The sequence below is a fragment of the Podarcis pityusensis genome (genome assembly GCF_964106645.2).
Source record: "Podarcis pityusensis genome assembly, chromosome: 11".
In the NCBI taxonomy this organism is placed as follows: domain Eukaryota; kingdom Metazoa; phylum Chordata; class Lepidosauria; order Squamata; family Lacertidae; genus Podarcis; species Podarcis pityusensis.
Window position 1 is genome coordinate 15747035 of NC_138036.1, and position 1007435 is coordinate 16754469.

The 1007435-nt window shown below is 43.4% G+C and overlaps 17 protein-coding genes and 9 long non-coding RNA genes across 44 annotated transcripts; 8 read left to right on the forward strand and 18 right to left on the reverse strand.

The window, feature by feature from the left end:
* Positions 1–1550: 1550 nt before the first annotated feature.
* On the reverse strand, positions 1551–238966 carry PDZD2 (PDZ domain containing 2). 5 transcript variants are annotated; one of them, XM_080973358.1, is made up of 25 exons: positions 238683–238966; positions 169169–170025; positions 81008–81458; positions 69864–70006; positions 68040–68172; positions 65191–65367; positions 43707–43827; positions 42740–42885; positions 42229–42348; positions 41515–41629; positions 40811–40884; positions 39790–40015; positions 37161–37278; positions 34633–34765; positions 31422–31503; positions 30272–30375; positions 29027–29198; positions 27310–28115; positions 25840–25984; positions 19276–22825; positions 17735–17852; positions 12314–12415; positions 11016–11280; positions 9162–9296; positions 1551–6971 (listed from the first exon to the last, which is right to left on the reverse strand). In XM_080973358.1, the coding sequence occupies exons 2-25, from the start codon at positions 169642–169644 to the stop codon at positions 6805–6807; spliced, it is 8079 nt and encodes a 2692-aa protein (XP_080829484.1). In that variant the 5' UTR covers positions 169645–170025; positions 238683–238966; the 3' UTR covers positions 1551–6804. The 5 variants fall into 5 exon arrangements, with proteins under 5 accessions (XP_080829484.1, XP_080829483.1, XP_080829485.1 ...); XM_080973357.1 differs by lacking the exon at positions 238683–238966 and adding an exon at positions 237163–237278 and having other exon boundaries at positions 169169–170031; XM_080973359.1 differs by lacking the exon at positions 238683–238966 and adding an exon at positions 237163–237277 and having other exon boundaries at positions 29027–29195; positions 169169–170031.
* On the reverse strand, positions 12575–17069 carry LOC308458811. Its single transcript, XR_013977690.1, has 2 exons — positions 13796–17069; positions 12575–13333 (listed from the first exon to the last, which is right to left on the reverse strand). It is a non-coding gene; the product is annotated as an uncharacterized lncRNA (long non-coding RNA).
* A 17895-nt stretch (positions 238967–256861) lies between the features above and the next one.
* On the reverse strand, positions 256862–276456 carry GOLPH3 (golgi phosphoprotein 3). Its single transcript, XM_080973650.1, has 4 exons — positions 276004–276456; positions 267673–267804; positions 264556–264670; positions 256862–258907 (listed from the first exon to the last, which is right to left on the reverse strand). Exons 1-4 carry the CDS (start codon positions 276244–276246, stop codon positions 258483–258485), a joined length of 915 nt encoding a protein of 304 aa, XP_080829776.1. The 5' UTR covers positions 276247–276456; the 3' UTR covers positions 256862–258482.
* Positions 276457–286506: 10050 nt separating this feature from the next.
* Positions 286507–323092, reverse strand: MTMR12 (myotubularin related protein 12). The gene is made up of 16 exons (XM_080973451.1): positions 322733–323092; positions 312614–312668; positions 310410–310549; positions 308890–308962; positions 308404–308534; positions 306510–306603; positions 303483–303606; positions 301610–301685; positions 300838–300944; positions 299776–299900; positions 299056–299134; positions 297789–297859; positions 292249–292421; positions 291652–291819; positions 290474–290635; positions 286507–289242 (listed from the first exon to the last, which is right to left on the reverse strand). Exons 1-16 carry the CDS (start codon positions 323075–323077, stop codon positions 288670–288672), a joined length of 2496 nt encoding a protein of 831 aa, XP_080829577.1. The 5' UTR covers positions 323078–323092; the 3' UTR covers positions 286507–288669.
* Positions 323093–327558: 4466 nt separating this feature from the next.
* ZFR (zinc finger RNA binding protein) lies at positions 327559–361157 on the reverse strand. Of its 2 annotated transcripts, XM_080973441.1 has the most exons (20): positions 360755–361141; positions 360525–360609; positions 353315–353597; positions 351134–351278; positions 349794–350012; positions 348896–349143; positions 348354–348545; positions 347132–347414; positions 346255–346451; positions 343854–343973; positions 343308–343453; positions 342774–342936; positions 342079–342284; positions 341320–341470; positions 338855–338996; positions 334212–334309; positions 333287–333382; positions 330509–330620; positions 330249–330346; positions 327559–328962 (listed from the first exon to the last, which is right to left on the reverse strand). In XM_080973441.1, exons 1-20 carry the CDS (start codon positions 360789–360791, stop codon positions 328783–328785), a joined length of 3201 nt encoding a protein of 1066 aa, XP_080829567.1. In that variant the 5' UTR covers positions 360792–361141; the 3' UTR covers positions 327559–328782. The 2 variants fall into 2 exon arrangements, 1 of the variants encoding a protein (XP_080829567.1); XR_013977601.1 differs by lacking the exons at positions 327559–328962; positions 330249–330346; positions 334212–334309 and having other exon boundaries at positions 330598–330620; positions 360755–361157.
* LOC308458797 lies at positions 328848–336174 on the forward strand. 2 transcript variants are annotated; one of them, XR_013977672.1, is made up of 2 exons: positions 328848–328980; positions 335077–336174. It is a non-coding gene; the product is annotated as an uncharacterized lncRNA (long non-coding RNA). The 2 variants fall into 2 exon arrangements; XR_013977673.1 differs by lacking the exon at positions 328848–328980 and adding an exon at positions 334231–334360.
* A 2789-nt stretch (positions 361158–363946) lies between the features above and the next one.
* Positions 363947–375563, forward strand: SUB1 (SUB1 regulator of transcription). 2 transcript variants are annotated; one of them, XM_080973704.1, is made up of 5 exons: positions 363947–364065; positions 367804–367876; positions 370637–370756; positions 373545–373653; positions 375253–375563. In XM_080973704.1, the coding sequence occupies exons 2-5, from the start codon at positions 367805–367807 to the stop codon at positions 375330–375332; spliced, it is 381 nt and encodes a 126-aa protein (XP_080829830.1). In that variant the 5' UTR covers positions 363947–364065; position 367804; the 3' UTR covers positions 375333–375563. The 2 variants fall into 2 exon arrangements, with proteins under 2 accessions (XP_080829830.1, XP_080829829.1); XM_080973703.1 differs by lacking the exon at positions 363947–364065 and adding an exon at positions 364155–364313.
* LOC308458789 lies at positions 365662–419180 on the reverse strand. 2 transcript variants are annotated; one of them, XR_013977663.1, is made up of 6 exons: positions 419156–419180; positions 418798–419010; positions 413359–413452; positions 411696–411825; positions 382700–382751; positions 365662–367341 (listed from the first exon to the last, which is right to left on the reverse strand). It is a non-coding gene; the product is annotated as an uncharacterized lncRNA (long non-coding RNA). The 2 variants fall into 2 exon arrangements; XR_013977664.1 differs by lacking the exons at positions 411696–411825; positions 419156–419180 and having other exon boundaries at positions 418798–418935.
* A 2196-nt stretch (positions 419181–421376) lies between these two features.
* On the forward strand, positions 421377–618673 carry TARS1 (threonyl-tRNA synthetase 1). Of its 2 annotated transcripts, XM_080973466.1 has the most exons (20): positions 421377–421393; positions 423920–423970; positions 596637–596717; positions 597888–598078; positions 598610–598733; positions 599933–600054; positions 600385–600502; positions 601353–601417; positions 601504–601582; positions 602619–602765; positions 608113–608211; positions 609471–609637; positions 611309–611471; positions 611559–611696; positions 611985–612062; positions 613517–613617; positions 613708–613812; positions 615092–615164; positions 616384–616498; positions 618188–618673. In XM_080973466.1, the coding sequence occupies exons 2-20, from the start codon at positions 423944–423946 to the stop codon at positions 618334–618336; spliced, it is 2142 nt and encodes a 713-aa protein (XP_080829592.1). In that variant the 5' UTR covers positions 421377–421393; positions 423920–423943; the 3' UTR covers positions 618337–618673. The 2 variants fall into 2 exon arrangements, with proteins under 2 accessions (XP_080829592.1, XP_080829593.1); XM_080973467.1 differs by lacking the exons at positions 421377–421393; positions 423920–423970 and adding an exon at positions 594470–594670.
* NPR3 (natriuretic peptide receptor 3) lies at positions 518642–572890 on the reverse strand. Of its 2 annotated transcripts, none has more exons than XM_080973536.1 (8): positions 571644–572890; positions 563383–563505; positions 561361–561527; positions 538302–538437; positions 534979–535073; positions 531544–531676; positions 526346–526430; positions 518642–525460 (listed from the first exon to the last, which is right to left on the reverse strand). In XM_080973536.1, exons 1-8 carry the CDS (start codon positions 572368–572370, stop codon positions 525349–525351), a joined length of 1578 nt encoding a protein of 525 aa, XP_080829662.1. In that variant the 5' UTR covers positions 572371–572890; the 3' UTR covers positions 518642–525348. The 2 variants fall into 2 exon arrangements, with proteins under 2 accessions (XP_080829662.1, XP_080829661.1); XM_080973535.1 differs by having other exon boundaries at positions 526346–526433; positions 571644–572889.
* Positions 572949–592094, reverse strand: LOC308458793. Its single transcript, XR_013977668.1, has 3 exons — positions 589521–592094; positions 579379–579539; positions 572949–576927 (listed from the first exon to the last, which is right to left on the reverse strand). It is a non-coding gene; the product is annotated as an uncharacterized lncRNA (long non-coding RNA).
* Positions 612193–613510, reverse strand: LOC308458802. The gene is made up of 2 exons (XR_013977679.1): positions 613071–613510; positions 612193–612726 (listed from the first exon to the last, which is right to left on the reverse strand). It is a non-coding gene; the product is annotated as an uncharacterized lncRNA (long non-coding RNA).
* Positions 618674–625421: 6748 nt separating the features above from the next.
* ADAMTS12 (ADAM metallopeptidase with thrombospondin type 1 motif 12) lies at positions 625422–736677 on the reverse strand. Its single transcript, XM_080973385.1, has 23 exons — positions 736445–736677; positions 734388–734749; positions 707949–708120; positions 690424–690620; positions 687515–687598; positions 686190–686314; positions 678484–678633; positions 676354–676497; positions 674077–674221; positions 669060–669152; positions 667211–667356; positions 665648–665817; positions 661700–661833; positions 657055–657175; positions 654251–654495; positions 653153–653294; positions 652621–652747; positions 641626–641836; positions 637039–638145; positions 635488–635640; positions 633490–633663; positions 630209–630362; positions 625422–626724 (listed from the first exon to the last, which is right to left on the reverse strand). The coding sequence occupies exons 1-23, from the start codon at positions 736569–736571 to the stop codon at positions 626564–626566; spliced, it is 4644 nt and encodes a 1547-aa protein (XP_080829511.1). The 5' UTR covers positions 736572–736677; the 3' UTR covers positions 625422–626563.
* A 16771-nt stretch (positions 736678–753448) lies between these two features.
* On the forward strand, positions 753449–758112 carry RXFP3 (relaxin family peptide receptor 3). Its single transcript, XM_080973798.1, has one exon. It carries the CDS (start codon positions 754243–754245, stop codon positions 755605–755607), a length of 1365 nt encoding a protein of 454 aa, XP_080829924.1. The 5' UTR covers positions 753449–754242; the 3' UTR covers positions 755608–758112.
* Positions 758113–763380: 5268 nt separating this feature from the next.
* Positions 763381–782340, reverse strand: SLC45A2 (solute carrier family 45 member 2). Its single transcript, XM_080973513.1, has 7 exons — positions 781794–782340; positions 778569–778745; positions 774191–774510; positions 770094–770237; positions 767959–768082; positions 766363–766571; positions 763381–763637 (listed from the first exon to the last, which is right to left on the reverse strand). The coding sequence occupies exons 1-7, from the start codon at positions 782239–782241 to the stop codon at positions 763407–763409; spliced, it is 1653 nt and encodes a 550-aa protein (XP_080829639.1). The 5' UTR covers positions 782242–782340; the 3' UTR covers positions 763381–763406.
* A 2197-nt stretch (positions 782341–784537) lies between these two features.
* Positions 784538–796258, reverse strand: AMACR (alpha-methylacyl-CoA racemase). The gene is made up of 5 exons (XM_080973613.1): positions 795999–796258; positions 794541–794684; positions 793087–793247; positions 789372–789558; positions 784538–786043 (listed from the first exon to the last, which is right to left on the reverse strand). The coding sequence occupies exons 1-5, from the start codon at positions 796246–796248 to the stop codon at positions 785634–785636; spliced, it is 1152 nt and encodes a 383-aa protein (XP_080829739.1). The 5' UTR covers positions 796249–796258; the 3' UTR covers positions 784538–785633.
* Positions 796259–799470: 3212 nt separating this feature from the next.
* C1QTNF3 (C1q and TNF related 3) lies at positions 799471–815741 on the reverse strand. Of its 3 annotated transcripts, none has more exons than XM_080973646.1 (6): positions 815591–815741; positions 805894–806002; positions 802803–802957; positions 800959–801088; positions 800360–800459; positions 799471–799633 (listed from the first exon to the last, which is right to left on the reverse strand). In XM_080973646.1, exons 1-6 carry the CDS (start codon positions 815624–815626, stop codon positions 799474–799476), a joined length of 690 nt encoding a protein of 229 aa, XP_080829772.1. In that variant the 5' UTR covers positions 815627–815741; the 3' UTR covers positions 799471–799473. The 3 variants fall into 3 exon arrangements, with proteins under 3 accessions (XP_080829772.1, XP_080829770.1, XP_080829771.1); XM_080973644.1 differs by lacking the exon at positions 815591–815741 and adding an exon at positions 809804–810580; XM_080973645.1 differs by lacking the exon at positions 815591–815741 and adding an exon at positions 810020–810575.
* A 5095-nt stretch (positions 815742–820836) lies between these two features.
* LOC308458808 lies at positions 820837–859117 on the reverse strand. The gene is made up of 3 exons (XR_013977687.1): positions 859005–859117; positions 841440–841615; positions 820837–821679 (listed from the first exon to the last, which is right to left on the reverse strand). It is a non-coding gene; the product is annotated as an uncharacterized lncRNA (long non-coding RNA).
* RAI14 (retinoic acid induced 14) lies at positions 859075–953124 on the forward strand. Of its 4 annotated transcripts, none has more exons than XM_080973443.1 (18): positions 859075–859213; positions 870889–870967; positions 915650–915780; positions 931157–931245; positions 932313–932377; positions 933647–933704; positions 934918–934988; positions 936697–936803; positions 938207–938385; positions 939513–939541; positions 941612–941701; positions 942255–942341; positions 943825–943885; positions 945097–945215; positions 945731–947269; positions 948114–948263; positions 950267–950332; positions 950604–953124. In XM_080973443.1, the coding sequence occupies exons 2-18, from the start codon at positions 870932–870934 to the stop codon at positions 950703–950705; spliced, it is 2979 nt and encodes a 992-aa protein (XP_080829569.1). In that variant the 5' UTR covers positions 859075–859213; positions 870889–870931; the 3' UTR covers positions 950706–953124. The 4 variants fall into 4 exon arrangements, with proteins under 4 accessions (XP_080829569.1, XP_080829568.1, XP_080829571.1 ...); XM_080973442.1 differs by having other exon boundaries at positions 859079–859310; XM_080973444.1 differs by lacking the exon at positions 859075–859213 and adding an exon at positions 860182–860279.
* A 2141-nt stretch (positions 953125–955265) lies between these two features.
* On the forward strand, positions 955266–971993 carry TTC23L (tetratricopeptide repeat domain 23 like). 4 transcript variants are annotated; one of them, XM_080973586.1, is made up of 12 exons: positions 955266–955736; positions 956669–956745; positions 957392–957523; positions 959369–959519; positions 962028–962187; positions 963264–963395; positions 964109–964286; positions 966844–966952; positions 968558–968685; positions 970221–970370; positions 971236–971318; positions 971861–971993. In XM_080973586.1, exons 3-12 carry the CDS (start codon positions 957413–957415, stop codon positions 971937–971939), a joined length of 1281 nt encoding a protein of 426 aa, XP_080829712.1. In that variant the 5' UTR covers positions 955266–955736; positions 956669–956745; positions 957392–957412; the 3' UTR covers positions 971940–971993. The 4 variants fall into 4 exon arrangements, with proteins under 4 accessions (XP_080829712.1, XP_080829711.1, XP_080829713.1 ...); XM_080973585.1 differs by lacking the exon at positions 955266–955736 and adding an exon at positions 956031–956204; XM_080973588.1 differs by lacking the exon at positions 955266–955736 and adding an exon at positions 956035–956204 and having other exon boundaries at positions 959396–959519.
* A 797-nt stretch (positions 971994–972790) lies between these two features.
* On the reverse strand, positions 972791–975920 carry RAD1 (RAD1 checkpoint DNA exonuclease). The gene is made up of 5 exons (XM_080973673.1): positions 975652–975920; positions 975114–975222; positions 974756–975014; positions 974242–974340; positions 972791–973067 (listed from the first exon to the last, which is right to left on the reverse strand). Exons 1-5 carry the CDS (start codon positions 975847–975849, stop codon positions 972884–972886), a joined length of 849 nt encoding a protein of 282 aa, XP_080829799.1. The 5' UTR covers positions 975850–975920; the 3' UTR covers positions 972791–972883.
* Positions 975921–978356: 2436 nt separating this feature from the next.
* On the forward strand, positions 978357–987787 carry BRIX1 (biogenesis of ribosomes BRX1). Its single transcript, XM_080973629.1, has 10 exons — positions 978357–978565; positions 980274–980385; positions 980999–981042; positions 981613–981683; positions 982313–982362; positions 982629–982702; positions 982796–982846; positions 985253–985354; positions 986351–986476; positions 987411–987787. Exons 1-10 carry the CDS (start codon positions 978401–978403, stop codon positions 987678–987680), a joined length of 1065 nt encoding a protein of 354 aa, XP_080829755.1. The 5' UTR covers positions 978357–978400; the 3' UTR covers positions 987681–987787.
* Positions 978748–985246, reverse strand: LOC308458788. The gene is made up of 3 exons (XR_013977662.1): positions 984909–985246; positions 980578–980704; positions 978748–979827 (listed from the first exon to the last, which is right to left on the reverse strand). It is a non-coding gene; the product is annotated as an uncharacterized lncRNA (long non-coding RNA).
* On the reverse strand, positions 985458–989423 carry LOC308458783. The gene is made up of 3 exons (XR_013977652.1): positions 989298–989423; positions 987297–987438; positions 985458–985985 (listed from the first exon to the last, which is right to left on the reverse strand). It is a non-coding gene; the product is annotated as an uncharacterized lncRNA (long non-coding RNA).
* Positions 989424–989621: 198 nt separating this feature from the next.
* DNAJC21 (DnaJ heat shock protein family (Hsp40) member C21) lies at positions 989622–1006598 on the forward strand. The gene is made up of 9 exons (XM_080973600.1): positions 989622–989984; positions 993847–993940; positions 994105–994228; positions 995402–995524; positions 997172–997476; positions 999595–999740; positions 1000799–1000886; positions 1001446–1001604; positions 1006455–1006598. Exons 1-9 carry the CDS (start codon positions 989888–989890, stop codon positions 1006507–1006509), a joined length of 1191 nt encoding a protein of 396 aa, XP_080829726.1. The 5' UTR covers positions 989622–989887; the 3' UTR covers positions 1006510–1006598.
* Positions 995421–997165, reverse strand: LOC308458819. The gene is made up of 3 exons (XR_013977698.1): positions 996260–997165; positions 995830–996170; positions 995421–995556 (listed from the first exon to the last, which is right to left on the reverse strand). It is a non-coding gene; the product is annotated as an uncharacterized lncRNA (long non-coding RNA).
* Positions 1006599–1007435: the final 837 nt, after the last annotated feature.

The following is a 1007435-nucleotide window of genomic DNA, read 5'->3' on the forward strand; positions in this document are numbered from 1 at the left end:
GCAGCATCTTCCACCAATATATCTATGCCTTTGAACGGTATCAAATCCAAAAACAGCAACATCTGCACTCCAGATTTGCACAGCTGGATGTACTCTTCTAAGCCATTTGCAGATGATTGCATTCTTCCTGTAAAAATAGTACAAAATCTTTGAAGCTCGTAAGTTTAGACAGAGACCCCCCCTTTGAGTAGAAATGAGCCCAAGCTATGAGCATGCAATTGATCCACATTATCCCAAGTCCTTTGTGGTTACCAGAATCCTTGGGAATAAATATGTTAATATAGGTTGTTCAGATGGAGTAATGCATGAACATCATATTGTAATAACTACTCCAATATCTTTCTTATTTCCTATTATGTGTGGGTTAGGTGGGTGTTGAATGGATGTTAAATGGTCTAGATTTTCTCATTCTATGTGTTTGAGTATTTTGATCGTTCTGGATTATTATTCTGTGTTTCATATTCTCCACCAGAAAGAAAAACAGCAAGACATTAAGAGTGAGAACCTAGCCTTTGCTCCTTCAGTGCTCACTTTCTAAATGAATGGAATTTATGCAGGTACTGCATGGAACATCTTTATGGCCATGGGAGTGAACATTCTATTTCACAACACGAGAATACAAAATAAGACAAAAACAAACCAATAACGGCCCCTCCCACGAAACATGGGTTGAACCTAACCATAGTTAGTCTGGAGCTCAGACAAACTGAATTGTGGTTAACCACAAGTGGAAGCTTCCCATCTCGGTGTCTTGGCTGTGTAGGGGGCTAAGTTGGGGAGTATGCGAGCCCAAGGCCTGTAGCGGTTCAGGCACGTCACACTAAACCATGGTTTATTTTGATGAATGAATGTATTCATTGTCTGTTTACCTCACCTCAGTGAGAAAACAGTGACAGTAAGCAAGGAGAAGGTGTCTCTGCTTGTCTTGTCCTCTCTCTTTTGGTACCTGTATAGTTTGGCTTCAGAGGAAGACGGCAAGGGAAGGGAAAGGGGCAAAATTGACCAAATGGTGGTGGACTCATTTGGGGGGGAACTCAGCACTGCCCTACACCAGAAGTCCCCACACCAGCCAAGGCCAGGTGATGCCATATGGTTTGGTCCCTACTGCGAAAGGCAATTCAGACAATTGGATTGCAGGCTTGGCTGGTGAAGGAAATATGGCGATGCCAAGAAGTATTTCTCAATCTGGCTCTCCTGATGTTTTGGACTACATCTCCCATCATTCCTGACCATTGGCCACGCTGACTAGAGTTGGTGGGGCCTGTAGCTGAAGATATCTGAACAGGGCTGGGAATAGCTGATGTAAAAGCACGAAAGGAGCATATCCTCTGCCATAAGCGGTCGAAATGATACACGAATGAGCATATGTCTACAGGATAATTCAGACAATAAATTTCCTTGCCACTTATCAGAATAAGATTGGGCGCACAGAGTACTGTGAGGTACTTTGGTGTGACCCCGCAATCTCTCCAGCCTATAAGGCAAACAACATATTACAAACTTACAGCACATTTTAAATCATATCTCAACACATATAAAGAACAAATACCTACAGAAATAGTAAGCGTCATGTTTATTTTCAAAAAACCACTAAAAAAATGGGGTGAGGGGGAAGAGAAGGATTTGCTGAGATGCCGATTTACATAAAGGGGGCAAAGCAAGTTTTGGAAAATGTACTCTATTTCCTATTATTGCACTTCTCTTATTACAACAAGGCATTTTAAAAATGTTCGCAACATGAATGATATATTTATATAAATAATGGTGCCAATATACAATATCATACAATCGTGTGTTACACTTAAAAAAAACACACACACAAACACCCCACACAAATGTAGATAAAAATTGTGGTCTCTTTCCCCCCCAGAAAACAGATGAGGTGATAAACCTGTGTCTAGATGGGACTATTTCAGATCATGGGTGGTGGGGAATCACACTGCCAAATGCCTCAAAAGCCTCTGTAAGTAGAAAAATAAGGTGTCAGGGAGATGACTAGGCTAGCACACTTCTTGCTTGACATCTACATTTCTATCTGCAGGGAATATTTTTGTATGGAAGAGCGATCAGTCATACGACCTTCCCAGCTGCAGTCTAAAGCGGTAGAATCCAGAAACAGGTTTGCTATCTCATTTGTTGCTTTGTGTGACCAGGCCTGTGATTTTGGTTTCTTACATCTTTCACCTTTATTTTCATGTACTGCACAAATCAATTTTGTTATCTTTCTAAAAGATGAAGATTTGTAGCATCTGATTAATTCTTTCCTTGCGAAACTGGTTCATCAGAAGGCAGGTTTCTTATGACATGAAGAATGTGTATTCCACACAGCTTCTGAGAAATAATGAAATACTCATTTCAGCTTGCTTGAATTGGGGGGGCATCCAGAGATTTTTACGATCCATCAAAAAGTATTATTATGACATCGAGTTAAAAGCTCAACAGTAACAAGTCATTTATATCTAGAACAAGTTAATGGATCAGCATAGAAATTTAATTAATCATAACTTTTAAATCGCAGTCAGCATTTTATTACGTAATCCTCTTGTTTAGTGTAGGCTTTTATATAACAGACAGGAAATGCAAGATGGTATGTAAACTATTTGACTATTTTCTGAATAATGCTCTTGAAATCACTCATACTCCCAAAGAAACGTTTCCAAAATTACAAGATATTATGCCTCAATTTCTGGATGAACATCAAATTCCTGTTGGTGAAACCTCATATGTAACACCTTCCTAATTTAAATGCATATCGATTATGGAGGTGGTGTTTGAATAAACCTTAAGGATTGAGGTGGGGGCAAGTGACAATTCTGAGAAGAAGCCCATTGCAATGGTTTAGCCGTTTGGAAAATATCAATAGTGTAAAATCTGTATCTCCAGATCTCCTAGGTTCCATCTCTTTGGCATCTCCTCTGCTTCACATGCAGACATTGTCAAGGAAATTGAAGGCAGGCACCTGATTGGAGCAGAAAGTGGTGTCAAGAGATTGGGGTTACTCAATGGGGCCTGGGAGTGACAGGAAGATGACAGAAGGGCATAGGAGACTGAAGAGAGGCAATAAGAAGATCTGCAATATTTCTACAACATCCTTGCTAATGCAACTTGCTGCCTCTTTGCTAGTCATCACATATGTACGCCAGACCATAATAAGGGACCAGATCCCTGGTATGCTTTCTATATATATAGGGATGCTAACAATGTTCACCAAGCAGTGTGTAAGATTTACAACTTGCACAGAGCTCTCCCTGAGGCTGGCTTGGTTTCATTTTGCTTCAAGGGGAATGAAATTAAGCTCTACTCAAAGTCTATTTTCCGCCTCAAGAGTTGTAACGGAGAAAACATGCAAGACTCGAATGCATCGCCTGCCTGATGCCATTCTGGCAAACGTATGTATTCAGATAAATACATAAAATAAAACCACACAGAGTAAGGCTGGAATGGCCTGAGATAGACTCTCTCTCTCCCATCACAAATACTGAAGATGTTTGTATTTTTAAAAGAAAGAATGAAGCATTGTCTCCTTTTGGAATTTTGACTCTATATCCCCTGACATTGACACAGCAATTTAAGGCAATCCCTGACGCTAACACAGCAATTTAAAGAGCAAACCATTATTTAATAAATTTGATCTCCAGTATTATTTATATGCCGTCTTTCAGGGCAAAGGCTTCCCCAAACTAATTTCTCAAGGAAATTATGTTGACACCTTTTTCAACCGCACCTGCTATCTATACATTAAAGCAGGGGTCAGCAAACATTTTCAGCAGGGGGCCAGTCCACTGTCCCTCAGACCTTGTGGGGGGCCAGACAATATTAAAAGAAAAAGAACAAATTCCTATGCCCCACAAATAACCCAGAGATGCATTTTAAATAAAATGACACATTCTATTCATGTAAAAACACACTGATTCTCGGACTGCCCGCGAGCTGGGTTTAGAAGGCGATTGGGCCGGATCCAGCCCCCAGGCCTTAGTTTGCCTACCCATACATTAAAGACTATCTCAATCTCCCATATTTGATCAAAATTATCTGTCAGAATGACATGTGCTTTGACTATGGATTAAATATTCAGCATCAGTGCATGTGATGCTCTGAGGAGTGTTTGTTTTTTAGGGAATTTCAAACTATACATCTGTCATAAAAATTCATGGGTGGTGGAGGGGGAACCCCAATAACTGGTGGACCTGAATAGGGTGCCCATATCCAGTTCAATGAACCCCGGTGAGCACTGTGATGCAGTGACAGATACAGCCACATTTCCTATATATGTAGAAGTCTGCCTCCACGTGTGGATCTCACTTGCTCGACTGGGGAAACGAGATTTAAGTGCCTTCCCAGTATCTGTTTCAACAAATGCAGCAATTGTGCTTATAGATGTATAGAAAACCACTTAAAACCAACACTTAAGAATGGAAGCAGCAGAAAATACGGTCACTCAGAATTTACAGGTGAATTTACACCCATAATGCAAATGTTTTCTCATCTTTTGTTTCCTTCCGGTTATCCAAACTCTGGGGGCCTATCCTTCCGGTGACTTCACCCCAGAAAGTACTTGTTAATGCAATTTTTTTCAGACAGGCAAAAACATTCCAGTTAGGGCCAGTAGGGGAGTGTAGCTGGGGATGAGTTGTGGCGTGAGGAAATTCCCAAGGGCCAGACAGAGAGAGGCTCTGAGGGCCACATATAGGGCTGAGTTTCCCCATCCTTGATAAGGAGGAAATTTACCATGGCGGGAGTTCCAATTCTTCCGAAAACCAGACCATCTACTTTCTAGCTATCTAATTAGATGCCAATAGGTTTGAAAACTAGGATCATAAACTCTGAATACTGAAAGAATACAATTTATGGTGTGTTCTTCTAGAAAACTACCAATTGCCTGGAACATTTTCTCCCTAGACATATTGCTTTCTGTGGCTTTCTCCAGTGTGAATTGAGTTATAGTGGCTTAATCCTAAGAGCTGAATGCATTCATATAAGTATTCAGAACCACCCCCCCCCCAAGAATTCTCACTTCTATGGTGGAAAAAAAACCACACCACACTTGCAGTTCTGGTTTTAACCCAGTTGTTCTTTGCTTTTGTTCATTGTTTGTCTTTATGTTGTTGTTTTTGAAAACTCTATAAATGCATCTTTTTTAAAAAAAATTGTATGCTTGCTTCAAGCCATTTTGAGGAGGAACACTCAAAGAAACACCACTTAAAAGAACAGGGAGATTGTCTCAAACATAATAGACAAACGCTTGACCCACAAGTCAGCTGAAATCAAAACAACATGGTACAGCTACAAAATCCCTGTTGTAAAAAAAAACAGGGCAGGTTTCATCTGTTAGGGTGCTATTTGACTAAGTTTTAGTCAGAGTACGCCCACTAACATAAACATAGCTAAATTAAGCCCAGTCATTTCAGCGGGCCTACTCTTGAGGAAAACTTAGTTGAATACCACCCCCTAGCTTGCTAAGTGTAAAAATACCCAGGACAGACACACAATTCACCATCTTGACTTTTTTAAAACATTACCCAAACTTGCTAAAGTACTGTACGCTTTCCCAATAAATAGTTTACCAGTTATAAAAGTCGTGTTGTGTGTTGTTCGTTGAGCACTGAGTGAAACTCCAGCAGCTTAGCAAGGAAAGTGAGGCAGAGATTGTCACTTAAGCTTGAAATGCCTTCATGGCTTGCGGCTCCCGTATGAACATATGGAACTTCCTCATACCAAAATCAGATTGTTGGTCCATATAGCCCCAGCACTGCTTGCTCGGACTGGCAGCAACTCCCCAGGGTCCCAGGCACAGTTGTCCAGAGACTGTGGCACCCAAAATCCTTGGAACTGGCAAACGCCAGCAGCTGAATCTGGAAGCTAAACTATGTGTTTCACTTATTTCCTTACACACGAATGCCATGTCTTTCTTTAGACATGGAACCCAAGATGATGCTGTTGCTAGGTGGTCATGCACCCAAGCGGTCCCCAGACCTGCTTAGCTGCAGCATGACAGTAGCTTCATGTGCCTTGAGACCGTATCCTGGTATTTCCTCAGAGAGCCACAGGCTGTCTCCCTAGAGCACTGAGAACCATTTTTCCAAGTAATAGTTGGGTGGACCCAAAGGGGACATTTGAATCCTTTAACCGTAGCAAGAAGAAACCAGATACAAATCATATTGCAAATTGTGCTCTGCCAAGCTTTCCCATGCAACCTATGCAAAGTACCGTTTATTGCACCATCTATGTAGTGAATCCAAAGTGCAGTAATTGATTGATAAAATGATAGGTTTGTTTCGCAGTCAAGCAGCCTGACTTCCACCCATAGTCCACCCAGATGTGTGAGCTTGGTTGGGGGTTGTCCAGGCAATGCGGCAGCTGCACTCTGCACGTGCTCCGTGGCAGTCTTTTTCGCTTCATGTAATCTCAGGCAGATCGGAGCTTGCGTTGAAAACAGATTCCAAGACTGATTTCAACAGCTTTGCTCCGGTGCAACTCCAAACAGGTGACTGATGGAGCTGGTCTTGAGGAAGACAGGAAGGAGATTCAGATCAACAGAAGTCCATGCAGCCAATAATAATAATACTGGGGTTAGTGGTGGTGGAGGAAATGATGCCATTTATAAAACACTGGTGCATTCGCTGGGATACGTTCCTGGCTCACGTATCTTGATGTTCCTTGGCTGATTTTAGCAGTCTGACACAGAACAACGCCACTGAATCAACAAGGCTCAGCACTTGCAATGCGTTTGTAATGGTTCCATCGCACACAACCTGGAAGGGTGTGCCACAAAGGTAAGTTTAGGTTAACAAGTTTCAATGCCCATCATACTGGAGGCTGATGCTTTCTGATAAGCAACTGGACAGGTCCCTCTGGGACAGATTTAATGATGTTCCAAGCATCGTAATGCATGAGTCCAAGTAAGGATTTCCCACCAATGGCCAGGATTTCATCGCCGGCTTCCAGTTTTCCTGCTTGTTCTGCAGCGCCACCTGTTGGGGGAAAGAAATGAAAGTTAGGACCAAAGAGCCGAAGCGCAGAAGAACCTCACAGTCAAACACAATTCAATTTTGATTTCCAAGACTCAGCTCTGCAGTAAAATTCCATTCCAATTTGCCCAATAGCAGAAGTTCACTCTGGTTCCTGAGACTATATTGGACTTCAGTTTCTGGCCATCATTCCTAAAACACTTCTAAAGTTGCAAAGTGTGCTGCAGTCCGCAACCACAGGAAACTTTCAAGGCTAGCCTCTTTTATCCTCAGTTTCCAAAGCTTGAGGACAGGGACTTGCCTAAGGCCAGGCAGGGAAAAGGGAAACAACTTTCAAGCTGGAGATGAACAAAAAATATCCTGAGGACAGCAAAGAAGCCCAGCCAGGATGGGGTGAGTAACTGAAAGGGTAAAAAGGTAAAGGTAAAGGGACCCCTGACCATTAGGTCCAGTCGTGGCCGACTCTGGGGTTGCGGCGCTCATCTCGCTTTGTTGGCCAACAAAGTACAGTTTCCGGGTCATGTGGCCAGCATGACTAAGCCACTTCTGGTGAACCAGAGCGGCACACAGAAACGCCGTTTACCTTCCCGCCGGAGCGGTACCTATTTATCTACTTGCACTTTGACATGCTTTCGAACTGCTAGGTTGGCAGGAGCAGGGACCAAGCAATGGGAGCTCACCCCGTCGCGGGGATTCGAACTGCCAACCTTCTAATCGGCAAGTCCTAGGCTCTGTGCTTTAACCCACAGTGCCACCCACGTCCCAACTGAAAGGGAAGGAGGACCAAAAATTCCAGCCTGTCCCTGCTTGAACATATCAACCTGCTTTTAGTTTGGTGCAGCTCTGCTTTGAGGTGAGTCAAACCTGAAATGGCTTGCACCCACCTCACTCCTCCTCCCTGCCAGCCATCACGCGCTTCTCCAAGGAAGAAAATGTAGAAACAGGTTTAAAGAGACCAGTTCTCTTGGCCCCCATGCCACCCTGGTGTCTCCCACCCCCAGGAAAGTTTACTGGCAGCTGCAGCAGATGGCGGTGCTTTGCTTTCATTTATATTTCTACTAGGGTGGTGAGGATTGCTGCAAAGCACTGGTTGAGGGTACAACTGCCCACTGTTTTTTTTGCAGGTAGTACGGGTAATTCCACACCTCATTTGTTTACACCGCCTTTCTCTGACTCAGCTGCTGATTTCCATGGATTATGTTATATCACTTAATTTCACAGAATCATAGAATTGTAGAGTTGGAAGGGACCCTGAGGGCAAAGTAATTCAATGCCCTATAATGCAGGAATCTCAACTAAAGCATCCATGACAGATGGCCATCCTACGTCTGCTCACAAACCTCCAAGGAAAGAGAGTCCACAACATCCCGAGGGAGTCTGTTCCACTGTTTTGTGGCTTAGGGCCCTCCTATTTATGGGCCCTAAGCTAGTCAGATTATCCTCCGCCCGGGCCTTCTCAGTGATGGCTCCGACCTGGTGGCATGCTCTGTCCCATGAGACCAGGGCCCTGCAGGATTTAACCTCCTTCCGGAGGGCCTGTAAGACAGAGCTATTCCGCCTGGCTTTCAATCTGAATTTAGCCTGATCTTTTATTCCCCTTTCTTCCCTCCTCCTCCCCTTTTTATGAAGATTACCCGCTCTGGGATCCCACAGCTAATTCTCCCCTGGCCTTCTCACTGGCCCAAATAGGACTAATTTAGCCAGCTAGCCCTGGTGATCATCTAATGTTTTTTGGATGGATTTTCCCCTAAATTGAACTTTGAATTTATTGTTATTCACGCTTTTATACTGTATTTTATGCTGTTTTTTGTTGTATCACAATTAAGTGTTTTAAATTTGTTGTTAGCCGCCCTGAGCCCGGTTTTCTGAACCGGGAAGGGCGGGGTATAAATAAATTTTTATTATTATTATTATTATTATTATTATTATTATTATCTGATTGACGAAGAAATCATGCATGCCTACTCTACATTTGACTTCAGTGAGATTTACTCCCAAGTAAGTTTGTATGGGATTGCTGCACGTGTCAGTTTGTGTCACGTGTCACGTGTCTGTCTGGAAACAAAAGCAGAGCCTCAGAGCAACCGTACGCAGCTGATTGCGGAAGGTATTGTTACTCCCCTCTAAAAAGAGAGGCAAGACTATGCCTACAGAAAAGAAAACAGAAACTTTGGAAAGCGGTTTTCCAAGTACCTTTAAAAATCCTCTTGATGAGCAAAGGTCTGTCTCCTGAGATTGAAGCTTTCCCCCCATCCAGGCTGAATCCCAAGCCAGCAGAAGTCTTCAGAAGTTCGACACAAATGGCTTCGCCCAGCTCTCCATTTGTACCTTTGGGGTGGAGGGAAACATGTAAAGAACATTAACTCTGCTTTGTTCTAATGTCCAAGTTTTGGGTTGCCACCAGGACAGGGAGGTCATGCCAAAAGGGAATGCATGAGGTAGTCTTTAACAAAGCAGCGCAAGTCTCCTTATTTCCCAGCCCCTTGGGAGGCATAAAAGATCATTCACAGTCTCTCATACCCTGTGTTATTTCCATTCCTTGGAATTGTGAAACTGCTGGACGCAACGTTGGGATTCTTTCTGGCAATTGGCATGGAGCTCCAGCTATTTTGCTGGAATGGTTTGATCTTGGATTGCAAGAATGTGTGTAAATCCAAATACTTTTGTCTCTGGGAGCGAGGCTCCAAAATGCTCATATTCACTACATTATTTGCAAACCGGCATCTGAGAGGCCTGATCTGATTTCCAGTTGGTCAAAGTGGAAACCGACCAGTTCAGCTCCACGTTGGTTTGACGAGGCCTGGAACTCCTAAGCACCTATCGACCCGACTGTGAGAACATCTTAAAATGCGGTTTGGGTTCCAAAGAGTCCAAATTAAAACTCAAGTTTTTCACTTGCTCAATCCAAGTTCATAAATGCCCACCCGCAAACCCACTGGTTCTTCTTTGGTGTGAATTAATCCAGTTACTGTGCAACTGGCTCCAGGTTTTGGAGGGCCCTTGTGTAGACGCCCCTTATCGCCCACCATAGGTCTTCCTCCCCCGAAAACCTGGAGTATTTTTTATTACTACTAGCTGCTTGCTTGTCAGGCAGACAGCCAATGACAGACCCTCCAAGTGTCCCCATTTTCCAGAAACAGTCCCAGATTTACAGAAGTCATCCTGGTTTCTGATTTGATCCCAGAATGTCCCGCTTTTCCTCAAAAGGTAAAGGGACCCCTGATCATTAGGTCCAGTTGTGGCTGACTCTGGGGTTGCGGCACTCATTTTACTTTATTGGCCGAGGGAGCCAGCGTACAGCTTCCAGGTCATGTGGCCAGCATGACTAAGCCGCTTCTGGTGAACCAGAGCAGCACACGGAAACGCCGTTTACCTTCCCGCTGGAGCAGTACCTATTTATCTACTTGCACTTTGACGTGCTTTCGAACTGCTAGGTTGGCAGGAGCAGGGACCGAGCAACGGGAGCTCACCCCGTTGCAGGGATTCGAACCGCCGACCTTCTGATAGGCAAGTCCTAGGCTCTGTGGTTTAACCCACAGCGCCACCCGCGTCCCCGCTTTTCCTTAGGTGTCCCTATTTTCATCAAAGAAATGTTGGGGGGGGGTATGGAGCTATCTGACCCCCCAAGCCATGGAGATAAGTAACCACAGAACATTTAGCAGACATCTGAGGGCAGCCCTGTATAGAGAAGGCTTTTAAAAAATAATAATAATGCTTCATTATGTTTTTGTATATGCCGGAAGCTGCCCAGAGTGGTTGGGGCGACCCAGTCAGTTGGATAGGTTACAAATAATAACATTATTATAATTATTATTATAAAAGGAAGTATGGGTGATCCCTAAGAGGTAAGCCAGGCATAGGTAAACTCAGCCCTCCAGATGTTTTGGGACTACAACTCCCATCATCCCTAGCTAACAGGACCAGTGGTCAGAGATGATGGGAATTGTAGTCTCAAAACATCTGGAGGGCCGAGTTTGCCTATGCCTGAGGTAAGCGAAGAGGCCAGCAGTTGGCATTGGTGAACTCTGCATTGAACCAAGAGTGTACCTGTTGCTCTTCCCGCTGTTGCAGTTACTAAGGATTTCCTGCCAGGCGTTGAGGTTTCAGACCCGGCAGGAGACAGCTTTTCTCCGCCTCTCTCCTTCTTGATGACGACAACGGCGTATTTGTGGAGCCTGGCTTGGTGAAGAGCGTTGAGTACATCCCCGTGCACAGAACCCGCAAGACAGATGCCGTTGATGGAAAGAATGTGGTCCCCTCGGCGGATGATTCCTTCCTGGGATGCCACCCCCTTTGAGAAAACCCGGTGGACCTTCAAGAAGATAACATTGCGGTGAAGGTCATCAGCCAAGTAAAAGAACTGTAAGTTGTTTAACACAGCAACTGATTGATTTGATAGAATGACTTGAACCCAAATAAATACGGACAGGGCTTCAGCAGAGGTGCCGTTTGGAGCTATTGGGAGGAAGTGTGAATTTAATAAACTGAATCTAATACTCTTTAGTAAGAAAAGCCAACCTTGGCATGTTCTTTTTCACCTCCTACATTGAGCTCAAACTTGCTAAACAAATATACAATTAATTCTCAGTCCCCACTGTTTAAAATCTCCCAAATTAATAGCTAAATATGTAGCTAACAATCTACTTAGTCAAGGCTGGCAGTCCAGCTTACTGCATAGAATTCCTAGTACAAGTATATGCAGACATCTCCGAAACAAGCAATGATGTTTTTAAAAACTTGCCAGCAGTGCTGACTCGGACTAAAGGTAAATCTAGCCTAGCATTGTGTCTCCAACGGCGGCAGGCAAGATGTCTCTGGGAAGATCACAAGCAAGCCATAACAGGAATAACCCTCCCCATCGTTGTGGGGCTATTTAATGGATTATTTCTCGCGGCACACTAGAAGGCGTTTTCTCATGGTGCATTGGTGCCCCAAAACAGGGAATCACTTGGTTCCTTCCAGCTCTATGATTCTGTGTTGAGATTCCTGAATTGCAGGGGGGTTGGACTAGATGACCGCTGGGGTCCCTTCCCCAACTCTTACAATTTTACGATTCTGCTGGAATCATAAAAAAAATATCAGTGGGAGCCGATACCAGGGGCCCTGATCATTCAGATGTGTGGTTTAAGGCTACCCCTGGCGTTCCTCTTTGGCAACCTTGTGTGCATCAGGGTTTATTTGGCACCCGGGCCCATTTCCCTCTCTGATCGCATTAGCAGATGGTACTCAGAAATGATGCAAGCAGCCGTTCACAACAGGGCTTTATGGCTGATAAATGAGCACTTGATCTGATTTCCAGCTGGCTTTGCAACCCACTTATGAGAAAAGATGCAGTCACCACTTACGATGATTGATTTCTGTTCCAGGTCTACTCCTCCAGCAACGCTAAATCCCAGGCCAGACCCTTCCTCTTTATTCAAGACTACAAAGAGAACGTCTTCTTTGCTCTGACAAAAAAGACAAAAGAAGAAAAACATCCTAAAGTTAAAAACTCGGGAGAAATATTCACAAACGTGATGAGAACAGACCCATGTTTATAGAAGTTCTTCCTGGGTGATATTTTTTTTTCCTTTTTTGAATTAGACTGTAAAGGGTTTTTTTAAAAAAAAAAATGAAAATAGCTATACTTTCAAAATACTAAAGGAGTTCTGGAAAGACTGGGAAAGACATTCTGAGTTTATTTATGCTGCAAGGAAATCACAAAAAGTCAACTAAACCAGGATTCGGTTTGAGCTACGCCTTCTCAGGGGTTAACCCTAGAACCAAATTTAATGCCATGGCCCAGCCATGTTTTAACAATAAACATGCAACAGGCCATTCCAATGGCTTCCAGCCTTAATATTATGAAGATATTTTACTACTGCCAATTTTATTTGTTGCCTTAACTTTTAAAAACCATTGCAATTTCATAGTTGTGTTTCGTTTTAATTGTTCCACGGCTATTGGGTTGTATCCAATGGTGGCTTTGCCATAGCCCAGGAGCAAGGAACCGTCAGGCCACAGAGCCATTTCCTGGACTTATCCCTCACTGGTGGCAATCCAAAGAGGACCACAAAATTGCCAGCCTTGGAAGCCTCTTTTGAGTGGTAGCTGAAAAGAGCATCGCGAGCACTCGAGGAGACTGGGAATGAGAAGAAAAGAGGTGCTCTGTCACCTCTTTGCATCTGCCGCCCAAGGCGGATATCTCAATCTGCCTAATGGTAGGTTGGCCATGGAGGAGGAAGCAGGAGATGGCTGGTTCCTTCTGATCACCTGGCCTCCTGGAAAGGGAAATTCTGCTCAGAGATTTCCAACCCCTTTGACTGGAAGGTTATGCACTTCCTCCTGGGACTGGCTTAAACCTGTTGGTACAGCAAGAATGGAGCCTGTGGCGTTCGCACGGAGTCCCCGGTCATCTCACGGACTATTGACCCGTACACCACTAATCCGCTGCCACCAACCAGGTCCTCCCTGGTAAATTCACTTTAGTCTCAGTCAGCTTTTCAATTAATAAAGAAGAGTGTATTTTATTTCAGACACAAACAAAACTTTTACAGCATTCCAAACGTCGTTGCTCTTTACTTTCTTAGTCTTATTTTCCTCTCTCTATCTCTTCTACCTCCCCACACTCAAGAAATCACTGCCCTAACTGTCTCTCTATTACCAACTGCCTTTCCCAACCAGCCAACCCACGAAATCCAACCATCTACTCACCCACAACTCGCAACAAACTCCTCCCAGAACTAGTTTTATAGACCCACTGACTCCACCCCCCTGGGTCCTGTCTGTGCAACCCACTTAACTATTTCCCCTCCAGCACTCTCTCATATATGTTAACGTCACAGAGCCAATCACTGATTCCAGAGAGGTCCCAGTTTTGAGTTTACAGGACGTGGCAGGACAGGAGGCCCCCAGCAAGCGGTACCTGCCTAACTGCGCCAACAGAGCTTTAGATGAATTTAGAAGTTGACGATCATCCTACTGTAGACTAAGCGCCAGTGCTACAGATTGCATAATGTTTTCCAGCCTTTGTGCCACTTTGGACTTAAGAGCAGATGTGAGAAAGTATGCAGACACAGACCGTGTTCCAAGAAGCATTTCAGTTTCATAAATATTTGAGTTCTTGGATTTTACAAACCGGCATGAATAAATAATCTCTCTACAGATTCCATGTGAAAACACTTAAAAGTGCATTTGATTACTTTTGGCTGGGAACAAAACCCAGTCTTCGTATTTCTGCAAAACTCGCCAAACCCACCTGGCTCAGCTCAACTCGTGGGACTAACAAGCTCTAACCAGGTACCGGAATAGAAGAAAGGAGTTCTGGGAGGTCTCCTTCTCCCAGGATTCCTCTTACCTGGACCTACAGCCCAGATCAGGGGCCCGAAGCCTACACAAGGGATACAGACTTGGAGGCAAATGGAAGTTGGGGCTGGGCTGGGCAGACCACAATTGTGGTTGTTTTCAAAAGCTTGTGTACTCAGTTGAAAAAACAGAGTTTGCACAACCATTATTGAGGTATTAAAGGCACCAGCAAGCAGACTTCTATGTAGCTTTATGCAAAGGTCTTGTGAAATTCTACCTCTGCAAATTACCAGGCCTGGAAAATTGCTAGTAGTCCAGTTATTTTCCTGATGTGGTAACTTAATATCTTACCAAGTGGGGTAAGTGAGGTGGCCACCCTCAGACAGGTGATTTGGGGTGACTTGAAATGGTGGCGAACCCGTTAGTTATTTATTATTGTAGCAAGTGCGGTAATTTGGAGACACTCCCTTACAAAAGACATTGGGGGGTGAGTGTTTGGAGATGATCCCTGTAGAATGGTATGAAGGGCTGAAGCCTGGTTAGCTCTGAGAGATCCAGCAGAAAATGACCGCTTACCCCTTTCATGGGTGGGCGGCAGCTGCGACCCCTCACATTCAGCCACTACCCCAGGCAACAATATTACATATGCCTGGCTGGTCATCAGACTGTTTGGGGATTTCCCTGGGCTGGCCAGTCAGTGGGACAAATTTGCCTGCCAACAAAAAAAAAAATTAAACTGGCCAATCAGAGGCCCCACCTGGTGGGCAGTGCCTTGCTGGCTGACTGGGCCTGGGCTGCTCTCATAAAAGCCAGATATACTAGACCTATTCAGTGCAGTTGGCAGAAGAACAAACCCTCTCTCCCTTCCTTATCGTCTATTAGATTCCAGGTCAATCATTTATCATGTATCAGGTACACCAACTCCTAGGGGCTGAGACAGTTTTGCTCCTCTACCCCCTGGCTCCCCATGGCATTGCATAACATCGCACTTGGGTCCCCTCAATCCTCTTAAGAAGATGTCACCTCTGTCATGTATCCTAACGTGTTTTAACTTTGCTTGTTCCTTTCATCCTCTATGTTTAGCCAAGATTTGATCCCTTGCGTTTCGCAACCTTTCTATGGTTGTCAATAGCTGGGAAGGAATTTCATTGGCCGGTCTAGAGGTTTTGCCTTTCCTCATACAAACTGTCACAACCTTTGGCAGTTAAGGCATTGGGTGGAACCCTAGTCTTCAGCCTTGGGGTGAAGCGGTGCACCACCTTGTCCAGAACCAGCAGCATACTCAGGGTACCCCATTAAAGGGTTCTCGGTGGATGTCTCTGTCCGGAAGCCAAGCGTAGGGCAGTTGGGCCATAGAGCTTCCAGCAGCAACCTTAGGATGGCCACCTAAGTAGATCGACGTTTTGGGGAGGCCATAATCCTTGGCACAACCCTGAATAAGTTTCAGCCCTCCAGCAGAAGTCTGGAACAGATATACACCCAATGCCTGAGCCAAAATTCCACCTACATCTGCAGTCAATAAAGTTGTGGCCACTTTGAACCCAGATGGTTGTCTGCTTGGTTCTGTTTTAACACACCTTACAGGGGAGGGTGGAGCTGCGACTGGGACCACAACTAGTGTCTGTTGTAGCTTCTCCTGAATAAAACCTCCATGTTAACTATTAACTCTGCATATTGGACCCAGACGTATTACACTTATTATTGCATGTTTACTGCCAGGGAGAGGAAGAGGTGCTTGTGGGATTTTCTTTCTCAGATGCCAAAATAACGTGGCTGGCCTTGGGTAGCATGCAACTCAACTTTCAGTGGTGCTGGTGGCTGTAGTCTCATTTGATGCCTCAGGCAGCAAAATGTCTTGAGCCAGCCCTCTTAGCAAGGGACTGGCTTTCAGCCAAATTCGCATCACTTGCAACCTCCCTGTTTCACTCAAAATCCCTTAACTGTTCTTCTGATGTTAAGAGTCCCACCACAAGGCTCTATTACATACACTCCAATGTAACAAACATAGCTAGGCGCTGAGATTCTGCTCTCTGGGTGAATTCATTTTTTAAAAAGGAAAAAAGCCCTTGTGAGCCAGATGTTTGGTGGTTTAGGATCAAAAACTTGCAGCCCAAGAAGAGCTACTGGAGGATTCAAATCTTTGCCCAAGTGTAGCAGTGCGTATAATGTGAGCACTGATGGATCCCCTGCATGGATTTCTAGAGCAGCCCTTTTAAATATGGGATTGTTAAATATTTCAAATGTTAAGAGTGGGAAGAAAGAAGATGCCCTTCAAATAAACCAAAGGAATTTATAGCAGACATATTAAATCGGCGAAATTCTGAGCTAGTCGCAGAGTCGTTAATGGTACAAGATGGTCAATAAGAATGAGGAAAATATCAGTTCTTCAGTTTCCAATCTGAGTCTTTCGTGGCTCGTATGAATGTTGCAAAAAACTGATTATCACCCAGTGCGTAAGAAGGAGGCATCGGCACACTCAGGGCAACACCAAAGTTTGAAGGACTGGGTGGGGGGATCCTAAGCGAGGGGAACTTAAGGGAAGAGGGAACCCCAAAAAACAACTTAATGGGACACAAAATGTTCGCGCTCTCTCTCTCTCTCTCTCTCTCTCTCTCTCTCTCTCTCACACACACACACACACACAAAATCCCTGCCAACTGGATGGGAGGGGGAATGAAACAGAGATAGCTCAGTTGGTTAGATCATGGTGTTGATAACATCAAGGTTGCAGGTTCAATCCCCATAAGGGACAGCTGCATATTCCTGCATTTCCTTTTGTACATCGTTACTGTTATTAAATGATTGAAAATTCAGAATTAAAAACTATTAGAACGTATTAAATTCACAAGAATGACATGTGAATGTTTTAACATGTTAAATACACGAGAATAACATGTGGCATGTTATTTTCACCACTACATGCATTCGTATGCACATCTTGCACTAGTATGTGTGTTTTCATACCCCTTACTTGGCTTTAGTTTGCACTGCATTGCAAAATTCAGCAATTTTTCGAAAGATTACTCCGTTTCAGTTCATTAGAAAGTGCAAATTAGGCAAGTTTCTCCTTAAATGCAAATTGAATCAAATTCCCACTGTTTCCCTAATATTAGCATAAGGAATATGGTGGTCAGGGTGACAAAGCAGCAGCTACTGGGAACAGGAGGCAGGCAAAACTGACCATGAACCCAGAGTAACTGACTAGCCACAAGGAGCTTGGCTGATCACCTGTGCAATAGCAGCAGGGCCTCTCTTGTGGAAACGTTGCTCCAAATTGGCTACTGGGATCTTGGGAGCCTTTTTAAATATTTTTTAATCCTCAAGAATCTATCTGGTGCCGAAACACCAACAAATTACCTCTTTTTCTTCCTATGCAAGATTTAAAAATATATATGAAAGATCTCAATCTGCCTTTAAGCAATACTAAGTTTTTCCACAAATAAGTTAAAAATATTGGCCATTTTGATCTTGTGTAGGCTTACCTCAGCTTGTGCTTTGGCCTCTCGGAGTAAAGAAGGAAGGTCGCATTTTGTCGTCACTGAAGAAAGAACCGACTGCAATTTCTGCTGATCCAGAGTGGAGACAAGGAGTTGATCCAAGCTAAAATATGCAAGTGCAAAAAAGGGTACTCTGGATGAGACTGCATAATGGTGTAAGAGAAAGAGAAATTTCTATTCCCAAAGGAGGAAATGGCCAGGAGTTAAGACATTTGCATTGTCCTGCAAAATCTGGTTCGGAGGAGCAATACTGAGTCAGGCTATATTGTTCCTCCTAGCTAAGTACCATATTTTTCGCTCTATAAGATGCACCAGACCATAAGACGCACCTAGTTTTTGGAGGAGGAAAACAAGAAAAAATAATATTCTGAATCTCAGAAGCTAGAACAGCAAGAGGGATAGCTGCACAGCGATCCCTCTTGCTCTTCTGGCTTCTGGGATAGCTGTGCAGCCTGTATTTGCTCCATAAGACGCACACACATTTCCCCTTACATTTTGGGAGGGAAAATGTGAGTCTTATAGAGCAAAAAATTCAGTATTTTCTACACCAACTGGCAGCAGCTGTCCAGAGAGGAATCTTCTCCTGGTCCTGCTTGGAGGTGTCGGGAATCGAACCCAGGACTTGCTGCATGCAAAGCATGCGCTCTGCCACTGTGCTACAGCAATTCCTCAAGATGGAGTTGTGGCAGGGAAGGAGACGTGGTGAGCTAAGGGAGAGGGAGAAATAGAAAAAGCGCTGGGGCTGCAGCGGAGAACAAGAAGCAACAGAATGTAGTCAGGGCAGGATGTACGCTGTGATTCTGCAAGAGAGCTGAAAAGGAGCAGAATGCGGTATATGGTGCAGAGGACAGCTTCTAACAAATCTTTGCATACATATTTTTTTAAGTATCCAAGTTTCTAATTCTTACAGCTTCAAATACATGTTTGGAAACATGTGGGCAATGCCTTGTGAAGTTTAAGAAGCTGAATAGGGTTTGTAGGACTGATGTGGAGGGGCATCAGTGCCCCGTGCTGCCCCCCTTGTCTTTCACTGTGCTTAGCAAAACCAGTCTAGGTTATGCAAAATAGTTTCAGAATAAATTTAGGAAAACAAGAGGAAGTACGCAAAGCTTTCTGCTGTGCATAAGTTGCTCGCTGTTGCAGAATCCCGCTTTCCGTGGCACAGAATGCGATAACCTGGAGGCAAGATTTTTATGCTTTTGTGCAGTTTGTAGCCCAGAATATGGGGTTGCTTCCAAATAGGTGTTTATTATTGAATCAGTGCTCCCCATGCATACAACTTTTGGGTACAATGCACACAAAATGCCAGTCCATTTCCCCCCCTTTAATCCAGATTTACCCTTTCAAGAAAGAATCCTATAAGCTTGTTGCCAATGTCCATTAATTCACACTCCACCCCACCCAAAAAATCCGGAAGCACCCTACATCTTGTGACTTCTGGGAATGCTTTGCTGTGTGGCTTTCAGGCTCTGGAACCTGACCCACTCGCGACATAAAACCAGTGCAATGGAAACAAGAGCACTAACCTGATTGACCAGCTCTTCCCCGAGTGCGTCTTGTTCGGGTCGGCGTCGTGTTGTAGCACTTCGTCATCGGAGGCTGACCCAGGAGTCCCGCAGCTGCTGTTCCAGGGACTGCTGTCCTTTGAATGCTGCCTGCTTGCTGAAACAAGACTGGAGAGCCCGGGACATTCATTCAGACTGGATTCGGTTTCAATGGGAAGGCCAAGAGGTCTCGCTGCAGGGGCAACTTCCAGTTCCGTTTTGAAATGAGAAGGTGCAGATTCCACAGAGAAGTCCTCGCTGCACAGCTTGTCAAGGTCGGGCATGCTCAAAGCCCGCAGTTCCCGGATCTTAGAGCGGGACAAGGGTGCGTGCCTGATGTGCCCACCTGAAGCTCTGCTTCTTCGGACAGTGGGGGTCGATGGCGGCAAACAATTTGGACCTCCCAAAGCACCACACCTTTCGCCCTTTTCTAAGGGATGAGCATCATCTTCGCTGTTCTCTGAGGGATTCTGCTGCAGTTGCATTAATGCCGCACTGGTTGATGATTTTGTCATCTGCGTGGGGGCCGGGGTTTCGCTTTCACAATAGGAACTCAAACTACGTCTCAGCGCCTGGACGGGGTCATTGATGTTGCTAGCCGAAACCGCAGAAGTACCGCCTGACAGCCTTCTACCAATAGGAAGCTTTGAGCCGAACGAGGTGGAGTGTATGTCTATCGCTTTGACCAGGGGCCTATCGAAATTGGCAAGGTTCTCAAACGATTTAATTCTCTGTTTCACGGAAAAAGAGGAAACGGGATCGTGTGGCCAGTTGAGCTCATAATAGTAATAATTCCTCCTGCAGGTTTTCAATTTGTCCGCGATTCTGCTGCTGCTGCTACTGGTCGAAGGCAATTCCTGACTGTTTGATTTGGGGGCGCTGTGAGGCGTTTCTATTCCATCTTTCGTGCCATTCATCAGACTGAGGTGGACAATTTTTAGCATGCCCAACTCTGAATGGGGGTACTTTTCGCCTGAAGCGTTGCTCAGGATATCCTGGACACAATGTGTCGGCGAATCCATAACATGGCTGTCCTCCCTCAAATGATTCGATAGTTGGGCAGGCACTGAGTACGTCCTCGTCACAGGCTTCAATGCATTGTGCATGTTTTCTTCCTCAACGGTGCTCTGCCTAATGTTCTGAACATTGCTTTCTGGTTTGCTGGCCAACCTAGCGTGTCCTTCCTCCTTCTCCAGAGGCAACTCGGGAATCAATGAGGGTGGTGAGAAGGAGCTAGAAGACAGCCTCACTTCAATGAAAGTCCGCTGAATTTCCTGGCCTGGTTGGGGTTGCTGGGTAGGGGAACAAAGGAGGCTTGAAGACTCTTTTTTAAAAGGCTCAGGGTTATCCAATCCCGACGGCTTGATTTCACACCCATCACGATTCAACAGTCCACGGTTTTCCGTCCTGTTACTCAAGACAGTCATTTCAGAATCTGTATTTATTTGGGAAGGGTTTTCTCTTGCGTGGTGTTCATCCAATGTACCTCTCGTGTCATTGTTTAGAACCACCTGACCTGTGACCTCTGCATCTTTTTCCTCCGCAGGATTCTCTGCCGTTCCAGAATCGCCAAGTTCCAAACTGCTAATGGGTTTATCTTTCTTGGCTTTGACGCTGCTCCTGTCGCCGTTTGACAAAGGTAGAGGCGATTCCGGAGACACGGCTGAACATGGCATATTTTCCTCATCCTGTTGAAGAATCCTGGAGCCCATCGAAAGGCTCCTGCTGGGTGGTTCCAAATGTGTGGCCAAGTTATGGAGCGATGTGCCTTTCTTTGGCAGAAGCCTGGGTGACGACTGGAAGGGAAGGGATGCTTTCTTCGGATCAGGGCTGCCGGTTTTCGCAGGTGCAGCACTCGGGGCATCCGACTGAGTCTTGGACTTGCTTTTAATGATAAGACCCTTTAACTTTGGCCCTGGCTTGTTCCGTTGGTTATTTGAAAGAGTTTCTGCTATGCTCTTCTGGGGAATCCCTCTAGTTTCATGGTGCAGTTTTTTGGAAGAGGAGGGACTATGTGGGACTACTGTGCTCACTTTGCACTGGCCAGAACTTTGGATTTTGACATTTGGACATTTTGAGGCATTTGCCTTTTCACTCTTTCCTGGCAATTCGTGAGCAGCAGCGGCCTTACTCAGATCTTTCGATTTTGTCAAAAGGGGAGATTTGGGACTGTTGACTGTTCTCTGTGATGTACAGTTCACAGGATGGCTGTCTGGTTTGTTCAAGTGGCTCGAGTCACTGGTTCCTTTCTTCGTTGGGGCAGAATTGCAACCAGCCATATGACTGCCATCATCTGCTGCTAAATCCTTTTCTGTATGCAATGGCTCCTTTTTATTGGGTTGGTCTTTGTCAAGCAGATTGCAGTCCCAGCCATTTATGGTTTTCGTCATGCACAAGTGCATGTCTTGGGCATCTTGTTTGGAAGCCTCACATGCCCCCGCAAGCCTTTCTTTGCTTTCCATGCTTATTCTCTCTCCTCTCCTTAAGGGGCCATTGTCATGGAAAGAGCAAACTGCACTGCTGTGATCTAACCTATCAATCCCAGATGGAGAAACCTGAGAAGAAGAAGGAAAGGCTGTGGATGGAGCCACCTGTTCTGCTCCGGAGTGCCTTGGAGAATGTGGCTTTTCTAATAAGGCTGTCCCACTGGATCCTTCCAGCGATCCAATTTCTGCCTTGATTTCAGTCTGTAAAACACCATTTGGAGGACTGCATTCTGGTGGATGACGAAATACTTTGGGGGTAGGTGGGACCAGCTGTTCCTGAGGAAACTGTTGCTGCTCACTACTCAGACAGCAAAGTTCAACTCGCTCCTCGTCTGACTCAACTGCCTTATGGGTCTCCAAGGGATTGTCACAAGCAGGCTGCGAGGGGGAAGCTCTGGGAGTCTCCGCTACAGATTCTGTGTCTGAACTGGAATCTTCGGCGGTAGCATACATAGATTTGGGGACAGTGTTCACTTTCCTCTCCATCCCAGCCAGGGTGTCTTTGTTTAAACTGCTGAAATTCCTGGAATAGTTACTCAAACGGGTTTGGTTCACAGTGAAAATCTTGCTCGTGTTAATGGAATCCAAGACAGAAAACCCCAAGATTTCTTGAGTGCTAGTGGCATCATTCAGAGTCCTACCTGGAAGGTCATTCTTAATTATATCTGCTCCAGAATGAGAACAGGAATCTTCTCCCCTCCCATCTGCATCTTCCCTGGCACACCTGTCCCTGATGAATGAACACTTGGCACCTGTTTCATCAGAGGAAGGTGTTTTGCCAAGGAAGTCATCCATGTCTCTCAATGGTACCACAGTGCTGTCCTGAGCATGGCTGCTTTCGAAGGAGTCTGCTGGTGTTGCATTGGTCTTTGCATCAGATGGCAATGCTGTCCCTTCTGCCACGTAATCGGGGTTGCCCCCATGCAAAGGTCCTTGGTGGTTTGCAAAGCTCCTCTCTTCTTCGATCATAAGAATATTGCTTGGATTTCTCTGAACTGCTTCATCTGCCTCCGAAGATACAAGGAGATTTGCAAATCGGTTCGTAGCTGCACAAAGAAGGAAGCAAAGAACCAATTTCAGCTTCTAAAGTAGGCGATATTGCAAACCGTACACAAGTGTCTGGTTTTTATTTTTAAAGATCTAGCCGAAGTCCAGTGATGGATAGGAATCTTTCAACCAATTTTCACCATGCTCGCAGATAGTGGTAATATAATCCAACTAAAAGTAAATACTTACATAATATGTTATAAAGTGCTAAAAGTATATTTCACAACACATCTGCTATCTCTTAGTAGTCCTTACAACATCCCTATAGGTAAAGGTAAAGGTACCCCTGCCCGTACGGGCCAGTCGTGTCTGACTCTAGGGTTGTGCGCCCATCTCCCTTAAGAGGCCGGGGGCCAGCGCTGTCCGGAGACACTTCCGGGTCACATGGCCAGCATGACGAAGCTGCTCTGGCGAGCCAGCAGCAGCGCAGCACACGGAAACGCCGTTTACCTTCCTGCTATAAAGCGGTACCTATTTATCTACTTGCACTTAGGGGTGCTTTCGAACTGCTAGGTGGGCAGGAGCTGGGACCGAAAGACGGGAGCTCACCCCGCCGCGGGGATTTGAACCGCCGACCATACGATCGGCAAGTCCTAGGCACTGAGGTTTTACCCACAGCGCCACCCGCGTCCCTTATAAGGCTACATCCCTATAAGGCAGGCCATTTGAGGGGGAGGATGCTTAAAGCCAAGTTAAGATCAGAACGGGGTCATCCAGTTAATAGTCTGGGCTCTTTTCTTGTACTAATTCTATTTCTTTGTTTCCCGATTTTTATTTTCTGCCTTAAGTCTCTTAACACTTGCAGTTTAACCCTCCAGCACAACAAAACCCCTCTCTGTTTTAACCATGCATCCTGCTGAAGTCTGAACGGTGCTATGAATAGTATTTTCATATTCCAAAGGGATAGGATTGCAGGCTTGACCTTGTCAAGCAGGCCAGCAAGCTTTTGTTACATTGAGCCAGCATCTGTTCCTCTCTAACCCAGCTGCCATCTTGGAAGGAATGTTTGGAAATCTTGGCCTGATGTGAGGAAAGTTAGAACTCAGAGGCACCTCTGGAGTGCCTCTGAACCAGGTGCAACGTCTTATGGGACTGCGCATAGGATTTCAGGGCTGAATATCGAGGGATTCCCTATGGTCACTATGAACAGCAATCAGCTTGTGTTCCACTTCAGTTGAAGCGCTGCCTAAACAGCCCGTGCAGCATTTTTTTTTAAAAAAAAGCATTTGTTTTACATTTGTAAATAAAAGCTCTCTTCATTTATTTCACATGTAGCTGAATGTGCAAATACATTTGACCAATGAATGTATTTTGCCACTGATAAACATGATGTTGTTATGGAGACTCTGTGTGTGGTTTCTAGTTTGTGATGGCTCTTTCACACATCCCTTGAGGCAATTCTGATTTATCATAGTCTTTAGTTGCAAATTAATTTTATCTGAATGTTGTTTTTATTATTATCTTTAAAAAGTTACCTACTGTGATCATCTAAGCCTAAAATGCATTACAGATTACCCTTCTGGGGCCATACATAGAACTTTAGATTTGTCAGCCTTTTTTCTTTTTAAAAAAGAAAAAAATATATTGCTTGTATTGAATTATTGAATGCTAACCATACCCAGGGCAGTCCCACTGAAGTAAAGTATCTGATTAACTCAGATCTGTTAATTTCAGTGGGTCTACTCTGTGTAAAACTGAGTTGGCTACAACATGTGGGTTTAAAGCACTGTTCTTGGGTTTTGGATTGTATTTTTATTCTGTCCTGTCACATTTCATCTGTTTACTTGTAAAGCACCCTGGATGCTGATGTTAAAGGGCAGTATGCAAACCCACGAGCAAACGAATGAATGGATTTAAACAAATAAAGAAAATAGTTTCATTTCATGAAATGGCTATTGTGGGCATGCTACAAGGTCAGTCTTTGAATGGCAAATCACTGGGGAGCAATAGCGGAAGGGGTTATTGTCCTCATGCCCCTAACCCAACCCTGTGGGCATCCTGGAGGCTTCTGATTGGCCACTGCTGGAAACAGGATTCCTGGACTAGATAGATCTTTGGTCTGATCCTCCAGGGCTCTTATGTTCTTAGCGTATATTTATCACTCCAGGGAGCAGCATCTGACTCTCACGGTGCAATCCAGTGCAAGTTTACTCAGAAGCAAGTCCCACTATGTCCAGTGGGCCTTACTTTCAGGAAAGTAAGTCTCAGGATTGCAGCCTCAGTGTAAATTTTGTTGCTGTAAAATAGTGGAAGGTTTAACACTTGTAGACTGGGAGACCCACTGTAAGGCAATTTATTGACAACAAGGTGTAACTTGCACATTGGAGAAACTGGTGTGGAGCTCATTTTTGCCCCCAAGTGAGTACCACTGAAGATATTTTTCTATGTTGGCATGCACGTGTGGAAGCTTTTGGGGGCCAAATCATACATAACATTGTTCCTCCAAATAGCAATTGCATGATTTTTAAATTTATTTAAGTAAATAGCAGCTGTCCTCCACCCTCTGTTCGAGATTGCAGCATGGGGGAAGCTTTTAACCCTTTGCCTCTGTCACGGTCACACTCCAGAACAGCTTCTATTTGCATCCAAAGGAAAGTTCCCACCAGTGATTTCCTCTCAATGCAAATAGCAGCTGTAGTGGGGGCCCCAATCTAGATTGACACTGTGATAAGAGTGAAAGGGTTGGAGCTGTCCTCTCCCTGACTTGGGTCTTTCCGCTCCACCCCAGCTATTATCTGCTTTAAAAAAAATTATTATTGGGCAGTTGCTAATGTCATGTTGCTTATTTCATAAAATTGATTCTTGCTAGACTGTAAGGAAAAAACAGCAAAGCATTTTCTCTGTATCTCCCCGTGTAACAGCAAAGGGATGCTTTGGTTTATGCTTCTTCTTTTTTAAAACCCTCTTTCGTTCCTTTCCTAGATAATATATATACAGCATATAACTGCACAGATTTACTGATCGCCTACCCCAGCTAAATCTTGCAGTACCAAAAGGGAAGCAAACCTCTTACCAGCAACAGCTTTCTGGATTTCCAGTGTGATGGATGTGGGGAGACCTCGTACGTATTGGCAGACCTCCTCGTAAGAGAACCCATGGATCGGGACTCCGTTGATGGCAAGGATCTCATCTCCTGGAACCAGCTTCCCCATAGACGCCTGTTAAAATTGCAGTTAGGGGTGCTATCAGAGGAAACAATTCAGAGGGCAGAATAAAGCTATTTATTATTATGGTTTAGCAGAGGGGCAGCCAAAATGGTGCCTTCTCTATGTTGTTAGACTACAACTCCCATCACCTTGTCAGCATGGCCAATGGTCAGAGATGATGGAACTTCCAGCCCAAGAACTTCTGGAGGGCACTATGTTGTCTACCCCTGCTTTATTGTTACACCTGAATGCAGCCAATAACTACCTTGCCAGATCAAGACTGCAGAACTCAACTATTCTGGCATGTGGTGTCCACCAGCCAGCCACCAGCCAGATGTCTTGGAGAAGCTGAAAAATCAGGCAGGAAGACAATGGCACTATCCCTATTACTTGACCCCACCATCTGGAACTCAAGATAGGCTGGCTCTGAACACAGAATATTACAAATTATCATGGCTATGTTGGCATCCATCTGTCTCGAGAGACAATGGTGTGAGCCTCCAGGGGAGAAGTCAAACCACGGTGTTAGCAGCACTGAAGTGACTTTCCACAGTGCCGAAGCCTATGGAGGTCCTGGGCTGCCCGGATGACAAGACCCCCCTCTCCGCCTTTCTGATGTGGTCCAAAGGAAAGCAGAGCAGGTTTGGCATGGCTAATAGCATAGATAAACTTATCATTCACAATTCTGCCTTTTTATTTTTACTAATGCCACCTATGCCATGAGATGCCTCTGTTTCTTGTTTCGATGAGTTACTGCTGGCTTCCAAAAGGGGGCCCTCTTCATAATAATTTGAAAACCACAAGCCTAGGTAAAAGAGATGAATAAACAATCACGAGCTAAATTTTTTAAACTTAAATGGCAGTCCAGTTGTTCTTCCCTCTCAAGAAGCTATGGGCCTTTAAAAATTTAATATTTTCTGCTTCTAAACGACTTGCTCTCTATACGGCTCCAATCACTCATCCCGCAAAACTGGCAGAGCGGCAATGATCACTGCTGCAATTACAAAAATGGATTCGTTCGGAACAGTGTATTTCCCCCATTGACTCTTTAGTTGAAGCCAGCTAGGATAGGTATGCGCTGCCAAGACCTCCCATTAATAACAGCATCTTTTTGCAGGGGTTGAGGAAACTGGAAGACTCACAAAATTAACGCTGCCGCTGAATATAACTCTTTAACAGCATCACCCTATATATGTTTATTCAAAAGGAAGCCCTGCTGAGTTCAATGCTCAATAAGACTTAACAGCACCCTAAATTTCCTTGCATATGCTGAGCTTCCTTCAGTACTGATATCCTATCAGGAAACGCAAAAAGCAGGGAAAATTCAAAGCGTGTACCCTTTCAGCTGCTCCTCCCGGCCGCAAGCCTGTTATCACGACACGCAAGGGGATGGCATGGATTTCCAGGTCAAGCCCAAACGATTCATTTTCATTCCGAGTTAAGGTGACTGCTTCCGGGTGGCTCTGCCAAAGAGGACTCTCCTGTGTTTCGCTCTTCCGGAGATGTGGAAGCATCCTCCCGCTAGCTCTGTTCGAAGCGCTGTGCTCCTCGTTCTTCTGCCGCGGGATGCCATGGTATTCGATGCTCATCAGGCTTTTGACTCGAGTGACGGCTTTGTGCTCCAGCTTAGGGGATCTCTTGGACTCCAGCTGCACCTCCCGAAACTCCTTCAAGCTCAGGTGACCCGGCTGAAGCTCAGGCACGTTCGCGTAATCAAATGATTTGACCGGGAGGAAAGGGGAGTCTGCTGCGTGCTCGGCAGCGCTGTCTGACGAATCCCTAAAGCCAGCGGCAGCTGGATCGTTGTGCAAGTTTGTCCCTGGTTCTCTTTCTGGGTTTGTTGAGCCGCCTTTGACAGGAGAAGTTGCAATGGCAAGCTCACAGTTGCCCTCTGCCTTCCTCTGGCCTTTGGGTCTTGGTCCCCTTTGTAGTCGAGCGCCATCTTGCTTGGAAAACTCATCCTCGTCGCTTGCGTCACCATCATAGAAAGCAAGTCTCCGCTGCCTCTGGAAGGAGGTACGCGGACCTTTGGGGCTATCGCTGAAGCTAACGTGCCGGGTAGTATTCTCCCTTTGCTTATTGAAGGGACCGGGTGAGTTGTTTCCACTACTCGGTGAATCGCATATGCCCGATTCTTTGGTAGCTAAGGAAGAATGCATGAGATTATGATTTTGCAACTTAATGACTTAAAAAAAAAACAACCACCAGAAAATTGGTGGTAGCCAACCAACAAGTCCCACCAGTACAAGAACTTTTGATAGTGCAACAAGACTTCCCCCTCCCCCACCACCATGTGCTACCCAAATCTGCTCCGATGTCAGGGACTGTGCTGAGGAGGGCTGCACTGAGGAGGAATGGTGGGAGCCTTCCCCTTCCCCCTGATCCTGAATCTTCCCAGGAGCAGGAGGACAGTAAAGATTTGGAACAGCGGCTTGCAGAGGGGCATAGTTCAGAAGGCAGAAGCTGGGAAATTCTGGATGGGGAACAGCTAGGAGAAGAAACACTGGGTTAACAGGTTCACTGTCTCTGGCAAGCATTCCTTCGCTCTCCCCAAGGTCAAGAAGAGCTCATAAAGTGGCTGAACAGAAAGCACACAAAGCATAGAGGGGGCAAGCTCAGATTCCATGACGTAGGAGTGACGTAGATATGGGGATGTAATGAGATCCTTAATTGGGAGCACCGCCATTCTAGGAGATGGATTCTTTGTTCTCTCGCTGTCATTATTAAAGTTTCTAACTGGTAAGAAGACTCCTTTTCCCTTGTTCTGCTTATCTACTGCCACGGGGGGGGGGGAGCTAATTCCCTGAAGCCTGACATCTGACGGGTTGGGGAAATAGATTTAGGGGTTGCAGGGGAAAGAAGGTGAGAAGTCCTGTTGCACAAGAAGAAATCCTCATGCCGATGGGAGATGTTGCTTTGCTCTACTTTGGATACAGCCCGATATCCTCATCCTCTTCCAAGCCAAAAACTCAAGACAATGCATAAAAAAGGCAGTAACAAAGGGAGTAACCGTCAAACATCTTTCAGGTTCCATGCATTGTCACCCTGGCTTACCTGGAATACCAGGAGAAGGAAAACATTCATCTAAGGAGCTGCTCCCACTCTTTGGCCGGAGCGGCTCCTCATCGCTAGAGCCAGTTATTGTAGTCTCTGAAAGTGACAGCTGGCTTGCTCCGTCTTGTAAGAAGTATTGGGAAAACTCCGTTTCAGAATTGATGGATCCCTGCTGAAATAAAGCCCAGGGGGGCAGGGTGGTCAATTAGAGCAGTGCCATATATATATTTTTGAAATTATTTTAAAAAAAGTTTACAACAAGAATATCTATAGACAATAAAAACCACAAACATGTAAAAGTCAGAGAAAAGCAGCTAACCGCTATGGAAAGGTGTTTTCTTCGTTGCCTGCATTAGCTGGGCAGCACGTAAAAGTTTTTGACCAGCTTTTAAAGGTTAAAACAGGCTTCCCATGGGCAACTGGTTGGCCACCAGTAATCTGGTCTGGATTGGCCTTTGGTGTGGTGCAACAGGCTTCTTCTTATATTAATACATAACTTGTTCCATTGTCAAGCTACATTTGCTACAACCCTCTGTGCTCTGGCACACTGTTACCCGGTGTGAGGTGAGGGTGGAAAAACACATCTTTGCTCTCTTCTATGCTGGCTCCCCTTCCCACAACAGCTTCAAGGGTAGAGCTGCAGCACATGACTTCCCCCAAAGGATCCTGGGAACAATAGTTTGTCAACGGTGAAAGGAACTGTAGCTCTGTGAGGAGTAAACTACAATCCCCAGAATTCTTTGGGGGAAGACATGGGCTTTTGATGTATGGTGTGTTGGCAGTCAACGTATGTTTGAGGGGCTGGGCTTTTGGATTGTGGGAGGTTGGTGAAGGTGTTTTAACCATTTTATATTTTTAGCCACTTCCCTAGAATGCTCACAAAAGTGGATATGTGTGTGAGGAAGCTCCAGGATTTTCCCTGTTGAATAGTGGAAAAGATGGATGAAGGACACAGCTCTGCTGGATTCACATCTCTTTATTTCAGGAGTTAGAACTGCTCCTGGAATCAGACTGACTGCAACCTAGCTGGCTGCTTTATGTAATACTAAGTAACTTGAAACAGTAACAACTCACAACCAGCTAACCAATCAGGAGCGACAGTTTTCAATCCTTCATTTACATACTGGTGGCCCTGAGTGAGAACTGCCACTTATCTTAATACATAACATTCCCCAAGCAATATAATGATCCATTGAAGTTCACACTCAAAACACAAATCATATTGTTGAATTTTAATTCTTTTACCCGGCTCCCTGGCTCCAAGAAACGCTTCATTGTCCAGCTCAAGGGTGAGGAGGCTTCTGTCTGTTTGGACTTCACACTAGGCGATGGGCTTTTGGGCAGATTCCCTGTTAAATACAATTTGGTTAGACAGTGAAGATTTCAGATTGAAAAACTATTTGCACATAAGCCATTATTATCAGTCTAACTGGAGTCTGTGCATGGTGGGGAGTAAGGCGAGGTTTCAATATCTTGGGGATCAATGTACAACATGTGACTGTTCAGGGCCCCAGAGTAAGGAGCCCCACTCCTTGAGAAGTAACATCTAACAAATCATATTCAATATTTGGAAGAGGCGAGAATCTAACAGCCAGTCTTTTGAGATACTGTGTTGTGGAAATAACTGAGTGGATCTACCTAAAGAAGTGTCTGGCATGGCCCAGCTACAATTCTCCTTACTTTGCCTAATCGTTTTTTTGTCTATGGTTTTGTCGTATATAAAAATTAATGAGGATTTATGCCTTAGATAGGGACGCGGGTTGCGCTGTGGGTTAAACCACAGAGCCTAGGACTTGCCGATCAGAAGGTCGATGGTATGAATCCCTGCGATGGGGTGAGCTCCCGTAGCTCGGTCCCTGCTCCTGCCAACCTAGCAGTTCAAAAGCACATCAAACTGCAAGTAGATAAATAGGTACCGCTCCGGTGGGAAGGTAAACGGAGTTTCCGTGTGCTGCTCTGGTTCGCCAGAAGTGGCTTAGTCATGCTGGCCACATGACCCGGAAGCTGTACGCTGGCTCCCTCGGCCAATAAAGTGAGATGAGCGCCGCAACCCCAGAGTCAGCCACGACTGGACCTAATGGTCAGGGGTCCCTTTACCTTTTATGCCTTAGATAAAGAGCACTTTTGTCGTGCTTTTCATCCCATGTAAAAGCACAGAAATGGAAGAGGGCCTGTTTTAATCCTACTTTTTCCCAGAACCCCTGGGAATGTGAACTTTCCCCCTGTAAGTGGGAGAGGAAGGTGACCTGAGGGGGAAGAGAGCTAACCAGAGAGGGCAGTGCCCATGACCCTCTCTCAAAATTCCAAGTGCACCCATACGGCCAAAAACATTAGCGACCTCTGGAGTAAATAACAGACCAATAGGATGCAGTGTTAAAAGCAAATGAGCTCATACCTGTGGTGTGAGGGGAAGAAGCGTCCTTGCTTTCTCTCTGAGTGGTGCGGGCAATGGCTTCATCCATTTCTTGTTCAGAAACCTAACGTGAAGTTGAAAAAAGTACACTAAAGTTTATACAGCAAAGGATGCTCACTGCAAGATTTCTGGTTCTCGATTATTTATTATACATATTTTTATATCTAAATGCAACCCCAGCCAATAATCTGTCTGCTATGTTGAAATTGAAGGTTCCAAGTAATCTCCAAGGACACATACAGCTGATTGCAATAATCCAATCAGGAAGTTATCAGAGTATGGAGTACAATTGCTTTGTCCAAAAGGCACCACAACTGGCAAACCAGTCAAAGCTGGAAAAAGGTGCTCCTAGCCACAGAGGCCACCTGAAACCAGGCGCACTCCCAAACTGCAAATCTGCTCCTTCCAGAGGAATGCAACCCCATTCAAGGCAGGCTACCTCCTCACCTCCTGGATGTGAGAATTAATTTTGGACACCAATGTCTCTTCAGGATTCAGCTTCGGTTTACTGGCCCATATCCAACCCAACATGACCTCCAAACATAGTCTAAACACCTCAACTGCCTCTCCTGATTCAGATGGAACAGAGAGAGAGAGCTGGATGTCATCTGCATATTGATATACCTGAAGGAGCACCTCTGACCCCATCTTTCAGTCCAGACGCCAAGGTCCAGCTCCAAGGTTCCTCAGTGGTTCTCTTATTGTGAGAACTGGTTACAGGGAACCAGGCAGAGGACCTTCTCAGTAGTGGCGCCCGTCCTGTGGAACGCCCTCCCACCATATGTCAAGGAGATAACCAATTATGACCTTCCATAGATATCTGAAGGCAGCCCTGTATTGGGAAGTTTTTAATGTCTGGTGTATCATGTGTGGTTTTTAGATTCTGTTGGAAACTGCTCAGAGTGGTTGGGGCAACCCAGGCAGATGAGTGGATGGTAAATAACAAAGGGGACAATATGGAACGCTGAGCCACATGACAGGACATCACCCACATCCCTGGAGGTTGAAGCAGAACCACTGAAGTACAGCGCCCCTAACCCCCACCCTCAGAAGGTCCACAGAAGCAACAGCTATAGAGAAATCAAGGAGAATGAGCAGGATTGCAGCTCCCGCTCCCCATTTCTCTCCCTCATGTTGATAAATGTCACCAACAAAAGCGGCCAAGGCAGTTTCAGTGCCATAACCAGGCCTGAAGCCAGACTGCAATAGATGGAAATAATCAGCTTCCTCCATGCCAGAATTGCAACAAGAGCCTTGTCCAGAAAGGAGATATTTGCAACTGGGGCCAAAGTCATTTAACACTCCTGGTTCTCGGGTGGTCTTCTTATGAAGGGGCTGTACCACAGCCTACTTCAAGGCAGATGGTACCTCCCCCTTCTTCAGTGAGGCATTACTCCCTCCCTGGACCCACCCAGTCAACTCCCTATGGCTTGTTCTAAGAAGCGCATATGGTCAAGGGGTCAAGGAGGCAAGTAGTCACTGTGCTTCTTCAAGGAGCGTGTCCACATCCGTCTGGCTGTAGATTATTTTGTATGCTCTGAGATACACATTAATAAAATCCATACTTATTTTTTAAAGCCAAAATGAAATCAGTGGTCTGTGGGTTTGTTTTTTAACTGCCCACCCAAGCCTCGGATACTTTTACTCCCAATAAACAATATACTGTACAGTGTTTGGATTTAAATGTGGGAGCTGGAAAGGAATTGAAATGCACAATCAACTTTTGTGGTTTGTAATGCCAGTGGAAATCAAATGCATCTTTCGAGAATTAAAATTAGGCACGTAGGTGGGTCAGAAATCAGAACTTCGTTGACTAGAGAAGAACAGAATTAACCCCAAAGCAAACTCAGCAGTTTAAATGAGGTTTTAATGTCACATTCACTCAGAGTAATGAAAAAAGGGAGAAAAATATATTTTGTGGTAATGGTTTTGGAAGGACATAAAACCCCCGAATACCAGGTAATATGGTAACAAAAATATTCTGTGTGATGGAATGTAGATTAGCTATAAAAACATGGATATTTAAAGAAGGATGCCTTTTGTATATGCATATGCATGTATCGTCGTCATTAATATGCACTGAGAGCCTTTTGGGCTTAAAGAGCAGGGTATAAATGCTTTCAACAAGCAAAAATTAAAATAAACAATGTTTTCATGTAAAACTAGACAAGTTCAACAGAAGTGAAACTTAAAAAGCTGTAAAGAGCCAATTGCAAAATAATGGAAAAATGTCCACTCCAAAACACAAGGCACTCTCTGAAATATGAAGGACTTTACTTACAAGCTACAGAAGTGGGCTTTGTGGAATTTCCTGGGGAAGGATGTTCTCCTATATCAGGGGTGGGGAACCTTTGGCTCATAGGCCAAACTTGGCAAGCCAGGACATTTTGGGGAGTCATGCCCACTCGCCCCATGTGTGACACTGGACAGGACACCAGGTGGATAGTGGATAATGGCAGAACTTTAAAGGAACAAACAACAACAAAGCATGCTTCCATCACCTGCTGGGAGGCGGGAGAGCACCTTGCTCAAGGAAGGAAAAGCAGTTTGTATTCAATGGAAACTCCTTCTCCTTCCCAGCATTGCTTTTGGGAGAAGAACAAACCTGTCCTCTTCTGGTACACCAACTAAAACAACTTCCTCCAAGAAGTAGGATATATGAGTAGGAAATATGGACACCTTTTGCTCCTGAGGAGGATCACTGGTCAAAACACACTAGGCAATCCTCTGATAGCTGTGCCAGTCTAAGGCCCGCCACGCCTTTGCTTTCCACAACTTAAGTGCCAACACCAAAAAGGCCCTTCTCCATCCTACACCCTATCTTATAGGACAGAGATAGGATACAGGATGGAGAAGAGCCTTGTAGGAAGGAGAGGAAATGTAAGCAAATCTGCTCTCTGAAATATGCAGGGCTAGAAAGGTGGTAACTAGCACTTCTATTTTGGGGTTGTGAGATAGGTTCAAATCCACTGGGTGGAAACTTTTAGCAGCAACACTCCCATTGATTTTAAAGAGGGTCACAAAAAAACTCCTCTAAACTGGAACTGCTGGGAATTAAGCTTAATGACACATTTGGATGAAGATGCACGGATGCCCTGCTGCAAAAAAGTATTTCTACATGTGCACCTATTTCAGACATTTGAGGATAATAAAGGAGTGGGACAGTAATGGCCCAGGTTGCATGTCTCCTTACCTTTGGGTTGGGATGGCGGCTAATGATAAGGCTAACTGGGCCAGGGCCACATTCACTCAAAATGGCATACGCTTCGCTCAGAGCCGCATGACGTAAACTGACCGAATCTGCTTCCAGGATCTGATCTCCACGGCTAAGGGAGCAAACACATGCAGCTGATGAGATGAGGCATGGACATGCTTGCAGGGTGCAAACACACGCCAACTGCCAAGTCCAGGAATTGCTTTTATCCTAAATCAGATGCCTGGTCCACGTAGCATCGTACTCATTGTTTGTTTGCTCACGCATTCATTTCTGAATATCTTTACCCTGCTTTTCTCAAGGCAGCTTGTTCTGCAGCTAATGAATTCTTCAACATCAACTTTATTGGACTGGTCATGTTGTGCAGATGCCTGATGATCGTCTTCCAAAGCAACTATTCCGAACTTAAAAATGGAAAGCGCAATACTGGTGGTCAACAAAAGAGTTTTTAAAAAATGTAGTATACACACTGACAACTGGGAAACACTGGCCTGCAAGTGCTCCAGTTGGAGAACAGGCTTTACCAAAGGTGTCATGGACTTTGAAGACACTAGAACTCAGGACGCAAGGGAGAAACGTGCTAAGAGGAAGGCACGCTTGGCAGATCCACACCATGATCAACTCCCACCCGGAAACCTATGTCCCCACTGTGGAAGGACGTGTAGATCCAGAATTGTTAAAACCGTGTTTATGGAAGACAATCTTACTTGTCTACGCGTGATTGCCGAAGAAGATATTGGGAGTTCAAGGTGATTCACATCCAAGGACTAGCTGAGCACATATCAATCTGTCTAGGCCTTAAGATTGGCCATAGAGGTTCTGCCTGTAGGCCTTTCAGCAGAGCCAATTAAACAGGAGGTGAGGCCTTTTCAGTGATATCCCTGTACCAATGGAACTCCCTTGGGTCTTTATTTTATTCATTTTTACTTAGCAAGGTGTATGTACTTGCTTAATCAAAAAGTGTAACTAAGCAGTTTACATAAAATAGCATGACATGTTCATTTTTTAAAAGCTGCAATGAAAGTATACCTTGAAAACACCGGATAGAATAAAATTAGAAAAACAGACGGTTTTAAAACAAACAAACACAATAAAATTATGTATCTGAGCAAGATTGCCTAAACAAAAATATTTTTAGCATATGCTGAAAGCAGTACAAGAAAGGTGCCTGCCTAATATTAATAGGCAGGGAGTTCCAGTGAATGGATGCTGTCACACTAAAAGATTGGCTTCTCTCAAGTGTGCAACGAACATTGTGTGCTGCATGTAAAAGGGGCAGTTCCACAGACTGAAGTGGTCAAGTGGGCACATATGGAATTGGACAATTCTTCAAGGAAAGAATTGGCCTCAGGCTTTAATATCTTTTCACTTCAATCTGCTTTTAGTTAAAGATGTTGAGCTATATTTTAAATTATGGCTGCTTTTCCTTTTTATATCCTATAAAATTCTTTCATTTGTTTTATCTGGACTGCTGGTGCAGACTAGGGTGTGTTTTCTGGTGCGGTTTTAGTTTTACGTGTGTGTGTGTGTTTGGGCTCCGGAAAAGTGGAATTTAAAAAAAGGGGTGCATGGGAACTAAAATAAATAAAAGCAAAACAAATTATATCAATAACCCCAACAACAGCCTTGTAAGGCAGGTCAATATGATTATTCCCATTTGGAAATTGGTGGGGAGGATTGGCTGGCCAGCTGATGCATTTATGGCAGAGATGCGGGGATGAGTTGGGTCTCAAAAAAAGAAAATTCAAAACGAGGATTTCTACAATGCGATTCCCCTAAGCCCTGTCCTCTCTCTTGTTTTCTCAAACTTATCTGACTATTAAGAGTCAGTGTGAAGTTACCATTAGATCACAGCTGTATGAAATCACCATGCCCGAAATGCCCAGGGCCACCGGGAGCCACAGGCAATGCAGATTCCATGGCTCCCAACATGAGAAACTTCAAGTGTGCCTGCTTATAACAGTCTCTAAAGCTTAACAGGCAGGCTGGTGAAAGCCTTCCTCACCACTGCCAAATAAAGTTTGGCAGCAATTTTTTACTTTCTTATGTTTATATCCCTGTATCAGAACCCAGGGTGCCATACCACCACTTAGACCAGGTGAGGTGCATGGAGGCCACCAGGCGCCTTTGTAATCCCAATGGTATCACTGGGAACCAATTTTTCGAACCAAATATATAGGCATTACAGTGGTACCTCAGGTTAAGTACTTAATTCGTTCCAGAGGTCTATTCTTAACCTGAAACTGTTCTTAAACTGAAGCACCACTTTAGCTAATGGGGCCTCCTGCTGCTGCCACGCTGCCAGTGCACGATTTCTGCTCTTATCCTGAAGCAAAGTTCTTAACCTGAAGCACTATTTCTGGCTTAGCGGAGTCTGTAACCTGAAGCGTATGTAACCTGAAGCCTATGTAACTCGAGGTACCACTGTACATTGGGAAAACCAAAACAACCACACCCATGTTGACAGGACACTGACATCAGCATAACAATATTTGTGGTTGACTAACCTTAACCTTCCATCCATCTTCGCCACTGATCCTGGGGCCAGGCTGTGGATATAAATTCCTGGAAGGCTGTTCTCCAGAGTGAGACAGCAAACACCAATGCCCAGCCCAACACCTGGTTCTGAAACAAGGAGCAAAGATTGAGCACCGCCATTTATTGCAATAATCACAATGGACACTGGCAATTATTACGGTTTGTTCTTTATAGGCTACTTATAAGACTGTGTATATGTTAATTAAAAAAAATATGATCAGGGGGTGCAAAAACCTTGCCTTAACAGGTCACTGGGTGCTTTCAGATTTGTTTGCAAGGGAGAATAGGTAAGTTAGCTATTTAATGAGCATATATACCAACTTTTTTGCAGGTAAGTGGGATGATGTTTTTCAGTGATTGTCCCATCACTGTTCTTATTGCAAATGGTCTGGTCTGTTAGAGGAAGCAGGTTGGTTGTGTGAGACTTCCCAATCAGTTACAATGATGCAACCTGAATTTGCTGGCATGTGATTGAATTTCCCGTGAAAGCAGCAACAGTTTGGAAGCACCCTACTAATCCTACCAGTTGAATAAAGTCTATTATCCTGGACTTTCCCACAGAATAGGCCTTCTGGAAGCTGGTGGGGGATGAGAGAATTTCACAGAGGTCTATTTAAACATTTGACTTTATGTTCATTTCTTCTCCCCCAACCCCCCATCTGTGCTTATGCCCAAGAGCAAATTTAAATAATAGAAAGCCCATTACAAAGTCTTTCCATGTCAGTTTCCAATGTGAACATGCAGAGTCCTTACTCCCAAGCTTTTAATAATTGAATGGACTCTCTCAATGAAAAAATGTCACTGCTTCCAGTGAAAATTCTTGACAAAAGTTGACTAGGGGTTACATGAACTATAAATTTAAACCAGATTTGAACTGTTTTCATTCACATGGCTTGTTTGTTTGTTTCTTTATTGGATTGGTACTTGTTGTGTTTTTTCAGAGGGGTTCCCAAAGCAGCTCACTACATTTATAAAAGGCTATCATTCTGTAAGAACGATCGCTTTAAAAAATGAAACTCACAAAGGGACCCATGAGGAGGAGGACTTGGAAAGGAAGGACAAAATAAAAGGGGAACAGGGTGAAAACCTGGATTTTAGCAACTCAAAACCAAGACAAAATAAACACAAACAAATAAGGGGGGTGAAATATACTCGGAGTTGAGAGTGGATTTCATGCTCTTTATTCAGCTCATAGTGGTGAGGAGGAATGGAAGTTCCCCCAGAATGTCTGCTTTATATACATTGTTTACACAATGGGCCCCACATGACTGGCTAATTCCGGGATTCACCTGTAGGCCAATCAGGCTGCGGATTCACTTCCACCTGGAGCTGGATTGGGTGGTTCCTGTGGACCAATCAGACTGCTGCATTCTGGATCCTATTGTTCTAGGACCAATCAGACTGCAGCATTCTGAATGCGATTGTTCTAGGGGCAATCAGACTGATGCATTTTGGATCCTATTCAACTCAGTACATAACAAGGGGGAACCTTTCACACATGAATAGTGTTTACTTCCTCTAAGCGTGGAGGTGAAGAGTCAACTCTGCAGCAAGCATATGATGGTGCCCTTCAGCTAAGTTCCCTCACATAGGTCTGCTTGTGGTAGGGGTGGGATTAGTTCAGCCGCTACAACACAGAAACAGCTCACACAGCGAGGTGTAGCTGCAATGTTAGCTTTCTGGCAGCAGGGGTCGCTGCCACTAACTGGGAAGGAGAAGGGGCAAACAGACAGTGAGGTCAGAGGTTTGCGGGTGCAACGGCAGAAGCACTGCGTTGGCTCTGCTGGTGCACCCTCACAGCCCCATATTTCCAATAGGGGGCAGCAACACTGCTTCTGGGAAGTTAGCATTGTGTCTCCACTCCCCAGGTGAGCTGCTGCTTCTGGTACAGCAGCAGGTATATGATGCTATTTCTGCCTGTCTCCCTTGGCTTCCCCCACAGAAGGTTATTAATCTTTCACCACTGATGTGGTATGGTAAAGGTCAATGCGGCTGAATGAGGTTGCATCTCTGTCTCCCTTGCTCTCCTGGCTCTTTCACACAGAAGAGCATTTGGTCTTCTGTGGTTTCCTGGTGGGTTCACCCTGCCCCAATTCAGGGGCGTCATTAAAATGTGAGCCTGCATTTTCACTTAATCCAAGGCTTTACCCTTTACAGAGAAAAGCATGTGATTGAAGAAGAAAATCTGTTGCCAATGACATGTTTGTGATGGATGAATTTGTTAAATTTGGCCTCTCTCTGTTTCTCATTTTTCCAATCCTAACTTCCGTTCTCCACACTTCCACAGCAGTTTGCAATCCGAACTGCAGCAGAACGGAGACTGCTCTGATTGTGACGAATACAGGTCAGAATGGAAACAGCTGTCTTCTTACATCCCAGCTGAGAATGTGCTCAGAGGCACTGGCTCTGGTTGGTAGATCTCAAGGTTAAAGTAAAAAATCAAGCTAGATTCCTCAAACTTTAAGTCTGCCTGCTCTAAAGTAGGCACAGTATCATTACCGTTTTTTGGTTCCCCACCCTCCAAAAAGCCCCATTGCCTACAAGGTTTCTGTGATCTTCCACAACCCTTTGTAAATAGTAGCCAAAGTTTCCTCAAACCTTTATTGAGCGTCACTTCCATGACGATCCTGTCCTTGGGACCAGGCCCCTTACGATTTGCAGGGGAAACATCTCCATCTTCGCAGCCGGGTAAAGGAGGTCCTGCACTGGCAGTAGAGCTTGGGGAGCTGGAACGGCTCAATAACGTAGGCGTTGGACATGGAGTAAGGCTTGGGCTGCGAAGCCTGGTTCGTACTGTGAGGGTCACCACGCCTTTCTTGAGTTGCTAAAGAAGCAACAGCACAGTTTGTTATGTTTACCATTGTGTTTATTATTCTGAATATATTTATTTCCCATTTTTCTGTCATCATGGAACTTAAGGTGGCATTATTATCCCCTGATAAAAACCAAGGCCTAGGACTGACATCTAAGTTAATGTTGCCACTGTGATAGGTAAAGGTAAAGGAACCCCTGACCATTAGGTCCAGTCGTGGCCGACTCTGGGGTTGCGGCGCTCATCTCACTTTATTGGCCGAGGGAGCCAGCGTACAGCTTCCGGTCATGTGGCCAGCATGACTAAGCCGCTTCTGGCGAACCAGAGCAGCGCACGGAAACGCCTTTTACCTTTCCGCCGGAGTGGTACCTATTTATCTACTTGCACTTTGACGTGCTTTCGAACTGCTAGGTTGGCAGGAGCAGGGACTGAGCAATGGGAGCTCACCCCGTCACGGGGATTCGAACCGCCGACCTTCTGATCGGCAAGTCCTAGGCTCTGTGGTTTAAACCACAGCGCCACCTGCGTCCCGCCACTGTGATAGGGAAACATAAAAACATAATGTGAGATCTAAGAAGATCCCTACAGGATCGAGCCAGTGGCCTATCTAGTCCAGGATCCTGTTTTCCCAGTGGCTCAGGGGAAACATGGCTCCTTGCTCATCAAAACAAAGCCACCATGTGATGAAACTGAGATCCAGAAACGTAAAGGGCAGCCACGGAAATAGAATATTTCGGGGAGAACCCATGTTTCCACTCCAGGACATCATCTGCTACTGCTGGAAGGTCCCACCTGAAGTTATGTTACCTTAAACGTTTGAATGGCTTCCTGGTGAGTCAGTCCTTGCAAGGACTCTCCATTAACTTCTAGGAGTTCATCTCCTAGAAAGGCAAAACAGGCATTAATATGCAGACAGAAGACAAAGTGCTTATCCTGAGAAATATGAGCAGGCTCCCTGGTGTGTTTCTGGTTTATTGTCATAGAGTTGGAAGGGCTCCCCAGAGTCATCTAGTCCAACCCTCTGCAATGCAGGAATCCTCAGGAATCCATCACTGAGAGGGGTGCCATTCAGCGTGCCGCCCACCTGGGACTCCCAAGCCTACCCCGAAGCCAGCAGCCTTCCCCCCTTCCCCTTTCATTTTGACAGCTTGGGGGAGGCTTGGGAGTCGTGGGCGGGCGGCGGGCCATTGCCCCCTGCTCCCAGGCTGCTTCCTGGGGGGGGGGGGAGCCTCCCCTGAGCTGTCAAAAGGAAGAGGGAAGGGAGGAAGGCTGCTGACAAAGCGAAGCAGCTCCTCCCCGCCGCCCAGGAAGCAGCCTGCCATGAGCGGCTTCCTTTGCCGCCATGGGCATCTCGCCCCCTGGGACACTCACCCTGCCATCATGGCCCCAACCCTGGGTTGACAGCATGTGCGCTGCTCCAGGTGCCGGAGCAACTAGCTATTGCCTCTGCCTGCAGTGTATGGCTTCATAAGCTGAACCGGCAGAAATCTCTTCTCTTGCGCTACAAATACCTTCTTTCAGTCGGCCGTCAGCAGCTGCAGCCCCATTGGGGAAAATGGTCTTCACAAAGATGCCCATGCGTCCCCGGGCAGAATCCTGCCCTCCCACAATGCTGAATCCAAGACCCTGCGGAGTATGGGGAGGAAGAGGGTGGAGAGGAGACGAGTGGAAAACTGAAATGTTAATTCATCTTAACCTTACGAGAATAAGCGGAAACAAGATTATCAGCTAGGTTGAGCATCCACTATGAAAATTGGAATGGTGTAAAATAGGAGATGTGAGATTTACCACTTTTTTTTCAAAAAAAAGGGGAAAGCATTTTTACTGATATTTTCAAGATGTATATAAATCGGAGCACATACAACAAAACAATGAATAAACAACAACCCAAACCAAACCTGGAGCAACGAGATACCAACTCAATTGTCAGAAACTATGTTTCAGTCCAAGCAGTTTAAATGTGCTGGTTATTAGTACCAATATGTGGGCCTAAATCATTCCAGTGCGAACCATGAGTTTGCGGTGGCACCATTAAAGGCACATGCCTTTAAAACAGCACCCGCATTTTCGAATTGGCGCAACTGGTATTCCCAGAAGCTACATTTAAGGGCATATATAAAGGTAAATTAGCGTTAAGATGGGAATATAAACTGTAACTCAGAATTCTATTAGTATGCTTAAGATTGACAGACACTAGAGACATTCCTATTTGCAAATAATCTTACCTTGCCTTGCCCCTTCATCAGGACAATGTTGGAAATAATAGATGGCTGGGTGAGTCGCCACGGGTATTCAACCTGCGCAGCACTTAAAGAGCGAGTAGATTTCTTAACAATATGATATTCCTGGGCAAATAAAACAACCACAATATTTAGAAATAAATATGTTGCATCGCATTTGCCTTTTCCCAAAGAAGCTTTCTTTCTTTCTTTTAGTGTTTGCTGTTCCATGTCTCAAACATCTGGCAATTCTACGTCTAGTCTTTACTTTGAATTCACTGATTTAAAATTTGTGTGCGTCTTCAGAAATCTTTTTCTGGTGAGGTGAAGTACCTGCCCTTTCAGGGAGGTATCAACCCAATGCATGTCTCCAATACTCTCTCCCTTCTCACCTCACCTGGATGCGCACCTGAAGACAAACAGGTGTCCCTGTGTTTAGGAGGGGGGAGTGTCCCTTTTCTTCTTTAACCCGCAACAATGAAAACTGGGACTGACAGTAAACTGTGCAACCCCTCACCTGTCTGGTTCCTGTGTCCAAATGCTGTGGGAGAGAATGTTTTCTCCCTCCCCGGGAATATTTCATGGCTATTTCATAATTCACATCTCCATTTTCCACTGTCAACTCGTCATCTTCGCCTACGGATTCTAAACGCGTTGCCGCCCCTGAGGGAAAACCCAGAGATGCCGTTTATTACACACATTTCAAAGCATCTTTTAACATCTGTCAGTTGTGATGGAATCAGGTACACTGCTTTTAACATTTTGCATGCACATTCGGAAGTGATTGATGGGTAAATTTCCTAAGTCATATAAACAAATGATGATAAATTTTATCTTCGTCTCTAGATATATATAGAGACACACACATCCAAGTGGGTAGCAATAATTTGTCCCAGTAGTCAGATGCAAAGCACCATTCTCAAAACACTTTCAGAGCAGAGTCTTAACACTTAGACCCCGGTGTGTTTAAAGGGTCGCAGTCAAAATTAGTATCAAAAAACAAAGTATGCTGCATATACAGCTTATAAGATTTAGGACTAATCTCATATTATGAGTTTCAGCCTGGCAAAAGCAGTTTATTCTTAAAGCCAGCACTATCTCTCCAGGTTCTTAGGCAGAGTTTTTGCTCATCACCTATTTTTTACCTGATTATCCTTTTAGCTGAAGGTGATGAGGACTGAACCTGGAACATTCTGCATGCGGCAAGTGTGCTCTGTCCCTGAGCCATGCTCCCTCTCCCAATGGAAATCATAGTTGGTGGACGAGGCCAGAGCATTGCCTTATGGGTTAGCTCAATTGGTTAGAGCGTGGTGCTGATAACGCCAAGGTCACCGGTTTGAACCCTGTATGGGTGCATATTCTTGCATTGAAGGCTTGGCCAAATGATCCATTGGGTCCCTTTCAGCTCTCTGATTCTATGAGAGCCTTTCTTAACTACATACTCTAAAATCTTTTATTCACCCACTCAATGAAATCAACTGTACCTTGGGATCTGCTCCTGTACTTCAATATCCCACTTCCCAGAGTTGGACTCTGACAGTTTTCTTTGGGTCCCTCTGCACCAGTAGGATCTGCAGGGTTATCTGGATCTGTCAGATCTGGCTCCTGAAAACAGAAGGAAAAAGAATCCAGTTAAGTTCTTGGGATGGTCATCATTTCCACAGTCGGGTTAGCCATTATCCTAATGAAGCAAAAACAAAATTAGGCAAAGTCGAATCTATTGCTGTGACAAAGTTATGCAGAGGCTTCTAACCATCCACTTGTTTCTGTCCTGACACGGGGTTTCTGCAGTTTAGAACGCAGGAGCTTCATCAGAATGAGGAGTAACATAATCTCTGTACTTCAGTTGTACTTTGAGTCAAGGTGAGGTATGAAGCAACGATCGAAATAATTGGTACATGAAGCTGTGACTGCACTTTGACTGTAGCTCGGTCTCTGTGTATGATTATAATGTGTGTGAAAGAGTAAAAAAACCAGCAGTGCGCTTAATCCTCATCCACAGCCTCAACTCATGTTTTAGACCAGGCCTGTCTAACCTGATCAGCAACTCTGGTCTCTCCCCGTAAAAAAAGCTGACCAACTTCGACTCACCCTCCCCCCAAAACGCTCAACAACTCTGGTCAATCCAATGGGTAGTTCACTGCCAGTTTATTTATAGTGGGAGTAGATCGCAGTCTCTTATAAATTGGACACCCCTCTTTTAGACCCACGTGGCAATGCCCCGAGAATTCTGACATCTTTGGCTCATTCACAGGTTCCTTTCTACAGGCAGGATAGCTGCTATACCTTAATCAGAGCTACCGTATTTTTCGCTCCATAAGGCGCACCTGACCATAAGGCGCACCTACTTTTTGGGGGGGGGGGGGTTCAAGAAAACAAATATTATTTAAAGGGAGCGCTGAGTAGAGCTTGTATGCATCCCAGGCTCTGCTCAGCGCTCCCTTTCATGAGCCGCGTGGAGAGTGTGTGCAGCGCTTGCAGGCTTTTCTCCCTCCTCCGGAAAAAGCCCCCAAGAGCCACACACACACACTCCGCGCAGCTCTTTAAAGGGAGTGCGGCTATCCCTGGCTTATCCCACCTCTCGCAAAAGCCAGGGATAGCCGCGCGAAGCCTCGCCAGGGCAACGGGATGAAGGCTCCCTGCTGCCCTGCGGAGGCTTCGCGGGCTACCCCAGAGCTGCTCAGGAGCTTGTCGGGGCTAGCAGGGGAAGCTCAGGGAGCAACGGACAGGCTGCGTGCAGCCTTCCCGCTGCTCCCAGAGCTTGTGGGGCTGGCGGGGGAAGCCCGGGTTCCCCCCCCAGCCCCAGGGACCACACATTCGCTCCATAAGACGCACAGACATTTCCCCTTAGATTTCACGAGGAAAAAAGTGCATCTTATGGAGCGAAAAATACGGTATGTATCCACGGTGGGGAACCTTTGGCCCTCCAGATGTTGCTGAACTACCGCTCTCATTACCCCTGGAAATTGTAGTTCAACAACACCTGGAAAGCCAAAGATTCCCCACTCCTGATGTGCTATAGGTCTTGGTCCCTTTGCTGCCTTCCTCTGGACCCATTCCAGTTCATCCATTTCCTTCTTAAAATGTGCTCTCGCTCCTCTGTAACTGTTAGAAAGCAGCAACTGTCTAGGGGTTCTGCTAAACTCCCAGAGCAGCCAAAGGAAATTCTGCCTGATGATGGCTTCATATATTCATTCCTCCTGCGTGGGAAATGGATTAATTACTTTGTACTACATTAAGGATGGCATAAGTGATCATCCTACACTGTGAAAATTGAATTGTGACGATGTCACACAATCATGCTATGGGCCTGTGGCAGGAATAAACTATGTACACTATGCTCCACAAATTGCAAAATATCTCCTGCTTCCTACATTGTTTTTTGTTTTGTTTTGTTTTTGTAATTAAGTTAGATCTTTATGCTATCCTTCAGTTAAACATTTCCAGTTTGATTCTAATTTGATCTCAGTTGGTGGGAAGGTCCTTACAAGAAGGAAATACTTCTGTTTAGATTATTATGGCATGGGGATCTTCAGTATGATACAGTGGAACCACAAAAGCCTCAGATACAGGCAGTGCTGGATTTATGTATAAGCTAAACAAGCTATAGATTAGGGCCCAACTCTCTTGCTCCCCCCAAATAAAGAAAAAAAACTGGACGTACATTTCCAAAATAAGATAAAGAAAAGAAAACAAAACCTACATGCAGCAACAGTGTTTTGTGTTGTGTATGCTCCTATGATGTAAGTAATGGGCCCCGCCTGCTAGCCTGCTCCCTAAAATATCACTGGTTTGCTCCTTTCTATATATAGGGTGCCTACATTCTGCATGGACCGGTTGCATGCAACATGCGCAAATGGTTTTAGATACCTATTAGGTCCATAAATTACCACACAGCATATATTCAACACAAAAAACAGCGGCTATTTGTTGTTGACGAAGGACAGCTGGACATATAAAGGGCCCCATTACCTTCAGTAGCTAAGGGCCTCATCAAAACTAAATCTGGCCCTGGATACAGGCTAAATTGCACGTTAGGAGGTTCTGCAGTGTGATGGTTTTTTTTTTAAAAAAAAACCTTAAAGGGCCATGGCTTAGTGGCAGGACATCTGATTTGCATGCAAGAAGTCAGTCCCATGTTCAGTTTCTGGCATCTTCAGGTAGAGCCCTGGGGAGCTGTTGTCAGTCACTATAGACAGTATTGAGTTTGAGGGATCAATGGTCTGACTTAACATAAGGTGGCTTCCTAGGTTTAACCACTGTGGTGGGAAGGGAGCAAACTGGCAAAGGGCAATGGCACTGGAGAAGAGGTTGTTTAACCATTCCCCGCACTATTTTCCTGGTTGAAATCTCTTCCTTCCATGTGAGCTGCTGATACACTTTCAGGGCAAAAAAAGAAAAAAAGGGGGAGATGATCAAAATGTGTAAATACACAATAAGCACAGTTTCAAATTATTTATATTAAGAAAAATACAAATACATAAATACGCAACACAGTAGAACCTTGGTTCTCAAACAGCTTAGTTGACGAACAAATCGGAACTGAACGCCGAAAACCCAGAAGTAAGTGTTCTGGTTTTTGAACATTTTTTGGAACCTGAATGCCTGGTGTGGTTGTCGCCTATTGCTTCCAGGGCGCCTGCGCCAATCGGAAGCCGCGCCTTGGTTTTCGAACATTTTGGAAGTCGAACAGACTTCCAGAAGGGATTATGTTCGAGAACCAAGGTAGCGCTGGATCCATATCTGCAAGAACCCTATGTAGCCAAGATAAGAGAAAATCACTAGGCAGCACAATACAAACTCCCAACCAACATAAAAGCACACAACCACTACAACCATCTACCACCTCATACAATATATCTGCCAGCCAACAACGACAGAATCATACCACACATAACACACCCCAACTCATGGCAAATAACCAATCAACACTGGTAGAAGACACAAACAAAGAGCAGCATCACCCTTGTGTTGGTTCTGGAGGTGACCATGAACTCAGTCTTTGGGGGGGAGAAACCTAGCAGCTCCACTTTCCTCCTCTACTTCAGCACTGCAGATGTGGCTGGTCCCAGTCATCTGCCTCTGGAGTGGAACAGTAGTCTGGATTGCAAAATGGGCTGCCTCCTACTGGCTGATCACTTTCAGCAGAGAGCTGCAAGGCTCCCACTAGAGACATGGAATTGCCATGCTTCATTCATTCATTCATTGTTTACAGAGCATCCACATGCTACCATCGTCCAATCATCGTCCAGTTGAATTTTCTGGGTGCTGTTCCATCTCTTCTCAGATAACAAAAACTCAACGTTTTCCAAAAGAAAATAATAGCAGCGCAATCTCCACAGATGCAGATGCCTTTAGCATTTCTCTTCCAAAAAAATTCAAAGGGTGGATAGTGAACCTATCACAGCTCAGGACACCTTCAGTATAATATCATAACATTTTAATCTTTTAATTATCACTAAAATACTTTTTCTGATTATATATTTTTGAAAGAAAGAAAGATTAAAAAACAAATTCTTTTTCAGTCACTGCTGTTAATCCTGTTGCTAAAATGGCAGTGAACAAAAATGTGTTGTTTTTTTAAACACACCTCAGCACTATTGTAGCATAGTGTCATAGCACCACAGTAAATTACTATTATAACTCTGTGGTGTTCTAGTGCCACACCTTTCTTTCGCTATATATAAATATTTTAGTGTTAATTTAAAATATTGATTTTTTAAAAAGTAAATAAATGGGGGTCATAAAAGGCACCCATCTCAAGGCTTATAGTACATGTGTGCGGAATTTCAAGTGCCCCCACCTACAAGCTCTACGTCATGCCCATGGGTGTGAGTGGAATAAAGCAGGGTGCACAGTTATCTATTTTAGTTATTAAATTTGTATCCCACACTTCCTCCCAAAGGAGCCCAGGATGGCAAACCCACAAGCGATAAAACATCTAAAAACAATTGCAGTATAGATCCAGGCTAGGAAACACCTCTCTATAAAAGGTTGGTTGGAAGAGGAAGGACAGTGATGTATTGGGTATATAAGGGATTAGATAATCTGTCAGGTATCCTGTCCCCAAACTACATAAGGCTTTATACACCAAAACCAGCACATTGAACTTAGTCCGGTAGATGCTAAATACTCTGAATTACGTTCTGAAGTATGATGTTTATTTATTTTAAAGCATTCTAGGCCCACTTAATTTCCCAATGGAACTCAAACTGGCTTAACCAATCAGATCGTCACAGAATAAACAACAATAGCCACCCCCACCCCCCAAATTAAACCCAATCAGAACATGCATGTAAGAAGCAAAACAAAACTCATAAATTCCAAAACACTAGTCAGAAACTCTCGACAACAAAAGGATCATTCAGTCCAATGGCCCTTTTCAAAAAGCCAGGTCTTCATCAACCGCCTGAAGAAATATGATGATAGCTCCTGACTCACTTCGCTCATTGGGACACATAGGGCAGAAGATTGGGAGACCACCAGTAGGTGGAGCCAGAATAAAGAGCAGGTAGAGTTATAAGTAATTCTAGTTTTATTCGCCATCTTCCTCCCTGTTGAGGACGAAGGACGACCCTGAGATTAAGGAGGAGGAATCAGAGGCAGTGCCACCCACTGGATTGGAGGTCAGTAAGAAGTCAGGAATTTGAGGAACGGCTGAAGGCAAAAGTTGATGAAGCAGTGCCTCATTTGACATAATGGACCAGTTCTAATGCATGACTACTTTTTCCTCTTCGTCTTCTACAAAAGACACACAAAGCATCTCATACAGGTATTTTACAATGTTCTAATTGGCGTGCTGGATTATTTGCTTTGTTCCAGATCTCCATAAAATGAATTATTATTAGGCACAAAAGTAAGGTAATATACCTCTGATAAAACACTATGTGGTTGTGAAAAAAGGATCAGGGGCATGAAGTTTATTGTACACACTGAAGCTTTTCCACTTTCTAAAAGACCCAGATTTCTTCCTGCTTGGAAAATAAACAGAAACTCTACCCATTAAGCTTGTACAAATTTCTCATGGGCCCCAGTTTGTAATCCTTGGCTACAGAAAGGAGCTGTGGTGCCACAGTTCAATGAAAGCGCAACTCTTGTCTTATTCTCCCAGCCACACATGAATGTAATCTTTTTACAGACTGCCCCTCTGCCAAAACAGTAACCATGCCATTCTGGGTTCCCTTGCTTTCCAGGAAGTGCCGCTTATTCCGCTCTGAATTCATATTGCTAATTGAAAACAGTGTTTCCCAAACTGAATTCCAGAAAATTCAAGCTGCCAAGGAAACCCCAATCAGGGGTTCCTGAAAGAAAAGTTCAGTAACTGTGGACAAACTATCTGAAAGGACAATTTTGCATCACTACTGACCGTTCTCTTCAATATCTGGCTGCAGACAGTTCTTGCGCACATGTAACACTATCAGTTGCTGCACTTCTGTTAGCAAAGCCATGGTTTGGCTTAGCACACCATCCAAACCGTGAGCCATGACCAATGTTTGTTCTTGGTCTACAAGGTCCACCATTTGAAGGACTGTTGGAAGACAGCCCTCTACTTTAAAGCATCCTTTATTTCAGGGATGGGGAACATGTGGTTCTCCAGGTGTTGTTGGACTACAACTCCCATCATTGCTGATCTCTGACCATGCTGGCTGGGGACGGTGGGAGTCTGGAGGGCCACAAGTTCCCTAACCCTGCTCTGTTTAAACAGGGATGTCCTGTTTAAGTCAGATTTAAACATAAGGATCCATAAGAAAAGAGAGCAGGGCTGCTGAATTTGCTTCTCAAAAGTTAGCACCCAGAGAGCCACTTGAAGAGGCACACAGGTCACCTAGTCTTGCCTTCCCCATTATTGTGAGACATACTATACATCTATTTAAATTATAGCAATGGTTTCTAAATTTGCATCTATACATAGAAATTTGAATACGGAATTTTTATGCAAATCTTGTCCTCTTTTCTTGTGAGGCAAAGTGGCTGCCCTATCAAGGGAAGCCCTGCTGTAAGCAAAATGATCTCAGCAGGGTAAAAGAGTGAGGCCTTTAAAAGATCCAGTAATGTGTGACTATGCCCCCCGGTTTGAATGTCAATTACTAATTCTGGGGGGCAGAACAGAAAGCGGAGTTTGCGGGACAAAATGGCACCAAACCAGAACTTTGGCACCAGTTTGCGGTCAATCAGACAAGGTTGGTCCCCAGTTTGAGTGCCAGTGACTTACTTTGCAGGGGGGGGGGCAGTGTGTGTGCACAAAATGTGGGTTTTGTGGCACAAAACTTTGGTGCCTCTTTGGAGACCATCAGACAAGATTGGATTTTTTGGCATTAACTTGTGACCCCGATTTGCTGTGTAAATTCCTCAGTTTGGGGTGGGGGCATGAAACGCAGGGTTCACGGCACAAAACTAGCACTAAACTTTGGCATCAGATTGGGGGGCATCTGAAATTTCGGGGCCACGCTTTAGGCGAACTGCCTTTACATTGCCTCTTTACGCTGCCTCCTTACGCTGTGGATTCCCTTTTAAGAAAGTGCATCAACAGTTTTCATTTTGATGAGGTTTTAATCTTCCATAAGGAGGTAGTATTTTTTTTTTAAGGCTATTATGTTTCTAAAGAAATAGGATTCTGGAGGCTGAATCAATGTTATTGCAAATCTAAGACAGCTGATCTGTTTGCTTGCTTCTTTTCCTCCTCCCTTCGCAATATTTCCAGTAACGATCTCAAAGGTGGAGCCAGCTTATTTCTATAGCCGCCACCACTTCACCCAGTTGTGCCACTAGGCAGAAAAGCACATCTCAAAGCTCATTGTTCCATGGGTCACCAACTCTTTGTTTGCATGTAGGAGGTCTCAGGAAATACAGGCTTCTAAGTGGCCTCTTAACAGTTCTTAGCAAGAATCTTTTAAAGTTCGGATTTGTTTACTTTGCATTTCCCCCTATTCAGAAAACCACAAGGGCAGTTCCAGCGATTGAACATTAATCTTGCTTTCCTTTCTAAACAGGGGATGCCATGTTTATCATTTGTCCTCAGGTAGAGATGCAAAAACAAACATACAGGCATCTTACAGTATCATCCCTTTTGTCAATCTCTGGCATGCAAGTCTACCACCGATTTTTTATTTTAAGGCTCTTGTGTTAACACACATCTCTGTTGGGTACCTTGGTGTGTGAACCTGCCACCCACTTTTCCCTTTAAACACACCTCCTACCTAAAGAGAAGGGGAATCTTTCCCCAGAGATAAACCAGGCAATGTCCTTGAACGTTATTGAATTAAATTTTAATATGGCACGTTCACATATGAAGGTTCCCAAAAGACATGTGTGCAACACTTAGGGGTCATTCAGCCTTCCTTCTGTGCCATGTTTCCAGGCACAGGTTTGGGCTTTAAAGCTCCATGTCTGAGGATTTTTATTTTTGGTCCCAGTGCTTTCCCTGGGAAAACCTGCATAAAAACTGGGAAAAACTGTCTGCAGACAAATGTCGGCTCCCTTGGCCTGTAAAGCGAGACAAGCGCCGCAACCCCAGAGTCGTCTGCGACTGGACTTAACCATCAGGGGTCCTTTACCTTTACCTTTTTGGGACGCGGGTGGCGCTGTGGTCTAAACCACTGAGTCTCTTGGGCTTGCCAATCAGAAGGTCGGCAGTTTGAATCCCCACGACAGGGTGAGCTCCCGTTGCTCGGTCCCTGCTCCTGTCAACCTAGCAGTTCGAAAGCATGCCAAAAAGTGCAAGTAGGTAAAATAGGTACCGCTCCGGCAGGAAGGTAAACGACGTTTCCGTGCACTGCTCTGGTTTCTGTGTTCCATTGCACCAGAAGCGGCTTAGTCATGCTGGCCACGTGACCCGGAAAAACTGTCTGTGGACAAACGCTGGCTCCCTCGGCCTGTAAAGCAAGATGAGCGCTGCAACCCCAGAGTTGTCTGCAACTGGACTTAACTGTCAGGGGTCCTTTACCTTTATCTTTTTACAGCTGAATCGGAGCACATGGAAACCGACTTTTCCATGGATATCTGCTCCAATTCAGCAGTAAAATGCAGGTTTTCCCAGGGGAAAGCACCAGAACAACAAGCAAAAACATAAAAACCACTCCAACACAGAGCATTAAATCACAGAGCTGTGCCTGGACAGTGCAATGCAAGAGGGAGTGTGGCTGAGCCCTTCCTTACACATGACAGTAATTCTGATGGCATGATCCCACAAAGGTTGGAAGCAAATAACACCAACACACACACACACACACACACACACACACAACTTTGCAAGTTCCAGTCTCATCTAGGTATGCATGAACATTCTTAACTTTGACCTGAAATGGTGACGTCTATTCAAGCACCTTCAAGAAACTAGCTAGAACCTTCCTCTGTTGCAGTCTCTCCTTTCCCTTTCCCTCCCAAGGGCCTGGAAGGGGAAATCCTCAAATCCCCAAATGAAAAGTAATACTGTTTGCATCCCTTTCTACATTTGAACCTCCAGGCCAAAGGTTTTCCCCACCCCTGATTTAGATGCCGCAATCCCCACTTGCAGCTCTCCATTTAATCCATGCCAAGGCATCAATGTGTAGCTCTCAGCTTCATTCTTGCCCAGACAGGACTCCAGCATATGTGACAGTACAACTTATTCAATTTTTTAAAAGGATTTTTATTTATACAGCCAAGAAAGAAGAACAATGCCAGAGGAAATAGTCCTATGTAAACTAACCGCATATAGCTTTAGCACTGAGGACATCCCTTTCATACCATCAAAGACAACAAAAAATATGAAAGAATCACTCCCAAGATATTTTTCTGCCTGCCTTTTGCACTGTTCGTGCATGATGCGCTCAGAGGAAAAACCTGCAATGTAGCACATTACTTTCCAAAGTATTTGATCTAAAGGCCCATTTTCAAATTATGTAGATGATGCTTTTTGAAGCACAGCATGTCTAAAATACATTTTTAACAGAGCCCAGTAGAGTTCAAATTGCAGTCAGCTGCAGTGTTTTTGCAGGAAAGCAAAGTGCAGATGCGATAGAACCACACATCAAGTGAAATGTTATTATATTAACAACAGCTAGATTGCAGAGTAACATTAGCGTTCATTTTGTTTTAATATCTTGTTTCCAAGATCAGGTATTTCCACTAAAATTGATTGGTATATCCATGTGGCCTGAAAAGAAGGAACGGAACATTTGAAGTCAGCATATTTAGGGAAATATGCCTCTCTGGGTAGGTGCATGCTGCCGCACATGCATGCCTACCAATGCCCAGATGAAACATGGGACACCCGTACCCAAATCTTGACCCAAATGTCCAAATTTGCCAGGATGTTGAGTCTGCATGCAGCTTCCCTGTGTGGTGAGCCTTTGAGAGCAGCAACTCACCACTTCTAAGCTGGAAGTAGGGAAACTTCCTTCCGCTCCATGGGCCAGATCCTTATCAGGATCAGCCTCATAGGTCAGCTTTGACAGGTGTGCCTGGAAGGGCAGGTCATTGTTTCCGCAGGAATGCTGCTGCAAACCTCCGCCAGAATCAGGAAAGGGCTTTGCACTGGAATCCACTGTTGAAATGGTGTCCATGCAGACCTTGGAATCCTGCCGAACTGAGCAGGATTTAACCCCCGCTCATCAGCTGATGATTGGGGGTTGAATCCTGCTGAACTCACCTGTACCTGCTCCACACAGCTAATGCAGGATTTCGCTGCATTCTCCTGCCCATCATGAGTGATGTCAGCTGATGGCTGGGTGGGTGTGGTTTGCGGAATATGGTCTTGCAAGTCAAATTAGACCCCATTGGTGGGCCAAGACTGGCCCACAGACCAGCTATTGCCCACCTCTGTTCTCAGTGAAGTACCCTTAGGCCATATACTGGCTCTACCCGTGCAGGCTGGCCAATGAGACGAGTATAAAAGGGGTTCCTGTTTCAGCTGATGTGAAAGACTTATTGAGCAAGAAGTCCCTGTATGCTCTCCAAGTGAGGAACCGTCCCACAACAGATAGGCGTGTGTGCAAGACAACAGAAGAGGGAGGGGAAATTACATTGCAAAGTCAAAAGTCCTTGTGCTGGCACCACTGGATATCACCCAGGGTTTGTTTATTTACGTATTGGCCTGAATATAAGCAGCACTTTGTTTTTCCAAATTCCGATTGTGAAAAGTTAAAGTGCGGCCTATATTCACAACCTTACGGTATCGCTGCTGAAACAGCTGCCACGGGGGTCATCGGGGGTGTGGGACAATGGCGCCTGTCCTGACCGTGTCACCCAAACCTCCGCCAGCAAAGTGTGGCCGCTCCCCCACCCCAGGAAGCAGCCCGGGAGCGCAGGGCAACAGCATGCAACCCGCCCGTCACTCCCAAGCCTCTGGCTTGGGGAGGTAGTGACAGAAGGCTGTAGTATCAGGAGGCAGGCGCACAGTGTGCTCAGAACCAGCACTGGCTTGGGGAACAGGGTGCCGGCCACCCCCAGTTCAGGGCAGTAGAGCCAGGAGGCAGGCCACACCCACAAATAAGCCTTGAATTTTAAAGGTGCATCTTATTTGTGGGTGCGTCTTATATTCGGGCCAATATGGTATTTAGCCTATTTCCATGGTGCGATTTTGCTAAAATCCAGGGGTGTCTGAGGAGCCCGTTCTTTGCAAACCTTGGTTCAAACTATGCTGTCCCGCAACTCCCAGAATAATGTGCAGATCAGGAAGCCGCTACCCATTGGATTCCATGCTCTTCCCAATGTTTTCATGCATTTCTCAAGAGACGGTGCACTTGGTGGAGAGAGAACACATTTTGGAAATGTGTCTTTTGTGAGAAAGTAGTATTTAAATATGTGTTTATTACAACAACAACAACAACAACAAAAACCATGAAGATTTTCATAAAACTCAGATCAAAAGTAGAATAGCACAGACTTAGAATCGTAGAGTTGGAAGGGACCACAAGGGTCATCTAGTCCAACCCCCTGCAATGCAAGAATTTTCGGCCCAACATGGGGCTCAAACCCACAACCCTGAGATGAAGAGTCTCATGCTCTACCAACTGAGCTATCCCAGCTTGGCTTGTAAATGAACACATGGAAAACCAACATAGGATGGAAATAGACTGAGTTCTCCACCCCTACCAAAAAACATAAGCAGTTTATGGGCCACTCCTCACACAAGAAATGACATTTGAACTTTAACCAAGGATATCTAGTTTCTGTTACTAAAAGCAGGGGCATTCCATCTCAGCAGGCCCATGTGAACGCCATGTGCAACATTCAAAACACTGACAGGCAAGGAGAATTCGCTCCATAAATTTATATAGGAAAACAAGCGTTTCAAGACTACAAGAACAGCTGCAAGGGAACTTCTAACATCGTGGGTGTAGACATCCTAGCATCAAACATTTGGCTCAGTTTGCATAATTAGGCAATTTGGCTGAACCTGTAGTAACACAGAAAAACCAAAGGAGGAACAAAGTGACTACCATCTCCATTCTGGGAGACTGTTCACTCATGCTAAGCTATGGTTGGAGGTTGGATGGCGGCTAACAGACTGAGGTTGAATCCTGACAGGACACTGTTTCTGGGGGACAGGAGGCGGGCAGGTGTGGAAGACTCCCTGATCCTGAATGGGGCCTTCTCGGTAGTGGCGCCCGCCCTGTGGAACGCCCTCCTACCAGATGTCAAAGAGAAAAAAAACTACCAAACTTTTAGAAGACATCTAAAGGCAGCCCTGTTTAGGGAAGCTTTTAATGTTTAATAGGTTATTGTATTTTAGTGTTTTGTTGGAAGCTGCCCAGAGTGGCTGGGGGGACCCAGCCAGATGGGCGGTGTATAAATAACAAATTATTATTATATTATTATTATTATGGTTTGGCTTAGTGTGATGAACAAACCAGGTCAAGGTCTGGGAGAAATTTCTTTATCTGCTAATTTAATTTATACCTTACCCTCCCATCAAAACAGGTCCACAAGATGGCTTACAAACGGATAAAACCCAAGGCATGTAATCTTTAAAATGTCAAGATATGAAACGTATTGGAAGAATTGTTCCATATGTACATGTTTTTATATATCACATGCCCCGGGACAGGGTCTGGGCCAGGACATTAGCACTCCATTTCAGCTGTCCCCTAGGCAGGAACCTCTACTTAAAGAGCGAAAGGGTTAGGAATTTTAAAAGCTTAACAACGCAGGAAAAGGTCCAGTATGGCAGTGAAACTGTACACAAATCTCAGCAGAAAATGTCATTTTAACATCTTTCCTTCCTTAACCTATCTGTAGCACTTTAGAACTTCAGTTTTAAAAACACACAAATATCACATTCACATGAATCATCATGGTTATTTATTATCCTTAAACTCACTAGCCAAGGCTAAAGGGGAAGAGACAACTTAAGACAAATATGAGAACGTCATAGATCATTTCGGCTGTCTCAGTCCTGCAATAAAAACTTTTAATGTGTTCCCATCCTTCATCTTTCCAGCCCAGGTTTTATTGGTTTGGATTATTTTTGCGTAGGTTTCAACGCTGTACCAAGCTGTACCTTTTGCCTTTGTAATAAAGAAGCACTTTCCTTTTTAAACTGCAGCTATGAAACTTTGTTGCTACAACAGGCAAATCAGTTAAATAAGCTGGTAGAGTAATAATATCTCTGTTAAACTTCTGTCTGCCTCCAGAGCAAATTTGCTGCTCTGTAAACCTTCCTGGAGTTGAAACCGACTACAACTTGGCTTAAAATTATTGGCTCAAACAGGGGAAAGATCCACACCATGCATTTAAAGACCATCCAATGCACATTTAAAGCACATTCCCCCAAACCATGGGAACCGTAGTACTGGGAATTGTAGGCCTGTGAGAAAAGTCAAACGCTTAAAATATCCTTTAGATGCCCTCCAATGTATGTTGTGGCCATGCCCAAAGTCTTCCTCTAAAACTCAGTGCTCCTGAAGGAAGTCTGCACATCCAATGTTCAGATGTGTGTCGTTTCATGCTACCTCCTTCCATTGGTAAGAGAGAAGCTCCAGGGCAACCTTCACAGGGTCAGTTTCCTTGTTATGACAGGAGACTTCTCAGAGCTGTCTAGTGCCCACTGGGACTGGTGAGGCAGAAGGCAGGTTGCCCAGTAAGCAGAGCCAGAACCAATGACACTTGGAGCCAACTAAGTCTAGTTTTGTCCCCATCCTCATCCTTGCTGAGTTCTACAAGGGCAACCCTAAGACGAAGGAGGTGGAACTAGGGGCAATGACAGTTGGACTCAACTACTTGGGGTTTTCACCCTCAACCTCCTCCCTTCTGAGTTCTACAAGGGCAATGCTGAGATTAAGGAGGAGGAAGGTGACAGGCAGTCTTGCCCCCTAGACCAGTTGTAAGCAAGAAGGCAGGCGGGTGGGGAATGACTGAAAGCAGACTTAGGTTGGTGGAGCATTTCGTCAGTCACCTAATGGACCGGCTTCTACTGAATTGCACATGTGTGAACACCACCAGTCCATTTTTGGGAATTGGGGAGGGCTGGAGTTCCTCCTTCCCCGTCTTGCTTTCTCTGCCATCAGCAAGATTTTAGCGTTGTAGAAAGGACTACGATACGATACGATATGATAATCTTTATTGTCATTGTCCCAAACAGAACAATGAAATTGAAAAATCTACACCAGACATTCAAAAACCAACAAGCCTGCTATCCCAGCTATCCCAATCGAGTTAGCCCCCTAAAAACTCTGATACCCCATTTTCAAATACAATATACACCCATAGAGACGCCTTACACTGTGTTTAAAAACCAAAATCGCATTTGGATAGAAACTGTTTCTCAGGCGGCTAGTCCTAGTCTTTATAACCCTGTACCTTCTTCCAGAAGGCAGAAGCTGAAAGAGATCATTTCCGGGGTGCGTACTATCCTGCGCTATCTCTGCAGCTTTCTTATGGCACCTGGAAGCATAGATTTGATCCAAGGTGGGAAGAGTGCACCCAATTATTCTCTCCACATCAGTTGAATTTATAGGTGTCATTGTTTCATCCTTATAAGCGTTCACTTAATTAAGTGTGATCTACTTATAAAATTAGCCCAAAGAAGGGGGACCACCTTGGGCCTTTCCTTTTCCTTTTTCTCATGTTGTATCATTTATTTAATTGTAAGCTTTCAAGGCAGGCCCATGGCGGCTTCTTCCTTTAAATAATTGTGTATGGCACATAGCTATTGAAGGCACTTTTAAAATAAACAACGTGTCCTAGGAAATAACATATTATTACGTTGTAAGGAGTACTCTAGTTTCTCTTTTCACAACGAATGTATAAAGTCATCTGGGAATGCAGAAGCCAAGACCAGTTTTCTGCCTGGAAGGGGATGTTCCAAGAGAGATGCCTTGAAGGGCTTTTGAAGTTTGTCCAATTGCTTCCAAACAAGGCAGGATATTAAGGCAACTTTTAACCACAGTTTCATATCCAGGCTTGTTTAGAAGCCATTAACCGTAGTTGTGCTGGGCTCACACATAATAGCAAGCTGTGGTTAAGAGTTGAATTCCCACTTGTTCTTCCACTTGTGTCTGGGGAGGACCAAAGCAGTAAGAAAAGGTCCATCTGTTCATGCATGATGCTTGTGCATATTCTGACTTCCTAAGCAGGTGAACTAATGCCAGTGTACTAGAAGATGCAAAGATCACACGTGTTGAAGCAATGATTCTTCAAAAACAATTTCGTTGGACTGGTCATGTTGTGCGGATGCCTGATTATTGTCTTCCAAAGGAGCTACTCTATTCCGAACTTAAAAATGGAAAGCGTAATGCTGGTGGTCAACAAAAAAGGTTCAAAGACTCTCTCAGAGCAAATCTTTAAAAATGTAGTATAAACACCGACAACTGGGAAACACTGGCCTGTGAGCGCTCCAATTGGAGAACAGCCTTTGCCAAAGGTGTCATGGGTTTTGAAGACACTCAAACTCAGGAAGAAAGGGAGAAATGTGCTAAGAGGAAGGCATGCTTGGCAAACCCTCACCATGATCAACTCCTTCCCAGAAACCTATGTCCCCACCGTGGAAGGACATGTGGATCCAGAATTGGCCTCCACAGTCACTTACGGACTCACTGCTAAAACCCTGTTTTGGAAGACAATCTTACTCGGCTACAAGTGGATCGCCAAAGAAGAAGACTATGCGTGGATGGTGCTTCAAACTAGCTGGCTATTATTATTATTATTATTACAGTGGTACCTCGGGTTAAGTACTTAATTCGTTCTAGAGGTCTGTTCTTAACCTGAAACTGTTCTTAACCTGAAGCACCACTTTAGCTAACGGGGCCTCCTGCTGCCGCGCCGCCGGAGCACGATTTCTGTTCTCATCCTGAAGCAAAGTTCTTAACCCGAGGTACTATTTCTGGGTTAGCGTAGTCTGTAACCTGAAGCGTATGTAACCTGAGGTACCACTGTATTACAGTGGTGCCCTGCAAGACGAATGCCTCACAAGACGGAAAACTCGCTAGACGAAAGGGTTTTCCGTTTTTTGAGCTGCTTCGCAAGACGAATTTCCCTATGGGCTTGCTTCGCAAGACGAAAAACGAAAACGTCTTGCAAGTTTGTTTCCTTTTTCTTAACACCGTTAATACAGTTGCGACTTGACTTCGAGGAGCAACTCATAGAAAGTGGTGTGGTAGCCTTTTTTGAGGTTTTTGGTGATTTTTGAAGCTTTTCCAAAACTTCTTTTAAACTTTTAAAACTTTTTTTGGGGGGGGTTGGATTTTGGGTTGGGGTGTTTGGAATTCAAGGACTTGGTGTTGGGGAGGGGTTTGCAAGAATCTGGAAGCTGGTGTGTTTTTTTCTGCATTTTTATTATTTTCTGTGACCATTGGGCCACTCTGCTGTTTTTTTAAAAAAATTCTGGATTTGAATTTCTGTGTGGTGGGCGGCTGGGGGAACAGTTGAGGAGGGGTTTGCAAGAATCTGGAAGCTTGTGTGGTTTTTTTCTGCATTTTTATGATTTTCTGTGACCATTGGGCCATGTTGTTGTTGTTTTTTTAAAAAAAGTTTTTCTGTCATGTTTAGAAACTTAATTCATTGTTCCTTCAATTTTTGAAATGCTCTTTACAGTATGTGTGACTTTAAAGAGCACTTAATAAACTCTTGTTGTACCAAATTTGGCTTTGTTTGGACTTTTTTTTTACCATAGGAGCGCATTAATTGAATTTCAATGCATTCCTATGGGATTTCGTGCTTCACAAGACAAAAAATTCGCTGGACGAAAAACTCGTGGAACGAATTAATTTCGTCTTGCGAGGCACCACTGTATTATTATTATTATTATTATTATTATTATTATTATTATTATCCAATGGGCATCAGCCACCATGGCATATAGCCCTCAGCTGGACTGGGGTCATTGCTTATTTGTAACTGAACTTATCAAAGGCCAAAACATTAATCCTGGAAAAGAATTCTGCTCTTTCTCTCTCTCACACACACCCCTTCTCCAGTAGCTTCCCCAATGGCTGCTGTTCTCCATTGCAGAAAGGTTTCCAAAACTGTACAAGTCACCCTTTTAGGCAGGGTGTGGGAGTCCCACGCTCCACTACAGAGCGGTCCAGCTGAATAGCCAGCAAGATAGGCATTTTTGGAAAGAAATGCAATGAATCAGCATTATCACAAATGAGCAAATAAAGAGTTCATTCAGGTTTTGTGTGTGTGTGTGTATAACTTAAACAGATTTTTTTTTGTACAATGTAAAGCAAAACAGAGCCAAAGATTTTGCAACACTGTAAAACTTCCAGAAACCAAATTCCCTCCCTAAAAACAGATGGTTATTATTTAAAAGGGGTGTTAGATTACACACATATATTGGCTATTTCAGCACCTGCAGGAAACAGACTTCTTGTACCTTTTGCAGCCCTCACCACTGCAAGGAACGAAAAGGGGGCTTGTTTTTCATGGGGTGTTTTCCCATTAGACATTACTTTTACTGGGTTCAAGCCACAGTACTGGGTAATCCATATGGTTAGCATCAAGTGGGAATAACTTTTTTGCATTTATATTTTTTATTAAAAAAAAACGCCCATCTTGTTTATACAGTTATGCTATACACTTTGCGCTTAGAAATATTTTTAGCCTCATATCTGGATCTATCCCTAAGTCTCATTAATTAACAGAAAGCAACGGTGTGGCAAAGCCCACAAACCAAGAAAGCAGCTGATTCGACTCAAGAAGATAAAGTATGAAGTAGGAGGGACTTCCAGGGTGGTGCCATCGGCAATGGCGGACTCCCTCTGAACTGGAGGGACTAGCTCCGCGCGAAACGGGTCTTTTCCGCTACGGCGAAGTGGGGACCCTTTTAAAAATCACAGGCGGATGAAGCCTGTGACCATGGGACTCGGCGGGCACCCTTAGCGCCCCCCCAACCCGCAAAGGAACCCACTAACGGGCTCCGAAGCGAAGAGGGGGAAGTGGCGCAGTGCTGTGAGTCAACTGCTATTTCCGTGGAGCGAAGCCGCATAGCCGTTGCCGGAGAGCGCTGCCTTTTTCCTGGGACAATTTGGCTTCTAAAATAAGCACCCGTGAGTACTTAAACTTTGAACAAATTGGACTTTAAATAAGGATTTGCGAGCAGAAAGGAATTGGATTTAAAAAATTACTTCAATTTGGTACTGAAACGGGAAGGTCTAAGCAGGAAGTCAGCCTTCCGTTTCTTTGTAGACAGAATAAAGCAAAGACAACGTAAACTAGAGCTCAGAAAATCGCTTCTAAAGGATCGGCTTTCATCATTTAAAATCCTCGAAACCCCCCTTCGGCAGCAGGAGAAGAAGGGGGATCTTTTTCGGACTGTTTAAACCTGCAGAAGTGAGTTTAAAGTAAAGTAACTTTCCACCGTCCTGATCCTGGAGCGGGGTGTCAGGACTGACGTTTGAAGCTCATTGACCAGAGACAAACGTTTTTGACAGATAGCTAAAAGAAGAGAAATATAGTGATTCCACTGTTTCCTTTCGCATTTTAAAGGAACAAATATTGACAAAATATCTCAAAAAAGAAACTTTGTTGCAAGAACAATTAGAAGTTTTCCCCCTAGAGGGAGACTGGGAAACTGTAACTAATTCCAGGGAGCTTGCAGCTGTCACAGATTACAATCGTGGGAAAAGGCTTGTGACCTTGTAGGACAATGTATTCAAAAGCTCTGTTGTGTGCTCTCTGTAAAATAAATGCTCTACTGGAACAGTTAACTGAGAAGACGGATTTGATGACTAATGTGGTCAGAATTTTTGAACAGGCAGTGGGAAACTATATGGAGCCCACCCAATTAAATCAGGAGTGTGCCCTGACAGAACAGATGAGAGAAGAGGATGTTGCAAAATCTTGGGCGCCAGAGATGGAGGGAGCTGCGGCCCTGCAGGAACATGAACTTTTGGATTTGACAAATGAACTTGGAAAAAGCCAGATTAGGAAAGATAAAGTTTGGACTGATTTGAAAATAGGGGGGTTGGATAGACCCCCCTATGCAGGGATGTTTGGACTTTCCGAGTCCAGCAATGGGCCGTGAGATGTTTGGAGCTGTGGGGGCTCTCAATTTTGGAGGGATTCTGAAACATGTTTTCAAATACTACATGGAGTTTAGTCTGGACTATGGAAAAGGGGCTGATTTGTTGAAAAGGGTCAAAAACATTACCAAGCTGGAGTTCCCACGAGTGAAAGGTGAATATGAAGAAGAGCTGCGGAAGGGACATGGAAGGGACTTAAGGGCCTCGGATATAAGGTTACCAGGTTAATGCGCTATATCGATGGGATAAAAAGGACTGACAAAACCCGGGACCAGGAGGAAGGGACGCTGGATGAAGATTGGATTGTTTCTATTTCTTTTTTTTTATTACTAGGATTGTTTTATAAAATTGATGACTGTTAGAAAAATGTTGGAACGAAATTACTTGGCTCTAGCAAAAATGTTTAAAGAATTAGGCAAGAATATTATGGTTAGGAGAAGTGGGTAAAAATAAGATTTAAGTTTTAAGGTTTTTTATAAGATAAGATGAAAATAGATTAAGGTAATGTAATGACAGAATATTATGAAATATGGAAAGGATTTGCTGCGATAATTAATAACTGGGATACAAAAAAAGGGAGGAGGAGGAGGTCAAAGAAAGAAGGTAATGAAAGTTGAAGATTTGAGAATGTTGGTTTTATTTTTATATGTTTGTGGTGTATTTTTGTTTTTTGAATTTGTATTGTTGGGTGTGGTTTGTTTTCTTTTTCTCTTTTTTGTTTCTTTCTTTTTTCTTTCTCTGCTTTGTCTTTTTTTGTAATTTTAAAAATTTTCAATAAATATCATTAAAAAAAAAAGAAAGAAGATAAAGTATGAAGTAGGAGCAGATCCAGGAGGAGAGGATGGGTGCAAAAGCATACATGCCATAATAATAATAATAATAATAATAATAATAATAATAATAATAATGTATTACTTATACTCCAACCATCCAACTGGGTTGCCTCAGCAATAAAATGCGTGTGTGTAGGATAGATGGCACTGCAACATTCATCATGATTTGCTCGCACAAAGCTTGCACGGTGGTTAGATTATGTCTGGTCTTTATTGAGCATTTGTTCTGACTGGTTTGCAGGGAGGTTATATGGCAATGAGCATTCATCCCACATTTATCGCAATTTGCTTGCAGGGTGTTTATACATGTTCCTGCTAATCATTTGTTCATCCTATACTTTTCAGTGCATTTCCCCATCACTCTCCAAACTACAAAAGGACATTCTTAAAACATTGATATATATTTTTTACACATAGGGCAGGAGAATACTTTAATCCACTGGGCAAAACTAAAGTTATGGTATGCACTTGAATCCCCCCTGCAAAGTACTGACAGTCCGTACACACCTGCTGTCTGCACAACTCAATAGACTAATGTTTGTGAGGAGTCTATAGGGCAAGATGGGCACCACATAAATCAGGATCTACAAGGAAGTGACTGGATGATTTGCCGTAGGCTGACAAAGCTTTATGACTTTCAGTTGGTCAGTAACAGCAACAATGAAAAGGGGACACACACACACACACACAGAGAGAGAGAGAGAGAGAGAGAGAGAACACTTAATTAGGCTACTGAATTGAAGCTTCAGAGCCAGGGGTTGGAATTGACCACCAAGTCTCAACTAGGGCCAGGGCCTTTTCAGTACTGGCCCCGACTTGGTGGAACGCTCTGTCACAAGAGACTAGGGCCCTGCGGGACTTGACATCTTTCCGCAGGGCCTGCAAGACAGAGCTGTTCTGCCTGGCCTTTGGTTTGGACTCATTCTGACCCTTATGTCTCCCTCCCCTTACGGTTTTGATTTATGGGCTACTTTTTAAATGAAGCTGCTTTTTAAATTGCATTTTAACCTGTATTTTAAATTGGGTCCCCCCCCCCCCCAATTATGTTTCTGTTGTAATTTTACTGGTGTTCAAGGTAAAGGTAAAGGGACCCCTGACCATTAGGTCGAGTCGTGACCAACTCTGGGGTTGTGGCGCTCATCTCGCTATATTGGCCGAGGGAGCTGGTCATGTGGCCAGCATGACTAAGCCGCTTCTGACGAACCAGAGCAGCGCACGGAAACACCGTTTACCTTCCCGCAGGAGCGGTACCTATTTAGCTACTTGCACTTTGACGTGTTTTCGAACTGCTAGGTTGGCAGGAGGAGGGACCGAGCAACCGGAGCTCACCCCGTCACGGGGATTCAAACCGCCGACCTTCTGATTGGCAAGTCCTAGGCTCTGTGGTTTAACCCACAGCGCCACCCGTGTCCCTGGTGTTAGCCGCCCTGAACCCGGCTCTGGCCGGGGAGGGAGGGGTATAAATAAATTTATTATTATTATTATTATTATTAGTTCCCTTTTGACTCTATGATTCTATGATGTCAGTCCTGGTTTGATATCTTGATGTTATGATGATAAGACTAACTTACTGGAAAGGGAAGTTGTTGCATCATGACACATTTCCAAAGCGGTAGCCATAGTTGCTGAAGGTGGCAGTCAATTTGCTAACCAAGCGACGTTCAAAGCAGCATATCCAAAGCCACACTTACGGGTTCCAGGACTTCTGGCACCAGAGTCTTTCCTTTGTCCTCCTCCTCCTCCTCCGGCTCTGGCTCTTCGTTCTCTTTATTGTCAGTCCAGGGAGCCGCATCTTGAGCAGAGCAAGTGCTGATTAAGTCTGGCAAACTTGTAGATGGGTAACTGAGAAAATCCTCTTCCGCCCCTTCCTGTGAGGAAGAAGGAGGAGAGGAAGAAGAACACTTGGCATTACATCCTTGCACTTACAAGCTTAGTACAACAACCCTGAAAAGTTAGTGATGTAGTAGTATTGGATGATATCTTGTGGGTAGGTGTAAAGGGAGATTGTGATGGTACATACTGGTGAAGACAACTGTTTTGAGAGTCCCAGGAGTGATCTAATCATACAATCCACACAAGCAATGAATGCAAGAGCACAACACCCTTCAAAAATATTCACTTCCATTTTTGTTTTTATTTTAACATTAGTCATCCAATGGTTTTATTACTTCCCTGGTTTCCTGCTTCTTTAATTCTGTGTGTGTGTGTGTGTGTGTGTGTGTGTGTGTGTAAAGCACTTTGAAGCTCTTTTGGTATTAAGCAGGATATAAATGTATGAAATACATAAATTTTAAAACTTAGTTTGTATAGCTTTCCCTAAAGTTGGTTACAGCATGGCGCTGATAACACCAAGGTTGCAATATCAATCCTCGTATGGGGCAGCTGCATTGCAGGGGGTTGGACTAGATGATCCTCAGGGTCCCTTCCAGCTCTACAATTCTATGATCCTCATAGCCTTTCTTGTCTTGTCTTACTGTAGGCTTGTATAATTCCCAGTTGTGCATACTCTCAGGAAATCATGCTGAGGACTGTGGGCTTCATCCATTATCCTCAAACCATGGATAATTAGAGTACTACTCCACACCTTTAGCAAACTACAGTTCCCATGATTCTTTGGGGGAAGCCATGACTGCTTAAAGCGGTATGATACAGCGTTAAATGCATATGGTGCAGATGTGGCCCTAGTGAACCAAGGAGCTGAATCAGGTTGGATTTCTTGGTCGGAAACAGACAATAGTTTTGAAAAGAGCTGAAATCAATGTGACGTGCCTGTGGTATACATTTCTTTGGTTCCATTTTGCATGTTGCTTTAAGAAAAGGGGGGGGGAGACGAGGTCATAATGTGTTCATTGGAATAATTCGCACTGACATGTTCATAAGCTGATGATGGCAGCATCAAATGGCAAGTCACATGCGTGGAGCAGCCATTACTATCCAACACGATAGACCAGCCTTCCGCAACCTGGGGCTTTCTAGATGTTTTGGACCAATTCCCATCAGCTCCAGGCAGCATGGCCAATGATGGCAGCTGTATTCCAAAACATATGGAGGACAGCAAGCAGGTCATAAGAGGCTGCCACAGAAAGAACTTTCCCTCCATCACAATGCTTGCTTTTCAGCTGAGTGCCATTTAGTTGCATTGAATGTTGACTAGTCAAGAGAAGTGTGCTTGAAGCAGCCCTTCACATCTCTCCTGAAAATGAACACAACACAACCTGCAGTTCTGGCAGGGTTTTCTCCTAGGAGAATTCATGTCAGTCGTAGAGATTCGGTGTGGCGTGACTGGAGAAAGGACTTCAGGACGGTGTGGGCCAAAACCCAGCTCTTGAAACGCAGCCCAACTCAAACGCAAACACATCAACCTACATTCTGAATGGTTCTACTGACAAGGTGAGGGATACACTGCAAAGCTGCTGCCAAAGTGGCTGATGCTAAATAACTCCAACTGAAATGTTGCAGAAGTCATCGTAAGCTAACGACTCTTGAGTCTTGTCTGTGGACTTGGCGGGTGTGTCTTTTGCTCATGGTACAGGGTTTTAAAATTTGGACATGGGCTGCAAGAAGCAATGTTGTAATTCATGGTCATATTCTAGCCAAGGAATGTGTGATCTGGGCAAGGAGGGTGGCCTGGGAAAAACTGGATAGAGAAGGCCAGACAGAGAGGTCTCAAGGGCCGCACTCGAGGTTTCTCATACGTACTCTAGCATGGAGTGGAAGGATGAGAGAAGAATTAAGCATTGGAAGGTGGTCACCGGGTTAATAAACAATCCCTATAAAACTTTGTTAAATGGCATGTGATAGCCAGAGAAAATATTTGCCAAATTTTGGAAAAGTAATAGAAACACAAATAGAAAGATTTGGGAACTATTAGAAATAGTTACACTGACAACACTTTTGAGAAATATAGATTAACAATGAGGTAAGTGTGAGAAGGTGGGATTTAATGACACAATATGTATATTAAAGGAATATACCAGGAATAAAATTGATGGTGAATGAGTATATGATGCTATTTAATGAACTACTTAAGATATGAGAAACTGGGCTTTTAATAGATCAAAATGAATTCATTTGTCTTCCCGTATTGTTCTACGTATTGGTGGAAACGATTAGATTCATATTTTGCACTTTAACCATTACAGCGTTTCATGCCGTCGAATAACATGGGGTGACAATGGTTTGAACACATATTCTCTGCCTCCAAAACAAACGTCTCAGGAAGCAGAAAATGTGTTCCAAGGCCACTTTGAACATGTATAACACCCCCATATAGCTCAACCAATAGCCATTGTGGGACCTCTTCTCCATTAATTTAATAAAACAAACTAAGCTAATTGCTATTGTCCATTGTTGCAATGGCAAATTCCCCAGGTTACAGTATTGATTCACTGGGTCAAGATGTACCTTCTTTTGTCAGTCCTGAATTTTCCCACCCGTTTTTCAAAAGCCATCTAAGCTAGTGGCTACGGTCACATATGCAGGAGTAGATCTTCCATGCACACCTAAACGTACTGAATCCATTTAACGGACTATTACCTACCCTGCTTGCAACTACCAGGTACACAAGGCCTTCGGCCGACCGAAGAAGAGCGACAGCATCTTGATGGGAGAGGCCAACCAAAGAGTGGCCGTTGATCATGAGCAGTTCATCGCCAACTTTCAGTCTACCATCTCTAAGGAAAGAGGAAAAGGACAACAAAGACTTTTCAGTTTCTTGGGGAATGTTTCTAGGTTCTGAAGCGTCAAGGAAGTTATTATTCTGTAGGCGAACATTATATTCTGATGCTACTGCTCAAAGAACAACAGGAGGTACCACGTCATATGGGCAAAAGTGTTTTGTTTTTAATAAAAAAAATGGGTCGCCACACACACCCCTTGCCCAGTCAAAGAAAGCAAGAATAAATGTCGGAGCTTCCTTTTCCCCATCCTCCTACTTTCAGTGGGGAAGTTTCAAGTCGAATATAGGAGGCACCGCCTGCATTTTGTTAATAATGAATATTCAAGTCACTCCACATTTACTTAACACCTTCTCTGGAGCGTTTCGGAGCACTTTATAGACACTAACGATATCACTGGTAAGTAGGTCAGCTTTAATATTAAATTTTCCGTGGAGCAGTTAACTCGCTCACTTGCTGTGGAGTAGTTAGTTCGGCATGCGCCCTTTCCTGTAGTACAACTGCCCAGCACCAAATCCATCTCCCCAGGTAGGAACAGGTAGGAGCACTGGCAGACTTCTGCCAGCCTCTTTTTCAAGAGATGGACTAGTACCCTGCCAAGGCTTATGTGTAGTGTACCTGACCTACTTTCTCACTGTGGCGAGGGAATCCTATAACATGCTACAACAGTAAGGTTGCCAGACAAAAGCTCAGAAACAAAGAACAACCTAAAGCAGGAATGGGGAACCAGTGGCTGTCCAGATGGTGTTGGACTCCAACTCCCATCCATCCCAGACAGCATGATCAGTGGTTAGGGGTGGAGAATGAAGGTACCCTTCGTGAAAATGAGGTGTACATGTACAGTTTATGCTGGGCCAAAAAAACCTCCAAGGATCCTTTTCTTCCACCTGCATAAGAAATGCCATCCCATAAAGGACGACGGGATCTAATTATATGGCTGTTTACATTCCCAGGTTCAGGAACCTACCACAGATTTTTGAAACACATGCGAGTTGCACACATCTTACTACCCTGGTGGCTTCCAGATTTCCAAATAAGCCTCGTTCGAATTGCTTCAGTCTCCGAGATCTCTGATTTTCCTGGTGGTAGAACTGGAACAGCAAGAAACTCAAGGGTGCTCCAGGCAATTTATTTACTAACATCAGGCACACCACGGGTAGGAGGATGCCCTCAAGAGGGTGATGGCAAAGGGAGTAACCCCTTTGGGGTTGTTGCTTCAGGGGCAGGGCACAATCTTACAGGGACTTATTCTATCAAGCCTCATATAAAGATTTTTGGTTGGTTGCAACTTCTGCTTCTGCTATAGAAACTAAAAACCCTGATATGAGACTTGAAAGAATCTAGACAGAGCAGGGAGCTAGATGGGTGTCCTAGAAGGGCTCTAGAAGTTGCCTTCAGTATGAGGAAGGCTTGAGAAATGCTTTTCGTGGTGAGATTTGGTGGGAGTGGCTGTGTAGGGAAACAACTCTTGCAACAGCATCAATTTATTATTTTACTTTTTCTCTTTCGTTTTGGATTTGAATTTTAAGTTGCTTTGAGGGGCCAATCCTTGCTGAAAAGTGGGGAATAATTTTTTAAAAAAACTAATTTGGCAGCCGCCCACTGCTTTCATTTACTTAAACCTTTGTGTTACACCCAAACGATGGGATAGTCAGATGTGCATGATGTGAAAACAGAACAAATTGTACCTGTGAGCGGAGCCTCCTTCTTCCACCCGTGCGATAATGATGGCGTGAGGAGAGCGTTTCGATCCTCGGCCTCCGGTGATCTGGATTCCCAGCCCATCTGTTCCCTTCATCATGGTCATCTTCCATATCCGGCAACCTTCTCGCTGGGAGAGGAATTTTCAGAGAGTTCTTGCATTTTTATTTAGGAGAAGACACTTTCCAGCTGCATCCTAAAATTTCTCACTCTGGCTGAGAGATCTAGCAGACCAGATCAGCATGTACAAACCGGGCTTTTGTTTTGTTGGAAAGGGAAAGGCAAGAGGCCTCAGACAGAGACCTTTTGCTTCTCCTTTGCCAGCAAAGGAAACCTGGGTGCTTGAGATATTACAGGTCATAGTTAAAGCATATTGTTTGGGCAGTTTTTGCACTCAGTTTTTGTACATGCCCATCTCCTAAATATCAAAATGCAACCGTGTTATGTCCCATTTTGAAGTAAACATCATGGAAGTGCATATATTCAAGTTAATATTCAGCTGTAAGTATTTTTCATTAACTGAAGTAAAAAGAGTGGTACCTTGGTTTGCAACCGCTTTGGATTACAACCACGTCAAAACCCGGAAGTGTGTGTCCCTTTTTTTGGATTACAACCCATTTTGGGGGGGGGGAGGCCCCATTGGCGAAAGCATGCCTTGGGTTACAACCTGTTTTGGTTTACAACCAGACCTCCGGAACGGATTATGGTTGTAAACCAAGGTACCACTGTATAGGCAACTCCCAATTTACGTGTCCCTAATCGATGTGCGACCACGCCGAACCCAGAAATGACTTTTAAAATGGTAATAAGGGCCCTAAAAGAGAGAGAAAAGGCAATTTAGAAGATATTGACAGGTGGGGCCTACCAACTCATCAAGGGATATTACAGCTCCCTCACTGAATTTTCAACTTGCGGGGCGGGGGAGAGTATGTCTCAAGACGTCTGGAAGAACTTTCTTTTGGTAAGAGTTGTTCAGTAGTGGTATGGATTCAAATTAGATTCAGACTAAATATCAGAAAGAACTTTCTGACAGTAAGAGTTGTTGGATAGTGGAACAGACTCCCTCAGGTGGTTGTGGACTCTCCTTCCCTGGAGGGTTTTAAGAAGAGGTTGGGTGGACATCTCTCATAGATGCTTTAGCTGAGATTCCTGCATTGCAGAGGGTTTGATTAGATGACCCTCGGGACTCCTTCCAAAGCTACAATTCTATGAATCTATGATTCTATGATTACTTGTCTGTAGAAATATAGGGAAAAGTATGCAGGCAATATTATTCCTAATTGCTCACTTAAGAGGCAATACCATGAACTACTTTGAGCATATCTGGGTACCTATGTTTATGTCTTGACTTTCCCTGCCCCTTTCGCCTCCTGCACCCCAAGATCCCTGGCTAACCGGCCTGATATCTACTGGGACAAAGCATGCACACTTTGATTCCAGGTATCAAATATTTCTTTGCTCTTGCACTGCACAAAAGTACAGAAACGGCAATTTATCTGGAGGCAAGGTGTACTGGGAGGCTGATGGGTAGAAAATACAGCTCGGATTTCAGATGCGAGCTGACATCTGGGGGTTACAAGGGCGACTCCCCCCCCCCCCCGCCCCGTACTTGGCAGAGACTTTGCTGCAAAAGGTGAAGAGCCTGTGGTAAGAGTGAGATGGTTGTCTTTTGGCACGTCTTCCTTGTCAGCAGCACTCAGCAGACAGGACAGTAGGCTCCAAGCACTTAAGACAGGCATCGTTTTAAGTGAAAGAGAGAAGCATTTGCCATAATTGAACATAACAGTTTGCAGAAGAAGAAGATGTTATTCTAGTGCTATAAGGTTCTTTCTTTCTTTCTATCTTTCTTTCTTTTAAAAAAAGGGATTCCCATGATACACTGAAACTCAGGCGCTTACTGCACTGCAGTATTTTACCATTCTGTACTCATTTATTCAATCCCACCCCCTACCCCCACTTCATATACATGCGCTTCATTATATCAAACACAAATAACAGAATCACAGCTTATAAGGACACAACAGAGTGCTTTATATCAGATCAGACTATTTGCCTAATATTGTCTGCCCTGACTGGCAAAACAAATACAATACAGTAGTACCTCAGGTTAAGAACTTAATTCGTTCTTGAGGTCTGTTCTTAACCCGAAACTGTTCTTAACCTGAAGCACCACTTTAGCTAATGGGGCCTCCCACTGCTACGCGATTTCTGTTCTCATCCTGAAGCAAAGTTCTTAACCCGATGTAATATTTCTGGGTTAGCGGAGTCTGTAACCTGAAGCGTATGTAACCTGAAGCGTATGTAACCCGAGGTACCACTGTACGTACCTTGTTACACAGATGCAATAGTTACAACATATAGAGTGCAACAGGCTGAATGGTAATGTATGTAACAAATTTCTTTACTGGTTACTTCCTAACATACGAATCAAGTCCAGGATGTATACCATATACAATCCTTAAGCAAGGTATAGAACCTATTTAATTAAATCCAATGCTGATTTATTTATTTATTTATTTATTTATTGCTTAATACACTGGCAGCATCCTTCCAGGACCTCAGGCAGAGAAAGATCCATCACACAATCATAGGAAGCTGATGCTTATTTAGCTGAACACCAATGGTCAGACCACCTTCACCCTTCATTGTTCCCCATCCTGATGAACCTACGCAAGTCAAACCAACGCAGGGCACTTCCCCTGAAGAAAGGTGTATGCAGAGCAAATCTTTCCTGGTAATTTAAGCAACAGAACCGCACAGCTTCATTTATGAGTGTGACCAAACCTTGGCAATGGCACTACAAGTGGCACACACAATGGGAGCCTGCAACAGTCCTGAATTGAGCCATGAGAGGAGACCCAGGCTAGGCTATGGCAGACCTAAAGGCCTCCCAGGCTGTCGCTCTCCTCTCCGGCATGATGCTGCTGTCTGCTACTTGGGCTCAGGAAACAAGAGGCAATACTGTACCAAGGTAATTCAGCAGTAGCGTGTGGCAGAGCCAACACAAAACACCATTGGCCACCATTACCTTGGGGCAAGTTAAGCACACACCTTACATTTAATAGTTGCAGTCATATAGAGCTGTAGGCAACATTCTGAGCCTTAAGCAAAAATCATGATCGATAGCAGATAATAGATAAAGAGTAGTAGACAGACGCGGGTGGCACTGTGGGTTAAACCACAGAGCCTAGGACTTGCTGATCAGAAGGTCGGTGGTTCGAATCCCTGCAACGGGGTTAGCTCCCGTTGCTCGGTCCCTGCTCCTGCCAACCTAGCAGTTCGAAAGTACGTCAAAGTGCAAGTAGATAAATGGGTACCACTCCGGCGGGAAGGTAAATGGCGTTTCCGTGTGCTGCTCTGGTTCACCAGAAGCGGCTTAGTCATGCTGGCCACATGACCCGGAAGCTGTACGCCGGCTCCCTTGGCCAATAAAGCGAGATGAGCGCCGCAACCCCAGAGTCGGTCATGACTGGACCTAATGGTCAGGGGTCCCTTTACCTTTACCTTAGTAGACAGATAGATAGAAGATTGATAGATGCAAGTGTTCTAGTTTCCCACAAACCCATGGAATCCCTTTCATTTTTGTTTCTCCCTCCATCAGCAATGGCTCCTTTGGTCTCCCCAGATGTGGTCACCTTCCTTCTTGTCATTTGGTCCTTCCACAAAGTGGTACCTTCCGGTTGTTTTGAGCTACAACACCCGTCAGCCCCAGCTGTTACGGCCAAAGTTAAAAAGATCTACAGGACATCAGCTAGGGAAAGGCTCTCTTCCCAAACTATTGCAGTTGCAGATGCCCATTGGTTGCCCTAAAATGCTTAACTTTAGCTAGATCATGTCCTATGGTATATTTTTCTTCTTACATGTGACTTTCTTTTCCCTGAACAGGTCTTCTTTTTGGATATCATAAAGGGATCTAGCTAAAATTTGCATTTAAAAGAAATGTAAATCTCCATGTGCGTACACTACAAAAACAATTAAACTGTGCTCAAAGTGGCAAGAATTTCATTTTCTGTCTCATTATGTGTGAAAATGGGTTATCTGTGTTATATAACAGACCCCGAGTGAGAATAACATTTGTTAATTTCATGCTTCTCCCAGGAGTTATCTGCCTACGTCAGGAAACTGCATTGACCGTCAGAAATATACATCTATCTTTGGAACCCATCTACAGATTGAATTGCAAGTGCCTGTGATACAGCTGCTAAGAGGTTATGTCTGGCCAGGACTAAGCAGGAAAGCTTGAATCGCACTTGGCTCAAGGCAGTGTTATTAAACCCCTTGATTTCATAAGCACCAAATTCCATCATTAATAAAACAAAAAGGAACACTATTTGTTCTCCTGATTAAAAACACAGCCTGTGTGAAAAACATTCTGTTATCAGAAATTCAATACCTTTGGGCTTAAAAACTGCATTCGTACACACACACACACACACACACACACACACAAACCATGCACAGTTATCTTAAATTTGAAGAAAACATTGTCAAAACAATGTCAGTCTCCAAATTTTATTTGCTCTTTCACCTTTTGTTTTGTTTTCCGCAGCATCTTTGTTTTGTTACCTTATTATTTTGTAAGCTACTTTGAAAATGCCTTGACTTGTAAAGTGGTTTCATAATTTAAATGAATGAATTGGGGCTTCTGGTGAACGTGAGTTAGCGCTCCACATCACAACATCATGAAAACTGTACTATACACTGCAGAGGAGGAAGGGCAAAATCAACAGGTTTGGGGACAGGAATCCAATTTCCAATAATGGCCACATTCGGGTGATCTCAGTAAGACAAGACATGAACAAATCCTGTGCTCCCACATGCGAGTGCTTTGCTCCTGCCATCATACAATCAAGGGGCAGAAGGGGGAGGAAATCCTGCTCCAACTGAGCTGCTCAGCCAAGCTGTGACCCCCATTTATGGGTAGCTGCCAGACCTGAATGAAGACTAGCCAGCCCAGGTCCACCAGCCAAGCCGCACACCCTAGCCTGCCTGTGATTGGTCAGTTCAAACGGGCAGGCTTCCCAGGGGCCCATGTGGCCGTCAGAGGAAGGTGAAGAAGAAGAGGAGTTTGGATTTGATATCCCGCTTTATCACTACCCTAAGGAGTCTCAAAGCGGCTAACATTCTCCTTTCCCTTCCTCCCCCACAACAAACACTCTGTGAGGTGAGTGAGGCTGAGAGACTTCAGAGAAGTGTGATTAGCCCAAGGTCACCCAGCAGCTGTATGTGGAGGAGCAGGAAAGCGAACCCGCTTCACCAGATTACGAGTCTACCGCTCTTAACCACTAAACCGCACTGGCTCTCCAATGGTCATGAGGGGCTGTATGACTTCCCGGAGCAGCTGGGCTGCGCTTGACCACAATTGCCAACACACAGGATCATTTTTCTTATCCAAAATGATAAAACTTCTAATCAAGGCGATATGAAGGTTATGAAGCTATGGTTTACAGCTGGCTTAATAACGGGTCTTCTTCAGAAGCTGCTAACCATTGTTTCCCAGTTTGGAGAGACTCCTGGCCTGTACAAAGTGAAGAACTGAGCAGGCTGCACACAGAGGAACAAGACTCATCTCGGCTTATTATGATGAGATGCAATAATCTGAATGTAGGACCAGAACTATCTTTAGCCAGAGTGGCGCAGTTGCCCAAGGTGGCAGAGGATGGGGGACAGGAAGCTGTGGCAAGATGGTGGAGGACAGAGCTGTATTATAACATGCAGCCTGCCCCGTGTGCTCAGTTAGCTTGCTGCCCTCAGGTATAGTGGTAGATGCTGCCCTATCACCAAGTTCAGAGGCAAACTTTAGTTGCCTGTGCGGTTGGCTCTTGAACTTGCAGCAGGGGAGACGGCCATCTTGTTTTTCACCTCAGGCAGCAAAATTTCTTGGACCTGCCCTTGCTGAATATGGCCGCTCTGTAATTCCCTCCAGCCCAGAACCAAGAAAGCCAGACAACTACAGCGTATATATATATATATATATAATAATATTTGAAGTGAACGACTGTTATTAGACTTTAAGCCTCCAGGCAAGGCCTATCTTCATTTTTACCTGAAAGTGCTTTAAAAAATAGTAAATGTGATTATTATGAAGCAAGCTCTTACCATAGAATATAACAGGAATTGATTTTCTTTTTTTTAATAAAAGAAGCAAATAAATGCAGAGGAAGGCCTGAGAAAGCTGGGATCACTGAGCATTACGGTATACATTCTTAAAGGCTTGCATTTATTGATTATTTTTACATTAATATATATTCCTTTAGTAGGAGCTGCACATTTTCAACCACAAACTAGCCTTAGGTATTTTCGCACCTAAAGTAAAAAAATTATGCTCCTGTTTTGGAGTTGCTGCTGTTGTTTTTAATAGTACACAAGAAAATAGAAACTGAAGGCAGAAAAACTGTGCCCCCTCTGGAATCCCTGCACAAAGAGACTGTTTTGTACAGACCTATTGAGCTGTTTTACCAAGTATCAGACCACTGGTCCATCTAAGTCCAGTCTACTCTGATGGACAGCAGCTCTCCACAGTCTCAGACAGGACTGCTTCCCAGAATCCACTCTCTGAGATATTTCAACTCAGGGATGGGGAGCCTGTGGCTTTCCAAGTGTTTTGGCCTCTGATCCCCACCAGCTGTTCAGAGGAAAGTGGAGGTTGGACTTCAGTACCTCCTGAAGCCCCACAAGGTCTCCACACCTGCTTCAACTGGAACTACTGGAGATTGGACCTGGAGCCTATCACCTCCTGGCAAATAGAAGGGGAAGAAATGGAGGCAGTGAGAGATTTTACTTTCTTGGGCTCCATGATCACTGCAGATGGTGACAGCAGTCACGAAATTAAAAGACGCCTGCTTCTTGTGAGTAAAGCAATGACAAACCTAGACAGCATCTTAAAAAGTAGAGACATCACCTTGCCAACAAAGGTCTGTATAGGAAAAGCTATGGTTTTCCCAGTAGGGATGTATGGAAGTGAGAGCTGGACCATAAAGAACGCTGATGGCCAAAGAATTGATGCTTTTGAATTATGGTGCTGGAGGAAACTCTTGAGAGTCCCATGGACTGCAAGAAGATCAAACCTATCCATTCTGAAGGAAATCAGCCCTGAGTGCTCACTGGAAGCACGGATCCTGAAGCTGAGGCTCCAATACTTTGGCCACCTCATGAGAAGAGAAGACTCCCTGGAAAAGACCCTGATGTTGGGAAAGATGGAGGGCACAAGGAGAAGGGGACGACAGAGGACGAGATGGTTGGACAATGTTCACGAAGCTACCAATATGAGTCTGACCAAACTGCGGGAGGCAGTGGAAGACAGGAGTGCCTGGCGTGCTCTGGTCCATGGGGTCACGAAGAGACGGACATGACTAAATGACTAAACAACATGGCGTGGAAAGCATCGCCACTGAGCTATGGGCCATCCCTTTCATGTTGGTTAGGCTTTCCCTACCAGGTGCACAGGAAAGAGCTGTTCTCCTCCTTGCATATATGTAACAGAGGATGGCCTGCAGGCACATGGTGCCATTGTACTACTGAAGCTAAGGAGGCCTGGCCTTTTAAGCAACCTGGATGGGAAGCCATCTGGGAGCCATATGTGAGCTGCTCTGCAGATCAAGAGCAGGATATTTCTATTTATCATAGAAGCAACTCTGCTTAACACAATGTCCGTAGTTTCCTCTAGGCTTGATTTCAGAACTAAGCTGGGAAATGTGGGTGTGAAATATCTTCACAGTTCATCGGGGGCACCAAAAATACAAACACCTAATAAGCCTGTAGTCTCCCAGTTGGTTCCCCATGGCGGGCAATTTCCTCACACGATAAAGAGGCAATGATCTGTGAAAGTGGATTAGGTGATAAATAATTGCGCCGTTTCAAATCTTCAGGTTAATCGGGTGCATCTGCAATTATCTGGTGAACTGTGTTCATGTGTGAATTCAGCCTTTAAATGGGTTTCTAAGACGTCCAGGATCAAACTGTCAGTCAGTCATTCCAGCATTTAGGAATAAGAAAATTAATCCATCACAGCCAAAATATGACAGTTTTGAATCCTTGGGGAAAGAAAATAGGCTATTAAAGAACACACAAATCCAGCAAAGCTTCCATTTCTCTTTCTTCCCTTTTATTGATCCCCTATATTTTTCTAAAACTGGTGTTAAAATGAATTCCTTAATGCAACGGTGTACTATTTCAACACATTTTTGTGGATTGAACCCTGAGCACCAAACAACAGGGGTTTCTGATAATAATACCTTATTGTTAAAATTATTACAAGCAAGTATAATGGCATGAAAGAGAGAACACATGAAGAAGAAGAAGAAGAAGAAGAAAAAGAAGACGAAGAAGAAGAAGAGGAGGAAGAGGAGGAGAAGAGTTTGAATTTGATATCCTGCTTTATCACTACCCTAAGGAGTCTCAAAGCAGCTAACAATCTCCTTTCCCTTCCTCCCCCACAACAAACACTCTGTGAGGTGAGTGAGGCTGAGAGACTTCAGAGAAGTGTGACTAGCCCAAGGTCACCCAGCAGCTGCATGTGGAAGAGTGGGGAAGCAAACCCGGTTCACCAGATTACGAGTCTACCGCTCTTAACCACTACACCACACTAGAACAACTGGCAAAGTCTCCACTGTCAAATCTCTGGGCAATCTCCCATCAACAAAGAGTAAGGGCCAATTCACAGAATACATTCTTAGGTGTGTACTTAAGACAATTGAAGTGCACAACCTATAAAAGTAAGGTGTGAATACAGTGAGCATGCATCGTTCAAGTACACTCAGAAGCGAGTGGCACAGGTGGGTGTTTTGGTACTCTTCTATCCTTGCAGACATCATGTGAGCAGCTTGGTTCTTTCGAGCAAGTGAAAGGTGACTTCATTAGGGAAGGCTGCCTCACATTTTAAGATCCCACTTCATAGAATCATAGAATTATGGAACTGGAAGGGACCCTGAGGAATATGCAGGTGTCCCATACGGGGATCGAAACTACATCCATTGCATTATCAGCACCACGCTCTAATCAAGCTATCCAGGCATTCAAGAAAGAGGCAGTGAAGTTGTCTTTTGCAGGTGGGGGTCAATGGCAGTTCATATTTCCTCTCACACCACAGAGCCAAGAAAAACTTCAAAGGTGGGGTAGGAAGGTAGTTAAAGTACCATAAAATAAATAAATTATGGAGCCAATGTGTTGAACCAAGTGCTGAGCCAAGATTCAGCCCGGGAATTCAGAAAGCTGAGTTTGATTCCCACGCAGCCACAAAGTCCACCTGGTAACCTTGGGCCAATCATGGTATCTCCCAGGGCCAAAGAGAGGGTTAAAAAAAGCAAGAGAAAACTCTCTGAAAAACCTGGAGGATACAAGTGGTACTCTAAAGATCAGAGATGGGGACGCCCTCCAGACATTGTTGGATTCCAACTCCAATGAGCCCCACATGACATGGCTGTCCAACAACAACAACTGCAGAGCCACTGGTCACCCGCATCCTTGATGTTGATGTTCAGGTGTGTTTATCTCTCGTTAGTATCCTTCACAGAATCCAGGATTAAACATTTAACATTGAGAAAGGTTTCAGGACTAAGATGTTGTATGAGCCCAGGGGGGTGGGATTTCTTTTTTTAAAAAAAGTTCACTCCAGCTGGTGGTGTTTCCAAATGACTCTTAAAAACAAAGGGTGATTGCATTAGTTCAGGTGCTTGCAATGGCTTGATAGAATGTTTAAAGACTTTGCCAAGGAAATTATGTCAGCAGCTAGGCTGCTGATATAGATAGTTCCCTGGAGCTCATTTCTGTTCGCAGGCAGCAATAACACAAGTTTTTCAGCTCATCATCTGCAAGGCCTATTTCGTGCCTCTGCATTCGGCAGCCCTTTAATCATCGAGACTCGCCAGGCTTCATGTCCCCAGCAGGTTCCCCCTCTCCTGTTATGCATGGAAAACAAATAAACTCCGCTTGCTTTCATTGAGGGAACGAAATAATGGGGGAAACAGTTTGAAGTCAGAACTCCAATAAAAAGCCGGGCAGGTCCAGATAGCTCTAAGTGAGGGAATGTGGAGCAACTACATCAGTATTTCTGATCTCTACAAGGTAGAGGCGTAGGGGACTGCAGCCTATGCTGACCCCCTGACCTGTAGGAAAGGGGTGTGGGCTGGGCAGGGTCCCAAGGACCAAAAAAGAGAGGCACAGATGACTGCATATGGCCCCTAGGTTTGAAGTTCCCCATCGCTGCCTCAAATGCCTTCACATGGGGTGGTTGCTGTTGCTGGGATACTGATTCCTTGCAAAGGGCTGCATAAATTTCAGCCAGGGACCAAACTAGGACTCGGGTTGCCCAACTTCTGTAGTTAATGTCTAGTTATGGCTCAGGACCGCAATACCTCAAGGACAGCCTCTTTCCACATGAAACTACCTGGACCCTGAGGTCATCCTCTGAGGCTGAAAGGTCCATGAAAAGTCCGGAGAACAGGCATTTTCTGCAGGGGCTCCCTGCTTGTGGAATGCTGTTGCCTTCATTATACATATTTTAGGTGACAGGAAAAGTCTTTCCTCTTTAACTAAGCCTTTAGATGATTGACATCCGATGCCCTTTTAAATATGTTGTGGGAGGGGGATTTACTGGTTTGTTATTGTTCTTATTTTTATTATGTATGTTGTGTTTTCTTTATACAGTCATACCTTGGTTCTCGAACGCCTTGTGACTTGAACATCTTGGCTCCCTAATGTTGCCAACCCGGAAGTAAGTGTTCCGGTTTGTGAACTTTTCTTGGAAGCCGAATGTCTGACATGGCTTCCGATTGAGTGCAGGAAGCTCCTGCAGCCAACTGGAAGCCGCCCCTTGGTTTTCGAAAGTCAAATGGACTTCCGGAACAGATTCTGTTCAAGAACCAAGGTACGGCTGTACTGTAATTTCATGCTGTGAAGCACCCTGAGATCTACAGGTATATGGTGGTATACACATATAATAAATAATAATAATAATAATAGAGACAGAAGGGAAGAAGGTCACAATGTAAGCTTTGCGCTCTGTAGACAATCTACCTGAACCATAATTCCAATGGAAACTGCTTTGTTATTGAACCACCTATGCTTCTGGTTGGTTTGTTTCAATTAAGGCGACACCAGCAGCAAGAAAAATGGGGAATTAAAAATTATTTACCTGCAGCGACAGTTCACTTGAGGTTAGGTCTAGAATCCCTCCGTCTGAAAGGCGGGAGCGGTACTGCCCTGCTGGAAACGGCGAGTCAGCTTTTTGAAGTCGATCCTCCAGTTTGCTTTCTGTGCTGGATGCCTCGGGGTGCAACCCATCCATTTCCATAAGGGTGCAATGTCCATTTCCCTGCTCAGTCCTGGAGCTGCCTTTGCCGCTTTTGTTGCCTTTGCTTTCCTTGCCCCCAGGAGGAGTTCTGGTGATGACGCCAAACTTTCTAGTCCTTTTGCCATTTTGTGCTGTTTTCCCGCTGGGCTCCGAGGTAGGCCGGGCTTTGGGTTCGTTGCTGCTGCTGTTGCTGTTGTTACCGTTTGACGGAGGAAGAGGGGCCTTGCGCTTGATGCGACGCAACATGATCAGGTAGATGAAGCCGCCATTCCAGCACTGGTCAGCAAGGTAGCTGCAAGAAATGAAGGAGATGCACGCATTAAAAACACCCCGTTGCAAAATGCTGTGTGTTAAGCTCTCATCAAAGTCCTTTATGTTGGAGGGAATGTCAACAGAGGTTCATATTTCCTTATGTGGTGAGAATGTAAGCCTGTGCAATTATTTTGGGAAACGGTCTTTGAAGAAGTCTCTTCTATTACAAGACAAGATGATACAACCTGACCCAAGGCCTGCTTTATTAAATCTGTTTATAGATGACCATAATAATTTACTGCTTAAGGACCAACTAACCTTTTCCACATCTGCAGCTAAAAATGTATTTACACAATATTGGAAAACAGCTACTATCATACATACCGTAATGTTCTATGGCAGGCATAGGCAAACTCTGGCCCTCCAGATGTTTAGGACTACAATTCCCATCATCCCTAGCTAACAGGACCAGTGGTCGAGGATGATGGGAATTGTAGTCCCAAATGTCTGGAGGGCCAGAGTTTGCCTATGCCTGTTCTATGGCATTGGCTGAGATGCTCTATGGTCATGGAACGTAAATCTGACGGAAAGACACAAATCATTGGGCCCAAACTAAGGGTGCTGGGAGTGAGGCTTCCAGCAAGCCTTGGAAAACTAAGACTGCCTCGCTTTTTGAAGACAGCACAATGAAGCTCGTATATTAAATCTCACCTCCAGTCATTAGATGCCCAGGTGCCAATTGGTTTATCATAATGCTTTTCTGTCTTATCGCCTCAGCTGCTTCGTCAATAAAACGAGATAGTAATAATACGGACCTATTTTACAGGGTTGTTATAAGGTTTGCAAAGCTAATGTTTGTGAAGCACATTGAGCTCTTAGGGAAAGTGTTGTGCAAAATCTAAATATAATTTCTAAGACTTATTTGCCTAATTGGGGAAGTAGGTTCCTATAACTGTGCTTATCTGCTCAGAGAACCTGAGGCTTGTGTAAAATGTTGAATTCTCTGGCTACCTGTAGACTCCCCAATCTCCACATTCCATTTGCTCAGCCCATGGTAATCCAGGTTTTAAGAGCTCTGTGAATAACATCAGAGACGTGCTCCTGCATGCAATCAATTTCTATGAAAGATTTAAACATGTTGACACCACGGAACAAATGAGAACCCCTGAACAGCATGAAGTAGGACCGAAGCTGTATCACTTCAGGCAAAGAAAATCCCAGCAGATCTTAACAGGCAGGAGGAAGCCAAGGTGTTGAAAGAGAATGGGTGGTACGGCCCTTGTGAAGAGCCTAAACACCAGGCATGGGGGACCTTTGGCCCTCCAGGTGCTGCTGAACTACAACTCCCATCAGCCTCAGCAAGCATGGCCAAGGCTGATAGGAGTTGTAGTTCAACAATATGGAGAATCCATAGTTTCCCACCCCTGCTAGTTGCAGCGCTAAAGCAACAGGAACATGCAAAGCTGTGTTATAGGCCCCATCTGCACTGTTTAAAGAAGTACCATACCACTTTAAATACTTATGACTTCACCCAAAGAATCCTGGGAAATGTAGTGCTGAAAGTTGTTAGGAGACCTCCTATTCTGCTGACAGAACTTCAGTTCCCAGAGTTCCCTGGGAAGAGGGATTGATTGTTCCCACTCGAGAAATTGAAACTTGTAAGTTTATAAATCCAAAGCAGGCATGCCAGCCCAGAACTATGGCTCCTCCACTAAAATAACGTTTGTTTGTTTTTCTTACAAATTAAGCCATATATAAAATGTATCTATCTATATCTATCTATCATCTATCTATCTATCTATCTATCTATCTATCTATCATCTATCTATCATCTAATTTCTATACTGCCCTGCACCTGAGGATCACAGGGCAGTTTAGAATATAAAAATACTTAAGACAGCTACAACCAAAAACAATGCTTCCCCCCAAAACATACAGTTAAATAGACCATAAGGTAAAGGTTCATTAGGTTCAGTCGTGACGGACTCTGGGGTTGCGGCACTCATCTCGCTTTATTGGCCGAGGGAGCCGGCGTACAGCTTCCGGGTCATGTGGCCAGCATGACTAAGCTGCTTCTGGCGAACCAGAGCAGTGCATGGAAACGCTGTTTACCTCCCCACCAGAGTGGTACCTATTTATCTACTTGCACTTTGACGTGCTTTCGAACTGCTAGGTTGGCAGGAGCAGGGACCGAGCAACGGGAGCTCACCCCGTTGAGGGGATTCGAACCACCGACCTTCTGATCGGCAAGTCCTAGGCTCTGTGGTTTAACCCACAGCGCCACCCACGTCCAATAGACCATAGATTGTTTAATTAGCCAAAAGCCTGGGAGAAGAGGAATGATTTTGCCTGGCACCAAAAGATATGCAATGAAGGTGCCAGGCGTGTCTCCCTGGGGAGAGCATTCCACAAGCGGGGAGCCACTGCAGAAAAGACCCAGTCTTGGGCAACCACCCTGAGAGTCACAGCACTCTGCTCACCTGAAATCCCCAGCAACCTGCATTCTGAGACATCCAGCCTGCAGCGGTGCAGGTGGGACCCCATTGTGGCTATTATCCTCTAGGAGAAGGATGCTTCTCCACACTGCTTTCAGGTGCCCCTTCGCATCCCATTGACTTTTCCCGCCTGGTTGGGGCAAGAGACGGAGTTCCACGCTCCCAACTCTCAGCGCAGCGGCTGAGACTGGATGCCGCAGCATCATGCAAACAGCGGCTGGATTCAATCAAGTCTCTGTTCCGTTCTGGCAGCCAGGAAGCCAAACAGGACCCCAAACCCCACTTTTGGCAGCTTGTAAAGTGCTTGAAACCAGCCAAGCTTTCAATGAATCTGGCCTCAGAGTATTCAGAGGGTTTTGTGTTTTATTTTTCAGTGTTTAAAATCCAAATACCATAAGGATTTCAGTTGGGGTTATACGGGAATTTGCTACGCGGTTCACTCTGTATATGTTCCTCTCATTATTAACTTGGAAGCCCCGGGCTCTCATGGAAAGCTATTTATTTTTCAATGCTGCTTTCATATTTCAAGGCGGGATTTTTTTTGTTTTTGTTTTTGGGGGTGGGGAAGAAATGAAATATTATTGCTAACCAGATTTCAGTTGAGCTGAGATATTGAAAACAGAAACTGCAATCACTGCTGTAGAACTGGAATATTCACTTCAGTTGGCGATGGGTGGATTCAATTAAAATCCTTGACATTAAGAAGCTGGTAACTGATTCCACTTAACCAACCAGTTCTTAGTACTTCTGAGTCACTATGCTAAATCATTATACCACAGATTCTCTAACATTTCTGCAGTTGGTCTCATTAGTACAGGATTTCAACAGTACTCAGGTGGTTCTCTGAATGCAGCTGCGATGGGATTGGGCACATGTAGCCTTCAGCCCCAACCCCAAAGAGAGGGGAAACCCCAAACCAACCAATGAGGGCTTAGCATGCTCAATGTCATGGAAGGGTTGGCTGTAGAGGAATGGTGGGAAGAGCCAGCTGGGGAACCCCCAGGGGAAGAAGGCTCAGAGCCCAGGGATTGGTGGTGGGACAACAAAGAGGGCATTGAGGGAGAAGACTGGGGAGAGGAAGTGTTGGAAGCTGAAGAGGTAACAAGACTTAGTGAGCTGGGAGAGTCTGTGGCAGAGAGAAGTCCGGAAGCAGGGGAAACAGCTGAAGCAGGAGAGGAGGAAGGGCAAGAGGCAGAGATGAATCCATCCTACTCCCTTGACCTTTAATTTGGAACTACTCTGGGACTAAACTTGTCCATGTAGCATCACACCATATAGATGGATTTATATCTTTCACCCCAGCCCTAAGATAGGCCATGAGAAGCCCTGGACTGGATGAAAGTAAGCAGAAAGATAGGGGTGTGTGTGTGTGTGTGTGTGTGTCTGTGTGTGTGTGTGTGTGTGTGTGTGTGTGCTGACTAAAGGTTGGAGGGACAGTTCCCCTGCTTGCCCTAATGCACTTGTGTCTGCTAGACCTTTCACACAAAAATCCATTTCTGGTTTCTGTTCTCCCCGCCCCCATCTTTCTTGAGTTTAATTTGCGGGGGAGACTTATTGGTCTTGTCAAACAACTGGGACTTCAGTGATCTACTGTGATCACCCAGAGTTCAACCAGTCTACCTTTCACCTACCTCTCCCTTAAGGGGGCTGTGGACAGCCCAGATCACCTCCTCACCATGACATCATCAGTAATGGCCCTTGAGCTTGAACAAAGCATTCAGATGGTGCCCTGTGACTGCAAGGAGAGTCATACTCTGAGCTAATCCTTCATCCCACTATTAGTAAGCACATTAGCTCTGTTGTATTTCAGGTAAGGCAGGATAGTTGGCCTGAGTGGTATTCTGCTGCTGCTTCTGCTTCTTCCACCCATGCACAGCTCCAAACCACATCAGATGCAGCAAATGCAGAGTTCACATCCAGCACCCTCTGGCTGGGCTTTAGGGAGGCAACATGACCATATTTGAGGATCTGCTACCCAGAGCGTTTCTGTATTGTGGTATCCTAGGAGAGCTATGCAAGCCATCTAATTCATGGTGCAACATGAAGCAACTGGCTCGGAATAGCATGGAGTCTTTGACAGCCATGTATGGAGCTGACTGGAAACACAGCTCAAACATGATATTCAAACTCTGCATTTACTGAAGTATCCCTGCAGGGAGGGAGAGGGGGGCCCTGAGCTCAGTTCCAAAAACAGCACTGCCCACCCCCTTGGAAGCTGTCCTTATATGCTTCCAACACCATCCCTTGGCTGATACAATCTACACACACTTTCGTTGAAAGTAGGGTGGTCAAACAAGAAAAAAATTACTGGGTGTTCGATGACACCCATCCTTCCCCTGTGGGTGTTTTGCAAAGGGTGGAGGGAGGGACATATGGCAGACCCAAGTAATTTTGCCCCGAAGAACTGTAAAAATAAAATGGCAGGCATGTAATTAATTCTCCGGTGTCCCTTCACACCGCTTGTGTCATAGGGCTTGTGTTTCAATCCCATGCACCAGGTCCCATCAAAACTTCAGTGACACATTGGGCTAGAATGTGCTTCACAAAGCAATTATTGTACAGTACAACACAAGGCTATCACTGCCTCTCCTACATTCCACCCCTGGATCCCTTAGTATATCAGGCAGCTAATCCCCCTCAATATTCAGGGGGCATTCGGCTCCACTCCGGCTCCTTGCGGCATTGCACAATTTCAGAGTGTCATATGGCGTCATATGCGTGATGTCCGGGCATCGTATGAGATCACACAGCATCAACACAGGCCCCCTCAATCCTTTTGAGAAAATGGCACCTCTGCCTTAGTGAAATTTTATAGGCTATGGAGGATTGAAATAAATGCACTGACATGCGCAATCAGAAAGGGAGGTTTCTGTTATGGTAAGGTAAAGGGTAAAGGTACCCCTGCCCGTACGGGCCAGTCTTGATAGACTCTAGGGTTGTGCGCTCATCTCACTCTAGAGGCTGGGAGCCAGCGCTGTCCGCAGACACTTCCGGGTCACATGGCCAGTGTGACGAAGCTGCTCTGGCGAGCCAGCACCAGCGCAGCACACGGAGACGCCGTTTACCTTCCCGCTATAAAGCGGTACCTATTTACCGTACTTGCACTTAAGGGTGCTTTCGAACTGCTAGGTGGGCAGGAGCTGGGACTGAACGACGGGAGCTCACCCCACCGCGGGGATTCGAACCGCCCACCATGCGATCGGCAAGTCCTAGGCACTGAGGTTTTACCCACAGCGCCACCCACGTCTGTTATGGTACATCAGGCTATTTGTACCATTTCCTTTATTAATGATGCTTCTGCTATGAATGTTGTTACGCAGCCAGAACGGCACTGCGCGTGCACAAGATGGAGGAATCAGCAGGCTCAGCGGAATCCCCCAGTTTGCAGAAGTAAAGAAATAAAACATTTTGGGAACTCCCCAAATCAGCACGAAGAAGACAGAATGCTGATAAATTCCTCTTGCATCATCAAAAGAGGGAACAGATGTGCGTAAAATTTATATGCATACATAGAAACTAACAAATAATTGCTATAATTTAAATAGAAATACAGTGTAACTCACCTCTCCCTACTTATGATTCTGTAACTTTAACCTGCATTCAGAACAGAGAGTCATTCAAAAGACTCCTTCAAACAGAGGACTCCCCTCCATAAAATCAGACACAGGCCCTCCCTATCAAGGAGTTATTTTTCAGTAGAGAGAGTCAGCCTTGGTAAGGAAGATCCTCATCTCCTTGATCAGTCACACTCCTTGGCATCTTCAACTCAACTCTTAGCTAAGGCGTCAATTGTGATGGTAGCACAGAGTTTGGTTTATTAATGAGGACATCTGTCTCCCACCCATGGCACTACAGTTAACATAAGGCCTCTGAAGATCAAGCCCTGAAAGGAAGATCTCATCAGACAAACTGGGACATATTCAGAAGGCAAAAAAGTTATATTAAGCTCCTGTTTGGGGGCATTGTGCCACAACGCGAACATCAATCAGTTCGACTCAGCCAACCCTCCCCGTTCCCTTAAAAAAATCACTGCACAGTCCAGACTGCCACTGTCGCACATCTCTCAGCTGTACTCATTTAATTGAAGGCTTTCAGGGTGGCTTCAAATAGTAATTTTAGTTGTCAGGCAGCTAAGTGGTTTAATTAGTCATTTAATGTAATAAATTCTTGCCTCCTCTTTCAGTTGCCATAAGGCTGGAAACAAGAAAAAGGTATCACAAACCTGTAACCTGCACTCCACACCCCTTCAATTAAAACAACCACATCTCCACAGCAGACACTGATCTACTCTGCAAACCCCAAATCAGTTTTTGATTTAAAATGCCCCCACCCACATCAAGCTATGGAAAAGGCGGTTCCGAGACTTCACCGAGAATTGAAGAATCCTAACCCCTCAGGTAATTCCAATTCCCATGTCTCTACATCTTCTCAGAGAGAGAAATTGTAAAAGCTGCTGAAAGTTAGCTGTAGTAAAGAGCCAACTAGATGGGGCCTGGGAGACTAATTAAAATGTAATAATTAGCAGCCTTGTGCAGCTGTCAGAAAGATCAGGGAAGTGGCACTTTGGGCAAGGACGATCAACCCCTTTCTTCCCTTGCCCTCTCCCCAGTCTAAGTGACCCCCAACTCGCTTATAAAAGAAAAGGAGGGGGAAGATGTGTGCCTTCTTCCACAGTGCTTTCAATTGAGGATCTCATCCAGTCTGCAATTTAGAGAAGGCACAGGAGCATACAGTATTTTTCTTCCCTCTTTCTTGCCCTCTTTCAATCACATTTCTGCATGCCTTTCAGGATGCAGGGCCGGCCCGAGCATTAGGCAGAGTGAGGCGGCTGCCTAAAGTGGCCGTTAAATGCTGGGAGGATAGAACCATATGAGTGACGTGAGCTGTTCTGTGCCCCCCCCCCTCTAAACTAGCCCCCAGTCCTTAAGTGAAGGACTGGGTCAAAGTAGGAGTCAACTGCCAGTTAGGTTAGCTTCAGGACATGAATGAGAGGGGATGACCTCTGCCTCAGGCAGCAAAATGAATTGGGCAGGCCCAGATTTGATTTATCATACACCACCAGATAACTGTAACTGTGAACCAACTGAATGCCAAAGCCGTACATCCTTTCACTTTTTAAAAAGAACCACTGTAAGCGGATTACTTTGCATAGCCTCACAGCATTGAGAATTTGGCTCTTTAGATATTTCTGGGCTACAACTCCCATCAGCTCCAACCAGCACAGCCCATGATCAGAGATGATGGGAGCTGTAGTCCAGCAACATATGGGGGGGGGGTCCCAGGTTTCCCATCCTTGTTAGAGAGTATGCAGCAATAGGGACACAGGATAACAGCACGGTGTTCTGCAAGGCTGGGGTTTGGTGTTATGTGGCAGAATATAACTACAGCAAGCATGGACAGTATCTTTCCTGGCAGCTGGCTGAGAGGAGGAGAAACCCATGTCTGTCTCCAAAAACTGTCTTGCGAGTGACAAATCTGCTAACATTTCTCCTTCCCATTGTTTCTTCCAATTTCTCACGGCAAAGAGGTTACGCCACATCCCTGAAATCTGCAACAGTCCAATAGCTTAAAGGGTTTCATGGCACCTCCAAGACTAGTAACCGTATTGCGCCATGAGCTTTCATTAAATAGTCAGAGTACATTTCATCAGGTACACAAGGAAGTGGGTTCTAATCCGTGAAAGCTTCGGCTACAATAAAACTGTTAAGCCTCAAAGGTGCCACAGAACTCCTTGTTGTTCTTGCCACAATAGGCTAAAACAGCTGCTCCTCTGGAACCTGCCTGTGGCTGTGAAGTAAGTTCCCATTACCCACCGTGTTTTTACTCTCAACATCCATTTTCTTTTCGCATTTAGAGAAGAGTAGTGGAGAACAAAAGACACCGGCTTGTTCCATCATGTTATATTGACCGCAATGAACACACAACCTGATCTTTCGCAAGCAACTCCTCCAAGCTTAAAACTCTAGAGGCATTTTGGCTAGTAGCCACTCTTGGAGGCGGTATGCCAGTTTCTGGAGACCACAGAAGGAGAGAGGGCTGTTGTGTTCAGGCCCTGTTTGTGGGCTTGCCATGGACATCTGGTTGACCACTGTGAGAACAAGATGCTATACTAGATAGGCCTCTGGGTTGATCCAGCAAGGCTCTTCTACTGTTCTTATCTCCTTATGTTTTCAGGTGATGAGTCAAGCTGCTTCTAGGATCAGGTGCATTGCTGTTCTGGGGAAAGTAGAAGCCCTGATCCCTAGATCTCCTGCCCCTTCTACAGATGTATTTAACACTATTAAAAAAGACTTTGCTCACAGGGCAGCTGGGCAAAGTGAAGTGCCGTATTTGTCGCTCCATAAGACACACTTTTTCCCTCCTAAAAAGTAAGGGGAAATGTCTGTGTGTCTTATGGAGCGAATGTGTAGTCGATTGCTGGCTCCCTTTCCAGCGCTGCCCTCTTGCCCAGGCCTCCATGGTTGGATGTTCTGGAGGCAGAGGCTGTTTGTTTCTCCAGCGACATGTGACTGGCTGATTAGATTATCTGTCTGGAAACTGTAGGAACGGCTCCCTTTCCTTTCCTAAAGAAGCTGCACAACTGTGAGCTGATCCTCAAAAAAACGGGGCTTTTCCCCTTTGGAAAAGAAGCTGCACAACTGTGAGCTGATTCCCCCAAAAACGGGGTTTTCCCCCTTTCCTCCTCTAAAAACTAGGTGTGTTTTATGGTCAGGTGCGTCTTATGGAGCAAAAAATACGGTACATGCAAGACCCAAACTGACCTCCACCTTAATTTGACCAGAGACACACAAATGTATTGGCCTCAGAAAAAATCTTGCCATGACCCCACAGAGCTAAGGCACCCACCAACTTAATTTGACCAGAAGAAAAGTTAATGTACCAGCCCCACTAAATCCTCTTAGTACCCCCATAGCACAAGCCAGAAATTTTGTTTTGTTTTGCTTTCTTCTCTGAAAGTTGACCTAAATTTGCATTAGATATGCATGTGTTCACATATGCAAATCAAATGCAAAATCTGGGTCTGTGCCTCAAGCCTTTTATGTACCTGCCCAGGGCCCAGTCCCACAACCCCTTTTGGCAACCAGGGTTTTCAGTGACATGTGGATTACAGCAAATGTGGATTGCAGTGCCAGTTGGTCGGCGGCCGTAGAACATGCAAGCAGCGGTCAAGGTCACCACAGGATGACTAAAAAAAATGCCCGCCACAGGTTGTGAGGTTACCTCAAGCATTGAGGTCATTGTTAAGTGGGCAAGCTGGAGTGTGTGCTTTGATAATCCTGGCTACAACACAGTTGGCAGCAGTCTGCATAAATCCCCAAACATCTAATTCTGCCCTGAAAAGGCCCCAAGATAAAAAAAGTGCCGGACCAATAACTAAAAATAGCTACTCCCCACACCACCCCTGCAATTGTTTGCACAGGTTTAAATTTGCATTGGGGTGCAAAGGAGACATAGAGAAGGTGCCCTTCTTATTGCTTCTAAATGTTGCCAAAGGACAAAAGCAATGGAAGGGAAAACAACCAACAAACAGAGGAGCATCCTTCTGTTAAGGATCACGCTATCTCGTTTCTGCCACACAGGCTGAGCGCTAATTGATGCTTGTCGCTGGCTGTAAATCAACATGCCTGCTTCGCTGGAACCCCTTTTGGATTTCCAAATTGGAGCCAAAGGATGTTTACTTATAAAGACATTTCGGCAATTAATTCAATCTGTCAATTTCTGTTTCGTAGGGTTTGCAAGGACTCGGCAAAGCAGGCAACACCTGTTTCCACAGATAATACAGGCACGCTCCAAAAGACAAATCAGCAGCTAATACTTTAGCCTCTGCAATAATTACTTTTAATGAATGAGTCATAGTACAGAGAAGCAGACAAACACTGCTCCTGCTTAGCCATGCAGGCTAGGTGCCTTCCAACATCTACAAAGGAGGACGTTAATGTTGCATTTCCAAAACAGAAACCCTAATCAGCCTTTGTTAAGGAAAGCTGGGTGTCTCGCAAATCACTCCCAAGATCATAACCATACAATCAGTTCAAAGCATGCTGCTGCCACTTGCTGCCCTTGCAGGATAGTCCTGGAAGTCCCAATTCAAGGATAATAATCCAGTTCACATGTAACAGATGAAGAAGGTAGCCTTGCTACAACCTTGGGGAGGACAGCTTCATAGTGTATCAGTGGTTTGTAGCTACAAAAACTAAATTGAATCCCATGTCCAAAAGGAAGATATCACTGGATACTAGATGCTGGAGACAGACGATAGGAGAGGGTCTTGATAACATCATAAACTTTCTAGAGGTAACTAGAAACTCTATGAAAATACACAGCTATAGGGTTTTGCAGCAACACCATACTGCAAAGAAGTGGGTAATCAGCAGTTTGAAAAATCAAGGATATTGCAGGCTAACCAGCCTCATATAAGCAAAATGCTGAAGTTTAGATTATGCATGCAGGGGTTAATACCATAGAGTAAGCTGTCCTGCCAGGCTTAGCTATGTCCAGTTCTCTTCACCTTGGGAGAAACTAGGTAATCAAGACTTTATTCTTCTCTAGTTTTATGTGAGCTTTGGTGTGTGTGAGCAGCTCTGAGCTGCTCCTTCCAGCCACGTGACTCTCACAACCCATTCTTGAGTTCCTATACCAATAATTTAAGAACTGTCACCACTTTGTGACTAAGCTACGTTTTACTACCTGTGCAACTTTCTGAAGCACATGAATCTGACCTTTGAAGGGTTTGTAAGTAAATCACTTTTTAGCTTACCAAAAGTGTGGTCCTTTTCCTATGCTTGGCAAAGAGGGAAACTTTTTAAGGGGTCATTTTGGAACTCACTTTGGGGGGAGGCATATTTTGAAAGTGTGTAAGAGCCTGTATTTCCACCCTTTATTTTACTGCATATTTTGTGATTTTAAATCTCTGCTGGGCTTCTCTCACCAAAGAGTGATTGCCCCAAACCAGGATTTTGGCGTCTAGGGAATTATTTTTTTTCTCTCTATATATATATTTTGCACCTACAAATATTAGGGAAGATTTACAGCTGCTCCTAATAGCAATGTCTTCTGTCGGTGAAGTATACTTTCCTCCCAAAATTTTTATTCTTCTCCCTTATTATTCGTGCAAATCTACTCATTTTGCAACAGTGGAAGAATACTAATCGTTCCACCAAGTATTAAGTGGATTGTGTTTCATTGCAGCCATGATTTTCTGATTTCTATGGTAATTTCTCCTTGTGCAAATATTTATATACCCTGGTCTTTGGCTATCATGGCCCTAATCAATCGAGGGTTTTCTTAATTAAGTCTGCCAGACCAAAGTGAGAGCGGCTTTTATGGAATGGGCATTTGCTCTTAAGAACAAACCATCATCTTATTTCCACTACGGCAACATCAAACAACCCACTGAAACACTTTCTGTCCCTTTAATTTATGTTTGGATTTGATCAGGCTCCTTATCCCATCACTAGTCCCACAGCGCAATTCAAGCCTGGGTTTTCTTCCATTTCCTCTTCACTAGTTTTGCAAACAATGTTTCTGTGGGTTGGAAGCCGTTGGAATTTTTTTTTTTTAACTCCCAAAGCTGTTGCATTCATATGAATTGAGAATGAGTCAGTTGTTGGCTACTTTAATAACATGCTGGCATCAACGAAGCTTCACAGAAGAAGACAAAAGCCAGTGAATGAACTACCTTCATTTCTGACTTGCCGAGTCAGCCATGCCTTGATATGGGCTGGAACAAAGCTCCAAACAGAGTAATCCAGTATGTTAACACCTCAATGTGCTGGAGGGTACGCATGCCTAAGTTACAGTAGACTATTGGGGCCTTCTATGCTACAGTGGTACCTTGGTTTTCGAACGTGTCCATTGACGAACATTTCGGAACTCAAACGCCGTAAATCCGGAAGTAAATGCTTCCGTTTTTGAATGCGCCTCGGAAGTCGAACAGTTTCTGCTGAGTGTATATGTTATTTTTCTCAATTTTCTCAATTAAATTTGCATGCCACACTTTGCGCCTCGGTTTTCAAACGTTTCAGAACCCAAACGGTCTTCCAGAATGGATTATGTTTGAAAACCGAGGTACCACTATACTTTCATTTAACACCTAGCCACACCGGTAGCAAACCTTCCCAGCAAGCGTGGCATTTAGTGCCACTCAGGTGTGTAGCATAATATATCTATGGTGCCTTAAACACCTTTGTGGGGTTTACCTCTGGCCAGGAAGCAGCCACGGGTGGGAGGGACAAACTGGCATGTTCCCTCCCTCTTGATTGATCGTTTGGGAGGTTCAAAAGCTTTCTTTTGCCTGAACATCACAGCGACCGATGCCAACAGACATCGGCGCACTTAGGGATCCACAGAGTGTTCGCAGTTTGCGTGACAGACCTCAGCAACTCAGCATTTTGGCTAATCTACTTTATTTATATATAAACACACACAGAGCACTGCAACATGGCTTCTCTCTCTCTAGCATCAGACAGCAAAGAGAATGAACAAAGGACAATAGTCCCACTTCACAGCACATAGTAACACAAACATCCTGTCTCCGTCACTTCCCACTTTGTGGAGTCAAAGCATACAGCGTCATGTGAAAGACAACAATCCCATGACTGCAATCACAGAGCAGGAATTCTAACAGTGCAGACCCCTCATCCAAGGCATAAACCTGCTTGTCCCCGGCAAGGTGTGTCACAGACTTTTGTGGGACCCTGTCCATAGGCTGGCCACCCATGACTTACCTTATTTTACTGGCTCACTGAGCAGCTGCACTGCAACAGTTCCAATATGGTTATGTTGCCCTAAGTGACAATGACAGTTCTGCTCAGAAGACCACATTGCCAGTAAGTACATCCACGGGATTAAATATACAGGCACACTGAAATACACAGGCAATATTTTATTTTTATTTTTTTGTGAGCTGGGCTTTGATTGTCACATCTCTTCAAATCAAATGTTTGTCCTAGTAACAACAGCCCACATTCCCAGGCAGCAGCGGCTGCTTCAGACTGCTGTCTTTTCTAAAACATGGGCTTCATCTGCCTGTGTGTTTCATCAGCTACCTAAAGTGGTCAGATAGCGGTCACCCATTAGTCAGAGTTCTTAAGTTTAAAAGCCCTGGGTTATGACATCTATAATCTTGACAAAACACGCTGACACACAGCTCCAGTCCACCCTGCAAGGCCTTGACACCAGCACAATCGAGGTCTCGGCAACAGCAGCACAGAAGGGCCCTTGTGCATTGTTAAAAATTAAAACTAGCTTGCATTTTTAAAGTGGCAGGGATGAGGTAGCCTCAAAGTCCTTTCACTGCACTTGCAACTCCTGCCTCATCTGAAGAGACTTCTTATCACACGACTGCTACACCAAAGATGATGTGTTCGAGGCCAAGATGGGCCTGCAAGGAACAATGGGAGAATCTGTCATAGAATCATAGAGTTGGAAGAGACCACAAGGGCCATCGAGTCCAACCCCCTGCCAAGCAGGAAACACCATCAGAGCACTCCTGACATATGGTTGTCAAGCCTCTGCTTAAAGACCTCCAAAGAAGGAGACTCCACCACACTCCTTGGCAGCAAATTCCACTGTCGAACAGCTCTTACTGTCAGGAAGTTCTTCCTAATGTTTAGGTGGAATCTTCTTTCTTGTAGTTTGGATCCATTGCTCCGTGTCCGCTTCTCTGGAGCAGCAGAAAACAACCTTTCTCCCTCCTCTATGTGACATCCTTTTATATATTTGAACATGGCTATCATATCACCCCTTAACCTCCTCTTCTCCAGGCTAAACATGCCCAGCTCCCTTAGCCGTTCCTCATAAGACATCGTTTCCAGGTTTTGCTTTGTCAATTTTGCTTCTCAGAGTTTTTATTTTTTCCAATGTTAAATTCAGTTCTCCACATTTTTTTTAAAGTCCTCGTGAAGATCCATTTCTCCTGATATACATATTTTTGTATGCAATTTTTCCTCCGTGTTCTGTTTACAGAATTCTTAGGGCCATTTCCTTGGTCCATGATGGAAGCAGAATACAAAACTAGGTGGGTTTCCTGGTCAGATCCAGCAAGTTCTACCCCCCCCCCCCGCCCAAACATCCACCAAGAATATCAGATCTGAATGCCTGCCTTCTTCAGTTCTGATCCTTCTTGCTCAGGGGATGTTAGAAGGCAAATCTGCATGTGCTTTGCAGTAGATCAACAAGGATTTCTGATGGCTAATTGTTCAACAAAAATGACTCCTTTCTCAACCTAAATTATACTGCTGAAATGAAGAAAGTTTTGGGCAGTGATGAGAAAACTGGCTTTTCAGATGTTGCTGGACTCCATTTCCCATCATCCCTAGCCAGCATGGCCAATTGTCAGGGAAGATGGGAAGTGTGGTCTGATAACTTCTGGAACTTCACAGGGCCCCCATTCGTGGCTTGGTAACACAGGAGTGGAATTGTGATTGCAGACCACAGTTTGGAAACCCCCTGCTCTGAAGAACTTAGGCCTCAAATATCTGAAAGACTTCTTTCTTCCCTACAGACCCTCTCAGGTGTTAAGATAGCAGATGGGGCCATCTTGGTAGTTCCACCTCCCTCAGAAGCTCAGGATGGCAGCAGCCTAGGAGAGGACATTCTCTCTGGCAGTCCCTAAGCTGTGGAACTCTTTCCACAAAGAGATATGTCAGGCACCTTCATTTTACAGTTTCCATCAGCTGCTGAAGGTGCACCTCTTAACCCCGGCCTTTGACAACTGAGATGCATATTTTTAGGACAGAACAGACCATACTCTCGTGATAGTAATTTATTTTAAACTGTTTTTAATGATATGTTAAAATTTGTTGTAATCTGCTCCAGGACCTGAGGGTAAGGTGAAAGGCAGGTAATAACCTAAAATAATAATAATTAATAGCTGCCTCCATGGCGCTGCTAGGGCACTCTAAGAAACAAGACAACCAGAGCAGTTTTGAAATTAGTGGTGAAAATCAGTTCTGTTTTGAAAGGTTCAGCCCACCAACTTGATCCAAAATGAAATCTGATTGTATCCAAACATAGACAAAGACCTGCTGTTTTATCTCAAGAATGAGCAGGCAAAATTAGGTTTACAGTGGTACCTCGGGTTAATTAATTAATTCGTTCCGGAGGTCCGTTCTTAACCTGAAACTGTTCTTAACCTGAAGCACCACTTTAGCTAATAGGGCCTCCTGCTGCTGCTGCGCTGCTGGAGCACGATTTCTGTTCTCATCCTGAAGCAAAGTTCTTAACCTGAAGCAATATTTCTGGGTTAGTGGAGTCTGTAACCTGAAGCGTATGTAACCTGAAGCGTATGTAACCTGAGGTACCACTGTAAATCAATGCAGTTTTGAGAGCCATCATTTGCCATCTTGATTCAAAATGGAGTCACATTGTCTCCAAACATAGATGAAAACCTCCTCCTTGATCTCAGGAACCATCAGGACTTCCTTGTTTTCATCAGAGAAATGTTGGGAGGGTGTGTCATGGTTGTGGTTAAAAGGTATCAAAATGCATTGCAAACAGACAAACAACTTTCTAAAGTATATGGAAGATTATTATAGAGCATTTAAAGAAGATGAGGCAGGAATTTCTAACCACCATACCTCATGAGCATGAGCAAACGAAGGATATTTTGAACCTAACAGTCATCAGTATGAAGTTATCCTATGTGATTTTGAAGTAAGGCCTCATGGGGTTTTGTGCCATTTGAGATCAACATTGGCCTCAGCCTGTTTCATCAGATTCAGCTCTCATGAAGTAAGCTCTTGCCATGATAGCTCACGCCACTCATAAACCACAGCACTTTTTGTCTGTTTGAATTATACAGTTCTCGCTTAAGGGCTGTACAACCAAATCCCAAACACAAGGCAGCAGGGGAGTGATCTGACTCACAGGTAAGATGGGGAAAGGGGCTGAATTATTCAGGCAGGAGTGTCTGGGAGCTGCACAGAAGAACATGCCAAAGCAAATAGTGTGCTAATCCCCAAGGATGCATGCTTCCTTTAAGATGAGAGGTTTTGGCAAATTCCTACACGGAAATAGGAATCTGCATATAGGTCTTTCATCATGTGCAAATGAGATCTTAAAGGTGCGAGGTAAGCAAAGAGGAAAAATAAAAATTATAAAATCTAAGCAAGGCAAGGCATAACTAAGAAATGTCTTCCCTACGCAGCTTTTATTCTATGCCACGGCACACCAGTACAAATTACCTTATTTTGTGATTTCAGGTTTGAAGTGCATTAGAATTGATTTGAGAGCACTAAAGCATACTGAAGTGCATTTTGTGGTTATGTCTGTTGCTGTTTTTAATTTCTTTCGCTGCAAGGAGATGTTTGGTAAAGGAAAGGGCTAAGATTGGAAGGACGGAAAGAGATTTTCATGAAAACCTTCATCAGCCTCAGCAGACAAATATAGTGGTACCTCGGGTTACATACGCTTCAGGTTACAGACTCCGCTAACCCAGAAATAGTACCTCGGGTTAAGAACTTTGCTTCAGGATGAAAACAGAAATCATGCTCCGGCAGTGCGGCGGCAGTGGGATGCCCCATTAGCTAAAGTGGTGCTTCAGGTTAAGAACAGTTTCAGGTTAAGAACAGACCTCCAGAACAAGTACTTAACCCGAGGTACCACTGTAGTCACCTTTTCCCATTGCCCAGAGTAGGTTTTGTTGGCCCTCAGTGATGCCATCACATTATGTGATCCCCAACTGGCTGGAGAGAAAACCCCCAAACAGAAGGGTGGTGTTACTGAAACAGCAGCAGGAAGATAAGGGTAGGGGATACAACAGCAGTGAGCCATTTTGAAAAAGACAAAAGTGGGCATTCACAAATGCACAGCATTTTCCCCCAGGAAATATTTTGTCCTCAACCTGAAAGCACTGCTTTCAATCCCAAAACTGGGTTGGCAGAGAAGAAATTGAAACTCATTTAATAATAAGAACTGGGGAGATGGGTTTAGCAGTTGCCTCCATTTTAGGTAAAGGTAAAGGGACCCCTGACCATTAGGTCCAGTCGTGACCAACTCTGGGGTTGTGGCGCTCATCTCGTTTTATTGGCCGAGGGAGCCAGCGTACAGCTTCCGGGTCATGTGGCCAGCATGACTAAGCCACTTCTGACAAACCAGAGCAGCACATGGAAACGCTGTTTACCTTCCCGCCGGAACAGTACCTATTTATCTACTTGCACTTTGACGTACTTTTGAACTGCTAGGTTGGCAGGAGCAGGGACCGAGCAATGGGAGCTCACCCCGTCGTGGGGATTCGAACCGCCGACCTTCTGATTGGCAAGTCCTAGGCTCTGTGGTTTAACCCACAGCGCCACCTGTGTCCTTCCATTTTACCCATGGCTAATTTGGCCTGTGGAGTAGACAGCCCGGCATAACATAAGTTCATTGGCATCCCTTTTCTTTTTCAGATTGTATTTTCCTCCATGCATGCTCTGCTCAACATCTGAGGCCTCGTTATGGATGCCATAGTTGCTTGAGAAGTGACTACTCGGAGGAAGGCCTTTTCTGTGGTGGCTCCCATGCTGTGTAATACTCTGTGAGGCCCTGACACTATCCTCTTTTACGCAATTAGTTAAAACATGCCTGTCCAAAATAGCATTTGACTGAATTTCTTTCTTTCCATTGGTAGCGTTTTATAGTCCGTTGTTTGATTTAAATTTCATGATTCTTGTTACCTGTGTATGAAATTTGATGGTTTTTATGTTATTATATTATTACCTTGAGTTCTACCTACCCAGCACTCTCCAATACAAAAATTTAGGAGCCTCAAGTCAATATATTCTTCGGTTAGAAAAAGAAAGAGGAAATGCCTATATCATCATACAAGCCAGAACAGTGATATGACAAATAACCCAGTATGGCTGAGGATTAATTTTGGCTTCCCACAAAGCCTAGCTATTCATAACCAGCAATAAAGGACTGGGATTTCACAAGTCACTAATGTAGCAATGCACAACCTTCAATATCTTCCTGATGAAAATAGCCACATGTGTTTGATTTGACACAAGAAAGTAGCAAGAAGCATGAGAAAGGGAGTCTCTTCTGTGAGTTTTTCCATTTCATATAATCAATTACATTGGAAGCATCTTTCAAAGTTCATATTTCTCTGCCAACTAGGCTCTCATAGATGGGCATCTGAATATAATATTTGATCTTTGCTGCACCGGATTATGTGCGTTGAACCACATGTGTGTACTTCGGCATGTGCGTTCATACAGTTCCTATGATTCTTCTGCCTCAAAAACAGAAGAATCATGGGAACTTGGCAGAGCATAAGTACACTGGTATGCGCATGGACCCAAACCAGATATCATATCGTATGTGCAGTAACAACATGCATGCACCCCATTGTATATGCACTATTCCAGATGGCCAACCATCTGAATCAGATCTTAGAATCTGTTTGTTCAGCAAGTCTGAGCCCCACAAGGCGGAAACGGCTTCTGCTGAAATGACAGTAGTCTCTCATCAATACGTAAATGCATGCTCCTTCCATTCTCAGAGACCCTCTCCCACATTTCTGTTTTGTTGCTAAAGCACATGTGCAGATTGGACCCAAGTGAGAAAAGAGTTGGTGTGCAGAGGACCAGTCCTTGCAATATCAGGTATTGCTCTACAGAGCCTAGTCAGCAATGCAGGATAGGAATTAAAGCCTAGGAAACAGGTCCGATCCAGCTAATCAAGGCAATAGGGCACAGGGCCAAACAGGGAAAACAGGACAGGCACATTAAACAGTTGAGATAATAGATGGATCTGGAATGGGAGCAAAGAGATCTCCAAGCCATTTCAATTAATTGATCAGAACAGAGAGAACATTGAGGTCAAAATGCTGCTGTTGACCTATAAAGCCCTACATGGCTTGGGACCATAGTACCTAAAGTGATGCCTCTTCCCATATGTGCTTACCCATGTCCTAAGATAATCAAGAGGAGGCCCTTCCACAAGTTTCTTCTCCATCCAAAGTATGGGGAGTGGCAGATGGAGAGGGAGCCTTTTCAGTGGTGGCCCCCCAGCCCAAGCTGTGGAACGTTCCCAGAGCCGGCCCAGCCATTAGGCAGGGGGAGACTGCTGCTTCAGGTGGCAGAAACCCCCTAGGCAGCATGCCCACAGATGCCCCACCTGCCTCCACCACTGGCAGAGAAGTGCTGCCAGCAGTGGCACTGATTTTGAGCAAGATCATGTCCATTTTGGGTGAGAGCTGACCTCAAATCAGTGCAATCTTCCCAAAACTGGTGCCAATGGCACTGCCGCTTCTCTGTCAGTGACAGATGTGGCAGGTCACAAAGAAGCAGCAGAGCAGGTGGCAGCAGGAGAAGCAGGTAGGTAGTAGCGGCGGCAGTGGCAGCAGGGCCAAGCAGCGCTTCCTGAGACAAGATGCCCTTGAACACTCTCCCTCTTCAGAGCCTACCTGGTACCCACAGTAGCATCTTTGGTACCGGCCAAAGAAGTTTCTGTTCACCTGGACCTCCTAACATCTTTAAAGATTTTTAAAAGGTAATCACTGATTACTATTTTAGTCTGTGTTCTGACAGTGCTTACGCATATTATTTGACATTACCGTAGCCCTTCACGCCTTTGTATTTTTCCTGTGTCCTAAGCAGATGCGAGGAACCTTTGGGCTGAATGTTGCTGAACTACGACTCCCATCATCCGTAACCACTGGACATGCTGGCTGGGACTTATATGAGTTGAAGTTCAGCAACATCTGGAGGGCCAAAGGTTTCCCACACCCAGAGGACTAGCACATAAGAAACGTAATTCAAAAATAAACCCAGGAAGTTATCTAGGGATGTACAGTGAGCATTAGATTCTGCACCAAAGCAAACGCCATTCCCAGCTAGGATGCCTCAAACAACAGGGAGCCAGCGCCTGATTCCCCAGAGATTAAGGATTCAGACCCATGGCACCAGACAAGGTGTTGCCTATTGAATATTTAGAACATGCGGTTCAAAGGTATGCTAAAGACTGTGGCCTCTTTATACAGGCACTGATTTCTTACAAGGCTAAACACAGACACATCCTTCACCAGCCAGAATTGGTCCCATTCATTGCAATGGAGGCAGCAGAGCCATTCATGTAGGCCTGTATGCGGCTATGCTCCCACACACATAAATGAATGTGATGGCCTGATTACATAAAAGCTCTGTGGGGCTCTGGATCACAGTGGCATTTGATGGTCATTTGAATCGTATGGTGAGAAGGGAAGGGATGCCCATTCCACCTTGTTGAAGATGCTGGTACCCACTTCCTTTTTATAAAATGTCCTATACCGGGACATAAATACTATTCCCTGGACACAGAATTCATGGCATCCTTAAAATTCCATCCCATGGATAAACCACTGTCCTTATTGGTTTCAAAAAGCAGATTCTTAATTTAAAGACTCAGCTGACAGGCGTTATCAATTATGCATTAAGAAGACCACACGAGGCCATTGCCATTTCCTTAAGAGCAGTGTGCACAATTTTTGCAAGGGCTTCCATAATCTGGGCTGATGGCATGTTTAACAACCCACAAGGCGATCATCCTAGAAGCAGACAGACCTTTAAAAAGATTTCCAGGGCTTCTGCATTTGTGGCAGGCACTACCCTAGATTCCACCAAATTTTGGAGGTGCACAATGGCTGCCCAGATGGTGGCGTGCCATACCTTGTGGTTAAGACATTGGGAGGTGGGCTCCCAGTTAAATATAAACCTAGCTACTGTGCCTTTTGTTGGAAGCCAATTATTCAGAGAAGAGACCCTGAAAGACATCCTAACAGAGTCTAGGGATAAAATGAAAGCACTTGTGACACAGAAGCTGGACAGGAAGCGTACTAGATGATACTCTCCATACAAATTCTCCCATTCTTATAACCCACAGACTTATGCTCCACCATATAACCAAACCTTTAACCAGCCCTTTCAAGCATTCGACAACACTGAATATTCAAAGGATGCCAATGTGATCAGAAGTACTTGAGAGAGACACCGTTCTGCAATGAAAACCCTACTCCCACATATAGCTTAAGAAAGCCAAAAGCCACCCGCAATCCTAGGCCAGATCAAAGCCAAAACTCAGTCACCCAGTGCAGATATCTTGCTGGCTCCCTCAAACCACAGTTTGCAAAATTCGTAGCCAACCTTGGGAACACAAGCTTGGTCCTACTCTTACACCCTTCCCTCCTTTGCCTTATCCATAGTTTAGCAATGCACATACACTAAAGCAAACCATGGTTAAAACAAAACATAAGCAGCATTCTGGCATTCGTCTGAACCTGTAAGCTGTAAAACTGGGGAGGGGGACACAACACACCAGAACACAACAGCTCCAGGTATATGGGCTGCTTTTCAGATCTTCCTGTGATTACTGAATAGGTCTGAAAAGTTCTTTAAGCATGTTTGATTGAATGTATTAGGAAACCCTCCCTGTAATCAGGAATCCTGACAAGATCCTGGCAAGACTGGGAATCCCAATAAGATCTGAAGAGCAGCCCATGCACCTGAGGATGTTGGATTTTAAACATTTTAAGTTTTGGGTTTTAAAGCTCAAAATTGAACTCCCTTCCTGCTTTAAAAACTGCTGCACTTTCGAAAGTATGTAAAAAGTTGCTAAAACCTTGGAGTTCCTGGGACTTCACTGCGGTAAGTTTAACAATTCAACCAGACAAAGGCAAGAACAGCTGTTTGCTGCATTTTTTTCTCTTCCCAAAACTGCTCTGTTCCTTGGCAGGGCTTGCATTGTTTTGAGGTCAGCCTCGTTCATTATGTCTGAAGAAGAGATACGCAGCCTGGTTTACTGACAACTAAACCCCATCGACTTCAGTGGGACTTGCACCCTAACACGTGTACCTAATACTGCAGCCTTCAAAAAGAGAATCTTATTTATTTCCTGGAGACTATTGTCAATGCATCTAAGACTGTATTATCTGTGCAAAAAAGGGGGGAAGCTCAGGAGCCTATGAAATTGTGGATATTTTTAGGTTATACGCCAAGGGTACGAGGCAAGGGACAGAAACAAGCCTGCAGTCCTTGTCCACCTCTTCTGGACTGCACCACTGTTTGCACTACAGCTTAGTAGACTTGGGGTTGCATGCTCAGTCTGCCACATATGCCAATAGATTTATGATGTCTGGACTATGATGCCTAATTATTAAGACTTTTTTTAAAAAAAAAGAAGTGCAGTTCTGGAATATATTTATTCTAAGTGCAGCTTTGCATGGAAGGGACCAAGTTTAGTAAAGCTATTCTACTTCAGTTGCAGTGATAGATGAATACACTGCTGTTCAGAAGCACAACATGGTACTTTTCAACTCTGCGTGCCCAGATGTTGTGGGTCTAAGCAACATACTCAGTGGTCAGGGATAATGGGAGTTATAGTCCAACACTGTTTTAGCAAACAGAGATATATGCAATCGCGAACACCAGTTAGGAACCAAACAATTCACTCCCAGACCTTATTTTCACAACCAAGGATACTGCTGGACATTGAGCGCAGCTTTGTTCAATTGCAGAATATTTCTCTTAAGATATTTATTTCCTTACTTCCAAGTTCCACTGCTTCAACGCTGAACAGTAAGTTCTTGTCATAGTCAGTGAAATCAACTGATTTCCAGTATTAAAAAAAACCCCCCAACTATCCCTGTGCTGGGCTGATGCTTAAAGCACTGGATGGTTGCCAGTTTGTCCACCGCATTTAAAAGACAGATTAATGCTGTTACATATTGTAGTTGTGTAACTATGTTTCCAGATTTCAGCTGTAGCCACCCAGAAAAATGCAATGATGAGAAATGAAGAGACGAAAAATGGTATTTTCAAATATGAATAAAGGCTAAGAACAGAAGAAGCAACTCCTCTCTCTCTCTCTCTCTCTCTCACACACACACACACACACAAAGTTTAGTGGGTAACAAGTCAACCATGTTGCAGACTTTGCTAACAGAGGAATCAATATCTTCTTAATGCATAGAATACAATGCCAAACTTTTGGTAAATGAAGCTGGCAGGCAAAGGGAAAGAAACAGGGAGATTCTGATAGCCCGGTAAGTTTACAGGAACTATTTACAAGTTGCAACAAATCTGAAACTCAGCAAGGTTTGCATATCCTGACTTCTCCTTACCTGCTGGAAAATCCTGCTCTGTCAACCAGCACGGCCTGAAACCCAGCTGCGTTAGAGAGGAAAGAACCCGTCTTCATTTATCCTCATTATTCCACCTGCCATTTTACAAGTTTACTTGCTGCGAGGAGGAATGTGAAGCACGCCAGGGTCCTGCCCCAGACTTCCTGTTGATGCTCCATGCTCCAAGTGCGCCCCACATCTGATTTCGCCTCTTCGTCCTCCACCCTCGCCTCCTCCTCCTCCTCCTTTGGCACCAGCTTGCCCCGCCCAATTCACGCCGAGCATTTCTCATTTAAGAATGCTTCCAGCTAAATGGCGCTCGTAGGAGAGTTATCTATTGCTCTGGCTGGACTGCAAGATGAGGCATTTGTTTCCAACTATTTTTTGGCATGAGCACAGCAGATGTCAAATAAAGGGAGGGAAATGCAAACGTTGTCGAGAAGTATTGGGAAAGGGAGATAAAACAAACACCTGTAGACCACCAGATGTAGACATTAGTTGATGTCACTCCCCCCGCTTCAGATTTGCTGGTGGGATGTCACATACCAACGCAAAATGGCCCTTCACATAGGAAGCGAGCAGCTCAGTTCTGTGCACATTTACGGAAAACTAAGTCCCAGTTTGTTCAGCTGGGCTTAGTCGAAGGAAAGTGGACTCTGTCTGTATTGTAATCAAAATGTCAGACAGAAGAGTTTTAGCCTAGTGTCCTCCATGATATGCTGGTTTTCTATATGCAGGTAGTTTTTACTTTTTTTAAAATATGAATGTTCCATTTAACATTTGTTAAAAAAAACTGAAGCATTTTTATTAGGGACTGTAGGGATAGATCTGCCAAAAAAGCTGAAAAGCATCTTCATGTATGCGACAACAGCCGCGAGAGTTTTAATAGCACAAGGATGGAAGACTGAAGAAACCCCAACTAAAGAATCATGGCAAGAAAAATTGATGGACTATGCAGAACTGGCAAAACTGACATACAAGCTACGGGACAAGGATAACTGTGGCTTTAAAGATGAATGGGAACCCTTTACAAAGTATTTGAAGATGCAACAAAGCGAACTGGACTCCTTGGCTGGTTTTGAATAAACATTCACAAACTTTTTATTGATAATAATCAGCTAACTAGTTTGAGGATCTATACAACTGTGTAACATGCAGAAAACAGCATTTTTAGAGAAATCAAAGACTGGAACTGAGGGAAGTTCCAGTGGGGGTGGGAGGGTTCTGTGGGGGGAGGGAGGAAAAATGGGGGGGAATAAGGATGATATGTTTCTGGATAATATGTTTTGTTTTAATTTGGAATAAAAAAGTTATTTTAAAAAATTTGAAAGAGTATTTAATCATGCTAACTTCACCAGCAGTCAGCAACGGTACAGGCCAGACACAAGTTTACCTCCTCAGTGACAAGGCTTAAAAGAACTAGAATTTTACAATACAGTAGTGTCCTAATACCTGCAGCCTCCTTTTAAGCTCTGTAAATATATATATATATATATCTATGTCCTCTCTTCTTCCTTTGCCCCTCTTTTCGAGCATCAAAAGCTATTCCTTCCACAGTGTTTCACGTCACAGCTGCTGCAAAAGGTGCTTCCCCATACCACATGCTCTCCTAAGTTAAGCATGATGAGAATGAACCTCAATGTGTTTAGGGCTTAGACACTCTCCCTCTGCTCCTTCAACACAGCTCCAAGCAGAGATCAGAAGCTTGCACTTCTGTGTTAGAACGAGTGACGTGCAAGCAACATGTCAGCAGCAAACAATAACTGAAGTTAGAGAAGGAAAACATGGAAAGTTCATTTTGAAAAGGAACTAGTTCAAGCTCGACAGGTCCAAAAAGGAACTAATACCAGTTCACATCCATTCCTTAACACAATGAACTAGTTTGGTGAACCTTCAGTTCACAGTTCAATCCAAATTCATCCCAATGATCCTTGGCCACTTTTTTTCCAGCATTCAGAATGTTACAAGCTGCTGTGCTGAAGTATAAAAAATACTTAAGAAAACTAAGAACACATCAGAATCTATTTCTCCCAACAATCATTATCTTTAAGCCCAAATAGTATAAAAAGTAAGAAACACATCTAACAGAACGAACTTGAATATGAACTAGAAAAATCTATCCCGAAATGAACTCAATTCCCAGCAATTATGGGAAATACTTTCACGTGTAGCTCAGAGTTGTGTCAACTAATTCAGCAGACTTGGTTAAACTGATGTAGTTCGTTCCAAGCACTGATAGAAACACAGCAAATCTCAGGAAGATGGTGTTGCTTGAGCAAGGCTTGGCTGGAACAGGAAGTCCCTGCTACTTCTTCATATCCAGAAGGATCAACAGCCCAGCCTGGATCGGCCCAAGACCTGAAGGTACTTCCCTGAGAAGTTGCCACCTGCAGCTCAGTTGTTCACCACATGGGGCATCTGCACTTGGTTCCATCCATTCCTGGCATGAAAATTGGCCATGATGGTTTAGTAGGAAAGAGTTACTCTGGCCCCTGCAACTTTGGCACTGACACTTTGAATGGGGACCATGTTCAAGTTAATCCTGGGACCAGGAATGTGCTGGGATTGACCCCTTGATCTCAACAGTCTTTTTCAAGTTTCCCAAGGGAAATAACATCAAGTTACTACTAGATCTTCCAGCTGTGAATTTCAAATCAGCTGCCACTGACTACGTGGTAAGCTAGAAGTCAACCAGCTGAAGAGGAGCAGCTTTTATCTCTTTTTCACAACGTAGTATGGCTCAAAAGCAGCAGCAAAAATTTCCAGACAGATACCGAGCACTGGAAAAGCACTGAGCCGATGCCAGTAAAACATTAAATCTACATTCATCACTCGCTAGAAGGCTCTTGATTAAGCGAATATTTTTGCAGCTGAAAACCTCCACCTGCATCAACTTGCACGATTGTATGTAAACAGGAAATATTTTTCATGCTATCCTTGCAAACCTTCTAATCAAATTAGTGAAGCTTCTGCCTTGTTTGCATCTGCCATTCACTCACACGAACCTTCTGAAAACTAAGAGGGTTGACTTGTTCCGGTAATGAAAGTTGCACAGATAGCAACTCCTGTGAATGAATAGCTAGCTGAACACATCTGTCCGCAGCGATCAGCACACACAACCACACACCCGCATGCACACAGAAGCAAATTAAATGCCTTCATCCTTATTCATGTTTTGTTTTCACATCAGCCTTGAACTCTGTTATGAATTAGAAAATACTTGGTGGTGTAGTTTTTTTGTATTTTATTTTAAAGATGAAATGCAGGTTAGACTTGTTTGTGTGACTTCTGCTTCTTCAAACAGTAATCCAGAATCAAGTGGCAAATATTTTAGGTTATGAAGCCCCATTTCACACAGTACAGTGGTACCTCAGGTTACATACGCTTCAGGTTACAGACTCCGCTAACCCAGAAATAAGTACCTCGGGTTAAGAACTTTGTTTCAGGATGAGAACAGAAATCGTGCTCTGGTGGTGCGGCGGCAGCAGGAGGCCCCATTAGCTAAAGTGGTGCTTCAGGTTAAGAACAGTTTCAGGTTAAGAACAGACCACCGGAACGAATTAAGTACTTAACCCGAGGTACCACTGTATTCTTTTTATGAGTTGCAGCAAATCAGCCAGGCCAGAAAATAAAGAACTTCTTTCATATACGCTTTGTGCAGCCATAACTGTATACAGTGGTACCTTGGTTCTCAATCTTAGTCCATTCTGGGAGTCCGTTCAACTCCGGAAATCATTCAAAAACCAAAGTGCTGCTTCCGATTGGTTGCAGGAGCTTCCTGCACTCAAGCGGCAGTCGCGTCGGACGTTCGGCTTCCAAAAAACGTTTGCAAACCGGAACACTTGCTTCTGGGTCTGCGGTGTTTGGGAGCCAATTTGTTCGACAACTAAGCCGGTCGAGAACCAAGGTACCACTGTATACAAATAGCACCCAAAATTAAAGAAGAGATGGACAAAATGTGGGATTTTACAACTATGGCCAACTTGACAAATTTCTTCAGATATTGAGAAAAAAGACAGAAAGTTTTGGGATGAAGTGATTTATTGACAGTTTATTACCAATTCTTATCATTATTTAAATTTAATATGAGCTATAGGTTCACAAAGTCACAGAATTTGGTTGATCTCCTTGGCCAGTCACTAGCTGCACAAGCTTCTCATATTTTTGTGCTTAACTCGCATGTGACCCCGCTTTTCCTGTTCCCCATGCGTTCTTTCCCAATATATCCATGTTTTCTAGGTTCTGCCTTGCCTTGACGTAAGGGGAAACATCTTTCCTGACTGCGGGCTAGTTCTGTCTGTAAACAAGATAGTTCTGTCTGTAAACAAGATACCACAATCAGGTCAAAAAGGACACATCTTGCCTAGAGAAGTCTTTGCTGGACTTACACCAGACCAAAGGTTTATCTGGTTTCTGTGGCCAAGCTACAAAGTCGGGCAGAAAAGATGCTCCACATCACTGTTTGTCCCTCGCACTGGCCTCATTCCCTCTCTTTCTGATGTTCTGTTTGGGACTGCCATTGCTTATTTTGCACAAGCCATGCACACAGTAGACTTAGGAGATTCCCCCTGTTTGCAGGAGTACAGAAAAAATATTTATGGGAGCAGCACAGGTGGGGCTAAGCATGCTCAGTGGCCACAAGATGAAGACTGATTGTTGGAGCAAGGCAGATGGAAAAACAGAGGAGAGAGGAATGAAATAGAGCAACTAGGACCCTGAACAAGGAACGATGCAACATTTTGTTGCAGCACCGACTAGTTCAACTCTAAATTGTCCCTGAATATGGAGGTTGAATTTGCCTCTAATGTTAGACCTATGGAATTACAGCAATTGCAACTAGACTTGTTCTACAGATATCTACCTAATCCTTCCCCCAGCCCCACCTGTAAAATCTACCCAAACTTGTGGCAAAGAATTGAATAAATCAATTACTCAGTGTGTGAATCAATAGACTACTTTCACGAATATGTCCCTAAAATAAAATGATAATAATAATTAACATTGTATACCGCCCTATACCCATAGGTCTCAGGGTGGTTCACAACACAAAGTTACAGTATAAAAAGCACAAAACACATAATAAAAAATAATCAGAGCACAAAATAAATAATAAAAATAATCAAAACATAAAGACAGAAAAGGTGGCTTTTTTTCTCAGTGAGCCAAAACCAGACATCCCTGCAAAATACAGGCTGGTTGATGAACTAGATCAGAAGGACCAAGAGCCCAGAGGTTTGGGGCAGGGAACTCGCTGTCCTCCAGGAGGGATCAGAAATGTATCTCCAAAGTTCTTTCTGAGTATATACAATTCAGCATAGGGGTAGTGAATGCAATGCACTTCCAGGTGTTGTTGGACTCCAACTCCCATCAGCCCCTGCCAACATGGCCAATGGCCAGGGAAGATAGTAGCTGCAGTCTAACAACGGTTGCGGGGAACCACCTTGACTACCTCTGATCTATGCTCACTGAGCCAAAGACTGTAGCATTCAAGCGCTGATGGTCTCCAACAACCTGAAAACTTTCATTTAAACTTGCGAGTGAAAACTGTGAGCAACTACTACACCTTGGTTAAAATTGGGTAGGGCCACCAGGGGCCAGATAAAACTGCTCTTGGGGCCAGATCTGGCCACCAGTTGCCACGCCTGGCCTAAATATCTGAAGACACCCAAGCAATCTTCATTTTCTAATCTGCAGAAAAAGAAGCTAAATTCTTTGCCATAAATAAGGAACTGATGTTCATTATATATAGCACTTTAGTGGTTCAGTGAGTTTTACCTATAGGCTCGCTCTCCTTCCTTTACCTACAGATTTCTCAGCCTGCTATAGCTCTCAAATATCGGCCGGTTTTGACAGCTGCACGGGGCCCTTGTTGTCTTGTTTAGCTTCATTTCCCACAACCTTCTCTAACAATGAGCTGCGTGTGATTTCCGTCCGTCCCAACCAGCATGTGAGCCTGCTGAACTGGTAGTGACCTCGGGAACAAAACAGGCCTCCTTGCCAAACAACAAGGAACTGCTGAAACAAGCGCGATTTGGAGCTGAATTCTAGCATGAAAAGTGCAGCAGTGTCACACCAGGGCTCTCCTGTGCAGGCTGGGCATGGGTTGAGTCAGGACATCTTGTGCAGAAGGCAGAGCCCTGAAATGTTAGGTTTTACAAATCACATACTGTATTAGGAATGCAGGAACGTGGCTTATGGAGTGAGGGTCCTGGTTCATCTGGCCTAATGCCGTCTACACTGACTGGCAGGATTTCTTGTAAGAGCCTCTCCCTGCACTACTTGGAGATGGTCAGAGAATGAACTTGGGTCCTTCTGAGTGCAAGGTAGAGGCTCTTTTACTGATTCTATGGTGTCATTAGGCCACTTCCACCAGGGCCTTCTCAGTGATGGCTCCGACCTGGTGGAATGCTCTGTCCCATGAGACCAGGGCCCTGCAGGATTTAACTTCATTGCGCAGGGCCTGTAAGACAGAACTATTCCGCCTGGATTTCAATTTGAACCTGGCCTGATCTTTTGTTCCCCTTCCTTCCCTCCCCCTCCCCTTTTTGTGAAGATTGCCCGCTCTGGGATCCCACAGCTGGTTCTCCCCTGGTCTCCGCCTTGGTCCAAGTGAACTAATTTAGCCAGCTAGCCCTGGTGATCATCTAATGTTTATTGGATGGATTTCCCTCCTAAATTGATTTTTGATTTGATTCTTTGATTCTTTTATTGTTATTTACGCTTTATACCGTATTTTATGCTGATTTTTTATAGCATCAATTAAGTGTTTTAAACTTGTTGTTAGCCGCCCTGAGCCCGGTTTCCTGAACCAGGAAGGGCGGGGTATAAATAAAAAATTATTATTATTAATTATTTGTCTAACCGCTGTTAAGAAAGCCTAGATACTAGAATTAACATCACTAGCCTCTGCTCCCCCCTAGAGTTTCCCTAGGGAGAGATCACTAGGAGGTCTTGAATTTATGCACTTCCCACATTGTCTATCCTTGTGGCTACACGTAAAGAGAACTTTCTCCCAGAGTTAGGGGAAGATACGGCTCCCAGAAACTGCTAGATCCCTGGCTTAAACACAATGGTCCCGTTTGGACATAACACTAAGCCAAACCATGGTTTAGTGCAAATGAGCAAAAATCACAGCCGCTACACTCCTCCCCAAGTGTCACTGCTGCTGTGCTACTCAGGATTTAGCCATATTTTGACTTGATGTTATATCTAAACCCAGATGTATGGTTTATGCCCCACTCCCCAGTCAAACCATAACCAGCAAACCCAAAACCTTTTGTCTGAAGCCAGGCAAACAATAAAGTTGAGTTGGGATACAGTGCTAAGCCAAACAATGGCTAAGCTCTGGGTGGCAGCGGTGCTTTTTTCTGGGGGTATGCAGGGTATAATGGTATGGGGTTGCTCGTGCGTAAGTTGCCGCCTCTCCTGGCTATGTTGCCTTGTTAAACCTTTCTGTCTGGACAGCCCTTCAATTCGTGGCTGCCTCAGTCGCTAGCAGAATCCGTCAGTGGGCGTTTATTAAACCTTTTCCAACATAAAAGTTGTTTGACACCCAGTCTCCTCCTACTTTCTCTGCGTGGAAGTCTTCTGCGCAGGGAGGGCGTGGGTAGCGGAGGACCAGTGCTCTCCCCGCTGGTGTCCGGTGAAGAGTCTGGGAGCCCTCTCGCCGATTCCCCCATCTGCCCCTCCTTATTCCTGGTGTTGCACTGAATTGCTTCCCCATCTGCTGAGCTGCCTCTCTCCCTGCTGGGCCCTTCTCCAGCATCATTAGAGAGCCTTCCCTCCACCTCTAGCTCCGATGTCAGTTCCCTGACACAGGGGTAGGCATATCCCTAAACATTTTGTGAATCTAAGTTTGGCTTCATTGAGGGGCAGTATTTCAATATGAGTAGGAAAATGAGAGTGCCCCTAAACATATTTTTTTTTAAGAAAAAAAAGCACTCGGTAGCAGTACAGTGATACCTCTGGATGCAAACGGGATCCGTTCCAGAGCCCCGTTCGCATCGTGAAGCGAATGCAACCTGCGTCCGCACATGCGCGGGTCACGATTCGCCGCTTCCGCGCATGCACATGACATGATTTTGAGCGTCTGCGCATGCGCAAGCAGCGAAACCCGGAAGTAACGTGCTCCGTTACTTCCGGGTTGCCACAGAGCGCAACCCAAAAATATTCATCCCGAAGCTACTTCAACCCGAGGTATGACTGTATGTCTGTAGGAGGAGTACAGAGGCTGTGATTTTCATTCTGGGATCCTGCACATTTCCCCATTCATGCTAAACAATGGTTTGGCTTAGCATTACGTGAGAACCAGGCAACTGAGTGCAATTTCTAGATAGAACAAGTTAGCAGTGCATTATCTTAGGCTGCCAGAGGAAGCAACAGAGTGCACCACAGGTTAAGAAAATACTGAAAGTTGTGGTGTTGGCAGGTGCAAAGACAAGAAGGTATCCACCTGCTTGTGATACAGCAGTGGCAAAGGAGACAACTTTTTGCCTCACTGTTCAATGAATACCGTACTTCCAAAAGTCTCTTCCACCAAGATTTCTGTACAAGAGCCAGTGACGCCATCTGCCTGGTGAAGCTTCAAGAAATTGCAGGTGAGTCTTGCACAGGAAACTTTAGAACTGAGCTGTTTTAGAACGTTTCATTCCCTGACCTATTTTACCAGGTAAACTGCTTTGGGTACTGTTGAAAAGTAGTGTATGGATCTTCCAAGTAGATAAAAATAAATAAATAAGGAGAAGCTCCCTCCCCACTATCCCAAAGAGGTGGTACTAGGAGCAGGGCAAGATTTAGGTTCGATGAGGCCCTCAGCTACTGAAGGTAATGGGGCCCTTTATATGTCCAGCTGTCCTTTGTCAACAACAAATTGTCGCTTTTTTTTTGTGTTGAATATATGCTACATGGTAATTTATGGACCTAACAGGTATCTAAAGCCATTTGCACATAACAAAATACATCTTTTATCAAAGTAATTGATATGGAAATGAGCAAACCAGTGATGTTTTAGAGAGCAGGGTAGCAGGGGGGGGGGTCCCATTACTTACATCATAGGAGCCTACACAAAACAAAACACTGTTGCTGTATGTAGGTTTTATTTTGTTTTTTATCTTATATTTTGGAAATGTACATGCAGTTCTTTTTTCCTTTAAATTTTTTGGAGGGCCCCAAGAGAGTGGGGCCCTAAGCTATAGCTTGTTTAGCTTATACGTAAATCTGGCACTGACCAGGAGGGTAACTGGGCTCTGACTTTAAAAACCATCAATGAAGAAGTGGTTTTTTATTTTATTTTTAATAAAAGATGCAAAGAAATCTCCAGAGCAAGAAACGCAATGTGTAGCAATTCAATATGGGGGAGAATCATTCCAAGGCATGTGGAATTTAAATAAAGCTGTATCAGCAGGGGGGGAAAGGCCGGCACAATAGTTGAATCTCCTGAAAAGACAGGGGACTTAATGACAAGAGGTACAGATTTAATGCCAAATTTAATACGAGGTTTTGGGAAGCGGTAAGGGAGGAAACAAAGCCAGCCAGCCAGCCAAACTTCAGTCATGAAGGAACACAGCCTAGAAACAAACAAATAAATAAATAAAACCCAAAGATTTAATTAACTGCCTTAATTGGGCAGGGGGGAAGAACAGCGCCTGTCAACTTTACATACGCTGCAACGGCAGGAGACCCTTTTAGCATAAGCCAGAACACCTAGAGAGTTATTAGAGACCACATGCCTTTCATGTTACTCAGTTTAAAAAAAAAAAGTTCAGATGCCTATTTGTGAGATCAACACAAGGAGATGGACACTGATTTTTTTTTTTTTTTTTTTTTTGAATTAAGGAGAAATTTAATTATTTCAGCCATACTGAGCTGCGCTGAACAGAGCTCTCCTTGAGGGGTTTTAACAATTAGCAACGGTTGGCATATCTGGGATCGAACGAGAAAGTAAATGGATACAGAGATCTTTTTGTTCTCCTGCTCACATAAATACTAGCACACCGAAATAATGAGGTCGCTGATGTTAAAAATAATTAACATAAAAACATTGGGTGCCAGTTTCATCAGTGGCACTTTTTTTAATTGATCGAAAGTCTTTTGGGCTGCAATCCTGTACCCACTTACCTGGGAGTAAGTCCCAATTAACGCAATGGAGCTTGCTGTTGAGCAATGAGCATAGAACTGCACTATGCATTGAGGTAATAGATAAATCATCGCTGCAGCTCTCCATGATAATAATGTAATATCGCTAATATATTTTAATTGATTCTCCATTAACTGATTGTTTACTAGTAGGATTCTGTGAAACCATGCTGTAAGGCACCTTAAATGCTTCTTCTGAAATAAAAAAGAAAGGCAGCATACAATTTTTCCAATTAAGTTTTACCCAGCATAGTCCTATTGAAATTAATAGGCCTAACCTAACCATGTTTAGCTATTTCAGTGAATCTACACTTAACTGAATTTAAATTTTAAAAATGTTCTAATGGCAGGGTTATATACAATACAATATTGATTGAATGTAAGTCTCAGTAAGAAATAGTCCTTTTTTAAAGCCATTATACCAAAAGGTAAGAATTCAAGTTGCCTGGGCATGCTCAATGGCCACAGAATGCTGACTGTTGTGTGGGTGGCGGGAATGGAATGGAGTATCCTAGAAAAGGGCAAAAATAGGTGCACTCCACACTGCGACATTTTGATCCCTACATTGTATCCTATATCTGAAACACGTAAATCTACAATTGTAAATGAGAACGTGATTGGTATTTGGCAATTTCCATGCATAAGCACATTTTTAAAAAGGTAAAGGACTCCTGGATGGTTAAGTGCAGTCAAAGGCTACTATGGGGTTGCGGCGTTCATCTCACTTTCAGGCCGAGGGAGCCAGCATTTGTCCACAGACAGCTTCCCAGGTCATGTGGCCAGCATGACTAAACCGCTTCTGGTGCAACGGGACACCGTGACGGAAACCAGAGTGCACGGAAATGCCGTTTACCTTTCCGCCACAGCAGTACCTATTTATCTATTTGCACTGGTGTGCTTTTGAACTGCTAGGTTGGTAGGAGCTGGAACAAAGCAACGGGAACACACTCCATCACGGGGATTTGAACCGCGGACTTTCATCTAACACGTCGAGGTGAAAAACGGGGATGCCGTCTTCCAGGGCCGCACTCCTGCATGAATCACGTGACTTGATTGAGATCGTGCCCCACCCAAAAAGCGCTTTTTCAGGGTGAAATCACACGAGATCGCAGTGCCTAAAACGGCTGCTGTGCTCTCGCGTTCTTGACGGCATTCCGAGGTGAACTGTGCTACTCAGATTGAAGCTAGTCTTCAAGGTCTCAGGCAGAGAGAGGTCTGTCACCTCCCCTAATCCAGCAAGTGCGTTCAGAGCCAAACTAGGACTTGTTGCTGTGCAATGTGTGAAATGCCCCCACAGGCCCTTTGCCAAAACCCATTTATCTTCTCTCCATCTTAATGAAACAGGAAGAATGATGCTTTCTCAGATCCGTACTAATTGGCTTTCTAATTCTCATGAATGGGATGCTTCACATAGTTAAAAAGGAAGCTAACGTTAGCCTGCCAGCCTGCCTGCCTGCAGGCAGTCTCAAAGAGCTTAGCGAAATGCGAGTTGTAATAGCTAGGTATTCACATTACAACTTTCAAAGCAACCACAAATACTCTCTCTTGGCCACTTAGGTTTGCCTAGGAAACCAGTCAGACAATAGTATTTCATTAAAGCAGATGCATTCTTATCCTGCTTTTCTGAACTTCTCTCCTTTTAAGGTTAATAACTCTCCCCTCGGGGTAAAAGGGTGGGCAAGTCTATTAGCAATGTTTGTGCAACCAGCTGGGTACACTGAACACTTGATGGTGTGCAAACATTTATTACTTAATTCCCACAACCCTCCTGGGGAAAAAACAGGTTCGTGGAACTATCCTGCACAGGAAGCTGCCTTAGGTTGTCATCCAGACTTGCCCTTGTCCTGCTGCCCTTCCCCTGAGGAAACCCGATCTTTACCGTTGAATCAGAGCAAACGTCAATGAGTTTTCTCCAGATGGACGACTGCTCTGGTTTATCACTAAGAGTGGGTTTTCTGGGGGAAAGCTGTGGGGCAAGGGCAAAACTGCCGAGACCCATACCTCGAAAGCACGGGATAAGCCAAAAACTGGACGAAAGACACAGAAAACGAAGTCATCTGCACACTCCTAATCCAAGACAGAAACATTCAATCCATTGTTGTTTCAATAGGGTTTAAACTTGGGTGGGTGGTGTTTTATTTGGAGGGTTTTTTTGTTTTAAATTGTTGTTAAATGCTATATGTTAATTTGTATTTTTGTATTTGTGGGCGGAGTATGGTTTAGGGGCTTTTGTTGGGAACTGTATTGTTTATTAGTGTGCATACATTAGGATTGCTAATTGTTTCAATTATTGTTATTGTGTTTTTTATTATGTGTTTTGTGGCTTGATTGTTTTTATTATGTATTTTCTACTTCGAATATTGTAACTTTGAACCTCCCTGAGACCTATGGGTATAGGGAGGCATAATAAATAACAACAACAACAACAACAACAACATTACAATTGTCACATCCACACCATACATTTAAAGAACACAGCTTCCACTGAAGAATCCCTGTAGTTTATCAACAGAGCTACAAGTCCCATCACCCTTAACAAACTAGAGTTCTTAGGATTCTTGGGGAATCATGTGTTTGGAACATTCTTTATATGTATGGTTTGGATGTGACCATCGGGGTCATGTCACAAGAACAGCAATGAGCAGCTAAAAAAGATGTGGCTCTGTGATGCTTTGCATGCAAAACGTCCTACGTTCGAGCCCTGGCATCTCCAGGGAGGTCCCAGAGGGAAACTGAGTCAACCCTCGGGAGGCATTGCCAGGCAGTGTAGACCGGGCTGAGCTAGATACACCAATGATTTGACACAGTATAAGGTAGCTTCTTATGGTCCTACAAATTACCCTGCACCGTTTACCCATCTTGTCTGCCAAGCTATTTAACAAGCTGTTGGAAGATGTCATCAGGAGATCTGGAATGAGATGTCACCAGCATGTGGGTGGCACCCAGCTTCCTCTCTCTGAACCATGTGAATGAGAAATGGTTGAGGTGCTAGATCCGTGCCTAGAGCGAAGGAGTGGATGTGGGCCAACATATTGAAATGCAATCCAGACAAAGCAGAGGTGTTAAGCATTTCACATTCTCAGATCTGAAAGGTGGGGAGGCACCCTGCTCTGGACCGGGTTGCAGTCCCCTGGAAGGAACAGTTGCATAGCTTTGGGTTATACCTGCATCCAACATTGCCACTAGCTCAGGTAGGTCTATTTCCAGTTTAGTCTGGTTTACAAACTGCAGCCTTATTGGGACAGAGATGACCATAGCTGTCAACTTTTTCCTATTCAGAATAAGGGAATTTATCTTTAAAAAAGGGAAACGTTGACAGCTATGGAGATGACTTAGCCATTGTACTCATGCTCTGGTAACCTCTAGACTGCTGCAATGTGCTCTACCTGGGACTTTCCTTGAAAACTGCTTAGAACAGCCTTTCTCAACCTGTGGGTCCCCAGATGTTGTTGAACTACAACTCCCATCACCCCTAGCTAGCAAGGCCAGAGCTCAGGGATGATGGGAGTTGTAGTCCAACAACATCTGGGGACCCACAGATTGAGAACCGCTGGCTTAGAAACTTTAACAGATGCAGACTGCAGCAGCCAAGTCATTGTTGAGCACAAATAACATCTGTTTAGCTTCGGAGCCCAACTCAAGGTTTTCACATTAGTGTTTGAAGCCCGAAATGACTTGGACCCCAAATATCTGAAATGGAGTTTCCCTTTCTATAGAACGGCTTGGGAATTAAGATCAATGGAGTACAGTTCCACCCCTCTCAGAGATTCAGGGGGCGGTGGCTTGGGACAGAGTCTTCTCAGTGATGGCCCAAGGAATGTGGCGTTTCCTCCCCAGAGAGGTGCATCTGGGACAGGTCCTTTCAGCTACTGAAGACACACCTCTTGCTCCTGGCTTTAGGAAACTGAAGAACTGATTGTGGTGCCCTCCCTGTAATGTGTTGTATGAAATTCTTGTTTTCGGGGGTTATGGGTGAAGTCAGTGTTGTTCGTTTTAATTGGATTGTGTTTTGAGACTTCCTGCTGAAGAGCAGGTAAGAAATACATCACCACCGTCTGCTCCACCTGGGAACAAACTAGAAGTAAAGGCAGGTATGTAAGGAGGGTTATTCCATGATCAGAATAGCAAGAGAGATGAATGATTTAGGACAGCCTAGTTCTGGGAAGAAAAAGGGTGCAACAATGGAAGATCAGGGTGACTAAGGTTGCAGGAATCAAGACGAGAGGTGACCAAAGTTTTTGCCAAGTTCAACATTCTGCAGTGCTGCAACGGGAGAATTGACAAGTCTTGACAATAGGAAGTGAAGCAGAAAGAGGAGTTAAATTTAAAGTCAAGGCTCCATGCCTATAGTAGCAGTAGCGGAAAGGTTGTGGCTGAGTGGTAGAGAACATGCATTCAGGAAGTCCCAGTTCAATCTCCAACATCTCCAGGTAAGGGCTGAGAATGTCTGAAACCTGGAGAGCTGCTGGCAGTCAGTGTGGACAATACTGAGCTAAATGGACCAATGTTCTGACTCAGTATTGTGATAGGAATTTTATGGTCTTAGATATATGCCAATATTCATAAGTGTACCAACCAAGTGCACCATAGATCAGCACAGGAAGACCAACCTGGAACCATTTTGATTCCCAAACTAACCAAATGTTTTCTCTACAAGGTCAAAGTGGGAAACCTCCCCATTGTCTCTTTCCTCACAAATCCTGTCTGAAGGGCACATTTAAGATATGAATAGGGTGTGAGCCTGTGACCTGGCCCAGGAACTAAATATTTATCATTACAAAAGACCGGCCAAGCTACCCAGGCAATCCAATCAAGTAACCTGCCAGACAGGAGATAAACAACGACAGGAGAAAAACAGCATTCAAATTTCTGTTTTAGACCGCCTTTTCTGTGATGTAGGTGTGATGTATCTGAGGGGTGGTCTTAGGTTACACCCCTTCTGTGATGTATGTATGATGTTTCTGGGGGTGGTCTTGATCTACAGGGTGGCAATTTCAAAAGTCTTTATAAGGCCTTGCACACCATTTTTCTGGGTTCCTCCTCTCTCCTGCGGGTGAGGGGAGCACCCTGTTGCAACAGATCAATAAAGATGAAGCTTACTAGCTGCTTTGCTTCTCAATATTCTCTGGTTGGCCTCTGTTATTTTCTCCTACCAATAGGGAACCTGTGTAAGGACTCTATATGGGCTCTTGGATACCCCATAAGGGAAAGGGGCAAATTTTTGTTTATAACAGTATACAGCATCTTCCTGTGTTCTAAGTGATTTTTAACAAGGCTGAATTAACTGGTAGTTATCCAGAAGGTTGACTGGAAGAATATCCCTCATCTGAGTACGTTTAGATTTTAGTGTTTCTTTGTGGTAGGAATCTGCAAACATTTAATCCACCAAGTGGTACAACGTGCGTGTGAGTCATGTTACCAAAGTAATACAATCCCTCCCAACAATGAGAAACCACCCTGCAAGGTGCCTTAATTCAGCAAACAGGCTCTAACTTGTGGTGCAGGGAAAGTCACATTACTCGCTCCTGAAAGCTCTAATTTATTGGGAGGATACTGGCTTGTTTCTTCTGCCAGCCACGAAGAATCAAAGCTGCTGGCTGTTAATTACCTGTATTTCCTGAAAGAGGAACAACCAAGAACTCAGAAAAAGCTGCCCATCCCATCTGTGCCTAGCAATTCTGAAACTGTTGGCCAAGATTTCTCATAGGGTGGGCTCTGAGGATTTCCTCCATTAAAATAAAATAAAAAAGGGGTCAAGCTTCATTCCACTCTGAGCAAGTGAAGGGAATATTAAAATAACCCTGGGTAGGAACTCTAGTACTCCAGGACCGACAAGTAATTAAGCCAGGCTGTCTTTGCAAGTGCTGAGAACACATCAATCAACTTGCTTTTGACAAACATTTGCTGGACGATGAGAGAAGGTTTGTTTGTATGTGTGCATGCATAGCCTCCTAATTAAAACTGAACCTACGCTACAAGCAATGTATTGTTTATTTACTTCTGTGCCAGCAATTAACATAAAAAAGTTCTCTGGGTAGTTCACTAATAAAAGGCAAATCTGTGGAGTGTAAAAAAAGAAGAAAGGAAATAAAATATAACGCAGCCATGAGATCCTACACAGCTACGACAGGATCAGAACAAAACTAGCAACGGAGAACAAAAATAGTCTGCAGAACTTTTGAAAAGCAATAACGAAAGAGCTGGGGGAGGGGGGAAATCTTCATCTGGCACAAAAAGGGCCACAATTTTAGAATCATGGAATTGTAGAGTTAGAAATAACCATTAATACATCTCCGAGCACAATTCAAAGTGTTGGTGATGACCTTTAAAGCTCTAAATGGCCTCGGCCCAGTATACCTGAAGGAGCGTCTCCACCTCCATCATTCTACCCAGACACTGAGGTCCAGGTCCGAGGGCCTTCTGGCGGTTCCCTCACTGCGAGAAGCCAAGTTACAGGGAACCAGGCAGAGGGCCTTCTCGGTAGTGGCACCCGCCCTGTGGAACGCCCTCCCACCAGATGTCAAAGAGAAAAACAACTACCAGACTTTTAGAAGACATCTGAAGGCAGCCCTGTTTAGGGGAGCTTTTAATGTTAAATAGACTATTGTATTTTAATATTCTGTTGGAAGCCACCCAGAGTGGCTGGGGAAACCCAGCCAGATGGGCAGGGTATAAATAATAAATTATTATTATTATTATTATTATTATTATTATTATTGTCATCTAGTCCAGCAGGAATCTTTTGCCCAATGTGGGGCTTGAACTTATAAACCTGAGATTAAGAGTCTCGTGCTCTATTGCCTGAGCTATGCTGGAGGTGCTTGGTGAGCCACTCAGGAGTGTAGTCACGCCCTCTTCTCCATAGGAGCCCTCTGCATCATCACATTTGGTTGGGGAACTTAGAGAAGGGCCTATGGAAATGATCTTGGTGGAAGACCTTCAGGCAACCTGGCTCCAAGCCTTAAAAGGACTTCTAAGGTTCATGCAAGCAGAAACAAGTATCAGCCAAATGAATGAATCAGTAAAGGCAACTTTCCCAGATCCATAGGGTGGCATTCCGCTTTACTCAGAGCAGACCCACTCAAATTAATGGGCCTCACTTGGTCATGTTCATTAACCTCAGCTGAACACCACCCATGTTGTTTCCCTATCCTGATTCCTCAGAATGCAATCTCCCCATTGGCCGAGGGCCACTTTGGAATTTCCTTCTCGGGTAATCAGGAGGGGAGTGCACACCACTCTTCACTACACAGGAACATAGGAAGTGGCATTGTAGTGAGTCAGACCATTTATCCATCTAGCTGAGTATTATCAACACTCAATGGCAAAGTACACCCACTGAAACTAATGGGTCTAATTTTAGTATGACGGTAGGGTAAGGGCCATAGGTTCTCCATTGTCTCAAGACAGGGTTGTCTCCCATGCCTATCAGCAGATGTCACGGACTGAACCCACTCAAATTAAACTCATTAGTTTCAATGAGTGTGCTCTCGGTAAAATCTTAGTTGGAGATAACACCATTCACCGAATTCAGTGACATTATTTGCAAACTAACCAACCAATTTCCATGTGCATATGTGACAACTGGATGATCTGTCTGTATTCACACAGAGGGTGGCTGATACCACCAATAAATAACGTGGGGTTTTTTGTTAAATCATTTTTATTAATTTTCCAATAAAAAACATCCAATTAACTTATCAAATCATAATCCAATTAAAATAAAAAACTAAAATAAAAAAGACCAAATTATAATTATTAATTTTTCAGGACTTCCCATAGTCTGGACCTTGAAGCATATCTCCAAATCTCAGTCCTGCCTCTCCTTGTTGTTTCCTTATTTTCCACATCTCGATTTAACATTCAATGCCAAGATGAAGGTCTATCAGGTGTACGTTTTAAGCACGCTGCTTTATGGAAGTGAGTCATGGGCAGCTTACAACCATCAGGAGTGACATCTTCCACATGCACTGCGTCGGGAGGATTTTGGGTATCAAATGGCAGGACAGAGTTTCATAAAAAGATGTGCTCTCCCAGGCCACATCCCCAGCATGTCCGCACTCCTGTCTCAGTCATGTCAACAGAATGGAGGCACCAGGCCCATAGGCAAACCAACTCTGTCTTACAGAGATGTCTGCAAATGGAACATGAAGGCTGTCAACAACCACCCTCCCATGTGGGAATCCCTTGCAGACGACCCACAGTGCCTGGAGACAGGAGACAGGCAGTCAAGTAATGTATCCACAGCAGTGACCAGAGGAGGAATGACCACTGGAAAGAGGGCAAAGAGAAGAAACGCCTTGGTGCATCTGCAGCAGCACAACCGGATCCCTTCATCTGCCCCAGCTGCAACAAAACATGTCTCTCCTGTATCGGTCTCTGCAGCCACAGCAGGCGCTGCAACCTTCCAACAGTATGACTTCACCCCGAAAGCTCATTACTTTGTTATCTTCTGAGACGGATGGATGCCAACAATGTGGCAACTGGATGATCTGTCTCTGCAGTCACATACGAGGCTGGCTGAGGCAGAGACGCTGCTCCAAGTGCACATCTACTGTCTATCCATTGGGACGTATTATGAAGAAGGATAGGAACCTAAGAAGCTCCCTTATACTGGGCTTTGACCATTGGTTCATTTAGTTCAGTAACACTGAAGCTCTAACACTGAGTTACACTCCTCATCCCAACCAGCCCTTTGCATTACGTCCTCAGAATCAAAACCTTATGTCTGCAGTCGTTGTGACACCACTAGCAGTATTATCTCCAGCCCAGCTAAAGCAACCTCACTTTACTACAGCAACTTTCACAGACTTAGCAAAGCGGCCACACTTTATTACAGCCAGCCAATGGAGCATGCAGACTTTCAATCTGCACAGAACTCATATTGGAATGGATGTTTGGGGTAGGAAGAGAGGTGTTTCTGAGAGAGGGAACGGCGTTAGATAAGACAGTAACACAGCGAGCTCTGAAACAGAAATCGTTTTGCTGGAGCTGTGCCACGTATTTAAGTTCTCAAGTTAACACAGAAGCCTTTTAGGTCCCTACTCGTGTGAAGAATCATAGAACTGCAGAGCTGGAAGGGACGTCAAAGATCATATAGTCCAACCCACTGCAATGCAGCTGTCTCATATGGGGATTGAACCTGCGACCTTGGTGTTATCAGCACCAGGCTCTAACCAACTGTCCCCTCAGGTGGGGAAAGCGCAAAAGGGAAGCAAACAGACTGAGGAGAAGGACACACTCTGAGTGGTGCCCCATCACTGCACCACCGCCCATGCCAGCTGCTCAGGGCTTCAGTTGTAACTTCATTATTATTATTTGTGGATTTATATACTGCTTAATGACAACAGTTTCTGCAGCAGGGAACTTTTTCTGTTTGTGGAAGCTCCACAGGTGACTTGGAATCCAGATTTCCAGATGTCTAAGTGGGAAGGACAAAGGTCGAACTTTAGGCTTGCCGATCAGAAGGTCGGCGGTTCGAATCCCCGCGACAGGGTGAGCTCCCGTTGCTCGGTCCCTGCTCCTGCCAACCTAGCAGTTCGAAAGCATGTCAAAGTGCAAGTAGATAAATAGGTACCACTCCAGCGGGAAGGTAAATGGCGTTTCCGTGCGCTGCTCTGGTTTACCAGAAGCGGCTTAGTCATGTTGGCCACATGACCTGGAAGCTGTATGCCGGCTCCCTCGACCAATAAAGCGAGATGAGCGCCACAACCCCAGAGTCAGCCACGACTGGACCTAATGGTCAAGGGTCCCTTTACCTTTACCTTTAAGCATAGATTAACAGTATCGGGGGGGTGTGGCAATCCCCACCTCCAGATGAATTATAAACCCCCAATTCCTAGTTTTCATTTTTAAAAGGACTAAGTTTTAAGCATGTGTAGAATCTGAGATATGAGGCAAAATGTACAGGTACTATTCCTCTCATTTCTTTGGTGAGAAACTACCCTGCTACAACCTTTTCATGTTTTATTTCTCACTCACCGGACCCTGGAAAAATTATTGGATAGGCCCATGGCTGCAAGATAAATGGAATGGGTGAAAATTTGTATGGCCATTGACAGTCAAAGAGAACGAACCATTATTTACCTCAAAGTGAAGGAGTGGCAAAGCAGGGATGTGACTCCTAACTGAAAGGTTGTTTGCAGTTTAATTTTCATGCGCAAACAGCATCCCACCCTTTTCTCCACAAAGAAGCAATCAAGGAAATCTGACTAGTGACAGATTTCAGAAGACAACAATGCCTAGTTGTTGACTGTCACTTTTTCCTTTCAACATGTTGGCAAATATTAGCTTTTGACTTAGGGATTAAATTATCTTTCTTTTTTTTTTTTAGTTAGGGATTTTATTATTATTTTAAAGACCAAGGAAAGTAGGTCAGGGGAATTTACCTCCTAACCTAATAAGCTGCAATCCTCCTTGGAAATCTTAAGAAGCGAGACGGGGGGGGACGGGGGACGTGCGCAGAGAGACACTCTTTCAAACAGCGGAAACTGGAAAGTAAAAACCCAAGCAAAATTGCTTGAACTTGCATAGAAAAACTGAGATAAAATTTTTCTGCTTCCTAATCCAAAACTCACTATCAATTCTCTTTCACGGGCCTTGTCTAAATGACACTTTGCATTAAAACTTTTCATCTGGGACCTTCAGGGGGAAATCTTGCCAAGAGGAGGATATGAAGCCAGCCAAGAAGGGACATTGATGAATCAGTCTTGGAACAGGAAGCAGAACCTTGCAGAATGTACAGCAGTGCATAGGATCACCACTGGAACATTGGAAGCTGTGAAACAGATCACTGGCTCAGCACTGTAGCTGGCAGCGGGGGGGATACAGTCTCAGACCCTCCAAGTGTCCCCATTTTCCAGGGACAGCCCTGGATTTACAGAAACCATCCCGGTTTCTGATCGGATCCCATAATGTCCTGCTTTTCCTTAGGACGTCCCTATTTTCATCAGTGAACTGTTGGAGGGTATGGAGTTATCCGATCTCCTGAGTCATCTGAAGGCAGCCCTGTATGAGGAAGGGTTGTTTTTAAAAAATGTTTAATGTTTAATTATGTTTTTATATATGTTGGAAGCAGCCCAGAGTGGCTGGAGCAACCCAGTCAGATGGGCAGGGTTTTAAGTAATAAAATTATTATTATTATAATTATAATTATAATAATAATAATAATAATTATTATTATTATTATTATTACCACTACTACTACTATAATTGAATAGAACATCCCTATTTTCATTGGAGAAATGTTAGAGGGTATGCAGTCTATTCCAAATACCTAAGCGCTTTATTTATTTACTTACTCCCATTGTACCTTGGATCCCGAACGCCTTGCGAGTCAAACATTTTGGCTCCCGAACGCTGCAAACCTGGAAGTGAGTGTTTCGGTTTGCGAACGTTCTTTGAAACCCGAACGTTCCATGTGTCTTCCGCGGCTTCCAATTGGAAGCCACACCTTGGTTTCCAAAAGTTTTGGAAGTTGAACGGACTTCCGGAACAGATTCCGTTTGACTTCCGAGGTACGACTGTATTACATTTATGCCTCACTTTTCCTCTAAGGAGCAAGGTGGGACATGCATGGTTTTCACCTTTCCCCGTTTTACTCTCACGAAAACCCCATAAGGTAGCTTAGGCCAAGAGATGGTGACTGGCCCAAGGTCACCCAGTGAGCTTTATGTCTGAGTGAGGACGTGAACCCTAGTCTCCTAGGTTCTAGTCTGACACTCCAGTCGTTCCTCCACGGTGGCTCTTGACATCTTTCACAGTTTTATCCTGTAGCATAGGTTCTTGATGGATAAGCCTTATGGAGGGACACACAAAACCTTTAGTGGCCACACAGAAGGACGAGCTTCTTGGGGCAACCTGTTTTGGTGCTTTAAAGATCTGCTCATCCTCCTTCGTTCCCTTTCACGGTTTTATAGGCAGAGCCTCTTCTCTGGCTCCTTCTCCTTTTGAAGTCTCCAAAATGGAAAGCAGATGGTCTGTAAGTGCTCTCTTGCCAGTGCTTGGAGATGTGCCCTGGACTAAGCTGAAGAATATGCAGCTGGAAATATTCTTGATAGTACAAAGGAGGAGGAGGAGAGAGGCTTGATCACTTTGTGGTGCAGGAAAGGTAAGTCTGCCAGTGCAAAACACCAGAAAGGTGACATTTGGCAGAGTGTTGGTCTTTCTTCCATGGTGTCCTACAAAGCTAGTTCTTTGTGATCCTCCATGGGCAAGAGAGAATTGAGGATCAGAGGCACCAGCTGCAAAAAAATCCCAGTAGGGAAATAGGAAAGCTTTTAAATTTCTCCTAAAAGTCAATAATGAGGGAGACAGGCAGGCACACCTCACCACATCTGCCACTGAAAAGGCCCTGTCAACTCCATCTGGGCAGCCTCCAGTAGCATCACCTGCTCAGAAAGATGCTCATTCAGGTACTCTAGTCCCAAGCCATTTAGGACCATTTATTTACTAGTACTAGGACACGGATGGCGCTGTTGTCTAAACCACAGAGCCTAGGGCTTGCCGATCAGAAGGTCGCGGTTCGAATCCTTGCAACGGGGTGAGCTCCCGTTGTTCGGTCCCTGCTCCTACCAACCTAGCAGTTCGAAAGCATGTCAAAAAGTGCAAGTAAATAAATAGGTACCGCTCCGGCAGGAAGGTAAACAGTGTTTCTGTGCGCTGCTCTGGTTCGCCAGAAGCGGCTTAGTCATGCTGGCCACATGCCCCGGAAGCTGTCTGCAGACAAACACCAGCTCCCTCGGCCTATAGAGCGAGATGAGGTCAATCCACCCAATAGGTCATTGGCACCCAGTGCAATGTTTTCAACACATGGTCTCATCAGGCTGCCCCACTTACCAGTTGCATTTTTCACCAGCTGCAGCTTCTGGACTGCCTTCAAGGGCAACCCCACGTAGAGCACATTGCAGTAGTCTGGAGAGGAGGTCACCAGAGCATGAACACTTGATGCCAGGTTACTCTAGTCCAAGAATGGTCCAGTAGCCACAATCGGTACCCAAGTTTGTATGACGGTTATAGGGTGTGGGAAAGAAGAAAGACCTTAACCATGACTCCCTGTTTGGACAACACTCTAAGCCAGATGGTGGCTCAGTTGCAGTTGCACACCTGCTCTGACCTGAAAAGCTCTGGGAGGAGTAAAGAGGGTGGAAGCTCCTTTCTGGAAGCCAGGGTCCTTTCTCAAAGGTAAGTGTATAAATTGAGGACTGAGTCCTTGATAGCTATCAGCCATGATAGGTAAAGAAGAAGAAGTTTGGATTTGATATCCCATTTTATCACTACCCGTAGGAGTCTCAAAGTGGCTAACATTCTCCATTCCCTTCCTCCCCCACAACAAACACTCTGTGAGGTGAATGAGGCTGAGAGACTTCAGAGAAGTTTGCCTAGCCCAAGGTCACCCAGCAGCTGCATGTGCAGGAGCGGGGAAGCAAACCCGGTTCACCAGATTACGAGTCCACCGCTCTTAACCACTACACCACACAGGCTCGTGGAACCTCCCTGGCCAGAAGCAGGATATCTCAGAATACCATTGCTGAGGATAAGACGACAAAGGAAAGCTACTTTCCTCAGTGGCTGCGTGTCAGCATCGGAAAGTTGGCTGCCCTGAGGAATAGCGTGCTGGGTTTGATGAGCCCTGTCTGATCTAGCAAGACAGTTCTTAAGTTTTTGCATTCAATTCTGGCTGGATTGTGTCCTATGTATTTAACATACCTGTTAAGAGGGGATTATTATTATTTCCCGGCCAAGTATTAAAAGCATTCCTACAGCAATCAGACCAGAGATCATTATTTTCTCTCTCCCACACACAAGCAATCTGTTTCTCATCTGCCCCAAAGTGTGCTGGCGCTACCTTTAAGTCAGCCTTGTCTACAATTGCCAAAGCAAGACGTGAACGAAAGCCCAGTTATAAATACACTTGACTGCAAAGCTCTGGCAATGGCACAGCCTTGACCTAATATCACGTCTTCCATGGGTGATTGTCACCCTAGGCTTTGCAATATGAAAGCAAGACTGTTTCCATTTGAAAAACAAGAAAGCTGAGGCTCAAAAGAAAACATGTCTCTGATACATTTCAAATAGTTCCAGGTATTTTTATTCTACTTTTCTTTTTAATGGTCAAAGTGGCTAACAATGCTTATAGCAGTTTAAAACATCCTGGTACAGTGGTACCTCAGGTTACATACGCTTCAGGTTACATATGCTTCAGGTTGCAGACTCCACTAACCCAGAAATAGTACCTCGGATTAAGAACTTTGCTTCAGGATGAGAACAGAAATTGCACGGCGGCGGCGCAGCGGCAGCGGGAGGCCCCATTAGCTAAAGTGGTACCTCAGGTTAAGAACAGTTTCAGGTTAAGAACAGACCTCCAGAACAAATTAAGTACTTAACCCGAGGTACCACTGTACTGGTAAGCTATTGAACACATTTAGTGTCATTAAGAAAAAGACCTTTATCCCAAGTCAAGCCCTAGGAGACAGAGTTGAACCTCCTGATGAACGCTCTCACCTGCCTGCCAATACTATACTCCACAAACTGTTCCATTCAAATCAGGCTTCAGCCTGATATCCACTATTATGAACCCGTCTATCAAGCTCCCCAAACCTCAAGGCGAATGTTTACTTGTGAAATTGCAGCTTTTACAGACTTAGGAAGTGTCTTTGAAGTGTTTCCTCCTTCTTCTTCTTTTAACATCCTCTGTTCAGAGATAACCATTTAAAAATTTTCAGTCTGTTGCTTACAGCATTTCCAGGATTCAGAGGCCAAGGTGTATTTACACATTCAGAGAGCGCTAATTAAGCATGCGCCCCTTTTTGTAATGGAAAGCGAGTGTGCGCGCATCAGATGCAAATACATTGCAGCAGCATGAAATTGAGAAGCGCAGGAGCTCTCCTAAGGCTAAAAGCAAAGGCAAGTGTTCCTACCTAGCAATTGCGCATTCCACACTCATTGCTACATTCTCGGGTGGCTCACAACAAGACCCATCATTGACTTCCGACTAGAATGAAATTTTCGCCCCACCTACGAAAAGAATTAAGCTCATCTGCTCGTGCCAAGATTCCTATGGTGAACTTTGTGGCTTGTTTTGGAGGAAACAGTGAGCAATTGTTTTGGGAAGACCACCAAACCAACGGAGCCCAGCATTCAGGGAATAAAGGGCAGCAGAGAACCTTACTCAGCCTCACCCACCAGGAATTCCCACAACCCAACTGGCACTAATTAGATCTACGCCTGGCAGACCCAGCTCATTTTGGGCACAAAAAAACAAGAGAATATATTTCACTGAGCCAATGGTTGTGGCCAGTCTGAATTTTCCCACAGATTTCCACTTGTACGTGAACCTCTCAGCGTTATCCGCAACAGACAGTTTAATACCTCAGAGTTCTCTTGCCTGGCAATTTTCAAGCTACTAACTTCCCTCTAAAGACTTCATACATCTGATGAAGTGGACTCCAGTCTATAAAAGCATTTGCCAGAATAAATCTGTTAGTCTTTTAAGTGCCATAAGACTCTTTAGTTGCTTTTGCTGCAACAGACTAACATTCTGCAACAGGCTAACACAGGCATCCTCAACCTGCGGCCCTCCAGGTGTTCTGGCCTACAACTCCCATGACCCCTAGCTAACAGGACCAGTGGTCAGGGATGATGGGAATTGTAGTCCAAAACATCTGGAGGGCCAAAGGTTGGGGATGCCTGGGCTAACAGATGGGGAGGTGGCAATCATAACAAGCACATTTCCTTCCTGCTAAAGACTGCACTGTTCTGAAACACTTTGTAAAGTGGGCCTATTGCTCTTAGGCAAAAGAAGCGTTCAGAAATGTGTTAATTATGCAAAATGCACATCAACATTCACGCAATATTTTGTTTTTATGCTCTTTTTTAATAAAAAAAATGAAAATTAATGTTGGAAATGGGACAGACTGCACTCACGGCTGGAAAAATGAGAACCTGAGAGCAACCAACATTGACAGGTTTGCCCATCCTTAATTTGACAATGTTTAAAGGGTAAATTCTGTGAGTATATAGCTGGAATTTCCACAGCAGGTGAATTGTATTCCACAACCGAAATGGACAACGTTAGGGATCTGACATTGGTCAGATTCCAGCTTTGCCATCTTCAGGGGAGCTTCTATCTCAAGATGGGTGTTGGGAGAACGATGTTTTTAAAAAGCTCTCTCATATCTAACGCAAAGTAAAAAAGATTGCAGCAGCATTACACAAGTCCATTATTGCAGCCTCAATATAGCAACATCAATTAGCACAGCCTTTCATCTCAACCAATTAAAAAAAGGAGGGGATTAAAAAAAAATGTTCCCTCCAGCATGCTGGGGAATGATTCAGAACCATTGATTCGCATATACATTTTCATAAACTGTGACAGAATGTTGATACTCTCATTACAGATTTCTGGAGCATCGCAGGGTACTCATTCAACATGGCAAGCACTTGCTTTGGCCAAATCCCAGACTGCCGCGCAGAAAAAGCAGCTGTCACACCTGAGCGGCTGATAGTGAGGTTTAATGCTATTGTGTTATTTGTGGCTGACACCCTGCAGGCATCTCCTGCCACCAGACTGCCAATTTGGATGACACTCCAATAGAAGAACGTTTGGCACTTGATTATGACGGGACATATGACGGGCACCGCATTGCTAGGGACACCAATTTCCTTATTCACAGCACTGTAGCAAGAAAGCCTCACTACCACTACATTTCTAATCTCTGTAATTATTATTACCATAGTTGCTTATCAAATTTCTATACCGCTTTTCATCCAAAGATCAAAGGGTGGTTTACAATATAATAGCACAAAAATGCATAACAGAATAACCAATCAAACACTATCTCCCCCTCCCCAGACAGAACCATAGGATTGTAGAGCTGAATGGATCCCAAGGGTCATCTAGTCCAACCCCCAGCAATGCAGGAATCTCAACACACAGCCCCTGAACAATTTGAATCCATACCGGACCCTGCTTAGCTTTGCAAATGTGCTAGTGGGTTTATTGCTGCCCCAGGTTAAGTTGCAGTTTCAAAGGCCAAAGATTGTTTAATTAGTTAAAGGTCTCGTGCATGTACAGTAGTACCTCGGGTTAAGTACTTAATTCGTTCCGGAGGTCCGTACTTAACCTGAAACTGTTCTTAACCTGAAGCACCGCTTTAGCTAATGGGGCCTCCTGCTGCCGCTGCGCTGCGCTGCTGGAGCACAATTTCTGTTCTCATCCTGAAGCAAAGTTCTTAACCTGAAACACTATTTCTGGGTTAGCGGAGTCTGTAACCTGAAGCATCTGTAACCTGAAGCATATGTAACCCGAGGTACCACTGTATGTGTCTTCCCTGCTTTCCTATGCTTGATTACAGCAGACTGAACGTGTGAACCGTGCATCTGAGGAAACAAAATAATAATATAATAATTATTTGTTTTTTGTACCTCACCCATCTGACTAGGTTGCCCCAGCCACTCTGGGCAGCTTCCAACAAAAATACAGGGAAAACAGTAACAACAAAAACCATTAAAAGCTTCCCAAAACAGGGCAGCCTTCAGATGTCTATGAAAAATTGTATAATGTAGTTGTTTAACTCTTTGACATCCGATGGGATACCCACAACCCAGCCTGTCTTGAGGGCCTCCTCACAGCATGAAAGGTCCCAAACACAGGACTATTGATGTTTCAGGATTAAAACTGTCCAGCTTTTGTGTGTGTTGTTCCCCATGTTCCAATGAGAACAGGGCAAGGGGTTAAGAGCCCAGACCCTGCGTTGCACTGCATCGTAATTGCACTGAAAAGTCATCTAGATTTGCCAGTGTGGGGCTATGACAGGAGCGAGTTTGAATTTGGGCAGGTTATTAAGGAGAAATAAGCCACAAGGAAGCAGAAGAAGCAGGTTTGCAAGCAAAGTTTAGATGACATCGCTGGGGAGGGGGAGAAACTTTGTTCAGTAATCCATTTACCTTACTCATGAAGACCAGCAATGCAAGTGTTAACACAGCAGCAAGCCTTTTAATGAAGCCACTATGTTGCAGGCTCTGTTAAATGAGGAAAAACTGCCTCCCTCCAACTTTCCGCAGGAAAGCATATACTTATGAATATTGCAATACTGTGGTTAATGCATTCAGTTGGGATAAACTAAGCATATTCTGCATGTCAATGGGCTTTATAAAACAGAACCTGACATCACAATGTTTCACACATACAGCTATTTTAGAGACTTCAGACATTAACCAATATTTCCTTCCTTAGTTACAGATGGGTAGCCGTGTTGGTCTGCCATAGTCGAAGTAAAAAATTCTTTCCTGTAGCACCTTAAAGACCAACTAAGTTAGTTCTTGGTATAAGCTTTTGTGTGCATGCACACTTCTTCAGATACACTGAAGAAGTGATTCTGAAGAAGTGTGCATGCACACGAAAGCTTATACCAAGAACTAACTTAGTTGGTCTTTAAGGTGCTACAGGAAAGAATTTTTTACTCCTTCCTTAGTATCGAAGTTCAGATTGTAAGTCTCCCTGGGGCCGAGACCTCTCTTTTGCTCATGCTACCCTGAAAACCAGCCAACTGTGGTTTGATCTACCTATTTATCTCCCAGTTTTGCACAAAAATAAATATTAAATTCTACATTAAGGTGGGGGGGGGCACATTTGTAAATATACGCCCATTGGATTATTTGGGCTAATCATCACTTGCTTCCAAGACTCAAGTTTCTGAAACATGTGTATTTTTTTTAATCGAATAGAAAGAGGGAAATGTGGACTGGGAAGAAATGAGAGACAAGAGAAAGAACCGGTAATAAATATGTAGAGTGGTTAAACTCCATTGCCTGGTGACAACACTTTGCTCAGTCCCTTTTGGATCTGAGGTTGTACCTGACATTGCCCACAAGCTTTGTAGCTCCTTCCCAAAGTCGTAATGGTTAGAAATTTGAAATAACATCTCTGTGTTGAAGTCCAATTAGAATCACAGAATTGTAGAATTAGAAGGGACCCAACAGGTCATCTAGTCAAACACCCCGCAACCAAGTTTTCATACTTCTGTGGCAAACCGAAATGGAACACATGCCACTCTGGGTATCCTTATCTCATTCATCTGAGGGGACGCGCGTGGCGCTGTGGTCTAAACCACTGAGCCTCCTGGGCTTGCCGATCAGAAGGTCACGGTTTGAATCCCTGTGACGCTGTAAGCTCCAGTTGCTCTGTCCCAGATCCTGCCAAGCTAGCAGTTCGAAAGCACGCCAGTTTGAGAAGATGAATAGGTACCACTGTGGCGGGAAGGTAAACAGCATTTACGTGCGCTCTGGCATCTGTCACAGTGTCCTAGTGCACCAGTAGCAGTTTAGTCCTGCTGGCCACATGACCCAAAAAGCTGTCTGTGGACAAACACTGGCTTCCTCGGCCTGAAAGCTTGATGAGCGCCGCACCCCATGGTCGCCTTTGACTGGACTTAACCACCCAGGGGTTCTTTACCCACAGCATGTGCAAATGCCTGTGATTAGGTATCTGCATTGGGGTAGGGAGCCTTATCTCGACAGAGGGTCAGATTCTTATTTCCTTCATCCCCTGCAGTTCAGGTTTGACAGCTGGGTGGAAGTATCCGGCTGCCAATCACCCAACATCACAACAGTGTCAGATGAAGATCAAGATTTGAAAGCACCCGTGCAGAGCTTGCAAAGACAACCATATCTCTACCTGTCCCTTACCTGTTGTCACATAAGATGTCACGCATGGGGCAGGTGGGTGTGGTTTGTGCCGGGTCCAATTTGGCCCATGGGTGAGAGGTTTTGCACCCCTGCCCTGTACATATCCTGCAATTGCACAGCTGCACAAATCTTTCACTTAGTTAACTCCATACAGTGGTACCTTGGTTCTCGAACTTAATCCGTTCTGGGAGTCCGTTCGACGTTCGAAAACCAAGGCTTACTGCACTCAAGTGGAAGCCACGTCGGACGTTCACAAACTGAAACACTTACATCCAGGTTTGCGGTGTTCGGAGCCAATTTGTTTGACAACTAAGCCATTTGAGAACCAAGGTACCACTGTATCCCTGTATGTGTCCAGTCACTGCTTGGGACTGCTTGCATGGAAGGAAAATAAATGTGTAAAGCGGACCAGAGTATGCTAGCAAATCCCCGTGGAACTTTTTGCCTGGAAATCTTGTCATGCGATTGTGTGAGCACATGCACCCACAGACATGCAACAGATCAAAACTATGCGCATCCACACTCGAAGCCAAAAGGCCCCATTTCTTCCTCTTGCCTGCTGAATCTTGCCCCTTACTCTCTTGGCTCCTTGAGCTTCTACTTATTCGCTGCACAAAAATCTCCATAGAACGTGACTTGGCTGCACACTTCTCCTCTCAGAGATCTGTTACTCTTATATACATCGGTATCTCATTACAGAGCTGTAAAACCTCCTCCAGCCAAACATAATACCGAGTCTCTGCACATCAGATGTCGATCTCTCTGAAAACGAGGAATTTGGCAGACGCTCCCTGTAGCAAAACAAAAAGTCCTCACTTTGTGCGATTCCTGAATGCAGCCATCACCCATTCACAAATATTGTGACTGTAGCAGCCATTTATCACAGCCACTTAGGCTGGAGGCAGATGACAGTTGTTACGGCGGCAGAGGCACAAGAGAAGCATCCTCATTGCATGATGGTACAAACTCAAGACTCTTAAAAAAACCCAAACCATTGCCAAACCTCTTTAACCGAAGTTTAAATGGGACATCAAAGAAACGAGGGTCTGTATCAGGATCAACAGTGACTCTCTCATACCTCTTTTGATGCACGTACAAACTATGGTCTCTCTCAAGCTTTAAAATATGGCGCTGTGGGTTAAACCACAGAGCCTAGGACTTGCCGATCAGAAGGTCGGCGGTTCGAATCCCCGTGACGGGGTGAACTCCCATTGCTCGGTCCCTGCTCCTGCCAACCTAGCAGTTCGAAAGCACGTCAAAGTGCAAGTAGATAAATAGGTACCACTCCGGTGGGAAGGTAAACGGCATTTCCGTGCGCTGCTCTGGTTCACCAGAAGCGGCTTAGTCATGCTGGCCACATGACCCGGAAACTGTACGCCGGCTCCCTCGGCCAATAAAGCGAGATGAGCGCCGCAACCCCAGAGTCGGTCACGACTGGACCTAATGGTCAGGGGTCCCTTTACCTTTACCTTAAGGCTCAAGACAGACTATAGAGTTTTCTACGGGGGTTGAAGGTAGCATAATGAAACCATCATAACGCACACATATTCAGCTGGAACCTGGGTAGGTAGATCATCCCACCCAACTCAGTACTGCCTACTCCTGTTTCCCTAACATGAGCACCACAACACCCCCTTTATTTTATGTATATATTTTATTTAAGGCATTTATATGCTGCCTAATTACTTGCCGTTCTAAATGAATTACACCCTTTTAGGAGCCTGTTGATGCCCCCTCCTGCTCCCAATTTTTAATTTTCCTTTAAACTGAGATGTGAGGGGTAAACTGCGCTTCCCAGAATTCTTGGGTGGAGGGGCTTTAGATGTATGGCGTACACATAGCCACCACTTCTTGCTATAAACGTTTATCATTTTTCAATAAGCAAAAAAGCACACGGCACCTTATAAAATTGTTGTAGATTGCCCTGCATTGGGAAAGATAGAACTGCATGCTGGGATGGCAAAAAAGAAAGCTCTGCACAGACAGAAAGCTAGCAGGTGATGCAAAAGCCTGAGCCAAAAACCAGCTCCTTTGATGTCTACTTTTCCAAGAGCAGAGGCAAAGGGGATCACACACCTGGTCACATAATCCTCAGTCTCAAGGAGGGAGCCAGGGCATACCTAGAAATTAGATTGGTGCAATTAAAGTGGATTAAAGTGCTCTGCTGTTCTATTGCAACAATCCATTAATAAACTGACTTTTTGCAGTTTGGAAAGTGATAGGGAAATGCATTGAAAAGTGTGGGGTAAAACAGGAAGATGAATAAGCAAGCAAATCAGGACAACTGCTCATTGTTGTATAACCTTTCCACAAACGTTTCAGAATAAACACAAAATAAAGACTGGATAAGACTTTGTGCAAGTGAATCAGGATAGATGCTCAACATATGGGTCATCTGCAGAAATTTTAAGTGCTGGAATCTAGGAATAGTGATCTGCTGTACCTATTCTGGAAGGAGGCAGTGTAAAATTGCCACTGAATTTCTCCCTGCCCAGATCTTGCTCAACTGCAGTCCATAGCTGTCCTTTAAAAGCAGCTGGACTTCTTTAAAGCTTGCATGATCTTACTAGAGAAAATTGAATTTGCAGCTGTGAAGCAACATTTGGAGCATCTAACAGCTGCTTCTGGAAAACAACCGCAACACCCAGTAAGAATGCATATGGGGGCTTCTTTTGAAGTCACCCCACCGAGAATAGCTTGAGATAACGCATTGGCTGCCCCAGACTTCTGACTTCAGAGCAGGGTAAAGAGTTTCACAGCTTCCTACCCCAGCAGCTTTTTGGAATAACTAACCATTCTGAAGGATTGAATCGGCTGGGTTTTAAGGTGCTCTTGGGGGCTTCTCTATCTTATTTGTAGGAAATTGAGTTTAGAAAAAGAGGCAGGGCGGTCTTTTTATTACCTTTAACAAATTCCCCCCACTCCCTTTTCCTTTTACTGATTTTCATAGGACATTTTCCAAGGCACTTTGAAGTTGCTGGCTACAGACCACTGGGAGTTAGCTCAGGAATGTTTCCCAGCCAAAATACATCCAATTGAAAAAGCAGGATCTTCGTATGCGGCTGCGAGTACTTACTATAGACACACACAAACAGGATCTATTTACTTCCTACAAATAATTATTATTATTATTATTATTATTATTATTATTATTTCCCCAGCCATTCTGGGCAGCTCCCAATTGAGTGTTAAAAAAACAATACAGCATTAAATATTAAAAACTTCCCTAAACAGGGCTGCCTTCAGATGTCTTTTAAAAATAGGATAGCTGCTTATTTCCTTCACATCTGAAGGGAGGGCATTCCACAGGGTGGGTGCCACTACCGAGAAGGCCCTCTGTCTGGTTCCCTGTAACCTCACTTCTCGCAATGAGGGAACCGCCAGAAGGCCCTCGGCACTGGATCTCAGTGTCCGGGCTGAACGATGGGGGTGGAGACGCTCCTTCAGGTATACTGAACCGAGGCCATTTAGGGCTTTAAATGTCAGCACTAACACTTTGAATTGTGCTCAGAAACGTACTGGGAGCCAATGCAGATCTCTCAGGACCGGTGTTATTTGGTCCTGGCGGCCACTCCCAGTCACCAGTCTGATAGCATCCATGTCACGCCACATTGAGGCAGTAATTGATGCAAAAGGGGCCCAAACTGAGTGCATATGCATGCTTCGACTTCTCAGAGGTCCAATATTGCTCTATTTGCAGTCCTTGTTTTGCTGATTTCATTTAATATTCTAATTTTCTGAGATTGTTAATTTGGGGTTTTCATCAGCTGTACGCCATGATCATCACAATTATAACAAATAAAGGCTTGACATATCTATCTCATATATTAGTTTCACCTTTTAAGTTGAATTACTGAAATAAATGAACTTTTCCACGATATTCTAATTTTCCGAGTTTCACCTGTATATAATAATAATACCAAATAATATTAGGAACTCCAAACCTCCTTTTGTGTAGCCTTGATATATCAACTCGGCAGTGAATGACTCTTGCTGTCTTATTTATCCAGACATCTTTTTTATAAACTAAAAATCCCTTTCCTGATATGGAAAGGGCTCCAACCCCATGCCCTGACAATTAATTTGACTGTATTTTATCAATTTGAGTGTCCTTTTCCATGGTATCATTTCTGAGATGTTTGATTCCTGGTGACCATATCAGAAGGAACTCTGAAGCAGCTCTAACGATGCCGCGGTTTAAAGGGCAAGATTCCAAAGGAATTTAGCCCACCTCTGAACCAATGGCGAAAATCGTTTCAGCTCACTTAATCACACTTATCTCAGGGTCACTGGCCGATGGCACTGAAACCAGGAAGTTGTAACTTTCTAAATAAATATTTGTACTAAAAGAGCACAGAAGAATGTCTAAAAGAGCACAGAAGGATCTTGGGAGAGTGTGCGGCTTTCTCCTGCCGGATCCATGGCATGTGTAAGAAAAGCAACTCATTGAGAGTTGGCCTGCCAGTAATTCCTGAGGTTCTCTGTTTCATTCATATACTGAGAAGGCAGAACTCCTTCCACATTTCTGCGCAATAACTGTCACCCTGGCACTGGGTGATAGAGGGTCTTTAATTTGCCCCCCTCCCTTATCAGCCAGACAGAGCCTAAGCAAAGCACAAATTTCATCTAGCACAAATTGCCCATCATTAAAGATGGATGATTAGTGCTTAACTTCCACTCCACTTACTGCCAAGCTCAACACAGCTCCAAGGGAGGAAGGAGAGCAACGATGTCCCCGGACCAGCCAATTTAACTCAATTTGCTACCAACAGACACGCAAGGCGGGGTTCACTGCCTGCACTGCGTTCTTCGGTTTGTCACTGCGAGACGGGAGTTAAAAGGTGCAGAAAACCAACAGCTCTTGTCATCAGATCTCTGTTGCATTAATTTGTGCTACTTGGGGTCCATTGAGCTGATTTTGGGGCACATCAATGGTCAGAAGGAAAAGAAGCAGAACTTTCAATCTACAAACGCTTCCCCTTCAACCTTGTCTTTAAAAGTCACTACTTGCCATAGGCGAGTGGCTATCTGCAAGCCTGAGTCATGGGAACATGGGAAGCGACCTTAGACCAAGTCAAACTATTGGTCCATCTAGCTCAGTACTGCCTATTTTGGGGATGGGGAACTTTTTTCTTCCCCACCTAATATTTCCAGATATCATTATTATTGTTGTTGTTGTTATTTTGTATCCCGGCCACGCCCATCTGACTGGGTTGCCCCAGCCACTCTGTGCAGCTTTCAACATACATATATAAAAACATAATAAAACCTTAAACCTTAAACAGCTTCCCTGTACAGGTCTGTCTTCAGATGTCTTCTCAAGGTTATATAGTTACTCGTCTCCTTGACATCTGATGGGAGAGCATTCCGCAGGGTGGGTGCCACTACTGAGAAGGCCCTGTGCCTGGTTGTCTTAAGAAGTTGTCTCTCCCAGCAAAGGATACTAGGACATCCAAGTCCTTTAGGCCAGGAATGGAGAATCTTAGTGTGCTCAATTATGGTCCTCTGGGCCACTCTGTCTGGGTTTCAGACTCTCCCCAGGCCACACACCCTCCCAGTCCACACCTGTCACCAACCCTGCTTTGCACCCTTCTTGAGTGCTTCTGCCAGAGTGGAATAAGACCTACAACTAGGGCTGGGTGATATCTGGTTTCCAAAACGGCAATATGTCACCAGCTAAACATTGTGGTATACCAATATATTGTGATGTGTAAAATAAGGATGGAACTATGTAGAGGTGAACAGTAGGGGTGGGCGATATCTGGTTTTCAGTTTCATGATATGTCACCATCACAATATACTGATCTATCACAATGTCTGCATGTGAGAGTGAGATATCACAGATCAAACACACCACTCGGAGAACTTGTAAAACAATGCTTGAAGTCAGCTGCCTGTGATCTAAGTGTTGTGTAACCAATTAAATGAACTGGTGTACATTGATGAATGGGTAAGGCTATAGCTCAGCGGGGAAAGCAGTGTTCAATGCTGGCATAGAAGCATAGGAAGATGCCTTACGCCAAGTCCTTCTAGCACAGAATTGTCTCTACACTGACTGGCAGTGGCTCTTCAGAGTATCAGGCAGGGGTCTCATCCAGCCCTACGTAGAAATGCCAGCGATTGAACCTTCTTCACGCAAAGCAGATTCTCCACTGCTGAGATTTGCCCCACCCCCAAGAGCAAAAGGCTCTCTCTGCTGCATGTAAACCAGTCCTGGAAATCAGACCAGACCAAGAAATGTTAAAAGTTATCTTGCAGTTTTTGTTCACAAGGTGCAAAAACGTGGTGAATTTATATTTCGAACCTGCAAAATAAGATGGCAAGCACACAGCCAAACTGTGGGAAAGCACAGTGGCGTTTTAACACAGTTTGTCTTGCTGGGCATAATGGAGCATTTCAAAACTAATTGAAACCACAATTAAAGCCATACAGGGAGCGCATGGCAGAAACAGGATTACTGAAAATTATTCCCTGGCTCACAGCACCTGCTCAATATACCAGACCTCAGCACTTTAAGAAAAACACAAACACAGAGAGAAGGACACACAACTAAGTCTTATTTCAAGCTATGATGTTGAGATTTATTGCTTGTTTTTGCTAATCAAGAGTTAACTCCAACTTTGAATGGTGTGATTTACTGCCACCTTGCTCTTTGACAATAGGCTAAGAACACTTCTACAATTCCCCACATTGTGGGTGAGGCATATGTGACTCTCCATATGTTGCTGGACTTCAGCTCCCATCATCCCCGGCTGATGGGAGTCGCAGGCCTAACGACATCTGGTGGGACACAGGTTCCCCATTCCTGCCCCACATCATGTTCAGCCGAAGAGACATGTTACAAATGCAACTGAATGCTGATGAATATGGGGTCATCAACCCCACACATGGATGGCATTAATTAAGCACACAAGAAGGGGGCTAGCTCAGTGGCAGAGCACGTGTTTCTCATGCACAAGGTCCCAGGCTCAGTCCCTGCCGTCCCAGGTAGACCTCTGCTGGCCACACCTTGGAGAGCTGCTAAAGGAATGCAATTCAAGCCACCTGGCCGAAGCCAAGCAGGAAATATGGGCGAAATCACCTGGGGAACCCAATGTCTGCTACCTTGAGTTCCATGGTGGAAGGAAGGTGGGAAATAAACAATAAAATATTACTGGGAATAAATGGGGAAGTTATTTAACTCTGCGTAAGGCGGGTGGTGCCATGGGTTAAATCAGAGAGCCTAGGGCTTACCGATCAGAAGGTCGGTGGTTCGAATCCCCACGACGGGGTGAGCTCCCGTTGCTCGGTCCCTGCTCCTGCCAACCTAGCAGTTCGAAAGCACGTCAAAGTGCAAGTAGATAAATAGGTATCCCTCCGGCGGGAAGGTAAACGGCGCTTCTGTGCACTGCTCTGGTTCACCAGAAGCAGCTTAGTCATGCTGGCCACATGACCCGGAAGCTGTACGCCAGCTCGCTCGGCCAATAAAGCAAGATGAGTGCCGCAACCCCAGAGTTGTCCACAACTAATGGTCAGGGGTCCCTTTACCTTTAAGGCACTTTAAGTATTCATGTGAATTTTGCGAGGAGACCCTAAAGACCCCAAAAGACATGTAGATCTGCTCTTTGCTGAGCAGGGAGTCAAAGATTGAGTTCTGCCATGTGCAACAAGGGTGTGCACTTGAAAGATAAAGAGGAATGGGGCAGGGGATTGGATAGAAAGTGCCAACAGAGAGAGTAGAATAATACCACCTACTAGGTCTCAGGCCATCATTCTCTGTCTTTTAATGTCCTTTCAAAAAGGGAATCCTTTATTAATACATATTTGATGAGATACTATTGACCGGTGCACAACAGAGATAGATGCTAATTGGTCTTCTTGCAATGTGTTTACTTATTCATTCATTCACAAGAACGGCACGCACACCAATATAATTTGGGCATTTGTCTTTGCCAAGACCATTCCAAAAATAAAGGCTCTGAGTGTGGAAAGTCATTTGCCAAAAGCTGCTGCCATGGGAAAGACGCGGTTGAGCAATCTAATATTTAACAGTCCCAGCTGCCTTTTATTTCAAAGCCATATTTTAGTTATTAGTATCATTTGCAATCTTTCCCGCCCACCCGCCCCCTCTCACAGTCCTAAGACCCTGCCAAAATGCAGTACTAAGCAGATACTTTGCATGTGCATTAAAAAAAAGAGTTTATTTTAACCGCATCTATTCTCCGTAAATACAAGGTGATCCCTTAAAATGTATAACCTGCAAACTCCACACAAATCAAAAGTCTGGTTAAAAAAGACCTCCCTACAAGAACTTATGACATCTCACACACAGAGTGCAACTTGCAATACACATTTGATTATAGCAATCTGCTTACAATTCAGCACAAAGTATCCTTTTCCTATATTAAAAAAAACTTTCCTATTTCTCCTTGCTATAGAGAATTATTTTGGGACTAGATTAAAAAAAAAAAAAAAAACTTTTCATGCTGGCACACAGGATGCCTTAACATTTTGCTGATTTCGATTCTGAAACATTTTCCTCCCGATGAAGTGTTTAGTGGTTTTGGACAGAACCCTGTTTGCCTCGGGCCAGAACCTAATCTCAGGCGAAATCGTAAACAATGTTTTGCCCAGAACCCCATCCAGTTTTGCATTGGAGCTGAAAGCTCCAAAAGCAAAACCACACTGGAAATCAAAGCACCGATAAATTGGTGTTAGTCCTAGATTAGCTGGGTTTCCTCCCCACACTCTCCCCCACCCATACGCTGTTAAGCCGGGGCTGTTATCGGCTTGTTGCACTGTCTCTGCTTACTTTTCACCTTGCCGCTGCTGAATGCAGTCGGAGTTCTAATATACCTTCCAGATTTAATCAAGACAGATTAATTCTGATTGCAAACAGAAGTCGCAACAGGAGGGAAAACCACAAAGGATAAGCAGCAGCAGCAGCAGGTTTGTTATACCTGCGGCATTATGTGGCAAGGAAAGTTAACCCGAGCAACCTTCTGAAGAGCCCGATTTAAAAATAACCAGCTGCAAATGGGAGCTTTCACAAGATATATCAAGCCATAAAGCAAAAATTATGTTTCATCAGCACCTTTAAAAAGAAAACAGAGGAAAGCACAGCTGGCGTTTGAACTGGCTTTTTTGCTACATAACTTTTCAGCCTCTGGATACATCCAACCAAGCCCTTTTCTGGAGCAGACCCAAACACACGCCTGTTTATTTGCAATTCTTACGGTATGTTGCACATACCTCTTTTCCTTCTAAATCCCCTTCATGGGTTTTCCTCCTCCTCCTCCTCCTCTTCCGTGATAGCCTCGTCTTCCCTGGAATTCCAGCTGGCCTCTCTCTCTCTGGGTTAATCCACGAGCGGGTGGTTTAGCAATCCCATGAGTCTGTTAATTAGTTTAATCGCTTGCTGGCACCCAAGACGAGAGGCCACTTGAACACCCGAAGAGGGAGGGCAATCCAGCTGCTGCGGCTGCTACTGCTGTGTCTGCCTCTGCCCAAGAAGCACTCCCCCTCAAAAAAAAAGACAGGGCTTGTTTACCCTAAGAAAACAGAAAGCAGCAGCAAACCCTTCTGGAGCAGTTCCGTTACATGAGTTTCCAGAAGGCTGGGAGAGCTTACTGCCCTCCTCTTCGCTGCCTCTGGCTAAGGGAGCACGAATAGTCTTCCGTGTATTCCTGATGCTGCTCTGTCAGTTGCAATGTGCTCAGCTGTCAAAGCTGCCCAAATCGGACCTCCCCAAAAAATATGCACAGAAAACCTCACCAAAACTCAAAACCCACAGAAACACAAGGGGTAGCCAGCCAAACAATGAGAGCCTTCAGGTTAGCCAGGCAGGTGAATCTAACATTTTTTCCTCAGGTTGCCAGTTGGTGGGACGAACGGGGGTGACAGCATCCAAAGCGAAACAGAAAGAGAGAAGGGGTTTCAGCTGCACAGCGAAGCCCAGAGATCTTCTCCGCTGCGAAAATAAAAACAAAATCCAATCTTACCCTGCCACTAACCGGTTATTTCAGGCATGATCAACTCTCTGCTCCCTTCCCCCTGCCATGGAGAGTCTTGGAATTAACCTACGGGGCGAGAAGTCAGGAAACGGGTTGAAAGAGACCCTGGAATTCAATTGTAGTAAAATACGTCCCTCCCTCAACCCCGCTGGCTCAGAGAGTCTGATCTGACTGTACAGCTCAAGCATTTCCTTTCCACCTTCTTTCGCACAGGGTTCCTCCCCCTCCGTTCAGGCTAACTTCAATCAGCGAGGTCCTTCCCCGGGGAGAAGCGCAGCCCCCCCTTTCCCCACACGTTCAAGCGTCCAGCTGCAAAGCGATTAGGAAGCATGACCCAAGCAGCTAAGCTGTTTATATCACTTCTCCAGAGGGCTTCCTGTCTTGAATTAATGGGAACACTAAGTTGCCCCCCCCGCCCAAAAAAAGAGCAGTCGGTGGTAGTGCTATCAAACAGGGAGAGGGAAATTATCCTGCATTTTTTTGAGGGACAGCCATCTGGTCACTGGGGGCAAAAAAACCTGAACATCAAAAGTTTGCGATGGATAAACTCGGACAGGAGGGGGGGGGAAAAAGGTTTCCCCACTCTTACATGAAGAGCAAACGAAGGCTGCAAACCATCACACCATTTGCTCAAAAGTAGCCCCACTGGCTTTCACAGAAGGATGACCCCCAAAGGAAGTGGTTTGAGGACTGCAGCCAAAGAACGCTTGTCTAAAACCACCAGCAACTGTAAAGAATTTCTGCATTAAAGCTCTCACGTTTTCTCTAGGTGAACATGAATTCCGCAGGTGGGTGGCTGTTGAGTACTGAGACACAAAGTCATGTTTCTGACCTCTTGTGGTCGTTCAAGACTGACCCCCTAGGCAATTCTTATCACAGGTGTTCCTGGCATGCTGTTTTGTTAAAGTCACATTGCCCCAATCTGCCAATAATTTTTCTGTGTTTTAAGTTTCTTACCGTGGTTTATGTTGTAAAGCATGCTCTTCCCTTTTGGCAAAGGGTGGGATATAAATTTCTTAATACAAACTCCATTATTAAACAAAGAATGCAAGCATTAGCCCTCCCTCCCCCTCCCTTGCTATTTGGCAAGCCTCCCTCAAATACCTGGCATGGCTCATTTTTTAAGTTACCTGAAAATTCAAGGGAGAGACTCACAACATCCCTGACAAAGGAAGAGCCCCACTTCCTCCCCCACCACATTCCTGTTCAGCCCTGCTTGGCTTGACGTGGTGGTAGCTATTCTACTCCCTTGTTGATGTCTCGCTCCCAGCCGCCAACTCAAGTCCGCCTTAAAATTATGAACAATGTTGTTGTTGTTGTTTAGTCATTTAGTCGTGTCCGACTCTTCGTGACCCCATGGACCAGAGCACGCCAGGCACTCCTGTCTTCCACTGCCTCCCGCAGTTTGGTCAAACTCATGCTGGTAGCTTCGAGAACACTATCCAACCATCTCGTCCTCTGTCGTCCCCTTCTCCTTGTGCCCTCCATCTTTCCCAACATCAGGGACTTTTCCAGGGAGTCTTCTCATGAGGTGGTCAAAGTATTGGAGCCTCAGCTTCAGGATCTGTCCTTCCAGTGAGCACTCAGGGCTGATTTCCTTAAGAATGGATAGGTTTGATCTTCTTGCAGTCCATGGGACTCTCAAGAGTCTCCTCCAGCACCATAATTCAAAAGCATCAATTCTTCGGCAATCAGCCTTCTTTATGATCCAGCTCTCACTGTTATGAAAGCTTTCACTGTTATCATCCTATTATGCACAATAGGATCTGATGATTCTGTCAGTGAACCAATGGTTTTCCCAAGTATATCAGCCTATGTTCCATGCTATTGTACATGAAACTTAAAACCCCTTCATAGAGAAAGAGTTTTCCCTTTCTGCCATTATGTCAGGTGCCAGCATCCATCTGTCTCAGGAGACAATGGAAGAGTGTGCATTTGGGGGTGAAGTCAAGCTGTTGGAAGGTTGCAGCAACTGCTGTGGCTGCAGAGACTGATACAGGAGAGACATGTTTTGTCGCAGCTGGGGCAGATGAAGGCATCTGGTTGTGCTGCTGCAGTGTATCTTCTCTCTGTGCTCCTCCCGGTGGTTATTTTTCTTCTGGCCACAGGTATGGATACACGACTTGACTGTCTGTCTGCTAAAACTGGGAAGACAAACCATCCAACAACCTTCCAATGAAAGCAGAGGCACTTATTTTACAACATGAAGCGAAACAGCAGCTCTTCATAGCCTGGAAATGAGTAAGTGGCCTCAGAAAGGTGTTTCCAAGGGAGCCCTGATGCAGCTGGAGAATCCTTCTTCAAATCAAACTTCTCTCTACCGCTTGCTGTGCACCCTGCTTGCTTTTACAGTTAAATACCACAAATGCTCAGCGTTGTGCCAATCTACCATTAACCATGGTCCATCATTCAAAACTCACAGTGTACGGTAGCCAGGTTGACTGAGTTTGTATCTGAGCAGAACAGCTGGTGCTCCAGCAGCCAAAGAGACATATTTTGGTAAATATGCTCCTTTACAGAGTGCACACCAGCAACTGCCACATATAGCGAGAAAACAGGTACCGTATCTATTCAATTAGCGCAGCTAGAGGAGATAATAAAGGTGTGGCGCAGCATTTGGAAAACCATTAGAGACTAATGAGCATGTATGCACAAGTCCAGGGTGATCCCAGCATCCCATCATTCATTCTTCAAATGCCAGAGATTCCAGTCCCACCCACCTCCAAACCCTTGCTTGCAGCCATGGGTGGGAAGACTGTGTCCGTAATAAAGACCATCGACTGTCTGGCTGCCAACTTCAAGCAACTACTGCGATGGCACACTTGGGCTTCACATAAATATGGTAATGCAATCGATCGCTGCACAAAAAAACATACTTTATTTACTAGCCGATGCCACCACCACCCCAAAATAACCAGGGTTGCTGGTCCCTCCACCCACTCTGTGTTTATGAATCCAATTATTATTATTATTATTATCATCATCATCATCATCATTATTATTATTATTATTTACTTACACCCCGCCCATCTGGCTGGCTGGGTGGCTTCCAACAGGATATTAAAAACACAAGAAAACATCAGACATAAAAAATTTCCCTAATCAGGGCTGCCTTCAGATATCTTCTAAAAGTCAGATAGTTGTTTCTTTCATTGACATCTGGTGGGAGGGCATTCCACAGGGCGGGTGCCACTACCAAGAAGGCCCTCTGCCTGCTCAATGGAATCAATCAACTTTGTGTGCAACTATATAGCAAAACTGGCCAATATTTGAATTTTGCACCAATATTATATGAGCATTAGATGCTGAATGTCACTGTCTGGATGTCATGAGTGAGCAAGAATAGAACTTTCACATCGCACGAGCACAATCCACGGGTTGGCTACGTATTGGCTACCACAAACCACGGGTCAGAGCCATTCTGGAGACAGTTGGGTCACCTTGTTCCAAATCTGTTAAGGCCAGCCCTTTCTATTTCCTGCCACATAAAATAAACTAGAGACCCATTCACGGCAACATTTTGCAATGTTTATCCTAGTACATGAAGTCCATTTTCCATAACCACTGTTTCCACATGGTTTTGATTACTGAGATAACTTGAACCGAAACAAAATATTTTGAAATTTGACAGGATTTCAAATTTGATGACTTTAACCTTACCAACAGTCTCTTTTATCATTCAGGTGTGCACATGCAGTAGCAGCCTTCCCCAAACTGGTGTGCACCACATGTCTTGCACTCCAACTCCTATAACTCCCAAGTAGCATGGCCAATGGTTAGAGATGATTACAGTCCTGGTTCAAAACATTTGGAAGGCAACAGGTTGGGGAAGCCTAAGCCAAGAGGAGTCAACATAGTGCCTTCTAGATGATGTTGGAATACAGTTCTCTAGAATTCTAGATGATGTTGGAATACAAATCCCATGGACCCCAACCAACATGGGCAATGATCATGGATGATGGGAATTGTACTCCAACAACATCTAGAGGCTGCCATATTGGATACCCCTGGACGAAGCTGTCAATTATCAGATGCTTCAAGAATTCCAGTGATAGTTAAAAATTACTAAAAAATATCATAGCTTGCTAGCTATCAGATACCAAATTGTATTGTGTGTCAGCTATTAAATACGGCCAAATAGAACTAATTAATTACTATGTGATAACCAACACAGACTTCAAATATCATGGGATTGAAAAGATTGGTGTTAAATTTCAAATTTTCGATATCCAGATTTGTAGCGAACAATTTTCAGGAGAATTAATGGGGGTGGGATTCATATCGGCTCTTCAGCTGATCACGCAACTCTCTTGACACATGGAGATATGGTATGCTCTCAGCCCATCATTATTTAAACATGGAAATGGAGCACAAGAAACCTGCTCGCTTGCATCAGGCCTGACAGAGCGCCGCATTTCATTTCCCATTTAGAGCAATCCCTCGATAGCCATACGAAACAGAAAACGTTAATTCAAGGAAAATATAAATAAGCTTCAGAACTGGAATGTGTCATGGAGGGGATGGAGGGGGGGGGGGACGTGATGTACAAAACATTCCCACAGTGCAACGTAAATAATGCATTGTTGTGTGTGCATTCTTTGAAAGATCTAATGCCAATAAAAGGCTGAAGAGAAACAGACACACAGTAACACTTCCGTTTATCTGGACCTCACTACACAAAAGTATGTGACCCATGTGCTCCGATGGGAAGAAACTACAGCTCCATCTTGCAGCAAGTTCAATCAGACGGATCTTGCCTTAAAAGCAGTCTCAAGCACCAGGGCTGGAAAAGACCCCTGCCTGAAATCACACAGAGAGGTCAGCAGCTGCTGTAGTTATAATACTGGAACTCATGTGGATACCCTATACCATGAATGCATCTAAATCAGTATTGTCTACCACCAGGGTTTCCCAAATTTCAGTCTCCAGCTGCTGTTGGACTACAACTCCCATCACGCCCAGCTAGCAGGACCAGTGGTCAGGGATGATGGGAACTGTAGTCCAAAAACAGATGAAGCCACAACCCAAGTTTGGGAAACCCTGGTTTTACACTGACTGGCATAAGGACATAAGGAGAGCCTTTTAGATGGATCAGGCCAAGGGCACATCTGGTCCATCATCCTGCTCTCACAGTGGCCAAAAAGATGCCTATGAGAAGCCCAAAAGCGTGACAGCACCCAACTCACCTGTGACCCCTGGTAACTGGTATTCAGAGACATGCTGAGCTAACCATCAGACTCCACATAAAGCAGGTTCAAATCTACTTTACGCCTATTTGATTTAGGAAGTTGGGCTTTAGATTTGGGGGTTTTATCTGCAGTGGTCCTAAGCAGGCTGAGGTACATGATAGGCAGGCTTGGGAAAGGGCTTTTGCAGTGGTGGCTCCTTGCATGTGGAAATCTCTCCCTGCTGAGGTCCACCTGGCCTCATCTCTATAGCTCCAGGTGGTTGGCCAAGATACATCCTTTTCAGAGGGCATCTGGAGGAGAAGAGACCCAGCTGCTGCTGCTGCTGTTATTGTCATTCAACGATCTATTGTTGTGAGTTTACAATGGACTGTATCTCTTAATGGATTTTACATATTCTTATTTACATGTTTTTATTTGTAAACCACCCCCTGTGGCCTGTGGGAAGGGTGGTATTTAAACCATCTAAATAAATAAAGAACCCCATCAGTTTTACAGCTCGGGATTGTTCAGGTACAGCACACAGGAGCCTGTAAGATGACTTAAACTTGCAATCCTAGGGAGTAATTAGGAATAAGTGTCACTGAATTTGGTGAGGCTTCTGAGAAAGAATATGATAAGATTGTATGGTAACACTCTTGATAAAACCTCCATCCCGCCGGCATCTGCGTGGATTGTTTCCACGCCAGGGTGGTGTAGTGGTTAAGAGCGGTAGTCTCGTAATCTGGGGAACCAGGTTCGCGTCTCCGCTCTTCCACAAGCAGCTGCTGGGTGACCTTGGGCTAGTCACACTTCTCTGAAGTCTCTCAGCCCCACTCACCTCACAGAGTGTTTGTTGTGGGGGAGGAAGGGAAAGGAGAATGTTAGCCGCTTTGAGACTCCTGAAGGGGAGTGAAAGGCGGGATATCAAATCCAAACTCTTCTTCTTCTTCTTCTTCTTCTTCTTCTTCTTCTTCTTCTTCTTCTTCTTCTTTTGTGCTGTTCCTTTGAACTTGCCCACCTGGGCTTCTGGCGGTGATGCTACAGGAGCTGAAGAGGAGGAGGATGGATCAGGGAGGGACCAATTGGAAGGAGTGTGTGTGTGGTTGTTTTTACACTGAACAAAATGGGTTGTAGCAGGATGGGGAAGAAAGAGATGTTAGAGCACGAAAGGTCACTCTGGTAAAAGACTTTTCTTGCAGCTTCATAAAAACATTCCGCCTTCCCACTCCTGGCTATGCTAATCTGCTGCGTCTGTCAAGTATCATAAACTCAGACAGTTCAGGCATCTACTGTGAAAAAATATTGCCGGAAGAATCAAGCAGAGTTTCAAATGGCACCCAGGAAATGGACACGAACGAGCACAATGCTCAGCACAGAAAAAGAGGGACCAGACAAATGTAACAAGTGTCCAAGAAGACCCGAGTTGACTTGATTCCCAATATGCTTATTTACAAAGTTTGAATACCTTGAGGAGAAGTTATATTTGAAATGTGTTGGGAATAAAGTTCATGTACTCAGCTGGTCTATTTCCATGGTTCCCGTTCTGAGAACCATAGCTCTGAGAAGGGAATAGTGGTTTCCTAACAACTCTCAACACCCTTAACAAACTACAGTTCCCAGGTTTCTCCATGAATGTTGAAATGGTTTAAAAGAGCTTTAAATGCAAGGTGAGGAAGTGGCCTAAGTCCTGTGAGGACCTGTTTAGCCTGGGAAAAGAAAATTAAGGTGAGGCATGATAGCTGTCTTCAAATATCTGAAAGGCCCTCACGCAGAAGATGGACCAAACTTGCTCTCTGTTGGCCCAGAGGGTGGGAATAGAGACAATAGGCAGAGACTACTGGGAAACAGATTTCAGCAAAAGCTCCTAATGGTAAGAGCTTTCTGACAGTGGTACCTCCTGCCTCAAGAGGCAGTGGACTCTCCTTTGCTGGAGATAAATATCTGGACAACCATTTGTCAGGGATGATGATGTAGCTGCACCCTGCAATGCCGATCCAGCCTTGAGCTGGATGACTCCCAAAGGTCCTTTTATAAGTGGGTTATAAACCCTTTAAATAAAAATAAAATGGCCACGTATTATAAATAACATGGATGAACATATATGGTACAGGCCTGCTTTGGGCAGGGCACTGAGCATTCTAAGAGAAGACTTCAGGGTCACCCAATGAAACTTATTTATAGTCAGTGCAGATGTACAGAAAAAGAAAGTCCTTATTTATTATCTAACGGGATTCATTACCCTTAGAAGTGGCGATGGCCGCTATTTAAATGACTTTTTTTTTTTAAGGACAAATTTGTGGAGGAAATATTAGTTTACTAGCTAACGGGGACAGCAGCCCTCTGAATACCAGGTGCTGGAGACAAGCAACAGGGGATGGCTATTCATGTCTCCTGATGAGATTCCAGGGGCCTCTCGCTGACCATAGGAGAAAAAAACCGCCAGTCTACTTGGATCCTTGGCATGATCAGTAATGGAATTCTCGTGACATTTTCATTCAGAGGCGGTAAACAGGAGTCATTCAATGGGCACATCTGAAGTTTCTCTGCACAGATGTTTGCATCACTTGAAAACAACTCAGTAAAACCCAGACTTCTGTTTATACGTAATTGCCCTGTGTTAATATTGAGGGCCGATTCCCACGCACTGTATCAGCATGTATATGCCTGCGGTGCATTTGTTAGTGTCTGACCATGAAAGACACATTTTGAATGCAGAAGATGTGCACACGCATTAGGGAACCTTTAGCCCAGGGATGGAAAAACTGTTGATCTCCAGATGTTGTTGGGCTACATCTCCGCCATCACCCCTAACCATTGGCCATGCTGGCCATGCTTCCTGCATTGCAGGGGGTTGGACTAGATGAACCTCGGGGTACCTTCCAACTCCACAATTCTATGGTTCTGTCTCCCATGTTGTATAAAGTGGAATGGACACCATATGGGATGGAATCCAAGCCATATAGAATGGACACCAACCATTACTCAGCCAAACAGGTTTACACACACAACCCCAATAAACATTACCTCAAAATAAGCAGCTCTTGCTTTCTTCTTCTTTCTTGCTACATAAAATACTCATTTGCTTCCAAAGTGAAGAAAGTGTTTCTTCAATGCTCAATTTGTCCCCGATATTATGTGTGCAACTGTTTTGTTCGGCCAAAGGCAGTACGTTGAATGTTTTCTTCCCTTGTCTGGTACAAAGGTTATCGTTACAGAAAATAACCTAAGGACATGTATAATCCTGAGAGATTTCAGCACAAAAACTATTTTTAACTCTGGTTCTGTTTAATGTTCAGAGTAACACAAGAAGCACGTATAACCAGAGGGGACAGTGTTATCAAAAGGTTGTGTTTCCTTTCTCTTCACAAAAATAAAAGCAGCAATTTATGAACCTCCTCAGAGCACACAAACATACTACTCTCTGCCTTAGATTTCAAAACACTAAAATTTGCTTTAATTTGAGCAAATCTGGCAAGCACATGAGCTTACTTTCCCTAATGGTAGCCCAAGTAGGCTTCTGGTCATTGGTGGTAAAACGACATGTGAGAAAATGTTTTGCTTACATTACAAATGCAAAGTGCCGCGTACATGGCAGAAAACGTCTAGCATTTCTGTGTTGTTCTGATGACGGTACCTTGATGTCTCCAGCTTCTTAGTTACTGAACGTGCACCAGGCAGTTGCAAATGGGTCTCCTTCATCTTTGAATATAAAGCCACTCGTTTCTGAATTCAAGCAGAGGGAAATTTCCCCATCACTAATCACAGGTAAGTCACATCAGGGATGCTGCAGGGATACCCTCACTATAAACACAGGTATGCCCTACAGATCAGTAGTGGCTGGTGTAGTGAGAGAGAGAGCACGTCCTCCCCAACATCAACATCCCTACAACCACCTGGACTGGGCAGGGCATGGGCAGAATCAGAGCTGTGCAGCAGTCACACTGGCAAGAGAACCAAATTGGTTCCACCAACCTTGCTGCCACCTTGGCCCACCCTAGCTGACCTACCCAGGTGAGCTGCAGCAATGTCAATGTTGGGAGTACAGATGGGATAGAAAAGCAACCTACTTCATATACCTATAGATGTAGGGATGCAGGTGGTGCCATGGTCAAAACCACTGAGCCTCTTGGACTTCCTGATCAGAAGGTCGCGGTTCAAATCCCCATGACAGGGTGAGTTCCCCTTGCTCTGTCCCAGCTCCTGCCAACCTATCAGTTTGAAAGCACGCCAGTGCAAGTAGATAAATAGGTACTGTTGTGGCAGGAAGGTAAACGGCATTTCCGTGCGCTCTGGTTTCCACCACGGTGTTCCATTGAGTCAGAAGTGGTTTAGTCCTGCTGGTCACATGACCCAGAAAGCTGTCTGTGGACAAACGCCAGCTCCCTCGGTCTGAAAGCGAGATGAGCACCACAACCCCATAGTCGCCTATGACTGGACTTAACCGTCCAGCGGTCCTTTAACTTTTACCTTTTTTTAGTCATAGAGCTATACGAAGCCGATTGCTTTACTATCTCATCCAGGCAATTTCCACTGCATTTTCATGCACCAGCAAACACATGTCCAAAACGTGCCATAAGCCTGCCACTTATTAATGTTTCAAGAATCCAGGCTTAAATCATAGATGAGGATTTTCTTCCTGGATTTTCCCTTGATCACTTTCTCCAGTCAGGAGTCTGGGCATTCTTTCAGACGTCGAATTTAATGCTGCGAGCACAGATGGCGTCTCCATTAACTCCCCACCCCCACCCCCCAAAGACCTTTCTTCACCCTTTCCAACTTCACTGCCGTCTTCAACGGGAACCTGCCCTTTCCCTTTTTCACAGGCAGTGACACAAAACTAGGTTCTTGGGTCCAAGGCTGTAGACCAGGCTCACGTAATTCTGCTAAAGTAATAAAAAAGATACACAGTTGGGGTTTATTTTCATGGAGTCAGTGTGTTAGGCACTACCAGATGATAGCACTGACCAGTCATTGCTTTTCTGATTTTTGCTGCAGGTGGAATAGCCAAATACCTTCTCCACATGACAGGAAGCACTGTGGACTTATTCATACATAGGAGTCAACTCCTAGGGGCCGAGGTCCCTTCGACCCCCCCCCAATAAAATATCTGAGGTGGCTGGGGGGCCCCCGAAAGTTGATAGGAAGTTCTCTGTGTAATAATAATAATAATAATAATAATAATAATAATAATAATAATTTATTATTTATACCCCGCCCATCTGGCTGGGTTTCCCCAGCCCCTCTGGGCGGCTTCCAACAAAACACTAAAATACAATAACCTATTAAACATTAAAAGCTTCCCTAAAGAGGGCTGCCTTCAGATGTCTTCTAGAAGTTTGGTAGTTATTTTTCTCTTTGACATCTGGTGGGAGGGCATTCCACAGGGCGGGTGCCACTACCGAGAAGGCCCTCTGCCTGGTTCCATGTAACTTGGCTTCTCGCAGCGAGGGAACTGCCAGAAGGCCTTCAGCGCTGGACCTCAGTGTCCGAGCAGAATGATGGAGGTGGAGATGCTCCTTCAGGTATACTGGACCGAGGCCATTTAGGGCTTTATGTTGGGTTACAACTGAGCCAATTCACCCATAAAAGTTTTCACATGGTGCTGCTGTTGCACATATTCCAGCCCAAAGCCTTCTCATTGTGTTCGTTTATCTTGCTGTCCAGACCCTTTTTCATTCTTAGTTCCACAGCTTTACAAAAGGGCCTCTTTGAAACTTGCGCAGAACGACACTCCAGAATAGATGCTTAAACAAAATATAAAAATATAACCAAATAGGATAACATTTCATCCGCGCTAATACATTTTCCTTTGTCGCCGTGCTTATTTTTTCATGAGAAGAAAGTGCGGCAGAGAGTTTAAGCTCTGGGCTTCTCAGCCACTTGGGCTCTGCAGAATAAACCGGCGTGGGCAGAAGTTTTATAAATATCGTGAGCATCTTTTGTTTGGAAGCCTCTCTTTCAAAACAGAAAACTGGCGGCTCCAGCATCACTTGGCTTGGAAGCCTGAAATGACAGCAGACATAAAGTACAGTATCTTGAAGCCAAATGTGATATGTACATTGGCTGGAGCAACAAATGTGCAAGGGGGTTCATTTCACAATGTATGCGCAAGAAGCATAAAATGAGACACAGATCAGGGCCAAAGGGGAACTTCTTAGCACTGTGGAAAAGTACATTCCCAGCTACTCCAGTGAGTAGATAATTTGCAAACCTACTTTTATTTATATGTCTCTCCTATCTAGAGCCACTAAATATGGCAGGCTTTTAAAAATGAAATTTAATTTGCTTTAGGGAGCCAGCATGAAAAAAACAAACCCCCACAAAAAACCACACAGCTAGTTCTACACATCCGAGGCTGCTTTGGATTTGAGTTTCTTGAATAGCAGCCTCTGCTGATCATAATTCCACATGGCAAACCACTTTCAAAAGTGATGGGAGCTTTGAAAACCCTTATAATGCAGTACAGTGGTACCTCGGGTTACATACGCTTCAGGTTACAGACTCCGCTAACCCAGAAATAGTGCTTCAGGTTAAGAACTTTGCTTCAGGATGAGAACAGAAATCGTGCTCTGGCGGCGCAGCAGCAACAGGAGGCCCCATTAGCTAAAGTGGTGCTTCAGGTTAGAACAGTTTCAGGTTAAGTAATAATAATAAATAATAAATTTTATTTATATCCCGCCCTCCCCAGCCGAAGTACGGACCTCTGGGGCGAATTAAGTACTTAACCCGAGGTACCACTGTATAAGGATCTACTGCAAAAAGGGCAAAGAGGTCAAAAGTTCACCAAGAGATTGTATACACAGTTTTCTTCATTAAATGAAGCACCTTGCATGCTGCGCCATCAAAGTCCTGAGTTATCAACTAGCCCGTCAGGCTTGGGTCGACAGAGCAAGGCGCCCTGAATGCTGTCAGTTAAGCAAGCTAGACTGGGCCTCCCAAGACAGGGATGGAGAAAACCCATGTTCTTCCAGATGTTGCAGGACTACAATTCCCATCATTCTGAACCCTTGGCCATAGCGGCTGGGGATAATGCGGGTTGGAGTCCAGAGAGCCACAGACTCTCTGGAATACTGTGTCCAGTTCTGGGCTGTTGGCAAGCTGGAACGTGTGCAGAGGAGGGCAACCAAGATGATCAAGGGCCTGGAAACCAAGCCTTATGAGGAACACTTGAGAGAGCTGGGTATGTTTAGCCTTGATAAGAGGAGACTGAGAAGAGATAATATAGCCATTCTGAAATATCTAAAGGGTTGTCACAGGAAAGATGGAGCAAGCTTGTTTTTGCCTGGTGGTGGCTAGGGCCTGAACTGATGGATTCAAGTTACAAGGAGGGTGATTCCAACTAAACATCAGGACGAACTGTTTGAAAGTAAGAGCTGTTCGACAGTGGAACGGACTGCCTCAGGAGGTTGTGAACTCCCTTGGAGGTTTTTAAGCAGAGGTTGGCTGGCCATCTGTCATGGATGCTTTGGTTGAGATTCCTGCATTGCAGGGGGGGTGAACTAGATGACCCTCATTATCCCTCCCAATTCTCAACCATCATTGTCCTGGTCTGCTTTGTGAGCAAACAGTGGCTATCCACACCAGGGGGAGAATTGGACATGAATAATAGAATCCCAGAATTGGAAGGGGTCCCAGGGTCATCTAGTCCAACCCCCTGAAATGCAGGAATCTCAATGCGCAGTCCCCCATCCAATTCGAAACCATACCGGACCCTGCTTAGCAAATGTGCTAGCAGTTTCTTTTTTGCTGCACCACTCGCTTCACATCTCTGAGCTGCCCACAGCCATGCCTCTTAGGAATTGTGCAGTGAACGATGCCAATTTAAAACAGCAGCAGGATCCAGTTTTCTACACATCTTTATTTAACACACAGGGTGCATTTTGCATTAGAAAAAACCCTCGTTGATTCTGAAGATCTCGCCCTCTAAATACCTGCGTGCTTTGGCATCAATATAAATCAGTTTTATTGTCTCTTTCTCCACAGCATAAGTAGCAAGTGATTGAATTCCACGGACCTGTAACTGCATTAGCCAGTTCTATCTGAATGAAGAATTTATGATTCAGAGCTTCCTGCTTTCCGATACCTCATGCTTATTTCCTTAACACTCAACACTCCACTTGAGCAAGAGGAGACGTGTGCAAAGGGGTCTGCAGGTGTGTGTCATCGTCCCCAAAAGCTGGAAGTCCCAGTTCTGGAGCCAGGGCCTGTCCAGAGCCCAAAGCAGGTTATCTCAAAAGCACCACCAGCCATCTATTCTGGAAGTTGGACAGAGGATCAAAGGGCTGGATTCCATCACACTTCCAAACAGATGGACTGTGCGATTGATGGCTGATGTAGTTCCTGGACTGGGGATCTCTGCCTGGGGAATTACACACACACTGTTCACATGCACATTTCTTCCTGTTGGATCAGGGCAATGGTAAATAAGGTCCAGGGTGCAAATTTGTTCCTTGTTGATAGGGCATTTACCCACTCTCTCTTGCCTCCGCTCACTTCTTTATTCAAAAGGACACAACTGAACTGAAACATTAAAAAGAATATGAACCAAGCTGGGTGGGAATCTGGGATAAACTGGTAAATGAGTTAAATACAAAGTGTGGGATTCAAGTAATGGAAGACCACACAAGGTCTTCTGTTAGCCCAAAAGCACTCCCCTGTGTACCCCCTGAAATCAGCTCTGAGGGTAACCCAAAGAACAGTGTATAGCAGGAGGAGAGATTGTTTTATCTGGCTGAAATACAGTGGTACCTCAGTTTTCAAACGTAATCTGTTCCGGTAGACCATTCAGGTTCTGAAACGTTTGAAAACCGAAAACTCAACAGCCGACAGCTAGGCCTCAGGATCTTGCACTCAGAAGAAGCCACGCGGCATGTTCGACTTCTGAGGCGTGTTCGAAAATCAAAGCATTTACTTCTGGGTTTACGGCATTCAAAAACCAAAATGTTTGTCAACGGAGATGTTCGAAAACCGAGGTACCACTGTACTTGCACTGATGGACTGACTGTCACAGTGCTATGTTGAATTTCTCCCACATATGTTTTCACTACTTTTAAAAGTACAGAAGAACTCTACAATGCAGCAGCAAGAAAGCCTATTCAGGATTGGAACCTTTCACCTCTGAAACCTCTATTGGCATCAGTGACAACTTCTCTCCTGGGGAAATAGCAACTCTCAGGGGAAGATTTTAACTCGAACCACAAATCACCACACGGAGGAAAAGGGTGAACCCTGCCCCTCCTCTCATATAACAGACTCAATTCTGCTATCCTCCTGCCCCCACAGGCTGCTCTTTTTAAAGCAAGAACAAAACCTGGAATGCTTCCATGCATTTAACATATCATAAACCTTTGGCCCTCCACCAGAAACACCTGGGCAGCAATTCTGCAGTTATATACACATTAGCAGCTTAAAACACACGGTCATGCCAGAAAGAGCGCAGGGAAGTCTTCACCCAAAGTCCATTTATTTGCTTGGTTTCTCCATCCCTGCGACCACGCCCAAACACCTATTCATGAAGCGGTCATCTGCACATGTGCAAGAAACTGTCTCAAATGGACACACCTCAGCTTAACGGTGAAGTGGCTGTGGCTTACCTTTTCGAATCAGATGGAAGCTGGTTTGAGGGGAAACAAATCAAGCAAGAAACTAAAGGATGGCTCTTCATTAGGGGTAATGTCGTGCATACATGAAAAGTCACACGTACACAGGCTATCATTTGCACCACCCAGAAATGCTGTTGTAAACTTAATCTGGAGTCATCCTTCTCAGACTCATTTCCCAGGGATGCAAAACAAAAAAACAAGTACAGTATTTTTCGCTCTATAAGACGCACCAGACCACAAGACGCATCTAGTTTTTGGAGGATGAAAACAAGAAAAAAATGTTCTGAATCTCAGAAGCCAGAACAGCAAGAGGGATCACTGAGCAGTGAAAGCAGCAATCCCTCTTGCTGTTCTGGCTTCTGGGATAGCTGCGCAACCTGCATTTGCTCCATAAGACGCACACATACAGCAAAAAATACGGTACACTCACCCACAATCTCATCCAAACTCATTTCAGTTCAGGAGGATGTGTGCATGGAACAGTTCCCTTCAGCTAAAGGGAAAGGAAATATATTTGTAGCTCGCATGCCTACTGGTGTACAGTCGTACCTCAGAAGTTGAACAGAACCCGTTCTGGAAGTCTGCTCGACTTCCAAAACGTTTGGAAACCAAGGCACGGCTTCCGATTGGCTGCAGGAAGCTCCTGCAGCCAATCAAAAGCCACAGAAGCCACATCAGACGTTCGGGTTCCAAAGAACATTCACAAACCGGAACACTCACTTCTGGGTTTGCGTCATTCGGGAACCAAAACATTGGACTCACAAGGCATTCGACTTCCAAGGTATGACTGTATTTACTTCTTGCTTCTCCCCATCTCTGTTCCAGGATGCAGCAGCAACTCAGCCATGCGGATATCAGGTGAGGAGCGTAGGCCCACAACACTGCTACTGGCCACATGGGCATCAAAGCGCGCACAGTGTTTCAGATCATGGTGGCAAAATCACGTCAGGAGCTACCAAGTCTCAAGTTGGGAGACATTCGATTTGTGAACGGCATGTTGCATGACCACTCCGGTCTTGGAATGACTCTGCCCATCCAAGGTGACTATTAGGACCTTCTGGACAGGAAGGACTAGACGGTGGCTTCCTGTTCCTCTTAAGGCTTATTTGGCCAAAAATAAGGCCTTCCTGAGTTCTGCCATATGTCCCTGTATCCTTTGGTTTCTCTTCAGTTCTGACCTGCCTCTTTGTGTGTTCCTTTATTATAAATTTTCCAAGTTTGTGCATTGATTGCTTCAGGCTATGAAGCAAAGTGGTGTACATGAACATAAAAATGAGACAAAATACAGAAAGCAATAATAATGCAAGTTCTAAAAACAACTATTATTCCTAAAAGCAAAGTACAGTGGTACCTCGGGTTACAGATGCTTCAGGTTACAGATTCTGCTAACCCAGAAATAGTACCTCCGGTTACGAACTTTGCTTCAGGATGAGAACAGAAATCGTGCGGTGGCACGGTGGCAGCGGGAGGCCCCATTAGCTAAAGTGGTGCTTCAGGTTAAGAACTGTTTCAGGTTAAGAATGGACCTCCAAAACAAATCAAGTTCTTAACCCGAGGTACCACTGTATAATAATAAAAAAACCATTTCTAGACTGAGTTACGCACCAGACATTCAATGCAAGACTCCCCCACCCAAAGAATCATGTGAACTATAGTTTGCTAAGGAGCTGGGAACTGTAGGGGTAAACTACAGCTCCCATATTTTGTTGGGGGTGTTGTTGTTGTTGTTGTTGTTGTTGTTGTGCTTTATAGGTCTAGTGTGTATGCAGCCCTGGAGATATAAAATTATCATTGTTCCTGCCTCCTCATTAGTCTTCAGTCTTAACGTGATCACCCTAGATCCTAGCTCCAGGACTACAGTACCTGAAACTGTTGTCTGTAGCCAAACAATGACAAAATGTCAAAGTCTTGCAACTTCTCCCTATTAAGCAAACATTTCAAAACAAGCAAAAAAGATGGCAAAAAAGGGACTGAACATAAAACATCATTTGCCATATTCTCAGCGCATCTGCAGCAATGGATACCCAACCCTATCTCATTTTCCTGCAGACAAAATATGAAGTTACCAGACCAGACCAAATTGCAGCGTTGAAGTCTGTGCCTTATGCCTTTTTAGCCATAGAATCTGCACAATGAATCTTTAAGGGACGCCACTAGAGGGAGATATGGTCACAGAGACTGCCAGCGTATTAAAATCAGACTGCCGCAAATACTGCTGAGACGAAGTGTGTGTGCCTATGTGTGTAGGGGAATACGACAGTTCATTCATCCTGAAATCTGCATGCAAAAAGCCAAGATCTGCTCCCCACACCACACATCAGAAACTCTGATCAGATACCCTGGTTTCTCTTCAGATCATATATAAATTCAGGCTTGATATTCACGTTTTAAGTTATGAGTGAAGCTCTAGTGTAGGACGCAGAAATCAGCTTTTGAAGATTCTTCCTGGAGGCACAACATTAGAAAGAGCACATCTAGCCTTTTTTATGCGTAATTCAACCATCAAATGCCTTTGCTGCCATAATAGTAAACATTCCCTGGAACCATGCTTTCTAAAAGGGTAAAGGGTCCCCTGACCATTAGGTCCAGTCGCAGATGACACTGGGGTTGCGGAGCTCATCTCGCTTTACTGGCCGAGGGAGCCGGCATACAGCTTCTGGGTCATGTGGCCAGCATGACTAAGCCGCTTCTGGTGAACCAGGGCAGCGCACGGAAACACCGTTTACCTTCCTGCTGAAGCGGTACCTATTTATCTACTTGCACTTTGACGTGCTTTTGAACTGCTAGGTTGGCAGGAGCAAGGACCGAGCAATGGGCGCTCACCCCGTTGCGCGGATTTGAAACACTGACCTTCTGATCAGCAAGCCCTAGGCACTGTGGTTTAACCCACAGCGCCACCCACGTCCCTACCATGCTTTCTGCTATTCACTTAATATAAATTTAGCATCAACAGCTGCTGCAAGTCAGTGTACGCAACACTGTCCTAGATGGACCAACAGTCCAACTCAGTATAAGGCAGTTTCCTATGTTACCCAGCTGGCAATGCTTAGGAGTATTCACCACATACGGCTTCAATCACCACATTGCAAGTCTCTAGCATACACAAATTTGCCGAGCCAGTTCAATGCATTTAAATAAGGCATGCTAGTTATCTTCCTGTAACTTCCTAGCATCTGGAAAACTAAGAAGTTAAATGAAGAGGGGTTCCCAAGTACGTGGAAAGATTTATATTCGGAAGTGAGTGGACCTAAAATTCTCAGTTAGGGTGCAAGGAAGCATTATTTGCATAGTGTGCGAAGTTTTGGTAATGTTTGTGTAGCCACAAACCTATTTCTCTGCCTCAAAAGGGGCAAAAATGTCACTTATTTTGACACCGATCATCTGAAAGAATCCAATAGGCTAAGAAATGCAGAAACCAGTTCAGGAAGAAAAGCCCTCACTCCACTTCTCTGATTTGCAAAAACATGACAGATTACAAAATTTATGTAACATTTATTTCAACTGTAGTTCAGACCTTTGTTTGTTTGGTCAGAGGTTTTTAAGATTCCAGCCATTTGGGAACTTTGCCCACACCAACTTGTCTCAAGAATTACCTCTCTCTCCTGGAAAAAACCTGTGAATTAGATTGTAGATCATGCTGTGTTTGTGTACGAATGTTGCCCAGGACTCTTGGACCTCACCACCAGTCATTGCAAACTGATGCTCCACCCTACAAAACGCCTAATGTTTCCCAGTGATTGCACATTGCAGAGGAGTGGGGCTGGATTGACAGTAACAAGCAACCTGCCTGTTATGTACTGAAGTTCTCACCCTGGGCCAGCAGGGGGATACTGTAGATAGTTTTCACTCAGGCCCACATATGCAAATAGGGGATTGAAAGTGACGTTCAGTGATTGGCTAGTTACAGAAAGTTGCTACTGTGGCATTGCAGTGGAGCTCTATATAAGCAGGCTGGCTGAACCCTTCAGTTCAGTTCTGTTCTGGCCTGTGAATAAACAAGAGCTGTTTGAAGAATCGCTGTGTCGTCTGATATGTTCACCCACAACTTAACACTGCCATTGCCATGACTTACCTTCTCATGGTGGAAACTCTTTTATTAGTTGAGATTCCTGCATTGCAGTGGGTGTTCTGAGTTTGAAAAGCACTCGGTCTACCCTGCATTTTTTGTTGCATCCCTGAATGACACTGACCCTATACTATACTATCTATGGGCTTCAAACTGGTGTGTAGTGTGGAATAGCTTACTGAACTCATGTTGACATTTCCAGTTAACAAGGAGAAATTATGGGGCTATACTGGCTATGGGGCAGGGACAGCAACAGTGTGACTTTGGGGTGGATCCTTTCCCTTTTCTATTGCACACTTCTATTTGCAGAGTATTTCAGACATTCCATTCACTGGGGACCCTAGTTTTAATTCTTCGCCACTCAGAAAGCTTCAAAAGGAATCATGGTCTCCCAGCAAAAATGTGCCACACATCCAACACATGACATTTCTTGGAATAAGCTTTAGAAATGGAATTAGCTGCTTTTCCTGTTTTTGAAAGAAGAAAACAAGGGCGCTCAGTTAGAAATCCTGGCAAACCGAAATATATAAATCCACCTTTTCCGTGTGTTTTTGGTGCAAATATTTCATAAAGAATTATGGCGCACGGAGTATATGACAGGTTTATTTATTTGCTTTAGTCTACCTCTTTGGCTTGCGCACTGAAATTCCATGGCTAACCATAAATTCTCTGTTGAATTAAGAATATCAGAAGAGTCCTGCATTGTTTTTGCAAGTGTCCAAGTCAAATGCCTCTAACAAGCAAGGTATGGGTGTGATGCCCTGGCTAGCTACTGTTGCGTGTCTCCAGTATTGAGCATCACTGCATCCTCATTCCAGGTTTTTTTTAAGCATCTGAAGAAAGTACAACAGTGTGGCCTCTTGTCTCAAGTTACACATGTGCGTAAAACAGTGGTTCACAAAGGTGCGGCATGCCTTTGAAGGTGACCCGGAAACTGCAATTAATCCAGAATGCGGCAGCTAGACTGGGGACTGGGAGTGGCCGCTGAGACCACATAACACCGGTACATTGGCTCCCAGTACGTTTCCGAGCACAATTCAAAGTGTTGGTGCTGACCTTTAAAGCCCTAAATGGCCTCGGTCCAGTATACCTGAAGGAGGGTCTCCACCCCCATTGTTCAGCCCGGACACTGAGATCCAGCACCGAGGGCCTTCTGGCCGTTCCCTCATAGCGAGAAGTGAGGTTACAGGGAACCAGACAGAGGGCCTTCTCGGTAGTAGCGCCTGCCCTGTGGAACACCCTCCCTTCAGATGTGAAGGAAATAAGCAGCTATCTTCTCTTTAAAAGACATCTGAAGGCAGCCCTGTTTAGGGAAGTTTTTAATATTTAATGCTGTGTTCTTTTTAACACTTGATTGGAAGCCGCACAGAGTGGCTGGGGAAACTCAGATGGGCGGGGTATAAATATTATTATTATTATTATTATTATTATTATTATTATTATTATGCCACACTGGAGTAGCAAGAAGATTTAAGGACATTCAAAGAAACATTTAAACATTTCAGTGTAGTACGGTATCAAAATAATTTGTTTTTATTTGCCGAAGGTTGATAGGTATCTTCTTATAACGACAGCAAGCGCATCAAGGTCAATCCTTTTGTGATCCAGAATCGCCATTCAGACAAAGCGCTGGAGAAGACTCATTTATAATTGTGTTTTGGGAATGATTCATGTTCTTATGTATTGCTTTATACTTTCTGGGTGTCCCGTGAGCATATTATAAAGTACTTGTGTTTTGTGCTATAAATCAAACACTGCTGGGAGTTGTTTTTTGTTTTGTTTCCCAATGTATTTCTTATGAATAAAAAAAATGGTGTGGTGCAAGCAAATTTTTATTTTCAAAGTGTGGCCCAGAGGGGAAAAAGTTTGAGAACCACTGGCATAAACAGTCTACTGTGTTGTGGGTGCAGGGGGTCATTTTAAAATAATAAGAGGAGGAGACACAACTCACTAGGACAGCACATCCTTTGCACATGTAAGGTCTTGAGTTCAATCCTTGCTATCTCCAGTTAAAAGGATCAGGGAGCAGTTGATGAGAAAGCCCTCTCCCTGGGACTAGGGAGAACAGCTGCCAGTGTTAGAAACTGAGATATGAAAGCTAGGAGCATTATGGGCCTAGGTTATGGGCATCACAACTGAGTGTCTAGGCACACTCTTATAGCAAGAATACAAAGCTGAAAATGAATGAACTGCAGCTAAAATCTTACGTTCATTTTTCTCATGGTCTGGTCCTCATCTGAAGACTGCAAAAACAAAACAAAACAAAGCCATACTTCCCCATCCCACCCACCCCCCCAATATTGTCAAGAGGGTCTCTTCTCCAGTCTTCAGAGAGTGGCTGGAAGTGGGGAGGCAGAAAAAGGCCCTCCTTTCCTTCCACTCTGCAGTTTTAATCTGAAATCGTAGGTGCAGTACTGCGCCCAGAACTCAGAAACTGCTCGCGCTAATGAAATTCGCTGTCGCAAAACGCGCCTAGAACAATGAGAATTTTGAACGCTGCCAGTAAGAGTGGCCAGTACTGGAAAAATAGTCTGGCCTGCTGTAAGGCAGTTTCCTATGTACTGGGTAGGGGAGGAACCTGCACAAACATATTGGAAGTACAGTGGTACCTCGGGTTACATACACTTCAGGTTACAGACGCTTCAGGTTACAGACTCCGCTAACCCAGAAATAGTACCTCGGGTTAAGAACTTTGCTTCAGGATGATAACGGGAAATTGTGCTCCGGCGGTGCGGCAGCAGCAGGAGGGCCCATTAGCTAAAGTGGTGCTTCAGGTTAAGAACAGTTTCAGGTTAAGAACGGACCTCCGGAACGAATTAAGTACGTAACCAGAGGTATCACTGTATACAACCTTCCTTCCCCCCCCCCCCCGTGTCTACAATGTAGAAGTTTATAGCACAATCCCAGGACATCAGTCTGTGGCCAGGAGATCTGCTGCCAGTCAGTGTAGATGATGCAGGCATTTCCCCACTTAACGAGCATTCGACTTGCATGCAGTCACATAGACGTGTAGCACCAGTAAATAATTACCGTTATTTTTCCAAGACTAGGGTTTTTCCCCTTTAAAATGTCAAAAATTAGGGGGCGTCTTATACACGGATACATCTCCTCCCGTTTTCATAAATCTGAGTCCCCCCAAATAGGGGGTATTTTGCACATGAGGGAGTCTTATAGACGGAAAAATACGGTATATAATAATTAAACTGCAAAATGATGCAAAAAGGGCCCAAAATGAGTGGGGAATCTGCCAAAAAATAGTGAGAAAAGAGCAGGAAAACAGCTAGCAATCCCAGGGGCCTTTGCAGCTGCAATCCCATAAGCCTTTGAAGCTTGTTGAGAGTTGGGAGTTGAGAAAGGAGGACGTTTAATGGCTTTTGAGGTGGCATTCCCAACTACAGTGGATGCTCAGGTTGTGAACGTGATCGGTCCGGGATGCAGATTCACAGCCCACAGCGGCGCGTCTGCACACGTGCGGGTTGCAATTTGGTGCTTCTGCGCATGCGCAAAGCACAATTCAGAGCTTCTGCACATGTGCGACCGCCGAAACCCGGAAGTAACCCGCTCCAGTACTTCCGGGTTTCGGCAGTCAGTAACCCCCAAAAAGCGGCTGTAACCCAAGGTATGACTGAATATGCAATTTCACATATATGCACAGTACCTAGGAACTTAACCCCCGAGTTAAGTGGGGAGGTGCCTGTATACATGAATATATATTTATTGATTTAACACAGGTGCCTCAGAGGATCTTACGCAGAGATTGTGCAAAGAAGGTAGAGAAATTACTGAGTCACCACATATGTTAGGACAGCAACCTCCTACAGAAAAATCTAAGCAGCGTATGTCTATTTCTATGGCATGCAGAACTTAATGGGCTGTGTTCCCACAGAAGCTTGTCTTTAAAGGAGGGCACTATTTTATTTTATTTTATTTTATTTTATTTTATTTTATTTTATTTTATTTTATTTTAAAAGGTAAAGGGCACTGAAGAGGAGCAGGGCACTGGATGTGACATTCCCTTGCAACCCACACCTGTTAAGAAGGAAGATGAAATTAAGTCCAAGTAGCAGGTGTCCGTGCTCTAAGCCCAGAGGGAAGTGTCAGATCAAATAAGGAGAATGCAAAGCTCTTTAACAGAAAGGAAAAAAAGACTTTATTCCTAAAGTACTTTGACACGCACAGGCTGCTCTTTTCTCTTCAGATCTGCCTCCTCTTTTGATAAGGTTTTCCCGCAACTCCTCCAGACCCTCCGCAGCATTCATTTCTATATTTGCATTATTCGGTGGCATTTGTGGGCAGCCTCAAGACAGCCCTGCCGGCCATTGCATGCAGGCCTGGCGCAATGGGGCAAGGCATGTTCCCATATCCAGCCCCACCCCCAAGATGCTAGAGCCACTGGGGGAACATCCCTGAAAGGGCCCCAAACCATCTCGGCTGCTTTGGGGACCTTGATAGTTTTGTGAGCACATCCTTGACTCTTTGCAAGCATCAAAAGTTTCCTATTCCTGCTCAGTCCTTATTGGGCTCAACACTAAGACAGCACAGCAATCTGCGGAAAGCCAATAGGATTCAGTACTCTGTCCTTGCCAAAGGCCCAACTCCTACCGGAGACCTGAAGGAGTATTAGCACACAAAACTGCACCTGATGTTTTCCCCACCCAACGCCTGCACTGATTGTTCATCTAGCTCCAAAACAATGAATACTACAAGCCAGTGGGGTGAGTGGTGGCGGCGATGATGACTCCTTCTTTCTCTTTCCTCAAGACATCTGCAAGCAGGCTTTGGAAGCACTTCCAGCTGTATCCCCGTTTATGCTAACGAAACCCACATTTTGGATTCCTGGTGATGGAAGTGGAACATTTGCGGTTTCTGCCTTGTTGATCAAAACATACCAGATGCACTACTATATCAGCATGGGATAGTGCAGCCTTCCTCAACCTGTGGGTCCCCAGATGTTGTTGAACTACAACTCCCATCACCCCTAGCTAGCAAGGCTCAGGGATGATGGGAGTTGCAGTCCAACAACATCTGGGGACCCACAGGTTGAGAACCGCTGGGATAGTGCATGGATGGAAAATGGCTCATTTAAGATCGCTACCTAGGTAGAGAAAAGGGACGCGGGTGGCACTGTGGGTTAAACCACAGAGCCTAGGACTCGCCGATCAGAAGGTCGGCGGTTCAAATCCCCATGACGGGGTGAGCTCCCGTTGCTCGGTCCCTGCTCCTGCCAACCTAGCAGTTCGAAAGCACGTCAAAGCGCAAGTAGATAAATAGGTACCACTCCGGCGGGAAGGTAAACGGCGTTTCCGTGTGCTGCTCTGGTTCGCCAGAAGCGGCTTAGTCATGCTGGCCACATGACCCGGAAGCTGTACACCGGCTCCCTCGGCCAGTAAAGCGAGATGAGCGTCGCAACCCAAGAGTCGGCCACGACTGGACCTAATGGTCAGGGGTCCCTTTACCTTTACCTAGGTAGAGAGATGGTTTAAACACAATGATTTTGCATGCCAACCGAGTTTATTTAAACCTCCTACCTTGCACCGCTGATATCGACTCCGACCATCAATTGTCCATTCAGCGAAAGGATCTCATCTCGCAAGCGAACCTTTCCACATTTCCCCGCAGGGCTGTTTTTCTTTAAGTCGGTGACCCAGATGCTTCCGACGTCCAGCACAGGACCCTTATGCCCCTTCCTCTTCCTCCCCACTCTCCTCTTTTCACCATAGTCCCCCAGAGCAGGGATGTTCCCAAAACTTAGGCCGAGCGCCTCTGTCTTTCCTGGATCCTTGGTCAGGTATAGTGTGCAGATCTCCATATCCACAAAACAAGTACCATGTTGCAGTTTGGCCTCCTCTATTGGGAAGTTGAGCTGGATGTATTCCCTCAGCTTCTTAATGGCAGAGTGGCAAAGTCTGTGTTCTGGCTCCTCCACGTCCTCCTTCAGATGGTTTTGGAGCCACCGGTAAAGGATGGGAAGAAACAGCACGGCGTTCTCCGGAGTGATGGGCATTGTGGCCACGGCAGGGTCCCATTACGTGATGAACTTGTTCCTGTATTGGGTGGTCGAGATTTGATCAACGCACCTTTCGGGATCAAGGTAGTTCTGCGCTTCATCAGCCGCCATACTGAGGGAAACCGAAAGTAAGGGAGGGAGCCCGAAGTAAAATAATAGGAATGAAAAAGTTCTCTCTTTTCTGCCGGTTTAGCCAAAGATAACAGAGCAGGCTTTTTAATTAAAAAGAATGAACACAATGGCTCTGGAGAATTCAGCGAGAAGAGGAAGGAAGCAGAGGTTTGGCTCTTTCCACAGCTGTCCGCACAGAAATCGCTCAAGCACTCGCTGCTCCACCAGCAGAGACCATAATTGCTCCTCCACATTCATCAACACCTGCTTGACCTAGAAAGGGGAAAACAATACAGTTAAAACCATAATTCTCACTCTCAAATAAAGGATTTGAGAGCTGTCTGCAATGCTCATTAATGAGAAAGCTTTCCTTAATGTTATTCTCTTTTCTCGTTAATTCTATAATCTGTTTTTCTATTCATTTGTGTGTTTTTAAAATACACTCTTGGGTTATCAGTCATGTTCTGGAAAGAGTACAGAAGAGGAACACGAGCAGGAATACAAGGAAATGTTTATACAGTGGTACCTCGGGTTACATACGCTTCAGGTTACATATGCTTCAGGTTACAGACTCACCTAACCCAGAAACAGTACCTCAGGTTAAGAACTTTGCTTCAGGATAAGAACAGAAATCGTGCTCTGGCGGCACGGCAGCAGCGGGAGGCCCCATTAGCTAAAGTGGTACCTCAGGTTAAATACAGTTTCAGGTTAAGAACGGACCTCCGGAACGAATTAAGTTCTTACCCTGAGGTACCACTGTAGTAGATTTGGGATGTGCAAGGGAGGGGGGATACAGGAAGGGAACAGCTGACTGAGAAAGTGAAAGTCCTTGCACTAATGAGACTTTGAATACAACCCATTATTGTTTTCTCTTTCTCTGAATAATTTTGGCAAAAAAATAAAATTACAATTTCCCTGCAAATCTACATTTTCTATCTTTCTTTTCACTTCATATTATCCTCAAATAGCTGAATGAGGAAAGTTTCCAGAAAGCTACCTTTGACCTTGCAAACAGAGATACAGAGGGGTCTTTGAATTGGCACCAAGTCTGGCGCTGAAAGGAGAAGAATAACATCTAAAAGGCGGGCATACATGAAGAAGAACAATGCAACGCTAATATTTCTCAAGATTACTTTATTAAACCAGTCCCAGAGCATTTTGGGATATCCTGATTACATGCAAAGTTTTGTTTCATCCCCTCTAACAAATTGAGCTCATCCTTCCTTTTACGTCCCTCCCAGCGGAGTATCGAAAGCGTCCTCAGTACCAATTTCCTGGCTTATAGAGAGAGAATTTTTTAAAAAAAGAAGAAAGTAATTACAATGCCTATTGCTGACTCTTCAAGATCTGATTTATTTGCATATGTTCTTCAGATACTATTTTTGAAAGATTGTGTATTAGACACATCCAAAGCTCAGCCCATTTTGACATTGTTTTTTAACGTGTTGTTCACCTTCCTCAAAAGAGCAGGCTGTGGTTTAGCTAATGCTAGAACTTCTAGAAGACCAAACCAGGTGAGACACGATTCACGAAATATAGACATTACATGAAAAGGCTTCTTAAACTCAGTTGGTGGTGCAGGGACAGATAATCTGGATGGGGACCCTGCCATTGGAAGTGAAGAGGACTTGATTTTTTTGCCCTCTGCTGCAGTCCCAACATGGAGTCAGTCTTCCATGCTATTTACATTGGGGGAAATCGCCCACCGAAGCAGATGGCAGTTCCCCCAGGCACACGTCACCCCCAGGCATTCACTAGATTGGGACCACAGTAGAAAGTAAAAGGTTAAGGCTCGTGACCTTGTGCATACCTGGTTCCCAAGCCAAATCAGATGTCCCACCTATGGTTAGATGTAGATGTGGTTCTTCAGAACACTGAACAGCTGAAGACCTCTTTGTGAAGACCTCTTTGCAACCACAATACAATATTTGCATTTACTCACAGATTTTACATCACAGATTTGCTAATTTCGTCAAAGGAAGATTTGCATGTGATCACTCTTAGAACTTAAACATGAGGAATCTGGAAATATTAGGGATCCAAAAAGTTCTGGCACATCTGCAAATGTGCTCAATTCTTTTCCCAAGCCCGTCCTGTGGGAAAAGTTCACAATAATAAAGTTGCTTAGGAAACAAAAACAAAAAAAACCTCAACCCTTACAGATTTCTTCCAAGGGCTCATGAATTCTAATTTCAAAACATACATCGGGGGCTTAAGTTTCTGGTGATTTTTTTCAGTCTGAATTTTACGTATGACAAAAATATGAATACAGAACTTTACATAGGATCATGGACACTTTTCAGCGAGGGAATCAAGAAAACACCTGTGGAGGCATAGAATACACTGGTTTTAAATCAGGATGTGGAAATGGAATGGTGGCATTGTTTTGTTTTAATTTTGTTTGCACTGTATTTTGTGGCAATGCTGGGGCAATTGACCATGCTGGCAATTTTAAGGATTTGGGGTGTTTCCCACTTGTGCTTTTTATGCTGCTCAATTGCTGTTTAGTTGTCTAGTATAGCCTGCCACTTTGTGAAGGTATTTGCTTTAAAATTGGGATATAAATCTACTAATTAGATGTCTCAATTAAATCTAAAGGTAAAGGTAAAGGGACCCCTGACCATTAGGTCCAGTCATGACCGACTCTGGGGTTGCAGCGCTCATCTTGCTTTATTGGCCGAGGGAGCTGGTGTACATGACTAAGCCACTTCTAGTGAACCAGAGCAGCGCACAGAGACGCCGTTTACCTTCCCGCCGGAGCGGTACCTATTTATCTACTTGCACTTTGAGGTGCTTTCGAACTGCTAGGTTGGCAGGAGCAGGGACCGAAAGACAGGAGCTCACCCCGTTCCGGGGATTTGAACCGCCGCGTCCCTCTCAATTAAATCTAGCTTATTATAAATTACATCAACCCAGTCCTTGCAGACATCAAAAATGCCTGAAGACAGTCAGGTTGTGCATCCATAGCAGAGATCAGAAGAAAAATGACCACTGGGGAGCATCTGCAGCAGCACAACCAGATGCCTTCATCTGCCCCAGCTGCAACAAAGCATGTCTTTCCTGTATCAGTCGCTACAGCCACAGGCGCTGCAACCTTCCAAAGGTTCAACTTCGCTCCCAAAAGGCACACTCCTCCATTGTCTCCCAAGACAGAGGTATGCCAGCAAAGTATTCATTACATTTTATTATTATTTTTTATACATAAAGTATCTATAAATGCAATAAACTGGAATTCCACATCAGGTAATTGCATGCCTCGCTCACCATCACTGTTACTTGCTTTTCCAAAACCGACTTTCCTTCCTATTCATATCTAGGATACTGATTATAAACCAACTCTTGGGGTCCCTTCCAACTCTACAATTCTATGATCCTATGAAATGCAAGGGGGTTACTTCTTTTTTATACAGTGGAACCTCGGTTGTTGAAAGCTTTGGAAGTCAAACGTTTTGGTTTTGAACACCGGCAACCCGGAAGTGAATGCTTCCATTTTCGAACAGCTTCCGAGGCATGTTTCTCCATTCTTTCAATTGATTTTGCTGACCGGCAATTGCGCCTCAGTTGTCAAACATTTTGGAAGTTGAACGGTCTTCCGGAACGGATTACGTTTGACAACAGAGGTTCCACTGTAGTACTTCCAAAATACATACACACACACACAAACACAAACACACACAAAATCAATCTAAGAACCCTAGAAGAGGTGTAGTAGATTTTGAAGTGCACAAGTTTGTTCTCATAGCTCCCAGTGTCACTCTCCCAACGAGAGTCAAATAATACATCCATTCTCTCTCTCTCTTATACACACACAAATACTCTGGAAAACAGCAGCGCCTAGCATAATACCCAGTCCATTAGGATCAGCATGACTGCAATCCTTAGCATAGTTTCCTGGGCATAAGCTCCATTGAACTCGCAGCTGTTTACTCCTAACTACATAGGTTCTGTCTGTAAAACACACTGAGTTTGAACAAAAGATCTTCCGCCAGCTGAAATGAAGCCTTTAGCTTTTAATTAGAAGTGCAAACCACCTTGCAAAGGATAAGCGTTACTATTTATAGGAACCCCGGTCCAAGAACAGAAAGCAAAGTATGCAGGCTTTGCCTTATTATTTTTTCTCATTCTCGCCTCTATGATCCTCTGTCACAAACAATAGTGAAAGTTTAAAGCCTCTTCATCATCTCATTCACTTGCCAGTACACTAGGCTCTGGGAGATGATGTCATTGTTCCCGCTCTGAAAAAAGCCCCAGAGCTGTACTCCCTTGCAATTTCCCCTCTATGGGTGGGGGGGTGGGGGGAGAGATTTCAGTCTGAGGACTGCACTCCTTCACATGAGATCTTCTGGGGCCTCACAGAGGTGGTGGGCATGGCTGCAGGGGGCTGGCATCAGTTGGGTAACAGACGTGACTCTTACTTCTTTAAAGCTGGCTAATATTCCAGATAGGGACGCGGGTGGCGCTGTGGGTTAAACCACAGAGCCTAGGACTTGCCAATCAAAAGCTCAGTGGTTCGAATCCCCGCGACGGGGTGAGCTCCCGTTGCTCGGTCCCTGCTCCTGCCAACCTAGCAGTTCAAAAGCACGTCAAAGTGCAAGTAGATAAATAGGTACCACTCCGGCGGGAAGGTAAACGGTGTTTCCATGTGCTGCTTTGGTTCGCCAGAAGCGGCTTAGTCATGCTGGCCACATGACCAGGAAGCTGTACGCTGGCTCCCTTGGCCAATAAAGCGAGATGAGCGCCGCAACCCCAGAGTCGGCCACGACTGGACCTAATGGTCAGGGGTCCCTTTACCTTTAATATTCCAGATATAAAAATATCAGAGGTTTCTACATACACACCTAAACCTCAGTCCAGGCAAGCAAGATGCACTAGCAACAGTTCAATGACAATTTCCTAGGATGACTGGATGCTGCCTTCAGCAGAGTCAGGTCATTGGTCTCAGTAGGGCTGAGCTCAGTAGGGCTGGGGGGCATATTGGCATATCGTCCAAAACCAGTTTCAAGTCCATATCATGATTTTGGTTTCATTTCTTTTTTTTTACTTGGGGGGATCTACACACAGGAAAAAAACCACTATAAATAAGTCAGAAATTAAATCGTCAAAACAAAAAGAAAAAACTCTATGTAAAAATAGCACAGATTTTTATTTTATTTTTTCCTCTGTAATGTCATCTGGTGTTGCGTGTTTATAACACATTCAAAGCATTGTTTTTTGACTAATGTAGCTGAGTCCCGGACAACATATTGCAAATCAGGGATGCGGGTGGCGCTGGGGTCTAAACCACTCAGCCTCTTGGGCTTGCTGATCAGAAGGTCGGCCGTTCGAATCTGCACAACAGGGCGAGCTCCCATTGTTCTGTCCCAGCTCCTGCCAACCTAGCAGTACAAAGGAACGCCAGTGCAAGTAGATAAATAGGTACAGCTCCGGCGGGAAGGTAAGTGGTGTTTCCATGCGCTCTGGTTTCCATCACAGTGTTCCATTACGCCAGAAGTGGTTTAGTTATGCTGGCCACATGACCCGGAAAGCTGTCTGTGGACAAACGCCGGCTCCCACAGCCTGAAAGCAAGATGAGCGCCGCAACCCCATAGTCGCCTTTGGCTGGACTTAACAGTCCAGGGGTCCTTTAGCTTTATTGCAAATCATGATGGTATACAAAAATCACAATGCGGGGGAAACCGTGAAGCCAACCCTTCTCTCGATTCCTGCGACCCCTGTTAACCCTGCCGGCTCAGCGGCAAATTACAAGAGCAGGACCGGCAAAAATCACAATGCAGGAAAAACCATGAAGACAGACAATGCTTCTACATAGTTCCATCCTTATTTCAAACATAGGGAAGCTTTTAATGTTTGATATATTACAGTATTTTAATATTTTTTTGGAAGCCGCCCAGAATGGCTGGGGAAGCCCAGCCAGATGGGCGGGGTATAAATAAATTATTATTATTATTATTATTATTATTATTATTATTATTATTATTATTTCGGTATACCATGATGTTTAGCTGGTGATATATCACAATGATGAAAACCAGATATCGCCCAGCCCTAATGCTAACTAGAACCATTTCCATGGATTTTGAAGCGTCATGCCGTATCATAAGGTGCTCTCACAAGTCACCATGTGGGCCAAGATTTGCCATGTGGGCCTGAGGGGGGTGGTATTTGATTTCCAAATGTGTAGAACTAGCTGCACAGAGTCTGGCACCCCAGACGCTGAACTCAATCAACAGCTCTTTTAAACTGTGGGAAGACAAAAGACCAGTAAAAATTATTACCAGCTGCAACGAGATGGACTTCCAACATAAATACTTCCAAAATCTATTAATGTAATTGCCCTCAATTTGATCCGATCATCACAAGGCTGGAAACAGTTTTCTAGCGATCGGCTGTAAGGGTTCATCAGCATCAATGCCAAACAAGACTTTCAGAGGAATGGTTGGACTTAAAGATATTATCTTTATTGACAATTTCCAGTGCGTTGTCCCCGCTGCGCCCATGTCAGCACAAGTTAATAAAAAATATTCATCATGCTGCACATTCATTTCGGCCTAATACTGTGGTCCACTGAACATAGCAAACAGTACTGCATTCATGGCATATTGCAGCCTTTGGCAACCTGGTACCTTCCATGATTTGGGCTACAACTCCCATCAGTGCATGGTTGGAGCACTACTAGCCTGGTCTTGGGTAAAGACCAACAGCAGCTTTAAGGTAAAGGTAAAGGGACCCCTGACCATTAGGTCCAGTCGTGGCCGACTCTGGGGTTGTGGCGCTCATCTTGCTTTATTGGCCGAGGGAGCCGGCGTACAGCTTCCGGGTCATGTGGCCAGCATGACTAAGCTGCTTCTGGCGAACCAGAGCAGCGCACGGAAACACTGTTTACCTTCCCGCCAGAGCGGTACCTATTTATCTACTTGCACTTTGACGTGCTTCCGAACTGCTAGGTTGGCAGGAGCAGGGACCGAGCAACGGGAGCTCACCCCGTCGCGGGGATTCGAACCCCCGACCTTCTGATCAGCAAGTCCTAGGCTCTGTGGTTTAACCCACAGCACCACCCGCGTCCCGTTTACCACTATACAAATTTATCATTAAAAGAAAAGAGTAATGAATCCCCATACACGTGTCTGGGTTGAAGTTGAATCGTGGGTCTGGAAAGGCTGAAGACTACGGCATGTCTAATGCACACAGAAGCATAAGCCGCTCCGTTCTTCTAGATCGGAAAGCACAAAATAAATAGGGAAAGAGCTGTAGCTCAGTGGTAAGATCGTCCGCTTTGCATTCAGAAGGTCCCAGGTTCAATTTGCAGCACCCCCAGGTACGGCTGGGAATGCTTCCGGTCTGAAACGTGAGAGAGGCACCGTCAGAACACTAAATTAGATGCCGCAATGGTCTGCACTCTGTGCAAAGGCCACTTCCCTATGTACCTATGTTCACAGATCCTGCCTCTAATCAAAAGCTCATGGAGAACAAAAAGCTTCTGTGGCAGATGCAAGGTTTTAGGTGCTAAGGGAAGACATCTGAACACGTATTCATATGTTGCTTTCAAGGCAGCACATGACACCACTTCCATCACACTTTAAATTGCTGCATATGTCTTCATCCTGAAAGAATTCTGTGGATTTTCTTAACTTTGCAAATACAGTGGTACCTCAGGTTAAGTACTTAATTCGTTCCGGAGGTCCATTCTTAACCTGAAACTGTTCTTAACCTGAAGCACCGCTTTAGCTAATGGGGCCTCCTGCTGCTGCTGCGCCGCCAGAGCACAATTTCTGTTCTCATCGTGAAGCAAAGTTCTTAACTCGAGGTACTATTTCTGGGTTAGCGGAGTCTGTAACCTGAAGCGTATGTAACCCGAGGTACAACTGAACCTGAATTGGTTTGATGAACTGCCCACAGAGTTTGGACAAGCAAGCAGTTGTGTGTGTGGCATAGTTGTTGTTTAGTCATTTAGTCATGTCTGACTCTTCGTGCCCCCATGGACCAGAGCACATCAGGCACTCCTGTCTTCCACTGCCTCCCGCAGTTTGGTCAAACTCATGTTAGTAGCTTCGCGAACACTGTCCAACCATCTCGTCCTCTGTCGTCCCCTTCTCCTTGTGCCCTCCATCTTTCCCAACATCAGGGTCTTTTCCAGGGAGTCTTCTCTTCTCATGAGGTGGCCAAAGTATTGGAGCCTCAGCTTCACGATCTGTCCTTCCAGTGAGCACTCAGGGCTGATTTCCTTCAGAATGGATAGATTTGATCTTCTTGCAGTCCATGGGACTCTCAAGAGTATCCTCCATAATGTGTGGCATTACTCTGCTCATTTGCACACGAGCTTTTCCTAGCAATGTGTAAGGCACATGTCCCAAATGGCTCTGATTTGATGTTGTCAGGCTGTGTGGTTTCTCTTAAAGGCTAACCTTAAGGAACCTACAAAGAGTAGACTTCCCATTCCAGGAGCGAAGGGGTGAGGCTTTTACTGCCTTCACACCCGGATTTCAGAGCTGTTTACTCTCCTGGTTTTCAAATCCATGCGTCACCTTTAATGAACTTAGGGTGTGAGCTTTGTTGGGTGGAATGCAAATTCACTTATCCTCCTGGAAACCTTTCCACCCATTTCTGTGTGGAGCAAGAATTCCTCAAGCGGCTTTCACAAAGAGGCACTTAAATAGGCTTGCGCTGATCTATTTAAATGAGTAGATTAAAACCAAAGGAAGCTTTAGTTGATCAATCAATGAAGGGGAACTTTAATAGGTTAGGGCAGAGGGTTAGCAGGGCACATTTTTAACACAGTTTTGTTGAATACTTGAAATAAAAAAGATTGCCTTTCCTTTCAACAGTAGATTGTGTCCATATTTATTAAGCTTTTCTCTCCAAAATCTCAAAAATGAATCCATACTGAGATGCGGGTGAAAAGTAAATCTCTTCAAATGTACAGTGGTACCTTGGGTTAAGAACTTAATTCGTTCTGGAGGTCCGTTCTTAACCTGAAACTGTTCTTAACCTGAGGCACCACTTTAGCTAATGGGGCCTCCTGCTGCCCCGTGCGATTTCTGTTCTCATCCTGAAGCAAAGTTCTTAACCTGAGGTACTAATTCTGGGTTAGCGGAGTCTGTAACCGGAAGCGTCTGTAACCCGAGGTACCACTGTAATTTAATCAGGGGACGAATAATCAACTAAGGTTGCAAACCTACGTACACTGACATGGGAGTAAGCCACATTGAAATCAGTTGATCTTACCTCTGAGCAGACACATCAAGGCTTTCACTCTAAATACATTTCATTTTATTTATTTATCACATTAATAACCCATCCTTCCTCCAAGGTGGCACACATACTTCTTTGTCCTGCCCATTTTTATCCACACAACAACTCTGTGAGGTAGGTTAGGCTGAGAGACGGTGACTGCCCCAAGATCACCCAGTGAGCTTCCTGTTTGAGTGGGAATTTGAACCTTGGTCTCCCGGGTCCAAGCGCAGTACTCTAACCACTGCACCACACCGGCTCTCTTATCAATGGCCGAAGTGTCTGCATTTTCTGTAGCCCTGTTGAGGTGTTACTGCCCTGAATAAGGAATGCCAATGTATGTAGGGGTTGTGGGGCCATGCACAATACCCCAGCCCCACACGTCCTGCATTGAGCATGTAGGTCTGAAAAGAGGAGAAACTTCTATGTATGTTCAGCCAAGTGAGCTTAGAAGTCTCTCCATGGTCCATGCATGACCAGAGTTCCTGACGGTGAATCTTCCAAGCACATTCAGCCAAATGCATCCACCCTTCAGATCTTCCCACTCAGAAAGGGAGGCATGGAGTGTAGCAAGCAGGGATGGTGCAAAAGGGCTTGTCAAGTATAATTATTTAATTGACACTGAAATGGGGAATGCCTAAATGTGTGTTACTGAAGGTTTTAATGTGGGGAAATTCCACTTAAGTATACTAAGTGGTCTCTGAACTCATTGATGGGTTGATAATTAACTGTTGTTCTCTGCTAGCTAGAACTTGAGTGTTTAACCTTAGTTCACAATTGCAAATTCATATTCTTGGAAGGGTGGTGGCTGAGTCTTTGTTCTTGGGGTCTGTGGAAGTAAGGACGTGTAAATGACCCTCTCTAGTGAGTGAATACAGCTCCAGGCAAAATGGAGACTGTAAGGAGAGGCACAGCTCAGATTTGAGATCTGTTTGGAATATTTCATATTTTATAAGAAGCTGAGCCTGTGCTGGAATTGCACATGATCTTATGGATATTTTGGATATACCATTCACTGTTTTTTGTTCTGTTTTGAAGAAAGTTCTGGAAGTGAAGCTTTAATTAAACTGATGAGCTTTGACAATGTTTTATTTCCAAAAGGAGTCTGTTTTTATGCATCCAGTTGCTTCAGGTTATGCAATATTAGTATCTGCAATAGCGTTTGCATTTCTTGTTCAGGCCTAAACCCCTGAGCAGGGCTCTGGTCTGTGTGACATTAAACTAAATTACACAATGCACACTCAAACACCAACACAATTTTGAACCCTTAGAAGGAGCACAGCTACTATTTTCTAGTTCAGGAAGGCATACAGTGAAGCCAAACAGACCATATACTGCGTTTATCATTTTCCTGCCTTGGAAAGAGGTGCTCACCATATTTATAAGTTCCAAGTGTGCTTTGAAACCCAGTCATTTTTTAAAAATAGTTTACCACCCCCTCTCCAGGTTTATGAGAATATAACAGGCCAAAACATCTTAGTGAATGATGTCAAGCCTTAAATGTTACTCTCCAAGTCAATCTTTTTAGAGCCGACATAGGAAAAGCTTAGCAGATGATCACAGATCCATTTAGTCCAGTATCCTGTTCCCAAGAGTTGCAAAGCCAGATGCTTCTAGGAAGCTCATAAGCAGGGCAAAAGCCATTGCTTGCCCTCAACAAATAAGATTTGGGCGAAACCAGTGAAGGAATTCTGTATGGCTAAGTGAGAGCTGGACCATAAAGAAGGCTGATCGCCAAAGAATTGATGCTTTTGAATTATGGTACTGAAGGAGACTCTTGAGAGTCTCATGGACTGCAAGAAGACCAAACCTCTCCATTCTTAAGGAAATCAGCCCTGAGTGCTCCCTGGAAGGACAGATCCTGAAGCTGAGACTCCAATACTTTGGCCACCTCATGAGAAGAGAAGACTCCCTGGAAAAGACCCTGATGCTGGGAAAGATGGAGGGCACAAGGAGAAGGGGACGACAGAGGACGAGATGGTTGGACAGTGTTCTCGAAGCTACCAGCATGAGTCTGACCAAACTGCGGGAGGCAGTGGAAGACAGGAGTGCCTGGCGTGCTCTGGTCCATGGGGTCACGAAGAGTTGGACACAACTAAACGACTAAACAACAACAACAAAGTTCATGCTCATGCGTGCAGAAGCAGGAATCAGCTTTAAATCTTTGGTTTTCATCTTGCCTCTTATTCTTGGATTTGGTGTTACATTATCAACAACATGCGGTTTTAATTACGTACATGCAGCCAGAGGCCTATATTCAGCAGATGCATAATTAGAAATCCTAATAAGAAACAAGAAAAACACAGCACAAATACGGACAGCTTACAATGTTGTCCCGGCAGACATGAGAGGACCTCTCCTTCCTTTCCACCTCTGCAACCACACAGAAACACCCAGTCTGTTCCAGAAGGTTCCCTTACTTTCTATAATAGGTAAAAGGTAAAGGACCCCTGGACGCTTAAGTCCAGTCAAAGGAAACCATGGGGTGCAGCGCTCATCTCGCTTGCAGGCCGAGGGAGCCGGCGTTTGTCCATGGACAGCTTCCCGGATCAAGTGGCCAGAATGACTAAAAAGCTTCTGGCGCAACGGAACACCATAATGGAAACAGAGTGCATGGAAACACTCTTTACCTTCCCGCCGCAGCGGTACCTATTTATCTACTTGCACTGGTGTGCTTTCAAATTGCTAGGTTGGCAGGATCTGGGACAAAGCAATGGGAGCTTACTCTATCACAGGGATTCAAACCTCCAACCTTCTGATTGGCAAGCCCAAAAGGTTCAGTGGTTTAGACCACAGCACCACCCGCATATTAGGGGTACACAGAGAGCTGCGGAAGAGAAGAGGGGAAAGGTAAACATCACTTATGCGAACCAAAGTCTGTTATGCAGGCAGGCCAACTCTGTTGAACGCCACCCTATACAGTGGTACCTCGGGTTACAGACGCTTCAGGTTACAGACTCCGCTAACCCAGAAATAGTACCTCGGGTTAAGAACTTTGCTTCAGGATGAGAACAGAAATTGCGCAGCGGCAGCAGGAGGCCCCATTAGCTAAAGTGGTACCTCAGGTTAAGAACAGTTTCAGGTTAAGAACAGACCTCCAGAATGAATTAAGTACATAACCAGAGGTACCAGAGAGCCAGTGTGGTGTAGTGGTGAAGAGCAGTGGACTCGTAATCTGGGGAACCGGGTTTGCTTCCCCGCTCCTCCACATGCAGCTGCTGGGTGACCTTGGGCCAGTCACACTTCTTTGAAGTCTCTCAGCCCCACTCACCTCACAGAGTGTTTGTTGTGGGGGAGGAAGGGAAAGGAGAATGTTAGCCGCTTTGAGACTCCTTAAAGGGAGTGAAAGGCGGGATATCAAATCCAAACTCTTCTTCTTCTTCTTCTTCTACCACTGTACTAGGTGTGGGAACTGGATCTGCGCTTTAAAAAAAAAAATCCACGCCAAAAACCATATTTCAATGTGTACTTACAATTTTTTTTGCACACGTTTTCTCCCAAATCACACATTTCTAAATTTTCCAACCCCTTCCAAATCATATGTAGCTGGAAGGAGGGGAGAACCATGATTTATACATGCAGACTTTGCAGTCAACACAGTATGGACAGTATTATTATTATTATCATTATTAATGCACGTATTTCACACAGTAGTACCAAGAACTCAGGTATGAAATGACCTGGAAGAAGCAATCGTCCCCGGCAGGAGGAAAGCACTCCGCCCATGCTCAGAGGCAGGATTTTCTTTATTGTTGCTTCTCTCATGTTCCAGGTAATTTCAAAAACAGGAGTCTGGTAAGCCCCGGTTCAAATTAAGCCCTGGAAGCAGCCCTTTGATAATGCACAGTCGGCTGCAAAGCTTTGATAAGGAAACAGCCTTCAGTTTCATGTATTATATTAAGTAGGCTCTTGCCACAGTTTTTTTTGGGGGGGGAGGGAGAAGGCGAATTTTTAAAAAAGATACTTTGGAATGGTCTTTTATTATAAACGGTTTAGCACCAGAGTTAATCAAAAATCAAGAGCTCCTCGATTATCTCTGCATTTACCATCCCTCCGGACTGTTTAAAATTCTGGAAGGAAATTCTTAATGTCACAGAGTCTTTTGGAGTTGCTTCTCTGCCAGGAGTCTCATTCCCTGCCCCAACAAGTCACAAAATTCTACTCACACATTTACAATTCCATCTCTTCCCTGCACCCCACCCCCAGAAAAAAAATCTGTTCATTTAACATTAAAAATTAATTCAACTTCTTCAGACCTCACAAAGAAATTAGGGCGCAAACGAGGCTTTGAAAAGTGTCAGGAGGGAAGGATAAAAATATTGCTGAGTGCCTGGGTCTGGGGGAAATGCAACTAGCAGAGAGAAGGGGAGGGGGAGAGGAGAAGGGCGACATTTAGCTTCAATTTTCATTTTGGTTTATGTCTATTGTTACTCAAAAATCCATTTCCCTTGCTTTCTGTGCAAAATTTTCTCCCTTTCTCCTTTGAAAATGCCGTAAAGTCTTTTGGGATCATCTTCTTAATTCTGAAGTGCCTTTTTATTTTCCCTCTCTTTTCCTTTATTTTTTTTACATCAGCATAAAGAACCACTTCCATATGTTCCTTTCCCCCCCTAAGCCTTTCTGGGTTTATAAATTTTATCTGTTAAATATTTACCCATGAAAAATTGTTTGAAACTGAAGTGGGCCAAAATGCTTCACAAAAGCAGCCATCTTTTCTTCCCCCCTTACTCTTTTCCAGGAGAGAGACTGCTTAGATGGGGCAGTTTTTCATGTGTGCCCAATTTCTTCCTGTTATGCATTTTAAAACCTGGCCTTCACAAACAGCAGTAGGGCATTTATCAGTCAGGAATCTGGGAGCAGCGAGGGCAATATCTCAGCTCCAGAAGAGGCGTAGCCAATGTCGTGTTCTCCACATGTTGTTGGACTACAAGTCCCATCATCCCTCTCCACCGGCCATGTTGGCTGGGCATGATGGGAGCTGGAGCCCAACAACATCTGGAATATACCGTCAGGGCTGGAGTCAGACGCAGGTCAGCGTGAAAGACACAGGGCTCTGTTGTCAGTGAAGTTAGCTCTTTATTCAAGCAAACAGCATACATTTCAGCAACCCTTCCCAGCAGGTCTTGCCTCTATGGAGCAGTTGCTAGGACTGAAGATTCCACCCTTTCCCGGATGTTTCCCAAGCAGTCTCAAACTGCTTCTGTGCACTTCTGGTTCTGCCCTCATTATTATCCTGTGCATTCTTGGAAACCAGGGCGGAGGAGAACAAAACAGGGAGAGCCCCCAAATTCTTCAGCAGACTCTTGATCACCACCCCTCCTCTGCTTCAGCCTCAGGGTCTGAACTGCTCCCTGTCACAGGTTCCTCCTGCTCACTAAACCCTGTTGCCTCTTCACCCTTTGGCACCTCCTCCCAATCTTCTCCCTCTGACCTCTTCTCAGTGTCCCACCACCAATTCCCTGGCTCTGAGCCTTCCTCCTCTGGAGTTTCCCGTGGGGCTTACCTGGCTGGTGCTTCCAATCACTCCTCTTTGTCCAGTCCATCCCTGACACCTCCTGCCATTGACAACATAGGTCACCACTGCAACCATTTGCTCTAAATGTCTGTGCCCTTTGGATGAAACTTTGGCAGAACTCCTCACTGGAGCACAGGGAAGGGTCAGCAAGGTGAACAGGAGAATTCTTGTCATTGAACTAATTCTTATGGCTTTCAATGGGGTTTTTTAAATACTACTTGACCTGAATGTGGCTTTAATTTGTTTAATTTAACATTATTCTCACAGTCTGCATTAATTGAGCTGTTTCTGCGTGCCAGTTTGAGCTTTCCTTGGGAAGGAAATCCAGAATATAAGCAACAAATTAAGCGAGGTGGCAAAATCCTAAGAATAATAGATGAAACCAAATTGAAAGTTGAGAAATCAGATGTTTGAATGCTCCTTTATGAGAGGAAAGGGACACGGGTGGCGCTGTGGGCTAAACCACTGAGCCTCTTGGGCTTGCCGATCAGAAGGTCGGCAGTTTGAATCCTCTCGACAGGGTGAGCTCCCATTGCTCTGTCCCAGCTCCTGCCAACCTAGCAGTTCGAAAGCACACCAGTGCAAGTAGATAAATAGGTATCACAGCAGCGGGGAGGTAAACGGCGTTTCCATGCGCTCTGGTTTCCATCATGGTTTCCGTTGCGCCAGACGCGGTTTAATCATGCTGGCCACATGACCCGGAAAGCTGTGGACAAACGCCGGCTCCCTCGGCCTGAAAGTGAGATGAGCGCTGCAACCCCACAGTCGCCTTTGACTGGACTTAACTGTCCAGGGGTCCTTTACTTTTACCTTATGAGAGGAAAGAGACCCAAGCAGAAAACCAAGTCGTTCACAGACAGTGACTTATCCAGCACATGGGATTTCATGTCATTGTGAACATATATGGAGTTGCAACAACATGGTAGAAATTTCCATGTAGTTCATGTAGTGAGCTGCTGTATGCAGCTCCTCTCTAGAGGAACTCCTTTCTCGATAGTATTATTTATAGTTAGAGATTGCCGTGGTAATTAAGGTTGGATAAGATATCTCAGAATTCTCCACAGGCTAGAATCCTATCTGCATTCCAGTCCTGAAATTAGCTTGCATCCAGCAACACCTTCACAGTCCATCCCTCCAATGCGCTAGCCAACACTAAGCATGTGAAGTAGAAAGCAAATTGCTTCCAGTCCAAGACACTTTTCAGTGGTTATTCAGTTAATTCCATGGTGGTGTTTTTTCATGAAATTACTCCTATAGCACCTATTATAACCCATCTCAAAGCAGTGTATAGATTAAAACGATGAAATAAACAATAGAACATTAAAATTACAATAACTGATAATGCAAGACGCACCGGTAGTTAAATCCCAATGTTAAGCACCCGAAAGAGCCTGAATACACAAGTATGTGTTGTTGTTGTTGTTGTTGTTGTTGTTGTTGTTGTTTAAAAAAAATCAGTGTTGGTGCTTGCTGGAGTTTTGAGAAGAGGCAATTCTATAGTAAGAGGGACCACCACGGAGAAGGCCCTCCCCTTGGTTGCTGCTAACTGCAGGTTGATAGGTTTTGGGTAGCCAAACCACCCCTTTAGGAGCAGTGGAATAGGTTTGTGAGATAGGACACTCCAGAGAGCAATCTTGCCACCAACCTCAAAGGAAACCCCATACAGAGCACATTACAGTAATCCTATCTAGAGATTACCAATGGATGGGTCACAGTGGCCAGGCTATCCCTTATACAGCTCCTTCTTCTTTATTATTATTGCCTTTTGACTGGAAAAGTTCACTAAGCCTAATCAAAGACCTAGAAATCAGCATCCCTCATTAGTCTGTTCCCAAGAGGGGAGAAACGTTCCCTTCTTGACTTTGTTTCCTTAAGAAGCTTGTTGTGTTCACACATATTACCACCCAAAGCCGCCAAGAGAGGATAAATCCTATTACAGAGAGACCCCCCTCTCTCCAACTATCTAACGTCATGCGATGCTACCCTTTGGCAAATGCCCACAAGGCAGCTGCGCTCTTTCAAGATGAGAGGAAGGGCTGGAGTAACACACAAACGCCGATACAGTATCGTATGTGTTTAAAATTAGCCAGCTTCTCAAAGCACAGGCTGTAAGCGTCTGGATATGTGCAGATATTCCTTCCAGATGTTCCAAACTACCCACACAAGCGGTCGCTTCCACAGGACCACTGCCCAACACCCCACACCAACACCCTGGGGGAGGTGGGTTGGATGTGGCAATCAAGTTAGGAAAAATAATTATAATAATAAAAAGGCCCTTAGGTTTGAAATGTGCTTTATTAAGTAATGGAGGAGTACAGGCACAGCAAAGCAGGGAGCAGGCAGATGGATGAGAAGAGGATTATTTCAAACCAGCCAAGAAGATCTGAATGGTAAACATTCTCTAAATGTTAACTTTGAGATCCAAGCCTACTGGGATCATGAGGTGGGGGCAGAATCTAGTCTTTCAATGTGTTTGTTAGGTAGCAGCCGGCACAGCGATTTCTTCAAGTAGCTCTTTATTATGGTAAGCTGGAATAGAACTAACCTGCGAACAGCTCAGCCGGCCTGTATTTATAGGCAGCCGGCTGTCAACATTGTAACCACAACAGCCCAGAGTTCCCGCCTAAAATAACTGCCGCGGACCTGAGTGAAAACTATCTACAGACCTGAGTGAAAACTATATACAGTATCCCCCTGTTGGCCCAGGGTGAAACTACACTACATAACACCCCTCCCCACCGAGATAAGGCGTTAGTTACAATCGTAATGGTTTCCTTATATACAGCACTACGCGTAATGGTTCAATTAAGCACAAAAGCATATCGGTTACATTTCCCATACTTAGACCAACAGTGATACCTGTCCAACAACATAGTCCTTTAAATAAGTTGGGCGCTTGGAAACTCTGCCAGACCGCCGGGGACTGGTAGCCAAGTCCGGAGGGCCACACAGTTCTCGCTGAGGCTGTGGTGCGACCCTAGGTGGCGTTGGAACCAACTCCCCTGGATCCGCTGCTGTGGGTGGAGCCTCCGCAAGTGGAGTGGTCTGAGTCTGTTCTGAAACGGCTTGGTTCGGCTCCACGCTGGCAGTTTGTGAGGGAGGTGTAGGTGGGGCCTCGCCATCTGTACGTGTCTCTTCTGGAGCCGCAAGCGCAGTTGGGGGCACCTCGGTAGTGTCCAAGTCCCCAACCCTGCGCCTAAGCTGGTCTATGTGCCGTCGCCACAAGCGTCCGTCTTCGAGTGCCACCTGGTACGAGCGAGGTCCAGTGACTCCCACTACTGTGGCTGGCACCCAAGGGATGTCCCCCACATAGTTCCGGGCAAAGACCTGGTTTCCTGGGACAAATGACCGTGGTGCGTTGGCACAGCCTGGGGGTTCAGCCACGGCAAAGTCTGGGTGTAGCCGGTCGAGCGGTGACCTGAGGCGGCGGCCCATAAGCAGTTCAGCAGGACTCCTCCCTGTGGCCGCATGAGGGGTGATGTGTTGCACGAACAAGTATTCGGCGACCCGCTCATGCCAGTCTCCCCGGTCCAGGCGCGCCAGTGCCTCTTTTGTCGAGCGCACCATTCTTTCCGCTTGCCCGTTGCTGGATGGATGAAAAGGTGCCGTTAGGGCATGGCGGATGCCCAGTCCCAAAAGATACCGCTCAAACGTGCCTGACGTGAACTGCGGTCCGTTGTCAGAGACAAGGACATCAGGACACCCATGCGTTGCAAACAGGCCTCGCAGCACCCGGATGACAGCTTCGGTAGTGGTGGAGGGCATCAGGGCGACCTCCAGCCATTTGGAATAGGCGTCCACCACTACCATAAAGGTCCGGCCGTGAAAGGGGCCAGCCAGATCGATGTGCACCCTCGACCAGGGTGTCTTTGGCGTCTCCCAGGTGTGTCCTTTAGCTGCCGGTGGTGCAGGCCTCGACTCCTGGCACGCTTGACAGGCGGACACCCAGGCAGTGATGGCATCGTCCATATTAGGCCACCAGACGTAACACCGAGCCAACGCCTTCATTTTGACAATTCCCGGGTGGCCAACGTGCAGAGCCTCCAGGACGCGCTGACGGAGTCCCTGGGGAATCACGACGCGGTCTCCCCACAGCAGGCAGCCACGATGAGCTGAGAGTTCATGTTGTCTGGTTGCGAAGGGCTGGAACTCCGATGCAAAAGGCCCTTGTGGCCACCCCCTCCACACCCAGTTGAGCACCCGGCTGATGGTGCGATCCTGGGCAGATGCGGAGGCCACAGTGGCAGCCGATACAGGCGCTGCCGGAAGATCCTCAATCAGAAGGAGCGATGAAGCTGGAGCCGGGTCTTCCACAAATGCTGGAAGAGGGCAACGGCTGAGGGCGTCGGCATGGCCCATCGATTTCCCCGGGCGATGGATGAGCCGGTAGTGGTAGGCAGCCAGGAAAACAGTCCATCGCAGCATGCGTGGTGAGAGGACCGGTGGAGTTGGACGATCACCGGCGAGGAGGCCCAGGAGTGGCTTGTGGTCAGTGATGAGGTCAAAAGTCCTGCCATAGAGGTATTCATGGAACCTCTTCACTCCAGCCACAAGTGCCAATGCCTCCTTGTCGAGCTGGCTGTAATTCCGTTCCGTCGGAGATAGTGTCCTGGAAAAGTAGGCGAGCGGTGCTTCTCTTCCATCTGGAAAACGGTGACTAAGGACAGCACCGATGCCAAAAGGTGAGGCGTCGCAGGCAAGGACCAGCGGCCTGGATTCACTGTACTGTACCAGCACACTGTCTGAAGAAAGGAGAGCCTTGACCGCGTTGAAGGCCGCCGTCTCCCGATGACCCCAGGCCCAAGGCGTCTTAGTGCTAAGGAGTCGGTGAAGAGGCTCAGCCACTGTGGCTTTGTGGGGCAGGAACATGTTATAAAAGTTCAGCAGCCCCAGGAATGCCTGCAACTCCGTTTTGTTCTTTGGGGTGGGGGCCTGCTGGATAGCGCGGATCTTGGATGTGGTTGGATGAAGACCGGAGGCATCGATAAGATAGCCCAGGAACTCTACCTGTGGAACGGCGATCTGGCACTTCTCCCTCTTTACCTTGAGCCCGGCCTCCTGGAACCTGGTCAGCACGGCACGGAGGCGCTCGAACAGCTGCTGGTGTGAGTCTGCAGACACCAAGACGTCATCAAAATATGGTACCACGCCCGGAAGCCCTTGCAGGAGACGCTCCATAAGGCTTTGGAAGATGCCAGGAGCCACACTCACCCCGAACTGCAACCGGCGGCAACGGAAAGCCCCCCGGTGGGTGACGATCATCTGGGCTTCAGCAGTGGCATCATCGACTGGCAGTTGTTGATAGGCTTGGGCAAGGTCCAGCTTAGAGAAGACCTTACCCTCACCCAGGGAATGCAGCAGGTGTTGGACAACAGGAACCGGATAAGCGTGCTGCTGAAGTGCCTTGTTGATCGTGCACTTGTAGTCAGCGCAGATTCTCACCGACCCATCTGGCTTGACAGGCGTGACGATGGGGGTTTCCCACTTTGCGTGGTCAACCGGCTCCAAAACTCCTTGGGCGATCAGTTTGTCCAGTTGTTCATCCACCTTAGCCTTGAGAGCAAAGGGAACCCGGCGTGGCTTTAGCTTGATGGGGGCGACTTGTGGATCAAGGCTAAAGGAGATGGGCGTACCTGTATATTGGCCCAAGGTGCCGTCAAAAACCTCGGCAAAGTCTTTGACCAGACCCTCAGTCTCTGCGTTAGAGATGCAGTTGATGCCGGTGACTTCCAGGCCGAGGGCATCAAACCAGTCTAGCCCTAGGAGGCTTGGCCGCTGACCTTCGACCACCACCAACCGGAGCAGGCCCGAAAAATCCTTGAAGGCGATCCGGAACCGGCCAACGCCTACCACGGGAATGTCGTTTCCCTGGTAGTCTCTCAGGTGTACGCGGTGAGAGTCGAGTTGCCTTTTGGACACTCTGGGTACCAGTCTTTTGATGGTGCTCCATGACACGATGGACAGGGCAGACCCGGTGTCGATCTCCATGTCACATGGAGCTCCTTCAATGAGCACCGTGACGTTCAGCTTGCGTCGCGTAGGCGAGTCGGTTTGGCCAATCGTGGTTCCAGACGGGCAGCGGCAGTTGGTGAGAGCGAAACAACTTTCCTTGGCAGACTGGAGTGAAGACTTGGACTTGCGAATCGATGAAGGGGGGGTGTCAGACGGAGCCGATCGGCAGACCTTAGCGATGTGGCCCCTTCTGGAACACTTCCTACAGATGGCGTCTCTGAATCGACACTTGGCACGGGAATGGTTGCCTCCGCAGCCAGCACATTCCGGTTGGCCCTTGGACTTCTGTTGGAACTTCCTGCGCTCCCGCTTTGTCTGGTGCACGTCATCGTCTTCACTGGAGGATGCCTCCTCACTGCTGGCCTTTTCATGATGCACCGGAACTGGCTCCCTAGCAAGACGCGGGCTGCTGGACTTGCGGATCTCCTGGGCGGAGCGTTCAGCAGCTTCTGAGGCCACAGCCTCCTCAATGGCTTTCTGTAGCGTGAGGTCTGGCTTGGCTAGGAGGCGCCGTTGCAGATGGATGTCCCGGACCCCGCAGACGATTCGATCCATCAGGGCATCGTCTAAGTCTCGGAACTCACAGTGCATTGCAGCCTGTCGCAGGGCGGTGGTGTAGTTGTTGATTGACTCCCCCTCTGCCTGGTTCCGGTGGTAGAACGCATGGCGGGCAGCAATCTTGGACGGCTTTGGTGCGTAGTGGTTGCGGAGCTTCTCTTGGATCGTGTCCCATGGTGTTGCCTGGACTGCTTCAGGCGCAACCAACGCTCGGGCCGTCTCAAACACCTCAGGCCCACAGAGGCTGAGGAATAGGCCCCGCTTCCGCTCCTGTGATACTTCTGTCAGCTCGTTGGCTTGGAGGTAGCAGTCGAACCGAGCGAGGTAGGAGTCCCATGATTCAGAGGCTGGCGCAAACGGCGGTAGAGGCACAAGTGAAGCCATGATTCCGATGCCGGCGTGAAGGGCGATGGATGGAACACAGTGCTCTAGCCAGAACAGTCAGCTCTGAATTGGTTCTGCCCAGTGATTTCGCTCAGTGATTTCGCTCTGTGATTCAGCTCAGTGATTCAGCTCAGTTCAGAGGCTGGCCGCATCTGGCTGTGCTCTGATGTCCATCAATCCCATCCTCGTCGCCAGTGTTAGGTGGTGGGTTGACATAGCAGCCGGCACAGCGATTTCTTCAAGTAGCTCTTTATTATGGTAAGCTGGAATAGAACTAACCTGCGAACAGCTCAGCCGGCCTGTATTTATAGGCAGCCGGCTGTCAACATTGTAACCACAACAGCCCAGAGTTCCCGCCTAAAATAACTGCCGCGGACCTGAGTGAAAACTATCTACAGACCTGAGTGAAAACTATATACAGTATCCCCCTGTTGGCCCAGGGTGAAACTACACTACATAACAGTGTTAAAGGTAAAGGTACCCCTTCCCGTACGGGCCAGTCTTGACAGACTCTAGGGTTGTGCGCTCATCTCACTCTATAGGCTGGGAGCCAGCGCTGTCCGCAGACACTTCCAGGTCACGTGGCCAGGATGACAAGCTGCATCTGGCGAGCCAGCGCAGCACACGGAATGCCGTTTACCTTCCCGCTGGTAAGCGGTCCCTATTTATCTACTTGCACCCGGGGGTGCTTTCGAACTGCTAGGTTGGCAGGCGCTGGGACCGAACGACAGGAGCGCACCCCGCTGCGGGGATTCAAACCGCCGACCATGCGATCGGCAAGTTCTAGGCGCTGAGGTTTTACCCACAGCACCACCCGCGTCCCTAAAACTACTAATTACTAAAACTAAAGCACAACCCTGCTTACAAGTTTTACAGGATTTCAGCATTTATCCTCTGTTCTTCCGCTAAGATTCACAGAGCCAAAGCAAGGCCAGATTGGGGGACCAAATCTTTTGTATTTCCCTGTTCTGCGATTCTAAAACACAAACACAACGGCAGGGCAATCCTAAATGTGGCTTGTAGCAGCCTGTTGGCTTCCTCAACATTTCAATTTCCATTAAAATAATGATTTTTTTAAAATTGGTGGTCCTTTTGGCTGTAAATGTCTACTTCAAAGTACATGGGTATTGCCCTGGGTGATATCTCAGAACCCAGAGGAGTATAGAATAAGACAGGTGTTGCCAGGATTTGGGGGGCTGTTGGCGTCTTTGCAAGTCCGACAAACTGTTGTGAACACCTTACAGACACACACACACACACAGAAACCAATCTATTCTGTTTACTACAATAGAATACATCTTCCAGGGATAATTTCAGCAGGGGGGGGGGACCCCTGAGTGCATTGGTGGGGTTGCCATATTTTGAAGAGCAAAAAAGAGGACACATTTGCAGACTTCTACTTTTAACTCTCATTTTATATACCCATGGGGGAAAAGAGGACAAGAGGACATGTCCTGGAAAAAGAGGACACATGGCATCCCTAGGGTGCAAGGGCACCCCCGGAATAAGATTTGTGGAGTTAGTTAAACAGAGAGACCTGCTTAGCTTCTTTTCCCTTTCCATGACTAGTAAATGTAGAATAAATTAAGAACAAAAGACAGACCATGGGCATCTGCTTCATTTAAAGAGGTCACATCCTTCCTCAAGGCAGAACATGAGTTGTTTGGGGGCAGATTCTCTCCCCCCCCCCCTTAAATTAAGCACAGCCCTGGCAGGTCAAAAGTGATCATTCTCTGAGCCACCACCTAAGCCTCTTCTCCCAAACAATGGAAAAAGTCCTTGCTACAATTTATTTTCAAGCCATGGCAAATCACTGCTAATGAATTCTGTTATTAAGTGGGGCTTTCTAAGCCATGCCCCCCATTTCCAGTCCTCCAAGGAATTACAAGAGAAGTGGATACACTTATCGAAATGTTTGGAGAATGTGGCTTTTCTCTCTACTGAATTCCACAGGAGATATAGAATACATACAGGAAATTCACAAACGGGAGGGGACAAAGTCTTTGATGGCAAATAGAATTCCTGTCCATCTTTTGAGACGATGTACAGCTGCCCAGTAGAGATAAAATGGACAGAATATTGGATTTAACAAAGCGAAGTTTTTCACATCTTACCGATGGTATCCGATTGCATCCCTCTGTTGGCGGTAACACAGAGAGAGTTATATGGCCATTTTGGCAGAAAAACAAAAGTCCCAAGATGCATTTTGTACTTAGAATGTATGTAGGAAGGAAATGAGGTCAGGTCATTTGTAGTTTGGTCCAACAACAAAAAAAGTGTTTCATAGCCTGGCTGCAAATCCTAACAAAGCTATCTTCCTCCAAAGACTTAAAATCTTTTCTTATTTGCTGAGAATGTCACCTCCAAAGAATGGAATCCTCTTGTGAGCTCATCATAGAGAATAACAAAGTAGTCTCTGAAGGTTCCCAGGGATAACATCCAAGCCAGCATTTCCCCCAATATTTAAACTACAAAACGGGCAGCTGTGGTTTCACATGTGCATTGGAACAATAAAAACAAAAAGCTTTGATAGCCACAGCTGTGCAAAATTCAATGGTTTCCTGATTGTGCTCCATTTAGAACAGGCTTCATCAACCTCAGGCCTCCAGATGTTTTTGGCCTACAACTCCCATGATCCCTAGCTAGCAGGACCAGTGGTCAAGGATGCTGGGAATTGTAGTCTCAAAACATCTGGAGGGCCGAGGTTGAGGAAGCCTGATTTAGAAACTCTTGTCAGTGCAACACAAATCTATCAGGGAGATGTGCTCTGTGGGGAACAGGCTTAAGGCAATAGGCCCATTGGCAGACCAAATTTGCATTACAAAGATGTCTGCAAACAGGACATGAAGGCTGGCAACACCAACCCTGCAGTGTGGGAATCCCTTGCAGATGACCAGAGTGCCTGGAAACAGACAGTCAGGTTGTGCATCCACAGCAGTGACCAGAAGAGGAATGACAGCTGGGAGGAGCACAGAGAGAAGAAACGCCATGATGCATCTGCAACAGCACAACCAGACGCCTTCATCTGCCCCAGCTGCAACAAAACATGTCTCTCTTGTATCAGTCTCTGCAGCCGCAGCAGGCGCTATAACACACACTTCCATTTTCTCCTGAGACAGACAGATGCCAACAATATGGTGTCATCTATGTATGTGGTAAGGGACATGGGTGGCAATGTGGGTTAAACCACAGAGCCTAGGACTTGCCGATCAGAAGGTCGGCGGTTCGAATCCCCGCGACAGGGTGAGCTCCCATTGCTCGGTCCCTGCTCCTGCCAACTTAGCAGTTGGAAAGCACGTCAAAGTGCAAGTAGATAAATAGGTACCGCTCCGGCGGGAAGGTAAACGGTCTTTCCATGCGCTGCTCTGGTTCGCCAGAAGCGGCTTAGTCATGCTGGCCACATGACCCGGAAGCTGTACGCCGGCTCCCTCGGCCAATAAAGCGAGATGAGCGTGCAACCCAGGAGTCGGCCACGACTGAACCTAATGGTCCTTTTATGTATGTGGTGTTTTACGAATACAGTGGTACCTCGAGTTACATACGCTTCAGGTTACAGACTCCGCTAACCCAGAAATAGTACCTTGGGTTAAGAACTTTGCTTCAGGATGAGAACAGAAATCGCAGCAGGAGGCCCCATTAGCTAAAGTGGTGCTTCAGGTTAGAACAGTTTCGGGTTAAGAACGGACCTCCGGAACGAATTAAGTACTTAACCCGAGGTACCACTGTAAAGGAGAGGGGGAATCCCCCTCCTGGTCAGAGATGTCCTCTTGTATCTATATGCCCCCCTTCCCTAGAGGATGGGAAGATAGAGTCTTAATCATCACAAAGTGCGAGCCGCTATTTCAATTGCCCAAAGTGCCCTGGAGTGATGCTGTATCAGGTGGAATTGCTGTGGGAAATTTAAATGGCAGTCCTGGCCAGCATCAACGTTGCAGTTACTGCTGTTTTCTGGCACCAGCACAGAGTAAGCCTGCAAGGGCTCACAAGAGGGCACTCTACCAAAGGCCCCCCTCATATCGAGGCAAACCCTGAAATCCATCTGCCACTTATATGCACTGTCAAAACAGAGGAACCACCAGGCGAAGACTAAAGAGGATGCAGATTTGCATGACATTAGCATCCACATGGACTAATTTATATGGAAAGCTGCAAAGCTGGACTCTCTTTCCTTGGAGGTTTTTAAGTAGAGGCTGGATGGCCATTTGTCACGGATGCTTTAGCTAAGATTCCTGCAACGCAAGGGTTGGACTAGATGGCCTTTGGGTACATTCCAACTCTACAATTCTATGACTCTGAAGTCAGAATTACTTTGAATAGAAATAGCACACGTCTCATAATAGTGGGGGAAGACTATAACCAGGTGATCTGTGTGCCCTTCCACCCATAGAATCATCGAGTTGGAAGGGACCCTGAGGATATTCAGCTGTCCCATACGGGGATAGATCCTGCACCATGGTGTTATCAGCTCCATGCTCTAACCAACAGAACTATCCAGGCTATATGGATAGCTCCAAGGCCCCTTCTTGATTTATTTATTTATTTATTTTTTGGTAGCCCTTTTAAAATTTTTAATAATGTTTTTATTTATTTTCATGGTACAGAAGATAAATTTTGAGAAAACAATGGTTTCTCCTTGTGATTCTCTATCTCTAGACCAGACTTGGCCCAGGCAGCCTTTCAAGTAGAGGGCTGCCCACTGTAAAGTAGGGCTCACAACTACCTAGAGCAGGGGCAGCCAATGTGGCCCTGATATTGTTGGACTCCAACTCCCATCATCTCTGGCCATTGGCCACACTGCATAGAGCTGATGGGAGTTGTAGTCCAACAACATCCACACGGCTAACTCTGACCTAGAGTTGCTCTTGCTCTTCCTGTGGGGAAGAGGTTTGCCTAGGAGGCCTCAAGTATCGTTTGGAATAAATCTGTCCATGTGTTTGTGTGAACCTATGATGTTTACGCTTATAGTGCAGAAACACACACACACACAAAAAACCCCAGCCCTCTCTTTTAAATTGTGGAAGAAGAGTACCATCTGCTTCTTGCTCTGCCCCACTTTTTGGCGTGCTCCCAACAGCTGTTTCGAGGAAAAACCTAGTCCCCGCGCACAGGAGCTGTGCCCCCAAAGGGCTGGCCTAGAGGAGGATGTACATAATTTGATTTGAAGGCAAGGTGCTGCTCAGCAGAGCAGGAAATTAGGAACGCTATTTTTAAATTTGGAGAACTTTAACAAAACGGTGAGAATATTTCCTTCCCTCTGCCCCATGGGATTAGAGAGATTTAGGAGTTGCCAGAGTGTCGTTTTGATAAAACTAAACGGCTTTCAAAGGCCCCAGAGCAACTCTGGCCACTGCCGGAAGATCGCCGAGTTTTCAAGAGGGAGGAAAAAACTTATTAAGTGATCTTTTAAATCACTGACTGCCAACTTGTGTGCCATGAACAATTCAGCCATCCCGTTGGATGTGTTCAGCACCCTGTCCCTCACATGGCCCAGTGACAGGAGTCTACACATAGGGCAGCCATGTATCTTTTGCTTTATAAGTTCTCGGTTCAAAGGGATGTCCTAGCCAAGTGCAGAATAAAGTCAGAGAACTGTAAGAATAAGACGGTTTTGGAAGACTGGGAACATGTCACAGTTTGGTCACGTCTTCTCATGTGGCGAGGAGTGTCTGTTCCTCCATACCCAGAACTCTTCCAAACATACCGTACTCACAACAAGAAAGAATACTTCTGAATTATGCTTACCAATGATTTAGTTTTCATCTGCTCCTAACTGCACCAGATAAATAATGACAGGTGGAATATACAGTGGTGCCTCGCAAGACGAAATTAATTCGTTCCGTGAGTTTTGTCGTCTTGCGATTTTTTTTCGTCTTGCGAAGCACGGTGTCGGGAAAGTTTTGGAAAAGCTTCAAAAATCACCAAAGTCTTCAAAAACCTCAAAAAAGGCTACCACACCGCGTGCTATGAGTTGCTCCTCGAAGTCAAGTCGCAACTGTATTAACGGTGTTAAGAAAAAGGAAAAACTTGCAAGACGTTTCCGTCTTGCTCGTCTTGCGAAGCAGCTCAAAAAACAAAAAACCCTTTCGTCTAGCGAGTTTTTTGTCTTGCGAGACATTTGTCTTGTGAGGTACCACTGTATAGGAGGTAAGAGGGGGTCGGAGGGGGTCACACATACTACAAAACCTGAACAGTATCAGTTTGCCTTACAAACTGCATTTTTAAAAAGCAAAGTTTCTTTGTTCCTTAAAAACAGCTTTCTTTTTTAAAATGCAATTTGGAAGAAAAAGAAGAGAACAGATAAGTTTTGCATCCTCATTCTTACAGAAACATTTACTGAATGCTTCCCCCCCCTTTTTTTTTTTAAGTATTACATAGGAGAAATTTGGGAGAGTTATTAAGGAAAGGCTACAATCTCTCCTCATACCAGCTCCTTGATCCTTCAGTTACCATTTAGTAGACAGCTTAATATTTTTAAAATACTGTATACTGTGACCAGAATGCATTATACACCGTAAGGGCATTTTCCCATTTCCTTAGCACATAATTTTTTCTTATATATTTTTATTTTAGTGGCCCCAAGTATATCCAGCCCTGAATGCAAGTAACATTCCACTGATGGAAGGACAATGAGGATCCCCTCTCAAAAGCTGCAGAGACAGAAGCATCACATGGCAATATCAGCTGTTCCCAAAACACCCTGCAAAGGCGCATTTCTGCTTCTGTGATGCAGATGTCTTGCCCTTAAGTGTCAACCTTACTTGGCATAAGAATCTGTGAGAGGCACGGAGGAAAATGTCAAATTCGACTTAAAACGCAACAGCACGTTTCTATTTTTCCTCCCCAAATGAATTTTGGTCACGGAAAGGTCACCCCACCCATCAATGACATTTCTGCCTGCTTAGCACTCTGCGGCATATGCTTAAGGGCTTCTTACAATACAACAGATGACCAAAAAGAAATAAATCCAAGCCCGTTAAGGCATGTGCAACCTTGCTATGGCTAGAGAGCAAGACAAGCCGAAGTTTTTGCTTTCGTTCCTGTTCAAGATTCGGGTAGGCAGCCGTGTTGGTCTTATGCAGTCAGGGGGGAAATAATGGTAATAATAAATTGTCCAGTAGCACCTTATAGACCAACTAAGTTTGTTCTGGGTATGAGCTTTCGTGTGCATGCACACTTCTTCAGATACACTGAAGCATAAGTCACCAGACCCTTATATACAGTGGGAGGGTGGGGTGGGGCATTTCTCAGAAGGGTAGTAAGAGATGGGTGATCAGTTCAATGGGTATGGTAAACTTGTTGACACTGTTAACGACTTTTAACTATATATAAGGGTCTGGTGACTTATGCTTCAGTGTATCTGAAGTAGTGTATTGACATGCACACGAAAGCTTATACAGTGGTACCTCGGGTTACATACGCTTCAGGTTACATACGCTTCAGGTTACAGACTCCGCTAACCCAGAAATATTACCTCGGGTTAAGAACTTTGCTTCAGGATGAGAACAGAAATCGTTCAGCGGCGGTGCAGTGGCAGCGGGAGGCCCCATTAGGTACAGTAGGGCTTCAGGTTAAGAACAGTTTCAGGTTAAGAACAGACCTCCAGAACGAATTAAGTTCTTAACCCGAGGTACCACTGCACAGTGGATGCTCGGGCTGCGAATGTGATCCATGCGGTAGGCACGTTCGCAACCTGCAGCGCGATTCGGTTGCAATTCTGCGCATGCGCAAAGCGCAATTTAGCACTTATGCGCATGTGCAACCGCCATAACCCGTTCCGGTATTTCCGGGTTTCGGTGCATCCGTAACCTGAAAAAACGCAACCTGAAGCGTCTGTAACCCGAGGTATGACTGTAACAGAACAAACTTAGTTGGTCTATAAGGTGCTGCTGGACAATTTTTTATTTTATTTTTATTTTTATTTCGACTGTGTCAGACCAACACGGCTGCCTACCTGAATCTTTAACAGGACTGAAAGCAAAAACTTCTGCTTTGGCTTGTCTTGCTGTTGGGACAATTTTATTTTTTAATTTGTTTTTACTCCTGTTAAAAATCATCTCAATGACCTAATCTGACTCGGGAGAACTTAGACCTAAAGATCAGAACACCTCGCAAGTAGAGTGGGCAGAGAATTCTGACAAAAATGGAAATGGGAGTGGGAATTGCCAGTGTTCCTTTATTTGTCCCCTGGCCAGAGCGGAAACCCGTGTGGCTAGTTACTCAGAAAGGTGCTTAAGAGACAAGGATTTAAGGGAGAAACGCCCCCCCCCCCCGGAGTGGTAGACAGAATCCTAGTGTTTGGGTGAGAAAACAGGAAGCCACTGCCGACAGGGGGAGTTGGGGTAGGAAACATGAAGTTCAGGGAATAACTGAAAACAAAATAGGAAACAGGAAGGCCTTAATATCAGAATGACATAATTCCCTTAGTCACCTCGCATATCTGAATAAACAGCTGTTCCAGGTTTGCTTGCTGAGAAGGTGATGTGAATAAAATGAAAAACACAGTGGTTCAGTATATTTTGTTAAGTATTATTATTATGAGGGAGTTGCAGCAAGCAGAGCCTTTAGACACCTTGTTTTAACCTGGATGGTTTCCCAAATGAAAGCTTCAACATCACCCAGTCCCCCCCACTCCGTTCTCCCCCCACTCCCCACTATATTTGCCATCTAATCTGGGACTCTTGCACACTGTTTTCTGCATTTCAGTTGCCCCAATGAAGGCATTGCTGCAACACAGAGTTTGGAATTTTTCTCATGCTGTGGGTATTCAGTGGCTTAAGACAAAATGTGGAACACGGGCAATAAAGTGTCTTTGTACAATAACCTTTCTAAATCATTGATACAGTACCTGGTCAGTGTAACACAGTCAGGTTTCACAGTGCATGTGATTGGCTGTTGAACTTGGATCTGGAACAAGCTCCATTCGTTTTTCCATAAGGAAGATTAGCTGGCCACATTTACTCCCAAAATAATGAGCTGCACCCTGATTATATTCCTCTCTTTTATTTAATGAGAGAACTCAGAAACTACTTGGAGAACGAAATTTCTCCAGGTGTTGTACAAACATGACAATTGGAGAAAAGCTCATCTAAAATCCACATTGCTCTACACACACACACACACACACACACCCATCTCTCTCTCTATATATATACACACATACACACCCACCCACCCCTACAACAAAATAAAACTAAATTATAATACTGGGGTGGCCTTGTCAAAAGGGGGAGAAATGTCATGGAGGCATCCAAAACAATACAGCCTAATATCAATAGGCAGGGAGTTCCACAGCACAGATGCTGCCACACTAAAGGACGGGCTTCTCACGGGATGTGGAATGAACATCATGTGACAGTTGTGAAAGTTCCACAGATTGAAGTGATCAAATAGACACATATAGAGCATTTGAAAAAGGACGAGAGCTCCACGGTGAGGAGGAAGGGGAGGCACAGAACTAGGGATTACTCCTCATCCCACCCCCTCTGGAACAATAAAGGGCTGACTTCTAATATACCATACCTCCAACTACATTATCCTACCAGTAGAGAGATTTCAGGTCAAAAAGCTGAAGATTCAGCCCAGTTCTGGAAAATAGGTATAAAAAGGAAATTAAGAGGCAAAACTTTCTTCTACTTTTTGGGAGGTGGGGAGAACAGGGCAGAAGGAGAGCTGAAACACTGTATATACCATTCCGCATTTTCTTCATGGAACCTACACATATAGGATTGAAAGGTGTCCTGGACAAGGCAGCCAACTTCTGTTCCAACTTGGCTACTCCTAAAGGTCTGACAACTGCAGTTTCCACAAGTTCTGCTCCCCCATTCATCTTGGAAAGCTTGACTTACTGGAAACAACTTCTGCGCATAATGGTCCTTCTGTCAGCCTCAGTATACTGACTTTCTACTGAGTGGGAAAGGCAGTGACTTCAAAACCCACAGGCTCCAAGGAAGATGCTGTCTAAAGATTTCACGGACAGAGGTGTGGAAGAAACTTGTACACGGACACAGGTGTGGAGCAAGCAATCGGGCAGGCTCCCGGGGTTCAAAAGAGCCCCTCAGCGACCTGACCTTGCTAGACTGCTGCTCCCCACCTTGCCCCGGACTGCCATTTTAGCAGAAGGTGGGCAATGGTGCCACTTCTGAATGGGAGCTAAGCTCAATTGCACAGCTGCCTCTGTGTGTGTGTGTGTGCCCATTGGCAGTACTGTACGGAAGACCCAGCTCTGCATGGGTGACATGCAAAAACAGGGGAGGTAAAGGTAAAGGGACCCCTGACCATTAGGTCCAGTCGTGACCGACTCTGGGGTTGTGGCGCTCATCTCGTTTTATTGGCTGAGAGAGCCGGCGTTTGTCTGCAGACAGCTTCCGGGTGATGTGGCCAGCATGACTAAGCCACTTCTGGTGAACCAGAGCAGCGCACGGAAATGCCGTTTACCTTCCCGCCGGAGTGGTACCTACTTATCTACTTGCACTTTGACGTGCTTTCGAACAACCAGCAAACAAAGGCTAGAGACTAACTTAGCAAATATCACTCAGTGACCGGAGAGAGGGAAAAATACAGATGCAAAACCTCCAGATCGTTTTGTATGCTCTACTTCATTAAATAGCCCGAAGTTCCAGAGCACATCTGTTTTACAGAATATAATTACTTGCAAGGAACAGGGCTCTAGAAACTTAGTGTTTTTCCAATACCTATTTATACAGGTAGAGCAGATGGGAAGTGGAGCAGGTGATGTTCGTCCTAAAGCAGCATCGATCCCTGAAAGCAGCAGCAAACCCTCCGCATGGTTGCTTTTCCGCTACCGAGAAGCGAATGACCTTCAAGAAGTCAGGCTGCAGGTATCCACGTAACTAGCGACCCGTGAAGCTGCGTTCAGCCCACGCTGCAATTTTACAGTCCCAGGCAGACAAAAAACATCATCCCAACTTTACGAAGACACTTAATTACTACTAAAAATGCCTGCATGCTTTAAGAACTCGCACACAAATGGAGCAATCAAATAAAAATACTCCCAAAAAGCCAAGAAATTAAATTATAGCAAGAGAAATGCATTCTAAACTCACTATCACTACAATATTGGAAACAAAAACAAGCAGCTTACTGGCCCAAAGGAAAGCGCTCTCAAGCAGCCAACTTTAAATTACCTGATTAATAAAAAGTATAAAGGTGCAAGTCAGAGGTCCAAAGCAGAGCAGTTTTCTTTCTTTCCCCCCCATAATTTTTTAATTTGGTTTTACATATTTACATTTACAATCATACCACAACTCATCCAAAAGTACAAGATTCCCACAAATCTCTGGACTTCCCCACTCCCACTCAATGGGTTCTGTTATTCAACCTTTTTCTACTGTGTCCTTTGTTTAATAATCCAAATTTTTATAACTCCATTGTATCCATAGTTTCTGGGTCACCTTCAAAGGTAACCCCACATAGAGTGCATTGCAGTAGTCCAAGCGGGAGATAACCAGAGCATGCACCACTCTGGCGAGGCAGTCCGCAGGCAGATAGGGTCTCAGCCTGCGTACCAGATGGAGCTGGTAAACAGCTGCCCTGGACACGGATTTGACCTGTGCCTCCATGGACAGCTGTGAGTCCAAAATGACTCCCAGGCTGTGCACCTGGTCCTTCAGGGGCACAGTCACCCCATTCAGGACCAGGGAGTCCTCCACACCTGTCCGCCTCCTGTCCCCCCAAAACAGTGCTTCTGTCTTGTCAGGATTCAACCTCAATCGGTTAGCCGCCATCCATCCTCCAAGCGCCTCCAGACACTCACAATAAAGATTGATTGACTGATGCTAAAATTCTGCATCCCCCACCTCTCGCACTCCGTTCTACAGCACCGTTTTGATGCCCTCTGCAGGGTTGCACCCAGTGCAATCACACCAATCGTGCCACCCTAAAACCACCTCTGCCTTTAAGGGCCCCCAACTGCTGCCCTCTGGTGCCCCTTATGCATGCGGGCAAGCAAGAGACATTATCAGAGATAGAAGAACACATGCCAGCCAGTCAGAAAGCACTTTAAGGTGATGTGGAGCAGGGTCAGTCAGAGAGTGACCTGATGAAAAGAACTGGGGGGCACATTCAGCCCACCAACTTGAAGTTCACAATTTCCAGCTTGGTGGGTCACAAATCGCAGAGGACAAAAACTTAACACTTAAAAGAGAGGATGGAACACAACAGTGACAAATATCTTCCTCTCTTTTGCCACCTCACCCTCAACAACAACAACAATGTGGTGTAGTGTTAAGAGAGCCAGCGTGGTGTAGTGGTTAAGAGCGGTAGTCTCGTAATCTGGCGAACCGGGTTCGATTCCCCGCTCCTCCACATGCAGCTGCTGGGTGACCTTGGGCCAGTCACACTTCTCTGAAGTCTCTCAGCCCCACTCACCTCACAGAGTGTTTGTTGTGGGGGAGGAAGGGAAAGGGGGATGTTAGCTGCTTTGAGACTCCTTAGGGTAGTGATAAAGCGGAATATCAAATCCAAGCAACAACCCCTTAATTGCGTAGTTTTTGCAGTAGGTTCAGAAGGGCAAATCTTCCTTGTCCGCCTCAAATCAAGGGGGCAAATTTGAGTTCCAAAACCAATTTGACCTCCTGATCCAAGCTGTCAAAAAGGAGGGACATGTTCTCTCCAATGTGCAAGCCCAGCCCCAGATGACTGAATATATTTATGTATCAAAGACCAACGCTTTGAACTCTTAAAGCAAGGGAGACACTGGGGCAAGATTCCAAAGCAATGGAATCATAAGAAGGTTGGTGAGCAGCTGAAGTAAGCCAGTCGCTATGTTGCAACAGAAGTCTCCGTCCCCAGGATGATTTAAGATCCAGCTCTAGCACAATCTGCATGAGACGCAGGTCACATCTCTTGCCAACTCTAGACCAAACTGCACTTTAAGGCCGTTGCTTTAAAGTTCAATAATAAAGTTACAGATTTCAATCCAGGTCTCAGAGAGGCGACCTGCTTGTTTGCGCAAGTCCCCAAATGAGGCTGAGAAGCATTAAAAGGTCACAGCAGAGTCAGCAAACAAACCACACACTTGCCAGTGGTTGGGTGGTTTATGCATGCATGTATTTGAGAAGTCTTAACCTGCTCAAGTCTCCTCCGTGAACTTTAAAAAGTGCAACACTGTAAAGGGAGTAGATATATATTTCCAGGGACAGAATAAGTTTTGCTGCCTCAAACAGCTTCAGAAGAGTCTATTTCATTCCATAGGATCTCACTGGCCTAACCTACCGCACAGGGTTGATGTGAGGAGGACGAAACCATATACACCATCTTGAGACCCTTGGAAGACAAAGGTGGTGTATAAATGTAAATAAATAATAATAACAACATAGTAAAGGTAAAGGGACCCCTGACCATTAGCTCCAGTCGTGGCTGACTCTGGGGTTGCAGCGCTCATTTCGCTTTATTGGCCGAGGGAGCTGGCGTACAGCTTCCGGGTCATGTGGCCAGCATGACTAAGCCGCTTCTGGCGAACCAGAGCAGTGCACGGAAACACCGTTTACCTTCCCGCCGGAACGGTACCTATTTATCTACTTGCACTTCATGTTTTCGAACTGCTAGGTTGGCAGGAGCAGGGACCGAGCAACGGGAGCTCACCCCTCGAACCGCCGACCTTCTGATCGACAAGTCCTAGGCTCTGTGGTTTAACCCACAGTGCCACCCGCATACCTAATAACATAGTAGGGATAGGCAACTGTTTATGCCCTCCCTGCCTCCACTTTCTCACCTGGTCCCTCCACATTGCCCTTACTTAAAATCATAGCGACACAACATGCAAAACTTTCAAGAGGCACTTATGAAGCACCAAGCTCATGCCTTTCCTTGGAGTGCAGAGCTTGGCTTGCTTACTTGAGTCTGCCAGGCCTTTTCCTTCTGCTGGTACCTTCTATACGCTATAGATGGGTTTTGATACAGATGTGTGAGCTGCCAACGATGGAAGCTGCCGCCTCCGAAAAGGGAGGCTTCATTGATAGGATTTTCATGCTTTCCAAATAAGTCATTTTGTAATGAGCAGCCTCTCCCCGCCCACACACCGATTTGCACAATGACGGCTCCATATAATTGAAAACAACAACAGCACAGAAGTGCTTTACAGAGCAATAAGAGCAAATGAAGAAGACAGGCCCTTGCCCTGGGGGGGGGGGGGGTGGAGACAACACCGGGGGGGGGGGGCAGGGGGCGACATGGGGTTGTACAAACAAAGTTTGGTTTCAGGAATTCATATACAGATGGATGGAGAATGGGAAAGGTTTTTAAGTTAAACAGCCCAGCCAGGCAAAGGTTCTTGGGATTCCCGCCCCCAAATTAGCCCATGATGGTGGTCAGCCATAGGGAACAGGATGAAACCATCCGGAGTTCAGCATAGGTGGCTGAATGCTTCCTACGGGCATTTGTTGCATGCCAGCAAACCAATGCCTCTCTCTGCGTTTCTTAGCAGGGTGTAGTCTGGGAAATGAGCAGTGCAAAATCTCAAAGCAGCAATCAGTTTAACTCCAGCTCTGCTTTAAGCTTGTAATTAGCTATCGCAGGCTGTAATTTTGAAGAGAAGGAACGATGCACCACATCACAGGGAAAGAGGCCTGCGCTTGTGTGGTTCCGTTCGAGCTTTTTATAACACCACGCCAGGCGCTGCCAAGGGAGATCACTTTTGAACAAACGTAACATTTTGGAAAATATTGCTATTCTACTCACACACACGAAGTACTATGTTTGCAAAATGTTTAGGTACATAGAAATAAAACAATCATTCAAAAGCAAATCGGCATTACTAGAATGGAAACTACAGTGGTACCTCGGTTTTCGAACGTCTCTGTTGACAAACATTTCGGTTTTCATACGCCATAAATGCTTTGGTTTTCGAACATGCCTTGGAAGTTGAACATGCCATGCGGCTTCCACTGAGTGCAAGATCCTGAGGCCTAGCTGTCGGCTATTGAGTTTTCAGTTTTCGAACGTTTCAGAACTCGAACGGTCTTCTGGAATGGATTACGTTTGAAAACCGAGGTACCACTGTATATACGTACACAAACTCTGTTTGAAAAGTGCAAGCAATTATACTCTTTGCCTTCACAATCATCCTTGTGAAGGCAGGAAGTAGGATGGCGGGCGAAAGAGAGGCAGGAATGCAAGAGTCTTCCTGGATCAGCCCAAAGCCCCATCGAGTTCAGCATCCTTTCCTTGCTGTGCCCAAACAGATGCCCACGGAAAGCCCACAAGCACAACCTGAATGCAGCCTTCTTCCTGCCTGCTATTAGCAGCAGTTTGCTGTTGGAGGCATTCTGCCTCTGTATAACGAGGAAAAGCACGACCATGGAAACAAGAACCTATTGACAGCTGCACTCTCTGTATACATATCAAGTCCGTCCATCCAAGTTGGTGGGCATCCCAGCATCCCGGATGAATTCCACAGGCAGGGAGACATTTATCCAAGGACGCACAATAAAGCCCATGACACAGGTGGGCCTTAAACCTAGGACGCAAGCAATTCGTGGACCATAACCCTATTGCCAGCCAGGTCAAATCAAACGATTCGTTTTTTACACCAGGTTCACACAAGCAGGTTCACACTAGCAGGCAATATAAATAAAAAAAACCCGAGCTTTCCCTCGCTTGTTCTTCATCCCTAACACATAGCCCCACCTTAGTGCACACCAGCAGAAATATAACGTAATGTGTGAATTGGCCCCACTATTCATACACCTGCTAAGACCGTGTACATGATTTTGGAGTGTGAGAAGAGTTTTCTAAATGGTCACCAAAAACTCAAGCAGTTGCTGCAGTACAGAAGAATGCTTTTCTGTTCCCTTGCCAAGGGTTGTTTTTTTTTAAGCCCCATAAATATACATCTCGCATGGACAACAAGCCTAGCCAGACATCATTAATTTTTATGAAGTTCCACTGCCCTGTTTGAAAGAAACCTAATTAAAGAAGGCAGATGCTGCCCAGTGATTTTAAAGCAAAAAAAAAAAAAAAAAATTCCCCCAAAAGTACACTAACAGAGCGAGGAGTGAATGCTACTTCCTCCAAGTTCAAAAACTAGAAGATTATTAAGAGTAAAGGGTGTCCGTTAATAACCATGGACTTTTTATTTAAAAACAACCATGCACATTACAGTTCCTAAATGATCTCTCGCTTGTAATTTCTCCAGCGCCCAGAAACCTTTGATGAAAAGCTGCATTAGGTCACCCTGCAAATCAGTTCCAGCTTCTCCTCTGCTCTAATCTGAGGAAAATGGGGTAGAGGAATGAGAGAAGTTGTTTAGGTTGAAGATCCAAGTGAAGGGGGAAATGGAGGGAGGGGGAATCCTACATAGATGCTACTATATAACTTCATTTAGGAGTTTGTGTTTAATGAACGTTGTCACTCTCTTAACAAGGGCAGAAGGGCTTTTAGCCTTGTGCAATTAAATTGGACCCTCTGTAGCAATATCTTACTAAATGGAGTAAATGGATCGTTGGACCAGGACTATGGAGAACGGGCTAAATTGACATACAAACTGCGGGACAAGGACAACTGTGACTTTAAGGAAGAATGGGAACTTCTTACAAATTATCTAAACAGACAACAAAATGAACTGGACTCCTTGGCAGGTTTTGAATAAACATACACAAATTTATTGGTAGATAACATGACAGATAGACAACGCAAGGATATGTATAGTTTTATAACATGCAGAGAATAATATGTGCAGAGAAATCAGAGAGAGGAACTGAGGGAAGTATCGGGGGGGAGGGAGGGAAAGGTGGGAAATAATTTATGTGATTATATGATTTGATAATTTGTTATGTTGAAATTCTTAATAAAAATATTTTTTTTAAAAAAAGGACTAGGGAGAGCACTGCCGAAATCCCATCTCGGCCTTTAAATCTCCTCATTCCAGTGTCTGGTTATGGTGTTTCTGGCTGCTGAAAGTAGGTGGGTTATGAGTTCTTTGTGGTGTAAATGGGCATTGTTGTCTTGGAAGATGTTTAGTAGGGCCAATTCTGGGGTGATGTCTATTACTTGCTTAGCTATTTTACATATTTCTTGTATGGCTGTTGTCCAGAATAGTTGGATTTTGGGACACTCCCACCACATGTGGAGGTATGTGCCTGTGGAGGTGCACCCTCTCCAGCATGGGAAACAGCCCTACTAGAAAAATTAACTAATAAACTGAAACTGACACGGGGACAAACAGAAGAAGACGCCTTCACCCCGGTATGGCTCCCCTTTATCACATACACAGCCCAACAGGACAATGACAATAATCCACCAACAGCATACGAATCAATATGGCTAACCTGATCCAAAACACCCACCCACCCCACTCACACACGAAAACAAAGATCACCACAGCCAATCACAAGCAAACAATCACACCCTAGGCCAACCCCAACCTCTCTCACCACCAAAGGAACACAAGTGAGCAACACAAGCAACGCTGACACCAAACTCTACATACATTAAACATAATAGAAACACCGCCACCCGACCCCACCCCCATCCATCTTCCCTCTCTCCACCCCCCTTTCTTTTTTCCTTTTTTTCTTCTCCCCCTAATGCCTCAACAAATGAAACGGATTTGTAAAAATGTTACATGGGGGAAAAAATACGAGGCATTACACTTACTTCTGTAAAACAAGAAAATCCTTAATAAAATATTTAAAACAAACAAACAAACAAAAATCTCCTCATTCCTGGGGCTGTATAAAGAATCACATCCTTTTGCCTATCCTGTTAGGCCGGGGCCTTCAAGTATCCTGGCAGCCCCATTCTGCACCTGCCAAAGTGTCCAGACTGCCTTTAAAAGGCAGCCCCGTTTAGGGAGCACTGCAGTAATCTAGCCTTGCTCTAAAGTAGGGTGCGCATAACAGAAGCCGTAATCTTTGTTCACCTTTAGAAGGCAGATTAAAGCTTACCTGTCCCAGCAGGTGTTCTGAAAGTGCCTCAGGTTTTATTGCTGCTGCTGACAGCAATTTTTATTTTGAGAATTTACGCTTTCATGCTGTTTGTAATTTTATACGTGACTGTGCATTACTTTGCAGCACAGCAGTTAACAATTGCAGTAATATGATTTATTTATTTTAACTTGTTTTCATACGGCCAGTGGGAACGGGCAAAAGCAAGAAAGGACATCTCTTTTCCTTTGAGGACTGTACCAGTGAAATATGGAAGGCAGGGATGGATGAATTGACTTTTTCCTTTAGAGTTCACTACCAGCAGTCTGTAGAAAATTGACACTTGGTGGAGGTGGGAAGGATTGAGACCTATGTCTAGGCTAGTCTTCACCAACCTAGGAGCCTCCAGATGTTATAGGCCACAACTCATAGGAGCACAGAAACCTGATTTAGCATAGTTGATTAGAGTGTAGTGCTCCTAATGCCAAAGTTGCAGATTCAATCCCCGTAAGAGACAGCTGCATATTCCTGCATTGAGGGTCCAGATTAGATTATCCCTTCCAACTCTATGATTCCATTGGTCCCAGGGCCAGATTTAGGTTTGATGAGGCCCTCAGCTACTAAAGGTAATGGGGCCCTGACAAATGTCCCACTGTCCTTTGTCAACAACAAACGCCCACTGTTTTTTGTGTTGAATATATGCTATATGGTAATTTATGGACCTAGTAGGTATCTAAAGCCATTTGCACATAACAAAATATTTTATCAAAGTAATTGCTGAACTGAAATACAGTTAAGAAGAAGTTGCTTTTTATCTTATGTTTTGGAAATGTACATTCAAGTCTTTTTCCCTTTACTTTTTTTTGGGGGGGCCAAGAGAGTGGGGCCCTGAGCTATAGCTTGTTTAGCTTATATGTAAATCTGGCACTGATTGGTCCACTTATCTTAATATTGTTGATAGCAACTAAGTACAATTCTCCAGGCTTTTAAGACAAATGTCTTTCCCTGCCATACCTAAAAAGGCTGATTTGATTTATACAGGTTGTATCCAAAGCAGTACTGAGTCACAATCTCATCAGTGCAAGGATTTCCACTTACAGAACGCGACTTCCCTCTGCTCCCCACCCCCAACATGCCTCTAAATCTGTTCTAAAGGTTCCCTGAATCCCCCAGAGCAGATTTGGGGAGGGTGCAGGATGCCCGGGGGGGGGGGGGAGTCCTGTTGCACAAGTAGAAATCCTTGCACTAACAGAGTGCATTAGTTGGATACCACCCTTACACTTTTCTTCTTTGGCGATCACTCGTAGCTGAGTAAGATTGGCTTCCATAAACACGGTTTTAAAAGAGGCCAATTCTGGATCCACACGTCCTTCCACAGTGGGGACATTGGTCTCCGGGTGGGAGTTGATCATGGTGTGGATCTGCCAAGAGTGCCTTCCTCTTAGCACGTTTCTCCCTTGCGTCCTGAGTTTGAGTGTCTTCAAAGCCCATGACACCTTTGGTCAAGGCTGTTCTCCAACTGGAGCGCTCGCAGGCCAGTGTTTCCCAGTTGTCAGTGTTTATACTACATTTTTAAAGATTTGCTTTGAGACAGTATTTAAACCTCTTTTGTTGACCACCAGCATTACACTTTCCATTTTTAAGTTCGGAATAGAGTAGTTGCTTTGGAAGACGATCATCAGGCATCCGCACAACATGAACTTCAGTCCAATGAAGTTGATGTTGAAGAATCATTGCTTCAGCACTGGTGATCTTTGCTTCTTCCAGTACACCCACTCACCACGACAAGGTGATGATTCAGCGATTGAGCCTTACACTTGTATATCACTTGACACTAAAACAAAAGTCTCAAAACTATTTGAAATTTTATATATATTATATATAATAATATTCAATAAAACATAATAAAAGCATGTTAAAACAATACTACTAGTACTATAAAACACACACAGGAAATGGATGAAGTATCTATAACAATACTGCGAAGGCTGCCCATATGCCTGGGACTGCAGCTTTAATCGATTTAAGCAATCTGAGTGGTGTAAGCAAGGAGGCAAAGCTCCAAATTTAAAAAAAAACGCATTAAGAAAATGGGCAAGAAGTGTGATAATTTAGGGCTGTAAGCATGTCAAGTTAGGTTGGTCAATACAAACAAATCATAGTACAGAATGTGGCATCACTGTAACAGCAAGGTGGAACATATATTTTCCTAGATTGCACCAGGCCTGCCCTATCCTGAAATCTTAGCTTAGGTGATCATTATCTGACTCACAGACATAGACCCACAATTCTAGCCCCCCCCCCCCAAGACAGGATTTGGACTTTTTTTTTTTTAATTAAAAAAAGGTTAGAAGAGTCACTTAGGCTGCAATCCTGTACACTAACCTGGGAGTAAGTTCCAACTGCATTCAGTGGGACCAGTGCTGGATTTACATATAAGCTAAACAAGCTATAGTTTAGGGCCCCAATCTCTTGGGGGCCCCAAAAAAAATTAAAGGGAAAAAAAATGGATGTGCAGTGGAACCTCAGGTTCTGAACATGATCTGTGCGGAGGCACGTTCACAACCCACAGCGTTCACAACCCTCAGTGCATGTGCATGATTCAATTTGATGTCTCTGCGCATGCACGAGCGCCAAAACCCGGAAGTAACCTGTACTTCCGGGTTCGGCGTGGTCCGTAACCCGAAAACGTGCAATCTGCAACGTTCGCAAACTGAGGTATGACTGTACATTTCCAAAATATAAGATAAAAAACAAGTAAAATAAAACCTACATACAGCAACAGTGTTTCATATTGTGTAGGCTCCTATGATGTAAGTAATGGGCCCTGCCTGCTAGCCTGCTCCCTAAAATATCACTGGTTTGCTCATTTCTGTATATAGGGTGCCTGCATTCTGTATGGCAACATGTGCAAATGACTTTAGATACCTATTAGGTCCATAAATCACCATATAGCATATATTCAACACAAAAAACAGTGACAATTTGTTGTTGACAAAGGACAGCTGGACATATAAAGGGCCCCATTACCTTCAGTAGCTTAGGGCCTCATCAAACCTAAATCCGGCCCTGAGTGGGACTTGCGTCTAAGTAGACACACACAGGATTTCCCCACTAACTCTTTCCAGCAATTAAATATAATGATCACAGGTGGTCCAGCAGTGTCACGGAGAACAGTGAAAAATGTAATCTTGGATCCCTAGCTGGAAGCCACAATGCAATAAAGTGATTTTCTTTATGGAAACTTTAATTAATCTGCCAGTAAGCATGCAGAGAACCTTTAAGCACCATAGCTTGGTGGAAACTTAATTAACTCTCTTCCAGAGCATAATAGCTCAGCGACTAGCACATCATTCTGCATCCATGGGCTGAAACAAGCATATGGACTTGCACGTTTCTCTCTCTTCCCCTCACAACAGGGAGGTAAGCTTGTCAGATTTAATACAGGTTTTTTCACTTGCAAAAAGAAAAAAAAGGACAGGGCAGCTATTCAGAGGCCCTAGAACACTGACAGAAACAAACAAAATAACCTTTTGCAAGATGCCAGGTAACTAGTAAAAAGCAGAAGACATTCAAAAAATGTACTTCTCAAAAGGAAGTCTCAGAAACTGATTGTCCACAGTTAATCCTTCCACAGCAGACAATTTCTCAAAATGAAAAAAAAAGACTACAAAACAAAAGGGGGGGGGGATTTCAGCAAGAGGGAAATCTGCTTTTAAGAACAGGTTTGCCTCAAGGTGCCCTTGACTGGGGAAGAGGAAATAAAAATGGAGGTTTACTTCTCAGATGAGACTGGAAACTATGCTGAATTTGATTTTCGTATTTAAATGGTTTGCAATAAATGTTCTGCATACAGCCCAAACAATAGGAAGGCTTTTCAGACTACTATATGCAAAACATTGGAGAACTTAGCTTACCACACTGGAGCTACCGGGGGGGGGGCAGGGGGAATCCAGTCAAAATTATCATTATTTATCATTAATTTATTGTATTGCCTGCTCTTCACCTTGAAGGTGGGTGACTACAATTTAAAATACAATGAAAACAGATGAAAACAAACTGCAATCACAAGAACAGGACGTGTACAAAATAAGTGTATCTCAAGTATCAAAGGCCTGGGTAAAGAGGGGCATTTTCAGCATATAATAAAAGCTGTATAGTGAAGGCAGTTCTGCAGGAAGGAAGTTCCACAGCACAGATGCCACAGATAAATGCATTGGGTTACTAGATCTTTGCCAATTCCTGTGTGTGTGTGTGTGTGTGTGCTGACAATCTATGTTTACTAAAACAATTTGGATTTAAACCTGAAAGACTCTGTTCAAGAGCTCAAGACAATTCATATTTATTTTGGACTTATTTAGCTTTTATATTTGGGGAATATGGGGTGTTATGGGAAGGGCAGAACCTCTGGTGGGAGAGACACTGTGCTTCTTCTGGGGTAGTTTGTCTCAGAACAGCATCAAACAGCGACCCACAGCTTCAGAATTCTTTAAAAGCTGGAGCACGCTCTAATCAGCAGAGTAATTAACTCTTTACAACAGAAGGGCGGACAGAGGCATATGTAAAGCATATTTACAAGCCATTTATTCAGCATAGATCAAGACAAAGGAAACATGTCTGCTCTCCTTCATGTCTAAGAGCAGGAAGCACTAAAGCAAAAGCTATACACAAATGGAAGCTCCCAGCAAGCTGTGCTGGAATGTAAGCAGACATGTGACATACAACAATCCACATATCTGTTCCTCTTAGGGTAGAACGGAACATCAATATCCTAACACTTCGGTCCCACCGTGCACTCAGCTCTCACCTATGCCTCCTAGAAGCTGTCAGCATATGATAGTGGCCACACCCAAGGAAACGGCTTCCACCGGCCGGCTAAACCAGGTGAGGGTAGCCGATGGGTCTTAAACCCTTGGCAAATTAGAGATTTCTCCTGCATGTGAAGAAGGCTCCAGCGGATTGAGCTGACAAGACCCAATAGTGGGCCCAACGGTCAAGAAGGCAGTTACTGCATGTGTTGTAGAAGGAAGTGAGGGGCAGATGGGCTTTGTTGACCTTGGAAAGGAGCCTATCTAGAAGAAGGAAAACTCTGGTCCTAAACCTCCACTGCCTTGTGAGATATCATTGGGAGAAGAAAAGGCTCAAGAGTAAACCCTACACAAATCCAGAGTCCCTAATACAGTTGGATGGTGTCTTGTATGCCTCCTTCCAGCAACTCCTGCAGCCAAGCTGGTGCCAAACATCTTGCTCTTTTGATTCCATCAGCGAGGTCTTGTCATCTGGGCAGCCCAGGACCTCCATACACACTGCCCAGGCTCACACCCTGGGTGTCAGGTGTGCGTGCAGCAGCCAGGCCCTGTGACCAATAGGACTCTGTAGGACTGGGGCCTTCCTAACTTTGCTCTGAAGAGGCAAGGCGTGGCCACATAGGTGGGGGCGATTGGTAACTCACAGCACCTGGTGGCAAGAGCCGGGAAGGGATATAAGCTCAGCATTTTCCCTTCTGCTCTTTGCCACAGCAACACGTTCCCTGCCTTGCTGCGTTTGGCTCCTTGACTCCTTGCTCCTCGGACCCTTGACTTCATGACTCCTTGCTTCCTGACCCCCGGACTCTTGGCTTTCTGACTCCTGGCTTCTGGACTCCTGTTCCTGCTCCCACCCCGCCATCTTGCCCCTGGTCCCGACGTCCCCAGCCGGGACTTCGATCGTCCGTGAACCGGACCGTGACACTGAGGAGGCTACTTCACTGCTGTTAACACAGTAGATTAGCTGGAGGTGCACTCCATTGTCTCTCAAGGCAGATGGATGCCAACAAGTTTTTATATTTATTGGTAAATCGTCCGACAATTTCTATCCTAGACTTTATCGTTTGTATGGATGGGGCTACTGCGTGCGTAAGGTCCCAAGTATCTCTAGCAAGGGGCTGGGAAAGGCTTTGCCCTGGAATCCTGCAGAGCCATTTGCCAATCTGTGAAGGCTAGGGTGGCTCTTATTCCCTGGAACCATTATAATAGTGGAAAGAGCTCGTTCCCATGAAGCTACTCTCCACCGCCCCTCGGATGAGGCACACAGAGAGGGGCCACTGATCAAGACTGCAGGGTCCAAGCTGGTTTGTGCAGAGAGTGGCAGAACTTAAGTTATTCTGATTAATTGCATGTGAGCTTGTGGCATCATGTGCTACCTGCAGGAGATGTGATGGATGAAACCATAGCTGTCAACTTACAGATTTGAAAATAAGAGACCAGCAGCCTTGAAAATAAGGGACCAGCAGCCAAAATAAGGGACCTGCAGCCTCACCTGTTCCAGGCACTCCAGTCTTCCTGTCCTCCTGCAGTGTGGTCAAAGTCATGCTGGGTAGCTTCGAGAACACTGTCCAACCAACTTTGTAACCAGAGGTTCAACTGAATAGAATCTGAAGCACATGCACCACAAGGCCTATGCAGCCTCAACTTAAGATGGCTCCCCGGCCTGGCTTTGCACTGCAAAGTTTGCAGCAGCACGTGCAACAAAATGGCGTCCAGCATTCAAAACCCCCCTCAGCTTGCATTAACTAGCCACACACAAGGCATGCAAGCTCCACCCTCCCCCCAGTCGTTCTTAGACTTCTTATTGGGTGAGCAACACAGGCAAGCATCACAGTTGGAGCCTCCCTCCTCCCTGGCTGGCAGGGAGGGAGGGAGAGGAGCTGCTTCCTTTGAAATTTAAGGGTCATCATTTAAGGGACATTTAAGGGACATCCATCAATAAGGGACAGCAGCGGGACATGGCGCTGGAATAAGGGACTGTCCCTTCAAATAAGGGACACTTGACAGCTATGGATGAAACAATTGGGACTGACTTTTGTCACTCTTCAAAAACAGGTTTTTAAAAAACCAAAAGTAACAGGTTTCTACAGAGATGGTTAAATAATGAGGAACAGAATCCACTACAACAAGTCAAAGTCTGGGCATCAATCTTTGGCTTCCATTTAGAATAGAGTTTCCTCTCTTTGTTCTCCAGAGTCTTTTTTATTATTGTAAAATTTGCTGTATATATACACACACACACACAAAAAGAGATGTTTGAGTTGGCTTAAATCGGTCGTATAAAAATGTTTGAGTGTATTGCTTTTAGAACAGTGATTTTGATTTTAATCCACATGCTTCAAAAGGAAGTTCCCAGCATTGCTGAACTATTCTGTATAAGAACAATTTGGAACAGACAGTAAAGATACTAGACCAGAACTATGAGCAGCTTCACAAAACACTTAATAAAATCCTGGTTTTTCTGTGTGCGCATAAAATTATATCATATCATACACCGGATAAACTCTGGTGACATTTGAAACAGGTTTATACTGTATCAGACCGCTGGCCCATCATTTTTTAAAAAAATTGATACTTATTCAAAAATATACAAAAATACATATCCATTACAAAGTTTCCTTTTATAATACACTGAGATAAAACAGCTAGTCTATAAGAGAACACAGAAGGAAGAAAAGACAAAGAAAGGAGAAACCTAAAGAAAGAGAAAGTGAGAAAGGGGGGGAGGGGAAAAAACTAAAGGAGATAAAAATATATATATAAGGACTTCTGGTTCTCTGTCCTGCAGCTACATATGATATCCATACGTTCAGATCCAACCATTTTATCTTCTATAAACAATATTTTTTTCAATCTTCAAACCCAGATATTACAAGATCATTTTCTCTTTCGTGCAAAAAGCACCTAAGAAATTTCCAATCCTTAACCAACGTCAGCAACAATTCCCCCCCCCCCCCCCAATTAAACATGTTAACTTTGCCATCTCAGTCCAATAGTTTTATCAGTCATTCATCTATGGTGGGTTGTGTTGTGAGGCTTGTTTCATAAAATCCCTGCACTGGAATTGAACCACGAATCATCTCTGCACAAAGCATTTGCCATTCCACTGGACTGTCCTGTTCCTTCCACTCAAAACAAACGGCTGGGGACTACCTATTAAACCTTTCTCAGGAAGGGCTGAAACTCAGTAGAACAGCAAGTACTTTGAATGCAGAAGTTCCCAGGTTCAACACCCAGCATCTGAAGTTAAGGATGGGAAGGTCCTTTGCCTGAAACCCTGGGGAGCTGCTGCCAGCCAGTGCAGACAATAGAGTGGTACCTTGGTTCTCAAATGCCTTGGTACTCGAACATCTTGGAACCCCAAAACTGCAAAACCGGAAGTGTTCCGGTTTGCAAACTTTTTTTGGGAAGCCAAACGTGCTGTTTTGAGTGCCACACTTCCGTTTTGAGTGTTATGCTGAGGTCCGTTTGGTTTTGCTATTTATTTTGTGTTTGTGTTTTTGCGGCTTTTTTGTTTTGTTTTTGTGACTGTGCGGAACCCAGTTCAGCTGCTGATTGATTGTGTGACTGCAGTACATTGTTTATTGCTTTCATTTTATGGATCACTGATGTCGTTAGATAGCAAAATTCATGTTGAATTGCTGTTTTAGGGGTTGTTTTCAAAAGTCTGGAGCGGATTAATCCATTTTGCGTTACTTTCTATGGGAAAGCGCACCTTGGTTTTGGAACGCTTTGGTTTTGGAACGGACTTCCGGAAGGGATTAAGTTTGAGAACCAAGGTACCACTGTACTGAGATAGATGGATCAATGGTGTGACTCAGCACAAGGTAGCTTGTACCCGCTCCCTGCCCCAAGAGAAGACACAGCTTGTGTGGTGTAGTGGTTAAGAGTGGTAGACTTGTAATCTGGTGAACCGGGTTCGCTTCCCCTTTCCTCCACATGCAGCTGCTGGGTGACCTTGGGCTAGTCACACTTCTCTGAAGTCTCTCAGCCCCACTCACCTCACAGAGTGTTTGTTGTGGGGGAGGAAGGGAAAGGAGAATGTTAGCCGCTTTGAGACTCCTTCGGGTAGTGATAAAGCGGGATATCAAACCCAAACTCTTCTTTTGAGAAATTACTTTGTTGAAATGGAGAGCCTGTAAAACCATTCCTCTTGAAGGTGCATTTCATCAAAACATGATGGGCATTTTTATTCAGTTTCATAACAATCTCTCCACGTTACCTCACCCTCTCTCTTTGCCTTTTATTTACACCTTTGCGCAAAGTTAAAGAGAGAGGCGAGGAGGTTAGAAACAGCCAATCTTTCTATAAATACACATATTAGAATGGATACCATATGTGCCCAGAGGGCTTGCTACACTTGCCTTCATCACTCAACTTAAACATACACTGGAGGGATCCCAAGAGGGGGGGGGGGATGTTTAACTGGTGGTCTACTGAATTTCTTGCGCGCGCACACATACACACAAACCCCGCCAGGCCTTTTTGGCACCACCCAACCCCTCAATTAGCAATCCCTTTTGGCTAGGAAGCCCAGTCAAAAATAGGCAGGGTGGGAAAGTTTGAGAAGTGCCACAGCTTCACAAACTGTTGCTTATTTGTGCGATGATTTCCTGAAGAGAATTACATATTCTTGAAAACAATGAAACCAGATAAGGCTGGGAGGTGGGGGAGATGAAAAGAAGAGGAAAAAAGCACCAAAGAACAAAAGATATTATTGGCTTATAAAAGCAGCTGTGAATACCCATATATTTCGCTCTATAAGATGCACCAGACCGTAAGACGCACCTAGTTTTTGGAGGAGGAAAACAAGAAAAAATAATATTCTGAATCTCAGAAGCCAGAACAGAAAGAGGGATCGCTGCTCAGCGATCCCTCTTGCTGTTCTGGCTTCTGGGATAGCTGCACAGCCTGTATTTGCTCCATAAGATGCACACATATTTCCCCTTACTTTTTGGGAGGGAAAAAGTGAGTCTTATAGAGCAAAAAATATGGTAGTTTGTCAACAGTTTGCAAAGCTGCACACACTACACTTAGCATGAAGTTGTCCCGTTGGAATGAATGAATGTGTGGCCGGGAAAGAACAGGGAATTTTGGTTCCTGGGAAACTAAATTCTGAGCCAGAATGTTATACCACAAAGTACCCCCCAATTAAAAAAAAAAGATATCCGAACCACCAATTCTTATGAAGCACAGAAGTATTCAATGCTAGCCAAGCCACACAAATGAGAAGTCAGTTCCTCCCCTGAACCACAAAAAACCCAACACAGAGCAAGCAAGACGGCACCTTCACTACTATAGCTATTGGAAGAACATGGGAAGCGAGCTTAAATGAAACATGAAAAGCCAGTTGAGTCACACAGTGTTTCTCAAACTTGGGTGGACAGCTGTTGCAGGACTACAACTCCCATAATCCCTAGCTAACAGGAGCAGTGGTCACAGATGATGGGAGTTGTAGTCCAACAACAGCCGGGTGAATTTCAAGACATCTGCCCTCAAACTCGCAGCTAGACATTCCGTTCTGGCGACTGTAACCCTGGTTTCAGGCGCCATTAGGTGCCTAGCTTACATCTAACAAATATGTAACAAGGCACCCTTGCAAAATGTTATTTGGGGGGAGCTCTATTTGGCGCTGTGGGTTAAACCACAGAGCCTAGGACTTGCCGATCAGATCGGCGGTTCAAATCCCTGCGATGGGGTAAGCTCCCATTGCTCGGTCCCTGCTCCTGCCAACCTAGCAGTTCGAAAGCACATCAAAGTGTAGATAAATAGGTACTGCTCCGGTGGGAAGGTAAACGGCGTTTCCGTGTACTGCTCTGGTTTCCCAGAAGCGGCTGGGTCATGCTGGCCACATGACCCAGAAGCTGTACGCCGGCTCCCTCGGCCAATAAAGCGAGATGAGCGCCGCAACCCCAGAGTTGGCCACGACAGGACCTAATGGTCAGGGGTCCCTTTACCTTTACCTATTTGACTGGCATGTGGGTATGTTTTTTCACATGGGGCGGGATCTTTGGACCAAAAAGCAGTATATAAATAAACTAGCTGCAGAACTGGGGATAAAGACATCTACTCTGGAGAAGCAAGAGTAGAGGCAGCGGTCTGAGGACTGCCAGCTGATGTATGGAATTTTTTTTATGCCAGTGTATCATGTCAAAGTCCCCTTGAAAGTCGACGTGACTTTCAAACTCTAATTCCGGATACGCGTTAAATGCATCACAACAGGCACTGCATAATTTCGGCATACCTCCTGGATAGGTTTATGATGAGCAACGGAGACAGACAGCTATATCGGTAACAAAGGCAGCTTATTTAATCAGAGCAAAAGAAGAAAAAAATTATTAAGCTTTCAACAAGGCATTAATAATTCATACCAGCAAAACAGAAGAACGCCGAGTTAAGGTGGAAGTCGGCTGGCTGGGAAGCACGGCACTTAAAAAGACACAAAACTAACATGATAGTTGAACAGCGTATTAGCTCATCTATAATTACCGGATTCGCATTTACACCAGGAGATTCAGATTGTAGTATTCAGTTAACAGCCAGTCTCACTCGCACTTCGGGGGGTGGGGGTGGCGGTGGCGGAGGTGGTGATGTTTTAATAAAAATATTCCAGCCAGCCTATCTAGCGATGACAAATGCTATCTTGGCTGATTGATACTTCGTTCCCCAAGCACGGAAGAAAAAGCACTTTACGTTCACTACTTTTGTGATCTCCATGCCTGCCTGGGGCACCCAGCTCCTCCATCAGCCCATTCATTGTCGTGCTTTTCAAAAAGCCCTCCCCGCCCGCCCCCCTCTCAAAACCAACACAGAAAGAGAGAAATATGGGGCAACCTAAATCCTTCTGACACATTACTTTCTTTTGGCACATACCCACAAACGGAAAGCATGAATGGGGCGAAGGAGGCTTGAAAATATTATTATGCGTGCCCCAGTTATCCAGGCAGAGAGGACCCCAGGGACTTCGCGCAAACTCAGCTTCTGTTTCCTCTGAATGAGGTCACTGGAAGCTTGTGGTGTTTTCGTAATTTTTCCGTGGTTTTATTTAGAGGTGAGAAGGCAGCATAGATCTCCCATCACTTCTGTTCCACATCTGTTATTTTGGATGCGTAACGATGGCAGGTTGCTGCACTCCCAGCTGAGTAGTGTTACGTGCATACGTTGAACCCTCATCGGCATCCTGCACAGAGCAGGGGGTCAGACTACGTGGCCTCTAAGGTTCCTCCCAACAACCGTGGCTGAAACCCTTTCGCACAATCAGCTGCAGGAGGATCAATGCCGTCTGTTCTTTGGTAGTTGGTGAATCCCAACAGAAGTACAGTGGTACCTCGGGTTAAGTACTTAATTCGTTCTGGAGGTTCGTACTTAACCTGAAACTGTTCTTAACCTGAAGCACCACTTTAGCTAATGGGGCTTCCTGCTGCCGCCGCGCTGCCGGAGCACGATTTCTGTTCTCATCCTGAAACAAAGTTCTTAACCTGAAGCACTATTTCTGGGTTAGCGGAGTCTGTAACCTGAAGCGTATGTAACCCGAGGTACCACTGTACTGTTTCTGCCGGACAGAGGGCGGGCAGGTGTGGGGGACTCCCTGGTCCTGAACGGAGTAACTTGTGCCCCTAAAGGGCCAGGCTGGAGGTCATTTTGGACTCACAGCTGTCCATGGAGGCACAGGTTAATTATGCGCCCAAGGAGGCTGTCTACCTGGCTGCCTGCGCACTGTCTCGCCAGAGTGGTTCATGCTCTGGTTATCTCCCGTTTGAAGGCATAGAACTGCAATGCGTTCTATGTGGGGCTACCTTTGAAGGCGACCCAGAAACTACAACTACCGTATTTTTCGCCCTATAGGGCGCACCTAGTTTTGGGGAGGGGGCGGAAACAGCTTCTCCCGACCCCAGCCCCCAGAACAGGCTGCTATCCACAAGCCTTGGGAGCCCGGCGGGAACTCTCGCGGGCTCCCAAGGCTTGCGGATAGCTTCCTGAAGCCTGGAGAGCAAGAGGGGTCGGTGCGCACCGACCCCCCTCGCTCTCCAGGCTTCAGCGAAAGCCTGCATTCACCCCATAGGACGCACACACATTTCCCCTTCATTTTTGGAGGGGGAAAAGTGCGTCCTATAGGGCGAAAAATACAGTAATTCAGAATGTGGCTGGCAGGCTGGCAACTGGGAGCAGCTGCCAAGACCATAACACACCGGTCCTAAAAGATTTACATTGGCTCCCAAGTACATTTTTGAGCACAATTCAAAGCATTGGTGCTGACCTTTAAAGCCCTGTACAGTCATACCTCAGGTTGAATATGCTTTATGTTAAGCGCGTTCGAGTTGCGCTCTGCGGCAACCCGGAAGTAATGGAGCGTGTTACTTCCGGTTTTCGCCGCTCGCGCAGACGCTCAAAATGACATCACGCGCATGCGCAGAAGCGGTGAAAAGTGACGCGTGCATGCGCAGACATGCTGTCGCTAGTTACGTTTGCTTCTGGATGTGAACAGGGCTCCGGAACGGATCCCGTTCGCACCCTGAGGTACCACTGTATACCTGAAGGAGCATCTCCACCCCCATCATTCAGCCCGGACACTGAGGTCCAGCTCCGAGGGCCTTCTGGCAGTTCCCTCACTATAAGAAGTGAGGCTACCGGGAACCAAGCAGACAGCCTTCTTGGTAGTGGTGCCTACCTTGTGGAATGTCCTCCTATCAGATGTCAAAGATAAATAACTATACAGTGGACGCTTGGCTTGTGAACGTGATCTGTGCAGGATGCAAGTTCGCAACCCGCAGCACTCACAACCCGCAGCTGCACATCTGCACACACACAGGTTGCGATTCAGCGTTTCTGCGCATGCACGACCGCCGAAACCCAGAAGTAACCCATTCCGGTACTTCCGGGTTTCGGCAGTCCTTAACCTGAAAAATCGCAACCTGAAGCATCTGTAACCCGAGGTATGACTGTAGAACATTTATAAAATATGTGAAGGCAGCCCTGTATAGGGAAGTTTTTAATGTCTGATGTTCTATTATGTTTTCATATCTGATAGAAGTCACCCAGAGTGGCTGGGGCAATCCAGTCAGATGCGTGGGGTACAAATAATAAAGTTGTTGTTGTCGTTGAGGCAAGTTATTTTATGTTAAAAGCAGTTATCTCAGTACAAATCTGGAAACCAAAACCCCTCACAGAGTTAGTGTTCCATAGTTAGCATCTCACAACATGGAGTAGAAAACAGGTTTTAAAAAACCCTAATGCCAGGAATGCTAACTCTCTTTAAAAAAAAGATATAGTTCAGACTAAACAGACTCTTTACAGCGTCCTATTTGTCCAGTAGCCAGGACAGCCTTGGGGAAAACTGCAAAACTAAACAGTTTAGATCTTTTGTGTTTAGTGCCATTATCAGCTCCTAAAGCTGTTTTACATAAAAGGGGTCAGTTAGTTCACAGGAATTCTTACTAGTTTATGGGGCCAATTTTAAAAATACCTGTGGCATGGAAAACCACCTGACGCATACAAAGAGCTGTTCTCTGCAGACTGGGCACAGATTAATCTTTTAATTCCTTTTAATCCAAGCCGCAAAAGCCCATATTGGTGACGCGTCCACAACAAAGCCTTGCTTTCAAACTCAGGACCGCAGCAGTTTGTGCCACTTCCAGCTACTCAATAGGTTTAAATTCTGCATGGGCCTGCATATTTCCAATGGGTTTAAAAACGGATCCCCATTAGGTTCATAGTTCTGAATTGCAGGGCATGGGATACAGTATCAATGCATTCCATTTAATGTAAACTATATATATATTTCCATGAGGTCGCAAAGAGTTCCCAGATGTTGGGAAAGATGGAGGGCACAAGGAGAAGGGGACGACAGGACGAGATGGTTGGACAGTGTTCTCAAAACTACCAACGTGAGTTTGACCAAGCTGCGGGAGGCAGTGGAAGACAGGAGTGCCTGGCATGCTCAGGTCCATGGGGGCACGAAGAGTCGGACACGACTAAACAAAAAACATTACAATTGATTTAAACAGATTAAACTTTGCCAAAGCACCTCAAATGCTGACTTTGAATGGTGGTGTTGCATAGGTGAAGAATGCACAATAGATTGTTGAAAAATTAGGAAAATTCTGTGATTACCAATCTCATTTCACACATCCATCAACTGTCTGGTGTGCATTCACTTGAGCCGTAGTTGTTAGAGCAAGACAGACGTCTGTCTTCCCCACTAGTAAAGTTCTTAACTAACAGATAATACTAAGCTCATGTCTGCCTCCCCAACTAAATGTTTTTTTTTAAGGACTTGCAGAGCTAACAACTGGAGTAAATTGCAAGTAGAGGACTTGTAGGCTAGTAAATTATTACTTCTGCAATCACCAGGGTTTGCCATTTATGAAAATGGAACAGAGGAATGCAAACCACTTCAGAAACCAATTCTGTCATGAGAAAAGAAAAATGCATCTCTTCCAGCAAGACGGATCACCGTTTGATGGAGATGGATATCCAAGCAAAGAGATGAATGAATTTTTTTAAAAGGCTGTGGGAAGCATGGGTGAATTTAAAGACTAACTAATTTGATTGTGTGATATAGAGAGCATTTGATAATCAATTGATTTGCTATCCATTTCCTCCACCTTCTGCTTTAGAACAGAAAGGTGATTTACAATACAAATTATATACAGTATACAAAAAACCACCTTCAGAATGTAACCAATTTGTCACGGCATAACTTTTCCAACTGAAATGGATGGAGCATTCCCCTTAGTTGGCATGTGTAAGGCTACTAAGGCTTGGGAAGAAGAGGAGGAGTTTGGATTTGATATCCCGCTTTATCACTACCCTAGGGAGTCTCAAAGCGGCTAACAATCTCCTTTTCCCTTCCTCCCCCAACAAACACTCTGTGAGGTGAGTGGGGCTGAGAGACTTCAGAGAAGTGTGACTAGCCCATGGTCATCCAGCAGCTGCATGTGGAGGAGCGGAGACGCGAACCCGGTTCCCTAGATTACGAGTCTACCGCTCTTAACCACTACACCACACTGGCTCTCATTGATGGTAGCCTAGAATAGAATTAGGTTTTTTGCTGCTGCATCACACTGTTGACTCATGTTAAACCTTACCTGGAGATGCTGGGATTGAACCTGGGACCTTCTACAAGAAAGGTGGATACTCTGGCACTAAGCTGTTGTCCCACCCCTATATACTGCTACCAGGTTCAGAGGGAGCTTCCCTCTGAATTACCAGTCACTGCAGGACAGCAGCAAGAGGGGGCTATTGGTTTGTGGCCCTTCCCATAGACACCTGGAAAACAGGATGCTGGAAAAGATGTCCCTTTGGTCTGGTCCAGCACGGCTTGTAACTCCACCCACCTTGTCTCTCATACATGCATATAGGTATAGAGGGGGAGTTGTTAGAGGGGGTCAAATGGCTATTAAATGCAGAACAAGCACAGTCTGTGACAATGCAAAGCCTGAGATAAGCAGACAACTTGAGATAATTCACAACAACTGTATTCAGCGATAAAACAATCACCCTAGCAGTCTTACTGTCCTATTTAGGGCATGTACAAGGCAAAGAACCCAAACACTCAGGTCTCCCATCTGTTTTTGGACTACAACTCCCATCCTCCCTTGCTAGCAGGACCAATGATCAGGGATGATGGGAACTGTAGTCCAAAAACAGCTGGAGACCCAAGTTTGGGAAACACTACACTAGAAGATGATTGTTTATTTAAAGTAATTCGTGCAATAATTAAAATAAGGCTGCCAAACCCCCCACCCTGGGAGCTGGAGGCAGTCTGTAGGAAGGAATTGCAGCTTATGGCACATGTGCACATCCCATTTTGTCTCCGGTTAGCAGGTTTCTGTCTTGTTCACAAAAGCCTGCCATCCTTGTTTGCCCAGAGGCACCAGCAGGCGAAAAGAGCTACATACACAACAGGAGAAGCCTCTCACATTTAAGTTCCATTTACTGTCAGAAGCATTGTCTGTCTCCAACTTCAGAAAAGCCCAGCCAGACAGACTTTCAATCCAAGCCTTTAGCCTTGTGATAAGGAGGCTGGTCTCCACCAGTGATTTCACTCTTCTTCCATTGAGTAGGCAAAGAAGGGAAGCATGTTTGTATTTGGGGAGGTGGGAGTGGCTGGGGGATAGTCTGTTAGACGTGCACCACCGCAGGCAGGTAGCACAAAAAGTCAGACTGTTGAGAGCCGTTTAATCCTTAGACAGGAAGATAAAAAGTTGGCTTAGACAGTATGATACTGTGCAGATTTCAGACTGGAAGGTTTAGCGCCGTCTGTTCTTTATAAAGAATCTGCGAGGAAGATACTCCAGAAAAAAGGAAAAAAGCCACAAGTGACAAGGAACAGAATGAAAGGACCAGATGACTTTCTTACTTAAAAATCCTTACAACAAAGGGAACAGCACAAACATGGGATTCCTTCACATCTCTTGACTTCTTGCTTCCATCTGATTTACAATTAAGACCAGTATGCTATTCTGGAAAGAAGTTAAAGGGGTCTAGAATTTGGCAGGAGTCCAGGGTGGGTAAAACAGCGCCTGTTCATGTTTGGGATCTGAAACACTGAACCCCTTAAAGTTAGAGCCACGTGAACATGCTCAGAAGAGTGAAGATGCAGAGACCACAGATGCTTTAAGGAAACAATGGCCAAGGCAATTCCAAATTCAAAACAGCAACGCTCACTTTTGATGTTTTGGTGCACAAATCGAACAGAGAATGCTGGTTTCCTTAAAAGTAGGTGACAACTCACAATATTCAGGACAAGCCTATTGTTTGTTACTACTGGCCAAACCTGCCAGTCAAGACTGGTCATATCTTCCTTTTGGTAGGGAAATTGCTGGCTCAGAACAGCCAGGAAATACCTGGATAGTCCTTGGGTGCTATGAAAGGGAAAAACCATCAGGGTAGGAGGCATATTCCTCCCCTCTCCAACCACTATGGATGATGATTTAGAAGAGCCTCCTGCAACCAGGTGCCCTCCAGATCTTGCTGGCCTAGAATTCCCATCAGCCCCAGCCAAACATGTCCAATATCCAAGGATGATGGGAGTTGGTGTTGGCACCCGTCTATCTCAAGAGACAATGGAGCGCGCCTCCAGAGGTGAAGTCAAACAGCTGCATTAGATCCAAAGGGACCTTCCACAGTGCACGAAGTGTGTGTGGAGGTCCTGGGCTCCCCAGACAACAACCCCCTCCTCCTCAGCCTCTTTGATGTGGTCCAAAGAAAGCAGAGCACCAGCTTGTCTGCAGGAGTTGCTGAAAGGAGGCGTACAAGGCGCCATCCAACCATCTTAGGGACTCCACTCTTTGCTTGGTACGTATACAAACAGAACTTCCAGCATCTTCTAAACGCAAGAGCTTAAGTAACATGCAAAACACTCCTCAGCATCATATTATGTTCCAAACAATGCTACAGTCCTACCTACTGCTGTATTTCTAGCCTACAGATACATGCAATGTGATGAATCAGCAAGATTTCAGCTCCACACCACTCTCTTCAGCATAAGGTCAATATGACTTCTTCCCCAATTTGAGATTATTAATTATTTTGGACAGATCCCTAAAATGCTGAAGTAGTTACTTTGGCCTGCTGTGTACTAGAGCATTCCATCTGCCTTCATGCTGAGAGCGCTGAAAATTAGCCTAATCACATTTCACATGGATGTTCTTTAGTACTATTAGTCATCTGAAGTAGACTTTGTAAAACATGAAGAAAGTATTACCTAAAAGCGGTGGGATAGCATTATGCTGTTGAATATTCTAACTACTCAGAGTAACAAGACCTCCTGTTCAAGATCACATGAAGCATTGTGTTAGGCAAAGTATTCTCTTAACCTGATAACATCGATATCTTTTCCATATAATAAAAATGTAAGAGTGCCATCACACATTCCTTCCTCACCACCCCCTTCATTGAAGGATCTGTAATGCTTCATTACAATCCTGGATTTCCATGAAGTCCAGGTAGGGGAGCATGAGAAGGGGGAGACAAAGAGGGAAAAGGTGGTGCTTAAATCAATGGGAGAGTTCAGTCACACATTGTATTTCACTTCTGGTACCATGTGTTGTTTTCAGTATGAAGTTCCAGATTCGAAGAAGTCATTGAAAACAGGTATTTTATTAACAAGCTAACATCCATATAAATACAACATTCATCAGCCGAACTTAACCTTATTAGAGAACACACTATAGAGATTAAAAACACCACCAGAACCCTTCACTGTTCCTCCCCTCCCCTTCGGTCTCATTATCAGTTTGGACTTTAGAAGACTGAAGCAGAGCACAGAGTCAGACCTGCATGAAGCTAAATGAAGAGATTAACATAATGCACAATTTGCAATTGTTACCTTGCTAAAGAAATGATTTACTGTTTAGTCTCTTCATTTAGCGGCAAATCACTTCTTTAGCAAGGCGTCAATTGCAAATTGTGCATTATGTTAATTTCTGAACCTCATCTTCTTTAACTAGGCATCAGAACTGCTAAACCCAGGTCACAAATGTGCAGAAACTCCTCTGCACAGAGGGTTGCTATGTCATTAATAATACATCTTGCAAGCTTTCTGCCTAAGTTTCCCCACCAAGTTCAAGGTTCTGTGTCAAGATCACTCTCTGGAAAGCAGAAACAAGTGACACCACAAGCTTCCTCTGTCCCATTTAGCTTGAAAGCTCTGCTTTACAGCACGGGAGAAGTAACATTCTTCAATGACAAAGCAATCATCTTCGTTAGCACGCAAGTGCAACCACAACACACACACACACACACACACACACACTGCAAACCATTTCTACTCAGCACCATCATGGGTAGCCAACATGATGTCCTCCTGTAGGACTACAACTCCCATCAGCCCTGACCACTAGCCATGCTGTGCTGCATGCAGAAGATCCAAGGTTCAACCCCCCGCAACCCCTGGCTGAAGCTCAGTCAGAACAGTCTGCTGCTGCAAATCAGAGTGGACAATACCAACTTGAATGGGTGGGTGGGTGGGTGGGTGAACCATAGTATGACCTTCTTGTGTTTGGACAGGAGAGAGACATATGCAGAACAAGTACCATGAGAGAGACAGCATTTGTCAATGCATGTGAAGCACAGTGACTCTCTGTCACGGTACATATATGAATAGTTTAGAACTGAACGTTTACATTTCCTAAGAACACAAGAGCCGCCATACTGCACCAGACCAAAGACCCATCTAGTCCAGGATCCCGTTTTTACAGTGGATGACAAGATGTCTATTGAGAAGCCTTCAACAAGACCTGAGTGCAAGTCAGTGATTTGCACCCAGCATTTGATTCCTCTGAAGGTGTCAGCTACCTAAATGAACTTTCTCATCCATGTAGACTATGCACTAACACACATAGTTGACTTGTTATGTGATTCTGTATGACCATTTCCCACAAGCCTGAACTCTTGAGAGGGAAGGACTGGGAGCTCATATTCTCCCCCACCTTACCATTCCAGAAAGTCCCACTAAACACTCTAGGACCTGCATTCAAATAAATGTGTTTAGGACTGCAATGCCAATTGTCAAAGTCAGTACCAAGAAACACAGTTAAGGAGGTATTTTTAACAGCAGCTTTCTCAGCTGGCTATGAGAATACGTGACATGGCAAAAACACAGGGCCTTTTAAGACTCAAAGCTGCTTTCAGGTTGAGTTTGTGCTGTAGGGCACCAGCACGGAAAGGGATTGCATCTTCATCCATCCGTGAAGAAGCGAAATACAGACACAAACACACATAACGCACAAATCAATGGAGGCCCCAACTATGATCAAATACAACCAGACATCCTCCATATGTGAAATCTCTTAAGTATTAGATCATGAAGCAAACCCATGAATGTGGTCAACGGTTATTAAATAACTATGCAAATGTACTAGGAGGGTGAATTGCGAGGGAGGCACACTGGAGTTGAGGAACGCCTAGTAAGTCGTATCTTCTGTTTGTCACTGTGAATGACTAGTAAGAGTTTAATTTAGTTCTCCACATGTCGTTACAATTAAGCACAGGGCTACAGGACAGCCGACATCACAGGCCTATGAAAAGGCTCCAACTGCATGAACCAGGTTGTAGGATGCCTATTGCATCACATGCAAATTATCCACTTTCCTTTAACTTTGTTTTTTGTCTCATGATTGAGTTTTTCCATTTCAGACCGCAGGTGGGAGTTGGGGTTTACATTCTCTGAAGACGTCTCCAGATTTACTCATTTTCTAACTCTTCCCTATAGGTATAAAACTATCAAGGCAAGACCCAGCCTGGAAGAATTCTCCCCAGTGGCAATTCTCAACACGTAGGAAAATATTTACGCGAATAAGTGTTTTTTAAACACGCAAAAAAAAAAAAAATCCTCATCTGCAGAAGAACAAGCTCAACGTGACCATTGTGCTGAACTTGTTGTATGTCAGCCCACTAACGTCTGGGTATTTGCACTCCCAGTTTCAGCTGGTGGGCGCAATAAGAAGAATCTAAGGAGGGAAATGTTGCTTTCCAGGTTTTGCATCGCCAAGTCTCTTCTAGTTACCACAGACAGCGAAAGCGAAAGGGCTCGGGGGCAAGGGAAGAACTCGGCTTTAAAGAAGTGGAGCCAAAGCCATCTCTCGAGTCTTGTTGAACAAACGCATGGCAGAAACTAGTTCACAGGCTTGAATTGGGGGACCTTGCGCTTCCTATATGAGTAGAATTGTTTTGCTTTTAAGCAGCCATCCAAGCTTAAAGGACTCGGGAGCCAGTGTGGTGTAGTGGTTAAGAGCGGTAGATTCGTAATCTGGGGAACCGGGTTCGCGTCTCCGCTCCTCCACATGCAGCTGCTGGATGACCATGGGCTAGTCACACTTCTCTGAAGTCTCTCAGACCCACTCACCTCACAGAGTGTTTGTTGTGGGGGAGGAAGGGAAAGGAGAATGTTAGCCGCTTTGAGACTCCTTAGGGTAGTGATAAAGCAGGATATCAAATCCAAACTCCTCTTCTTCTTCTTTGTGAACCTGGCCTAGAAACTACCTGCAACTGGGCAAACCGTTTTGAGAAAGTGCATTTAACATTTTTCATGGGTTTTCAGACCCTCCAAATGCCCCTATTTTCTAGGGACAGTCCTGGATTTACAGAAGCCATCCCGGTTTCTGATTTGATCCTGGAACATCCCACTTCTCTTTTGGACATCCCTATTTTCATTGGAGAAATGTTGGAGGATATGGAGTTATGCGAACCCCAGGTCAAGGAGCTTTGGGCCTACCCTGCAGGTAGGGCTGTGAAACCCTGGGTAGCTGCTTCCAGCCACTGCAGGCAGTTCTGAGCTAGATGGAGCACCAGTCTGATTCTGTATAACACAGCTGCTTATGTTCCTTTATAAAATTGCCTACTATCATTCCCTTTTCACACAAAGATGCACAGGTAAACAATGCTTATGAATGGAAGCCAGGCCATTCAATGGTTCCTTATAGGTAGACACAGAGACTTGAAAGGCCTGAACTTCATACGTCGAATTCAAAATGCACAGTCTTTCTGCAATGCACTGAATTGGATTTCTAGGTTTCAAGGTCAGCTTTAGTTTTGAATGTGGTGCCTTTTATTAGTTTTGTTTGCTCTTTTTTCCTCTTAAGCTTACAGCACCGCATAGCAAGCCCTGTCGAGTGATGTATCTTAATGACACACTGAACTACATTTTACCCATGAAAAAAGCTGCCAGATGTTTCATGCTGTCCGATTTTATTAGGTCGCTGCACAAAGAAGAGTCAAAGGTAATTCCTTTTAAAAACAAAAACAAAAACACAACCACTAACCCATTTTCAATTTGGTAACATTTTTCCAACCCAGATTTCTAGTGCAATGCAGTAGAGTTGACAATATTGATTGCAATTAAAAAATAACAATAAAGCCAGGAGGAATTAAAGACAAGCTTTCGAGATCAGAAATTTCTGCTCAGTGATATTTACGACAGCATCAGAAATCTTTTCTAAGTGTGGGTAACCAGGAACTAAGGGACTGGTGTTAAAAAAAGAACCATGCTTGGATTCACCCTCCCCTATACAGTGGTACCTCGGGTTACATACGCTTCAGGTTACATACGCTTCAGGTTACAGACTCCACTAACCCAGAAATAGTACCTCGGGTTAAGAACTTTGCTTCAGGATGAGAACAGAAATCGTGCTCCAGTGGTGTGGCGGCAGCGGGAGGCCCCATTAGCTAAAGTGATCTTCAGGTTAAGAACAGTTTCAGGTTAAGAACAGATCTCCAGAATGAGTTAAGTTCTTAACCCGAGGTACCACTGTAATCTCATGTGCCATAAATGATGGGATTCCATGTGGAATCTGTTATTTGGATTCTCAACAACCTCAACATTCATTTACAAACAAAAGGAGTGGGAATGAAGCAGGTTTTTGACCTTGATGTCTACAGAGATAGGTATGAATGACTCAAAAATTCAGAGAAGTAGAACATTTCTGCCATGCATTCTGATCTATTATCAATAACTCCTAATCATGAGCCCCTCCCCCCCCAGCCTGCATAGTCTTCCCATAGTCTTCCCATCTCTCCCATGGAGGAGCAGGAGGGGAATCTCAGCTACCACATTGGGGAGGGAATCTCAATTCACATTGGGCTGCTTTTATTATAAGGAAGAAAATGTACACGCATATCATTGGCTTGCAGCGTTTTCTTCACACCTACAATTTGTGGGTGTGAAAACATATAAACTGCTCTGGAATCTGCTTCAGTCACTTTCTTCCCTATCCGAGTTTCAAGCCTACTTTGCCTTTCTCCCAAAACAGCATGCAACAATTTGTAAAACAAATTATTTCTGCATCAATATTTATAACAGAGGGAAAAACCATACCTGTACAGGACTGCAGACTCTAGATAACAGCAACAACCAATAGCACAAATTAGCAGCCAACAATAAATACTTTCTTAAAGCAGCACTTCAGTGGATTCAAGAAATGCTGTCCTTGACAGTAATAAATTCTCTAATTACCCAAATAAAAGCTGCACAATTTGGGTCATCCTGTCATTCTTCTTGTTTCTAGAGATTTGTGGCTTTGGGAGTTCTTGAGCAATGTGCAGTTCCACAAAAACCTATAGGTCCATCTATGACTAACTGCGAGTTAATGAAAAGGCGGCTGCTACACCAGGCAAAGCCAATAGGGTGCCGTCCAAATGTGGTTGGACTCCAACTCCTAACAGCCACAGCCCCCATGGCCAATGATCAGGGATGATGGGAGCTGTGGTTCAGCAGTAGGTCAGAGTCTGCCACGGAAGTAGAACTGCCAACACTCAACCATTCACAAGAGATTAAAGTGGTACCTTGGTTCTCAAATGCCTTGGTACTCAAACAACTTGGAACCCAAACACTGCAAAGACAGTAGTAAGTGTTCCCTTTTGTGAACTTTTTTCAGAAGTTGAATGTGCTCCGTTTTGAGTGTTACGCTTCCAATCTGAGTGCAACACTTCTGTTTTGAGTGCCACACTTCCGTTTCGAGTGTTACGCTGAGGTCTGTCTGTTTTTGCTATTTCTTCTGCGTTTTGTGGCTCTTTTTTGTTTTTTTGTTTTTTTGTGACTGTGTGGAACCCAGTTCAGCTACTGATTGATTAATTGTGTGACTGCAGTACATTGTTTATTGCTTTCATTTTATGGATCAATGGTCTCATTAGATAGTAAAATTCATGTTAAGTTGCTGTTTTAGGGGTTGTTTTTACAAGTCTGGAACAGATGAATCCATTTTGCATTACTTTCTATGGGAAAGTGCACCTTGGTTTTGGAACGCTTTGGTTTTGGAACCAACTTCCAGAACGGACTAAGTTTGAGGACCAAGGTACCACTGTACAAGCAACTAAGTAGATTCTATGCACTCTTCAGGGGAAGAATCATAGAATTGTAAAGCTGGGAGGGACCACGAGGGTCATCTAACCCCTGCAGCATAAGGATCTTTTGCCCAAGTCGGGCTCAAAACAGTTGTAGTTTAAGAGTTTAAGAGTTTAAGAGTCTCATTTTAAGAATTATTGGGACAGAAGTTCCAAACAAGATGATTAGGCTGTTTATGATTATGATTATGATTAGGCTGTTTATGAACAGCAGCAGCTAGGATCCTCTATGCACAAAAATGGAAGGAAGAAGTTCCCACCAAAAAAGAATGGATAAGTAAAAGGATGGACTATGCAGAATTGGCAAAGTTAACAGATAAAATAAGAGAACCTAACGGTAACTGTTTTATAGAAAAATGGAAGCCTTTTTTCTGACTACTTAAAGAACTACTATAGTATGATGAATTCACGAACAGGATTTGAACTATGAGCAACAGAAGGAATTAGAGATTATTGTATTGTTGTTAGGGTGTAAGAGAGAGAAAATAAGGTGCAGCAAAGAAGGAGAAATAAAAAACCACAGAAAATGGAGTCAACAAAACAAAAGAAAAATCTATTACGTATTGGAGTGTGTGGCGTTTCCCTCCTAGGTGGGTCATAAGGAAAGGGTTAAAATGAGTGTGATATGATTGGCCAGTGGAAATTGATAGGAGGAGTTAGGGTTAGAGGGGGCGTTGTGTGAAAGTCAGTCAAGAGTTGGGAGTTGAAGAAGGAAGAGGGAGGTTTAGTCTGTGGGTTGGTCAAGTTGTGTGGTGAAGGAGTGAGAGGAATTGTTAAGTGGAGTCAGATAGATAGTTGGAATAATCAGTTTGAAGTTGTTAGGAACGCATGGGACAGTTAAGGAACTAAGATTAAGAAACTGCCAAGGAAAATTAACTGAAACCGTAAGCTTGTTCATGCCTATAAATAAACTTGATTATTTGTTAATGTTAACAACTGTCTGGACTCAGTGATTACCCGTGAGGAGAAACGGGTTGGTGGCAGCGAAGAAAGCAATCACAGTGGTGGCACAGGGTCAATAGACTGTCAAACGTCCGGGGGCCCTGTGTGATCGCCACAGAGTGTATATCTGAAAGTTTTGAAAACTTAATAAATTATAACTGAAAAAAGGAATCATTTAAAGAAGTTTCCATACGCTCATCTGGACTACATAATCAGGGAAGAGTGTCTGATCTGTCTCCCAAGATCACAGCACAGGAGTGAAGGCTTTCTCTGCTATTTCTACCTATTATGGGATTAGCTCCCAAGTGAAGACCAGCTCTCCTCTAGGGAGGAAAGCAAAAGAGAGAAACAACTCTCTTACCCAAAGGAGAGAGACAATTGGACATGAGCCTGACATCAGAACTATCAGTGTTCAGAAAGCATCGGGAGAGGACTTCAGTCTCTCAGGACACACTGCTGCTGACCTGATTCTGTAACAAAAAGTTTCAAAGGGAGGCTTCAGAGCAAAATTGCTGAACTGGAACTTATCCTCAAGTTTCATTCTATTCATTTAGTTCTTGATAGGATCTTCTCTCCCACTCCAGGTGTCAAATTAGCATAGCAAAGGTAGGAAGATTGCATTATCTAAAATTCCTGCACTGCTCGCATCTTGTATGTATGTGTTTTGCATGTAAGTGTCACAGCCCTACTTGCATTTCATGACCTTTGGGCTTCAGTGATTTGATTTTCTCTCCTCCCCGTGCCACACTCAGTATTTTTCAATAATGGGAGATAAAGACTAGATAGAGATATTTCTCTGCCAACTAACAATACCAGTTCATATATTTGATAAAGAGGCTCATTGCCACAATATACCTGCTAGTATTTAAAAAGCCACACAACATCCATTCCAAAGTCCATAAATTATTATTACTGTATTGTTACAGGGAACCAGGAAGAGGGCCTTCTCAGTAGTGGCACCTGCCCCTTGGAATACCCTCCAATCAGATGTCAAAGAGATGACTAATTATACATCTTCCATAGACATCTGAAGGCAGCCATGTATCAGGAAGCTTTTACTGTCTGATGTGTCTAGTGTTCTTTTATCTTTTGTCGGAAGCTGCCCAGAGTGGCTGGAGCAACCCAGTCAGGCAGCGTACAAACAAAATTATTATTATTATTATTTAAAGCACATGGCTTTCCCCAAAGAATCCAGGTAGTTTGTTAAGGAGGAAGGGAATTGAAGAAGAAGAAGAAGAGGAGTTTGGATTTGATATCCCGCCTTTCACTCCCTTTAAGGAGTCTCAAAGCGGCTAACATTCTCCTTTCGCTTCCTCCCCCACAACAAACACTCTGTGAGGTGAGTGGGGCTGAGAGACTTCAAAGAAGTGCGACTGGCCCAAGGTCACCCAGCAGCTGCATGTGGAGGAGCGGAGACGCGAACCCGGTTCCCCAGATTAGGAGACTACCGCTCTTAACCACTACACCACACTGGCTCTGTGAGGAGCAAACCAGAGTCCCCTGGAGTCTTTGGGGGAAGCCCTGGGTTTGAAATGTATGATGTGCCCGAATTGTCACTTTCCCAAGAACCCAAACTTTGATCCATCCTCAGCCACCACCTCCACAGAGCTTCCTTTTGTAATGATACCTTATGGGGCAATTGTGGAACTGATGTTGATTGACTGCATCAATATTACTTTAAAATTCAAATATAGAACTGAGAAGCCCAGTCTGTAAAACACATCCTGTTAAAGGCCTGGGTGGTGAACAAAAAGTTCTTCAGCTGGTGCAGAAAAGGCCTGGGTTGTAGCCAGTGCTGATCCTGCTCATGAGAAGACCCACCGAAATAATTAGGCATGGCTAAGTTATATGCTTCCATTTCAGTGGATCTATTCCGAGTAAAATTTCTCTGGCTAGGACCCCATGAAGGCATTGCAGGTGAACCATTCTGGGAAGGCTACACTCTGACAGCATTCTACACTTTTCATAAACCCCCTCCTCAGCTGTTGGGAAATCAGCCTACAAAACTTTTTAATAGAATCACAGAATTGTAGAGTTGGGAAGGGACCCCCAAAGTCATCTAGTCCAACCCCTTACAGTGCATGAAACTCTAACAAAGCATCCATTTTAAACCAAGAAACCAACTTAAAATAGAATAAAAGCAAGGGCTATCTTGGTGCGGGGCTGTTTCAGAAACAAAACAATCCACGGAAATTAAAATAACCTATGCAAATGAACCCAGAGCAAGGATCTCTACCTGGGAAAGGCTGCCATTCACACGGCTCGCTCCTCTAGGAGGCGCTCCGCCGCGGCGTCCAGCCCAGGGAACGGAACCGCTTCCTCACGTGCAAACGAGCCAGCAACTTTTCCAAAGCCTCTGAGCAAAGAGGAGGCCGCTCGGCTTCTCGCGGAGAAAGGCAGCTCTTCCTGCACCCCACCCACCCATTCCTCTGCGGTCCGGCTCTCTTGACAAACCTCAGCAGCTGAAGTTCTCTGCTTGGCGACCTCGTGGTTTTCCTCGGCTGGGCGGGGAGCCGAAGGGACGAGCCCTGGACCGGGAGGCGCCCTGCCCTCCAGAACTTTTAACCAGCCTGGACTGGGGCAGTTTCCCCTCCCAACACCTGCTGCTTGCTCAACGTCTAACCCAGAGCCTCCCTAACTTTTGGGGGCCGCCAGCCCCCCTCCCTTCCGCTCCACGGCTCCATAACCACCTCCCCAGTGCCTGCTACCCTACCCTAACACAAACCATTAATTCAGAACAGTGGTTTGCACGACCCACTAAGGAAGGTGGTGACACAACCGAATTCTAAACAGTAGCAAGTCACTGCACATTTATTCAAAATCCAGTTAAATCTTTTTGGTTTAATTCATTCAACAAAACTGGTGGGCCGGTGAGAGCAGCTTTTCAGCGTCATTTGCACCTCCAACGATACCCGGCCGCCCCCTTGTCTCTTCTTAGCCCCCCCCCCCCCCAGGTTATCCCACCGCCTCCCAGGGTGAGCTCGCAAGCTTCCTTGCAATTTTAGGGCATTGGATTGGTCCTAATTAAAGTATTATTGCCCAGCTGTGGGTTTTTTTTGGGGGGCGGGGGGAGTTCCTTACGGGCCAAGACGGGTTCCTTTGCTCTTCACGTTTCTCCAGCTAGTCCTGAGGAAGTAAATCGCATGCATACAAGCGGAGCGGAGCCCAAACCTGCAATTCCTATAAACCGCCTTGCTTTGGGAAGCACATCTGGAATCAGAGTTGGGCTTCTCTGCCTTCTCGCAAGGGGGATGCCTGGGACAGGCTTCGAAAGACTCAGGGTGTTGACCTGGATTTCAGCGGAGAACAACTCGAAGAGTATTTTGTTTAAATAATAATGATTGCGAGGGCAGACTTAGTTCAGCCTCCGCTCCCCCAACAGTGGGAAAAGATGACTTGGGCACAACTTTCCCCCCACGCTCACACATGTAGGCACGGAACACGCCCCTCTTCGGAAAGCAGAGGGGCAAAACCCAAACAGGGGGGCGGAGTGCGGAGAGATGGAGGACTCGCTTTCCGGCTTGCATTCACTTTGAGGGTCTATCGTGAGGGTCTCTGCCCTCCCCCCCGCCGCCGCCCAGGCTGCCCTCCTAGCCCCATCCGTCCTGGGGGTTGGCTTCTCCTGAGCCCCCCAGGCAGAGCCGCCTCGACACCCCCCCCCCAGAACCCCACAAGCGTTTTCACAGCCCCCCATTCTTCCCCGTCCCTAGAAGCCCCAGCCCTGTCTGCCCCGCTCTCCGCAAGCCGCCCTCTCACCTGCTGCAGCTGCTGCTGGTGGTGGTCCAGAGGCAGCCTGTGATTCTCGCAGTTCAAAGCAGGGAGGTGAAAGGCGGGTTTTGGGGTTTTTTAAGCAAAGATCCGAGTCCTCCCGCTAGTGTTGTTCTCAATTTAGCTGCACCGCTTGCAACCATTGGGGGAAGAACCGTGGAAACCGCCCGCCTCCCTTCTCTGCGATAGGCGGGACGGCTGGGAGGAGAAGCTCTGATTCGTAGCTCCAAGAGCCCCCCAACTCCCTCGCCGCGCTTTGCTTTTTTGGTAAACGGGGGAGGAAACCCCGCTCTTCCCTTCTCCCCTTTGCATCCAGCGTTCATTCAAAGATGAGGCGCGCCCCGCCCACTTCATTTGCATGGGGCGGAGCCCTTCCGAGGCGGAGGAGGCCAAGGAGTCCCCATTGGCTGGGGGCGTTCCTCTCCGAGTGACGCGTCAGGGCCGGTGTTCCCCCGCCGCCGCCGCGCTCTGTACCCACTGAATGAATATATGAATGAATGATGAGTGGCTGCATCACACTTATTCTGAAAGTCTCCTCCGAGGCTGCAAAGAGGGGAAGGCGACAGAGATTTCCTCACTCTCCCTTGCTGCTGGGAAGTTGCTGAGCAGGGAGTGTGGAGACTGTGAGACTCCCTCTCCGGGAGGCCACGTCTGTTTTCCCCGACGTGACAGCTGCTTCACCACCAAGGCAAAGCGCCAAGAAACTGTGAAGAGAGACGTGGACTTTTCTCTCTCATTTTTCCCCTCCTTAAAAATTGCAACATGCAAGCACAGCGGGATCAAGCTGTGGACAGCTTAGGGCTTTAATTCCATCACTTAGTATGCAGGGAATAATTGATGGCACTCACCTCGTTTGAAGGATGACATTGTCACACAGGTATTATTAAATCCGCAACACATCCCTGCGGGAGCTGCAGGCACTCGGAGGCGATGGGAGGCTCCAGTTCCCCTGCCTGGGCCTCTGCCAGGCCTGGTCTCGCGGGCGGCTGGGTCACCCCCTCCTCTCCACTAGGCTGGCTGCCAAAAATACTTCTGGGTGTGCGCTGTGAGGGTTTGGTATTGATTGGAAACAGGAAGGCTCAGGCTTTGTCATTGCCCGCCTGGCTTAATTAACTCAACAGGCTGAGCCTCCCTGATCTGGATCGGCCGCTATACCAAGGGTGTAAGGGTCAGAGGGCATCTCCTTGCATGGGCAGTGGGTGACCTCCCTGCTTCTCCCCCCACCCCGCTTTGAAGCTTTCTCTTAGGGCCAGCCTTGACACCAGAGCAAAATGAAGTAGCTGCTTAGGCAGCAGGTTCTATATAGGGCACAGTTTTCTTGCCTCCAATTTCTATCTCTCTGAGTCATTTCTTTAAAACATACCAGCGCGGTCCAGAGCAGAATCCATCCATCAATCCCTACGGTTCGAGAACATCTGAGGCTTGCCATTGTCATGATCAGAGCCTCCAAGGGGGTTGTGCCATTCTCTGAGCAGTTTCTCAGCAGCACAAAGATGCTTATGAGTTGTCTGGAAGCAGCTGGCAGGCAGAAACGTACCAGAGAGGAGGCCTCAGAGATCACAGGCTGGAGGGGGCAGGTGAGTCAAATGCTGGTAGCATTTAAAGTGCTTTGAAGTTACTTAATCTTAATTGGTTTTAAATAATACTTTGATTTTAGTGGGGGGGTTAAAAGAAAATTTCTCTAATTTTAAATAAGTTGGGGGGGGGAGTACCTGGTGCTTCTCTTTTATACCAATATTTTTAATGTATTGGCTGGCTCCAGGAAGCCAAGAGCATGCTCACTTTTTACTGAGCAATTTGTGCTGAAATCTGTCTCCACAGTTTTTATTATATCACCACAATTTTAAAAGGGTTAGATGTTTCCATTTTTTTCCAAGGCTGACTTAAAAACTAAAGATATTTACATTCCCTCCATTACCTTGCAAGAACCACCATACATTTTTTTGGGGGGGGGGGGAGGGGAGAGAACTGGCGTCTGAATGGTACAGCAAAACTTTTTAAAATGTTGGCCTTGGTGTTTGTGTCAGCTTCCAGCAACATTATGTCTTAGGCCTGCACTGCTTCCCCACCCCCTTCAATTAATGCTAAAAAGCTTAATAAAACGTTTTGGACCATGGGCACCATGTTGCCTCAAACAACCTTAAATATAGCTTTAGAACCATACTTCAAAGAATCTTATTTGGGTTCTTCTCAAGTCTCTCTTCTCAATGCTATAATGTGAGGGTTGTGGTCCCTTTAATCCTTGGTGTTAATCCAAAGATAAGTTACCTGCAGTAAGATGTTTTCAATTACTAGTATTAAATGCTGATCCCTGTAGATGATGGCAATGTACATCCACTGGGCAAGTATTGGGATCAGAATCCATAGTTCCCAACCCAGCCTTGAGGCATCTGGCCTAGAAATTCCAGCCTAGCAAGGTGATCCATGTAGGTTTATATTTTCTTAGCACTTGCAAACAACTTCAAGTGAATTTACTTAGCTATTTTAAAAACTGGTGTAAGTTAGTGGTGCTGAATTTTTTTAAAAGGGAAACTCTCATAGTGCAGAATCTGAAGACTGGAAACACACAGGTAACTAGCTACAGCAGGATAGACGAAAGCACAGCAAAGGTGAGCTCTAATAATATGTTTCTAGGCTTACAAAAGTTATGGCACTGTTACAGGTGGGTGACTGTGGCACTTCAAAGCACCTTTCCATTTCCAAAGGAAGCAGAAGCTAGACATTTAGGAAGAATTGTTCCTTTGGCTACATTTCTAATGGTGACAGCTATTACTGACTCTCTTGCTAGTTTTGTGAATAATAATAACCATCTACTGAATTTCTAATAATGTCTTGGCAGCAAATTATAGTTGCCTCATTATGGCAGTTTTGCCACTGGCATCAAGAGGAGCAAGCTCTGGCTCTGTATTCCTGAATTCAACGCTGCAATAGTTTCAGCCTATTATCTACCTGCCGCACTCATTGAAAAGTTAGCAATTTTCATCTGAAAGTGTGAAGCCACTCTCTGCACAAAGAGAAAATTGATTCTCGCACACTGCGTTTAAGTAGTGGGCCTAATACAGTAGGAATGCTGAGACGAGGAAAGGAAAGCTTCATTCGGGTTATTTAGATATTGTGCCAAGCAAAGATATGTCTCTTTCTTCCTCTGCTCTTGTACAGCCTGCTAGTTCCTATTGAACAGGTGTCCCCAACCACTTCATTGGGCCTGCACTGAGATACACAAAAAGACTATAGTGAAAGATACCTGGAGCTACACCAACCTGCAAGACGGGAGGCTGAAAGGGGACAGCCTAGAACATCTGGATTTGGCCAGCAAAGAGCGTTTTGAAGCTAGCTGGGAAATGTTGTTGTCAGGGACTGATTGGAGGCAGAGGAATGGTGGGAGGAACCAGCTGGGGAACCCCCAATAAAAGGAGAAAAGGGAAAAGACTGGGAGATGTCAGAAGCTGAAGTGGTGACAGAGTTTAGTGACCTGTGAGCGTCTGTAGCAGAGAGAAGTCCAGAAGAAGAAGCAGAAGCAGGAGGAGAGGGAGACCAAGATGCAGAGATGAGTCAGGCTGGTAGAGAGGCACAGGTGAGGCCCCCTCCTGCTGCAACAAGCTCCCCTCTCCCCTGTCTGCCAGAATCAGAAGAGGTCTTAAGTAGGCAGAGGCGAAATTAGTGTCATGCAGGCACAGTCTCAGATTGCTTGGGAAAAACCCTGGAGAGGCACCTGAGGGAAGGCCATGCCCCTTAGTCTCTGCAAGTGCTTCATCGGGGCAAGAAGAGTTGCCGTGCTCATGAGGCCTGACACTCCTGTGTGGATCCTGTGTTTACAGTGGTACCTCAGGTTAAGTACTTAATTCGTTCTGGAGGTCTGTTCTTAACCTGAAACTGTTCTTAACCTGAAGCACCACTTTAGCTAATGGGGCCTCCCACTGCTGCCGCACCGCCAGAGCACGATTTCTGTTCTCATCCTGAAGCAAAGTTCTTAACCTGAAGCACTATTTCTGGGTTAGCGGAGTCTGTAACCTGAAGTGTATGTAACCTGAAGTGTATATAACCCGAGGTAAAGGTAAAGGGACCCCTGACCATTAGGTCCAGTCGTGGCCAACTCTGGGGTTGCGGCGCTCATCTCGCTTTACTGGCCAAGGGAGCCGGCGTACAGCTTCCAGGACATGTGGCCAGCATGACTACCTTCCCACTGGAGTGGTACCTATTTATCTACTTGCACTCTGACGTGCTTTCGAACTGCTAGGTTGGCAGGAGTAGGGACCGAGCAACGGGAGCTCACCCCGTTGCGGGGATTCGAATTGCCGACCTTCTGATCGGCAAGTCCTAGGCTCTGTGGTTTAACCCACAGCGCCACCTACGTCCCTGTAACCCGAGGTACCACTGTACTAATAAAGAGTTCACTCCACTTACTTTGTGTGATTTACTGCTGGCTCACTCCTGTCAGTTGATATGAAGTTCCTGTATGGAAATAAACAAGTTTTATGTCACTACAGCAGGTCAAGCCTTTAATGAAATGGTCTCCAGGCAAGGAGCATCTTCAGCCGCCCCCCCCCCCATTTGTTCAGCTTCAAATACTTTACCTCTTCACATCTGTAGCCCGTTTCAAGGCAGATGTATGCATGACGTGCCCCAGCTGTGCGAGACAGTAAATGTGTGTGCAACCAACTAATCAGAGGTGCCCACAATCACTCACCGGTGCCCCATTTGTTGAGTGGGCACTGATACTGCGAATTCTTTCCCACAGATAAAAAGCAAACTTCAACAAAATGCTGGACACACAGGGCTGTGCTGCCAGCTTTGCAAGTGGAAGTCGTTTTGCACAATTTATTTCAGCTGTTGAGTGGATGCTTGAACAGAGAACGGTGGGGGCTGATGGTATGGAAGGATCTGTAAGCAAGAAGCTTCTTGGTCAGAAACTCTCACAAAGTACATTAAACATTTAGAAGAGAGCTGTGTAATTCAGACTTTTGGAATTACAGCAAACAGGTCCTAGTCCTGTTGGTATTTTCAGTAAAATCCAGCGATAAAGCTTGCCTCGGGGTTCGCCGCACTTCCGCTTGTCCTTTGCTGAGAAAGCATGGGTCAAGCGGTTTCCCACTTGCACTGTGGTTTCTAGGCATAGGTCTGAGCAGTTTTGCCTTTGGCCTGCCGCTTCTTCCTGGAAAACACACTCTTTAGCACTAAATCAGAACAGCCACCAGCGGAAAATCCGATTGCTATTTGCTCCGATTCAGTGCTAAACTCTGGGTTTCCCCGGATGAAAGTGACTGGGAAAACAGAGGTGTGGGCAAGCCCTTAGACCCAGCTTACAGTGTAAACTCCCTGCACACAGAAAGCCAGCATGTCTAGGAGGCCGATTTGAGCTAGCCTTCTCCCTGGCACGTTTTCCCCCACAACATTCAGGATGGGAGAACATGAAAGCGTTCAAGCTCCCACCTGCAACCTTAAGGGTTAGGGTGCATTCCAAGAAAAGCTTCACTGTGATTCTGCTAAATACTGTATGCAAACTAGGCCTAGGGACCACAGACCACAGATCCTGCTTATATTTGTTTGATGAGAGATTTAGGAGTCATGATCTCCTTTTCCTACAGAGTCAACACCTTCCCTTTTTTGCTGTGAGCTCATTTCCTTCTCATGTAGGTCAACTGTATATCTCTACAAAACAAGGATTAAATTCCTCACCTATAGCAGGAAAAGCCACACCTATCCAGCCACACCTATACAGTTGCAACAGCTTTGCAGCAAATTATTTTTTAAGATTATTAGGGAGAGCAAGGCATAGTTCTTTATTTAATACACCAGGAAAGCTATAGAGTTGTTGAAGTCTTAAACTTTTTTAAAAATAAAGGTCTGGAGATGAATGTTTGATGCGTGGGTTGCTGGATGAAGACACACTGCTGGCATGGACTTTAATGTATTGCTACTTGTAAAGTTAGCATCTTAGTTGAAAGAACTTGATTTGCTTGTTTTGCTTTGTTACTGGCAAAATGGAAAGTGTGAAAACACCCTGAGCTGTTGAACTGGTGTGAGAGGAGAAGCAGGTTTATAATTTGTTACCATTTTCAATGGATTGATCTCCTTGGTAGAATGACACAGCCAAGGACATTGTTTTTCATTCCTGGATATTCTTTCAGATCAGAGCTAGGACTTTCAAGGGTTCTCCAGTGATCCTGACATTGCCACATGTAAACAAAATAATTGGCACAGGGTTTGAATGTTTATTTAGATATATTTAATTCACTCTTGTTCTGGAAAATTCACTATGTGCATTACAATTTTGCAGTGAAAAATTCACACACTCATCCACAGTATATAAGGAAAACGTTACAATACAGAATTTCATATCCACCCACAAGCTCAGTATAGATGTCCATCATCATAGAAGCCACTTGGACAAATGGAATTCCTTCCTAGATCAATGTGCACATCTGAATTACCTGCTCAATAGAGTCATCACTGAATCCACAGAGTTTGCATTGTATAGGCAAGATTAAGGTAAAGGGACCCCTGACCATTAGGTCCAGTCGTGACCGACTCTGGGGTTGCGGAACTCATCTTGCTTTATTGGCCGAGGGAGCCGGCGTACAGCTTCCGGGTCATGTGGCCAGCATGACTAAGCCGCTTCTGGCGAACCAGAGCAGCACACAGAAACGCCGTTTACCTTCCCGCTGGAGCGGTACATATTTATCTACTTGCACTTTGACGTGCTTTCAAACTGCTAGGTTGGCAGGAGCAGGGACCAAGCAATGGGAGCTCACCCCATCACGGGGATTCGAACCGCCGACCTTCTGATCAGCAAGTCCTAGGCTCTGTGGTTTAACCCACGGTGCCACTTGCGTCCCATAGGCAAGATTAGGATCCCCCAAATGCTAAATTTACAGCCTATAGGAGTGGATTTCACACTTTCTATTGTATTTGTATGCTGCAACTGATATTGTAAATGTTGGCATTTTATGAATGTGCATGTATATTTCACTTGTAACTTTTGGGAGGTAACTGCCTGGAAATCCACCCACAGATTGTTAAATGAACAGTCCTAAAGCTCTCCAGAACAGTCAAAAACTGCTTCTAAAAAATATATTAATATGCTTATCAACCTACTAAAAAAGAAACTCTGTGTATGTTTCCTGTGTTCTGTCTTCACACACATATTTCATCTTTACACAAATTTACAGTTCCCTTGATACTGAAAGATGTATGATGGAGAGCCAATGCGGGTAACCATTAAGGACCACTTAAGTCTAAATTATCATGAATCATGGAATGCTGATGCGTCATCTGGTGCAAACACAGGGGGAATGTGCCAGGCTACCATCTTCAAAATCTGTAACTCCTTAGAAGTTTAAAAAAATAAATTGTCCTGGAATATCTTCCCTGGAAGTCGATCTTCAGTGTACCTAATGGTTTATTAATTGGTCTCAAAATCTGAATGGTCTACTGTAGCGATATCGTAACCTCAAAAATATTGTTTAGCAGCAATTTATAGATTTGTCCCTTGGGGCAAAATTCAGCTAAGTTGTCGCATGCACAGAATGAGGTCTTGCTCTGGAAGGATGGGAGAATCCCCAGAAGAGGTTTAAGGGGGCATTGGGGGCACATGGGCAGAAGAGGGTGGGGAAGTCTAGTGGACCTTGTTCTGTGCGCTATGTTGGCAATCAAGTTTCTTACCACTCTGGAATGAAGAGAACCGGGGGTCATCCAATGATGACAAATAGTGCAAGATTCAGGATAGGCAAGACAAAGTACTTGCTCCCACAGCATGCAGTTTAAATTACGGAAATTACTGTCACAAGGTGTAGAGATGGCTACGAACCTTCGAGAGAGTTAAAAGGGGAGGAATACATGAAGGATAAAGCTATTGAGAATTAGCACTCTTGCACTTTTGTGTACTATGTAAACCAGTTCTATAGAAATTAGTAGAACTTGTTTCCCCCCTGAGAAAACACCCTTAGACTGATATCTTTACTGAGAGGCAGAGAATCAAAGGTTCTCCTCATCTGTAACTCCTGTGCAAAATGCATTGTCCAAATGAGTAATATGGGAATTTGGCCCCAAAAGACTTGCCTGCTTCTTGCTCCCTTAACTGTCAAGAAATCAAACACAGTAATATTCCCATTTGGATGTTTCCGGCCATTTCCATTTCTGAGAGACGTAACGTGAGAATCAGCAATCCAAATGCAATTCCCTTTCCATGCAGAACCCTCTGCATCACAGCATGTAAAGCAACGGGAGTAGTTGGAATTTAAATACAGGTACTTGGATGTTGTTTGATAGAGATAGCAGCCTATTTTTGCTCTCAGTGATAGCAACACTCACTCTTTTGCTGCTGTAGCAGGAATATTTACATTCTGCTGTGAAGGAAGGCTGCTCATTCACAGAATTGGCACAGCAGATTTATGCATGAATTCTTTACAGTAAATATCCGGTGCTTTTAAAGGCACCCGCTGAGTTCAAGTAATCTTTCTCCTGAGTTTATGTGCAGATCTTTTATAAACATACAACCTAGGTTGGCATGCCAGAATGTCAGCAATACTGCATTTAACTTACATACTCTGCCAGAGGAAATTAAATATAACACACACATACACTTACTTACAGATCAGCAGTGAATTTGAGAAACCATTGTTCTTCGCTATCTGCAGTAGATAGACAGCATGATCCTCATATGTTATCTCCAGAGTCACAAAACAGCTAAGGGGCATTAGCACAATTCAGAAAATATTGTGACACAACTACATATCATCGGAAGCATTGGAATGGAAAGGGATTCAATCCCCAGCATCTCCAGTAGGGCTGTGAATGTCTCACCCACCATTTGTTGGGACTGTGGTCCTGTGACTTCATGTTGGATCCGTTCCAGTTTAAATGCACATTTTTGAAAGGTTTTTGAAGCATCCATAGGGCTTTTCTTCAGACCTACCATTTTTACTCACATCCACTGGCTTCTGCGGTTGCCAAGTGCTGACAATCAAGTGGAGCTGTTTTGTTTATTTTTATTTATTTATTGCATAAAATTTATATACCTCGATTGTGAAAAGAAAAGCCCTCAAAGTGGTTTACAAAAAAGGCAATAAAATCCAGAAACATTTGCAACTCTATTTTAAAACACACAAAAATGAAAATACCGAAACACATTAAAAAATCACTGCAACTTTCTAAGCATCTGGATAGGCTTCTCTAAACAAGAATGTTTTTAGCAGGTGCTGGAAAGAATACAGTGAAGGCACTTACTTAATCTCAATAGGCAGGGAGTTCCAAAGCAGAAATGCTTTCCTTTTTATTTTGTTTTCCTCACTTGTGTGCATTCAGAATGTCTCTTCTTTTTATATTTTCTTTTTTTCTTGCTACACACATTTCATGCAGCTTAACCAGCATCTTGAGTCAAACAAAAACACACACCAGAGGAACAGAGGAAGCTTTTGCATATGGTATTTTGTCAACATATTTTATCAGAGCAAGTGGTATAATTCATAATGTAGCAAAACGCAAATGGACAGCAGACGTTATTATGAAAGGAAACAAGTTAATATAAATGATTGGCCTTAAGAAAAAAATCTAACAAATGCATTTCAATGTAAATAGAATGTTAGGCAGCAATTTATTGTTGGGAGGTGATGTTTAGAGGATGTAAAGTTGTTTTTTAATGGTGGAGCTGTTACTTCTGCCCGAGATGAGGCACAGGTGTATTGTAGGAAGCATGAAAAATTCAGAAGACTGACGAATCACATCAATCAGCTGAAGTCCTGGTGGACGCAGAAAAAGAAACTGACCTACAAAATGATACTACTCTCATAGACTCCATTTTCTCCACATTCCCTGCCTACTAATAAAATCTCTGACAAATTTAGTGCAACTCCCATTTGCTAGAAAAGTTGTTCAGAATTCCATTGTATCTGGGAAAAAAGGAAACTTGCCTAGCAAAATTCATACCATGTTGCATTAATATACATTACTATCCAAATTGCCACATTTTTTATTACCTTCATAATTCCTAGTTAGCTGAACTCCCTGAGTGTCTTCCAGGTAGCTCTTTATTAGCATTGCTCTTCGTTAATAGCACTCCATTTATGCAAATGTCTGATGATCCAACTGCTTTTGTTGTGTCACAACAATGCAATCAAGATGAAGCAATACTCTGCTGCACTTAAAACATCTGCTAATTGAAAAAAATTACATACTACAGCACTCAGAAACAGTGGTGTTCAAATGGCTAGTTCCAGGAGTCAGCATGTTGAGAATCTCTGCTTTCGCTTAACAAACTGGTGGATGGGGAAAGAGAATTCCTAGCCCTCCATGGCTCTTAAGAGAAGATACACTTCACTTGTTTGGCAAGTTACACCTCAGACCTAGGTCCCATGGGCTAGCTAGGGTGAAGAATGAGCATGGAAGCAGAAGCCGACTAAGCAATGCCAAAAAATGTAAATGTATGCAAAAGGTCCATAATGTATTTTGTGTTGTAGAATCCAGCTTTTTCTGAAAAATAGGGTGGTATTCAACTACGTTTTACTCAGAAAAGACGTACTGAAATTCACAAACATGACCAAGTTAGGTCCATTAATTTCAGCATGTCTACCCTGAATAAAAGTTGAACACTACCCTGTTTTTTTTCTTTCTAAACCCATAAACCCAGCCCTACAAGGTAAAGGTAAATGTAAAGGACCCCTGGGTGGTTAAGTCCAGTCAAAGGCGACTATGGGGTTGCGGCGCTCATCTCGCTTTCAGGCCAAAGGAGCCGGCATTTGTCCACAGACAGTTTTCTGGGTCATGTGGCCAGCAGGACTAAACCACTTCTGGCACACGGAGGACCGTGACGAGTGCCAGAGCACATGGAAATGCCGTTTACCTTCCCGCCACAGCAGTCCCTATTTATCTACTTGCACTGGCATGCTTTCGAACTGCTAGGTTGGCAGTAGCTAGGACAGAGCAACAGAAGCTCACTCCGTTGCGGGGATTCAAACCACCAACCTTCTGATCAGCAAGCCCAAGAGGCTTGGTGGTTTAGACCACAGCGCCACCCACAGTCCCCCACTGTAGTATGCTCAATATCAAAGCAATTGAAGGAAACCTGCAAGGTGGAATGCAGAAAATGATGATCATACAACCTACACATTTCCAATTGGAAAAAACCAATAGGCAGTTAAAAAATAGAAAGAAATAAGTGACAAGTGACAAAGATCTCTTCCTGGCCTCCGGAGTCTGGCATATTCAATGTAGACTCATATTTGTGGTTTGCTAATGTTAATTTATGTTCCTCCACAAGCCCTAAAGAGTTTTCAGACATACTTCTTTTGTTGCCAGTTCTAACAAACGTATCAGGCCTGTTTGGGTTTGCATGTTTTTCAAAATAAAGGAGGCAAAACAGCAGTAACTAATTTCGTATTTGCCAGAGGGAAATAGGAATTTCATATTTTGTATGTAAGGTTGTATTTGAAAGTTTTCAAAAGGTTATCATGCACAGGGACAGACGTTTTCATCAACACTTATTTGTTTGGTGTTGGGGTTTTTTTGCATTTACTTCTGAGGACCTCGGAGAGATGCAGGTGGAAGCTGTCCCATTTTAATCTCATAATATGCATCTGTGGCTGGCCAAGAGGTTTACCAATGGTTGCCCAATATACTTCTTGCTGATAGAATTCAAGTTTCCCAGTCCATGCATATCACTCTGTCCACTATACCAGTGGTGGGAAATCTGTAGGCCTCCAGACAATCCAGGACTCTTAATGCCAATCAGCACCAGCCATCATAGTCAGTGGTCAGTGATGATGGAAGATACTGTACTAAACTGCTCATTTATATGTACATGTCCCTTTACAAAAAGTCAGCTTTATCAAGCCAAGATATATTTTCCTGCTAAAAAGTAGTTGTGGTTTGAAGGCTCATTTTGTTTTCATTTTCATAATGCAGAATTATGAGTTGTGTATCTCACGTCTCCAGTGCCTCATGAAGAGGTGATGTACTTGTTAATGTCAATGTAACCATTTTACACTGACGTAAGCAGTCATTGCCTGCAAAGCTCTCCTCCGCTAAGTGCTTAGTCTCCTGAATTTTTCATGCTGGTACAATCCATCTATGACTATAAAGGCTCACGAAAAGATTTATCGCGTTAAAAAAGAAAAGTTAGCCTTTTCCTCTACTGATTTCCTCCTGTATTATCTCAGTTAAACCATGCAGCAGATTGTGACCTACTTATAACATTCATTTTACATTATGTTAAAAACCCGCGAAGTGTATTATTTTGCTTCTGCTAATCAGATGGGCCAAGGACCAACGTAAAAGAGGCACCACTCTTGAACACAGGCACCACTCAGAGGTTTCTGAGATATTGCCAAATGTTTTCCAAGTTTTTTCTCTACTCCCATAAGGACTAGAAACTTGGTGCTTCTCCCCTCCCCCCCTTAAACTTGTTTCTTAAGAGACAGGTTTTTCTTGCTAGGTACAAAAATTGACACAAAATACACAGAATCACCTGCTATTGCAAGGACCTTCTGCATGCAAAGCAGACACCCCACCAGGGTGCTAAAGCTGTCTTTTTAAGGCCTGGTGTGATTGTGCTGTGCATCTATCTCATGTCCTACTAGACTCATTTGTGGTTACCTAAGAGGTGGGTGGCGCTGTGGGTTAAACCACAGAGCCTACGACTTGTCGATCAGAAGGTCGGTGGTTCAAAGCCCCGCAACGGGGTGAGCTCCCGTTGCTTGGTCCCTGCTCCTGCCAACCTAGCAGTTCGAAAGCACATCAAAGTGCAAGTAGATAAATAGGTACCGCTCCAGTGGGAAGGTAAACGACGTTTCCGTGCGATGCTCTGGTTCGCCAGAAGCGGCTTAGTCATGCTGGCTACATGACCCGGAAGCTGTAGGCCGGCTCCCTCGGCCAATAAAGCGAGATGAGCGTCACAACCCGTTGGCCACGACTGGAACTAGTGGTCAGGGGTCCCTTTACCTTTACCTTTAAGAGGTGGGTACAGCCAGCAGTAAACTAATCCACAGCTAAGACTATAAACGGCTAACTAGTCATGATAGTCATATGCCTTCTTCAGGATCAGAGGCAGAATGCCTTACACTACAGATTGCTGAGAAGGCAGTATTACCTCATTCGACTGCTGATCTTCCCAAGAGGCATCTGGCTGGCCACTGTGGAAAAGAGGATGCTGAACTACAAAGGCCATTTCTTATGTTCTGATGTGTCCCTTGCTTCCTTGCTGCCTCGCTAGACCCCAAGGAAAAGAGACATGTTAACTATTAGTCACTTGCTCACATTTGTGAAAGAGCAAATGGCAATACGTGCGGGAGATCCCCCCGTTTTTCTGCAGTTTAAACACAATGCAAAGTATTTCAAGTAGCAGAGCTGGGAAATACGTCTGTCGGCCTGATTTCTTGGAGAGCTGGTGCCCATCAGGGCAGCCAGTACTGGGCTGGAGAGAACTGCATAGGTTTTGAAATTCTGAGATTGGTGACATACAGTACTTATTTCCTCCTGACTGTAGTATCCCATGGAAAGGTGTAGGTACAAAAACAACAACAGATACATCCAACCCACTCCTGTAGACAACGGAACATTATTGCATCTGCAGACCTCTAAGTTTAGCTCTAGCCTCCTGAGAAAAAAAGGTGCATAATCTCTTATTCAGTGACCTACATTGTAGTGGGTTTTCAAGCCTTAATCTATTCAGTGAGCAGGTGTCTAAAGGGAGGGGGGAACACTGAATGTTCACCAGGCAATAAACCTCAAACGCTGCAAATTTGTGCAATATGCAGAATCCAGTTTGGGCATATAAAATATAGTATAAAAATGTAAGTCAATTCTATCCTTAAGCCTTAGCACAAGAGACAAGGGTTTCCTATCACAGCAATTGTCACAATATTCCCATGAATGGGGTCATTGTTAGAGAAAACACACCAAGACTGAGAGATTGCATGTGGTCAAGGCCATCCATCTAGTTAATTCATAAATTTAGAAAATTGAGGTAATCCTAATCTGTTTTAGTATTTTAACTTCTGTATGTTTCATAATATGGTTATGAATTTTCCTTAGTTATATTGTTTTATCGTTTTGCAAATCGCTTTGAGGTTTTTCACAATCAAGTGATGTACAAAGTTCATGAAACATTTTTTGTTGTTGCTGTTGTCATCTGCCTAAATAAATATCAGAGCAGACAGGTGGACCTGCAATCAGGCCTCAATACTCTGGCTGCTAAATCCCCATCAATTTACTGCTGGGTAGCCAACACGGTGCCTTCTAGGCGTTGAGACTACAACTCCCATCATGCCGGCTAAGGCCAATGGAATTCAACATGAGGCAGCAATCATGTTGACTACTCTTGCTTTACTGTATCCTATTGGGTTGGGATAAGGATCAGTGCTGAAAGATTTAGTCAGGCTCATTAATATTTTTGTTTGTGATGAATTAAAGACATAATCTCGATTAATGGGCACTTTTTAAATTTTAAAACACAATCTTAAGCATGTGAAATATTTTGAACACATTCCGTAATTGTCAAACATTATTATTAAATCGACAGGGTCTTTACCTGCTCCCCACCTCCCTTGGAAGGGCAACAGTGACTGCCTCTAGAAACAAGAAAATGATTAGGGTAAATTTATGCCAGTTATGTGGCATTTAGAATGATTATTATGGATGAGCCATCTGATCACCCTATTCAAGGAATTGATTTAAAAATTCCTCAACTGGTGCAACATTTACTTTTAAGGTAGTCCTCTTTTTCTGAATTAAAACTAAAGGCACATTTTTTTCTTTTGCTCAGGGTTTGTTAAGAGCAAGAATTCCTACTCACATTCAGAGTAGCCTGCCTCTGCTTCTCTGCAAGAGCTGATATGCTGGGTTTGCTTCTTCTGAGTGCAGGCAAATTATGCTATATGTAGGCAGGCAAATCATACCTGATGTTGTATTAATAGTTCCCAGCAGAGCCATATGGGAAAGAGGCAATGCCAGAACAATGTATCATACAGAGGCACAGCAGGCAACCAACTCTGAGGTCTTGGAAGCTCACAGGAGTCTTTTACTACTCAAATTTATTAGGGCACACTAAGTGTTCTCTGGCAATGTATTACAAATGCTTAAGCCCTAAACACTGGGGCAAGGTTATCCAAGGAACTGCCTGTACTTATACCTATCTTCCCATTGTACTTGAGGTCTAGCTGTGGTACACCAGTAGGGCTGGGCAATATATCGATATATCATTCAAAACCGGTTTGAAGTCTGTATCGTGTTATTGGTTTCTTAATTTTTGACCTGGCAATATACTGAAAATCATGATGTGTTCATGTGTGCGCACACTATGCAAAAATAAAGATGTGGAGGAAACCGTGAAGCGAGCCAATGCCTCTACATAGCTCCATCCTTATTTCAAACACTGTGATATTGCGATGTTTAGCGGTGATATTATCACCTGGTTTTCAACATCGTATCACTCAGCCCTATCTATCAGTGAAAGCTGTTAGGTTGGCAAGTACTGGGGCAGGGACCTTTTTGTGAAGACTGTTTGCCCAGTATCTCTGGAATGCCATCCCTAAATAAAATCTTATCAACCTCTGGGCAGGGCACAAGAATTCACTTAAAATTCAAACCCTCAATTTAAAAAAATTCTAGTCTGTATTTATGCTTACTTATTAATACATGAAAATTTTCAAGCGTTCAAAGTGCTTCACATGTATCATCTAGTTTACTGAGCTGGTGCCTCCACCTACAGTATTTGCGTGAATCATGTGGATCACCCTGCAAGCATCTTCTGTGATGCTATGTTTTGCTTGTAGCACAAACTGCATAGCTTTCATAGGTGGTGGGTGGGTTAGGAATGGTTGTTATGTGAACCAAGTGGCCAGGACAAATAGGTATATGGTTCATTTCAACTCTGATCTTTTCCCTCTCACTAACTTTACCAAGGAACAGATTAAAAAACGAAACACAAAGGGGAAAATATAGCAAGGTGTCACTCCTCCGGCTGTGATTTATTCACAGTGAAATGGTCTCCCAGAAAAGAAAATGTGCTACCCTCCCAGGCTCCATTTGCACCTAGCTTACCATCAGGCATGTGATGAATGCAGGGAGCGATGCTTATTCTAGCAGATGTGATAAAGGCCAGGGCTTTCTGGTGCCTGACATTTTGCAAGACTATGTGGGAAAACAACCCCATGGGCAGTCTCAATAAGGATAATGTTGTCAACACATACTATCAGGACTTTTCCCCGCCATCACGCCTTGGCACATTTCCTGAAATCTTTAAGTACCCTTGGCACTTAAAGAGAAAGGCGTTTCAAAGATTTTGGCGGCGTTCCTGGACTCCAAAGACAGTGCAATGAAGAATGCAGAGCAGAACTCAAAACCTGCCAATCACAGTAATGCCAAGCACTTATCACACACTTCTAAACTTTCATCCATAGTACTGACCTCAGTCTGAAAAACCACAAAAAGCAGAAACTCCCATAAACTATACTTAGCTTTCCCAAATGAACTGTTTCTCTTAAGGCTTGCTTCAGATATGTCAGCATTCATAAGCAATTGGTTATTTCATCGCCATCTTATAATGAATTTCAGAATGTGAACTCTGCCATGAGACCTAGTGTCTACCTCAGATGAATGTAACTGTAAGAAAACAGATTTCTGGCCCACATGGTTGGAAAGATAAGCTTTAGAAAGCGAACAGTATGCCTCCTAAGTGTTGCAACACTAGGAATCAGCACACAGCTTCCAGAAGCCACAGTGTACAACTTTCCCTGCCAGTATTCCATGTGATTTGTATTTTCTTCTACTCCAGCATTCCACTAACATAGTGGTTCACACATTTTTAAGACGGTTCCTTAGAATTAATGCCAAACCATGGATTCTGAGTGGCTGCCAAACCAGGATTTGAAGCTACAATGCAACATTGAGTTGCAAACCAATTTGGGCAAATTATGGTTTTACATTAAATCCCAAACAACCCAGAGTTTCAGAGGCATGTAGCACCTGAATATTAGGTAAGGTAAGACAAGAGAGGTGGAAAACTGCACAAATCATGTTTTATCTGTTTGGAACATATATCATTATTTGGATAGTTAGTATAGTTTCTTTATCATTTGGATTACGTCTGAAACAATACTTTGTCCTAACTGACTCTCCATAAATCTTGTTATCAAAAATGTGAACTCAAAGGCATTGTGTGTCTAGTTCTGCCAGAGATGAGTTCGTTCGTTCATTCGTGTGTGTGTTTAAATCATTTAGGTTTAGATACCCACAATACACAAAGATGTCAAATCTGTAACCCCACTTCCACAGATATCTCACAAAATTTGTACAATGGAAAGAAGGGCTGGGGGAAAATCCTAGATATGATTGTGACCTAATCCCTCTCAAGAGGGCAGGGAGGGAAAATACTTTTCTTCTTCTTCTCATGTCCCAGTATCTGCAGAAGCAAAAGAAACTTTATTATGTGCCAGTCACAAGATCACTCCAGATCTTTCTTTCGATATTGCTAAACTATAGAGGGCTGAAAAAAATCTCAGAATAGAGAGCAAACTTTTGCCTTCATCTTCATCTCTAGTTTGGACTGCTAGGCTTTGGAGTTTCCTAACCAACTGTTTTTGGGGGACTTCAACGTCCATGCTGATGCCACCCCCTCCTCACAGGCTCTGTACCTGGTGTCCTCCATGGCAACACTAGGGCTATCCCAGTTTGTTTTGGGCCCCACACATCAAGCAGGCCCCACACTGGATTTGATCTTTGGCGCAGGTATAGATGTGATCATGTCCTCCCTTGTAGAGGTGCCATGGTCTGATCACTACGAAAGCTCATACAAGCAGACATGAGCATCACACTACTTACAGGCTTTCCTGGTAGTGAGAAAATCTGTCCTCAAGTGTACTACAGTCATACCTCTTGTTACGTTTGCTTCATAATACATTTTTTCAGGTTGCGTCCCGTGGCGACCCGGAAAGGGTTACTTCCGGGTTTTGCCACTCACGCATGTGCACAAAATGACACCAGACGCATGCGCAGAAGCGGAGAATTGCAACCCGAACGTGAAGACGCGGGTTGTGTTCCTTTCAGGTTGCGAACGGGGCTCCGGAATGGATCCCGTTAGCAATCTGAGGTACCACTGTAATCAGAATTCACAGTTACATCATACATCACGGTGCTTTTCACAATTAGGAACACAAAATGCAAAATTACATGCTTGCTCTGTTTCAGGCACTTTCAAGATAATCGTTTATTTACTGTAGGTAAAAAGCTAGTATACAGATTGGGGATCCCTTTAAATTTCAACTACAGTTAAACGCCATCTAGTAATTTCTGCTTTCAATGTTAACCAAAAATTTCTACATACCTGCTCCACTATTAGTGTGTTCTGTTATCCAAAACAAAAAAGTCAGTCTTTTATTTGTTCAATGCATAATATTTACATTGTGAATGGAGCTAGAACAAGCAATGGTAAAGAGGTAATAAACTTTAAAAAGCCAGTTTATATATTTTACAATAATGTGCTAATCAGCATAATTGTATATAAAAATTAAAACATAGTAGAGCTTCCTACTACAGAAGTCGTAATTGGTTGAACTGTAGTAATTACCTGCTAACAATTTACATGCAACACTTGTTAAGATTGACAACTGATTTTTGTTTAAGTGTTAAATTGATTAATGGCATGAGACACAATTTTAACTTGTGTACAAACAGAAATTGAAGTCTGCAACCAAGAACTGTACTCATTACAAGCCTCTTCCAAAAAAAAAGGGGGGGGGGATGATAAAATGTTCTCATCATACAACGAATGTTATAAAGGCAACATACAAGAAGAATGTACCTGGATGGCACAAACTCCATAGAAGGAAAGGTCAGGCACGCACACATGCACACCTTTTTTTTATAGGAGGCCCATCTTTCCACCAAGAGGCAGTGGCTGAAAGCAAATGATAGAAAGCCAGATGCACAACTAATTCAGATTTGGAAATTTACTAAAATGTGCTTGAGTGTTAATATACAATTCTATATACAGACCACACTGGAATGTATCCCACCCCTTTGCAAAACAACCAGACTTTTTGATACTAGCCTTAGAATTCACTTATTTTTAAAGTAAACAAACAAAAACTCAATAAAGAGTTACATGAACAGCAAAATGCACGAGATGGCTGAACTATTTATTGAGTCGATCTGGGGATATTTCTGCTTTAGAAATTGTTTGAGCACTTCCACATGTATGTCTAGGAAGAAAGGGGCAATCTACTAGGTTTTGTTGTGGCAGCAATCACCACTCCATTTCAGCAGGATTCTGTGCGAGGTTCCAAAATAACCCTCCGTGATTTAACGGAACCTGTTCAACTGCACTCCAAAAGGCTCACTTCGGGCGATTCCAACATGCCTTCGTGATTTTAGCCAAGGATAAAATGCTGCACTTCGCTGAGGCAGATGATACAGTTGGATCAACTTGAAACCAGATGCTTGATTCCCTCCTGGGATGTGCTTTCTGCGTGAAATCATCCCAGTGGAAAAAAGAGGGGTACAATAAAAACCTAGACACAGTAACTTAGATCGGATAAGAAACAGAATGTCAATGTGGCCGTCAAGCATGTTGAAGAGCAGGAAGCTCTCTTGAACCAGCAGAATCCTGTTGTAGACACACACACACACACGGAGAAACAGAACACACCACCTACCGTTCCCATGAACAAAAGCTTGAACAAGAGCTGATTTTCATCATATGAAGAGAGGTACAAGATGACAGAAAACATGAATCGTCAATAGAAGATAAACTGATTGACATGAAATGGGGAAAAGAACACTTGAGCAGTCTGATTGCAGTTATTTTGTGAAGGCTGCTACTACAGCCCACAGGACCTCATTTGTGTTGGCCTTCATACATTCGACTTCAGGGTCTAAATCCAGGAGCTGCCGCACTCTCTTTGTGGCTAGGTCATACTGCTCATCCAAAAGGGGGGCAAAAGCGTTCTCAAGGACATCTGATGCATGGGCTAAGTAAATGAGAGCCAGCAAGCGCTTGTCCATGCGGTGGGGGTCATTCACCCATCTGTCAAGAACAGCTTCTTGAACTTTCTTGATGAGGCGCTGCTTAATGTTGTTGTTGGTGAGAGGGTGTGTGGTCATGTCAAAGAGGAGAAAGTTCTGTTTCTCTGTAGTCAAAACCCCCTTTTCCACCAGGTTTTTGGCTAATCGTTCACGTACGTTTCGTAACTGGTAGTGCAATTTTAATGGATTCCATGTCTCACCTAAAATAAGGCAAAAGAACAAACAAGCCCCTGAATGTTTTGCTGGTATTCTGTTGGTTAGCAAGGGTAAATGAGACAAAACAGGACACAGTAACACAGCAACAGAGGCAAAAATGCAGTATTAATTGTCACGTTAGGTAGAGAAAGAATGCTTCACTTACTGACCAGCTGCTAAGATGATCCACAGAGCAGCTTGCAAATAATACTTTGGATGAGGAGTTCCATGCTTCTAAACTAGCTAACAAGGAATGACTCCCTAAACTATTCCCCAAATAAACCTCAAAAATTTCCCGCGGGATGAAATAATTTTCCCTGAAGTTTGACACCTATTCTAATGTCAAGAAAAACTTTCTGCACGAGGCAGTCAATTTGTACCATGTCTGCTTACAGTGAGCTGTGTTGAGACAAATATGGTGACCATCTAAAGGGGGGGAGGGAATCAAAGCTACTATTTGGAATATTCACCAAATATTAAAAAAAAGCTTTATTATGAAGGTTGAAGAAAACTGTGAAGGGCAGTTGCCTGTTTATCAAAACTAGAATGAAAAACAACAGTCTCCTAACATTCAAAATACTTGCTAGCTTCTGAAATAAACTGGTATCTGTCTTATTGGAGTACATTGAGCATAGATCGTTCATTTCAATTAAACTTTGAAGTGTATTCTATGCATGTATGGGGTGTTAAGGGATGGCTAATACCTCTGCTGGAGGATGCACCACGCTCCTTTTGGGGCAGTTTGTCTACCTCTGCTTCCCATTCCGTACTCTGCTCTCAACCTCCTAGAAATGACAGCATGCAACGATGGCCACACCCCAGGAAACGGCTTTGACCGGCCAGCTAAACCAGGTCAAGGTAGTCAGTGGGTCTCAAACCCTTGGTGAGCTAGGGACTTCCCCTGCATGTGAAGATATGCTTCAGCAGATTGAGCAGATGAGACCAACAGTGGGTCCAACGGTCAAGAAGGCAGTAGGGCTGGGCAATATCTGATGAAAACACCACACTATATCACCAGCTAAGTATCATATTTTGATATATCACAATACATATCTACAGCGGTGTACACATCTACAGTGGCAGAGGTCCCGCCGTACCTCCCTGCGGCAGTGGAGGGTGCGCTGCGCTTCCCTGCAGCAGCAGGGCCTTGCCACACCTCCCTGCGGCGACAGAGGGTCCCGTCATACCTCCCCGTGGTGGCGGAGGGTGTGCCACACTTCCCAGCAGCAGTTGAGGGCCTTGACAAGGCTCCCTGTGGTGGTGGAGGGAGGGAGAGAGCAAAGCTGGAGACACCATGCCTGCAAATTTTTTGCAGAGTATCTGGAAAGTATCCTTCAGCTGAACTACGCCCTGGTAAACTGTTCCTTTTGTTCACCGGGTATATAGTCTTGTTGAAACACTTATCACAATGTTATTTTATAACAGGTATTCAATGTTATGGTGATTTATTGCACAGCCCTAAAAGGCATTTACTGCACATGCTGTAGAGGGAGCTGAGGAACAGATGGGGCTGGGAGAAGGAGAACTCTGATCTTAAACCTTCACTGTCTTGCAACTATACTCATTCATGAAAAGGGCTTCAGAAGTAAACCCCAAAGAAAAATCCGTACTTGCTGCCTTGCAGGATGTCTTCAAGAGAAGAAAAGGCTACAAAATAAACCCTTTAACAAATCTGGAGTGAGTCCCTAAGACAGTTGCGGGTGCCTTGTGTGCTCCCTTCCAGCAACTTCTGCAGTCAAGCTGGTGCCAAACATCTTGCTCTGCTTTCCTTTGGACCACATCAGCAAGGGCAAGAGGGAGTCTTGCCATCTGGAGGCCCAGGACCTCCATACACATTGCCCAGGCTTGCGTCCTGGAGAAGTTATTTTGGTACAGCTAATGCAACAGAAACAATGCAGGAGGCAGCAGTTACGAGTTACCAGTCTCTGCACCCACAGCAGGTGCTGTGATTCTCCAATGGTTTGTCTTCACCCCCAGAGGTGCACTCCATTATCTACCGAGGTAAAAGGGTGCCAACAATAAAATTTCATTTCTATTAAGTGACACTACCTGCACCTGCTAAAAGAGACTATAGAAAAAGTCACCGACCAAATGAAAGCCTCCAACCAAATTAGTCTCATGAACAAAACATTTCTAAAATGCCCCCCAATATACTGTGTGCTATAAGAGAAAACATAGGGCACGCATTGGCTCAAGGTGTTGTGAACCCTAAGACAAGCAATGAAGGAAATGCATATTTGCTCCAGCAAAAATAAAGTGAACTTTTAAAATAGATTGTTTTTTATCCATTTTGATTTTCCACAGTAGCTTGGCGACACCTTGTGACCAAACCTCCTAACTACAAGGAACTCTGATCAAGCAATTCAGACAACTACCGTATTTTTCGCTCCATTGGACGCACCGGACCATAGGACGCACCGGATCATAGGAGGGGGAGAACAGGGAAATTTTTTTTTTCTTGTTCTCTCCCTCTAAAACAAGGTGCGTTCAAGGTACCTAATTTTTTTTTGGGGGGGGGAATAAAGGGAAAAAAAATTCCCTCCCCAGGCACGGGGCAGGCGCGGGGGAAGCCCGAGCTTCCCCCGACCCCAGCCCCCAGAACAGCCTGCTATCCGCAAGCCTAGGGAACCGAGCCGGTCTCCCCAGGCTTGTGGAGAGGTGCGCGAAGCCCGGGCGCGCTCTTCAGTGCGCACCAGGCTTCGGAATGCAGGCAGCTCTGCGCTACTCTCCGGAGCCCCGCGCGGCTTCGCGCTGGGATCGGGAGGGTGGCGCGGAGCTGCAAGAAGCCCTGGAGCTCAGGCAGCTCCGCGCTACCCTCCGGAGCTTCGCGCCGGGATCCGGAGGGTGGCGCGGAGCTGCAAGAAGCCCTGGAGCTCAGGCAGCTCCGCGCTACCCTCCGGAGCCCCGCGCGGCTTCGCGCCGGGATCCGGAGGGTGGCGCGGAGCTGCAGGAAGCCCGGGAAAGCCTGCATTCGCTCCATAGAACGCACACACATTTCCCCTTCATTTTTGGAGGGGAAAAAGTGCGTCCTATAGAGCGAAAAATACGGTATTTTGCGTTCAGAAATTGTAACTCTTCAGAGATTTCTGTAAATGTTTTACAGGACTCACTTTCTTATGATATGCAGAAGCAATGGTACAGAAAGCTATCAGGATATTTTATCAAATATCGTATTAGTTTGCTTTAAGACTGAACATGTTTAGCCAACATGTCACCCCTGTTAGCAGAACCAGCAACCTGTGGAATATGAGGGGTGGTGGCATGCTGAGAAGACTTTCTCTGTGATGGCCCAGAGGCCATGGAATGTCTCCCCTGCCAGCTGCTCCTGTATGAGGTATAGTGCAGTATGCTTTCTGTCAGCTGGTTAAAGCATACCTCTATGCTTTTCGGGATGATGGACTGAGATTAAGTGAATGTTGTCCTTTCTGCTGTACTTTAAGTGCTGTTACAGTTTTAATTAAAGTTCTTTCATATTGTAATTTATTTATTTATTTATTTATTGTTTGTAACCCATTCTGGGACCGTTGGCAAATGATGGGCTATAAATAAATAAAAAACATTCTGCAAAAGCAGAAGGGCCATTATTGCCCACTGCAAGTACCAGTCCCACCCTGAGGCTGAAGTCTGCTGACGTTGCTGGGCCAAGAGGGTCAAACCATGTCAGAAAGCAGATGGACTTTGAAAAGGAAACCAACCCAAGAAGTTGCTGCCAGCATGCTGATGCTAGGAAGGAACAACATGCAACTGAATGAGAGTCCAAGTTTAGTTCCTATCAGGACGGTAAGCCCATACCTGGTCTGTGCCACTTCAGACTGTGGGTATGGCTACTCTATACCTATACATAAATCAATTCCTGCTCACAGAAAGACAGCATGTCAGGGAGAAGACTGGGCTAGAATCCTTCCCCCTGATATTCTACATTTATACATGGAGGGGATTGCAGGGAGAACATTCAATCATGAGATCCCTAACCACTGGTATAGACCAAAATTTATTTATCCTTTGAGTGACAACTTCCGTGGGAATTAGGGTGACATTTCCATTTGCAGAAATGCTTCTAGAATAATGATTTGGGGGTTTGTCACACATAAAGGAATGCAAGTATGGAAATGTGATTCAAAATTCTGCACAAAGGCATTGCAGGTTTTAAAACTAAAAGCACAACACATCCACAGAGTACATTTGGAAATGTATAGAGCCTAGTGTTCAGTAGAAACCACCAGGGAACTGCAAATGGTTTCCACGAGTCAGGGGTAGAGGACCTCGTACCAATCCCTGCCTCTCTTTTTGTTCCCAGGCAGCTTCTCTGCCCCACCCCCACCCCAAATTCCCACACAAACATCAGTGCCTCATCTTCTTTTCTGGCTCTCTTCCATTCACATCTCCAAATAATCTAATTTTGGAACCAGAATTGTGCAAAGTTTTCCCTAAGTGGTTACAAGCATTCTCACTGATCTCAACTAGACTATTTTGCTAGTATTATCTACAATTGTACTAACCCCCTTTTATGGTTGTAAGGTTTGAGGAAGCAAATTATTTACGAATTACCTTCTGCATATATATCTCAAGGTGATATATAAAATAAAAGTAACTAAAACAGTTAAAACAGCACAAAATACCATATTACTGTATTTTTCCATCTATAAGACACCCCCTATTTTTGGGACCTCAGATTTAAGAAAATGGGGGGAGATTGCCCCCTAATTTTTGACTTTTTTTTAGGGGAAAAACCTAGTCTTGTACACAGAAAAATACGGTAACTGCTAGACAACAGTTCATGACTGAATTCAGATTTCAACAAGAGGCTCATTCAGTGCTCACCTCACCTCTCTAAATGACTATTACAATGTCGGCTGTACTGCAAAAATTACTTAATTTAAGAAATGAACTTCAAGAACAGAATCTGATTTTCTTGAAAACTGTAAGCATTGCCTCTGCCAGAAAAGCTCCAGGTTTCTCTCATTTTCATTAGTCTCTCTGTTCTTCCTCTCTACTGCTGAACAGCCAAAGCAGGAGGGAACACAGGAATGTGTCACCAAGATATAAATATGCAATCCTAAACTCATTCACCAGGGAGTAAGCCCCACTGAATTCACTGGAACTAACTTGACTACATGAACATTACTACTAATCAACATGTTGCAGACATAGGATATTTAATGAAGATGGAAGAATATTAGTATAAAAAGAACGAAGAGTGGGAAATAAGAGCCAAGTACATACATACCGTGATCAAGGTAGTCAAAATACAAAAGGCGCAGTTCACCTGACTAAACTTGTGTGTTAAGATTTCATGAAGTAATTAACACTGACCAAATCTCCCACACCCTCCCACTGCTGAATCTAAACCTGGTGATCCTGTATGCTGCTAGACAGCAGCTTAATTCTACTCCAGAGATAGCGAGAGCATTAACTATTTCCTTCCACCATTCCAACACTGCCATCCCCAAATTTATTCGACCGAACACTGGTGTTTAAATTTGATCTTCACAGCATCCAAAGTTGTTACTCATAATTTGGACAGAAGGCATCACTTGATAAGGAACTTATCAAGCCCTATGCTTGAAAACTCGCTCCTTAAAACCAGTGATGCATGGCAGCCCAAAAGTTTGTTAAACATTAAAAAATGTTAATTTGCAAATATTTATCTTACCACTAAGCAGCTCTATCCAGTTCTGCACTGTTTCAGGAGGTTGTGTCTCCTTAATGTGCTTCAGAGCTTCATCAAGTAGAACATCCCCTGTAGGAGCATCTGATTTGCAGATCACCTGATAGGAAATATAAGAGTTCACTCCATCACCTCAAACTTTTGCTTTTAACTCTTTAAGCACCAAGTGGAGAAAAAGTGTGTCTCAGTACTACTTTTTTATATCTTGAGGCTCAGTGTTGGAATATTCCCACTTCTTGAACCAATGTCATTGTTTTTCGGAAACCAAACCAAATATCTTGCTTTTGAAAAGGAAAACATCTGAATCCATGGGAAGGTAATGCTCCATATATACCACCCCATTCAAGTCAACCAAGAAATAAAAGTCCCAAACCATTCCCTCTAGGTACATTAGCATCCTTTTTTATTTAGACAAATAGTTACTTCATGAAGAACACATTATATTAATAGCATACTACTTTCTGTTGCAACCTGAAACCACAACATACAGGGCATATGGAGTCACATTTACCTCAAAAAATGCCCAGAAAAAATAAATACAGAGAGATAAGAGAGCTCTCCAATTTAAGCACTAGAACTTCCAAAGCTGCTGCAGAGGGAAAAACAGTGCCAATGGAGAGACATAAGAGAGCTACATACAATATCCAGGCAACAAATGAAAAATCAACCGAACAGATTCATTATATTTTTACTGTTATTTTTATTCATAATTAGAATGCTCTGAGCTAGGATTATCAACCTGTATAAGTTACCACTGTCACCCTTTTTTACCATAATGTTCTAGTTCCCTAAAAGGCTGTAGGTGATGCAGATATGAACCCATATCACCTCCCTTGACAGGAGAAAAATAATAATCTCCCTGCCACCCTAAAGTCCCTTGCATATGGACAGCAAACAAAGTTATGGAGATTTGTCTGGGATGTCTTCTGTTCCCTGGCCCCCTGTACATAATACTTAAGAGAGGACAATCTGTCAATAAACAATAATCCATTCCTAAACATACGCTTTGTGGTCATAGAGATAATTAGCATGCTTCTCAGAAGCAATAATTCCAATAAAAGCCACATTAAATGTCTGTTAAAAATTTTTTGATGATGAAATAATTCCTTTAACAGACATTTTATTTGACAACAATCAAGCTCACTATAAATTTATATTATGGAGGACAGCAACAAAAAATGCCAAAATACTAAATTTAATAGACGTCATTATTTGGAGCTTAGAAATGCTAATTCTCTCATTAGATCTGTGCTCTCACTGCTTGAGCTCCAATTCTTCTGGGAAGCCAGTATCTGGCTATTACGGCCTGGCTAATGAATGTTTATTAAGTCCTTCACAACACTGAGGGAAATTTATACCATCAGATAGAAGAACACATCAGCCAGAATGCATAGAATAAAAGCCAGTCAGAGTTTCAATAGAAACTTGGTTTCTAAAGAATGGCCTAAGCATAAAACATAGGAGGATAATCCAACTAAAACATGCACAGTGCAGAACCATTGAAATCAGTGAACGTTAATTGTCCATTGATTTCATCGGCATAACAAATGGATGCCACCCAAACTCTTGTAGTACCAGCTTTAATATACCTAGATATATATTATTTATTTGGTATATGTGGTCCAATAATATGCACTTTGCTACTATGTATGAGCAACTCCACTGATTAGCACAAAATTAAAATATGATGGCTGAAGCTTTTTAAAAAGCGTAATACATCATTTCAAGCAAATGTCTTCTCTTCATGGTGACCCCAATTTAGTACAAGGTTACGGCATGTTAGTACTTATTTTGGAAAAAGCTTTCAGTACCTGCAAACAATAAAAAATAATTTGGAAACCAAACAAGAACAAACACTCCCCCCCCCCCAATTTACATGGGGGTTATGTTCTGAGGCACCACATGCATACGTGATATCGCATATAATTGAGGCACCCATTGGAAAAGCCTGCAAACACCCTCTAAACCTCTGAAAACCCTAGAAAAACCCTTTAAAAAACCAGCACATGGCTGGCGACCTTGGCAGTTGCAGGTGTGCTCGCAGATGCTGCTGCCCAGATCTCCTTCTCCCAGATCTTGATGGCATGGATGCTGGGCACATTCCTAGACATTCCTGCCAAACTTGTGTGCCACAGCACACACACCCATGCCTTCTTGTAAACAGTCCAGCACTTTCAGTTTCTGCTCTAGTGTGGAACCAGTCATTGCTTCTTGGGTTTTGGGTTTGTCAGCACCTGAGGAAGGTGATGATGCCTCAAAACACCTCTCCCCAAAAGCTCAAAAAAATCCTGACTTAAAAAAGCTCCCCCCAAACCCACAAAAGATCTATTTTTTAAAAAAAACAACAACCTCAAATACATTCACCAGACATTCCTCCTCCCAAAACTCCTCCAATGTTCGTGACAATTGCTCTCTCACAACCTCCTTCCTTAAACTCCAGCTTGCCACAATTATGGCCAATAAATAACATAGCTTTTAGGTCTGACTCTTCTTAAAATCTCCTATGTAAAATATTCTAGAAATAGTCAAGCAAGCTATTATATAACCTTGGTATTTCAAGGAACATTCCTGCATTTCTGGCACACCAAAGAATCTTGGAAGCTCTATGGGGAAGGGAGCAGATCCATTTCAAGATAATCATAACTAAATGCAGCTGAACATAAGCAGTAACTGTCTACTAACACAAAGACACAATTCTTAACAGCGAGGTAGTGTGGAAACCTTTCAAAACATGCTTTTTAAAAAAGGTGAGCAAAAGATAATATTGACAGGGCAGACTGTGCATACAACAGCATTTTTTCATCACAAGATCCCCTCAGAAAAAATAAATTGCCCTCACATAATGCCAACAAAATCAACCGCAAAGAGCAACATAGACTGATTCATCTCCATAGTAGGCCCTGGATTCAGCAAATTGCATAAGCACCACATGTTTAATATTAAATATGTGGCTTAAGGAACTTATAATTGATTAGATACAAGCGTTCTTGCCATCTCTTTACAAATATTGAATTGAGTATGTAAAAGGCTTGGTACAGTTTGAAGAATTGTATGGGATATAATTTTTAAGACCTACATGTCATTTTACCCTCCGATTCTTACCTTTCTAGTTAACAAACTTTTGCGTCTCATTCCAAATGCCTCCAGCTGAAGACGCCCTCTCAGTGCTAATTCAATTAACATGCAGCCACGCAGCCCAGAGGAAATGCAGTCATTCCAAAATGATGTATAACCCTGATGGGAAAGAAGTCTCTGTAAATTTTCTTTTATGCATGTAATAATAAATAATATTCATTATAACACTTTCAGACAAAAAGAAGAAAAAGAAATCTGCCCTCTTGACATGCTCCAAAATAGCTAAGGAATTTAAGAATAAACTAAATACTGAAGAACATATCCAAGCTTCCCCCCCTTTTTTTTACTTCTAAAGTATAGTGATAAAAGCTTTCTAAGAAACTTTCATGAAATGTGATTCATCTTTACAGAGATTTTGAACTTTACTCCAAAATGTTAAAATATTGTTTTCTTTCAATTTAGGCAGTCTAGTTTGAATGAAGTGGGTCTATTTTCTAAGAGCTGGAAAACAGACTTTTATTTTCAGTTCACATCTATTTCCAAGTCAAACCATGGCTTAGCCCTGTGAAGCGTGGCAGTAGGAGTGCAGCGGCTGAAAGATTTGCTCCGAGAATCCATACTTTTGTTTCTTTGTGCTAAGTCATGGTTTGGCTGAGAGTTACATGTGACCTGAACCAGACATCTCAAAATATACTTGTTTCAAATGGTTCATTTTACCAGGCTTAGGATTATGCATTGCAGGGGGTTGGACTAGATGACCCTTGGGGACCCTCCCTACTCTTCAATTCTATGGTTCTATGGTAAATAGTTGCAGGAATCACAAGTTCAGTAAAAACAAAGAAGCTTCGAAACAGGTATACTTCTTGCTTCACAAGAATTTGCAGTTAAAGCCACAAAACTTCACATGCTGAAATACTTTATTCTGGTTGAAGGAAATTTAAACCAATAAAATAAACACTATCAAACTAACTCTAACATTATCCTTACAATGCTGGCCAAGGAATTTTTAACACATCTTTTCCTCTTTCCACAAAATAACATTTTATCATTTCAAAATGCCTGCTTTTCAAACCAAAACATTAAAATACTCTGGAAGCAGTGTGTGTACACCTTCAAATATGCTGTCAAAATAAAAGAGAATTTCCCCAACATATTGTAGATGTGAAAGTTTTTGAATTTCACTGGGGCTGTTCGGTACCCTCCTTGACTGCCTTTTTTGTGAATGGAATGTGTTCTTGAATTGTGATGCCTCTTGCTTGTCTGAATGGTGGGTGGGTGTAAAAACCGACTTTTGTATGGCTAGGATGTATATAGCCTACTGGAGAAAGCGAAGAGCCACATATATGTTTCATTCAACTTTGCCTCTAACCCAGCCATCCCACTCCAAATTTACCTTGTAGTCCAAGGAAAGATTTTGCAAACTATTGTGGTTTTTAAAATGTTTATTAGTTTATTATTTACAAATTCAGTCTACCTGCCCTTCTCCCTCCTTGGGGAAAAGCCCCGAAGAGCCGCACACACACTCCGTGCACTCTTTAAAGGGAGTGCGGCTCTTGGGGGAGCCTTAGCCGCGCGCAGCCTCTCCCGGGCAGGGGATGAAGGCTCCCCTTGCCCGGGAGAGGCTGTGCGCAGCTATCCCATAAGCCAGGACAGCCAGCGGGATCGTTGAGCTGCAATCCCGCTTGCTGTCCTGGCTTCTGGGATTCAGAATATCTTTTTTCTTGTTTTCCTCTTCCAAAAACTAGGTGTGTCTTATGGACTGGTGCGTCTTATAGAGCAAAAAATATGGTATGTTAGGAATGAAATCGCAACCAGCAGAATTACATGAACTACAAAATTAGCTGCCTGCATCATAGTCTTAATTTTCATGAAGACAACCTAAAAATGAGAAAGGAAATGTCATGGCCCAGGAAGTAAGCAAAATAAAAGTGAATCTTAATCTGAGGAAGAAACAGCCACCAACTCAAATATTTCAGTTTAAATACTTCTGTTTGTTGAAGGAACTTTTGAGCTATCGCTGAGTGACCACTTAGTAATTATATGTATGCCATCATGAGTTTCATGGTGGAAGAAAGTTGATATAATGTAAGAAAATAAATATAAATATTTATACAGCACACTAAATTAACAGTGTACTTTGGTTTTGTTTATTAAATGTAGGACAATTGCATGCACTAAGGCTACAACCTGATGCACTTACTGATGCACCCACTGAGCTCACTGGAGTTCATTTTTGACACAAATGCCTGGTTCACACGTCAATCTAACCCAAACCATTACTTAGCACAAACATGAAAGCGCTCAGGCTACCAGGAAGGATAACACAAGTGCTTTGCTTCTCCCCAATTGTTTTGCCGTTATACTATGCTAAGTTACAGTATAGTTTAGTGTGTCATCCGAACCTGGGTTTGTGGTTTAGCTCTCTTGACTTACCATGAGTCATAAACTAAGAACACACTTTGATTACACAGCTACACAGACATGTTTCATTAGCAAAAATAAGGCAAATACAAATTATGGAAGCAAAGTGTATCTGAGTAACAAGTTGAAGAACAACTTTCGAGCTCCCAACTTGAGTCAAAACTACACTAAAATTATTCAAATACAAAAACTTATCTCACACACACGCGCACACACACACAATCATGATTTTTCTTCCCTCAGGCCTCCCACTGTCATATCTATTCAGCACTTTGCTGTGAAAATAATACCCCTCTTCCCTCACTCTGAGATGCAATTCCTCTTCTCCACTGGCTTCCTGTCCAAATCACAGATGCTTTACAAGCTCCTTCAAAACGCTTCATGCCCCCACTCTGCCCATCCTTATCTCTCTGTGTTTATTTCCCAACACATCCCTGCCTGTGACCTTCGCTCACCGAGATCCACCTCCCTCAGCATCCAAAGGTCTCCTGCTCCCTGAAATGACTCTGTCCAGTTTTCTTTGCTGCCTCTTGTCTCAAACTGCCTTCCAGAAATAATGTCTCTGTGCAGCCACCTTTATCTCCTTTAAATCCTTCTCCAAAACTCATCATTTCTAGGAAGCCTTTAGATAAGCGCATTAAGATCAACAATGAAACTCAGTTAGTTTCTGCTATGACCTGATGCTTATTGGTATGTGGCAACACAGAGGTAAACATTTTCACTTCAGGCACCAGTATTGTAGAATGAGCTCCCTGCTGAAAAACAAAAGGCCCCATCAGTATTGGCATTCCACAGAGTACTGAAGACACACTTGTTTAAACAAGCATTCCCCTGATCTCCTTACTTGAACCTCCGGCTTTAACTGTTTTAATTTTTGTTTTAACTCTTTAAAGGACTTATTTTAGTGTATATTTAAATTATGGGTGTTTATTTTACTGTTTTGATAAAGATATTTTATTGTGTATCTTATTTATGTGTACAGATATTTTTTGCAATTGATTTTATACTTGTAATCTGCCAAGAAGCCACTTTGACAATTAAGCAATATATAATTCATCATGGTCATGCACACCCTTGCCCCAGTCCTGGATGCCCTACTATAACTAAGCCAAAGCATGTGTAACTAAAGTAATCATATATTATTCCTATTGTATCCTGTCTATACTTCCTGTAGTAAGCCCATTGGGGTAAGGAAGGACCGGTCACAATTATTTTGTATGCATACAGATAGCACTATAAATAATAAGTTAGCAACCCCCACCACCCTGCAATATTGTAGTGTTTGTCCCTCTTTCAGCTGAAAGCAGAGTGTTATCTAAGAACCACCTTACTCTGAAGGAAGCGGATACAGTGGTACCTCGGGATGCAAACGGGATCCGTTCCGGAGCCCCGTTCGCATCCTGAATGGAACGGAAGATGCGACAGCGCGTCTGCACGTGCCGCGTTTTGCCGCTTCCATGCATGACGTCATTTTGAACGTCTGCGCATGCGGCGCAACCCGGAAGTAACACGCTCCGTTACTTCCGGGTTGCCGCAGGGCGCAACCCGAAAGCGCTCAACATGAAGCACATTCAACCCGAGGTATGACTATCTAGTTTTCAGAAAGACACCCCCCAACTTGTTTTATCCATTTTATTAGTTTTAATCCAACACCTACAAATTTGGTGTTTGAAGAACACATTATCTGGATGCAAAGTAGTACTCCTCCTGTCATCTTTGGGACAGTGTCCTTCTTACAAAAGTTGTGCTACTTTCTTCTCCAAAACAATTCTCTCCCCATACCATTATAACAAGCAAAATATTTTGCTTTATATATTTTCACTGTTCATTCTTTTGACAATGGAAGCCGAATAAAAAGGTTGTGTATAACAGCAAGAAGAGCAATGCAATTCTTTCATACCCTTGATGAATCCATGAATGATGAGTCTATGAATCTGATCTTATGCTATGGTTTACACAGTAGTTGCTGCAGTTAAGAGATACTGCAAAGATATATTTCTTGCTGGAAAGAGGAAAAACTGGTTCAATCTTCATGGGGTCAGTGCAGACTAACACATGATAGCACATTACAATGACCAGGAGCTGCAAAAAGGTTTCCTCCTTCTGCTCAGCAGCAGAAGGAAATTATGGCTATGACCTGTAAGGAAATCTTTGCATTGCTAAGAGATGGCTAAGCTGTAACTTTCTGTATTCCTGAGAAATTCACCTCCACACCAAGTCTCTGTGTCTAAGGTTTTGTGCGCATTATTCATCATCACCTTTGTTAAAGCTTTGCTTTCAACAATAAACAAATTAAAGCATATATACAATCAAACCCGAAATGTAATAGTATCCTTGATGTTATATAAGGCATTTGTGTTATTCAAGTCAGTCAGTTTTACTTTTAATAGAGATACTAACAAAACAGAAGGCTTTTTTACTTTTACTTTGCTTTGACATTCCTTAGGGTCATTTTATTCCAGCAAGAAGGGGTTCCTTCTTGTCATTAATATACTGTTCACTATTGGTACAGCTGCAACATTTAGCCAAGTGTTAATGAACCAAAGGGTTCGTATGTGAGCAGCAGAAAAGAATTACATACCCTTCACTGTGCATCTCTTATGCGCTCCAAAGAATGCCATCAGTTTCCTGCAAACTGTAAATTCACTTTCACTAGGATAAGGACCTGATGCCTACAAAGTGCCACAACTGGTGTGTCATTGTACCATCTTTTAAGAAATAATAGACTAGCAGTTCTTCAAAGATGATGGAAAGCTTGCCTTCAAAAATCCCCATGGTGTTACTGGACTTTATCCAACAGAAATTAGTATTACAAGCCTACAGTACGTAAGTCAGACTGGGGACTGTGATATCCCACTGCTGAAGACGCAACTCATTGGAGATTATTTAGTTCATATAATTTGGAAGAGCTTCATTTCAATCACAATATGGCATGGGGAAGGCCTAAAGAAAGTGCTTGGCTCAAGCTGTAGGTTTATCTTTGTTTAGCTCATACAGTATTGGGCTATTTACCTATGATTTAGGCCATATGTATTAGGAGTGAGGAGCTTAGGGCAGCTGAAAGATGGTTAATAGAAGGTTGCCTCTTAGCCATGAAGCTTAAAGGGCCTAATTCAGCAGAAGACCTTCATATTGTCTCTATATCTCTTAAGTCTCACTTTTTAACACTCTCTCTCTCTGAACACACCCCTTTGTGGCTTCCCTCAATTACAAGAAATCTGAAAAAGCAGAAGATTAATACATTGCATAAGACATTATAAAAACAAATAAAAATGAATTTATAAATCTCAAGATGCTATGGGTGCCTTATATGAACTGTACACATATGCTTGCACTGTCAAAATAGTCTGCAAATAAGTAATAACTAATGACAATAAAGCTTGACTTCATATTGCAAAATAAGTACAGTATTTGTTCCAAAATTTGGAAGCAACCACAAAGGACTGACATCTATTATCTGAAATTCATCAGAACAAACAGTACTTTGAGGACTGGACTACAATCATTATTGTTAACTGAAACTCAGAATACATCAACCAACCACAACAATCTTGCTTATTAGAGAAGTTTGCAATGGCTGGATCCAGTCATCAAATTATGCTTTGACAACTGGAAACACCTCCTTAGCTTGAATATGCCTCCCTCCCACAGTTTAGATAACCCAACCTAAAAACTCTAATCTAAACTCTAATGAGCCTGTAACATGTTTCTCAGTATAACCTAATAAAAACTACAGCAGAAACCCTCAAAAGCCTGGAGATGAAGTATAGAGTAATGTACAGCAGCCAAGCTACAAGTGGATGACTTTTCCAAAGATTAATGAACTCTGGGAAAGAGTGCATATGAGCATGATCCTTTATGTAAGCCCATGCAAATACACTGTGGGGTCCAAATAGAAGCCAACAACTATCATGAAAAGGGCAGTATGTTTTATTCTACACATAAAAAAACACACCATGCATTTGATAAAAGCATTCCCTTTCTTGGCCAAATGTACCCATAACATAAACCAGAGCTCCATTACTTTGCAAAATTCTGAAATAGCACCTTACAATCTGCAGCACAGGTTTACAAACTTTTCCTCTACTAGGTATTCTAAAGAGAGTATCTTGCTCAAGATAGTACTACACTCACTAATAAGCCTGTAGTATGTCAACCAACCCATTCTGGCTATCCAAGTTTGTTTCTTAAATGATGTAAAATGTTTATAAGCATACCCTGTGAGTCATGTGTTTTTCTGGAAAAGAAGTACATTTTAACTTTGCGAAAGGTGTTTTTTAAAATTCCTAAATAGCCATATGGGCTGCAGCTGGAACACTACAGTCATACCTCTTGTTATGTTCGGTTCAGGTTACGTTCTTTCAGGATACGTCCTGCGGCAACCGGGAAGTAATGGAACAGGTTACTTCCAGGTTTCGCTGCCCGCGCATGCGCATATGCTCAACATGACGCCACGCGCATGCGCAGAAGTGATGAATTGCAACCCGTGCGTGCACAGGTTGCGTTCTGCTCGTGTTGTGAACGGGGCTCCGGAACGGATCCCGTTCGCAACCAGAGGTACCACTGTATAAGAAATTCTCAGATGACTGTTATGGCCCAGTTGTTTGAATTTACTGCACTAACAAGTAGGTGCTTAGACTGCAGAATACCAACTATGCCAGTACATGGTTCCTGAACGTAAATGTTTAAAAAAAAAAGCTATTAACAGTATTCCAGTCTGAGAAAGTCCAACTACATGGACCTCTGCTCTTAAGAAACTTGATGCCCCTAAGCCAACTTCTACTGAGGGGTTTCAATGCAACTTTGCTGTTTCTCCTGCCCCATTAAGCCCTTCTGTCAAATCCAAAAGCTTTTCACCACAACATCCTCCTCCAAGTTTTGCTGACACCACCACCCTCCCTAACCCCTTTACATCTAATCCTAAAACCGTTAGCTGCCTCAGTTTCGGTCATACCTGATAAGTTATAGTGGAAACACTTAGCATAAAACTATGAGCACTCAACTAGCATGTCCCAGTACATAAATTGGGTAGAAGGCGGTGGCTGATGCCCACTTTCAAATTCTATTCCATCTTCATATCCTGTTCTTCTCGCAAGATTCTTCTTCTTCTTCTGTATTTCTCATATCTGATTTATTGCCATATACAGTGGTACCTCGGGTTAAGTACTTAATTCGTTCCAGAGGTCCCTTCTTAACCTGAAACTGTTCTTAACCTGAAGCACCACTTTAGCTAATGGGGCCTCCTGCTGCTGCCGCGCCGCCGGAGCACAATTTCTGTTCTCATCCTGAAGCAAAGTTCTTAACCTGAAGCACTATTTCTGGGTTAGCGGAATATGTACCACTGAAGTGTATGTAACCCAAGGTACCACTGTACAGTATTGCAGTTTGAGAATTGGACTGAAAGCTGCAGTGGGGGACGAGGTGGGAGGAAGGGGTTGCCTTGCAGACAACATGGCATGCTGGGGAGTGTGTGTCTTATATTTCCCTGCCAGCTTTCTGGCATTTTTTTTTTTTAACTTCCATTCTGACACTTGTGTCTCGTTCGTTTTAATTTGTTTTTAGGGTGGCCCTGAAAGGCAGCATGCAAAGCCCTGGGCCCAACCACTTTTGTTTGTGTGTGTCAAGAGACGCCCGCCTACCTTAACCCCTAATCACATATACTACACAACACAACACAACACAACACAACCAGCCAGCCAAGGAGCCCCTCCCCCTCTGACATCCACCAACGCCCGTAGCAACCTCCAGGGCCCTCGACCGACACCACCCCTCACTTTGGCCCCATAATCCCCCCCCAGCCCCACATACACAAGGGCAACCCTGGGGGGGGGGAGGCCTTTCATGTCCCCTCCTCACCTCACAGACACCCCACCCCACCCCACCTTCCCGGGCCCACCCCGCCACCTTTCCCCGCTCGCCAGGCTGCGGGCCCCGCACCTCTCGGTCCTTGAGGCCCAGCAGCAGCACTTCCTCCATGAGCGTGAGGCGCGTTTCCTTGGAGTCGCCCTTCTCGTCGTCGCCCTGCTCGTCCCGCCGGCCTTCTTCCTCCGCGCCTCCTCCGCCACCCCCGCCGCCGCCCCCGCCCCCGGACGCCCGCTCTTTGTCGGCCGCGGCGGCGCTGCGAGAGGCCTCGGTCCGGCGCTGCACTAGGCCCGAGTTTCGCTGGGTCAGGGAAGTCATGGCGGCGGCGGGGGGCCCCGGGAGGACCTTGCTGGAAAGGCTGGGGCTGCGGCCTCCCTGCCGCTCTCGCTCGCTCTCTCCGCTTCCCCCACTCCGGGCGGGAGCTGGGGAGGCCCGAAGCGCTCAGGGAGGGGAAAGGGAGGGAAGGGAGCGGGGGAGAAGGAGCTGGGCCAGCCTGGCTCCCCCTGCGGCACCAGCGGCGGCGGCGGCAGGAGCACCTTCTCCTCCAATATGGCGGCGCGGGCTGACGCGCCAGCAGCTATAGCGGCGGCGGAGGATGTGGCAGGAGGAGGAGGAGGAGGAAGACTCTGGAGGCGCCGGAAAGAGAAAGATGGGGGGCGGGGGCGGAGAGGAAGTTAAGTCGGTCAGTCAGTCGGCGGCTCAGAGGCGGCGGACGTAAACTCTGAGGTAAACTCTTCCCCGCGCTAGCCCTCAGGAAGGGGGAGCGTGTTTTTGTTTCTGTATCTTCTGTTGGAGTCGCTTTTTAAAACTTTTTTTATGGTAAGGAGCACCTTGTGAAGGAAAGCGAATATGCAGTATACTCTCTTTTTTTGGACGAACGTGAACACACACACACACATGCCCAGGACATTTTGGCACCTGAGGCAGACCCCAAAATGGCGCCCCCATTCCCTCACACCAGGTGAGGGAAGAGCTACATCAGGGGTCAGCAACCTTTCTCAGCCGTGGGCCGGTCCACCGTCCCTCAGACCATGTGGTGGGCCGGACTATATTTTGAAGAAAAAAATGAATTCCTATGCCCCACAAGTAACTCAGAGATGCATTTTAAATAAAAGCATACATTCTAATGTACAAACACCAGGCAGGTGCCACAAATAACCGAGAGATGCATTTTAAATAAAAGCACACATTCTACTCATGTAAAAACACGCTGGGCCGGATTGAGAAGGCGATTGGGCCGCATCCGGCCCATGGGCCTTAGGTTGCCTACCCCTGATCTACATCAAGGGGAAGAAAAAGCTACATCGGGATCTGCGGATACTGCCTCAGTTGCCTCCTTTTACCTCATGGGTGGGTTGGCCCTGAATGAATACAGTGGTACCTCAGGTTACATAAGATTCAGGTTACGGACTCCTCTAACCCAGAAATAATACCTCGGGTTAAGAACTTTGCTTCAGGATGAGAACAGAAATTGTGCTCCGGTGGCATGGCGGCAGCAGGAGGCCCCATTAGCTAAAGTGGTGCTTCAGGTTAAGAACAGTTTCAGGTTAAGAACAGACCTCCAGAACGAATTAAGTACTTAACCCGAGGTACCACTGTATTATCATGGAGATCTGCTGCCCCTGCGGATCCGGCTGCCTGAGGCAGTCGCCACACCTTCCCTCCTGAGTGGGCTGGCCCTGCACACACCACATTGCTCAAGGGAAGCAAGTCAATTCACTGCAGAAAATGCCTCTTGAGCATATAGTGCACACCCGAGAGTTTGGGCATCCTGTATTGTTCTCCTCCTGGGCCCCGTTTTTGTGATCAATGTGTTTCAGCCCCAGTGTTGTGGTTGAGGTTGACCCTTAGCCCCTGTGATTTGCATCAAATTTTTATTGTGCTGGTCTCCTCACACGTTTATTGTGGGTTGAGTTTTATGGAATGCCTTTGGATTTCCTTGTTCCATTTTTCACTGTTTAGGGGTGAGCAGTGAGGTGGCCAAGTTCGCTAACCCAGGGTCCATATTTCCTTTTGAGGCACAGCAGAGACTGGGGTGTCTTTATGATAGATTATTTGCAGATTTATACAACCTGAGCCTATGATGGAGGGGTTTCCCAGCACTACCCTCCAAGAGGATCATTCTTCTCCCATAGGTGCCTTTCTCTCCAACCCACTGCTTTACTATCTGCATTACATCACTCCTCTAGGCTACATTGCTTCTATTGCTTACACCCTCTCTGCTATAAGCTCTCTTTATCTGTAAAGGGAGGGGCCCTACTCAATTGGTGTCTTAACTCCCAGTTCCTTTGATGTCTTAATGGTCCATCATCCCAAGTGATCACCTCATGCAGGAGGTTATTCCTGGCTTTATTAGGTTTTGACATTTGCTAATTCCAGAGGATTAGATGTACCTACTACACAGCTGAAATATACACAGGTTGAGCACAGTTTTAACACTAAGTCTTAGTTAAATTCTAACATTAGCTTGATCCGGGAATTTTAGGGCAAGTCTAGCACCCACAGCTCCTGAAAATATGTGCGTGTGTATGACACACACACAGAGAGGACATGCAGGCAATCATACAGCTGTCTTGTAAGAAGCTGTCAAAAGAGAGATTGTGCTGGTATTTGTATGGTTAGTCACTAACTGAGCAACCCTAACCAGGCAGATGCATTCCTGGCTACCAAGGCAAATCTCACCTCCTAGTCTGAGACACCTTTGTTCATGTCAGCAGTCTATTCATGTTAGTGTTGAAGTGGCTAACACACATATCTATTTTTATTAGCTTTTTCTTCTTCAGAGAAGCTGTGTTACACGGCTCCAACTTTTAAAAAGGTTTTTTAAGTATGCACCTCCAGTGGAGTCTTTCTGTGATCTATAAGCAAATAAACCACATCAGGGAACTATATACCATGTAAGTGTCTATACGTATCAGCACATGGAGTTTCTAATATATACAAATGCCATCAGCCAGCCATGTTCTCTTCTAATGTACTCCACACTATTTCTCCCTCCAGCAGACATTCAGCATTCTGTAGCCACTGAGAATTGCCTCATTAGGACTATCACCTCGTTTTCTTTCCTAAATATTCCTAAATAATTATTCTCTCTTTTTTATTTCTCTTTCTTTTTCTTTCTTTCTCCTTTTCTTCTGGAACTATGTTTTTATTTTACTTAGATTAATGTTTTAGTCTGGATAAAAAATATATTTGATAATCTTCTTTATATTTCTCTTCATAAACTCTAATAAAAATTTTCAAAGAAAAGAATAGAATCCTATACAGCACCAAAGGCAGCCTTAAGTGCTTGAGTGCCTGTTCTTTTTATTTAAGCTGGAAATGTTGCAGCACATCCTTAGACACTCTGCTGCAGGTACCATAGAAAATATCCCCTGCTATGTTTATGATAGAAGACTAGAATTATTGGCCCGGATAGCTGTCAAAAACCTGGGGTATCAGCTCATAGTCACTGTGTGACTGCTATTATCCAAAAAATACTCTTAGGACCAGTTCACATTGCTCCATAAATGTTATACCCTTAACCATGCATATACATACTTTAGGAAACTGTGATTGACTGAAGTTCCTTGTTAAATGTACACTTAATAGCACACACAGTTTTGCCTTTGCGTAGGTGAAATGGCCCTGCCGTTTTTGCGATGGAAGTCTAATGTTATAAAAAGAGAGAGTGCATGAATATGTCAGTACAGTATATCTTATCTTTACTGCATTTGACCACAATGCCTTCACTGTGTTTTCCTACTAATATGCATAAATAATAGTCTAGAACTCTGGAGTGCACATGGCACAAACAGAATGCTCCTGTAAATGTAGAAGTTTCCACATAAAGTGATAAGCATGAAGAATAAATTGCTAATCAGAAAATGGCAGTGTTGGGCAGCCAGTTTCAAGCTGAATGAACCTATATTTATGAAATGACAGGATAGGCAGCAATGGCAATTCCAAAGAAGGCATATAATTATACACTCATTAACATGCATTAGTATGATTTCAATCAAACAGTGCAAAATTACAGTGAACCAGAGGGGAGGGTTTAATAATGCCCAGCACAAAAAAACCCTCTTAAAATACATTCAAATGTACCTTTTTAAGGAGTACCCCCACATGAACAGTAAAGTACTTAATAACTCCAAGCATTTACAAAGCACACTTTAGGGGTCCAAACACTTTCTTACCTCATCCCTGTAATCCTTAAAATAAATCTGCAAGGTAAGCCAGCATTATCCCCATGTTGCAAATGGAAGACCGAAGCAGAGACAAAATTGTGACTTGCCGAAGATCACTTAGTTTACTGTTGAGAAAATTGACTGGCATCTTACAGATACCTGGGGCAGAAATCCTTGTGACCTGCTGCAAATCTCTCTGCAGCAAATATATTTAACAGCATTTTATTACTTAAAGCAGTTGTATCCCACTCTTTATTCAAAAAGGTTCTTAGTGCAACTCATAATCTAAAAACCACAACCAACAAGGAAAATAGGTATTGGCTGAGGGAGGAAAAAAGCAAGCTCAGGTTCTTAAAATTAGTAGTTCTTAAAATTACAGTGTGTTACCAGATAAAAACCCATTATCTTATGTACATATTCATGGACCTTCTAATCTGGCAACCATTACTAGTGATGATTGCACACCACAGATGTTACTGCTTAATTGGGTAAATTACCCCAAAACTTAGATCAATAATTATCTTGATAATCCTCTCATGTAGAGGAACCAACAACGTTCACACAAACTGATGTGATTGAAATATTTACACAACATGACAATCCATTGCTGCTAATGGGAATGAGCCTAATAGCAGCATGACATGTTTTTTTGGGTGTGTGCATGTGTGATGTCTTTGTCAGAAACAAAAGAATCAACATACCAAGATGGACATAAAAGCAAAATGTAAGTGTGGCCATTAGTATTAACAGAGCATGTATATCACATCCAGGAATACACTGTCATCACAATGCATGTTTATGACATATTCAGTGTTCATAGTGCAGACATATATGGTCTAATTTCCACTTCTTAAACATATTAGCCAAGCCAATGCATCCCTTCAAAACAATATTTGAGAAAGGGGAATTGGGAGGGGGGCTGGGGGCAGCGGTTAATATATGAAAGGAACTCAGCATTATTTTTGTCTGAACCATGACAGGGATAAAAGGGTTAAGCTTCCCCTGCCCATGTTCTGCTGTCCTGATGAAAATTGGGGAAAGGAGCTTTGCACAACAACAACAAGTTTTACAAAACAGATGCAGTTTGCAACACATGTTTAGCATCATGTGTTCAGCTATTAGATGGGATGCCCAGCACTTACAGAGTCTCGCCCACCTAACATTTTATTTTGAGCATGTGATCCGGAAAACTGTTTACTTGGGAGAAGACACTGAACTCAGCAGGACTGAGTTAAAAAGCATTGTCGTGCCACCCTACCAGGATACAGTGGTGCCTCGCAAGACGAAATTAATCCGTTCCGCGAGTCTCTTCGTCTTGCGGTTTTTTCATCTTGCGAAGCACGGCTATTAGCGGCTATTAGCGGCTTAGCGGCTATTAACTGCTTAGCGGCTATTAACGGTTTAGCGGCTTTAGCAAGACGTTTCGTCTTGCGAAGCAAGCCCATAGGGAAATTCGTCTTGCGGAACGACTCAAAAAACGGAAAACTCTTTTGTCTTGCGCGTTTTTCGTCTCGCGAGGCATTCGTCTTGCGAGGTACCACTGTACTGAAAACAGGATAAAACCCCTCCCACACTAGATCACACTGACAAGTGCAAGAAAATGCAATATGCAATTCTTGCTGCTTACAGCTGGAAGGTTTCCATGCAGTTTCACATTGGTGATATGTGTGCAACAGTAATACACTGTGATTGCAGTGTGACCTGTTGGGATACAGAACCCAATATTTAATCCCATTTAGAGGGGAGAATTTGCCCTCTAAATTAACACTTAAATAGGCTTCAGTTCAGTCATACCTATCCATTGGGTGGAGAAGGACAATGTATTTACCCAACATTCCCTTTGAAAAGCAAATCTGAATTTTAAAACCGAGCAGAAGATTTATGATTTAATTCAGATTAACATAATCAGATTAACATAATTACCAGCAGTTTCTGGACAAACAGAATTTGCACACTCTTTTTTCTACATACTGCATAGATCAAAGTGACTCTCAACTTCAAACACAATTTATCCTTTGAAGTTAGCCAGTGAAGTATGTGCTTATAATATGGATATACCTGTTAAGAGCATTGCGGTCTCCCCCCTTCCCCATTGCACCACTGTAACAGAACTTTTAGGGGTCCTGCTTCAACCTCTGCATTCATAAAGGTCTTGGTCTCTCTCTTTTTCTCTCACCCACACATCTGTGAAAATACCCAGAATCACAGACAGCAAAACCTAGCACATGAAAGTTGAAAAGGCGTCTCCACAAAATTGCAACTTGCTGCATAGTTCCCAGGGTATGGTCTGAAAGCACACAAGGTGCTACCTTGCTGGTGTGGGTCTGGTTATTTATTGCATTTCTATTCAGCCTTTTCTCCAAGCTCAAGATGGTGTACAAGCTTATCCCTTTGTCCATTTTATTCTCACAACCACCCTGTGAAGTAGGTCAGGGTGTGCGTGTGCAGCAATGTAAGGCCAGTGTGGGAGCATGATCTGAAAACTCCCCTTTTAGTTGCCAAATGCATGCCCTAAATCATGGGTCGGCAAACTAAGGTCCATGGGCCGGATCAGGCCCAATTGCCTTCTAGATCCAACCCGTGGACGGTCCAGGAATCGCCATGTAGATCACCAGCATGTGCATTCTTTCCCTCTCCCTCACACGGCGGCACTTCTCCCCTCAGGGACGGAGCAATCTTGTCCCACGACGGGCGCCATTGACGGCAGGAGTCAGCTCACCCGCCTGCTTGCCTCAGCAGGGCAGTGCTGTGAAGGGGGCGTGTGATGCCGGTGGCTGCTGCGTTTTCCTCCTGCTTCTCCTCCCTCTCCATCAGTCTGCCCTTCTTTCTCCACGCCCCTTTTCCACACCACTTCCATGTGCGCTTTTTTCGTCACCGCCTGCCTGCCTTCCTCCATTTCTCCCATGGCATTCAGGCGGGTTGTTGTGGTGGCTGCGGCCGCCACTTGTGGGTTGGGTGGGTGGCTCAGTCTACTCCGTGGTGCCTCTCGGGAAGCAGCAGCAGCAGGTGGTGGGTAAAAGCTCCAGCAACACCCCGGTTTCCCTACCTCCATCTACGGCTCCTCTGCCTTGGCTGCTGCTTCTGTCTTCACCAGCCAACACAGCCTCCTACCCTGCCATGGCGCCTGGCTGGCTGGAGAAGCCCAACTGCAGATATTGGGACGACAACTGGGACAGGTAAAGCCAGGCATAGACAAACTCGGCCCCCCAGATATTTTGGGACTACAACTCCCATCATCCCTAGCTAACAGGACCAGTGGTCAGGGATGATGGGAATTGTAGTCTCAAAAACATCCGGAGGGCCGAGTTTGCCTATGCCTGGGTAAAGCAAAGCATTTTCAGGCCTCTTTGCAGGTGGGAGAAAATCATTCATTTTTTCCCCCAAAATAGTCCGGCCCCCCACAAGGTCTGAGAAAATTTGCTGACCCTTGCCCTAAATGCAAGAGATAGGGAGAAATATGAAAAAAAAAAAGCTTTGCATCTAAATCTATAAATTGACTAGGTTTTTAGGCAGTATCCTGGCCTTAAGAGTTTATGCACCCTGGGGTGCTAGGGCACACTTTCCCATTGTGACAGTTGCTAAGAAGCAGTATTGTCACTAACATCTCCCAAATAAGAAGTTAAAAAGGAGCTTGAGAAGGGAATCTAGCAAGTAGTATCAGCATATCAGCGCCATCTGATGATATGATCTCTCTCCAAAAGAAGGCTGTGTGCTTCCATTGTTATTTGTTGAAGTACGTCAGTTATGTGTACACAAAAAGTCTTCTGCAGCCCAGACGAACAAATTGGTACATTTTCATCACCCTTTTCCATTCCATGAAGTCATTCATGAGATAAGGAAGTCTCTAGCACAGCAGTTCAAACTTTTCCCCACGTACTCCTTGAAAATTGCCCAGGGTCATGGCCGACCACTCAATGATTTTTCTGCCTGTTATAGCAACTGAAATGCACTGTGGCAGCTCGTACATGCTGTTGGTTTTTAATTATATTTCTATTCCTTGTATTTCTTATGTTGTATTTCATTGCATTACAACTTGCATGCCATAGAAATAACATTGGAAGTGTCCTTCACATGGACCACCTCAGTGAAGCTTGCAGGCCATTAGTGGTCTGTGGAACCCCTGCTCTAGCAAAAGAACCCTAAAAAGAATGACAATTTTTCTTCTACAGCTTATTGCACGGTAAAATCTCTGGAAAGAAGCACCATTTGCTACTTTTCCGTAGCAACTGGGATTTGCTTAAAATTCTCCCATCTTTGTGGATATATAATTCTTAAGTTATGAGGCTGCTAATTTTGTATTGGCTTTGTGCCTTCAAGTACACTGGGGAGAAGGGATCCAACAGAATGTGGCTACAAAACAGAAAGGCACTGGGTGGGAAAATCCTAGCAAATGCTGACTGCAGGCTGGCCCTGGGCCCAAGCCGAGAGAGAGCTTCCTGTCCTTAAAATAAGGTCTGCCTTCTGAAGAGCTACTGTTAAAAAGTTTGCAAGCCTTCAAGTATCCCTCCCCCTCCCTGCGAATCTTTAAGAGGAAAAGCCACTTCAGATATGAAACACAACAAGAACAGGAAACAGAAACAGCTGGCTTGTGCTTCCTGGTCCCTTTTCCATCTCTATTGCATTTGAGCTCCCCCCCCCCCCCATGCATATGACATGGGAGTAGGCTGTGCAACTCCTTAGGACATAAGTGGAAAACTGCCCTCAAATGGGGCAAGGGAGCAGGAATCACAAGACCAGAAATCTTCCAAAGTCCTATCAGTCCAGTAAACCCAAGTACATGTGCCTGCTAACTGTACTTCAGCTTGTTGCTGTTGCCTATATAATATATATATATAGAGTGTGTGTGTGTGTCAAGGCCGCTTACATATGAAAATGGAAACCTTCAAAAACAGGTTATTTAGGTTTAGTTTCCTGCCATGTGACGTAGACGCAGAAGAGGTTACAATAAATATACATATATTCCAAACTAAGCTAATCCACCTCAGCTTTTACAAAATCAGCTCTTAATTCATCTTAATATAACAGGAGTCTAGTGAGTTAGGTCTTGTAACACTGAGTACTTAAAGTGACCTTTATTTCCAAATCCACATTTCTATTGATATGAGTTGGGGGTGCCTGATTTCCCTAAATTCCTGGATTTAGTAAATGTTAGAATTTAATGAATCTTTGGAATTAAATGAAGTTAGACTCTTAATACCTGGACCCAGCTTCCTGTGTTCATGAGATCCCCATAGCAGAGAACAAAGACAGGGAGATGACAGCCGGCAAATGGGAAGAGCCCTGCCCTGAGCCAGTTACAGACAAAGTAGAGTTTAGAATTTCAGTGGTGGTGCTGTGACCTAGAGAGAAAAAGTGGCTGCTGAATGCAGCAAGCTACAAAGTCAAAGCCATGGCTGGCCAATTGAAAAGTCCTGCTGGTTAGGAGCAAACACCTCAACAGAAAAATCTCCCAACACACCCCTTTTCATCAGAAAGGGAGGGTACTAGCAGCCCCATTGCTGAGCAGGGGCTGCAGGAGTTTTTCCTCCCCTGATGTAAAGAGGTGGGGGACATGCTTCCAGTGGCCCCCATCCTCCTTCAAATGGTAGATCCAGATTGCTGCAAAGCTGCTGGGATGCTCCCCACTTACTTCTGCAGCTTCCAAGTTAGGAGGCTTTGGTCTCATTTTGGTCTCATGGTCTTGTTGGTGTGGCTAGTAGGACAGTGGCACAAGACAAATATTCTGGAGCAAGCTAAAAAGGACACTTATTTGTCCAGTCATTTGGGACTTAAAAGGATTTGAAGCAGATGTCTGCTAAGCTGATTACTGTGGCTGTGTTGAAAAGTTCTTTTCAATTGTTGTGGCTTTTAAACATCGTTTCATAGTACTGTGTGCATTAGCTCCTCTGTGCTCCAGTTCAGAGGAAGGGCAGAGTACAAAAATGAAATAATAAATCATGGTTACCTGGCGGCAGGGCCACATGTGACTTTATAGAGCGTAACTGTTGAGGCCTGTAGATCAGGGGACCTGGTCTACCAGCATAGATCAAATTGTGCTCCAACATCTGGAAGGCTACAGGCTCCCCATCCCTGCTGTACATGGCAGTGGGTTACATGCATTCAAAGGTATGACTACGTAGAAGGCAAGTTTTGTATGGATCTGCACTTCTGCTGTTGATTATCAGGAATCCTGAAACCAATGGTAAGGTTACTGCATCCATTAGTACCGCAAAACACTACAGCCAGGGATTCCCCAACTTGTAGTTCAGAAACAGCTAGACACACAACTTCCATCATCCCTAGTTATCAGGACCAGTGGGTGAGGGTGATGGGAATTGTAGTCCAAAAACTGCTGGAGATCCAAGTTGGGGAAACCCTGGACTAGACTATGCAAACCTAACCGTTGAGATTGACAAAGACACTTTTCAAGTTAAAATAGTAAAAGTACACTTTATTAAACAAATACATTTGTCCAAATAGTCCATTAAAGTAAACAGGAAGAGTTTTTTTCCTTTAGTACTGTTAATGCTAAGCTTGTATTCAGTGTAAAACTGGGAGGTATAAAACAGAATACCAGAAAATTCAGTATAGTGAATTAAATATGTTTCCATCCACAGTGGTGTGTTCTGATCTTATCAATACCATACTCGTTCCTATTAGAGTGGAGCAGTTCCATAAGCCATTATAAAAATCCCTCCATATCCATGAGTTTCCTATATACACAATACTTGACAGCTTAAATATAAATACATTTCCACGACCAATATATTACAACTGTTTAGCTGTCAAAGGAAATGCTATTTTTTTTAAAAAACAACCTTTCCATCGTTAGTGTTTTTCACCCAAAGTGAACTCAAAATCATAATCAAGTAGCTATAAAATGTACAGCCTGTACTAACTGGAGAGAAACTCCTGTATAAATGCTAAATAAATTTGAAGAAACAAAAGTGTGCAATGCTAGCTTTCGGAAGGCTCATATACAAATAGAATTATTGTGTTTTAAGAATACTGAAAGCTCAAGGAGCTTACAGTAGCAAAATGCATAAGGCAACATAGATTCTGAGGTTTCCATTTGGCATTCATCTATACCAGGGTAGTTCTAAGTAGCTCTCCAGATGTTGTCTACAACTCCCATCATCCACAGCTTAGGCTGATGAGATTTGGAGTCCAATGACATCTGGAGAGCCACAGGCTAGCTACCCTGATTTACACCAATTCATTATCCACTCTTTTGGAAGTCTAATCTTAGCTCCCAATACAACGTAAAAAACAAGCAGGTATAGCACACTGGATATACTCCAAGGCAATGCTTTAAAACTGTACCTAGAATCTCATTGGGCTAGTACAATAACCACTTGTGCACTGTCATATCCATGAAGCTCCAGCCCTCCAAGGAGGAAAGGTTACTAAGAGCCAATTCTATCTTGTGGGCTACTTCTGGATTTATGTACATTAAGACTTTACCCTCTAGACTTCTCAAAGCCTCTATTTCAGAGCTGAATTATCTGCTTGGTATAGGCAGACAAAACTTAATAAGCAGTTTTCATATGGCTTTTATAACTGAGGTACTGTTGTGACAACATCCAGCAATTCAACTCCAATGCATAAACTTTTACATTCATAGCTAGCTTTAATGTCACGTTTATATAAAATAGCAGTACTGGATGACAAATCCAGTTTCAAAGCTGAATATAGCTCTTTAGTTGCCTTTCGTAAAGTAAGGACTTGAGATTCAGTGCAAGCTACTGGCGCTAGTGAGGAAGTTCAACATGAGCACCCTATGCAATCTGGAAGAAAAAGTCTGGCTTATTGCCATCTTTTAAGTTCTACCCCATCCTGTACTTGATAGTGTGTGTCCCAGACATCATGCACCAAGGCGGCAGGATAATAACATGATGGAAACAAAAGAAGACTGGCACAAGAGATTGTTATCTTAAGTTACTGAAAACTAAGACACTTATTAAGATACAACAATGAACTATTATTCTGCAGATCATGGATGATCAGAACAAGTAGGATGAATGAGAGAAACACCTAGTATTTCTCTAGTTGGGAGTTTTAAAAAGGCAGGTATGACCCTGTCAAGTTCATTAAAAACAAAAAACAAAACAAAACATGGCACCTGATTCTTCTTAGAAACACCGGGGGGTGTCTTTCAAACAGCACACGTTTTTCTATGCATTATAAATTGTGCCTGGAAGACACACTTACCTGACTAGGACATTTTTAAATTCTGGTGGATATTTCTGAGACCACCACCCCTTTATGTTCCAACAAGAAGTTTATTATGATTTTGAGAGTGCCCCAACACCTTAACTCTTTCCATGATTGAGCAACTAATTTGTATTTTACTTTATTTTTCAACTGGGCCCTATGCAACACAGCTATGTATCTCCCATGCTTATGGAAAGAACTAATTAAAATGCTTGATCAAAACTCATGTAGAAAATATTGCGGGTGCTCAAGTGAGGAAATCTTCATATGCTAAAAGCTTCATCGGGCAGAAGGGAAAGCCACTGCCAGGAAACCAATTTTATGTTTGGAGAGAAGTGTGCCAGTACTTTCATTTCTGTTTGTGAGCATAAGCCTCACATCAAACATCCCCTAAATCAACATACTCATCATCTCTCCTAGCCAAGTCCTCACCTTCCAAATCTTTCCAGGTGCTCGTAGGTAAAACTGGCTTGAGAGAATGTCTTTGAAGCCCAGCAAATGGAAATAAAGCAGACAGGCGAGCAGGATTTCTCTGGAAGGGAGACTCTGCTGCAGCGCCCTCCTCTGAGAGACTCTGGCTGCGTTGTTCATCCATTTGCTTCTGCAAACCTTGCACGTCCTCCATCACATCCCAGACTTTTGTTGCAGTGGCAACTGTCCCACCACTAGGCAGCTGAGCTTCAGGAATCCATCGCAAGTATCTCTGCGCCCACACTTTGATTTCTGGTCCTTCTAAGCGTGGCAGCAGGATTCCATGGAGATCAGCAGGTTTGGAGTGCCAACTCTCATAAAATTCTCTGGAGGTATTCTGCAGTTCGTCAGCAGATGTTATCAGCCTGCTGATCCGTTTGCCAAGGAGGTTTTTTATTAACTGGTCCGTTTCTTCCTTAAAAAACCCTCTTTTGGGGGACGGTTTTGTTTGTGTCAATGGTAAGGAAAGCTGCCGTTGATGCTTTTCGTAAAAAAAAGAAGAAAAAAGGATGAACATAGGCAATAGTTTAGTTTAAGACAGATTTAAGTTGCATTTTAACAGCTATCATAGCCTACAACTTACCAGTGTTTTGGTAAAAAAATAGCTAAGCAGCTATAACACAACACATTACTCAGTCAAGTAAGAAAGCTGCTGAGAATATCAACCATCTCTTCGCAACTGAGATAGTGTTTTGAGAGAGGAGTGAAATTAGAATTAAATTTAGTTAACTAACAAAAACATTTAATGGGTCAGTAAGTCAAGACACTGCCCCTCCTCAGAAAACAGGATAATTGGCCACATCTTTGAAAGTTTTTACAAGTTATTAAAAAACTGCCTAAATCTGCTCAGCAAAACAGTTGCAGATTTCAGATGCATACCAGTCAGGCAACTCACTAAACCCCCTGTTGCAGTTCAAAAAAGGATTACATCCTTTCCCATCAGATTGTGAAATAATTCACCTAGCATGCTTAAGACTGCAAATCCTTTAGTGGTTCTCAAATGAAAAATTATTTGAGGGCACATACAAAATATACTGATGTATACTTTTTAAAGGACTATTTGCATTTTTTGTTATTGGTTAATTTCAAAGTTAATCACAAAGACCAGAAAATGACTGTGATGCAGCGGGTGACGCTGTGGGTTAAACCACTGAGCCTAGGACTTGCCAATCAGAAGGTCGGCAGTTCGAATCCCAGCAACGGGGTGAACTCCTGTTGCTCGGTCCCTGCTCCTGCCAACCTAGCAGTTCGAAAACACAAAGTGCAAGTAGATAAATAGGTACTGCTCCAGAGGGAAGGTAAACGACGTTTCCCTGCGCAGCTCTGGTTTGCCAGAAGCTGCTTAGTCATGCTGGCCAATAAAGCGAGATGAGAGCCGCAACCCCAGAGTCATCCGTGACTGGACCTAATGGTCAGGGGTCCCTTTACCTAATCATATGTTAACACTATTTTACTTAGCTTTATATGGTTAACTCATAGCAATCAATTAAGGCAGCAAATCATGGCAATGATTGAAGTATCTGATGCTGAAAATAATGCAGCAAGGTAAGCTGTAAACCTTGCTTTTGATATTGGCACTGAGAAAACTATTTGCAGAAATCCACAGGTTCTACCTTAACTGAACAGTCGGTGACACAAGTCATCAGCCACTGTTATTTACATAAGGCAGAAAAATGATATAGAGTTTTAAGGATAAGAGTTGGACACCATACCTTGAATTGTGTAGGTTTTTTCTGAATCTTATCATGTTTTGGCTTCTCAGCATAAAGAGGATTATTCAGCAAGGCTTGTGCCTCAGGTCCAAACTGCACAGACCAGTCCCAAACGTGAAGATAACTAAGTTTGGTGCCTTCTGTATTAAGGCTTCCTCCATACTATCAAAGAAAAACAGACAAGAATTAGAATCTCGAATATATTTCTAATAAGCATCAGTTCATACTAGCTCTTTACTGCAAGTAACATCTTTACTTCAGCAATTTCAGCTCCCTCAACCACCTCTCTAGTCTGCGTAGACTTAGCAGGATTTGAACACATTTCTCAACATGGCATTGTATAACTTCACTGTACCAAGTGTATCTGTACACCTATTCTAGCCGAACAGAAAACCCACTTGATCCAGGACATGGTCTGAAGGCATATGAGAGTCATGGGTTATCTAAAGTTAAACAGCTCTGGTCAGTCTGGATGGGAGACTACCTGGGAATCCCATGCTATCTCAAATAGTATGAGGAGGGAAAGGGTGGATATGTAAAAAATAATTTCTTCAGCCATTGGTTTTTAAAGACTTAAGTGGTAATACTGCACTCAAGTATAACCTTCCTCCAAAGAAGGATCCAGTTAGATCATAATTATTTTGAAACTGTGGCAGAGGAACAACTTTCAAGGTATCTTGTTCACATCCATCCTTGAGAAGTGACACTCTCAGGATTCCTATAGCTCATGAAAGCACTGAAGGAGAGAATTGGGGGGTCCCCCCCCTCTGAATAGGATAGAAGGTAGTTTGCTGACGTCTGTGCAATACAAGACAGATACTACACCGTGTCTGTACAGATTCCAAAACTGTAGTTCTCTTTTTTATATGAAGAGTAACCTTCATGGCTGCAAAGAGTTGAAAGTATGTGAGCAATGTCTGGCGAGGTATCAGAAGCCAGAGAAGGGGTGAAAAGGTTTCCAGCAGAAAGAGGCAGTGATTCAACACGCTGCACAACTTTATATACCATTGTTAGAATGGGTTATACACAGAAACAAAACAAAAACACACTAGCATTTGTACGTTATAAAAACAAGACTTTTACTGGCACTTGATTGTACTGCTGTCATAAATCCAAAGAGAATTCAGCTGCACCAAGACAACCCATCTGTAATTCCCCACAGCCCCCAGTCTACATACCCTGGTAGTGTCTCTTTGATGCGGAGAATTGAAGAAGAAGGTGCTAAATATTGGTATGTACAGACTATCTGACAAGACAGTTAGGTAAGTCTCTGTAAATTCAAAGGCTAGTGAATACTGTTGAACCAACTGCCATACACAATCCAAGAACAACAAGAAAAGTGGTGCCTAAAAGGGAAAAAACAGACATTATGTAATAGATTACTTGGGGTATTTGATGCATTGAGTTCACCAAGACTGAACCTACCCAAGGGGGTATTCCATGTGATACCCTTTCCTTATTGACCTTTGTCAACTCAAGTATGGCTGGTGGGGATGAGAAGGAGTTGTTTTTTAAATTGTGGGTCTTGGCCTGGCCTAGTCTCATACCCATTTCTAAAGGCAGGCTCCTTATTTAGGGCTCTTAAGGTACAGAGTTCCACTATACTGTACTATCATTTTGCTAAAGTCCAAATTAAGCTACTTCAAAAACATACGTTGTCACTGTTGAATAGCTGAATGCAGTATTTCCATTATGATTCTCAGCCTTCCCCCTTTAATACCATCCTAGAGGATATGGTTTTGCTCAAAGACTTCAAGAATTTCATTTTGTCATACCTCCTCTCTATCAGTTTGCCACAGATGGTTACACCGATCCAGAAAAGCATGTCCTCCCATGATCCATTCTTTTTGAATAAGACTCTGAAATCCCAGCTTAGTTCTGCAGTGTGCATCCATCATAACTTGAACCAGGCAGGAGATTACACAACACAGGTCAGAAGCATTCTCTTCTGAAGAGGTAAAAGGAAATGGAAGCATTTGAGACACGACAAATCCTTTTATAAACACTTGAAGGAACTATATAAATTGCAAAAATTAACAGTTCCTACTTAAAACTTGGTACCTACAATAAAGGATTGGCCACTTCAGGATTCTTGACAAATGGGGTTTACTGAACTCTGCACCTTTCCATTAAGAGACCTTTTACAACAAACTGACCCAGAATAGCATAGCGTAGCATAGTGTGACTAGATGTAGTAGTAGTGACCAAAATACAGGCGCCACACACGCATATGTGAAAATCATGTAAGTGGGGAGCACCCTTTATGTTTCCTGTTTGCTGATCTCTTCTCCAATCCATATACAAAATACTGTACCCAAAATATCCACAACTGGAACTGAAACTCTGGGGGCGGCCGGAGGCTGGAAGACATGCGGAAAAGTGGTGCTGCACCACGTCCACACACCAGCTGTTAGGCAAGGAGGCTGAGAAGTGTAAACAAAGCCCCGCTGGACCTCCAGTCTCTTTTCCACCTTCACTAAAGTCCAATTATGGCTCTGGGAAGGGTCTCCTCATGAGCCAAATGTGTTCTCCAGCTCTCCTTCCATTTCCCAGTATGAATTAATTTATTCCCCATCACTGCCCATATACTTGGTTGCACACAAGTTGATCGTGCATAAGTGGAAGGATGCCTGTATTGCTTTCTCAGAAACACAGTACTTTGGCTATTTTTACTTCATAGTCCTTTGGGTGAAATTTCATATTCACTAGTAGAACAAATTTCAGATGTTTCCCTTTCATTCTTGATTATGTCAACTAGGGATATAGATTCCCAAAGCAGCAGCACACAAACTATTTCACAGTGGTCAAGGCAAACACCAGCACCACAGATCACAGTAAGATGTCATAACACAAAGCTGAAGAACCTCGAACAGTGAACTAAATGCTGCATGAGGAAAGAACACAATTGTGTGCAGGATGAAAGATTGAAGAAGCAAGTTTGGAAAGATTGCATAATGTTTTCACCAAAGAGAAAGCTACTTAAAAGTAGCCAGTTTTGAGCTTGCTTAGTGTAGGGGTGGGTGAATCAGTCCATTTCTGGCCTGTGTCAGTCTTCCATGTGTACATTCATAAGTCTGTTCTAGCCTGTTTGTACAATAATCCAATGTTTAAGTGTGCCAAATATGTATTTAAATACACATTTTATCTTAATGCATGCATTTCTAAACATGTTTTATCCCAAAGTGGGCATTTTACTACAATCTTTAAGCCAATAACTGTTGCAAAATTCAGAGAAGAGTGATAATTATGTCAATGCACTTAATTGTTGGGGAGTTGGTTTGCTTAAAAATGCAGACAGGATGAATGTTCCCAGCCCTAGCTGAATGGCACAATTACCAATTAGCCACAGTGCTAAATGCCAACCTCCCTAATCTACCCATCTGTAGGCTAGCCAACAGTACTCTACTCACAGGTGGAGAAAAATGGGACAGCAGAAAACAGGGTCTTCACTGAAAGAAGGAAAATAAGGAGATGAGACAGAAGGAAGATGCAGGTGTCCAGCCAAAATAAAATCTCAAAGTAATATGCTAAAGTGATTTCCAACTAAGCCCACATTTCAGGATGTAAGGAGGTTACTTAGTAAAAAGCCACAGTAAAGACCCCATAGGCATGCATACAGCTATCCAAGATTTACAGACCCAACTTCTGCAAAGGTGCTTATTCTGTTTCCTCTAAAACTAGTTACACTAATGATTTTCAACCAGTGTGCCGTGGCACCCTAGGGTGTCTTGAATGATGGTCAGGGGTGCCGCAGGCAACACTGGCCTCTGTCCCTCCTTCCTTTCCTACCTCCTCTGGTGCCCTCTTGCATCTCTGCCTCCCAAAGGCTTGTGTGGCTGGCTGTTGCAGCAGCCCTGGCTACAAGTTTCCCAGGCGAATGGTGCCTCTGGGAGGCAGCTCTCTTTGGGGCAGGGAGCAGCTCAGAAACCAGGGGCAGCAGCAGAGGCTGCCCAGAGGACTCCCATGGAGAGGGAAGAGGAGAGAAGGATGAGGAAACACCCCACAAGGGAGGGTGTTTGAAGAAGGGTGAGAGATTGCCAGCCCTGCAAGCAAGGAATGACATAACTGGGCTCCTGAGCCCCACAGGGGTGCCAGAGAAAGAGTGTAGTTGGTCAAGGAAGCCATGGACTCAAAAAGGTTGAAAACCTCTGTAATGGTTCTAGGGGTTGCTCGTGCGTAAGCCGGTGCAAACACCTGGCTGGGTTGCCTGAGTGAACCTTTCCTGTCCGGACAGCCACTCACCCGTGGCTGCCTCAATCGCTGGCAGAATCCGTCAGTGGGCGTTTCTTAAACTTCTTCCAGCAAAGAAGCTCTTTGACGCCTAGTCTCCTCCTACTCTCTCTGCACGAAAGCCTTCTGCGCAAGGAGGGCGTAGGCAGCGGAGGACCTCTACTCTCCCCGCTGGTCCCCGGCAAGGAGTCATGGGACCGCCTCGCCACTTCCCCCATCTGCCCCCCTTCTGCACTGGTGCTACGCTGATTCTCTTCCCCAGAAGATGGGCTGCCTCTCCCACTCCCGGGACGCTCTCCGGAATCCCTCTGGATTTTGCTCTCTCCCTCCGGCACTGATGGCAGTTCCCTGACAACCTCCAAGTTACACTATCAGGAAATGAAGCATCAGCCCAATGAAAGAGTCCAGTGACCACTTACAGAGAGGGCTTATCCCATTTCTTTAGGGCATGACATATATACCTCAAATTCTTGGTACAAAAATCTTCCAGGGAAGAACAGATAAAATATGAGGAAACTAAGGCACATAGTGTTTTCCCATAAACCATAATTTCACTCAACATGGTTTGTAGAGCTAGAGCAAACTCGGAACCCTAAGAAGTACCATTTTGCTTATCCAGGGGCTGCAGGTGGGCTTTTCGGTGGAAAGGACTGGCCAGTAACAGTGGGGCAGCACTGCTCACCTGCCTCCCAAATACTGAGAATGACTGCTGGTTCCTGAAACGGGGGGGGGGGGGGGGGAGCTCTGCACAGCTGAGGAGCCAATCCAATACTCCTACCACCACACTGTGCTGACCTCCTTCACCTTGCAGCTCTCCCTCTCAGGAACTGGCAGCAACACTATGTTCAGGAGGTAGTGGAGCAATGTTGCTTTGCCTGCACAGCTCTCGCCACCTGCCACAAGGCTGTAAACCGCAGGCTCTGTAGAACAATGGGACCCTGATCTCACGAACTATGCTACATGGAAAACCACCTCTGAAACTGAAAAGTAAAAAATCCTACAGGGATTTTTGCTTGCAAGCTGTTTAGTACAGTTCAAGGAGTGCTTAATTCTGTTTTATATGTTACACTTTAATGTAAATGAGCTGGTGAGAAATAGTAAGACCTACAGCTCAATCCTACACATGTTTAGCCAAAACATAAACCTTACTGAGTTGAATGGTAACTCCAACGCAAATGATTATAGGATTGCACTAAGGCATTTAGTGAATCCAAGCTTGCTCTTTGAAATCTTAGCTGCTTAATAAATGAGACCCATTCCAGCAAGACTCTAGGAAAATAAAATTTAAAAATTCCTTCCAGTAGCACTTTAGAGACCAACTAAGTTTGTTATTGGTATGAGCTTTCGTGTGCATGCACGCTTCAGATACATGAATGAAGTATTTGTTTTGACTACGGCAGACCAACATGGCTACCTACCTGTATCTAGGAAAAGAGTTGGCGAAGACCATGAATGGTAGATACGTGCTAGTGGAAAAGACTTCTGCGTGACCTTAGGCACACAAATTTTTAGACTTTTCTACCTAGTGCAGCCCCTCCCACACCCCTTAAAATGCACGTTTGGGGGTTATGGCATAAGAGATAGGGGTATCAGTGAGAATCAACCACCTTGCCTCACAAAAGCACTTTTCAATAGCCCAAAGCAATCTCTGAAAACAACCAATGGCCTCTTGGTCACTTACCTGAGTTTCTATCACGCCATGGAAGCATGCATTTCCTCCCTACCATTAATAATTCTTCTGTCTAAACTAGACTTGAGATATACTGCCACAGACATTATGCACAGTCAACATTAATAGCCGTTAGGGTTGTGGTTTGAATGTGTCACGAGACCTATGAATTAGCAGTTGTTCCACCTGGCTGCAGTAAAGGGGAGAAAAGGCAGCAGGCCATCTACAATCCCTTGGAGTAATTGCCAAAGACCTTCCTTACACAGAACCAACTCCTTCAGTAGCCATCCCACCTGGCCAGACATTTAATGCAACTAAGAAATACTGCCAGAGTTTGTTCTCCATTTTTATCCCATCTCTTTTGCATAAAGTATATGATATGATATGAGATGAGATGATATATGATATGATATGATATGATATGATATGATATGATATGATATGCCAGCTAGCAGGAACTGTTTTCTTAACCTTGTACAATATCCAGAAATCCTAGGAGTTTAACAAATAATCTAACCGTCAGAACAACTGAACCAACTTCTAGAAAAGATTACCAAACATATAAGCCAACTTGCAATGCACTGTGTTGTAAAGCTTTATACAAAGTGTATCATCCCAAGTGTGAAATGGACTCTTCTCCCACAAGGATCTGCAAAATCAGCACCTGCACTGTGGAAATTAAGCATTTTGCATGCCCATTTGACAGCCCATGCTGTGTACTTCAAAGTAAACTTCAACTGCAATACCCATAGAATAAGCTCTACAAGCATCAAAACAATTGCTTGTAAACAACTATTTTGGGAAGTGAGCATACTCTGGGCTCCCTCTGAGACGATTTTGACCTGTTCTCTTTTGGTGGGGAGGAAGTCACCATGAGATCTTAAAACTGCTCACGGCAAGTTAATGCCCAAGCACCTACAGCGCAGCTTCACGAGAAGACCTACAAATAAATCTGGGTGCCATCCAAAGCTAAGGTCTTTATTTTATTCATTTCAGCAAGAAACCATCTACCACTGAAGTCAGTGGTCCTTCAATTCTCTGCTTTGGCTTGATTGTACTCCAAGCATATTGCAGAGTAAGGCTCAAACCCCCTCACTTATCTTCTGAATACATTTAACATATGAAATGTACTCAGCTGTAGACCTTAAATATTCAACTCTTCCTCTTTGAATAATCCCCTTGCCTGCCAAGGCTATGTGTCAGGTGTCAACTAGAGAAGGGATTGCAACAGCAGCATAACTACTGTCCAACCCTACAACTTTTAATAATTCCAGGGCAACTCTAAATATAGAATGCAGTTCATGAAACTCAACTCCTTTCTTCACATATGTTTGAGAACTACTCTACAATTCAGCTACTTAGAAGCAGAGCAGCTATGTGGAAGGCGCACTGGAAAGAAGGATGTACACAACTTACCTATAAGGAGAACATTTGTATTCTCTGCTTCTAGCAAATCAATAATCTCTACTGCTTTTCTCAGACATCTCCTAGAACATGAATACAATGCTTTAGCACAACTGACAAACATCTCCCACTTCTGTACCCATTTTGGCTGATTCCAGACACAATAAACAGGCCCTATAGTTGCATTTTTCTCACCACAATGGAACAGAATTAAACATTTTTAAAAAGAGGAATAAAGGGCATTTTTCTATTTTTCTAACATCCTTCTAAAATGGGCCACCGACTTACATACCAGACTGGTATATCAGTACCCCTGATTTCCTACACTAAACCAATAACCTCATGTCTCCTGTTGAATTGGCCTGACTTAATCTTCCTTTATAGCTTAGTGAAACAAGCTGTGTTCACAACAAACGCTATTTTTAACATTGATACAGTTAGTATTTTAGCCAAACACTCCTGTATTTAGGTTTTGGGAATATATGTGTAAATTCTATCCAGATACACTTTCCAAAAATAACAATTATTTATATTTGATGTAGTTTTATTAGATGTTACTAACATTTTGCTTGCTAATAGTAAACACATTACTAACATTGTTAAAGATGATGTAGTGCATTGGGTGCATATGAGTTATCAAACCTTTACATTAAGTTGGCTATTTTGTGGAATGTAGTCTTGTTTTTCTTTGATAACAGAGGGAAAAAATTCTAACCTGTCTCCTTCAAAGGAAACATTGGATATAAATCCTTCCTTTGAGCACCCCTCACTCTTTCATTTGGGAAGCTCACATCACTTTGCTGCCCAATTCTAGCCTTGCTGATTCAGGCAATAATGATTTAGAGTTTCTCAGCTCTGCATCAATAATCAATATTTTAGAGTTGTGGTGCTAGTATTTTACAAGGTTTTTATGCTTTCTTTCCTGTAATAAGGAAATGTGTTTGTTATGTGTCTGAAGACTCATCCTTGAAAACTAAAATTATGTGTTCTAATATGAAAGGGGACCAACTCTGACCCTTAATGCTGCTGTAGAGGAAACGGAGGAGGAAAAATTAACTGTCAGACTCAGCATCTGCTACATGAATGGAACAAAATTGTCACAGTAACTTAAATGGAAGGTCTCAATTATGATATGAAGTCCATGAAGCCATTGTGTTATCGTTTGATCTTATACAGGTGATTACATCTTGGAGCTAATTCAGATTAAGTTTGGCATTGCTAGCTTATTACAACATTAACTTTTTAAGATGTACTACAGTTGAAGCAGGGTTTCACCAACCTTACGATTTCTAGCCAATTTGTACTCTCCAATAATGAAAACCATTTCACATCAGTATCCCAGAAGTCTGTACTGTTATCTGTAAAAAGAAGATAAATTGTTTTTAGTTATTTCTGGTGGCAACTCAAGTACGTTACATCAAAAGAACAGAAGATTTCAAAAGGCACAATGATATTTGAGATATGTATTGACTGTTATGTTTGCACCCACTGGAAAAAACATGAAGCAGAGCAGTAAGTCATCAGTACAATAGAGCAGCTCAAATGAATAAGTAGTAGAGCACTGGAACCAAATGTCTGACACTGACAGCAAGTGGGAAGTTATCAGAGAAACTCCTTGAACTCAAAGGGATAGGGTTGAACAAGGAGAACAGAAAGAAAAAACATATGGTGGTCAGTAGTATCAGAAGCAGAAGATAGGTCTAGGGGTAGTGAAGTTAGATGTGGCTCTCTTTTGTAAAGTGCTATTTTGCTATGGCTCTTAGTGCTGTAGAACAGTATATCCTTGGCTTTAGACATACTACATGATTTCACACATTTGCAAACAGCTAATTCCTCTCAGCACTTCATGTATCAGAAAAGCAACATACAAGTTTAGTTACAAATTTCAAATGGAGACTTCAGCCAGTGGGGTGGTTACTGGAGAAAAACCGTATTTTTTGCTTTAGCAAGTCTAGATAGGATATTCCTCCATAGTGCCCTCAATACAGTTTCCACTTACCTATCAGAAACAGCTGTTTAAATCTGGTGTATGCAATTTGGATCTCTTGCAGAGACGGAAGACTACTTGACAGGACATCAACTTTCATGGCTTCATAAGGAGGGTTATCAAGTGTCTTATACATACTGAAAAACACATTAAAACTTATGATTTAAATGGCTTAATAGTGACTATTTTAAAATTAAAAAGCAAGGAAGTTTACAATCCAATTTCTTACATGTCAATATAACTGTCAGTTTTCTAGGGTTCAGAGTATAAGATCAGCTATAGCATGTGTGGCAAAGACAGTCAACAAGAACACAGTTTTTATGCAATTACTTTGGTAAAAACAACATGGTCTTCTTGATTGGTTTTTTTCACTCTATAATTGGGGTAAAGAACCTGTGGCCACCAGTAAGATATTGTGTTACAACTTCCATCACCCCTGACCATCAGTCATGCTGGCTGGGGCTGATGGGTGGTTGTACTCCAACAGCACCTGGAGGGCCCCAAGTTACCTATTTCAGTTCTAGATAGGAGGAACAATGCTAGATTTACTTGAGCTCTTGGAGACTTTGCTGTATCTCCCAGTTATATTGTTAAAACTGTACCTCTAATTTTTATAATAGCAGTGGTGTTTTACATATTTATAATCTTCCTCTTCCAAAGTTCATGGGATGCTTACAGAACCAATGGTGAAGACAAAGTGATACATAGGCTTTGTTTGTTGATTTAGACCTGCTCCTATAGACAAGCCCTATAGCTACTGGCAGTTAGATGCACCCTGCTGTTTGGGAATTTCATCATTGTGCTCTGGGTTAGCAATTGGTTTTTTGTCTGTCCAGAATGCATCGAAGAATGCATAAACAACATTAACAGCCATCTATGGCAAACAATCACTTGTATTGCATAAGTCAGTCAACATTAGGGGGGGAACCTGCAGTTCACATCACCCTTGTGGTAATAGCACAATGAACATAGTCAAAGGCAAATGTTTGTAACATGCATATAAAGTCGGCATGAAATAAAGCCTGAGGAGAAGATCCTCACAGACGCTTAAAAATGAAAGAAGCTACTACTGACTCCTCTAAGAAGATTTTCTGTGTTTGCAGAGCGTTGTCATCTTGTGCTTTGGGCAGAGTAGACATCTTGAGGAGAGCAGCACCACTGTGGCAAGACCAACACCAAATCTGCAACACACGTTTATTCTCATCAGTAAATATTACCCAAGGGGCATTCATTTTGTTATAAAGTAACTGCATCCTACAACAGCATGTTACGAGTGAATATTAGATCACTACAGCATTTCTGCATTACATTTAGTTTTCTTAAGGACTGCCAATAATAAACTCAATCATTTTTAAACATCTTGAGTTAGGTTAGATGATCATACGATAACCTCTAGCTCACGTGCTTTCTGCCTACTCATTTTCATGTTTGTACAAGACATAGGTTGAATCAGTCTCCAAGTCTGGTTTGAGGGAAGCCACTTTTTTTACATCACCCAAGTGGGAGTGCGCGAAGCCCGAGGCTCCACTTCCAGTTCTCCAAACCATGGAAAATTCTCCGACTTCATTCACAGAATGTACAGAAATTTCATTCTGAATTCTGTGGTGCCAACATTTATCCTTATTTAATAGATAGAAATTAACATCACACAAAATTACATGACCCAATGTTCAGGAGTACAAAACTGTCTCCTTTCTTGCTCAGCTTCTGTTCTTAAACTGCACTCATTTGATATATTACTCAGATTCTTCAGCTGTGCCACAACAAGTCCTAAACACACCCTGTGTAAAGTTCACTTCATTCCCATACATGTCTTCCATAAATTCTTGACTACGAATATACTCACTGGAATTCCTCTTCCTTCATATTCCGAAAGGTCCTCTTCAGAGACAGACATGGGAACAACGAAGTATGCTGGCAACCTGAAAACATTAATTAAAAGTCAATAGCAATTTGCACTTATGATGTGGAACACCACAGGAACTGTACAGTTTTTTAAAAGTTTTCAAAATAGGAACCAGAGGCAAACAATATTTGGAGGGCACCATGTTGCACACCCCACTATAGAGTTTGTATCCAGAGACAAGCTATCTAATGGCTCTCCCCATTCCTCCAGGGGATACACTCCCTGTATGTATGTCATCCTTTAAAACAACATGCTCCAGCTTGCTTCCTAGGTTTCTAGCATTAGAATATCAACATTTATACACTTTCTCTCCCCAAATGTCATCTGCACTTACTTATGGAACTTTGGTTTATATAAATTGCTATCACCTCTGCACCTCCAATGCCTACTGCAACCCCTCCCCCTATTGGACCAATGTTCTCATCCCCTAGATTTAGGTTGAACCCGACACTCCTCAACTCCTTTTGGCTTTCCCTCATGAATCAGTTTACAAGCTTTTCTGCCACCTTTATTATTTTAGGTACCAACCAGTCTGGTTCCATTCTGACTCAAGTGGATTATCAGCCCATTTGTGCAGGTCTAGCTTGTCCAAAATGTCCCTCAGTCCAAACACTTCCTACAAACACTACAGTCATACCTCACGTTACATTTGCTTCATGATACGTTTTTTCAGGTTGCGTCCTGCAGCGACCCAGAAGTACCAGAAAGGGTTACTTCCGGGTTTCGCCGCTCGCGCATGCGTGAAAAATTATGTCATGCACAGAAGAGGCAAAGCGCAACCCACGCAGACGCAGACGCGCTGCTGCGGGTTGCGTTCTATTTATGTTGCGAATGGGCCTCCGGAACGGATCCCGTTCGCAACCAGAGGTACCACTATATTGGCTAATCCACACATTGAGGGCACTTAGCTGTGTTTGTTTTGCTAGCCCTGTGTATGGAATAAGTAGCATTTTTTAAAAAAAGCTATCTTGCAGGTTCTAGCTTTCAAGCTCCTACCTAGAAACCCGAGTTTTGCTTTTAGGACTGCCTAACTACATTGCTAACTATTCGCACAAGGCATGATGGTTAACAGCAACAACCAGGGGAAAGAAAGACATAACATCTTACAAGGACAGGAAGAAACACCACAGACAGAATAATTGCCACACACAGGAAGAACAAGGATATAGTTTGAGTTCCTCGCTTGTAGTTTTATAAATCATTTAATTAGTCAACACAAATAGAAATTATTAGTATTACAATTGTTGTATAAAGATTATTATGACCTGAATGTAATAGAAATTAAGATTTTGGAACGCAGGAATAAAGCAAATAATCAAGCTGTCAATTCTAGCAAGTGGAGGGCCACCTTATCTAAATTACCGTATTTTTTGCTCTATAACACGCACCCGACCATAACACGCACGTAGTTTTTAGAGGAGGAAAATCCATAGGCATGCCACCTGTAGGCATTCCCTCCATAACACGCACAGACATTTCCCCTTACTTTCTAGGAGGAAAAAAGTGAGTGTTATGGTGCAAAAAATACGGTATATAATTCAGTATTTGAACTACTGGTATTAATAATTGTATTATAAATTGGTATTGTTATAATGAGGCTATTATTAAATTGTAATTGAAAACTAATAAAAATTACCATAAAAAAGAAATGCTATATTTATGGGAACCTCTGTTTGAATAACCTAATCATTGTTAAATTCCCAAAGATTGCTATTCAAATTAATCTGTTCAGAGCTTTAGAGAACAGATATAAAAGAAATCAGTTTACATTTGTTAATTTGTTCAATAGCAATAGTATGTGAGCTATACTTACTTTTTAGAAACTTTGTAGTCTTCATTGGAACTCACTGCTTTGAATTTCAGGTTTCCTTTGGTTCGTTCCAGTTCCTGACGCCAGTCGTTAATAGAATCAAACATCACTGTCTGATTCTTTTTTTCTGTCAAAATATAATTTGTTAGTTCTAACCAATCTAACAAAAGAACATACATTTGGGGTGTTTTTAGCAAGAAACTAGAAAGTTTAGCTACAGGACTGGCTGAATTTAGTTTTGTGATTTAAATGTAGAAATTAGCATTTCATCATATTTACACAAAGCTATTGATTTGACCTAGAGACTACACCCATAACCCAAAGCGAGAAACTTTCACACAAACTAGGCAGTTTAAAGTGAAATTTCTGTTTCTACATGCTCAACACTTTTCCCTCTTTGAATTGCTTTCAATATCCTCAAACTGCTTTTTGAACTCAGGTCAGCTTCAAGAATAGCTTGGAGTGCCACAAAAGAGGCAACCTAAAAAGGAAACTGCCAAAAATTCAGGTGCAAATGTGCCCATTTGCAACATGGTCTGTACAAGCATCAGTACTCCCTCATAACCTAACATTTTCAGGAATGCAAGTTTAAAAATGAAGGATTTTAAGCACATACAGAATATGCCATTTAAAGCAGTAGTCTCAATTCATACCAATACATCCACAATACAGATTTTCCACATAAATCTAATTAGGTGGTTATAAACTTTTGATGAATTTCCATAAAGAGCAGTGGAAGTACAAAATACAGCGTCAAACAATTCTAAGTGCAGCTGTAAGTACATCAATGCCAGTTATGAGAAATAAGCATACTTTAAAAAAAAAAAAAAATTCCCAATATAAACATCGACCACAAAAGATACATACAACAAAAACCATGGAGTGAACAAAAATGGAGTGAAGAGTTAGGGGTACAGATAACAAGTGATATATGGGAGTCAAGTATAAAATCAACAGAAATAGCCACTATGGATCTAAGACTAAGACTTATTCAACAGAAAATACTCAAAGTCCACTGGACTCCAGCAAAATTATACCAGAAGAAAATAACAAGTGCAGACAACTGCTGGAGATATGGGAGCAAAAATGTGAACTTAGTACATATGTTGATTAACTGCCCGCTGATAAGATCATTTTGGTGCGAGGTGAGGATATTTAGAGCAAGAGTAATAAAAAGAAATTGTTATTTAGGGAAACTGAATTTAATTCTAAATTATATTCTGGAAATGTGCGAGATTTCAAGGGGTCAAAAAATAAATAAATGGATGCACTGTGCTATATTAGAAGCAAAAAAACTTGTTTAGATGAATTGGAAGAGCCGGAAAAAGATTCCATTGAGCACATGGATTCATAATATGGACAGATTAGCTACATATGAACAAACTGCATGTCGACGTAAAACAAGAATGGATAAAAATGGAGAAACCTGGAATGAATAATCAAGCACACATTTAAAAACTGCATTATAGCAAGTCAGTCTAGCCATAAGAATTATATGCAAACACATGGCTATCGGATGCCAGACACTAGTATACCAGCAGTCTGGGAAGTGACTGGATAACTATCTCATTGTTTCACATCCAACCTTTTTCCTGCACCCAAATAATCCCAGTGTTGGAAAGAGTATATCATTCATGAAGTGCAAGGTGTTTATTTTGCCATAAACACACCAATGAGGGAGCTGCTTTGCCTTTGCACAGTGGGACACTAGTAATGTTAATGAAGACCAATCATAGGGACACTCAAATCATGCAGGAAATATTTCTACGAAAAGGGAGAAGCTACCCTTAGAATACCAACTGATTAAAAAAAATTCTCCTTCCTTCTTCTCATTCACAATGTTTCTACAGACAGGAAGTATATACCAAGGAGCACATTGGATTAAAATATTTCTAGGGCTTAGCCAAAATGGGGAAGGGGAAGCATTTAACAGGAAGCTGCACACCACCATAAATAACTTTGTTTTGTCATTTTAGGAGTGGTTTGAAAAACAGGCCAAGATATTCACGTATTCATAGCAAGGGTGGGAAGCACTGCCCTTTCTGCTTCAACTTTGTGACAATATCAAGAAATCCACGCTGGCTAGGAAGAAAACTGGCACCAGAGTTACAGCTTAAGAAATACAGAATGTTTTAAAGGTAAATTAAGGTAGGTATGGGGTATGTTTTCAGTTCCAAGATATTCATACTTCAGTCTTGGAAAATAACTGTGGGCAAAGACTTAACATAGTGCCAAGTTATCACACAAAATAATGTTTTGGAATAGTTTACACTTGCGTTGCAGTTACATACAACTTAGGGAGTGCTTACTGTGTGATGGTACAAAGTACTGTATGGATGCCCTAGTACCTTCCTGGATTTTACCTAAAGGTGTTTGGATATGAAATTGAAGAACATCTTTGTTGCCGTTTATCTTTATCCCTGGTTAGTCTTACCTCAGTACAGTTAAGTGACACTGCTTCTACCACTTGATTAAAACAAGACACACACTACCTTTATATCATTTCAGCAGCTAGAAGTAGCAGAAAAGTTTTTCCCAGTTATTCTCAGGCTAAACACAGCTGCTTTTAGTTTTATTTACTAGATAAGGAATCCAAGCATACAGAAATGAAGCCTGTTGATTTCCTTCTCATAAGTTCAAAATACTTGGACAAAAATTCAGACATGCAGCCTTCCTAGCAAATCCGTTTTTTCAGCAAGAGAGAGAATTCAGCACAAAGTGTTGAAGAGACTTATACAGACATCCACTGAAGTTCCTCTCTTTGATTCCATACAGGTGGGCATTTTATCACATCTCATGAGTCATAGTAAAATAGCTTACTACTTAGATGACCATGCTACTGCCATTGAAATGAATGGGAAATGAAACCACCAAACACCTAAACAAATTTAGTAAGGAAAATAATTTGACATTTGCCAGTATCATAAATTCCACTTCTGCATGAGTAGTTATACCACCTGAAGAACAAACTTGCTTCAACAGATAATCCCCAATTATACTGAGAACCAAACCAAGTAGATATATGCTTACCTGCTTTACTTGGTACAGCTGTTGCATAAGAGAACAGAAACAAGCGTTTAAATAGCTTAGGAGTCTGTGTTTGATGAACTATGCCACTGACGATCTAAGAAAGGATCAACAAATCAACACATTTATAAACCAGAACAAGGATTAGCCAGAAAGGAAGTCTAGTCACTTACCAAGAAGCGCCATCCTTGTTTGGGGCAAATGAGGCATGCAGAAAAGAATGAGTTAAACCCTGCTACTACTCAGGAAGGCAAGGAACATGCTACTAGCTCTCACCTTTCTGCGACTGAAGCAAAGGAAGCGCCCAGAACGGAATGGAGTGTGTTTAAGGTACCCTGATCCTAGGAAGGGAGAACAGACTGGCTGGTTTGTCAGATCAAGTTTAGACTGCACTGCCTTTAAGTTAAAAAATGACCTTTATATATATCGAAAATGTGTGGGAGTCTTGAACATTTAACTTTGTTCTAAACAGAGAAAAGTAGTGAGAAGTTAAATGTTCAAGACTCCCACACATTTTCGATATATATTAAGGTCACTTTTTAAACTTAAAGGCAGTGCAGTCTAAACCGTTATACTACTGCAATGCTTTCCATACACCCATGAGTATGGACAACTCCCAGTAGGGGACTAACTCCATAAACAATGTACCAAATGTAGAACTATATGATGCGACATAGGCCAAGGCTACACTGTCTTGGATGGGTGAACAGATGAAGCCAGTATCAATTTGTGTGTCATTACCAAGTATATACACTTCTGCAATGTTCAGAACTAGATGTAAAAAGGACTTAAGGAATTCTAGCTTCTGCACTCAATGTATAAACGGAGCCACAGCCAAACTATGGCCTCGCCATTGAGGAGGTGCTGCATGCATGAACACGAACTCCTCTCCATTCTATTTCCTGGTTTGCTGGAAGGCCATCCAAATCAAGCAAGCTATGTTCACCATGAACCAGGAGCTGGGGGAAGGAACTGGAGCAAGCCTGAGGCTCTTTATCCCGACATCTGAACAATGGGGCTAGGGTGCGATGTCAAAGCAGTTCAGACAAACCGAAGGAAAGAAGCTTCACTATTATGTAGACTGCACTTTTAATGCTACTAGAAGCTGTACATATTATAATAGATACAACCAGTCACCTGAGGGCTTTTGTGTGAATACAGAACATGCAAACACCGCATGCCATTTTCCTGTGATTTCCAAATCCTCAGTGGCAATTCTGAAGTAATAATTTTTTAAGTTTTAAAGAGTGACTAATTTGGGATGCTCCCGCTTTCTCTAAATGTGTCAATTTTTCATTCAAATACATGAAAGAAGCTTACTGCTGCCATTAGAAACAAGACTTCCCGTATGTTCACACAGTATCTGTCAGTGTGTGATGAATGTATCAATGCTGGATAAAAGCACTAGCTGAATATTCCTTTTACTGTTTTTCTTTATATTTACATATTTTTTTTAACAGTACTATTTTAATACTGTATTTCTATTCATAATAGTTGAACATGAAAAGTTCTCTCTGTGCTCCTTTTCCCAATTCTCCTGTGCCACTGGAAAACAAGCCAGAATCTGGCTTGTTCCAACATCTGAACCCAGATTCATGCTTTCCTTTATTACAAACCATCTACAAGCAGTAAACAAAGAACAAACCTTGGGTACTGCTCATTGTTTGAAACCACGAACTCAGGTTTCAAATGTCATGACAACTCTGACTTGCTTCCAGGTTTCATAAAAGCAACAGGAGAGAAATTTTCAGAAGGGTGTACCAAGATGCTGCACATCCACATTAAAACTTTGTAAATGCCCGACAGAAAAAGCTTAGTCACTCTATTCATGACAGTTTTGTCATAGCTACTCCCAAATGTTTTTGTTCTAAAGAAAGGGAATTGAGGCTACAGTTACCCGTTTTACTTCTTCCTCCTTGGTGTATCGCAAGCAGAAGTGAAACACTCTGAGATCTTTGCAGTAGATTATCATCGTCTCTGGGTATTTTCTCAGTTGACCATTCAGGGGTTTCTTTCTCTCATCATAAACTTTAAGGGGGGAAAATAGTTTTAACATTTCTCCATGCAGTGAGTTAGAACAGGGAAATCTACCCCTTCTCTATCATGAACAATTCTATGAATAATTTTAGATTAGTGACCATAACGGGAGCTGACATTCATTCATCCTGATATAAGGAATGGAAAACTATCTGGCCAGCAAGGCTATTTGAGAGTTGAATATGTTGGAATACATGCTTCATAGCAAGTGATCTTGACACATTATATAAGATTTACAAATTAAAACTCAAACAAGTGGCACCAAAACTGAACTTTAGATTAGGATCACCAAGTGAAATAAGTTGTTTAGTTGACACCAAATAGTCACAGGAAGTTGTCAGCCTACCTCCATAAAGCTGGTCCACACACTGAAGAGTGATGTCATTTTCCCCAATGATTTTATTATAAAATTCTAGTTCCTGAAAAAAGAAAAATGTTTTGTGTGTTCCTTAACAGACACTAGTCTTTTCATTTACTTTCATTTACTTATACAAAGTATAAGGTACGTTCATAATAACAGGACTGGAAGACTAGGGTACACTCTCAACCATAAAGCTCAGTGTGTGACCTTGAGGCAGTCACTATCACTCAGTCTAATCAACTCACTTGTGGCTACGAGTTTTGAAGTTTCTTTTTCCTATTTCCAAAGCCTCAGTCTTCCAAGAGCCCCAACAGACCTCCATTACTCTCCATTGATGCCTAAAAATGCCCAATTTTGATGTCACATCCCCAACAATGTGCAATCTAATCTTACCTAAAAACAAATCACTTTACTACAGAGACTGCTTTGACATCGCTACATATTTGAAGTTGTGGATAATTTAATTGTTCACCAGCAACTTGTCCATCCTAAAAGAACTAGATACACATTTAATATTTGAAGACAATTGTTAAGCCTCATTTTTACCTCCAGTATTCTAAAAGCTACATGTTTAAGGAAAACCTCTACCTTAAGACTCCAACCTAAATGGGCCAGAGTGGTGTTTTGCAAAATATTTAAATATAGCATGCAGAGCCAGGCAGGCAGCCATCCCTGGCCACTGTTGGATGAAGCAAAATATCTAACCCCCGCCTCATTTCAGGTGTCTCTAATTCTGAGGTATTGTTTGGGCCTCTCTGGAGAACAACCTTTGCTAGGAGAAAGACAGGGAGTATTACTCTTGATCCTCTCAGACATCTCAGTGGCTTTCAATATCAGCCACTACAGTATCCTCCTGGACTTCCTTGCAAGATTCAGGGCACCATTTTTAGTGGTTCTGCTTACTGGAAGGTAGGCTTGAGAAGGTGGTACTGGGAGACTGTTCCTTCTCAAGCAAGTTATTCTGTAGGATTCCTTGGGATTCAATATTTTTCCCCGTGGTATTAAACTGCTGGCAGAGGTTGTCAGGTGATATCAGAGTAAGTCAACATATTCCAATTACAGCATGCTCCATTTCTCGTTTTCAGTAAACCAAGCTAAAGTCCATGAACCTGTGCCTGCAATCAGTGACTGACAGAGTGAGAATGCTTAAACTGTTTGATATGGATTATGAATTTATTTTTATTTTTTTAGGTGAGGAAGCAGCTCAACAGACTATGGATACAACTCATTCTGGATCTGATCACCCTTCCTTATTAGGTCAGATTTGTCTTGGGGCATTGCTAAAATCAATTTTATTCCTGGATTCTCAGGTTGCAGCTGTAGCCCAGAGTGTCCTTATCAGTTCAACTAGTACATCAACTACTGGAAGCTAGAGATCTTGCTACTATCATTCTTGCTTCAACAGTTTCTAGACTGGACTCTAAATGCACTCTGTGGCAGCCGGCCACCATATAATGAAGAGGATACACTCACAAGATAGCTTAAGGTTAACTTAGATTCCTTACATCATCCTCCAAAGCAGGTTCTTCACCAAGGAATGAAATCTTGAAATTCGTGCATATAAGTTTCCCATAGGTGCCACGGTTTGATCCATCATCTTGTGTGTACTTCAAAACCATATTTGCCTCACAAAGCAGCAGTTCACCTGATGGAAATCAACATGCTTCTTAGCACAGTGTAGTGAACTACTCAGGTTCTTTAATGCAAAGCTTCTCTAACAAATTACAAATGAAGTTGTCACATGTAACTTCACTGCAGGAAAGAGTACTTGAATTACAGATGCGAAATATTTAAATCAACGACTGCTGTTGAGTATTATTGGTCTAAATTACAGAGCCCCTAGTGTTCATTAAATCCACTTTCAATATTTTAAGTACGCTCTGTATTACATGGCTAGTTACCTACACTGCATAAATAGAAGGAAGGATGCTAAAGCCCATTAACACAGGCATCCTCAAACTCAGTCCTCCAGATGTTTGGGGACTACAATTCCCATCATCCCTGACCACCGGTCCTGTTAGCTAGGGATGATGGAAGTTGTAGTCCCAAAACATCTGGAGGGCCAAGTTTGGGGTGCCTGCATTAACACCAGGAGCCTTTAAAACAAGCTTGTTCTACATATAGCCATTTTCCACTACCTTCCCATTCTCATTTACCTGTAGCCCTCCAGATATTAATTGATTTCAATCATCCCTGACCACTGAGAGTTGTAGTCCTATAACATCTGGAGGCCCACAAGTTACCCATATCTACAGTTAGCTGAATGGCAAAGCAGAGTCTTCAACTTCCTTCACATTTGGGACCCGCCTTTAACTCCACTAAACCTTTTACCCACAAGGGTGGCCAGATGCCAGAAAATAGGGTTTCTACACCTAATATCTCCATACAGGGCAATATTGGCAGATGCAGTTCACCATACAGGAACAAGACAGTAGTCTTCATTCTATACATCTTTTAGAGATAAAGTTGCTATTCCTTCTCCCCACCCTTGCTTACTTTCTCCAAAAATATCAAAGAAAGTAGCAACTGTGCTCAGATGCTGCAATCAATTCCTACAGCAGTCATGTGGGGGTTCTTTTTGACAATGCATTAATGTGGTGACCATGTGCAATAACCTTCTAGCACACACAAGGCCTCCACATTCCCTCACACCTTTTTCTCTATTCCAAAGTCGGAAGGGAATAATCACAACCTTGAGAAATACTTGGAGATGAGGAAGTGAGAAGCGTGTCACGCTCTTTGCTTGTTGAACTATGAACTTTTCCAGGCTGAGATAAGGACCACACCTGCCCATCTCAGCCTTGAAAAGTATAGAGAGAGGAGTGCAAGTGCACAGTGTGCTGCTCCTCCCCACTTTCTTTCTCAGTTCTATGAGCATTGGCTGCTCAGGTGCTTGATTCAGTTCACTTCAAGCAGGAAGAAGGAAAAGCACCTTGTAAAAATACTGAAGACAACAGAAAAAGGTAAGTGGGAGTAGCAGCCAGACCCAATGCAAGGAGGAGGTGGGGAGGAGAGTGAAGCAACCCAAGAGAGAAAAATGAAAGGGTGGATTGTATCTGCATTTTCTCAGATTGTGTGCCCCTCTTCAGCCGAATTTCTGCTCTCTATGGCTGTTCTCTCTCTCTCTCTCTCTCTCTCTCTCTCTCTCTCTTTCTCTCTCTCTGGGTTTGTATCTTGCCAAAGAGAGACTTTGCCTTAAACAAGAATGTTTGGTAACAGCCATGTCTACCATGGCAGTCATTTTATGATGGCACCCAAGGCGCTTTCTCACAATTCCAAATATGTCCATGGGTCCAAAAACAGTGGCAGCCTCTGTTGTAGACTACCAACCATTCTGCAAAGGTTCCAAACTGTTCTTTCTTGGCAACAGTTTGCATTGGCACAGGAATTTTCTCAGCCACAAAGCTTTAAACTTTCCCAGCCCTGACATCATTCATCAAAGGCTCACAGCTCCTCTTAGTAGCAAAGTAAACATCGAGCCAGTCTTCCTCATCCCTTAAAAAAGGAAGGTGTTTGAGAGAGACAGTACTGCTGTGAACCTAATAGTTACTGTCAACTTTTACCATCTGTTACAGAAATTGTGGAGGCATTCTACAAAAGAATAAAAATGCAGTTGGACAAATCTTGACGCATGTCCTTTATCTCAGGTCTTCTAGGCAGGTCATGCGTATAACATTGATAAGATTCTACAGCATTGTCTATATGTTACCTGGCAACAAATTTGGCTCTACTTCCTTTCCTGTGGCTTCCCTCACATATACCTCCTAGAAGAAAAGACATTGCATTAGTCCAAATCAGAAGTAAAAAGCTCTGTTTCAAATGCTTTCCAACATATATTGCTTTAGGATGGTTCAAAGTACCATATTGTTTGGCAAATAAAGTTATACTGTAACTAGAGATTGGCCAAGCAAGCAGCTAGTCCAGCAAAGGGTTCATACACACAAACACAGGAAAGCAACTGTGTAAGTTGCTATTATAAGATAAGAAAACCATTATTCTCTTGTTGATTGCCACTTAAACTATGCAGGAATTTGAGTTCCTATTTTACCACACAAGTAGCTGTTTAGTTTTTGTTGGGATATTCTATCTGAAACTGAAACTCTGGCCATCTAATATTAGCTGAAAGACAACTTGAATGTCTGCCCCCATTTGGTTCCAAGGCTGTAGAATTAAACACAACACACTGTCCTCCTGCCCTTATCCTAAGTTACACAAGCCACTCAAAAAGGAAAACAATTACCACATTGCCAATTCCCAACTCCTGGTCACACCTGCCATCTACAGAAATGTTGTACATTGAGGGCTCAAATACACTGCTATTCATAATTAACAGTATCTTTATTTTTCTGGTTCCAACAGTAAAAAATGTGTTAAGTTTATATCAATATATACATGTAACTGTTATTTTAGGAATTGCATCAGCTAGCCATCATTTCCTATTTTCCTAATAGCTTAAAAAAACAAACCTAGCGCTTTAATTAGTCTGCCCGTTACTTCTCCAGGTACCTATCTGTGCTTTCTCCTCCACTGGGGGAAAAAACAATCCTTTTACATTAGTTACATCATAGACCATATTCTCAGCTGCTGCTTCACCAGTAATAAATAAGCCAGGAGTGCCCAGATCCTGTTCCACAACCTGTTTCAGCTAGGGAGAATATCACAGTCCATGTTTGTTGCATAAACAAACTAGTGCCAAGATAATAAATTTACCGTTAACACTCAACAGTGTTCTTTACTTCCTAGCAAGTAAGGCAAATGTCAAGAACATAGCAGCTCCAGTATTTTTTTTTGTAACATAGCTTTTATTCATTTTCATATTTGAACTGTTTGACATGGTTGCATTTTTTAAATGAGTGCTTACGGCATGCAACGATTACACAATTTTTTTAAAAATACAACACTCACACACAATTTTGTTAATATATTCAGAAATGTTCATCTAAGTATACATATACCAAAATGTGTAAAGTTGTGACAGATATGAAATGTATAGTAGCGCTTATTGCTTAGATTGCTGACCATAAGTGAATTTATTTTGTATCAACAACAATTAGAAATTATAGGAAGCGGGAGAAGGGAAAAATTAAAATATGTACTTCATGAATGCCAGGCTGTGCTGCAAACTATGGGCACTATTCTACCATATTATGTGTGGTATTAATAAAGTCACATCAGACTGCATAAAATTTCACAGAACCTTAGAGTTGGAAGGGACCCTAACCCCCTGCAATGCAAAAATCTCAGCTAAAGCATCCATGACAGATGGCCATCCAACCTCCATTTATAACCTGTTTAAAAACCTCCAAAGTTTGGCCTCTTGCTACTTTTTAATTTGTTTCAGTTTTTTCAATAATGCCATTTGCCGAATTGCATTGTAGTATTGGCCCATAGTTGACTGTAATGATTTCCATGTCCTGGCAATAGTTATTCTTGCAACAGTTAATAGATGTGCTATACAAATATTATGACTAAATACCGGAAGCTTTCCCTAACTATTGGAATTTATAATCTTTTCGAGAAAGTTTCCTGAAGTTGTTGGGGGGTATGAAAGAAGATTACTTTCGCTTTTAATAGCGCCAGCAATAAGGACAACTGCATTCCCAATTGCTTCCTTAAAGGAAGCAAATAATCTAATAAATAATCTAAAATTTCAGAGGGTTTTAAGTTAGTTCAGCTAATATACTGCCTCAGTATTCATTGCTTAGGCAAAAAGAGGGGAAAACACAATGAGCTAAGGCCACTGACTTAATGACCTACTTGCGCCTCTACCAAAAGTACGGTACTTGGCTGGCTGCTCTATCAGAAACATGATGCATGATAACATTGGTCCAAGCTGGACTCATGTCCTTATTGCTAGTGGCAATCCATTATAGTGTGACCCATTTCTAGTATCTTACCTAAAAGTGATGGTAAATATTGATTTTCCACCACCAATTCACCTTGTTTTACTAAGATGAAAACTATCTTGATAGTTTTTAAGATACTGGGAAAAAGCCAACATTAACATCAGTCTACTGTTGAACCTAAAACAGTAGGCTGATGTGGAAAATCTTATTTCCTTCTTGGCCAAATGCAACACTTTTCTACTTCACAGAAAATCTGCAAATTAGCCTGTACTAGGAAATGCCCATACTGGACAAGATAAAAAAAAAGTAGGGAAGGGCAAAGAACTAGGATGTTACAACCCTTAAATATGATTTCTCATTTACCTTCTAAAATCATGGGGCTATTAGTCAGAATGCTGCCTATACAGCTAATATATTTAATATTTCAGAAACTGTTTTCCTGATTATTTTGTTCAATGGTTCTGCAGTATTCAAAGCTTCTTGCCAAATTCCGAGTCTCACACAGACCAAGGACATCTGCATCACATGCACTAAGCAGCAAGTTGGCATGATACCAATAAACGTCATTAAATGAACAGATAGCCTCTGGTTGTCTAGCCTCTGAAGATCTAGAACACCTTATCTGTCTGGATGAAAAGTGGTGAAGGTTAAATAGCCACTGGAACAGCACTCCCCACCTGAATATTTTGGATGCCAAAGTCTCACTCAAATGTTAAAGAAATCCTAGCTAAGTAAGCTCTGGGAGCAAAAAGTTGTGTAGGGTCAGCTAGAGTATTATTTGAAGAGCTGTATTATTTGAAGAGCTGAAGAGTTTGAAGAGCTGTAGCTGTACCAGAAAGGTATAGCTAGAAGTTTACTAGTGTCAATTTACGCATGTCATGGTAAAGCATATACTGTATATAAGCTAGTAAGATTAGAGGCAAGGACTTGAGTAATATAACTGAACAGCCTAAGCTCAAGAACGGGGACAAAGCATGAAAATTAAACACGTGACTTGAAAACACTTAAATCTTAACATTCTTGATCCCTGAACTAAAAGGTACATTGGTAAAAGCTTCAAAAAAAACAACAGGATGCAGGTTGTTAAGACTGAAATGGTTTAGAGGTGGACAGTTGAAACAATAAATTGCACATTATTGAGATGTGCAGCTGCATAAAGAGCAAGTGTGCAGTCTCTAGATGTTCATAAGTCTGCTTTGCACATTGTGGAGTTATTCATCCCAATAGTCAGGAGCTGATTCAAAAACAGCCAAGGCAACAAAAAGACAAGAACTTTGAATGCATATTCTATCAGGCAACAGAGTATTTGATCAGATAACTGTAATCCATTTTTGGAAGTGCATAAATTATTTAAATATATAAATACACATCTGGATTCAAAGTTCCCTTTTCTGAAAACAGCTGCTATTCCGAGTGCATTTAACAAGTGGCTAGCAAATCCAATTTACACATCATCTTGGCTGTACCAAACAGACTACAAGTAGGGGCAGAAAGAAATGTATTGCAGATTTAAAGGTTCACCATTTACCAATCCTTAGAAAAATATACTGCAGGGTTGTTTTAATCCACTCAGACTCAGCTGCAATATTAACTATATAGTGCAGGGCTGTTGTAAAGCACTCTCTCCTATCCAAAGCTTCTTCAAACCAGTAATATAAAAATCTTTACATGCTTTGAAATTTTCAGTAGTAGGATTCTATTTTAAAGGGTTTCATTCTAATTAAGAAGAAAGTGAGAAGGAACAGAGCTCTTTGTGGCTACCTCTTGCAGAGTTATTTTGGTTGGGGTGGACTCATTGATAACAAATCCCAAAGCTACTTTAAAATCTTGGATTTCTCCATTATTTTTATGGGCAGCTCTCACCTCTGCCCCTGGAAACATTTTAAAATAGCTTCAGTATGAAGCAGGAAGTGGCCTATGAAGTCCGATTTTTTCTTTATACTTCATAGCTAGAGTCTCTTCCTTCTTTTCCATGCACTAACTTCCACCCCACTCCAACCTGGCTTTCTATGATTAATTCCCTGGGTGGAGGTGCTACTGCTTTGTCTACATAAATATAGACATTCTCCTTGGAGATCATAAATAGAATACAAGATAAGCCATGACAGGCAGTACATGCTGGAGTCAATTTTGTCCAGCATCATCAGCTTCTCTTTACCTGGCAAGAAGGATCTAGCTGGTTTTTAAAACATTTTGGTACTCTGCAAACACCAACACCCAGAGAGAGAGAGAGAGAGAGAAAAAAAAAATCCTTGACATAATCCAAACTGCAAAGCAGCAGGAAATCAGCCAAATATAGATGCAGCAAAGACTAAACTTTGCATAGCAGTGAACTGTTTATTGTGGGAAAATTGAGTGTTTACAATTAATAGTATCTACTCCAGGGGATGTGAAATTCCCTACACTTAGTTTAGCTTTCACAGATGAAATGACACTACTTCAGAAGTAGCTGAGATTCAAGACACAACAGTAAGTTCAAAAACACTGTACTTTTATCATAAGCTTACCTGGTCTTTCTGCAACTAGAATTACAAAACACCAGAAATGCAAAACTGATGAAACATATCCTTTCACCCACAATTTAACTTGGGTAATGCCAACCAGGTGTTTAGCTAATAATGGAAACTATCTTGAATATGTAACCCTGGCTATCAGTAATCCCTGGTAATGTCATTGGTTTTGACCAGGGGTGGGCAACCTAAGGTCTGTGGGCCAGATGTGGCCCAATTGCCTTCTCAATCTGGCCTGTTGACGGTCTGGGAATCAGTGTGTTTTTACATGAATAGAATGTGTCCTTTTATTTAAAATGCAGCTCTGGGTTATTTGTGGGGCCTGCCTGGTGTTTTTACATGAGTAGAATGTGTGCTTTTATTTAAAATGCATCTCTGGGTTATTTGTGGGGCCTGCCTGGTGTTTTTACATGAGTAGAATGTGTGCTTTTATTTAAAATGCATCTCTGGGTTATTTGTGGGGCATGCCTGGTGTTTTTACATGAGTAGAATGTGTGCTTTTATTTAAAATGCATCTCTGGGTTATTTGTGGGGCATAGGAATTCATTCATTTCCCCCCAAAAAATATAGTCCAGCCCACCACATGGTGGTACCACTGTATTTGGCTTAGAACAAGGAACCCTGGGTTGAGTAGTCTGCTCAACCATGAAGCTCACTGGGTGACCTTGGGCTAGGATTGCTCTCTAAGCCTAAAAAATGCTATCAATGTTGTACAGAAAATAAAATGAGAGCAGGAGAAACCATATGTGCCTTCATGGAAGTAGTATATAATCTTAAAATGTACCCAAGGCCAATGGAGTTGCCATATGGCTTGCAATGCTTCACAGTTAACTCCATTAGAAACTAACACAAAATGTGTCCTGACAAGAGTTGTCTGACAACATACTTATCCCAGGGATTTTCCCCAAGCACCACTTTGCTCCCATTTAATGAATGCAACTTAACCTTGAAATTCTCCCCGCAGTACATACAAAACTGAAAATAGAAGTTTCCCCCCAGGATAACTTTGAGCTCATCTGAAGCTTAGGATACTTTTGTGCAAGTTATCTCTGAAGGACCTGACCCCCCCCCCCCAAAAAAAGACAATATACTAGATACTAGGAAACTTTATCCGAATTTGTTTCCTATTTAGTGTTTGTTCCAGTATAAATTAACATGGAGATAACTAAACCAACAAACCCAAACACCAAATTTTAGTAGTGCCGCACAGTAATTGTATTTTTATAACAATTATTTGGGATAGTCAAATCATTTTTAATGTCCTTCAGTTTACGCCAAAGCAGAATGAAACTATAAACAAGTAAAACCAGTATGGAACTGGCCGGAAGGGCAAGTTCAAGTATCTGCTTTCATTACTTTGGCAAGTAAAAGCATTGTTTCTGCTTTCTTCCCCCGTCAAATTGGAAGCATGGCACCATTTCTTTTAAAAGTAGCTTCTTACAACATCTTCCATAACTCTAAACTCTGCAATTTTCAATGTATTCTGGCAAGAAACAAGGGATATTTTCCTGACCATTATTCAGCTTCACCACACTAGGTACACAACAGCACCATATGGAACTTTACATACCGGTACCTGTCACAAGTCATTCATTAGCTGTTAAATTTGGAATACAAGATTAACTGGCACCTGCTTAATGTGGGATATTATCAGCCAAACCTAACTAATACCACAGAGCTGTAGGCAAATACTCAGACCATAGAAATACAATGGTAAACAGGGCTCTGTGGAAAAGGGGCATTTCCTCTTTCTTCTCTCTATCCCTTTGACCAGCATTGGATGCAGTCATGCCTCAGCTTTAGGTATACGCCTGAGGCTGGTTATACTGTAAATATAAGCATTTTGCCTGCCTAGCTTTTACTGTTGCCTTTGCATGATTATAAATCTTATTCTTACACTTACTTTACAAGTTGTTGTCTGATTCTTTTTTAAGTGGGGTAATAAAGGGAAAACCAGCTTCATGGCTAGACTTGCTCTAAACAAGGTTTTACAGCCCAATACCCAAATGCTTCAATTTTGCTGCTAAGGATGGGACTTTTAAAACTCTTCATCCCATACACATGGGGGCCTGGAGGGATAAACTGCAATTAATATATCCTCTCCTACCTATTAAAACCCACCTCACGCTTAACACTCTCTCAATGCAAATATTTTCCTATGCACAGTCAAACCAGTTGGCTCACTGCCTGTCTAATCAGGAAGCAGCAATATGCACAAAATTCCAATTCTCCCTTCACAAAGGTAATCTAGAAGATGCACAAGTCACAGGCTTGCAGTTACCCACACATTACTGTACACCTAAATTTATATCATGAGCCTTTGAGCAAAAATACATACAGCCTCTGTCTGAGAAGAGATGGAAAATCCTACAGTGCACTTACATCAGCAGTTATTATCTGAAACCATCTATTCCCCTATTACTCTTTGATTCCATATGTAGTTAATAGTTTGCTGCAGAATATGTATGAACAGGAGATGTCGGGGTTGTGAAGCAGCGCCTCTTCCATCACAGCATTCCAACAACACAAATTGCCCTCCAATACCCTGCCAAAGACAACCTTCTCTCCTCAATTGACTAAACTCCCTCAGCACACCTGTCTACCTAATGATAAGCTCCTCTGGCATTTAAAAGAAAGCAGGAAATGCCATATTTCAACACTCCACTCTCACACCATTCTTCATTGGCTCTGTCATACACTTCCAAATATCAGCTTTTGGGGGTAGTGGGCACATTTGGGAACCTGAAAAATCCTCAAGGACATTGCAACAACAGGAAGAACATCTTCCTTCAAGAATGTGGGCGGGACTGGGACTTATTTTGAATTTTAAAGCCTAATAGCAGCAGGGGAAGAGCACTGTAGCCAACAGATGGCTTTTTTTTCAAGCCAAGTTGTAGCATAGGTGACATTTTTGGCAGGAGGAGCACAGCTGGTCAAGGCGTTAGCTTATTTTCTTCACACCTCCCTACCCCACAAAAAGCCCCCTTTGCCACAATTAGGCTTGAAAAAATGCCTACAAAGCTTCTTTCAAGCCTAATTGCAACCAAGCAATTCTGAGAGGGAGTCCACAGAATTACACCTGCCTTACACCTAGTGATGTGAGGTGAGAATATTCAGAAATCCTATCCCAACCACACCTACTTAGCACCACCCATCTCTGACCAAGCTACTGTATAAAAGGGGAGGGGGGAAGAGAAAAATTTAATTGGGTTTTTTGTCCCACATGCAATCATACTTTAGTACAATCAAGAATGCAGTTTTGCAGATAGATTTGATTTGTAATGGCAGAGGTCACCACAGGCAGAGAGCAGGTTTAACTCCCATCAGAGGTGCACACCTTTTCTATATATTCCCCTTATAGTAATTAATGGCTGCTATTCACTCTTATGGGAAATAGAAAATTGCTATTTTTACAATGATGGCAAAGTCTGGCTGACTTCCTCTTGACAGTGGAAATATAAAGCACACTGAGTGCTTTGCACTATAGGCTTCCTTCCCCACCTACTTTTGTCACAGCAACAGGTGCTTTACTGTAACTACAAATCAATATACTACACGCATATAGAAGAGGTCCTTTCCTCACAATGCTACTTTAGCCTGCACCCAACTCAGATTTAAGGAGCTTGGAGGGAGCAAAGCAGGAAGCATCCCTTAAGGAACAAAATGCAAGACTATCCCATGCAGGATTGAGTCATATCACTTCACAAAAGTTAAACTGGTCTGACATACCTTGGCAGCATTCAGAAAATGCAAACTTATAATTGACCTTATTTCATCCCAAGTATATAAAGGCTGACATTTTAAAATGAAGAATTACAGGGAGAAACTAGCCTCTCTATCAACAAAGCAATATTTGGACAGTAAGGCTACAACCCTTTAAGCAGCCTTACCTGGAAGTAGGTCCCAGTGAGCTCAGTGGAGCTTGATACTGAGTAAACACATAGCTAGGGAGGGCCTTACTTCGACCACAGTAGGAAAGCTGGTATCAAGCTAATGGTTAAATATGAAGCTTCAACAGGGGCACTTCACCAAGCAAATGTATTTTTTAAAACCCATTATTCAACGACACTTATTTTTGTTGAAAACACACCAACATGAGGACAGATATGACCAGCTACCATCAAGATGTAAATAATTTCATGGTTTCAATGTTTTTTGTTTTGTGCAGTTAAAAAAAAAATCAAAACCCCCAGTAATTTAACATTATCAAAAACTAAATTTATCCTTATTGTCTTCCCCTGTTTTCTCCTCCTCCCACTGCTGTTACCTTCTCCCCCCCCCCTTCCCATCAAGTAAGCTTTTAAGCTCCCGCGGCAGGGACTTTCACTGTACGAAGCACCACACACACGCTGACGCCAGACAAGCAAATTCTCCTCCTTGCACACTTGGTGACTGCCCCCCCTCCCCTCAAAGCAAAACAGTGCAGGGGGGGTGTGAGAAAGTGAAAGCGCACCACTGACCGAACTTCACAGCAGGCACACTAACCTACAAACAGGAAAAAGCAATATATTGTTATCCTAAAAAGCAAAAGTCTTGCGGCGTCACGAACACAAGGTTTATTATTATGGTTACACTTCTGCGGAAGCCACGTCCTGCTGATAACGCCAAGGTTGCAGGTTCAATCCCCAAATGGGCCACGTGCCTACTCCTGCATTGCAGGGGGTTGGACTAGATGACCCGGGGGGAGGGGAACCCTTCCAACGCTATACAGTAGTTCTACGGCTAGTTTTTTTTTTAAAAAAAAGCTTCACTTGTGAGGGGCACATACTCCCCAAATAAAGCAGGGACCACCGACCCAACTTCGCAGCACCTGAAGAAAGCAACTCTTCTAAGAGACCTGAAAATTAATCTGTCATGGGTTTTGAGACCCAAGACTGAGAAACAAACGCCAGTCTAAGCTTTTGTGGAATAAATAAGGAGGTCTATTAAAAATAGTAATAACGGAAGATAAGCATTTAAAAAATATTAATAGTGTTATTAAAAGTGCACTTTGTCAGGGTGTGTGTGTGTGTGTGTGTGTGTAGGGGGCGAGGTGGGCCGGCGTGGGAATGGGGTCCTCCAGGGCTATTTACAAATATATACATATATATATATATATATATATATATACACACACACACACACACACACACACACACCCCTTGAGAGTGTCCTCTCCTGACAAAGTGCACTTTTAATAACACTATTAATACTTTTTCAATGCTTATTTTCCGTTATTATTATTTTTAATAGACCTCCTTATTTATTCCACAAAAGCTTAGACCAGCGTTTGTTTCTCAATCTCGGGTCTTATATCTATATATGTAAATAGCCCTGGAGAACCCCATTCCCACGCCGGCCCACCTCGCCCCCTTCTCCCCACTCCCTCCCCGTCCCCCGCGCGCCGCCAGCCAGCCCCACCCGCGAGCGCGCGCGCGCCTCCCTCCCTCTCAGACCAACCGCCTCGCCTGGTCCCCTCAGTCGCCGACCTACCTCCGGGCTGATGTAGGAGACGAAGGAGGGCTTGGCCGGCCTGGCCCCCGCGCCGCCCCCCGCGCCCAGCATGTCTGGCCCCCGCGAAGTCCCGGCGGCGGCGGCGGCGGCGGCGCTGCCAGGGCTCCGGCCGGTGCCGGCGGGCGAGGGCGGCGTCGGCAGCTCCTCCCAGGAGGACTCCGCGGCGTCGGCGTCGTCCTCCAGCGCCGCCCTGCTTCGCCTCACGTAGTTAATCCCTCCCATCGCAGCGAGCGGCAAGAGCCCACAGTCCCGGCGGCGACGCACGTGAGCTTTTCCCCCCGCCCTATTAATGCACGAGCTCCGCCCAGCCATCCGCACCGCCATTGGGCCGGCAGGAGGTCGATCTCAGGCAGAGGTCCCGCCTATCTGCCACGCCCTTTCTCGCTCGCTTTGCAGGGAATGGTCGTTCCCGTAAAAAAAGGGGTGGGGAAAAGTGTCGTGGGACGAATCACAACATTTATTAGATAAATGATTTATTAAAAAAAAAAAAAAAATCCGAGGGCTGAACGACAGATACGTTACCCAATCAGCAAATGACTCACGGAACGGCTTAAAAGGAGAGGTGATTTCCTTGTCCCCTCCCCTCCCCGCCGCCTGGAACTCTGAGCTGTATTAACTGTAGTGCCGCCGCACCCGCATCTAGTTTCTCATAATGCAAATTTAGGTTGCACGGTTTGTAAAGTTGTGTGCGACTATAAAATTTCCAGGAACCCAAAAACAAAATCAGATGCAACGTGTTTGTTTTAAGTTGTTATGGGAAATGTTAGGATCCTTCTGCCTTGGTCAGACCACACTGGAGTGCTGTGACCAGTTCTGGGCGCTACAAATGGTGAAGGATATTGACAAGGTGGAACGTGTGCAGAGGAAGGCAGCCAAAATGATCGAGGGTCTGGAAGCCAAGCCTTAGGAGGAATGTTTGAAGGAGCTGGGCATGTTTAGCTTAGAAAAGAGGAGACTGAGAGGAGATGGAAGATGGAGCAAACTTTAGTTGAGATGTCTGCATCGATGATCCTTGTGGCCCCTTGCAACTCTCCCTTTTCAGGCTGATCAACCAACATCTATGGGAAGCCCACAAACACAATGTGAGTGCAAAAGCATTCTCACCACTTGTGGACACCAGCAGGGGAGGTAGAACAGCCTTATGTTGCCCTTCAGGGTGCAATAAGGATGCAAATCAAAGCAATAAGAACAAAACCACACACACAAACAACAACAACAACTACATTCCTATTTAATGATATCTATACTGCACTTCCATACGAGTATTTCCGGGGTTGTTTGCAATAACTAATAAACACTTTGCAATAATAAAACTGAGGAAATAATCATGTCCCGCCCCCCCCCCGCGCACACACCTCCCCCCCCCCCGCTGCTGTAAAGTGCCAGTTGAAAAAATTATGTAAAGCACTCAGAAGGGGGCCTCTTTAAGGTTTTAATGCTGTATGTTGGCAGGTTGATAATTGCAGGTGCTCATTCAACTACTCAGGTTGTAAGGCTCTTGGGCTGTAACTGCCATCAGCTGAGCTTCCAGCTAGTATGGCCAATAATTATGGGAAGCTGTGGTTCAACAATACCTCAAAGGTCAAAGTTTCTCCATCCCTAATCTAGGGGGTTAATAGTAAGTAAATCTATTCTGCTTGGAAACAGAAGCCCAGGTGAGATGTGTTTGCAACACCTGGTCACAATTAATAGCTCAGCAGCTAATTAATTTTGAATGAATTGCCCCAGCTGTTTAGAAAGTTGTTTGAGAGACTTGCAGCTGTTTGGGAGTGGATAGGATGTGTAAGATGTTTTCACTTTTAATTAGAAATACAAAGACTGAATGTCACCCTGTTGGCAAAGAGCCTTTGTAAAACAAATTATCAATTTATGCAAAAGAACGAAAGTTTGCTACCACAGCCTTCTCTCACTTTGTCTCTCCCTACTTCTCTTCTTCCCCAACCTTATGCAGTCTATAACAATGTCTCTCATTGGTGGCCAGATGATGGGAATTGTAGTTCAACAACATCTGAGGGAAGAAAGGTTTTCCACGCCAGCTTTATATACTTAACTCTAGCAGGGATTTTGTATGCCAGACGTTGGAAGAGTTAAAAAAGAAAACAACCAAGAAAGAGCCAATTAGGAAGTTATGGGAACAGGAAGGAATACTTAAAGTAAGAACAATCATGGAAAAATAGAAGACATATAACAGAAGTTTTAAATAATTTGGTCCCGTGAGTGATTTCATGATGCCCAATATATTAAGGAAAAGCTATGTGTTTCATGTAGTTTATTAAATAGTATTATCAAACATGATACTGCCTGTCTCTGCCGGGGTTTTTTGTCTTGTTCTGGCAGTACAAACAGTGGTACAGGATTTGTTGGGAGGAGACAATTGTGTTGGATAACAATCTGACCCTAAGTAGCACTAGGAAGAATGACAGAAATCATAAATCTTAAGCGGAGTCATGAGTACCAAGAGCTCAGTCCTGGAATGTGTGCAGTAATACACCTGACTGTATGCAAAATGCCTTTCCCTCCAACAGGTAAAGCTTTTGCATCACAGAACATGACCACCTGATAAGACTTGCATCATAGTGCTTCTTATCAAGCAGTACATAATAGCATTGTAATATCAGATGTCCAGCCTGTTTCCTGAACAGCAGCCATTATGTCTGAAATTGACTTATTCATTAAACTGGCAAGTAAGGCAAGTCAAAGTTTTACTCAGGTAGGATTACTTAAAACAGATGAGGTCTTGTTAACTGGAGAAATTTCTCCAGCAATTAAAAAATGTTTATCACCTTGAAAATCTTGTTCTCATTCTATTGGAATTTGGAAACAGCGTACTTAAGACTTAGGCTACAATCCTGTACCCTTACCTGGAGGTGAACCCTGTAATGTGGGCCGAGTATACCAGAGAATATCTCCTCTAGAATATACATAGCACAAAATAGTCTCCATTTCGCAGGAAGATGCAGTAGTTAATACCTTGATAGTCCATCACCTAACCTCTGAAAGGTTTCAGTCTCCCCACCTGGATCGGAAATAATTTCAATGATCACTGCCCAACTGTCCTTTTGTCCTCCAAAGTCCCTCAGCTGACCATCTATTCTGCAACATGAGACCAGAAGTTTTTGTAAGTAGATGCAACAGTATAGGTTCTTTGCATTTTCTTGAAGCAACATTTGGCCTCCTCTTGTTTGTTCCATCTTTTTCATCATAAACTAGGCTGTTGCGGTCTTGGGTGCGTTCCCTCAGTTGACATTCCCTGGCCCCCCAATGCCTAAAATGACTTGGTTCATGCTATGTGTGAGGGGTTTGACAGAGTAAAAACAAGCTACATTGGGCTCAGGGGACAGCCAGGTAGGCTGGGTGCTTTCAGCCTCCCCTCCTAAGTATTTGCCTCGGATTCCCAAAAATGCTCCCATCTGGGGGTAGAGGGAGCCCAAGCTGGTGTGGTGACGACCTACTTAAGTGCCTCTGGCACAACTGGCCTACCCAGACTGGTAGTCATGGGAAGGAATACAAGGCCCATTAAACACAATGGGACTTTCCCCCAAATGGTCATGTAGAAGATTGCACTGTTAATTATTGCTCGGGTTACCAACACTGCCTTAAATGATGGGCCAATGTTTAGCATACTCTGTTAAAAATAAACAGAAATTTGGCCTAAAATCCAAATGCTGTGGATAAAAAAAACACTACAACCTGCATGTATTATTATAGTGCATGAGTGTTGGAAAAAATAATTTAAAAATGTTTCTCCACTGTCACAATGCTGAAGAAGCAGCACACAGGATAATGTGAAGGCCCAAAAGAGAAATGTGAAGACATGGAAGTATGTGACCACAGATTTTTGTTTGGGGGGGGGGGGAGGAGAGTAGCCACATGCTATGTGGCCTTAGATAGCAAAATACCCTATGATTAGAAAAGGTGTGCTCTTTTAAAAACATCCCAGTCCCCTTACACTCAGATCCCAACCAGCAGCATTTGAAGTCTCTGTGCTACCAAAACTGACTACGTCCAGGTACACTCACAACAATCTGCTAGCCAATATGATGCATCAAATCTTAAATGAGAATAAAATTTAATATTTTAGGTATAGTCATAATGGCTCAAAAGATTCAGCTTTGATACTTCCCCCTTTGTACAATATACTGCACTCACGTGTCTGTTAATGAATGTTAAGAATTTAAAACAAATACAGCCTGAAGGATTTGCAATTATCAAAAATTGAAGAGCGCCAGAACATGGCGGTCTCTGATGAAATCAGTCAACCATTTACAATTTCCTATTTCTCAAGAAATTTTAGGAACACTGGGCAACATAAATATCACATGAGTTCCCACTTACTGCAACCTCCCCTACAGTCTGGTCTGGAGGGTCCCCCTCAACCCTACAGAATCATATTTTGTACGTTGGGAAGGGACCTCAAGGGCCATCTAGTTCAACCCCCTGCAATGCAGGAATCTCAACGAAAGCATCCATTACAGATGGCCATCCAACCTCTGTTAAAAAACCTCCAAAGAAGGAAAGTCTACCACCTCACAAGGAAGTCTGTTCCACTGTTGAACAGCACCTGATGTTCTTCCTGATGTTTAGTCAGAATCTCCTCTCTTGTAATTGGTTCAGATGGATGACTCTGTAGCAGATTTAGGGGGGAGGAAGGGAGGAAAGGGAAGCTGCCACTGTGGAAATATATTCCATTGGCGGATGGACACCACTGGTTGCCAATGTTAAATCTATGTGCTGAAAACTAACATAATCCACTCAGAAAGACAAAGCAAAGTGTATGTTCCCCGTGTATAATGAATGTTAAGTCATTTAATAGATTTCAGTTTTATTTGCAGATTCCACTGTAGTGTTGTAACAAATCACATCTGTGTACCAGAGCATACATCAACAGCCAGATGTAGACCTGAATTACAGCACTGCTATAATATTTAGTTGTTTGAAGGAGACATAAGCATACACTATGGCCACAAATAATTTTCTGCTATTTTCTTTAACAACCTTCAAATTTCCAGAAAGATTGGTATCTACGTTCAGGTTGTAGACCTAAAATGAAAGTTACTGAATAATTTGGTAAGGAAATAGCAAAAGGAGCAATCTCACAGGCACTGATATAGCAAACAATTATTTTAATCCAGAGCTACCATACTGATAAGCTCTTTGAAAACAAGTAGCCAGCTCTTTACCAAAGGGAAAAATGCCCTCCCTCTTAATGTTTTCGGCAAAATTTCAGAAATTTATTTTTTGGCCTTGCTATATCAAAGTCAATCATACAAAGACCTAGGCATGAAACCTAAATTGATACTTTTTTAAAGCCCTTCTATTAAAAACAAAGTCATGCAATTTTTAAAATCAATTATGCTGTTGCTAAAATTGCAGCAAATCCAAACTGTGTATGTTCAGCATTTATACTGCTAATGCATAACTAACAACAAACCTGATTAGAGTAACACAAATCTGTCTTAAGTACACCATTATATCACTAAAGAGACAAATGCCATGGATTTGGCAGAAACATTTAATTGAAAGCACTTAAATAGCAGGATAAGTTTGTGTTAACGCTTCACATTTAGGAGAAATAATATTGCAGACCCACTTTACAAAAAGTGTTCTATAAAATATTAAGTGAAGGACTGTATTTACCATTTTCTAATACAAAGCAACTTACAGCTTGTGTCAATGGTAACTTAAAATTCTAAATAAAAGAGCAAAATACACAAAGCTACTGAAGCACAAAACACTGTATTAAATACAGTGGAATTTAAGTATACATTGTACTACATAACGTAAAGAAGAGAAAACAATCATACATTAGAAGTTAGAAACTAAACAATGAGGGGTCCACTAGAAGTCAGAATAGTTTCCATTTGTGATCTCTTTCTACCATAATTAGTCTGCACATCCTAAAAAAAATGGTGTGAATGCCACACAAAAAGTAATTTTTCTAACTTTTCTGGATGTATTTAACAGACATTGAGAAAAAAATCTGAGAACAAATGGCCTCTGTTAACACCAAACACATTTTCTTTTCTTTTTTAGAAGTTATCATAATCTTTCTTGTCTTTCTTCCCCTCAGCTTCAAAGCCATCAACTCCATCACTGTCCCTTCTCCTTTTACGATTGTTGTGAATATTGAAGCGCTGGTTCATCTGGGGCAAGGGATCCATTCCTAAAACTTTGTGTATTTGACGGAATGCAAGGAGTCTCAATGCAAACTGTGGAGGAGGAAAAAGGTTATCAGAATTATTTAAACTTCTAAAAATAGGTGCATGTTCATTTTAGTAAGACACTTTCAAGACCATACATATGAGTATTTAAAACTCTTCTGTATGTACCATACAGCTTTACAGAATTTCAATTAATGATATAGCTTCTGAAAGTTCCTTGAAAACAAAATGTTAGTTGCATAGTGAAGCAAAATTGGTCCCCTGTGTAGAATATGTTGCAAAATGCTGTATTTCCTCTGCCTTCAGAAGTGAAACTATCTAGAAGAGTGATGGGAACTTCTGCCTCATGGGCCAAATTTGGCCTATCAAACCATTTTCATCCAGCTACCCCACATGTGGCTCACATGTGACACTGGTTGTTGGGCAGGCAAAAACATGGCTGCATACTGCAGTTGGAAAGGACTGAAGCACAGAGTTCAATCCTGCTTGGTTTGTGTGTGTAAACCAGATCAGGTGTGCTGGTGCACCCAAATCCTACAGGAAGCAGGAATGAATTTGCTGTGCATCAGCTGATGCATAGGGAGTTCAATCCCGCTTGATAACTATCTCCCCAACCAAGCACCTGTCAATGTTGATCTGCAGGGTGCAGAGAGAGAGAGATCTGTCCCACTGGCCAAAAAGGTTCTCCAACCCTGATCTATAACATGAGTTGGGCTCTTTCCATATGCTACCCTGAATTGTAACTCCCTGACTAGCCACTATCAATATCGCTCCTGATTTTTATCATTACTTCAAGCAGTTTTTTAAAAGTGCATTTGGTATTAATTTTGACATAGCATTTCCTTTTTCTTTACATCCTTTAAAATGAAAAGCAGTAATTTGTAAAATTGGTAAAAGACCCTAGTAATTCTTCCTCTACTCCAACAGGTGCATCAACAGGGACTAGGGAGGTGGGCTGTGCTGGTTACTGGGTGGGAGTATAGTTTTTGTTTCTGTTACTCTGCTGCCAGCGTTGTTATTACTGCTATGGTGGAGGGGCGCTCTCTCTCTCTCTCTCTCACACACACACACAGAGAGAGAGAGAGAGAGAGAGAGAGAGAGAGAGAGAAATGTTAATATGATTCCCCCTTTTCTATTTCAAGATGTATTTTTGTGTATGTTCTTCGGTGTAAGTGCCTAGTACGTTTAATACAAAATTAAAATGGAAAATTGAAATTAAACTACAGCATATAGGAAGCAAATTCATTTTTCAGATTAGGTTCTTTTTTTCTTTTTTGAAGTTTGTGTATCAGATATTCACTATATTTAACTATTTTATGAGAACTTTTAATTACCTGTGCACTTGAAGTAATGTCTTCTCGTTGCTGATCTGTCATTAAAGCAAGTGTATCAAAAGGATCTTTTTCACAGGGATCCAGAAGGCCAGGACCACCTATAAACAAAAAAGTAAACTTTATTTTCTTTTTTCTTTTTAATAATTTCATGAAGATAGTATTATTTCATTCTTCCTATACTGTAACAAAATAATGTGTAAAGTAGACAAACCAATCAGTTTAATACAGTATTTCAAGTGTAGACTATGACTGCTACTTACCTTTAAGGATAATTCCTGAAGATATACACTCAAACACTCTTCTTAAGGCATCTCCTGGGCTTTGTGGTCCAGTAGCACTGCTAATTGCCTTCTCTACTAATAATTCCATTGCCTAAATAAAGCAAAGAGATGTAACAATAAACCACTATCCACACTTTAGTTTAAAACACGAAATGTAGAATGCCACCAGCTGGTAAGTAGCACATGATAACTTTATGAGCAATGGCTGTCTGTTAACACAGTCTTAAAACTTTGCAGCTCAGAAAATATAAGCAAGTTTAAACCAATACAGCAACTGTTGACACCTGCAGAAAGCCTTTTAATAAAAAAAAGAGTTGCCAATATCAATTCACACTGCCATGTTTCTCTCAGTGGAGGCCACGATAGAGTCTAGTGTTGTTGTTTTTTCATTAAAAATGTGCTTAACCTATAAATGAACCAAGGAAATGAATGCAGGCTGGAATCAGATACAATCTTGGCATGAAAATGGGGTCCTGCTGCAAAGATATGAAAAATGCTTGGATTGCGAGTTGCCCCTCTGCAGATTTTCACTAATTTCCCCTTTCCCATGTATTCTCCAACGTCCCATGCCATTCCAGAGAGCCCCCTGACCCTCCATAACAGATGGCGGGGCCAAGGGGCTGGAGAGGGAAACTGGTGAACATTGCCTCCCTTCTGCCAACAGGAGCATCAACTAAGTTCCATTCACAAGAAATGAGAATCCAAGCCAAAGGCAACACACACAAATATTTGCATACAGTTTCAATAGTCAGGGGTATATATGTGATTATCAGATACCACCACCTAGCCTTGGTGATACAAAACAAAACTACAAATCTGCACACTGCAGAGAACTTGGGGGGAGATAAATGACTGTCTCTCACTTCATACCAGTCTTTGAAGATGCTCAGAAAAAACAAGCAAGAAATTCACAGCTTCAGAGGATCTCTGAAGCTTACTGGGAAATAAGGGGCTCACCGCCTGCTCTTCTAAGGCTTCTGCACATACCAAGGGCCTTGGGAGTAGCTCAGTGGTTACCATAAAAAATGATCATATCCAAGGTTTGCAAGAATCTGTGGAGCCCTATCAGTAACATGGGCTGGATTTAACTACCCCAGTGTGCTAGCGGAAGCCAGCACAGGGAAACCCATTAGTACAAGAGTGCTTTCCCTCCATAATTTGCTCTGCAGGGTCAAGAGAACCCCCAGAAGAGCAAATGGCTGTGGAGGAGGAGATTGTTCCATCTGGACAGCTGAAATGCTTGTTGCTGGCCGAATGGTTGTCATAGCACAACACTGAATTCCACAGGTGAAGGGCCTGTGTTTTGCATTAGATGCAGAGCTTACAGGGACATCTTCTGTACGGCCCACACTCCTTGCAAATTTTCATAAATAAAAGGAATGCAAGAGTCATTAGAAAGATCTGGCTCCCCTCAAATTCTTCAAAATTAATACTTATTTTGTGCACTGTTTTGTAATTGCCCCTGAAGGACAGCATTAGCAATTTAAAATATGTTGGCTATATCCAATAGTTGTGTAAGCATAGGGAAGCTTGCTTAACCAACTTGTTTAATAACTTGCAAGCATTTCTATACTGCCAACATTAAGAACAAAATATAAAATTTATCATTATTATTATTATTATTACAAGTGCAAAATCAATACAGCTATTTACCCAGGAAATTCTGGGTGAACAAATAAGTTTTAAGCAGGCACCTAAATGACAATACTGTAGGCGCCTGCCTGATGTTCATTGGGAGTGCATTCAAAAAGTGCAGATACTGCCATACTGAAGATTGACAGATGATGGACCACAGGCGAATATAGCAGTGCTAAGAGTGTCTCTTGTGAAAATCCAAGTGACTAGGCTTAAGGTACCTAAGGTATCATATTCCCCCCCCCCCTTGCTGAATGTCCCATAAACTGCGTCTAGAGGGTCAAGGACTCTTCATAAAAAGTGGGGGCACTAGAGGAGGGAGGAATCACCCTAAATCAGGCAGAAATATTTTGTGTCAGTGGGATCTCTGCATATAAAAAGGGAAATACACTTCTTTAGCCCAAATGCCTTAAAAAGATAAAATCAAAATTACTGGAAATACAGATTTATGTAATCAACATGTGTGTGTTGTATAAGCACAAGGAGCTCTTTGGATTGAAGCTATGAGGCATCACAACGGCCAGAAAATAAATCTAGCTGCTTAAGTGAAGTATCAAATTCCAAAGTTGCAAGGATATTCAAAAGAATTTCATGCATAATTCTGAGAACACAGAGAATCGGCAATTAAATGTTTAATTGGTTTTTTTATCATTTTTATTGATACTTTACTATTTCTTGTAAATCACTTATGAGTTTCACAACAATCAAATGGTATGTAAATCTTGTTTAAAAAATGAGAATGAGGCCTTCTGGTTCAGAAGCTCTCTCACACGTTAGCCCTACATCATGGTTCTTTAGAGGAAAATGTATTTCAAAATGTTTTGCTTTGTCCTGATGTTATGGATACCCTCACTTCTGAAACAAATGAATGCCTTCAAATAAATTAAGTATGGAGCATTTAAAAGAAATGAGCACCAGAAATCTCTATTGTCATTTTGGTGTCTGTTGAATATTTCCCTCTTTCAACAAGGCTACTAGGGAGATTATTGTCCTAGTCAGTATCTGTATTTGTTTTGCAACTGTTTTTATGTATGCAATTGTTTTATTGCATTGTGAAATGACTTAAGAGATGCTTCATAGGAAACTATTCATAAATGAAATAAACAAAAAGGAAGCACTTACCCAGCTTGGAAAGTCAGACCAAGTGGGAACTCTCTGACAGAGATCACGAAGAATACGTATGATAATGACACACGACTGCAGACCATTAGCTCTAGCCTTGAGGGCAATACAAAATCAAGTTAATCAATCCCAGCACCAATAGAAAATAGGCCTCTTAGAGAAGCTAAAACACCACTGTTCAATGGAAGCTCAGACACAGAAAAGAAACAAGCCACATGAAACATTCCAGGAGCTTCCATTTACAGAAGCATTTTATGCCAAGGTTAGTAATTGAGAAGTCAAGGTGCACAGGTTATACAAGACTAATATCCCTTGAATTCCTGCACACTTTGGTTCATTTGTACAGAAAATACAATTACCTTCCTATAATAGAAATACAGGAGTAAAGAGCTAACAAGTAGAGAGACTGAAAGGCTATGGGAATCTGTTTGGTTTCTCTGTCGTACCTTTGCTGGAGTGCAAAGTCACCAAACCAAATAGTTTCTCACCTTTCATTCCCTACACTTAATAAGCTTCAAGAAATAAAGGGTAAAAGTCTTACATCTAATACACAAAGCTTTAAACACACATTCTGTTATTTAAAGCAAAGTTACTCTGCAGCCTTATGGAACACATTACCAATACAAAACATACAATTTCCCCAAGCGAGTCAAGCTTTCAACTTCGCTATCTCGGTGGCCAGAAAAACAAGTTGACGTCAAATTGGCAAGAACGGCATAAAGCGGTTCTTCTATACAGATCTTCCAAGATGAATTAATTTCCCCCATGTCATTTAATTTTATATATGAGTACACATAATAGATATATATACACATATTTACTATGGGCAACCTTTAGTTTTTCCGCATAGTTTAACATCCAACCGAACAACTGAACTACTCTCTCTCATAAGGCTACAAGAAGAAAGTAAAATGATGTTCCGAACCTGGAACCACTTAGCGTGGCGTAGAGCAGCCAGAGCGTCAAGGCATTTTTGCCTGTCCAAGACGTCCGGTGGGTCTTTCACCATACCCGAGGTTACATCTAAAATGGATTGAATTGGCAAAATGCAGTGAGGAATGGGTGTTTGACCAGGTGAGCAAGACACTTCCTTAAATTAGCTTCCATGTCACACGTGCCATTTATATTGCAATCCCTATCTCCAATGTATTCGTATTCAGTAGTAATAATCCCTTAATCTGTATGTGGTCATTAAGCCCAATACAAAAGGTAATCAAGAGCATAATACAAGGTTAGCTCTCAATCTTATTTTTTTATGTCCATCTATTTGTGAAAAAAAAATCCTCTGGAAAAATAAATTTCCCCTAAAATTAAAATGTTGAAGGAAGAATGGTTGGACACAGTGCACCAGCACAGGAAACACAAGACAGAAGGAACACAAAAATCCACTTGAATGAAGCAAAAGTTACAACAAACTGTGAGCAAAATCTATTGTGAAGTTCTTCTGTGTGGGCCCCACTGAACTGAATGGGCATTGCTGTTAAGTTCCCATCCATTTTAATGGTGCTTGTGCAGAACAACTTCCCAGTGGATTGTGCCCTGTGTTTGTTGGGACAACTTAAAATGGCTGCATGCTACCTCAGACTTAGTCCTAGTTAATGGGTCAAAATTCTTCCTGAGCAGTCAAGACCCATGATGTACTAGGATACCTCCCATTAAGGCAAGGTAAAACTATACTTATAGAAACAATCCAGTTTTTTTGGTTTTATGGAGTCTGAAGGGATGTGAAATACTTTGTAAAATTCAAGTCAAGAGCACCTGTACATTTTTGTATTTCTTAAACCCTCTAGGCTCCTATTGCACCAAGGTGCATGCTGTGTATATCCATCCCAATTTCATCCAGGGGTATACCAGAAGAAAACAAGAAAGAGGGGTCTGAAGAGAAGGAAGTAGAGGAAAAATCAAAACCAGGAAAAGCAGAAGCAACAGCAGTGTGATAGAAAGAACAACACTGCATCTGGTAAATTCTTATTTTCCAAACAAGGATTTTGTGTCAGTTATAATTACTGTTCCTAAATATGTTGTAACTGCCTGCTGAGCAGCCAAGAGTATTTCTAGATATTTTTTAATTTTCTGCCAATACAAAATTGCTGTTAAAATAAATGTTGAATGCAACCAGACTTTGCCTGGATTATTCAGCAGATGGGACAATAAAATGTAGTCTAATTTAAGCAAACATACTCAAAACAGCAAATCAAAGACTCATGGAACACATCAACTAGGAAAAGAACGTAAACCAAGATATTAACAGATTTGGCTTGAAGGTCAGCCATCAATGAAGAGAAACAGGTCAGGAGAATGCAAGCCAGATTTTATATAAATTACACTTCCGCTGTGCACAGAATTATTTCAATTTCATTTAGTATGCTATGCCTGAATTGTACACCTCTCATAGGAAATCCATTTGATTATGCTTATATTAATATTTTACCAGTGGGATATACAAGTCTTAAACATTTTAGCAATGGGATTTATGCCATTTTAACATGGTGAATTTTATGGGCTATACAGATACAGTGAAGTGAAAAATGAGTCACATTAGTGAGAGATTTCAAAGCAAATGAAAGAAGACATTAGGATTATAGATGTATCAAGTGAAAGGACAGAAAATTTAAGGTAAAAGAGTCAACTGAGGCCAAAGTCAGCAGTACGATTTGATAATTGACACATTTAAAGTTCAGTTCATAATTCTGACAAAATAGGGAGAGTTTATTCTACTTTATATAGCTTGTGGGAGCAAGCTTTGTTTCATAAAAACTATTTATACTCTCCAAAAAAATACTTGCAAGAAAATAGCGTTAATGACTCAGTTTAATTATCACTAAAGTCCTGGATTATTATTATTTAAATAATTGTATTAAAACACTTGTATTTCGAAGCACTACTTTTTTTAAAAAAAAAAAAGATGCAATGATCCAGAGACCCATATACAATTGACAAGCAAGATTATGGGTGATCCAGCTCTATTAAGCTTGAGATTTGTCATTGACCTCAGTGGGAGATAGAGTGTACCCATTACAAATCAACCTTGAAGCCATCAGAAGATGCTGAAGCAGCTATAGAAATTGAGAGCTTATCTGGGCTGGATATCCATTTAAAAGACTTTCCTATATGTGGATTTTTGCATGAAGACTCCAAGTGGATTAACCCCTTAAAAACTGGTCCTAAAATTAAATGAATCAGAATTCAAGTGTGCCCTCTTAGCTTCAACCATAGCTTTTTTTTTTTTAAGTGCAGATTATTTTTCTTGTATTCTAAAAATAAGGGGTTAATCTTCAATAAGACATGCTGTGTCCACACTATTTCGTTATTAAAAAGTTAACAGGTATGACATGCGCTTTCAATTCCAGGTGTGAATTAAGTATTACCCAGTCAACTGTTTCAAAGCTAGTGTGAACACTGCTTAATTCTAGAGAAGAGAGAGACAAAGACAAGAAGGGAAAAAAAGACAAAACACAAAAGTAACAGTAAATGCTAGGACTATGCAACCAAACCCCCTCAAAAATATGGCAGGTGTGACATTGAGCTTTAGAAAACCTTGGTCAAAAATCCTTCCGATGTCCTGGCAGCAATCCCTGACAGGATTCAATTGTCTCTGCTAGAAGGCTTTGGACCGGGGCTAGTAAGCTAAGGATAAAAAACATAAACATATACACTTTGCTGAAGAAACACATTCCACAGCATGGGTTACAGAATCTTTATATCCGGAGTAAATTCTGTAAATTAAACTGTTAAGTGCACAAAACTGTAAAGAAAAAAATCCTACATGGTTAACAGTTTTGTGTTTACCTTCTCCTTCCCCTTCAGTTTGCAACTGAATAGGATTACATAAGATGTTATTCAACCAGCAAATGAAATACATCTACTTCAAATTGGGTTCTTCCAGCAAAGCCTTCCTTGCCACCTGAATTCAACTCCCAAAAGCCAGCTAGATTCCATCAACCAAGTTAAGACACCGAGCATTAAGAGCTGCAGTTCAGAGTATACCATTTTTTTTGCAGCACATAAACAACGATCTTTATAAAAGTCTTGTTTACTGCAATTTGCAGTTAAACCACGTATTTCAGAGGTAAACTTTTTCATATATTCATTTTAAGCTGCTCAGTGTCTTGAAGAAATGATTCAAAAATTTTAAAAGCTTTGCTTTCCTCTATTAATATTATCAAACTTAGTATTATCAAACTTAGAATGGCAACTCTAATTAATGTTTGGGTCAGACAAAAAAATGGAGCTTTATTTTCTTTTGAAGTCAGATCATGAAATTAACTGGCACAGTGAAATGGCATCAAGATTGTGTTCAAAATAGTTGTGCAATTTTCTATCCATGTTTTCCTTTTTTTGCCAAATCTTTACAGGTTGCATATAACCAAATGTGATGTCTGACATTCATTCTGTTGTTTGGTAGAGATGAATAAATAAACTGAACTCAGGGCAATCAAGCAAAGTTATCTGTGATTATTTCAGAATTTAAAAGCCAATGGTATTATGTAAATTTAAGCAGTGTTTTAAAAACCAGGAAGAAAAATCCTATGTACATTAATATTCAAGCTTTGTTTTTTTAAATAAGCTTTTTGAGAAAGCTTGCTTCTAGAATAGTTATACTTTTAAAAAATAACATAAGCAATTATTCAAATATTGGAAGCATAACGCTAAGAATTCATTCCACAGCTGTATGTACACAAGCACACTCACTCTACACTAACAAGAACTTAAATAGAGCCTTACTTCCTATACTTATGGATTCTTAGCTAGCAATACCACTGTGCCTGCAAAAAGTTTATTTTGACCAACACAAGACAAAAGAAAACAAAGTTCATTTTATCTGACCTCTAAATAGAGCCAACATATTGCAAACATTAAATTATCATGCTTGCTGGCTTAAAAACATTTGTAGCTTTCAAAGAATTATAGAAGAGACCCTAAAGCAACACTGCTGGCACCAGTAGGATCGCACAGGTCATAAATACATATTGAGTTTTAAAGTTCCAACATCTACTTAACTGAACTCAGCTATCACTCTTTACTATAAACACACTGCATACGTACTGCTTAATTAAGACACTCCAACCTCAATATTAGGAGCTCTTTGTCTTATACTGCATGCCAGAAACCAACCTCAAAAAACTGGAAAAAAATACACATCTTGCTCCAAGCAAAGCCAGAATCACTTTGAACTTAAAAATTAACTAAGTGCCATATAAGTCAAGGCTAAGACTGATCCAGTTTCAAACATACAATATAATTTCCTGGCGTAGTTTCTCCCTTAGGGAGGAAGCCTTCTTGATTATCAGCTTGCAGGTATTTGAGTCATAAACATTTACTTTTTCCAAAGAAAGACAGGTTTGCACATTTTAAAAAAAAACACCTACATTTTCCAGAAATCTGAGGTTGTTGGTTGCAGTGAATAAGTCTAAAATAGGTTTTGGAAAAACACACAAGACTGCTTGATTTATGAATTGCCATTAAATGTGTATCACATGCCAGCATGTTGCCTTCCAGGATTTAATGCCGTTTATGACAGAATGAGTAAGCCAATTAAAATAGAGCATTTTTTAACAGATTCCGAACCTCCATCCCTCATGTTCTCTTCCCGAATCACTGGTGATGTCAACGTGATGGTCACTTGCATTTTAGGTTCCACACAGGAATTCAAAATGATGGATGCTTCTTGTCCTGCACACTTTATTTCATATTTCTCAGGACTTATTACCTAAAGAATGCAAATAAGAAGCTAAATGTTTTCACACAAAAAGGGACTAGTCCAAAATACCCGGAGGTTCATCACAAGTTGCTTGGGAGTTTAGCCAAGGTACCTTGTACCGTACCTTGACTAAATGATGAATTCATACATTAAAGGAAAGTAAGGTGTGTGAGAGAACTGGCTTACTTGAGTCTGTAACAAATTTACAGTATCCTGGAGGGAAGGAGCAGGTGGCCATTATGAGGTTAAGGCCTTCCCACTGTATATTGGAAGGTTTTAGGACGGAGGAGAAAGAAAGAATAAAGTTCTGCTTCCCCACTGTGCAGAATCCACCCTGCCCCTGAATGAATGAATATAGCAAATTTTGCTGTATGAATACAGTGGTGCCTCGCAAGACGAAATTAATTGGTTCCGCAAGTTTTTTCTTCTTGCGAGTTTTTCGTCTTGCGAAGCACGGTTTCCCATAGGAATGCATTGAAAATCAATTAATGCGTTCCTAGGGAAACCGCTTGCCAGGCTGGCGGTGCGGAGAAGGGCTTTTCTCCCCACCGCAAGCCTTCAGGACAGGTACGGGAACAGAGGGGAAGGCGCGCAGCGCTTTCCCTCTGTTCCCGGGGCTTGCGTGGGAGGAGGGTTTTTCCTCCGCACCGCCAACATTCAGAACAGCATTCTGAATGTTGGCGGTGGGAGGGAAAACCCTCCTCCCACCCCAAGTCTTCAGGAAAGCCATCCGAAGCTGGGCGGCGGGAGAAGGTGTCCCCGCCCCCCGCCCGGCATCGGAGCTTCGTTCCGATGCCGGGCGGCGGGAGGAGGCGTTCCCCCCCCGCCCAGCATCGGAGCTTCGTTCCGATGCCGGGCGGGGGGAGGAGGCGTTCCCCCCCCGCCCGGCACCGGAGCTTCGTTCCGATGCCGGGCGGCGGGAGGAGGCGCCCCCCCCCGGCATCGGAGCTTCGTTCCGATGCCGGGCGGCGGGAGGAGGCGCCCCCCCCGGCATCGGAGCTTCGTTCCGATGCCGGGCGGGGGGAGGAGGCGTTCCCCCCCCGCCCGGCATCGGAGCTTCGTTCCGATGCCGGGCGGGGGGAGGAGGCGTTCCCCCCCCCCCGCATCGGAGCTTCGTTCCGATGCTGGGCGGCGGGAGGAGGCGTTCCCCCCCCCGCCCGGCATCGGAGCTTCGTTCCGATGCCGGGCGGGGGGAGGAGGTCCGAGGACAGTGGGGAAGACACGCTGCGCTTCCCCGCTGTCCCGGAGATTTCCCTATGGGCTGTCGTCTTGCGAAGCAAGCCCATAGGGAAATTCGTTTTGCGAAGCGCCTCCAAAACGGAAAACCCTTTCGTCTAGCGGGTTTTCCGTCTTGCGAGGCGTTCGTCTTGCAGGGTACCACTGTATAGCAAAAGTGGGCTAACATTCCTTTCTGGGTAGCCTGGGGGTGTGCCCATTCCAGTTGTGAGAGGACCCAGAGAGAAAAATGGGTCGAGTAACAGGTGCATTTTTTACCTAATTAGCAGGCTAGTTTCTAGACGTACTTTCACACCACTCTCCATCCTCCTTCCAGACAAGCAAGAAGCACTAGCAGAGTTCAAAGGCACATTCCAACTAATCCAGAACGCAGCAGCTAGACTGGTGACTGGCCGCCGAGACCATATAACACCGGTCCTGAAAGACCTACATTGGCGCCCGCCCTGTGGAGTGCCTTCCCATCAGATGTCAAGGAAATAAACAATGATCTGGCTTTTAGAAGACATCTGAAGGCTTTCATCGTGTTTTTAATATTCTGTTGGGAGCTGTCCAGAGTGGCTGGGAAAACCCAGATGGGCAAGGTATAAATAATATTTTTTTATTATTATTACCCTCAAGGGGTGTGAGAAGTAGGGCTAGTGAGGCATGTGGCCCAGGGGAGAGTCCTCAGAGCCAGAGAGGCCTGGAGGGCTTCCTTCTGCCCCCAGGCCTGAGGTCCCTGCACCTGCTATACAACAATAAAATGCTCATGTTTGGGGTTGGCAGCCAATCTCCTACGAGTTCTTTAGCACTATATAACACAATGTGGAGTTTTAAGGAGACTGGGAAGGGAAGTGTTCTTTTCTTTCTGTCTTCCCCATCCTCAAGGAGTACTACAAGGCTCTTATTCCAGCCTGCCTACAGCCGTGAAGAGGATAGAAGCACTCCTATTACAGGATGGCGGTGCAGCTATGCATTGCAGGCTGAGCACCTATACCTGTCTTTAGAAATTAGCTCATTGCTAGTTCACCTACTTCAAAGTAAATTACGACATAGAGGAAATTTGACTGGCAGAGCCCCAGTGAAAAATACCAAATGTTTTCAAGACCATACATACGGCAAGTTGCTTGGGCAGATTTTCAGCAATGCGACTCAGCAACGTCTTAGTAGGTTTCTCAGCACACAGCAAGACAAGGTTGACATTTCGGTCTCCTCGGAGCAGCAAACCCTTAGCCAACACTCCCACTCGTAAGACTCCTTTCAAAGCCCTGCACAAAAATGAAGTCTTGGTGAGAAGCAAGGGGTTTCAAGGGCCAAAGCACTCAAAGAAAACAAGTCTAATGCAGGGAGAGTCCTTCACGTGCAACACACTACCCTAGACCCCTGTGAGGGCGGTGTGCATTCTGTCATTCTCTACATACATCATAGCTTACATTTTAACTCTATGCGGAAAGCACAAAGTTTTGAAAAAAAGATCCAGACAGAAAAGAGGTGCAATGAAAAGTTTGGTATTTCTCACACTGGGTGGAGTTCTGGGCTAGTCCTTCTCTACCATCAGCAAGAGGATAAAGCCTCAGCCAAGGAAAAGTAGTCTGAAGTGCTGCTAAGAATCTATTGCACAGCTAAAGGACATTTTCATATGAACAAAGTGCAGTTGCTGTTGAAGAAATGCAGTTCCTAGTTGCTTCTAGAGAATGCCAGCTAAGCAAACAACTTTCATTGGCAAAAATTAGGGATCCATTACTCTGATAACAGAATCCAGTATTTCTGGGCGCATAAGTTTAAGAAGTTGGCATGAAGTAGGGCAAATGCTCCATTTTGTCTTAGTCCCTCTCCTAGCACAATGATTTCAAGCAACTATGGCAATAAAACATACCTGTCTTTACCGCCCTCTTTTTTATCATCTCCTTCCTTGCTCTTGTTTTTTTCATTGTCAGTCATATTATCAGATACAAGTTTCAGTGCACGCTCAGTGATAGAAACTATTTTCTGTACTGCCTGGAGTTCCTCTTCAGTTGGATAGATAGCAGCATGTTTGGTCATTACGTAACGGTCATCTGAAGAATCTGGTCGCCGAAGAGGCTGAATGCAGAAAGTGGATTTTAAAAATCAGATACATTTTATGTTTTCCTGCTTTTTGTTCTTTGCTATTTTATTAAAATTATCAAGTTTTCTGCCTCAAAGTGCATTAAAAGAGCTCACATAAAGAAAATGAGATCTTTAAAAAATGTAAATGAAGAATTGGTTGGCATCAAAACCACCCACCAGGGCTAAAGGCTCTCCCTGCTCTGGAAAATAAATGGGGTGATACAGACCAAGGAAGGCTTTCAAGGTTTACTATTATTTGTTACAGATTACATCTGATGGTGGAATAAGTGTCCTGATAATGCATGTAATATGATGGTGCCATCATGATGGCTCTAGATTTCACAGTTGGTTAGCAGAAGCCAATGCTTAGCTACTAAGCCTAGGCATAATTTGCAGACCCGACTGACTTACTAGGTTCCCCCCACCCCCAGTCTGTGGCACCAAGTACATCAGGAGGAGAGAGACAATGCGAACATTACTCACAGCTGGTCCCTGGGGCTGTGGTGGCATTCCTGGTCTAACACCAAGTAGTCCAAGAGGTCCTGGAGGTCCATGAGGATATCCTCCATCAGGTATTCTGTGGCGGTCATCCCAATGATGCTGCTCTTCTTCCATCCTCCTCCAGTACATGTCCTCCTCATAGCGTCTAAGTATATGAATTAAATCACATAGGCTTTCAGTTGATGCAGAAATACCTTTTATTGACGATATGTTCAATAATTCAGGTCCCACCAAAATTAATTTTGGAACTTCAAATGTTAAAAAAGATATTGGATGCTGCAGATTCAATAATTCTGTATTCGCTACAGAATTCATAGTAGGATCTGGTTTACACCCATAAAAAGCCATTCTTACTCTTTATAAATATTTTCTATGCCTGTTTTCAATTATTTATTTAAAGGTAAAATTAATCCAGGCTTTCCAAGGCAAGCATTCATAGGAATATAGTTACATAGAATGGAAACTGATTCAGGTTTACAAAATGTACACTGGTCGCTATTAAAGTCTACATGTTACCTCATTTCCATTCTCCACCGTTCCTCCTCTTCACGTCTTCTCCAATATTCTTCTTTCTGCATCTGCTTCCTCATCTTTTCTTCCTGGATCTTCCTTGCCCGGATGCTCGGCTTCACTTCTACTTGCAAGTCTGGGTTTACTTTTTTCTGTTGTAGAGAAGGAAGATTTTAATTTTATTTTCTTGTAAGATTTATTCTCTGTGGTCAGATCCAATTATTTTCACCAAGACAAAGCAAAAACTACAATTCAGTCAGAGACACAATCCTTCATATTAAAAAACATTATGAGGAGCAAACAGTAAGCTACAGTATTATCCCTCCTCATACAATACTTTCACTTGCAATACATATAAGTAGCTTAATATGTGGAACAAACACTATATGGCTACCATAGTTCAGCTGGGGGAGGGAACAGTTGGTGCTCAAAATAGATGTACTACCTGCTTAGGTTTCATCCTAGAAGAGACCAAGTAAAACTCAATCACCATCAAATTTACTGAAAGAGACCGTCAGAACTAGACCATTTACGCTGCTACAGTCAACTTGCCTTATATTGTAATCTATGCCGCCTTCCTTTTAAATGCATCTCCTTGGCGTTAGGATCATTAAAACTGCATTCACAAAGTTTGCAATGGAAACGAATAACCTTCCCTTCATCATTCCGTACCTTAAAAATAAAGAAAAATCAGTATAAAAATGGTTGTTTAACACAATTTGGTTTCATAAAGAAACTGAACTAATTTTTGTAAAATTTTCACACAAAGACATGTTCTGGCATAAGATCTATGCAATAGTGGCAACAGAGAACCTGTATTTACCAGCCATGGCAGACTTCAATTAGGTTAAAAAAAAAAACAACAACCTTTGACCCAAATATCTATTCTTACTTTTGCTACTGTCTGATATCAAAGTTGAATTACCCATTTTCCAAGTTAATTATTGTGTTCCAGATCAAGTGCAAAGCTTTTTGTTTCTCATAGCCAACAGAGCACTTCTACCCATGTGAGCACCTCTTTCAGAATCTAGATCTATCCTGCGCCCCTGAACTATTTCATATAGCAGTAACTTGCCTCTCCAACCCCCCTTGGAATTTTCTGGAGCAAGTTTGCAATAGTTCTACTTTGGAACACTATGTTGAGGCACTATTCTCAATCGCTGAAGAACACTCTATTACTCCAAAACACCGTTCTGTAGATGTCCTTTCACTGTTAAAATCTTTTCTAAACACCAGAGCAAGCACAGTAACTACTAATGTGTTTTGAATCAGGCTGCCTTTGAAGGCAGTTTGGAAGCTACAGTCCAGATCAAGGTTCGGCAAGGTTTATCTTGCCTGAGTCGGATCAGTCCCGTGGAGATCCCTTCATAGGCTGGATTGCGCACATGCCGCAATTTTCGGCATTTGCGTTTGCGCAGGCGTGATTTCTGGCGCTGCGGAAGCAACTCCCCGCACCGCTTTAGCGCAGCGCGCGAGCAGCTCAGTTTGGGGGCGGCTCATGGCCCGGTCAAACGACCTCCACGGGCCGCTTCCGGCCTATGGGCCTTAGGTTGCTGACCCCCTGGTCCAGAGCATAGTGACTAGAATTTTGAACTGAGCAAACTGTGCAGAATATTGATCCTGAAAGATCTACACCTTGCACGTAACGCTTGTCCTCAAAGATCTACAGGGGTTATCTATGCATTTCTAGGCTCACTTCAAAATGCTGATTATGGCCTTGAAAACCCTATACTGAGGTTGGAGAACTAGATCCCGGATGGGAAACTTCCTAGTGGAACTTGCTGTCAGCAAGCCCTGCTTGTAAAGGAACAATCGGGAACTCAAGGCAAATAAACACTGTACTTTTAAAGCAAATACAATGCACACTTAAGCTACATGACTTCTCCCAAAGAATCCTGAGAACTGTACTTCCCCTCTACAGAGACAGAATTCCCAGTACCCATAACAAACCAGTTTCCAGGATTTATTGGGGAAAGTCATGTACTTTAAATATGCATTTGATGCTTTGAATTTATGGTGTGGATTTGCCCCTCACTTTAAGCTCCTGATTGTTCCTTTGGAGTCATGTCCTTACCTGCCTCTCATCTGCTGTCACATATGTAACCCATGTGGCAGCTGGCCATGGTCTGGGGAAAAGTTTCAAAGGCCTAATCAGAACCTGTGCCAGACCTATGAGACACGCCCCCCCCCCTCAACCTGGATTCCTGAAAGAATGTCCATCTATCCTGCCCTGAGCCTCAGATGTTCTGAGGAAGGTCACTTGTGAGTGTCTCTGCCATTTAAGGTCAGTAGCTATTAAATTTACAATGTTCTCAAATGTTGCCCCATCTGTGAAGCTCCCAGCAGAGTCATTTAACTCCTTTTCTTTCCTGATGGCTTTCCTGATGAGCTTTTTTTAGGATTTTACCCCAGGACATATACTGCCACAGGGGCCGGATTAAATTGAACGGATTAGGCCTCCAAAATGGACTTTGGACATGCCTGTAATATGCCATATCACTTTCCTGTTTTACAAGACACAGCCATCTTACTACATGTCCCAATGATTGCCATCTTGCTATATATCCCACTACCTGTTCCTTTGGAGCTGGAACTCTGAACAGTCAGTTTTGAAGGACACTCCACGTCCTCAGTGATCAGAAGTGTTAAGACAGTCTCAGTATTCACACTCTAGTTTACCTGAAGACGAAGGCTTTTAATTTAATAGCTACTGACCTTAAATGGCAGAGACACTCACAAGTGACCTTCCTCAGAACATCTGAGGCTCTGGGAAGGATGGACAATGCTATTAGTACTCCACTGCAAATTCTTTCATAGACAAAATAGCCAAATAGTTACCTCACACAGAGACATGAAGCTAATTTAATTATCAGCGTGATTTCACACTTCTGAGCCATATAAAGTAATCTAACACATTAATTGCATTTAAAGAACATAGTTTTTGAATGAATACCTCTTCGACATAGTCATGACCCACTGGTTGGACCTCACTTTGCAAAGCAGCAAGAGCTGTAGATGTTACTGATTCAGCAGACATATCTGGCTTAATTTCCTGTGTTTGCACTGCAGCAATAGAAGGAGTAGTTTTGATATTTTCTACTGCTTTTAATTCATCCACTTTGCTTCCTGTTGTCTGTAGCTTGTTACCACCTAATATGAAACATTTCACAAGTGAATATTAATTTTCATTACATTTTCGAGTCACATTTCTTGCCACAACCAAGGGGAGGCTGGCCTACTGCTTAAAAACCTGGATATTCTGTAAGTAATAAACAAGCAAGCAAGCAAGCAAACCATAGCACAATACTGTAGTATTTTCCTCAAAGAACAGGTAACATAAAGTTAAATAAATAAAATACAAGTTCAAATAAACTATACGGTTTGTTTTAATAATGACAGCATGGCCTGGGGCATTCAAGAGGACAGGATAATTGGGTGCAAGACATGAGCCTTGACCAAACAAAACTCTATAGCTATTGAAAATGCATTGTTCATACAACATTAGGAGTTGTGTTCCACGGTAGCCCCATGTTCAGTATTGTAATCTCTAATAAAAGGCGTGTTGGAGCAGAGAAGTGTTGATATAATACTTTCCTAAACCATTTGAGTAGCAATTTGTGTGCATGAGACAAACATTGCCATGAGAGAGACAGTGCTTAGAACTGCAAACAGATGCTTGATTTGATGGGCTTCATGCAGCCAAACTGAGAGAAAATTAGAATTTCCAGTGGTTGTTAAAATCATAGCAGACACTCATTTAAAACCTGTTCTTGCATAAGTTTATTTAGTGTATCTTGCTGAAGTTCTCACTAAAATACGTCAGTACTTACCAACGAAGTTAATTTTGGGTGTGGATATTTTCTTTACAGCAACATTAGCTGGAACTATTGTTGCTTTGTTGTTGGAAGTTGTGCTAAGTAGCACATTGGCGGAAGGAGTAAGAATTTTCACTGCCAAAGATGAAACGGAAGAATTCACAGTGCTGCTGTTAGTTGCAATGTTTGAAGAGACAGCAGTTGGTTTGGAAGCAGATGTTGCAGACGTAGCCTGGGTCACGACGTTTGGTTCGGTTGAAGGAATGGGTTTGCCAAGTTTAGTATGAAGCTTAACCACCTAGAACCACCAATGAAGAAAGTTAATAGCAGAATCTACAAAACTGTTCAACGTCTATTTAGAATCCTGTCTGTACTTCTAAGAGAATGAAAGTATAAGTTTCAATGAACCTTCAAAAGAATTTGCAGAATTCATGAGCGGAAACTTAATGGAGTCTAATACACACATGAAATACTGCATGAAACTGCACCCCAGCCACAGCTGCCCCACAACTGATATACTCCCAACTGTTCCTCTGCAAGAGGTACTAACATTCAGTGCCTTTTACATTTGGCACTATTCTGACACTGCCTCTGTTGTCACCTTTGGAGACGCCAAAAGAGGCTCTAGTGCATAAAGATCTGATTGTGTTCATGTTGGTAGCTAGTACATGGGACACTATGTAGAGATGTGTGTTTGCAGATTTTTTAATGTGTTGTAGCTCAGTTGGTTAGAGTGGTGCTGATAATGCTAAGGTTGCAGGTTTTTATCCCTGTAGGGGACAGCTGTAGATTCCTGCATTGCAGGAGGTTTGACCAGTTGATCCTCAAGGTCCCTTCCAACTCCGTGATTCAGATCAGAGCGACTTATCATTCTCTCTCCTCTCTCTCTCTCTCTCCCTCGCTCCAAATGCAAGCCTTATTCTGATAGGCTCAATTCAGGAGCTCCAAGTGCAACCAATCCCTGCCTAAGGTGGGGGCTCACGTTTACTGCTGAATGAAGCCTTCGCTTGAATTAAAGCCATAGCTATAAAGGACAAATTGAGAGCACAATTCATTCATTTGAGGCTGAATTACCTAAAGGCATACTGTGTCAGGTAACTGAAAGGTGGGCAGTCCCAGCCTCCTATCAAATGTGATGAATTTTGCCTGCCTGTCAGACCATTCATTTTGTCCAGGGTGGGACACTAACTGGGTATAAAACCTGAGAAATGGGAGGGCAGAGGAAGGAGAGTCTTACTTTTTGATGTTTCGCTCCACGAATATGAGCAGCATAAGCATCAGCTCCTGTGCAAGACACATCACAGAGTTCACAACGCAGCTGGTTCTGAGTCCCACGAGCAGATGAACTGTTGCTGGTTGTGTTCTGTGATGCTTTCAATGCTGCTTCTTTCTTTTTATGTTTCTGTCCCTCCAAATGTTCTTTGTAAGTCTGTTTAAATCACCACATGAATAACAAGACACATTAGTTCATTTATCATATTATTCTGTTCATTGAAAAGCAAAGTGCAAGAGATAACCAACATGAAGTTGATTTGCTGCTGAAAAGTATCCTGAAAATACTTTCCTCCACACAATTATACAGTCGTATCTTGGAAGTCGAATGGAATACATTCTGGAAGTCCGTTCGACTTCCAAAACATTCGAAAACCAAAGTGCAATTGGAATATTTTAAACTGAAATAACCCTGAAGCGAAAAACTTATTGACCCTGAATATTTGGCATATACTAATTGTTTCATTTTACGAAGCAATTAAGTTCATAATCAGAAAGCAGCAATACCTGTGGTCCAGCACAGCTGATCTTACAAACATCACAATAGTGGATCTGGGGTGGTTTGGGAGGCTGTTTTGGTTTCAACTGTTTATTTTGGAATGGTGCCTTTTTAGTGAAGGTGGTCCCTGTCCAGGCAGCTGTCGCAGCAGCAGCAGCAGCTGCCGCCGCCGCCTGTTTCTGTTGCTGCTGCTGCTGTTGATAGTAAGATGATGCAGCTGAATATACTGCAGCCTCATAGCCAGAATACGATGTACCTTTAAATGATCAAAAAAAGTTGTAAGTTGTAAGCACATTAACATTAAAGTCTGAAAATCTAAATGTAATTAAATGCACAGTGCACACGAGAGTATCCCTTAATTAAGGAGAATTTCAGCATTAACATAGATGCACAAAACTTGTACTTAAAAGTAAAACCAATATTTTCAATCTGTATATCCAAGCAATGCTACACAGCCAGAAAAGAGGAGTTTATTTCAAGTTAAAAAAGCAATTTTTTTTTCTAGTGGAGCAATGCCAACATCCACAAACATACAGCAAACCTGTACAATCAGTCCAACATAGATCTGTAAGGCATCACCTCGTGCCTGAAAAGGTTGGTGATACCTGCTCTACACCAACAGTCTGCCATCAAGACTCTTTTTCACCTGTCCTAAAGAGTCTGAATTTGTAATCATACCATTACCTTAGAGTAAGTCCAACTGGCCATAGTTGACTTACTTCTTTGTAAACCTGCACACAATCAGCACATTTGACAAAGCAAAAGTTCCCAAGAAGTAATTTGAGTACAGAACCGGTCTTTGAAAAATCTAGACATGTTCAGCACAGCATTTGTACCTTTGATCTTACAAAGGCATCTAAATAGTCATTTCTAGCCTCCAATATCCCTTCTTCAAGCAATACTCACCAGAATAAGTAACTGCTGTTGTACTATATGTAGCACTTTGGGTATACGAGGGAACAACGGTAGCTGCTGCTGCAACTGGTTGCACAGTGGAAGATACAGGATATATGGAGAAAGTAGTAGTAGCTGGGCTTGGAGTGGCTGGTTTTATGGCTGTCACTTGACGAGTTTGCTGGGCTTGAGTATACTGAGTTGCTCCTTGGCTATAGCCGGCTTTTGGAGCTAATTAAGACAAAAGAGCATATTTACATGAATATTTCAATAATCATGTAAACAATTATAATTTAAAAATCAATTGCATTTAATTTTTCACTTTATCTTATTATTCAATAAGGCAGACAATATGGGAATAAATCTCACCCTACACTTTAAGCTCTGCACTTGGAACTTCTATTATAAAAATATCACTATACTAATGGGATTGGAACCGTTTCTTAAAGCTTGTGCTTTTACTTTCAGTGCAACAACGCTTAAACTAACACGTTTACCTCCACATTCTTTGAACGCACATAATAGTGGCTAAACCGAAAACAGTGATCAAAAAACTAATTGCAATGTATGCTTATTCCACATTCCTATCTGATATTTTATCCACCGATATGAACTTGGTGCAGCCACAAGACTTATTTATATGAAAAAAAATTCCCACCAACATCTGGTTTAATGAAAAGAGGTGATTAGCTCCCAGTTAGGATGGGGCTCCAATATAAAACGCACCATACAGATATGTCCAGAAAATAAACTAATTTGAGTTATACCAAAAAACTCTCTAGTTAAAAGCAATTAACCCCCCCCCCATTACTCTGAAACAATTTAAAGCATCTGTCTCTGCTCCTTTCCTATTTCCTTCACACATAGCCATTTGCTCCCCATCTGAATAGACTAGTTGTAAAACAGCACCAAGGCACATGAGACGACATATGCACAGCAGCATACATTAGAGTGACACTCTCAAAAGCTTTGAACCTTATTTGTGGCAGTCACAAAAAAGGTTGTTCTCCAATGACTTAAAAGTTCAGAATGGCCAGATGTTTTACCTAGCAAACAGGCCCTCCCCTCCAAGTCCTAAGAAGATAAAACATGGCATGCACTCTGTGATGCAGTCGTGTTAGAATCCTTCTTTGAATAAAGCATTTATTCAAGCTAGACAATTGTTAAGATTCGCACATCTGGGCCCTAACTGCTTTACAAACACTAAGTCAACCACCAAACAGTTAACCATTGAAAACCAAGCTACTAACAAACTTTTATTTACTAGATTCTGAGCATCTGCAGATGGTAACACATTTGTGAACTATATCACAACAAAAAAGCTGGAGTTCTCTTTAAAACTTGCAACTCACCTGTTTGGTAATACGATTCAGCCACAGAAGGCTGTGGCTGGGCAGCAGCTGCCACTGCAGCTGCAGTGGCTGTGGGTTGTTGATAGTATTGCTTGCTGTCATAAGCTACAGCTGGGGCAGTAGATCTAACATATGAATAGGTGTCCTTAAGAAGCATGGGAATGGGGGGGAAAACACATGGACATTAGTTTTTCCATTAAATATATGGACTATTACTGAATTATTTTGATTATTCTAATTAATCAGACTTTAAAATAGTAGAAACATTCAACAGAATTGGTAAGCTACATTTTTGAGGATCAAACTATGTATTTTTTGCCTCCCAAGATTGCTAGATTAAATGAAGCTAGTACTAGACATCTTGCATTAAAGAACCAAATGTTCATGTCCTGTTAAGCCTTTCCCCCTACGTTTTTTTAAAATGCTATATCACCATTACTTTACCCACAAGACACCAAGCCACAAACCTCTACATTAGGCTGGAGAACCTCCAGTGTTACAAGCCAAATTTATGTCATAAAAAGTTTTCCCCAGACCGCACCGACCTTCCCCATACCAGGTGCCATATGTGACATCAGGTGTGGAGCAGGTAGATATTGTTGTGAAACTGAGCTCTCTTTGGGGAATTCACGCACACAGCTGACCCCTGCAGAAAGCAGTTTTGTCAGCCCTATACTTGGTGCTGGGGCTGCAGGTCCCAAGCACCTGGCAACCAGCTGGCTATCAGGTGCTTAGAAAGCACTGCACAAAGCCACCTGTCCATCATCTGACAGCATAATTCCATTTGGTGATTGAAGGGTCAAATTTGGCCTGCAGGGGTGTGGACAGAAAACAAATTTGGCCCACTGGGGCAAAATGATTCTCTGCTCCTGCTCTACATTAAGAAGGGTTTTCAGTCTTCAAATAGACACTATTTTGTGCTCCACTGTGAAATGAAAATGTTTGCTAACACAGCCATACATATTTCCACACAGGTGACTTCATACACTCTGTTGCAGGAATGGTGATACTGAGACCTCAGGGTGGTATTCAGTTAAATAAACTTGTGGGCTCAAGCCTCCGTCATTACTCAATGATTTGGAAAAGGTACTCTATGCCTACTCAAAGGCACTCCTATTTTATACATTCTATGGTATGGCTCAGCACTGGAATTCAAAAAAGGATTTGCAGTTGATATCCACTGCCCTCATCATATGGTTTAATTTTGAGAAATCCTTGGTTTATTTTTTTAAAAAATTGTAATCCTCACTTTTGGAAAAGGGTTAAAAAAAATAATCTTACAGTATTGCTTTAACATATATACACTTCCTTTCCCTTGTACAATAAATGACATTAAACGATTGACATTGTTCTCATAGCTGCACATTTTTCCAGACATAACCATATGCAGATACAACAAATACAGCAATGTTCAAATACCAAAAATAAAGTAACTTACAATTGCCTTTTATCTCAGGTTGTGTATAATAATCTACTAATATCTCGCATATGTTGTAGCCTGCAGGCATGTACAGTGCTAAATAATTAAAAGTTCTGCAGCATGCTGATGAGGTGGTTATGCTACAGTTAATAATTTGCTAGGAATGTTCAGTGGCTAATAATTATTGTTACTTTCCACATTAAGTAATGTTTTACATATTTCTTCCCCTAGGTGTTATAGTGCTATCCTCAGGTTTTTAAAAATATATTTGACTATGCGATGATCAAGCTAAAGGAAAAAAAAGATTTCTGTACTGTCTTACCAAACATATGGGTGCATGGAAGTACCACTGAAGGCATCTACAACAGCAGTAGCACAGGAAGTCCCCCAAGAGGCCATCCCAGGGGCAGATGGAGCTGAGCCAGTCCAGGATGTGCTGGATCTTAACCCAGTCCCACTATTGTCACTGGACTTGATTTGTGCTTGATCAGTACACCAACTTCATGCTGGCACAGCGATTTGCCTGTCCCCATGCCCTCTGCCAGCATGAGTGACAGGGCTGAAGATGTGGCGGTGGATCTGCTACCCTATTACATTTCACCGCTACTCAGTCAGGGTCTGTTCTGTGAATTACTGGCCTAAACTACATAAGAGTTATACATGCACATTCTTACTCTATATTTAACATATTCTATCGCCCATAATGTTTTAAAAGGTGAAAGACTCAATTTCACAAGTATTATGGTCTATCCATTAAGTACCTGGTAATTTTGTGTAGTGACTGGAGGTGGCGGCGGGGGAGCTTCTTGCTGTCTCTGTGTATAACCATAGTCTGTTGCTGTATGTGCCGTTGGGTAACCTCCATAGGCTGCCGCTGTTGCAGCAGCGGCAACAGCCACTGGAGCAGGCCTTGCAACTGCAACCGTTGCTGCTGCTGGGGCATAGGCAGCAGTAACTGTGTGTGCAGCTACAGGAGCCTGATGGACAGTGTAGCTTGCAACTGTAGTTGGATGGGAATAGGCTACACCTGAAGCTGGCTGCTGGCTGTAATAAAAAGACAAACACAAGAAATATGATGATGTTGTAATGTCAGACACCTAACAGCAAAGCTGCTTAAATTGTCCAAATTTAAGGGTAGCTTAAAAAAGGCTAAACTAAGTCTGAAACACAAGCACAGTGATCAGGAGTTTAAATAAGTCATGGAATTCCCATTTCTCAAAACCTTTCAATGGGGCCTTTCATTTTTATGGTCTTGGAAAAGCTCAGTTGCGCATACATGAGGCAAACTTCACAAGGTTAGCGAAATCGGCACTGAACATTAATGCTACTCAAAAGCAAAATAATTTAGAGTACAATCCTATGCATGTATACTCATCAGATGTAAATCTCACCGGGAGTTAATTGCCAGGAAAGTGCACAAGATTGCATCCTTAACCAATGAACCATTTTTAACAAAATATAATTTTGAGAGGATATTTTTTTGATGTAAAACAAACTTACATAAACCAGAAGTGGAGAACCTCCAACCCACAGGCCAAACCTGCCCTACCAGGGCTCCCCATTTGGTTCCGATGTAGTTTTGGGCAAGCCACACGTTTGAAATCCTTTTGCAAGCAACCTTACAGTGCTCTCTGAACCCCTGATGTTTGAAAGTTTAGAGAGGGCTGTTTGCAAAAGGGCTTTCAAATTGCCCACACTGTGCTTTAAAGTCCTAAAACCAGGGCTTCAAACCAGTATAACCTAATGACAATGTGACATCAGTTGATTTGACAGGTAGGGAGATACTGGCTAGAAATGCTTACCCACACCTGCTTTAAAAATATGTATAGATCAGAGTCAGGTAATTGGTTTTATAGCTATACTACATCTAAGAAAAGTACGATTTCACATCTCCATATAAAACAACTACTGTAGAGTAAATGCTTCCAAACACTCTGCAGTGCAATAGAACCAAAGAAACAGAGTCAGATATAGATTCCTAGAATGCTCCCAGGAAACGGAAAGCCTCAAAAAAAGCACACCTGAAAATGTATTTGCAGCTAATTTCCTGTGTGGGAAAGTGTTTTCATCTCCCACACTAACACATACAAAGAAAAGTCATGTAAGCACCATATTCATGTGATTATAAACATTTAGATCACTGGTAAGCAACCTTGATAACTGTGTGGGCCACATTTGGTTGAGGGCCATGTACAAATTAACCCTCCCCCGCACACAGATAGAGGGTGAGGAGGGATGATACGTGATGGAAAGAGATCCTGTCATGTGTTTCTCATGCTCCCCAGCCGACTGGCACTGAAAATCATGCTTCCTCCACCCCCAAGCCCATCAAACAGCTGTTTAGCATGCTGTGGGAAGAACAACCGCAAGTGAAGACAGACCCACTGGGAGTCATCCCTGTGCATCTTCTTATCCTTGTAAACTGGGTTCCCTGCAGCCTGACAAACAGCTCTTTGACAGGCTGAAAAGAACATGTGGCAGGAGCTGAATCCCAGGATAGAAGGCTAGGAATTTCGTAACAGGCCACATTAAGGCAGTGTATCGTCAACTTGCAGGCAGGGACCATTTTCATTCTTGTATAGCAATTAGTAATTTTAGGTGCACTATTTTGTATTACAAGCATAGCAATGTTGAGTGCAGTTCAATTCCTTCCCACTCACATTTCTGACCATCCCATTATCCAGCATCCTGGGTCCACCAAACATCTTATTTTAATTGGGCTGTTCAGGGGTGAGGGGCAGAATGGGGTGAGTACTCTAGTGTCAAAGCCAGATACGTTAAAAAACTGTTTTTCTCCACTGATTTCTAGAGGCAGCTCTTACTTCTATTCTGATGACATTTAAATAGGCTGTTTGGGGGAAGGGGTCCTTTTTTGTAGTTTTGGGGTTAATCAGAGACATGTGTTTGGTTACTCCTTCCTCATGCATGTGTGGAGCAATTGCGACTACATAACCTCAAACATTCAAAAACAAACTGGTATAAGTGTATATATGATATGATAGTATAATTAGAAAAAAAGGAAGATTCAGCTGAATCTACAGAGAAAGTAAGAAAATAATAATAAGCAACATACCCTTCATGAAACAATCATTCTAGCAACCTCCAATGACAACTCCTATCTTGCAAGAATTGTCCAAGAAAATACCCCAAAAGGAAAGTTCTTTTGAAAATGCCATCTTTGAAGAAATGCTTCAAGTAGCAACATAATTATGCCTCCCCACAAAATGCTTAAATATAATGCAAAACAAAAGTAGGCTCATAGAATGCTTAAAAAGTGATGTTAGGAAAGTGAAGCCAACGTTTTCATTATTTTGAGAAGAAAGGCAGTGAAATGTCATTCATTATAATGAAGCAGCAGCAAATCAAAAGTATATATACCATTTAGAAATATTTGAAATGTTTCATGTGAAGAAAATGTATTTTGTTATGGCACAGAATGAACAGCCTTAACATTATTCATTCTAAGGCTGGTATAGTTCTGTTACCACATTTACTTTAGCAAACCTGTTCCCCTTGCGTCTGCCACAACCGGCAGAGCCAGTGATCGAGTTTGCAAGATTTTACAAATTGTAGGATTTGACCTCCTAACTCCTGGGTAGAGAAGCCTCCCTCAACCTTGTATTCTGAGGCACATTGGCAAGAACTAGTAACTTCTGCTAATCCCCTTTAAGCAGAAACTGTGTGAAAAGGAGACAGTTAAAATAGTGTCTCAAACGCCAATTCTTCCCTTCTCTTTGGTCTGAATAATTTCTCATGACAACTGATCTATGCATAGCCTGTTCCTTGTTGACTCCATTCTTCTACTAATCCCCCCACACATACATAATTTAGTACTGAATCAACATTTTTAGAGATTCTTTTCATCTGTGATCATACCTAGGAAGTTGTGTGTCCCCCCCTTTCTTATGGGAATCAGTAGTTCTGTCATTTTTATTAGCAATAAGCTATCACTGTCATAGAAACATGTTGTATCACTATAATACCATGGTAATTCATAGTTCGTAAAATAATTTATGATACTCTTCTTTATAGCTGTATTAAAGCATGCCTAAACTCTAGAGAAGTTTTGACAGAATGGAGACAACTGTTCTGTTCTAATCACTATTTCTGCATATGGAGTAATTCCATCCTCTACCTAAAACTTTGTTGTATCTTTGCTGTATCTGAAGCTCTTCCACAGAAGTATTCCAATCAATTGTGAAGTTAAGATCTCTTATAAGAAAAATAAGTAATTTTATATTCCTTCAGAGTTTCAAATAAAAAGTAATGTTTTTTACATAAAATACAGAGTTTGTTGGACATATAGTAAAATCTGGATAAGAAATATAACAGCCCAGATTTTTTATTTTGCCAATGAATAAAAAGAAAGTCCTAACAGATAGGATTTATTTTAAAATGTATCAGTCATTCAAAGATTTAATCTACAAAGCCCTATACAGCTCAGGACCTCAATATCCTCATGAAATGCTTCTCCTAACTTGATCAGGCTGGGAGTGCCTTTCACCAGTTTTATTTGGCATGCCATTACAGTCATCTTGGGGTCAAGATAACCTGGCCACTGTAGTACATGCCCTGCTAACCTTGAGACTGGATTACTATAATATGCTCTACATGGGGCTTCCCATGGCCATGGTCCAGAAACTTAACCTGGAGCAGAATGGAATGGCAATAATGCTGATGGAGGAGGACAGCCAACAGCATGCGACAGCCTTGCTATAAAAAGTTCTACACCAGCTGCTTGTATGCCATAGGTCCAGGTTCAGGGTTCTTGTATTAATCATTATTGAGATAATTTTGTATTGTTTTTACAGTATATTATGTTTTATTGTATTCACGTATACCAGTATATTGCGCACTGACTTGCTATTTTATTTGAGCGGACAATATATAAATAAATATAAAGTACATTCCATATTGTTGTTTTATTGTTAAAGGTGAGGATGGCTTTTTGTTATATATGCCACCTAAATAAGTTTTGTATGAGGCACTAAGTGTTATCCATAGGCTATAGGGCATCTGCGCAGACGCGATTTCTGGCACCGCGGAAGCAAGTCCCTGTGCTGTGCTGGTTTAGCGCAGCGCGCGGGGACTCACCAAGTGGGCGGCTCAGCTCGGGGGCCGGTTAAATAACCCCCGTGGGCCGCTTGTGGCCCATGGGCCTTAGGTTGCCGACCCCTGCTATAGAGACAACAAAATGCAAGAAATGAGCAGGGAATTTCTAAGAAGTGGCAACAATATTATTTCCAGTAATTACAGAACTGGAAAATCTATTTGGGCTTTTGACAATTCAGAGTTGTACTTCTTCAAATGGAACACTGGAAAGGAAGATTTGTCAAGTCTGCAAGTACAACTGTTACACTGTGGCTAGAGAGAATTCCATCAAGTTAGAAATCTTACACAGGGAACAGCATACCCATGCATTATTATTAAGACTCAAGACCAAATAATGGAGAAGTCTGTAAAGTATTTTTCTGCTGTACTATGCAAAACGCCGAATCCAGAGAAATAAACTGAAGGTTGGCTACATACCTTTCAAAAATGTTATTTCCAACAATATGGACAAGATCTCAAGCACCATGCAGAATACATGCAGATGCACATTTCCCCATTTCCAAAAGCCATTCTAATTTCAGGAAACCACTTCACAAGGAGGAAGCATCTTTAGCCCTCTCCCCAGATTTGAATAGCTTTGCACATGCAGTTCTTTGGATCTCAGCCTCTGCTTATTTCAGGAATATAAACTTTTAAGACGGAGTGCCATGAAATATGCAAGTGCTTACCATGAAATAAGCAACTGATTTAAGTTAATAAAATACTGTTCCAATTGTTAAAACCTAAGAGGTGTAGCAATTTCATTTCACATATGACCTAGCAGCTGTAAATAAGCCTGAAACAATAAAAGCATTCTATGTGGATATTTGAAGCAAGAAAATAATTAGACCAGGCATCCCCAACCTTTGGCCCTCCAGATGTTTTCTACTACAATTCCCATCATCCCTGACCACTGGTCCTGTTAGCTAGGGATCATGGGAGTTGTAGGCCAAAACATCTGGAGGGCCGCAGGTTGGGGGTGTCTGGATTAAACAATTGCCATCAATTGACAAGTTTTCAAGTTCAAGGTTTACCTCTAAGACATACTAATTATACAAGAGATCACAAAGTTGGTGAAGTAAACTTATATATAAAGTAGTGCTGTCATTACAGTTATCTTCACTATGCCAAAATCTGACAAAAATACAAATTATTTTAAACTGGAGGTATTTCCACAGTAACCAAAACGATTTAACAAAATGGCCCAATTCTTAAAGAGGAGACAGACTGTCTTTCAGATGCAATAAATGTTCCTTTCACTGGGGATAATTTCAGCTAAGTGAGGAACTGTATGTGCATGCTATTTTGAAGTTATGTAATTAAGAAGTTATGAAATTTATCATCTCTTTCAAAATCATTCCATTTCAAGTTTCATTTGGTAACACCTGTTCCCGAAATTATGAAAAATTGCACAACCACACCATACTGAACATTTAGTTTAAGAGTTCCCCCAAAATAGTGTACGTATTTATAGTTTTTAGAGCCAAGTCATCACAAAGCAACATACATATTTTACAAAAATGTAAAATACATGAGGCACATAATATACTATGGGAAAGCTGCTCTGAATCACACGAGCCATGAATTCTCAAAGTCTGCACTGAGGGGGCCTAAAGGAAATACTGTCAGTTCTTAATAATGAGTAGGTCAGACTATAGCCTTTGCCTTTGTAAACCTTATACTATAAACCACCCTATGATCTTTGGATGGAGGGTGGCATAGAAATTTAATAAATAATAACAAACGTCCATTTTTTTTGCAGCAGGGCACAAATATTCAGCTGGGGTTGGATTCTAACATTCATTCAGGAAGTTCCAGGAATGAAAGTTTCCTAAGCCCTCTTTATTTCTGAAGCTACCCTTAGAGGCTTTGGAGAGGCGGGAACAGTAACCTCTTCTTCCATGAACTTCCTTAACTTATTTTAGGATCCAAAGCCCTGGATGATAAGCCATCAGTCCTTACAGCCTGCCTATATTTTATACTTTACCTTATTTATTTTGAATATTAAAAAATAGTCTAAGATATCACAGAACTCTGCAATAGGTTTTGGAAGTCAAACATTTAAGGGAGGATACTGAATGCATACAGAACACAAAAGTCAGTATGTAGTGGGAGAAATATAGTTGGAAAATACAGGTTTTCCAAGGCCTGGCTGGGGAGACTAAGGGAAGGAGTGTGGATGCAGAACCGAAAGAAATAGAACGCGTTTAAAGCTGCAACCCTGTGCCTGTTTGCTGGAAAGCAAGTCTCACTGAACAATCTGGGGATACCTAAATATAGAATTGTAGAGCTGCAAGGGATACCAAGGGTCATCTAGTCCGACCCCCTGCAGGAACCTCAATTAGATGATCCACGACAGATGGCCCTCCAACCCATAGCTGCCAACGTTTCCCTTTCTTTAAGGGAAATTCCCTTATTCCGAATAGGATTCCTCGCAAGAAAAGGGAAAAGTTGACAGCTATGCTCCAACCTCTGCTTAAGAGCCTCCAAGGAAAGCGAATGAATCCTTCCAGCAGAGTCTGTTCCATTGCCGTACAGCTCTCGCTACCAGAGTCTTCTTCATTAGCATGCGCAGGACGGGGCTGGAAGGGCGGAGAGGAGAGGCGGCGGCAGAATCACCAGGCTGGAGGGGAGGAGGAGGAGGCGGATCCAGCCCTACGGCAGGACGGGGAGCCCTTATTCCAAAGCACGACCCGAAGCAGGCCTGACGACACCGGCTCCGCCCCCCGTCGCCGCACACAACACGCATCAACACCTCCGCACGAGCATGCACATGCGCCGGCGTTTGCGCGCATCTCCTCTCCAAGGTCTCCGCTGCGCCAGGGAAGAAGGGGGGCCGGGGAAACACCTCCCCCCCCCGCCCGCCCGCCTTCTCTTTACCTGTACTGGGCAGCAGCCCCGGTGTGGGTGAACCCGAAGTAGTTGCCGGTGGCCATTTTGGCATCTTCCCCCAGCCGGCTGGGCACTGCAGCAGCGACATGGAGGGGAGGGGAGAGAGAGAAAGAGAGAGGGGCCTTGTCAAAAACCAGCACACCTGAGGCGAGAGGCCGCATCGCCGCCGCCCCTCCTTTCCGCCCTCCGACAGGCTCGCCAAAGCGGCCGTTACTCACCATAGGTGAAAGAGACTACCGGGCATATGGGAATCATGAGTCCGGGCTGACAGAAATGGCGGCGGTGGAAACACACTCTCTACCTCCGGCGCTCGCCCCGCTCCGAGGACGACGCCGCTACTGCTACTGCTGCAGCTGCTCCGGGTTCACTGATTCCGACACCGTCGCAGGCAGGCGCGCAGGTTGCTGGCTCGTCTGGCTCTCCCCTCCCACACGCCGCCCGCCGACCGACCTACGAGGATTCAACGGGCGAACTGAGGAGCCAGGCCTCTCCGTGGCGCATGCGCGGCACTTGCTAGGTTGTAAAACAGGGAAAGGGGACGGCGGGAAATGTAGTTCTTCTCCTTCCTCCCCGCCGTCCTTCTTGGGTTCCTCTTGGTCGCCGCGAGGCAGGAACGTGACGCGGGCGGAGACTTTCGGCGCGTGCGCACGAGGCGTGCGGAGGCTGTCGGGAAACGTAGTTTTCTGGCCAGGGCGCGGTTTCTTCTCCATTCCAGTTCGTTTTCCTTACCCGGCCTTTTACGAAGTGCACTGTGTTGTGTTAGTAAAATCACATGGAGACACTCCAGACTTGTTTGCGGCTCCTCTGCACAAAAGAAACTTGACCCAAAAGTGCTCACGATGAGAAGCCCACAATCCAGTGCAGAATTAACGTTGTTAAAGCCATTGATATCAGTGGGTTAAGTAAGCATATCGTACTTCTGCTGAATTGTGACCCATTTTTGCAATTTAGTGCTCTAATAAAGATATGATCAGTAGGACTAAAATTGTGTTTCTCAGATACATTGCATATGATTTATAAATTTAATTGTTATTGGTAGATCTCTTATTACAGTATTATGGCTATTACCCTGTTATTGCACAGCAATATCCAACTCCCCACTTCAGTTGCACATCAGTATTCCTTTGCAGCCTCTCCAGGGATAATAATTGTGCCATTGTTACCAAGCTGCTGTGTGGGATTCAAGGACCTTTCTTCAAGCTAACAGTCATGTTCTTTTTCCAGCTTTCAAATCATAATGCGGGTTCTCCTTACGCCCCCACTGCTGAGTCATTTGTGGTGTACAACAATAATCTGCCATCTTCTAGTCAGCACTAGCCTGGAGCCAGAACACTGTAGGGCAGGGGAACCCCATTACCAGGCCCAGTACAGGGAGCAAGGGGAGTTAGTGGAGCTTGCCAAACATCCTGAGACTACACCCTGGAAGATGCTTAATGTGGTATGACTACAGATTCAGACATTTACATGTTTTAACTGGTTCATATAAGCTCCAGAAATTCCACACTTAACCCACAGAGTAGAGACAGTGGTGATTTAGAGCAGAAGTCTAGATCAGGATGATCTGTGCATGTCTGATATCACAAAGCCTCCAACCCTGAACCTGCTCGAGAGAAGGAAACAAACTAGTGTGTGCTCTGGATAGGGTGCAATAAAAGGAAGCAGGTGGTGGAACAGCAAAGGCAGCTATAAAACTGCTCAATTTGGCACTTAATATTGCCAACAAAGGTCCGTATAGTTAAAGCTATTGTTTTCCCAGTAGTGATGTATGGAAGTGAGAGCTGGACCATAAAGAAGGCTGATTGCCAAAGAATTGATGCTTTTGAATTATGGTGCTGGAGGAGACTCTTGAGAGTCCCATGGACTGCAAGAAGATCAAACCTATCCATTCTGAAGGAAATCAGCCCTGAGTGCCCACTGGAAGGACAGATCTTGAAGCTGAGGCTCTAAGACTTTGGCCACCTCATGAGAAGAGAAGACTCCCTAGAAAAGACCCTGATGTTGGGAAAGATTGAGGGCACAAGGAGAAGGGGACGACAGAGGGCAAGATGGTTGGACAGTGTTCTCGAAGCTACCAGCATGAGTTTGACCAAACTGCAGGAAGCAGTGGAAGACAGGAGTGCCTGGCGTGCTCTGGTCCATGGGGTCACGAAGAGTCGGACACGACTAAATGACTAAACAACAGCAATTGCAACACCTCATTTTACTCAATTCCATGTCACTCTGTGAAGATGATTTCCTAGCGACTGCATCTTGTCAAAATGCTGCTGGACAGCTCTTTGGTTCTGTTTCTAAGATGGGAAATCCAAGCACACATCAAGGGTGGAAATGGACAATACTGGCACTTAGGGGATATTCTCTATGGCATTGCTGGCAATGAATGACCCAATTCCTCTCCCAACTTCTGAACATTTTACAAACTGTATTTTGTTGGCTTTGCAATTCTCTAGGAGTCAACACCTCAGGTATGCTGTTCCTCAGGTACTCCTACAGACCTTAATTTTAAAAGTTGCAGAAAATGAAACACTAATACCAGGGCTTTTTTCAGGGGTTACTCAACGGTATGCAGTACAGCATCTCTTTTTCTTGTTAAAAAGTGTGGCACTTACAGAGTACCGGCATCTCTTTTTCTAGAAAACAAAGCACTGACTAATACAGTCTGAAGGCTCCTCTACTTATTCATGTTCTCTCAACCTGAGGCTTGGGCAAGGAAGGGGCATTCATATTCCATTCCAGAGTGGCAGCTCTGCAGCAAAAACAAGGGAGTCTTGCAGCACCCCAAAAGACGAACAACTTTTTATAGCAGGAAATATTAATAGATTTTTTTAAATATAAGTTGCAATTATAACAATGTTTACCCGGTAATTAGTTTTTTAATGATTGCATTCCCATGTTTTTAGCTGTTCTTACTTTAAATATAGAATGATGGTGATGATAAACTTTCATAGAATACAAGCCACATGCTTTGAACATACAAGTGGCACATAATACCCATTCCACATTTGTAATAACTTTCAGTGTGGCAGCACATTGCACTTTGGAATTCCCTGTCTATTGTATTAAGAGCAAGCCGGCGCTATACTCCTTTCCACGCTTGCCGGAAACATTTTAGACAAGCCTAGCCAGAAGCTTATAAAGTTGAGGCGACCTAAACCAGTTTCAGTGTTTTAACCGTTGTATGTTGTAAATCAGTGCTGTGATTTTTTTCTCAGTTTTATCGTGATATTTTTTGAGGGTTTGAAAAATGAATTTAATAAATGAAATCTTCGATTTTTATTTTTTTTAATTTAAGATGGTTGATGCTGCACGCATTTCTACGTCCCACGAGTCACCCACACGCTTAAAACTCCTCTCGCCTCGCCGCGCGCAGCGCGCTAACTTCACGCACGGTGTGCGTGCGCCCTCACGCGGTCTTTTGGAGTGGGCGGGCCGCCGGAGCTCACGTCACTTCCGCTTTTGCAGCGGCGTGGGGCGGGGATAAAAAAGGCAAGCCGAGAGGAAGGCAGTGAGAGCAGCGGGCTCTGAGTGGAACGTGAGTGCCGCTTTTTCCGTTACTCCTCGCGCGCGCTCCCCAGCCCTCTTCCCGTGGCTCTTTCTGCGGGGGCGGGGGGTCACGTTCGAATGGAACTCTCGACCCTCGCTGTTGCCTGCGCGCGCGGCGCGGCGGTTTGAGCCGCCATGTTGGGCTCCTCGGGACCCGAGTCCCTGAAATGAGAGGCGGCGGCGACGCTCGCCCCTGAGAAGCGAGGGAGCCATGGGACAAATAACTGCTCCCTATCGGTGCGGGTCGTGTTCGGACTCCCCATTCCCTAATTCTAAAGGGGTGGAGGGAAACATGAGGGAGGAGGCGGAGGCGGCGCAGCAGCCCAGAGGCTGCCATGTTGGGGAAGGGAGGGGGCAGAGAAAGCATCCGAGGGAGGGAGAAAATGGCGGCTGGGAACCGCCCCCCAGCTCGACTTGGCCTGGGGGGATTCCCACCTCACCGCCTTGGCCCAGGTTCTTCCCCTCCCCCCCCCCGGCTTCATCTACACGGCTGTCTTAAAGGCGCCGTCTCTGGTCTTCCATACTGTGGTCTGGTCTGTCTTTCTCTCTCTCCCCATCTTCATCTTGGCTGGTTACGGGTCCCCGGTCGGCAGAGCACGATACGGCCGTGGGTTCGAGCCCCACGCTGGGCAAAACGGTTCCTGCATTGTAGGGTGTTGGACTAGATAACCCTTGGGGTCCCTTGTGACCAAACGGTTCTCTGATTTTCTGGCAACCTGCTCCCCTCCCGCTTTTCCTCCACATGGGTGTTACTGGGGCCTTGGGCTGCACTCTCTCCTTTTACTCAAATGACGGGACCCCCCCCCCAACAAAACCATGGCGCCTTCTAGGATACCTTGGCCCCAACAGTGACACGCACTCTGCATTTTAAGTGACCCGCCATCTGCTTTTTCCTGTGTTGTAGCCTCACCTTCCTGTTCCATCATCCGCCTCTTGAGTGGCCATTTTGTCCCTTGGGTGCCCCATGTGGCACAGGACTTGAGGCACCATTGGGTGGCAGCAAGAAGCTCAGCAAGTAAATGGCAGAGCCAAGCCTGCCCCTGGTCTGTTGCCCCCAATTTGAAGCAGTACCAGAACATAGAGTGTGGGATGGCACACAACATACAGTATTGATGTCTTGCTTTAACCATGGGCTTAGTCACATTTTAGCCTATTCCAAGTTCATTTTCCTTCTACATTTACACATGCAGCTGCACTATATCATCTGTTAGTTCCCTCTCCTCTTTATTCTATAGACTTAAATGCACACAGGTCTGTATGCTCATCTTGCCATCACCTCTCTCCTCCCAAATTCCCTTCCCTTTTGCTCTTCTGAAAATCTTTGTTCTTGGTGAATTAAGTGGTAATAGCACATAAAGTTCTCACTGTACCTTCACAGTTCATACAGTGAGAGAATCTCAGATACAGTATGGCTGTAGCACATGCCTCTGAATCCAGAAAGACGGGATGTAACACAGGCGTGTTACTTACATTCTGTCGTCATGTGGGTGGGCCTCAGATGTTTCTGCAAAGAAATTGAGGAGGCCAACAAATACGGGGATTTCTATTTCCTCCAGGAGGATTGAAGTAGTCAGGGAGGAGTTGCAGTTGGGTAAGCTAGTGTGAAAGCCTGTAGTGGTGCAACATAGGTGGGCAGATTTCTTCCTAAACCAGAGGTATTTTTGAATGATAGGGCTGTGCTATCCCAGACATTGGTGGGTAGGTTTCTATCAGTTAAGCATAACCCTATGCTCTGCATCTCCCCTCTCCCAAGAATACTACTTGCATTTTTCAGTCTTCACCCTCTTCTCTCAGTATGCCTATCCTGTTAATCTTCCCGCCCCCAGGACTCCTCCCTTGTAATATCCAGGGATCTACCTGTCTTCTTTATACTGCCCTCCATATCTGTATTTCTAGTGTTTGTCTCTTCCTATTTTTTAATCCATTTTAATTGCCTTGATATGGTTTTCCCATTTGCATTGAAACTGCTGGGCTCTGGCTATTTTACTACTTTTTATTCCTTACAAGCTGGTCTCTGACAATAATAATAATAATAATAATAATAATAATAATTCCATCCATCTGCCATTTCCCATGTTTCTTATATTTCACTCAAATTTATACCACAATAAATTTGTGATGGAAGAAAGGTTGGATATAATAAATATAATAAATGCCTTTCCCCTTAATTGCCTTAGTGAAGCACCTGAAGCCTGCTTGTTTAATTTTTCTGAGAAGTTAAACATGTCATTGGTGTGGTGTGGTCAAGCAAATATACTTGCCTGGAGAAAAGCTGTATGATCTCTGATGAAGCTGCATATTTCACTGCTTTGTTTTTTTCTCCCATGTGTTATCTTTTGGAGCTGGAATCGGAAGCCACGCCTTGCCTAGAGAGAGAGAGAGCCAGAAGTTCTTTAAAGGGTTAAGTGGGAAGAATTCCTGATATATATGTAGGGCAACATAAGATTATGTCTGCTGGATCAGAACAAAGGCTCATCCAGCCCAGTATCCTGTTATCCCAGTGGACAACCAGATGCCTGTGGGAAAGCCGCAAGCAGCACCTGATGCACTTGTGATGAATTTCCTTGCAGTGTATATTCAGAGGCATCTTGCCTCCAGCAGTAGAGTTAGAACACAGCCATCTTGTTTCATTCTGAAACTGGAATAACAAATTGGTATTTCACAGAACATATCCATCGGTTCTGTCATGCCACTTGCAAATTATCACTTAGATTTTGTAGAACATTTTTTCAGCTTCACTCATAAGCAAAAGCATTTATTCAAAGGTGTGATACATTCTGTACTCTGCCACATCTTGTTAGGATTTGTACATAACACCCCAGCTTTGCCTGAGTGCATTATTTACTATTAAACCTTACCACCTGTGAGGTGGATCAGCTTCCTCACAATCCTTGAAAATACAGTGGTACCTCGGGTTACATACGCTTCAGGTTACAGACTCCGCTAACCGAGAAATAGTACCTTGCGTTAAGAACTTTGCTTCAGGATGAGAACAGAAATCGTGCTCCGGCGGCGTGGTGGCAGCAGGAGGCCCCATTAGCTAAAGTGATGCTTCAGGTTAAGAACAGTTTCAGGTTAAGAACAGACCTCCGGAACGAATTAAGTACTTAACCTGAGGTACCACTGTACAGGCGTTTGCTCTCTTCTAAAACAAATACATTTTTACTTACTGCTGTCTTACTTGCTACGTTGTTTCAGAAGGTGTAAAGTAACCTGATCCCTACTGTTCCTCCATGCAAGTCCTATCCATCTCTCTGCCTTTGCTCTAACAGAGGAATAAGTTCAGATCTATCAGACTATAACAGTATATTCTTCAAACAACAGTTGGATAGGATTGCAATGTGTTAATAGTATTGATTTAAGATAAAGTAACATCCTATATGTGTCTCATTCACTGTCTCATAAGCAGAGAGGACATCAGTTAACCCTATTTAAAATCAAAGCTACCTAACAACCAAGCATTTTGTGTTTCTCTCCATAGTCATTTACTATATATATCCCTACTGCCACTTTTCCCCAGTGGTAAGCCCAATGCCAAGATATGGCTCGTATCCCAATTCTTAAATATTACTTTGAAGCCCATTTAATTTCAGTGGAACTTCAGAGCAGTTGTGTGTGAAATGACAGTGATGGAGGAGATTGCTTGATGGGAGGGGGTGTGAAATTCTAACAATCACTTAGTGTATGAAGCTCTTTTAAAAAACAACAACATTTCTTTCCTTCCTAGAATGCCGAAATCAAAAGAACTTGTGTCTTCAAGCTCATCTGCCAGTGATTCGGACAGTGAAGTTGACAAAAAGGTGATTCATTCTCTCTCTCTCTCTCTCTCTCTCTCTCTCTCTCTCTCTCAGTATATGTGTGTGTGTGTGTTCTTGCTCAAAATATTGAGCAAGAATAAAACAGTGGCACAAGCCACCCAGAAACTAATTTTAGAGTTTATGCTTTCTACTTACACAGAGAAGTGTATAAATGGCTAAGACTTGCATATATGCCTAAAAAAGTCATAACGGTATAAGAGAAATATATCTTCAGGGGAGCTGATTTTACAAATCTACTTTCCTTGTTCTTAAAAAGATAATTAAAATGCACTTCTCTTTAATTGAGTCAGTCTTTTGAGGGCATACTTGTGCTACTCATGATTTTTTATTTCATTTTAAAGTTATGGAATATTTGGATCAGAATGGATATCTTGATCAGAACTTTTTTATTTTTTATTCTGTTTGTATTTTTTAAATACATCAACCTATTTTAAGGCAATGACCCTTTAAGACCTTTCATTTCAAGTATACCCACAATTCCGGGCACATTTATTTTTCAAGTTCCACTTATACTGGTATTTAGGACCTAGTTAGGCATGTAGAAGATTGCATAGCTCTCTTGTAGCTGAATGCTTTTTTTTAGCATGCACAGTCAGTAAAGTGGGGGAAGAATGAATCTCTCAGGGAATTTTTTTTTGTACTTGAGGGGTAAGTGTGATAGGAATTTTATGGTCTTAGATATATGGTAATGTTCATAACCGCACATACATAGATCAGCACAGGAAGACCAACCTGGAACCATTTTGATTCCTAAACTGACCAAATGTTTTCTCTGCAAGGTCAAAATGGAAAAGCCTCCCCATTGTCTTTTCCTTCACAAATCCTGTCTTAAGGGTATATCTGTGTTTGAATAAGGGTGTGAGCCTTATCATTACAAAAGACTGGCCAGGCTCCTCAGGCAATCCAATCAAGTAACCTGCCAGACAGGAAATAAACAAGGACAAGAGAAAAACAATATTGAAATTTCTGTTTTAAGACCACCTTTTCTGTGATGTATCTGAGGGGTGGTCTTAGGTTACACCCCTCCTGTGATGTATGTATGATGATTCTGGGGGGTGGTCTTGATCTACAGGATGGGAATTTCAAAAGTCTTTATAAGCCCTTGCACAGCATTTTTCTGGGTCCTCCTCCTTTCCTGCGAGTGAGGAGAGCACCCTGTTGCAACAGATCAATAAAGATCGAGCTTACTAGCTGCTTTGCTTCTCAATATTCTCTGGTTGGCCTCTGTTATTTTCTCCTACCAATAGGGAACCTATGTAAGGACTCTATATGGGCTCTTAGAAACCCCATAAGGGAAAAGGGCATATTTTTATTTACAACATAAGTACTAGTCCAGTTGCAGTTTCTCAAAATGTTGACGTATAGTTACTTCACATTTTAAAGAACTTTACTATCCGCATATTTACTAAGTTGTGGTGCTTTACCCACTTGCCGATGAGGGGAAATGGAGAAGCATAACTGGTATAGAAGTGTTTACCACTAAATCTTGGAAAGAATGGATCCCTCTAGCTTGCAGATAAATGTTCTGAACAGCAAACTGTTAACCTTAATGTTCAAATGATCAACATCTAGCTTGGTCTTGAAATGTCATCTCTGAGCAGGATTCCATCCCGCCCATGGCCTGATTCTTCTCTCAGCTACTTGGCTGTACTTGGAGAATTTCACAAAGGTGTTTTTGTTGAACTAGTAGAATGTAAGTGCATCAGACTATGCATTCAAAGCCCCTCGTTCTGTCCCAGGCCACGGAATTTTGCAGTTAGGTGAATTTGGCTTTTCATCTAAATATTTTTTAAGCAATTCCCTATGTACCTGTAACTAATATTCTTTGGGTAGTGGCCCGTTTTTTGTGGACTTGAGGTGTTCAGGATTGCCAACATAGATCAGGGCGGGGTCAAAATAGTTTGGGGAGCTTTTGAGCACAAATGAATTGGGATCTTGGTTTCGCCTTTCTCACAGAAGATGGGACAGAAAGGGCAACATTTTTGAGCTGTGGTTTCAAGTGCTGTTATGTCTGGTATTGCCAGCCCTCAGTCTTTTATACATTATGTTGTAGAAAGTTGCATACATTATTTTGCAATGTTCTTTTGCCTCTCTTTGATCCAGTTAATCTTAAGGGAGTTTACATTTTCATTTGTAAGATGATATCCTAGCTGCTGGTACAAAGAACACTTCTATGGAAGGGAAGTGCCTATTATTTACCAACACAGTTTGCCAAACATTAAGGGAATTCCTGGATTTACAGTTTCAAGCCCAAGTTATCTAGAGTGAGATACTGGAGTAAACAAACTCAGGAAGTTTCTCAATACAAAGCAAAGCCAATTGACCCCATTCAAGACTGTTCTGAGAGTTTGCTGCAGTTTCACATTGATTTTATCTGGCCTTCTGTAGATGTAACTTTAATGTGGTTATATTTTAAGTATGCGGTGATGCAAATAAGGTTTCTTCTACCTTTTAAGGCCTGCATCGAACCTTGATAGAAAAAGGTTTAGTTTCCCACAATGAGAAAAATGTAGCTTTTACTTAGTAAAATTGTTCTTTGTATGTAAGTATTGTGTCTCCCCTGTGAACATGGGTACTTTTTTGTTAAATGGTTTTCTGGGGCCTTCTCTGATCAAATATTGAGTACATTTGAACACTCTTCCTACACTGTTGTGAGGGAGGGGGGAGAGACATATTGGTGTAAACTTGAAACTACTACTTCTCCAGTAGGTTCTTAATTCACTTTGATTTTTAAATGTCAAGGTGAAAAGGAAAAAACAAGCAGTGCCTGAAAAGCCTGTGAAGAAACAGAAGACTGGTGAAAGCTCCAAAGGTGCCGCCTCCTCCAAGCAAAGTAGCAACAGAGATGAGAATATGTTTCAGGTAACTGGTGGCTCTTACTTTGAGTAGTTAGTGGGATCCCCAGTTCTTGTGCTGTGGGTTGTACTTGAATTTTACAAAGTGGAAGACCTGTCATCATCAGGAAAATAACTAAAGCCTGTGTTCTGTTTTCATAACTTTGCAAGATTGGAATCCTTAAGACGACAGTGAGCTAAACCCATTTACAAGCATCTAGTACACAAGCACAGGCAAACAGATTTAGTAGTAGCTTTCCTAAACTGCTATTTATATATTATATTATGTGATATTATATTATGTGATATTATATTATGTGATATGATATGATATGATATGATATGATATGATATGATATTATATTATATTATATTATATTATATTATATTATATTATATTATTAGTATACTGACCTTCATCCAAAGAAAAGCTATACGGACTCAGAAGGTTTATGTTTTCGCAGAAACAGTTTCCCCACTACTAGTCAGTGTCAGTAACACAAAGGGAGTGGCGTGAAGTGGGAGAGCTGGAGAAGTAAAATTGATTTTGTTTAGGATCAGTCAGTAGTGGGTAGGGTCAGGAAGGAAGCTGAACTTCCCCAAGTAACAGTATTTTCCTGTCTGGGGTTTGGTGGCCCTGCTTGCTGGGAGCTACTGGACTGAAAGATGGGAGCAATTTTAATTTGACTGGCACAGATATGTCAAGTCATCTTAGCTTGTCTATGAATGACATGAGGAGAAAGCACATTAAATTCTGCTTCACTGAGGAACTAGTCCATGCCTGTGCAATGCTCACACAAAGAAAAACTATATTGAACTTTAATCCGAAAGGAAATGTTGAAAAATTGTACTTGAATGGTACATCTGATTTGCTGCCAAATAAATGAAGATTACTGGATCCCAGATGGTCTATGTTATGTTTAACACTACTATCTGCAGTGTGATCCGATAGTTGCTTATGCAGCAAGCGTGAAGGGTTGAAGAGTGTTCTTAATTAAAGGTATGCAGTTTAGAAAACTTGATTTTGTAATTAGCCATTCTTGTACTACTTTGGACAGCTAATTGGTAAGCAGTGTTCTGGTTAAGAGCATGAGCTAGGAACTTTTTGCTTCAAATTACAGTACAACTAGGAACTTGTTGGATGACTTAAGCAAATTACTGTTATAATAGCATTTTGCATGGAGTTTTTTCCCCATTGGTTCTACATGTTTACTCTGAGAGTGGAAAGTAATTGAAGTGTCTGGAGGTGCTGGTGAAGATGGCAAATAAGGAGCAGAGATGGGCGGGTTAGAGAAGTGGAGGTAGTGGGCTAGGTGTAGGAAATTTTGCCTATGGGCAGGAACTGTGTGTTTCAAAGTCCTGTTCAGTGGTCATGGGTCATTTGCATGAGATTGGGATGTTGCTGCATGCAGAAAAGGGAAGATTATAATAAGTGAGGAGGCCTGAGCTAGTGGAACTTACAGTTGTGTATGTTGAAACTCTTAAGCACGTAGGAGTCAACATTTAAAAACATTTCAGATGTTACTCCTCGCATTGCAAAATATATTAAGATTATACTATTGATAGCCAAGGCACACCCAAGATGTTCTTGACATCTTCAGTGGTAGATATTTTGGTAATCCTTTGAAATACAACAGATACAGAAGCTATTCAACCCTGCAAATATGTGTGGCATTTTTTGGGGTCTTCAGACAGTTTAGTAATTTTAGAATTATAGGAAGGTGCTTTTGCATCTCGGTGCACTTGGTGTAATATCCTTGACCAAAACTGTTGCATCATTATCCACCATATTTTTTTAAATGTGGTTCACTGTACTTCTTTTTGAGCTAGGCTTCTGAGAGTATCAGCTGCTATCAATTTTTCTAACTAGCATTCTGCAGGCTGCAGTTTCCTGCTTTCAGAATGTTTTTTTCTCTTGATGGTGCAACCTGAACACTAATCTTGAAACTGCTTGCATATGGGTTTGGTGTCCTAAGCTAAATATAGGCCTCTGGTTGGAGCCTAGCGCATTTTCACTGTACAGTTGTACCTCATTTTGAGTCCGCCCCGTTTAGGGTCCATTTCATCAAACATCCACAGCAAACCCAGAAGTACCGGAACGGGTTACTTCCGGGTTTGCCACACATGCAGAAGTGCTAAATTGCACTTCGCGCATGCGCAGAGCGACGCTCTGTCGAGCATCCCTTTCGTCAAGTGTCCGGGGCTCCGGAACAGATCCTGGACGCAAAAAGAGGTACGACTGTACTTGGTTTACAATAGCATATTCTGATAATGTAATGTATATGTTTTTCCTTTTTTCATACCTTGCTGTTCTTGGTGAAATAGAAATCAGCTTGGTTGCCTTTCATTTAAGGTTACTTCCAGATGCTAATCATAATCTCATATATGCATATGTTTGAAGATCAAAATTTACTGAACTTGTGCGTATCTACCCTATTTTTCAATTTGAATGTGGATTCATATTTCTGAAAGCCCAAGGCTAGGATGATGATTTCGTCCTCATTAGTAAAGGGCTGAAGGTGATTGAGTTTTTTTATATTCCTTGACAATATTTCTATTAAAAAAGCACGCTTTTGAGAAAAAGGAAATAAATCAGTTTGGTTTAGCAATAACTTCTGCAGAAAGATTTGGCTTCTCCTGTCTCTTCGAGCTGTCGTTGCTTGTTAGTTGTAAGAGATTTCACTGAGAAGAAACACTTGATCCCATAATCTCTAAAATAAACTCTATTTGTATCATACACAAGATCTTAATAGTGCTTGAAGAGCTGTATCATGTGTTTGGTGAAATAATGATTTAGTTCTCTAATTTGTTGACAGATTGGTAAAATGAGATATGTCAGTGTTCGTGATTTTAAAGGTAAAGTCCTAATTGATATTAGAGAATACTGGATGGATCAAGAAGGTGAAATGAAACCTGGCAGAAAAGGTAATTCTTATGTTGTCTGCATGGTGACTACAGTTTTTGATAATACGTTATGCACTATAATGGGTTCTTGGGCCCCATACCTAAACATCTAAGTCAGGGTAACTAGGTGTATTAATAGTAGTAGTAGTAATAATAATTAATAATAATATATTATTTATACCATGCCCATATGGCTGGGTTTCCCCAGCCACTCTGGGCGGCTCCCAACAGAATAATAAAGGATTGGGAGTACAGTCCATTCTTCCACATCATCAATATTACTTAGATATACCAGACATGACATAGCAAGACACATCTACCAAAATTCCCTGTTCTACACAGCTACTAAAGGCATACAGATTCTGTCCTTTTTCACATTCAGTCACACTATATTTAACTAGTTTGTGAGAAGTGGCCAATCTGAACACAACCAAACATTCCTTTGTTTCCGGGCTCTTGGTTTGCCTACCCTCAAAGTAGATACAGACAGGTTGGACGTAGACCTATTTGGAGGTTTCTGTTTCTCTGGCCCCAGCAGTTCTGGTGCCCATTCAGGTTTGTTAGGTTATTGGCTTAGGGATCTAACTTAAGATCACCACCTGCCTCTCATTTTGCACACATTCCCTTCCATCCCCATGCATTGATGTTTGGCATTGCATATAACTCAAAAGTTCTCAAAGTGAATTTTGAGCTGCGTTCAGTTTTGTTTTGTTTTGATCCTGTTGACAGAAATCCTAGGTGATGCCAGCCCTGAGCAGGTGAGAAAGGAAAGAACATCATGCAGTCTTGTAGATCCTTAAACTGTCTGTGCAAGACTTTCAGCTGATCTGTGCTCTAGCCATGCCTACTGAAATACAAAAAGAAATAAATGATTCTGATCATAGAATGCAAATAAATGGGCAGGCTGACTTGCACATCTGTCCTGTATGCCCTTCCTGGTCATACTGTTTGCACTCTGTGTGGTTTCCATTCAAAGAGCAGGAAACAAGTAGGTCAAAAGGAGACAAAGTTCCTTGAATAACTAGCCGTTTGTTTGGATTGTGCTGTCAGTGCTGGTCCTACTAATCTTTCAGTCTGTTGTTTGGATGGTACAGTACTTGTGTGCTGAATCAGCATGTCAGAACCCCTCCAGCTTTTAAGGCCTTTGAGGCTTAGGTATGTATCTGCTTTAATATTCTGTGGCTGTTAATATCTAGGCACTTTTAAACTGGGCTGGGAAACTGCAAGTAACATTTTGATGAGTGTTTGAAGTCTTAACTACAACAAGCTCTGCTGTGTATAATGTTACAAGTGAGCCATGTCAAGAGTGACTTCCAGGTAACTTGTTTCTCTGGTCTTGTGTAAATACTTGGCTTGGTAGAATTCCTGAAGAGGGATTATCTACTTCGTACTGCATAAATTTTGACTTGGATCATAGAGGCGCTGATTGCCCTTGACCCCCCAACTCTTCTGAGATCCTACCTTTCAAGTTTCTTGTCCTCAAATCAGCATTTTTTAATACAAAAGTTGAGGTTCTCTTGAAGCATCTCTGCATTGTGAATTCTGCAGTTGTGTAAGTGTGTTTATAGCATAAGTGTGAATCTATAATAACCTCCAAGGATTTGTTTTGGTTTACTTTAGGTATCTCTCTAAATCCAGAACAGTGGAGCCAGTTGAAGGAACAGATTACTGATATTGATGAAGCAGTAAGAAAACTGTAAAGATGAGCCATGCAGAAACTCTACTGTTATAGGTTTAAGTAGTCTTTTTACATTGGCATTCATTTTCTAAACTATTTGTTTTCCAAGCTATTGTATATTTGGATTGCAAAACAATTTGTAAGATGAGCGCTTTTTTTAATGTGCATTAAAAGTGTATTCTGGGTGAAGTTACAAATGTGTATACTTTTATTAAACAGGTGTTATGTTCTCACATCATGGTGTAAAATAAAACACATTCAATTAATACTCTGAGTAAGTTACAGTTGTCGGTGGCCTTCTTGACTGAAATACTCTAACATAAGGGAGATTCCTTGTTTGCTTTAATAACAAGAAACAAAAGTAACCCACTGTAGGCTTAAACTTTTTTTTAGTTTACTTTCCCAGTCAATTTAATCTACTGTGTTGCTTTGAAGATATAATCAATTCCTGTGCTTCTAGTGTACTTTAGGAATTCGGGCCATGTTTCCAGAAATCAGTTTTCTTTTGCAGTGGTCTGGTTATTCACGCTTGTTCTTCAGTTTCTCTGTAACAGTGGTGTCCCCTATCTTTTTTGGCTATGGTAAAACTGTCATTTTGTATTTATTTTAACGTAAGGCAATGCAAGTTTGTTTTTCCATGCTCTCCCTGTGGAGAGGAGTAGTTTAAGCAGTGGCTAGATGGCTATTTATCATGGATGCTTCAGTGAAGATTTCTGCATTGCAGGGGGTTGAACTAGATGACCCTCAGGGTCCCTTCCAACTCTACAATTCTGTGATTCTGTATTAACACAAAAATGCTATATTTTCTTCTGTGCCATTGGTATGTGGCTGCAGTGTTAAAACCCAAGATATAAAAGCTAGGTGCCCAATGGCTCCTGAAACCAAGGCTTCAGTTACCAAAACGGAATGTCTAGTAGTCATTTGGGGGCAAAACGGTTCCAAAGCCTTAATTAATCACAGTCAGTCCATCATTTGAAAAAAATATCAGGCAATTATCAGTAAGGACATGGGTGGCACTGTGCTCTAAACCACTAAGTCTCTTGGGCTTGCCGATCAGATGGTTGGTGGTTTGAATCCCCACGATGGAGTGAGCTCCCATTGCTCTGTCCCAGCTCCTGCCAACCTAGCAGTTCAAAAACACGCCAGTGCAAGTAGAGAAAGAGGTACCGCTGCAGCAGGAAGGTAAACGGTGTTTACGTGTGCTCTGGTTTCCATCACGGTGTTCCATTGCACCAGAAGCGGTTTAGTCATGCTGGCCACATGACCCGGAAAGCTGTCGGTGGACAAACGCCAGCTCCCTTGGCCTGAAGCAAGATGAGTAGCACACCCAATAGTCACCTTTGACAAGACTTTTAAAAAAATGTCCAGGGGTCCTTTACCTTTACCCTTTTACCTAATTATCAGTTAAACACCTGGCTAGTTCATGAGCTAGCTTAAGAGCTTTAAGAACTTAAAAAAGATAAGACATTTTATTCAGGGGCAGTCCACATGTATATTGGCGAAGGTCCTGTGTGAGTGCCTGGAGGCAGTTGGAGGATGGATGGCGGCTAATGGATTGAAGTTGAATCCTGACAAGACAGAAGTACTGTTTTTGGGGGACGGGGCGGGCTGGTGTGGAGGACTCCCTGGTCCTGAATAGGGTAACTGTGCCCCTGAAGGAGCAGGTGCGCAGCCCGGGAGTCATTTTGGACTCACAGCTGTCCATGGAGGCGCAGGTCAATTCTGTATCCAGGGCAGCTGTCTACCAACTCCACCTGGTACACAGGCTGAGACTCTACCTGCCCGCGGACTGTCTCGCCAGAGTGGTGCATGCTCTAGTTATCTCCCGCTTGGACTACTGCAATGCGCTCTACGTGGGGCTACCTTTGAAGGTGACTCGGAAACTACAACTAATCCAGAATGCGGCAGCCAGACTGGTGACTGGGAGCGGCCGCTGAGACCATATAACGCCGGTCTTGAAAGACCTACATTGGCTCCCAGTACGTTTCCAAGCACAATTCAAAGTGCTGGTGTTGACCTTTAAAGCTCTAAACGGCCTCGGCCCAGTATACCTGAAGGAGCGTCTCCACCCCCATCGTTCTGCCCGGACGCTGAGATCCAGCGCCGAGGGCCTTCTGGCGGTTCCCTCATTGCGAGAAGCAAAGCTACAGGGAACCAGGCAGAGGGCCTTCTCGGTAGTGGCCCTGTGGAACGCCCTCTCATCAGATGTCAAAGCGATAAACAACTACCTGACATTCAGAAGACATCTGAAGGCAGCCCTGTTCAGGGAAGTTTTTAATGTGTGATATTTTAGTGTTTTTTGGTTTCTATGGAAGCCGCCCAGAGTGGCTGGGGAAACCCAGCCAGATGGGCGGGGTACAAATAAATTATTATTATTATTATTATTGGCCTATTCCTGCCCCTTTTTCTTAATGGCGACACAGACCATTCATAATGTAAGACGACTTCACAACTGAGCAAGGCAGTGGGGTGGGGTAAGCGAAGACAAGCTACAACCATTAACTATAACATTGTTTACTGCCTCTCCTCAGGCTGCCCAGAAAAAGCATTTTGGTTCCTGAAATTCATTCTGATTGTGCAGATAAAATATAGCCGATAGAATTCTACAGGATGTGGTATTAGTGTGTGGAAACAGTCAAGTTGCAGTGATCTCCAGGCATGCACCTCCAGACAGTGGAGATGTCAGGCGCTCTCCTGGCACCCACACATCTTCACTTGGCGCCTGGCTAATTTCAAACACTCTGTGGCTGGTGTACAGTGGTATCTCGGGTTAAGAACTTAATTCGTTCCAGAGGTCCATACTTAACCTGAAACTGTTCTTAACCTGAGGTACCACTTTAGCTAATGGGGCCTCCTGAGGCTGCCGCGCCGCTGGAGCACGATTTCTGTTCTCATCCTGAAGCAAAGTTATTAACCTGAAGCACTATTTTTGGGTTAGCGGAGTCTGTAACCTGAAGCGTATGTAACCTGAAGCGTATGTAACCCGAGGTACCACTGTATTAGGATTCTTAATGCTTTAACTGCCTTTTTGTCCACTGAGAAGGAAGAGGATCCCTCACTCCTTTCTAACATGAAAACTGACCACATGTTGCTGGTGCACTGATTCTCTGCCCCCTATTGCCTTGAAAGAAGAATAGCAAGTGGATTATAGCAATTTTGTTTCATATATATATAGTATACAACTGCTAATGTGTCCAGAATTAGAGTGTTATGTAATAATCTTTCGGCTGAAAAGATTGCTTTCTGACCATATTCAAAGACTACCTCACCTGGACCCTGCAAAGCTTTGCTTTTTGGTCTGCCAGTTTCTTTGGTTCCGTGTCTACACTCCATAAGTCCATAGGTTCCCAACTCTTGATGAGCTGAATACTGTTCTATACAGAAAAAACAGTTCCTGGCATTCTGTCATGTCCTAGGGCAGGCATCCCCAAACTTGGCCCTCCAGATGTTTTGGGACTATTAACTCCCATTATCCCTAGCTAACAGGACCAGTGGTCAGGGATGATGGGAATTGTAGTCTCAAAACATCTGGAGGGCCAAGTTTGGGGGTGCCTGCCCTAGCATGACCAAGAAACAATCAATATATGCCTATTATAGTAGGGGCAGGCTTGGATCTTAATAGCTGAGTTCAACAGAAAGAGCTAACCTGTCCTAATATAGCCAACCTTTCCCAATTTTTTTTCTTTTAATGCATTCATTTTCTGTAATAGATCGCTCCTTTAAAGATAAAGGTACCCCTGACCATTAGGTCCAGTTGCAGCGCTCATCTCACTCCTTTAGGAGAGAATAAAGTGCCACACTTGGGAACAAGATAGTGGTAAGGTCTTCCACAAACACAACTGGATGGCATCATTTTTTTTAGAGTCGGTCACGACTGGCCCGTACGGGCAGGGGTACCTTTACCTTTACCTTTACCTAGGACGCGGGTGGCGCTGTGGGTAAAACCTCAGTGCCTAGGACTTGCTGATCGTAAGGTCGGCAGTTCGAATCCCCGCGGCGGGGTGAGCTCCTGTCGTTCGGTCCCAGCTCCTGCCCACCTAGCAGTTCGAAAGCACCCCTAAGTGCAAGTAGATAAATAGGTACCGCTTTATAGCGGGAAGTTAACGGCGTTTCCGTGTGCTGCGCTGGTGCTGGCTCGCCAGTTGCAGCTTCGTCACGCTGGCCACGTGACCCGGAAGTGTCTTCGGACGGCGCCGGCTCACGGCCTCTTAAGCGAGATGAGCGCGCAACCCTAGAGTCGGTCACGACTGGCCCGTACGGGCAGGGGTACCTTTACCTTTTAGCCCTGCAATTTTATCACATCACTCAGTCACAAAGCTCACATTATGTGCATATTTAAATGTTTCTATTAAGGGTTTGAAAGGAGGCTTTACAGTGGGAAATTCCTGAAGTCTTTGACAACGGGGCCAAACTGACAAAATTGATCCAAGGTTTCATGGGCAGAATTTCATTCCGCATGTAGCACGTTATCTTTCGACATACATAGCAGAGGCTGCACTAAGGCAGCAGTCCTATGATTGCCACCAAACACATTAAATTCAGTGCAGCTCACTTGCAAGCCTTTACACACACAGTTGGGCTGTCAATTGTGTGACACTTGTGAGAATGTATTTTGTTTGTGTAATTTATAAAGATTAAGATTTTCAATACAGAACTTTGATTTTCAGTTTCGTATATGCCAACAGCTGGAGCTCATCATGGCAGCTTCCACAGCGAGCACAACTGGTGCCAGACTTTGGGAGACCCTTAGCATGGTGCTTATCATGCGCCAGCCTTTTCCCCAAAACCCAGGACAGGGCCTATCTCTGCTGGTGGCTGCCAACACATGCTTTCTCTGTTGCTGCTTTGGTGGTGGCAACATTGCCACTAACTTCCCTCCACTCAGGGCCCAGACACTTTTGAATAGGAGCTAAGCTAGACATCTGAGTGTAATGCAATGCTTTGGTCCATAGATCTATGAAATTGGCAGACTTTATAGTCTTACCAAGGGCTTTTTTTTCAGGGGGTAGTCAAAGGTACACAGCACCGGCACCTCTCTCTCTCTCTCTTTTTTTTAAAAGTGTGGCACTTACTGTAACAACCTCATGGTGAGTACCGGCACCTCTTTGTCTAGAAAAAAGCACTGGTCCTACCTGGACTTTAGCTCTATAAATTGGTAAATTTCATAGATCTGTGGTCTGGGACATGACATTTTGGAAAAAGAAAAGGAAATAATATGTTTAGCCTAATTATTTTCCTCATTTGGTGACTCTGCTAATCTGGCAAAGAAACTTGAAAGCCTCATGACTGCTCCATTTGCTTGCCAGAGGAGCCATATCAGTGATCCTGCTGCCCCAAGCTAATGGCGCCATTGCTCCTGTTCTGAAAAAAGTTCTGGAGCTGTGCTTCCCTGCATTCCATTTGCAACTTTAGTAAGTTTCATTGGCTACAGCTTCTGTCATATCCCTACAGTGACAACAGTGACACATGCTGCATTGGAATAAACTCTGAACTGAGGACTCCAGGTGACTTATCTGTGTGACATTTCTGTGGGTTTTTTTGTTCTTTCTTGGTTACTTGTCCTATGTTCATCACTTCTCAAACAAGGTGGGCTGCTTTAGAGGGATGTAAACAACCAGGCTGGCCACTAGATGGTAGACTTGCTCTTCACACTAATTCTTAATGTAGCAGTAGTTGTGGAACACAACTAAGCTCCACGTTCCTTAGTGAAAGCCCTTCCTTAATTTCCTGGCCCTTGTCCCCCCACCTTTTTAAAAGAACTTTGTAGTGATGCAGAAGCACAGTTTTGTAAGGGGAATTACCTAAAATTTGGCACTATTTCAGTTCTGGTCTAGTGGGAGACATGATGATGCTTGGAGAGGAAGGGGACAGGAAAATATATCAGGGCTCACCATCTTTTTATGTTAGGCATGCTGGCTCCAGGATTTGGGCATGACATACTCATTCTGCCTCCTGGAAGAGACAGGGCATGCAAAGAGAATCCTTTCACATGGCTCCTGGCCTCTTGAGTTCATTGTGTAATGAGAATGATGGCATTGTTTGGATGCTTTGCTAGTTTAGGTGCTTAGTAAAACGTGATCTGGAGATGATCCTGAACAAAATGCCAAATGTTATTCAATATAAATTGAATAAATGATAATAATATTAATATGCAGCAATGTGCAAGGACTTTTGGCTGCACAACAGAACTTCTCCTTCCCCCCAAAAAAAACATGTTCTTGGTTTTTCCCAACCTTTAGGAGCAGATTTTGGGGAGGGGGGTGCAGGGGGTTTGTGCAAGGAGAGAGAAAAGAAGTTCCATTGCACAAGCAGAAATCCTTGTGCCGGTGGAATTGGCTACTGCCCCATGTCTATTCAGCTCAGAACTTACATCACCTCTGTTGAAAAGAATCAATTCTGCCAGAAATGATTGAGCCTCTCCACCATAGCCTCTACAATGGAGAATTATTCTTGTTCCCTTAATTATGTTCCTAAGGCAATGTTCTGAGTGTAGTCAGGAATGTTTTGAAATTATATATAATGATTAAGCTTTCTTTCCTTGCAGCTTAGGTGGAGATTAGAGGGTCATAAGGTTAAACATATGGAATGGATTGCGCTAATATTAAAGTGCATAGCTTTGCTGAAGGGCACAGAGTAAGAATACTGAGACTGTTAGTGATGGGAAAGTACAACAAGTTCCCCCACTTTGATTTGGATATGGCTGAATATTATCATGGTCAAAGTTTCCAATGACATGTTTCCTGAACCTGATTAGTTGTAACTTCTGCTTAAAATCAACACACCAGCCTTAATGCATACAGGAATATAAGACGAGCTATCCTGCAACAACACACCAGAAACCTATTTAAGCATCCTGCTTCTCACAGCAGCCAACCAAATGTCTCGGCCACAAGCCAGGGCAGATGGGAGCAAAACCCTCCCTAGATGTTGTTTCCCAGCAGCTGACATTGAGGGACACGTGCTGCCTCTGACCCCAGAGGTAGCATATAACCATTGTGACCAGTAGCCTTATCTGCTATGAAATGTTTTAAAGCTGTTTCAGTTGCTGGTCATCAACAGTACACCTGGGTGGAATCTACACACATATAAAAAGCGTGGTGAAAATGCTTTTTAAAAAAAAGTTTTGAAAAATTCATTTAATTTTGCATAGCTCACTTTCGTCATCTAGTGTCACATTTGTATATTGCACTTTACAACCAATTTAAAATGTTTCAGTTGTATAGCTGAGTCCCTTGTTACAGCATGAGCCAGTAAATCTAGAATGGACCAAATTCAGTCTTGCAAAGTCTGCTGAATATTTCTAGCAGACCTCTTAATCACTGGAATTTCTAAGTGGTGTATGTAAGAATTTCAAAAAGCATGCAATGGATAAAATCAAATAAAATAAACCTTTGTTATTGCTGCTGCTGGAATTCCCGTTGTCCACCAACACATGTTAAATCTGCAAAGCAAATGTGGATGTTCAGAATCTCTGAACAGTTGAGGCACACTGTTACATGCACATAGAGCAGCTGCTGATGAGGAAGGGCCCCGATCGAAGGCATTGCGACCCACATTCTTTCAATATGTGTGTGGGGTGTCATTCAGCCCCTCCTTGTGTTTATCAAGCGTTTGCTAGATTATACTTCTTTGGGAATTAAATCTGGTATGTGCAACAGCTAGAATGTGTAAGAATAAAAATTACCTGCCCTCAGAGGAGCCCAGTCCCCATGTTTGTGCATGAGTCACTAAAGTAAGCATTCATCCTGGTTGGAAAGAAAGGCTCAGAGCACTTACTCATGCAGAAATGCAATGGAAAACCTCCTGCAACGGTGGGCAAACTTGCTGGGTCCCTGCATCAGGAGTGACTGGGCGTTGATTGGAAGGAGGTGAGGCCAGAGCAGGGAATTATTCAGAGATGCAGCCAGTGGTTAATTCCACAACATCTGCACTGCAGATGTGAGACGGAGTGATCGATTCTTACCCAGCATAAAGCTGCGAAACAACAGCTTACCAGGAGCAAGTGCTGAGTGTAAGTTGGCAGGGGCAGAATTGCAAATCATGCAAAGTTGCTTCCGACAGCCTCTTCAGCAGTAAAGGTGCTATAGGCTATTCTTCTTGGCAGAATACCGTATTTTTCGCTCTATAAGACACACCAGACCACAAGACGCACCTAGTTTTTGGAGGAAGAAAACAAGGGGAAAAAATATTCTGGATCCCAGACGCCAGAACAGCAAGAGGGATCACTGCACAGTGAAAGCAGTGATCCCTCTTGCTGTTCTGGCTTCTGGGATAGCTGCGCAGCCTGCATTTGCTCCATAAGACGCACACACATTTCCCCTTACTTTTTAGGAGGGAAAAAGTGAGTCTTATAGAGCAAAAAATACGGTAGTTGTCTTACAGGAGGCTATTTTATACCATGTCAGACAAGTCATCCATCCAGTTAGCACAGTATTCTCTGCTCTGACTGGTTGCAGCTTCCCCAGAGTCTCAGGGAAAGAAAGGTCTTTCACACACAAGAGTGGATCCAAAACAGCTATATGAAAAATATATTTGCCATCACCTGCTGCTTGTTTTGCTTTCAGATGGCGATACCAGAGCAGAACCAATGATCAATGGGCCCTGCTTTGATGATATCCCCCATAACGTACCCCAACACAAAGTTTGGATAATTTACTATGGTGTGTGCTGAATGTAACTGAATTGCTTCCAAGGACGGCCTGAGGCATGTTAACATCCTAAATGTTGAAACATGTTTTCCTTGCATATAGAGGGGAATAATCCCAAGCAGCTGTTTTGCTAGCAAACCCTGCTGACATCCCATTGCAAGAGCTTGTTGCCCCTGCAATGATTGCTCTGTTGAGAAATGTAATTACCGTATTTTTATTTTAAGGTTTCCAGACTGTGAAAGCTGATGCTATCTGAGCTGCTTTCTCTGTCATCAAGGGGTGAGCCTTCCAGCCCTCGACCTCCTGTTGTTAATACCATGAATTCTGTTTAAAAACAAAATAATCCACAAACTCAGCACACGGGGCTATTTTGATATTTTGAAAATGAAATCCCCCTGCGCGGTCACTTGATTATTTTCCAGCCACCACTTTTTTTTCTTCCAAAGGATGGGTTTTTTGTTTTTAGGCTTTCACTCTGGTGGCCAAAACCGTTGTTTGTTCATCTTCTGGCAGCCGCAGGTGCTATGCTGAATGCCTTGAAAATGACTGTAATTACTGAGCATTGTTTAAGTAAAATCAGATAAAATCCGCATTGGATCTGGGCTGTAGGATTATCTGCCAGCTTTTTTTTCCTTTTTGACCCAGGAACATGAATCATGTGAACTCGTTTCCTCAATCGCATCAGCATGTAATTATATATAATCTCCACGAAGAATTCCTGACTGGGTCCTGGGGTCTTCCGAGGGCTGGGAAAGCATTTGTGAAAGGTTTCTCGTGTCATTAGTGAATGAATTTCTCACTTGGATGGCTTAACTATGAAGTCTCAGCAGACCCCAGTGTTGTTTGTGATCCAATAAATCATGCACCTTTTGGAGCATCTCGGCAAGTTGCGCGCCTGGTTGACGCTGTCTGCCTGTCTCTTGATTCCTATTTTTACCCAAGGTCAAAGGGGGTTTTCATCTATGCCAATGGCTATGTTGACTTATGCTTTTCGCAGTGGGATATCTGAAGATTAGCCTTCAAATCTGGAGTCTCCCACTCAGAACGAGACAGCAGAGACAAGACCTATAAGCCGGCAGAATATGGAACAAATCTCCTGACTGAACAGAGGGGAGGGGGAAAGCTGCCCTCACAAAGTCTTTCTAACCTACCAAATGGGTGTTGAAGGAGAGGCATGCGGGGGCTGCATGGGGGAATCAATAAAGCAAAAGGTGATGATAAGAAAGATGGGGCAGCAGATCTTACTGGAGTGCAGATGTGGGGAGTGCACGGTCCTGCCAGATGGTGCTGGATTACAACTCCCATCAGGGGACAGGTCCCCCTTAACCTCTGAAAACGTGAGCTTTACAGCAACAATTTTAAGGAGAACAGTCTGTGGGGATGATAAGTTAAATTTTGTCTGACAAAATATCTGGTTCTAAATAATTATTTTAGCTGTGTAATCTATTTTATCCTGCTTTATATATTTTATCTTTTGTAACGGCTTCAGCTAAACAAATAAATAATATTTGTTGTATTTAATTCCCTTCATCCTTGATCACTGGCCATGCTGACTGGGGTTGATGGGAGCCTAAGAATGTCTGGGTTGCCACAGGTACCCTATTCCTGCTTTATAGTGTTTTTAAAATTTGAAATCCTGAATCATTTCCTGTTTCAGCCGAATCCAAAACACCCACATTTTGGCATCTAGCCTCTTGTTTCCCACTGTGGCCTTGTGTGAAAAGCCCACAAGGAAAGAGAGTTGGTCTCCAGCAGGGTGTCATGGCGCTGTCAGGAAAAGAATGAGGAATTAACTTGTTATTTCCAAAGGTACACTTACAAGACAGGAAAAGGCATGTCCATCAGTCCTGCTCCTGGGTATGCACCCAATCAGGCAGTTCCATGCAACACAGAGGCCCCACCCCCAACCTTGGCTTATGTATATTTCCCACCTGAACTGCATGCAAGCAGGTGAAGACTATGCCTACATGCAACCTGCTTCTGCTCCTCCCGCTTCAGTCCTCTTCTGGTCCTGGGAGACTGTGGAGCAGGAGAGGTGGGGGCAGGAGGAGGAGGTGTGCAAGCCCTTGACTCTATCCCAGCCTGACATATCTCTCCTTCCTCTTGCACCTGTTCTTCACTTTCCAATCCTGCAGCTTCTCTTGCCTCTGAATCATGTCTCCCAGCTGTTACAGATTCCCCCAGTTTCCTAAGCCAGTCTCCAGCCCCACTCATCAGAATCCAGCCACCCCTCCTCAGTGTCCAGCCAGTTGCTGACACAGTGAGAACTGAGGGGCAAACAACCTATGGCTATTTAAACAAGAGATTTATTTAAAGTTCACATTAGCAGGATTGGTGCATTACATTGCCTCTATTGCGGAGTGACTCTGTAGCTCGCACCCTCTTTGTGGTGGAGGTATCCCACTTTTCTGGCTGGCACCCTTCCTCCTCCTCCTCCTCTTCTTCCTCCCTGATTACTAGCAGTTTCCGTGTCACCCCCCTCCTCCTCCTTAGTGCCTGAGGAAAGGCCAAGGGGTTCCTTCCTCGGAGTGATAATTTCTGGATGCAACAGCTGAAAGGAAAGCTGTTTAGCTGTAGTTGGGGGAGGGGAATAAGTTACTTTAACCTTGAGAAGAGCAGCTTGGCTCCAATTGCATATATAGGCCCAGCTGCAGCACACAACCTCATTTTGGCATCAAAGATCTTCTGCCTTTTGCCTCCCCAACTCCACATCTTTTGAATTTGCAAGCCACGCTGCATTGGTGTGATCCACTTTGGGAAGCAATCATTGCTTGAAAAGCCAGATAAAATAATTGCAAAAAAAAGGAAAATAGACAAAGTTACTTGTTTGCAGACCTTCTGTCCCTCTTAACATTTTAATTTTTGCTTGACTCAGTGTATTGGAGGATGCTTCGTTTTTTCCTTCCTTCCTGGGAAATGCCTCCTCTAAGACTTAAGTTGACTTAGGAAGGTGGAATCATAGAAGCATAGAGTGGAAGTAACCACAAGGGTCACCAAGTTCAACTCCCTGCAATGCAGGAATCTCAATTTAAGCATCTATGACAGGTGACCATCCAACCTCTGCTTAAAAACCTCGAAGGAAGGAGAGTCCACCACCTCCCAAGGGACTCCATTCCACTGTCAAACAGCTCTTAATGTCAGAAAGTTCTTCCTGATGTTTAGATGGAATCTTGTCCCTTGTAGCTTGAAGCCATTGGTTTGGGTCCTACCCTCTGGAACAGGAGAAAACAATCTTGCTCTATCTTCCATGTGGAGCTAACATTTAGTGAAAAAAGATAAAGGGGAAGGGGCATCTGCCTTCCCAGCAGGCATTGTTTGCAAGGTGATATGTTTGCAGCAGACTGCCTTGTCATCTCTCATTCTGCACCTGCATCTGCAGCCTTCTCTTTGTTGTGGCTGTTCCTAAGTGCAGAGCGATTTCCAGTGTCCCCTAACAGGGATGCAATCGCCTGGGGGATTCTCCAGGTGCAGCTCAGCCCTGAACAGCAATGCCGGCTGCCTGCATCTGAGCAGAACGTGGCTCACAGAGAAGAAAAGACTCTGCCAAAAATGCCATTACTATACGTTTTTAGTACCGTGGACTTCTTCCCCTGACCCCTCGTCCGGACAAGCCGGCCCCAATTCCTTGGTTGTTTCGGTTTTTGTGGCCTTTTGTCAAAAGCAGATTTGCCAGGGAGCCAAGGATATGTAACATGTTTATTACTACAGGATAAAAAGGGGCCAAACAGATGGAAAGCTGAATTCTGGCTACCGCAGACAATGCGACCTGGGAGACGATTGCTGAGGCACAGCTAAAGACAGGATTGCTGTGAACTGTTCCAAATCCACTTGTTCTGGCCCATTATTCTGTCTGCTTGTGGAATCGTCTTCTCTGGGTTTGTAGATGTTGGCAGGGCTGTGTCTTGCTACATTTCTCAGTAGTAGTACTTCATGGCAGAACGCTTCATTCCTCCACTGCAGAGTTCCAGCCGTTTTCACTGCCAGTTTGCAGCGTTTGGATTCAGTCGGCAGCATCCAGACTAAGTGAGTTGCACGTAGTTCCCTTTCGAAATTAAGTGAAGTCATGACTAACATGTCCCATCAATTTCAAATGACCTATGTTCAGCTAAACAGACTGAACCTAATCCGGTAATATTAGCCCTGGGGTGAGGATTGCCAAAGCTTGAAGTTCAAGTGATCATTGGGGGAGAGAATTCAGGGCTTCCAAATGGTGTGTGTTCACTTTTTAAAAAAAGGGTATATGCTGCACTTTGGGGGCCCTTAGCTTTAGCAGCGGCGGTGGCTTCTTCTGGTTTTTATTTGTAACCTTCAATTTGGTTTTACAGCAGAAGCAGCAGCAACAACAACAACAACAGAGTTCTGCTCTTGGCAGCCATTAATAACTCCAAAATGAGTCAGGTGCAATGTCAGTTTTAGGGAATCTTGGTGGTAGTAGCAGTGACATTCTTATTTCCTGGGTAAGACTTGTTCTCTTAATTTGTGCTTTTCAGCTACCTAGAGGGAAGGTTCTGATGCCATTGCATCCTCAAGCAACCATCCAGCAGAGATGTTCCAACTAGTAAATAAGCTTATTGCACCAGACCAGTGGGCAGCTTTGAGTCATTAGAAGCCTGCTGTGATGCTTTTATGAAGCACTTTGAGGATAAAGTGGTTGGACTTGCATAGAATTAGATATCACAGTTATATTAAATCCTCATATATCTCCAGAGCACTGTCTAGTCTGGTTGCTTGGGTTCAGTTTCAGTTATTACAGTTTGAGGATGTGGACAAGTTGCTTGCAGGAGTTTGGGCAACCACCTGTTTTTCCACTCATCGTCCATCCAAGGGGGATTGACTGGCCAGCCCAGGGAATGGTTAATGCCTATTTGTCTTGGCCCTTAAAAAGACAGTGGTACACCCTCTTCTTAAGAGGACCCCTCTGGAGCCAGAAGAGTTAAATAACTACCACCCAGTCACAAATATTCCCTTTTGGGGCAAGATGCTTAAGAGGGTGCTGGTGGTCTAACTGCAGGTGTGCCTGGAAGAAAAAGAATTGTCTAGATTTATTTTAATCTGGCTTCGTTCCCATGTTTGGAAGTGGAATGACCCTTGGTTAATTACGGTAGATTTATCAGGCAAGAGACAGGGGGATGCTACCCTTTTCAGTCTCCTTGACCTCTCAGTGGCTGATAGCAGAGTCTACAGATATTAGTGTACTGAAGCCTTTCAGAAGAAGCAAGTTGTTCCCATATGGCTGAAAGCAGAAGAGGATGAAGCCAGGCAGTCCGCCTGCAGAGATCATTCCACAACTGAAGTACCAGCAATGGCCTGTAAAACGGATTAAAGCTTCAACTTTAAGGGGACAGATTTCAGTTTAATAATTCCTGGCCAATGTTACTAATTCTATGCAAGCAGTTGTTGTGGGTGTTTCTGATTTTCAGGATCTGAAGCATGTGCCTGAATTGCACTGCACTGTATTCTTTCCAAAGCTAGCCTGCCTCCAGGAAGAGGAATAGGTTGGAGGTTCTTACGGGATGGGGAGAAGGTGAACTGTACGAATCTTAAATATTGCAGGACAGTGTAGCTAGCCCCTTTTACTTGCAGTGAACACTAACTCCCTCCACATTTTGAATTCAGCTCGTCAACTCATCTTTGTCTCAAGTCACATAATACAAATACTTCTCTCTAACACACCAACCTCCGGGAAAACATTTGGATGAATGTTATTAATCCCTCTGGTGCCCGAGATGTCTAGGAGATGTCTACAAAACAGCATGCAAATAGCACTTGGAATGGGTAGAATGAGACGTTTTCGTCCAAATAACAACGGAAGCCTGTCACGCACCTAAATAAACAGGCATGCATGCCAATGAACACACTCATTTACGGGGATGGGTGGGGGGGAGGGATGAGTGTTAGTGGTGAGGTTGGAGGCATGCTCTACCAGGATTTGGGGGATAAAATCTTCTTTGGCTCATAAGCCAAAAACATTGCTTTGCTAGGTTCACACGTCAGACGTGGGGCATTTTTATATGTACTCAGTAAAATAAAAAAATAAAATAAAAAGATGGTGACATGAGGTCAAATTGTTCCAGAATCCAGACACTGGAGAAGATGAAAAGGGGATGGGGATCAACAGCCTATACTGATACTGATCAAGATCATTTTCAGTTCATGCAGAAGGGAATACAGTGGTACCTCAGGTTAAGAACTTAAGTCGTCCTGGAGGTCCGTTCTTAACCTGAAACTGTTCTTAACCTGAAGCACCACTTTAGCTAATGGGGCCTCCCGCTGCCACCACGCTGCCAGAGCACGATATCTGTTCTCATCCTGAAGCAAAGTTCTTAACCTGAGGTACTATTTCTGGGTTAGCAGAGCCTGTAACTTGAAGCATCTGTAACCTGAAGCGTCTGTAACCCGAGGTACCACTGTATGTTTCCAAGCATATTGCTTAAAGGCAGCCTGCTTCGCCACCTGAGGCGAAACAGGAATTGGCTGTCCACTGCCTGGCTGTTGCATCCTGCCCATCCCACTTCCACCACAGCTGGAATGCCTCCCTCTCAGTGAACTCAGTGAGAGAGGGGCATTCCAGTGGCAGTGCTGCCTCTTGTGCTTCTGCTGCCTGAGGCACCTGCTTCACCCCGTCACATGGGTGGGCTGGCTCAGATGTTGCTTTTCCATCACTTTGGAAATCAGCAGAAACACCTGTGGTCACAAGGGTGAATAAATTGCTGAGAGAGCCCTTCATGAAAAAACTCCCCTATATCACAGCCTCAGGCTGAAATGTCGGTATCATTGGCCACATTGATGCAGGTTGCCATAGATTAGGCTGAGTAAGTGTGAAGGTCTCTTAGGCTGCATTCACACAACAACCTGAAAGCTATTGTTGCCAATGAGCACCCACATTCATCTCCTATCTCACAATTATTCTCTTGGTCAAGCAGGGTGTGCATGTTTCTGTAGTGTTTAAGAAACTTGACTGACCAGAGACTACAAGAAAACTTAAAGACAAATGCATAATCATGGTTTAATACTTGTGAACAAAATGGAATTTCAGCAGGTTGTAGATTGCAAGCTACATCTGCTGGAATCTCCTATTCTGCACAACCATTCAAGGTACAGGAGCCCTGGCCACTCTAATCGGAAAGCTAGGGCTGCCATATGTCTGGAAAATCCCAGACATTGCCAGTGTTTGGCATCCGAAAATGGCGTCCGGGCAGCTTTTCGGCAGCTTTTCATCTCTGAATCACAGCTTCCTCCTAGGACTGTTTCTCTACCTGAAGAAGTCAACCTCAACATAACAAATAAGCTGAAAATGGACATCTTCAGTTAGCCACTAAAACTGTGAATGCAATTCATATGAATTCTACACTCTTAGCAGGTCTCTAGATAATGCTGCTGGGAGTGATGCAATTTCCCAGTTTAGCTGTAGCCTCCTATGCATCCTACAACTGCATATGATAAAGTTGTACTGATTTAATTTTCACACTCTTGGCGATAGGGAGAGAAAGATCTGTCACTTTCTGTTCTCTCAGTCTCTCATTTTTGCAGCCTTAAATTCACTTCTCCGCATTTTGTGGCAATATAATTTTTTTTAAAAAATCCTTATGAAAATGCACCAACATTTTATTAACACATTTTATATGCAAGTTTGACTAATTTTTGCAAGCAACTTTCCCCAATTTTGTATGCTATTTTCATTAGTATCTTAATATGTGTACTTCTGTAAATACTGTTTAGAGAACTTCACCACAAAATTCAGGTCAGGTAAGTGTGGATTTTGAGTGTAGCCATGTTTTGGTGAGCATATTGTTTCTGAAAGTGTGAATTTGATAGTTTTTGGCTTTAAACATGCATTGTGCACTGAAATTAATTTCTCATCCATCCTTAGTTGACGACATATGCAAACACTCTTAATCTCACTGATCTCAGAAACTTCTAAATTGTGTAGGATAAAGAGCTACATTCACACATAGAACACATACTATGAACTAATCACTGTTTGCTGTACTGAACTTCATATATAATATTCAACACTCACCCGTTTAATCTAGGCTACCATAATATTACAGCCAAGCAAACAGATTGAACTCTGGTAGGGCTGCCTGCATGAGGTATTAGGGGAGCTAAAATCCCTTGGAGACAAATTTAAAAATCATCAATTATGTTAAACACTCTCCCATTTTCAGGCATACGTGCAAGGAAGTGTGATCCGTTCAAGCAGCTGTGGCCTGAGTTAAGGCCTCCCCCGCCCTCCAATCACTCACTATGTAGCACCTGCACTTTAAACACTTTCCCCCTCCTGTGGATCTTTACTTCCAGACTTATAGTCCCCTAGTTGGATGTTCTGGACTGCATTTGCTAGCTGCTACTGACTCTACATATTTATATGCTCCAAATCCTTTTAAGTCTGACTGCAGCTTTGCTGAAATCTTGCTGAGTCTAAATTGAAAACTTGGAAGCTCTACTCTGCAAGCTGGCTATTTCACTGCAGAAATCAAACACAGGGGGCTTTTGCCCTGATTCATATAATACTAATCTTGAAATATGTTTTCTTAGGCTTGCTTTCCTTGAGCAGGGGTTTTTCACTTTTGAACTGACCTCTGTGTTTGTCTCTTTAATAAACATTTCTCCTGTACTAATAGCTCCACGCAATGAACATCTTCACTTGTTGGATTTCTGCATATCAAACCTCTGTTAAAGGCTCAGAGGTGCAGGTCAGGCAATTCCTAAACTCCCCCACCCCCATCTACTGCCATTTGGCAACTCAGACTTCAACTCAGATATCATTAAATAGAGCACTGGTTTTAACTTCCTTGTATGAACGCTGGTGGTCTTCTAAAATAGTGTATAAATGAAATTGTGACTTCATATCAGTCACAGTGCTTGGTAGGATGATAGTCTTTTAAATTTTCAGCTACCCCTGCTGTCAGAACCCATGGGCCAGCAATGCTAGACAATTCTTCAACAAGATTTTTAACTGTGTATCTGAAATATTCACAATGAATTTTGCTGAGAAATAAAAAAAGAAAAACAAGGTGCAATATGAGATCCTTGGAACTATCCCCACTCGACCATGAAGCTCACTGGGTGACTGTCACTGCCTCTATGCCAAACCTTGCTTTTTAAAAAAATGGATCTAGTAGACCCAATTTGAGTTGCACAACTAAAATTGATTATTTTAAAAAATTAAAAAAAATGTTGTAAAGGTTGTTGTAAGCAACGCCATTGAAGAAGATAACAGTGGTAACCCAGACATCATCAATCATCAACCTTTATTATGGTCCAGAGACCCAACAAATCGTTACAAAGCAATACACAATTCATACAGCCTACCTCCAGGTTAAACAAGCATTTTGTTCAGAATATAGGGATCATTGGTTCTTGCAACCACCAATAAAAACTTTGCCACTGCTAATGTTCTAGTGTTTGTCCGGTCTTCCAATAGGAACCTGACATAGTGAGCCTCTGATTTTCCCGGGAAAGGTACCAGCAAGGGTAATATCAGTTCAGCCCTGGCTTGCTCATATTTTGCACAGTGCAACAAAATATGTTTTATGGAATCAATGTCTTGAGCACACAAGCAAAGTCTGTCCTGGTAGGCATCATTGCTGGTTGTGAAGGAGCCCTCACAACAGTTCAGGCTTCAGGGCCCCCCAAAAGTAGGTCCGTCACTGTATGCCACCTTGAGCTCCTGGGAGAAAAAGGTGGGATACAAATGCAACAAACAAACATACCGCTAGATTTTGCAGCAGAAAATCAAGATTGCCCTAGTTCTGTGTGAACCCATGTTGCATTTAGCATGTTAAAATCCCATTCAACTTTGAAAATCACAAGCCAACCTTAGGACAGTCATTACCTTGCGGCCTATCCTACCTCACAAGGCACTTGTGAGGTAGATAAGATGGAGGGTGGGAAACCCTCTATATCAATGTTATCAAAGTTAAAAATGTTCTGTTGTGGAGTAAGCCAAAATGTGAAATGAGGTGACCATGTGCTATCAGAAAGATTAAAATCCCACATGAATCATGCACTAGTCGTCTCCTCCTTGCATTATATCTTATCTGAATAAACATTTCCTGTTCTGCTGGAGTTCTCAGACTTTTCGGGAGGTCTCTAACAATTCATTCTGGATAGTGTACACAGAAGGGGGGATTTATGATTATTGTGGATGCAAGGTTGGAGATCGCTTTAACCTCAATTAAACAATAGGTACAGTAAATAGCGTAACAAAAGGGGAAGACCTCCAAATAATATTTGGAACCAGGCAAGAGTGAAATGAAGTGCAGTTCTGCATACATACGTACAATAAAATGGTAAGATGTGAGGCTGCCTTGAGGGCCTTTGGTGTGTTTTTTTCTTCCAAATTTTCTTTATAATTCACATTTCATTGAATATAACCACAAATTCAAAAATTAACTTCCCTTTCCCCCTTCCATGGTTCTATTTATTTATCCATTAAGACTGTATATTCTAATTCCTCCTTTTATTTTAAAAAAATCCCTTCCCTCTATAGTTTTAATTATTTAAACTGCTGAATTTAAATTAATCCTGCTAACACTTTATCCTGCTTGACATAATCCTTCATATATTCTGCAAACATTTCTCACTCTTCCTTAAAAAACTCAATCTTCCTGATTTCTTATTCTATTAGTTAAATTTGCCAATTCTACATATTTAATTGATTTTATCTGCCACTCCTCCTTTCTTGGAATCATTCTCTCTTTCCATTTCTCAGCATATACTATTCGGGCTGCTGTAATTGCATAAAGAAATAAATAATTTTGGTCTGTAGGGACTTCCTAATAAGAAGCTTTCTGATCTTTTTATAAAAGTTAATTATATATCATCTCCCAGAATTCCTTCACATTTTTACATGTACACTTCATATGGTAAAAAGTACCCTCCATTTCTTGACACTTTCAACAAGTACTTGACTCTGATTTATACATTTTTGCTAATTTACTTGGCGTAAATTTATCAGCTGCCTCGAGGGCCTTTGTAAGGCCATGTGGAAGGATCTAAATGAAGTAAAATAATAGAATCATAGAATTGTAGAGTTGGAAGGGAACCTGAAGGGAACCTAGCCCAATATCGTATTGCAGAATACACCTACACAAAAAACCAGACTAAATGAGTTGCCTGTCATCTCCTCTGGCTCTTTTCCTCTGTTGATTTTTCTCTCAATATCTTCACCAATTCTCCCCTAAATTTCCTCAGAAAAACCAAAATCCCTCCCACCCATTATGGGTGGGCCAATATAAATATAAATATGAAATAAAAAGTATAAAATATGGAATAAAATAAAGCTGTGCTCTAGGCATCTTGCAGTAGGCTACACTTGACAGGATTGGAAAATACTGGGGGGAAATGAACTCTTTTAATTATTCAGCACAGCAGCTATTGAAGCATAATAACTATTCCATGTTAAGTGACCTTAAGAGCACATTCTGGAGTAGTTTTCAGTACCACTGAGATAAACCCTTAGGTGAACAGCAGGCAGACACCTTTGTGTCCTCAAATCTCCTCAGAAAAACTTCACAAGACTCTCCTCAGAGAGACATCCTTTCCCTCCCCGCTCAGCAGCTAAGAGCCAAAAAAAGGCTGTTCTCCTCCAGATCTTGCTCAGAGCTCCTGTTCTGAAGGAAGGTGGCTGACAACACGATGGCAGTAATCCCTGGCTGTGTACACAATCCCATTGACTCTTCATCCAGTTTACTCCCACTGCTGTTTTAGAAAGCGGTGTACACATGACATTAGCCACAACCCTTATCTATCCTGTTTTATCTTGTCATTTCTTAAGGAACACATTACTGTGTTTTGATTTGCTTCCTCATAGTCTAAATTGAGAAAATGAACCACCTAGCTGTGTTTTAAGATGATAATATGCACACAGCTTCCGTTTCTGTTGATCTTTAGGAACAGGCCAAAAACACTGCTGTTTCCCTCAGCTTTTAATATGAGTTGCTATTCATTTTACTCTGTCGTATGTTGTTTCGATATTTTAAATTTGTAAGCTGTTTTGCGAATCAGCATGATGAAGAGGTGGGATACACATTGTTAAAAAAAGAGGAACAAATAAGCCCAAAATAGTGTGTGTGTGTGTGTGTGTGTGTAAACTGACAACCATTTTGAACATTAGAAGGGAATTAACCAAGCAGGCTTCCCTGAAAAGTGCTGAATATGGATATTTGAATTGGCCAAATGTCTGAAGTGCGATATAAAAGCTCGTACACCTTTGCAGACTCCTTTAGAAATCTTCAGACATATTTGTAAAGCACCATTTGTTGTATTATCATTCTTCCTTGCCAAACTGATAGTATCTGAGGGTCACTGGCAACTAGGTGATTCCTAGAAAAGGATTTGAGACTCACACATTTGTTAATGATTTGAGATGCTTGTTGTATGGGAATGGAGGAAACAGTGGGGAAATATGTTTATTTTCTCCACCTCTATAAAAAGCCAGCAGGATACCCAACAAAGTAATGTGGGGCCCTGAAATACAGTACCAATAATCCTAATTGTTTCTTACAGTTTTAAAGGAATGCCAAGCATCCAAATTTGGAGGCCCCAGACACGTCTTGCACAGACATTAGACTAAGTAAATATTTTCCTTCTTGCTTGGTTGGAAACAGACAATAGTTTTTAGGAGAGTTAAAAGTAGGGCTTTTTTGGCCGGAACTCGCCGGAACTCAGTTCCAGCACCTCTCAGGAGGGCGCCATTGACATTCCAAGAGAACAAGGGAGCTGTTCATGGTGTGTTCTGGCACCTGTTTTCTAGAAAAATAGCACAGGTTAAAAGTGGTTGTCTGTGTTGTTCGCATGCATTTGTTCAGAAGCATCATAAAAGATATGAAAGACAGAAATGATGGTTCTATCTTACCACTTTCAACATTCTGACATTTGGTTTGCCTACAGCTAGCCCTAGCTAGCAAGCGAAAACAGATGTGATCAGTGGTGTCTGCTGTTAGAAGCTTCAACCAGCTTCTACCTGCCTGCCTTATTACAGTTAATCTAGTGAGCAGCAAATAATAATATTCCTCCTTAGTCTCAATGTTGCCCTTGTAATACTCATTGGGGAAGAGGATGGGGACAAACTTAAATTAGAGGACAAACTTGAATTAGATGGTTTTGTGGGCCATTTGCTCTGGTTCCAACTATTGTTGGAAGATAAAGAAGGAGGTAGTTTCTAGTTTAGTATGGAATGCCAGCCAAGGTCATTTACTATGTAGAGATATCCAGAGCCTCTTCAGGCTTCTTGGGAGTCATCTCAGGACAGAGACAGTATTCCTATTTAATCTGAGCTTGGAGCCACCCCTAGTTAATTTTCTTTTTGTGCAGACTTTAAAGAGAGAGAGAAGTAGTCTTTTCTTGAGTACACTTCTAGGAACATATGTTGCAATGTTCCCTTGAAGCCCGTGTGGTAATGGGCGGCAACCACAGGAGAAAAAATGTCACTATTCATCCCTGATAGACCCATTCTTTAGCTGATTGGTGTTGTTGGAATCTCTCTCTCAGAACAAAGTTTAATAGATGCTTCACGGCACAGTGGGAAACAGCTTTAGTCTTGTTGACAGCGATCTGAAGAAGAGGCTGCAATGAAAATGCCAGTGCAATTTTAAACAGTAGTGATGTGAAACAGCTTCTTGGTAACACAAACCAATGAAAAACACATTAGGCTGATGTGAGCCGTTTCCAAAGGGCAAACCTGGACAATCCACCCACCGCAGAGAAAGCACTTAATATGAAACTTGACAAGAATAGATAGCCAACTGCATATCCTACACTTCAAAAAGAAAAATTGCCCTTTGAAACCAGGGGAGAGTGGCTTGGAATGCAGGCTGAGCTTCTCTTTCTCTCTCTCCTCTTATCTCTAAATAGCTTTGAACCCACATGGAAGTCACTTGAGGATACCCTTTTAAGGAATAATTGTTGGCTTAGGCTTTATGAATATGTTAAACTGAATAATTTATTTAAAGGGAATAGCAGCAAAGGCAGTGACTCATCTGAAGATGTTCTTTGCTGCCAAATGGATTGTCCAAGCAACACTAAAAATAGTTAATACTTAATTCTGTCTTAGGCCACTAACTTGAAATCTCCATTATTAATTAAAAGATGCACAAGGATGCAGGAGACAAGAGGTTCCTGGCAAATGAAATGAAATGTTCCTTCAGTGCCATGCTTGTTCAGCTGGTAGTCCACATTATCTCTTATATGGGTATGTTTTAATTTTAGGGTCTGATTACAAGGCCATCAATCATATGGTAGCTATGGGGAAAGCAGCCAATCAGAGCTTCCTGTACACTGGCCAGAGAATGTAATCAGGGCACATTTTCAGTTTCTGATAGGTTTGTTAAAGCAAAAGAGGACTAAGCCTCCTCACTATGGGAAAATACAGTGGTACTTTGGGTTAATTACTTAATTCGTTCAGGAGGTCCGTTCTTAACCTGAAACTGTTCTTAACCTGAAGCACCACTTTAGCTAATGGGGCCTCCTGCTGCTGCCGCGCCGTCGAAGCACAATTTCTGTTCTCATCCTGAAGCAAAGTTCTTAACCTGAAGCACTATTTCTGGGTTAGCGGAGTCTGTAACCCGAGGTACCACTGTAGCTGGAAAACTGATGGATGCCATCTTGAATTCCATGGACGAAAGGTGGGATATTAATGTACTAAGCCAACTGAGTAATATTTCTTTCCAATAGCACCATAGAGAGTCTAGGGTGCTACTGGAAGGAATTTTTTTATTTTGTTTCGACTATGGCAGACCAAAACGGCTACCTACCTGTAACTATGAGTAATATTTGAGAGTTGTAAGCCTAAACTCTTTACAAAAATGAACCATCATCCTACCATGTTTTGTGACGGCTAGTCCTATAGTTCTGGAGATATTACCAGCTTTATTGAGATATTATAGTCCCATTGGAACTATGGAACTCCACAATAAACATACAGACTTGGAAGTGTCTCCTATTGATTCTCGTGGCTCTTGCTGCCAACCCAAATGTACTTTGGATCGAAGCCTTAATGATTCAAGTGCTACCTGTGTCTGCACTAATGATACCTTTCCACTGCCCAGGCCTCAGATGCGGCGGCAACTAAGACAGGATTGCCTTGTGGTCGTCTGCTAATAAGGAAAGGAAATGCGAGTAATGTGGAATCCTGCTCCCATAAAATATTCTGCCCAGTTTTATAAATCCAGGAAGTTTGGCTACTTCAAGTAAGTTTTGGAGAAGCACCAGTCAGGCTTTGAATGCCCAAAGTGAACCCAGAGTCCAGACTGTGGTGTGTGCAACTTGTTATAACTTGCTTTCTGTCACTTCCTGCACTTTGACATTCCCCCACCCCAAGCTTTGAAATCCATTTCTGACTCTGCCACAAGGAAGGAAGTAAAGCCATTTATTGCTTCTCTGCAGCTATTTCTACTGAACAAATAAGGTTGCCACCCGGTTGGTGTTTTCTCTCTCTCTCTTTTAATTAAGCATGGTCTTTTCTGGGTTGGAGACTTTTATTCTTTATCTCCGCTGCCATTTATTTAGGTCCTTGCTCCATTCCTGTTTCAACCCCTGTGGGTTCAATATATTCCTACCTCTTATTATGTATTACATTTCATTCCTATCCTGCTCCATGGCAGAGATTCTGAGCAATATGCAAAACGTTTTACAATATTACATGTTATTAAAAAATAACTAAAGACTGGGACTTTCCTATTCACAGTGTTCTTTTTGGGAGGGTGTGCCATCTCTTCCACAGGGCTGACTCAAGATATCTCACCGCCTGAAGTGAAGCTGCCTGCATCCCCATTTCACATATTGAATGAGAGTTGCATACCCCTCAATTGTCCCAATTTGAGTGGGGCATCCTGGAATCACAGAAGCTATCCCAGCTTCTCACTGGATCCTGGAAAGCCGTGGTTTTCTCATCCGCTTGCTCATCCCAAGCACCAGACCAAAAGACACTCATTTCTTCGTTTTATGCTCTCATGCAACCCTCATGCTAGCTCCCGCAAGAGCTTGGGACCAAAAAACGAGCAACCCAATTTTGATCACTGGAATGTTGGAGGGTATTTGTTACTTCGACACTGATGACTGGTGGGGAACATCTGCTACACCTGAGGGTAGCAGGTTAGTTTAGGGGGCACAGGTGCGCGACACACACAATTCTGCCCTCCAACAGAGGTGGAATGATCAGGAAGCTGTTGCCACTCCCCCCACCTAGCTTCCACTCCCTCACTGGCTACCTCACTCTGCCAAATGGTAGGGCCAGTCCTTCCCCAGATGTATTTTTCATCTGGCTAGTGGCTGTTACTATTGCGTTTGCTTTTGCTCCTGCAACCAAAGAGTAGAGGCCAATGCTGCAGAGGAGAATCAAGGTCCCAGTTCCTATTTGTCCTTTGGACAATGGCTGGGCCAAGCTAACCTCCCCTCGCTAATGATATCCACCCACCCCCATGACTCTGTAAAGTAGGCTAGGGGCAACAGGAGGAAGATATTTGCCTAGAGCTCTGCTGTAAGCATAATAAGTTGGCTGAGCTTTCAACCTGAGTTGCATAGAATAGGCTTACATGAGTACATTATTCTGCAATAACAATCCCTGAACAAACTTCATTGCATATTATATTCAAGGAGTTAAGAGTGAGTCAGCAACCCTGGCAAAATTAGGGTGATTAATTCTATAAGCAACAGAAAAGTTGGCACTCAGGAGAGTTTAAGCTCCAGAGAGGAGTACAGCAACCTACGTGTAACTGCCATATGTCTTCTGTATACATAGAAATGAAAGGGAGTTTTTGGAGCTAGCTAACAGAAGTGGTTTAGGGCTTCAGGCGAACTGCTGTGGCTTTAGCACTGATGCTTCTTTGGAGCTAGACCTACCTGCATGTATGCCTGCCTACTTTCTAAGGATGGCTGAGTATGTCAATTTTGGTTTCTCTCTGGTTTCTCATTTTCCCATTATTAAGTTTAGTTTGTGACGTTTCTATATCAGTGAGCATTTTTAAAATAAGCCTTCAAGAAAATTTGTCAGCGAATTTCTCCTAAAATTGCACATGTTTATATTGCAATTTTTTAATAATATGCATATTTTCCCAATAGGATGCATTTTAAATGTTATTTTCAACAATATATGCATTTTTATAAACACTTTAGTATATGTAGTTTTGTACACATTAACCTCCGCTGCCTTGTGGGATAGCTTTGAGAGAAGAAAAGGCTAAGAAGTAAACCCTACACAAATTCAGAGTGGAGTCCCCAAGATGGTTGGGGCAACTCCTGCAGCCAAGCTGGTGCCAAATGTATTGTTCTGCTTTTCTTTGGACTGAATCAGTAAGGCAGAGAGGCGAGTCTGCCATCTGGGCAGCCCAGGATCACCATACACACTGCCCAGGCTTTCACTCCAGGGAAGTCACTTTGGTGTTGCTGATGTAGTACTTTGACTTCACCCCCCAGAGGCATACTCCACTGTCTCTCAAAACAGAAGGATGAGACCAACAACTTCGCTGGGGAACTACACTGCAAAATTCAGAGAAGTATGGCTGTGTTTCAATTCACATATTGTTTTCGAAGATGCAGATTAGGTTCACCTTTAAATATGAACTGAACTGAATTTCTCTCCACTCTCTACTGTGTTCTACTTATATCTTTATACATAAACAGATATTACAGAATGCTCTGGATCACAATCTAGTACAGAGCTAAGGGTGCTCTTAAGGCTACTGATGCAAATGGGGTTAAGTACATTTAATGTTGTGCTCCATTGTGGCTAGGGCTCACTGAAAAATGCCCCCCCCCCTTCTCCATGCAACAGTTTGGTGGGGTGGGGAGCCTTAGCAAGGAAATTACCAGATAATTTATCCAAATACTATTTTCTGAGACATTGTGGCTCAGCCCTGATAGTGGCCTGTAATTACCAATATCTGTTTACTTCTTAGTGATTAAAATAATCTATTTCTCACTTTTATTCACTTAAGTGTAGTTGAGGTGACATACAATAACTACAGTACACAAAATACAAAATCATAAATGGGGCTGTAATCTTAACCCCACTTATTTGGGAATAACTCACACTGAATTCAGTGGGATTTACTTCTGAGTAGACATATTAGACTTGCAGCCTGTGTCTAGTGCTCTCTCCAAAGAAAAGTAACCCTGAAAAGCATTTCTCACTGCTTGGGGAAGCATACAAAACAATGCATTCATTGAGAACTTTTACTTAATATATATGCTAAATCCAAAACAGTGTTACTGATCTCTACTCTGGGAATCCCAACCTTGACCCTTCTGGATGAGCCAAAAGTCAAACACTTTTAACAGGGCTTCTTCTCACATCTCTCTGTTTTCTGACACATTTCTAAGCCATGCCTTGGCCAGTCTGCATTCTGGTGTTAGGTATGGAGACAGATATGAATGTCAGCAATGCCTGGAATTTTCAGACATTCCTATGCTAATTTTCCGCCCACTCTGCTGAGCCACATTGTCCACCTGGGAGTTACTGGTAAATGCTGTGCTGTGCTATAAACATGTGCTGCGTATACTGTATGGTGGTGGGCTTCAAAGACATCTGAACAAGATCAGAAAAGAAAAGCCACCACACTGTTGTTAACATGTTGGGCTTAGAACACATGAACAGGATGAAAAAACGACTAAAGATGACACTGTGATCAACTAGTGAAAGTAATAAAGGTAAAGGTAAAGGTACCCCCGACCGTTAGGTCCAGCTGCGGACGACTCTGGGGTTGCGGCGCTCATCTCGCTCTATAGGCTGAGGGAGCCTGTGTTTGTCTGCAGACAGCTTCCAGGTCATGTGGCCAGCATGACTAAACCGCTTCTGGCGAACCAGAGCAGCGCATGGAAACACCGTTTACCTTCCCACCAGAGCGGTACCTATTTATCTACTTGCACTTTGACATGCTTTTGAACTGCTAGGTTGGTAGGAGCAGGGACTGAGCAACAGGAGCTCACCCCGTCACAGGGATTCGAACAGCCAACCTTCTGATCGGCAAGCCCTAGGCTCTGTGGTTTAGACCACAGCGCCACCCGCATCCTAGTGAAAGAATAGAGCCTGCATAATTGTTGCCAGCAGCCAGCCTAATTTCTCCCTGTTTTTTTGGCCCCTTGTAAATTCCAGCTTTGCCAATGTGGACCTTTTAGTTGTGAATTTGTAATATAATACTTTGGCATTCTCACCTTCTCCTTATAATTGCCTAGTCTGAGTACTGTGCTAACAGCATAGGTCACACAAGACATAATTCAGGGTCTGAACCATGCAAATGTAATCGCTCATAGTTTCCTCACTCACTGTCTCCAGGCTTGCATGTGTACTTCCATTCAGTCAATGGCACAGAGTCTTACATGTTTCTTTGTCCCATTCTGGTAGACATCCCCATCACATTCACTCAGGTCCATCGTTCTTCAAACCTATTACCTACTTGGTTCCATTACTTCAATCATCACACTGATTCTTGGCCTTGTCAATGTTCCAATGATTCTTGGCCTTGACAACTTTCTAAGTCTTAACCTGTCCATACTACCTACATGTCAACACAGCTCCTCCACTCTCTACATCCTGTCTTTGCCTAGCCAAACTGGCTGTTCACTTCAGTCAAAGAAGATGGTCCATTTGTGAACATTCTGTTATTTGGAGCTTCAGTCTTTCAGCAGTTGGCATGGCATCATGTCATCGCAGCTGCTTACTTGCAGAGTCTGTACCATGGCCATCTTCACTACAAACCTCCTTAGCATATTACAATATGCATTTCTGCATCTAAGAAGACTTTTACTATATTTCTGTCACAATCATTCTCTGCTTAAATATAACCAGTTGCTTACATGGCAGCTAGATGGCACCAGTTGCTATAATACTTTCTTTTTAATTTTTGTTTTAATCAGTGCTTGTTTGGAGAGCTTTCCTGCTCATCTTTCTCAGCTATTCCTTTCGCCCAAGGCAATAGCTTTAGAGTGAAATGAAGACCATGAGTTTGAGATTATTACTCAGAAACTTAAAGGAAATTTGTTTTCTTATCAGTTTATCACCGATGCAGGATGAATTATAATTGAAAAAGAAAAGTGAAAGACTATCGTCATTTTGTTTTTAAAAATGAACATTTCCAGCTGTGGTATCTGTCATGGCTTGACTGTTCCAGCTTCAACAGATGGTGAATAAAAACCTATAAACATATTTTAATAACTCATTTTATAGTATTTTATGAAGCAATCTTATACTCCTTGGAAAGGCGGTGGAGGGGCTGTGAGATGCCATGGGGCTCCCTTTCTGTGGTCAGAGGCCTCATCACTACAGCTGTAGAATTTTTATGTTGTGAACTGCCCTGTGAACATCTATGAATGGCGGTGGTATAAAAATGTATTTAATAATGATGATGATGATAATAATAATGTAAATAATAAGAGTTCTCATTACTCTTCTGCCACTGGAGCTGCCACGGTGATAGGGGCTGAAAAAGGGAGATGGTGGTGATATGGTGGGATCATAGAATTTTAATGTTGGAAGGGACCCCAAGGGACCCCATTCAACCCCCTGCAATGCAGGAATATCAACTAAAGCATCTATGTATGGCAAGTGGCCATCCAACCTCTGCTTAAAAAGCTCCAGGGAAGGAGAGTCCACAGCCTCCCAAGGGAGTCCATCCTACTGTGGATCACATGGATCTTGGATTGGAAGGATCCAAAGCCCTCCTGTTCCCATCATAAGCTCTCACACCAACTGAAAAAAAAATATTCTTGGAGCTGGCATGGTTAATTTCCCCCTCATTGAAGTTGATGGGAGGAAAATTAGGAAGCACCCATCCCCTGCAGGAAAAAAGGAACAAGTTGCTGCTATCTTTTTATTGTGGCTGGCGCAAGCTGGCAGCGATTAGAAATTGATGGTTTCTCTGCCAAGGAACAACCTCCCCTACGTTCTCATTAAGATTGCTCTGCCCTTGTATCTTCTAGCTAAGTGTTTTGGTATGTTGGTTGCAACAGTGGCTAATAAAATCACTCAAACAAAGAAGCAAGCAAACAAATAAATGTTGCAGTTATGGTTCAGGGGATATCTTTCTTTTAAACATACCAGTTCCAAATACAAGGGGTGATATTTGAACTATGTTTTACTCAGGGAAGATGCATTGAAACTAACAGTCTCTACTCTGAGTAAAACTTATATCACTCCATATAATTATGAAAGTGTTTTCCGGGTGTAGCTGCAGGGGAGGGGCATAACTTCTGATTATGTAGATGAATTTGAAAGTGTTTGGTTGATGGCTGGTGACATTCCATATCAAGGCTTTCTCTACGTTCTCCTAGCCTCTCCTCACCATTAGAATAAATTGTGCAGAATAAACAAATGATCTCCATTTTTTTCCAGTTTCTGCAGGTGGCAGACTTCAGCTTTGCTTAAGATTGAAGTTGCTGGATATTTCCTTCCCCTTTACACAGAGTGTGTAGCCCTGACTGTAGACATCTGTCAACAAAAGCAACCACCAAGCTGGGCCTCCTAGCTGAGCACATGCTATTTATTTATTACATTTGTGTTTCCACACCACGTTCCTCCAAAGAAGTTCAGGGTGGCATTTGAGCCTGATGAATGTGAAGTAGCTTCAGCTGAGAGAGAGAAACCCAGTGATTTGCCCAAGGCCACCCAGTGAGCTTCTTAGCTGCGTTTCCCAGGTCCAAGCTCAACACTTAACCATCACACCACACTAGAAGAAGCTAGATCCACAATTAATTTTTAATTGGCCTCTTCAGCATCTGGTGACATCACATGGAAAATTTAAACATAAGCAAAACCCACAGAGAAGAACAATAGTTTCAGGAATGTGAAGAGGCATTCTCTTGTCTACGAAGAGATGTTTTCCGTTTCTAAAGCTCCTCTACCTGACTTTTCTTTTCACCTAGTTTGTAACAAATGGAGCAGAACATCCCTTCCTGAACACTTCAGGAGCAAAAACAAATGGGCCAACTTGAAAAAGTCAGAAAGAAAGGTGGTTATTCAGCCCTGACTACCTCTCAAGAGAGCCCAGGAGACACACAGTAAAGCTGTACAGCTAGTTGCACAGAGCAGAGCTCCGGAGCTCAAGCATGAAATTGCACCCTCCAGTTGCCAAGCCTCATTTACTTTTCTCTTTGGTTTCCAGCAAGGGTTTCTCTGAGTAACCAACCACTATACTGCTTCAGCAAAAAGAGGGAGAGAAATAAAGGGGTGGTAGAAGCAGTGAATTTACTCACTTATAAGTTGATGCACAATCTAGTTCAGGGATTGGGACCCTCTGGCTCTCCAGATGACTCACAGCCCTGACCATTGGCATGATAGGAGCTGGAGTCCAGCAACATCTGCAGGGCCACAGGGTCCCCATCCTTCATCTAATTAATACTAAAGTGGTTCGCTGGAACCTATTTAGTGCCTGGTGAAACAGGGTAGCCATGGGTGGAATCCAGCATACCACTTCTCAATCACACCTCCAACTTCTTTCATTGGCCAACAGGGAGAAATGTCCAGGCTGCAATTAGAAGGATATCTCCCCAAAACTTTATGCTTCATCAGTGGCGTAGCGTGGGGGGTGCAGGGGGGGGCTGGCCGCACCGGGTGCAACATCTGGGGGGGGCGCGCTCACACTCGCAGCTCTCTGCCCCTACCTGGCTCACTCGGGTTAGGGGGCGCAAATTACTTGCCTTGCCCCAGGTGCTGACAACCCACGCTACGCCACTGTGCTTCATAACTTTCTTTCTAGAAGGGCTAGAGTTTAGTTTAGTTTTTAAATGAAAGCTCAGAGTCACTTCTGAAAAACTGTTCCAGATGCCCACTGAAATGGCATGGGAGGGGGCATGGAGGCTTCTTAGGGAGGGTCAATTCTCCAAAATCAGAGAAGCACCTTTTGTGAATTGCTTTTCAGGGGACTGGAGTGTGGAGGAAGCAGCAAACAAGTTCTATTTTGTCAGCTTCTTTCAGCTCATCGTTGTCAGAATCCAATTCAAAGAAAATCATAAATATTTTTTTAAAATCACTACTATAAAAACTACCAATATTTGAAATCCAGCCTAAATAAGAGACTTACAATGTTTTCTTTCATCCTGATGATGGTGCACAGCAGGGCCACAACCAAGAATGCCCCATGTTGTGTACCAAACAGATTTTACTTCACCAAAGAAGGGCCTTGAACAGAGCCTCACTGTACAACAAATTGAAAACTTGAAAACAAGTACATTTAAGACTTAGAAATTAAGTTGCATACTTCGCATTGTCTCCTTTTAAACAAAAACAAGTTGCATGGGCATGCAACCTCTTTTGTGTGTAAAGTACTTTAATTTGGAAATTTTAAGGGTTTAATGCTGTCCGTTATGGAAAAGAAAACAATTAATATTGCGGAGGTGGCATGGAATGCTTATTTCTCACACATGTGGGTCAGGGTTTGTGTTGAGTAATTCTTCGCCAAGTTGGTTAATCACTGTGTTATGCAAGGAATTTCTGTATCCTAACCAAAACAAGCCAGGGATTCTCTTTAGCCGCATCATAAAATTGTTATGACGTCTCTCGGAGTAGAAAAAGGATACACACATATACACAGTCTTTGTCCGTAAAAGATTCCTGTCTCTCATTTGGGGTTTTTTTATGTTATTGGCAAATGCGGCTGGAGCAGTGGAACAAAAGCAAATACTGTCTTTGTTTTTTCAACACAGACAAAGGGTGGATTCTTCCATTTTGAAACATGTCACAACAGGCTACTTTGAGTTGTTCTTGAACCTTGACCAAGGCTTTTGTTGCTTCCATTCAGTGGTTGAAACTAGCAGACAAAAATGGTAGTGATTATTTAAAATAAGGGGGCGGTGGTGGAAGAAACTTGGGTCTTGCTCTGTTGTGTTTCCTTCCCTTCAAAACTCAGATTGGTCCCATTTAGTTGGATTCTAGCAATCTGAATCGTCAAAATCCTAGAGCAATTGCTCCATCTGATGTTTGTTTAGAGAACATGGGGGGGGGGGCAAAAAGTGCATGTGGGGATGTATTCACATGAAATATTCAGTGAAATTGACAAGGCAAAATAATCTCATTTTAAAATTGTGATCTCCACCTAGAATAATCTTAAATAGCTAGGCTAAGAAAGAACTACAGCTGTGTCTGGCCCAAGACAAGTCAGGGCACATAGTAGTATCCGGATACCCTAGGCCAGCCATGTTATTTTGGTACCTGAGACAGAAAATCTCCCCCTGCCTAACAGAAAAAATACAACACAATCAGTTTAAAAATACAATAATAAGTTTCAAGGTCTAAGTCCTTTCAAGGTGTCCAAAATCAGCTGCCCATTCTGCTGAAAACCTTCTATGCCGCAAAGCTTATGCAGGCAATTAAGATAAGTATCTTTCTGTTAAAGTTAGTTGATCTCTGATTTTAATTTTTCTACATGATTGCTGTAAACCACTTTGTTTGTTTGTTTAAAAAATAGTAGTATACACATTTTAAATAAACAATTAAAAAAGACATAGTGAGTTTGGTACAGCGTAAGAAAAAAAGTTATCTACCCCTGCTGAGGTAAGGTCACACTGCACTCACAAATTTAGATGTTTAATGTGATACATTCCCTGCCTTTCTGTTTGACTTGAGAGCTATAAACACAACAAGAATTTCCTTTAAGAAATGCTATGGCAATGTCACATGTAAAGCATTTGATTTTTCATACTCTTGAGGTTTATGTAGCCATAAATCGAAAGGCTGTTGCATGAAAAGTTTGTCTATTGTGATGCCATCTCCTTTTTTTCAGATTACATTAAGATTTATGAATAAAGCAACTGCAAAAAAGACCTTTAAACTAGTGTCTCATCAAAATAATTAGATTTATTGTTCATGAATGACACTGAACTGGTGTTCGATTTAAAACAAAATCCTGTTACCCTTTCCACAGATATATGTTCTATTATTCATGGGCCTGGTCTGACTCTTCAAATCTATTTATCATTTATTTTAAAAATTGGACACTGCCGTTTCTTTTAACTCTTCATAGTCTCTTGACATATGTGGACACTTTATATCAGCACATCAATTAGGTAAACCTCATTTCTTCCAGACAATGCAAAGCAAATAAGACTTGGTGTAGCTGCAAACTTTTGTTCTGCATCAATTTATCATGATTTGTGGTGTTCAGATAATGATCTGAACAAGTCTGCATCCTGCACTGTAAGGAATGTGTCTCCTGTATATGTCAGTAAACAGTATGATACTCTTTAGTCCTATTCAATATGATATCAAGGAAGATATGTTCTGCTTTCAGACAGTTGCAATAGTTAATTAGAAGCTTTGTGCTACTATATTGTTGCCTGCTTGAACAAACTCTTTAAAAATCCTCATTATTTCTCTCTGAGTTATACCATACCTGTACTAGAAAATATTGACACTTAGTGGCTGAGAGAAAAGTGTCTGCGTGGTGAGGGCAAAGACATGCACAGACCAGGATTTTAAAAAGAAGACATTTTGAACATTGGGTAGATCCTCCCACTTTTGTTGTGGTTTCCGGTGGCATGCAGGCATATTATGTGCTCCATGAGCAGCAATGTGTTTGAAAACACCAACCCCAAACCAAAACACCATTCAGAACAGTGCTGCCTTGCAAATATAAGGGGCTGCGATGTGGATCCAGTCTTAGTTCTCTGAGAGAACTTACATTTAAAGAAATAGATGGTTGGAGGGGGTTTGGAATTACATTTACAAAACTGGATTTGCTGGAGATTTACTAGGCTTCAATAAGCTGGTGGTGGGGAAAGTCTAAAGAAGGGATAAGCAGATTTAGCGAGTGCACTAAAAGGAAACAGTACTTCCTCGAAGTGATTCTCAGTACTGTTTTGAAGCTGTTTACTTCCTATTTTGATACCTACAGCAACAAGTGGCCAGGCTAGTCTCTGATTGGCCTTGGGCTCTGTTTTGTTTATACCAGCTTCCCATCAGGAAGCAATCATGATAAACTCTGTGACTCTGTGCTGGATGGTTTTTCCACACTGTGTTATTGCTTTTAACTGATAATGATGGGAACACGGTGCTCTATTCTTGTACTGATTTATTAGGAAGGCTAGGCTGAGCTACCTTTTTTTCCTGCAATGTAAGTGCTTTTTTCCGCTAGAAGAATAAGATACAGAAAAACACTAAACATTTTGCAGCTGGAAGCTGTCTCGTGATCAATGTGCCCTCCTGCTTGAAAATGCTGCTATGCCTGAGGTTCTTTTTCCTCTGAAACACACACCGATAAAATGTGGCATACTGAACAACACAAAAAGTTCAGTCCCTTAAAATATACACACACAAAACCTAATAAGTACAGCTGCATATATTAACCCCATGGAAACCTGCTGGAGAACATTGCCAAATTATCATTATACAACATCCCTACTTGCAACCCCTGAATCTGCCCTCCCTTTACTTGCCATGTGGTGGCAGCTGGTAAATGCGTAAGCCCAGTTCCTCCCTATCTCCTCAGCTGTTTCCTAGTATTGGCAGCTAAATATGCTGCTCAATGGACCAAAGTTGTGAGTTTTCTGCCCTACTGACAATCAGTTTCCCCAGAATATCTCAATAAGTTGGGGCATGACTCAAATTGAAGACAATTTTGGAACAATGTCTGGTTATAATGCTTGTTTTCAAGCTTGTATAACAGGCCAGTGGTAGAATCAGAAGCCTTAAAAAAATGTCATGATGCACCCAATTGAGCAGAATTGGTTGTAGCAACAGTGGTAAATTTTAAGAAGAGAGGTCTGGTGCAGATGTAACTTTCTGTGGCGTTAGATTGTGCTTTGTGGAAACAGACTTTTTACTGCTGCTGTGAGTCACTGTGGAGGAAACAGCTGTGGAACACCTGATCTAACAAGCAAAATTTCAAAGATGCTGAACCACTTGACTGTGGAATAAAGACTGATTGTACAAAAACTGTTGGCGAACCCTTGCATTCCCCAAAAGAGCAATTCAGTGGTGTTAAATGTTTCTAGTACTTTAAGACGATGGGGTTTTTGGTGTGCCTGCGTGTGTTATCTGAAAGGAGCTTTTTGATTTGCTAGATTATATTTATGTCCTAATTTGGAATCTTTCAAACACCCTTGGGTTTTAAGAGCCTGGAAAAAACCGCAGTGACTATATTTGGTCCAGGATTTGTTACTTTATTAAAGCATTCATTGGTGATTTACAGGAAATTATGTCACCTTGCTCATAGTTGCCCTTAGAGAATCAAGACTCTAAGGACCTGAATGTGCTTTTAAGCACACCATCAGATGTGCTGAAGCAGCTATTGGAAGTCAGTGGAGGCTAGAAGAGTCACTCAGGGCAGGGAGTGAATTCTGCCTCCTAAACACCTTGGCTATAGGGGAGGTGTTATGGGGGTGTCCAGCTGCTGTGCTGCTGGCTATATAAGAAGAGTTAGGGCCTTTAAACAGATGATATTTTCTTTCCAAGCACAGGCCCCTCTAGTAATTCTTCCACTGGTTCTGTGCTCACTCTCCAGTTCCTGCTGCTGCCCTCTTCCGGGTCTCCCACATCTGCCTCATTCTGACAACTCAGCATAGGGCATTCTTCACCCTTGCTGTCACTCCCCGCTCCCCAAGCAAGCCTCTTCCGGTTAATCCTCGCCCTCAGTGCCAGTCTCCTTCTCCTGTGAGGCATCCCAGCATCCCCTTCCTGCTCTGGCACCCGCTGCTGTGCCCTCTGTGTTTGGCTGATCCATGACACAACTATACCAGTTCTATGATTCTATGAAATGTGGTTAATTGACTTTACTTGAATTTGCTGGTATGTGACAAGATCGCACCTTGAAAATGACAACTGTCTGGAAGCACCCTTGGCTTTCAGATTTTAAAGCAGCGGCAACTTGGAGTCTGACTGGGTGGTAAAACAATCGATGGCAGCTTTGCCATTCACTCATCCACTCCATGCACCATCTAAAAAACCAACACCACAGTTGTTATCAGGCTGACTGTGGCAGATGAGAATGTGCTTTTAGTGGATGTCTGAAGGCAACTTGGATGCTTACATGCCCATAAGGAAAAATGGAATCCCTTACCACTGAAAAATATTTGATCATGTTGTTTGGGCTAAAATGACCACCCAGATATTGCTGCAGACCCACAAAAAGCCAGATTAGACAGATACAGCTAGTATTATGTCGTAAAACTGCCAGATTTGGATTCTGGTGGACCACAAAAGCATTCCACATAAACCAACCAATATTCAGCTTCTTTTAAGTCTGACTGTTTCAAAGCTATTCAGGATATGAAGCCATAAAGGATAACCAGCACTATGTAAATAAAGACGTGTGTGGTCATTGTATTTAGAGGTACTTTCAAACATCAGATAATCGGCCTCAGCACAAGAGCCTGGGTTTATTTGATGTATTTATTTATTTGCATTTCTATCCTGCCCTATTCTGAAGGCTCAGGGTGGGTGCAAGCAACTATAAAAGATTAGGATAACAATAACATTCTAAATGTATAGCCCATAACATTGCAAAAATGTTAAAATTCTGGGAAAATAAATAAATCCCTTAGCAACAGCATAACCCTGGAAACAAAACAATTTGCAAAGAGGTCTTGCGATAGGTATGGGGAACCTGTGGCCAAGGGAACCTCTTCTACGGATACCCCTGTCTCAGAGCTTAGACAGTTGATCACCAGGAAGAACGCCATTTCAGTGGTGGCAACCCATCTGTCCCAGGCAGATCCATAAGGCCCCAACATTGTTATCTTTTAGACACCAGGCTTAAGAGAGCTTGATATTCTCTAAGGATGACTGTGGTTGACCTGTGGTTCAGCAACTTTTATCTAAATGGATTTTTACAGGACTTTATTCATTTGTTTATTTAAGGAATTTAGACCCTGCTTTTCACTATATTCCTCAGTTCTTAGAATGGTTTACCAGTCAGTCAATCCCCTCTTACTCAATACTTCAGCCCAAACAGGCTCCCCGATGAAGATAATTTTCTTTTGGCAGGCTTTTTATTAACACCAGTATTTTAAGCTAAATTTTGATGTTTAAATTATATGCTATACTGCTCTTTTTAAAATTTAATTGTATATTTATTGAAGGTTGGCTAATTTGTTGTGTTGAGTTTTTTCCCTTTTTTCCCTAAGGCTGCTTCTTTTAGTATTGGAATGGTATTTCATTATACTGTTTCGTTTCAATGTTTTATACGTTTTTTTAAAAAAAAAATGCAGGGGTGCTTTGAAAGGTGGGATAGAAATGCATTAAATAAATAAATAAATGAATTTTGTTAGCTCTGTGAAGTAGATAGATGGGTTATGAATTATACAAATGGACAAATATATTATTTGATTTCGTGTAAGACAGCTTCCCATGTTCCTGTGAATAATATAGCTCTTCTTTCCTCTGCTAGTTAATAAATACTAGTACTTGGCTTACCACAGGAATGTCTGCTATTTTTACAAGACAGTAAGATTAACTCACACAATCCTTACCAGTACGCCACAAGCAGGTAACAAAAGGAAAGGAGGCACAGCGCAGTCCTCGCAAGCAGATAGTGCCAGATGTCTCACACTGCCAAGCCTCATGCTGTAAGAGAAGAAGAGGAAACCAGAGAAGAAGATCAGACAGACTGCGGATAGAAGTAATTCTACATCTAAGCAAGACCAACAGAGTGAAGGAAAACCAATATAGGGATGGGTTCACACATGCATGTTCGTCATAGGATAGTGGTTTCTATTAGCTGATCTGATTTGCTTGCACAAAACTTATGTGGGGGTTAGGCTATAGCCTGTCTTTACTCATCATTCATTCTGATATGTTTGTGGGGATGTTATTCAACAATGAGCATTCATCCTGATTTTCTTATGTGGTGTTTATAACGGGATAGTTCAGTTGGGACCCGAACATGAGACTTTTAATCTCATGGTCGTGGGTTTGAGCCCCACACTGGGTGCAAGATTCCTGCATTGCAGGGGTTGGACTAGATGATCCTTATGGTTCTGTCCAACTCTATGATTCTGATTCTCTGATCTCCCCATTAATCATTCAGTCCATTAATCATTCAGTCATCCCACATTTCCTATGCATTTTCCTGTCACCTTCCTAACAGCAATAAATATTTTTTAAAATAAAAAGTGAATTTGTTGTGGTTGGACAACAGCAATCTTTAAACTATTGTGCAAACCTAAATTTCTGGTATATGACTGATTCCCTCCCACAAAATATGGACAAACTAGGCATAAGCAGTATGCAGCTTCATAATAAAGGTTTGCATGTGCAAATTAGTCATTAGAATCTTCCAGCACCACAGGCACAACTTTCATATCCTCTCATGCTCAATGCTTTACAATGGGGTGGGTGCGGTCAGTGCATACTTTGATCTGCTGTCAATCAAATGCAGAGAAATCATATGAAATAAAACATTCCATCGCTTGCCCTTTAGTAGAACATGGCCATATCAAGATACATCTAGGGGAAAATGTGATCCAAATGTTTTACAGGCTTAATTACAGATCATGCAAAGAGTCACTTCTTCCTTCATCTTACTCAGACTAAACATTTTAATAACAAGCCACATAAAAATCCAATTACAGATTTTCAGCAAAGGAAGGGCAGTTTACAATGTCATACTCACACCTTATAAAGACACGTATTAGATTTTCTTAGCTTGCTCGCACTGTGGCTCATATATTTACTCAGCCGCAAACAAGCGAACAAATGTTTGTCTTTTTTTAAAAAAAGCTGACAAAAGTGAATGACTTTAAATGTATTTCTTTGTTAGCAGTTTTTGGCATCGTTTTATATCTTCTTAATTGGGTGAAAATCATTTGAAAACTTAAGGCAGCTGAGAGAACAGTTTTGCAACTGAAAGAACTGAAGATTAGACAGTAATTCCTGTGCAGCTTGGGGCACAATTTTCTGCAAAAATTAATAATAATAAAATAATATATATCTCACGTTTCATTGTGTAGGTCTCAAAGCAAAAGAACACAAACATCCCCTCCAACATTTCTCTGATGAAAATAGGGACGTCCCATTCCATAGTGATAATTATACTATTTATACCCCACACATCTTACTGGGTTGCCCCAGCCACTCTGGGCAGCTTCCAACATATATAAAAACACAATGAAACATTAAATGTTTAAAAAACCTTCCCTATACAGGATTGTTTTCAGACAGCTCGGGGGTCAGATAACTCCATACCCTCCAATATTTCTCCAATGAAAATAGGGACATCCTAAGGAAAAGCAGGACACCCAGGATCAAATCAGAAACCGGGGCAGCTTCTCTACATCAGGGATGTCCCTGGAAAATAGGGACACTTAGAGGGTATCGAGCATGCTCAAGAGTGCCCAAGAAATGGAATGGAGTTATGATGATGAAAGGGTGTGATGATGCTTGTCAGAGTAGGTTCAAATTTCAGTGGCTCCCATTATGTCCAATATAAAGGTAAAGGGACCCCTGATCATTAGGTCCAGTCGTGGACGACTCTGGGGTTGCGGAGCTCATCTCGCTTTACTGGCCGAGGGAGCCGGCGTACAGCTTCCGGGTCATGTGGCCAGCATGACCAAGCCACTTCTGGCGAACCAGAGCAGCACATGGAAACGCTGTTTACCTTCCCGCCGGAGCGGTACCTATTTATCTACTTGCACTTTGACGTGCTTTCGAACTGCTAGGTGGGCAGGAGCAGGGACCGAGCAACGGGAGCTCACCCAGTTGCAGGGATTCGAACAGCCGACCTTCTGATCGGCAAGCCCTAGGCTCTGTGGTTTAACCCACAGCACCACTCGTGCCCCTCGTGTCCAATATAAGACAAAGTAAATGGTCTGTATTCAGCATGACCAGGGGGAGGGGGGAAAGCTGCCTTCTCTCAGAAAAACAGAAGCCAACAAGTGTAGAGTTTTAACTGTTCCAACCCCCTCCCAAAGTTATCTCCTTTAAGTACACTTCACTCCTATGTACTTACACTCCTATGTAAGTAAAGGATATTAATTCCTGTAGGAAGCATTAAAGTGATATGCTTGGTATTGCCAATGCACTGAGAGCAAACCCTCAGGACTGATGTGCTTCCATCACCACCGTGCATAACCACATGGTGTGTGGAGCCAGCACACTGCATGTTCTCCCCTTCTGGCGAAAGACTTTCTAATGAAAAAGCCTTATTTCTATTACTACCTGCTGATAATAATTATGAGCATTTTCCTTGCTACTAGAGAGACTTTGACACATGTATAAGGCACCTTTCCAATCTGACCAAGGGCAGTATTCAAGTAAATAATTGCGTAAGTAGAAAGTATTCTGTTCAGGCCTGTGCCGAGCCTGTCTGAGGCCCAGAGTGGAGTTAGAATGAAGTTCTAAACTAAAAAACGTAGCTGGTCCCCAGTGCGGTGCCTTGGCTGGCTTAGCCCTCCAAGGTCCAGAGCAAGTGAACCTGGCTGCCCCCCCCAACCATGGGCCTGCTTCTGCTTCCACAACAAGACTTCCACCCCCCTTTCCTCCCTTGCCTGTCCCCAGATGTGTTCTGGGGGGTTGGGGGGACCCCATAACAGATGTAGTGAGTGTGCGGGGGGGGGGGGAGTCCCACTGTGCAAGTGGAAATGGTTCTGTTCAGGCAACACTGCCCCAAGCAATTGCGGCTTGCTTCCACATATGTGAGATTCCAAACATCTGAAAAAACAGCAGGTCTTTGTGAGTCACCAACTTTTGGTATGCTTTCCCCCAACAATGACTGGCCTTTCTTCTTATTGCTTGCCCTCGTACCCTGAACACTCTACTTTTAATTCTGCTGCTGTTATTGTGAATCACTTCATACAGCAAAACAGTGATTCTGTTTTTCTGAAAAAGGTAGTTATTGGGGAAATCATTTGCAAGTCATACTGTAGACTTGGCAACTTGCCAGCAATCCATTATGAAGTGATCACCGTCTGTTTAATGGGAAATCCCAGTTCTTATTCCCTATGGGGTTTTTGGTAGGTCTGAAGTATATCTTTGTGGTTAGGGGGAAAAGACATTTACTAAGGAAGCAATGTGTTATGACCTCAGGCAGTGTGCCAAGTGCAATAAAAACTCACTTTTACATGTCATTTACGCATTCAGAAAGATTTAGAGAGACTCTGCTGCATATCTCTTCATACAGTTGCCAAACTTCTGTAGGCTCTTATCCTCAAATATAATGAGGCAACATTTAACACTTCTCTATAGACCAAGAGTCAGGTTTTTTCCATCTAAGTTTTCCATTGTGTATTTTCCCTTAAAACACTGCTGCTCTTTGGTATCTTAGGGTGCAGAGTTAGCAGAAGGAAAACCCTCCCAAACTGATTATGTATAACTGTTGACTGCAATAGTTCTGTATATGGAACACTTTAATCCACCAACAGTAATATCCACAGCAAGCAGATAAGCAGGTACTTTTGTATCGTCCATGCTGCCAAGTCAGTTTACTCAGTCATGGCGACAGTGAATTAATTTACAAATGTGGCAAACTACTGCTGCAGATGTTGTTTCATAAAACCTCTTACATTAACTACACCTCTGTGGAGCCTGAGTTGAGTAACCAGGTACACCCCATACATTTAAAGTACATGACTTCTCCCAAAGAATTCTGGGAACTGTGGTTTGTTAAGGGTGTTGGGAACTGTAGTTCTGTGAAGGGTGAACTACGGTTCTGACTTTGGGGGAGGGGGCAGGTGGGTGCTGTTGTTTAAATGCACTTTAAACATATACGTAGTTTGTTTTCAGCCAAAGTAGCAAGGAACTTATGTCTCTAAATGGAAAAGACCACAGGAAAAAGAAAAAGGAGTTGCCCAGGATTATAGGGAGGGGTTTGGGTTGCAGAGCAGGAGAACAGGGGAGCAGAAAAAGCAAAGACATGTAGTAGAGAAAGGGCTGCTCTGGAAAGTGGAAGCAACAGCAGGTATAGCTTTGCTAAACAAAGGGAAATGGTATTAAGAAGAGGCACCAAAACATAGTTAGGAAAGAGGGAGGAAGTCTGACTTGGTTGATATCCTGAGGGTAAATCTCTTTGGTCATATAAATGCATCACTACTTTTAACTTGGATTTTGTTATTTCTCTTATACATACTGTGATGTATGAATTCAGATAAATAAATGTATGAATGCCTGTTCTGGGTGAGTTGAAGTGAATTGAAGGAACATTCCAGACTCTTGTTTCTGGACTATCAAATTCACATTGGAATAGGACCCTTAAACAAAAAATGGATATAAATGTTCTGGGCTTAACAAGGCAGCAGGGTTGCAGCCTTGTGGCTGAGATGAAAATAGGACATTTAAAAGCATACACTGCAGGAAAGAGAAAACATGGCTCCTCCTCCCCATTCCTTCCCCAGGCCTCTCACTGCACAACCAATGAGGTATGAATAGGTGACAGCAGCAGTTTGGAAAAGAACAATCCTGACTTTCTGCTCGAATTGGAGATTTAAAAATTGTTCATATTGGAGCTGTACAGAGGCAACCCTGCAATCCAGGGAGTGGGGTTTTCTGCTAGGCCTCTAATGCAAGCTTTTGATAACCAGGAAGCAGCTCCCCAAGGCCCAGCCTCCATATTCTGAGGAGAAATTAGTAATGAATAAATTAGTAATAAATAAATAAATTCTGAGGAGAAAATTAGAAGTAAATAAATAATAAGTATGAGGGAGGTTTGCCTTGATCTTTAGACAGGAGTCGCTCCAAAGCTTCGTGAACTGGATTGTAAACCTGTGATTTTAAAAAAGGGCTGGGTCAGTTATTGGACCTAGGGCACTTATTAACTGTTCAGTATGTGAAGTAGGGTGGATTCTTATCAGTTTGAGGAGGGAGCCAGGATAATTTTGGTCAGAGGATCAAAGTGGGTTATGAGGCTCCGTGCAAAAAAAATTACACCACACCACCCTTCTCAGATCTGAAGGTTTGTGGTATACTCAGCAAAATACCTGATGCCAAGCTGGAGACAAACTATCAAACGGGAAGCCAACATCTCTGACAGTTGGTAGCCTAGTTTCTGACACAGATTATGAACCAGGGTTTGGGGTTTGTTTGGTTTCTTCCTTCCAAGGGAAACAGAGAAGCTCCTTTGATAGCGAAGGATTGTGAAAAGCAGCACTGCTGAATTCAACTTCCCAGTGTTTCTAAGAGTGAAGAAACACCTCAGTCTCAGGCTTGCTGCAGCCAACATCTTTCCCTCTTCTTTCTTTCTTTCTTTCTTTCTTTCTTTCTTTCTTTCTCTTTCTTTCTTTCTTTCTTTCTTTCGGTATGCCTTAATTAAATGTGTTTCTAAGAGTGAAGAAACACCTCAGTCTCAGGCCTGCTGCTGCAGCAGACGTCTTTCCCTCCTTTTCTTCCTTCCTTTTGGTATGTCTTAATTCAGTTTTGTGACGTCTGTCTTTCCTTACCTTGCTCTTTTTCATCAGACTTCCGTAAATTAGTTTTCTGAGAAAGTTCTGGGTGTAGGGCGTGTGGGTTTCTAGATTTTTAATGGTTCTCATTTTTATATGTAGACTGTCATGAGCTCTGTCAGGGAACAAGGTGGGGCATAAGTAAATAAAAATAATAAATAATGATAATAATAATATTCATGTTGATAAACCAGAGTGTTAGGACTCTTCTTCTCAAGGCTTTACAGTTTTAGAGGATTTCAGGCTGAGGAACTGCACTTGTTTATAGAACTGAAGCTCCCTTCTCTTTATCCATTCCCCATGTGTCTGAGGGGGACAGAGAGTAGGAGCTCTCATTATGGTGACAATAACATTTCGTTGTGATTATTTGTATGCTATTAATTTTAATCATATTTAGATAGATAGTTTTAATTCTATAAATGTTTAATTGTTTTTAATTACTCCATTTTCTATGTTTTCAGCGGTTCTTACTTTTACCTGTAAGCTGCCTTGAATCCTGTCAGGAAAAAAGGCGGGGTATAAATAAATAAGTAATAATAATATAATAACATTATGGTAATATAGAGACAAAAGAAAAGTATAGTGCTATTTAAACAGGTTGTAGTGTAGCACAACTGCAATGAAAAGCGTTTAGTGCAGTAAATTAGCACCCAAATTTTTAATGCTTTTTTAAAAATGACAGAGGTTTTCTGTCGATTAAGCAGTATGTGAATTCTGTTAAGTAAATAAAAGAAACACCTTTCTTTTAGTGTTCGCGTCACTGAAATATTGCCTTAGAAATTGCCTCAGAAATTGCTCCCATTGTTCATTTATGAAGGAGAAAATTCTGCTAAGCAATATGCGAAGAATGATACAAAATCAAATAGATACAACTTAAATGGAAAAAAAGGATTGGAGAAGATAGAGGTGGGCCAGGCAGGAGAGAGAAGATGCAGAGTTTATGTATATTCACTTGATATAATAACCATGGAGAAGAGCCATGGAGGAGACTTGTGGGGGTGAGGAGCTGAAGGAAAGTTGATTCCAGTCACTGCAGCAGAGTGGGGACTTCTCTGCCATTCTGTCACTGATACCTGCCAGGTGGAACAACAAAATTTGGGAACTGGTTTTGGGGAAGGAGGAGCACACCAGGGAACTACACATTTTGGCTTCTCCAACTAACCAGCCATTATTTATGCCAACCTGCCAAACTTTATCAATTTCTCTCCAGATGGTGGGTCTCCCTTAGGGTGCATCCAGATATGTGTTTATTGTGGGATTGGTGCTCTTCGTACATGGTAGGGTTTTGTTTTGTTTTTTGGCAGTGTTGAAATGGCATCATCATTGAAATGCCAACCACATCCTCCCTCCCCACAATTTAATTAGGATTTACTCTTTCCAGCAAAAATCAATACTTTTGTTGCCCTGGGCTTCAGAGCTGACTGAAAATTATTCTCTGATGGGTGACAGATCATCAAGTAGACCATAGTATTTAGAAATACCACCTGTGTTATATACCCACACCACATTCCCCATTGTAGCTGCTGGTGGTTGGTTGCAGATTTGCAACATGATGGTGGTTTTCAGTTCTAGATCCATCACAATAGCAAGGCCCCTCTTGACAGCATCTCCATGACAGGGCTATGTAATGTGCTGTGGCTCTCGGTCAATGAGAGCTGTTTCAAATAACATTTCATGCTGAATTATACTTTCCCTGATTATCATGACTTTTCTTTGCGTGCACGGAAAATACTCTGCTTAACAGTGTAGGATTTTAATGACCATCTGTTGTTTTTTTAATGTGTGTATTTTAGTGTTACATTTGGCACATGAAGTTCTAAAATGGCTGGGAGGAGGTGTTTGGAAAAGTTCAGTCCATATTTGTACAACTGCCACTGTTTAACGAACATCTCTAGCAACAGGGCAGTTTCAAAGTCTGAGATGGTATACTATTGTAAAAACAGTACAAATCCGTTAAAAACTGTCCCATGGTGAAATTCTAGCAATATACAGTTGTTTGGGTGCTATTATGTCTAGCTAATTTCATTAATATTGGTAAAATGGCCAATAGTTCTGAAGATTTACCCTTTGTCTTTTTGCAGAACAAGCACAACACAACAGTTAATATACAGTATTCATCTTGATGCTAGTGTAGGTGAGTAACTTCCAGCTTGCCAAGCCTCTTTGAATGCCATGTGGCAGTTATTTTAAATAAATAAACTCTCAACCCCCAGAGCAAATCTGTAAAACAGCCATCCGCATTTCTCTCTCTCCCTCAGCACTGCCTGAAATGGCTTGAGAAATGGGGGAAATAATTATAGGCAGAAATACTGAGCAGTGACAAGGAATTAAAAAGAGATGTTAGAACAAGGACTTCAGCTGGGATTCCTTAGGCCCAATTTAAACATTTGCATAGTGGCATAGTTGCTGCTGAAAATCATTTCTTTGTGGTCAGAGCTCCATGCAGCTGAAGAATGTTTGAATCCACTTCCTGTGCAGGACTACTGATCACATGGGAGGTAGACCCACAACCATCTGGAGCCCTGAGCATGGGTGAGTGATATTTAGCAGCAACTATGCTGTTGCACAAAAGTTTGAACCGGGTCTGAATTTTCTGCTGCTTCTTCCAACTCAGGGTTGGTTTGGGATTGGGAATAGATATTTTGAGGCTGCCAAGCGTGTAGTAGCCACCCTGGAACTTCTTTTTTGAAGGACAGAATATGAATCTTAATTGGTTAATTAATACAGTGCACTACTGAGATTTTAAGATAGCAGTAGCAAGGCTTAGCAGAACTTCACAGATATGTAGGATTGCCAGTTTGCAATCCAGAGATTGAGGATACACAGAACAATTGTACTAATGAAATGACACAAGTGTCTCCTGGGATTTTTTTTTGCTATGGCTGCTCGCCTGCCACTTGTCCTTCTGCAGTAGCAAGGGCAAAGTATGGCATGCAGCAGACAGAGAAGGAGAGATCCAAGAAATGAGCCTTACCTCTCATTTCACTGGTACAAATGCATTAATCTCTGGGTTGCAAACTATGTATGCGGGAGGCAACTGTGGGTACTTCTAATCATAGGTTGAATAGAGCCTCTCGGAATCTGGCAAATAACGCTTTGGACATGACAGTCTATAATATCTGAAACACAATTCAAGCATTTCCCATAACTATATTAGAGGGAGACATACAAAACTCCCCATGCCAGCACATCTCTTGGAAGGTGGAGATGTGTATTTTAATAATATGGGGATGTGGGAGAACAGAAACACATGAGCTTTCTGTTCCTTCCTGCAAGAGAATGAAGCTGCATTTGACTCTCCTCCCACCCCAGTAAATCACAGAGGGACTGTCAAGTTAGCCATTGATAAAGAGCCTACTTGGTGTAGCATGGTTCTCCTCAGATTCTGATTGAGTTCTTGCTGAGGATGTAGGAGACTGTACATACTAGGTGAATTCGCAGACATGGACACCTCTTGCTTGTGTTTTCCTCTTTCTATCCGTCCCTTGAGTCTCTGACATGAAACTGTAAGGGGTGAGGGAATGGTTGGAACAGCTGACTGTGAACATAAACCCATAGTCATTTCCTCCTGCTGAAGCCCACCATTGACTCCTTTCTGGAAAACATGGTTGCTATGATCTAGATTGTCATAGAACAGCCAAGGCTGTTGCCATGATTCATAGTAATAGCCTGAAGGAGAATGACACTCTGCCCATTACGAAAACCCTGAATGAATTGCCAGCTACCCATAAAGTGCTTGAGCCTTTAAATTTCATAATTTAAAGTACATAAAGTTCATAATTACTTTCATTAGTGAATATATAATTTGTTATAATTTTTGTGTAATCATGTTCCAGAGCCAAATTTGCCAAACCTAAATCTTATAAAATGTGTATTAATATAAACATTAATGTAGAGGTTTGTCTCAAACTATCACATTTTCCCTTTTGTGAAGCACAAACATCTCTCTTTTATTTGAAATAATATATATATATTGACTTTCTTAGTAAAGTAAATAATTGACCAGCACAAAGTATAAGGTCTTCAAACTCAGATGGGTGAATATGCTAATTTTCTTTCTCTTTCTTTCTCATTTCTCCAATCTTCAATTCAAATCTCCACATTTCCACATCAGTTTGCATTTTTTTTAAAGTGTGCATGAAAATTCATCATTTTAGTGCAAATTCTAATATACACATTTTTGTAAGCAATTTCGTCTAATATACATTTTTTTGCAGAGCAATTTAAAAAGTTCCCTATTATAATGGATTTTTGTATGTTATTTTTATATGCACTATTTAGTATACAGTATGCACTTTTGAAAACATTACTTGGCTGAAGAACTGCATTGCAACATTTGGGCAAGTGTGGATTTTGAAGGATGGCGGTGTTTTGGTTTGCATATTGTTTTGGAAAGTGTGAATTAGGTATTTTTGCCTTTAAATACAAACTTAATTAATTGCTTCTCCTTCCCTCCTCATGACTAGTTATTAAAGTACAAATTAACATGGCCACAGATTTTGATTCCTGATCCTCTGTTGTTTTGTGGATAGCAGGGCTGTACTAAATACTGCTGATTGTGGGCTGCAGATCAGTAATGAACATATAATTATTTGTGGCAGACAGAGGTTCAAGAACACTGTCAGCACTAACTTGAGACTGATTTCCTTTTCTAATACAGAGGAACAGAAGAAGCTGACTATTTATGATGCTTATCTGGGTGGAGCCCGTGGTGAGTGTTTTTCAGTTTCTTTATCACTTTTGTTAACACACTTTATTTTCCTGTTAGAAACATTATTTTTGGAGAGAAACTTTGCTGGCCACTTTTCTGTTTGTGTGCTGAGTCACTCGATCATACACACCCTAAGAACACTTATTTGGAAGTAAATTCTGTTGAATTTAATTAACCTTACATCTTCTATGCATCCACAGACTCTGCTATAATTTCCATCTCCTCCTGAACCTACTACAGTGTCTATTGTACCTCCTCTATCTCTCTGTCTTTCTTTGCTGCAATCACATTGACACATTCCTGAAATCTTGTTGGTGTTTGCATCAGCTTCAGCCAAACTAAGCCTCAATGCATTCCACCAGAATTTCATATAAACCTAAGTACCGGCTATATTGTATAAAGAAGACAGGATGGTATGTATAAGCAATAACACACAGCACAGCAGGATGAAACCTACCCTAGAAGTCTTATATACATACTGCTTTGGTAACATCAGCATATACCACCCAAGGGGTGCAGCAGGATGCCATTTGCAACCTGAAGTTTGAAGCTGAAGAAGGAAGCAAAGGATTGTCCCTGACTTTCCATGGAGATGCAGTTTAAGGTCAGTGTACATGCTACTCTGTGTACACTTAACTGGCAGAAAGCCCTGTAGTATTCAAAGAGGCTTCCAAGTAAACATGCACACAAGGGCAGCATTCTGCAGGCTACAAGTTTTGACTTGGCTACCAGGGAGAGCCAAAATATGTGGATCACTGTTTGAAAGAGGAATCTATGGTCTATCAGTGGTTATTAACATTAGTAGATAAATGGAGCCTCCACCCTCAGGTGTCCACTGTGAACAATTTGCAAAACACCTTGAAGATAAAATAACTTAAATCCATGCTAACTTGGAACCCATATATAAAGTTATGGATCCCTTCATGCATTTCATAATGCATTTCAATTTATGCAGCCTGAGGAGGTGGACAAGGTCCCCTTCTTGCCGCTGGAGGGGCCTGGCATATTGGGTGGGAGGGGGTTCTTAATGTCTCACATAGGGAGGGTGTAGTTTTAGTAGTCTTAAAGGATCCTTAATAAATAGCTTATACAGTGGTACCTCTAGTTACGAACTTAATTCTTTCTGGAGGTCCGTTCTTAACCTGAACTGTTCATAACTAGAGGCGTGCTTTTGCTAATGGGGCCTCTTGCTGCTGCTGTGCCACCGGCACACAATTTCCGTTCTCATCCTAGGGCAAAGTTGTCAACTTGAGGTAACTCTTTCAGGTTAACGGAGTTTGTAACCTGAAGCATTTGTAACCTGAGGCGTTTGTAACTCGAGGTACCACTGTAGTAAGATCTTTACTAAAGAAATATACCCTGTGTTTTACTGATTTGAATAACTATCAGACAGTTATAAAATCTACAATATAGAAGGAAAGTGTTAGAGCATGTAGTGGGGATACTGGTATAGTAGTCCGTTTACTTTTCCAAAAACTGTTTGTGTATTCCTTCCTATGGTGGCATCCACTATGCTCTTCTCAGTTTCTTTGTGGTGGCTGACACTCCCTCAACCCTTGGTTTCAGATCACATAACAGCAATATTGGAGCAACTTCATTAGTACTCTCTTTGTTTAATAATTTCAAACTACTTGCATTGACCTTAAAAGCTGTTAAAAGTTGGGGGCCTAGGTTTCTCAACCCCTGCCCCTTTGTTGGAAGAGTATCTGTTCATAGGACAGAACCCCCTGTTTTCCTTAGATATGATGTGTGGGAATTTGAGTTGCAGCCTTATCAGTAGTGGCTCTCAGTTGTGAAATTTCTTATTCAATGAAAAGTGACTGCCCCACTTTGTCTGTCTTCAGGTGGCTAGTTAGAGTATTCTTAATTATGTGAAACTTATTATAGTACTGTATCTTAAATGTCTGGCTTCCTGCTTTTTTACTTTCTGTTGCCAATATCACTACTGCTAAAAATGTTTTAAATAAGTGAGGAGGGATAAAACAATTTTAAATAAATATTCATTGAGCCTTATTGTTATTTATTTATTTAGTGTAATACATTTGTTACCTGCTGTTCATACTACGTTTTCACAAGATGCCTTACAATATCTGACAAAGCCAGCTAAAAGCACATGCAATATTCCAATAACAGGTCATAAAATAATAAGCAGGAAACAATAAAATCACACATCCATTTCAGCAATACATTCAACACAGAAATTAAAATAGCCTGCCAAGAACATGGAAGATGAAATTTCAAGAACAGTAATCCTATCCCAATTCACACAACTTTTTAGCTATTTTGCATTGCTTTGCTTTCTCTTGGTTTCATATGGTTTGTTTGCCATAACATCTTTTCCTTCATTCAATTTTTTTTGGGGGAGGGGCAAGACAAGAGAAGACAAAGGCAGCTTCTATCCTTTCTAAAAAATGTTAGACATTATTTCAATGCAAATGCTGAGTCAAATACTCTTATTTCTCAGGTTGGATTATCTTTGTGTTAAAACAAAAACAGTACAATCCTAGTTATGTTTTATCTTTTGTATGTTTTCCTCAAAAACTAGGGAGGTATTATTATTGCAGACGATTTAAAAACATTGCATTTAAAAAGCGGGCTCCAGTTTAATTTGAGAACAGAAAGTGATCGGTATTATAAGCTTAATGTTTATAGGAAAGAATGTTTTTCCTTTTGGGTCCCCCCCCCTCAATGTTTGAAACGTTAAGTTCAAAGAGAAATTTCACACTAGTGCCTGCTTGAATTTCTGCATTTTTGGTCAGTAGATTTCAGTAAGTCTGTTGAGGTTCTTGACTAATGTACAGGCTCAACCCTGCATTAAGGGAAGGAATTATAAGCTGTAAATAGTTTGATAGTGAAATCTGAGCAAAGGGCCAATGTCAGCATTATATAGGTAATCTGTCCATTAACTTTTAGTACTTCAAGATACAAGTGATAGCAAATACACATGATGGTTTAATTATGTAAGGGAAAGGAAAAAAGTTACGTTATTTCATGTCAGTATGACAGGCACAATAGGGAAACAAAAGATCCATGATGAAACTTATTCCCATTTAAGTGTTAATAAAATAATTATGAGTACAGAAACTTTGCTAAACCCAAAACTTTGCTATGTCTTGCAGATAAGAAGGGTGGGATACACATGAAACAAATAAATGCAGTGTGCTTTTAACATTAATTCCTGATAAGATTTAAACACTTGTTTATAGAATTGTACATAGGGATATATGAAAGGAATAGGTCCAAGCCATAAAATGATTTTGAGATAACCAGCCTAACTGCCTCCAGGGTTGTAGCCTGATGACTGTTGATCTTCTGTTTCCCCTCTGGAACATAAATGTTCTGATTTAAGGTTTTTTTTTTGTTCTCATGATGAAAGGAAGGTTCTAATGAATACAAGAAAGGTTTTTGCCTTTCTGCTTCACAGCATTATTTGTATAAATGTCACATCCTTGCCAGGAAAACGATCTGGCCACCATAAGTAGAAAACATGGGTGTTTCTTCTTCTTTCTTTTAATGGTACGTTGTGTCCACAAATGCCATTCTTTTGCTAGCTGGAAACAGACTACATATGGCTTTGTCGTCATTGAAGGAAACAGCAGTGTGCTGTGGGACTTTATAAACGGCTTTCATTGATGTAGTTTTGTCCATCTAACAGCTGCCTTCCAGCCCTGTACCCCTTACCCACGTCAGTGCTGCCGTCAGTCCAATTTTAAAAGGAAGATAAAGATATCTTTTTTGAGGGTGAGTGTTTAGTTCCAGGAGATGAGTGTATACATAGGATTTCATCCAGTTAAAATGATGGCTTCACCTTGGCTATGAATGGCCCTTTTACTAAAATGTAGGTGCTGATCACAGAAACTTAACAAAACCTAGCAAGAAGGGCATATTAGAAAAATATATATTTATGTGGCATATAACTTTCTATAACTTACCAAATTGTGCCTTCTTCAATAGTGATGTCTTTTGGCATTTACATTGTGTTTCTTGCACCTTGTATAAATGAATAAACAAGGATTTTTTTTTTTTTACAGTGATTGTTATTGGCATGCATTCCAATTCTCAGTACTGTTTTTGGCAAAGACTCCCTGAATGGGACATGGTGGTTTCCACAGTGTGCTGTACAAAGGGCACAATAGTGTATTTTTACTAAAGCACTCTATCATAGTTTGAATATACCTTGTGTTACTGACTATATATTGCACAGTAGAAGAAACTACAATTGGGTGAATTCTGCCAGTATATAGAGCATAAATGTTATTGAGCATCATTGTACAAAGGAATTCCAGCTGGATTTTGTTGAGGCTCAAACAGCAGCTGATCTGAAGACAGAAATTCACCAATGTATTAAAAACTTAAGACCAATTCATTTTCTTACTTATTTTAGCCTTACTAGGCTTTTTTTAGGGGGGTGGGTAGGGGTTACTGCTCACTTTTTGGGAAGGGATCAGTGCTATGTTCTTATGTTCTCTTTTAAATAGCTCCTCCTTCCATCATAAGAACATAGCACTGACCCCTTCCCAAAAAGTGAGCAGTAACCCTGCTTCCCATTTATCCCTTCCATCAGCTCTGCTGTATTTGGCTCCTCCCCTTCTCTGTACTGTTTCCATTTTATCTGGCCATTATAAGAACACTATGTAAGACTAACTGCTTATTCACACTTCCCGTTGTCCACTGCTTTTAACTCAGGGAAAACTGCTCTTTAGTGGTACTTCACTATTGAAATAGTGGTGAGCTTATGAAGCTAAGTGTCAAACTACATGTTACACTATGTATAGTTAGGAAACATGTCAGGGCTTTTTCTTTCTGCAATTGCATCAAACCTGCAATGCGCAGGGAGGTACTCCCCAGCTGGGATCCTGCGGACTTTGCATCTAGAAAAAGCTCCCAAAGATTTTTAGGTAAGTATCGTCAATAGTATCCCACATACACTTTAGTTGCAAGCAGCACAACACAAGGGTGAACAGAATCTAAGCCACTGCTTGACCTGTTACAGTATCCTTGCTTCACTGTGAGAGATACCGGGCATGACTGCAGTTCACATGATGGAACTCCATGTATACACAGCTTCCAAGGATTCTATTGCCTCATTTAGTTTACATATTTGAACGGTTTTGAAAATAATCATTATAAATGTAAATTTTATCATTTCACCACACCATGGGGTAAAACCTGCTGTTTTTAATAGATTTGGGACCTCTACTTGAATGTTATGTTGGTGGAAAACCAAGTTGAATATGAAATACATGTTTTGCTAAAACCCATGTGAAACCTCTTTAGCTTTGTTTACATACCACAGTTCAAAGTACTGTACAACCAGATTTCCGTGGAAGTGGGAATATATGGTACAGGTACCTAAGGAATTTCAATATGGTGTGGTCTAGCAGGGTGGGAGTTGCTAAAAAACTGGGTGAGTATGACATAAATAGATGAGCTCATTCTTGTTATGGAGAAGCGTAGTTCAACTTAAACTCTGCAGTTGCCCCAGAACTAGGTGCCTGTTTTGGCTTTGGTCTGATCAATGAGTGTGGTGCTGCTGAAAAAGAATCAGAGTGGTTTAAGCCACTCTTCTCCCATAACAGCAGTCTTTAGATGTAAGTACCAGCCCAATTATTTTATTTATTTATTTAAATCATTATTAGTACATCTTGAAGCAGTTACTATATAAAAAAAATCAAGTACATAAATATACAATAAATCTCAACAATTTAAAGGAGGGGTAGAAATCCAAATATATATACATACAGCACAATATCTATATTTATAACAATAATCGTATCAATATAAATTTCTATATGTGCATCACTTGTTAAACATAAATCAAGGTCTCAAGCATTTTATACACACAAATACACTCATAATCTCTTTTTCATCAACTACTCTCACACACATATATGGCCATTATACTTTTCCCAGGGTTTTCTTTCCCTCCTTTTTTCTTACATATCCTTTCTTCTTTTTAAATATATCTTTATTAATTTAAAATAAATACATTTATGAGAAAACAGACATACATACAAGTAAACAAACATACAATCAATCAATCAATCAAACAAACAAACAAACAACAGAAAAGCAAACCACCACACTATAAGATACAAGATTAATATAATTATCACCATATGTACTCCTGATACTGCACACAATTATAAAACTTATAGAGAAGACATTTAAAACTGACTTCCAATTAATCTCACTGTACTTTATCTATCCATTACTCTATACCGCACAGTTATATGTTTCTTAGATAATTTCTTTTTACCTCTCTGCAAACTTATATTTATACAATACAGGGATCAGTCTAATTCTGCCAAGATGTTTCCTTTAATTCCATAGTTTTCTAATTATCTTTAAAGATTCCCCAATCCTTATAGACTTTTTGTTTTGGTTGGCCTCTTACTCTTCCTGTCGCTTTCACTAGCTGCAGATTAGGATTTGCCAATCTTCCATGTTGGATATTGTTGTGTTTTTCCAATTTCTTGCAAAGAGCATATCCTTTCATAATAACTTCAACCAAACGTACCAATAATAATAGCAGCCAGCAACCAATAGGAATAAAAGTTTCCACATTTCAGAAACATCAGTGACTCCAACCCACGTCTACCAAATGAGTAGGCAGTCATGCCCTGTCCCACTCACTTTCAGCTATAGGAGGGAGCTGTTCTATATTAATGCAGGATTCCACCCAAATAGTGTGTGTGTGTGTGTGTGTGTGTGTGTGTACGTACACCTCCAAAAATGTTAAACAACCAAATCATAACATACATGGTACTCCACTAACCTCACCAACTCAAGGCTAGCAACAAACACTAATAGTTCTCTTTTTCATGATTAGACAAATTCATGGAGGATAAGGCTATCAACAGCTACTAGCCATGATAGCTATCTGGGGCAGTATATTTCTGAATTTCAGTTGTGGGAATCACAAATAGGTCCCACTTATGAACTTCCCATGGGCATCTACTTGACTATTGTGAGAACAGGATGCTGCAGTAGATGGGCTGATCCAGTGGGGCTTTTTTCGTGTTTCTTATGTTTGTGGTAAGAATTTACTTCTGAACCACCTGTTCGTTTCCCAGGTGAGGGAACATCTTTAAATAAAATACGGGACCAAGAGAATAAAATCAGGTCTAGCTCCCAGTTAGGAACCCGGTTTATTAACTACTATTGCAGTAAGACAGAGCTCAACTTAACGTGGTTGTTCTAGCCATGGTCTGACCAGCAGAGGCTGATCTTTGCTGGCAAGCAGCTAGAAGATGGTCACACCCTGTCACGTTCCCCCAAATTCCCTATGTCATCTTGCTTGTGGCATATCTCTAGTTCTGGTGTAATGTGAATATAGGATTGCTCTATCTATCATTTTTTATTCTTAAAGTGGTCAGTACTAATTCAAAAATATAAAGAAAAGGCAGAAATGTGAATACCGAGTATTTGGAATAGATACATTTCCTGCTACTGTTATGTATTGGACAGAAGCAAAAACAGGAGATGACCCTTCACTTAACATTGGCATTAACATAAATCTGATAAAATAAAAATATAACAGTGATGCTTTGAAAAAAACCCTCATTTGCTTAACAATCAGATTCCTGCCATGGGTCATTTTTGAAGAAAATGGAATGTGGAGATAATTTTTGCATTTTGAATCACCCTGTTCCAGTAACCTATTTTCCGCCCTCTAGCATTCCTGTTGGAATGCTTGTTTTTATGTGTTTAAGCCTGGAGTTCAACCTGACCCTCTTGTAGTCAAACAAAACATTGACCCCATATATAAACACAACATTCCCCAAGTTATAGCCAACTTGGAGATAATGCAGTTGTTACAATAATGCTAACTTTGGCTAACACAGAAATAATGAAGGGTATCTTAAAGACTAATAAATATATTATTGTATAAGCAGGTGATGACCAACATAGTGCCTTCCATATGTTGTAGAAATCTAACTCCCATCAGCCTCAGCAAGCGTGGGGCTCAGAGATGATGGGAGTTATAGTCTAATTACATTTGGAGGACACCACATTGCCTGTCTTTGGCAATCAGAGTGACCTCACTGACCTAGTTCAACTATAGCCCCTTTTCCTCTTTATGAATAATTCTATTTGTTTTTAACTACTGTTAATACTATATGTATCCTCAGAAGTAATCCACTGTGAGGTCAGTGGAACTTACTTTCAGGATTGCAGCCTCACATTTGCATATTACAGAATGGTTTGCTAAAAGTTGAAAACTCAGACTGGATCACTAATCTGTGAAAGTTGACAGCATAACGAATGTGTTAGTCTTTAAGCTCTTTATTGTTTTTGCTTCCACAAACTAACATAGTCACCCCTCCAGAAATAATGGCGGACCCAATTGAAATGGAAAGTCACATGAATGGGACTGACCTGTTGTTATAGACAGCAGCATCCTCTCCTGATCAGGGGCCAAGCTATTGTGCTGCAGTAGCTGATCATGCATAAGGGTTTTCAAGCAATACAGAAGGGACCACACCAGATGCATATATGCTGGGACTGCTGAGAACTACCTGAGAATTCAGAGTTGCTGAGCAAAGATCATTGAGTGAAGTTAATTAAATAATGCTGGTCCATTTCAAAATGGTAAAGGGAACTCATTATTTATTTGTTTAGAAATATTTATATACTACTAAACATTGTCAGATATCATAGTGGTGTTCAGCAATAACATACAACAAATGAAAACAGATTAAAACAGTTTTCCAAATAGGAATTTGATATTGCCCATGTGTCAACTCATCTTTCTTGGAAAACCTGTAGCAATATGAGAGATGTTAAACAAAATATGTACCAAGTTGGATACTAGCTTCAATAAGCAGTGTGTTGCACAAGGTAGGTGCCACTGTGCTGAAGGCGCTACTCTGAGTCACCTTGCAGTTCCCTCAGCATTGGTGTTATGTGTTGATGGGTAGCAACCCCTGCCATAAGCCATGCTGCTGAGTTTTGCAGATACTGAAGCTTCCAGGCCAAACATAAGGGCAGCCTCACATAGAGTGCACTGCAATAATCCAGGGCACTATAGCCATGCTATCCCTGTCCAGGAATTGTCATTGTTGGCACAATAGGGGAAGCTGGTAAAAAAGCACTCCTAGCTACTCCATTGAGCCTTCAATGACAATGATGGATCGGGGAGCATTCCCAGACTCTTTACCTGTTCCTTCAGAGGTAGTACAACCCCATCCAGAACACGTAATTGACCTGCACTCTAAACAGTAGTAGAAACTCTCATCCACAGGGCCTCCATCTTACCAGGTTTCAGCTTCACAGCCGACTACTGTTTCTAGGCTTGCAAAGCCACATATGATACAGATGTCACAGAAAAATAGAGTCAGGTGTCATAATATAGATGATATTTTGCTCAAAATCTCCTAATGACTGCACCCAACATTGTTATATAGAAGCTAAACAGTATGGGGGACAATTTGGCACCCAGTAGGACCCCATAGCAGAGTAGCTGGGGGGCTATTAGGTGGTCCCCTATTACTACTTCCTGGAAACCACACTGGATGGTTGGCATCCATCTGTCTTGGGAGACAATGGAGGAGTGCACCTTCAGGGGTGAAGTCAAACTGTTGGAAGATTACATTGTCTGCTGAATAAACAAATGAAACTACTGAGGAACAGCGACCCAAGTTTCCATCTTACAGAGGTGGTTCAGGAGAATATCATGGCATCAAAAGGTGGAGTTGTTTACACTCTTTGCCTCTTTCAGTAAAGGTTATCATCCATCAGGTTAACCAAGGCTATTTCAGTCCCAATGTCAGGTCAGAACCCAGACTGGAATGGTTCTAGATCAAGAATGCTTGTAGCTGTTCCATCATGACTGTCATTCACCTTAGCAAAGTAGAATCCTTCAATTCTCACCAGAGGATTACAGAAGAAGCAATAACTGCTCCTGTGTTACCTTTGCAAACTAGAATCCTAGTCAGGTCCATGTGATTAAGGGAAAGAAGAGCCCTTTTAATAAAATCACAATTTTATTTGCTGGTGTTATTAGTTCTTGCATGCCAATTTTTTTTTAAAAAAGCCTAATTTTTGTGCTTTTGGGGGCATCAGCAGATTCCACTAGGTTTATGAGGGAGCTTATTTTTCCCACTTAATTCTTTGCATAGTTGGCCATGCACATTGTAGCGGGTGGGAAGGGGATTCATTTTCTTTGGAAGCAATAGGAATGGGCACTGCTGGAGGCTGAATACTTTGTGTGATTGCTCAATCTGGTAGGGCAAATCCTATGTTTTTATGATGTAGGTATGCAACTTTCCCAGTCTTTGTCTTATATAGTTTGTATTGGATTTGAAATTGCATTTGTATATGAAATAGTTTTCATATATATTTATATTGTTCATGTTTTTATTGTTTCATGCTTCACGTTTTATAGGATGTGATTCATAAATTGAATTAATTAAATAAATAGATGGATAAAAGGTAAAGGACCCCTGACAGTTAAGTCCAGTTGTGAATGACTGTGGGGTTGCGGCGCTCATCTTGTTTTACTGGGCGTGGGAGCCAACGTTTGTCCGCAGACAGTTTTTCCAGGTCATGTGGCCAGCATGAATAAGCCGCTTCTGGCGAAACCAGAGCAGCGCACGGAAACACTGTTTACCTTCCTGCTAGAGCGGTACCTGTTTAGCTACTTGCACTTTGATGTGCTTTTGAACTGCTAGGTTGGCAGGAGCTGGGATCAAGCAACGGGAGCTCACCCCATCACAAGGATTCCAATCTTCCGATCGGTGAGTCCTAGGCTCAGTGGTTTAGACCACAGTGATACATAAAAATAGATGTACATGATAGGATTGCCATCTTTTTTCCTTTCCCTGCTTGTGTATCTTTAACAACCTACAGATACATAGAAATAAAGAATCTGCTGCTTTCCCCACCAGTTTCCATACCAAAACATGCTTCAATTATTAAATTTTGGTGTTAGACTGCTGTTAAAGATGCTACAGTGAGTATGTTTCAATTAGCAAGCAGACTTGGAACTGCCTTGTATCAGGAGTGGCTTGGTGGCAAGCAAGGCTTCTGAAGCTGTTCTCCTCTGCAGCAACTAAGGAAGCTCAGGGTGGTGCATAAGCAGCTGTCCCACAGGGCACAGCAAGGAAGCTGCTGCAGCAACCTGCAACACCTGTGTCATGATTGTCTTCCTCACTGAGAAGAGTGTAAAACTACACCTGCAGCAAATGGAAGCCAGTTGCCTTGCTGGAAGAGAAGGTAGTACAGTGACTTGTTGGAAGAGAAGGTACAGTGACTTGAGTGTGCTTTGAGCAAAATAAGGAAATTATCGCTACACTGGAATGGACAGTCCTGCAAGTGGGGTGCACCTAGCGGGGGAGGAATGTGACACAAAAAAGCTAGACTGTCAGGAGCAATGTTGTATCTCTGGAGTTGAAAAATTGATTCCATGAGCTCACCTCAGACACTGATTTTCTGCCAGAAAAGCAAGAGCAGCAGTTGCAGACCTCAGAGCACACCGATGTGGCATTGGAAGGTACAGTACACAGAATGATGTCTGCTGCTCCACAGAGAAGGATAAGATGTGTGGCAGCGGCAGGTGAGATCCTTCAGAGGGGGTGGAGGTAGCAGTGTGTGGAGAAATGACTTGTGGTTTCAGTTGTCTCAATACTAATGCCCAGAGTATGAGAAACAAGCAAGATGAATTTCACCTCTTAATACAGGATGACGAATAATAGGCATTACTGATGAGATGAGACTCATGAATGGAACGCAGAAATTAAGGGGTATAACCTATTCAAAAGGAATAGATGGAACAGGAACAGAGAAGTAGCAGCATTATAGGTAAATTATGTTTACACTTGTGAAGAGATTCCTGACTTGGAGCATGGAAGGCAGATGGAGAGTATGAGGATAAAAATTGTAGGAGAGGGAAACAAAATGACCTTTCTGTGGGTGCCTGCTATAGACCTCTAAGACATATTGAGATGATGCCTTCCTGCAGCAGATTACCAAACATTCAAAATGGAGAGATATAGTAGTCATGTGGGATTTCAACTATCCTGATATCTGTTGGAACTCAAACTCTACCAAGAATGTAAGTAAAGTCCAACAAATTCCTCCATTGCCTTGCTGACAATTTCATTTCCCAGAAGGTGGTAGAAGCAACAAGGGTTTCATCTGTCTTGGACCTGGTCCTCACCAACAAAGAAGAACTGATGAATGAAGTAAAAGTACTGGGAACCTTGGGAGGAAATGTCCTGGGCCCGTTGTTGTTCACAATCTTTATAAACAACCTGGATGAAGGTATTGAGGGGATGCTCATCAAATTTGCATATGACTTCTGAGAGGGGTAGCCAATGCCACAGAAAACAATCAGGATTCAAGATGACCTTAACGGATTGGAGGACTGGGCCCAAACTTACAAAATGAATTTCAATAGGGACAAATGCAGTACTTTTTTTTCCTAGAAAAAGAGGTGCAAGAACTCCCACCTTTTTTGGACAGACAACCCTAAGTTGTTCAGCTTCTTTCAGGAAGACCACCCACAACCGCTTTCAGCACCATAGGGAGGAATACAACACTAAAGAGGTGCCAGAATTCACCACAGAGGTGCCAGAACTCAGTTCCAGTGAGTTCTGTTTGAAAAAACTCCCTGGACAAATGTAAGGTTCTGCACTTAGACAGGAATAACCAGCTACACAAATACAAGATGGGGGACATCTGGCTTGCCAGTAGTACATATGAAAAGGATCTAGGGGTCTTAGTAGACCACAAGCTTAACATGAGTCAACAGTGTGATGCAGTAGCAAAAAATGCTAATGCTGTTCTAGGCTGCATCAACATAAGTATAGTGCTCAGATCAAGGGAAGTAATAGTACCACTCTATTCTGCATTGGTCAGACCACACCTGGAGTACTGTGTCCAGTTCTGGGCATCACAGTTTAAGAAGGATATTGACAAGCTAAAGGCTCATCTAGTCCAATATCCTGTTCTCACAGTAGCCAAACAAACACAGCATTTTTTAAAAACCTAAAGAAAAACAGTAAGACCTTTTCAATTTAGTTAGGTATTAAATATTTCTAAAATGTCAAAACCTAAATATCCGCAGTATCTTTACAGGGAAGAAAGATGTGGAGAAAACCAGAACTTGGCCACACCCCACTGACCTCTTCATAGCCTCATCAGGTCTAGTGAGCACCAGTTACTGCTGGCTTAATTATTGGGCGGTATGTTTGTATTTTGCAGAACAGATCCACAGAAATACATTGTGGAAAGCTACGACTGCCCTGCATTTGTTTCTGTGATGTTTATGTGAAGAAGACACAGAGCCATCTCAAACATTACAGGGTAGAAATGAGTGCACGCTGCTTCAGGGGATAGCCAACATGGTCTCTAGATGTTGTGGACTATAATTATTACCATTGGTCATGCTGGCTGGGACCAGTGTTTGAAACTCCCATTGTTCTAGGTACATTTTTCAACAAGGAATTTAATTAGAGTGAGCAGTTTCTGAGCTTTGGGCACAGTACTGCGCCTAAGATTTCAGATTAAAACTGCAGAGTGGAAGGAAAGAAGGGCCTTTTTCTGCCTCCCCACTTCCAGCTACTCTCTGAAGTCTGAATAAGAGAGCCTCTTAAGAATATTAGGGGGGTGGGCAGGGAAAGGACTGGACTATGTGAAAAATGAACATAATATTTTAGCTGCAGTTAATTCATTTTCAGCTTTGCATTCTTACAAAAAAGTGTGCCTAGACATCCCATTGTTGCGACCATAACCTCGGTTTAAGGTGCCATTTAGCTCCAAGCCTTCATATCTCAGTTTCTAACACTGGCTGGGACTGATGTGTGTTGCAGTCCAAAGCACTGGACTATATTGTTTCTGGGACCTTCTGGTGAAACTTGAGTTAGTTATGCTGTGTACCTACTTCTGTCATGTGTGAAGTAGCCTTTACACAACTGTGTTTATATTCTCTTTCATAAGCATTGGTTACTTGGGCTACATGTCTCCAAATTATGTTTCTAGGTCAACTGTGGTCCTTTAATTCTTCATAGGAGATGAATACCAAGTCGCAAAGGAGGGGGAGAGGTAATGATTATGTATAGGACACGATGAGTCAGTGCAAAAACACAGAACTTCAGGGTGGGTGGCCGGCCTTAGACACTCAAGTATCTTTTGGGATCAATTTGGCCTAATATGTGCGTTACACAGATCATTCCTTTACTTTTCTAGTGGAACAAATGGAGAAAACAGCAGGGAGAAAAGGGATCCTTATAGGTCTTCTTCTTCATTCTGTTACAACCCAAGTGGTTTTCTGTAACTGGGAACAGGCTTTAATGATACATATATAAATATATGTACATATACACATATACAGTACATTGTTTTATACAATGTTAAATGAGATTTCAACGTTATTTTTAAAATAGTCCTAGTGTTTAAGTTACATTGGATAATCCTGTCACTCATCTTTCCAAATCCACAATGCAGATTGGAAATAGGCTTCAATTGAGTTGACAAATACTGTACAAAGTCTGAATTCTAAACTCCAAAACTTCTTGGCGCATTCCTGCCATTCTAAAGAAAAGTGGAGGGTTTTCAAAGAGTGACTACCATCTTGTTTCTCAGTTTTGAACCATTTGGGGAGTGAAAGAGGCTAAATATTATTAGAAACACATTGAATAAGTACATAAGAATCTGGCTTATGCTCAGACCCATTTGTCTATCTGGTGTAGTACTGTCTACACAAATTAGAAGTGGCTCTCCAGGGTTTCAAAAAGAGCATCATTGCCAGACCTACCTGGAGATCCTGGGAAGTTCTGCATGCAATGCAGTTTCTCTTCAAGTAAGCTTTGGCCATTCCCCAGGCATAAAGGTACCCAAAAATGCTTAGTAGGGCAATAAGTAGAAAATTATAAGTTATTTACTAGTGATAATGTCTTATACATGTCATTATTTTCTCATAGAACTTTCCTTGGGTCTGCTCCAGGTCTGCTGTTCAAATACTAAGTTTTTGCTCTGAAATACTGTTTTGCCGTTGAGGAAATATGTGTTGTGTACATTATAAGTTCCTTCTTTGAATATGTTTGCATAAGTTTGGCTGCTTAGAGCTCCATGAGAGGCAAAACCTCATTGTTATTACCAATGAATAGCACTTTTATGTGCTTGAAGAGATCCTGATAAACTTTCTGAACTTTGTATGCCATGCAACACTTAAAGGCATTGAATACATGACAGAATAAAAGGGGGCCAGAACTTGTCTGCAAGAACTCAACAAGATGCTATTCTGACCCAACAAGGCATTTTGTTATTCGTTATATTTCCTCCTAGTCTCTGCATTTAGAACTCCTTTAAATTTCCCTTTGTAATCTTGATATATTAGCAACCAATCAAATCTTTCTATTACTGTGTGTTGATTTGTTTTCCTATGTAGTATATCTAATCCTTTTTAGATTAGTTTTACTCAGTGGGAATGCTACCTTTGGGCCTTGTTCTCCAACACTTGGGAGTTGCAACCTGGAGAGTCTAGACTTGTATTTTCTTTTCAGCTTATCCACACAGACTCTTATCTTACTCATTCATCCTTCTTGTATAGGTTGAAGATTTAAAAACGGTGGATAATATTCAGAGAAAACTCTGCAAAGTGGTATTTTGAGACATCTGTTTTCTCAGAAAATGTATGAGGGTTGTTAACATTTTTGGGGGGGGCGGGAGTTCCTGAACTTTTAAGAGCTGCCTAACATGCATGGTCGGCGGTTCGAATCCCCACGGCGGGGTGAGCTCCCGTCTTTCGGTCCCAGCTCCTGCCCACCTAGCAGTCCGAAAGCACCCCCAAGTGCAAGTAGATAAATAGGTACCGCTTTATAGCGGGAAGGTAAACGGCGTTTCCGTGTGCTGCGCTGGTGCTGGCTCGCCAGAGCAGCTTCGTCACGCTGGCCACGTGACCCGGAAGTGTCTCCGGACAGCGCTGGCCCCCGGCCTCTTAAGTGAGATGGGCGCACAACCCTAGAGTCGGACACGACTGGCCCGTACGGGCAGGGGTACCTTTACCTTTTTAACATGAATACATATGTATAGTAAACGAAGTTTTCCCTATAACTTTCATTCCAAGCTAGGAAAAGCTTCACTTGCTTAATGTCTTCTTAACCAATTAGTTGTTAAAGTTACAAGTAGGTTCACCAGATGCAAAGTGAAGCTTGACAGCTGCAGCTTCTCATGTAGGAAAGTCTTCACCTATTGAATATCCCCTCTTCTACACAATGATTGTTGGTACTCTTTTGTGTCTGGTTGTTCCAGGCATATAGAAAACTTTATCAGACAAACTGTTGACAGCTCTACTTTCTGCTAAAGTGCTTTAATTGTTGTCTATCGGTAAAATCTTATCATTTCTGTTAAGCTGTTTAGTCCTTGGTCTTGAAGAAAGTATTTCTAAATACCAGTTGCAGTGTATTTCAGCTATGTTACTTGGGCAGCTCAAAAAAGAACTTGCTTTTAACTTACCTAGAAGAAGAAGAAAGTGGAGCTTGTGTTAATACATTATTTTGTATGAAAATGCAGGCACACTTTCTCTGCTTTTGACCACAATATAAATCAGCGTAGAAAACAATGTAGATCTTGGCATTCAGGTCATGTTGGTTTTGAATTATGAATATATACTGGGGTTGGGAATTACAAAAGCTGCTTGTGTGGTAATTTCCCCCCCTCAGTTCATCTCCAAGAATACTTGAGCTGCCTCATGTCCTACATTCTGTATCATTCCCCTTGGCATAGATAACTGGGGTTTCCCACTGAGCAGCAAAACCATAATTATTACTAAGATTACTTCAGTGAATGTCATATATAATATATATATGGTGGCACTTCTGTTTTATGGTCACGCTGAAGTTCAATGTAGCTTGAAGTAGAGGAGAAATAGAATGTTCTGTAATGGCTCACTATTTCCCCCTTAGAAAGGAAGCAGACCCTGGAGTTGATACCACCTGAGGTAGCTATGTGTGCTAAGGAAGAAAACCCATGGCCTGTCAGGAGCACACAGCCTCCTTTGTAGGCACTCATGAAGCCCAACTGCTGGGCTTGCACCATCTCCTGAGTTTGAAGTTTGAGAGAATAATTGAGGATTATGTTTGTGCCTCAGAAGCATAGCACAATATTCTGTCCCCTCTCCAGCTCCAAGCTCAATAAGAGAGCTGGGGCCAGTCTTTGACACAGTGAGTGTAGCATTTGCCATGGGAAATGTAGATATTAAAATTGTGGACACCTGGTAATGCTTTTTTCAAAGTGGCTTTTTTGGGAGCTGAGTTAGCAAGTTTTGAGTTAGGAAGTCCTTGGCCAAATCTTACCTCAGCTACAAATTCTAGATGGCCTTAGGCAAGCTACCATTATTTCAGCCTCCGCTTCCCACCAGTAATATAGGAGCAGTAATACCAAGCTACTACTACCTTGCAAAGGTTTGTCTGAATGTGAAGCACTTTGAACAGTAAAAATGTACCATGATTCTACTTTCTTTGGGATGTTTTTTTTTAATTTTCAGTAAGCAAACAAAATATATACAGTGGTGCCCCGCAAAACGAATGCCTTGCAAGACGGAAAACCCGCTAGATGAAAGGGTTTTCCGTTTTTCAATGCGCTTCGCAGGACGAATTTCCCTATGGGCTTGCTTCGCAAGACGAAAATGTCTTGCGAGTCTTGAGATTTTTTTCCGCTCCCCCCCCCTTTTTCTAAGCCGCTAAGCCTTTAATAGCCTTTTAGCAGCTAATCCGCTAATCCGCTAAGCCTTTAATAGCCGCTAAACCGCTAATAGCGCTAATCCACTAAGCCGGTAATAGGGTTGCTTCGCAAGACGAAAAAACCGCTAGACGAAGATACTCGCGGAACAGATTAATTTCGTCTTGCGAGGCACCACTGTACAAACAAAATGAAGTATGCAGCAGTCATATAATCACTATTTGCTTTATAGTTTCGTTCTGGGGGCAAGTGTACAGAAATCACAGATTTAAATGGTACATTTCAAGAAATTAATAAGTTTATAAATGCATTCAATACTGGTTTATTTTTATATTTGTTTGTAAAATACTAAGTTCCACTATGAAAGTGTCCTTATTTTGTCCTTTAGTCCCACACTTTTGGGTAAGATTTTCTCACAGCAATTTCCCAAACTTTGTCACACCGTTTTGCCACAATGATACCTTTCAAAGTCTTTCAAAATCTGGCTATAAGCACTCCTACAGCTACCAACAAATATCCACCTAGTGTTTTGTTTGTCACATCTAGATTATTTCCTATAAATAAACTTAATAAGGCCAATTCCAGTGTTTTCTTAATTTTCTGTCCAACTAATATGGAAATTTTGTGAAATATTTTATCCCAAAATTTGGCTACGCCTTAACCATATAGCCCCTACAACACATGGCAGAGCTTGATTTGTGTATATGAGACAATTCAATGGAGTGAGATACTATTTTTGCATAATTTTTATTGCAGTTTCATGAAATTGGGCTACGGTAAATCTGTATTGGAATTTATTCCAAAAACAGATCTGTTGTTCATCCTGTATGTCTAAATGCCCAGTCCATTTCCTATAACCTTCCTGGATAAGAAGTTTATAAAGTTCTTTTTTGCTCTAGCAAAGCTTTTTGAAATGTACTCAGGTTTTTATTCCCTTGATATTTTGCATGTTGTTGACATAAAAAGGTTTCTCTTTGGTAGCACATAAGCCATGTAATGCCTGTGTCTCTAAGTCGGTTCCTCTCCATGTGATTCTACTTGTTTTTCAATTCTGGATGTAAGACAGTGCAAGAGCTTCTAAATCATGGATGGGGAACCTGTGACCCTTCAGATGTTGTTGGACTACAACTTGCATCATCTTTGACTATTGGGGATGGTGGCGGAGGCTGATGGGAGTTCAAGTTCAACAACACCTGGAGGGCCGCAGCTTCCCCATCCCTTTTCTAAATGGACGTGTGTGTGTGTGTGTGTGTGTGTGTGTGTAAATATACAGGCTTGGATATTCAGTCCAGCATTTTTTTTCTAACAGCAACCATCATAGGCCTCTGGAAGCTCACCAGCAGGGCATTAGGGCATTAAGGTTATGGCCATTCCCCATGATCACTAGCAAATGGTATTCAGAGGTACACTGCTGCTGATCATGGAGGCTCCATCTGGGTATCATGAATAAATGAACACATTAAGACAATTTTATACTATGTATAGCACAAGTTTGAATTCCTGCTATGCAAATTTTTTGATCTGTAAACAGAAGGGGTGAACAGAAAGAAGCTTAGTAGGTGCATTCAGTTCCAGTGATCACTGCCAGCTTCATAGCTATTATTCCCGGAACTGCTTTCCCCCAACATAATTTCCAGGGATGAAACCACATTATTGGCAAATGGGAGTTTACACTGTCTGCCACATTACTTCCAGACATAATGCATTCTAAAGTCCAATCCACAGCCTGGTTAAATTTTAAAAAGTTGATTTCAGTCTTGTTGAACTCAACCATGTTGGAAATTGCACAGCTAGTTAGGAAGAATCTGAGGAGTGCCTAAAAGGTTTTACACCTGTGCAAGAGGATGGAAGTTGGTGGAAAGAAGTTACCACATTGCAAGCAGTGTTGAATTATAAATGCTCTTCCACAGCGCCTGGCACAGAGGTTTGCCATTTAGAATGAATGCAGCCAGTTGGTCCCTTGCTAACTTACCTCTGTTTTTCACCCCATATGTAAACAGAGTCTTTTCACTGTTATTGACAAAGCTTCTATGGGAGAACAAGGGTGTAAATTAGGCATTTGCAAGACAAGGGAGACCCCAAAAGCAAAGTAGTATTATTTCTAGTATTAGCATATTGATCAATTTCTTTAGGAAATGGAACAGTTTGCTGTATTAGCATATTCTATAATATTTTTTTTCTATTATAAGTATTATACTGACAAGGCATTTTTACATCTACTTATGACACTTGCAGTCTGAGATCAAATACAGCTTTACTCAGAAGTAAGCCCCATTGTGTTATAGGATATGTGTACAGCAGGGCTTGGTAACCCATACATTTTGGGGGGGGGAATTGGTTGGGGGCTATATATCAGTGTCAGTGGGCAATCACAAAGCAAAAAGTGAACATGTGAATGTTGCTGAAGCAAGATTGAATATACATTTTAGTCTGTAGATTTTTTATTTGCAGGCAAAGAAAAGGGGAAAGGATTCAAATACTCTGATGCTGAAATTGTGTCAGTTTGTTTTTTTATCACTGTGTTGGATTTTCCTCATTCTCAGTGAAGCCTCCTGCATCCTTGGCTTGGGGGTGCAATGTGGTGCTCTGCATGACATTGTGTCACTAGATCTGAGAGTCCTGATCATCTGTGGGTGTATGTGCATTCATCCCTGATAAATCATCTGACTAAAAATAAGCTGATATTCAAAATATCCTGTCAAGCACATGGCAGTGTTGTTTTCTCCCGTGGTGGGTATGCTGTTGTTGGCATCTGTCTGTCTCAGGAGACAATGGAAGAGCATGCAGCCTGCTACAATGTGCAAGGATCTCTTGACTGAGCCCATAGTGCAGAAAGTCCATATGTGTGTGTATCTACTGGCAATTTTTCAATAATTCCTGTTGAGCCAGGCATGGAGTAGTTGAAAGACATTGTTTCTGCAAACTTTAAATTAGTTGTGAGGATACTTGGTTTGTTTTAAATGTTTTTACAATTATAATACCTTGTTTTATTGCTCTGTTGTTTGCTGCTCTCGGCTCCTTTGGGAGGAAGGGCAAGATAAAGGTCTTAATATACATAATATGTAGTAGTTGAAATATATTTCCAGGTCTGTCAGCATGCTTCCACACACCAAAGGTTTGATATATAATTATGCAAGTATGTTGCTTCATTTTTGCAATAGGGAAGAAGGGGGAATATGTATCTGCATGAGAAAGAACTTTAAACCATAGATGTGTGGGCAGAGAACACCCACCTTGAAATTTTGAGACATAACTTTTCCAAAAACAAATGTTTGAAGCAGTTTAAAAACATTGTGTTTTTAAGCGAGCAACACTTGAATATTTTCCAGAGCTCTGAGTCACTTGGCCATCCTATTCACACCTTGTTCACCCTGGACCAGCATAAGTTCAAATATGCAGAAAAATGAACTAACTTTTACCATATCTTTTGACCATATCTAGTTACCTCATACTGAAATATTAGTTCTTCTAATTTAGCTTACTCTGGTCTTTACCATTCCTTCTTCCTAAGATTTTAAGTTTTTTTACTAGAACTAGAATTGAATTTGGGGCATGCAAAGCATGCAGGAGCATACCTAGCCATCAGCCAGGTTGCCCCCCCCCCAGGGTGCAGGCCCAGTTGGTTGGACAAATTTTGCCGCTGCTTGGCACACCCTGACAAGAGAGCCGAGGGGGCAGTTGTGTGGCACTTCCCTGCCGCAAGAAGCCAGCTCACCACATTCCTGAACACTGGGAATACCAGGACTTGGGAGGGGGAAGGGAGTGGAGCTGGAATCAAAGCTCCCAGGACAATGGAGCACATAGGCAGAGCTGCCTTGCAGAGATGCAGAAAGCGGCGCCATGTGGGAGCATATTTGCACTGAAGCACAGAGATTGGTGGTGGATCCGATAAAAAATGATGCTCTAGAAAGGGATTTGCAGTGTCCTAAAAGAGGAGGAGGAGGAGGATATGGAGAAGTGGGGAGATGAGGGAAACTGTTGACTTGGAATGGGATTGCTCCTCACTGTTGAGGTGTAGGAAAAACAAGACCTTGTCCACACTTGTCCCCTTAGTGGAAAGAGAGAGAGGGGGAGAGGGATAGTAAGTAAACATCTGCAACAAGTGTGAGAGGTTACTTTGCAGCTCCTTGCCATGGGTACAAGTGTGGGGGCACGTTCTGACACAGCTCCTTGCTAGATATGCCTCTGAAAGCATGTGCTCAATCAGTCATCCACATACAGAGCAATCAAAATATTGTTTACGAATTACTGTTTTTCAGTTGGCATCTAAACACACATAAAGAGGAAGAGAACTGTCCTAAATGCTTCAGACAGGGAGTTTCATATGCAGTGTACAGAAAAAAACCCAACCTCTCTCACAGCATGCCTTATTGAATCAGCCACAAAAAGCAAAGATGTCTACAAAAATTATTACAAACCTGCTTACAAAAATGGTAAACTGTTTATGCAGAAGTATGTTTTATTTTATTCACTGGGACTAATCCCTGAACAGTGGGGAGTGCACCACCAAGCCAGTCACTGCCAACTGCATTGCAGCTGGGCACTAGAAGAACAAGAATGGGAGGAAGACAGCCAGCCAGGTAACCTATATCAAACATTTATCCACACCTGCATAAAGTCACTGTCACTTAATGCTACCAGGTGAAGGCTGATCCTAGTTATAAATGCTGCAAACTAACCCAATCAGCTTTCTGACTCACAGTGTTTGGTGCATTTGAGTTTCATAGTTAGCAAAGCTTTGTCCTTTGCCACCCTATTTCAAATATGGACTTACTGTACTCCATTAGAGGAGACAGTGGCTAAAGGACATAGCTATGGCAGCACAGTACCTCAAAGCAGTTTACAAAAAGATAAAACAAGAAAATCAAGGGGGAAAAATCACAACTGTACTTTAGAACATACAAAAGTTAAAATTCTAAAACAGATTAAATATTTTGATGGGAGGATCATGGGAATTTAATGTATGATTTATACAGAAGTATTTGCATATACTTGTATCACATGACTGTATCAGGCATCTTGTGTATTCATAGTTGCATCTCACCACATATAGGAGAATTATGGATTCACTGGTCTTTATCTAAAAATTCTGGCTTTGAATCATATTTATATTCTTTGACCCCTTAGGGTTGGACAGGCTAGTGATAGATTATATAATTCCAATAAACAAAACTGGCTGATAATTAAGTTGAGGCACAATGTACATGCCTCTCTTTCTCTCGCCTGGGAAATAGCAGATGGGAAATCACAGCATCTATGAAGAATAGCTCATGAACAGCACAGTGGGACTGTTCTGTCCTCCCCTTGAAGATTCTGGGCCTCACATCTGGCCCTAGTATGGAGTGAAGTGTGCTCTCGCCATACTTCTGCTTAAACAAACAGTTGTCTTTGGCAAAAATTATAACTGTTCAGCCTCTTTTATATGTCTGGGGTTCCTATTGTGGTGGATTTCCTATTATCTATACACCAGTCCCAGTCCTAAATGATCTTGCAGGACAAGGATATGCATTTCTCCCTGTACTACCCAGATGGCCTTGGAGTTTATTAGCAGCATTTTACAAGCAGTTTATGTCTCTTAACTAGCGCATGGGAGGGATGTTAAAAGCTATCTGTCCTGCAAGATCAACTCTAGTGGTTTATTTCCTTGGCTTCCTAAAATTGCACGATAGTTTAGTTACTTTTTGAAGAAACCTCATTGTAGAATCATAGACTGTAAAGTTGAAAGGGATTCTAAGGGTCATCTAGTCCAATGCCTTGCAATGCAGGAATCTCAGCTAAAGCATTCATGACAGATGACCATCCAACCTCTGCTTAAACCCCCCCCCCCAATGAATATAATACAACCCCCTGAGGGAGTCCATTTCACCGTCAAACAGCTCTTAGCATTGTGTTTAGTTGGACTCTCCTTTCTTGTAACATGAATCCATTTGGGTTTGGGTTCTATCCTCTGGAGCAGTAGAAAACTAGTTTGCTCTATCTTCCTTAGAACAGCCATTCAGTTGTTTGGATATGGCTGTTGTATTTCCTCTTGGTCTTCTCTTCTCCAGGCTAAATATACTTAACTCCCTCAACTGCTCCTCATAAGGCTTGGTCTTCAGACCCTTTAACACCTTGATCGCCCTTCTCTGCAAATGTTCCAGCTTGTTAATATCCTTGTTAAACTGCTCTGCCCAGAACTGGACACAATACTCCAGGTGCGATCCGACCAAGGCAGAATAGAGCAGCACTATTACTTCCCTTGATCAGGACATTATACTCCTGTTGATACTCATTATAGTTACAACATTGCTTATTAATTTATTGCCTATTCAGGATTTCTGCAACCAAAAATCCTTGTCAATGTAATTAGTTTAGCGGAACATCAGAGAATTATTGTTCTGAAAGCAGAGATAACAAAAACTATAAAAAGCAAGATATTTATACAGTACTATAGAACTTGAATGGTACAATGTGTCTGCAGTATTGTGGCAGTATTATCTTTTTACTTTTGCCTTCCATTCCCATCTACTTATTAAATATTTGTCCTAGGAAAGGTAAAAAGAGTTTTCTCTTTGTAAGTTTCCCCCACAGTCTTGGAATCCCACAGCTGGAATGAATGGAATTCTCCTACTCAGAAATGTAAAAAGTAAAAATAAAAATCAGACTCTGCTGAGACTGTTTTAGCAGAACGTTGTATGGAGCTTTGTATTACTGGAGAGTGAATGATAAAATAATTAAAAACACTGTCGCCCCAGAAACTCAAATAACTATGAAAATAGCACATTCCTGCTGATCAGAACAGTGGAGAATGCGTTGGTGAAGATCTGCTTGACATGAGCTTGTCTGGCAGTTTTTTGGTAACTACATATTTCTAATGCTCTGTTTTTTGGACTTTCATTTATACCACTTTTTTAATGTGAGGAACGAAAGCTCCCTATGCACACATGTTAATCACCAAATATCAGTGTTGAATACTGTGAGTGTAAATCAATGTATAAAACTATATTAAGAACTATGCACTACCATGTATTGAGGATGTGGGCTCTCCCACATAGATGTAATATGTGTTTGCTATAGTGCTCCTCAAATGCAGTCAGATTCACAGCAGACAGGTATTTAGGTTTTCCAGAGCCCATGGTATTTCACAAGAAGTAATGGATTTCCTTAACCCTTCAGCATTCTCAATTAGTGCTTCCTGGAGACTAGGGAATCTAATTTAAGTGAAATTTGACTTCATACTTTGGCTAGATAGCTAATATCAGCACATTGTTTTGTTGTTTTTGTTTTGATTATGTACTTTGTGGTTTTATATTCTGAGTTTATCCTGTGAATCATCCTGAGACCTGATTGATCAACTTTATTCTTAAAATGCATAGCCAGTTGGTCACAGTGGAACTTGAAAATTCCGGAGGCACTTTCCCCACAATGGGAGTATCCTCCAGACCATTCAAAAGAACTGCCGGTAGACTACTAGATGATGCCTTACAAACTGTGAAATCAGCCCAAATTGCCACATGGGAGGCTCAATTATGAGCACTTGCCAGTGTTCAGTTCAGAGCAAGTCTTGCACTTTAGTTTTCATCCAACTTGCTTCATAGTTTGAAGCTCCCTAGAATACCAAGTAGCCACTCATGCTACACAATACTGAAGAGAACTTCAGGAGTTATTGTGTCAAATTATAATCCTACCAACAGCTCCAGCAGCAACAACAAGACAATAGTACCCACCCCATAATTTTAGAATAGGTTTCCACTTAGTATTTTCCTGAATGTTTTGTTTTAATTGCTGAATACATAGCATTTTAAATGTAGATAGAAATTGCTCCCTTTAAGTCAACACATCATAGTACATAGTGGTTGATTGAGGCTGAACATTCTGTTTTGTGGGTGTGCTATGCTTAAGACTTTTAACATGTTTTAGATAGATTGCGATTCCATTTTAGAAATGAATTCAGCTATGGGTGGTAAATGGTAGATGTAGTTTCTGCTTATTTGAAATAGTTGACACTTTTATTTACTTTGTACCCTAATCCCCCACAAAAATGAATGAAATGGATGATCTGAGGGTCACTGGCTCCTATTTCCTGTCCTAGTGATAGTAAAACATGCTGAGAGCAATGCGGAGGAACTGAAAATGAATGTGAAGGCATGTGAAATATGGTAAGGGTCGTGAGACAAGACAATAACTTTCAGAGCTAAAAAATAGTACTTCACTTGGTGTAATCACGGGAGAAAACTAAGATTGCCCTGCAAAGGAGATACAAGGGCTCAAATGTCTTCCTAAATAAGATGGCTTGATGAAATACAAGGCATTGCCTCCATAGCAAAAAACAGAACTGAATGGGAGACAGAATGGTTCAGGAAGATTGTGCTTAATATCCCTGCTGTAACCTAACAAGCTCCTAATTAAGGTCCATGTCTGCACATATAAATCACAATTTCTGCACATATAAATGAAAATTAAAATCACTGGTCTAAACAAAACCATGGGTTAGTGCAAATGTATAGGCACCTCGGAAGGAAATAGCAGCCACTTCTTTACTTCCTTGCCATTTTGCTGCCTCACCATGCTGAACTAAGCAATAGTTTGGGTTCATATGTTGTTTGAACCTAGGCTCATGGTTTAACTCTCCTGGACAAGTCACAAATCATAAACCTTGATTACAGCTTGTGGTTTGTCTGGTGAGAACTTTCCTCTTCCAGACGTATTTGTGAGAGAGGGTAAATGTGCATTTGGAATCTTGCAGGGGAAATGAATTTTGATCAGAAAACCAACTTCAAATCCAGTTTTAAAGCTCCCCAACTTTTTTTAATGAGAGAAATTTCACAAGCACTGAGAGAAGAAACTGAAACTTTCTGATGCAAGAGCAACATTATTCATGTCCTCAAGATCTTAAAATTCAGAATGGGGAATGCATCTTATGGAGATCATGTTGGTAAACCAAAAATAGCTTGAGTGTCTTAACAAAAAAGAAAATAAAAATAAAAATAATGGTCTGTAGGCAGACTGTGGGAAGAGCCCCAGTACAGAAAGGAAATGTAGCTGGACTGTACAAGGACAGGTAGCTGCATTTTGCAAATAACACAGAATGTAGAATGTGATTACATATGTCTTAATTTCTTGTAAAATGTAATGTTGGTGATGTTTCATAATATGATCAATTCCATTAAGCTTAACTACACCAAACATACTCTCTAACCACATTATTTTAGTTAATTTCATACCTGCTTTGTGGAGTCACCTACTTCTGATCATCACATTTAGATGTTGGAGGTTAATTGCATTGTACTCAAGTGGATAATAAGCCGGAGAAAACCAAACTATAGCTTAATGTCATCCTTAATAAAAAAAATTGTTCTATTTGATAATATAGTAAATGATATTAAGTACATTTTAATACAGCATTTAATCTTAGGTTATGGTATGTACTTAATGTATCTACTCATATTAAATTTCCTGCTTCTGGGAACAACTTGCAGTCACGAGGACTTAAGAAATGGCAGGTAAGTATTCTTGTATTCATGGCTTAATGCCCCTGAGGGGGTGATTCTTAGAGCTACAAACTGTCTTGTGCAGCTTTTTTTCTTTTTTAACTCCCTCAAAGAATATCTAGTTACAGAGTGCTGTGCTGGGAGTACCTGGGGAAATAGTAAAAGGAAACACAGCTGGGAGCCACTGTGGTTTGACTTCACTCCAGATACTTTGAAAATATGCTGGCAAAAACATGATTTTAAGTAAAACTGTTTCCTTTGGTAACATACCCAGAACTGCAGGTTTTACATTTTTGTGCTTTGTGTGTATAGGCCAAGGGTGGGGGAAGGAGTTGTATGAGGATGCCATATATATGGATGGAACTAGGATAGCATTGTAAAAAGAGGATAAGAAAGACCACAAATGTTGCAGTGGAGTGAGTTTTGGTAATGCAGATTTGCTGCTCAAATTGTGCTGTGCATAGAAGGCAGAAACACTAGAGGGAGGGGGAGAGAACCTGTTTAGAATATGTTGTTATTATTATTTTTAGAAATTAAATAAAACTTGCCCCTTCTTCAATGCAAAAATCTGATGGTGTTTTTACGAAATACACTTGAAAGTATAATGTGCTAGGGATGGGAGAGGAAATAAGTTTTGAATGTGAATGTACTTTCCAAAACAATATACTAACCAAACACAGCTATCCTTTAAAATTCACATTTCTCCAAATTTTATGATGCAGTTTCCCAAACAAATAATGTTTATAAAAATGCACATATAAAGGGAAATGTACATAAGAGGTATCTGCCAGAAAAAAATAACACATGAGGTCACAACCTTGCTAAAGCTAATCAGATCTAGTTTTGTTTAATAGATGGAAGACTGCCTTGGTGGTATATCTATCCTGTCTTGGATTCCTTGGTGGAAATAAGATGGGATATAAATGTAAGAAAATAAATAAATGCCTTGGAACACTTCTTAATTCAGGTACTATGATTGCAAACAAATCCACAAATACAGTGGGCATTTTACTCTTGAATTTAGTGGGCACAGCTCCTTCTGCCATAATTTTCACAAGCAGTGCTCAGAAAACAGTGGTCATCTTGGAAAGAGGATTACCCATCCATTCTTATTGAGATGGTGCACACAGCAGTGTATTCAAATACTTGCATAGTATACATTATACAGTATATATTAATTCCTGAATTCAAAGTGATATAGCATATGTGAATTATGCTTTCTCCATTTTTCCGCAGAAGTCTATAAGGTAGTTGTATAAGCATATATGCAATTAGTTGTTTGAATGTGAGATGCATATGAGCCCCTGGAAGAGTGCTCCTGCACTTGGGTCCTGCTTGCAGGATTCCCATAGGCATCTAGTTGGCCATTGGGAGAACAGGAAGCTGGACTAGACTTAATGGGTCAGTAGCCTCATCCAGAAGGCTCTTCTTAGGTTCTTACAGTTTCATCAAGAAGTGGACAATCTGAACAACAAAACTGGTCAGGAGCATAACCTCTTTTCACTGGTGCAGAAGCTGCTTCCTAAACACCACCACCACCATTTATGATTTCTACCACGCCCATCTGAGTGTGTTGTCCCAGCCACTCTGGGCGGCTTCCAGCATAATCAAAACACAGCAAAGCAACAAACATAAAAAACCTTCCCAACTCAGGGCTGCCTTAAGATGTCTTCAGAATGTTGGATAGTTTATCTCCTTGACATCTGATGCGAGGGGATTCCACAGGGTGGGTGCCACTACTGAGAAGGCCTTCTGCCTGATTCCCTGATTCACTTATTGCAGTGAGGGAACTGCCAGAAGGAGCTGGACCTCAGTGTATGGGCTGAACAATGGGGGCAGAGACACTCCTTCAGGTATACAAGGCCGAGGCTGTTTAGGACTTTAAAGGTCAGCGCCAACACTTTGAATTGTGCTCAGAAACATACTGTGAGCCAATGTAGATCTTTTACGACCAGTGTTATTTGATTCCAGTGGCCACTCCCAGTCACTAGTCTGGCAGCTGCATTCTGGATTAGTTGTAGTTTCAGAGTCACCTTCAAAGGTAGACCCATGTAGAGCACATTGCAGTAGTCCAAGCAGGAAATAACCAGAGCATGTACCACTCTGGCAAGACAGTGCACAGGCAGGTAGGGTCTCAGCCAGCGTACCAGATGGAGCTAGTAGACAGCCATCCTGGATGCACATCTTGTATATGTTATCCTGCAAGGTTTTATTTTGGCTTTCAAAAACGTCCTGCACTGTATTCATTAACTCATCTCCATGAAAAGTAATAAACATTTCATCAAGGCATCATTTTGCTTTGTGCGTGAACAAGTGGAAGTTTGGAAGAATGGAATTTGCACACCAGCAACATTTCTGCCTCAATCTGATTTAAAGTGCACTGAGTTAATAGTGAAATATAATCCCTTTTTATTGTCTGCTTTTCCAAACAGCATTCCAGCATTTTTTCAAAACTCCACCTCCTTAATTTAATGTGTTAGTCTCACAGCAAGCTAATTTGGCTGATACCTTCTGCTAAATTAGCATAGTATCTACAGCAGCAGTTTATGAACACCACATAGAATGAGAACCTGCTGAATACCTCTTGCTAAAATTGGTGTGTCCTTTGTCTTCTTAACTAGAATCTCTTCCATCAAACATTCTTTAATTTTCATAAACCTGAATTGAGATCATGGTTTCCTTCAAAAGGCTTTTAGTTTGGTGAAGTTACAGCAGGTGTTGGGCTCTTTCAAGCTCCCTTTTCTAACTACAAAGCAAACTGGCTGGGATTGGTAGAATGAAGCTGGTACGGAGACCTCTACTGGTCACACTGCATAAAAATAGTTGTAGAGATGTTTTGGGACTTTTTTTGGCTTTCACTTGTTAGCTTTGCAGATTCAGGGTCAAAGGTATTATTATGTTATGACATATCTTCATAACATTTGCACATCATACTCTGTACAGGAATAAACAGTACACACAAATCGTGTAACAAAACCCCAACAGCTTTTTTTAAAAAAAGAAAAGTCACAAAGAGAGGGGACAGTTTAGAGCAGAGAAGTGGATGGTGCTTAACCCCTTTCTTGTCTGTTGCTTCTGTGCTCCAAATTGTCTCCTACAGTCACCTTTCCCCTGCTACAACCCTAAGAAGAATTCCTTTGAATTAAGTCTCATTGAAATAAATAGTTGTTTCCCCAAATAAACATGCTTAGAAAAAGCCAGAGCTGATGCAAAACAGAAAATAGATATATATATAATTTGTTTTGAAGATTTGCAATATGCTAGAGGCTTTCCATTTTTATGTGTTTTAATGTTTGCAAGTATTGGAACAGGAAGACATGGGAGTTAAGGTTATTTCTGGACTGTAAATACATATTTAAGTTATGAATTGTTATAAAGGGCAAATTTTCACACGGGTGTGTGGGGATTTGCTTGCATAATTCCTACTATTGTCAACCAAAATCAAGCTGGCTCACATGTCTAGCTCCCCAAACCATTTGTTTTTCTACAATGCCTTCTGAGAATGAATGTCTAATCATACTGATTAAATTTTAATAATAAAAATATTTGACATTAAACATCAATATTATAAACTCATATTACTCCACACTGATGCAGTTATGGACACATTTTTTCCCCTTTCTCCCCATTCCCAAACAGTATAAACTTATTTTGTTTCCTTGTTGCATATTTGATACTATCTTTCTTTTCTAACAGAGTTATACAAACTCTCTCCACTTATGTCTGGCTGTGGCGGGTCGGGTTTGGAAGGGAAGTATCCCTTCGCTCAGCTCTGGCAGCTGAGCTAGCCTCTCACTGGCAACTACTAACTTTGCTCTTCTGCTTACAAAATGAGCAGATAGGTATGATTCTATGAAATTACTGGCAAACTTATGAAAACTGTGCCAGTTTAAAATAAACAAAACAAAACAAACAGCAACAACACTGATAAAGGAGAACGACTTTAGATTGTAGAGATGAGAAACCAACATTGAAAGTTTTATCCATTCCTTGACTCAGTGCATTTTCTTCTTTGGTGCGGTACTGACTCCTATCCCCAAACAAAAAAGCAGAAATGCTTACTTGTAAATAAGGAAGGATCTTTATTAAGGGAGCGTAATGGTACAGACCCAGGAGCGATAAAAGAGCTATTCTAGTCCCAGAGCTTTCACAAAGCAAAGGGTGGGCTGGGCCAGTGGCCAAAGTGCATAAGTTCAGGGTAAGTTAGAAGAAGTACAAGACTGCACAAGAGCTAAGTAGTTGTTCCAACACATTTCCCATGCCTATCTTTCCAGCTTTAAAGCTAAGGCAAGTTCTGCCCTTACTCACTGGGTCTTTATTCCTGTGTGAGCAGCTAGCCTGCATCCAGGTGTGTGTGTCTAGTCCCTTCTAATGAGGAGATGCCTTGTCATGGGAGGTGATGCTGAACACCCCCCCCCCGCCCAAAACCTGCTCAGCTGCCCCAGGCAGAGGCTCCATGCCCTCCTCAGATATTGACGTTTTCTTCCACCAAGGATGAGAGGGAGCTGGACTTCCTATAGCCACACTAGAGCCAGATGGGATGAGAAGGAGAGACTTTCCATCTGTTTCTGCCTCCCCCTGCTTTCTCCTCATTTTCCTATGGAGTCTGCCATCATGGGGCCAAGCCAGATGGCACCAAGGGAGTCATGACAGGTGCCTACCTACAACTGCAAAAATGGGAGTTGCAGGAAGACTTGTCCAACACGGCACAATTTACTAGACAAAATACAGATGGCTGGTGTTTCCATTTCACTACATCACAATTTGGGTAGGCTTGCTTTGAACACAACTTGGTGGCCACAGAAAGATGTGTTGCCAATTCCCAACATTCCCTGCATTTCCATTGCTCAAGCTTTGAGTGTCATCGTTTATGTAGCCAAAATGGCACTACCCATCTACAAGAGGAAGATATCAGCAGACTTGGAGGAACTCCCAAGGTTTGCAGAAGTAAAAAAAAAGATTTAAAAGTCTTTAAAAATCTTTGGGAGGGGAAAGGAATTCAGAGTAGTCCTGGTCTGTCTAGTTATCTTAAATGGTGGGCCCAGCCTATCTAATTATTATTTGGAGGCTTCAGTTATCATTTTACTTCTGTTAGGTGAACAGAAAATGATACAAATGTTTATGAAATCAACTTTCAGATTAGTTTATTTTAATCAGAATATTGTACAGCAACCCTAAACTCCACAGGCTCTATTTATTTATTTAATTTCTTCCATTTTCTTGCCTTTTAAGCTGGTTGCTTAATGTCTTGGAAGTAGCCATAGTTTGATCATGGCCATCTGTGGAGGTGTACCTTCCTGAGTTAGAATTCTATCCTTGGTGCACCCTCTAAACAGCCCTTTGAGCAGTGAATATGCTCAGTGGGCATTCCATTAGAAGCAGAGCATAACCAGTTCGGTCACACTGGGTGCAGTGGGATGTTGAATGGAAGGCGAGAGGTGGGGGCCACCAAATTTGGGTGTTGTACAGGGCACGACTGACATTTGAGATGCCTAGATCCATTCCTGATACCATGCCCACTGACTGAGTCCTGGTGCTGGAAAATAAGATGTTGATGGTGGTGAGTGGAATAGAGTGGCTGGAATCCTGAACAGGGAGCCTTTAATACTGTAACTTTTTGTTGTAGATCCCACTTCTTCTAAAGCTCAGAACTGAGATATGTCCTTATTTAGCTGAAACAGCATCAGCCCTGCACAACAAGGAGGTATCATAAACTTTGGAGGGACCCCAAAGTTTACAGAAGTGCAAAAATATTTAATGGGGTTTCATTAAAATTCTAGTCATTCACCATGAGTTCTAACAATTTATTATTGCTTGAACAGATTTATTTTATTATTTTATTATTTTTCAGCAATAACACTTTCATCATGAGCATTTTTCACTTTCTTGGGTTTCTAAAGCATCAGAGCCAAATATCTTAAATTGCCCAAAGGTTATAGAGTGGTATTGTCTGGTTTTGGCAGCTGAACATAAAGGAGATATAACAATAATGAAAAAATGTTTGGTGCACCAAAATGCAGCATTTGGCACCTGAACTACACTGTAGGAATTTTCTGTAGCCCCCAGCTATCTTACCAAAACTCTTTTTGCCTCCGTCAAAATTCCATTGAAATTTTACTTGAGCAAGGACTTAAACCTTTTGCCTTCAAATATTGCTGTTGGTGAAATTTGATTCTGATGGTAACTGAATTAAGAACAGTGAGACTTATTGTTGAGGCAAAATTAAGAGATCCGGAGAAACTGGGGAAATGTCAGGCTCCTAGGAGGTTCCACCAGGGTTCCACCAGTGCTGATTGCCAAAACCCTCCCCCATTGTTATGAGAGTGGCCAAAGCAGTGTGAAGCAATGCACCAGCTGAGGCTGAAACCACTCACCATCTTCATTTTTCCAGAATGCCCCTGGGCACTGCTAAGTCAGATCTCAGAGGCATTTTATGGAAAAGAAGATGGTGGATGATTGCACAGCTGGTCTCCGATGCTCACTACTTCTAAACCTGGGATGAAAGTCCCTCCCTAATTTTCCTGGGACTGTTTGTTCTCCATGAAGGGACTAATTTCCTCCCCAGGGTGTGGGTGTGGGGGAGTTGATTGACTTGCCAAGATTTTCTCTCTTTTCACACCTTAAAAACAGCCTTGCATTATCTCCGTGGTGTGTGTTTGTTTATAAAAATATTTATATACCCATATTCATAAAAAATAGGAAGGTGTTTACAATAATTTTACATACAGCCATACAACAAAAATCATATAAAAAGTTAAACTCAGAAATCAACTAACTATTGTGGAAAGATGTTTTCGCAATTTCCTGTTTAAGCCTGATAGAATAGAAAAGTTTCCAGCAGGTGTTTAAATGTTGAAACAGAAGGCACCTGCTGAATCTCTATTGGCAAAGTATTCCACAGGACTGGGCCAACTACACTGAAGGCTTGTTTTCTTCTTGTTGTTAAGAAGAAGGGAACGCGAGTGACGCTGCGGTCAAAACCACTGAGCCTTTTTGACTTGCTGATCAGAAGGTCGGTGGTACGAATCCCTGTGACAGAGTAAACTCCCGTTTCTCTCCCCCAGCTCCTGCCAACCTAGCAGTTCAAAAGCACGCCGGTGCAGGTAAATAGGTACTGCTGTGGCGAGAAGGTAAGCGGCGTTTCCATGCGCTCTGGCTTCTGTCACGGTGTTCCATTGCGTCAGAAGTGGTTTAGTCATGCTGGCCACGTGACCCGGAAAGCTGTCTGTGGACAAACGCCAGCTACCTCGGCCTGAAAGCGAGATGAGCACTGCAACCCCATAGTCGCCTTTGACTGGACTTAATCGTCCAGAGTTCCTTCACCTTTACCTTTTACCTTGTTAAATGAGCCTCGCCATCTCTGGGAATGACCAACAGCACTCCCATAAGTGATCTCAGTGACTGAGCTAGGATTTAAGGGTTCAGGCAGACTATGAGGTATTCTTGTCCAAGAAACATAGCTAGGAAGAGTACAAAGTGCCCTGTGGCCTACAATTGGCTGCAGTGCCTAATATTTTTAAAGTACAAAAAAGAAAAACCTCTCAGCCATCTTGTTGTTTAAAACTAAGGTAAGCCAGCGTACTTGCCCAAAAACTTTACGGAAATTTCCTTGCCTCCAATCTTTGGGAGCACTTTTATTTTTACCCCTCACTCTGTAAATGACTGAATAAAGCTGGGTCAAAAGGTTCAGGCCTACTTTAGAAAATCGGGGGGGGGGGCAGGAATCCTTGCCCACTGTTGCCTGGTAAGTTTACTGCAGGGACACTAGGATGATAAAGGGGTTTCCCGGATGGCCCTATGCCCAGGACCCTCTCAAACTGGTACTGGCCTTGTCGACAAAACACATCGTTTAGCTGAGACTTGAAGCCCAACCTGGCAAATAATCCCTTTAAAAGTCATAAACATTAAGCGTATTTATGTCATAGCATTAAGCTTGGTCAGGTTTGAACCGTCTTGTATTGTAGTATAAGAGACATCTTGTTTGCTTTTATTTACTTTCTTAGTAGTAAATGCATTTTGGTTAACCACAATGGCAAACTTAGTCAAGGCATTTATGTCAACAAATCCTTCTTCTCAACAAAGTAACATTCTTAGTTTCTAGGGCAGCAGACTGGATTCTAAGTAATAAGGTGTTTATAAGTCATGCTGTAAATCTAGGGTTATAAACATGTCTACTTTTCTATTAAACCTGCTGCTGTGTTTGAGGCACAATATGCTCTCTTTTAAATTTTATGGTGGCAAGCTTGTTGGTTTTCCAGTTCTGATTGCTGTTGATTTAGCAGTTGCCAAACTCTCCTGCCAAGCTCTTGACCTAAGTCATGCTCCCTGGTGATGTCATATTGCATCTTAGAATGTAATAATTGATGGTACCTGCTGGGAGCCAGTAAGAGGTTTCTCACATTCTCCCCCTTCACCACCCTTCTTCCCCGTAGTCCTTTTTGTTGTAGGCAGTTTTCGGAATAACATTAAGAAATGGGTACATTTTTCACTGCTGACTTCTAATTAGTCATTTTCCAAAGTAAATACACACTGTGCAACAAAAGTTCAAATCTGGAAAGGTTTTATAGGCACATTCCTTTGAATTCTCTATTTTCACACATCCCAAAACTCTGGTAACAGTGGAACAGTTCCTGGAATCTTACTCACCCACTAATTCTTAATCTGTTTATTACTACTGAGCAATCTGCTATTGCAAACTTCATCCTTTCACAGATTATGGTGAAATTCCTTGTCACATCAGAAAGGCCAACTCATTTGCATAAGAACAGCAGGATGGGTCAGGTAAATTGCAGCCCACAACTTATTTTCTCTGCACCTGTGAAGTCAGCAAAAAAATAAAAACATCTCCCTAAAAAGACTGCTATAATATGGCTGTGATCTTAAATGCAGTTTTTAAAGGACTATTTGGAAGGTGATGGAAGGATAAACACACATTCTTTTTTGTTGTTGTTGAGTAATTTTTATTGGTTTTAAAGATACAAGATAGAGAAAAGTAACCACAACCTGGTTCCTCTCAGTCTAGAACATTTACAGAAGCAAATGCCACAGCCTGTCAAAATGTTTGCAAAATGCAAAAACATATAGTCAGAAATAAATAAGAAACAAAGCAAGGAAAAGTTGTCAAAGCTAGGACTATGTAAAAAACAAAATGTTATAAACTTGGAGTATAAGAAGTCGGTGACCTTACATCAAGGGAGAAAGGACAATCCAGAACTGACTGAACAAAATAGTTCAAATGTGGAGCAAGGTGCCATTCTGGTTTGTATTGACAAGGAACAGGGTGTTATCCGTGAAACTATTGCAGAAATGCTATTGCATGCCTCATAAACCTTTTTTTGTTTGTTGGGAATGTGCTAAAGTTCAAAACATTTGGAATTATGTATTTTGTGAAATTATAGTGATCTCTGGATGCAGTTTCTTGCTAACTCCTTAGCTAGCTGCCACCTCTCCAATGCTTCTGCCGGCTGTAGCCGGCTAGTGGCTGCGTCCTCCCCTCCTCTCAGCCGGCCCAGGGCCGGATCTAAAGAGAAGGAGCTGCTGCTGCTACTGCCCTCCAGTCCCAAAGGCCAGTCCAGGTTCGCTTCCCTCAATGAGGGAACTGTAGTGGGAGTGCCTGGTTGCGCCCCCTCAAAATAAACTGCCTGGGGCAACGGCCCCCACGCTATGCCACTGTCTGTTTATAAGAACCTATTAGGAATGTGGGGTTTCAGCCTAAACTTATTCTTTGAACATAAAAATGCATTAAAAGGAGGACCATCCACTTCCTCTGACTCCAAGTAAACCTAAGAACATAAAGTCTGCTGGATCAGGACAATGGCCCACCTAATGCAATGGAATCTAAATAGTCCCAAATCCTTGTTGGGTTCGCTTTGCAGATTTGTTAAGGTTGGAATAAAAAGAAGCAAACTCAGTACAAATGTTGCTGTTTGGATATAAAATCTGCCTTCCCATTGCTTAATTTTTACTTTAAAAATTTGGGGGGGGGATCTGTTAGCCAGAAGTTTTGAACCTTTGCCCCCATACTCAAAATACCACTGATTTATATAGAGCACATTAACTATTGTTTGGTCTGTCTCTAGGGAGTTCACCTCATACCACTTGTGTTCAATTTCTCTGTAAAGTTTTGCTGAGCCAGTTTGTTTATAGGTGTATAAATTGCTTTCAGCATAGCATTCCTTGAAGTTTCCTTGCTTTTAATTATCCATTTTTCTTTTAAACCTATCCCACACAGCACAGCCTTCATTGCCTCCCATTGAGTGTTGGAACTAATCCTTCTATATCATTTCCTTTGAAATAATGTTTCCATGTTTCCTTAATATGCTCCTTTGCAATTTGGTTAGAGAGAAGAGAGAGTTTAAAAGATCATGAAGGTGATGTATCATACTTGTTCCTCAGCAGTCAACCAACCTCTGCCAGAGCATAGTCCATGATTTTAATCAACCCCAATGAGGAGGTTTGGACCATAGGTAGCAGGGGAAACATGACAAGGATGAAATCCAGCCAAGACACTGACCCATATTGAGAAGAGTAAAACAAGAAGCTTCTGTCAGTTGGATTCAGTTTGCTCCATACATCTCTCATAGCACAGACATGAAAAAGATGTAATAGTTGAAATGTGAAAGGTCATGAAATTTAAATTTGAGCTTAACACTATGGCCACACCTTCAAATTTAGCTGTGCCAGATGCGACATCCTGGGACCCAAACCAACTATTCACTGTATGTAGGCTGCCATAAATTTTATCCCTGATTAGACAAGGTCTTGATTCCTTACATTACGCCTTGACTGCTTCCTCCACCTAATGGAATGTCTCCTGCTGGTGATATCTCAACTGCATGTGGTGATCCATGAGTGTAGCAGTGAGTATAAAATGTTCCACTGTGCCCGTGGTTCCATTAGCTGAGGCAAGCATTGCATGAACTACCCAGAATCTAGATGCAATGAAATTTCTGCTTTCCGAAAGCCTTTTGCATAGATTCTTTGAAGTTCAGCTGGTAGGAGTCTGGGGTAAGCCTATCAATGACTAGTAGCCATGGTAGCTATAATCTACTTTAACTATCAGGAGCAGTATGCTTTTGAATACCAGTTGCTGGGAGTTGCAGGTAGGGACAGTGCTGTTGTGTTTAGGTTCTGCTTGTGGGCTTCTCGTGGGCATTTGGTTGGTCAGTGTGAGAATAAAGCTGCTCTTACCTTCTCTGACATGTTGCCCCAACCCTTTAAATAAGCACTCATTGTCCTCTACCCTGGCTTACCCAGCCTTTACTCTCCACTGTTCCCAACCAGAATGTTTTTTGGGGTGGGGGTTGATTTTGCTTTTGACAGGCTCTGGACTGCTTTTATACCTTGCCATGGATGCTACTAATATATGTCAGTCTGAACTGAAATTGCTAGATGTAAAAGAATATGTTTGCTCTGCTCCTAAAACTGAGCTAACATTTTGCTCCATTCAGAAACAGCTAGGAGAAAGAATTTACTTTTACACCAAGACTATGTTTGCTCACTTTTCCACCTCTTGTATCTTGCTGTAGGCATTTTGGAGTCATCACGGAGTGACATGATAAATAAAATGTTTTGTTTCATTCAAAGATGGCCATGTGGCATCAGTCCAGGTTACATAACCTGAGAGGACAGCTGCAGTTGCAAAATTGACAAGGGAATGTGTCATAGGGAGGTTCTGAATATTTAATATTTTCCCCCTAAAAGCAAATAATGGAACAGTTTATTTCGGTAAAATGTTCCTTTTAAAACAACTTGATTATGTACATGTGTTGGATTAGGAAAAAAATAGTACCTGCCCAACCCATTGAATGGTGAGAACAGAACAGGCACCAAGGCAGTTGGCATTCCTGAACAGGCCCACAAAGTATGGAAGGGAAATGCCATGCCACCCCCAAGAGGGTTGGGTGCCCAAATTATTTTGAATGCTAATAGCTATATTGGTACCAGCTTTTTCTTTTTTCAAATACCATTACTGTTAGTGTTAGTCATTTGAATATGGCAACACTGTTAGTCAAATTAAATGCTGTGAGTTATCAGTTAGTGCATTGCAAACAGACCTTTCCTCCCCTTCTTGGTCACACCAGTGCTTAGAGTGAGGACTTTAATTTAATTTTCTTTTTCTTCCAATGGAAAGCTGGTCTACATTTCTCAGCATTGCATTTCATTCCCTGCACCCTGAGATTGGCACAGGTATATCAGAAAGTTAGGACTGCAGCATCTCTGAGGAGATGGAGAGAATTGTCAGAAGATGGGCAATCGGGCGTGCAGCCTTTTACAGGGGAGATTTTTGAATGGTCCTTGTGGCGATCACACACAGGGCCCCCGGACGTTTGACGGTCTATTGACCCTGTGCCACCACTGCGATTGCTTTTTCCGCTGCCACTACCCTGTTGTTAACATAAACAAATAATCAAGTTTATTGTTAAATGCAGGAACAAGCTTATGGTTTTAGTTAGTTTTTCTCTTCTCAGTTTCTTATTCTTAGTTCCTAACAACTCCAAACTGATTATTCCAACTATCTATCTGACTCCACCTAACAATTCCTCTCACTCTCTCACAATACAACTCTACCAACCCACACCTAAACCTCCCTCTTCCTTCTTCAACTCCCAAATCTCAACTTCAACTCCCAAACCTCAACTCTCAACTCGACTGACTTTCAAAACCTCCCACTCTAACTTTTATTCCCCCCTTGCATTCTCACTGGCCAATCACATCACACCTATTTTAACCCTTTCCTTATGACACTTCCTAGGAGGCAAACGCCACTGTCCTGATTGGCAGGCATGGTGTTGCTGCAGCATGTAGGGCTAGATGACACCAACAACAGGGGAAGGAGACTGGAACACAATATAAAAAGCCAGGACCAACCAAACTTTTATAACTTTGTAAAACACCGAGAGGAGTCTTTAATGGGCAATATAGAAATGTTGTAAATAAATCAGCATTGTCAATCAAATGAATACAAATATTACCCAGAGAATCCTACATTGCAAACATAATCATTGCCTTTTGGAACTGTGTTGACTTTGATTACAGCACTTGCTCACAGGCTACCATGACTCCATTTACCTGTATTTCATCCAAAGTGACTGTTTCATTCTGTTCACCGTCAGTCATAGTATTTTCAATACCCCTCTCCTAGCTTCCTCCAACTTTGTGCCAAAACTCGTCATAAGTATTTCTCCTAACTAAAGAGCCAAGATGAGTGTAATATTCCAGGTGTGGTCTCAACAAAACTTTGTAGTGAGGGATTATCACCTCTTTGCTCCATTACTTGATGTCTCCAGGACCAATAACCTTTATGACTGCTGCAGCATCAGTACAAAGTCATGTCAGATTTGCAATCCTATGTCACCTCATAAGTTCTTTAAAATTATTTTAATCATCATTATTCTTTCTATTCCCAGCCAAGTAAATGCAAGACTGGAGTATATTTTTTGCATTACCTACTTTGTGTTTTTTATATCTGAATCTTAATATATAATGCTAGCAAGTCTTCTAGCATGACCTTGAGCTTATGATTTTTTTTTCTGCAGTCCTTCTCCAAGTTTCCCTTCTTAATGAAGTAAGATGGGTGTTTACTAGAGAGAGGGCCTTGTTGGTAGTGATGCCCTGTTGTGGAAAGCTCTCCTAGGGAAGCTTGCCTCACACCTACATTAGGATCTTTTATTTCCCCACACTCGTATTTATTGAACTTTAGTGCATTTTAGTTCTTTGAACTATTATTGGGTTTTCATGCTGGTTTTATTGATCTTGTGCTGCTTTGATACTGTTGATCAGTTTTTTGCATTGCTTGCTTTTGCTTGCTTGTATTTAAATCTTACCGCACTAAGGTGGAAAAAATGCTTGGGTTGGATATCAAAAGCAAACATCAGAAAAATAGTGTGGATAAATATCAGCAAAATAGTAAAGCAATAAATTGTGTCATGTAGATGTTATGCAAATAGCAGGCAAAGGAAAGCCTGAGCAGCCTGGGGAACATGGCAAGGGCAGGTGCAGGAATTAACCCTCCCTCTCAAGGGTGCAAGTCGTTCCCTTAGCTGATATTTATATAGCAAGAAAGTGTATATTAATTGCATTCACACAATTAAGTAAATAAGCATTGACAACATGTCCAATTTAGTTCTAAGATTTTACTTCATTCCATGAAGTCTTCCCAAATTTTCCTTAAAACTCTGAGCCACAAAGGCCACACAAACAGGTAGTTCAAAATAGTAATGTAGTGCTAACAAGATTCAGTCTTATGGGTATGGGAAAGCCTGAACAGAAAGATATATTTTTGTTCAACATCTGAAACAGCTGATGAATGACGCTTCACATATGGAAGAGGGAAAGGCATTCCAGAACCCAAGAGAGATAGGAAAAAAATGCCTGTTTTGGTGTCACTCCCCAGTGATAAGCTGTAGGTGTAGTACTTAGCTTCAGAAAGTGCTCAGCCTTGGAATTCCAGTGGGATCCTGTCCAACAATTAGAAAATCAGGTATCTATGAGAATATCCTCTTCTTTATATCTAACTAGCTAATCCTAGTATACATGAAGCCTATTTATACTAAATTCACATTTTAACTATGACTACATTGGTAGAATTTTATTCTGCGAACTGTGTGTAATGGTAACACTCCCTCACTTGCCCCAGAACACCCCAGTATAGACACTTTTCACTTAGAACTCCAGTTGACCATTCATTAACTTCCCAATCCAGTATATTTGGGTTTCACTCTGTGACTCTTCCAGCTAGAATGCTGCAATTATCAAGTACCAGGGTCGTGTTAAGTGCTGCATTCCAAGAGGATTATCACCTCTCTGACCTCGTTTGCTCTGGCAGACTTATGGAGAAGTTGCTGCTAACCTCTGGGGGAAAGGAGTATGGCGTATCTGGCTCTTACGCTTCAGTTATTTGGCCTGTGTGTTTTTTAGATCAGAAAAGTCAAGCTTGTTCTGTCAGTGCTATAGCTGTCCTCTCTGTGCACAACCAATTGTTCACAACACAGATGTCATGTAAAATTAGAGGATTCCAGCTTATATAGTTATCATTTATTTATTTTAGGTACTTATACTCTGCACTTTCATAAAAGTATATCAGGGCAGCATACAACATACAAGATTATAATAAAATCAGTAAAAAATACCATTAAACATCAACAAAAGATCAGTAAATACCAGCTGGCTACACTGGTACCCCCCCATACAGTGTGTAGCAAAGGCCTGTCTAAACAATACATTTTCAGAAGACATCTAAAAGATGGCAGGGATTATGTCCCATCAGAGGATCTCTGTGACTGAGATACAACACAAGGGACCACAAGGGAAAGTAATGTTACATGCCACCACAATCTCTGAGCAGTGTGAGATTCCAGGGGTACCAGACGTGCTAGCCAGGGTCTGAGTTTCCTTTTGGACAGTGAGGCACAGCAGAGACTGTGGTGTCTTTATTATATATGGTTTATTTATACATATATACAACCTGAGCCTACTGTGGGAAGGTTCCCAGCATTATACTCCAAGAAGGTCTATTGCTTCTCTCATAGGTGCAGCAGCAGCTCTTCTGTTGCTTTCATGGCTGTCACACAGGATCCAAAAACTGCCCCCACACATTCTGCTTTGCCCCTCTTGGCAACTATCCTGCTTGACAACCGCTTGCGAAACGCAACTATTTCCCCTTCCACCTACCACATTGCCCACTGCTATTCTGGCCCTCTCTCCTGAAACTCTGGCCTTTTGTCTCTGCTAACTATCTCTCACCTCAGGGAGCAGTTTTCCCTGTTTGCTGTGTGACCCAGAGAATCTCTGTTAATGACCTTCTTAATGGGTCATCACCCATTTCTTTGTGCTCTTTTAATGGTCCATCTCTCCAGGTAATTGCTTCATCAGGAAGGCAGCCTGTTTTATATTTCAACATGCTAAATTTTATATCTGGTATGCCAAAATTAGAAGGGGATCCAGAATTAGAAGGGGAATCCAGGCACTCCACAAACTTACAACAGCACTTTGGCCCCAAGGTCTTTAGGTGTTTGTGAGTTAACACATATACCTTGAACCTGGCCTGGAAGCAAATTGGTCTCTCTCAGCAGCAGAGTAACATGTTGCCAGTAGCCTGTTACATACTGTATAAGCAGTCTGGCTGCTGCATTCTGCACTAGCTATAGCTTCTGGACCAGCTACAAGGGCAGTCCTACATAAAGTGTGTTACAGCAATCATATCTTGAGGTTACAAATGCAAGGACCACTGTGGTACAGGAATGGTCCCAGCTGGTATACCAGCTGTAGTTGGTAGAAAGCATTCCTGGCCGCAGAGTTCACTTGGGCCTCTAGTGACAAAAATGGATCAAGGAGTACCCCTAGATCTTATACCAATCCTTCAGAAGGGATGAAACCTCATACAGAGCAGACAATTGGCCTATTTTCTGGACATGTCAACTACCCACCCACAAGGCCTGCGTCTGCCAGGATTCAACTTCAGCTTATTTTCCCTCATCTATCCTATGACTGTATCCAGGCAGCAGTCCAGGGCTTGTGCACCCTCACCTGACTCAGATGTAATGAAGGAATAGAGTTGTGTATCATCAGCATACTGATGACATTTTGCTCCAAAACTAACTAATGACCTCTCCCAACAGCTTCATACAGTCAGTGAATAGCATTGACCTGTGGCATCCCGTAGTATAAACTCCAGGGTGCCGAATAACACTCTCCCAATGCTAATTTCTGGACATGACCCTGCACGTAGGAATGGAGCCATTACAGCACAGTGCCACTGAGACACATTCTGCAGAACTGGTGCAGAAGGATACCATGGTCAAGGGTACTGAAAGCTGCTGAGAGATTGAGAAGAAGGAACAAGGTTGCACCCCCTCTGCCCCTTTTCCTAAAGATTATCCTTCTAGACAACCAAGGCTGATTTGGTCCCCAATCAGTGCCTGAACCCAGACTGGAATGGATCCAAATGATCAGTCTCAACCAGGAATTCCTCCACAGCTCTTTCAGTCAGATCCCCCAGAAAGGATTTGTGACCAAGCAATAGTTGTTGGAATCCACTGGGTCCAGGACTGGCTTTTCCAGTAGAGGCTATACTACTGCCTCCTTTAAGGTGGCAGGCACCCCCCACTCATGCAATAAAGCACCTACCCAATCAGTCTCCACCAGCCCAATTTTACCAGCCACAATGAACTGGGATTGAGAAGGCACACAGAGATTAAATGCTAGAGAGCCTCAAGTGTTGGCAAAAGAGGGCATAGCTCCAGGGTATAGCACAGACTTTGCATGTAGAAACTTCCATGTCCAATTCCTGGCTGTAATTGTTATGGTTATTATTTTTAGAACTATTTCAGCCCTTCAGCAATATACATGTCTGCAATAACTTCAGCATGTTCCAACAATGGTATTGCTAGGAATGAAACTATTTGCATTAGCAGAAATTCAGCTGAATGAATAAATCATGTAATCTAACAATTTCCCTCAGTCAAGATCATAAATTTGAAATTGGAGAGTGTGTTATCCAACACCAGATAAAGTAACTGGGATCATTCTATCTGGGCTGTAGGCTTAATCCTGGATTAGCTTCCCTATTGATCAGCAGCATCTTTGTCTTCTTAGCCCATTCAATTGATCACTGATCACATTCAATTGATCACTGGCTTTAGTCACACATCACATTAAACCACAGTTTTAAATAGATTATGGGTTGATGCGAATGCTCAAAAGTTCCTGCAGCTCCCTTGTTCCTGCTGCTGTTGCTGCATCACAAACAAGACAAACCAGAGTCATGTCACCCAAACCTGGATTTGTGGTTCATTTCCCACAAAGCCACTTCCGGCCTGCCCAGGAGGTGGGGTTGCGGGCTTCATGCCCACCCCCATGTGAGCGGGGGCTGTTTTTAGCCCCCGCGAGAACAGGGGAATCCCGACCGCGTCTCCCCCCCCAGCCAGCCAATCGGCTGGCTGGGGGGGCATGGCCTGCCCTATTTAGGGCCGGCGCAGAGGGGGCTCGTCCTCTTTTTGCCGGCTAGCCCCCACGTTTTCCCACCCTCCCTCCCTTTAGGTAGGCTTTAGGTAGGTCTCTGACTTTGCTATGGACTTCTGTCTGTCGCCGCAAGGGGCATGGTAGGAATTTTTCCCAATTGGCAATTTACAGCCATTTGGTTTTTCGCCTACCTCGTAGCAACTCGTCACAACTCCTCGGCATTGGTGGTTAGGCATTGGTAAGAAGGGGTTAAGAGGTTGTGTGTGTGGGGGAGGAACGCCATCACCTCCCCCCAGTGAACGAAGGGTGGTCCGATAAAGGACTCCGGGGGGCGTGGCCCTGTCCGAAGCCTATGGAGGTGTGGGCCAAAGGCACGCCCCCGAGCGGTGACCCGGGGGAGCTCCTAGTTGACGTGCCTCAGCAGGAGACTCCCCCTCTATGGTGTTAACCCTTCCCGTGTCTCCAGCAAATGGGCTGGAGCCGGATAGTCGATAGGACCAATGCCTAAGCCAATGCCTCTCTTTCCTGAATTCAATAAAGTTGTGGCCTAATTCGCCCATTTAACCTTAAATTATGGTGTCTCGTGTCTTTATTTATCCTGGTGGGGGGCGGGAACTCGCCATGCAAACAAATCACAAGTGGTAACCAAGGCTTATTCTTGGGTTATTAAGTAATCAACATTTATTCTTAGGGAAAGCAAACCATGAGTCTGCATTTGGACAAAGACTGGCTAGGTTCATCTGTCCTGCAATAGGAGTAGGGAGGCATGCCCTGGAAACTTTTGAGCAGTGTGCACTGGTAGACTGCTTGTTCATATCAAACAGCAGTTTGTTTTGAACTATGGTTTAATGTTACATGCAAACTAGGCTACTGATTCATAACCTCTACTACCTCCTTGGCCATAGCTGTATTATACCTGAAGGAGCGTCTCCACCTCCATTATCCACCCTGGACACTGTGGTCCAGCTCACTGTGAGACATAAAGCTACAGGGAACCAGACAGAGGGCCTTCTCAGTAGTAGAACATCCTCCCATCAGATGTCAAACAGATAAACATCAAGTTGACTTTTCGAAGACACCTGAAGGAAGCCCTGTATAGGGAAGTTTTTCATTGTTAATGTTTTATTGTGTTTATAATATTTGGTTGGGAGCCATCCAGAGAGGCTGGGGCAACCCAGTCAGATGGGTGGCTAATCATCATCATCATCATCATCATCATCATCATCATCACTGGGTATCACCTGCAGGTTGATGACAACGCAGCCCCATACTCCAGATGACATATCCCAGTGGTGTCATGTAGATGGTAAACAACATGTGGGATAAGTGTGTTCCACTTTCCACCCCACGTTTACTCCTAGAGGCTGTGCTGCTGCTTCACCCTTCCTCTCTCCTGTTAATTTACTGAAGGGGGAGGAGAGAGCTGAGGTACTGTTTTTTGGAGTCAAAGGAGGAAGAATGAGAATTTAGCCTTAAGCCATGCTTGGTTGCTTGCCTATGGGCCAAAACAGTGGCAGTGTGGTTGCTCACTGCCTCTTTCCAATGTTTTGTTTGGTCACCTGCTGCTCAGCCAGACAAGACAGAGCTCTGAGCCAGTGGCAGGTGAAGGGGAGAAGGGCAAGAGGTGCATGTGGGTTTGCTAGTTTTCACCCACCTGAGTTTCTAACCACCACCTTATCCTTGAGAAATAGGTACTCTGAGAGGCCTTTCCCCAACAGATTGTGAGATCTATTATTTGGGTGTGTTTTTTTGGAAAAATGATTTTCTGTTGTTGGTTGGATTTTTTTATCAAGCTGCCTGAAAGGAGAATGTGGGTGGGGCAGGGAGTTTCTCAGATAATTGTGCACTTTTCCATAATTTGTTTCACATTGGGAACAAGCTTCCTTTTTTGTTCTGCTGTGCCCCATTTTTGGATGTTTTCATTCTTCTCCATGGGCAGAGGGATATGTGCTAAAGAATTAAGTACAATGAAAACCCTTGATGAAATTTATTTACAAATGGGTGCCTATTTGATTTGCATGAGTAATATACATGTGCAAGCACACACCTGGAGCCGTTTGGTAGCTTTTAAAAATGCTGTATTTAAGTTATTCTGATTTTGAGTGCTGTGAATTGGCACCAAATTGTTGGACATTAAATTTATTATTGCAGTTTATCAGGGAGGGGGATAAGCATAGACTTAAGAGAAGAATATTTTTGTTTGACTAGAAATGGTTTAGCAAAACAGAAACAAATAGTCTTACCTGTTTGACCTACTTTTGATCTCTGTCTCTTCAAACTGGGTGCAGTAGCGTTTGGAAAGATAATCTGTCTTTGTTTTTGATGTGGCAAGAAACATTCACCTTCTACAGTGTTTGTTCTTGTTGCTGTTTTGCATTATTCTTTCTTGAATTATGAGCATATAAAAATAAAAGCAAGGGTAATGAAAATATCTATAGGCAAGAATGGATTTGAGGAGTCTGAACTTGTTCACATATTTGTAGACTTGCAGTACATTACCAGTTTGTACAAATATCTACTTATAAAAGGACATATTTAAATCAAATTACAGAACCAATCCAACAATATTTTAATATGCTTTGTGCTTGAATGATCCATGCAATGGATCCGTGGGGCCTTTGTTCTCTCAACCACCCAGCGTGTGTACCCATTAGCAGGAAACTAAGGAGGACACAGCAAAACTGTTCAAGGATATTCCATGTTACATTTCCTTTTCTGTATTTCTGCACTGCTTTCAGCTCCATCCCAGGCAGAGGACTCTATAACTAACTGATTCTATGAACAAGAAGTCAGCCACCTTGCAATAGAGAGAGGGAACCAGCAGAGGGAGGAACATTGGGGACTTCATCCTATCAATTGTTGAACACACCCGCTCTTTAGAGTAGCACATTTAAGCTGTGAATGGAGTGAAGTGGAATTAATTGTGTGAAGCTTGTGATCTGCCACACATTGCTTAAGAAGCAACGGTATTTTCCACATTTGAGTTCAAACTCAAGTAACTGAATGTGGTTTTGCAGTACATATGCCAAGAAGTGTTACAATTTATCTACAAGGTTGTTTACATAATTAAACAACTTTATAGATAAATTGTAACACCTATTTTGGATGATCTGCACTGGCAGCCTGCATGTTGCAAGGGCCTGATTCAAGGTACTGATACAAATAGAAGCCCCTGAAAGTGTTTATTTGATGGGGTTCCCCTTCCCATACAACCCCTGGGGTCATTAGGAGCCCCTGCTTGTGGTCCCACCAGTGGGTGTAGCTTGTTGTGTAGTGACCTGAGCAGGGCCTTCTACAAATATAAGATGAGCATGCTGAATGATGTCAGTGGCCCATCTAGTCCAAGTGTGCTCCCAACTGTGGAATGGCAAGGAAGGCTCACTGTTATTACTACTTTGCTGACTGGTGGTGAAAGCAAGCCAGCTTGGATCATTTATGTTACTTGTTGGTCCTGCTAGCTAAGGATGATGGGAACTGTAGTCTAAAAACAACTGGAGACCCAAGTTTGGTAAACCCTTCACTAGGGTATTAATCTCTTCATGCATTAATTAGACTTGAGCATGTTTGTTATATGAGGCTGGTTATCCCACACTACTGAGACATATGTATCAGTTTAAACATAAATATGCTAAGAAAATGTTTATATAGCTCATTTAAACAGACATACTGTATAATGAGTGTCACCATAGTGGGTGGGGGGAGACTATGACCAGGTGACCTGCTCAGTTTGTTGCTCTGTCTTTTTTTCTAGCTGGACTGGAACTAGAGTTAATGGGGTTGTTTTACTAGCCTGTGGATTACTAATGAATGGGATGGGTTTTACATTTATTTTTTGCAATGAAGTTCATTTTATGATGTTATTTTTCATTGCTGTATGTTTCTTTGTCATAGAACTGTTTAAAATGAGAACAAACAAATTCCTCAGGCTTACATTTAATCCCCACAGGGAATTTAATACAAGGTGTTGTATGTTTTCTTTTCCTTCATGGGAAGGAGCAATCTAGATTTTGAGTGGAGAAGTGGCTGGCAGGAAGAAAGTTGACCCCCCATTCTTTACCTGTCATACTTCCACTCCCAATTTCAGTGCCTAGTTCTTTGCTAATAAACCCCTCAAACACCAAGGGAAAGTTACACAGAATTCCAGGTAAATTATAGTTTGGCCCTAAATAGAGTGTTTTAACTCAGGCTAACTCTAGAAAATCCTGAGCCCAACCCTGTGGGAAGAGATGAGTTGGATGTTTTATTCCATTGATCTGATGAGTTATTTTCCAGAAAGAGCTCTGAGCTCTTAAACATATGGACTTCTTGTTAGGATCACTTGACACCTCCTGGTCTTTCCTCCTTGGGGCGTAAACAGTTCTAAATGACCTGTCATTTTGCAAAATCTCATGTACCACAGCAAATGCAAACACTTTACATTTATGGAAGGTTTCAGCTACAATAATATTTACCTTTTACATTTTGTTCTATCTATAAATCCTTTTTACGGCAGGTTTTAAAAAATAAGTAAATGTTATATGACATTTTTATTACCTATTTATTTAATATCTCAAATTAAATGTCCTACTGCTGCAATTTGGAGGTTATGAAAATGTTGAGAGAATGACACCCTACTAGTTCTGCAGATCTCAGTCCACCCACTTGGAGAAAGTCACTTTGAAAAATGCAGCTTATGCCACTCAGGAGCAAATGGTTTGGGGATCGTAGCCTAAAACACCACGTAAAGTAATACATTACCATAACAGTGTACCACAACTGCTTAGCTCTGACATTGTGCTAGTGAGGATTGCACATTCTGCTCCATGCTAATCTTATCAGGAAGCAATGTAAAGCAGTTCTGTCTAGAGACAGATTCCACCCAAGTGCCATTTTCTTGACCGCATACTTCATCTTTTCGTGTCATTAAAAATGAATATGGTGTGTGTGTTTTCTTGACCTTTTCCTTCAGTTTCAAAGATGTCTCAAGGCAAGCACAGATTCTGCTGTCCTACTTGCAAATGCATTATAAGAGCTTATATCTGCAATCTAAACATGCAGGCTTGTGATAACAGCTATTTTACAAATAAGTTCCAAAAACTTACTGGCCTACATGATTTTTTGCTAGCATGCCTGCCTATCTCCACATCTAAAATGTAAGTCATATTAGTTATCTCAGCAGCCCCAAAGTGTGAAGTACCAACCCTCTACCAATTTCCCCCAAAAAACACGCCTTGCCTGGTTAACTAGAAGACATGCTTAGGGACTTCCAGGTTGGGGCCTCTCGCAATGGCAGATTTCCTCCGATCGGGAGGAATCCGCTCCGTGGAAAACAGCGTCTGAACCGCCACGGCGAGGCGGAGACCCATCAAAAACCACAGGCGGGAGAAGCCTGTGGATGTGGGATTCGGCCGGCACCTTTGCGCCCCCCCTACTCGCGGGGAAACCCGATTTCGGGGTTCCGGAGCGACGTGGGGTGAGTGGCGCGGTGCCTTGAATCGACTGCTTCTTGCACGGAGTGAAGCCGCATTGCTGTTGCCGGAGAGCGCTGACTTTTTCCTGTGGACAATTGGAGCTTAAATAACTGTCCGTGAGTAGAATGGAAATTTGGAATAAGAAATTTCTTTTAATTTGGCACTGAAGCGGGAAGGTCTAAACAGGAAGTCTGCCTTCCTCTTTTTGTAAATAGATTGAAGCAAAGACACGGCAAGCTAGAGCTTAGAAAATCGTCTGTAAAGGATCAATTTTCATCATTTAAAATTACTGAACCCCCCTTGGAAGCAGGAGAAGAGGGGGGAACTTTTTCTGGACTGATTAAACTTGCAGAAGATAAGTAAAGAAAAGCAATTCTCCACCGTCCTGAACCTGGGAGCGGGGTGTCAGGACAGACGTTTTCGGGAAGTTCATTCACTATAGACAAACGTTTTTGACAGATAGTTAAAAGAAGAGAAACATATTGATTCCATTGTTCCCCTTCACATCTAAAAGGAACAAAATATTGACAAAATATCTGAAAAAGGAAACTTTGTTGTTAGATTCGCTTAAAAAAAAAAAAAGAGAGAGATGGATACAAATAGAAGCTTTTTCCCCTAGAGGGAGCTTGTGAAACTGTTATTAAATCCGAACTGGGGAGCTTTGCAGCTGCAATAGATTAAGATCGTGGGATCAGACTTTGACCTTCAACAAGAATGTACTCGGAGGCTCTGGTGTTGGCCTTTTGTAAGACAAGTGCTTTATTGGAACAGTTACATGAGAAGATGGATTTGATGACTGTTGGGATCGGAAAGTTTGGACAGGCAGTGGGTACCTATATAGAACCCACTCAGGAATTAATTCAGGAGTGTGCTTTGACAGATCAGATGAGGGAGGAGGTTGTTGCTGGACCTAGTGAGGCAGAGATGGAGGGAACTGTGGCCCAGCAGGAACATGAGTTGTTGGACTTGACGAATGAACCTGGAAAAAGCCAGATTTGGAGAGACAGAGTTCTGTTTGGCTTGGAGATGGGGGGCTGGATAGACCCCCCTATGCAGGGATGTTTTGATCTTTCAAGTCTGGCTTTGGGCCAGGAGGCGTTCGGAGTTGTGCGGGCCCTTAACTTTGGAGGGACTTTGAAACATGCTTTTAAATACCACATGGAGTTCAGTGTTGACTTTGGAAAAGGGGCTGATCTGTCGAGAAGGGACAAAAACATTGTCAAGCTGGAGTCTCCCCGAGTGAAAGGAGCAGAAGACAAAGTAAAGCACAGGTATAAATATGAAGAAGATCTGCGGATGGGACATGGAAGAGATCCAAGGGCCTCGAATATAAGGTTACCAGGTTGATGGACTAGATGGATGGGATAGAAAGGACTGACAAAACCCGAGACCAGGAGAAAGAGACGTTGGATGAAGATTGGAAGAAAGTTTTAAACAATTTATTTAGGAAAATCTTGTAAAAGTAAAGAGTATTAGAAAAATGTTGGAATGAAATTATTTGGCTTTAGCAGAAATGTTAAAAAGAATTATGTAAGAATATGTCATGGTTAAGAGAATTTGGTATAAATAAGATTTAAGTTTTAAGTTTTAGGGCCTTTTATGGCAAGCTAAGGTTAAAATAGATTAAGGTAATTTAATGACAGAATATTATGAAAGATGGAAAGGATTTGCTGAGATAATTAACAACTAATTTTTTTTAAAAAAAGAAGAAGACATTCTTAGAACAGAAAGTAAACAAGTGTCTTTTTACAAGCCTGGCCAACAGAAATGGCCCCAGAGTGCAAAAATGCATTTATGATGCTACGTAGCAAAGTATTATCTAGTCTCTCCCCCTACTACACTTTTATGATACCACAACGATCTAACTGGCAGTATGTCAGCTTGTCTTATCTTGTCTTTATTCTCATTATGCCTGAAGTAGAGGAGCCTTGGGTGGGGTTGAAAATTTCAAGGATTTTCAAATTGAAGCAGCACAAATCAAAAGACATGCTTTTATAGATAACATACATTGTTCCATGAACATGCATGGGGTGGGATGAGCATTTGGGCATCATGTCTTTTCCCTGACCTGCGTGTATATATGTGACAGTCAAAGTAGAACATGCAGATGTATAATATGCACAAAGGGTATGATCAGGAAGCCTATTTTTTTAATCCAGCTTCTGTCTAAAGAAGGTTCACCATATCTTTAAGCAAAAATGGATACTGTGAGCTGATACAGAAATGTTCTTCAACATTAAATCATGTTTTATAATTCAGTCGACTGGAAGTTCTCCATATGCCATGCTGACATTACTTTTTACTAATTGATGTAAGAAGGATTGATGTAAGAAAAAAAGTTGGCTTAAAAATAGTACATGCAGCAGCTAGCACCGTTACTTTGTTTTTGTTTTGATGAGACATTTTACTTGAGGGCAAGGCAACACCTACACTTTGAAGCAAGACACTGGCCTGGTTTGCACAACACTTTAAACCACAGTTAAGTTTAACTCGGAAAGCCCAATCCACTTTGGTGCCTGGTCTTAAAAAGCAAGCCTAGAGTGCAAGGCTGGGGTGATGTCAGCAGTTTCCAGGGGCCATTTTCTTTGTGAGATTTTGTGGGTAAGCTATGAGTTTGTTTGAGCCTTGGGTGAGAGCCAGAGTAGAATTCTGGATAAGAGCCAGGAGGCTGAGAGGGGAAGTGTGCCAGAATGTGAAGGAACTGATACTGGTCTATATTCATACAGTAAGTGATTTCGTATTCATGAAACATTTGTATATGCTACTATATATTTATATAACTTTTGTTGCCTAAGTTGTCTCTTGTTATTGCTTTAGTTTTCTGTACACAGCTAAGAGAGATATTGTTATAAATTAAGCAGTATAGAAATTGTCTAAATAAATATAAAATAGTGGCTATTTTGCTTCTTCCCAATTTCTGCTGCACTGTTGCGAGCTAAGGCATTGTGTTATGTCAGAACCCAGTCTTGTAGTTTGTCTCCCCCCAAACAAACCTTGAGCTATAAGCAAGATTTGCTATTGGCTTACTGCTCACCATTTGTTTGAAACAGAGGAATCACAAACCTGGCTTTGAATGTAGCATTTAACCAAACAATGACTTTGCTCCTTGTAATATGGCAGCAGGAGCAGGGCAAAAGTGACCACACCAGCATGCTGTGTTCATCTTTAAACTATAGTTAGCCTTAATTATGGTTTAAAGTGTCCTGCAAAGAAGATCACTGTTTCTATACGTCATATTTTCCCCAATGACCTCCATTTTTTATTGTTCAGATTAAGTCGGGGGGGGGGGATCAAATGTCAGAAACTATGAATTCCAACCAATCTAATGAGTGACCAGTTTTTGTAAAAGTATTTCATGCGGGCAGATAATATTTAGAAGGCCCTCTGAGACTTCTGCATGCATTTTGAAATGTCTAAGTGTTGATTTTATATTATTTATGCCTCTTTGAGTTTTTAAAAGTTGTTAAATAAATTAATCCGCTTCATTAAGCGCCCCCCCCTGATCTGCTTTAACTTGGCTGCATATTATTTCCTCTTTTTTTCTGCAGTGACTCCTAATTATATATGGCAGAACCATATATAATTTCTAAATACTCAAAGAGCAACAAAATCCTCATTATGTATGGTTTCAGGGCTGCAGAAGGTGATAAGATAATAATGAGGTCTGTAACCACTTTAAAGAGAGTAAGAGCTGGGGCCACGTTCTGCCCTCAGTTACTCCAAATAACTGCATTGACGTCATTAGTAAGTAATTGAGGTCGGAATTTAGCCTACAGAGCTTAAGGTCATTAATCCTGGTGATTTTAAGTAAATTGCTGTGAGAAGGACGCTGTTTATAGCTATGTAACTGTGAAGCGTGAGGCCTGCTTTTGCATATGCAATATAAAACAAATTTGGAGCCAACTTCACATATTTGAAGGAAAATAAGCTTACTTTCCACAGAATGGACAAGTATAGGATGGAAGGCACACAAGGGAGTATATTTTTCATAAAAATATTTAGACTTAATTGAGAAAATAATTGAAAACACTGGTATATATTAATCTTTTGGTGTATAAATTTTAGTTTATGTACAGATGATGAATACAGTTTTATTCTGTCTAGGTGCCCAGAAAAAAGGAGATTCTGTCCATTACGAACTCTTGTTTCTCACAAAGTAGTACAAATATTTATTAAATGTTGGGTATGCCTGCTGTGTTTTCCTTTGAAACAAACACCCTAATAGCATGTTAGAGAAGGTTTGATAACTTTTCCTTCAAACCTTGTCCTGTTTATTTGCCAACTCATGACTTGGGACTCCTCCCAATAAAATCATTGTCTGAGCTGGCAGTGACGGGCCAGAACAGAGATCGTGGGGTTTTGGTGCACAGCTCATTGAAAGCATTTATCCAGTGTGTGGTAGCTGTGAAAAAAACACATTCTATTTTAGGGATCATTAGGAAAAGATTCAAAAAAAAAAAAATGCTAATTAGAGATGAAAGGAGCTGTCAATTTCAGTTCTCTCTGGTTCTCATTTATGCAGTCTTAATTTCAGTTCACATTTCTGCAGTGGTCTGAAATTTAAAAAAATCCTCATTAAAATTATTCAGCATTTTAGTGTGAATAGATACTGTATGCAGTTTTGATTAATGTGCTAATTTTCGCAAGTCATTTTGACTGATATAATGCATTTTTGTATAGTATTTTCACAAATACAGTCGTTCTTATGAACACTTACTCCTAATACATGCATTTTTAAAACACTGTTTAATGGGAGAACTGCGTTGCAAAATTCAGATAACTGAATATTCCAACTAGACAGTGTGAGGCAAGGAGATGCTGATGGGGGAGTGGTGTTGAGAGAACAGAGACCTGTGTGATACATGGTCTGTACTCTGCCTGCTAAAACACCTTGATGCCCTTAAGGTGCAGTAGAGGACTGTGTCTTGTAGCAAGTGTTGACATAAGATTCAGCTGTGTGTCCCATCAACTTCTACATGTAATAATAACAATAACAACAACAACAGCAACAGCAACAACAACAACAACAATTTATTATTTATACCCCACCCATCTGGCTGAGTCTCCTCAGCCACTCTGGGCGGTTCCCAATCAAGTGTTAAAAACAATAGAGCATTAAATATTAAAAACTTCTCATTCCATGTGGAATGAGAGGGGTGTCGTCTTTGTCTTAGGTAGGGAAAATAAATTCTGCTAGCCCTACACAAAGTAAACTAAGGAATTCACAACCACAAGATGTGGTGGTCACCAACTCTGATGGTTTTAAAACAGGATCAGACCAATTCAAGGAGGAGAATGCTGACACTAGCTACTAATTTGCTATATGTACGACCATAAATAGCATGCCTCTGAATCAGTTGCTGATGGAGAACAGTGGGAGAAGCATATTGCTATCATGTCCTCATTCTGTGCTTCATGGAAGACTCTGGGAAACAGGATGCTGCACTTGAAAGGTCTTTGGTATGATCCAGGATGGCTGTTCTTAGTACTACAACCCAACCTAACCTTGCCTATAGTGTGATGTGATTTGAGTGTATCTTAGGTGAGGATAAGTAGTCTTTTACCTATTTGATGGTATGGTTGATAGTGTGGTCCTATTAACCCCATTTATATGCCATTTGAAGGAATACAGTACAGAAGTACTTTGAAATAATTTCCATGCCACCTGTGTACTTCTGAAACCAGTAGCATCAGCATAGTCAAGCTCACATACAGTGTTGGAATCCATGCAGCTGCTCAGGTTAGAACTTCATTAAGAGCTAATTTGACAGACCTCCTCTGCATCTAGCTAGGATTGTTTCCCCTACTTCACCATTGCAGCACGGTAGCCTATAGTAGGACTGGGCTTTGTTGGACCCACGCTGGCTGGGGTGGAGGTGAATGGGATTTGGAGTCCAACTTCGGGAGGGTCACAGGTCCTCCAGTCCTGAGACAGAAGTCAGCTTCTCTGTAGTTTAGTATTATCTTTGTAGCATACTCCCTAGAATTAATCTCTACACAACACCGTCACACAGCACAGCTGCTCCCCTTTTTTTTTCCTTTTAAAAAGTTGTCATGATTAGATCTTGCTGTTCTGCTTTCACTTGAAGGAAACTGTCTGTTAATTCATAGGTTGGTTTGTTGTACTTCTTCCAGTTTCCTCACATACATAATACAGGAAAGGCATGATCTGGCTCTATGTAAGAGAGACTTGTAGCTCACACAATTTTGACATATCACAAGTCAATCCAAGTCCATGTGAACCAGAACCATACTCTTCAAATATACTTAATTACATATTCATTGTCTCACAAAATTAATACCCAATGGTGGACCTTATAAAAGCTAACACTAATTTACTTCCCAAAATTCTCGTCAGAATTATCTACTGCCAGATTAGATGGCAGAACCTTTAAACCAAAAAAAGTATTTGCTGGTGAATGTAAATGTGCCATTGAATCTAATGCGCACCTTAATTTTCACAATGTAATTTGGCCAAAAAAGTGAGCATTAGATTTGAGTAAATACAGTATACTGAAGAAGTGCTAGGTCATATAAATATGAATATATTCATCCAGTGATGTGAGGATTTCAAATATTATTTTGTAGGGCATGTCAACAGAACCATCTAGAAGTACTGTATGATGAACTCTTCATTTATTTAATGTTAAAAGAGGTGCATCTGTTTTCCTTAACCAGATGATGAATGCTATGATTACAATATAATGGTTTGTGAACATCTCCATACATGGCCCTAGTTTCAAATGTGTAATAACATTCAAATGAAGGCATATTTGCTTTATAATAGCTTTATAACAGCTTAATGCTTCTAGCAAAACTTTACTTAATGCATATCTAAGGATTACACACAGTACATTAACTAAATGAATCCCAAGCACGTAGACATTAGAAAATATAAACAGCAGTTTTCTAGGTTACTCAGCTTACCTAGAAAAGTGATGGAGAACCCGTGGCCCTCCAGATGTTGTTGGATGACAGCTCCCATCATCCCTGGACATTGCCTATCCTGGCTGTGGCTGATGGGAGTTGGAGTCAAAAGACATCTGAAGAGCCACAGGTTCTCAATTCCTGACATTCTAGACTATGGGCATTAGTAAGATTTCCTTTGATAAATCCATCTTCCACACCACCCAAGTCTTCTTTTTTTTAGAAAAAGAGGTGCGGGAACTTGTTGACCTTTTTTAGGCGGGAACACCCACCCAATGGTGGAGGTTGAGGAGGAAGACTTCTTCACTTGCTCACCCCACTGCCACAGGGAAAAATAAAAACTTTTGCCTCAGACCACTGTTGTAGTCGCACCACTGTAATCACCCTGCTGCCCGCCACCTCCATAGTGCAGCCCCAAGCGCCCTGACGCCTCTGTAGTGCAGCCCCAAGCGTTGTGCAGGGGGATGGCACCACAACACAACAGAGCTGCTGGGACGAACCAAAGAGGTGCCGGAACTCAGTTCTGGTGAGTTCCAGCTGAAAAAAAGCCCACCAACCCTTTTATAACATAAGAGACAAGACAAGACGGTAATCAGTCTGAGCCTTAGCAGCTGACAATTGCAAGAACCAGATGCTGAGCTGTAGAATTTATTTTTCCAGGAGGGTCATGTAGGTCTTTGATTTCTTTCATAGCTAGCCTGTCAGAAATTGTTTTATCTGGCCCCTAGGTTGATTCCCACCAGAACAATAAAGCATTTGTACGCGATAGACTGACGTCGTAATCATAGTTACTTGGAAGTAACTCCACTAGAGTCAGTGGGAAATTATATATACATTTGGGTGGGGACAATGGTAATCACTTTTCCCTATGTACTGTAAGCCAGTAAACTAAACTAAAGGTTTGCACTGTCTTTGTGAAAAGTGTCAGTGAAGAATAAAAGTTGTTATGTCAGGACATGATATGCCAGTCTTGTTTTTTAGTGCAGAAATAATGGACTGTGAAGCGTTGTGTGGATACTACTTATTTTTTATCCGAATGCAACTTGCAATCTGTTGTTTATGGAACTACAAATGTTATCTTGTCTAGGCAGTGTTAACATCTGTTTGCGATGGAGAATGCCATCCAAATCTCAGTGAGCAGCAAGGAAAAGACATGAACAGCTCTGATAGCCTTTGCCCACATCACTGGCAGGTCCACTGTCAGCTCCAGGTTTTGCATGCCCTTGGGTAAGATGCCCCCAGTGCCCCCTTCTCCTCATGGATGATACCACTACCCATTCATTTGCCTTCTCCAGATCTCAACCCATACAATTGCTCAGGGGAAGAGTGCATGACATGTGAAGACTGCCACCTTGTTTTCTCAGTCTTGTCACTGCTTGCATGTTCAGAAAGGGCAGTGAACATGGAGGTACAGCAAGGAAACTCTGAAATCAACAGTAGGCCCCCAGCAACAATGCTTACTTTTGAGGACACTTTGGAAATTTAAAACTTTCTGTGCAAAAAGGCTATTTTATCTTTGTATTTCTAGTACTGCATGAAATATAAATCTTCAGGATACTTTATGATCCAGATACAATACTTTTAATATTAAACAAAATAATTCAAACAAAGAATTTCAAACACTCCTACAACTCAGGTGCAGGTGTGTAGCTTGGGGGTACTTCTGGACCCATGTCTGTCACTTAAGGCTCAAGTGGGCTTGATGGTGCAAATAGTTTTACAGTTGTTTCTGCTGGTGTCTAACCTCTGTGTTGAAGTTGTGGGAACCCCTAAGCTAGATTATTGCAATGCATTATACATAGGGAGATATCTGAAAGCAGTTTGGAAACTGCAGTTGGTGCAGAATTGAGTGAACAGATTACTGAGTGTGGTAGGATGGTTTGAGCAGGTAACACTGATCTTGGCATGACTGCATTGGCTACCAGTAGTTTCCAGGTTCAATTAAAAGTGCTGGTTTTGACCTACAAACCTTTATGTAGCTCAGGCCCCCACACCTCAAACTGCTCACCCCCCATGAACCAACCCAGACCCTGTGCTCATCATCAGAGGCCCTTCTCTTTGCACCCCTTTCGAGGGAGGTGACATGTGAATGATTGTGGAGGCACACCTGGCACCACCATTAACTGTTTTTAGGCACCCTACAAAAACAGGCTTTGGTCCCTCAATTTTTTTTGAGGAGCTGGGGTACTTAAGTATATTTGTGGCTTCTTCTGCTCATCTGTTTAGTGGACTTGGTTGAAATGGATGCTACATTTTATATATATTATGGAATAGCATTTTAGGTTTTTATTTTAGGTTTTATTTTTGGTTTTAATGTTTGGTTTTACCATGTCGGTTGCTTTGGGTAACATTTGTGAAAGAACCAACAAACTCACATGAAGTGAAGGACCTCAACAGTACGTTCAACATTGCATCAAAAATTTAAAGCACAGGACATTTAAAGAAACTTTTATCTTCATGAAACTAACAAATTATACTCTATTGCACAAGCTACAATTTATTCTAATACCCCATAATCTTAATTGGCTGGTCACCAAACGTTAAAAATTGCCTTAAACGTTGAGTCGAACACCCTTTTTTCACAGAGTCACAAATTGGTTGATTCCACCCAAAGGATTAGCAAAAATGATACGTTACATTTAAAATAACATTACAGATGAAAATAAATCATGTAGGATTTGTCATTTTTAATAAAGGTCCATATGCAACTAAATTAGTGCACTAGGGGAAACCTGTGCAAGGATTCTCACTAGTGCAATATTCCCCCATATGTACCCCCATGCCATCCCCAAATCTTCTGCAAAGGGTTGGGTTTTATTATATTTTTGTTTAAATTACAGTAATTATTTCATAAATTTTGCTACTTCTGATTCTGGTTGTTTTGCCAGCTTCTGTCCCTTTGGGGCACAGATGACTTGACTACTGTACTCTGTTCTGGTAACTTCCAGATGGGATTATTGTAAATGTGTGCTGTGTGGAGTTGCACTTGAAGATTACTTGAAGTGTCAAGTGGTCCAGAACTCAGGGGCCAGGTCACTGGCAGCAGTTTCATTTAGAGCTCATATAGCCCCAGTTCTGAAACACCAACACTAGTTGCAGGTTCATTTCTGTGCCAAATTCAAGGTGCTCACTTGGGTGTTTAAGGCCCCAAATATCTAAACTGTAAGTGATTGAAAGCTCTATTTGTTTTGATTTTACATTCAGTAGGTTTACTTCCCGGCCCCATGTTTTATTATTTTTCATTAACGGTTGTTTTTCTGTTTTGGTACTTGCTTAGAGAAATAATACTGATATCCTTAAATAAAGAAATGAAAATTATTTTTTCATTATGTGTCCCAGAAGAAATCCTAGGCTTGCAGGCTCTGGACATCCCCACCCCGCCCCACCCCACCTCACCGTCCACATACAGCATGGGCACCATCCTTCCCTACAGCAACTGTGAAAAAAGGAGCCAATAATACCAGATTATAACAAAGTTATGAAGTACTACTGATATCTGCTGAGATGGATATCACTCTTCTCAGCACTACCTACCAAGCAGGTGTCACTTCCAGCAGTGTTTTGGGTACATAGGGCCCAATCAGGGATGGGATCAACAAACAGCTTATATTCTGTCAGGACATATGTTTTAGACAAATCTGATAAAATGTTTTTTGTACTGTTTCTTAGGATGTAGAATAGTAAAAAAAGGAAAAATAATCTGGATCTTGACCTGGAAAGCACATTTGCCCTAAGCAAGACAAAGTTTATGTATGTTATCTCTTCAACTTCCAAGCAGCCCTCCTTATTTTCCTTATTCTCAGTCTCCTAGGACTTTGGGCTCTGCGATGGATAGAGAGCAGCTGGTTCTTATCTGCTGGATTGTGGGTCTTCTATTTCCCTTTTTGGTGCTGAACTGCTAGGCAGTGGAGGGAAAGAGAAAATCCAGGCATTCTCAGCTGGGCTCTCTCAAGATACTGGTTTTAGGAATTCTCCCTTTTAACGTTTTCTCTCTCAAGGGTTTCACCCTAATAAATTTCTCTCTTGATGATCCAGTTAACACAAACATGAAATTTATTATTTGAGATACCAGATACAGTTAAACTTAAAGCAACAAAATTCATGGCAAAGTTTGGTGAATTTTACAGGGGTAGAAACAGCTCACTCTGCTAACTTCGTTCCCCCTCCATTCTCTGCCATATCACTCAGGAAGCCAAGAATTCCAGCAAATAATAATAATAATAATAATAATACCCCACCCATCTGGCTGGGTTTCCCCAGCCACTCTGGGCAGCTTCCAGCAGATATAAAAACATAAAACGTCAAACATTAAAAACTTACTGATGCAGGGCTGCCTTCAGATATCTTCCTAAAGTTGTGCAGTTCTTTATCTCCTTGACATTTGATGGAAGGGTATTCCACAGGGAGGATGCTACTGCCGAGAAGGCCTTCTGCCATGTTCTGCCAGGTTCCCTGTAACTTTGTAGGGACCAATAGCATAGAAGTCGGGGGGGGGGGAGGATGGAAGAAATGATGTGGGTAGTTAAAAAAAACCTATTTTTACTTTTTATAAGGATCGCCAAGGTTAGTTGATTTGCTTAGATTGTTTTAAATCTACCATTCTCAGTTATTAGAAAGGTGCCCCTAATGAACCAGGCTGATTTAAAAAAATAATAATATAAGTATTTACAAAAAATACTGATAAGCACCGTCTTACAAGTTCCATTTCTTCTTTGCTCTCATATAAGAGGGGATGCTTTTGGAAGAAGGAACTTCCAGAGAAATGAGATTTGTTCTGTTTCTTCTCACGGGAGCTGCCTAAAGCCAGTTTTTAGCAGGTGCCAAAAAGAGTATATGAGGTATGTCTGCCTGATATCAGTAGGCAGGGAGTTCAAAAGTGTGGGTCCTGCCACACAAAAATTCATTAGTTATATACAGTGCTTTTTTCTGGGGGGATGCAGGGGTCCACATACCCTTAAACATTTTGTGAATCTAACGGGAGAAGAAACGAAAAATTTTAGTTTCTTCTCTACCACGGTGAATTGTCAGTTCCATTGCTACCACGGTGTTTCCTGAGTCTTAGACAGAAGGGAGCATTTAATGTGTGAAGTAGGAGTAGGAATCTAGCACAGTGTTTGGTCAGTTTCGTTGTTACCACCTCCAATGGTGGCCTCATTTCCTTTCCCGGTGATTTTATTGAGTCGAAACAAAAATACCCCTAAACATTTTTTAGAAAAAAAGCACTGGCTATATGTGTGTGTATATAATGAGTAGATTGGCTCTGAGTAGGGTTTTAAAGTTACTTGTATGATTCTTAGCTGGCTGTTGATGTTATAGGTGTCTCCTTGAGCTTTTTTCAATGGAGAGCATAAATATTTTTAATATATAATAATTGCTATTCTGTGAGGTTTCTCAGCGTATAAATGGGAACACTGAAATATTTAAGAATGGATTTAGTAACTGTAAAGCACCTTAACTTTTATATCCCCTTTTTACATTCAAGTGGCATGTGTAAACATCAGGAATGGTGGGATGAAATAATCCTTGCTATTTAAAAAAGTTTTGGATGGGCAGAAAATGTTTTTCTTTTTAACCCTTCCTTATGCATGAATAGGGTGTCTGGAAGTATGTCTGGAATGTTTCACCTTGTGTGTTGTTTCCATATGTTTATGTAAGGGGAAGAAAGTGACATTGTACCAGGTGTAACTTTAGGCAGCCATTAGATAAGTTTACATAGTGGCTTTGGGAGTTCATTCTAAACCACAGAGACTAGAAAGCAGTTTTCATAAGTATGTCTCGCTGTATAATAAAAATGTAAGAATGTCATTGTACAGCCCACACTGGAGAATTTCTACTGCCTCATCACAATCCTGGATTTGCATGAAGTCAGGGTGGGGGAGGGGAGAAAAAGAGAAGAGAGGTCATAGCATGGGAACAAGAAGGGTCACTGAGAGAGGGAAAGTGGTGGTTTAGAACAATGGCAGAAGTAGGAGTAAAGTGGGGGTAGAGGGACAGGGAAGAAGTGGTGATTTTAAATAATGGCAGAGGTCTGACTACAGCAAGGAGGAAGTTAGGAAGGGCTCTGATGATAGCTTTTTGGTGTTAGCTTTATTGTTGTATCCATCACTGCTATTTCTCCTTTTTAAAACTGTTGAAAACAAAAAAAACCCTTCAGTGTCCTTCCAGCCCTGCTTTATACAAGTTTCTGCTGTCGCTTTCCCCCTTCGGTGCTGCTTCCTTCTCATTGCACTCAAATGTCTCCTCCTTCCAATCCTCAAGTGCCTCACGGAAGGGAGATAAAGGATGTGGAGCCCTCTAATGTTGCATAGGACTTTTTTCAGCAGGAACTCACAGGAACTTAGTTCCGGCACCTCTCAGGTGAGCATCATTGCCATTATAAGAGAACAGGGGAGGTGTTCATGGTGAGTTTTGACACCTATTTTTCTAGAAAATGCATCTACTGAGCACCCCACTGCCCGGACCAGCTCCTCCTCCTCCTTGCAACCTGTTTGTTTATCTGCCTCTTGCCTGGGCAGAGGAGGGTCATTAAATGTCCCTGCATGCTTGTTTATTGGCTCTCTGCCTGGCATGCAAGCAAGTGTTAGAAATGATAAGGACAAGCATCAGTAACTGGTGATAATGAAGCCAAAGAACAAAATTTGTTCCTGCGGGTGGCAGGGGTGTCCCATAAAAAATGTCTTGCCCAAGGGCCCTCCAAAACCTGAAGCCAGCAATGAGTAGTGGGTTAAATATTCCTGGCATTCCTGGATTTTTGTTTTGTTTTGTTCATGGGTGCTATTTTTAAATCTGGTAGCATTTTAAGTATTATGTAGAAGCATGCAACAGTTTTACATTTTTCTCATGGATTGCTTGTTCAGCTTGTGGAAAGAAAATATAATGTGCTGTGGTTTTGAGGGATGAATCAAAGGTCACAGGGGCCCTGCACACACACTTAGAGATGAATTGTGTCTGGGCACTATTCCATATTTAAAGATATATAGCAGGAGATTAAATTTCTGTTTGACCTTCTTTGCATTAGGTATGAAATATTATCATACATTAGAGCTAATTGCAGCCTTTTAAGATGGGAAAACAAGGAACACAAGGGACAACAGTTTGAAGTTTGAAGTTAAGGAAGACATTGGGCTATGGCCAAGGGGAAAATAATGAAAATCAAAGCCCCTTGGATGTGATTGAAGCAGTAACATGACCAATTTATACCATTGATCATCAGATCTCCTTACATTTCCACTTTAGCAGTGGTGCTAGGGTGCAACTTGAGGGGTGACATTTACACCAGAAAAGTAGCATAGGGTCAATATGCTGCTGTGATTTTAAGAAAATGGAGTCCTCAGTAACTGTAAAGTAAAAATTGGAACAATTGGGGAAGAGTTGATTGCTCCCAAGTTGTGCAGCCCCAGTAAAGATGGTGCTAACCAATTCTCCCTTCCCCAAATAGTATGTGAACCAAAATGGAGCTATTTGTTGAAACTGACACTTTTACAGACTGTGTGATGTAGTTTTCCCACCAAAAGTGTACAAAAATGTGTTTAATAACTAGAAATTGTGCAAAGAAATGCATGTATTACTAGAAACGACATAGAAAATGCATTATATTAAGGGAAATAGCTTGCAAAAATGTGTAGCAGCTTCAGGAGGGAACAATATTGAACATAAGAGTGGCAGCACAAGCAAAGCAGCAGCACGGTCAGGTAAATTCCAGGACCCATGGACCCTAGACTGAAACAGGCTGCCAGCATCTCTATTTCTTTTAAAAACATTTTACTAGGGTGTTGAGCCAGAGCACTTAGGTTGACACTCTGAGGATGCAAGTATCCAACATCATTTCCCCAGCATGCCTCTGTGCCAAAGGTGGGCCCATTCCAATTGTTGTCTACTGCCTGGAAAGTTTATACAAGAAGCAACTTTGGTTTTTCCCATTTATACAAGTAGGCATCCCCTTTTGTATCTCACCCTGCTTTCTAATTACGGGTTGATCTCATCATACGTGACTTTCACTTACATGATTGTAGCTTTATGTACAATCGCTGACATTTTTTTTTAAAAAAATGGGGAAAGGGATGGGGAGGTGGAGAACAACCCCCCTCTCCCCGAAGGTCCATTTGAGTGGTTTGCAGCCTGATTTTCCTGGACTTATTGAATTATCCTCAAATTGGGTAAACCCTGATTTACAGGAAAAGCTTTTTGATTGGTGTTATTTGAGAGCAACATTATGTGAACTACACAAATTAAATGGGATCACAAACAGTTACAAACATGTAAATCTCCAGTCTTAAGCAGCAAATATTAAGCAACTGTATGAACCATCCATATTTGCATTCCTTTGTTGTCCTAGTTGGAGAAATAGGAAATTCTGGAAAACCATCCATTCTCTGGAGCTCCTGGCTAAACGGCTTGTTTGAGGCCACATGACAAAATAGTTGATAAAGTCAGAATTCAAACGAGCATTCTTGGCTACAAGTCCTTTGCTTAGTCCTATGATAGACATTAAGTATATTTTTATTCAAATATGCTATTCATTTTGATATGGGACATGAACAGATTGAAAGATCTAGCAGAAAGCTATTTAATGACCTAAGAAAAAGTTTCCCAGATATACAAGAAATCTGTCATTTCATATCATGCATAGGAAGCCAACTATATGTATAGAGAGAGAGAGGTTGGTAGTGTGAACTCACAATTGCTTTAGTTCTGTAGTAAGAATACAGTTTTGCTTCAGACTGTCACAGATTTATCTCAGTACTAACATCTGCTTCTCCCAGAGCTATAGCTTGAATTCCAAGTTTTCAAGTTTGAGTAGTGTAATCTTAAAATTATAGTTGACAAATACTGTTTGGAAATCACTGACAAATACTGAATGGAAAAAATTATGCTCAGATTTTACAGCTGGGATGAATTTAGTGAAGTAGGTTTGAGGTGACCTGTCTAATTCTAACCGTTGTCCCAAGACAGCATATCCTTCCTATATCAAAAGTATCTTTGACAGATACTTGTCCAGCCCTTTCATGAAAGTCTTCAAGAAAAGAGATTGCACAAAATGTACTTGTAAAGTTGGAAAAATGGCAACTGGGTTGCAGGATGCTTTAGCCACAGATTTCCATCCTACTACACATTTCCATCCAATTGCCATCTAGTGTGAGTGTCCCAACTGAATCCATGAGGGGAAAGCTCAGGTCTTTCATATCCCAAAGAATAGCCTGCAGCCTCTTACTGCCTTTTGGCAGAACTTATTCATCTCATTGCTCTAGTATTGAGTGTCAGGTTGTTATTTTGCCAAATAGCAACATTGCTTGGAGAAGAGGAAAAGAAAGAGGCAGCTATTTTTAATTAACAGCATAAGAAGAGCACTCCTGAGTTAGACAAAAGGCCCATCCAATCCAGCGCCCTGTTCTCACAGTGACCAACTACAGATGCCTATAAGAAGTCCACAAGCAGGAACTGAATGCAATAGCACTCTTCCCACATAACTTCCAGCAAATAGTACTCAGGGGTAAAAAGGTTAAAGGACCCCTGGATGACTAAGTCCAGTCAAAGGTGACTATGGAGTTGCGGCGCTCATCTCACTTTCAGGCCAAGGGAGTCGGCGTTTGTCCACAGACAGCTTTCCGGGTTGTATGGCCAGCATGACTAAACAGCTTCTGGCACAGCAGAAACGCCGAGCATAGGTGTTGTTTTCTGGCAGAAACCAGAGCACACAGAAACGCCGTTTACCTTCCCGCCGCAGCCATACCTATTTATCTACTTGCACTGGCATGCTTTCAAAATGCTAGGTTTGCAGGAGCTGGTACAGACCAACGGGAGCTCACCCCATCACAGGGATTCGAACCGCTGACCTTCTGACCGGCAAGCCCAAGAGGCTCAGTGGTTTAGACCACAGCGCCACCCGTGTCCCTTTATTCAGAGGCATACTGTCTCTAACAGTACAGAGGTAGAGTATAGCTATCATAGCTAATGGTCATTAACAGCCTCATCTTCAATGAATTGTTTGTTATAACTGTCCAAATTGGTGATTATTGCTATATTTAGCAGGAGCAGATTCCATAGCTTAACTATGCGCTGTTTGAAGAAGTAGTTTCTTTTGTCTGTCTTGAATCTGCCAACACTCAGCTTTATTGGATGGTCCCAGAGTTGTAGAATCATGAGAGGATTAACAACTTTTCTCTATCCACTTTCTCCACATGGTGCGTAATTTTACACAACTCTGTCATGCCACTTCTTTCTTGCTTTTCTTAACTAAAAAGATACAAAGGTTGTAACCTTTCCTCTTATGGGAGTTACTCCAACCTCTTGATCATTTTGGCTGCCTTTTCTTAACCTCTTCCAGTTCCACAATAACCTTGTATATGTGAAGCAATCAGAACCATGCTCAGTATTTTCAAGTGTAGTCTCACTATGAATTTGTATGCTGGCAAGACAACATAGGTGTTTTTACTTTTGATTCCTTTCCTAATAATCCCTAACATGGAATTCACATTTTACACAGACTAGGTCGGCATCTTCATTGAGCTGTCCACTATACTCAATGTCTGATCAGTCACTACTAGTTTGAACCCTATTAGCATATTTGTGAAATTTGGATATTTTGACCCAAATATCTGTTACTTTATACTTGCATACATTGAACTGCCTTTGCTATTTTTTTTGCACATTTACCCACTTCGGATAGATCAGTTTAGAGTGCACAAGTTTTAACTAACTTGAACAAATTTTGTATCATCAGCAAACTTTACTTCCTCACTGCTCACCCCTAACTGTAGTCCATTTGTGAACAAGTTTAAAAAAACCACAAGTCCAAATACTGATTATGTTGAGTATAAGCAACTTTGCATGCCTCCAGTCAGTAGAGGACAGGGTTGCAACTAACAGATAGCTAGGGAAAATGCACTTTGTGGTTTCCTACAAAACAGCTAAGCTTCTCCCCTTCCTTCTGCTCTCTTTCACTCTGTCTCTCCCCTGCACTAGGCTGCCAGTCAAGAAACCTCCACTCAAAATTTAGACATAGAATCCCAAGCCATTCTTGTGAATATGGAGGGCATGATCTGTTATTTCAAAGTCACCCTTATTCAACTAAGAGGTTGCCCAGTGCTAGAGAAGGAAGAACTTTGAGATCAGGCAGCTTTCAGCTGGCCCAATATGTGTCTTCATACCTCTTAGAGAATCCAAGGTGGATGCTTTTCAGCAAAGTAACATATCCAGGAGCTGGGCCAAAGTTTCTCCATCTCTGTGCTTAAGCGACACACTTCCTTGATTCAGACTTGGTTAGCGTATGACCTGTCAATGTAAGGCCGATGAGCAGTGTGTTGCTAAAGCAACATTTTCCAATGTGTGCTGTGAAAACTTTTTCAGCTATATATAGGTCTTCTCTGCAGCTTTTATTCAGAATTGTGTGCCTCAACCATTAGAAGTTTGGAAATGCTGTACTAGACTAAATTGCCTTTGACTAAAGAATGTCACAATAGCGTGCATTCTGCAGCTTCATAGTGTGCATGGTCTCCACATTCTCATTACAAGCTTTGGATCATGTTTCATGAATTCATGGTCTGCAATTTGTTTATGCTTCCCCAATACAAACATGGTAAGATAAAGCAAATGTTCTGCTTCAGTAGTGTAGGTTGCATTGCTCTAAGAAAATGTAAGCAAGAAATTCATTTTGGAGTTTTTCCCATGTTACTGATATTTCGTGTTGAGTATAAAGAGAAAAGACAGCATTGTGGAAAACAATAGAGAAAGAGAATGTAAATAATGAGTTGTGTTTCAAGGAAAGGTACATGTGAGACAGTCTGCACGTACCTTTGGAGAAAGAATAAGGACATATTTGTTGTGTTACTCCTACACACTCTGTGGGTTTACACAGATGTAAGTACATCAGTAATGTGACCTTCCAGACCTGATATCCCATTGCCTTAAGCCCCTACAGAGTAATGGAACATGCCACCGGATGAGAAATGTACACTGCTGCATTCACTGTGCACAGATAAAATGAAAGCAGAAAGTCAAAGACTGCAGGGAGTGTGAGCTACTGGCAGTAAGCCACAGAAAGGACCAAGTTTAGTATAAACCTAGGTATTCTTAATGCTAATATTTTCATGTTTTAAGGCTATCAAAAGCAAGTGTCAAATTGCAAAGGTGCAAAAATATGTAATATTACATAGAAGATAATTTATCCCAATTCATTATGAACCAGAAATGGATTTGTTCATCAATATTTTAAAATGGCTACAGTCCAGTACAGACTGACTTGGAAGTAAGCTTCGTTTAATTTAAAGAGATTTACATATCTGATTGAGATCTGATTGTTGAGCTGCAACCCTATGCAAAGTTGCCTTGGGAGTAAGATTCCAGGCAGAGCAATCTACTGAGGTTGGAGTGTGGAGGGGGAGTCTGGCAGAATAACCATCACTTCCAAGTCCTGCTGGACTCATGCCAGGCAGGAGAAAAAGTATGGATAGCTTTTAGCCTCCCCCTTTTTTTCTTGCTAATTTCTTTGTTTCTTTATAAATAAATAAAATCCAGTTAGTTTTAATGAGGATGAAATTAACCATCACAGCCCAACAGTGGGCATAGTTCCCTGTTCCAGGGACATATCAAGGAGATTTGGGTGGAGGGAGAGGAGACTACAGGGGGAAGTAAGCAAGGAGAAACACCCATTTCCTGCAGAATTCAGCATATGGCAGCCCATCTCAATACTCCAAGCATTGATTAAACTCCAACACCCACTGGATCCAGGAATTCAGGGGAGTCAAGGCACCCAAAAACTCATAGCAGTATCAAGACAACAGTCCTCACCAGTCTGCTACATTTTCTTTGGTACAGTACTGCTACAGAAAGTTCATTTGTACTATGATAAGCCAACACCTGCTTCACTGATTGGACTTGGAAATGATTGACCTAACGGTCTCAAGAAAACAATACACAGAGAAGGAGGATAGTGTGATATTGTAGTGCTTTAAAAAAAAATATTTAGTTTATGTTTGTGTGTGTGGGGGGGGGGGTGTCCAGTAGCACCTTAGAGACCAACTAAGTTTGTTCTTGGTATAAGCTTTCGTGTGCATGCACACTTCTTCAGATACACTGAAACAGAAGTCACCAGACCGTTATATATAGTTTTTAAGCACTACAATAATGCCCCATTGTATGGAAGTCTTTTGGTGTTCTTTTTCTATTTTACATAAAGTCAGAGCTTCTTGTTGCTAGACATTTTGTATTTTGGGTTGTGATAGCAAATACAAAATATATATGCAGGCGTGTGTGAATTAACATTTTGCCCTTTTAAAATGCATCATATGCAGAGTTGGTCCCAGTTTCACATAACTTCTGGCTGATGTGCTGCCTGATGTTCTCCATCCCCCCCCAAAAAAAACATAGGTGCACACACCCCTAGTGAGCTTGTTGGCAGCAGTCATGGGCAGCAGCTGTGATGGCACTACAATCTGTGGCAGGTGGCTGTGAGCAGCCTACCATTTTACATTTATGCTGCTACATCAAGGCACTGAGGGAGGTTTAAAATAGCAAATGGCTTGTAGTCACCTCCTGCAGTGTAAAAACAAGCCAAGGGGGATACGTGGGTGGGCTGGTGTAAGCATTGTCTGCAGGGGGACCATTGTAGACTCTGCTGTTTCTCCTTGTCACCACTGCTTCTTCATCCATGCTCACTGAATATGTGAGCAGTGGCAAAAATGAGAAGATGTTTGTACATATTAAACCTGGAGGGAATAGAGCAAATGAATGCCAGTGAGAGCCACCAAGGGGGTGGGGAGAGAGAGACATACTGAAGTCATCTTACCCAGGGTTCTTCCAAAATGTGGTGTCAGTACTGGTATATTGAGCTGGTATCAGTATGTGTGGGTGCTAAGCAAGCGCCTGAGAATGCTAGGCACTGATGTTGGCCCTGATCATGTGGATGGGGCCCCAATCCTTTCTTGTGTGTATGTATTTCCTGTAACAAATGTGGAGTGATAGTTTAACCAGCACATAGCTGCTGAGTAGGCACTTATGTGCATATGGTTCTCATTAAAGGTTATATGCATGATGGGCCTAAGTTCATTTCCACAGCCTGCTGCATGCAGAACCTAAATGACTGAGCCATATGTGAACTGACCCTGTCTTCAATTAAATTCTTAAGAAGTTTTATGCCCTTTCCCCCATATAACATTTTTAAATGCTTTTTGAATTTCATGACAACTCTTGGAAAACACAGAGGTCAACTAGTCTATAAACATGACTGCAGTTAGCATCCAGCACAACTTTTTAATGAAAAAGAGAGGGAACATTTATGTTTATGAAGCACACAGAGTCCTACACATCTTAGCAAAGCTGCAGTCAGTTTAGTAGTAACCTTGTGATTTTTTAGACATGGAATTAGTGTAATAGGAGTTTTCATTTACACTAATAGCAGGCAGAATGCTATTGAACTTTGGCAGGAGTACACTGGCCTCAAGCTAGAGGAGAACGGGGGACTTGTCACGTCTTACTCATGAAACTGACTATCAGATCTTGGAAGAATCTCTCAGATTATGTGGTCAGCTCCCAAAATTCAGCATAGTAGTAATTTATGACAAACACAGTGGTCCAATTCAGATATATAAAGAAGCCTGCTCTGTCCTATGACTAGGGAATTGGGGAATACACTTTACGTCCTTGGTTAATATTAAGTCTGAACCAGCTTTAGCTACTGTTACCATTAACAAGTAGTTGATGGTGTGGTGGGACTTGCCTGGTCTCCGGTCAGTTGTGTCACTACTGCTTACTGGAAGGAGTGTCTCCACCCCCATCACTCAGCCTGGAGGTCCTCCTCCAAGGGTCTTCTGGCAGTTACTTCACTGTGAGAAGTGATGTTACAGGGAACCAGGCAGAGAGGGCCTTCTCAACAGTGGCACCCTCCCTGTGGAAAGCCCTCCCATCAGATGTCAAGGAGATAAAGAACTATAGAACTTTTAGAAGACATCCGAAGGCCATCCTGTATCACAAAGTTTTTAATGTTTGACATTTTACTATGTTTTTATATGTGCTGTAAGCCACCCAGGGTGGCTGAGGAAACCCAGGCAGATGGATGGGGTATACATAATAAAATTATTATTATTATTATTATTATTATGGCAGATGGTGGTGGTGAGGTTGGTTTGGTGCAAATACCCCACCATGCCATTTGCTTTTGCCACAGGAATTTCACAATGGGGCACCTGACTTATGAAGAGTTCCACTTTATACACTAACATATTCTGCTTTTTATTTAGAATACTTACATTTTGCTTTATAGCCCTGTGAGGCTGTCAAAGTGACAGGCGGAGTAATCCTAACCTGAGAGGAACAGGGCAGTAGATCCACTGTTGCAGCCAAGGCTCTTCCAGCTCATGCCATTCTGGGTGGAAAGTGAGTGGCAGGGTAGTTGTTGTTTTTCCTTTCAGTTTTTGGTACACCATTTCCAGGTTGGCGTAGGTAAGGAACACCAAGGAGTTCCTTTCCTCTGGCAGAAAAAAACCCTATGTACCACCCTAGCACACATACCCTGTTACCAACAACCTGAGAGGAGGGATAGGATTGCTCTGTTACAAAAGATTTTTTTTTAAATAAAAGCATATTCAAATCTAGGACCCATGATTATTCAGATAACAATTTATTGGTTTTCCACAGATCACCATTTGCTCTGATTCAGTGTTAAATACAGTGGTACCTCGGGTTAAGTACTTAATTCGTTCTGGAGGTCCGTACTTAACCTGAAACTGTTCTTAACCTGAAGCACCACTTTAGCTAATGGGGCCTCCTGCTGCTGCCGTGCTGCCGGAGCACGATTTCTGTTCTTATCCTGAAGCAAAGTTCTTAACCTGAAGCACTATTTCTGGGTTAGCGGAGTCTGTAACCTGAAGCGTATGTAACCTGAAGCGTATGTAACCCGAGGTACTACTGTAAGGGAAAGTGCTGGGGCAAAAAAAAGAAAAGAGAAAAAAAAGCACTCGGTGCTTTCAAGCACGGACCTGTGCCTAGAAACACAGCATAAAAGGAAGTCTAGATGAACCTTTAGTCTTCTCAAATTAATAAGGGTGATATAAAACAGAGCTTATGACACAGTTAAATGTGTATTTGCACAGCCACATTCAGTTATTTCTTTTAATGAATCTCTTCTTTGGGATTAGACTTTTCATCTCTCAACAAATAGTAACATGAAAATCCAATCCCACATATCCAGCTTTCATACTCTGCAAAAACCCAGCTATATTGCAATGTTTAGCCTTTACATTAGTTCTCAACTGAACTCTAGGCTCCTGTCTGCAGTGCCAAGGCAACTTATACAAATCTTTTCTAAATTTCCCTTTTGAATGATGCACACATTTCACCATGCAATTTCAAGCTAAAGATGACACTATTATTTTGTTAATGTGAAATTTGGCAGGACAGCAGTGTGGATCCTTTTGTGTCAAGAAATAAAGGAAAGCTGTAATTTTTAAAGTGGTCCTCAAGAGCTTCTGGCAGCATTGTTAGTTTGCTTCTTTTCAGGTAAAGCTATAAAAGAGTATTTGGAGTTGGGCCTGGAGCAGTCACTCATTTACTTCTTGGCAGCCACTTTTGGTGGCAGAGAAATAAAAGTACAGTAGTATTCTTACTACTTTTTCTTTCTTGGTTTGCTATCGTTCCCCTGATCAAAATGCTCAGGAAGATCTTGAGATTCAGAATGAAATCAATGAAGCATCTGAAAGAGGAAATGTTGTAGTAATAGGTGACTTCAGCTACTCTCACATAACTTGACTACATTTGTGTTTCAGTCATAACAAAATGGTGGATTCTCTAAATGATTGTGCTTTGGAACAGTTGTCCATGGAACCAGCCAGAGGGTCAGCGGCCCTCGATTTAATCTTAAGGGATGCCCAGAACCTGGAGTGACATGCAAGTGTTGTTGAACCAATTGGGAGCAGTCACCATTGTGCTATTAACATAAATGCAATTGGCCAATTACCAAGAAAACCCAACATGGTCACACTTGACTTCAAAAGAGGAAACTTCCCCAAAATGAAAACATTTGTAAAGAGGTGGCTGAAAGGCAAAGTCAAGAGGGTCAAATCTCTCCAAAATGCTTGGGAGTAATTTTAAAGCACAATCATTAGAAGTTCAACTGGAATGTATACCACATTTCATAAAAGGTATCACTAGGGACAAGAGGATGCCAATGTGGCTAATGAGCAGTCAGTAAGGCTTTTGATGAAGTATCCCATGATTTTTTTTGCAGAGAAGCTGGTAAAATGTGGACTGGACAAGGTAACTTTAGGTAGATTTGTAGCTGGTTGACTGACCAATCCAAAGAGTGCTCATTAATAGTTCCTCGTCATCCTGGGAAAAAGTGGGCCCGTTGTTGTTCAACATCTTTATAAATGACTTGGATGAAGAAATTGAGGGGATGCTCATCAAATTTGCAGATGACACCAAACTGGGAGGGGTAGCTAATGTCACAGAAGACAGAATCAGACTTCAAGATGACTTTAACTGATTGCAGAACTGGGCCTAAACAGAATGAATTTCAAGAGGGGCAAATGTCAGGTTCTACACTTAGGCAGGAATAACCAGCTGTACAAATAAAAGATGGGGGACATCTGGCTTCTCAGTAGTACATGTGAACAGGATCTGTAAAAAGACCACAAGTTAAACATGAATTAACAGCAGTGAAAAAAACGTAAAGGTGTTTTAGGCTGCATCAACAGAAGTCAAGACTCCTGATCAACAGAAGTCATACTACTGCTCTATTCTACTTTGGTCAGACCACACTTGGAGTACTGTGTCCAGTTCTGGGAACCACAATTTAAGAAGGATATTGACAAAGTGGAACATGTGCAGAAGAGGGCAACCAAGATGATCAAGGATCTGGAAACCAAGCCTTATGAGGAACACTTGAGAGAGCTGGGTATGTTTAGCCTGGAAAAGAGGGGAGAATAAAAGGAAATATGATAGCCATCTTCAGATATGTAAAGGACTGTCACATGGAAGATGGAGCAAACTTGTTTTCTCCTGCTCGGGAAGCTAGTACTTGAACCAATGGATTCAAAGAAAGGAGATTCCAACTAAGGATCTGGAAGAACTTTCTGTCAGTAGGAGCTGTTTGACAGTGGAACGAACTCCCTTGGGAAGTTCTGTACTCTCCTTCCTTGGAGGTTTGTAAGCAGAGGATGGCCATCTGTCATGGAAGCTTTGGTTGAGATTCTTGCATTGCAGGGTTTGACTAGATGACCATCAGGGACTCTTGTAACTCTACAATTCTATTATTCTATGAACTCTTGTATTGAATACAGTTAGTGGGTCTGTAGCCACATAATATTGAATTCCACCCTTTGAAAGGATTCAGAGAGAATAGGTGTCAGTGGAAAAGTCCTGTGGACCCTGAAGGCTAAAAATTGTATAAACACAGGTTTAGATATTTGTGTTTCTTTAAACTGGGACTGGGGGAACCATTTTCCTATAGCCATCAACTTGGATGGCTTTAAAAAAGAATTGGACAAATTTATTTAGTACAGAGCTGTGTTCCACTTCCACTGTCAGAGGTAGTATGCCTCTGAATACCAGTTGTTGGAAATCACAAGCAGGGAGAGTGCTGTTGCACTCCAGTTCTGCTTCTGGGTTTCCCTTAGGCATCTGGTTGGCCACTGAGAACAGGATTCTGGATTAGGTGGGCCTTTAGATGTCTTCCCTGTGTTTTTATGGAAATGCAGAAACCTAGAATGACTGGGGACATTTGTAGAATGAAAGCAAGGACAGCCCTATTCAGCCACCTCAGTGCAACAAAAAACATGTACCCAACCCAACAGAATTTTGCTGAAATTTTCTGTCCACTTTGATAATGTTTGAATGCAGTTTCTTTGCTCATAAAGTGGCAGAGAATGGTTTAGAAGGGGAGAAACAGGCTGCAATTCAGCTTCTTGATGATTCCTGATGAGGGATATTTTTTGCCTGTAATTAACATTGATTTTTGTGGTGCTGTTTTCCTTGGTAAGTGTGCCTTTGTTGCCAGTCAGCTTAAATACAAGAGCATCAGTTTAACTACACAGTGAATAATATTGTTCCATTGTTCTTTTAAAGTTGCTTATATTAAATACCACTTCATGTTAATTTAGTGATATTAATGTACTATTCAGTGACAGACAACGTTAAATGTTGTTCAGCAAGTATCAGAAACAGTTTTTGTTTCCATTTGCTGGTGGAAACAACAGGCATTCCCCAAGCCCCCATATTTGGAAGGATTTGCTAATTTTTTGGAACCATCACATATGGAATATGTCATGTGTAATTTTTAACTGGATCCTGTGAAAGTAAATCAATCCAAAAATGTCAGAGTTGGACCAGTTCCTACATTTTTGTACTGAAGATACAATACTTCCAAAATAGAGAAGGCTTGAAGAGTAGGTTTAGTTTCTTTGGAATAATTGTTTTAATAATGAAACAGACTATTGCAGTCCCATGACACTTGAACCTAAATTCTCTGGTGAACATATTTTTTTTTACATTTGATGTATTCATCTTCAATATTTTTCTTACAAGTTATGAAAAGAAAAAAGAATATATGTTATGCAATCAGATTTCCAGTAAAAAATATAGTGGTCTTAATTAAACACTGCAGTGTGCTTTTAGATCACAAATTTACAACGATCATCTACAGAACTTTCTTTATGCTAAGAATAGACGGGAGTAAAGTCTTTTGGAAGGGGACTGTTAATATAGGATAAAGCAAGGCTAAAGTCCAGTGGAAGAGAAGTACAGTGTGACGACTTACTCCTGCCCCTTCTCAGTGTTCTATAATACCTTTCAGTTGTACAGTGTTTCAGAGTGGAAATATTGTAAAGTGGAATTTCTGAGGACCAGTTTACTAAAATCAGTGGTGTCCATCTTTACCAATAAATTACACACATGGAAGTCTACCCTGCTGCACACATTTGCACAATCCCCAGATAACTGTGGGTGAAGTTACTGCTTTTTGGCACTGCAACCCACCATGGCTGCACTGGTCCTTAAATTTACTTCTTTTGTGTGTGTGCAGATACCATCAAAGAAAAACACTTGGTATGTGTGGATATTGTGCACATGTGGATATTGTGCACATGTGCTCTTAGCTATGGTCACTTTGCCTACTCTGTATCTTAAAATCAACGTACATCTTTATCCTGCCTTCCTATGGTTTCCCACTATACCTCTATTGCTAAAGTTGATGGTTTTTACAATAATGGCAATGGAGGCAAAACAAAAACAAAAAAAGGAAAGCAGGAATGGGATCTTGCAGCTCTTTAAGAAAAATAATTTTGTAATATATCTGTTTATTATTAAATAGTAATATTGATTTCATATGTATATTTGTTTGGCAACAACTGTTTCTATTTTCCATGTTTCAGTTCTGATGAGTTAAAAACAGGTCTGAAGCTAAAACAAGTTCTGTGTCCAAGATTACAACTGCATGGTTCATATATTGCCTTCACATTGTCCATTCATGTTTCCAAATTACTTTGGGAAGGATATTGCCCAGGGATCAAAAGTTAGTGTATATTGCCTGCTGTAATGGAAGTAAATGAGTTGTGGGAGCACTAAAGGAAAGAATGTAGCATGGTAGGGAATGTTCTAATTCCGTGTGTTCAACATTCTGCTGGTTTCCAAAGGGTGGAGTGCATTCTTGTTGATCACTCAGCAGGATTTGTGATCTGTCTGCAGGATTATATTTTTCCCAATGTTTCATTTGTTCCTCAGACAGGGTGGTTTTTTTTGTTTTTTTGTTAATACTATGTTGATACAGTTTGGAGTATAACAGATCAGCTGCCAGTGAAACCAACTCAGCTAACATTATTTTCTTGTTACCGTCATTCTGTATTCAACAGAGAATTTCTGTGCTTGAGAGAGTGTGGTAAAAAGAAGCATCAATGTGTGGTGATGCTGATAGACCAGAATCTGAAAACCATTATCTTTGAAATAAAGAGGCACAGAAGAAGACTTTTAATGTTCCATTCCTAGGGTGGCCACTTTGCCTTTGCTGAGAAAGAGGAAATGCAACACGCACATACAAATAAAAAAAGGATACAGATTTGCCTAACATTGACATATGCTAATTTATATAGTTGTAAATTTAGAAATAATTACTATAATTTAAATGGAAATACAGTGATCTTACTAATAGTGGGTAAGACAGTGACATGGGGCCTTGTGTGTCTATTCAGTCTGCTGTCCAAGTGCTAATTGTTGATGGCCAGCCTCAGTGCTCCTCCTTGCTCTTTCTTTTATATTTTAAGTGGAATTGGACCACATAGCCCTTCAGAGGACTGTTCTCTGTAAAGTAGTGCTTTCTTACACAAATGCTTTTGAATCATTCCAATGGTAAGAAAGGTATATAAGTTGGCAAACATTGCATTGGAATTTGTTCTTCACATAGATATTTTAAATATCCTTGAGCACGAGCCAGCCCAAATCTTGTATCCTCCCCATGAGTCTTTCCTTAAAAATCCACATGAATAACCAGCTCTGGAACAATGTTTTCCAGCTGCATGCCTTCATAGGCATTCCGTTCAAGATAAACCTCATATTCCAGTTAGTTCTGAGTATTTGGATTCAGTCATTCATTCCCACTGTCGGACAAGCAAGTCTCAAGCTGGGATTTTCTGACTATAGCAGTAACCAGCCTGCTCAGCCTGCCAAGCTTAGTTCAGAATTCAGTGTGTTAATTCAACATTCGTTGTTTAAAAAGGGTCTGCAAATCTGGTTTTAAAATAAGCTCTGGGAATATACACACTATACCTTTTAAAGTCCATTCAAATCACATTCCCACGCCCACCCCCCAGCAAAGAATTTGGGGCATAGTAGTTAGGGGGTTAATGAGAATTATAACTCTGCAAGGGGTAAACTACAGTGTGCAGAATTCTTTGAGGGGAAGAATGTGTTTTGAAGGTATAATGTGTATGCAGCCTAAGTTTGGTACTTTTCTCATGTTTGAATAAGATACTCGTGGCTTTTGAAACAGTGGCTTTTGAAAGTTGCATGCCTTAGATTAGTTCACCTTTGCATATTGGTTTTGTGTAATCAATGAGACATTACTGAGATTACTCTAGAGTAGGCATGTCCAACTCCCAAGAAACTGAGATCTACTCCCAGTATAAAAACACTAGCCACTTCTAAACCGCTTCTGGTGCAATGGGACACTGTGACGAATGCTAAAGTGCATGGAAACACTGTTTAGCTTTCCATCACAGCGGTACCTATTTATGAACTTTCACTAGTATGCTTTTGAACTGCTAGGTTGGCAGAAGCTGGGACAAAGCAACAGAAGCTCACCACCTTTAAATAGTAAAAACACCAAAGGGAAAAATATCAACTGTATAGAATCTGTATTATAGAGAGAGAGAGACACAAGTTAGGAAAACAAGGATAGCTGGAGTATCCCTGCACCCCAGCTTTGGTCACTGAAAGGCATATATTGATTAACAAAGAAATAACAGTGTTTTGTGTCCCAGCTCCAAGATGAGGAATATGATTTACAACAGTTTCCCATGACCTTATACATGAAGGAAGGTTAAGATCATTGCCATGGTCATGACCCTAGGATCATGGGGGTGGCATATGTCCTCTCCCAAAGGGTATTAAGGTCTTTAGTAACCAAATGAGCTACAAGAGTTATTCAGTTCATCCATTTGCTAGGAGAAATAATAACACCATTTTTTAATGTGACAATTTGGTGCAAAGGGTGGGGGGTGGAACTGGTTCTGTGCTCTTGTTTCATAAGATGATGTGTTGGGCTCCAAGCACTAATTGAAGGAAACACCAAACACATTTGTTTTCCCACTGGCAGCAACCAACCAACCAACAAACAAACAAACAAACAAATATTGGGGAACTATGTAGACCTCTGGAATATCTTATGCTCAGCAATGGCAACTAGCATAACAATATTTTTGTTTACTGAAGTGGTGGCTTTATATTTATTATCTTGCAATGGTAAAACATAATGAAATGGTAGGATCCACTTCTATACAGAAACAGGTGCGTTTCTGAGAAGGCTATTTCTTATGACCTGGACACAGGCAGGCTGGTAATGCTGTTCTCCTTTCATAGAGTGACCCCGTCCAAATTTTGATGCTGAAGTTGTGCCAGCTCACTATCTCAAAGATCATTTTGATACCTTAAAAAAAAATTCACATTACAAAAGAGAAGTGTGGAAATGCCAACAGGATTCACTGACGCAAATTACGTTGATGGGAATATTGTGTTTGTTTACTCTGTCAAAGGAAAGGATGGTTCTTAAAAGTTTCATGACATCAAAGATGAGGCAGAGGAAGCCATTAGAACCAATCAATCATGTGTATTCCTTTTCCAACACTGTTTATAAAGGAACTTGGGCAGTTCCTCTGTTTAACTGTTGTGCTAACAACTGAGGACATTCCTAGCATTGCCAATATAATCTATTTAGTTCAATATTGAAATTTTCATACCACAGTTCTGAAACAAGTTCTCCTATCTACTGAAATTCACACTTCTCCAAAATTTGTGATGCAGTTCTCCAACCAAAAATGTGTACAGAAATGTGTGTGTTAATGGAAAATGTGCATAAAAATTAATATATTATTGAAAACAGCAAACAAAGGGCATTCTATTAGGAAAATTGCTTGTAAAAGTGTTTGTATTAGCCCAAACCACACAAAAATGCATACATTGAGATAAATTTGCACTAAAATACTGATGAATTTTCACAAGCCTTTTTGATTTTAAAAGCCTGCAAATTGCTATAGGAATGTGAAGAACTGAATTTGAAACTGGAAAAATGAGAAACAGATATTGACAGATTTGTCCATCCCTACGTGGTGCCCCGTGTGGTTAATGAACCAATCCTGGCATCAGGATTTGTGTTCAGCTGGACATGAAAATTAATTGACTTGAGTGCTAGAACTAAATATATGAGCATCCCAAGTAAATATATTCCACAAATTTAACTTCCTTTATATAAGTAAATATAGCAGCAAGGTGGGGAGGGAGGGATGAAGCAGACAGAAAAAGCTGAAATAGCTTTCCCACATGCAGCCCAAGTCAAAGTGAATTGTCTTTGCCTCAGCACCAGATAGCTCTATGCCTGCTATTTGCACTGGAAAGAAAACTCACATCCACACCAAGGAAGCTTTCCTTCCATTGCACATAGGTGTGGGACTCCAATCTAGATCAGGACTGCAAGAAGAGAGTGGGTTAAAGCCTACCATCAGGATCCTGATCTGTCTTCTCCTTTCCCTGCTATTTACTTTTTAAAACAGTCATTCGTGCAATTGCTAATTTTGTGAATAGTGTCTCCTTTAGTGTGATGGTAATCCATATCCTTATGATGTACTGATACTATATCATAGTTCATTTGAAACTGGCACTGGTGTGGCATTAAAGGTGGGTGAAAATCTTTGCTGTGAAGAGAAGGCAGAAGGTAGTAGCATGTAAAGGCAGTACAAAACCATGTATGAATTTGGGAGTGGGGTGCTTTTGTTTTTTGCTTATAGCAAAGCAAATCTTGTTACTCAGCCAGTTTGCCCTGCCTGACACTCCTGAGATTGATGGCAGTGGAATTCCTGTGTTTATATGGGAACTATTTAATTGAGAGTTTCTGCCATGCCTTCCTGTTTTCAGAATGTAACCCAGATTTTAGCTTCCTAATCAAAAGAAATATAGCATTGTGCCGTAGAGACATCCAGTTTTACTTCCAGTGATTAGCTTTAGCTGTGTTTGCAATCTGTTTTGTCTATAAGGATTTCTTTCTTCCTAGAGCAATAATTATTTTAATCAAATAAATATACATAATTGGGTTTTTAAAACATACCATACACTTTCAGTATCTTTGTTTCTTGAAATCTCTTTATTTAACAAAACTGATGTATTGTCATGAAGGAAAAAAATGAGGCAGATGAAATTCAATGCATTATAGCAGATCTATGACAGGACCAGGGCTCAACCCAAATGCCCCATGTTTTTTCAATTTTATTATTGTGTGTGTACATCCCTTCCACCCTGCTGCCCTATAGAGCACCCAACCAGCTGGCTTCTTCTGTGTCTGCCCCACTTCTCACTCTGCTGCTAAACCATTCCTATTTGACCTCTCTGACATCCAGTGAGCATGAGTGACTTTCTAAAACAACAGAACTGCAGAGATGGGAATGTGCATGGAAATAATACCCTCTGGTTTGGAAGCTGCATACCTAAATCCCAGACATTATTGGAGCAGACTATGTTCCTTCAAATATGATGAAAATACACTCTACTCATATTAAAATATATTCTCACGTTTAAAGGGAGAGCACTAGAGCATTCAGGTTCTTTGGAAAGTTATCAGTCCCTGATTTGGAAACTAGCTGAGGAAGGGAAGGTCATATTGTATGTGGTCATCTGCAGTGTTTTCATTTGAAAGGTGGAAGGAATCACAAAAGGATTTGATAATATGTGAACAAAAAAGCATTATTATTATTATTATTATTAATTAAATTTCTATACCATTCTTCATCTGAAGATCTCAGAGTGGTTCACAGCATAAAAAGGCAAGATAAAAACATAAAATATACAATAAAAGCAAGAACAAAAATGAAACAATAATCCCCCCTCCCACAATCACATTTAAAAGGATATGGGATGTTAATCGGCCAAAAGCTGGTGGAAAGGGAACGTTTTTGCCTGGCAACTGAAGGTGTAATAATGAAGGCACCATGTGAGCCACGCTAGGGAGAACATTCTAAAAATGGGGAGCCACTGCAGTAAAGTACCGTTCTTGTGTTGATATGCTCTAGACCCCTTGTGGAGGAGGTACATGAAGATGGATCTCCGATGATGATCACAGGGTCTGAGTAGGTTCATATAGGAAGAGGCAGTGCTTGAGGTATTGCAGTCCTGAGCCTTTTAAGGCATTATAGGTGAAAACGAGCACTTAATTGGGCTTGAAAACTAATTGGGCCAGGATCAATGTAAGATGCTCAAACCATCTTGCCATGGTGACCAACCTGAGTGCTGAATTCTTCTCCAGCTGAAGTTTCCGAACCATCTTCAGAGACAGCCCTCTGTTGCAGTCATCTAACCTTAAAGGTTACATTAGCCTAGAGGACCAGAGTTCATTTTTACTCAGAAAACCCATGTCCCCAATCTCTGCACTCCCTTCTGCTTTAGCCTTTCCTCCCTATCTAACTTCACTCACATCATCCCCGCTTCCTTCTTTATCCCAAACTTTTGTCTGCTTTCCTTGAGTAGTCTTCCTATTGCAGCATTAGGAAGACTGGAGAAGAGAAGGAAAGGAAAGCTTTGGGAGAATATTATTAGCACTGAATATAATTAGCATTGTAATTAATTTATTAATCACCTTCTATACAAACACCTCAATACAATGTATTTTTATTTAAAATGATTTATAAATAGTTCACAGTATAAAATATCAAAGCAGTATAAAGAAAATGCCACATTGAACCTGATCTGGTAGCACAGAGGCAGCCAGTGCAGCTGCTTCCACAAAGGTATAATATATAAACTGAACATGGATAAAAGTGTGAGTGCGTATTTGGCTTTTAATTTTTTTTTATCTCTCCCTGCTCTTTCATAAAAACATATTCATGCTTGATATTCAGATCTCCTTTAAGTCTGCTGTAAATTGCAAATTACAGAGTATTTGGCAACCAGATCCTCTGAAGGTCTCACACTGGCAGCTCTAATTTGAGAAGCCAATCATGGCAATTTCATGCTCAAATTATCAATGCAGTATTTTGTGTACATTTTTTGCACGGTTCATTTCATTCCTTTTAAACTGTCGGCAGCCAGTTATTTCTTCCACCAGTGCATTTATTCTTGCTACAAGCCGTAAAGATATGAGTTGTTGTTGTTTAGTCATTTAGTCGTGTCCGACTCTTCGTGATCCCATGGACCAGAGCACGCCAGGCACTTCTGTCTTCCACTGCCTCCCGCAGTTTGGTCAATCTCATGCTGGTAGCTTCGAAGACACTATCCAACCATCTCATCCTCTGTCGTCCCCTTCTCCTTGTGCCCTCCATCTTTCCCAGCATCAGGGTCTTTTCCAGGGAGTCTTCTCTTCTCATGAGGTAGCCAAAGTATTGGAGCCTCAGCTTCACGATCTGTCCTTCCATAATCCACCTTTAACTTTGGCCTGTGTTGATGTATTTTGTGCAAGTCAGGTGAACCCTTTTCTAATGGTAGCTGGGTTAATGTAGGGGTGTAATATGTACTTACTGACACTAGTTTTCCAGCCCTTGACACCAGAAGTCACATCTGTGAATATCCATTCTAAAGCACTGAAGTCTGTAGTGGTACTGTGGACAGCTGCATGGACAAGTCCATTTAAAATATTTTGATTCAAATAACATCTGACACTTGCATGAAATACAAATGGTATTGGTTGCCAAACTCTCGGAGGTGGAGGGGCTTATTTGTAGAGCAAGATACTGTCTGGATGCTACACAGTAATTCACTATTTGTCTGAGGTGACAGACTCTGTACACCATGCAAATTTGTCATACGTCTGCTCTTGCACTGATTTATGACAGCCCTACATCACACTGGCAAATCTGCTTAAGCCCTGTAATATATAATTTTAAACCTGAAAAATTATTACATAAAAGCTGCTCAGCCAAATCCATAGCTCATACAAATCAGTTACTTGAATTTCTGCTGATTTCCTACTCAGCTGTATCTTTTGTGAAAGCTTCCATTGAACTTAATGGGAGTGAAGAAGAACCTCATTTCAGTTGTGCCAGTGCAGTAGGGAAAGTCCAGTGGATTGGATTGGTTTAAATTCCAGACATTCAACTTAACCCAGTTGTGGCCTGCTCAATTTAGGCCATTTTGTATAATTTACCCTATATTTATATTACATGTACAATTTTTTAAAAGGTGTGATCTGTGAGTGAATTTTCAACATAATGTCGGCAGTTACTGCATTTTAGTATATCATCCCAATCCAATGAAGAGAGTCTTATGCAGCTAATGTGGATATGCATGGCAATGCTAATTTGTTTACCAATGAACGTAATGGATGCATTTCACACTGTCATAAAGTGTCCACATCCAGAATTACTAGTCAGGTTTAACAATGCAGCTAGAATTGAATTGCAACTAATTATGCTATAATGGTTTGGGATGCAATCCTGTGAACGTTTACTTTGGAATAATCTTATTGAATTCCAGGTGGATTACTTCTGAATATACATATAGGAGTGCACTGTAGAATAGATTATATTGGCTTGTAGTTATTGGCTGTTATTTCTTTGTCAGTCACATTATTTTTGATATTATTACCTGATCTAGTTTATCTGGAAAAGATGGTAATGGGAATCTGATCCATATCTCTTCTGTAACACCTTAAGGAACAACACCCCCCATTTAACAACAATGTGCAATGATTAGGAATATGTCCATGTCTCCTTTTTTGTCACAGAAAATATCAGTGAATATATAGATAGTGGTAGGCTCATTTTAAAATAGTTCAGGTTCTCATCACGTTGATTAGCTGGTTGGTAAAATGAAGCTGCTGGTTTTTTTGAGGGGGCAGACAAAGCAGAGTCCCTAAACACTGCTTGTCAAAACGTATTGTTCAACAAGAAATTCCCACTGGCAGCAAAAGAAATCTGTATCCAGGACAGCTGCAGAAAACCTAAAGAGGGAAACAAACTGAGTTCTCAGCAGTAGCACTACATCACTGCTTTGCTTGTTTGGTCTTTGTGGTTTAATTTTTAGAGAGTTCATATCTCTCCTAGCCTTCATGCCGTTCAACATTCCTTTACATGTTTACTTGGAATCGAGTCATTTTTTACTGCAATAGAATTATATGGGTCTAAGGTTTAAGTCTCTGTGATTGGTTTAGCTGCATGCTTTAAAAACATTCCTAAAGTCTTTTTTTCTTTTCTTTTTTAGCTTACATGAGACTTGTGTGTGCTTGAAACATTTTGTTTGAATTGGAACATGTCGCTTGCAAGGTTTTGGCCTGAATATCCTTTGCCTTCTGTGTGGCATAATGACCGCTCCCCGCTTAAAACGGGGGGCGCCCTTTGTGTGGACGCGCACATCCCCTAGATCTGGAGCGGCTCCAACAGCATAGGCTTGGTTTGCCTTCCCTCAGGTGGGATACCTGGAGGTCTCCGCCTACGTCAGTCAGTTGTCCAATCCCACCTGGGGGAAGCGTTGCCAAGGAGACCAGGCCAGGTAGGGGAGGGATTACCTGCCCACACAATAGAGGGAGGATCTTACCTGGGAATCCTCACTTGGCTCCAGAGCCAAGTTGCTCAGCATTGTATTTTGCCATGTGTACCCTTTCCATTCGTAAGGTAAAATTTGCTCAGTGGTAGCTGGAGCCTCTTGGGCCTTTTGAGGAAGAGAGTTGGCCTCTTGGGCCTTTTGAGGAAGAGAGTTGGGTCTAAAGGATAGAAAGCAGAGGAAGATGGAAAGGAATTGCTGAAATAATTATCAGAAGTGGAATACAAAAAGGGAGGTGTGAGGAGGTCGTGGAAATAAGTGAGTGAAAGATGGGATAATGAAACTGTTTGATTTATTGTATTGTTTTGGTTTTGTTTTGTTAATTTAATGTTTTGCATTGTCTTTTTTTAGTGTTTAAGTTTCTGGAAAAATAATAAATATTATTTTTTTAAAAAGAGAGAGTTGGGGTCAGCTGATGGAGCCCGTGGTAGGTGTAGCCATCGCTCATCTCCCATTTTTGCCTACTTATCTTTTAACAGCAGCTTGATATGCAGAAATTAAATGGGTGAAGCTTTATCAGTGGTGAGGAAAAGTTTCCAGCTTGACCTTTTGCATGTATATTTATGATTAAAGCAATCTACTGTTTGCTCTAGTAATGGAGAACTTGCAGTCTGGAGGCCTCTGAGTTTGGCCTACCAAGTTGTTTTAGCCAAACCATACCCACTTTTCCCACCCCTGATGCCAGATGAACTCAGATGTTATAAAGTTCAGTTCAAACAAAATTCAAGATACAGATACAAATAAAGCTGTGATCTTGCTATCCACATAATATTGTATTGTTGGTTGTTCCCCATGCTGACAAGTCGATAACGACAAGAAACAAAGCCTTTCATGTTATCAGCCCAGTATTGTAGAATGCTCTGCCAATAGCAATTGAGCAGGCACCTTCTGTTTCAATTTTTTAATACAACTTTGGTTACTCACCTCTATTCCTACAAACAAGACAGACAATCAAGAAATAAAGAACTAGGTGAAGCACATTATTGCAGTTAGAATAATATAAACAGAAGGTTCATTATGCTTTTGCACACATCATTTATTTGAAGGGACTTTTAAGAAGAGTCACATATTGATAAGGTAGCCTTGATAAGGTTTGTGGTATTGGGGGCTTATGCAGCACATTATTTTTATTTCATCTCCTTATATGAAAATATTATCAGGATAAATTAGGTTCCAAACGCTGTCATGAAATACAAATCAACTGCAATTTCTATATGGCCATTCTATTGGGCTATAAATCTATCCCCACCCCCACCCCAAATGAATATTGATATCTAAATCAAAACAGAAGGGCAAGGTTAGACTAGCCTGAGGAAATGTGTGCTGTTTTCTTTTGGTGCAATTTTCATGAATTTCACACAGATGCCTAGAGACCTTTTCAAATCTAACAAGGGAGTTAAGCTGAAATCCTTGGGTATGAAAACTTCGAGATCATAATGACGCAAAGTATGAAAAGGATGTTTCTATTTAGCAAAAAGTCATTTATAGACTGTATTAGAAAGAATCTTACAAATGAAAGTAGAAAGTAAATGAAGGACATGGCACCTTACTGAATTTTCTTTGCATAGATTTACAAGTTGCTCTAAGTCCCCAGAGGGATGGATTTTTCACTATAAACCTGCCTTGGGTTAACAGATCTGTCCAATGTAAAGAGCAGTCTTTCCGCAACAAAGAAGCCTCTGATATCAACCCTTCCCCCATGTATCTGGTTTTTAAACTCCAGTGTTAACAGCATTTTTGTACATGTCCAAATGTTTTATTAATTAATTAATTTAAAATATTTACAAGCAGCCCTTTAGGTTTTTTTTTTAAAGAAACCAAACATCTCAGGACAGCAGTCATACTCATAAAATAGAGATATTACAATACAAGAATAGCAACAGCTGAAGAACCAAAACATGCCATACATCTAGAGTTGTCTACAATATTAAAAACTAAAGAACTGTAAAAAGCTGGAAAGTAAACAAGTCTTCACTTGGGTGTTGAAAAAACAACACCAGGTAGGCTTCCATTTGGAGGGAATTTTATATATGGTACATATATACCCTCCAACATTTTTCCGATGAAAATAGGGATGTCCTATTCCCTGATGATGATGATGATGGTTTTATTTTTTCTACCCCAAAAATATGACTGGGTTGCCCCAGTCACTCTGAGCAGCTTCCAACATATATAAAAGCATTATAAAATATTAAGCACTAAAAAAACTTCCCTATACAGGGCTGCCTTCAGATGTCTTCTAAAGGTTGTATAGTTACTTATCTCCTTGACTCATAACTCCATACCCTCTAATATTTATCCAGTGAAAATAGGGACATCCTAAGGAAAAGTGGGACATACCAGGATCAAATCAGAAACCAGGACAGCTTCTGTAAATCCGGGGCTGTCCTTGGAAAATAGGGACACTTCAAGTGTCTGTATATGGGCTGCCACTATTGAGCTGTTTAGGGAGGGACTTGATGGGTTGGTGTCTGTAGATCAGGGTGGCACAAACATGCCTATATTCAACCCTTTGCACATGCAACTGTGCAAATGATAGATGTTTTCTGTGTGCTTCAAGTGCCCACAGCTGCCTTCCGTTTCCTTTGCACCCCAGGACCCACCAAACTTACCAGGAGAAGGGGACAGGGGACAGCAGCAAAGGTAGTGGTGAGTGTTCCAATTCTTTGGCAGATTACCCTTTTCACCAAGAAACAGGCTGGGGGCACAGCTTCCAGCATTCCTGGTAGGAACATGGTTTGCATCATTTTCTGCAGAGGACAAGGGCTTCTGAGGCTAGAAGTGGTCACTGTAGTGGAGCTGAATCACCTGCCACTGCTACCTTGGCTTCTCACTCCTTTTAAGCTTGGGGGCTTTGGGTGATTCGGGGAAGCAGTGACAGAGAAGGCAGCTGAACAGTTGAGGTGTAGTTCAATGGGTTGTACTTGCTGTCTTCACAGAATGCTGCGAGCAGGGCCCTGTTCAACGTAGACCTACTCATAAGTAATCAAACAAGGATGCTTGTTTTGAAGAACCGTACTGCAACAGCCCTATTGAAGATGAGCATGATATTTGGACACTTACCCAGGTCCAATGTCATTTAAGGTTTTAAAGAAGAGCTTCAGCACTTTTAATTTTTCCTGGAAACTGACTTAGAGCCACCACCACCACAAGCAAGACAGTGCTCTCTTCAATGGGTCCCTGTTAGTCCAAAGTACAACTGCTAGGTAACTAACTGAAAATTAATTAAACCTCCTGAAGGATGAGATTTTCCCGTTTCAACTCCTCTCCCCTCAATAGCTTAAATCCTTTCTCTGCTTTAACTAAATAGAAGAAACCCCCAAGGTATTTTTCTTCTTTCCTCTGCTTGTTATTCATCATTACTATTCAGATAATTTGAGATCTGAGTCTACTGTTGCTGTTTTTACTTTACCACCTTCCAGTAATTCATTAAGCAATATTATCATTAACATCTATCAAATAAGGATAGCATTTTTCATCAGTGGGACTGGTTGGGCTGTGTATTGTTGTGTTTGACCAAAGGTTTTATTTTTCTTACTTGTGGATTTTTGGAGGAATTTTAAAGGCGGTATTAACCCCCCCCCCCCATCATTTTCTGATTGCTCTGTGAGCAGAACGGAGTAGTTAGCAAGCCTGTGGACTTTAATTAGCACTTTACTGTTAGTCAGTTTGTTTCTTTTCCATAGTGAGTGATTCAGGGCTATAAAGCTTGCTTCTGTGATGAAAGGTATTCAGTAAGAAGCACTTCTCCTCCCACCCTTTCTCTGTATGTCTTTAGGAGCAATGTCCTGGTGGATGGGGCTGCAGAAATGCAGCTTGGACCATTGGAGAAGATAGAATAATAAATCCCTGTATAAATAACTCTTCCCCATATGTGTGATGCAACCAAATGTCTGCATGTACAGGAGCCAACTAGAGGTGATTGTACAGTAAATAAGTAAGTGCTATTGACATTCTGAAACACCTTCTTTTAGCAACACAGCTTGCAGTTTGTTTTTAAAATTAGTGTAGGAATTACAATTCAATGAATAATAGAAACAAAAACTGACAACAATGTGAGTGTTTGTATGTATACAGCTGTCTTCTTCCCTCTGGGATCATAGGATTCTATTGTTGATGCCAATTCTACTAGAGCATGTTCTAAGATGGACATAGTCTAGACTCCCTATTCATTTTTCTAGCCATATTTTAGTGGATGGGCAGGGCAGCCAGATTCTTCTCAGAGCTCTAGCTCTAGCTATTGAAGGTAAAACTAGAGGCTCAAATTGTGAATGCTCTAATGGTGTTTTTTGCATACTGAACACAAGCAACACACACACACACACACACACACACACATTTTGCTGTTTTTGTTTGTTGTTAACATTTTGCTTTCTTGACAGCACTGGGGCACAATAATGAGGATTTTTTAAAAAAGTAATTCTCTGATAGAAACACTGAAATACTTCGCCTCTATCTGTCTCAGCCCTGCCCTGGAGGTGCCCATGCTTCTAAATGTCTTTCAGTTCTCAGTCTCTGACTGCAGAGAGGATTATTAATGAAGCCTTTAAGATATTTATTCTTGCGTGGTGACATACCTACCTACCTATAAACATTTAAGGAATGGCAGGCTTTCTGGGAAGAAATTTCTGAGTCGCTGCACCATAGCTTGAATCTAAAATACGTTTCCAAAGTGAATTGGCATTTTTAACACAGTGGGCTATTTACTGACTGTTGAAAGAATCCACCTCTGCCTAAGGATCATCAGTTTGATTTATATTTGGCTTGCTGCCCTGTTTTCTGGAAGAGGGTTTTTTCTGCCTGCACTCTGCAGGAATGAAGAGATTAACCAATCAAGCATTTTAAAATGTTTCAATATGATCAATTAATTTACTACATTTTTGCAATCTTACATTTTTTTTGGTAATATTTTATTGAAAGGATTTCAACTGTAAATAAAGTGATAAAAAGAGACGAAGAGAAGAAAAACAAAAAGGCACAAAAATGTGTAGAAAAATATATATGAATATATACAAAAAATATCCTAACCCATACATCCTAACCCATATATATTATTATCCTAATACATATGTAAATATTAATAGCCTACTACCTTTTGTATGGGACGCGGGAGACGCTGTGGGTTAAGCCACAGAGCCTAGGGCTTGCTGATCAGAAGGTTGGCTGTTCAAATCCCTGCGACGGGGTGAGCTCCCATTGTTTGGTCCCAGCTCCTGCCCACCTAGCAGTTCGAAAGCACGTCAAAGTGCAAGTAGATAAATAGGTACCGTTCTGGCAGGAAGGTAAACGGCATTTCCGTGCACTGCTCTGGTTTGCCAGAAGCGGCTTAGTCATGCTGGCCAGATGACCCGGAAGCTGTATGCTGGCTCCCTCGGCCAGAAAAGCGAGATGAGTGCCGCAACCCCAGAGTCATCTGCAACTGGACCTAACGGTCAGGGGTCCCTTTACTTTTTGTATAAACTCATTCCAAATATTGTCATATTTTCCCAAGCAAAATCTACGTCTGTAAGCAGTCCATTCATAAGTTGTGAGTGTTATCATATTAGTGATCCATTTATTAAAGGGGATTATATCTTTATTCTTCCAGTTATCAATATCAATCTTTTGGCTACCATTGGAGTACGTAGAATCAATTTTCATTGTTAACTTCCATACAATAGGTATATAGTTCAGAAGACATACCGGTAGTTTTAAGGTTTTCTGCATGACCCTGAAAGCTAGGAATTTGTTCTCATCTTTGCCATCGAAAGCTAGTATACAGTATAAATAAATTCCTGCACAAGTTCTAAGGAAGCAGTTGAGCTGCTGGGGGCAAACAGAAGCAGCTGAGAGGCTGACCGCTAGTGTTGGGAGTCAAGTACCTACCTGAGAAATATCAGGCAGGGAGTTAACATCTTCAGCATCTCCAAGCTCAGGTTAAAGGAATGTACAAAGCATCCTTCCTGTCAGATCAGAGTAAAGGTTCAGCTAGAATCTAAACCTCTGGAGTTTAGAAGGGAAGCATACTCTGGCGTCTGCCATCAGAGAGGAGAGCAAGAGCCAATGGAAGGTTGCGCCAAGGATCGCTGTTTGCTTGAAAAAGGGAAAATGCCTCGCCACCACCCCAAAAGGGCACAGATTTGTCAAAATTTGGACACATGCCCCTTAAGGGAAGTATGCTCTGGTCCCATCCCTCAGCCAAAAGACTGCTGGGTTGTATGTGTGCATCAGTGAGAGTGGGGTCTTTTATATGTTTCCAAGCTACCTTCAGAATCATTTGACTGGAATGCAGAATATCAATCTTCAGAATGAATAACAGACTAGCCAGATGCTTTTGAGAAATCTGCAAGCAGAGCAGTAGCCCATACTTCTTGTTGCTCCCCCCACCCCCACCCCATTGACTAATTTTCAGAAACATATTGCTTCATATTAGGCATTGATGGACCTCTTCACTCCCATAAATCTGTGTAACAGTGGCCATTACAACGTAAGGTTACAGATAAATTAAGAAGATTAGTGTGGATACGATCTCCCCTAGCCAACCTCCTTGAGCTGACAGGTTAGATTAGGCAATTAATATTCACTGACACTGAAGTTCTATATCATGGATGCCCAGCAGTCTATACAACAAAGCAATCTGCTCTTGCAAGCTTGCATTTGCCTTTCTTCTTCTCTGCCTTTGCCTTGCCCCATACTTGACTGCACAGAGGCTGATAGCTGTTAATCCCTGATACAGACAGTCATCACTGGAGATACTGGAACTTGAATAGGAATCTTGAGATCTTTGAACAACCTTTCATTAATTTTTTGTTTAAAGCATTTATATCCCATGTTTACTCCAGAGACCTCAAAGCAGCTAACAAAAATAAAACCATAAATTAAATGGTAAAGGATTCCTTTAATTATAATTATAATAATTATTAACACTAAAGTAGCAGCATGAAATAACAAAAAACACAGCAACTTTTTTTTCCTATAAGAAAACCCTCAAGAGTTCACTTTGCTCATTTTGCATACATTTAAAGTTTGATTATAGTGTCTCTTAATTATAATCATGTCTACTCAGGGGTAAGCCCTGTTGAAATCAATGTTGCTTCCTTCGGCGATCACTCATGGCCGAGTAAGATTGTCTTTCATTAACACGGTCTTAATGGTGTGTCCATAAGTGACTGTAGAGGCCAATTCTGGATCCACACATCCTTCCACAGTGGGGGCATTTCTCCCATCTCTCTCTCAACGGAGGTCATCATACAGGGCGACCCAAGAAATTTCTGTGCCAAAACTGGGGCTAAACCCCAACTGAAAGGGATCTAGAAAATCTATTCCTTCCAAGAATAGATTGACAACCACCCACTCTAGAATCTTCCCCAGGAAAGGGAGGTGAGCAACCGAATGGTAGCTAGTTAGATTTTCCAAATCCAGGGTTTCTTGAGGAGTGGTTTTACCACTGCCTCCTTCAGGCAGGCAGGGACCACCTCCTCACGTAAAGAGGCATTAATCAACTCCCTGGCTCAGCTAGCTGTCCCTTCCCTGCTGGTTTTTATCAGCCAAATGTCCAGAGCACAAGTGGTCACCCTGACTAATCCAAGCACATATTCAAGCCTTACTAACTGAAACTCATCCAACACAACATGACTAGACAGTGCTCTGGACACCCAAGATTTATCTACCCATTTTTCTTGTTATTAAATGTTTATAATTATGAATAGTCCATTCCACTAATACCAACCAGTGTAGTATAAAACAGGGATAACCAATGTGACCCTTCCCCCTGACTTGGATTCCAGCAATATCTGGGGGGCAAGTTATCCAACCATTGTATAAAAGTCAGCATATTTGAATGGGTGTGGATTTCTTGGGTGGTGGTAGAAAAGTGGCTATCTGAAAGATCTCCCCCAGCCATTTAAAATAAGTTTTCCTATTGTACCAATTGCATGTTGTATAGCAAGGATTATCTTAACATATCACGAGAACACGCTGTTAGGTGAATGTATAGGTTCATATCTTTAATGGAAGCCTTTTGTTATAATGTGGGAATATGACAATCTGTACTACTTGAAACGTTTACAAGAAAATGTACACACTTAATAGTCAATAGACACCAATATTTTGAATAAGAAACTTGTAAAAGAAATAAAAATACATCACACAGAGGTTACGTGTATCCACAGTCATGAATTCTGTCTCTGCAGAAATGCAATAAATAAAATCACATCATATGCAAATAGTTCTACTTACATCAGTACAATATACTGTGCAGCTTTCCATTCATTTTTACCCAAACCAGTATTACACTTCTAGATTATCCAGTTTATTTTTCTACAATCATAACATTGCTCACAATAAAAGGGGAGGCAGAGACAAAGTTAAACCTCCACAATCTCTATCCTGAGTCTTTTTAGTTTTGCACATACTTTGCAGAAGAAAACCAAAACTTATCCTATGGCAAAAATTTAGCTTAGTTTTCTGCTCAAGGTCTATTAATATCTCACAAATGATTTTACAAAACAAAAATTTTAAGCCAGTATTGTTATTAGGAAGAAAGTAGATATGCTTCAAACTTAACTTCTGAGCAGCTGTTTTGAAAGAGATTCTAAAATCCAAACAGAGATCTATTGCAAGAGTAGTTGTTCAGTACGGTCCGTGATGGCCAACCTATATACATAGTGTGAATAGTAGCCATATAAGATTATGCTTTTCTTTTGTGTTTCGTTAGGTCTTGCAGTTAAGGTGGTATGATGAACAAATGCAGTGGCTTTTAAAATACATTCTGAGGGCTGCAATTCTCATTCACAAAAACACTCCCACAAGTACGATTAAAACGTGGCAAGGATTTGTGTGCCTGTCAACTTATGAGGAAGGCACATTATGTCAAGCTGCTCCCAATTAGAGATCGACAAGCTCTCTGAGACTATCTCTGTTTAGCTATGGAATTTCCCACGGTTTCCTGGAAAGAAAAGGGAAACCCCGATAACAATTTCCTGAATCAAACCAAGAGATCAGAAAAATGTCACCCCAATTCCTCAAACACATCTCTCGCATCCCTCATTGTTTCTGGCAGAGAAGGAATAGCAGCAGCAACAAGCAAGAGAGGTAAAAAGGTTGATGGTATAGCATGTGATGGACTATGGAAAGTGTTGTTCTTTGAAGGGGCCATGCAATTTCCAAAGATTAAGGTGAAAGGGGGTACTGCATTTTGGAGATGGGGAAAACTTTGGAGGATGTGCAGGGGTTGCAATAGATATGGGCAGTGGGAGCTTGGAAGTCTATTCGCTCTTGGATTTTGCTCAGGGCAGGAGAGGATTTTTGACCATTTAAAAAACACCCTTCTCCTTTTGTGGTGAATTTTCTTGGTCCCCAAAGTTTGATTCTGCATGTTGCTCATGAGAACTCTGCTAACATAATTACTCCAAATCCTACACCCCATCTGACTTCGAGCACACACCTTTTGCACACATTGGTGACACACCTGTGAAAGAAAATACGTGTGTGTAAACATCAGATTATGCACTTGGATTTTCTTCTTTGTTTTCTTTGGTGGCTGTAGCTCCTGTTTGGCTTTTCAAATCTCTTTTCATATTTGGAGAAGTAGACAAAAGGAATGTAGTGGTTTGATCCATGGAAATCAAAGCAGAAAGTCCAGAGGTACAAATGTGAATCATGTGAGCTTATGAACTTGGCTTCTCTTAATTGAGACTACTGCGAGCCATGGCTCTTGGAATGCCACTGAAATTGGAATGTTTAGTCTGACACTCCTCCTGTTGAAGTCAGAAACAAAATTCTAATTCCAGCTATCAGTGTCCATCTCCCTAAGCATTTAATAGCAAAGGAAAAATGTCATTTTCTTATTTGTTTAGGAACTGCAGTCATGCCAGAAATGACACACAAAGCAGTGTACAATACTAAAAATTAAAAGTAAAATTATTATGGTCATGCTTACTATCTTATAAACCATTATAAACTGTTGGCACAACATTATCACAGATATGGAAAGGAAATGTTATCACACCCTGTAGCCCCTAATAACTTCTTCTATAATACCAGCCATTGGTTTCTGTAAGTAATTTGAGAACTTCATTGTTCAGCAGAACAAGTAATTCAGAAAATAAAACTAATAGTCTAGCATATACAAGTTGCATCCTATTCTGAATGATATAAAATAAACTTTTAAAATCTGCTGTCTTTATGACGTATTCACTAAAGGAAGTAGTAAGACATAAGAATATATGAGTTAATGATACTCTCCATGATTTGGAATGATTCTATGTCTTTGTGTATTCCAGCTTAGATTTTTTTAATTTTCTCCTTAGAAATTCCCTACTAGATACATTTACTTTGCTTTCTCAATAATCTTTTAGGAGATGTACGTTCTAGAAACACTAAGCAAGTGTTGTTGTTACTCTATAAACCATCTATTACATCACATAGTAAATCCCCATAATAAAAGCACTGTAGCTTAGTATATGAATCTCAAAAGTATCAAAAGTCACCAGAATATTTTAGCCTTTGATTTATGTGAATATTAGTAGTTACTGTAAATTTTACAGTGTAAAAGTTTAAAGGAGCACCTTTCAAAAATTCTTTACATGCTATAAGTGTTTGTGTGCACCAGAAAGAAAGTGTTTAGGAAGAAACAGTTTTGTATTGATAAAACAAGGTATCTATACAGCAGTTCATTTCAGAAAACCTCATTTTGAGTTTGTTTTCAAGATCAAATGCAATGAATCTTTGTGTAAAACTAAGCTGCTTCAGAATTACCGTAGCCTTGTTCTTTAGAGCTAAATTCAGAGATTCTCCCTTTAACCCCTTCATTCTAGCCTAGCAAAAATTAGTCTTTGGAGGCAATAATGTTCCAAAACAGTCTTATTTGGAAACAGTATGTCTGTCAGTTCACTAATGTAGGAGTAATGTGGTTCTTTGGATGATGCTTATGCCAATTTTCTACTAACACAAAAATAAAAAAGAGGAAATTGATAAGCCAATTCTTTTCACTGGTTCAACTTGTTGGCCAACATGAAAGTTTGAATATCCTAAAGGGCTGTATTGCATTGGAAAACATGACACACCCACCAACAGCTGCTGGTTCAATAAAATGTGCATCCAACCTTCTTTACTGTCTTTTTTTCAGTTGGCTCAGTGTTAGTACTTAGATTCTTGTACAGTTACAGTCTTTAAATTAAATTCCAGCACATCCTTCTGTGTACTCTTTGTAGATTTTGGCAACAGTCCACTGCAGTTATGTGCTGCTTAATTTTAAACTGGAAATTAAGCATACCTATTGGCCTATTTATTGTGTATGCTTTATGCATGTATGATTCATTTTAGTGAAGAATGCTTTGGTAGTGTTTTAATTTTATTATTCCCTTGAAAAGTCTGAAACCTAAGAATAGTATTAGCACTGGAGAACCAGCTGGAATGCTCAAGGAATTGGGGGGGAAATAGCATACACTGACTTAGGAAAAGAGCAGAAGATTGCTGGAAAAAAACTGACAGTGGTTTTCAAACTATGTTCCAAGGAACTCTCATGTCCCTGGAAGTTATTAGGGCATCCTCTGTAAGAAGGTAAGCAAAAATTGACAAGCTTCCCTGAAATTGACAAGCTTCCCTGAAATACAGCTAGACCTCCATCTTCCCCTGCAATGTGCAGCTACAGGAAAAGGTTGGATGTGTTGTAGCTCTTAAGTTACACACTCCACTATTTATGTAGGGTAGCTGTGAGACCGAATAGGAGTCACCAGTGTCTGCATGAGGCTGAATGCATACCCTAAAACATGCACCAGAATCATCTACAATGTTCAGGGGCCAGTGAGGTGGTCCACCATAAAGAGGAAAGAATAGCCACTTCTGCTAGATGGCAGACAAGGACACACAGATACCCTTGCCAGCAGGAGACATGAAACAGTGGTAGAAGCAGGAAGTAGCACCTTACAGGTGTGGGGCTGCTGGGAATAACCAGGAGTGTCCAGAACTCTTGCTCCTTCTCTGGTAACCACTAGCTGGTTCTATTGGGAACCATGTCGGAGCTCCTTGACAAATGAGTCAATATAGAGAGATCTCTGAAGACTGACATTAGAAAGATAAAAACTGATCTAATAGTATTTTTAAACCAACGTAGGTAAGAGGGATTGCTGTTGTTAAAACCTCCATATTCATGTACCCTTCCAATAAAATAGATGGTTATATGATTCCTTTTAGAGAAATCTGGGATTATTAGCATGAAGTCTCTCAACCCCTATATTGGGATGGGGAATCTCTGGCCTTCCAGATGTTATTGGAGTCCTACTCCTATCAGTTCTAACCAACAAGGTGAGCGGTCAAGAATAGTGGAAGCTTTGGTTCAGCAACATCTGGAGGACCACAGCTTCCACAGCTCTGTTCTATATCATCAAAGGAATCTTGCCACTGAATGAGAATTCCATGACTGGGGAAAGAAAGAAGGGGAAGGGGCGGACTGGCCCAATATGCAAAAGTCAAATATACTACTTTTATTTACATATAAGAAGATCTGTGCTCATTATTATTCACACTTTTAAAAAAGAAAAGAAAAATAGCTCTTCAAATGTGCTCTCACTTTGACTTTCCAAGGTGAAATAAAACAACCTCAAATAGACATTTTTTTCTTAATAGAAAAATATGATAAGAATACCTAAAAAATAACAGTTAGCCAGATGTCACTTTTTATACAACAAAAAAGTTTGGCGTTGCCTTTACTGTACAAAACCACTCTAATACTTAATATTTACATAGTTTGGGCTACACTCAGGTCTCAAAGGTGGCCATGGGGTGTTTGCTTCCAGCTGAAGAATTTGAAGCAGGGATGATATATTGCATCCTCACTCTGTACTCATTTTTCTCAGAAGTAAGTACCACAGATTTTAATGGAACATGCTGCTGAGTAATGGCCTGATTATTTTGTAAAGCTGTATTATTCAGTTCCTAAGATTCTCTCATCTGCACAGCTGTTATGCCCATACATCCACACAAATCAATATTCTTGCCTTGCCCATTTCTTCCCATTTTAGCAGTGGGAACCAAAAGGCTAAGGAAGCAGAAGGGCAACCTGGTGGAGACAAAACCAGAGGAGCCAGAACTTCTGAACTTCTAGCTGTTTTGTATTTTTGTGTGTACATATCTCTATGTACATAAAGAGATCAGCCAAAGGTTCTTTGTCTGAGGCAAGGATCTCATTTACTGTTATTGGCCTAGTCTACACATAAAGCAGGATGAGATGGGAATGAGCTGACAGATTGGACTATACTACTTCAGAATGCAGGTAAGGGAAATCATATTTCTGAATGCTTCCCTGTGTAAAAAACAATATTTATGCAGAAACCTAGCATGGCTGTGAAAGGGAGCCTAGACTTTTCTCAATTTTTCATGTTGCCCCCTCTTGCTCAGTTATTGGGAAGGATTCAACTAATGAATCACATCAACAGAAGCCCTACGCAAGGGCTTCTGCTTGTGCAACAGGGCTTTCCTTTCCTTCTTCTCCTGCGTGCCCCATATCCCCTGAAACTGGCACAGGGGTGGGAGAACCCCCAGAACAGTGCATGGGGGAGGAAAGTGGGGACTGTTGAATCTGGCAAGCCACACTGCTTGCCCTTTTGGAACAATCACCTTAGTGCTACACTCAGTTCCTTCCTTTGTGTGTGGCTTTTTTTTTAATAACTTGGAGTACAGTATTCAGAAATGGCACCTCCTCTCAACTCATCTGTATTCTGAAGTTGTAAGACCACTCTACCACTTCAGGGTTCTTTTACCTAGTGTCACGTTATGTGCAGATCAGGCCTGCCTCTTTTCTGGAAATGGTTCATGTTTATTTTACACAAGAAACACCCAACAGATTAAAAAGCAGGAGACATGTAACCAGTGAATATATAATCCTACAGTGATCTCTATGACAGGAACCCTGCAGAATCCATATATAGGTCATGAAAATGATACAGAGGAGGGAGCTTTCTTGAAACAAAAATGCGATGTAAATGGAAGTTCTCTTAAACCCAAACATCCCCAGGAACACAGGCAAGAAGTTGTTCTGTTTAGACCAATACACAACATATTTGCAAAGGAATCCTTTCACAGGGAATGCTATTAGAATGATATCCAAAACTAATTTGTTGTGTAAGTAGGTCCTCAGAACCAAATACTATCTTTCCACTGCCTTGGGATTTCTTCTGTTCTATAAAAATGCTTCTGCTCCTTTCCCATAAATTGTATTGTTTTTTACTACCTCACACTTCCTTTGCTCGATTCTAATCTCCACTATTCAATGCTGAACAATACTAAAAAGCAGCACCTCTGTCTCTGAAAACACATTCCTTTTATAATCTGGTATGAGGTACAGCTAATGAAGGTCCGCTGAATGAACCTTCACATTTCCAAGAAACAAAATGGCTGACCACAGCGACTTGTCTTGGATACACACCAAGTGTCAAACCCATATTGGCGGGGGGGGACGGGGACACACTTGTTCTTTTGTCATTTTCTTTTCCACAAGATAAAAAGGCCACGTGGAATAATGTGGCTAGTAAATCATTCCTGAGTTTCTGAAAGAAATTAAGACAGAGTTACTCTACTTTTAAAATGCTGAGTCCTTAATAAGCTTCTTCTTTTCTGTTGCTGTCTTTGGTAGTGTCCATTTGTCTACAGATTTCCTCCACACACAGACAAAAACAGTTTGTTTCTCCTTACTTCATGCAGCAGAAAAGTGAGACCTTATAGAGTCCTCTCGTAATTGCCAGTGCTTGCCGATGTTGTATTCTTCCAGTTGACTTCGCCTCTCAATAGTTATTTTGTATTTTTTTCTGCATAAAAGAAATGGGTAGCACAGGGTAAGAAAACCTCCTTCAGTTTAGGATAATTAGGAATATAACTCCCTTCACAAAAGAATGTCTGTGAAGTACAAATGTGTTCCTAATGATAAATGAGATGAATGAACACTATTGCCAAAAGATTAAAGAGGTGTGCCTTGAAGCATTTTTGCCTGATCTCAAAGTTAAGTTATATTCAAAGATTTCAGACAAACTGAATATTCTTCCACAGATCTGAAACTAAGTGAGCAGGAAGCTAGTATAAAGTGCAACAGATGCTTTGAAGTTAGGGCTGCAAATAGTGGAACCATTTAGTAGTTCTCTCAAACAGTGTTTTTTTTTTAAAGATCTGCTTCAAGATTGCAGCATATGGCTTCATATTGTTCAGTGGAATAGATTGCTTGCCACCTCACACTGTTAAATATCATTTGTGTTCTGTATTTGTGTTCTTCAGTGAAATTGGGACTGCCCCATTAAAGTCCACGTACAATTCAGTAAAATCTAAATACTCAAACATATCTAATTTGATAATTAATTGTTATTCTGACTAAATTCTTACATGTTGTTACTGCCAAAAAATATTTATAGACCTCGTTTACAAGTAATTAACACTGAATGTATCTTACACTAACGGAATAATAATACAATTACAACTATAATAAAACAGAGTGCAATACAAAACTGCTCATAAAGTTCACAACATTAAAAAATCAGCAATATTAAGTACCTGTCCACTCCTCAAAATAAATAAAGCACATAAATTAACCACAATCTGCCCCACAGATGATTCAACAAACCATGGCTTGTTTCTCTAATAATTGATTTGCTTTATACAAATTATAAAATGTAGGCAATATTTTCCCCCAAAACAGAACCAACCTGAAAAAGTAGAAAGCCATCAACAATCCTGCTCCTAGCAAGGCACCCACAACAATTCCTGTAACTGCTGACTCTCCTAGACCACCTGCTTGAAAAATTAAAAAAGAAATAACCAATAGAAAATCACAAAGAAATATGTTCAATCTCACAGAATGACTGAATAAACGATCAATGTAATATTATAAACAAATCTATTCAAAATCCATTTTGAAAAGTGCCCAAAGAAACTTTTCTATAGTTCCAACTGCTTTTATTATCTTCCTTTATGTTTACCTTGGAGCTTATTGTTGTCACACTCTGAAGTGCTGCTGATTTATTTCAGTTACTTTTAAGCCACCTTTCAAGACTATACAAGGCGGCTTACATTAAAACAAAGATACAGTTTCCATTAAGAACAAACATTGAAATATACCATTCAAATCACAATAAATCAGTCAGCTAATAAATGTCAATAAACACTAACAGAAATCCCAAAGTTTAAATTGAAACGTTTTGTTAAAAAGCCAAGGAAAACAGGTGAGTTTTAAAAACTTTCTATAACAGCAGAACTGAAAGAGTTGAACTGACCTTTTTAAAGGGAAGGCATGTATTTTCTCTCCAACACGCCTTGAGGGCACTGGGCAACAGTAATTCTCAGTCAATAATGAATTACCTTAGGATGGGTTGCACTACAACTTTTTACATCCATATGCTGTTTTTTTGCTGTGATTTGTGTGTGTATGTGTTGAAATGGTTCATCCGTGCAATTCAAATCTTCTCAAATTTATAAAAATCTGCCTTCTTTTATATTGATGCTGGGAGATAGGGAGCGAGCCAACAACATGACTACCACCTTGGCTGCATTGTGGGATCTGCTCCTTGGTCAGCTAGCAAATGCCAGCTGGGCATGGATAGGAGGTGGAAAGGGAGTGAAGCTAGGTGGCGAATCATTTGCCTTTCATACAAAAGGTCCCAGCCTCAATCCCAGGCATTTCCACCTAGGACTGGGTAAGACTCTGGAGAACTACTGCCAGTCAGTGTAGGCAGTATTGCGCTAGGTGGAGCAAAGTTCTGACTTGCTCGAAGGAATTCAATCCATCTGGTGCACTTCTGGACTATAAATTCTGGCTCCTGTCCTGATGGGGATGGGGTGGAGAGTTCTTAAATTGCCCTCCCACTCTCCCTAATTCTTGGATGTTTCTTCTGCTTGCTTACTTTGTTATGGGCTAATTGCCGGTCACTGAGTGATAGCGCCAGGAATAATAATAATAATAATAATAAATTTTATTTATATCCCGCCCTCCCCAGCCAAAGCCAGGCTCAGGGCGGCTAACAACAAACAAATAATCAAACAATCAAATAATCAAACATTCTAAAACATTTCATTATAAAAATTAATTAAAATCAAATTAATGGCAACCGTTAAGCAAAGTTCTGTGCAGGTTGCCAGAGGTGGGAGTCAGGCTGGGCCCTGACCAAAGGCCTGGTGGAACAACTCTGTCTTGCAGGCCTTGCGGAAAGATGTCAGGTCCCGCAGGGCCCTAGTCTCTTGTGACAGAGCGTTCCACCAGATTGGAGCCGCAGCCGAGAAAGCCCTGGCTCTAGTTGAGGCCAGCCTAACCTCTCTGAGGCCTGGGACCTTCAGGATGTTTTTATTTGCAGACCGTAGGTTCCTCTGTGGGGCATACCAGGAGAGGCGGTCCCGTAGGTACGAGGGTCCTAGGCCGTATAGGGCTTTAAAGGTTAAAACCAGCACCTTAAACCTGATCCTGTACTCCACCGGGAGCCAGTGCAGCTGGTATAGTACCGGATGAATGTGATCTCGCAGCGAAGACCCCATAAGGAGTCTCGCCGCGGCATTCTGCACCCGCTGGAGTTTCTGGGCCAGTCTCAAGGGCAGCCCCACGTAGAGCGAGTTACAATAATCCAGTCTGGAGGTGACCGTCGCGTGGATCACAGTGGCTAGGTCAGGGCGAGAGAGATAAGGAGCCAACTGCTTAGCTTGGCGGAGATGAAAAAATGCCGCCTTTGTTATAGCTGTAATCTGCGCCTCCATAGAGAGGGAGGTATCGAAGATTACACCCAAACTCTTAACGGACGGTGCTGGCACTAATTGCACCCCCGCAAGAGATGGGAGTTGCCCCCCCAATCCCATATCGTCCCGTCCCAGCCAGAGGACCTCTGTCTTCAAAGGATTTAACTTCAACCGGCTTCCGCGTAACCATCCAGCCACAGCTTCCAAACATCTGGTCAGTGTGTCTGGGGCCGAGTCAGGATGGCCATCCATCAACAGATAGAGTTGGGTGTCATCGGCATACTGATGGCAGCCCAGCCCAAAACTCCGGACAAGCTGGGCGAGGGGGCGCATAAAGATGTTAAAAAGCATCGGGGAGAGTATCGCACCCTGAGGCACTCCACACACCAAGGAGTGGCGGGATGACAATTCCCCCCCAAGCGCCACCCTCTGTCCCCGACCGGAGAGAAACGAGCGCAGCCATTGAAGGACTGTGCCCTGGATCCCCACGTCGGCAAGGCGGTGGACCAGGAGTTCGTGATCAACCATGTCGAAGGCTGCTGACAGGTCTAGAAGAATCAGCAGCCCCGACCCGCCTCGATCCAGCTGCCTGCGGAGATCATCTGTTAGGGCGACCAGAGCCGTCTCGGTCCCATGACCAGCGCGGAAGCCAGACTGGAATGGATCCAGAGCCGATGTTTCATCCAGAAACCTACCAAGCTGTTCAGCAACCGCTCTCTCAATCACCTTACCCAGGAATGGAAGATTCGAAACCGGGCGGTAATTGGATAGATCTAAGGGATCTAATGATGTTTTCTTTAAGAGCGGGCGCACCACTGCCTCCTTCAATTCCCCTGGAAATATCCCGGTGCCAAGGGACAAATTGATGATATCCCCCAGGGGGGCCCGCACCTCGTCTGGACACGCTCTAATCAGCCAAGACGGGCACGGGTCAAGAGGACAGGTGGTGGGCTTTCCAGCTCGGAGGAGTCTGTCCACATCGGCTGGGGATATCCGATCAAAGTGGTCCAATACTGGACCCGAGGACAGTCGAGGGGCCTCCAGTTCCTTTATTGTATCCAAATTGGCAGGGAGGTCATGGCGGAGCAACAGGACCTTCTCCGCAAAAAAGCTCGCAAATGCCTCACAGCTGTGTGTCAGATTGTTATTTAAATTTGGCTGTCCTTCAAGGGACGTTAAAGACCTAATTATACTAAATAATTGCGCCGGGCGAGAGCTAGCGGATGCAATGGAGGCCGAGAAGTAAGACTTCTTAGCGGCCTTCACCGCCATCTCATAGGTTTTCATAAAAACCCTATAAGATGTTCTTGAGGCTCCGTCACGGGCACCCCGCCATACTTGCTCTAGCCGTCTGAGGTCCCGCTTCATTTTCCGAAGCTCCTCGGTAAACCAGGGAGCCCGGTTTCTGCGGAGTCGCAGAGGGCGCTTAGGTGCGATCTCATCTATGGCTGCCAGGAGCTGGGTATTCCAGCCCTCAACAAGCTCAGTCAATGAGTCGCCAGGGGGAGCAAGGTCCCGCAAGGCTTGACGGAATCTATCAGGGTCCATCAGCCTCTGCGGGCGAGCCCAAATCGGCTCGCCACCTAAGCAGGGTGGGGGTGGAAAGTCAATCCTGGCTTTCAGAGCGTAGTGATCAGACCATGGCACCTTAATTGAAGGAGACATGATCACATCTATACCTACGCCAAAGATCAAATCCAGCGTGTGGCCTGCTTGATGTGTGGGGCCTGAAACAAACTGGGAGAGCCCTAGTGTTGCCATGGAAGACACCAGGTCCAGAGCCTGTGAGGAGGGAGTGGCATCAGCATGGATGTTGAAGTCCCCCAATACCAATAGGTTAGGGAACTCCAAGGCCCAGCCGGCCACCGCCTCCAGTAGGCCTGACAGGGTGGCTGCTGGTGCGCTAGGTGGCCGGTACACCAGCCAGACAGCCAAGCTCACCTCAGAGCCCCACACTAGGCCAACACATTCGATGCCGGGGATCGATGGCGATGGTAGAGCCCTGAAAGGACAATCTTCCCGGATTAATAATGCCACCCCTCCCCCCCGGCCCACAGTCCGTGACTGGTGGAGGAAGGAATTTTACCTGCATTCCTAATCAACAATTGGGTTCTAGGATATTATTATTATTATTATTATTATTAGCCTTCCTCCCAACAAGTATATTTTCTTTCACAGTGCTTTCAGTCTCTTGCATCAATAATTGTATCACAACTTGCTCTATCGCTGGGGCACTGGGCAGGGAGCATAGTTTGAGAGCAGGTGGGAGTGATTTCACTGAATGCCTTCCTTGGGAGACCCCTTAAGGGCTCTGGGGGTAATGTCTCGCTTCTGGACCATTTTGGGTACCTTGGTACCATTTACATTCTATGGTTGGTCACAGCAGGTAGAAAGAGCAGTCTGCAGTGAAGAATCTGACTTTCCTCTCGACATCAGTTAGGCTATAAGGCAGGCTGCCAGAATGCTTTGGTTCCCTCAGCCATTCTATGCCAAACATTTCAACGCTTAACAAACTTTGGGCCTGATTCATTCTTGTGCCTGTTCAGCATTTACACTCACCTCATGACAGCTTCATTTCAACTGCATCTCTGTATCTTCTCCCCTTTACTCCTTTATCCTACCTAGCTCCATCTGCAGCACCATTATTCTCTTCCGGGCGTTTCAGCAAGGTTATTTATTTATTTAATATCCCGCCTTTCCTCCAGGGAGCTCAAGGTGGTGCACATAGCTCTCCTACTCCCCATTTTATCTTTACAACAACCCTGTGAGGTAGTTGGGCTGAGATACAGTGACTGGCTCAAGGTCACCCAGTGAGTTTTTTTGCTGAGTGGGGATTGGAACCTTGGTGCCCCAGGTCTGACACTCTAACCACTGTACCACATTGGCTCTCTGCTTTGCAACCTTTTGCTTGGGAAATCTTGATGCTATTGCCAATATACAAAACCATATGCACATACCCACTTTGCCAGTGTTCCATCTTCACATTTTGAAAGAAACTATCCCAGATTTTCCCATGAACATGAGCTATACGTAAATTGAGCCTCAGTAAATTTCCTCTGGTCAGGTTGTTATTTGTAGTATTGCTATTGATACAGAAGTGTATCTGAGAACAAGCGCAATTCCTTAACATGGACTGCTGTCTGTTGCAGATTTGGAAAGGAGAAGTTAACCTCAGTAAACTTACATGATTTGCAGGGTGTGTTGCTTGGGTGTTCCAAACCTCGGCTGTCATCTGTTCTTGCTTTGAGCTTCCAGGGGTAATTTACATTTGGAAGCATTTCAAGCCGTCCATGCTTTCCGTAATAGTTCCAAATAACCTGTGAAGAAAATAGATATATAGCAAAATGACAGTCTATTTCCAACCAGCTTCTGGAAGTAGGGAGAAAACGGGGGTATATCAGCTAGCTTAATCTCTGTTATATATAACACACTGTCAGGGCTGCCTCAGGTCTCAGCTCACAAAAGACCAACGCCAATTTCTTCTTATATACAAAAGTGTTTATTGCAGTTCATTGTTTGCTTCACATCCGAGGCGCGCAGCCCCACGTCTGTTACGCTTAGACCGTTGAAGTCCCCTCTGAGTCAGTCCCTCCCCTGCACCAGTTTAAGAGGCTTGCGCTGCTCCACCTCTTCCTCTCTTTCCTTTTCCGCAGGGTCTTCCTGCCCGCTGGGGTTTCGCCCCTCCTGGATTCCCCTGACGCGGAATCCCCAGATTGCTCTTGCCCCCTCCTGCGGGTTTTGGGACCTGGCCCCTCCTCCGGGCTCCCTGTACTTCCGCGCGCCTCCACATTTGAACTTGGCGCGCGCGCCCAACCTCTAACCTTCCTTTTGACAGCTACACTACTCCCTTCACTACTCCCCTCCCCTTCCGGGAGGGTGGCTTGCTCCGACCTCCCTCCCTTCTCTGCTGCCGGAGCTGCTTCCCCTGATACACTGGAACCTCCACCCCCTTCGCTGCACTCTGGCGGGGAGGCTGGTCCTGACGCCCAGCTGCCACTTTGGGATCCCCCGCTGGCCCCCTGCTCCTGACACGTTCCCCCTGGGGCTCCCCTGGCCTTGACCACCGGCGCCCCCTTCTGGGAATCCTCTGATTCGCTGGAAAGACTCATGGAATCTCTTGAGTCATTGTCATCCTCTTCCTCGCTGTCTTGGGATTCATCCCCATCGCTCTCCATCTCCTGCCTACCCTGTGCCTCTGCCCCTGAACCCCTGACACATACACTTTTCAGAATCGCATCCAAAAATCCATCAATTGAAAGACATAATTGCTGGAGCCATACATTTTTGGATCATAAATCCCTCCTTGCCCCATTCTGAAATTTGGAGGGACCAAATGTCCAGCACATAAACTTTTGTTTACTTCACTGAATGGTGTGTAAATTATTGCTGCCATTTGTGTGTGGCTGTCAGAGCTCTTTGGGCTATGTGCTTGGCTCTTGTTCTCTACCACCACACCTCAAACTACTCTGTTTTTCTTTAAAATGTATGTTTACTTGGTCCCAAACTACTCTGTTTTTCTTTAAAATGTATGTTTACTTCATTTTAGGTTCATTTTATTTATCAGATTCTAGACACCAAATTATCAGATAAAGATTTGCTGGTCAAGCCTAAATTGGTTTGGCTGCATTCCGCTTAGAAACGAAGGTTTTCATGACCAGTGGGAATGAACCTTCCAAATAAACTAATATTACCACCAGTACCATCAAAGAGAGGTCAGCATTATAAATTAGGATGAGACAACCCCAGCAAAATGAATGATGTCAACAAACACAAAATGGAAAGAAGCTGGAATGTGACATGAGTGAGGCTTCCCAAGGGAAACAGAAAGGATGTACTAAATATACAAAAAAGTCTAATCATGCAATTGCTGGATTTCCTGTCATAGATGAGAGATGCACATGAATATATGTAGAGACTGGGGTCAATGTTATCCTTCCCATGTGCACTTCCCCTCCACTCCAAGGTTTTGGGTTAACAGGCTGTGTCCTTCAGCCTTTCCTCAGATGACTTCTGGACCTGTAATAATCTTTATAGTTCTTTTCTGACATCTTCCATGTTATCAGTCAGTCAGGTCTTTGTGTATGTCCAAGGCAGCACAATATTACACACACAAATCAATCAAAAGCAACATAACTGCAGTACAAACAGTCTGGTTGACACCAGATCAAACCAATTCACTGTCCTTACAGTTAACAGGTTTATATGTACAATTTCCCAACTAATCTTAGCAGTTTATGCAGCAAATGGCATTACTGTACTTTATAAGCCACTATTTACATTTTACCAACATTATTCTTGAAATGTAACTAGCTGCGGCTGCTGACCCCTGAGGCTGGTGGGGTGAAGGACTGAGCAGAGGGTAGGGCAGCTAACTGCGGATGGGGCTGGGGTAGGCAAAGCCAGGGGTCACCATGGGCCAGCCACATGTGACACAGAGATGCAGGCAGGCAACCAGGCAGGCACACATGCAGACACATGCAAACAGTTTAATTGGTGGTGAGAAACAGCAAGATTTGGGTCTGGGAGGGGAAATACACAGGTTAAGGAATGGAGGGGAAAGAAAGAGGGACTAGTGCTAGGCATTCTGCTTTTTAGCTCACTGTGACATTCTGATTTTTATAGGATTGCAGTTTAAGGCATTTATATTTTTGAGGCTGAAGTTCTATGTGTTTAACGAGGAGGAAGCTCAACTAAACAGCAGATTTTATGTCTGAATGACTATGCAAAGGATTGTTCTGTATAAGGCAAATAGTTTGATTTTATACACTCACTAGCTATAAGTGATCCATGTTATATCATTAAAGGTTAAAGCAGTAGAATAAGTTTAGTGCTGATAAGAAATTAAGAGCTGAATATATTTCGGTTTTACCCTGGGAAATTTGCTTCCCATGGCTTCAAAATTTCCAGAAAATTTCACCTCTCTGCTGCCTCATATTTAGTTTCTTGTTCACTGCAACTAAAACCTTCTGAACAATGCCACTGTCTAGGATATATATGATATATATATCTGGATTTTCACTCTAGCATGTAATATTATTGGTTGAATGCTGTCTTTAATTTCTACAAATGAAGACCATGACATTTGTAAACCAAGGACCCTGTAGTGCTATTATGCAATTGTAGTGTTTAATTTCATAGTACCAATACTCAAGGCACTCTCCTTTGGCCTCATTGTATCTCCTGCTTTTGATGACCAGCCTAGCTAAACAAGGTCATGAATACTTTTCATTTTCTTCGAAAATGTATGGAGTCTCCCACATTCATTAAGATCTTGAATTCAAGAGTCTAGGTTGCAATATCACATTTTTCAGGCTGATGATGATCCAGTAATAATCCAGTAAGAAAGAATGTGTGTGTGTGTGTGTGTGTGTGTGTGTGTGTGTGTGTTTTAATGGCAGTTTGTTCCAATCCCTGCACATCAAGCTTTCTTATGAGGTTCTGCTGAAGGGTTAGTAAGAAGGACTTGTAACAGTGATCAGTCTAAATTCTTTCCTTAATTGGTTTAGTAGAAATGGAGACTGCAAGAGACATAATATGTCTTGCCCACGGTAGAGTCAATAAACATTTTGCCACTGAATCCTTGTTCCAGCCTAGCATTTAGCATTACTTCAGCACTTACCTGCTGCATTCCAGTTTCTGGATCAGTCATTGCAATCACAGAAAAATCTCCATATCTTTCTCCATTGGCATCTATGGATACTGGCCCTGCAATGCCTAGAGAGTGGCAGGTGAGAAATTTAAAAATTAATGAGTTGACAGCACATAATGCTTCCAAGAAATGGCAGAATTATTAGAGACTGATATGGCAGGAAACCTCATTAGTCTTCCAGTACTTCTGTTGGCATTCCAAAAGAAATTGTAATTTTACCTCTGGGGCTGCATTCCTAAAATTCCTAACATTTCTTCTCTCTCTCACTCTCTCACACACACACAGCCTGCGGGGCATAAGTCCTATTTCAGAACCCCTATTTTGCTGATTTTTAAAAAGCCATTAAGGGGCAAAATAATTTTACACAGGAAAGTCTAGGCCCTGGAATATTTGAGGAAGCTAATAGTTTAATGCATCTACTCGTCTGAACTCAAAAGGCAAGCAAAGAGTCCTACTAATAATACCTTTATTGTCATTGTACAACCTGTGTACAATGAAATTAAACGAGCCTCCCCCCCCAAACACTCAATCTCTTATTGAATGTATCAATCTCTAATACATTCACCCTTTGAGATGGCATAGCATATTTTGAGAAAGGGTGGCAACTATGAGGCTAGAAATCCTTAACAGCATGTTAAGTTCTTCCTGCTACCCTTCTATCCTCACAGCAACTCTGTGAAGTAGGTTGAGAGACAGAAACTGGCTTAAGGTCTCTTCAGTCTAAATCCAGCACTACTCACTGCACTACACTGGCTATCTTCATAAGCAGTCCCATGTTTACTGCACTGGTAATATGCATATGGTACTAGAAGTTTTAGTTTTTAAAGTAAAATCAACATTACTGATACATTTAGGATAATGGTATCCTGCTTTGTAGCCCTGAAAGGCTGTCTAATTAAGTTAATAAAAGGTTCTTACAATAAAAATCACATTCAAGTTGAGTATCAGGAACAGAAATAACATCATCCTCGGGCTTCTTTGGTGCAGCCCTTCAATTTCTGTCTATTATAATTTTCTATCATTCTTATTTATTTCATTTGTGAATCACTTCCCATAAAACATTCCAAAGTGATCTATACAATAAAAAGATAACTACAAACAATTTCAATTCAGTACAGACACAGATTGGGATCCCCCCCCCCAAAAAAAAATCCTCTTGAAAGATTTGTTGGACAAGGAAAGAGCTTCAATAGGCACCAAAATGATAACATAGATACTGCTAATCTGTTATGTGGTGGGAGGGAGATCTGAAGGGTAGGTGCAACCACACTAAAGGCCTGATTCCAACATCATGCAGAATGGCCCTCCTGAGGAAATGGCATCTGAAGGAGGCCCACCCCTGTAGAGTGCAGTGATTGGCTGCAAATATAAGGCATGAGACATGAGACAGCAGAGCCCACTGATGCAAGAGAACAGCTAAACTCTCTTAACCCATGATGGAGACGACTCCTTCCCCTGCTGGTACTTGGCTAACCCATCACTATATTTACTGTCTTTTGATCTACTGAGGTTTGGATTATGTGGATTATTGTTGGGGCTCAATGTGTTGAGCTCCTGGATCAGTAAGGCAAAAGGTAAATAACCCCTGAACGCTTAAGTTCAGTCAAAGGCGACTATGGGGTTGAGGTGCTCATCTCGCTTTCAGGCTGAGGGAACCGATGTTTGTCCACAGACAGCTTTCCAGGTCATGTGGTCAGCATGACTAAACTGCTTTTGGCGCAATGGAACACCGTGAGCGAAACCAGAGCACACAGAAATGCGTTTACCTTCCTGCCACAGCAATACCTATTTATCTATTTGCACTGGTGTGCTTTTGAACTGCTAGGTTAGCAGGAGCTGGGACAGGATAAATTTCTTGTCCTTTCCAACCAAATGCCTCTCCATTACTGTGAGAAAGAAAAACTCACTGAAGCCGAGAAAGTGGTCCATTATGTTTTTCATAGCTGTTCCAATTTCAGAACTCATTGTTGGGTTCTTATCTAAAGGAAATATTTCCTTTCAGTTTAAGTACTTCCACTGGAAATTGTGGTAATCTTACACTGTAAGAAATGACAGATGTATCTGGCAAGAGCAGCTTGGTCTTACCAGTAAGGTCCAGCTGACCTTACAAAGTTTAATGCACGGGTGTGTGTTCTGGAGTTTGAACATATTCATAGATTCTAAGATTGGCAGGATGTGGGTGGGGCAGAAGGGCCCAAAAGGTTTGGCACTGAAAACCCTGAACACTTTGGCATGCACAATCTAAAATAGCAAATGGAGACCTTGAAACATTTCTGAATGCACACACAAAAAGCTGTTCAAAATCTAATACAGCAAAGAAAAGGAAGGAGGACTTGGCATTTTTGCATTTTTATTAAACCCAGCTTTTCAGTTATAAAACCTAAATGGAAAAGATGAAGCAATGTAAGGAAGCATGCTAATATATGCACATGAAAGAGTCAAGTGGCTGCAATCTTCAAAAACAAGGAAGGAGCCAAGAACCTTAATGATGACAGCTAACCTATTATTATAAGGGATTTCTTTGTATAAAAAATTACTGACAGTGATGCTATAAAAATATAGACAACAGGGGGCTATTTAATGTAGTTTCTTAATATCTAGTGTGCAGGCAAGCTATCTGTTTAAACATGTCACAGTCTCCATTTTTGTCTGTGTTGTCCCTGTTAATACATAAGTATGTGTAGATAACCAGAGGTAGGGAGAACCTTCCAAATACAATATGTGAGGCATAAGGTGGTATGTAAAGGAGTGATAAAAAGCTGTCACTGCACATTTAGATGGAAACCATTATCTTCTTACCTCCTTATTATAAGCTGCCTCTTCTTTTTTGTACCAATAATTATCTACTAAGAATCCTTAATTTATATCTCATCCTTTCAAGGAACCACATTATTCATGGTTCTACCCCCTCCCCCCCCCTTTTATTGCTGGAAACAGCACAGCACAACACAACACAACAAGGGTGGGGGTCTTTTCCACCCTGAGCCCCACATTCCAGCAGTAGGTGTGCCAAACCAAAAAAGGGAATGGTAAACCCATACGTCTGTGTGTGTGTGTGTGTGTGTGTGTGTGTGTGCGCACCCCCCCACCCCCACTGTAATTTGCATTGGAGAGAAAGGGACTTTTTAACAACCAGTGAGGAATGGACGCCCCCTCATTTTTCACTTTATGGTATGCTATCAGCAGGAGGTGGCAGGTTTTAATTTTAAGAAGCTAGATGGTACAACCAAAAAGTTACAGATTTTCCCAAGACTGGACAAACAAAATTACATCAAACACTTGATTATTCCTACCTTCATATGTCCTATTCCATGTCTGATGGACAATCTTTTCTCCATCTTTCTTAGTGAAGCCATTCTTCAAAACTTCCCGTAAAGCCAGAACATAGAGGATAATAGCATCATGGAATCCTTCCACAAACATGTTAACCTAAGGACAAAGCAAAGCTTTATTATTATACTGGGCCATAACAAAGCAGATGTTTGCAACATTCAGCAAAATCCCACAATTTGTACAAATTGCTTAAGAAACTCAGTTAAATAGAAAAAAACCAAGTAAACTTAGTATGTCTCAGAAAGTGGTAAAAATATACCCCAGCATTTCTCCTTATTGATAAAACATCTACATTCAAACTATGGAGCCAAACAGAATGTCATTCTTCAGAAAATTTTAAATGGGCTATGTACTTTTTCAAGATTATTGTATTTAAGTCACTTATGCCAAGGGTAGCAAGCCTGTGCCCCATGGGCAACATCCTTACCCAATTGTTTTTTTGTGCGGCCCCAATGTTTTTGTTTTAGGAATTTTTTTTTAAAAAAGATACTGTATATGTGTGTTTATGTGCGTAAAACTTGGCTGGGGGCAGCAGGGTGAATTTCAGACTGCCTCCAGCAATTAGTTATCAACAAAGATTAGGCAGACATGCACTGGGGTGGCCAACACGGTACCTGCCAAAAGTTGTTGGATTACAGCTCCCTTTAATCTCAGCACACATGACTAGCATCCAAGGATAATGGAAGTTGTAGTCCATGCTGGGTACCCTTGCTTTATACAAATCTGAGATCTTAAAACTCTCTACTGGCCTCACTCTGAGTCTACAACAATTACCCTACTTCAGTTGTATGTTTATACACATAATCCTTTAAATCATCTATAACTTTACCTGGAAGTAAGTCCCACTGACCGTATCTACTTCTGAGTAGGCATGCATTGCACTATCACTCTACTTTATCTTGTTAGGGTAGTGGTAAAATAATCTGTCACTGCTCAAACTGTGAATAGCAGAAATGCTTCAGTGTCTGCTTTACAAAGCACCTTCATTGGCTATGGAAATAGTGTCTCCCCGTTGTAACTGTGGAAGTTTTTTCAGACTGTGCTGGTTATTTTGTTTGTCTAATGATTGCTCTCCCCCAGCTCTAAGCCTCCCTTACACATCTGTGAACTCTGGACTTTGCTCAACAGACTCCTTGTCTGTTGGAATATGAACCAGCAGCATGTTTTCTAAAGCGGTAAAACAATAAATAAAAGTTCCCCATCTTTTGTGGCCCTTTCAGTAAATGGCATGAGCTAAATGAAATGTCACTTTCCACTACAAATCTCCAAAACAATTTAATGGATTTGTGTTTTATAGCAGTACTGTCAGTATTGTCCTACAAGGAATCCAACTGTGAGTGTACTCTCTCAGGGTTGCATTTACTATGCTTGGCCTTTTGGGCAAGCTCCTGTGGATTCAGAAAAGATGTAAGCAGCCCCTTCAAACTGGCAGGATTTGTCTCTAATAGCAAGCTTGTGATACACTTTTCACTGTGTATTGATTTTTGTCTTTTTCTTTTGTTCCTCCAATATGTTTGAAGTACACATTGAAAATTCAAATGCAATATAGCTTTGAAACAAAAGTCAATGTGAAGTAAGAAAATTCAGGTGTGAAGAACGGTATCAAAAGCAAGTAAGACTAATCAAAAGTAGTGGAAAGACACTTTAAGAATCTTTACTGTCTATTTTAGGAATGCAATGAAGCTGCTTCAAATGGAGTAATATCATTGATCCATCCAGCTCAATATTGTCTACATTGACTGGCTTTGACTCTCTGGGTTTCAGGCAGGGGTCTTTCCCAGCCCTACCCAGAAATACAAGGGTTTGGAGCTGCATACTTTCTGCATGCAAGTGTGTACTGTATTCTACCACTGAGCTACACCCCTTCCCTTTGAGAGTAATCCAAAAGAGGGCTAAATTGCACATTTACTGAGTGTTTACAGGAGAACACCTTAAAGGCAATTTGCTAATTTCAGGAGCTGTATACTTACAATACTTCGTAGAATAGAATAAAAAAACTATACAATAATCTAACAGATGATTTAACAGACTGTTAAGGCAGCAGTTATGTTCAACCAATAACACCAGGTTGAAAATCCAAGATTCCATTTCATTGATGGAGCAATGATGTGACATTCAAACAGTAGGAACAGACAGAACTGTAGCATACAAATTGGGGACATGTGGAATCTCAGCCACGTGAGGCAGGAGAAAGGCTCCACCTTGCCCATAGTCTGATTATCTTTCCATTGGTCATATGAATCATATGTGAAGACCTCTCTCTATGGAAGGCCGATGGAGGCGATGTGGAAAGTTTCCCCTCCTTTCCATTTCAGGTAATGTTTGCTGGAGGGGCAGGACAATTCAGTGGCAGAGAGTGACAGAGCACAGGAACGACCCCCACATCTACAGTCCCATCACTCATGATGACGGGCAGAAAGTGTGGGGCCAGCCTATCGCTCTCAGCTATCAAGCTTGGTTCAGGCCTGTATCATTAAGTGGTAGCAAAGATTCCAGTCTGAGCCAGAAAAGGGCCTGAACAAAGTGGTACTGATGGAGTATATAAAAGATCTGTGTGTGTTTAGATGAAAGAGAATGTGCATTCCTGTATGGGAGAACAAGCAAAAGCGCACTGTAAAGACTGATTAGTTTAAAGTTAACCTTGAGACTCCTAGAGCCAAACTGGTCACGAAATGCAACTTTGCACCTAACTTGCAATATCGAGAAAAATCCTCCTACTGCAGCTGGTATATGCTTTGGGAGGAACCCCAAAGAGATGCCTGCAGCAGAGGTAAATGGCTAATAGGAGAAACAGTGTCAAAAAGGGCTTAAGCAGGAGGGCAGAGGACATAAAAGGTTCTTTGGAGAAGTTGGGAGACAGGGTTGCCTACTCCTAAACAAGGGATATCCATGTAGGAGTAGTTCTGATGCCTGAAGGCATTGCTACCATTGCTTATCAGAGAACCCCATAAGGCAAAATAATAAAAAAAATCAGACAACCTGCCACTTAGACAAATGAGGAAGATGAAATAGCCCCTGGAAGTGAGCCACTTAGCTACCATGATTTGGTAGTGCCAGATGTTTTATCAGCTCCTTCTGGGCAACTAGATGGTATGCAGAAATAAGAGGGGGGTGGGGTTATGATATTAACTGTCCACTCCCTAGGTCTCAGATATTTACTTAGCTAACAAGCAGGAATAGTGTTATCTTTTGGCACAAGGTTGGCAATTACATCACTGGAATTCTAGCATTTCACTTTCCAGACATTATGGGCGGCTTTCAAATGCAAAACAGTGGCCTGTTCACTAGGGTAGAAAACCTGAAGGTAGACTGTACAACTTCAGGCAGCCAGAGGGGGCTCATGACTACTCTTCCATGAGGGGGGAGCGAAGAATATAAAATAGGGGGGTTCTAACTTAACCTTCCTGGTATGCATTATGAAAAAGATGCCTGCACAAATAAAATTGGCATGAATGGAAGAAGGCTAAACCAGAATTTAGTTCCCTGATATTTAGTTTTCTACTTGAAGAGGGGATTGTGTGGAGAAGCATTCAATCATGTCAGCCCCAACCTACAATCTGAAATAATACAGAACTCCAGACACAGGTTTACCATCTCAGTGAAAACTAGGAACTGGCAGTGCTATGATGTCTAAAAAAAATATGGCCTAGATTTTGGGCAACGAACACTTATTTAGCTTTGGTTTTATAGCACAAGAGTTCAGTACTGATAAAATAAATGGTATTCAGAGACCTCGAAAAGAGTGCAGTTCATTACAAAATTTCAAAACTTCAGCACACTGTGAACACTTAAGATGATTTTGCAATATTGGTGCATGTTGACGAGCCCTTATCTCTTCCTAAGGTCAATGGCATTTCCTTTAGTCCATTCTAAAGATTTCAAAAGGGTGATATGAGGTTACTGTGCTTAGTACTGGCAACAGGAGCAAGGAGAAAGCATGCAAACCTACAGCCCATACACATGCTCACTGCACATAGAGGTGGGGGGCAAAGTCTTTTGCTTGAGACCCCAGAGAGCTGATGCCGGACGAAGGCATGCAAGGTGCCAGCCAACCGTCTCAGGGACCTCACTCCAGATTTGTGCAGGGTTTGCTTCTTAGCCTTTTCTTCTCCCAAAGATATCCCGGAAGGCAGCAAAGGTTTAGGATCAGAGTTTTCGTTCTCCTAGGTCTAACTTCCCAGGTTGATGAGCCCCATCTACTCCTCACTTCCCTCTACTGCATGTGCAGAAACTGCATTGTATCATAATGCTTATATTCATAAGGGTTTGGGAAAGTGCCCATTTTTTTTAGTGAATTGTCATGCATTACAGATACATAAGGTGCTGAGATTTCCTTAAGCATTTGGAGTCTTAAATTCCGTAAAGGAACAGGAGCAGCTCAAGAAAGTTTGTCCTCTGAGGCAGAACAGCAAATGGCACTTGCCCTCCATTTACTCTCAGTCAAAGTCCATAGTACCTAAGCTTGGCCAAATTATTTTGGCACCTGAGACTGAAGATCCCACACCAGCCTTTTTCCTGCGAGTTAAAATACAACAAAAAATAAATTAAATAACTAGCAATTCTGCCTTTTTGTTATACCTAAAACCCACTGCCTGAGGTGACTGCCTCATTTACCTGTAATACCATAATAGATACTTTGGGCATTTTATCTGACACAGAAAGGTGGGCTAGAAATGTTTTAATTTTAATAAATAAAAGTTCATTTGTAGTGTAAACATGCCCTAAGGGTTATGCTTCCTTTGAATAGTCACCTTGTTTTTGTAGCTCTAGGAGGTAAATTAATTTGCTTTGATTCATTTCTGGTTGCTCCCCACCCTTACATTTCAAAGTTGAAAATTTACTGATTTTGGAACAGCCACAGCCTGTCCTTTTGATGCAGTATAAATCTATCCTGCCCCTGGTCTGTGCAAGAGCGCTACAGTAAAAAAAGGGGATTATATATATATACCACAGTGACAAATAGCTTACAAGCAAGGAAGCAAAGTCCTTTATCTGCAAACAGTAGATCTTATTAGGGTTCCCAGTTGTATCTTTTTTATTACCACACTGTTTTTGAAGTGATTAACCAGAAAATAAATGGCTGTAAGCTCCTGGCAATGTTTACTTGTAAACTTACAATAAATCCCATAAATATTACCCCCCCCCCACACATACATCACCAATGGTTCCTCTTATTGTCTTCCTACTATTGAAAAACAAATTGCCACTTCATTAGATTTAGGATCCGATATGAAGCCAAGGTTTGTTTTTTAAAAAATGGATTTAAATAGGCTTTGAATCAAGCTCTAGGAGAGACAGACCCTTTGGCTCTGCATCAGACATCCCATTCCTTCCAGAATTAAGCTGACATCACTTTTTGTTACAAAGAGCAAAGGAAAGCTAGGTTGGTTCTATTTATCCTTACTCTATTTGTTCTCTGAGTGGCCAGCCATACTCAGTAAGGTTCACAAGCAGGGCACACTGGCAGTATTTGTCTCTTGATAATCCCAAACACTTGTCAACCAGATAGATGATGAAAAGGTGGTTATGTTAGGCTAACACAGGGTTGGGGGTCGGAAGAGGAGCCTGCTGGATCAGGCCAATAGCCCATCTAGTCCAGCATCCTGCTCTCACAGTGGCCAACTAGATGCCGGTGGGAAAGCCACAAGCAGAACCTGAGCTCATGAATGCCTACTCCACACCTGCAATTACCGTATTTTTTGCACCATAACACTCACTCCCCCCCCCCTAAAAAGTAAGGGGAAATGTCTGTGCGTGTTATGGAGGGAATGCCTACGGGTGGCATGCCTACGGATTTTCCTCCTCTAAAAACTACGTGCGTGTTATGGTCGGGTGCGTGTTATAGAGCGAAAAATATGGTAACTTTCATTGTTATCTGGTGTTCAAAAGAGGCATTGACTCCTATTATTGTTGTTATAGGAATTCTAAGGTCTTATATATATACAATAAATGTTCATAAATGTACAAGGTAAACACATACATAAGTATATAAGCCACGTGTCTGAAATAGCACAGGAGAACAATCCGGAAGCCATTCTGACACTCCCAAATTGACCTCAAATATTTCTCTGCAAGGAGGAAGGAAATGGGAAAAGCTTTCCAATTGTCTTTGGACTGTAGGGGCTTACACCTCCCTGTAAATACAGTCTGGCAAGTATCTGTTAAGCTGAGCACACTATCAATATGCATAAGAGATCCAGGAACTAAATATTTACCATCTCAACCAGGCTACCCAGAAAAGGCAATCAGATAAGGCATTATCAGGTATCCTGGCAGACAGGAGAGAAGCAACACACTCAAATTGTTGCTAGGGACCACCTCTTTCTGTGATGTATGTATGTTTTGGGGGGTGGTATCGAGCTACAGGGTAGGTAATTTCAAAAGTCTTTATAATAGCTTGCACACCAATGTTCTGGGTTCCTCTCCTCCCTCCATACATGGAGTAAGCGGGGGACCCTGCTGCAACAGTTTAATAAAGATCATGCTTACTAGCTGCCTTGCTTCTCAATATTCTCTGGTTGGCCTTTGTTATTTTCTCCTACTGATAGAGAACCTACATAAGGACTCTATACGGGCTTTTGGATACCCCATAAGGGAAAAAGGAGCAGTTTTTTCTTATAACATTATTGTTACATGTTTATTGCTCCCTGTGAAGATGAAGCTTGTATTTAACTTGTACTGGATTATTGTGTTCTGAGTGTGCATGCTCACTTTCATTTGGATACCCCATGTGTTCAAAACACTGTGCAGTATACACAGCGGCGTAGCGTGGGTTGTCAGCACCCGGGGCAAGGCAAGTAATTTGCGCCCCCTAACCCCTAACCTGCCGCCGCTGCCAGCTTCTTCTTGCTGCTGCCTGGGCTGGTCTGGTGTGGTTCTCTCCCGCGCTCAGCGCTGCGCTGGGCGGCCGCTGCACTGTCCCTCCCCCAGATAGTCCCTCGCTCTCTCTCTGCACCGCACGCCTGGCACCCACCCCCTCCACAGTGGGCGGCGACCCAGCGGCTCGGATCGGATTCGCACAGCCAGCACTGCAGTGAGAGAGAGTGAGTGAGCGAGGTAGGGGCAGAGAGCTGCGAGTGTGAGCGCCCCCCCCAGATGTTGCGCCCGGTGCGGCCGGCCCCCCCTGCACCCCCCACGCTACGCCACTGAGCATACACAGCCTTTAGACCCTTGGGAGAAAGGCAGGTTATCTACCGTATTTTTCGCTCTATAAGACGCACCAGACCACAAGACACACCTAGGTTTTGGAGGAGGAAAACAAGAAAAATATTCTGAATCTCAGAAACCAGAACAGCAAGAGGGATCGCTGCTCAGTGAAAGCAGCAATCCCTCTTGCTGTTCTGGCTTCTGGGATAGCTGCACAGCCTGCATTCGCTCCATAAGATGCACACCCATTTCCCCTTACTTTTTAGGAGGGAAAAAGTGAGTCTTATAGAGCAAAAAATGTGGTATGTAATACATAAAAAATATGGCCAGTGAGCAAACAGAGAATGCTAAACATTCAAATTAAATCAAAGGCTGTGCTTTGAGTGGGCCAAAAATCCACACACAGAGACATACACAAAAGGCCGCTACTAGAGACATTCAATCTCAACTAAACTACACAACCAGGAACCCAACGCGACTCAACCCTCATGCTCCAGAATGGAATGTGGCATCCCTCGCTGTGGCTTGTGTCTTCTCAAAGCTTCCTCACTGGGTACGCACCATTCTGTCATTGGCTGGCACTGATTGGGCTACTGTCATGCATACAAAGGCTGCACAGTCTCAGTTGGGAGGTGTGTGTGGTAATTTGACCTATAGTCCAGCACCACCCAGAAGGTCACAGGTTCTGCATCCTGGCTAAAAGATTATTTCTGGTTGAAGACACCCAGTGAGCTTCGTGGCCCCACAGGGTTTTGAACACAAGCTTTCTTGCTTCTGTCCATCCACTAGACTATACTGGTGGTAACAGCTAGTAATAGTTCTCCTACCTCTCTTTGACTACAAAACCCCTTACTATGTCACCAAAATTAGCTTTCTGCATGATTCATTCACCAGTTATCACAAATCCACATGCTAGCTAATTTGGAAAACAGCAGCTACAGAATTTACGCCATGGAATGGGCATGTCCACCCCAAGTTAAATGTGTACCGACATGGTCCTAAAACCGATGCACATTTCGGATTCTCTGCACATCTTTTTTTTAAACAAACAAACAAACAAACAAACAAACAAACAAAGGTCTGTGGCAGATCTTAGAGCCACTGCACTTTTAGCAACTGGTATCTCTCATATCAGCGATATGTAAGTCTGTACAATAAAAACCACAGGAAAGTTAAAACGGACATCAATTAAACATTGTGGAAGGATGTATTCTTAATTGCCTGCATAGGCCTGGGGGAATAGAGAAGTTTTCAGAAGATGTTTAAAAGTTGGCATAGCAGGCCCATGTGTGTGTGTATTTCAACTGTTGATTTAGAAAATTGGAAACAACTGGGGGTTTTTAGTTTAGTTTTTTTCTGTTTTTATTTTTTGTATTCTTGTGTAGCTACCTTTTTTTTTGCATCTGTTTTTGTATTGAATGAAAATAAGAGTATAAATATACCGTACTTATTTCTGTATTATACTGTATTATAATTAAATCATTTTGAACTGTATGTAACCATTACTAAGTTTATATAACTTTATTTAAAAACAAACAAAATACACCACTATGGCCAATGGACAAGGACACATTAAGAGTCACTGCCATTGCAGAAATCACACATACGACACACAGATGAAGTCACTAGTTCATACAAATGCCTCATCCATTCAGCCCCTGTGGTGGCACACTCCCAATGTTTATTACACTGGAGCTGTCTTCTCTGCAAACTTGTTCTAAGAATCCCAAAACTCAGAAAATATGCACTGATTAAAATAGATCTGACAACAGAGGTGCTTCAAGTCTTGAGAGAGAACTAGGGTTGGAGGAAAATTTCATCCTGCATTTTTAAGTGAACTGACCTAATTCACACCTCCTAGATTAATACATAGATTGGAGCATGTCCTGAATTTTGCAATGGAGTTCTAAAAACATACCAAAACCAATTAAAAATGTGTAATTAAGGCTAAAGTAACCTTAGACATGCATGAACCACTATAAAAAATGTAGTTAAAAATGTTTGAGATACATATGGAATAACATATGCATTTAAATATTTAAATATTTATCTTCATACTTTTTTTAAAAAATATATCACATTAATGTATAATCAAGGCAAAACTGCCTTATGAATGAACACATGTGAAACTGACCTGAAATCAAATCAGACAGATCTGTCCATTCCTATTCAAAACACACAGGCATAGCTTTCTTGTGTTTCATTCTCTCAGTTTGAGGCTGTATTGCAAGAACTTCGAATCCAGATAATCAAAAGTTTATATTTTGGTTTTGGGTACACAGAAAATAGTACTATAAAGTCTTAAAGTACCACAGGACCAAACTAATGGTTTGAAGGTGCATAGGATGTTCCATTACTGGATATGTTCCATTGTGCCAGAAGTGGTTTAGTTCTGCTGGCCACATGACCCGGAAAGCTGTCTGTGGACAAACGCCGGCTCCCTCAGCCTGAAAACAGAGATGGGTGCCGCACCCCATAGTCACCTTTGACTGGACTTAAGTGTCCAGGGGCAGCGGTGGAGTTAGCTGCATGAACACCCGGAGCAGCGGCCATGCCGTGCACCCGGTGGGGGCGTGAGCTGCGCCGGGGGGTGACGGTGTGATCCGCTGCACGTTGCCGCGCACGGGGGCGGCAGGGCGAGCCCCCCATGGTGTGCCTTTTTGTCACCCCCTCAGGGATGACACCCAGGGCGCGCCGCCCTGCCCCCCCTTCCTACGCCCCTGTCCATGGGTCCTCTAGCTTTACCATTTTTAAACCTGGGGACTGCTTCTTTATGTGCTGCTTGGAGAAAGAATAGAATGCACATATACTCAACTAGTTTGGACAAGCTTTCAGTAAATGGGGACTAAATGTAAGCCTTGGAGTTCTAATATTGTTGGTTTCAGGACGGGGAATTCTGGTGTGTTTTTACAAGCGCTGTTTTAAATTGTTAAAGTATATTTTTAATTGTTAGTTTTGTTTAACCAACACTAAGACTTTGGGGAAGGACTGGGTGTGACTGCAAATATATCCAGGGAACACCAAGTTAACATAGATTAATTACATAACCCTGCCCAAATTAATAAACTCAATTTTCTTAGGAGCCCAGGGTGAGGGCATTTCTCTCTCTCTCGCAACATTCAAAGCCACAAAAACAAGGTAGGATCTAGCCCTGCAAATATGTGCAATTTAAAGATGTTGCCTTAAAAATGATTAGACACGGTCACGGAGGATAGCTCAATCAACAGCTATGAGTCATGGTGGCTAAATGAAACCTCTGTGTTCAGAGGAAATGTATCTTTGAATACCAATTGCCAGGGGGAACAGCAGCAGCAGCAGCAGACAGTCCTCTTACTTTTGTGCTCCCTAGCAGATTTTGACCTGCCACAATGGAAAACAGTATGCTGGACTAGATGAGCTTTTGGTCTGATATGCAGCAGGGCACTTCTTACATCATGGATGGGTGGCCTTCTAGATGTTGTTGCATTGTAACTCCCATTGGCTATGCTAACTAGGACTGATGGGAGTTGGAGTCCAACAACAACTGGAGATCCACAGGCTCTCCATCCTTGTCTTGTCTTAAATTGTTATGTGTGCTACCATTGTGCACTACAAACACCACTGCAATGTTTGCTAGAGAGGTCACAACAGTGCAGGCTTAACTTTTCATTATGTACCATTTCAACTTCTTTAAAAAAAAAATACACATAACTCCAGAATTTTGAAAGTCACTGTTATTATATATTTGAATGAAGCAGAATTAAGGAACAAATTAGATGTCATATTAAATACATCTTTGCATTTAACACACAAGCTTTTTAATACAAACCTGCTGGTGTGGTGTGTAAGTGTGTATTGTGGAGAGGTGGGGTTTAACTCTTTCTTCCCCTAATATGATCCTAACAAAAGTCTATCAATGGGAAATTCTCTCTCATTCAGACAGTGGCCTCAGAAGAGTGATTGTCAACTGCATGAAGGGCGGAAAGGTTTAACAATTCCCCCGGCTCTTGCAACCCCAGTAATTATCAGCTGCTATTAGCTGCATTTTAGAACACTTGCATGCTAAATGCATTTAACATCTAGTTTGGCCCTAAATTTCAGGTGTCAGAAATGGTAGCAGTCAAAGGTTAATGTATTGGGGTAGGTACAGAATTTGTACTGGGAGCATGAAGGCATTCATATAACACAGTACAATGTTCCTCCAAACCTAACGTTCCTAAATATATAAGTTTAGTCATAGCTGTAAAGGTTCACAGTGCTCAGAAGGTCTCATTGCCCTCAGGAGATTTCTCATTGGGACAGACGTTTTTAGCATCTAATGGAAACAGAAAGCTCAAAACACACAGCTTTTCATTACAGAGAACCAAACCACAGTATGGACTCAAATATCAATGCAGGTTCCTTCATTTGGGGTACAACATGTCCAGCACTGAGGGCTACACTTGAAGGATACTGCACATGAGAGAACCGATTCTACTTTGTATATTTTTCTTTCACATGTTGCATTGCTTGTACATAATCTTTCCTATGCCCTCCCTTTTCAAAACGTTTAACTTTAATCGTGAACAATACATGAGTCCATAATAGGACTCCGTAATAGGACTCCATCAAAACAAATTGGGCCTTTTCCACATCATATTTTTTTGACTTACCTTAAACAGAAGGGCTGCAGGCTTAGGATGAAATCCACATTTCATTCAAGCTAAGGGCCACAGATTTTAATAAGAGTTGGACCCCACGCCACAAAAATATGCCTCAGGTAGGATCCATTTGTTGCCTTCTACTGAATTTTATCTATTTTGTGCCATAGCATTTGCAATTCTTTAAGAAGATTCCACAGTAAGTTCAACGGTGTTGATATACACACATTTCTTTTGGCACATAGATGTGCTACTTAATAATGCCCCTCTAGGCCAGAAGTAAGCATAGCAAGAGCTATGTGGCTCCTACCAGAAGCAACATCTCCTCTTTCCCCTCGCAGCCCCTGTAATGTCTAGTACTACAGAAAACATGACCTGATATTACTTACTGTTCCCATATCCACAAGTGGCAGACAGTGCAGTGGAGTGCAAGTGTGGAAACTCACAGCACAATGATGTACTGCTACACTTAATACTAAGCATTAACAGAGGACGACTACACATTGAATTGCTGCTTTTGGTGATGAGCGCGTGGCTCCTATATCTTCCAGCTCTGGCAGGATTTAAAGCTGATTGTTACCATGTCTTTGTTCAACATTGCTTTGTGGTTGTTTTTGATCCTGCCACTAATCTGCTACTGCTGGTGTATGAATTTTGTATTTTCTTATTTTATTGTTGGCTTCATTTTGATTTTGTAAACCACTGTGGATCTCTTTGATTAGCAATGCAGAAATATTTTATGAAAGAAAAAAACTGGCATTGGCACAGCTCTTATGCCCTGGGTTTGAAGTTGATTAGGTCTGCAGAATGTGAATCTATCAAAACTGCCTTGCAAAAACGTATAAAAATCCTTCAGTTACAACTTAACCTACACCCTAGCCGTATGTTACCATAAAATTAATTCCAAGCCTCAACAACACCTTACAGCAAGGATGGTTATACCTTAGAGCAGTGGTTACTAGTCATGGTGGCTATGATCTGCCTCCTTGGTCGAAGGCAATAATGCTTCTAAATATTAAGTTACTGGAAACTACAAGAGAGGAAAGTGCTCTTGTGCTTGGGTTTTGCTTGTGGGTTGTGCCAGCAGGAACAGGTTGCTGGACAAGATGGGCCATTGACCTGATCCAAAGGCTCTTGTTATGTTCCTATGGGGAACCTGTGGTCCTCTAGATGCTGTTGGACTACATACTTCCATCATCTGTGACCATTGACCATGCAGGCTGGGGCTGATGGGATTTGTAGTCCAGGAGGGCTGCAGGTGGTCCTCATCCCTGCTTTATAACAATATGTTGAATATACTACCAGGTTAGTTTTCTTCCAATCCTACTTGCTCTAAATGTCTCCAAGTATTGCATTCAAAGGAAAAGATGTCTATGTTCTAACACTCTGAGATTCCAACTGGGGATAATATGCTGAAAACCAAGGATTAGGTTGCTAAACTACTAAACATAACATTGAATGCGCCTGGCCTGGGTAGATGTAGTCTGTTTCAAAATGTCCACATAAACAAGGGACAAAAATGCATTGGGGCATAAGGAAAAATAAGAGTGTAATTTTATTCATTGTCAGTAAACATCAGATATCTTGGGCTTTATCCTCTCAAGAAAGATAGTGGGAAAGCTCTTGCTGACTTTGGTGGCTATACAGTCATGCCACAAACTTCTAATTAATAGTGGATTGATTCTGTCAGCAAAACATAAGCTGCAATGTGAATTCGGTTTTTCTTGCCACTGAAAGCAAATCTGCGGTTTGCTTTTATTCTTTCAAAGACAATTAGCAAAGCACTCCAGATACTGAAAAGTTCTATTCATTTGTACAAATTATTCCTTGGCAGCAGCCTATTTATTTCCTCTCCTTTCTCTCCTGATGCATTTAAAAGAGGACACAAAAGCCTGCCTGTCATTAATCCTACTTGGCTGGTTTGGAAAAAGACAAGTGGTGCACACACCACTGAACATGTAACATTTTTGCTTTCTTTTAAAGAGATTTTTAGGAAGTGCTTAGCAATCTTCCATCACCTCCACTCTCTGTGACTGTATAGTCCCAATTAATGGATAATGTTTTTTTTTGGGGGGGGGTGCCTGTGTGTGTGTGTGTGAGAGAGAGAAGTTGGGGGAATTGGAAGACAGATAAGTGGGAGTATTTGGCATGGAAATTATGGACCAGCTGACAAGCATTCCAATTTCTGCTGCCTCCCATGTAGCTTTTTAAAGATAATCAACACAATGCTAAATTGTTGCTTCAGAGGACTGGCAGTGCCTTAAACTCTCATTGACAAATGTTGTCTAACTGACCTGCTCATTAGAGAGAGAGAGAATATCTGATTAAAATAATTAATTTAATGCACTGGTGCACATTCTTTCAACAAGAAAAGTTATAAATCAAATAAGGCCTGCTCTTCATTCTCTCCGACATTAGTGTTGCGGAAAGCCTCTTAAGAGTGACAAAACTCTGATCCCACCAAACAATGCAACCCCGCTCTATCCAGCCAACCTTGCTGGAATGTTTGTTAAATTAGTTAATTTTCCCCTTGCTTTTAAATGAGAAGAAAAAACAAGCCATGGGTGGCCTTGCTAACCTCAAAAGGCCAAATAGCCAAGGTTATAAAATCATCCCAGCTCAGAATACTGGATCTGAAATAAAAGCAGCATTTATTAAATTCTACCCCCAAACCAGTAACAGAGGTAGCATTAATAATTTTGAAAAGCAAAGCCTAAGCCAATTTCCTGTAAGAGTGCAGAATCATTTAATAAAAATGGACTGTGCCTGAACTTTAACTGAAAAACAATTTTTAGTAAACTAGGTATGTCAGGATCTATTTTTACTCTGGGGTTGTCCTTACTTTTTACAGGCATAATAACACTATAATGGGTACAAGCCATCACACACTCATTTTCTTATGCATATTCAAATCATACCCCTCTTCAGCACTCATATATTATAATATTAATGTTTTTTTTAAAATTGAAATTGTGGTTTTATAGCATGAAGAATGGACAAATTCTTCATTTGTTGCAATACACTTGTTCTCCAGCCAGTAAGGGAAATTTGTGTGCATGTTTTGTGGTGGGGGATTCACACATCTTCCCACAGCTACTGCTTCCTTTGTAGCCAAATTGCACTTTGCTAGCAATAGAAATGTGCAACTTTCCTAACATCTAACCAACTGCAGGTGTGCCTGGAGGAAGAAGATTATCTGGACCCATTTCATTTTGGCTTCAGACCCAGTTCCAGCACTGAAACATGGATGACTACCCCAATTGATGACCTTTTATCTTTAAGTGGCTTTTGACAGAACTGTCCATGACGTTCTTCTGAAGCTACTCAGAGGAGCTGGAGGCAGTGTGTGGCAGTAGTTCCACTCTTAACTATAGAGAGCAGCACTGGAAACTTTTTCTCAACCCCATGGCTATTAGGCTGTAAGGTTCCTCAGGGGTCTATTCCATCCCTTGTGCTATGAAACCACTGAAAGCTGTCATCTGGGGATTTGTAGCACAGTATCATTAGTATGCTGATGGCATGCAGCTCTACCTCCATGCCATATAAATCAGCAAAGGCTGTACCAGCTACTAGACAAGTGGGGCTGGAGCCGGTGGTGGGCTGGATGGGAGCCAATAAACCAAGGCTGAAAATGATTAAGAGGAAGGTGCTGTGGGTAGGCAGTTCTCATGTTAGGGAATTAGGCAGGTAGCCTGCTCTGGGGATGGTTGCACATCTGAAGGAGCAGGTGTGCAGTCTCCTTGATACCAATCTGTCACTAGAGGCTCAAATGGCTTCTGTGGTAAGGGATGCTTATGCTCCACTACAGCTGGCTAGTTCGCTGCAGCACTTCCATTTGGACTACTTCAATGCACTCCACATGGGGCTACGCTTGAAGATGGTCTGAAAGATGCAGTTGGTGCAGAATGTGGTTGCCAGGATAGTGACTGGGGCAGTACAGCTGGACCATTCATTAGTATCCCCGTGTGTCCTGTTTCAGGCCAGGTCCCAGCTAGAGAGGGTCCACAAGGCCCACAAGCAGTCCAGGGACTGGGCAAACAGCTAGCAATAAAGGCAAGGGCACAGGCCAAGGACAAGAGGCAGTACACAGCGTGGCCACACAGATAGGTGTTCAGGCCAGGTGTGTAGCTGATGGAAATACAGCTCTTCTACCCAGGTACTTTTGAACTGGAGCTGCTGGAACCATACCAGGGTCCTGCTGAATTCTACCAGTTGTTATCAGAGAGAGGTCTCCTCATGGGGAGGACCTTGCCTCCGAAGGAGTCTTTTCCTGAATTATGGCACTTCTTTTTATGGGGCAGGTTTCCACCTCTCATTTAAGGAACTGTTGTTCACGTGGGCTTGGGGACCATTCAGCCTCAGCTTCTTGGACAACACTCCCTGCCTGTCTGGTTCAAAAGCCCTGACTCTGAGGTGCTTTTCAAATGTATTTTACATTGTTTTAAATCCTGTGTTGTTTTACATTGTGATGTAAAGCTCTGGGCTTCTTCAGGGAAAATGTATAGGTAAAAATCTAACCAACAACAGCATCTCAAAGAAACAAAAATCAAAACCAAATGTATGTCATTTGATTCTGAAAAGGTTGTAGTTTCTGTTAACTAAGAAAAACAGAACCAGCTTCTGCCCTTGGTAAACATGTACAGTGTCTTTTGGATAAGAAAACAAACAGTGGGGTACTTATATTTTGAAGAGACCATGGCATTATTGAAGCTTCTATACATATACCCTATCTAATCCATGGATTAAAATCTCTTATGGGTGCCCTGTTATGTAAAGTTCAGTAATAGTAATCTAGAGGGAACCAGATTTATGCAGTTGCTTAAGATACTGTTCACCTTCCTCTACAAAACAATAGACTATTGAGAAGAAATTTCATATGCTCGGGGCCAGATTCTGTAAGCTTTAAGTATGCTGGGCATGCCAACTTGGGAACAAATCTTTGTGCTATAGATTTGTGTAGTTTTGGTGTTTACTTTTAACAATAGCTATCTCAGGGCTTAAAGATGGAGTCATAAAATGACAGTTTGTAATTTTACCACCAGCTAAGGAATATGTGGGTGAGGCTACACTTGGCTCCTGCCTGTAAAGCATCATGCTTCTGAATTAGTGAATTAGCCTGCAAACATAACCTCGCATACCTGGGAGTAAGCTTCACTGAATTCAGTGGGACTTAACTTCTGAGTAGGCATGCTTAGAATTGTAGCTTTATGTAAATTTCCAGGATCACAGGAGGGAAATAATGGAACCATATAATATATTAAGAAACTTCCATCAGAATCAGAAGACATCCTATTTTCCTATCTCTATGGGATTTTAGAAAGGCTATATTACCACCTGTCAGGTAAATGGGAATAGGCAGGAGTCAGCAGAAGAACTGAATTACAGTACATTTTCAGGAGGCCTGCCTTTCATCTTTCCTCCTTTGGCTTGTTGAGTCAATACAGTCCAAAGTTAAGGTGTATTTATGATGGCAGCTTACTACCATTGGAATTGTCCCCCCATTGCATGTTATTAGCAGTAGTTTGAGGTTACATTTTACTGTGTGATTTAAGAGAACATACTGCTATTTCCACTGTGTTGCTTAAAAGACTGCAGATGGCTCTTGAGAACTGTTAACAACTCTCTGTCCTTCTGAGCAGAGTTCCTATTCAAGGCCAAGGTTGTATTCTTTTGCACCAAGGCAGAATGAAAAACTGTAAATCAACTCTTTATGCTTTTGTTAGCAGGACTTGAGATAACATACACACAATTATGAACAAATGCAGCAGCTTTCATTGACAATCTTTCCTGTTATGCTGTTTTCAGAATGGGAAATCAAACGCAAGTGTGCTTATTTATTGTGAGGCACTTGAAATCACATGGTCACCTAATATTAAAGGGCCCTAACAAAGCTGGGTGTTTCAGGTGAGAATACTGTCTAGAGTTAATATTTTTGGGGTTTCCCCATCAGGCAGCAATTCAGGGCCTGTTCAGTTTTGCTTTTTACAAAGCTATGCTTAAAAAATAAATAAATCCTACAGCACGTGTTTAAATAATTCAAGTTTACATTAATATTACTCCATACTGATTTACTGCCTCGTTATTAGACTGGCAAGACAGCAATGGCAAGACAATGCAAGAGGATATCTGTATCACTTTAAGGACCCTGGAAACAGGTTATCAACTACATTTGCAGATGCAGTCTACCTTACAGTTGCTTTATACTAACACAGTGTTTCAATTGTGAAAGAAGTACAGTTGAGAGAAACATTGTTACCTGTTCAGTGTTAAGATTTGCTCGCACAGGAAATTCCAGTTTGATGAGAGACTAACAATAATATATTGGCCAACTGGCTGTAACTGAGGAAGACTGACTTCTATTTAGGAAGCTCTACTACTCTCCTCAGGAAGGCATCCTTGGACTTTCTTGGAATTCAGTATTCCGGACAGATTAAAACTAACTTGCAACAAGTACATTTCACTGAAATCAGCTGCATCTGTTGGATATGAACCAAGGAGGAACCAAAATCTTCCCCCCAAATTGGCCTGACATGCTCCTCCCAGACTAACTCATGAATCAGAACAAAGCATTTCTGCCACCAAGACTGTGTTTGAAATAGAACTGACAAGATCCCTGTGATCAGGTGTGGGGGAAGATGGTTAACTGCAACAGTACACACAGTTGTGGAGGCAGATATGCTTGGAGTGGTTACTTTGACTGTTTTTTGAAAAGGGATTAAAATGTTAAAGACAGCTCTTCAACCACTTTTCAAATACAGTGGTACCTCGGGTTACATACGCTTCAGGTTACAGACTCCGCTAACCTAGAAATAGTACCTTGGGTTAAGAACTGTGCTTCAGAATGAGAACAGAAATTGTGCTCCGGCGGTGCGGCGGCAGCAGGAGGCCCCATTAGCTAAAGTGGTGCTTAAGTTAAGGTTAAGAATAGTTTCAGGTTAAGAACGGACCTCCGGAACGAATTAAGTACTTAACCTGAGGTACCACTGTATGCAAGTATGTTGAATATGATGCTCATGTTTAAACACAAACTTTAATGTGCTTTTTAGTTTCAAAAATTCACTAATGCAATGTAAAGTACAGGATGGATTCAATAACTAACACATGCAACGAAAACAGACTAAGAAGTAGACTGATCCAGCCATTTCTACCCTGGGACCCTAATGCTGCTATGGTATATTGTTATTCATATTCCAATGCCAACATCCTAATATAAATTTCTAGTACAGTCCTTGGGAGGTATGTAGATGGCCTTAAATTAGGTTTATTACTTGTGGAACTCCAATGTGCAACTTCCCTGTCTCCTCTCCCTTTTCAACGCTATGACTGAACTCCTATGTTCTCTTAGGTCATGCTCACAACATTTTCTTAAAGCACATTGACTTCCCCCCAAATATTCCTGTGAACTGTAGTTTGTTTAGGGAGCTGGGGTTTGTTGTTTGGGGGGGGGGACTATGGTTTGCACAATTATTTTAGGGTAAACCATGTTTGCATTAAATGTATGATGTCAATGTGACACCATACTGAGGTTGCTAACACTTGTAGCAGTTTGGCATTAAATGCTAGGAGGACAGCTACCATTCAAAGCAACATTTTCAGACATCTTAGCAAAATATAGCATTATACACCTCTCCTGAATGGCCTATCATGTTCTCACACAGACCATGTTCTGTATGGCTCCTGGCCTGGGCGGTGGGGTGGGGCAGAAGCTCCCCGCCCCTTTGGTTCAAAAAAGAAAAGAAACCTTCACATGTCCTAAGAAGTTTAATTACAGTGGAGCTTTAAACCCAAATCTGTATAAAACAGATTTAAAGGTCTGCTGCTAAAAATGATTTGCATTTGGGGGGGGGGGCATTAGAAATTACTAGATGTACTGTGTCCCATTAACCTTTTGTGGAGGGACATACAAAATGGATTTTAGTTCCAAATGATTGCTTCCACTATCTACAACTACAAGGAGTTGGTAGACTTTCAATGAGGGCTGTGCCACATCTGACACAGAACTTTTATTCCTAACAGAGCTCCATAGAGGGTGTTCCCATGGGGAAAAAGAAGGTGAAACAGCCGAGATTATGGTTCAGCGCCTCCGAACAGGCAAAACTCTGGTGGGGTGTTTTTTAAAAAACAACAAAAACAAAATCCTCTGACACCCTGCCTGTCAAATGCTGCATTCAGGAGCTGCAATATAAAGCCAGTGTAGAGAATGGAAATTGCTGTAGTGGAAAAGTCTTGCACTAATACCAATGGGCAACTGCCTGGATTTAACACGGAATATTTGAAATCACTTGCTGAAAGTGTCTCTGGAACATCTAAGAACACTTCATTCACTGACATACAATGGAATATTTATCAAGGAACTTGGCATTTCTTAAAGGGTTTATTAAAGAACTTTACATGTGTCCCCATTGTTATGTTTCTTTATGTTCCATGCCTAAAATCTTCACAAGATAAAACACTTGGGGGGTTTTCAGGAAGTAATTTCTCCCCTACAGAAAAGGGTGGTATCTAGCTGGTGCCCTGTGCTGACAGAAGGCATCTGGAAGTGGACAGAGAGGGGGGCAATTTTGTGCTATTTCCTCCCCCCCCCCCAATATAATCCACCCTGGGGGTCTTAGTTTTAGGGGGCAGATTTTAAGGGACTGCAGGGGCAAAGCGGAAAATTCCCTCCCTCCCTTTTCTGCTCGGAATGCATTCCGCTAGCAGAGGGGCACCAATTGGATGCCACCCGAACAGTATACATTTCATTTCATTTTACTTTTAATGTTAAGGAAAATTGCAACCAAGTTATAATTTAAAAACAGAAAACGGCGACAACGGATGTTTCTGCTAATTGTTTTGGACTGACCATTTTGAATCTTTAACCTGGAATTATCTTCCTCTTAATCACATTGCACTATCTACAAACAGCTGTTACTTACACTCTAGGAACTGAATCATTATTCATCTCCTGTACAGACAGGCCTCACCCATGGATGGAGAACAACATTTTTTGCTCAAGCGCTGTTCATAACTGACGCTGCAGAGGAGCTACGCCATAGCAGCAGTCAGGATAGCCAGGAAAGTACTTATAGCAATAGCCACAGGCGGGCCGCAGAGCCAAGCAGGCAAGCATAATTGCCTAGAGATTTTTTTTAAAAATTAAATGACTCATAAATGGAATAAAATAAATGAATAAAAGAGAGATGGCTGGTGTCAGAACCTGGGACAGCGATGGTGGGAGCTGGAGCCAAGCGAAGGCAAATGATCAGTGCCAAGGACGGGCAATCCAGTATATTACCCCAGTACTGACCTGAACTCTCATGAGGGCAAATATAACTAGGCAGGGCGGTCTGTGCCATGGGCCCCACATCCCTGGAGGAAATCAGTACTCAAAGAGATGCTTTGTTTTTGCAACCTGCCTTTGACTGAAGTGGTGTTTTCTGCTGCCTCAGGGACTGGCATGCCGGTGTGTGTGTTTGTTTGTTTGTGTGTGTGTGTGTGTGTGTGATTGCAGCAGAATGCAAAGAGCTGAGATAAGTTCTGGGGTGGAGTCTTTGGTATCAAGTGATACAGGCAAGAAACCATGATTGGGAGCCAGAGGATAAAAGAAGCAAAGTCCCTGGGGATTAGAATCATAGAATAGAATCATAGAATCATAGAATCATAGAGTTGGAAGAGACCACAAGGGCCATCGAGTCCAACCCCCTGCCAAGCAGGAAACACCATCAGAGCACTCCTGACATATGGTTGTCAAGCCTCTGCTTAAAGACCTCCAAAGAAGGAGACTCCACCACACTCCTTGGCAGCAAATTCCACTGTCGAACAGCTCTTACTGTCAGGAAGTTCTTCCTAATGTTTAGGTGGAATCTTCTTTCTTGTAGTTTGCATCCATTGCTCCGTGTCCGCTTCTCTGGAGCAGCAGAAAACAACCTTTCTCCCTCCTCTATGTGACATCCTTTTATATATTTGAACATGGCTATCATATCACCCCTTAACCTCCTCTTCTCCAGGCTAAACATGCCCAGCTCTCTTAGCCGTTCCTCATAAGGCATCGTTTCCAGGCCTTTGACCATTTTGGAGACAGACTGTTGTGCCTTCTCTTCATCTCAGGAAGTCTCCACCAGAAGAACTGCCTCAGTGGCTGCTTCTTGAAATGTTCCAGATATAGGGTCTTCCTTGGGTTTGTTATTATTATTTAGTTAATTAAATTTATATACCACCCTTTATCCGAGGATCACAGGGCGGTTTACAATATAAACCTCCTCTGTTATGTCCTCCCCTGATGGAGCACTAACTATGTCTCTGTCTGGATCCAAGACCACGACAGCAGTATTAGATACTCCAATGCTGATATTTCTGGGTTCAGAATAGTTGTGAGTGCAAAAGAGCTCTTTTCAGGATATTATAATAAACTGGAAGATGTTTCTGTAATACAATTAAGGAAGTAAAACGCAAATCTCACAAGCTGCATCTGAGAAACCTTGTTCCTCCCCCTTCACTTTTGATAGGTTCCACATTTTCCCAGTGTACCTTTGCATGAGCAGACATAAATGCATCTAAAATGCACCTTAACTAATATAAAGAGAGTGAGAGAAAGAGATGCAAAGATCATCAAGAAGAAAAAAGTTACAATGGCAAAACAAGACTTCTCAAATTTGGTCTGAGAGCCTGTTCAAGTCAAGAGAGCAGATAAAGTTCATTCAGGTACTTTGTAATAGAACCCAGCTACAACTACAGAGAAAGGAGTGAGAAAAGGTCTCAAGTGGTGGAAAGGATTCATGGCATGGTTTATGTTCCCCAGTATCATCCATCAACACAAGTGGGAAGGAATGCAGTTTGTTGATTGACTGCAATAAATTATTTGATAAGGTGACAAGGAGCTAGAGGATAACTTGGTTCTCTGCTGGAATGGCTTTTGAGATAACTCAGGGAAACCTGGAGCTAAATGGAAAACTAAGGAAGTCCTGACGCAGAGAAACAGTAAGGGTTACAGAACCAGTTTCTTCACCACATCATCCCTTAAAAGCCTCATGATGAGCAAGACAGATGAAGATGAAAGGAACTCTGTTCCAGATGACTGTGAACAAACAGAAAGAGCAATTTTCACTTGCAAGTGGGGTTGCTTTTTTTAAGGCTACCAGGAAAAGTGTTCTGAAAAAGTAGCTGAACACTCCGACAATTTGGTCCAATTCAGAAAAGGCCACTTTGTCACCTCTGATTTAATTAGGTGGGTGCTTTTATGATGCCAAAATCTCTAGCCTCATAATCGGGCACTTACGTAATCATCATCATGGATTCCTTGTTTCTGTACAGAACTTTTCACCTCCATGGCAAACTTCTCAAATTCAGGTTTCACTGTCCTCAGTAGTGTGACTGTCTGGAGGGATGAGTACGCCTGCTTTGCTTCAAGGTCGTATTTGTCTCCTCTCTTCCATGAGCCATTACCTAAGGGAGAAATAAAAATATTTACAATTCCAAGCCAGTTACCATAAAGAGCTCGTTTTCCCCCTTTCGTCCTGCTGTATTCCCCATGTGTTGCTGGGGGCAGCCAGAGATTTAAAGGATGTTGTCCTGCTAACAAAGACGCACAAGCCACCAAACTTAAACACTTTTAAATCACACTTATTACCTATGAGAGCATCAAACACCTTATCAAATCTCTCCCATTGAAAGTAAATGTGGATGGATTGTACCCTGCATGATTCATTAATGCAGTTTTTTAAAACAAAAGGCTACACACTGTACTACAGAAAAAGGAAGCATGCTGTTTTCAAGGGTGAGATGTGTGGCAAAAGTCTGACATTCTTTACAGGAAGTTCAGGACAAAAATGAAATGAAAACAAGCATAGCTCTTGGGACCTAAGAAAGGGAAACAAAGAAACATTTCCCTTTTTGGGGGGTCCCAAGAGATATGCTTGTTTTTATTTCATTTTTTCAGCAATAACATTGTGCACTGGCAATACAGACAACAGAGTGCCACAACACAACTGCTATAATCTCCCTGGAAACCTAATTTTTACAACTGGAAATTTACACTAATGAATAAGAAAAAAGAATCAAAAAGAATTTAAGAGCGGAAAAGAGAAAAGAAAAATATGTCTAGAGGGGTGAAGTGGGTGGGGAGTGTGTCTGCTTATTGTGGTGGTTATATTTAGCAATTTGGATGATTGTGTCTTTAAAAAAAAAATAATTGTTGCTCTTATAATATAAGCCACCTTGAGGCTTTGCTGCTTGGTGATGAATTGAGCAAATAATCCACATCATTCCTCTACCTCCAGTCTAGTAGGATTCTATGAGGATGTTTGGATGAGCGTACCTTTGATTAATCAGTTGAGAAATGAATGAGCCCCTTTCCTTATTTGAAATGGAAAACTATGGTTAAATAGCTTCAGAACAAGCCAGGCCTTTGAAATCACAGACTCATAGAATGGGAAGTAATCTTTGAGGTCATGAAGATCAACCCCATGCTCATTATCTTGCCTGAGCAGCCAGAGGCTGCAGCAACATGTATGGATCAAACTTCCCATATGATAATGTGGTTGTCCAATGGGGACACATGTTCAAATTGACACTGGCTTGGCATATGAAGCATACTGGTGGTTCCAGACAAGTTACTGTCTCTCAACATAAGCTATCTCACAGGGCTCAAATCCAGCTCTGAACTCCTTGAGGGCAGAGGGGAAAACAAATTAAAAAATAAATAAAAGGCTATCAGTTTTTCATACATTTCATAGAATCATAATTGTAGAGTTGGAAGGTACCCAAAGGCCATCTAGTCCAACCCTTGCAATGCAGGAATCTCAACTAAAGCATCCATGACAGATGACCATCCAACCTCTGCTTAAAAACTTCCAATGAAAGAGTCCACTGCCTTTCAAGAGAGTCCATTCCACTGTTGAACAGAAAGTTCAACTGTCAGAAAATTCCTCCTGGTGATTAGTGGGAATCTCCTTTTTTGTAACTTGAATTCATTGGTTTGGGTCCTAACCTCGGGAGCAGGAGAAAACAAGCTTGCCTCATCTTCCACATGACAGCCCTTGAGATATTTGAAGATGGCTATCATCTCTCATCCCAGTCTTAGCTCTTTTTTGCGTCACCAATTTCTCTTTATACACTGAACTTTTAAAACCTTGCCCCCCCTTTCTAATTTCATAATCCAAGTGGATACTAATAAGTGTTAGAAGAGACAATGCTATGTGGCATATTTTAAGACTTACAAACTTAAAGACTAAAGTGATCTTTAAAACTTTGCTTTGTTTATAAAAGCCTTAAACCCACCAGAGGAAAGAAACCACATTACCATATGATGAACTGTTGAAGAGTTCAATACTGAAGAAAGCATAGTCTCCATTGGTCATTCCTTGCCGATGTGCAGCCAACATGATGTTCCTTATTGCGTCACTGCTGGCACACATGATCACAACTGGTGAAAAGAAATGGAAAACACAGATAAGAAACTATTCCTCAAACTACTGGAAACAGATTGTCAAATTTATGTACAGCTGGAGATAAGGACATAAAATGTCCTCCAGTTGCTTTTCAAAATCTTGGATATAACAGCCAGCAACAAGGCTAGGGGTTTCAAAGGAAAATATAGCAACCAATGGGACAAATTTCACTGCCACTCTGCAGAAGCCCAGCTCCTAATTATGCTAGGCTTATTTGAAAATACCACCCTCGATGGCCTATTATTGTCAGGCTTTTCATTGACATAATGTTTGTGGGGGTTTTAAACATCAATTTCATCATCTACATTTTAAATATTTCATGCAATGGTGTATTTTTTATTTATTGGAGGGAAGACTTAAATAGTTGGAACATTTAACAATACATAGTTAGGGGACAATCCAATTAAAGTTAAGCATTTTAAAATACCATTATAAGTATATGTTATGATATTTCCTGGAAAGCATTTAAAAACACTTCACATTGGCTGGATCATACCCATGATGTTTAATAATGTGCAGGAAAGGAGGGGTGCTGTGATTCTTAAGACTTAGGGTGGTAGTCTGCTATGATTTACTCAAAGTAGACCCTCTGAAATTAATGGACATAACTTAGTCATGCTCATTAATTTCAATGACTAAAACGTAGTTGTGTACTCTTTCCTGGGCATTGTGAACTAGGCATTCCTAGATCGTAATGCTACAACCTTCTCCTTTAATCCAGCACTTTCCAACTTGGTTCCCTCCAGAAGTTTTGGAAAACATAGCACTTGGCTGGGGCTGGTGGCACTTGTAGTCTGACAGGCACCAGGCTGGGGAAGGCTGCTTTAATCTGAATAACTAAGATCAGTGATAACAAATCCTGTAGAATGATTGAGTTACAGAAATTAAATTGCTAAAACTTCACCAGATCTAAATCAAGAGAACTGGAACATCTTCAAAAACCTGTGACATGGTAAGAAAAGTATTTTAGATTGTGTGAGAAAACCTGTCTGCTTTCGCCAGACACTTTAAACCTAAAACAAAGATCACAACTGAAATCTTATCTGTGCTGAACCTAAAACCTAAAATGGCTACACATGGAAAAGAACTGTCAAATTAATTAATGAAAATTGGCTTCATAATTTATACTTTGATTAAGGGAGTCTCTGCATTGACAGAATCACTAATCAGGGCAGTCAGTCTGCAGCAATGGCCACAGCTGAGTTGGGCAAGCAGAAGGCTGCTCATCAACAAAGAGGCAGACAAGGCAAAGCATGGAGGCAAAGAGGAAGCAAATGATATGCTCATGGACCAGAAGGAATTTACAGGCCTTCTGCTAGCAGGGAATCTATGGCACTCCAGATAATGTTGAACTACAACTCACATCATATCCGACCATTGGCTTTATAGGGCTGATGGGAGCTGGATTCCAGCACCATCTAGAGCACCACAGGCTCTGGTGCAGAAGGCAAACTGCTCAGATTGAGGGACAGTCTGAAGCCTCACAGGACAAAGTGAAACCCCGTGGGTGCACTGTGTTTGCTAATAACTGCCGAGTCAATAGATGCAGTATCTCAACTTGGAAAGATGCATTGGCCGCACAGTCTCATAGGATCACAACAGTCGAGAATGGCTTTGTAGGTCATCTAGTCCAATCTCCTGCTTGGTGCAGGCCTGTAGTTTAATCTCCTAACAAGCTGCCAGCTTCAGATGCACACATACAACTTATACAAGCAAAATCCAGCGCATGCATGGACCACTTTCTAGCTACAAACAAGTTTTGCTGGATTTCCTTCAAAAATACCCACTCATTTCTAACCTATATATATTTAATCTGCCATTAAGTAAGCAGAATCAAAGTTATTCCTCAAGTATCAATTAGCAAGATTGACTAAAAGCACTGAAGAATTCAAGTATTGATAAATCATGCACAACAAACCACAGATGAGCTAATGATATCAACTATCCACCATCACTGCAATTACATGTTCTCACCCGATTAAAGTCATTATGTTACAGGTAGAGAGTGTATAGGACTAATTACTTTTGGTCATTTATAGAAGACCCTAATAACGAGGACACCCAGTGAGGAAAGAGGACCAAGGCCCCAGTCACCATCCTCCAGTGTCTTGTGACTGGCATGTCCTGTTACCACAGTCATAGGTCCAGACTCATGCCCCTATTTTGCCTTTGGGTTGGTAACTAGGGGCCTTTTCAGGGAGCAGCACTGGGCCCAATATCTGCCAGTTGCTGATCTTTAACATGGGATTTACCTGCTGCTTCACCCCGTTGGGAGTTTTAATTGTGGTTGTTTGTTGGTTTTAACATGCTGTGGGTAGTCTACAGAAAACAGCTGGACAGACAGCGTAAAAGTATAGCTAATAATGTATAAATATGACTTGCAAAGCTTACTTAGTCCTATATTCAAGACAACGTTGTATAATAAAAGATAGTGCTTATCTATTTCTTACTGACATATAAATGAGATAGTTAATGTGTAGTTAACTGAGGCTCAGTCTACACATGACAGCAGATTATTTCTGTAAACTGCAGTGTCTGCCCCAAAACATATATACAGTGCATAGTGGGAGTAAAGGTCCTATTTTTAAAGCAAAGGGGCATGCAGTGGTCCTGGTGGGGCACTAATCTTTTCCCCATATGTGGTTAATCTTCCTTCAGTCTGTCTCCCCGGCTTTTCTCCAATATCAGAAATGAACTGGGGGAGGGATGAGCACTTGGGGCTAGGAGATGCCATGATAGGGGTACAGAACAGCCTACTGTACAAAGAAGAGAGACATATTTACCCACCATTAACATGTGGCCCCTGGGAGGCTGCCCAAGAGGCCATGTAATGCCATCAGGGTGAAAAAGGTTCCCCCACCCCTGGAGGATGGGGAAATAAGCAGCAGTCACATGGAAGGCTTTGTTCCATTCATTTGTTCAGTCTAAAAACCAACCCACATTTCAGTCCTTGTAAGTGACTGGGGTCGACCCAGATCCCCCAATACTTACACCTCAAGCCCTGGATTTTGTAATTAATTGTATCCACCATTTTCCACCCAAAATGTATATCACTAAAGATCACACTAAGAAATGATTATTAAATCCATTTATTGTATCTAAGTTTTCAACAGCAAGAACAACAACAAAATGTTTTCCAAGCTGTTTGTCTCCCAGTTGCTTGATTTTCTAAATTGATGAGCGTATTGCTGAACAAATGTGAGAGTCAGGAATCCATGTGCTCCCCTGATGGTTCCTTCCACTAAATGCCTTTGTTATTTATGCAATACTCAACGGGATCTCTCCAAGGTTGAGGGGGAAGAGACTCTATATTCAGCATGGCCAAAAGAAAACATCTCTCACACTCCTAACATAGGCAGAGTCACTATAAAAGAATGAAAGGTTAAGCATCATATTTGTTGCTGTCCATCCAACATTTCCTTTTGGATACGCTCATGGGGTTTTTGCATTCTTCAAATGAAAGACCTTGAAAAAGAGGCTGATTGCTAAGGAACTATTATTATATAGTACAACAACAACAGGGGATGCTTAAATCAAACAGGAGGGGTCCTTGGCTTGAATAAAAAGTTGAATTTATTCACTTTCCACAAAATATGATGGCTCAGTTACATGTAACGGTAAGCTATAGTTAATGGTTTACTGTAAATATTCCTTTCTGGGCTGTTAAGACTAATCTCTGCTCACACATGCAGGAAACAACCCATAATCCCTAGCTGAGAGTTATGTCTGATCCAGGGATTGAACTACAATGTGCAAACATGGCTCTTGTCTGATGGTGAAACTAGAAATGTACTGGGAATTCCTTTTTGCTCTTAATATACAAGGCAGAGGTGGGTTGACATTTGCAGGAGCTACGAGAGGGAATTGGAAGAGGTGCTTAACCCTGCCCTGACCTCACTCTGCAACTTCCTGTTGTGTCTGCTTTCCCCCACTTCCTAGGAAAGCATGTCTTGGATGTCCTGCTTGGGGTAGAGATGATAAGAATAAAGTTGGAAGGAGCAGGGAAAAGTTAAACACCCCCACTGCTCCACATCTCCCACTTCTCTACTGTATATGCCCCTCTCTCATGTTTGGACTTCAAACACACAGCTGAAAATCCCATGTTTACTCTCAAATGTTTAGTTCCACCTTGAGCTAGCAATTTACAGTACACAGTGCACTTTTAAAATACCAAAAGAAAGAAGACAGTTTGTCTAATATAAGTAGACTTTGAAAGAAGTAACCCTAGTCACTGTCATATGAAGCAAGCCAATACCAGCTTTATAATCCAATGCAAGTGTCAGTCTGCCCCAATAAAGTATGTGTGAAGGTTTATAATTACGTAATCAAGAAGCCATTTGAACAAGATTCTAAGGCAGACATAGCCCCTGCTTAGTCTATCCGCACAAGTGGAAAGCTTTCATTCAGACACTTGGGATTTTTTGTGGTGTGCTAGGGATGCAGAGAAACATTTCAACAGCCCTTGACATCTCTATTCCATAGCCTACTCCACTCCCCAAATGTTACAAGAGGGTGTTTTATCTGCATCCTGCACCTGCAAGCTGATTTTTCTAGAGTGACAATGCAGTAAACTTCTTTCTTCTGTACAACAGCGTAAAGTTACAATATGTAAATGTTCAACTGTTGCTTCAGAAGAAACACACATTTATAAATGAGAAGAGAGATGTGGACATGATCAGGAATAACTATGAGCCAGGGCATTTTTAATACATATCCCAAGGCAGTTCGGAAGTCAGGCTTTGTGGTGTCTCTTGTGTAACAGATGACAAGCAAATGCAATGAACAACCCAGAGGGATCAATCTGAAGTTTCAGTGGAGTATATCTCAATCCCCATTCATTGTAAATCTGACTCCTGTGCTTCCTGCTACCCCTGCTGAACTCAAGAAGTCCAAAAGCCAACAGGGTATGACCTACCAGAGAACAACTTCCTACTCTGAATAAAAACAGGAAACACCACAGAAGATTAGACTCTGCTGCTATTGAGAGTAGTTGGCCCGAAAGCTCCAAACAAGAACTATTTGTAACTGACAGAAAAACAATAACGAGAAGCACAGAAAATGTTATATCTTTAATACAATGTATTCTCCAAAATTGTATAACCTGCCCATATAGATTCTACATAGGCAGGTAATGAAATGTTGGATGAGTCAGCTTTTGAAGGAAATGCAAGGGGAAATCCTGGCCCAGTTCCTTCACTGGCAAATCTAAACAAAGAAACAGAAAATGGAAATGAGAGTGGCTGGCATAGACAGGAACATTACTTTTGAGAAAGTTGCACAGGAAGTCAGGAAACAGAACTCTGGCGTTAACTCATTCTTGCTATATTATCTGGGGCATTTCTTCTGACAGGATTCGCTTTCCTATTTTATTTTTTCATAAAAGGCATGCTGAAATGTATAGCCTCAAGTTTATTCCCTTCTCCCCTGACCTTACATTCCCAAGACAATGACTGCTTCTACAGTCATGTGCTTCTCACAACAACTGCTTGGGTCACAATTCTTAGCAATTCTACACCATGCAATCACACCATGCTTGTCACACACAGTCCAGGTGCTATTAGCTGGAACTACAAGCACACATGCTTACATGTTTTAGAAAGCCTTATTAAGCTTTGCTAATAGAAATCACAATAAGGCTACTCAAATGAGCATTGGGTCATGCTGCATCCAGGGGGTTCCTGTTTTCTCTGTTTGAATACAGCCCACATTCAATCAAACTTACTGTGCTAGGATCATATGAAGTGCTCCACATCAACAAAAATACTATCCTTTCTAAATGATCCATTCCAAGCAATTCCTGCTCAACTGTTTTCACAAACAGGACAGGAGAAAATGACCTAGTAGAAAACCAAACTCTGAAGGAGACTCACTCTTTCAAGAGCCTTGTATACCTACATTAACTGGGCAGAGGTGAGACCTGAACGGCCTCATTACCTCAAACTCAAAAGCTAAGGCACTGTACCAGATCTATGTATGCATATATCTGTACAAAATAATTCAGGAAAGTCTGTAGCACATTCAGACTCTACAATCCAGCTGCACCCATGATTTCCACTGTTCATATCTGACTCAGTCATTCACAGAGTGGGTGGAAAGGCATTCTTATTTCATACCACTTTCCATTATGTATGGACACAAGAGAAAGTGTGTAGCAAATCCCCTAACAGCATATGAAAAGCAGCAAAATATTTGAGTTTCAGCCAACTACGGCAAACTGAAGAGTAGGTCCTCTGGACTAATTTTAGTCTATTGATTTCAGTAGGTCTAATCTGACCTAGTTGGGTATAACCCTTTTTTAACTTGTTGTAAGGGTTTGTTGTTGTTGTTGGCCTTTGCCCTGAAAGGAGGGGGTATACATTTATTACATAAATAAGACCAGATCTAAGAATACAGTGGTACCTTGGGTTACATACGCTTCAGGTTACAGACTCCGCTAACCCAGAAATATTACCTCAGGTTAAGAACTTTGCTTCAGGATGAGAAAAGAAATTGTACTCCGGCAGCACAGCAGCAGCAGGAGGCCCCATTAGCTAAAGTGTTGCTTCAGGTTAAGAACAGTTTCAGGTTAAGAATGGACCTCCAGAACAAATTAAGTACTTAACCCGAGGTACCACTGTACTTGTGTGGAGGAAAGAGTGAGGAGTTGGGTTATGTGTCACTCCATTCAGAAGATGCCTTGTCTAAATAAATCCTTGATGTCCATTGTTTATTCCTATCCATTCCTGATCCACCAATAACAGCCTGCAATATCCCCTATTGATCATCTGCCAATGTGCCTGCTTAGGAAATCCCATTTTCCCAGTGCATCTATTGCAATAAGAGGTGCTAGGCATACTGTGCTTTCCAGAATGTTATGAACACCTACTGGATAGTGTTTGTGGCATCATTGATGATAATACATTCTTTTTGTGTCTTCATCATTTCTGAATAGTTTTTAAAACGGTCTTTAGTTGTTTTATACTGTGTATGTTTTCAGAGGTTGAGCGTTCGCACGTGTACCAATGCTGTCCTAGCAATCATGCTGCCCTTCAATATGGAAAAAGCTAGTGAACAACTGCATAGTTATCACCTCTGCCATAATTTCCACAAACTCTTTGCCATTTTAACATATAGTTCTGCAGCAGTTGAGCACACAGGCCCCAAATGTATATTTTTGTGTGGTCCTAAGCTCAATACAAGTCAATTGACAAGTTTTAATGGATTTGAATGCTGTTGTTAACGTTAATATATGCAAAGGAGAGGTTCCCCATTGATGGCAACCCTGGGAAAAGGAGCAATAAAGCTGTAGCAGAGAGTGTAATGGAAAGAGTAGCTGAATCCTCCCAGGAACTGGGTGTATTTGACTGGAATGTGGTAGACCTCAATTCAAGTTACATCCCTGGTCTACGTAGGTTGGCCTCTGTTTCCCTTCTGTAAAATGGGAATAATAGTAGTCTACATCAGAGGGCCATTATGAGGATAGGTCAAACTGAACCCGGGACAATAAGATGATTACTGAGCATTCATTCCGATTTTGCTTGCAGAGAGGTGTGATAACTGTCTCAAAACAAGTGCTAGCCAGTTTCCAGTGCCTTTCCCCTTCACTTTCCATATCGCAAAAAGCCGGCTCTCTGGGGAAAGCGGGTTTGTTACGCAGGCCCTCCCAAGCAACAATAATCGGGGAACCTAAATGTGTCTGTTTGTGACTGAATCCCACTCTGAAACGGCGATAGTCTGGATGCGCTTCCCTGCCCCATTTTTTTTAAAAGCGAATATAGCTCTAAGCTGGAAATAGTGAAGAGGTGTTGCCAGACAGAGATGCCGAATAACGCAAAGGCGTTATTTGACTGCATCCCACCATGCTAGCGCGCATCGCGGGGCGCAGATTCTCCGGAAGGGCTGCTGCCTCGGGCCAATTCTCCGCTTTCCCCTAAGTGGCTGCACCAAGCAGTGCGTAAAGAGGAGCGTGGCGGGATCCTTCCCGAGGGCCCTAGGGCGCCCCTCCGGAGTTGCGCGCTGCTCCTTGCGCCCTCTCGTCCAGGCGTTGCGCTCGCCCACCCCCAGCCGGAGGAGCCTCGTTGGGCTCCGGGTAAGGGCAGCTCCCTCCGGAGGTCGCTCTCGCGCGCATCCTCACCTTTCTCGCCGCCCTGGATGGCGCGCACCACGTCCTCGGCGTACTTGGCGCTCTCGTCGAAGGCGAAGTCGTCCAGGTGGAAGCCGGCGTCGCGGAAGACCACATGGACGCCCTCGGCGGCGAAGAAGCAGCTGCGCTGCTCCTTGTCTTCGTGGTAGACCAGCAGCACCCGGTTCCAGTTGTGGTGGCGGAAGAGCGCCAGGAACATCTCGCCCATCTTGGCGTAGCCCGGAGACACCCGGGTCAGGTGCGAGTACTCGCCCGTCTTGGTGCCGAAGCCGGCGGCCAAGGCGCCGGCCGAGATCATGGGCAGGTTCCAGTGCGAGGCCAGGCGCGCCACGGGCGCGGCCGCGTACTCGCACACGGGGCCCAGCAGCAGGTCCGGCCACTGGCCGCTCAAAGCCACCATGTCCACCAGGCTGAACAACGCCCCGTTGCCGCAATCCGAGTCGTTGTAGAAGAGCCGGAACTTGTAGCCCGCCGGCAGGAGCGTCCCGTTCGCCTCCAGGCGCCGCACCGCGTACTCGACGGCCGGCTTGACCCGCGCCAGGGAAAACAGGTACGCGTTGTCCTTGGGGAGAAGCACCAGCACCCGCAGCGCTTTCTCCTCTGCCTCCTCCTCCGCCTCCTGCACGCCCGGGCGGCTGCTGCTGCTGCTGCCGCCGGCGAGGAGCAGCCAAGCCATCAGGCTGCAAGAAAAGCAGCCGAGGAAGAAAAAGGACGGCATGGTTGCGACGCAAAAGGAAAAAAAGAACTCGGAGAGGGGTGGGAAAGCACTCCTGAATGCACGGGAACTACGTACCCAAAGATGCGAGAAGAGCGCGCGCCAGGGGAAAAAAAACCCCAAGCAAACCCTGCAAAGTTTGTATGGATCCAGCAACAAGGAGCGCCTCGTCTTTTCTCTCTCTCCCCCTCTCGTCTTGATGACTAGCAGGGAATGTGTTGCTTTTTCTTTTTTAAAAAGGGGGGATGTTTTGCAACTCAACTACAACTCTCCCGCGACTTATCCCTGATGCTGCGATGGTGGCGGGGGCGCCAAGAGCATCTCCTCCTTCTTCTTCTCCCCTTTCTTCTTCTTCCTCCCCCTCCTCCCCCGTCCCCCGTCTCTCTGCCTCCTGAGTGATCTCGGTGGACCTCCGTTGCTCCGCCTGGTCTCATAGCCTCTGTTTAAATAGGGTGGCAGCAGCCCGCGCGCCTGGTCGCCACACACATGGCGCGGCGAGGCCGGGTTTGAGCTGGAGGTGGGGGGGGGGGTGCGTGGGAGGAGACCGCCATTGACGCCCCTTGCCTGCCGGTGGCCCCGCCCCCTGCTCGGCCCCGCCCCCCTGGCCGCAGCCCGCGCCTCCGGACGCCCTCTCGGGCTTCCGCCACTTTGTTCTGGGCTGCAGAAACGAGGACGACCCGGTGGGCAAACGGCGAGGAAAGTGAGCCGCGATTTCCCCTCCTTTTTCCAGGAGAGAGGAGGGTAGGGGGGTGGGTGTGGGGTGCTGCATGCCTGCGTGCCCCGAGGGTTCGCAGATCGAGGGTGCTGCAAACCTGTGCATGGAAGTGCAAGCGGCTGCCCCGACCCCAGTACGACTTCACTTGAAATGCATGGATTTGGAAAGGTCCGTTGCAAAGTTTCAAGGGGCGCTGCTTTGCATGGATGCAATTAGGTGCAGGGCAGCAAAGAGGGGGCGGACTTCCCTCGTCTTAAAAGCTGCATTGTATGCAGATGTTCGGATGGCAATGAAGTCAGTCTCTCTCTCTCATCGGTCCTCCCACTTTGAACTATCGCCTGCTTCGCGGATCAGCGGGGCTGGTTGCTAGCTTTGTTTACGAGCCGAGCAAAAACAGTAGGCGTGCAGTCAAGGGATGCGTGTGCCTCTTCAGGGGAACAAACGGCCAGCACACAATGCTGGCTAGAGTGTCCCCAAGGAGTAGGCAGAGTACCTCACCTTGGGAAGGAGGACTAGGACTCCGGAGCTATAGTCGCAGTTCATAGCTGTACACATTTAAAGAGTCTCTGCTTCCTGCCACCCTCCAGCTCCCCCATGAGGACTAGAAATTTACTCTTCTTTAATCGTTGCATGAATGTTTTTGGATGTAAAGACTTTCACATTTCTGTTATTTGCATACAAGGTAGTCCTGTGTTAATTTGTCACCTGTTTCTTTCTATGGTGATCACTCGTAGCCGAGTAAGATTGCCTTCTATGAACACGGTTTTAACAGCAAGTGACCATGGAGGCCGATTCTGCATCCACACGTCCTTCCACAGTGGGGACATAGGTTTCTGGGCAGGAATTGATCATGGTGATGGTTTGCCAAACGTGCCTTCTTCTAAGCACATTTCTCACTTTCATCCTGAGTTCGAGCATCTTCAAAGTCCATGACACTTGGTACAGGCTGTTCTCGAATTGGAGCACTCGCAGGCCAGTGTTTCCCAATTGTCGGTGTTTATGCTACATTTTTTTTAGATTTGCCTTGAGAGAGTCTTTAAACATCTTTTGTTGACCAGCAGCATTACACTTTCCATGTCCCGCCCAGTGGCTAGACCACTGAGAAAAGGATTTCTGACTACAGCACATGGGACTTTGGCCTGATCCAGCAGGGCTCTTACTTTCTTCATTTCAGTGAGATGGACATGTAAGTAAGGTATGCTTTGGAAACATTTCCGCACATGATAATAATTAATTTTATTTCATTAGAATATTCATACTTCCTATTAGAAGTTCAAATGTCCCTTCATCCTATTAGATTTCAGGGAAGTGTACATGAAATCATATACAGTGCAACACAAAAATAAAGATCAATATGTATTTAAAACATTTAACACTTTGTAGATTTATCATGTCTATGGGGTTTCCTCCGCCTGCTCACATGCAATGAGGAGTCACTATCCTGACTTTTTGATGGCAGTGCTGATTTGCCACCTGCAACAAAGACCAAGGAGTCAAGCACAAACTAAGTGATTTAATTGAAAGCAGCCTCAGTTGCAAGCTACACTTCACTGTAAATGAGGTCGCTGCGTTAAGGAAGGCATGGCTGTAACAAGAATCCCCTCTATTTCCAATGTTCAGGCTAAGTACAGTATCAAGTATACCGCACTACATTTTGTTGCAAATGCCACATGTTGTGGACTAATTGAATGATTCCAAATTTTATAAGAGGAGCTGGAAGGATAAGATATATTCTGCTTTTTGGCTATGACAGGGAAAATCCAGCAAGATAATTCAGTCCCCACAGAAAGCACACACATAGTGCTTCTTTCCAATATGCATCTCTGTGTAGCAAATCTAGTCCATGGAGAAGGTTCGTGTACAAGAGAAGTCTGAGCAGCTCCACAATTTACAGAGCAAACAGTTTCCTGCTATAAAGAAACATGGCTGCTGAGTGGCATTTTTGACATTTTCGGTATTTATTGTGTATGAATGACATTTTCAGCGTTTATTTTCGGCAAGTTTCTAATTAAAAGCAGCATGAAAGTGAGTTTCCAAGTGTTTCCTTTCCCAATTGAAAGACCTTGTGTTTTATTTTTAAATCAGCATTTTCCATGAAGGAAAAAAAACAACAACATTTGGTTTTGAGTACATTTAGAATGATGTTCTCTAAGCAACAATTCTCAAACTGTATTCTGTTATAATTTATGGAAAACATGGGGGAATGTGTTGCTGGCTTCATTAAGTTGTTGCAACGTCACCTTTCCGATATGCACAAAATCCCCAAAGCACTTCAGAAAAATGATGGGAGTCCATTGAAATCAACAGAAGTACTCCTGAGTAAGTTGTTTGACTACTGGTACGTAATTAAGGCTGTAGAAATCCAAGTCCCTTGTAGCTGGGAGTAAGCCCAATTGAACTGAATGGGATTTACTCAGTAAGATACAGGATTATTCTTTTAAAATATTCACTAAGAAGGAATGCTTCATAAAAATCATCATATGGTGATCTGCTAATTTCTGATAAGGGAGAACAATGTGCAACACAGCCATTTACCAGTTACACTGAAGTCAGTTACGTGTGGAAATCTCTGTAGTTCCTTGTGCCAGCATTACACAGACTGATTTATTTATGTTTTGTTATTAGTCAAAAATTCTAGGTTCTTTTACAGATATCTTGTTGCAATGGCCCAAGAATCTCTGCAGAAATTATTTCATTTATTCCCTTATTTTAGATGGTAGAGGGTTTTCAGAAAATAATCAGCTCTGGAAAAACTTTCTGTGGACAGGGCAGGTGGCAGGAAAGGGAATTGGTACTACAGCTTACTGCTGTAGCGATTCAGCCTCACCTCTAAGAAATCTACAGAAACAGAAAACTCTGCACCCTCCCAGAGCTTACAATGTTCCAGATTCTATGCTTATTTGGTCTTTGAACTCACATCAATTTTAAAAAGCCCTTAATACAGGCTTCCTCTAACTCGGCCCTCTGGATGTTTTGAGACTACAATTCCCATCATCCTTGACCACAGGTCCTGCTAGCTAGGGATCATGGGAGTTGTAGGCCAAAAACATCTGGATGGCCGAGTTTGAGGAAGCCTGAGTTAATATTATCGGTACTGAGAACATGGACAGACTTTGAAGTAAGGCCATCCACAGGGATGCCATAATGGCTGCTTAAAGCAGCGAGATCAGACATGTCTAATTGTGTCGCAGAGGATTTCCTGAAGGAGACTGTGGTGAGGCCCTTATTAAAAGGTTCTCTCCTTGACCCCCGCAGAACTAATAACTATTGCCCTATATCAAGCCTTGTAAACCTTAGTAAGGTGAACATGTGATGCAGCTCCAGGATTTGCTGAGCCAAACATTATTTGGATCCATTTCCAGACTGGTTTTAGGTCCGGTCTGGGAACTGCCTAGGTTGTCTTGAGTGACCTGGGTTGAGTGATGGACTGGGGAAGTGTTACTGCGTTAGAAACTGTTCGTTGTACTTGCATTTACATATTTCTAAGTGGCGTACATAAAATGTTAAGAAATGTTCAAAGAATAAGAACAGTTAAAATTCATCACAAAAGAAAATGACTTTCAATAGAAGAGCAGGATACAAATACATTGTCACATTGTGGATTATACAAACTCAATGTGGAAAAGCTACATACAAATATAAAACCAAGCCAAATGTAACTGCATCAATGACAGTCAAAACTAGGGATGGTATACAGCAGAGCTTTCCAAACTTTTCACATTGAAGACACACTTTTTAGGCATGCATCATTCTGCCACCAAAACCAGTTCTGTCATGTCTGGATAAACTTGTTTGTTGGTCCTCATCCAGCTCATACCTTCAATCCCACATATCCTCAGAGAATCCTGATAAGAAAGGATTTGAAAAGAAACATTGCCTTTTTAAGACCTGCATATTGATTACTATATTGATGACACCATACTCCAGGCTTCCAAATGATATTTCCCAGCAGTTGCATGTGATATTAAAAAGTACCAGGGATAAGATGGCACTGGGAGATACTCCGCAGATCAGAGCCCATGGGAGAGAGTAGCAGACACTTAGTGCTACTTTCTGGTAGCTAGCTACTGCAAAGTAGTATCCCCCCAAATTAAAGTAAATTGGCAGTCTAGGAAGATTAGATGGTTCTATTGTATCAAATACCTCTGGGAGGTCTTTGAATATTAGTATGGTCACACTCCTGCCCAGTTCCACACAAGGATCATCAGCTAGGCAATTCACTCATTAACCTCACTCTGAATTAGTGTTTCCCAAAGGGGGCTGTGGGATTAGCAGGGTGCCAAGGCAAGCGGGTGGCAGAGAGGTGCTGGATGTGTAAAAGACTATCAAAACTTTGAAAAGCTGGTATCACCAGATCAGGTTCATTTTAAATGGCTTTGGAATAAATGTGCAATTAATTGTTACTGATAGCTATAGATTTCTCCTTGAGGCTTAATTGTTTTCTTGTTTTATCTTGTTTTACAAGCTGTGAGGGCATAATGTATAGTTATTAGGCCTGAATTCCAATCAAAATCGAGATTCAGCTGAAAACCAGAATTGCAGCTCCAAATCAAATACTGAACATGTTATTATTTCCTTGTATGTAGAACATAATGAAATACCAGCAGAGTGACAATCATAAATATTTGGGGAAATAAGATATAAGATCAGATGCAGAAGGGCAAAGGTCAAGAGAACTTTACAGGAATTACATTTCAACATTTATTACTACAAATTATTTCAAAATGATCTAGGAATTTGCCATTGAAACAACACCCTAAACTTTCTAAATACACTATCAGGTGTGAGTTTATTGTGCAGTCCGTGCTGCTCATGCATGCATTATTATTTTTGGCAGCATCTGCACAACAGCGATGCTATCGCTGCACAACAGCAATGCTAAATTCCAGCCCATGCTTTTTTATTATTTTAAACTGGATTTCCCCTTTATGCAAAAATAAATAAAATAAAATAAAATACAGTAAATTAAAATAACCTGTTATATATCTACTACAGGAACTGCTGGTGTGTAAACTTGTTAGCATTTTTATTTTTATTGATGGGCAGTTTGTCACATGTGTGGTAAGGTTTCAGCACCCCCACTTCCATTTGCTCCTTGCTTGAGCACAACCCTAGCTATTTTGTTTCTGAAAGCGCAAACAATAGGATCATTCCTCTCTTTAACAATCTGCACATGCTGTAGGCATGCTCAACAACTGAATAGGATGAGCTGTTCTCTCAAGATGTCCATCCACTACATGGAAGGGACTACCTTAGAGACGGTCATCTTGTGCTAGAGTGATGAAAAAGATATTTTCTAAACCATTAGAACCAAAACTATAAAATAATCAACAAGCCCAGTGCATGTACTGCAACTGCAACTAAACTGACAACGGGGAGGGACAAAAACAAACACCTGTGGATATGTTTCATCAAGATCTGCCCAGTGGTGTGGATGGCAAGCGGCAGGACAGCAATATATAAGACTGGGGTGGGGGGGAGACACCAAGGAATATGTAGAAGCTAGCATGCACACAGAAAAAAACAGATCTGAATGCCCTCTTTGCAATATAATGCCCCCTTATGGAATGTGCCCTTATTTGGAAAAGTGAATGATAAATATGGCAGAGGATTCCTTACTCAGAAAAAGACACGCCACCAAATTGGCATCCTGAGAATGTGAGTTTTGGTGGGTCCAAGTAGAGGCCATCATAAGGCAATATGCTTTTCTATGAGCCTGTTTTTGGAACTCTATGCACATGTAATGTGGCCAGGATCACAACTGGACGAATGAATGGCGAATGGCGAATGAATGGCACAACAGCTTCACCAGAAGTGAATCTACTCTGCCCACATTGTCAACACAGCAATTTGGTCATGGAAACTGAAGTTTCAGTGAAATGTCCCTTACGCAATAGTTGCAGCAAGATCAACATGGGGAGATAAATGGGGAGATGCTGAGTGACAATTTTCATTTGTATTAATACAAATTTACATTCGTTTTCAGCATTTTCTTTTGAAAATACAAACTATGAAACCTAGCCATATCAGAGGACAACATCCAGAAATTCCATATAGAATTAACAAGTGAGACTAGCAAAAAAAAAAAAAAAAAGTAACAGCAGCGGCAGGGTTTAAATTATTGTTATTATTTTAACTTGTGCAAATGGCAGAATCCCACCAAACATGCTGATATCATCTTCTTGTTTCTCCCTGCCATCTCTGATTGTACTGGGGAACTGAGTTTGCCATTAAGAGTGATGGGATATAATATAAAATTACAGATCATCAGTACCACAAAATTATCTGATATTTACCTGGCAGAGCAGCATTCAAGTTGAATCCCCCTGTGTATGCCACGAAAAGGATGTAAAGTGGCCAATCATGGGTTTGGCTTGACAAAATACCTTGCAGGGTACTGACACCTGCCCTAAATTCAGTCTTGTGGTGGTTCAGCTTCACCCTAGGATCAGGCTGTCTGTGTTCAATAAATGTCATGACTTAAAAGGAAATACCATGTACTGTTTTTGTTCTTCATTTGTTTCCAGTTTAAAAAAAATAATGAAAGGGAAATACTCTCTGCTTGACACACAGTCATTAAATGTTGAAGGCAGGGAAATTTTCACAGCAGAGGTTTTCATGAATTCACATAAGTTTGTTTTCCCAGGATGTGCATTTGCATTACAAATGCCTTTTCTGCTTTCTCTACTGTATTACCCACCTTAAGAGCTGCAAATGTGATTTAAATGTCTCTTACTAAGGGGGTCATATGAACACCTTTTCTCATATCCATAGTCTGAAAAAACAAAAGGCACACATAGACAAAAGTTTTATTGAAATAGCTAAAAATTCATTTTTTCTTTTCTTTTTAAAACAAATTTCTCATCAGGTGCTAAAGTATAATAATTCATGAACTACTTTTTCTGGACTGGTTCTGTTGACTTCAGTGGGCCCATTCCAGAACATATATCCAGCATTTATCAAAGATGATAATGGATATGGAAACCAAGCTTTATGAGAATGGTTGAAGGAGTTGGATATGTTTAGCCTGGGAAAGAGGAGTTTGAGAGGAGATATGATAGCCATCTTCAAATATCTAAAGGGCTGCCACAAGCTCTGGTGCAAGCTCTGGAGGATAGGACCCAAACCAATGGATTCAAGTTAAGAGAAAGGAGATTCTGGCTAAACATCAGGAAGAACTTTCCGACAGTAAGAACTGCTCAACAGTGGAACGGACTCCCTTGGGACGGTGTGGACTCTCTTCCTTTGAGGTTTTTAAGCAGAGGTTCGATGTTATATATGATCTAGTCGATATTCCTGCAGGGGATTGGACTACTGTAGATCACTGCTGGGGTCCCTTCCAACCCTACAATTTTATGATTCTATGACATAGTAAAACGTCAGCTACTGAGAAGCAGAACATTGCAGTCTGGTCCTTTGACGCTGCCTGGGTGCCTCTCTAGAACAGACATGGTTTAGCATGTTGCATTGCTTTGTTTTGATTCTAAAGTCATATTTTAATATCAAGGGGGAAACTGGCATGGGATGTGGCCTGAATGCTTTATTCCTAAATTTTGCAGCTTTTTCCAACTCATGTTGGCAAGTGATTTGCAAATCTCTCCTGAGATGAAAAGAAATGAAAGGATTTGCTGAAAGCAGGGCTCCCCCTAGAGGCTGATGAGAAGGAAGGCCAAAATGGAGAGCAATATGAAATTGTTACTTCTTTTTTCACACGATTGCACACATTTCCTCCCCTTTCTCCCTTTTATATGTTCTAATCTAGATCAGGGATGGGGAAGATATGGCCCTCCAGATGTTGCTGGATTTCAGTTCTCACCATCCCTATTGGCTATGCTGGCTGGAGTTGGTGAGAGTAGAAGCCAAGCAACATCTGGAGGGTCCACAGGTTTTCCCATCTCTCATCTTTATAATAACAGAAAAGTCATACTTCAGAATCATTTGAGCTGCAACATTTAAGGGGCCCTTCTTGCATCTTGCCAGTGATAACAGGGCCCCCACTTTTAGAATTCCCCGCCCCTGGAAATTACCTTCATTGCTGAGTTTCAGATATCAGCTCAAGACATCTATTCCCCCAGACCCTGACAGTATAATGGGGCATGTTGGCATGATTATTTGCTGCAGCCATTGGTATTTGTTAGGGATTCTTATATTGTTGGTGTTAAAGCTTGTTGTTTTATGGGATGTTAAAGACAACTGTTTTATATTGCACTGTTATTATAATGTTGCAAACTGCCCTGTGGTCTTTGATTATTAATTTTCTATTAACATTTTTGATTAATGGTAATAATAATGATGATATGCCTCAGTTAAGTAACCAAAACACAGCCCTCCTTCATCAGCCAAAACTGAGCCACCCTTTATACTTCTCTAAATTTTGCCATGCAGTTCTCCCATTTTGTCTCACACAGAAGGGGGCAGATCTTCCCAGCTCTCACCTGGGAGCTTCTCTTTCTTCTCCCAGTCTCCCACCCTGAGAAATCTTCCCTTCCCTGCATCTCACACAGGCTCTTTCACCAACCATCCATCACCTTCTTGTGTGTACCCTCATTAAAGCAGAGTATAGAACAAAAGATGCAGGGTTCTGCATGTGTTTTACACAACAGTACACTAGAAAGTAGAGGGGCGCGGGTGGCGCTGTGGGTTAAACCAGAGAGCCTAGGGCTTGCTGATCAGAAGGTTGGCGGTACGAATCCTCACGACGGGGTGAGCTCCCATTGCTCGGTCCCTGCTCCTGCCAACCTAGTAGTTCGAAAGCACGTCAAAGCGCAAGTAGATAAATAAGCACTCTGGCGGGAAGGTAAACGGCGTTTCCATGCGCTGCTCTGGTTCGCCAGAAGCGGCTTAGTCATGCTGGCCACATGACCTGGAAGCTGTACGCCAGCTCCCTCGGCCAGTAAAGCGAGATGAGCGCCGCAACCCCAGAGTCGGCCACAACTGGACCTAATGGTTAGGGGTCCCTTTGCCTTTACCTTTTTACACTAGCAAGTATGGTGCTATATGGCATAGCAGGAGTAGTTCATGTTTCTAAACATTCAGGTCGTAATTAAAGTACTTCATTCCCAATGCTCTGATTTTCCTGGCAAAAGATGATCCTGCGCTAGCATGGAACAGCCAGCAAGGGGCAGGAGAGAGTACATGCTGCTCAGCTCTCACAAAGAGACCTCCAAAGGCATTATCAACTGAAACGTGGAAGAACTACAGCACTAATGGGTACAGATGTCATCCTCGCTAAGGACAGCCACAGACAGCTCTCTGTCTTGATCCACGATTTGCTTTATTTATTTCATTATGTGCTGCCCAATGGCCAAAGTGGCTTTTAAGCACTTTAGGAGCATAAAACTAATGACCCCAAAATAACAATGAATGATCACATATAATTAAAACGCACTGTGAAATAATTCTATCAATACATTAAAGTAAGCACCCACAATTAAAGTGTAAAACAAAAGAAGCCCGTTAAACATTAAACCGGTTAAAACAGCAATTAAAAGCAGGAGCTTCAGATAAGGAGATCAGAAGAACGTTTGTCTAAACAGGCGCGTCTTCCAGAATTCCTATACAGTGTTGGCACAATGGTTTCGGATGTGATGTGCATGCGTTTCGTTTGCAACAGCAGAGTAACAATTGATGTAAACAGCCAGAATTGTTCACTTAAATAGAAGACAGGAGAAGAAACAGCAGACAAGAGAAAGATGTTGGATTCCACTACAAGCTGCACTGCTTTGTGTCATTTTTGCAGTAGAAGCCTTTCTCAGAAAGAGCCTTAAGTATGACAGTCTGGCTAAGCAAAACACAGTAAGTGGGATATAAAAATTGAGTGCTTTGATCAACTCGTTTTTGATCTCTCCGTCCACCTGTAAAGTCTCTGTGCAGAATCAGGCTGTTGCCCCCAAACTGGCAGACTGGAAATGTGAAGACTGTGCAGATGCCATATTAAGAGTTAATCCAAACCAAATGTTTCAGTGCACGTTTGAGGTTCAGATCATGAGTCTTAGATCGTGAGTAACACATATGAGACTGTGTGAAACCTGTTTTCTATTTATCCTGCGTGGAAAAACTGGGATCCATTATTAGTCTGAGACCATCCCCAAACTTTTTGTTGGCATTCGTCTGTCTCAAGAGACAATGAAATGGGCCTCTGGGGATAAAGTCAAACTGCTGAAGAATCACAGCTCCTGCTGTAGCTGCAGAGACCAGTAACTCATAACTTCTGCCTCCCATGTTCACAGCACCAAAGTGGCCTCCCTGGGGTGCAAGCCTGGGCAGTGTGTATGGAGCTCTTGGGCTGCCCAGATAACAAGACCCCACCCCACCCCATTCTCAGCCAGACTCAGGAAAGTAGAGCTGGAAGGAGGTGTACAAGACACCACCCAACCATCTTAGAGACTCTACTCCAGATTTATGTAGGGTTTACCCCTTAGCTTTTTCTTCTCCCGAAAAATATCCTGCAAGGCAGTGGGTAACCACATTAATTTTATTCCCCCTCCCCAAGAGCAGCAGTGCCTCTCATCAGCTAATTATGTCTCCTTGGAAATATGTTGGACTTTCTTAGTAATCAATCAAAATGATCATATGAATTTCAAATATATATATATAAAATTAAAAAAATTGTCCAATAGCACCTTAGAGACCAACTAAGTTTGTTCTTGGTATAAGCTTTCATGTGCATGCACACTTCTTCAGATACTGAATTTCAGTCAGGCTACTGGACTTCTTCACATACACGCTTGACCACAGCATGGTCTGAACTATGGAGTCATTCCCTAACTAGTGCCCCCAGGATTGTGGCCTTAGTTGCAAAGTAGTTGTTTGCCACATTTCCCTGCAATGGGCTCCATTGTGGACATAGCATGTGAATAAAAAAGGCTCACATCATCAAATAAAGCACAGCAGCTCAAAGCAGTGAGGGTGGAACAAAGGTAGACCAAATACTGTTGACTCAAGTAAGAGGAAAAACTTAAGAGAATCTGCTTGCTGATGCTCTGAGCCGTTTTACGTTGTTGCTTAAGAATCCCAGTTTTCCATTTTCCTTTTAGCCTTGGCATTGATTGAGGTGTCCACGTGGCGATTAATAGTGGGATCTGTCCCCACTCCTAGTTGTCCCTCTCTGCTAGCCACAGCAACCCCTTCTCAATCAAAAACCAAAGAAAACAGAGGAGTGCTCACTAGAGAAAGTAGTCTTGATCCTTAACCAGGCCTGCTGTTCCTGGGCATGCTCAGAAGCATTATTTCTTGTTCAGTAACGCTGGGCCTTGAGCTTCCTCTACTTCCTGAATGGAACTGGGGCCACAGGAAACTACAAATTCCACGTTGTTCAGCAGGAAATGATGCCCCAGAGTGACTTGATTCACGTGGAATTGGTCAGGCGATGGCAGCAGAGCCAGTAAGTCTTGTCACGCGCCCAGATTTCTGCTGATTTTTCAGGCAGCATACCCAGCAAAACAGATTTTGAAATCATGCAGCCAGCTTCAGAGCAGTAGTCCAAGAAGGTGACCACACAAGAAATTGTTTAAAAGGCTGCACTGTTGAAAAAGCATTCTGTGTACCCGCACTGCACAAACAGGCTTGAACTTTTTGCTTTATCCCGAGGATTGAGACACAACAATCCAATTGCTGTGAGCTGAAAAAGCACACTGGGTACTGGCATGCAAATGGCCAAAGCAGGCATCCCGCTTTGCCCAAGAGTTCCCACGTCTGAAAAAATGTAGACATTTATCAAGCTCCGTGTCCTCAGGCAGCCTCAACAGATGTGCCATTCTGTAGATGGTTTAATTTTGAAAAAAGAAAAAGAAAAACTCTTGCTGAAATCCAGGCCAGAGTGAAAACAAACTTCATCTCCAAACACAATTTGTGGTGTTTGTCACGGAACCCCCTAATGTCATATACGCGAATGGAAAATGAAGCAGAACTATAAATACAGAAGGCATTGCTTAGCAATCCACTGTAAATTTTTTACATTACCTTAAAGGCAAACAGATGTTTTCCAATAAACAATTGTTTTCTTCCCATTTGCTTTCTTTTACTGTTCGCTTCTTAATTTAAAATGTTATTGCAGGGTGGTGGGAGGAAGAGTTCCTAAGGGTTTCTAGTCAGAGTACCAAATAAATTAAAATAAAAAAAAGTGGAGATGAGGTACTACAGTGGAAGGAAGTGGAGGGGGAAGAATTTACAGCTTGTTCGCCTCACGAGAGAACTGGAATAGAGCACTATTGCCAAGTAGGGAGGGTTATGCCTTTTTAACTGGAACAACTTGTGTTGGCAGAAGGGCATCAGCTTGCGAGTTTCACAGAGTTCTCCCTACATGCAGTTCACAGCCTGACATTTCACTCGCTATGAATGCTGGGATGCGAGGGCACATTTATTTATTTATGGCATTTATAACCTGCCTTTCTTCTGCAGAACCTAAAGCAGCATGTGTGCTTCAGCTTCACGATCTGTTCATCACTATGGATATAGATATTTCCATGTAAAGGATTAAAAAGCTAAAGGACCCCTGACAGTTAAGTCCAGTCACAGATGACTCTGGGGTTGCAGTGCTCATCTCGCTCTATAGGCCGAGGGAGCTGGCGTTTGTCATGTGGGGTCATGTGGCCGGGTCATGTGGCCAGCATGACTAAGCCGCTTCTGGCAAACCAGAGCAGCGCACGGAAACACCGTTTACCTACCTATTTATCTACTTGCACTTTTTTGGGTGTGCTTTCGAACTGCTAGGTTGGCAGGAGCTGGGACTGAGCAACGGGAGCTCACCCTGTCGCGGGGATTTGAACCAACAACCTTCTGATCGGCAAGCCCAAGAGGCTCAGTGGTTTAGACTGCAGTGCTACCTGCGCTACACATATAAATACACATATAAATGAGCACATACAAATTTTATGCAAACCCATGCCCTTTCTCTTTTTTGGGTTATGTGTTTTCTTTCTTTTGGACATCCTACCCAGTGATGGAGCCAGGATAGCGATTTTCTAAGGCAGAAACCTGGTGATGTTTTTTGCAAGCATGGGAGCAGGTGCCAATTATAAAAGGTACATAACTAAGCATACCCACACCCACAACCTGGGGAGGGGGGGACTTGCTTCAACTGGCAAAGAGGAAGAAGAAGAAGAAGAAGAAGAAGAAGAAGAAGAAGAAGAAGAAGAAGAAGAAGAAAGCAGAAGAAGCATTTCTTTTTCTTCTCATGGTTAGCTAGCAACCTTCTTGGCATTGTGCTTATCCTTTCTCGCTGACTGCATTGCCAGTTTTAACTTGGGTGCTAGGGCAATAAATCTTGCAACTTTAATAGATAGCTGTGTGGGCTCAGGCCACAGAGCCAGGTCATTAATTTCCCTCTTTTGGCTTTAGGTTTTCTTCAGATGTTGGCAGTTTTGGAAACAAGGGTAGCAAAGCATGGTGAATGGCATTTCATTCTATACGACATCTACTTTTGGCATGCAGCTGAGCTGTAGGATGTCACCAGGCTCCCTTTAACTCTCTGCTGGCACACAGAACAGGCCCCCATCATGGGAATTACACAAGTATGCTTCACATTAGCTAACTTTCCTGAAATCTTTGTTGAGAATATTTCCAATAGGGAGCCTTGTGATCTCCAGTCACATGGAGTGATTTGGGGAGGGGGGCGTTGCAGGTTTCCAGCAAGAAGAATTTATTGTGGGCCAAAGTTCTGATTCTGGAAGTGGCAAAAAGCCTAATCAAATTTGGATGGTACTTGGTGCCTGCCTCCCTGCTCTTTCACCCATTCTTCCAATGTCAGCTAAGCCTTCCTGTGGAGAAATACCAGCAAAACGCTGCCAGCATAACTCTTGAAGTTCACAGACTTTCCCACATTCTTATTTTTGAGAGTATAGGTCAATCATTTCTCCACCAAGCAGATGCAATGGAGTAGAAAGCATCCACATAACTAGCAATAAGAATTTTGGATGGCATTTAAATTTCTGCAATCTTTCTTGTTTGTTTGTTTGCTTGCTTGCTTGTTTCGTCATCATGAAAGGAAGGTTGCTGGAGTTCACTTCGTTGTCTCAGTGCAATTACATAGATGGGACCGACACCTTTCAGGGCAGTCCTGAAGAACATTCCAGAGAGCTCTAGAAAGTGTAAAGAGTTTAGGTCCAACCTTCAAGAGGCTGCCCATGTATGCATTGCACCAACACCCCAAAGAATCACCAGGAAAAAAGGACAGAGGGGACCACAGATGTGCATAAAATTTGCACAATAGTTTAGATGTGATTTAGAAATACTTACTATAATTTTAAGAGAAATACAGTACATCTCAACATAATGGCAAAGGCTGCCTAAGTGACCTGTGGACCTGCTCAATCTGCTCCAGTTGCAACTTCAGGGTCCTTCTTGCTCTTCCTTCTGAGGGTTCTTTATCTTTCAACTGGACCTGGAATTAACCCTTTAAATAGAGGACTGATCTCTGTAAAGTAAGGAATATGGCCTCCCTACCACATAGCAGACCTGGGACCCGGGTGGCGCTGTGGTCTAAACCACAGAGCCTAGGGCTTGCCGATCGGAAGGTCGGCGGTTCGAATCCCTGCAACGGGGTGAGCTCCCGTTGCTCGGTCCCAGCTCCTGCCAACCAAGTAGTTCGAAAGCACATCAAAGTGCAAGTAGATAAATAGGTACTACTCCGACGGGAAGGTAAACGGTGTTTCCGTGCACTACTCTGGTTCGCCAGAAGCGGCTTAGTCATGTTGGCCACATGACCTGGAAGCTTCCTGCGGACAAATGCCAGCTCCCTCAGCCTATAGAGCGAGATGAGCGCCGCAACCCCAGAGTCGTCTGCAGCTGAGCTTAATGGTCAGGGGTCCCTTTATCATTACCACATAGCAGTAGTCTCTGAACCAGTGGTTGCCACTGCTTCTTGCAAAGTCCCTTTTTAGACACTGCTCTCAACAGCATCATGAAACATAATCACCAATACAGTATTTCAGCAGAAGCTATAGATAAAAAAAAATTATGCCTCTGATTTCTACCTTTAAGTAGTTTTAAGAAAAGTATCTCAGACAGTTGTCTCAGAACCCAAGATAGGTAGCTGGACTTAAGACACATCAGAAGAGGAGAATTGAGAAGGTGATTTGTGATTCCTTAGACCATGGGTAGGCAAACTAAGGCCCGGGGGCTGGATCCGGCCCAATCGCCTTCTAAATCTGGCCCACGGATGGTCTGGGAATCAGCATGTTTTTACGTGAGTAGAATGTGTCCTTTTATTTAAAATGCATCTCTGGGTTATTTGTGGGACACAGGAATTCGTTCATTCCCCCCCAAAAAATATAGTCCGCCCCCCCAAGGTCTGAGGGACAGTTGACTGGCCCCCTGCTGAAAAAGTTTGCTGACTCCTACCTTAGACTGACATCCTTTCTTTCAGGAGGCTTCCAGCTGTGATCACAGTATCAGGTCCAGCCAGAAACACAGACTAACACCACAGTATTCCCTAGTATGGCCTAGTGTAGTTATGATCTGTCAGTATCCAACCACCTCCAGCCTTGATGCATCCCGCAGTGTGATGACCACAATCCTAACTAAGTGCTTCAGTAGAGAGTGATGCCTGAGCCAATAACATAATATAGGTGGAATGATCCCATCAAGCATTCGAAGGCATGGATCTCTGATGAGGATAAAACACTTACTAAGTAAGATGCACTCAGGCATCCAATACTTAAAAATCTGGTTCACGGTGTAGAATCTGGGTTTATTTACAGAAGCGGGGTGGGCAAGCTGCAGTCCTAGAGCCTGCAAGCAATCAGTTCTGACCTCTGACAACAGCAGACTGTCCCTCTCAGCCTACTGGAGGGGGGGTAAGATGGAAGAGAAAGAGGTGGGTGGAGAAAGGGAGAGAGAGAGGGGAAGAAGGAGGGAGGGGAGGAGGAGGGTGATGAAGAACAGGTGTCAAAAAGTTAGGGGTGGAAAGGGAGCATCAGTATGCAAGATGAATCATTATATGATCAAAAACTAGAATTAACTTGCAGTAATCTGGCCCATTATAAATAGGAGCTGCTTGGAATACAGTCTCCAATTAAATACAAATTCTTGAAACTTCTAGAAAAGCTTCTGTCTTAGTTTCATATGATTTCTCTAAAATTGCAAAGCACATTCAGGAGAACCATTTGCTAAAGACAACCAGCCACGTAACATCTTGTAACTTGGGAAAAAAATGCAGCTTGTATTTGGGAGAAACTATGTTTCTAATGCGTACTGGATCTGCCTATAACAGGCAACTAATCCTAGGCATGTTTACTCAGAAGTAAGTCCTTGATGTATTTTCCAGAGCCCCTTTTCCAGAAATCTAAGTAGACTACTTTTTAATGCTTCAAAACCAAAGGAAATACAAGTCTCCGTTTAAACTTTTATAACACTAGGTAGACACAGGCCATGTCTTGCAAAATTCCCAGCTAGTTCTTGGGTTTGAAAAGCCAGTTTGTGATCAAGAAACTTCACTTACGAATTTCCTGATGAAGTCTCACTCTTCGCTCCACAGAATAAAATGTTAATTGAAAACATTAAAACCCACTTTATGTCCTAGCTAGAAGAAGTGGTTTTCCTGGGATGGTTTAGGCATAACTTGGGTTCAAAAGAAGATGGCATATACCCAAGGGCCTTCAAAGCTAGATACATCATACTGATTTTAATAGTGACGTCTTACCCCATTTGTAGACGGTCTCATACACCCCCATTTCAAGCTCCTGGCATTAGTCTGGCTCACCAGCTTCCATTTTTCACACTGTTATTTCCTTGGATTGTATTTTCCTGGCTACTTTCTTTACTGCCTGTTTTAAGAAGAATGTGAACTCAATAACATTCTAATTCCAGCCAGTCTTTCCAACCACAATTTTAAAGTAAATTTAACATAAGACTTGATGGAAATGGATACAGCTCAATATTTACACCAGTCTGCACCCACTTAGGATTTGACCCAAGACATTTCACCTATACAAAAATCACTGTCCTTTCTGTGCTTGGCAGCTGTGGTTTCTACAAGACAAACGGTGCTCGTTCCCGCCCCCTCGGTGCCACTCACAGGGCAGACAGTGTAAATACCAAAGCCATGCATAGAAATTGGCACAGATGGACTTTTGTATCATAAACTAATAAACAGAATCCATTTTTGTCCCATGTTACTAAGCAGAATCAATTCACACTACATTCACAGTTGTTTTCTGTTCCTTTTTTGTTTTTTACACATTGATGATATTTTGTGGTCAAATTATAAAGGGAATCAATGAAACCAGGAGGGCTGCAATCCTAAGCACATTTTCCCGGGAGAAAGTGAACTCTGTGGGACTTGCTTCTGAGCAAACATACCTAGGATTAGATTGCATGTTATGGGCAGATTCAGAATGCATTAGAATGTATTAAGTTTCCCTCCATATGCAAATAAACTGCTAAAGTGGGGATGATTCTCACTGGTACCGCAATGGAGGAGAAAGTGTTAACCCCCTCCTTTTACCCCACATGGTCCCAAACATGCTCAGGCTGCCCCATAGCTGCTATTTACATTTTTAAAGTGCCATTTTAATTGCGATCCCAAAATGAATGCCACATCTAGTTTGCCTTTAACAAACCTGATTGGCAGAGGTTTTCCAAACTCGTGTTATTTGTTTTTATTTATTTGTTGCATTTATATCCCACCTTCTTCAAGGAGTTCAAGGTTCTCATGGCTCTCTCCCTCCTCATTTAATCCCCACAACAATCCTGTAAGGTAGGTTCGGCTGAGGGGAAGTAACTGGCCCAAGGTCACTTCATGGCTGAGTGGGGATTCAAACCCAGGGCTTTAGCATCTTGGGAGAGCCACCCCACGCTGGGTCCTTTTTAATTCCTCCCCACCCCCCATGCACTGCAGTGCTCTGAGCAGCACCAAGCAACTGAGTTTAGCTGCTTTTTAATTTCCCACAATGCCCTGATGTATGGCCTTTGTGAGGCATTGTGGGAAATTTAAATGGCAGCCCTTAGCTACAGAATAATGTCACTGGCTGTGAGCAGTAGCAAAAAGCTTGCTAAGGCTCTCCAACAAGGTTGGGGACCTATCAAGAATGAATTTTGCCCAACGCTCTCGCTCTCTCTAATCTGGACTTGGCTCTGGTTGGCCTGCAATGCCACTTTGTATTGGATCCGTGCCAAGAAATAGTTTCATGTGAATTTCCAGGATTGCAAAACAGAACAGCAACAAAAAAATCATAATGGAAAAAGGTTAAATGAATCCAAACAGAATCAAGGTCACAAAGGATTATATTCTGAAATGTGTGACTTTACTGCCCTCTCCTGGCTATATTTATTACATAATGTTAATAATGTACACCTTTCCAGAATCTACCAGTTGTTGAAGAGTTTTTCATTTCTCCTTTAAATAACTTTGTTTCCTGCTTGTTTGTTTTTCACTAAACATTTTCTAGTTTTAGAATCTCATCTATGGTTCTAGTATTGTATCATACAAAGTGATACAATTATTTTTTATAAACAAAACAGTGAGACTCCTACAAAAATTAGCTTCTTTTTCACATATCTTCATATGATAACTTGCTAATGTACATTTGTGAATCATCATGCTTGAACTGAACAGTGGAAGATCTTCTTATTTATTTAAAGCACTTTTACTCACCTCTTCAGTCAAAAAGGCTCCAGGGGTGACTTACAAGATCAATAGTAAGTTAAGTCCCTGACCTGATTGTTAACAATCTAAAAGACATGACACACAAGGAAAAAGGGTGGGAAGGAATAAAAAAACAAAAGCAAAGTCAGGCACCAGTTCATACAACATATACACAGAGACAACTTTGAATATATTAGACACTTTGGTTTCTCCATCAGAAAACAATAAAATCACTTGCATAAGTAAAGGTAAAGGGACCCCTGACCGGTAGGTCCAGTCACGGACTCTGGGGTTGCACGCTCATCTCGCTTTATTGGCCGAGGGAGCCGGCGTACAGCTTCCGGGTCATGTGGCCAGCATGACTAAGCCGCTTCTGGCGAACCAGAGCAGTGCACGGAAACGCCGTTTACCTTCCTGCCGGAGCAGTACCTATTTATCTACACTTTGACGTGCTTTTGAACTGCTAGGTTGGCAGGAGCAGGGACCGAGCAACGGGAGCTCATCCCGTCACAGGGATTCGAAGCGCCGACCTTCTGATCGGCAAGCCCTAGGCTCTGTGGTTTAACCCACAGCACCACCCGCGTCCCCACATACCCAAAAGGAAAAATGAAGGCTAGAATCCTATTATTATTATTATTATTATTATTATTATTATTATTGCCGCTACTGCTGTTATCATCCGTCTGCCTTGAGAGACAATAGAGTGCACCTCTGAGGATGATGTCTAACTGCTGTGTTAGCAGGACTTAAGTGATCTCCCAGGACATGGTGGTTCTGGGCTGCCCAGATGACAAGACCCACCACTTTCAGCCTCCCTGATGTGGTCCAAAGGAAATCAGAGCATTATGTTTGGCACCAGCTTGGCTGCAGGAGTTGCCAGAAGGAGGCATACAAGGCACCATCCAGCTGTTTTAGGGACTTCACTCTGGATTTGTGTAGGGTTTACTCCTTAGCCTTTTCTTCACCCAAAGATAAGAACAGCGGAGGTTTAGGATCAGAGTTTTCCTTCTCCTAGATGGGCCACCTTCCCAGGTTGACAAGCCTCACCTGCCCCCCCAGTTCCCTCTACAGCATGTGCAGAAACCACCTTTCAAACTATGGGGCCCACTATTCGTCTGTTCCGCTCAATCCACCAGAGTCTGTCTTTGCACGCTTAATTTCTTTTTAATTTTCCATGATTTTTTAAATTAAATCTGCAAAAATTAATTTATTTAACAAGAAACAAAATACAATGAGTCATAGTGGACTATTTTGAAAAGTTTCTTTTTATAGATAGCATAGTGTATAGACTTTGTTTTAAATACTATGAACTGGATTTAATTAATGAAGAACTAAGACTTAATTGAAGTGTTTAAGATTAGCTAGTACAGCTAATTGGGACGCGGGTGGCGCTGTGGGTAAAACCTCAGTGCCTAGGACTTGCCGATCGCATGGTTGGCGGTTCGAATCCCCGCGGCGGGGTGAGCTCCTGTCTTTTGGTCCCAGCTCCTGCCCACCTAGCAGTTCGAAAGCACCCCTAAGTGCAAGTAGATAAATAGGTACCGCTTTATAGCAGGAAGGTAAACGGCGTTTCCGTGTGCTGCGCTGGCTCCCCAGATGCAGCTTGTCACGCTGACCACGTGACCCGGAAGTGTCTGCGGACAGCGCTGGCCCCAGGCCTCTTAAGTGAGATGGGCGCACAACCCTAGAGTCGGACAAGACTGGCCCGTACGGGCAGGGGTACCTTTACCTTTTTTAGTACAGCTAATTACTTAACTTAAAACAGGGAAGTATAAGTGTCTGATAGAATTGTAGTGTTTCGTATTGTGCTTTTTTCAGTATTTTGTTTGTTACTATGGTATGTATTCTTGTGTTTTTATATTGTAAATCACCCTGTGATCCTCGGACAAAGGGTGGTATAGAAATTTAATAAAATAAATAAATAAATAAATAAATATTATCTTGCTCTTTATGTTTTCATATTGTTGCAAACTGCTGTGAATGATACAGCAATATATATATATATTGGACTGCAGCTGCCATGAGCACCAGCCAGTATTTCTTTTAATATATATGTCTATATTAAAGAAATACTGGCTGGGGCTCATGGCAGCTGCAGTCCAATAGCATTCAGAGAACCACAGGTTTTTGCTGTGCTTGATTTAAATATTATTATTTTTTTTTAAAAAAATTACAGCTATCTGCTAATCATTCAGACACAAATTTTGACTTGCCAGCGACTTTCAGATCAGATATAATACAAGGCAAAAAGTGGAGCACATTAGGAACCGGCCACTCTATGCAGGGACTGTGCTATCATTGGACCAATGTGACAGACTTCAGAGGGGTGCAGTACTGACCTTTGAAAGGGCATGTTTTTATACAGATTAGTTTTTATACAGATTATCTTTATAAATCTGATATTTCATTTTTATTTTATATTCTGAAGTTTTATCATTTTTGAAGTAATGCATACCGTATCCGTATGTATGAAAAAGACCGTACAGTTGGTTGGAAATCTATGTAACATATACCTAAAAAGTGAAAATGCATTTAATTTAGAAAACAAATTTAGCAGTTTCAAGTGCTTTTGATTTTTTTCCTAACACACACCTGTTTTGTTTTTAAAATTGAAGTTAGCAATTTTGGGGAGGGGAGGGAGGATGCATTCTTTGTCTGGGGCGCAAAGAACAGCCTGGCACCGGCACTGACTCCACCTGACCCCCGATTTATGGGATCACGGCCAAGCCGCGTCCCCGCTCTCTCGCCTCTCCGAGCGAGCAGCTTCCGCTTTCGTTCCCGGGGATCGCCATCCTTCGCGCTCCGCCCCGCGCCCCGGCCTGGGCGGGCCTGGGAAGCACGTTTTGCGGCGCGTTGCATCAGCTGCCGGGGCCTGCGCGACTGAAGCCAGCCCGGTTGAGTTCGCTGGCTGCCGCTGCCATTGGGCTCCTCGCCGCCGCGGAGGGAAGAACCGGCTCAGCCTGTGCAAGGAAGGAAGGAAGATGGAGACGGCGGCAGATGAACAGGTAAGGGGGCTCCAGTTTGCGCCCAGCCTCCATGGCGAGGCTGGCTGGAGGCAGCACCCGCCCTCGGTGCCTCCAGACTTAAAAGGAGGCCTCGCCTTGGGCTCTTTTTCTCTCGCGTTCAAAGAAGCTCCTCCGAGGAGTCCCGGCTGGGTTTGTAACGTGAGGACGCTGCTTGCGCGCACGGCCACTTTTACGCAGCGCCCTTGGCTGTGAAATCTTTGGCGTGTCGCCTCCTTTCATATTATAATTGACCCCCCCCCCAAAACGTAAAAATGAAATAGTTGTTTTCCCCCCTGGTAACCTCGCACCCTCCCTTTGCTGGAATACAAGGCCTTTCCTCGCAGGGACCACCTGACACCCGCCTGTAATGTGTGAAGCGTCATACACGTGGGCAGTATAGTGTTACGTGGACTCTCGGGAAGCTGCCATGCAAATGTCAGCGAGGATGTTGTAGTTCGAAGGCCAATAGTCACAGCTACTGCCACGCCACCCTTTTTCCCGAATAAAGCTGGGTGCTTGTCTTTTAATTATTTTCTCTATTAAAAAACAAAACCTGCTTGGTATTCCTCCAAGGAGCTCGGAGTGTTGTGTATAGATGGGGGTCATTCAATAAAGAATGGTAGTTGCTGTTTCGTTTCCTCTCCAAGGTAGGGCAGCCCTTCCTGTAAAGCAAGTGGGATCTAGGAACAAAAAAAGTTGCCTCATACAGAGTCAGGCCATTGGTTCATCTAGCTTAGTACTGTTGACACAGGCTGGCAGCAATTCTGAGTTTCAAATGAGGGGAATTCCTAGCTCTGCTTGGAAATTCTGGGAATTGAACCAGGGACATTGTTCAGGCACAGCAGGTGCCCTTCCTCTGCTATGGACCTTTAAATACCTATTTTTAAAATAAGAAAAAAGAGAGGAAGTGCTTTTCATTAATTTCAAACAAACTGGACTGTTTCTTTTTAAAATCCTTGCCACTGTCCTGATTTTTGTGGTGTCCAGTTTTCTTGTTTTACTTTAGTTTTGTGAACTGTCCTGAGATCTCTCCTACAGAGCAATCTGGGGATCTGATAAATCAGTCAAAAAACAGCCACAGGCTGCATCTTGATGTACAAAGGCAATATGCTCATCTGATCACCAGATGCTTGAGGATAAGTCTGCCTCCATCTTGATATTTCTGGGTTGCTTGGCTGCTCCTGGGCATAGAATGCCAGCCTAGATGGTCTCCTGCTGCCCAAGTTTATTAGGAAGTGTGAATACAGAACACTTCACCATGGCGGCAGCTTTGGATTAATCCATCTGCAGCTCCAAATTGTGAGTATGAAAGAGAAATAAAAATGGATTGAAGTACAACAGGCATGTGTTGAAAGCCCCCTCAGTACATTCACTCATTGACAGTGGTTGTCAACTTTTAGAGACAAGGAAGGGCTCGTTCCCTGTTTGTGCGCCAGCGAGGAGTGCCAATGGGCTACAGGCACAAATTGTTTTGGGATTCCTGCTTTTAACTTGGCAGAATTGGATCACCAAGTGAGTAGTCCTCAACACTTTCAGGTTTGGCAATGCAAGGTCCCTGGGTAACAGTTTGTGCATTGGCATCGCCTGTGCTTTCTGAGGAAAGAACGGCTGTGTTTCTGCCCTTTTCTTCAAAAAGAAGCTTGCAGGCCAAGGAATGCAATGCCAAAGGGAGCCTCCCATCTTGACAACTGCGTAGCTAAGCATTTTGACTCACCCAAAGTAGGAGTTGGTTTGTTTATTATTATTATTAATCTTACTTTCTTTTAGCTTAATAAGAGGGTTGTTACTAACAGAAATGGATTTGAGATTCCGGTGCAGCTAAAATGTTTAATTATCCTGAGTGTATTCACACTAAAGTTACAGAAATTCCTCTGCTGTTTCTAAACAGAATAATGATTTTTGTAGCAGGATTAATGATGACACTTTTTGAAACAAGTGCCTTGGTGGTTTTCTTTTATTCTTCTAGATCATTGCTGGGGGAGAGAAGAAGAAAGAACCAGGAAAGAAGAACAAGAAGGAGGGAACTAGCGATGGTGGGTGCTTGGAGGTAAGCCTCTACTTCATGTTTCACAACGATGGGCAACTGGTGGTCCTCTAGATGTTGTTTGACTACAGCTCCCATTATTCCTGACCGTTGACTGTGGTTCCTGGGGCTGATGAGAGCCCAGCAACATCCCACCTCTGTACTTAAACTATTTACACCCTGACCTGGAGCATATTTACTTGGGAAGTAGGTTGCCCTGATTTTTCCATGCAATTTATTTCTGAATAGGTGTGCCCTTAAAACTTTTTTTCCCAGGGTTTTCTCACAGTTTGAGTTCGGAGGGATGCAAAAGCAAGGTACACCCTCCGGCTCTCTTGCCCCTTCTGTCAACCAACCTTTTCTGATAACAGACCTCTCTCTGTACTATAGGCAGGGTGCTCCAAGAAGGCACCTGTAGATAATTTGGTCTTTATGGCGCAACCTCTAAAAGTCTTATCTACATATGGATCCAGGTATACATACAAACATCTCCCTGTAACATAGAAGCATTATGGGGCTTAGTTGAGATGTGCTGGAGGTTGCCCAGGGGCCTGAAGGGGTGTGTGATCTGGCCAGCTATGGTTATATTTGGGATGGTTGGGTAGGAGCATAAAAACAGCCTGGGTGGATCAGACCCAAATGTCTCCCCAGTCCATAACTTTGTTTGTAACAGTGGCTGGACTTAGGCCTCTGGGATGCATTCAAGCAGAGCATGGAGGCAAGAGTTTTTGCTTTTTAACCCCCACCCCAAATATTTGGTACTCAGATGTATACTGCTATTCAATATGCAGATTCCATTTTGTTATAACAAGCTATAGTAAAATGATATGTTGACTTCTGAATGGTTTCTGAGACTCTGAATAAAAGTATGCTTACTAAGGTTTTGTGCAACTGCTTTATTAATGGCATGGCTACTTTTGAAGTACATTAAATATTTTAGATGAACTCTGAAGTACAGTGGTACCTCCAGTTATGAACAGGATCTGTTCTGGAGGCCCAGCCATATCCCAAAGATTTCATAACCAGAGGACTGTTTCTGAGCTTGCGTGAGCGGCAAACCCACTTTCGGGTTTGCTGCATTCGCAACCCAAAGATTACGTTACCTGAAGGTCGTGTAACCCGAGGGTCCACTGTAGTTAATAAGACTGGTTTCCACAAAACTCCTTTTTCTCCACCTTTCCTTTTTGCATGCAGCTGAGTCAGTTGCCTGACTACATCAACCCGCGACTAGAAATGTATCATAAACTGAAAGCAGAACATGACGCGCTTATGGCAGAACGAGCTGCTAAAGAAAGCCGGCCCATTAAAGTTACCTTACCTGACGGCAAGCAAGTTGATGCTGAATCCTGGAAGACAACGCCATACCAAATTGCCTGTGGAATCAGGTGAGCTTCCTCTTGGAGTGCAGCATTTCTTATTTGGGTATTTAATCCTTAATAGTGTGCTAACCACCCTCTCCTCTGCTTTTATTCTTCTTTCTTTCTCTAAAATTGTATTCAATATTTTCAAAAGCGATTTATTATAGGAATAAGCTTATTGTGAAGATGCTTGCTTCATTGAGGTATATTAAAGTGATTACACACACACACGTTGGCAGTAGTTCTATGCTACTTCATGTAGCTAACTGTTAGTCGCTGGATAATAATTTTGAATGAAACTCAGGAAATTCTATACCTTACAAAAATCTTCTCTTGAGCAAAAGAGCTTGATCCACTAAACACACAGACTCTGATAGCAGGTTTTTATATCTTGAAAAATAATCTTTGAATAGCCCTGGTAGGATTAGGAAGTTGGTTCATTGCTTATGGGAGTGCACATTTGGAGAAGTGATCAGTTGTAACTCATGTGCTATTGAAGTATATCTGTTGTTTCTTGTTGTATACAAACAGCTTATTATAACTATTTTGCCTTTTTAGTCAAGGTTTGGCCGACAACACGGTTATTGCTCGAGTGAACAAAATGGTTTGGGATCTAGATCGTCCTTTGGAGGCAGACTGCTGCTTGGAACTGCTAAAGTTTGATGATGATGAAGCAAAAGCGGTAATCTACTATTTATAAACTGCTCATTAAGGAAGGAAGGCTTTAAATGAGAATACCTGGGCTGGGTTTAATTTTTAGGAACAATTTCTTCAACATCTCAGGCAATTGATGTTTCAACTGATGAGCATTCTGCACTCAGCATATAGTTTTCTAAATCTTTCACTGAGCAGCAATGTCTGGCGCCCTGTCATCACCTGCTGTTCAGTTCCTCTGAGCTTTAAAACCATTTTCATTGTTCTGAAAAGTAGGTTTTGTTTGAGGGCATGTGTAAAGGGACTCTCCAGAGTGGGACAATTGTCCTAATTATGTTGAAACGTATGGTCTAGTGGCTAGTGTTGGACTTTGACCGAGGAGAGCAGTCCCCACTCAGCCATGAAGCTTGCTGGGTGACTTTGGGCCACTTACTGTCTCTGAGCCTAACCTACCTTACAAGGTTGTTGTAGTGATTAAATGAGGAAGTGGAGAACAAAGAGTTCCACCTTGAGCTCTTTGGAGAAAAGATGGGATATAAAATGAATGAAATTGGGGTGATAACTCAGAGCAGATGTATTGAAATCAATGGACTAAAATTTACATCACTTGAGTTTAATGAATCTATTCAATATGACTAGCGTTGGATGTTTCTTTCAATAATCTTCAAGCATTTTTTAAAACTGGGAAATCACTCCTTATTAAGATAGAGATTAGCACAGAGTTTAGTGTTTTTGGAAGAATTAATTATGCCAAGTAATACAAAAAGGGAGGGATGCAGGTGGCACTGTGGGTTAAACAACAGAGCCTAGGACTAGCCGATCAGAAGGTCGGCAGTTCGAATCCCCGCAACAGGGTGAGCTCCCATTGCTGCCAACCTAGCAGTTTGAAAGCACATCAAAGTGCAAGTAGCTAAATAGGTACCGCTCCGGCGGGAAGATAAACGGCGTTTCTGTGCGCTGCTCCGGTTCGCCAGAAGCGGCTTAGTCATGCTGGCCACATGACCCGGAAGTTGTACGCCGGCTCCCTTGGCCAGTAAAGTGAGATGAGCGCCGCAACCCCAGAGTTGGTCACGACAGGACCTGATGGTCAGGGGTCCTTTAATGCAAAAAGGGGAGCGGAAGATTTAAATGTTATATTATAACTCTTGAACTACTGTGGAAAAGGAAGATGTTAGATGATGGCAGCCCAGGAGTCTGAGCTCCCTCTCTTTCTTCCCCTCTTGCTAGGTGTATTGGCACTCAAGTGCCCATATAATGGGTGAAGCCATGGAAAAAGTATATGGTGGCTGCTTGTGTTATGGCCCGCCGATAGAGAATGGGTTTTATTACGACATGTTCCTTGAAGATGGGTAAGTTTTTGCTCTTGTTAAAGTGAAAGTATCTGGATTGTTCTATATTGTAGCCTAGCCTAGATGAAAGAAAACACAAATCCCCCTGGAACATGGATTGAATAAGTCTGTGAATTTAAATTGTTTGCTGTTTTCCTTCATGATGATGTCGGAATGACTGGTAGTGTACATTCTCTGACTCTCTGGTTCCTGTTTGCCTAGAGGCCAGCCTTCTTGATATGGCAAATTGTGTTTTTGTGATGGAACACGTGGGAATGTAAGAGAGAGATAGAGCTCAAGAAAACAACCTGCACATCTTTATTAAAAAATAATAATAATTGTCCACTCTAGGGGTGTCTCTAGCAATGACTTTCCTGGTCTAGAGGCATTATGCAAGAAAATTATGAAAGAGAAGCAACCCTTTGAGCGACTGGAAATTAAGAAGGAAACCTTGCTTGAAATGTTTAAGGTAAGATTTCAGAGCATATGGTTCATGTCGTCTGTAACTATCACGTCTACAACAGTGTTAGCTGTGTGTTCTTTTGCAATTTTTTATCTGGTTATTTGAATGCAGATTATTAGTTTACCCATGTCTTATGGTCTTGATGGATGGCAGATTCCATTTCAGCAATCTTAGGTAGAAGATTCTTTTTTTCACTAAGCTATTGCCAAATACACCCCCTTCCACTGTGCTGTGGGTACTCTTTTCAAATCAACTGCTTATTGCAGTATTGAATGGTTCAGTTGGCATAATGCTTTGAAACATATACTGTATTTACTAGATTATGACAAAGATTTAAGATGGAAATATGTTACAGAAATCTCAGAATCCTAATCATTCTCCCTTGAACTTCTCTGCTTCTCACTAGTTTACTAATCTCACAATCCAGTATTGGTTTGTGTAAGTCCTATGGTATGAACATACAGGTAAAGAACAGTTTTTTGGCTCATTGTATTACGAATCTTGCAATCACTAGGCTGGGAATTATGTGCAACTATTGGCTCGTGAGGTTCTGCAGAGTCCTGGCTTCCATTTCTGTTAAGGTCAGACAGAATGGAGATTTCAACTAAGGCTGAAGATTTGCTGAATATTGGATGATGCAGTTGTAGAGCAACCCATATTTTCCTTGAGACATCTTTTAAGATTGTTTGACTTCATGAGACAGAGAAATAAAATTCTTAGTGTCTGTAGAATGACTTTTTGTTTTTATAGTTCCCTTTTGTATGATTCGGCAATATATTACAGGCATATGTAAAGATGCAGTTTGGATCTTAACAGTGGCATAGAATTAACTCCCACTCTTCTGTTTTTCTCAAAGTACAATAAGTTCAAGTGTCGGATCTTGAATGAAAAAGTCAACACTCCAACTACTACTGTATACAGGTAAAAGAATACAAAAATCAGCCAAACCGAGAGCTCCTATAGTGTAACTATTCGGGAGTCTGATTGTTATCCTTGTGTGGTTTTAGGTGTGGCCCTTTGATCGATCTCTGCAGAGGACCTCATGTCAGGCATACTGGTAAAATAAAGGCATTAAAAATACATAAGGTAAGAAATTAAACTATAGTGCAATTAAAGTAAGAGTGTAGAAATCTCAGGGCTAATCCTCAGTGGTAGGATTTTCTGGGAGTGTGCTGAGGTTTTAAAATCAGATCAAAAATCAGTTTCATTAATGAAGAATTAATTCATTAGAGTGGTTTTTAGCCAATGTAGAGCTCTACAATTCATGCCCATTCTCCTATACTGCACTGCAGATAGGAAGACAAGAAACCTATATACCAGTTTAACTTACCTGAATTGTTTTTGTAAATTGAGGTTTTTTCAAGCAGTGTATAAATTCTATGAAGTAAATAAATTAGATACTATTAAGTTAAAGAGGTTTTTTTAAAAGGTACCGTATTCTCATGCTAGCTATTGAACTCAATGGACTGAAAGAAAATACTTTGGCCCCATTTAAGTTAGCATATATTTCATGTGGCAGTAAAGGCTTTGTAAGTCCCACTGACTTCAGTGAGATTATGCTGCTTTGGTTTTTGTCCATTCTCTTGTCTTTGTGTATTGTGGCCACAGTTGTCAAATGATGGGGCTGCTTTTTGGGGGATGCAGCTTTAGAATATGCAGCTATTTGTTTACATTACTTTTTAATACAGTGGTGCCTCGCAAGACGAAATTAATTCGTTCTGCCAGTTTTTTCGTCTTGCGAAGCACGGTTTCCCATAGGGTATTAACGGTTTTAAGAAAAAGGAAACAAACTTGCAAGACATTTTTGTTTTTCGTCTTGCGAAGCAAGCCCATAGGGAAATTCATCTTGCGAAGCAACTCAAAAAACGAAAAACTCTTTCGTCTTGCGCGTTTTTCGTCTTGCGAGGCATTCGTCTTGCGAGGTACCACTGTATCCTCATCTTCCCCTCCCACTGGTTTTCTCAAGCACAAGAAACTTTAAAGTATCTGAGAATGTAAGAAGTATGCAGCTTCAAAACACAGATCTTACACATAGTGAAGCCTTCCTGAGTAAAGTTTAGAGTTGCTGTTAATAAGCTCTGCAACATCGCTTTGTGGTATTAAACTGTTTCTGTGATTCCAGAATTCTTCTACATATTGGGAAGGGAAGTCTGATATGGAAAGCCTGCAGAGAATTTATGGAATTTCATTCCCAGACCCAAAAATGCTGAAAGAATGGGAGAAGTTCCAAGAGGAGGCGAAAAACAGAGACCACAGAAAAATTGGGCGGGTAAGATTTGTCAGCATCGCCCTAGAGCCAGTGCACCAACTGGACTCTTGCACCTCAACCCCGACTGGGCTAGGCGAGCTGGGTAGCACCGCCAGAGACCTCCTTCTCACAGGAAACGGTCACAGTGCTGTGGACTCACAGCTCAGAGCTGAGAGCACCGGATTCACTGTCTCAATAATACAGTCGTTGTGCAGCAGAGTTTTGCAGAGTCTTGCAGAGTATAAACCACTCGGAGAGCAGCTCTGTAGAATATCTTCCTTTTATTCTATAACTACAACTATGATACAAAACTATATACAGAGCTGAATATTCTAAGCATAAATCAATGCTACACTGAGAGTCTGCAGCTGCTCTAACAGCAATCTTATCTCTAGGATCTCCAACACTCTCACTCTCTCCGATACACTGACTGACTGACTCTCTCTCTCACACACACACACACAGATATGTTGCTGGGCAGAATAAGTAGATAGGCAGGACACGCCTCCTTCTCTCTGGAGAGTCAGCAGAGACCATCAGGAGATCATCAGGAGATTCTTGGGTATGGGAGGGGTGAAATCTCCTCATCCTCCCCCATTTCATCCGACCATTTCAAGAATCTTTAACATAACTGCAATTTACACATACACTCCAAAAGTTGTTCTCTGCTTACAACCTTGGTTAACATATTTGCAGGTATCTCTTTTCCCGGCATATAACACTTTTACAATACAAATGAATAAGCAGCTTCTGGAAAAATCTTCACACACATTTCTTCCTCTCAGATACAAATTGACATTTCTAATTAGGCAGATTTGAACAAACCATTTTCAGAACTCAAATACACGCTTTCCTTTAAATATCAGGTAAGGAAATAAATAAAGCGTTTTGTGCTACTACTCTCAGCACACTTCATGCTAGGTTTGAAAACTCCACCAGAGTTGCTCGTGACCGCAGTCTTTGCAAACTCTTCAGAAAACCTTTTCGGTGGTACACCCTTGGTTGTTCTCTCGGATCTGCGCAGAACTCTTTGATCCTCTTGTTCTGGTGCTTCCTCCTCTTTGGGAGAATGGGGAGCTAAAGTATATGAAGCTGCTAAGTCTGAGTCAGCGTCAGACTCACCTGAGGCTTTTGGGCTCTGATAATCTGTGCCATCATCTGGAACTACATTGGCATCAGGATTATCATCACCAACAACACTTGCCTCCCTCTTACCTTTCTTTGCCCCTTTTGCACCATCATCACAAATGGGATGATACTGAAAAACGCCAACTCTGTCCCATTGTGGATTATCATCAATACTCCTGGTCAGCCTTATGGTTTTCGTGTCTGTGATCAGAACACGATAAGACCCTTTCTCATATCCTAGGAAAACACCATGTTCTCCACGCTTGCTCAGTTTGTCACCCTGCGAGGTGTGCACCCAAACCTCCGAACCAAAAATTTTAAAATGCTTTACACATGGCTTTCTTCCGTGAAGCATCTCATATGGGGTGCAATTTACACTAGACTGGTATCTCCTGTTATACACATGACAGAAAAACGAAAGAGCTTCAGCCCAAAAAGGATTGGGCAGCCCTGAATCATGTAACAGCGTTCTGATTCCTTGCTGCAGAGTCTGGTTTACTCTCTCACATAAACCATTCTGCCAGGGTGATCTGGGCGTGGCTGTCCTATGCTCAATGCCCTGTTCAGAAAGAAAACTCTCAAACTCTTCTGAACAAAACTCTCCACCCTTGTCTGTGAAAAGAAAACGTACATTCTCATTATGTACATTTCTGAGCCATTTACAAAACTGGCGAAACTTGGTAAAGGCTTCAGCCTTTTTCTGCAGCATATAGACCCAAACATATTTTGAATAGGAGTCTATCAGAACCATGAAAAACCTTGAATTGCCTCTAGAGAGCACTAGAGGCCCCACTAAGTCTGCATGAATTACTTCATATGGTTTCTTGGCCTCTCTCCCAGACTCTGTACCTTTGGGAGCTTGCCTTGCCTTACTCTCTGCACAAGAAACACATTTCATGTGGTAGGGACATTCTTTCAACTTCATACCCTGAACCATATCAGGCATTTTTGCCACAGCCTGGAAATTCAAATGACCATAAACGCGATGGTAATAATGAATACATTGGTCATGCAACTTCTCATTCTTATCTACAGTTAAATTGCAACACTTTTTCTCAGTAGCTTCTGCAGTGCCTGTACCTGAAACAAAAGGCAATTGGTACAATCCATTTACACATTTTGCATACAGAATGAGCTTGCCATCTCTAAGAATTTCTCAGCGAGATTTAGCAAACACCACCTTAAACCCTTGACGATCAAGCTGGGAAACACTCAACAAATTGTCCTGAATATCAGGCGCATACAGGACATTCTTAATAGTTGCATTCAGGCTCTTTAAGAACACAGTTCCCTGAGCCACACTCGAGATAACTGTCCCATCTGCTTGATGAATTGCTTTCTCTTGCTTCTCAAGCTGAACAAAGAGATTCTTGTCTTTGGCCACGTGGTTTGAACAGCCAGAGTCGACCACGAAGAAACTCCGCCCACGTTGACTGGAACAGCGAGAGATCAAAGCCTTTGAAGTAGCAGGTGCTTGGGGATTTCTTCCTCCTCCCCCTCTGCCTCTGAAGTTTCCCTTCTTCTTTGAAGACTTCTTGCACTGGAAACTCAAATGGCCTTGTGCTCCACACGAAAAGCACCGCTTCAGTTTCAAAGCTTTAACAGCAGCAGTTTCACTTTCACTTTCCCCTGCTGAAGACTCAGGCACATTTTCAAGCACATTTTTAACAGCACAGTCCCGGCTTTCTTTAACAGCCTGTCTGCGATCCCACTCATTCAAGAGCACGCTAGACACATAATCTTCTGTTAGCCGGTCAGAAGGCATTGTGGAAATCTGGGCAGCTACTCCATCATAAGACTCATCCAGGCTATTAATCATTAACATTGCAAACACAGCCTCTGAAATAGCCAGGTCTCGCTGAACAAGGTCCTGTCTGAGACGCTTTAATTGAGATAGATGGCTAGGCAAATCACCACCTTTCTCCAACTGCAGCCTGCACAGCTTCTTAAAGAAAATCACACTGGAACCAGCATTCTGCCTCAGATGCATATCTCTCAACTTATGCCAAACAGCTTGTGCAGTCTCTTGACCCTCTAAGTTCACCAGCAAGTGGTCTGAAACACTCAAAATAATTGTCCCTCGGGCTTTCATATCTGCAGCATGCCACTCAGCCCAATCATCATCATCCTTATCTGGAGGGTCATCTTCTATCGTGTGAAATAGCTTTTCCCTCTGTAAAAGCGCTTTCATCTTTACTTGCCAAACTGCATAGGTTTCAGGCATGAGGAGAGGAAAGGACAGAGCCATCTGGCCAGAATGTGCACAGGCCATGTCTGCTATTACTTAGAGCAAGACACTTCCCTTGTGCAACACAGATAAAGCCTTGACTCCTTCAGCCACTCTCTCTCCCACTCAGAGCGCAATTAACAGGCAAACAGGGATGCTATCTTCTTCCTTTGGCAGTCAGCAACATACCTCCATAAATCAAGCAGCAGCAAGAGCAACAGCGGCAGCTTGAACACTCTGCTCCAAAACAGCTCTGCTTCTGGGCACCGCAAATCAGTCCAGCATGCAGCGTCCGTTCCACCGTCCGGCAATCAGCAACAGAAACCTCTGGCGACTGGGACGCCTGGGACGACTGGAACAACGCCAGGTCAGACGACTGGAACAACGACTGGGCCCATAACCGATGTCAGCATCGCCCTAGAGCCAGTGCACCAACTGGACTCTTGCACCTCAACCCCGACTGGGCTAGGCGAGCTGGGTAGCACCGCCAGAGACCTCCTTCTCACAGGAAACGGTCACAGTGCTGTGGACTCACAGCTCAGAGCTGAGAGCACCGGATTCACTGTCTCAATAATACAGTCGTTGTGCAGCAGAGTTTTGCAGCGTCTTGCAGAGTATAAACCACTCGGAGAGCAGCTCTGTAGAATATCTTCCTTTTATTCTATAACTACAACTATGATACAAAACTATATACAGAGCTGAATATTCTAAGCATAAATCAATGCTACACTGAGAGTCTGCAGCTGCTCTAACAGCAATCTTATCTCTAGGATCTCCAACACTCTCACTCTCTCCGATACACTGACTGACTGACTCTCTCTCACACACACACACAGATATGTTGCTGGGCAGAATAAGTAGATAGGCAGGACACGCCTCCTTCTCTCTGGAGAGTCAGCAGAGACCATCAGGAGATCATCAGGAGATTCTTGGGTATGGGAGGGGTGAAATCTCCTCAAGATTAACATCGGTAGCATGGATTTGAGCTGGTCATATGAGGAGAGTAAAATTGCTCCTTAATGTTTTCGATGTAATAAAATAAATGGTCTATTTAATTCTGTAGGCATTATTTCAAAATATTTTTAAAGTATGTATTTATTACTTAAGATGCTGAATATTTAGATGTAGGCATGCATTAACTTTTAGCGTTTGTTTACTGTACAGATGGTAACCATTTTAGGCATGTCCAATTGATGTGTGGGCCCTTTTGGACCCCGAAGAGGTAGAACAGGAGATGGAAAGAGACAGAACACGCTTTTGCACACGGTGCGATGTGCAGAGGGGCTGCACATTGAACCCCCACATGAAATGGTTGCTGCCTGTATTGCAGGGATGGGGGACTTCTGGGCTGTGGCTTCCCAAGCCTTTGAATTGGGCCCATGGCACTCTCCCTATGCCACAGTCCCGCATCGACTCACTTCACTTCCCCGCTTTGTTCTGCTCCCTCCATGAATGCAGCAAAGTGACCATGGAGAAAGAGAAGGATTTCATTCTTGGCCGACTACTCTGATGAAGCAGAGTCCACTATCCCTGCTTTGACAGCCCATTCTCTTCCTGCATTTCGCTTTTCTGAGCTTGGCTGCCTTGCTGTGCCTTGTGAAAGGGGAGCCCCCTTCTTAGCACACAGAGAGCTGGCTGCCTTCCACTAAGGCCAGCTCACTGCCTTCCCTCGTGAAAGACTCGCCTCTAAAACCTGGTGGAGGCAAATGGAACATGGGGTGAAAAATTAAGTATCCAATGGCAAATGCCACCAAACCGTTAAACTTTTTTTCCATTCGTCATAGTTTCTCTGAATGTTCCTTTTCTTTTTCTTCACGCTGTGGTGGAGTCTTCCTACTTATTTCCCGCCTCTTCTGGATAATGTTCACGTTTTCTTAGAGAAGCTATGTATGTTTTGAAGGCCTGGCTCCTTTTGTGTGATGTTATAAAGTGATGGTTCATTTCCATGTTGCCTAAGAACCTCCGCCACAACTTTAGCACAGGTGCAAACTGCTTTTTGGTTTCTCTCCCCAGGATCAAGAACTGTTTTTCTTCCATGAACTCAGTCCTGGGAGCTGTTTTTTCTTACCAAAAGGAGCATACATCTATAATACGCTGATAGCATTTATTAGGGTAAGTTTGAGACACATGTCCAGTTCATCTTTGCCAGCAGCCGCATGTGATCTCTTGGAACAGCGACTTGCGTTTGCACAGAGGCAACACAAAGGAGAAGATTGCATTGACTGCTTTCAAAGCTCCTATGTGCAGTCTGTTTCATATAAGACATGTACATATAAGACATGTTTCTGCTAGACATGTACAGTCACATGGCAGTAGCTCGGTAAGTTAACCCTTGTGCTGCCTTCACAAAAAACCAACAACAACCCAGGTTTATCACGCTTTAGCAGGGTCACTTTGTAGCTGGCAGCAGCATTTGGCTTTGTGGTCACAAGTTGTGAAAGCCTGTATTAAAGCCAATTATAACAACAGAAACAGAGTACAGCCGATCAGCCTCTTGAATTACTCACAAATTATTAACTGTACAAGTCACTCATAGCTTTAATGGATTTCTATTGATTTTGGGGCCCGTATGACAACTAGACTATCAGTTCATGATTTCATTGATCTGATCATTAAAAGAAGGGGTGGCTATGAGTTACAGTCCTTGGCAAGGTCTATAATGTTTGTTTCAGATTTGGTGTCACGTAGTCATAGATGTAGGGACGCAGGTGGCGCTGTGGTCTAAACCACTGAGCCTCTTGGGCTTGCCGATCAGAAGGTTGGTGGTTCGAATCCCCGTGACGGGGTGAGCTCCAGTTTCTCAGTCCCAGCTCCTGCCAACCTAGCAGTTTGAAAGCACACCAGTGCAAGTAGATAGATAGGTACCGCTCCGGTGGGAAGGTAAACGGCGTTTCCATGCGCTGCTCTGGTTTTGCCAGAAGCAGTTTAGTCATGCTGGCCATATGACCCGGATAAACTGTCTGCGGACAAACGTTGGCTCCCTCGGCCAGTAAAGCAAGATGAGCACCGCAACCCCAGAGTCGTTCGCGACTGGACTTTACTGTCAGGGGTCCTTTACCTTTACCTTTTTAGTCATAGATGTGTGTTGTGCTGACCCTCTGGCATTAAAAGGCACATCGCAACTGTGATGTCCTCTTTCTTTGTGGAACACACTTTTTCTCTAGCCCCTATACCCCATTATTATTATTATTATTATTGAAGTTGGGGGGGAGCAGGCTAATAGGCCTAGTTTGTTGATCAGCCATGAAGAGTGCTTTGCTCAATTTTGACATAGATTTAACATCTCTGTAGGCGTTTGAATCATCGACCAGACTTTCTCAGTCTGCCTCCTCTTAGGTGTTTCTGATTTTTAACTCTCTTCTTTTTTCCAGAGTGAATACCGAAAGCGAGGATTCCAGGAAGTTGTGACACCAAACGTCTACAACAGCAAGCTCTGGGTGACTTCAGGGCACTGGCAGCATTACAGTGACAACATGTTTTCCTTTGAGGTGGAAAAAGAGATCTTTGCTCTGAAGCCGATGAACTGCCCCGGACATTGGTACTTGCTTAGTCGGGGACTGCTTTGAGATTACTTCACTTTCTTTCCCCTTCCTAGTAAACTCTTGTGTGCTGCTTGGCCGCTGTCGAACCACCCTTGCAAGGGTGGATAAAAATCAACGATTTAAAAAAAAAAAAAATCAGATTAAAAAAAAAATTTAAATCAGATTTTTAAAAATTTATATTGGATTTTTAAAATAAAATGCTTTTGGAGGAAAAAATCTTTCTAAAGATAGTTTTCTATTAAAGTTACATTATAGTCCAAAGGCTATTTATCAGGAAATAAGGATTTGTTTTAAGTTTTTCATGTTTGCTAAAACTCAGTATAAGGTTTGTTTGTTTTTAAAAAATAATAATTGTTTAACCACATCATTTAACAGACATGGATACATATGCTATAATGTTATTGTTTTAGTTAAATAAATTCTTATTAAGGAAATGATTATTTTTTTCCTTTGTATAATGTACAGCAGAAAAGTTGTCCAAATATAAACAGTTAACTTATTAAACCTCACAATAATTTCACAATTATCTGTCCATGTATTTCTAATAGTATCACCAAATCAGTAATTTTTGATATAACTGTAAAAACTACTCTGAAAATATATTATTCAAAAAATGAAACCTTCCTCTGGTTGTAAGTATTAAGACGCTACCAGCAAGAATGAGTCTTTCTGTAGAAAATGATTGAAAATCAAGTCTTACTGACTAGTGATTTAAATTGATTTGATTTAAATCAAATCCACCCTGATCCTTGCACAGTTAAATGTGCTATTTATGCTATGTGACCTTGGGCTGTAGAGGAAAAGATTCTGTGTCTTCATATGGCAAAGAGCCAAAAAAAGGACACGGATCATTTTGCTGTAATCACTGCTACTGTTACCACCATTTTGCTCCTTCAACTTCCCTTACCTAGATTCCTACCTGAACCTTCCTTGGAAGTGCTGTTGCTTCTCCATAATAATCTCTGTGCCTCAGGCTTATGCCAGAGACTATGGGTCTGACTCCTGCTTTCCCCCTCGTAAGCCCCTTTGCCCTGTTCCTTTGCATTCTACCTCTTTTCCATTTGAATCCCCTTGAGCTAAAAAGGACCAATTGTGACTTGTGTTTCAAAAGGTTTCAGAGTAATCAATCGGTGATTGTATTTTGCCTTTAACTATCCGGTCAGTTAGGGACGCGGGTGGTGCTGTGGGTTAAACCAGAAGGTCGGCGGTTTGAATCCCCACAACAGGGTGAGCTCCTGTTGTTCGGTCCCTGCTCCTGCCAACCTAGCAGTTCGAAAGCACGTCAAAGTGTAAGTAGATAAATAGGTACCACTCCGGTGGGAAGGTAAACGGTGTTTCCGTGCACTGCTCTGGTTTGCCAGAAGCGGCTTAGTCATGCTGGCCACATGACCCAGAAGCTGTACGCCGGCTCCCTCAGCCAATAAAGCGAGATGAGCGCCGCAACCCCAGAGTCGGTCACGACTGGACCTAATGGTCCTTTACCTTTTTATCCGGTCAGTGCGCTGTGCCAGTCAATCATTTGGGATTCCGTTTGCAGTCAGCAGAGTCATTAGAATGTAAACTAAATCTGCAGCATCTGAGGAGCTCGGCCTCTGTTGTTCAAGGCAGCCTTTGAAAGGCATTCTCTTATCAGAGCTGCTTTCCAACACGTGTCCTGTTTCCTCCAGCCTCATGTTTGATCACCGGCCCAGATCCTGGAGGGAGCTGCCACTGCGACTGGCTGACTTTGGCGTTCTCCACCGCAACGAGCTGTCAGGGACTCTGACAGGCCTCACCAGAGTGAGGCGCTTCCAGCAGGACGACGCTCACATATTCTGTGCCATGGAGCAGGTACAATATGACACGCAGTTGTGGGCGGGAAATGGCCTCATGAAAACGCCGGGACTTTGACTGCATCTCTTTTTGTTCCGTGTGCAGATTGAAGGGGAGATAAAGAGCTGTCTGGAGTTCTTGCGTGCCGTATATGACGTGTTCGGCTTCTCCTTCAAACTCAATCTCTCCACCCGCCCTGAAAAATACCTTGGAGACGTTGAAGTGTGGAATCAAGCTGAAAAGGTAGCCGATACCTCCTTGACCAGGAGCTGTTTTTTTAAGCCTATTTAAGTGACTGCAAGAACTAAGAGGTATTCTAGATAACTCGATAGGCTTCTGGTGTTAATGGAATTTATGTTTTAATTTCCTGGCCGGTGTGTGTGTGTGTGTGTGTGTGTGTGTGTGTGTGTGGTGGACTAAGGTAGCAAATGCTCCATGCCTATTTACGTTCAAACCGTGCTGTGAGGAAGAGAGAATATAAAATGAATTATGCAATGCAAAGCCACTAACCTGTATATCCTCTTCCGTTAGCAACTTGAAAATAGCCTGAATGAATTTGGTGAGAAGTGGGAACTGAACCCTGGGGACGGAGCATTCTATGGGCCAAAGGTTAGTAAATTTGAAAACTTGCCTTCCTTCCCAGCATCTGGTCACTTTTGATACTTATTCCACAAGCAGCGATGGTGGATAAATTGTCCACCAGAGTTTATTTAGTTCTTAATTCCCACATGTCTGTACATACTTGTGGGAGGCAGGCAAGTTAAATGCTGCTTAAGGATGGGTCAGTTCTCTCTGCACTGTATAAGCAGAATGATGCATACAGTGGACGCTTGGGTTGCGAATGTGATGTGTGAGGGAGGCACGTTTGCAACCCGCAGTGTTCGCAACCCACAGTGCCGTGTCTGTGCACGTGCGGGTTGCGATTTGGTTCTTCTGCGCATGCGCAAAGTGCAATTTAGCGCTTCTGCGCATGCGCTACCGCTGAAACCCGGAAGTAACCCGTTCCGGTACTTCCGGGTTTTGGCGCATCCGTAACCCGAAAAAACGCAACCTGAAGCGTCTGTAACCCGAGGTATGACTGTAATTATTTTTCAGGCTACTTGGAATATAATGGACCTGCTTCATTCCTACTCTGGTGAACTTCCTTGCAGGGTAGAGAGTATACATCCATTTCACCATACAGAAGGCAGCCATTACAGTTTGTGAACTAGGCTGTGAAATAAGGCTAGGCCCAGATACTTTTTCCCTTTGGGGCAGGGGGAGCCATCCCAGCCTAATTACAGTGGTGCCTCGCAAGACGAAATTAATCCGTTCCGCGAGTGTCTTCGTCTAGCGGTTTTTTCGTCTTGCGAAGCAACCCTATTAGTGGATTAGCGGATTAGCGCTATTAGCGGTTTAGCGGCTATTAAAGGCTTAGCGGCTTAGCTGCTAAAAGGCTATTAGCGGCTTAGAAAAAGGGGGGGGGGGAAGCGAAAAAAAAATCTCAAGACTCGCAAGACATTTTCGTCTTGCGAAGCAAGCCCATAGGGAAATTCGTCCTGCGAAGCAACTCAAAAACGGAAAACCCTTTCGTCTAGCGGGTTTTCCGTCTTGCGAGGCATTCGTCTTGCGGGGCACCACTGTATGTTTATCTAGCAAAAAAGAGTTTGTAATTGGCCAGGTGTTCACTTTAAAAAATGATCAACGAAGTTGAGGATCAAGATGTGATGGGGGACAGAAAGTGGCCTTGCAAGCTAACCTCACATTAGTTGCCAGCCGGTCCGATGTCCCGTTTGGCCACTAGGATGCTTCACTGTTCCCCCAGTTGGCAACCATGCTAAGGGTAGGGGCTGAGGGTGAGAGCAGATGCAAGGTCACCTTAGCATCGCGCTGCTCTTCCTGGCACAAACCTGTGGAGCTTATGAAAGACTAGGAGAAAGTGAGCCCATGGGTCCTTCCTCCAAGTGGTCCATGGTTAAAAGAAGGTGGGATGAGGAAATGGGATTTGCTTTAAAGTGTTGCTGAACCTAAGGACTCAATTAACATTTGCCTCATTTCCTCACACTCCTCCCATAACCCAAAAGATTGACATTCAGATTAAAGACGCCATTGGCCGGTACCATCAGTGTGCTACAATCCAGTTGGATTTCCAGCTGCCCATAAGATTCAATCTCACCTATGTGAGGTGAGTGTGCCGTGTACTTCCTTTGACTACAAAGCGTTTCCTGTTTTATGAGGGCTTGTGTCTTGACGGAAGCCAATTTTTATCTTCTAGTCATGATGGCACTGACAAGAAACGGCCAGTGATTATCCACCGTGCTATCTTGGGATCTGTGGAGAGGATGATTGCTATCCTGACAGAAAACTATGGAGGCAAATGGTACTGAATATATCTTTCTCTCTCTGGTTTTGCCCAGTTTGTCCAATTTTAGCACATCCAGTGAAGCAGGCACGGTTCAAACCAGCTCTGCTTGTTCCAGGCTCTGTTCTGCCTGGTCATCGTATTTTTTAAAATGTTCATTGGGTAGTGCATTTGGCCGGCTCTGTGAAATCCTATAAGAATTTTCAATATTTTGCCTGAGCATGCGAACAGGAGGCCTGGGGTTTACATACAAGCCCCCCCCCACCGCTGCACACCTGGTTTCCAACCTTCCCTGGTTTCCTGATGGAGTGGAGGATACTAGTCCTGTTCAAGTGAATGTGTGAGGAACCCCCTGAAAGCTGGAAACTTTGGGAAGGGAAGCATTTGCAAGGACGCTTGCATGTGCACCCCTGCCCCCACATTGCATATGCCCTTGCTTATATCTCTCACAAGTGCTTCTGCTAGGTGTCGGCACCATGGGAAGAGTGGAAGAGAGAGTAAAGGAAAAATAAGCAAGTCCTTGGGGAAATGGATTGAGAAAAGTGTCTGTGGATATGCGTTCTGTAAAGAAAGAAGTTTGTCTCAACAAAAAGGCACGACAGAAGAATTGCTGAGTTTGCCACCCCAAAGAGCTTAGGAAAGGTTATTAAAATTGTTAAAGTAATTTCTGTGAGAAATACAGTAAGCCTGTAACTTATGCGCATTTAACTTGTGCGCATTCAGCTTTACATGTGTGGAATTAAAAAAAAAGACTGGCGTTCCAGGAAAAAGGACTTTGGCAATAGCACCTGCCATGGAACCCAATGGCCTTTGACTGCACACAGTTTTTGCTTAACTGCAATCTCGAGAATGTAACCCCTTCATACGTTGCAGGTTTACTGCACTCAAAGGCTTGATGCAAGTATAACAATTAAATTTATTAAGCCAAGAATGAGTACTTGGCCCACAGACTTCCCCTGCCGCATAGGTTTTGGCACTTCTTTCATGATTGTTGAAATCATGATTTCTTGTCATGTCAAAACTGGGAACCCCATTTCAATTTAGGCTTACTAGGGTATGAAACAAGGATCTGGTCTGATCTGAATTAGGACATTTCCTGTAACAATGCAATTTAAGTGCTTCATGGTCATTTTCCAATGAACTCTCATTAAGCGACAGGATTGCAGAAGCAAGTTAGCTGGTACCGTCAGCCCTTTAAGCATAACATTGTTTGCTGTTCTGAGTGCAGTGTTGTCTTCCAAGTGGTATAATGATGTCTTCTGTTAACCCTCCTACTTTTGTTTCCTCCTTGCACAAGGCCGCTCTGGTTATCTCCTCAGCAGGTGATGGTGGTGCCAGTTGGACCAACACTTGATGAATATGCCCAAAAGGTAGGGGCTTAATTTCTCTAGTTCCAGATTTCCAGTCAAGTCCTATGAGCTAAAGCACCTGCCATTGCTTGATGTTTTCACACTGGGCTGTTTGTAAGGCAATTCTACACATTTTGGCTAAGATCCGTGGTTTGCGCATGCACAGTTGGAGTCTTAACTCTTTTTCTTCTGATGGACTCATTTTTGTGCAGATGGTAGGTATTGATCAACTTGGTTTGTTGTATTTCTATGCTGCTTTCCGTTCAGATGAATCCCCAAATGGCTTACAAACAATAAAAAACAACGTCTTAATAGAGCGTCACAAGTACGGCATAAATCACATACTATAATTAACAAATCACCAATAAAACAATTGCATTTTACGAAATGCTATTAACGACCCAGCAACTAAAAATAAATATCACCATTACAGCATGCAGGAATGCCACTCCCTTGCCTGTCTTTTGTCGTATGTACATGTAATGTATATATTGTGGGAAGCAGTGTGCAGGTGTGGGATTCCCCCCCCCCCTCTGTGTGTGTGTGTGTGTGTGTGTGTGTGTGTAAATGTGCCTGATCACTAATCAAACCCTACTTTCACGTTCCTAAAAATATTTCTACACTTGTTATAAATTTGTCACCATCTTTAAGATACAGTGGTACCTCAGTTTAAGAACTTAATCCGTTCCGGAAGTCTGTTCTTAAACCAAAACCGTTCTTAAACTGAGGCGCTCTTTCCCTAATGAGGCTTCCCGCTGCCAGTGCCCTTCCACCATTCAGAGTCTGTTCTTAAACCAAGGTAAAGTTCTCAAACCTGGACACTACTTCCACTTTTGTGGAGTTCGTAAACCGAATAGTTCGTAAACAGGACTGTTCTTAAACCGAGGTACCACTGTGTGCGTGCGTGCGTGCGTGTGTGCGTGTGCCCCAAATGCACTGATTTATAGTGCCTAACTTGTATACATTGCATTGTAAACTCTCTTGCTTCTTAAGCTTTCTCCTGATGAAAGAACACTTGGCATATATACTTTTGCTGCTGCTCAAATTTTTCCAGTGTTTTTAATTATGTTTTATGGATATTTATGGACTGGGGTTGGTTTTTTTTTTTAAACACATTTTGTATGTTGTAAGCTGCCTCAGTGTACTTAGTACCTTCTTTATTTATATAAATAAAGGCTAGACCTCCGAAAATTTAGCCTACCCATAACCTAAATACTTTTCTCTTGCTGTTGTCTCCAAGGTGAAGCAGCAGTTCCATGATGTTGGTTTAATGGCAGACGTTGATGTGGACGCTGGTTGCACCCTGAACAAGAAGATAAGAAATGCTCAGCTTGCACAGTACAACTTCATTTTGGGTAAAAACATCACCTTTTTGTATGTGGTAGGACTCCATTGGGACAATGTGCTTCAGAGGTTACTAGCACGGGGCAGTTGTTATATAATTGTTGGCTTGTAAAGTTTGCTGCCTTTGCAAGTAGACAGCAAGAGAAGTATTCCCTTTGGAGCTTGCCTGTGCTGCCTCGTTAGCCACGGCTAGTGCTGCCTCCATTCTGATTTATGTCAGATTTATAGCCACCTCTTGGGGAAATCTTTGGCACTCTTGCCTGTTAAGAATCAAGTAAATTGGCCCAAGTCTTCTTTGGTAGCAGAGTGGCTCAGAAACATCTGTCTTTGGTAATTTGTTTTGCTTCTTTATCAGCATTGTAAAAAGGTAAAAGAATTCTAGGGCACGTTTTGTTCTCGGTGTAAAAAGCAGGGAAAAAATGCAGCAAATATGCTTGGTGCATGCTTGCAACATTCAGTACTTATCACATCCCAATAACAGGGGCCTGATCATCTTCCCTCGTGTTGCCCCTTACTTAAATTTCAAAGGAGAAAGGGAGCATAGACTTGCCACTCATATTTGACATGATCTGCACATATTTTGCATTAGTGCACATTCTTGTCCTCAAATGCAATTGGGTATAAGTCACTTGTTCTTCTCCCACTATTAAATTTGTGTCCTTCCTACAGTTGTAGTGTCTCTGTATGCTTTTTTTTATTATTATTGTTTTACATCTTAAGTGCACCTGTGGGCTACATTGTAGCCATTGTGACAGAAATTCAGAGGAGCCAAAAGAGTGCAGAAATAGTTGGAGCGTTTGTTCAGCATCCTCCAAAATGCAATGTCCCAGAATATCTCTGATTATATGCTCGTCCAGCTGTCCTTGGAAAGTGCCCAAGAAAGTTTTCTGTAATCTTGATAAATTGTTCAATTGCAGGACTTCTGTTGGTAGTTAGTGAGGTTTAGCATAAATCAATTCAGTAGCAGCTTTCTAATATCTTTTTTAAAAATACGTGACCATCGTCAACATACTTATTTCTTAAACTCTATTCTTTCAGGCTATACAAACATATCCAGTTCCTTTTATTGTATAGATTTCCCTGTTACACTGCTGTTTGATTCTTCTCTGAATCCTTCCCAGTTTATCTGTATTCTGTTGCCCAAAGCACTAAATGATGCTGCAGATGTTCTGAGTTATTAATACTGAGCAGAGTAGCATACAGGCGTCTCACCACTTACGGAGGGGTTAACGTTCCTGGGTACCGTGCGCATACATGAAACGGCTTATAGTGGGGAACACCATCTAAAAAGCCTGCAAACGCCCTCTAAACCTCTGGAAAAACCACCAAACTCGACCACATTTGCTCCCTCCAAACCTCCTTTCTTAAACTCTTAACTCTCCATAGGCCTCAAAGGTCAGTGCAAAGTCTCATGGGATTGCAGTTGCAAAGGCTTCTGGGATTTCTAGCTGTTTCTCTGCCATTTTGAAGTTTCCCTGCTCTTTTGGGGACTTTTTGCCCTTTTCAGTCCTTTTTGCAGTTTTAATTAATACACGGTTGAACGTGCGGAAATGGGGAGTCGCATGTAATTCCTTCATTTTGGTTCTTGAGCATTAAGTAGTATATAATTGGTTGACTCTCTCCCCCCCCCCCATACTTTTCAGTGGTCAACAGTATCAAGATCTCCTTTGTAACCTGCTTGTCTCTTTCCTGTCTTTTAGTTGTTGGTGAAAAGGAAAAGGCCAGTGGGACGGTGAACATCCGCACCAGAGACAACAAAGTGCATGGCGAACGCACCGTGGCTGAGACGGTGGAGAGGCTGCTGCAGCTGAAGGACTCGCGCTGCAAAAACGCTGAAGAAGAATTTTAGCCAAGCCCTCCTTTTCCACATTTTTTTCCTTCCCCCATAGCAGTTAACCTTTCTGGATTTAGCAATGTTTGCTCTGTACTGTATTTGATAAGAGATCTTTGTCAAAAGAACCAAAACACCCACTTGCTTTCGTATGTTCAGAAATTAAGTTTGTAAGTCCATTTTGTATAAATGTGGGCAACTGCCTTGATTAGCCTCTGCAAGCTCCAAGTCTGTGGAGCTTGAAGAAGCTAAAACTGAAAGGGACAATGGAACAATTAATCAGGGATTAAAATGCCACTGGTAGCAACCCTCTGATAATTTATCCTCTTCGTGAAATAAATTTGTATTTCAGCAAGATTGATTAATATGGTGTGCTTCTTGAAGCTTTGCAGCCCTGTTAATTATTCTGTTTCATTTAAGACATCATAGAAAACATCAAAGTGGCCTTTTACTTGAATCTGTGTCGTACTGATGACTAGGTTTAAAATAAGGCTGGAATGTGAGGCTCAGTCTGTAGTTCTAAAAGTTGAAATATTAATATTTGCAGCAATTATAGTATTGCAGATGCACTTTGGACACTGTTTTAAGTGCATTTTGTGAATGCTACTCTTAGTGTCAATTGGCCAATTTGAGGATTAAAGGTTTTCTGACTTTAAACACTAATGCCCAACTAATGCTACTTAGAAGATGATAAGCCCCATTGAACCAGTGGGATGTAATCATGCTGCAAATTGGTCTCAGGGCCCTGGTCTGTAATTATTGATGCAAGGTCACAAAAAAAGTATTACGCCCATAAAACTTTCTCCTGTAGTTGAACTTTGTTCAACAAGAACAGTTTCCTGCAGCTCTTCTTTACTAAAATTGCTGAAGCTGCTTCATAGACATCCTTTTACCGGTGCTATCTTGGCATATAGTACAAGCTATAAAGTAGTTTATCCCTGAGTTATAGCCCTACTGCACAATCTCAGCAGAACCAGTGGGCTTTTCCGAAACAAAATGTTTCAGTGAGGGAGCTTCAAAATGCAGTCTTTTGTCTCATTCACTTGCAACTGAGCTGATAGAAGGGTTGATGTATTTAATACAATCAATAGTTGTGATTCCTGCTTACGTAGCATCCAAAGCATGTGGTGCTGTGGGTTAAACCACAGAGCCTAGGACTTGCCGATCAGAAGGTCGGCAGTTCGAATCCCTGCAACGGGGTGAGCTCCCCTTGCTCAGTCCCTGCTCCTGCCAACCTAGCAGTTCGAAAGCACATCAAAGTGCAAGTAGATAAATAGGTACCGCTCCGGCGGGAAGGTAAACGGTGTTTCCGTGCACTGCTCTGGTTTGCCAGTAGCGGCTTGGTCATGCTGGCCACATGACCCGGAAGCTGTACGCCGGCTCCCTCGGCCAATAAAGCGAGATGAGTGCCGCAACCCCAGAGTCGGTCACGACTGGACCTAATGGTCAGGGGTCCCTTTACCTTTTTAACCCTTGTAAGGTAAGCCTGTTTTGCCCTCATTACAGGACTAAGGCTGAGAGAATATGAATATGCAGGCGCTTCACAAAATCATGTGCTAGTAGACTTGTGTAGTCTGTAAGGCAGATAACTTGAGCAACTGGAGCATGCCCGGAAAGATCAATTTTCTGCAGCTGAGGGGTTGTGGATGGACAGCCAGATGACTTGGCATTCTTCCCTGAGAAGTGTTGATAAGATTGAAGAGGAGAAGAAAAAGAAAACCAGTTGTTGTCAACACATTCCTCAGGATGGGTGGGTGTCTTTAGATGTAGACACAATTTCAATATCTCACCTAACACAGCATAAATCTCTGCAGTTTTCATTTAAGTGAGGCAGCTGACAACTGGCTTTGATATATGAGGCATCTGCATCTCATTTGAAAGTTTTGGTACCTCTGGAGTTGCCTTCAAGGTCATTTGGAGGTGGTGCATTGCTGGATAGTCCTGATCTGTAATCACCCAAGCCCAGTTTCTCAACAGCAGCTGTGTTCTGCTTGGCAATGACTCCTAGATCAAACTGCAGCTCACCCAACTGGCTCCAGCTTATGAAATACAGGTGCCGGAAGGGAAGCTAGTACCTTTCTGCTTCACATCATTTGTGTTCTGGCAGGTACTGGACTAGATTCCAGGAGAGTTGAGAAGAGACAAAACATGCATCCAGTGCTGTTGGGGCTGTGTGTTCTAGGAGATCTTAAACCTGTCTTGCCCTTCACTTATTTTTCTGGCCAACAGATGGCGGCACAATTCCGGCAGGAAAAAAAATGAAAGGGAAACAACTGATGGCAAGCAAAAGGCTTACCTTACCGGTATATGGGGCTTCCCATAGCTGCTTCTGGCGGTTCCCTCACTGCAAGTAGTGAGGTTACAAGGCACCTGGCAGAGGGCCTTCTCGGTAGTGGCACCCTCCCTGTTGAACGCCCTCCCATCAGATGTCAAAGAGATAAGTAACTATACAACTTTTAGAAGACATCTGAAAGCAGCCCTGTATCGGGAGGTTTTTAATGTCTGATGTTTCATTGTGTTTTTATATGTGTTGGAAGTTGCCCAGAGTGACTGGGGCAACCCAGCCAGCTGGGTGGCAATAATAATAACAATTAATAAATATTAGTGTGTGTCCTCCTGGCTTGCGTCAAGCTCAAGCCCATGTGTGTTAAACCAAGGGGTGGTCTCAGCATACCCCAATCTCGATTCCATTACAAAAACCAACCACAGTATACAGACCACTTGCAATAAAAGAGGCAACTTTGGCCATGAGAGGACGTCCCTCTCCAGCAGCCAGGGTGTGTGGGGGAGCCCAGCAGATCTGCCTTTCCTAGAAACAGACTCCAGGCACTTCAGGTACCCTCAGACACGAGCAGCTTTATTTAAGTACAGTTGACCGGGCGCTCTGCTCGCTCCTCTGCTTCCAGACCCACATCGGCTTCCCCCCTCTCACTCACCTCTGCAGGAAATTCTCGCTTCAATTACTTTGTCAATTGCAATTACTAAGTGAGCTCACCTTGTGTATATGGTTAGTTTGTTCTTCCTGACCCGAGAACTATCTGCACAGGGTAAGCTCACCTAGCCTGTCCTTTTCGCTATAATTTACAGATCAACTCATTTCCACCGACTTGGATATTTTGTTCTCAATTATCAAGGCTGAGCCAAGACACTTCACTGTCTGAAGCAAAGGACAAGATGCCCCCCCTGCTGCAGGAGATTATTAATCTCAGGGTTAAGGATTCGAGCCCCCTGTTGGGTGAAAGATTCCTGCATTGCGGGGGGGGGGGGGGGCTGGATTAGATGACCCTCACAGTCCCTCCCAACTCTACAGTTCTATGATTCAGTAGAGTGATTGCAGTAATTTAGAAACATTTCCTTATGAGAAGTGGGGGTGGGTGGGTGTTTAGAGATGATTCCTGGAGAACAGAGTGAGGGGGTTGAGCCTGACTAGGTGTTGTTGTTTGTTGTTGCTGCTGCTGCTTTTAAATAAAAACACTGGCCACATTCACACCCTACATTGAAAGCTCCATGACGCCACCTTCAACAGCCATGGCTTCCACCAAAGAACTCTGGGTGCCGTAGTTTGTTAAGGGTCCTGAGAGTTGCTAGGAGACCCTCTATTCCCCTCCCAGAGCTACAATATCCAGAATTCCATGTGGAGAGGGATTCATGGTTAAACCACTTTGGGAATCAGATGAAACAGGATGGCAAGGGAAGGGTTAGGTCCAGTGCTGGATTTATGTATAAGCTAAACAAGCTATAGCTTAGGGCCCCACTCTCTTGGGGCCCCTCCAAAAATTTAAAGGAAAACAAAACTGGATGTACATTTCCAAAATATAAGATAAAAACAAATAAAACCTACATACAGCAGCAGTGTTTTGTGTTGTATAGGTTCCTATGATGTAAGTAATGGGCCCCGCCTGCTGGCCTGCTCCCTAAAATATCACTGGTTTGCTCATTTCTATATATAGGGTAAGGGATGTGAGTGGCGCTATGGGTTAAACCACAAAGCCTAGGGCTTGCCAATCAGAAAGTTGGCGGTTCGAATCTCCATGACGGGGTGAGCTCCCGTTGCTCGGTCCCTGCTCCTGCCAACCTAGTAGTTAGAAAGCACATCAAAGTGCAAGTAGATAAATAGGTACCACTCCAGCGGGAAGGTAAACGGCGTTTCCGTGTGCTGCTCTGGTTCGCCAGAAGCGGCTTAGTCATGCTGGCCACATGACCCGGAAGCTGTACGCCGGCTCCCTTGGCCTGTAAAGCAAGATGAGCGCCGCAACCCCAGAGTCGGTCATGACTGGACCTCATGATCAGGGGTCCCTTTACCTTTATCTTACATTCTGCATGGACTGGTTGCATGGCAACATGTGCAAATGGCTTTAGATACCTAATAGGTCCATGAATTACCATTTGCATATATTCAACACAAAAAAGCAACAATTTGTTGTTGACAAAGGACAGCTGGACACATAAAGGGCCCCTTTACCTTCAATAGCTTAGGGCCTCATCAAACCTACATCCGGGCCTGGTAAGGTCCCCCCCTTCCCCTTCCCCTTCCAAAACACCTTTCCTCCAGCAGGAAAAGGTGCCACGGGGCATCAGGTCTGAAAGTGCAATGTAACAGGTCATTTGCCCATAAGGAAAGATGCTGAGAGGGACCCAGTGGGATGCTTGCTTGAGCAAAACATCCTCTTCGAATAGACAGATTTGTCCTAGCCTTGCACTTTGCAAGGGGAGAGAATGAACAATCCTCAATTGGAAAGCAAGGGCAGAGAATAATAACAGTTAACATTGCCAGCTGCACCTAAACAATATACCATTTCGAGAAACACCAATTGTTCCTTTTTTGTTCAGCCTGGTGAAGAAGTTCACTCCAGGCAAACGCAGCAGGCTGGAGAGTCCGAGTGATGCTATTGATTCTGCGCGCAATAAAAATAGCAGAAGCGCTTTGAAGCTCCTTGCAGCGTTCAACGCCCATGAAGTCTTAGAATGGCACACAGCCTGGTAGATAGTGTTGGTTGGCACTCATGGTGCATGTGAACACCAATGACATGGGGAAATGTGGCTGTGAGGTCCTGGGGGACAATTTTATGTTGCTCACTAGGATGCTGAAAGCCAGGACTTCCAAAGTAGCATTGTTGGAAATGCTTCCAGTTCTACAGTAGACAGGAAAAGCTTTGTACATGCATAGAAAAGAGGATGGTGCTGGGAGGAGAAGTTTAAATTTGTTAGGCACTCACTGAGGAACACTTTGGACATCTGTACAGCTGTCTCTTTTAAAAATCATCTTTTTTTTGTCATGGCTGTATTTGCTCCTTTAAAAAACAACAACAACAAAAATTGGCTTACCTTACAGGGTTTTTGGCAGCTAGGTAACACATGCTTTGAACCCTTGAAAGCACTGCATGCCAGGCCAGGAGGCAGAGCCAGGAGGAAGAGGAACAAGGTGTGTGTGTGTATGTGTGTAAATGCAGAATGGGGAGAGGATGATCCCCAGTGGGTTAGAATCATAGAATCGTAGAACTGTAGAGTTGGCAGGGACCTGAAGCTTCATCTAGTCCAACTCATTGCAATTCAGGGATCTCAAATTGTGGGGGCCTGTTGCCAAGGGGAAGAGAATCAGCAGCTAGTGATGGGGAAAGAAGGGAGAGGCAGGTACTTGTTGATTCCCTGCCCATGCCTTTTCGTTCAGTGATTTCGTTCCATGTTTCAGCTCAGTTATTCCACTCAGTGAGTGTTCGAATCTGGCTGTGCTCTGATGTCCATCTGATCCTACCTTCGTCACCAGTATTAAATAGTGGGTGGACATAGTAGACGACACAGAGATTTCTCCAAGTAATTATTTATAAATAAGCTGGAACTGAACTCAACAGCAAACAGCTCAGCCGGCCTGCTTTTATAGGCAGCCGGCTGTCAACATTTTAACAACAACCACCCAGGGTTTCCCGCCTTAATTAACTGATGTGGACCTGGGTGAAAACTATATACAGTGGTACCTCGGGTTACATACGCTTCAGGTTACAGACTCCGCTCACCCAGAAATAGTATCTCGGGTTAAGAATTTTGCTTCAGGATGAGAACAGAAATCGGGCTCTGGCGGCGCGACGGCAGCAGGAGGCCCCATTTGCTAAAGTGGTGCTTCAGGTTAAGAACAGTTTCAGGTTAAGAATGGACCTCCAGAACGAATTAAGTACTTAACACGAGGTACCACCGTACATGATACCCCTGGTGGCCAGGGTGAGAACTTCAATACAGTGGTAATGGGGCCTCCTGCTGCCGCTGCGCCGCTACTGCATAATTTCTGTTCTCATCCTGAAGCAAAGTTCTTAACCTGAGGTACTATTTCTGGGTTAGTGGAGTCTGTAACCTGAAGCCTATGTAACCTGAAGCATATGTAACCCGAGGTACTACTGTACACAACAGCCCCCTCTCATCTCACCAGTCCCACCAGCTCCTTCCAAGGAGGAGGAAGCGTGAGAGAATCTCTGTGTACTGAGAGGAAAGGAGGGTTGAGAACCCCACAGGGGGAAGGGCAATTCTCAGAGGTGCATCCTCTTGATCCACACAGGCAGCAGAAGGGACAGCAATTGGTAAGGCTGAGAGAGCTCCTGAGAGAACGCCCCTCCCCCAGCCCCTTTGGTATTTAGGGTTGAGACAGACAGAGAGGCACAAGGTCAAGGTCAGTTCAACTTTCCTAAAATTAGAGCACAGCTTGGCAGTCAAGGTAGTAGAAAACCTTGCATTGTGCAGCAAAGAACCAAAGCTTAGCTATGTGTATTGTCCAAAGTGCCTTGAGGTGCTAGGGTACCAAAGTTTTCTCTTGCTAAAAATGAATGGGGAAAGCCTCATTAGCTGCCACTCGATTCCTGGAGGACAGGACACTACATAAATGTGAAATATTATTATACAGATTTGTGTACCACCTTACTAGATAGCTTTAGGGAACCGGGTCTTCTCAACGCAGGAATGCACAAGAGCTCAACTCCACTGGCTGGCATCCATGCCTTCTCGTGACGGTGTCATTCAAAGTGGCCATCTATCTGCATCTTGCCTTAGCACATCTAACCTCGGTCTCACGCACACAGATGCCCTTTCGTGCAGAAACCCAATTACAGCTCTTTCCAGCATCAAAGAAGCAGATATACTTTTTATTCTCACGAGGGGTTATAAAACATTCTGTACTTTACAAACTGAAGCCGCTTTAGAAAAATACACCACGTAACTCTCAAAAAAGCAATATGGCAGACATTGCACAGCAACGCCTTGCCCAAAGGATAATTTCCAGAGCAGGTGTAGATTTAGAAATACATCGGTCAGCCCCTTCTACAGAAGTTTTTAGGCACCATGCAAGTTTTAGCACCGTGGTGGTATAATAGCACCATATTTAAAGACCAAAACAAAAATTGCTCAAGTCCCTTAGAGGTATATGTGTCGATTAAGCTGCTGTACAGGTAACAAGAACATGACAAACCTCACCCTGGACAGGATTTCCAATGATCTCCAGGTAAGGTAGTTTTGTTTTGATGCCTTTATTTTCCAAACTTCCCTTTGAGGCTTAATCTCCCCACATGGAACTCCAGAATTAACAAGGTGGCAATTTATGTCAAATCTCTGAGTTCATAGTTGAACTGTGAGCAAGATTATGATGACAACTCTTTAGCATCTTGGGGCACTTCCAGCAAGGCACCAAAAGCATTTTTTGGTGTGTGTTTTTAAAGAGAGGTGGGAAAAACAGAGGGAAGGAGGCCGGAAAAGGGAAATAAACAGTGAAGATGAAAAGCAGAACAGACAGTACAATAAGTGAACCCGACGTTGCAAATCAGGACAAAGGGTTCAGGCGATCTTTGGATTTGGAGACGGTTCAAATCCACTGCATTATAGTTCCATGGTGGGAGTGGCAGTGTAGCTCTCGTGCAGGAGTGGGGAAGCTGTGGCCCTTCAGGCAGTTGTGGCTCATCTGCTGGGGCAGAGTTACAGTGCTAGCATCCTGGTGCCTGCACAGCCCTGCCCTCTTTGCTGCCATGTCCCTCTCCCACTTGGTAAGCCACAGCGCCACCACTGCTGGGAAGCTAGCATTGCAGCTCCACCCCACTAGGCTTTGGCTTTTCGGCTTTGGACTACAACTCCCATCAGTCCTGACCTTTGGCCATGCTGGCTGGGGCAGGCGCCCAGCGGCCTCTGGGATGCTACAGCTTCCCTACACCCTGTTGGATCACGTTCTTCCATTTCACATTCTGATTTAGCAGTCCTAGTTCTCAGCCATGCAGTTTCAGGCATGGGTCGCTTTTCGAGGTCCTGTTGCGTTAGCATCCCCAAGTATCTTGCAAGTGGCGCAGCACTGATTCCTCACTGAAGGCATGGAACATTTCCCAAGATCCCTCACTTTCTCGCAGAAATTCGCCGACAGCCTGTCCTTGCCGCAAGGCAAACCTGTAGTGAAGAAACACACCCACACACATTCGTAAAAGGAAACAGCAGTAGCTTTTGGTGCCTACAGAGTTAGGATAACATCATAGGACATCAGAGAGAGGCAGAAGGAAAGAAATTGACAGCATAACCATATGTTTGCTTGCTTGGAAGTAAGTCTCATAGTGTTCACTGGGGCTTCTCGTCCTAGGAAGTGTGCTTAGGGTTGCAGTCTAAGCGTGCTGTTAATTACTGAAAGCACTGGTGGTGAACTTGTGGCACTCTATTATTTTTATTTTTTATTGAATTTATATACCGCCCTATACACAGGGGTCTCAGGGCAGTTCACAGAATAAAATCAAGATATAAAACCATAAAATACCTAATAAAAAGAAAAACAGCAACCCAATACTCCCCCCCCAAAAAAACACATTTTAAAAGGGCATAGGATGTAAATCAGATCAACCAAAGGCCTGATTAAAGAGGAATGTTTTGTCTGGCACCTAAAGGTGTATAATGAAGGCTCCAGGCGAACTTCCCTGGGGAGATCATTCCACAGACGGGGAGCCACTGCAGAGAAGGCCTGTTCTCATGTTGCCACCCTCCAAACCTCTCTAGACGTTGTCAGACTCCCATCAGCTCTAGCTAGCATGGCAACAGTTAGGGATGAAGGGATCTGTCATCCAACATTATTTGGAGAGCTGCAGGCTCCCCATCCCTGACCAAAGTTTTAGGCACTGACTATAGTGATTGGGTTGGTTGGGGCTGTAGCTCAGTGGTTGTTGTTTAGTCGTTTAGTCGTCTCCGCCTCTTCATGACCCCATGGACCAGAGCTCAGTGGTAGAGCATCTGTTTTGTACAGTTTTGCACACAGAACGTCCTAAGTTCAATCCTCGGCTCACCTTTTCCCCTCTCTTTCCAGGCATAGGTTTGCACTTCAAAGCTCCGTGTCCAAGCGCTCTCTCTCTCTCTCTGTCTGTGTGTGTGCCCCTGAGCTTTCCCTATGGCAACCTGCTCTTTACCGCTCAATCAGAAAGAACATCAATTCAGGTCAATTCAGTGGATTGCTGTTTGCTCCAATTCAGCTTTAAAGAGTGGGTTTTTGTGGGGGAAGCTCTGGAGGGGACGGGGGGAAGGATGCTCAGACATTGAGCTTCAAAGCATGGATTGTGCCTGGGAAAAGCGGCTGAAAGGTAAGGGTGACTAAGCCCTGAGTATAAGACAGCTTCATATGTTCACATAGTCAAGTTCATAGAGTCCACACAAGAAATAAACATGAAATAGTGGAAGAATTCAACATCCTTCATATCTTTTATTTTTTATTATGGATGAGATGATTTCTCACATGCCATTTCCTTCTTGGTTCTGTGGTTCACTCTGCCAGCCTCCCTGAATTCTGGTTTAACCACAGGCTTCCTCAAACTCGGCCCTCCAGATGTTTTTGGCCTACAACTCCCATGATCCCTAGCTAGCAGGACCAGTAGTCAGGGATGATGGGAATTGTAGTCTCAAAACATCTGGAGGGCCAAGTTTGAGGAAGCCTGCACTAGGATAATTTCTGCAATCATCTACCAGAACTGGAACTGAAGGTTGCTGCAGCTTTTCAGCTTCTGCATTGTGTGTGCATCCTCTCTCTGTGCTACTTAGGCACCTGTGTGCTTTGCTAGAACAATGCAAAAAGGTAATCTTGATGCGACTGTATGAATGACAGCATCAACATTCTTTTTGTGTGGTGTTCTACCAATTTGCACATGTGTTCTATGGGGGGGGGACAAAGCACCCCACCCCCCACAGAATTGTGACACAATTATGTGTGCCATAAAACCAAGTGTGCTTCTTTTTGTAGAGTTTACTTTGGTAAGGCATTGCATAAGGAAAAAGAAGCAAGAGCCTTAGTCATCAGATGTAGAAAAATGAGGGAGATCAACATATGGACTTACGTATATCCCACATATCTAAAAATACAATAAGTATGGAGCATATATCAGCATTATCTGAGCATTCATGCATACCATATGCCTATACAAAAATGAGCAATATATTCCAGAAAGTCATTGCAGAGTTTTTCTTGACTTCTTCCCTTCTGCATGTTTGCCCTGATCCAACTCTAGGAAGTTTCCTCTCACTAAGCCTACCTCTACCTCTAGCCTTATCTAAACCAGGGTTTTTCAAACTAGGTTCTCCAGCTGTTTTTGGACTACAATGTTATTGGTTTCAGAACTCACAGGGTTAAAGAGTTCTGTGTGACGTCTCTTTCCTGAGGCGTGGTTAGAAACACTTACGGGAGTGGCTTGACGCTAAGTGTTTCAGTCTGCCTCTGGGACGCTATGCGAGAAGGAGAATGTGTCAGTTCTCGCCAGGTCTGAATTTATGCTGTTAAACTTCATGATTAAAGGCAAGAGAAGATAAGGAATGCCTTGTGTCTGCTCTGAATTTATTACCCACACTGTTGCAATTGCTTCTCACCGCTGTGTTCGCTCTGCTACCGGCAAGAGAGAGAGGCAGGAAGGATCGTTGGATCGGCACGGACAACAGCAAAGCTGCGCAAGCGGAGGCGTGTCAGGCTCCATGTTTAGCCTCAGTTTACACTCTTGTCCGGCATAATCCAACATACAATTCCCATCATCCCTGACCACTGGTCCTGCTAGCTAGGGATAATGGGAGTTGTAGTCCAACAACAGCCGGGGACCCCAGTTTGGGAAACCCTGGTCTAAACTCCAGGGTTTCAGCCAGGAGTTTTTCTCAGCCCCACCGGAAGAAAACAGGGATTGAACTAAGGACCTTCCGCATAAAGATTGTGTATTCTGCCACTCAGCTAAGGCACGCGTCTCCTGGAAGACTTGCATTCCTGTCTGACTAGTTGTATCAGATGGTGGATAGAAGATTCACAGTCATGTTATGCATGCATCCACTAAAAGCATTGGGCTGCAGACAGATAACATTTCCACCCAGTCAAATGCGCCGATGAATACCTGATTCACGCCTGCAGTTTTTTTTTATCCAGAAAACCATGCATCTGAAGAATCCTGCTTTGGTTCATGAACTGTGATGATCATGCTTGCTAGTCTAATCACGAGCCCCTTAATAGCCAGATTCAGGAGCATCTTTGAAGTTACAGTAAAAAGTGATTTCTGTGTCCCCCCACCCCCCGTTTTCAGTAAGAACACCATCATTCCACAGCTCTAATTATTATTCCTCATTAGTCTGTAGCATAACCCTAAGACCTGTGTCAGTGCCACAATAGAGCAATGACAGGCATTTAAATTTCAAATCAGTTTTGGTCTGGAGACAAGGGGACAGCCCTTCTGTGCCCTGATGAACCTCTCTTGGGAATTGAAACTGATATACGGTCGACGTGCACCTAGCTATTGTTCAGTGGTGTTGACCCAGGTCTTAAGATGCAGTCCTCGAGATATTTGTCAGCTAAACAGGGACTGAGCAAATGAAGCAGCAGCTGGTTGTGTGGAAGGCGGCTCCTTTGTATTTGCTGCTGTTGAGAGACACCCACCTCTGCTACCAACGCATTCTCGCAGGTTGCATTTCCGAGAACCCGCAGGCTTGGACTTCTGCTCACAGAGGCTCTGGGCATGAGCGGTGCTGTCTTCCACATTGGCACACTTCACCACTCTTTGCTGAATGCCTCCTCCGCATGAAACAGAACACTGGAAGACATTTTGCGTTACTGTGGTGGTTGTTATTTTACCATGAGGTCCCAGGGGAGGTTGCAAACAATAAATGTACTATTATTATTTTATTTGTTCAATTTATATTTATCAAAAGATCCCCGGGCAGTGTACATCTTTAAGAACACATCTTACAGAGAGGACTTCCAGTTTTTATATCAGGATCATATTTCCAGCAGCTTTGGTGGGCTGGTCAATACTAGGATCAAAATACTTGAAATCTCAGGTGACTCTAGAAACAACTAAGTCAGTTAGGAAGATATGGAACATATTGTCTAATAAAAATAAACTTGACCCATACTCGCATGCCAAACTTACCTTGTAGGGAAATCCTATACTGTATTAAAAATTACTGAAAGGATGGTAATATGGAAAAACTGGATGGGAGCAAGTGTTTTGACTGAAAAATGAGGAAGATGAGTTTTACAGATATACTGTTTTAAGACAAAAATATCATCTATCAAATGGGGCCCAGTGGCAGTTATACAACCTTAAAATATTAATGACTTCCCTTCTTCTCTTTCTGTGGTTCATTTTACACAGCATAAATTCCTGCAGCTTTTATATAATCTAAACCATTCAGTAATCCATTATTACTTCCATCAAAACTTATTTATACTGTTGAATTTATCTTAATTCTACTAGCATTTTCAAGTGTACACAATTTCCCACCATATATTCAATAAACATATTCCAATCTGCTTTAAATTAATGTTCTTCTTGTTCTCTTGTTCTACACATCAGATCCGCAAACTGCGCATATTCCATCAGTTTAAGTTGCCTACAAAAAAATACTGGCATGCAAAAAGAAATTACTGGCCTGCTAAGAGGCCAGTTGTCTGCATTTCTGCATTGGATGTGGAGGAAGGAAGGCGCCTTCTTCATTTGGGGAGGGGGGGGGAGCAAGCTTGCAGGGGAGGGGCGAAACGATCTATCGGGCCCCATTCACTGTCATGATCATTTCTTTCTCAGTGTTGGGGTATGAAGTTGTGCATGCTAAATTTCTCTTTTCAAACAGTACAGGCCCTTTTTCATCCAGCCAGCCTTCCAAATCTGGCGGGCTCTTTTCATCTCTCCTGTCTCTTATATAAGCGTGGTGGTTTTAAAAGGTTGGTGGCAATACCACTGGTGCCACGCAGGCCTGGGGTTGATGGGTTGTTGAGCTGTTGGGGGTGGCAGCTCTGGAAAACTCAAGCTGTGGCTCAGGCGGCTATAGGTCAAAAATGAGCTGGCTGCCCCAAGAGGAACTGAAGAGCTATTCAGCGAAAGCTGTGCACCTTCTGCTGAGATTAAATGCACATAATGTTGCGGCATGTCACAGTGGTGGCCCTTGTTGTTGTTGTTTAGTTGTTTAGTTGTGTCCGACTCTTCGTGACCCCCTGGACCAGAGCACGCCAGGCACTCCTGTCTTCCACTGCCTCCTGCAGTTTGGTCAAACTCATGTTAGTAGCTTTGAGAACACTGTCCAACCATCTCGTCCTCTGTCGTCCCCTTCTCCTTGTGCCCTCCATCTTTCCCAACATCAGGGTCTTTTCCAGGGAGTCTTCTCTTCTCATGAGGTGGCCAAAGTATTGGAGCCTCAGCTTCACGATCTGGCCTTCCAGTGAGCACTCAGGGCTGATTTCCTTCAGAATGGATAGATTTGATCTTCTTGCAGTCCATGGGACTCTCTCTCTCTTTTTTTTTAATGATATTTATTAAGGTTTTCAATAAAAAGAACACATCAATAAAAAAATAAATAAAAATAAAAAAAGAAATACACAATTCAAAAGTGCACAATACATAATCCAGAAAAAAACAAAAAAACAAAAGACAAAAAAGAAAACAGTTAAAAACAATACCACCTTTTCATCTCCATTTTTAAATTTACTTATTTTCTGGACCTCCTCACACCTCCCTCTTTTGTATTCCAGTTCAAATTATTTGTCCAGCAATTTCTTTCCCTCTTTTTTAAACCCAATCTTTAATCTTAATATAATATAACATTAAATTTTACCTCTTAAAAACCAAATTTCCATTTTTAGATCCTGTACAGCTGGAAGCTACTTATTTTCAATCCAACATCACTCTAACATTCTTTAATTTTGCAATATTTCTGCAGATAGTCTTTGAATTTCTTCCAATCTTCCTCCACCAACTCTTCTCCCTGGTCACGGATTCTGCCAGTCATTTCCGCCAGTTCCATATAGTCCATCAGTTTCATCTGCCATTCCTCCAGTGTGGGAAGCTCTTGTGTCTTCCGATACTTTGCGATGAGTATTCTTGCTGCTGTTGTTGCGTACATAAAGAAAGTTCTATCCTTTTTTAACACCGTTTGGCTGACTATGCCCAGGAGAAAGGCCTCTGGTTTCTTGAGAAAGGTATATTTAAATACCTTTTTTAATTCATTATATATCATTTCCCAGAAAGCCTTAATCTTTGGGCACGTCCACCAAAGGTGGAAAAATGTACCTTCAGTTTCTTTACATTTCCAACATTTATTATCGGGCAAATGATAGATTTTTGCAAGCTTGACTGGAGTTATGTACCACCTGTATATCATTTTCATAATATTCTCTCTTAGGGCATTACATGCCGTAAATTTCATACCTGTGGTCCATAACTGTTCCCAGTCAGCGAACATAATGTTGTGTCCAACGTCTTGTGCCCATTTAATCATAGCAGATTTTACCGTTTCATCCTGAGTGTTCCATTTCAGCAGCAAGTTATACATTCTTGACAAATTCTTAGTTTTGGGTTCTAACAGTTCAGTTTCTAATTTTGATTTTTCCACCTGGAAGCCAATTTTCTTGTCCAATTTAAATGCCTCCATTATCTGATAATAATGAAGCCAGTCTCGCACTTTGTTTTTTAGTTTTTCAAAATTCTGCAATTTCAGTCTATCTCCTTCTTGCAGTCCATGGGACTCTCAAGAGTCTCCTCCAGCACCATTATTCAAAAGCATCAATTCTTTGGCGATCAGCCTTCTTTATGGTCCAGCTCTCACTTCCATACATCACTACTGGGAAAACCATAGCTTTAACTGTATGGACCTTTGTCGGCAAGGTGGTGGCCCTAATTAGCAGTTAATAACTCAGCCCAATAGCTTGCCGTAGAGGCAACCTACCTCCTTCCAGGGCTCCACCCGCCACTCGAAGCAGGGCTCTGTGTTACAGCTGATGTTTAACTGTGGCTTGCGTCCTGCAAACTGGCAGTGAAACGGCCTCAGGGTTCTGTTGCTACGAATATCGAGGCAAAGGACACTGCGGGTCTTGAAACCGCCTCCGCAGCTGGAGGAGCACTGCAGAAAGACGGACAAGAAGGAGATGGTCTCTGCAGTGTCAGAGAGCCCTGGCAGGGATCTGCGGGCAACTGCTCTACAGGCCTAGTGTGATGGAGGAAGTGCAGGGAAATCTAGGTCCAAATCCAGTAGCAATTGTTCTGCTTTCCTGGTTTCCCAATGCTGGGGTCGCTGCTGCTTACCAACAGGGTGAAGTAGCAGAGAGGGCAGCGCAGTGCTGGCACAATGGTGGGCACATCTCAATAACAGGCAGTGTCAGGAAGCCAGGTAAGCAGTGCAGCCCTTCCCATGAGAAATATTTAAAATCCCCAATTGGCATGAAGTTGCATGAAGTTACCCAAGTGAACTTGGGCCAGTTACCTTCTCGCAGGCTGCTGCCAGACAGGCAGCTTCTAGGAATATCCAGCCATTGCTCTTCTACTGTAAGCTACAAGGGAATATGCAATGGGTTTCCCACACTATCAGGAGTAATGTAAAAGATAAAGGACCCCTGGACAATTAAGTCTGGTCAAAGATGACTATGGGGTTGTGGTGCTCATGCCGCTTTCAGGCCGAGGGAGCCGGCGTTTGTCCACAGACAGCTTTCCAGGTTATGTGGCCAGCATGACTAAACTGCCTCTGGCACAATGGGACACCATGATGGAAACCAGAGCACATGGAAACGTTGTTTACCTTCCCGCCGCAGCGGCACCTATTTATCTATTTGCACTGGTGATAATAAATGTCCCTAAAATAAAACAATAAACGTCCATAAAAACGGCAAAAGTACCGTATTTTTTGTCTATAAAATGCCCCCATGTATAGAATGACCTCTATTTTTTGAGCCCAAAATTAAGAAATAAATATTTTAAATATGCCGTGTATAAGACGACCCTCAATTTCAAACTTTAAAAAAATGAGGAAAAACATAGTCTTATACACAGAAAAATACGGTAGTTTCTTCCCCCAATAGGTTTTATCTTAAACAATTGCAGACGCAATAGACTACGATTGCAGTAGTCATTGTATCACCACCCTGTTCATTGTTTTATTATTTCATATGAAAGGCAACTTCCTCTAAAAAAATGTTCTGGGCAATATCTCTCTTCCCATTGGATTTTTATCCAGCCCCCACCTCTGTGAGACTGAAAAAGGAAAATATGATACTGGGCCCAAAACTTAGATCAAGGACCGAGGAAGGGAAACTTTTCAGTTCTTTCAACAACACTGATCCTGCCTCAGAAAGTAGACTACCTAAGTTTCCACACTTAATATTCCTGGCTTGTCATAATCAGATAGTGCCTTTGACCAGCTTCCTGGAATAATAATAATAAGCAATGTTTTATGATGAGAAAAACAGCTGCAATTTGAATAATCAAGAAAATTGTATTTTTTTTTATAAAAATTTTTTGGCTCATAAGAAAGTGAGTCCATTTAAAAATAATTGGTATGATGGGGGCTGCTGTTACAGAAAAGCATCTGTATCAAAATTAGATGCGTAATTGGATTCATGATCCTGACCTGCAATCTTTTTTGATTAAGCCTCCCTTTCCACTTTCTTCCTTAATGATATAAGCATCAGTCACGTTGGCCCCAAAAAGCTGGGATTTGTCTGGGATAAAGCAAGGCTGCAATATGGATTTGCACAAAATTACTTGCTGGTTTTTGGTAATGCTTTTAGAAAAGAGCACCACACAACCAGGCACTTTTCAGCAATTTTGGTTCTCTGAATGAGAGTTTCCCACCTTGAAGCCCCTTCCAGTTCTAAAAGCCAGATTAGCTAACATCATAATAATTTTTAAAGACTCTGGAAACTAGAAAGACTCATTTCCAAAGCCCCATTACTTTGCTCCAGTCCTCTGCTTTCCACTGGGCACACGGGCGGACGTAACACCTCCTCGCCGGATCAGGCTTTCTCACGTGCCGGCAATCGGATTCATTCTTGGTGTTGCATTCCACCACTCTCCAAAAAGCCCCCACACCACACGTGGTGGAGCACTGCAAAAACAAAACAGAAATAAAGGGCTTTTGAGACTTGATGTTTTTAATCGCATTGCTAAGATGCAAATCTAGCAAGATAAAAAAATTCCTTCCAGTAGCACCTTAGAGACCAACTAAGCTTGTTATTGGTATGAGCTTTTGTGTGATCATACCAATAACAAACTTAGTTGGTCTCTAAGGCGCTACTAGAAGGATTTTTAAAATTTTGTTTCGACTAGAGCAGACCAGGGACATGGGTGGCGCTGTGGGTTAAACCACGGAGCCTAGGACTTGCTGATCAGAAGGTCAGCGGTTCGAATCCCCGCGATGGGGTGAGCTCCCGTTGCTCGGTCCCTGCTCCTGCCAACCTAGAAGTTCGAAAGCAAGTCAAAGTGCAAGTAGATAAATAGGTACCGCTGCTGCGGGAAGGTAAACGGCGTTTCCATGCGCTGCTCTGGTTCGCCAGAAGCGGCTTAGTCATGCTGGCCACATGACCCGGAAGCTGTACGCCGGCTCCCTCGGCCAATAAAGCGAGATGAGCACTGCAACCCCAGAGTCGGTCACGACTGGACCTAACGGTCAGGGGTCCCTTTACCTTTACCTTTAGAGCAGACCAACACGGCTACCTACCTGTAACTATGCAAATCTAGCACTTCATCTGGAGCCCAGGAAAGCAGAGAGTAAATGGGAAAAGAAGCTCATTTCATCGCACTCCCCAGCTGCTTATGGTACATACCACAAAACAAAATACATAGCTAAAAGCTGGTAGCCAAAGAATTGGCTGGCTGGTGCAAAACAGTCAATATGAGAAAAATTGCAGGTGAGCGATCACAGCTCCCATCAAGCATGGCCAGTGGCTAGGGATCATGGGAGTTGTAGTTCAGCAACAGCAGAAGGGCAAAGGGTTCCCCACACCTGAAGCAGAGCAACTCATTTATGCCTCGGGATTTAATTGCTGCTGTATGAAACCACGGCCTCCTCACATTTCTATCAGTTCAACCACATCTTGAATGAATGATAAAATGGGCCTGCAGAAGCCCAAATGATGATGATGACGACAGTAATAGTAATAATTTATTATTTATACCCCACCCATCTGGCTGGGTTTCCCCAGCCACTCTGGGTGGCTTCCAACAAAATATTAAAAATACAATAAAACACCAAACATTAAAAACTTCCCTAAACAGGGCTGCCTTCAGATGTCTTCTAAAAGTCAGATAGTTGTTTATTTCCTTGACATCTGATGGGACGGCGTTCCACAGGGCAGGCGCCACCACCGAGAAGGCCCTCTGCCTTTAAAGGCTGGTTTATAGACACTGTGCATAGATAATTGCTTTCATTAGGAATGCAGCTGAAATAATAATAAAGGTGGCAGTGAAGTGACTATAGTCAACAGGATGAAATCTCAAGACTCACCTCACTCCAGTTACCCACCAACCAGGTGGCATCATCGGGTGAGTTCCTGGACTCCATTGGATGTTCTGACTCAGAGTCATTCAACAAAATTCTCTTGGAAGCTTCATCCCAGGTCTTTGGCATGTCAGTATCCTGCAGAAATGGACCTTCTGTGGCATAAGTAGGTGCCTCATCCACAGAGGATGTTGGTTTCGTTCTATTTGCAGACTTGTCTCTTGAAGTATCATTTAACACCGCTGGTTGTACTGTGATAGGATCTGCTGTTGTATTTTCAGGTGTATTTATTTGAACAATAAGGCCTCCGAGACCTATTGTTGTCATGGAAATTCCTACCTCTGCTACCGGAGTAACAGAAATGTGTCTAAAACTGTCTGCGTGATAATCTGTCGGCAAGTTGCTTGATGTATTACCGTCAGTGATGGTAGTAGGAGAACTTTTCATTGGCCATTTGCTCTGGGATTTATTTTTTGTTTCTCCATCTGTACCGTTAGACACTGTACTAGATTCTTCCATTAAATACCTGGGGGTTACAGCCGACGACTTGGGATTAGCGGTAAAGGAGTCCCTGTTTATAAAGTCAGTGTCTGAATAATTGTATGGTTTTATGGGGGATACGTTCTCCACATTTGTAGAATTCAAAATATCTGAATTATTTGTAACAGGTCTGAAAGTACTATTTTGCAGCAAGCTGCCTTCACTAAATACGTAGGAATAATTTTTAGGAATGTCTGACCCACTGGAATTACTTTGTAATGTTTTTACACCCAAGTTTTCTTTTTGGGAAGAGTTTGCAAAGCTTAAGGATGTAGGCATCAAAGTAACATTTCTGGGCTCAAGTCCTTTTGTTGTGGTAAGGATTCTTGGGCTTGGTTTGGTAGTTGGCCAGTTGACCCCAGGGCCTTTTCTGGGATCTGTTCCAGTTCTCCTGATTATCTTTCCACCATGCAGTTTGAAATTAGGTATCAGCAATCTTCTGGAGTATGGACACTGCTGGAGGCCGCACAGAGCTTTAGAATGGGGTCTCTTTGAAATATCACATGGTTCTCCATTGTTCTTGGTACAGGTGATGTTACGAGTCCGTATACCTCCACCACAGGTCACCGTGCACTGCAAAATAAATAACATTTCTTCAGATATCTCACCCAAATCTCACCTTGTACACTTGCATACCCAGCCGGTCCTGACACCCGTAAGCAGTTCAGTGGCTGTATTTGGTCTTGTGTCTACAACTCTTTGAGAAAGAAGACTATGCTTGACCTTTAGAGAGAGTAACAACCGAAGAGACTTTTTGTGTGGCAAGAAGAATGAAGGAACTTAAGATGCCTGGGATTGAAGAATAATCTTTATTTACATAATTGGTAGATGAAGAACTGGAAGTCCTCCTTATTTCTGTCTTTATTCTTATTCTTATTTGATTTGATTTCTAGCTCCCCCCCTTCTGTTAACTCTACATATACTCACGTTTTGTTCTGTTTTTTTGATGTCCTCTACTCAGTTAATGAGGTTCCACACAGGAAGGTGATGGACAGATGATGAAGGACCCTTCATGAGAGGCAGGGAAAGGAAGATCTCCTAGGGTGGGAGGCTGGGAGAAGAAAGGGAAGCTCTCCGGTGAGAGCTGGGAAGGTCCACCACCTTTTGTGGGGGGCAAGGGTTAAGATGTTGTGGTTCTGAACAGTTAAGAGTTAACACTCCAGGAAGCTTTCTGATTCACTGGGTGCATTGCCCACATGACCCGGGCATTTTCCTTTGATCTGTGCTCTGTGGGGGCTGAGCTCTCTCTGGAGAGCAGTCTGTCCGAGAATGTGAGCAAGGTAGTCTCGTTTTTGTTAGAGGCAGAAAGCTGCAAGCATGCAGCTAGATTCTGTAGGCTTTCTTTTCTGTTTGTTATGCTTCTAAATAAAGAGTTATAGAATAGAAGCACTGGTGTCGAGCTGCGTTATTGAAGACACCAGAAAGACACAGAGAAGCCATTTTACGCTGCGTGTGAACTCTGCTCTTATCCGGCAACTCAGAAGAGTGGCAGCGCCCGGAGTGGAAGCGTATGGGCACTAAGCAGGATTTTAAGAACTGTGTGGGAGGTGGAATACAATAGGAGAGAAGATTTTACTGTATTTTTTGTTTTTACTGTGTTTTTTGTTTCTATGGAAGCCGCCCAGAGTGGCTGGGGAAGCCCAGCCAGATGGGCGGGGTACAAATAATAAATTATTATTATTATTATTATTATTATTATTGATGAACGGTGAGGAATTTTTATGACGCAGTTAAAAAATGGCGTCTAAGACAGGCTGCCGGAGAGAGAGAGAGAAGGGGGAGGAGAATCAGGTGTCGGAAAGAGAAGGAGTACGGAATCGAAAGTTTGACCTGACAGAGCCCCCTGATCTATTTGATTTATTTGGCCTGCCTGGAAAAACAAAGGACAAATTGAAGATTAATTTTGTCTACGGAGGTGTCAAACAGAGGCTGTCCTGGGCTGATATAGCTTCTGAAGTGTATAAAACCCACACAGAGAAGCCAGCTTTCTGTCTGCTTGTGAGAATCATCAGAGATTGCAAAGAAAGGAATGTACGACTACAACAAGATGAAGAAAAATAATAAAGGACTATCCGGAGTGAACTGGATAGGACTGATTAATTAATGCAGTAAAATAAGTGATGTCTGGACTTATCCGGAATTTTGGACTTGTGTGGAGCTTGATATATGGGTACCCCCCCCAAAAAAATTTAAAATTTGGCTGTATAATTTGGAACCAATGTGATTTGAACAATGTGATGTGATTGGCCTGTTAATAAAAATTATTTAAAAAAGGAAGAGTATGGGCACCATTGGAGTTTGTCAGAGTGGCAATAAATCAAATTTATTGCAGGGCCGTTGCAGCAGACTCTTTGTGGGTCAAAGGATTTACGACTCACAAACTTTAACAAAGATGCACCTCGGATAGAGGACTTTGTTACTTTTTATTCTTCTGCTTTTTCTGTGTTGTCTTTCTTGCGTGTTTGTTATACAGTCATACCTCAAGTTACGTTTGCTTCATGTTACGTTTTTTCAGCATGCGTCCCGCGGTGAACCATAAGTACCAGAAAGGGTTACATCCGGGTTTTGCTGCTTGCACATGCACAGTAGTGCTAAATTACGCTTTGTGCATGCGCACAAGCACCAAATCACGCTGTGCACCTGCGCAGATACGGCGCTTCAGGTTGCGGGCTTTTCATGTTGCGAACGGGCCTCTGGAACGGATTCCATTCGCAACCAGAGGTACCACTGTACATATTATGTTTTTTCTCCCCCCCCCCTTTTTATTTAGATTAGTTTGGCTTTTATTGTATTGCATGTTGAAAAGTTTCAATAAAAGAAATTTAAAAAGAGAGAAAAAGTGCCACAGTCTCAGACAGCTCCACATGCAGACCGCACTAAGCTTGTAAATAAGCCGTTATGTGTCTTTTCATTAGCCACATTGAAAAACAAAACATTCCATAATGAAGGAGGATTTTAATTTGCCCAGCAACCCCTATGATCTTTGGTGTCCATTTTGCTATCTTGTCTATGCTGCTCTGGGGGGGTGGGGCAGGTTGCACTACTTTTTAGCAGACACAAACTGTCGCTTCATATGCAAACCTGCCCCACAGACAACTGGGACTCTGTTGAAAGCAGAGTATAGTAATTCATACAGGCTTTATGCTTCATCAACAAAATTAGCTGAAACCAAACCCATGTTTAATTCAATTAACAGTAGCGTCACGTTTTCATTTATACAGAAAGCAGAGGGAGTTGATGGGGCATACAAAATGGGCAACAGAGGAATTTTGGTACACAAATCCAATCTCATCCTTCAGTTTAATTCTTTGCAGGAGGGCGGGAGAAAACAGCTTGAAGGTACTGAGGGCAGAAGCAACACACCTGCTATGCACCTGCTAGTAACAAACCACAGCAAAATCAAACCAAGATTTTGTAATGATGGGAGCCTGCAAAATCTGACATTCCACAGTCAAGGGGAAGTAAACGGTTCTTATAACCATAGAGTTTTAATTTTACTTACTTATTTATTTATTCTATAGGGCAGGAGGCAACAGAAAGTTTTCCATTAACCACAACTGCCAAGACTTTCTGTGAGTTCGTTCGGAAAGTTACATCTCATCTTAATGAGTCAAGATAATGATCAAGCCTTTTACTCCCCCCCCCCCCACCTGGCTGGTTTAACAGCAGTTTCCCCATTTCCTCCAAACTGGGAAATTGGAGCTATCTGCTTTGGAACAAACAAAGATATCAAATCAGCTTCAAAACATGGTGTAATATCTTGGATTGTCCCAGAAAGGGTAACCACAGTTTCCTGGTTTAGAGAAAATGGGAAACAATGGTTAATGGAAGACTTTGTGGCTTGTTCGTTCATACCACTGTTCAAGGGAAATAGACAAATAGGTCTTTTCATAGGCCATGAGAATGGTCTGGAAGGCACACGATGCATTCCTTTTGCTGAAGCTGTGCCAAGAATGAGGCATCACTGGGATATGTACGCTGCTCTGAGCTCTTTAAGAAAAGACCGAGGTCTGAGCATGTAACGCATACAACTACAGTGTGTTGTGAATGTACCTCAGTCCAGTTGCTTACTGTCCAGTCTGATGGGCACAGGACATCTCTGTTACATGAAAGGTAAGTCTTTGGTTTCAGCAGATGTTTGCACTTCTCAACAGGCAAAGCTTGCTCATCCAATCCCACTGTCTGGATGCAAAGGACGGTCCGTTTCTTTTCTCCTGTTGGGCCACAGGAGGTTGAACACTTCTGCCATTCTCCTGCCCACCATCTTCAGAGCAAAACAAAAAGAATTGGGAAACATCAAAAAGGGCATGCATGCTAAACCAGAGAATGAACGTTAGTAATACAAAGGAAACTTTGAGAAGAGTATATCGCTTAAATGTTACGTTCCAGGCTTGCAATTTTTCCTCCTCTGGGTTATGGGAATCTGCATATCAGCTCAGCAAAAGTACAGGCAACCCCAATTTGTGCAGGATCACAATTGTGCACATATCGGTCGCACCTAAAACATGAGTTGCCTGGATTACATTATTGTCTATCATGCACATAGCATACTTTATTTGTGACGTTGGCGCTGTGGGTTAAACCACAGAGCCTAGGTGAAATATACTCAGAGTCGCAAAGTGATTTCATGCTCTTTATTCAGCTCATAGTGGTGAGGAGGAATGAATAAATGTCCCCTCACAGTATCTGCTTTATATACATTATTTACACAATGGGCTGCACATGATTGGCTAATTCTGGAATTCTACTGTAAGCCAATCAGGTTGTGGATTCACTTCTATCTGGAGCAGGATTGGGTGGTTCCTGCCAACCAATCATACTGCTGCATTGTTCTAGGACCAATCAGACTGCTGCATTCTGAATCCTATTGTTCTAGGACCAATCAGACTGCTGCCTTTTGGATCCTATTGTTCTAGGACCAATCAGACTGCTACAGTTTGGATCCTATTCAACTCAGTACATAACACCCCTCCCCTCTAAGTCCCAGTCCTGCCCGGGAGGTCGCATTCATAGTCCTCAAGGTATGCCGGCGGCCTACGTGTGCGTTGTGGCCTGGGGTGTTCCCTGGTCCGGGCTCCGGGTTCTGGCTCGTGTTCCAAGGATGCTGGCTGTGATGCGGCTGTTTGGTCTGGTGCAACCGGCTCGCTCAGTCGTGGTTCTGGTTCCGGTGTCCTTTCGGCCTCACGGGTCCTCTCTGTATTTACTGATTCTGCCTCTCCTGCTGGCCCCTCCTGCTCTATGGGCCTCACTGCCCCGCTGTTCCCTTGGGACTCCTCTGACCTGTCCTCCTCCTGGTTTTCTCCCGGGAATCGTCGCCGTATCTGGTCGCAGTGGCGGCGCCAGCATTGCCCCCCATCCGTTAGCACCTCGTACGACACGGGGCCAGTGACCCTGGTGATTGTGGCGGGTACCCATGCTGGGCCTGCCCCAAAATTCTTTGCGTACACTGGGTCCTGGGCCTCGAAGGTCCGGGGGTTCCTGCCTTCCCCCACCACTACCTCATCCTGAGCTCTATCGGGGTGAAGGCGGTCCAATCTGATTGCAAGGCGCCGACCCATTAGTAGTTCAGCGGGGCTCCGGCCAGTCGTTGAGCTGGGGGTGCTGTGCTGTGCTAGAAGGAATGTGGCAAGGCGGTACTCCCAGTCCCCTTGCGTCATGCGGCGAAGGGTGTCCTTGGTGGTCCGCACCATGCGTTCTGCTTGGCCATTGGTGGCAGGGTGGAACGGCGCCGAACGGATGTGGCGGATGGCGTTCTGCGCTGTGAAGGTTTGGAATTCTCCTGACGTAAATGCAGTCCCGTTGTCTGAGACGAGAGTGTCAGGGAGCCCGTGGGTTGCAAACAGCCTGCGTAGTACCCGGATGGCTGCGGACGTGGAAGTGGACGGTACCAGTGCGACTTCCAGCCATTTGGTGTAGGAGTCCACCACTATGAAGAATGTTTTCCCCTGAAAGGGGCCAGCGAAATCCACATGCAGGCGTGACCATGGTGCTCGGGCGGACTCCCAGGACTGGACTGGGGCCCTTGGGGGATCTGGGCGGGATTCTTGGCAGGCCTGGCAGTGTTTGACCCAGGCCTCTATCTCTCCATCGATCCCCGGCCACCACACATAACTCCTGGCAAGGGCCTTCATTCTTACTACCCCTGGATGTGTCTCGTGTAGGGCTGTGAGGACCCTTTTGCAGAGGGGCTGGGGAACAACGACTCTGCTTCCCCATAACAGGCACCCCTTGTGGGCCGACAGTTCATGTTTGCGGGTTGTGTAGCCGGCGAATTCTGGCCCGGGGCTGCTGCTGGGCCATCCCCTCCACACCCAGTCCAGGACCCGGGAGATGACCCTATCTTTCTTGGAATGGTGTGCAACTTCTTGTGCCTGAATGGGGCGGTCGGGAAGCAGCTCCAGGCTCATAACCTCTTGTGCAGGTGCTGGGTCAGGGCCTGTTTCCGGTAGTGGTAGCCTGCTGAGGGCGTCCGCATGGCCCATCGCCTTCCCAGGTCGGTGAATCAGTGCATACTGGTAGCTGGCAAGGAAAATTGACCACCTGAGGACGCGAGGAGACAGCACTTGGGGGGTCTGCTTTTCGGGGGCAAACAAGCCAAGCAACGGCTTGTGGTCAGTCACCACGGTGAAGGGCCGCCCGTACAAGAAATCATGGAATTTTTTTACTCCCTTTACGATTGCCAGACCCTCCTTGTCGATTTGCGAGTAGTTCCGCTCGGTTGTGTTGAGTGTCTGGGAAAAGTACGCCACCGGTACCTCTCTTCCATCCGGGAGTTGGTGCCCCAGGACAGCTCCAATGCCATAGGGTGAGGCGTCGCATGCTAGCACCACCGGCAGCCTCTCGTCGAAGTGTGCCAAGACCGAGTTTGAGACAAGCAAGTCCTTGACTGCCTGGAATGCGGCCTCCTGGCGCTGGCCCCACACCCAAGGGGCCCGCTTGTCCAGGAGTCTGTGTAGGGGCTCCGCTACCGCCGCCTTGTGGGGAAGGAAGGAATGGTAAAAGTTCAATAGTCCCAAGAAGGCCTGAAGTTCAGTCTTGCTCTTGGGCGCTGGGGCATCACAAATGGCCCGTACCTTGTCCCCAGTCGGGTGGACCCCTTCTGCGTCCACCATAAATCCCAGAAAGTCCACCTGAGGCACTCCTAGTAGACATTTTTCCCGCTTCACCTTGAGACCCGCCGTCTGGAAACGGTGCAGAACGGTGCGGAGGCGGTCCTCAAACTCCTCTGGTGTGGGGCCGGCAATCAACACATCATCGAAGAAGGGGGTGACGCCAGGAATCCCTTTAAGGAGAGAGTCCATTATATTCTGGAATATGCCTGGTGCCACGCTGACACCGAATTGCAGCCGCTTTACCCTGAACGCTCCTCTGTGCGTCACAATCGTCTGTGCCTCTGCTGTGGCCTCATCTACTGGCAGCTGTTGATATGCTTGGGCCAAGTCCAGCTTGCCAAAAATTTTCGACCCAGCCAGGGTGGCAAGGACATGGCTGACCACTGGCACTGGGTATGCGTGGGCCGTGAAGGCCTTGTTTATGGTACATTTGTAGTCTGCGCAGATGCGGACCGAACCATTAGGCTTGACGGGTGTGACGATTGGGGTTTCCCAGGGAGCATTAGGCACCGGCTCCAGCACTCCTTGCTCTACGAGTCGGTCCAATTCCTCGTCTATACGGGGTTTCAAGGCGAACGGGACCCGGCGGGCCTTGAGCCTGACCGGTCGTACTGCGGGGTCAAGCTGTAGCGCAATGGGGGGGCCCGTATACTGTCCCAATTTCCCATCGAAAACCCCTGGAAATTCCTTGCATATGGCGTCCACGTCCACTTGTAAGCTAGTGTGGTTCACCCCGGTGACAGCTAGCCCCAGTGGTCCAAACCATGCCAATCCCAGTAAGCTAATGTAGGGGCCCTTGACCACAAGCAAGTCCAGTTGCCGCGTCCGCCCTCGGTATTGCACCCTGAAGGTCCCCACCCCCATTGTGGGGACCTTACGTTTCTGGAAGTCCCGGAGGGTGAATGGGGCCGGCCTGAGTTTGGGACCCCCAGTGGGACACAGTTTCCTTAAGGTCCTTGCCGAGATTATGGATAGAGTTGAACCCGTGTCAAGCTCCATGCGGCATGGGGCCCCCTCTATCTGTACCTCTACATAAATTTTCTCTACGTTGGGGTGGGGCAACTGGTATACCTGGAAGTCCGTGAGCTCCGTCGAGTTGCCTTGGTGCGTTGGGCCCCGGGACCTGGGGCTCTTGGATTGGTCATCTGATGCCTGGTGTCGGGTGGGCCGAGCCCGACACACCCGGGCGATGTGTCCCGATTTTCTGCACTGCCTGCACTCTGCGTTGCGGAAACGGCAGGTCCTCCTCTCGTGACTCTCCCCGCAGCTTGCGCAGTTCCCTCCTTCTCGTCGAGGCAGCTGTGGTCTGTGCGCTGCTTGAGTGCGCTGCTGTACTCGGTGCACCTCCTCCCTGTCGGATCCTGAGTCGTCGGTGAGGTCTTCATGGTGGACCCTCGGTTGGGATGGCAGGCTCGGCCGTGCCTCTTGGGTCGACCTCTCGGCAGCTTCTGTTGCCAGGGCCTCCTCCAGAGCGACCTGGAACGTTAGGTCCTTCTTAGCGTAGAGGCGCCGTTGCAGCTTCTCATCCTTCAGGCCACCGACGAGGCGGTCACGAAGCATGTTCTCCAGCTCTGAGAAGTTGCAGAACCGGGCGGCTTGGCGGAGAGAGGTCACAAACCCAGTTATGGTTTCCCCAAGGGCTTGCCGCTTTGCGTAGAAGGCATTTCGACGAGCCACCACTGAGGGCTGCGGCGAAAAGTGCCCCTTCAGCTGTTCCATTATTGTTTTGTATGGAACAGTAGCGACGTCTTCAGGCGCAAGGAGAGCCCGGGCGATTTCAAACGTCTCCTCTCCGCAGACGCTGAAGAATATCGCCCTCTTCTTGGCGTCTTCTTCGTCGGTGACCCCTTTGGCTTCTAGGAGGAAGGTGAAACGGGAGGCGTACGCTTCCCAGTCTCCAGATGCTGGGTTGAATGGCGAGAAGCTGCTGTTGGCTGCCATTCTGAGTTCCTTGTGCCCCGGAGCTGAAGCCTGGATACACGGTGCGAGGCAGCGGTGCGGCAGTTGGCGGTGCTGCGGTGCTGTGTGTGGCAGTCAGCTCAGCGGGATCCCATCCTCGTCGCCAGTGAAATATACTCAGAGTCGCAAAGTGATTTCATGCTCTTTATTCAGCTCATAGTGGTGAGGAGGAATGAATAAATGTCCCCTCACAGTATCTGCTTTATATACATTATTTACACAATGGGCTGCACATGATTGGCTAATTCTGGAATTCTACTGTAAGCCAATCAGGTTGTGGATTCACTTCTATCTGGAGCAGGATTGGGTGGTTCCTGCCAACCAATCATACTGCTGCATTGTTCTAGGACCAATCAGACTGCTGCATTCTGAATCCTATTGTTCTAGGACCAATCAGACTGCTGCCTTTTGGATCCTATTGTTCTAGGACCAATCAGACTGCTACAGTTTGGATCCTATTCAACTCAGTACATAACACTAGGGCTTGCCGATCAGAAGGTCAGCGGTTCAAATCCCCGCGACAGGGTGAGCTCCTGTTGCTCGGTCCCTGCTCCTGCCAACCTAGCAGTTAGAAAGCACGTCAAAGTGCAAGTAGATAAATAGGTACCTCTCCGGCGGGAAGGTAAACGGCGTTTCCGTGCGCTGCTCTGGTTCGCCAGAAGCGGCTTAGTCATGCTGGCCACATGACCCGGAAGCTGTACGCCGGCTCCCTTGGCCAATAAAGTGAGATGAGCACTGCAACCCCAGAATCGGCCACGACTGGACCTAATGGTCAGGGGTCCCTTTAGCTTTACCTTTATCATGTTCACACTCACAATAACCACACCTGGAAACAGACCCTTATTATACCCATTTTAGAGCTGGGAACAAAGATCTAATTACAGAGAGTTACAGCGGCCAGCTGGCCTCCACTAGAAGTCAGGCGTTTAGCATCACAGGTCCCATGATATGGAACACTCTTCCTGTAAAGGCATCACTACTTTTGACTTTGGGGCCTCTCTAGAAGAACGTCTTATGCTGACAAGCCTTTGTAGCTGTTTCGATTAATTAGCCAGCCACTTTAATGATGACCTGAATTGTTTTTAAGGATGCTGTATGCTTAATAGTTGTACACCACCTTGATGTTACACAATGTGGTGGTACAGAAATATTTCCTATAAACAACCCAAGAACCAACATTAGAAGGTCATTGCAACCATTATACATGCATCTGATCGCTGCAGATCTGCAAGAGAGGGCCTCCTGTAGATACCATTGCAACAGGAAGTATGTGATATGCAATTTAGGAAACGGGCCTTTAGCATAGTGGCATCTACCCTTTGGAACTCCCCTCCCCTCCGTTATGTATCAAACAAACTCCCATGATTACTTCTTCATGGATGGTTGCTATTCAGAATGGAGGTTGTATGCCTCCTCTAACACATTCTGAAAATGGCATGCAAAGCACAACCCAGTGTGTGTGTTTGCACCAATTTGCTAGTGCAAGACTTCAGCACTACATCAGTTTGCGAGTCAGGCTACAGTCCTCGTCCTATATGACAGAAGAGCTGCTTTGAAGAGGACCTGGTGTCTGATTAATTGGGAGCAAGTGCCCAGTTATGTTTTCTGTTTCTGTGCTTCTATTTTTAAAAAAAACCTTCAGAGAAAAGAAAACCAATGTTTAGAAACTTACGTATTAACAAACTCTCTGTCTCACTTGGATAAACAATTTCTGAATGATGGACAGCTGGCGATGGGAAACAAAACGTGGTCCTTTGCATACTTGTTTAATTACTGTAGTCTACACCTTTGACATTTTCTAGGAAGCCTACATAATCCTCCCCATATATTAACTTGGAGCTGGTAAGCCCTTTAATCCCCACTGACTGCACATCTGCCGTTGCCAATTACATGTCCAGAGGATAGGAGTAGCATTGCTAGAAAACAGTGACAGTACTGACCTTCGTCTGAAATCTTAGATTTTCACTTATTTGTTCAAAAGCAAACACCTTTGGGAAATTACATATTGATTTCCCCAGCCCACGACATTGCTAAATATCAATGCACAGCAAAGGGGAAGAAGCAGTTTCTTAATAAATTGATCAAAAAGGACAGAGGCGTCTTAGATTATGTTTTCTGACAAGCAATTAGGGACACTGGAGAATGCCATTAGAAATGGAAACCGGAGTGGAAATTACCACAATTTCTGTGTTCATCACAGATCTGGAAAGGAAATCAGATTAATAATAGTAGTAGTAGTAAAGGTAAAGGTACCCCGGACCGTTAGGTCCAGTCGTGGATGACTCTGGGGTTGCGGTGCTCATCTCGCTCTATAGGCCAAGGGAGCCAGTGTTTGTCTGCAGACAGCTTCTGGGTCACGTGGCCAGCACGACTAAGCCGCTTCTGGCAACCAGAGCAGCGCACGGAAACGCCGTTTACCTTCCCGCCAGAGTGGTACCTATTTATCTACTTGCACTTTGACGTGCTTTTGAACTGCTATGTTGGCAGGAGCAGGGACTGAGCAACGGGAGCTCACCCTGTTGCGGGGATTCAAACCGCCGACCTTCTGATCGGCAAGCCCTAGGCTCTGTGTAGTAGTAGTAGTAGTAGTAGTAGTAGTAGTAGTAATAGCAGCAGTATTTGCTATTGTTGGGGGATTTTTAGTCTGTGAATAGTATGTATATAATTACATTACTTTCTTAGTGGGGATAGATAGCGGGAAAGCTCACTGCCTGTTCCATAGGGGTATCCCCTTAAGGTATATTGGGAAGTGATGCTTCATGTCCAGCTTGGGGGCTGAAGGGCTACAGCACCCCCTGCCACTGGAGTCTGCTGGAAGTGGTTTGTTCCATGGGGGACACCTATGGTCAGCCACAACTGTCTATCAACCAGCAGGTAGGTTGGTTGATTGTGGGATACATGTCCAATGCCTACGCCAAACCTATTTTGTCTGTAAACCATATGGCTGTGACCTAATTTGAACCCAACACATCTCTCCCGGGATTCATTTGCTGCCTGTGCATCCCCCCATGGGCCCACAAATGTTATACTTCACATCCCAAAAGGAACCAGTGAAAGGGAACAGCGTTGCCACACGAGCCCCATTCACTGAAAATTGAGGGTCAAAAGATCCAGTGGGCTGAGACTTGGGAATGAATCTGATTTAATTTAGTGGGGCTTACTTCTGAGCAAACATGTAGTTTCCTTGGTGACTCTAGCACTCTTTTTAATCTAACCACAAAATTCCTCTGAGCCTCTGGCTTACGCTCAGATATTAAGAGAGGCCATTAGTTATCAGATCGGATTATGCTGTCAGCTGGCTTCCCAGTAATTAGACCTGAGGAATCATTGCATTGTGTGGTTCAGATACTTTAATAAATTATTTACATGGGGTGTCAAAGACATCGCCCTGCTGAGATGTTACTGCTTATTATTGTCAGCATTGATATATCTCGGGAGAAGATGGAAGGGTGTGCCATTGAGGGTAAAGTCAAGCCATTGGAGAGTTACAGCATCTGCTGTAGAGACCAGTACAGGAGAGACATGTTTTATTGCAGCTGGGGGAGATGAAGGTGTCTGGTTTTGCTGGTGCAGATGCAGCGGTGAGTTTTTTCTCTCTACACTCCTTCCAGCGGTCATTTCTCTTCTGGTCACACTGGTATGCACAGCTTCTAAGGAGGCATGAAAAGTGCCAATTTCCCTAACTGATTATCAGCGTTTCAACTGGAAAATCAGCGGGATATGTCATAAAATCAATTGCTGACATATGCAAAGCAAGGTTAGTTAGGAGGAATGTTCTCAGCTAAAGAAGCCACTTCTGGGCTCAACATTATGCCAAAGTTCAAAACATGCCACCTGCTAAAAGGTAAAGGTAAAGGGACCCCTGACCATTAGGTCCAGTCGTGACCGACTCTGGAGTTGCGGCGCTCATCTCGCTTTATTGGCCAAGGGAGCCGGCGTACACCTTCCGGGTCATGTGGCCAGCATGACTAAGCCGCTTCTAGCAAACCAGAGCAGCGCACGGAAACGCCATTTACCTTCCCGCCGGGAAGGTAGCTTCTGGGTCATGTGGCCAGCACGACTAAGCCGCTTCTGGCAACCAGAGCAGCGCACGGAAACGCCGTTTACCTTCCCGCCAGAGCGGTACCTATTTATCTACTTGCACTTTGACATGCTTTTGAACTGCTAGGTTGGCAGGAGCAGGGACCGAGCAATGGGAGCTCACCCCGTTGCAGGGATTCGAGCCGCTGACCTTCTGATCGGCAAGTCCTAGGCTCTGTGGTTTAACCCACAGCTCCACCCGCGTCCCAATGCCACCTGCTAGCATGGTTAAATGTTGATTTCTTGAGTGATCCCCAAACCAATAGATTTCAGGTAGCAATCTTATATTCACTGACCATTGAAATTCAATGGGGTTTGTGAAATGATGCTAAATGCGTCTTTGCTCTTGCAGCTTTTGTTTCATAATTGCTAATAGCAGGGGGCAAGAAGAGGAATTCTCATTCGCACCCACTCATGGAAATCTCCTCTGAGCTCCAGGAGGAAAGTGTTCATTTTGGTTGCAGCTGAGGCTGATAGCACACTGAGACTAAAAGTAGTGATGGAGGTGTGATTTTCATCAAGACCACAGCAGGGGAAGGAGGAAAGTGTTGTTGTTTTTAAAGTCCCCGTGCACCATTGTCCCAATTAAAGTCCCCCCATACCTCCTACGGGCAATTAAAAAGTAAAAGGCAACAGCAAACCACATATTTAGTGTCCCTTCTAATATGGCCCACATTTAGGTAGGTTCGTCACATCAGTCAAGAATTTAAAAAAGCTGCCGTGCGTCTCAGGAGTTGGCCTTTTCGTAAACTCACATATGCCATAGTCAAAACAAAAAAATTCCTTCCAGTAGCACCTTAAAGACCAACTAAGTTAGTTCTTGGTATGAGCTTTCGTGTGCAAGCACACTTCTTCAGATACCAATCTTCACATATGCCATATCTTCTCTGGAATCTTTAGATATTATTGCTATCAAGATGCACACCAAAATGGAAACCTGACGCATGACTCGCTTTGCCAATCAGACCCTTCAATGTTCAAACATGCTGTAAATAACAGAGCAGGCGGAGAGGGTTTGTCGAGTGACCAGTGTTGTCAAAACTGCCCATCACTGTGCACTGAAAGACCTTTTTTCCCTTACTGTGGGGACCATAGATGCTTCTCTCCTCAGCGAAATAATAATAATAATAATAATAATAATAATAATAATAATAATAATTTATTTATACCCCGCCCATCTGGTTGAGTTTCCCCAGCCACTCTGGGCGGCTCCCAATCGAGTGTTAAAAACACATCACAGCTTCCCCAAACACAACCTGTTAACCTCTCAGCTGGCTGACGACACCTCTCCTGACCAGGCTAGTGAGATAGGTCAGGTGTAAGTCAACAGGTGTTTCCTTGTGGACACCTGGGGAATTATGACAGAAGATGGATAATACCAAGCACTTAAATGGTGCCTTTTCTGAGTGTTCACTGACAGCTGCTCCTTAAGGCAGGCTGCGTTGCAGAAACAGAACGGGAGCTGAGAGATGGTGGTTTGCTTTACAGCAGAGGTGGGGACCTGTGAGCATCCAGGCATGGTTGGGCTCCAACTTCCATCACCCAACAAGCTAGTACGGCCAATGGTCAGGAATGATGGAGCCCAATCTCTGGAGAGCCATATGTTCTTCGATCCCTGCCTTAGAGGGCTGTCTACCTAGCAGGCCTGTCGCTGAAATGAAATTGGGACAGAGGATGCTGGTTGACACATTGTTCTCTTATTCACTATGCTATCAGTTTAATGTCATTCATTTCTGAAGCTGTTTTATCAGTTCTTTTTAAAATGTGTCCTTTCTTCTATCGTCTGTCTGCCTATCACAATGTTGTTTGGTCTACATTTCTTCTGACAGACTGCTGTTTGTTGCCATCATTACCCATGAGTATATTCCCCTAAATTACACACACACACACACCCTACCTTGGTGGACAGTCCCTTTCCATGCATTTCTTTTGTTTCCCACTGGGCTGCGTTTCGAGATCACAAAACAAGTTTTTCACCACACCTCTCCCTTTTCTCACACAGTGGGCCATCTGCTGTTGGAAACCTACGAGAAAGGAAGGAGACACATGCTGCATTCAGAGGCAATGTCTGGCTTCAAAGAATTTTAGAGCTGGGTTGCTGGTCATCCTAGTAATTATTTTTAATGATTTCTCTGCAATTTTATACACATTTTACTTACCAAGACAAACTAAATTATATTAATTTAACCAAAATGCCTTTTGGATTCCCAAGTCATGTGACAACTAGTTAGCACCCCTCTTTTTTCTGGAATTTGGAAGTTGAAAAATTCAGCATGTCCCAGGGCACGTGGCTCAAAGTAAGCGTTAATAAAACTCAGTTTGCCAGCTTCTGAGGAACCCATTTGTTCCTTGATGAAACATGCTGTTAAGATAATTAACGCCAAAGCAGCTAGCAGAGAGAGGAAGACGGCAGCCCTAATGTTGCTTACCTCTCCCACAAGTCACACTGCAACTTGTCCAGCTTCCATATCGCCAAAAATACTCTGGCTCTTCCACATCATTCTCGGAGCTCCAGCCTTTACGGACAGTATACTCATATTTCACTCCAGGGTTATTTTCCTGAAAAAGGAGCTGAGAAGAAACAACTGTCAATTTTGGTCACAAAACGGTTCCAAGCAAGCAAATGGAGAAAGCAAGAAAGCTTAGGTATGTTCTAAAGCACCTTCCAGGTGTTGCTAGAATGCATCTTCCATCATACCTGACTAGGGATGGAAGAAGGCATCATTTTTGGCCATGGACTGGCTGGATGCAGAGGAGTGGCGGGAGGTACCAGCCACGGAAACCCCAAGGGAAGCCTTCGGGGAAGAGGGAAGAAGGCTCTGAGCCAGGGGGTTGGTGGTGGGGTGACAATGAGTGGTCAGAGGGAGAAAGAACAGACTGAGAGGAGGTGATGGCAGCAGGTGAGGAGGCAGGCTTTAATGAACAGGAAGAGGCTGTGGCCGAGAGCAGTTCAGACTCTGACTCCAGAGGCTAAGGGGAGGGTGGCCAAGAGGCAGAGTGGAGAAGAAACCAGGGTATCTCCCCCTCCTGCTGTGACCAGCTCCCTTTCCCCCTGGTCTCCTAGAACTCATGGAGAAATGAAACAGGCAAAGCAGAGGGTGGTTGAACGCAGATGCCATCTGAGACTGCATGGGAAAGACCTTGGAGAAGAGGAGTCCTACCAAGAAAAGATAATGATATTCTAGGCTGCATCAACAGAAAGAAGTCTAGTGCCCAGATCAAGGGAAGTAATAGTACCGCTCTATTCTGCCTTGACCAGACAACATGTGGAGTAGTGTGTCCAATTCTGGGCACCACAATTTAAGAAGGATGTTGGCAAGCTGGAGTGTGTGCAGAGGAGGGCAAGATGATCAAGGGTCTGGAAATCAAGTCTTAGAATTTCTCCTCCCTCCCTGACCCCTGTTGGCTGGGGCTGATGAGAACAGGGGTCCAAAAATGTTTAGAGGGCACAGATTCATAAAAGCTGCCCAGTCCAAACCTCCCAGCAATTTCCCAAAGCCACTTGCACATATGACACGTTCCCCCACCTGTAGCCACAACGATTCATTCGTGGGTCCAGCGGCAGTGAGGTTTTCCAAGTCGCCTTTTCTCCCATATTGAAATATCGTTCCTGCCACTTTGTAGTCTCCATTCCATTGGATAATAAACCCTCCATTTAGGTAATACTTTCCCGGGTCCTCACTCCGTAGCGCAAGGAAATTCCCTGCTTCTGCCACTTCCAGCACCTTGATGTTCCTTGCGCCTTTTGGAATTAGGCCAATATCAACATACCCTATGGGGGGAGAAGCAACATTCACCAGTTTTAACAACAGAATATTAATGCACTGTGCCTAGGTCACATCTATGCCTTACAGTTAGAACACATTTAACACACATTGCAAGTTTTCACCCAAAATCCTGGGAATTATTGTTTATCCCTCACAGAGCCACAATTAGCAGCACACTTAATGAATTATGGTTTAATTCCAAATTACTGCCCTTGGACAAATCTGATGTGAACATTCCATAGCAGCACATTAATCACACATGTCCTATTGAATTTGGTAGGTCTGATTTCCAGGTACGCAGCTAGAGGTTTGCAGCATAATTGGGTACTTCTTATCTTGCCTAGTCAGGTTTAATATTTTGAACAAATTATGTCTGAAAAGGCCTCTGAAACAACTGAGTCTAATTTTTCCGCTATCACTTGATTTTTTTAAAAAAAGTCTTAGTTGATTAATTGCATGAATATCCATTAATTACTTAATTAAAGCAGCATAAATTTAATCCCACCCACTTTCATTCCCCCCCTCCCCTCCAAGTGCCCCCCCCGGCAACCTCTTGCTTGAGGTGATGAGTTTCTGGGTATCAACCAGATCATTTTTTTTCCTGCAAGGCAATGCACTTTTCAGGTGGTTTTTTATAAATAATGCATGAGTATGAAATCTGCATATGAATGAAGAAAATAGTTCTGAAGGAAAAGACCCTCTGCGGGGTGGGTGGGTGTTGGAGGTCTAGAAATGCAGCCATGTTGCATTGGGCCCCATCCTGAAAGTGGAATTCCTGTGTGAATTCCCCTTCCTCTCAACCCCCTCCTCTGCGTGGCCCCGAGCACTGGCAACCCATGCTACACCACTGATGACCACTACTTACCCAGCTACTGCTGCTACCCCAGAACATTGTGGGAAATGGCGACCTCAGCCAGACCCACTTCACTGCCTCCGCAAGCTGGCTCCTGTCTGTGTCTCACTCCCCGTACCAGCCTAGTGTTGAAGTGAGAATCAGTTGCCATTCCTGTACATGAAAGGGCAAGGGCATCTTGTCCTTTGCCTGAGATGGCAAAATGTCTTGACTCAGTGCTGTTAATCATGGGCTGTACCGGAGGGATTAGCTAGGCACAGCTTTTTTGAAACGTTTCTCAATTCTTTCATCATAAAGACGTTGAACAACAACGGACCCAGAACAGAACTCTGCGGCACCCTACTTGTCACTTTTTTCCAGGATGATGAGGAACCATTAAGTGAGCACTCGTTGGGTTTGGTCAGTCAACCAGCTAAAGAGTTATTTGCCCAGCCTACATTTTACCAGCATCACCGCAAGAATATAATGGTGGACTTTGTCGAAAATCTTAGTGAAATCAAGATACACTGTGTCCTCAGCGGAAAACCTTTCCTGCGGGATTCAGCTGATTAGAAAGCAGAGAAGAAGGTGCTCCTCCAGCAGTTTTTTTAAAATGAAAGGATTATCAAAGAGGAGCAGATGTACTAAATTTTGCAGGCAGCTTTAGATCAATGATTTATCTCCATTATTACCTTATTATGACATTCCGACAGAATAGCCTTTCATTTGCAATGGGTGGGAGCCTGCACACATAGCTTTGGCTCAGAGGTTTATCTTCAATATGGCCAAGGTCTTTAAAGGCTAAGTACAGCCTCTGACTGTGATCGCAACATGGATTCACACTGCAAGGCTGGATCTGCAGAACTTTAAAGCTGCCAGAAACTCACAGATAAAACAAGGTGTCCAGCATGATAAAATTGAAATCATTAACATTCGGCTCTCCTTTCCGTGTAACCACAGGCAAGAATAAAAGTCTAACATAATCTTAGAAAATTAAACAAAAGATAGAGATATGCTTCTGGTTTGAAGAAAAGCTTTTCCCTATAGTGCCACAAGATTTCTGCTCTCTCTCTCTCTCTTCCCCTGCTCCAAGGTCTTGAAAGGAAAAAACCTGAAAGTTCTTGTAAAGATGCAAAAGAAACTTTTCACAAGGTAAAAAAATTAATAAAACGTGATGTTGTAGAGATGAAGAGATTTATCGTGGCCTTAGCTATTGCGGACTAGCGTCTACTTCTCAAAATAGTCCACCAATGCTTATGCCACAATAAATCCGCTTGCAGCCCAGTCCAAGCAACACAGGAAGAGGCCTTAACACTAAGTCACAGACTGCTGAGAATTAAGGCACAAGGGGGTGAATTCTCAGGTGAATGGGTATCAGATAGCAGCTTGAGCCTGGTGCCAAGGCTGCAATTTTCCCTGTAATAGATTGTCATGGCTACCCCTCTGGAAATTGTACCTACGTACTCAAAGAGGCTGAGTCATGCAGTCCAGTCCTGAGCAACCTGGCAATCATATTTATCACCCTATTGATCCAAGTGGATTCAATATGCCCTCCTTAATAAAGGAGATATCGCGTTCAGTATTGCTTCACACCCCCCAATTCCTTCTACAGGTTCGTTTTCTCTCCTTTGGTGACAGAGTATTAGTGTCTCAGAGTATGTTTTGTCAGCAAGCATCATTGCTCATTGAAATTGCTGCAGAAAAACACTGCGGGGGGGGGGGGATTATTCACCTGCTCCTTCACTTTGGTTGAAGGCTATCTTCACAGTCTGACAAGAGGATCCATCTCCCAGGCAAACTCCACATTGATCTTCTGTGGCATTGGAATCCATCTCATAATCACAACCGATGGTCTGAAGGAAGACACGATAGGTTGCATGCATTATGGGATCAGCACTAACCAATCAGCAAATGCCTGCCAGAGACTATTTTGCTATTTGCATCATTCTGCAGTTCCCATGTCTTAAGGTGTGTCCATGTGGCAGGTATTTTCTGCAGGTCAAAGCCAATTTGAAACATCTTAAGAGTCCAGCTGACCTTCCCAGGCTGCAGAGCAACAAGGCTTCAATTACAAGGGAAGAAGCCCACTAGTCTAACCTTGACTCCCTCCAGTTTTACTCAAAACATGGCTTCACCTGTAGCCTTCTAAAGACAGTAACTAAGGAAGAATTACACATTATCATGGTCATCTGATTTGCATTTCAGTGCAAGATTTTTCTTCCGCATATAGCTGGCATGCAGTGGGCGCTGCTGCTCTGGATTGGGATGGGACCTTAGCCTGAGGAGAGGAGGGAGGCGTTAGCTCAGGTCACCTCAGCTCAAAAAGGGTATTGTGGATTGGGAAAAGATTCAGGAGGTAAAGGTAAAGGGACCCCTGAACATTAGGTCCAGTGGTGGCCGACTCTGGGGTTGCGGCGCTCATCTTGCTTTATTGGCCGAGGGAGCGGTGTACAGCTTCCGGGTCATGTGGCCAGCATGACTAAGCCGCTTCTGGCGAACCAGAGCAGTACATGGAAACACCGTTTATCTTCCCGCCGGAGCGGTACCTATTTATCTACTTGCACTTTGACGTGCTTTCGAACTGCTAGGTTGGCAGGAGCAGGGACCGAGCAACGGGAGCTCACCCCATCAAGGGAATTCGAACCGCTGACCTTCTGATCGGCAAGCCCTAGGCTCTGTGGTTTAACCCACAGCGCCACCCGCGTCCCAAAGGATTTAGCAGAGGGTAACCCAAATGATCAAGAGGCAGGAGCAACACCTCTAAAAGGACGGGTTGCAGCATTTGGGGCTTTTAAGTCTAGAGAAAAGGCAAAGAAAGTGGTGACATGACAGAAGTGTGCAAAATTATGCATATGATGGAGAAAAGTCTTCTCCCTCTCAGAACACTAGAGCTCGTGGAAATCCAAAGAAGCTGAATGTTGGAAGATTCAGGGCATGCAAAAGAAAGTCCTTCTTCACACAGCGCAAAGTTAAACTAAGGAACTTGCTCCTACAGGAGGCAGTGGCGGCTTTAAAAGAAGATTAGACCATGGAATATAGGGCTATCCGTGGCTGCTAACCATGATGGCCAGTGCTTTTTTTCTGGGGGGACGTAGTGTTGATATTTTCACCCCCTCCCATCGCAAGAATCTCCTGATCTCATGTTTTGAGAAAGGAGGGGGCGGGAACTGCTCTTCTACTCTTCCGCTCCTGCCTGACTGCCTGACTCTGTGTGTGGAGAGAGTCTTATCTATGTAGTGACTAGATGGCTGAGTGGGAGAGGTAACACTCAGGCAAGGCAGTAGTTCTTTAGTTTGTAGTAGCTTTTAGAAAAAAAAAAGGAGTTATGCTTCACAGCTAGCTTCCGCGTTATTTATACTCTGCTGAGTCTGGTGCTCACAATGCACAGTTGTGAGTCCAGTGCACTGGGACCTGTTTTCCAAGACTGGAAGGTCTCTGAAAGTGCTCCAGTCCAGTGGCGTAGCGTGGGGGGTGCAGGGGGGGCGGCCGCACTGGGCGCAACATCTGGGGGTTAGGGTTAGGGGGCACAAATCCACGGGTTAGGGGGCGCAAATTACTTGCCTTGCCCCGGGTGCTGACAACCCACGCTACGCCACTGCTCCAGTCACCTAGCCCAGTCGGGGCAGAACCAGTTATTGAGCCCAGTCGCTGACATGAGGGGATGCAAAAAGAGCCATAAACAGAAGAAAAGAAAAGAAAAGAAAAGAAAAAGGATGGTAAACTACTGCTCTATGCTATCTCTCCATATCTCCACCTGTATTCCGAATGCGTTTTCATTTCCAGCTGTAACATTTCCATATCTGTACATCTTGATGATATCAAACTGCATTTGTGGCAGGTTGAATGACTATCAGTAGGGAACACGTTTATCATTCCTTTTGACACTTGACAAAACGTCCTTTTGTTCCCTGGAGCTCAGCAACTGGCTCTGCCCATTAAAACGCTGACACTTCTTAATCACCAGTTCTGCAGCAGACACCAAAGGGCAATTTTTATGGACCTCAAAGACACTTGTATAACTAATTGCAACTTCTTAATCAGCTGGCATTGTGTGAGGCAGCCGACAGACGCCATCTTGGAAGACCCTTACATATATATATGTGAAAACTAAGAACCACCCTGTGGAACTATAAAAAGGTAAAAGTAAAGGGACCCCTGACCATTAGGTCCAGTCGTGACTGACTCTGGGGTTGCGGCGCTCATCTCACTTTACTGGCCGAGGGAGCCGGCGTACAGCTTCCGGGTCATGTGGCCAGCATGACTAAGCCACTTCTGGCAAACCAGAGCAGCGCACGGAAACGCCGTTTACCTTCCCGCCAGAGCACTTTGACGTGCTTTCGAACTGCTAGGTTGGCAGGAGCAGGGACCGAGCAACGGGGGCTCACCCCGTCGCGGGGATTCGAACCACCAACCTTCTGATTGGCAGGTCCTATGCTCTGTGGTTTAACCCACAGCGCCACCCGCGTCCCTGTGGAACTATAAATATGGCCAAATTCATGCACACATACTCACAAATCTGTTACAGATAGGTAGCCGTGTTGGTCTGCCATAGTCAAAATAAAAAAAATCCTTCCAGTAGCACCTTTAAGACCAACTAAGTTAGTTCTTGGTATGAGCTTTCGTGTGCAAGCACACTTCTTCAGATACACTGAAACAGAAGTTGCCAGATCCTTCTATATAGTGAGTCAGATCTCACTATAATGGCTATATCTCACTATATAGAAGGATCTGGCAACTTCTGTTTCAGTGTATCTGAAGAAGTGTGCTTGCACACGAAAGCTCATACCAAGAACTAACTTAGTTGGTCTTAAAGGTGCTACTGGAAGGATTTTTTTTATTTTCACAAATCTGTGTTATGGGCCTGTGTGTCCCAAGTGTTTCCATGTGCTTAACAATGCCCCCGATACTGTTGGCTGGCAAATGCAAGTGGTTCGTATTTATTGACTAATCGGTTCTTGTAAGAACATAGAACGAGCCTGCTGGATCAGGCCAGTGGCCCTCTAGTGCAGTATTCTGTTCTCACAGTGGGCAGCCAGGTGTCTGTGGGAAACCAGGACCAGACCACAAGAGCATTCTAACTTCCTATGGCTTCCAGCGACTGTTATTCAGAAGCATGACTTTCTCTGACCGTGGAGGCAGAGTGTAGATATCATGTCTAGCAGCCAATGTTAGTGTTATCCTCCATTAATTTGCCCAATCCTCTTTTAAAGCCATCCAGTTTAACTTGGATTAATAGTTTATGTGGCTTATTGACTCACCCAAATATCAAATTCATTTATTTCAAGGGATCTTGAGCAAGCTGCTATTGAAATTCTATTAGAACAAAAATGCTTTTGGCTTCTTGAACATTTTCCAAAGCACAACGCCCCAGAACGGTGCCAAACAGAACAAAATTAGTGTTACCCTATGAAGAGCCTTCCAAAGAGATGTGTCAGGGCATCTTCACTGGGGAGAAAACAGATTGGAACCTTTTCTTCTTGTGACTTGGAGCAGTCATCATCTGTAGCGATGAGTGAATCTTCAAAGGTCATAGTGGCTCAGCAGTGACAATTGATAAAAAGACTCGCTTAGCTGGGCCATTATCAAAGCTGTTGCCTGGGATCATATGATAATAGCTCTTTTCATGCCCCACCTAGGAATATTTTGTAACTACCATTGCTGAAGGCCAATTTCCACCAAATCTAGCCCCTGATGGATTTCTGGGATAAGGAAAAGCGGACTGACCATGCGGTGTTGTTACTGCTCAAGGCAGTTCACACTGAAAACTTGCAAACAGACCCAACTGTTTATTACAGTAGTGGTTATTTCTCAAATTCCTGACTAACAGGAAACACATCAATATCATGTTCTCTTGACTTAGCCTTTTGGCTGAGTGGATATTTGTCCTCCTGTTGTGTTGCTGTGCACTGCTGTTTTGTGGTGCCATTTTGTTATGTTGTTATTGGTTGCTTTGTGGTGTTATTTTATTATTTATTATCTTTGTAACCCACTCTGGGAACATTTGGGGAAGGGCTGGCTATAAGTACAAATAGTAAACAAACAAGTAATCTGGGATACGCAGGGTAAACTAGTGTAATGCTGCCTTTGTAGATTATTTGGAAACCCCAGTTAATTCAGAATGCAGCCCCAATATCAACCCCGTATCCATGAGCCCCCCACCCTCTTCCCCATTCTAACCAGCCCCCAACTCTTAGGCCTCACCAACCTTCTTGCCAACCCTCAAAACATGGAATATGAGTTTTGAGGATATCACTTGTTAAAATGATCCCAAACGTAAAGAACAGCACAGGGATTTAAGACTATGACTCTGATGGCCCTTTGAGGCCTGAAAATCTGTAGTCCCATGAAGTGTTCAAAGAAGGAAACATACCCAATACCTTACACATGCCATTAACACAGACGTCTCTGCTGTTGTTTCCTTCAAAGCAAGGTGTACCGTCAATGACAGCGTCAAGCATTTTCTCTGAAAAGTGGTTGTTCGTAGGACGGCATTGTAGCTCACAAGGATTAGCTGAAGGGAAACCCCCAAAGTTATATCAGTTACTATAGACACACACAACTGCAAGGTTGCGGTGCAAGTATAAAACGAAAAGTTAAAAGTTGGCAACAGGTGACAGTAAGACACTGCCTCCCATTAAGAGACACTTGTGGCAGAAATCCGAGAGCAGCACATTCTAGAAGGACCATTGCTACAATCATCCTGCATAGTCCAGAGTTCAGGGGCAGAGCTCTTGGTTTGCATGCAGAAGGTTGCCTGCATCCCTAAGTGTGCCGATGTCTGTTGGCATCGGGCGCTGTGATGTTTGGGCTGAAGAAAGCTTTTGAAGCTCCTGAATGAATGACCAGGAGGGAAAGAACATGCCAGTCGGGCATGTGTCTCTACCAGGGTCCTACTCAAGTGTAGGACGAGCTCCTGATACATACTTCCTAGTTCGGGGGAAGGAGGGAGCCCCCTCCCCTATTCTCGATTGATATATTGCCCGGCTGCGTCCCTCCCTCTTGTTGCTTAGCTACTATCTCAAAGCTGGGCAGTTCCTGTCTCAACTGTGCAATCTCGGAATCTGCCTGTCTCTCTGCTACGTGGGACTCTGGAAATGGGGAGGGGTAGTCCCCCTCCTCTTCTGTTAGAAGCTGATCTTCCTGCCATTGCATACCCCCATCTTTTGATTCAGACCAGCCCCTGATAGATTACAATGTGTGGTCAGAGGGAGAAGAGGGAGCAGACTGGGAGGAGAAGGCGTCAGAAGCAGAAGAAGTGACAGGGCTTAGTGAGCAGGAAGAGGCTGTGGCAGAGGGCAGTCCAGACTCAGAGGGAGGTCAAGAGGCAGGGTGGAGGCCGGCTGCTGAAGAATCCAGGGAACCTCCCCCTCCTGCTGTGACCAGCTCTCCTCTCCATTGGTCTCCCCGAACATACAGAGGAATGAAGAGGGCAGAGCAAAGAGATACAAGATGATGGAGCCTTAGTCTGCTGGGGAAGGAACGGGGGAAGGAGCCTTAGAGAGAGGTGAGAAGGTGGGGACCTTCAGACCTTGCTACTGTCTCATTGGGGCAAGGCCTGCTGGGAAGGGTTGCTGTGCTCACTAGGCTCGCACTGTCTTAGTTTCTTTGAATAAAGAATTAACTTCACTGACACTAGTGTTTTAAAAAAATTGCTGTTCTATTTCTGACTCCGGCTACTGACTTTGGGGTAGGGCTGGGACAGAACCCTGCCTGTGGAGAGTCACTGCCAGGGCTCACCCATGCTTACCTTTGCTCCACACTTCTAGGAGCAGATCTGAGCTTTCCAGGTCTCTGTGTGAGTGCTTCTCTTTTTGCCCTGGCACTTTCCTGGAGAAAACCTGCTCTTTACTGCTGAATCGGAGCAAATAGCAACCCACAGAAAACCCGAATTGCTGTTTGTTTTGATTCGGTGTTGAAGAGCAGGTTTTCCTGGGGAAAGCAGTGGGGCAAAAGAGAAAATAGTATAGAAGAAAGTGTTTGGATACATAAAGAAATTGTGGTTAGGGAAAGTGCGGACCTGTGTGGGGCAAAAGGTAAGTTTGGATGAGCCCCGTGCCAGCCACTTTAGATAAAGAAGGCATTGTGCCAGCTCCCAAAATGGCAACAAGAGCTTGCCATATTTACAGATTTCTGTAAACGCCTTCAGAAACGATCTCCTCCTGTTCATTCCCAGCAGTGTACTTATTAAATGAAAATGTGTGGCATTTACAATGTGTATGAGGTTTATTTTTGTGGCAATCAAACATAGAAAAGAAAGTGGTGGGAGGACAATTACTGACGGGAGCAGACTAAACAATTAAAAAACTGCTGCCTGTTTTCCCCACTTTGAAGAGCAGCGGTGGAAATCACTGAAGAGAGCAGGAAACAAACTGGACTTTTTTGTGTCAGCGGGCTGGGCGTGTTTTAGATCAGCCTCAACACTAGTCAATAGACAATTATATGGATTTGGCATGCTGGTATTATGCCCTTGCTTCCTTCAGGAATTGCAGAGAAGGTTACCTGGTACTCCAGGCTTTGACTGGGCTTAGCTTTAATTGTCATGATTACCTTTAATTGTCATGATAATTAGCTTTAATTGTCATGATAATTAGCTTTAATTATCATTCTTTAAACATTGCACATATTTGAATGAATCAACACCTGCAAATGCGTAATGCTTCAACATTCCTCCTGTGAAAGTAACAAACTTTCAGCTACAATAACTTCCTCAAAAAAATACTTTTTCCCCCAGTTTCCCCACAAGGCATTAAATATTTATTTTTTTAAGAAGGGGAGGCTAGGCCTGTAATATAAAATCTTGGGACATTTCTTCTCTGATAAGTAAGTACTTTTTAACAAAGTGTCAGCAGTTGCAATACAGAAGTTAGAGCAGCATGGCAATATGTGTAATGTAATTAAATCCAGCAATTTCTTGGGCTATCCAATGCTAGTACAAAGTGAAGCTAATCACTTAATCAGACACTTAAATGTTGGGATGTATGCAAAGTATTCAGTGATCATAGGGCAGGGGTGATCAACCTTTTTTTAGGTGTGTGGACACATTTGGAATTTTGAGTGACTGCTGCAGGCACTATCTGCAAGATGCTTGGATCTCAGAATTAACAGAGCAGTAGTTTCCCTCTCTTTCCAGCTTCAGAGAACCTTTTCAATTTACTTATTTGCTAAGTCAGCATCTTAAAAAGCAGAGACATCACCTTGCCAACAAAGGTCCGTATAGTTAAAGCTATGGTTTTCCCAGTAGTGATGTATGGAAGTGAGAGCTGGACCATAAAGAAGGCTGATCGCCAAAGAATTGATGCTTTTGAATTATGGTGCTGGAGGAGACTCTTGAGAGTCCCATGGACTGCAAGAAAATCAAACCTCTCCATTCTGAAGGAAATCAGCCCTGAGTGCTCACTGGAAGGACAGATCCTGAAGATGAGGCTCCAATACTCTGGCCACCTCATGAGAAGAGAAGACTCACTGGAAAAGAACCTGATGTTGGGAAAGATTGAGGGCGCAAGGAGAAGGGGACAACAGAGGACGAGATGGTTGGACAGTGTTCTCGAAACTACCAGCATGAGTTTGACCAAACTGCGGGAGGCAGGGGAAGACAGGAGTGCCTGGCGTGCTCTGGTCCAGGGGGTCATGAAGAGTCGGACACAACTAAACGACTAAACAACAAAGGAACGCATGTAAATTCACTGTGGAACCCTGGTGCTTTGCAGAGTACTCTGGAATAAATTCTGGGATGCAGACACTAATAGTGGTTTCAGTGTATAGTGTGGACTTGAGAGACAATACTAATCTCTTTTCATTTAAATGGTGATCTACTGCTACACAGATGCAGATAGCAAGTCTTCCTTATCTGTGCAGATCAGGACCAGATTAACAACCCTTAAAAGCAGGAGTCCGAAGAACTATGTGCAGTTCCCCATTGGGTATCAAACGAAAGAAAAATTAGGCATAGGAACTCTAAGGAAAGAAACATCTACCTGACTTTTAAAAGACATCTCAAGGCAGCCCTGTATAGGGAAGTTTTTAACATTTGATGCTTTACTATTAAAATCCAAATGTTTTACGGTCAAAATCCAAATGTAAAAGCTTTACCAGATGACGTGAAAAACTCATTATCAATAATAGGTATTAAAAAAATTGTTTTCTTCATTTATTTTCAATTTTTTTGCAGACCGCTTTTTACCATAGGTTTTCACAAAGTGGTTCACACTACAATCTGCAAAGCAACCTGTCAATCAAAATAATACAGTGCTTAAAACAAAAGTGAAACCCGCAGGTAAAAAGCAAAAGTTCAACAAACAGGCGTCGTGCAACTTATTTAACCTTACCTGTGTTGTACACCGGAATCCACGTGTAGAACTTATTTTTGTAGGCAACCGTATCAAATTCACTGCACTGCATTTGACGGAAGTTTGGTGAGGCTCTGGGGCACAGCTTGATGTTACACATGCGATAGCGCTTCCTCTCCCCTGTGCAGTACTTCCCTCCAAACTGTGGCCTGGAAGTGACAAAAGGGGTTTCGAAAACAAGAATTTATTTATTACATTTGTTATGTACTGAAGTTCTCACCCTGGGCCAGCAGGGGGATACTGTAGATAGTTATGCAAATGAAGGATCGAAAGTGACGTTCAGTGATTGGATAGTTTGTATGCAAATGAAGGATCGAAAGTGACGTTCAGTGATTGGATAGTTTGTATGCAAATGAAGGATCGAAAGTGACGTTCAGTGATTGGCTAGTTACAGAAAATGGTTACTGTTGCATTCTAGTGGAGCTCTATATAAGCAGGCTGACTGAGCTCCTCAGTTCAGTTCTGTTCCAGCTTACAAATAAAGAGCTGCTTTGGAAGAATCGCTGTGTCGTCTGATATGTTCACCCACAACTTAACAACATTTATATCCTGCCTTTCCTTCAAGCAGCTCACAGCGGCGTTCGTAGGTTCCCTCCTCATATTTAATCTTCATAACAACCCTGTGAGGTAGATGAAGCTAAGAGGGTTAGTAATGCTGTGTGTGGATCTAAACCTGGGCCTTCCATGTCTGAGTCTGACACTCTAATCCAGGGATGGTAAACCTAGGGCCTTCCAGACACATTTTCAGAAAAGCCACACCTGCCCAAAGTAGATCGTCTTGCAAAGTTTGAAGGCTGCCTACCCTTGCAGTGAGAGCTGGACCATAAAGAAGGCTGATTGCCAAAGAATTGATGCTTTTGAATTATGGTGCTGGAGGAGACTCTTGAGAGTCCCATGGACTGAAAGATAAAACCTCTCCATTCTTAAGTTAATCAGCCCTGAGTGCTCACTGGAAGGACAGATTGTGAAGCTGAGACTCCAATACTTGGGCCACCTCATGAGAAGAGAAGACTCCCTGGAAAAGAACCTGATGTTGGGAAAGATGGAGGGCACAAGGAGAAGGGGACGACAGAGGACGAGATGGTTGGATAGTGTTCTCGAAGCTACCAGCATGAGTTTGACCAAAGTGCGGGAGGCAGTGGAAGAAAGAAGTGCCTGGCGTGCTCTGGTCCATGGGGTCACGAAGAGTCAGACACGACTAAACAACAACAACAACAACCCTTGCTTTAGATAGAATAATAATAATTTTAATAATATTTTTTTATTTATACCCCACTCATCCAGCTGCGTTTCCCCAGCCACTCTGGGCGGCTGCCAACAGATTAAAAACAGAATAAAACATCACACATTAAAAACTTCCCTAAACAGGGCTGCCTTTAGATGTATTCTAAAAGTCAGATAGTTGTTTATTTCCTTGACATCTGATGGGAGGGCATTCCACAGGGCGGGCGCCACCACTGAGAAGGCCCTACATCCAAGATGTTTAGGTTTCAAGATTTTGAAACATCAAACATTAAGCAAACCGCCAGGTGTGAGACTTACTCTGGGCTAGTGCACTGTCTCTCCGCAGTTTGGATTCCAGCCCCACAGGTCCGTGTGCAGTGCGACCACGATGACCACGAACCCCATGCACCGTTCACTGCTTCGGGGCTCTTGCCTACGGTTATGCATTCACCCGTAAAGCACCACTTGACAAGAAAGCAGCAAACACAATGGGTCAAGAAAAAAACCCCAAACACACTATTGACACTGCAACACATTTCTTTCATAGTAGCTTGCTGGAGACTGGTGTTACAAGAGAGATCACCTTCCTGCTTTTGTGACTTTCAGTTGACATTGGAGACCTTTCTAGGCCAGGGCCAGCTGTATATATGAAGCAAGAGATCTCTTAAGTCTAGACTTTTACTTTTTTCCCCTGCAAAGCCAGCATAGAGGGGCCCAATTCAGACTGAGGCTGGGTACAGGGGGAAAGGGTTTAGCTCTGTGCCTCACTACCAAATCCCCAGTTTAAGTCGCCCTGCCAGAGCTGTTTTGAATTGCACAGGGAACTTGCATTGTGCTTCTAAGTCTCCCCCTCCACAGTCAATAGGAGCTTTGGGGGTGGTGAGTGCAGATTTGCACTTGGGAATTGGCACAAGAGCAAAAGGTTAAACCCTTCCCCTGTGTAGAGGGCTTACCTGTCAACTTTACAAAGAACAGTCCTCTGTCTGGAGAAGTCTTGTATGTGAAATGTTGTCTAGTCCAAATTGGGTTAAAGGAAGTGGGAGCTCATTAAAAGTTCACCCCACAATATCAGACTCACACAGAATCACCTAGTTATAGTCTTCCTTACTATGGTGGGATGTATTATATTTCTATTTAAATTAAAGCAATTATGTCCAAGTTTGAACTTATGCTGTACATATACTTTATTAGCACAAGAAAATTTCATTAAAAAAGGAAAAATCCGGAGGTCTTTGATGTCACATGTACCTTCTTCAGACGTTTTCATCAGGCAAAATGGTGTTAAAGACTTTTGCAAAACAAAACAAAATCACATAGTCCTACAGTTCAGGGTAAGACAGAAGTTGCCCCATTAAAAAAAACAACAGTATGCATGTCTTAAATAAATAAATTATTATTATTATTATTATTATTATTAACATTTACATGTACAATGAAAACATAACTAGATCCTGAGAATACTCTGCCACAGTTTAATCCAGGTTTGAGCAAACCACCATTTGCTGGGTTTCAGTGCAACAGCAAACTGTGTTTCTGGTTTGGCGTTATGTCTGAGTCACGCCATAGAAATGACATGCTATCAGTCCCGAGCCATAAGCCTGCTTAGAGACACTGAGCAGGCTTGGGTATTCTGAAGAAGCAGGGAGCTTGTTAAGGTAATGAGTCCGTGAATTGGGGAAGGTGATGGGAGCTGCAAATCAAGCACCCGGAAAAACAGGACACATTTCAGAATAATGAACTATCCCAACTACTGGGATGTTGCTTGGTTAGAGACTCAGCTCTGCTTTGCTCAGAGGAAGGTCATCTAGCTGTCAGTGCTATAGAGAAACTCCAAAAGCATATCTTTCATTTGATCTGCAGGAGCTAGGCATGCAAACTCCCTGATGCTGGAGGAGATGGCATTGATTTGAAAAGAAGGCAATTTCCTTGCCTTCCAGATTGGGGATATAAATGCAGTTGTAAGATGATAACTTAATGAAAAAACCATCTGATATGGTTAGCCTTTCAGAGTGAAAGGCAACAATATGAATGTGACCGAATGCAAAACATAGCAAATGAAAGATGTTTTATAAGGATGACACTTTGTTTGTATTGTGTTCTTGCAGCATAAAGAAAGTCGGGTACCGAGTCATAATTTCCCACCCTGGTCTCTCCTTGTGACAGATACCTTATTTTCACCGCATCTCGTTCCATCTGCCGCAGCATCCAGTTTCGACCGGCAGGAACCTTTCACAAAGCACCACAATGTCTGGCAAATATTCTGCAACGACAACCTCAAATGTTGTAAAGAAAAAACAATTGAGACTTTAGGGAATTGTGGGGTTTTTGGTTTTTTTGAGAGGGCTATTTCAGCTTGGGTTGTCTTTAAGAGGCTTGATTTGATGCTCGCAGGCGTAGCCAATGTGGTGCTCTCCAGATGTTGCGGATGGCAACTCCTATCAGCCCCAGCAAGCATCACCAACAGCCAAGGATGATGGGAGTTGTAGTCCACAACATCTGGAGGACACCAGGCTGGCTACAGCAAGTAGGAAGAATTGAGGAAAATAATGAGATCCAGTAGAATAACCTTGAGTGAGGTTTTACTTACTCATCAACTACCTAACTAAATTCTGCAGAATGCAGCTGAATTTTAACTTCATTATTACCTAGCCTTAGGCTCTCAACCCTCGTTGTCGATCATGCTTCCTAAATCAGTAAAATTATTACTTAAACCGTAGCACTTTACCCTACCCCCAGTAGTCAAAACTCTGCAGTTAGTTCTAGTCATGGAAGACAGGAAATGGCTAAACCTCAATATGAATGATTGTCAGATAAGTTGAAGGAAGTCCAAAAGTGTGGAATTTGTGAAAATTTGGATTAAAACTGTATATTTATGTTGGAAAATTAATAAAAAGTATTAAAAAAAAAAAGGAAATGGCTAAACCTCATTTCCTGTCAAGCACCAGCTACTACCCCCTGGGACATTGGGGACTCACACAGACACTTGCATTTCATTGGTTTTGAAGGAGAAAGCAAACCTTTCTTGCCCAATTAACCCTCTCAAAAATGGGATGGGGTGAGTCAGGAGCCAGTATTAGCGCCCATTAGTTTTTTGGGAAAATGAAAAATAAGTACAGTATCGTTTTTGTGAAAGTTATCATTTGCCAAGAATATGAATTTCCACATTTGGTAGTTTTTGGAACTGTGAGCTGACCCTGCTCTCAACTACTCTTTGTATAAAAAGCACAGTCATGCCAATGGAACTCATGCCTGTTGGGAATGAGGTAAACAGCAAAGAGCTACAAGCACTTATTTTACTGAAAGGTGTATTGTCAAGGGCTTACAACTACATGATTCTTCTCCCCCTTTCCCCATGGTATTATGAGTTGTATATTTTTCTTTACCGTAAGTCACTTGGAGACATTCAGGTGACAAGTGACTAATAAGTTTAATAAACAACAACAACTCATCCGCTATGCACACAATGCCAGTTAAGAAAATTATTTGCTTTAAAGCATAGGAAATGCAATGGAATAATTAGAATAAAGAGCAAAAGGAAGCATACAGTATAAGCAGAGTTTTTCTAATTTTCTACCTTCAGGGCATACAGTACTTTTCACACTGACTCGTTTGCCGTGATTCGAGCATCTGCCATGAGACTCACATCCTCTGCACATTGCAGGGGATTCTGGGACTTTGGAGCTACGGGAATACATAAGTTAGACATGTCTATAGTTGGGTTCGCCCCTCCCCCCACGACGCACACTAGAAGCTTTACTGTTTTCCTCTTGCTGGTGTGCAGTTTTAATTCACTGCCAAATGTTCCTGGAAGCCGAAGAACAGAAATGCAAAACAAATCACGCAGGGGGTCCTTGTCAGATAAATCAATATAGAAAGGGCTCCCTGTTAAGAGCGTTTGAAAGCCAATATTCTAAAGCAACTTTTCTATGCAATTTGATGTTCGTAGTCCAGTAGGACAAATACGGAAACCCAACTGCACATTGAAGTCTGCCTTCCTAAGTCACAGCTGTGAAATCCACCGTGACTCTGCATGGAGCTCCTGTTGGGAGTCATTCTGCAAAGAAACAGTAAAGATGTTTGTACCTTTAAGAACTGTTTCTGTGAGCTTTGGGCAGATTGGGTACAGCTGGTCATGACTACAAAAGCAGGAAAAGTTGCAGTTTGAACTTTGCCTGCAAGGAAAAACACCCACAAGCTTTGTTGTTTGTTGTTTTGTAATAAAACCTTTATTTGATTTGGTTTTACACCGGTCTTGTGGTGTCATAGCTTCTGTCATCTGCCACCAAAGGAAAAAACCCCTCTAACAGCTCCCTCATCTTCCTCAGTCTTCCATCCCACTTATGAACAAGGCCAATGCTCCTCTATACTGTGAGGATGTCTAGCAAACAAGGTTCATTGTTAGTATACAAAGCCCTCAACAACTTGGGATCGTGTTATATCAGGGACTGCTTTACCTCGTATGTTCCTGCCTGATCACTTCCTAGTGATATCAGGCAAATGCCAACTGGGTTAAGCTTCAGGCACTCGCTTAAGGCTTTTTCCCCATTTGTTCCCTGAAGTGCAACCCTAGCTGCATGCACTATTTATATTGTTTTCATGTCGATTGTAGTTTTACGTTGTACACTGCTCTGACTTCTTTAAAAAAAAACTAAGCAGTGTATAAACTAGTGTAATAAATAATGACCCATTTCATTTCAGTTTTCGTTATGGGGCATTCATGTTCCTCTTACTGTCCACTCATTGCATTCAATTTGGCCCCAGTGCTCATGAGTTTCCCACCTCCCCTCCATTTCATTTTCCTGGTGGTCGCCATTTTCTTTCCCAGATACCCAGAAGTTCTCCCACTCTGGAATGTTCTTGGAGAGCAGGGATGGCAGCTGCTACAAGAAACTTTGGCCCCCAAAGAATGCCCTGGGTCAACACACCATTCAGGGCATCTGGGGAAAGAAAAAGATTAAAGTCAGCTGCACTTCCACAGGGAAAGCGGGACCATTTGGTTCAATTCTTCATTTGTTACAGAATTAATGTGTGCCTCTAACAATGACAAAGTCAATGGACAATTTGAAGAATATACTTTTCACAGTTAGGAGAAGCCAGACAATTTCACCACAGTTGGGGCTCAGCTTTGGTACACAGTCGACCCCACTGGTCTGCTATGTATATAACTCAACAGTTTATCAAGCCTTGAAGAGACTGGTAAATCATGTGTCACTCAAATGATGTCATACATGTGGGCATTGACTGAAAGCCCACCTGCCCCACTGCACTTTATCTGACTCAAGATTGTACAAATATAAAAAACCTCATGCTGGGCTGGCAGCAGTCTTTGGAACCTACGTGAGCATGGGGAATGGGGTGGGAGGAATTACACATATAACTGCAGGCATCTTTTATGTTTCCACTGCAGGCACATGCATGACAGGATGAGAAAACCATGCGTCAGTTTTACAACACCTTGCCCAATTAAGCATTTGCATAGCTGCAACAGAAGCATCATTGGCTGTAGAATTACTCCTCCCCTTCCCTCTCAGCTAAGCACATATCTTTCTAGGATTGTATCTGCTGTGCCTCGTGGGTTTAGTAACCATGGAGAAAGCCTGGTAGATGATTTCCTCTAGAATTTTGCTGATCTGACTTCACTGCCAGTTATAGCCATCTGACAGATTGTGTGTTGCTGTGAGTCTATATCAAATGCGTACACAGTACAAACCTAGTCCCACGATTGAGCTACAGAGACCAAACTTAGGACTAGTTTTGCCTGGATGGGATTCCCTTTGGTCTACTGTGCAGAAGAAAGTAAGGTTTCTATTAAATGCCCTGCCACTATCTAAGAGTCTGGTATTTTAAGAACAAGAGCTCTCACAATCAAAGGGAGACAAATACACCCCCCTACATGCTGAAATAGAATAAAGTGCTATAGCATTGCCTGAAGACAATGGCACAACTCTAATGAAGCAGAGCAGGAGGAGGTCTGGCCAAGTGCCTGTGGAAGACCACCTACAAATCCCTGGATGTGGCTGTGCTCAATTCCAGCATGAAGGGAAGGTGGGATATAAATGGAATAAAAATAAACAGAGCAAATGGTCCTTTTTCCATTCCGTGAAAACAGTGGTGAGGAACCTGTGGCACCTGTCCTAATTTCATGTGGCCCTCTGGACGCTTAGGTCCTGCACTTGCCCTCCAGACCACCTTTTTGGGAATCACTTCCTCTTCTATTGTTTGTGGGGGAGAGAGAGAGAAAGAGAGAGGAGCAGGAAGAAGAAAGAGTCAGGGAGTGAGAGATACATGAGGTGGGACTAAGAGAAAGAGAGTGCTATGCAATCCTTCAAAGCTAAAAACTCTTTTGTCTCTGGCCCCACTCATTGCCAGCATGTCAACAACAACAACAACAGGCTCAACCCTGCTACACTGAAGAGACCTAGAAAGCTGCTAGAACCAGTGACCTCGTGGGCACCATCAAACAGTAGATTTGGATTTGGATTTGATATCCTGCTTTATCACTACCCGAAGGAGTCTCAAAGCGGCTAACATTCTCCTTTCCCTTCCTCCCCCGCAATAAACACTCTGTGAGGTGAGTGGGGCTGAGAGACTTCAGAGAAGTGTGACTAGCCCAAGGTCACCCCGCAGCTGCATGTGGAGGAGCGGAGATGCGAACCCGGTTCCCCAGATTACGAGACTACCACTCTTAACCACTACACCATAGAGATGCAAAACCAAAAGATAGAGCGCAAAGTACATTCAGAGCATGGTCAGCTTCTTTTTAAGCATCCTTGTATCTGTAGTATACCAGCAAATTGAATTGTGGCATGTCTTCCCCTTGCAGGTTGTTATGTATAATGGTTTAATTGTACATGGACCTGGAAATAACTCTGTAGATGCCTGTATGTGTATTGCCAACTGGGAAACTCCACTGAAGCATTGTAAAGCTCTCTGAGTGCCTAACAGGTTGATAATTAACTGAGAATGCAGCTGCTACACTGTCACAAGGTGTTTAACTTTAGATCACACAAGTAAGGTATTCAGTTGCAAATCCTATTGCTACAAGCTGCACAATATTAATATCTGCAATACAGGTTGTTGTCACCACCTCCTTCCTCCTCCATTTCTCCATTAGGTTCAGACGATTAACGTTGCCACCTTGAAATAAAATGTGGGGTGTTGGAGAGAAGCAACACTGAACTTACATCCACTTGATCGCAGAACGTTGCATTGGGTCCATATTGCAACTGGCATTGGTGGTGCACGTCATAAATCACTCCAGGTGCAATGAAAGGTGGCTTTAGATCTTTCTTCTTGGGTACATCATCCAGGCAGAAGCCCCATCCTCGGCTAAATATGAGGTGTGAGATTAAGTATTAACATTTGTGGAGGTTTTTTTAAAAAACAACAACAATACTGACACCTGCTTCTCGTGGTGTGGCAATTGTGGTGAAGCAGCATCTCCTTCACCTCTCCCTTACCCCAGTGGTGGAAGGATGGGAAAACAGGAAAGTGAGTTGAGAGGACTCCCCACAGACAAGACTGCCAGTGCTGGCTGTATTAGGATATTTTCACAGAAGCACTATGTGCAACTGTGTGTAGGAGGCAAAAATACTGTCCTATTCATTGCTGTTCAAGACACTAGCTTGATCACAGTATCCTGTTTTGCTCGCTAAATTTCCAGGAAGAACATGATAAGCTAAACTGCTAACAAGATGATTCAGAAAAATGACGACAATCAACTGTTTGAGATGAATGGCGCATAAAAAAAGAAAGCTGAAGAATATGGGCATATTTTAGCTCGGAGAAAAGTCTTCATACACCCAGGGAAGAACAAAATGCTGTAAGAAACCTAAGACGGCTGCTGAAAATAGCATCTCCGTATCAAGTTCTCCCTCCTCCACTCAAGACTTCATGCAGAGGGACCACAGATCTGTAGTTGCCATGCAGAAGATGAATGTTCAGTCACCATAATCTCCAGTTACACAGTAGAAGAAGATGAGTGGCAGTAGAGACACCAGTCTGACACCACAGTTACTGCTGCTTATCTGGGTGGGGCTAGGCTGGCGTGCTCTGGTCCATGGGGTCACGAAGAGTTGGACATGACTAAACGACTAAACAACAACAACAGGGTGGGATACTGGCGAAGCTGGAGCCATGAGGTTGCACCAGTGGAACTGCCACCACCAATCTTATTCTCCTGGCGGTGCAGATGCACACAAGCCCCAGCTTCCCTGCTCCAGGGCAATGGGGATGTCACAAAGGTTGTTTTTACTTTGGAACCTTTTCTATACATCTTTGAAATACACTAAAATAAAACGGACTTCCTTGTGTTGCTTTTGCCTTACATGCTCCCCCAGTAATAATTCATTTAGAAATAAGAAACATTAATGTTACCCCAGGATTCTAACAGAATTTACTTCCAAAGATTTATTATTTTTCTTTATTTTAGAGCTCTGCAAGTACAGGAGCCCATCAGTTAATAGTTTGTTACAGGTTTTTTCGGGGGGTATCATATCTTTACCTTATTATTAGCAAGACTCTGAATAAACTTTCTAACTTCATCCTCTGAAACTGGGGGCTATGTGGTGGCTGGTATCTTTTATCAGGAAAAATTACTGGTAAACACCTGATCACTGAACCCTCACCAGAATAATTGTATACAGTGGTACCTCGGGTTACATACGCTTCAGGTTACAGACACTTCAGGTTATAGACTCTGCTAACCCAGAAATATTGCCTCAGGTTAAGAACTTTGCTTCAGGATGAGAACAGAAATCATGCAGCAGCAAGGAGGAGGAGTGGTGCTTCAGGTTAAGAACAGTTTCAGGTTAAGAACAGACCTCCAGAACGAATTAAGTACTTAACCCGAGGTACCACTATATATGGTTAAAATGCTCTTCCCACTGTTTCTGGGCGTTTTGGCTAATAACAAGCGTCGTGTCCAAAGATCCATCTTCATCTGTCAGCAAGTCCTGCACTGCAGAGGGTTGGACTAGATGACCCCTGAGGTATCTTCCAACTCTTCAATTCTATGGTTCTGTAACCTACATCAATTTACCAGTGTAATAAATTGGGGCACCTAGTCAGAAGGTAACCTAGCTCCTGTTATCCCTTGTGCTTGCTTTGCAATCAATGGTTGTGCTTATGATGATGGTCAGATGTCACAATAAACTATGGAAGCAAGGTACAGTGAGTCTCAGGTTGCTGGGCTCTCCTCTTCTTCTCCAGTAGAGCAATGAGGAGGAGTTTGGAAGAGTCTCGCTTCCCCTTTCCATTAACAACAGCCTGTCATGCTATTTGTTCCCAAGGCTTACCACAGCTTGTTGTTATCATGCTAAACCATAGTTTAGCATGATGCCCAAACTCACCCAGTGTAATGGAGTTAAAAAAATAGCTGCAATATCCTCAAAGGCAATGGCGATAAGGATTTTGTTTAATGCGTTCCATTTCCCTGTAGCAAAACTGTCATATTGACTCACTCTAGGAAGCGTGTGACATATTCCTTGCTGCATCTGGACCAGGTGAGAGGACTGGGGTCATACTGCAGCTGCCGGGACATAATGTATGGTCTCCTTCCCACTGGCTCACAGTCATTTTCCTTTCCATCATGCTGAATACCAAAACTGGGAGAGAAACAAATCCAGGTGCAAGATACTGTCAGGGAAGCTTCAAAAAACCAGAATATCTTATCTACAAATAACCTCAAGTACTGCAGAAAATATGCTGGGGAATTGCTTCTGGTTATCAGGTAGTGTAAAGTCTGTTATCTGGCTGGCCTGGGTGAAGGTTCATAGCAGAATCTTCCAAAAGATGAACAGCGCTGTGAAAGAAGTCAGCATTTTTATGCTATATTTCTGTGCATGCTGAAAAGTTGGTTTCATTAAGACCTGCCTTCCAGGCACCAACTGTGGGTGACATCTAGCCAAAATAAAAGTGGCTAGGATTTGGGGTGAAAGGCACCAATAGGGTCAGCCCGGGACATTTGTCTCACCTCCCCCACTGCTCCCATTAGCTACACTGCAAAATCCGGGGGCTCCAATAAGCCCTGGCAACGTCATAGACATATAATTTTGCTGACTGACAAATGACAAATGTGTCACGTTCCTCCAGGGGTTCATCTCATGCAATGGGCAATCTTCCTCCTCTGTTGGGGCACCCCACCTGTGTCGCTGTTCCAGCATAGTCCACTTAGCTCTATCGAGAAATTCCACATTTAGTCCTGTAGCTCGGAGGTTGTTTAGGTGGGCCTCAAATTGCTACACCTTCACTTTCAGCAAGGCAACCGTTTACACTTGCTACAGGTGTACTGTTGCACGTTCTCCAGCAGGAAAACAGAGGTGTTTTTCAGGTCACTGCAGCAGCTCCCTCACCTTCCATGTCTCTTGGTCCTGCACGCTGTGAGAAAGTCTTCTGGGCTCCCCCTCAAACTCTCCCACTAAATGCCCTTGCAAATGTCCCTCTTTACAAGTCCTGGTTACTAGCTCCTGGTCACAAGCTCCCAGAAGCTGCAATCAGCTAAGTATAACTGCTGCTGGCTGCTAACATCCTCTAACAGATGAGAATTGGCAGGGGGCTTAAAAGGAATGGCCAAGGACCTGTCACTGCTGCTCCAAAACATCTACCACCTAAGGTCGCTTTGCCTAATGGTAGGGCTGGCCCTGGTCATAGAGGATGTCAAAAGAGACATCTCTTGGGTTATGCACAGCTGCAGGAAACTCAAGAATGATTCTGTATGTAGCCCAGCATACATGCCCAGCGTTGCAAGGAATCTTGGGATGAAGCTGTCCAACTGCATAGTGCTTTACTGGCACACCTGAAATAAGATTGCGCAAGAGCCTGTTTGGGTTGCTTGTGCAATTGGGCCAGATGTGGATGCCAACCATTGTGGTGACATCCCTCTGCCATCATGGCAAGGGTGGGAAGCCGGCAGCCCTCCAGAGGTTGTTATTGGATTTCAACTCCTATCAGCCCCAGTCAGAGAAAGATGCCCACAAATGCCTTAGTGCCAAAGATAAATATTCACTCAGTTGATGCTGAAAGAAATTCAAAGTTAGGTTGGAAGTGAATGCAATTATTGGCTGTTAATTTTTGTTTGTTCTTGCTTGCATCTTTACTTAAATTTTTTAAAGTGCATGAATAGAACAGTGCAAACAACAAATTGCTTATCAATGCTAACAGATCCATTTCTAAGAAGGTATTTTCTGAATTACAAACAGAACGTGCAGACATTGGAAAGATTCAAGAAACACAAAGAAAAGCCCATCCAAGCATCTTCTGGAAGATTTAAAGCTAGGCAGGTCACTAGCCTTTTTTTACTTTGAGAGATATACAAAAGTATTGCAGTGTTGGCCAAATCGCACAGGTAGAAGTAAAACATTTTTCTGGCGAAATGTTTATTTTATCAACATAAAAATCTCAAAACATATATGAGTGCCTGCCTTTAGGTTTCTGCTGTTTGTATTAACTCATTATCCTGACCTTAGACCTCCTTGCTACAACCATCACAAAGTTCTGATACTTCCTCCTCAGAATGTAAGAGCTTTCGATGCTATTTCAGTTCTGGTTAATCATGTGACTTGACGTCCTCTAGACTCCCACAGTTTTCATACCTGTGTCCAAGTTCATGTGCAATTGTGAATGCCAAAGGCAGGCCAGAGTCTTCATTGATGTTGCAGCTGCGATGAGGCTGGCACATTCCAGAGAGATGGGACAAGCCTAAGGTTTCGCATGGGCGATTCATGCCAGCACAGATGTCCTTCCTGAGAGCAAAGCAAAATACGTGAAATAAAAAGAACTTTGTAGCATGATCCTGTGTACGCTCAGTCTCAGAAGCAGGGATGGGTGAATCTGAATGTTTCAGTTCCTCATCTCTCCACTGCTCCGTTCAGTTCTCCACATCGGTTTGTGAATATTTTTTAAAGCCCTCATAAAAACTCATCAACATTTTGTGCAACTTTTCCCTTAATGGATGCATTTGTCAGGCAATCTACCCTTCCATAACGCAATTGTCTATGTTATTTTCACTAACATATGCATTCTTACAAAGCGGGTGGCGCCGTGGGTTAAACCATAGAGCCTAGGGCTTGCCGATCAGAAGGTCAGAGGTTTGAATCCCCGCGACGGGGTGAGCTCCCATTGCTCGGTCCCAGCTCCTGCCAACCTAGCAGTTTGAAAGCACCTCAAAGTGCAGGTAGATAAATAGGTACCGCTCCGGCCGGAAGGTAAACAGTATTCCGTGCGCTGCTCTGGTTCGCCAGAAGCGGCTTAGTCATGCTGGCCACATGACCCAGAAGCTGTACGCAGGCTCCCTCGGCCAATAAAGCAAGATGAGCGCCGCAACCCCAGAGTCGGTCATGACTGGACCTAATGGTCAGCGGTCCCTTTACCTTTACCTATGCATTACACACACTTTCCCCTAGCACAAGCATTTTGTACATGGTATTTGACAGGAGAACTGCAATACAAAATCTGGAGAAGTGCAGACTTTGAAGAACGGTTATGCTCAGTTCTCATAATGTTTTAGAAATGCAAGCTGAACTGAATTCTTCCCCCGTCCCTGCTCGGAAGTAAGTTGCACCATTTTCAGACCCTGAGAAGCAATAAACAGTGACAAACACTGCACAAGAAAGCTTATTACACATCCAAAGCAGAAATGTCGTCTCATCTTAAGGGGAGCAGCATACTCCCCTTGTCCATTAAACAAATTGCAACAGAGCAAAGCCTGAAACCACTCTCCCAATGTCCCTTAAACTCTCTCTCTCTCTCTCTCTCTCTCACACACACACACACACACACACACACTTCTCTGCTACCAACTCTTTCCTTCCTTCCTGCAAGGCTAGAAAAGCACATAGATTGTTTCTGGGCAATCTTTCATTGAGCATTCATCCTGATTATTTTGCACAAAGTTGACTATCGATTTGAATATTCATTCTGAGTTGTTTGCAGAGAGGTTATACCAAGCAATTATCCCACACTTTTCAGCACGTTTTCCTGTCACTTTGTGTTTGTGCTAAGCTGTGCAAGAGCGCCACATCAGCTTTAACTGTGCAACCTGAATTTGCCAGTATGCAATCGAACCCCCCCCACGAAACTTCAACATAGATCAAGAGCTTTTGTTAGAATGCACAAAGGGACATTTCCCTCTCAGTCCTGTCTGACTGTGACCCAGGATAAGATGATTGCTTCCTTTTTACAATTCTTGAAAGCTATTTCCAGAAGCCAATAATGTGCTACAAAAGACCATCCTGTGTATATATGAAATCTGAGAAAGCCCAACACCCCCATTGATTGATGACATGAAGAAGGATGCTTTGCTTTTGCATGTTATGTCACTGAAATTGATTTTAGGTTCTATATCAAGCATATCAAGCTAGTTGGACAACTTTGCCATTCTTTTATTTATCGTGCAACTTCCTATTTATCCATTCACTTATCTAAAGCCTTAAACTCAAAAGCCTGAAGTTGACTTCTGGTTTCTTCCATGTTTGCTAAAGAATGATAAAGAAAGCCATTTGTGCGCACAAATGAACCCAGAACATATAACTGAATGTATAACTGAGTATATTAAATATACAAATGAAGCTAAAACGGCATGGGTGTTCACATATATTCAACATGCAATGAACAAACTCTAAACCAGGGACTCAGCTATACAGCTGCAAATAAAATGTTTTAAGTGCAATATACAATGTGATACTAGATAGTCAATGGTGAGCCTTATGGAAAATTCAATGTATTTTTAAAAACGCTTTTAAAAAAAAGCGTTTTCAGAATGGTTGTTACATGTGTGTAGATTCTACCCAGGGTTTCCCAAACTTGGGTCTCCAGCAGTTTTTGGACTACAACTCCCATCATCCCTAGCTAGCAGGACCAGTGGTCTGGGATGATGGAAATTGTAGTCCAAAAGCTGCTGGAGACCCAAGTTTGGAAACATTGGGTGGGGAACCTGTATCATTCCAGATGTTGCTGGACTCCAACTTCCATCATTTCTGACCACCTCTATGCTGACTGGGGATGATGCCCAAAACATCTGGAATGATACAGGTTCCCCATCCTTGATTTAAACACAGTTCCTCCTTCTCTTTCTGTGTTTGTTCAAGCTCCTTATGTTCCTCCTGCTATTGCAGTATGTGGTCCAGTTTGATCTTTCTTTTAATTCTGAGCACTGCCACTTTTTACCGTAAATTGTTTTCAGATGCTGAATCATAATACTCTAAATGAGAAATGCAAGCAGCACACGGCACTGTCTAAAAAGTAAAATTAAAACCCGGGCAAACAAGGTCACAGATTTCTGATCATTATGGCAGTATTCACAAGCATGCAATTATCGTTAACGAGTGCTGTTCTTGGGAAAGCAATGAAGGGCTTGCGATTTTTAGCAAGCAGACAATAGCGGTAAGGACCAAAAATATTTGCTTTTGTGTTTTGTTCTGTTTGGAAAGGGCTTTGTGTGTTTCCAAAAGTGTTTGTGCTTCGTTCTGTTTAGTTTCGCACATAAAATTGCTTCTGAGTACGATTTAGCGTGATTAGCATTATGAGTAGCTTATTATATGAGCAGATAATTAGAATAATTGGGAATGTTGGGGTTGAATGAAAGCATCAGCATTGTGACTGTACTAGTCAGTGGCTTTAAAAGTGTGCGCTTAGATGGATATAAAGATGGATACCTCAAAAGTCAAGGTTCGAGGACAGAAATCTGGCTGAGTCTGGAATAACCTTGTGAAGTGAAAGGATATGAAAGAGGGATTTATATCTAGATGTTAGGATAGAGATGATAAAGAAAACAGGAAAACACAATGAGAGACAAAGGAGGTGCTGTGGGATTGGTGGAAGTCAATGGCTTGTTGTTGTTGTTTTAGTGTTTATAATATTAACTTGTAAGATATGGATTTGGGTTTTTTTGTTTGTTTTGTTGTTGTTGCTTTCTTTAGTTTTCGAATGTTGATTTTTGTGTGTTGTGTATTGTTATTTTTCGATATCTTTCGTGTTGTTGTTGTTGTGTGGAAAATACTAATAAAATTTATTTAAAAGAAAGAAAGAAAAAAAGAAAGAAAGAAAGAAAGAAAGAAAGAAAGAAAGAAAGAAAGATGGATACCTTCATGGAAGGAAAGGCTATCAATGGCTAATAGCCATGGTGGCTACCTCCACTGTTCAAAGAAGTATGTCTCTAAATACCAGGGAATCACAAACGAAGAGAGCAATATTATGCTCAGGACATCTGGTTGCCTACTGCAAGAACAGGATGATGGGCTTTGGCCTGATCCAACAGGCTCTTCTTATGTTCTTAGTGTGTGTGGTGTTTCTGGTTGTCCTGCAGCTGACCAGATTAGGCCATAGATTATGCTCTTAACACTTAGCTTATAGTTAACACTTATAGTGCTTTTGAGGGACATGGGTGGTGCTGTGGGTTAAACCACAGAGCCTAGGACTTGCTGATCAGAAGGTCAGCGGTTTGAATCCCCGCGACAGGGTGAGCTCCCGTTGCTTGGTCCCTGCTCCTGCCAACCTAGCAGTTCGAAAGCACATTAAAGTGCAAGTAGATAAATAGGTATCACTCCAGTGGGAAGGTAAACGGCGTTTCCGTGTGCTGCTCTGGTTCGCCAGAAGCGGCTTAGTCATGCTGGCCACACGACCCGGAAGCTGTACGCCGGTTCCCTCGGCCAATAAAGCGAGATGAGTGCCGCAACCCCAGAGTTGGCCACGACTGGACCTAATGGTCAGGGGTCCCTATAGTGCTTTTGAGCGTTCAAAGCACTTCACATGCATTATCTTGCTGGGGTCCTAACAACAACCCTGTAAGATAGATCACTGCTTTTATTGGTGCTGACCTTTAAAGCCCTAAACGGCCCTCGACCCTGTATACCTGAAGGAGCGTCTCCACCTCCGTCGTTCAGCCCAGACACTGAGACCCTGTACCAAGGGCTGATATCCAGCACCAGCACTACAAGAAGTGAGGTTACAAGGAACCAGGCAGAGGGCCTTTTCGGTGATGGTGCCCACCCTGTGGAGCGCCCTCCCATCAGATGTCAAGGAGAGAAGTAACTATACAAACTTTAGAAGACATCTGAAGGCAGCCCTGTATGGGGAAGTTTGTAATATGTCTTGTATTATTAGGTTTTTGTATATGCTGGAAGCCGCCCAGAATGGCTGGGGAAACCCAGTCAGATGGGTGGGGTAAAAAAATAAAATAAAGTAAAATAAAATAAAATAAGGATGGCGGTAGGGTGAGGCTGAGGGAGAACAGCTTGCAAAAGGTGAGTTCATAGCAGAGGCAAGATTTACTGGAGGGACCTTTCAGGAGTGAACATGGATCAACAACATAACAACAGAATCCTCCTTGACAGCATCCTAATCGATATAGCTAATTTGACTCCACTCCCCCAAACAAAACTCGCTGCAACCAACCAAATGCAACCAACTAGGCTCCCCAATCTCTTCCACTGCCAATGAAAATAAATACCGTAAATGAACGGATAAAGAACCTATCAACATGATGCCGTGACAAAAAAAATCTGCATATGCACTATGCAAAAGAAGGAAATGTCTCTATCCCCCTTCTCTTCCCCCTGCCTCCCCCACCACAACTTCACAATGCCTATAATAGCAGCGTCTCAAACCAGATGGAACTGACCTATAGAAAGGACTCTATGAACTGAAAACAGAGACACTACAGTGGTACCTCAGGTTACATACGCTTCAGGTTACATATGCTTCAGGTTACAGTCTCCACTAACCCAGAAATTGTGCTTCAGTTTAAGAACTTTGCTTCAGGATGAGAACAGAAATCGTGCTGTGGCAGCGCGGCAGCAGCAGGAGGCCCCATTAGCTAAAGTGGTGCTTCAGGTTAAGAACAGTTTCAGGTTAAGAACGGACCTCTGGAACGAATTAATTACTTAACCTGAGGTACCACTGTATGTCTACCTTTGTTAGGCATGAAAAACGGTTTTAAAAATGGGGGATTTTTTCGATACACAGATGAGTCTCTTATCCATTATGCTGCAGCAGCTTTCAGATTCAGGGTCCAATTAAGCAACAGGACACAGGGTCAGTTATATGAGGCGTTGCTAACTGTTGATGTCACTAGGCAAGGAAATACATCATTTGCATTTACAACAAGCACCAAAATGTTTTGGATCAGCCTTATTAACTGTGGGCCTGAGGCGGTTAATTCCTTCCTACAGAAGGAATTATTTTTCCATGTAAAATATCCCCACATCAATTTTGCACTCAAATGAGAACATTCTATTTTCTCCCTCCACTGTCGAAGGCAGTATGCTTCTGAATACCAGTTGCTGGAAAACACAGGAGAGGAGAGTCCTGTTTGCAGGCTTCTCAGAGGACCTGGTTGGCCAGTGTGAGAAACCGTAAACAAAAATTTTGTGTGAATTGTGTTTTATTTCAGGTGGCTTGGGGACCTCGACACGCCACAGGATGCTGGTCTTTTAATCCCCACAACAACTCTTGTGAGGAAACTTGGGTTGACAGCCAGTGACTGGCCCAAGCAGGGATTTGAATCCTGGCCTCCCAGGTCCTAGTCCAACACTTTAACCACTACACCACACTGACTCTCACGTGCACTCAAGTCTCTTTTTCACTAGAGAGAAAGGAAGCAAAGGTCAGACAAATGAAGGAGGACACGCTTTTATTCCAGCGCCATGTCCCGCTGCTGTCCCTTATTGATGGATGTCCCTTAAATGTCCCTTAAATGATGTCCCTTAAATTTCAAAGGAAGCGTTGTTTGGCTATGTTGCTCACCCAATAAGAAGTCTAAGAATGACTGGGGGTGGAGCTTGCATGCCTTGTGCCTTGTGCTGATCAAATCGGCTGCGTTCCCTGGGAACTCACCTTTGCTCAGCGCTTCCCAGCGGAGAGGTGACAGTGGTTTTCCTTGAGGCTTCATTTGGCTGCTGGCTGGGCTTTCTGCCTTTGGCTCAGAGGGGCTCAGAAGTTGAACATACCTGTGCTGAATGCTCGGATCGGAATCAGATGGATACGTCATCGACGGCCCACACCCCCTTGCTGGCAAAAAGGTCTGTCTGGAGCGGGGGCACATGGGGGGGGAAGGAAAGGAGATCTCTTGGGGGGGGGGAGGCTGTGTGTGTGTGACTAGTTAATGCAAGCTGAGGGGTTTTTTGAATGCTGGACGCCATTTTGTTGCATGTACTGCTCAAACTTTGCAGTGCAAAGCCAGGCCGGGGAGCCATCTTAAGTTGAGGCTGCATAGGCCTTGTGGTGCATGTGATTCAGATTCTATTCAGTTGAACCTCTGGTTACAAAGTTGGTTGGACAGTGTTCTCGAAGCTACCAGCATGAGTTTGACCAGACTGCAGGAGGACAGGAAGACTGGAGTGCCTGGAACAGGTGAGGCTGCAGGTCCCTTATTTTGGCTGCTGGCCCCTTATTTTCAAATCTGTAAGTTGACAGCTATGGCCCAAAGAATGAGACAGGAGACCAGAGTATGGGTTCAGATTGGCCACAACTTTATTGAGCTTCAGAAGTGGGAAACTTGGCACAGGTCTTGGCAAGTAACCCTCTCAGCCTGTCTGGCTAAGGATATACAGGCTGATGAGGTGCAGTGAGAGGTGACTGCAAAACACAAACTTACACAGCACGCCCTTCCACTAACCTCGGCCCGGGAGTTTGACCTACATGCCACTACTCTAGGGCCAGGGACTCCCGGTTTTTGCCCTTTAACAGGCCCTGCAAACGCCGCCGCTTGGGAAGCTTGGTCAAAAGGGCTGGCCTCTTTTCTTTGGCCTTAGCCCCACCCCCGGCCGGCCGTCCATTGTCCTTCCTGGCCGAGGGCAGGTCAACGGCCAACCCAAGCAGGTGGGAGGCACCCGTCCAGGTGAGCCCCTGCTTGGTGCCGCAAACCCCGCCCACCTGTAGGGAAGGGAGGGCGGAAATTGTTGCCCAAGGGGAAAAACAAGATGCTGCCCTCCCATGACATGTGCAGAAGCCAACTGGGTAGACAACATCCTCTGCTGTAACTAAGGCCACAGGCTAGCAGCTTAGTGGTGTAGGAGATGCTTCATGGCACACACAGTTGTGTCCTCCACCATCTCACCACCACCCCAGCAACTGCCACCTGAGGCAGATTCCTCACTCTACCTAATGATAGGACTGGCCTTTATTAACCCTTGACTCGTCTAACTTCCAAGCCTCCAAAAATAATAATTCTACAGTGGGCATTTAAGTCCTGCTGAGAATCTTACCCTGTTACTGAAATATATTTGGTCTCCTCTCTTACTGAAGTAATAATAGTTTAAAAAATGAAATCAAACATGGTGTCTCTGGCACAGTATCCTCTTACCTGGTAAGAAGGACTGCCACATCATGGTGCAGTGGGTTGGCATCAGTTTTGGGATTGATACTCTTTTGCCATTTACAAAAGCTGGCTAAGGTCTTGTCTGCATGGTGAACTATTTTCAGCCCTTGCTAAAGAGAGGGAAATAAAAAATATATAATTATACTGCTAGAACACTAATAGCATCTACATTAATTATCAAGCTCAGTAAGGTAATTTAGATGTAACAAATGGTGCTTTTGCGTGAAGCGAGTGACGTAATTATGATAGCTGTTTACTGAGTCCAGAAAGTTGAGATAAAACTGTGTCATTTGGAAAACAATGGAAAAGGAATACCAAGAAAATACAAAAAGAGCAAAACAGCACATTAAGAGGCCTTCACAACTCTTAAAAAACCCACACACACCAGAAGAGCTTAAATAAGTTGTCAAACAAAAATGTTTCCCTTTGTTTTCCGTTTTGAAACAACCATTATCCCTAAATCAGAGAAAAATTGAAGCACGATTCTAGGGTTAAGAAAGATGCAACATTCTTAGCAGCTATGCAATCTTGTAGCACAATTTTTCAGCATGCCTTCGAACATGCTGAGAACAACGTGGAACCAATTTGGAAACATTGTTCCCTAATCAATCCAAATCTTTCCTCTCCAGGGTCAAGCTCTGAGGAAAACAAACACATACATATTTTAAAGCTAAAACTCCAATAATCCCTGACCATTGGCTATGAGGCTAGGGCTGATGGGATTTAGAGTCTAAAAACATCTGGAGGGCCTCAAGTTCTCAATCATGGAATAGGGAATCACCTTGAAAGTCATGTGAAAAGCATTTATTATTGTTATTATTATTATTATTAGTAGTAGTAGTATTACCTCATCATCATTACTGAAAGAGAAGCAGTTCACCACACTTAACACAATTACACAACATTTAAAATATATACATTTATAATTAAATTATCATCACCATTGACATCATGATCACTGATTTATTAATCACCTTCCAAACAACCATCTCAAGGCAATATACACTAAAAATAATTTTTAAAAACTCAAATACACAAAAGCAGCAACACAGTATACACTCATGGTAAAGACCTATTTGTCCAGCTGTTGGAACATAGATAAGCAATAAAACACACAACAGAACAACTTTCCACAGCACTGGTGGCATCCCACAATGCTTGCATGTCCAGTGGCCTTCTAGAACACCAGTGCCGCCACTGAAAAAGCCTGCTTTTGTCTGGCTTCCTTCCCCTTCTCTGAAGTCTATCAAAAACTTTCTTTCTTAAGAGGAAAGTCCATGAAATGCATAATTGTTACATGGGGGTCTTACCTCCTCTTCCTCTAGAAGAATCAGTCGAACCAGCACAATATGAATTGCATTGCCAATGCTTGGATCATGGAACAAGCCAGACACCTGGGCAAAGCCAGACAATATAAAGTTTATTAATTCATTTTCTGCAGCAATATCCCCGCCCCCACCACCCCGATGATGATGATGATGATGATCTATTTCCATAGCACCATCAGAAATATGTCTGGCACAGCACAGAGTAACAAAATATAGGTCTTTGCCTATATATAGTATGATAGCAGACCAGCTTTAAGGTCTTCTTGATGGTGTTAACAAAGTCCTAAAGAACGTGTGACCAGGTGCTTGAGGGACTGCCTCATTCCATACATACTTGTGGGCAGGGTTCGAAATTAGCAGGGCTCCAGGCACATTTTGCGCCTAAAGGTGATCCATCTGCGATGACATCAAAAAGTCTGGGTGCCAGTTTTTGCACCTGGCTCACACTCAAGGATTCCTGAAATGTATTTGCTTTGAAGCCTCGAAGTATAAGTTAAGGATAGGCAATATGTTAAGGAGTTTAACAATAAAGAGTGGAGTGTTTTGAAAACCAAAGTATGGTACCAATATTTTTTATTGTAAACACCAAATTAGACATGTATTAACAATTTCTACTAAAAATGTGATCTTGACAATGTGTCACTTGTGAATTGCATATTAATGCATGCTTATCAAAATAATAAACAGAAAGTGTTGCCGCCCCCTCAGTGGCGACTAGACATTCTGTTTTGGCGCCCACAACCCACGTCCCAGAAGCCATTTGGCTCCTAGTTTTTCTACCCCAGTTTCTAACACTGCTTGTGGAATGTTCTGTGTTTTTTAGGAGAGGCACTTTTGACCATGCCACATATTACTGAGGTCCACCAAGTGACCACTTGGATCAGACAAACATCCGCTAGACCATGCTAGGGTTGTTCCCCTGTCCCAGATTTAGCTTTTGCAAAAGCTGGATGGAACAAACCTTTCCTGGCTCACCACTTCCTCCAATGCCCTCTGGAATATTCGCCTACACTTGATTCGGTCAGAATTACAATAAATTCTGGAATCTACTGCAGAGGGCAGTGCAGCTGTATGAATAAGCGTTCTAGCATTATCCGTCTCAATGGCAGAAATCAAGGGGGAGCTTGCAGCAGCTCGTTCTCAATTGTTTAACCCAGGCATGTGGAACCTGTGGCCTCCTAGTATAAAATTCATAGAATTGTAGAGTTCTTATGCAGGAATATGCAGCTGTCCCATACAGGCACCAAACCTGCAACCTTGGCATTATCAGCAACATGCTCTAATGGACTCCAGTTCCCATCAGTTCCCAGACAGCATCCAGTAGTCAGGGATGATGGGTGTCGTAGTTCAACCATACCTGGAAGGTCACAGGCTCCTCATCCCTGCTTTAATTGCTGACTTAATTTAAAAAGATTTTTTAAGGCTGCTTTTTGCCCTCACAAGATAGCCTCCAACACACTAAAACACAATTCATACACAATCAAAATCGAAACATATCAGAACACCATTAATTATGTTTGGAAGTGCCCCTGTGCAGTTGAGCGCTGATTCTGCCTTATTCGTTTCTTTTATGACAAGGAAGTTCTAACCATGAGTTATGACATTTTGTTAGCATTCATGCATTGCATTGAAAAGGGATTAATTACTAAGGGCTCTTGGCTGCGTTCCTGTCAGAGCTAGTTCAGGCAATCTTCACTTCATGTGAGACAGGGATAGTCAAGGTCAAGTAATCCATTAGACAAGTGGGACATTTGTCCATTGAAGGAAAGCACCAGTGACAGGACACATTAACAGGGTTTTCACATCCTGCCCACCAACTTGCTCACAACCGGAGATAAAACAAGTTATCAGCCTGGCACTCTTATATCTGAACCAGGCCATAAATTGGGTTTCAATAATCTTTGTCATGATCCTGTGATGCTTTGAAACCATATGCTCTACTGCTGAGCTATAGTCCTTTCCCCACAAAAAAGATATGGTGCCAGGAAGAAAGGAGATCATTCCACAGATTTGTGGGCGAGGCATTGGGGGGGGGAACCCACTCCCTTCTGGCAATCCTCCAAATTTCCTTTAGAGGGAGCCCTTGAAGGACAGCTTCCCTCAATAAGCTGAGGACATGGGTAGATATACATATGGGAAGGAGCATTCTTTTAGCTCAGCTTTTCCCAACCTGATTGGGACCCCGATGTTGGTTTCTGTGTGTTGCCACTGTGCAGTGCTCTTGGAGTCACAAGACTCTGTTTTGCATTCCAGAGACATTACAGATTGTTGGAAGTCTCATGGAAGACAGGAGACGGATGTGATGTTACTGGTTTCCTGTTCCTTTGTTTTTCAGTCGCTCTCTGCTCTCACAGAGAGAGGATGTATTTCTTTTCTGTCTGCGTAGCTTAGTAATCAAACTCTTAGCATGTAGCTCATATTTCTCGTCCTTCCCTGTGCTGGATACTCTGCGCAATGGGGGAATGTGCTTGGAGCCTTATCAGAGGCTCAGGTCATTAATCATGTCAGAGGACTCGACCGGAGGAGTCATTCGGTCGAATGCTCACTGCCCCGGGAAGCCTGCCAGTCCCTAATAAATTGGCAATGAGGGTGGACTTTGAACTTATAGCCAAAAGCCTACCTTCCCCAGCTACAACTCCCACCATCCCTGACTGTCAGCTATGAAGGCTGGGGATGATGGGAACTGGAGTCCAACAACATTGCGAACGTAACAGCTGGGGAATTCTGCTTTAGAGATATCATGGTCCCAAGCCATATAATGCTTTATTGTTAAAACCAGTCCTTTGAGTTGGGTCCAGAAGCCAGCAAATGCAAGAAAGGACCAGGGCTATGTGCTCATACGGTGTGGACCCTGTTAGCACCCTCGCTTCCGCATTCTGTACATTACATACCATGTTTATGATAGTGAGGATATAGGATTCCACATTCTCACTTCCGTGGTATTCAATCATCTTGCTGTCAGCAACCACCAACGTCTCCACCCATCGTTCTTTGCTGACAGAACGGCGGGAGATGGCTCTCCCCGTCACCCGGTTCCTCTCCCATTTCTCCCTACGAAGCTCTTGCTGTTGGAAAAAGCTCAAAGTTTCTGAAAATGGAAGACAAAATGCATTGACCTTCTTTCCCATGTAGGCATACTGTTATGTTACAGAAAGAAATGGATGCTTTTCCCCTTCTCTCGGAGAAAAAGAGCTCAAAACAATACATGGATTACTTTCTGGGAATGCCTGGCATTTCAGAGCAGACAACTGGCATTTGTGTTTTAGAAAGGACTTTCAAAATGCTGGGGTATCTTCTCATCAACCAGGGATAGGGAATCTTTTGTCCTCCATATATTGTTGGACTCCAGTGCCCATCCATCCCACCCTGCTTGGCCAATCATCAGGGATGATGGGAGTTGTAGTCCAACAACATCTGGAGGGCTACAGGTTCTCCATCCCTACTATGAATATTTGAGCACAAAACCTGTCCCAAAACAGAAAAATAGGGGCTTATTTTTAAAAGCACACATACCAACTTCATCCACAACATTTAGATGTAATTGATAGCAATCATATTTTGCATTAGGAACAGCTTTGACTTAGCACGTATAAGCTGTAGAACAAAAAGTCCCTGTGATCAGTCATAATAAGATTTCTACTGGCAACTTGTAACCATGTAATGGTTTAATGATCTTTAATGTCAATTCTGCCCAATCAAATATTTCATTTGGTACCCTTTTTTCTCATTAGTGTTGCATATTCTTTAAAAGACATAACATCACATAATTTGCAAAGTAACATAAATTGAATCTTTCATTCCAGAGACAATATAATCATGAAGTTACTGCTGGAAAGCAACATTAAGCCATGCTTTTTTCATAGAATCACAGAATTGGTGTGTGTCCATGTGTCTAATATGTCTTCTAGTCTACCCTCTCAACTTGATACAGGAAACCCAGAGCTATATAATCCAAAACAAATAACTGTTTCCCACCACCTTGGCCCACACCAATAGCTAGTGTTTTGTGGTGACTCCACATTCTCAGTCCTAGGTATTGTGTGTGTGGCCTGTCTCTTTAAGATTAATGCCTGGTCTGCAATTGAAACTCCCCTCCCTGCTTTGGGTGCGGTTCCCTCTACAACTGAGTGGGAGCTAGTTGGAACCTTTGTCTTGCCCACTGGCGGATATGCTGAGTTCTCAATCTGTTTTTCACAAATAGATACTACTACTGAAGCTTTCCTGCTTAGTATTACAACAGACCCATTGGAAGGTTTGGAAGTACCCTTCCCAAACCCAAGGGATGCAACACGGTGTCAGAAGTGGGCCTACAGTTTCAGTAAGCCAGAAGTATTTCTAACAGAAAGCCTGCAGCTGCTGCTGGAAGCTGCAAGATGAATACCTTCAAGCCTACTTCTGAGCTACACTAGTGTTGTAGAGGTTTTCTACCCTTTATCAGGCATTTTCTAATTTTCCCCCCCTATTTCTGCAAACCTTAGAATTCTCCCAAGGCTCCTTTTCAGAAAAGCACCTGGGGTTTCTTTTTTCTTTTACTAAACAAAGGATGGTGTACTTCATGGAGGGAGCTGTAATCAGTAGCATTAGTTTTTTATGAACTTGCTTCCCATCAGAGAGGGAAAGTTTTGCATATCTGGAGACACATTATAGCACAGGCTGTCTCCATTCAAAAATGAGAAGTACAGTGGTACTGTATATGTGTGTGTGTGTGTGTGTGTGTGTGTGTGTGTATACAGTGGTACCTTGGGTTACATACGCTTCAGGTTACATACGCTTCAGGTTACAGACTCCGCTAACCCAGAAATAGTGCTTCAGGTTAAGAACTTTGCTTCAGGATGAGAACAGAAATCGTGCTCCGGCAGCAGCAGGAGGCCCCATTAGCTAAAGTGGTGCTTCAGGTTAAGAACAGTTTCAGGTTAAGAACGGACCTCCAGAACGAATTAAGTTCTTAACCCGAGGTACCACTGTACTTTATTCAGAGAGCCTTTGTCCCCCAGTTGGAAGAAGGGGAGAAAGAACTTTGTACTTGTTCCTTGGCAATTCAGCTAAAGTTATAAAATGTCTGAATTGGACAAGAGGGCCTTGGGGTCTCTTCCAATTAATTACACTGAGGCTGAGTCCAAATCACAGCTGACTCCACTGCTGGTGTTTGAAGCTGAGTACTCATGACATAAGCCACAATCTGTAGATATCCTCTAGCTTCTTCAGAAATTCTGTTGGATACTCTTTCCCTCAAACCAGCTTCCTTCTGATTTGAAAAAGGAAGTCACAGTCAAGCTGAGATGTATACATTTCAGGCAGCTGTTGCACATGCCACACACACGACACTTTCAGTGACTTGGCATTTGATGGCTGGGGGAACAAATCAAGTGATGGGCATCGGGTGAAGAGATCCTTGCCCATTGGTCTGCACAGCAATGTGAGAATAAGGGAGACGACCTCGCTTTGTTTCAAACCACTAATGTGAACATAGACACAGAACCACCTGTGAGACTGAGAGCAAAGCCGATTCTCCCAATTTCTGCTGCTCTTAGCTTACTGAAATTTATTCTCTTACACCCCATTAATCTCAGAACTGGGGCAATGGAATCTTGTGACTTAATTTCCCTAAGGCAAAAGAACCCATGGAAGTTGCAGCCAGTGTGCTTTATTTTCAAAGCGACTTCTTGCTGACAGAGTCATCAGCAATGCCAAGAGGACAGGTCATGCTGTCATAGTAACTCATAAATAAATGCTTAATAATGAGCATCATTGACTGAGAAATGCAGGAGGTAAATAAACAGGCTTTTTTTTATACAGTATGCAATAATAGTGTTTAACTTTTAATATTGTTTTAATAATTAAAAAAAACTGAGTGCTTTAACCTCACATTAAACTCCATCTAGCATAATTTTGTTCTATTTACTTCCCCAAAACCCTTTGTTAGGGAGGATGGCTATGTGTCTCACTTTACACAGGACTGTTCTCTATTTGGAAATAGTTTAAACTGTCCAATGCCCAATTTAACAATAAATAACCCTAGCAAGGAAAATCAGGGGCCTTCACAGTAACCCAACAACAGCATTTGGACAGGAAAATGAACTGGCACACAGCCCAACTTGTCACGGTCTTCCCCTCACTGTGGTGAAATGTATTCTATTTCTACATATACTATAGCAATCAATTTCTAAATTTGTATCTATACATTTAAATTGCCATATTCAAGTTTCATGCAAATTGGAGTCCTATTTGGTTCTCTTTTCTTCTTGAAGAATTTTATTTTGGACAACGCATAAGTGCCCACTGTATGTGAAGGGGTGAAGTTTAGTGACCCCATAGCTGGCCAGCCAAAACCATCACAGGGTCTCAGGACTCTGTACTGCCCAGCCTCTATGTGACATCAGAAGAACATCAGAGAAACCTGCAAGTGGGACGTGAGTGCAAAGGCACTCTGCGCACCTGTGGCTCTCAGAAACTGGTATTCAGGTGCACACTGCCTCTGACCGTAGGGGTAGAACATAGCCATGGTAGCAGTTGATAGCCTTGCCTTCCATGAATCTGTCTAACTCTTTTTTCAAGCCACCCAAGATGGCGGCCTTCACCGCCTCTTGGGAGAGTTTCACAATGCACAGTATGGGAAAGTACTTCTTTTTATCTGTCTGATTCTTCCAACATTCAGTTTGGATCAATGTCCACATAACTCTACCAGCCTTTCTCAACCTGTGGGTCCCCAGATGTTGTTGAACTACAACTCCCATCACCCCTAACTAGCAAGGCCAGAGCTCAGGGATGATGGGAGTTGTAGTCCAACAACATCTGGGGACCCACAGGGAGAAAAAACTTCTATTGCCTTTCTCCATACCATGCAACATTTTTTATTGCCTCTTTTTATGTATCCTCTTCCTCAAATCAAATCAAATTTTTATTGTGGTCATAGACCAGCATAAGGGGGAGGGAAAACTATGTTGAACTATGAACTATGTTGAATTCCTTCCACTGTTACCTTATGCCGCCATTAGGTTACTGAGTCTTACTCCCAATCAGGTAGGCGCAGGACCGAAACTTAAATATCCTGAACAACTACCGCCAGCTGCTAAGAACTTCTGTGTTCCTGGCAAAATATTTTAAATTTTTTTTGGTCCACGATTGTCAAATCGTTTAGCCTGGAGCAGAGCCTCTGAAGCGCTTGGAAATACTATGTAGGAGGTATCCTGATGACTACAGCCTTTGGCTTCAGGGCTGGGATCATTTGCCAAATGCTAAATGTTAAGCCTGGGGGTGTTTTTAAGTCTGCTGAAAGCTTCTAACACTCCAGACAGCCACCTCTTCCCCACATGACCACCCATTTGCCATATTTTGCAGCAGGGGTCACCGGGAGTTATTTAGAATCCAAATCATTTTAACATATTGCCCAATGAGTCAGTGCTCCGAGATCAATTGTCTATAATGGTTTCCAACTGCCACATGGTTTTCCATACAGCGTAGAGCTGAACGGAGACTGTGAGGCCAAGGGCCAAATCTGAAAACACACATTGCACATATCTCAGGGCTTATACAATGCGGGGAGCTGCGCATGTGGTAGCTATTGTATATCAGCATTGCAATTAAGCAGCCATCTGGTGATGAAGGGGAACTGTTCATATTCCTTTAATAATGAAGTTGATTTTTAAAAATAAAAATAAGGGCTTGCTAGTTTTATCTGCAAGGTAACTGCCTTCAGGCCTGCGTGCGAGCGCTCTTCCAAATTGGAGGGGGGAATCATAGTTTTATGGCAGTGATTTCTACAGATTCCCGCCCCCCAAGCCTTTCCCCCTGGTTTCTCACATTTAATAAATTAAGCTATGTTAGTGTACTAAAGGGCTGGGGAACCTCAGTGCATTCAGAACCTGAATGCAAGTCTCCGTGCATCTCTGTTTGGCCCCTAGGACTGGTCTCTGCCTGGTCACACCCTTCCCCAGCCCTGTAGAGTGCTTTTGACTGCCTTTGTCATTGAACTCTGATAATGCTTCTTGCTTGCCCAGATGGAGAACAGAAAGGGGAATGCGATACCCTCCTCCAACATTTCTGATGAAAATAGGGTCGTCCTGTTCCATAACAGGGACGCGGGTGGCGCTGTGGGTTAAACCACATAGCCTAGGACTTGCTGTTCAGAAGGTCGGCGGTCCATAACAACAATAGAAATAATTTTATTATTTAAACACTGCCCAACTGACTGGGTTTCCCCAGCCCTCTGGGCAGCTTGCAACATATATAAAAACACAACAAAACATTAAAAATTAAAAAAAAATAACTTCACTATATACAGGGCTGCCTTCAGATGTCTTTCAAAGGTTGTATAGTTATTTATCTCCATAGCTTGGAAGTCACATAACTCCATACCCTCCAACATTTCTCCGGTGAAAATAGGGACGTCCTAAGGAAATAGGGACATTCCAGGATCAAAACAGAAACTGGGACAGCTTCTGTAAATCTGGGACTGTCCCTAGAAAATAGGGACACTGCGCTGTGTGTAGGAACTAGCCTACTATAGAAAGGGAAGAGCACAGCACTGCGTCAGCTGCCGTTTGTTAAGGGTAGTTTGTGTAGTTTGTTAAGGCTGCTGAGTGTTGTTAGGAAACCCTTAATAAACTATACTTCATATCCCAGGATTCTTTTGTGGAAGCCATGACTCTTAAAGTGGTATAAGAGTGCTTTCAAATTTATAATGCTGAAGTGACCAGATGTATAGGCAGGCTTATGAGAACCCCCAAAATGTGCAACGGTATGTATAAACAAACAAATAAACAAATGGAGGAAGACAAAGGGGTCAGAGATTACTGACTGGCTATTGGGTTTGGGACGCGGGTGGCACTGTGGGTTAAACCATAGAGCCTAGGACTTGCTGATCAGAAGGTTGGCGGTTCGAATCACCGTGACGGGGTGAGCTCCCATTGCTTAGTCCCTGCTCCTGCCAACCTAGCAGTTTGAAAGCACGTCAAAGTGCAAGTAGATAAATAGGTACTGCTCTGGCGGGAAGGTAAACGGCGTTTCCGTGTGATGCTCTGGTTCACCAGAAGCGGCTTAGTCATGCTGGCCACATGACCCGGAAGCTGTACGCCGGCTCCCACGGCCAATAAAGCGAGATGAGTGCTGCAACCCCAGAGTCGGTCATGACTGGACCTAATGGTCAGGGGTCCCTTTACCTTTACCTTGATTCGGTTGGGGTGGGGGTGGGATGGGAAGGACACGGCAAACCAGGGGAAGGAAGGGATGGAGAGGTTGGGATCCTGCTCGCACTGCAACATTTGGTGCCTTTTCTCCTTGTCCCATTGTAATCACAGCGTGCATGAATTTATCTCTGTGTAGACTGACAAAATTGATGAGGCTTTTCATAGTTTGCAGTCCACTTCCTAAAACGCTTCCATGGTTCCAAATCTGGGCTTTAAAACAAAGAAGCAAGCACACATACATACAAAACGGCAGCACTGCCATGTAGACCCATCGCCGACAGAAGGCATTTGGGAAGGAAAACTCTTGAAGTGTTGAGCAGCCTAGTGTGGCGAACACAACACTAGGCAGCTATGCGAACAGGGCATAGCTGTATTCAAGGCAGCCTCAGAGAGTGTGCAACCATCTCCTCTAAAACCTGAAATGTTATTCTGGAAACCAGTTTGGAAGAGAAAACCAGTGGGCAGAAGTGCCCCTGTCTTGGGATACAATGCCATGTGTGCAACATATGGAACAAAGCTGAATCACTGGACTTTGGTGCAGAGATAACAACAGATGGGAGAGAGCGGTCACTGGCTCATTTCCCTCCCCCTTTTGGAACAGGATTCCGGAATGACTGTCTCTTCAGCTGCTGCAGAAAAGAAGCCCTTTTTGTAATGTAAAAGGTAAAGGTAAAGGGACCGCTGACCGTTAAGTCCAGTCGCGGACGACTCTGGGGTTGCGGCGCTCATCTCGCTTTACTGGCCAAGAGAGCTGGTGTTTGTCCACAGACAGCTTCTGGGTCATGTGGCCAGCATGACTAAGCTGCTTCTGGCAAACCAGAGCAGCACACGGAAATGCCGTTTACCTTCCCACCGGAGTGGTACCTATTTATCTACTTGCACTTGACGTGCTTTCGAACTGCTAGGTTGGCATGAGCTGGGACTGAACAACAGGAGCTCACCCCGTCGCGGGGATTCGAACCGCCGACCTTCCGATCGGCAAGCCCTAGGCTCAGTGGTTTAGACCACAGCGCCACCAGCATCCCAATTTGTAATGCACTCATCTACAAAAGTCATCCCTGCAGCTCTATGGATAACTTCATTAGTTTCCCTCTTCCTTCATTTCTGCAGGAGTTTACAGTTACCCTTGTGTAGGGGGGCATCCCATTGCTCTGACTTCTGCTAGTGTGCAATACGTTAGTTGAATCTGGCCTAATATTTTTAGTATCATAGTAGCAGAAGCACATTCCATTTCATTCCTGCTGTCAGGTGGTGCTGAAAGGGAGTTTAAAATGGAAAAAGGCGCCTGCTGAGACATTTACGATACACACATACATATGGTTTAGCAAACCGCTTATCTTTTGCTCTGATATATCAGGAACATAGGCACAGCTGTAAAGCATGGAATGGCCAGCGAACAAGGTAAGACTGGAAGAATATATTGAAGGCAAAACACCACAAAGTTAAATATATATTTCATGCAGAGGGGACATTCAGCATGCTGTTCTTACAGTGGCTAAGTACATGTCTATGGAAAGCCCAAAAGCAGAACCTAAGAACAACAGAACTCATGATTCCCAGCAACTGGAATTCAGAGACATATTGCCTCCAGTAAAGTAATGTATCTTTTAGGGAAGCAAAATGGTTATTTAACTAGCTTCTCCATTCCCCTCCTCCTGTGTTATTATGCAAACCATTCTGCAGAGTTCTTTTATATAAGCCAGCATGATGTGATATAATAATAATGATTATTACGATCACTTACAATCTGCCCTTCAGTATGAAAGTTCCAGGGTGCTGTACCATCAATCGTACAATTATTATAAAAAGCTTTTAAAAAAGATAAAAGCACAGAAACAACAGCTATAAACCTAACAAAATCCAGTAGAGTGATACCATGAAACCAAAACAAGTTCTAAAACCTGCAGAGAAATCTGAGGACGTTGACAAGCTGGTATGTGTGCAGAGGAGGGCAACCAAAATGATCAAGGGTCTGGAAACCAAGCCTTAAGAGGAACTGTTGAGGGAGGTGGGTATGTTTAGCCTGGAAAAGAGGACACTGAGAGGAGGTAAGATAGCTATCTTCAAATATCTCAAGGGTTGTCTCATGGAAGATGGAGCAAGCTTGTTTTCTCCTACTCCAGAGGCTAGGACCTGGACCAATGGATTCAGGAAGAACTTTCTGTCAGTACGAGCTGTTAGACAATGGAATGGGCTCCCTCAGGAGGTTGTGGGTTCTCCTTCCTTGGAGGTTTTTAAGCAGAGGTTGGATGGCCAGTGTGGTATAGTGGTTAAGAGCGGTAGACTCGTAATCTGGTGAACCGGGTTCGCTTCCCCGCTCCTCCACATGCAGCTGCTGGGTGACCCTTGGCTAGTCATACTTCTTTGAAGTCTCTCAGCCCCACTCACCTCACAGAGTGTTTGTTGTGGGGGAGGAAGGGAAAGGAGAATGTTAGCTGCTTTGAGACTCCTTCGGGTAGTGATAAAGCGGGATATCAAATCCATCTGTCATGGATGCTTGAGATTCCTGCATTGCAGGTGGTTGGACTACAAAACCTTTGGGGGTCCCTTCCAACTCTATGACTCTTTGAAAGCACTCTTATACCACTTTAAGAGTCATGGCTTCCCCCAAAGAATGCTGGGAACTGAAGTTTGTTAAGGGTGCTGACGTCACAAGTCCACAGTTCCCAGCACCTTAAACAAACTACAATTCCCAGCATTCTCCAGGGTGGTTAAAGTGGTATAAGAGTGATTTGGATGCATGGTGTGGATGTGACATGAGTTTGTGGCAAATCTTTCACTCACTGCAACAGGAGTAACAAGCAGTGTCTGTCACATCTGGCTGTCTTAAGTGTGTGAGCTTTGCAAAAACAACACCCACCCACACCCACACACCACAGAACACTGTCTTATACAGAGACTCTTCTTTTGCCATTTTTCTGACTTTCAAACAGTAAGGGAGAAACGATGGAGAAAGATAATACTTGCAAGGAAGAATAATTAAAGTCGTTTCAATATTGTTCCAGCGAAAGCTGAAATTGTATAGGGAACTCATATGCTTATTGTAACAATTTTCAGGAAGATGACAGAGCTTCTGCGCAGCTAATCAAACTCGTAATCTTGCAAAGAAAACAGCGATGATGAAAATGCATCCCGAATGCTGGCACTTCTAATTTCCAACATGCTATCATCTTCTTAATTTCAAGGAACATCCTGCTTTCTTCTCACAATGTGATAATGATGGTGGTGATGACCGAACGGAGTAGAAAATATTGTGAAGTGTACACTCATTAATTTCCCAGAGACCTGTAATCAGGTTCCTTTTTAACAACTCGCACAACACCTTCTCCCACTGCCTAGAGTGGGGGAGAAAAACCTTTGGGTTCCTTAGCTCATTGCAGACATGATTTGGATAGATTGAACATGTGCAGAGGGAATAGCATCATGGTAACAGACTCATACAATGTGTTTCTATGCCTGAAACGAACCCTTGCACATACCAGACATTCAAATAAGAGATCATCACACTCCACACATCCATGCTACCTGAAAAAGCCAGCATTGCATGCCCACTGGTTTTGGGATCCCCCATCCCAGTAGTGATGTATGGAGGTTAGAGCTGGACCATAAAGAAGGCTGATCGCCAAAGAATTGATGCTTTTGAATTATGGTGCTGGAGGAGACTCTTGAGAGTCCCATGGACTACAAGAAGATCAAACCTCTCCATTCTGAAGGAAATCAGCCCTGAGTGCTCACTGGAAGGACAGATCCTGACGCTGAGGCTCCAATACTTTGGCCACCTCATGAGAAGAGAAGACTCCCTGGTAAAGACCCTGATGTTGTGAAAGATGGAGGGCACAAGGAGAAGGGGATGACAGAGGACGAGATGGTTGGACAGTGTTCTTGAAGCTACCAGCATGAGTTTGACCAAACTGCGGGAGGCAGTGGAAGACAGGAGTGCCTGGCATGCTCTGGTCCATGGGGTCATGAAGAGTCGGACACGACTAAACGACTAAACAACAACAACACGCTTAGCACCTTTTCCTAAAGAATTTTTGGGACTCCAGGCTTACTCCTGAACACTTTCTCTTGGTTCATCCTTTATCCCTGGCTTGTTCCTTGCTCCTGCCTTGGCCCTTTGAGTGCTCGACTGCTGATTTGTCCCCCCAGCTTCTGGTTCTCAGCCCCTGGCTCACTTCAGGGTGCGGCCAATCGCTCAACCCCGACGCTGCTCTGAGCACAGAAGCTCCTGCAGTAGCACATGGGATGACCTCCCCAAACAATGTGCTTCATCTATCAGAAATTTAAGAAATATGGATGTTGATGTATTGATACTCTAGGGCAGGAGAGGGGAACCTATTTCAGCCTGAGGGCCAGGTTCCCTTCTGGGCAACCTTCCAGGGACCAGATGCCAAAGTGAGTGGCATTCTGCCTGATAGTCACCGCCATGCCCCTTCTAAGATGATACAATAACCTTATCATTGTACAATCATTTGATAATAAGGGATAAGGTGAAGCTAAAGGGGCCCCTGACCATTAGGTCCAGTCGTGACCGACTCTGGGGTTGCGGCGCTCATCTCGCTTTATTGGCTGAGGGAACCGGCGTATAGCTTCCGGGTCATGTGGCCAGCATGACTAAGCTGCTTCTGGTGAACCAGAGCAGCGCATGGAAACGCCATTTACCTTCCCGCTGGAGCGGTACCTATTTATCTACTTGCACTTTGATGTGCTTTCGAACTGCTAGGTTGGCAGGAGCAGGGACCGAGCAACGGGAGCTCACCCCGTTGCGGGGATTCAAACTACTGACCTTCTGATGGGCAAGTCCTAGGCTCTGTGGTTTAACCCGCAGCGCCATCCGCGTCCCGATAATAAGGGATAGATTGTGCAATTAATGGACATCTGCATGTGCTTCCTTTCAGCAAGAGATACAAATATATGGGCAAATATATTATTTTGGAGTGACTAAGTTGTGTTTTCCATGAAGTTCCCATGACACTCCATCGTACATAACAGAACTTTCACACCATTCGCTTGAAACGTAAATGTGTTTCAGTTTTCCGACATGCTTAGCTTTGGCTAAGCATGTTTTCCCTTTCATGCTGATTGAGCAACTCTAAGACAGTGGAGACAGGGGCCCTGCAGGGACCCTGCTGCAGAAACAGTCAAAGGTCTTTGACCCCAGATCACTTCACCACTGGTTGTAGAGCTCTGGGACTTGACCCCATTCCTGTTGAGTGAAAAGGTTTCTGCAAACATTCCCAAAAATTTGGACTGGGATAAAGATATACAGTTACTGATTATCCTCCTTACAGATGATGATCATCTCTTTTCCTTCCAAGTGAGACTCGGCAGACCAGTTTGCCATTTTTAATGTTTATCTTGGCAAGAGAATTTTTTTTAAAAAAAGAAGGAAGTGGAGCCCAACTACAGTGAGTGACAAAACTTCCATTTCCCCAGGCAATTAGGGTGAAACAGCTGTCCTTCACTAATTCTGTCCATGACTAATTCAGAAGGAATTTGACCCAAAGGAGCTGGGGAGTCTTAGCTAGGGGAGGGTGGAAATGATTTGAAAAGAGAATTGCGTGTCCTGTCTGCTGCAGATTTGGCTCAATGCCAATTTCAGGACAACTTGGATGAAGAGGGGTTTTTATTAGATCACGTACAAGGAGGAAAATAACAAGAAAGTATTTCATAAATCGGAGGGAGGATTTGCAGTGGGTTCTCTGAGCCCCCTAGGCCTAGGATGGTGGGGTGTGTGGACTGTTGTCCTCATTTGTGAGAGGGTGTGAGGTATCTGCACTACAAATTTAAATCTGTTTCAAACTTGGTTTAAGATATGCGGTGGCATAATAGCCAAGCGTATGAGCCCAACCCAGAGCTCCTCTCCACAGATTTTGGTTCCTTCAAGGCCCGGGAGAGGAGCGCTCCCTCAAAAATCTGCGCCCAGTCCCATGGCCTCTCTGGCACCCCCTCCCATGCTATGCCCCTGAACTAAACTGCAACCTTTGCCTTTCCATTAGAATTCCAAACCATCTTGCAGAGCTGTGTAACCATTTAAACTGCAAACATGGAACAGGAACCTCTATTAAAGAGGAGGATTGTGGCTTGATTGTTTTCCCCATTCCCTGACAGCCCTCTTTGCTTATTTCTCACAATTACACCCGACAGCCTCAATCCAGCAGATGATATCATTGCTCTTGCTTGTGTGGTTGGAAATGTCCTAGAGCTGCACTCCTTCTCTACTGTGTCACTTTATCTTTTGAGATTGAGTGTAATGATCTTTGGCAGGCAAGCAAGCCTCAATAAGAATTCATGACTCTCCGGCAATTTTATGTATGTTTATTTACAAAAAGACACATCCAGAACCTGGCTTCTCACCTGCTCGCATTTACGTTTGTTGGTCTGTCTGAAGTTTTGCCTTTCCCACAGCAGGAAGGACACCAGACTCCCGCCTTTCCCCTCTTGCCCTTCCGCTGCCTTCTGATTTTATCCAAACGCCTAGAACGGGTACTGAAAGGCTGACCTCCCTCCTACTCCCCACTGACTTGACACAGACTCAGACCTCGTCTTATCTGCTGGTTGCCTAGCAATGTTCTGGCTGCCTTCCAACTCCTCCTCCTCTTGAGAGTTAATAGAGTCTTCCCTGTGAAGGGGTCTCGAGCTGCCCTGTCTCAATTCTGTCAGCCAGTTCTCATCTGCAGAGTCGGACCCTTGTTCACTTAGTTCAATCTCTGAGTCTAACTCATCCCCTGCGCTCTGGGAGGCCATGTTCCTGACATTGAGGTGCTCAAGACAGAGGAAGGAAACAGGGAGGAAAAGGTCATGTGATCCTACCTGGACCCTGAGATCATATCAGACATCCCCACTCCATCAATGAGGTACACCCTGGAAAGCTAAGCACTTTCAGAACTGTGTAAATGCATAGGGCATAAACCACTCAAGTGTGAACGCAGTGCCTGCATGCAGATTAAGAGCTATCTCCCAACTTGACTCACCAGCAGACTGCTGAGCCATTAAGTGGGGATCATAGGGTCTGTGCACTCCAAGCCTTCTCTCTCACCAAGAAACCAGGAGATTTGAATTTCAAGGTTGAACAACCTATCGTATACTGAGTTAGGAGACAAGAGAGGACTGTGCAGGGGCAGAGGGTGAGGATGGAGAAAAATTTTAACCTGCAAGTGATGCTGGTGAATTTTCTGCCTTTGAATTCATTTGTGTAACAGACCTCCCTGACAGATAATCTGGGACATTTAAGAGGCCTGAGATTCACAAGTTTCATTGTTCGGTTTTACACATCTCCATCATTAACAAAAACAAACAAACCACAAAGATAACTTCTGCTGGCTTCCAGCTCTATACTTGAACTCTTCATTCACTTCCCCATTAAAAAAGAAATTGCATAATGGTTCTAGACACCATAATACGGAATGAACCAGAAAACCCAGAATTTTGACACTTTGCCTTACCTAAGCACTCGGCAAAGGGCATATTGTTGCTCTTCCTACATTGTGTAGGCCTAGTAGTAATTTGTGTAGACAACTCATTTTTGATGGAGGGTAGGTTTGAATCACACCAATATGAATCAGCCCACTTAACACATGAAGAATGCTTCTCGATGATAATAACTTCTTTTTAATAGTTTGTGTAAACTACTCATTTTCGCACACAAGGGTGACTGGAGCTTTGTGATTTTCCCTTCTTCAATGACAGAGTGCCTGCATTTCAATAAATGACCTCAAATACAGGAGCATAATAGCCTAACGGCACAGACAATATCCAGTGTGTTGAACTGTGCATACCACACTTCTACTTTCCCCAGCCAAGTTTTTAAGGTTGTGGCTGAGTTTTGTGCTATGAATTCAAGCATGGTAGGATGGGAACGGGGCAGAAAACAGAAGAGCCTCTAGCTCAGCCTTTCTCAACCTGTGGGTCCCCAGATGTTGTTGAACTACAACTCCCATCACCCCTAGCTAGCAAGGCCAGAGCTCAGGGATGATGGGAGTTGTAGTCCAACAACATCTGGGGACCCACAGGTTGAGAACCGCTGCCTAGCTTAAACCATACCACAAATATGCCGGAACAGAGCTCCAAACTCTCCAGAAACGCACCACACCATGGATGGTGCCACAGATGACTGGATACACAACAGGAATGCTCCTGCCCTCCTTATTATGGGAAGCAACTGGGATGCCTCTTCGACCCTTCTGCTCTGTCTTCCTTTGATAGAGTGACAGAGGGTGGCTACATGTCCTACTTAAAGTCTGGTTTAACAGGAGTCGCCAAACTTTTGGGGCCCATGGGTGTACTTGGAATCATATTATTTAATTACTCTTGATTTGTTGTACTTATCTCATGGAATCTCAGAGAGTTGGAAGGGACCCTGAGAATCATCAAGTCCAACCCCCCGCAATGCAGGAATATGCAACTGTCCCTTAGGGGGATCAAACCTGCAACCTTGACGTTGTCAGCATCATGCTCTAACCAACTGAGGTATCTCAGCTTTTTCTCCAAGGAGCTCAAGGTGGCATTTACGGCTCCCTTCAGGGACAATTTCTGGTGCATAAGGGAAAGGCTGGTGCACACACTCCTCATCCACACACCCATCGTGGTCTCAGTCTGGCTCACTCTCTGGGGATCCTAGCTAAAAAGAGAGAGATTGCTGTGTGGAGCACACATTTAACCCAATTCAATATTTCTTAATCGGTAGGCATATTTGTGCCACCTGGGCGTTTAGCTTTCAAGTAACTGACTCAATTTCTCATATCATTTTCATGAGCAGGGGAGAAAGCAAACCACAGCCTATCATATTCTAATGAAGTCACACAGGAGTTTTGGTTTTTTAAAAAAATTATAACAATTTAAGTGACTTTTTGTGAATCTCATTTCCTATGCTTTAGCAATTCCGAAAATGTCCATTCAAAGCAGGGCCCAGTAACCATGAAAACTAGATAATTATCTCAGGAAATGCAAGATGAACTTTTCAGAATGTGAGCAAAAGGACATCAAAAGTCAATGGTTCGTGAGCTGCCGAGCCCATTCTGCACAGAAAAACCCTAGTGTTTCAGACATTGCTTTATGGATGCTTGGTATTGTTTATATCCAGTTATTTTAGAAAAAGAAAAAGAAAGAATATCCTGTCATGCATGATCACCTCCTGTTTTTTCTTTAGCTTGCATACAGACCTACCCCTTTCTTAAATCATTTCCAGGGAGAGGATTTGGGGCACATCAGGCATGCTAATTCAGCATGTTTGGAATTCCCTGAATTTTAATTCAGAATATCTGGAGCCCCACAGCAGGTAATTACGATTCTGTTGATATTTATCCAGAGCACAAACGGCATAGCCCACAATGGTGTCACGCAGGGTTGGGGAACCTTTTTGAGACTGCTGACAGCCATTACTACAGTAGAAAGCATTGTTGGGTGGGACCAGAACCACATATAATCACACAACATCCCCTTGACATATGCAGAGACACACAATCCCGGACACATGGAGACAGAGGCAGAGATCTAATTTTCAGTAACTCCCATTTGTGTGTCACAAAGTGCCGTAGAGTTTATAAAGCAACGACAACTCTGAAATACCCTTTACTTGTTCAGATTGTGCAAAGGTGGGGAGGGAGGACTCAGTAACCTTGCAAAAAAAGAGCCCCAACAGTAAACAGAAGCTCAATATGCACCCTCAACTGCCGGTGACTATCCAAAACCCTCAAACTTCAAAATGTGATGGCATCCTGACAATGGCATACAGTGGTACCTCAGGTTACATACGCTTCAGGTTACATACTCTTCAGGTTACAGACTCCACTAACCCAGAAATAGTGCTTTGGGGGTGCGGCAGCAGTGGGAGACCCAATTAGCTAAAGTGGTGCTTCAGGTTAAGAACAGTTTCAGGTTAAGTACGGACCTCCGGAACGAATTAAGTACTTAACCCGAAGTACCACTGTATATGCAACTGCAAGATGCATCAGAGCTTCTTAAATATTTTCAAGGAACACATTTGATCCTCTTACAAAGGTAAGAGCTGCATTTATTTATTTTTCATTTATATCCCACCTTTATTGCAAGGCGCTCTAGATGGTGTACTTGGTTTTCCTTCTTCCCATTTGATCCTCACAACAACCTTGTGAGGTAGGCCAGGCTGAGAAACACTGGCTGGCCTAAAGTTGCCTATGCTTTGCAGGGCATCAAAGCCCTTCCCCTTCTGCTGTTTCCCATCAAGGAGCTCATGGGCAGGAGGGGACCCCGAGGGCCATTCTAACTGTGGTCCTGTTTGGCCTATAATCCAGGGGTCCTGCATGCTTTGAAGTGCAGGAGCATATTGTGACAGCTCCCATAGCCAAGCCCTATACATGCACACTGAAGAGCAGCAGTAAGTAGCTTAATATCCAGTTTATTAGGATCAGCATGACTGCAACCCTGTGCATAGTTTCCTGGGAGTAAACTCCATTCAACTCAACGGCCCTTACTTCTGACACAATAGGAGCAACTTGTAGAAAATACTGAGCTTTAACAAAAGATCTTCAGCCATTTAAAAAGCCACCTTTCACTTTGAATTAGAAACGTGAACAGCATTGCAATGAAGTGTTTTCATTTAAAGGGCTAGTGTGGGAACCTCATCAAAGAAAAGGAAAGAAGTACCTAGCCTTGCATAATTTCCCCCTACATTCTCTGACTTTTCATATGCTAATCTGTTACAAGCATGCACAAAAGACTTACTATCATCTCACTCACTTGCCACGGACTTTCAATTACCCTGATGTTCCTAGTCTCTAGTCCATTTGCCCCACTGCCCCACTATACCACAGAATGTGGGACAAAACCATAGGAAGAAACCTGTTGTACTTAGTGACTTTCTTTCAGGCACTCCTCATATCACTTCTGGCATATCTATATAAGGGATGGGACGACAACTTCCATAATTTCTGAACACTGGCCATTCTGGGCAGGGGCTGATGGGAACCGGAGTCCCCCCCCCCCCATCAGGAAGGCCACAGGGTCCCCAGTCCTGATCTACACTAACTAATCTAAAACCTCCTTAACTGTCAAAGTCGCATAAAACTGAACTCTTGACTCCTCACAACTGTTGCCAAACTATCACCCCCAGGATTCTCTGAGGGAAACTATTAGAGTATTTTTGCCGGATGCTTCATGAAACAGCCATGGGGACAAGTTTATCTCCAGATAAGATATTTGGGATTGGGTTATTGAATGAAAAGGCATTAAAATAAAAAAAATTGAATGTGTACCATTCACTCCACAAGTCTGTTCCTCCTTCAAACAGGTGCCTCGTCGTTTCCGCAAAGCTTTCTGAAAGACATTTGCCCTGTAGACTATATGGGCATAAGGGCCTTCTCCTGACTGATATTTCTTCACTGGTTCAATGAAGTAATCTCCATCAGGCAGCTGGAAGTATCCAGCCTGAGAAGGGAGAGAGAGAAAGAAAGAGAGAGAGAGAGAATACATAGAACCATTACATTACAGTATTTATTATCCACCCTTCACCGAAAGCTCCCAACGATGTGAAAATACAATACTGTTTTTTGCGAGTCTCTCTTGATTTTTCCACCTTTTGTTTCACATGGAAAGGTGGGTGGGAATTTTGGCAACTAGACAGAGGAGAAAGCATAACCTGACCTTGTGAAGCAAACTTGGGTTAAAACAAAAAAAGTTGCCTAGCAACTGGCAAGAGTTTCTGAGGGGTGTGGCGACACGGCCACCTCTGCCCCAAAACACATAGTGTCATCAGTGAAAAAGGTGAGTAAGGAGGTGAGCCCTGCTCAAGCCCCCACTTTTGGACAAAGAATTTATTCTGTGAACAAAAAGGAACTTCCATCTTGGCTCTAGGTGGATTAGGAGGATTTCTGATGTTCACTCTTTGGGGCTGTATTCTCATATAAATATTGCACTTCATTGCAAATCTAAGTTGGAGTGTACCTGTGCGATAGTTTACCCTTTTAGCAAGGATAAAAGGTAAAGGTACCCCTGCCTGTACGGGCCAGTCTTGCCAGACTCTAGGGTTGTGCGCTCATCTCACTCTATAGGCCGGGAGCTAGCGCTGTCCGCAGACACTTCTGGGTCACGTGGCCAGCGTGACGAAGCTACTCTGGCGAGCCAGAGCCGCACACGGAAACGCCGTTTACCTTCCCGCTAGTAAGCAGTCCCTATTTATCTACTTGCACCCAAGGGTGTTTTTGAACTGCTAGGTTGGCAGGCGCTGGGACCGAGCAACGGGAGCGCACCCCGCCGCGGGGATTCGAACCACCGACCATGCGATCGGCAAGTCCTAGGCGCTGAGGTTTTACCCACAGTGCCACCCGCGTCCCATTTAGCAAGGATATAACACATATTATTTTCCATACCCTTTATGGCTGGGGTAGCCAGTGTAATGAACTATCACTCCAATCACCCTTAACCATTTAGCATGCTAGTTGGGGTTAATAGCAGATGTAGACCAAAAGATCTATGCTAACCCCAATACATTATGGTGTATTAGTGCTGAGCTGCCTTATTAATTACCCTTTTGCTGCCTGAATCATTCACCATTCAGCCAAAATTTTGCACATCACCTACAGGAAGACGTATTTGGTGTGAAGGCAAAGTAAGAACAAAAGGTGGTTTTTTGTTTTTTTTACAAAAAACAGCAGCTTTTTCACGTCTGAAGCAATTCTAACATACCACTGACAGATGTCAAGATGGACCAAATACACTGAACCAACAGCAATTAAAACACCATGTGTGAACTGTTTCTTATGTCATTTATGTTGAATCATAACTAGTTTTACCTCCCTGCCCCTAGATTTTATCTCACGAATTTCACCTTTTTTACCCATATTTGCATGACTCTAAGATCTAAAAACCCAACAATTGCAGTTCTTCCAATCTTATCAACCATTCCTAGGCTAGGATGAGTCACAGCAGTCGGGAAGACTCTCCTGTTCCAGGCCTATGTTGGACAGTTTTCTATAAAAACATCAGGGAAATCACTTTTCCACTAGTCTGCTGATATGCTACAGTCCCCCTCCCAACCCAATCCAACCCCAACCCTTGAATAAAGACATTAAGACGCAAAAGGGCAATTCAATTCTTCCTAAGCACATTAAAGTAATAAAAATGCATGACACAGCTTTCAAAATGCCAGCTGCAATTGTTGCCCTGATTGTCTAGAGTTCAGCTGGAGTTCTTTTCAGGGGGAGCTGGACTAGGCTGGGCTTGGGGGCAGTTCCACTCTCCCAGCATGCAAAACATCTCACATATTCATCCTGGCAAAAGTCGCCCAGCTGCAGGGAGAAAATGTGCATCTAGCAAATCACGCCTCTTTATGATCTGGTAAAGCAATGTGGGAAACTGTGTCGCAGAGCACATTAAAATGTGCAGATGCCAATTTACAAAGAATGACAATGATTTAAATGGAGATATTCTATATCTCACCATGGTGGGGAAGACTGCGACCAGCTGTGTGTGTGTCACTTCTAGCCTAGAGGCTAGAAGTGTGTGCTGGGCACAACGCCCGGACACGATGCTGTTGCATGGGGCATCTGGGCATCGCCTGGCAGCTTGGCTCCTGTGGCTGGTGGCGGCTCCTCCTCCTCTTCCTACCACTACCGCAGGCCAAGGGCTGCTTCCCCTCCATGGAAGGAGGAAGAGGAGGAGCTACCACGTTCCCAGCTCGTGCAACCGCAGCAAGCCACTGTGGCCACACTTCTGGAAGCCGCTGCCATACTTGCGGAAGCACATTTCTGACGCCAGCTTCCTGAAGTACACTGGCACTGGAAGCCTAGCAGGTCTGCTGGCAGCTTGGCAGGCCTCTTGCCAGTGGACTGGCAGGCATTGCAGCAGTGGCAACACAAGCTGCCCATCAATTTTAGGGGGGGTGAAGTCACCTCAGTCCCTATGAGTTGCAGCCCCTGTGTGTGCATGTATCTGGAACCACTGTAAGTGCTTCTTTGTCACTAAAGACTTAACTATGAGGCATGTGTCTTCCTTGGCTGGGGCAGGGCCAGGGTACCCATCCCTATCCCTTGTGGCTGGTTTCCCCCACTTAAATGCTCCACCAGGTTATTACTGTCTTTCCCATTGTTCTCTGAAACCAGAAGCAAATCCATCTGGAGGGTAATGCGGGGGTTTGTTTGCAGAGGAGAATCAGCAGGCACAGAAAAGGTGAATTGCACTCAAAGATACTGCACCCTGTATTTGAACTATTCCTGCACACATGGGATTGTAAACATCTGTTTGCTAAGTTGTTCTGCCCTGTGTTAAGCAGGAAAAAACCACTTACCGTATATCCAGTGTTAGCAGCTACCTATCCTTTCCCTTTTTGTGTGCCAATTCCCTACCCCCACCTCCCTGGCTCACCAAAGTTGTTTGTACAATTTGTGCAGACACGTTCCCACTTCACCGAGGCATCCGTTGATTCTGCATACGGTTCTTATGATGTATTCATTAGCTACTGTACTGTCCTCCAGGATCTCTACAGCCTGAAATGTGAGCGTTGGCATGGAACGGATGAGCGTTTTAATTATTTGCCTACTCAAGCATTTACTTACCCTGCTACTTCAGGGCAGACTGTACTGCAGACATTTCCTTGACTTTACAAAACAACCATCACGTTGCATTTTTACAGGTTGTTATGACTCCGTACAACTTGTCCTCTTATTAAAAATTAAGAACCTCAGAACATAATAAAACTAAAAAAGGAAGAAGTTGCAGGTTTGATTGACATGGCAAGCTTGGCAGAATCCAAACCAGCAAGGGAAAAGGAGAAACGAAAACAACCACTGATTAATTTTTCAAACTTTTTTTTGAAGTGAAAGAAGTATGCAAGTTACATCATCCAACATGGAGTTAATTCCCATATTTTCAGCTCAGCTCAAAAGCAGCTGGAACTTCTGGGAGGCTACTGGGAAAGTGGACTCACCATCAATGTCTGGTCCAGCGTTTCCCTTTTGCTGCTGCCAGTCTCCTCTTGAGGAGAGGTGGGGGAGCTGACAGTCAATCATCTAGGCTGGTAAGAAGACCCCTCTCCTCTGAACTGTATTTTAAACAGGCAGCTGAGTCTCCATGGGGCCCAGTAAGACCACCTAAAACCTTGTGGTCTGTAAACTTTCATTTTACTGTGGGTTTACTCATTTAAACCTATAGATCATTTGCTGCAGTGTTCCATTATGTTCTGTGTTTTGCTTTTCAATAATAACCACTTTGGGTATAGCTCACCATGGGAAAGTGGCTTGTATCAAACACACAGTCAGGAGGTGCTTCTAGCTAGATCATGGTGGGCAAACTTCTCCCCCCCATCAAGGGTCATATTCCTTCAGGGATAATCAGTCTGGGGGCTGCTTGCCAGTGATGGGTGGAGCCAGAGTGATGGGTGGAGCCAGAGACAAAAGTGTCCTGGATTAACACATCTAAATGATCAGATTATAATTTCATTTATCAAATTTATATCCCATCCTTCCTCCCCAAGGAGCCAAGGGTGGCAAGAATAAAGACACATACATGCCCCAGCTCAGTTTTCACCATGTGTCAGGGGTGGGAGTCAGGAGAAGGTCAGCAATAAATCACACTGCGTCAGTGAAGTTAACTCCCTCCTCTCCTGCTTCCACTTCTAATTCTGGTTCCTGACTTCTCTCCCTTCACTCCTCTGCATCCAGCCTGCCCATGACATCACGGCCATCTCAGATTGGAATCTCATTTGTTTGTTTGCTTTTGTTTATTGAGGTATGGCTGTATTGCGATATCATAAAATATCAAGGCGGCTACACAAAATGAGGCCAGGGACCATGTGCAGTCCCCAGGCTGTCCACCTGTGCCCTAGATCCAGCCTTGTTACTAGATACTCAAGTGATGGATGTGCCATTCATCTCCTCATAGAAAGAAGCAGCCTTTGTTTTGCAATGCTTTGATCACCTGTAGACTACTGCAGTGCATTGGGTGTGGGGCTGCCTTTGAAAACAGTTTGGAAACCTCAGTAAGGCTTTCTGGGTTTTTTGAGGGGCCCAATCCACCTAAAGTTAAGTCCCACTGATTTCAACAGGAAAGCAAATGCTTAAGTCTCTTTAAGGACTTGACAGCACTTAAAGTTGGCAAAGTCAGGGCCACTGTCCTCTTTCCACCTCTAAGAATATTTACCGTATTTTCAAAAAAGGAAAAGGAATACAACCAAAGTGCACCATGATTCCATTTGTCCCCCCTCTCTTACTGTTCCTTTGTGCATGTGTACTGCTAATTAATATGTACAGATGTGCATTTAGAAGTCATTAGTGTAATTTAAATAGAAATAAAATCTCATCCTAGCGGGGAAGATTGTGTCTGCTGCCTAGATGTGAACTGCTGATGGGCAACTCCCAGCCCCTTGCTCTCCCTTCTTACAACTCTTTATCTTTAAACAGGACTGGGCAGCCCTTCAAACAGAGAACTGTCCTCTGTAAACTAAGCCATTTTAGCCAGAGTGCAGAAGGAGTTGCCCAGATGGCTACAGGGTGGTTTCTGCTTCCTTCTACATTTGCTCAGTCTCAGTTGACATAACTGGTAAACTCTTAAGGGATGCAAATTTTTGGACATTTAATTATATTTCTGCAAAGAAGCACCATTTGCATTTTCTGCCTCAGTTGCCAAAAAAATAGTCTTGGGTGACAAGTAAAGTTAGGGAGGAAGAAATATTTCTCTGTCGCTATCCATCATCCTGCCAGCCACAAATTTAATCGCTGGGCTTGTGAGAAAAGGGATTGTTTCTGACTTTATGATTGCAGTTTGCTCCATTTCCCAGGTGCTGGAAAGAAACAGCTGCACAATCTGCTGCGCTTTGCATAAGAATGTTACGGGCACACTGACAGCACAAGGCTGGAGCTACATACAGCTTGCCTCTCCTGATTATCACCAAGGAGGAAAAAGGGAGGCGAGCCGGTATATGAAACCAATAACTTCACAAACTGCGGAGCCTGCTTTTGCCAGAAGGACCAGCTGCAGAGTTTTAGCAGAGATCACTCAGCATTAAAAGAAACGCTGTACAGCACATTATGTTGTGCACGTTGTACCCTAACACTTAGGGTCATACTAGATGTGATGTTAATTGCATGAATGAAATTAATGAGCATGCTTTTTATTCTATAAATAGCAGCCAGGGAAGGCCTGGTCAGCCCTGGACTCATCGGTGGTGCGGAGGGGACTTGATGATAACCAAAAGTCCTGTAGTTCACTGGTAAAGCATCTGTTTGGCATCCATAAGGTCCCAGATTCAATCCCCAGCATCTCCAGGTAAGGCTGGGAGAGTCCTCTGTCCAAAATCCTGATCAGTAAAAATATTGAACTAGATGGACCAAAGTTGGTATGAGCACATTCCCAGGTTTCCTATATTCCAGAGCGGTGAGAACTTACAGAGGCAGCATTTACCTGAGATTTCTGAAGGAAGAAATCAGTGAAGGCTTATAGTGCTTCCTCCATAGGTGGAGGCACAGCTTTGTTACCACAAAATCCCAGAACCCAGCACAGGTACACTGTTCTAAGCCCACCCAGCCCAAGGAGGACAATAGCTCAGTCAGTCACACCATTGGTCCATATAGCTCTATTGTCCACACGGATTGGAAACAGCTCTCCAGAGTTCCAGGCAGTGTTCTCTCCCAGCTCTACATGCCAGGGACTGAACCTGGGACGTTCCACATGCAAGGATGCCCTCCTGCTAATGCATTTCCTCCAGGCATCAAAACGTCTTGCGCATTTTGGGTGAGCACTTGGGTGATGTGCTGAGTGATGAGACCTGTTGGCAGCCGTTCCACATAACGTAGGCATTTGCACATAGGAGATTGCGCAGTCGGTGCAGAAATCCATTGTGCTCGGAAAGGAAGGTTGACAAAGCACCCTCTTAGCTGTTCGTGCTTCGGGGAAATGTTGTGGATGGCAAGGCCAATGAAATTGTTGGAGACAAGGACAAATGCCAATTTTGGCAAGCTACAGGGGTCGCTAAGGGCTTGACAAATCAGGCAGATTTTTTGAGTTGTATGCAAGTGCCTCAGTGGAATAACCAAACAGCTTTCTAATCAGTGTTGACGCTTACCTGCAGCTGCTGATAGAGGCCATGTTATTCAGGCGAGTGAAGTTATTTCCATAAGAATTACAGCTCTACATGGGTCATCATTTTAACAAAAGCATGTTCCCCATTTTGTATGAACTCTTGCTCTTTGTTCAGATCTTTATTAGAATCTCCAATAAATCATTGTCAACCAGAGAATGTCCATTCCCGCCCCCATCCCAATTTTGGGGATATAATTCTGCTGCTCCTTCCGCAGCTCAAAGTTTTTTTGTCACTCCTAGGCAAGGCAGGTTATCTTAATGTCGCAGACTATTTGGGAGCAATCTTCAGGTTCAGCAGAATGCTAGCCTTACTGGAAGCAGCACACAAATCAAACTGCCCAGGCTGTTTAAGGCAAGACAAGCAGCACCCCCAGTGAATGATGCCAATCTAAGGAAACAGGTTGGCTTGGTCTGTTTCTGAGCCACTTCCAAGCTAAAAGCAGGGGTGCAAGGAAGGACTGTTGCTTAGGCAAATGTCAAGGAGAGCAAGGAAGGAACATGCTACAGATGTATAAAAGTATGCATAGTGTAATAGAGAAAGTGAAGTTCTACCTCCCTTTGTCATAATAGTATAACCCAGGACCCAACCTGTGGTAGACAATTCAGGATAGATTTTTTTAAAAAAAGTACACACAGTTCATGGTTACAATATGACATGGGAGGTCATAATGGCCACCAACCTAGACAACTTTAAAAAGGGTTTGGACAATTCATGGAGGATAAGGATATCAGTGGTTACCCATTATCTCCAGTATCACAGACAGAACTCCTCTGAATTACCAGTTGCTGGGAAATATGTTCAAGAGAGTGCTATTGCACTCATTCTCCTTGTAGCCATCCCAAAGGCACCTGGTTGGCCACTAAGAGAATAGAAGCTGGACCAGATAAACCTTTGGTCTGGTCCAACAGCATATTTCTTATATTATTGTGATGGGACCTGAAAGTGTTTATCTTCAGTAGGATCCCCTGGCATAAGAGCAATGAGTAGGGCTGGTCAAGTAAGCTTCTGGAAATAAACAGGGACCTCTTCTGATGTTGACCTACAGCATATCCACAGAGGCCGAGGCTAATGGTTCAAGTCAGACCCACCTAGGATAGAGCACAGAACCTCTCCAGGTGAGCTTACGCTCCATAGAGTCACTTTTATGATGTTATTTACAGTACATGTACACAACAGAACAGTAGGAGATGGGGGGGGGGAAGGTGTCATGGGACACTTTGTGTTTTTTTCCTCTCTCTCTTTTGCAAATAAGTATTATTAGAAGCAGGGAAAGGACCATTTAGCTGACTCCGTCAACTTTAAGCACTGTCAAGTCCTGTTGATTTTAATTAGAGAGTTAAGCTTCTGCTTTCCCATTGAAATCAGTTGGACCTAAAAGTAATTGACTTCAGCTGAATTGGACCGAAGGTTCCTTGAGATATCTGACTTGGGACATTTTCTAGAACAAAATCCAAGACTCTACTCAGAGATACATACCACCAGGAATGATGGGTGGAGTTGGACTTTCATAAATATTCTGGCTAATGTCCCAGGAAAAGCAGCTGTAGACATAGGGTGATAGCCAACTTTCAGTCCATTGATCTGAATGGGTCAATTCTGAGTATAACTGATGTTGGATATCACCCATACAACATAATTGTTCAACTTAACTGCCCTGTGTCTCAAGCCACACAGTAAACCGGATTACACTTAATTCTTAGCCGCTTACACTTCCAGTTTCTTAAGAGTTCTTGAATTGCAACAGAGGGCTATAGTCTCTGCTGCATTTAGAAACAGCTCTAATTTATACATTTTTATCTTTTCAAGGTTGCATCTCATGTAAAAAGATTAGGTGGTTTGCATATTGTGAGATCAATGGTTCCTTTGTCTATTTCTGAAAGGCTTGTGATGAGGAATTTTCCCTCTTGTTTTGTCCTAATCATATTCTAAACATAGGGAATTGGGTGGCGAAAGAACCAATCTGAAGTTATGTATATCCATAGAGGGTGGGGAAAGGAATTTTATATGCCCTAGAAGTTGTCCTTGGCTTCGTGAGCAAGTAAATGATCTTTTCCTTTTATGAAAGTCACTTTTGTTCTCCTATGCACTGGGACAAGATTAATCCAGCTAGTATGAAAGGATATACAAGAATTCATTTGGGGTTTAAAATTAGGGGTGTGCATCAGCCACAAAATTGGATTTGTATCTGAATCTGCATATCTAAAGTTTGATATTTTTTTTTAAAAAAAGGAAAAGTCAACAACTTTTTCATTTTCTGAAAGAATTGGTTGAAATCCACAGGCATGATCTGACTTGGAAACATGACAGCTTTCCCCGAATCAGCCCAATTCACCTCCTAATTTGTGATACGCACATAGCCAATGCACACTCTTAGTAATATTGCTTTCCAGGAGTAATAATGATTTGATGATCTGTGGTGTGCATCTGTCTGTTTCATAAGAGGCACATGATATTTGAAAACATAGTGAGATATCTGTAAAATTAATCATGGGGTTTACGGGGAGAATAAGGATATGCAAGATGGACTATTGCAAGATGATGCAGAATAATAGGCAGGAATATACCGTATTTTTCTCTCTATAAGATGCACCCGACCGTAAGACGCACCTAGTTTTAGAGGAGGAGAACAAGAAAAAAAATGTTCTCTCCCTCTCTGCTCAACGCCTCTCCAGCAAAGCGGGAGGAGAAACAGAAGGGGCTCCATTTCTCCTCCCACTTCGCTGAAGGGACGCTGTGCAGAGATGGAAAGCTGCGCAGCGCCTCTCCAGCAAAGCGAAGCCAGGAGAGCAAGAGGGATCAGTGTGCACCGATCCCTCTTGCTCTCCTGGCTTCAGCAAAAGCAACGCAAAGCCTCCAGAGCACAGTGGGAGCACTCCCGCTACGCTCAGAAGGCTTTGGGTGGCTATCTCTGAAGCCAGGAGAGCAAGAGGGTTCAGTGTGCACCGATCCCTCTTGCTCTCCTGGCTTCAGCAAAAGCTGCGCAGCCTGCATTCACTCCATAAGAAGCACACACATTTCCCCTTACTTTTTAGGAGGGGAAAAGTTCATCTTATAGAGCGAAAAATACGGTGTGTGTATATCGGGGGGGATCTCTCAGGAGCTGCATGTATGTAGATGTGGCTGAAGCCAGTGGTGAGTGGGACTAGAGACAAAGGGGGGGGGGGAGTCTAGAGTGGGCACAGCAACCTCCTTTCTCTCTCTCTTTCTGCCAACCCAACCCCATTCTCTCTCTTTCAATGAATGTTTACAGCATGACAGGTCTGACATTGGAAAATGGAGCAGCTAACCTTTTGGTAGCTACAGGGAACTTTAAGGCTTAGACTTTGTATGTTTCTCTCATCTCCAAGATGCTGAAGCCTGAGGAACTGCAATCTTAATCAACAGACAGCAGGACCAGTAAGAGACCAGTGAGCTTTGCAAGCTTAAGGCACCAGATCTAATCCCTTATCTTCACTTGAGCAAACCAGGTGCCAGGTGATGGGAAAGATCTCTTCCGGACTTCGGTCCTGAAGAGCCACCACCAGTCAGAGTAGACAAGAATGGACTAAGTGGACCATTAATCTGACCTAGTATAAAGCAGTTTATTCTGTTCTCTCATATTTAACTTAATTAGGTTCTATGGCAATGACGACAGCAACAAAAGCCCAAATGACATTTTAGCTATTCGAAAAAGGAAGCTCTTGAAAACCTCATTTCTTTGCTTACAGAAGCATCTAAACAAGCACCAGAGCCAGCACTGACAATCATGCAGTCAATACCATTTACAAAAGAAGAAATACATGTTTTTTCCTAGAAAATGGAGTCTCCAATTATCCAGATTACAGTGTTCAACAGGCAGAGAGAGAGAGAGAAGAAACTTCAGCCCTTAACACACAGACACCCTTCTCTGATACAGCTGCCTCTGCCACAATGCAACAAGCAGCGTCTGTCAAAATTACACAATATTTTCATGATAAGAAATTAATACGCAACCAATGTCTGCAAATGCAAAGGTAAAATACCTTCATTTAAATTACATAGCCTGAGCAGTTTAACCTGTGGGGAAAACAAGCAGCTAGAGAAGCGATTTTTTTTATTAGGAAAAGAGCATATGGATAATCATAGAATTGTAGAGCTGCAAGGAACCATGAGAGCCATCTAGACCTACCCTTTGCAATGCCATCTTTTGGCCCAGTGTGGGGCTTGAATTCATTATTCTGAAATTAAGAGTATCATGCTCTACCAACTGAGCGATCCAGTTGAACATCTTCCCAAGGCAGTTTGGTACAAATGGCAAGCTCTCAACACACACACACACACACACACACACACACACACACAGAGTCTTAGATTTCTGTTATGCCACTGTGCAGTTTTTGGAGTCACGAGACTCTGTTTACATTCCAGACTGTTGGAAGTCTCACGGGAGACGGATGTTGAAGTTACTGGTTTCCTGTTTCTTTGTTCCAGTTGTTCACTGACTCTCACAGAGAGCAGATGCTTTTCTTTTCTGTCCTGCATAGTTAGAAATAAACGTAGCGATGTAGCACACATTTCTCAGCTCCTTCTGCTGTTTGTATACTCTGCATAATGGGAGCATGCCTAAAGCCTCTTCAAAGGCTTAGGTCGTTAATCACCGTAGGAGGAGGAGAGCCTGATGGATTCCGAAGATACGACGTGGAAGAGAGCTATTTCAGCTCCGTCGTACGGAACCTCCGACACACTGTACAGCTGGATTCTAGATTTTGAACTGATGGCAAACATGGATCTCCCATCCAATGTGCACTTTGGCCCTATCTACAGTGACAAAATGCAAATGATGACAGGCCTCCTGCACATTTAATTTACTGAATTTCCATCTTCTACACAACTATTAAAGGTCCAGGAGCCCAGTTTTCACATCTGACCATCCTGGCTGTAGGTGACAATGCACAAGTTACTGGGTGTTTCCAGGCTGCGGCTATTTTCAGGTGGGATTCAACCACACGCCAGCAAATTCAGGCTGCACAACTAAAGCTGATCTGGAGCTCTTGCACAACAAGCCCACTTCCCCCCAAAGACCAGAGTTTTTGCTATAAGGAACGTGATGGAAAAGTGAATGAAGAAGTGTAGAAGAACACTCGTTTGACACGGCTTCATCTAACCTCCTTGCAGACAAATCAGAATGAGTGGTCGAGGAATAGCTGGTGTCATCTCACTTCCCTGCAAACCAATCAGGATGAATGCTAAATAAACAGGTCATCTGGAAGCAGCCACTGAATCTCAACCTAGCCTGCCTCACTGGTGAGAGGATGAAACAGATTAACCCCATGCAGTTCTTTTTGGGGAAGGGAAAGGATACAAATTAAAAAGAAAGACAAGACAGTCACTGCAAGGTTGTCATCTACCTGTCCTTTTAAGCCATTTCCTATGGGGAAATCTGACAGGGAATTCAGACACACTGTGTGATCCTTTGACCCCCTGCAAAGAAAGATGTCAATCAGGAATGCAAAAAGACTGTTATTTGTTCTCGCCTACTCCAAGTCTTCCCAAAGATCAGTGGAACAGTATCCTCCTGAGCACATCAACAGCACAGTGACTGTGACAGTGACTCCTCATAAATGAAATGATCCTTTCCCTTGACTCTTAAAAGGCCATTCCTTCCTAAACTGATGCAGTGATGTAGGCCCAATTGCTGCGGAGTCTGATGGTTTAAATGATGGTGCTGCTAATGATTCAGTTTGCCCAGAGTGTAGCAAAGTTTATTGAGTTTGTTTCTTAAACCCAAGAGTGTGGGTAATGAATATGTCATATAAAGCAAACTTGTGTGCCACTTTAATAAAAAATAATAATAACAGGAAACTTTTAAATTGAAAATGAAGGCATTTCAGTTCTGTGAAATGTAATACTGTAGGTTCCTGTTTCCTCCCCAAATAGGTTTCATTGCAGCATCAAACAGCTGATTAGGTTCCAAATAGAATTGAAGCAAGATCTTACCGCAAGGTGGAATTACACGTCCGCTTCAGAGCATGTCAAGCGCCTATGATTAATGCATCCTAGTAAATTGCTTACAAGATGGTTTGCAGCTTAAACAAGACCGTGATGCTACTCAGTTATGGCCTCTCCTCAGCCTAAACCAAATTAAAAGACACAGTCTTTATAAGCAAGGCACTCTGTGAAGTCTCAAGTATTCCCCATTTAAATCCCTTAAGCCTTTCCTGGTAGTCTCCTGGTCTTCTTTTGAAGCATAGATTGGAGGGAACCTGCAGCCCTCCAGTTACGGTTGGACTACAACTTTGCTCACCCCTTTCAGTTGGGTGGTGTTGTGGGATGGCAGAGGCATCACCGGGCTCTGACAAGGGAATCCTGTCATCAGAGCCCCTTCCTGATTGGTCGTGTGGACGTAAGCCCGTGCCACCTATCAGGAGCTGGATCTTGGCTTGCACCCCAGTTTTGGTGAATAGGGATGCAGGCCTGGAATGGGGATGTTAGGCCAGGGGGTGGAGCTGACGGATGGAGAAGGCATCCCTTGCGTCCACTCCCTGCCCATTTAAACGGCCCGCACCTGTGGTCATGTCTGTGTGCCCAGGTGGGGCCTGGGCCGAAGGCACTCCCCCAGATGGCAGTCCCTGCAAGGGGTACCTTATTTGATATAAGTCTTAGGGACCCCCGCCTGGATTGACCTATGTGTCACTTTCGGTGGGCGGGCCAGAAGTATTTGATTGCCACATGCCCAAGCCAAACCTCTTTCATCTGTATTCAATAAAGTTGCGGTCTTTATTTATCTGGGGTTGGGGTCTGGGGAGCGCGATACCTTGCCCCACAACTCTGACTATTGTGAATGCTGGCTGATGGGTGTTTGAGTCCAGAGCACACCGAGAACATCAGGTTGGGGAGAGCTACCATATTCTGTCGTTTCCTTTTTGTGTAATAAACCAACATTTCTGTCATTATTTTGTGTGAGAACTCCTTGTGGGCATGAGACTGGGGGTAAACACATATTCATAACAAACAAATGTCTAGCAAAAGGTCCTAAACTTCTTGGTAAGGGTGTGTGGAACTTTTTAATATTTAATGCTGTATTGTTTTTAACATTTGATTGGAAACCGCCCAGAGTGGCTGGGGAAACTCAGTCAGATGGGTGGGGTATAAATAGAAAATTATTATTATTATATGATTATGTGTTACGGATATGCATTTGGGTTCGGACACATGCATTGTAACAGTGTCTGTCGGTTTACGCTTAGGCCAATAACCTTTAACATCTAGTTGATTGCACAGCAATTATTTCGTTTATGAGCCAATGCCACATCCTGTATAACCTTGCCCTCACAAAATGCCTTCCAGGAAGCACAGTGGTTGGTGGGGCACAGGGGGAAGCCACGACACATCTCTATGAACGAAACCATTACTGCTGGGCAACTGACTGAGAAAATGAGCCCTGGAAAAATCACAGCCTTCTTAAACCAGAAAAGCATATTTACTGCAAGCAATTCAGTGATTGCCATTCCTGCAGAGTAAGCACTTTGGCCAATCAGCTACAGAGGCATAAGCAACTGGATATGATGCCAGAAGGAGGAAAAGCAAGATGGAGGGACACACAAAGGCTGCGTCAGAATCTTGAGTGCCAGGAAGCAGAAGACCCGCAATCCTTCCCAGTGGCTCACCAGAGCTTATATAACAACATCCATCCATGTTGTCCCAGAGTGGGCTACAGCAACTTAAAAATAAAATATTTTAAATGAGTTTAAAAACAAATATTGTTCTTCTGTTAATGACAAGTATATAGTGCACATGACATCGTGTCATGTTACGTTCCAGATGTGAATAAATTAACTTTTAATCTCTTACAGAACTGCTCCTGCAGTTGAACCAACGCCTACCATCCTAAACCTCCTTCTCAGTTGTCCTAATGTCTGCCCGTTCCCTCTCCTTCCCCAGAGTTCACTTTTATTTAATGGGGAAATAACATATTAACTAACAATAAAGGGCATACTTGGAGATAACTTGCGGATTTGTAAACTAGTTGATGGTGGTTTGTGGGTTGTTGTTTTTTTAATGCTTGGTACTTTTCGTTCCAGGGTTGCATTTGTGTTCCCTTTAAATACTTTTACTGTTTTATCAGAGTCAGAACATTTTGTTCAGGTGGTCTTGCCCTTAATTTTGGCATTCTAGGATGAGTCTGTCTTAATGAGATCTGCTCTCTGCTGTTTCACTTTGCTGATGGTTTTGCTGTAGTTTGAATGCTGTTAGCCTCCTTGAGCACTACTTTGGTAAGTAGAAAGGCAGGATAAAGGTAAAGGTAAAGGGACCCCTGACCATTAGGTCCAGTTGTAGCCGACTCTGGGGTTGCGGCGCTCATCTCGCTTTATTGGCCGAGGGAGCCGGTGTACAGCTTATGGGTCATGTGGCCAGCATGACTAAGCCACTTCTGGCGAACCAGAGCAGCGCACGGAAACGCAGTTTACCTTCCCGCCAGAGCGGTACTATTTATCTACTTGGACTTTGACGTGCTTTCGAACTGCTAGGTTGGCAGGAGCAGGGACCAAGCAACGTGAGCTCACCCCGTCGCGGGGATTCGAACTGCCAACCTTCTGATCAGCAAGTCCTAGGCTCTGTGGTTTAACCCACAGCGCCACCCACGTGCCATAGAAAGGCAGGATAGAAAATAAATAATAAAGATAAAGCTTGAGGCAGATACTAAATTTGCCTAAGATGAAGGCAGGCTGCAGTTACCTTTCACACACATACTGTGTAAAGCAGTCATTCGCCTCTGCTGCTGGTAAAATGCACTCAGTCACCCAAAGGATGCTGTGTTATCCTGGGACTTAACTCATTGCTGTTCTCTGCCCTAAGCAAGCCTTAGCCTCACCTTGTTTCATGCAGCTTTCCCTTGCCCTTGCCCTCTTTCCTTCACTCCCAACCGGCAAGACATGAGCCGGGTCTGAAAACCTGATAGTAAAGGCAGGAGGGGTAAATTTTGTGCAGAATATACATCCCCAAAGGACTGAAGCAGGTTATTGAAGCTATATGTTACTGGAGAAAGCAAGAGAACCCTGAACATTCTGAAGTTCTTCTGGGATTTCAGGGCAATGCAATTACAGGCTGACTAACTGGCAATCTGCTCTGCAGGACAGCCGTACTCAAGAGACAGAACCTTCACAAGTTATTTTGACATACAGCCTTCTGAAATGAAGTCCCATCAGAGCTCAGCTTGACAGCCCATCCTGCTTGGGCAAAGTTAGAGCAATGATATGTTCTTGTCTAAACAACACACACACACACACACACACACACACACACACACCACCACCCCAAAAAGAAAAGATATCCTGGAAAAAATGGCCTTAAATCAGAACTCAGTGACAAGTCTCAGGGTTTAAAATGAGACATTTCAAGATGAGACATACTGAACTGCTCCTGTCCAAGGTCTCTTCACAGGGGTGGAAGGTGTCTCCGAAAAAATTTACACATCACTTGGGAAGACAGGCGAACAAATGCCAGTGTACTGGAATAAGCAAAGATCACCAGTGTCGAAGCAATGATTCTTCAACATCAACTTTGTTGGACCGGTTATGTTGGGCGGATACCTGATTATCATCTTCCAAAGCAACTACTCTGTTCTGAAATTAAAAATGGAAAGCATAATGCTGGTGGTCAACAAAAGAGGTTCAAAGACTCAGGGCAAATCTAAAAAATGTAGTATAAACACTGACAACTGGGAAACACTGGCCTGCAAGCGCTCCAATTGGAGAACAGCCTTTGCCTAAGGTGTCATGGGTTCTGAAGACGCTCGAACTCAGGACGAAAGGGAGAAACACACTAAGAGGAAGGCATGTTTGGCAAATGCTCACCATGGAAAATTATGTCCTCACTGTGGAAGGACGTGTGGATCTAGAATTGACCTCCACAGTCACTTACGGACTCACGGTTAAACCGTGTTTATGGAAGACAATCTTACTCGGCTATGAGTGATCGCCAAAGAAGAGGGAGAGAGGAAGGAGAGAGGTTTGAGTTTGCACAGTGGTATAAATGGACTTGTGATTATGCATTGATTTCCACAGGGAGTTAATTTCCATAGGCAGCTGCCTGTTGAGACTCAGGATAAAACGCAGACAAAAACATGGCCACAGCCTCTCCTAGGCTACATTCTCATTTAAAGAAATTGCAATTTGTTTGTTTGTTTGTTTTTTAAAAAAACTTAGGACACAAAGACCTGTCAGGAAATGAAAGGCAACACATGAAATTAAGAGCAAACAAGTTATGCAAATTAGCTGTTCTGCAACGTGATGGTTCCACGTCATTAACAAAAAGTGTTTGATGAAGTGGAGAGCACCCAAAACAAAAAACCCAGCATGTGATTATACTTGGAAAGAGAGCAATTTGAATTAATGCTTTTATTGTGTGCAAGCTGTTCTTCTCAGCTCTTAAGCATGCTAAGTTATAATACAGTCACAACTGTATTCATAACTAGGTCCCCCCCCCCCCCAAAGTTGGTTCAAAACCTACAACAAAGAGCAGGATTATGGTGAGGGAATAATTCTTTCTGATGTCATACAGGCAGAGCACAAGAACAGAAGAGCCCTCCTGGATCATCTAGTCCGCATCCTGTTCTCACAGTGGCCAATGAGATGCCCCAATTGGAAGCAGAACATGAGTTTCATTTCACTCTCCCCTATTTGTGCTCCCCAGAAACTCATATCTTACTTCATCGTTTTTAATCGGAGATGCCAGGAATTGAACTTACGACCTTCTGCACACAAAGCATGCACTCTTGCACTCAGCTATGGCCCTTCCCTTAATTGTCCAGTTATAGTCCAAAGTGATCCAGCCCGGCAATGGATGCAGCATCACACAATTGCTAAAGATGATGGCTCGTTCCTGAACTGGTTCTTCCCCAGTGGCTGCTGGGTCAGCGGCTTCCTCCAGTTCCCTTAGCGTGCATTATTTCTGCTCTGACCCTTTTCGTGAACCGTGACTAATGATGCCACTGCATGCGTTGGCTCCTTCATCTGCATAAATGGCTGTGAAAGGCCAGGACCGTGCTTGTAAACAAATGCCTTCCCTTAGCACTGGCATGGTTTCCAACCTTGCTTTCCCACGGTTCCTGCATTTGGTGTGCTTGACTTGCTGGGCCTCCCAGCGCTTGGTCTTTTTGTCTCCAGCAAAGACGTGCACCGGAAGGGCATTGCTTCGGTTTCGCACACGGCAAAACTCCGCTTTCCGTTTCTTCTTAGACTATATTCTTTGTTGCTAATCTCAGCATGCATGTCTTGTTTCCCTTCATTAACTGCAGGTGCACATGGGGGTGTTCTTAGTGGAAACGCACCCACTCAGTGTGGGTGGGGGAGACTTGCCTCTTCACTCCCCGACCACCTTCAGAAGAGAAATCAGCCTTCCCGATTTCAAGAAACCCATATTCCCCACCTCTGTTCCAGTTGGGGGGTGGGGGAAATGAATACAGAATCACAGAATTGTAAGTTGGAAGGGACCCAGAGATTCATCTAGTCCAGATCCCTGCAATGCAGGGATTCTGCCCACAGCTATCCCTGGGTAGGCTTGAACCACCAGCCTTCTGGTTAACAGACAGACGCACTAACCCATTGCGCCAGAAACACCCCCTTCCCACATGCTGCCTCCACAGTAAGAATCCATCTCCCAAATGCCTGAGGGCCCCAGTCCTGCCACTCAACACCTGGCCTAGGGTGGGGCTCTATAAAGGACTGCTGCCACTGCTGCTGCTGAGCAGAGAGGGCTCCATTTTGTTTTGTTTTTGTTTTTGTTTAAATTGCTCTTATTTTTTTACCTATGTCATTTAAAACTGTGATATTAATGCTGTATTCTTCGTTTTATATTTTGATTTATGTGGAAATTGTTTCCCATTTGGTTGTGCATTTTTTATGTGGTTTATTTATTGCTTATGATTTTTGTAATTATGTAAATCTTATTATGCTGTAAGCCGCCTTGAGCATTGTTTTTTTAACTGTGGAAAGGTGGCATACCAATAAAAAATTATGATGATAATGATAATGATAATGATGATGATGATGATGATGATAATAATAATAATAATAATAATTTATTATTTATACCCCGCCCATCTGGCTGGGCTTCCCCAGCCACTCTGGGCGGCTTCCAAAAAAATATTAAAATACTGTAATACATCAAACATTAAAAGCTTCCCTAAACAGGGCTGCCTTCAGATGCCTTCTGAATGTCAGGTAGTTATTTGTCTCTTTGACATCTGGTGGGAGGGTGTTCCACAGGGCGGGTGCCACTACCGAGAAGGCCCTCTGCCTGGTTCCCTGTAACTTAGCTTCTCACAGTGAGGGAACCACCAGAAGGCCCTTGGCGCTGGACCTCAGTGTCCGGGCAGAACAATGGGGGTGGAGACGCTCCTTCGGATATGATGATAAAGTCAATTAAGGAAAAACAAGCTACATATCAGTCTAGAGGTGGTGAACCTTTCTTCTGCCAGGGGATGTAATTCCCATAGATATAATCTGTCTAGAGCCATGTGCCAGTGGTGGGTACCAGAAGAGGATGGAACATCTCTTCCCTCTTTCTTTCTGCTGGCTGCTTTTCTTCACCTGTCTTTTACCTCTCCCCCCTTCCATTTCCCTTCCCTTCATGTTTTAAGCAAATATCTAGTCTCTACTTTGGGGGGGGGGAGGGTTATGGAGGGAAATGATGAGAAGTTTGGGGCTGGAATTATCAATAGTGGATCAACACAGGAATCCAGCCATTACACATGAGAGTGTGTGTGGTTTATGGTCCCCAGTGGGTTTTTCATGACTTAATATGGCCCTTGATAAGATTAGGCACCTCTTGGTTATTTTACAGCAAAGTGTCAATGCACCAAACAGAAATCCCTGGCAATAGATAACTCCTATCACCCCCCAGTCAGATAATTGGTGATCAGGGACGATGGGAGTGATAGTCCAAAACATCCACAGGGCACCAGTTTGGGAAGGCTGCAGTGAATCATCCTTTGAAAGCCCTGCCTTACATGTTCCTAAAATGTATTTATGTTTCATCTCCATAAGAACACCATGCTCAGTGTTCTTCGCTCATTTAAACATCCAAGACAGCTCAGAATTTATAAGCAAAGGATTCCAGACAGCTGAACTATCCAGCTGCCCAAAAGGCTATTGGAAAAGGAACCAAGAAGAACACATGGTTCTATTTCTCTGGGACTGGAGCTTCTCTTATCTCTCCCTCTTTCCTCTCTTTCCATGGGACCTGGATGACTTCCAAAGGTCCATTCGTATAATCACTTATATTTTTTAATGCAAAAACAAACATAACAGCAGCAATAAAGTATAGACAAGCGCATACTTTTCTGCTGTATGGTATCCACTTCTGAACAATGACACTCAAATCACAACCCCTGTCCTTACACTACAGAAACATGCTCAGGATTTGATTATTTCATATGCCACCTGTGAGACCATTAAATTTTGTCCTCAGAGCAATTGAGGACACACAGCGACCTATGAATTAACCAAGATAGTTGGCAATGTACATGAAGATAACCGGGAATTTTTTATTGGTGTTGGGGAGGATTGTTTCAGATTCAGAATGAGACCCTGGACGCCTGCCTTAGAGCTATGTGAGAGTCATAGAAACTGTCAGCATTTACTGTTGCCATAGTCTTCCCTTCCATCAGTGAGAAGCTCAACACACCTGTCATTGCTGAGAGGAAGGCGGGTGTATAAATGTGACAGGATGATTAGAGACTTCCTCTCTATGAAGGCAGGAAAGGCTTAGAGAGCAACAGATTGACACAAAGATTTCTCAATAAATCAAAAAAGTGGGAGGGGGCTGTACTGAAAACTGTGTTGTTTATCCCGTGCTGAGATGGAAACTGCATGCAAATGACTATCACGTTACTTTTGCACTGGGTTACTGCATCGCAGGCTAACCTTCCAGCTCATTCTCTCTCCCCATAAGTGAAAACACTCCAGAAGGAATCCTTTTTGTTAAGGAATGCTTGGTGGTTCATTTGTTCCCCACATTGCCTTCAAGAAGCTAAAAAAAGGAGGGCAAAAATATATACTGATTGTTGCATACACTTATCCACGCTGTGGTCTAAACCACTGAGTCTCTGGGCTTGCTGATCAGAAGGTCGGTGGTTCAAATCCCTGCGACAGGGTGAGCTCCTGTTGCTCTGTCCCAGCTCCTGCCAACCTAGCAGTTCGAAAGCACACCAGTGCAAGTAGATAAATAGGTACCACTGTGGTGGGAAGGTAAATGGTGTTTCTGTGTGCTCTGGTTTCTGCCATGGTGTTCTGTTGTGCCAGAAGTGGTTTAGTCATGCTGGACACATGACCTGGAAAGCTGTCTGTGGACAAACACCAACTCCCTCGGCCAGAAAGCGAGATGAGCGCCGCAACTCCATAGTCACCTTTGACTGGACTTAGTCATCCAGGGGTCCTTTACCTTTACCTTTATATACATTGCAAGGTTTATAAATAGTTACTAGAATTTAAACAGAAATGCAACACATCATAGTGGGGGCAACTGTGGTCAGAGGAATTATGTATCTACTTGCTCAGATTTCTGTTCAGCCACTAACTGTTGGTGGGTAACTTCAAGGCCTCTCTCACTCTCCTTTCTTACAGTCCAGAGGGAGTTTTTCAGTGATGATGATGATCAAAAACTGATGTGGAAATGTGGGAAACTGAATGAAAGACCGGAAAAGTGAGAAACTAAAACTGTCAGATTCACCCATCCCTAGTGCCACATTTATCTTTTCTTCTCTCTGCCTAACCAGGAACCTGTGTGTTTAGCTTAAGGCATGGGACAGTTCTGAGTAACAGCCAGGCTTTATGTTTTAAAAAATGCAGATCAGTCACTGCTCCCTTATCCCAGTATCTGAGATGTTACCAGATACCAGCACATTGCTGATATTTAGTCAGGCTGCAACCTCCACATTGGAGCTGAGTAAAGAAGCTATCAAAGCAGTGCACAATAAAGGGGGAATTTGATAAGACACAAACTCTAAAAACAATATAAACCACTCATAAAAACTCTATAAGCAATAAAACCATTTCTACCATTATACAATTAATGTTCCATAAATTGACTAGATCACACTTCAGGCAATGCTTTGTCATTGGCGGCGGCGGTGTGGTGGCAGCGGGAGGCCCCATTAGCTAAAGTGGCACCTCAGGTTAAGAACAGTTTCAGGTTAAGAATGGACCTCCAGAACGAATTAAGTTTTTAACCTGAGGTACCACTGTATATATAACACTCTGTCAGTTTGTTTTTATTTTGTACATAGGAGTAAAAATATTAGAATTCCTCTGGCTCTAGGTCTAGCATGGGTTGAGACATGTGGACTACCAAAACTGTTGGACAAGCCAGGAGCGGAATTTGTAGAGTACAGGGAGAAAAGTTTGAGATGTATAGATTTTGAATGTTGGCAGGTATACATCTGGCAACAGAGTTGTGAGAAAGGGAATTGCTGGCAGGATGTCTGCATTTCTATAGCATGAGGTACAAAGAACTTCAGAATCAGGAATGGGCTACAATGACAAATAGATCATATTTAGGCTGGGTGGGGGGAGAAGCAAGAAGGGGATTTCTCTATATTGTGCTTGCCCTGGCAAGTGTTGAAGGTTTCTGTCATTCCATGCTTTTGGCAGCAATTGAACAGCTTGCTATGCCAAGCATTTTCTTACTGAATTTGTAAACTGATCCTTGATGATAATGTTTCCACTGTACGGCTAATGAAAGGAGAGTTCCTTCTCTATGCCGACAGCAAAATGGGCAACATACAAGTCAGTTATTCATGGCTATCCTTTGGATTATGTTACTCATTCAATTCATTGATACGGGAGCATTTGGGCAGCCTAGTCCACCATGACTTTGCTCATTTTCTCCACTTAGCAGCCAGTCTCTTCTTACTGTTATTTCATCCATTCAGTTATTCCCACAGTGGATAGATCCTGTACCCATGTGAAGGAATGACACGGACCATTAATAGAATCATAGGAATTGCAATTCCCATATAGACAATGGAATCAGGGGTCTACTGGAGAAAAGCCAGTGTGCATTTAGAATGGAGAGATCGCAGTACAAATTTTTGCTCAGTCATAAAGGACTGACCTCAGGTCAGTCATGTTTCCTCAGCATAAAGGCCTTGTAGGATTGTTGTTCAGATAAATGGGGTAAGGAGCTATATGCAACCTGCTGAACCAGAAATGGACAAATCTATCAATTTCAGTTGTCTGTGCTTCTCTCTCTTTTTTCCAATGTTAAATGCAGTTCTCCACATTTCCACAGCAATTCATGATTATTATTATTATTATTATTTTTCAATCCTCATGAACATGAGTCAGCATGTTAGTGAGTGCTTGTTGTTGTTGTTTAGTCGTTTAGTCGTGTCCGACTCTTTGTGACCCCATGGACCAGAGCACGCCAGGCACTCCTGTCTTCCACTGCCTCCCGCAGTTTGGTCAAACTCATGCTGGTAGCTTCGAGAACACTGTCCAACCATCTCATCCAATATTCCACTAAGATTTCCCTGTTCTCTCTTCCAAATGAAACCGATGTTGCAAAGGCTGCCATAAGCTTTATTTGTTTGATGGCTTGCTTGTTTATTAAATTTATATCCCATCCTCCCTCTCAAAGGAGCCCAGGGCAGCTTCCTTCCTCTCTAAGGGTGGGGGGGACATGAAATATTATTTTTGTATTCAGTGGCGCTTATGCTTTCCTTATTTTCGTGATTGCCTTTGTATTCTACTAAGCTACATTTCTGTCAGCGACTGAAAGGCGCAATATTCCGAGAGGCGGAGAATGTGACCTTTGCCACAGAGAATGAATCACTTTTCCAGTGTTTATCCATCTGTGAAAATGGAGAGCGATTAGCCTTTAGAAGGAAACATCTCCACCAACAGCATCAGGTTTCACAACAAACTGCCTTTAGAAGAGCTGGAGGTAGCATTCAGTATTTTTATGCAGAAATAAGATGCATCGTGTCAGTGCCAGATTTATGTATAAGCTAAATAATGTATAGCTTAGGGCCCCACTCTCTTGGGGCCCCCCCAAAAAATATAGGGGAAAAAACCTGGCTGTACATTTCCAAAATATAAGATAAAAAGCAAATAAAATAAAACCTACATACAGCAACAGTGTTTTGTGTTGTGTAGGCTCCTATGATGTAAGTAATGGGCCCCACCTGCTAGCCTGCTCCCTAAAATATCACTGGTTTGCTCATTATGAGTCTTTGTAAATTGTGTTTGTAAAGGAACTTTTGTTATTGCCAAATGCCAATGTGTTTGCATTATTAAGTTTGTTATGAATAAAAAATCATTTTAAGTTAGAACTTAATAACTATTTCACTATTAATATACTTCTTCTTAATTGCATTTCACTATTAATATACTTCTTCTTAACTGTATTTCAGTTCAACAATTACTTTGATAAAATACATATTTTGTTATGTGCAAATGGCTTTAGATACCTATCAGGTCCATAAATTACCATATAGCAAATATTCAACACAAAAAGCAGCGACAATTTGTTGTTGACAAAGGACAGCTGGACATATAAAGGGCCCCATTACCTTCAGTAGCTTAGGGCCTCATCAGACCTAAATCCGGCCCTGATCGTGTTCAGTGGTTTCCTCCCCCTTAAGTGTGTAAGGCTGCAGGTCTAATTGCACAGATAACACACACATACACACTCGTTAACATTAAAAATCTTATTGTATGTGGGTTGCTGTCTGCAATTGTCTGGCACAGAAGGCAAGTATTACCTTGAAAACAGCCTAACACTGGCTATTTTTCCAAGACACAATTACTGTAGCACTTTGATGTACATTGTTTTGCTAAGTAGAAAAACATTTTGTTTTTGAAAAAATATTGAAACGCTATTTACCAAAGAAATCAAACAAACAAAACAGCAGTTGTTCATTTACTAGAACCATGCATTTGATGAGCTCTCACATCCTCTCTCTGAATTGAATTCTTGGGTACACAAGTTACAGACATATTCATTATATGCCTATGCCACCCCACCCGCCTGAGTTCTGTGGGCGGTTTGCAGTCCTTTAGAAATACAAAATACAACGTGGCATGGGACCAACATATAACTAGCAAGGGCAAGCACTAAGGCTTAAATCTCTGCCCCCCTTGACTGTGTAAATATTCCCATAGTCACATTTGCACAGCACATGTAAGGAAATTGTATTTTAAATTCTCCATATAGTTTTCATTATTCTTTCATGTGCTGAAATGAAAGCCTTTCATTTGTGTCTATACCAGGCCTGCTGCATGCAATCGACTTTGTTTCTGAACAGTCAAAGGATCTTTTGCAGGCCTGTAATGTTTCCAAGGAAGGAATTTTCATTCCGCGCTGATGGGGTGGGAGCAGGGGGCTGTCCCACACATGTTTACATTGGCCTAGCTGGATCTGCAGTTGTAAGGGAGCTGGGAGGATTGAGGACACACTCAGGGCATGTATTCTGCAGACTACAGCAAGCCTGCTAACACCTTCTCTTTCTTTTTGTGATTAGGGGGCCTGGCCAAAAATCCAATACTTCCTAGGTTCTAAGGATTCTGCTTGGCCAATCCAAGGGAGCTATTCGTGTCCTACATGTGGATTTCCCATAGGCCAGGAGCAGGAGAAACCTTCTGGTCTGGTGGGCCAGACCTTTAGAGATCTTTAGGAGAGCCAGTGTGGTGTAGTGGTTAAGGGCGGTAGACTCGTAATCTGGTGAACTGGGTTTGCGTCTCTGCTCCTCCACATGCAGCTGCTGAGTGACCTTGGGCTAGTCACACTTCTCTGAAGTCTCTCAGCCCCACTCACCTCACAGAGTGTTCATTGTGAGGGAGAAAGGGAAAGGAGATTATTAGCCTCTTTGAGACTCCTTCAGGTAGTGATAAAGTGGGATATCAAATCCAAACTCTTCTACTTCTTTATCTCCCCGCAACCTAGCGGACCAACTTTGATAGGCTGGAAGGACTAACCACCTGTCAATCATCTGATAACAGGTGATGGGTACGATCCCAGTCCTACGTCAAAGTTGGCCCACAGGTGTGGTGGGGAGACAGTGAAGCAGCACTGAGCAGGGCTGAACTCTCTGCAGGATTCATAACAGGTGGGGGTAAACCCTGCTGTCTGTATGTGGCTGTTACCTGTGGAGAACTGGCAGGCACAGCCAATGCAGAACTGAACCCTCTGCCTGCCAGCTGACATCACTTATCCATCAGCATGATGTCACCTGGTTCACAGGTGAGCATGGTTTGGGGAAATGGACTTATGGATGGAATTGGACCCCAAGGATACTTATCTTCTTAATTCTCACCACCAAATACGTAATTGTTTATCACATACCATGCAACTGTTATGCAAACACCATTTACTATGCAATTGCTCAAGCCTTGCACAGCTTCTATCATGGCATGTAAGGTGAGTTGTGAACTCCCTTCAGGGTAAATTATTCATATCAGTTTAAGGGCAGCTCAACCTACCAAGGTCCATAATCCATATTCTTAGCCATGAATTAAAACAATTAACCCACAAAGAGATCTGAACGTTGATCTTGCCTTCCACACCCTGAAGCATAACTCTTGAATTTGGACCAGAAGCTTTTGGTTTGTGAATACCTGAAATTACCAATAGCAATAAATATTTCATGGTAATGGTCACTTACTAGTTCATTGCAAGTGCTGATTGCTGCCTTCCCAGTCTTGAAATCTGGCTGCATGACTGTCCCAGTCAGGTGGCACGAAGTTTCCAAACGCTGAACCATCTTTGCATGGGAATAGTTGCCAGATCGCCTTTCCAGAATATAATTATTGGACAGTAATCCTTGATGGAGGGTTAAGTTAAAGAACAGGTCCTTGTCTTTGTGCTTAATCTTATAATACACTTGACTGTCCTTCCTCCTGATGTCTCTTTTCCTTCTGACTGTGGATGCATGGTGGTGCAAATTGTAAGACAGAAACTGCCCGGCCGCATCGACTTTGGCTGGGCTTACCACTTGGTAGTCTTGCAACGTTTTGATAAAATTATCTAGGGGAGAAAAGGAGCAGAAAAATGAGCTTTTCACCTTTGCCCAATCCTCTTTTAAAGCCAGCCAAGTTGGTGGCAGCGAGTTCCATAGTTTAACTACCCGTATTTTTCGCTCTGTAAGACGCACCAGACCACAAGACGCACCTAGTTTTTGGAGGAGGAAAACAAGAAAAAAAATATTCTGAATCTCGGAAGCCAGAACAGCAAGAGGGATGGCTGAGCAGTGAAAGCAGCATCCCTCTTGCTGTTATGGCTTCTGGGATAGCTGTGCAGCCTGCATTCACTCCATAAGACGCACACACATTTTCCCTTACTTGTGTGCCTTTCACAATTTTGCACCGGTGGAAAAATATCTACGAATTGGAGAACTGGCAGAATCCAGCAACTTGAGAGGATCTCAGCTTGCTTCCTTTTAAAAAATTAAGTTTCTAGCCCCTGTGGTTTGTGTCAGGCAGCAGAGGATCCAATTCCCCCCCCCCCATGGCATGTTGCCAGGAACGAATAAGGCAAGAGAAAGTCCTTAGCAGCTGCTTTTTATTCAATATGCACAGAGAGAGGCTTGGAAATGAAGCCTCTTGGAATAATGGCGTTGCCCCGAGTGAGTTTCCACCCTCTCCCTCTCTCCCTTCATGCGTCATCACTACAAGTGCTGAGAAGTGCCCTCTGCCTCTAAGCTCTTTGCTCTCTTACTTTCAATGCTCGCCGGGTTCTGGGAGAGGTGGGGCTTGGAATGCTTTCTAAAGATGCTGTGTCTGTCAGCTGTCGCCTCTCTGGTGCATCTTCTTCCTCCTCTCCTATTATTTCCCAGCTTTCCCCCTCATCTTCCTCTGAGCTGTGACCTCCCTCAAACCCATGTTGTAATTCTGAACTGTCTTCTTTTCCACCATTCCTCCTCTGCCCAGTCCCTGACAGTTTGGAACTGCATCCAGGGGTGCCCTGTAACCTCACCAAATGCCCCTGTAGCTACCAAATGCCCAAGTGACTGACACTACATTTCAGTCTTTCTTTTGAGTAATAGGAAGGGGAGTGACGGTACAAGCAGAATTAAGATACTTGATATTTGTTTGAGAGCCCCACCTTGAACAGAAAATCCCTGCATTGCAGGAGGTTGGACTAGATGACCCATGGGGTCCCATTCCAACTCTACAATTCTTTGAACTGTGGACATTAAAAGGGCAGCAATAGCCAGTTCGTTACAGGAGTTTTCAAAACCAGCCACCCTCAGTTACTGCTGGAGGGAGGCAGCAGTCCATCTCAGGACAAATAATCCACAGTCGGCTGCCTCCCGTTTTGTAACTGCTCAGGCAGGGGTGAAGCGTTGCAAGCTGTCTGTTTGCAAGAAAGTTTGCCGTTGCTCGTCACTGGTTTTAGCTTGCCAGCCTTGTTCTTTGTGGGGCTGCGAACAGCCACTCACAGCATGTTCAGAGTGTGCCAGGGAAGATGCTCAGCTTGAGAGGGGAACGGTTTACAAAACGGCATTCAAGTTTTCTTTAAAAAAAAAAAAATTCGTAAAGTCATGAAGATCTGCAAATGCTGAAGTGGCTAAAGCTTATTCGTACAAAAGGTTTGCTTACAGGCGAGACCCTTCTTTTCTACAACAAGATTAGGAATGTGGAGAGGGGAAGAGAGAGATGCCACGTTGTCAAATGCTAAATGCAAGAGCCGCTTTAATTAAAAACAAGAGAATCGACTGACCTTGCCTCTTGTCTGGAAAGACAAATCTGCCCGGTGGAGGATTCCTACCATAGCACAACGCCTGGATATTAAGGAAGTGGACCCAGAAGGAAACGTTTGCGAGCCAGTTTCTCTGAATACATGGCATGTTTTATTTGCAGGAAACTGAGCTCCTCTTTCAATGCCTAGTTGAAAGAAAGCGGTCAAGTTGCATGGCCAAGGGCTGTGGAAATTAATGCACAAAGAGAGCGGGGAGAGAAAAGAAAATTCTCTCAGAGAGAAAGGCAGAGAGGCTTTTCCTGAAAAGGGGAGTGCTTAGGAGTCTTGGTGTCTGGTTTCTGGAGAGAGGGGGAAGGAGGGTGGTGGTTGAGCGAGGAAGCGGTTTCTAGGGAATCCCGCTTTTGCACAGAGATGAGCATGTTGTGGAACTGGGAGGCATAAGAAAACCTTCTCTGCTTGTCTATCTATCCGCTGGCTCCTGAGTTACTTGGGTTTGGAGGAATCCGGAGAGAATAAAACAGGCAGGTTCCTCTTCCCCACAAATCACTAAGCAAATGTACCCAGAAGGAAGTGCCACGGAGTTGCGCAAATCTTACTCCTGGGGAAGTGGGCACAGGATTTCAGCCATCGGGCGCTTTCTGCATTGCCCAGAATGTTTTAACGTGGGCTGGAAAATAGAAAGGCATTTGCACAAAGAGCATGAGCGAGGGAGGTGCGGGTTTCAGTGCCCAAGTGAAAAATACCATTTATATGATAACGGCATGTTCTGGCTCCAGAACAATTCAGAACCGAGCAAAGTGATCCACTATTCTGATGTCCGGCTGTGTACCCAAGCAACTACAACCAGGGTTTAATTTTAGCCAGGATTTAGACAATGCCAAGACTCAGTGGAACACAGTGATTCTACATAAGAGAAAATGCCTTTGAGCATGCGCAGAGTGCAGTTTTCTCACAATGAAAGAACCACAGCTGGTATTAAAGAATGCTGCTTCCAGAACATGCCTTGTGGCCCTCATCCCAGGGCCAAGGTCTGCTGCCATGAGATATAATAGAGGACATCATTTATATAATATATATATATATATATATATGCCACATGATTGAAAACAAATCCTTCTTTGTTTGCCTTTTACTAAACCATGAATTTTCATTTAAATTTTCAGCAATAGCAATGGACCAGACTTGTCTGTACAATGAATTCTTATTTAACCCCTCTGAATATTTGCCCTTTCTTACATTAACCATCCTGGCTCCTAAAAATAAACATTGAGCCAATCCTTTATCCAATGTGTTGTTCATATCCCCAGTAATGTTAGCGAGGGGACTGGTATCAGGGTTTTTTTGTTATTAAATTAATTTCTATGAACACCGCCTTCCCAAATGCTGACATAACACTTCAATCTTCATATATATTTTCATGGTGAATGGATAGTTTGAACAGGGCAGGGTGAAAGGGCATGGGAGACAATGCAGGTTTCGAATGATCTGGAACATGTTTATTACCAAAAGCACCCCAAACTACCATTTCTTCCAAGAGACCAGAACCTACCCAAAACTGCCCCTGGAACATCCCAACTCTCAGGAGAAGTAAAAGGCACTGCAGACGATAAGAACATCTTTCCAAGAACATCTTGCCAGAAGCTTATTATCAGTCCCCAATTTCTCTAATAACTATTTAATGGCTTAAGCGAAACACTCTGACAAATGGTATTAAAAGCAAGATGTCGGGGTTGAGAAAGGGGAATTTCTCAAGGGCTAAGAAGATCATTTTACCTCATATTATTGACCTGCTCTCATTAGCAAGCTGCTGGAGACTACTTTAAAAGTGGAAACTGACGATGAAGCAGCTCTTGGCTAGATGCTTCCGAACTGCTGCTTTCTACTTCTCTCCTAGTGGTTTCCTACCAACCCTGCGATACCATTAATTCTTCCGCTCTTGATCCTCTGTATACCAGGCAGGAGGCACATCCATCGCACTCGTGTGCCAGTTACCCTCAGCACTGAAGCATAAAAAGCTCCAGCTTTTGTTCAGTCTTTCTTTCAAAATCTGGACATCTCCACGCCAGGAAAAGCCGCACCTGCTGGATGTTGGCCTGTCATACAGCTGTAAAAAAAGAAAGTGCCGAGGCTCTATCACTAGTTGCATTTCTGCCTGTTCTGCAACAGGCACAACTTTCTGTGGCAGAGAGATTTGGTGATATAGGGAAAACTGAACTTGTTTAATTCCTACCTGTTGGAAGATCTGCATGCTGGGAGGAAAGTCAAGAGGTTCCCCCCCCCCCCCAGTGCAGTGATGGGTGTGGGGGAGGTACCCAGAGAGTTTCACATTAAATGGAAAGGTGAGGAACAATATAATTAAAAAAACAAAATAGGAACTCCACCTGTTCAGTTTCCTCCAGTGAGGCAACACATTTTGTCCATTTCTGTGTTGTTTTATCATCACAAGAAGTCTGAGAGGTAGCCTGTTGTTGTTGTTTAGCCGTTTAGTCGTGTCCGACTCTTCGTGACCCCATGGACCAGAGCACGCCAGGCACTCCTGTCTTCCACTGCCTCCCGCAGTTTGGTCAAACTCATGCTGGTAGCTTCGAGAACACTGTCCAACCATCTCGTCCTCTGTCATCCCCTTCTCCTTGTGCCCTCCATCTTTCCCAACATCAGCGTCTTTTCCAGGGAGTCTTCTCTTCTCATGACGTGGCCAAAGTATTGGAGCCTCAGCTTCAGGATCTGTCCTTCCAGTGAGCACTCAGGGCTGATTTCCTTAAGAATGGAGAGGTTTGATCTTCTTGCAGTCCATGGGACTCTCAAGAGTCTCCTCCAGCACCATAATTCAAAAGCATCAATTCTTCGGTGATCAGCCTTCTTTATGGTCCAGCTTTCACTTCCATACATCACTACTGGGAAAACCATAGCTTTTACTATACAGACCTTTGTTGACAAGGTGATGTCTCTACTTTTTAAGATGCTGTCTAGGTTTGTCATTGCTTTTCTCCCAAGAAGCAGGCGTCTTTTAATTTTGTGGCTGCTCTCACCATCTGCAGTGATCATGGAGCCCAAGAAAGTAAAATCTCTCACTGCCTCCATTTCTTCCCCTTCTATTTGATCTTCGTTTTTTTGATGTTGAGCTTCAGACCATAGGCTCTTATTAAAATGCTTCGGATCGATGTGTTACAGTGACTTACAGTTATATCCTTCCAACTCACCTTCAAGGCCCAGATCTCCGTGGTCCCTAGGTAGAACACACAAAGTCTGAAATCCCTGGGGAGGAGCTGCCAGCCAGTGTAAACAATACTAAACTAGATGGACCAAGGGTATAAGACAGCCTTCTGTGTTAGGGTCATAGTACCTCAATGGGCTTTGCAGATGATGCGACCATATGGCAAGGGAATGAAGCTGCTGAAGGGTGACATGAAACAAGTTTTCAGTCAGGGATGAGCATTATTTTGGACAAGTCTTCTTCTTTTTTCACAAGCAGTGGGAAGGCCCTGCTCAATATCTCGTTTAGCCTTTGAGCCTTTCAGGGCACTGCCAGAGGATCCCCTGGGATTCTTGGACACGCTCCATTTTATCTAAGCTGAGAAACAGCAGAAACCATCAGTTCCAGGGAAATCTAATTAGCAGCCCAGCCTGCTTTTAGTTTACAGGACTGAAAGCTAAAGTGGACACATGGGGAAACATGCCCTCTTTTCATGCTCCTGCTGCCTGATAAAGAGATCTGTGCAAGTGGCAAGCTTGCAGCCTCCTTGAATGTGGTTGGTCCCAAGGAAGCTAGCATAAGACGATTCCTTATACCAAATCAAGCCATTACTCCACCTAGCTCACTATTGCCTCTCTGCCTTCAGCAACCTCCTGCCCTCCAAATGTTTTGGAGTACAACTCCCATCAGAGTTGCTGCCTGGGGCTGTTGGGAGTTGTAGTTCAAAGTATCTAGAGGTCACCAGGATGGTGGAGGCTGGTGTAAACTGGCAGGCGGCAGCTCTCTAGAGTGCAGACAAAGTTCAGTTGGTTAGAGCATGGTGCTGCTCATGCCAAGGTTGCAGGTTTGATCCCTGAATGGGATAGCTGCATATTCCTGCATTGCAGGGAGTTGGGTTCAGGGTCCCTTTCTACAATTCTACAATTTCTATTATTTCAAATGTCACATTTTTACAAAAAAACACCCCTCACTTTTTAGGAGGTGACCCTTGCTTTGTCGGGAGCCAAAGTGCAGGTTTAGCTTTCCTGCTGGGTAATTGTTATGTACTGAGTTGAATAGGATCCAAAATGCAGCAGTCTGATTGGTCCTAGAACAATAGGATTCAGAATGCAGCAGTATGATTGGTCCGCAGGAGCCACCCAATCCAGCTCCAGGTGGAAGTGAATCCACACCCTGATTGGCCTACAGGAGAATCCCAGAATTAGCCAGTCACGTGCAGCCCATTGTGTAAATAATGTATATAAAGCAGATATTGTGGGGGAACTTCCATTCCTCCTCACCACTATGAGCTGAATAAAGAGCATGAAATCCACTCTCAACTCCGAGTATATTTCAGTAATCCTGCATGGAGCCAATTCCTAGGGTCCACGGTCCCTTTGCCCCCAATAAAATATTTGAGGGGGCTGTTCCCCTCCCCAAAGTTGATGGGCACTGCCATTCAAATGGTGTGTGTGTGTGTGTGTGTGTTGTGTGTTGTGATTGATTATGCATGGTGGGACTTACCTGCCCCCCTCCCAAAATATTTTATTCAGGTTGGCACCCCTGCTCCCCGATAAGCAGGAATAGCAGTGCAGCCTTATTCTCTAAATAGAAGAGGTTTGGGGCAAGTAACGAAGTGGCAAGATTGAGAGAAATGCAGAATTTAACCAGCTTGAACATTACTGAGAGATATTCATGCCTTCTAAGGAATAATCTCAAAATCCTCATCAGGAGCTATAGAAGCTTTTGCTTAGTATGTGCCAAGCTACAGCTCTGGCTCCAGCTGGCTGAAAGAGGGGGTGTAAAACAAAATCCTTTGCAGGAGCCACATGCCAAGGAGCGGGTTTTTTCATTGTGCATTTCACGTGCACGAAGCGAGCACTGCGAGGTCATGCATTCCCTCTAATAGTGAACCTGAGTGGGTGAGTACCTGTCCTTTGGGAAGCAAAATGGAGCCACCCAAAGTAAAATTGAAATTTACAGACTGCTCTCTTTTGAAAGAAAATGATATGAAAATGGTGTATAGATGGTATATTACACCAGTACAGATAGCAAAAATGTATAAAACCTGGTCAAACATATGTCGGAAATATAAAGAAAAAGAAGGGACTTTTTATCATATGTGGTGGGAATGTAGAGAAGTAAAAAAAAAATTGGGAAATGATATACAATGAATTGAAAAAAAAAATGTTTAAAATGACATTTGTAAAAAAATCCAGAAGCATTTTTGTTAGGGATTGTAGGACAAGACCTGCCAAGAAAAACAAAGAATTTATTTATGTATGCTACAACAGCGGCAAGAATCTTGATAGCACAAGGATGGAAGAATGAAGAAATCCCAACGAAAGAACAGTGGCAAGAAAAAATTTATGAGCTATGCAGAGTTGGCTAAATTGACATATAAACTGCCGGACAAGGACAACTGTGACTTTAAAAAGACAGCAAAATGAACTGGACTCCTTGGCAGGGTTTGAATAAACATACACAAATTTATTGCTTGATAATATGATAGATAGATAGATAAGGTAAGGAAATGTATAACTTTATAACATGCAGAGAATGATATGTGTAAAGAAATCAGAGGTGCTGAGGAAAGTCCCTGGTGGGAGGGGGGGAGGGATGGAAGGGGGGTAGGGGGAAAAAAGGGGGAAATAATGTATGTGATTATACTGTTTGATAATTTGTTATGTTGAATTTGATTAATAAAAATACTTTTTAAAACAACAACAACAACAAAATGGAGCCACCCAAAAATAAATGTGGAGGTTTCTACGTACAATACTTGTGGGAATCCCTAGACACACAGATATATACGAATTTGTGACAGCAACAATAAAAGATTTACAAGAATAGCCTGACCAGGGACCTGTGAGCCTCCAGAGCATTTGTGTTGTCAGCTGAGGAGGTGGACGTGGAAAAGATGGTGGGGCTGGGGGGTGGGGGGGCAGTCAAGGACAAAGGAATGGGGCAGTTCCAGCTCCTAATACCTTGACATCCTGGTTTGGAATGTGTGCCATGAAGCTAAAAGGGAAGCAAAGGAATACAACACCTTTGCCCTTCCCCACTCATGAGAAAATCTCTCTCACCACCTGCTATCTGATCTTTCTAGCCGGAACCAGGGAGAAGTCTCGGGGAAGGAGATGGTGAACAAAATTGCACGACTTCTGTTCCAAGCTGGCTGGAACCTGAACAAATCCAATCTTCTCAGTGAATCTGCAAGTGGGCATGCATCTAACAGATGATACCCTGTAAAAGCTGTAGGAAGGTTGTGCTGAAGCAAACTGTGATGTCAATGTCAAGGCTGTGCATCTGTGCAGACTGGAAGGTTCATAGCATTTACACTCCAATGGATCTTGTTCTCCATCAGATTGGGGAGGGTGGGGCAGGGGGAGCAGGAACACCCAAGCCATATTTTTGAATTCTTCCAGAAAGCAAGTCAGGTCTATTTCTTTTTCCATCCCAGTTCCAAGGCTGCCGGTATCCTTTGCAGTCCCTTTCTCTCTCTACTGCATGCACACAGCTCACTTTCAGTCTGGGGAGGTGGAGAGAGAGAGAGAGAGAGAGAGAGAGAGAGAGAGAGAGAGAGAGAGAGAGAGAGACCCACTTCCAAAAGGATCTCCACCTATCAAAGGCTCATCCATACTGTTATTTAATGGGGATAGTAAGTTTCCTGCAACTCCATTAATTCTCCATTGTCCGTATGACATTCGCCTCTAAAGCACTGCCTTCCCACACTTCCCCCTGCATTCTGGATTTTCTCATACCCCCTCTCTTTTGGACTATCCCTGCCCCCCCCCAATGCATCATGGTGGCTTATTCTATCCGCATTCATTCATTAATTCATTCATTCATTCAAAAGTCACAAAACAGCTTTGTCCACTGCCATAATATCACAGAATGATCACTCCAGTCCTCAATCCCTCATCACTGTCATGTTGGCTGGCCAAATACCCTCAGTTAGGAACCCAGCTACCAATCTGGGTTTACTAGACATTTTCAGTTCATATATTCCCCCCACAGACACCTCTCTGGTTATGATGGCATTAAAACATCCTGTTCTTCCTCAATATATGAGGGGGGGAAAGGAGACCAAATTATGTCAAAAAGGTATCCTTTTTTGGAGATGCCTTTGATTAGTCGTTGATGGTATGTGAGGCGTTCGGATAGAGCAATGCTCCAGATGTTATTGCATTCTTAAGTAAGTGAAGAAATTCACATTACCATCTAAGGAGAGGGGTCTCTGTAAGATCATTAACTCCAGAATCTAAAGTTGCATAATTACACTGCTGTTGTTAACTAATCTACAGCAGCCTTCAACTCCTTAAGCCAAACTTAGTAGATTCCACAATGACTTCACTAATCTTCCTTCCCTCCACCCTCTGCTACAGATCCCTGCTGGGCAGATTTTTCCTGAATCTGCTTGCAGTAACCCAGACATTTCAGCAAAATCTGTTTCCCATATGACTTCTCCTTCTGTTGCTTTAATAGTGCGGAAAGAGGCTTCACAATAAGAATTTGAGATGCATTTGACGCTCTGCAGCCTTTTAAGGTACATTATGCCTCCCCCTTGCAGATGCCAGGATTCAGTATTTTGAGTCCTGCTAAAACAATTGACTTTTTTTCCATGGTGGGCAATGGAAAATAAATAATCCAGCACCAATGACCTTAAAAATACAGTGGTACCTTGGTTCTCGAAAGGCTTAGTTGTTTTGAGGTTTGTACCGACACATGTTTACTCAGAAGTAAATCCCACTGTGTTCAGTTACCCTTACTCCTCGGTTAGCATGCTTAGGATAGCAGCCTTGAAAACTGGAAACAGTATTTCATCATTATGCTCCGAAGCAGCTCTCAAATTCTCCCTATTTTGCATTTGCTGAATGTTGTGGTCTATTGACTTGAATAAGATGTCCCAGGGAATCAAATTCCATTTTCTATCTCCTCCTCCACTCCACTCACCCCAATTAATTTTTCAAAATGTTTCTGACAAATGTGTATGGAAAATGATAGTTTTTCATTCTGTTCACCCTGAAGGATTCCTGCTGTTTCTCATTTCTTTTCTAAGCTTCCTTTTAATGAAGAAAGCTGTTTATTATGGTTATTATCATAGTAGCTGAAGCAGATGTTGTCTACATAAATACTTTGGGGGAGGGGGAGTTCTGAATCATTGTGCTTTCCATATAATTGATTTCTTTCTCTGAGAATGAAACATTTAAAAAAGAGTAAACACATGCACGTCCTTACCTGTATTGGGCTTACCTTGGTAAAGAAAATATATCAGAACCTCAAACCTTCCATTTCTAACATGTATTATTTTAAAGAATTCCTTAAAGACAAGAGGTTATATCCGATTAAATCATAATTGATATTTTTGAGTCATGTGCCAAAGAGGACAGGGGTCTCCTGCATCTTTAATTATTGCATCTTTAATTCCCCTGTAGTACACAACTATTAAAGGTGCAGAAGCTCCTTAGAAACAGCACTGATTTTAACCACCAATTTCAAAATTGCACTGGGTTTTATTGGTGGGTGGGGGTTAAAGACTCCTGAGAAACATGGGGCGCAAGGCTGCTAGTTATATTCATTTTGCTTTTTATATATGATTTCTCTGTTTGTGGCCATAGCTACATAGCTGTCAACTCTTCCCTTTTCTTGCGAGGAATCCTATTCAGAATAAGGGAATTTCCCTTTAAAAAAGGGAAACGTTGACAGCTATGCATAGGTAGTGTGTGCCCAGGCAGCCACCCATCCAGGCATTGACCAGACCCAGACCTGCTCAGCTTCAGCAAGGCAGTGGCTTCATGAGCCTTCAACCATTTGAATAACTCTGAAGTTACTCCCAGACTCCCCATTTGCTTATTTGCTTATATTTCTTCCCATTTCCTGTTCCTTAGTTTGTAGAGTTTTGAGCTTCCTGCTGCCTTTTGGACTAGCCTACTGCCTAAAACTAACAATGTAAGTGGTCAGATCATGTGGAAATGAGATACAAGGGGGTTGTTAAATCTTTCGTTGTATAATTGGGATGCAGCAGGTTCAGCTTTTCTTACCCTCGGAACGCAAGCAACGTCTGATGAAATTTACAGTACATCAAGTCTCCTTTGGTCCTTTCTAGGTTTCACGGGAGGGCAGTCAGTTTTAGGACTTGAGATTTCGCTTGGATAGGGGTGGGACAAATTGTCCAGGAATCATGACCAGTAGGGACCAACCATCACATAGGAAGAATGATTTGAGACAACACTACCCCACTTATTAGGACTTAAACTTTGCAATGTTTTATTTTGAAATCTTTAAGATAATATTTTAGTTTTCTCTTATGTTGCTTGGACTGTATACTCTATATTTGACTTTCTTCAGATTGTTTTATTTATGTTTTATTGATTTAATATGCTGTAAACTGCTGTGAGATTTTTCTTAAAAATATACAGTGGTACCTCGGGTTACATACGCTTCAGGTTACATACGCTTCAGGTTACAGACTCCACTAACCCAGAAATAGTGCTTCAGGTTAAGAACTTTGCTTCAGGATGAGAACAGAAATTGTGCTCCGGTGGCACGGCAGCAGCAGGAGGCCCCATTAGCTAAAGTGCTTCAGGTTAAGAACAGTTTCAGGTCAAGAATGGACCTCCAGAATGAATTAAGTACTTAACCTGAGGTACCACTGTATAGCGGTATAGGAAAGAAAGAAAGAAAGAAAGAAAGAAAGAAAGAAAGAAAGAAAGAAAGAAAGAAAGCAAGCAAGCAGGGGTGAGGACATTGTTGGACTCCAACTCCCATCAGCCCCAGCTAGCATGCCCAAAAATCAGGGTGGTGGGTGCTAGACTCCAACACCACCTCAGGGGGCAGCTTCGTTTCCCCATCCCTGGTTATAATCAAGGTGTTCATCCAGAAGTGCTGGATACTGTACAGGCAATATCAGGAGCCACTGTCAAGGCAATATGCTGGAAACTGAAAGCACAGACATCTAGGCCTGAGTCTGGGGGAACCAATAAGCTGCTTGCAGGGAGGAAATCACACTGAACCCTGCTCTATTTCCGGCCGTTCTGCAACTTTGTGGCTCACTATCAGGGCTTTTTTCAGCTGGTGAGTTCCAGGACCTTTTCCCCCTAGAAAAACAGCACTGCTCACTATAATAAGCAAAGTGATGATTAGAAGTTTCCTGGCTAACTTCTCATGGTGCCCTCATGATTTACCCTCTGATCTTTGTAGTACAAGATTTGTTAACTGTAAAACAGCACTCAAAAAGCAAGAACCATTGGATTAAGTTTACGTCCAGCAGCTAGATGAATCCATTCGGCTTTCACTATTTTCAAAACAGCTTGATTTATATCTTTATGTTGGGGGAAATGAAATGAGCTACTTCTGTGACGAGTGTTCTCAAACCATTTGTGCATAAGTTTCGCAACATGATGGTGATTTTCAAAAAAATATTCACTTGTGAAATCATGAAAAGCAAGAAAAGAAAAGAAAAGAAAAGAAAAGAAAAGAAAAGAAAAGAAAAGAAAAGAAAAGAAAAGAAAGCATTTGGGGAATTATCTAATTAAATACACCCAAGATAGCTTCTTTGTAATTAATGAAATTATAGCACTCACATTCATGGAAGGCAAAAGGAAATTTTATCTTCAGGAATGCTCTGCAAAGCAGCACCCACAACAAACACACAAGTGAGGCTAAACAAATTACAATCCTTTGGTCTGTTGCAAACCCAGCCTTGCATTTAACTACTAGCCTGGTGTGCAAGTGAGTGAATGGAATTCCCTTCAGACTGGTTGCCCTGTTCCTGCTCCACCAGCCTGCCTGGCTTCCATATCTGCAGAGAGAAACGCCAGTGTTGGAACCAAGCGGACTAGTGATGGGTGAATGATGGAAAAATGAAAGATCCATCCCTCATCCACCAGCCTCGCCCACTGTATTTCTGTTCTGGCTGCAAAAGAAAGCAAGACCTTTCATCCATTGGCAGTATGGAAACAATGCATATTTGTAGATGGATGGGAAAATCCACCCCTCTTTTACCAACCAACTTTTAAAGGGCTTTTTTAAATTTTCTTTTTGCTAGCCTTTAATAACTTTTCTGGCTGGTCTATTTCATTGTGTAATGTGATAATAAAGGTTTTCTTTTTCATTTTAACAGAGAAAGCCTTTGAAAAGAAGTATACTAAGGAGGAAACAGGACAAGAAGCTACAAACACTCAAGTTCCCTGTTATGAAGGCACAATTCTCAGTCGTAATAATGCTTTAATTTTATTGCAAGTGGCTGGAGAGTCCTCAGACTGTCATGCTAAGCTGTAATCACCTCCTCTTGCTTATTCAGTGCACTATAGACTTGATAATTACGTCAGTTATTACTCAAGAATCATTGACATTGCTACCACCAACAACAAATACATATTAACTCTCTACGCTAATGATACTTTTTCAGTTGTAAAGATTGCAACTCTCTCCTCCAACTCATACAGGAGAGGGTGCTCTGTTTGCAAAGCTTGGAAAGTATTCAGCTGTGTGATAATACTAGCAGATGGAAGACCAACAAAGTACACCAGATAGGGCACATCTGTTCACAGCTAGTATGAGGTTTGAAACAGGACTGTAAATCTGATTCACTTTCCAAGCAATTAAATCCATTCATTCAAATATGAATCCTAAGTTTCTGGGCAGGCTAATTGATCTAGAACAGGCCTGCTTTGTCTGCTGCAGAAATATAGCTAATCCAATATGCAAATTATTAAATATTGATTTTAGCAAAAGATCAGGCTCTCCTCTGGCAATCATTAGTTCTAGATATATTCAAGGCCTTTGATTGCCTAGAGTGGGGGCAATCTTAGTCAGAGTATTGGTGAAAATGAAATCTGTGCCAATATTATTGGCACAAAAATGGAAGCAAGAAGAATTACCGACGAAAGAAGATTGGAAGATGAAATTGATGGACTATGCAGAATTAGACAAACTAACAAGAAGAATTCGAAACCGGCGGGACCAGAGATTCACAGAAGATTGGCGTGATGATCAGATTACATTTGTAGGTTTGCAGGAAGTTTTGTAAGGGGAATAATTTGAACTATTGCATTATTGAACAAAAAGGATGATGTTAGTTATGATAATTAAAGGCAATATGAATTTAAGAAATGCAGAAGAAATTATAAAAATGGAAGATCACCAGAGATGCTGATGGAAGTCCAAAAAGATTGTATAAGAGATGAAATTTTGTGGAATGTATGACAATTTCTATGTTTTAAAATCTGGCCCCAAATTTATTTATTTCAGTAAAGCATTCAGCTTCAAAAGCCAGATTAGAAGAAGAAGAAGAGTTTGGATTTGATATCCCGCCTTTCACTCCCTTTAAGGAGTCTCAAAGCGGCTAACATTCTCCTTTCCCTTCCTCCCCCACAACAAACACTCTGTGAGGTGAGTGGGGCTGAGAGACTTCAAAGAAGTGTGACTAGCCCAAGGTCACCCAGCAGCTGCAGGTGGAGGAGCGGAGACGCGAACCCGGTTCCCCAGAATACGAGACTACCGCTCTTAACCACTACACCACACTGGCTCTCCATTAGAGTTAACAGATTAGAGTTAACTGCCTCAATTTGGAACAAATCCCGATTTTGCGTGGGACAGAACAGGTCTTATCCCCTTTTCTGTTTATATTACCACCTGAACCTAAGACCAGCCTGCTGGATCAGGCCAGTGGTCCATCTAGTCTAGCATCCTGCTCTCACAGTGGCCAAGCAGATGCTTGTGGGATGCCTGCAATTTGGACATGAGTGCAATAGCACCCTGCTCACCTGTAATCCCCAGCAACACTGTCTCAGACAGTGGAGGTAGAACATAGCCATTGTGGCTCATAGCGATTGATATCCTTAGCTATTCACCCTTGGCTGAACCCAAATATAAATGGAAGGCCCTTTTTCTGACAATATTATGATGGCCAGCCACCCGTAGTCCTCTGGACACAGCTGCAGCCTTGCAAGGAGAACTGACTGGTTTTGCTAAAGTGGCCAGACTTAAGTGGAATTTCCAGGGGTATATTGTGCTCTAGGTGGCTTAGTTTGGTTAGAATCGAGTAACCATTCTAGAGTTAACACAAAATGCATTACTTCTGGTAAATGAGCCACCATAGCCGTTAGAGGAGCATGAAAATTTGTGTCTTGGGCTTTTTAGACTCATGTATCCATCTACTAGGGACGCGGGTGCGCTGTGGGTTAAACTACAGAGCCTAGGACTTGCTGATCAGAAGGTCGGCGGTTCAAATCCCCGCGATGGGGTGAGCTCCTGTTGCTCGGTCCCTGCTCCTGCCAACCTAGAAGTTCGAAAGCACGTCAAAGTGCAAGTAGATAAATAGGTACCGCTCCGGCGGGAAGGTAAACGCCGTTTCTGTGCGCTGCTCTGGTTTGCCAGAAGCGGCTTAGTCATGCTGGCCACATGACCCGGAAGCTGTACGCCGGCTCCCTTGGCCAATAAAGCGAGATGAGCACCACAACCCCAGAGTCGTCCACAACTGGACCTAATGGTCAGGGGTCCCTTTACCTTTACCTTTACCCATGTACTATCTGAAACCAAAGGGGCTCATTGGTTGCCAGGTGTGAATTCCACGTGTCCCCAGCTCTCCTACCCCACTATTTAATTGTGTTTTTGCTTTTTATTACAGCATATATTTTTGTGTTTTTATATTGTAGGCTGCACTGTGATCTTCGGATGAAGGGCGGTATATAAAATTAATAAATGAAATGAAATACATATAGCCAATGGACCGTTTATTTTTATTGTGCAATGAAATCTATGACCAGTTGAAAGACTCTTTGGGAAAGTTGGATAAAGACTTGATGCCGAGCACCCGCTGTTCACAACCTTCCTTGTAGTTTCAAGTGTACCAGCGATGATTTGTGTATATCACAGCTTTCCAACTCAGCAGCAGTGGCAAAACTGTATCCTTCTTATAAGTCGAAGGTGCTATGGAAGAATGTGGCAGATTTGCTTCCCTTTACTCCTGCGACCTCTAGTGGGTCATGTTGAAACAACAGCCAGAGTTCTACTGCTGTAGAAAAGAGACTATTGGGTTGATGCTTTTAACTTCAGCGATCCCTCCTAACAGTCCTTAAGCATGCCAGAATGCCCAGCCTGCTGCTCTTGAGGTCTATAATCGTTAAAGCACTATCAATCACCATCACATTGTTCCGCTGATAATAGTTATGATTATTACCATTTTATTAATCTCCCCGTGCTTGAATAGTGTCATTAGTCAGGACTGAATGTAGTTGCTCAGATGCTAGATCATCATCACTGCCATCATCAATGAGGAGGGAGAAGAACATTTCTGAGTTTTTATTGCTCACTGGGAAATGGGTCAGGATGGAGACAGTCAGTGAGCAAAACACAGGACCATAGCCCTCGGCAGCAAGGGCAAAAAGTGTTTGCCCGGCTCCTTAGACATATTGGGAGGTGTGAATATTGTCTTCTCTGCTCCATCATCCATACCAATGGCCAGTCGGCTTCTGGTCCCAGTTACTGGCTTTCATATATTTATATATTCAATTTTATATTTATATATTCAATTTTATATTTATATATTCAATTTTATATTTATATATTCAATTTTATATTGTTCGAACCATGTCTTACCTCCTTCGCCACCTTTAGTGTCCTTGGAGGGTTATATAGTGCTTAAAAGCCTGATAAAACAAGTGCAGTACAAATATCAATTGACCAAGGTTAATAAACAGCAGCACTGATAAAAACAATCTGATCATCCAAACCCAAACATTGTGCAGCGGGCCTGAAAGCCTGATAAAACAGGCATGACTTCACAAACTATAATAATGTTGGTCCCACACTTGGAAGGACAATCCAGAGCTGCTGTGCCACCAAAGAGAATTATAGAATCATATAACTGTAGAGCTGGAAGTTACCACAAGGGTCATCTAGTCCAACCCCCTGCAATGCATCTGTCCCATACAGGGATTGAACCTGCAACCTTGGCATTATCAGCACCATGCTCTGAGCTATCCCCTGTAGACATCTGCTTTAATCCTGGAGACAGGGGAGAGAGCACAGCCTCTGCGGAAGACATGAGACCTACTCTGAGGAAGATCTGGGACCACTGTTTCAGCAAGGGACTCCATGGAACCTGCATGGGATCCTCTATATAGAACTGCCTTCAGAAAAGGTTGCAAGGCACACCTATTCTGGCTGGTTTTGGATTTGGCTGGTTATATGTTGTATAGGGTGGATTCTGAGAGCCATAGTTAGCCATCCTTAGAGCAGACTCTTTGAAATCCATGGAATTAACTCAGGCCACGCTGGTTTCAGCGGTCTATTCCAAGCACAGCTAACAGTGCAATCCTAACCATGTCTACCCAGAACTCCTACTGAATTCAATGGGCTTACTCTCTGGTAAAATGGGTTAGGATTGCAGCCTTAGTCTGGATCCAACCTATTGCTTTTATATTGTCTTCGAGGGGGTGGGGTGGATTTTTTGGTTATTTTAAAACTTTAAAAGGTAATACACTTAAGAGCTCTGACCAGTTTTTAAACATATTTTTAAAATACTGAATGTAAGTAAAATGTACCACAGTTCAAGCTATCATACCTGCTGCCTGATCAAAGTGTCCCGAGGGCCAGTGGCGTAGCGTGGGTTCTCAGCACCCGGGGCAAGGCAAGTAATTTGCGCCCCCTAACCCGGGGCAAGGCAAGTAATTTGCGCCCCCTAACCCGTGGATTTTAGCACTCGAGTCTCTTCCGCACCCCCTCCAGATGTTGCGCCAGGTGCAGCAGGCCCCCCTGCACCCCCCACGCTACGCCACTGCTCCCACCACAAGTCTTCAGGACAGCCATCCGAAGGCTGGCGCGGGGAGAAGGTCTCTCCGCCCCACCGCCAGGCTTCGGAGCAGCCTTCCGAAGGCTGGCGCGGGGAGAAGGTCTCTCCGCCCCACCGCCAGGCTTCGGAGCATCCTTCCGAAGGCTGGCGCGGGGAGAAGGTCTCTCCGCCCCACCGCCAGGCTTCGGAGCAGCCATCCGAAGGCTGGCGCGGGGAGAAGGTCTCTCCACCCCACCGCCAGGCTTCGGAGGAGCCTTCCGAAGGCTGGCGGTGGGGCGGAGAAACCTCCTCCCACCGCCAGGCTTCGGAGCAGCCTTCCGAAGGCTGGCGGTGGGGCGGAGAGCCCTCCTCCCGCCCCCAGCCTTCGGAGCAGCCTTCCGAAGCCTGGCGGCGGGAGGAGGTCTCTCCGCCCCACCGCCAGGCTTCGGAGCAGCCTTCCGAAGGCTGGCGCGGGGAGAAGGTCTCTCCGCCTCACCGCCAGGCTTCGGAGCAGCCTTCCGAAGGCTGGCGCGGGGAGGAGGTCTCTCCGCCCCACCGCCAGCCTTCGGAGGAGGTCCGAGGACAGTGGGGTTCCTGCTTCCTCCAGGAGGGCCGGCCAAATGCGCCCCCCCCAAATGTTGCGCCCGGTGCGGCCGGCACCCCTGGCACCCCCCACGCTACGCCACTGCCGAGGGCTGCTTGTGATTACCTAGTGGCCGTGGTAAAGGAGGAGTTCTGCACATGCCTAGATGAAAACCCCAGTTTTCCCTGTTTCTCTTTAATTTTGCAGAGTCCTTTGTCACTCCATGTTAAAATCCGGGGTAAATCATACTGCATGCACATGAGGTTGCAAAATAGGAGACATAATAAAAAAAAGCGATATTGGAAGACACGTGTCTGCAATAGGCAAACACGGGGTAAGTTTATTTTTTCTCTCCCCCCCCCCATTTGCAGCATGGGGAAACGGGCCCCACCCCACAAGTATGGAAAAGATTTTCTCAAAGCAGGAACACGCGCTCTGTTGAAAACAAGAACCCGTGGAGGTTCCTGTGTTTGAACGCAAGGATCTGTGCGTTGCCTATGATGGTGATGGTTTTCATGCAGAAAATCAGTGAAAAGGAAAGGAAGGAAGGAAGAAAAGCACACTGTTGGCATGCCGGCGTCAAAAATAAAACCACTGGTGAAGTTCTGTCAGTCAGATATTTCAGCAGTGCCACTTAATTTGGCTGCTGCGGGGCAAGAAGTGGGACAGAGGCGGGCGCAACTGGCACTACCTTTTCGGCACCTTGGAGAGCTCCCCGGGCACGTAGCTGCGCGCGCACTCTGAAGCGCAAGCAGCGGGGGCAGAAAGGCAGCGCTGTATATGAATGACTGCACCGGAGCGGAAGGCAGCACTCGGGCGGCAGTTGCGGCCAGATCAGAAGGATCCGGAGAGGCTCCGCTTCCAAAGACCAGCGAGACGCCGTGCCCAATCCGAAACCCGATTCCTATCCCAGCTCCTTCTGTGCAGCCGGCAAGAGGCATCCGACAGGGTTGCTTTCTGGAGATCACCCAAGAAAGTCAGAGCAGCGACTGGGTCACTTTGCAGCGAATGCATTTTGGGGGGGTCTGTCTGCCCACCGCCTTTGGATCTGAAAAGCTCCTTTTGCAACCGCCTTTGGATCGGTGCTGGTGGTTTGGCAACGCGATCCCTCCTGCCACCTCGTCCATGTGAGTTTAGCAGAAGGGAGACCCGGCCGGCAGCGCCCCTTCCTCCTTGTGAAAAGTTCTCTGCAGGATCCTCGCCCGGGACTTTTTTGGAGCCGCCCTCGTTGCCTTCCAGCTCGGTCGGTGGGGTAGAGGCGGGCCGAAGCTCCCGTCTGCCATGGGATGATGGATGCCCCGTGTGACTACAGCTACTGCTCCCTGGCCGCCAGCATGAAGGACGTGGAGCCCGGAGACTCGCTGGGCTCCTTCTTCTCCAGCTTCCTCGAGGAGAGGCTGTCGAGCAACCGGAGCAACGCGTCCCTACAGGAGCTCTGGAGGAGCCTAGTCCACCTGGAGCGAGCCGATGGGCCGCAAGGCAGCGGCTCGCTTGTCCTGAGGGTCTTTATCTCCACCATCTACTCCGTGGTGTGTGCCCTGGGGCTAGTGGGGAACCTCCTCGTGCTCTACCTGATGAAAAGCAAGCAAGGCTGGAACAAGTCCTCCATCAACCTCTTTGTGACCTGCCTGGCCGCCACGGACTTCCAGTTTGTGCTGACCCTGCCCTTCTGGGCGGTGGAGAATGCTCTGGACTTCACCTGGCTCTTTGGCAACGCCATGTGCAAGATCCTCTCCTACGTGACCACGGTGAGCATGTACGCCAGCGTCTTCTTCCTCACAGCCATGAGCGTGGCCCGCTACCACTCAGTGGCCTCCGCCCTGAAGAGCAAAAGGCCTGGCGGACTTTGTGGGGGATGCACTTCGGCCAAGTGGCTGTGCGTCCTCATCTGGCTGGTGGCCATCCTGGCTTCCCTGCCCACTGGCATCTACTCCACCACCTCCACCATCTACACAGAGGAGGAGTTCTGTCTGGTCAAGTTCCCCGACAGCCAAGGCAACAATACCCCCTTCTGGCTGGGGTTGTACCATGCCCAGAAGGTGCTGCTGGGCTTCCTCTTGCCCTTGGGCATCATCACCCTCTGTTATTTGTTGCTGGTGCGCTTCATCAGCGACAGGCACATGGGCGCCAGCTCCTGCGGTCCCAGCACCAAGCGCCGGTCCAAGGTGACGAAATCGGTGACCATTGTGGTGCTCTCCTTCTTCCTTTGCTGGCTTCCCAACCAGGCGCTCACCATCTGGGGCATTTTCATCAAGCTCAACGTGCTGCCCTTCAGCAATGCCTACTTCTTCTCCCAGACCTACCTGTTCCCCGTCACCATCTGCCTGGCCTACTCCAACAGCTGCCTCAACCCCATCTTCTACTGCCTGATGCGCAGGGAGTTCCGCAAGGCCCTCAAGAAGCTGCTGTGGAGGATCACTTCGCCTTCGCTCACGGCCATGCGCCCCTTCACTGCCACCACCAAGCCCGAGCATGAGGAGCAAGCCTTGCACACCTTGATGCCCATTGACCCCAGAGCTGTTTCTGCTGCTCCAGCTGCTCCTGCAGCAGTCAGCTTGCCTGACATCATCTCATATCCCCCCGGGGTGGTGGTCTACAGTAGCCGCTCTGACTTCTTGCCCACCACCACCTCGGCTGAACTGCATTTATAAGCTTAAGGGTTCTGAGTGAGACAGTGATGTTTCCAATCTCCAGGGTCAACAAGTCAGGGTCTGTGTTGGAGCGCACCCCATCTTGGTGGAGTGGGGGAGCCAAGCAATGTGCTCCTTGGATTGTTCCATTCCCAAAGGGGGGAGGGAAATGTGTAAAAAAGGTATGGTTCAGTCCAGTCAAAGGTGACTATGGGGTTGCGGCGCTCATCTCACTTTCAGGCCGAGGGAGCCGGCATTAGTCTACAGACAGTTTTCCGGGCCATGTGGCCAGCATGACTAAACTGCTTCTGGTGCAACGGAACACCGTGATGGAAACCAGAGTGCACGGAAACACCATTTACCTTCCTGCTGCAGCAGTACCTATTTATCTACTTGCACTGGTGTGCTTTCGAACGGCTAGTTTGGCAGGAGCTGGGACAGAGCAACGGGAACTCACCCCGTCATGCTGATTCGAACCGCCGACCTTCTGATCGGCAACCCCAAGAGGTTTAGACCACAGCGCCACTCGCATCCCATAGGAAATGTGTGTAGGGCTGTTCCATAATTCAGGGAATGGGACCATAGGGAGCTGAGTCAGACTAGTGGTCCATCTGTCTCAGTATTGTCTCTGCTGATGGGCAGCATTTATCCAGGGCTGCAGACGACATTCCCTGCCCTGCCTGGAGACTGAACCAGGGACTTTCTATATGCAAGGCAGATGCTCTCCCACCCTTTCCCCAAATAAAGGTGTGTATGTGTGGCATTTAGGAAATCAGGGCCAGCCCAATACAGTTTGCTGCAGGGTGCAAAGGACAAGATCCTTCATCCCAACCCCTAGTTCTATATACTGAACGTGGCCAGATTGGCAGTTGAATTTTACTTCAGCGCCGGTGATGATGGGATAGTGGTCTTCACCACAATAGACTAGCTAGCTTAAGGGGTGCACTCTTCTGTCCTCCAGCAACCACACCTGGGGCAGCTGCTTCACTCTGCCTAATGGAAGAGCCGGCTCTGTAGTAGTGCTTCCCCATGACTGCAGAAGGAGTTGTCTTAGGTTAGTGAGTTTCTGGACTGGTCCAGGGGAAGCAAGGTATGTAAATCCATTCCTGGGGACTTTCTGGTTTATCAGGAAGATGGAGTTCCTGCACCTTATGGGAGAGGGATTTGGCTGGCTATTACATCTTGTTGGGGGGTGAGAGACTTGTCTATAGAGGAAGGGCCCTCAGAGGGTTCAGTTCCTGTGGAGATGAAACAAGGTTTCTCAGGGACTTCTCCAGGGGTGGGGGACTGATGTTCTAAGTATGTTCCATGTTCTGAGTGCCCATACTGGGATCTGTGTTCTTCTTAAGGGGGCGGTTGAAGGTGAGAGGGAAAGAAATAACAGGTCTGTGGCATATCTTGCTCTAATCCTGGTGTGAACCTTTGATTCAAAGGGAGAGGGAACAAGAGGAAGCTGGCTTGTCGTTTCGGATGCATCTGATGAATTAACCTTAGTCCATTCATATGCTTAACCAGTGCAGTTGTGTTGCAGGTGCCACAAGTTTCTTTTCTGGTGTGTATTTGTTCTGGTTTTTTTGCTGCAACAGACTAATATGGCTGTTCTCCTGGAAATGGCTCCTCCTGGAAGTATAGCACAAACATACCCTTTTTTCTGAGAGATGATTCAGTTTGCGAACTAGCAGAGGATATCTGGGATTTCAAAAGAGCATGATAAAAAATTAAAGCTGTGCTGCCAAGGTGGGTGGTTGAGACCAGATGGTGGTGCAAACTCATTTTGTGAGGAAGGTTGTAAAAGATCCAGGAGCTGACATACAACAGGCTTTTCCTGCCAAGTCTGGATTCCAGAACAGGAAAAAGCTCCTTTGAGGGCAGCATCCTGGTTCCAACAGTGGCAAGGAACATGTTCCATAAGAGGCAAAACCACTTTCCTGCTGTTTGCTACCAGTGTTTGGAATTTGGTGGTGCACTGCCACTGCACATGGAAGTTCTATTTGGCTGTAATGACTAATCATGTTGGTTGAGCTGCCCTTCATGGAAATGTTTAACATTTGAAGTGATTGCCCTTTTCTTGACCACCTTCTGGAAAGATTCTCTCTCCAGTATACCTGGTGGCAAAATTTCTACCCAAGACTAATTTACTACTTAAAAGTCTTGGACTTCACACTTGAACCATAGGTGACCAGATTTCCTCCTTCTCCTGACTCCCTGTTTTCAAAACCTCAGCTCTTACATTCTTTGCCACCATTTACCCCCATGCAGAGAGATAATTCTCTCCAATTTTGATTTCTATGGAATGCTCCATTCTCCATGGCTACTACTGTAGCAACACCATGTTCACACACAAGGGCTGGGATTGCACCAAAGACTGCTTGTTGCAATGTTGGAGCACGTGATTCCTGGAAATTAATGTGTACTAAAAACCTGGGATGATGTTCTGGGTCTGGGGGGAAAGGATGTTTCAAGGCAAAATGTTTTGTATTAAAAAATTTCTGTATTGAAAGTATGAACCTTGTTATCTGTAGATTATTAAACCACCATATGCATATTACATGGAGCATTCTTATTACTTCATAAAGCCTTGTCTGCAGCCAAGCATTGCCTGGAAAGAATCAATCCCTCTGCTCAGCGGAAAGACACTTAAACTTCAAGTATCTCTCTTGTGTTGATGCATGTGCCTTTGTGTACATAACTGACTGTTCTAGAATTCTCAGATGCTTGTGTTGTCCATTTGAATTTCAAAAACCAAACACACGAACCTGGCAAGCATTCTCCTACTGCAAACACCTAACATTTCATTAACTCTGCTTAGTTGCAAAGCTGAGCATGCCTCTTTGGTTTCAAGAGTACACATCGACTTTCTTAAACAAGAAAAAAATAGAAAATGGGGAGAGGTGAATGGTTGGTTCTCCTTTTGCTCCCCAGCAACAGAGGTATTATGTGCGTGTCAGGCAAATTTCTCTCCTCCGCTGTCCACTAGATCTATGCTACCATCACATTAGCACAAACAGAAGAGTCTACGGCTCTTTCAGTCACCTGCCTTCAAGTGTCATAACTGCAAAGAACATTTCTACCCCATTGGCAAATACGATGCAAGCATTGTTACTTTGGGCTGCAGACCAAAGCAAACCTCTCGAAAGGAATGCAGAATCCTGTCTTGTAACCAAGTCCATCTAGCACAGGATTCCCTCCACTTGCTGGCAACAGCTCTTTGGGGTTTCAGATGGGATGTTTTTGCAGCCCTACCTTGAAATGCCCAGGGATTGAAATGGGAACCCTTTGTATCCAAAGTATGTGCTGTACCACTGAGTTATGGCTCTGGTAACCTAGCCTCTGCCATAGATGCATTAGATGGCCATAAGTAAGCCATTTTCCTTCCTTCTCCCACATTGCATGCAATATGAATGGGTAGTATTCCACTAACGAGTCCCATTGGTGCAAGGATTTCCACTTGTGCAATGAGACTTTCCTCTCTCTCATAGAATCTTAGAATTGGAAGAGTCATCTAGTCCAGCCCCCTACAATGCAGGAATCTTTTGCCCAACGTGGGGCTCAAACTCACAACCCTGAGAGTAAGAGTCTCATGCTCTACCAAGTGAACTATCCCAGCTCAGTTCTCCTTCGTCTGCATGCATCCTTCTCAAATCTGAGGCAGCCCCTTGAATAGATTTTGGGGGGCATGTTGGCCAGGGGAAAGAGAAGGGGAGAAGATTCTGTTGCCCAAGCAGAAACGCTTGCACTATGGAATAATTGCCTTAGCAATTTGATTCCCCCCATTATGTCCCAACTTACAGGGTTGTAGCAAGGATCACAATGTATAGGAAGTGCTTGAAACAATTCCAAGCACTAAATATATGCTATGTAATTTTGGGGGGAATATTCACCTAGCAACAGAGTTGAATTGCTATGGATGTGTCTATTGCTCACCCACTGACTCAGCTGACATCGACCAGTTATTGTCAAAGTTAGATTCTGGGCTTAATTATCTCATTTGGAAGTGGGTGGGTGGGCTCCAGACTAAGTAGTCTTCTGGAGGGTAATGTGTTTTCATATGTTTTCATTTGCTTCAAAATGTGATAAGACAGATGTGCTGTTTTGGGGGGGCTCCTACTCAAGGACCCTTGCACATCTGTCCCAAAGTCCTGCCCTAATAGCACTCCCATTCAAAGTCCTGACAGAATGCTATCATTCTTCATTTCCCACCACATTCAAACTCCTATATCTCCCTCCCTAACCCTACCACAGGGACGTGGGTGGTGCTGTGGGTTAAACCACAGAGCCTAGGACTTGCCAGTCAGAAGGTCAGCGGTTCGAATCCCCACAATAGGGTGAGCTCCCGTTGTTCGGTCCCAGCTCCTGCCAACCTAGCAGTTCGAAAGCACTTCAAAGTGCAAGTAGATAAATAGGTACCGCTCCAGCGGGAAGGTAAACGGCGTTTCCGTGCGCTGCTCTGGTTCGCCAGAAGCGGCTTAGTCATGCTGGCCACATGACCTGGAAGCTGTACGCCGGCTCCCTCGGCCAATAAAGCGAGATGAGCGCCGCAACCCCAGAGTCGGCCACGACTGGACCTAATGGTCAGGGGTCCCTTTACCTTTAATCCTACCACCTTCCTGCTTCCTGTCCTCTTTTCCCCAGCTCCTCTTTTCTGCCCCTGCTCTCTTTCCACCACCGTCCACATCCTTCAAGTCCCCTTGGCATCCTCACAGTTGCCCCTTCTCTTGACTTGCTACCTCCAGAAGTCCCTTCTTCTGCTACTCCCAGGTCCACTAGGTTGGGAAAAGGCTGTAGCTCAGTGGTAGAAAATCTCCTTTGCATGCAGGTAGTCCCAGGTTCAGTCCCCGGCATCTCCAGGTAGGGCTGAGACAAAATCTTGCCTGAGACCCTGGAGAGCTGCTTCCAGCCAGTGAAGACAGTTCTGAACAAGATGGTCTGGCTTGAGATAAGGCAGCTTCCTGCTCACACCCCTCGGAGTGGTTTAGCTGGTGGCAGGCAAAGGAAGATACTTCTCTGTACTGGAAGATAAATATTATATAGTATAGATATAGATGTTGTTGCTTGAGTGACCGATAATCTAAACTGGGGGTGGGGGAAACCTGTGACCCTCCAGATGTGATTGGACTCCAAATGTCATCAACCCCAGCCAGCATGGCCAGTGGTCAGAGATAACATCTGGAGGGCCATGGCAAATCCATTTTTGGTCTAAAGCGGTGTTTTTGGACTACAGTTCCCCTCATCCCTGACCACTAGTCTTGCTAGCTAGGGATGATGGGATTTCTAGTCCAAAAACATCTGGATACCTAAGCTTAGGAAAACCCTGGTCAAAAATATGAACAGCCAGAATCTAGATATAGGTTGACTGCACCAAGCACACTTTGCTGTTAGATATAATCACCAGCCCTTTTTTCATTTCTGCTTTTCCACAAATCGCTTCAGTAGGTGCTGAAATGGGAGCTGAATTATACTGTTCCTGGAAGGCTTAAAATAATTGTCACTTGAGTGCAATTGCTGAATGCCTATCATTTTTCAAAAGCTGAAGGGTGGCGGGGGTGGGGGCGAGTTAGTATGTATGGACAAAAATAAAATGAAATAAAAATCCTGTCGCAGTAGATTGCTTTTGGTGGGAGGACTGGCATTTAATTTAGTAGTAGGCATTTTTACATTTTAGGTCATGTTTTTTCAGAAGGGAAGCCTGTGTGTTTTGGGATAGACTGTCAAGAGCATTTTTAGAGAGAAACTTTTTTCAAAGATGTTGAAAGGAGTGTGAGGTTTCTAGCATTAGGGAGTAGTTCTGAATGTGGAGAAAAGCAACTGAAGCCAATTCAGTTCCCACTAGGGAGTCAGGATTCAGACTCCCTGCCTTGGATCTGTTCTTATACTATCACTTCCAGTCTGTGGTTTAATACATCACGACAGAGGTTCATTTGGATCCAGAGAGCTACCAAGCTGCCCTAATCTTAAGGGTGTATGAGGTAACTGTACTGACCTAATGATGAAGGATTGCTCTCTGCACATGGTCAGAAACATTCTACGTTATTTCTGCATTCTCTTGAGTGGCTGAGTCCTAACAGCCAAAACAGTTTTCAGGCCAAAGGTCCAGTGAGTCCTATCTTGATGGAAGCCCTGTCACTTTGTGGGTGTGTTGTGGTATGTGTCAAAAATTTGATCAATATAGGCATCTTCCAAGACATCACCAAGAGACTGTTTATATGTATTGGTCAATGTGCGACATTCACCAGTAAATGTCTAATCTGACTGAATGCCTTCAGCAAATGTCCAAATGCAATACCTTTTCTATACCACAGATGTAAATGTGCCCCATTTACATCTCCCTCCACCCCAAGGAAAGCCCTCATGACAAAAAAAGTTCTGATCTTTTCCACCTGGTCTGTTTAAATCTTTAAAATGGCTAGAAAACCTCAACATTCACAAGATTTCCCCACACTTCCCTTTTCCTGAGGTGATTTCAAAGCTTGACTTGAACTGGAGACTTCCAGGGTTACACTTTTTAAGGCAAAGACAGAAATAATATGGGTAGCTCATGACTGAAGTTTTAAAAATAAATGTACATTAAAATTAAAGCAGGCATGTGGGGATGTTCTACTTTTTATCAGAGCAGTTGTGCTAAGGGAGAGGGTGTTTAACTCTTTCTGATATAAGTTATCATCCATTGTGCCTATATTTTTTTCCTAGGAGGGCAAATAACGATAGCTGGGGTGTGGTGCATGGAAAGAATGACAAAACCCTTTCTCACCATTGCTGCTCAAGTGAAAACAAGGGCCCCAGCTTTATAAAATACCAAATAAATAAATAAATTGGACGATCCATTCAGAGATCTCTAGCATCAGAACTGTTTTAGCCCTTTGCCGTCACATCCTAAACCAGTAAGCCACACCCCAAGTGTGGAAACAGCACAACCATTTTCCAGGGTCCACATGGCATTGTTAGCATCAAAATGCCAGCCCAGTGGTTCCCGAACCCGCCCCCCCCAAAACCCCCACTTTAAAATGGCTGAGGATCTTGGTGAACCATTTAATGATTTTTCTGTCTGTTGTAGCAACAGCAATGTGCTGTGCTAGATGCTGTGGGATTTTTAATTGTATCGTCGTTGCTTCCTTTATTTCTTATCTATTGTCTTTTATTGAATTCCATAGAACTCAAATTGTATTACAAGAAAATGCGATATAAGAAATAAGAAGCAAGTAAAATTCGATTAAAAACCCCTTATGGATATGTAACACGATGGATGTGACAACTCACATGTTCAACCACAAATCCACAGATATGCCACGGACCACAGGTTGGGACGCCCCTCTGCTAGTCCACATTTCTCCCTGTTTGTGAAATCTGAACTTTTCCCTATTCTTGTGAGGAATCCTATTTGGAATAAGGGAACTACCCTTAAAAAAAGGGAAACGTTGACAGCTATGAATCTGAACAACCCATTTGAATTATTAAGCTCCCTTTTGGACGAGAGCCCGGATATGCACTCTGATTCTGAAAAGTGAAAAACACACTAGCTGAACTCTAGGATTTTTGTTTGCTTAAAAAGAAGAAGACTATGCATGGAGGGAATTAGTTTGAGGTCTGCAGTCCTCATCACAGAAATAGCACACGTGATTCTCTGAGAAGGGATGCCCTTTAAACCAGTTTAAGTCCACAGTGTAGACCTGCCTAAACTGGGTGGGACAACTAGTGGCCTCAAACATTCCCAGAAAACACCCAAAGCGAAAACTTGCTACAGAAATAACTAGGGTGCGAACAGCAACAAGAGAACAACCGTGTTTCTCCCTTTGTCAAAGACAGCAGCTTCTCCCAAGCTTTGACTATTTATTGTTCTCTTCCACATAACGAACAAAGAATGCTACAAAGCAGCAGCCCAGTAAAGCGATTGCAGAGGCAGAGATCACCACCACCACCACGCTCCCAGCAGCGCTGACCAGGAAGCCCAGGCCCACCCCAACAATGATCTGCGCCAGCTGGACCATGCAAGTGAGGGCAGCGCAGTCCACACCTTTTCCTCGTTTGTGCTCTCCGGCTTGTCCTCCGGTCTGGCCCTGAAAGCAAGCAGATATAGGAACTCCATCAAACAAGGCACAGCCGACCATACAATCCTGCCCTGCTGGTTTCACTGCATGAATCTCAGCTGTTCAAATACTACACAGTCTTGATGAGCAGGCAAGGCAAGACTTTGTTCTTGTGCCCACGATAAGTGGCATGATTTAAAGCTCTGGTGTCCTCCTCCCAGTTTTCTGAAACAGCCTCTGGGCTGCTGGAACCGCACAGAATAGGGAACAGTCACACGAACCGCATGACTGGCAAGGAACTCTGCACATACTCTGAAACCCTACTCAAGCTGGTAGAATGTACCTAGCCTTTCCCGGAATCAACTTCTTTTACAGAAATTGGCAATTGGCTTCATTGGTTTTGAAAGGAGATTTCCCTTGAAGTTCTTGCTAAAACTTCCCCCCACTTGCTAGACTGCATGGCTGTTAAACTCTGCCTTGTGTTCCATGGACAGTTCATAAGGTTCCGTTAAATGCTGTGTCCTCCGGGCTTTGGGGGAGTAAATCAAAAACTCCTTTGAAGTATGATGTTTCCCTACTAGCTTACATTGAAATCCAGGGCACTTGACTGAAGAGTCATCCAATTCACACTTAACAGGGAACAAGGGTGCTTTCTGAATGATAAATTAAAAGCATTGCAAGGTCAATGTGAAGTGCATTTTTTATAAATAATTAAATAAAATGGGTTTGTGATGGTCTGGGCTTGTCATGAATGATACACTATCTTATTTGCTGAACCATAATTACCCTTAGAAAGCTGGAGATAAAAACTCTTTTATTAACAGAGCATGCAATTGAACTACCTTTCTAGTGCCATCATATCAAATACATATTTTTAAAAATATTTTTTACAATTATATCTTGCCTTTCCTCTAGGGAAATAAAGGAACATGTGTATGTGTGTGTGTGTGTGTGTGTGTGTGTGTGTGAGAGAGAGAGAGAGAGAGAGAGAGAGAGAGAGTGTTTTCTAATTTCTGGAAATAAAATTAAACATATACAGGTTTTTCCCCCCACTCTTCATTTTATCCCACAACAACCCTGTGAAGTAGATTAGATTGAGAGATGGTGACTGGTCCAGGATCAACCAGTGAATTTCATAGCTCAGTGGAAATGTGAATCCAGATCTCCCCAGTTTTCTGACCACTGTGTTGCCTTATGTTAACAGGAGGGCATAAAGTTCAGCAAAGAAGTTAGTTATCAAATGTCTGCAAATGTATCGTGACAAGCTAAGGTTACCAAGACTTTTTTCTATGAAAAATGAATTTCACTAGTATGTGGGAGGAAAGTAGCTATGAGCCTCGTGTAGGTAATTAAAAAAATATCGGCTGGGTGCCCTCTCCAGTGGGAGAGAGACCCTGGTAGAGTTAAAAACACTCTCAGAGTTAAGCAGCATTATAACATGGAATACAGGTTGTTAGACCCTTTTCATATCCTGTTTAGTTTGCTTACAGCACTTGCCCCCTCTCTCTACCCTTCTTGCAATGATCAGACCACATACAGTTAAGTAAGTTTTAAAAAATTTACCTACTAAGTCCAAAAGTCTAGTTCATACGTTGTTCCATGCAGTAGCAAAGAGAACACAGGTGCAATATACAGAACGTAATGCATCCTGGTCTGTTACATGGCACGAAAAGAGCGAGAAAAGGAAATCAAATAAGTTTCACTTTCTCCCTCATGGACGTTGGAGGGGGGGCATGACCTGGCTGAGTTTAGGAACAGTCCTCTCTGGTCTTAACCCCGTCATGCACTAACTAGCACATTAGTTTGACTGCAATTTCCCACAACTAAAGTATGAAACATCGGGCTTGCAGTGCTTTCCACTTGATGAACTCTCAAGTCCTCTAAACCACACAAAATCTAACATCCTTGAAAAAGTTCAGCCTCCGCAGCTTCTTCTGATCATGAAGCTAACTCAAGAGGCTGAGATGTGTTCAGCCTTGACTTCTATAATGAAGCTCTGCTCCTTGAGCATCCTGCCTTGCCTTCAGAACATTTGCTGATCCAGGGTGTCGTAGCCAATAAAATGTAATTCTTGGTGGGATTATTTTCATCCCATTCTGTGGATGACGTTGCAACAAAATATTGTGAGCAAAGAATACTGTGTGCAAAACACTGGTCTAAATCAGTGTGTGCAGATTTAATCCCTACGCGGGTGGCGCTGTGGGTTAAACCACAGAGCCTAGGACTTGCTGAACAGAAGGTCGGCGGTTCGAATCCCCATGACGGGGTGAGCTCCCATTGCTTGGTCCCTGCTCCTGCCAATCTAGCAGTTCGAAAGCACGTCAAAGTGCAAGTAGATAAATAGGTACCGCTCTGGCGGGAAGGTAAATGGCTTAGTCATGCTGGCTGCATGACCCGGAAGCTGTACGCCGGCTCCCTTGGCCAATAAAGCGAGATGAGCGCCGCAACCCCAGAGTCGGTCACGACTGGACCTAATGGTCAGGGGTCCCCTTTACCTTTTTAAGGCCTACTCCACTGGTTTTTAGCACTATTTATTTTCCCCTGAGATTTTAAGCAGAAAGTCTAGAAAAGCAGGGCTCAGGTGCTGTCAGCTGACTTTCAAGGTGTGAGCAATAAAGAGAGGCAACCTGGCTGTAGACTTCTGCACTCACTTCTTGCATAGCATCCAGAAAAGGAGTGGGGAGGGAAAGGCACGGGCGTTGTAACAAGGATGCTATAGGAAAGGATCTGACAACAACCATCCCTTCTAACTTACCTCTTCCTCCTCCTTGTGATAATCAGCAATGAGGTTGAATGGCACTGTGTATAATGTGCTGGACATTACGCCGAAGAGGGAACAGAGGGCCAAAGTCGAATACACCTTGGGAAAGAGCCCAATGAAGCCAGTGCCTAGCCCAAAAAGCAGGTATCCAATGAAGTAAAGTCCCTTTAATCCAATGTAAGGCAGAAGCGCTTTCTGCAAATCTGTTGGAAGAAAAAGATTGGGAAAGGGGTGGGGGATTTCTGTCTAAAAGGAAACCATTGGAAACATTGCTGAACATTATTTTATTTAGCAAGGTTTATGTATTGTTTAATGTAGATCAAACTGGAGTGTGAAACGTCTGCAATATCTTTGAAAATAATATTACCTTCCTTCAAAGTGAAGCTGTTGACAGAATCTTACTAATTGTACCTCGCTTCCTCCAAGGAGCTTGCATATGAAATCTGTTTGGTTTCGGCAGCTAAAAACTTGATTTCCCACCTCTAGACTACTCTCTGGGTCTTACCACGCATATCAATGAAGGAAGCTTGAAATCTTATACCTTGTACTCCTACCATTCCTGTTCATGGAACATTTATTTGCTGTCTGCCGCTGTGCTTGGAGCACCCTATTGTGATGTTTGAGGTACTCATCATCTCACATTTGTAGGATATTGACTGTGGAAAGGCATTCTGCCTCTATTTCAGAGACTTACCACTCCTACCATTCCTGTTCATGGAAAATATATTTGATTCTTATTAATTTGTGACTCCATGCACATATTATATGTCTTCTGTTTATGAATTTTGAAACAGTACAGTGGTACCTCGGGTTACATATGCTTCAGGTTACAGACGCTTCAGGTTACAGACTCCACTAACCCAAAAATAGTACCTCGGGTTAAGAACTTTGCTTCAGGATGAGAACAGAAATCGCGCGGCGGCAGCGGCAGGCCCCATTAGCTAAAGTGGTGCTTCAGGTTAAGAACAGTTTCAGGTTAAGAATGGACCTCCAGAACGAATTAAGTACTTAACCAGAGGTAGCACTGTACAGTGTTATAAAAATATTGTCAGTATATTATTCTCCTGCCAACCTAGCAGTTCGGAAGCACAAAGTGCAAGTAGATAAATAGGTACCGCTCTGGCGGGAAGGTAAACAGCATTTCCGTGCACTGCTCTGGTTCACCAGAAGCAGCTTAGTCATGCTGGCCACATGACCCGGAAGCTGTCTGTGGACAAACGCCGGCTCCCTCGGCCAATAAAGCGAGATGAGCGCCGCAACCCCAGAGTCGGTCACGACTGGATGGACCTAATGGTCAGGGGTCCCTTTACCTTTATATTATTAGCTGACATGGTTGTAGAGCATGAGCTCTACCATAAAGCCCTGTTTCTGAACCTTACTTCTGTCATGGCATCACCAGGAAGCCTTGGCACAAACCACCATTCTCACAGCCTCAACTTTGTTTCTGTAATATGGGCATAAATAGTATCGATCAACCTTACAAAGTTGTTGTATGGTCACATAGAGAATGTAGGCGAAATGCCCTGCCTGTATGAATGCACGTTATATTTTGGTCAGATCGCAAGTGATCCATTTGTTGGTAGTACTCACAGGAATAAAGCGAGGAAGAGATGGCGTTGATACACATTCCCCAGCACCCGATCTCTACTCCCCTTTCGTAGGTTAGGTACGCTGTGGAGTTATGAGGTGCATAAGGATCACCATTGAATACAATCTGCAGTGTGGCAAAATAGAAAAGAATAAGAACAAGCTGTGCTGGTAATCATGCCTCTAAATAAAACAGGACACAAAATACTGGCTTCCAAGCAAATGTGCACAGGACTGCATCTGTGTTTATTTGATGTTGGTGACTTTAATTATGATGGTGATGGTATTGTCAGCCAATTTTCTGCCAATAGCGCAGGGCCAAGAATTGATAGTATTGCGGTCTGGCTTCTGTTTCAGACAGGCTTTCCAGCAGCACAATGCTACTCTATGTCTTTTCACACCAAACCATGGCTTGGCATTACAATAACTAACCTGGGGCTCATGAATTTCCTTTTCCATCTTTCTCCCCTCGCAAAAGAAACACGTGGTCCCAGTTCCTGCTAAGTCATAGGACTGTATCCAACTAAGATATACCGGTACTCACAGCAGACCTACTGAAATTAATGGACCTATGTTAGACATGCCCATTCATTTCAGTGGGTTGATTTTGAGTAGGACTAATGTGGGACGTGGGTGGCGCTGTGGGTTAAACCACAGAGCCTAGGATTTGCCAATCAGAAGGTCGGCGGTTCGAATCCCTGCGACGGGGTGAGCTCCCGTTGCTCGTTCCCTGCTCCTGCCAACCTAGCAGTTTGAAAGCACCTCAAAGTGCAAGTAGATAAATAGGGACCGCTCCAGCAGCAAGGTAAATGGCGTTTCCGTGTGCTGCTCTGGCTCGCCAGAAGCAGCTTAGTCATGCTGGCCACATGACCCGGAAGCTGTCTGCAGACAAAAGCCGGCTCCCTCAGCCTATAGAGCGAGATGAGCGTGCAACCCCAGGATCGGTCACGACTGGACCTAATGGTCAGGGGTCCCTTTACCTTTAATGTGGGATACAACTCACTGCTTACTCTCTTGCCTGAAAACCAGGATTGTAAACTTCAGCTTGAACATGGTTTCCAATCCTCGCTTGTGGGGCAGACTATGTTTGGCTTTCCAAAGTTAAAACCATGCTCAAGGCAGCTTACAACATGTACAAAATTGCACCACTACATACACAGCAAAAGCAGTCATAAACAATCAACAAGACATCAAAAACAGAAATTGAACAATTTCCACATAAATCATAAGATCCAAAATAAACATACAGAAAATTAACAGCAACAACCCAGGTGGGGAAAGGCCTGCCAGGCAGGGAGCAGGTCTTCCAGGGCTCACAGCCAAGATGGTCTCATTGGTTATCCCGTTCTTAGTAGCGCCAGTGCAGTGACAACCTCCACTAGCAAGGGGGAAGGATCAGACTTGAAAAACCCACATACAAGTCTGAATAGCATCAAACAGAGAGCCTGAAATGTCAGGTTTATTTCTGTTGGAAATGCCGCATACATTAATGTGGTAAACAAAACAATTAACTGCTAGTTTCTAATTTATTTATTTTTTTAAATCATTTTTATTAATTTTCCAATAGAAAACAGCCAATTAACATAGCCATCAAATCATAATCCAATTATAATCCAATTAAACAAAACAACAATAAACTAAAATAAAAAAACAACTAAATTACAGTCCAAATTATTAATTATTAATTTTTTCCGGGCTTCTCATAGTCTGGACCTCTGAAGTATATCTCCAATATCTTCGTTTCTGCCTTCTTCTCTAGTTTCTAACTTTAAAATGTATGGTATGATTATCAGTTCTACAGAATTCAAGAGTGAGGTGAAGGGGAATCAAACATTTAGACCACAAATGGAAACCTTTGTGTTTTTATGACTGCCATTTTTCATTTTTGGAGACTGAGGTAGATTAAACAGCAGAAACCTTTTTTGAAAAGTAAAAGACGAAAAATCCAGCTACCCAATGGACCCAGTTCTATGAAGAATGCTTGGAGGCATCCATTTTTTTGTTCTTGGAAATCTAATTTGCCTGTTCTTGATGTTGACAACTGTGGAAATCTGCCATCATGCTGCACAAGCAAGCGAATGAAAGTTAAATCCTAAAATTTGAATTTGCCCAGATGAAAGATGGTTACTTTTCCATACCTGTCCCATGAAATCGGTGAAGAAGAGCATGTTGGAAAGGAAAGCTGTCCATCCCATCAGATGGCTCACACACAAGCAGCGGTAGTGGGAAGGCATGCTTAGGAGTGCTTTGAGGAGGGACTTAATGGTCATCTGCTTCTGAACCTGAAAGGAAGGATGTTCCAACGTTTCATTGAAAAGGCTCCCAATGAAAGAATGGGTTCCCCAAAATCTAAAACCTGACTGTGCAGTCAGTCTGAAACGGGCCCCAAAATCCCATTTTTCCTTCTCCAAGGGTGCATTAGCTAAAAACCATTAACTTGAGCTCTTGAGCAAATGTATAACAGGAACACAGCTGTATAAACAAAGCTCTCTCCTTTATCAGTCCGTGACGCCTAATGAATGGCCTTGCCAGTTCCAAAGTGGAGCAGGGATGACACATCTGGGTCTTATCTTACATCCTGACCACACTGATGCACAGACCTTGTCAGGCCCCCCAGGAACAGCGCCAGGAGTACTCTTAGAGTTGGTGACCTTCTTACCCAAGATAAGGAATACAGGAACAGGAACACCCTTTTATGGTTAAGAGTACAGGAGCAGGAACATCTGTGATGTCAACTTACGTGTATAAGCTTGCATGTCAGGATTTCTGGGGAAGGGGAGAGAGGGTGCCTGGAGGATATATATATATACTGTATGCAATTTCTCTTGCTTTTGTGCTTGCTGTGAACCGATTCACGCAGTGCCTTCTGCTATCTGGAGAGCAGAATAAACTCTTTCTCTGAACCAAACCTCGGTGTCATTTGACTCCTTCCTCCCTGTTCTGGGAGCAACGCTCACCCTACCAATCGGTAAAGTCTAATAAGGCTACACCAACAGCCTGGAGGATTTTTTTCCCCTGTCTCTCCACTCTTCAGTTTCTCAGCTCTCTTGTCCCCCTTCTCTTCCTCTCTCATAAACTAGAACTTGTGCACACCCAATGAAGCTAAATGTTGGAAGATTCATTACAGATAAAAGAAAGAACTTCTTCATGCAGCACTTAGTTAAACTATGGAAATAGCTCCCACAGGAGACAGTGATGGCCACCAGCTTGGATGACTTTAAGAGAGGATTAGACAAATTCATGAAAATCTAGGCTATGTCCTAACCGCCTGTGTCAGAAGCAGTATGTCTCTGAATACTGTATGCTGGGAATCACAGGTGGGCAGAGTGCTGTTGTGCTCATGTCCAGCTTACAGGCTACCCCTAAGCATCTGGTAAGCGACTGTGTGAAAAGGATACTGGGTTAGATGGGCCGATGGACCATATTCTTAAAAGAGAACTGTTCCCAGGGCATGGTCTGTGGGCAAATGGTGCAGCTGAAGCTAAGGAGGTCTAAGTCAGGTCTTGTGCCTGGATAGGAGACCACCTGGGAGCCCTACCTATTCTGCCTCAAGGTAGAATATAAATTTATTAGATCAATTATTAATAAAAAGTAACACCACTGTCTCTCCAGATACTGATGGATGATGCCGAAGTTTGTGGGAGTGGATGCCTTGCATGAAAATAAACCAGCACATGAAAGCAACTTTCAGAAGGCTGTTTTGAATGGTTGGCAAGGTGAAACAAGACATCTCACCCCACAGGAATTGCCTCTGGCTGACAGCTAAAGAGCTAAAGAAACAAGGAATGCACTTTCTCTAGAAATATCAGATAGTTGGGGTTTTAGCTAAACCAACAACTCAAGGCTCACTTCTATCTGAATTATCAGATCCAGCTGGTGTGAATTTGGATATCAAGTCTTCCTTATTCAATTTTGTGCTGCTTTGTTCACACTGGTTGCTTGCAACGCTATTGCTCCTTATACGCCTACCTGTCCTGATCCAGCAAATCTGTTTTTTAACAACTTTTTGCAGTTAGGAAAGTGACAGGGAAATGCACTGAAACGTGAGGGCTGAACAAATGATTAACAGGAAGACATGCAAACGCCCCACAAGGATATCATGTTGAATGCTCATTGTTGTATAACTGCCCCGAAACAAATGAGAACAAATGTTCAAGAAAGTCTGGGCACAGTCTAACCAATGCATAAACTTTGTGCGTACAAATCAAGATGAAGACTGGATAAATAGATTGTCTGGAGGAGCCCTGAATCACTCTGGAAGTGTGATTAAATAGCAGGGTAAACAAGCTTGAAATAAACAAATGCCTCCCCCCAAAAAAAATCCATTTCACATAATTTCCTTGAATGCGTTTTTGTTTGGATGTGAAACTGATTAGCAGACGCAAGAGCAACAGTGTCAGACCATTGATCAATCTGGCCTAGTACTTTGAATTCTGATTAGCAGTGGCTCACCATGGTATATATTGCCAGTGATGTAAAACACATCTACAGATCCCAGAACAAGATTGGCACAATCCTAAGAAAAAATCTTCCTTGTTGGCACAAGGCTGGCACAACACAGCTGTGATCAAAGAAGCAGAATGTAAGCTCCACTGGCTTCAAAATATATCAACTTGCTACCAAATATTCATGCAGATCAACTTCACTTGAAAATAAACACTTCAGAAAATTCTAGCCAAAGTTATGTCAGTTTTTACATGGGTGACTCATGGCCATTTTCAGATCTAGATGCAAAATTATCTGCTTATCTGAATCTTCATATATCTTTAGGAAACAAGGTACATGTTAACGTTTCATTTTCCCCAGACTCTGGCTACAATCCTATGCACATTTATCTGGGAGTAAGCCTCACTGAACAAAGTGGGACTTACCTCTAAATAAGCATGCATAGGACCATTTCCAGGTCCTTTTTCAAAGAGCTGGTTTTTTTTTAAGTGTTTCAGTAGAATGCACCAGATGCTTAATGCAATTCAGAATCCTGTGTTGTTAGACCAAGAACCATGCAAAAGCTGTTGACATCTGTAATGAATGCAGCATGTACTGACCGGCTGACTCCTTTTCACTAAACGCATTAACTTGAGGACCTGGCTGAGGGACAGCTGAATATAGCGATGCTTTGCCAAGATCCAAGATCCTTCTTGGCTAAGTGCAAGACATGGAATCCGAGCAAAGTTAATCAAGATCAGTGAACTCAGATAGCTGGGCACACATATTGCTCTCTGGGATTGCAGCCAACGACTTATCTTTAAAAATGTAAAGCTAAATGTAAAGCTATTAGAAGAGGAGCCCGCAGACTGTGGGTTTCATTCACAGGGGACCACAGAATATTAATTACTGTGACACAATAAGGTCTTATTTCACAAAGAGTGAAATAAGAGTTCAGATAACAGTCACACAGAGATCGATGTTTGGAGTTCAATATTGCACTCTTGTAATCGTTCCATCAGTGCAAGCATTCCAGCTTCTCCTTGCATGCTGTTCTGGGAGTCCTCCTGACCTTCAAGCCAATTTTGGGAGGTGCAGGGGGAGTGGGAGCCCAACTGCACAAGTGAAAGTCCTTCCCCCAAAAGGGCTGATCAGGTGAATCCCGCCCAATATTTCTTATTTCTGCACCAAGTCAGAAGGGAGGAACCACCATACAAGATACTTAGTATCTCGGTGTAATCTGGGGTAATTTAATGATTATATCCAAGAGGAACAGTCTAGTGAAAGTGTGTTGCAGTTAAGTTCCACAAAAGTAATGTGATGTTTGTCTGGATCACCCATTCAATTTCACTGCCTTTAACAGAGCCTACAATGCATTCCTGTGCTTGTGTACTCATAAGTCCCGCTGAGTTCAGTGGGGCTTATTCCCAGATCAGTGAGTACTGTATAAGATTGTAGCCTCCATCATAACTAACTTTTTAAGATCATGCCCAAAGTATAGGAAATAGGCCATTCATAAATATTATGTGTTGGAACCATACTAAGGTAGTTGAACTTACTTAGGTCCCATTAAAACAGACAGGACAAGTTAGTCATGACTTAACTGAAGTTCTTTTGATTTCAATGGGAACTAGGCACAACTTACTTAGTCAGGACCCAGCCCCATGTTCTGGCCTCCATTTTTATTTTGGATAACCTGATCCTCCAAATTGATTACATCACTTTCCACTTCACGGGAGGGTCCAGGGTTACCATGTCAAATATATTAGAATTAAAGGCAGAGATGGCAGTCTAAAAAAGGTACAATTACCTGAATGTCTTCTTTGAGGGTGGGCTTCCCTTGCCGAGATAAAACCCGTATTTCATTATATCCGCTGTTAAAATAACCATTCTTGACTTTTCCTATGGAACCATATGGATAGGGCTCAGCTGTTTTCAGCAGGGCTTCGGATTCTACCTTGTCAGCGAGAGAAGTTTCGGGAATACTGCACAAGTGTACAATAAGGCAGATGAGGAACACAAGAGCAGCATAAAAGAACATCACCTGGAATTCTGATCCCAAATATTTTCCCAAGACGGTATGCCCCCAATCGATGGCACCTGTAAGGTAACCAAGGGCCCCTCCTAGACCTAAAAAAGAACAGAAAAATAAAGACAGTAGAATCGTATTTAACATCAACATGTCAGGTTATTTGTGTGCCCCTTCCAAGAGAGGTCCAGAGAGGGGCAGCATGAGAATCGGCCTCTTCTGTGGTGGCTTCCCAATTGTGGGATGCTTTTCCCAGGGAGCCTCACCTGGCACCTTCACTATAAATCTTTAGGTGCCAGGCAGAAGCATTTTTCTATAACCAGGCCTTGGTTGAATAAACAATGTATGGCCTTTTAAAACTGTTTGTGGGAGGGGAGCTATTTGTTGTTGGTTGTTGATAGCGGTAGGACAAAGATGAGTGGTCAGAGGAAGAAGAGGGAGCCGACGGGGAGGAAGTGGTGTTGGAAGCTGAATAGGTAACAAGGTTTAGTGAGCAGGAAGAGGCTGTGGCAGAGCAGTCCAGAAGCAGAGGCTGGAGAGGAAGAGGGCCAGGAGACAGAGATGAGGCAGGTTGCTGAAGAAGCCGGGCACGTCCCCATCCTGCTGCAACCAGCTCCCAGAACCAGAAGAGGTATGGAGAGGGAGGAGCAAAGGCAGACAAGGCAAATAATTCTCTGCTTGCGAAGAACCTGGGGGAGGAGGAAATGTAGTGAACTTTGGGGAAGCGGGGACCTTCAGTCCTTACAAGTGCCTCGTAGGAGCAAGATCTACTAGGATGAGTTGCTGTGCACATTAGGCCTGACCCCCTGAGTCAACCTGCTTCCTTGAATTAAGAGTTAACTTCACTGACACAGTGTGATTTATTGCTGACAGCATGCGAGTGAGTGTAGAACGTAGTCTGTTGTACAAAAGTAAAATATACACTCATTGCCCTGCCCACCACTGGGACGTGGCCCCTGGGAGGCTACCCAGAAAGGAATGTGGCCCTAGGACTGACCCTTGCTACGTTAACGTTATGATGCTACAGATTCTAGTAACGGCTTGCTTCATGGGAAATTGTCAACGTAACGTTTACCATGCATTTGCAAGTGCTTCTAAAATGCACCCACAAATACTATGGTTAGCAGGATATGCAATAATATAAAGGTCAAATCTATGTATATAACCCGCAATTTAAGTAACGGCTAGGGGCTGACGTCACTCAGACTGCAATGCAACACAACCTTCTCTTTGTTTAGTGGCAGTGTGGTCGGCAGGCATTTGAATCACATGGAACTTCCTTCCATCGCTCACCACCATCCAGTGTCACTCTGGATGTGACCTGGTAAGAGACTCTGGATTTGAGGAAATAAAAACTCTCATTTATGGTGGGGTGGGGGGAAAGTTTCTGGGAAAATATTCCAAGCTGGGGGGAAAGAATGCATTTTCTTTCATGACCTTCCCCACCCCACCCACAAATCATGAAAATACTGTTGACCCTGGAGGGAAAGGAGTAAAGAGCATGCAGCCAGGCCAGACTATGGAGAATCCAAGTGGTAACAAGCAGAAGAGTGAGATGGGATGGCAGGTGAGGAGGGCAGCAGCCATAATGAGTCAATAAGGACTAGGCTTTGTGGAGAGAACCTCCTTGCTCAGAGCAAGGCTATTAGAGGGAACAGAACAATGATGGAGGTGATGGGAGTTACAGCCCAACATCTAAAGGACCACAGATTCTCCCTCTGTGGGTTAGACGGAGCCCATACGCTCTGGTGGGTAGCCTGTGACCTTCCAGATCATAGCTGTCAACGTTCCCTTTTTTGCGGGAAATTTCATTATTCCAGCGCCGTTTCCCGCTGCTATCCCGGATTGTTAGATATCCCATAGACTGTCCCCAGGACAGGTGAGGCTGCTGATCCCTTATTTTCAATAATAATAATAATAATAATAATAATAATAATAATAATAAATTTATTATTTATACCCCACCCATCTGCTTGGGCTTCCCCAGCCACTCTGGGCGGCTTCCAAAAAAATATTAAATATTTTTGAGGCTGCTGATCCCTTATTTTCAAATCTGAAAGTTGACAGCTATGTTTCAGATGTTGAGTTTAGACGCCCATCATCTCCAGCCAGTAGGGACAATGGTCAAGGACTAGGATGGATGAATTTGTCTATTTTGGTTCCACTCAGTTTCTTGTATTTCCCGTCTTAAATTCAGATCTCCACATTTCCACAGCAATTTGCGAACTGTTATTTGTTAACTCCTCATGAAAATTCACCCGCATTTCAGTGCAAAGTTCTCCCAACAAACACATTTTTGTATGCAGTTTGGATTAACATACACACTTTGCCAGCAAATTCCTATGTGTTTGTTTGAAGAATTAGTACAAATTAGGTAGTTTTCACATTACTATGCACACAAAATCAAATCCCCCCCATCCCTAGACAAGTGTGATAGAAATATAGAAACACAGACTTGTACAGTGGTACCTCGGGTTACATACGCTTCAGGTTACACACGCTTCAGGTTACAGACTCCGCTAACCCAGAAATAGTGCTTCAGGTTAAGAACTTTGCTTCAGGATGAGAACAGAAATTGTGCTCCGGCGGTGCAGTGGCAGCAGCAGGAGGCCCCATTAGCTAAAGTGGTGCTTCAGGTTAAGAACAGTTTCAGGTTAAGTACGGACCTCCAGAACGAATTAAGTACTTAACCCGAGGTACCACTGTAGTTGGAAGGGACCACAATAATGATCTAGTCCAGCCTCTGCGATGCAGGAATCTTTAAGCCCAGAATTATTTATCTATTTAAAATCCACACTGTTGTTTTAAAAAAATATCAAGATGGTGTCCAACATATAATAATAAAATCAACAACAGTATGCATAGAAGCACCAACAAAACGTCAATAAATACTGATGAGTTAAAAAGAGAAAATTAATATTTATTATGGGTCTAACATCTTGAGGACCACAGGTTCCCTAATATAATCATATTTATTCTTCTTTGAAGGGCTAAAGATATTAAACCAAAGAAGCCAAATACCCAGCACCGTACATTCTTTAAGCACATAACTTTCCCTATAGAGTTCTGGGAACTGTAGCTTGTTAAGAGTGCTAGGAATTGCAGCTCTGTGAGGGGTAAGCTACGGTTGCCAGGATTCTTGGGCAGGTATTCTGTTCTTTAAATGTACAATGTGCACGCCGTCCCAAACTTCTTGGCATCTCTTTTGTATGTCTTGAGGATTTGCATGGCATAATAAGCAGATTTGTAACATCTAAATGCAAAATAAACTCTGCATTGCATGTGGTAGCAGCACTATCAAAAGGCATGACAGGCAAATTTATTTCCCACCAGACACTGGGGGTGAGTGGGAAGAGGATGGGACAACTGCACTCTTCTAAACGGTATTTAAGTATGCAGCAGAGTCCACATCTAGTTTCCTGAGGTGTAAATTTTACTAAGCCCATTGGGACTCACTTTCTATAGTCAATGTGACTAGGAGTTTACAATCCAGGTTTAAAAAGCTTGTGCTGTTGTATCTTCTCTGGCCCTTTGCTGGGTTTCAGTTCCCATTGCGGAAAATACAGTGGTACCTCGGGTTACATATGCTTCAGGTTACATACGCTTCAGGTTACAGACTCCACTAACCTAGAAATAGTGCTTCAGGTTAAGAACTTTGCTTCAGGATGAGAACAGAAATCGTGTTCTGGCGGTGCAGCGGCAGCAGGAGGCCCCATTAGCTAAAGTGGTGCTTCAGGTTAAGAACAGTTTCAGGTTAAGTACAGTTCAGGTTAATTCGACCTCCGGAATGAATTAAGTACTTAACCCGAGGTACCACTGTACAAATATGCAAAAACAGAACAGTATAACAACCCAATACATGCCAAAAGCAGGAGGAAATTCTTGCTCGTTTGGCTTCAATTTTAATTGTAGGATGTTACTTCTTTCAAAAGAAGCTGTTCCTCCAGATCCTCTCTGTAGCAGCTACAGCGGTCACAAGATGACCTGTTAAACAATGCTTGTTACTGAAGCACTGCATCAGATGACCAACTTGTTCAAGAAGCTTAAGCATGGGAAGACAGGAAGGAACTCCAGGCAGCTGCCACCTTTCTCTCTCCCTCATCGCGCCGTATGATTAAAGGGAGGGGAAAGAGAACCGTTCAGATGCTATGACTTTTACCTGTCAGGAGGGCATGATAATGAAGCCCTTTCTCCTTGTCCTGATGAGAGCAGACGTCAAATAAATACGCCTTGATGGGACCATCAATGAAGTCAGCAGCAAAATCAAAGAGCACCACTCCCAGCATGGTGATAACTATCGCCCAAGTCCTCTGGGTGCCTCTGTCTGCAACCAAAGCTGCAAAAGAAGAAATTGGTTCACTTTACAGCCGTTTCCTAGACACCATGGAGTACTGAGGGCCAATGCGGCTGCAATTTTCTGTTGCTTTCTTCGCTCACAAAAGCCATCGCTTGCATGGGAAAGCTCTAACAGGAATGCTGGGGGCTTCTCAATCTGTGATTGTTCTAAGATTGCAGCAATTTTCACTTTTTTATTTTTGTGCATTAGATGTGTCAGCAGTTTCCAAAATGGACCCCCACCCACTCGTACCTTACTTCCTTGCAGCTGGCTGTGCCAGTCTCTTTCAGAAGGGATCTAGGAACAGAGATGTATGGCTGGAGCAACTGACTGGGAGAAGGTAAGGTGCAGGAGGGGAGATTTCACTCCTCTTACACGGCACTGTCAAAGGCAGTATGCCTCTGTGTACCAGTTGCATAACCTCCAACATTCCTCAGATGAAAATAGGGACATTTTCATCTGAGAAATGTTGGAGTGTAGGCTGCTTCTTTGGCATCTGTGTTTCTGCCTCTGCCCCCCAGGAGTTTTCACTCCCCCCAAAAATAATAATAATAATAATTTGTTATTTATACCCTGCCCATCTGGCTGGGTTTCCCCAGCCATTCTGGGCAGCTTCCAACAGAATATTAAAATACAATAGTCTATTAAACATTAAAAGCTTCCCTAAACAGGGCTGCCTTCAGATGTCTTCTAAAAGTCTGGTAGTTGTTTTTGTCTTTGACATCTGGTGGGAAGGTCGGGTGCCACTACCGAGAAGGCCCTCTGCCTGGTTCCCTGTAAAACGACCCTCCCTCCCCCCCAATTTGTCATCCTAAATCATTCCAATTCATTATATGTACCAGCTCATGAATGATGTGCATCAGTCCTACTCCATAGCTTGCCCCTGAAACCACTGCAATATCTCCAGTATTCGGTTACATGAATGGGGATGCTGGGTTCCAGTTAGGGCAACTATATCACTGTTCTTATGGCCAACAAAGCTGGGGACTCAACCATTGCAGCTTTTCTTTCCCAAACGTATTCTACCCCTCTGGTCTGGTCCGTTCACCCACCACTCCCTCGCTCTACCTTCTGTGTGATACACCTGGATGAGAAAGGGAAATAACAAAAGGACAGAGGGAAGCTGTCTGGAGCAGTGGAGGCCATTAAGTCTTCTGCTTCATTGGGATGAAGAAGTCGCAATCTCGGGGTGGCAAGCTGGCAGCCGAAATCACACAGTCAAAGTTGATTTATGTGTTGAGCCAGGACACACCAAAGGCTTCATTAGGCACCTGATTATATTTTATTTTCCACAACAGACTCTTATCACACACTGGAAGGGAATAGCTGGCTTTGAACCACTTTAGTTGGTATTAACTCCCTTGGTAAAAATCCATTTAACTCAATTGATTGCAGTGGGACAAAGGCAATTTAAATGCAAGACCCAAGCACTTTGGAAATTGTATTGCAACACCTCCATTCTTGAATTCCCTGTTGTTTCTGCAGGATGACTACTGAGTCAGTGGCTAGGGATGTAGGGTTAACAGCGTCAAAAATCTATTGGATTTCTAATCTACCAGAGCACTTTCAAAGAAGTTTCAAAGCCCGTTTTAACAGCCCAGTCATCTTGACTGCTGAACCTCACAAGGTTATTGCAGGAAGTTCCTCATTTCGAAAGCCTCTAAAGAATGTGTCGTGAATTGGTCCTTAATTGTGGTAAAATAAGCACCCACAGCTGCTTGTTTTATTTACATGGGCACTGCAGTTTGAGAAGGCTATCGAGTAACTAGAGTGTCTCCATAGAGGAGGGGGACAAAGATGGGGAGGGTTCTAGAGACCAAGTCCTATGAAGATAGGTTGATGGAGCTGGGCATGGAGAAGAGATTAATTAAGAGACAATATGAAAGCAAGCTTTATATATCTGAGGGGATGCCACACGGATGGTGGAGCAAATTTGCTTTCTGTTCCTTCAGAAGGGAAGACCACAGTTAATGGACTCAAATTACAAGAAAGGGGTTTCTGACTAAACATTAGGAAGAGCTTCCTGAGAATGGAGCAGACTAGCTCAAAAGAGGTGGTCATCCAGCCACCACATCAGGGATGTATTGGCAAGGGTTGGACTGGATGACCTTTGAGATCCCTTCCTGCTCTATGATTCTAATAAAACCACTTACCTGTTGTTAAGTGCCTCTGCTGTAAGCACCTTAAATTTAGGGATCCTAAAAGATGTTGTAGGGATTACTGATGTTTATTTATTGCATTTTTATCCCACCTTTCCCCCAAGGAGTTCAAGGTGGCCTATACATTTCTCTTCCTTCCAATGTTATCTTCACAAGAACCCTGTGAGGTAGCCTAGGCCAAGATTGACTGGCCTAAGGTCATCCAATGAACTTCATAGCTGCATTGGGGTTCGAACCCTGGTCTCCCAGGTCCTAGTCTAACACTATAACTACTACACCATGCTGGTGTATGTGAAGTACTTGAACAATCAATAAGAGCATTTGTGTTTTATTAATTGGGACTTTGAAGTGCTTCACAGACACTGTCCATTATTATTATTATTGTTGTTGTTGTTGTTGTTGTTGTAACTTTCTGCCAGTATTAGCCTCTGCATCATGGAATCACAGCATAGTTCAACTTTTTCATGAAATAAACAATGATTAAAATGATTAGTCTCAAAATGAAATTAGCTCTTTGCCTATTTTCTTCACTCCTGGAACCTGTCTATGACTGGAAAGAGGCGACTCTGGCAGCAACAGTCGTATCAAACATGCATGCAGAATACAAACAGCATTTGCGTCCAAGCCTCCTTCAAACACAAGGTTCAGCCCTGTAGTGCAAGAGGTCTTTTATTTCACACATTAGTTAATTTTCACGATGCTAGCTAATCCTTCACAGACACATAACCAAATATGCATGCTTCAAACTTGTTGAGAAAGCTTGCATTTTCAATCGAGGGTGGGAGGGGAATCCACTGTTCGGCCCACCCACCCACCCACCCACCCACCCACATCTTCGGATTCACAAAGGTGCATTTTGCACGGCTCAACAAAGTGTTCAGTTACTCACCTGAGACAACTGTCTCTCCATTGAGGTACAGAGCCATCCCTACCAGCATCATAATGCCCAGGACCAGGATGTAAGGTCTCCGCTTGCCCCAGGCTGAATTGCAGTGGTCACTGGCCGAGCCAACCACAGGCTGCAGCACAAAACCAAGGATGGGGCTTATGAGCCAGACGAGGCTATAAAGGCTTTTGGGGAGCCCCACGCTGAGCAGCACAGGTGTGACGAAGGCCGCCTCCACGGCGTAGCAGAACTCTCGGCCGAACATGGCCATGCTGTGCATCACCAACCTCCCTGTTGCCTTCTTCGGGGGCTCCACGGGCCTGAAGGGCTCTCCAGCTGCCAAGGACTGCAGCATGGTTTCCTCTTTGCCGCTGCTGCATTCCATGCTGGCAATGCCCAACTCACAGGGGCGCGGAAGTGTCCCACCGAAATCCTGCCTGGTTAGAGTCATCGGGCTGCTTTCTGGGAGCGTGCTCTGCCAGGCATGGATCTCGGGTCAGCCGGTAGGAAAAGGAGCTGGAGGAGGGGCACGCACATACTTTTCAGGGCTCTCTGGAATCACAAGTTGCACGAGGGGGGAGTGGCGGGGGGAGTGTGCGTCTTGTGTGTGTCTGCGGCGGAAGATTAGCACAATTAGAGCGCCTGGCTCGCTGGGGAGTTCTCAGCTATGACTGGAGGATTATCTCAGAGAAGGGGGGGAATGTGGATCATGTGTGTATACTATGCTCACATGCCCGAAGCCAAAGTTAGTCGGAAGGCAAAAGTTAATAGTTGGAAGACACTGGTGCATCAGCCACTTTTTTTGCATGTTGCAAGGAAGAGTATCCTTTCCGTGGTTTCATTTCAGGCAACAAGTTGTTTGCAGAGCAGAACAGAACTGCTTTTAAGATAGTCTGGAGGAAGAAATGGCAGGAGGCTGGCAATCCTTCCTTGTGGTATTTAATCCTGTGTGCTTTGAAGTTTGGCTTTCATGCTTCCTAGGGCCTGTGTTCCCAAGGAATGTTCCGGCTCTCTCCCCCTCCCCTCCAGATCTTGTGTAAAGCAGTGAAAGTCTATGTCTTTCGCACAAGAAAATAAAAGTAAAATGTACAGGCAGCATTCTAACCCTGTGTCACTTAGCATTCCGGCCAATGAATGTAAAGGAATTGTATTTCTTTCCAAATTATCTTATCCAGCTTTGCGAATCCACTTTTGTGCTGATGAGACTCTAAAAAGTTCATTAATTACTACTGTTTTAGCATTTACCAAAGAATAAGAATAAGCCAACTGCTAAACAAAGCACAGAAGTAATATGAACTCTGGCTAGAGGGCTGACTCACCACTTAAATAAGATGGGCAAACCAAAGATCAAGACAAGGATGTCTTAGATATGGGATACCCGAGATCAGATCCCATCTCTACCAAGCACTTATTGTGGGCTTTAACCAAGCCACCATCATGCAACTTGGAAGTATAAAGCAGAAGAGCGGCTTGCTTTGCAGAGTAATGGTAGGCACTCCGCAGAGCAAAACTGCAGTCTTACGCGCAACTGCTCAGAAGTATGAACTCAGGCTTACTCCTCAGTAAATGGGTAGAGAAACAGACTTCCATTGTGCTACACTACTGAGTACAGTGGTGCCCCGCAAGACGAATGCCTCGCAAGACGGAAAACCCGCTAGACAAAAGGGTTTTCCGTTTTTGAGTTGCTTCGCAGGACGAATTTCCCTAAGGGCTTGCTTCGCAAGACGAAAATGTCTTGCGAGTCTTGAGATTTTTTTTCGCTCCCCCCCCTTTTTCTAAGCCGCTAAGCCGCTAATAGCCTTTTAGCAGCTAAGCCGCTAAGCCTTTAATAGCCGCTAAACCGCTAATAGCGCTAAGCTGCTAATAGGGTTGCTTCGCAAGACGAAGAAACCGCTAGACGAAGACACTCGCGGAACGGATTAATTTCGTCTTGCGAGGCACCACTGTAATGTAATAGTCATTGAAGGTGACAGGAGAGCATGTGACTTTTTGGTAATTGCCAGAAAGGCAGTGTGAAAAGCAGTTTGCAAGTGGGTGTTAAGGTTTGGGGTCCACTACCTTTGCTTGCAGGGATGCGGGTGGCGCTGTGGGTTAAACCACTGAGCCTAGGACTTGCCAATCAGGTCGGCGGTTCGAATCCCCACGACGGGGTGAGCTCCCGTTGCTCGGTCCCTGCTCCTGCCAACCTAGCAGTTCAAAAGCACGTCAAAGTGCAAGTAGATAAATAGGTACCGCTCTGGCGGGAAGGTAAACGGCGTTTCTGTGCGCTGCTCTGGTTTGCCAGAAATGGCTTAGTCATGCTGGCCACATGACCCGGAAGCTGCACGCCGGCTCCCTCGGCCAATAAAGCAAGATGAGAGCTGCAACCCCAGAGTCGGCCGCGACTGGACCTAATGGTCAGGGGTCCTTTTACCTTTACCTTTGCTTGCTGCATTGCATCTAAGCCCATAGATTTTTATATAAACAGTCATTAAAAGGCATCATAAGCCTCCACCATAATGAACCAGCACCTACCACAGTATCAGCAAACAGTATCAAAGAGTTTTTCAAGGCACTCCCCACGCCCTCGTTTTCTATGGGAGATATCTAATATTAGTCAGTGTGGACCAACTGAAGCCAAATGACTTAAGTAACTCCAAGTATGACTTACCTGGGATATCACCCTTGGAATTCTTCTGAAATAATGGTCAAGCTTTAAATGCAAGCATCTCATATTCTGAAATAATAATAAAATCCAGTTTCCTTGCTGGGGATTAATTTTACATTTTTATTTGTAAGAAAAGGCATTTTCACATGTTATGAAAAACACTTGTCTTTAGATAATTACAGTATATTTAAAAGAGACTAAAGGATTGCAACATCCTGATCGTTAACTTACAGAACATTCAATTAATTTTGATATGCTTGTTTTGACATTCAACCACAACAAAATGACTCAGCAAACTGCAAACGCAAAATCAAAGAGGTAAAACCAGATTAGCATAACTCCAATCCTTCACTTGCATCATTAATTAAAATAATAAAATTACTTAACCACATTACAATTCAATCATATTCTTATAGCAAATGCTAACATAAAGGAAGCTACTTTTTGTGTGCTCCATTTGTCATTCTTTGTAAGCATAAAATCTAGAGGAGGTAAAAACTGATGAATGCCCACATCCCTTAAACACCCAAGGCTCTCTTGTACAGAGAGAATAATGTCCTCTTTTTCCTCTACTCCACAGGCACATCGTTTTGAAAATAACAGTACCTGCTTTCTGGAATAAGCTTACTGAAGAAAGCAATGGAGATTTTTAATCCTTGCATTGTGAGTAAAAATCTTTAAGGCATTTCTGAAAATACTTTCAGGGTGTAATTTTTAAGGAAGCACAGTTCTGTTCCCCCCCCAAAAGAAGTCTATTTATTATTTACACAGCTGGAAAATCTGCCTCGACTTGGCATTAATAATTTTTTCATGCGATCAATACACAGACCAACATACCCCCTCCCTTTGCAGGACACTGGGACAAGCAGATCCTATATTTGCAACAGTGTGATTCTCAGTGCCAGCACTGCATGATGATCCACGTGGATCAGTGTACATCTTTTCTGGCTAGTGCTTCATTTCTCACAGCTTAAATGTATGGCTCTCAAGGGGCATTGGCAGGAAGGGAGGAAACGAGCTTCTTCCAAGCCTAGCTAGCTGCACGATACTGTGAATTTCACTATCGTTCAAAGCATCCTCTTGAAAAGAAAATGAAAAGGATAATTTGAAACACGTCTCCCTGCTAAGAATACTGCACAAATTGGGATAAAAATATAACCTGCCAGTGTGTGGGACTCTTTTGATTTGTGAAGTTACTATAAGTTGGATTTTGGCTTATTGAATTCAATTACTTTAAGAGAATGGAGCTGTGAAATTTCTTCCTTGGAAAAGCCGTAGTCCAGGAGGATATCTTCAGTGTGCTCTCCTATAAACGGATCCCTTTTGGAAGAAGGAGTAGCTGGGGTCCGAGAAAGAAGTGGAGCCGGTCGAGGACTTATCTCCTCCTGGTCATTTTCAAGAAAAGAACCACGTTCTTTGTTGTGCGGATGTGAGGCAGCAGCATCAAAAGCCAAGACTGGTGTCACACAAGCATCCACGTCATCGAAGATTTCACACCATTCTGCTTGGGTCTTCTTTGAAAATAAATCTGCAAACATGTTCTTCATTGCAGGCCAGTCAGAGAAACTCATCTGACCAGGGAGATTAGAATCATCTAGCCCCAGACCTGAAGAGATAAAAATAAAATAAAATGGGTCAATTTAATTCCCAGAGATTTGCCAAAAGTTGTATTTATTACTAACAACCAGGAACAGTATAAAGGCCAAAGGTTAAAGAGATGGCTACAGGATATGTCTAAAACAGGTTATAGCTACACACCTCACGTTTACAGTTAAACACGCATATCCCCAGGGTTGTGCCAATGCACAAACTTACTTAAGCAACCATTATCTTGACAGTGCGTCTCAAACCAGAGAAGGAACACTAGGTTGTTTCAGCCACACAGTCTACCTGAACATCTTGGTTCATCCACATATCACTGTGTTCCTCTGGGAAACTGCAGATATATCCACCAGAAATGAGCTCTGCTTTTTCAAAAGTGTAACCGTGCGAGTCTACAGCAGCAGAAACAGAGAGCCTTGTGGCATCTTAGAAATGAATTCATTAATTGTGTCATGAATGCTTGTAGGCCAAATTCAATGTTATTAGCTTGAAGATAATACAGTAGATAAATCTTACTGGCCAATGAATGCTTATGCCACAAGAATTCTGATACTGTCTGTGTGATCACTTATTTAGAGATGTAGCTGCTGCTCTGCACACAGAAGGTCCTAAGTTCATTACTCAGCAACTCCATTAAAAAGGATCAGGTAGGAAAAGATTGGGAAGACCTGTCCTAGAGACCGTAGAGAGCTGCTACCAGAAAGAACAGGCAAGACAGAATAGGCTAAGCTAGATGGGCCATTGATTTGACTCAGCAGAAAGCAACTTACTCTATTCTACACATACTACTATATCCAAGGATAAAAGGCAAAGCAAGAGACCCTAACTTGGCAGTGTTTGCTGACTTTCTTTTAACCTTCGTACTCCAATTCAACCCTTGGAACGTGTTAACAAATCAATTTAGGGACTCAGTTATACGGCTGCAAATAAAACATTTAAAATGTGTTGTAAAGTGCAATATACAAATGTGACATTAGATGGCGACAGCGAGCTATGCAAAATTCAATGTATTTTTCAAAAAAAAATTAAAAAAGCATTTTCACAGCGGTTTTTATGTGTGTAGATTTCACCTAGGAGTTCTTTATCTCAAACATAACTAGTTGGAAGAGTACAGGAAATATTTTACAGTAGCTGTATCGAATCAGCAGCAGTATTTTTTTAAAATATCCCCAAGAAGAGAATTCATTAGGATTCTATTCTGAATTTTCCCTTACTGAAATGAGAACACAACATCAATAGCTAAAAGATATATATGACAGAGAGAGAACTATAGCAGCAAGAGAAGAGGGTTAGAGAAAACAGGCACTTATTGGGCTTCAAACTTTGGCTTTTGCCTCTGTGCAAATTTCAAACATGCCCTATTGGTTCTCATTTTTCAGGCAACAATCCATATGGTTAATAGAAGGGTATGCTATAGGTTTTGCACAGCTGGCCTCCTACAGCAAGTATGGAGTCTCTGGAAGGAAAAGGAACCGACTCTATAATAAAACTTCAGGGTACATTTCCATACCAATCAATTTTACTGCTTTACCGAACAGAAAACAAGCCGTTAACAGGAAATGATATCCATGGATATATATTATAGCCCAGGAAATTACTGAAACCCAAGGCACTAGTTTTTTATATGTGGATATTAGAGAGCTTTAATGTTCTAAATTCATTTTATTAGCTTTGAATAAGATAACATCCCCTACATGAAGCTATATAAATACAATTATTCCATTATTCCATTATGCAGTTATTGACTATGTAATCTTCAGCAGCTATTGTTTTATTGTTGCTGGCGCCATGATTGCATTGTTATGTTACTATGCTTTTATACTGATTTGATACCACATTGGAAATCTTTTTTTCAATGGAAAGGTGAGACATAACATTTTAAGTAAGTAAATCAAATATTAGTGATCATGTCTCTTCCCACCCTTGCCTTCAACTTGTAGACAACAGCAACTTCATATTTTTTTTAAAGATTTCAACACTTCTGTGCAATCCAAAAATATTACAAAGGAAAACATTGTGTTATGCCAAGTCTCTTGGCGTCAGATTAAAACAATTATTAGAAAAGTTTGTCCTATGCCTACTATACTGAGTAATATACCCAGTTACTAAAAGGAACAACAGCCTCATTCAAGACTAAAAATACAAAACAGTTCCATGATAAAAGGAATGATGAATGAAAGCTGAGTGTCAAAGGGACAAGACAAATGAGATGGGGTGACCAAGCATTCCAATTTAGCATTAGACTTGGGAGAGAAAGGAAATGGGGCACCAGACGCTGGAATACTGATGTAAACTATCAGTTTTCGTTATTAAAGCAAACATCCTGGAGTAATGCTAGCCCCAGATCTAAATGTGTATTTTAGTAAGAATCAATGCCAATTTGTGACAGATGGAACTTGCATTAGATCTGCATTGTTTCCTTTTAAGAGCATTTTTCATCTGTATGGTATGGTGCACTGGATATTAATATCTGTAATAGAAATCCTCAAACTGAGTCACTATGACTGCCTACTCTAGTAGAAATCTGGTATGCAGTCCATATTCTCTGCTCAGCTGCCAATCCTTGTAAACTCACAAAAAAGCGTAGACCTTTATGAAGATAGAAACCAATTGAGAACTTCACTGTAAGGGTTGTACCCATTAGCAAATATTCTCTGTGCACACAGTGTAGCAAATGACTTGCCACTTTGCTCTGTCAGCAAATCTGGTTTTGCAAGACGGTTGAACACTTGCTGAGCTGATGCAACAAACAGGTTAATCACTGATGAAATAAAGCTAGATAAAGCTCTCACCTGAAAAACAAGAAACTTAACCAAATAGTTCAACAGATTAAAAAAAACATTCCAGGGCTTGAAGCTGAATTAACAGCGCTGCAATAAATAAATTCACTAGGTGGCCTTTGGGAAATCTTAAGTCTTTCAAGCCCCAAGTAGTTCCATTAGCACAAGGACTTCTGGCTGCACAATGAAACTTGCCCTCCCTCTCCTATCACCTCACCCACCCCAAAATCTGCGCTGGATTTCCCTCCAACACTCTGGAACAGATTTGGAGAGGGTGTGGAGGCACACAGGGAGAGGAGATGGAGGCAAAGATATGATGCACAAACAGAAATCCTTGTGCTAACAGAGCTACTTCATTGGCTATAACGCTTGGTTCTTCCATCTGTAAAACGGAAATATTTGTTGTACAGACAATGGAGATAAATCTTCAAATTACTTTGCATTTTAAGTGCTACAGTACTACTAATTTTTGCATCTTTGCTCAAAACAGATGGTACCCCAAAACTTCCTCCCTTCCTCCTTTAAAAACACACCTCTTGTAGATTAACTTACCACTGATGAACTGCTTATAGAACTGTGGTTCAAGAGCACCAACAGCCATGAATTTCCCATCTTTAGTCTTATAGGTTTCATAAAAAGGGGCACCACTGTCCAGGAGGTTCTCCCCACGAGATCTGTTCCAAAGGCCAATGGTCTGTGATTTCCACAGAAAGGAGCTCAGGTACGCTATGCCTTCTACCTTAAAGACAAACATTTTTTAAAAAAATATTTTAATGTTTTGTGGAAAAAAATATTAGTAAGAGTGAAAATATTTTTCTGCTAGGTATTCTGACTGAGGTAATAACACCCTAAGCTGACAAAAAACCAAAACACCTCTTATTAGTTTTTACATTGCTGCCCACTGTTTGGTAATATTAATTCTAGTTTCGCTAGAGAGTCCAAAATATGTTTCCTACTTTGGATGTCACTAAATCCTTGGCCTTGGCAAATGCTTCAATGAAGGGATAGGGTGAGGAAACTGTGGTCCTCTGAGTGTGGTTGGCCTACAACTCCCATCATTCCTGACTGTTGGCCATGCTGGCTAGGGGTGGTGGGAATTTGAGTCCAGCAACACAGGCAGAGCCGCAGGTTTCCCAACCCTGTAGTTTATAACTGCAGAAAGCAGAGTCTCCCCCCCCCATGCCCCATTTTTATTAACTTTCCAATTTTACATTTTAAAATAAACATTTTCGAAAGCAGAGTCTTGTTCTTGAGCTTTGCTGAGCACAGGGCTGGGACAGCCCTTTGCACTACAGTTCCCAGGTGCCCAATAACCAGCTGTCCAGTGCTTGGGAAACACTACACAAGGAACTTCGACAAGAGGGTAGCCCCATTCATCTATCAGATTTGGTTTAATGATTTGGTCCACTAACCCAAAAAGGTTCCATAGCCCTGATTTAAGGCATTATTTGAGGGGTTTTTTCCAGATTACCCTTGATTGGTTTTTTTATTGTTTAACAATTTGCTCGTTTTAATTTATATCGTTTTGCAATGCTAGCAGTACATTTATTGTTTTTATCTTTCAGCTGATTTGGTCCAGTTTTGATATTTAGAAATAAAGAAAATAAAATCAGCCCAAGTTTATGTTGCAGACACAAAGTGATGTCTTATTTCCTTCAGAGCAGAATGCCTGTGAATATTCTGTGCTACCTGTTTCATTCTCCCAGTTCTTAGAATGCCTTGGATGTTCTACAATCTACAGCATCAACTGGAACCAGAAGCTTTATCATCACTACCCAAACTTCCCTAGTGTGGGTTCAGGCTGGACAGCCAATAAGATTCAGACTCAGTTGTCAGTCAAACAGGACATCTATTAAAAGATCGCAATGTGTTCCAACTTATGGAGAATGGTTGAGGGAGTTGGGTATGTTTAAAGAGGAGACTGAGAGGCGATATGACAGGCAACTTCAAAAATCTAAAGGGCTGTCACATGGAAGAGGAAGCAAGCTTGTTTTCTATTGCTCTGGAACAGAGCTTTCCAAACTTTTCATGTTGGTAACACGCTTTTTAGACATACAGCATTTTGCGACACAGTAATTCAGTTTTACTAGCAAACCAGAGGTTAAACTAACCCCTTTCCAGCCTCGGGAGGAGCACAGGGAGTGTTTGCATGACACACCTACACACTGCAGCCAACACACTAACGTGTCCCAGAACACAGTTTGGAAAGCTCTGCAGTCTGGAGTGTAGGACCCAAACCAATGGATTCAAGTTACAAGAAAGGAGATTCTGACTAAACATCAGGAAGAACTTTCTGGCCGTAAGATCTGTTCAACAGTAGAACAAACTTCCTCAGAAGGCGGTGGACTCTCTTTCACTTGACGTTTGGGATGGATCTATCACGGATGCTTTAGTTGATATTCTTTCATTGCAAGGGGTTGGATTAGATGACCCTAAGAACCCCTTCCAATTCTATCATTCTGTGACTTACTCTCACCATGTGGCTGAAGCAAGTGGAACCCTGATAGCTAAAAATACACCTCTATTTCTACCAAAAAAAACCCCATAGTGATGTAGCACAGAAATACAAGATGGTGAGAGTAGAATTTTTTTGAAATAGCAAAGTTGCAAAACAGGATTTTCTGCTCTTCCTTTCCCCTCTCCCCCTCCTGCTCATTGTATGTTCAACAGCCTTCCTTAGGTGATAAGAATGTCGTAAGCATGTGGAAGGCGAACTGCTAGAGGCTATATAATCTTGTCAAGGATGCCTGATGATCATCTTATGCAGATCCCACATTCCAACCAGTCCAGAGTTGCTCACAAACACATTTCTGATTCTGAAATTCATTAATAACTTCATAGTTTCAATTCCCCCCTCCCCACCCACACAGGTACATTGCAATGTACTTGTTTCTTTTTAATATGTTAAATATTTGAAACTAAATTATTGTACAGTCATACTTGGTGCTGGAGGAGACTCTTGAGAGTCCCATTGACTGCAAGAAGATCAAACCTATCCATTCTCAAGGAAATCAGCCCTGAGTGCTCACTGGATGGAAAGATCGTGAAGCTGAGGCTCCAATACTTTGGCCACCTCATGAGAAGACTCCCTGGAAAAGGCCCTAATGTTGGGAAAGATGGAGGGCACAAGGAGAAGGGGATGACAGAGGACGAGATGGTTGGACAGTGTTGTCGAAGCTACCAGCATGAGTCTGACCAAACTGCGGGAGGCAGTGGAAGACAGAAGTGCCTGGCGTTCTCTAGTCCATGGGGTCACGAAGAGTCGGACACAACTAAATGACTAAATGACAACAACAGTCATACTTCTACTTACATATCCCTCTGGATACGGAATCTTCAGCTTACGGCCACGGCAAACCCAGAAGTGTATACTTCCGGGTTTCGTCGTGTGCGCAAGGGCAGAAGCACTCAATCACGCCACGCGTGTGCCAACTCTGTTCATGGATGAACATGCCTGCCATTCCTCTCATGAACCCCATATATCCAGCCATAGCTATATAATATAATGTGTTTATTTATTATTTAATGTAAAACATTTCAAGGCTGCTGTTCTGGATAATTCTTGTGTAAAGCTGCATACAGCAATAAACCAAAAGAAAAGAAAGATCAACAATACAAATAACATAAAATCCAAACTCCTCAGGATCACATATCTAATGACAGGGCAGAATGCTTAGAAACAGAAATGTTTGTAGCTGCCAAAATATAGGCAATATGATAATGTGTTAAAGCAGATACGAACATCAGCACCCGGGATTATTCACTATTTCTACAGTTGTGGAAGCTTCCATACCTTTTGCCCTATTGAGAAATTAGCAAACAAAGATTAATGTTGAGCAAGTGCCAGAAAGAGCATTTCAGATGGAATTAGAACTGCTAGCTTCTATCCACAGCACACTATTGTAGTTATGTTACCTACAGAAGTACCTGTAATGAAAGCACGAGCAGAGACCCAGCTGTTGAATAAATATGAATTAATCTGATGCTAAAATAATTTGATGCAACGATAAATCAAGAGAAGAGATAACCACGTAATTAGCTGGATTTAACAAAGAAATCCCCATATCCAGCTGATCTAGGTCTGCTTATCTCACCCGGAGAATCTGACGGCTGTGTTCAAAGGGGGTGCAAGTCATACACACAACAGAGTAATAAGAACTGAATCAAAAAAGGGTTTTGTGGACTGATGTGTTGGTCTTAAAGTACATACAGTTCCACATGCCCTATCTTTAACAGTCTGTAACTTATTTTGTTTTTTTTAACTTACCATACTTGCATCAATGACTTGCCCTTTGCCGGATTTTGTACGTTCATAGAGTGCCATAATGATGCCCATTGCACACATCACACCGCCACCAGCAAAATCAGCCAGAAGATTGATAGGAGCATAAGGATTTTCATCTTTTCTACCAAGTTTTGACAAAACACCTATATACAATAATAGATATACACAAAGTAATAATGAAATCAATTTCCCCATATGAAAGCCATATGAATGTCTTCTAAACACAGATATGTATAGTCATCAATTTTCTAACAATCTCCAATTATGTTCTTAAGCTGTTGAATGCATTGTACTGGGGTGGAGGCTTTGCAAAGAGACATATGGGGAAAATGCTTGCCAGGTCTTCAAGATGGTTTTTAGCAACAAACACCTGTATAAGCCTTTCATTGAAAAGACGTGGGAATTATAACTAAGTCCCTTGCATTGAAAGACCCACTGAGGAATTCCTAATATAGAAATGTTTTCTCTGATTGATAAATAACTATGGTTTGCTTTCTAATCAATAAGTTTCAAGTATTTTTTCAGTAAATAATATGATTTCCATGACAGCATTATTACTATATTTCATATAATCTACTGAAATATACCATTGCTGTTCAGCAGTGCAATCCAATGAAAGTTTACTTGGGAATAAATCCCCATGTGTTCAATAGCATATATTCCCAGGTAAGTGTGGGTTGGAGCCCAAACCATCTTCAGGTCAGGAAGAGTTAAGAACCATTTCATTCATTTATTAATTTAGGTAATTTATATACCACTTATTATTTCAAAGAAAAATCTAAGTATGACATTATAAAAGTATCACAAGTAAACATGCACAGAAATTACTGTGAATCTCAAAACAGTTGGACTCTGCAGCATAGTCTATAGGTATGCTCTTCCCAGCAAAACAAAAGTAAAACACCCTAAAAGCTGATGTTGAACTGTAGCCTTGGTTTACTATCCAAATAAAAATAAATGATTGACCAAATGCAAAAAAATGAACATTAATGAATTACAACCAAGCACGTCTGCATAATAATAATTTTATTTGTACCCCAACCACCCATTTGTACCCTAGGTAAAGGTAAAGGGACCCCTGACCATTAGGTCCAGTCGTGACCGACTCTGGGGTTGCGGTGCTCATCTCTCTTTATTGGCCGAGGGAGCCGGTGTACAGCTTCCGGGTCACGTGGCCAGCATGACTAAGCTGCTTCTGGCGAACCAGAGCAGTGCACGGAAACGCCGTTTACCTTCCCGCCGGAGCGGTACCTATTTATTTACTTGCACTTTGATGTGCTTTCGGTTGGCAGGAGCAGGGACCGAGCAACAAAATTTGTACCCTACAGCCTCCTAATTAATGCTAACTATATTAACCACAAATCTCTTTCAAGTTAATTATTATTTAATATAAGGTTGCTGTTTTTTTAAAAAAGAGATTAAGGCACACAATGTACCTGACACAGCCAGGTAGTTGATATCATGACCTGCCAACTTGGCATATTTTCCCAACTGTCCAAATCCCGTCAGCCTAGCATAGATGAGTTTGGGATTGTCCTGGAGGACGATATCTGGGCCAAGACCAAGTTTTTCCATGACACCTGAACAAGAAGATAAAATAAGTCAACTCTACTTAAAAAATAAGCAGATCAACACATGTGAATGTATAAATAGTATTATACAGAGTGTGAAGTTATACACATATTGAAGATGAAGGCAGAATTGTTACATGACAATTTTTGAGTAGCCTGTTCCATTTTCTTATCTCTCTTTAATGGAATATTCTGTATGGCTAGTTTTTGTTTTCAAATTTTTGGGAAAATGGGAATTTTTGGGAATGGTGCCTCCTCCCCACCAGGGCAGAAGAGGTGAGTCTACATCAGGAACAAGTGGGGAATAAATTTCTACATTGGGATCCAGTGCCCCTTGGATCCTGCCCCCTGAGGTAGTCACCTCTCCCTGCTTTATGGGTGGGCCAGTTCTGCTCTACTCTTGTGTGCAACCCAAGTGTCAGTGCAGATAAAAATGCAGTATTTAATTAACACCTGAAACACAAACACAGAAGATTCACCTCTGTGAATGGGGGGTGGGAGGAAGGAAAATGCACCATGACATTTTCCATTTGTGAAAGTAGTTGCTTGTGATTGTTCAAATGTGTCTGTGCTAAGTATTACACTGCTCCTGTGAGCAAAACCACACACACCCTGCAGCTGAATCTCAAATCCAAACTGTGGGCGCAGTTAATAAAATTAACTTGAGCTGCTACTTTTTAAAAAATTGCACTTTCTTTTTTCGTGGGTTTAATTTTTTTAAAAAAAAAACCTTCCACGTATTAAACTGCAAGCTGGTACAAAAATGCCCACCTCGCACTTTACACAGCTATTTATTCTGTCTGCTTGTTGTTGTTTTTTATCTACGAGCCATATCGATAAACATCTGCATTTAGGGGGGGGGCGTATGAAATTTTTCCTCGGGAAGACAGAGAAGCGCCGCCACACAAACTGAAGGCGGGGATGCGTGTGAGGGGTGGGGGGGACGAGGCAAAAGGCAACAACTATTTGCGAATAGCTGTCAGGGCAAAAATACCTCCGCTTGCCCTTTCCCCCCCTACGACAAGCAAAGAGTAACTTCGGTCCCGCCAGAAGGTCGCTGGACTACAACTCCCACAATCCTTGAGCGTCGGCCACGCTTAGCTGGGGCGGCTGGGAAATGGAGTCCAACCCGCGCCCACCCAGTTTTTGGGGTGCACCCTCTTGAGGCTGCCTCATCCCTACCTCGCTACCAACACTTCACGTCCTACTACGAAGCGGCAACTGCCTCCCACCCCACAGCCTTCGCCCTACTGTGAGGGGAGACACCAACCCCCCCCCCCCATTTCCCCGCTGGCCCTTCGCGACCCACAATCGGTTCGGCACCTGGTCTGAAGGGCTCGATGAGCACGTCCGCCTTCTGGCAGAGCCGCCTCAGCGTCTCGGCGCCCCGGGGCTGCTTCAGGTCGAGCGCCAGGGAGCGCTTGCCGCGGCCCTGCACGTCCGACGACACGGCCGCGCGGGGAGAGCGGTCCAGCCGCACCACCTCCGCCCCGAAGTCGGCCAGGATGAGGCCGCACAGAGGCGCCGGCGCCAGGCCCGCCATTTCCAGCACCCTCACTCCGCGCAGCGCCATGGCCGAGAGAAAAGGAGGCAGGCAGCCTCTCCCTCAGCTCAGGCCCCAGCCGAGTCCGATTTGGCGCCTCCTCCTCGCCCTCCGGAGGGCTGAGCTCCCGGCGGCGGTTCCGAAGGTTAATCAGGCCGGTGCCTGCAGCAAGCCGAGGATACGATCCCGTGCGGCGGCCTTGCCAGGGAGCAAGTTACGTTCAGCTCAGTGGGGATTCCTGTCAGAGTAAACGTGCTTTTAGTAGGGCCCAGTCCATGGCACTAAAGAAGTGAGCGTGACTGAAAGGCATTGCCAAGCTGCGGCCCTGGGTGGACCCTGAAGATGAAAGCCCCATGGAGTAAAGCGAGGTCTTATTATTGCCACATATTTATTTATATATCCCCACCTTTTTTTCCTCAATCAAGATGGCTTTCATAGAAGAACAAGAACAGCTAAAAACATAAGGCGGGAAAACATCACTAAAAACCGATTAAGCATGGATAGAAGTAAAGCTATACAGTGGTACCTCGGATTACATACGCTTCAGGTTACAGACTCCGCTAACCCAGAAATAGTACCTCGGGTTAAGAACTTTGCTTCAGGATGAGAACAGAAATCGTGCTCCAGCAGCAGCAGGAGGCCCCATTAGCTAAAGTGGTGCTTCAGGTTAAGAACAGTTTCAGGTTAAGAACGGACCTCCGGAACAAATTAAGTACTTAACCCGAGGTACCACTATATATGGTACATAACATCTGTTAAGACCATATGAAGAACTGCAATAAAAAATGCATGGCGGCAGCCCTTTCAGTAAAAGCCAGTTCCCCGAAGCCTGTTGGAACAAGGAAGTCTTCCCTTGCCAGAGGAAGGACAGCAAGGAAGGAGCCAGTCTAGCTTCTCTAGGAAGGGACCTTCTCCAGAATCTGGGAGCAGCTACTGAGAAGGCCCTGCCCCATGTCCCCCACCCAGGGCACACAGGGCCAAGCTGTGAGGGTGCAATCCTAAATAAAGCTTACTAGGCAATAAGGTAAGCTTGATTGAGCTCTGTGGGACTTGCTTCCGAGGAAGCATGCACTGGACTGGACTGGATGGAGTGGTGTTCCTTGGAAATGTTATTACAGGCAACTCCCCGTTTACTGGGGTGTGTGGGTACATTCCAGACCTCAGTGAAATGTGTGGAAATGGGGAACACCCTTGTGGCTTGCAAGTCAAAGCCCAAAGCAGCTGTCCTTGTGAGTCAGAGAAGCAATGGGGCTTTGTTGAGGCTGCTCAGCCTCCCTGCCTAACAGATGACGTACTAGATCTCTTCATCCAACGGCCCATTCGGCCCAATCAGTATTTTGAAGTATTGGCATTAGACCCAGCTTTATAGTACAGTATGCTTGCTGAAGAATGTTTACAGTGGCAAAGCTGCCTTTTATGTTTCTAGACAATGAATAATCAAAGGAAGAGACCAGAGCATTTGCATTTCTGGTTCTTCATTTGCTGTTTTATTTGGAGGTGCTCTCCTGCAGATGGCAGATAAGCATATAATTTCTTTGAAGCAGGCGTAATTGTGTTGGATTTTTTTCCTTCCTTTTCCCCATCTTCCTTGACATTCAAAATGTTGTTCAAATTATTTTGAAAAACAAGCTGTGATAACAGGGAATACATTCTGCAAGGCAGCTTAAGCAAAATTACTGGCTTTGTTTTGGAAGCATTTTATGTGAAATAAACAAAAAAACCCTGGTTTTTATAGAAGCTCACACTACTACAACAAAAGATACACCTGTATGAGAATGGCCAGTGTATATTCACATCATGCCATTGTACACAGCACGACACTTCTTAAGATCCTTCTTGTAGAAATATAGGTAATAGTAACATGGAACAAACTGTATTAACTTTTCTTTTAAGGTTATGTTGCACTGACTGTATTTTTTGTGCTTCAGTTCTTCCCCAGAGCTCAGCTGGAGTATATCTTTCTGAATACAATCCTGGTTTTTCCTATCTTACAACCACTCCTAAAGAGTTCTGAAAAATCCAATATGGGTTATTCATTCGGTCTTCTCGATTTTCAGTGTACTGAGGAAGCAGTGTGGTATACAGGTTAGAGTGTTGGATCGGGAAAAAACAGGGTTCAAGTCCCCACTCAGCCATGAAATCCACTGGGTGACCTTGGTTCAATCACCATCTCTCAGCCTAACCTACCTCAAAAAGCTGCCCTGATGATAATATGAGTTGGGGGAGAACAAAGTATGTCGCCTTAAGCTCCTAAAATCTATATCCCACCTTATGAGAGAGAAAATAATTTTAATGTTGCATGCAAGAGATTTGTCCAAAGTGGTCTTTAATTAGTAAGTGATCAGTTTACAAAATAAGCAAATAAACACATTCATGACAAAAATTCAAACTTGTTTCATTCTAGTAAGAGCTAGGGTCAAAATACTTTAATAAGAACTAATGACAAATTGATTCTGTTTTTTAAAGCATGCAAAAAATTGCTGATATACTTTAAAACATGAAGATTTTCAGTCGTGCAAACTAAACAAGCCTACATAGTAAAAAATAGTATATTCCTCATTCTACAAACTCCTTTAAGTAAAAGTACTTGAATTTAGCCAACATACCTAACCATTCATACAGGATGAGTAAATCACTTTATAGACAATTCAATTTAATTTAGTTGTAGATCACCCAAAGCATACAAATCAAGATTTGAGCATTTATAAGGATAAAGAAGGCAAAAATTCTAAACTATTATTCTTCCTAAAGTGGATGCACCAGTTAGCAACTAATTTTAACAGTTCAGAGGTCATGTTGTTATAATGGAACAGCTATGTATATTCACTTCCATATCTGTATTTCCATACTGGATCTGGTGCTGTGCGCAGAATAGGTGTGCTTCTGATTTTTTGTTATGGATGAAGGAGCTAAGAAGCACACATGAAGTTCCCAATGACTTCTGAATCAATTTGAAAGAAGAAAGTAGACCCACAGGCCTGTATGCTGAACAAATCCATACAAGTGTGAAGCCACATTGATTGGGGCCAAAGGCTGTAATCATCACAGCATTCAGCTATCTGGAATAGGATTTCAGATTTCAGTGGAAACAACAACAACAACAAACCCATAAGGAAGCATGCCTAACCTTTCTCATACCGCTTCATAGATTTAGACCCCAGCATACTGGTTTCAAAAAGGGCCCTGAAGTACGTTACCATGTTGTTCCAAAGGATAGAGAAAGCAAAGAGCAAAATCTGTCTTAAAATGTTAAGTCTATTTGGTTTCAAAAAGAAGAAACCCTGCAAAAGTGGAAAAGCGTTGATGATCCCCATGGAGTGCTCCATTGCCCATCCGCAGCCAAACTTCATCTCCCTTGGCAAGTTTCAGCACTGCGCTATTGCTTGATGAGTCAGTTTTACCTTTTGATTCATAGCTAAGAATAAAGAGAAGACAACAGGTCAACTTTCTATCTGTACATTATTATTTTGAACCAATCCCCCACTGTGGAAATAGGAGTCTAGTTTATTGATTTTACTGATTCTGTTATTTTAATCAAGCCTTTTGTTTCATTTGTAACATGCCCTAGGAACTTATGAAAGGTGGGAGAAAAATTTTAAAAATTAATGGGGGCGTTCAGGACCCGGTATCCCATTGAGTCCCACTGCTCATCTGTAATCCCCCTCTCCTAGTGTTGCTTTGCAGCACGGAAGCAGCAGGTTAGGTGTTTAGGAGCATTAATTGCCTAGTAATGTAAATTTCCAGCTGCAATCTTATTCAAATAGAATATCTGGTTTAAGGCAAGCATCCCCAAACTCGGTCCTCCAGCTGTTTTAGGACTACAATTCCCATCATCCCTGACAACTGGTCCTGTTAGCTAGGGATAATGGGAGTTGTAGTCCCAAAACATTTGGAGGGCCAAGTTTGGGGATGCCTGATTTAAGGGCAAACCTGCCATTTTCAAAAATAGACAGCCATACACCAGGTTATATTGTCAATTTAACCCATGGCTGGCTGTTCTTTGTGGCCTCAGCTCTCCTACCAAGGTCTTGTACATCACCTGCAAACTGACTGAATGTGGGACTTTGAAAGCCAAGTATGTGCTATCCCATTGGACAAAAATTTGGAAGTGTACGAAGTCCAGAAATGCCACTCAACTCACCTGTATAAGCTGAAAACTGTATTGCCATTGTGCATTAAATAAACATATACTTCCTCCACATCTTCATGCTTCATCATGTTGAAGGTGAAGAAATACACTCCTGAAAAACGATCATATAACTGATTAAATTGTTTATACAAAATAGTTCAGATGAGACAATTCTTACACAAGTTACTGCCCTGGCAAAGAATGTAACATACAAAGTGTTTCTGCATATGTCCACTTCCAAGAAAACATGGGTACTAACTACTAAGAAACTGGTTTTGATTCCTTGCATACCAATCCCTCTCTGAAACCTGTATCCTTGCCTAATGGTCTGAATTCTGTGAAGCCACAATGACTTCAATCAAAATAAAAATGGAATATTGGGTGAATCAATGATCCATAATATATTGTTAGAGATGTAAATTGCATTTGCTCTACTTCTTTCCTCAGAAAATAACACCCTATGCCAATTCCAATTGTATGCATAATTACTCAGAAGACCCGCTTAGTTCAGTAAGATCAATTTCCATGGTATGTATGATTCTGGCCGTAATCAAGCCAGTATTAAGAAGTCTAGGTGACTTCTTATAAAATCTGCTGTTCTTTATACTTACCATTCACGGGTGCTCCAAATCGACCAGTCATCACGTCAAAAAAATTTCCAACGTTGGTTTCAACACTACTGAAGATTATTCCACTGTTCTGGTTACTGAAATGGGTTGCCATTGAAGCCATAAATGCAACCTATACAAATACAGCTTATGTTTAAGCAGTAGTTACCAAGTAGGACAAAGACAAATTGGAAGGCATGGTTGGCTCAATCCATTCCTTATGGGCTTCTTCCCCACTTTGGTTTGGGACATATTTGCTTTAATTTCCTAAATGTACATTTAGGACCTAGGCCAGCTCTCAGCAAACTGTAGTGATAAAAGTCTCATTGGTTTATGTAAGAACAGAACTATTCATGTGCAGAAAATGAGACATGTAGACACGTGACTTCAGGGTAAACAGCTTGGTTTGAAATTTCACTTTAACACAAAAAGCACTATAGTGACTGGGTCCCCGGGGTGGTGTGGGGGGGGGGGGGATTTTCTGCATCAAGTGCCATCTCAGCAGTTATGAGGAAGCAGGAAGAAATGAAGACCTGAGTTGTCTTCAGTTTTGTGCAAGAACTGAAAAATCGCAGAATACATCTGTTGAGCATAAAATTGACTTTCTCATTTTTAAGGACTAGGAATTACAGAGGCAGTGCCTGGGGGCATCTTAGGTGCCTAATGAAGGCTACAGTTCTAGATAAACTTACTTGAGCATATGTAGGACTTCTAAGTCAACATTGTAAAAGACTGGCCTGCCCTGGAAGTGGGGCTTCAGCACATAATAAATTGTGCAAGTCTACCTAATAAGCATGGTTTGTTTGTTTTTTAAAGTTGCAGCATTCAGGGGTTTTTTTTGGGGGGGTGCAGACTTTAAAAAAAATGTTTTTAGTGCAGAGCATCCTCACAAAATGTGGCTTTTGTCTACATAACAGCATTTTGGCATAAGCCATTAAAATAAAACCTTAAGATTAATTATGGAGGGACTAGAAAAATATGCTAAAATGTCTAAAATTTTAACTTTTACAAATTAGTTAAGCAAAATACAACTGATTCTATTTAATTTATCTGCATTATTTAAGTTGGCTATTGGAATGACAGAGGAGGGCTCAGTAAATTCTGCAAAATCGTTTTGCAGTGTAGAAAGTAAAAAAAAAAAGGACCTCAAAGAGCAATATTTCACATTTTCATCACATAGATTTCTCTAGAACCGTCCATTCTGAATTACTAAAAACTTAATTCCTTTTTTGTTCCTACTATGGCTGCTTTCAGACTGTTATGTTTTGGCTTAATAAGATAAGAAATGAACAAACCTTATGGCCATTTACACAGTCTGTTCATGCAAACCAGGGGGAAAAAACAGGATTCCCCAGCTGCTTATAGTTTCCTGTCTTATCAGAATCAAGAAACTGGTTAACAGATTCAAAACAAACCAGAATATTAAACCAACTTCAAACAATGACTTACTGGCTTGTTCCAAAGTGTAAACAAGAGTTTGCTGGTTCTGACAACTTAGGAAACTATAGTTAACTGGAAACTTCTAGGTTTGTTGTCATCATTTCTCTCAGAAAGGAGGAGATCATATCTCAGCTCATTAAGCAAATAAATGATCAGTGAAGTGTGGACTGTCAGTATTGGTGAAAGGATACTATCTGGGGAGACTTTTTCCACTCTCCAGAAAAGATTGCCGCTGGACAGAATGGTATGGATCCAGTTCATGTCCTTTCACACATATTGTTTAGGTGGTGGCACATAACCCTGTGGACTAGCCTCCTCTCAAAAATTAGGCATACACCAACTATATTGGAGTTTTGGCAAATGACCACTCTGGATGCAACCCCATTGATGTTTCTAAGGAAGTTTACCTGAAGTTCTGGAGGGATGCCAGGGTAACCCTTTTCTCCCTTTGGTCCATGGTGGCCCCGCTCTCCTCTCAGTCCAATGTCTCCCTTGTCTCCTTTGTCACCTTTTGCTCCTTCAGTGCCAGGTGCACCATTATTTCCATTGTTTCCATGGTTTCCTTAAAACAAATCAAGGGATTTTGTGTGTGTGTGTGTGGTTTAAAGTTTCTTGGTTAAAAGCGCCACCCCTCCCAATTTCATTTTCTACTCTTTTGTCTAGAACAAATGATTTAACAGTAATCCACCCCAAGACACTTGTTCATGTGTTCAATTTTCTATTTCTGATTTCTAAGAAGTAGAAAAGCAGGTTGGGCACTGAGAAGAAACTGCATGGCTGGAAGAGCGTGTTTTATTAGGGTCTGTGTGGGAGGAAATGTAGAGCCGCAACAGAAACCAGCATGAAGCATGAGAGCAACACCCACTTAAGCCATCCATTCCAACAACACCTGAGGCCTCAGGTTCCTAATCCCTTCACTCATGATATTACAAGAAAGTAAACATTTTCTCGACCACATATAAAACAGCAATGATGGAAGCTCTCCTTGTTTGGCAATGGGTGAATTCCCTGGAAACAAACCATATCTTCATGATTACCATATTTTTTGCACCATAACACTCACTTTTTTCCTCCTAGAAAGTAAGGGGAAATGTCTGTGCGTGTTATGGAGCGAATGCCTACGGATGGCGGGGGGATCTGCTGCAGTTGTGAGTAGAGGATCCCTTCCTTCCCTCCTCCGTGGCTTGCTTTGAAACAGCAAAGCGGGAGAGGAGAGGAGCTTTCTCCTCTTATACCCCTCTTCTGCATTATTAACAGCATCCTTCTCCACCCACCCCACACGTGTTCCTTGTCCCTTGGGTGCTTTTTCTTCCCTCCCCACTTAAAACATGGTTACAAAGCACGGATCCACATGGATCCTCAGGATTTTTGCACTGGGTCACCCCAAATTCACCATCAGATCACATAGCATGTCCATGGCTACAGCTTGCACCAAAAAAATCATGCACATCATGCCTGGGGCTGCAGTGGTGCAAAAACGTGGTTACAAAGCATGGATCCACATGGATCCTCAGGATTTTTGCATTGGGCTACCCCAAACTCACCGTCATATCACATGTCTGTGGCCACAGCATGAACCACAAAAATCATACATCTGCTGTTTCATTTAGAATATTTTTTTTCTTGTTTTCCTCCTCTAAAAACTATGTGCGTGTTATAGAGCGAAAAATACGGTATATCTCATATGTTAGTAAGCCTCAAGGCCTAGCATACTGTGGGCTGATAACATCATTGGCCACCATTGGCGCAATAGGCCTAAGCCTGGGTATAGTGAGAGAGAGAACATGGAGCAGGGGCCTTTCTGGACTGATGGTTCCACAGAAGTCTGCATGAGAGAGACTAAAAAATAACATTGCTGAGATTCAGACAGTTCCAACTTTCAGCATCAGTCCCATATGTGGGATACAATTTCTGGGATAAATTTAACCAGTCAGTTGCTTCTGAAAAGACTGTAACAATGGCTAGAGGAAGAATGGGGAATCCTTTTGACCTAGAGGGCCATATCTCTCAAAGTTGTCCTGCAGGGGTGGGGGAAACAGCAGCCAACCATGATTTAACTCCAAACATCATCTGATGTGCAGGTGATGCTCCTGGAGTTTAATCCTGCTTTCTGAAGGAATCTGCTGCGCTTCAACCTACCCCATACTTCATATTACATATAGCATCAGGTGTGGGGCAGGAGGTCGTGGTTTTGAGGGAAATGACTTTGTGAGTCAAATGAAGAGGCCCGGAGGACCAAATTTGGACCACAAGCCAAAGGTTCCTCACCCCTTGGCTACAGTAATGATCAGGTACTGAGACAACTTGAACCAAATTGATAGTCTTTAAGTTAAATAACGTGAAAAATGTTTAGAACTTGTATGTGGAACTGAAAATAAAGGGTTATAGCAAATGGTATCCCTTGTGCTGTTGGAAGATACTTCTATCAGCTTAACAGGAAGGGAGACAATTTTCATCAATTTCCCCTTCCCGCTATAGTCCCATTACCACCTTCCATGATGTTCTTCCAAAGTTCATCTAGAGCCGAAGGTGGGAGCACATGGAGAGAAGGAATAAGTGAAAATCACTTCCTTCCACTGATGAGGACCTCTCTGGAATCAAAAAAACTTCGACTAATGCAAGGGACACCACTGGATACAACCCATATCCTTTTTAGTTGCATGTTCTTTGAAGTTCATGATTAATTACATTAAGATGCACATCATTTTCTATGTTGAGATACCAGATTGAAGGGATTGTATGTACTGCTTTTTAAGGTAATGCATTGTATAATCTAAAAAATTACACCATCCTTTATTAGGTTGCCAAATCCCATGCCACTTCAGTCATCATTGGACATTTCTGTGCTTATGACTGAAATCATATACCACACTTTTATGGAATGAAAAGTTGGTGGCTGGTTCACATAATAAGCTCTATTCATCACTGTTGGTTTATACCAAAGGAACCACGCAATTTGTACTTCTTCTTTTTTTGCCATCCAAAGCTGCTTATAGAAGCACTTTTATGCAACTATGTCATACTTTTATTACTGGAAATTCTTATTGCTAAAGTACCAACAAAGAGCTAAAGAAAGTCTGCTGCACTATATGGACAGGATGTCAGACCTACTGCTGCCAATGGCTTGTGGTGTGGGCGGGGGAGATTGACAGAAGAACAGTCTGGTTGCTACTTGCATGTTGTGCAAACACTCGCTGTTGCATAAACTGAGCTTTTAGGGCCAGAGCTGCATGGTTGTTAGCAAGACAATGCAAACAAAAACTCCTGACCCACTTTCCCAAGCATGCATCTGGCATAAGGACTGCAGGAATGAGCTGGGAGGTGGAGAAGGAAAAGAACAAGGCAAGGTCTATCACTGTACCAGACCTTCCAGCTCCATAGGAGTCTAGGAGTTTGGTAGGAGCATAGTGCAGCACAGTATGCCTGCTGTTATCTTAGCAGCCCTCCAACAACCTGAAGCACTAACATTTATGCAACTTAAACTCTAATTTCCTTTACCTGGCATTCCAGCAGGCCCAGGGGGCCCTGGTGGGCCTTGATAACCCCGAAATCCAAAATCCCCCCGGCAGCCACATTCTGGTGGGCTTTGAGGTCCACTGTGTATAGTCTGCCAATACAAAATTCAGGAACAAAAACATTTTATAGAATATATCCACTGCTGCACATAGAGGCACACATACAACAAGGTACTAATCTCCCGCTTGTATATTGCTATAGCCATGCTATTTTGTGTGTGCCAGATAGATAGGCCTGCCTTTCTTGGTTCTTCTGTTGTAAGCTGTTTCCTTTCAGACCATCAGTGATTGGCCTGTCAGGTTCTTTGTCAATAATCTATAGTGGAAATCCACATCTCAGCAAAAATATATGTGCAGCAGAAGTGCTAGAGAGAGTACTTTAAGAATGGGCCCAAAGAGATGGACTTGGTTGGGAACATTTACAAATAAGTGGAAGCAGCTTAATGGACTGATTGATACTGCTGTGAAACTGGACCTTCTTGCATCCATGCTTACTATTTGCTGCCTGCTCATTTTGTGTGTGTGTGTGTGTGTGTGTGTGTGTGTACACACACACACACACACACACACACACACATAAACATACATTTTTTATTTAACAGAATTTGTATACTGCTTAATTATAAAAACATAAAAAATACATTAAAGTTACTTATAAAAAGTCAGAAATGGAAGACGAGTTGGCCTATTTCTTTTTCAAAATACAAGTAAGATCAGCAGTTATAAATTACATTATAAAAATATATTAAAATGCTTGTCAACTTTACATACCTGTAAATAAATGTTTAGAAAATTATAGTGCTGCAACCCAGTCGAAGAAATTGTAATTAATCATTTGAGCTTAAGCTTATTAATCAATGGATCTATTGATTAAATTTCCATAAATCTGTATATAGCCCCCCTTTTAAAGCAAGAAGTGTGCTTTCTTTGTTTTTACATGATAAATATGTTGTAACAGGCATCATCTTGGAAGAAGCATTACCTCCTGTGTGTCAGAAAGAAGATGGAATCATTTTTAAAAAAACTGAAACCCCACCTTCTTTTAGTCACAAAAGTTTGGTATCTGGTGGTATCTTATAGTAATAAATAAAAATGCATTCTTGCATGTAATAGCACAGTCAGTAGAGCATGAGACTCTTAACCTTAATCTCTTAATCTTAGGGTTGTGAGCTCCGCATTGTGCAAAAGAGCACTGTGCTGTAGACGGTTTTGGCTAGATGACTGTTGCAGTCCCTTCCAACTCTACCATTCTATGATACAGACACCGCTAAATGCTCAAGGGAGGTGTGTATTTGTGTGTAGGAAATACAGGTAATAACGGGGATCTGCCGGAACCCTATATAAATTTCATGAGCATGCATTCCTTGAACAATTTTTCTGGGTTCAATCAGAGCAGATGCGGACACCGTTGCACCAGATGGAGCAGCCATGAAATTTGAACTTAAGCTTGGATTTTAAATTGACAGTTTGCACTTGGGTAGAGATAGTCAAGCGCTATGCATGGTAACCAGAACTGAAGGGTGAAAGTACATTTAAATTGCCTTTTCTTTTTTTTAGCAAAATACATGGGAACAGCTGTTGGGAAGGGATTGGTTCCCAGCTTCTGCTGAGAAAAGCACATTCGAAACTGATGTAAGGCGTGTGTGTTTTCTAATCTGCTTGCCTTGTTGCACTTATCTGAACTAATCTCCATGTGTTGAACAACAGCTTCCTTTGTTAATTACTTGTCTGTATTTGCTATCTGAAAATCCTTCAGTTGGTCATTAATATTTGCGCAGGCAGTTCCACTAATCAGTACAGATACAAACATGTCAGGAGGCATGAAAACAACCAGTCATTAGCTTCTTGCCTTATAAGTTAGCCTGAGGAGCCAAGGGCAGAATCTGGAAGAATTAGAATATTTGCTGCCATGTCTTTCTTACCATCTATATTAGGGCCATAGTGCATAATACATGCAAGTGCAGCCCAAAAGTCCTTTTTGCAGAGAAGTGCATGGGGTGGTTAACCCTTTCCCTGCCCTTCCTCTGAATATTTCCTTCCTCTTAATATTCGATCACATGTGGCTCTTCTTCCATAGAGGTTTTCCCAAAACATATCTCAATCCACAATCCAATTAAGTCAAAGTACCGGTATTTGGATTGAAGACATTTCAGTACCATTGACATCAATGGAGCTAAAGTCAGTTTTACTTTAGAAAACTCTTTTGCTTTGGTTAAATCCGGTTGTGAAGTATCCAGATTTTTACCCTCTTGGTTGACTTCATAGACCATACAAACTGATGTTATAGCTCTTGCAAGTACTATTCCAAACGTGGCAAAAGCGTTCAGACCTCCTTGCCTCAAACTTTGTTGCAGATAACACTTCCATTAGAGGCTGGACTGGCTTCAAGAGTTAATAGAATGTTTTGAGTACAGGTAGTGGTTCCGCATTTACGGAGGTCTGAGATCAACTAAATTCATGAGGTTAATCCTTAAATATGTGCTGTTAATTCTTCCTTTAAAAATATAAAACTGCTAAGATGTCTGTGGTGGCATACTTTAATCCAGGGATAGGGGTTGATGCTGTTGGGCTCCAACTCCCATTAGCCCCAGTGACTATGTTCAATTGTTAGGGGTGATAGGAGCTAAGAACCAGTATGGTCCAGAAGGCTGCAGGAACCTTATCCCTGTTTTAATTTCTCCTGCTGGATGAAATAAATGTTTCTGATTATTGTGTCACTGCGCAGGCTTCATTGTTATAATTTTTAAAACAATATGTATGTCTTACTGTTCACAACTTTGAGGATTCTCCCCCCGCCATTGATAAATAGGCAAGTTTCTCAGTAATTAAATAAATAACACTTAAAAGAAAATAACCAGTATGTATTTATATAAATAAAGTATTATATGTGCACAGTGTTGAACAGTCTAACCTACTGCTCACTTGAACTAGAGATCATATTTTAAAGCCAATTTTAGTTGCATTGGTCATCTTAAATGAAAGTCAGATGAATCATAATAGCAATTAATATAGTGAAACATACCAAATATATCTCTTAATGCAAGGCTAACTGAGTTGAGGATGGAGTCAAGAACATGTTAAATAATCTCATACTAACTGAACAATTTTCTCTGCGTTAAAAATCACCAGTACATCAGCCTTTTGGTTTTCCTTCACCACTCTTACACAGCAATCCTATAAAGGGCTACTCAGGATCAAGCTGTTGAAAATGAACAGGGCTTACTCTCTATTAAGTGTGTATAGGATTGCAGCCTTAATTATGTAACATATAAAATGCATTGCAAACGCCTGAAGAATATATTTACCCCCCAGAATTATACAATATTTCATTTAAGTCTGACATGGTTGATAAAGAATTCAAATGTTTGCACATTGTACAGAATTTGCATATTGAATGAATAGGAACTTTTATACCCTGGATTTCCAATAAAACTATAGTTTGATATAGCCAAAGTTATGCAAGCCTTATTCATTTCAGTGGGAATTAGAAGCACTTAACTTTGGCTGGATTGCACCCTTAGGCTGCAGTCACACTAGGCTGGGGAGTAAGCTCCATTGAACTCAGTAGGACCTACCTCTGAATAAACATGCATAGGATGGGACTGTTAGCATGTTCAAAATACCCTGATACAATGAATGAGAAAATTAATGTAAAGGCATTTAATTGCATTGCAAAAGACGAAGTTTACTCTGAATGAAAAACTGCTGGAAATCCTCTGTAACTATCCTGTCTTATTCTTGCTTGCTTAATTAAACAAATTTGCACAGTCACAGTTTCAGTCTGCATTTTCAATAAACCACTTCTTTAAAAAGTAGTGCTGGTTGTCTCATATAGCAAAACAAAATCCCATTCATTAACTTTCTAAACGTCGTAGAATATTAATTCAGAGTACCTGGACTCTGTTTGAGGTAGTCTGTGCTACATCATCTACCTCTGGTTTCAAGGCATTTTGGTCAGGAGAAGGGCTATTACCATCATCATTCTCAACCGTCCACTCAACAAGTCGACTCCGCTGTCTGAACAATTCCCTGCTGCTGGAACCTTTTTGACCAGTCTGGTGGTGACTTTGCAAGACTTTGGCCACTGGGTTATTATATCTTCTGCTCACCTCCGTGTCTTCATCTTGGCACAGGCAAAAGCGAAGCAACAGAAGCAAAGCCAGGAGACTCCAATTGAGGAAATCCTTGGATGCCATACTATTCAACATAGCAAGGTCTCAGGAGTTCAAGTGCCTTTTAACAAGGGAAAGATCTGCCGTTGCCGTGATGTGGTCTTTCAGGCTATTCCCCACTATTAAGCCTGGCAAGAAGACTTGGTTACCGCAGCTTTATATGCTGTGTGCAATAAATTATACTATGAAAATGTCAGAGTGGCAGGAACCTTCATCCCAAATCGGTCATGCTTCCTTAAACAACCCAGTCATTATTCACCGCATCCCCCCACTGCAGGGAAAATTGATTTGTATGCTGGAAATGGCCACTGTATTTAATGGGCAGCTGTGGTTCCTATTTGGGGGCACTGACAAATGTTGCTCCTTTTTCCTCCGTTTTTGGCATGTTTTCACTTTAGTGTGATGAAATGAGATGGAAATGAAGAACATGTGGCAAATGTTTTAAGCTCCTTGATTAGACATGGAAAAGCTGGGAATTCAGACTTTTAAAAGGTCTTCTGGACTTTGGATAGAGTCCTCCAGCCGTTGGCCAGAAACACACACACATACACAAAACACTATCTGTTCATTCTGAAAAAAATATATTAATGTACTGGCAATTAGGAAACAAAAGCACAAGGGGAGATTTTTGCCCATGATTTTGACTTGCTGGTTGAATCTTACTACACTTCCTCACTTTAGAGCAGTCAAATGTTTGCTTGTGTGCTAGTTGCGGATGGAGAGTGGAAAACTGGAGACTGAAAACAGACAGTTGAATTCAGGCTCATATTGAGTCCCAGTTCCCAGAGCAAAGCTTGAGCTTTCCGCTTAAACATCTCCCCCCGCCTCTAATTTCTGAAGTTTTTCTAGAGGCGGTTGCCAAACCAAATTCAATTTTCCTGCCAAGAAAAGATAGATGAACATGAACTTAAGAAGCATGTTTCAGGCTTATAAATGATCATGTCCCTATAAAATTACCCCGTGATTGTAATCTGTACTTACATTGAACCGCATTTTGTCCATTTATTCAATTTAGGGAGATGCTTTGGAGCACTTCACAATCTCATTTTAATGTTCCTCTGAACTTACCCACAAATAAACATCCAGGATACTAAAAATACAAGAGACCCTCCAGAAAATATTTCCAGCTTCAAGTCATTTTACGAAATAGAGGATTTTCATTGGAGAACAACATGCCTATACCTATAGATTAGAGATGTCATCTGCCTTAATCTTCTCTGGAGCTGGATAGCCAAGAAAATCATGCCCAAAGTCAAATGTCTTATATACAGAGCGGGTGAGAGACAGAAGGGAATACACAGTGGCTCAGCTCTTTAGAAATATCTTGTGTAACGCCTTATGGCAGGGACGTCCAACTCCCAATAGACTGTGATCTACTCACAGTATAATAAACTGGCAGTGATCTACCCATTGCCACTTTTTTTAAAGCAGCCACAGTTGTTGAGCTCTTTTGGGAAAGGGAAAGTTGTTGAGCTTTGTTTGGGGGGGGTGGAGATCACTGAGGGGCCAGAGATCTACCAGGATCATCATCATCATTTTTAATCTGTATAGCGTCCTTCTATCTTACAGTACTCAAGGCGGTTTGCAAGCTGAAGAAACAAAAAATGTACATCTTAAAACAATCTAATGCAATACAAAAATGTGATAATAAAACAAAACTTTAAAATAAGCAACCTACATCAAAAAAGTAACATTCAACAATGATTAGAATAGTATAAAATAATAATATCAACATATAAAAGTTAAACAGAAATCCACTCAACAGTTACAATAAATAATTTCTAAACTATAATCAATAAAACAACGGCAAACCACAGTACATAAAATAATACAATGCAAATTGAGAAGCAGAGACTAGAGGGTGGGGCAAGGCAGGTGGAAGGAGGCCTTGCCTGATGGAGTCTCTCTCCTCACCTGTTGGACATACCTGCCATATGGCATAGAACCTACCATTGAATAAACATGCATAGGATGGAGCTTTTAGCATGCCCCTAACACACTGATACAATAACTGAGAAAATTAATGTAAAAGCATTTGATTGCATGCAAAAAAACAAGTTTACTCTGAATGAAAAGCTGCTGCTGTTCCTCTGTAACTATCTGTCTTGTGCTTGCTTGGTTAATTAAATGAATTTGCATATAGTCACAATATCAATATGCATTTTCAATAAGCTATTTTTCTTTTAAAAGTAGTGCTTTATATGATGTAATCTGAACTGGTGGCAACTGACCAGGACAGGGATCTTGGAGTCATGTTGGACCGCTCAGTGAAAATGAAATTCATCAAAGGCAACTAAAAGAAGTGCAAGCTACCTAGCTGGCTGGTTCGCCTATCATGTATGAAGTTGCAAGAGAAATTGATTTTGGGGAGATAATTTGCCATGAAAAAAGGCCAGGGGGGAGAGTGGTTTAAAGGGGAAATTTCTGTTTTTGTAAAATGTCTGCAGCCATGCTGATCCATTCAAAGCTGAGTTCTGGGAGATTCAGGACAGGAAGGAAGTCCTTCTTCACACAGCACAGTCAAAACTACTGTAGAGAATTCACTACCACGAGACGTGAAGGCCACCAACTTTAAAAGGTAATTAGACAAATTCATGGAGGATAGGGCTGCCATGGGGAAGCAACAGCAGGAGAGAGCTATTGCCTTCTTCTGGGCTTCTTAGCATAGCTGTCAACTTACAGATTTGAAAATAAGGGACCAGCAGCCTCGAAAATAAGGGATCAGCAGCCAAAATAAGGGATTTTCAGAGCACAGGTATGTTCAACTTCTGAGCCCCTCCGAGCCAAAGGCAGAAAGCCCAGCCAGCAGCCAAACGAAGCCTCAAGCAGTGGTTCCCACAGTGCAGCAACCCGGCAAAGGGGATGCAGCAAGGAAAACCACCGTCACCTCTCCGCTGGGAAGCGCTGAGCAAAGGCGAGTCCCCGGGCAATGCGGCCGATTTGATTGGCACAAGGTATGCAAGCTCCACCCCCCAGTCGTTCTTAGTCTCCTTATTGGGTGAGCAACGCAGCCAAGCACCACAGTTGGAGCCTCCCTCCTCCCTGGCCGGCAGGGAAGGAGGGAGAGGAGCTGCTTCCTTTGAAACCCGGGAAATTTAAGGGACATCATCAATAAGGGACAGCAGCGGGACACAGGGGTGGGATAAGGGACTTTCCTGCCAAATAAGGGACGGTTGACAGCTATGCTTCTTGGAGGCATCTGGTTGAACATTGTGGGAAACAGGATGTTAGGCAAGAGAGATGTCTTGGTTTGATACAGCAGGGCTCTATGTTAAGTTCTTAAGTTGCAATTCTCTGTAAATAGCAGTATGAAGTACTAGTTACAAAGAAATTCAGATTTTAGGAGCTATGGCCATCTCATTATTCTCCTCCCCCCCCCCCCATTTCTTAGTAGGAACTGGATGTTCTTGGTAGCCAATGGTTAAACCCCAGGAGTTCATAGACATATGGATGAGTCAGAGAAAACATGAATACCCTTGGCACTTAACAATTTGATTCAGCAAACACAGGGACAGCACTGCTGTTTTCAGCTGGTGATAGCAATTTAACAGCTTGCCAAATGCTGTTCTGGAGTTTCCTGTGGCATTAAAGCGCAAAACGTTTCCAGATGAGTAATGCCCATTCAAAGCACACATAAATGGGGAAGGGGAAGACGAAATCAAAGAAGGTATGGTTTCATGGTTTTCTTGCTTGAGCAGAATCTGAAGTAAGCATGATTTTGACACAAAGGCTGTGATCTTCCTTGCACCCTAATTATTGTTACATGCCACCTCAATCTCTGCTGAGCAGCAGCAAAATTCCAGGGGTTTCCAGCACTCATTCAGGGTTGTGTTTCCTCTAGGAGTTTATTTTATTTTTATGGGGTACTTTGGGAAGTTAAAATGGCAGCTCACGGGCACCCAGTACTCCTTGAAGCACTGCTATTGTCTGGTGCTATTGCCAGGTGAGCATGTCACAGTCCACCAATATATGGGGGGGCTCACCAGAAGATACATTGCTCTGTACAGCTTCAACCTGAAGTCAGCTCTCTTCTCTCTCCTGCACCAAAATCTGCCAAATCCTAATTCCCTACCCACCCTAAATTACCAGGTCCCAACCTTGACTCAGCCGATGGGATGACCAACCAAAACCAACCCCTTGGGTCTCCCAAGTGATTGCAGAAAAACCCAAACAAATTGACTAACAGAAAGGAAGCTATCAGGCAGTAGTGTGACATTTTAATTTTGAGTTCTGTCTTTGTTTAAAACATATGGGATTGTGACTCTTAAACTATTGCCTCTATAAGAAATAAGCTGCAGAAGAAAGAGGGAATTCTAGGACACACAGAAAGACAGACATTATTTTAGCCACAAAGATAGAAAAGTTTGGATGAAACTTCCAGATTGGATAGATGTTGGTTAGATGTCCCCATTTATTTCTGTGGGTAATTCTGACTTCTGCCCTGGGTTAGATTTAAAATTGACTTCCTTCCAGTGAAATTCTCTATCCATATACAGTGGTACCTCAGGTTACATATGCTTCAGGTTACATACGCTTCAGGTTACAGACTCTGCTAACCCAGAAATAATGCTTCAGGTTAAGAACTTTGCTTCAGGATGAGAACAGAAATCGTGCAGCGCCGGCGCAGTGGCAGCAGGAGGCCCCATTAGCTAAAGTGGTGCTTCAGGTTAAGAACAGTTTCAGGTTAAGTACGGACCTCCGGAACGAATTAAGTACTTAACTCGAGGTACCACTGTAATGAAATGAGCCATTCTCGGCTTTTTCTTTAAAAAATAATGTGTTTTTATCAATAAATACATTATTGATAACAAATTAACGGTAATTATGCGAACCTGGAGAGGAGCAAAAAAGCATTGCCTAGGCTGTTTAGGCTTTTGCACAGCTCAGCAATATTATAATAATTATTATTAATTTTATACTTCCTGAACATTTATCTCTACCATCTGCAAAATGTGGTTAGCCTTCCCATAAACATGTGTTCGGTTGTTTCTGATCTTTAGTAATGTGATTGTGGGAAAGGGAACTATAAAATTTTAAACCTCCTGATCAAATTGTACCAGATGTTTACAGCAATCTGAACCCAAGACCAGAAAAATTATTAGTTTCTACCTCTTTAGTAGGGAAACAATGACTTTTCAGGTTTGTGTGTGTGTGTGCAAATCTAATATACCATAGTTTGATCAATAGGTGTCAGTGCTTTAGTTTTCTCTCTCACCACTCCTGTCACCAGACGTCAACAGATTTTCAAACCTAAGGTTGCTGCTTCTGCTGCTGATTACATTTATACAATAAAAATTCTCAAAGCGCCTTGTCAGGTTGCAACTTTTTAAGTAGTTCTGGTCCTTTGCCTTTTGCATCAGTCTGATATGCACCAATTGATCAAGTGAAATATTCTCTGTCATTCTAGCTTCATACCAGGAAAATCTTTGTCTGCTAAATTTAATGTGTCAAACTGCTGTGAAGGAAATGGGGGCAGGCCCTGGAAAGAAAGGCAGATGGATAGCAAACCTGTTCAAATCCAGCAGTTCTGCAATCTATAATCATGACATTTCCAAAATACAGAGCCTTGGAGATTCCTGGTTAATAGGAGGCTGTTGGGCAGACACCTGGTTTTCCAAACAGCAAATTTCCTCAGTTCCTTCCTGAAACTATCCAAGCCACAGATTATGGGACAAAATCCAATGAGTAACACCAGAGCTCCGTCTCAGAAAGTTGCCTGAAAAGCCTCAAAAAGCCAAAGCAAACAAGGCTGCATGCTGGTAAATTAACTTTTTCTATTGCATCAGATATAGCTCAACAGAACTGCCGATCAAGAAAAAGTTGGCCATATTTTGCTAAGCTGGCTGCTTGGTCAAGGATGATTGGTTGATTTATTAGGAGACATTTCCTGAATGGGCAGTCTACCTGCGGGTTGGGCTATGAGACCAGTTTCTGCCTATACGTGTGGTAGAACAGAAAGCAGTTGCAGTCTGATTTTGAACAAGGAGTGAGTCAGACAGCTGGGACGTCGTCGTCCCCCCCCCGCCCCGGTGTTAGTAATGGTGGTGCAGATGCAATATACTGTTGTTCTTTAGGAATCTGTTGCAGGACCATTGGTTATGCTGCCTTCTTTAGAAGTCTGCTTGCTTCCAATATGTTTCACAAGTATATTTGCAAATAAAAAAATATTAAGAAGATACACCAATCCTTCAGTGGTTTCTTTCATAGGCAACACACAATGTTAAACCATAGTTCATAATCAATGATGATTAATGCTCCTAACTGTGTCATCCAGGGAAGGAAACAAGCTAGAATCTGGCTCATCATGAAATGCAAAACTCAAGAGGTAAGCCAAAAAGAAACTTTGGCTTCCACTGGTGGTTTATTTGGAGATAACTAAGCCACAACGATGTGTTCACACATCACAATGACCCAAACTCTGTGTTGTTTCCTCCCATATATGGCATGGAAAGGAGCAGGGAAGGTTCAACCAGTGTGGTGTAGTGGTTAAGAGTGGTAGACTCGTAATCTGGTGAACCGGGTTCGCGTCTCCGCTCCTCCACATGCAGCTGCTGAGTGACCTTGGGCCAGTCACACTTCTCTGAAGTCTCTCAGCCCCACTCACCTCACAGAGTGTTTGTTGTGGGGGAGGAAGGGAAAGGAGAGTGTTAGCCGCTTTGAGACTCCTTCGGGTAGTGATAAAGCGGGATATCTCTTCTTGAACCACAGTTTATTTTAAATTATGGTTTAAGGTTGTTGCTTGCATGGAAAGATGCTAGGTCACTTATCTCACTCTCAAAGTTTCTCCATATGCATTGTTGGAGTGTTGTGGCACCAAGCAATGGGGAAGGGGCTCCCAAGCGGTTGTGTAAATGAATCAGGCCTTCAACTTTGGCTTAAAAGAGAGTGTCACAGTGATTTACTAATATTGGTGGACTGATATTTTGTGGGCTGCTCCAAGCAACTTTTGTATAATAATTCTTGCCCTTATTACTAACTTGACAAAAAAATACCACATACTAAACACACACACACACACACACACACACACACACACACACACACACCCTTCTTCCCTAACTGTTCTTTGCTGATGTTGGAACTTCAATGATTTAGCCAATTAGGCTCCCTAGTCATGACCTCCTGTAACTTAAACCGGGCATGTCTCTTCTTGAGTTATAGGTGACTGGCATCTTCCTACGCCTGAAATATTTTCCCAGGAAACTCCTACCAGAAAGAAAAAGCCTGCCCTTATCCTTTCCACCCCCACTACAGCTAAGCAATGGGGCTTGTGTCAGAAGTCAGTTTAGTAAGGACCGTGGGAGAAACAGCCATGCAGGCACCATCATCAAAGGGCTGGGAAAGCATCTAAGCCCTGAGCAAAGGGATAGACTTGTCTCCTTCAAACCACAGCTACAGCATTGCATTGTGTGCACCCAGGGCTGGATTAAGACCTTTAGAGGCCCTAAACACTTAAAAGGCTTTGGTGCCCCCATATATATCTGATTCAAAATATAAACAATAGTAAACCATAAAATAAATTTTTATTTTTTGAAATGAAACAAAACCTACTGTAAGATGGAAAACAATGTTTATTTTTGTATACTTCCACTTTATTATTTGAATTTTTTTTCTCCTACTGTTTCTAATGGCAAAGTCTTATATCAGATCCTCAAAACTAACCTTATGTAATACACCAGCTTCTATACTTAGATGAGATAAAGCACCCAGCCTGCCTTGTTGCAGAGTTGTTCTGTTGGGATTTTTAATATACCTCAGCCAAGAAAACGAACACTCAGCAGAGCAATTTGTGACCATTAATATTAAAAATCTGGCAATGGAAAGTTTCTGTGGTGCTCCCTTGCCTCGATGCCCTAAGCGTGTGCTTGTTTTGCTTAATGGTTAATCCAGGCCTCGGTGCACCGCTTCAACAGCATAGCAACTCCTAGAATTTGACCATATGCCTGCAGAATTTGTCCCTTTTCTCATTAAAACATCGCTTCTGCCTGAAAATTATTTGTCACAAGTCTCAAACAGGCAGCAGCTGTGGAATGTCCACCTTGTGTCAGCTTTTTCGGTTGCCATCTGTTTGCTGAGCTGTTTGCTGTTTAAATTGTTTCCTGGGAAAAGAACTGATTTAAAATAGGATTCTTGCCAGGTCACGGCCATGAGGGCAATTCAAGTGTTAGGTTGAAGAAATCCTGACTTGTGTGCATTCCTTTCTAGTCATGTAGTTCAGCAACAGTTTTGCGTGGTGCACATTACAGTGGGATACAAAAAAGGCAGACTTTGCAGCGTGCCACGAAATGCAGCCTATTCCAAGGAAGAGGAGCCAGGGCCCTGGCATTATTGATCAAGTGGCAGGGAGAGCCAGCAGTGCCCAGATACTGGAAGAAGCCCAAAAATATTGTGATTTTTAAATGGATAGTGTGCACACATACAAACACAGGGCTACTACAAGCCCCACATTGGGCAAAAGATTTCTGCATTGCAGGGGTTGGACTAGATGTCCCTCATGGTGCCTTCCAACTCAATTCTATGATTCTATTAGGCTATGCTAAGGTATTGTGACTGGCTTGAAGTCACTCAGTGAGTCTCACCCTGAATACTGGGTCCTAGTCCATTGCTCTAATCCCTAAACAACACTGGCTCTCCAAACTGTCCAAATAGTGTGCTCAGATTTGTTTATTACTTTTCAGAGATGCATCTGATCTGAAAGTAGCCTAGCCCATGCAATCGAAAGTGTCCTTCAGGGCAGGTTAAAAAATGATGGTGGGGATGGCAACCACTCACTTTTTCACCCTATCTACAATTACCATATTTTTTGCTCTATAAGACGTACCAGACCACAAGACGCACCTAGTTTTTGGAGGAGGAAAACAAGGAAAAAAATATTCTGAATCTCAGAAGCCAGAACAGCAAGAGAGATCTCTGCGCAGTGAAAGCAGCAATCCCTCTTGCTGTTCTGGTTTCTTGGATAGCTGTGCAGCCTGCATTCGCTCCATAAGACGCGCACACATTTCCCCTTACTTTTTAGGAGGGAAAAAGTGAGTCTTATAGAGCAAAAAATATGGTAATCTGGCATGGGACCCCTGAAAATTCCCCAAATGTATGGGAAATCCTGTTGTCTTTGTCCATGGAGTTTTCTTGGCAGGGATATTGGAGTGGCTTGCCGGTTCCTGCTCCAGGTGGATCACATTTGATCAAAACTCTCCACTATGACCTGTCCATCTTGGGTGGCCGTGCACGGCATAGCTCATAACTCCTCTGAGTTATTCAAGCCCCTTCACCACGGCAAGGCAGTGACATCTTAAAAAGCAGAGACATCACCTTGCCAACAAAGGTCCGTATAGTTAAAGCTATGGTTTTCCCAGTAGTGATGTATGGAAGTGAGAGCTGGACCATAAAGAAGGCTGATCGCCGAAGAATTGATGCTTTTGGATTATGGTGCTGGAGGAGACTCTTGAGAGTCCCATGGACTGCAAGAAGATCAAACCTCTCCATTCTGAAGGAAATCAGCCCTGAGTGCTCACTGGAAGGACAGATCCTGAAGCTGAGGCTCCAATACTTTGGCCACCTCATGAGAAGAGAAGACTCCCTGGATGTTGGGAAAGATGGAGGGCACAAGGAGAAGGGCACGACAGAGGACGAGATGGTTGGACAGTGTTCTCGAAGCTACCAGCATGAGTTTGACCAAACTGCGGGAGGCAGTGGAAGACAGGAGTGCCTGGCGTGCTCTGGTCCATGGGGTCACGAAGAGTCAGACACGACTAAACGACTAAACAAATGGGAAATGTGAGTGCATTATTTGTGGATGCAGGGGATCTGTGTGTGCACTTTCCCCTGAGGTTTTTCTAGTCAACAGCAGAGAGACAGACAAAGGAAGAGAGAGTCTGAGCAGGTTTCAGGCTCATCTGATGTTCAGTGCATACTGACTCGCAGTTTTGCCAGGAGGGGGCGCTGTGGTGCAGAGCTGGCAGTCCAAGCTTGACTTGGTGGTTGTTCTCTGGGGGATTCTGTGCTGAAAAGAGATGTGCTGACCTCTTTGATTTCAATGTTTCTTGCTGTTGTGGATCTAAAGTCTTTTTCATCTTTAGCATCTGCTTTCCTTGTCTCATATTATTAAAATAGCTTGTGTAACTTACCGATGCTTTTGAAGAATTCCAAATTAGTAAAATACATATTGCTTGTTTAATTAAAACGATCTCCTCCTGTTAACATGCACTCCTCACATTTTGCAATGCTCCTGTCGATAGAAATAATTCTCCGTACCTATGACACAGATCCTGCATATTGCTCTTGGTGCAGATATTGTACAACCCCCTTGTATACCAGGTGCATCAGTCAGAAGTTTCTAAGAAAGTCTCGGTGCCTCTCCAAAACATTTCCTTTCAGCAAATCTAAAAATGGAATCCAACCAGTTTATACAATAACTTTTCGACAGACACAAGCACTACATGGGAGGAGGTGGGAGGCTGTCACCAAACAGTTAATCCAGTTAACTGTCTAATACTAAATAGCTCAGTTGGTTGGAGCATGGTGCTGATAACGCCAAGGTCACAGGTTCAAAACTCATATGGGACAGCCGTATATCCCTGCATTGCAGGGGGTTGGACTAGATTATTCTCTCTCTTTTTTAAAATTATTTTTTAATTCAAAATTAAAAGAAAACATATTATCCAGAAACATATCATCCTTATTTCCCCCCATTTTTTCCTCCCTCCCCTTCCTCCCCCCACAGAACCCACCCACCCCCACCCCCCGACTTCCCTCAGTTCCAGTCTTTGATTTCTCTAAAAACGCTGTTTTCTGCATGTTATACAGTTGTATAGATCCTCTATTGTATTTAGCTGATAATTATCAATAAAAAGTTTGTGAATATTTATTCAAAACCATCCAAGGAGTCCAGTTCGCTTTGTTGCGTCTTCAAATACTTTGTAAAGGGTTCCCATTCATCTTTAAAGTCACAGTTATCCTTGTCCCGTAGCTTGTATGTCAGTTTTGCCAGTTCTGCATAGTCCATCAATTTTTCTTGCCATGATTCTTTAGTTGGGGTTTCTTCAGTCTTCCATCCTTGTGCTATTAAAACTCTCACGGCCGTTGTTGCATACATGAAGATGTTTTTCAGCTTTTTTGGCAGATCTTTCCCTACAATCCCTAATAAAAATGCTTCAGGTTTTTAAACAAATGTTAAATGGAACATTTTCTTCAATTCGTTATATATCATTTCCCAAATTTTTTTAATTACCTTACAATCCCACCACATATGATAAAATGTCCCCTCCTTTTCTTTACACTTCCAACATATATTTGAACTAGTTTTGTACATTTTCCCTAACTGCACTGGTGTTGGACTAGATTATTCCCAGGGTCCCTTCCAGCTCTACAATTCTATGATTCTTTATGTGTGGAGGAAAAGAGATAAATCACTCGCTCCTCATTGTATCTTTTTCAGGCAGACCAAAATCCTTCTAGCGTCCTGCTCCAAGGACTTCTTTAATCTTTAGACCTCTCAGTCCTTATCACCAGAAGAGTCCAGCTGGATAAGGCCAAAGGTCCAACTAATTCAGTATCCTCTTCTCACAGTTACCACAGTGGTATACCTGATGCACAGTTCCCTGCAAGTCAAGGAGACAGAGAGCAGATTTTTATGGCTTGAGAAAGAAAGCAAGTTCCACTAGAGGGCAGTCATGTCTAAATATCAGCAGTAAATCTGCCTGAAAGCAAATAACTGGAGACCTCTTATACAGTGGTACCTCTGGTTACGAACTTAATTCGTTCCGGAGGTCCGTTCTTAACCTGAAACCATTCTTAACCTGAGGTACAACTTTAGCTAATGGGGCCTCGCGCTGCCACTGTGCAATTTCTGTTCTCATCCTGAGGTAAAGTTCTTAACCCGAGGTACTATTTCTGGCTTGCGGAGTCTGTAGCCCGAAGTGTTTGTAACCCGAGGTGTTTGTAACCCGAGGTACCACTGTATTAGATACATTTCTAACCAAACTCCATGCTGGGACATGTAATTGTCTCTTGGATTAGAATCATGGATAATTGCTCAGTAACTGCACAGTATAAATTGCAATGTGATGTAGCTGTAATCACCACTGGCACTTGCATTCTCTATTGTTCCTGATTGCTATAATCACTACAGTGTAGTTTTCCAAAATTTACTCCACTTTTTAAAGCCCTGATAGCTTTCCATGCTATCATTCCAGACACTAAGGGCATTTCCAGATTGTCACTATTTTTGAGTGGTAAAGGTAAAGGTAAAGGGACCCCTGACCATTAGGTCCAGTCGTGACCCACTCTGGGGTTGTGGTGCTCATCTCGCTTTACTGGCCGAGGGAGCTGGCGTACAGCTTCTGGGTCATGTGGCCAGCATGACTAAGCCACTTCTGGAGAACCAGAGCAGCGCACGGAAACGCCATTTACCTTCCTGCTGGAGTGGTACCCATTTATCTACTTGTAATTTGACGTGCTTTCAAACTGCTAAGTTGTCAGGAGCAGGGACCGAGCAACGGGAGCTCACCCCGTCGCGGGGATTCGAACCACCGACCTTCTGATTGGCAAGTCCTAGGCTCTGTGGTTTAACCCACAGCGCCACCCGCGTCCCTATATGTGGGATAGAGTACACATTATTTGCAGTCTTTGATAAGCAGTCTTACCACCTTTTTTACTGGGCATGCTCCTGTGCATTTTAACAGCAGCTTGACAGATTTAACAGCAGAAATGCATCATGTCTTCATGCCAAGAATAGGGTTGCTCAGTGCTACTTTTCTAGAAACCGAGGTGCCGGAACTCACCACAAACACCTCCCTTGTTCTCTTATCATGGCAATGGTGCCCAACTGAGAGGTGCCAGAATTGAGTTCCAGCTGGAAAAAAGCCCTGGCATCACTTCAATTCCTGTGTGTCAGGCTGCTCTGAAAGGCACAGGAGCAGGGCGAGTTTAAAAGATGGCAACATGAGGCTTGCTTTATTATGAAAAGCCTGTGGAGGGTGTGCTAGGGGAAAAAAGGAACTGGAAAGGACGGCAAATGGTTTGCTGAAAATGCCGGTTACCTTTTTATTTGTGGCATTTTTAAATTTGTTTTGACATTGTTTCTCCTAGAGTAAGAGGAAAGAGGAGTAGAGAAATGTAAGAGACAATCTGAGAGTGGGGTCTATTTTAAGCACACACCCCCTCACACTTCTCATTTAGAAATGCTTCTTCAAACCCTAAAATAATCCACGGCAAATGACAAAAGGAGCACCAGATGGTTAAAGAATCACCATGGAGATAATCCAGTGGAATGGTATCTAAGAGGAGTGCAAACAAGATTAAGGCGAGATCTGAAATGGCAAAATTGCATCCTAGAAGTAGCTCAGAGGAAGACTTTTGGCCTGTCCCCAGCGTACATCCTGCATCAGTGCAGAGGGGTGAAAGAACAAAGCGGTGACCATTTGCGGAGCGAGACAAAGGAGCTGACAAGCTCACTTGCTGCCTGTCAAGGCCTGTATTATGAGGCTTGGCTTATTCATGTGAGCCCTCCAGAACTGTATCAGCTTTGTGAACACCACCCTACCCTGCTCAACTCACCTGCGTTCTCAGGTGGAAAGTGTGTGCCACCTACATATTGTCCCTGTGAAGGATGGTCCTTTGTGGAGTCCCTCAATGTCAGGAAGCCACAAAGAGGTTCTAAAGGATGGGGAAACTGTGGTCCTCCATATGTGGCTAGAGCACAACTCAGGTGATACCTCGACCACTGGCCTAGGGCTGGTGGGTATAGTCCAGTAACATCCAAGGGGGGGGACAGATTCCCCAGACTTCTTAGTATAGGGTTTCTGTCAACAGTTCTGCTGCCACCCCCATTCTGGAGAACAGCATCCCTGTTGAGATTTGTCCTTTCTGGAAACAATTTGAGACTTTTTTTTTTTAATCCTACCAGCTTTTCCAGCTTAAGTATTTATTCTGTATATCTTACTTGCTGGAGTGGGTGGGTTTGGTATTGTCTTTAAAGCTATTTTTAGTTGTTTTGAATTGGCTCGAGACTCATGTGGAAAGCTATCCACAAATTAATATAATAGGTACAACAACGCAGGTGGGCAGTTCTTTCCCTGGTGACTTGCTTTCCCTCTGTGTACATGGAATTAGACAGGACAGTTGCGGAAGTAGCAGGCAGGGGAAAAAACTCAGTGACTTGGGCTGGATCTAGACACACCAAAGGAGCGTTTCAGTTTAAAGCATTGTAATTTTAAACAGGGAAAACAGGTAGAGAAAAACAGGACTCCACATCGCCATCTGGTGGCACAATGTTATATGGCATATAAAGGTAAAGGGACCCCTGACCATTAGGTCCAGTCACGACTGCCTCTGGGGTTGCGGCGCTCATCTCGCTTTATTGGCCGAGGCAGCCAGCGTACAGCTTCTGGGTCATGTGGCCAGCATGACTAAGCCGCTTCTGGCGAACCAGAGCAGCGCACAGAAACGTCGTTTACCTTCCCGCCGGAGAGGTACCTATTTATCTACTTGCACTTTGACATGTTTTCGAACTGCTAGGTTGGCAGGAGCAGGGACCGAGCAACGGGAGCTCACCCCATCGTGGGGATTCAAACCGCTGACCTTCTGATCGGCGAGTCCTAGGCTCTGTGGTTTAACCCACAGCACCACCCGCATCCCTTACTATATGGCATATACTACGCATATAAATCACTTTTTCTTTACCAGTCTAGCTGAGTCCTTGGCCATGCAGACAGCACCAAGACAGGAGGGAGACAGAAAGTGAGGTGTTTGGAGAAGGCTTGTTTACTAAGGGTAGAAAAATAGCCACAAAACTAGTATGGCACCATGGAAGAGAAAGAACTCCAGGTGCAGTTTATTATAAGCCCAATGAATTTTGGAAAATTCTTTCTTCAGGGGCATGCTTTAGGAACAGTTCTCATGCTGAAGGAATACTGCATACTGCTGCGAAAAGATACTGGGTTTATAATAAACTACATGTTTAGCATCTAGAGTTCTTCCTCTCTCTTTTTTGCTTGCTGCATAAAAAGGCCTTTGCTTTACACAACTCCTACCTGAATCTTTAGTCCAAAAATGGGGAAACCAGCAGCACTGCAGGTATTGTTGGACTCCAGGTCCCTTCAGCCCCAGACAGCATGGCCAGCGGTCAGGAGTGATGGGAATTGGAGTCCAGAAACTTCTGGAGCACTGCTTGATTGGTAGCAAACACCACATGATGCGGTGGCAGCACTGCGGCGAACAAAGAGCTTGGCTGCAGGAGTTGCACCCCAACACACACCCCCTTCTCCTCCTAATGCTTTTCCCTCCCTTATGGGAGTTCTGCACTGGCACAGCAAAATACCACAGGAGGGGGCTGGCGTTTCTGTTTGTTCGCCCACAGTGGAAAGCTTCATCCAAAGCCTCATCACCAGATTGTCAACACCAGTGCCAGGCTTTGATCATCTGTCCAGGGCACAGATGGGAAACAAGAGGCTTCCCTTTTCCCTTTTACACAGGCAGCTCCAGATCCTGAAGGGAAGTTTTCAGCCTGGGAATATTCGTGCGGAGCACCAGTTTGCTCTTGCGGTTCCTTTTGCAGCCGGAAATACATGTGTCAAATCCTGCTGCTCTTGGCTAATGGCCATCATTGGATTGGCTCCTCTCAGTTCCTCTCTGTACCTCCTTTCTCATGAAAACAATTGTTGAGTACATTGGCTGGGATTAAAGGCCCTTTACGTATTTATTCACAATATTTCTAAACCACCCCATAATCAAAGTTCTCTCTTCAGAAATTGACATAAGGAACCCAAAATGACAAAAATACAAATGCGGCATAAAACCAAATGGCAGAAGAGCTTAAAATTAACCAGTACTACTCACAGCACAACAAGCAGAGTTAAAACTTGCAAAAATTCAGAACTGTCAACGCCTTAAAAGCCTCTAAAAAGTTCTTAAATACCCTTTAGAAGTCTTCACCTAGCACTGAAAAGGAGAGCTTCTCTTGGGAGGGTGTTCTGCAGGACAGACCACAGACTAGATTCTCTTGCAAGCAGCCACCCTAGTCATGGACGTTCAAACGGGGGCCTCCAATTATGACTATGAGGTCTGGGAAAATATACATGGAAGGAGGTGATCCTTCTGGAGGGCTTTAAACATTAAAACCTGTACTTTCGGTTGGCATCACTGGAAACATGTAGGAAGTTGCATTATATTATATTTGCCCATCAAGCTTAGGGATGGAGGAGACATTCAATTTGATTTGTATTTATAGCTGAACCTATCAAATCCGCACTTTCTGAAACTATACATGAACTAAAATATTTTGAGCACTACATGCACATGCGTTGTTTGTACAAACAAGGCAGGGTTAGGATCAGAATGAACAGGTGTGATCTTGCTGCTCCAGCACATGTTGATGGTGCCCATTTTGTCTAGAGTATGAACAGGGTCACAGATGTTGCTGTTTCTTAGAGGCTCCTACAGTATATCTCCTAAAATCTAGGACCTCAATCAGTGCCTGTATTCATGCTGTTGTTATATCTCATTCTTGAAAACGTGTTGGTTACATTAATGGAAAACAAATGTGGGGGGAGAAGAACCCACAAAACCACCTTCTTTGAACTTGAGTGCACTTGAGGCTATGAATTACATTTCCATGCCCTTTTGGCTAAATACCTTATGATATACAATGTGCTCTCAACAGGGATATTGTTGCTTCAAAGTCCAGATTCCATCTGGAAGTGATCCAAAATCTTGTTGGCTGGGCCTGGGAGAGAATAATTTCTGTTCAGTGAAATACATCCCACCCCCCTTCCCTGCTTGGCAAAGGAAACCTTTTTGGAAACACATTTCTGCATGTTAGCATTAACAGAAATACTGTTTTGTTTTGTTTTTTTATTATACTGCTGTCCTTGGTATGAGCCAGACAAGTTGTGCAGACACGGCTTGTTGTAAAAGGACCTCTTTAATCAAGAGTTACAGTGGTATGCATTAATTACTGTAACCTCTGTTTCCAGTGCAGTAATTTGCTACATGATCCTTTTCACTATGTTGTGATTTACCACAAGGGAAATGAACTGCTTTAAACTATCCAAACCAATCCACCAGTTTCCTTCTCTGAAACAATTACTTGATTAGCTCGATTTAGGACTTTATTGATTTCAGACATTGCAAGTCTCTTGTTCCTCACATAGGACCAAGACATTGGCTTTTGTTTGCATAATGTTTCTCTTTAGTGCTTCCTTCTCTGCTATGCAACCTTGCAGATCAAAGTGAATAGATTCTTGCAGTAATTCGAAACGTTGGCTACATTAGTTCCAAAAATTAGAAGTAGGATTGACTGGATTGATTGTCAAAAGTCCTGATATGTGGTATAAAATTACCGAAAGGTCACATGTTTGGACCAACTCTCCCTCTTTGCACGAGCTGTTAGATTCCCTGAAAAGAAAGTATCCCTGCGCGCCTTTGGATGGCCTGTTGACCCATGCATCATTCATCCTGATTTTCTTGCACAAAGCTTACAAGGTTGTTAATACTCTGTCCAGTCTTTACTGAGCATGTGCTCTTTGTTTGTGGGATGGTTATAGCACAACAAGCATTCCTCTAGATCTTCCGGAGATTTGCTTGCAGAGGGTTTACCAGGCTTCTCTTTAATCATTTGCTCATCCCACGATTTGTACTGCATTTCCCCAGCACTTTCTGAACCACTAAAAGTCATTTTGGGGGGGGGGGGAGTGGATTTGTTGTGCTGGGATGACAGAGTTCTTTGGTCCACTTTAATTGTGCAAGCCTAAACTTCTGGTATGCACTTGAATCCCACATGCAAAATACTGACAATCTGGCGGCATCCACACAACGAAGACTTTCAAAAATGTGTTTAGTAAGTTCTGATTGGAAGGGGCAACAATACATTGCACTGAGGTCACCTGTTGCTCACAGATCTCACCATGGACTTGATACTTGAGTCCTGGCTTCCCACGTTGTATCACAAAAATGGTATCAGAAATTTGAGGCTGCTTTATTTACCCTTTTACAAAGTTTTATTGGTTTTATAGTAAAATGACATTAATAAACACTAAGAAAACCTGTAGGGTGTTACATGTATACATTGGTCGCATACAAGGGAAAAAAAGTGGAGCTGGGAGACTGTCAAATAACTAAGTCATTGAATACTTTGCCAAGACTTCAACTATCCGTGACAAAACCTCACCATAAGTAAGCATGAGTGGCTGGAGGTCTGACATTAACATCACTTCTGTTTACATAGCTGATCTATGGGAACCATACCTTGTCAAAATGATCGTGTTTAGTTTGGCCTCTGACACCCTTTCTGTGTTGCATCAAATGCTCAGGAAGAGCCAGATCCCAAATTTTCACATCCCATCCCATCAGAGATGGGTCTTTGGAGTCTTTCCAATGAGAGGCAATCTCTCAACAGGCAGCAGTAAACAGCATGGCAGTTAGGCCCTTATGTATAAGGGGAGTGTGTAGATCAGCATCCAGTTTCACAAGGGCTAAAGCAGAGTTTGGGTTCAATGACTGACCAATAAGGCCGTCACTTTTCTGCAGTTCACACCTGAATGAGACCTAAAATCTAGTTCATTCAGAACAAGCCCTGGAAGAAAGGAACAGGGATGTACGAACAGAAGTTTCTATCCTGTCATTACATGGGATATTGTCAGCTGTAGGTCAGCATGGAGACTCAGATACAAGCAATAAAGCTAATTCTTTATTCAAGGAAACAGAATACAAGCAGATAAACCTATGGCAAGACTGCCCCAGGAAAGCAGTTGCCAGAACTGTCCCTCCCACTTCCCCCCAAGTTTCCTCCCCAGCCATTGGGGAGGGGCTCTCTGTGCTCTTTGCTCTGCTGCATGCAAATCTTTCCATGCCCTTCGAGATAAGGAAGCATGGGGGCTGAATACAGTAGGACTGGCAGGCTCCTGTTGCAGATTGAGCCCCCCCTTCCTCAGCTGTCCTAGGTCTGCAGTGCTTTCTGCCCCTTCTTCCTCTCTCTCACTCAAGCCTGTTGCTTGTTCAGCATGCTACCATTCTGCCCCCCCCCTCATCCTCTGACCTGTGTCCCACCACCACTCCCCTGGCTCTGAACCTTCCTCTTCTGAGGTTTCCCTAGGGGGTTCTTCAGCTGAAACCTCCCACCACTCCTCATCGCCCAGCCAGCCCCTGACAGATACAGACTTGAGGATAGGATTGTACCAACTCCCCATGGATTGGTGGAGTACAATGCAAGACTTGCAGGAAAAACTGATTCAGCAATACTCCTCGGCTGGCAGGAGGGCGCTGCAGATATAACGTGTATGCTAGCAAAACCCAAACCAGCATAAGGGAAGGGTGACGGGCAGGGAAGCAGACCTTAGTCAGAACCCAATGCTTTATTGAGGGCAAGTCCTACTTCTGATGAAGGTATGTTTCTCACTCCTGCAAAAAGTGTGGCATTAGTTGGATATGATTTGAATAGAACTCCTGCACCCAGCCAGAGCATACCAGCAGGGGTACCTGCTGAGGATCTGCTTTGCATGCATCATGTTCCAGGTTCAGTCCCTGGCATCTCCAGGGAGGGCTGGGAGATGCCTGCCCAAAACCCTGGAGAGCCACTGCCAATCTGTGTAGACACTACTGAGCTAAATAGATTAATGGTCTGAGCCAGGATCAGGCAGCTTCCCATATAAGGCTTCCCAGCCAGGAAGCACGTTCAGATGATTTGAATGGCTCCTTCTCCCAAGGAAGTGTGTAATTAGGATGTGTATTTTATCCACAAGGAAATCAAGTGCGGTTCTTCCTATGGCTAAAATGTAAATGTTTAGCCGAGCCTCTGACCAGAGGGAATTGTGCAATAATTGTAGAGGTTACCACCCTTTCTTGTTTGTTTTCTTTAGAAACACATGCTCGTTCTTTAGCCTGGAATGATGGCTGGCTTTGGCCTAGACCATGTGAATGTATACTGTGAAGTGAGAAGCCATCTCTAATCTCTAGGGAGAGATAATGTGTGGCTGCTGCACTATTGGCTTGAGAGTTAATTGCTACTCTGCTCCAGAGTGATGTTCCTTATACAAGCATCCTCCAACTTTGGACTGTGGTTTCTGGGCAATGCTGATTGATGCTTCAGGGATTCCTCCACATCTGTCAGCCACAGTATATCCTGCATCAGCAAATTCTAGTGCTGTCCTTCCCTTGGGAAGTTCCACTGTCTATATATTGACGGAAAGAGGGAGATTGATGAAGATAAGAGATACAGGGAGCAGGGGAGAGAGAAGGGGCTTGGGGGAGAGATTCTTGCCCTCCCTCTGCCCACCAGAGATGTGTGACATCTGTGTGCAGAGAAATCTATTTCAAATCATTTTTTTCCTATGCAGATTTTCATGGGGAAATGACAACCATTGCCACTTGTGCTGCCAATCTGTCAATATTAATGACTTATTACTTCAAGTCATGAGGGACGCGGGTGGCGCTGTGGGTTAAATCACAGAGCCTAGGACTTGCCGATCAGAAGGTCGGCAGTTCGAATCCCTGCAAGCGGGTGAGCTCCCGTTGTTCGGTCCCAGCTCCTGCCCACCTAGCAGTTCAAAAGCATGTCAGAAGTTTTTAAAAATGACAAGAAATTAGGGTTCCAGGTGGAGAAATCGAAACTAGAAACAGAATTGTTAGAACCAAAGACTAAGGTACTTTCAAGGATGTATAACTTGCTGTTAAAATGGAATACACAAGATGAAATGGTTAAATCGGCTATGATAAGGTGGGCACAGGACATTGGGTATAATATTATGTTTGAGGACTGGGAAAGGTTGTGGAGTACTGGATTGAAATTTACTGCATGCAATGCTTTGAAAGAAAATGTAATGAAAATGATATATAGATGGTATATGACCCCAGTCAAACTTGCAAAAATTTACCACCTGTCTGATAATAAGTGTTGGAAATGTAAAGAGTGTGAAGGAACATTTTTCCACCTCTGGTGGACTTGCCCTAAAGTGAAGGCGTTCTGGGAAATGATTTATAATGAACTGAAAAAGGTATTTAAATATACCTTCACTAAGAAACCAGAGGCCTTTCTTTTGGGTATTGTCGGCCAAGGGGTGGTAAAGAAGGACCGGACATTTTTTATGTATGCAACAACAGCAGCAAGGATACTACTTGCAAAGCACTGGAAAGCTCAAGATCTACCCACACTGGAAGAATGGCAGATGCAACTGATAGACTACATGGAACTGGCTGAGATGACCGGCAGAATTCGTGACCTGGGAGAAGAGAGGATTGAGGAGGATTGGAAGAAATTTAAGAACTATTTACAAAAACATTGCAACTTGAGTGAATGCTAAGCAGGATGCTAGATCATAAATAATTGAGCACCACTAACTTAGATGATTTAAGAAAATAAGTGAGATTGAGAAAATATAACTCTTTTTGAGAACTAGAAGATTATGAAATATAGAAGGGATATAAGAATGCAAATAAGATAACAAATTGCTGGTAAAAAGTTATAACGATGAAAGTGGGAGCGGGAGATGTGAGGAAGTCCAAAAAAATGTGAAACTATGTTAAGATATTTGTTATATTGCCTGTTACATTTATTTTTATTGTAAACTCCAATAAATATTATATTAAAAAAAAAAAAAGCAGTTCGAAAGCATGTCAAAGTGCAAGTAGATAAATAGGTACCACTCTGGCGGGAAGGTAAATGGCGTTTCCATGTGCTGCTCTGGTTCTCCAGAAGTGGCTTAGTCATGCTGGCCACATGACCCGGAAGCTGTACGCCCGCTCCCTCGGCCAATAAAGTGAGATGAGCGCCGCAACCCCAGATTCGGTCACAACTGGACCTAATGGTCAGGGGTCCCTTTACCTTTACTTCAAGTCATGGCTGCGTGCGCATTGTACCCGTCGCAGTCAAACTGCATCATGCAGCTTGTAGTCTTGGCAGAAAGATTATCACGTGATTCCGCAAGACTTATTTGCAGCATGAAAACTTTAAAATATTGCAGGGAGGAAAGCATCATGAGAATACAGAATCCCTCTCAGCATGGCATCAGAGAAAGCTCAACCACTTTCCAATGAAAAAGAATGCCTTGGATAAGTCTGCCAGCTTTTTCAGGATAGTAACCCATTTTCAAAGGGGCTGAAAATCTCCAATGAAATCCCAGTTTGATTGTACTTGGGTGACAGCGATAGTGTCTGCCATGAACTGACTGCAAAGAATGGTGCCCTGGCTGTGTGTGAGCTCACATTTAATGATATGCTGATGAACCCATTGCTTCCTGCAGGTCCCTTGGAATGTCTTTGCTGTTTGTGTTTTCCAAATCAAATGGATTTGACAGACGTTCTGACCACTGCATACCAGTGTAAAACTACGCAGTCTGCTTCTCTGCAAGTTTCTTGCAGACACTCTTCCCATTTCCTCTCTTGTGGTGGAGCCAGCTGGCGACCTTAAAGCGGCATGCCTGCAAAAGTCCCAGATCTTGAAGCAAGAGAACCTTTTTTGCCTTTTAGACTGGATGGGTCTTCCCTCTGCATTGCAGATGTCTACTTCAGTGCTGTCTCGCCATCCTTATTGTGCATTTATAGCGATATATGCTCACAATTGCATAGGGAGATAACACGTGATTCAGCTTTCAATGCTGCTTGCCCCTGATAAAGTTCAGGGGCAGACATTTCCCACCAGCACCTATTCTGTAAATTGCTGCTGAAATCCAGTCACCTTTTATACCACAAATATGCTGTGGTGAGGGAGGTTGCTCTGCTTTTGTTGTGCTTGCTAGAGAGGTTAAAAGCAACAAAAAAGGCTTTTATGGGTATGTTCGTAGCAAAAGGAAGAACAAAGAAACAGTGGGGTCACTCAGAGGAGAAGATGGTGAAATGCAAACAGGGGACACAGAAAGGGCTGAACTCCTCAATGCCTTCTTTGCCTCAGTCTTCTCCGATAAAGAAAACAATGCCCGACCTGAAGAATTTGAAGCAAATGATTCAGCAAAGGAAACACAGCCCAGAATAACTAAGGAGATAGTACAAGAATACTTGGCTAGTTTAGATGTATTCAAGTCTCCAGGGCCAGATGAACTGCATCCAAGATTATTAAAAGAACTGGCAGATGTGATCTCAGAACCACTGGCAGTCATCTTTGAGAATTCCTGGAGAACAGGCGAAGTCCCGGCAGACTGGAGGAGGGCAAATGTTGTCCCTATTTTCAAAAAGGGGAAAAGAGAGGACCCAAATAATTACCGCCCAGTCAGTCTGACATCAATACCAGGGAAGATTCTGAAGCAGATCATTAAGCAAACAGTCTGTGAGCACCTAGAATCACCAATAGCCAGCATGGATTTCTGAAAAATAAGTCATGTCAGACTAACCTGATCTCATTTTTTGACAGAATTACAAGCCTGGTAGATGAAGGGAACGCAGTGGATGTAGCCTACCTTGATTTCAGCAAGGCATTTGACAAGGTGCCCCATGATATTCTTGTAAAGAAGCTGGTAAAATGCGGTCTTGACTATGCTACCACTCAGTGGATTTGTAACTGGCTGACTGACCGAACCCAAAGGGTGCTCATCAATGGTTCCTCTTCATCCTGGAGAAGAGTGACTAGTGGGGTGCCACAGGGTTCTGTCTTGGGCCCGGTCTTATTCAACATCTTTATCAACGACTTGGATGATGGACTCAAGGGCATCCTGATCAAATTTGCAGATGACACCAAACTGGGAGGGGTGGCTAACACCCCAGAGGACAGGATGACACTTCAAAACGACCTTGACAGATTAGAGAACTGGGCCAAAACAAACAAGATGAATTTTAACAGGGAGAAATGTAAAGTATTGCACTTGGGCAAAAAAAATGAGAGGCACAAATACAAGATGGGGGACACCTGGCTTGAGAGCAGTACATGTGAAAAGGATCTAGGAGTCTTGGTTGACCACAAACTTGACATGAGCCAACAGTGTGACGCGGCAGCTAAAAAAGCCAATGCAATTCTGGGCTGCATCAATAGGAGTATAGCATCTAGATCAAGGGAAGTAATAGTGCTACTGTATTCTGCTCTGGTCAGACCTCACCTGGAGTACTGTGTCCAGTTCTGGGCACCACAGTTCAAGAAAGACACTGACAAACTGGAACATGTCCAGAGGAGGGCAACCAAAATGGTCAAAGGCCTGGAAACGATGGCTTATGAGGAACGGCTAAGGGAGCTGGGCATGTTTAGCCTGGAGAAGAGGAGGTTAAGGGGTGATATGATAGCCATGTTCAAATATATAAAAGCATGTCACATAGAGGAGGGAGAAAGGTTGTTTTCTGCTGCTCTAGAGAAGCGGACACAGAGCAATGGATCCAAACTACAAGAAAGAAGATTCCACCTAAACATTAGGAAGAACTTCCTGACAGTAAGAGCTGTTCGACAGTGGAATTTGCTGCCAAGGAGTGTGGTGGAGTCTCCTTCTTTGGAGGTCTTCAAGCAGAGGCTTGACAACCATATGTCAGGAGTGCTCTGATGGTGTTTCCTGCTTGGCAGGGGGTTGGACTCGATGGCCCTTGTGGTCTCTTCCAACTCTATGATTCTATGATTCTATGAGTAAAGCGACAATGCTTGCAATGACCTACCTGGACCAGTGGGGGGATTCATGTTCACCTCTGTAGATGACAAGCTGTGCAGCACTGGCAGTAGCATTGGGCCAGGTAAAGAGGTGCTTAAATGCCACTTTCAATCCATAGCCTGCAACATTTCAGAAGGAGAAATCCCAGCACCATCCCACCATCCCTGTCACTTGCTTGCTTGCTCTCCCCTTGCATCTTCTCCTGCCTCTGCCGCAGCCTCCCGTGGTGGTCAGCACAGCCTCCCAGAGGCACTTTGGCACGAACCTTTGACAATCGCCAAAGCAAAGGCACACTGACTCACACCAGGGTGCCAGTCTTAAACAGGACCTTCCAGAAGCCAGAATTGGTTTCTGTGATCTGGGATGTCCCGCTTAAACCAGAACAGTTGCGGGGTATGTCCATGTTCTTGGAGCTCTTGCACATCTAATAATTATTTGGGCTCATTTTTGGACATATCTCATGATTGCCTTTAAATACTGTGCTCTGGGACTCAGAATACATCAGATTAGATGTTTGGCCTGGTGCACAAACCTTTCGGTTGTTTCTCTGGACCTTATGGAATGCAGGCTTCCTGTTTCACCAGCAGGTCAGGACTTTCAGTGTGGCCAGAGAATCACCTAAACACAATTAGGCTGACACTGCTGGTTGCTGAAATCTCTCCCTCCCCTGCCCTGCTCTCACAACTCAGTGGAGATGCCGGCAGCGTCCCTTGCTTTTCATTTCTGTTTCATTTGGGACAAATTCAATCTGATAACATTACCCACAATATGTCTGTTCCCTTAAGAAACTTGGAAACATTCCAGGGAGCTTTGTGGGTCAGTTAACAGGATGTGCGCAAGGCCAACTTGACCGCACAAGCATTCCAAGCAATTGCTGGAGGTGTGATTTGTTTTTGTAAGGGCAGCAGCTCGCCCTCTGGTTCAAGGTGGCCAAGGGAAATGGAGGCAGGATGCAATCTAGGCACCCACAGGACACTTCTTGTGATTGTATAGAGGAACTCCTCTCAAGTTGCTGATGTGCAACACTGTGCATCTAAAGGGTGCACCAGAATCCTTTCAAACAATTCAGGGGACCCCAAGATACAGCTCTCATATTGCATGCTAAAAAAACATTGCAGAGGATCTGGCAGTGCAACTCTGGGCTGACACATACTGTCTTACATTAGCTGCCCTTGAGTTATGCTACAGGATACTTGGGAAGTCATGTGTGCTGCCTTTCGTAAGAGGTTTCTTCTCTTTGATGTTAGAGCATCCTGCATTTTTTTTTTTAAAGCACATACAGCTTTCCCTTGCAGCAAGGCTATTTTCACAACAGCAGCAGCCGAGCCTCCCCACCTCCCTTATCAGGATTTCACATTATTGTGGCTAGTTTGGACTAGTGCACTAACAGAGGAAAACATCTGGGTTTTTGAGGCCCCAAGTAGAATAGAAATCTATCTGAAGCAAAGTATGTGATGTGCCAAAAAAAGTTACATTAGTCATCTACCCTATTATAGCAAAGTGCCTTTGGCCTCAGTTACCTTATACACCGCTACTTTGGTTCTCAAACTTAATCCGTTCCAAAACCAAAGTGTTAGAAAACCAAGGCATGCTTTCCCATAGAAAGTAATGCAAAACGGATTAATCCATTACAGACTTTTAAAAACAACCCCTAAAATAGCAATTTAACATGAATTTTACTATCTAACGAGACCATTGATCCATAAAATGAAAGCAATATTTAAAGTACTGTACTATAAAATAAATAAGACAGTATTGCAGATGATAAAAATTAAAACGAATTTTTTTTCTTACCTGCACTGATGATAGTCATATCCATTTCTGCAGTCACACAATCAATCAATCAATCAATCAATCAGTAGCTGAACTGGGTTCCACACAGTCACAAAAACAAATTAACCGAAAAAGCCTCAAAAACAAAAAAGCAAAATAAATAGCAAAAACAAAAGTGCCAGACTTAATCTGTTCCGGAAATCCGTTTGACTTCTGAAATGTTTGAAAACCAAGGCGCAGCTTCTGATTGGTGCAGGTGCCCTGGAAATAATAGCCGACAACCGCATCAGATGTTTGGCTTCCAAAAAACATTTGAAAACCAGAACACTTCCAGGTTTTTGGCATTCGGGAACCAAGGCGTTTGAGAACCAAGGTACCGCTGTATGTGAAATAGGAATAATAAAAGCCAGGTTTCACAATAATGTTCAAAAGATTGTGTGTAGTAGGTGCACAAGGATTCGCCTGATCTCCTGACTTAAACCTCCTGGTTTAATTGCTGTTTTGACTGTTTCACTTATGTTTTAATGGACTTGTCTTGCTGTCCATTTTACTTGATGTTTATTTATTTTTTTAAAATTGACATTGTTTTATTGTGTATTTTAATTACATGTTGCGAGAGAGAATTTAGTTTCATACTTGTGAACCACTTCGAAGCCACTTTGGCAGTTAAGCTGTTTATAACCCCCCCCCCCCATATTGTTCCCATTTTAGAGATGAAATAATTAAGTTGAGAAAGACTTGTCAGAAATCACACGTTGAGCCGCAGAGAGAGGGGCACCTTGCGTGCGAAGCTCTCAGCTCCAAATCCAGTTCTATCCAGTGGACTATACTCAAGGAAGTAAGTTTGGGACAATCAAGACCCTGCCAGGAAATGAAGAACTAGCTGCTTTAAAAGCCAAGACAAACACTCCCAAAGTTAGCGACACAATGTGAAAGTCATCACAGCTAGGCCCAATATGAAGAAGGAAGAAGGTGCCTGGGTACTCATAAAATGTTGGAACAGAAACTCCAGGTCCAAACTAGATTGTGGCATTGAAATCTAGACTCCCCCAATCATGCATAAAGCAGGGGGTGGGTGGCTTTTAAGACCAAGGGGGGACACGTAAGAGGTGCTGATCCTTTCCCACTTTGCTGCTGTCTCTCTACCCCTGGCGCTTTCCCATCTGCTAACCTTAAAGTGAAATATAGGCTTTTAATACACTGGAATTGTGAATGGATTTCCTAGGGGTAAGTAATGGCTCCAAGCGCATTTAGGACAGTCATGAGACTGGTAGGGCAAAGGTCAAATAGTAGGTAGAGCCACAGCCAATCACAGGTGGAGCCAGCTGATTCTATTTTTGTCCCCATCCTCCTCCCTGTTGACGCCTATACAGGTAACACTGAGATTGAGGAGGAGAATGACAGGCAATGCCACCCCCTGGATTGGTTGGCAGGCAGGTGGGCAACTGGGGTCTGGTTGAAGGCAGACTGAGGTTAATGGGGCAGCACCCCATTTGCCCTAATGGACCAGTCCCTACTAGGAGAGACCCAAGTGGGACATTATCCTCTTACAGCGTCTAATATTTTGCCTATACAGTGGTACCTCGGGTTAAGTACTTAATTTGTTCCAGTGGTCCATTCTTAACCTGAAACTGTTCTTAACCTGAAGCACCACTTTAGCTAATGGGGCCTCCTGCTGCTGCCGCGCCACCAGAGCACGATTTCTGTTCTCATCCTGAAGCAAAGTTCTTAACCCGAGGTACTATTTCTGGGTTAGCGGAGTCTGTAACCTGAAGCGTATGTAACCTGAAGTGTATGTAACCCAAGGTACCACTGTAGATGATGACTGATGCAGTTGGGATAGGATTTTCCTGATCGATTGTTCACTTTAACTCCTCAGGGGAACTGGGGTTTCTTTTTTACCAAGTGAAGAGAGAGATTTTAAAACTGCTTTTCCAGAAACCCAAAGAAAACTTTCTAAAAACCTGTCAGTACTATTTTTACTACACACAGAGGCAAAGAAAGGATTTAATAATAATAATAATAATAATAATAATAATTTATTATTTGTACCCTGCCCATCTGGCTGGGTTTCCCCAGCCACTCTGGGCGGCTTCCATAGAAACCAAAAATACAGTAAAATATCACAGATTAAAAACTTCCCTGAACAGGGCTGCCTTAAGATGTCTTCTAAATGTCAGGTAGTTATTTATCGCTTTGACATCTGATGGGAGGGCGTTCCACAGGGTGGGCGCCACTACCGAGAAGGCCCTCTGCCTGGTTCCCTGTAGCTTTGCTTCTCGCAATGAGGGAACCGCCAGAAGGCCCTCGGCGCTGGACCTCAGCATCCGGGCAGAACGAACCATCAATTTTGAACCATCAATACAGCAGGAGCTTTTAAGATAGCTTCTAGAGATGCGTTAATAATGCCTTTTAAATCTATGAGAAACCCATTTTGCATTTTTTGCATTACACAACACAATTCCAATCTGATAATGCCATAATTCACCAGCATTGCAATGCTGGCCTGAGTCTCATTGCTTGTGTAAGATCTATGCAATCCAACCTCCCTTTTGCCCTACAAGCATCTACATGTGGCTTGCCTTATTAGATCTAATAAATCATTTGCAGCCCACAAGCTAATCACCATGTATGATTCTGCATGACTGCTTGGATAAGGATTTTTTTTAAAAGGGTTGTTGCTTTCTAGGGGGAAGGGGCTATTAATGAATTCTAGTGCCTAACAAAAAGGTCAGGTTTGCCTAGAGATAAATGGTCAGGGCAGCAAACTGTTTAACCGTAAACGTAATATAACAAAACGCCCTGTGCGCTACATTATGCATGGAAAAGTGGGAGGAACCACCTCACTGTCCCCTGGGCTTCCTTCCTGTGTGGCTGCAGAAGCAGGACCCTGGTCAGCCGGGCTTTCTGGTGGAGAATGGGTGGGAGACGAGTTGGATAAGGAACAGCTGAGAGGAGAGGTAGCTGTTTACAGTTGAATATTGATGAGTTCCTTACAATTGAGGAGGAAGGGAAGGTGTTGGGGAGATGTGGTTGTTAGAAGTTCATTGGTGGGGCTAGAGCTCTGGTTGAGCCAAAGCCCAGTGGTGAAAAGGTGCTGGGAAGGAACTTGAGGGGTTGGTAGGTTACTTGGGGAGGTGTGAGTCCTCATCATAGGCCCAACTGGTGGCTCAGCAATGAACTACTTGTGGGTGTTCAGTGGAGGAAACCCTGTCCCTAATGAACACTGAACAATCCTGTGGCCATGCATATTTGTGTGGAGGAAGTGGGGGTATGGATATAGTGCCAGGGATATAGAGCCCTGTCCTGGAAGCCCAACAAAAAGTGCCATCTTTTCTTTTATGCTTTGGCTAGTTGTATTTCATTCTAGGGCCAAAGTAGACAATCCAACATAGATTGGTGCCAGGAGCCCCTGTTTCTTTAAGTGTTGACCAATAGCAAGAGCAGGGGTTATAAATCAGGCCAGGAACATGGCTCTGGGGGAGGAATGCTTACCCCTGTCTCCTGTAATTTTCCTGATCACCTCCTCCCACCCATGGGTGTAGGCAGGACTTTTGTTGGGGGGCAGAACCTCCGTCAGCCATGTATTTTTATTGAGGGGGGGCCAAAAAGTTCCTTCCTCTCTGCCCCGTTGGGGAAAACATAATGTGAACACATCCTGAATATGTTCTGTTTCCCTATTGGGGCAACTGGTTGCTTCAGGATGATGGAGGTTTTTACTGGCAAGATAAAAGGGGAAGGAGTTAGGATGCCCCCCCTCATTTTTGTTCTACAGCTGACACTGACCAACATGTAAAGAGGCAAGAGACCCAATCACAGATCTCTGCTACGTTGTCTAGTTTGGCAACTTACAAAATTATGTGCAATGATGCATATTAGCTTTCCATGTTATCATTCCAGACACTAAGGGCATTTCCAGATTGTCACTATTTTTGAGTGGTAAAGGTAAAGGGACCCCTGACCATTAGATCCAGTTGTGACCGACTCTGGGGTTGCAGCGCTCATCTCGCTTTACTGGCCGAGGGAGCCGGTGTACAGCCTCCAGGTCATGTGGCCAGCATGACTAAGCCGCTTCTGGCGAACCAGAGCAGCGCACAGAAACACCGTTTACCTTCCCGCTGGAGTGGTACCTATTTATCTACTTGCACTTTGATGCGCTTTCGAACTGCTAGGTTGGCAGGAGCAGGGACCAAGCAACAAGAGCTCACCCTGTCGCGGGGATTCAAACTGCCGACCTTCTGATCGGCAAGTCCTAGGCCCTGTGGTTTAACCCACAGCGCCACCCACGCCACCCCCCTTTTTTTGAGTGGTACTCAGTTGCAAAAGCAGGTTGTTCAATTAAAGTTGATTGGGAGATCTTGCGCAGCAAACCCACCTTCCCCAAAGATCAGACTTTTTTCCGGTAAGGAAAGTGAGTGGGGAAATGCATTGGAAAGTGTGCTTGCTTTGACACAACACCATCTAACCTCCCCACCAACAAATCAGGCTGAATGCGCAATAAGCAGGTTATCTGGAAGCACCTAAAAAGCACTGCTCTGCATATATGGGAAAAAGAGTGCAAAAGAAAAAAACATTGGTTGGCAATTGCCAAAGGGAGACAAAGGGAAGCCATTTTAATCTGTCGTTACCTAATTAATCACACCGATTAATTGATTAATGCCTTCTGCCTAACAAAAGAGATAAGCAGTGTGGGGTGGCTCTGGAAATAGCTACGGGGGGAATGTGGGCAATGAAGTACAGACTCAAAAGCTGGCGGTGGAAAGAGACAAAAAAAGATATGAAAGACAAAGGAAGAGAAAGATTTTACATGATAAAAGCAGTTGTCGAATGCATGTCATCCGATTCTCAAGCACCACAAAATACTGAACACCCCCCCTCCAAAAAAAAGAATCACACAGACTTTTGCAGAAATATTCAATTTGGATCACAACGAAAAGCTTTAGTGCAAGGGTTTCCTCTGGTATATGCTCCAGGATACAGCCTGATCAGTGAAGTGAATTGTTAGTGTAATCGAGCTTAATTAAATGTGCATACAGTACCTGGCATTCAAATGGGTTCCTTAGCTGTTAGATTTATAGCCTTGATGGCATGGAGGGCTGCCTTCAGACAAGGCATTTTAGGCACTAGGCGTCATTTTTTTTTAAAGGGATTGTCCAGTGCGATCAGCTGCAATGCTGAGAATTCCTCGTCTAATCCCGTTTTTATGGAACCCATCCTAGAGTAATAAAAGACATTATCGATTAGAGCTGATCTGTGGAATCCGAGAGATAGCAGCATGAGAAATGTTCCTTTCTCTGTACGGAGCTGCCGTCCCTGCTTTTATGGCAAATTAATAAAAAACTTATGTTGAGGCAGGCTTCCACAAATGATAACCTGCAAAATGGAATCCAGCCCCCTGCCAGCAGTGGATAGCGACTGCTCAGGAGCTTAGGAAACGCACTGTTTTTGCTGACTGAGAAGGTAGAGTGGGGAGGGAAAGCAGGCCGCTTCATCCATCTGCCATGGGCAGCATTCAGCTTTGTGTGTCACAACCTTGTATAGCCCTGTGTTAGGACAACTGGCTCACATGAAGCAACAACACAATAAATGCGAAGGCTGCTGTGTTTATATTGTAAACCGCCCTGGGATCCTCGGATGAAGGACAGTATAGAAAATTAATTGATAAAAACAAATTAATAAATGTAAGATTCCAGGGTGCCATTGTTGCTTTTGAGGCTTGCACTGTTGGAATTCTGCCTGGGTCAGAGGAATGTGCCACAGCGTAGGCACCGGCAGATATTCCTGTCGACCTCCCCGCGTCTCCACTCTGCTGATAAGCAGGCGAGGTCCGGCGATTCTTCTCAGATGTATGAGAGGAACACACCGTTCTTCCTCTCTCCCCTTTGGTGTCCCCAGGGAGGGGAAAGAAGCAGACAGAAAACTATTTACATCATTTATTTCTGCCTCTTACATCAGTACAGAGAATCATGTCTGCACTCAACAACAGCAAGAAGAAACTCCTCCCAAGTACATCCAGTACGGGTCATATGACACACACACACTGAGCTAACATCCGGTGCTCAGTACAGAATGGACTGCCCCTTTGTTCCCATGGCAACAGTCACAAACATCCTGTCTGGCTTTCCAGCCACAAGCAGCTGGCTGAGCTGCTAGAGCCTTTGCTTGCTGCAGCATTGGTGCTTTATGGTAACATACTCCCCCTAAAGTATCAATGTGTGCTGCGAGCAAAGCGTCATCCAGAGAAGAAATCAAACAGTTGTTATATTTATAACATTCCCCTGTTGTTTCAGTTCCACCCTTGGAACTACCCGCCACTGGTTTAACCAATGTACCTCTCTGGTTGTGTGACTTCGCATTACCTTGGTTAACAACTCTCTGTTGTGCCTTTGTCTCTGACTCAGACACAGCTTCAATCTGTCCTTGGTCGTTTACAATAGCAACATATGCAAGGTTAGCAAACTCCTTTGAATACCTCTTGGGTGGTACACCCTTCGTTGCTCTCTCAGACCTACGTAAGAGGTTCTGATCCTCTGTGCTCACTGGTTCAACCTTTGGACTCTGTTGAGAACCAGTAGCAATCAGTGGTTCTTCCTTCACCTGTGAAGGTCTATCCATTGTGTGAGATTTCCTCTCAATGACTGTTACAACTGAACTCTCTGAGCTCTCACTGTCATCATCAGTACTACTGAACTCAATAAGATCAAACTCATCATCATCATCATCATCAGAATCGTTTCCTGTGGGAAATGTCTGTACTATCCGCTCTTGCTTTGGAGCACTCTCTAGGAACTTTGTGAGAATCACCTGACCAGATTCAGACAAAATTACTCTGTAGAGACCCTTTTCATAACCCACAAAAATGCCTCTGGCATTCTTTACACCACCTGGAGCTTCTGTTCTCACATGAGACCCGAAAACCTTAAAATAGGCAACAGAAGGTTTTCTATTGAACAGCTTCTCAAAAGGAGAACATCCCAACTCTGTTGAGACTTTTCTCAGCCACACATGAAGATAGGACGCTAGCGATTCGGCCCAATATTCATGTGGCAAATGTGAACTCAGCAATTGCGCATTCATCCCCTTTTGCAATTCTTTGTTCACTTTTACACAGACCCCCCTGTTCCACGCTTCTTGTGAAACTGCAACTTTATGGTCTATCCCTTTTCCATCCAGGAACTTCTGAAACTTCTGCAACAGAAAAATTTGCTTCTCATCTGTGAAAAGACAATCAATGTTGGCATCATGCATACTTTTAACCTTGTCACAAAACTCCTGAAACTTTTCTAAAGTTTCTTGCGGTTTCTCCATCATATAAACCCAAGAATAATTAGTGAAACAATCCACACACAGAAGGTAAAATCGTGCACCGCCTCTAGATGGTTCTAGAGGACCAATCACATCAGCATACACCCGCTGAAATGCTCTGTCGACCTTCTTGGTCTTAGTCACCTTCCTGGTGCTCACACTGGTCTTGGTCACCCCTGCAAGAGAGATTTCGTTAGAAACAGAAGAATTACATTTCATGTAATCACTTTGATCAAAAGTCAACAAATACAGTCCATCTTTCTCTTTGGCAGTAAGAAACAGTTCTCCATCTTTGTAGATCTTGCAGCTTTTAGCATCATAGGACAGTTTCAGTCCTTTCTTTGCAATCTGCGACACGCTCAGCAGATTAAATCTCAGTTCTGGAACCAGGTAAACATCACTTATAGTCAAGTTCAGACTCTCAAGATACACAGTCCCAATTCCAGTCGCTTCCAACTCCTGACCGTTGGCCTGTTTCACAGTGAAGCTTTGCTTCTTCAACGTCGAAAACAGTCCTCTGTGCGGGCACAAATGTTTTGTACAGCCCGTGTCGATTATGAATGCGTTCCCAACATCTGGCGTGGTTCCTTTCGCCATCATAGCCTTTGCAGGTTTCACCTGGCACTTGGTACGGCTTTTGCCTGACGCCTGAGGCTTCGTAGAGCTGCTCTTTGCTCCTCTTGACTGGCGCGGCTTCTTACAGTTTCGCTGTAGATGCCCAGTCTGTCCACAATTGTAGCATCGGACAGCACTCAATGCTACACCATGCTTCCCAGTAGCATCATCAGTGGGGGAATTAGAACTCTGTTCTTCCCTCCCCCTGTCTTTTTCTTCCAGTGCAGCAAGTCTGTCGTGTTCATTCAGGACCACAGCACAAACTCTCTCCGCGGTCAGCTGCGCGGCCGGTAGGGAACCAAGCTGACTGGCAACAACCTTGTAGGTGCGGCTAAGGCTGTTTATCATCATGAAGCAAAACACTTCCTCCTGAAGACGAAAATTGCGTTCCACCATCTGTTGACGCAGAAACTTCATTTCTGTCAGGTGCGCTTGAACATCTCCATCAGGCGCAAGTCTCAGATTGGTCAATTTCTCAAAATACAGCAACGCTGAAGAACCAGCATCTCTCTGATGCGTTGTACGCAGCGTGTCCCATACCTCTTTCGCATTTTCTAAATGCTGAACATGCACCAACTGATCATCTGAGACACACAGAATTATAGCAGTCCTGGCCCTTACATTCTGTGACTCCCAACCTCTGGTTGGTGCTGCAGGGATGGGGTTTTCAATTACATCAAAAAGCCTCTGATTCTGCAGCAGGGCCTTCATCTTTACAGACCAAGATGAATAATTGTCATTGGTTAAGGGAGGTGGGCAAGGCAAACCTCCCCCTTTCTTGGCATCCATCTTGAAGCCAAGCCTCCAGCTCACAATGTCAAACAAACTGTAAAATCCAACAGTTGTTTTTTCCTTTCTCACGCAGCAAAACTGCAAGTTGTTTGTGCTTTTTGCACCTGGCAGCTAAACTCAGGCTGCTATTGAAAAGTCCCTTCGAAGAGCTCGTAAACCTTGTAGCCAAAACATTCTCTGGTTTTGTTTCGCTTTCCCAGGCTTACACGCAGAGTCCAGCCCCTTTGCCAGTAACTTTCCAGGACCGTTACCTAGCAACAATGCATTTCAATAAGACATCTTATCTACCACAAAAATTTGTGGAATGCAGGCTTCAGCCTTCAAGCTGCAGGCCTCTTCTCCCGGAGCTCTTGTTTTCTTTGAAACGCAGCTCCGTGAACCAGGGAATTAATCTTCCTGCGTTCACACTTTTAGCCCGAAATGCAGCATACCTTGAACTTTGTTGCTCTGGAAAACACCTCTTCTTTCCATCAGCTGTCTGTGGAGCCTCTGGCTTCTTTCAGACGCTTCTCTTCCTCCTTGGAGCAGAGGAGGACAATCCACCAGCCTCTCATGCAGAGGTCGATGGATCGAAACCATCCTCTGCTACCACTGTTGGAATTCTGCCTGGGTCAGAGGAATGTGCCACAGCGTAGGCACCGGCAGATATTCCTGTCGACCTCCCCGCGTCTCCACTCTGCTGATAAGCAGGCGAGGTCCGGCGATTCTTCTCAGATGTATGAGAGGAACACACCGTTCTTCCTCTCTCCCCTTTGGTGTCCCCAGGGAGGGGAAAGAAGCAGACAGAAAACTATTTACATCATTTATTTCTGCCTCTTACATCAGTACAGAGAATCATGTCTGCACTCAACAACAGCAAGAAGAAACTCCTCCCAAGTACATCCAGTACGGGTCATATGACACACACACACTGAGCTAACATCCGGTGCTCAGTACAGAATGGACTGCCCCTTTGTTCCCATGGCAACAGTCACAAACATCCTGTCTGGCTTTCCAGCCACAAGCAGCTGGCTGAGCTGCTAGAGCCTTTGCTTGCTGCAGCATTGGTGCTTTATGGTAACATGCACAACCTGCTTCTGTGCTAGTTTTTATAGCTTCCATAATATCTGCGCTATTTAGGTATTCCTTTGCAAATAAACAGACTATTGTGACAACACCCAAGCCAGGGCTTTCTCTTTTCCAGTGGAAACAGACTCCATAAAAACTAGCCATCTGAGTCACCCCACCCGACTTCATCTTAACTACTATCAGGACCAAACTAGATGCGATGTTTTGGAGTAAATGCAATTAGTGTGCTTTTTATTTTTTTTTGTTATCTAAATAAACTGTGGTACATGACATGTCTGTGGATTTGTGGTTTGAAGACGGGAGATGGCATGCCCATCGCATGAACCGTTCGTATTGATTTTTAATTGTATTTTATTGCTTACTTTATTTCTCAGGAACACTGAAAAGACAAGGTGCTTTCTGTGCGCAAGTTCTGTTAAGCGCAATGGAACTTCGAGGTCAGCTTAAGTCACTCTGAAATAAGATATCAGAGCACTCCAAATCATTTGCCCATGTACGTACACAGAAAATAGGCAACACATGATTATCTGCATTGAATCAGTCGTAATGCACCCCTAATTATAATCTGAGAAGGGGGAGTGAATGTGACTCTCATGAAGGGAGCCTGCACCTCTGAATTTGCCCCTACACCACTGCTCTGCACACAGGAGAAAAGCCTTTCCTGTCCTTTTGGCGTAACTGGTTGCAATTACATGCCTCTTTGCAAAATGACTTATGCAGAGCCTCATGGATGGAGAAGGATTACATAAGGTTTATATCTGTCCTCAGATATAAGTGCAGATGTCCCCCAGGTCCTATTTTAAATGCAAAGGCTCCATCTTGGATAGCATCCCACTTTCTAGCCCTTTGATATTTTCCTGTAATGCTTCGGGACATGCGATATACATAATCCTCCCAGAAAATGGAAAAAGAATGAGGCTCGGAGTTCCATTTGCCCACCTCTTTATACCTCTCTCTAGCCTATAATGAAAGCAAGCTGTGTGGTCTTCAGTGGAAATGAGAACAACTTTTTCCTCTTAGCAACATTTTGGATAAGCTGCTTCTGTTGTTGATGGTATCTTTGGGGGTGGGGTATGTTTATTCTTTTAAATGGAAGATGTTGGTATGAGAAACATCAGAATAATTTAAAGACCATAGGCCTTTCAACATTGATTTGGGAGAGGGACAGATAATTTCAGTCAATTAAACAAACATAAATACAGATGGTAACATTGGCACCAGAAGTAATGGCTCCTCCCCAGTTCCTTCCCCAGCAGCCCAAGGCTCCAACGTCTTGTTTCTTGTTGCTCCACTCTTTTCATTTCTCAGCATGTTCTAGGAGACCAGAAGGGAGGGAAGCAGCAGATGGGGCTCCCTAGATTCTTCAGCAGCCTGCCTCATTTCTGTCTCCTGCTCCCCTCCTCTCCTGCCTTTGAGTCTGGACTGCTCTCTGCCGCAGCTTCTTCCTGCTCACTAAACCCTGTTCCCTCTTCAGCTTCTGACACCTCCTCCTCCAGGTCTGCTCCCTCTTCTCCCCCTGACTACTCACGGTCGTCCCACCACCATTCCCCTGGTACTGAGCCTTAGTCCGTTGGAGGTTCCCCAGCTGGTGCCCTCCAACCACTTCTCTGCCTCCAGCCAGTCCATGACACTTGACCACATACAGTGAAACCTTGGTTTCCGAACTTAATCCGTTCCGGGAGTCCATTTGACTCCCAAAACGGTTCAAAAACCAAGGCACAGCTTCAGGAAGCTCCTGCAGCCACTCAGAAGCCTCAGAAGTCATGCTGGATGTTCGACTTCCAAAAAACATTTGCAAACCGAAGCAATTATTTATGGGTTTGCGGTGTTCAGGAGCGGATTTGTTCAGCATCTAAGCTGTTTGGGAACCAAGGTTCCATTGTATGTGCCAAGATCCAGCACATGGCCATTGCACAACACAAGGATTGCACCAAGGGGTAGTGGGTGCCCCTCCAAAATACTTCCTGCTCATCTAGCACTATGCTAAGGTCCTATGTAGCATGGATGAAATTTTTGCACCCCATATAATGCTCTTTACCACCCTACTAGGCACCCAAAACTAGATCATCTGGAGTGACTTTGATGCACCATCTGTCAGCCCCAATGGGAATATGCAGTCCCATCTGTATCCAGAAGCTCAGACAGGTTCATAGCTCAGTGGCAGCACAAATGCTTTGTAGACAAATGGTCAATCTCCACTAGCATCTTCATGTAGGACTGGGAAAGACCCTAGGGGCTGGCAAAATTGGCCCTGCGCAGGGGCACAACAAGCACCTATCAGATTATGGAGTGTACGGCGCATATATGTGTGACTTCACACCACTCCTGTTGCAGCAAGATCAAACATGGGAGAAGCTGCCCGTCCTTCTCGCCCTGTGGTAAAGTGAAATTTTCAGCAGAGTGGAGTGGGATGGGTGGGTTGCTGATACAGCTCCTTGCTGAGGGCACAAGGGACTCTAGGTCTGAAATCCTGGAGAGCTGCTGTCAGTCAGTGTTGTCAGTAATGAACTGGATGGACCAATGGTTTTACTTGGTGGAAGACAGCTTCCTAAGTAACCCTCATATTCATCTATGTTATGTGATACTGTGCAACACAATTCTACTGTGCTAGAATTGTTGTGAGATCACCTACCAATGTGACTTTTTCCTCCCAAGCAGAACCTGGAATTTTGTATGTAACTCCTTAAGCTATCTTGAGGGGGTTTGCTCTGATGCTTAATTCTTATGATAGGTCTAGTGGAGATTTAGGTTTAATGTGTTTCTTGGAGAGAGCACGATATTCTCCTTTTATTTCCCTACGGCTCTGTATGCTTTGAAGATAATTTAAGAATGAAACATGCTTTGGAATGAGCATTAGGATGAGAGCGGAGAAGGGTATTGGATTACCGACCCCATCTCCCTGCGAGGGCTAAATGTAGTCCTCAGAGAAAAGATACATCAGATCGTAAACTGATGCTATTTGGATGTTAGCCAAAGGTTAAGAATCCCCCACACCCTGCCCAGCCTTTCTGGCATGACTATTAAAAGAAAATAATTGTCAATCGTACAGCAATGCAAATACATCCACTCTTGGAATCTAAGGCAGTGGGGAAAGGAAGATTAGGCTGGTATTCAATGCAATTTTACTCAGAGTAGACCCATTGAAATGAATGTACAGGACTAAATTGGGGTTATTAATTCCCCGCCTCATGGGTGGTCATGTGAAGTGGTCACTTTGTATAGATTTGCAAACACACTCACACAAATGTTGGTCTGCGGCAGTGTGCAAAAGAATCTGGGTCTGTATATAGCCGCTATTTCATGCAATTGGTGTGCCATGAACTGAGAGGCACTGTGTGCTCAGATTTATAGGAGCCACTGAGCATCTGGTATATTGCATATGTGTGTGCTCATGTATGTGTGCGCCAGAAATGTCTTTTAAATTAGACCATGTGGAGAAGGCTATACCAGGGCAAATCTTGATGCCCATCATACTATTTTGCATTTCTTCTTCCTCAAATAATTGGAAGGCCCAGGGTTACTAGACAGAATGTTTCTATTATTATTATTGTTATTATTAAGTTTGTATGGACTTACCAACCAACCTTATGCATATTTACTCTTGCCCACCCTATTCATACTTAGTAGAAGTAAGAATTACTAATTTCAGTTTAATTCCCAAGTAAACATGCATAGGGTGCATCCATAGGATATTTTTGTAATATCTTTTAGAGGCGTAGCCATGCTAGTCTGCTGCAGCTAAAACAAGGAGGAGACTCAAACAGTTTACCACAGTATATGCAATTTTTGTAAACCTTACTTAGCTGGAGAACTTGCCTGCAAAATTCAGAGTGGTGTGAATTTCAAAGGGCGGTTGTGCTGAAGTGTGCATACTATTCTGGAAACAGCAGGCTTGGTAGCTTTGCCTTTAAATGTGAACTGACTTGAAATTCTCCCCCATCCCTGGTCTGAAGGCATTGAGAATGTGGGCAGCTGCTTCCCCTCCCATCCAGTGGCTCTCCTGGTACTTTTGCCTGCCCTGTCACGGGGGAAAGGTAATGTCTGTCTTTCTCCAACAGGTGAAGGAGGAGCTTGGGTGAAAGGACCAATGGGATAACAAGATGTCAGGGACAGAGGCTGCCCAGCTCCTTGGTGTATTAGAGTTAAAGAGACAAAGCATTACCTCTGGACCAAGTCCTGGCAGCCCTATGTTAGTTAGTTAGTTAGTTAGTTAGTTAGTTTCTGTACTGCCCTTTCTCCTGCCAACCTAGCAGTTCGAAAGCACGTCAAATTGCAAGTAGATAAATGGGTACCGCTCTGGCAGGAAGGTAAACACTGTTTCCGTGCGCTGCTCTGGTTCGCCAGAAGCGGCTTAGTCATGCTGGCCACATGACCTGGCCAATAAAGCGAGATGAGCGCCGCAATCCCAGAGTCGGTCACGACTGGACCTAATGGTCAGGGGTCCCTTTACATTATACTGCCCTTTACCTGAGGATCACAGGGCGGTTTATAATATTAAAGCACAAAAATACATAATGTAGTTCTGAACCGTCCAGGGATCTTCAGATGAAAGACAGTACAGTGGTGCCTCGCAAGACGAAATTAATTCGTTCCGCAAGTCTCTTCGTCTTGCGAGTTTTTCGTCTTGCGATGCACGGTTTCCCATAGGAATGCATTGAAAATCAATCAATGCGTTCCTAGGGAAACCGCCTTCAGACCAGGTCCGGGGACAGTCTGTCCCCGGACCTCTTCTGAAGGCTGGGGGGGGGGGACAAGGGCTTTTCTTCCCACCCCCAGCATTTTAAAAAACCCCAGGACAGCGGAGGACTTCTCCGCTGTCCGGGCGATCTTAAAATGCTGGCGGGCGGCATTTTAAAATCGCCCCGGACAGCGGAGGACTTCTCCGCTGTCCGGGGCGATTTAAAAGCCCCTGGGAAGGCAGGCAGGGGGGACAAAGACTTTCGCCCCCCGCCCGCCTTCAGAAGGTGTTCCCGCCCCCCACCCTGCTTCGGAGCAGCGTTCCGAAGCGGGGCGGCTGGGGCAGGTGTTCCCGCCCCCCCCGCCCCGCTTCGGAACAGCGTTTTAAAATGCTGGGGGTCGGGAGCGAACGCTCCCGACCCCCAGCATTTTAAAATCTCCCCGGGACAGGGGGAGATTTTAAAATGCTGGGGGTCGGCAGCGAACGCTTCGCTCCCAACCCCCAGCATTTTAAAATCTCCCCGGGACAGCAGAGACTTCTCTGCTGTCCCGGGGAGATTTTTAAATGCTGGGGGTCGGCAGTGAACGCTTCGCTCCCGCCCGCCAGCATTTTAAGATCGCCCGGGGCAGGCGGGGGGGAAGGCAGGCGGGGGGGAGCAAAGACTTTTGCCCCCCGCCGGCCTTCAGAAGAGGTCCTCTTCTGAAGGCCGGCTGTGGGCGAAAGTCTTTGCTCCCGACCGCCAGCATTTCCCTATGGGCTTTCGTCTTGCGATGCAAGCCCATAGGGAAATTCGTCTTGCGAAGCGCCTCCAAAACAGAAAACCCTTTCGTCTTGCGGGTTTTCCGTCTTGCGAGGCACCACTGTATACACATTTAATAAATAATAATAGCAAAAACAATAAACCCGGCCCCACAGCTTAAAAGGCCATAGATTGTTTAATTAGCCGAACACCTGGGAGAAGATGAATGTGCAGGCCGTAGGTAGGCACTCAGAGAGCCAACACTCTCTGTGGCAAGGTTCTCCGGATCCAGTTGATCTCAGCCAGGAGCTCCCTGTGGAATTTAAAAATTGCAGCATCTTATCCCCACACGGATGCTGTTCCCTCCACCAAGGGTAATAATTTGCAGCCAGAAATGGCATGCCAGTTTCTAAGGGAGCCCGGTTGCTATGGAGAAGAGGGAGGATTCCCTGCGACTGGCAGAGATTCATGCAAGTCCTTTCCTGGGAAACTGCGTTCATCTTTAAAGCCTCACACAAAGGGTCGTTTGGTATCTTGGCTTCACTAGGAGGGTCTCGCTGAGTAGATTTGTGTTGTGTGAAGATGGTTGTCCTTTGATAAATATGGGAACGGCGAGCTAGTGGGTGGGAGTGATTGTTCTTGTTTTCAGTCCCGTTTTCCCTCCTCTAAAGCAATCTCCAACTTCCACTGATTCCACACTCAGCCCAGCAGACTCCTTTAGAAAACTGAAGGATAGCTCAGTCAATAGAGCATGATACTCTTAATCTCAGGGTCATCCGTTCAAACCCCACGTTGAGCGGAAAATTTTAGAAGAGCCTTGGGGTCCCTTCCAATTCTACAATTCTATGTCTATGTCTAAGAGCATTCCCGTTCATTACAAAATGCTTTCAGTGCCTCCGGACATTGGATAGGCTAGCACTTTCAGTTCCAGCAAAGTGTGCACAGATTTTTTAAAGCACATCCATCTATTACCTTGAAGGTTAGAGGTTCTTCTTGCCTTGAAACCACAGAATAAAAAAAAACGTAGAATTTGAAGGGATACCCAAGGGTAATCTAGTCCAACCACCTGCAATGCAGGAAACTCAACCAAAACATCCATGGTAGATGGCCATCCAACCTCTGCTTAAAAACCTCCAAGGAAGGAGAACCCACAACCTCCCGAGGGAGACCTGTCCCACTGTTGAACAGCTCTTACTGTCAGAAAGTCCCCCCTGATGTTTAGTAGGTATCTCCTTTCTTGTAACTTGAATCCATCGGTTGGTGTGGAAAAGCTAATCATGTGGCATACTACCCTCTCATCACATTGAAATCCAAAAGATGTTCTCCTGAGCTTAAGCGATTAGGACAAAGCTGTAAAAGTGCTTGAAAGGAAGTAGCAGAATGAGAAGAGGTCTCGGGTCAGATGCCATAAAATGTAATCCAGCTATGAAAGCGTTGCTTCTTGCAAATGTATAACCAGCTACAGAGGTAAGGAGGCATGACCAGGTATTTGTTAGGGCCTCAGTGCAAGCAAAGCCCTCCCTGACCCAGCGGAATTGGTGGCTCTCATTTTATATGAAGCATCCACAAGTCTGGTGCCAGATGCAGGCATCATCATGCCAAGGCCCACACCTCTGCAGGAGGCCCCCGTTGACCCCTAGAGACTCGAGGCCTTGTTGCTCCATCCCACCCCTCAGCTGTACTGTCACTGCTTAATTCACCTGCCATCTCTGGGTATCATGGTCTGGTTTATGGGCGGTCGAAGTCCCAAGTGAGGACGTCGGGACTGGGGGCAAGATGGCAGGGTGGGAGCAGGAACGAGAGTCCAGAAGTCAGGGGTCCGAGGGTCAGGAAGCAGGGAGTCACAAAGTCAAGGGTCCAAGGATCAAGAAGCCAAATGCAGCAAGGCAGGAAACGAGTTGCTGCGGCAAAGAGCCGAAGGGAAATGCTGACCTTATATCCCTTGCCACCGGGTGCAGTGAGTTACCAAGTGGTCTCACCTGTGCAGCCGTGCCTTTCCTCTCCAGAACAAACTTAGGAAGGCCCCAGTCCTGCAAAGCCCTATTGGTCACAGGGCCTGGCTCCTGCACACACTCCTGACACTGGGCATGCAGTTGGTAGGAGGAACAAGGGTGAGGCAATAGGGCAGCATTCTTCACAGGCCTTGCCCTCTTCCTCTGGACAGCTGTGTGAGTTGAGCCCACAAAGGGAAGGCAAGTGAATGGGCACTGCCAGTGGGGACCACCGTGATGAAAAGAAGAAGTGGGTGCCACTGAGAGCATCTTACTTAAAACCTGGAGGCAGAACTAGACAACCATAAAGGCAATGTGGAAGAACCCTTGGTTTTCATCTGTCTCCAAAAGGATCCACCGAGAATCCCCTCCCATGCTCTCAAATCCTGTGATTTTCAAAAAATAAAATAAACTTATCCCCCTCCCCTTAACAATTCCTTTTTACTTTTTGTAGATGTTTTGCCAACTAGGACTGACCTGGTTCTTATTCTGATTGCAGAACTAGGCTTATTTGTTATTCCTTTATTCCTTTCTTTGTTGTTTCTAACTCCCGGTTTTCCTTTTTTGGCCAGATAGCAAGAAACAAATCGCAGCTCGTTCTAGAAAATGTTTGCAAAAGAGGGCAGGATCTTGCACAACTTCTCTGCTTCGTTGTTTAATCCTAAACTCTCTTGCTGGACTGGTCGTTCAGGAATTATTATTTTAAACCAAAGATGAATGGCTTGTCTTGCTAATCCTTACCCATTGTTCTTCTTCAAGAAACCTGCAAGAGAAAGTTTACTTACAGGCCTGATGGCTTACCCTCACCCCCACCTTGGTTCCATTGTTGCTGTGCACTTATCGCAAATGATTTTTGTGTTGTTCCTGGCATTAACATCATTACTCACATGATACAGGCATGAGTGCTTCCCTCAAGTGCTCTGCAACAAAGGAGTTTCAGAGCGTTTCTCAATTTTGTATGGGCTATTACAAATCTCATACTTCTTAGGACCTGGTGGAGTTACACAGTATTACTCAGAGCCTACAGCCAAAGAATTGTGCAGATGTGAAACTTAGTCCTACCGCCACCCACTGCTTCTCGACCTTTTCTCCTTCCTCTGGATTGTATGTCACAGTTTTGCAGTGACAGCAGGAACCACAAAAGGCAAAATCCCTGTCAGAATCTCAAATCTAGATGGAGCAGCTCTCTGACCACTACCTCCTGAGCTTCCTCCATTGCCTGCTCATTTCCTTCCTCTCATAAAAAGCAGCTCCTTTTGATGGGCCTTCTGCAAAGCTTTGCCCCAGGAGCTGTTTTCTCCTTGACTTCTCACTTATTCAGCTATGTGCCTTCCCTATACTTTATCTCCTCAGGTTCCTGCTTTATTTGAACCTCCTACTTTGTCCCACTTCCTTCAGACTCCATTTTGTTTTCAAACCAGTCTCCTCAGGAGGAAACCCCTCATCCTCCCACTGAACTTAAGCACTGAGAACTTCCTTGAGAGTCATGGGCATAGCCAGACTGGGGCAGGGGGGCAGCTGCCCCCCCCGATCAAGTAAAATAATAGACATACTTAACTAACTGACCAATCACATCGGTTTTCTGCTCCCCCAACAAAATTCCTGCCCCCCCAACAAAAGTCCTGCCTACGCCCATGTTGAGAGTCCACTCTCTCCTTTCGTGCCAGAGTTTTCTCTGCTCTGCACCTCAGCTTCCTTTTCCACCAATCTTTCCTTCCCATTTCTTTATTTTTGACCCATTTCTTTCCATTACCTAACCTGCACCCTTGGCTTCAGGCACTTTGCCTCTGGGCAGCTCACTGTCCCTTAGCTAAATTGTGGAATGCCTTTACAGCCACTGGTCTACCCTGTAAATAATATTTGTGATTTTAATCCAATCCAAACTGGCAACTTTTCCTTACTTCACAGAAATCAGACTACAAACTGTAAACTGAGCAACTGAACGTTCTGAACCATTCCAACAACACAATATATAGATTTAGGACTACAGTGGTACCTCGGGTTACAGATGCTTCAGGTTACAGACTCTGCTAACCCAGAAATAGTAATAGTAATAGTAGTAGTAGTAGTAATAATAATAATAATAATAGTAATAATAATAATAGTATTTATATCCTGCCCTCCCCAGCCGAAGCCGGGCTCAGGGCAGCTAACAACAATAAAACAGTACAAAAGTACAGCACAAACAACACTCTAAAATCATTCATTATAAAATTAATTCAAATCAAGCCACTGGCAACCATTGGGCCAGAGCTCCGCGAAGATTGCTGAGGGAGGGAGTCAGGCTGTGCCCTGGCCAAAGGCCTGGTGGAACAGCTCTGTCTTGCAGGCCCTGCGGAAAGATGTCAAGTCCCGCAGGGCCCTAGTCTCTTGTGACAGAGTGTTCCACCAGATCGGAGCCACAGCCGAAAAAGCCCTGGCTCTAGTTGAGGCCAGCCTAACTTCTCTGTGGCCTGGGACCTTCAAGATGTTTTTATTTGAAGACCGTAAGTTTCTCTGTGGGGCATACCAGGAGAGGCGGTCCCGTAGTACCTCGGGTTAAGAACTTTGCTTCAGGATGAGAACAGAAATTGTGCTCCAGCGGTGCGGCAGCAGCGGGAGGCCCCATTAGCTAAAGTGGTGCTTCAGGTTAAGAACAGTTTCAGGTTAAGAATGGACCTCAAGAACGAATTAAGTTCTTAACCCGAGGTACCACTGTATATGGGAAAAAGAGAAATTAGCATAATCCTTCAGTATCAACCAGAGGTTTCCCTTTTGTATTTTGAGTAGCATTTTGTTTGCTACATGGTTGCAGTCAGGACTGTGTGAGCTAAAAATACCCCTAGGATTCTGCACCAAGGTGACTTAAATTCTGCAACCGGTGCAAATTATGCAAATTAAGTGTTTTGATACATTTGACTATTTTGCATAATTTGCAGCATGGTTACTCAAGAAGTATGTTCCATTAATTTCAGCGGAGATTCTTCCTAAAGAGGTATGCATAGGATTGCAACTCATGTCTGCTTTGGGGACGGGGAAAGAGGTTCATGGTGCTGAACTCCAACCCCTGAAAAAATGCTGCTGGGGCGTCTCTGGCTTCAAACATCTCACAAGGAATTTCACAAGCTGTTTCCCGTCTTTGCTGCCCAAACTGGGAGAAATACATTGTTTTTGTGTGTTCATTGTTATTTTAAAAAGCCAAGTTCTGTCACTGGATTCTGCACCCAATAACCAAATTGTGTGCATTTCTGTTCTCGTGCAAAATTGCAGCCTACACCACAGAGCCTGCTTGAAGTGAAAACACTGCATCCTAATGAACAGGGGAAACGAAGGCTTTGGAGATCCATAATTGAATCTCCTGTGTCTTTGCATTTCTTTTAACAGCAGGCTGGGGGGACATGTTTCTAGGAGAAATATGGTCTATATAGAACCTCAGTGCTCAGAGAGAGTATGCCAGAGGGTAACAGTTTCTAGGAAGAGAGAATTGTTGGCTTTTGTGTTTAGTTTCTGGCTTCTTGCGGGCTTGAGCAAAAGGTTGCTGTGTAATATACAGAGTGATTGTGTAAGTAAGTGCACTTCCCCTGATACTGGAGTGTGGTCACTGTAGTACAGTGATTGTGGTTACTCTGATCACCACATGGGTGTCTGGAGGAAGTTCTCACTGATTAGACCATCGAATGCTTTTCTCGGCAAGCACACTATACAAATGGCAGATTGGGAAGATATCTAGGCACGTCCCGTGGGAGACACTTGAGGGCTTGCGGAATAAGCAGTCGATGAGTCCAAGGTTTCCATAACGAAATGTTAAAAATAAAGGATTTGTCAGAGCTGTGAGGAGCTCTAAAGTGAGGAGGATCATGCAGTAAGGAATATCATAGTACATCTGTCAGTTGCTTTTCTGTGGAACATAACTAGGTATTTGCAGTTCCTGCAGAAGAGACTTGTAGGAAGTTATAGCCAGCAGTAGGTCTTTGTAGTGCACACAGTTGATGGGGGCCTAATGCAGGAATTGACGGGCAGGGCGGGGCGAAACTCTGTAAGACAACTGCTGTTGGGAGGTGGGTTGCCTTTTCATGGGATATGATGTGGGGCAGTGGATTTCGTTGTCTGTATATATTTATAAATAAATGCAACTATTCCAGAATGCCAGTTAGATCCCAGGGACCGCCTTCCAAACGAAACCCAAACTAGGTAAGCGCTGTGTCCCTCGATTTTCTCACCGCTTGGGAGAAGAGAATGTTGGAACCTGACCATCTGGGATGTAACGAAGGTTCCCTTGCCTGGAAGCCTCTAAGCAGCCAGTGCGGTTGAGAGAAGATCACAGTTAAATCCTCTTTCAACCTGGTTTACAAAAAGGAAAAATATTCCGCTTAGGTGGAAGCAAGTTGCACTTTGATGTTCCACATCTCACAAAAGTGTGAATATTGCTGCTGCCTTATAGTCCAATTCTGTGCTCTGGAATCCATAATGATGAAGGGTAGTTGTGTGGGGGTGTTTCGCAGGGCTCTAATTAGAAGTCACATTGATTCCATTGGAATTGCATATAAATGTGTGTAGGATTGCAGCCCTGTACCCACACCATATATTTACAGAACATGACTTCCTCCCAGAGAATCCTGGCAACTGAAGTTTGTCAAGGGCACTGGGAATTGTAGCTCTGTGAGGGTGAACTACAGCTCCCAGGAATCTTTGGGGGGAAGCTATGTGATTTAAGTGTACTGCGAGGGTGTGACTTAAGTGTGCACAGGATCACCACCTTACAAGTACAAAGCAAACAAACCTCAAACCTCTTGTCATCTATGCAACATACCTTGTCTGTTATTCCAAATAAAACAAAACACATCACCTCAATGGCATCGCAAGCTTCTCTGAGCCTGATCCTAAGCATGTGTACTCAGAAGTAAGCCCTGTTGATTTAAATGGGAATTACTACCAAATAAGGGGCTTATATTGCCAAGTGATCCTAAGAATGTTTGCTTGGAAGCGAGTCCCAGTAAGTGGAGACTCCTGCCAGGTAATTGTGCATGGGATTATCCCTGTGCAACCAAACTCCTGTCCCTGTTTACTCAGGCGGATCTTACTCCCAAGCAACTATAATCTTATAGCTTCCCGCGGATTTAATATTTATTTACTCATATTTATTTTCAACACATATTTTCCTTTCCTTTTTTCTTTTTTTTTTGTTTACTCTGGAGTAAATAGTTCTTCTGGAGGGCACTGCAACGGAAGGTGAAAAACCCTAAGCTGCGGCGATATAACACCCATAGAGCCCCCAATCCTGCTCGGTGAGTCTACTCGGAGGTAAAGCCCCGCGAGCCTCCGCCTCCAGGGGCGCTAGAGAGCAACCACGCGAGGCCGGGAGCCGCGCAAGCTGAACGCGCGGTTATTGGCTGAGGGGGGGAGAGGCGGGGAGAAGAACCCTTCCCACGTGACCCACCTCCAGAATGTTGGGTTCTTGCCCCAGAGCCGGCGCCGCGAGTCGATCCCTCGAGGCTGGGCAGCAGCAGCAGCAACATAAGCGGCGGCGGCGGCGGCGCCTTCATTTGCAGCGTTCACGTGGGCGCGTGGTGATGTAATCCCTCCTCCTCCGCCCGCCCCGTCGTGGCGCTTGCAACGCCGCGGAGCCGCTCTCCGTTGTTTCTCGAGGTGGGGGCAAAAAGGCAACTTTTGTTTCTTGGGCCGGTTCTGCTCTCCGAGCCGGTGCGCGCGCCCGCCAGCCGGGCAGAGGGGGAGCCTCCATGGGGTGAGTGCAGCGTGCGCGCCCGGCTCGAACTTTTCTCCTGCTCCTCCCCTCACATCTCCGCTCCTTTGGGAAGCCGCCCTTCCCAGGCGAACCCCTCTTTCTCCCGCCGCTTCGAGGTTGCCTCGGTCTCCCCCCTCTCGCCTCCCCTCCTTGCGCCTTTTCTCCTTTTGTTGCGCGGAGCCCGGTCGCGGCAGCTCGGCTGGGGGGCACCAAGGAGGAGGGAGACGGGGGCGCTATGAATGGGAGCATTGTCTCGCCCTCCCTTCAGGAAAGGTTTGGGGTGGAAAGCGAGCGGGGGGGCGGGAAGCGTGTTTCGGGGTGCGTTTCAACACGGAGGGGGTTCCCCTTGGGTCTGCTTCAAGGGAATAAGAGAGAGTAACAGAGAGGATAAGCGGTACCTCTGGAGAAGGGTCCGGGAATGGGAAATACCGCGCGGGGAGCTCCCCTCAGCTCGTTTCCTTGCAGTTTGGGGTCCCTGAAGTTTAAACGGGCTTGTGGAGAAGCCGATTACACGCCCACGAAGTGATTGCTGGAAGGGCGGGGGTTGCTTTATAGGTGCTCCATCTCTCTCTCTTTTTCTCTCCTTATGCTTCAAATCAGCTTTTGGTTTCTGTTGTATGGTAGATGGGAGGCCCTTTTTTTTTCCTTTGAGAAAAGGGGGGGGGGAGTTCCTCCGGGGGGGAAAAGATGGGAAATGACACCTTCTGTCCCAAGAAGGAAAAGAGAGCTTTTCTTTCTTTCTTTCTTTTTCTTTTTTTCTTCCTTCCTTTCTTTCTTTTTCTGTCTTTCCCCCACAAGCAGACAACACAAAGCTGTCCCCTCCAGTTAGTTTTCCTTCCAAAGACCGCCTCAGCGCAACCTTTAGGGGGAAGACCTCTTCGCTCCTCTCCCCCTCCATCCCATAAGTGCTCATTGCTGTGGTCTAGACCCACCAGGGCTTTGGAAAGTTGACAGCTCCGCAGCTTACATGTGAGTCATAATCACTGGGTAAGCTGAAAAGGCTAAAGAAATCAAAATCTTTGGGTTTCCCTCCTGCTGCCAAGGTATCCTCAAAGCAGGATTTTATTTAATTTTTTTTGAGAGTGGAAGAAAATATCCCATTGGAGGGATATGCTCAGGGTAAGCTGGTGGATTTTTCACACCTCCTAAGGGGATTTATCTTTTTCAAGGTACTTATGCTTAAATTTCTAATGTGGTGAGCTTGTTTGTGGTGGTTTTTTTTAAAAAGGGAGATTTTACCTATGTGTACCAGTTCCACACTGATGAGTTGTGAGCATAATTTACTGGATAATAAAAAGATTCAACATATGAAATGACGGGAACCATTAACATCGATGAAAATCTACCCTTGTACTCTAGCTCACAACGTGCTGTGGGCTGTGCCAGTAAGGTGTGAGAATCTATTTCTAGCTTTACTTGCCTGGTGGGAAATGTTAAAAAATGCCATTCTTGGATAAAGAAGTACAAAAGTAGTTTTTTTTTCTTTCAGGGTTGTATTTATAAACTGGCAACACCTGCAACTTTTGATTGCAGGGTGGCTTTTCCCTAGTTAGTGGTAGCTAACCTGCAATCTTTCAGATGTTGAGAATCATAGAATTGTAGAGTTGGAAGGGGCCAAGAGGGTCATCTAGTCCAGTCCCCCTGCACTGCCCAAGGTGGGGCTCAAACCCATCAACCTGAGATTAAGATTCTTGTGCTCTACCGACTGATCTATTGGACACCAACTCTACCGTCCTTGGCCTTTGGTCAAGCTGGTTAGGGCTGATGAGAGTTGGAATCCACCAACATATGGAGGGCCACAGGTTCCCCTTTCCTGCAACAGGTTACATGTGAAGTTGTTGGACTACTGGTCTTATTAGCCAAGTACTGGTAGCGGCTCTCAAAGATTTCAGAGGAGACATTCCCAACTTTACCTAGAGATGCCAAGGATTCAACCTGTGACCTTTTGCATGCAAAACAGATGCTCTGCCTCTGAGTTATGGCCCTTCCTGTGCATTAAAGGTAAAGGGACCCCTGACCATTAGGTCCATTCGTAGCGACTCTGGGGTTGTGGCGCTCATCTCGCTTTACAGGCCAAGGGAGCCGGCATACAGCTTCTGGGTCATGTGGCCAGCATGACTAAGCCGCTTCTGGCGAACCAGAACAGCGCACAGAAACACCGTTTACCTTCCCGCCGCAGCAGTACCTATTTATCTACTTGCACTTTGACGTGGGCAGGAGCAGGTGGGCAGGAGCAGGGACCGAGCAACAGGAGCTCAACCCGTCCTGGGGATTCGAACCGCCAACCTTCTGATTGGCAAGTCCTACGCTCTGTGGTTTAACCCACAGTGCCACCCGTGTCCCTCCTGTGCATTAGAATGGATTTATTTCAAAGGCGGCATCACTTGATCAAGATTTGAGTGTCACCAGTGAAAGTTTGGGGGGATTTGTTGCAGGTTGTAACCCAAATTAACCATTGCATTGTGGGCTGTTATGATTGGAGAGGTAGGAGTCTCATTTTACACATTGTGTTAAGTAACGTGGATTTGCACCCAGTAGGGTGAGGCCAATTGCACTCAGACATTATAACACAGATATTTTCAGAAACCTTTTTATCACTTTCCCGCACTGTATTTTTCCAAGTGTACACCTAAGCATGTAATGTAAAAAGGCCCATTAAGTAATTCCATGTGGAACTTTTCCTGTAGATGTTGAATCCAAAGGTTACTGTGGTATATGAGAACTTCATTATCTGAGTCTAGCTGTACAATTTGTATTGTTTGTTAAATAAAAACTTAGGTTATGCTTACATATGAAGGCAGCAAACACTACCTTCTTCCATTACTTTAAAATGAGCGTGCTTAGGTAGCTATATTCCCTATAAGTATGGCAGCACCATGTAAATGCCTCCATCAGAAGGTGCAAGAGAAAGCACTTGCTGCCTTCTGGCTGTTAGAAGCCATTGAAAGTGCATATAAGATTTTGCACAGACAGCCAGATTCTTGATGATCGGTGGAATACAAAGGAACAAGGACGCTTGATTGGATAGCTTTCAACCATCCTTTCACCTTGCACTTTGGTGCTGAGCCAGATATTGTACTTCATGGTTGGCAAATGTAGCACTTTAAAATGACAGTGAGGCTAAAAGGGAGTAGTACATTTGCAAGAATATTGTGAATGGAGCAAGTCTTCTAATAGCTATCATTGATCTTGGAATAACCATATGCCAGACAAAATAGGTCCTTGTAACTTCTGATGTGTGTGTAAAGTTTCTTTCTGGTAGGGAGAAACTGTTGCACTTCATCCACATTTCCTCTCCCCTTCCATATTGGTGCTCAGGCCACTGCTTATTATTGAAATACTTTTCTAAATGGATACATTTTAAAAAGCAAACTTCAATGGAGTACTAGTACAAACTGTTGCTAATTGCAGTGTACTGATCTACTGACGTACATGCTATTAAGATACACAACTTTGAACAGGGGTGGGGACATCTTTTCACTTTGAGGGCTCACCACTGTCACTCAGGACAGTGGACCAGGCATACACCTCTCTCTTTGCTCCATCCAAACAAACAAGAGGTGTTAGCAGATTCAAGAATGTTTTTTAACTCTGCAAAAACACCTGGAGTTCCCAGTGGGGCCAGTGAGTGTGGTGACCTGGGGAGAGGGCTGCATATGACCTCTGGACCTGAACTTCCCCAGCCCTCTTTTAGAATAATGTAAAAAGACGGATAGTAAAGATGCAGCCTGCTAAGTAGTGACTCCTCCGTTCTGGGACTGCTCCCAAACAATCACTGACAAAGCTATCAGTTGCTAGGAAAGAGACGCAGGGGTTTCATGCACTAGAGAGAGTTAAAATAGCAGGATCCCCTGCCTTGGAAATGTTAATTTGGTTCTGGTACATCATCCTTCAGGCATACTCATGATTCAATAGTCAAGGTGAAACCTGTGGTTCATTATGATAGCTAATTGGCTCCATGAAAGCTGTGTGAGGCGGGGGCTGTGGCATTTGAATGATACAGATAATTTGATTTGCTCAGCTTGAGCCTATACATTGGGGGCCTGTGGGCTAGATGTGGCCCCTTGAGTCCTGCTTCAGTTAGGTTTGCAGAAATGCCTCCTATTTATTGCTAATTTTCAGCCTTTCTTCCCCTTTGGCAAGCTGGGTTGCAATACTCAGTGATGGATCTTAAGTGCCTGTGTCCAAGCTGTGTACTTGGGTGAGAATTGTGGTCTTCAAGAAGGATGGAGAGAGGCATGAACTCCCAACTCCCATCAGACCTGGCTGGCATAGCTGATGGCCAGGAAGGATGGAGTTCATCCAGCAACATCTGCAGGACCACAGGTTCCATATCTCTGGACTGAAGGATACTTAAAAAGAAAAAAAAAGTAGTCTTGCTTTCTACTACCCCAGAAGACAGAACTAACTCTAATGAGCTTAGCAGGCAGGAGAGCCGATTTCAGAGGTTTCCAGGGAGTCTGGACAGTTATTATTTATAATAATTTCATTTCTATACAACTTTATACTTTAAAAAACTCAAAGTAGTTTGCAACCCATTAAAACATCAAATAAAACAAATTCAAGCTTCAAAGAAAAATATTTCAGAACCTTCTTGAAGTGACATATTGTTCCCCCATATTTATCTACCTAGAGCTGCCCCATAGCAGAAGTGCTCTAGGGAGCTGGTGTGGTGGTTAGAGTGTTGGACTAGGACCTGGGAGATCAGGGTTTGAATCCCCACTCAGTCATGAAGCTCACTGGGTGACCTTGGGCCAGTCACAGCCTCTTAACCTACCTCACAGGGTTGTTGTGGGGATTAAGTGAGGAGGGGGGTGGACCAAAGGGTGGGATATAAACGCAATTCTGCTTACCTGTTCAAGATAGGTGGGGGGCCCAGCCAGATGGCAAAGTCAACCACCAGCCTGGCATCTAGAGATCTCCATGTGGTCACAATTGGACCCACGCCAGTGGCAAAACACTCCTGGCGCCTGGGGGATTTTGAACATTGTCTGAAATAACAAACCCAAATAAAGTAGATAATCATTTAATAGTACAAAGTGGATAGCAAATGGCTGAGAAAAAGCAGCAAGGTCTACCTTCCTCCCTTAGGTATTGTGCATTCTTAAGATGAAAATGAGCAATGGCTGACTATAAAGTATACTTTATAGGTTTTGGTCGAATGTTTCTTCTTTAGTTTGACTGGAGGGTGGCTGTGTGATGGATTGGACAAGGCTGGATATTCAGGTTGTCAGTAGAGTAATCTCAAGCAGCGCAAGAGTGAGCCTGTGGCTAATTGATGGAGCAGCCCAGACTGTCAGCAGAACTTACATCTGAAGATAAAAACTGGGTTAGTGGCTCAGAAAAAGAGTTAACGTTTTATGAAGCTAAAGGAGAAGCTGTGCTGGAGGGGAAGGCAGATCTCTGGAAGAATTCTTACTCTGACCTTTTGCAAGGGGGGATAGTTGGCTTTTCCTTGTGTTAACTGAGTGAGTTGACTCTCTCTTTGGAAAAAAGTCCCCCCCCCCCCATCGGTGACACAGAAAATTGATGCAGGTGGTGTGCCACCCTCTCCACTAAGTTCAGGAAGCAAATAAGCACTCATTGTTGAATGCATTGTCTAGATTTGGAATTTCAAATGTATTATCATAGTACTTCCAAAAGGTGGTTTTCATAAACCAGCCAGCATGATAAACCTGCTTGTGAAGGGAACTAGAAGAGGACCAAGATCCTACCAGCCCCTTGAGATGGGCCTTGCAGTGCCTGCAAAGGGCTTGCATCATGTGTCTGGCAGCCCCATTTCAAAATGGATGTGTGGATCTTCCCTGAAGGAACTAACATTGTCACCTCTGGACCTGCTGTCTGGAGCTGATGGGAATTGTAATCCAGCAGTTCCTGTAGGAATATATGAAAGCTGCCTTATACCAGATCAAACCACAGTGTTACCTAGCTTAGCATTGTCTGAATTGTGAATGTCAGTGACTCTCCAGTAGATCTGGAGGGCTACTGTTTCCCCACCTATGGGAGCCAGTTGTGAAGATCCTTTGTTTTATGCTAGTTTAAATTAATAGGAAATGTGAGCAAATTCATCTCTGTAGCTAGAATTCAGTATGAGCCCTGTTATACACAGTGTACATACAGTGTCCCATCAATCCAAGGATTTCTGCTTGTGCAGTAAAACTCCCCCCACCCATGTCCCTTAAATCTGTTCTGGGCCCCCAACCCTCTGGAGCAGATTTGGTGAGGGCATGGGGTGCCTGAGGGGTGAGGAGAGGGGAGGGAATGTTATGTTGCGCAAGCGGTGTGCTAACTGAATGTATTAGTTGTCTCCCATCCATTGTACAAAGGAGTGTGCCCAAGCCACCTGAAACTGTCACCACAGAACACTTCTAAAATGATTACAGTTGATCCCATCAACTGTTTGGCAGGGAAGAGGCACCCCTTCTCCTTCTCTGCAGTGATGATGTGCTTGTGTCACTACCTGCCACACGAGAGGGTACAGTTGTACATGCAGTATTCATTCCCACCCAGTTGGAGATACATATGGAAATTTGTGAAAGTGCTTTCCTAAACAGAATAGGAGCAACTGCTGTGTGCTGTAACCTCTGTGGACACACTACATTTGTTCCTGGGCATTTGGTTAGGTGTATCTTTTAAACATTGCTCCACTTCACCCCATCCTATACCCAGTATCTACCTGGCTTAATGAGGCTTCACTATAGTTCATTTTAGGGTTGCTTCTTTGCGAAGGCTTCTGTTAACAACCATCTTAGGACATTGATCTGCTAAGGCAGAGCTTTCCTAACTGTGTGTCATGACACGTTAGTGTTGGCTGCAGTGTGTAGGTGTGTCGCGTGAATGTTCGGCACACTCCTTCCAGGATTGGAAAGCAGTTAGTTTAACCTCTGGTTTGCTAGTAAAACTGAATTACTGTGTTGTGAAATGATGTAGAACTAAATTACTGTGTCACGAAATGATGCATGTCTAAAATGTGTGTCACCAACATGAAAAGTTTGGAAAGCTCTGCGCTAAGGGTTGCTTCAAACTCTTGTACATTTCTTGTCTACTGGACTTTTCTTTGAAGAAAAAACATGACAGTCATGTGCTTGTTACCGTAGTTTTGCATACAAATCTGTTCCACTGCAGAATGGAGTTTATGCTTTTTCCTAGAGGGAAGTGTATTCCATGCTTTTTTCTTTTTTTTTAAAAGCGCATTGTGTTTTAGTTGCCTTTGGTAGGAGAAGTTAGTGCGGTTTTGGTGCATTTTTAAAAACTGAAGCAAACAACAAAACTGTTGTTTTGATTTTGATGTGAGAGGGTCAGTGGATTTCTGTACATAATACTGCATTTACTCCTTTCCTCTGAAGTTGCATGTGTTTTATTAAATTGACCAAAGTGTAATGATGTTGGTGTTGACCTTCTTTTCAGCCTGCAGAAGTACCTCTTGATTAATTGCTGTAGCTATTCCTGTGTTTTGTAGTTCTTTGAACATTCAGGATTATTTCATTTTCTTTGGCAAATGTGGATTTGCCCTGGTCCTGCAAGGCTTAATACACTGATCTGATCTCTCTCTCTTAATACTGGCAGAATTGAATTCTTTAGGAGCATATCTCACTAATGCATACACAGAGAGCTGTCCATTATTGTCTGTCTTCTGGCGCTGGAAGATCATGGGAATAATGAAGCACTCATTCTAACCTTGAATGTTTTTGTTGTCTCTGCATTAGGAGGATAACAGGAAAATGTCCAGGTCATATCTGTATTCTTGAGCTTGGGAATCCAACCCTCTTCTATTTGACTAGCAAAATCTGCAGTTTATGACTAGCAGCTCACATGCAGTGTAAGGGCTTTTTGTGGGGCTACTTTCCACCCTTAGGAATGAATGGAAACCATTCATTTATATGGGAGGCATGAAATTGATGCCCTTGGGGAAGACCACAGGAGGAAGGGCTAATCCTGTTCCTAGTGATCTTGAGCTATGAAAAGCAAGGTAGCTCTTGGTGCTGCACGCTGGGTTCAGTTTCTTGGTCATGCCAGAGCAGTAGGAGCCAAAGGCAGCCAGTGCAGAGTCAGTTTTTCTTTCAAGAGGGAAAAGTACTAGAGACTTACGAATCATGGAACTGTAGAGTTGGGAGGGACTCCAAGGGTCATCTTAATTCCAATTCCCTGCAGTGCAGAAATCTCAATCTGCAGTCCCCCATCCAATTTGAAACCATACTGGATCCCGCTTAGCTTTACCACAGCAATGCAGGTGTTTCCGCAGTATGTTTCCGAGCACAATTCAAAGTGTTGGTGTTGACCTTTAAAGCCCTAAACGGCCTCGGCCCAGTATACCTGAAGGAGCATCTCCACCCCCATTGTTCTGCCAAGACACTGAGGTCCAGCGCCAAGGGCCTTCTGGTGGTTCCCTCACTGCAAGAAGCTAAGCTACAGGGAACCAGGCAGAGGGCCTTCTTGGTAGTGGCACCAGCCCTGTGGAACGCCCTCCCATCAGATGTCAAAGAGATAAACAACTACCTGACATTTAGAAGACATTTGAAGGCAGCCCTGTTCAGGGAAGTTTTTAATGTGTGACATTTTAATGTATTTTTAATCTTTGTTGGAAGCCGCCCAGAGTGGCTCAGGAGGCCCAGCCAGATGGGCGGGGTACAAATAATAAATTACTATTACTACTACTATTTATCCATCCACAACAGGGGTGGGGAATGTTTTTCTGCCTGAAGGCTGCTTTCCCTCCTGGATAACGTTTCAGGGGCTGCATGCCACTGATGGATGTGGCCAGGGGCAAATGTAGGTGCGGAAAGGATGTGACTCTTTCCTTTTGTAGGGTTGGTTACATTCCAGTCAGGGAAAAGGCAGAGGTACCAACATCATAGACATATCTCCGTCCTCCTTCCATGCAGGCAAGCAGGAGGCATTATTGCAGCACACTTTTCGGGCATGTACTCAAGGAGGGCACAGAGGGAGAGCCAGTGAGGAGTGTGGACTTGGGAGAGTCTTGGGGTAGTGGTGGAAAGACAGCCCTGGAGACATTTGCTCCCTATTTACAAATTCACAATTTGGTCAAGCCACATTAGTCTTCAAAGCAGCACATCTTCCTCCCCAAAGCATCAAGACACTCTTGAAACATTTCAGGGCTGCTTTATTTTATTTTTCATTTGCCCCAAGGAGAAAGTCTGTGATGGTTGTGGGGACCACCCCCATTTTGTATCCAGATCTCCCTGGTTCTAGCCACTGTACAACATTGACTTCCTGCAAGTAGCTCCAAAACTCTCTCCAGAGCTTTCTGCATCAGGTGCCCTGCTTTCCCTGCGTGGGTTGGAGTCTGATACAAATGGCTCTGGAGGGGGGTCCAAAGTTAGCGCTTGCCCTTGCAAGCCCCCTTTGCATGCTGAACACTTAACATGAACACCAGAAAAGGGCTCGTGGTTTCTCCCTCCTGGTCTTGTCACTTTGCATATTCAGCAACAGGACATCCCAAGTGTAGAGGAAATCCAGTTATGTACAGTACATGCATGTGTAAACCATTCCTGAGAATTCAGCATGCATCCAGTCTCCCGTCTTTTACCCCCCACCCCACCCTCACTCCCAGCTTTCATATTTTTAAGTTTCTTTCTCCTTTTAGAGGCTCCTTTAAAGAAGCAGCAGCACAAGAAGTTTACTGGGTTTTTAGTTTCACTGAATTATCCTTGTTAGCTTTGCTGTTCATGAATAAGGGGTTTCTTTGCCAAGTGGCACTTGACTGGTACTGGTGTGTTTAACTTAATGTGGCGTTTTATTTTTGATGGAGGAACAGGAATAACCTCTCAGCAAAGGCATTTGCAAGGTTGCACAATGCACTCTTTTATTCTTTTGGCGTGGAGGTTTACACTTAAATGCAACTTCTGTGGGGTGTGTGTGTTTGTGTGTATTTCTGACTCTGCAATGACGCTGTCTTTCCGGCAGTGTAACTACTTAAGGATGACTCAGCAGACTTGGGCATCCCTTAGTTTCTGAAGACCTGCACAGATGTTTCTTATGCTACATGTTTTGGATCAGGGCTGGGGGACCTGGAGGCCCCGCTCCTCCCTGCACCCCATGCTGTTGCCTGGCTGTAATGTGTCCTGTTCAGCAATAATGCCTCTTGCTTTCCTGGATAGAGAGAGATATGTGTGTATAAACCTCTGAATTTTGTATGGCTGGAATGTACACCACTGTGCAAAAGTAAGAGTCGCACCTGTTGCTTTCGCCACAGCCATCACTGGTTTGCAGCCCTGGGAAGAGTCACATTTTAACTGTAGGTGTGAACGCCTGTGTCATGCACATCAAAGAGCTTAGGTTGGCCTCAGTTCTCCAGTCAATCATTGGGGGCTGTTTGTCCCCTTATTAGGCAGTAATTCTTTTTATTTTAATGGGCAACAACTCATGTCTTTTTTCCATTCTCACCCCCTTCCCCACATCTAAGTTCACAGTGGTTCCTTGGTATCCGTTGTATAAAATTCAATCCGCAACTGAAATTGGCAAGTTGTGCAAACATTGGAGATTGCTGTTTCTGACCACTCGTATGGCGTCAGTGAATGGCAAGATAATCTTGTGTAGTGTCACAGTACTGCACAACATTTCTGTGGCTCCCACTGCCCTCCCAGTGGGATTCTTGCTTTGGAGGGATTGGGCTTCCAAGCCGGTGGTTCCCAAACATTCCTCCTCTTCCATGGACCTCTTGGAACTTGTTGAGGATCTTAGTGGACCACCTAGTGATAATAATAATAATAATAATAATAATAATAATAATAATTTATTATTTGTACCCCGCCCATCTGGCTGGGTCTCCCTAGCTACTCTGGGCGGCTTCCAGCAAAGATTAAAAATACATTAAAATGTCACATGTTAAAAACTTCCCTGAACAGAGCTGCCTTCAGATGTCTTCTAAATGTCAGGTAGTTGTTTATCTCTTTGACATCTGATGGGAGGGCGTTCCACAGGGCAGGCGCCACTACCAAGAAGGCCCTCTACTTGGTTCCCTGTAGCTTAGCTTCTCGCAGTGAGGGAACCGCCAGAAGGCTCTTGGCGCTGGACCTCAGTGTCTGGGCAGAACAATGGGGGTGGAGATGCTCCTTCAGGTATACTTAGTTATTTTTCTGCCTGTTATAGCAATTGAAATTCCACAGAATTCAAATTGTAATAAGAACTAAAAGAAGCAACAAAAAATACAATTCAGAATCGATATGACTATTCAGTGCAATGGATACGCATATCCCAACTTGAACCACAGATCCACAGACACATAGCAGACTACCTGACTGAAGCTTATGGAGCACTGGCGGTTCACAGTTTGGGAAACCTCTCTTCCTTTCAGTTTTCAGAAGTGCTTTCCTTGCGATCTAAGGATCAGGGCTGCAAGTGCCTGGGGAACGGATTGCAAAGGTGTTCTTGGTGCTCTTCTGTACTTACTATGCCCACCAGTGCTGCTTAATAGGGGGATTTCACAGATATTTATGAGACAGCATCTTTTGTTCAGAATCTACCCATATGCTGCAGTTTAAAGAGTGTGTTGCTGATGCCTGCTGCATGTATATGGAACGTATAATGGAACTTATTTTCCTCTCTCCTTTTTGTTTAGGTGTTGAAGACGCATAAGGTTTAGAACTTTGAATGGAATAAGCATGAAGAGCTTGAAAGCAAAGTTTAGGAAGAGCGATGTAAGTATTCGGCAGCTCACTGTGGCTGACTCATATTAGTTTGTCTGTATTGTGGAAGCATTCCTTCAGTCCCACCTTGATAAAGCCGTTAAGTTAATGAACTACGAGGGCGGAAATGGTAATGCTTGTGAAATGTAGCAGGAGAGAACCGTAGGACTCAGAATTGTTTCTGTTCTTGCGTGGTGTTTACTGAGTCACTTTAACATAATATGTACATAATGTTATTTGTATGCTGCCTTTCTGCAGTTCTGATGATGCTCAAGGCAGCTTGCCCCATGGAAAATATGGAGGAAATACATAACAAAAGCAGTCATAAACAACAAATGAAACATTAAAAATACATACTTGTACTCTGTCATGCACTCATGCACACTGATGACACCACAGAAATAAATACACACACTGCAGGTTTTGAATAAATGTTTCTGTATTGACATTCAGTCATATTTTAGGATAGTTTATAACAGTAGCAGCAACCTATTAATATCAGTGTGTGTGTGTGTGTGTGTGTGTGTGTGTGTGTATATGTATATGTGTATATATGTATATGTGTATATATATATATATATATATATATATATATATATATATAAATATAATATATTTGGTTGGTTCAGCTTTTCCTTCCAATTCTTGACTTTAATGATTAGACAATTTCAGGTTGAGACTAGGGAAAGGCCATTTCACACGCAAGTCTTTTTCAGATGTACACTTGACAAGGACCTCTTGCAGACAATTATTGCTTGTTGATGGGTGAATCTATATGAAGCTTGCATTTGCCACATTCTCCTTTGGATGAAACAATGTCTAAACGATGTTACGCCAGTATTGCATAAACCATTTTGGGGATTAATTGCACCCTGCTAGGATAGTTTCTGTGCAATGGTGTTTGGTTGCTATATGTGTGTTTCATCCTTTCAGGGACTATAACCTGGGATGGAATTAAGGAAGGGACAAAATGTGTTCTATGTGTAAAGGATGGGATAGAAGTGACATGATGGGAGGATTTGTGGCTTTTCTTTTCTTTTTTCAAATGGATAAGAAGATTGAAGCTGATTTTCCCTGGCATTATTCTGCTCACTCTAGTATTTCTCAGTGGTTTTTACCTGCTCAGCAAAATTTTAAGATTAAGCCTATCCTTTACTTAACTGGTTTGACGTCATTCCAGAAAAGAGAAAAGTAGTATGATGTAGGCTTCATTCAAAGAGCTTTTTGATTTACTGGAGTGCTATCTAATTAAACAGGTCTCAACAGCAAGTCGAAACCCTTATGTGTGTGTGTATTACATGTACTTGGAGCCAATCTAACCCTGCTTTTTTTTTTTTAATAGAAAAAGCTCACACTTCAGAGCTTTATAATGATGGGTAATTAGCTATCATTGATTTTTTTTTATGTTTTAAAATTTCTCCCTACACTTAGAACGATGCCTATAGCAAATATCTTCGGCTACCTTCAGCTAACTCCGCTGCTTCAGAGCAGCTGTGGAACGATTGCCATGATTCAGTTGCTATAAAGCCTCATGTTGGGTTTTGTAATAAGCTTGTTAATTTAAACCCTCCTAAGCTACTTCTGGGAAATGGATTTACAGACTCAACGGCTGGGGTGCTGCTACGTCTTTGCGGCGATCACAAGGGCTGAAATGTGTTTGTGGCTTAATAGGCATAAGCACTCTGTTATTATTTCTTAAAATTGTGTACTGTCCTTTATCCGAAGACCACAGGGTGGTTCTGAGCTAGATGGACCAGTGGTCTGACTCAGTATCAGTCAGCTTTTTGCAGAAAGTCCGTAATGCTACTTTGTCAGATGGAGTTTGTGCATTGCTCGATTCTGCCTTTGTAGGTCCAATGGCCGTTCTGGAGGAAGATGGTCAGATCCACAAATATAGCTTGACTTGCTGGTAGCCAACGGCACCTGTCTGAATGTCTCTCTTCAGGCATGCATGCCTTCAGCTCAGTGTTGAACCAGGGACACATGCAGTATGTCTTCTCAGATAGCCTAGTGGTCCTTTGAGGGTAGAAGAGAGAGTGAGTGAGCGGTCTCTGTACATGGGCCTGCTGTCTTGCAGTATAATTTGCCGCTCACCTGGTAGCAGCTACAGAGGTGTGCTAGCATAATACAGATATGTATTGCTGAGTGCATTGCTGATTTGGCAAGATGCAGGCATATGTTCAGTCCTCATCAGTAGTTTCACACTCTAGGTACCAGCTGCTCACGCTGCCTTTTTAATGAAGCAGCAGACTGCTTGTTTGATATGGAGCAGTTCATCGGGTGTAAACAACAATGGCAGCTAATTTTACTTGCACGTTATTGTGGGAGCTTCTACCTTCCACTACGGCTCTCAAGCATCTTAGAGCCCCAAGGTTCTCTTGCCTTCAGAAAATCCCTGCTCAGCTTGGACCGATCACACTCTCTCACCAACCCCTCAGGGTTGTCGTGAGGTAAAAGGAGGAAGAAAGAACCATGTACGCCGCCTTGAACACCTTGGAGGAGAGGTGAGATACAAATGCAATAAATAATAAATGTTGGCCAAGCCTCATGCCTGTGAAGTATTGGCAGAGGGGAACGGCAAGGTTTGCAGAGCAGCTCAGTGAAGAATCTTTGCACTGACTGACAATGGGTGGGGAATGGAAAAGGGGGCAGGAGGGTGAATGGAATATTGTGGAGGGGGGCATGTTTGGGTGACTGGAACAGGAGCACTGCACATTGTGACATTTTGTTGCAGGTCCCACTAGTTATGCTTATAAAACGCTTAAGAAAAGCAAGCAAAGCCCAATTCACACAATCCTTGAGTGAGCCACATCTTTTCTGTCTGCTCTGGCAGTCTGAATCCGTGCAGCTGTTGTTGGTACACACTGCTGCATCGCAAGTAGGGATTCAGGTGCCATTGCTTCAGTAAATAAATAAATCAAGCAAGCTCAATCCAGTTGAGGTTGGGTAGGGAGGGCAAAGAAGCCTCTGCCCCCTTGCTGAATTTCAAAATCTTGAGCTGAAAAATACAGTGAACCTGCCTCCTTGTTTCTGATCCTTTTCACGTTGCTTTCCAATGGCGAGTTCTACAACTCCAGTTCACCACTGTATTCTTTTGCAGGAGAAACACCGATTCGGAATCTGAAAATGGCAAAAGTGCCTTGAGAGGGCCTTGCTTACTCATCACTGCTTTAACAATTACCACTGTGGGCGATGAATGAAAAATGTCAGCCCTGTTCTAGTAACATGCAGAGGGTTGGGTGTTCTTTGACGGCGGCAATATTGCTTAGAATACTGTATACAGAATACTGAAATACTTAGAATATCTGGAATACTGTAGTTGGAAGCATCGCTAAAATGTCCTGCCAAAAGTGTGGCAACCCTAGTCTTGGTTCAATCTATGGCAGGGGTAGCGAACATGGTGCCCTGCAGCTGTTGTACTAAAACACCCACCATCTCTGATCATTGACCATGCTGGGTTGTTGAGAGTTGGAGTCCAATGACATTGGCACTGCACTGGGCACCCCTGGCATGGTCACTGTCATCCACATGGAGGGAAACTTGTTGTGTTAAAAAAAAAACAAAACCCCATTACACTCGGCTCCAAGAGAATTAGCTAATAAAATGGCACACTCTGCTTAACAGATGGAAGCTCTGTTTCTGCAAAGTAATTTTTTTAATGACCACTTTTAACTGATGGGTAGTAGAAGGAAGAAAAACATTCTTTGTCATGTAGGCGAAACAAATGCTTTTGCTCTCTCCAGGCTTAACTTGTAAGTAGGAGTCTGAAGGACAGCTTGCTCTGATCTTATCGACACCCCTTATAAAAGACTTCCTTTTAATCCAACCAGGATAAATTCCATTGTTTTTGTTTACAGGAGGTTGGGCTTGATTTATTAAAATAGCTCCTGGCCTTAAGGATCCTCATTCCATGGAGTCAAGCTAAATTTGTACTCCTAGAATAGAGAACAGAAGGGACTAGAGGAGGCTGGCTGTGTCTGTCCTGAAACAAAGCCTCTAGAAACTCTATTGTCAGTGAAGGCAAAATGGGATTGAAAGCAATTCACTAATAAGTTGATTCAAGTCAGGTTAAGGCATGGTTTTTTAAAAACTTGTTCATGCAGAGTAGTTAAAAAGTACAGCATACATAGGATGGAGGAGGATTGGAAGAAATTCAAGATTTATCTACAAAAATATTGTAATTTGATTGAATGTTAAACAGGATGCTAGATCATAAATAATTGAGCACCACTAAATTAGATGATTCAGGATGATAAGTGAGATTGAGAAAATATAAACTTTTTCGAGAATTATTAGACTATAAATAAATAGATGGGACACAAGAATGCAAACAAGATGATAAATTGCTGGTAAAAATTTATAACGATGAAAGTGGGAGCGGGAGATGTGAGGGAGTCCAAAGAAGATGTGAAATTATGTTAGGACATATGTTATATTGTTTATTATATCTGTTTGTACCTTAAACCCTAATAAATATTTATAAAAAAAATAAAATAAAAAGTACAGCATACAATTCTCAGATTGGCCCTCCCAAGGATGGGCTGTGTCTTTAGCAACACATTTTTTTTTCCCTTTTAAGTGTTTTTTCTTCTAAATTGCATAGTTGTCTCCCTGCTGTGTTACATATCTTTAAGGTATCTAACACAGATATATTTAAGGTATCTTAACACAGCAGGGAAAAGGGACGCGGGTGGCACTGTGGGTTAAATCACTGAGCCTAGGACTTGCCGATCAGAAGGTCAGCGGTTCGAATCCCTGCGACGGGGTGAGCTCCCGTTGCTCGGTCCCTGCTCCTGCCAACCTAGCAGTTCGAAAGCACTTCAAACTGCAAGTAGATAAATAGGTACCGCTCTGGTGGGAAGGTAAACGGCGTTTCCATGTACTTCTCTGGTTCGCCAGAAGCACTGCTTATGCCAAGTTAGACCATTGCTCCATTTAGCTCATTATTGCCCACACAGACAGGCAGCAGTTCTTTGTGGGCATACACTGGTCAGTCTCTCCCCTGGAGATACTGGGTATTATTGTTGTTATTTATTAAACTTATATACCACCTTTCATCCAAAGATCACAGGGCATTTTGCAGTATGAAGTTGTTGGACTTCAACTCCCAGAAGCCCCAACCAGGATGGTCAGTGGTCAAGGATGATGGAAATTGTAGTCCAGAAACATCTGGAAAACTGATTGAACCAAGGACCTCCTGCATACAGATAACATGCTCTACCACTAGATCTTGCTTCAGTGCTGGCAATGGGGTGGAGTCCTCTACACCTGAGGGTAGCAGGGTAGCTTAGGGGGCACCTGGGGTTGCTGGCTTAGGAGTCTGAAAATGGCTGTGGACTTCTGGAGGGATCAAGGGGCTGCTGCTTCCTTGAGGTGGCTGTCCTGTCCTACCCAATGGTAGGAGTGGCCCTGCTGAAAGAACACAAGTCCTGATGAATCTGACCAAAGCTCCATGTAGACCAGCCTCTCCCACTGGCAGCTGAAAGCTTCTGGGAAGCCCATAAATAAGGGTTGCAGACCATAGTTGCTCCCCAATCAATTGGTGTTCAGTGACCATAGAACTGTAGAGTTGGAAGGGACCACAAGGATCATCTAGTCCAACACCCTGCGACACAGGAATCGTTTGCCCAAGGTGGGTCTTGAACCCACAACCCTGATATTAAGTTCTGTCTCTGAACCTAGAGGGTTATTTTTGTCATTGTTTATTAACTTCTACAAAAATAATAATCTCAAAGCTACTGATAAACCTCCCTGTTATTAAGTTGTCCAATCCTCCTTAGAAGCCATCTGAATTTGTAGCTTTCACCACACCCTGCGGCAGCAAAATCCGCAAACAGATGTTTCTTATATTTGTCCTGAATTTATTCTTTTAATTAGGTGGTAATACTGTTGCTGCCAGGTGCCAGTAGCAAACCTCCATCGAGGGCTGTTCATCCTGCTTTGCTTGTGTGCTTCCTAGGACAGCAGGGCTGGCCATTGCTGGCACACACAGTGCTGAGGTCAGAGATAGCCAACATGGTAGCCGGCAGACTACAACTCCTGTTCTCTCAGATTAATGGCCATGTTGGCTGGGGCTGACGGGAGTTGCAGTCCAGAGCATCTGTCTGGTACCACATTGACTATCCTTCAACTAGATAAACCCTTGGGTTGGTCCATCATAGGCTCTTTTCAAAGCAGTCTAGCATGGATGTAGTCATGCTTTATGTACGTTGAAGTCATTGGACTTGAGTACACGTAATTCTGTGCTGGACCATGGGCTATTTCTGTGCTCTTTCTTTATTTTTTCCCATTTCCTTACATCCATCCCATTCTCTCCTCTCCCTGTCATCAACATTTACAACAGTCTTCCCCTAACCCAGTGCTCGCTAGATATTGTTGGGCCACAGTTCCCATCATCCCTGCCTATTGACCATACTGGCTGGAGCTGATGAGAGTTGGAGTCCTAAACTCCTTGGGTCAGGGGCCTGCCCCTTTCTTATTTTGCATGGTGAATTGGCATGTACATTGATGTAAGATGCAGAAATGAGCTATAATTACATTAATAGCCAGAGGTTTTCTTATGAGGGATACTGTACACAGTTCTGTGTTCCTATTTTGGACAGACTGCTGCCTACCACGACAATCACCTAGCACTACCTGTGATTGTGCGATTGTCAGCAGTCCATGCAAGACAGAGACTGAGATCTCTTTCCCGTTTGGGAGTTTCAAATGCTAAATAAACATATTGAATCCCTGAAAGTGCCAGGATTTTGCTTTGTTTTGCTTTTTTGTGCTGTTATGTGACTTCCCCACCCCCCAAGTTTTGTAGGTCTCTTGAGAAAAATGTCTGGTTTTCATTCTGAGTCGTATTTAGCCTTTGCTGGTTTTTTTGAGGCAACTTGGTATGTTAACAATGCACTGAAACTACGAAGCCTGCAACTTTTGATTTGCTTAAAAGAATAGGACTGCTGTTGAGTCTGGCATTTTTACAGAAACATGCATCTACTCATGGTTTCTTTGTTTCTACAAGCCCATCGTTTGGGGAGATGTTGATGGGCTGAACACAACCTGCAGGTCTAAAATGTTGCCTGCCCCTTACTTTACTGTGGCCCTCAAGACATTGCTGGTGTTATAACACCCATTTCTCCTGACCATTAACCATGCTGGCGGGAGCTGATGGAAGTCGGAGTCCGAATAACATTAGGAGCACCACTGGATCCCCATTGTTGCATGTGGAAGGGCCATAGCTCAGTAGTAGGGCACATGCCCTGCATGCAGAAGGTTCCAGGTTCAATCCCTGGCATCTCCAGGTAGGGCTGGGAGAGCCCCCTGGGGAGCAGGCACCCACCATACTAACAGTACTGAGCTAGATAGACCCAGAGGTGTGATTTGGCACCAGGTTGCTTCTAGTGTTCCATGGTAGGAATGGAAGGTTGTAAGATGTCTTCTAGATCTGCACCTTTGCACTTCCATTGCTTATGCCTGGAAGATGTAACTGTGGAAGATTAACAGTTAAACCTAACATGTGCATATTCTTGCTAGCTAGCATAAGAAGGGGCAAATGCTACAGAGCTGTATTGCAAATAGGCAGATACTCAGACCATAGAAAAGCAGTTTGTAGAGTGGGTTCTGTGTTACGTCATTTCACCTCCTCTCCTGCAGGAAAGAGCATATAGTACTTCCTGTTCTTGTCTCTTCCTTTGAACAGCGTTGGATGCAAATATGCACCCGTTTGCTACAGCTGTAGGCTATACTGTAAATATAAGTATTTTGCCTGCATAGTTTTTACTGCCGCTATTGCTGCAAACCAATGCAAGATACAAAGTAAGGAAATTATTATATTTTTCAACTTAATTCCTAGTTTATTGCTTGGTTTTTTTGTTAAGCAGGGTAAGAGAGAGCGTCAGCTTGCTTCATAGCTGGGATTTGTTAAGCATGGGATTTTGAAACTCTGCTTAACACACACATGTGGGCACAATAGGGCACCTATTGTAATTTGTGATTACAATATCCTCTCCCTCCCATTAAAACCCTTCCCACAGTAAGTTTTGGAGATGGGGCCTGCTGTAAGCAGTTTTCCTTGGTGTGAAGACCATGTCCTCCAGCCTGTTCTGGGGAGCCATGGGCTTCTCAGGAGGTTATTCTCCGTGAGAGAATGCTAATGGATAACTAGGGCCATCTATGCAGTCATCCTGTCCATTATAATGAGAGGCATTTTGCAAGTGACATCAATATAAGTGGGTTGCCCCTTTGAACCGTTGTTCTAATGCTAGCTGTAATGGGCATCTACTGCTGCCCCCCTCTGCCCCCATTCTTGTCTATATCGCCTTTAGGCTGTTGACATTTTGCTAACCAGCTGGTTTTCCTGTCCTACTTTTAGCACTGGTGCAAACAGCTTATCACTGTGTGTTTTCTGCTAGGCCTGTCTCTTTTGTGTTTCTCCCTGTTAGCCAAGGATGACAAATGGAAGAAAAGGATAGCGTTGCACCCTGCTGCTATGCTACAATAGGTGTTGGACAGGGCTTCACATTCAAATTCCTGTAGGAGTGAGTCCTGTGCCAAGCTTGCTCTGGCCTTGGAAAAGGCAACTTCTTGTGGTAATTCATCAAGTTATTGGCAGAAAATAAAAATAGGTTGGTGTGTAAATGCAGAAAATCAGATTTCTATATAAAGCTTCAATTTTTAACTAATAAGGCGTGATTATATACATCTGCTAGATTAGAACAAAACCATTGTTGGTGCTGTTAAAAACAACAACATTCAAGCCTACTTAACTTTTTATTTTAACTGGAGTGGCTCTTATTTTAGCCTGCTTTGGTGAAAGCATAGCTAGCATGCTACAATTGTCAAGAGGTCATTATAGCTTTTGTTTCTAGCAATATTTAGCTTGGCTAACGCCTTCAATTAAAGCTTTCTGGCAATTTATGGCTGCTAAGCACTGAATTTCAGTGAGGCTCAAAGCAGCCAGCTGATGATGGTTTAGAGCTGTGTTTACTTGTTGCCATAGTTTTAATGGCGGACATGTGTGCAGATGTAGCCTGTTAAGTGTATTTACAGATGGGCTTTTAGGGGGTAACCTACATAGCCCACTTTCCATTGTGTTGCTTGAGGAGGGCAGCCCACCCCCTATTTGACCTTGCTCAGCTTGTAGGCTCTGCACAGTAATATATAGCAGTATCCAAATTGATAATTATTTGGGGGAAGGGCGTTATTTGAAACTTGAAGACTATAATTTTATTTAAAAGATTAGAACCCTAAAGTTTATCCTCAGTTTAGATTATGCAGTTTAAACACTGTGCAGAATGCCTAGAACCCAAGTTACCCTGAGATAGTTTTTCCTGTCATTTGGAAGGAGAACTTACGAGTTAAGGTTGCTGTTGAAAATTTGACATTTCTCAATTCCACACCCCATCTCCTTTCTGGTAACACAGGAATGCAATTGTTCAGCTGTTATGTATTTTTCCTCTGCATACCAGGGAATTTCCATGCATGGAAACTTAGAATAGTTAAATATTGAGTCTCTCTGTGTGTTTGACTCTTAACAGTGAATCATGCTACTTGACCTTGCCATAATTCATAGTTATCCTTGAAATGTTAAATTGCCTCTTCCCTTTGACATGGTCTCAGAATAATTCCTTTTAGAATAGTAACTTCAGGGAGAGCTGCCTTAAAATAGAACAGTTGAATGCTCCTATCTTTCAAATATTACTTAATGACTTTTATAGTAAACTTCCAGATTTAGCTCTGGAGAGGCTTGTCGTGTGGGTGGGTCCTACACTTCTTGCAAAGCCGAAGTTGAAACTAGTTGCTTAGGGTTCCCATATTGAATGAGATCTCTTCCCCTGTGCTTTTCTCCCTTGCAAAGGCAACACAGTGTTCCAACTGGGTTTGATCTAAGGAAATGGAGTTTAAAGTGCTTGTTAGCTATCTGCCCCGTTTTGTGTTGCCTTGTTCTGGCTTTGATCTGCACGTGCTTCTTGCATGCAGCTCTAAAGATATTCCATGCAAAATCAAAAGTCAGATTTAGCTGATAACATTACTAGCCCAGGAATGAACTGTTAAAAAACGGTGTAACTGCACATTGTTTGCATAAGTTGCATATTACAGTGCAGTATTTGGGTTTTTGTTTTGCAGAGCTGAAAAGGTTTAGGGCAGGCAAAAGAAAGTACCGTATTTTTTGCTCTATAAGACTCACTTTTTCCCTCCTAAAAAGTAAGGAGAAATGGGTGTGCGTCTTATGGAGCGAATGCAGGCTGCGCAGCTAACCCAGAAGCCAGAACAGCAAGAGGGATTGCTGCTTTCACTGCGCAGCGATCCCTCTTGCTGTTCTGGCTTCTGAGATTCAGAATATTTTTTTCCCTTGTTTTCCTTCTCCAAAAACTAGGTGCGTCTTGTGGTCTGGTGCGTCTTATAGAGTGAAAAATACGGTACTTCATCACACAGTACATTTGCTCCCACAAGAAGTAAGTGATGGCTTTCAAGGAGGATTGGACAAATTCATGGAGGACAAGGCTTTCAATGGCTACTAGTAATAATGGTTAAGTTCTACCTTCACTGATGGAGGCAGTATGGCTCTGAATACCATTGGCTGGGAATCACAAGTGTGGAGAGTTTTTCTGCTCTCATCTTCTGCTTATAGGCTTCCCATAGGTACCTGGTTGACCCATAACAGGGAATGTGCCTTGGTTCTGATCTAAGTAAGAGCAGCCCACATGAACCAGTGGTCAGGGTTGATGGGAACTGTAGTCCAGAAACAGCTAGAGACCCAAGTTTGGGAAACACTGGACTAGATGATCCTTAGGATCTCTTCCAACCCTATGATTCTATTAACACAACCTCTCTTTTCATCCTTATGTGATCAGAGCTCAGCCAAGCTTCCCAAATTAGCCTCTCTTTTCAGCTTGCAAGGGATTTCAGATGTGGGTAACCCCAAAACCGCTGAAATGTTATCTATCTTTCTCAGATATGTTCTTTTTAATAATCTGTAATGATCAAGCAGAAAGCAAGAATGGAAAGAATGTGGTCTGTCTATGCTATGATTGCGGCGACCCTATCTTTGAAATGAATCGGGCCTTTTTGTCATAAGACACATGTCTGCAGAAGCGAGCAAGCCTGGCTGCAGACAGGAAATGGCCTAGTCTGTGACCTCGTCTCTCGGGGAAAATCAAAGCTCCTATTAATTCCCCTCCCCACCCCACCCCAAACCAAAGCAGATCTGCTCTCTTAGTTGAGAAATAAGTCAAATGAAATGCTTTGCTTCCCTCTTCCTAGGCTTATGCAAATATGAGGTGTGAACTGCATTTTGCAAACATGGAAACAATTTAAATCAATGTTCAGCCTAGGGAAGGAGGCAAAACAACATCTAAAAGTCCAAATTCTTGCTTTTGGATACTGTCCAGATTGATTGGAAAAAGCAGTGGCAGGTTTGAGGGGGGCAGTTGCACACAACCCAATAATTTTAGCAGTGTTATCCCTCCCAGATTGTCATCTCTGCTGCCCGCCTCTTTTCAATGAAAATAAAGAAAGGAATGTATGCCCTTTGGCATGCATATCTAGGACAAAGGTTCATTGCATAGATTATATAACAACAGCCAGCCAGTGTGTACAACTAGTGCTAGCTGCATTTAATGTAGTTTGGGTGGCACAGAAGCAAGTTGTTTTGATGCCATTTTTGGATCTGTTCCTGGGTGTGGGCTTCACAACGCTCCTAGAAGTTAGAAAGTTTCTTAAGGCATGCCATATATTTAAAGCACTTTCCCTACCCTCAAAGAATCCTGGGAATTGTAGTTTGTTAGGGGTTCTGGGAATTGCAATTCTTGAGAAATAAACTGCAGTTCCCCAAGCCATGTGTGGTGGACTCCATGGTACTATCCCATGATTTTTGTACTGTATTTTATTTCTACTTACACTTGATTGTAACAAAACCTCTTAAGTGGTTCAAAATAAATATTAAAATTATCAATAAATACAGTTAAAAACAAGTAATTAAAAACATTTAAAAGTGATTAAAATCAGCAGTAAACTGAAAAGAGATTTAAACATCTGGATAGGGTTATCTAAACAAAAATGTTTTAAGCAGGCACTCATGGAAAGGAATACAGCGAAGGCAAATTTTTCATATGCCAATTTAAACAAATAGATGCAAATTTAGATTTCGGAGCAAATTAGGAAGTGCGTGGCTGGTGCCTCACCAGTACACACAGAGCACAAACTTTAAAAAATACCCTAACATTTTTGAAAGAGGAGGGAAGGACAGGAGATCAAGGGCCAAAGACCCACAGTTTGCCTCCCCGCTCTCCCTCTAACAATCACCCCTTGCTTTTTCCTGTAAGACCAATTGCAGTTGTTAACAGTCGTCAACAGGTTTACCACACCTATCAGCCAATCACTCATTCCCACCACCCTTCTGAGTAATACCCCTCCCCAGCCTCTCACTATTTATAAGGGTCTGGTGACTTCTGTTTCAGTGTATCTGAAGAAGTGTGCATGAACACGAAAGCTCATACCAATAACAAACTGAGTTGGTCTCTAAGGTAGTGATGTATGGAAGTGAGAGCTGGACCATAAAGAAGGCTGACTGCCGAAGAAATGATGTTTTTGAATTGTGGTGTTGGAGGAGACTCTTGACAGTCCCATGGACTGCAAGAATATCAAACCTCTCCATTCTGAAGGAAATCAGCCCTGAGTGCTCACTGGAAGGACAGATCGTGAAGCTCCAATACTTTGGCCACCTCATGAGAAGAGAAGACTCCCTGAAAAAGACCGTGATGTTGGGAAAAATTGAGGGCACAAGGAGAAGGGGACAACAGAGGACGAGATGGTTGGACAGTGTTCTCGAAGCTACCAGCATGAGTTTGACCAAACTGCGGGAGGCAGTGAAAGACAGGAGTGCCTGGCGTGCTCTGGTCCATGGGGTCACGAAGAGTCGGACACGACTAAACGACTAAACAACAACAAGGTGCTACTGGAAGGAATTTTTTTCTTTTGTTTTGACTACGGCAGACCAACCCAGCTACCTACCTGTAACTAAATCACCCCTGGTAACTGCAATTTAAGGAAGATTTTTGATTGGATTTTCAAAGTATTTGGGTGAGCAGGTCAATGCTCTGAAGTAGGAAGTCTTGCTTTGGGCATATGTCCATGATTTATGAGAAGAACATGGCATTAACTAAACAAAGTATTTAATCAGGATTTAGAATTAATCTTTATTTATAAAAATGAGGAGAGCATTGTGATTTCCCAAAGTAACATTTATGCAGCAGGACCTCATGTTTAACATTCCCTTTTCATTTCTCTCTGCCTTTTAACAACAGCAACTGGTCTCCCTTCTCAAGAATAATCTCCTTATGGGCACTGATTCTTCCATCACAAAGCAATACTAACCCTAAACCCTGGGAATTTGAAAAGCTGCTTACAGATTTCCATGCCAAATCTGAGAGGCTACAATTTATGGGAATCGTGTGTTGCAGGTTCTGATTTACCGAGAGGGTTCTTTAAATTAAAATATTTTTGTGCAAAGTGTTGGGATTCGTTAATAAATGGTTGGATACCAGGGGTCTTGCATGAGGTTTCCAAATATCACAGAAAGTAAACATCTCCCTGTGGAAAAGAGATGTTTGAAGGCAAAGCTGAGCTCTCCTCAACTGAAATAGAGCTTCAAAGGGCAGTGGGAAAGTAAGTTTTGTAAAACTGGAGTTTCTAAAACCTGGACATCTCTTTCGGAGCTCAAATGAGGATTAAGGGTGGCTCTGGCATTAAGGCCGGGAAATAAACTTTTCCTGTTTAAGTGTTTTGTCTGTCTGGGTCTCCAGCGTCTGGATTTTGTTGTGTTAACTTGGTCTAGTGTCGCCAGTTGTTGGCCCAGCGCGTGGGTTGTGTAACCTGCAAAATGTTCTTCTCGCCCTCAGTTGTTGTCTGGTGGGGGCAAGGGAGAGTACTTCATTTCTCAGGGGATTCTTACTTCAAGTTCCTTTGTAGATCTGGAATATACCATGGGGACATGTCCTTTGCTTATCCTCCATCTTAACTGCTGTACATTAAAAAAATAAAATAAAATAAAATTGTGTTATTAATACAGTGGTACCTCTGGTTGCGAACGGGATCCATTCCTTAGGCTTGTTCACAACATGAAAAGAGCACAACTTGCAGCGGCGCATTTGCGCACACGCGGGTTGCGATTCGCCGCTTCTGCGCATGACGTCATTTTGCGCTTCTGCTCATGTGCGAGTGGTAAAACCCGGAAGTAACCCTTTCCGGTACTTCCAGGTTGCCGCGGGACATAACCTGAAAGAACGTACAGTGGTACCCCGCAAGACGAATGCCTCGCAAGACAGAAAACCCGCAAGACGAAAGGGTTTTCTGTTTTGGAGGCGCTTCGCAAGACGAATTTCCCTATGGGCTTGCATCGCAAGACGAAAGCCCATAGGGAAATGCTGGCGGTCGGGAGCAAAGACTTTCGCCCACAGCCGGCCTTCAGAAGAGGACCTCTTCTGAAGGCCGGCGGGGGGCAAAAGTCTTTGCTCCCCCCCGCCTGCCTTCCCCCCCCGCCTGCCCCGGGCGATCTTAAAATGCTGGCGGGCGGGAGCGAAGCGTTCGCTGCCGACCCCCAGCATTTTAAAATCTCCCCGGGACAGCAGAGAAGTCTCTGCTGTCCCGGGGAGATTTTAAAATGCTGGGGGTCGGGAGCGAAGCGTTCGCTGCCGACCCCCAGCATTTTAAAACGCTGTTCCGAAGCGGGGCGGGGGGGGCGGGAACACCTGCCCCAGCCGCCCCGCTTCGGAACGCTGCTCCGAAGCGGGGCGGGGGGCGGGAACACCTTCTGAAGGCGGGCGGGGGGCGAAAGTCTTTGTCCCCCCTGCCTGCCTTCCCAGGGGCCTTTAAATCGCCCCGGACAGCGGAGAAGTCCTCCGCTGTCTGGGGCGATTTTAAAATGCCGCCCGCCAGCATTTTAAGATCGCCCGGACAGCGGAGAAGTCCTCCGCTGTCCTGGGGTTTTTTAAAATGCTGGGGGTGGGAAGAAAAGCCCTTGTCCCCCCCCCCCCCAGCCTTCAGAAGAGTCTGAAGGCGGTTTCCCTAGGAACGCATTAATTGATTTTCAATGCATTCCTATGGGAAACCGTGCATCGCAAGACGAAAAACTCGCAAGATGAAGAGACTTGCGGAACGAATTAATTTCGTCTTGCGAGGCACCACTGTAACATGAAGCGGACATAACATTAGGTATGACACTAATATACTTATGTAGTGCTTATTTTTAAAAAAATCAAAGTGCTTTACAAACATTATCTTAGTAGTTCTTAAGGGCCCTGTTGTGTTGGAGTTAGGTTTTTGAATTGCACAAAACATCAGCTTCCTTTTGCCGTTCTCTTAGGGCAGTCTTCCTCAACCTCAGCCCTCCAGATGTTTTGAGACTACAATTCCCATCATCCCTGACCCCTAGTCCTGCTAGCTAGGGATCATGGGAGTTGTAGGCCAAAAACATCTGGTGGACCGAGTTTGAGGAAGCCTGTCTTAGGGTGAACTTACATGGTCTATACAAGTGGTTGTATTATGGTGGTTACTGTATTTTTAAAACATGCCCACAATTAATTTGGTTCTTCTCTATAGCTGGGCCTATATGTATTTTTTTAAAGAAAAATTCATTAGATTTTATAAAGAAAAATACAAAGAGCTGGGCATAGTAACACTTTTTTCTGGGTCATTGTGTTAACATGTGTTGCAATGCTTATACTTGTTACTAGGTGTAACTATAGTGTTCTCTGCACAATCAAATAACACTAATCAAAGTCAACATCTGTTATGGTTTCTTGGGTCACATATGCAAGGATTCTTTCATTGCACAGCTTTCGACAATCCCAGAGTCTCATGGTAATGACTGTGTTCCCAAAGAGTGTGCCCTTAGTCACATTACTTTAGCCTTGCCAGGAATGTACCTTGGTGTTCTATTCTACCCTAAACTAATGCAGCTGTCTGAGAAGAATAAGGGTGCTTGGTAGATTGGCCATGGTACTGATATCCTCACCAGTAATGATATACTGGCAGAAAATGTACAGGTCGCAATAGGGCAAGGGTAGGCAACCTGTGGCCCAATCGCCTTCTCAATCCGGTCCACGGACGGTCCAGGAATCAGCGTCGTTTTTACATGAGTAGAATGTGTGCTTTTATTTAAAATGCATTTCTGGGGTATTTGTGGGGCATAGGAATTCATTCATCCCCCCCCCCCCAAAAATAGTCCGGCCCACCACATCATGGTCTGAGGGATGGTGGACCGGCCCACGGCTGGAAAAGGTTGCTGGCTCCTGCAATAGGGGATGGAAGATGTACCGTATTTTTCGCTCTATAACACGCACCAGACCGTAACACGCACATAGTTTTTAGAGGAGGAAAACAAGAAAAAAAAATTCTAAACGAAACAGTGGATGTATGATTTTTGTGGTTCATGCTGTGGCCACAGACATGTGATCTGACAGTGAGTTTGGAGTAGCTCAATGCAAAAATCCTGAGGATCCATGTGGATCCATGCTTTGTAACCACGTTTTTGCACCACTGCGGCCCCAGGCAACAGTGGGTGCGTGATTTTTTGGGTGCAAGATGTAGCCATGGACATGCTATGTGATCTGATGGTGAATTTGGGGTGACCCAGTGCAAAAATCCTGAGGATCCACGTGGATCCGTGCTTTGTAACCACGTTTTAAGTGGGGAGGGAAGGAAAAGCACTCAAGGGACAAGGAGCACGCATGGGGTGTGTGGAGAAGGATGCTGCTAATAATGCAGGAGAGGGGTTTAAGGGGAGAAGAAGCACGTGTGGGGTGTGTGGAAAAGGATGCTGCTAATAATGAAGAAGAGGGGTATAAGGGGAGAAGGCTCCTCTCCTCTCCCACTTTGCTCCTTTAAAGCAAGCAGACTCTGCTTTTCTCCCTCCTCCCCGCTCATCCCCGGCTTAGCGAGCTGAAAAACTTTGCTGCTATTTAGCGAGCTGAGTGGGGAGGAGAGAGGGACAGAGAGCCTTCTTGCTTTAAAGGAGCCAACCGGACAGGAGCTGCTTACACTCGTGTAAGCGGCTCCTCTCCTCTCCCGCTTTGCTTTTTTAAAGCAAGCAGGCTCTCTGTCCCTCTCTCCTCCCCACTCAGCGGCTCTTCTCCCGCTTTGCTGTTTCAAAGCGAGACATGGAGGAGGGAAGGAAGGGGAACCATGGATCCTCTGCTCACGACTGCAGTGGATCCCCCCCACCCCGCCACCCATAGGCATTCGCTCCATAACACGCACAGACATTTCCCCTTACTTTCTAGGAGGAAAAAAGTGAGTGTTATGGTGCAAAAAATACGGTAAATTTTCTTTTCTTGACAGCATGAGTCACACCTTATCTCACCCTATAGCAAGGGGGCTGAGGTCATAAGCCTGGGTGATCAGCATCTCTATAGTTACTTTGGTGATGTTCCAGGGAAGCTTCAAACAAAGCTGCAGTAACTTACATAGCAGTAGGATATGTAGATTACACTGTAGTGTCCTAATCCTCTCTGAAATGCACGTATGTGGTTTGCATTCCAAAAGCAACCCAGTAGTTACCTTCCAGCTAAAATATTTTGACATAGCAGCAGGTTTAATACCTGTCAAGGCCAGGCTGGAGCGGTGAGTGGTCAGTTGTAAAGTTGTACCTGAAGGACATAGCTTCCCACTCATGGCCTCGAGCTTAGTTGCTGGAGCTGTGTGGGGACTTGGAATAGGACTTTGTGGCCTGAAACATAACAAGCAGAAGGTCCTGCTCTATTGACCAAGTGACACAGGAGGTCTGACTCCTACTTATTCCTACCATGCCTTGCCAGTTCAGTGGCTTCTTACTGCCTTTCAGTTTCTGGAGGCAAAGCTGTGCACTCTTATTCCATACTTGAAGAGGGTTCTGCTGACAAGAGAACAATAATTTCCATAAACTGGGTTAAAGCAAAGATAACAAAAGAGACTTGTGGCATATTAAACACCCAACATATTTATTGTACCATAAGCTTTCATGGACCACAGTCCACTTCATCAGATGCCATGATGTGTAAGCCTACATTGGCAAGCATATACAGTATTCAGATGTGCTGGGAGAATGTAAAGTAGTGAGATGAGAGCAGACCAAAATTGAATGTTGGGGTGTGTGTGGAAATTAGCCTGAAAGCAAAATAGTTACAGTGACCAATTGACAAGGCAGCTTCAGCGATAACACAAACATCCTTTCATTTGCTAGTTAATTAGCACACACAGTGTGACCGGGGGGGGGGGGATCCCTTAGAACTGAATTGCTTGATAAATTGTAATTTGGTCCTTTTTCTGCTGGAGTTTCCCTTTGAAGTTCTTTTGAAGAATGGCCACCTTAAGGTCAGATACCGCATGTCCTGGCAGCCTGAAACATTCGCCTCCTGCTTTCCTGATATTGCCACCAGGTCCCAGGCTGATCTAAGGACAAATTTATATACTTTATAATACACTGGAGGCTGGTCTGTTGAGACAAATGGGGTACTGCTCCACAAAAAGTCAACCTGACCTCAGCCAGACCCCATTTGCCTGCCATCTTAATTTACAACCAATCCAGGGGATGGCACTGTCTGTCAACATCCTTCTTTGGTCTTAGTGTAACTCAGGGAAGGGAACAAAATTAGAATGTGTTAGCTCTGCTTGGCTGGCTTTGGCTCTGCCTACCACTGGCCGGCCCTACCAGACCCAATGGACACCAGCCACCACTGGCTTGATGCCTAGATGGATGAAATAGATTGTGCAACATAGTTAAAATAGAGAATAATTTAAAATACACCAGAATTAAAATACACAGTTAAACAATCCTATTAAAATATGACCTTGTCAAATCCTGAATGGCAGGACCCAAAACCCTATAAAATAAACCTTAGTCTCCTGGGATAAAACCTGACCATTTTCAATCCAAGCTTGAAAAATCAAATGGACGGGCAACACACATACCCAAAATTTTTAAAGTAATGATGGGGCAACTGTGGCACTTGCATGTTGCTGGACTGTCAACCTTCACCAACCCATGGTCATTGGCCATGCTGGCTGGAGCTGAAAGGAGTTGGCTCAGCAACAACCCTAGTTTAAAGATCGACCTAGGATACAGTGTGAAGTGGCATCAGAGTTGCAGGTTACTTTGTGATAGTTGAAATAGTTAGGATTGTTTGCTTTGGAGCAATGCAGAAGAGATTTGTGTCTAGTAGGTAAAGTGATGATGTGTCTGGGTGTGCGGGATCCATTTTATGCTGGTCTGGTTTCCAGAGTTCACTGGCCAAGCCTTCATAATGTTGAGCACCAGTGTTCACTAAAGTAAGTTTCATTTGCACAGCCGTAAATATTTGAGAAGCAAAGGGGCTCCAGCCTTGTAACCCAACACCTACAATGATAATCTACGTTAGCTGTCTTGAGTTTCAATAGCATGCAAAACTCTTGGGAGTCTGCAGTCAAGGTCAGATGCCTACTTTATGACATCAGGCCCTGAAATGTTTTAATGTTGTTAACTGAAAGAAAGCTGGGAGGGGAAGGGAGACACCAGAATAATTAAAGGAAAGCTAAGTTGCCAAGATAGATCTGGGGGGGAAGGACTTCAGGGAGGTGGCAAAGTATAGGCGATCTAAGGACATTTGAATAATTGCTACACCTACTCTGAATTTTGTGGAAGGATTTGGCAAAGAAATGATGGCCAGGATCCAAAGAATTGTGGAGCTTATTCTGTGAGCCCAAAAAGCTTCACATTATAACTGGGTTTTTCTCCCAAACAGCCCAATGTGCTGGATGGCAAACTGCTTTTAAAACTGGCTGTGTGTGTGTGTGTGTGTGTGTGTGTGTGTACACGTGCCAAAAACTATTTCCCAAGCACAAAATGGGACAAGTTGTTGCTGCTTAAAGGAAGAAACTTAAACTCCACTGGGTGAGCATAAACCAGTAGTAGGGGACATGTCGCCTGGGGGCAACATGAAGCCCCCTACTAATTTATTGCCATCTTCTGAATATGGCCACACATGGACAGAGAGATGGGGTGGCACAGAGGCAGAGGGCAGTGGAAGGCAGCAAATGCCCTGTACATTTGGCTCACCCTCCACTTCCAGCCCAATGCGCTGTCCTTTGAGGAATGTCACCCACCCACAGCATAAAGCTTTCAACTAATCTAAACCAGCAGTATAAGGCAGCTTCCTATGCTACATCAGACCATAGGTCTATTTAGCTCAGTATTGTCTACACTGACTGGAAGCATCTCTCCAAGATTTCTCCCAGTGGGTTCTCTCTTGGGATGCTGAGATTTGAAATTAGAACCTTCTGCATTCAAAGCTGAGGCTCCGACACTGAGCTGCAGGCCCTCCCCAAATTCGCTGGATTTTGGCCTTTGCATAATACGTTGTTCTATGACTACTTCAGATTTCATTGCATTTGAGGGGGGTGGGGATACTCGTTCAGCTCACGCCAGGAAGTTTCAGGCAGCATCTATGTCTCAGAATGTCTCTCTCTGGTCTTCCCAGATGGTGCAACTCAGAATGACCTCTTGTGCATCTGGTGTGTGTGTGTGGTGCTGGCTAAGGCAACGTACCACTTAATAGGTATTGTGGCCAGCTCTGTTCTTGAATTCCTTCTATGCAGGAATTTGCTCCTGGCAGGAAGTGGAAACCAATGGCACGGATTCCATTACAAACATGCCAGAAACATTTGGGTATGTTTCTAATAAGGAACTCTTCACTGGCCCACATGCAGGAGAGGGTGAGCCCTACTCTTAACGAAGGCTACTTTTGGCCGTTCTGTGATACTGGAAACCAGAGAAACGAATCCTTTGTATTTAAGGCATAAAACCTTGGCTGCAATCCAGAGAATCGTGTGACTAGCCAGGCTCCATTGTCGCCTGTGGAAGGCAATGAACGATCTGCAAGTGAAGGTCATTCTGTAACCAAAAAGCAATGCTAGGATACTGGTCCCTGGTCCCTTATCTCAACAAGTGAGTTGTTTATGCACATGGAATTAAGGACATATGTAACCTCTTATGTACAGCAGCATTTGGTTCCTCTTGACCCAGTGACTTTTGGCTTATTGATTCCCAACTAGGGAATGAGAGGATTTATGAACACTGATGGGGATTTATGCTTCTCGTCCCCAAGAGCATTTAAAATAGCATCTAGCAAACGATTCTGAGTCTGAGGATACTCCCTAGTGTGTGTATAAATTCTCCCGTCCGCACATCCGCAAATGCAGTGGCTCTGGGAGGCAAATAAATTGAATTTTCATCTTTCATCTTTTTCCCCACCCCCTCTTTGCCCCAGAGCATAACGTGAGTCCTTCTCCTGCAAATATTGGCTGTTGTGCATAAAAGTAGATTTCCTTTAAATTGAAAGCTAGTTCCCCTTTTTCTTTTCTTTTGACCTAAGCCAAAGGACGCTCGGAGCTTTTTCACATGACTCTCTGGGCATGTGGTAGGCATTTGCTTGGAGAAGTATGTGCATGTTGAATCTTGGAGTGAGGCAGTTGTATACATAAGTTGCCAGAAATGGGGCTTGGCTTTTGGCATGCCACCTCAAAACACCCTTTTCAAGCATTTGCAGTGGCATGCCAACCTTTTTTAAAGGTTCGTATAGATTGGCTGCTTTTATTGTGCAAGTCGGTGTGGGAACATTTACATTGAAAGTTGCCAAAGAGCAGTTTTCCCCAGCATGGTGCCTTTCTGATGTTTTAGACTACGGCTCCCATCCTCCCTGAACTTGGGCCATGCTAGCTGGTGCTGATGCTGGAGGGTACCAGATTTAGGTCTGCACCTGATGGTGGATTCACACAACCAGCTGCCTATCACAGCTCCTATGACATTTATACAGTGCCTGTTGTACATTCAGCAGCTGTGTGAAAAGGTCCTTAACTGGGAGCAGTGTTAGAAATTCCCCAGTTGCCAGGCACGTATTGAGACTGGCTTGGGTCCAAGTGTGACTGCGTGGAGATCTTTGGATGCCAGGCTGGCAACTAATGTCTCCATCTGGCTGGACCCTCCAGCTTTCTTAAGCAGCCAAACAGAGGAGCTTGCTTACTGCATTTATATCCCACCCTTTTTCTCTCCAAAGAGTACATGGTTCACCCCCCTCCTTAGTTAATCCCTACAATGACCCTTTGGGGTAGGTTAAGAGATTGTGAGAAGGTTACCCAGTGAGCTTCATGACCGAGTGGGGACTGGATCTCCCAGGTCTTAGTCCGACACTCTAACCACTACACCACCAAAGTGGTTGCCTAGAGTACTTCTGCTGTGGGGCAGCTCTGTAAATTAAGTAGGTAAATATGGGGAGAGCAAAATGTTACTTTGAGAAGGATCTGAAATACTTTCCTTGAAGCTTGAATCTGTTCTATTTGATGTTTTAACGTGTTGTGAACCACTCTGAGATTTTTCTTTAAAATATAAAGCTGTATAGAAATGAAATCATCAACAACTTCACTGCAGAAAAAGCCCCCTAGACATTCCACTGTGAAGACAGTCACCTAGGTTTAAGATGCCATTTGGCAGTTGGCTTATATCATAGACTCATAGAATTGTAGAGTTGGAAGGGATCCTGAGAATCGTCTAGTCCAATTCCCTGCAATGTGGAAATATGCAACTGTCCCATATGAGGATCAAACCTGCAACCATGGTGTTATCAGCACCATGCTCTAATCAGCTGAATGATCTATATATCTGAGTTTCAAACACTGCCTATGAGTCTCTCTGGGTTTCATCTAATTCTTATATAGGATTGGGCTGAAAATCCCAATGAAGGCCGACACATGTTCTAAACAGAGGCTGGAAACCTGTGGCCCTTCAGATGTTGCTGAACTACATTCCCATTATTCCTGGCCTTTGGCCATGCTGGCTTGAGCTGATGGAAGTTGGGAATCCAACCACACCTGGAGGTTCCCCATCCTTGTTTTAAATTATCTCATTTCTTCCCATTCCTCTCTCTGGGAAGGAGAGATCATGGCTGCTCTGATGTGATTTATGCAGATTTTTATAGCCCCATCTATGCACAGCGGTGCAGAGCTAGCAACAGTTATTACACAACAAAATTCCCCCTGAACTAATAACTTCTGGTGCTTACTCTTGTTTGTTGAAAGAAAATGTAAAAGAAAACTCCGTGTGACACCTTTCAGATTATTTTTGGGGTGGTGAATGGGGGGGAAATAGATTCTTTGTAAATGCAGGAAGAATTTTTAGTGGCCTGGTGGGTACATGAGCTGCTCATAAGTCTTTACTGGTATATGGGGCTGAGATTGTCAGTGATGTTCTTGAAAGTCTTCTCAAGGCAGCTGTTATTTGCAAGCATGTTTAAACCCCATAATATATTTCATCTGAAACACAATTCCCTATTGCATTCGGCGCACTTAGCCATAAGCTGTAGTAGCTACCAGTGGAACTGGCTGTATTTTCAGTGCTTCCAGTAATGTCATTTTATATAATGTCAGGATGTATGCTGAGGGTTGATAAAAGCTCAGTGAGACTGGCTGTCATCCATCTTCCACTTGCATCTTCCTGTTTTGACATTGACTGTTTGGGAAAACCCTCTTCAAAGGCATGCGTTATATACATATTCACTTTAAAAAGGACCCTGGAATACAAAAAGAAAGCCAGAGAAGCTGTTAATGAGCTATTTTGTTTCCAGAAAATGCCTGTGATTTGTACATTTCAGTTGTCTGCTGTTTACAAGATGCCTTGATTTAAAGTCTTCTGCCAATTTATGGGTTCTGGTTCCAAACAGTGGAATAGTGCAACTCCCTTTGCTGATTCTCAGACTTACTTGTTGTGTGAGCAGGACAAGAAAAGGCAAAGGCCCTGAAGTAAAGTCCTAAAGGCTGGTTTTCTAGCGTGGCAGAACTTACATTGAAATCTCAGTTATAAATACAGATCTCCTGATTTACTGCAAATTAATTGAATCCTTCACCTGTACTCTTCCTGTTCCAAACTCTTGGCTCCCTGGTTCCCTAAGAGCCAATTAACGGATTTGACAAAAACCATGTTTGCATTCAGCTTGCTATGATGAACACAGGAGATGGCGCAACATACAACAGTCTGGCAAATCGGCACATGCCAGGAAGACAGAATTAAGGGTGGAACCCTGGCGCATGTTTCAGCATTTTCCCTTCGACACTGGAGTGTTGCAGCAAATATCACTGCTTAATTGTAGAAGGCTCAGACATCACCTTGTCAGCAAAGGTCCATATAGTTAAAGCTATGGTTTTCCCAGTAGTGATGTATGGAAGTGAGAGCTGGACCATAAAGAAGGCTGATCGCCGAAGAATTGATGCTTTTGAATTATGGTGCTGGAGGAGACTCTTGAGAGTCCCATGAACTGCAAGAAGATCAAACCTCTCCATTCTTAAGGAAATCAGCCCTGAGTGCTCACTGGAAGGACAGATCGTGAAGCTGAGGCTCCAGTACTTTGGCTACCTCGTGAGAAGAGAAAACTCCCTGGAAAAGACCCTGATGTTGGGAAAGATGGAGGGCACAAGGAGAAGGGGACGACAGAGGACAAGATGGTTGAACAGTGTTCTCGAAGCTACAAACATGAGTCTGACCAAACTGCGGGAGGCAGTGGAAGACAGGAGTGCCTGGCGTGCTCTGGTCCATGGGGTCACGAAGAGTCGCACACGACTAAACGACTAAACAACAACAACAACAACAACAACAACAACAACAACAACAACAACAGTCTATTGGGCTTCAGGCCCAGAGACTTGGAACAAAGCCCTGTTAGATCAAGGGTGGTACCTGCTCAGGAAGAGAGTTTGGCTCATAGGTACTGCCTTCTTTCTCATCTCAAGCCTCAGCTGATCCACCTGTGCAGAATCTTCCCATCATCCCTCACAAAACTAGGTGTGCTTTAGGGTTGACCAGGGAGGAGGTTACTGTTAAGTTGGTTTCAGTCTGTAGCATAGAGATCCTCTGGAAGAGTTGCTAAGCTACATACTGTCACTTCCTTAGTTCAGCAGATAACTGGCATATACTGTAGGCAAATCAAAGTACTTGGGACTGAACTTGTAGCGGTTTTGCAGTGCACATGTCACAATGTCTTAGCTTCCACCCTTATTAGCAACTTTGCTGTCCTCCGTGAACATCCTGGGGGTGATTTTGCAACTCAACGGCAACCATCAGATCTGCTCTGCTAATGATATGTCACAATGCTTTATCCCTTTCAGTGGGAAAACCTGTTTTGGTTTCTTATATCAATAGTGCTTTTAGGTAGTAGGTGCTATGGTATATGCTGGTACCTGTAATGACGCAGCACTGTTACTGTATATTGACCTTTGGTGCAAAGTTGTGCAAGTGCTAGTAGAAACCTGCTGCTGTTCACTCAGTATGCATGTGAGCAGCTGGATTCTTAGGGTCAGTTGCTGCTGTTAATAGACAGAAGTGGGCAAGAAGAGGTGGCTTCACTTTTCATATTAACAGCAGTAGTGCACTACTTCTTTAGGGTACATTTTGCAAGGTTGCTCAGCCTCCAAAGTAGAGCCAATGCATTATCTGCTAAAGTCAGATTGGATTGGAAAATGAATATTTTTCAGTACATTTTTCCTAGAGGGAACACTCTTATTTGTTTCAAACCTCCAGTAGCTCATGACCTGAAACACTAAGTTATAGCCATACGATTTTCACCAATAAGCATTGTCCTTCAGATGCTTTTATTCAATCCTTCCTTAAAAAAAAAAAAAAAAAAAAAAAGGTTTCAGGTGTATGATGCTTCTGGCAGTGGCAGATTTCCACATATCTGTGAGACATTTCCTTCTGTTTGTGTTTAAGTCTCTTTCATATTTTATTTGTTACTAGCAGTCACGGGTCTTGGGGCCGCATTAATTGTACTCTTGTTCCGTCTGTGTTTAACTTCTGGCAACGAAGGCAGAATTATCTGGGCCTGCCCTCCAGCTGACCTCTGCATTACCTGTGACGGTTCCTCAAGCCTACCAATTTGCTATGGAGGCCAGAATGCAGTGTTAGGATGCGTGGGATCTCATATCAATCTCCCGGTGGATAGCTGGGGGGCAAGGAACCTGCTTCAAAAGGTAAAACAGGTGGATAACTTTTTTCGATCTGAGGTCCACATTCTCATATTTGACCACCTTCTAGGGACCACATGTCCTTGGTGGATGGGACCAGAGGCAAAAATGGGCAGAACAATGAACATAAATGTCACTTATTTACAGTAGGCACTCGCCTAACTACCTCTATCCTCTATCAAGGTAAGGAAGTGCCCTTATCAGAGTTCAGGGACACATTCCAGCCAGGCAAAAATCATTTGAGGAGGGTGAGGGCGGGTGTTCAGAGGAGAGAAGGGGTGCCTGGCAAGAGTCCCAAGGCTCAGATAGAGTCCCAAAGGGTCACATTTGGCCCCTGGGCCTGCTATGGGCTTTGATTCGTTTTAATATTTGTTGCTTTTCCAACAAGCAAGTTGAGCTCAAAGCTTGAGGTTCCTTATCCCACGCTTAAAGCCAGGGAACCTATATTGCAACACCCTGAGTGTTTTGATCAGAGAGGAGGAAGGATATACATTTGTGCCATCAACAGGACTTTGGTGGGAGGCCTGTCCTTGCTTAGACACTGCCCCAAGCACACTTAACAAATGCAGGATCAGCTGTTGTCACACAAGTGTACCACCAGCTGCACTGTGGTTTCATACACCTATGTTTGGTCCCTCGCAACACTGATACTCCTCCAGACTTTTGGCTTTTGGTAGTGCCTATATATGAGGTCCAAGCAGGAGACTTAGGAGAATGAGCGAGTGCAAACCGAACACTTAACAATGGGGACATGAAACATCCAGGGGATATCTTGGTCTGCTGAGACATTCCATCCCTGACCTGGAAGTCACTATACTTTAAACAAAATAATACCAAGAAAAATGATCGAAGGTGGGGTTGGAGCAGAAAGCTTGCATCCCTGGAATTCATTTGCAAGTTTTATTATTGTCGGCTGCAGTTCTGATAATAGCCTCCTTCCCTTCCCAACACTTTATTTTATTTCTGTATGGAGTATCAAGCTGGGGTGAACCAGGGAGAGACAGATGATTATTAGGTACGGAGATAGAGACAAGGGTTGTGTAGTGGATACAGTCAAATAATATTGTCTTGCTAATTTTTAGAAAGCAGTGAAGTCACAAGAATGACACACCTTGTATTGTGGCTTATGAATGTGTGTTTCATTGTCGCTCCAAAGTACCTACCTCACATCCACATGGTGCTAATGTTTAGTGTTCATCATCCAACACATTTCTTGTTCAAAGGGGTGTCTGCTCCCTTCCATGCTGCTTTTGAGCACTTTGATCTTGTGGGGTGAAATCCTGTCCCTCAGGGTCATGGGTTTGAGCCCCACGTTGGCCAAAGATTCCTGCATTGCAGGGGGGTGGGACTTGATGACACTTGTGGCCCCAACAGTTCTAGGATTCTATGAGAGGGTTCACTACAGCCTGCTATCCTTTTGCATGCCAGTGCCTTACTAACTTATAGGAAGAGGGTGCTTTGCAGCATCTGACCTCACCAGGCCTGTCAAAATGGTGTGATCATGCACCAGCCTTTGTGCCTAATTTTGACCCCCATGCCCCTCCCCACAAGACCCCACCAATTTGGAAAGCTGCAGCAAAAAGAAAAAAGTAGACATGTTGCTGGGGTGGGGGCAGAGAGGTCGCCACATCACCCAGCAGTCATGCGAGGCAAAGAGGTCTCCACATGACCGAGCATGGGGAGAAGAAGAGGAGGAGGAGTTTGGATTTGATATCCCGCTGTATCTCAAAGCGGCTAACAATCTCCTTTCCCTTCCTCCCCCACAAAAAACACTCTGTGAGTGAGGCTGAGAGACTTCAGAGAAGTGTGACTAGTCCAAGGTCGCCCAGCAGCTGCATGTGGAGGAGCGGAGACGTGAACCCGGTTCACCAGATTACGAGTCTACTGCTCTTAACCACTACACCACACTGGCTCTCAATGCAAGTTGACCCTTCCCCACGTATCTAGGCATTTTAGCAGTGCAGTGGTGTAGCAGGGGCAGTGCCACAGGGAGGGTTGGGGTGCAAAATTTCAAAAGAAAATAAAGTAGTAATAATAAAAGTACAACCTTCCCATCACACAGAAAATTCACCCAGTGTTTGCATGGGTGGACAGAGGCAGATTTGGGCAACAGCCTATCCTGCTTTCCACCATGCTAAATGCTCATGGGGCTGCAGCTGCCACTTGGGTAGATCATGGAGCTGTTGCCCATTTGTTCCTGCCTATTGGCTGGTGATGCTGAGGATACTTGCCTTGCCCCGGGCGCTAGCAAGCCACGCTATGCCACTGGTGGTGGGCTACCAGTTCAGAAGAAAGCTGTAAGGAAGGTTTAGCAGAGAACACTCATGTACTTATACTTTGAAAGGTGTCGGGGTACATATGTGTGCACGTTAGGCTGAGGAGCAACCAGCATTATCTGCCTGAGAGTATATTAATCAAATGGGGGGGGGGGCGAGTTTTGAAGTGCCTCTGAGTCACACAGAATCCTCCCACAATGTTTCCTGGGCTGTGTGTGTGTGTGTGTGTGTGAATATTTGCACCTATGAAAGAGTTCTTTTGTAAGACTCAAAGGCTTGCTTTCTGCATTTTAACACTCAAAATTGGTGTTACCAGCAAGGGAGATGATGCATCCAGTTTGCGTTAAAAGTGTGACGCTTTGGAGAGAGCGACTCTCCCTAATATGGGCAGAGTGCTGTAGAAAGGCAACAAAATGGGCAGATGTGGAATGAGACACTGATTAATTAATTTGTGGTGCTTGTGCTTCATGCAGAATTCTTTTCCTTTCTTTCTTATATATTCCAAGATCAGTCTTCAAAATGTTTGCTTTGGATTTAGGACGTCTTTAAAATGCAGCGTGCCTATTTGTGCAATACCTTTTTAAAAATAGCTAGGCAGCTGGCTTCCAGGAATACTTGTCCATGTCACATATATCTGACGCCTTTCTTCTCTCTTGAGGCCACTGACTACATTGCATATTTTATGATTACAGTGCAGCATTTTAATGGACCTCTGCCATATGGTTGAGTCATCTGCTCCATCTCCTGGTTTTGGGAGGATTACACATGGATCTTCTAAAGATTATGAAACATAACAGAAGAAAACTAACTCTTAGAGCACAGTAGACACTATCCATTTGTATCGGTCAGAACATGTAACCTGCTTAAAGCAAATACTGGATAAAATAATAGCATTATTATGGGGAAAACCTGTGGGTTTTGTGCCTCTTCCTAAGTATGAAGTTGGGAGGTGAGCAGCGGGGAGAGACTTCTGATTTAAGGCAATGGCAGGCTGCCGAAAGCTTCTTCAGAATCAGTTATTTCAGTGTGGTATGTTTTTCCTAATAAAAACTCCTCATTTCTTTCTGAGAAGTGCACTTTACTAAGTAATTTTTCGAGTGGGAAGCCCTAAATTAGTCACTCCCTTCGCCCATCTGTTCCTGGAAACTGTTCAAAACAGTAACTCACTCACTTGCTCGGTGCAGCAAGAAGGACTCAGATAATAAGAAGCTTAGCCTGGGAAGAAAGCAACCTGGGCACATGATTGCTGTAAACTGTGACAATTGTCATTGGCAACTTTGGCAAGAGTGAACCTAATGCCTGAATTTCATTTTCCACAGTTGAATACAAGCCCAAAGTATGTGTGTGCTTGAAACCCGCCCATTGTTACCTTTGCCTTGTCTCTTCCCTCTGCTCTCTTTTTTCCCCCTCCACTGCCACATTTTAGATTGTAAAATTCTCAGGGCAGGGATCAGTTTGCAGGCCTGTATCTTGGGAAGAGCCCATAGCTCAGTACAATGTTAGAAACTCTGATATATAAGCTAGGCGCCCAAATTGCTCCTTAAACCAAGGTTGCAGTCACCAAAACAGAATGTCTGGTTGCCATTTGGGGGCCAAGACAGCTCTCAAGTCTTATTTTTCAAATGATGGATTGACTGTGATTGATTCTCAGTTAAACATCTGGCTAGTTCAGATGACAACCTTGAGCTAGGTTAAAAGCTTTGAGAACTTAAAGAAGAAAAGTCCCTTGATCCAGGGACAGTCCACAAATATATTTGCCTGTTCCAACCTCTTTTTCTTAATGGTGACTGCTCCTGCTCAGGAAAAGCATTTTGATTCCTGAAATTCATTCTGATTGCGCAGATTAAAATATAACTGATAGAATTCTCAAGTGGTCGATAGCCAGGTGCAAAATGTGGCTGACTAATTTTGAACACTGGCTCAGTGGCGGAACTTGTTTATGAATTCTGTACGGATTATCACAAAGGTGTGTGTGTGTTAGTGGAGGGGTAGTATGTCTGGTGAGGAACATGTCATGCTCCTTCTGTGATAGTTTGTCCACCTTTGCTCCCCACCCTGCACTCAGTTTTCACCTGTAGCTTCCAGCAGCTGTCAGCATGTGACAGTGGCCATACCCTGGGAATGGCTTCAACTTGCCTGCTAAACCAGCTGAGGGTAGCCAATGGATGGTGCCTTGTACTCCTACTTCCAACAACTCCTTTAGCCAAGCTAGTGCCAAACGCATTGCTCTGCTTTCCTTTGAACCACATCAGCAAGACCAAGAAGGTGGTCTTGTCTGGGCGCACAGCCCAGGACCTCCATACGCACTGCCCACGTTTGATCCCTGGTGTGGTCACTTCACTGCTGCTAACACAGTGGATTAACTTCACTCCTCCGTTGTCTCTCGAGACAGGCAGATGCCAACAACAATCACTAAATGGAACTATTTATTAAATATTGAATTGAAAGGCTCTCGGTTCATTGCAGCAGCATCATATTGTTCAGTGTTTCATATCGTTTGCCTTTTGGTGTTGTCTTGCAAAGCAACCTTTTGCTTCTTTTTTTGAAAGGAACAGCAGGGTACAAATGGATGGTGTTGCACTTTTCATGCCATATTCTAACTCCTAGACATGCCTAATGATTTTTCAGGCCTGGAGATGGCCTCCTTTGCTTGAATCCCTGGATAGCCATTGCCACTTGAGGGGTAGACATTGCTAGGCTTAAGGAGTCCAGTGGTCCAGGCAGCTTTGTAAGTTTGCATATATTTGCTTATGTTGCACTAAAGCACAGATGGTGCTGTTATATAATCAGTGAAATTTATTGTCATTGGTGTTGGGGTAGGGGGCTAACTAGTGGAGAAAAGTCAATAGGTGCAAGAGGGTTTATTTTCAAATTGGTTATTGGATTTCCTGGTGCTTTTGGAACATCTGCGTTCTTCGTGGAAACCACTCAGCATGTACTCAATAATAAAACAGACAAAGGAAAGCATTATTTTGCAGTATTGAATATTGATCACACTTTGAAGACAGCAGCTATTTTTATTTTTTACATTAATTTACTTTATTGGGTAGCAACTTTGCTAGAGCAGGGATGGGGGGGGGATCTGAAGCTTGGCGTTTGCATGTGGCTCAGTGGCTAATTTCACACAACAAGCAATCTGGGTCTCCCCTAGCATTAGGTGGGGAGCAAGATGGTAGATGGAAGAGGTGGGAGAGAGGGAGAGAGGTGCCTTAGTGCCCCCCCCAAGACTTGTGGCATGGGCACCCTGACAGAAAATCCTTGAAGGGTGGAGAAAACATTCCCTGGAGAATGAAATACAGTGGTACCTCGGGTTAAGTACTTAATTCGTTCCGGGGGTCCTTTCTTAACCTGAAGCGCCACTTTAGGTAATGGGGCCTCCTGTTGCCGCCCCACCACCAGAGCACGATTTCTGTTCTCATCTGAAGCAAAGTTCTTAACCTGAAGGACTATTTCTGGGTTAGCGGAGTATGTAACCTGAACGTATGTAACCTGAAGCATATGTAACCGAGGTACCACTGTACAGTATACCAGTACACTGGTCTTAACTGGATAGATAAATGAGTGGCTGCCCCTGAAGAGGAACACAGATAATGGAATCACAGAATTGGAAAGGGACCACAAGTCATCCAATCCATTGCAAGAATCTTTTGTCCAATGTGGGGCTCAAACCCACAACCCTGAGATTAAGAGTCTCATGCTCTACCAACTGAGCTATCCCTGTTGGCTGCTGTATCAGGGAATATGATAACCAATTTCTAAACCACTCCTCTTGCAGTAGTTGGCTCTGTTGCTTCATCTTTTGGAGATGTGATGGAACCCACCTTTGCTTTGCTCAGAGCAGTTGCTACTTTCTCACAGTGGTGAGCTGCCACCTCTTGTGCAAATCCAGGAAGGAAAAGGCAAAAGAGAAGTCCTGAACGGGATTGGGATGTTAGGTTTGAAGAGAGGTACTAACAGCTGCACCTTGTTCTTCACAAGTTCTCTTTAAAAGCTGTTCTTCATCAGAAGTTTCTTCACCCCATCAAGGTGAAGTGCCAGTGGCGGCACCACCATTTTCTTTTTGTAAGAGGAAGCAAAATAGGTAGGGGGTGGTGAGAGAGAAAGAAAGAGATTAGGAAGTGAAGAACAATGCACGCCAGAAGGAGAGGAGGAAGGTACAGACATTTGTAATTAAAAGTGGCTTTCCGATTGGAGATTGGGGCAAAAGGTGGGCTTTGGGTCTTAAAAGGTTGAAGGCTGTGGGTGTAGGATGTTTGAGAGAAAAGAAGCTTCTCAGGTTGGAGTTCCACACGTAATGGTCTTTATACTGGTGCTTTGATGGCAGAGCTACATATTACACATGGGGTCCCCCCCCTTATAATGCAGGAGTGCAGCTATTGCAGCGCAGACTGGACAGGATGCTATAGGGAGATTTGCATAGGGATATTTTCTGATGCCCTAGGTCCTTATGAAGCTTATGAAACAGAAAATTTTATGTGAAAAATGTTCTGCCCTTCATTACTGGTTGTGAGGAATCTGACTTGGTTTGAGTGGTGGTGGATGAGATTTCGTGGTATCTTCAAACTTTTAGTCTACCTAAAGATGCTGAATTAGTCCAGATAATTTGTGTTTGGCTGAATGGATAGGTGCAAAGCTACTATCTCCGACACTTGTCATCTTCATAATTATTTTTTTTAGAGCAAGTACTTGCGTTGCTAATTAGCTTGTGAATCACCTATCTCATTGTCTACATCTAAGACGTCCATCATATTGTGTTCACTTCTGTGTTTGTGTCTTTAGGAATGCAAAAGGCATTTCCTTTTATAATTAAATTGTCCTAGAAGACTGGATGGTAACTAGTCAGCTAAGAGGTACATCAACAATACATGGCTTCTGGGAATAGGTTTTTTCTTGCTGCTGAATGAAGAGGTGGGGGAAAAAATACACCCAGATTCCAGAGAATTGCTCATACTTGGCTTAGCTGCACACAGGGACCCATTGTTTTCTGCTGCAAAAAGCCAAATTATAATTTTAGGGCTACTTTTAAAACAGTGAAATTCAGGGGTTTCTTTTTAAGGGCTTTTCCAGACTTCTGCTACTTTGAAAATGCATGGAACCAAATAAAAAAAAAAGTGTATCCTGGCTGTTTGCCTTGGGGATTTATTGGTTTTCAAACATTTGCAGAGAACAACAAAGAGAAGGGGGGACACACAAAGAAAAATCAATGTAAATTGGAAAATACAAGCTTAGACAGTCACTCTCCAGCCTTTCAGGCAGAGGTCTTCCACGTCAACTGCTACCTGATCCTGTGAATTGTCAGACCTATGTACACAGAGGTCTTGCTATCCTCGGGAAATCATTTGTTAGGTGAGCGTTCACATAATAAGTCTATGATTTCCATTGATTCCTTTGGGGAAATTTCTAATGCATTCCTATCCACTGAATTTTGACCCCAAATTATGGGGGGGAATCTCTCAGGAGAACTCTCTGAAACATTGCAAAAGGCAAACAAGGAAAGGAGGAAAATGCTCTCTTGTCTGATTTCCCTCCCTCCCTCCCTCCCACCCACCCACCCAAGGTTTCTGGCAAAACGGCTGCCACAGACCAACAAAACACAAAAAGTTAGGCTTTTTACAGGCTGGTGATTTATTACATGCAGGTCCAGCTGTTTAGATATCTGAATCTGTCGAGTGTATAGCAAAATTTGAGTACTAATTCCTCATGTTTGGATAAGTGAATTTTCACATGAGCATTTGGCTAGCAGGACCTGCATGTAATTTTACACCTCAATGTGAAGAATAACTTGCAAAATGTAGATAGTATTTGGATGTAAAAGTTCTCTCTTGTGGAGCAACTCTATGCTCAGAACTAGTAACAAATTATTATGGGCATAGTTTGAAAAATTATGTTCAGTTGCTTGCGCAAATGGGTGACGTGAAGGGATTGCTGAATTGAAAGTGGCCTGAAGGTTTTCTTATGTCTGCACTTCATATTTCTCATTTATGGAAGTTGATACGGAGGTGGTCTGTTTTCAACCAAAGAGTATCAAAACAAGATTTTAGCCAGTCATATTCATGATCTAATTTCAAAGTGACCTTTGGCTTCTTCTGCTAAGTTTAGTTGTGTGGTCTGTGAACCACTTAAGGTAAGTGTTGAGAAAGGCCTGGAGAATCAAGAATGCTAAAGAGCAAATATTTGTGGTTTTAAAGATCTTGCCTGGTGGAGTTGGAGGACTGAATCCCCAGCCTTCATTGAGCCAAAACACCAAAGCCTCACAGTACAGCAGTTGCACAGCACTGTGTTTCATGCTCCCTTTGAGTGGGCCATTTCAGAGATCGTCGTCTGCGAGAATCAAAACTTTTTCTCTCAGCAAGGAGGATGGGATTTTGCCATGTGCTCAGGAGATACCTGATCATCATTTGGGACAAAGCAGAACCTGGGCAGGTAGCAAAATGCAATGTAAGCCTTATCAGTATTATGGGAGCATTCTAATTATTGGCATCCATCTGTCTCGAGAGACAATGGAGTACAGCTCTGGGGGTGAAGTCACACGGCTGCATTAGCAGCATCAAAGTGACCTCCCCAGGGTGAAAGCCTGAGCAGTGTGTATGGAAGTCCTGGGCTGCCCAGATGGCGTGATCCCCCTCTTGGCCTCACTGATGTGGTCCAATAGAAAGCAGAGCAATATGTTTTGCGCCAGCTTGGCTGCAGGAGTTGCAGGAAGGAGGCATATAAGACACCATCCCAACTGTCTTAGGGACTCCACTTCTTAGACTTTTCTAGTTGCAAAGATACCCTGCAAGACAGCTGACGTTTTCTTCTCCTACAAGGGTTACCTTCCCAGGTTGATGAGCCCCATCTGCCCCTCACTTCCCTCTGCAGCGTGTACAGAACCACCTACTTGACCGTTGGACCCACTACTGGTCCACTTAACCCACCGGAGCCTGTCTTTACATGCAGGGAATTCCCTCCAGAGAGTTTTGAGACCCATCAGCTAAGTGATGGATTTTAAAAGTTCTTAAAACTGCTACTAGAGAACCTCTTTGCATGCATGTGGCACACTTCCAGTGTTTCCTATACAGCTTCTCAGTTTGTACTTGTGCCAGCATTTAAGCAACATTTGCTGAATTAAGCAGGTGTACTCCTATTCCAAGCCTATAGGGCAGGCGTTGCTCCCACGTGCTTCTGAACTTCCATCATTCCTAATGATTGGCCAGTGCTGTCTGGAGCTGATAGAAGTGGGTGTCCAACACCACCTAAAGATGCACAGATTCTGTTCCCCTGTTTCAAAGCAAGATCAAAACACTGATGGTGTCGCAGGAGGTACTTCCAGAGAGAAGAGAACTCTTGAAATGAGCGACTGTCAGTTGGTCTCTACAAAATCTTTTAGACACACCCACACATACGTATGCAAATGTTAAGATATACAGAGTGTTTCCTTCTTTGTGAACATTTTACACACACACACACTTTTTTTTCTTAATTACCTTCTGATGTATTGAGATAGATGGGCTGCATGTGGTGACGGTAATTGCTCTTGTCCTCTCTTGAGAAGTACAGGCAATAAATCACCGGTCATTTTATTGCTGACTTGCAGGTTTGCTGAACAATGAGAGGCAGCCTGTCATCTTGCCAACACGCTAGCTGCATGCTGCCAATGATTTAGACTTCGGTTTCCGCTCTTGGCCTGAGAACATGGGCCCACTTTGTCTTAGCATTACTCTTTCTGCTGTGGTTCTTAATTCTGCACACGTTGGGGTGTTGTTGTGGGGCTGGGGATGTGATGGGAGAGGATTAGGGTTGTCAGGACATTTCTTTTTAAAACAACAACAACAAAATAAAGGATTTCTTACAGGTTTTAATTGCCAATGGAGAAGTTTATTTTAAAGGGAGAATGGTTCTAGCCCTCATGAATGCTCGGAATTTTAAAGCCACAATTGTTACAGGCTTAATGGTTCACAAGCAAAATTTTGATAATTTTGAACTGTGCTCTGAGGAGGATCTGCTTCGCAAATGCCTCAAGACACAATTCATTTGTGTCTGTGTATTCTTGTATGGAGAGTTTCTTACTATATGGGCAGTTTAAGGAAATGATGGTGGTTTTCAGAGTGAGCAGAAACCGAGAGGTTTGGGAGAATGGTGCCTTGAGGGCTAGAAAATTGCTTCATTTTTGTTTTTTAATGGAAGCATAGAGTTCTGAATGTTGCAGCACATACTGACTTCTGTGCTCTTGGATAACCATCATGCACAACCCTAGCTGGTCACAGGTCATTTGGAAGAGCAGCTTCAATAAGTGGGACATCAAATTGCCACACCCAGATATTTTGAGTCCTTTCTAGGCAAATCCCCATTCTTCCTTTCTCCTTCGATAGAGTTGATGACCCTATCTGTAATGATGAAGCTTGGAGAGCCATCTTATTCTATACAAGCTGAGATTTTTCATTATTCTATCAAGAATCTGCCTCAGTTGCCCTGGTTGGTTAGGTGGCTGAACATTTGCTTATTTCGCACACAGTCATTAGCCCTGTAGCTTTATTTCAGTGTTTTAGCCGAGGCTTAAGATGGGAAAAGATCCTTTCCAGAGCAAGCACTAAAGGCTGAGATATGAATAATGATCTGTATGTGTGCGTTTCAAATCTATATATAGGCTTTTCTACAACTGGAAGAGATTATCTCTCCCCATTCTCCCCACACTCCATTTTGTTGACAACAGTTAATTATTTATAAGAGCTCTTGAACTTTTCCATGCAGCAAAAGTTAATGTCTATAGCACCCTTTTAAACATGCAATTTAAGCTTTTAAAATTGTTTAACTAACCAAAAAAAAAAAAAAAAAAAAAAAGCCTAAACAGCAACTTGAGTAGAACTTGGAGTACATGCTGCTTTTCTGCCAAAAAAAGTTTGTTTTGGGACAGTCTCATTTCCATAACTCATATTTTGAGGAAGTTTTCCTTTGTAGGCACATTCCTTCTAATCTTTGCCTCTTCGGATAGAACAGAGTACAGTGGTACCTTGGTTTATGAACTTAATCCGTTTCGGAAGTCCATTCTTAAACTAAAGCGTGCTTTCCCAAAGCAGTGGGGGACTCAGTTTACAAATGGAACACACTTAGCATGTTCTTCTTCCAAGGCAAAGTTCACCTACTTCTGGGTTTGCAGCGTTCTTAATCTAAGTTGTTCATAAACAAAGCTGTTCTTAAACCAATGTACCACTGTACAGCATTTGCAGTGTTCAGCTTAAGTCAAATCTTACAGCAGGTGTGGATTGACTTGGGCCTTGAGAAGTCTATTTCATAAACTAAAATAATCTTGTTTCACTGATGTGTGTTTTAAATTTACAAAGCAAGAGTTCATGCTTTTAACCTTAGAACAGCAAAGGTATAGATCATTTTCCTAAGTGATCTTGAGTTTGGAAATATAAATGCCTGTCTGGATCAGATCAGATCAGATCACTGTCATGCATTATTTGCAAGAATTTAGGGATGAGGAATCTGTGGCCTTCCAGATGTTGATGGACTCCAATTCCAATCAGCTCCAGCCAATATGTCCAAAGATTGGGGATAATGGGAGTTGTAGTCTGGAAACGAAGTACCAGTTTGCCATCCTTATCACCAGGTGGTCCACCAGAAATTGGCTAGTAGGCTGCGATTCACCTTCTCCCAATCTGTGTTGGAGACTACCAAGTCTGTTGGTGGCTTTTTCAGACATGCAGCCATGCAAGTCCATTTCATGATTTAGTACTGAACAGGCTGAGCAGGTGGGAGGAATCATATATTGCTTCCTACATTGGATTTTATGGTTTGATTGGCATCTGTCTTGGGAGACAATGGAAGATTGTGCTTTCAAGGGTGAAGTCTAACCATTGAAGCGCCTGCTGTGACTGTAGAGACCCATAAGGGAGAGACTTGTTTTTTGTTGCAGCTGGGGCAGATGAAGGTGTCCGGTTTTGCTGGTGCAGATGCACCATGGCTTTTCTTCTCTCTGCACTCCTCCCAGCAGTCATTTCTCCTTAACACTGCCGTTAGCTAATCAATTGTTAGTGCTGTTTTGCTACCTGCAAATCTCAAATGCTTTGGAAGTGCTAATTGATGTGATAGTGTTACCAAGTCCTGCTCACTTCCCCAAGATCAGGTTAGATTGATTTTTATCAAGATAACCAGTTGGCAATCCTTATTTTCAAAGCATTGGTTTTAATCAATCTTCTGGAGAAGGGGCGTTTTCTCTTCTCTGTTGAAACCATCATTGGGACATTTCAAACTGCAGCTCAGCAGAACCTGTCTTGAGGAAATATTTATTGCTAGTCCCTGTAATACTGCTGACAGTGAGCACTCCATGCTCTGGTCCCAGGGTGTGGAATGAAGGTACATGAGGCCACCACCTTGCTGAAGCTAAGCAGGTGTGGGTCTGGTCAGTGTCTGGATGAGGTTGGGAAGGTTATATATACCACCTTGGGTTCCATAGTGGAAAGAGGACAGGATATAAATTTAAGGTGGGTGGAAGGCACCTAAGAGAATATAGGGAGGTTCTTTAATGTGGGGAGGATGTGGATGTAAGATTATGAACCTTTTTTTTTAATCCTGACCCTTCTCCAAGGAATTCAGAGTGGCATGCATGCTCTTCACCACTACTTTTATTTATCTTTTACAGCTACCCTGAGAAAGCATTTTTGTGTGTGATGTAGTGTGCAACGGCTATGGAAAAGGCGAATTCCTTGTTGGATGTCATTAGAAAAGGCATTGCAAATAAAACTGCCAATAACACAATGCCCTTACACAGATATTTGGGGGCGAGTGTCACACTTGGTCTGGTCATTGCACCTCCAAAAAGGATATTGTGGCACTAGAAAAGGGCAGCCGAAATGACCAGGAGACTAGAGCATGGGTAGGCAAACTAAGGCCCAATTGCCTTCTAAATCCGGCCCATGGACGGTTCGGGAATCAGCATGTTTTTACATGAGTAGAATGTGTCCTTTTATTTAAAATGCATCTCTGGGTTATTTGTGGGGCCTGCCTGGTGTTTTTACATGAGTAGAATGTGTGCTTTTATTTAAAATGCATCTCTGGGTTATTTGTGGGGCATAGGAATTCGTTCATTTTTTTCTTCAAAATATAGCCTGGCCCCCCACAAGGTCTGAGGAACAGTGGTCCGGCCCCCTGCTGAAAAAGTTTGCTGACCCCTGGGCTGACCCCTTGACCCCTACAATCTCTCTCTTGTAAGGAAAGGCTGCAACATTTGAGGCTTCTTAGAAAAGGATGAGTGGAGGGTGGGGAGGAGATTGATGTGTCCAAAATTATATAAGCTGTGAAGAAGGTAGCATAGGAAGCTTTTCTCTCCCTCCCTCCTAAGGCTAGAACCCGGGGCCATCCAATTAAGCGGAAGGGGTGGGAGTTTCAAGACAGGCAGAAGGAAGCATGTCTTCACACAGCACCTAGTTAAACTGTGGAATTCGCTACCCAAAGATGTAGTGCTAGTTGCCGACTTGGACAGCTCTAAAATGGGATTAGACAAATGCATGGAGGATAAGGCTATCAGTGACTGCTAGTAACGATGGTTATATATTACCTCCAGCAATCAGAAGCATTATGCCTCTGAATGCCAGTTGCGGAGGAACACGAGTGGGAGAGTGCTATTGCATTCATGCCTCGCTTTCAGTTTTCTGTAGGCACCTGGTTGACTAATTGTGGTGGGAGAAAAATCCTGGACGCGATAGGCCCTTGTTCTGATACAGCAGGGCCCTTATGTTCCTGCAATTAACCTAATCAGGAATTTGGCCCCTGCTCAAAGTCCCAGCATGCTAGCCGCTACATCACATGCCTTAAATAAATAAATAAATCCATTGAGATGGTTTGGTGATTCCATAGTAACGTCTTCCTCCACCTTTTAACCAGTTTTATGTGAGAGCAATTGCAGAATTTGTTGCCAGTGGTGGCCATACTTCTGGGCCATTGTGCAAAATACATTTAGGATCCCTCTCCTAATTAACAGGCATGGCAAAAGTGGTAGGAAGCTCTTCACTGATGATACTGTCAGTGCATGTCTTGGTCTCCAGGAAATTCCTACTACGTGTCTCTTTGAATTAGTAGAGGCGATCGGGCTTTATACTTGGCACGTTTCTGGCAGAGAAAAAAGTAAAAACAAACCAAAGTTATTTTTATATCTGTCACATACAACAAAATTATCATATATGGTAATTGAAGGATATTTCTGTGTTTAGTGGGAGGCCCTCATACCCTATGTGGCGTCTACTGTTGGTTGTTCCTTCTCCTGACTCAATTTTGCCTCGAAAGCTTGGGTTGAAAAATTAGTGGTATGCACTATAAGCCATCTTTTCAGTTTGGTATGTATGCACATACAACCATTGCTCAGTGGTAGAGCACATGCTCTGCATGTAGAAGGGCCCAGGTACAGTCCCTAGCATCTCCAGATAAAACTGGGAAGGATGCTCATCTGTAGCCTTGGGGATCTGTCCTCAGCCAGTGTAGATCAGCCTCTCCCAACTGGTACCCAACTGTTTTGAACTACAGCTCCCATCCATCCCAGCCAGCATGGCAAATGGTCAAGAGTGTTGGGAGCTGTAATCAAAACACCTGTTGGGAAGCAGGTTAGGGAAAGCTGATGCAGAGAATATTGAACTAGATGGACTAATAGTCTTGAGTTCCTTTGCAACAAAAATGTAATCCTGGAAATATAAAGTTTTCATACTGAGGTCACTTTTTAAGGTTCTTGGATTTTCTTGTTTTTTAAATCACACACATGCTGGTGTTAAACAATTTTGCAACTGCATTTGAGTGCTGTTTGTGTATCATTGCTACTGCATTCCTTCTGCTCTAGAAGTCAATTAATATTGAAGGGAGCGAAGTCCAGTGGTAAATGGTTGTCATATGACAACTTTGCTGAGGTGCAAAGTGGCAAGACCTGCTTTTCTGTAATGGGGTGACAGCGTTCTGTTTGTTGTTCCCTACTCGAGATCCTTTGGTGTGTAGCCTTTAGTTTAACTTAAACTGTAAAATTCATATATCTCGTTTTTCTGGGGGCTGCACCTCTGGAAGTGAGAGCGTTACGGCTAGGATGCCAATCATTTGACCATCAAATGGTAATCTATTAATTGACAATATATTTGACCATAGCCAGCTATTCCAAGGAGCTAAGGCCATTATATAGGCAGTTTCTTGCCATTGGTAGTTAACAAAAAGGGCTCAATCACACTTCCGTTTGCCCCACTGCTTTCCATTGGGAAAGTCCATGGTTTAGCGCTGAGTTAGAACAGACAGCAATTGGGTTTTCTGCAGATTGACATTTGTTCTGAATTAGTGCTGAAGAGCAGGTTTTCTGGGGGGAGAAGGCCAAGCTGCTTGGACCTATTCTTTCTAGGCACAGGACAAGTGTAAATGACCAAGAGTTTTTGACCATTAAGGTGGCCATGCTGCTTTAGACCTTGTCATGTTTCGTTGCTTTGTCTTTGTTGATTTGCTATATATGGTCAAAAGTAAAATGACCATTGAATGCAAGTGGTTCTCAGCTTCCCATACAGGTGGAAGAAAAATCGTGCTGTTAAGTTGTAATTACAGACTACTCTGCATAAATACATGCTTAAATGTGCAACTATTGTAGGAAAGGCCAAATGAAAGAACTGTAATGTTAGCCGTGGTGTTCCAGAATGTGGACATGAGGACAAGCTTGCTTGAGTTCTCTCTGAAGCTGATTGCTTTGTGCCAAGAATTGAGGAGGTCAAAACCAGATAGATGAGAGTCTAAAAGACTGTCACAAAGACAGACAGTTCTCTCTGACTTGCTCTAGGCTGTGGGGACTCTAGGCTATAAGAATGATTCTGAGTAAGAGGGTGACCCGCTTTCTCTTGCTCTGCACAAGTTGGGGATCTTGGCAAATGGATTTATGGCTCCTGTTGGGCATGAAGTTAGAGATCCTTTGGATTTTACTAGCCAAAGTTGGTTGAGAATCCAGTAATGGATATAGTGCTGAACTCTGGGAAGGGAAACCTTGATTCAGATCTGTTCAGCTTTGTTCTTCATCTGCTTGCATTTTCTCAACCTAACACTTTTCCCAGGGGTTTGGGTAGGATTTATTATGAAATGGAATAACGCCTCCTAATCTGCCGTGAGTTCCTTGGAGAAAGGGTGGGGTACAATTGTAATAAACATGCCTGCAACCACCTTTTTACTTAAAACTGCTTTTAAGTAAGAACAACGGTTTCTTGTGACACCTTAAAGACTAGCACATTTATTATGACATAAGCTTTCGTGGACTTAATCCAATGCAGATGCTTTAAAGCAGTCACAGCAACTGCCCCCCTTTATATCTTCATGGTGAACTGCTGCTTTATTTAACCGCTTCCATGTTGAAATTCAAGGTTGCTTAGGATGCAGCTTTGCTTTCAGAGCAGAATTCATCTGTTGTTTTGTGAACTGGTGTTCCCTTGCTGAACAAAGCATTGGTGTGTGAGGGCTATAAATAGAGGGTTTGGGGGGTGTTGTTGCTGTTGTTGTTGAAAAGCTACACACACACGTTTTCTCCTTCCATTCAAACACAAGCTCATTGCCTCTGCATGTCTGCCAGGTTCTTTGTCACTGGCTTCACTGCTTTCCATGTTTTAGGAAAGCAAATTTCTGCAGCCTCTACTTGTTGGGAGGATCCTCCCATGATTTAGAACCCTGATCATCCAGGGTTCAGAATAGTGGGGGGAGCCTTCATGGGTAGAAAGTTCACTTTCTCAGCATGTGGACAGTGATGAAGCTGACAGTGTGGACTCCTATGTGCTCTCCCCTTGCATGACGACAGCTGTGCGTGTGAGGAAATGCCCAAATAGGGTTAGTGTGAATGCCAGCAGAGAACTCCCCACTTGCATGGGGACCAGCAAATGGAGCAAAAATCCAAGCTGAATTTCAGCAGCTGGGTTATGGTAGCTTGTTCCAAGTTTATTTTTCATTTTAAGTTCTTGGCCTGGATCGTGAAGCAGTGATGCAAGCTTGGCTTGCAGCTGCAGCAGTGTCCACAGTTCATTAGTACCGGAGGCAACTCCCTTCCTTCGTTGTGTTAGCCCAAGCTGTCAAACAGCATTGTCTTCCTTGGCGATGGAGGGAATATTACTGTAAATATTTGTGAATTCTATGCATGTGAAAGAGTTGCTTTACCTACTATCTGCAGCTTAAATGTACTAGGTTTCAGAGCACATAGCTGTGTCCAAAGTTTTAGTGGGGCTTTCTGCATGCTTTTGATGGGGAAGATACTTCCAAGCAAATGCATCCCCACACTTTGTTTTTCAGTGAGGACCAGCTTATTATGGGTGAGAGTACATGTGAAGTCTCCTTCCTAACAGTCCTTTGCAGCCAATTTCTTAAGGGCTCTGCTGCACAAGGCAGAATGCAGGCATTGCGTTTTGAGTTGCAGTAGTGCGCTAGTGTACCACAATACGAGAGATCGCACCAATGCACCTTCTATAAGATCGCACCTTCACGTTACTCATAGTCCTGTGCTACCTTTAGAGGCTAACAAATATATCATGGCATTGTAAGCTTCTATGGGCCAGAGACCATTTTCAGGTGCCTAAAATGGTCTGAAGTGTAGGGAGGTGTTTAGGTCCTTAAGGCCCAGGGCACATGGTGAGAGGGAACATAATGCATTATCCTTGGGTGAAGCTAAGCAGGTCTGGGTTTGGTCAGGGCTTGAGATGACAAATATCTGGGAGCTCCATATATGCCTCCTTGAGTTCCATGTAAACCAGGCATGTCCAAAGTCCGTTTCGGGGGCGTAATCTGGCCCCTGTGGCAGTTAATTTCCTGGGGTAAAATATTTTTAAAAACTCAACAACTTCAATCCTAAAAAAAGGTTAACAACTTTGGTCAGCCCTTTGGTCAGCCCTCACGGCCCTTCACTTCATCAAATTTGTGAAAAAAGTTTGGACACCACTGGTGTAAACTGAGGATGGGAAAGGGCTTCAGTTCAGTGGTAGAGCATCTGTTTTGCATCTCAGGTTCAATCTCTCGCATGTGGGAATGTCCCCTGCCTAAAGCCCTAGCAGGTTTCTGCCAGTCAGTGTAGACAATACTGAGTTAGCTCGCACAATGGTCCACCTCTGTGTAAGGCAACTTCCTATGTTATGGGGGAGATGGAAATAAAAAATTGACAAAGGGGAGCACCCGTTGCAAGAGGGAGCAGCCACACTACTATGCAGAGGACAAATGAATGCAATCCAACCAAAGTGGGTGTGTGCAGTGGCTCTGCTTTGTGCAAGGTCTTGTGTGAAGTGCCTGTAGCTAGAATGGTCCATTATAGATTGTTCATAGCCCTCTTTGTGGAGAAAGGGTGTGTTTTCCTTCGCAAGCTAATGCACTGGTTTTAAGGGAAACAAAGGCACTTCTTAGTGTTTCTTTCTAGTGAGCTGTTTCTTTCCTCTCTCTCTCTCTCCCCTTCCTTCTCCAGACCAATGAGTGGAATAAGAATGATGACCGACTGCTGCAAGCTGTGGAGCATGGCGACGCAGAGAAAGTGGCATCGCTGCTGGGTAAAAAGGGAGCCAACGCCACCAAACACGACAGTGAGGGCAAGACTGCGTAAGTAGCTTAGCTAAGACGGCAACCATTTTTTATTCCGTACCCAAAAAAATAAATAAAATTCCCATTTGCTGGGAACTTGTAATATTGTGAGTTAGTGCTTCACGCCAGTGGGTCATCCAGATCCTCGCACTGCTATGCCTAATTCATTTGCAAACACTTTTATTTTATTTTATTTATTTCTGGAATAATTATGTCTTGTGTCAGGCACCAGTGTTTTAAATCAAGGTAAGGTGCATTTCCTGTAGAAATCAGCCATGCGGAGTGTTTACTATGAGTGTCCAAGGTTTTGTTAAATCACATTTTCCACCTGCACCCGGCAGACACCCCATGTTAAAAGAATAGAGTCAAATTGATTCAAAGTGTGCTTTGCTCCATGCTTACATGCTGTATCAGTGCAATGGCAGTTTCTTCAGCTGTTGCTAAATGTTCTACAAACAGGACAATCCAATGGCCCTTGCGTTGATGTTAATCTCAACTCAGTGACATTTACACCTATGCAAGACCCTTTGGAGCAAGCTGAAAATCACTTGTCTATTCCTGCTGCTGCATCAGATTCGTGCTGCCTGGTACTTCTCAAACCCTGGGTTTCCCCAGGTTTCATCAAGATTGCCTTTTAAGCACAATGCAGCTGGTGCCTTAAAGTGTCCCATCATAGATAGCTCAACGAAGATGTCGACCCAGTGTGTGCCAGCTGTGAAAAAGGCAAATGCCATGCTAGGGGTTGTTAGGGAAGGAGCTGAAAATAAAAAAGTTGCGTATCATAATACCATTATACAAATCTATAGTGCAAAGTCCTGCTTAGGAAGGCAGTTCTACTTGGCATGAACCTTAGTGCTGATGCAGATGTAATGCACTGGTTTAATCAAACCGAGGAAAGGAGGAGAAATTTTTGCAGGAGTTGTGGTTAAGGGCTTCATGCCCCCAAATTGCTAACTCTGATTAGGAGATTGGTTCAGAAAGAACACTCCTTTTTTTCTGTGGGCCAAACAATCCATCACATAATTGGTTTTAAATTAAATGCAGGTCTGCCCTAATAACTTGTAAAGTGAGGGCTCTGCAAATGATGTACGCCAAGGTGTCTGTCTGTCTGTCTTCTGCTTTCTTCCATAGTGTGTCCTATTCAGACAATTTTTGTCTGCCTGTGGTCCAGTATTGCAAAGTATCCTCAAGTCTGGAGAGAAATAGCTAGGGAGAAGGAATTGTGGACAGGAGAGAGTTCAGTGTTTCTTGACAAACTCATTTTTGTGCAAAAATTTTGTGCAAAAATTGCACCCTGATTGCTATACTTTTTTACACGTGAATTGGGAGAGGCATGGTTTAGACATGCTATTGTCATATGTAGGAAACCCTATAATATATTTGTGTGGAATAATGCAGTAAAGGATAGGCACCTTTCTAAAAAATATTACTACACAAGTCTAGACAGGGAACCTGTGGTCTTCTGTGTGTGTGTGTGTGTGTGTGTGTGTGCGCGCGCGCGCGTGCGCGTGTGTGGACTCCATCAACCTCAGCCAGTACGGCCAGTGGTTAGGGACGATCTCACTTGTAGTCAAAGAGGATCTGGAGGGCCATGGGTCCCACACCAGAAACCTCAAAGGTATTTGTATATGTTTCCTGTTCCAGTTCAAGTTCTGATGTCCCTTGCAGAGTTTGCCTTGCCTTTTTCTTTTTCTTTAAATAGAAGTACAAGATTTTTGGCATTAATCTTTTACAGCCACAGAGAGAATCAATTTTCTGGACAGTTGAGAAATAGCTTAATGGTTCATGTCCCTTGAAAAAACAAAAGGCTTTTAAAATGTGGGCAGATTGGGAGAGAGGAAGAGCCATTCATAGGGAGAGTGAGTGACTCCTGGGCAGCTTCTTGCACACTATGAAGCTGAAAAGCACAGCCCTCCAGGCTTTGTTTTTGGAGCCACACGCTTGGCTTCTTGCTTGCTCTGCTAGTTCTGTTCAGCAGCGTTTTCTGTTTGGATGAAGAGTTTGGACTTGATATCCCACCTTTCACTCCCCTTAAGGAGTCTCAAAGCGGCTACCAGTCTCCTTTCCCTTCCTCCCCCACAACAAACACTCTGTGAGGTGAGTGAGGCTGAGAGACTTCAGAGAAGTGTGACTAGCCCAAGGTCACCCAGCAGCTGCATGTGAAAGAGCAGGGAAGCGAACCCAGTTCACCAGATTACGAAACCACCGCTCTTAACCACTACACCACGCTGTATGAAGAAATAGAATGATGGTGTTGTCTGCAAGTGACCTGAACGGAATCCTCTTCCGTTGCATCTTAAATATGCAATTAAAAGGATCTGTATCCCTTTTGAAAAGGGGGGGGGGAGAATTTGAGTGGGCTATAGCCAACTAAGTTTTACTCAGAGAAGACCTATTGAAATCAATGGACCTAAGTTATCTGCATCTATTCATTTGACTGTGAGCAGGACTAATATTGGATACAGTCGGTTGGGTTCCCAAAATCACTCAAGCACATGAAATTTAAGTGTATTTTGGCTGCATGCACACATTTCTTTACTGAGATTAGATTCTTCAGCCTCTGTAAATCCCAAGAGAGCGTGTTTCTTCAGATTTCCTCAGCTGGAAAATGATGCATTACATGATCATTTTTTACCAGGAAACAGTGGTTACCTGGGTTTGCATCAGAATCTCCTGCTAAAAACAAAGGGAAGAAACTTGGTTTAGGATCGCCTTTCAAGGTGCTTTGAGGACCTGGCTGTGGGACTTCAAAGCACCTTGCACCCGCCATCATTCTGATATCAGGTGATTGACAGGTAGGGGCCCCTGATAATGATCTGTCTCACAGAGCTATAAAAGAGGTCTAAGAGCAAAGTTCATTTCTGCTGCATAGTTGCCCTTAGAGATGCCTTAGCTGATATTCCCAGCCTTAGGTCTGTGCAGCCTCATTTTACGATGTAGCCATGGCTGAATGATTTATCGATCCCTTAACCGACTCGCTTCCCGGTGTGTGTGTTTACATAATTAGTCTGGAGGTGACACAAAGACCAAAATACAGTGACAAAGTCTGTTATGCAACTAATTCTCCCAGTGGGATGGATTTTTTTTGTATTTTTATTGTAATGGAACTGGTGACTGAAACATATCAACATTGCCCCCGTTTCCAAGAGCCTTCCCTGATGCTAAAACAGGAGTTTATCCTTTGCCCTGCACTCATGCTAACTTTGCTCTGTCTGGCTTGTTACCATCATAGTCCAAACCTGGTAGAATAGGTGAGATATTGAGAGAAGTAGGAACTGCTATTGCTTGTGAATATTGTTTGTTTCCTTTTCATATACGGAGATTCTCCATTTAGGAGGGGAAAACACCACAGATATACTCAGTTCTGAGCTTACTTGGATCATCTGAGATAAGAACTACTAATAAAACATAGGCAGGCTGGCAGGCTCTCTGGCCCAGTTCACATATTTTATTTTCCCCCCTCTTCTTTCCTCCAAGAAGCTCAATGTGTTTCTCCTGTTTTATCCTCACAATAACAGTGTGGGAGAGTCATCCAGTGGGTTTCATGCCTGAGTGGGGATTTGAATCATGGTCCAACACTCTAACTACTACACTACATTTGCTCACATATTTTAGCTACTAGTGTGGAAGTGTTTCTGCTTTTTCATTGTCAGATTCCACACAAATGTTGCCAATCCTGTAGGCTGAATCCTTTTCTGCTCTGGTTCATGGAGGAAATGCGTTATGCTTATACAAAAGGGAGGGCCTGCTCTGTGGCAGCCCTCTCTCCCCGCCTCTGGGATGCTCTCCAAAAAGAGATATGCCTGGCATCTTTGCTGTATTCCTCCTGGCACCAAGTTTAAAAAGCCTTTATTTGCCTAGATAGTTGAAACGGGTGGTTGAGTGGTTTTTTCCCTTCCATTCAGTTGGGTTATCTTTTTTGCTTAATGATTTATGTTGCTTTTAATGTTGTTTTGTGGGTTATACAATTTAAAAATGTTTATATGCACTATTTTGGATAAAGGTGTAGTAACGGAAATTCCTTTAAATCAATAATAAAGGTATGATTCTGGGCGTTTGGGGTTTTTACGAATGCCAAGCAATTTTCACGAATGCCAAGCAAGCAGCAACTAAATGATGTAGCTGATCTCTGTGCATAGACTAGAAAGACTTCAGTGGCTTTTCACAAAAGTATTTAAACATTTGTTGTGACTTACTTCCTTGGTTTTTTTCAAAGAAGCGCAGAAATATGCCTGAGGAGATTTGTCTTTTTGCGCATCAGATCCTCCTCCTGCCACCAGGAGGGGAGGTGGTGGTGGTTCAGCTGAGGTTAGGACAAGATACACCTTGGAAAAGCATGATAATTGCAGTGAATTCATGGTACTGGCAGAAGTTGCTCTCAATGATTGATGACATAGTTGAAACTACCTGGGAAGGTTAGCTAAGGTAATTTTGTAGGAGGTGGGTAAAACTTTGGTTTACAGACTTAAAATTGTGTGGGTGCAGTCGGACACAGGAATAAGAGGGAGCAAGATATTTAGAGCATTTGTACCCCTCTCATCAGCCAAAAAGGCTCTCGGAGCAGCATGGATGTTTGGATAGTTTGGCAAGAAGAGCCATAGTACTGTGATGCAGCACATGCCTTGCTTTGCAGGAAGGTCCTAGGTTCAATCCACGACAGTTCCAGGAAGGTCTTGTATAAACTCCTGTCCGGAGAGCTTCTTGATATGCCACTGGCTGCTGCATTTTAAATACAGTGAACGCTCGGGTTGCGAACATGATCCGTGCGGGATGCACGTTTGTAACCTGCAGCAGCGTGTCTGCGCACACGCGGGTTGCAATTCGGCACTTCACGCATGCACAACCCCCGAAACCCGGAAGTAACCCGTTCTGGTACTTCCAGGTTTCGGCGGGTCTGTAACCCGAAAAAACGCAACCTGAAGCGTCTGCAACCTGAGGTATGACTGTAATGAATAATAGCAGTCATTCCCCACCCCCACCCCCCTGCATATTAATCTGGGCCACAGTTGTTTGGGAAACACAGGGTTTAACCCCTTCCTTCTGCCCTTGACACCCTCCCCGCATTTCTGTTGCTGTGTCCGCATGGATTGTGCCTCACTGCTTTCTCCAAAGATGCTGCAGCAAGTGATGACTCTGTATTAACTTTCCAGCATAGAAGGCAATGTGGCTCCAAATACCAGTTGCTGTGGAATGCAAGAGGAGAGGGTGCTTCTTCCCAGCTTCCCATAATCCTATGGCTGGCCACCTTGCGAACACAATGCTGGCTCAGATGCTCCTTTGGCCTGATCCAACAGAGCTCTTCTTAGGTTCTTGGTTGTGTTGCTAATCTCTGGAGCTGCTTTTGAGGGGCGAGCGGGAGACAGACTTTGTTATAGCATTCAGACCCAGTCCTAGGGGGATTTTTAACCTTCAAGAATAGGAATTTGTTAGGCAAAGCTTCCCACTGACACCTCACTCATTGTCGCTGCAACTGCTTTCCTGCTTATGCTCATTTCCTCCTACTCCAGTTGTGCTGTGTCAAGCTGGAGTGTGTAGAGATGTGCCCCAGGGATGTGCAGCATGTGGCGAAGTGTAAAAAAAAAAAAAATAGTCTGATCTTCTACAGCAAGGGACCCTCCTTACAATTTTAACCAACTTCAGCCCTGGCCTAGTTGGTGTGACTCGTGACAGGGCCTTCTCAGTAGGAACACCCTCCCTGGTGAGATGTGTCAGTCTCCCTCAGTGGACTTTCAGGAAGAATTCTAAAACATTTTGTTTACCCAGGGTTCCAATGGCCAAAAGATGCTATTCCTGGCCACCCTGAAATGGTTGGTTCCGAGAATGTCTTTAACTGTTTTTTTTTGCAAAATAATAATACTATTTGATCTGTTTGCTGTTTCAGGAAAAGCGTATGATATAAATTGAATAACAGTATGAATAAATAATACAAAACTTGTGGCTTTTATTCTGAACTTGGATATAAACTACCTGCTTCAATTGGTTCTGTAACGGCCGCCTAGATTAGCTATTAGAAAAAAAGTTCTACTTGGTTGAGGCTTCTGAGTAATGTTGGGCTTGCTATTATATTCTGGTGTTCTCTGGTCTGAGACGGATGTTGCTGAACCAAAATATATGAAGAAACAATAAATGTTTTTCACTGTAAGGAACATTCACTACTAGTGAGTAAATTGCCGTACGCCACTTGATGGGCTCAGGTCCTGCTATCAGCGTCTGTTTGGCCACAGTGTGAGACCAAGATGCTTGACCACATGAACCATTGGCCTGATCTCACAGGCTCCTCTCGCACTCTTAAATTCCTTGCACTGGTAAACAGGAAAACCGAAGAAGCTTCAACAGATGCCTCTTGCTTTCAACTGCAGAATCATTTCTATTTACAACGCTGCAAAAGAGAGCTAAAGTTGAAGCAGGCTGCTACCTATTAACGGAACTCTGTCATGAAACTTACTGAGTGTCTTTGGCCTGTCAGTCATCTTTGCATGCCCCTGCATCTCCCTCAAATTTGCTTTAAAGGGTTGGAGGGGGTCCCAGGACAGATTTAGAGTGTGTGACGGGTGGAGGGAGATGGAGTTGAAGCAGAAGTTGTTGCACAAACTGGATGACTTTGTTGCATACACCCCTATGAGGCATCAAGAAACAGATAGTCTCTAAAAAAGGTGTTTTATGCCTAGCCTTTGTGGGTCTCTGCCAAAGATTTCAAACTAAATTCAAGAAATGTTATAATTGCTGTTTTGACTGACAATTGTATTTATAACTTAATCTGATTAAAACTCTGAAACTCCCTAAAAGGGTGTGGGTTTTTGTTTCGTCCTGTAGCATTATTCTACTCCTCCTTTTTTGTTACAAGCTCGGATCATTTGATGAACAGCTTTTAAGTTGGAATGAGCGTGACAACAGAGTTGCCCTTTCTGATAAAGCATGTTCTTGGTGTGTTTTTTAAAAAAATCACTCAACAGGCTGATCTTTTGCTAGTTAAAATTGTTAAAGAGAAGGTCAGGTTTCTTTACCTAAGGCAAGACAGGTCCAGAAAGTAGTTCATGCCCTAATTTCATCATAATGCATATGTGTTTTGTTTTAAAAAACAACAACAAAAAACCTTGACTGTATGATTGTTTCCTTAAGCGCAAAGTCAATTGGTTTTTTACTTCATCCCCTTTTTGATCTTCATCTCCAGAATAGTGGGAAAATAAAAAAGTAGTTAAATCATGCCTCACTAATAAACCAAGGATTGGGTAGGAAGATATGGTTAGATATTCCTGACAATCTGTGAAAATATGTTAAAATACTTTACTTCTCCTAACAGAATTTGTAGACAGACACTGCAGTTTACAGACATTAAAATATTCAAAAAAATTTTTTTTTTAATTAGCAATTTTAAAAAGTAGCCATTGGCCACTTGCTATCGGTCAGCCCATCATTTGAAAAATAAGACTTTAGAGCCATCTTGCCCCCAAATGGCAACTAGATATTTCATTTTGGCCACTGTAAGTTTGGTATAAGGAGCCATTTAGTGCCTTGCTTATTTATCTGAGTTTCTGCTGCAATGACACCAGGACGATTGTATTGCAGGAGCAATGCAGGGCTGTACCACATTCAAGCATTAGCAGAATATGTCATACCACCAGCCCTCCTGCCAAAACTTTGGTTGCTGTTCGATTCGCCATGTAGAGGCGTAAAGAGCCCTATGCCCAAGTCTTGGCTCCCAAGGGAGAAGGTGGGAAGAGCCAGTGTGGCAGGCCATTTTAAGCCCTTGCTCAAGTCAAAACATAGCCCTCAAAATTTACTTGCCAGCCTAGTTTTTAAAGCTATTTTCCTACCCATTCACCAACTCCATCTTCTGGAGGTTTTGGGAAGTACAGGTCCAGATCCAAGTTGGAAACGATTGAGGGTGACTGCTGAACCAATTCCATTGTCATGACAGGGAGAACCAATGTCCCAAATCTACCTGAGGTCAGGGCAAGGGAAGCAACAGAATGGGAAGAAGGAATCTCTCTTTCTTTCTTTCTCTCTAACTGGGGGCTGCAAATGAAGAAGCTGGATGCTCCATTCCCATCTAGGGTGAGGCCCAGCTACTGAAACCAAACACTGCAATCTGCTGACCTTGCAGGATTGTCTACCAGAAATCAGCTTGAAGTCCTGTGCTTGCCATAGAGTTGATTTCAGGGCTATAAAAAGGATGGGGACCTTTAAAGGGGATACTGTACTGGCTTCTAGGAATCTTAAATACTTCTCCACCCCTGTGGACAGATTAATGCCTGAAACGTTCCTAAATCCTCCTCCGCTGGCTGTGAGAAATTTTGGGGGGATTATTCTAGCTCAGTTTGGGGACTGCAGGTGCAAAAGAATACTTGCATCCTTTGCCTCACTCGTTCATTCCTCTCAGGGGGTTCTGTAGAGGGAGTGGGACTCAAGGAATTGTTTAAGGGCCAAGCAAAATGTGTGGCTTGCCACAATTGCTAAAACTAGGCATTGAAGTGTATTTGGGGAGCAGTCTGGACAGGGATCACAGTTTGTATGGAGGGGAGCTTTTACCCTCCCCTCCCCGTCACTATCTTTAATATATCTCTCTCTCACACACACACACACTGCAAAGAGCAAGAGGAACAAAACCTCCCATTGGTTCCAAAGGAACCATTTTACCCATTGCTGTGTGTGTGTGTGTGTGTGTGTGTGTGTGTTTCAGGACTGCAATGGTTGAGGGAAGGGTTAACACATAAACACAAACCCGTGCTAGACCACACTTGATTTTAATGTCTGTTTTAGGGTGGTTGTTTTTGTTGTTGTTTTTTAAAAAATAAGATAATGAAGTTCTAACTCTGCTTAATGTCTGCTACGTAATCTAAAATCTGCCCCCTATATTTTTTAAACAAAGTATAGAAAAATGAGTTACACCCTTTAACCCTATCTGGAGCCTCTTAAGTGACTGGAGTGCGGGGGGGGGGGGCATAATTTCTCTTTTTTATTAATGGTGCCTGTTTCTATTTGATGTGGTGTGTCAGCACATGCATCCAGTTCTTGCGGAGGTAGTTGAGTAAAAAAAAACGAGTAACTTCCATGATTAGCTTAAGTGGTTTATTTCAGTTCTCTTTGTAGATCAAAGTAACAAAACTACTGCATGTTGGTGCTGATGTTCCATTCCAGCTTCTTGAGAGAGGCTTTGGCTAGGAGCAAGCTACTCAAGGAGTGCTTGAGCTCTCGGCGTTTTTAAACATTTAAAAATTCACTAGGCCTATTTTTCCATCAGCTTCACAGCAGAATTCAGGAGGCTAAATGGAGCTGGGAATGAGAAACCCTTAAAATGGTGTGAAAATTTGTTCAGCTGCATGGACATAAGGTGTTACTTCCCCAATGTTACGTTAAAAAAAAGTTGCACTTTAGCCAGATGAGTTCTTAGCAAAGAAGAATGGTCTCCATCAGTACTGTACTTAGTTCCACAAACTGACTTGGTTCAAATGTAATGCTAAACTACGGTTTAGCTTTACATGAACAAATGGCAGCATGGCCATGGGAAGGAAACTGGAAGATTCTGATTCGATTTTATACAAATCATGCCTTGTTACTTCTAAACCTGCTACTGTGGTTAGTCTTAACTATGGTAGGTAAAGGTAAAGGGACCCCTGACCATTAGGTCCAGTCATGACCAACTGGGGTTGCGGCGCTCATCTCGCTTTATTGGCCAAGGGAGCCGGCGTACAGCTTCCGGGTCATGTGGCCAGCATGACTAAGCTGCTTCTGGCAAACCAGAGCAGCGCACGGAAACACCATTTACCTTCCCGCTGGAGCGGTACCTATTTATCTACTTGCACTTTGATGTGCTTTCGAACTGCTAGGTTGGCAGGAGCAGGGACCGAGCAACGGGAGCTCACCCCGTCGTGGGGATTCGAACCGCCGATCTATGGTGCAGAGAAGCAAAAGAGGATCAGAAACAAAGATTTGAGTTTGAAGCCCCATTTCTATCTTTCCTAGGCAACATAGACAACACTAAACAAAATGGACCATTGATCTGACTCACTTTAAGGCCACTTTCTCTATTATTATTTTTTTTGGGGGGGAGATAAATTTTATTAGATTTTCAAAAGAAAGTATCTTTTTTTGTTCAGACTGAAATATTAATCTAGATAAAATAAAAACATAGATCCATCAAAAAAAGAAAGGAAAAAGAAGGGAGGAAGAAAGAGAAATAGAGCTAGAAGAAATTAAAGAGAGAGAAAGAAAAAAAGTTAAGAAACTAAAGAACTTTCGATTCTTTGTCAGTCAGCATTATTCAACTCATCCACTCCAGTAAAACACCCAGGATGACCACTTTCTATAGATAACCAACGTTATCGTCAACCTTCAGACCCAAATACCATTTCTTTTTCTTTTCAACACAAAAAGTCTGAGAGGTTTCCAATCTAGTAAATGTTGACAACGACTTGATTGAACATGTCAGTTTTGCCATCTCAGCTAAGTCTTGTCGTTTTAATAACCATTCCTCCCTTCTTTGTTTGCAATGAGTCTTTCCATCATGGTGCACTGGAAGGATACTTCCTACACTATGTGCTCCTCAGAGCATTCTCCCTTCCTCTGGTTCCCATCAACTGGTATTCAAAAGTGTACTGCCTGACATTGGAGATGGAACACAGCTACTAGGATTAGTAGCCATCAGCAGCCCTTATCCTCCACGAATTTGTAGCCACTTCTATTACTGCTTTTATTAGCAAGGGGTGTATGCTTATCTCTAGGCTTATCTCTGCCCCCTTCCCAAGATTCCTTACTTGCATCTTGTCTGCCAGTCACCTTCACAGTCAGGGGAAAAACAATGCTGTCCAGGGTTGTAAAGACTGCGGAGAGAATAATTGGGTGCATTCTTCCCACCTTGGATCAAATCTATGCTTCCAGGTGTCATAAGAAAGCTGCAGAAATAGCGCAGAATAGTGCGCACCCCGGAAATGATTTCTTTCAGCTTTTGCCTTCTGGAAGAAGGTACAGGGTTATAAAGACTAGGACTAGCCACCTGAGAAAGAGTTTCTACCCAATGCGATTTTGGTTTTAAATGCATTGTAAGGAGTTTGTATGGGAGTATATTGTATTTAAAAATGGGGTATCAGCGTTTTTAGGGGGCTAACCAGGTTGGGATAGCAGGCTTGTTGGGTTTTGAATGTCTTATGTAGATTTTCCAATTTCGTTGTTCTGTATGGGACAATGACAATAAAGATTATCGTAGATTATCGTATCGTAGAAGTATAAAAAGTTTTCTTCCTGTCTCCTTATGTGCCCATTTCCATAAGGATCACCTGTGCTGCAAAAGTCTTGTGTTGCGGCCAGATACATAATGCCCCCTCAAGCTTCTGAGTACTTCTACATCCACGCATGCTCATCACTTGAAGGCCCTCACGCTAACATGTGAACGGTGTCCCGTGAAAAGGTATTGAGTCCAAACTGAAGTTCTTTCCCTGGTGGGGAAGCTACGATGACTCATAGCACATCTGCGAGCCAAGGTTTGTTGCTGTGGTCAGTGAACGGTGAGCATCCATGTGCAAACTGGTCCTAGGAGATGGCTTCAAATTTAATCACATCTGCTGAAAGTGGCCGAGGGAAGGTTCTTTCACTTTGCAGCTGGAATGTGTTTGGCTTTGTTGAAGTGGGAACTGGAGGAACGAATGGAGTCCTTGAGTTTGGAACAAGGAAGGAAGTGGAAGGATTGTGTTCTTTTCCTCAACTCGAAATCCCATGGGCATAGAAATCACAGCCTCTCCTCCACAGCAGCTGAGGAAGGGAGTATCCCTTGATAGATGCCTAGTTGTGGTTAAAAGCAATGATAGGCAGCCTAAAGAAATCCATGTTTGGAGTCTCTGGTTTCTTTACGTTTGTCGCCGCTACCAGAGAGCCCCTAATATAATTTCATCCTTATTTCAACAATTTTGTTTGTTTGGGCAAAGGCATTTAGTCCACCGGGAAGCCATAAATCACCAAGGGGTTGTTGGCAAGGGAGCCATGCTGTTTTGAAAGAGACTGGACGTACACCCCAGGAAAAAGGGGGTGCAAATAGTTTGCATTGGAAAGGGATGTTTTCACTCAAAACAAGCCTCTAGACAATGTGCAAAGAGTTCAGAATGTATTGCAGACAACACCACTGCAAATAAATATATCTAAATGTGTTCCCAGAATAGAACAGGCACTTTTCTTGTGCTTTGAATTGCATATACTGTGTTCTTGAATGATCCCATATTGTCAAACGCACAAATCCTTTGTTGTTCCCGCATTCCAAAAGGGGGGGGGGGGTGTCTGCTTTTTATGTATTCAGTTTTAATTGCTTTTATTTATTGAAATAGGTAGGTAGTGTTGCAGGATAACTGTGCTGTCCAGTCTTGCCTTCTGGATGAAGAGCATGTGTTCTCCCAGAAAATCATTTTATTTGACACCACCTAGAAGAGACTGGGTGCTTATATGCAGCTCTCAGTGAAGACTTTTTCTGTTTGTCTCTAAGACGAAAATCAAACCGTTACAAGTAAAGTGTATTGTGGCACAGATTTCTTATGCAAGCAAAGGCCACAAAGTTTAATGGCCACAAAGTTCAATGTCATCAATGTCACCATCACTTTAGCCAACTCGTTCCTCCAAGTGTTTTAATTATTACAAATACTGTTAAAATGTATACACACCAGAAGTGTGGTTCGCACGTTTCTACCCAAGTATCTCTTTATTTTTGTAAACTTATTTGAGTGTTATGGATTTAGTTTTATTTGAATGTTTACATCATGCTATCTCCTAACTAAGTTAGGAGCCAAACTGTTGGCTAGAACGTTGCCTCTTCTCAGTCCAACCATGTATACATAGTTTAGAGAACATTTCCTGGGAACAAACTGTTTATAAAGTTAAATTCATTGGTGCCTTGGTAAGCAAGTTTTAGTTCTTAGTTATTTGTAAATAGACTTGTCGTCCAAAAATGTGTTCTCTCAGTGGGCTCTAACGGAACTTCTTGAACGATTTGCCTTTTTAAAGACTTAGTTTATTTTAAAATACTTGATTTGGTCATTATCTGCTGCAGTGGCAAAGCCAGCTAAAATTGGGGTGGGGGGATGTAAATGGTACTGTTAATAAACTTAGGTGTTTAGCTCCTCCCCTTTGACCTTACCGCCTTGGGTGACCATCTTAAATATCTTCACAGAAGCTTACGAAAAGCTTGGCCTATCGCTCAACATCCAAAAAACCAAAGTGCTGCACCTACAAGCACAAAACCCCTCTGCAGCACCACAAATCCAACTCAGTGATGTAACGCTGGAAAGAGTTGATCACTTCTCCTGCCTGGGCAGTTATCTTTCCACAAGGGCCAACACTGATGCCAAAATCCAGCATTGCCTGAGCTCTGCGAGTGTAGCTTTCTCCTGATTGAAGTGCAGAGTGTTTGAAGACTGGGACATTCACAGAGAAACCAAAATGCTTGTTTACAAAGCTATTGTACTACCAACCTTACTGTATGCTTGTGAAACATGAATCACTTCTAAACGCCATCTCCGACTCCTTGAAAAATTCCAACAATGGTGTCTCCGAAAATTTTTACACATCACTTGGGAAGATAGGCGAACTAATGCCAGTATACTGGAAGATGCAAAGATCACCAGTGTCAAAGCAAGAATTCTTCAACATCAACTTTGTTGGACTGGTCGTGTTGTTCAGATGCCTTCCATGTATTGTCTTCCAAAGCAACTACTCTATTCCGAACTTAAAAATGGAAAGTGTAATGCTGGTGGTCTACAAAAGAAGTTTAAAGGCTCTCTCAAGGCAAATCTTAAAAAATGTAGTATAAACACAGACAATTGGGTAACACTGGCCTGTGAGTGCTCCAATTCGAGAACAGCCTTTACCAAAGGTGTTATGGACTTTGAAGATGCTCGAACTCAGGACAAAAGGGACAAATGTCCTAAGAGGAAGGCATGTTTGGCAAACCCTCACCGTGATCAGCTCCTGTCCTGAAACCTATGTCTCCACTGTGGAAGGACGTGAGGATCCAGAATTGACCTCCACAGTCACTTACGGACTCACTGTTAATACCATGTTCATGGAAGACAATTTTACTCAGCTACGAGTGATGGAAGAAGAAGAAGAAGAAGAAGAAGAAGAAGAAGAAGAAGAAAGAAACCACCACCACCACAAACAACTTCTTAGATGGAGAACAGTTCAGTCCACCAGGACACTGAACTTAAGGTGGCAATCCTTAGGACCTAGGATATCAGCGTTCAAATCGCCACTTGGTCATGAAACTCACTGGGTGACTTTGGGCAAGTCTCTGTCTCTTAGCCTAACCTATCTCACAGGTTTGTTGTAAGGATTAAATGAGGAGGGAGAGAGCCATGTACACCACCTTGAACTACTTGGGGGGGGGGAATGTAATATAAATGCAGTAAATGTGTGTTGAATGTTCTTTCAATGTAGCTGTCTGAGGAAGCCAAGGTCAAATCCTGTCTCTTTTCTGAAGCTCACTGAGTGATCTTGTGTCTGTCATACTATCCCTCAACCCAGCCTACCTTACAGAGCAGTGGTGAGCATGCTGCCTTGAGTTCTTAGCAGGAAAGGTGGGGTAGAAATGTAGAAAATTCCAAAGACATTAATTTCTCCTGAAGGTACATATTACCGTATTTTTTGCTCTATAGGACGCACTTTTTCCCCATCAAAAATGAAGGGGAAATGTGTGTGCGTCCTATGGAGCGAAGACGCCATAGCCCCGCGACCCTCTCCCGGCTGGAGAGGTGACGCGCGGCAATGGAAGGAGCCTCTATAGCCGCGCGTCACCTCTCCAGCCGGGAGAGCGCACGGGGGGCTAAAGAAGCCCCCGCGACCCTCTCCTGGCTGGAGAGGTGACGCGCAGCTATGGCAGGAGCCTCTATAGCCGCGCGTCACCTCTCCAGCCAGGAGAGCGCGCGCGGGGCTAAAGAAGCCCCCCGTGACCCTCTCCCGGCTGGAGAGGTGACGCGCGGCTATGGCAGGAGCCTCTCCGCTGCGCCTTTCCGCTGCTCCCTGACCTGCTCTTTGGGGCTGGCGGTGGGCTTCCGACCCCTCTCGCTCTCCAGGCTTCCAAGGTAGCCGCCTGAACGCACCTTAAATGGCACCTTGTTTTAGAGCGGAAAAACAAGAGGGGGAAAATTCTCCCCCTCTCTGCGCAGCGCCTCCTGCCGCTTTGCTGAAGGGGCGCTGGGCAGAGAGGGGGAGAATTTTTTTTTCTTGTTCTCCACCCTCTAAAACAAGGTGCGTCCTATTGTCCGGTGTGTCCTATGGTGCGAAAAATACGGTAACCGCGATCTATAGGAAATTTAACCTACCAGTTCCTTTTTGCTTACAGTGGAGTAATGCCAACTGAGCTGGAGATAATGGAATTGAACCAGATGACTTGCAATCTCTTTTTCTCTCTCTCTTTCAGCTTCCACCTGGCTGCCTCCAAAGGGCAGGCAGAATGCCTCAGGATTATGATGACTCACGGTGTGGATGTATCAGCGCAAGATGGGACAGGTACTCAAACTCTGGGGGAATTTCCACACCCCTTTGCTTCCCTTTGTTTTTGTTGCTGTTTTTGAGCTTTCACAACACATGTAAATAGGCTTTTTTTCATGCTCTGCTTACAAATGAGCATGTGCAGATGTCTTATGCTGAATCGTTTTGCCCAGGGCTGTCTGCAGTACCCCCAAATCTTGTGATCTCTCCAACCTCTTCAGTTTAATTTGAAATGTTGGACGCTGCAGCTGAGATGATAGTTCATGCAAAGTGAGCCACCTACTTCTGTACTGTGTCCCCACTCTCTGTCTTTTTATGCTGGATTCACAGTTGCACAGCGCACACCTTGTGGAATCGGGCACTTTTAGTTTGTTCAATACTCCACATGTATTGAGAACCCAGTGTATCATTTCGTCTGCATCTGTAGACTAAGCCTAACTGGCTTTTTGATCCAGGCAGCTATGGAACCTCTGAAGAGCATCTTAATGTATAGAATTTACAGGCAAGGACTTATGCCAACTGTTGGGAAATGGGCCATATGTGATGTCAGGTGGTGTGGTGGGCAAAGACATAACTGCACCTAAAGGGGATTTGCAGGTACAGGCGCTCCTTCAGGTATACAGGGCCAAAGGCTGTTCAGGGCTTTAAAGGTCAGCGCCAAGACTTCGAATTGTGCTTGGGAACGTTTGCAGGAACAAGAGCCGCAATGTCAGGTGACTGACAAGGACTTGGCTGTCAGTTGGCTGCATGTTGTGGGGTGGGGTGGAGAGGTAAGAATCCACTCTGCTGGCTGGATCCAGTTCTCCATCCTTGACTTAAGCCAAATGCAAAATTACTTTGGCAAGTATATTTACCTGGATTTGCACTTAACTTGGGGGGGGGGTACCAGTATATACCCATTGTGGACCACTCTGTATTGCATCAATACGTTTAACAGGGAACAAAGCAGGTTCTTCAAGTCTGGAGAGGGACATCCTCTCGCAGTGAACCTGTTTCATGGTGTTCCAAGTCCAGAGGATCACTTCATGTATAATAGCGTGCTTCACAATTCTTGGAGTATTTGAAATCATTTCCCATTTGTGCAGGGCACAGTGCGTTGCACCTTGCAGCCAAGAACAGCCACCCTGATTGTGTCAAGAGGCTCCTTCAGGTGAAGTATATTTTCTGTTTCTCTTCACTGCCACTTCTGAAGTTCTGATAAACACTAGCATGCTTCCAAGTTCTCTTTTAAAGCAGCCATCTTAATAGCACATAAGAGTACAGAACAGTTGATATTTAAGGACTTCTTTGTGCCCAGGAGTATGAGAGGATTCTTAACCTGTGTTGCCCAAATAAACAGGCGTATACTGAGAACTTTTGCCCATCTAGTTCAGAATTGTCTATATGGACTGGCAACAGCTATCCAGGGTTTCGGGAAAGGGAAATTCCCAGTCCTACCTGGAAGATGCCTGGGATCTTCTGCATGCAAGGTAGATGTTCTTGCCACCAAGCTATGTTCCTTCTAGCCACTTTCCCCTGCACTTCAACATAATGAAAGCTAGTGATGTGGTGTTGTGACACCAGTTCTGGAGTATGGTTCTTGCTGTTATAATCTGGTCATTAGTGGTCAAATATGATATACACTTAATCTGTAATATCCGAGAGAATTGCTTTGGCAAATGTAAGAGCTGCAGTTGCCCAAATAAAACCCATGTTTGTTGCGGGAGGCGCTGAAATCTGCCAACTAAAAATACTTCTTGTCCAATTTGTCCATGGCTGGATTTGGTAGTGCCTGTTAAATGAATAATTGAGTGGTGTATCTGTGTGTCTACTCAAAATTCCTCTAGTAATCTACCTGTAGGAATTGTTCCAATGATTTTTTCCCTTACCTCTTTTAGGGATCCATATGGATTAATTTAACAAACTATTATGTTTAAGGAAGGCCATTTGATTTCAATGCAAAAACAGGTGGAATACATTTCATATAATTGTTCATATCCCTTTTTTCCCCCTTTGCATGTACTTTTATTTTAACCAGTCAAGGACAAACTGCCCCAAACTGCTATCATGTGGCCTTGATCACCCACCAAGGGGTGTCTCCAAGACAGTTGTTGTGATCGTGCAAAGACTTTCCTCCTCCAAAACCCACAAATCAGTTCTGGGTATTCCCCAACTTTCACAATCATATGCGGGAGGAGGAGGAGGCAGGGAAGAAGAAATGTTTGTGTGAGCAGGACATCGTTGTTGGATACAACCCCAAATGAAACCTGGGTCCATGAACCTTCATTTTACTTTTTCTCCAGTCTTTAAAGAAGGCTCTAGGTAGTTCTCTAAATTGTCTTCGTATTCAACAAAAGTATTTTCCCCCCAAATAGCAATGAACTTCAAAATGCTTTTTGCTCCATGCCTTGCTAAAGGACTCATTTTTGTCATCCTACAGTCTAAATGTCCACCAGAGAGCACTGATAGCTCTGGGAAGACAGCTTTACACTATGCAGGTAATATTTTTACTCCCTCTCTCTTTCATATTCCCATACCCCCCCCCTTGACCTTGTTAGGTCCACCCTACGTAATCCATGCCTTCACAATGGGAGTTCCATAAGGGCGGCACAAATAGGGTCCCTGTGTGATGAGCTCCAGGCCTCTCTGTGATGAACTGTGGTCATCCGTGAGATTGTAAGCAGCCTCCCCTGCCCCACTCATGCAATGGGACTTCTCCCCACCCTGTACTCACCCTACTTGTTCCCCTTCCCCCAAGCAGATTTAGGAAGTTCAGTGGGGGGAGAGGAGGAAACACCCCATTGCACAAGCAGACCTCATTCTACACATGCAGCAACTTCGCTAAATCTTGCCCAGTATCTAGGCCCCAAACTGTTCAGGGCTTTTTTAGGTTAATCTTATTACTTTGAATTGAGCCCAGTTAATAGATAGGTAGCCAGTACAGACGCTGCAAAGCTGGCCTCGTATAACATCAGCTAGAAATACTCGTGCAGCTGCATTCTCACTAGTCAGACCTTCAAGGGCAGTCTTACTTAGAGTGCCTAAGAATTAAGAGTAGATGGTTGGCTCTTTCTTTCTTTCTTTCTTTCTTTCTTTCTTTCTTTCTTTCTTTCTCCCTCTCATACACTGCTTTTCAGGAAATTCTAGTTTGTCATTGTTGGAGACAGGATGAAGACAGCCTTCTTCAAGCTGGTGCCCTGCTGATGTTGTAGGACTCCAACCCCCATCTTCCCTGGCCATTGGGCCGAGCTGCTGGATGTTGTAGTCTAGAGCAGTGTTCCCCAACCTTGGGTCTCCAGCTGTTTTCGGACTGCAATTCCCATCATCCCTGACCACTGGTCTTGCTAGCGAGGGATGATGGGAGTTGTAGTCCAAAAACAGCTGGAGACCCAAGGTTGGGGAACACTGGTCTAGAGCACCTGTAGTCAAACTTCGGCTGAAGGGCCACTGGTTATATAGGGGTGGCAGAAATGTGGTTTCGCATGATTTCAGCAAGGCTGGAAAAATCTCTCCAGTGGTATGGACCCTGCAGGAGTTTTGAACAACTAATCTCGCAGTTCCTTGAAGAGCTAAAACAACTTATTACAGCATAGTCCATGATAGCTTATGCCACAATAGAGTGTTTAAGGTGCTATGGGACTCTTTATTGTGTTGGCTCTTGCAGAGTACCACAGCTCTAATTTTGCAACTCTCATTTTCTTCTTCTTTAAGCTGCTTGTGGCTGCCTTCAAGTAGCTCAGCTCCTGTGTGAACACAAGTGTCCAATTAATGTCAAAGATGTGGTACGTAATCATTATCTCATGGATAACTTAGTGGGTTAAAAACAAACAAACCTTAAAAGCTATGCAGTGTACTTCAGTTTCTGAAACCTCCTTTTTAAGTCTTCCAAGCAGGGCAGATTTCCTCTTGTCTGCAGCAAATGAGTTTCTTCTTCGTTCACTGTATTTCTTCCAGTTAGCACCCGTGATGTCTGAGTGGGAGGCCCGATCAGCACATTTACATGAGCCAGGGCACTTTGCTCGGTTGCAACCCCCTCCACATGTCCCCACGTATATCATTTCCTATTCAGACATGACAGTGCTAACCAGAAACATGCAGTGAATAAGTAGCAAATTTATCTCCCATATAAGGTATGAACGAGCCTTTTATATTGCTCTCTGATTCTGCACCAGCACTTGAAGTATGGCACGTGTTCATGCCTAATGTTGAGCTTTTTATTACACTGTAGGAAAGGCTTGGAATCCTTGAATCCATAGAGTTAGAAGGGACCCCAAGGGTAATCTAGTTCAACCCCTGCAATACAGGAATCTCAGCTAAAGCAACCATGACAGATGGCCAGCCAACCTCTGCTTAAAAACCTCCAAGGAAGGAGAGTCCACAGCTTCCCGAAGAAGACCATTCCATTGTCAAACAACTCTTACTGCCAGAAAGTTCTTCCCGATGTTTTGTTGGATCTCCTTCCTTGTAGCTTGAAGCCATTGGTTTGAGCCCTACCCTCTGGAGCAGGAGAAAACAAGCTTGCTCTGTCTTCGATATGACAGTCTTCCTGTGAGGAAAGCGAGTAACCTTGAGCTTGAGTGGAAACAGCTCAGTAGGAAAGGAGCCATATGTAGCTGGCTTCTCCCATTTCCTCCACGCACATCCCATTATGCACAAAGATTAACGCTTACCAAAGTCTCATCTTAGTTTTCTTTGGTATTTTGGTTCCTGGCCATCCCTTATTCAGTGACATTAGAGTTTTGGTTTGTTAAGTGCTTAGAATCATATACAGTGGTACATCGGTTTAAGAACAGTTTGGTTTAAGAACGATTCGGTTTACAAACTCCACAAAACTGGAAATAGTGTCCCAGTTTGAGAACTTTACCTTGGTCTATTATAATATTTATTGAATTTCATTTTAAAAACCAAGCAATTAACATTTTCACTTGTCATCACATATATTTTGACTCTCTCGTGTCTTTGACACCCCCCCTTCCCCCAATTGACTTCCTTACATCCTTACATAATTTCTTTAGCATTTCAAATTCCCCCTATTTACCTACTTTTATTCTTAAATACTCTTTTATAATTGTAAACAGGTTTCTACCTCTACTTAGACCGAGAACTTTACCTCGGTCTAAGAACGGAATCTGTACGGTGGAAGGGCACCGGCGGCAGGGAAAGGGCACCTCGGTTTAAGAACGGTTTTGGTTTAAGAACGGACTTCCGGAACAGATTAAGTTCATAAACCGAGGTACCACTGTACTCTGATCCTCCCATGAGTAAAGGGAGCTCAGAACTCAGCAAAGGTAATGCAGTGGGGTTTTACGTGCATTGCTGCATGGCTAGCTGTTGTCTATTGTCCCTTAGACAGCAAGATTTTGAGCACCTGTTAAAGGAGGTTGCACACCTGTTTTCACATAAGAGTTACATTCTCTGAAGTTAATCTTTTTTAAATCTACTGAATAACTGATAGCGTTTAATCTCTTTTTTATTTTTTAAAAAAACTAGGATGGGAATATACCTTTGTTACTGGCTGTACAAAATGGCCACACTGAAGTAACCAAATACCTTCTGGAGCATGGCGCAGACATCAATTCCAGAGACAAAAATGGAAGGTACAAATAAACGTACTTAGTACTCACAAACTTTTTCAACATTAATTGAATCTAAGGATCTCCTAATCCGAGATCAGATTTTAGATTCTTCACCGCTAAATATCTTACGTTGTGGTTTAGGTCCAATTAAGCTGTCACTGAACTTCTTGCTTATATTTATTAGCTTGAAAGCTAACAAAAAGCCATGCAAGAGATGACATGTTTTTCTGGTTCTTCTAAAGTCACCAATTTCTCCGTGACTTTCAGAGAAGCTGTTTTGCAGCATTTGACATCTTGAGGCACAGCCTAATAAAGTTGTCAAAGCTGTATCCTTTTTGATGTTTTCCCTTCTTGCAAGCACTCATTATGCCTCTTCCCCATCCAGAGGCAGGTTACAGTGAGATACAAAATTCTAGACTGGGTTGACACAGGCTGCTGCTGCAAAAATAAAAGCTCTTCTGGCAAAATTATGGTCAAGCAGAATTCTGTGTGGCTATATGGTCAACAGGGGATCTTGTCCACCAGATACATCTGTCCTACAAATTCATTTTGAGTAAGGCTATCAGTAGCGGCTGGCTATGTCATATCTCTACTGTCGGAGAAAGTATGCTTCTGAATACCAGTTACTGGGAGCCAAAACTGGGCAGAGTGCCATTGCACTCAGGTCCTGCTTGCAGGCTTCCCTTAGGCGTCTGTTTTCTGGATGCTGGACTAGATGGGACTTGACCTCATCCAGCCCTTTGCAGCATGCATAAATGGCTCAACCTCTTAGGGAAAGCTTTACTGGTTCACTCTCAGGTGCCTGCCCTCTCTTGCAGTGATCTCTTACTGTAGATCAAGTTATAGATATGCTCTAAATTCAAGTCAGGACAAATTTTGTTGATGACACTATGACCATAACTTTCTGCAGGAGTAGCAAAGTGTCATCTTATCAGAGGAATGCCTGTCAGCTTTTTCCACTTCCTGGACTCAGCTGACTGCCCAATCTTCTTCTGCTGCTGGAACCTGTAGGCACTCGTCTCCTGTAGGATAACAAATGAGCCACAAACTCACAACCTTCAGGGGGTGTTTTTTTATTTTTTTATTTTTTTGAGGGGAAAATAAATTCCCCCCCCAAAAAATCATTAGTTTTCTCTTATAACACATAGACAAAAACACAAAAGAAAAACATTACATTCAACACAACATAAAAACTTAACAATAAAAACACACAAAATAAAAGAATTTTTTCTTCTTATTCCCTGGTGTATTTACATTGCTAAAAGACTTCCTTGACACCCTCCAATCTGGATTTCATCCTATTACATATTTAGCAGTTCCCAATTTCATATTTATAACATCAGTATCTTCAGGGGGTGTTACTGCTTTGCTAATCTCATGCCTGTGGCTCCTCCTTATATTCTCTGTTTGCCAACTTGCTCCAGAACGGCTCTGATGCTGGTGTGCGAAGCAGGAAACCTCAGCATTGCAGAAGTCCTCGTCCGAAAAGGTGCAGACATAAACCTGGTGGATGCGCTTGGACACAATGCCCTGCATTATGCGGCAGTCTCTGAAAATACAGGGATTCAGAATCTCCTTCAGTTGAAAATTGTTCAAGACGCTGGTATGTCTACACTTCTTAAATTATGTGGTAGGATTCCCTATGATAAGGATGGGGAACCTGTGCCCACCCCCCGATGACATTGGACTATGTGATCCCTGATTATAGGCCATGCTGGCTGGGGATGATGGGAGTTGGAGTCCATCAACATCTTTGGGGGCAGGCACATATTCCCCACCCCTGCTATAGGGGTTACCTGGGGAGGCATGAGGTTCTTACTCAAACTTTCTGGACTGTCTATGCCAGAAGTCAGGATGCTGACTCATAGAACTGTAGAGTTGGAAGGGACCACAAGAGTCATTAATCCAACCCCCTGCAATGCAGGAATCTTTTGCCCACCATGGGCTCAAACCCACGAGATTAAGAGTCTCGTGCTTTACCAGCTGAGCTACTCTATCCATTCTCCTAGTCTCTGTTTTACCACCTTTGGTAGAGCTGCTTTGATCACTGAGCTTGGCACACAGCCTGGTCTTTGGACTGTCAGAGGAATGTGCTATCTTGGGTCTGTCCAAAGTGGGTTGCTTGGTTGAAAGTGCCCTCGTGTCTCTCTGTGCAGAAAAAAGATTATTACATTGCGGAAAGAAGGCTAGGCTTCAAAGATGCATTGGCTTCGGCTGATTAAAGGTAAAGGGACCCCTGACCGTTGGGTCCAGTCGCGGACGACTCTGGGGTTGCGGCGCTCATCTTGCTTTATTGGCCGAGGGAGCCGGCGTACAGCTTCCGGGTCATGTGGCCAGCATGACTAAGCCGCTTCTGGCGAACCAGAGCAGCGCACGGATATGCCGTTTACCTTCCCACCAGAGCGGTACCTATTTATCTACTTGCACTTTGGCGTGCTTTCAAACTGCAAGGTTGGCAGGAGCAGGGACCGAGCAACGGGAGCTCACCCCCTCGCAGGAAAGAAGGCTAGGCTTCAAAGATGCATTGGCTTCAGCTGATTAGTCCTTAGTAAATGCCTGGTTCCCAGCCTATGAGCTCAAGTATTCTTATTTGCATCTGAAACCATATGAAGAAAGGGGCCTGCTTCCTAAACAGCTGTGAGTTTAGGATCTGAATGGCAATTTCTTAAGCAGAAAGAAGATATCTCAGGTTTTCGATTAAAAGGCAATGTTTTGTTTTTTCATCTACAGATGTCAAGTCACCAACAAAGCCAAAGCAGGTAAAAAGGAAAAAAGAATCAGAAATGCTTTATTACCATAATAACTATTAGCCTCAAGCTCTGAAAAAAGAAGTAAAGGCTTAGAAAGTAATAATGGAAGTGATTTGGTTTGTTAAGTGATTTCAGAAGCATATGCAGTTTTAGTAAACTCATAGATAGTTCCCTTTCATTGATATCTGTATGGTATTGGTGAGATGGCTGTCTCCTCTCATCTCCAACCCAAATATCCTTTGTAAGGACAGGGCAAAACTCGCTCTGTTATGACATGTTGTGACGGGAATCTCCAATGCTTTTCTGTGCACCATTTTCCTGAATATCCCCCTCCAATCCAAAGTTGCTTTGCCCAGAAGGGTAAATAAGCAGACATGCATAAGGTACCTGTATGTTTTCCACCATGGAGCAATTTTGTTTGGGGGGGGGGGGAATGGCACAGTGAAGCATTACAGCCTCCTCCCTCCAGCACCATGGGCTGTGTGCCCACCAACGACTCTATGGCTGCTATTAACACACAGTCTTGCGTCAGAGCAGCAGGTCCAATGGTAGACTAGGGTCTAATGGTAAACGTGGGAAACTGACTCGCTTTCAAAAGAAACAGGCTCACACTGGTTTCATTTGGACATAATGTTAAACTGTGGTTTGGCATTACATGAACAATCCTTGAGCTTAAGAGCAATTCCTCTCCCTTCTTCTGACACAGCCATGGGGAGCAGTTCAAAAGCCTTTGATTCCAATTTTTTAAAATTAACCTCAATTACTGGTTACATCTGAAATAGGACAATCTGTTGTTAACTTTAATTATGGCGTAGGGAAACAAGTCACCTTCAGCCCATCATTTGCACAGGGCTAGCTGATTTCCCCAAAACAGGGATAAGGAACCCATAGCTCTCCAGATGGCTTACAACTCCCACCATCCCTGATCTATGGCCATGCTGGCTGTGGCTGGTGGGAGTTGGAGTCCAGCAACTCTAGCCTTACCCTAACTCTTCTGTAAGCCATAGTTAAGATTAACCATAGCTTCTGGTTTGGCTCTAATGAGTCACTGTGGCTAACTGAAATTGGAAGTAAAAGTTTCTGATTTCATGACTATGCCAGAGGGAATCCCACGAACCCCAAGCCAGCACATGTAATGCCAAACCATAGTTTACTGTTTTATCCAAACAAGCTCAGTGCGGCCTCCTGATGCCCTGAAATAGCTGACCGAGTCTTACTAGTTTTAAGGAATTGCTTGGCAAGAGTAAGCTTGAAGAAAATGGCAGAGTAATGGCAGAGTTGCTTCAGTGGTCATGTACAGCTTCCATAATAAGGGAGGGGAAAGGGGATGTTCATCTGAGCAGCCAGTTGGACCCAAGTGTGAATTCCCCTTTTATGGATCTCAGCAGTTACAGATGATTTGGTTGATGATCTGGGTGGCTTGCAGGCGAATCAAGAAACAGAGAAGGAAAGTGGGTGGTGCAGATGATTTTGACATTCACAGGGTGTTTACTTGTTGCAAAAAAAATTAGTTTGGGGGCAGGTCTAAAAGGCCCCTAAACCAGGGACAGCGACTCCCATCATCCCTGACCTTTGGGCCATGCCTCCTAGGGCTGATGGGAGTTGTAGTCCCACATTTGGAGGGTGACAGATTCCTCGCCACTGCTCTGAGCAATTTATGAACACGAGTGACCCTGGAATAGAAGTAAACAAAAAGGAAAAGGAAAAATATCTCTCCCTGGGGGAAAAGAAAGGCATTTAGGAAAAATGTAAGCAAATTGCTTGAGGGCTGTGAAGAGCAGCGCATTTTGAGATCACTGCTCCATGGGAAAGGGTTCGCTTTATTCACTCCATCTAATGTAATGAAGCATGTTGCAAAATGGGGCATGGTGAGCTCAGGGTTGCGCATGTGCAATATCCCTGCATATAGAGGAAGTACCTTTGAATGAGTTGAGGCATGAATGTGCTTTTTTTAAAAAAAAAAGAAATAATCTCTTGTACCTTAAAAGGAAAAGGAAAAAAAAAGAAGAACTTTTTTTAAACGCAGACCTTACTAACCAAACTAACAGACCTCCCTTTTCTGGCCTGTGACACTTCCAGCATGACCAAGTCTGTAGATTAAGTTCTGAAAGAAGTGGAACTCCAAAAAAACGCAAAGCCCCACCACCACCTCCTGTCAGTCCTATCCAGGTAAAAGAGCTTAAGTCCAACTTGAACACATTTGCAATGTCTAGACGGGGATGGGCGGGTGAGGAATGTCCTGTCGGGAATAGAGCTGGTTAAATTTGCTTTGTGCAAATCCTTTTTTAAAAATGCGCGTCTCATGTATCATGGGCGAATTCTCATAAGGATAGAAATAGGACGGTCTGTTGTTTGAAAACCCATCTTGGTTACGCTTTGCAGGAGGGCCGTTGGGAATATGACCAGATCCTAAGTTTAGAGCAGTGGGACTTATAAAGGTGCTACACGCATTAAACTCTGTGACAGTCTTGCTTTTTAACAATCGGCTTTAAGATTCCCCCTGGACGGATGCAAACCAGCTTTGCACATGAGGAGCACGTAGCGTCTTAACAAGAAGTTTAATATTAAACCGAGCCGTTGCTTGGGCGATTGTCTGACTGCATGGCTGCCGCTGGCTAAAGACAACTTCCGAGTTGTCTTGCTTGTATTGAACTAACAGAGAGCGATGACTTCTGCTAGCAAGAGGCAGTTTGTGTCTCTGAAATGCATTCATCTTTTGCAGCTTAGCGACCTGTCCTCTCCACATTCAACAACTTCAACCCCAGTGTCTGGGAAAGGCCAGCCTTCATTTGCTGAGCACGGATCCAAGGTATGCTCCATTTTTCAACTCTTGCTTCTGGCTAAATGTAAACCCTGTGTGTTTATAGTGAGTTGCTTAAGGTGACAAAAAGATTTCATCACCCCAAGGAAGGAGAGCAAAGCTTCACAACTGTGACCTAAAGCTCTCCAAAGGGAAGTGTAGCTGGAAATCAGTAAAACCCAGGGGGTTGCGATGTGAAATGTATTGTTGGGAGTTGCGTCTTGCTTTTTTGATGTCTTTGGCATCTTTCCGCAGGGCCTGTAAGACGGAGTTGTTCCGCCAGGCCTTTGGTCAGGGCTCAGCCTGACGCCCCTTCTCTTTTTGTATAAGAACTAGTATGAAAGAGGCCTCCCAGCATTCTCAGAGGCCCATATAAGAAAAGTGTAAACAATTGGGCCTCATGAACATTTACTGTTCCCAACCCTAATCCTGCGGAAAGCCATCTAATTAGATTTTAATTTGATCCTGACTTGTTTTTAGGAGGTAATTTAATTATTGCTTGATTTTATACCAATGTTATATATTTGATGTTAGCCACCCTGAGCCCAGTCTCGCCGGGGAGGGTGGGATACAAATAAAAGTTGTTTTTTAAAATTATTATTATTATTATTATTATTATTATTATTAATTATTATTATAATATAGCAGCTTTGGGGAGGCAGTCAAGATTAGGGCTGTGGCACATCAGCAAGGGGAGGCTTCCCTCTTTCCCCCCATTCTGTGGTCCTGACAAAAATAAAAGAATAATCCTCTCCACTAAAAGTACTGTTGTTTAATAAAAGACAATTGTGTTGCTCCCAAGTGACCTGTTTAGCATCCTGTGTTAGCCCGCCAGTGGTTTTCTTGAAACCAAAGAACATACCAGTTGTTTAAGCAATAGACGTGCCTTTTGTCAGCTAGGGACAAAGAGTACATTTTACATCCATTTCTGGATTGGGATTAACCTGGCCACTGTAGTCCAAACATTGGTAACCTCCAGACTGCACTACTGCAATGCGTTCTATGTGGGGCTGCCCTTGGGCCTGGTCTGGAAACTCCAGCTGGTGCAGAATGTCAACACTAGACTGTTGATGGAGGCAGACAGCCAATAGCATGTGATACCTCTGCTGAAACATCTGCACGGGCTGCCCATGTCCTACCAGTCTAGTTTCAATGCCCTGAGCAGCTTGGGTTCAGGATACCTATTGAAACTAATACACATGACTAACTTAGGGCCAACGGTGGGTTTACAGTTGAATTCAGTTGAATACAGACCATGAAGTTCACATTTGATAGGCAATTGTATTTGCTTGCTTTTAATCAAACACCTGCCTTTTAACTATCCCAAAAGCTGGGAAAGCTGCAGCTGAGTGACAGTTCCTGACTAAAATGCATTGGCCGTTACTTCACAGGGGGGCGGGATTTTGAAATGCAAGTATTTGTGCTTTTTGATGAAGACTGCCATGTTGTTAGCCCTCTCTTTAAACAAATGTTTATGTATTTTGCATTTCAGCAGGAAGATATCAGTGCCATTCACTCTGATGGCAAGGATGGGATGAGCGATAGTACTGCAGGTATGGTGTAAGACAGATGTTTTGGCTGACCTGTCACTTTCTCCTTCCTTACTCACCCACCCACACCAAACAACCTACCAACCAAAAAAAAGGTGCCTTCTCTCATAGAAAGTTGCCATTTGGCATCATGGTCTGTTATGCTAGGATTGTAAAATTCACTGCCCCATTGTTTGTCAAGCATGCTTGGCAACATCTTGACCCACCTTCCCTTGAAATTTCCATGGAAGGAGGCTCCGCCATCTTTCTAAAAATCTATGCATAGTGTAGTATGTACAAAAGTAGCATTTTGTTTTGAACCGGGGGGTTCCGCTTGGAACTCCTGCTTAACTATTAAGGGCATTGGACCCAGCCATTCATGCACACGCTCATATTCTAACCAAGCTTACAGGGTTCCTTGGAAGAAGGAAGGGATAGAAACACCATTTATTTAAAATATTTATGCTTGCCATTACCAAAGGCTTAAGGCAGCTAACAGTGTTAAATACTTCCATTTAAGATCACCCTCAGCATAAGCAAAACAGCAGCCAAGCAGCGCCAATCACCGACCCCTACCCAGCAATTTAATGCCCCAAGGTTTTCCCAAGCAGGTGGATAAATAACATCTACTTGAAAATTCATAAGTGGCTTGACATAGGTGGCCTTCTCAATGTCAAAAAAGTTGTTTGTTTGATCAATGTATCCTTAGGCACAAGAGAATCTAACTAAGTTTCCATAGACAGATACCTCCACAATCAGGTGTATATCTCTGGAGGCATTATTGGCTGCTCTGGTCTGAAACTGGTTTTCTAGGCTAATGTCCATTGTCCATGGGATTTTCACCATAAAAGTCTCAAGACCTAGAGTGACACAGCTGTGAGCCTGTAGCTCATTCTCTGCAAGAGATCAGTGCAGATCCTTTTCAGTAGCAACTGCCGGGCAGGGAGGGAAAATGGGGAGCCCCATGCACTGGCAATGTGTAACCCATAACAGAATACCAAAAGAGAATGGGAAAAGGTTCTCCATCCCTAGTCCAATAGTTAACTTGAAAATTTGCAGGCTAGTTCACCAAAAAGAGACTAGCAAGTAGAGATAATCCTTTGCTTTCTTTTTCACTCCCCCCCCCCACTTCCCTTCCATTTCCAGATTTGCTTAACCATGTGTTGACTGAAAGCCTAGAATGATAAATTGTATTGTATTCCTTCTCCTCCCCCCTTCCGTTTCGCTTTTTAAAGGCGCTGATAGTTTATTGGATGTAAGTTCAGAAACAGACCAGCAAGACTTGCTTTTACTGTTACAAGCAAAAATTGCATCTTTGACCTTGCATAATAAGAAGCTGCAAGAAAAATTACAGGTATGTATTAGCAGCATCCATGGCACTGAACAATCACACATTGGGGGCATGTTTGCAGAAGGCTCCAGCTCATGCAGATCTCCTCCATGTAGACATGCCCCAATTATTTATATTTATTAAATTTGTATGCCGCCCTTCATCCGTAGATCTCAGGGCAGCTCACAGCATAAAATGCATGCCTGACAGCCCTGCTTTCTCTCCGTACAGTGTTCATGTTAATTGCATGGAGAAAAGAATACCCAAAGAGGGCTTTGCTTGAAAGATGAGGGAGGAGGGTTTGGAATTCATTATATGACATTGGAATCAAATCTGCGATCTTTGAAAGATGCAAGTACTCTTCTGGAAATCGGTGCATGCATGCAATCTTGTTTCGTTCCTTCTGTTAATTTGTTCCTGTTGCAGCCCTCTCTATTTCTCGAATCTCTGCAAAAAGGATAAGTTATTATGAGAAAAGACAATAAGAGTTTACAAAAAAAAGGTAGTTGTTTAAATACTGCCATCTGCTGTCTCTACAGGCACGCGCACTCAAGACAGAAGACCTGGATGCAACACTGGATTCTTCTCGTTCCACCTGTGCGGAGTTTGATCACTCAACGGACAGGCTAAGTGAGAGCTCGGCAGCAGCGGCTCAGGAGATCAGCTGCTCTTCACTGAGCTTAGCACAAGCTCAGGAAGAGGCGAGCAGTAACGAAGTGAAAATCAGACAGCTGCAAGACAACTTAAAGGAGGTGCAAAAGAGGCTGGACAGCTCAGAAGCGAAGAGGCGGCATTTGGAGACGCAGCTTCAGTCCGGAACACTGGATACCCTTTGCTTGCTGAACAGCTCTGACATTTCCGAAAATGGCTCCGACCTCAACCAGAAACTGAGAGAAACCCAAAGCAAGTACGAAGAAGCGATGAAGGAAGTCCTGCACGTCCAGAGGCAGATGAAGCTAGGCCTGGTGGCTTCCGAAAGCAAAGAGGCGGACCTGCAGGAGCTCAGAGCCACGTGCGAGGAAGTCGAGGCGCTGAAGGAAGAACTGCAGAAGGCGCAAGAAGAGGGCGAGAGGCTCCGAGCGAAAGTGAGAGAGCTGGAGGAGAAGCTGGCGGAGAGAGAGAGGGATGCGGCTGGCATGATGTCAGCAGAAGAATGCGAGGAGATGAGGAGCTCCTATTGCTTGGTTATTGAGAACATCAACCAGGAGAAGGCGCTTCTGATTGAGAGGTACAAGGAGGGACAGGAGGAGATCAGGAAGCTCCAAGAGAAGCTGAGATGCCAGATGGCGTCTGGAGATGGTGAGGAAGCTGAGGAGGTGAGAGATGCAAAGAACCAAATGATCACTGAGTTGAACAGGCAGGTCAGCAAGCTCTCTCAGCTGTACAAAGAAGCCCAGGCGGAACTTGAAGATTGCAAGAAAAGAGGTGTTGCAGAGGATGCCGATTCAGGATGCATCCCTCTGGAGGAACACGAGAAGCTGATGGAGGTCACCGTCTTGCAGAGAGAGCAAGCCGAGGGCGCCCTGTTGGAAATGAAGGCCCAGTATGCAAAAGTGTTGAGCGAAGCAACCCAGCTCCAGAACCTGGTTGATTCCCAGAAGAAGAACTCTGTCTCCATAACGGAGCATCTCCAGGTGGTCACTGCTCTCAGGGCTTCGCTGAAGGAAATGGAAGAAGAAATCGGCGAGCTCAAAATGCAGATTCTGCACAAGGAAAGCGAGGTGCAGCGACTGCAGAGGGAGCTCTTGGAAGAAGAAGCCGCTGTGTGCGAAGCTATGGTGCCCAGGGCATTGTATGAAGAGCTCCGATCTTCTTCAGAGGGAGAAGTCAACTCCATGCTGTCCAAGGTGAAGGACTTGACAAAAGAGAGGGAAAACCTGTCTGCGGATCTTGCTCATTTGAGGAAGGAAATCTCACAAGTGAAAGGGGAGAAAGAGAGCCTCCGGACTCTCCTGGAAGCCAAGGAACAGGAAGTCAAAAGGCTGCTTCATCAGTACCATCAAGCTCAAGAAGAGCTGCTTGAAATGAAAAAGGCCTCTGAGAATTCCTCGAAACTAGAAGAGGATAAAGATAGGAAGGTTAGTAGATCCTTAGTCTTTTTGGGGGTGGGGTGAGCACATTTGGAACAATAAGAAAGTGTCATAGATCAAAAACAGTTGCCATGCAGAGGTATGCCCACTCATACCAGTGGTGCTGTGTAGTTGGTCACAAAGCACCCTATTCACAGAAGGCAAACTGAGGCTAAAAGACTGAAGCCCATGAACCTGAGTAAAAGGCAAAATATTCAGTGTGGAGTACACTCATTGAAGTCAGTGGACTTAATTCCCTTGATTTCAAGGGGTCTACTCCAAGCATATAGGGATGCGGGTGGCACTGTGGGTTAAACCACAGAGCCTAGGACTTGCCGATCAGAAGGTCGGCGGTTCGAATCCCTGCGACGGGGTGAGCTCCTGTTGTTCGGTCCCTGCTCCTGCCAACCTAGCAGTTCGAAAGCACGTCAAAGTGCAAGTAGATAAATAGGTACCACTCCAGCGGGAAGGTAAACGCCGTTTCCGTGCGCTGTTCTGGTTTGCCAGAAGCGGCTTAGTCATGCTGGCCACATGACCCGGAAGCTGTACGCCAGCTCCCTCGGCCAATAAAGCGAGATGAGCGCCGCAACCCCAGAGTCAGTCACGACTGGACCTAATGGTCAGGGGTCCCTTTACCTTTACCTTACTCCAAGCATGAGTTGGTCTCACCAGTGTCTCCTTAAACATGCTTTCTGGCAGTTTCACTGCATGTTTGAAATCACTTACCAGGGTTGAAGCAACAAACAAACCTATGGTTGACATTAAGTAAGATCTCTCAGCCAAATGCTTTTGGGAAGTTGTGTTTTCTTCCATCCTTTAGCATGCTGTCCCCTGTTCTTTCCTCCCGTACCAGATAATGGACATGACAAAGGAAGTTAGTAAATTGAAGGAAGCACTGAACAGCCTGTCCCAACTTTCCTACTCAACTGGCACACCCAAGAGACAAAGCCAACAGCTGGAGCTATTGCAACAACAAGTCAAGCAACTACAAAACCAGCTGACTGTAAGTTTATAGATTATGTAATTGTGCAAATAAGTAGCTCTCTGCATCTGCCAAGGTTTGACAGAAGATGGGAGAGTGGGTGTTATCTATATTTTTAGTCGTTCAAAGTGATGCAGAGGTTTCACCCTTGTTGTATCCCCACCCCCCAAAAATAATCAGTTGTGAGGAACTTGCATGTAGAATTTTTGGAGTGCGTTTCTGAGAATGTAGGCCTATTATAACAATGTAAATTGAGTGTGAGTGCACAGTAGACCCTGGTTACTATATCTGCAGTAGAATGTGGTGTTCTTTCATGGCACGAGTGCCAGATTCCATAAGGTTTCTGTGTTCTCTGAGCAAGCAGCATTTCAGGGAATATTCTAAGCTTATTTGTTCATTGTATTTATATCCCACCCTTTTCTCCAAGGAGCTCAAGGTGGTCCCCCGCTGTGCCCTGCCTCCTCATTTAATCCACACAACATCCCTGTGAGGTAGCTCAGGCTGAGAGGCAGTGATTGACCCAAGGTCCCCCCAGTGAGCTTCATAGCTGAGTGGGGATTTGAACCATGGTCTCACAAGCCCTCGTCCAACACTCGTAACCACCGCATAACAGTGTTTCTCAAGCTTGGGCCCCCAGCTGTTGTTGGACTACAACTCCCATCATCCCTAGTTAGCAGGACCAGTGGACAGGGATTATGGGAGTTGTAGTCCAACAACAGCTGGGTACCCCAGTTTGAGAAACGCCAGACAACATCTAGGACATAAAGCCTCCGCCCCACACTGGCCCCCTATCTAACTGAAACAACTTGCAACAGAAGTATTGAGTTGCTGTTGCTGTTGCTGCTGCTACTGCAGTTTCCTTCTCTTGTGCTGGGTTCCTGCCTTGATACCCAACTTGGTGGACTAGAGGTAAGGAAATCACACCAGGAGTGCATGGGGTCCATATGTAGAGTTTGCTCTAGAGAGGCAATGTGGTGTCATGGTTAAGAGTGCTGGACTAAGACTTGGGGGACCCAGGTTTAGGTAAGGCAGCCATGAAGTTCTCTGGGTGAGGATGGGCCAGAAACGCTCAGTCAGCCCAATCTACTTGTGAAGGTAAAAAGAGAGCTGACCTTGTACATCACCTTGAGCTCCTTGGAGGAAAGTGGGGGGAAAGTATAGTAAATAGATATATAGAGTGATCAAACTGTGTGTGTGTGTGTGTGTGTGTGTGTGTGTGTGTGTTTGCTTGCTTGCTGCCTATCTGACTGGGTTGCCCCAGGCACTCTGGGCGGCTTCCAACAATTATAAAACCACAGTAAAAGAGCAAACATTAAAAACTCCCCCATATAGGGCTGCCTTCTGATGTCTTCTAAAAGTTAGATAGTTGTTTATTTCCTTGACATCTGATGGGAGGGCATGCCACAGGGCAGGCCCCAGAAGCTGGACCTCAGTGTCTGGGCTGAACAATGAGGGGTGCAGACGCTCCTTCAGGCATATAGGGCCAAAGCCCTGTATTATGTTGTAGTAATATGATATCCCTTAGATGGGGAAGTTTTGCAACAGAGGAGTGGAATGGGATGAATGGAACTGCTTCACCTTCCACTTTCCCTTAGAAACTTCTAGCACCATTGCTTAAGTAAGTTTGGTACCCTTTATAGGAGCAGAGCGTAGCTGTGGCAGCCTTCGAAAACCTGGTACCCTCCAGATGCATTGAACTACAACTCCCAGCAGCACATCTGTGCTTGTTACTGTTTATGGGATTTGTATTCTAAAACACCAAGCCTAAGGGGAGCTTCAGAAGGGGAAACAGCTGTACCATTTGCAATAGAGAAGGGACCATAGAGCTATCACCACACAAAGTGTATTTTATCCCACCAGTTTGGACGCAAAAGTTTGCCACCACTTGAACTGCTGTGAATCAATGCTGTGTTCTGGATTACAGCAACCAGCATCCCCTTGCCCTAAAACTAACCCCCAACTCCTTTAACAATGCAGTGTGTGATAAGAGTACCTGCGTGTTCACTCTCTACCTTTGTTTACAGGAAACAAAGAAGCAACACCAGGAGATAGTCTCTGTTTACAGGACACATCTGCTGTATGCTGTGCAGGTAAGAGAGTCTTCCTCAGGAAATGCCCTCCCCTTCTTAAAGAACTCAGTAGATTATATCTGTATATTACTAAAGCAAATAGGCAGTGTGTGCATACACTACAGCCAGCACAACCTCTTGAAGGCATTCCCTCCTGTGTGAGAGAGGGTGTCTTGTAACATGGCACATTTCACAAGCACCTCTTAAAGTCATCCTTTCCCAGCCTGCTCCCCCCCCCCCCCGATGTTTTGAACAGGCCACTAATATATTTTTATCTTCCATTTCTTTCTAGGGCCAAATGGATGAGGACGTCCAGAAAGTGCTCAAACAGATCTTAACAATGTGCAAGAGTCAATCGCAAAAGAAAAGTGAAACGATTTTTGCCGATCCCTAATGGTGCTGCTCTAGAGATTGAGACTCGCCTTAAAATGAGATTTGATTGGCATCCCCCCCACCCCCAGGAGGGAGCTGTCACATGTCTCTGCCACTCTTATTTCTTTATTTTTATGTATTATGAGCTAATGTGTTGTCATGTCTTCCCCTTGCCCCCAACCTAAAGTTCCCAGAGTGCTATTTTTGTGTATTGGAACAGAAACGTACAACTCTCCGTAAATTGCCATTACTTTAAATCAGGGGTGGTCAGAGTCTGACCTACAGTATTAGAAAGTGGCTCAGTGCTTCCTTTGGTGCAAGCCGTTGGAGGTCTCGGCTTGCAGTGTTGCATTTTGGATATGAATAAGTGCATCTTCTGGAGGTGGGGGAAGCGATGGATTTTTCAGTTCTTGGTTATCTAAAGAGGGGGAAACAAACCGGTTCATAGGTTTTAAGACCCTCCAACGTCCAGGATAACAGTAGATGCAACTCGGATTTTGAAATTCCTTTGGCCTTGTTAATTGAACGGTGTGGCAGGGGGAGCCTCCTTGATAAGACAGGGCCCACAGCCTGTACATACTACAAGACCAGTGATGTGTACTAACTCGATAACGTAAAGCATAAACTTGCAGGTTAATGAATTTCGAACACGGCTAATTCTGCTAAAACCCCAGTTTCTTTATCAAACAGTAGGTCAAGCTATCTATGCAAATCCTTGCAGTGCTATTGGCTATGGAGCTCAGGAGGAAGAAAACGCAGCGTTCCAAACTACAAACAAGGGATCTGAATGAACTCATGATGTTTACAGTGAGCGCTGTTGTCTCACGGTTCCTAACCTCACTTTTGTAAAAGATCTCCTCTACAATATATTTTTACTGGCCCTCAAATTTAGAAATGTCTTTTTGTAATTAAAGCCATTTGCCTATTTAACACTACTACTTCTTTCTGTTTATCTGCAGTAGCCTTTAATACCAAACGATTTAGGCGGTGGCCTTTTTCTCCATCTCTCTCCCCATTCGCCCAGCTGTTGTAAAATGCAGCAGAGGTATCCCAATCCCCTGGGAAAAGGCTCTGTTGAAGCAGAACTGCCCAAATACTGTACAAAAGAGGAATTACTAGCTTTCTTGCCAAATGTTGTAACACCAAGAAGCACAGAGAAGCCTTGCGTTTTTCATTTTCAAGAGCAGTAACATCTGTATGACATAGGAGTGCTCCTGCAAATTGCTTTCATGCCTACAAATCATTTAGCAGAAAAAGATAACACTTATAACTCTGTATGTGATATACACTCAGGTATGGATAGAATGGGTCCAGCAATAGAGTGTGTCTCTCTCTTGATTATTTTTTTTTAAGTATACTGTGTGATTATCCTATTTCACCAGCCACTTTCACACCAGATTTATGTTGTAAACTGCTTTCAAAACCAGGCTTAAACAAGCATGACTGCTTTGGCATCTCCCAGCCTACCATGAGAATTGCAGCTTTCTGGGGGATTTTGTTGTTGTTGGAGACCTGCATATAAATAGCCAGGTGCGATAGCAGTTTTTCAGGTTTTAAATCAGTTTGCAAGAGCACTCCTATAAGAATCAGGGGGGCCTTCTTTAAAGCCTTTAAGAAGAATTGGGAATACCATACGTGTGCTGCAACAGCGGTTTTGTGTGTCAGAGAGACCCAGAAGCCTAAGGAACTTACATTATACCTAAAGGGAATAACCATTTTTATTGTCATATGTTTTCAACTTACAGCATGGTTTTACTCCTATCGTCTGCTGCAGAAATTCCCAGAGCTCTTCAATAAGTGAAGTCTATAGGTAGGCAATTTACTCAGTGCCTGAGGGACTACCACATTTATCATGTGCTAAATTAGCCTTCCCTGGGGCTACAGGTGTGGTTGGACTACAATTCCCATCATCCACGATCCTTGCCATATTAGCTGTGGATAATGAGGGTTGTAGTCTTCTAGCACCTAGGGACTCAAGGCTGCATTAAATAGTAGCCTACCATTTTATACAGCAGCCAAATTTAAATGGATTAAGAACATAGGATCTCCTGGGTCTTTATATTATTATTAATATTATTATTATTTGAGTCTCCTTGGTTTAACTAATACCTATTAATTTGGACAATATTTCATAGTTAGATACCTTTTTTTAAACGTTCCAAAGAAATGTGAAAGTTCTGCTGCAGTACTTACAAAAATAAAAATAACAGGTCTAAAATATGCCAAGAAATGCTGCCAAGTATAAAACTTGAGGAACCGTTTTGTAGGTTGCCTGACAAAAACCTTAGCTTTTACCTTGTTTTGTTATGTGTATTTATTATGATTATCATTGTGGAACATTGGAAATTGTACACTATAGCTTAGTGATTGTCCTTTGTATGTAATTTTACAAACGTTTCATTCCGCAAATAAACAGTTTCTTTTTTTTTCTTTTTTTAAAATCTGCCTCTTATTTTTGTCTAATACACTTGTACTAGCAGCCTTGTACTAAGTTTTATTCGGGAATTCAAAAAACCAAAACGAAAAACTGCAGTTTGAAAGATTCGGTCCGCCATCTAAACTCAAACGGGTGTGCAATTATATCCAACCATAGATGAAAAACTGTTTTTTGATGTCAGAAACCGTTAAGAGGTCTCTGAATTCACAGCAAACAGACAGACCACTTTCCAAAATATATTGGCGATTGGGACATTGTACTGAACCCAAGGGAAGAAACTCAAATATTTAAAGAACATAAGAAGAACATGATGGATCAGGGCAATCATCTTGTTATCACAGTGGTAAGCTAGATGCCCATGGGAAGCCTGCAACCTGAACACATCACCTCTCGCCCCTTCTGCAGCTTCCAGCAATGGGTGTTCAGAAGCACACTCCCTCTGACAGTGGGGAGAGAGCATGGCCTTATCTTCCATGAATTTTGTCGACTCCTATTTGAAAGCCACCCAAGTTGGTGGCCATCTTTGCCTCTAGTGGGGGCAAATTGCATAGTTTGTGTGCTGTATGAGGAAGCACTTTCTTTTGCCTGTCTTGAATCCACCATCTTCACTGGAAGGCCACGTGAGAGGGAGAAAAACTTCTTGCTTTCTACTTTCTTCATGCCATGCATTATTTTATTGACCTCTGTCAGGTCTCCTCTTACCTTTTCTCTTGCTTTGAAGAGGCCCTTCCTTGGGTTCTCTTTCCTCACCCAGCCTTCTGAAGCAGACCTGGTGTAAGTGTGCAACGCACCTGGGGTGAATGCTAGGGCCCACCATTGACAATCACAACACCCACAGCTCAGCTGGACTATAGGAAGGATTAGGGCAGGCAGTTGGGTGCCACAATAGTGTGTAGAGTGGAATCGAGCCCCCATAGGGCACACTTAAATCACCAGCACCACACTGGCCCCTCTCCTGAAATTGGGGGGCATAATTAAAATGGGAAACAGAGTTGGATAAAATGGCCATGCTGTGGTGATCCAGGGGTTGAATCTGAAATCAAGCTTAGATGTAAGCTTGTTGGTGTCTCTGGTATCTTCTCTCACATCGTGGATGTTGGTTTTTGTGGTGGATGCATGCTCTATATTATTTAATTAATACTATTGCCACAAGTTTGTCATGCAGTAGAGCAAAGAACTTTGATAACTAAGATGGCATCCCCAGTGAGTTTAGATGCCACTCTGTGCTGCTCATCACCTTTGGGAGGCCATAAGTGTTATGTATTAAATATTTAATAATTATATAATATTTAATTTATTTAAAATTGATATTATTCTATTTAATAATAAGGGACTTAGATGGCAGTCCAGTGGCAACACTGAGCAAAATTACAATCTCACCAGGCGCCATTAGACCTTCTCATAAGCACATCTGGGGCACAGCAGTATAATTAAAATGGTGGCACCTGTGAGTACAGGTCCTGCACTTAGGCACAGAGGTCTGCTTGATGCCAAGCAAGCAGCCTGCCCACCAACTACACACTTTACACACTAGCTTTCCTGTTTAGTGTGGATGTGTATACACACAGAGATTAGATGGGGTGGGTGTGTATACATACATACAAACACACACACTTTTGAGATGTAAAACAGAATGGGACATTCCCAGGTGGTTTCACAATCAATTCCCCTTCCTTGGGAACTCTGGGAATTGTAGGCCTGTGAGGAGAATAAGGGTCTCCTCACAACTCTCACGCGGGTGGCGCTGTGGGCAAAACCTCAGCGCCTAGGACTTGCCGATCGCATGGTCGGCGGTTCGAATCCCCGCGGCGGGGCGCGCTCCCGTCGTTCGGTCCCAGCGCTTGCCAACCTAGCAGTTCGAAAGCACCCCCGGGTGCAAGTAGATAAATAGGGACCGCTTACCAGCGGGAAGGTAAACGGCGTTCCGTGTGCTGCGCTGGCTCGCCAGATGCAGCTTGTCATGCTGGCCACGTGACCCGAAAGTGTCTGCGGACAGCGCTGGCTCCCGGCCTATAGAGTGAGATGAGCGCACAACCCTAGAGTCTGGCAAGACTGGCCCGTACAGGCAGGGGTACCTTTACCTTTACCTTTACCACAACTCCCAGCACCCTTAGCGAATTACAGTTCCCAAGATTATTTGGGGAAAGCCATGGCTTTTTAAAAAGTGATATTATACTGATCCAAACATTAAGGTGTGAATGTGGTAAAGTGTTGGGACTGTAGAATCTAGGCCTGGACTTCAGCTCAGCCACAAAGCTCACTAGAGCTGCTGCATTGAGATGTGGGTTTATTGTAAAGTTTTCCTGGTAATAACACTGGCTTATCTGCCTTGATTTCTGAAGCTTTCTTTTACACTGCAGTGCCTGTTACATTACAGAGCTGCGGCCATTTAGAATTTTAAATTGTGGAAAAGAACTGTGTGCCCCAATGGTTGTCACCATGAAATTACTATGCAACTCTCAAACACAAAACTTTCCGAGCTAATAGGATTGCAAACACATTTGCTTTCTGGAAACAGCACTCAAATTCATGCTAAATTTCCACTAAGTCCCACCAGGTTTCCAGAAGTGCCTTTTATGTCCTGTGAGAGATCCCACAACACAGAGAAACGATCAGGTAAGGAAACGTGAGGATAATAGGATAAGGTGCTGTCTGAATGCAGCTCAGAGCAGGTGCACAATCTGACTCTCAGCCTTTGAGGATTTAAATGTGGCCGGGATGTGGAGAGTGGGTGTGCAGCATTTTAATTATCAGCCTCCTAAAACCCCTCAGTTGTTACTGAGCTTTCAATCCTGGTGAAAAAAAGAAAAATGGCTCCATCTAAAGGCCAAAGGTTGTTTTTCAGTCACCAGGACAACTGGGGCAACACTCTGTCGCCCTAGTGACAGCTTGGGGAGAGACACTGCTTTCACACACAGACAAAACAATCCCTTACAGAAAAGGAACTAAGGTCTCCACCCAAAAGAACCTGATTCCTAATGCCATATTTCTATGTGTGGTTAATGTAAACCTGCGAGGCAAAATCAAGTGCAGGGTGGGAAAGTTCCTCTCCACTGAGTTCCAGATCCACTGCCTTGTTCTGAGGTAGGCAACGGCTCTCGGCTAGCTGATACCTTTGCTGCCGTGAACCATTTTAGATTAATTTTGTTTCATCTGTCAGCTCCGAGGATATCACATAAACCCTTTAGACCTGTGATGTATTTAGTTGGGCGTATTTTAGGGGGAGGAAGGTGAGGAAAATAAGCAAATCTGTTGAGAAGAGAGAATTGGAGGTTTGGAGAGAGAGAGAAAAATAACAGTGTACATAACGTTGCGCCACAGCCTGCCTGTTTGTTAAGCAGCTTTACCTCAAAGCTACACAACTCCCTCATTCACTAGTCATCGCCCTTGCGCGTAATGCAAACTGTGTGGAGTCAGTTTCACACGGCAGGCTGTGAACAGCTCCAGCAATTTCCACCGTGCCATTGCTAACTGCAAAATAATAGTAATAGTAATAATAATAATACATATTAGGGACATAGCTGTCAACCTTCCCTCTTTTTCTGCAGAAAATTCCCTTATTCCAGCGCCGTTTCCCGCTGCTATCTCCGATTGTTAGATATCCCGTAGACTGTCCCCAGGACAGGTGAGGCTGCTGATCCCTTATTTTCAAATCTGAAAGTTGAAAGCTATGATTAGGGAGGGGTTTTGTCATCTGGGCAGCCCAAGTCCTCCATACACATTGCCCAAGCTGGCGTCCAGGGAAGTAATTTCAGTGCTGCTAATGCAGTAAAAACAACATGGGATGCAGCAATTATGAGTTACCAGTCTCTGCAGCCACAACAGGCGCTGTGATTCTCCAGTGGTTTGACTTCCCCCTTGGAAGTGTACTCCATTGTCTCTCAAGACAGACAGATGCCAACAACAGATTAGAACACACCTCTCAATCACCTTGAAGTGATAAGTTGCCAAATATAGCAAATTTTTCCTGCTTGCCTAAATCCTAGTTCTGTGTTTTATTGGTAACCAAGGAAGGGAATTGTTATTATTATTGCTGATGCTGGCTTTACACCCCGGGTCAGCAGCTAGTTCTGTTTTCTGTAGGGCCCTTTATAACATGTGGGTCTCTACAGCATGATACGCTCTCCCTAAGAGACAAGCCTCATGATCACAGCCATCCTTGAGTGCCAGCCATGGGTCCAAGGCAGTGCTCCACCCCCCAAAAAGGGCCAGGTTTGATCCCAAGGCTCCTAGCTGCTGACACCTACTTTATAACCTTTTAAAACTCAAAGGAAAAGCTGTGCTCAGATGAAATGAGCAGCAACCATGAAGAAAATGAAATGTGGTCCGAGCTGCTGGCTACACCAGCAACCAAGTTAATGCAAGCGCAAGAAAGGGCAGAAAGGTTTGCCGAAGAAAAAGAGGTAAGCTTATCCTTTTGTTTCCTTTCATGCCTGAATACTACTGGAAATTAATGGGTGCATATAGGATTAATTGTGGCGGATTGGGTGACCTGTAGCTAGCCACAATCTCTCAGTCTAACCGACCTCACAGGGTTGTTTTGGGGGTAAAAGAAAGAGAGGGGCGAATCCTGTATGCTGACCTGAGCTGCTTAGAAGGAAGGGTAGGATAGACCTGCAATATATGGACATGAAAGCAGGCTTCAGGTGCTCCAGAGACTTTACTCTGTGTGTGCTTGATGCTATAACATTATATCTTGATCCAGTGCTTTTTTCCTATTAAAAAAAAATGTTTAGGAGTACTCTCATTTTCCTACTCATATTGAAATACTGCCCCTCAATGAGGTCAAACTTAGATTCACAAAATGTTTAGGGGTATGCGTCCCCCATGTCCCCCTCCCCCCCAGAAAAAAGTGCTGCCTGTATCTATATATATATTTAGCTTACTTTGCCAAACCTTTATTTGGCATTACAAATATAGGCCGTCATAAAACATCCATATATAAAAAAATAAAATATATACAAATAAACAGCCATGTAAAATATGTAATAACCCTGCCAAGGGTTATCTGGCATCTGTAAAGAAGGGAAACACAAATTCAGAGAAGCTGCCTTTTCTAGGTCAGTATATTTGTCCATCTAGCCCAGTGTTTCCTGCTCCAGGGGTTCCCTCTCCGCCAGATGGTGCTGGACTACAACTCCCATCATCTCCCTGGCTATTGGCCATGCTGGCAGGGGCTGATGGAAATTGTAATCTAGCAGTGTTTGGGGGAGGCGGGTGGCGGTCATGCATTCCCCAGCCCTAGGCTACTCCAAGCAGCAGGGGCTTTCTAGGGCAGAGAGGACTGAATGTGGCCCTTAGGCCCCTATATGTGGCCTCCAGGACTCTTCCCAGACACACCCCTTCTCCTCAGGCCACGCCCCTCACCAGTTCTCCTTTGCACCCACCTTGCAGTGGCGTAGTGTGGGGGGTGCAGGGGGGGGCGGCCGCACCGGGCGCAACATCTGGGGGTTAGGGTTAGGGGGCGCAAATCCACGGGTTAGGGGGTGCAAATTACTTGCCTTGCCCCGGGTGCTGACAACCCACGCTACGCCACTGCCACCTTGAGTGGGTGCATGGCTACAGAATGTCTTTGAACTCTGATAAAGCTCCTTGATTGCCTGGATGGAGGGTAGAAAAGGAAGTGTGAGTGTGCATGACTATTACAGTACAAACGTAATAGTTATTTATTTCATAAAATTTATATACCAGGAAAAAACCTGATTGCTTTATATTTTTTGTAAAAGATAAAGCAATCAAATTATAACTTTTTTTTATTTACAATTTTTATTTTAAAGCATACAGAAAGTTAAAACCGCAGTAGAACAGACTACAGCAAGTTAAAACTCATACAAGCTTTCTAAATGACTGGGTGGGATTGTCTAAATAAGAACATCTCAGCAGGCGCTGATAAGAAGGTGCCAGCCTGATATCAATAGGCAGGGAGTTCCAAAGTGCTTGTGCTGCTGTACTAAATGAACACGTACTTATAGATGCAGTGTGGGCATGATGTAGCACTTGTAAAATACTAATATTCTTTGCTCTGCCCACTTTTGCCTCTGGCCACTGGAACATGTGCCTAGAAGAAAAAGTGGACCTCAAGTTGAAAAAGGTTTCATCCTCCCTGCTTTATGGTCTCTGGCACAGTTATTTTACCTCACCAGCTACCTGATTATTATTATTATTATTTAACTGGAGATGCCAGGGAACGGCCCTGAGATGCGGAAGAAAGAAGCGGGCAGATTGGAGAATTTCTTCCTTTTTTACAGCAAATCTTGTGTGTGTGTTTTCTCCAGGCACATAAAGCCTGCAGGGAACTGGTTCAATGTACAGCTCTGGCGAGAATTGTCTATGGAAATGGGCACTGGAAGTTGGCAGAGGCACTCGCTAATCTTGCTCATGGTTACCTTACCCTTCAAGGTAAAAAAGCTAGTATGTAATAATGATAAGATACACATGTCAGTTTGGGTAAGGAAAACACTAAGGATATACAAGATTTTCGGGCACAACCACTTTAGGATGTAATGAATGGAATACTAAACACGGGGAAATTGCCAGAATCTTGGAAAGAGGCATACATTACACTGATTCCAAAACAGGATACAAACTTATTTTTTGGATACAATGGAGGACTGAAAAATTAGGAGGATTTATAGTATGCAGTTGAAAAGGTTAACTAAAGAACCCATGGCGGGGAGAAGGGAAGTCTAGAGATTTGGGACTATCTTGTGTAATTTTTACTATTTGTGATTTTGAGTGTGAATGAATTTGTAAAATCAAATGAAAATAATTTTCCAAAAAAAGAAAAGAAAGGGAATACACAAAGAATATGATTCCAACTGCTGGTCACTTACTGTAATTATTTCATCACAAACTACAGAAGGATAGCTGTGTTGATCTGCTGCTGCAAAAGCAACAAGGAGTCTTTAACATGTCAAGAGACTAACAGACTTCTTGTGGCACAGTAAGAGCAGAAGAGTCTTCTGGATCAGGCCCATGGGACATCTAGTCTAGTGGCCAAGCAGATACCTATGGGAGTGACCTGAATGCAAAAGCACTCTCCCCTCCTGTGGTGGTTCCCAGCAACTGGCATTTATTATTATTCTGCCCCTTCTGAGAGTGGAGACTAGTAACTTTGGATAGTCTTATCCTCAATGAATTTGCTTAATCCTCTTTTGAAGCCATTCAGGTTGGCAGTAGCACCTCCTATAGTTCAGCTACGCTCTGTGTGAAGAAGTTCTTTCTTTTGACGGTCACGAACCTTTTAACATTCATCTTCAATGGATGCATAGCTGTCAACTTACAGATTTGAAAATAAGGGACCAGCAGCAATGAAAATAAGGGACCAGCAGCCAAAATAAGGGACCTGCAGCCTCACCTGTTCCAGGCACTCCAGTCTTCCTGTCCTGCTGCAGTCTGGTCAAACTCATGCTGGTAGCTTCGAGAACACTGTCCAACCAACTTTGTAACCAGAGGTTCAACTGAATAGAATCTGAATCACATGCACCACAAGGCCTATGCAGCCTCAACTTAAGATGGCTCCCCGGCCTGACTTTGCACTGCAAAGTTTGCAGCAGCACGTGCACCAAAATGGCATCCAGCATTCAAAAACCCCCTCAGCTTGCATTAACTAGCCACACACAAGGCATGCAAGCTCCACCCCCCAGTCGTTCTTAGACTTCTTATTGGGTGAGCAACACAGCCAAGCAACACAGTTGGAGCCTCCCTCCTCCCTGGCCGGCAGGGAGGGAGGGAGGGAGAGGAGCTGCTTCCTTTGAAATTTAAGGGATATCATTTAAGGGACATTTAAGGGACATCCATCAATAAGGGACAGCAGCGGGACATGGCGTTGGAATAAGGAACTGTCCCTTCAAATATGGGACACTTGACAGCTATGAATGGATGCCCATAAGTTTCAGGGTCATGATCAACGGAGAACAACTTTTCTCCATCCATAATAAATCAGGCAGTCTTTAAGGTGCCACAAGATGCTTTGCCACTTTCACAACAAAGTGCAAATTTGCAGCTAGAGGATCCAACCCTTCTGTCTGTCACCCTCCTCATCTACCACTTTGCTTTATCCATCCATTCATTCATTTCATAAAATTTGTACACCGCTGGATTGTAATAGTAACCTCAAAGCAGTTTACCAAAAAAAGAGGTTTTGAAGGAGCTGATACAGTGGTACCTCGGGTTACATACGCTTCAGGTTACATATGCTTCAGGTTACAGACTCCGCTAACCCAGAAATATTGCTTCAGGTTAAGAACTTTGCTTCAGGATGAGAACAGAAATCGTGCTCCGGCGGCGCGTCAGCAGCAGGAGGCCCCATTAGCTAAAGTGGTGCTTCAGGTTAAGAACAGTTTCAGGTTAAGTATGGACCTCTGGAACGAATTAAGTACTTAACCCGAGGTACCACTGTACGTGTATTCATAGGACAATGAGATGATCTGCCTCCAAGGCGAGATGGGATCACAGTTTTAGTCATCATGGAGCACTCATTTTGCAGCTGCTGTTCTTTTCTTCAATTTTTATGACTGGTAGTTGATATCATTGATCATTTCTTGGTGGAGACAGAGTTGGAAATATGCATTTATTCATCATTCTCAATTTAGGGCTTGCATCAGCATATTTTCCTTTCTTCCCATGTATAAATTTTCAGTTGCAGCTGCATACACAATGGCACAAAAGCTTTCAGCAACCAGTTTCTTTTCTCAAGTCCATTAATTGTTTGTGGTGGGAATAGGGCAGCTGTGGCCATGCAGACATCGACAAACTATAACTCCCATGAACCTGAATGGAACTAAACAACACCTAGGTTCTCTGTCCCTGGTTTATGAAAACATTTTTGCTTGAACTGTTTGTATGTAGTGTAGATTAGTGAACCTGTCATTCTGTGTGGTTAAAGTCATCTTTTATTTCCCCCAGGTCTTCCCATTCAGGCTATGCACCATGCAAATTCAGCCAAATGCACCATATTTGCAGGTGGAGGTGCCCCTCCAGCATCTTCAGAAGAAAAAGGAGAGTTTCTGAGCATGCTTGTGACGATCTACTATACTTTGGGTGCATCATATTTGATGCAGAAAAAATATCCTTGCAATGCAGCGATCAGAACAGGGGGATTCAGAGGCAAAATACCGAAGCAACACTGTTCAGCTGTGAAGCTCCCAGAAGTGCATAGAAAAGTCAGCCTCTAGGTCTACCTTGCAAGGTTGCTGTGAGCCTAAAACACTGCTATGAGCACCTTATAAGAAGGGAGAGATACATATGAGGCATATTAAGTTTAGTAAATAAATAGGAATCTCTAAAAAAAAATCCCCTCCGAGCTTTGTGTTCATCCACTGTCACCGCAGTCCAACATGGGTCCAGGTTTTCATACACTCATTCCTTGGTGGAGTCAAGAGCCAGACATCTAAGAGGGTACAGCATATGTAGAGGCTGAGACTGGATCAGTGCAACTGGCAAGTGAGGCTGTATGCTGGGAGACCTGGTTTTGATTTAGAAATTGAGTAGCTATGTGGCCAGCAAGCGGGGAATGAATGTGGCAGACATTCTTCTGACCAAGCACCATTGAAACCAACCAGAACTGTGCAAGAGCACATTGTTGCTCCTGTGCAGCTGCCATGTATTTGAATGGGGCTTGTGCCTCATGTCAGTTATTAGGAATGGGTGACACTTAGTTTTTCTACTTCAGGCACCACAGTGTCTGGTGCCAGCTCTCTGGACATCTAAAGAGAACGTTCTCAGGATGCTCACAAGAAGCACATCACCCAGAGTTCATTGCCAGCATCCATGAAGTCAACCCAACTGGCACTTGTGATGAACATGTAGCTGTTCAGGGCCCTGCAATGTGTAGAGCTAGCTTAGTCTCTGGATTTCTTGAATAGCGCTGCCATTAGAGATCAGCAACTTCCTTGTCCCATGGTTCATCACTACCCAAGCAGAAAAACGCCCAACTCCAGGTAAGGTAACTGATGATGCTCCAGAATCCAGGGAGCCTCACCCACCTGTCATATTTGGCCCACATGCCTAGGACCTGATAAGAATCTGCCCTGCAGAGCCAAAAAGGTTCTCTGCTCCTGTTCCAGGCAATGTTGCAGCTTTTTGTCTGTGTTGATTTTAATGGATTTTTTTAAAAAAGTTGAGTAGCCTTGACCTTTCTACTGGCAAAGAATCCTACTGCAATCTGCAGAAAGCTGAAAGGATTATGGAAGAACTGAGAGGGATGGATTGGAGAGGGACCCAGACTCCTGAACTTAAAGTATCTGAGAGAGACCTTCTTGCAGCACTGGGCAGGTAAACGAAAGACCAGTGGCCTGATAAGGGTACAGCTATTTACTGAACGACTTAAATCACATATCTAGGCTGCAATCCTATACTTAGTTACAGGGTAGCAAGTTCTCTTGAACTCAGAGGGCATGCGTTAGGCATTGCACTGCTAATGAATGTGTGTGTGCTGGGACTCCTCTTTACTCTCTAGATGAGAAAATTCCTGCCATCTAAAGGGCTTTGCAGTCTTATATGTGGCTTCCTGCAGTCAAGAATCCAGGTCCTCTGCCCAGGCCAAAATCCAGACTTTGTCCCCACATTTAGCAGCAAGTGTTTGAGGAGGGCAGCGGCACCTCTTTTAGATGGTAACACACATGCATGTGCAAGTTGCACACTGCCGTCTGGTGGTCAGCACTATTCTTGCAGCTACCTACTGGTGCTTTTCAGTGATAGAATTTGCCACTAGAAAACTTGTTTGCCGAGAGTAGAAAGTTGTATTCTGAGAGCAGAATTTGATTCATACCCTCAAGTACAAAGAAAGTCAGATATTGTTACATCTATTATACGATTATTTTTAAATTGTGTTTTTGTTGTTTTTGTACCTCTTACTAATATTCCTTTTTAAAATTGCTTTTTTATGAAAAGCGGTACACAAGAACACTAAACAAACAAATATTTTATATTTTCACATTTTTAAAAATGTGGACTTTTAGATCTAATTACTCTGTTCTGCCTTCTAGGGCAAGTTTGCAGCAAAACAAGTTAGAGTTGGCAGCCAGGCATTTTGAGAAGGCAATTGATGCTGTAATTTCAGCTGAAGGAGAGATGTCTCCAGAACTGATAAACCTCTATCAGAAGATAGCCCAAACTGAGCAAGCAAAGGGAAACCATGAAAAATCCATGGGGTATTTGTTACAGGCAAGGAACCTCATAACAGTCCAGCATGTAAACTGAGTTTGTGGTTTTGACTTTACAGAGCTACCAGGTGACATGTGTATTAAACCTCAATCTTACACCTACTTCACTGGGAGTAAGCAAAGGCTTACCTTTATTTTTATTTATTAAGATTTATGTACTGCTTAATCCTCAAAACCTCTCAGTGGTTTACATAAAATATCAGGTGTACATTCATTTGAGAAGACAGGTAAAGGGTTGTGCTGTAAAAACTACTATTGCACCATCATATTCATATATTTATAATAATCCCCTCTGTTATTGGCAGCATCTGGGCTCAAGTTCTGCTTGAGGGTTTCCCACAAGCCCCTTGTTGGCCACTGTGAGAACAGGATGCTGGACTAAATGGCCCATTGGCCTGATCCAGCAGGCTCTTCTTATGGATGCAGGTTGCCCAAATGGGGCTCAGCACCCAAAGACTTCCAATCAATTGCGGGTACCCTGCAATTACCTTATGGCAGTTCTCTGCAACCTGGTGCCCTCCAGGTGTTTTGGACTGCAATTCCCACCATCCTTGACCATTGGCCATGCTTGCTGGGGCTGATGGGAGTTGGAGTCCAAATCATCTGGAAGGCACCAGGTTGAGGAAGACTGCCTTGAGATCATGGGACCACTTTAGCTGTCATGGTCGGCCGTTGGAAACACTGCTTTCAAACGGAGTAATTCTGTGATTGCAATGTGGCAATATTTCTCCATTTTATTTATAGTGGTACCTCGGGTTAAGAACTTAATTCACTCCGGAGGTCCGTTCTTAACCTGAAACCGTTCTTAACCTGAAGCACCACTTTAGCTAATGGGGCCTCCTGCTGCCGCCGTGCCGCCGGAGCACGATTTCTGTTCTCATCCTGAAGCAAAGTTCTTAACCCGAGGTACTATATCTGGGTTTGCGGAGTCTGTAACCCAAAGCGTATGTAACCTGAAGCGTATACAACCCGAGGTACCACTGTATTCTTGGTTTATCACCCACAGTAAACAGCAACCGAGTGCTTGCATGTCTGAACGTTAAATGAGCGAATACTGAATGAAAGCCTGAACGAATGTTGTACAAAGAAATGCTACAGTGATGCTTTCATTTTCATGCATGTGCTGGTCCTTACATTTCCAAGCACTAGAAAAGGTTTGCTTTGGGGGAGAGGGATAAGCTGCTGACAACACTGGATTTGAAGACATGGCTACCAGGGCCATACTCTCTTTATTTTTATTTATTTATTATTATATTTATATCCCACCTTTCCTCTAAGGCATACATGATTCTCCCTCGCTCCATGTTATCCTCTCAAAAATCTTTCTTGGAAGGACAGATTGAAAGACAGTGACAACCCCAAGTGAGCTTCATGGCTAGGGTTGCCATACTCCCCAAAGTGAAATTCCGGACAAAGTTGTTAAAAACTGAAGGACCCTTCCTTTGTTTTTTCCTTATCTGATACTAGGAGCATCAGAGCTGCTGCAAAGTGTCAAAACGACAGCAGTAAAAGGATCGTTTATTTTGTCATGACAAAAATGGTACAGACAAGTGTTTGCCCGACGTCTGCCCCCCCTCTCTGGGCATGCCAGCCTTTTATACTCTGTAGAATGGACAGTCATCTGATTTCCGAGAAAACACGTGTTTTACAAGAAATGCCGTAAAAATTAGGTTTCGTTTTTCCATATTTGGATCAACTTCCTTATTTCACGTATTTCCAGCCCCTCATTCCTCCTGTTTTAGCCTCCCTCCCTTTGGGGTTACAATAGCACCCATGCAACCTTGCTCTTATCTCTACGCGCCTAAGCCAGACATTCCCGAGAGAGGCCTATTTTCACTGTAACATCTAAGCAAGAAGAAAAAGCCTTGTTCTTCTGGCTGGTGTAAAAACCTCCCCCCCCCTTAAAGGAAGGGGGTTTTGGGATAACATATGAGAGAGGAGAAAATGCCTCAAAGAGTTTTTGGGATCATATACAGAACAATATTTTAATGGCCCTTCAAAACAAACAAACCACCCTACTTACCATACATACAGGATTTCCTGGATATTTTGCTGATTCAGAGAAAATCTGCCTGGACACTATTTTCAAGCCTGTTTCCCGGCTGTGTCCAGGAAAATCGGAATGTATGGCAGCCCTGTTCATGGCTTAGTGGAGATTTGAATCCTGGTCTTCCAGATCCTAGCCAAACATTCTAACCACTACACCACACTGCCTCTAGAGAACTAGAGTCATAATTAGACAGCTTTGCATGCTGGGCAACGCAGGAGTGGTTTTCCAGGGGTTTTTTTTGTTGGTTTGCAGTAAACAGCTTGCCTCTTATGTGGGGCTGCATTCACAGGAGTTGTTCATGCTCTCCATCCCTAGCTATGCTGTTGGGAGAGATACAGAGCATGGGTTAGATCCGGGACCCTCAGTTTAGGATTGTGAGTAGGACTATAGGCTCTTAGAGGATTTGGCTGCCCGGATCTTTCAGGGCATAAATGAAATTGTTCGTTCAGAGCTCCAGATAGCACAGCTGCTATGATGTGAACACACTGTGTCCATCTCTTCCTGGCAGGCCCACTCCATGTCACTAGCTCTCTACAAGAAATCCAGTGCCGAAGTTGCCTCAACAGCATGGTTACTGGGGAAGGCTTATGCTGCAACTGGAGAAGTAAAGCATGCAGGTAAGGCACTGGGATGGATATGTAAGTTCTTTCCTTTGCAATGCATGTTGTATATCACTTTATGCCATTTCAACTTCCACGTTGCCAAGGAATCCTGGGAACTGTAGCTCAGTGAGATGCCAAGAATTCTGCTTCTGAATGTGCCTTCCAGCAATTCATAAAACAGGATTTGTAACAAGTAATGGCAGGTGGTTATTGCTTTCAGGCTCTTGTTTGTGGGCTTTCCAGAGGTTGTCACAGTTGAAAGCAGGATGCTGTATCAGTCGGACCCTTGCATCGGACCCAGCAGGGTTGATCTTATGTTCTTATCTATGATGTTCCTTTTCCAACCCCACTGCCATCAAGCTGTCTTGTACTAGAGACCAATTCATCACCCAGTCCACAGCTGCCTTTTCTAGCTAGAGCACAGATGGTTTGGACTCTGGACAATGATTTTTCAGCCTCAGCTGAGAATGCATTTTTCTTCACTTACTTCACCCGTGTCCTAAACCAGCTCTTCTGCCTTTAGGGACCCTCTTCTTCACTCTACTGAGTGGGACCCTGGACGTTGGACCTTCCTGCCTCCCTCTTTCCCAAATCTCCTATTTGGATTAATTTAACTAGGGTTGGCAAGAATTTAATCCAGCTCCTTCAACCCACAAAGCATATTCTCTACCACTGAGAGTTGGAACTCCTCTTATGCTTATAAGCTGTTTTACGGCTCATGCTGAAAGGATGTAGCTAGAATTTAGTTTGCTGCTGCTTAGGAGATAAGAAATAACCCAACATATAGCCCACAAGTTCTTATAATAGCTTGAAACAGCTCCCTGAGCTGGTTCTTAAATGGTTAGTCCTTCAGGATGAATGAACCGAGATGGAACAAATCATACACTTATTCATTTAAAAGGTGCATTTCACTTGATGGGAACATGTACTAAGAACCAGAGAGACTCCATTTTGTCTCTAATAGGCATTAGCTCAAATCAAGACAGGCATAACGTTAGCCTTCTCTGCAACTTTTCCACCTCAAAATAACACTACAATGAATAGGTGGGAAACTGGCAAAAAGCTGCTAACATCCTGACACCCCATCTTGTACAAATTTAGATCTTGCCCTTTGCACCTCTCCCAGTTTCCCCAAAGTGTACTGACCAACAAACTAAGCTAAAACTGTCAAGAAGTCCCGTCATCCCTTAACCTGTTTACTAAGAAGCTGTAACTGCTGGCTTTGCAAGATGAGAGACCAAAAAAAGTAGTAGATTGCCACAGGGACTGCTTACACTAAATACTGATTGCCAATAGAATCATTGTATTAATTCATGTAATTAAACTGTATAAAATGTTGGAGCACGCTGTGAAAAGACATGCAGGATTTGGAACTTGATTCTCCTGTACCTTCTTACTGCAGTCTGAATAAATCCTCTTTTACTTCCCTGGTGTGATTATTGACTCATCACCCCAGCACTGGACTTTTGTCCATAACAACATCATCATCATCATCATTTATTATTTGTACCCCGCCCATCTGGCTGGGTTTCCCCAGCCACTCTGGGTGGCTTCCAACAAAGATTAAAAATACATTAAAATGTCACACATTAAAACATATTATACTGCTCGTTTTTCTAGAGGCTGCTGAAATATACTTCCATGAGAGTCTTGAGGCCTACAAGTCAGCACTGGGGACGAACCATTCTCGGACAATCAGTGCCCTGGAAGACTTCAGTAAATGGCTTGGGCGAGTAGGGAAAAGAAAGGTAACAGCAGTTCCAGTGGGACACAGGTGTAAGCCTTTCAGCTGAAAAAGAGCACATAAGGGTGGGTGTGTTCAGCTGATACCATTACCAGCTTGCAGGGGAGTGTGGATTGCCTAGACCAGGGATGGGAAACCTGTGTCCCTCCAGATATTGTTCAGCCTGAAACTCCCATCATCCCTGGTGCTATCAGCTGTTCTAGCGGGGGCTGATGGGAGTTGAAGTCCAGCGATCTCCGGAGTGACACCATTTCTCTCTCTAGGCACAGGCGGAGGAAGGGGGTGCGGGGGGTGCAGTCCGCCCCGGGTGTCATCCTTGAAGGGGGTGACACCGCTGCCCCGCCCCCTGGGATGCTTGCCCCGCCCCTGCAGGCGGCTAGCCCCACCCCTGGGTGCACAGCATGTGCGCCACTCTGGGTGCTGGAGCAGCTAGCTCCACCTGTGTCTCTAGGGTGGCCACTTACGCATTGCTAGAAAAGAGGAAACACACCAACAAAAGAAGAGGACATTGATTTACATAAAAATAGCATGTTTATTTATTTCATAAAATTTATACACCACTTGGTTGTAAAAAGCCTCAAAGCGCTTTACAAAAAGATGGTAATTTATAGGTGCAAATTTAGAAATAACTGCTATAAATCAATTAGAAGAAGAACACTACTTTTCACCATAATGGTGAAGACTGTGAACAGGGGACTTGCTTACGCATCTAGGTATCTGCAAACTCAAGACCCCTCCTGCTCTCCCTTCTTAATGTTTAAACTAGACAGCCTTTCCAATAGAGTCCTGTCCACAGCCACCCTATCCTCATCCCTGCCTGCTACTTTCCTGGTGCCAAGCAGGGACAGCATGGGATTTTTTGATGCCTGAAGTGAATTGAAATGTTGCGCTGCTGCCTTTTTGGCTGATAAACTTATTTTGGATGTCTACGGGGTGGCAAGATACATTCCACAGACATCTCTCTCTTTTCGGGGTGTGTGAGAGAGAGAGAGAGAGCGAGAGAGCGATAGAAACAACCCAGAGGAGAATGTAAGGCAGAAAATACTGGCCAAAGTTACCCAGTTGTTTCCTATTGCCATGACAGCTTGGTCTCATGTATAAATCTGATTTTAAGTCATTCAGCACTATGACAGTATAAGGTCCTCGTGTCTTTATAGATCAGTCCATCTTATAATAAAACCAAAGCTTGCCTCATAAGAAAATAGAACCAACACTGCAATCCTATACTTGTTTACTCAGTCACATTGAGTTCAATGGTGGTAACTGGGTATAGGACTGCAGCCTTGCTGAATTTCTATTGCTGAGATCCAGCAGTAAATCAACAGTGCTGAATTTCCAGATCATTAAGTTGGTTCAGAAATGGGTGTTATTTCATTAAGGGAATGGAAACAGTTTCTCCTTAACAGTGTGTGTGTGTGTGTGTGTGTGTGTGTGTGTGTGTGTACACCCCTAACACAACACGGAACCCCCCAGAGATAACTGATATATTCATGTTATATAGCAATTAAGACATTGCAATGGAATCTTTTTCTTATTCAGCAAGCCTACAACTTACTCAAAGAGTCATTTATATCTCAGCCTGATCCCTGCAGTGATTTTAATGAACAAGCAATTGAAAGATTGTATATTATGGGCTGCATCTGCCTAGCAGAGATGAAGATAAAGGAGGCTTTTCAGCTGCTCAGTAAGGTAATCAATTGCCATGTTTTTGTGCAATCACACTGCAAGTTTAAATGAAGGCAGCTCTTTTTCTATAAAAAAGGGTGAAAATTCCCTATAGAAGGTAGATACTATATTTTCAAGGGCTAGGTCCCAAACAATTAAAATGATCTCCTAAGTAAGCCTCCCAGAATTGGGTACTTTCTAGCTGTTGTTGGACTACAACTCCTATCACCCATGACCATTGGCCAGTTCTGGCTTAGATTTTTAGAGTCCAATGACATTTGGAAGCCCCAAGTTGGGGAGGCTGTCCATAAACCCTTACATAGGAACCAGCTCCCTGAGAGATTCCATCACTACCCTGATCACCACAGATTCTGGGCTGGGCAATGGAATTCAACGGAACTGATACACTGCCCAGTTACTGAACAGCTGCTAAAGAGCTATGAATATTTTTTGGGGAGAGGGGAAATCTGTTGTAAAGCAGGTATGGGGAACCTGTGACCCTCGAGATATAGTTGGGCTCCAACTCCCATCAGACCCAGCCAGCACAGCCAATGGTCAAAGATGGTGGGAGTTACAGTTCAGCTACAGCTGGAGCACCACAGGTTCCCCATTCATGTTGTAAAATTCCAGGGCCCAAGCCTGCACCTAGGTTCTAATGTTCAACTCAGCCCATGAGGCACCACCACACCTTGTCCGAAAGAGGAAGCTACAGGAGGACCAACTGTGTTAGTAAGATAGCCTCTTAACCACAGTTAGGTCAGAGTAGGTGCATTTTCCAGATTGTTTTACTTTAACCTACGCTAGGAAGCAATGCTGTCCGCTGTACATACTGGGATGAACAGAATAACGAAAAGGAAATAATGGCCTCTTTCCCTTTACATCCATGTAGTGTGAGCAGATCCAGGTTGCTATCTATGGCTCCCGTCACAGGAAATCGAAAAAGATACGAGAGCTCCTGGACATGCTGAAGATGTAAGTTTCATCAGGAGTTTAGGCTGTACTATGGGGGGTGCAGGAAAAATCACAAACAACAGAATGTCTAGGCTTCAAATCTGGGTTTCAGAGTGTGACTCTGCCTACCTTTGCCTCTTCAAAGTTGAGAAGATGGCTGGCCACTCATCAGAGAACAGAACCACACTTGCCACAGAGGGTGGATTTGTCCAAGCCTCTGTTTAAATATGCTCCAAGAGCAGCCTTTATATTATAAACATATTTAAATCCTATTATTAAAAACAATTAAAAACCATAACAATAAATATAAAGTAAATAAATGAGAGCTTAACAGCACGTGTTTAGTAGCACAATTGTCCTATGAAGAAGTATTTTATTTTCTTCAGCTTAGCCTGGACAGCTCAGAATTTGCAAGACAGCAATTGTGTTTTGCCAAATGAAAGTTTCCCCGCCCCCTCAATTGTGTCTTGCCAAATGAAAGTTTTTTTCCCTCAACTAAAAATGATTTTTACATTAGGTATGAAAAACTGTTGGGAGAAGGTAAAACTTCTCCTTTTCTGCAGGGTTCCTGCTGTACATGAAGGGACCAACATGAAACAGAAGAGAGAGACACTGCTACGCTGCTCAATCCCTGATCTCTAGACAAACGGCAAGACTAGTCACTGGAAACAAGGAAATATATCCCTAATGCACCATGAGAAAAGCAAGGCTGCAGCAATCAGGTTATTAGCTAATTATGTCATAGCCTGTAGCCCAATTGTGCATATTAATTGTACATGGAAAGATACTTTGCCCTGGTGCTGCTCTTAGATGGAATGGGCATTCAGAGAGCCCTAGCACAAGAAAATGATCCAGGTCCTCCAAGCATAGTCCTATATGTGCGTTTTTTGATGTTCCTTCTTCCTGCCCACAACAGTGAAGGAGTACAGGGGGGATATATGAAGGACAGTTTTGCAGATTTCTGGGGACACCGTTTCCCCGACATCAAGTAAGGTTGTGACTAGGAACCCAATGAATTAATGTGTAACATGTGAATAGGAGGGAAATCAAATGTATAGTCATGTACTAGATCCAGAAATATTGCCTATTGACAGAAATATTGTTAAGCATGCCTCCTTGTTTCTAGGTCACATCCAATGTAAGCCCCAGCCAGCATGTTCAATGGTCAGGGATAATGGGAGCTGTAATCCAGCAAAATCTGAAAGGCCACAGGTTGGGGGAAGCAGCTGTGCACCTCCCAGAAATTGCCAGCTTCTGATCCCTTGCCCAACTTCCACAGGGCACATAAAATATACTTAGGGTAACGATTAGGAAAAGTTGCATTCCTCTGTGGTAAGTACTGTTTCCAATGAAAGACATCAGAATGGTCGTTCTATATTTCTTGCCAAAAAAGCTTCACCATACACAATGACTCTTTCCAAACATGTCAAGAGGCCAAATTATCCATCGCAAAAGATCTTGCCTCTAAAACAGAGGTAAGTAAATCCCACAACTGGTTGTCCAAGCTTTCATTCATTGTTGTACAGCTGAGCATCCAATATGGCTTTTAATAAAGGGGGAACAAAATAACAGTTTGTACTTCACAGCTAAATCTCTGCTTCAGTTATGTCCTCATCAGGGCAACAGTAAAACTCTACGAAGCAGATCTGTCCATCTTCGTTCCTGATCATGTATTGCAGTGAGAGAAAGCCTCTGTTATCTGTTCGAATAGACACCTTGCAGGATAAAACTAGTGCTTTAGTTGATGGCTTCAGTAATGCAATCTTATATCTGTAAAGAAATAGGAGGAAGACAAGATGAAGTATGAAGACAAAATAGTTGCTAATAGGTTGCTACCAATTATCAGACACAAACTTATTGACAAAGATGAACTTACAGAAACAGCAATGTTTAAAAATGCTTGAAGTTTGATAATTTAATGTTAAATCAACAAAGGCAAACCTTTTGAGTAAGTTCTCTAAAATACTTAAGAGCACATAAAAAAATTTCTTAATCAAAATAATGATGTTAAGACAAACTGTCCCAGAGGAAACATGGTCTGTGTAGATCTACTGATAATCCTATCCAGGTTTGTTAAAGATGCATTTTTATTGGTGGATATAGAACCGGGAATATGCTAAAAGCAGCATTGTGTGGCTACTTGTTATAATTGGGGAGCAGGGTAGAATTCACTCACTTCCTGGATGATGGGATAATAAGGTTATGGGAATTGGCCCACGTGGTTACAGGTGACTAATATTATAATAGTGAGCAAGGCAAAGGAACTAGAGAACTTATTTGTTGAAAATAATGAGCAATTTGGAAATAATTTCACTCAAATGCAATGTTTATGCATTTCCTTCTTTTGCGTGCATGTGTATTAGTATATATTTTTTAGTTTATCTGTATATCTAAGATCAATTCTATTATAATCAATAAAAGTGTATTTGCCCCTCACACTATACCATCAACAGATTTGCTGACCTAGTTCCCTGAGTTGGGGTTAAATCCCTAATGACTGAGTACAATCAGCATGGTCAGAGGGCACTGCCAATTATCTATTGACTTGAGATGTTTTCCCATGAGTGATCTGTCTTCAAGCTACAGTACAGTGGTATCTTGGTTTAAGAACAGTCCTGTTTACGAACAATTCGGTTTACGAACTCCACAATACCGGAAGTAGTGTCCCAGTTTGCGAACTTTACCTCGGTTTAAGAACGGAATCCGAACGGAAAGGCACCGGCGGCGGGAGCCTCATTAGGGAAAGCACGCCTTGGTTTAAGAACAGACTTCTGGAACGGATTAAGTTCGTAAACCGAGGTACCACTGTATAACCTTTCTGGCAGAGTACATGCAGCTCAGTTAATGCAAATAACCAACCATCATGTGATTGGTATTTGAACTTGAGTGGTAAGAACAGGACCAGTCACACCAAATGGTTATTGTATGGGCTACTCCAGCTCACCTGTTTGTCTGGCTTTGGTTACAGTGAAAGGCTTCAATTAAGTCTGAATCTTTAGGATAGTCTAGATGTGTGCTTCCAGCATTCCCAAAAGTGGAGAGTCTGAAAGAGAAAACGAGAAAAATGCATTAGCTACCCTCAAACTCACAGTTAAGTTTGTGATAGATGTTAGGCAAGAACACAGGTCTCCCAAATCAAAGTCAAATTCAAATCCCAAGACCACCCCTAGCTCTCTCATAAGACACGTGTCTTGTACCATGAAACTGTCAATCAATTTGGCCAGTACTGTCCAGTACTGTTGCTTTTTAAATTCCGAGGAATAAATCTTCCTCCCCCCTGCTACTCTGAGATCCTTTTCAGATGCCAGGCAGTGTGAATGCATATGTGCTTAACCACTGAGCTATGGCTCTGCCCTAAAGAGGGATATATTTATGCCAGAAACTTGTAGTGCATTTGAAATCACAGTCACAATACATGTAGTCATTGACTATCAAACTAGGATAGTTATTCCTAGTACCTCAAATTAGACTTTTCTAGAGATACAGTAATCTGCAATACTTCGCTGGACATATCTAGTTCGGAAAATGCCTCTCGGAGCCCCTCTGACTGCAGGATGATCTTATTCACAACATTTGTGCTGCAGAAATCAAAATCGAGGATCTCTTCTGGTTCCTGAGTGTTGATTTTGCATACAGTCACCACACCACCGTCCTCCAGGAAAAGCGTCAAAGGGTAACCATAACCCCGATAGCACATCCGGAGGGCTGTCTGAGTGCCTGCGATGAGGAAAGAAAGGTGTCTTTATTACAGTTATTCGATTTATTACTTGTCCATCTTGTCTACATAACCCATTAAAAGACACACACAGGCAATACCTGACAAAGAACTTGTCCCAAATATGGTCAAGCAGTCTAGAAGGACAGCTAGATTGATTCTGAACATCACAGATTCTTCTTGTACCGTAAATTCTTGGAAAACCCCTGCCTGTAAATTAGAAAGACAGGAAACTGAAGACAAAAAGATGAAACTGTTACAAAATACAACCCCTACCACTGAATTGAACTAAGCCTTGGCAAACTGGCAACATGATGTGTCCTTTTAATTCAATTCAGTGTGGCAAGGCAAAAATTAAAGGGAATAGAACTTTATATTATAAGAGTAGTAAGAAGCAAGCAGGAGATGCTAACTTGTAGAAGACATACATTGCCAGATTGGGACAACGGCATGCTTTCAAATATTCTCTCACACAGAGAGAAATGTCTCTGAGAAATAACAGCAAGATTCTTTTAGTCTTTCATAATACTTCTTTCTCCTTTTGAAGTGTCATAAGTTATCTAACATGTTTATTTACTTCTTCCAGCTAAATTAAAGCCTATTAGTACAATAAAAGGAAAGAAACTGTTCCCATCTAACCTGAATAAAAGCATTGGCTTGCAGAGACTTGGCATTTTCCACTGTGACCTTGAGTCCATTTGCAGTTGCAAAGCAGGTAGCGTGATCTTTAAAATGAACAGCTTTCAGGATGGTGGAGAGGTTTCTGACATTGTCAAGACTTGCAACCAGCACATTCTGCTCTTCACCTTGGGTTTCCCCTTGGGTTGAAAGGGGCATGGCTGGGATCTGTCACCCACCCAATGCCTCCTCCTCCAAGGGCAAAAACAAGAACAAATACCAAAGGAGACCTGCAGAAGGCCAAATAACATTTTGAGTAAATTGAAAATGCTTCTAATGAATGCAACTTACCGTATTTTTCGTCCTATAGGGCGCACCGGCCCATAGGACGCACCCCGTTTTTTGGGGGGGAAATGAATAAAAAACATTATTTCCCTCCCCCCAGCCGCGGCTGCAGCCCCAAGCCTTGCGCACACCTGCCCGAAGCACGGGGCGCCCTCTGGAGGGCGCCCCGTGCTTCGGGCTGCAGACTGCCGCCCCAAGCCTCGCGCGCACGGCGGGACCTCGCGCCGGGCGCGCAAGGCTTGCGGACACCCGCCCAAAGCAGGGGGCGCCCTCCGGAGAGCGCCCCGTGCTTCGGGCTGCAGGCTGCTGCCCGCAAGCCTTGTGAGCCCGTGGGACCTCCCGCCGGGCTTGCAAGGCTTGCGGATAGCTTCCTGAAGCCTGGAGAGCTAGAGGCATCGGTGTGCACCAACCCCTCTCACTCTCCAGGCTTCAGCGAAAGCCTGCATTCGCCCCATAGGACGCACACACATTTCCCCTTCATTTTTAGAGGGGAAAAAGTGCGTCCTATGGGGCGAAAAATACGGTAAATATCATTAAATAACAACTGCATTAATATACGTGGGTAGGTTCTCTGTGCTGCACCAGAGAACACAACTGAATAATCTCCTAGTTTGACATTTGTGCTTGACAAGATCCAATTTTAGCTAAAAGTAACATATTTAAATCCAGACCTATTATGCCTCTGGCTGCAGTACAAGCGGAGGAACTAAACCACATCTTATCATGCTACTCTGCCTGACATTATTCTCTATCTTACTAAAGTTGTCTGTCTACCTGTGATAAGATATTCAGCTGCTACTTTTTGAATAAACATTCACAAAATATTTATTGGTAATATATAGATAGATAAACTGAGGATCTCTACAATTTCATATCATGCAGATAAAAACATAGGTTGAGAAACCAGAAATAGGAGCTGAGGGAAGTCGGGGGGAGGGAATGGGAGGGTTGGCATATATTCACGGGGGGAGGGGTGCGGGAAAATGGGGGGGGGGGAACAATGTGGATGATGTATTTTTGTTAAAATTATGGTGTTGAAATTCCTAATAAAAATATTATTTTTTAAAAAAAGATATTCAGCTGCTACAAAACCATTAATGCCCTTTAGACATCCTCAGGGTCTTCCCCATCCACCCACCCAGCAAGCACAAAGATCCCCTTCCTTACCTCCCCGCAACGTCACACGCACTTCAGAGCAACACAGCAGGCAGAAACCCAACCGGTGCAATTTCTCCACGCGACAGGCAGAAACCCAACCGGTGCAGACTGCACTTGCACGTCCAGCACAGCAACAACCGCGCCGCTAAACATACCTAACGAGGCGTAAACCTACCTGTCCCGCCTCAAGAGACCGGCCAATCGGCTACAGCTACGTAAGGTCCGACTGCTTTACGACACGTCGTGACCACAGCTTCCGTTCTCAACTCGACCAATCGCTGGCAAGCGAAGTGTTAGTTGGATGCGACGATCGGTGTGAACGCCCACTAAAAAAAAAATCGGAACCCGCCATCAGCCATGGGCACAATTCGGGGGATCACTCTGTTTACTGATATCTCTATGGAGAGAACCTTCCATCCTTTGCACCGTTGCAGTATAGAGATTGGAAACTGCAGAGTAGCACGCTTCATTATAGGGATATGACACTTCCCGACTCATTTAATCTTTTATAAACAAAGCGTAACAGCAAAAGAAAGGAGTTTGTCTTGTTTCGTGCCTATTGGTATCAAGCAGCCGCCTTCACTGTACAGTGGTACCTCGGGTTAAGAACTTAATTCGTTCTGTTCTTAACCTGAAACTGTTCTTAACCTGAGGTAGCGCTTTAGCTAATGAGGCCTCCTGCTGCCGCTGCGCGATTTCTGTTCTCATCCTGAAGCAAAGTTCTTAACCCGAGGTACTATTTCTGGGTTAGCGGAGTCTGTAACCTGAAGCGTCTGTAACCCGAGGTACCACAGTACTTGCTGGTTAGAGCGTGGTGCTGATAACGGCGAGGCTGCGAGTTTGATCCTGCATTGCAGGAGGTGGGACTTGGAGGACCCTCGGGATCCCTTCCAGTTCTACAGTTGTTTGAGTCTATTATTCCTGTTCAGACAAGCCTGCCCCAGATGCTTAGAAAACAGGTTATTTTAAGCTTTTAGTTGTTTTAACTTCTGTGCGTTTTTAAACTAGGGCTGAGAATTTCCCCTCGGTTTTTACTGCTCTATCTTTTTTGTGTGTGTGTGTTTTTTTAAACAATCCAACGGTGTATAAATTCTACGAAACGAAATAAATAAAAAAACCCTCTCAACCCGGAAGTATGTGCACGTGTATGTTTCAAGCGGAGGAGGCTCTCCTACTTCCGCTTCTCGGAAAATCCTAGAGAGGCTAAGAGTGGGGAAAGCCGTATTCCGGTTGGCGCGACTTCCGGCGGCGCTTTGAGCGTGCGAAGATGGCTGCAGCCAAGAGGCAGCGTGGAGCTGGCAAGGGAGCCCCGGCAGAGCCGAGGAGGAAACGCGCCAAGAGAGCTCCGGGGGCAGAGGGCGAGGGCCAAGGCCCGTCCGCTGAGGCCACCCCGGGGCCGGATGAGCACGTCGTCCCGGCCCCGGTCTCGCAGGTGAGGAGAGTACGAGGGGGACCTGGACTTGGCCGCGCGGGGTGTGTGGCGGCTGTGCTCCTCGTGGACCAAAGGTGCTCCTGAGCATATAATAATAATAATAATAATATAATATAATAATAATAATAATAATAATAATAATAATAATAATAATTTGTTATTTATACCCCGCCCATCTGGCTGGGTTTCCCCAGCCACTCTGGGCGGCTTCCAACAAAACACTAAAATACCATAACCTATTAAACATTAAAAACTTCCCTAAACAGGGCTGCCTTCGGATGTCTTCTAAAAGTTTGGTAGTAATTTTTCTCTTTGACATCTGGTGGGAGGGTGTTCCACAGGGCGGGCGCCACTACCGAGAAGGCCCTCTGCCTGGTTCCCTGTAACTTGGCTTCTCGCAGCGAGGGAACCGCCAGAAGGCCCTCGGTGCTGGACCTCAGTGTCCAGGTAGTGACGCTCCTTCAGGTATACTGGACCGAGGCCGTTTAGGGCTTTAAAGGTCAGCACCAACACTTTGAATTGTGCTTGGAAACATACTGGGAGCCAGTGTAGGTCTTTCAAGACCGGTGTTATGTGGTCTCGGCAGCCACTCCCAGTCACCAGTCTAGCTGCTGCATTCTGGATTAGTTGTAGTTTCCAGGTCACCTTCAAAGGTAGCCCCACATAGAGCGCATTGCAGTAGTCCAAGCGAGAGAAAACCAGAGCATGCACCACTCTGGCGAGACAGTCCGCGGGCAGGTAGGGTCTCAGCCTGCGTACCAGATGGAGCTGATAAACAGCTGCCCTGGACACAGATTTGACCTGTGCCTCCATGGACAGCTGTGAGTCCAGAATGACTTCAGGGGCACAGTTACCTCATTCAGGACCAGGGGGTCCCCCACACTCGCCCGCCTCCTGTCCCCCAAAAACAGTACTTCTGTCTTGTCAGGATTCAACCTCAATCTGTTAGCCGCCATCCATCCTTCTCCTGCTGCTTCTTAGATAACAGGGGTCTTTTTCCAGCGCAGCCCTGGGCATGTTTGCTCGTCAGTGAGTTCCATGGGGCTTCGTTTCTGGACTGCTGCCTTCATCAATTTACCAACAAGATCTCCTTACACACACTTCGAGTGGTGGGACCGGGCGACATAATAATGTCACCTTGCAAATGGGGTCTTAAGTTCTCCGGTTCTTCAAGGACTCGGTTGTTCAGTACAGCGGCACCTGCCCTTCGGAACTCCCCGCATATTGAGATCCACACAGGTGCTTTCACTGCACCCCGGCACCTGTTGAAAACATTCCTGTTCAGACAAGGCTTAGCCAGATGCTTAGAAATGTTTTAGCGTTTAACTTTTGCATGTTTCTAAAATAGGGTTGTGAATTTTTCTAGATGAGTGGAGTATTTTTGTTTTTTTCAGTCAAGTGTATAAATTCTATGAAATGTTAAAAACAGCTGTGGTGTTCAGCTTTTAGTAGGCTGTGCGATCCTGCGCATATCAGGTCATACAATACATAGGCTTTTGAAACATATTGGGAATGTAATGAAATGGCTGTTTTCTGAAGAAGAGTTTTCTGCATTAAAATGGCTTTTGCCCAAAAATATCAGCTTCACTGCTCCCATTTTATAGACTAATAACTGCGGCTGTGACATGCCTGAAACTATCCAGAGAATTAATGATTGAGGTAATCTGTTGTTGTTTGTTCCCTTCTCATTAATACTTTTGTCTTTCAGGGCAAATGGAAAAACAAAGAGAGAGTTCTCATTTTCTCTTCCAGAGGAATCAATTTTAGGACAAGGCATCTCATGAAAGACTTAAGAACAATGATGCCCCATGCTAAAGCAGGTATTTTTTTATTTTACCTGTCTTCTCTGTCTTGTTCTAACAAGTTCACTGTTTCTACTCACGTAGAACTGTCCAAATCCAAATAACAACAACGACCGGCTTATCAAAAACACTGGTATGTGAAGCAAAATGAATGTAATAATTATACTGTAGTTAAGCATTACTGTTTTCTAGCTGTGTAAAGTTTCTTACCTTAACATTTTTCTGTTGTAGTAAAAGTTGTGATAAGCAGCATATTGATACAGGTCCTCTTCAGCCTAAGTTGGTGTGTGCTGCTTTTCTTCCAATCCAGCTGTTGGGAGTGCATATATCAAGCCACCTTCAAAAGCAGAATTATATTGGTGATCTGCTGATAGGCAGATTATTTTTTTAAAGGCAAAATTTAGTACTCTGTGCATACAACCTTAGCTGCTGGATTGGGAAGAGGAATCCTTGGGCACAGTGCTTGCTTACATCTAGTGTCTGAGGTAGGGATACATGTGCAGAACTCGGCTGGACCAGAGCAGCTTTTATCAGTAATTTCAAAGAGTTCTAAGAAGTGTAGGTGAAATTACTTACCAGGATGTTTTGGCGATCGTTACACATACATTGTTTAATTTCATTTGTTTTCCAGACACTAAAATGGACAGGAAAGATAAGCTGTTTGTAATTAATGAGGTAAGTTATGACGCCCCTGTTTTGCCTAAGACTAACCATTATATATTCTGGCTTTGGGGATTTGAATCCAGTTATTAACCCAAAGCTTGGTACCTCAGTGGCTGCTTTCTCAAGGTGTAACAATAAATAATTTCATGTTTAGAATAGTGCAGTGAACTGTATCTCCTTTGATTGACTCTCATGGCACTGTGCAGAAAGTGGTCCTGTTCAGACATTACAGTAATCTGGAGCCAGAACATTGGAGCAGGGAGAGAGGGAATGACCCTATTGGTTTACCCCCATGAGTTAGGGGGAGACTGTCTGCAGTGAGGTGTCCTTTAATTGTGTAGGATCCTTGTGTGTTGTAGAATCCTTATTTTATGGGGTTTTGCATTGTGCTGGAGGCCTCCACACCTATAAACAGGCTTCCTGCCGCAAGCACCTTCCAACTCGCAGCCGGCACAACTGTCCCTGCTGATGTGTTCAGTTTCCAAATTGCTGTAACTATACTTAGGAAAAAGAAACTTTTGATTTACACTGGAAAAACTACAATGTTTCAGATTACGGAACTATTTTTTGTGCTTCATGCAGGTCTGCGAAATGAAAAATTGCAATAAATGCATATTTTTTGAAGCAAAGAAGAAACAGGATCTTTATGTGTGGTGAGAAAAACTTTAAATCAGAATATATTTTCCCTGTGTGTTCTAATTTCTGACATCCATAGATGAGTGCAAAGTGGATAGGTAGGAATATTCTCATCATTTGGGTTTCCAGGCCACCATTCTTGAATGGGCTTCTGAAAACTATTTATTATTCTGTAAATTATAGGTTCTGTAAACTACTGGGGGGGGGAATGACAAATTATTAGGGAAAAATAATAACACAATCCACTTGTACCAGCAGTAGAAAATTGGCAAGACACACCCAGCTCCTTCTATCACTTTCTGTGTCCTCTGCCCTGTTCCATGCAACAAGTTAGGTGCTGTTCTGTACCTGACAGGCAAAAGTTTAGATATGAACAAGAATCTCTGGTTTCCTAGTCTGGAACTGTCTCCTGTGACATTGTCAAGATCCAATAAACTCAGAGAAACTTGGCAGGGGCTTATCAGGGCACCTGGGGACAGTTCCCTCTTAACCAGATGAGTTCTTATTTGCAAGGTTTTCAAGCTGTTCTAGCTGGATAGGAATTTTGTGTGTAACACCCCATTAACATCACTGATACTCAACCACTCTAATGTTTCAAGCATAACTTCAATTGGGGATTTCTTTCTTTCCCTCTTGTCTATTTCAGGCTTTCAAATGCCCCCCATGGACCATCAGCAAAGTTTCTAGTACAGAATAGTAAGTTCAAATATGTGATTGAATGTCTTTGATTGCTGTTGGCTTGTTTTTACTCCTTCCTGAATGATCCTACAAAGACACACATCTGGTCTTCTGTTGTAACCTATGGTTAAAACATTAAAGACTGACCTGACTGACTGGCTTATGTTAATATTACATACTTCAATCACTGCTGTTATGCTTCTGTTTTAACATTTGAAAATGTTTTTGTTGTTGTTGAACAATAAAATCTTGACTTGACATAGCTCTACTTAATATCACTGCAGTTCACACTCTGGCCGAGCTGAAAATGACTGGGAATTGTTTGAGAGGCTCCCGACCCATTCTGTCTTTTGATAAGGCGAGTATCGATCTCTTAGGATATCATACTACCTTCTGTTATCTTACGATCAATATTTTTTTTGCCGATTTCTAAAATACTTTCTCCCCACAGACTTTTGACCAGGAGCCACATTATGCTGTGCTGAAAGAGCTGTTCATTCAGGTCGGTATATGGCAGTGTTTATACGTTAATTCTCCCATTTTTAAAACAGCAGGTGCTTTTTTGCCATAGGATAGCATGATCCTTGTGCACTTTGATGTGGCAATGGCAACTTGTGGGTTCCTCAGATCGGTAGGTCGTAGCCAACTGAGTTTCCTCAGAGTAAACCCATTGACATCAATGACTAACTTTGGGTTCATTGTTTTCATTGAGTCTGCTCTGAGGCAAACCGAGTTGGAATCAACCCAGCAGTGCCGAAACTCACTTGACAAAATGATAAGCCCTATCTCTTGAGCCAGTACACATTTCTTAGCTGGTGCTGTGGTTGAAGGGGCTGTGGGTTTTGCATGTGAATGTTTTTGTTTGTTTGTTTGTTTGTTTGTTTGTTTGTTCCAAGAGTAGTTGAAGAGAGATGGAGAGAACCGGGTGGCATTTATTTAAAACATTGTAAACCTCATTTTTTACCCTGAAAGTCTCCTACAGCTACTTAAAATATAGAACCAAGAGACTGATTTATAAAACCCCTGCTCACGAATGGAACACACTCAAACAGGGTGGAAAGGGTGAAATGGCTGCTGAGTGATACTGATGACTTCGTAACTTATAAAGTAGCACTATATGCGCTGGCAGCTAAGATCAGGAGAAAAGATCTAGATAAAATAGCGGTCAATTGCAAAGGTGATTCGGACATTTAAGCTGGCACATTCTACCTGATAACCCCTTGCTATTCTATTGTATGCAACAAATAATTCTTAGGAGACGTGATTGTGGTTTATTGTATTTGCAGTGCCTAACATTTTTATGGGTTTTATGGTTTTTGCTGCTTCTCTTTTTGTTCCCTTTGTGAATGATGCCATGGCCTTTGGCTAGTGCAATAAAGTATATGATGATGATGATGATGATGATGATGAAAATATTAGTGGTAAGGCAGTGCTTATGCATTGGCTTATGCAGGTGGCTCTCATACGTTCTCATACACATAAAGCCAAAATTGCAAGGTCAAAACACATTGGGGTGCAATAGGGGGAGGGATTGCCAAAGTTTTCCCAGACACCCACCCCTTTTCTGCCCACTTTTTATTTTTTTGCGGACAAGTTAAATGTGTGTAAGTTGCAAATCATCTGTAATCCATTTACTGAATGACATTATTCAGTGTTTCTCTGCCACAATCCTCAGCAATGTTCTTTCAATAGAAAAGAGCTACAGGGCTTCTAAGTTGTCACTCTTTAAATCTAATGCTGGTGCCAGCAGAGAAACAGCACTAAACTGATCGCGGAAAATATACTTTTCAACGTGTTGGATAAATCTCTGCCTCCAGTTCTTCCAGTATTCATGTTTGTGCTTCAAGCTGAGCTGCATGCTAATCATTCACATTACGCTTTGGAAGACTTGGTCCATAAGTACAGTTCCAAAATGGAGGATTGACACTTAAAAATAGCCCAGTTGACCAAGCTAGGTAGAAGTTTCACCTCCATTTCCACCAGAATGGTTCTGAAGGAATGGGTTTCTGTGTAGCAAGTTTAAAACTGACTCAACCCACCCCCCTTTTGTTCTTTCAAAAGAGAGAACTTTTAAATGCGTAAAACTTGAACTATTGAGCAAAACCATAATAAGGACACAACTGCATAAACAGTTTGTCCTTTATCAGGACAGGCAAGGGATGGCCTTGGCTCTCCAGGGGAACAAAGAAAACACGTCAGAACTTTATCTTATGTGCTGACCACAAAATGCGCACAAGACCAATGTCTGGGGAAAACGCCAAAAGCGTGTTCCCGGAGATTATGACGTCTTCCCAGATAAGAGTAGGAAGAGGAAGATCCTTTTATGGTCAGAAGTACAGGAAGGAAGATCCTTTTATGGTTGAGAGTACCAGAGCAGGAACATATGTGATGTCAACCTGCGTACGTAGGCCGCCGTGGTTGGGCTCCTAGGGGAGGAGTGAGAGGGTGCCTGGAGGATATATAAACTGCATGAAACCTGTCATTTATTTGGACTTGCTGGGGACTAATCACGCAAGTGCCTTCTGCTATCCGGAGAGCAGAATAAACTCTTTCTTTGAACCAACCTCGGTGTCATTTTGACTTCCTTCCTCCTGTCCTGGAGCAACGCAGACCCAATTGGTGAACTCCAATAAGGCTACAGTTCAGATGTCTCCTCTGGTCACTGCATTGCGATATAAGCATGTTGATGCAAAGGCTGTAACCATTCTGTGACAAAACCCAAGAATGACCAAATATAATACAACACAGATGTAATCTATGACAGCAGAGCAGCTTACAGCCTGATTGTGTGATGAACAAATTGTGTTAGCGCCACACAGAGTGAACTATGCAGTGCCCACCCAGAATTGTGCTGAATCTTTTGATCATATGGATTGCTTTAAAAAGTTGTCGTTTTTCACCCTGCCAGATTTTTGGTACTCCTCTGTATCATCCCAAAAGCCAGCCTTTTGTAGATCACGTCTTCACATTCTCCATAACAGACAAGAGGATTTGGTTTCGAAATTACCAGGTAATTTGCCTATACTTTGCCCGTGGGATGATGTAATCAAAACACCCACGACCACCCCGGGATCTATATGCAATGTCTTAAACTGAAAAATGCTTTGTGAACATTTTCTTGAAATCTGAGGGTTTATTAGACTTGTTCGCATATTGAACCATAGCTGATTAGAATACACCTCTCTCCTAATATAAGACATTTTAAGATGGGTTTGCTAGTAACTTAGCTTGAAACATAAAGGGTAGTGGCCAAAACTCAAATGCCAAATTCTCCTAGACCCAGATAATCTTCCACAGTGCAGAACTTGTGCATATGGCAGGCACATTGATTTTGGGTCACTTGATTTTGGATCACATTTAGCATTTTCACAAGTGCCTATTATTTCCCTTAAAATTCTGAGAATGAAGTTATCATTCAAGAGTTTAACTGCAAGTCCTTGAGGCGGTAGAATGAAGAAACACACTTAAGTCACAAGTGATATCTGGTCAATAGTCGAAAGAGTGTTTTGGGGTTGTGGAAGGACTTCAGTATTCCACAGGCTCCGTGGTAAGGAAGCTACACTCATCATGCCTCCCTTTTTATTTTCCATAGGCTCCTGTTCTTCAGTCCTACGTGCGTGTTGGTTGTACTCAGACTGTTCCTACAAAGAGCAAAAGTTTACAAAAAGGACACAATTCCATTCTGAAACAAAAAGAGGCAACCCTTATATTGATATGGTTGTGCAAGCTGTGGCTTTAGTGGCAGCTAAGATGCTCTTACTTCCCACAAACATTCTCTATATTCTAGCCCATTTTTCTTATTGGGGTCAGCTCAGGTTGATTCAATCCACTGGAGTGTCTGAGTACACAAAAGCCATTAAGCTGCTATATAACACAGCCAGAGGGGATCTTGCACCAATATTGGGTATTTTTAGGTGCCTTTTAGGTGCCTTCGGCAGTTGTGCACCTGTATGGTAGAAAAAAATGTTATTTTGCATTGAAATATCAAATGTTTGCCACTCTGCAGATAATAGAAGATGGAGCCCTGGTAGAAATTGGGCCGCGCTTTGTCTTAAACCTTATCAAGATCTTCCAGGGCAGCTTTGGAGGACCAACCCTGTATGAAAATCCTCATTACCAGTCTCCAAATATGGTAATACTATTTTTAATACTCTAAAGACTACACTCTTCAGTTAGCTTATTCCTCTGCTTACTGTGACAATGCTGTTAATGTGATCCTTTAGTTAAATGTTGTTAGTAACTCTCTCCACCCACAACAGTCCAATCCACCGGGTTCTCAGCAGAAGGCTTTAAATAACCACCCCACTAGTTAGTATTCTGTGTTGACTTTTGGCCTCAGGCTTGTGTTGCCTCTGGAGTACAAAGGTCGGCTTTGACTTTGTTGCTGTGGGCTTTACTGCACTTTCCATGCCCCCTCTTCCGAAACAAAAAGTTGGTGCAAGGGTTGAGACAGTGAAATTGCATCAGGACAAAAGGCTTAAGACAATGCTGTACTGTGTGATGCTGCACTGGTGTTTCATTATCTGCTTCTTTGCCTCCTGCAGCAGAACGTAAGCCCTGCGGATGGCTCAGTCGGTTAGAGCATGAGACTCTTAATCTCAGAGTCATGGGTTCAAGCCTCATGTTGGGCAAAATATTTCTGCATTGCAGGGGGTTGAACTAGATGACCCTCGTGGTCCCGTCCAACTCTACAGTTCTGTGATTCTAAGTCCAGACAGTGGTTTCTAAGTTGTATGGCTAACTGGAGTTGCTGTGAATGTTCAGCAGCCGCTAATGCTAACCCATTAAAATATATTGGTTGCAGAATTGATATAGTGAGGGGCTGTGGTTTATGCTTTGCATATGGGAGGTGCCAGATTAAATTGTGGGCACGTCTGGGCAGGGCATGGGGGAAATCCTTTCCAAAACCTTGGAGAGCTGCTGTCAGTTAATGTACAGAGCTCTGAGCTTACATGGGCCAGTGATCCAACGGCACCAGGCAGCTTCCTCGTGGGTTTGGTCTCCTGTTGTAGCTCCAACACATGTATTTTGGTGTAGCCATGCTAATTGTATTCTTCTGCTTCCAGCATCGCCGGGCAATAAGACTAGCCACAGCTGCTAAATTCAGAGAGAAGCAACAATTGAAAGAGCTACAGAAACTGAAGAAGAAGGAAGAGAAGCCGCTGATTCCTGAAGATCCAACAGAAGTTGTTTTTGAAACGCCAGCTGAGGAAAAGCCCGAGGAAATACAACTAGTGAAGCCAGAGCCCAAAATGAGCTTGAAGAAGAAAAAGAAAAACAAACTACACCAGCGCTCGAGGAAGCTGAAGAGAAAACTTGGTGGAATTGGAGTCTAAAACATTTAAAAAGGGGACTCGATAATACAACCATTTAAACAGCTTTTACTACTTTTTTGTAACCGGTTTGTGTACAGTAACTTTATAAACTATGTCTGCATCATTGATTATGGGCTCGTTTTGTAATACCTTCCAAGTAACATTTCTGATAGTGCCCTTTAACACGGTTAGGTGATGTGTGGAGAAGGGTAGCAGTATCTCTGCAGTCGTTCAACAGGAACCCACTGACTGGGACAAACCAAATATATGCACCTGGACCGGTTTTCTGAAAAAAAAGCTGCAGCCAAGTCAGGAGAACATTGCACATTAAGAAAACTTGAAGACATGCTCTTCTTTTGGTTACATGGTTTTTAATGTCCTTGTGAGAAAAGGCAACAGCACAAAGGTAGTTAGAAGTTCCTCTTACACTCTTCCAGCAGCCGGCTTGTGTGTCAGCCCACTGCTATTCTCCATTAGTGCCATATGCAATAGTGTTGTGCAGAATCCTGTGCCCATAGCCTATCGGGAACGTAGTCGTTGCTGGTGTTCTTTATGCAGCACATAGTTAAGCTATGGAACTCACTTCCACAGGGGGCAGTGATAACTACCAACTTGGATGGCTTTAAAGGAGAATTAGACAATTTCACATTCAACAACATGTCTCTGAATATCAGTTGCTGGCAACTGCAAGTGGGCAGAGTGTTGTTGCGCCCATGTCCAGCTTGAAGGCCACATGGGCATCTGATTGGCCACTGTGAGAACTCTTATACCCCTCATTTTTGGGGGGATTGTGGCTCTTAGGGGGTCTCCTAAAAACTAAGCACCCATGGACTATAGTTCTCAGGATTCTTAGAGGGGGGAGGAACCATGACAATGGTATAAAGGTCCTTTAAATGAAAGTTGTGGATGAGACCAAACCAGGCATAGGCAAGTTCGGCCCTCCAGATGCTTTGAGACTACAGCTCCCATTATCCCTAGCGAACAGGACCAGTGGTCAGGGATGATGGGAGTTGTAGTCCCAAAACATCTGGAGGGCCGAATTTGCCTATGCCTGGACCAAACAATGCATATTCATAATCTTGTTCCTCTAAAGAACAGCTGAGTGTGCTGCACTTGCAGATATCGTTCTACCTTCTCAACAAGCCTGCGGGGTAGGCTGGGCTCAGAGGTAATAGCTGATCCAAGGTCATGAAGAGACCTTTGTGGGTGGTGCAAGATCGGAACTGCAGTTTTGAGTACCCTGCACTGCTGTTTGGTATCACACTGGTTTGGCTCTGGGTGGTTGTTTTTAAACAGCACATTTCTAGTGCACTGCAAAAAGGGACTCGGTGCTGTCTTCTAGCCTCTCGCTATAAAAATGGAACATTTTACATTATGTCTACTATATTCACTGCTGGGGAAGAGCAAATAAGCTCACCCCGCTTGCACAACCTCACCTCTTGCTGATTTCTGAGCAAAATAACGTCTGCACGCGGCAGCTTGCTTCTTACTGCCAAAAAAGGGACCGCAATTTCGCAAAACTACAAAATATCGCGTGTTTTTATTGGCCTCTTTAAAGAACAAATCGACCTGAGCCGCCGTAGGGAGATACTTCTTTGGAAAAACTGGACAAAATAAACATGAAACAATCGTTCTTACTCGCTTTTAACGTCAACGGTGTTCCCAAGAGTTCTCCCCCGTCTACCTACCCCGGTGGCGTTTATTGCTTTAGCGCGCACATTTACGGGCAGCCTCCCCTACATAACTCTGGAACGTTCATGCTTCCGGCGTTCTATTAATATCAAAGGAGCCTCCGCTGCTCCGGAACTTTCGCATCTTGGGAGTTCTGACGCCGCCATAGCGCTGGAACGTTCGGGTTTCCGGCGTTCTATCAACATCAAAGTGGTACCCGCCGCTTCGGAACTTCCGCGTGCCGAGAGTTCTGCCCGCCACCAAAGGCTTCTCCGCTCAGCGTTGCGCCAGCTTCCCTTCCATCCATCCCCGGCGCTGACTCCAGCTGATCCCCATCTGCCGCTTCGCTCCGTCGTCAGCTCCGCCTCCCAACCCGGCAGCGGGAAGTGGCTTTGGCCTCCTGTATGGCTCCTCCGCTCCTTCCGGTCCCTCCTCTCCTCTCGCCGGCTGTGTCTCTCGGTGCCCTCAGCACGAGGGTGCCGGCCCAGGAGGGCTCCCCAGAACGCTCTGCTTCGCCTTCTGCTGAGTGGCGCTGAGTCCCGCAGGCGCCTCCCAGGATGAAGTGCCACTACGAGGTGCTGGGGGTGAAGCGCGACGCCTCCGATGAAGACCTGAAGCGAGCCTACCGGAGGCTGGCGTTACGTTGGCATCCAGGTATTTATTATTTACTTGTGTCATAAATATATATATATATACCGCTTTAGAGCCGCTTTCAAAAAGATAAGACCAAAAAATGGGAGCGGGGGTGGGGCGCGTTACAATACATTGAAACACAGAGAAGTTAATATACAAAACCGGATTAAAATTCGCACCAGCATTTCTAAGCCTCTGGGTGGGCTTGTCTAAAGGAGGATGTTTTCAGCAGGCGCCGGAAAGAGTAAGGCGAGGGCGCCTGCCTGATATCACTAGGCAAGGAGTTCCAAAGGGCAGGTGCTGCCACACTGAATGATCGAATTGTTAGAAATGCGGTAATTGGGTGTTGTGCGGCACCTGGCGTCAATTACAGCCAGGCCTGACGGGGGGGGGGGGTCGAGATAGTTTCTGCCTGACCTCGTGGGACCCACCTGGCCTCTGGGATGTCTCCCCCGCCCCACAAAAACAATCTGGAAAGAAATGAAGCTTTGAGAGAGAGAAACAGCGTGCAGCGTTTCTTTCCTATTGCCTGAGACTCAACTTCCTTTAGTCAGGTCTTGATCCTATGCACAATTACCTGGAAGTAAGCCCCATCGGAAAAACAAAGAGTTTACCTCTGAGATGTGGTATAGGCGACTGCTCTATAAGTAGGTTTAATAGCTGCACCTAGCAGTTCTGTTAAAATGAAAATCAAGTGTCTTACACTTTTCAGTGCAAAATCATTGCATACTCTGCTTAACAACATCAACAGTGAGGGCTACAGACTTGGTGCCTCTGTATTGTGACTAATATTAAATAAGAGTTGGTAGCCTAGAATGAAGCTGTATTCTTAATCCGACACCTGATTAGTTATTAATTGATGCTAGCTTAATATCCTGCTTTTTGACCCTCTTACTGTGTGCAGAGGGGCTTAGAATGGAAAACGGTAGTTTGATGTAAAATATAAAATAAGCAGTTAATAAGTCATCGTTTGATATATTTCCAAGAAGTGTAGCTTTGTTAGTCTGTTGTAGCAAAAAAGAGCAAAGACTCTTCTTAAAGAATAACAAATTTATTATGGCAAAAACCTGCACCATAACCAATTTGTTTGCCTTTAAAAAGTGCTAAAGAATTCTCAGCTGTTTTCGTCCAGTATATTAGATATATTGAATAGCCAACTAATATATTAGTTATACTGTACTCAGAATAGGCCATTGATTTCAGTGCATGTACTCTTAAGAATGACTGGCACTGGATGCCAACCATATTGCTTTGTTATGTTGTACTCTTGCATTATTCAAACACAGGAAGGGTGTCTCTGCATAGTTTATTAATTGTTTTAGTGAGGTCATAATAACTGTGGCTGGCAGCACAAATGCTATGGAGTGCGCTTTCTATGAGCAACCTCTGACAACATGATCCTATACATGTTTACTCAAAAATAGATCCCATTGAGTTCAGGGAGGCATCAGCAGCAGGAGCCCCAAACATTGCAGAATCACAAAACCACCAACGTTGGGGGGGACCCCCCAAAAACAGCCCTGTGAAGACTTGTATGCTCACTGCCTGACTGATATGGGAGCTCTTCAATGTTTTAAGGCATGTTCCATATGGCATCTTTTATGTCTTGAGCCTAAGCCTTCCTACTTGAAAGCACACCCTGTGGTGATCAATAAGGATTAATAACTGTCCTTGAGGAATGATTAAGGGCAGACATCCCCAAACTTGGCCCTCCAGCTATTTTTGAGACTACAATTCCCATCACCTCTGACCACTGGTCCTGTTAGCTAGGGATAATGGGAGTTGTAGTCCCAAAACAGCTGGAGGGCCAAGTTTGGGGATGCCTGATTAAGGGTCTGGAATCCAAGCCTTAAGAGGAACGGTTGAAGGACTTGGGTATGTATAGCCTGGAAAAGAGGAGACTGAGAGCAGGTATGATAGCCATCTTCAAATATCTAAAGGGTTGTCACATAGAAGATGGAGAAAGCTTGTTTTCTCCTGCTCTGGAGGGTAGGATTCAATCCAATGGATTCAAGTTACAAGAAGGGAGATTCTGACTAAACATCAGGAAGAACTTTCTGACACTAAGAGCTGTTCAACTCCCTCCCAAGTTGGTGGACTCTCCTTCCATGGAGTTTTTTAAGCAGAGGTTGGGTGACCATCTGTCATGGATGCTTTATAGCTGAGATTCCTGCATTTCCAGTTCTGGCTGGTTCGCCAGCTATGGCCCTTTTTGGCCAGAAATACTTGGCCATTGCACTTGTAGATGATTCTGAAACTTCTAAAAGGATCCAGAAGAATTATCGACGAAAGAAGAATGACGGATAAAATTGATGGACTATGCAGAACTGGATAAATTAACAGGAAGGATTTGAAACCTGCGGGAACAGAGATTCTTAGAAGACTGGAGTAAATATGCAAACTATTTGAAAAGTAATTCTAATGAACAGATTACGCTAGCAGGACTGCAAGAAGTTTTGTAAGGAGGACTATCTGAAATATTGCAAGAAAGACTATGAGGAGAATTATTAGTTAATGATAATTAAGAGTAATAGAGAAATTAAGAAATGCAGAATAAGTGATAAAGAACGGAAAATCATCAGAGGTGTTGACGGAAGTCTAAAACGTTGTATAAGATAAGAAGTTATGTTATATGAGTGTTGGAAATGATGTGTTAAAAAACCCCAATAAAAATGTAAAAAAAGAAAGAAAAAGAAACTCCTAAAAGGATCCAAAACGCAGTAGCTGGATTACTGGCTGGTGTGCCGTTCAAAACCTGCGTGGCCCATTTCAAAACAGCTACACTGGTTTTCCGTATGTTTCTGAGCCCAGTTCAAGGGGTTCACATACGTACCTAAAACCTGAAAGACTCCCCCCCTTCCCTTAAGACTTCCCCTAAGCTGTGAAATCCCCTCCCTACAGAGGTGCCCTTGACACCTGGATTATATCGCTTTCTCTGTATGCTGAAAACTCGTCTCTCTACCCATACCTTAAACACCTGAGTTACATGAATTGTAGCCAGCACTCAATATCCTCAGAGTAACAAAGATTCCTGCATTGAAGGGGGTCAGACTGGATGACCCTCGTGGTCCCTTCGAGCTCTACAGTTCTGTGGGCTTACTCTGAGGGAAACTAATATTGGAGGAAACGCTGTATTTTTTGGACCCACCCTGTTCATCTTGCTGTAAATTATTTTGGCTGGTTTAATATAATTAATAATAATAAAAAAATTTATTTATACCCCGGCCAGAGCCAGGCTCAGGGCGGCTAACACCAGTAAAATTACAGTAAAAACATAATGGGGGGGGGGGGACCAATTTAAAATACAGGATAAAGTGCAATTTAAAATGCAGCCTCTTTTTAAAAGTAGCCTATAGATCAAAACCGTAAAGGGAGGGAAGCATAAGGGTCAGACTGAGTCCAAACCAAAGGCCAGGCAGAACAGCTCTGTCTTGCAGGCTCTGTGGAAAGATGTCAAGTCCCGCAGGACCCTAGTCTCTTGTGACAGAGCATTCCACTAAGTCGGGGCCAGTACTGAAAAGGCCCTGGCCGTAGCTGAGACCAACCTAACCACCTTGCGACTTGGGACCTCCAAAGTGTTGTTATTTGTGGGCCTTAAGGTCCTCCGCAGGGCCTACCAGGAGAGGCAGTCCCTTAGGTATGTGGGTCCTAGGCCGCATAGGGCTTTAAAGGTCAAAACCAGCACCTTAAACCTGACCCTGTACTCTACCAGGAGCCAGTGCAGTTGGTAAAGCACTGGGTGAATGTGATCCCGCGGCAAGGACCTCGCCACAGCATTCTGCACCCGCAGAATTTACTTCCTGCCATGTCACTGGCGCTTTCCTGTTCTTCCCTGATTTCAACCTGGCCGTGTTGCTTAAATCCCTCTGCTGTGTCTCTGCAGACAAGAACCTCGAAAACGCTGAAGAAGCGGCTGAGCAGTTCAAGCTGATCCAAGCTGCATACGACGTCCTGAGCGATCCCCAAGAAAGAGCCTGGTAAGCCTTTGCCATCTCCTCTCTTGGATGGTTGCAGTCCGAGTCCCCACTCAGCCGCCTATGATAGAGTCTAAGCCAATGCCCTGGGACTGAAAGGAGAATGGTGATTTTCTTCCATTCTGCACTGAAAAGCTTCAGGCTTTGCTTTCTGTTCTTCTTCTTAGGTACGACAATCACAGGGAAGCTTTGCTGAAAGGGGGCGTCGATGGAGAATACCAAGATGACAGCCTGGACATCTTCCAATATTTCACCGTTACCTGTTACTCTGGCTATGGCGATGATGAGAAGGTAACTCAACACGAAGAGAACCATAGAAGTTAGGTAGTGTCCAATGAGACCTGTAACAGACGTTGTTGCACTGTGGTAGATTCCTGTCCACAATACCAGCCAGCCTTGCTGTTTTCAAGATATTACACTCTGTTTCCCGTCTCAAGATCCCTTTTATTTGTTTTATCTTTTTTTTGCATATTATTTATTTTTTAACATTCTTATAATGCATCGGTAAACATTGTCATATTACATTACAAGGCTTATTATAATATACTTTCCAACATTTATACAAAGATTATATACAAATTTTATATACCTGAAAAGAAAGAAAAAATTAAAGGGAAAAAAGAAAGAAACAAAAACTTTTCCAAAATCATATACATACCAACACATTGGACTTCCCGTCTTTCCCGCCATATTTCCCCCCCCCCCCTTTTTTTTACAAATGAATGTACTCTTATTATTGTATATTTCTTTTACGTTTTATCTAATACATTCCTATAACAATATGTGCTTTTGATCTTATGTTTTATCAGCCAACAGGTGTCTGTGGCTGCTGAGCTCACAGAGCTCTTTCTTCCCCCTTCTCTTCTTAGATTCCACCCACAAAATATTTTTTTGGGTGCTTCTGCAAACTATGGCATTCCTCCAAGTCCAGAGACACCTCCCTCCCTTATGCATAGGTTATAGTTACCCAGAGAACTAAATCACTAATTTGCAGCCTCATTGATCCAGAAAATCGTGGGAGCAAAGCGATTCAATTGGGGGTGGGGTGGGGTATACCAGCGTCCAGCTCTTTCCTGGAGGAACAGAAGCATGTGTCGTGTGCAGAAATCGGGTGGGGTGGGGTGGGAGGGAGTAGCGACAATGTCCGATGATGTTGGTACCCGCTGCTGTGAGCAAAATTTAGAACGACATGCCCATATGTTGGTTAAAAAGTCACATTTCCATAATGCAACACGTCCTGCAGTGTGACAGGAACATTAGAAAACAAACTAATCTGGGAAACTAACAGGATATTCCTCACATCTGAATGTACCTTAACGGGGGATGGTTACAAACCAGCCCAACAGTTGAATTGTGTATCAGAAGCTGGGAAACCTGAACAGTTCTTCCCACACACCATCACTTCCATTTAGTCACCTGTGCAGGTAACTGAGCCCTGCCTTCTCTCTCTGCGATCTCTTTCAGGGCTTCTTCGCGGTGTATCGGCACGTCTTCGAAATGATTGCGAAGGAAGAAATGGAATCCATGCCGGAGGAAGATGCTGAAGAATTTCCAAGTTTTGGAGACTCCCAGAGTGACTTTGACACGGTAAGAAGCCAAGGCTGCAGTCTTGTACACACCTTATTGTTGTTGTTTAGTCGTTTAGTCGTGTCCGACTCTTCGTGACCCCATGGACCAGAGCACGCCAGGCACTCCTGTCTTCCACTGCCTCCCGCAGTTTGGTCAAACTCATGCTGGTAGCTTCGAGAACACTGTCCAACCGTCTCATCCTCTGTCATCCCCTACTCCTTGTGCCCTCCATCTTTCCCGACATCACGGTCTTTTCCGGGGAGTCTTCTCTTCTCATGAGGTGGCCAAAGTATTGGAGCCTCAGCTTCACGATCTGTACACACCTACCTGGGGGTAAGTCCCACTGAACTCAGTGGGGCTTACTTCCGAGTAGACATATATAGGATTGCACTGTAGACTCATCGGCTCATAGAACTGTAGGGTTGGGAAAGGGACCTCAAGTGTCATCTCACCCAAAACCCTGCAATGGAGGACTAATTGATTTGTAACACAGTTTTTTGCATGGTGCACCTGTAGTTTTGTTTGCTGCTAAATCGCCCCCAAATGCTGGTTGTCAGGGGATCGCCATCGGAACAGGGAAGGGAGGCAGAGGGGCAGTTGGGATACAGGGATCTCTGAAAATCCTGAGAAGCAGTTCCTCTTCCTGCGATGGGGAAAGCCACACCTCCAGTGGGGAAGAGGGGAAGGACCAGAGGATGCTGCTGGGAGCCTCAGCACTGCCCCTCGTCAGTCTGAGGGTGGGAAAAGCCACACCTCCCGGGTAAAGGAGGGGAAAGGGCTAGAGGATGCTGCTGGGAGCCTCAGCACCTCTCCTGGCCAAACCGGCCAGGAGGGAAGCACGCCTCTTCCGTCGCCCACCTTGCGCAGAGGTGTAAAACGCAAAGAAGGAAGGAAAAGGCTGGGGGTGACTAAGCTCTTATGTTGGGGGAGGACCCGGAAATGACCGCTCCTGGATTCTGCTAGCGATTGCGGCAGACATGAACTTGTGGTTCTGCACTGTAAATAGTTTTGCACCAAAACAAAACCTGTAAAAGACAGGTCAGAGTCCTGACTGATTACTCACGAGCAACCACCACTACCATCTGACACTGGTATTACATAGTAGACGTTCCTCTTCTCCACCGGTGCAATTGCTTCTTTCCAGAAATCTAGACTGGTGATCTAGGCTCCTATGGTGAGGCCTTCTATATGAACACATTAAGATCTACCATGACACCTCCATGGAGTAGAGGGCCCCCTCTTCTGATCCTGATACCCCAGAGAGTCTGTAGGGAAGGAGGTCGTCTTCCATGTCTTTTGGGGGCCTTCGTCATGTAGGTCTTCAAACTCTAATGTGAGCACCTTGAATCGGGCCTGGAAACCAACTGATAGCCAGGCCAGCTGTTTGGAAACAGAGCCTAGGTGAAATCTGAGGGTACCCTGTCACTAATCTGGCCGCTGCATTTTGGGCCAGTTTTGAAGTTTCTGAGTTGATCTTCAAGGGCAGCCCCATGTAGAGCACATTGCAGCAATCCAGCCTGTCAGTTGCTAGGCCATGGCCTACAGTGGCCAAGTCCTTCCTGTCCAAAAGGGGTTGCAAATCGTCCCTTTAAAGGACTAATTTTGAAAGGTAGTTAATTGTTGATCCTTCCTTCTGTGCTGTCTCTCCTCTCTCCTCCCAAGTAGGTCGTCCACCCCTTCTATGGATACTGGCAGAGTTTCTGCACCCGGAAGAATTTTGCCTGGAAGGAAGAGTATGACACCAGGCAGGCGTCCAACCGCTGGGAGAAGCGAGCGATGGAGAAGGAAAACAAGAAGACGCGCGACAAAGCCAGGCGGGAGCGCAACGAGCTGGTCCGTGAGCTGGTGGCCTTCATCCGGAAGAGGGACAAGCGGGTTCAGGCGCACCGGAAGCTTCTGGAAGAGCAGAACGCCGAGAAAGCGAGGAAGGCGGAGGAGCTGCGCCGGAAGCAGAAACTGAAGCAAGCAAAGTATGGGAAGCTTTCTCTTAGCCGAGAGCCCGTCGCTGATTTATTTTACCATATTTTTTGCTCTATAAGACTCACTTTTTCCCTCCTGAAAAGTAAGGGGAAATGTGTGGAGCGAATGCGGCTGCGCAGCTATCCCAGAAGCCAGAACAGCAAGAGGGATTGCTGCTTTCACTGTGCAGCAATCCCTCTTGCTGTTCTGGCTTCTGTGATTCAGAATATATTTTTTCTTGTTTTCCTCCTCCAAAAACTAGGTGCGTCTTGTGGTCTGGTGTGTCTTATAGAGCAAAAAATATGGTATTTACTTTCATGGTATATATCCTATCCTTTGCAGATTGCAACAGCCAGATAGGGAAGGATCCATAAAAGAACACCACCCTTTGCAACGCATAACAAAAAAATTAATCCATCCCTGCCTGTAGAAAACTATCATGTCAAAGCAGAGGCGAGGTTGGAAGTTTCCTTCCTGAAATGCAGTTGTCTGTTTGCAGGGGGAGATATAAGGAAGGGCTCAGTGCTGGCTCCCATGTTTTTTGGGGGAGGTGGGCTTGGGCAAGATGCACTTACCATGCCCTGTTTGCTTCCCCTAATCCTCACCACTGCCCAGAAAGGGAACTTGACGTAAAGATGGAGAAGCTGCGGGGCTCCAGATTGTTGTGGAACCTCAACTCCCATCATGCCTGGCCATTGGCCGTACTGGCTGAAGCCAATGGGAGCTGGAGTCCAGAAACATTGGAGCGCCACAGCTTCCCCGTGGTGTAGTGGTTAAGAGTGGTAGACTCGTAATCTGGTGAACCGGGTTCACTTCCCTGCTCCTCCACATGCAGCTGCTGGGTGACCTTGGGCTAGTCACACTTCTTTGAAGTCTCTCAGCCCCACTCACCTCACTGAGTGTTTGTTGTGGGGGAGGAAGGGAAAGGAGAATGTTAGCCGCTTTGAGACTCCTTCAGGTAGTGATAAAGCAGGATATCAAATCCAAACTCTTCTTCTTCCCCACATCTGCTTGGTCTGCTCACTCTTGTCACTGCTTGCGTTCTCGCTGTGAGTGGTGGGGACAGGCAGGAAGTGCGAAGGGGAGCAGCAGCAAGGGGAGCAGAGCCTCTGAGCATGCACAGTGGGCCTCTGTGGTGGTGTGGACCTAGGTGGCTGTCCATTGATGCTGGACACCAGCCCTGAAGACAGAGACTCTTACCACTGTGCCCTCTTGTTCTCTGTTCAGGGACTCACAAAATCAGAGAACTGTAGAGTTGGAAGGGACCTTGTGGGTTCATTAGTCTAGCCCCCTGCAATGCAGGAATCTCAACTAAAGCACCCATGACAGATGGCCATACAACCTCTGCTTAAAAACCTCCAAGGAAGGAGAGTCCACAACCTTCCAAGGGAGTCGAAAAGCTCTTAACGGTCAGAAAGTTCTTCCTGATGTTTAGTCGGAAACTCCTTTCTTGTAACTTGAATCCATTGGTTCGAGTCCTACCCTCCAGGGCAGGAGAAAGCAAACTTTTGCTCCTTCTTCCACGTGACAGTCTTGAAGATATTTGAAGGTAGCTATCTTATCTCCTCCCAGTCTCCTCTTTTCCAGGCCCAGCTCCTTTAACCGCTCCTCATAAGACTTACCATACTTTCCCGTGTATAAGACTAGGTTTTTTTCCTTTAAAAATTATGTTAAGAAAAGGGGGGGGGGATTGTCTTATACATCAGGCAACCCCCCCCTCATTTTCTTCATTTGGAATCCTCAAAAATAGAGGACGTCTTATACACGAAAAAATACGGTAGTTTCCAGAGCCTTGATCATCTTGGTTGCCCTCTTCTGCACACTTTCCAGCTTGTCCTTCCTAAATTGTTCTGTCCCTTCATCTCAGCGTTGGATTTAGGGCAGTGCCTATATTGGTATGGCTACCTACTGGGGGCTGGTGGCGGGAAGCAAGTATACCCAAAAGGAATTACTGTGAAAACAAGCAATATTTGTTGAGGAAGGAAGCACCAAATTATGTCCTTGCTCAAGGCACGTATTTCCTGAGTCTGCCCCTGCTTCATCTGTTTGGGAGATTCGAGAGTTCTTTGCTGGTGGGGCCGTTTTGATAGCCAAGCATGTCACACAAATCGAACCTTCTCCTTTCAAAGGCTGGTGGAGCAGTATAAGGAGCAGAGCTGGATTGTCATGTCCGATCTGGAGCGAGAACTGCAGCAGATGGAAGCCCAGTACGAAAAGGAGTTTGGAGATGGTTCTGATGAAGGAGAGAAGGAGGAGGAGCAGGAGTCAAAAGATGGTAAGGGAGAGATTGCAGTTTGCCACTAATGGCAGAGCCGGGTAAACCTGCCAGTGTTTTCTGCTGGGTTCCAGACTAGGGAACTTGCCAAGCAGCCAGAGGTTTTCGCGTCAACTTGCAGTTCGCAACAAATACAGGAAGACCACGAATTACACTGGCGTTACGTTCTGGGGATTATGCCTGGAACCAAAATTGTGTGTAGTTAAAGCACTTTGGGTTCAATGGCAGGTGGGATTGCCAAAGTATTTTTTTCCTCATATGCCCACACCCTTTCTGCCCCCTTTTAATTTCAAATTTGCACAAATTAAATGTGCACGAATTAAATGCGCATGAGTTGCAGGCTTACTTTACAGTGAAAACAGCAATATATCAACATGAGCAAATCAGTTCATCGGGTCTTTTAAGCAAAGAAACAGCTATAGTTTAAGACAGCACAAATACTCAAGTGCATTGCTGTTACGTAACTGAAATCCAGTGGTATTTATTCCCAAGAGAGATTAGAGCAGACATAAACAAACTTGGCCCTCCAGATGTTTTGGGACTACAACTCTCATCATCCCTAGCTTACAGGACCAGTGGTCAGGGATGATGGGAGTTGTAGTCCCAAAACTTCTGGAGGGCTGAGTTTGGGGGTGCCTGGATTAGAGTATCGGACAAGGACCTGGGAGACCAGGGTTCAAAGCCCCACTGGCCATGAAACTACTGGGGAACACTGGGCCCGTCACTGCCTCTCAGCATAATCTACCTGGTAGGGTTGTTGTGGCGGTTGAATGAGGGGAACTGTGGTTGCCACCTTGAGCTCTGAAGAGGAAAAGCTTGGAATTTCAATGCTATAAGGAAATAAATAAATAAAAATTGTGCATAGGATTACAGGCCAAATGGATTTCCTTTTGACTAGGCGTGACTATCACTCACTTGTAAGGCTTCAGTTCAAAATGTAACCCTCATTAATGCCGCTCAGTAGGACTTAGCTCTGAGTAATCAAGCGTAGAAATACTGTTCCAAGTACCTTTACTTGAGTCATTTCAGGTTCCTCTGCTGTTGCTTACCTTTTTCAGATAAATTGAGTGAAGAGGTTGACGAGGCTGACTTTTATGATGATCTCTACTGCCCTGCTTGTGATAAATCCTTTAAGACCGATAAAGCGTGAGTTTCTCTCTTTTTCTAACCCCCTTGACACCCCCTGAAAAGAAAACTGGCTTTCCTGGGGGAATATATAGACCATGGGTAGACAAACTAAGGCCCGGGGGCCAGATGCGGCCCAATCGCCTTCTAAATCCGGCCTGTGGACGGTCCAGGAATCCGTGTGTTTTTACATGAGTAGAATGTGTCCATTATTTAAAATTCTGGGTTATTTGTGGGGCCTACCTGGTGTTCTTACATGTGTAGAATGTGTGATTTTATTTAAAATGCATCTCTGGGTTATTTGTGAGGCACAGGAATTTGTTCATTTCCCCCCAAAAAATATAGTCCACCCTCCCACAAGGTCTGAGGGACAGTGGATCAGCCCCCTGCTGAAAAAGTTTGCTGACCCCTGATATAGACCCTTTGCTTGTCACGTGTCTCAGACTTTCTTGGAAGAAAGTTGCATTGATTTCCAAGGCGCTTGTCCCAAGTGTGCCTGTGTTTAATCCACTTCTGCAGTTGTCAGGCTGCTCAGGCCTAGCTGCTCTCTTCATAACTCCTCTCTGACAACTCTTTGCAGCATGAAGAACCACGAAAAGTCCAAGAAGCACAGAGAGATGGTAGCCTTGTTGCGGCAACAACTGGAGGAGGAAGAGGAGGGATTTTCTGTTGCTGCGGCTGATGAGAATGAACTGAATGCTGATGAGGAAGAGGAGACAGAAGAACTACCCAAACAAAAGTACTTATTACAAGATGGGGAAAGATGTGGCAGAGCATCTACTTTGCATGCAAAATCTCCCGGGTTCAATCCCAAGCGCCTCCAAGGAGGGAGAGACTGTTGGAATTCTGCCTGGGTCAGAGGAATGTGCCACAACGTAGGCACCGGCAGATATTCCTGTCGACCTCCCCGCGTCTCCCAACCTCTGCTGATAAGCAGGCGAGGTCCGGCGATTCTTCTCAGATGTATGAGAGGAACACACCGTTCTTCCTCTCTCCCCTTTGGTGTCCCCAGGGAGGGGAAAGAAGCAGACAGAAAACTATTTACATCATTTATTTCTGCCTCTTACATCAGTACAGAGAATCATGTCTGCACTCAACAACAGCAAGAATAAACTCCTCCCAAGTACATCCAGTACGGGTCATATGACACACACACACTGAGCTAACATCCGGTGCTCAGTACAGAATGGACTGCCCCTTTGTTCCCATGGCAACAGTCACAAACATCCTGTCTGGCTTTCCAGCCACAAGCAGCTTGCTGAGCTGCTAGAGCCTTTGCTTGCTGCAGCATTGGTGCTTTATGGTAACATACTCCCCCTAAAGTATCAATGTGTGCTGCGAGCAAAGCGTCATCCAGAGAAGAAAACAAACAGTTGTTATATTTATAACATTCCCCTGTTGTTTCAGTTCCACCCTTGGAACTACCCGCCACTGGTTTAACCAATGTACCTCTCTGGTTGTGTGACTTCGCATTACCTCGGTTAACACCTCTCTGTTGTGCCTTTGTCTCTGACTCAGACACAGCTTCAATCTGTCCTTGGTCGTTTACAATAGCAACATATGCAAGGTTAGCAAACTCCTTTGAATACCTCTTGGGTGGTACACCCTTCGTTGCTCTCTCAGACCTGCGTATGAGGTTCTGATCCTCTGTGCTCACCGGTTCAACCTTTGGACTCTCTGGAGAACCAGTACTAAGCTTAATCAATGGTTCATCCTCCTCTTCTGAGGGTCTAGTCATTATGTGAGATTTCTTCTCAGTGACTGTGACAACTGAGCTGTCTGAGCTATTGCTGTCATCGTCAGTACTACTGAACTCAATAAGATCAAACTCATCATCATCATCATCATCAGAATCGTTTCCTGTGGGAAATGTCTGTACTATCCGCTCTTGCTTTGGAGCACTCTCTAGGAACTTTGTGAGAATCACCTGACCAGATTCAGACAAAATTACTCTGTAGAGACCCTTTTCATAACCCACAAAAATGCCTCTGGCATTCTTTACACCACCTGGAGCTTCTGTTCTCACATGAGACCCGAAAACCTTAAAATAGGCAACAGAAGGTTTTCTATTGAACAGCTTCTCAAAAGGAGAACATCCCAACTCTGTTGAGACTTTTCTCAACCACACATGAAGATAGGACGCTAGCGATTCGGCCCAATATTCATGTGGCAAATGTGAACTCAGCAATTGCGCATTCATCCCCTTTTGCAATTCTTTGTTCACTTTTACACAGACCCCCCTGTTCCACGCTTCTTGCGAGACTGCAACTTTGTGGTCTATCCCTTTTCCATCCAGGAACTTCTGAAACTTCTGTAACAGAAAAATTTGCTTCTCATCTGTGAAAAGACAATCAATGTTAGCATCATGCATATTTTTAACCTTGTCACAAAACTCCTGAAACTTTTCTAAAGTTTCTTGCGGTTTCTCCATCATATAAACCCAAGAATAATTAGTGAAACAATCCACACACACAAGGTAAAATCGTGCACCGCCTCTAGATGGTTCTAGAGGACCAATCACATCAGCATACACCCGCTGAAATGCTCTGTCGACCTTCTTGGTGAGCTTCCTGGTGCTCATACTGGTCACACCTGCAAGAGAGATTTCGTTAGAAACAGAAGAATTACATTTCATGTAATCACTTTGATCAAAAGTCAACAAATACAGTCCATCTTTCTCTTTGGCAGTAAGAAACAGTTCTCCATCTTTGTAGATCTTGCAGCTTTTAGCATCATAGGACAGTTTCAGTCCTTTCTTTGCTATCTGCGACACGCTCAGCAGATTAAATCTCAGTTCTGGAACCAGGTAAACATCATTTATAGTCAAGTTCAGACTTTCAAGATACACAGTCCCAATTCCAGTCGCTTCCAACTCCTGACCGTTGGCCTGTTTCACAGTGAAGCTTTGCTTCTTCAACGTCGAAAACAGTCCTCTGTGCGGGCACATGTGAACCGTGGCGCCCGTGTCAATTATGAACGAGTTCCCAACATCTGGCGTGGTTCCTTTCGCCATCATAGCCTTTGCAGGTTTCACCTGGCACTTGGTACGGCTTTTGCCTGACGCCTGAGGCTTCGTAGAGCTGCTCTTTGCTCCTCTTGACTGGCGCGGCTTCTTACAGTTTCGCTGTAGATGCCCAGTCTGTCCACAATTGTAGCATCGGACAGCACACAATGCTACACCATGCTCCCCAGTAGCATCAGCAGTGGGGGAATTAGAACTCTGTTCTTCCCTCCCCCTGTCTTTTTCTTCCAGTGCAGCAAGTCTGTCGTGTTCATTCAGGACCACAGCACAAACTCTCTCCGCGGTCAGCTGCGCGGCCGGTAGGGAACCAAGCTGACTGGCAACAACCTTGTAGGTGCGGCTAAGGCTGTTTATCATCATGAAGCAAAACACTTCCTCCTGAAGACGGAAATTGCGTTCCACCATCTGTTGACGCAGAAACTTCATTTCTGTCAGGTGCGCTTGAACATCTCCATCAGGCGCAAGTCTCAGATTGGTCAATCTCTCAAAATACAGCAACGCTGAAGAACCAGCATCTCTCTGATGCGTTATACGCAGCGTGTCCCATACCTCTTTCGCATTTTCTAAATGCTGAACATGCACCAACTGATCATCTGAGACACACAGAATTATAGCAGTCCTGGCCCTTACATTCTGTGACTCCCAACCTCTGGTTGGTGCTGCAGGGATGGGGTTTTCAATTACATCAAAAAGCCTCTGATTCTGCAGCAGGGCCTTCATCTTTACAGACCAAGATGAATAATTGTCATTGGTTAAGGAAGGTGGGCAAGGCAAAGCTCCTTTCTTGGCATCCATCTTGAAGCCAAGCCTCTTCAGCTTTCCAGCCCACACTCTCAAACAAACTGTAAAATCCAACAGCTGTTTTTTCCTTTCTCACGCAGCAAAACTGCAGGTTGTTTACGCTTTTTGCACCTGGCAGCTAAACTCTGGCTGCTACTGAAAAGTCCCTTCCAAGGGCACGTGAACTTGTAGCCAAAACATTCTCTGACTCTGTTTCGCTTTCCCAGGCTGACACTCACAGTCCAGCCCCTTTGCCAGTAACTTTCCGTTACCTAGCAACAATGCATTTCAATAAGACTTCTTATCTACCACAAAAATTTGTGGAATGCAGGGCTGAGCTTCCAAGCTGCAGGCCTCTTCTCCGGAGCTTTTGTTTTCTTTGAAACGCAGCTCCGTGAACCAGGGAATTAATCTTCCTGCGTTCACACTTTTAGCCCGAAATGCAGCATACCTTGAACTTTGTTGCTCTGGAAAACACCTCTTCTTTCCACCAGCTGTCTGTGGAGCCTCTGGCTACTTTCAGACGCTTCTCTTCCTCCTTGGAGCAGAGGAGGACAATCCACCAGCCTCTCATGCAGATGTCCGATGAATCGCAACCATCCTCTGCTACCACTGTTGGAATTCTGCCTGGGTCAGAGGAATGTGCCACAACGTAGGCACCGGCAGATATTCCTGTCGACCTCCCCGCGTCTCCCAACCTCTGCTGATAAGCAGGCGAGGTCCGGCGATTCTTCTCAGATGTATGAGAGGAACACACCGTTCTTCCTCTCTCCCCTTTGGTGTCCCCAGGGAGGGGAAAGAAGCAGACAGAAAACTATTTACATCATTTATTTCTGCCTCTTACATCAGTACAGAGAATCATGTCTGCACTCAACAACAGCAAGAATAAACTCCTCCCAAGTACATCCAGTACGGGTCATATGACACACACACACTGAGCTAACATCCGGTGCTCAGTACAGAATGGACTGCCCCTTTGTTCCCATGGCAACAGTCACAAACATCCTGTCTGGCTTTCCAGCCACAAGCAGCTTGCTGAGCTGCTAGAGCCTTTGCTTGCTGCAGCATTGGTGCTTTATGGTAACAGAGACTTCCCATCCGAAATCCTGGAGAGCTGCTGCCAGTCAGTGGATGCAGCACTGAACTAGATGGGCCAGTGGCCTGACTCAATATAAGGCAGCTTCCTATGTCCCTCAGCTGTTACTGTAAAAGCTCTTTTGGTAATGGGATTTTGTAAAAATCAATGTCTTTAATGCCACTGCTAGGCAGCTGGGAGCGTGTTTGGGGTCACAAAAAAGCATGGAGCAAGATTGTCTCCTGCTTGAATAGTGGTCCCATGTTCATGACCATAAAAGTGAATGGCTCTTACTTAAGCACTTGCTTTTTCCTCCTCCCTCCGAGTCCTTTTTCCTTGTGTGTCGTGTCTGTCTAGATTGTGCGTCTGAGAGCAGTGACCATCTCAGTACTGGTTTTTGTAACCTTTAGGCCCCAGACAAAAACGTTCCTCTTTAACCAGGCCTTTGGGTGACTGTCATCTGATGCCCTTTTAAATGTGTTGTGGAAGGGACGCTTAATGGGTTGTTTTTGTTCTTATTTTTATTACGTATTTTGGGTTTTTTTAATTATGGTTTTATGTTGTGAACCACCCTGATAATCTACGGGTATAGGGTGGTATACAAATTCAGTTAATAATAACAATGACAATAATTACCTTAAACAGTGCTTCCTTTACCAGAAAAAAAAATTAAAATGAGCAGTACTGACATCTGAATACTTTGTTTTTACAGGCTCTCAAAGAAGCAGAGAAGGAAACAAAAACCAATGATGGTAAGAATTTTTTAATTTATTTTTTTGGTGTGAATTTCTGTTGCATGTTTTGTGTTGTTTAATCTCCACTAGCAATGGCTGCATTCACTCTTGAGTTACACCATTGCAGATGCCTTGAGTGCAAATTGTCTTTTCAGTTTATGTGTTCAGTTATGTGGCGTGCATGGTTAATCCCCACAACAGAGGCAGCGACTGGCCCAGGGTCTCCCAGGGAACTTCCAGATTGAGGGAGGACTTGAACCCCGGTTTCCCAGGTCCTAGTCCAACACTCTTTTAAGTGCTGTACCACATTGGCTTTCACAATAGGAAACGGCTAAGGCTATGAGTACATGAGAACATAAGAAGTACGTGCTTGATCAGGCCAATGGTCCGTCTTGTCCAACGACACTCCTCTTATATTCTTAGGCTCTTATATTCTTACGTTGGCTTCTGTTAGTAGATCTGCAGTTGAAGGCAACCTGAATGATATCCTCGCTGCAACCATTTCTCTCATTATGGCTCTTAACACATGATGAAAACTGGGCCTTGAGAGCATCCAAGCCTGGGGGTGGGGGGGCTGCCAATTCCCTGTGGGGGATCATCTTTTGAGGGCCCTTAAGCCAGTGAGGACCGCAATTGACGAGGGGGAGCGGACGGGCCTTTGGCTGCCAGGTGACTTCAAGTTGCTGCACTCCCACCAGTGTCCACCAGAGGGCAGGCAGGAACAAAGCAGAGCCCTCTTTTAAGGAGGAAAAAACGGGAACCGTAGTTCCATCATTCCTAGGTTAAGGGAATGGCTTGCCTTGGGCCCTCTCTGTTTCCAGAGTGCAGTTTCTTAAGGTCCCTGCTGCTCCTGGCTGCTCTCCCTTCTGCCCTTCTCCTTCCCTGGTGTGTTTAAATAGCCATGGAGGTGACCCACCCTCTCCTTTCCCTTCTGACTGCAGCTCCTGGTTTCTCAGATG

Excerpts from the sequence above, each read along its gene's own strand:
- GOLPH3 (XM_080973650.1), bottom strand. The coding sequence starts at position 276,246 with ATGACTTCCCTGACCCAGCGAAACTCGGGCCTAGTGCAGCGCCGGACC. Across the intron at positions 264,671-267,672 it reads AAAGTTTGTTAACTAGAAAG|GTGATCTGCAAATCAGATGC; the intron begins GTAAGAATCGGA and ends ATTTCCTATCAG. Across the intron at positions 258,908-264,555 it reads CTGGATAGAGCTGCTTAGTG|GTGAGACATGGAATCCATTA; the intron begins GTAAGATAAATA and ends GCCTTATTTTAG.
- AMACR (XM_080973613.1), bottom strand. The coding sequence starts at position 796,248 with ATGGCGCTGCGCGGAGTGAGGGTGCTGGAAATGGCGGGCCTGGCGCCG. Across the intron at positions 794,685-795,998 it reads CATCGAGCCCTTCAGACCAG|GTGTCATGGAAAAACTTGGT; the intron begins GTGCCGAACCGA and ends CTTCTTGTTCAG. Across the intron at positions 793,248-794,540 it reads CAACTACCTGGCTGTGTCAG|GTGTTTTGTCAAAACTTGGT; the intron begins GTACATTGTGTG and ends TATTGTATATAG.
- RAI14 (XM_080973443.1), top strand. The coding sequence starts at position 870,932 with ATGAAGAGCTTGAAAGCAAAGTTTAGGAAGAGCGAT. Across the intron at positions 943,886-945,096 it reads GATGAGCGATAGTACTGCAG|GCGCTGATAGTTTATTGGAT; the intron begins GTATGGTGTAAG and ends CGCTTTTTAAAG. Across the intron at positions 945,216-945,730 it reads AGCTGCAAGAAAAATTACAG|GCACGCGCACTCAAGACAGA; the intron begins GTATGTATTAGC and ends CTGTCTCTACAG.
- SLC45A2 (XM_080973513.1), bottom strand. The coding sequence starts at position 782,241 with ATGACTCTAACCAGGCAGGATTTCGGTGGGACACTTCCGCGCCCCTGT. Across the intron at positions 774,511-778,568 it reads TTATCATGCCCTCCTGACAG|GTCTAGGAGGGGCCCTTGGT; the intron begins GTAAAAGTCATA and ends GTTCTTTTTTAG. Across the intron at positions 766,572-767,958 it reads CTCTTCCTCGCTTTATTCCT|ATTTGCAGAAAGCGCTTCTG; the intron begins GTGAGTACTACC and ends TTCTTCCAACAG.
- C1QTNF3 (XM_080973644.1), bottom strand. The coding sequence starts at position 810,118 with ATGTTGAATAGTATGGCATCCAAGGATTTCCTCAATTGGAGTCTCCTG. Across the intron at positions 800,460-800,958 it reads ATTTGGAGCACCCGTGAATG|GAGTGTATTTCTTCACCTTC; the intron begins GTAAGTATAAAG and ends ATCGTTTTTCAG. Across the intron at positions 799,634-800,359 it reads ACAGTTTTCAGCTTATACAG|CTATGAATCAAAAGGTAAAA; the intron begins GTGAGTTGAGTG and ends CTTTATTCTTAG.
- TTC23L (XM_080973586.1), top strand. The coding sequence starts at position 957,413 with ATGAGCAGCAACCATGAAGAAAATGAAATGTGGTCCGAGCTGCTGGCT. Across the intron at positions 959,520-962,027 it reads TGGTTACCTTACCCTTCAAG|GTCTTCCCATTCAGGCTATG; the intron begins GTAAAAAAGCTA and ends TATTTCCCCCAG. Across the intron at positions 970,371-971,235 it reads CTTTTCAGCTGCTCAGTAAG|TGTGAGCAGATCCAGGTTGC; the intron begins GTAATCAATTGC and ends ACATCCATGTAG.
- ZFR (XM_080973441.1), bottom strand. The coding sequence starts at position 360,791 with ATGATTCCCATATGCCCGGTAGTCTCTTTCACCTATG. Across the intron at positions 353,598-360,524 it reads GGGGCTGCTGCCCAGTACAG|CCAGCAGCCAGCTTCAGGTG; the intron begins GTAAAGAGAAGG and ends TTTTTATTACAG. Across the intron at positions 342,285-342,773 it reads CACAGCCCCAGGGACCAGCT|CCTCTTCGGCGACCAGATTC; the intron begins GTGAGTAATGTT and ends TTCTGCATTCAG.
- DNAJC21 (XM_080973600.1), top strand. The coding sequence starts at position 989,888 with ATGAAGTGCCACTACGAGGTGCTGGGGGTGAAGCGCGACGCCTCCGAT. Across the intron at positions 1,000,887-1,001,445 it reads TCCTTTAAGACCGATAAAGC|CATGAAGAACCACGAAAAGT; the intron begins GTGAGTTTCTCT and ends AACTCTTTGCAG. Across the intron at positions 1,001,605-1,006,454 it reads GAAGAACTACCCAAACAAAA|GCTCTCAAAGAAGCAGAGAA; the intron begins GTACTTATTACA and ends TTGTTTTTACAG.
- RXFP3 (XM_080973798.1), top strand. The coding sequence starts at position 754,243 with ATGATGGATGCCCCGTGTGACTACAGCTACTGCTCCCTGGCCGCCAGC.
- RAD1 (XM_080973673.1), bottom strand. The coding sequence starts at position 975,849 with ATGCCCCTTTCAACCCAAGGGGAAACCCAAGGTGAAGAGCAGAATGTG. Across the intron at positions 975,015-975,113 it reads TGGGACAAGTTCTTTGTCAG|GCACTCAGACAGCCCTCCGG; the intron begins GTATTGCCTGTG and ends TCCTCATCGCAG. Across the intron at positions 973,068-974,241 it reads AACCAAAGCCAGACAAACAG|ATATAAGATTGCATTACTGA; the intron begins GTGAGCTGGAGT and ends ATTTCTTTACAG.
- SUB1 (XM_080973703.1), top strand. The coding sequence starts at position 364,288 with ATGGGACAAATAACTGCTCCCTATCG. Across the intron at positions 364,314-367,803 it reads CAAATAACTGCTCCCTATCG|AATGCCGAAATCAAAAGAAC; the intron begins GTGCGGGTCGTG and ends TTTCCTTCCTAG. Across the intron at positions 367,877-370,636 it reads ACAGTGAAGTTGACAAAAAG|GTGAAAAGGAAAAAACAAGC; the intron begins GTGATTCATTCT and ends TTAAATGTCAAG.
- MTMR12 (XM_080973451.1), bottom strand. The coding sequence starts at position 323,077 with ATGGCGGTGCGGATGGCTGGGCGGAGCTCGTGCATTAATAGGGCGGGG. Across the intron at positions 300,945-301,609 it reads ATGAAGGAAGAGGAATTCCA|ATTTGGTGTTGGTCTTGCCA; the intron begins GTGAGTATATTC and ends CGTGTGTTGCAG. Across the intron at positions 299,901-300,837 it reads CAGAAAATCTTCTTAGAGGA|TATGTATAAGACACTTGATA; the intron begins GTCAGTAGTAGC and ends TGTGTTTTTCAG.
- BRIX1 (XM_080973629.1), top strand. The coding sequence starts at position 978,401 with ATGGCTGCAGCCAAGAGGCAGCGTGGAGCTGGCAAGGGAGCCCCGGCA. Across the intron at positions 982,363-982,628 it reads AAAGTTTCTAGTACAGAATA|TTCACACTCTGGCCGAGCTG; the intron begins GTAAGTTCAAAT and ends ATATCACTGCAG. Across the intron at positions 982,847-985,252 it reads TGAAAGAGCTGTTCATTCAG|ATTTTTGGTACTCCTCTGTA; the intron begins GTCGGTATATGG and ends TCACCCTGCCAG.
- PDZD2 (XM_080973358.1), bottom strand. The coding sequence starts at position 169,644 with ATGCCCATCACTCCGGAGAACGCCGTGCTGTTTCTTCCCATCCTTTAC. Across the intron at positions 22,826-25,839 it reads AATCCAGAAAGCTGTTGCTG|CTACGAACCGATTTGCAAAT; the intron begins GTAAGAGGTTTG and ends TTCTTTGTGCAG. Across the intron at positions 6,972-9,161 it reads CATCAAGAGGATTTTTAAAG|GTGGCGCTGCAGAACAAGCA; the intron begins GTACTTGGAAAA and ends TTCCCCCAACAG.
- NPR3 (XM_080973535.1), bottom strand. The coding sequence starts at position 572,370 with ATGCCGTCCTTTTTCTTCCTCGGCTGCTTTTCTTGCAGCCTGATGGCT. Across the intron at positions 561,528-563,382 it reads CTTCAACAGTTCATCATATG|GTAATGGCTCATGGAAGAGA; the intron begins GTAATGTGGTTT and ends TTTCTCCCTTAG. Across the intron at positions 525,461-526,345 it reads ATGGCTTTCTACTTTTTCAG|AAAAAAATACAAAATAACTA; the intron begins GTTGGTTCTGTT and ends TCTTTTATGCAG.
- TARS1 (XM_080973466.1), top strand. The coding sequence starts at position 423,944 with ATGATGCTTATCTGGGTGGAGCCCGTG. Across the intron at positions 598,079-598,609 it reads CAAATTGCCTGTGGAATCAG|TCAAGGTTTGGCCGACAACA; the intron begins GTGAGCTTCCTC and ends TTGCCTTTTTAG. Across the intron at positions 600,503-601,352 it reads CCTTGCTTGAAATGTTTAAG|TACAATAAGTTCAAGTGTCG; the intron begins GTAAGATTTCAG and ends TTTTTCTCAAAG.
- ADAMTS12 (XM_080973385.1), bottom strand. The coding sequence starts at position 736,571 with ATGCCATGTATTCAGAGAAACTGGCTCGCAAACGTTTCCTTCTGGGTC. Across the intron at positions 678,634-686,189 it reads GTGGCAGTCCTTCTTACCAG|GAAGGACATCTGTGCTGGCA; the intron begins GTAAGAGGATAC and ends CTTTGCTCTCAG. Across the intron at positions 669,153-674,076 it reads CGTTCTGCGATCAAGTGGAT|AATATTTGCCAGACATTGTG; the intron begins GTAAGTTCAGTG and ends TTGTCGTTGCAG.